Raw genomic sequence first — 1,144,486 nt, 5'->3', positions numbered from 1 at the left:
GCTAGTTTATCCGCACGCCTGGAAGTCTGCTCGCTGAAAGCCGTGTACCTGGCACCCTGCAGCGGGGCCGCCAGGGGGAGCTGCGAGGAAGAGAAACGTCGGTGCTTCCCAGAAACCCTTCTTGGAAATTTTTGGTCAGTCTGCAGTATTTCTGCGGAGTCTCTGTAAATTTCAATTTAGACTTGGTGAACTGCCTTGTAGTTTTAAACCACCAAATGAGTGTTGAACTTTTTACAGAGAGCCACTCACTGTGAAACGCGTGGAGCTGGCCTGTCTCTCAGCTGGCAGCGTTCAAAGCAGTCACGCTGAAATTCGAGGATGAATGAGGACAGTCAGCATTCAGCTTGCGACAATGCAGTTGCCTGACCGTCTTCCTTTCTCCAGTCACTCAAAAGCTCTTCCACTAAAATCAGAAAAAGCAAGATTTGCAGTTTATACTGTTTTAGTGTGAAAGACATTTTTGGTAAAAAAAAATTGTCCCCCTCCTTCCATCCCATTATGTCTGTCTTTCAAAATATATGTCATTTTCCTCTTCAAACAGAATCACAGAATCACTGTGGTTGGAAGGTGTTTCTGGAGATAATCCAGCACAAACCCCCTCCTAAAAAAGGTTCCCTACCATAGATTGCACAGGAAAGTGTCCAGGAGGATTTAGACTATCTCCAGAGAAGATAACCTCACTACCTCTCTCTGAGCAGCCTGTTCCAGTGCTCTGTCATCCTCAAAGTAAAGAATTTCTTATGCTCAGCTCAAACTTCTCCTGTTCCAGTTTGTGCCCACTGCCACTTGTCCTGTCACTGGCCACCACCCAGAACAGCCTGGCTCTATTCACCTGACTCCTGCCCATTAGATATTTGTAAGCATTGATAAAACCCCCTTCTCTGTCTTCTCTAGTCCAAACAACCCCATGTCTCTCAGCCTTTCCTTTAAAGGAGATGCTTCAAGCTCCTCATCATCTTTATGACCCTCCACTGGATTCTCCCCAGCAGTTCCCTGTTTTTCTTGAATAGGGGAGCCCAAAACTGGATGCAGTACCTCAGACATGGCCTCAGCAGTACTGGAAAGGGGGAGGATTGCCTCCCTTGACCTGCTGGCCACACTCTTTTCAAGGATACCGCTGGTATTCTTGGCCACACGAGCACTCTACTGTTTCATATCACTGTTGTGTGCATGCATGAGGATGTGCATGTGTGTCTCCATGGGACATACGTCATGCCTCGCTACTGGCTGAACTTGGAAAGGTGGGAGCTGCAGCTGCACCTATAGGTGTGAGACAGAGACATCCAGATCCCCTGGACATCCCCTCCAGGGGGAACCAAGATGGGTTCCAGTAGACAAGCAGCAGAAATTGAATCCCCAAGTTCTTGAGCTTATCAAAGGCAGCAGCATTATAATATCCCTTAATCCTGTCCCTCCAATATGAGGAAATGCGGGAACTACCGAGTCTTCCAGTGGCCTGGCTGGCTGCCTTTTATGTTGAACAATCTAGTGTATGTGAAAGATTATCCTAAAATTGCAGCCTCCTTTCTTTCCCAACCTCCCCAGATAAAAAGACAATAGCTTCATTTCCCTTCTTCCATTTTTTCCAGCAGGTGGGGCAGGGGAAGAAGCAGCTCAGCAGTTATGGCATCTTAGGAATTACATCAGGTAGGGAAAATGGGCTGACTGGGAATCATCTCCCTTCCCTGAAAAGGTGGAAGATTGGATCGGATTTGACAGACGCTCTGGAATCACTAAGGATGCATTCGGTGGCGCCAGCTGAGGTGGGTTCTGCTGTGTGCTGGGCCTCTGCCCCTCTGCACAGCTTGCAGCGGCTCCCACACCATGCTTTCTGCCTCCGGTAGCACCTAACCTCCACCAAAAAGTCTCCTTGAAGCCCTCAGTCCATCAGCATTGTGCATGGCAGGCAGCAGCTGAGGCAGGGCTGTCAGAACCTTCTGGAAGAGGCGGGAGGAACCTGCAAGCCAGCATGGCCACAGCCGGGGAGGCTGTGAGGAGAGGCAGAAGGTGAGTGGCTGTTATTGAGCTGGAATCAACACTGGGAACAAACTCTGTTCTTGATTAACTCTTGGGTTGTTTTTCTTGACTCTTGGGGTAGAAATAAGTGACAGGCTCACAAAGTGCTTATTGTGTAAAAATGCTGTTTTCCCAATGGCTGGGAATGAAGCAGCAGGAGGCATGGTGTTTGTTCCCAATTTCCATTACCCTTGCACAGGAAAACTTTTCCCCTTCAGCCTTTTTCTTGGTGTTCTCCTGGTTGTCAGGTGCTCTGTTACCACGTTCACCTCTTTTTATGATATTTTTAGATGTTTCTTTCTCTGAATTGATTGTGCAATCTGTAGTCCTTTACTGTGATGCCAGCTTAAGCACTTTCCACCCTTCAGCACCTACAACAATTTACTTCCTCCTCCTACGCTTTTTATCAGGGATTTTTTAAACCCAGATCGCTCCAGTAATCCATTTTACACAACACAGCCCACACACAGTCAAGTTGGTGCATCTGAGGAGGTGGCAGAATGGCATGAAGATAGGCACGAAGAAACAAGCACTGGGGAAAGGTGCTACTACAAATAGATCTGCACTGCAGATTACACTAAAACCTTACATCTCACTCAAGCACTTCTTCAGAGCAGTGATAGGAGCTTGTAACTGAGAGGGGCTCCTGCGCCTCCATCTTCTCATTTCTGCAAAGAACCCCATTTGTTCCTTTTTCAAAATGGAGACCAGGAGTTGGTACCACCAGTTTCTGTTTATTATTTCAGCTTCTCTTATTATTTGATTGTATGCCCAAGATACTAAATGACCTATCCCCTGAAATACAAGGACTGCTCTGAAAGGAATGCCTCCTATTTTATTATGTTAGTCCATGCTGTCAGAGGCAGATATTGGTGGCATGGCAATGGAAGTTGAACCTTCCCACCAATATCCCTTTGCAATTTGTTGCCGTGTGAAAGATGGCAGCAAAGAGGCAGTCAGACAGTATGGCATCTAACATGGAAGTGCATATGAAGCAAAGGTGTGGCACTGAATTACTTTGCATGCAAAAAATGGCACCCACTGACCTTCCTTGACACTTACGGAAGATTAATGGAGACCAAACAGTGAATGTGAGCAAAGTGAGGCAGTGGATGGTGCATTTCAGCGGCGGTGACAGAGTTGTGAAAGACAAGACACATTCTGGATGGAAATGTGTAGTTGTCACACCACAAAATGAAGAACTCTTGTTCATCACTGGCCAAAATGCATATCTAATGGTGGTGGCTATGTGGAAAAACAGCATCTTGTAGCTGAGAATTTATTCTATCAAATAGTTTCATTGTGCACTTTGTATCTATTGTAGCGTCCACAGAAATAAATAGGAGGCATTACTTCTGGTGCAACCTACCTAATTAAACCAACACAATTGTTTACTCTAATGTCTTGTATATATGCAGACATTCACACGTGCACACACACAAATTACAATTGCTGTAATACACGGTTGTTTCTTGGAAGTTTCCTACATGCTAGGAAACTTCTGCAGCACCAGCCTTATTCGCATCCAGAGGTTTGTCTTTCCCTCAGTTACTTCACAGTTTTAAGAGCTCTCCAGAGCCATACTTACAGTCCTGCAAGGCAGCTATACTGAAATTGCGTCCTGCACTTACTCCCTTAATTCTTAATGGATTTAGTTTTGTGACTGAAATTGGCCACAGATCTTCCCTGACACATATATTTTAAATGAAAGATTATTTGGGGGGGAGGGGGAGTAGTAAGAAGCAGCAGAAGGACTTTCTTGCAACCACAGAAACTAAGGAAGCTTTATTAGAAAAGCTAAGGAGAAGAAAAGTATTTAGAAAGATCAAAATACATCACTATGGTATTTTTGAAAGCGATGCATTTTGACATTTGAATAGCTTTGGAACACATTTCAAAAGAGCACAATTTACAAAAGAAAAACAAAAACAAAAAACCTTCCAAAATTGAAGAAGTTCAAATTCAAATTGAAACAGTGATTTTGTCAAAATTACACCTTTTGATTGGATAATAATTTTCCCACACTTTACCACAGAAAATTTTAAAATCTTTTGTTCTCATTCCATTTCAAAAGGAAAAAAAAACAAAAAACCAACAAAACAAACCAAACAAACAAACAAAAAAACCCACAGAATCCCAGATTTTTGTTAATTTTTTTTTTTTTTTTTTAGATTTTTGCTAAAAAAAGACAATTTCTACCCAGCTGCACCCTATCCTCTTTGGACAGACAAGGGTTATAAAAGGAAACCTTTGAGAATGTATCAGGCTATGGGTTTCTGCCTTTCATTCATTGTAGAACTGTGCAATTACATAAGCTGCCTCCTTCAGATTTCCCCATGTGGTTTTTATAAAGCTTTTTCATTTTCCAGACTGTAGTTCCTCATATTTCTAAAATGTAAGTTTATTCAGTTCTCATTTAAATAATGTGCATGAGTGAAACCCCTTTGGCCAACTGCAAAACAAAATCTACTCATGAACCCAAAGCAAACTGGAGGAATGCTGTGCTCATCTGCCCACCAACAAAATGAGTGGGATGTACTAATTGCAGGGTTTCTGGCTGTTTACATACATCATCTGTGTGTAGGGACCCAGGTGTCATAGCTCACGTTCACCTTGTGGGTGTCTCAAACTTGTGAAAAGTCTTTGCAATGGAAGCATATAAATTACTGAATTCTCTATAGCTGTGAACAACTTATTCATTAAAACTTCTAAAGTTTAACAGCACTGTCATGCATTCACAGAATGCTTTGCATTAATGGAAAATCTAGCATAGAAATGAACAATGTCCTCAATCAATCTTTGAGGGAAGCTGTGTAGCTTTTCATTGTTTCGGTCTCATTTTTCTGATTTTTATTTCAGTTCAGGGCCATCTCAACTATAAATAAAAATAACACTTTTTCATCGTATGTCTGAAGAATTTGATGTTTTGACTTCGCAGTAGCAAACACTGTCTGCAGCTCAGATAACAATTCTCCTTTCCCTTTATTTTCTGGAGGAACTGTAGAAGTTGCAGTAAGGAATGAAAAAAGATGTTTGGGTAAATATGCATCAAAGGGCAAACTCAGTATGACTTGTGTAAAAGGAAGTCCTGCCTAGCTAGTCCAGGAATTTCTTTAAAGGATTCCATGAGCATGCAGACAGTACAGGTCTCAGTGGCTGAATTTCCAAAAGACTTGACAAGGATCCTTACCAAAGCTTTCTGGAAGATAAGCTCTCAGGAAAAGATGCTCTAGTGGCTACCCTCGTTGACTGGTTAAAAGATGAGAAATAGATGAGAGGGTGCAACTGAGAAAATGATATGGAAATGGAGGCAAATAGAGTAGAGACAACATTTGTTGATGAGATTAAATCCTTCAGGATAATAGTCTTAAAGAATTCAACAAAACAAGACTTATTTACAAAGAGATATACAAGGACTTTCTGGAGTTGAGTACAGGTATGTCAAAATAGCAGGTAATTATGTCTGTAAATATCATGGAATCATATAATTCTTAGAGTTGCAAGGGACCTTTAAAGGTCATCTAGTCCAACTCCTCTGCAGTGAACAGGTACTGGGTCTGATCCAGCCTTACTTGAAAGTCTCCAGGGATGGGGCACCAACTGCATCTTTGGGCAACATGTACCAGTGCCTCACTGCCCTCAATGTAAAAGACTTCTTTCTTGCATACAAAGATATAAGTAAAGAATATAAGGATACAAAGGAAGTAAGGGTATAAAAGGATGCACATAGCTAAAAAAAAAAAAAAAGGGAAAGAAAAAAAAAAAGCAAAAGCTAAATTTATAGAAACATTGATGGATTATGAATGACCTTGGATGACCTTGGAATTATTTTTAATTATTTTTGTAAAAATATCAGTTCAGCTCAGTGCTCAGGAACAATCAGATTAGGAAACAGAGCATCATTAGGAAAATAAATAGAAAGGAAAACATAAAGAGAAAACCTGGTGACCTGCAATTTCAATTTGCATCTAGTTCATGTGCCCAACCTAAAGAATGATCAAAGCATGTAACTATTCTTATATTTAGACTAAAACGACTGGGACACTTCATCTGGACAAAGAGATGATTAACAGTGGATTCAGGAGCAGTCTGAAAAATCACAAATGGCACAGAGGAAATGAATATTTTCAGCTTATTTTCTGTTGATAGTACTTCTCACAATATCAGAAGGGAGCAGGGAATTTCTCGTGAAATTTTCCAGTGGGTAGATGAAAACAAAGCAAAATGAGGTATTTTTTCCTCAAAACAGAGGCAAGCTGTGAAACTCGTTAACACTAGATATCGTAGATACCAAATTTTACATGTGTTCAAAGAAAAATGGATAAATTAATAGAAGGAAAACCCATGTGCAACCATTAAGCATGAATCCATCTTTTAGGAAACTGCTATGGCACAAACATCTTGAGGCTAGAAGAGTAATATACCCCTAGATGCCTGTTCTGTTCATGCAGCTCCTGTAGGCCTTGATCCTGTGCATCACCAGAGGCAGCATACTTGATTAAACACACTTTTGGACTGCCACAGCATTGCTGTTTCTACATCGTGTTTGGAATCTGAAGTTAATTGATGGTGAATGGATTGAATTGCCTCATGAGCACTGAACAGCAGTTATCACAGAATCATAGAATCGTTTGAGTTGGAAGGGACTTTCAAAGGCCATCCAGTCCAACTCCCCTGCAGTGAACAGGGACACCTGCGGCATATCAGGCTGCTCAGAACCCCCTCCAGCCTGACCTTGAGCATCTCCATGGGTGGAGATCCGCCACTTCTCTGGGCAACCTGTGCCAGTGCTTCACTACTCTTACAGTAAAAAACTTTTTTTGTTCAATCTCATCCAAATCTCCCCTCTTGTAGCTTGAAATCATTTCCTTTCTCTTATCCCAACAGACCCTGCTAAATAGTCTGTCCTTCTCTTTCTCACATCCTTCCCTGAGATACTGAAAGTTCTCCTGACTCCTCTCCAGGCTGCATCGCCCCAGCTCTCAGCCTGTCCTCACAGGGGGAGTGTGCCATCCCTTGGGTCATTTCTGTGGCCCTCCACTGGATGATATGCATCTGTTTGATGCTTCCTTACCGCTTCACATTTCTGCTTTGCATCTTTAACTCCATCTTTCTTTTCTCCTAAACAGCCATCACTATTCCCATGAGCTTTTATTTTGGGTGGCATCATTTACCTGTTCCTTTGGAACCCAAATGATTGTAATTCTGCTGAATGGCGCTTTCTTACCTGGCTGAAAAGAAGTGGTAGACATGAGATTTACTGCTGTTTCTATAATCTGTCTCCAGTGCCACACAAGAGAGAATTCCTATGCATCACACCAGGCACAACCTGACACTTCTGACAGCAGAACTGAAACGAACAGCATTCTACAACTACTCTCAGGCAGATCAGAGGGAGAAAACGTTTATGAAAACAGTAATGGATGAAAAGACTGAAATGCAAAATCAGTAGAGATGAAAGGAAGCGCACTGTGAACATTATGCTGGAATTTTCTCTCAAAAACTCCCTGTGGTACAGGTGCCCTAGCAGTAGGTTGGCCGCTGCCATTCGCTGCCCTGCCTGCAGCTGCTGGCGACCTGCCTGACGGGTGCCAGAGCAGAAAGGGCAGCGCTGGTAGAGCTGTAGTGAGGCACAGGGCGGCGGGAGGAGGCCGCAAGGCACACGGTGGGACGGGTGGCGACGCCGTCTGGCTGTAACCAAGGCGGGCCCGTGGGTCCTTGCGGGGTTCCCCGCCAGTGGGAAGCGGAAGGCCGGGGGAGCTGCCGTGCGCTGCCGGCTGCGAGGTGCTCGTTGTCAGCGAGAACGGGAGGAAATGACTCAGAGCGCGAATTTCTCAATGCTTGCTGAGGGAGAGGGGACAAAACGACGGCACTGCCCTCGGCACACGCGTCCATCCAGCCGCTCGGCTGCCTGCTCTCGGTGAGCGCAGCAGGGCCGGGCCGGGCGGGGCGGCCGGGAGGTGTGCGCGCCTGAGGCGGCAGCGAGGCGGGGCGGTCGCGGCCCCTCGCCGCTCTCCAGCGCCCGCCGCCGCGCGCCTCCCTCCCTCCGCCCGCTGATGCAATCGGAGCCCGCGAGCTGCGGCGGCGGCCCCGGCAGCAGCAGTCCCAGCCTCGGCGGAGCTCGTGCGGGGATCGGGCGGCGCGCGGTCCGCATCGCATCGCGCGGGGAGCGGCGCCGTTCGGCAGCACCATGAAGGTAAGCGGGACCGCTTCTCCGCAATCCCTTCGTCCGTCCTGCGGGAGATACGGAGTGGCAGAGGGACTTTCCTCGGCGAACAAAGGAAGCGGTGGTTCACGTTTCTGACGCTCTGATGTTGCTTTGCGGAGGAGAATTCTGTCCCCGAGATTTATCGTTTGAGACTCGGAGGCAGGATGCGGTGTGGTTCGCTTTCCATGCTGTTTCATTGCAGGCAGCGTACGTGGAAAAGAAATAATGAGTAAGGAGGGGGGAAGGAGAGCGTATCATTCCCTCCGGGGGATTTCTTACACTTTATTCGTACTGTGGGACTCTTAATGACTGAAAATAAGAGAACCATCAAGGGCACAATCTGCCGGCAGGCTCTGTGCCTTCTTATGCCCACGAGGTCTTTATAGGTCTCGGGGCTGCCCTGCTACTAAAATAGACCACGGGTAAAACCCGGTGACGTGTTCAGAGGTTTTGAGTAATTTCGGGGACAGCTTCAGATAACGGAAGAGCTGTTGGGAGCGAATGCTAACGTGAGAGATGAGAATCTGTGGGAACTCTTCTTTTACCAGTCATGCTTATGTTCTGCTTAGCGAGGCTGATCTGAGGATTAAATGGAAGCCTTGCTTGTCAAGGCAAAGGGCATGGAGGTGGCAGGGTGCTTCCCACACCCAGGGAACATCACAGCTCCTTTATACTCTGTGGGGCAGCTTCATGAATGAAAGTCCTAGGGTTTTGAAGAAGGTCTATGCTGGGCTGTGAACTTCACAGCTACAGCCTGCTCCCAAAGTTAGCAGGTGAGGAGAACAAGACTGGCTTATTTGCTATCCTTGGTTAGCTCTAACAGATGGAATGTGGGTACAACAGGTATGTGACTAGCAGGGATCTTCAGCTGTTTTGCTGCTGCTGACAGGCGTTACTCTCATCCCACCCGAGGGCTTGCTAGCGTTTCTCTTCCCTGGGTGGGTCTGGCAGTGATGCAATGCTCCAACAATGGCAGGTCTGGAGCAGGTGAGTGCTTTGGAGGAGCGTGAGAAGCCCTGATGAGTCCCAGCTGCACTTTCTGCATTTGGAGAGAGTGGTGAACCAACGGTAGCAGAAAAGTGATCTGGAACTGCTCAGGGAAAACTACCAAGTAGCTTCTCCCTGCCAGTGTGTGCAGGGCCAGAATACAAGCCTGCCAAAGAATGAGACATGTCACATTTTCTACCTCTTATGTTGTACTTGCTGTGTGTTGAGGAAAGAGGGCTTGATCCTGGTTTCTTGGGGCATTATCCAGCACCTGACAGTAACGTTTTGGCATGCCCATGCAAAAAACAAGTAGCAAACAAGCCATAGACCTGCTTGCTTTCTCACAGCAGTGCTAACTGTGCTATGTATTTTTACTGTGGAGAATACAATACGAAGCAGCAGCCGCAGCAGAAAAAGATCTGTACAGTCCATCACTCTCAAGTCGTGTAGCCTTGGGCAAGTCAGCTCTGTCTGAGCCCTTTACCCTTTATTTGCCTCATCTGTTCAGACTGCAAGCTCTTCAGGGCTATGGCTGTCAGTGTGTATTTGTAAAGCATGCATCAAAGGTGCAGAAAATTACCATTTGATTATCAGTTCTTGAAAAAGAAAAATGAAAAAAACCCAACCCAGTACATTTATAAAGGTACCAGTAAACAACAGCATTGTTAAACTGCTAATCCCTTCACCTCCTTATTTATCATTTCCTGTCTTTTGTCTCATCCATTCCTTGCTCCATTTCCACCCTTAACTCTCTTTTTGAGTCCTGCTTGAAGGAATCTTATGTATAAGAAATGAATTGTGCTGATGGTTTCTGCAGCCCTGCCTTGTCCACTTATTGCACTGATTGCTGCTGACAGGCCTAGTTCTCCTAGCACTGTGCAATCCAGTGGATGCTCTGATTTTTTCCATAGAAACTGAATGTAGAAATTTGCTAGAAAGTCACATGCAAAACAGAAGATTACAAAATTAGAAGACAGCTTTAACACAGTTAAAGCAAGGACCTCTACTGCTGATGATAGAATGAAGGAACTAAAGGGTTAGCTCTGTTTACAGAATTTGCACAATTTGCCTTCGTAGGCTGTGCTCCTGGGAACTGGCGTCTTCATGTCACTACAGTGACATAGTGTGCACCCTACAATGTTAGATAGTCTCATAGAGCCGTAGAATGATTCAAGTTGGATGGGCCCTTAAAGACCATTCAGTTCCAACCCCTTGTCATGAGCAGGGCTGCCAACCACTAGACCAGGCTATCAGGAGACCCACCCAACCTGGCCTTTAATGCATGCAGGGAATGGACATCTGCAGCCTTTCTGGGCAACCTGTTCCAGTTCCTCACCACCCTCACAGTGAAGACTTTCCCACTAACATCTAACCTAAATTTCATGTCTTTCTTAAAACCACTCCCCCTTGTCCTGTCACTGTGTGCCATTGTCAAAAGTTGGTCTCCATCTTGTTCCTAAGATCCCTGTAGGTAGTGGAAGGCTGCCATGAAGCGTCCTTAAAGCCTTCTCCAGACTGAACAAGCCCAGCTCCTTCAGCCATTCTTCACAGGATAGGTGCTCCAGCCCTCTGATCATCTTTGTGGCCACCCCAGGACCTGCTCTAAAAGCTCTACGGCTTTCTTGTGCTGAGTGCCCCAAGCCTGAATGCAGTACTCCAGATGAGGACAGAGCAGACAGCAACAATCACCTCCCTCTCCCTGCTGGCCACCCCTCTTGATGCAGCCTAGGACACAGTTGGCCTTCTGTGATGCAGGTGTGCACTGATGGCTCCTGTCCAACTTTTTGACCACCAGGACCCCCAAGTCCTTCTTCTCAGGGCTGCCTGAATGAGTTTTTCTCCCAGTCTATACACATGCATGGAATTGTAGCAACCCAAGTACAGTATCTTGCACTTGGCCTTTTTGAACCTCATTAGGTTCTCCTGGGCTCACTTCTCAAGCTTGTCGATGTCCCTTTGGATGTCATTCCTTCCTTCTTTGGTAAAAAAAAAAAAAAGAAAATAAATTATATGTATATATTTAGTCCACATGTGAGCCACACACAGGCCGCGAGCCAGCCGCATGCAAGCCATGCACCAGGCATTCAAGCCACTCCATTCTGATTGTGACATCTGATAATAAATCATGGGTTCTCAACTGTCTCAATGGCTGTGATGCAGAGATTAATTGTGTGACCTTTTCCTTAAATGTCTAAATTCTGGCGACACTTGGTCATAAATCAAAGTAGTGCATGACCATAATTTGTTAGTCACTGATACGCCTGCAATTTGATATCTCCACATTTTACATTGCGATTAAATGAATGGGTGGTCCCATTTACCTTGGAAACAATTTTATTACTTTATGACTTTGTCCATTAAAGGGGCAGGTAGTGTTACCTCGTAGAAAAGAGCACCTGTTGTAGAATGACAATTTAGCAAACATTACCGTATGCTCCTGCAAATGAAAATCCAGTGTTATGCTTATGGAAAGGCATTTAATGTTGCCCGTTGGTGTGTACTAAACAATCCAAATGAGTTAGCTTCAATTGCTTAATTCGTGTTGCCTTTAACGCAATCAAGAAGTTTTACCTATCTGCTTTTTGTACATCTTGGCCCATAGTTTATTATTGTTTCCACAAATTAATGCCGTAATGCCCTACAAGAGAGTTGCTCATTTACTTATCTTCCCTTGAGGACTGAAGTTTGATCCAAGTTTTATTTTGGAATATACCCCATGCATTAATGAAGTGCACCATGTGACTTCTAGTTAGGTACACAGCTCCTGCTTGTTCAGTTTCCTAGGTAGACCATTTCAAACACCGTTTGATAAAAGGGCTCACTGTAAGCACAGAAGATAGACTGCTTTTTTCTGGCTTAGGAGCTGAGGTTTAATTCCACCAGGTACTAATGTTCACTGAGATCAGGGCCACACAAACTATGTATGCTTGTTTAATTATTAAGTTATTGTCTTACACATCATCACTTCTGGAATAAATACTTGAATTTGCGTTATCCTTACAGAGAATTACCTTTTTTAAACTTCAGTGTTGAAGGGCTGAGAGAACTGAACTTCTTCGATCAGAAGAAGAGACTTTGGGAAGACCTAACAGCTGCCTTTCAGAATCTCTAGGGAAGTAAAGAGATGGAGCTGGGCTCAGCAATGATACGTGGCAGGAAAACAAGCAACTACAGCTTAAACTGAAACAAAAGAGACTCAGGGTAGAAAATACTGTGCCCATAATGAGAGTCAAGCAGTAGAATGGGTTGCCAAGAGAAACTGTGGTCTCCATCCTTGGATCTCTCAAAACCCAGCTGGCTAAAGCCCTGAGAAGGCTCATGTGAGCTCAGAGCAGAGTCAACTCTGGGAGCGTTGGACTGGAGACCTCTGCAATCAGGTCTTGCTGTGATCTTGGGCTCTGGGAGGAGTTCCTCAGTAGAAAAGCTTATCGACTAAGAGATATGTATATTTTTTTAATCCAGTCTTAGTCTTTCACAAGGTAGTTTAGGTCAGTACATGTTTTTCCAGGGCTCTACTTGCTAGCCTTTTCACAGTTTACAATGAACTCTACACATAGATGGTCTTGAAAGTCACAAATATAGAGACATTTTTTTTCAGAAGGTCATTTCTTTAACATGTCAACACAGTAGTAATAATTTGTTCTTCTATAATACTTCTCTTCACAAGATTACTACCTTATTTCGACCTTTTTTTCCCCTCATGGGTCTTATTAGCTTAATTACCGTTTTAGGACCCGTGGTGCAGTTGATAAGTACTCCCAGAAGTGTGCCTGCCACTGAGGCAGGGAAGAGGAATGTACCTCTCTCTTACATTGCTAACACCTTTCCTCAAATTGCTTGTGATTTTTTCTCCCTTCAACTTTCAATAGCCAAGGTGGTACTTTTTCATAGAAGCAGAATAAATTCTGTTTTTGCTAGATGCTTTTTTATTGCACTAATTCTGTAAAGAAGAATCATTGTAGGAAATGGCCATAAGAAGGGAAGAAGTATAACAAAACTTCCAAGAAAGCTGGTACTGACTTTATGGGAATAGCTAAGAGATTCAAAGGTCTTCCTCTTAGGGCTGATTGATTGATTTATTGCTGCTGGCTTTTTAAATGTAACTTCTTGTTGAAATAAATTATTGACCAAATTATATGAAGCACCTAAAAGATTAAGATACCTTCTTGGATTCCTCAGAGTATGAAATCTAAACTATTAGATCCTAAGTATAATACACAAATATGCCATATAAAATTGCATTCTTTTCAATAAAATAATTCACAAGGCTTTATATAACTGCCCATCATTATACAATATATAGAAAATTGTATGAAGTTCACTTGAAATTAGCAGCAATAGTATAATTCCTGTTGAAGTGTGCAGCTTCTCACCCGAATCTAAGCAGTAAAACAATAGCTAGCTTTAGTCAAAAGTCAGTCTTTCTGAATCCAGCCCTATGCTGTGGCATTAAACTTGGAGAACAAAACCAAAAAAACCCTTAAAACTGCAAAAAAGTATTGCCTGAAGCATGGTGGTGAAAGGAATACTGTGGTTGTGTAATATTGTGAGTGTAATGTGAGCCAAGTTTACTTCTTCCCTAGAATGCAGCAGTTGCCGCATAGGGCGTTACAGCACACAGGGACTGCATGGGTCTGGTTTCTGCCACAGCTGTACAGATACATGCACACAGAAAAAAAAAGATGTTGTATTCACGTGCTTATGTATTAGAGACACTTATGTGTCATTGTATAGCATTTGCTTTCTAAGCAAGGAGATATGCTAGTTACCTATTTATATGTACATGGGAACTAAATTGCAGACTACCGTAAACTGGATTAACCATCTTTAGAAACAGCAGCGCAGTTTGCGAGACAAGCAGAAGTAATTTTTGCATCCTAGGAAGTCTCTTGTTTTTGTAACTGTAAGGGAAGTCTGTTCTGTTGCTCAGCTGTATTGGGTTTGGTTCAACTCTTTCTGTATCTTCCTAGCTTTTTCTGAATCAGTGTTTTTTTTCTAAATCTGATCCTGTGCTGTGGCCCAGTCCGTGGCCATAGCTTAGTTCTCAGCATTTCACAGGGCTCTGTTGAATACAAAGCCAACTTCTGCAGTCTGTGCCGTTTTCGTATTAACAGGTGCCTGTGCCAGTAGATGATTTGAACATTTATAGGTTGATGCTCTTCTTGAACCCAGAAACAGCTCAGTAACATCAGCGTTCATTTCTAGTTCTCCAGTGAAGTGAAAATGCTGCATTTACAATTGTTTCCTTTCAGTTCTTCTTTAAAGTGGTTCTCACACAGCCAGTGATGTTTTCCTCTTGTCAGTTGTCCAAAATGCTTATTGTGAAAGATGCATGAAATTAATGTTCTGTTCTGCCATTCCTAAGTGAGTTGGATTCCAGCAGGACAAATCAGACCCCATCTGAAAGTGTTTTAAGATACCTTTTAGTTTCATAAATTCAGAAATAATGGAGACGTTCCAAGTCAAGAGCACTGATACTCATGTAGGTTGGACAAAATCCTTGGTTCCTGAAGTTGTTATAAGTCATTTATCAATTTATAGCATGGGAAGTTGATTGTTGATACAGATGTTGAATCATAAGAGGACAAGCCTAAAAGAATTCCAATAAAAAGAATAAGTCTTCTTACCTTTGAAATATTAAGAAATGGAACTAATACTACAGTTATTTTTTCTAATAGAAGCTTTATCACTCTTAACTTCTGATGACCATGCCATAGTTTTGGCAAAGGGCTGGTTGCTTTGTGTTCCTAATGTGAGCTTAATGCTGACACTTCTACAAATATCTCATCTGTGACCAGACTGTTTCAAGGACACTTTTAATGTGCTGAGTGTTATTTTGTTCTTGAGTTTCTCTGGGCACAATCCAGTTTGCTCCGGGCACTGTCAAAAAATAATAAGTGATTTCAGATAAAGTACTTGCTCAGAGAGTGTTTAGTAAGGACATGTAGGGTAACCTTATTGCTAAAGCATGACAGCTAGAATTTTGGAGTGCTATGAAGCATGATTCTTCCATATCTTTCAGTTGTTACACAGAGGAATATGCACTAAATAGGTGGAGTATCTGACTTTTCTCTAGTTGAGAAGATTGTTACTTCTTTTGAGCTGACATCATCAATGAAATCATCTTTTTGTGGCTTTTTAATGTTGTTCATGCTGTGTTTTTCCATGTTCAAGCAGTACTGTAGTTTTGCCTTTTTTGGATTGCTATAATCTTCTGTATGACAATTTACATTTGCTTAATGTGGTGGGCTAGACTTACTGCCTCTTACTGAACTCAAAGGCTGTAGAACAAGAGAAGTTCCGAGCATATTCGGAGCTGGCTATCATGCAAACACACATTCCCACTCTGCAGGTTGTTGTTGATTTGAGTAAGAAAGCAAACATCAGCATGGATACCATCTTTAAGCATGTTCCCAGGACTTCTCTGCAGGTTAACTCTGTTCCTAATGCCCTTCATGCAAAGAGAAAGGCTTCAACTTTCTTCCCATTTTGTTTTGTCCTGTTAATTGAAAATTTAGTCAGTGTTTGAACACACAGCAAAGGACAATCACAAAGATATAACCCGGGCTTTGTTAATAGCCAAGGAGAGATCTCCCATTCCTACAAACCAGTTATGCTCTGTTTAAAACCCAGCTGTGCTAGTAGAGACAGGACGTCAGCCGCCATTACCTGTGTGCTCTTACACAAGAAGCATTAGCTTCAAGTGAGGAGTGCACAGCCAAAACCACATCAGTAACTTCTGCTTGTTCTTCCCTGGGAAGAGCTGCAATGGATGTGATGGGTATGTCTGCTTAAGGAAGAGGAGCTGTGGATTCAGTTCCTGGGGAGCTGTGCACGCCCTGTGCCGTCATCTGTCAGCCTCCCCAGGAATTCTCTGAAGCAACTGCCAGCACGTGTTGAGGTGTGCCAACAGGGCAAGCTATGTCTAATTTTTCTACCTGTATAAGAGAGAGAGTTCCTTCATCTAAGCGTTCTGGCTATGAAACCACTATTCATTTGTTAGGCTGCATTTTTTATCTGGAACAAGCATAGAATGACTGCAGGCATTGTGGAGACTAGCCCACCATCAGAATTCAAGAAAAAGCACAGTATTTGCAACACCTTAAGCCAAAGTCTGCTTGATTTCTCTTTTTCAGTTTTTTGGGGGTTGTGAGGTTTAGCTTTCATTGTGCATCTCATGTACCTCAGTCTACTGCAAGCTTTGGAAGTTCAATCCAGGGTCTTCCTGCAGCATGTGGCAGAGCACATATCTAGGCAGAGCAGAGATGTAGGTGTTTGCAGTTCTGCCTGCAAGCCCAAAGCAGGGACTCTGCTCAGCTATTTCAAAAGACCACTCAGGTGCCTAAGGAGGCAGATTAATAACAAATTCTCCTCTGAGTAGATGTGTGGTTTTGAACTCATTCAGATCCTAGGTGAGATAGCTGCTGCTCTGCTTTATCAACTTCATCTGCTGGACACATAGCAGCTAAACAAACTGCTTGGGGAGCAAGGAATGGGCAACACTGCACCACAGGGTTAATGCAATTCAGAAATCATGCTTCTCATGCTTTTGCACTGGTGGTATTCGATACTTGGTGATGAATTAAATAGGCTGTGCAAAGTTATCAGGGCAAGATGTGATATCAAGCCATCATATGTCTGCCCTTTACAGACCAGCAACCACATGCACTGTTGCATAACATTTTATTGTGCTTAGAGTTACTCGAAAGCCAGCTGCATAAGTTACTGGTTTATTATTTCTAGTGGGAGTGTATGCTGGATTTAAAAAGTTGCTCCAACAGTTTTGTTTGTGTTTTTTTTTTTTTTTAATTATTTCCCCAGAGCTTCTGTTTTCAGTGTGGTATTCAGCATTGCTCCATGTCTTACATAAACCTTTATTCCAGTGCAAAATGGACTTAAATGGGACACGGTCTAAGCACTCAGAGAATAGCTACAAATGACCCTTACACAGGCCAGAGATTTAGGCCAGACCCTGTATTTCTTTTGATTCCTCAGTAGTTATAAGCAAGCTAAGCAAGCCTGGAAAAACAGTATTGTGACCTTAAGAACAGGATTTCATCTGCTGGATTTTTCTTTAATCATGTCCCTTCTCATATTGGAATTCATTGCTGTATCTGCTGTGTTGTTTTGTTTTTTCTTTTTTTTTTTCTTATTGGTTTTTTTTTGTTGCTTGTTTGTTTTTCCACCCTTACAGTCTATAGTGATTTATTTTCAAGATACAGAAGCCTTGGTTTCCCCCACTAAATTATCTGCTTCCAGTTCTGTACCCTCAGTAGCTCTTCAGACAATGAATTTGTTTGTTTCCTCTGTGAATGCATTCATCTTATTCACATTATCGTTTGGTAATTACATCAAGCCACTTGCTCTGGTAATCAGCTGCAAATCTGTGTGTGTTTTCTACCATCAGAGAACTCATAAATAAATTTTAAGCTGTATTTCATGCATCTTTAAATCAGAGCTGTACTTGACCTTTTCAGCTGTACCAGAATATAAAATATGGGCAGTACAATTTATGTTGAATCCCTGAGGAAAATAAGCAGAATAAATTTCATTGTGCTTAGGCTCATCTTTGCTAGTCTAACAGTGTAGTTAATATATCCCATACGTCTGATCAGTATTACTATTAAATCTTATGGCTCTAATTTAATACCTGGCGGTGTGGAAAGATGATGAAAGGAGAATACTAGGGAAAAGGTAATGAACGCAAGTTTCTTCATGGTTAACAGCAAAGCTCTTCAACTGTGGTAGCGAAGAGTATAAGGTAGCATTTATGCTCTTCCTGTTGACAGTATGATGTGAAAGATCCCCTATCAATGGGAATGGGGCCTGAACACCATAAAACCATGATGACTGAGGATTTTTGTTTTGTTTGAGCAGTAACCGTATCACATAGCCATAAGATGCTATCTGTTTAGAAAACAGATGCATTAATTTATGGGCCAAAAAGATCCAGCTAGCTGCTTTAATATGCTTTTCTCTATGCCATTCTAGCAAACAATGCACTCGTTAAAAACCTAATTAATGCTAGAGCAGGCAAACAAACCAACAAAAGAGGCACTTAGAGGCACTGTTCATAGGAGTTAGAGATGGAAGAGATCCATTAGGTCATCTGCCTATTCTCATAACAGGAGAACAGGGCTGTTTTCTGCAATCAGAAGAGGGTAGTGAACTGAGCAAGGGGGTGAGGAGACGGAGAGGAGGAAATGGTCCTGAAGACCGATAGCAACAGGAGGGTCATAAGAAGGAAAACCAGCAAGGATGGGATGGGATGGGCTTAGAAAACAAGGTTAAAGCAGATTGCATTTGGAGGTTATTTGCAAAGAGGATTTCTTTAAGAGTGCTTACCTGTTTCTGTAAAGAAAGTAGGATTGTTATGATTGTGCAGAAGATGTGTCAGGACAGCACTAACCACGGAAAAAGGGTCACTGAACACAGAGGTACAGCAGCTTTGTGTTCTGTATTGACCTGTGTTGATGGTAAGCTTTCTGTACTTTCCAAACAGGAATGATCACGCCGTATTGCATAATTTACAGCTCATTTTGTTAATTTTCTGAAGTATCTGGTGATTTTATCCTGAAGATTAATAGATTCCTACTCAGGTTCTGCTATCTAAGCTGTGAGTTAATAGACTATATTAATTTACAAGTTAGTTTGTATTTCTGTTGAGCTCTTTTCTCTCCACTAGCCTTCTTGATAAACCAGTTTGTCCAGTGTGCATTTTTTTGGAGTTGCAGAAGTAGTTCTCCTTCACCTTGGGTAGTCTTCCTGCCTTTCAGGTAAACAGATGCAGACTTTCTTGTACAATGAACTGGGCATTACTGAGCTCATGCAAATATTAATGTAAGCACTGAGTCAAAGAACTGGCATTCTCTCCTGGACAGGTTTCTCCCTAAAGTGCTGACAGCAGTGACTCTACATTGGCAACATATTCTTGCTTTTATTTAATCTCATCACACCAAATTAATCTGCTTTTAAAATTGTGACATAACTAGTAATGTTACTAAATATGACTGTTGGGCAGATTATCCAAATATTTCCATTGTTTTCTGGTCACTGTTTATAGGTTTTTCTAGCCAATAAGTTGTGTTCAAACAATCTCAATTATTTTATTTAAACATAATAAAAACAGTGGTGCTTGTTTTGAGAGAAGCACTTTTCAGTTTATTTAAGCTACTTAAAATGCTTTCTATTAAAGCAAACAAACTACTCAAGCCAGAAGATAAGCCTGCATAGTCTTTTGGAGTACTTCAGTGATAATCTATTTAAATTCAACTTTAATTTATATAGTGCAGCTGTCTTGATTTAAAAAAAAAAAAAATAATAATAATCTTGTGTATTCTAAATTCTGATACTCTCACACTAATGCAAAATCATAAAGATCATCATTAAATTGTGTGGAAGCTTTATTCTTCTGCTCTGCTGGATGCCTCATATCCAATGTTATTACATTGTGTTACCAACATTAGTGCCAGCTCAAAGAGTAGCATTGAAAGCAGCCATGGTAAGGTGATAACGCTCAGCTATCAGAAGACATCAGTGCAGATATGTCAGATAAGAGTACTCCTTTTCCATTCCTTTCCTTGGAAGTGCAGAAAGCAACGCAAACAAGAATTCTTGGTGAACTAAGTAAAAAGCTAAGCACCAAAGTTGCTCATGCTGAATTGTCTGTTTTTTCCTTTGGTTGGATTTTGGTGATTTTTTTTGTTTATTTGTTTGTTTGCTTGCTTATTTTTTTGCTTTCCCGTGATGCTGAACTGTGTGTATATTGAATATATTGTATCAATGGAGCTACTCTGGGATTTGTGCTGTGTGTGTTGTTTGAATACTTTATTGAAGACTGTCAAGCCAAGAATGCTCCAACCTAAGATACCTCAAAGGTATCAGTTTGGCTTAATAAGTGGTTAGAAATACAAGTTAAGAATTAGTCTTCTTGCTCCTTCTGTCTTGTTGATTTTGAAAAGTGTAGATTTAAAAGAAGTGAGAGGGAGCTTCTCTGTGGTAGTGTGTAGTAAGACATGCTAGCATGTAAATGACTCAGCCTGATGAACCTACATGGTGATACTGGCTTAGTAACACATACCTGTATGTGCACGTTCATGTACATGCATGAGACAGAAATACACTGAAAAATATATTTATATCGTGCAACTGTCCTATGACGGCTGAGGTAAAAATGCCTGTCTGTTAGATTCCATGAATGAGCTTCCCCAAGCTCTGGAAATCTTTAATCATGGTCATTAAGAAAATATCTTTTTAGTTGGTATTAAAAATGGTATGATGTGACTCAGTCCTACAGTAGTATCCAGAATTTCTCTCAGATAGTGAATGGATCTTATTTTTGGAGCTGTGAGCATCGTTAATGTTGTTTGTTGTTCTTTTTGTTTCTTTTTTCCCTGCAAATTCATCTTCTGTGTGTTGTGGCTGCCAAATCATGTTAGCATTTTCTGGGGGTAGATGAAAACTGTTTTAAAGACACAGAGACACACTGTATGACTGTAGCAGTACGCAGAATGGGTGTCATTTCTGTGTGTTGGACTCTTTGACATCTGGAGCAGAAGGAAAACTCCAATGTTTATGGCTCTGAATGCAGGAGTACCTGTCATCAGGCACTTGATTTGGCTTGCCTTAGGCAGTACTATACTGTAAGATGTATATTAAGTTTATTGATCTCCTAGATTTCTGGAATCTGATAAGTATTTTAATTTCACTGTTCTCACTGTGTAAATCAGAGCATGAAAGATTTCTTAGACACTTAATAACCAGAAGCAAGCAAGGGGAAAAGCAGTCAGACAATGTTTTAGCTTGGAGAAATGTCTCAGGAAGGTCTTTATTGACAACTGTTTTTCATATGACATTTGACGGAGAAGAATTTTCTTTTCCATCTTCACTGGGGCCTGATGACTGTACAGGACATTCTTGGTTCTCAGTTTCCCTGCATGGCAGGAGATGGGGCCACCTTTGCAGAAGGAACCAGACACAACTGCAGCTGTGTATCTCTGGCTTATTTGCTTCTTTGTGTTCTTGCCTTCCATGATGAGCCAAGGACTGCCAACAAATGCCTACCTCCAGTTCCTTCCTAGGCAGCAGCATGTTCGGTTTCTGGTGTCCCTGTCCCTGGCACTCCTCTGTCCTGGATGCTGGTGCTGTTGATGAAATTCTGACCCTGCAGAGATGTTGGAGCTGCTTGTGGTTTATCGATATTTACAGTGGTTTTTGCACAGAATTTGAGATTAAATACTTAGAATCATTTTATCAAGAAAGCTGATCAAATACTAGGAGTCTTCCATTTTGTAATTCTGGAGAAAATACCTGATAACGCTGCCAAAAACAGAATGAACAGTGATGAAGATTGGCAACACATGAGCTCAGTGGGAAGGTGGAACCAAAAAGACAATGAAGGAATTTGTGAAAGTGCAGATCTTAGATATTAGAGCTGTTTGGAAAAGCTGCCAGTAACAATTTCCTAGCTGAAAATGTGAACTCTATATAAGTTACATGCAATATATTTATTTGCTCCTGCCTTCCACTCGGGAAAGTTTTCTGTTCCCCAGTGGTGAGTAGAGATAGCAAACATCATGGGAAAATAAGCACAGTACTGATAAAAGAATCCCGTTTCTTTGAAAAAAAAAAAAGAAAAGATAAAGTACAGATTGAGGCAACTGTAATTTTTTTATTTTTTTTTGGTGAACCAGTGCCAGTTTTTTTATTAAATGATGTGTAATACACTGCAGGCTAAGGAAGTGCAATTTGCAGCTTGAGTTGAAATCATCTTCAGTTCGTATTTCGTAAGTGAGAACTAGCCTATGGGATAATGGGGTAGCTAAATCCTAAGAACAACAGTTTGACACAATCACAGTTTATAGATTAAGTGATCCTAAATGAGAATGTTGTCATTGGTTCTACCACTGGGTCTCAAAAGCCACCTAGTGTGAGAGTGTAGGAGGAACTTGGACTCATGTGGTCTGGCTCTAGGAGTATTTAGGCAGTATATCCTTTCAGGTAGGGGTTTGGTGACCTGACTGCATAAAAAAAGTAGGTTCTCAGATTTGAAGAAGCCATGAGCAGCAGGAGGACACCATAAAAGATGAGCATAACTAGAGACATGGAAAAATTGAAACAGTGAAGTTGATTGCAAGTCAGTATTTTGGTTACAGGGTCTCATGTCTGTAACAGCCGAGAAGCGTTGATTGGAACATCCTAATACTAAGAGATATTGGAAACTCTTATGTCTGATGGACCAAATGCAAGGAGTTTGGGTTTGGAGACAATCTAATGGGTGAAAACTTCAAAGTATGAAACATGCTGGTAAGTGTTACACAGGAACAGCAGTCCTTTGCATGTTGGGATGAGACTAATGCCTATAATCATGGAATCATGCAATGGCTTCTGTTGGAAGGGACCACTAAGATCATCCAGTTCAACCTCCCTGCCATGGGCAGGGCTGCCATCCACCAGTTCAAGCTGCCCAGGGCCCCATCCAACCTGGCCTTGAACACCTCCAGGGATGGGACATCCACAGCTTTGCTGAGCAGCCTGTGCCAGGATTTCACCACCCTCTGAGTAAAAAATTTCTTCCCAACATTCAACCTAAATATCCCTTTTTTTTTAGTTTAAAAGAACAACTACATATGCTATGAAATGTTGCTAGCTCTGTACAACTTCATGTGACACCTTAGGAGCTACCTTCATCCTTATGTAATGCCTTGATACTTCAGGCTGACACAGGTTTTAGACAGGTGAATCATTTTGAGGAGACATTGACCCAGTGGTTTAAATGTATCTTTAGGATAACATCAGTGTTGTAATGGATGCAGTTTTAAATCTACCATGCTATTAAACACAGAGGGCATATTTATGCTTGGCACATCTCTCTTGGCAATGTTGGCACTAAACCAGGGAGCAATTTTCTCTATTGTATTTAACAACATGTTTCATATTTAAAAGCCATGCATGGAGCCATTAAAATATGACTCCATCTATTAGAAAGCAATTGTGGTATGCCTTTCTACTACTGTGGGATTAACTCAACATAATCTCAGTGTGGTTAACAAAGGCAATTAGCTACTTGCTTTAAATGTAAGTTAAATCTGTGAAACTGAATGACTTAATGGAGAACGGGATTGGACCCATGGCACACGCTCAAAAAATGAGCTGTTGACTTCATTGAGTTCAGTGAAAGCTGTGAACTAAATGGCTGAGCCCCTAAAGACCATTCCCATAGGCAATCCACACTTGAAATTCACCTACAAGCTTTAAAGATGGAAGAGAAGATGAAACAACATCCAGCTGCTGTCTCTTCTGTCAGACACTTTCTTTACGATGACTTTGTGAAGCAGAGGTGGGAAGAAACTGAAGAATCAGGACTGAGTACTTATTTTAATGGCGTACCATGAGTACCATGATTGCTATTGCCGGTAATTATTAGAAAATCCAATTTTATGTTCTGGATATTAGACAGATGTCACAAATGGAGCTAAGGCTGCTTGAGAAGTTTGTGCTTATCCTGCTGGCAGTTGATGTAAACACAGCCTCCATTCTGATTCACTGCAGCACAAATAAAATTCAGTTGGCTTAATTAGTCCTATCTTAGTAATAAGTACCATCTTAATAGTTTGATCTCCTTCTATGATAAGGTCACTGCTTAATGGATTAAGTGAAGGCTGTAGATGTAATCTTTCTGGATGTTAATGAGGTCTTTGATAGTGTCCATGCATCCTTCCTGACAAACTGTCCAGCTAGGAGAGCTCATGAACAAGCTCACACTATGCTGGGTGATCAGCTGGCTGAATGGCAGAGCTCGGAGGATTGTAGTGAATGGGGCTGCATCTGCTTGGTGATGGTTCACCAAATGTTCTAGAGCCAGTCCTGTTCAGCATTTTTATCAGTGATCAGTGAGCACAAATGGAGTGCATTCTCAGCAAATTGGATGATGACACGGATCTGGGAGGTGCTGTTGAATTCCTGGAGGAACAAGAGGGTATTTCTTTAAATTAATAGTTGATATTTTGTTGTTATTTATTTGTGTATCTCTGCAGATAAAAGTCTAGAGATCTAGAGCTTGGTTTTACCAAAGATCATTAAATTGATATTAGAGCCATTGCTTCTACTTTCTTTTGAGAGATAAAATTCGATCTGAGATTTCACCATTAAAATAAGTGAATGAATGACGAAAAGAACATGACAACTAAAAAGAGTAATTATTAAAACATTTGATTTCCAGAGCCATTAAATAAATAAAAAAACTAGACAACAGAGAAGGTTTATTACTTAAACATCTTTTCAGAACTATCTATGACCTCTCAACTTACGAATCCTGTAAGTGATGCTGCTGTTCCCGCTGTCTGCAGTGGGTTCTGTGCTAGGGTGTCCAGCCCATCATCTGCACGTGCCCTGTGAGAGCTGCAGGTGCAATTTGGGCAGTATGGGACTGCCCATAAGGTGACATCAGCATGGCTGCCACCAGTGTTGCTGCTGTTGATGAGGTAAGGAGAGGCAGGGCTCAAGGAGCCTGCAGCTTTGGTGCTTGTGGGTGCCAGGAGGTTTCTGCTGCAGTAAGCCAGTTGTAGAATTGGGTACTGTGTAAGATGGAGGAGCACAAAATGGCACCTGAGGTCTGGCTGCTGCTTGGTGGCAGCAGGGAGTGGGCCATGGTGTGGCACTTTATCCTCTCTGCTGCTGCAGCAGGGTATGGCAGGGTTGGAGCAGTGCTAGATTGGGTGGTGGCTTCCTTATGGTGCTTCAGTGCCGCTGTCTCTGTGCCTTCTTCCTTTGCCACTGCCAGCAGGCTTTTCTCTTGCCCTCTTCTAAGGTAAGGTTTACCTCTTTTAAGGTAAGGTTTTAGCAGAAGTTATGTTGGTGCATCATAAAGACATTTTTGATTTCTTTCAGCAGATCCTCCTTTAGTTAATGAGGAGAAGTCTCTAGTTGTGATTGCATGCCTCACTATAGAAGGCTGAGTGGGAAAAACAAAAAAGAAGAACAACAGAGGAACAGAAGGGCTGAAGCTGATGGAATGAAAAGTCTGGAGGGTCATTATGGCCTCTCTGGGATTTTGGGAACAGAGAGAGAAGGAAGTGAGATCTGTGGCTGGGTGTTTGCTTTATCTTCTGTTGGTAGCAAGCCTGCTATCCATTAAAGGCCCGATGGAGATACTACTCTTTTCTTCTGTCTGCTGTACTCCTATGGTCTGCAGAAAAGGGGAAAATCATGCAGTTTGCTTTGTGTATGTCCTGCTTTGCATCCCATGCAGTTCCAGCTCCCAGGTTGTGGTGGCTGCTGCAGATTCTGGGGGCCAGGTCTCCCTGGCACTGGTATCCACCTTGCATCCTTGGAGTGAAGTCTGCTCCCTGGAAACCCCTTGAGGCACCAGTCTCAGACTGACCACAGGTTTCCAGTGTGCTTTTCCTTTAAAGAAATGAACTTTTGACGTGGGGCTTCCTGGGCTGGGGCTTCCCAGCTGAGGCACAACACAGCTGAGCAATGAGACTGTCAGAGGCAGCTACCAAGTGATGAGGAGCCCAGACCCTTTTCTTGCACAGCTGATGCCTTTCAGCCTTGGCATCATCATCCCTTAGTGCCTCTGTCCTTCCTCACTGTTTCAGACAGCCCTGTGACCAGCCTGACTGTCCCCGTGCCCACCCATCCCCTGCCACATCTCAGCATCTAGCTCACCCTTCTGCCACCCTCTCTCAGCAGTGGCACTTCCCTCTAGTCATTCTCTACCTTCCCTTTGTGGCCCATCCCCCCAGACAAGATGCTGCTCAGAAACAAGAAATGCTGTCAAGCTGTATTTGTCTCCTTCCGTGCGTGCTGTTGGTTTTAATATCACTAGCAAGGAAGGTGGTCCTCATGCAGGAGGGCCCACGAAGGCTGATGCTTTGAAAACAGGATTTTCGTTGTAGATAGATGGCTTGCACCTGTGCTTTTTGACCTTCTGTTGCTGAACAGAACAACTGTCACTTATTTTCTTGTAGTTTTTTTTTTAATGTGATCAGTGGCAGGACAGTGAAGTTCAACATAATAGGTAATTCAAAATACTTTGAGTATGTACTTTTATAGATGAGTGTTCCTTATCACTGCCTCTGTTTAATAAAATCTTCTTCCTCTCTCTTCTGTTCTCCTAGTCAGGCATTTCTGAGAAAAAGGAAAACCAAATCTTCTGGGATGAATGCCTTAGTAGAGGGAATGTGATCTGATGAAAATGTGTAAAAACATAATATGTTTACTCAGCTTTGAATAAAAGGTGTATGATGCTGTCTATAGCTTTACTGCACTTCAGATTAATAATCCAGTCCAAGATGTTGTCACTCCTGCTAAAACTCAGCTGTGCAAAGTAATGCAACTGAAGTAAAACTGTAAGCTTGGAAGACGGAAAATTATGCTAAGAAACTACAAAGAATGATCTTTCCAATATATTTACTGATAATTCATTCTATACAGTCTCTCTTAAAAATAATTAATTGAATGTGTATCAACCTTTCTGCAACACAAACTGAATTTGATTTGTATTCCTTCTAGGGCTGTCAGAACAAGTGCATGGCCGGAGGATGTTCAGAGGAAGCAACAAAGCACATGACTGAATCTTTCAAGGTATGTTGTTTGCTAGAACTTGAGTGCCTGAGGGATTTCAGTTGGTGTCAGAGAGCATCCACAATGTGGCTGTGACTGTTTTGCAGGTGTTCTTTGTGTTGGTTTCTTTAAATATTATAATTCTGTAAGAAATTCTGTAAGTTTTTTTGTGGTTGTTTTTTGTATTGTTTTATTTTTTCCCCCCAAAGTCTACATGACACTTTATTATTTGATAAACTTTAGCATCATAAATGGTTTTCAAAAGTAGTTTTTTTCCATCTGGTCTCAAAATTGCAGACCTACAGATCTCAGGACGGTAAAGCGCACCACAGCTCTGGCACGTTTTCAGCACTCAGCTAGCAAACAGTGCTATGACAGTAAGGAATGCTGAGCAGCTGCCAGGAACTGATGTGAAAATGAATCTATTTTTCTTTAATCTTATGCTTCAAACTGGGCTCAGTTAAGATACCATGGTTTTCCTTTGCCTTCATACTGAACGTAGTGCTGTTAACTAGCAATTAATTTTAGACAATGTACGGGCACAGATGTCAACTTAAAATTTTCTGTTGGAAACATAAAGTCCATCAAAATGTGTCCTTCTAAATTCTGCCTTATGTTCTTATTCCTTTTTATTCTCCCCTCTCCTTTATACTTCTTGTCTTTATTCCTTGTGTCACGCACGTAATTTTTCATCCCCTTGCTTTGCCTGTTCTACAGTCTTTTAAAAGCCTCATCTATCTTTTGCATGTGTTTAAAAATAATACTCCAAAACTGTTGACCTCTCTTGTGCTTTTTCAGCAGTTCCTTTCCTGTTATTCCTGTTATTGTCAGCAGTAAATGAGATGAAATTCTAACAATACACTTTGTAACTGTAAAGTTCTTCCTGACTTTTTGGGCAGTGTCATGCTGTGTAGTCTTCTGAATTATGCTTAAGTAGTTATTTCCTTTTTAGCTGTCATGCTTTAACCAGTATGGAAAATAAATGCTGCAGAATATGTGTTGACCTCCTTGATAAGATTTATTCTGCTGCTAATCTCATCAAAAACAGCAAAGAAAACTTTAGAGCCCATGACTACATTAAGACATGCAGTAACACGCCATCTAATTTTTTTCCCCTATTCTCAACCTTTCCCAGTTCCTCACTTCCTCATTCGTTTGTATTGTGTCTCTCTGGGAGTTTTGCACAAGGTTAGTTTTGTGGGTTTTTTTTTAGCCCAAATATCTGCTTTGGCAAGTGGTAACATAAACAGGCATCCATCTAGTTTCAAAACCCCAAGATTGCACCTGTATAGAGTGCAGAATTTTGTGGATTTGCCTTTAGCAAACAGACAAGATAAATCTCAATAGGTTCATTCAGTAGAGTGTACTAGTGTATTTAAAAGACAGAAGTTGCTTTACAGAAAGGAGAGTCTTGTGTCACTCTGCTGTTTCCTCTCAGTGGTTGGCGGAGTCCAGAAGGAGCATAGGCAGAGTGACAACAATCTCTGCTAGTGTTTGGGTCATAGGTGAAGTGGGCATAAATTGAAGTAGACTTGAGACAGATTTAAATTTTACTGGCAGTCAAGAAGGTCCTTTTCCAAAGCTCCAAATATTGAGTGGCACAAAGTTGGATTTAATCCAGTTCATTTTCCATCCATGCTCGTATGTCAGCCAGCACGGCAAATCATTTTAGTATCCTGTGTGAGGGGAAGTATATACTAGCAGGTGGGACAGATGGTCATAAAGGGAATAAAGCTAGAAAAACAGCTGGCCCAGGCTGAAGTCTAATTTGTAAGTCCATTCCTGCCTTCTGACTGTGTTTCTGCAGGTTAGCTGCAGTCACCAGCAAGGGGTGCAGTTTTTCAGAAGATAATGTATGGCAGGGCACGTGTGTGTGAAAGTCAGGGACTATTGCAGCTGCTTGCTGTGTCATACGGAATTGTTTGCAGACTGTTTAGCTTCATTATCAGATTATAAAGAAAAAAACTTCATAAAGGAAAAGTAACATCAGACAAAAACAAAATAGCCTGGATTAATTCTAGGGAATTTCACAAGCACATCTGGGAAAGAAGGTTGTTTACAACTTAACGAACGATACATAGCGGTATTTCAAAAGAATCAAGTTGGCCCATGAAGCTGACTGTGCTAAAGCAAGCATCCAGTAAATGAGATAATCCAAGTTTCTGATGCAGTTAAAAGGGTATGGTATTGTTTTATGCTTGTATAAAACATACTATTTAAAGTGGATGATGTGAGTGCTGGAATGCCACGTTACCTCTCATTTCTTTTTAGAATGCAGTGCTGTGCTTTCTATGTAGAGAGAGCTTTCTTGACTTTTATTGTAGTTTCTATCTGACTTTAAAAGATGGAATCACAGTGTCCCTATATATTTGCAAAGGAAGGAAGGAATGTAACATACAGGATCTAGGGAGCAGTGAGTCACTATGCCAGTGGATTGCTGTTTTCAATTCTCATGGACTTCTATTAAGTCAGTAGGTCAGAACTGGCTTTGTTTGTATTAACTGTGACAGTAATTCCTTAAGTTGACTCACTTTTCCAGTTTAAAAGTCTAATCTGGACTGCTCTGTGATTTCCAAGATACTGACGTATTAGAGTTGACATATGACCAGTGATCCTGGAACAGATAAAAAATGTTGAAAAAACCAGCATTTGCTCTACAGTTTCCTGTACTGTATAAAACGTTCAGTCTCCAGGAGTTACCTACCCAGCTTCCTTCCACTAGGGTGAAATCTTCCTCTCTCCTTTCACATGTATGAAAATGCATACAAATGTGAAAGTACATATATCAACTGGTTGTGGTTTGTGACTGTAATCTAAGAAGCTATACTAGAAGCTTTTGTGCATTGTGAGCACTTCTAGGAGGAGCATTGAAGCCTCTGACTGAACACATAGTCATCCTTTGTACCACTGAATGTATTTCAGAATGTTGAACTGAAAAATGCACGTATCTGGTTATTGTACACTATTTTGTGTTCAGTAGTACCTTGAAACAGCTATTTCTAAGGGACTTCACATCGATGATTCAAAATTTGATAAGCTCTTCAGTGCATTCATTCTTCTCATTGTATTACCACAAGGCAGAGAATGTTGTATGAATAACGCAATGCCGTGTTTCCACATTCATTCTGATTTGCTTTCTCTCAATGTGTGTATGAGCTCTGATTTTGAATTCATAATACCAAAAGCATCTTTGGTTGCCTTTTCTTTCTCTCATGTTGTCAATCCCTACAACGGAAAGATCATTTTTGTTTTTATGCAACTGTCATGGAATGCCTTTTCTCTTTTGGGAAACTGATATGTGAAATACGGTAAGGATGTATTATATAGTCTGTTTTTCCTTGTTTTGATTATCTGAAGCAATTTAAAATTAGCTAGAAATCTAATTAGCTTTTTATTGTGTTGCAGTTGTTAATGGTGCAAATCAGCTCTTTTAATTTTTAAAAGCAAAATGGCACAGACCTTCCAGGGAATACTGGCTGTGCCAAAGCAGAATGAAATAGCTGTACTTCATGAGTGGACCTGGATTGATTTGCTAACCTTAGGAGTTGTGGCAGTGTAATGAAATATGTGTAAGTGGAGTTCCTGTGTGTGAATGAATGGCTCCTCATGCTACTCCAAGTAACTACGAGCGTTCATGCACGGTCCCTGCAGGCAGAGCCAGTCCCAGGCTCCATGCCAGTGGGATGTGAGTCCGTGGCAGACTGAAGCAATGTGGGCCAGCCAGGACAGTGCTGGGCTCAAATAATCCCTGCTGAGATCTTGGACTTGCTAGGCTGAGAACAGTGCTATGCTGATATGTTTGCACGGCTTCCAGTTTGACACGAGCTGGTGTCTAACTATGCAAGACAGCAGATAGAGTAAATTTGCTGTAATGATGTATGTCTTAGTATTTATTCCTTGTATTGCTGTGACATTTTAGAGCCCAAGCTGTGATCTAACTGCTGTTGTGCTAAATATTTCACAACTTACAGCATGAAGATTATTTCCTCACTGTAGGTATAGCCTGCAGATAAATAGCCAAAATCATTGACAGTTTTTTCCACAGAGATCTAAAGCTGTAATGTATTTTACCTTTGAAATATGAAGAAAATGGAAATGTAATTCCACAGAAGGCAGACACTGCCCGTTAAAGCTTTATGTACACTGATTTATTTTTTTTACAGGGCTCTTAATACAGATGTAGCTGTTCCTTGTAACAGGACCTTCAGCTGCATGTTTTGAAACACGTAGCCTTTCACTGAAGGACTGTGAGCTTGGATGGCTCTGTGCAAAACATTGTGCTGATTCTGTTTCTCTGCCTTGTTTCCCATTCTTGACAAATAATGAAATAGCACTGAAGATAAAGGTTGTATCTTTGTCTGGAAACATATTAGAATTGTAAATAAAGTCATATTACAGGACTAATCTAGGCAGTTGAGATTTAAGTTAAATATTACTACAATATGCAGCTTTTCTTGTTCAGTACCATGTGTTAGAAAGAGTTGGAAACATTCTTCTTTTTTCCTGCAGAGGAAGATATTCCTATTTTCAAAACTGTATTTCAGTGGAAAACTCCCTAACAGTAGCATTTCCTACGTTTGTATTAATTAGACTTCATTATTTATTGTGATTCACTGCCATGATTACACCACTCACTGAAACTCGAGTGACCCATCCATTCTGACATACCAAGCAGTTCAGCTTTTTTTTTTTTTTTTTTTAGAAAAACATTGCTTTTATGAAAATGTTGCTGACAAATAAAGAATAAACAGTTCTCCAAGGCCGTTGTTGTTTAAAGAAAAATGTTTCTCTGCCGAATGTGCTTCCTTCCCTTCCAATGCAGCAATTACAAGCATAAAATGTAACATTTAAAATTGTCGTTTGATGAAACATCTATATAAATTCTGAACTAATTGGCTGTGTCATGGTGGCATAGCACTGGGATATTGTGAGAGTTCTACTTCTTCAAGAGGTTGGGAAGAACATAGCACTTTTATTCTCTTGTTTTTTTTTTTAATGTGAGCATATGGATCAAGAGAATGCTGAAATGTTTTTGGACTTAAGATGTACATGCACTGTTAGCAGATCCTGTATAAGGCTAACAAATATAAAGCAGTTTTACATGGTGTATATATTTTCATTTCTCTTCCTCTGTCCCTTGTTCTCAATTTGTCATATTCTGCCAAAATCAATGAATTATTTACCTGTCAAAGCATATGGGCACTTTGTGAGGCTTGTCATCATGTTGCAGTTGTTGATTCTTCTGTTACTTTTATTTTTTTAAATGCCCCATGTTTCCATTTGAAATACTATATTAGACCTCATTTTGAACGTTAATTGATCAGATGAAACCCAATGTGTTGTTTCTTAGAACGACATGTCAGCTAGTCCATTTTCCTTCCCACTCACAGTGGGACTGTCACTGGCACCTGATAAGGTCAGCTGTGATTTATCTGCTTAGTGCCCTTCTGCCCTTCTCTAAGAAAATGTATTTTTTTTCATGACCAGTCTGAACCTCCTAAGCTGAAGCTCTGTCAGTTATTGTAGGCTGGGTCACGTTTGTGTAATTTCTGTGGCAGTACACAGCTTCAGCCACTGTTGGCCAGGTTAGCAAGCTAAATGCCAAATCTGTTGTTGTAGCAGTTTTAGGTTTGTAGCAGTATTTAGTGTTTGTGACGTGGCTGTTGGTTTAGAAAAGGTCCATCTGATTTTATCTTGAATCTGCTGACTTAGCTTTCCGTCACTGGAAATAATGTTTGCCTTTTTTCATGTGTTGGATTGAAATGATTGGAGTGTAATAATATTATTAGACTGCAGTTTCTTAATGCACGCTTATGCACCCTAGCAGAGGATGTATGTGCTGAAGAATTTCTTCAGGAGGTTTACGATCAAATATACGTCCTTCACTTTCACCTGTCAAGCAGGAAACCAGCTACAGCAGAGAGAAAATTAAGTACCAAATGGTTTCTGACATTCTGCATCCACACAGACATTGCACAAAGCTGAGCAGCACAGACTCTGCACAGGTGGAGGATGCACTAATGTTGGTCAGTATTGCTGTTGTCATTTGAAGGCAGATAGATTTTTCTAAATCAAGACTGTTGTCATCCAGTAGTAGCAGTAGATAGTGTCACCAGAGTAGCCAAGAAATGCTGCTGAGCAATGGCAAGTATAATTCACCAAGATTTCTTCGTGGTAGGCTGAGGAATGATTTCCCAGCAGTCTACAGTTAGGTTTCTTTTGCTATGGGGCACCTCATCTCTACAGCAGCATTTGACAGCTGCCACAGCTTTATTCAGTTTTGGCTGGAATGGAGTTGGTGGCATGAAGGAGTTCTGTATTTGTCTCCAGATGACTAACAGCCCCCTAATCGCTATATGCAAAAGCAAATAGGTTTTCTGAGCTGTAATAGAGGAACGGATATTCCCATTATCTGAAATTGTAGGATTTGCAAATAAAGCTAATTGCCATCAGCAAAGAACAGGAGCTTTTAGCAAAGATAAAAGAAAAATGCTGGAAAAACAGCCAGAGAACAATTTTGCTCAGTTAAGTCATAGCACAAAGAAAGAGATACTTCATCTTCTTTTAAATAGGAGCTTAAGAGCACGGAGATTGTGCAAGGCTCTTAGATAATTCTTTTTGTTTGTGTACTTACTTTTTCCCAAGGTGTGAAAAATAGTTTTTAGAATGCAAAATTTTAGCAGGGATTCCTTCATATAACTATGAAATGCATACAATGTGTGTTGTTTGTACTCATTTCCAAGAAGTCTTTATTTTCCCCAAATCTCATTGTGTTATGAAGTCCCAGGTCTAACATTAAATCTTTTCATTGTTGAACACATATAAACAGGAACTGAGATTTAGGAAGAGAATTTATTTTTTGGATTTTTCTTTTCTATCAGGCTCCACTGGCCTTTCTGCTTGCTTCTGAAATCATCCCTGTCATCTACCTTTCGTGAACTAATGGCCTACAAGGCTAAAAGAATTTTATCTTAATCTCATATGTAGTATCTGTTTGTAGGGAACTACTGAATAGAAGGAATTTGCAAAACAGGGCAGTTTCTGTGGCAGATCAAACTGTGAAATTTATGGCAATTTATAAAACTTACCTTCTGCCTACCAGCATAAGAAAGATGGAGTAAGAGAAAAAGACAGGTATGGTTAACTGAGATTTAAAAATTATTCCTTTAATCTCTGCAGAGGAGACTGTATGTGAAAGTACTTTATATTCCCAAAAGAGTTTTTTATTTTGAAATTCCATAGGAAATGATCCTTGTAGTTCCTTTTCAGCTTAGGATATTCCATGGAATGCCTCCTTTCCATAAATCCACCTCCCTGCATGTTTGCAATCTTATTAAACTAGGGGTAAGAAGATTTAATTGTAACTGCCCATTACTTGGGCATATGAGATTATGATTCTATTCTTGGCTGTCCACATAACATGTTTGTGAGTGGCCAGGTCACTTAGGCCAAATATTTACAATTTCTTTGTCTGAAATTTAGGTTTGCAATTCATTTCTTCTATCAGTAAGGCTTCTTAAAACTAATGATGTGTGAAATAGAAATTACAGTATTTCCAGAACCCAGGAACAGTAGCATCTCTAATTTTTGTGCACCAAATTTATACTTCTGTATTTTTCATGCAGCATTATTCAAACATCTGAAGCACTGCACTGCTCTACAAAATTTTGGTATAAGTGAAATATCACAGATCTTGCTATTCCAGTTATGTGTCACAGGCCTCAGCTTGTGTTAGACTCAAACCTTCTTCTAGGCAAATGTTCTAAAAATGGAACATTGTGTTTATGCTACAATGCAGAAATACAGCAGTTGTAAGCAAGCAAAAGCACAGCAGCAGTAATAATGTTAACCAAAGTGCCAGAGGTTTTGAGGGAGCAGTATATATTAATAGTAAATAACATGAATAGTGTAAGTAGTCATTGTGCTCTTTTAGTAGGAAAGGGCCCTAGTCATTTATTTGTGGGAATGTTTGAATATGAATCTGAGAGGACTTCCTGTGGAAGGAATCGAACTATTATGGAATTGCTGACTGTGATTTCACTTATCATTCTATATGGAATTGCTTCTTTCGGAGCAAAAGCTCCAGTATATGTACATTGTAGACATGAAGTGCTGTAAGTGCCAAAGAGGATTTTATGTAACTAAGCTGACCAGCAGTAGCAGTGAGCTGCAGCAAGTGGTCTTTCAGCCTAGACTGCATTAAAGCCTGCTCATACTCCCTTCCTGCCACCTGACAACTATTAGTAAACAGTAATAGTTAACATGAGCAAAATGTAGTAAGGTGTCACTGTCTCATTTTTGTTACCATGAGTAATGGTCCAACGTTGTGGTTTACTTTTTAGGTACTAGTCATATTTTAAATGTTTTATGTAATTCTTTGAAAAATGAGATACTAGATGACTGTTTTTAGTAGATCCAAAAATACCATTAGCTGGAGATAGACCCAGTTGAAATGAAATAAGAGTTTTCTTTAAGATTACCTTGATATCAAGCAGAAGATTTCCTTGTGATCTGCAGAAGTTCCTTTTCTTCATCTTTAAAGAAAGATACAGTAGATTTATAATAGATTTCTATATAGTATATAGAAATAGTTGACTTCTGAAACTTGTATCAGTGGAGAACAAACTAATGAGCAAGGGACGAAGACTGTAACAAAAACTACAATGAACAAACAACAACAACAAAAAAAAACAAACAAGAAAGGATTCCTAATCCATTTAAGTTAACCAAAGGAATAGAAATGCGTGTGGCTGTGAAGATTCAGGTAGTTTTGCCTCCCTTACAATCTAAACTTTTGCAAAGATGGAGGAAAGGGCCTTGATTAGCTTAAATGACCTTTGGATCAGATCAAGGGGAGTTGGTGCAGAACAACATTTGAGTAAATATGGAAAAACTCAAAATGTAGTTAGTGCCATTGAAATCAATTGCATTTTGCTGTATCCATGTGCTTGTGTGTTTTGTAGGCCTATTTTTTCCTGTGCTTTCTCTACAAGCTAGCCTGACTGTAGCTTTCCAGCCCTTTTATGTAACTTCTGGTGCACTGTGGGAGCTTCAGATTGCATTTTAAGCTGCACTGCGTGCCCTTTTCATCCTCCAAGGCAAGAAGTTTAAGTCAGTTCCAACCAAATATCTGTTACATCATTAGAGCAAGACAGTTTTTTGTGCTGCCTGCCTGCTATTGCAAATCAGACATTCCTGCATCAGAGATGGAGCATCCATCAGGTGAGGGGAAAGGTTATAGAAGTCACCAAAGTGCTTCTTTCCCTCCTCCCTTTCTTCCTGTTGCTTGAGGGGCGCAGCAGAAGCTCGTCCTTTAGTTTGACAAATATTTGATAAATATCTCTTATGAATAGTTTAGATGCATGCCTTGCAGAGGATGGCGTCCAGACAAAGCTAGACAAAGTCCTTCTGGCCATATTTTTGGTTGCTTCCATGATTGATTCACAAGTGATTCAGAGCCTTGCCTCCCTTTTGGTTTGTCACTTGTTCTGTTTTTTATTACCCAGTGTGCTGTCAACCTTGCTGATGCAATGTTTCCAGGCCCTAGTCCAATTACATGTGCTAACAAGTATTCCCAAATGGAGTTTCATGGAAGCCTTATGTTGAAAAATTTCTGGGTATTCTCCCTGAGGCTGCAGAATATAGTTTTATATTTTGGTTCTCTCTCTCTCTCCCTCTCTCTCTCTCTTTCTTTTTATAATAGGAAAATTAGAATTTTCTTCCTGCTTGGCATAAGTTCCATTTTCAAGCCTCAGGCTCTGCAATAATTTAAAATAGTAATGACAGTAAAGTGATTGTAGGATAGTTTATTTTACTGTTTATACTTGTAAACTAGTAATAAATTCCTAAAAATTTATTTAACTGTCTTATTCTGTTTAGAGTTAATATAATCATTATTGATCTTATTGTTTATGCTTAGACTTTATTACTGTGATCAGTCGTACCTGTCTTAGCTCTGTGCAGAAAGTGATGGTCTCTGCTCCAGAAAACAAGCAGTCTTTTTTAAAGAATGTGACATGAGAAAATAAACAAAAGCAAAGGGCAGTGGTTTGCCGAAGATCAGCACAGAAATCTCTCATTTTTTGCTTAAGTAGACTGTACTGCTGTCGTGTCTGCTAATGACTAGTGGATAGAGCTGAGAGATAGTAAGTCAGGCAAATTGAGAGCAAAATAAGAACTGCAAGAAGAGATTGCCTCCACTGGAGCAGTATTCAGTGTTTCTATTTCTAAGGCAAGATGTAGGAATAGGCAAACAACTTAGTGTTTGTTTTCTCCCAGTGGAGGAGAAAATAACTGGTTACCCTAAAAAGATGCACAGCCCTTGTGACCTTTTCCCACTTCCTGCAGCAGCACTGCGGCTGTCTGGTCTGTTGCCCTGATGGAGGAGCTGGCGTGTCATCCCTGATTTCTCAAGTTTGGCAATAGCTTGGTACAAGCTATGCTCGTTTGTTCAGTACTGGCTATTAAACATGATTCACAACATCAGCCTACAGAAAGTAGGACTATGTGATGAGCACTCTTCTGGATCAGGTTGCTGTTCTCTGTGGCAGCTCAGAATAGCTGCTCTGTGGAAGCACTTCTGTGCTTCCATGCTAGCCTGAACCCTGCCACAGGAGGCTGCTGGGCTGGTGCCCAGTGACAGAACAAGAGGCAATGGGTACAAACTGGAACATAGGAAGTTCCATCTGAACACAAGGACGATATCATTACTGTGAGGGTGACAGAGCACTAGAACAGTGCCCAGAGAGGCTGTGGGCTCTTCTCTGGAGATATTCAGAACCTGCTTGGACACTTTCCTGTACAGCCTGCTGTAGGGAATCTGGCTTTAGCAGGGGAGTTGTGCTGAATGATCTCCAGAGGTCCCTTCTAAACCCTACAACTCTGTGATTCTGCAAGTATCCATAGGATGATCTTTCTCAGCCTGCTGAGAAAATTGCTTAGGTCACAAGAAATAGGGGCAACATTCCGCCACCTGCACCTTGACATATGGAAGGAGAAGGAACTAAATGAGCTACAGAAGAAAGGTGGCGATCCACTCTTTGACACAGCAAGTAAAAAAAAAAAACCAACTTGCTAAGATAAGAGAGCGTTTCAGATTCCAGAGGCTGTGGAAAGTGGCTTGTTGCTTCTCCTAGTTAGTATCCCAGCCTGCTTCCCCAGCACTGCTTCTCCATGCAGTACACGTCCTCTCCTTAGCCTGCCACACAGAGGCAGCCTCATGTTAAGGTGGACAGGCAGAAGGTGTTGAGGGAGGTAGCTCTTCCAGCAGGAAGAATGGATTCCTGAAACAGGGTTGTGTGTCTTGGGAAGCGTCCAATAGAAGGCAATGGTGAAGATGCAGCAGCCAGAAGGGCTGAAGGGCAGCCAGAAGGGCTGAAGGGCAGGAAAAAAACATCCTCAGCTCTGGTGCTCTCCTCCTCATAACTATCCCGTTTTGTCCCCTGATCTGAACCCCTGAGCCTGGTTCTGCTCAGCTCCTCCAGCTACACTTTGTTGCCTCTCCCCTGTACAGTAACTCCTTGTGTTCTTTGTAATCTCTTCCTCAAAATCTGCTCTGTGTCTGCAATCACATTCACAGGAGCATAGCCAAAACAAGTTACTCAATTTTGTCTATGCTTCCTTATCTGTTACTGCATCAGAAAGCCCTAATCTTTCCTAAGATATGCTTAAAAACTCAGCATAACTAATTAATAATTAAAGTTGCTTTGTGATCTTAAATGATTCACTTTGACTAGCAGTCAGGGAGGTTACCTGTTTCACAAGAGATTAGTCTTATGGTGTGACGTTGGTGTTTTGAGGATGTCTGCTGAAACTTGCTATTAGGGTTAGGTACCGTGTAAGGCTGCATTACAGCTGAGACTGTTAGTTCTGTTTGTACTCAAGTAAATGACCAAAATGTTTGGCCCAGAATAGTGCTTTGAAAAGTTCAGGTGTGTGAAGTGAGTTACCTATTATACTCAGTACACTGCTCCTCAATATACTGCTTATGGTCTAGTAGTTTCAGTGTGGTGAAAACAGCCACACCTAATGACATTTGGGAAAGAGTAGGATGAAATAAATAATCTCTCAACCTGGACATCTCTGTAGGGTTTAGTAATGGGCATAACAGCTCGGACTGTCCAGAGGCTACTGTCAGCTCCAAATCCCCTTATGCCTATTGCAGAGGCTGGATAGAATGAATACCAAAGTGACATCTTGGCTACGGGCACAAGAATATCTTGCTACAGCTTTGGGTAAAATTGACACTGATCAGCATGTCAAGTTAATTTGACTTAGTTCATAATTTGCAAGATGTGTTTTGATCAAATGATGTATTTTAGTTTCAGGAGGTTGTAATACATCTTCATTGTTTGGGCTGGTTAAAGCTTTGCTCTGGAAGTCATGTTGGTATCAGCAGGCGCTTCTTGGATAAGAGGCCAAGGCTGCACTGTGCGAGGAGGGGATACCCCTAAGGATGGGCTCTCCAACCACTCCCAGCCTCACTGGTTTGATTGCTTGGCATGATGTTATTATCACTCACATAACAGAGACTCTTTTCGAGGATCTTTTGAACTCCAGGTCCATCATGCTGGAGGAATACCTTTGGTGACAAAACTGGGTCAAATAAATACCAAATGCACCTACAAAAGGATATTTGTGCTAATGGCTGCAGCTTGCTGTTCCCTCTGTGTGCGCTTGTGGGCCTGTTAGAAAAGCCACATTAAAATCTTTCATTGCCCTTAAAGGATATTTGTTAATAGTTAAGCTTATCAAGCTGTATAAAAAGCTGTCGTACAACTAGCTGTGGTGCTGCAAATGAGGATGAAAGAAACTGTGGTAAAAATCAGCACATGGATGGGATTTGTAAAGGGTCAAGACTGCATACGATAATTCCCATCCTCAAACCAGTTCAGTGTAAAGATAATCACCTTAATGAAAGTGACCTGAGCTTAGACAGGAGTCCTGACTTCAGGGAGTGCCGTTAATTCCACTGGCAGTATGAATTCTTTAGAAGCTGAGATTCAAGCATCTTTGCCCTGAGATGAAGCCAATGATGTAATTGTGTTCTAATTTCTTACTTAAGCCCCATCAACAACCTACTCCTCCATAAGTGTTTTCCTCAACACAAAATTGCATTGTGTAGAACTCCAAACACTCCTTTCTGGCTTTAATTTTCATTCACAGTCTTCTGTGATATTTTTTTCAGAGTGCATAATAAGAGGTTGTAAGGTAAGATTCATTTTTATTTTCAAGACAACGTTATTTCCTGCTTTTCCCATTGGAGCACTGACTGTCTGCAGGATAAAGGGTTTTAAGAGTATTTATATACTCTTGTAAAACTCAAGAGTTTTAAGTGTATTTGTTGTTTCCTCAGTTTATGCATTAGTTCAGCCAGGCTAATGCACTGTAATATCCACACAAGTCCTGTAATTGGAGACAGTTTGGAACAAGCTTTTAGCTACTCATGTGCTCCGGCTCTAAGTTAATTTCACATCTAAGCTATTAGACAACAGCAACAAATACTGCCAATATGAAACAGGCCTCTGTTCATTAAAGACCTCTCGAAACCCAGGTTGTTTACAGAGACAAGTATGTGTGTGCTCTTTGTCAAAAGTTTGAGACCGATCTTTTTGCATTTTGTAAAGTGCATGCTGGGTCTGAAAAGTCAAAATCGGTGGTACCTCTGGCAGACCTGTTTATTAGTGCTCATGCAAGTACTTGAACAAGTATCTGGTTACTTGCATTCTAGTCTATTCTTTATGAGCACAAAAGAGTAAGGTTTCTCGTGGGGGTCTGCAATGTGTTCTGAGTCTTGTTAGGAAAGAACATAGAGCTTCACCTGGGATTGTTTCTTGAGCTCTCCCTTGCTCTCTGACTGGAACAGCTTAAATGTTTAGATACTGTAGAAAGGAGAAAGTGGATCGAGCTCTGTGCACTTCATAGCCTTCTCCAATTGTTTTACTCCTTTATGCGTGTGAGGGAGAGTGACTTGCTAGAGATCTTGCTTTCCTTCTTCCCATTGTTCTCAACAATGACAAACACCATCCAAGCTTCTATAAAAAACTTTACCTGTTTCCCCGCCTAAACCAGTTACAAAAATCTGTGATGTATTTCTGCAGCTAGTCACAGCTTGCAAGGGAAAGTTGCTACTGTTCGTGCAGGGAAACATACAGCCTTCTTTCTAGGAAAATACAAATGTGGCAGACGTGCTAACATGACCCAAGTAATCTGCTGACTCTGATCTCTGTCGTAGAAATTTTTGTCTGGTAATTTTCTGTTTATCTGTGTGTTTTGTTGTTTTTTCTTCACCTTGTACTGCTTCCTCTACTTAAAAGTGCTTCAGATAATGCTAACACCTTCCAGTCTAAGCAGCACTCTACATGTACATACACAGAAATACCTTACCAGTTACCTAGAGGTAGCCACCGTTAACAGTTCTGTCAATTAATATATTTGCAGATTTGAAATATTATATTTGTCCATGTTCACTGGTGTGGGCTCATTTTTAAATAAGTCTGATTTCATTATTTTGTATACATTTTGGTTTCATGTTCCTCCAGGCTTCAGACTTGATTATCACCCCAGCTACGACTCTCAAGGAAAAACCAGACCCAAGTGGTTTGGTATTTGGAACTGTGTTCACTGATAATATGCTGACAATTGAATGGTCCTCGGCTTCAGGATGGGAGAAACCTTGTATTAGACCACTTCAGAACCTCTCCTTGCATCCAGCCTGTTCATCTCTGCATTATGCTACTGAAGTGAGTACTGAGTCCTTTTGGAAACCTCGACTTTGTTTCATTAGCTTCTGAAACCATAGCTTTGTAATACACGGACAGTTAATGCCTTAGTATCCAGGTACTTTTTGAGCTGTTAGTGATGTCCTTCCAGAATATTTCCCTTATTTATGATAGGATTATGTTTATGTTGATAAAACTCAGATTTAACTCTGGTGTGTGGATTGCAGCTCACTTAATTTCATAGCCTGCTTGAAGGTGAGCACTTTCTTATATGGTGTCGAATTCATTTGATGAGGCATTCAATCTCGCTGTCAGAGGATCAGTCTAGTTGCTGTCATTGATGTAACTTAGTGAAGCCCTGGATAAAACTGTTGAGATTCTAAGAGCAGCTTTAATGTGGGGACTGAATGTGCACTTCGTGAAGCTTATTTTAAGCTGTTTTGAAGGTCCATGGCTTGGATTGTAGGATAGACTAGGCAGATGCTTGTTTCCAAACAAGTCTGGAGAGCTCCAGACAAGATCTGAGGCATTCAGCATATCCAGCTATATTCAAGCAGAAAATATTCAACAAGGAACTTTGGAAAATGAAATGTTGAGTCGGAAACCAGCGTGGTTAATAGTTTCCATGCCTAGCTGCTTTCTGTCTAAAGCTGCCTTTTGTGTATCCAGAGCAGCTTCAGCTGTACTCACATCTGTGTGAGAGCCTTGCTAGGATACACTGAACTACATGTGAGCGTAGAGTGGAAATGGAAGCCTGCTTCTCCTTCCACCTATGAGTAGGTGGGGGTCTGATGTTAGAGGAGATGCTTATGCTTCTTTATTATTTTGTCTTTTTTTTTTTTAATTATTATTATTATTTTTTGGTAATGGAAGGGAAGGATCAAGCATTTCCCTTCTTTCCTTCTTATTTGAGCTCCTACCTTCACCGTTTTTTGTGTTTGCTGTTTTTTCTCACCTAGTCACCAAGCCTCCAAAAGTCCTATGTCAATTATAATAGGCCCTTGTCATTAATGGTGCAGCTCTTGATCTGCCCAAGGAGCAAGAAACCACGCTGGAGTCCCAAATCTTTATTTCACTCTTAGTAGCATATTACTTTAATGCTTGGCCTCTGGCCCAGTTTGAAATCATTGCTAATATGAATATGCTCTTATTTTTTTCCATTTTTTTATTCTTTTACCCTTACTGCATCACGTTTCCTCTAGACAAGAGGACAGACAGAGGAGAATCTGGTGCCAATGCTGTGGCTCAATGAATACGCAGTGGGTATAAAAAAAATAATGAATTTGGCATTCCCTCCCCTTTTTCCTTGCCCTTCATGATGCAGTGTGATAGACTGGATCTGCTGAACTTCAGATCCAGCTCCTGTGATGTACAGATGCCAGACAGTATTGTTTGCACACTACTGTAGTGACTAACTAACCATCAAGCAACTGTAACAGTTGCTTTTATTCACGTTAGGCATTTCTGGAGCACATCACTGTCTCCCTTTGTAATGAGCAAGAGGTTTTGCTGAGCTTGGGAAGGTTAAAACTTTTTGGAACAAAAGATTTAACAGCTTGAGAAGACTTTGTGTTTCAGTAATGAAGTAATTCTTATTTCTCTCAAACCATTGATCAAATCTTAGTAGTAACATTCCTTCCTTTTCCCTTTCATTAAAAGTTCTATAAATGTCTTTGGGAGAAGGGTGGGGGGAAACAACTGTTCTGTGATAAGAACATGTAGCATTACGGAAATGTGGTATTAGCTAATAACACAATAAAAGTCATATCCAGGTATCAACCGTTACACCAGCTATGCCATTGCTTACTAAGATAGATATTTGTTTTGTTTTGTTTTATTTATTATTTTTCTTGTAGCTGCAATCTTACGAACTGTTTAAATTTCAAAACAATGTACAAAACTTTTAGTAAGGTTGGCGTTAAGATAGAAATATGGTACAGATTGAAGACAAAAAGTGCTGGGTTCTAATTCTAGTTCTGCTGCTATCTAAGGAAAGTTGCCGAGATTCCTACAACCCAGTTACAACCCAATTAAAATTTGTCATGTAGAAAGACCTAACTCTGTCAAGGGACCATACAAAAGCGTTCTGAACACTGCATTTCAGTGATCCTAATGGGAAAAGGTTGTAGAATTTGATAATAATGAAGAACGTTGTATTAAAAGCACTATACAAAAATACAGAGTTCTTTTTCCAGAATCAAAAATCTGCATATGCAGTCTTCCAACTGTATAGAACGTATTTCCAGACATTTTGGGGAAAGCAAAAGAATAGAAGTGATGCAATTGAATTTATGGGACTTCTAGTGAAATTTACTGTACAAAGAAATGCTTCAGAAAATAGGCTCTAAAAATCTAAAATCTGTAAGCATGAATGACCCTTCAATACTTAATCTAAATAGTAATTTTACATAAGTATGTATCAGTGATCACATGGGTGATCTACCTATAACTAAAACTGAAAATTATCAGTCTATAACTGCAAATAACTGGATATTCTGTGGGCATTTGGGTGCCTTTGCTGTTGCTTGTATACACGTAGAGTATTCTACTGGGAGGGCACTTTTGGGACGAGTTTCTGGTGAACTTTCTGTCAATGCTAACCATTTGCATTCTACAGTTTGATAGGGTAATTGTGACAAAGTTTCCTTTGAAGTAGAGAAAAACCATTCACCTGCATTCTTCCTCTAGTACAAAGCTGGGGCACTTATCTCACAAGCTAACTAAACCCCATTCTACAGCATAGGGACATATGAGGGAAATGAGTGACCAAGATTTTGCTGCAGCTACACTAAGATCTGCAACAGAACTTTTCTATAAGAAAGAATATTGTTTTACTTCAGCCTTTGATATCAGTCAAGATATGAGGGCACAGTTAAGTCAAACACATGCTACAAATTTTAATGGTGGTAACCAAATTATGAATTATCAGTAAGTTCCCTGACAGGAAGATGTATGAGAAGCAGGAATAACTCATCTTTTTTATACAAACATCATAATGCTGCTTTACAGGAGTGTGTTGCAAAGATTAAGTGGTTAGCATTTATGCTTTGAGTACTGTGAACAGGAAAGTGAAGTTCGTTCGTTTTCAAAAAGCATGTCCTACTTTTACTCGGATCATCATGGGATAGCATGCCTCAATTACTATTTGATTTCTTTTCCCTCCTTTTTGGCTTGGTAGTTGTTTGAAGGATTGAAGGCCTACCGTGGAGTGGATGGCAAAATCCGCCTGTTCCGGCCAGGCCTCAACATGGACAGGATGGCACGATCAGCAAGGCGAATGACTCTGCCAGTACGTAGCTAAGGCATCTTACTCTCCTTAAGTCAGAGCATATGTTTATTTTCAGAGTGCAAATCTCCGAAATGTTATGGTAGTGTAACACTTCTGAACTACACTAACTCTTGAACTCTTTAAGAGATCCTATTCAGTGAATGGTTTGAAATTATTTTTTCTGTTAGAAACGGTGTTTTCCTTTCTCCATTGTGCCTCAAATAAATACAGTCTTTTTTCCTGCGGGATGACCATTGTTCTGTAGGTACTTGCATGCAGACTATGATTAAATTGCCTCTGTCATGACTGTTGTTACTTTTCTTTTTACCTCAGTTAAACTCTTTCACATCTGAGTGCCTTTTTTGTTTGTGCTGGAACTTGATGCTGCTTTTAGAAGTTGTATATTGGCCAATTAATTTCCTCCTATGCTTACTTGCTTTGCAGTAAATCTGGGAGTCTTACTGTGCCCATTGGAGCCATAACCAAAAGGATTCTTCTGCTTTTTGCAGAAGAGTGGGTTCTGGAGCTCACAGCACCCCCTGGGAAGTGAAGGAGTTGGCTGCACAGGGAGTTCTCTCCGTGTGCTTTGAAGGCAAGAAGTATCAGTGGCTCCTTTTTTCTACCTCAGGAGGATGCTTTGTAGCATCAGGAGAACATTAAGGATAGTGTATGAAAAGGAACAGAGTCAAAGACAGTGGGATCTTAAATCTTTTAAGAAATTAATTTGAGGAAGTTATTGTTGTCCTGTAAAACCTATGGGCTGATGAGGTGTTCAACATAACATATGGATCTATCAAGATGACAGTGTTTGGGTTGTATTCCTTAATTAGATTTTTTTGCTTTTTCTTTTCCTTCTTAGTGCTTTGACCAGAATGAGCTGTTAGAGTGCATCCGGAAACTTGTGGAAGTGGAAAAGGAGTGGGTCCCATACTCAACTGCTGCTAGCCTGTATATCCGTCCTACCTTAATTGGAACTGAGGTTTAAACTTTATTATTATTATTTTTTTAATTTTTAAATTGAGTGTATTTAATCATTAGGCAAAAGCCTTCATCCATATGGGAAAATACACAGCAGTCACTGGGCAAGAGTATGGCAGTTGGGGCACAAATGTTTCACCTGAGTTAGTCGCCTGTAGCGGTATGTAGCAAATTTATTTTGACCACACCACCACCTAGTGGACAGACTGGTTCAGAACACAGCAAAGTGTTTCAATCGCCTGTTCTAAGCAATTACAGTAAAATTTAAATAAACTTCGTTTTTATACTAAAAGAACAAATGCCTTTTAAATTTTAAATGTTAATGTATGCCTTTAAAATGCTGATAGCCCGGGGAATATTTGAGAGAACAGAAATTTGCTCTGTAGAGTTGTGGAAGATTTTATACTCTAAATTATGATTCTTCTACAAGAAACTCGTAGCAGAACTAACAGTGTTAATTTGTTCTTGAATCCAGACTTTAGCTGAGACTTCTTATCAGCTTGATATTAGCACGTGCTCTGTGAGCTGCATGTGAATATAAGTGAAGCGTGTGGTATTTATGAAGTTAATTAGAAGCAATTTATTTTAGTTAAAACTTTACGGTTTTTCTTAGTAGAAAGAGAGAAAGCTATAACAGAAGAGTGTAGGACAAAGCTACTAAAGAATATATGATTCCCAGTTAAGCAGGTTCACTCCTCTGCGATATCTGTATCTATACACGGCTAGTTTACTTTAGCATTATGCATTTCACACGAGCTTTAAGACTTCATTAGTTTAATTTCTGTAAAGTAGTTGCAAATTTTCACATAGATCACCATTCAGCAACTGTGTAAAGTATTAATGTTTTTTTTTTTTTTCCTGTTTTGTTTTGGAAGTTCTTTTGCTGTTGAGCTTTCTTTCAGGTTAGCCAGCTGGTCTTTCTACAGTGTCATGTTGTCTTTGAGTTGAAATACTTTGCTAAATATTTTTCAGATTAACCCAGCTAGGAAAACTAATCGTTACAGCTACTGAATAGTTGCATTAGAATGAGGCAGTTCTCCATTGTTTAATATTTGCGTTGTTAAAACTTTTGCTGGAAGAGTAAGTTGGACAGAAATCAGAAGCACCCTCTCTACAACTGAGGAAGGCTTATTTGAATTTTCCAGTAGTTCCGTGTTTACACTATTATTTCACCTCCCAGACTAGCTTCATGCACTTTGTGCAGAATATTTGCTTAGAGTTTTGGTCCTGTTAAATAACATTTTTTGTTTTAGTGGAGACCTAACCTAAGAAACCAAAGATGAGCTTGTAGTTTTCAGTGGACTAGTTCCTATGAAAGGAGAGAAAATAGTAAGTAGCCCATTTAGCTGCATACAATAACCCAAGAATTGCTTGTAGTGCAGAACCTCCACAGGTTCACTCCAACCTAAACCATTTTGTAGTCAGTAAGTAGCAAAACTTTTTTTTTTTTTTCTTTGTATAACCTGCAACAAGAATAGAAAATTAAGTGGATTAGATACATGATCTAGAGCTTTGCTAAGAATCACACAGCTAAAGAGCATTTTGACTTTGACCTATGTCAGACTTTTCACTTTCCTCTTTAAATGTTGCTGATGATGACCTCAAGTGTGAGAAGCCATCAGAGGGGGCGCAGGAAACAGGTTATTTCTTGTCCTGTGTGAACCATTTACAACAGACAAATCATTTTAGGCTGTCACTCTGCACAGAGACATCACTTGACTCTCCAGCAGTTCCAGTTCTAATAGGCATTGGCTAATTCTTGTCACTGATACTGACTGGTTTCTCCATTGTTGTTATTGCTAGTGGTGGTCCTTCCATCTGTCCTCACATGGCTTCACATGTCACTACTTTGATTAATTCATAGAATTACAAGTGGTTTTTTGAGGTAATTTCTGAATTCTTAAATAGCTTCAAGATTAATATATAAATAAGTAAAAAAGCCATAAGTGAATGGAATAAGAGAATGGAATTCTCAGCATGTAAAATTAGGTCTATATTACTTCGACTGGGAAGGAATTTAGGTAAATATTTCCTCTTCATTGCAGAACTTCACATTGTTCTGGTAAAAGCACTCCCTGTTGTGGTTCACTCAAAGTGTTTCCAAAGCTAATTATACATCATCTGATGTTTGGAGCGAAGTTCACCAGTAACTTGCCTTGCTTATATTCCTTATTTTTAGCCTTCTCTTGGAGTGAAGAAGCCAACTAAAGCCCTACTGTATGTCATACTGAGTCCTGTGGGTGCTTACTTTTCAAGTGAATGCTTTGATCCAATATCACTATGGGCAGATCCGAAATATGTAAGAGCCTGGAAAGGAGGAACAGGAGATTGCAAACTGGGAGGGTAAGTAAACCTGATTCTGCATTTGTGTGGAATCTTCATATACTTCAAAAAAGAGATCATTTTTTTTAGTGATGAATCTAAGCCAGCAAAAATAGAAGTATTAGATATAGTAGTTAAGCAAATAACGTACTATGACAAGCATTTCAAAACTGTATTTTCTTAATACTTCTTACACAATTCAATTGCATATTTTTTCTCTGGACTTTTTGGAGAGAGAATTATACATCACCTCAAGTTGAGAAATTGGGCCTGGAAAATGTCCATGCAATACTCTGCTTCCCTTGCAGAAGTTGATGCTGCAGATACAACTTCTGTGACACAGCATTCAGTATAGCAACCTGCTGCCAGCTGGTTGAACTTCTGCCTTAGCAGACAGTCTTTGACAAGCCATCTGCAGTAAGCTGGGGGTATACAAGTGTCTGTGGAAAATCAGGAGACAATTATCTGTGTGTACGTGACCATGGTCTGGCAGTTTTCTGCTGAACTAAGCCAAAGCACCACTTACATAGTGGTTACTGTCCAGGTACTTGAGTTGTCTGAATGAAGCTGCTTAGGACCTGACCAGAGCAAGCAACTTGGATGTTGTTAGATACAGTGATTTCATTATGTATACTTGGTCATCGGTTTAAACAGAGATTCTATTACCTTCCCAAGAGGTTTCTTTCTAGGCAAAATGTTAGTATTTGTCAAATGCTGCCTAGCTGAGCTAGTAGAATAATCAAGTGGCAAGAAAATTGCTTTCCTTTACATTCATTCTGATGTTTTGAGATTTTTAATGTCTACTTGTGGGGTTTTGTTTTGTTTTGGAAATGTATTATTTCCTGTACACTATTTTATCAGCTGTTTACAATGGGAATACTCTGGAATCACTGCTGACTTGATTTGCAATTGTAGCCCGCAGGTGAGATGTGAATTCAAGAACAGTCAGAACTTCAGAGCTGCTGTCTTGAGCTTGTGATAGCCATTGAAGATCAGAAGTGATAGGGTTTGTGTTTTTTTCCCCTTTAGAGCAGGTACAGGGTAAACAGTAATTATGAAGTCAGGTTCACCAGGTAGGCAGCATTTTACAAAAACATTTGCCCCTCCAGGATAGAATTCATCAAGTCCAGTCTATAGCTTCTGGAGCTACTAGTTCAGTAAATGTCTTTTACTAGACAGGACACAGCTCACCTTTGAAGATTCTGTATTCCAAGAGATCTAACTACCCATCTGTTCACCTGACGTGTTAGATGAGGTGGATAGTTTGAGTTTTGCTTTTTAAAAAACATGAGATGGATGGAAATTGTTCTCTCTCCAGGATCCCAACTGCTACATAAGGATAAATTATTTGCTAAGCTATCTTCTTGCAATGACTGAAGCATCCAGAGAATGGATAAAGATTTGTTTTTGAGAAAATTTGAATGAGTGTGTTTCAGCTGTTGATGCTGCTTAGCTCTTCACAGTTTTTGACTTGTAGATGCAAAATGATTTAGTAAAATACCAGGAAAGTACTTCCAAGAAAGTATCTCAGGGAGAAGCAGTGATTAAGCAGAGCACTTGCTCATAAAGGACATGTGTACTGAACCATCCATAGAAATAAACAAATACTCATCCAGACACTCATTATCTGTTTGCTCTTTCTTTTTGTTTCTGAAAGGAATTATGGTTCTTCTATTTGTGCTCAGCAAGAAGCCCTGGAGTTAGGCTGCCAGCAGGTTCTGTGGCTGTATGGAGAAGATCACCAAATAACCGAAGTTGGAACAATGAATCTATTTCTCTACTGGATAAATGAGGATGGAGGTACAGTAACACACAAAATGAAAACTCTAATAGAATAGACAGTTGGGACAAGAGTGCAGTTATTCATACTATGTGTACGAGGATTCTAGAAGTGAATGTGACCCCACAAATACTGTCACAAATATTTTTTGTGGTAGTGGGATAGTCACCTTCTCCCGTAATTCATGAAATGATGGTTACAAGTGCAGATCATAAAACTTTTAATGAAAATGGCTTAACAAAATGAATGTCTATTCTGTTCTGAAAACTGGTAGTTAACTGTTAATCATACTGATATAAAAGAGATGACCTCAGAGCAGCTGTGAGCAAAGCATGTTGATAACGTACTAATCTGCTGAAGCAGTCCACATGTTCAGGGTGTAGTCATACAAAGGATCACACTGCAATTTGCTGCCAATTTTAGATGATGTTTCATCTTGGTGTCGTGTCAGAAACAATGCAGCCATGCTAAAGATGCCTTAGGGTTGTGCAACTCTCCAGATCCTGTCCCTTTCACATAAATGGTTCCCACTGTCACTTTCCAGCAAGTGATATGTTCCTGAAGCATGACTAAAAGTGCTTCAGCATCTGACTGATAAAGCAGTAAGCTCTTTCTTTGAAGAATTTGAAATCTAGTGGAGATAGACAGAAATATATCAATCAGCATTCCACATCACTAGTGTTCTGTTGATACTTTGAAGATATGCTGTCATTCTTAAATATATTTTTACCTTTTTGCATCCCCAGTCACCTGTGAGTATTGTACATGTTGCTTAGAAAACTATCCAGTTAATGAAGAGCCATTTATTTTGGTGTCTTAGAGTTCAGCATCTCAGAAATACCCACAGTGGTTCAGAAGTGCTGGTTCAGAAGACTACATGAGTTTGAGTGTTTGGAGAACTGAGCCAGTTTATCTGGTAGTGAATGGAAGGATGCCTCCTGACTTTTATGAGTTCTCGCCCTCCGTGAAAATTGCTAATTTATGCATGGCACCATATGCAGAGTTTAATTTCTGATTTAGCCAAAGTGCCATGGCTAGCTTTGAAAATTGACACTTTTCTGACTGTGCTCATGGGAATACTGCTACCTGACTCTCATGCCCAGTTTCTTTTCTTGTTCTTCTACAAAATCTTTAGCATTTCTTTAAGAAGAGAAATTATGTTCCCTCCATGCTGAATGAGCCTGTGAAGTCTTGTGAATGAAACTTTAAATATGACAAATCTTGTTGTTATAGCAGCAGTGGACTTGTCAGTGTATTTAGATGCCTTGTGTAACTTTGCTAGAGAGACAACATGAAAATAGATTCTGGCTCATTCTAGCCAGGGAAAGGACAGTGAAGGGGGTACATGATTAGAATTCAGTGTTCTTATTGTACTTAAACCAGGAATATGCTGGAATTACCCAGCTGCAGCACCGTTCTTTTCCAAAGATCTGCCAATCACTGTGTTACCAGTGTACAGCTGAATAGTGCCATTGTGAGATGGCTGTAACAAACAACTTGTAATTCATGCCACCCAAGCTAACTGTATACTGGCAAACCTGCCATTTCACACGACATGGTCATTAGCATTGTTGGAGCACTTTGGAGTCTTTCAATGTGGTGACTAATGCTTAATTTGTGATATCTTTGATTGAAAAATCATTCCTGCTGACAATGTGTGCCATCATATACCTGCTTGTAGCCTTACATTGTGATTTAAAGAGCATTTGCTATCATTTTCTCTTACTTTGCAACAGATACTTAGGCAGTGCATTTGTTTTGTTATGCAAATTCTGCAGCTGAGAGAGTGATCTAACACAAAAATAGCGAGGCAGAAATTGCAAATGATCATCAAAAGGAAAATGCTCTTGTTTGTGTGTTCAAGGGTCACTGCAGGATAGTCTGAATGTGCTCTATGTGGTGTTGTAACAAACCAAGTTTCTAACTCAGTAAAGTCCAAACTAAGGAACGTCCATACTTCCAATGACAGCAGGCTTTTCTTTCTTTTCTTTTCTTGTTTTTCTTGTTTCTTCTTTGCTGTATATTTTCAGTTACAGCATTGCCTCTAAACATGACAAGTTGTTTTGGAGACAAAACAACAGAGGAACCTGAAAAAAAAGTTTCATTTATGACATCGTGGAGGTAGTTGGAGGAAATTACTCAATTTCATGTAAAATTCTATGCCATGCTCTGTGCTACTTATATGCCCACTGCTCCTCTGGCTGAGGCTTTCTACTGTTTCATAAATAAAGGAGCATGATATTTACAGTTTATGCTCACAAAATGAAAATTTTAGTCACCCAACCGTGCTTTCCACCTGCCTTTTCAGAGCACATAACAATCCCAAGAAGCTGTCGACATTGAAACTCCTGTTTCCTTTAATAATATCAGTTTTTCTGCCTAGAATTTAGGCTTGACTTTGTGAAAAAAATGTAGAATTTAAATATATGTCTAACCTGAAGGTTGCTAATTAGAAAAGTTCTGCATTTTCCCAAAATTGAATTTCTTAAGAATGATTTGGAACCGTCTGGGCTCTACTTCTAGCTTTACTGATAAGACGTAAATAGCATTCAAGTATTATTTAATGTTCTTGTGCTGTTATTAAAATTGGGAGAAACAGTGCTCACTTCAAAATAGCACACATTAAGTTAAACTTTCTAAAGAATTCTCTAGTACATTCAGTTAAAATACCAGGCAACTTGATTTTTATGTTTAGTAGTTAAAGGATTATTTCTACTGCATGAACATGTTAGAATCATATAATTTTTTGAGTTGGAAAGGACACTGAAATGTCCTTTAGACCAACTCCCTTGCAGTGAGCAGGGACACCTACAGCTCAGTCAGCTTGCACAGAGTCCTGTCCAGCCTGTCCTTGAATGTCTCTAAGGATGGGGAATCCACCAGCTCTCTGGGCAACCTATGCCCGTTATCAGGTAGGCTATAAAGAAGGTAATTATTGTGCCTTCTGCTGCATTAGAAGCTCATAGCAAAAGCATAGTGGAGAGAGCAGCTTGATCAAGGTGCTAGACAGAGAAAAGGAAGGAAAAGTAATTGAAGAATGTAAATCAGCTGAGAAGCAAAGATGAAGTGATTTCATGAGGGAAGAGTAGAAGAAAAGCCCAAGGGAAGAGCAAGGAGGAGACAGAAATAGAAAGGGCCAGAAGAAATTGGGAACAGAAATCAGCCATTTGTAATAGTGAAATTAGGGTTTCCTGGGTTCTCTTTGACCCTGAAGATCACATGGTATCTGTTATGATTTTGGTAAAATATATTATAGTATATTTCTCTGCATTGTTATGGTATGACTAGTACTGAAATCATATTATCTCATATGTTCATAAATGAAAGTGTATAAAAATGGAAGCTTTGTAAAATTGAAGTCTTCATTTTAAAAGTACCTTTAAGCCCTCTGAGGGAGTTTCGTAGTTATGGCATTCTGTAGTAATTGGGCACATCAATATGACAGGAGGATTGATATGATAGAAAGTTGCTGTAAGGGAAGGGAAGAAGATTGCTTATTCATATCAGAAGACTCCAGGTTTGCAGAGGAAAGCTGCACCAGAGAAGGATCACCAGAAAGAGAGCCTTCCCCAGTGGCAGTCAGTCCTTAAATGAGTTCTAAGAGAGGTGCAGCCAGGCTCCACCCCTTCTGGTCACACAGCTGAATTGCCTTCATCTGTGCTCCCTGGGCTGACCAGGCCCTTTCCCCAGTGCTCAATCAGTGGTTCAGGCCATGACACAACAGTTCCCATACGCATGCTATACCCTACCTGGTGCAATGGGACACCAGACTGAAAAGTGCTATTACTTGTGATACTATAACGAGTAATAACAGTAGTCAAATGAAGAGAAACCTCAGCGTTTTCCTTCAGATGCCTTTTTTCCCTTTTCTTGTTGCTATAATTTTTTAGGCGTTTAGCCCATCAAAATAACTCAGAAGGCGAATTGAGCCTGTGAGCTCACAGTCTGTTTTCCTGGAGATGGACAATCTGATGTCATATGGAGACTGCTTTGGCATCAATTCACAGAGAGAACGAGATTTTTGGCATGAGATGTTGTTTAGTATTATTATCTCTGCTGGGTACCAGGGGGAGCAGATGCTCCTTGCGTGGCCCCAGGCTGGTAGGCATCATATGCGGGCTTGACAAAATTAGGCAGAGCAGACTATCTGAAACATTAAGACTCCTGCATCCTATCTGCTCAGTGCTGTTTAGGGGCTAGTTTGTCCTGGCATCTTTTCAAAATAGCTCATCTCACTGAATATATATTGTTGAGCTTAAACAGGCTAAGATTTGTGGCAAAGTCACCACAAACAGAATGTTTTCAGGTGTGTAGGTACAAACTTTGGCATTACGGTCCATGCTATTTTAAGCTTTTTGCTAGAGGAATACTCATGTGGCTGTGTCTGCAGAGTCCATAGCTGGTGAGCTGCAGAGCATCAGCTTTCTAGGGTTCAGAACTGAGGCTTGTGTCTCACTGAGAGTTTTAAATGTCTTCTTCACTTGATAGCTGTGTCAAAATAGGACCTGATAGGCATCATGATTAGGAGTGAAGAACTTTGTGTTGCTCTTGACTGTGTGGTAAATAAGAGACAGCTGCTATATTTAGGAATTTGGGATAGGCTGGAGAATGACACTATTGGTGAGTCAAACCAGAGTAGAATATATAGCTCATTTTAGAGCAGCTCACTTAGACATTTTGGCATGATAATTTGTTTATTACATGTGTGCATATTAGGGACGTGGAAACATAGGTCAGAGAATCTTGTAGTTATAATAAATCCATGACTGGTTGCATTAAAACTAACAGATATTTCCAAGAGAATGCACAATAAGTAACAAATTCAGTGAACAATTGTATTTATTATCCTTTGTTTCTCCTATTTCAGCCCAGCTCCTGAAGTCTTGAGAAGGAGAGAGCCCATGCTGTAGTTGCCTTTAATCTGTATATGCAGTGGCTGCCAGGCAACGTTTGTGCAGATTATCTACCTGACAGTTGAAAACAGAGTCCTCAGCTGCTAAGTTCAGCTTGGTCTCTCTCAGTGCAAGGATGAACAGCATGTTTCTTCCTTCTCATTTCCCCGACCTACAGACATTTTTTAAGACTGCTGCTTCTTCAGTCTTGGTTCAAACAGCCTGGATTCAATGATTGTTTGTTGGGAGGAGTAAGGGTCATAATGGCAACATAAAGATACATATCTTCTTCTTTGATTTGATCTCACCTAGGTGATGTAAAAAGCCTTCATGGCTTGTAAATTCTATAAAGAGCTTAATATCTTTAAGAGAATAGAAAAGATAGTGGATTCTTATTGGGAAGAAAAAATGGTTAGAAAAAAAATTATGAAGAGAATTACTGAAAGACTGTGAATTTAAGTATTTACCAAGTATGGATTACTGTATATTACTGCTAGTAATTAGTAAGTGTTGGGTCAACATTTATGTAATGCTCTTTTTCTTGAAAGCAAAAACAATCTAACAAACCAAACTAGCTGAACAGTTTTAGTTGTTGGTGATTTTGGAATTTTATTGGGACTGCTCTTTTTGAGTAAAGACAAAATTAGGAGAAAAAAAAAGACATCTAGACCAAGAGGAAAGATCATTAAGGTGTCTTCTCAAGAAGCGTTTACCAAAGTTTTTACTGATTTGCTAGTTCAGTAAATAAGCCTCAAAATTCCCTGCAAATGTTTCATTTCAATGTTTGGAAGTAGAAATACTGAACCCCATGTACCTAAATAAAGTAAAGCAGTTCAGAGGGAGTGGTCATCTGCCCTGGCATTATTAAGTATGACTTTCTTTTGTGTCTCTGTAGTCTGAATTTGAAGACTGAGCTGTTCGGGTAACTGCACAGTGAATCCATAATACACTGAGGAATAAATTTTGCTACCAGGCTTTAGCCATGTATTTATTAATTAATTAAATATATTTATTCACCATCCAGTCAGGTATATTTGAAAGGTTCCAAACACTCAACAACTTACTGTAGCTGAATTTGTGCGATTTATGTTCATATAGAACTCTGAGAATTTTTCATATGACAGAGTTAAGATTTTAATTTTGATTTTTTTGTTGTTGTTTATTTTGCTTTATTTCTCTTGTACGTAACAGAACATGAACTGGCAACTCCACCTTTAGATGGCATCATCCTTCCAGGAGTGACAAGACAAAGCATTTTGGATTTGGCATGCAACTGGGTGAGTGCTTTGGCCATGCCAGTAGTGGTTTCAACTCTCGTAAAATCTGCTAAAGTAAGCATTTATCCAAAAGTTCTATCTATCACATGGAACAATACTGAACTTGTTAGCTCTGTATAGTATTTAACATGAACTTTCTCCTTAAGTCTACTATCACCACTAACATAAAGCAAGGATATAAATGATTACCATGTATGATCACAGCTGTATTTTATTCATCAGCACCCTGTATCTCCACTAATTTCTCATGGTTTCATTCAAAGTTGCATTTGGGAAAGAATAACAGGAATAAGGCATGTTGTGATACTTTTGCTCTGGTATTCTCTAAGCTTCCAACCACATGTAAGCTGAAGGACTTCCTGAAACACAGTTCATAGTTAAGTCATTTAAATCCAACTCATAATGAAGAGAGTTAAGCATAGAATACACAGACTTACATAGAATCACTAAGGTTGGAAAAAACCCACAGGATCACCCATTACCAATAGTTATCACTAAACCATATCCCTCAACACAACGTCCAAACATTTCTTGAACACCTTCAGAGTTGGTGACTCCACCACCTCCATAGGCAGCTCATTCCAGTGCCTGCAGCCCATTCCAGTGCCTATGCTGCACAGGGTAGGTACATTTTCCACTTGTTCATCTGCACTGAACTGTTATGCCTCTTTACTCTTACTAGTACTCCTGCGGTCTGGAATAAACCTAGTGTAGATATGCATATGCAATTCTCAGTCATGTCTCCTTACAAGATAGACAGTTGTTCCCAGTTGCTAGAACTCTTGAATAGTTTCTTGTCTCCTTGTTTTTCTACTTTCTTCCTGACTTGCATTTCCTCACCTACCTGAGACCCTTCTTACATGGTGTCTGGTGTCCCAGCCCTTCTCTCCAAATGCTCTTCTATCCAGCACTAATAATATTTTTTTGTTCTCTTAAGCACCTCTGTTCCATATTTAAAAGCATGCATGTAAAGCAGGGGCTAAGCTTTAGTTTGGCCTGGTAGGACAATGAAGTCTAAATAAAATCATGAAATTGAAAGTTCAGTGTTTATTATTGTTCTTTAAAAGCTTCCCATCAGTAAGTTTCTATTCATTCTTCAGCACTTACAGAAAGCAAAACATTTCCTTTCTGGAGACTGTGTCCCACATGAATTGCTTTACTAATACCTGCTATACAGTTAATTTTTGTGGATGACAGCTGCATACAAGCATGCATGTAGTTGGCATTACAGGTAGAATTTAAAAATGTATTTTGCTTAGGAATTGTCCAAGAGTATAATGCCAAGTGCTTAACAAAACCGAGTCAAACCTAACAGTGTTTGACATCAGAAGTTGTCAGGTCCTGTGTGATGTAATCCATGACAAATTAAGCTGTATTATTCCCTAATACAGTATTGATATTCTGTATCAAGTCAGTGGAAAGTGCTGCTTAATCATCAGCACTGTACCTAGGAAACCATTGCCTTTCTTGAAGGCCATTTTTTCATTAGTCTATCTTGAATGATACTGTGAGGTTTGAAAAGATCAGAAGATCACAGCCAAAATTTGACTGATTGCAATCGGGCTACATAAAAATACTAGATAGTTCTGTTAGAGATGTTTCAACAATGAGAAACAAACAAAAATATGTTTATTTTTTAAACATTTAAGTTTTTGGGTTTTTTTTTTTTTTGATTCTTCTTGTGCAGGGAGAATTTAAAGTGTCTGAGCGTTACATCACTATGAGTGACCTGACAGCTGCCTTGGAAGAGAACAGAGTGAAGGAGATGTTTGGGGCTGGAACAGCTTGCATTGTATGTCCTATCTCCAAAATTTTGTATAAGGGCAAGGTAAGAGAATATCACTTTCCTTTCTTCTCTAGAATTTTTCTCATAATTGTTTGCTGCTGGAAAAACAGACAGACAAACAGCAATAACATCAAAAACCACCATACAGGTGAGATAGAAAAGCAGTACTGTCTGAGGATCATGGGGAGGCACAAGTATGTTGTTTGCTAAGTGAGTTGCTGGTATGTTGTCAGAAGAGAAGACTCCCTCTCATCTTCTGGTCTTTTTTTTGTGTTTTTTTTCCTGCTTATAACTAAGCAAAGTCACAGAATCTCAGTTCCTGAAAATGTGTGTAATAGTTCCCAGTCTGATGCAAAATACAGAAAAATACATTTTTCTACCTTTCTTTTGTTGAAAGTTTTTTTCAAAAATACGAGGCTTCTAGAATAGGTAAGAGGAGAAAGACTTCTGTGTGGAGCCAAATTTCTGAGCCACTGCATTCATTCTTCCTTAGATATAACTGTTTTTCACCCCTCAATGCAGGGAATCCAGCTGTGGTACAGGAGTTGTGTCAGGAGAACGGACATCTGCTTCTACGTATTGTTCACCATATAGGAGATTTCTCCTGTAGAGATGAAAGTTCACAGGCATTTCTTTAGCCTGTTAGGCAGAGTTCATGCTATTAAATCAGCACAAAATTAATTCGTAAGCCTGGAGAATTTCAGATGGATACATAGGTGCTTTGTTGCATCAAATATGACATGTACAGCAAAACTATGTAAAGTGATAATTCTTGAATTAATAAGATGGAATGAATGTACTGATATTATGTGCTAAGATAATTTGAAAGACATCCAAGTGCTAATCTTATCAACTATAAATGTACTTGCTGCATTTCGGTACAATATACTCTGAAATGAAATACTATGTATAGGAGTTCTGCTCCAGCTTGTACAATTTATTGTCCATTTTGGACGCATCTTTTGGAAAGCTTGTATTGGCCTTTGTTTGAGAGCAGCAAAACAGTACAACTAATTTAACTTTTCACTGGCTGAGCATGCTGTCCTATAAAATCATTACAACAAACTTGTAAGGAGGACTAGCAAACTTGATAAATACTTACTAAAATCCCTGTTGCCTCTAAGGTATTTATGTGTAGATAAAGTTATATGTTAGTTCATCTCTCTGTCTCTCTCTTTCTTTCTCTCTCTTGCTCTCTCTCTCTCTTTTCATCCCTGCTCCCCCTGACCCTCTCTCCTTCATTCAATGTCAGCATTTGCACATTCCAACTATGGAAAATGGACCTCAGTTAACCACCCGAATCCTGAATAAGCTGACTGATATCCAGGTAAGATATTTTATCTTCTTTAATCAGATAAAAATAGTAAATGGTGACAATGTGAAAACCTTGAAACCTTGAAAATAAGTATTTTTTTTAATGTTTCTGTAGACATTGTATTATGTCTTTGCTTGGTGTGGTTATTCTATTCATTTTTTTCATTATCTTGAAAAAATATGATGCAGATTTTTTCCTTGTTCATCTTCCAAACTGGATAACGCTGTTAAAGTTTCTTTTTAAGGGAAATAAATAAATAAATAGATGAAATGTTATTATAACCACAACCATAAATGAATGTGGGCTAATCAACAAAGATAAACAAAAACATTCAGTAGGCACAATACTGTCTTCCTCATCATAGAATCACAGAATGATGTAGGTGGAAGGAACCTTAAAGACCATCTAGTTCCAATCTCCCTGCTTGTGGGCAGGTTTGTCAATCACTAAACTGGACAAAGGTTGTTGCCCAGGGCTGCATCCAACCTGATCTTGAACACCTCCAAGGATGGGGCATCCATAACTTTTCTGGGCAGCACGTGCCAGTGCCACAGCACTCTCTGAATGGTGATATCTAATCTCAATCTCCCCTTTTTTACTTTAAAACCTTTCCCCCTTACCCTGTCATTATCAGACTACGTAAAGAGTCTGTCTGCCTCCTGTTTCTAAGCTCCTTTTAGGTACTGGAAGGCCACGGTTGGGTCTCCCCAGAGCTTTCTCTTCTCCAAGCCGAACAAGCCCAGCTCCCTCAGTCTTTCTTCATAAGTGAGTTGCTCCAGCCCTCCAATAGTCTTTGTGACCTCCTGTGGACCCACTTCAACAGCTCCACCATGTCTTTCTTGTGCTGAGTGCCCCAGGCCTGGATCCAGTACTCCAGATGGGACCTCGCAAAAAGAGAGCAGGGGTGGACAAACACCTCCCTCTCCTTGCTGGCCGCCCTCTGTTGATGCAGTCCAGGTTACAGTTGGCCTTCTGGACTACAGGCGTACACTGCTGGTTCATGTCCAGCTTTTCAACCTCCAGGACCCCCAAGTCCTCCTCAGGGCTGCTCTCAATTAGTTCTTCTCCCAGTCTGTACACCCTGTTACCATCAAACAGGAAGGAGATGAAGAGATGGGGAGGAATGGAAATAAGTCTCAGCTCGACTTCCTGGTCTGGTTCCACCCTCTGATTATTACCTTCTACTGAGAGTTCAGGCTGATGTTCAAAAAACGTGCAAATGTGGTACTAAGGAACATGGTTTACTGGGCAGTATTGGCAGTAGGTGAATGGTTGGACTAAGTGATCTCAGAGGCCTTTTCCAACCTTAATGATTCTGTGGTTCTACATATTTTGCTTTTCTACATATTTTTAACATTCATAAGTGTTGGTCTCCAGCACAACCATATTTTAACTTATATAATACTTTTTTTCCTAATACTGGTAACTCAAATTATGCAGCAAGACCAGCTGACTATTCTTCAGTAGGAGGATAAGACAAGATCAGTGTCCCTTATTCCTTAGGATAATATTGGACATTACAGGCTGCAACTCAGGGAGAAAATGAGTCTTAATGTTCTTCTGTTACCTTTGTGTTGGTGGCAGAGTCAACTTTCACAGAGGCAGAAAGCAGCACTACTCCTGCATATTCGTCTTTCAGCTGTGCTGACTTAGTGGCTTGAGATCTGGATCTTTCTCTAGGAAAAAGCATAGAGATCTTTGGTTCTAACTTTTATTATTTGTTGAGGGGAGGGCTTAGTACTTCATGTTCCCAGGTAACGTGAAATGTTATCATCTTACTACATGAGATACATAATAGTTATGCTCTAGAATCCCATATGTACCACAGTTCTGTTTCCTCTTTCTTATCCCCAAGTGCCAGATACATCACATCTAAAATCTCTGTTGATGTCCATCGCTTTATGTATTGTCATTTGTCCAGTTTTATGTCAAGGACAGGCTATCTACCAGTTCTATCAGTATACTTTTCACTGTGATACAAAGCAATCACTGTTTCCATAGTGCTGTGCTCTGTGTTAAAGACATCTTCGTTAGTATGTCAAGGATATATCTTTAAAAGCACTAACTCTTGTGTTACCTTCTGATGTCTAAGTGATGCTTCTGAAATCTGTGTTAGGGCCTTGAGCAATGCATGGTTAGTTTGAATCACCACAGAAATATTTCTAATTGCAGTCCTGAAACCGCTCAGCGTCAAAAAGAGTTGAAGTCAGTACTAGCACCTTCTTGGATGTCTTATGTGACAGGCTAGGTACTGTTGGTATTACAAGACTAGTAAGTGCCTTCAGTAGAAAAATGGCTTTTGAAAATCCAGAATTGTTTTGTGAGACTGCACTGGAATGTGGGTCTTTCTCCCTTGGCCAATAGATAGTGAGTGGACTATCAAGACATATTTATGCAGCCTGTTCCCAGAGGCTGCCTTCCTTCTCTACTCCTCTTCCCACACGTGTCCTGCCTTCCCTCAAGATTCAGGAGGAGGCTGCAGTGTATATTGCTTCTAACCGTTATGTTCCTTAGATCTTTATACCTTATAGCTGTGCATGCAAAATTGAGTGTATTTACATGTGTTCATTAGTTGCAGGTGAACAGTAAATCGATCACTCCTGAAATCTGCTGGGTTGTTACATACAGAGATAGACTTGTATTTCTGTGTCCGCTTCTTTAAAAAGCTGAGGAGAATCTGAACACTTCATTGTTAGAAACTTTGTTTTAAAGGGCATCACAGCTGCTTCCCTCTAAGAGTCGATCAGTATTTGCTGGTTACATATCTGCACTTCCCTATTTGTGAAGAGATTAATTATATCCAAGTGGACCTCAGATTCTCATTCAGAAAACATTTCTGTTGCACACAGAATGGAGTATATCATATTCCTAAAATCTCAAGAGATTTTTCAGGATTCTTGTGAAAGTTATTTTATATATTCCACCAGGAAGGGGGAAACAAAAATCTCTTTGCAGCATCACGGGACTATTGTGATATCATTTGGCTCTTATTCCAAAGAATGTGCAGGTTCAGAAAAATAAAATACCATGGAAATTACAGCCAGACAGAACTTTGGTCTCTGTACCATTGTCTTGCCTAAACTAAGGCAAAGTGTCCATTTCATATTGGACAATGGGCATTTGTCAGACAGTGCTAACTATCAGTACCAACACTGTCATGCATTTGCAAATGGCCAGGAGGTGCAGGAATCCATATCCAATGTCATTTTACTGATGCTGTTGTATACAATGCATGCTTGTTCAACATTTTCAGATAATCTCAATTATTGTGTTTTTAAGTCTGTTTTCATGCTGCTCATTGTTCATTTGTAAGTCTCCCATGTTCAACAGGATTTCTCTGGATATGCACAGCTGTTCAGTGGGAACTAGAGCTAGAGTAACAAATTAGAAACTCATGGGCAGAACTGATTTCATTTCTCATGCCAGTTGAGAGAGACAGTAGTCATACTGTGATATACATTTACTTTCCTGTCATCAAGTTGAAATAGTGATTACCTAGGCTGATAAAGATTTTGGATTAAATAATCACATTGTCTGCAGTAATAGTGTGTTTATTGTGATTTTGTTGTAGAACACTGTCTTCTGCAACTGGTTGAGTTAGAAGATGTAGAGATGAGATTCTTTTCTCTAGGAATAAATTCACTGAAGTACCAATCCAGTGTTTTTGTGATTTTGCATTCCATACTTTGAGAATAAACAAATGTTCTGTGTAGTCTTTAAAGCAGAGATCATGATGTAACTTGGAAGGAGTGGAGAGAAGATAAAGTGTACTGTTTATACTACTGTGAGATATAATGCAATTAAACACCATAGTCAAACATAGCAGTGAAGTAAGATTTAGTTAAAAAACATAATCTTTTTCAAGTTGCATCTAAATGGATAGGCCAGAGGAAAACAGCCAAAGAAGAGTTATGGATGTGTTAATTTCTATCTTTGACAGCGTCAGAAAAGGAAATTAAATCTTCTTTTGTTTTGAAAATGTAAGCATCTTGACAGTGATCTGAGCATCTTCATTCTCTTTCATTCTGGAATTGTGTTCAAACTATTGTCAAATGGCAATTTAGACCACCCCTTGCAATTTCTGAAATTTTCATCAGAGCAAGATATGGTAGTACCTAAAGCTATCAAAACTTCCAAGTAATCTGCTAGCCTTTCTCTGCTTTCTGACTTATGAGGGCTAGGAGAGTGACTGAGAAGGAGTGTTGTGAAGGTCAAAGACATCTCTTTTTTTTCTCCATTTACTGTCATCCACATCAAAATTGCCTCACATTAGGATAATGCAGTGCTTTGTGGTGGTTAAACTAGTGATACGTCTACTTCTTCTTAAGTACAGTTCACAGGGCTACAACACTGTTACCTGGGAACATAAGCTGGTGATCCTTTCAGCAAGTAATTTTAAATAAGGTCCTCAGTAGCACCATAGCCGTGTTTAATCAACTGCATCACAGACTGCAAAACTAGAAAAGCATTATTAGTGATGTAAAGAAGAAGTAGATATGATACATGCAGAGGTCTTTTAGAAGGTTTACTTGCTGGACTAAAGAATAAAACACAAGCTGAATGTCATTTCTTTGTGGATCTAGAATTATTTTTTTCTGACTCGTTTTGATTTGGAGAGGTACTCCTTTGTCTGCTCTAATATGCCCTTTATCTCCTTTCCTGTTGATGCGTAACATGGATTCGAAGGAAATTCCTCTTGTTCTTGCTTGGAGGGATTATCATCAAGTGGTATTTTCAGCTTACGTGAAGCCTTTAGAAGCAGTACTTTATTCTTTGCTTGGAAGTGTTTTCAAGCTCACTGAACATGGCACTATAAAAGGTGAAGGGCTCCCAACCTACGTCTGCCACTAGTCTGTCCACCTCTGCTTTACTCAAAGACATGAGCCGTATGTGCATTTCTGGGGCTCTCTGGAGTGTTGTGTGTAGGACTGGTGACGAAGAGCTTTATTTTTTTTGACGAAGAGCCAATTCTGTGATTCAAAATGCTTCCTTGGGACTGCATCCTTCCATGGAAGTGAAACAGCTTCATGTAGTATTCTATTCTGCCTGGTATATGGGAAGACAACTTGTTTTATTTGGGTTGCAATTCTCTCTAACTGCACTCTGTGGTATTTGTGATTGGTTTTATTTCACATTCAGTCAGAATGTAATAAAAAGCCACCTTAAAAATAGAAGAAGAAAAAACAAATGTGTCTGTTTACTGGAGCTTGAGCTGGGGGCATAGTTAAGAATAAATTAGTGAACTGACCTCTGGGAATAACTGTATTAAATTGATAGAAAGCTTTAAGAAAGCAGGACTATTCTCTATCATCTCTAGTTGTGTATTTCTGCTTCACGCATTGGAAGATGCATAAAGCTGCAAGGTACCTTTAAGCTTTTCTGAAATAAAAGGCACAAGGCATACAAAATAATGTAAACTATTAGGGTGGTGGGTTTGGATCTTTCTGAAAGTAGATTTAAGAAGTTCACAGAATCATGGAATGGCTTGGAGGGAAGAGACCCACCCAATTCCAACTCCTTGCTGTGGGCAGGGCTGCCATCCAACAGCTCAGGCTGCCCAGCGCCCCATCCAACCTGACCTTGAGTACTTCTGGGGATGGGGCATCCACAGCTTCTCTGGGCAGCCTGTGCCAGAGCGTCACCACCCTCTCTGAGTAAAGAATTTCCTCCTAAGTTCTAATCTGAACTTTCCTTCTTTGTGTTTAAAATCAGTCCCCCTTTGTCCTATCACTATCTGCCTGTGTGAAAAGTCAGTCTTGTTCCTGTTTATAAGCTCCTTTTAGGTACTGCAGTGAGTTCTTCCCACAGCTTTCTCTTCTCTAGGCTGGACAAGCCCAGCTCCCTCAGCCTTTCTTCATAGGAGAGGTGCTCCAGTTCTCTGATAATCTTTGTGGCTTCTTCTAGACCTGCTCCAACAGTACAATGTCTTTCATGTCCTGGAGGCCCAAATTATCATCATCCTCATCATTGTGCACTACTACTTTTAACTTCTAAAACTCCTTTTTTGGTTTCTTTCAGTATGGAAGAGAAGACAGCGATTGGACAGTGCTGGTGTCATGAAGGTGGAAGAGTTCAGACCCTCCCAACAGAATAAACACAAATAATGATAACTTCTGTAGCTGCCTGTGCGTAGCCTAGTTTCTGCATCAGTTTGCTCCCTGGGATGATTGTTTCCACAATCCAGTGAATATGAACACAATCATTTTGTTTTCTACTGTAATCTTGTTAGTAGAAACCTGTCTTCTTGGTAGAGGTGCTTAATGTTAGCAATAGATCTTTCCTGATGGTTTTCTTAGTGCCTCCTTGTGTCTTATGTACAGTCTAAAAACTTGTAAAATGCTCTTCAACTGCTCTTCAGTTTATTTGGTTTATTTTAATTGCCATCGCCAGCAGAGCAAGTTGTATAAAGCAGAGAAATTGCCTGTTAGTTGTCCACAGGGTTCTATTGCCATTATTCTGCCTTTTGCTCTGTGTTCAAAAAACAATTAAGTTTAACTACATGCTCTGTCCTTTTCTAACCTGCTTGTATGGGAATTCCTGAATTTTTGTAGCCTCGCAGATTCCGTCATCCATATTCTGTCAGATAGTGACTCCATCCTGTAGCCCAGATGCTTAGCATGGATCTAGCATGCAGCATCTACTTGCTGGCCTGCTACTTTTACCTCTGTGGAGATAAGCAGAGACTGGTAGGGCAGGACATACCTCACTAGCAGTTGAATACATCCTTCAGTACATGATGTCCAGAGCTGAGCCAGACCATGCTGACACCAGAATTGCCCTTTGTCTGGCATAGCAGAGATCTGGGAGCTGCTGACATAGTGTCGCCTTCTGGGTGAGTGCGTTGAAAACACAATTAAACAACTGTGGTTGTAGAAGTTGAACCACTCTTCATTTGGTTGAAGGGAGAGCAACCAAGCCTTTGGATTGAGGATCGATTAAATGGATTTTCCTTCAACATCCAGCCAATGTGATTTAGATCAGCAAAAAGTTTTCTTGTTCCCTTCACCACTCACAGGACCTTTCTGTGTAAGGAACAAGTCATGTTGTCAGCAGAAATTATCTAGCTCAAGGAGGAAAGGGATTTAATTCAAACTCTGTTTTTCATTTTAAGTATGAAGTTATTCGTATTCTGCTGCTATTTGGGCTACATGCTCTATATTACTTCTGCAGTGAGGGAATTAACTTCTGCAAGGGTTCACTAAGAAATAGCCAGTAATATTTATTAGCTTTCTTTTTTTGCACGCAGATTTGTCGAATAGCTTTAGGATATCTCTAGTCAAAAAGATTGCTATATTCTGTATCAATATTCCAAAGTGCTACTTCAATGTAAAACTGGTGGAACTTCACTGATACTAACAGAGTTCTGTAAGAAGTGGAAGTAAAACATTTATTTCCATGCTTTGTAGTAGGGGTGCACCAGTATTAAGGGAAATTCTTAGCACTTTATTTTACTTTTTTTTAAAGAAGATTCAGCAGTATTTCTCATGCTTTATAGGTTCTTTGTAATTACTGACATTCATTAACATAATTTAAAAAGGCAAAACATAATTTCTAATAGACCACCCATGCCTTATTACAGCTGTTGTAGGATCATAATGTATGGCTTTTATCTTTAGATTTTTTGGTGGGGGTTAAAGGCAACCCATACTTAGCAATCAGTTACTTTGCTTCCTCAAATCATGACTTTTGCTGTCTTTCACTGTGACCCAATCTGATTTTTTTTAATGAAGAGCAGTTGGAGGTTCTCTCTGGTAATGTAACTACTGTCAAATTGTTGAACAGTTTTCTCTTTAGAATACAACTGCAAGCACAAAAATTTGTTTCACAGTAGCAATAGTACTGTGTGTTCACTTTTCTCACCATCCAAATCAGTATAGTGTGCTGGTCTTTGTTCAGTATCTTAATATGTGCTACAAGCTGCTAGTAGTTTTCCATTTTTCTTTAAGAAGATGGGTGGAAAAATATATCAAGGTGCAGAGTGGGGTAGGGAGTTTTATCCAATGAGTCAAGTATCGTAACTAAAGAGTGCCTTTAATTAAAGCATGGCATGGAGCTTTCTGTTACTGAAGTATACAGTCCAAACCCTTATATTCATCTTGAATTCAGCAGCATAAGGAAAAGTTGTAATAATCTCACTTTAGATGTGTGGAAAAGTGGATGTCTGATACCTTCACATCACGAAATCTTGATAGAGTTGATGGGTATCTCGTATCAAAAATCCCCATGAAGGCATGAGTGTACCAAGGTCACTCTATTCACTAGTCAGAATGAGTAAGGACCAGTTTGAAGAATTATTTTACTGTGGTGCAGAAAGAACTTGAAAGTTAAGTAAAGCTCTTCTTAAATTGGATGCAAATAATTTAATGTGAGGAAACAAAACAGTTTCATTTATTTGGTGTGCACTGCTGCCTGTACTGACCAGGGAGACATCATTCCTTTTGTTGCACATACTGAACTGATGAAGACTTCAGAATAATAAATTTGAACCTGGAATGACCCACAGAAATGCACAGGCTTTTCTAGCTGCAAGAATTGAAACATAGTGTATGTATAGTCAACTGTTCTTATCATTTGGTTACTTGCTTTATTCTGGCTGTCAACTCAGCATTGTGGTTGTTGCTAAATCCAAGTGGATAGATTCTAGATTTTAAACTTTAAAGCCTAAATAAAGGGAGATGTCAGGTCAGCATCATACAGGAAATTCTGATCTTGCATGCTGTCCTATCCCGCGTTCTGCCACTGTTTTTTATCCTGTTAACCAAAGGAAAGAAATAATACATGTAAATAATTGTGTTTGGTATTGTGTTCTTCCTATTTTTCCCTGTAAGATTTAGGAGGGAGCTGTGGAATTCCCTGAGCTAGTAATAGATTGTAAAAGAACATCTGCACATCTCTCTTCCATGTGCCCTATTTGTTTAATTGCAGCAAATTTACATAGAAAGTGAATAGTACATCATAACTAGGCAATTATCCATTCTTACTCAGTTAGTTATGGTTCTGTTAATTGATCATTTAAGATTTAAGATAATGTAACGTTAGAATTTGAGATTGTTCAAAGAAGATCAACAAATTCATATTGTTGTCTGATACTTGCATAATTGGTTGCAATTATTTAATGTCTAGCTGGATTGATCAATTGAGACTCAGCCTTTTCACATTTGTGCTTTACAAATTCTGATCCTTTAAAATGATAATGATGAACTCTAATTTTCATCTTTCTTTCCCCCTTCATTGTTTTGATTATTATTTTCAGTATTCATAGTGTCCTTAATTTTCAGTTTGGTGAGTATGATTTATGCTTGGGAAAGAAGTCCTTCAAATGAGAGAACATCTCATAAAGTTGGCTTTCATGCAGGCCGTTCTGATGCCAAGAGTTATGGTATCAGCAACTGGTGTTACTTAACTAGAGCACTAATGAAGGTCCCTGCTTAGAATAGATAATCTGTTCAGCCCATAGTGGTGCAAAGCGAACATGACTTTCTGGGACGTAGAAAGGAAATCTGACAAGACAAAAGCCAAGACAGTGAGAGATCTCTCCACCCACCTAGTTTACACCTGCTCAACTATCTCAATCCAAAAAGGAGTTGTCCTCCATTGGTCTTTCTTAGATAAACTCTTGTCTAGGCTGTACCTAATTCAGTAGGGAGATATAAATTGATCACTCCCGTATACCTACTTTATACTTACTTTTCCACAGGCGCAAACACTGGTGGTTTGGAAAAAATGGGTATTTGCAAGGGTGATTTGGAATGTGAGTTCTTTGAAATATCTGTGTAATACACAGAATTCCAAGGAGAGAGAGAAACAGCTGGGATCACAGAGTGATCCCTTAGCAGCCTGTTTAAAGGAGAAACTCTCTGGAATTCAGTGTCCTCTCCAAAACAACGTACAGAATCTCAGCAGATTGCTTAGAGTGAACTGTCTCTGGATGGAGCCCAGCTGCAAAGTAGATGACAAAGATGGTATCCCAGTCTTTTCGACTATGGCTGTGTCAGACTTTTCTCTCTGTATGGGAATCACCGTAGTAATAGTTGTGATGTCCCAGTGGCTTGTATACTGAGAGGTGGGCAGGCATAAATGTTGGCTGAGTACATCCTGAAATCAACCATTCTTTTCTGTCTTTTTCTCCTTTCCACATAGATTTGCAAACCCTTTTCCCCTTACTGTCCTATTGTGCTGTCACATAATTTCATGGTTATAATGACCATTTAAGCAGATTGTGCATTAGTTTTGTTTTTAGCAGTGGTGACAATTTACTAACAAAAAAAAAAAAGAAAAGTGTTGTATTCATCTTGCAGGTGTGATCAGGGATCAGAATTGCGCTTTACAATCTGAATGTGTAATGATTGAACAGACTGACATTGACTCTGTGACCCTGAACAAAGAAGTTCTAATTTCTTTGTAAGTGCAGAGTAGTAGTAATACCAGTCTTTTAACTTTTGCTTTTAACTCTAATCCAAAGTTATTTTATTACAGAAGAAATAAGCTTCCCCAAAAGCTTTCTAAGCAGCAGAGAATGATGCAGTGTACAGTACAGTACTTCTCATGTAGAATCATTAAACTGCAGCTGTTCTGAAGGGACACCTTGTAGCATTGAGACAGACTTCTTTAATTATCTTGGCTACAAATTTTGTGAATTGCATTCTTCAGCAATTGGAAGATGTCAAGCCTCTGTTTTACTGTGTTTTATCGCTACCTTCAAAATTTGGAAAAATGAATCATTGTTGAGCTGAGTCACTTCTTAATTAAATATATTGGTAGTTGTAGTCATAATAGCAAAATAGATTACTAATATTGCATTGGTGGAAAACCATGTTGCTGCTGTCATTCTGCTTATGCCTTGCTTTCAGCCTAATAGTTATTTGAAACTGTTTTCTCTTAATGCAAAATCTCAGTGCTGTCTATGGCAAAATTAGCAAATATGTCTAACTCCATTAACAAAACTTCTGCTTTACTTTGAGCTTCATCAGTCAAGTACATTAGGACCTAGCAGGTGTGCAGCAATACTGAATTAGAGTAGTCAAGCCTTAGGCATATAACAAAATTAGCAGTAGTAGCTGAGATGGAAATAAATATCTTTGACCACACTAGCAAGGTTTACCATACCCAACATTTCTAAATAGTGATGTTTAAAGTTACTAGTAGAAATAGAAATAGAATAATAGAAATAGCTAAATTTTTGTGCCTGTCTTTGAACACGAACTTCCACTGTTTTTTTGCTTATCACAAAACTTAATTTATTGTGTCTTATTTCTAGCACAACTCCTAATTCTCATGCCATGCTTTAAAAAAAAAATAAGAAAGAAAGAAAGCATTTCACGTGAACAGGAGGATGTTAAGGAGAATTTAAGACCTTTTGTAAAGAATTTTGAAACTCTTTAAAATATCTTCTGGGTAAAGTTAAGGTAGGAGAAGACAACTTTATAGAAATAAGTATACACTATAGTGTTCCGAATGATTTTCCAGTGCTGTAGAGTCCTTCACATTATGTTTCATCCTCTTTTCCAGGATCTCTGTTGTTATTGACCAAAGAGGTGCGCAGGGAGAAGTAGATAAAGTAAGCTTAGTGCTTTTTTTCTTGCAAGCAAGAGTTGGGGAAGTTTCTAAGAGCTGGTTCTCTTGATATTGCTAACTCTTCAGGACTCGATTTTCTCATGCTTGTAGCAGTCATTTTAAGTGTGAGATGGAAGAGCACAGAAGTTATCTCAGGCAGTACTGTCGTGAGGGAGCAGATCTGTTTTCACTTTATGATCCCAGTGATCAAGATATGAACGGTAAGAATTTTGCACCTTTTTAATAAAAAATTTCATTTTAGGGCTGTGACACAGTGTTACTGAGCTATTATCTTACACTATTATATCTCAAGAGATTATAAGAAGAATGCAAGTGTTCTTTTTCTTTATGTGATCACCTTCCTTTATGCCAAATCTCTTCTTTATTATGATTTGGTCTCTGCTAGAATTGTGGTCTTTTGAGTGAAATACCAGATTTGTGGTGTTTTTATTTTCTCTCTCCTATCCAGTTTTAATGCCTGCTGGATTATTTTGATAAGTTTAAAGTACTGGCAGCAAATACCAGAGCAGAAAGTGAAGTGGAAGTCTTCTGCCTCAGAGTAGATGTGCTAGGAATTAGTAAAATTATCTATCTCCTTACTTCAGTCAAAATAGGAGTTTGGAAGAATATAATTACCGTTCTCATTGAGTCCAAAACAGAGACTACCCAGGTATACCAAATGCGTAGCAGCATGCTAGATTTCTGTTCATGAATGCTCCTATTCAGTTGCTTAAATGCTTACATATGTGCCTCTATTTTCATAATTTTACCCCTCGTAGCATAGCTGAAACCTGCAACACGCTTCTATATGCCATGAAACCATAAAATAATAGATTAAAACAAACAAGTATTGCTCCAGACCATATAAAACCGAGACACAGTTTTCTACATGTCAGTGGCCTATTTTGTTCCTGTTATTTCTGTTTATCTTCTAATGGCCTAATAGCTGACAAGACCTACAAGTAGGAGACAAGTATATTATTTCCCATAGATGAGGATGTTGACAAAGAATGAACCTATTCCTTCTGTCTCCTGGAAGATGGCTTTTATTTGTTGTCGACAGTAAAGAGTGGCAGAATGTCAGATATTCTTTGCCACAATGGAGACTTGAAGCTATTTTAAACTATTTCTATCAGTCCAGTACATTTGGAAAGATAAAAGTCCCAGTCTACCTGACCTTCAAGGCATTTAGAAGGATGCAGTAGTAGTTCTTGGAATGTAGCATGTAAGCAGTGGGAAATTAGCAACATAAGGGTGAGAAGTAAACACCTCTGAAGGGTCTCTGTTGTTTTAAATGTTAAAGTTAACAGGGTATTTTACAAGGATCTGAGCATATAAAAGCAGTAAAGGGCAGATGTGTGAGAAAATACTGGATAAACTAAAGGAAACTCTACCTCATTCTTCTCTAAAGGTTTTGTAGAAGCACAATTAAACACTCCTAACGGCATTGTTACATACAGACCATCTGGCATGAAAGAAACACTTTATATTTGTATGTCTATAAATCCTGTAATAACTGTATTTTGCTGGCAGTAGAAACAGTCTATACTATTTGCAGTTTTCCTCATCAAATCTGTAATTATGCAATGTTTCTGTCTCCAATAAAGGAATTTAATGGGCACCTGTTTGTAGCATGTTATGAAATCATCATTGTTGAGTACAGCTAACTAAGCATAATTATCTGGTAGACAGGAGCGGTTTCAGAATGCATCTCTTGAAGGCCGGATTGGAAGAAAAAAGGATTACTGAATGAAGTGTGGCCTTTAAGAACAGCTGAGCAAGATGCAAGTGGTGAGAGATAAGTCTACAGTCAAAATGCAAAGCCCATGTTCTGGCTTCTGGCTTCCACTGAAGTCCTTGGGTATGGCACTTAGAGGAAAGAACGAAGCCATAATAATGGCAGGCATCCACATAACCCTGCCAAGCCTTGAGGTTGAGACGGTTGTTTCACTAGAGTAAAATGTTGGACAAATCGAGTGGCAAATTACCTACCCACCAGCCATGTTGTCATGAAACAGCTTATAATGTGTCAGGACTATGTAGCAGTGATTGAATACAGCCCCCATTCTAAGGGTTTTGGGGCGTTGAACACAAGTGAGGGAAGAAAGCCAGAAAACAACTTAATACTTGGAGCACTTACTTCACAAGGCAGTTTTGATAGTCATTACTCTAAAGCATGTCAACCAGTGGGAAGCCCTTTGAAGGTGGAAAGCACTGAAAAGTGTGTCATTAAAATCTTGACATTTGCCATGTGTAGTAGCTATATTTACCAAAATACTTGACGTATTCCCCTCTTTTCAATGCAGGGAATACTGTGATTAAAGGTAGAACTGATCTATGCTGTGGTAAAATACACATCAGGGTACATTTTCCATCTGGCTGGTTCTGTGATTTCAAAGAAGGCTGGCATGGATACAGGACACTTTGAAGAAGCTGTAGACAGGTAAGTACTAAGAGTTGTTAATTACTGCTGGGAGAATAAGCCTAACATGTCAGAATCAAACTTTATTCCCGTATTTTGACCTCTCCACTTCTATCCTAAGGGACCTTTTCATAACTATAAACTTGAGCTTCACTAAAATTTCAAAATTCACTTTTACCAAGTAGTAATAATTTGAGAACTGATCCTGAAAGGGGTTGAGTGGGCTTCAGGCACAGACAGACCCACATTTTTTAGGTAAAACTTGGACAATCCCTTTTTCTTTCCCTTTTGAAAAGTCAAGTAATTGACAGTTATTTTATTTAATAAAACACTTATTGCAGTACCATCACCAGTACTGCACTCACACAGGTGGAGAGTATTGATTCCGAGGATGCTGTGGTAGTCTCTTGTACAGCTGATGTGACTAAAAGAGGTTTAAAAGTATTACAGGGGAAGGGTGAAGCAAAAACTGTGCTCTCTATGTACAGAACAGGACAAAGAATTCAGGTGAGACATTCCAGCAAGGGCAGACAATGTAATAAACAGGCTAATTTAAAGGGTATATCAATGAAAACCTATGCAACCTGGTCTAGGATGGCTGCTTTGTCAGAAGGGTTGGACTATAGATGATCTCTAGAGGTCCCTTCCAGCCCCTACAATTCTGTGATAAATTTTAAATTTCAAGGTTGTGTTTTTTCCTTCCTTTTGCTCCTTTTTTTGATATCCTATAATTAGAATGCTATTCCTGATGGAGCTGTTGAAGAATCACTCTGTTGCCACAAAGAGCAACGTATTCTGTAGTAGTATCTTCAGTATACTGGGTGCTTCTCCAGAGAGGAATTAATAAAAGACAAAAATGTGGGAAGTGTCACACCCTCTAACCTGAGGGTAAGAAAATGTTTCTCCTGAGTTCTACACATTTAGGACGTTAAATTTAAGATACTAAGCTCTCAGCAGTGCAAGTGGCAGGCTATACAAGACAAAACCGTTTGTCATAACTCATAAGTGTTGTCATTCAAAGAAATTGTGATTTGAAAATAACATCAGACAGCCTCTGCTTTGTGATTTTTTTTCTCATCCTGCTCATGCAACAACTCTTTTCAAAGCTTAATTTCTTGACCAATTTGTACTATTAGTAATTTATAGGAAATGACTCTTTACTTTGGTGGCAGTGTAGGCCATTATTTTTGATGGAGTGAGGTAAAGGGAATCCTATACAAGTAAAATATCTAGCTAAATTCAGTGTTCATGTGGTAAATACCTGACGTTAAAGGATAAGCAGAAAAGCAAATGTTTTAAATCTATCAGTTCTAACCACTGTGTTAAATACATCCTTTAATTTTAGACACTTAATGTATCAAAGGGACTTGATAATGACATATCTTAAATAATCTTCTGATTGAGTGAGAAATCAATCACATGTCCAAAGCACACGTGCATACTTGTGGTTTACAAAACGAGTGACTTTAGAAGAAGGAAAATGCTCACGTTGACACTGATGTGATACATGGCAATACTGACGAAGTAGGGATTTTTTATGTCCTTAGCAGGCAGGTCAGTCATCCTCAATATACAGCACAGTGAGGATGTACAAAGTAAATAACATGCTGTGAGGATGTCACCAGCAGAAACACTATCACCCATACAACAGCTAGGGCTGTTCTGACTTTCACTTTTTACAGGGAGGAAATTAATCTGATTTACTGCACGTGAGAAGAAAACCAAGACTGACTGACTTGCATTTTAGTGAATTTTACGTAGTCCATCACCAGGCAAAGCCCGTGGAAACAGTACCATTCTATTCAACTGGCTCTGGCTCAGACCCTGACTTGAGGTGACTTTCATGCTTTGAGCTGCTGATGAGAATGGCTCTTCCTATTTCTTGCTGCTCAATGCCTGTTTTCCCCTCTGTGGCAGTATTGCTGCTGAAGCAGTTGCAGTCTGACCACAGAAAGGGAGGCACGTGCACAGAACCCACCTATGGGAAGAGCAGGACTGCCCTTTAGCCTTGGCTGAGTTTCTAAGGGGCCAAAGCCTGTTAAAAAGCCATACCCATATGAAATATTAGGACTTGATTATCTTCCAGGTGCAAGCTACTTTTATTATGGCTCTTAAACTTTTATGCACCAGACCTTGCTTAAGTCATTGCTGAATTCTGTGTTCGCTTTTTTTGTCTCGTTAGCTCATGCAAACCTTATTCCTAAGCAAGGACTGTAATATTTGCTTTACTGTAAGGTCCCAGGTTGGAAACTAAATGAAAATCTGAAGATGTTATGTCTTCATCATAAAGGTATGGATGAAAACTAATTAGAACAAACAGTGAAAAACACTTTAGTCTTTTTGGTAAATCTCAATGCCTGAAAATGTGAAGAAAAAAGCTACAGCTCAGACTGCTGACCCAGTATTTGTTTGCTCTTGTGATGGAGCTGTGACCACTCTGTTTCTCGGATCCAACCAGCTAGGACTCACGTTGCTCCCAAGTGCTTATAAACATCATTACCTTCCTCCACAGCAGGGTATGTTGTTTCTAATATACCACGCAAATAATGGAAAACCCAAGTGCTTTATCAGCTGCTGCTATTCGTGTCTGAAAATGCCCTCCCACAGACATCAGCCACTAAGCATCACTCGTAGCAGAAGAGCCCTTTGGTATTCTCTCCATTACATGTGGAATATTTTATGGCTCTTGAGGAAAACCTGTTGTGCTTGAACTTGAGCTTGACTCAGGGTTATAGATCCTCCCTAATTCCTGCTGCCAGTCATTTTTACAGAGCTTTCTGCCCCTGAAGGGGTAGGGTCAGTGACTCACAGTCGAGGAGAGGCCTTATCTGTAATGACCTTGTTGTACTAAAATATTTACTTAGTTATCAGGTGGCAGCAATCCTTTATTATACAGGCTTGCAAAGTCATTATGAGTATTGGGTAGGTGAGACGAGAGTTGGTTATCTATGATAAATTGCCTTGCTGAGAGAAATTACATTTTCTCTCGCTCTGTTTCAGTATCTTAATCTACCAGTGGTGATAGTGTTGGGCTGGGAAGTACTAATAGCTGCTATCAGGTGACTCATTAATCTCAAGGTCTTCAGATTTATCGGTAGCTGTGCCAAGAGCTTTTCGGACTGCAGAGCTTGTTGCCTGTGTGTTGTGTTAAGGTGGAAAGCAGATAAAGATACCAGTACGTATGCTTTTCTGAAGGAGCAGACAGTTTGGGGAATGCGATTTTCATGGCAGGGATTCCTGAGTGATGACCCAACTTTCTGCAGTTTGGTCACACTTTGTTTTTAACAAATAAACAAAGTAAAGAAGTAATGTTACTTAATTGATTCCCCGTTTTTTTACTGTCATGGAAGGAATTTGGAGAGACCCCGAATGATGCTGGACTTTCACCCTTGGGCAGCATGAGCTCCAAGGAAGCAAAGCATTACTTTGTTTATTTACTTGTTTGACTTCAGGGAGAATAGACTACAACCCATCAGCCCAGGCAGTTTTATGGAATGGTGTATGTGGGAAAGCCTTGCAACTGCTGCTGGCATTATCACACAGAGTGTAACCAATCAGCAGACTTTTCTAAGTCAGATGGGTGCTCTGTATTTGTAAGATCAGTGTTGATGTGTCCCTCCCTTACCACTCCTTACCTCTGTTAAGTTGAATCCTAAGAGCTCAGTTGCACTTCTTACAGCTGCTTGACTCTCAGAGTCCCTTGCAAGGATTCCCTTTGTTAATCCACGTGCTGTTTCATGAACCTGACACAAAAGAGGTATTATTCCATATTTAATTTCACATTTCAGCAGCAACAACAACAAAAACCAACATGTACTATTGGTAGGCTTTTTCAGTAGTAGGACAACATCAAATCAGCATCTGAGACAGATGTTGATAAGAACATTTGTCCAAAAGTCCAAATTTTGGGAACATCTTTATGGAAACTACCAACATTTTACAGTATAGAATAATATTTAAACACAAGTTTTATTTTCTGAACATGCACGTATCTCTGCCAGACCTTGCAGCCTCCTAGTGGAAACTTTTTCCTGGAAAGAGAGAGTGACATGAACAAGGGTTTATTATTATGATGTGATGGTGACTTAAGCAGCAGGAAGAAGAGCCAACATCATCTGACCCAGGGAGGCTATAATGAAGTCGTCTGTGAAGTTCAGGGCAAAATTCCTCTCTGCTGCGGAGATCCTTAACCTGCTTTAACTGCTATGTCGTTGTCTTTTTCCTCTCTGATGATAAGACACATACTGTCAGGAAAAAATAGTTTTGTGATTTTGTGGGGAAAAAAAGAAAAGCAATTTTTCACGGAAAAAGGAGAATTATGACTCATAGATCATCAGTAATCAACCAAGACTGTTGTAACAATTACTGTTTCATTCACTCATTGCATTATTTTTGAGACCTTTTTGCAGGAAAACTGAAAATCAAACTGAATTATGGTAAATTGCTAAAACCATGTTGGCTTTTAACGATTTATTTTTAAATGACACTGCTGCTTTTGGTTTCCTCTGCAGTGCATAATGTAAGTTTATCAGATAAGAAGTGATTTTTCATTAGGGAAAAATTATAAGCAATCTGGAAAGGAAGAAAAGATTAGTGGTTATCCATGATCAATTCCTTTCAGTGCCTCTGAGCAAGGCAGGTAACTCTCTGATCTCCTATTTTCCAGCTGTAAGAAGGGGGTAATAGTTCTCAGCAAGTGAAGAGACTCCTGTGAGGATAAATGCATGAGAGCAGGCTGTGTGATCAATGAGCAGTGGAGGGCCATATGGAACCGAAGACAGATTCCACCATGGCTGCCTTCTCCACATTAATTTATAATAGCAAGCTTACTCTTTCAATTAAACCTTACAATCACATTTCTGCCAAGCTTGGTGTTGCTTCCAATTTCAGTGAAACTTCACAAGCTGGAACGCTGCCTACAGCTGACAGGGAAATTTAAATGCAAGAAAACCAAGCTTATGCATGGCCAAACCTTGTACAATTCCAGGCCTTGTCAGTCTCTGGTATCGATTCTGTTTAAACAAATAAGCACCCAGTTCCTTGTCACCTAACCTGCTTCACCGAAATGTTCTGCTCTGAATCCCAAGGGATTATGAGCGTCCAGTAGCAATTTATACTGACTAGGGGCATCCAAGCACAGTTGCTTGTCTTTGTCAAAGGGTGCTTTGCTTGGCCGACTCTGTTTCATGTAGACCAAACATAACCTGGACCTCAGTGGACAGAAGCAGGTTGCAAGAGGAAAGTCTTTCTGTGCCTACTTGTTCAGTGGCTGTATATTTTTGCATATACGGTTTTTAACTGAGGACCAGCTGTTTTGCAAGCATACTTAACCAGCATAGAGTCAAAGGTTCTACACAGCTGAGACTTGAAACGTTTACTGTGTTTATTTTTGTGATCTTCACCCAAGCCCACAGAACTCGGAAACCCCATGGCCATCTGTGGAAAAAACTGTTTATTGCTTAGGAGAGAAAAGATGGACTAAAGTTGCAGTTCAGTGACTTAACCAAGACTTTTCTGGTCCAAAATTGCCTGGCTGCATGTGCAGTCCAGTCCATAGCCGCAAGAACCTTTTGGTGCCTGTGTATTTTAGGGAAGAACGAAGCATTGCGGCTGGCCGCCGAGCCAGGCCAGGCAGGATGTGGTCAGGCTGGCACTGCATCTATACCTGCAGCACGGTGCCCCCAACAAGGAGCCCATTCTGACACCACCTTCTGGCTCCTTTGTGTGATTCCTTTATTTAGCTGACCACAGCATCTCTGGGCGTTAAAGATGAGGTAAGCTGGCTGACGTGGAGAAAGTAAGACCAGTATTTGGCCTCTTCTTTCTTGCCCGCAAAGGAACTATTTTTGATACTTAAACTCACACTGTAGTCCTACTGAAAAAAAAAAAAAAAAAAAAAAAAAAAAAAGAGCAAAGAATTTGTTACCAAAAAGCCTTTTCCATGATCTCCACTGTAGAAGTAAGAGCTGACATCTGCCCTGGCAGCCCAGCAGTCAGCATCTGTTATGTTCATGTCTGTATCTTGTCCCTGCTTTGGCTCTTCTAGGTTAACCCAGTTCTCAGATTCCTGAACTGCAGGAACATTTGTTTCCTGATAAAACACAGAGTTCCCAACTTTTCTTCATTTAACTTCAGCCTAAAACTTACATGGTCTCCAAAGATCAGGCTGTGACCCCTCTGATTTCCACTGACATAATAATTCTAAGGTTGTTTATCACAATTTTAACTTACTGGGCAAATTATGAGAGGAGAGGAGAGGAGAGGAGAGGAGAGGAGAGGAGAGGAGAGGAGAGGAGAGGAGAGGAGAGGAGAGGAGAGGAGAGGAGAGGAGAGGAGAGGAGAGGAGAGGAGAGGAGAGGAGAGGAGAGGAGAGGAGAGGAGAGGAGAGGAGAGGAGAGGAGAGGAGAGGAGAGGAGAAAGAGGGAAAAAGAAGGAAGGAAGGAAGGAAGGAAGGAAGGAAGGAAGGAAGGAAGGAAGGAAGGAAGGAAGGAAGGAAGGAAGGAAGGAAGGAAGGAAGGAAGGAAGGAAGGAAGGAAGGAAGGAAGGAAGGAAGGAAGGAAGGAAGAAAAAGAAAGAGAGAGAGAGAGAGAGAGAAAGAAAAGAAAGAAAGAGAGAGAGAGAGAGAAAAGAAAGAAAGAGAGAGAGAGAGAGAAAAGAAAGAAAGAGAGAGAGAGAGAGAGAGAAAAGAAAGAAAGAAAGAAAGAAAGAAAGAAAGAAAGAAAGAAAGAAAGAAAGAAAGAAAGAAAGAAAGAAAGAAAGAAAGAGAAAGAAAGAAAGAAAAAGAAAGAAAGAAAGAGAAAGAAAGAAAGAAAAAGAAAGAAAGAAAGGAAGAAAAAGAAAGAAAGAAAGAAAGGAAGGAAGGAAGGAAGGAAGAAAGAAAGAAAGAGAAGGAAAGAAGGAAAGAGAAGGAAAGAGAAGGAAAGAAGGAAAGAAAATCGCCTGGCATGTTTTCTGTTCTCAGTAGCTTCCTCTGAGTAAACATGGTGCTGCAAAAGAGAACAGTGAAGCCTCTGTGAGGTAGCAGTGGGTTTTTAGACATGCTATGCATAATCAACCTCCAAGCCTGGTTACAACCTACGTATGATATACTGTGCTCTTATGTCTATGTTTAGGTGCATTTTATCAGTGTAGGCATACAGCCACAGCTCTACTCTGAAGCTGCAATTTTTGTTTATACTGTAAGCCCATACCTGGCCACAACCCCACACAGGAAAAGCTATACTGAGAAAAGCATGCTTCTGCAAGAACAACAGAGTCATTTCGGGCTTCGGCTGGCATAGGTCTGCTGAGGAAATCACAATTCACCATGCTCCTAGTTGGCATTGCTGGTAGCAGAAGTTTGGAACAGAGTTGTAGTCTCACAGGACTTTCATAGCTCAGGAAGAACAGATTGCCTTTAAACTTACTAATCCCAGGAGGTTTAGGTCTTTGGTGTTTTCTTTACAGCCCAGGAAGCTTGTGTGAGCTAGAATAGGCTTTTGCAGAGCTTTTGTAATGCACTGTGATTTGTTTTAGACTAGAATATCCCTTCTTCACCCTTAACTACTTAATTATCTACAGGAGCAGATTTGTATATTGTCCTCTCCAGGAGATTATCTGTAACCATTTTTACTCAGAACCTTTCTTTTTCCCTTTTTTACCTGATAAAAGAAGTTTGCCAAAAGATTGGAAAACTGGATCTTGTTACTGTTAACTTTGTGGCTTTAAATCTTGTGCAGGAAAAAAACTAACCTTCCAGACAAAAGAGTATTCTCTTTATCCCCTGCCATCCAGTACCCTGCTGCAAAGGCAAAAAAAAAAAAAAAAAAAAAAAAAAAAAAACACAGAACAGAGCTACAGAGTGTATTTAAACATGAAGCCATCTGCATCCATCCTGCCAACAAAAACAACAGTATTAATCCATTTTGTACTAATTTGAAATTTTTAGTACTATGTTTCTTCCAAATCAAGCAAAAACTGAAATAAAATCCCTCTTATGCTGAAATAATGTACAAAAGGGAGCGTTTGAGAGAGCCTAATGGAGAATGGACCAAAGTCATCACCATCCAGTTATGAGTGGGAATGGAATGGAATGGAATGGAATGGAATGGAATGGAATGGAATGGAATGGAATGGAATGGAATGGAATGGAATAGGGCAGAACAGTTCCCTTGAGAGGCCTACAAAGACCATAGAGTCAACTGCCTGACCATTTCAGGGCTAATCAAAAGTTAGTTTCATTCTCCCCTTCTTCTGGCAGAGCTGGTGAGCCAACCTAATTGCTGCCATTGCCTTTATGGCTGCAGACCCTCTGGAGCAGTGTTGCTTCAGTGATTTAAGGCTGGGCTGGATGGGACCCTCCGCAATCCAACCTAGCACTTGATCTAGCAGTTGTCAACCCTGCCTCTGACAGGGGGGTCGGAACTTGATGGTTCTTGAAGTCCTTTCTAACCCGAGCCATTATGTGACTGATTCTTTTCTCAGTAATTTTTACAACCATATCTATTGAAGACATAACAGCTAGACTACACACTTCTTGTATTTGCAGGTGATCTACAGCAGAACCTTGGCTTAGTGTTTTCAAATGTCTACCCATCCATCTCCCTGACTTGAGTTGTCATTACTGTGAACAGCCTTCACTGTTGGCTTTTTTTTCTGGGGGGGGGGGGGGTGAGGAGGGGGAGGATGAGGGCGGAACGTCACAATGTGATTCATTGATTACAGTGAGAAGCAGAGATTAGCAGCATTGTAACTTGGTGCTAACATGTCATGAAGCTAACACACATCAATTCAGATGTTTTCAAGTGTTACATATGGGACCGTGAAAAGACTCTTCTCCTGCCATGGAAATTGACACGCCCTAGTTTCTAACCCTTGTTTCTCTATAGGATTTTTCAGGGCTCTTGTCTTATTAGGGATACGCATTTGTCTCAATATCTCTGAAAAGAACACCATCAGCTTCATTAATGACTCTTCAGAAGCATGGTCCTCTCCTCACCAGCCAGCAATGCTGAGCACTTGGACTTGGTCCCTTTACTTTGTGTTCCCCAGTAGGACAGGTGATAGAGGCCATATTACCAAGGGTTGGGGCCTGCAAACTGAGCAGGGCCCAGCTTTGTGGTTGTCTGTGGTAGATGGGCAGGACAGAGGATTTTTACCAAGGTACAAATGGGATAATACGTGGAGAAAGACATGAATGGCATAGTATTTCATGGCAAGTTTTAATCAAGAAATCTTATAAAGCTACAAGAAAGCTGGCTCTCACAGTAGATCTCCAAATGAAGAAATTTAAAAGGGTCACAGCCTAGACCTATGGATGCCTTTTCAAGAAAACTGCAAGGCTTCATCTATGGGCTCAAAGCAGAAGAGCTCCAGGTGGACACGCGGGATGCTTTGGCTGCGCTGCTGAAATCCTACAGACAAGGCTACCGTCAGGAAAGGGCCTTTCTCGCTTTCTCACTATACTAGTGTTTCATTAGTTAACGATAGATGGCGCTAAATTTCCACCTGTCCAACTCTGTCAGCCAGAAAATGTATTTGAAGTAATTAGGCCTGCAAGATAACACTTAAAAGGGTTACTGCTGAAGTTGATGAAAGTGTGTGGGCATAGAGAGGCAGGAGCGCCAAGATGCTTCACCAGCTGGAGAAGTCTTAGGTGAGATAGTCTGGCTGCCAGAACAGGCTGCCAAGATAGTCAAAGGGAAGGAGCCAGGAACTGGAGAACGATTTGCAAATTCTTGAGAACAGCTATTGCGATCCTCTTGCTGGCTGGGTCAGGTAATGCCTGTCATTATCAGTGATTCAGGATCCTGGACCAGAAGTATTAAAATCCCACTAGAGATTCTCAGTCCAGTGGGTGGCTTGCCACAAGCCCTCTGGTTCTGGGATTAACCCACCCACAGCACTCAGGTTGTGTCTCAGCGATGTCTCTTGGAGTGAGGCCATGCTGCAGGACCAGAGGGAAGGGCTTGGGGAACTCTCTGGCAGTCCTGATGGCTCATCCCATATGGCTCCTGGTGAGGAGTGGGAAACAGGTGAAGTTATTTCTTGCTTGAAGCAAATAGGAGAAGAAAGAAGCTTCCCTATGGCATTTTGTACTCCTTTTCTGATGGTAGCAGGGAACACCCCCCTGAGTGTGGGGTTCAGTGCTTGCAGTTTTCATTGCACTGTTAATTTTTTTTGTATGACAGTCCAGCATCCTGGAGGGGGCAGGTACAGGTGAGGAAAAGGACAGGACAGCATACTGCAATAGCAATTCACTCTCATGCACGCTGTGGAAATGAGATTCATAGGAAAAGAGGTTGTCCTGCTGGGAGCTGGAGCACAGCTGGTGCCATATGGCCTTTTCCATACTGCTCGGTTCGCTATCCTCACCTGGCCACTCCGAGCAGCTGCCTGCTGCCCCCCAAGGCTTTCTTCCTGCTGCTCAGGCTGCCCTCATGCAGAATCAAGTCGAGAGCCTCGCCTTTTTAAAGTGCAGATGTGATGTTACTTAGTGAAGAGTGGAGTAGGGAGAGGAGGGGTGTTTGCCCTGCTTACTTTGGAGGAGTACATATCACACACTGCTGGGCACCTGTGGGTGTCATTAGCCTTCAGTACTTTCCCAGAGACGCGTATCACAAAGACTGCTCACAAACTTGTTTTCCTAAGCAGCTTTTCCCTCACAGACACACCTAAGCATAACTTGCAGGGCTTTTTTTCTTTCTTTCCTTTTTTTTTTTTTTTTTTCCTCCTGTGACAGATAATCTCTTCCTGCATTTCTCATATGGCTTCTCCTCAAAGCTGTTTTGCACAGTAGAGTTTTGTGGGTGATGGGTGCACTGAATTCACACTTTGTGGTATGCTTGCTTCTGTATGAGGAGGGCAAGGGCTGGCGCTGCTGGAGACAACACAAGTGAAGGTGTACAGAAAGAAAAGGAAAAGCCCCCAAAATAAAATCCTGACCAAGGATGTGAATTGGGAATGAAAGATGCAGAGACACAGCAAAGAACATAGACACATTTTGCTCGGAGGCATATCAGTACTAAATGAGGAAGCTTTTGTCTCCTCTGTTTTTGTTACTTGAAAATGAAACCTATCAACTTTGCAAAATAATCAATATTGGTTAGATCTGACTCTCAATGCAGTGGCACCTCAGGAAGAAAAGCACCCACTTTTGCAGCCCAGCCATTCAGAATGTGACTTGCTTTGTGTACAAGGAAAAAGTTTACAAGGCTCATCTGGACTCAATCCTGCATCTGTCCAGCCAATTGCATTCTTCATGATCTAACTGTCCTCTTCCTAAATAATTCCTACTTGTTTAGAATGTTACTGTTTACCACTTTTGCACCATCAAAGCATATATATGTATAGTGAATCTGAGGCTTGCAGTGTGCAGCCAAGAGGGTTGAACATGGAAGCCAGTGCTGTGCTCTGCTCCTATCTTTGCCTCTTGTCTCTCAGTAGATCAGAGAGTCATAGAACCATAGAATGGCTTGGGTTGAAGATCGTCCAGTTCCAACCTCCTGCTGTGGGCAGGGCTGCCACTCACTAGATAAGGCGGCCCAGGGCCTCAGGCAGTCTGGCCTTGAATGCCTCCAGGGATAGGGCATCTGGGCATCCATCTATCCACATCTTCTCAGATTCCTTCACTCAGGGCTTCAGTTCTCTCTCTCTGGCAGTACTTTCCTTGCAATAGTGGTGTGAAAATGATTGGTTGCATCTCTGTTCAAAGACCTAGTTAGAAGTATTATTATTATTGTTATTACTATGATGATAGCTCTCTGAAATACTTTGTCAAGGTAAATATTGCCAGAAACTGAGGCTAGAGAGTTAAATGAGTCCTCCCGCCATTAGCACACAGTTTCCTGTCTGCGCTCACAAAACCATCCTGCAACAGCCTGTGGAAAGAGTCTCCTGTCTTCTTTGGCAAAACCTTAAAAGCCCCAGTGTAAAAGGTCCTTAAAGGCCCTCCAGCATCAAGGGATTTGTTTACAGGAAGGCTATGGTGCACGCTTTTGGGTGGTTTGTGTGGAGTCAGGAGCTGGATTTGATGATCCTTATGTGTCCCTTCCAACTCAGCATATTCCATGGTTCTGTCTAAGATGGAGAGAACTGCAGGCACTCAGCTGACTGCAAGTGAAGGCCGATGCTCTTGGGCTGCCTGCCGGTGGCTCTGGGAGCTCTACTTCAACATCAGGGTTAGGAGCGCTGCTCTGGGCGCTGGTGGCTCGTGCTGCTCAAAAGGGACAAGAGGCGGCTGAGCCGCTGAGCAGCAGGGTGCTCCTCTGCTTTTTCATATCCTCAAACAAAGGGTGTATAGAGCGGAGACTAAGAGCCATAAACCCAGTGTAATTAAAATACTGAATGTTAACCGTTAAAAGCAGTGTGAGCAAAAAGACTCCGAAAGAGTTATTAAATAAAAAAAACAACAACACAGTTTTCAATTACTGCTAAATGAAGCAATAAATGCACGCACAGTTAGTGATGTATCTTAATTATTATTGCAAACTTCTGCATTATTAGTAATGCACTCTGGCGGGCGAGAGCAACAAGCTGCACAGGCAGCAATGTTCTCCAGTGCCCCCCGGCCTCCAGAAGGTGTTGCTGTTACACAGCTCTCTTCGAGACACTCAGTGCTGTGTAGAAAGCAGGGTGGAATTAAATGTGGTAAGGCTGGATAAAAAATGTAAACCATACTAAGTATATAGAATCCAGTCACAAGGATTTCTATTATGTGAGGGAAAAAGAGCCTTTAGTGTAATATGTGTCCGCAGTATAAATAGTTCAGCAAAATGTAAACACCAAATATTTCCACCAGAGATCTTTGCAACCTCACATACAGTAGCCCTACTTTTCTTTTTCGTTAAGGACTTCTTTTAATAAAGGGGCTTTTGTGGGCCGATTTGGGAAAAATAGCGGCCACCTGTAACTTTTTTTTTTAACCTAGCAGTACATACAGTACATCTATCAAAAGCGAAGGAATTTGAAACCTGCAGACTTTTTAAAGAAGCGAGTTCCACACATGATATAAAACAAATGCCATGTGTGCACCAAGCCAAGCAAATTAACAAAAGGGCAGGGGCATTTCCAATATTGCTTAAATAACTCAGGCTTAATAATGGGCTCTTTTCACACATGCACACAAAAGCCGAAATGTGTTTAAGAAGAAAAACATGCATTTTCATTGTGTGCTAAGGCAAGAACCTCGATTGTTTTTTTAGAAAAGCCATTAACCCTGAGCACACAAATTCTCTGTGGGCTTTCTTAGGAGGTGAAGGCAGCACCTTGATGTAGAGCTGTTCTCTGCAGGTAGAAGGGAAAGACCAGTTTGCCCAGACTGTTGTGCACTGCTTGCCTTCAGGAGTGCTCTCCTGAGGCCCCTTCCTCACATGGGAAGCATCACAGACATCCCTGGTGCTGCTCTCAGTGATCAGAGAGATGTGGAGCGCTGTGTGGGTGAAGTGACTGACGTGGAGTTCGGTGCTCAGAGGAGCAGAACTCTGTTCCTGCTAGAGCTGGGTTGCTGGGTTTGGATGCTCAACATGTTAACCATAAAATGTTCCTAAAGGTGGCATCTTAAAGTAAGGGAAAGGGGGTTCAGTTAAGCTACTTTTCCAAGCCAGTGCCTTATTTTCCACAACCCTGGATAAGTTATTCACCCTTCCCTCTGTGAGAGCGGTCACCTTCAGCTCCTGGTGGTCAGCGTGCCAGTGGTGAATCTTGGTGGTTTCCTTCTGTTAGAGTTTCCTGAAAAAGGAAAAAATATTTTTTAACACTGTGGTCCTCATGTTTTTCAGTCCAGTGGAGACTGAAGAGACAAAGAGATAGGACAAAAAGATACCAAAAACGTGACTCATGCAGGAAATTTAAAATTAAGCGTTGGTTGATATAAACAGCCTTTTGTATAGAACTGTTGTTCTCAATCTTCACTGGCTTTGAATAAGCATAGAGCATGCCACACTTTGCTTTTCCTGTTGGCCTCCATTTAAACTTCTCAATTTCCTGTGGCCACAGCAACATTGAAAGGTCCTGTGAATAAAACCTTCACCCCCTCTCCATACAAAATACAAAGAGCCTCTACCACAGATCCAGTGGAGATGAACTCGGACTTCACTGCCACAGTGATAGAGAACTCCCTGTGACCACAGCACTTACGAATTCCTGTCTTTGGACTCGAGCCCCGCAGATCTGATTGCACTCAGACTGAGCCTAAGGAGTGAGGTGCCTCTGCGTTTTGAAGGGTATCTGGAGCTGTCTGTGACTTTTACGTGTCTGAGGCATTATGGACTTTCTGAGCCAACTGCTTGTTGCAGCAGTGCTCCAGAAGCTCCCCAGGCAGCATTCTGTCAGTGCTGAGGGGCATCGGTGTGAACAAGAGCCACCTACACCCACAGAGGTTATGTCACAGTAGGGGAACCCTGAGCAGTCAACTTGGGTTTATTATAGTCCCTTTGTGCAGCCAAGATTTTCCCTCTAGCTAAAAGAACTTTGCAAACGTTATCAAATAGCTCTATGATTTAAGATTTTGTTCCCGTTTTGAAAACACAGAATTATGCCAGAGAAGCTAAGCTGTCAAGGAATCACAGTGAAAGTCACACCAGGGACATGAACAGAAATGAGTAGATCCTCATTCCTCTTTTCTAGCCATTTTTATCCTGCAATTTTTTTCTCAGTGGTCTCCTATTGTCTTGCCATGAAATTAGATTTGGGGTTTTGAGATAGGGACCTCACCTTTCTTTTTGTCTGTTACAGACCTCACGAATTGTTACTCCCAGGGAAATAACAAGTCTCATGAGCATTATTGGTGGGTCAGATATTCAGCTGCTTAGTTATGTGATTTCAGTGCCCTTCAGTTAGATCCTGAACTCTAATTGAGCCTTGATTGCAACAGTTCATACACACATCCACATTACTGGGAATCAAGAAGCTGCTGTGCATCAGCTGAACAATGGCAGCTTAGATGCTAAGGCCCAACACTGCACCAGCTTTTCAGTTTTACTGGTCATTTCAGAGGATCTGGCTCAGTAGACAGGCTGATGTGGCATTTTAAGCCTACAAGATGAGCAGCTGTTACGGCTATTTTGTGTTATCATATTAAAAAGAAGCTTCATTTTATTAAGTGCATTGGAAATAAAAATTATGTTGAATAATGTATGTCGCTCTGAAAGTAATGCCTGCTATTTATTTCCATGGAAACTACAACAGATACAGAGAGCACAGTAACACTGATAGAGCAAATCCTCAGCTATAAAACACTATTTTGCAACAGTCTTCACCATCAGTTATGCATTTTCACCTGTGATGAACAAGAGCCTGCATGACACACTTGCAAAAATCTGCACCAGCAGAGCTGACACACCACACAGCTGCTATGATTGCATCATTGCTAGGAAAATGTTGCCCATGCAGTCCAAATTTCAGGGAATGTTTAGGTGTTGTGTTGAGGGACATGGTTAATAGAGAACTATTGATGATAGGTGGACAGTTGGACTGGATGTTCTTGTAGGTCTTTTCCAACCTTGATGATTCTGTGGTTCTATGAAATTTCTCTATGCTCATATCCAGTTGGTCTCTATAAATGTTCAGCAAACATCAGTGAATGCTAATTCATTGTTGCAATTTTTTTTCACATGGAGGAATTCAGACACACCTTTGCTTCATACACACTTCCAGGTCAGATATCTTTTTATCAGACTGCCCCTCTGCTGCCATCTGTCACATGGCAATAAAACGTAGTGGGATATTGGTGGGAAAGTTCAACCTCTCCTACCATACCACCAACATCCAACTCTTATGTCATGGGCCAACATAATAAAGTAGGAGGCAGTACTTTCAGAGCAACCCTTGTATAATATCCTGGTAAACATGAAACACAATTGCCTTCAGTGGAGAGGTTCATGAATGTTTAACTTTATCCTGTACTTATGCACATATCCTGTGTGCAACTGCCCTGAAATGGCTGATCACCAGCAGCCAAACTCTGCCGAACACCGTCCTTAAAAAAGGGAGACCTGTGCTCCCTGTCACCAGCTGCTCTGGCACAGTTGTTGTATACCAAGATGAAGCTCCTGGATAGGCGTATATTTGTTATGGTGTGCATTAATATCAAACAGTATAGCTTAGTGTAACATCTATGCTTGTACATAAACCTATATAATTAAAAGGAATGAGCCATTACAGTTTTCCATCACTTAAACCTTCTTCACTTGTTCTACTTTGAGTGGTACTGGGTTCTTGTTAGATCCAGTTGTGGCAAAGAGCTGGATAACTACTATACTGTTCAAGAAACACGATATCAGATTTTGGAAAGGACCTTTTGCCAGCTTCAAAAGAGTGCACTAGTTTGGTATTGGACTGTTTCATTCAGTACTCTAAAGTATAGCTAGTTGAAATTCAGTCATATTTTCCTTCATTTATTTCTTAAATTTGTTACTTTTTGAAACAAACAGACAAACAAAAAGAAATAGGAGATGTTTGTCAATTTTAGTTGACATTTTTCTTTTTCAGTACAAAAAAAAAAAAAATTAAAAAAAAAGAAAATGTGAAGAAAAAGAAAGAGAGACAATCAAACAGAAAAAAAAAAAAACAACACTAAACTGTAAAAGTAAAGAAATTTAAAAGGAGATGACACTTATTTGTAAAACAGTCATGTTTTTAATGAAAAAAATATTTTTTTATATCAAAAAGGCCTTCAGAATAAAACAATGCAGCAGCTTTACTACACAGTTACCTGCATTGGTGCTGATTTCCCTGACGGGATTCTCCATTACTTGCTATTGTGATGAACTTTCAAACTGTCTTTGGTGGGTACAGTTTTACCAATGTGGCTGCCTATGTTCTTGACCTGGTGTTTGGTCTAGATGAATCTGAGATAGCTGAAAATAGTGATTGTTGCAGAGCTGCAGTAACCTCCTCCTGATCTGAGGCTGCTCCTCACTTCTCAGCAGGCAAGTCCAGCCTCAAAAACCAATAGACTGAATATTTGAAAGGCCTCTAATGGGCAAATGGATCAGTCAGATTTCAAAGCAATCTCTAGACTGCCTGTAGCAATATAATGGACCTTCTTGAATAGCCCAGTAATAGAGCAATCCCCAGTCTCCAGTATGACCAGCACAGGTCACTGCCATCTTTGGCAGCCTGCATGAATAAGGAAGGTCACAACGCTGCCAGCTGGCAAAGCCGAAGCAAAACAATTTCATCATATGGATATTTTTTGTCCTGTGCAGGAAGGAAGAGTTTGTGAGTAGTCATCGAGCTGCAATCTGTAAGGTTTTGGTTTGTTGTTTTTTTCAGTGCTGAGCAATCTGATCAGTCATCCATACTCAGTGACTGAACTTGGTGTGTCCCAGGGCCAGCTGCTTGTGGCCTCTGTGCCTCTCAACTAGTCATCAGTTGAGCAATGTGTTTTGTCCTTCTCCAGACCAGCTAGATTTTAACAGGCTGCCTTTGTGCTCTTCCCTCAGCAGTTTCAAATGTATCCCTTATGTATGAGGGCTGTATGTGTGACATGTGTCCTTCTTCCTCCCTTACCCTACACACTTGCAGCACCTATTGCAGGATGCAAGCTGAACCTTGCTCCTTGTTGCTCTCTCTGGTACCAAAGAGCATCTTGGCACGCGAGCCTTCCCCATAGCAGAGAGGGAGGAAGGAAAGGAAGACAAGAGGAAATCCCTCTAAAGTTTTTAACAAATAGGCAGATTTTGGTGGGGAAATGACCCACACATGGCTTGCTGGCAGGCCTTTGCAGCAGAGGAGCCCACAGTTAATCAGCTCTGCCTTCATCACTGGATTTCACAGCAGCTGGAGCCATGACCCGGGGGAGGTAGGGATGATTCAGCTGTAGGACTAACAAGGAATTAGTATAATTACAGTAAGAAAGAAATATCACGAGCTCCTGTGTCTTAACCCACTCCCCTTCTGTAAGGCTGTATTAAAAACAAGACCCTGTCTAGTGCTTTAGAGAGGAAAGTCTGATGTGTCAGGATGAAAAATAGTAAGAACTTGTAGTGGGGCTGCCTTTAGGCAGGGCACAGCAGTGAGGAGGCAGTGGAATTCCCCTGCACTGCATTGGCATTCATGCAGGGCCAGAAGCCTGTCACCAGCAACTCTTTGGCATATCTGGCCCTCTGGCCTACTGCAGGCAGCTACAGCAGTTTTGGGGAGAGGCTGGGGGCAGCCTGTGTCTGTGATGAGGGCTGAAGGGAGCACAGAGCAGGCTGCACCGGGCCTGAGGGAGAGCCCTGGTGGAAATGGCTCCTCCTCTCCGTTGGCCCAGCTCTTCATCCTTTGCAAGCAAAATGGCGGAAATCCATTCAAGGATGCAGCAGCTTTGGCGGGAAGGTGACAAACTTGCTGTCCATTCTCTGGCTTTTGAACTTTCAGTGCACCAGGAGTGCACGCTGATCTGTGAGAACCCTGAGAACCTTCTGTGGTTGGTAAATAAATTAGGAATATCTCAGCCTGACAGCATAAAAAAAAAAGACAGAAGAGAAACGTCTGGCACCGCTGCTCAGTTCTCAGTCCTAGCATGTAAACGCCTGGTGAAGTACCTGGGATATTTCTTCATCCAACATGCCACAGGATCTGTTTGTTATCCGAATGATGAAACTGCCACCTGAGGGTGAGATATTGGTGAGGCAGGAGCTTGAGATGGGGAACCCACTGACCAAGATAAGGCAGTGTCCCCAGCTGCTGGTCCCACCATGTTCAGGTCAGTGTGAAGCACCTGCACTGTTTTTGTTGAAAGCCCTCCTCACTCAGATAATACTGGAAAGTTTTAAAGTATGTATATACTGTGCCAAGGGCCTTATGAAAACAAACAAATCATAGAAAAACCATCTCCAAACCAACTAAACTTACTGAAGTGGTGAAAAGAGAGGAGGATTGCAGTTGTCATCTGACTACAAATGCCTAAAAGTGCTCAGATGCAGTCATACGCTGGATATGATCTGTGTTTACATGGGTAGTTTCAAAGTGCCAGTCAGGAGTGACAAGGTGGGCACCTGAGGGACATGCATTGCCTTCATAGTTGGAGGGAAATAATTTGTGATCCTAATTGTCCTTCATTATTGCTTAGCGTTATTTAATCCTTCTATTTCAATAATGCCCTGAGGCTTTGATTAAGAACTGGCAGTGAACTCGAGTGCAGTAAAACTGTTCTCACTGTTACTGCAGTTGTTCCCCATCATTGGAGGAATCATCTTTCCCTTAAGTACTCTCCTGTCAGCAGCTTGCCCTCTGAACAATGAGATATGCTTACTGGACATTTAGCCATGGCCTTTTAGAGATCAGTCACAGTACTTAATTTTGGTTTGTGTCTGCTTTTGGAGATGCAAAATGCTGAGCAGTCAGTGCAATTGCTGCCATCATTTGATTTCAGACAAGTTTGTGTTCGTGGCTCCCAGCTGTGGTTTTACTACTCCTGGTAGGTGACCTTAGGTTTCTCTGGAGTCTTACTCTGCCTTGTACAAGCAGGGGAGAAAAAATAGTATGGCTCTATATGTTAGCTTTGAATTTCAAAACTGCAATATATTTTTTGAATTTAACTCTTGTTCTTTAATACCTATCACAGGCATATATGTTATAAACAGTAACAGCGTCTCGGGATTTGGGGATATGTTGCTTAGGTTAATTATTCTTGTCACATCTACTTTGTTTATAATGATTTGTAGTTCTCATGTCCAATTTTTTTTCTGCTGAGTCACTGTTATTGAATTGAAATGTCCCAACCCTTACCCTTGACTGTTTACTCAGTAAGTGCCCTTGTAAAGTGTGGGCAGCAGTAATTCAAGTTCATGCAGTTTCCATAAGAAAAAACTTCACTAACCTCAATCAGTTTTAAATAAATAGATAGATAGATAGATAGATAGATAAATAGATAGATAGATAGATAGATAGATAGATAGATAGATAGATAGATGGATGAATGGATGGATAAAACCCCACCACATGAATCATAAAATTAATCAAGGTATTTTAAAAGGTGAAAAGGTTGACCTACTTTAGCTAAGTTTGACCACTTAACATATCTCTGAATATCAGTATTTTCCTCATGAAATGATATCATGCAAGTGAAAAACTATTGTTGGTAAATTGGATATTTGGGCTTCAGGACTGGCTTAAGTTGCCATATGACGTTCCCAACCCAAGAAGCCTGGATAGATTCAGTCCCTATCAGAAGGCACTTAGTGTTTCATCTCTTAACACCTCTTAAAACGAGACATGTTGTCTTCTTTTTCCTCCACAGTCTACAGTTAATTAAACTAGGATAAAAGAAATACACCAATAGCTGTGTCGTATCTACTTGTGAAAATCATTCTAGTGCAGACCTCTTGTCTTCACACTTAAGCACATTTCTACCATTAAAGAATGAGCAATATTCAGTGTCCTTAGAAATGGGCAGGTGACCTGCAACAAGTATACATTAAAAAATCTGTTGAAAATAGAACAGTTACAAATAAATCTAGATGAAGAAAGGTATGATATATGATGAGAAGTGCAGGGTAGAGTTTGAACTGGAAAACAAATAAGGAGATTGTTAGTATCAATTATAATGTCTTTATTTATCCTAAGAAAGAATTAATTGAGCATAATTATTATTAACTCATTTTTCTCAAAAAATAACTATTGCATAGGAGCCCTCTTTATCTATGAATTATTTATTAAATTTATGAGGCAGTTGTGAAGCATACGACCACTCTGGAAATACAAACACCACCCACTAAGGAAAATAAGTGTTAAAATTTCCCATTTTCAAGGGGAGAAATGGAGACTGAGGGGATTAGTTTCAGAGTGGAGACTGAAAGCCAAGCATCTCCATTTCCTGTTTCTTTTTCTGTAGGCCTTAGCCCATCCAGTGAAGATGTCCTTGCCTGTACAGAAAATATGGGATGCTAAAAGCTTTCCTGAGAAGCCATTGATGACAGTTCAAAGAAAAAATACACAGATGCTGTAAGCAGTAAGTAGTTACACATCCAGTATTTTCCATATTTTGCTTTGTTCATAAATATTGATCCAATCTCATGAATGTATGAAATGCTTCAATAATTTCTGATCTCCTTGTTTAGTTTCTTGAGTCATAAGAAAAATTTGGGATCTTAGCATCCCAGAAACTCTTTTTCTTTTTTTCTCTCTTTCCCTCTCAAGTAATACACTAAGGCTAGCCAAACTTGAAAACATTTTGAAGCTCAAGAAGCCAAGGGGTTAATTTAATTTTTCAAGCTAAGGATTTGCTTATCACTTACTTAGCATCTTAGCCATTTACACTGCTATGACTGCATGAAAGTGTATTTAGATAGTCACTTTTTTCAGTTTTAAGTGATTATTGTAGTGAAAAATCAAATCTTCTGTCTTCTCCCAGCATTGCTAAGGAATGGATGACAACCCACTTAATAATTCAGTGTCACAGAGTGGTTGCTTTAGCTGAGTACATTCTAATCAATATTAGCATCAAAATAACTTTCTATTAAGTTAGATGTTCCTGAGTTTTGAGGATTGTTTTTTTTTGTTTTTGTTGGGTTGGGGTTTTTTCAGTAAATGTTGGAAGAAATAGTATCCCATATCCCATATCGGTTCTGTAATTAAGATATGCATATGTTGACTCCAAAGATCCCTAATTACATCTGCTTTAGGGATGCTATTTGAGAGAAGATAATTGTATACAGTTGCTGCAGAGACAGTAGAGGAGCTTAATCTGAAGTGTAGGAAAAATTTAGAAGAGTAGCTCTGGATCATCATTTATGGTATGAATTATTTTCTGCAGATATTACTGAAATTGTGCATTGTCCTGCACAGTGCGCATTGTGTGATATATTTTACTACAAAATGATAGATATTTAGATTTTAGATGTAGAATTTGAACTATCAGCTTCTTCTTGATTAAATAAATGACAAAATTTCCATAGATTTTATGGTGCAATCTGAAGTCCCTGAATAATAGATGCACTAAAATGGCTTTCAGCAGGTACTTGGCTTTTTTTAAATCCAAATATTCCTGAACTGTCCTAAGCTTCATGAGCCAAATTCAGCTCTACAAGCATATTCCTAAGTCTAAACATAAAACATAGTCAAAAAAAGACAGGCAGCTGTGTCAGGTGCATGCTAGAACTTTTCCATAGAAATTCTTCCTTTGCATTTGATGTAATAAAACAAAAGGTCTGAGAAGTGCACAGTTTGAGAATAAAAAGGAATAATGCTGCAGCACACTAGAGTCTTACGGCAGGCTGCAGAGAAAGAGAGGTGATGAACAGGAATTAGAGACAAGACAAAATGGCCACAGTCTGCATTAACTAGAAGAGTCATCTTGAAAGGATCTGCGATTGGATGCTGCCTGGTGACATAGGCAGAATTTAAAGGAATGCTTCCCGCCTGGTCACTGGCAAACTTGCAAACAGCTAGAGTTAAAAATTAACAATCTGACAACAAGTCAAAACACACTGTCTGTAAATCAAAAAGTACTGCTTCAAACTCAGCCAAATCTGGCTGCTCCTTTATCCCCCACAACCACCATCATAATTACAGCAGCTGATTTTCCTCACACCCACCTCAGTGATTTCTGGGGGTTTTGGCCAGGTTTTCATCCCCATATGATTCAGCCTACTTTTACTTATGTTTAGCGCATTGTGTAATAAGCAAAGCTTACATAAGCTAGGCACTGTGGCTCCAGCTTCAAAAACCTTCATCAAAAATAGGAGATCAGAAGTGAGATAGCAACTCATGCAGTTGCCTTCTTTCAGCATGGATACAGATTTAGCTGTCTTTGGGCTAAGTGCTAGGCTGATTCAAATCTGTGTAGAATCATTAATTCCTATCTAGTTAAGGTAATTTACATCCTGCTAAAGATCTGGCTTCTCATCAGGAAGTGTCCCAGTATTGAAACCTTGACACTAACTAGTTAAAAAAGAAAAGAAAAGAAAAAGAAAAAGAAAACAACCTAGGATGAAATTTTGGCACATTAAAGTGAGGGGGAATTTCCTCATTACCACCAGATAAGCCCCCCTGTCTTACTCCAGAACAGCCAACTCTTTGAAGTCAAGAACTGCCACTATGGTGTGCCTCTGTTCCTGCCATCTGTCCCTATCAGAACAGGCCGCAGTTCCTGCTCCAACTCACTTCTCTGGAAAAGGTAAGCAGAAGCAGCCAGTTCCTCACCAGAAGATATCTGATTATTGATGGAACTGATACAAACTGGATTCAGTGAGGTTTAGGTACACAGAACATTTTCATATGTCCAGACTGTAATAAAATTAATCATATTACTCTGCCATCTTAACAGCAGTGGATTAGGGTATTTTACAATAAGTATTGCAAAAATATAGAGTAGGAAAAGGTTATGGGGCAGTGGATATTATCTACACGATATCTAAAAGCCTGAATGTGCTCTTTTCCAAAGGTTAAGTTAATTCCACCTGTATCATTTTGAGTGATTTTTTTTTCTAAAGAAAATACGTTTTCAGTTGTTGGGTAAGGCTGTGATCACTGCTACATTGATGTAGACCTAGAATTATGCTGCTAAAGTTAGTAGAGCTATTCAAATTTTGGCTGCAGTAGAGATCAATCTCTGCTCCTGTATTTTAGAATATCTGACTTCTTATAAAGCAGGTGTTCCATACTTTGTGTAAAATAAAATCATGAGGTACTGATAGCAATGAAGGAGTTAAATGAAAAAGCTCCACTTAGAAAAACGCTGAGTTGCAACCCAGGAAATTTCTGTATTTAAGATTGGAGTTTTTTGTTTGTTTGTTCTCTTTCTCTTTTGTTGTTGTTTGGGTTTTTGCTGCCGTTAGTTCATTTCACTTTTACAGTCTAATCTTTCTCATAATGGGACAGACACATAGCCTTCGTTGGAAGACTCCCCCTAGCCTGTTGCAATATTCATAAGGCTGTGCTTTTTAAATATGCTGCAAGATAGTCTTAGTAAAACAAAATACATCATAATTTATTGTTCCAAGATTGTTGATTCAATAAACTAACAATAATTTCCGTGGAGATTAAGAGTTCTGGGACTGTAAAAGTCTATTTAACTGAGCTTTAACTAGCATTGATTCGAGTATTCAAATTGTCCCAGTACTATATAATTGCTCTTTATAGGTAAAATGCCCTCTGCTTTGCAGGGGACACTAAAATAAACATTCAGCCAGAAGTGAAAACGGCTCCTTTAAAAGGTAGGATTATTTTGTTTTATTTTTATTTTTAAGAGAGAAGAAAGAATTTGTGCAATGCTTTAAAAAATGCTTTAAAAAACAGCCAGCTTTGGCCGAAGTACCTTGTTGGACTGCAAGGACAGGCATGCAAAACGTTGCTATTGTTCTGAAAGGTGCGAGATATAAATGTAATACTTGTATCCTTGTATATATCCTATATCCAAATGAGAAAGCCTTTTTCTGTTGTTGTTCTCAAGTGCCTTTCCACATTGCACTGAAACAGCAGGTGGAAATTTTTGTTGCATGCACTTTTCCCTTTCTCCCTTTTGTTTCTGAAGTGCCCGTTGAACCTGTTCAAGGTAACTGTGAGCCCATGTTAATAATTCAAGCAAAACAAGCCATACATCCAGATTCACATTCACCATGCTGAGTTACCCAGAAATGAACATTTTGCCACCAGGGTGAATACAATTGATTTAGTCCACAAGCAATTGTTTTGTTTTAAAGTTGAATACGTAGGACAGTTACTTTCTTTTAGGCAGATTTATGGTACGTTTATCTTCTGATATGTATGATAATGCTGCTTTTATTTTATCCACTGTTGATGCAAACAGATTAGCAGTACCTTTTCCCTCCTTTGGTTTTAATAAAACATTCAACTGCTAGAAATGTCACTTAGAACCATGAATTTGCAATAATTAAAACAAATTATGCATCTTAGTAACCCAAGGTAGATGATTAATGCAGGTTTTACATGATTGTTTGTATTAAATTGTTTCTCCAAATGCAATTCAGGAATTTGAAGTTGTCAGATTAACTGCTGTATTTACTGGTCTGTTTGATTAGGTGAGCATAGTTTTATATTCCCTCTTGGAGACCTAAATAGCAACCATTTCCTACCAAAACAGCACATGAAACAAAGGCCCCATTCAGAGGACTAGTCAGAGTGGGCAATGCTCTATAGCCCTTTGTATCCTGGAACAACACAGTTACTGAAGTGCCTCTAAAAGGTACAACAATTTTTTTTAATTTTTATTTTGTTTTTAAGAAAGTAATAATGACTATTATAATAATAATAGTTGTAATATTACATTTTTGTCTAAAGGTAAATATTCCATCATAAATTAATGGGTTAATTTCATTACTGAGCTTAAAGACATCTCTCAGAGGTCTTTATGATTAATACTGTAAAACAGGATTTAATGAATGCTGTTAAAAGAATGGCTAATATTCATTTGAAACTTGAATTCACGCTGCCAGAGTTTGTGTCCACTCTGAACTCTTTTCATGGACATTCATGGAGTTGAATTTTAATAAGCATTCTTAGGAAATGAATCCTAGGCTTGGATGTGTGATTTCTTAAGCAGAGTATATTATATTTTTTTCCTTTTGGGGCTTTTTGAACCAAAAACATTGTCATAAAAGCCAATCAAGGAACGGAAAAAAATACCACGTGACTTTACCCACTCCCCTCCTTAAAAAACAAGTGCATCATAAGCACAGCTTGAACTTTGATTATCACAGTTCAAATATCAAGACAAATGAAGTGTTTACAGAAGGTTTTGATGAAAGCTGTTCAGTGCTTTTCTATGTCCAGAAGAGATACTACAAAGAGACTATATATTTTTCTCCTAGTTTCATGATAACTTTTTTTTTTAATCTTCTCAAGAGCAGCTTTGCTGGGACAGTGGAAAAAAACACTGAGGAATACTGACATATTGTTAATAACTTCTTGATATTTCTGGGCAAAGCCAACCTTACTGCCACGTCGTTCCTGAGAAGGGAGGGAAATGGGAGGAAACAACATCCTTGGCCTTCTTTTGATGCAGTCTCTTCTTCCTTTTGAAGGGTAACTTGTGATAACAACAGCCACAAACAGCAGTGGATGCCGGTTGGCTCTGCCTTCAGCATCTTGTTCTAATGGTCAGTAGCATGCCTGGAGGGAAGCCAGATATGTATGGGAAGAGTTTGGTAGGAGCACATTTACGCACAAGTGGATTGCTTTAAGCAGCAAAAGGGACAAACTGTTAGGTTCATTGTTAGCTTTAAAGTGTGAAGACAGGACCAAGAGATTGCTTTTTTGGAAGAGAGGACATAGTTTCATCAGAGCAGGAAGTTTCTGAGTGAAAAATTGTTGGAAGCTGGGAGAGCATTGTGGAGAAATATCCCTTTCTTGCTCTATTTTTATACTCTTTCCCAGGCATCCACTTCTGGCCACAGTTGGAAACAGGACTGTGAGCCAGATGGTCTGACCTACTGCAGCTTTTTGCTAGTTTTTTTTCTTGAGAATATCTACTCTGGAGAAATGTGGTCCCTTTGCCACTCACGTGGCCATATATAGACTAAAGCTATATTCACAACATGGGATTTCGAGACATCAGAAAATACCTGCTGTCACAGTGCTTTATTATGCTGGTTTGAAGGAGTGAATCATCATGTATGATAAATACCAGTGAAATTCAGATAAATTATTGTAGCTTTCCAGCTCAGGAAGCTGTGAAGTCTTCAGCAGCACTGAATCCAAGTAGCTTTGGTGAGGAGACTTGGCTACTTCTTTTTCCTCATCCTTATGCAGAGTTGCATGATGCTCTGCCTGGTTAGCAGGAGCGATGTACCTCTGGGAAGTTCATGCAGCTCGGTACTCTGGATTGCTAAAACTATTTTAAGGCAACAAACTGCTGGAAGAATAGAGCGAATATGTTCTCAGCTATGAAGACACATGCTTCTCCTCCGTAGGCATTTACAAGAGATGCCACTGCAGCATGTTGTTTTTCTTCTAGGATCCCAGGTAAACTTTAATAAGAGGCTGTCAAAAATGGGCACACTACAACCCAGTCTGTCTCCAAGTCATAAGCAGTAACGGGGACACAGCTGGGATATTAGCTGCATCACTGCACCAGGATTGAGACAAGGATACAAGGATACTAGATACTGGATACATGGATACTAGATACAACTGTAAGAATTGGAAAACCACTTGTTGGAGAATATCCATAAGGTCTCATAAATGTCCTGGATAGTGGAGGAAATGAGGTGATCAGAGCCTTCGACTCTGAAATATGTAGTGGCTTGATTCAATACTCTGTTACTCTGATAGCCTCTAGTACTAGATAGCTAATTACAAATATATAAACAAAGGGGGGAGTCTTCTTCAACAAGTAGAAGTGCTAGACCACTGGGGGAAACAAAATAGATCTTTTAATTAAATTTATTAAATTTCAATTAGGAATTTACAGCTCAGAAGGGCCCATACTCCTAATGAAGATATATTTCAGCTGGTAGCAAACTATTCCTCGTCCTTTTCTGCAGTGACTGGGAAAGCCACTTGTATACCAGCCACGTACAGAAAAGTTGCCAGGGAAGCTGGACTGTGATTTTAGTTTGAAAGAAATAAAGATGCTAGGAAACTGCTGTCACACCCAAAGATCATTAACTGTACAATGGTGCAGTATATTCCTGATGACCTTGGTGGCTCCATGGGATTTCAGTGACTTCAGAAAATCCATGACACAAACTCCAAGTGCCCCATCCAGATGAGCTGTACAGCACCGCCACCGTTCTCATAAGAAGCCTGTGGGAGCTACTTCAAATCCTGGAACAAGAGGCAAAACAGCTCTGGTTTGTCTTGTGCCACTCCCAGAAGGCACCACTGGGAAATGGAGTAACCAGTGTCAGTGGGACATTGTGTGACAAACTGGGACAGTTAGTAGGAACAGCAGCGAAATCTTCCATTCCTGCATGCATCTACCTTGAAGGCTTAACAAGCTTAAGATATGATTTGAAGCGAGGCATAAACTCACCAGTTGCAATCCTGCCAAATCTTTCTCCTGTGGTGGTATCTTCTGGTATTTTTATTTAAATTCCAAGAACAATATTTCAGAACATGGGTATTTTTAGGAGTGCTTCAAGTTGGGCAGCTGAACATCACTTTTGCAGGAAAGCCTGATTTGATCCCAAAAGGAACCCAGCCTGCTGGGTGATCTCAGGATCAGATCCTTGCCATACACCCACCCAATGTCTCCTTGGGCTTCTTGCAAAGTTTGTCTGAGCTTGTCTTTAGAGATGTCTGTCATCCACCTTTTTGTATTACACATAATGGCCTATTGATTAGCACACCTGTTGCCACTTCCTTCTGACTGACAGTCCTTTTCCTCACCTGATCACTGCATGTAAAACATTGTCCCTTGGTGGGGACCAAATCCTAGCTCTCTTCTCTCTGGAGCAACTGCCCAGTTGCTAAGTCATTAACTCACTGAAAATGCTTTTCTTTACCAGAGCAAAACAAATCCATTAACGCCAAAGGCACTCAAACAATCTCTGAAGTCTGTTCCAGAAGAGCAATGAAACACTCAAATATATAGTTCAAAACCTGACAAAATAACTGCAAATATGATGCAGAAGTTGCACAGCCAATTAAGAGTATGCTATTTTGATTTTATTAGCATTGAAGCATCCACAGATGACATAAGAACTTTTGACAAAAAATAAGCAAAGAGAAAGAATGCAAAAAATGATAACAACAAAAAGAAACAAACAACAAAATCGAAAAAGTGAGGTGCTTTCTACTGAAGTTTTTCAGTTTTCCAGTGGACATTGATTTCTTTCACTGCACCACGAATCTCCAAAATGACTAAATTCCACAGAAGATGTCAATCTCTAGGTCACAGGTGGCAATTATTTTAACAGTGCTGAAAAAACATGCGTACTGAAAAGATATACATTCTTGAAATTGAATGCTCAGTGCTACCAAGTAAAGTTAGACTAATCTGCTGCTGCTGAATGTCACTGTATTTTGGAAGCTAATTTCCTTTGAAAATCCCAGCACAAAGGAACATCAAAGAGCAATGAGTGAACATCATATTATTGTGAAATAAAAAGAAGAAGGGAATAGATAGTGAAGAGCTTTTATTTGTTTGTTTTTCCTGTAAGACTCCATTGGCAATGGAAAACGTAGGGAAAATTACAGATGATAGAATCTATTAAATAGAGGTACTATCAAAATATTTGTGGCTTAAAAACTCAAGTGTTTTGTCTCAACAAGGTTCAGGGTTTTTTAAGGAAAAATAACTCTATTGCAAATGATGACTAGCAAAATCATCATCAAAAAATCAGTCTTCTAACAAACATTTCAGTGGAAATCTTTCAGCTATTTAAAGATTTGCTACTGTCTTAAGGCAGGAACAGGAGACTGTGTTGTTTCTGGCACTAGCTTGATCAACCATCAGCTGGAAGAGAGGGTCTTACAACTGATCTGTATGGGATGGATGAATTCCCAGAAAGAGGAAGTAACTTGGGAGGTTTAGGAAAAGATGAGGAAGATTATTTTCCCTTTTCTGGTCTCCTGCAGGGTGAAAGGAAATGAGACTCGTCCCAGATCAAATCCTGCCCAGAACGAACAACCTGACTGCATTATCCTGGACACTTTATTCCAAAACAATCCACACTGGAGAATGCTGTTGCTGATGGTGACCTCATATGGCATAGAAATAGCTCAGCTCTCAACAGAAAGGCTGATTTTTGGAGGGTTAATAGGTTAAAAAAATCTATTACTGAGATTTACAAAAAGAGAGATTTTTGTTGTCTTTAGTTTGCTTCCAGTGCCTGCATGGAGTGAATTTTTTCCTTCCCAATTTTCATGGGATCAAAGGCGGGTCAGTATTGAGCATCTGGAGATCTTGTTCAGTACCATTGAAAGATGAAAGCATTTGGTAAAGAAATCGTTGAGTGTCTGTTTTTACCAAAGTATTAACAAGAGTACTGCCCCTAACATGAATCTTACTGACACAAAAGGCTCCTTAGCTATTAATATGAGTTGTCTGGCTGATTGTGGAAGAGAGGGGGAATTTGCTGTAGTTCACACACCTCATCTGTCGCTAACCCCGCAACAACTCAAGTACTATTTTTTGGCATGGCTATTCTCACTTTAGGCTTGCCTAGCTCTAGAGGCGAGTAGGCAATTTGAGCTAATTCTGGAACAAATGTATAACATGAGATGGCTAACTTTACTGAATTACTTTACAGTACAGCATCCTAAATAATAGCTCTTGTTGCATGAGCCCAGCTTTACACATATTTATTTAAAATACCTGAGCAAGCAGATCCCTCTGCACAGAACAGTTTTAAGAGGTTGTGAGGGACACATAATTAAGAGTTATGAATAAAGAAATGGTTATATCTCTATGGTGTCTAACGTTATGCTTAGAAGGGCAGAGTTTGTATGTCTGCTGGAATTTTTGTAGATAACCATAAACAATGGTTGTTGAGCGGGTTAACACGCTGCCTTGTCTTTTGCTGTCTGTTACTGATGACCAAAAATGGTTTGCAATTGTGGAATGTTGTGGTATATACAGTCCTGGAGCTCAGAAGCTTTAGATGCGCTGGTAACGATTGAATCAGTGAGTTAATGAATCTATGAGATCTGGCATTGGCATCCCTTAGTTCACAGCAGTCAATAATATATAGACTCAGTGTGTATACATGCCGAAGCTTAATTTGCAATCCTATTTAGAGTGGAAAAAAATGCCACACTTTAAAAAAAAATTGCAAACAGAGTTCTTTTCACAGTGGACAGAGAACACTTTTAAACAGAGGAAGCACAATATCCCTTTTCATAGCAAGAGATCAAATGTCTGCAGAAGAGTTTAATTTATACTTCTTCATGTGCCAGAGCTGTGTCTGAGACATTGCAGCATTTCAGTTCCTTCAATCAGGTCATAGTTTCCAGCACAGATGACTTCATCCCTTTTAAAATAGAACAAATAGAATAAATGGAATTCCACATAATCATGGTAGGAGCTGGGATTATAGGAAATTAAAACACATATTTAAAAGCAGAGGTCTGTGCGGTAAATAATCACGACACAGAGTTTGGAAAGCAGTGCTTGGTCTCTTCTCAGCAGTTAATGGGCAACCGGGGTCTTTGGCTCAGAGCTTTCTGTAACGTGGGGGACGTGGGTGTTTCCTAGAGGAGGATGATGAACGAGAGTGATGGTGGATGATGTGCAGTATCACGTTTTTAAAAGTTGCTCCCTTTCCAGGAGATATATTAAAATAATGCCACACGACTCTGACGCAACGTGGACAAACACTGGCTGGTGTGAACTGGGTATGGGCTCTATAGCCCTTGCACTGCCATGTGGGGAGCACTGTTTTCATTGCTTTCCCTAGTTAGGTCCTCTGTTCCTTAGCTGCTACAGAATATTTCACATCTCCTTGCCACGGCTCTGCGTTGGCAGTCGGAGAAAAGGTGTTGATGAATTCTGTCTCAAATTTCTGCCTGTCTGAAGAACGCCCTTATGAAGTACCAGCATATATTATACTGATGTCCCCCAAACAGACAAGTAGCTGACTGCATCCTGAATGCTTTGAACTGGTGCTGTAAGACAAGTGGTTTGCGTATTCATTACAACAGGAGAAAATGAAACTAGAAACATGTTGTCCTTAATTATAGAATTTGCCCAACACTGCCTTCATTGTGATCTATGTTTGGCATAAAAAAAGAGCTACCAGTAACTTATTTGTAATATGAAAAAATTGCATCAGAGCTATTTTATTAGGCAACATGCAAACACACAGTGAAGACGGTCCTTGACCCCAAAGGACTGTTTTGTCTGTGTAAGTGAAAGAGAGACTAGGCTATTACATGTATTATCTCCAGTCACAGAAGAATTCAGTAGCAAGGCTGGGAATCAAATTCTATTTTCTAGAGACGTAATCCCATGCCTTTAAAGATAGGATCACTCTTGTCATGGGTGTTTTATGCATGCGTATACAATAAACGTGAATACATTCACTTTTGTCTAGTATAACGTTCAGGCAAGACTGAGAATCTGTATCTTGCATATTTATATCTTTTTTTTTTGTTTGTTTTGTTTTTGCATCATGTCTCACTGTGGTAAAGATTACACTGACAGACTAATTCCGTTTGGGAAGGTTTCTGCTTAAAAGCAAGTAAAACTCTGAAAGGAAAGGCAAATTCATCACTGGTGAGTTGGCTGAATCCAGTCACATGCTATATAATATAACTTATCCTTAGGAATTCATGCCTCCACTGGGCCTGCCTACCAGATAAGCTACAAGATGAAAGTGAGTTGCACAAGATTCTGGTGCCCAGACCATGCACTTCAGTCTCTGTTACTCCTTTGTTCAAGCAGATGCTACACGAGAAACGACATTCTCTCTCTCTTTCAAAAAGGAGTTAATCGAAGGGAGATACACAGGTAAAAGTTTTATGCATGCCACTCTGCTAATGCTGCTGAACATTTCAAAAGTGTACTTTGAAGTAATTTGTGTTGTCTCAGCTTCTCTAAAAGTTTACCCTGGATTCCTTTAGTCCTGGAAAATAGAACTCTCTTGCTTGATTTTGGTAAATGTGGTCTTCAAAAATTATAGCAAACACAAGGCACTGGTTTGCTTTTGTAGCTCCAAGTTGATGAAAAGACTTTTAATGTATTCTTGTAGGTGTAACCATGTGTCATAAATGTACCCACCAACAAGAGACAAACCCTAACTCAAAAATAACTGTTAATTGATTACTGAAAAAAAGAGAAAAAAGTAAAGAAAAAAAGGACAAAGCTGAAGTGAATAATGTTAAGAGGTGTTAATTTGTGGATTTCTGTAGGTTTTGAAAAGCCAAATTGAGACTGCATGGCATTACGGATGTGTAACATAGACTGTGGGTCATGTGCCTTATTTGTATAGATCAGCATCATTACACTGAGAGTCAGGAAAACTGTGCTGCGGCCCAGCTGAGAAAGTGGCTCATGACTCTGAACACGTGGTGATCAACAGCAGTTTTTGTTTGGTTTCATTTATTTGAGGAGTGGGGAGAGAAATGAAACTAATGGGAATTTGCTGGACTACTACTCAATCTGTAAGCATTTTCCTTTTCTGTGTGAAGGATACTGCTGCTCCTGAGTAGTGCAAACTGAGTAAGAGCAACGTTTCATGTCTGTACCGAACTCTAGACCCCTAAGCCTTGGGAACCTTGGCAATGATGCTAGGAGATCATATGATCCCCAGCAAAGTGATTCCAAGTATGCAGCGGACAGTAGCCAATATTGGCAGCCAAGAGGGGCAGTGCTGGCAGTTCTGTGCATTGTCCGAGCTTGCTAAATGGACCCTCTTGCCATGCAGAAATGCAAGCAAGCGCAACATGGCTGTTCAGAGGCAGGCAGAATTTTTTGCAGTACAGCTTCTTTCCAGCTCTGTATATTTAGCTCCAGAAGAAACAACTTCACAAATGTGTCAAAAAATTGAGATTTTGAAATTCCAGAAGAAACGTTTTGACATTTTTATTTGAAATGCTGTGCTTTGTTTGTTAAATTTTACATACATTTATAATTTTAAAAATAATTATCTCAACAAATCCAAGTGCAAGATTTCTTTAGGTAGAATAAAATTCCTGGAATGTAAAATTAGATGAAAAAATTGCTTTTGGTCTGGGCAGAAAAGTGAAAGATCATTGTGGTTAAAAGCTTCTCAGCTTGTCTTTTCTTGCTCTGCTCTCCCCTGTGTGATTTGGCAATGCGTACAGGGACACTCAAGGAGGAACAAATTCAGAGAAGGGCCATTAAAGTCTTTGTTGAGATGGATACAAGATGACAGCTGTCTCTAAACTACTGGCAATCTAATGAGAATGTGGAAAGTGAGGTGAAGTGTACCTTTGCCTTTGGATTTATGGCAGAACTGTAGCAGAGAATGGCAAAGGAAGAATTAAGTGAAGGAAAGTCAGAACCAGGATAGCTGTATGTATGTATATGTGTGTTATTTTCAGTACTTCAGGCCTGCTTTTGGGATATACCTGCTAGGCTTTAGTAGCTTTTTGCCTAGAGGTGGTAGAACAAAAGGTAGTTACCATTATGAACCATGGCAGCCATTGGAGTTAACACAGGGTATGCAATATAGTGTGCTGCAAACACCAACTAACTGAAGCTCTTCCAATACACCACAAGTGCTGTAAAACAATAGCAAGCTCTGCGAGCATGGGGTATGACTTGGAGCAACAGAAAGCACCACTGTATCAAAGCCTTCACCTGTTGTAAGGGCTGTAGTCTTCCTTAGGCTGAAAGAACAGTACTTACTAGTAATCAACTGAAATTGCTACGCAGTTATGGAATCTGGTATGCAGGCAGGAACTGGTACATTTAAACCAGTGATTTCTTAAAGTGACAGCAGATGAAGCCGTCTGTGTAGCACCACTCAGTCTCCACTTTTCATTTTGTAGATATGTGTAGTTCTCAACCTTATTGTCTACCAATATTTTCCTCCTAGCAGAGACCCAAGTTGTTGTATGGGGGAAAAAAAAGAATCCTACTAGAACTGTTAGCTGATCTCAAGGTGCACTGCAAATTCAAACTTTGTAACTCAGGTTCTCTTTGAACCCTAATGTACTGAATATCTCCTTGACTATACAGACGTCACTTTGACATTTTCACCATACTATTCAATCAAGACATAGCATAGGAAAGGGTAAACACACTTTTTACACATTAATGTAGAAGACAAGGTATGTGCAATGTGTCTGAGTTAATTGTGCAGGAGTAACGTGGGGCCAGATGCACAGCGATTAATGATTGAACTGAAGCCAGAGATTCAGCCCTTAACTTTTCAGAACTCCGACTCCCTGATGTTGCCTCTCCCTCTATCGCACTGCATTAGCTTAAAGCATAGCTGGAGCGTTGCACGGTTGCTTACAAAAAAGGATCTGTGTGGGAAGGTGAAGGAGGCTGGTGGGGGCGACAGGCAATTCATGGGGAGGGAAAAAAACAGGGCTGGAAAAATCAAGAAATAGAACATAAGGGGGAATTGCATCTTTCCCTATAGCTGAGTGGGATACTCTTGGCATTTCTGCCACTATGAAGTGCTGTGTGAAGTTATATATTGGCTCACCTCTTATTCAAATCATTTAAGATGGCATTTCAGAGGCTGCAAACATTTTGTTATCCTGTCCCTAGTTATGTCTTGCTGCTTCACAAATGGTGAAACGTGCCTTTTTAACTCCATGCAATGTCATCCAAGAGTTCTGAAATATTCTGAGGTGTGGATAACATATCTTTTGTTGTTGTTGTTATAATGAAGTTGGCCATTTAAGAACCCCTTGACCAATTTGAGTCACCTAGTTTTTTCATTGAGGACTATAAGAACTGAAGGAAATGGAGTCTGAAGTTTCTAATTCCAGACATTTCTTAGAAAATGACATTTGAAACTTACAGCAAAAGTGTTTTCCATCCTATTCTCACAACATGAAATGGTGACACAGACTTAAGACCAAACTTTCTATATGTTACTTTCCACGGAGACCACACATGGAAAATTTAAGTGCGGAATCCATTTCCGCACTCACAGTAACAAGAGATTAGAATGGAATCTGAGAGTATTTAACTGAAGTGCCTACTCTTCTCCAGATTTATGTCCCTCTGACACACACACATATTCACACGCATAGAGATCTATTACAACGATGCAAAAAACACAATTTGCTAACAAACAGGGCAAGCCATTTTCATATTAGAGCATATATTTCAGAGCAAGTGAGGGAAACGGGGGACTGTCAGACCCTACTGCGTGATAAATAGTGGTTAGCTAACAAGATCTATTTTTTAACCTTCAGAGTGTGTGTGCATATACTCACAGAGGTGGAATGCAGCTGCATCTGCAGTGAATTTGGAAGCCACGCAGATAGATATATACCCATGGGCAGAGCCAGAAAGATAGGCAACTCCCAGAACATGTGTTCTTGGGGAATGGCTTCAGGGAGAACTGCTTTGATGCCCACTGTGGGTTTGCATAAGAGGTGGCTGCTGAGAGTGGGAGTACAGGACTGAGAATTCCAGATTTCTCTTTATAATCTCCTGAGAAGCATACAGCAAAAGATATGTTATAACACGCAGTCCATCTCTGTGAAGTTGCTGGTTTACCCCCTCTCTAAAAACTTGTGAGTCTTAACTGATGTTTGTAAAACTTTCCATGCTGGCACAGCATATGCTACGGTAATGTAAAAAAAATAATTTGTGTAGCTGCCCCGTGTTGGAGCTTTGAGTTATCTCTAGAGCTTGATCCAAAGCCCACTGGCTTGCCAAAATCTGGCACAGGTCAAATCATTTGTGAATGCTAAAGTGCACTGCAATGCTGCAAGGCCGAGCTGCCTCCCTGGTGTCTGACCCCCAGTTACACAGGGAGTTAATGAGGCTTTGTTCTGTGCAGCTGAACATCTTGTAGGAAAATGTTGGATTTGGATGGGGCTGATGGTTGTCTGTGCAGCTTGCTATGTATCTCCATTAAGACACTTCTAAGCTGTGTCCCAAAAAAAGCTGCATGCCAGAATGGATTTGAACACAGGGGGAAACCTTTTGCTCTCTATGGCTCCCTGAAAGGAGGTTGTGGCAAGGGGGAGGTCGCAGCGATAGGACACAAGAGTTAATGGCCTCATATTGCACCAGGAGAGGTTCAGGTTGGATATTAGGAAAGATTTCTTCTCAGAACGTGTGGTGATGCACTGGAACAGGATGTCCAGGGAGGTGGTGGAGTCACTGTATGCAGACATGTTCAAGAGACATGGAGATGTGATACTTAGGGCTTAGTGAGCATGGAGGTGGTGGATTAACAGTTGGACTAGGTGATCTTAGTGATCTTTCCCAACCTTAATGATTCTATGAATCCATGATAACTGTGTCAGTACAGGCAACGATGCTTGATCACACCACCTGTGAGTGAGGTGCCAGCCACCAGGGCTGTGCCAGGGCCTGGCCCCAGGCACTGGCGCTGCCGCAGCACTTGCCAGACCCTGGCCTGCCAGGAGGACCTCTGCAAGGTGCAGCTGCTCCTCCCAGCCCTTTCCTGCCCTTCTGAGAGGTGTTAAGGCAAACATCGCCCTGGCCAAGCGAGTTGCGTTATTTATTGGGGGCAGCTTTTCTGGCAGCTGAGTCCCAGACTTTGTTAGCTTTACCAGAGCCAAACAACTGGATGTATGTCTCCAAAGGTACCATAAAAGCTTGGGCAGTATGGCTATTGAGTCTGCATACACAGCACCTCATGAAAGTAATCTCTTGTGAGTGCCAGAGTCCTGCGTGCCAAAGGAAACAGAGAGAGCCTTCTCTGGAAAGAGGTGGTGACACTGACAGGTATTAGTGCATTGATTACAATGGAAACATTTGTATGTTAATTTATATTAGTTGCAAACTCCTCTCTCCATCCCCCACCTTGTTTTGCTTTTTTAAAATTATTTTTATTTATTTATTTATTTTCAAGAAAAAGGTGGAGGAGGGAAGTTTTTATTATTGCTGATCAGGGAGTATTACTGCATCTCTCCCATGGCATATGTTCATATGCCTGTGGGCTCACACATACAGCGTTCTCATTTCAAAGCTAGAACAGCTCTCTTAGCTATTTTTCTTTTCCCTTCTTCAGGACTTCAAGGAGCGAGTAGGATGTAGTCTCAGAGTGAGGAGGCTTGGTTCTGTGCCAGGCACTACTGACTTACCATGCTGTCCCTGAATAAGTCACCTCACCTCTTTTATCCTTCATCTTGCCACCTGTAAAGGAAGGAGTGTGATATTTTCCTTCCTTTTATTAATTAACTAGCAGCACTTTAAAAATTCATAGACAGAAAGCTTTCACGTAATTTTTTTTTTTTTTTTTTTAATTAAAACCTAATTGACTTCAGGGCATTGTAGAAATCTCCAGAAATGTGCAGTATGAGTCTTATCTTACATGATTACTGCAGCCTTGTTGTTTAAAATAACTTGCATCGTATGAAATGCTACTCTGCCTATTGCAGGGGATGTGACATGGAGGCAGCCCTTATCCAGCAAGGTACATCGATGGGACAGCATTTAGATAAACCTCAGCTGAGCACTGGAATTCTGCTTCACTGAATGCCTGGATAATAAGATTTCACCTTAAGTGTCAAGAAATGGGCATCTTCTCAAAGTGGGGTTTGACTCTGTGCTATACTGTAAAAGAATCCAAGTTGCAGGGAATACGTGGGGAGAAAACCTCTGACATTTGCCCCAGCTTTCTGCTTGTTGCTCATCTTTTCACTTGTCTATATTTGTATCATAGAGGCTTACAGATTAGGGATGGAAAGGGATACCTGGGCCATCCTACTTGTTTTTTTGTCATTGCAAAGTTGTCTCAGAACTTATCTTCTGTTTTGTGTGGCTGCACAAGTCAGAAAAAGAACAAAGATGAGAACAAAATGAGAGCAATTGCCCACCCAGAGCTCTCCATTCAGGCTTTCCAGCAAGCCCTTCTTTCAGATGGAAGAAGAATCAGATGCTGCGATTCCTGCTAATTTGAATATAAGCCATTTTTGTATGCAAAGGATTGCTGACACCAGCAAGTTTCACTGTAATGATTACTATGGAAACGTTTATCTATAAATATAAAATTCTTTAAAGCTTAGCCTTTTATCTTTATAGAAAAAGGCCTGTTTATGTCACTTCTAAGCTTCCAGCTTTAATGTAGACATGAGCTGTTCTCATGCCAAACAAGATAACCTCAGTGTTAGAGCTGTGTGAGCTTTGAAACATGGGAATTTGAGCTAAAACTATTATTTTTTTTAATATAATATTAATAGCTGAATGGAAAGCATTTTAAAATGCCTTTCTAAGCCCAAAGCTGTAGTTCACTAGCATTCTTCTCTTCTGTAGGTTATATCGTAATGCTGCTTTTATGGAAAACCTGCTTTCAGCTGCCAGTCAGTCCTTCCTTAAACTTCCATGTGTGTGTGTGCATGCACACACGTCTGTATTTGCGTTGTGATGAGGCTTGTGGAAATAGAGAAAAACTGGAGAAGTCACTTAGTCATTAACCTTATTTCTTTGGACTGTTTTTCAGATGTTGCCTTTCAAAATCTATGTAAAAAAAATATGGATTCTAAGTTTAGGCCCCCAGAAGTCTTTATTTTTCCTTTCATTCGTTCTTGATTTTTATTATAATTATAATTATAATTTTATATATATCTATATACTGGGTTTTTTTGTTTGTTTGTTTGTTTGTTTGCTAATGTCAAGAGATACAATTGTAAGTTAATAAGTTTGAGATTTTTGTTATTTAAAGCCTACACTGTAAAGGGTGCATTAAGTAAAATGGAAAGTATTATCTTTTCCTTCACATTTCTAAGATTTTTTTACAATAATTTTCCTTTATTTCTTGATTTACTCTTGAGAAATACATATATTTCTTATTTTATTTTTTAAAACATACACACATTCTGCAAGTACTCACATTTGCGGATATTCTAAACGAACTCCATTGAAGGTACTCTCAAATTGGATGAACTCATAGAGTTTAAGCAATATATGTTAAAGGGTGTTTCACTGAACACCCTACATTTTGAAGACAAAATTTGAAACGTTCATAATGTTTTCAGGACTAGATCCCCACTGACTTTGGGAACAGGATTAATGGCAGGGACAGAGTAGAATTGTATCTGATGATCATCAGAAGGTTAATTTGTTACTCAGTGCCAGGGAGCAATTGGTAGCAGCAACCTTGTCTACAAGGGCACAATTCATATATATGTATTAAACTTTCTCTTTGTGTAGGTTTTGATTATTAATGCTGATGATTTTTTCCCCTCTACTTTTGAGTGAATTGAGAAAATGGACAATTAAATCGTTTATTTAAAATTGAGCACTATCCAGATGAACAAAGTTAAGTTCAAGCATAAAGGGGGCTTGAAGTATCTTTTGTTCTTCCAGTTTTGTAGGAGGAATGGGCAGATCATTGGCATAATTTAGACACTGGGGAAAGTCATTTTTTAGGCTACAGTCTCTTTCCTGAGTTGCTGTAGGGACTGCAGTCCTAACTGTAGTCCTTTCTGCACCAGTGTTTGAGAGGAGGGGATCTGTTCTATGGCACTGAAGAAGCTGCTGTGGTGGTGATCAGTCTGATCTTGCTGCTTTATTCGCCCCTTGTTCATTTTTCTTCAGGTACTCTCACCAGTGGATTGTTACTGAAGTTCTTTGAGCTCTTAAATGGAAGGGCAGCTGAAGCACACACACTCCCAAACTCAACTGGAATGTAGATACCTCTGCCATCCTCGCTCTGCTCTTCCAACTTTGTCTCCTCTTTCTTGCTCTGAGCACAGCAGCAGTCAAAGGGGCCAACTGGATGCTGTTAGTTAATTGAACAGATTGCCTGCAAGTAAAAGATATAAGAGCCAGCATTAAACCGTTAAATAGGATGTGCAGTAAAAACACAACAATATACGGTGGCTCGTATAGGGCTGAGGGAAATGCAAATATTAAGATCTCATGTTGGATTCAGAGGTACTCCCAAATTTAGAAGCTTATTTGAATCCTATCCCAATAATTCAAACTCGTTAGATCTGTAAAATTAGTCTGTAAATCTCACAGGAAAGGCCGTGGGGTGTTTCAGCACTTTCATTTCTGCTCCTGGCAGGAACATGAGTATTAGTACAAAAACATAAAAATGGCCATGAAAGTAACTTTTAAAGCAGTAGCAGCTTTTTATTCTCTTTCAAATCCTACTGAAAGGATTAAAGTTGTAGGAAAAGATTGAGCTTACTTTCTATTCAGTCCTAATTGGCTTGCCCAGCCTTAATATATTAAACCATACATTGTTAATGTCTTTATCAAATCTTTATTTCTTGTCCCATTTCAAGGTTCAGATCATGGTCATCAGTCCTCACCAGAAAACAGCCTCCTTTCCTAGAGCACTGCATTGTAAACGCAGCAGTGATTAAACTAGGAGCCCTGAGGGTGGGATGCCAGTACCTGGAAGGGCTCTGGGGGAAGTTCCCCGAAGTCAAGATAGGAATATCACTGAGAGGGACTTGCATCTGTAGTGTTATGCACATCCTCATGCTGTTGGACTTTCCTTTATTCTTCTTCTTCTAACCATTCTCACTGTGGTGCTCCAGAAGCACCATGGCCAAGATGAATGTGATGGGGGAATGGGCAGTGTGCTAGCTGGTTAACGCTGGTTAGCATTTGGGGACATTAAGTAAATGACATTAACACCAACCATTTGCAGATACAGTGATGCAAGTAGGGCACCTTTTCCCTCCTCCAGAAGGTAAAGAGTACCCTGCATGACAGTGAGGAAAAGTCCAACAGATTTTGCCTTCACTGGCAGAAATAGCTAATACTGCAAGGCAGCAATATTGCAAGGGGTAATATTGCATGGTTGGTGTTCTATGTTTGTTCATATTGGAATTCTCTGGCTCTGCGTTCTGAGGAGGTGCACATGTTTCACGCACCTTGAAGATATCCGCCCTTCTATTTCCAGCACAATTTTTGCAAATGTAATGCAAAAAGAAGACATACACATATTGCATGTGTATCTACATGTATATGAATATCAAACCAGAGGTTTCAATAAAGAAGTCAGTTAGGACTTGGTAACCCAGTTCAGTCAACATCTTCTTTGCTGGGGTACATTGTTGTGATGTGATAGCACATGCCATCCCTCCTGACATATATGAACATGGAGGCCTTTAGTCTTCTAAACTGAGTACATCACAGAAGGACATGAAGGTACTGTTAACTACTAGATGCATCTGAGTAACTAACCCATCAGGGCAGGCAGATGTAATATTAAACAGCTAGAAAGTGCTCTTTTCAAGCCAAATGTATTGCTGTGTTTCTTTGTGTTCTGTTTCCATATAGTTTGCAATGCAAGTACCTGTTTCCATTCACAAATGGATAAGCACAAATATGCATTTACTCTTCCAACTCTGGGAAAAAGATTGCTAACAGGCTGACATTGAGGGGGCCCAATGTACCTGGAATAATATGAAACACCTTTTTTGTATGTATTAGTTTACATACAGTGTTCAGGAAACAGGGTGCAGAAACTTCCTTCAAACTCCAGGAACAATAGCTATTGTTGGTTGTTGATATGGCATGAGCTCATATCCAGGATACCGAGAAAGGAACTCCTGACTACAACAAATAATATATTTCTTAACTCCTGGCATGAAAGAATGTATTTACTGTTTTTGTGAAGAGAGGTGGGGAAATACAGCTCCAAAAAGAGGTGGCTTGCATGGCAGGATAAAGGCTTTGATTTCTTTTTTTTTCTCTTTTATTTCTGTTAAAAGTGTAATTAAGGAATTTCTTATGGGAGAAAAAAGTTCCACAGTTGGGTTCCCAACAGCCTGGATCAAAACCTATATGAATTTGACTGCATTATAGGAAAATGTTAAGATTAGTGTGACAAGTCTGTAAAGCTATTCTTTCTAACTGCTTTTTTCCTTGCCTACGTCTCAGTAGGGGTGGGAAACAACTCTTCACAGAGCTCAGAGCTCTTGGCCAAAGTTATACAGGAATACATTTCTTTGGATTTTTAACAAGTTTATTAGGATAGAGGAGCTTCTTTAATGCTCTGTCCATCAGTCCTTTAGGAGCATGGCCTTAAGTTGTTTGAAAAAGAAATGTGCAGAGCCCTGGCTGTTCTATCTCAAACTGACACGCTAGATTTAGTGGATACTCATGGCTAAATTGTGCACTACAAAAGGAAAGGACTTGAAGGGAGCCTAATCTTTAAGTGGTATGCGCCAGTTAAAACACAGGAGTGGGAGTTCGGGGGCTCTGCAGCGTTTCTGATAGTGTGGCACCAGTCACGTCACTTAGTGGAGGAAAAAAGGAAGCAGCTCCTTTCTGCCCAGCATATCCTCCACCTCCCTGGAGCATTACCTCTTTTCATCCCTTAATGCTTCCATAGAGCCATCTGGAGAATTTTGAAGAAGCAAAACTTTGTCAAAATATATCATTTCATTGATACATGTTAGTCTCTGCATAGCTTTGCTCGGGTGGCATTTGGGTTCAGAGGGAGCACTCGCTTGTCTTGCTGGAGGTCTGGACTATGTAATGCTGAAGCTGAATCCCTACTACTCTCTCCAAGATGAGCTCTAAGCAGTAACTTGGAGTGTGAGCTCCTTTGCCAAAAACACCCAGCCAAAACCAACATGCATGAGACAGTGTCCCCTGGGAAACGGGCTCGTCTTTCCTTGTCCTGAGACAAAAGCAATGGGCACTCAGAACTATTATCATTTTTTTTAATGTCTTCTGCACTGACATTTAATTTTAACTGCTCAAATGGCTATTTCAGAGGTTCTGTACATTTATGTTGCTATATAGATGTCTTGTAAGGGCAAGTATTAAGCCTTGAAGCGACGCTTTTCAAATGAAGTGGTGAATTTTTAAGGGTAAGCTCAATCAATATTATAAACCCAATAAATTCTAGGCTCTGGTGTCTAGCAGTGGGTTCTTTTATACTATACATGGTTTGAGGCACCAGTTTCTTGTAGAACTATATACTATTGGCAATTGTGCTGTATAGATGTCACAGAAATAAGACTACAGCTTTAAAGGCTCCATATGAGAGGTGAAAAATAGTGAGTGCCCATTGATGTGTAATTTTTTCTCATTCCCTTTTAATTACTTGCCCCTGCTAAACTGAACAATTTTCAAAATACCAAAGTCTTTCACTAACTTTCAGTGAATGATTCTTAGCAAAAACTCAGAGTGTTTTTTAATATGTGCACTTTACATTTGCTACAAAGGAACATGGTTCTCTTTTCGTTCTCTTCTTTTCATTCTCTCTTTTCGTTCCACGGTTGCAAGCCTTTAAAAATAAACTAGCGCAACATTGCAAATGAGATAAGATGCATACTTTGACATTTACTTTTGTTTCTCCAAATTTTGATGAGAAATTTAAATAACTTATTCCAAGACATGCCTAGGAAGTGGTAAAGCTGTGCAGCGTGTGGCTTCGAGGCAAAGTGGGTCTTGTTCAAGTCAGTCTGTAGGAAGAGGCCAATATTTGCTCAGCCTGGAGCTGCTGACACACTTAGGCCTAACCCTTGATTTTCTAAGTGAAAAGCAAGGAATTTTGGATGGCGCTTGTTCTGTGTTTTTACATTTACTCGTTTTAAGTACACACAGGAAAAGAATGCAAAAGAAAGCTAAATGCCTGGAAGGCAAATTTAAGTGAAACTGCCACCTAGCTCTAAGGTCCCAGGGCTGTGATGCTGGAGGGACATTGGGCAGATGCTTGGCACCCAGCCCAAGCCCCTGCACACACAGACTCGCCTCCAGTCTACCAGTAGCAAGGTCAAAGCCCTCTATTATGTCCTACATTTAACCGTGCTGACAAACCCCAGTCAGCTCTCCCTCTGTAAAAATTAATTAACATATATGGTATTAAAACCACTTAACAGAGGAACAGCATCCTTCCCAAAGCTCCTTACGTGTGCCAGCAAAGATGCACATAACCCACAACCTATCAGAAATATGGCTTTGTTCTGATAGTGGAAAGACAAACTCCTTTAAAATTAGCTTGGGTTTAATGTGAGTGCTACTGTATTTAAAGAATAAGAATACTTGTCTCCTATTGGTTAAGCAATAGCAAGTACCTTATAGGATTTTCTTCTAGAGAATAAGGATGTTTGTCTTGCTGTTGTTTTGTTCTGAAATGCTGAAGACATTGTATCTAGTCATAGAACATTCTTCAGCATTACTGTTGTTTCCTTGTAATAATGTTTGTAATTCATTTACAGTGCTGAGAGAAGCTGTCTAGTTTGAAAAAATAAAGCAGCTCACTTGACAGATAAATAATCTCTGAAATATGCAGAGACTTTGCTTTTATTTGAGAACACTTTTCCAAATGTTCATATTCCAAGGCAGCCAACTGGACGGTTCAGCTAGTATAAATCTGAGCAAGAAATAGCCTTACAACTACCTCAGTAGGGCTATTTTTGTCACTTTGGAAAACAACAGGGATTGTAGGTTAGCAAGTTGTGTCTTTGACAACAAGCTTACATAGTCTATACTTTCCATTGTACAATCCAGCTACAAAAGCTGCTATAAGGACTACCTTTTAAATGTTCAATTGTAACTTTGCCAAATTAGAAAAACTAAACATTCCTTCCTAAGGGAAGAAATCTTGCCATCATATCTTTTGATGTGTCTGTATCTCCTCTGACTATTTTACAGCAAAAAATCTAAGTACAGACGATACTCAGTCCTCCCATGCCAGTATTTTTCCTGTTGATCTTGCTGCCAGTTCCATATCAATGTTTATAGACATTCTCTTTCCCCCCCCTTCATACTTAGATTCCTGTTAACGAATTGCAGGGAGTACAGCTGAGCAAGTAGGCAAACACTGGCTGCTGTGGGATGATACTGAGACAAGTAGCTTAGAGTTTTATTTTTAAACAAATGGATTAAGCATTTCTGTTAATACAAATAGTACCACAGTCTCCAGACACTATGCTTCTCCACAAAGGACACTCATCATCTGGGGCTATGATTCAAACTTTGCAGTATTAGGACAAAGATGCTATGAAGTGCATCGTGAGAAAATTTTTTTTAGGTACCAAAGAGTAACATCTTATTGCAAACATAATATTAGCAGTATATGGTTCCCATTCTATATTTGCAAGTGTTGAGGTAATTGTTATCCTCCAGATCCAGCAACTCTCATTTCAGAGAGAAAAAATGTTTTCCTTCATTTTCCCTTCTCAGATCTTTAGATCTACCCCTTATCTATTTCTGTAAGCTTAAGTGAGGAGACTAAAAATTATTTCACGCTGATTCTATAGCAGAAGCAGCACTCCAGTTTCTGGCATCGGTTTGTAAAGTTCACAGAAAAAAATAGGGAAGAAATATGTAAAAACCTATGTAGTGTTTTGTCTTCCAGATTCTGGTACAAAGATAGGGCTTAAAGAATTCTCCTGAAGGAAATTAAAAGTGTCATGGAGATTGGTGAGATTAAAATTCAGTCTTAGAGGTAGTTCAGAGTTCCCAGACTCATTCTACCATGCTGTCTATGCTTGTACTTGCAGAAGAATGACCACATTCTTTCTTATAATGATTAGGGGCCATACCTCTCAATGAGAAAGCCGTATGAGAAGGATACATGTGAAGGAGATGCTGGAACCAGTCCCTCTGGTTCTTGTTAAAATAGCTACCTTTACAGGTAGGTGCTGAGAATATGTATTAGATAAAAGTATTTTTTCAGAGGTCATTCTGAAATCTTCTAAAACATCATGTTCTACCCATAAGGTGACAGACCTTTTAATTCACTTTCCCTTTTTGTCACTTGTAGCTTCATTTTTGTGACTATTGCAAATCCTTTTTATATACTTTGGATCTCTACTTGTATTAGTAACTCTTACTACAAGCATAATTCAACATCTCTGAGTTTCCAAAGGCAAATTTATCTGAGCTACATTGCAGAATTTCAGGTTGTTTTTGTTTTGTTTCTTTGCTTTTTCCAAAAACATGAGAGGCATGCTCAGGAAAAATTCCTCTGCTTAACCTGATGTACTCCAGAATAATACAGCTGTTATGGTTAAGAGTTTTAACCTATGTAAAGACAGAAGATGTATGTTAAGAAAATAAACATCAATATAAGATGCTATCTCTGTTACGTGATTTGCAAGAGAATCACCATTATGATGGCATAACTTTGATGGAATTGGAGGACTCCACAGAAAGTACTCACGTAACAGATAATGGGAGAACCAAAACATAAAATCCCAAGCTTTTTTGCCAGTCAATGTAGATAAGGAAATGGAAAATTGATACCAGAGTGGAGGCTTCCAATCTGTTCTGTTCTTCCTAGAATATAACAGTCAGAATGTCACCTAAAGCAATTAAATGGTTTCACTTTCATCAAAGTATTGCAGTTCCTTCACAAAGCTGTAGGTGTGGACAAGTCAGCAAGACAAGGTAAATTCACATGGCTCTTAAAAGGACTCTACAACCAGATCTCTGCAGCAGCTGCCCCTCAAAGCTGTCTCACAAAAATAGCTGTGATCTTGCCAGGACTGACAGATCTGGTATCCTATCCTCCAATGCTCTTAGTTTTTAGTTTTATAGCTGATAGCAACTTTAGAAAAATATGTTTTCCTAACATAGGGAAGAGGCTTTATCTTGCTATGCCATGTGGATCTCTTTCCCACCCCCTTATGCTAAGTATTTGGAAGCCCTCCAGTATTTCCAATATTTGCACTCCTGCATCCCTCTCTACTGCTGTTATTTTACCATGCCGTATTTAAATTCATCAGATTATAACTCCTTTTTTCAATGAGTAACTGACTATATCTCAGGAGTGAGAGGTACTCTGGACGTACGAGATCAAGTCTCTGATGTTATTAATGTTTCTATAATTATGGGAAAACCTGCCACAGCTTCAAAAGGAAAACCAAGTATTCCTTTCTCTAGCTTTGCTTCCGCCTGTAGTTCTGCATCCATATGCCATAACAGACATGACCACAGTCTATCCAGAGGTACCTCATTAAAATTCTCTTCCAGGATGGGAGAGATCCAAAAACAAGCACCTGGATTTAATAATACAGAGGAAGGATGAAAATCCAAGACTCTTCAAGTCTCATTTGACCACTCAAATTCAGCAGCTATTATCTATACTGTATGGCTGAGGACATTCCTGGTTTTCAAAAGAAAGCTGTGATTGGGAACAAATTGAAAACTTCCAAGTTTACCTCAGTGAAGAGGCAAATGCAGTATTCTCTGTGACTTCAGTGTGAGATTTAGTCAGGAATCTGCTTTGGTGTGCTTGGTGGGCTTATATTCCCCAGCCTGCGTATCTGTTGCCCGTGGTAGACACTTCTAATTAACAAGGAACAATACAAGAGCAGGATAGGCAATGAAGTGTCAGTTAAGTGAGAGGAATCTGATTTCTGATGGTATTTTCTGGCACGCCCAAACGGAGGAAGGAAAATGCTCTTCTGCAAGTTATGGGCTAGCTATATTATTCAGCACCAAAGCAGCAGCTTTGGCTAACGTTTTGTTTTTGTTAGTGCTTGTCAAGGCCCTTCTTTTCTCAACTGTATCTTTCCCAAATGCAATCAAAGACACTGAGCAGAAAAAATAAAGCGTTATTTCAAATGGCAGAAACTAGCCCAAAACACTCCTTTTGCTGAAAACTCCTACTAAAAGCAAGTTATAGCAACGCTCTTGAGTCTGGAAAATACCCATGTCCATATGAGTAGCCATATGATTTAGATAGAACCAACCATTAAGGAAGCTGAGTTTACAAAGACCATAACGTAAAGACTTACAAGTAGCATCTGACTGTTTTGCATCCAGCTGGTGTTCTTATCCTTTAGCTAAAATTGACTCAGGTGGTGCTGCTGCTGCTAGAGTGAACAGCTGAATGTGGGAGGGAGAAGAATCTTCTAATCCACTGTGATCAGATAGAAGAAAGGTGAGTGTGGGTCAAAGACACTGTTGTAGAGAGCAGGGTGTAAAACCTACAGCCAGTTCTCTGGTGGTGGGAATTAGTAGTTCCTGGGTACAAGAGAGTAATACAGTAACCTGTGTAGTGTGCTGCAAAACAGCTGTTAATTTGTTTGAATTCAGCCCTGGTAGCAATGACCTACTTGTAAGAACACAGCTAGCAGGGGAAGGCTTGGGCGTGAACCTCTTGTTTCTGTTCTGGTTTACCTAGTCTCTTTTAAGTTTTCTCCACTTAGTGATAGCTGATTAGTTTATAACCTAATTAAATTTGGCTTTTTTTTTTTTTTTTTTTTTTTTTTTTTTTTTTTTTTTAATTTGGTCATCTTTAGGGATCTCACTAAGGAAAGACCGTAAAGATGTAGTTCAAAGCTTTGCCTGATGAAGAATCCCATCAGGTTTTCTGCTGCCTCATTCAGGGGAGACCCAACCTACAGGGTTTGCTGCTGGTTAGTATTCAGGCAATGGTACAACCCTTTTCCTACCTCTAATAAGATATGGAAAAGTAAGGAGCTGGTGGAGGTCAGGAACTTCAAGCCTGCTGAGCTGAGTGATGCTCCTGCTCCTGCCCTGAGCATGAACAACAGCCCTGTAGTATGCTATTTAACTCTGGCTGCACTCATAGATGCATCATTTTTGAGAGGTAAAACTTTTTTTTTTTTTTCCTCCTCCTTTTTGGGCTGTGATCATTGCATATAATGCAATTATAAAATAAACTATAATCTTCAGATGGATTGATAATTATAAACGAATAACCAAATCATCTGCAATGCAGCTGGGCATAGGAGGGCCTGGCTAACATCTTAGAAAATGAAAAGGGGATTTTGAAGAAACATTTCCTATTAATTTGTGCTGCCAGTTGGTCTTGGAATTCCTGTGGATATTACTGGGAGTCAGTCATCTAATTACAGAGGGTCTTCAGTGACCTGTTTGATTCTTTTGCACAATGATGGTTAGATTCACAAGTTTCAAGAGTGTTATTTTAGTTCTGCCTCCCTGGAAACTTACGACAGTCCATACACCTTTTTGTAGGGACTGTTTTATATTACATATAGACATTTATGCAAGTCTTATTGTTGGGTTTGCTGTTATTTTTTAATCGTAATGTAAATTCAAGGTTGGAATTGACTGCAGGCACTGAAGTGATGATTTCTTACAATAACTGGAATCTATGCAAAAACTCTCATTTCTTTCCGCTTTTGAAAAATCTTGGCCTTCAGATTTTATTGTGATGTCCTTACTTGGTCATCCAATCAATAGACTGACATATATTTGTTTTATTTCTCTTGCTATAGGTTAATTTTGACCTCTGGAATTCAGTAGAGAAATAAAACAAAATAATACTGCATGAGATAAAATAAACTCTTGCAGCATTAGTTGAAAAGCCGAACCTGAAGGGCAAAGGTGGCAGGAAAGGAGGCACGGTACATAATTTCTGATGGAAAAATTCACAACATCTCCCAGTAAATGCATTCAAATCCATTTCAAGCAACTAATAGTTATTTATTTTGATTTGGAGGGGAAGAGGGGGGAGGATTAGCAGTGGTAGGAGCTATGACTTTACAGTTAAAACAGTAAAATAGTCTGCTTAGGAAGGAGCGTGGCTGCTTTTCAAGCCTTGCATCTTCATTGCTTTCTACTACGTTGGTATCAATATAGCAGACTGTATTTGTAGGCTGTAGAAATTTAACAAAGCAACAGCTACCACCTTCTTAAAGGATATTAAGTTTTGTTTACTTTATTCTTTTTTTTTTTCCCTCTGAAAACTAGATGCAGCTCTTTAGCCTATTTCCTGTCTAGTCTCTGGAAATAATACTCTAGGTCTTAGGCTAATACCTCACTGAGAGGAATCACCTGCCTTTGCTTAGTCCACAAACAAGACTAGTTAGGTATGCGGACTAGCTTGTGTTAGAGCTCATTTGGGCACCACAGGATTTAGAGCTGTAGCCATTCAGAGAGCATTAGCATTTTGAAAGGTTTAACCGACAAAAGCACGCTTGTGGCTCAGGGAATACAGATGCTGAGAAAATGTTTAAATTCATGTAATGATTTGAATCTTCAGGACCACTTGATTCACCCTTGCAACCTTGTCTCTAGACAGTGCCACAGGCTTAACTCACCTGCCAAGAAGTGTGAGCGTTCCTTCTAGTCTCTGTAAAATGCATCTGTGTGCAACTTTGATAGCTTTTACAAGGCATAAAATTACTGTTCAGAGCAACTCCCTTCAGCTACTTTTAAGTCAAGTGAAGTAAGAGTAAATATTTCTCAGCAGGTTGGCATTCCAAATGCCACTTCTCTTTCTGTCTTTGGAGTCCCTTTATATTTTTGTATGCATTTATTTCATGCAGGCTCAAGCTGAGACATTTAGGGGTCAAGGGAAAGTGAGTGTGGAAAAATCACAGAATGCTCTTGATAAATATTCACCAATATGGTAAATTCCATGAAGGTATGGTTTGTATTCTTCCTTAGGAAATATGAGTATAGTGAGAGAGAAATGCATATGAGGAATTTTGTTATGATAAATGAGAAAAATTTATTTTAATCTTGAGATTTTGTTGGTAATTTTAGTAAATACAGCTTCAATTAAACGTATCTATTACTGTTTTCTAAGGTGATAAATATTGATTTTTCTCAGAAAGAAACTACGTGCTGGCATGATGAACATTGCCTTAACACTGATTTTTATTGCTAATGTAATTAGCAATGTTGTATTGGCCTTACAGGCAGTTGTGTCTCTGGAGCAGAGCACCTGCCTCATTGCTCAGGAGCAGGGCTTGGCTCACCAAAGCATGCCAGTAGATGGTGGAGAGGCTTCCACTATGCTATGTTGCTCCAGACTTCCAAAAGGGAACCTAATACTGTGAGTTCTTGCCCCAACCAGAATAGAAACATCCTTGATCTAAATGGCATGTAGCTTTTGCCATGCTGCATGGGACACTGCTGTAGCAGCTAGTGCTGAAGCCTCAGGACTGCTATGATGAGTCCATGTCTCAAGAACTTGTGTATGGTTATACATCTGCTTCAGCAGTAAGCTTGGGTTAAAGCTTGCTCTATCTTCTATGTGAGTATTTCTGTTTTATTTACACCTTCTTCAAATAATCACAGAATGGCTTGGGTTGGAAAGGACATTAAAGATCACCTAGTTCCACCACCTCCTACCATGGGCAGCGTTGCCAACCACTAGATCAGGCTGCCTGGAGCCCCATCCAACCTGGTCTTGAATGCCTCCAAGGATGGGGCATCTACAGCTTCTCTGGACAGCCTGTGTCAGTGCCTCCCCGCCTTCTGAGTAAAGATTTTCTTCCTAAGATCTGAACTAAATTTGCAATTTTTTAGTTTAAAACTATTTCCTATTGTCTTAATCACTATCACTCCATGTATAATGTTGGTTCCGCCTCCTGCTCATAAGCTGTAAGAACTTGTAAGAGGCTGGAAACCTCTCTAAACCCAGCTCCCTCAGCCTTTCTTCATAGGAGAGGTGCTCCAGCCCTCTGATCATCTCTGTGGCCCTCTGCTGGACTTGCTCCAACAGCTCCACATCCTTCTTGCTTAGGGAGCCTGGTTCTGGAGGATGGGGTTTTACATGGGCAGAGTACAGAAGGACGGTCTTCTCCTTCACTCTTCTGGCCAGCTTTCTTTTGATGCACCCTTCTTTTGATGCAGCTCCTCCTTCTCATGTTAGCAGCTTCCACATGTCTGAAAAATATTGACTAGTTGTGTTTTCCACATTCATGGAACAGATTTTCATGGTAGCTGATCTCGGTTCTCCCAGTTCCGCACATGCGTTGGGGTCTGCTGCGTTGATCTGGGTCAGATCTGTCTCAAAACGAGCAGAGCTTGCTCCTTCTCTGTTCTAATGGTGATGGTTCACAGCCTTGGAAGAGTACAACTAACTCAGAGCTTAAGTCTTTTTCAGTCCAATCTGCTTTCCTGTAAAGCAGATAGGATGTTCTCTTGCGAGTTTGTTAGCAAGACCATATCTCATTTGAAAATGGGGGAAAAAATGGGCAGTCTCAGTGCTGAGTCCCGTCCAGGCACAGGATCAAAGGATCGAGTGTGAGGTCTGTGAGTAGAGCATAGGTAAGTTCACTGTTCAGACAACCTTAGACATCTCAGGTTTCGCTGTGCCTCCAGCAAACACCGTCTCATCTGGAATCAGGATGATCAGTGCTCTGAAAGATGGATTTGTTGTTCTTTGTTCAAAAGATGTACTGGATTTGCCTCTTTCCCCCATCTTAAAAGGAATCTTTTTTATCTCACTATGCATGCTCTGTTCTTACTCCCATTTCAGATTCTGCTTACTTCCTTACAGTTCCTTAGATTTGTTTTTATTTTTTCTAAAATCATGTTATCACCTTGTTTTAACTGATTAGTGCAGAAAAGGGCTGGATGAATAATTCATTACGTATGATTTAATCAAAGAATTTACGTGTTCTTTTGTTTCATAAAACAGCTGCAAATATATCAAAGTTTTATTTCAGTTGTTTGTTTTTGCAAAGTTATTTTGCCAAATAATTGCGATAAATATTTCTTTGTGTTGAAACTGTAGCATCCTTTTTGCAAGAATTTGACGTGGGTACCTATCACTATTGCAATGTCAGTACAGACAAGGGGGAGTTTAAATAGGTTGTTTAATTTCAGCCTCTCCCTTCACTTGAAGATCCCAAGGATAGGTACGTTTTGGAAAGTGGGAGGGAGCCAGATTGCTTCTTTTCTAATCCTGTATTTGAAGATTTAGGAAGATGATCCCCTATTAGTTATACTTCTAATTTTAATTCTTTTAGCTTAAATGAAGATATTGTACATTTATCTTCCATTTTTACCTTTCTAAATTCTGATGCTTATCTTTCTTGGGTCCAGGTTATTAGGCATGCTTTCACCTAGGAAAGCAGTATTGCTATCTAATTTTTCTTCATGAATGTCTTGCATTTCATCTAAAAAAGTTAGAGAAGAAGATGGCGTTTATTATTTGCAAAGTTTAGTCACTCTTTGAAATCCACAGACAAGTACTGCAGCTGGTACGAGCAGACATAAGATGGCAAAAGTGTATTTGGTGGAGGAAAAATTTAATAGCTCTGTGCAAGAAAGGTCTGGAATCTGGGGGCAGTGGATGGGCTCTCAGCACTTCTTTTGGTGTAAATGGCTAAACTGATAATGAAGCATTAGTATCTGGCAGTGCCTGTTATCTGGACACCAAAGCACCTTTGGCAACAATTACCACCTGCAGATTTAGAGATTTACAGGTACTTGTGTGTGTATACATCATTTTTCTTTTTTCTTTTGTACTGTATATGTATGAATGCGTGTGTTTATTTTTAATTTTAATAACCATTCCAGCAGAGACTGAGGGAAGATTTACCCTCTTAAAATAATGGCAGAGATAGCAAATCAGATGGTAGTGGGGGGAGGAACAGCCTTGAGGAGGCTGTTTATGAAGGCTTTCATTCCATCGTGTACCTTGGACATAGCTCAAGTGAGGGAGAATCTGCTATGCCAAATCTAAACTTGGCCCTGGAAGAGGCAGATAAGGACCTGTGCCTAGTGAGAGCCATGGGAAGAATCATATTTGGAGACAGGCACAGCTGATTGAATCAAAGATAGTGATAACCTGTGGATCAGACTATGCATCTTTTTGACAAGCATCAGCTGTTCGTTCCCAGCCTCTGGGTGACTCCTTTATACCAGATGCAGTATTTCAAAAAAACAATTGCTAGTGATGTGGATTAGAGAGAAAAAAATGTAAATTGGAAGCAACCCAAGTTCCAACTGTGCAAGGGTGTCCCATGGGTCAGATGAGAGAGACTGTTTCCCAGGAATCACAGGCCAGATGACATTTGCAGAAAATGTGGAGGCAAAGGCTATTAGAAATGGAATTGTCTGAATAGGGGGAGGCCACATAAGAGGAATTAAAATTTGCTAATGCAGTAAGGTCACAATTAGCAACAATTAGAATCCCCAGGGTGGGGAGCTACCTCTAAAGCGGTGCCAGTGTGTGTCTGGAGACACTGACCACAGACAAAGGATCCAACATTAGTGATCCCTGCAAAACAGCAAGAGTGGAAGACGTATGCTTTGACTGCAGGAGTTAAATAGATGGCTACTGCCCATCAGCTACTGCATGCAGTGGAAGTCCAGCTGCTTATCTGAACAAGGCTGCTGCCTAGCTACATGCTGTTTTAAGCTGGATGAAGCAAAAATAAAAGCAAATGTGATACAACTTACTGAGGTGCAGTTAGTGGAAAAATCGTACGTCTAGAGAAGAATTTCAAAGCCTCTCTCAAAAGAGAGAGTCAAGAGCTTTGAGAATGACTGGCCAGAAGGTTCTACCAATCACAGCTAATGGAAATATATAAGCAGTTGCTCATGTATTTTTTTTCACTGACATGATGTTTGTAAGACTGCTCAAAAGAGGGAGTGTTCAGAGTGACAGTTTCGTGTCCTGCTCCTCAGGAGCAGTGTGTAACATGTGCCCGGGTGTCAACATGAACTTGTGGTGGGTTTTGCAGTCTGAGATATGCTTTGTGCGTCTACATCTATTAGTACCAGCAACATCTGTTTAATAAGTTCAGAGAAAGCCTGAGTATATTTTTGGACCCCCTAGGATATATTCAGTGTCTGTGAATTGCAGCAAGATTTGTTCTTTCTCCCACACTCTGTCTCCTACACAAATGGATAGCCATCTACCTCTGACTTCCCCTCCAAGATGACTTCTGGAAAGTCTCAATTCCACATGAGTTAGTGCATAGGCAGAAACAAGAGACTCCTACACAGCCATCTGCAAAGATGTGTGATAGTGCTGAGCTTTGGATCTGAGACCCAACTCAAGGGCTCATTTCCAGAAAGGTGAGGGACAAGTTAACACATGAAATGAAGCTAACTAGTTCCAGGCTACTAGGGAAAAGATGGAGAACCTGAGTAGGCCTGAGAATTCCAGCCCAATGTACACAGCAGCCTAGCAAACAAGCTGGGAGTAGGATTTCACTTTTGGTATTGTGCTGTTTGGTATAAGCTCCTGTGGAGATCTTCATGTAAATCAACCTCAAGCACAAACTCTATTAACTCCAACCAAGCACAATTACTACAGCACCAGGATAGATGTAAGACCTCTGTTGCTAGATCCCCTAAACTCACAAATCCTTTCCTTCAGTGTTTAGTTTGGAAGGACAATAAACAAGATGCAAGATAACAAAGATTCAAAGTGATACAGGAAGATTAATAGACTGCTGTTTTTCTCATCATATTAGGGAGAATATCTATGACCCCTTTCAAAGACAGTAAAAAGAGAAGAGGAAATGCTAGTTTTAATGTAACTCAGCCAACTGATGGGAGTCATTGCTCTGGGATACCTATCAGCCCTGAATTTTAATAGATTTTGAGAAAGAGAAGTGGGTATATTTGAAGGGATGGGAAGATTAAAAGATTTAAAGCAGAACCACAGTGTTGCACTCAGAATTGTGAAGATGAAATCTAAGCACAGATTGATAGAATCAGGCAGATGTTTCTCTTTGGGGTAAATCTTCTTGTAATTGTCCACAAGGGTTTCCTTGCCCTTTCCTTTGAAGCTTTAAAGTATGACTGCTGTCAGAGATGGCAGAAGAGGTATCACTGTCAGCTCACCAGGCAGTTACGAAGCTAAAACCCAGTAGAATGGCTTAAGACAGCTTGTGATGCAAACATCAGAAAACAAAAGTTTGCAGGCATGAAGGCTGAGTAATTGTAAGCATTTAAAGAGTAAGGTAACTCAGTTTTATCCGAAGAGTCTACTTAAGTTTTCATTAGAAGGTTTAGGTTTTCTTCATCAGAGCTTATTGTCAGTTTGCACATCCATCTGCCATCTACACAGGACTTAAACTGTCAGTTTGAATTAATAGGACTCACTTTGGCCTGGAAAATGAGTACTTGCTGTTTGGAGGAAGAATTTTCAAGCCCTCTTACCCTGACTCAGAATACTTTAAGGCAGCGAGAAGTATACCACTCTTAAAGAGGAGGAATTAGTAAGGACAAGGCAGAGGCACTTCCTGGAGTGTCAAGTGCTTCATGGCTGGACTGTGATAGGATAAATGAATAAAATTACAGACTTCCATTATGTGTGGGAAAATGTGTGTGTATGTGTATACAAGCATGTATATGTCTCTATATGGATGCATGTATGAGTGAACTGAACTGTGGACAAGATGTGCAGATGCTATGCCACATAACGCTGTGAAATACTGAGTTCAGAGCCAAGTGCTGCAGATTCTTTTGTTTCATTTATTTTCTTAGCATAGGAATAGTTGATCTGAAACCTGCAAGCAGTTTTATGTCCATAAGAGTATTAAGCAAGAAGTTTTGATATGAAATCATTATCTTCCCTCTTCTAAATCCAAATACTAATTGCAACCTTGCTGTGAGCCTACAGTATTAAGGCTATCATAGCCATGGCAACCAAAAGCAACATTAAATGGAATACATATCCGCTGCACAATATTGTTTTGTTGTTTTTGGGCAGTGGGCAAGCCTTTCTATTCAGCAGCCGTGATAAATAGGTCAAAAGAACTTTCAGTTCTTCAAACCTCTGAGCTATTTTGCCACATATGCTCTGCTATCGTATTATTTTGTGTATCTGTATAATTAATTTCAACACAGAATGGTTTGTTAGTCCACAGATACAAATAAAAACGCAAATTAAAATTTCAGCATAGATTTTACAATAGCCCATTTACGTTTCAAGATTAAACTCATAATAAAAACTTTTGTGTAGTTATAATTGAACTTATTTTTCTTAAAACTGGGAGATAAAAATCTAGATAAATAGCCTCAAAAAGATATTGTGTTTTAGAAAAGAGCGCTTCAAATGAGCTGCTTAAAGTCACCTTCTGTGCTTTGCATGATAATTGTAATGCAAAATAACAAACAGAGCAGGGCACCAAGCACAACACTTCAAGGATGATATTGTGCCATTTATATAAAGATAATTAGGCACTTAAAAACAATCAATACCAGTTTAAGCCCCCCTCTCGCTCAAAAAAATGAAAGAAAAACGTGGGGTGTGCAAGGTAAGCTTATTGAAATAAGTTTCCATTTGCACGATACTCCTGAGGGTATACATCCCTAATGATCTGTCTGGCTCCAAAGCATATGAGTACACGCTGAAATTAATTGCTGGGGACGTGGCAGAACACAATAGTTCTGTAGGCCATGAGTGATATTTCAGATGTGGATATATTTTACCTGTTCCTGGGTATATATGAATGTTAGTTTTACCTGGAAAAAATGCAGCTGTGCCCCGACTGTCACACAGCATAGAGGAAATCTTATATTAGTTAAATAACTTATTGCTTGAATTGCTTATTCCAGTTTTAAGAAGCAAGTGTGTGAAGAAAGCTGTATCAACACGAGTGTCTTTATGCAGGTACAATGTATCCATGCTAATGAGATTTTTCTACCAGAAAAAAAAAAAACAAAACTCTAAAACATTGTACCTTAATTCAACGATATTCTGTCAGCAAAAAAAAAATCTATTCCATAATGTAATATTTAAGTGTGTATATAAATGGTTAAGAAAGGGCTAATATAATCAAATATCATTAGCAGGGGCAGAAACTACTGGGAGGTGTTAAGAGATTGGCTTATAGCAATAGTCCTGTTGGAAGCAGTAATTATCTAGCACATGATTGCTAGAATACTTTTTTAGCAAATTATTTATAAGCATGTTTTTCATCTAGATTATAGCAAAAGTTGTTCAGAAGAGAGCTTTGCATCAGTAAAAAATGTTATGAATACAAAGCTCTGAAAAATAATTTTCACTAAGTCTTGAAGTTTTGCTATTAATGGTAGAAATGCGTATTAACTGGTAGTTTGTGTATGAAACGACAAATAATGAGTCCATTTAATATGGAGTAATATATGAGTTTCCTACCATTGCGTTTAAAAGTAACGAGACTGGAGGTACAGTTTGACTGTACAGTCTTGAGAGAGAAGGCAGGACCTGGCCTGAAAATCAGCTGGGATCCTGCCGTTTTGTGGAAAATCTCCCTGTAGCTTTTCCACTTGGCAGGACTCCCAAACATCTCCTCTGCTGCTACTGAAGTTGCAGAGGGCAGCAATGGTGCCAGCTGGTTGCTACTGCTTAGCCTTGCTCAGAGTGCAGTGTGCTGAACCCAGTGCCCTCGAGGTGCATGTTAGTCCTGTCTGAGTGCCTCCCAATAAGCACCTGAAGTTGCAGCTCTTCCCCAGATGGGGTATACCATGAACTGCTATAGTGTCTGTGCCACAGGCAACTCATCCAGCTACTCTTTCTTGGCCAAAAGGTCATTTCAGGCCTCCATTTCCCACTTGTAGAGAAGAAATACTATTTACCAGTGCATCAGTAAACACTGTAAGGATGAAGGCACTGAGGATACTCTTGCAGTTACATCAGAAGTTCCAGTCACAATTTTTGAAAAGACTATTTGGCTTTAGTTGTTAGTGAGATAATGTAAATCAGAAACCTCTACAATGCACTGAGTACTCTGACACATTAGTGAACAGCTTAGATGGAAGTGAAATTGTATCTCTGCACTTTGCACATGTTCCTTGCATGGGAAGGAATACTTGTCTTTTCAGGTCAGCATGATTGGCAATTCTTTTCTGAGCAACAATTCAGAAAAGGATTTCTGTGATGTACTGTAAAGCTGAACAAGGAATTGTAGACTTGACAGTTAATAGTTGGTCTGAAAAGATAGATTATCTCATCTCACAAGCTGCATCTACCATTATCCTTGGACTACCATGCTACAATTATACCATAGTTAATACTCAGAAATCAGCTTGTTTACTGAGAAGGCATAGCATTTTAATTTACTCCATTAGGGCTCAGTGTACAGCTCAGCAGAGTTACTGTAAGTCTTCCATTTATCCTGGGCATACTCAGAATCTTAACAGGAGATTCATGAAGCTGCTCGCTGTACTTCTTTAGATTCAAGCTTGCTCATCCAGATTTTCCCATGATACCAGCATTGACCCTCGACTTTGTGTCATTGCTGTAGGAGCAAGAGTAAAGGTAACGCTCATAAATTAAAATATCCCTAAACTGTTTTGAAAAACCATGGAAAAATTAAAAAGCTGATTGCACTTCCAATATCAATCCTGTCAGTAATTTTTGAAGAGATTAATCCAGAGAATTCTAAAGGCACAGATTACCTTAACTGACGGAAAGAAGCTTCAAAGGATCAATAATTAAAATCAGTAATATGTACTGTGTATGTACACAATTTAAAATTTTGAGCTCAATTCAAGAGATTATTTTCTTCATATAGTACCTAAGAAGATATTCAGATACATCGATATCAGTATTGTAAAATACATTGCCCAGTTGCAATATACTCAATGACATTAGTCTTTTTCTTCTCTTTTTAATAAATATTAATTAAAGATAACTGTAATCCCTGCTAGTGCTTGTGAGGGGACGGCTTCTTGCAGGGCTGCTGTGGATCTGGGTCACTGCCAGCCCTCCTCTTACGGGGCCGCCGGGCCCTGGCAGGCGAGTGGCCAGGAGCGGAGGGGCTGCTGCCCTGGGCAGAGGGGCCTGATGCTGCCGCCTCTTGTTCCATGGGGCTGTGCGCAGCCAGGCTGTGACTGGGATCCTCACAGATGACAGCCTCTGGTGTACTGAGCTGCTCCTCTCTGTTGGCACTTTCAGTGTTGCTGTTGGATCCTGGGACTGATGTAACAACCCCAAATGGGTCTGCTGTAGGACCAGGGGCGGCCATAGACCTGTCCTGCCCCCTGGCCGCAGGGCCCTCCTCCTGCCCTCCGGACACGTGGAAGCTCTGGAGGCCCCGCTGCCTGTGGGCCTCCTCGCCCCACCGGCTCACGAGGGCGTCCACAAGGCCCCGGATGAGCGTCTCCGCTCGGTCCCCCAGGGCAGGCCGCAGCAGCTGGATCAGGGCCTCGCCGTCCAGCCCGATGTGACACAGGGCGTTCAGGATGAGGCTCTCCGCCGCCATTGCCTCCCACCACTGTGCCCCAAAGACGGCTCGCAGCTCCTGGCGCAGCCATGGCAGCACAGGGTCGAGCATCTCCCGGTGCTGCCTGAACAGGGCTGCCCAGACCTCCAGCAGGAGACCGCCCACCATAGGCCTCTCCTCGGCCTCCACAGCCTCCTGCTCCTCTGGCAGCAGCAGAAAGGCTGGAGGGGATGGCGCATCGTGCTGGGGGCTGTAGATGTGGTTGATGCCTGCCTGGAAGCAGGCAGGAACTGGTGGTGCTGGGGGACAGATGACAAAGTCCAGGTCGTCGTCGTCGTCCAGCTCAGCAAGCTTAACGACTGCCATGACTCTCCTGCAGAGCGGGCAGGTCTCTTTCTGCTTGGCCCATCGCAGGATGCAGCCGAGGCAGAACTCGTGACGGCACGGTACTGCGTAGGCAATGTCCTTTCGCACGTCACGGCAGATGGGACATGTCCACGCCTCCTCTGCTGCCATGGTCTTCGCGCCGTGGCCTGATGGGGAGTGAAGATGAGTCGCTCTCCCTCACCAGCGCCTCAGCAGTGGAAGATGAGCACTGCAAGAGGGAAAGAGCCACAGTCATTCCCTGTCCCAGAGACAGACAGAAGAAACGTCCTGCTCCCTCAGCAGGAAACCCTCCAGACCCCACGCCTGTGCTGCCCTGTGCCCCACGCCCTCACAGGGTCAGACTGCAGCCCCGGCCCTGGCAGTTCCCCCATCCCAGAGCTCGCCCCATGGCCACCCTGGGGGACGTGTCCCCACACAGCTCACCTGTGCTGCTGCACGTGCACCCCGTGGGTCCCTGGCTGCCTGAGCCAGGCAGGCCAGGGGACTACAGGTGAAGGCTGTACGGATGGGCACTGAGAGCAGCTGCCAGCAGTCCCCAAAGCACAGCCGTACACACAAACCAAATCCTCGCTGCGCCTCCAAGCCGCACACACTCGCTCGGCAGGAGTCCAGGCACGAGAGTGACTGGGCCAGGCCCTGCCAGCGCCCAAAGCTCGGTGGCGTCACAGCCTGCTGCTCAGTGATGTCAGTGCCCCGTCCTTGTGCCATCGCAGCACTCCCCCCGGCAGCACTGCATTCATGTGTCTGCACACGGGGAGCTGCACTGTGCATTTGTATGCCTGCACATGGAGCATCGCTCCCATGAGGGAAGGAGAAGAGACCCGGGACTCCTCAGCACTGAGGAGCCGGAGGGGGGGGAATCTTATTACTGCTTATAAATACGCAGTGGAAGAGAGTCAAGTGGGTGTGGGCAGCCTTCATTCAGTGGTTCCCAGGGAGAGAACAAGGGGCAATGGGCGCAAAATGGAACGCGGGAAGTTCCATCTGAACACGAGGGAAAACTTTGTAATGTGTGCATTACAGAAGAATGGAAGAGGCCGTCCAGAGGGGCTGTGGGGAGTGATGTCTCCTTCCCTGCAGATATTCAGAACTTGCCGGGACATCTTTCAGGGCAACCTAAGGTGGGAAACCTGCTTTAGGACGAGGGTGGGATTGAACGTGATGATCTCTGTAGAGGTCCCTTCCAAGCCGAAAAATCCCGAGGCTCTGTGTCATGTGTGTTTTTTTTCCACTTTATTGTTTTGATTAAAGGGAAGTGCAATCCCTGCTAGTGCTTGCCAGGGGCCGGCTTCTTGCAGGGCTGCTGTGGATCTGGGTCACTGCCAGCCCTCCTCTTACGGGGCCGCCGGGCCCTGGCAGGCGAGTGGCCAGGAGCGGAGGGGCTGCTGCCCTGGGCAGAGGGGCCTGATGCTGCCGCCTGCGCCGTCTCCTCGTGGGGCTCCTCGAGTTCCCTGGGGATGCGCGCAGCTGGGGTGTGACTGAGATCCCCAGGAACGACAGCCTGTGGCGCGCTGGGCTGCTCCACTCCGTCGGGACGTTCGGTGCTGCCGTTGGGTCCGTTGGGTGCAGGCCTTGATGTAACGGTCCCTGCTGGGAAGGCTGCGGGGCCAGGGGCGGCCATGGCGCTGTCCTCCTGCCCCCTGGCCGCAGGGCCCTCCTCCTGCCCTCCGGACACGTGGAAGCTCTGGAGGCCCCGCTGCCTGTGGGCCTCCTCGCCCCACCGGCTCACGAGGGCGTCCACAAGGCCCCGGATGAGCGTCTGCGCTCGGTCCCCCAGGGCAGGCCGCAGCAGCTGGATCAGGGCCTCGCCGTCCAGCCCGATGTGACACAGGGCGTTCAGGATGAGGCTCTCCGCCGCCATTGCCTCCCACCACTGTGCCCCAAAGACGGCTCGCAGCTCCTGGCGCAGCCATGGCAGCACAGGGTCGAGCATCTCCCGGTGCTGCCTGAACAGGGCTGCCCAGACCTCCAGCAGGAGACCGCCCACCATAGGCCTCTCCTCTGCCTCCACAGCCTCCTGCTCCTCTGGCAGCAGCAGAAAGGCTGGAGGGGATGGCGCATCGTGCTGGGGGCTGTAGATGTGGTTGATGCCTGCCTGGAAGCAGGCAGGAACTGGTGGTGCTGGGGGACAGATGACAAAGTCCAGGTCGTCGTCGTCGTCCAGCTCAGCAAGCTTAACGACTGCCATGACTCTCCTGCAGAGCGGGCAGGTCTCTTTCTGCTTGGCCCATCGCAGGATGCAGCCGAGGCAGAACTCGTGACGGCACGGTACTGCGTAGGCAATGTCCTTTCGCACGTCACGGCAGATGGGACATGTCCACGCCTCCTCTGCTGCCATGGTCTTCGCGCCGTGGCCTGATGGGGAGTGAAGATGAGTCGCTCTCCCTCACCAGCGCCTCAGCAGTGGAAGATGAGCACTGCAAGAGGGAGAGAGCCACAGTCATTCCCTGTCCCAGAGACAGACAGAAGAAACGTCCTGCTCCCTCAGCAGGAAACCCTCCAGACCCCACGCCTGTGCTGCCCTGTGCCCCACGCCCTCACAGGGTCAGACTGCAGCCCCGGCCCTGGCAGTTCCCCCATCCCAGAGCTCGCCCCATGGCCACCCTGGGGGACGTGTCCCCACGCAGCTCACCTGTGCTGCTGCACGTGCACCCCGTGGGGCCCCGGCTGCCTGAGCCAGGCAGGCCAGGGGACTACAGGTGAAGGCTGTACGGATGGGCACTGAGAGCAGCTGCCAGCAGTCCCCAAAGCACAGCCGTACACACAAACCAAATCCTCGCTGCGCCTCCAAGCCGCACACACTCGCTCGGCAGGAGTCCAGGCACGAGAGTGACTGGGCCAGGCCCTGCCAGCGCCCAAAGCTCGGTGGCATCACAGCCTGTTGCTCTGTGATATCACTGCAGTCCTTGTGCCATCGCAGCACTCTCCCCAGCAGCACCTTCTCCTGGGTACAGCTGTTTCACAGAGTCTCCAAGGACTTAGCTGTGTCTTCTAGAGGCCTGTCATGTATCGTCCTACCTCTCTTTGTCATTTCCAAAATACTTCTTCCCCTCCCCTTCTCCCACTTTTTTTTCTTTTTAAACATATTTGTGAAGTCCTCAACTTCATATTAACGTGTTTTTCAGATATTGCCTCTTTTTCTTTCCTTAATTTGCTCTACCTTTTCTTCTTGCCCTCCTTTTATTGGACTATTCATTTGATGCACAGATCTTACTTTTTCCCTGATTAAATTACTTCTAGTCTTGAGGTTATGTCTCTTCTGCTTCTGCATCAGCAAACTGTGAATTTTTCACTAATATGTTATGCGGAAACATTGTTCCTCTTTAAGCAAGTTTTTGTTTCCTTGCTTTGGGAATGTTTGGGAAATTCTTTCCTCATTTCCTGTTCTGCAAGCTTGTTGTTGTGTCCTTGTGTTGTTGGATTTTGTTGGTTTTCTTTTTAACCTTTCCCTCTGTCAGTTTGGGAATATCTTTCTTCCTAGGATGAGTAGTTTTCACTGGTAATCACTCTTACATTTCCCAAGGGGAGCAGAGGGGTTGGAACTAGATGGTCCTTAAAGGTCCTTTCCAACCACACCATTCTGTGATTAATTCTGTGATTGTCTTCTTTGATGACCATCCCTGTTGGAGGCTAGCTTCCCTGTCTGCAGGCTGAGTGCTGCATGCGGGACGATATGCCGTTGTACCATCCCAGGAGACATGCTGGCAAAGAAATGTGTCTCAGTCACAATACCATTCCATTCTCCTCTCTTGGTCCAGAGAAAACATAATAAAGGTGCAGTTTACTTCCCACTGCCTGTCTATGGTTCCCTTGGCAAGTGTGGTGTGAGCAAATTCCTCTCCGTCTCCATTCATTTGCAAAGGCACAAAAGAAAAGAACAATATCTGCATTTTCCACTGTAACTCACACAATATGTTGGTAGGCAGTGTGGCTAGACGGGGATTTGGGGAATTGTTCTCCTGCTCAGGACTGAATGACAAACTCTTCTTGCAAAAGCAGTCTGCTGGTGTCATTATACTGAGCTGTCAGTGACACACCTGGAGCTGCCTCAGGATGAAAGGCACTTGATAACCAAAATGTGTGCCCTTCAAAAGGAATTAGGAACCATTCGAGCAACAGCGTAAATTCAACAGTGCTGCCGATAAGCTTTTCATGATTTCACTGTGTGTTATATATGCAGAAGAATGGAGGATTAACCTCTCCTTAATGTTTTGCAATTTAGATAACAGAAAACAGCCCTTCTTTAACCATCTGCAACCTCTTTCTTTCTTCCCATTCCCCACAAGCTCTCTAAGGAGCTCACTGTGGCAACATCTACCTTGGGTGTATCACAGGAAACTTCACCTGCAGAAGTGGCTTCAATCCTCTAACTTACCTAAATGTTCTTTAATTTTTTTTCTTTGCTATTCCAATCTTTATCCTTATTCTATTATTAATATTAATTTTGTGGAGCATTTTTTCATAACTAACCTTTTGTATGAAAATGGGAACAAGGAAAGACATGAGAATGTGTCAGCCTTTCATCATCTACTGTCCTCCTTCATTAAATAATTAAACCATTCTTTTCATGGCTTTCTACTTTTGTTGTCATATATATTAAAAGTAGTGAGAAATAAATGATATTCTTCTTTCTCTAGAAGTTGGTCACTTAAAAGTTGAATTATAGTATTCATTGTGGAGACGAGTTTTAGATTTTTTTTTTATTTTCAATAAATCTAATTTTCAGAACTGATCATCATCTGTACTAAGGGAGCTTTAAGAAGCTCATTTTTAATATAGCTTTGAATAAGAAAGTTCTGAAAGCAGAATAGGTTCCCTTGAACTGTCAGCACTGACTTGTTTGAAATAGAGAGGCAAAATAGTTTTGGTGTCCTGTCGTCTATTTATTTAGAGATTGAATTCTCCCTTTCTCCTGGGTATGATGGTTCAGAGCTGGAGCCATCAGGTCTGTTAGAAGTTAGGAGTAAAGGAGCAAATCTGAATCCTCTCTTTTTTTCATTCATCATGAGCAATGGAAAGATAATACCTTACTGCTAGAACTGTTAGCTGTAGGTAGAAGGGAAGAGTATGTAAAGGGAGTAGTAAAAAAGAATATTTGGATATAAATATTCATGTTTCAGGGTAAATTCAATGATATTAGGAATAAATTACCAGCTAAAGATACACTTGATTGATTTTGTCTGAATTTGTTTTATAATATTTTCACATAATTTCTTTTATTCTTTCCTTTTACATCCATTAGAGGAAAAAAGAAAAAAAAATTACAGCATATGAGAAGAACATGGGGAAGTTTTTAATATAATGTTAATAATAGTTGGTATTTAATTGAGATCCTATCTTTAATCTTTTCTTCTTTTCCCCTACCAGTGTTTCATCTATATTCTTATTATCTTGTTTTCAGTACAGAATTATCACCCACTGGTTTTCAATTACAGCGATGCCCATATTGATTCTCCCCTTGATTTTAACTCGAAGCTGAAAAATTACTCACTTAAGCCAATAAACGTAGATGATGTGGTTAGACTCGAGTTCCTTTTATAAAATAATAAATGAATAAAGAAGAAGAATGATAAGCTTAGAACGATTCTGAGTTACAACAAACTGGTGTGGAAATTCATTTAAATCATTTGAATTCAGAACAGTGTTATAAATTTATGTTTATCTTCGTGGTGTGGTAAGTGATCCCTAAGGACACAAAACCTATGTCTATAATTCTAAATTACATTTGTCTGCTAGTATTTGGGAGCTGAGAGCACCTGGCAGATAATGGGTTCTGCCTGTTCTTCAAGAGAAGCTTCCAAAAACAGGGTGTCTCTATGCAAAGTGCCTACTGGGAATGGTCCCTGGTCCATGCTAGCTCCCAGAATGCAGCCAGGAATTGTCTGGTTGAATGCCAGCTGGCATGGGCTGAAATCACCACTCTTTTAGTTAAATAGCAGAGATGAGCACATTCCTGGGCTTGGGAAAGTTCCCAGGCACTGCTAAATTTACTAACACAGATGTGCCAGAGAGCATTGTCCCATCTAGAAATTACATCTCTTCTCCAAATGCTTGTGTGCCTACCTATCTTTTAACACACCAATAGTCCTATGATGCAGTGATAACAAACTACAAGCTTACTACAAGCTTGGCTGTGGCAAGTACATTCCAAATGAATTCAGAAGCTGAACAGAAGGGGTAAAAACAGTTAAAAGTCATTAATTTCACACACACAATCAAAAATACAGATTGAAAAGGGGAAGTTTCCAAACTAGATAAATAGAGATCTTTCATAATGTTAACATTGGATATAACAACTAATTTCAAATACTTTTGGCAGCATGGTTTCTAGTGGAACCCACTCAGATGCACACGCCAAAGAATTGACAGGTATGAGTGTAGGTGGAATTTCTCCACAGGAGATGAGAAAGACAGTATGACTCAACTGGAGGAAGATGTTGAGTATCTTTAGAAGAAAATCACCTTAATTAATTGCAGCCACGGTGATCTGGTGTTGGTAATCCCAGCTGCATCCAATTCGTGCATTGTTAGTACTGCCTTTGTGCACACGTGCTTTGTGTTGCCGATGCTTGGATTTCTACATGTAATCTCTCCTTTTTCTTGAGGGTGTTCATTGTTCTTGCTCATTTGTTACTATGAATTTAATAAATCCAAGACTGCCAATCAGTAATGACGGTTACAAATATGTGGGTCAAGGTTTTCTGGCATCCTCTTGTCGCCCTGGAAAAGCTAGAGCACCCTCACCAAAGAGGCCTTTATTGAGGAGCAGATCCCTGATGGAAGTTTTGGTGCCATCACGCTGCTAGGTGTCTGTTCTGCCCGAGTCTCTAGCTGAGTTGTGCTTCTCAGAGGGGTTCTCCCAACAGACAGTCCTGCTTTTTCATGGGTCCAGGTGTATTTGCCCCATTTCAACGTCCATCTCTCATGCTTAAAATTAAATATTTGCTTTAACAAATGCAAAGTTTCCCTAGATTTGGCAGCGCACAGGGTTCTTTTTATATACATAATTTCTCTACTTCTCATGCATTGTAGCAGCTTTCCCCTCTTTGGAAACATTCCAGAAAGCACCTGTATGCACTTGCTGATTTGTGAAATGCCAGGATGGTAGGTTGTAATTTGCCAGTTCATTTCTTCTCTGAGAGTAAATTAATTGAATTGATAGCAGTATAATTTATGATTTTATACAGGCAACATATATCTCCTGTGGTACTATTTTAGCATTAGGATGGGGTAAATGAGTCATAACTAATTATGGAGCGATTACTGTCTAGGTAGAGATAGGAAATGAAGGCTTCTCTTTCCATTCTTTCTGGGAGACCTGCCTCATGAGAAAGGTACCTCAAACTGTTGCCAGTCTCCCCTGTGTGTGTTTGTTTTGCACTTTGTGTAGCTCAGTGTTAGGGCTGGAGTCTTTATAGGGTTTGAGAAATAGCAGAAGACAATTTTTGTGACGTAACTCATGATTACATGCGAGTAACATGTATTGCAGCCTTTTGCGATGGAGCAGGCATGCTGGTGAAGGGTTCATGCTTGTTGGCTACTTCTGCATATCCTACATATTTTCATTTTTCTTCCTCCTCTGACAGTTTCTTACCTGGAATTTATTTTTCCTTTTAAGGATTACACCAGGAGGTCTGTGACTCTATCTGAGCCTGCACAGAGGCTCTCCTCTCGCCCCACCCACCTCATGCTAAAACATTTATTTAGACTATAGTACCCTCTATACCATCAGAAGCCTGTTGTCGTTTCCTGTGAAACACCTCAGATGCCAAACACAACCCCAGTGCAGCCTGAGGAAATGGTGTCTCCCACTGGGGATGCTGAGCATACATAAAAGAGGACTGTGTTTTTCCAAGGCACCTGCCAGAACCTCACTGACATTTTCAGCACAGGAAAATATTTGGCATTGGACAACTGTTCAGAAGCTTTTCCCCTTATAGGTAGTAGAGAATGTTCCCTTCTTTAAATATATTTATATAATTCTTTTGGGCCTACCCATACCTGAAAGATTTCATTTTTTCACAGCTATGAAAGCCAGGGAGTTTACCTTCTCAGTTCTATTTGTTCTCTCACTCCTCGCAGTGAACATATCCAGTTCTTTTTAACCTGTCTTTCCAGCAACTTGTGCTGCAGGATGCTGTTTGTTTTTGCTCTGTCTTCCAAGAAGTCCCCTTAGAAGCGTAACATTGCCTCTATTTATCAGACATACATTCTTCTAAGTGCACCTCGCAGCATGCGTATTCTTTCTCTTCCATCTTTATCAGTCATAAAATGCATGGAGATAGGATCATTCCTGCCAGTGCCCAGGTATTTCAGTTTTCCATCTTTTCTGTCAGTCGGCAGTTCGAGGTCATGATGTTCAATTGGCTCACTTGTATTTAGTGTAAAATTACCGAACTTCCAATTTGCTTTGAAATCTTAGTGAAGGGTAAGCTGATGGTTTAACTCCTGCTTATACAAAGAATTCCTGAAAGCTCGCTGGCCCTGTGTTTATCACCTTTCAGTCCCACTCAGTTTGCTGACATTAGTAAAAATACAATCCAGTGCAGTTGCAAATGCTAGCAAGTATCTTAACTTATGGTCATGCCTTTGTGCCTTGGTCTGTGCTTGTTTTTTTTCCTGCACTTTGTATTTTCCATTAAGTCTACGGAAGAGGTAACATAAATTTCATCCACAAGACCTCATAAATGATGGCCACATATTCTGTGCACCTTGCTATTAACCTTGCTCTTCACACTGCAACGTATGGTTGTTCTGTTAAGATTTTCTATACTTCAAGGATTTCCAACAGTCTCTGTTAAGCGAACTGGAGTTGTTAATCTATCGTCTCACACCTACCCTTCAGCCCTGCATCGTTTACAGACTGATCCATCCCTACTCCTGTTTTATACCTTGTTCTAAGACACGTGTAGATGAAATTAGAATGCAATATTCAAATGTCTCTAATGTAGTTTTGTTTTTTTCAGAACCAGTCGTTGTCAGAAATAAATTAGTCTTGGTATCTATATATATTTACATGATGTGCTTTGTTTGTAAATCCAACAGATATTGTACGTGGAGAGTTTGATATAGGCTGTTATCACCTTTCATTTTTCTGGACAGTTTCAACAAACAAGGGTTGTCTATCTGGCTCTTAAGCAATTGACCAGAGTCCAAGATTTGCTTTCCTTCACTACTGAATTCTCATTGATTGTAAGTCTTTGCGTAGTACGGAAGACAGTGTATTTCAGCAAATACATTATGGTGGGTTGCAAAAGGGAAGGAGATACTACCATAGTCATGAATTGTGTTGTCAGGACATGCTCCTTCATCTTATCTCATTCTACACAAAAATGCAGATAGAATATAATTAGCTACTTCTGAGGGGAAATAAAGGCCATGTTCCAGGGAGATGAAGTGCTAAGCAGACGTATATAGAAAGTGTTAGACTATTCTTAAGTACTATGGACTGGGGGAAAAAACAGCACAAAAAAGTAAGTCTTAGAACAGTTTCTTCAGTACTCAGGTTCACTAATTCTGTGACCTAACATGCTTTCTGCACTCAAGAAATAGCTATACCTCTAGTTTGATAAAATTGTACAAGATAACATAAAATTGAACTGCACCATTTGTCTACTATTCATCAAAATGGGACTTAGAGTGTCAGCAAGTGGTGAGCTGTACAGTGCAAACGACCATTACCAGTTTCAATCTATTGTCCTAAAGGAAGGAACAAATAACGAGATCACGATGTATGTTTTTCAAGGGTTGAGGCATTTGTCTAGGAAGTACAAATTGGAAATCAAGTCTGAAGTGAAACTGAAACAACCATCAGACAACAAGAAATTTCCTTCTAAAGAGAGAGCTGGAAAATGAACGCATAAAGGGGTTATTTATAAGGAAGTTTCCTCCCCATAGACTGGATTACTAATAGTCTGTGGTTTAAATAAATGCAGTAAACCAGTTATAAATATTAATATGTTGCTCCACAAAGTTTTAAACTTTTAGAACTCTGTTTTACAAACTGGCCTTTTCTTTTGAGGGGAAAAAGTTTTTCCTTTAACACAGGGCAAGGGGAAACCAAGAATTACTGAATGAAGGTTTCTTTTAATATATTCAGTAAAGATTCCTGGCAGGTAAAACTCGTTTAAAGGAAACACATTTTTTTCATGATCTTCTGAATTCCCATCTGTACTCAGACAGTTGTATTTACACTCTTACATTCTTCAGGAGCAAAAATTCTCTGATGTGAAACTCTAAACGAGTTGTGCATGAATGCTGTTGAAAAATGTCTATGTGCAGGATATTTGTTGAAAATGACAGTGGTGTTCACCATGATAGCCTCATGTAATCAGACTCCCAGGGTACCATATGTACTGATCTAATAAGTTGTTGCAGCCCTAGCTAAGGAGACAGGGCTCTTTTCATGAAGTTATAACGGCTCAGAAGGTCCTCAGTTTCTTTACTGATCTGTCAAACTCGTGGTAGCTAAGATAACTGATAAAGATTTCTGTGCCTGGGAAATTTAAGTATACCAAACCAAAGCAAGGAAGGAGGGGAACTGAGAGCAAGAGAGATATCCAGTAAATGCGATTAATAGGAATTCGAAGTTGCCTAAATGGCTTGGAAAAAAACAAAACAAACAAAACAAAACCAACCAAACAAAAAAAACCCCAACTCCAAACTTGCTGGCACTTCAAATGCATCAAAGTGCAATTTTGGATTTGACAGATTTAAAATCTTGGACTTCTTAACAAACTTCTTCTGTCCATGACCTTTGCCATGGAGTTTGCCTCACACTTACGTACTGACTTTAGTGCTGCAGTAGGGTTTCTCTCTTCAGAGACTCCGATCAACTTCACAGGCTGACAAATCCAGGTGGTCTTTGGAAAGTCCAAAGTAATAAGCTGTTTTCAGATATCAGTAAAAGTGCAGTAAACATTCACTATATCAGTAACATCAGCAGCATTACATCAAAGCAATCCACTTACAGCAGTTAATTTTGCAATATTTTCTGCAAGACAGTAGAACTGCACTTCAGGAACAAAAAACATATGTAGCAATTCTCCAGGCATTGTTTTTGACTTTTTGGATGGCACCATATGCAGGTTGTCAAGATTTCAAACTTGTCATATTGTCACTGTCTTTGTGTTGCAACTTCTGAAATACCAGAAAATAAGTTATCATTGCTTCTTGTACCCACAGAGCATCAGACAGTGACTTCATGATTCAAATTGTCAGCATACGCTCTTATGTCAGCATATGTTCTTAAAGTATCCTTAGAAGATTAACAAATCTAAAGGTTTTCTTTGTAGCAGATAATCAATTTATAGCAGTATGGGGAATCTCAGGACTTCCAACATGTTTGTATCTATAAGTGAATAAGGAGTGGAAATGTGTGCATGACAATTTCAGTAGCGGAGAGTGCATAGAGAAGGATGCATCAAAATACTTGAAAATATGAAGCCTGGTGCATTTCAAAGCAAACACAGGAATCATACTGGTGCTGGATGTTTATGCAAAGCTTTTTATGTGGACATACAGAAGCAGTGCAGTATAAGGGTTCACAACAACAAGCTTAGGAAGTTTCTGCAGTTAAGTCCCAGCCAGTCAATGACAGACAGCCGTGATATGCAGCCTGCCTCCCTTCTCTGAGTTGTTTTAGGTATTTGCTTGTTTATAAGGACTGACAAGAAACTGTGTGGTGTCTGTCTCCTGTTTGGGTAGCTGGGAAACAGATTCCTTGCATGCAATACCAGCCGCTCTCAATTGCCTGGTATGGAATTCCAGAAGCTGTAATTACAGATAATGTAACTCAATTTTCTTGTCAGGAATCTGCTATTTGTAGTACCAGCAGAACCAGAGTGTGTCACATCCTTGCTCCACTCCAGCCAAAGCAGAAGCAGTTGTCAGGGTTGCCAAGCATCCTTGCACAAGAAGGATGCAGAGGAAGAATATTTTGTATGTTATCTGGTGATCAGCATGCCTAAAGGATTACCTTGTGCCACCCCACGCGTTGATACTGCAGTGCACACATTCTGCAACTTGGTAGAAGTAAAAAAGCAGCTCATCTGCTGTGATGTAATCTGTAAAATAAAATAATAAAACCAAAAACAAATAGCCCACTCAGAATGAAAAGATCTACTCTGCTTCGTATGTTGTGCCCCACACATCGGTGTTCTTCTTCCTATATAGAGTAAGAAGTTCTATTTGAGAGAAGAGGTATAGTTGGTCAGGCCTTCAGAATCAAAGCTACATGCAGATTCTAAATGAAAGCTGTTACATTCCAGGGTGTTGCATTTGTTCTAATTCATGCATTTAGCAAACTAGGCCTCTGGCTCTTCCCTCTCCTTGCAGTTAAGTATTGCCTTGGTACCATTAGGGCCCATAAGAAAAGACACAATACAAAATTCTGGGGAGGTGCTGAACTCTGAACTGTGTTGCCTGGGACTAAACACTGAAGCTCAGAAATAAAATGTCATCATTAAAACAAGTGGAAATAACAACTGGACTTCTGTTTAAAAGTGAACATCCAGATGCCTGCTGTCAGGGAATAACAGCTATCAAAGCTTTTTTCACTGATTGAAGGTCATCTTTTCTTTCCAACTGACTCTTGAAAAAGAAAATTGACTTTTACCCTCCATGCATAAAGGAATTTAACATACATGGTAAAACAAAGAACTTTCACTCATGTTCCAGAAATCCAGTGGTTACTTATGACTCTCTTTAGTTTAATTCAGGTTAGAACAACTGGCCATTGAATCTGCCTCTGACAACCTTTCCTACTTATTCAATTTATATATCCACCCCACAGTTATGTGAAGCGGAGACATCTTTATGTGCAGTCACCTGAAAAGTGTCCACTGTCCTCTTCCTGTCTTACTCTGAATTTTGGTTCTTAACAGAGATTAAAAACAACTTAGTGGAACATGGGAGTAATATTTTAGCACATGCGGATGAAGTGGCTCTGAAGTAGCTCTAAAAACATTATGATGAGTACTTGGTAACTGCTAGAGATGTCAGGGATTCCATTCACTGCCTTGTTTTAATCAGACTGGAAGCAAGGCATAGGATGTTAAAGCTGTTGCATGCTTGAGTGGAAATCAGGACAGATTTTCTTGGGAAGACTGGAGCAAGAAAATTGGAACAAATGAGGTTATAAGGGACCTCTGGAGGTCATTTAGTTTAATCTCCTGCTTGATGCAAGGCCAGCTTGGTCAGGTTTTCAGGAATGTAAATAAGATTTGAAAATCTCCAATGATGGAGCTCTTACAGTTCCTCTGCACCTTTCCCACTTCTGCACCACCTTCATAAGGGAGATGTTTTTCCTTTAGTTCTTTGGTGCCACTTGCTACCCATCGCCTCCAGTCCTTCCTTTTCTGTATTGCTCCGGGAATTTCTTCTTGATTCCCTCCCTGTCAGGCAGATAGCCTGCTATTAGGAGCTCCAAAGCCTGAACCAGCCCAATCCTCTCAGCCTCTCCACACAGGGCAGGTGTTCCAGGACATGACCACCCTGGGGGCCCATTGGTGATTTTCTCCTGTTGTTGGTACCCAAAGCAGGACATCAAATCCCAGCTATTTCACAAACACCAAGTAGAAGAGAATAACCATATCACTTGACCTGCAGTCTTACTAATGCAGCTCCTGAGACACGTAACTTGTATTATCAACTGATTAATTTTGCCTTCATGCTATGCTGGAAAGCATGCTATGATTAGAGATAACATTTATGGAGGCAAGGAGGTCAAAGAAATATTCTTGTGTCAGACTATGAGAAGCATCTCTTCCAGCAAATTTACCACTGTGCAAGACATTTAGCATGAAAGATGAAGAAAGGGGCAGTGATGTAAACAGAAAAAATATGAGCATGAACCAAAGAGAGCTCACAATGAAAACACACAAACACAGAGAAGGAGTCAGTGCATGGATGCAGGATCTCCTTACCAGAAATGGAGATCATTTCAAACTGATACAGTGACTTCATGACTCTCACGAAACTAAAAGCTCAAGTACAATGCTTATGTATTATGAAATACATAAATTTAGTCTTGAGCTTTACTTCTTCAATTCCACATGGTTGAGCTACATGGATAGGCATTCAGTAAATTAACAATCTGCACAACTGTACGCAATTGTGGATAGATGTGTGTCTAGGCTTCCCAAGAATTAAAAAGAGGAATCTTGCTGTAATTCATGTTGATTTGATAGTTTCTGCTGCCTCAAATTCATCAGGCTTATTCTGTGCTCTACCCATTTTGCTGCAGGATACCAAATCAAATTCAGGATCTTGCTCTCAACTTTTTGTCTGCAAGTCTGAGCTTGCCCTGTTGGACAGGCTACCAGAAGCTCCAAGTTAAATAACCAAATCAATAACTTTTCTCCTTGGGTAGAAGTAGAACTTGACCCTAAAGCAATTAAGCTCTCATTGGCCATCATCTTGAACTGGGCAAAGACACCAAGTTTCAATGACTTCAAGTCATCACAGGGCTCATCTTGGCTACCAAGCTTTCTCCAGAACAAAGCCACAGAAGCATCCAGGGCTGTGTGCCTTCCCTGCAAAATCCTTCAGCTCTTTGGGTGGACAACAGAAGAGGAGGAGACTTGCTGAGGTGGGCAGCACTGCCTGAGGGATAAGTGTACGGGCCTACTTGGTCAGTGCACTGAGCTACTGCTCCAATGCACTGAGCTACTGGAGGACATACACGTAAATGAAAACAAGTGTAGAGCTGATTGCTTGTAAGTGTTGCCAGGATTAGAAAACAGAAGCTTCACCATAGAATAGAGAGATTCTCTCACAGTGATAAACTTGTAGTACGCATAGTGATCTCTTCCTTTCAGGAAACACGTGTGTTCAGCCAAAAGGAAAAATCACATGATTTGAAGCACGCATCTACTCAGCGACCAGCACAACTTGCTTTTCCATGAATATTAAGAAAATATCACAAGGCAATAATGCCTGAAAAAATGCACAAAATTTTCTAGCAGGTACCTTCACTGCCTTCAAATCCTTGCTCAACATACTTATTTTCCTCCCTTTCTGCAGACTTTCAGTTTTCAGTCAAAAGTTAAGTAAATGTGTTTTCAGGTACCAGTGTTTATATAAACTGTTTTCATATTTCTAAGATGCCACTTCGTACAAAGTTATAGAAAAAACAAGTTTCTTTGCAGTGGCATCATATTATAAACTTGACCATCACTATATTTTTTCCCCCTTTACCATTGTCTGTCTATTTTGCAGTATTTATGTAATGGAATTAATGACATAAGTGAAGTAAGTAGGGAACGTATTAGACTTACTTCACACTTCAGTTTATGAGTATAAAAATAAGAAGGGCTTGTTAGGAAAATGTTCATATTTTTAGGTTTGTGTCCCGTGGAAGGAAAAGTACTGGCAAGAAGAACAAACATTTTGAAAGTACGTAGTAATACTGAGTTAAATGTGAGGACTTGAGAAGTAGGGGAAAATTTGCAATTATTCCCACCTGTTAGTCTTTAAAAACTGAAAGTGCAAGTGCATTGCAGTCACAATACATTTATTTTTAAGCCTAGTGTTCCTGAAGTAGCTCACCTTGTATTGTAATTCTGCCAGGAAACCTTTCCCAGGAATATTTACTTCTCTAGGTGCTGAGCAAATGCAATCAGAAGACTTTTACCAGCACATTCCACTTCAATTTATTAGCAACTGTGAATAGATGTAACTGCAAGCTCTGACATCAGAGAATAAAAAATGAGCAGTGAATGATCTTCATTCTGCATTTGACTTCGGATGAATGGAAGTACCCCAGATTCGGAGTTTGCTGAAATAGTATGGCAAGCCCTGTGAGCCATTCGGTTCACTGGCTATTCTCGTGTTTCTGTGTGTCTAAGGAGTTAATGGTGGTAGAGGTCTCTATTCTTTCTTTTGCTTCACTCCAAGTCTCATTTGTTCTTTATGCTTTTTCCAAATGAAAAGGTACCTGTTGTGCTCTCCATCTCTCTGCTCACCACCAGCAATATGTAAATGCAGTTGTCAGTGCATGTTTTTCTTCTCTCATACTACAGCAGTCAAAGAAATACAACTTTTCCATGTAGTAAAGGAGTTAGAAAAATGAAGCTTATTCATCTTTGAGGTGTAGATGATCCCCTCTTAGGTCAGTTGATGGCCCAGCATGATTTTATATATTTCTCGAGGCCCCTTTACCTTTGAAACATCAGGGAGAATGATCTACTGATGTGTTTTACAAAGGTCAAACCAAAAAAGGTTGCTTTAGGAGTGTGTGAACATGCAAAATGCAGCTGGCCAATAATTTCTGACATGAGTAAACTGTGACTGTAAGAGGACATGCCTTTGGTGGTGTACACAGTAAAAAGAGTATGCTGTAATATATGAAAATACCTACATGATGCTTATCTTGGGTAGGGATCCCCACTGTATTTTGAGTGGATGTGTGAGTCTCAAGCAACAATGATCTAAATAATACTTAGTGGCCTTGCTGCCACCCATTTGATCATGGCTAAGAGAATTCCATTGTAAGAGCTTGCTGGGGCTCATGCTTAGATATACAGAATGAGCAAATTCCACTTATACCTCCGTGGACTGTTGGTATGCTTATTTTAAAATCCAGAAGATTTGGTACAAAGATTGCGTGGCATTGGCTGCCACAAGCCAGGTCAGTGAAAGACTGACATGAAGTGCTCTATCAGCAGCAGTTTTCCATAACTGCATGCAAAAGAATTATTTTCAAGTGATACAGTAAGTACTACAAGATGTGAAGATCGGTGGAACATGCTAGAGATGTGGTTCTGTCCCCCAGGATGCAATTGCTTTTATCTGAAGCACTGGATGCTCAGCAGAAGAACACGAATTCATGGGATGATTACAGGACAAGATATGTCTGAAGTGTTTGTCAACTGCTCTCAAAATGAGCCTGCAAAAAGAGATGGCAGAGTACTTATGGAAATCTACTTCATTCTGAAGCAGTGAACCAGCTGACATTTTTTCCAAGCAGTTCAGTTCATGACAAGAGCTTCAAAGAACATTCTGAAAGCTAACAGTTACACTGAACCTAAAATATTAACACTTTTAAAGGCATTAAAAACAATAAACTGATTATTGTATCCAAAGACCTGAATGTGCATCTCTCGAGGGGGGAGGAAAAAAGGCATACACAACAATACAGTGCCTTCACTGCTAGGAGAAGAATGCCAATTTGGGTTGTGAAATCATTAAAAAAATCATCTGTTTTCTGTGATGCATTATCCAACACTTAGCATCTTAAAACTGCTTTCTATGAATGTATTTTTCTTCCAGTTCAGCGTTGTACCTCTATGCTTTGCTACTCATTAACAGGAAAAGAATTTAACATTTCACTTTTGTTCTCCTTTTTTATTTAATTTTGGTTTAGTCACTTGGAAGAAGAAGATGCAGAGATAAACAGAGACTCTGTAAATTGTGCATCCATTGTTGAACCTACCCATCACTAACCTTCATCCTAGGAGAGGTGATGGACACTAAGGCACCATATCCAGTATTTCAAAGACCATGCACAGCGTATCCGAAAAATGGCTGTGTCATCATTTATGTTGTACAGAACAAATGAGTGATTCAGAAAACGTCACGGATGATTAAAAAAGGAAAAAATGGATTCTGTTCTCCATAATGCCCATGATTTTTTTCTATGTCCTCATACAGGTTGCATCTTACAAACTGCTAAGTATATGCTTTTTGGGTGACCCAACTCACTTCAGTGAGATTCTTCTAATATATACAAGTACTATATATTCAATATATGAAACTGATTTCAGGCAGAAAGAAGGCCTTCAATTTTGCATGCTTCATTTCCCATATTCTCAACAACATGAGGATATGTTTATTAGTTTTGGGAGTACATACAATTGTTTGAGATCTGAAAGGGAAGGTTTCAGCAAATGAGATGAAGATAGAGGTAGCCAAAAGACTAGGATATAAGGTACAAGTGTAGCTGAAATGATGTAATGAAAGGGTACCCATTTCATGGATAAATCCCTAAAAATTCTATCCTATAATTTTATCAAAACATTTCATCATCAAATAATTTTAAGCTCTGAAACAAAAGAGTATTTTAAGGAAGGCTGCCTGCTAGAAGGAAAAAGGACATTAGAAGAAAAATATTTATAAAATTTGGGATAATGGGCTTTTTGTTCAACATTTTTTCTAAAGGGTTGCCCATCCTTAAGCATATCTGTAGATGAAAATGAATTATCTAGTTTGACACATTGGTATCATTCAGAATTCTTATTTAATTTGGAGTTTGTTAGGTAGATACACAACTACAGTAGTTACAACTGGCTCTTGCAGAGACATCCTTTGTCACACAAAGTAGGAGAAAGCTGAATGTAAAGTAAATACCAGGTTCATTCCACTTTATTGCTTGAAAGGATATCAAATTTTTTGACCACTGTAGTGGGTGGTGGTTATTGTTGGTTTGTTTCAGAGTAGTTTATCTGTGAGGTGTCAGCCTAAAAATCTTCCACGTAGTGATCCTGATATGAGTAACTGTACCGAGTGTGCAAAGAGAGCAGAAGTTTTACTTGGAGATGTGCACTACTGAAAGGGGGGTTTGTTGGCTTAAATGACTGGAATTTTGCTTTTTTTTTTGCTTATCTCACATCGTAGTTGTGTACATTAGCAATTCCACAATAGAAACTAAAACATTCCCTCAATACATTTTTAGTTACAATAACCTGTTACAGTACACTTGTCATACTACAAAAAATAATCAAAGCAATAGGGATGAAGCTAACATCTATGTTAAAAAATAGAATATCTATCCATAAATATGAAAAATAATTTTCCTTCAGTCCACAGATTTTTTTTTCTCTGTTTTGATCAAACACAGTATTGATACCTGCAGTGAAATCCTTAACTTGACTTCATGTTGCCCAAAAGAGAACCAGTGAACAGCTGCAATTTGGTCACTTGGTCATTCCAACTAACTTTGCATTGAAGTTATTCTAAGTAAGTTCATACCAAAATGTTTTGGAGGAACTTGGCATAATTATCTAGTCTACATAGCTAATGCAAATGTGAAAATAAAAAAACCCTTGGTGTCTTGCTACTGCTTTAACTATGTTGCACATAGAAAATGTTTTGTCTAGACCCGTTCTACTGTGAAAATGGAGTCCACCAGTCACCTTGCAGTAGGAACATCCTGAGGTCTCCCTACTAAACTGCTGAATTATGTAATGCTATCAGTATTTTTGTATTCTGAACAATGTATAAAGATATATATTTTGCCTCTGAAATACTGGGGTATTTTTCTCCAGCCTTTGTTTCAGGACAACATGAAGAAGATAATAGTAAATAGCTGCTGGAGGATATTTTGTTCATCACTAGGAATCTTCTACTGGAAGGACCTTCTTTGTTGGCTTTTCAGGTTGTTTTCATCTTAGGCCAGATGTCACCAAACAGAAGCAGATGGGAGGCAAGAGGGGCGCGCCACTTTTACCTGATCATTCAGTTCATAAAATAGAGCCATTGCACTCTGCTGCTCATCCGTGGAAGGAAAACACTTTCTGTCTTTCCTGAGTTACTAAAGCTTCTCTCTGAAGCTGTAGTTTTCCTCCACTTAGTCCCTTTTATTTTGTAACTAGATAAAATACAATGAGTTTAAAAAAAACCCAACCTTTTAATTTACATACTAGTATGCTGGCGCAAAATCATTCCCTATGAATAGACTCTTCAAAGGTCTTTGAAGTGAATAATGATAAATTCAGTGGTGCATTTGGTTGAACTCCATGCTCTGCTTGTAGGCTTTGGGTAGTTTCTTCCTCCTCAGTCTCTCATGGCAGCTTTCAAAATAATCTTGGTTTTTTTTTTTAACATGTACTGTTAAAGTACACATGAAGATCCAGGCCTTTTGAAGAAAAAAAAGGCTTTATTTATAGGATTGATTTTCTTAACTTATCAACCCCAAATGAGTACGTCATGCATGCTTATTGCTCCTAACCATGCATAAAATCCACGAGAATAAAAGGAAAATGGAAGAATTCCTACCCATTCTTATGTACACATGGTTTTTGGTTGAGTCTGGCACTTGCTCATCTGCAGTTACCTGTCTGAAGGCAGACAAGTTTTGGAACTGGATAAAATGAAGAAGCTGGCAGTGGTACAGCTGTGTCAGACAGCAGGCACAGCAGCTCTGAGTTCTGTTGTTTGCTGGCTGGACTTCCCTCTAGATAGGCTAATCTGTCCTGACTATGGAGCTCTGAGTCAAGGGGTAAGTAGGTCAGTCCTGTGGAGGTGGACTCTATTTTGGGGAAAAGGAACAGCAAAATTAATCACAGATACATCTTCTCCAGCATACAATTCACAGAGATTAAATGTTCTACATTATAGCTACAGATAAGGTGAGTTTGGGGACATTTGCAGCACAGAGCCAGGAGCAGTTGCTTTCATTTTTACTGCCAATACCAAAAACCTTGGTGGTAAGGATAATATCTTGGTGAATTTCAACTTCATGAAATTATGGGCAACATAGATAAGTCAATGGATGAGAGGAATGTACATGTATACATATAGGAAGCACAAACTGAATAGCATATATGGTATGATACATATAAACAGCATAAATATTACATAATTGTATGTACAATTAACTGTATGAAGAAAAGTTGTGCTTTGCCTAAGGCGTATGGGAAATTGATGGTAAAGCTAGAAATTAAACAAAACCTTATGTGTTATGTAGAAGTTCGTTCTACTCTAACTGCAGCACAAAGCTAAAGGAAGGTTTATTCCTGTATTAATTCTCATTTTTCAGGCAGTGTTGCCCTTCTAAAGATATCCCTTCAAAAGATGGACCTTTTAAGACTGTCTGCAGATCTGGACTCCCTCAGATTAACTGAGGGCACACATTTCAAAGGGAAGTGGTGTTCTTGGGGAATTCTCTGCCAGCAGCCCAGATCTCAGCCACAGAAGTAAAGGATAAGTAGTAAAGGAGTTTAAATTTCCTCAAGCTGCCTTCTGTTGTGCTTCAGCTTTGATCTGCCAGGATTACCTTGAGAGGTGGGAAAAGGAGTTAATTTTCCACTTTTACTTGACACTGCCCCTTTCTCTAGGGACTGCTGTTAGTGCCCTCTACCAGCTAGGTGAGCTGAATGCAGTGCCAGAACCCAAATTTCTGTGGTATTGACTGATTTGAAGTGCTCTCAGATAAGAGAAGCATCTGATGATTGTCATCAGCTGCAGTATAGCTGTTAGCCAACTACAACCAGCAGCAGTCTTTCTAGTCCAAACAATCTGTGATGTCACCTTCTTTATCTCGTCTTTTCCCATGGACCCCTTGTGGCCCAGCAGAGACTTGGTCATTAGGGATCGCCCTTGAAATAACCACCTAAGTACCTCTTTGTCTTTTTCCAGGTGTGCTTAGGCGACTTATACTCTGCTTATAAAGTTAAATCAGTTGTCTTACCATGTTCTTCTATTCCCTTATATTTTGTCTTTGGAGTCATATTTAGCTTTTTTAAAAAAATACTGTTATCATACACCACCCTTTGGTTCTGCTCTTGTAGCACCTGAACAAATGGATTCTCAGCCATGGTATAGGCTCATGACTTCTTCATTAATACAAATATTTGGTTACAGAGTACAGTCTCTCTGTTTTTAAACAACTGTCAAATGGGAGCTCTCATGTACTTTCACTGTTGTCAGCTGCTACAAAGGACAGAATAGCAGATGGTAAAATGGACTAGAAAAAATGACTAACCATGACTTGAGCTCTACTTCTGTGTAAGCAGAAAGAGGGATCAGAAATAATCCTGTTCTTGCCTCCTGGCTCCATCTTTTTTACAAACCTACTGCCCCCAGTACCCTGGTTGTCTACATGCTCTACACAGGATCAGGCTGGTCTCAGTGCTGTGGCAGGTGAACCAGCCTGGCTGGCAGTGGCTGTCATGGAAGGAGAGAGCTGGCAGAGGAGCATGAGCCAGGGTGTGTGTGACCTGGTAGTACCTCACTTTCAGAGATGCCTTGCTGAGGTTTGCTCCTTGACTGCAGTGTCCTGTAGTAGACACTCAGGTACCATGGTACCATGTGCTATTCATCTGTGTATTTACACCTCAGAACATCGGACATACATTGCAGACTGTGCCTCAAGCAATATAAAGGATGAAAACAGAGATATATTTTTTTTCATCTGTGGCAGGAAGCCCATCTGCCCATCAGAGCTAAAAGCCCAGGCAGACAGATGATCACAACTATCTTTGAACTTATATAGGAATTTGTGATAACCTCCAGGACTTTCAGTGTGCCTTGACTCTCATAGCATTATGCATTCAGATCAAGCACATCTTTAAATCAAGTGTGTAAAAAGCCAAATACAGCTTCTCCACCAGAACCAAATCCTTTTGGCAGAGACCAGCCAAGCCTAGCACAGTCTGTGCTTGGGGTAAGCTTCCTTAGCTCTTCTCCCAAGACCCAGAGGGCAGATAAAATAGCATCATGGCAATTCCTAATAAATGCAATGAGTCAGTTCCTGTTAATGATGAGACCCATGTGAGCCTGAGTGAGATCATTATCACTGATTTCCATTTTCATTGCTCTTGCTGGTGATTTAAGAAAAGGGGATATCTTCATTTTATTGTTGTTGTTGTTTTTGGTTTTTAAGCTGTTGTCCTAGGGAGACAGGACTTACACAGTGATGATCTTTGCTTCTCTCTTCCTTTTCCCTCTCAGGAATTTTCATGCGCATTAACAAGGTTTAGTGGAAAGACAGCAATTCCAAAGTTGCTATGTTCACCCAAGCTCCATGAAAATGGGTGACTGGATGGGAGAAACAGGCCTTGTTAGTGCTGTGAAGGTCAGAAAGGCAACCCTCTATTTGTCACCAGAGAATCCACACCTCCTGATGGCAGAAAAACCTTCAGAGTTTGCATGTTATTGGATGTCATCTACAGAGATACATCCATTGGAAACAAAAAATAATCTTGCTGCTATCAGAAAAAAAAAAAAAAGAAAAAAAAAGGAAAAAAAAGCCCTAATTTTTAATTGTATGAAATCCGTCCTATAACAGAAATATCTGTATTTTGCTCTGTAGGTTCATATGCTCCCATTTCTCTGTACACATTAAGATCTAAGGTACTCACTAGTGGGAAATATGTATTATCTCCCACAGGACTACAGTCTCTCCTTCAGTACTAACATATTAAAACTAGACTTCTTAAACATTCATATTAATTAGTCTGTAAGGAACCATTATCAAAATATGGTGTGAATACATAATTATGAGGGTGTGTTGTCTGGCAGGAAAATGAGACTCTTATCCTGCCTCCTCCAAAGTAAATGGCAGCTTCACTGCTAATTTTCTTGTAAGCATTAATGAGCCCTAAGGCAGAAGAAACAGGAGATGTTTTCCCCTTCCTGCCTCTCTGGAAGCACTGTCCCACCCTTGCTGAGAAAGCACTTCGCTCCTCCTGGGAGGAGAGATGGAAAGAGAAGTATTTGGAGGCTGTTATCAATATTCATGTACAGCTGGAACTCACAGGCCCCATTCTCTGTTGAAATGCACCCCTCACTTCAGCAGGTGTCAACCTGCTGAGACCAGACCTCCTCAGCGGTCCTCAGGCCAGACTGGAGCTGGATGTGCTCACTTGAGGTGCATTTGTTTTCGAAGCCACAGACTCTTCTCCAGCACGAGGGTTGCTTCCATCACCTCTCCTGTGGCCTGTGAGGTGAGTAGGAGACCACTTCAGCTTAGGCTGAAACTTCTGGGCAGTCCCAGAAGTTCAGACTGTGCCATTTCGCTGGGCTTACAACAGGCAAAACATCACTTGTCACAGGTTAGTGCACACAGAAGATGCAGCAAGCAACGTGTTAACTTTCAAATAGCAAGCCCACAGTTCATCTCAGATTAAGATCTCTTCTTATTTGGATTTTCTTGTTTGTTTATTTTCCCTTAGGTAAAAAATAACATAGTCTAGGAGATGCAGCATGGGACTGGAAAACTGCAAAGAGATTTTAGATCTTTCTGTCATTCATCTGTTTGCAGCTTTGGGAGAACATTAAGATATTATTTCTCCAGCCCCAACTACTGCCTTGTCTATAATTTGCTGGAAAAGCTTTCACTCCTGTTTCCTGTCCCCAGGTTTTCCTTCTAGTTGACTTAGCCACATGAAAAAACAGTGGGTTTTGCTAGCACAGGAACATCTCCCCCATGTAGCCAGCATTTCTTTCTGTCCTGCAGCTCCCATGTTTCCCATTCAAAGTAGCAAAGTTGCACTGCAATGGGAGGAGCAAAGGCAGAAGGTGGACTTGTTCCCAGATGCTGTTTTGCTGCTCTCTCTATCTGAGTGCTGTTGGGAGCAAGTGCCAATAGAGTTTGCAGTATGTCCAAAAACCTGGGTGCTCCATCTCCCAACTGCTGCCCCGCTGCTTTGCAGAAAGATGCTCTGGCAAGAACCTCCAAAGTTGATTACATTTAGCGTGTACTCTGTGCTGACCTAACTGGACCAGCATGCTTAAAATCATCATCAGAAGTTTTTCAGTCTTGAGGCATTACTGACTACTGTTTCAAGGCAGGCAGCCTTGGGGATGAAAGTTCCATGTAGTTGTGTAATTGTGTATTTAATTGTGTACATAATCTTGATGGGGGCAGTACAGACCTCCCTTGAATGCCTTGCTTAACAAGTTCTCACAGTGGTCAACATCAATGACCCTGGTGGTTGTTGGACAGTAGAGGCTGGATTGGAAAACTGTGTTGTTTTTTTTTTTTTTACCAGACCGTCACTGCATATCATTAATAGTGAAGGATATTTGTTATTTTAAGAAAGCTGAGTGTGCAGCAGGGTTTTCCACAGGGCGTGCTGTGGAATTTTCTCCACATGTGCAATGAGTTTTTAGAACACCCTTGTAACACAGGGGCTTAACTTGTCTTTTTTTGCACCTAGTTACCTCCGAAAACTTACTTGTCCTTTAGTCGCTAGTCACTAAAGCTGAACTGCACTTTTGAGCAAGTGGAGAGAGAGAATCTATATCTAGTCAGCAGCCTCTTAACACTCGAGTATCACCCCTTTTTTATTAGAATTTACTACACTTGAACATTTTGTTGGCTTTTAGGAGAGTGAGAAGTTGGAATATGTTAGGAGTTGAGGGAAAAGCTTATTTTCACCCTCTGTCTAAATGTTATATATCCTTGGGATAGAAGTCTCCTGAAACTCCCAGTGCCAAGAGTTTGGTTGAGATGTACATAGCCAGAAGCAAATTCTCAAACATGGGCTGCATTCACCAGCTTTCCCTTTACCAAGCAATGTTATTTCTGTGAAATAAAACAGCTAACAGCGCCTACAAAATGAACATTTCCTAATCAAATGCAGTGAAGTCAGGACTGCATGTTGATGTGCTCAGTAAAGTGCTTAAACTTGGGACCTAGCACAGGATTTGACTATGGCAGTGATTATTTAACTAGAAAATGTCATTAAAGCTGTAAGTGGAGCAGGCTGCTATACTGACTGTACCTAGCCACTAGAGAGAGACATTATCCCATGTAGTAAACTGCAGTGTTTCACTCTGAACGTCCAGGGACCTCTTCTCAGAGTTAAGTATCCTGTTCCTCTGGAGTGAATGACACACTGACTATGCCTGGGAAGGCTGCGGCTGGGAGCTCGCTGTATGTGTGAGTACAAGGAGGTCATTCTGAAACACCCTAACGGCGACACAGTGGAGAAGGTGTTAAATACACATCTAGGTATTTTTCAGTCAAATCAGCTCACACCTGAGGTGAGATGAGGAAGGAGCAAGTTAACTTGTTCTTTGAAGGAGCAGGCAGTACAGCTGTGCTGTAAGTGCAGCTAGCTTCTTGCAGCACAACACTCGGGCGCATAACAGAGTTCTCAGGTTTTATAGACAGACCAATAGCCAGAGCTTGTAAAACATGCACTGAGCTTGCTTAAGTCTATATAGTTTTGCACACGTTGTAGATCCTTCAGCACCAGAAGTGCTCTATGGTGTTTGCTGAAAATAAGTAATGCTGGCCTTGCTTTGACCAGATATGTTATCAACCTTGCTTTCTCTTCTGGATGTTGCCTGCCCTCTTCCACATGTAAACAGGGTGGATTGCAGCTGGCTGGGCACAGTGCCTTTTGCACCTACACACCTGTTTTTCTCACCTCTTCAGGTGCTGGCACAAGCTTTGTGTGGCTCCTGTGTTGATAGCTGTTTTGTGATGGCTGCGTGGAGCTTTGCTGTGCTGTGGGCCACAGGCTGTGTGTCTGCTCTGGTGAGCAAGTGCTCAACATGGGCTGCCCAGCCCTGAGACCAGCAGGTGTTCATCTGATCAGAAAAGAGAACTGGGCAGGCTGGAAATTCACAGGAATCAATAGTGGAAATGTTCATAAAACTAATGCTACGTTCACGCTGATAAATGTCTGCTGCAGACTCGGATAATGCCCGGAGGTCAAAAGCAGCACATTTATTTGTAAAGTCTGCCAAAACATTCAAGCTTCCAAGCACAGGAAAATGTAGTTGAAATAGTGGGCATGGCTACTGGTGGCAAATGTAGGAAGTCTGCTCATGCAAAGAATGCATCTGGGTACAAAAAGGGCCTGTCCTGTGCACAGGCAGGATAGCGCCTGATGCAGAGTGGACTTGGGTCTTTAACCTCAGTAATTTTCTGCCATTGGGTGCCAGCTTTGATTCTGAGAAGGAATTCCTTGAGAGGGCAGCAAGCATTGCCTCCTTGATTTGATCTTTGAGTGCCGAGCAAGGATCTGAGAGTAGGATCAAGTGGTGGTTGTTTCCCACATGATTAGTTTTATTTGAATGTGAGGCAGTGAGTGACACCAGCAAGGTATGAGTTTTTGTGCATGCTATTTAAAAGTCATTAAGAAATTACACAGTTCTGCTTTTTGCTGAACATTTAAACACTAGATAACAGGCATTTGATTTATGACTTCTAATTAGATTATTTTGTATCAGTTCTTCAACTTTCAGCTAGAGTTATATTAACATAAGCTCTATTTATTTGCACCTGTACTTCCTCTTAAATTCTCAAAATAGAGATTCACATGTGAAAATCCCACTGCTTCACAGACTGCCTTGAAAATCTGAGTAGTAGCACTTCACTGCTATGAAGGTACAGATTCAGCTAAATGCAAACATTCACAGAGAAGTCTCAGCTATGGGTTTCCACTAGGACTTAACTAGGTGTGTGTTGAAAGTGATTATTCTTTTTTTTTTTTTTTGTCTTGCAAATTAGCAAGCATTCAACTGAGGGAAGTCCTCAATCATCATGCAGATAATAAACTGTAAAATCCCCTTTTTTCTTCGTTTTATAAAACAGCACACCCTTTAGCACATCTTCAGAATTAATCAGTTTTAAGGTTTGATTACGGTAAGGCGCTGTAATCTGCTGCAGCATTAAAACATTAAAATGAAACCTCTTAAACCTCCCCCTCTTTTGAAAAGCTAACCAAGCGTTGTTGCAGGCAGGACTGCTGGGGGTGTTTCCTGGCCAGATGTGCTGATTCTGAGAAACTTTTCTAGAATTTGGCACCATACTTTCTAGCATCTTAAACTGTTTCACACTTCTACTTTTACCACGTTTTCTGACTACTGGAAAATTACCTATAAATGTGAATGTTTAAATTAAAACAACAACAACAACAACACACCACCCGTGTTATATATACGTATCACACGGATGGTGCGGACAGCACTCCAAAACCCTGGAAATTAGTAGAGTTTTGACATTATGCACTGAGTGAAGAATGTAGAAATTACATATACAAAACTACCATCTTGACTGCTGATATTAATCTCCCAACATGAGAAAACAATTCTGAACAAATGTAAAAGAGAAATGCTACCCTCAGCTCATGTGAGAACAGAAAATGTACAAGATGGATTTTCAGCAGGGAGAAACATTTTCTGGTTCTCCTCAGCCTTTTGAACATGGAAGAGGACATGGCTTTCTGCTCCCCCATCTAGGCAGTTGTCCAACTCTGGGCCGTATTTCCATTTCCATTTTCAGTATGCATCCGTCATCCCACCCTAAAACTCAGTAGGTCTGTACTGTAATGCAAAGGGAAAGGGAGGAGGTTCAGGAGCTTTCTGAAGATTTGAAGAGCTAAGCTGCGAGGGCACTTCAGTTTTCTCATTGTGAAAGAAGCCTGTGACAAAGTTCCAGCATTTCTGTCTACCAGCTAAATCTAGCTTCATTACAGACATGCATAGGCACTACATAATTAACCTGACTTGCAGAGTGGTCTTTGACAATCTACTTTTTGCCAAATGAAAGAAAAAATACCTTTTTGAGCCCTCATCAAAATACAAATGACATCTTTTGGACCTTCAGGCACTTTTCCGGTGCGAGCTTAAAAAGTGACTGCCTGTTTTCATTTAGCTATGGAAGTGACAAAATATTGAAAGAGCAGCTGTCTTGGCAACACGGACTCCTGCCCAGGACAAGAAGCACACATGAGTAAGCAGCCACTGCTCTGTGTACTCAGGGCAGTTTTCATCCGCGTGCCAAGGAGGGGATGCTGGGAACTGAGGTGGCCAGTGCTGTGTGCTTATACACTCATGCTGTGTATATATACTTAATCAATTTCCTTTGCTGCGGAGTGTGCACTTCACCTTTGAGGAACTCTGAGGGTAAGCATTTTCACTGTTTTGAAGATGGGGAAATTGAGATGGGAGAACGTCAGGGGCTTGCCTGAAGAGGGAAGTCCTGGTTAGACAATGCTTACAGGCCTATGCTCACACTGTGCCAGCGCAGCACTGTGCAACACAAACACATTTCAGCTCATTCCCCTTTGGGGAGGGGAACAAGATCATCCAAACGAACAAGTAAATTGTCCCATTTCCCAGAACGGGAGTGCATACCATTAAGAGATCTGTCATAAAACAGAAAGGTAGGCTAGGCTTGTACCTGTCATCCTTTTATTTCTTTCTGTTAATTATGTTGTTTCAGAACCCACTTTCTAAAGAACTTCCTTACTGAAGTGGCTGTTTATTAAAAGGAAACTTCTTAGGGTGGCACAGCTGAATTGTGTTCTTGTTGAAGTAGAACAGGATGCTTGGCCCAAACCTGATTTCCTTCATTTCACTGTGTTCTGTTACCAGCACTTTCCTGCCTCCTGCACTACAAAGACAGCGACACTGCATCTCTTCCAGCACGAGGCTCTCACAGGGATGCGCGATCAAGGAGATTTTCCTTTATCAGGCACAGAGGGAGTGGGGATGCCCGTAGCTCACCGTGGGCAATTCTTTTGAGGCACAGTTTTTCCCTTTTCCCACTAGAGGGGGTTACACGTTCTGACTCCGAGCGCTACAACAGCCCCGGATAAGATAGAGCTGCCTCTTGCCCACCTATATTTTTTAGCTGATAGTTACCTCATAAATACAATAATGAGCTGGCAGCACTAGGACTCGAGACCTTAATAACCATTAAAGAAATCTTTAATTACAAGGAAATTAGAGAGGTGTCTGTTAAGTGCTTGAATTTGCAACCTTCTGTCCACAAAAAAGAAATCCGAATGCTTGCCTGAATCATAGCTAACTTCCCACACACTGCTTATAAGCTATATCTTGTTTATTTCTGCATACATTACTCTCAGTAAATGATTAGATTTGTCACCCATGACCCACTATGCTGTTTGCAATTATTTCTTATATTAAATTAATCACTATATATTTACTTTGAGAAATTATGTATATCGATGCACACATGTGTACAAGTGCACGTGAACACATGAACTCTCCTAACTGCCTCTACTCTTGTATGGCAAATTGCAAATAAGTGAAGTAACTGCATTCAAGCCAGAGGAGCTGTGCTGATGGGAGACTATCAAGGAGAGTGGCGGAAAATCGCTGTGCAAAGTTTGATTTCCTATTTTAACCATTTCTGCTAACTTTCTGAATTTTGGGGGTATGAACAGTCTAATCTCCATCAGCAGAGGTGTGAACACTTCTATGTTTTGAGGTCTCTGAGGTGGATTGTACTTGCTTTGCTTCTTCCACCTCCCTTGTCTGTGTGGAGTACAGTATAGTTCAATAGAGATTCTTGCAGCACAGACTGTCCCTGTATCTTTGGGGCTCTGTGTGGCAGTAATACTTCTCAGACAACTACTTAGCAGAGCCAGATCCTTCGTGAAATATTTACTTGGTGAAAATAATTCCCATGGCTTGTGGCGTTTTCATGGGTAATGCAAAGCCTTTCTCTTATGCAGTGAGATTAAATTTGTAGTAGCTAATTTTCAAGGAAAACTAAAGCTTCCACTATCTATATAGAAACAGAACTTATTGCTGTTTGGGCCCCTTCGTTTTTTGGGGTTTTTTTTGTTTGCTTGTTTGCGGTGTGGTTTTTGTTTGTTTTGTTTGTAAGAATTTCTATCTCTAGTTTCCATCTGATCTTCAAAATTTGTCGCTCTCTTGGCTTTCTGCTCTGCACTGTGTTTTGCCTTTCATTGCAAGGATTTCTCCATCTTTTCTGGTCGTCATTAATTCTCAGCAGAACACATCCCCAACAACTTTCAAGCTGGAGTTGAATTTACAGATCCATTGTGTCTGAGTTCAAATTGAGACAGAAATACTCACTTATAATCTGTTAGATTTCTGAGGTGCTAATTACTTTACCACCTTGCATTTGCCTCCCAGTGCAAATTGGCAACCTGAATGCTATGAGGAAGTCTTTTAATAATCTTTTAAGAAAATGATATGGAGTAATTTATTTCTGCAGTGAGCAACTTGATTGAGGACGGGATCACTGGGGCCCAGACAGTTGTGACAGTGGGGATTTCCAGCCATGAGCACTTCAGCTGGACAACAAACCAGAATTGTACATATTCGCAACACAGTGTTAAATAATCTTGTGCATTTCTGTACTTTTGTCTGTAAGTATAGTGTTCTTTATCCACGTATATAAAAGGAGGTAGACTGGAGCTTCTGTACACATTTGACATCCTTTCTTGACATTTTGATTCTTTTCCTTGCCCTGCTTATAATAAATTCAGGGACACTGTGTTTTACGTAAGCACTGTGGATGATGATCTCGGTTACACCTTGTTGCAAAAAAGCAAGGCAAGATGGGAGGAAAGCAGTGCTGCATTGAAAGAAACCAGCCCGTACCTTCATGGAATGTGTACACAAACCCTTACTGGCACGCAAATGAACTGTGTTTTTTGAATTATTACATTGTTTTGTCTTCTGGGCTGCCTGGAGTTCTTCCAAGTGCAGCTGACAAAGGATTGAAGAAAGGATTCAAAACATCATGAGGAAAAAAGTCTTTGCTACGGACTAGAATGGCTTCTGGTGTGTTGCCAGGTAAGCAGGGGAGGGTGTGCCAAGCGAATGCAGTGGCAGCAGTGAGCCCCACACAGATGCCACACAGTCCTCTCTACCCAAACTAGGGAGGCTGAGCAAGGTGCAACAGAGCAACAGGCTGGGGAGGAGGCAGCAGCGTCCCTTCTGTGCAATGCTTTGTGTGCGCAGTTTGAGACTTTTCCTCGTGTTTTCTCTTGGTTGCTTCTGCTTGCCTTCCTCCTCTCCGCTGCCAACCAAAAATACGGTTAATCACGAAGAGAAAGATTTGTCCAGTTAGACATCAGTAAACCATCTGGACTTACAGACAGCAGACGGATAGCTGTACCGAGTAGAACCGATTTTCTTTCTTCACGTAGACAGAAGAACCTCAGTAGTGAACTGGCTTGCCTCCAGAAATCAAACCGACCCAAACAGTGATAATACCCACAGAGCCCTGCTTTTCATACCACCATATCCAGGTTTGTGATTTTGATCATATCTTCAGTTCAAGTTCTGTATCAGGTTGCTTTCACTTTGGGAATCAATGAAGGTCGCTCTGGGCAGCTCTAATTGTAGGTTTCATTGTATAGATACCAGTATTCAGTGGCTGCAGCTTTCATTGTATAGATAGAAGTATTCAATGGCTGCTCCCACATGGAAACACACAGTTTAACTAAAATTATTTTAACAGCACCTGAACCTTAAAGCCCCTTGGCTGTTCTTTTATAGACATTTTAGCTGGTTTCGTCAGAAAGGGTGTGTTAATGATAAAGCAAAATACCACATGATCATGCGTGTGCTTACTTTTCTTCCTCGAAGCTTATGACCCTTTCATTAAAAAAAGAAACCAGACAGATATACTTTGTCTCTCAGTCTCTCAGTCTCACAAGGACTCGACCTGTGGACTGAGTTTATAGTGGGTACAGTTTACCCCTGTACTGCCTCCAGCAGCCACCGCCGCTTCCTACCTAGAAGCTTCTCAGTTGCATTGAGCATGTGGAACAAGTGAGGAGATGCACAAGCATGTGGAAAGCCCAGCTGCCACCCAGCCAGGTGACAGCCCTAACTGTGGACATGTGGCATTTCCACATGCCCCCACCAGCCTCCTGAACAGGCTTCTTGGGAGAACTACTCCCACCAGCATTACGAGTACCCGTGGCCAATACGTGAGGAAGGCCCATGAGCACTTCTAGCTGCTTTCCATCAGACCCCACTGATCTCAGCTACCAGAATGATAATCATTTTCAACCAGTGACATTTTTCATGAACACTACAGTTTGAGAGGAGCATATTTTCTGATCTGCTGTCCTTCTCTCCCCTATCAGCCATAAGATGATTATAATCAATTGGCACTCATACAGCATATTTGCTAACCAGCCAAGGATCTTTAAAATAGCTTTACCTACTTCTGTTCTCCTTTTTCGAAGCAGGGATGTTGAAGACGGGGGAGCTGACAAGCCTCTCTCCAGGTCACATGGGAATCAGTGATAGAGATGCATCTATCCTATCCTAGATGAATCCTGAACTGGTTAGTTTCATGTGCTGGGTTTTCCTCTGTGCTTAACTTAAGCACTTTCTCTCCTCCCATTTCTGTCTGACATCTTTTACCAGATATTTGCTAATCTCAGGATTATGCAGGGAGCATATTTTCAGTCATAGGATGCTCACATGCTTCCCAACAGGGAGAACGCAAGCACTCTGTTGCATGCTTGTTGCTGATACACACTCACACACACACACACACACATGAGCAATGGTCAGGAACTGATCAACAGGGAATTGATTAGGCCAAGAGGGTGAAGATATGGGCTGGTAAATTACAGTAAGAAGCAGGATTGCACTTACCATCTCTGTTGAATGAGTCTGTTCAAAACCCATCGTTCCCCTCCCTGCAAAAATAACGTTCATCTGCGTGCATTCTTCTCTGATGAGCTGTGTCACCACTGAAACGGTAATCCTGCCACTTAGCAGTGAGATGGTTTTTAGGAAAACAGCAGGTGAGGAGGGTAAACAGGTTGTAGTGGAAGGTAACATGAGAGTAGGAAGGGTGATTAGCTTTCAGTGTCATTCCAACAACTCAGCAACTAAATAGATTGCAACTCTGAACAAAGGGAACCGAAATAGGAAAAGATAGCTTTTCCAACTCCTGCATGCTCGAGAGATGCTGTCTGCTCCAGTGTAAAACACAGTAACCTGCTACAAGCTAAATATGAATTATCTTATTATCCTGAAAGTCATTAGCCTTTCAAAGCCCCAAAAGGCTGGGAAGATTCAAACTACCACAAGTGAAAGTTTGCTGCTTTAAGGTTGAGCCTGTTTGAGGCTCCTCCAAACCTACTTCTGAGATCTCTTTCCTTTTGTTCCAGGGATTTTGTCAGCCCCTTTTTTTTCTCTCTAGTCATTCTCTGCTTCCCTATGGTTGCTGCTTATCTCACAGTCACCTTTGTCTTTGAAAGCCTTCTTGCCCTAGAAGGAAATTGAATTAACCAGTGGTGGGTGCCTGCTAGCTGAGAGAAGGGGTAAAATGCTGGAGGTGAGTCAATCCTGCTTGGCTATCAGGTTGGATATTAGGAAAATCATGTTCTCAGGAAGAGTGGTGATGCATTGGAACAGGCTGTGCAGGGAGGTGGTGGAGTCACTGTCCCTACAGGAGTTCAAGTAACATGGAGATGTGGCACTGAGGGACGTGGTTAGTGGGCGTAGTTGGTATGGGCTGATGGTTGGACTGGATGATCTTTGAGGTCTTTTCAACCTTTAGTGATTCCATGATTCTTTGAGTAGGCACGGTGAGGATGAGCTGATAATTGGATTTGATCTTAGTGGTCTTTTCCAATCTTAATGATTTTATGAATCTATGGTACTTTGCTATTAAAGTATCGCTGTTATTTAAGAAAGAGAAAAGAATATTCCAGATATAAGCAGCTGGATTCTGGGTGGGAAGGACTACAGCAATATTATGTTTGGAGAGCCCTTGCTAAAAACTCTCGGATTTTCTCTTTGTCTACAAGCCTGGTTTCTAATCCCAGCTTCGGGTTGACAAGGAACAGCCCTGCTTCTGTCTTGGAGGGGTAGATTTTTGCAGAACATTTTCCAAAGAGAAATGTTTGTCCCAAACTTTTCAGTTTGCTCTGAAGTCAGTAATAAACAGATAAATAAATAAATAGGAACTAACTCCTCACCTTCCCCATCAGGCATTTCAATTACACTGTCAGAAGAGAAAATAAGTTCATTTAAACCAATCCAAAACAAGAGCTGTCTTTTTCATTCATTGTCAGGTTGTCAGTAACAGTTTTTCACATAAACATTTTTGGAAATAGGGCATTGCTTTATTTTCCTCTTTACTTCATTATTATTGGAGATAAATAGTTCTACATGAATTAAAAAAAAAAATAAAAAACTCCCAACACTTTGCTTACTGACCTTTATTTTTTTAACAGTAGACTTGCAATTGAGACATAAGTGTTAGAATGACTAAGAGTGAATGGCTGATGGGACACATGCTCTCCTTGAAAGCTTCTACATTCTGGAAGCAGCACCACCAGTATACAGCATATGATGAAAAATATTGCTGAAACAAACCTTTTTTTTTCTTAATAAAAGATATACAGTAGTGTAAGGATATTTTTACGACTGCATGTATGCTTTGTTTGTGGGTGGTTGGTGGGTTTTTTTTTTGACTGAAGTTATTTAGGGACACATAGAAGTGTCATTGCTTTCAGTCAGATAGCAGGTATGTAACTGCTTTTAAGCAGTTGCATCAGCTTTGTGACAATTAGGATCTATGTTTTCAATGCATGCACTGGAAGTTTTGCTCTCCCTCAGACAGAAGGGTTTAGATGTTTTGGATGCTAACATTAGAATGCTGAAATGTTTTAGGAATACCTGTGCCTTTGATTTGATCAGCTGCGCTCTGATTCTCATGGAGGTTCGGTATGGGAAACCTGTAAATGACTTGGATAGCTTCGTATGTTTATATGTTTTTGCTACCTTGTGTTGCTGATATCTGGCACTTCCTATAGCTAGATGGTATTTGCATATTGTATATAATTATTGTTTATGTACATTATGTTACATTTCTGACTTAAATGGATCATTACAAAAGCTGTTAAGTTCCACAAAGTAGCTCTGCGGTATAAAATGCCACAATGTAAATTACAGCATAATTATCATGTGTTTCTTATACTGTGGACTATTTGTTTGTACCACAGAAGTGTAGGAAAACAGTAAGAAAGTAATGTGTTTGTTTGTTTGTTTGTTTGTTTGTCGTGTCATTATTTGTAATTTCTAATGCCGCCTTCTACAACCTGTTTCCCAACCAGTCAGGCACTTGTTGAAATGGTAAGGAAGTCTGAACAATTTGATCGCAGCTGAGGACAGTTCTGATTAGACACACTAAGAAAATGAAAGACAAAAGCCAGTCTCCTCTTCTGGATGCAAGCTGGCTACCAGAGCAGTTCTGACAGTACTACCCAGATAGCTCGGTTCATTTTGGAGCATCCAGCTGTGAGGTGACACACTTAATGCACCAGCGATCTGATCCAGTATAGAAAATCTTTGGGGCCTGATTCTCCTGCGCCTCTCACCTTGTGCAGTCATTTGTAGAGAGCAGCCCGAATGCTTACACACTGTAAAGCCAGAATACAAAATATTTTGCACTCCTTATCCTTCTCTGCATACGAAGTAAGACAAGCTTCAAGCTCCACAGAGAATTCCATTTCTGTGGAATTGTACCACTGTTTGTTCTCTTTACTGGTAAAACATAGAGCCTTCTGGACAGCAACCTCGAGAGCATTACTGTAGGACAGTTTGAGAGCAACAGAACGCGTGCATATTTAAAAATGTGCAGGTCTTATAGTCAAAACACAGCTTATGACAAGTATTAAACCTGAGCTTTCTCCAGAAATTCAGATGTTGCTTGTTGGTTTAAAGTGTTGTTTTCCTAACCTAGTAATCATTTCAGAAGAGGAGTTTCAACGGCAATTTTAAATCAACGATTGCCCCGTTCCAAATACAAATGACATCTCATTGCATTTCAGCCTCCTCTCCTCTTTGTTTTTATGATAGTAATTCAGAAATATCAGAAGCTGTGTTACTCTATGAAGGATGGGAATGCAAGAAAACGGCTTTGCATTAAAAATGTTGTAACAAAAACGGTCCGTGCTCTACGATTTTTCAACCCACCATCACCGATTAACAGAATGAACTTTGCATTCATTCAGCACCTTTGGCTGGGGAATTTGCCACTTCCTTATTTTATTTTATTTTTATATTTGTTTGCTTTTCTCGAGGGTGCTATTTACATGCTGGATCATAAACCTGTGGAGAACGTGCTGCTTTTAAAAGGATCACACCATGTTTTTCAGATTTATTTTACTATTAATTACTGCACATTAATAGAGGGAAAAAAAAACACCTCTATGTTACAGCAGTTGATTGTGTTCAAAATTAGTGACTTTTGGCAGTAACTGGGAATTGAGTCATTTTTCTGTCCTTTTCCAACATTTTTTCTTTTGTTTTCATGTAAGAACTGTAGAAATACGAATCTTTATAAAACAGTACACATAAATTCCTGTTCCTGCACTAATGAGAAGACACTAAACACTCATTCCCGCTAAATCTTCCTTACAGGAACTGGCCTCTATTTTCAGATGACTTGATTACCTCCTTTCTTCAGTTGATCATCACTTTTAGAAAATGGGACTAGGTTTAAAAAAACCCAAGTACATCTGCCCTCGGAAAACTCTGTGCCATCTGAGTTTCCTCAACATGGAGAGCTTTCCTCAACCCCAAAATGCTGATCACCTTGAAGACTTCATGTCACAGTCCTTACTTGTGTACACTGTGCACAATGCTGCACAACACCGGTGTACCCGCATTGTTTGGGGTGCTGCAAGTACCACACTTGCACTGCCCTGATGGTCTGCCCTGACTAATTAGTGCTAAATGACCCCCTGAGCTGCACAGGACACATTCCTAGTGGTGCCATCAGTAAGCATCGTCACATGGTTTCTCATCCTGCATTAGCTTCCTCCACCTCCAGTGGAAGCTCAACGGAAAACACTGTTAATTATCTTTGTGGTGGGGAAAACAGCCATGGAAGAAAGATGGCAGCTGGAATATGCATGTGTGAGAATGCCAGCTGGCATCCTGGGCTGGTTCTCTGGCTTTGGTAGGCACAGAGATGAAGCTCTGAAGGTATGGGGATTTCTGTGCCTTAAGGTACAGTATTTCTTCTCCCTTTGCACCACAGCATAGAAACTATGGTCCAGGAATGCTATTACTTGGTTGCAGTGCCAAGACAGGTCTAATTTTCTATTCTGCTGTGGTTGGAGGAGGCATAAGATGCTTTCCTGGTCTTTGTAGCAATATGGAAGCACAGGTAGGCTGAAAAGTTGGGTTTGGAAATTGAATATATGATGGGTTTGGAAATGGAATATCTGATGCTACACGCATTTATTAATCTGTTGGAATTTAAGGGAAAATTGAGATAATTTCCAGCATGAAAGGAAACTAAAGTTGGAATAAGAAATCAGGAACTTTGCAACTGTGTTTGTGACTAAGAAAGAAGCAAATCTAAATGAAATGTTTGGGGGTTTAGGTCCTCCTTCCTATTCTGGGGGAAAGGTTGAGATGTGAGCTCATTCGGGAGGGATTCGGGAGGATCTGCTCTAAACTGGAGCTCTGTAATCCCTGCATCGGGCCCAGTTGACTGCTTGACATGTGAAAATATTTTGTTAATGAAGTTCCAGCCTGCTTCTTAAATCCATCCTTGTGACCGCCTTTATTCATCTGTGTGTCCTGGGAGATTATGCTTGTTTTTATATATGTGAGTGATCTCACTGAAATCTAAGAGTTACTGATGGTAGAACGGGAGATGAGGGTTGCTTAGGCAGCTCTTCTCTTTTTGAAAGAGAATTCTTTTAACATTTAGTTTTTGCTCAGCATGGACAACTAAAAGCAACTGGTTGCCTTTTCCAACCGGCTTCCTTTTATCTTTTTATTTCACGCACCTGCTACAGTTTAAATTACAGAAGACCTAATCAGCATTTAATTTAATCAACATTTCCTGTTTCTTTTGGATTTTGTATCCACCTTCTACTAAAAATTAATATATTCCTTATTTAGTTGGTAAGATCTAAATGTGGTATCCAAACTGCATTTAAGCACAAATCTATCATTTTCAGTTTGAGGAACCAGCTGACTAGAAAACGTATAGAGCCCCATGGAGGGACACCACAGCAGCACACTCCATGCTCCCTGGGAAAATGCTTGGATGTCTTTGTGAAATATCATAACTGGGACTCTGTTGCCTCTAGGGAAAGGAGTTGGGACCCACAGAGAAGCAGATTGCTTCTATGTCACTGGCAGAAGCTCTTCCTTCTGGTGGAAATCAGTGCAGGTAACACCCTGTCTGTGGTACAGAGAGCGGATAAAACACCCCAAAGTCAAAGATAACAGTGATGCTTTGATAAGGGCCACAGAAGGGAGTTCTAGGGCTGACACGTTCTGACATGGAAACAGATGTTTTTAAGTTCCAAAGTGGTTTCTTCATTTTGATAGGGCTTCACCGTTATCACAGTTGCTCAATAATTTGATTAATGTGGCACAAGGATAACACTGTTCTGTAGGACTTGGGCTTTGGAGCAGTCATGTATACATCTGAGCAGCGGTGACAAATAATTTCCATAGGAGAAAAGTTGCAGTTTACATCAGTTCTTGTGAAAATGAGTGAGCTAAGACTCACTGCATGAGAATGTGGGAATTGTCTGAGTTTCCTTAGGAAGATGGGGCTTGAAGGCATGTGTGGCAGCCTGCAGAGAATGGTAGCAAAGAGGTGAAGTCAGGAGGAACCGGAGACTGCTCAGCACAAGCAGAGATCTACCTCCGTGTTTTTTTTTTTCCCTATGGAGTCAGCACTAAAGATATAACTGATAACCTTCCAAGCACAGGGGTTGGGGGTAAGTTAGTGAAAGGGGACCTGAGTACAAACCACCATCACTAAGCAGGCACAAATTGATTTATTGGTGCACACCGCTTGTTGTACAGACAGGCGATACCTGTTATTTAAACACAGCTGTGTTCCATGAGTTCAGCTAGAACAGGCCCAGACTCCAGCTGTGCTTCCCTGGCGTTCAGAAAGCAGAAGTTAGCTGGAGCTGTGCAAATTTCCCATCGACAATCCGTAGCAGCCTTTGTACGGTAGCTCCTCTCCTTGGGTAAGTCACGCCGAAAATGTTCTTTTGTGCTTTCTGCAGTTATTCAGGGTGGAACAGTGGCTTGAAGCTGTGCTCCCAGCTGTGTCCAACCCGCGTGCACTAACATTCAACATCTTGTGTTCTCAGCTACGCACAGCTAAATAAGGGTATGTCTTTGGGTTCTACTGAAAAGCATTTGGTTGACTGACAATTTTGAAATGAGTCAATACAGAGATGGTAACATCCTTCCTTTATTTAAAAAAAGAAATAAAATGAACAGCAGAATGTTTCTTCAACAATAAGTAGTGAAAGGGAAAAAAAAAAAAAAAAAAGAAGGATTATTGGCATTCACAATTACTGTTTTTAAAAGTGGTTTGAAATGGGATGATAGACTCCTCGAGGGCTGAAACATCTTCCTTATTTAAGGAAACCTCAAATCGAGCTGGTATCGGGCCAATGGGGCTTTCTTTTCTTTTCTTTTTATTCTTTCTTTTTTTTTTTCTTTCTTTTCTTTCTTTTTTTTTTTTTTTGTAATTCTCTTTCCCCCTGAACACCTTAATCCTATTGTACAAGTAGAAAAACACAGCTCCCGTGGAGAGCATAATACAATCTCGCACCATTGTGCTTTTGATCTTAAATAAAATGCACCCACATTGAGCTTTTTCTCTCCACTCCAGATTAGTTTTGGACCCAACCACCCTCATTCCTTTCTTGTGCTGAACTGCAAGCAACTTCGGTGTGATGTAGGGAGGAGTTGGCACAGAGCACGAAGGGAGGGGGGCAGCACTTATCAGTGGGATCCATTGCAACAGGGAAGTGTTCTGAAAGGTGTGGGCAGGACACAGCTACCTCTGCCAGCCTGGCTGCCAGTGGAGATGTGACTGCCGGTGTCGGTGGCCGGGGGTGCCACCATCACAGGGGGGGCTGGCAGAAAGCAGTGGGTACTCGATACAAAGCACTCAGAGAGCCGTATGAGAGCAAAGGGGCCGGCGCAGGGCAGAACTCTGCCATTCAGGTACCTTTCTCCTGTCTGATCCTGGTGCAGGTGGGGCAGGCTTGGGGTGGTGCGGGGGGCACGCTGTGCTGACGCAGCCTGGCCTGCCTCACCGTGCATTCCAAAACACTACAGCGATCCCTCTTCTTTTCTCCCCCTCAAAGTTCCTGCCCTCTCCACGCCTACGGAGAAGTGTGAGGTCTCCCTGAATCAGCACTTGGGAGGAATCTCTCTGCCGTTAATGGTTTGCATCTTTTTGCATCAAAGGGTAAAAAATCACCGAGGGACACACGCACACAGTGGAAAGATCACACACAGCAACGCATCCAAGCAGGGAAAAAAAAAAAGAAAAAAAAAAGAAAAAAAAAAAAAGGTTGTAACGCTCATGAATTCCAGATGATGACTTTTTAAATCCCCGAGAAGGCAGCGAGATTGTTTGATTGTTCCCGTTAATTACTGGACGTGTCCCAGGATCACATATTTGTAGGAGATAAGGCCGCCCTCGCGGAGATGAACGCAGCCCCGCTCTCCCCGCTGCCCACGGGCCGCCGCGGGCGGCCGCAGGTATCGAGGGGCGAGCGCCGCTCCCGCGCCCAACGGGGCCGCTTCCCCTCGGCGGTCCGAACGGAGAGGCGGCGGGGAGGAGAGCGCGGAGCCCCGAGCGCGGCGGGACGGGCCCCGCGACGAGCGGCGGGGGGAGAAGGCGGCCAAGAGGTAACGCGGAGCTGCGGGGCAGCACGGGGGGCGCTGCGGGACCCCGGCGGCGGCCGTCAGAGGAAGCCGTTCGGAGCGGCCCCGAAGTTCGAGCTCCGCTCCGTTCCCCGGCGCTCGGCCCGCACGTGCGCCCGGCGCGGGATGCCGGAAACCGGGGGTGGAAGCCGCGAGCGGGCAGCGGGGCGAGGCGGCCGGCGGGCACCCCCGAGGCTCCCGCCGCGCGCTGCTCTCCGATAGCTCCGCGCCAAGTTCCCGGGGCGGGGGAGGCTCCGAGGCGCCGCGCTCCGCCCGCCCCCCGCCCGAGGGATGGGGACGGCAGCGGCCGCGAGCGGGGACGGCGCGCGTCACTCCGGCGGCCGCGCGGGGAGGGGGCGCGGGGCGGCTGCGAGGGAGCCCCGGCGTGCGGCGGGACCGCCGCCTGCCTCCTCCTTCTTCTTCTCCTCCTCGGGGTGCCGGGGGCGGCCAGACACCGCGCCGAGAGCCTCTCCTCCCCCATTGTTCCCGGTCTCTCTTCTTTTTTCTTTCTTTTTTTTTTTTTTTTTTTTTTGCCTTTTGTTATTGGCACTCGCATTGTGTTGTTTGTCTCTGAAGCCGCCTCATGACCAGCAAAGGGATTTCACCTCGTCCTTGAGAGAGAGAGAGACACACACAGAACGAGGGAAGGGGGGGAAGGAGCGCGGGGGGAAGGAGGGCAGCACGTGGCCGAGCGCCCGTCCCCCGGTCCCAGCCGCGCCCGGAGGACACTCGGCGGACCGCGGGTAGGTGCGCGCCCAGCGCCGCTGCAACCCGGGGCTGCCGGCGGGGCCGGGCGGGCGGCGCGGGCGGGGGGCGGCTGTCAGCGCGGCCCCGCGCCTCGTGCCCGAAGTTGGGCGCAACTCGTCCTGCCCGCGCCCGGCGGCTGAGGCTGGGAGTCGGCAGCCCGGGCGGCGGCAGAGCGGGGCGTCGGGAAAGTTATGGGGTTCGTTTTGAGCCCGGAGTGAGCGGAGCCGTCCGTCGGGAGGAACGTGACCGGCTTTTCCCCGGGGATGGCATGCTGCGCGGCGCTGTACTTTGGTCAGGGGTAGAGCCAATGGGAAGCTGTGGGATTTTGAGTAATAAGTGTGGGAATCTGCGAGAGGAGTAGGTCTAAGAGCGATTTGTTTTCTTGCTGCTGATGAATAATGGCCCCTAGGCATTTTTTATTTATTTATTTTTTTATAAGCCAGCAGGCCAACGAAATAGGCACGTGGGAGATCTGTAGGCGTCCGACATCGCAGCCATCCGCACGGCAGCGGCGCGCTGGGGCGGGCGGGAGCGCCGGGCACGGGGGAGCGCCGCTCCGGGGCGGGAGACCCCCGCGCAGCTCCAGGGATACCCCGCAGTGAGAGGGGGAAGAGGGATCGAGCTGCAGAGACGCGTTCTGCTCCATCTCTGTCAAAGAATGGAGTACGAAGCAGAAGTCAGCTGGAAAAAACGTGAAGTTTTATTCTGGTTGCGCTACTGGAATTAAAGTAAGGCGGTGTGTCCCGGCTTCCCTCATCCCCATGCAAAGAAAGCTGGCAGCCTGCAGCCCTGCCGAAGTGAATCTCTCAGGTCAGAAGGCAGTTTCTCTCACACGAGGGGCTGTACCAAGTTCTTTGCAGCCTTTATCACTTGGAGGCACCTGAGAGCAGCTGCTTGCACCCACTGCTGCTCCGTATCCCCTCGGTCCCACCCGGTACTGAGAAGTATGGCACTGCTACGGAAGTGGACTTTTTGGCCTGAAAATAGAGTTCACAGCTGCGGAACCGGGAGCTTTTTGTTACTGTTAGCTATCCCATTTGACAAGGCTGTTCCCAGCTTTGCTTCATGAGGCTTTCCAGCTGAAATGGGAAAGGCTGGCATCGATTCGGTGCGTTCCGTGAATGGGTAGCGCGGCTATTCTGACATAATTCAAACACGAGAACCCGATAAACACGTGGCCATTATGTGTGGAAACCCTGCAGCAGAGCCTTCCGGTTGAACGTAAACTGTTTGGGTTGAGAATTACACTAGAAGGAGCACAAGACTTGAAAGCCACAAGTGTCTTTTGTAAACAGATGGACGTTCGGGATGTATCGACTGCCTCAAGTTAATTCAGTTAACATGTGTGTGCACATGTATCTCATTTTGCCTACTCCGTGTTTTTATAAGGGATGGAAGCTATGTGTGCTTTTTAGAAGGAAAAGCATGCGAGTTCTGTCGGCGTCTGCCCGAGCTCCAGCTGTAGGGGCTCTTAAGGACTACAGCTGTGCTGCTGTGATCCTGTGGTAGCAGCTCACTGCTGCCCTGTTAGGTGGGCAGGTACTTTGCTCGTGAGTTTAGAAATGGTAAGATCCATTTCAAGTGCCAGTATGATGAGAATACACAGGAGGGCTTAAACATGCATCTTGCTGTGTGCCTCTGCCCTGCGTGCTGCCTGCCAAAACCGGTTAGGTGGAGCAATCCTATTAAGCTCTGCATTGTGTGCAGTGGGGTAGTTCCTTGGTGCTCAGGAGCAGCAGCTTTCTGTTACTTGTGGTGAAAATACGCTGCTATGCTGCAGGAAGGTTTGTGAGCTAGCTGTCACCACATGAAGCACAGGAGGAGATGGAGACTTGGCATCTCTGAGGCGCTGCTGTGTGCAGTGTGTGCGCAGGAGCCCTGTCTCTGCCTGCTGCTCGTCCTTACCCTGGGATGCACACTGAGATGTTGGCATACGGATGCGCCGACAAACAGGGCGTTTGGTGAAAAACAAGAATTCCAGCATTTAGGAGAAAGTAAATGAACAGTCCTTCTAAAAATACAACAGTCTGCTGCAGTATTGCCAGAGCGCTGCTGTGATGCCGTTGTAGGCTGTCATATTTTTTGACCATTGTAAACAGATACTTTAAATATTATTACTGTAAGGATTTTTTCCCGTTAGCAAAGAGGATTTTTCACTGTTTCCTACGTAAGAACCCTCTCCTGTTCTTTGAAGGGCACAGCCCAACTTGCCCTGAAGGCAGTGGAAAAGTTGCCTGTGAAGGAAGCGGGCAGTGGGGCCTTAGGCCGAAAGAGTGGCCTTTGTGGAGTCTGTGAAGTCTCCTGTCCTGGAAACTCTTTTTTTTATAATTTCAATTTTGTTGATGCATTTATTCAAAACAGTAGGAATGGTCTAATTAATCAGGATCCATTATCCAGATACAGATCTGGTTTAGGCAGTGTACTAACGTAAGCCTGAAACAAGAACACAATCCTGCTTGGTTGTGCTGAAGTGCTGTGAGCTTTTGGGAGCTTTTTTCCTCTTTCATGGCATGCTTAGCTCAGATTAGGAAAACTTCCTTTTAGATCCGTGACCAAACTGTGGGACTGTGGGAATTTAAAGCAAGAGCTGTTTCCGTTTGTGAAATTTAACAACAGATAAGAATATTCAGGTCAAGACCAAAGCTCTGCAGTCACTCCCACTTGTCTTATGATGCAATTGCTCCTTCATTGGCATTTTGTGGAGAGTGGAGGCTGCAGACACAGTGGATTTCAGAGTGCATGCGTGCAGCCTGTTAAAGTAGCTCAAGTTTGCGTGACGCTTGCTCTGGTGATGGACATCATGAAGAAGTGTAAGACTGTCATTCTTGCAGACCCTTTGCCTGTGTTTCTGGCCTCTTCAGGAACATAGTGGACACAAGGCACGCACACAGTACGTTCTGTAAATGGAAGTGTGTTGTTCAGACGAGTTTGTATTGCTTGTAGAGTGCACATCCTTTGTAGTTGCACACGTTTCCAGATGAGGAGACTGTATGCTTCATGACAGCTTGAGGAGGGTCTCCTCTAATATTTCTGACAGCTTTATTTTCCGTCCACTTCAGCCTTTTCCTTTCTCTTTGAGCTGCAAACGTAGATTGAGACTCAGGTAATACATAAGAGGATCCTTTAATGTTGGCTATTTTCAGAGGCACAAAGGACAATTACTTTCTCTTCCTACTAACCTCCTGCTGGCTTACTAGCTGCTTGGGAGGCTGGTGATTTTAAGAATACCACTTACCCAGTGCATCAAATACCAAGTAAATCTTTGCTCACCAAGATTCCAGTTCCTACACCCCGTGGTAACACCAAAAATTGAACTTGAGTGGCCCGGAGCGCCAGCTCCTACTGTGATGACTCATACAACCATCAGCACTTTTTAGACTTAAATTTGATCCATTGGCCCTGAGCAATGCTGACAATTGCCAGCTAAAAGACCCTTCAGAGAATTGTCCTTTAACAGAAGTCTTTTTTTTCCCCTTGTCCCATTTCCTGTTGTTCTTTTAAATAAAAAGAAATCCTGGTGACAAAGCTAACGTGTATTCTCTGATTATTGTTTTTCAAAAAAGAGTATTTACCTATATTTCAAGGAAAAGAATTGCCTGAAAACTGCAGGTCAAAGTTATTTTATAAAGGCAGTACTCTTTACTACTGCTCAGCTTCCTCAAGCAAAAAAAAACTCATACAGTTTAAAATCATATTTCTGTGCATGAGTACTCAATCTTTTGAATGGCTTTTGTTGAAATACAGGGGGAAGCCTGTGCTGTGTTAATGCTCTGTTAATACTCTGATAAAGGACACACTGAACACTTAACACCTGCTTTTTTTGGTTGTGAGTGTGTCCTGCTTGAAACCCAGCAGGCTCAGCTGTCCATTGCACTATGTTATTGTGAGTATCACTGATTGACAGCACACAACCCACATAAAACCACATCCCTTGGGAGAGGTGATTTCCATTTTGTACTCTGCTGGTCTATGGAGGAGTGGTCCAGGTTCTACTTGAAATGAGTCTAAAGGCTCTTGGAAGGCTCTTCATTAGGCTTAGGTTTGCTGCCTAGAACACTTGCCCCTACTGGTTCGTTCCCAAGGAAATGCTTTAAGTATGACTATTTACTATTAGTAAAATTGTTTTCCTGGTCTCTCTTAATGTAGGTAATTCTAATGTATTCAGTTTAATTTAAAACTTCAGTGCAATTCTGAACCTCAGTTATAAGAGAACAGGTGGGTCAAAGTGAAGCTGCCTGCTTATAGCAGAGCGGTGATGGCTGCCTGCTTTGAGAAGTTGTTTTGTTAACATCTTTGAGGAATGGGGGCAAAATTCAGTTTCACTCATGCTACTTGGAAGCCTTGAGCTGGTTGTCATACAGGTTTGTGGTTTCTATAGGGAGTGAGTGTATAGTACAGGTTCAAATTCAACTGAGCGCCATGCTGAGTCTTTTAGCAGTCTGCCTAAACACATATTTAATTAAACTGGTTCAAACTCTAAACTAGGGCTGTGGAATCATCCTTTTGCATTGCTATAAAATCTTTCTGTATGAGTGAGCTTTTAGCTTCATGAAGAGGGCTGGGGGACACAGTTGTAATCCTCAGCTAACCAATTAAATACTTAATAAGGAACTAAAAGTTAATTTTACAGTCTGTTTAAAAAAAGAAAAAAGGCAAAATAAGAGTTGTGGGGCTAAAGTTGTGTCTCTGGTCAGTGGATGGAAGAGCTGCTTCTCTTAGCCAGCAACACCATTTTCATGTTACAACCGACTTTGCAGGAGATTAGGCCTAATGGAACAGATTTATACGTAGAAAAAATCAGAAACGATTAGAAATCAGAAGAAAATTAGGAGTGGAGTAGTTTTCGGGAAGTGCAATAGATTTCAGAGCAGCCTGGATTAAAAACAGATACTGACTTCCGTATTGAAAAGCTATTTAAAAGTACAGAGAAAATACCTGTTCTGTAGCAGCGATTCATCCAGCAGCTCACGCTGGTGGAGTCTCTCGTACACCTGCTTTGTAGGGAGCTTGGGGACAGAAAGGTTCCATGCAAGGACACCCATTGTGGCCATTCCACATGCCTTCTGTGCACGTACAGCCAGTGAGATACAAGTGTGCTTTCCCTGAAATAGGATCCTTCCTTATGCCATGGTGTTAAAGATGAGGCTTTTCGTGCCAAAATATAGGCAAATGCATAGATGATAAGAAAAAAGGAAATATATGTGTCGATTACACTTCCATGCAATGATAGAGTGGACGCATCTGCTCTGAAGGATATGCAAAATAGATATCTAAGTTTGTGGAACCACAGGAAAGTGGGTGTGTTAATGCAATATTCTGGTTCACGATTCAAGTGTGGGAGAAGTTTGTGTTTTATATGAGAGACTGAGCTCTTTTCTGTGCTTCTGGTTGATTTTATGTTTGTCATTATATGCAGCTGGCCGCCAGAAGCAGGGCAGTCTGATTCTGAGCAAAATAAATGATTTGTTCTGATTCCTGCGACCGAGCGTTTGCGTTGCGGCACCGCGGCACGTTAAGTGCGTTGTGGTTGAGATTAACAGATCTGGGACAATTCATTAGTTCAGGTTTGCAAGCCAAGCATAGATTACTCAATCAGTACTCACACGTGTAGGGAGAGTTTTGTAATTCTCCCTGGAACCTCTTGGTGCCATCGGCTTCGTGCCTTCTGCTGGTAGTTGGAAATGACAGAGCTGGAACAGAATTTACTGAGGTGCTGGTCACTTCTTCTGTGAAACAGTTTCCAGATGACAACTGAAATATAAGGAGGCATTCCTCCAGACAGGGTTGCCGTAGGTAAGTAATGGTGTGGATGGAATGATGGAAGTTTTGTAAGTGTAGAGGAATAATATTAACTCATGAGAGACTGCAAATGAGTAAATGCTGATGAATGTGTGCAACTACGCACATGTGAATTTAGTGTGTGAGAAAGGCAACTGACCTGTTTGTGAACCTTTGTGAAACCAAAGGCCTCTCTCCATCAGGGCAGTGATTGACCAGGGGGATGCTTGCCCCCTGTCACTAAATGCCATTAGGCCAATGTCTCGCTTACTGAGACAGGGTAGCAAAATCCATGTTTTTACAATAAGAAATGGGGCAGAGGAAGAGTAGGATACAGCCTTACACCTTCTATTGTGTTTTTCCCTGTTCTTTTAGTGACTGGTGCATTGTGCTGGTACAGAAAGTGGTTCCTAGTGAGAAGTATCAAACTGAAATGAGGAGGGAAATGGAGAAACCAAGAGACTCTGATCCTTAAAAATGTATTGGAGGTTAAGGTGCTCCACTGCAGACAAAACAGCACAAATACCAGCAGCAGTCTGGCACCTGAGCACCCCTGCAGAGCACACAAATACAGCATAAAGAAGTAGCAGTAAGAGGTTATAACTGTTGCACAGTTGTGCCAAGATTTAGGAATTCATACAATATTTTACTTTCTGCCTTCCTTGGGTTTAAACTGTTTTCATGTATAAGAAGGAAAATTTTATTTGTATAACCATACAGCTTCAATATAATTAATTTTATCAGTCACTACATCTTGTTCCTTCTGATCTTAGGGTGTTTGGAAATGTCTCTATCTTTTCATTTCCCTTTTCTAATTCACTCAGAATATTTGAATTGGAGAGCTGTCTTATATGGCCCCAATGAGGAAGAGTATGTAAGTCTATACTTAACTTGAGGTATATGGCTTAGTTCACTTAAACTCTGCAGAATGTGAGTATTTGCATAAGTGCAATGCTTGGTTAGAAAACTCAGATTTCAGTGCAGCCAGAATTCTGTTTTGAAGGTACCTTGAATGGTAGGCACCCTTTTGACCTTTTGGGAGATTGAGGTGCTGAAGTCATTCATATGAAAGGAAAAAAGGAAAAAAAGTTTGTTTCCTAAATTCTCCCTGCGTTGTTGTCAGAGAGTGCAAAATGGGTTTCAGTTCTGAGCAGTGATACTGTGGGCAGGGATGGGCTCCCCCTATCCCTTGTACAGCACATCAGGCCAGATGGGGCTTCATCTAGCTGGTGGTTGGAAGCCTTCAGGGATGGAGGTGCCATAGTCTCTCCACACAGCTTTTGGGTTGTTCCGCTGTGTTGTCTGTCTCTAATTGCATTTCAGTTTGTGTTGTGTTGCTGTTGAATACATGCATTTGTTTTTTAATGCTTGTAGGCTTTTTTTTTTTCCTGATTCAATACCAGGACAATAATGTGGATACTTACAAGGTACATTGCAGAGATTAGGACATGGGAGGTGAGCATTATGGGCCTAGTTCTGTACCTGCTGCCGTCAGAGCAGACTATGCTATTTGTTTTAGATGACTGGTGCTAAAACCCAGAGGTGGTGACCCTTTGGAAGGTACATCCACTTGAGCATGTGTCCACGTGGGACCTCAAGAGAAGTGGAAGGAAGTTCAGTGATCAGCCTTCTCTGGTGTTCAATGGGCTTGGGAACACAGCTGTTTCAAAAAAACAGCTGTTTCGACAAAACACTGTTTACAAATCTGAGTGAAACACTGGTGGTCTTGCTATTAATTTCCTTTATCTAGAGGTATAAAATTTTGCCCTGGTTTTGCTATTTAGAAGGTGTGGAGTCCTTTCAGTGATTTCATAGGTTTTGGTTCAGCCTGCTGTGCAGTTTCCCATTTGGAGCTTACGTTCCTTCCAGCTCTCTTCCCCTCTCCTCCTTTGGAGAGGAACAAGTGGGGTGTTTCTGTGGAGCTGCAGACTTTTTTTTTAATTGAATGAAATGCATCACTTAAAGAAAATGGGCATGCGTGTGTGGGGGGAAGTGAAAGTCTATTAGTTTGGTTTTTTTTAATATAAAATATCACCTGCAAAGTGCTTTTAAATAAACCCCTATGTAACCATGTATGTTTTTTTTTTTTTCACTTGAAAGACACTATCTCCTTCTTCTAAACATTTGCACAGCAAAGTAATGCATTATTGCATTTTCATAAATAATTGAAAAGCAACTTAAAAGAAAGTAGGCCAACAGAAAAAAAAAAGTGTCTGTTTCAAATTTGAGAGAAGAAAAATATGTTTCCTTCTTGATAGCAAGTCAGTTAAATGTTATTAAATCCCACTCTCCCACCCCAACATGACCAAAGACAAATCTGACAATTGACAGTTTTAATCTAAAAGAGAGAGAGAAATGGGGAAAAAGGCTATAGAATGCTGAGCTGGTTTTGTTTTCTTTTTTTTGTTGTTAAGAAGGGCAGTTGTGACCCCCTTATCAGTTTGCAAGTGACTGAGGAGCAAATCTCTGGAGGTCTGCTGGTTGGATTTTTAGTACATTTCTCAATGCTGTGCTGTAATAATGCATGCTATTTTAGAACTGTGCATACGTTAGTGTTCTGGCGCGGCATGATACAATAATGTGTGAAAAAGCATAAGATCACACCTTGGTGAAACTTGCAGATTTCCTGCATAATCCGACAGTGAGCTCTTGTCAGGTTTTGACTATATGTAAAGTGAGAATAAAGTTTCCAGAAGCAAGCGCAGGCCTTGGATGCATTTCTATGGCTGCTCAAGGATTTTGGCCCTGACGTGGTTATGAGTGTGCCTGACTTGAAGCGCTTGAGTCTTGCTGTAGCCAACGGGCCTCCTTCTGTGCTTCAGATTTGGCACACGCCTTCAGGCCTTCGCCGAATGGGAGCCTCGTTTTTGCTAGTGCTGAGAAAGATCAAAAGCCAGTGTAAATAATTTCTTCAAAAAAAAAAAGTAATCAGTCGCTGGGAGCTGTTTCCAAGTAACACAGCGATGCGTTTTATCTGGTGGCAGAACCAGGGGCTGTGTGTGGTAAGAGCCCAAAGCTTTTCTGGCTGTGCCCGAAGCAGGTGGGAGGCCAAACCTCCTTCATCACTCATGGGCTTGCTGCAAGGCGAGGACCAGGGCCTGCATCTCAGCCTGGTCGTTATGGCGGTTCCTGGCCGTTCATTATGCTGTATCTGAAGGTACGTACGTGTTGCAGGAATTGCTGAGGCTCTGAGGCTTCTGTCAGGTGTGAAGCGTCGCTAGGAGGGTGTAATGGTAATTCTTCGTAGCCTTGAGATCGCCGTTGCCAGCATTAACATGTTGCTGTGCAGTTTCTTAAGATTAGAGCTCCTCAGTGAGTGGACCCTGATCAGATGAATGGAGGCTGCAAAGATAATCAGTGTGTGTGCATTCTCCCCCACTTTCCTCCCAGATTCACTCAGTCTCCTTTTTTTTATGGCCAGCACGGCTGTGTTTGAAGTCACTGCCCACCATTTCCAAACGGTGTGATGCATTTGTCAAGGATCTGGAATTTGGGATACTTTGATATAACTTGGTGCAGGCTTTGTAGAAACACCTGACATGTTTGTGTAGTTCTTAAACACCTTCTGTGCTTGATTTATCCTCGCAGGTTGTCAAGGTATTCAGATGACCTGAAAGTGAGGAAGTATGAGGGAGCTCAGCTGGCAAAAATCCGACATTGAGTCTGACTGTGTCTCAAAGTTTCTTTGCAGTATTGAGCCCAGGCTGTGTAGGAAGTGAAGAAAACCTTCCTCACCTTCGCCATTGTGTCCAAAAGGCTCTGAGCAACATATTTTTTTCCAGGTGATGAGCAACCTAGTTAGCTCGCATTGTTTAAACCCAGTGCCAGCTCTCCTTTGTTGAAGGCACAGTGGGAATTCGTAATGTCCTCATGTTCCACTCTCAGCAGGCTCAGTGCTAGAAGTGCTCTGGTGGTTTGGTAGGTTTCCTCAGCCTGAGGAGCCACAGTCAACCGTCTGCAATGAACTCCTGTACACTAGCATTATCCAGCCGTTATTGGAAGTTCCTCTCGTTAGACACTACCGTTTAATATGGTTCTGAAGGCTAGCTTTTAGTGCAGTAGGCTTGCAAATGTTAACTTTGCTGCATGTTTTCAAGGTCCTTTGTTATTTGTGATCACCAGAGATTCGTGGATCTTGAGGTTAAGGATGCGGAGGATGCTGAGAAAGCAGTGTTATTTTCTGTTGGGAATTTCTTTTTCTTTGGCTGTCCCAGTGGGTATCTTGTGAGAGTAAGGCCAGGCCTATCTGTCTTGTAGAGGCTGAAAGATAGTTTTTTGGGCGTAAAACAAAGTCATTTTGTTGACACAGAACAGTATGCATCACTGTTACTGTTTTACATTTTTGTATTTGTAAGAACAGCATATTGATGGCTGTGTGTTAAAACTCTGTCTTTTAGTGGCTTGTTTTCTTTCCGAAAAAGGAAGAAGACTACATTCTTACTGAGAAAGAACCCGAAACGATACTGGAACAAGTACAAGGGCTGTGTTCATACATGATCAGATTCAGGAAGATTAGGGCACTGTGTATGAATTGCTTTCATGTTCGTTGGGTTAGCAGCTGTCAAATAAGTGATTATAGATGTTGGCAAAGCTTTTCTTTCCGTAATCACTGTGAAGCAGGGATAGAAATGTAACAGATGCCATTTAATATGGACCAGCACCTAGATTCTGTTTCGGGGTCTGGCTTTTTACAGCTTTGTGGCCAAAGTTTTGGAGTGTCTTTAATTCCTTACTACCTGAAAGTGGAGGTGATAGTTTCTTACTTTACAGGAGATATCTGAAGCTCTTTGTTAAATAGTTTGAGAGCCTTTGATGAAAGGTATGAAATATATGGAATAGCATTAAGGATAAGATTAAACAGAACAATTGTGCTCTGTCTGAAGATGATTATTACTCCCGTACAAGTGTTAACTTTCTGCAAGAAATAACATGTCTTTTTTTTTAATTTGTTAATTGACAAGGCTTTTGGATACATGGCACCATACTTGCAGTCCTGTTGAAGAGCAAATGAAGCGTTGTGATTCTATTTTTTACAGCATAGGAGTCTTCAGTGACTCATTTAGTGTTTGTAATGCCTGTGACAGATTAAAAAAATCGAATCAGTTACTCCCAGTGAGACGGATACACTCAGCCAGACCCTATTTGAGAGTTACTTGCAGCACTGTTAAGACCAAAGTACGCATCTTCCCCTTCCCCCCCGAAAGAATCCAGCTTATCATGAAATGTTTATCAGAGCCATATAAACATTTCTTGACTGCTGAATTTTGAAGGGAAATTCTTTTGGTCTAACATATGTATCGCAAGCGAAACTCCTCACAGCTTAGAGAAGAAATAATTAGCTTGGTTACAGCCCTACTTATTACCAAGCATGCCAGCATCTGGCAAGGGTAGGGCGATCTGGGAATTCGCTGCTTGAAGCCATGGAACAAAGTGTTCTGATCCGACCCCAGCAAGCGAGTCCAGGACTTGAACTGGAATCTTCAGGAGCAGAAAAGTCTTAAGTGTCTGGAAAATTGGCCTGTTGAGTCACCACGCAGGCACTAAAACAAAACTAATTTTAAGCAGGTCAGAGTTCAGTGATTCCCTCTGGAATCTAATTTTTTTTCCCCTTAAAAAAAAAGTCTCATGTTTTAAGTGAAAAGGGTCAAAGTTGATGCACTGCTACAATTTTTGAATGCTTTCCCTTAAGAACAGCCACCCAGGCTAGGATTAGCATGGAGGGCTTCTAGGCTGGCACTTCACTGTCTGGGTTAAAAATATTTTAAAGCAGTAAGTGCAGTCAGAACAGAGAGAGATCCCTGGGAGCCTTCCTGTTCAAAAATGTGCGAGCTCAGGGCAGCAACTGCAATGTAATTTAGGACAGTATATGCTTCATAGCTTTAAAGAATATTGTCTCTTGTTAATGTTACATTGGAGGACAGTGGGATAGTGGTAATTTTAGGGAGGTGGTATTCCTGTTTGTTTTACATTGAAAACTTCAGGATAAATAAAAAGAAGCATGAATTGAGGAAGAGATGTAACTGCTGAAACCCAGCAATGAATCCACTCTGAGCAGACTGTAGAAACAAGAGGGGAAGGTGGGCATACAAACATTTTCGTGGGAATGCAGCTTCGAAAAGAGCTTAGGAGACAAAGGCGAAATCAGGTACGTACTTTAAAAGGCATGTGGGCAAACTTTTGTCTGTGAGCCCAGTGAGGAGCCTCTCACATGAAATTACAAAATGTTTGGGGGGATCGAATGACAAAAAGCTTGTATTGCTTTTCCATTGCTGAAGAAATGGGGCTGTCTATAAGCAGAAGTGATTCAAATAGCTCTTTTCAAAAAAGTGCTCTGGAGAGTGAGGGAGATTTTTCATTTCCATTCCTTTACAAAGATTATTTCCTTCTTTTCCCCTTCATGTCTCACAGAGTTCCCTTTAAATCTGCAAGTGAAAAGGATGGTCTGAGCTACCTAGGGAGGCTCGAATCTGAATTCTGTTTGTGTCAGGCTCTGTGAGCTTGGTGATCTCTGTTTATCTCTTAGGAAATAGTTGTGCTTGCACAACACTGCAAATGCAATGTGCAGATGTCAGGACAGCAAAAACAAAGAAGGCTGTCTAGGAAAAGCAATGCCAGACCTAATGGCAGAGCGGACAAGAAGCGGTGGGGACTTGTGCCGTCTTTTCTTCCTTGTGCCTCTGCGTGGCCGTAGGTAAATCTCCAGGGCAGACTGCAAGCTCCTTATGCTCAATAGTGTGTTGCAGCTCGTGCAAACCGTGCTGTTGATACGGGGTGTTTGTGGGAATGGTTGCCCACCTGGGCACCAAAGTTTGCACTCTGGTTATCAGTTCAGGTGTTATCTTGTGAGTGACACCTGTCCCATGGGACTTCCTCTCGGATGTGCAGTGTCTGATGTCGGGCATTTTGAATGGAGGTGCTATGAAGTGTAATGTTTATTAGGAGAGCCTCAGTCCGCCTTGCCAGGACATGAAGTCACTGGAACACTTTCCCTCCGTGTCCATACAGGTGCGCAGTATGTGAGGATTTGCATGGGAGGATATGTGAAGCTCTGAGATCCTGTTTGTCTTCCAGGATGTAGCAAGGTTCAGCTTTTGTCAGGCTTATCGACCATAGTTTACTGAAATATTTATTTCAGTTTAGGGGAAACTTAGTGACATGCAGTTGCTTTTGCATTTAAGATCACGGTTTATAGCCCTTTGAAGTCATTATGTTTGAAGGGAAAAGAAGTGCTTAAGGATAAGCTGAACTTGAATTAAATTGCGTAGGCTGATAACAGATTGAATTTGTGGTACGGCTCTTTTCACTAAGGAAGCAAGTCAAGCAGTGAGTAATGCTGGGTCGACTCGTATCATAACAGGAGGTGGTGTAGTGCATGGCAGCGGAGTTTGCTGGATCTGAGCGATGGAACTGGTTCTTCTGACTTCAGGGATGGTGGTGGAAGGTAGAAAGTTAATCTGTGACTTGTATAACTTTGTGATTCACAAGCATAAAGCTGAAATAAATTGGGCTGGTTTCCAGGTCCAGTACTTTCATTTCCGGTGATTGAGAACTTCCAAACTACAAATTGTTTTTTTTTCTAATAGGTGACCCAGTGGAAACTTTGCGACAGGGCAGACTTTTAGGGAACCATGAGGCAGAATGTCTTTTAGATAGTTCCCAGATATAATGCTGATTAGTATTTTTTTTATCTTTTCATTAGGAATTCCACAGTTGTCCTTCTATCCAGCCCCCCTTTAAACCTTACCCCAGCACAAGAGGGTAGCAGTATGCACATGCTGTGCTGATCCTTTTTGTTTAACTGGCAATGCTTTTACACTCAAACTAGCTATCAGGGTATGATGGGTCAACAGGATCGTTCTCTTATCGTGAGGCACACCTGAAATATCTGCTTAGGCAGTGCTTGTGATTTCTCAGCAAATGTTCAGCCCAGTGGGGAGCTGCAGGACTCACCTCCATCTCCCAAGGGTTAACAGTAACCTATAATAATAATCTTGTGGCACAAAAATGCTTCTTTTTATGCATTACCTACTTCCAGAGGCCTAATTTAGGTTTTGTATCAAAATGGATATCACAAACCTCTGAGCTTCCTGCTGAGAAGGAAAGTGCTACCGAGAGACATCGTTCTCTGTTATTCTTCTGGTGTCCGGGAGGGGTGAGGAGGCAAAGAAACAATTGCTGATATCTCTAGCAGTAAGTATAAGTAGTGCCAGGGTGGGCTGCAAAAGTAAAACACTTGGAGGGCATTGTTCCTGTGAGAGCCTGACCCTTGCTCTTTGTCAAATACGTATGCACGCGTGTGTGTTTCTTCACTTATGAGGCAATTTACAGATCAACAAGAAATCAGTTGCATTTCGTACCTGCACAAAACTTTCACCTGTCATTAAAAGAAAAGAATATTGAGTAAAACGAGAGCGTGTTTTCCTGCTTCAGTGTGCAGGCAGCGACGTTCAAGGATCGGCGTGCATGTGTCCCTGCTCTCTCTGTGCACGTTTCATGCCAGATTCTGCTGCAGATCCAGTTGAACTGTTTTCATCAGTTGCTTTCCTCAAGAATTTGTTTGTTGAATGTTTTCATATACAAAAAGTTATGTTTGCATTTTTGTTTCTTTGCTGTAAGAAGTGCAAACAGGGAAAACAAAAGCTGTTATTTAAAATGAAAAGGTTTTGGAAATCAGAAACGCTTACTGAGCGCCCGGATAGTTTCTTCCTATTTAGTATTGATTTTCCATTGGAAACACACATGAGAGGAAAGGACAGATTTTAACAAAACACGAAAAATGCTCGTGTTTCACAGTTTCCAAGCAGTTGCTGTTTTTCCCTGCTTTTTCTGTATGGAATTTTATGGTGTGGAGCTTGTCCCAAACCTGTCCTCCTCCTCCTGCCCCATGGATTGAGCAGCCCCTGCCTCGCAGCCCACTGGCATATGTCCTTTCCACTCTCTCCACCTCCTGTGTTGGCGGTGCCCAGAGGGAAGATGGCTTGACATTGCTGCTCAGCTGTTGGATAGGGGAGTTCCTGGTGCTCCTGGCTCCTTGTGTCTGGCAGTCTCAGGTGCCAAAACATGGATGTGGTCGGCCATGGGTACAGCAGAGTGCTCTGCCTCCTGATAGGGCTTATTCCATTGACTTCATCGACGCTCCTGTTGGGCTGTACTGGCTTTGGCCCTCTGTTGCCTGGCTGAGGCCAGAAGTAGTCGTGAAGCAAACAGTGCTCACCAACCTGAGCTTAGAGGAGTGAATGCATGGTGGAGAGCGTGGCGGGTGTGAGCTGTGGTCATGCTCTGCCACAGCCTGGGCAAGTCCTGTGATGCTTTCTTCCTCAGTTCTCATATGTTCAAGGACACACAGGCTTACCATCGCACTTGGGTGTTGCAAAAATTAATTAATAGCTATTTGCATGATTTCAAAGTAATTTTATTTTTATAACCATAAGTAAACAGGAGCTTAATCAGTTATTTTTTCTTCATATTTGTGCTATAGGAAAAACCTACTAATTTATTTCCAAGCGCATGACACACAGAAACTATCTTCACACTTCTAAGTGGAGCTGGGGCTCAATGCCAACACTTTTTTTTCCTAGTGAATCTGGTATACTTGTGCACTCATATAGAACGGTACAACCTTACAGTTTCACTCAAGAGGTGGAATTTTTTTCTTCTGCATTTTTGTACTTATAAGCTGTAAATACCAGGCGCTTTTCATGGGTTATTTGGTCCTCACAACTGCACGCATTGCCAATGTCCTTTAGCATTTCTTTGGAGTAGTTCTGACTAGTAAACAGTAAAAATGTGTGGTTTTTTTTTCTCCCATGTGTTCTGCAGTCTCCTTATACATTAATTATTGCATTTTAGGTATCTGGGGATTCAGGAAGGAGAATGGAGACAAATATAATTGGGAAGCTTGTCACCTCTTATCCTCTCTCATGTGTGCATGAGGGGAAGCCCCCTTGTATACTGATTTGGGAAAGAGGACCAAGTCATGTCTTGCACCCGATGCAATGCTGGAAATGTTATGCAGATCACTGGTTTAGCGTGGAACATCTATGTGCATTAAGGCAAAGGAAGTCAGAGTTCGTGCCTGTGTCTGCATTTGCGGTCATAAGAGGGTTAAATAACACCTAAGTGTTTTTTTTCCTTTTTTCTTTTTTCTTTTTAATATTTTTACTTTATTTTTTAAAATTTCCTTTGTTTTAATAAAATATTTTTTTTTCTTAAATGAAGTGAGAGAGGAGAGTAATATGCCACTGACATGCTTTGGGATCTGAAGCTCCTGTGGACCCCATAGGATGTCAATGGACTCATTAAGATTTAGCCCAGTTGTATGCATTATTCATAATATACATTCACAGCATGCACCCTAAAGACTGTCTCCTGTGAATGCTTAGTCAGAATCATTTGCATTCTGTATTATGGACCCATAATATAGAATACATTTAGTGTATTATGCTTTACACATATTTGCAGCCTTTACTGTTCTGGAATATGCAGAAAATGTGCTTAAAGAATAGAATGCAGTTGTGTTTTGTTGCTCCATAAAAACTAATGTATAATAAGGACCCCGATGGAAATTAATTATTGTGTATGAGCAATGGACAGTTGTTTTGTTTTGGTTTTTTTTTCTCTTTATTTTCAGTGACGTTTTGAATTTACTTTTCTAACATGTTGAAGAGGTGTTTTAAATTGTGGGCTGATATTTTGTTTTTGTTTTGTTTCAAATACATACAAATATCATTTTTGATGTGGGAAGTTGGCAGATGATGAAGCATCAAATTGAAGTTGAGATGCTTAATAATAGTAAGAGTTGTTTGCTCTGAGTTTGCTCTAATCCTACAAACATTATTTCTGCTGTACATGACAAGACGAAGGAATCAACAAAACACCACATCAGAAGATTAATTCTCTTCCCGTCATTTGCAGTGTTGAAGCTCTTATCTTTTCACTTTTCCTCAGCTGCTATTACATCATGGTCATTGATCTGATCTCTTTAGAACAGATCTAGAATAACCCAGGCATGTTCCTAAGGATGCTTCTGCGCTAGTTTCCTCGGCTATTACACAGAAATGATAGAAATGGTATTCCTTAAAGTCCACTGTAGCAACTGTTTGCATAGATTTACTCCTTTGGTACCCTGTCAATGCTGACAAAAAGTATTCCTTTGGATAATTTTGTTATTGCAAGAAAACTGCATTTTTGGGGGGCCCGAAGAGTGAAGTTTTGGAGATATATGGATTACTTTCTTTGTGCAGAATCTTTAAGAGATCATTATTCATTATTATGAAGTGTTTTCCAGTTTGAGGACCACAAAAATATTTCCAGCTGCCAGGCTGTGCAGAGGAAACTGCAGATAGCAGAAAGAAAGAAAAGGATGGGAGTTGTCAAGCCAGGGCAAAAGCCAAGATCTTGTAGCATCTTTTGCATGCCCATTGTCTTTTGAAAAGCAGCCCCTGTGCAGCTTCAGAAAGAGACGGTGAATGTAAGACTTCAATCTCTTTTTCAGGGCAGTGCAATTGAGTTCTACAGATGAAACAAAGGGGCAGATGGTGAGATCCATGTCTCAGAAGCCAGGCACATGATGGGCAAAAGTAGTTTTCCAAGCTTAGGTGTATACAGTGCCGAAGGACATCGCATGCCTTTCTGTGTAGTTTTTTTCCTAAATGTTGTAATGCTTGATAAAAAGCCAATGCTTATCAAAATAATTAAAGCAAACAGTCCTAATATCACGAAAGGGTTTTTCCCATCATTGGCTAAACACAGGTGAGTGTTTTGGCAAAGTTGGGAATTTGGGATAAAATGATTTCAAGCTCTTAGAAGTATTTATACTAACTTTTTTTCCCAGTCGTTTTTCCTGTTTACCTTTAGGCAGTGTTCGTACACACATGCCCTGAAGGAACAATAGAGTCTTTGCTGTGTCCAGCAAACTGGGAACTTATCCTTTGGTCCAAAAGTGACTGTTGAGTTTGTGATGAAATAGCGTCTTAAATACACACATTTCATTGCTTTTTTGATGAGAAGGGATAGCCAGTATTCGATCAGAAGTTTTCACAATTGAGAATTTTCAGTTTGTTTATAAATACGTATCTTGCAGCATGCCATTGCTGTTACTTGTTCCTTTTGCTTAGCAATTGACAGTTCAAGATGTTTAAGTCCTGTTGCATAAAAGCAACATGTTTCTTTTTCTTTTATACAAGATGTAGCGCAGTGGAATTCTGCTCTGTGAGTATGGCAGTATAAAAGCAATCACTGTAGAAGTGGTAACCGTATTGTTTTGGAAGTGAACGCTGTTGGAACCATTGCCAAATGGCTTTCTGTCCAGGAGAGCAAAGCTGCCCTTCCATCTAAGCAGCTTGTGTTACTGGTGCATACATGGGGCGAGGGATAGAAAAGAAAGATAGAAGTTATGGAAATTAAATCCAGATTTCTCTTAGCTTAGTGCTCAAATTTTTCCTATCATCTCCCTTGAGTCCTAAGCTCTACTTCTTTATGCTTTCCTATTCCCTCTCCTCCCCAGCTCTTGGTGCTGCCCTGGCACTTCTGTGCTGCACTCTTTCTTCCTGCTCTGAAAGCTCCAACATAAGTATATGATTATTAGTTTGGTCCCTGATTTGTACTTTCAACACTTACATTGTTGATCCATCTCATTAGTTGGATGCAAGGATCTGAGACTTGTGTGAACATATTTTTTCCCATTGCAAGTGAAGGAAATGAGAACTTAAGTAGCGCTTGAAAAACAAGACATCAAAATACCCCTTTCAGATTGACAAATATGCTTTGTATGCTGAACTTCTGGCATTTTCTTTTATTGTCTTCACAAATACCACTTGCATTTCAGCAAATTTATCGTCATCTTTGATAATTCTGAGAGCTGCTTTGGGAAAATGAGTAGAACATGCCTTTTAGCTCAGCTCAGCTCAGAATACAGTGCTGTGTCTATGACACCATGATCTCTAGAGCATTTTGCAGTTCTTCTCCTTCTGTTTTTCTCTTGAGAAATCTATATTCCTGCTGTAAGATGTGTAGTAGTGCAATGAACATGTTTTTTTTTATTGTTATTAGGCTTACAATGTGGAAAATGAAGAGTTTGCTTCCAACTGTTTTATGAAATTTCTAGGAAACTCTGAGCAGCTTTATTTAATATTTGCAATATATGGTTTTACTTTTGTAAATGATTTTAAATGGTGTACCAGAAATACTAAGTCATGGCCTGAAAAATTGATTGAGCACCTGGTGGGAAGGCAGGGCCAACCCAGGGGAGCTCAGGTCATGCAACGTACCTGAGTGACCAGAAGGGGTGGAGCCAGGATCCACCCCGTTCCCAGACCTCATTTAAGGGTTTGCAGTAGAAGCAAGGGCATTTTGCTAGAGATTCCTGTGTACCTGAGATCTTCTGAAGGTAAGCTTTATTTCTGTGCCCTACTGTGACTGCTGTATTTGAGCAGATCTTTGCTTGCTGCAGCCTAAAACCTTGCTGCTCTGCTGTTGTTGCTTTCCATCTCATTACAAATAGTCTTTCTTCAATAAACAAGTGTTTAAGTAGGAGCTAGAGTAATGAGCACTGTATGTTAGCCAGACTCATAAGGAATGGCAAGAAGTGTCGTATTGTGGTAGTCTTTGTGCCTTCGTATTAGTAACTTGCTGAACAGAGTACCTCCATAGTAGGCTTCAATTCAAGACTCTTCAAGTACTACATTATCTTTATTAAAATTATGCTATGGAAAGTAATTGTTTGCATGGATAGATCTTAAAGAGTTTTTGCTGGGTGACCTACCACATTGGTACTCCATTTTGCAGGTGGAAAGGGTTTGTGTTTTGACTTTGGATTCTTTTCTCCAGTAGGAAAGATGGCCTGTCCAGTTATCTGACATTGTTCTTTGCTTTATTCTCTTGGCATTGTCTGTCTTTTGTCCAAAATCATCTGCAATGTATTTCTGTCTATCCATCATGTTAAAAAAATCTACTGTCAGAATTCTCTCATCATGGAATTTCAAAAATAGTAAATTTTGATTTTCCTTTTATCAGCCTTTCTAGTTCAGAATCTGTAACTTTGAAACAGTACAATTCAGTGCTTTAAAAAAGAATCTAAGATTTTCATACGATCACAGGAGGCAAGGCTTTAAGGAGAGCTCCAGGGATTCCAAGACAAAAGAGAAAATTCCAGGGTATTTGCAACCCCGGAGCTTCTTGGTACGTATGATCAAAAAGGGCCACAAGGACTCAGGTTGTGTGCTCCTACTGCACAGAAGATCTTTCACGTTGTGATGCTTCATGGAAGTGTAATATCCAAAGAAAAAAGTTAAGATTGTCTCTCTCAGACTCTGGTCCCCACACAGTAGAATAGGAGTGGAGGAATAATGCTGAGACCAATGGAAAGTTGGCATTCAGAAAAAAAAACTGGTAATGCCAACTTCCCTTTGTGCTTAGGCAGAACTACTGAAGAAATATTTTTTTCCCCAAAAGTATCACTGAAGAGGAGGTACAGATTTGCACATAATTCTGTGCTTGGCAACTTTGCCTTGTTCTGATGTCCTGTGTCTTGAGAAGGAGCAGTGCTCATCACAGACCTTTCCACTGCTCTTTGCTTCATTGTTTGTATCATCAGGAGGTCGAGGCCTTCTACTTTGTCCTCTCCTTCTTTACAAGAACTGCAAAAGTCAGCCATGTTCAGCCAGTGTTTCAGCTCCCAGGGTGGGCAAGGCGCCATCTTGTGTGTTCTGGGTTTTGTTACCAACCTAAAATACTCTGGCCTCTGATATAACTGTAGAAATAATTTCATCTGGTGTTTTTGGTGTGTGCATGCAAATTTCTTCTAGAGATAATACCACTAAATGACTGCTTTGTTTTGTTGTGTTTTCAGGCTATTGCTAGTAAAGCTTGAATTCAGGCTAGAACTTGTTGCCAGGCTGTCCCTTCCCTGCTACTGCATCTCATCCATAGCCCAATTAGCAAGGTGTACAGTAGCATGCCTGTTATTTGTTCCTGATCTTAAAACTCTAAAGTTGCTTTTCACTGTTTTCTCACTTTTGCTGGCTTTACAGCAGTGGTGCTGATCTGTTCTTACTGATGCATCTGAGTGTTCAAACTATTTTTATAGCAGCAAAGGAAGAAGCAAAGATGAGACTTTAGAGCTACATTCGTTCATGTCTGTGTTATTTTAGTACTAAATCTCAATGATAAATATTAGTATTATTGTTGATTAAAATATGCAAGGAGAGGTTTTAGTTCTCTTTTGAAGATCAGCTTAATACTTAATAGGGGAGACAATACTTAATAGGGGAGACAAGAGCCCTTTTAGAAGGGTAAAATCTGAGAAGCCTAGTAGGTATGTACATTTTAAATGTGTGCCATGTGTGCTGAGGGTGACTTGGTTCACACAGAATATTTGTAGTCAAGTCAAAAATAGAACTCATAACTTGCATGCTTGTGCTTCCTTAGTCCAGTTCCTTCAGAAACAAATCTCCACATTACTTAAAAAGAACAGAACTGAAACATGACTGCTGGAGTCTGCATCTATTGCCTGTTGATGTGGAAGTGAGAGTCAGGAAGAAGACAGAGAGGTGGTGGGAATTAGGATATTGTATTGGGAAGCTCCTATGGATGTTATGAACACTGTACCTGCCCTGCATGTAGTGGTTTTGGCTTCATGGCTGTTTGTCCAACATCTTATGTACTGACTTGCAACAAATATTTCCAGACCAGTGCTGGTGCAGTGATAATATATTACTGTTGTTCACCAAAACCAGAGATTACATGCAGAAAATAAACTGCAGACAATTGCAGTCTTGTTTGCAGCTGGCTTGTTTCCTAAATATTAATACTAATACTACACTAAAAAAGTAAAACAATTTGAAATAAGTGGTTGGAAAATCTGTACAGGTGTAAAAGTTAAGCATATGGCAGAGCAGAGATTGCCAATGAAAATGACAGATGATTAACATTCATTAAAACTTTCAATTAACACCTTGAAAAATTCCACAAAATAATACCACATATAAATAATGTGTGATGTCTCCATGCACTTTTAACCAGTTTTTAAGGGAAGGGAAGAGAGGGAGTGAAAGATGGGAAATGTATTGTAAAAGTACTTAATACAATGACTTTTTACCCTCCTTTTCCCCCTTCTTCCCCCTTTTTTTTTTTCTTTTAGGAGTTCAGTGGTCTGTTGTTGAATAAACTGAGTTTAAGCTATCAGTATTTGAAAAGATTTGGCCTGGGTTGCAGTTAGTTCTTTTTCTTCCTAAAGATGAGTAAAGATTTTTTTCTTATCCATATCCTTTTCTTTTTCTTTTTTCACTCTGAGCATGAGAGAACCTGCAAGAAACTGTATGGCAGTGTGAAAGATGCTCTAATCAGTTAGCTAATTACAGAGATCAGTACATGACAGTAGCTGCAGTCCTGTCTTCACAGCCCTCATCATCCACATGCCTTCTAGCTTCAGCAGGATCTCTCCACATTATGGAGGATTCTAGGTCTGAGCCTTTTCTTGTTGATGCACGCACATGAACTGAGGATTTGTCTCATCTAAGTAAGCTTTGAGACAGTGAATTAAAAAGTAAACATTAAGAAGCTGACTTAGATGTCAATTCTTATGTCAACTGTTAATTATACTGGAACAAGCTTCCAGAACCAGACATGCCCTGGCTGCCTTGTCCAGATCTGTAATTCTGGAAGGAATGAAATGTCTTGGTCTTGCCAAAGCATGTGAGTGGTCTAGACACACTGTAAGTGAATTCATATGAGTATTCTTTGAATCTTGGGATTTGAGTGCTTTATTTCCAAAGAGTCCGTTGACACTGAGGCTTGCATTCTTTTTTCAGCTCTGGAGGACTTACTGTGTGTATGACTGAGTACTTCTGTAGACCTGGCTAGGCTCAAGTGTAGCTGAACTATGCGGTTCTGGAGATCTATACTTGGGATGAGATCTGCCCTGTTCCATTCCTATTGGATGTTCTTGCTCTTTTTCCTTAACCATCTTAATATGTTCTTTGTAATTGGATCCAATAAAGGAACGTGTAGCAATTTAAAATGTTTACACCTTCTTCCTTCTTAAAATGCTGTTTCGTAGTGCTAAGATGCATGCCTCAGTGTCATGTTTTCATGCTGTTCTGTTAGAGCTCTGCCCGAGGTAGTTAAGGAACTGGGCAGAATGTATTGATGGCTTGTCAAAAACACTATGAAATTGTAAAGTTTCATTGGTAAAACCATTTGCCTTTGGTGTTGTGAGAGGATGGCGGGATAAATAAGAAGGTTGCTTTCTAAAATGCCAATTAAAATGCTCAGTACCCACGTGGGCTGTTGTTGTATACATGTGGTTAAGAATTATTTTGCCCTATTTTGAACTAAGTTGTTACTTTCAATCAAATGCTGGAAATACTGAGAAGACAGCACGGTGGACTTGAGGGGGTGGAGTGATGCTTCCTTCCAGAATGTAGCATTAGGGTTGTATTTCATATGCTAGGTTGTTGGGTTTTTTGGGTACTTGAGGATGAAATGTCTGCTGGAAAGACTGAAGGAGACAAATTGGGCATTACACGTACAAACTCTTTGTGTAGCATGCATGTATGCATGTATGCATGCCTGACAGTTTCCTCCTAGAGGGGACCTCAGTTTTGTTCTAGAAGAAAATGAGGGAGAAAATGTTTTGAGCAGTGTTGGTGATGAGGGCACCTCAATGCAGGAATAGAATAGGAAGTGAAGTCAGTCAGCTGTAAGAGTGTGTGTATGTAAACGGTGAGGACTAAATGGATAAGCTGACGAGAGAAGTGGCATCAATTTAAGCGTATCTGAAAGAATCTTTAGCTCTACATATAGACTTGGGAACTCCTTCCTGAAATAGCAGGCAGACTATGGAGTATAATTAAATAAAATTGTAAGTAGAGGCATCAGGTGAGGAATGGAAGAGACAGCAAACCAGTAGAATGTAGTATCTGAGTGCTCTCGGATTTCTGTTTTCAGAAGCGATCAGCAGTGGTATCTCTTGGCTTCCAGAAAGGCAATGGGAATTTTGTAGCTGACGTCAATGGGAGTGGAATGAGGCTGATGTTAAGTGCTTTTTTTAAAATCCCGTCCCTGGTGTACAGGCAGTTTCAATTGTTTTCCCTGATATTTTTGTGGGTCTTGAGCAGATCAAGGAGGAAAAAAATAGTGCTTAAGACAACAAGTTGTGGTTGTGAAACTACAGTGATGACTTGAAGAAAGGCTTTGAGGGCAGCTGTAAGTATTGAGACTGCTGTTAATTAATGTTATGGATTTGACTAGATTTTTAGTATCAAAGCTCAAAGCTGATACTTTGAGCCTCTCTGCTTCACAAAGGTCATCATCGATAAAGCCCACCCTCCCTGAAACAAGAAAATCCAGTGCGATTCCACCCATTAGCTCCTGATTTGCTGTAAATAGGAAGAATTTTGCCCTTTGGATTCTTCCGTGTTGGCCAGCTGAAGCCTGATACCCCTTGCACATTCATGTGTTTGGTGTGGGACATAGAGCATGTCTTTTTCCTACAGCATTTTGAAAGGCTGGTTCACTGTGATGTCTGGTCTTCATTGATCCACATGGCTGATACTGACTGACTCAAATGACCAATATGTAGCATGTGGAAGGACTGTTCAGGCCTGAGCCTTAATTTACTCTAGCAATCTAGGTTAATCTCTCACTCTGCTAAGGCCAGTGTTGAAAGATGACTCCAAGGAGCAAAGGAGGGGAGGACAGGTTTGAAAATGGGTGCAGAGTGCACTCACAAAATGCGTGTCTGGAAATGATGAATTGTAATCTCTTCATTCCTCTCTTGCCATCATTTTTGATTTCCCTATCCCAAACTATTCATTAAGTATTGAAACATATAACAATAAGAATTTTTATAACAGGAGAAGTGTTGATTTTAAAAGTGTTTTTAGTTAAGCAATGGGTGATGCACTTAGACTTGGAAATCTTGTAGTTGGACAACTGAGGGTGAGGTCAGGAGTTACCCGTGCAGGCATTGTCCACATGTCGGACTGTGCTCTCATATGCTGTGATAGTGGTGTTCTCGTGGTATGTGGGGGAAAAGCTGGGAGTTTATGGGTCAAAAACCGATTAAGGCGATCAGCCTTTGTCCCATCTCCAGGGGCCTGCTTCAGGAGAAATCTTTGTGGAATGTAATGGCATCTGTTGAGCAATGAAAAATTTACCCTTGAGCCTACAGGCTGCTCTTGTGGTATTTAACACGCACAAAAAGAAAGATAACCTATGTTGTTCCCCCCCCCCCCAAGGCAAAAAAATAACTGTTCAATTCTGGAAAGAGTGTGTTATACTGTACTTAAAATGTTGATTTTCAATTGGGTGGTTTAAAAAAATCGAGAGAATAGTCTTGGTGCACATAAACTCAGGGATGCAGTTACCCTATTGTTCAGCAGTTGTGTACCAGTGCATGCAATGCAGTATTTTTTTAAATTATAGCTGTGGTATAGCATGAAGAAATTGAGCCTTTCATTGATTTCACTGATGTATATATTTCCATGGTTTATATTCTTTTAATAACACTAGCCAAAACAAACGTGCTCTTTGCCTCTATTTCTTGTTAGTAGGAAATTATGAGGTTTACATGTGTAGGTTTATCCCTTTTGTACCCACTCAAATCCTTACCTACTCTGAAATCCCTACATATAAAGAGCACTGAAATCACAATGAAGTGCAGTAGATTTATAAAAGTGGACTCTTTAAGACATTGAAGTCTGTGAGATGAGATAACTTCCTGCTCATTCAATCACACACATGAGCTCTTGGTGTAAGGAGAGTGGCAGAAGCCTTCTATATGGCAAAGGCAGCAGTCATGTCAGACGTGTGCATTCCCTCACTGAGTTGCTTCTGTTTTCTACCTGTGGTGTAGTGTGTTTTTTCTTTTACTCAAAGTGAAATACTCATTCATTAAAGTACCAATTGTGCAGATTTTTCTGCAAGAGGACCTTTATGCCTGCTCTCTAAACAGTGTGGAAGCTGATGAGGCTTTGCATGCGGCGGGCTGCACATGTGTCTGACAGGACTGTGGCCAAAGTTCTCTGGCTCGTGATCTGAGAAGAAAGTGTTCATCCTTCAAATGGGAAGAGGCTGTTTTTTTTCTGCTGATGTGTATATATAAAGCCAGAGATGGTCTTTTGTTGGAGAAGAATTTTGGTATTTCTTTAGTTCGGAGCATACCATGTCATAGTGTCATCTGAGATTAGCACAGCATTTGCTTTCAGTGTCGGAAAGCCAAAGCTCTCGTAAAGATTTTAAATTGTCTGGTATTTAATCAGTTCATAGACTGTGCGTGCTTGAATAGTAAGCACTTCTGAAGAGTTTGCACCTTTAAAAAAAAGTGAAGTACACTGATAATACTGCAGAGCGTAGAGAGGTTTAAAATTATTGGAGCACTTAATTTTTTCTATAATTGCTTCAATTTGAAGGGAACTAGGCAAAATACCAAGCTGAAAATGAGTTGCATTAATTGAAAAATTCATCAGTCAGAAAGTAGGATTTAAACCAAAACGCCCAATTAAAGCGAAAACCACACTAACGCTGTTAGAGCTGAAGCCTTAAAGTGATGAGGCTTGTATTCCTCTGTGCTGGCTGTTGACTTCTGAGGATTTGGGAGCAGCCTCGTGCATTCGTCTTACTGAAGGCGGCCAAGGAGTTGAGGGAGAGCCTGAGGCACACTGCTTAGAACAGAAAGCAGAGCACAGGGGAACCTTCTTGCTATGCACCACAGTGGGTAACCAGTGTGAGCATAGATCAGCTAGAGGTTAAAATTCTTTTGTTGTAAGCCAACAATAAGCTGAAATATTTAACACCACTGTGCATAGCTCATGTTGGGTGTAGGGTTTTTTGGCATTCCACAATTATATTTCATAATGATTTAATGATCCTTATTTAAAACGAGAATAGTGTAAAAAGTTGCATCACTTGAGAGAATACCACAAACTCAAACAAAAATCGGGCATATTGCTGCGGTTCATGACTCTTCTTAAATTCTCAAGTCAATAAGTTTACCATTAAAGTCTACTTTGGCTGATAGATAGTCTGTTTTTTTTCTGGTCTGTCTTAAATTTAGCATAAGCGCTGGCTGTTACTAAACAAGGGAAAGCTAGAAAGAAATTGTTTGTTTTTGAAAGAGGATGACTTATTAGTGTGCATATTCTACATCACTGGAACATAGTTGATCCTGGCAAATGAGGCTGGACCACATATGGTTCCAGTACATCATGTGGTAGATTTTCATATGCTGGGTATTACAAGGTTGTAGCAAGTGAGTAGTGGCAAATGTAAGAGGAAGGAACTTGGGGTGCTCTGTGTTCTGTATGGAATCTGAGAGCAAGTGATGTGTTGGTCACTGCTGGCTTGCCATGAGGGCAGCACCACTTACGTTTTGCCTGTGATCCCTGGGATGGCAGCAGTGATGTTGGCAACAGCAATTTCTCTGCCTCAGCTTCTCACTTGCATAGCTGCTTCTCTGCACCCTTTGCTTCCCCGTGTTTTTTCTGTGCTGTACACATCTTCGGTTTTATGCACTTGAGGAGCATTTCAGCTCAGGTGTAGCCTGCTACAGGTAGTTTTCAGCTACTGACCTGAGGTTGTATTCTGTGAAATGCTTTTTACGGGTATGTGCGTTTTATTCCAGTAATGTGTGCAATAAACACTAAAAATTTCAGCATCTAAAGTACTCAATAGCAACGTTAGATGACAATTGCATACCAGATGTTTATGAATGATATTCTACTTCCATTCTTTTATTTCCCTTTCTTTTTCACTCCTCTATTGCTGGTGGTATTATTAATCATCCTCAGGAGCATATGTATTCTACAAGTTGCTATGCTGGAGGTTAATACTTTAAATAGGGAAAAATAACAAACTTGTGACTTTCTCACCTGCACCTAAGCTTATCCTCAATGCGAAATGAAAAAAGTGAGAGGAACAGCAGTGATGGTTAGTTATTTTGTAATTGCACTGCATTTTGATTAGCCTATGCTCAGTTTGCTTGGGTTTGTATTTCACTCAACGAGGTGGATGCCAATTCAGAGAAATGTAACTCCAGCTATGTTTCTGGAGGAATTTCACCATTCTTTTTTTTTATATTGGAAACCAAATTCCTGCTATTAAGCAGTGGCAATGAGAGAGGGGTAAAAATAAGCTGGTCCATTTTGAAACTGTCTGTTTTTTGAAGGGTGTTTTTATTCTTCCATTGTTTTGTATCCGATAGTATTGTAAGGAATTGTGGTCCAGTGTGCCTATTTATCAATAAAAGATTATTTATTTATTTATTTTACTTTTTACTTCTTATTTGCTTTAAAGAGGTACAAAGCTGCCTTGTGTGATCTCGCATTGTTTCCCCCAGTACTTTTATTCCTTTAATGTGTATCTGTGAATATCTGTGAATGTTCCCTAAGATGGCATTTGTGGATGTGTTTAAGAGCCGTTTGGATGTGGTGCTCAGATATATGATTTAGCAGAGGGTTGTTAGAGTTAGGGTACTGTGGTTAGGCTGTGGTTGGACTTGATGATCCTTGAAGTCCTTTCCAACCTGAGTAATTGTATGATTCTATGATTTGATTGTTTTGGGAATAACTATTTTGGTGCAGGTACGAGAATGGGTCACAAACATTTCAATCATTAATCCTTCAGTACCCCACATCAACATGTGGAATACATTGGATTTTTTTTGGCTTTAACAATCTTTTTTTTTTTTTTGCTTCCTCATAGGATCACAGTATGTTAGGGACCTGCGCAGGGCACGTGGCACAACTCTATACTGAAAAGACTGACTGGCTTTAAAGTCAGATCTTGTTTTGAAGTTAAGTCAAGTTGCTCAAGTCATGAGTCACACCAAGCTCCTATGAGGATTAGGCACCAAGCTGGTAAAGTATGGTTGTACAGATTTCCTCCTTGTAGCTTGGCCATATGCACTTCCACAGCCACCCCTCACATCAAGGCCCTGGCAAGAGATATGTAGACAGGCTGGGTGCTCCCTGCTCCTTCTGTATAAGGACCAAGAACCTCCTGCATCCAGTCTCACAGTTCTGAGTGGCTGATGGCCACTGGTACCCGGTCTCTGAAGAGGCTTCATGGAGTACAGGCTCCACAGCTGAAATGAGTGGTCTTACTTGTAGGGAGGAGACTTTATTTTTAATGCAAATGTGGATGTTCTCATCCACACACTCATTAATCTTTTCAAATCCTGCCAAGCTCTTTTAGATGGTTTCTTAAGTTAATTGTATGTTACAGAGTGTTTGGATCTTTTTATGTTTCTTGAAAAAGTGTTTTAAATGTTATATGCCACTTAACTGAATGCCTTGCAATAGGAAAAAGAAGTAAACATCAGCAAATGATCTCTGCACCATTTACCATTTCTCAGTAATGCCCTCTATGAACTGCAGAGCATTTTTATCAGAATGTCATGTAAAAATATTTTATGCTTCAGAGTATGGAGGTAAGAGGAAAAAGGTTCCTCCTGATTTAAGCATTTTAAGGCAGAGTAACAATCAGTGCAACTCCCTGGTAAGCACTTGTTAAAACATGGGGCTTAATACATCATTATTTACTCAATCCACTGAAGATCTGATCGGAAGATCTATCTGTCCTGTGTTACCAAGCTATGGTCTTGTTATGGGAATTGTTTTTCCAGTGTTTTCAACTGATAATACTCAGTGGTTGTGGACTACTCCAAGAGTATGGTAGCGGTGAAAAGTAAGTGAATTAGTTATCCTGAGGTTTGTTTTTATTGGGACTTTGTAAGATTTCTACAAAGCAACAATATCTTAACATAGTTGCCAACTACTAGTCTGTCTTACAATCAATGAACTAAAAGGAAGGACTCAAACAGTGCCTGTGTAACGACCTCAGTGATACCAGAGCGGGCTGTCATGGTGTGTAGAGTGGTCACACCTCCTTTTTAGTGCTTGATAGTTGTGTGGGGAGCCAGAGCAAAGCACTGACTGGCTGCAGCGTAGTTTACTTTTCATTGGCACAGTCTGTCACACAAGCATCAGTAACTGTTCTAAAAACTTAGAAAGAACATGAGGCTGAGGTTCGAAAGGAGTAAACTCTTTCAGGTATACTGGCTTTTGCTTTGGGTCCCTGCTTGCCCTGCTTTGGTCTGAGCTACCGTGCTTTGAGCAGGTGGTGGGACCACCTATCTTCTGACTGGAATTTTTTTGTGATCCTATGGAAGGAATTGTGGAAATGAAGCATCTTTATTAAGTACTTAGTAATGAGTTAGTTTTTTTTCCTAATTCCAGTGTGTGAGGTAACTGGAGGAGACATTTTTGCTTGGAAGTCAGTTGGATGGAAACTTGGGTTCTGGCTGTAGGATGCAGTTCCTGGGAAAGGCAGCCACATGGATGGGCTGGCTCTGTGCATCTTAGTGGCTGATGAGGAGTATGTGGAGACTGTAGCTGGTGGTGGTGGGAGGAACTGCCCAGCAGGAGCTGAGTGCCAACTTTTGGACTGACATACAAAGAAGAGATTTTGGGGAAGCACCATTAAGGGGGTTTATTCTGTCTGTAATGGCACAGATGTAGTTGTCTGCTTTGAAGTCCCATAGAGGCAAGAATTTTTTTACATGATTGTGAAACACTGTACTGCAGAAGGATATGGATATAGAATGTATTGCAAAACAATAAAACAAGTGAATGGAAGAAAAGTCCCTCAGGGTTGTTGAATACTCAGATGCAGACAAGCTTTGAGACACTTGTGAAGTCTGCGAGCTATAGGTTGTAAGAAGCTGGGAGTCTACACTGGACAACATACTGTATTTCACTCTTGGAGTTGCTTTCTGGGTATGGCCTCCCAGTTATCACCAGAGAATGAGGAATGGATGGGCCCTTTCTCAGCTTTCCTGTGACTCTTCATGCAGCCCCTTGAAGTTTTTTTTGAAATCTGCTTCACATAACTGTGTGAAATACAGAGTGTAGTGGAACTGCTGGTGCTCTGCGTGATAAGAATATGCCACTTAAAGATGAACAAGCTTTGAACTATCTGATAACTTGCACTGCCATTAAAAAGTAAGTAAATGTGCTAAATATCATCATTGTATTTTATTATTAGGCTTCTGTTTGCAGGAACAACAGTCATCATGAAGTTAATAGAGTTCTTGATTGCTGAAGTTAGAGCCTGCTTTAGAGTGAATCCATCCTACGTTTGGCTGCTGACTGTTGTACTGAAGTGTGTGCAGGTTGTGTTGTATGAGAGCTGTTCCTCTGAGACCTTCATAAAAACTAGGTGAGGCTTCATGAAGCTCTCCTACTGTTTAAAGCTGACACACGAGACTAACAGAGAAGCAGGGAATACTGACAAAGGATTTATGATGTGGGTTGAGATGCAGTTTGTAAATGACAAGGAAAAAAGCTAAATGCTTTTAAAAATAAATTCTCCTTAACGTTCCTTATTTTAAAACAGTTCTTATGATATTTATTAGGAATTACAGGTCTGAGCCACGCACTGAGACCTCTGTGCCTTTGCAGAACCCAGAGCAACAGAGTTCCATGGCAGCATAGAGCTTTGTCCACTGGGGTGCAGCTGCAGGCCTGGATGCAGCTGCTGTTTGTATGCTGAGCTGCCCTGGATTGGAGCCCCAGTTTCACCTCTGCTTCAGGGCAGGGCTGTGCTCTGATATGCTCTCTGCTCGTGCAAAGGGCTGTTCTGTGTGGATCCAGAGTCTAAGGCCTGTAGTGCAAAATTGGTTAGTAACCCTAATGTTGTATTAGCTCTTGGACTTTTCCTCCTGAAGCCTGATCATATTTGCATTAAAGCTCATACTCATATTGAAGATGGTAACAAAACCCTTCTTTTCTGTGAGCAGGACCTGATTTTTAAGAGGCATCATTAGAGTTGCCTGTGTACTTCTTTTATGGACTGTAGAATTTGCATAGTCTCATTTAATCTTATAGACTAGCTATGGGCTTACATTCTTTTTCAGTGTCTTGCTGGTTTGTTTTCTCAAAGTGATGGGCAGGCCTTTCCCAAACAACTCTGATCCTCTAATTGATCTGGTTTTGGAGCTCCCATTGAATGTAATAGATGTCCTGATCCTGTAATTGTTCCACGCTCAGAACAGCATCTATTTAAGCTCAGTCAAGTCATATAAAAGTGTCTTTTTTCATCCCTTCCAGCACAAAATTGATTTCATGCTTTTCAGTCTCTTGGGGTATTTATTAAACCATTATTTATTCATTTAGCTAGTTTATTATTTAATTTTATACTCAGATGTAACTTTGGTCTCCTGAAGGAAAAGTAGGAAACGTTTCTACACTTTCATCAAAAAGTACTGATGTTCTTGCCTCTTTTTTTAAGGTACAACTCCACTATGCATGTTGGAACAACAGCAGCTAACAGCTCTTAACAAGAGGCAGGAATAAAGGCAGGGGGTAGCCAAGACATGAGTGTTGAAAGGCAATGTTCTTCAATGTTGGAAAAGTAATAAAAGGTCAGAGTGAAGCTCAATAGAAGAGCCATTATGAAGGGAGTGGGCAGAATTCTGGTTTTATGTTGCTGTCAAGAGTTTGGATTTGTTTTCTTTCCATGCTGACGAATTTTAATTAGTTTAATTGGTATTATTATTATTTGCTTTAGCCCATGTAGCTTTACTAAATGTGATTTTAAATATTCACAACTGTAAAAGGCTACATTTAGACTTTTTCTCCTTTTGTTTTATTTTGAACCTTCTGTATAATGAATTGTGAACCAGGAATTATTGTTTAGTATTTGCTCAGAGCCAGACTGTGCTACTGTAATACAAATGGAATGGCAACACATGCTGTTGTTAACTCCCTAACCCCTGTAGGACTGCTTGGAGAAGGGTAACTGTTTCATGTACTGTTCAGAAGTCCTTGTCATCCATTGAAATCCACAGTGTCTGCAGCTCGTATTGAAATTTCCATTGACCTCCATGCCAGCAAACTTAAATCAGCTGTGACAGCTTTTGATAACATTATCTCAGAATTTACTTTCTTGCCTTTAATGAATTTGAAAGATATTTCTGCCTCCATTAGTTATGGCAAAAGTATGGTTTGAAAATAGGACCATTAGAAGAAAACATGTATGGTGTAAATATATACCTAGTGGGTATTGATGTTAAAATGAATCACAGAACCACAGAATGGCCAGGGTTGGAAGGGACCTCAAGGACCATCTCCAACCCCCCCGCTACAGGCAGGACCACCAACCTCCCCATTTAATACCAGACCAGGCTGCCCAGGGCCCCATCCAACCTGGCCTTGAACACCTCCAAGGACGAGGCATCCACAGCCTCTCTGGGCAGCCTGTTTCAGCACCTCACCACTCTCTCTGTAAAGAACTTCCCCCTGACATCCAACCTAAATCTTCCTTCCTTCAACGTAAAATAATTTCCCCTTGTCCTGCAGTTATCTATCCTGTCAGATTCCCCTCCTGTGTGTAGGCTCCCTTTAGGTATTGAAGGGCTGCAATGAAGTCACACCACAGCCTTCTTTTCTCCAGGCTGAAGAGTTCCCTCAGTCTGTCTTTGTAGGGGAGGTATTCCAGCCCCCTGATCATCTTTGTGGCCCTCCACCCTCCTCTGGACCTTCTCCAACAGCTCTGTCTTTCTTGTACTGGGGGCTCCTGACCTGGACACAGTACTCCAGCTGGGGCCTCACAAGAGCAGAGTAGAGAGGGACAATCACCTCCCTGTCTCTGCTGGCCACCCGTCTTCTGATGGAGCCCAGGATACCATTTGCTTTCCGAGCTGCAAGAGCACACTGCTGGCTCATGTTAAGCTTTTCATCCACCTGGATCCCCAGGTCCTTCTCTGCAGGGCTGCTCTCAAGGACTGCTCCTTCCAGATGCCTGGGATTCCTCTGGCCCAAGTGCAAAACCTTGCACTTTGCTGTGTTGAACCTCATTAACGCATCAATAATTAATGCATCCTCATTTTACTTTCGTTTTAAGCTAAGAAAGCAATTCTGTATGATGGAATGCCTGTGTAAAGCACAGCCTTCTCTTTCTTCCAGAATTCACAAAAATTTTCTCTGCTGCTATGGAATTAAACACTACAGCTCTCATTTACCTCAGAAGCAGATGATCTGTGCCAAAGGCTGAATGCGTGGAAATCCCCAGCTTGAAAGTCTTATGATGAGCCCCACATGCAATCTACTGCTGCCTTAGCAGAGGTTAGTCTTGAATGTAAGTGGCGAGTACCACAGCTGACAGGAAGATGCTCAAAAGATGCAGGTCCCCAAATAAGCAACTTATTCCTTCACCATTTCCTCTTCCATTATGCATGGGGAGGAGTTTTCTGTTTTCGTTTGTCTTCATTTGTTTTTGCCAAATGCAGTTGACAGAGGAAAACCCTTCCTTGCCTTCTCTGGATATCAGCATTCTGAAAAATGATCGTGAAATGCATTTGGACTCTCCTTCAGGTCCAGAGGTTGAAATTTTAAGCAAGATTGCAATTTTCAATTCTTTACATTTTCAATTAAGTTTTCCTTTTTCCTTCTGCTTTTTAAATTTATTTAAATTCAAGATGGTTAGACTGGCATGTTTCGTGAAATTTGTTTTGTCATTGGGAGAAGGAAATGTTTTTCAATATTTAAATCTAATTGAAGGCTGGCATATCCTTTTTTGTTCTTTTTTTAACCACTCCAAACATGTACTTTTCAGATTCTTTCTTCGCTGTGTAAATTTCCCCTATGCCCTTTTTGGTTGATTTTGTTAGCATGGTACATTCCTTTTATGGAATTCTGCATTTGAAATTTTTTGTTCTTCTGTGGTTTCTTAAGATGGGAGTCATGGCTGCCTACATCTGTCTTGCTTTGTGTACTGCATATTGTCTTATAAGTGGGAAATTGGTCTTGTTTCCTTCTTTTCCTAGCGAAGAATCAAAGCTTCCAAGTTGTCCCTTGCCTTAACTGGAGCTGCTGGTAGAAGTTTGCCAGAGAAAACTTCTTTACACATTGTGGTACTTGATAGTGCTGCTCAGTACACATGCAGTGAGTGGGAGCCCTGAGCACACCTCCTTGCAAGCTGCTTTGGGATTATGATCCCTCTGTGGTCTTTTAGTGTACTGGTCCTTGCTGGAGGAGTTCACAGCCATGTTCTGGAAGATGTATTCTTTGCACGTATCTGCTATGTTTTCATGGAAGCGATGTGTATTTCCTAACAAGATACAAATGATGGACTTGGTATTCTCAGTGCTTTATCCCTCTGTCTTCAATCCATTCTCCTGCATATCTTTTTGCTTTCCTTACATTGCTATGTTAACCGCGTACTGTAGCCATTGCTGTCCATGACGTGTTTGTTTCAAAGCATTTTATTTGTTAAGAGAGAGTTGGATAATAAGTAATTAAAAAAATTCCAAGCATGTGACCATTTGATTGGTAAGTTTTGAGTGCAGTCCTACCGTCATAATGAAAGAGCGGATCCCACAGAATAATTCAGTGGAAGAATTATCTTTGCACAGGGAAACTCTTGCAAACAAAATCAGTCTTGATGGCTGTTTCTCTGAAATGAAATTAGTAGGCCAAGGTTGGAGATCTAATCCCATATTAACATTTTTCATGGCACCATGAGCTGTGTATCATGCTTTCCTCATGCAGTTGTGACCATTTTTCATTTCACTATGATGTACACAGAAACCAAAAATGTAGATGAAATTTTAGGGCTGTTACTGAAAGTTGGGGTTGCTTATGTAGTTCAATATTTTTTGTGGTTTTTTATCTGTTGTTCTACTAAGATGATACTGTTTTATCTCTATCACAGATTTACTTCTGTGTTTAAGTAAATTGCTATTCTGCAGGGCCTACTTTAAGGATTACAGGAAAATTTAGGGTATTTAATACAATGAAATGACTTTTTTTTAAATCTAATTGCAGTTTGTTTAATTTTATGTCCAGCTTAGAGCTTTAAACTTCTTGTAAAACACTGCATAAAGTACTGGGAGTTTTTGTACTTCCTAATTCTGTCTGGCATTTACAATAATTCTTTCACTATCTGTGAGGGTATGGCTCCTAGCTCTGCCAAGACGGACTTGAAGGCCAGTCTTCTCCATTGATATGAATAGGAGACTTTCTGTTGATATGGGGGGAGTTGATTCAGACTCTTTATTGCTTTGTTTTTTCACCTTTGCAAGCTGAATTCCAGGCAGTTCTCCATGGTAAAAAATCTTCGTGCTGTTGAAGTCAATCGGGTATTTCCTGTGAAATTCAAAGGAGTCCAGATTTTAACTAGAATGCTTAATACTCACAGTTTAAGATAAACCCTAGAGCTGGAAATAGGTTGACTTGGACATTCTGCTTTGAAACAGACACAGGAGATTAAGATGGAAGAAAATTTCCATACTGAAGCTTGATTAAGGTCAGAGTTACTATTAGATGCTTGGTGTTAACTACAGCTGTATAGGACAGAATTTATCAAAGTCTGTTAGCCCATTAAAGGAAAGCCTGCTATGTGTCTGAGTAGTACTTTACATCTTGTTTTGTGGATAATTAATTTTGACTAATTAAACTACATATATTGAAGAAAGGACACAGTAGACAGTATGTGCATATGAATGAACATACAATTAAGTTTTACTTAGTTGTAAACTTAATCGTATGTTCATTCATATGAAGTATTTTAAGAGGCAGTATTTCATGTATTTGTGAGCCAGCCCAATCAAAAGAAAACTGTTGAATCTGATGATTGACTTGTAGAAGCAATGGAGGCCCTGGGAGATTCTCCATCTGTGAGCTGTGTAATTCTCTTGTAACTTTCACACCCACCACCAAAATCAAAACAGGAATCACATCTACATAGGTATCCAGAAAAGTCTATAAGGTAGTTCGTGCATCTAATAAAGAATTTAACTCATATGGTCTCTGTATGAAGGTATGCACAGGCACATTCTAATATATGTATTCATTTATTTCTTTAGTCTACATGTGTGATATTCTCCACTTAGAAAGGCCAAGGTTGATCTGTATTTCACAAACTTTTAATTTTTATTTTTTTAAATCCTTTTAACAATTACCAAGTAACTGAACTCTTAAACTGGTTTTGTCTGCCCCAGGGGTTTTTTGTCTTCCTCTAGCTGTTGAAGGGAAATCTGAACCTAAGAACACTAAAGAGGAAAAACATGTCTTATCTACTTGTCACGGCATCTCTACTTTGCCATTCTTTGCCACCCAAATGTGACAGGGCAGCACAAAAATGTGTGAAGTCTGTCACAAATGGCAGCCAGAGCTGGGAATTCAGGAAAATGAGCTTTGCCTTTTTAGGCTTTCGCGTTTAAATCCTGTAAAGTGCTGAGTGCCTTCTGAAAGCTTCTACTGCGCCTGCTCAGCATTAGTACACTGGAAATGTGCACCTTTTGGGATTCAGTCTGTAAAATACTCATCTTTTATGTGGAACCCCTTGTCAGGTATCTGGCATTGGAGCACGGTGGCATGTTCCCTGCACTCACATGCATGTCGTGTAGTTGATGCATCGTATGTCCCAAATTGCACCCTTTGTTCTACATGGTCAGAACAGCATCGCCCAATGCAATGGAATTATTTCCTTGGAACTGAAAAAGTGTTCATGATTCCATGATGCATGTACCCTTGATTCTTCTCCGAAGTGCTGTCTTGTGTCTAGTTGTGTCCCACATCTGCAGGAGCTCACAATATGCTTTGACTGAAGAGTCTTGGTAATGTGATAACAACAAGCATCACTGAACAGGATCACTGCACTGATCCTGTTCTGGCACCTAAGAGAGAGCATCTGGGCACTAGCAGAGGTGGGCAGTTTTAAATTACTATGTGACACTCAGGTGTTTTGCCAGTCTGCAGCCATTCAATGCATTACACTTTAGTTTCCAATCAATCTACACATCTGTGTGTCTGTCATGTGCATGTGATTTTGATTTCACTGGCAGTACCCCAGCAGCACCAACCCTCCCCCAGCTGCAGCTAGGCTCTTCTGAAAGAAGCACCTGCATGTGACCCCAAGAAGCTCTGTTTAGGCAAGACAGCATTGTAGGTTTTGAAAATGATAACTATCTGCCCTGCTGTGTCCTGTCTTCTAGAGCACACAGTAGCATCTGCTCCTTTCCTTCCAGGAGACAGGGGTGGCTCTGACATCTTCCCTCCCTTTTTTTCGCCCTCTCACAAGGCACTACCTTTCAGTTGCTTGGAGGGCAAGCTGCTTGTCTTTCATGTTGAGTGTCATGGGTAGGGTGAGCTATTGCATTTGGAAGGGAGGGGGCTGAGGGGAGGGGGGAGAGTGAAATGCAAACATCACCACTATCCTCAGTAAGAGATTTAGATCTCAGTGTTGGCATAAAAAGGTCGTCTTGGGCCTGAGGGTTTTGACATTGTTCCTTTAAGTTAGACCCACAACATAAACTATTTTCAACACTTGCCATGAAGAACAAATGACCTTTAGTAACTTGCCTAGAAGACAAATGGTATGTTAACACAATAAATATACTTTGCTATTATCATGCTTCTTGCCTTAATTTTCAATTAGAAATCTTACCTTCTTTCTTTCACGCAAAGGACTGCATTTTCATGCTTTAATTATATAACAGTTATTTATTTGCCATTTATGGGATTGGTAATATACAATGTTAAATCTAACTATACAGTAATTTTTTTTTTGTTGTTCAGGGATAGCATTTTGTACACGTTGCTCAAAGTGAGCTGGATGAAGTGTGTATGTGAAGGGGGGGATAGCGAACAAGTATCGTAATGTGGGTCTACTGTAAGAGCAAAGGAAAGGGAGTCAAATGAGCAGACAGTTCAGAACTGGTGCTGGGCGGAGTTTTGGCATCATATAAAATGATCTGTGAGATTGGAAATAAAAGACAACATTTTCTTGATTTACATCATTTAAGGTAGGTGGTATGGACATGAGCATGCTGACTTCTGTTCTGGAAAATGAAGGGCTGGCATCATCCTTGTGCTCGTTTTTTATCTCAGAGTTAGGTTTCCAAGTTGTGTTGTTATGAAACTGTTAACTCACTGAAGGACCAGAAGATGTGTCATAAGTTGTCTGAGGATGAGAACACCAGGTAGTCTGCTAGGAATGTTCAGACTGTGACTTGGTCATCTCAACTCTCTTCTCAAGGCAGTGAAGTGCAAGGAAGAGAAGTCTGCAGTATGCACATGGAAGGGAAGAGCACCTTGAGAGAGAAAAGGAGAAAAGAGATGAGTGTATCAGCTGTCCAGTGCAGTGCTGCTGCTTTCCTAAAGTAGTGGAGAAAGGAAGGAGGCATTAGATGCTTATGAGGAGCTGAGTAAAGTTTCAAGAAGAAGACATAGAGGATGTCGCTGCCACTCAGGTAATACCTTGAAGAAGGGAGATGTTAGTAGTAGGAAAACAGATGATGAAAGGATGGCATTGAATGTTGTCAGGAACTACTTAGAAAAAGAAGAATGAATTGTCAGTCACAGAAGGAGTTCCCTTAATATTAGTAGGGCTTAGAGGCTGGAATAATCTAACGTGTAATGCGGAGGCTTGTTTGACATTCCTGAAATTCTGGTTAATTATTTCTAGGGTTGATACAGGGCTCTTCACCCTAAAGAAATCCAGGACACTTTATGGAAAGGTAGATTTTTCAGTTTGCTGATTAGTTGAGGATTATAGTTGTTTTACACAAGATAAAAATATTTTGGAGGAGGATTTTTGAGGGGGTTGGAAAGGAGAAATCATTTGTTTCAGCTGAGCAGAAGTTTTTTAGCAGAACAAAAATTGAAAGCTTTGTGTTGAGGATCTTCTATCTTTTGCAAACTTACTGAATAGGTTAGTAAAGAACTTATAAGAAAAGCCTTTGGAAATGAAAAAATGAAATACCTGGAGTTGCAATAGCATTTTTTGCATCTCCAGAAATTTTTATTTCTTCTTTTTCGATTAGATTTCTAGCTGAATCTGGTTTTATACATAAATTGGTTGTCCTTGTTTTTAATCATCAGCTGTAATAATCTCACTTTTTCCTTATATGTTTATGCCCTTTTATGATCATTGAAGTGGGACTTAGAGCTGGAGAAATGTGCTGCTGTAAGGCAGTTTTATTAGGGGAAAGCTGAGCTGGGGAGAAGGACCTTAAAGTGGAAGGAATCAAGGGATGAATTGAAAATGAGTGAGGACTGAAAAGAGTTGGACAGTGTATTGGTGACAGTTACTTCCTAGAGTAAAAATAAGATTAAGAAAGTGAGGATTAAGGATATGAAGAAGAGGGAGTCAAGAGGAAAAATGGCTTACTAAAAGGGCAAAAATAGGACACTCCACCTTGATTTCAGTGAATACTTTATTTCTCCTTTTCCCTGAGAAATACTGTATATTTCTAATTTTGGAAAGGAGAATAAGATATCTATTTTTAGGAATTCTAATGTTTCTGGCTGCTCAAGATTCTGTACTTAAACACAGGAGAAAAATACAGCAGTGTAAAAGCTAGTGGAACTGAAGAAAATACTTTTGAAAAACACAACCTTAGTAATATCTAAACTTTCATGTCATCCTACTTCTGAAGGGACAACACAAGGCCGTTATTGCTTAAAAACTTCGTATGAACTACAGCCTTAGTCCTACAAACACTCAGAGGTCATTGGCAATTTTGTTTCTTTTAATGGAAACTGATACTCCCATACAATCAGGTGACACTGGAAGCTGAAGAGTTGAGGAAAAGACTCAATCTTGCTAGACTTGTGATAAGAAATGATGAAAGTTGGGTCTGCTTTTTCATTCTGGTCTTTGGCCTCAAGAGAGAATTTGCCCTTAAAAGGCTTTTTGAGTGATTTTTCTTGAGACATTACAACTGCATGTGCCCGGGCCCTGGTTTAGGAAGCCTGGGTTCCATTTATTTAGTAGACAAAACTATTAGAAACTGAAAATTCCTTCTAGCAATTTTCAGTCTCGCATTTGTTTTTTTTTAATTTTTACTGAAAATTAATCAGTTAAAGCAGGATAGTCATCTTATTGGCCCTCGGGTAACTCCTGAGGTGGGTTTTGCTGATCTGTCTTTTGATTGTTCATCCTTTTATAGAACAACACTAGGAGCCTTGAGGATATGTCTGACTAGCAACCACAGTCAAGCATTCTCTGTGTGAGAAGGGGAAAGGTTTATAAAAAAAAAAGAAAAAAAAAAGGCAGACCTGGGTCAGCAGTACAAATGGGGAAATGACACCAGCGTGGTGGTGAGACTGAGGATTTCTGCTTCACTGGTAACTTCTAACTTTCTTTTTTAAATGAGTTTTAGATGTGGATTTTCAGATGAGCTCTTTGAAGTGGAGACACAGCTATGCAAATTTCTCTTTTACAAGAAAATAATACGAGGGAAAATTAAAATGATCCCTGCTTTCACTCCTCTTTACTCTTTCATTTTTTTCTCTACCAGTGCTGTATACTGAGAGGGATGTGGTGTTTGACTATTATGTCAATGGTCCAGCAGCAGTCAAGCAGAAAGCGTGTCATTGTTCTTATTAGCACCCCACAGCCACATCAAACCAGTGCTCCTGTGTTGGTCAGTTGTCTTTTAATGACATACTGGGCCGTAATCCTAAGCCCAATTTGCTAATGTCATTTATATTTTGCAGCTGAATTAGTGAAAATGAAGTCTGTGCCAGGTATTTCAAGGGTTATTCTGTTCTGTTCTTACTTGAACAAATAAGTGGCATTGAGTTTGGGGACTCTGTGTCGTAAGTTCTTGTTCTTAGGAATCATTTTTTATAGAACATGTTATTTGCATTTGAATATCTTTTCATTAAATTCATATTTCTGTCTCTGTGATATTACTTATAAACCTGGAAATCTTGCATTCTTATAGGTCACTAATGAGTTATTTCAAACTCTCAATTTTAGTTGGTTGTTCTGGGTAACACTAGGTAAAAACTGTATTCATTCTATTTAAGAAAAGTTTATGGAAGTTTTAAGCAGAGCTGAAGTCCTGCATATTGAAATTCATTTTCATATATGAGTAATAAATAAAGAAACATTGGTGGAGGCATGGCAGACACATTTATAAGTTTGATTTATAAATAGAACTTGGAGGCAAAAGACATGTTTCCTTCTGTACGTCAATTTGGGGAGCAGATATCTCTTTCAAGTACTATAAAAAATAATAGGCTGGCAGCTCAACCTCTGAGCAGACCTAGAGCAGCAGGATCCACAGAAGTTTAAGCTCTAGGAAGCTGACACAAGGAATAGCATTGCTAGTGCAAGAAGAGGTAATTCTCAGAAATACCCAAGTGGCTGAGTATTTAAAACCAAACAGCGGTATCAAGAATCCTAAGGAAAAAGAAAAAACACAGGAGTACGGGCAGTGTGAATCAGGTATACATCAAGCATATGAGAAGCTGAAAGAGGGCAGGAGGGAGTTGCTGAGGAGGAACACGAGATGAATGAAAATTCTCTTCTTCTGCAGGAAATAGACCGTAGGTAAATAGTGAAATGCTGGTTATAAAGTATTGCTATCTGCAGAGGACTGTTTCTCCATTGCTACTGTAGAATTGCGTTAGTCATTCAGAGCAGAGCAAAGTGTGTACATAGCCCCAGTTTGTAAATTTAGCGGAGTCCCGAGTGTTTGCATATGTGCAAAGTGGTAAATGTGCCTTTGCTCCCGGTCCTCTGGCCAAGTAGTCTGCATTATGCCCCTGGCAGCCAGAAGCCATGTAACTGACCACGGCATGGCCCTTTGCCCTGCTTCATGGCTATGGATACAGAATGCTTTGCTGGGAATAGTTCTGGGATGTGACGCATATGACTATATTTTCTTATTTAACTAGACTGAACAGTTAGTGTAAGACAAAGCAGTTGTTCAGGGTAGATTAACGTGAGTGATCTTTCTCCTAGTTTATTAAATTTCTAAGATGTCTATGAAAGATGAGAACCAAAAACATGGAACACAGCTAGGGTTGTTGGACTTCTGTGACTTACTGTATGGGAACTGCGGAGTCAGGGCCTGAACCTCTGATTGATCACCTGAGGCGAGCCGTAAGTCAGCCAGAGGAGCACAGGTGGAGGCAATTCACCTGTGCTGCCAGAATGGGTTAGAGCCTTGCTGCACCCCTCCTAGACCTATTTAAGAGCTGGCTACCAGTGGGGAGGGATCTCTTCTGGAGATCTGCTCTGCTGGTTTTTAGTGAGTGAGCCCAGGATGGGGGTAAGCCTTCTATTTATTCTCTTTTGTTACCATAATCTGCTTTGCCTAACTCTCTTGTTTATTTTGTGATTATAGCATCCTAATATTCTTTGATGATACACCTACAGAGTGAATTATTTGGTGTACAGTTGGTGTACTGAGAGTAAGCTGGAGTTGAGAACAGCAGCAGTAGAATGGTAGGTTGGAATTTTATGAGTCAGAAGATTTAAGTTCATTGAGAGGCTTCAGGAGTTTCGTTGATTGTGGGAAGAAACTGAAAGTTGATGACATTTGTTCAGTAGAAATACTGGAAGTGCCTCAAAATCTTGAGTTTGAGGAAAAGGAAGTCAGAAGCAAGAAAGTAAATCCAGTATGAGCACTCAGGAGAAAAGGGAGCTCAGTTCTCCAGCATGAGTTTATGCTCTCAGGAACATAAGGCAGATCTAGTTCTTGCAGCCACAACTTGGTTGTGCCAGCACAGGATTAAATAGAATGAGTGTGGAAAATGGGACTGTCACCTTGAATATAGAGGTTGGAAGGTGAAACTGCACTTCTGAGAGGAAGTAACTCAGAATACTAATTGGCCTAATGAGTTTCTCAGGTTTTGTATTTTTAAATTTTTTTTTAATATATATATATATATATATATATTTTTTTTTTTAGCTTAAACAGAAAAAAAAAACATTTCTATTGAAGAGACCAAATTGGAAGTAGATAACATGACAGTAATACTACCTGGTCTCATTGCCTAGTTTAAGTGTAGTGCTAAATCAGAAAGGCAATGAGGACCTCTAAAAGCACAGAAGTGTATGGCAGGAATTACAGAGCTTTCAGAATGGCCTTTCTGTGTAGGAGAATGTCATGTTGGCTGGCAGGTATCAGTTTCAGTAGAGTTGCAGTAGAAAGTCTAGCCTACAGAAATAAACTAGTAGGGCTCTTCAGCAAAAACACTGTCACTACTGCTTAAACATTAAACTTGCACAGAATCTGGGCTACTCTTATCCAGGTGAAGAAGAGCCTTAAACATGAGCTGGTGCCAGGAGCTAACAGCTGCTTTGTCTGCAAAAACATCTTCCCCCCCACTAAAACTTTATTAACAGTTGTGTAGCTTCGTCAGTGGGAGTAGTGGCAGGAGGCGGCCTAATGTAAACACAGCACAGGTGGCTGTGTGGGGATTTTATCACAAGGGCATCTGGCCCTGTTGTGAACAAAGCTACATGTATAAGCAATCCCATGATTTCTACCACTGGGGGGAACAGAGCTGGCTTTAATAATGGTGGGAATGGCTAGAGAAAACAAGTCAGTGTCGCGTGTGAGGGCGATGGAGGCTTGTCCTCACTGCGTAAACCCTTCTTTGTGTCTCATTCCCAGCTGGCCAGGTCAGGCTGCTCCTTACTGGGATACAGAATACTGTTCACAGGTCACAAATGGTTTTTAATTTTAGTAGTGGGGAATTGTTGCTGTTCCTCATTTAGCACAAAGGTAAGATCTGAGAGGCTGAAGCTCTTTCAGCCAGGCAGGCTGAAGCCCCAGTTTGGCTGCAGAGGAAATCTATTACTCATTTCCTGCCTTTACTTAAAATAGAGAACACCTTGCTGCCCTGCTGCGTCTAAGAAGACACATCATCGCTAATCTTTTTGTCAGAATAATAAAAGTGTCAGAAGGGGATTCCCCCAAACATTTGATGATTTTCTGCTGCACTGCTCTGGCAGTCCCAGAATAGCCCTGCAAGAATCTGCACTGAAACGGGAAGTTGAAGAGTGCGAGCCAGGCTCACACATGCCCCTTCTGCTCTGGGCTTACTGGAAACTGGTGTCTTTGTTTCAAGAAATGAGCAAGAGGGCAAGGTAGGAGAGGGGCGATGGACTTCTGTCCAGAGAAAAATGTCATTAAGGAAAGGAAGAGGAACTGCTCCTTCTCGAAGAAGAACTTGAGGGGAAGGTAGTGAAATGGACCATGCACAGATTCACTCTGACTCCTTACCCATAACACAGCCCAGTTCTCCAATACGCTTAAGATATGCGTGGCTTTCATATTTGTATTGCAATTCTAGATAAACGTGTACGGTTATGCAGCATGAGAGCTACTACGGTGGACTAAAATTATTAGTGCTATGGGGGGGCTGTACAAACTGAGCTTACAGATGTGGTATGCCGGCCTGGAGACAGTTGTGTGAACAAAATCATTTCTGCACTCACAGGAAGGTGAGCAATAGATCAGTGGACATACTGGAATTTGTCTCTTTCACTCTATTGGTACAGATAAATCAGCACAATTTTTATACGTTGAGAACATAGAAACTTTGCCAACATATGCTAACAGCGTTCTAACTTGAAGGCATTCAGCTCTCCTTGGCTGATATTTGCAGTTCTTAAATTTGGCCTGCTTGTGAGCGGAATCTGGCATTGGTGCTGAGGCTGGATTTGAGAAGCATGTGTTCAGGCATGGAGTCTTCATCACTCCAGGCACAGGAGTGATGGTGTACAATGGAACTCTTGAGCACAGAGAGGAATCGAAGATCTTAGCCTTGTCTAAGTGCCTGTGCAGACCCCTCCAAAAACCTTGCTTAAAATAGCGGTATTGAGCACTGAAGATTCTGGGCCTGGTGTCCATTGTTATAGTTACCTAAATTTTATTTCTGAGTAAGTAAAACTTTGCAGTGGAGAGGACATACCAGAGAAGTCCTGGAGATCAGGAGCATGGCTTTTAAAAGCTTTCCATTGAGCATGAGGCCTGCCTAAGCAGTTGCTGGTGGAGAAATAAATACACTGATTACCTGGTATAAGAGAAAAATCTTCAAAATTCATTCAAAACTTGTGGTGTGCTTCAAAGGGGTGTTATTTCTACACCCTAATGTTAGTTTACAGACAACAGACCACCACTCAGTCAATTCTGAGTACGCTAGTGTAGTGGAATTTCTGAGTCATGGCTTGAACCAATGATTGAGCACCTGGTGGGAAGGCAGGGCCAGCTCAGGTGCATGCAGTGCACCTGAATGATTAGAAGGGGTGGAGGCACGATCCATCCCTTCCCAGAGCTCATTTAAGGGTTGGCAGTGGAGGTGATGGTATGTTGCTGGAGTTTCCTGTATATCTGAGGCCTTCCAAATGTAAGTAGCTTCTTTGCTTTATTTCTGTGCTGTATTTGGGCGAATTCTCATTTCTTGTAGTCTAGTACCTTGTTGCTCTGCTGTTGTTGCTTTGCTTTCCATTGCATCACAATTAGTCTTACTGCTATCCTCATGTTGACAGCTGAAATACCATTTGCTAATAATTGAAATGGAAAATAAAAACCCAGATCCATAATTAATACAAATCATATTAGTTCTACAAGCTTCAGTGAAACTTAGTAACTTGATGTCATGCCCTGTGCCGATTTGTGGCCAGTGTTTGAAGTGAATAAGAGTGATGTGGTGTCACAATATTTGATACTACCAGTTAGCATTTACTGCTGTTCTCCAAATACCACTTGCATACCATTTAAAATAAATTTAACAGTGTTGAAAGGAATAGACCAGTGTGCCCCTGCAGTGTAGCACTGCTGCTCCAGACAGGAATAAGGAGGCTTGGTGGAGGAGCGTTTGTCACACTGTGTTCTCTGACAGGTGTGCATTGTATGCACTGTCACGGAGGAAAGCCCTGGCTGCAAGGTTTTGCCAGGGGCCCTCACTTCTGGCTTATGTGCAGCTCCTGCCCCTTGCCTGTTTTCTGTACTCTCAAAGAGACTGCCTAGGGCTTTCTGGAGGTGGAGAGACCATGGCACTGTACTCCAGGTGTGGGAGATGCTGGTTAGCAATGAGCAAGCATAAAGAAGGAACCAGTTGCATGGCTTGTGTACACCATGTAGTACTTAGCGATGTCTCCTGTGGGCTAAAACATGCATGAAGGTATTGCAACATCTGTGTTTTTACACCTCGTTTGCCCTGCTGTTCTTGATTAACAGCAGCTGAGTTGTAAGAGGCTACCATCCCTTTAGACTTAGTAAAAGTAATTAGTAAGTGAATACAGTGAATAAGTACGGGGAGAAAGAGAAGACAGAAGAAAGATTTTTAGCTCTTCGTGTTTTGAATGAGAAGAAGAAAAAGCTGTTCTTTTTTTTGTTTGTTTTTTTGCAAATGGTGCACTGTAATACTGCCTACAATAAGTGGTGCTTGAATGCATTAAGGGTCTGAAGTAAGCCTATGAGTGTCAGTAATTCTAAGTAATTCTAGAGTTCAGGCTGTGTTAACATGTTGAATATGTCTCCCACTCAGAAGAATACTTATGCGTACATATGTGTATGTGTAAGCATATAGAGTGCAGCGTTATGTGTTACACTTCTAGGGTATGAACTACATGGACATTGCAGCTTTCTTTTGATGTTCTTCTCTTGCAGAAACACCATTAAAATGACTAAACTGGGAGTTTTGTAGTTCTCATTTTTGTTGGGGAGTCTCTCAGGGGGAGGAACTTTTTCTTGCGTGATTTCAACACTCTGCACACTGAGTTTTCAAAGAGCTTCCTTCATCTCTCTGATAATGAGCAGTGCAGAAGGTTGAATTCTGCCCTCAGCTGTGCCGAAGCAGCTGCCATTGGCTTCAGTGGGAGCTGCATGTGCATGTTCAAGGGCAGAACATGGAGCGTCATTCTTAGGTGCACGTAAATGCTGTTGGAGGCTATGCTGAGGTCACATAGCGTTGCTGGCATAGAGCCTTAGGAGATAAAGTGGGCTGTGTTTTATCTTTCTCAGGATGCTTACTTTTAAGGCCTCTTGTGTTTTCAGAGATGAGGGCGTAGACTTAAGAGTCTCTTCAGTTGGTGAATATTTTTTTTAATTTTAGCTAATGTGTTAATTTCTTGCTGTGAACTGTGCTGTAGCACTGTTGTGTGCTGTTGATCAGCTCCTGGATTCCTCTCCAGAAGTGGCTGCGTTTTTAGAGATGAAGCACTATGAAAATTCTACAACCTGGGAGATGAATATATAATTACAATCAATAATTTTTAGCCTAAAATATATGTATTTTTTTAATACAATGCATATTATGCCCTGGAATGAGATCAGGAGAAAGAGCAGTCTGTAGAGCTTGGGTATTTTGCCTTTCTGTGTAGCCAGAATGGTATTGAGGAAGCACCGCTGAAAAGTCAGTGCCTTTTCTTATTGCTTCGTGTATGGTGAAAGTATGGAAATTAAATTGGGCTCCACACTGAGTGATTCCATGTGCTGGAGTCTCCTCCTATGTTGTACGTTCAGGTTCTCTTCAAAGAAGACAACGAGTTAAGAATGAGTTTTCAATTTGCCTGAGTGCTGTTCAGGTGAATGTCAGAGCACTGTGATTACGCCTCTTAATAAATCTTTAAAAACTAAATCAGCTTCTGAAATTGGTGAATGTCTCATGGGACAGTGGTCCAGAAACCTGTGTGTGTGCACAATATGTGCATTTCTGTCAGTACATACATACAAGTGTATATATGTCCATTTACACACACTGACAGATGTGGTATTTTGGTGTTTGTAATTTTAGTGAGGTTATTTTGTGTGAGGCAGAGGTCCTGAAACTATAGAATAAAACTATAAAAATAAAAAAGAATAAAAGCTAATTATGTGGCATTATGGTGTGTTCTAAGGACTACGGGTATAAATCTTCTTGTTTGTGTTTCAGTTTTTTTAATCCAAATGATGAATATCTGAAATGCCAAAATGTTTAGGCATTCTCATCCAAATGATGTGAGTAAGAGGGATAAGTATTCTTCATTTGAGGAAAAAATTACATAGTTGCAATGAACAGAAAAACCCAGGGCTAAACCTGTTGTTCTTCACTAAAAATATAGTATTTTGTCCAAAGTCTACCTTAAAGCCACCTGTATTGCTAGATGAGGCCCCAAAGACATATTCTTGGCAAAGAACATTTCCTTGACTATGTACTTTGATTTTTTTTCTTTTTTTTAATTTTCTTCAGAAAAGAACAGCTTACAGAAGCAATTCCATTTTCAGATTTTCTTTCACTTGCCTGAATGATGGGAGGAAAAATTCCATACTGAACTTGACTTACTAAGAGCCACATCTCCAGGAAAGCAGGAGACCAATATTCAAGTAATTCAAATTGCTGGAGAGAACATGAAGTGGAAAGGACACTGAGCAAAAGCTGCTGTAGTGGTGCTGTTTTATTTAGCTCAGTGGAGAGGAATCTAGTTAGTGTTGTATTAGAAATTCAGAACATTGAAAGCTAAGGAAAATTGTGAGTGATTTAAACTTATTTTTACAGTTTGGGTCTGATTCAGTGATACTTTTTTTTTTTTTTTTCCTGAATCCAGCTACCAGAAATATGTTTTTGTTGTTCCTTTTTCTCTGTGTACTGCATGTGAGCTGCTGAGTGCAGCTACAATAGGACACTGCTCTGCAGTGTAAGATGTCTTCAAAGGGATTCATGGAAGACTATTTCAAATTGTTCTTCTGAAAAATGCCTGCTCACTAAGCAATCATGAGCTGGAAAGTAACCTCAGTAGAGATTTACAATGAAATTGCCCCTTCTGTAACTCCCTGATCTGCATGCCTTACTTGCAAATGGAATGTGCTGTTCCAGTTCTGCCCCTGTTACAGTGAAAGAATTTAATATGATGCTCGCTGTTTCTTTTCTTCTGTCCTTCTGTCAAAAGCTCACGCTTACTGGAAAATACAGCATGGGTGGTGTGTCTGAAGAACGTGCATTAATGATAGCAAATATTGCCAGTACAATAAGGTATACTTCCACCAGCAATGTAAGTGGCAATGCAGAGATGCAGGGTTAGTAAGATGTGAAGAAGGAGCTCAATCACTGCTGTGGATAGGTTCCTTTTGGCTGGTTGCATGCTTAATGCCATGTGGTGGTGCTCATACGATCCAACAAGGATGGCTTGGTCTTTTTTTGAGTCTGTGCAGGGTTGTTCTCGGCTGCAGAGCCATAACTAGTGACAGTGCATGTCTTGGCTTTGTGCCGTAGCATTACTCAGGTACTTCTGTTGATGAATGCAGAATACGAGATGTGGAGGCTGGATAGATGGGAGGTATCGTTCCTTCACTTCTCTCTGCACTAATAACTTACATGTTATAGATCATCGTGGCTCAGTAATCATCCGGCTGTATTTCTGGTATGAAAATTGGTTTTCCTCATGACAGAAATTGGTGCACTTATTTAGTTTTATTCCTTTTCTTGAGATGGTACTGTGAAGAGTTTGTCATCCAGATGGATTTATTCAAGCACTGTATGAAAATGGCCATTACAAAAAATAGGCACAGTCCTGCAAGTCATGATGTAAAACTTGACAGGGACAATGCCGTAGTCACATAAAATAGCATTTGCTGTTCTGCATTCAATAAAGTGCTCTTATTTAGGTATTAGAATTGAAAACACAATTTACTACTTTGGGGTTTGGATGAAAACTAAAACCAAAATCTTTTCCAATGGAGAAAAACTAAATATGAAAGATCCACTGGTATTCTATAGGGCTTCCAAATTCCAGCATATGAAATTTCTGCAATGTTCCAAGCGTGTTTATACAGTCTCTTTTGTAAGTAGCCAAAGAGCATTTCTGCTGCTGCTTTAAGAATTCTTTTGGTTAAAAACCACATCACCACACTGTGATATTCGTTGTTGCTTATTTATTGCCTCTAGTTTGTCTTACTCTCATCCTACTTGTGATTTTATTCCCAGTTATTGCTGCTGTTCTTAATAAGGCAAGTTTTTATTTGGTTTTAGCGAGAGTTCCTAAGACAGAATTACAGTGAAGTGCTACTTGGGGCTTCAATTCTAAAGTTCTTAAAAATTTTGTTGGTAGGTTACTTACATGTTTCTTCTGGAAGGAGCCTGATAATTAACAAGGGCAGTCAGATCATTGAAGGAAAGTTGTTTACATCATCTGTTGTGTTGTGCTGTGTAAAAATGTTGCTGAAAGCTTTGCTACCAACTTAGCTAATAGGAGGGCAGGAGTAGTAGTTAGAATTTAACATCTATTTTTAGTGCAGAACTGTCCCTTAAAACATCTCCTAGAAGACAGGAGTATGGAGTGGGGGCAGGAATGGAGGAGGGAATACGTGAGAGTTTAGATTTAAATTGTGTTTATTCTTTGGGCTTTGATTCTTTCTGCTAAAATTGTTGTTTTAGGTAATGCAAAATACTGAGATTGTTTTGAAGAGCTAAAACTTGATGAAATATAAATACATATTTGTCTGATATGACTTAGGCATGAGGAACTAAACTCAAATTGTGAAGTTAATAGGTTCTAGATTCAGAAGTCAAACAGCTACTTTTGAAAATTAACAGCTGTGGTTGTAATTTTAGCTGTTTGAAACAATTTTCATACAGACCAGAAGAAAGCCAAATTATTGTTTCCCTGTGTGAGTAATCTTTTGGTACAAAAGTCATGGCAGATTTTACCAGGCGTGTTACTAAAGTAATTGCCACCATTAAAAATCAGCAAAAAAAAACCACCTGGTGATATGTAAGTGTGGACTGATTGTAAACATATCCCTTATCCACAGTGAGCTGATAATACTGCTGCACGTATATCACTTGCTGCTATCTGATGTGGCTGCTGACATGATGCTAGCAGTAGGCTACTGCTACTATCCAGCTTTTCTGACGTATTTTCATATCTTATTTCCCACAGCATAATTCTTGTAGGCATATTTTGGTGGCTTTGGCTTGTAGTTCTTGGAAAGCTGCTCTATCTTTGTCTGTCCTTTTTCAGACAACAACACCATTGCTGTTTTATGGCAGTATGGGTTTTTAATGTTTGAAAACCAATGATATGGCCTCTTCTAAATTGAATTAGCCCAGCTGTAGTCTGTTGTAGCTGCTGATCTGAACGCTGAAGTCATTCGGTCTGAGATTCCCAGCCTGCAGCACAATACATCGTACTATTTTGGTAGTAATGAAATTCCCCTAAAGTATATACTGATGCTTGTTTTTGATGGAGAATGTCTGATGTTCGCAGTTATATTAACAAAATATTTGAAGGCCAAAGAGATTGCACTTGTGAAGAAGTTATTCTCTGATGTTGTTATCATTAAAGTTGACTGAAAATGTTCCATTTCAACTGATTTTTGGAAAGCTGAGTTCTGAGGAATGTATGTAGGATAATTTTTGCTTTCCAGTTTCAGCAGAAAACAGGAAACTCTTTGTACGTGGATGCTGCTGTGGTGTCTCATGGGAGTTTTGGGTAACTGTACCCTGCAGATCTGTGCCTGGGCTTTGCTGTGCTTCCCTGAGTACCCATAACCACTTAGGTAGGGTCAGCACTAAGCACAGGGTTGGTCACTGAGCAAGGTGTAGACTCTTCTGTCAGTTCTGTACCGTATTTCACACTGTAGAATATAGATTTCTTTCAGCAGAACATTCATCATGTGACCAGCATCTGTTACATCTTTAGTATCCAAAAGAATATTGTGAGTCCAGTGCAGGTCTTTGGGTCCTTTGTTTTACATATGACACACGTTTTACATAATAAGACTGGGGAAAGCTGAAGAAGTTCACTCATCAGATAGCATGAGAATTATGAGGCTTTTCATATACTCTTATTTCACTGAGAGCTGATGCCATCTTATGATCAGCTCCTGTAAAAATCCTGCCTTCTGCTATAGCATTACCATGATGATATAAAAGCCTGCAGTGCTAAGTGGAAAACAATGGACTGTGATCCTGAAATTTTAAATGACATTTGAATAAGATAGGAATGTGCTATCTAGTGACCTGAAGGACCTTGGTCTTGTATCTGAAATTCTGTGGAAGTCAGATGTGGGTCAGAGCATGTGGTTTATGATTCTGAGTGTGCTGTGCTGGAGGACTTACTAAGAAGAGTGTGGGGACATGGAACACTTGAATTGGAGGGAAGTGTTTCTGAATTGTGGTTTTCTTGCTTGCAGCTTGAATTTTATTTTATTTTTTTTCATGTAATGAGAATGTTTTTGCTTTGTTGCCTTACTCTGCAATGGTATGTGTTTTCATGCAAATAAGTGATTTTTGTAAGCTCTGTTTGAAAAGGAGTTATTGGGATTTGTCTAAAAACCTGCTTCTAGTGACCTGCTTCTGTAGGTTCTTCATGATGCTTCTGTGGTCCATTTTTACAGAGCTGATAGCTAGATGAAGATTCAGACTTCAACCATTGCTGTGTGATAGTAGCTGTGATGTGGGTATCATACCACACCACGTGACATTTTGCATTAATTATTGGAAAAAAACAAAGAAACAACAAAGAAAACCAAACCCACGTTATTTTCATTGCAACTCCAGGTTGGATTTCAGGCCCAATGACAATGGCTGGAGATCCTTTTTTGTAGGCTTTTTTTTTTTTAAACTTCATTTCTCAGACTCTGTACTAAATTCACTGAGTCATGAGAAGATGTTACAAAATGGGATGCCACTGGTGCGTGTTTGGCCTTGCAGAAAATTAAAATCAGAGTCATTAAGGTTGGAAAGGAAGTTGTTGAGTCCAGCTGTCACCCTGTTCTTAACATGTTCACTAACCATAACCCTCAGTGCTACTCTCCATGTTTCTTGATCACCTGCAGGAACAGTGACTCCACCACCTCTCTGGGCAGCCTGTTCCAATGCATCACCACTCTTGCTGAGAAGGAATTTTTCAGTATCTTTCTTCTGAGAGGGCCCAAAACTGAACACAGAACCCATGGTCCAGCCTCACCATAGCTGAGTACAGGGAAATGATCACCTCCTTAGTCCTGCTGATTATGTTATTTCTAATATAAGCCAGAATTCCATTGGCCTTCTTGGCCACCTGGGCACACTGCTGGCTCGTGTTCAGCTGGCTGTTGACTAATAACCCCAGGTCCTTTCGCTCTGTTCAGTCTTGCATCCACTGTGCCCTGAGGTTGTAGCATTGCCTGGGGTGGTTGTGGCCAAAGTGCAGGACCTGGCACTCGGTATTGTTGAACCTCAGCCCAGTGTCTCAGTCTGTTCACGTCCCTTTGTAGGGCCTTCCTACTCTAAAGCAGATCAATGTGTCTTCCCAGCTTGATATCATCTGCAAACTCAATGAGAATGCCCTCAATCCCTTCTTTCAGGTAATCAGTAAAGATACTGAACCCCAATAGTGATTCTTGGGGAACACCACATGTGACCAGTTGCCAGCTGGATTTAACTCCATTCACTGCTGCTGTCTGGGCCCAGCTGTCCAGCCAGTTCTTTACCCAGCAAAGACCATATCTGTCCAAGCTGTGGGCTGCCACTTTCTCCAGGACAGTGGTGTCCAGACAGTGTCAAAGGCTTTACTGAAGTCTAGGCAGATTATATCCATAGTCTTTTGTGCATCTACCAAGTGGTCATAGAAGGAGATGAGGTTGTTTAAGCAAGACCTGGCTTTCATGAAAGAACCCAGGGTAGCTGGGCCTGGTTCCCTAGTTGTCCTGCATGTGCTGCGTGATCTCACTTGACAACCTGCTTTGTGACCTTCCCCAATATGAAGGTTAGGCTGACCAGGCATGTAGCTTCCCTCCTTGGAGGCAGATGCTCAGAGGGTGAGGAGGCTGGAAGAAGCAAGGATAGAAAGTACAGTGTTTTTCCAGTGGACTGAACTGTAGCCATGCCTGCTCACCTTCCAGAAAGCATCTATTCTCCTGTTTTGCTGTCTCCTGCTGTCAATCCAGAGAGTGTCTCAAACTTCATTTGCGCTCATTTCACACAGAGTTTGCTTATCAGTCTGAAAGGCGAGTGTCTGATCTTCCCGTTTGCGTGCTTTCACTTTTAAGATCTTCCCTTTCTTATGTAAAAAAGGCAATTAGAGTCGTATCTGTTTATTTTAAACAAAATGGCTGTTAATTAGCGTGATCAAAAACCCTGCCATTGTAGACTATGGGTTTCACTTTGTAGTTGCACTAAATTGCGTACAGTTTGGTGCCAGCTGACATGATAGCAACACAAAGTCTAGCTTTTTTTAACTTAATGAACAAACAGATTTATGAGGCTTTGTTATCTTCTGGTTTAGATCTATAGGTTCTGAATGCATTATTTAGAGTTCTTGTTCCTTAATGACTAATGTCATGTTGTTACTTATTAAGAGTGCTTTAACTTGCTGAAGAAGTTTCCATCTCTTTTGTATCCCTTTTTTCTGTTTCCCTTTTTTTTTTCTGTTTTTTTTTTTTTTTTGATGGCTTAATTAAACAATGTGTCTGTTGTACACAAAACAGTTCAGATGTACTTCTCTGGTTGCATTCAGATTTTCAGTCGCAAACTTTGTAATGCCGTTGTCCTTGTGAGAAGACTGGATGCTCTCATCCCTTAAAATGAGAGTAAGGGCAGTTCCCTATCTCTTCCCCTCTGTTGCTTCCTGCTATTCCTTCATATACCTGAAGAGCGATCACCACAACAGTCCACACGGTTCCAGAAGGTGTTTTAAGGAAGAAATGACATTTTATAAGAGTTTTGCTTGCCTTCTTTTTTTTTTTTTATTACTGTTTTATTGGAGAGAAGGTGTTCATTTCAGATATTTTAAGTCTTTTTTTTTTTTTTTTAATCTGGTGTTGTAACTTCTAATTGTCATTGAAACAGTGACTAAAACTGGCTAAATGCTGGATTTTGCTCAGGAGATCATCTGCTCTTTTCACCACGGGAGAACTGGGAACTGCAGTATATCTTCTGGAACTTACTTTTGTATGACTATATATCCCCATCACTGAAGTTTCCATTGCTTCATTAGCTAACAATTTTGATGTTAACTTTTTCTGTATGCTGATAGAAATTCTGGGTCAATTTAGGCCTTCTAAAAGTAGCTGATTATTCAGGTATGTCATTATTTCTATGCCTTTTTATCTGTTGGTCATTATTGAAGGATTCGAGTGAAATCCTTATTTGCATAGGGAAAATCAAAATTGAAGTCAAGTCATAAGCAAAGTCAGTGAGCTGGCATAAATTTCTTTACAAGAAGGTATAATCAGATCATTTTACAGGTTTTGCTTTCACTTAAAACTTTGCGTTATGTGTAATTCTTGATTATAATTCTCATAAAGTGGATGTTTAATTTAAATATGCAAGACAATTGGTACTTTTGCATATGGTTATATTTGAATATTAAGCCATACACTATTTCATACAGCAAAACTGAAGAAAATGTAATTGCTAATAAAGAAGTTCCACAGACTAGACAGTCTGTATTGACTTGAGGACAGAAAGAGAAGGAAAAAACCAAGCACTTCAGAAGGTTGATAAGAAAACAAATTGACAGTACTAAAAATGTTAGTTTCTTTTTCCTTTTTTTTTTTTTTTTTTGTTTTTTGGTAATTGTTTTTCATTTCCAAATTAAAGAGAAAATAAAAAAATTTGGAGAAGCCTTTTCACAGAGGTTTTTTATTTGAGTCAGTGGAAGCAATGTATTGAAAAAAAATAAAGCATTCTTTTCCTGTTTTAGCACTATAAAGCACTGAGAAGCATCAGGTTAAATAAACTTTCAGACACTAATTTATCTTTGCATAACAAATTTGTTTTCAGGGCTAAAGATTTAAATGGAAAATTTTCAACTTCATCAGTTAATTGTTTTCTACGTATTTCAAAATGAAATGGAAAAAAACTGGTGTATTTATTGAAAACGTTATTTATAAATTAAACAGTAATTTACAACAGTAGTCTTATTTGGAACTTTTTTGACCATATCAACCTTAATTCAAGAACAAGAGATTGGCCATTGAAAAGAACAAGGAAGAAATGTAGAAAAATAAGCATATTAGACATTAAATGTGAGTAACTTGTGGGTCTATTTTAATAAAATTAAATTTATTTTCATAAAAATCAAGGCTTACTAATTAAGCTTCTTTGTGAATGCTTGAAGTGTGAAGATATGGATGTTTCCTGTCTCCTTATTTTATCATTTATGCCATGATCTACTTAGTTAGGAGACTGTATTTGAAGCAAAGTCTCTTAAGACAAATAATTTCATAATTGTTCAGTTCAGAGAATTCTTTACCTTTTGATGAAATGGCTGGTATTATCAGTTCTCCATACTGGTAAACTGGAATATTCTATTAATACAAATGGTACAGAGCTATAAAAATTGATGCAAGTGTATTTTTCATGTGGCACTTAATTTACATATGTTTTACGTTTAATTATCATATATAATATTTTTTTCCATAGAGGTGATAGAAATGGGGCTTTGATCCATTGGAGTTCTTCAGCAGATGCTTAACCTTAAGCACATGAATAATCCCATTGTTTTCAGTGTCTTTAATCTGTGCCCTTAAGTGCTTTGCTGGATTGTGGCCTAGTATAATTATATGTTTGCAGTAACAGTTGCTTATTAAAAGCAGTTGTTAGATCTCAAAAATAGTATAAAAGAAATGCATGAAAAAATATTAAACAGTATTGCAGAAATACATAAGATAGTTCCAGAATCCTTACTTGTTTGTCATCGCCCATCACATTGCAGATTGTGCTTTTTTAAATACTCCATTAATTCATGAAGCCAAAACCAAGACATTAAATAAGATTCTACAGATCATTTATGTAAAAATTCAGGATATGCTTAGAAAATTTTGTTATTAATTCTGGATTCTGTCACAAAGGTGCAGTTTTGTTCACTGTCTGTGTTATGTGTCATTCTAAACAATTCAGAAAGACTAATCATGAGCTGCAGTTTTCTGCAAGACCTTGGTTCTTTGTCAGATAAGAAAGACTGAGTAAAAGTGATGTTCCTCTGTTAGACATCCTGGTCTCTATTTCCAGTGTTTCATCTCGGTATGCAGTTACTGCTTTTCCCATTTCCTCTCTTTTTGATCCTGGATCTGTTCTGTAATGTTCCATGCTGTTTACAGCCTGTGTAGTGTTCTCTAACCCAAAGCAAACATTAAAGACTTAGGTTAAATATGGTATTACACCCTGATAATATATTCTGATGGTGTGTGAGTGACACTGTCCTAATAGCCACTCCAGCTGCATTTCACAGGTGCCTGCTATGAGAATGCTTTGATTTCAAATGAGAAATGCTCTGAAGTTTAGGGTGACAGAGATGCATGAGGTTTACACTGACACGTTGAGGAAACCACTTGCGTGGGTCAAACACAGTTCTACATGCCAGTGCTTATACCTGCAGCTTTGTGCTGAGATCTCCTCTATCTAGAATTCAATTTTTTCCTGATCAACCTGCGCTCTGAAGCACTTGTTGTGTTTATTTCACCATGAAAGGCCATAAAAGGAGTTGCTTAAACACAGTTTTGTCTGGCCTCTTATATTTCAGAGCCAAAGCTTTGGGTGTATGTTAGGGATTTGTCCTCCTGCCCTTAGAACATGAGCAGCTTGTCTGGACTGCCTGCCAAGTTTTGTGTTTTCCAGTAATGGAAGCATGTGTGAGTGAGCATGCAGCAGCACTTAAAGGGTAAAGGCAATGTGAAATGATCTGTAAATATCACTGTTGTGTGTGATAAAAAGCAACTCTTCTCATGGCTGCCCAAAGAGTCCAGCAGTGCTGAGCAAGTGCCATGCCCCTCTGAGTAAACTCAGGGAAAACGTATTCCCTTCTGTAGGACTGATGTGGGGCTGTATATAGGCAGGGTCACTCACATCTGACCTGGCAGGGGCAGCTCTCCTTCCTATTAGCTCTGCAGTGCCTGCATGGGTGCCTTGTGGGAAATGTCCCCCAGCTCCCCATCCCCTGCCATTTATGACAGTGCTGTGTGTCGTAGCCGTGTGAAGTTGTGCTGCTTGAAAAAGGTGAAAACGCAGCGAAAACTTGTAAGAAAAACCCAGTCCCTTCTGGTTGAAGTAGCAGAGTCATCTCCTCCCCCACCCACTTGGGAAGTAACAATCTCCCCCTAGAAATTAGTTCATTAGTGTGTATTGCTATTCATGCAGGAAGGTGTGTGATGTCCTGCGGCTGTATGTATTTGAGTAGAAAATGTCACCTCCTATCAGATTCGTAATACTCCCAGCCTGTGCTGGCCCAGGGCATGCAATCTCTTGAGATCTTCTGTAATGCACAATGACTGCATCGCTACAGCTGAATCAAAACTTGACTGCGTTCAAGGAGAGGATAATGGTTGCCACCTTATGCGGCTCAGATAAATGACAAGTCTGTGGAAGGTCAGCGCTTGCTGCGCAAAGTCTTCCACGTCTTGCAAGAGGAAGTAGAATCCCACTTTCTGCTTGGTGCCTTTGCTGCTCTCTTTGCTCACACAGGTGGAAACATTAAGGTAAAATGGGCACTCAACAGTGTGAGTGTGCGGCTGTACGATTTGGACGTGGTTCTTAAATTGCCCTTCATTGTCAGAAGCTGTTAAGCTGAGGAGTGAAATATGCGTCATGAGTGGCAGTCGAGATCACTAATTATCTCTAATTCTCTACAGGGGCATGTGGAGGTGAGGCTTTTGCCTGTACATTGGTTGGAACTGGAGGAGAGGGAATGGGGATGAGAGCTGCATGTGACGCCAGGGTGCACAGTGGACAAACTGGGTTTCTGTTGTCTTCTTTTTCCATGAGTAGGCCGAGGTGTAGCTGATAGGAGCTCTGTGCTGGAGCTCCCAGCCCTGGGCAACCCCGTTGCAAGGGTCAGTGCGCATGCAGGTGGGAGCATCCTTCGTTATTTCAACAGGGCTGATCAGCCCTTTGCCATTTCAGGCATCATCCTCTTGCTTCACAGAAAGGCAGAGAGTGAAGGAGGTGTGTGCTGAGGCTGGGCAGGGTGATCCAAGCCATTGGCAATCTGCACTAGGAGTTGCTCTCAGCCATGGTTAAATGCATTTGCAGTGATACAGGAAAATTTTTGCAGCCACCAGCCCTCCAGTTGAAGCAAGACTGAAAAATGTAACACAGCATGCCCTAATTCGCTTAATATGGTCTCTGTCCGTAGCTACCCACTTGCTGTCTTACAGTAAAGCTGTTCGGTTTTTCTATGTCCAAGCAGAACAGGAAGATTAAGCATGCTGTTGTGCTGTGTAGTTTCTGGCAGAACTTCTTTGCTGCACAGGCTGTAAGATGCGTTTTGTTTTATTTTCTCTCTCTTTTTTTTTTTTTTTTTAGAAAGGTACAAAGTACAGTGACAGGAACTATCATATTCAATTGGACATGCTTTCTACAGATTTGTTAAGGATTTACTCTACACATTTGTAGCATTTAGTTGCCATGGCAATGACCTCGGTGCAAGAGGGAACAGCCTTTAGGTTGGACCTCAGATTTTCCTTTCATTTCCATTTAATTTGATTTGACTGCGAAATGTCACTTCCATTGCATTGATTAAGCTTCATTGCGGCCACCAGCTCTGTTAGAAAGGTTAAAGGGCAGGCCAGTGGCTGTCATTTTTCTTCCCCCACCCTTTTCTGATATCAATATAGATGGTTTTTTTCTGAGAAAGAATAAGGTTTTACCCCATGGTGCTCAGCAGTAAAAGCAAAACTAATGCAGCAACAGTTTGAAGCTATGCTAACCTGCAGCTTCCTCATACCGGTACTGTAGCATTTTAAAAAGCCACGGATTTGTTTCCTTTTTTTTCTTTCTGACATATGCCCCCACCCTGAATAAACAACAATGAATGTGCCTTCCAACTCCAACCACCATATCTGAAGAAGGATAGCTGTCTCTTTTTCAAAATCTCTGTTATCTGTGGGGTGTATAATAGCTTCCTGCTGACTTCTTTGAGGCCAGTAATTAGTGTGAGCAGTACTCAGAGGATTCCTCTTTGGATGGGCTCTTTCGAGTCTGTTTGGTATTTGCTGAGTGAGCACCAAGTGTAAAAAAGCATGCGTTGGGATGGGAGGCTCAGAAGTACACCTCGACCGAAGCGGGGACTGCTTAAATAAGCAATTCTGTTAGTGGCAAACAGAATGAGCACTATCATGGTATTCTTCAGGAAATGTTGCAGTGTTTTTGCTTTGAAAGTGATACTGCCCTTCTGCTGAATACAAAGATATAAAAGTTGTTCTATGTTTATACAGGGTTCCTCCTCTTGGTGTGCCTTAAGACCTCTGTCTCGTACTGCGTGGGCTATCGAGGACGTAGATAAATTAGTATGTTTGTTTAGGTACTGCAGAGCCTAGGTTACCTCCTTCATATGCTTCTCTGTAATACCAGGGACACAAACCACACCAACAAGCTGGCTTTCTGCTCTCAGCCAGGTTTTCTGCCACGTGCTCCATCAGCTAGAATATCATCTCAACGTGTGCATATTGCATGATATCCGAAGTTAAGAATCCTCCTGCATAGTTTGGTCAAAACTTGAGGTTGAGAGTTCTACGGTTGTAATGAATCATGTATCCGATGTTCACGTTGAAAGCACTGCACTGAGAAACTTTGTTTTGATCTTAGTAGAGCTAAAAACAGTTCTGTTACTGGATTTCAAAGTTTGTGCAGTTGGATAGAAATTAAAAAAAATATAAAAATAAATCAATTATTAGAACAGCTGGTAGGGTAGGAAAGAATGTAACAATGACTTGTTAAAGCAGGCACTGTGAGTGTAAGCAATAAGGGTAGTGAGGTTGTGGCACTCAGAAGACAATGGAGAGAATCCAGCCACATAATATATGATACAAGGAAAAAACAAACAAAAAAAAAAGTAGTGTGCAGAGCTTAAAATACTTGACAGCTGAAGGGCTGTTTGTCTGTCCTGACTGAGCAGAGCTCCAAGACCCTTCGTTTTTGGAGTAGAGGGCTCAGCTGGTGTGAAGGCAGCTCTAGCCCTGTATGGACAGGTGTGGAGAATCTTCTGGCCTGTGATTGGCACACACTTCAGAGCAGGGAAATACAGTCATATTCCATTTCTTTTTCTTATGTCTGCTTTCTTCTCTAAGCCACGCAGCACCTGGGATGAGGGCTGCCCTCTGAGGGCTTTCCTGTCAGTGGTGACCAGGGCCAGTGTGGGAGCATGCAAATACCTGAGGTTGTGCATCCATTCTTGTTCCATTCGAAGGCAGAGTGGGCCTGACCTAGAGGAGAGACTTCAGAAGGAAAATAGTTCTTTGTGCACCCAGATGTGTCGTGAGGAAGAGGAGGACTTGACCAGGCAGCCTTGAGCTTCATTAGCAATAAAGAGGAAGGAGCAAATCAGCTGGCTGTGCCTGCCAGAAGGGGGATGCACAGGCCTCACACTGAGGGTATCAGCCATTCTCTCCTCCTGTGAGCACCCAGTCACTTTGACTCCTCTGCTTGCTTCCAAAAAGCTGAAAGGTGAGAGGGAGAAGGAAGGGAGGGAGAGAAAGTAGCAACTTTCTGTATTAAAGAATGAGAAGGAAAACATAAGGTAAAGCTGCAATAACTCACTGCAGCCCAGTTGGTAGCCTGCAGGGTGATGCTGTCCAACCTCCTTGCTTTTCTGCTGTGGCCTTGTGCTGGGACATGGGAGGTGAAGGAGGGAAACCAGGTGTGAAATCCAGCAGCTGCTGAATAGTTTTGCTTAACAATGCAACTTGTCACCACACCACACAGGGAGAGAGTTTGGCACTGCTTGAGCCTGCCAAGGTGTCTCAGACACCAGGATCCAGCTCACATGTTTAGTAGTGTTCTCTTGGCCTGGCTTTGAAAGAGGCAATGTTAGCTCTCAGTTGTGTATGTATCTTTTTGATAAGATGTTGCTGACATTTTCAGTTCAGTTTACCATTATTTGGAAAGGACATCAGTTTTAGAAGGGAGGTGATAGCTTTTCCTTTTGAAAAGAATAGTGTCAGTATTCAAAATATAAATGCAGACACTGTAGCCTTCCCCAGAAGGTGAGTTTGTCTGCAGAAATTCAAAAAAGTTTCAAAAGCTCCAAATCTCAAACATACTTAGAGCATGAAACGTTGGCTGAAAAGACTTGACAGTTTCTCTTTGTGGTGTCTTAATCATAGAATCATGGTATGGTTTGGGTTGAAGGGATCTTTAAGATCAATGTTCAACTGACCTGCTATAGGCAGGGACACATCCCTCTAGAAGAGGTTGCTCAAAGCCCCATTCAGGCTGGCCTTGAGTGCTTCCAGGGAGAAGGCATTCCCAGTGCTTGTATATGGATTGTGGTACTTAATTTCCTGTGCAGAAACACTTTGTAAATGATCAGTGTTGGTATTGTTAATTTTTTGCTGTTATTTATGAAATATTCTTGAGTAAAAAGGTTTTATGACTAAATTGTTGTCAGCAACCGCGTACTGCAACACTAAATACGGTGTTTGGTTCTTGCTCTTAGTGGTTTGGCACTACAGCATCGAACGGCATCATTCACATGCCTTTATGTCATCCTCTCAGTTATAAGCAGTGTATTAAAAAAAAAAAAAGAAGCAGGTGCAAAAGTTAGAAGCTGAATTCTGAAAATCCCTTTTATACTGTAACTCAAATCTTTGTCCAAAGATTTATTTTTTTTTTTATTTATTTAAATATTTTATTTTTAAAATTTTGTTCAATTTTTTTTTTTTTAGAGTGCAAAAATCACAATGCTGCTTCTGTCACCTGAAGCCTATGGGTCAGGCTGGGAGTGATGCAGATGCTGCTCCCTGAGGCAGGTGTGTAGGGGCGCACCAGCCACCAATTCTCACTTCCTTTGGAAAAGCCCAGAGCACTAGTAGAGATTAATTGACTTGTTGTTCTCTACCTTAATTTGATTCTGAGTTTTTACATTATGCCACTGTGAAAGATGCTGTCCCACTCAGATAAACCATATTTGTCCTATTTACTCACTGAAGGAGAGGCTGTTTAATTCCACTGCTAAATGTGAGCAGGATCCGGCAGTTCCAGCTCCAACACTTTTTTTTTCTTCTCAGCAGGAGCCGAGTATTGGCATTTCTCCCACATTATTGCTCCTTGTTGTTTTTTTCTCAAGTAAAAAAAGCAAAAAGGAAGATTAAAAGGAAGAGGGAGACAGATTTGAAAAAGGATCGTTAGCTCTGAGGTCTGGTGGGACCTTCTTGGAAGTATTCACAGCCCTGTGTCACCTATGCCAAAGTCATACTGCAGTTTTCAGAACCTTTTATAAACCCCAGCATCTAAGAGCTCTGCATCTTTCTTGTTTTCTGTTTGTTTGCTGTTTAACAGGAACAGCTCATAGTAAATTTTGCCTTTATCTTTCCTCACTGGAGTTTAACAATTACCTTGTCACGTTCCCTTTTTTTTCAAGTCACAGGTTGCTATTAATACCTTGGCTTTTACGGTTTCACCAAACATTTGTATGGAGGCATAAAAGAGGAGTCTCCCATTGTTTTAAGTTTTATTACTAATTTGAATGCAAGGCCAGGTTCTTTAAAAATTTCCAAAATAGGTGAGAGCTATAAATAAAGCTGAATGTGTTACTGTTTTGGGGGAGAACTGTGGAACTCTCAGTTTCTTCTTCCAGCTCAGCCCTAGAATAGATGCATGCTGTTAGTTTTTCACTTGGGGCTTTTAGATTCCATCAGACCTCAAACTTAGAAAAAAAGATAAGAAAAATTTTGCGAACTGAAGATTGAGTTTCATGCAGACATGAATCAGCCCTGATACCTTGGCTACGGTCATCATGTGAGTATGCTGTCATTGAAGCACATATGATAAATCCAGGAATCAAACCGAACAGACTTGTCCACTGTGCCTGTGAGGCAAAGCAGAACAAAAGAAAATTTTGCAAATGTCAGAATTAATATTTTCAGACAAAAATATTTTAACCGTAGTCTCTTGACTACTCCATTCAGATTTTGAGATGCAAGAGGACTACTAGGGTTCTTAGGCAGCAAGCCAGTATAAATACTAAAAATAAGAGGAAATTATAGAGCTGTTTTCTTATTGTTAATATTATAACACATCTTCTGTTGGGTTTCCTCTCTGCAGGGCTCTGTGCTGCAGTAGGTCTGTTTACCTCTGTCTCCTGTTATAAACATAATTCCAAAGACTCTGTACTGCAGAGCTGCTTCCACAGGCTCTGCTAAAACCTTGCACAGAATTGAGCAAATCTGAGTGAGCAAGTAAACTCAATTCCCAATGACAACAGAAAAATTAAGTCAAGCATTTAGAGAGATGTGATTTGAGGGGGCTTATAATGCTTGTCTATGAGTCTTTAATGTCTGAAGGATCCGAGTCTGTGTTTATAAAGAACTCTTTTCACGTTGCCACCACTTGCTTTCTTTTCTGCTTGCAGAGATCTTAAAAAGATCTCGAGTCTTTGTACTTCAGATTGCTTTTGTTCAGAGTTGTCCAGTGTTTCTCCCCTTTTATGTTTTTGCACTGTTTGCTTTGCTGTGTGCGAACAGCAGCCTGGGCTGTGAGCACTTTTGGGTTTTAATGTAAAGTTCTGATGGGTGAAATTGTGCATATCCTCCTATTCCAGCCTCACTTTTTACTCTGCAGAGGAGCCAGCAAAGGTAAAATGATGCTACTAAAGATATAAATAAATCATAGAGTGGTAGTTTTGTAATCAGTTTAGTAGATCTTATTCTAGCTGATATATAATGTTGTGTTTGTTGGCAAAAAAGAAGAGAAAGTAAAAATGAAATTATATTTATCATCAATTTTATTAATTATGAGAAACTAGTTCACAAATACACAGGAGTACTATCTTCAGCAAATCCTTTGTCGTCTTGTTTGTTTAATAAATTAGATGGATGTACCAAATAGCATGCTGCTGGGACAACATTAATTTTATTATAGAATAAAAAGTAGAACTATTAGTCTCTGTTTCTGGCATGTTTGTAAGCTGTCTGACCTATTTTCTTCTCCTACCCCTTTCCTGATGCTTACCAAACTCCCCTTTCCTATGCCTAACATAAAATTCTTACAACTAAACTGGCCGATAGTCAGCCCTGGAGACATTACCCAGTATCCTGGCAGATAGATAAGATATATTGTTTTATATATTTGTGCAACAGGGAGAGACAGTTTCATCACTTTAAGCAAGGGAATAATCTGTTTACACTAGAGGAATAGGCTCACTTGTTTTTCTTGCCTTCAGTTGTGGAGATATTTTCAAGAGGCAATAGCTACCTCATTTTTACCAACAGAAATAGCTGGATGGTTTGTCTGAAATTTATTCTATTTCAAAAGAAGAGTAAGCCAGGAAACTGCACTCCTCAGCATCCTCAAGACTTATATAATGCCTAATATGGACTTTTAAAATTAAAACACTGTCTGTGTGGTTAGGTTTTTACTACTGCTTGTATTCAAGAGTTGGAAGTATCTGGACTGTTTTTAAATTAGATTCCTTGCAAAAAACACTTGGAATTGTGTTGTCACCGGGAATGAAAAACGGACCTTTAAGATTGAAGGAATGTTTTGATAATGGTGTTGATGTTCCACATCTTCAGAAGTCATGAGTATGGTGACAAGAATCTGTCTCAACTAAGAAATCTTAGATGCATGGCAAAAGTAATGAATCTTGTTCCTTTGCTTTCTCGTTTTGTGCAATTGGTGATGACTTTCTGGGGTCAGTGCTTTGGAAGAAGTATATGTTATTTATAGTTTGAGATGTGAAAATAAAAATAATCAGTTATGCTTAACGTTACACAGCTTGGAAATTTCTGTCATTTTTTACTATGGGGAATGGCTGCAGGGAAGGGCAGTTTGGAAGTTCCAGAAACTTAAGTCACCGTGTCCCTGAGGCTGTTATTGTACCCTTGTCTGAAGGTGGGCAGAGCATCCCACAAGGATGCCCACGTGGACTGGCATGGATTTCAGTTGAACAGGTGCAGGGGAATGGCTCAGTCCACACCTTGAATGGGCATTCCTGCAGTCTTCAGCTTGGCTTGACTGTCTTTGTACGTGGCCCAAGGAAAAGAAGCACCTTATTAGCAGAGTTAGAAATGCGGCCCCATGTTGTCTGATACCCAGTTCAATGCCTTAACCAGCAGACTGTGCTGTTTCCTCATTTCAGTCATCATCAACCCCTATTTCTCAGTATTGTCTATACTTCTGAATCTTTTTCTTACATTACCAAGGCCAGTGTGAAATATTTGGATGCTGAGGAATTCAAGTTCTGAGGGATGATTGTTTCGTTTTTGTGCATAATTGTAATAATACTTGTTTTTACGTCCTCTGTAGTTTTTGGAAGCACACTGTGAACTTTTTCTGATTAATAGTCAATAATGCATCTATAGTGGATTTGTGATGATAGTGGATCATTTGAGAAAGCTGAGATTGTAAAATACAACACTCTCCACCATTCCAGTGGTTCATACTTTCTTTTAAATGTGCCAAAAGAAATCTTAATCTTTGTCTTTGAGAACTGTATTTTAGGGTGTGTTTCAGCCTCGCTAAGCTGTCTGGGATGAATTCTCATTACAGTGCAAGGTACTGTTATTGTTCCTGTACAGCAATGCTGAAAGTACTGATTTTTCATTTGTATTCTTTGAGCTTTGTATATACCCTAGAGGTAAATAAAGAGTTTATGAAGAAAGGTTATATTTAAGAGAAATGGATATCAGTGCTATGAGATTATACCCGTGACAGATGGTTGTAACTAAAGCTACATCTTTGTGCTGAAAAGCTGAATGAAACAGTATTCAGATTTTGAAGTAATGTTGGCTTCATTTCAGTGGGACTTTTGCCTGAGTAAGAACAGACTAAAACTCACTAATGACTCTAATTTTTCTTATCAGTTTTGAGTAGATTTAAAAAATGGAAAATCTTTTTTTTTTTTTTTTTTTTTTTTTTAATTTTTAATTTTGGATTGATACGATTCCAACAGAAAGCATGGAGGGGTTGTTTGTTTATTTAGGAAAATGTGTGCAACATTATGCCTTTGTTCCTCCGTTTGACAGGATATAAAACAACATGGTTTTATTTGTACTGAAAGACAAAATGTCTTACTCTGGAATTCATGGAAGACTTATTTAAATCATTTCTTTGGCTCGTGGTTTCAGAGTTGGTCACGAACCTCAGAAATTCTTGAGGTTCAGTCTGGATAGTTACATAAAAGTTCAGATGCTAACCTTAAGCACATCCAAATATCTTTAGGCTGGAAATCTCTACAAGAGCATATTTCCCCTTGACTTGTCTAATACAATGAGTTCAGTAAGGCTACACCCTGGGGAGTTTCGGCCCACCATGTAGTGTGTGTGCTTTAAGTGCTCACGCTCAGCCACAAGGGTATTTTTAATTTCATCTTGAGAAACTAAACTGAGGGACTTCACAAATGAAACCATCAGGAAGACAAGGTTAATTCCGACCGCTGTTTGTGGGAGTATGGTGCCTTCAAATACCAACACATTTTTTTTTCAGTGGTGGCATTTGGAAGAATAAATGAAGTGTGACTCCCGGCATCTCTTTAGTTGCCCTGAAAATGGAATGTCAAACAGCATATAATCATCTTCCTTGTTTAAAGAAAGAAGAGCAAGTGAGAGACCTAGTTTTCTGTTTGTGTCAGTTTTTGGATGTCTTAATATCCTATCTTGTCTAATTTTCCAGAGAGTGATAATAGAGTTCCTGTCAAATTAGAGGTTACAGACTTTTTAACCTATGTCACAAAAAAAAAACACCCTACATTACTTGTTATTACCATGAATATAATCCAAATAAAAATTTGGTTTTTACTGCTGTTATGCTGAAGGTTGCATTCCAAGCATATAATTTTATTCATTATAAATTCAGTCTGATATTGGCCTCCTCCCCTCAGTCCTTTAAAAGAAAGGCTGAATATGATTTGGAGCAAACCTATCACCGATTGGTCTGGTGAGTACAAGTTGGGGCTCAGCCCCTGCACTGCCGGACTGAGCAGGAATTACTGCCGTGCTGTGGCCTGTGGCTCGAGGGTTTAATGGATGCAGCAGAGAGGCTATTTCAAACAGTCTGACCTGCTGTCACCATCTGGGAGGGAGAAGAGATGAGCCAGGAGGGTGAATTAAAAGGAGCTTAGGTGCCCCACGTTGTTGCTTTGCTACGATAGAAGCCTGACATGGTGGTGCTGATTTGTGTCCAGCACAGTGCTAATGTGGCACTTTGCCTTAAGCGCTGGGGGAGCTGCTGCTGAAATACAGAGAGCGGGCAAAGGCTGCAGCTGATTTAAAATTACAAAAGCCTCGTCCTTTCCAATGGGAGCACAGCAAGCGTGACTTACTGTTTGGCCAAGTTTTATTCCGATTTGCATGAGTTCCTACAAGTGTAAGGCCCTATTTTCAAGCTTATAGCAAATGAGGGATGAATAGAAGTATCTCATTATTGCCTGTTTTTGGATCAACCTCCAAATTCCCCCGGGACTTCTGCATCAAACTCTGTAGCACCCGGTGTTCACAAAGATGCAAATCCAAGGCTGTGTTTTTCTGGTTTTGTTTTAAATCAGGTGAGCATCACATGCTTCGGTTTTGTGATGAGAGTTTTTGTACTGTCCTAATTAATACAGTGTGCCTGTCCTGGACCTTTGAAGTAAGTGGGAGTTCTGCCACCAATTTAAATAGGAGAAGGATTTGAGCCAATTTGAACAGAAGTTTTCACTTATCTTAGTGCCTAATCTTCTTTTTAAAGGGATGTGGGAGTATCAGCACCTCCTACGTAACGCTCAGCAGCGTGCAGAAGTAGACTAGTCTGGTCACTTATGGAGGCCCACTTAAAACCAGTAGGATTACTCAGGTGAGTGACAAGGCTTTAAGAACAGATTTCAAGGAAGTTAATTCAGAGTGCTAAGTGACATTTAACCCATCTGTGTGAACATTACCAGTTGAAGCAGGCCACAAAATGATTTATAAATTGTAAGATTAAAAAAAAAAAATCCTCTCAGTATTTTTCATGCTGAGTTGTCAGGGTTCACACTTTCAAGGGTGCTGCTTCTTTTTTACATGTATATGTATATATATATTTTAGCATAAGCTAGTAGCTCTGTGTCTTTGTTAAATTGGAGCTCATCTTCCTCAGGAAGCAGAGCAGAACTTTAAGGGAAATGCCAATTATGAATCTTATGATAAAATCACAATATTTGACAACATTGGCTCTGTGTAAATGTGCTTGTAGCTTTATAGTACTTTTTCCCTGGAGAAAAACAGTCATCTTTATTCTGTCTCCTGGAGTTGTGATGTAGCTCCAGAGTGGCTGACGGGAATATGGCTGATTTACCAGAAAGCTGGCAGCCTCTTACCGTTGTCTTAGGAGGGTATCACAAAAAGGCAAGCTGCTGGAAGGTTTCTGCACTTCACTGGAATATTTCAAATATCTATAAATTGAAGACAGTGGAAGACTGATGTTCCCATTGTGTTTTTTCTCTTTTTTTTCCCTGAGTGCAGAAGGAGCTCATAAAAACTGACTTGCTCTAGACTGCCACATCAACCCTGCTTTTTCCCGAATTACCAGAAAAATGGTGCATCGGAGTTTGTGTACTTCACACATCACTTTAGTCTTCATGCACCATTCACCTGACTAAAGTCTTGCTGCCAGCAACATTCAAGTCTTTGTATACTGTGTTAGCTTTGGGGAAGACTTGGTCCTCTAGTCCACGTCCTTGGTCCTCAATCTGTAATGGCAGATTACAGCAGATAATGGACAAAGTTCCATTCATTTTTAATTTAAAGGACGTCTCTTCCTTTAGACATTAATTTTCACACTGAAAAAGAAGGTAACCAACACTGTAGGTATTGCTATGCAGGGACAGAACTGGGGGATAAAAAACACAAACATTTCCTTGGTGCATCTCCAGCTGCCACTTATTCTAAAACACGTCTGCATTTTAGAAAACAGAACATCTTTATAGGATTTTAAATAAAATGTAAAAGATAATTTTATACATTATTTGAAGCAACTGCAGTGAGGTTTTTAGTGTAAAGTTTTTGTTTTTCTCTGTTGCATAGAAGCCAGCTGATTTACTAGTTTGAGTGACCTCACATTCCTTAAACGTGCTCATAAATCAAACCAAGGCCATATATTAAAAGCTAAACTCTGATATTAATTCAAAGGAGGGAAAGTTTTATACATAGTGGGATAAGTACATAGCTGAACTCCTAGGGCAAACTTTTTCAGTTCTTACTTATATATAGCAAAACTATATTCTTCTAAGAGTCTCTTAGAGTACCTGAAAGTCAGCTGGACGCTATGGTACTTGAGGTGAATATAGTTTGGAAAGGCGTGCCCTAGAGAACCAATAATTATTTTAATTATTGCAAACATGCAGATTCAAGTAATATTTTTTTTTTCTTTTAAAGTTATTCTTGTGATAGTCTCTAATAACGGCAGTTTGTCAACATTGTTCAATGGCATCATCTCAATGGAACGTTTTGCGTGTGATTTAGTGGGAAAGGCACAAGGCATCAGGTTTGCGTTAGTCTGTTAACATGTCATTTTAATTTTGGAAAGTAATGATGTTTCTGGGTCATACATGGATTTTGGTCTCTACAAATACTTTGAAAACCCAAGAAATAGTTAGCAAAGTTGTGTTCACTTTATGAGCAGAAAAATAACGATAATCAGAAATACAATCGTAAAAGATATACTTACTTTTTATACTTCTGGGGTGGGAGTGGGTGGTTCAGCAGTGGGTAACTACTTAATATCCACTTTAAATATTATCATTTATTGTTATTTACAAGAAAAGCTCCATAGAAAATGCAAAACAAAAAAAAAAATACCCTAATATTCCAAGAATTCAAAGCGTATTGTTGCTGTCTGCTTATAACTAAGTGTGCTGAGTGAGCAAGTCCTAATCCTCTTTAGCACAGAGCCACTGGTCATTTCTCTTGGTATGAGTGAAGGCAGACTCAGTATATAAAGGCCTTAAGTAAGCATAAGTAGCAGGTGTCTCCAGGAATATATATTTAAAACAAAAAAAATCATAGTCTGCAATTGGATGCAAATCAATACCTTTCAAAGCAGAAGTGCTTCTACTTTGAAGAATGAGTAAAGTGTTTTTGATGGCAAGTCGAAATGAAATGTTAAAAATTGAGATTTGGGGCTCACAGTTCAAAACAGAACAGCGTATTTTAAACCCTCTGGTTAAAGAGCTTATGTATAGGAGAACACTGTTCACAAATGAGTTATTCAGAAAGGCGAGCTCAGGGCTACCTTTCATCTGTTCCTTTCTGAGTGAGGAAGGACCTGAGTAGAGGATGATTCAGAGATAGCGTTTAGTTTAGATGCTCTGAATTATTCCTTGAGTAAGCTTTATCTCTCTACTGGTTAGCACTTACCAAGAAGATTGGCTTCCTGGTGCTTGAAGTTACTTTTGTTACTTTTCCTCATTACTGGCTGATTTTTCAGAAGTCTCCACGTCTTGCATTTAACAAACAGTAACAACAGAATTCAAGTCTTCCTAATTCAGGTCCTGTTAGACCTGAAACAAGATGTTAGCCTTTTTTTATTCTTACTAAACACTTTCAATGTTGTCCTTATCAAACGTATTGTCACTTCCAAATAATTGTTTCACATTCAGTACAGGATGTAGCTGGGTGTACTCAATTATAGAAGTTATCTGTTCCTTCAAAAGGTAGGATAAGCCTTAAAACAGAGTTTATATCAGTAGTTAAAATGGCCTCTCTTAGATAATAAGTTGGAAGATAAAATGTACTAACAAACAATGACAAAAAAGAAAAAGAAAAATTATTAACGCTAGTATTTAGGTGCATAATGGTTGACAAAATCAGTTCTGCTGTACAGACTCTGAACCAAATTCTTCAGTGTAGTATTGGCATATAATTAAAGATCTTGTGACAGGAGCCACATCATGGAGGAACACCTGACTGTATTTAGTACTGTCTAGGAAGTTTACCATCTTATACCAGTCCAAACTAAAATGACAAATCTGGTTTAAAATGATGAGCAGCTGATGCTTCTTTCTGCCTTTGCACCTGCTGTATTTCCACTTTAGCTTTTATCATTATAGCTGCTTTTGAGTCCTTGTAAACTCCATCCAGGAGCAGTCTTCACAGAATGACCTCACCAACAAAACCTTATGTGGTCCAAAGCTTGAACATACATTGGAAGATTAGGAAAAACAGAACATAACAGGTTATGGCTAAGGAGATAGAGATAGAGCAAATGCAGACACACACACACACACACACACAGAAAAGAAAAAAAAGAGATGGCAGTAGTCTGGATTAGTTGTGCATATATTAGGCTTTTGGTTTTGGAGCAGTAGTGAGATTTTGAAGCAGATCTGCCTGATCACTTTTACTTTCCTTGGTAGCTTGAACAGTTTGGTGTGTGTTGATCTAGATTCTGCAGGAGGAAATTTGAAGTTTTCCTTTCAGAAACAAGTACTCTGGACATCAATGGAGATGGAATGGTCTAAACCAGTGCTGTTTCCCTTGAAACTAATTAATGATGAAGACACTGAGTACAGATGATGAGGCTGAATGCAGTTGGTAGTAACTCTGAGCCCCAGATAATGCAGGTGTGGGTACCCCAGCATAAACTGCTGTGGTCTGGTTTTCTACTTCTGTTGCACCAAAGTGCTTGCTAATGTGGACACATCTGAAACAAGTTCCTTAGTGCACCAGCTGCCTGGTAGTTAATATGTCCTTTGTCAGTATATCCTCTGTAGGCACCAAGGCAAGGAAGGAGCCCTGATAGAGGATTTGTAGGAGGACAGAGCTTTAATTAATCACAGAAAGGCCTGGCTTGGAAGGGACCTCAAGGATCATGAATCTCCAACCCTCCTGCCACATGCAGGGCCACCAACCTTCCCATTTAATACTAGACCAAGCTGCCCAGGGCCCCATCCAATCTGGCCTTGAACACCTTAAAAGAAAAAATTATCTCTTATTTAGACATTAAACTTATTGGTCTAAGCTTAGACTAAAGGAGTCTATGGCTTGCCCAGGTTGACATAAGCAGACTGGAATTAGCGCAAGTTCTGAGTGCCTAGCTCTCTACTTATTCTTCATTTTTTTTCTACCATTCCTGAATGCTGGGCACAGGCCTTCTCTATTTGCAGCTGAAGTTTGAAATGGATTTTGAATTAATTGGAAATAGATTAGCCATGTCCGTGTAACTTCTCTCTCCCTCTCAAGTGAGCCATTCCCTCACTTCTCTTAGCTGCTTTCCTCAGAATTTTTGTTTCTGCCCATGCCACAATTTTTCACACCTTGTTTAGACTTGTGTTTTCTGCAGCTTTACTGTTTCAAGTTTCCTACCACCTTTAGACCACAAAGCACTTCAAGAAAGGATTTCCATGTATTATATTTTGTTCTGAAAGCCTTATCTCATAGGGACATATTTGCCATTTTCTTTTTTTTATATATATACATAAAAATTATGTTTCAGAATCATTGTATATGCAGCATTCTGCTTCCATAGCCTGGGTTAAGATCTCTTTCTGAAACTACAGGCAATAAAGCATTCTCCTTAAGAAGAGTTAACAATGTGATAAATACCAATGCAGTGTTTCAACACACTTAATTATTTCTTTTTTTTTATTGTTTATCATCATTTTGTCAACTTTCCATATCATTCCCCACAATGCTTTGTGCTAGATTTTCTTTGAAAATTTCTTTCCTCTGAACTTACTGTGAACTTGTCTGTAAAATATGGCCATAAAATAACACTGACAAAACAAAAACAAAATGCTCTATTCGCTAATAAAAGAACACTCAAGTTTCTCTCTCATCCCTCACGAAGAAAAAAAAAAAAGAAAAAAAAAAAAAAAAAAAACAGACAAAATTCATACAGAGAAATAGTTTCTAATTGCAGGTATGAAGCAGATTGTGAAGGTGGAGTAGAAAGCAAGTCATCAGTCAGGAGGATGTAGTTTAAACCAATGCGGAATTCGAGCTTCATTATGTTTGTTGTCCCTACAGTGATGGCAATTGATTGTCAGCAGTGTTGGGATTAAGCTTCGTATGATTGAAGAGGAGGAGGAGGAGGACTGTGCTCCCTGAGATGTTCTGTGGGAGGAGAAGGATTATGCATGTGCATTATGTAATGAGGAAGAGGCTGGAGAACTTGAATGTGTACAAGGAGGAGGTGGGAAGATTATCTTTTGATATGAAGAAGAGAGAGAGGCTGTGGTTCTGATCCTTGACGAAGCATCAAAGATGCATTACCTACTTGTATCGCCTGCTTTTCATATTAGAGGAGGTGTTTGTTTGTTTCTTGATGTGGAAGAAAGATAGGTTATGGAAGAGGTTGGAAGGCAGAGGGTGATGTCAAGAGGCTGAATTGTGCTAATCTATTAGCCCTGACAGAGTGCTGGAGTTTAAACAGAGTCAGTTGAGTTACCTGGAACGCTAATCACTGAATATGGGATGTCCTTGTTGTCTTCCAGAGCACCAGAGAAAGGGGATAAAGAAGTCTCAAACACTGGTTTGGGATGATGCCCTCTGATGAGCTTTGGGCTGCTGACAGGGCAGGGAAGTTTCTGTAGGGACTTCTGTGCATTTTGCTCCTTCCCAAGGCCCACACTGATACACTTCTGGTCAGTAGTATGCAGGTCTCTTTACAGGGCTCATTAAATGTTATCCTCTTCACTTGGAGAGAGAGAAAGAGAGAGAAGACAGGAAGGGGGAGCCAAGTTGGCAACATACCAAATTTTTGGTATTTGGGAAGGACAGGGTCATAAGAGTGAGACCCCCCCTCCAGTGATCACCTCTCCAGTGAGATGTTTCATGTGCAAGGTGGGAGTGAGATGGCATTAGTAGCACGTCTTCCTTCACACTCTCAGCCTTCATCATGTGTACGCCTTGAAGCTGCCGATGGCTAGCATGGAGAGCCCAGGGCTGTGCCACAGCCATGGAGCCGGGCATGCTGTTTTCTGTTCTGCCACGTTGTTGGGATGGTTGGTAGCATAGTTTTGGCTGTGTGTCAACAGCTTTATCCCAACAGGTCTTAGAAGTGGTTTGGGAGTTAGCACAGGCAGGCCAGGTACTGGTCCTGGTGATCCTGCCCTGTTGAAGGACAGGAAGGAGAATTCAGCCCCATGGTTGCTAACCAAGGCTCTGTTTACCAGTCATGGCAAGGCCAGTACTGGCTACAGATGGCTCCTCCATCCTTGCTCAGACAGCTTCTGTCCTTTCCCCATGCTAGTGGGAAGAGCATTTGAGGAGGCCAAGCAGCCAGTATGGGGTGAGAGGGGGTGTTCTGCCCCCTGCTTCTTGCTGTCTCCTGACTCAGGGAAACCAACACAGGGAAATCTAAGCAGAGTCCTGGGAAGCAGTATGGGGAAATGTGGAAGGCTTTTTAATTTTAACTCTTCACCTACCAACAAAAAGTCTATTCTGACTTCATTTGAAAGGACAAGTAGAGGCTGAATTGCGTCTGTCCCAGAAGAACCATGAGTTAAGTCTCTGCAATCAATGACAATTCTGACTTTGGGAACAGGCACGAGCTGGTTTATCCAAGTGATTGAGTTACCACAGTTTAAAAGATTTTCAAAAGCAATTGCAACAGCCTAAGAGCATCCGCACAGGAAGTTACAGCTCAGCTGGCGCATGGCAAACCGTGAAGCTGTGGTAAGTCTGTCTTACCATCATGTCTGTGAATGCTTTGTAGATGCATTTATCCTGAGTGCATTAACATTCATTTTCTGTAATGTTGGGCTTAGGCGTAGCACAACTGAGTGAAGAAGGCAAAGATAGTCTTACAGACTATTCCCAAGAACTATGTAACAATAAATCAGAGCTTGGATGCTTTTATATTCTCTTTATTTTTTTTTTCTTCCAAATACTACTTAGACTGTAATAACACCTAATTATGAAATTCAGCTGTTGCATAGTGCTTTTTACTCACAGATTTCAGTGCTTTTTGCTCACAAATTTCAAAGTACTTTATCAAAGAGGTAAGTTATGATTATTGCTATTTTCTGGGTGGAAACATGACAACAGAAGAGGTTAAGATCACTCACCCAAACAAAGATCAAGCTGGAATAATATGTGTGTATGCTTTTATTCTGGGTCCAGTATGTTGCCCATTGAATCTTAATATCATTTTTATAAGCGTGAAATATTGAAGAGTTCTTAGTAAAGGATGAAGTGGAGGGTTTGCTGGTTGTTCGGAGGATCAATGCTGAACCTTGAGGTCTCCAAGAGTCAGAGTCCAAGTGTAGATGCACAGGGGGAGATAGGCCCGTCGCTTGTCCAATCTGCTGTATTCTCTCTCCTCCATCGGGAAATGTGGCTGTGGGAGCATATGCCATGTTTCCCCTTTTATCTTGGCTTTTGGTCTGAGAAAAAATGGTGGAGATAGAAACTCTACTTAGGCCCACTCCCAGTTCCTGACCTGGTCTGGAGTACTTAGAAATTTCTGCACAAGATTCTGTCCTGCTCTTTGTGGAAGCCAAACAAGGCCCTAAGGGAAATGTACATTACATAAGGATGTATCTCCCATGTTTCTGAGTGTCTTGTTTTTATGTTTGGACCAAGGTTTGAAATGATTTTATTTTTTTTTTTGCATAAAATCAATAATTCTTCCACATGTTGTCGTGTTGTGGAAGGTGCCTGTTTAAAGACTGGGGGAGAAGTTACCCCACTGGCTTTGTAAAGCAACCCCTCTTAGAAAAGGTGGAATTATTTCTGGAGAGCTGTCATAAAGAAAGCAGAGCTTTAATGCATGATTTATGCAACTCAGAGAAGGTGCCGTAATAGTCAGGTGCAAGGTGAGGTCAGTGGTAGGACAAAGAGTTTACAAAGCCTGCTCTATGCTCTTCAAAGCCTGTGGATTTACAGTAGCTTTTGTTTCCCAATGCCTTTGTTTTTTAGAGTACAATCATTTCCATACACGCAAATGAAAAAAAAAAAATTACAAAAGGTTTCAATATACAGTAGTTAATTACTATATTACAAGCTCTAATTAAATTCTTGGAGATTCTGCAGAGTATGATGTTCATGCCAAGAGGGACATATCCTGTCCTTAAGTGAATACATGTTCTTGTCAAGTTAACTTATCTGCATTTTACTCACATGAAATATTCCTCATCCCTTGCTTCTTGACACACGTGACTGATAAATGTTTTAGAGGCACATTTAACATTGATATTTTTGTCATAGGAAATGACAATGACTTCAATAATTCCCAGACTTTATTTTATATAAAGTGACACACCATGTGATGGCAGACTCCCCAGACCTTAATGTAAGCCACACGCTGGTAAGAATATATATTGCATCAACACTTGGTCTTAGACTTGGTCTTAGTGTGGTGCAAACTTGCACTTCCAGTGTTCTTGACATGTGTTAGTTGTTACATGTAAAGAGTGTTAATATTAAAACACAGCTTTTGGATGCTACAGAGGTTGAAAAAAGTCTGTCACAATTCAGTTGTGTTTGAGGCATTTAAGGAAGAAGGTTTTTTTTTTTTTTTTTACTTTCTTGTAATCAAGTCATCTGAGAAGGCAGATACAGTCGAAAGATATCTAGATCATTATCATGTCATTTGCAGATTTAAATGAAGTGTTAAATAGAATTTTATGAATTCTTTTACACTTTCTATCACAGATCTGTCAGGGTCATGGGTAGGTTTATTGTTTTTTGTAATTCATATTTCTAGATAAAGATATAAGTCCTAGTTACGTGTGTGGACAAATCTATCTCAAATATCTTTACTCCTGAGAGAACTTCTGTATTCAGAAACCAATAATTTTCTTTTCACGTTGAAATAGATGGGAACAATCATTCTGCTTGACCTTAGAGTTCTGTTAGATCGGTTGTCTCCGGGAATTATATGTGTGTGTGTAGCTTAATGACAGCAAAACTCAGCTGAATGAGCTTTGTGTTGGCCTCATTATTCATTTAATATTAAACGTTTATATTATACCATGTCAACACTCCTTCTGAATTTGGCCCCGATTCAACTTAAACACCTGGCTACTTTTAAGGACTTTATTGAACACTTACTCAAATGATTACAGCTATGCACTTGCTGAATATGGGCCTGTTCATGTCACAATTAAATACTAATGCAATATTTAAAAAGTGTGTTATACTGGCAGGAAGCAAATGGATTTGCATGTACAGTAGCAACATCTGTCTGATAAACTGCATCTTCATTTGAAAACACTACAGAGCACGGCTGGGCAGCCAAGTGTCAGGTATTGATTATGCCCACGTTAGGTGAGAAGTCGTTTGTGTGCTTAGCACAGCCTATCCCAGGCTTGGTTAAAAATGTTGTCGTGTTCTTTGATGCTTCATTTTGACTTGTTACATGGATCAGAAGTGAGCTTTGAACTTAAATTGCTGCTCAGAGCTGCTTGAAATTGCTTTGTTCAGTTTATGATGGTGCACAGTGCTGAGCAGAGCGTTAGTGAAAACCATGTACAGTCTGTGTGATTACAGGATTGTTTATTTATGTATTTTATTTAGTAGGTCTTTCTTTTCCCATGCTGTACAGGTTTTTGTTTTATTTCAGTATTTTTTTTTCTATATGGCACGGTTCACAAGAGACAAGTTCTACCTGTGAAGTTAATTTTGATGACAATGTCTTGTTTTATAATACATTGCCTTCCATGCTGGTGACAGTAGGCCAAATAGGCTTACCTTATGACTGTGAGTAGATAAGTGGCATTCTGTCATGAGCAAATGAAGCAGAGTTTGACCTGTTCTAACATATGCAGTATTTATGCAGTGAAATGTCCTCGTAGGTGTGGAAAAGCTATCACAGAAATCTCATGAATCAATGAGAATTAGCTAAGGATATGTCTATAGCTTTGCACAGATAAATGCTTCAAAGAATTGAATGCCTGCTTTCTACAGGGGACTTACTTTTTGCCTTTTTCTGACGTAGGGCAAGAATTTTGGAGAAATGAATTGCTCTCTTTTGTTCATCAGATTCACTTCATAGTTTTTATTGAACACAAAAAGCCTTACATCATTTCTGTTTCTGTTGGGTCAAGCTGAAAGCAAGCCAAGTCAAGAGGGTTATGCTGATTTAAATGCCGGCGTGTTGATTTGTGAAAGTTGAAGTGGTGGCCTGTTGTACTTTTCAATAACCTTTCTAAACCAGCCCACCATTCTTGTCTTTTTCTGATCAGAACAAAAAGAGAAGCTTTCAGAAATTTGCACGTTAGAAAAAAAAGCAAAAAAGCCCACCCTCCCAGAAGTCAAGTCTAACCTTGAGAGAAAGGCAGCACTCCAGAGCAGTTCATAGCCCCGAGGTTAAGGTGCTCCCTTCAGACATGTGGAATTGTGGTTCAGGCTCTGATCTGAGGCGGGGATTTGAACTCACAGCTTGGGTGAGCATCGCTTTGTTGGCCTGTGGCATGTTTGGTGGTTGGCTTATTCTGTTTCCTTCAACTCAGTTATTATGGACTTCTGCAATCTTGCTAGTGAAGCTAGTCAGTTTCCATTAACAACGTTTTCAATTAAAATGCATTTAACTGAAGAAGTTGGAATAAGTACTACAGCTGGGTAAATTCTGGTTAGTGTAGAAAATGCAGCAGAGACAGAAGTACAGCAGTAGCTGAACAAGTAAATCATTTTAGGCTGTGAGGAGCGGACTCTTACACCCACTGGGAATCCTTTGAACTTCAGTAGAAGGGGTTGGGATCTACACTAGCAAACTGCCTTGCAGCGCTGTCATCTGCAAATTGAATTTTTGCTGTAGGGAGGAATCAGCACTAGAAACATATGTAACATGTGACCTTTGATTTTATTATTTCTTGTTACACTTCCATAGATTTTTTTGTTACTGATTTTATTTGGAAGGAAGGATTTTCCCTGGTTTTCCAGTTCAAATGATCTGTAATTTCACTGCAAATGTAGTATTGCTTCCTAGTTGTTTACAGAATAATTTTTTCCCCCTTAAAAATGCAAGTTGTTTGCCCCAGCAGAGTGAAATGCCACTGTCGGAATTAGCGATCCTCTGTGTTCTGTTGTAACACAGCATCAAAAAGATCAGTTCCCTTTGCTTGGGGTCATCTGTATTGAAGAAGAACGGAGCAAGGTGGCATGACGTGGAGGTTTCAGTGGAAGAGAGCAGCTCATTTATTTCAGGCATGATCTGGGGTTTAGCTTTTTCATTAGTTAAAACACACTGGAAGATTTTGAACAATTTTTGTACTTCTTAAGTCAAACCCTATGCTACTGGCCTTTACTGCTGATGATAATCCTGATTTACAGTCGTATCTGCTCAGCCGTCCATGGGTGGTGGTGTTTCTTTATTGTGTGTGCAGAGTCTTATGTGGTAGGGCTCTGGTTTTGCCTGAGGACTCTTAAGAAGTAATGAAATACAAATGATGTCCAGGAGTAGTGATTTACACTCCTATTATAATACCTGTGAAATTGTTGTACCAAACTGGGAGCTTTGGCATAGCTGCCTTAAGTTATGGCAGACATAATCAGAAGCTTTTCCTTTCCGTTCTCATTTATCTTTCCTTTCTCCTTTTCCCTTCCACTTTCAATATTTCTTTATTGAAATGAATTACTGCCGTACTCCAATCCTTTTTTAGTTTTGTTTTTCAAACCTATTGTTCCCTGTTTCAAGTAAAGCATTTCACATGAGATCTATATTCAAAGTGAACACATACGATAAAACAAATTGTTTCAACACTTGCTTGCAAGGCCAAGAAAAGGAGATGCTGTAGTGCAAATTACCCTTGCAAATGCTCTCTAAAAAGCTAATAACATTTTTCCCCCGAAAGGATAGTTCCCAGCCATAAGGAGAGTTTCTCTTTCATGTTCATTTGCCACACAGATTTATAAAATGATCCCAAATCCTTGCATAGGCTGTGAGGGATTGCAGCTTTGAACTGCTGAATTGGAAAAGCTATTAATGGAAGAGGAAAAGTTTTCAATTTCAGTCAGATGGTCAGGATGGTATAAGCTCATCCCTCTAAGTTTTGGTGTATGATGGAAGGCTGGTTGTTCTTTGTTGATAATTTTCATAGCAAGATTCACAAGGTTTTCTGTTTAAAGGAATTAAATGAGATGATAAGAATGTAAGGAAAAATCATTAACATGTTCATTGCTTCCCCCCCCCAAGTGTAAATAGTCATTTTAATTTACTTTCTGTAGAACATGGTGTAATTGGAAACTTTTCAAAAACAGAATATTGGGCAAGTGGTCAAAATCTTCAGAAAAAAGGTCCAAACATTCTGCATTGGAGCTTGTCTTCCATGCAGGCCTGTAGGCAGCACCAGGGATGTTCATTTCCCTGCCAGATTTGGGTGCTGGTGTGTGATATTTTCCCTCTGTACAATCCAGCACAGCATGCAGAGGCAGCCCAACAGCTTTTACTTGCAATTAGCCCTGTAGCAGCTAGGGGTGGGAGCCAGGTGCCTGGCCCCTAGTATAAGCAAACTGTATTTCCAACCCTACAACGACTCTGGAATTCTTCCTTGCAATGTTTTCCAGCTACATACATCTCTCCTTTATCATTGGACTCATGATGGCTCAGTGATTATACAGTATTTCAGAAATCGGAACTTGGCCAAATTACTTCTCCTTCGTGCCATTTAGACAGAAGGCTTTCATAAAAATTAAACAGTAAGTAACTCGTGTGAAATTGCACCTTGCACTTACTGCTTTTAGCGGTGCTGGGATGAGCGGTACTCTGAAAATCAGTAATTGGAACGTGTACGAATGAATGGCTATCACCAACTTCTCTCGTAGTTCCCTTGCATGCCTGGGATAGGCTTGAAGAAGGGTTCCTTCCATGGGCAGAGTTTTGCATGCTCTCCTCTTCTGCCTGGCCTTCCCCAGTGGCTGAGAAGTGCACTGGCTGCCAAGCACAAGGCTTGCAGCACTAAATGACATTGTACAGGCTCCAGTCAGGTACCCAGGGGTGGCAGCACTCTGTTGCTTCCAACCTCTCTAGGATTTGAAGCAGATACTGAAGACTTGCCAGTAAGAAGCTCTATAGACTCACCTTGTGTACACTGAGATAGATGAAACTGGCAAGGGTAGCTGCTGTTTCCCCTCTCTTAACAGTTTATGATGTCCTTTTGAAGCATAACATGTGGTGCTGTGTTCTTCTGCAGGAGCCAGTCCTATCTCCTTCCCCCACTTCCTTTCTGCTGTTGTTCTGGTAACTGACCACTTATCGCATTTATGATCTTTGTAATTGAAACTGAGAAAGCCTGTGGCAGGTAAGCCCTGCGTCTGTGTGTGCTTGCTCTGATTTCTTCCCCCAGCCCTAAAACCACAACCCTTCCCCCTCTCCCAGTAACAGCAAACCCTAAGCCCAAATAATTCGCAGAAGCCTTATGCTAGTGTGTATTTGATTTTGTTTGCAAGCTTGTCTTGTGACCGGCTCTCAGCGTGGGAAGAAGCAGGGAGTGAGGGAGATGGAGAGAGAGTTGTTGCAACATATTTTAACATATGTGCTTTAGGCCTCTTGGTGGACTCCCTCTTGGGAAGAGGGGAGGGAGCATGCCCCTAAGCAGTTGGTTGGCTTTGCTTGTTTCTATAGCAGCCTGAATGAGAAAAATCATGTTTTAACACTAATATATTCAACCCCCCAAAAAAACCCCCGTAACAATTACAGGAAGAGTCTTTTTTATTATTATTAAAGAAATTGCATTAAAGATGAATGAGCATATATTGGAATAATTATGTTTTAAGGTGTGTAACGTTAAAAAGTACTGAATGGAATATCGACTGTTTTGTAGGAACAGTAATAATGAGATTTCTGTCACCTAATCTTACAATAATTGGGTTATTACTATGCAAATGAAGGTATTACTTAAAAATAAAAAAAAAGAAGAGGTAAGACAGATCCTCGAGGCAGGCATTTATCTATCCTTAAAGCTATGCTGTCAATTCTCTTCAACCTGAAGATTTTTTTGTTTTTTTTTTAACAGTTTGGAGATGCTAATTTCATTATTTTTTTTCACCTATGTTTCCTATGAGAATGTTTTTTGTTCTCCCCAGGTAGCAAATGGGGACTAGTGGGTTTTGTATATTTTCCAGTCTCTTAAGGATTCCTTTAGGAATAATTTGATCAAATAGCTATGATTATTACCTTTTTTGTGTCCTCTTTGAAATAAAATAATGGCTTGTATATTTTACTGGAGATCTTTATGGCAGAATCACAGAGAATATACATAAATTATTTTTATCCTACTTTCCCTTTGGCGAAGAATAACTGAGTGGCTTGTTGTGATGTTCTTGATTTCTATTAGTTAGGAAAGTTTACTTACTGGCAGGTTACTGGCCTTGAAGAGGAACTGGGGAGTGCTCGGCATTTGCATTTATGAGTTTGAGATTCACAGAATCACAAAAGGAAAAGGCCACTAAGATCAACGAGTCCAACCATCAACCCACCAACTCCACTACCTCCCCGAACAGTCTGTTCTAATGCATTACTGCTCTTCCTGAGAAATTTTTTTCCTAATATCCAACCTGAACCTTCCCTGGTACAACTTAAGGCCATTACCTCTTTTCCTACAGCTGTTACCTGGGAGAAGGGGCTGATCCCCACCTCACTGCAGCCTCCTTTCAGGGAGCTGTAGAGAGCGATTATGTCTCCGCTGAGCTCCTCCAAGCTGAACAATTCCAGTTGCCTCAGCCACTCCCCTTAAGTCTTGTGCTGCAAACCCTTCACCAGCCTCTTTGCCCTTCTCTGGACATGCTCCAGGGCGTCAGTGTCTTACTTATTACTGGATCTGCCAGAGGCCTGATGGTATTTGCTCCGTCCCTGGTTGTTAGAGGTAATATTTAAGATTGGGCTGCTGAAGGGAATTTTCTTGTCTCACTGTATTAGTTTCTTTGTAATGCATAATATTTGTAGAAACTTTGTTTGTAGGAAAAAATGTGCTCATGAAGTCCTTCTGAAGAGTCTGTTGCTGCACCGTGAATGCTGTGTTTATCTGTGTAAGTTCAGACCAGCCTTGCACAGTTCTGCCTAGACGTGCTACAGTCACACTTCTGATGGCAGAGTACACATCCCTTAGGAGGTGCTGAACACTTGGAACTCCCGCTGACTTCAGTGCTCCCAGTTTTCAGTTTATATCAGCCGTGCAGATGTGTTGCTTCACCAGACCAGAATGTTACTTCTTCTGTTAGCAATTTACTCTGGAAAGCAATGAAAGATTTAGCAGTTGGATTTCAGGTAATTACAGTGTATTACTCCATTGTAAACTCTTTTGTACTGCCTCCCTTGATGTTCTTCTCTATGAGTTCATGGTGACTCTTGCTTTCTTCCTTTTTGGTTCACTCTGTACTGGAGCCCATTTTTAATTATACTTAATTTTAACACTATCAGCCTTTTTTTTTTTAATTTTTTTTTTCCCCAGTGCTTGACTTCCAAGAAAGGTAGAGGAGTGTAGTCAACCAATATGGGCACAGAATTACCACCCGGGTTCCTAGCAGACAGCAGCTTAATCTCCCCTAATTTTCTGTCTTTAGCACAAGTGGGAGGTAATTGCATCTAAATTTTACCTACTTCATAAGTAGTTGATGGAAGTGATATTACCTCATTATATACCTACACATAGTACGGGGTGAACATCAGCATACTGAGGGCACACTTATTGATTAGCAGACATAAATTAATCAGGATTTTTTAGGTGATTGGTTTCATGGATTAGTAAAATGGTGCTGTACAATTTTACAAAAATGTGCTTTGATAAGCCTCTAGGTCTTTCAACACTGAAATATTTCACATTACTTGTAAACTTTCATACTGAAATAAAAACAGTAGTTTCGAGTTAATGCCTGCGAGAGGGGAGGCATCTGTTTGATACACGTTACTGCCTGTCCATACCTCATGCCACCAATAACTCCCTCTGCATGTGCTGCCAGTATCATTTGTAAAGGAGAAATGTTGGTGAAAGCTGTGAACTTCCACAGTGTCCTTGAACACAAAAACAACTGACTACACATTAACAGCAGTGTGAGGTCACACATAGATGTTCCCGGGTACCTGCCATCCATCCAAGAGAAAGCTGTTAAGCTAATAGGGGTTCACAAAGAGATAAGTCCTTTTATTGACTCTTAACTGACAAATTTTCCTATGCTCAGTGTATTAATTCTGGTTTGATTAACAGCTCTGAAACAAACTGAGCCATTGACCTCATGGACCCCAGGTTGTTTAACTTAGTGATCAGGAAAACTCTTAGCTGGGTGTACCTGAAAACAAAACCTCGCAGCCGTGATCTTAGTTTACATTTGAGTTGCAACAGCATAGTGTGAAAGAAAATTCACTATAACAGAAATAGCGAGATGTTCAGAGAAGAGGACTTGTGTAATTTCTTACTGGAAGGGTCCTATAAAATGTCCACTTGGCAACCCGTAATCCTTTGCTTCACCATTACTCCTTAGAAGGGTCACGGTTGGACTAGCTGCAGAGAAATGATACAAAACCATTTTCCAGAATTCACAGTTAAAAAAAAAAAAAAAAAAAAAAAGTTTGAAGCTCAAAAAGATGATTCTGTTTAAAATTTCATTTTAACACATATGCATCCTGCCCTGGTGATTGCTGGTGGTTGCCAGGAAGTTCTCAAAGAAATCTGCAAAATGTCTAGTCTGTGTAACAGACGGGAGTGCTGGAAAAACAAAAAGTCCAGGGAGTTTTAGGTTTCTTTCTCTGTTTTTTTCCAGGAGTTCTGAACTGTTCACATAATACGTGTGAAGCTTAAATTCTTGCTTTATACCCATTTGAATAAAACCTCCAAACCTTTACTGAGTGTGTTCTTCCCTTGCAGTTACAGGTTGCGAACAGGTCAAAGTGCCTCAGAAAGCTGCATACTGCAGGACTGAGGAGTGGACAAAATAAGAATTCCTTAGAAAGGAGTTGAAATTTAAGCGACTACTTATGTATGCTTTGGTTAGTACTGCCAGTGTGAAAGTCCTATGGGGTAACCAGGTAGACAGGACCATCTTCTGGCCTTGGAACCCTGGCCCAACTGGGAGTGCTGGGGCATCCTGCCCAGGAAAGGGATTGCGTTTCTTTTTTTGCCAGGTGGCAGTTACTGCTCTAACTGGGACCATGAATTCCCATGCTCATGTCAGAGCAGAGGGAAGGAGAGACAAATTCTATATTTGGCCCTCATTCCCACGTGTGCTTTAGCAACTGGCTGCACCCATGTCACTTTTTTAACTCCACCTTTACCAAGCCTCCTTTGACAAGCCACCACATTCCTCTGGAAAATTCAGAACAGCAAGGAAAGCAGTTAGAAATTACTGAGAGGGCTGCAGGCTGGCACCAGAGCTGCATGAGATTGAACATCCATAGGGAGAATGGGAGGTCTTTCAGGAAGTACGGGCCTTGGGAAGCAGAGAGGTGAATATGGAAGATAGTAGAAAAGGTAGCTCAAGGACCTATGCAGGTACTTAAGTTTGTTGTTGATTTTCTTATTTTAACTTGATATTGGTTTCTTGAAGGTTGTTGTATAGCATTTGATGACCATTATTGCTAGCAGGTGTAAATGTGGTCTATAACAAACCAAACTTGTCAGCAGTTTTAACATCTATGCAGAAGAAGTGGCATTTCACTGTTTTTATGTTAAAACCCATGCTGATTTTTGTGAATCTGGTGTTGAGGAGTCCATGTGCCCAAACAGTTTTATGGTCTTTTCTAGTGCCTTTAGCTGTTGCTACTCAACAATTCTATTAGCTATTTTATAGTCCGTCTCTTTTTCAAAGGCAAGTGAAGAAAAAAAGAGAAAGTCCCCAAATGTCCCATCAGCATGTCTGAAGTCACTGCTGTTGAGTCTTCAGAAGCAGACGGAAAAAAGGTTTTACCGGTTTTAAGATGAAGTAAAACTGGCTGAATTGTGTTTAGATAGAACAAGATTGGTTGGGAATGAGATGTGGGAGTCGTCAGCACAGAGGTGGTGAATTGAAGCCATCATTCCTCAATGGTGTGAAAATAGAGAACTATAATGCATATAATTGCTCAGATACTACAGGGACATTAAAAATACACGGTATTTTATGTAGCATAGCAATTTATAAGAATGCAGTAGCAGTTAGTGCGAGGGTAGTGGGGAAACCCTGTAATTATTTGGGACGTGATGTTAATAGATCCAATAGTAAGCTGACATGCAACTCTAAATAATTCATTTTGTTTTACTTTTTGCTGGTTTTGTTGGCTTCCCTCTTTTGTCTCCCTCTGTGTTTTTCATTTTAAACTCCATCTTCCCTTTCCCTTACTGTTGCGTGATTTCACCCTCTTGTGTGGTGGCAGGCAGATGGCTCTCTCTGCAAATAATATTTAATGTTCTTCTGTCACTTGGCCACTGAGCACTGTTGTAGCAGTAGGACAGTTGAACTTGCTGTGTGACGAGTATTAACACACTTGGCCTCTTCTGGTGTAGAGTTTGTGATTCCAGCCTTGCTTATCATCATGCTTTTTCCCAGGAGACTGTGCAAAACACTTGCTGAGGCACCAGGTCAGCTGTTAAAAGCTAATTCTCAAATGGGTTCAGCTCTCAGTCCATATGTGGATAACCTATAAGTGGGAGTAATTTAGACATTTAACCAGATAAAAATCCATGCTGCAAACCAAATGAAGATGTTATTATAGATTCATGATGCATTGTTTTTATGTGTAGCCAAAGATATTGGTACATTTCAAATGGAGGAGATATGTAAAGGTATAAAAGTTTGTAGATGTAACCTAAATAAATAAAATGCTGTTATTTTAATTTCAACATCTGGTTGAAAATATTTATAGGTGGTGTAGGATAATGTCCTTCCAACTAAAATTCTGGAAGGCGTAATGAGTGGAAAGTAATTTCTGTCAACTTTGGATTTCTCTGAACCGAGCAAAGTGTAAGGAAAGACTCGCCAGGGATACTGAGATAATCAAGTTAGCATTGTAAGTATGGTGAATTTTTTGCTCCTGTTTATTGGTTGGGGCTTTTGTCCTTCTCCCCACTTCACGAAACTGGCGTCTTCTTGTAAGTATTCATGCAAAACTTATTTCAGTTTCGCGCTGTATTGTTTCATGTCCCTTTAGTTTCCCTTAGACTTCAGTCTATGAATAAAACCCAAGCCCCTGAACGAAACTTAGCTGAAACCATGACGTTTTGCATAGTTTCCACCAAAAACCATAAATTGACTTAAGTTCACTCTACATTTGGCCTGGATACACCTAAATGTTACTGTAGCCCTAATGAATTTTTCTGTGAAACTGTTCCTGGATGACTTAGATTTCTCTATGCTCTGACCTCTGGGGGCACAGGGTTTTGGTTTTGTCCTACAAAATTGCTTAGCCTCTCCCTGAAACATCTGTCTAAAGTGCATCTCTCTTTATTGTGTGATTTGTGAAGAAATACAATAAACAGAAAAACAAACCCTGCTATGCCTCTGTGACAGGAAAGGCTGTAAATGCAGATTGTGTTAAATGTCCCTCTGGGCATAAGTAATGTGGTTTTTGTTTCTTTTTTAACATGGGAGGAGCCTGAGGGACATAGCATGGTTGTTGGAATTGTTCATTGCATCAGCAGTACTTCAATCTCTGGGAGTCCATTTTTACATTAACGGTTCTATAATCTGGGAATTCATTTTTATAATTTGACAAGTGAAAATCACTCTCATGGTACTTGAGCTTGAACTACCCCTTCTCCCTGAAGTGCACCTTTCAATTGCCGCCAAGCTGCAGGTAGTTTGGGATGACTGTTCTGCCAGGAGCATGAATGGAGATGCACTCCCTATGTGTACAGTTAGGTGCTGCTGTATTTCTTGCAAGCTACGTTGAATGCTTTGATCCATAAGATCCAGATCTTTACCTTTATACAGCTTCCAGAGGTTCCCCCCAGTGACGCTGCTGTTGGATCAAGGAGTTGCACTTGTGGCTGAGCTGAGCTTCTCTGATTTTATTTTAGTTTGGCTCGTGACCCCAATTGTCAGGGCCTTCACCTCTGATGTGGGAGCCACTGGCTCAGGCAGTTTGTGCTGTGTTCTGGCAAGTTGCCATTCTGGTAATTATATACTGTTTACTTTTTGTATCTTCTTTGACTTCCAATCTGGGAGTCATTCCACTTCATTTCTTCTTGTGAAATGGTGCTGTTGCTGGGTTGTTATGGTCTTTTTTAGGAGTGGGTTGCTTCTGAGTAGCTGGGGGACGCGGTGGCTATTTGTATCTGCAAATAATTGCTGGGTGCTTTGGATTGCAAGGAAGTCAGCCTCTATGTCTGTGGATGCATATGTTCATGTGCATATGTTTATATATAGCTGTTGGACTCGGCCAAGCAATGGTCTTAACGAAGCTAGTAACATCAGGGTGCAGCAGCTCTGATCTTCGTTAAATATCAGCTAATTCGTATGGGAGTTTCTCTTTTTGCGTCTCCACATATGACTGTGGGATGCTGTGTAGGGGCCCAAGGTTTCTAGTCAGGTTCTAAACCAGAAGCTTAATATGTGGTGTGTATTTCAGGTTGCATTTGTTTTGTTTCAGTAAACGTTAGTCCAATTTATTTCTTCATCTTTCAGAGTAGTGGTGATGCCATGCATCACTGGTGGCCTTTTCTCTTTGTTCTGGAATAAAATAGCTTTACCAGTGTTGTTGGGGGATTTTTTTGGCAGTAATTCAGTAGATGACAGTATTACAGTCCAAAGTCAGAACTTTAATCCTAGCCTGTTCCTTACGTAGGGAATTAGTACCATTTTCATTTGAACTCTGTTAGAAGCCTTACCTCCGCTGTTTTCTTCAAACCACAGAAACAGCTTATAATACAGACTGGATTTACGGTTTAGGAAAGGTGAGTATCGCATTTGACTCTTACAAAACATCAGTATCTGCACCTTGATGTTAGGTGGGAACAACAGCCTAAGAGCCGAAATCCTCCTCCTGACCCATTTGCCTCTATTACGTTAATAACTGTCATTTATGTAACATCTTTCATCGCACTGAATATCCAAGCAATTTACAAACACGTGCCTCGATTCCTCAGAGAAATCTGCAGTTAGTCAGGTTTAAATTTGTCTGGGGTCACTGAGGTTAATAACTCAATTCCTTCAAAAGGTGCCGTGGTTTTAATGACTGCGGCTCTCAGGACCTCTGAGACTGCCGTGCTGAGCCGACCACCTCTGCCTGCAGGGTGCCTGCAGCAATGTGCTGGCATGCTGACCGGCACCGTGCAGCCCAGTGGGAAGAGGGCTACGTAGAGAATTAGCCACACTTGCTGCAAAGAGCTTCCCCCGTTCACAGTGACCATCCACCTCCACATTGACCCATCTGATGCTGCTTTCTGAGATGTGGGTGGGTCAGGTATTGTGGTAACTGGGTATGTTTGTGTGCTGTGGGTTTTTATTAGGAAAACAAAGAAAGTGAGAGAGGAGAGAAACTTACAGAACCATCGTGCTTCCTGAACTGAGCTTTAGACGTAACTTACCTGTTTGGCCTTACTCTAATAGTTCCAGGGAATTATGATTTTAAATTAGTGGAAAGACTGAGGGCGTTTATGAGCCACAGTGACTTTGAAAATAGATATTTATGCAGATGAGTATAATGTGTGCGTGCTGCAATTCACCACTGCCTAACTCCAGATGTCAAGCACTTCACTGTTCCCAGTACGTAGACCTAAAATATGCGCTTGTGCATAACATAAACTTGGTTTTAAAGCCACTCGCATCCAGACTGATGATAAGAGCTGGGTTACATCAGTGTACTACTTGCATGACTTCTTGTTCTGGGAAGTATCAAAAAAGATTGCTAAAAGGAGTATGTCTTGCACTGTTTCTGAGATTTAAGAGGTTAATCTTAAAGAAATAGATGTCATAACATGTAGGACTTTGTTTCATTGTGACGGATACACATTATTTATTGAGGAATTCAGATCCTAATGTATTAAATAATATCCAAGGATCGTCTTGAATTGAGCTTTAATTTTAAACAAACAGTGCGTTTTGGAGTCAGTTAAATATACTCTGCAAGAGAGAAAATCAAAAGAGAAAAAAAATGTTAGCAATTAAGCAGTGTATATAGTGATTACATTTGAGATATCATGTTCAATGTTTACATTTTCCTATTAATTTATCTGCATTCATAAGCCATTCAAAGATAGCTGCATATTTATCCTAGTAAAGTAAATGCAATTGATGAGACTTTGACTATCAAAATCATTATAATGATTGCTGGCATTTCATCCGATATATGCAAGTAAAGAATATTAGTGTAAGTGCTCTTACAGAGTATTCTCATATGAACTGTGCAGTAGAATGTCATAGTAAAATGTTGCTGCAAGGCTACTCACAATTAGTCATTTAGGTAATATAAATATTACTTTACAGGATTTATCCATGTATCGGTGCTTCTCAGTTATGTCGTGTGCTACAGAAGTGCCGTAGGGGTAGATAAAGACTAGTATCTACGTACAGTTTGATCTCCTGGGGAGGAGCAGGGTAGGACTTGGAGTTAGGACCTCAGCTGTGCTCTGGTGTGGAAGTACTTCGTTGGTTGTCTTCTGTGGTATCACTGCGGTTTGCATAACTACTGATGTTTTTAATAGATGCAGTTTTTCTTTGGGCAATTTAGTACAAAACACAGATCAAAGGCAGAAATTGGTACAGTACTTGTCACTGTGATTATAAGAAAACTTGTCACCTGCGCTTGAGCTGTTGTCTTAAAATAACAAAGAATGTCATTAAAAATAAAACATTATTACCCTAAATATTCCTGTTACATAACAGTACTACTTAACAAATAGTGTATTTTGAGCTGTTACCAGTACTTGTGCCAAGAATATTGTACGGCTTGATTCGAATTCCATGCTGTGCTCGGTAACCTCGGCCCTTTGGCAAGAGTCAGCGCTCGGTGCAGTGTGTCCATGGCAAATCTGGAGCCTGATTTGGAAGCTTACACTCAGGGAACCCATCTCCCATTCGGGGGCATGGAGCCTTATGTGCTTGAGGATTCACCGTTCCTCCTGTAATGGCCATTTGCCACAGAAAGCTGCTGGGGGTTGCTGGGGGTTGTTCTCTGACCGCCGGCATCAGCCCTGCACAGCAGCCAAGACATTCACCAAGTAGTTTTCTGAATAGCTGTAGGCGAGCTGCCCCGTGGCTTCAGCGTGCTCAGAGCTCTGGGCTGCAGTGCTTTAGATAGCCACGGACTGTCTGCACGCATCAGTAACAGCTCAGCACTCGCAGCATTACTGGCCATTTCTTTTCCTTACCTAGACTTGGCGTCTACTTGCGCAGTTTGGGGGGCTGAGGGAATAATTCTCCATGAGCAGAAGTTCGCAGAATGCCCAGAGTGAACCTGAGGGAGGGCTTCAGACTTGTGAGGAATTGAGTGCCAGGCTGTGGTTCATGGGAGCTGTCTTCCTGCCTGCATGAAGTACTTGGAATGCCCTTGACCACTGCTGGGTGTCGTTTCTCTTCTCTACAAAGTGCAGACGTGGTGAGAGTATGGAGAGTTGACTTTAGTTATCCTTAAAGTTTACTAATTGGAGAAAATACAGTGAGTGTCGTCTGGCTGACCTTTGAAATGCGCCTGAGCGTTCTGGGCCTCGCTTTGTGTGCAGACGAGCAGAGGGCCAGCGAGTGAGCAGCTGCTGTGCAGGCACCAACAAGGGTTAATCGGCCTCACAGCCGAACAATGGAGACGGGGCAGCTTTAAACGAAATGAGCTGAATATTTCATTCGGCCACTCGGCTGCCTGCTCCAATTGCCTCCTTTGCTAAAACGAGAGCTTAATCTAAAGTGACAACAACATCAGTTTCTGTGTGCTCCAGTCACACAGAACATGACTTCCTTAACATAAACACTATTTACATGGACCGTCTGGATATAGCAGGGAATCAGGAGCGTGCCCAGCAAAGACAGAGGCTACAATGAAGGACGAATAACAGGCAGCTGAGAATTAACATCAGCAAATGAAAGCCTGACCCTCAGAGGGCATGTCCCTGTTACATTTTAAAGCTAGAAAGCCTTGCACCGGTAACCTTCCTTCCAGTAAAGACTATATAATTTAAAAGAAAATAGTACCTTTTCAGCTTAGATACTTAACCAAATGCATTATGTCTGACCCATTTTCCTACTTGATCTGACACAAGATGAAGAACCCCCAGCTGCAATTACTGGTCTTCTGAACAGCTGTAACCGATAAGCCCTCCTTCTGCTCCCATCTCAAAGAGCTCCCACTTTTAGGCAGAAGAAGGAAGATGCTGCCGAGAGGAAGCTGGGGGCCTAGCCCAGTTTTATCCCCAGCTGCTTGGAGCAGGCCTGTGTGTTGCTGGATGCCACCTGAAGATGCTGCCTTTGACCACCTGGCTGCTGTGATGCTCCTGGTAGGGAAGGTTGTGCTCCAGCTTGGGGTAGCGAGGCCAGTACACTGTCTGCTGCCTAGCTTCTTCCCATAGGCTCTATGGGGCGTGTTCTCAAGATGTAAATGCTCATGGCTCTCAGCTTGACTGGGGAGCTCTGTCCCAAAATCGAGGGCTTGTCCTCCTCTGATCGTTGTATAACTTCAAGGCTGCTTCATTTACTCCAGCAGTATCTTGGTTTGTTCTGGTTTTTTACTGGAGGAGGGTGGGGATAGAAAGGGGTTGGGGAGGTATGGAGAGAAATTGTTGTGTATTTAGTTGGTTGTTTTTTGTTGTTTTTTTGTTGTTGTTTGTTAGTTTAATATACCAATGGAGTAGTGAAGCATTCATAGTCCTCAATGTGGTGTCAAGCATTTGAAAAGGCCTCCTTTCTGAGAACTGCAGAAAATGCAGTGAGGGAGGGCAGTGTGAGAGGGAGTTTGGTTTAGTGTGATGCTCATTATTGCTAAGGCCAGGAGAGGTGCAACATCTTTTCACTCTGATGGCTTGACCTTGCTCCAAGAAGGAGCTCTGCTTCTCTATCTCCCTTTTAGTGGATGCTGGAGCTGCTGAAGCAGTGGTGTGAATATGATGGTGAGTGTCTTCTTCACCCTAATCTCTCTGCAGCCCTGTTATTCCCTCCTTTCTTCTCCTCTTCCTCCTTCCCCTGGGCTTGCTGTTCACACATAGTCTCTTGTTCAGCTGGACAGGCAGGGCATTGTGCAACAGAAGGTCTGTCAATTCCCCTTTGGGAAGAATTTGGAAATTCACTTTTCTTGACAGCTACTTTATGCTGTCAGTGGCTCAAGCAAACATTATTCAGGATGGTTTTTTTGTTTTTTTTTTTTTTCAGTTTTTGCCGTCTTCAAATTAGAAGTTAATCTTAGAAAAATAAAAAAGGAAATGTGGGATAATTTGGTGATGTGTTGAGCTCAGCAGCATGATCATAGGGTATCTAGATCTTAATCATACCCTGCAGTTAGCCTTGAGAAACAGGGCAAGGTGGTGTATTTGGATGCGGTTTTGTTCTCCATGTAGACAGATATATTCCCTCCTTTCACTTAAGGAGGGACAATAATCTGTCCAATTGAAGAAGAAATTTTAGTTCCAGTCATTGAGTTAACAGCAGAATTTACAAAGGTTATTGATGCCAAAATACTTTGACTTGTTGGAACATTTGCTATATTGGAAGACTGGAACATGCTGGTACTTACAGCATCGCTTAATCTTTACCATCTTTTATTACTGACTTTTAATTATTATAATGTAGGAAGATAGTGAGTTGGAGAAGATGAATATTTGCATGAAAATATGAGAGGCCCTGCATGTACAATCCCAAAACTGAAATGCTGAGCAGTTCCTTTTTCATATTAAAGACTAATTACAGTTGCAAAGTTAAGTGGACTTATGTGGCACTAGTTATTTTCTTTAAAACATACTGTAGTTAACTTTGAGGTGCTGTAGCTTCACTTTAAAGAAAGAACACAGATCACTTATGGTGTCAATACAAGACTTAAAATAGTAGCCAAAATCTGTGCTTTTTGATTCTGTCTGACTACCATCTTTCCTTTTTCCTCACTTTCAGTTCCAGAATGGAGCGTAAGCAGTCACAGACTTACAGAATTACAGATGTATTCTTTACACCATCAAAAAACAAGGTCTACTGTTCTTGAGATGCAATGTGCTGGCATTGGTTCAAGAGCTAACACTTCTTTGAAGAGAGCAGTCACTAAAATCAGCTCATTGTTGAAGTGCAAGGGAAAAAGATGAGACGGAAAAGAGATGATGGAGATTTTTAAGGGTCATCTGAACCACCATCTCTGAAGTCACCTTTGTTACGTAACATTGCTGGCTACCAGCTGGAATGAGGGATTTCCAGAGGTGCAGAACGTGAGTTGATACTCCTATTTCATGAGACTGCTTCAGCTGAAGGATTAGTGATCATGTTATTAAGTTTGCTTCCTAAAAAGGCCGCTCAGAGCTTGATCCTTGCACTATAAATAGCTCTCACAGTTTTATCCCTAGAAACAGGCATCGTGACTCTCTGCCTTGGTCTGGTGGCTGGCTGGAGATGGCTATTAGATGAATAGGAGATGCATGTCTCCCTATGTCTCCCTATAACCATTTTTTGAAAGAGGCGCCAAAAGGATATATAAGAAATAAAACTGTAAGAAAAGCATCTCTGTACAGCTTTATGTGTATTCAGCATTATTCCATGGGAACAGGCAGTTCCAGAGAGTTCTTTGTTCTCAGGGGGATGTATGTATCGTATGGCATGCCCTTACAGCTTCCAGTCCAAATTTTCTGCCTTGAAAAGAAGAGTGCTATTTGGTGATGTCATGTAGTTGATGTTAGGAAGGCTGAGCTTCTTTCTGCAGAGGCGTAAACTTGGGTGCTTCAAGGGAGTGTATGTGCTGAAGGCAAGTAAGCTTCTTCAGGCTCCTACATCCTCTACATGGGGCCAAAGAGTGGGTTCAGGGAGTGTAAGCCCTTCTTTGGCCTGCATTTCTGCAGGTAGGGGAGCATAATGTGCTGCCCTTTGTGTTGGAAAGTCACTCTTGGATATTAATACAAGTGATTGCTAAAAAAAAAAGTCCTTTTCTGAGGATTACTAATCTGTCCATTAGTTGTATGCTTATTACATAGTTATTAAACATAATGAATGTATTTTTTAACATGCAATAATTATCTAATTAAATATAAAGCATTAGTTTAAGTAGGCTAGCTCTCATACTGAAATGCTGTCTATTACAAGTAGATTTATTGAGGATTAGCAACTACATAATAGAGCTGTATCTATTTCACGATTGTTAATCCTCAATGAATGTTTTTAATAATTAATTGGCACTTAACTGAAGGATTATGTTCATTGTGACAGAGTTTATGAAGCAATAGAGCTTTTTTTTTTTTTTTTTTTGGCGGACAGTTAGGTGCCAAAGGAAATATTCCTTCAATCTGACTAAATAATCATTTCTTAAAAAAACAAACATAAGAACACACTATGGGGTGGAGGGAGGGTTCGTATGTTACATTTAGTAGCAAAATTTTATTTTTGTTCTTACTGGAGCTTGAAAGTTTTGTTTGCCTTATGTAGGAGAAGAGGCTGAAGTAAATAGCTGCTCAGGCAGCAAGATTTTTTATGCTGGAAAATAGTTAAATTGGGAGTGTTGTGGTTAAAGATGTGAAATAATACAGTGTGACTGATAAAGGTTCTTCGGTGTTTAAATGTTGTTCCTAGAATCTTTATTATGCATTTGATCTAGTAAATTAGAACATAAATGGAAGACAACATAGAATTGTGACTCAGTGTGTTCCAGGAACATGTCCTTGTTTCATCTATTATACAGGATACAGAACAAAGTTATATGCTCTTACTTGAGCACAAGGAAGCACTGTGAATTTTTCATAGAGTCATTTATGGAGGCAAACAGGAGCAAACCTATGTCCTGTCCATTTAGTTAGGAGACACTAGTCCTGACATCCATTTAAGATTTCAGCTGTTAACAACTATGATGTCTGAGTCAGTGGGATTAATTGCCAGCCATTACCTTGCGCTACTCCTGAAGATTTTACATAGAAAGAAAAATCCTAATGCAACCATGAGGTTTTCTTGTGAATACTTAATGAATTCCTGTCATTAGTCCGTGTACATGCATCTGTACCCAGGTACATGCAGTGCGTGGCTTCAGAAATAGGTTGGTCTTTATGCTGTGTGTTTTCAAATGGAAACTGATTGATCAAAACAAATAACAGATAATTTTAGCTGTTAGCACAGGCTATTGATAAGTATGTATTCTGCTGACATTATAGAAGACCTTTAGGAGAAATACACTGAACTTGGTGCAATTTTCAACTCCTTTTCTGAAGAACTAGGTGGGAGAAAGGGTGAGTTTGTCTGTGAATGTAAACATCCATGCATATATCTTTTTTCTAATTTTACAGCATAGATTAAATTTTCCATCTTTTTAAGTGAAGCCATATTACAATTTGCAGAAGTTACTGGGGGGGAGGGGGAGGGTTGCTAGCAGACTTTGAAATCTGCGCTTTTTAAAAGAGATGATTTGTTGAGTGCTGTTAAAATTTGATCTTTCTGGATTGGAGTGTGGTTGAATCGGGATGTTTTTTTTCCCTAATGAGTTTTGGAAGTGATAATGATAGCATTGTCTCTTTTTGATAGTGTTGGAAATGCCATTGGTCTGTGGGGCTCAGAACAGTTTGGAGTGGTGAAGGAGAGGAGCGAGGTGGTTTGTAGTTACTTTAATAGAGAGACATTTGAGGAATAAAGATGAAGCAGAATTTAGAGCCAGTCTAAGGCAAAGCAATGGTGTCTTCATCAAGCTTAAGGTTTCTGAGCTCGTTTTAATTGGAGAGACCCTGACAGCTGCTAAAGCCCTGGAGGTGCAAGTTCTGTAGGACTGCAAGACTTCATTGTGTGTCGTGTGGGTGACAATCGCTGTCATACGCAGCTCTGCAGGCCTTAGAAAAAATAAAAATAATAACATTTACAAAAAAATCTTGTTGGCATGTTAATTGCATTTTCCAAAGGGTGGCAACCCTGGCTGCCCACAGGACTTGGCAGAGTGCAAGACAAAGCCAGGCTTTCCCCCTAAAGCTTAACAGCAGTCATGTTGCAGCAGCAGCTGCTGCAGAAGGTGAATGTAGTGACGGTATTGATGAGATTACTAATTTGTTTAGTAGACAGGGAATGAAGATTCGTCTGTTGGCTGTCATCATCCATCAGCCGTATGTTGCCCCAGGCAGCGGGTATAGGCTGTTAGCCTGTTACTAATTTTACTTTGTTTTTTCTCAGCTTAGTTCTTTTCTTTGGTTCATTTCATTCATTTGTTGTGACTGAAGACTAAACAAGAAGGAAAAAAAGCCCACTGCTACCTCTCTTTGTTTGTCAGAGCAGGTACCCTACAGCACCTGCCTGCAGCCTCTTCCGTGCCAGTTAGCTGAAAGCTGGCGGCGAGAGGAGCGTTGGCCTACAAGGGAAATAAATGCCTTCCAGGGCATACGACGTTTTCTCTAGGAACTGCAGTCGTATCTGTATTTACCCTTCAAAGTCACTAGGTGAGAAATACTTTGTCGTGAGGTAGTGCTGCAGCAGCCTGCGAATGAACTGGTGATGTCTTGGCAGTTTTGTATGTGTTGATGCACTGCGTCATTGCGTGTGCTGTGACGGTGTTTGCCACGGCTGCTTGCTTGCGTTTGAGGCTTCCTCAGTCATTCTCGTTGGACTTCTAGCAATGGGCAGGAAGTTTGTGCAGAGGAATCTGGGGGGCAGTGGATGTTTTTTATCCTGTAAAACTTGAGTCTGGTTATAATTTTGCAGCAGACCAATTCTAGTGGGAGTCCTTTTATCTCTGCATTATTTGACTTGGATTAAGCTTTCCAAATTGAGCATCCGTGTCAGAAGTGATGTTGACTATTATAGCTAAGGAGTCAGTTCCTACTCGTCATTAAATCTGTCCCGTAACATTGTCAAACTTTTCATACTCAAGATAGGCTTACTGTTGTGCTTATGAACAACTTCCAGATCTATCTGAGATAGAGATAAAAGAGGAGTAAAGGTTTTTAAGTCAGCTTAGTTGCAGTGTCTCTATTTAAAACATATTTATTTATTGTGTTAATATACTGCTGATTTTTAGTGGCACTTTTCACAGCTGTAGGTATTTGCTGAGTTTTGCAGCAACTCTGGTAAGTACTAAAGAGCCATCCACAGGGAAATTGGAGGTACTGTTGTTATGGAAGTCATTGTATGACCTTGAAAAGATTTAGTAAAAAAAAAAAAAAAAAAAAAAAAATAGTAGGTGATGGTGAATTGTTTGTTTGTTTGTTTTTATTTTTCTGGCTACGTCACTAGTTTTGTCTCTTCCTTGCCTTTCCTCCTGTCTATTTCTTCTCCCAGTAAATACCAATTTGTGGCCCACATCCTTCATTCTTCACTCATTCATAGTAAGCAAATTCTGATGGTGACAATACCATTAAATGGGATTAGTCTTGTGGCCAGCAGTATGTGCTTCCTACCTGGAGGGCTGGCAGAAGTGGGATGCCTGTAACCAGCTTGTTGTTGGTGGCTTTGCTGGGCCCTCTTGAGCTTGCACTTTGAGGCCATTCTCCTGCATGCTCTTTATCCAGCATCAGTTCCTGGGCTCAGCAGAGTTCCATATCCCATGGAAGGACCTTGAGTGGCAGCTTCCTGGCACCTTCCTGCCTGCATTCAGATGCTGCATCCAAGGAGAGACAAGGTATCCTTCATGCTGGGTCTTGGAAGAGGTTGAAGATCTCCAACATGTGTGGCTTTCAGTGGTGCCCCTGGGCAGCATGGCTCTGGCTAATGAGGGATCTCTTAATGTCTGTGTTGACAGCTTAGTAGAAACTATGTACTGATCCAAAAACATTTTTGAGTTTATTTACATCATCACATAGGAATAGCTGAGTATGGCCGTGTAATGTCAACATTTTATGAAGTTATAGGGGGAATAAGATAGACAGGCTCAAGGGAATTTTAGGGAATAGATTTGTAAGTCTTGATAGTCACACTTATTTTTATATATATATATATATATATATATGTATTTTAAAGTGCTGTTTGCTAGGTAGACCTTTGAATTAGGCTTGTGGCTAAAAAGCCATGAGTTTAGCGTAGGGGCAACTTTAGGCAGACTTGGGAATATTGAGATCCCAGTTTTGAAACTTGGTTCGTTCAATCAGCTTTCTGTGTGTAAACAGCTTCAGCATACTTTCTGGCAGTCTTTTTTATTAAATTTATTATCAATTTTTCAGCGCAATTGTTGATACATGTCTAACATAGTTTTATTTTGATATTTTTAACTACTGGTTTTGCTTTCATGAGAATTGCTTGCTGCTACCTATCTACGATATTAGAATAGATTTATTTCATTCTTACTGAGCCCTATGTGGGGCAAAAGTGGATGCAGAAAAGGTTTCTAGAAGCAGCCAGGCAGGAAATACTCTCAAGGATTAGTGGTGCAAAGAAGAGCGCAGAAGGAGTGCTGAGGGTGGCAGCAAAAACAAGGTGGTAGCTCACAGCTTGGCATTGGTGGTCAGTGAAATGTTCTTCACCGCTGAAGTTGTCAGTGGGATGAGATCTACAACATGGTCTTCCTTGAGCAAAAAGAAAAACTCCCCGTGTGTCCTCTGGCCCTGGATTTGGGAGAGATGGATGCAATGCTCAAGCTTTCTCTCAAAAGCAATCACTACAGAGTCTTGATCTTTATTTTTATTTGCTAAATAGATAGCAGAAGGAGTCTGATACATTTGCGTGTTACATGTGCTTGTGTTTATACTATTGAAATCTGAAATGGAAAAGCACTTTTCCAGCATGCCATAAGGGTAAACAGTATTGTTGGACTATATGGGGGAAATTGCTGGCTGTTGAGTTTTGAAACCTTTTTTTTTTCATATGTAGTCATGAAGTGTCCAGGTGCAGTGTGAATTTCTGGTCCAAAGCTTCAAATAGAACTTTTTTTCTGCTGAAAGTGTGGTGATGATTATGATGAGATCCTTTGTGATACCTTATAAATTCCTGAGGTGAAAAGGGGTTTTGCTGCCTAGGAATGCTCTCTGGTAACTTGTTAAATAGGCAGGAGTAAAGTTGGTGTTTCTCCTTTTGAACTGACTGCTGTGGGGAAAAAGCCTATCAAGAATTGATGAGAAACGCACGAACCCTTTCTGTGAAATACCACCGTTAAAGGATGGCAATATTTTGAGTACTTCCAGCTAGTTACAAGTCTTTTATCAAAGTGTTGTTTTTGCAAATTGTTTCTGTGCATTGCGTGTGTGTGTGTACTTAAATAGAACAAATTATAGCAGCGAGGGAGGAAAGGCATCCTTCAGTAGGTAGCAGTGCAGCGCTTTCTGTATGTGCACACTGGGGACTGTGGGGTCACATCCTGTGGCACACAGGGATGAGAGGGGAGAGGAAGGCAAGGCAAGTCAGTAAAAGGGGGGAAAAAGTAAAATCAAAGGGAGAGAAGCAACGTGGGGGGATTTTGCCCCTGTTAGCGATGCCTTTAGCAGCAGTGTGTGTACCCCGAGGATCTCAAGAAGGGGCAATGTCGCTTTAAAAGCAGTAGGGGGTTGGAGCTGGGGGAGTGCTCACAGCAGTAAGTATAACACAGCTGTGCTCTGTTTATGCTTAGGCTACAATAAAAAAGCTATAAAATGTGAGATGTCATAGCTCCACTTTGCTTTATTTATACTATTTCCTCTGAGCACTGTCACACTGCACATTCATCTGCTAAGTTGCAGCAAGAATGGAGATTAAAATATCACAGCTCAAAATAGGAGTCAAGCGGAAGGAGATTCATCATGGCCCTATTAAAAATATGTAAATATGGGAATGAAGTCATTTTAAAGCTGTATGGCTCTCCTCCTCGGTGGGCTGAGGAGAGCTGTGAGTGATGCGCTATGCGAGTGACAGATTTATGGAACTTGTTCTTCTTTCTATTTTTCACTTCATTCCACCAAAATACTTTTAAGATTAAAAATATCAATTTGAATTGCAAATTTTATCTGTGCTATATATATGCATACATATATATATATACACACACACACACACACACACACACACACGCATACATGTTTTTAAAAGGTTTTCTTCCTAACTGTTGCCTAAACTAATAGTGGGAACAAATATTGTTCCCGACTAAAAGGGGTTGGAAGCATGGTTTGATGTTGAGCTTGCCAAAGATGAGATTTGCCCTCCTTGAGGGCTTTTCATCTGGGGTCCCTGGAGCACTCTGGCATCGTGATGTCAAGCTTCTTATACCCTCAGAGATAGAGGCCTCTTTTGCCCTCCTTCTGCAAAAAGTACGTAGAATACTTGCAGCTGCAGTTCTCAGAGATGCCCTGTGGCTCCCAAACCATGGTATTTTTAATGGACGTCTGTTCTTTTTCTCCCCTGCAGCTACTTTGAAAATGGAGCTGGGGGAAGAACTCAGAAGTCCCCGTTTCTGATTGCTTTCCATAAGCACTGTGCAAAGAGAGCAACCTCCACTAGCAGGAGCAACGCTCTTTTGAACTTTGCAGCGAGCATGTGGTCTTTGATGTGGTCAAATATAGGTATGAGTTTTCCCCTGGAAGAATGAGGCACAGATGTTACAAGGTATTTGAGAAACGAGGGGTTTTAATTAATACCCCGAAGATAGTAGGACACCACCCAGATATTTCACCTGAGTTCAGTTCTGCAATCTAGTTTTGAATAAAGAAGGTGAAATGTGCTGCCTCTGTATAGATTTGTGTTTTGTAGGTCAGTGTGGGTGGGGTATAAGGAGAAGAAAGCCAAGGGGAAACCAATGGCTGCTATGTTAGTGCTGTCTTCTGGAATTGTGCTGTGAGCTGGGGTTGTAAGAAAAGCTGGGAACTGCTTGGCGCACCTTGACCAAGGCAGAGCAGGTATTAGCTCTGTAACCTCTGCAGTCATTGATCTGGTTTGCCTTTGAAGAATTTTACGCATCTATTCATCTAAGCAGAATCACTGTTTGGCGTTTATTCAGCATCTAAACATATGGAGAAATTTCACCCAAGCGAGGGATTCAAAATTATCATTGGAGATTGTTGAGAAGAAACAGCTTTCCTTTTTTTTTTTTTTTTTCTCAAGAAGATGGTATTAAAAAAAAATAAATCCAGGAGAAGTAACTGAACAACTATTATAGTTTGTTACTGGAGCGTTAACTTCCATCCTTAGAAGTTGGAACTTTGTGGATAAATAGAGATTCAGATGCACTTCTGTCCTGTAAGCACATTAGGTGTAACACTGAGATCTGAAGGCGTCAAACTACAGTTTAGTCTCTGAACAGTCATGCTGCTGGGGCTGCCAGGAGTGACCCTTTCCCAAAGAACTTGTCTTTTTCTTCCCCTTCTGTTTCGATTTGCTTCAATCAGATGATGGATTATTTGGATGGGGAACCAAGACTGAAATTTTTCAAGTCCTTGTTCGAAAGTCATTTTCAAAAATAAACTTGGGAGTAGTTTGGGAAGCTGCATCTCATTGGAAAACCATGGATGTATACAAAAAAAAAGTGCTTTGTAATCTTTTGTACTGTATCTCTGGCCTTATATTATTGCATAGACTATAAATTTTCAGGGTGAATGCTTTTCATTTAGCTAATGTTTTTGCTTGATCTATGTTTCTTGAAAGAAGGCTACTGATATATGATGAGAAAAGGTTGTAATTTCAATATTGTGATCTCTGATGAGCAATAGGTCTTCTGGTGGGGATCATAGTAAGTGCTGCTGTACTTCAAGATCCAGATAGGTTTGGAAAAGCATCAGTCCTTTTGCTGAGATGGTATTGGGGTGGAGAAAGCTCATGAACTCAGATTACATTTCAGTGGAGTTCTTGTCAGTCTCTGAAAATCACACTCTTTTCATGCTTCAAGTCAGTGACATTCATGGTTCTTTTCAAAATCTTATCCCTTGCATTCCTGAAGTAAATGTCTCACTATATACATAACGTGAAGTGTTGTATCTCTTCCATACGCAATGCTGCGAAGCTACATGTTTAAAAACCACAACTTTTTTTTCCCTGTAGTTAATTATTTCTTAGGAGGAAAATGCTGATGCTATATTAATGTAACTGGTAATGAATTTTATTCCAAAAGTTTAAGACTAAAAGCCTTAATCTTAAGGAGTAATTAATAGTAAATTATAAATATGCTAACCAGTGGGCTCTCTGACTCTTAGGTCTAAGTTGTATACTTCTGCATACGTATATAGCTTCATAGAGATGTCTTATTGATTGATTGAATTTACATATGAAACGGTCCAAATATTATGCAAAGTTTAGCAAGCGCAGCTATGCGACATTTGGTTAAAATAAGAAATTAACTTTGGAATTATTTCTTTAATTTGAACATCTCAGTCAAGACAGGAATGTGATCTAATTATTTGGGAGTGTCTTTAAGAACATCTTAGCACTCTGCGATCAGTTGGTTATGAGAACCTGAGACTGAGCTATATTGGCAGTTTCTGTGATATGAGTTCTTGGTTGCCTGCAGTAATCCGTCCAGTTGATATAACCTGCAGCTGTTGTTGTTTCTTTGAACCCAAGTGAGGAAATATTAGGTAAGAAGTCAGTGTTGCTATGTTTCTCATCCTCACTAGCAATGCCAATTTTAAGTGAAATGTCATACAGCTGGGCTGTGCTGAATAATAAAATACAGGTAATCCAATGAATCCACTGAAGGACTGATATTTGCAAAACATAGGGCTTTCCCAGGCACACTGTATCAGCTTAGCTAAATATGAAAGACTATTAAAGCTTGAAAATACAACAGGGTAAGCCATTCACTGTGCTACATTTTAATGAGAGTTTCCTAATGGCAGTTGGTTGACACTCATGCTTCACAGCCTTTATAGCATTCACTCAGTCTATTTAGGAACAGTCTTAGTGCTTATTAGGCCGAGCGTCAACATTTCAGTGAATGCTGCCCCGATTATTATTATTTTTTTTTTTAAAAGGAATACAATATTTTGAAGTATTCTTAAATGTTAAAGTATTCTCCAAAACATTATGTTTGTACACTGCTGTTCATGCTGTGGAAGTCTTTATGTGGACAGTTAGATGTTTTTATCCATGTCAGTGTTTTCTCTGTAACGGAGTAAGACTTTAAAACTACCTGAACTAAGCAAATGATTATCAAAATGATTGCTCTGGTGAAAAGTGTATGAGAAGTTTAGTACAAAAAAAGTGTAAGGCTTTCTCTTTATTGACCTTTTTGAGGCAATTCACTGTTGTTTTTTTTTTTTTTTTCTTTTTTAATTAAATAAATACAGTTGTATCAAAGGGTATAGAAGAAATACATGGAATAAATGTTATGATCATTTTGAAATAGCTATGTTGCTAACTAAAAAGGCCAACTGTTTCTTTCTCAAAATACGCCCCAGTCAGTTACTTCTACAATGCTCCAGTGTTTTGAGAGCACAAATTATTTTTTTTCCCATTGTTGTGTTTTTAAGATTGTAAGATTTCCTATTACCATTCCATGTGTATCTTTTCTTAAATCAGTAGTATGTGGTATAAGGCTGTTGGTGTGGGTACACTTTTTGCTCTGAAGAGCTAAAATACCTGTGTTAACTGGTTAGTGCTCTAGTCTTGTTACAGGATTAAATGTAAAGTCAAAACAAGCTCTTTTCCTGTGAGTCACCAGCACTTCTGCCACCTCAGAGGGGGGAGAAAGGAGGGTTGTTTTTTGTTGTCATTCTCTGCCCCTAGGAATGCAGGTAATGGATGTACTTCAGTTTAGGTCCATAGTATATTTAGCTAGTGACCAAGTAAGACCATGCTCTGTTTTCAGTTCGTTTGTATCTCGTGCGTCACACATTGCAAGGCAGCAGATCTTTGTTTCTTCTTGAAGTCTTCAGTGATTTCACAGGTGGCCTTTTGTACTTCAAGTCATTAGCCATGTCTTTTCTGAAGGGCAGTTTGTTTCATCCTCTTCTGTTTGGTCCACCTTCGGTTGTATTCATTAGTAACTTATACCTGTCTTTGTGTTTGCTCAGTTGCACTGGGACCCTTTCCCTCTTCTGTTCTACCAACCTCTGCAGATGAGAGGCTGTCCCATCACTGCCCAGGTTCTGTTTCCCCCAGGACTTCTGTATGCAGCTTAGGCACAGACTGGTCAAATGAGGGACTGTAAGTTTTTCCTGAGCTGCGTGGTGTGGCCCAGTCCCATGTGTTTCTGCATCTTGTGTTCTAATGCCGTAATTACTTCCACCGTATATATTTTAATGTGGGTCTCTGCTGACTACCCACAAAAAATAACTGAATAATAAGAGCAAGCAAAGAAGCTGAACTGGAAGCTTCAGGCTTAATGCAGAGTTGGCATCCAAGTTAATAAAAGGGTCAATTTTCTTTTTTTGTTTTTTGATGTATTTGCAGCTCCCATAAGCAGGAATGAACATGCCTCCCTCGTTAGCTTTTGAGGTAGGCTTCCTAGCCATAATTGAGGAACTGCAGGCAGTGGTGGAGCAACTTGTAATAAAAATGGATGGAATACATTCCTCTGGTGCCTGAAGCTGCCTGGCTGCTGTCCCACCGCTGCCTAGGAGCACATCTGTATAAATTACAAGATTCTGCAGTGACCACACATCATTTTGGGGGACCACACAGATGTGGGTTGCTTGGATGAAGCAAGTGATCATCCTGGCCAAACCAGAGGGGTTACAGAGCAGATTCAAGCACTTAGCAGTTAGTGAGGATGATTTAGACGACAGGAAAAATCTTTTTAAAGTACAGTTCTACAAAATTCAGTAGAGAGAATGGAGTAAATGACATTACATACCGCTCACCTGCAACCCCTGCAGAGACAATGAGTTTACACTTAAATTTACAGCTTCCAAGGATAATGAGGAGCTGTAACTACATGACTGTGCCCTGGAGAAAGAAAGAAAACTAAAGATAATGTACTACTTACTAGCTAGCCTAATGATGACTATGAGACACTGTACTATTAGTCCTACCATGTGAAACAGTTTATTGAAAGAGAGAAGCTTTCTGCCTCTCCTCTCCTTCTCAATAGAGTCGCAGTTACATTTTCTCATTAACTAATACAGCATAGATAAGAAGACAGATCCTTCTTTGGGATGTGTTTTTTGTTGTTGTTGGTTTTTTTTCCTTGTCCAGCAAACATCACAGTTATGTTTCAGGGAATAAATAGAGTGAGAGTAAATCTCAACTGATTTTTTTTTAATTTTTTTTGGCAGGAGAAGTTTTCACTAACAGTATGGGAATGCAATGTCAAGCTGTAGAAATAAATAAAAAGAAAGCCTCTACTTTAGAACAACAGCGATATTAAAAAAGAAAAAGAATGTCAGTGTTTAACATTTAAATATTTTATTGATTTCTTTTCATTGCAGCTTTTCTGGTATGAAAATTAATAGGGAAAGTATTAGGTAAGCAATAGTTAGAAATCCTGTTTTTTGCAGAACATTTTTTATCAGAATGTTGTGATGTCAGGTTGTCATGTTAATGTACTTCTTAAATTAGACTGGTTACTTGGTTTTAATACCTTTATTCATCGAATCCTTATTGTATTAAGAGTGGTGTAAATAAAATATTTATATTGCAGGAATGACTCGACATTGTTTTCTTTTATTAATTAAAGTCCAAAGGATTGTAGCGTCTGTAGAAATATTTTCACAAACTCCAGAGACCTGAACCCTGCCCTCTAAGAATATTCAGATAAATCCTTAATGCTGTTGGTTATGCTACTGTTCATTTGGGTAATCAGCATAACTTACAGATTCATCATACTTGCCTATAATTAAACTTTATTTTCAGAAATATGATGATAATTGGATTTCTCAGTCAAGACAACTGCTGACATTGGTGTAAGAATAACTGCACTGAGAGGGTCCTTGAAGTCTGACGTGTGGTGAGCATAGCGTTACCCCACATGGCTAGGATGGCACCTGGGGACTGAACTGCCTCAGGAGAGGAGCTGCTGAGCAGGGAGCCGTCTGCAGTGAGGTAATACAGACAGTGTGGGGCATAACCACCCTTTGCTGGGGTGTATTTCTCTTTCGTAGGAGCACAATATTTGTCATGGCAAAGAAAAGTAGATGCAGTAGACGCTTAGTAGAAATCAGCAATATTCCAAGGGCGATGTGTTGTGCAGTAATTTTTCTCACAGAATTGCAGGTTAAACACCCAAAGGGCAATAGCAGAGCTCACTGTGGAAGTTCATGGGGATACGTGTCCCTACCTCTTGCAGATGCCATCCGTCTGGTGCCATGGTGCTTGCACTGAGCTAGGGTTTTGCAGGCCTGATGGGAGGAAGCCTGTACCCCTTCTCGCTACCATCTAGACAGGTTCCAGCAGGCTGCTAAAGGTTGTTGCTCTGCCTGGAGTGCCGTCTGTGATGGGTGGTGGATGAATGTGTCCCTCCAGGGCTCAGCTTTTAGCTTCCATGGCTGAGTTTCCTCTAAATCTCATGTGAGAGGTCTGAATGCTCTTTGGGCCTGACCTACACCTTCCTGAGGCAAGCAGGCACTGTGGCATAGCAATGGTAAGGGACGTTCAGCTTTTCCAGAATAAGCACTGACTGAAGCCAAAATCCAGATTTCTTGCATGAATGGAGTGCACGCAGTACAACTTCTAAAATGTTTATTGAACCACTACAAACTGAAGCCACGTTATCATTACCGCTGTCATGACTGCGATGTCCCCACTTGGCTGCACTGGGACTGCTGGCAGGATCTGCCCTTGATACTGATCTCTGCTGCTTTTCTGAAGAAACAGGTGGCACCAAATTTTTCCTTTTCCTACTGGAACTATCAAATTTAGGGAATGGTAAATTGCATTCGCTCAGAACTGCTGTAAATATCTTCTTTGGCAGGGAGTGAGAAACAGGGAAGAACTCAAAATATGTAGCATTCCCCCTTCTAGAGTTTCCTGGGGCAAGACAGCTTTGTGCCACCCATAAGGAGTGCAGATTCAGTGTAAAAATGCTGCTGATTGGAGAGGCACTTTGCTTTTTGGACAACTGGAAAAAAGAGTAGAATGATTGAATGAAGTTGTTATACCTTAAGAGAAATATATTGAAAATAGTACTGTAACAATTGCTTTTTAAAGTAGAGGTTTGAATACAAAGGGGTAAAATACAGTTGTCAACTTTTCTGTATACTATGTATGAAGCAATCAGTGTGCGTTGTATTAGTTTTATTATTGACACAATAAGCTCCTTAGGCTTTAAGTGGCACATTTCTTATAGTGTAAGGCTTTTTCTCTGCCCTTATATGGTATACGTGTAAATATAAAACACTTCAATAAAAAGAGGTCCATGTAGACAAGTACTGTATTTTTAGGAGTAACCAGATTAAGAAAGGATTAAACATTCACATAAATCACGTTGGACAGAGATTTATAAGGTGTATGTTTCATGGAATATGCCAGCCACTAGCTGCCTACAGTCTGAAAGAAATTTCCTATATGACAGGTAGTTACATTTCAATAGTCTGCATGATGCCTTGTACTTCTGAGCTGTCAGGTTCTGGCTACTGCAAGGATACTGGATGGAGAGCTACTCGATCTGGTAATAAAAAGAGCGTATCTTTTTCAACTTTTATTTTTCATATCTGCAATTACAGAATTGTTTCAGGAGTTCAAAAGAGAAATATTTTTTAGCACTAGTGTTATGTAAGATCTGAATAGTATCATTATCGTGAGTTCTTTTTATTCTGTTCTGTGTGTTTTTCTCTGCTTCCCTTTGCTCTCAACCTCGTGCTAAGGTACAAACAATGATTGTGTCAAGACTGTTTGCACTTGCCTGTGTGGGTGTGCCAAATATGTACTGAAGAGTGATGCTTCTGCAAACGCTTCCCTTGTATTGTTTCATTAGGTAGCATCTGGGACAATTTCTTTAGTCTCCAGATGCTAATTACTTACTTTTAAAAGAGAGATGAGTATTACAGATTGAGAGAGTAAAAGCTGTCCTGAGCCAGACAGTGGGATGTAGGCATGCAAATCTGTCTGTAAGCTTGCAATCAGAGCTCCTAAATCTCTTTGACTTTGTTATAATTTTGTCTCTAACTCCTTATGAAGTACAAAGCCCTCACATAGTAGGGGTGTAATAGCAGTGGTTATTTTGTTTCAAGTTTGCAAACAGACCTCAAGGTGTCCTTGCCTTCTGATTATGTCCACTGTTACTGTGGTACAGGCTAGATTGCATTTTGGCTATTCCTTGAGCACTTTAAGTCTGTAATGTTTCATTAATAACAAATGACATGATATAGAAATATCTTCATTAAGAATGCTGAGGGGCCAGCTTTGCATATTAGGGTACAGTCATAACGAAAGTAGCATCCTCACCCTGCCTGTATTTCCTAGCCCCTGGTTCTTACCGCTTGAGGTGCTTCTCAAAACTTGACTCTTGTTGTTGCCCTTCACCACATTCCTGGACAGGAATACATGCATTACGCAATACATGTTTTGTTATAAACCATGCGTATGTTCCATCACAGTGCTTCCTTCACTGATATATTACATATTTCTCCAGTACAGGAAAGCATAGTGTAAAACCAGAAGTAGGCAAACTGGTTTGTTTAAACCAGTATCTTGAATCCTTATGATGTGGCCAGAATATCAGGTTAAAAACAATTCTAGGCCTTTCACTTTAACACGTACTTCTGTATTTGAATGTATTCAGGAGCAGAAGAAAAGATGTCAAAGTTAGAACTGATTATTACATTAACTATTGCAACCCAGGGCCAAGTGCATGCTGTTGGTCCTGGCCTCTGCGCTGTGTAAAGAAGACAGAGAGAAGAGAGAGCCTCATGCAAAGGACTCTGGGCTCTTTTGCTCAATCCATGGCTGCTTGCAGTGGTCTCTGGCCCAGTCCCCAGTGTGTTGGCCAAGAGAGCAGCTGTCGTGCTAACTTGAGGCAACAGCAGCCTCTCGTGCAGTTTCTGCCTGGAAACGAAGAGAGAATATTTGAAATCTCCTGAGAGCGAGTTTGTCCTTAGAAGCTCTCCTCTGTTAGGAAGATGTGATAGTTGAGCGAGCTATGGGAATGGATGGGCAGCCTTCTGCAGAAAGCCTGGGAGCAGAAAACTTCTGTGTTCAGCAGTGAATTTAAGTTTGTAAGCAAGTGGTGGTCACGTAAAACCTGAATTGCTCAGAGGAATTGAACCAGGCTCTTAGAAACTTTGCTGAGATTGTGTAATGAGAAAATACCAAGAAAAGGCTGTAGTGGGGGATAGAAATATGTCTTTCTGAATTCAGCCTCTGGGAACTGAGAAGCATGCAGACCCTGAGTGCCCAGTGAGTCCCAGGCTGGCCTGTGGCTGCTTCCTTGGGTACGGTGCCCAGGAGGGCTGGCCTTCTCCAGCCGTGGCGTGGTCTTGGCTATGAGGTTTGTGCAGGGCAGAGCTCTGGTGAAATGGTCTGGTCATAGGGGCCAAAGTTTTGGTCATTTGGGCCAAATGCTGCAACTTTTGGAACATATTTTATTGTGGCTGCATGCTTGCTATGAGTTGGGGGGCTTTTGAGTCCCTTGATGGGGGGCAGAAGTGAGGGCAGCTTACCTGTGTGGGTTTGGGAACAGCCAAGTCTGTTGTGCACCTCTGCATTTGGGTTGCATAGGTACGAGCTGCACATTTGGGTGTGCAGTTGTCTGTCTGTACTTTTTCTGGAGACCTTTTTCAGAAGCTGTTAATTGAGAGTGACAGAGAAGGACAAGAATATATTCTCTTCCACTGAACTACCTTTCCTATCAGTACATCACAAGACTGGCAAGATATTAAATGCAATAGGATTCTCCCTAGAAGGGGATATATTTTTCTTCCTCAATTAGTTCTTCTGTGGGAATAAATAAGTATAATGCTAAAAATGAAAATAGTTCTGGATGTTTGCCATGCTTTCAGGTTAATTTAGAAATGGTTTCGTGATGAAGAAAATTTAAACTTCTTGGAGCCTTGCTGCAGACACTGTTACTTACTCGAACAAGTGCGTGTTTTCAAAATCAGGAAAGGGCTGAATGCTGAGGAGCCTTCTCTTGCTTTTGCTCATAAAGCACAGTGCGTTCAGCATGTGGAATATTGTGGGAAAGTCGGTTTTCATCCATTGACAGTGTTTAATGTTCAGGATTTATGGTAGCTTCTGTGTGTATACACAATAGGCATTTTATAAATTAGATTTTTCATAGAGTAATACAATACATAAATGGTATTACTACAAATGCAGCAGCTGGCTATATATTTTATATAGTGTAACCAGTAGGAATGCAGAGGCCTGCCATGCTATCTTTCTTTTAAATGCTGTAGGCTAGGTGCATCACTTATGTAACTTCGTTTACTCCAAATATTATTGCATATAGTGGCTATGAAAAGGGCCATCTAAATTTTGCAATACTGAAGGCTGTAATGGCAGTTTTCCAGAAGCCCTGAGCTCTGCATGTGATTTGCATAAAATATAGCACGTTTTTTCATCACAGATAAATGTATGCTAATAAGATATATATTAACTAGATGGATGTGTACTAATATTATGTGTTTTACCAATAATAACTCTGTGATTTGTGCTTTCTTTACAACATGTCTTTGTTTTCAATCGTCGTGTAAGATTTATTTTAGAAATTATTTTTTGGGGAGACTGTGAGGGGAGGGGATGTGTTTCCTCAGGTATTTTTTTTTTTTTTTTAAATAAGTAGCAAATACATATTTATTCAACCAGGAAAATCTGATCTGTAGCATTCCTCTGTGAGGAACACATGACTAAAAAGATGATGAGGGTATAGATGCCTCCAGTGTGTGTGAAAGAATCTCTTTCCTGTAGCACAAAGCGGAAAGGGCATTATCTGGCCTTTCTAAAGGGCATTTTAGCACGATCCCTGTGTTTCAAATCCTGGATGAGGACTGGATCAACAAGCAGTAATCAGCAGACGTGGATTCCAGGGAACAGGCATAGTGTCTAATGACTAAGTGCAATGATTAGTGAAGGTAGGATCAAGACAGGACCATAATCCCCAGAACAACCGATATTTCTTTTTTCTTCTTCTTTTTTCTTTTTTTTCCTTTCAAAGCTAGTTAATACTTTGCCCTTTTAATTATCTTAGCGTCAGCGAGAAGTGCCATATTCTACCTGGTTCTCATTATTCCAGCAAAAGCTTTAATTTAAATACTTGTGAACACATAAAACAGGCTTCTGAACACGAGGCTTTTTTTTGTTGTTGTTTAATATATATACTTTTTTTTTTTTTTTTTTTTTTTTTTTACATCTCTGGGTTTTTATCCATTTTATAATCAATTGAGAAGTGTGCAGGACTCTGCAGCAATGCAGTGTGCAGAGCTCTGCTCGTGATGCCCAGGGTGGATGTTGCAGCTCTTGCTCCAGGTGCCGCAGCCCCAGAGGCACCAAATTATGAGTGGATCCCCACCAGCAGTTGCTGTGACCTCCAAGGTCTGGGACAGAAAACTCCGTAGCTTCACCTCTTTGCTTCTTCCCTCTATTCAAAACTTTTGCCATGTGAAGAAAATAGAAGGAGTTGATTGGTCGTACTTGACTCTTTCAATTCTAATCAGCAATTTGAGCAGCTTTGAGGTAAATAAAAGAGAGAGTATGAAGTGGTAAGAATGAGCTGTGGAAAGAAGGAGTGAAATAGAGTTGAGAAAAATCATATATGATTAGTGAAAGAAATACATGCTCGTTATTGAAACTGTGATCACCAAAAAAATGCTCAGAGACCCCATCCTCTAAGAGCTGTTTTACTTTTGAGCACTGATATCCCAAACTGCGTGGGTTTTGTTCTTCCAGGTCTTCCAGCAGTAGTAGTTATGATTAATGCTGTGAGCGGTTGCGGCAAGAAGTAATGCTAATTTCAGCAGGGATTGTAATGCCTTGTTTCATTTTGCTTACTGTTTTGATTTTGAAAATTCATTTGGAATTCATAATGCAAGCAGAGCATTTTTGCAGTAGTTAGAGAACATCGACCTTTCTGAGTTATTGGCTGTTAGGAATGGTTCTTTCTGAATTTAACATTGTTTTGATTTATCAAAATGACTTGCTATTGTGAAAAGTTGACTTGTAGAGCTCTTTCTAATCAAATCTTAAGCAGGTAATTACAGTGCTTTTATTTATCTTTAGTGGCCTGTCTTTTGTTCTTATCCATGGAAAGATAAAACTGGGAAGGAAGATGGAATGGGGCCATTCTACAAAGCCTAGGCAATGCAGACATGACAGTTTGATGCACCATGGAAGCTGTAGTCTCTTTAGGGATCCCAGCATTTAAAGGAAATTGAGAACATGAGGAACGCAAATGACAGTTTTGCTGAGAAGCTATGGAAGTGTTTTGAAGTTTAACTTCTTTGATTTTCTGCCACTTGGAGGATGTATTTCTGGGGCTTTTTCTTTTAAAGATCCCAGTAACTTCTAGGTTGTTGGGAACTGCTTGAACAGTTTTTGCAACAAATATTCTTCCATAAATAATAAATTCAAGTAGGAAGCTTCTTTGCAGGCAGTGGGAGCTGGTGCATGCAGGGGAGCAGGGCTATCACTTCGTGCTTATTGTGTCTACTGGAAGATAGCTGTTAAGCACATGTTAAAAAGTTAGAAAGAAGGCATTGGTGTAAGCTGGTCTCTGTACAGAATGACTGTTTCTTTTTAATAATGCCCTTTTGGATGTGGTTCCATTTTTCTTTTTCAAATTGTGGTGCTATTTTACATAGTTCATCTGTAGAAGGATTGAAACAAGCAAAGACAGACAGAAGATGGTCTGAACCATTTGAAATGTGCCTGTTCCTGATACTCTGCATATTGATACAGAAATAATCTGAAAGTATTTCCTTGACCACAGCAGCAAGTGAAAGAAATTGACTTTAGTTAGGCTTTTTCTCAGCATGTACTGTAGATGCATTGTGTATAAGGAGACAACCACGCAATAGCTTTTGGTGATGAACTCCTACCAGATAGGTGCTGAAAATCAGGATAGGTGACCCTATGGAGCATCATTTATTATGGGTGGCTTTAGTCTCTCTTTTGTCCGTGACACTGCTCTGAGCTGTGGTCTACCCTGCTGATGGAAGGAACTCCTTGTTACTTCTACCTTCTTGCTCTCAATTCTTTTTTATATTTTCAGATCACCTTTAAAACATGGTGATAGCAATTGTTTTTTCTTGAGCTCATGTTTGGTAATTTGCAGGTGACTGAAGAGCAGCTGTATTTGATTTCTCTGCCCCTGAAGATACTTTCCGAAAACAGGAACATGAAAGGCATGTTCTTTTTTCCTTTGTTCTTTCCCCGATGTCTGATATTTTTCTTTGTCTCTTATTTTTCTGTACTCACTGCTCAATATTTACTTGCGTTATCCACTTAGGATAATCATATGTTGATATCTAGTATGCAAATTGAATTTAAACAATGGAGGACTCAGGGTTGCTTTAGAAGCTTTTTGCGTACACTGCACTCTTTTGAAGCTTCTGTACCAGTGAGTATTATGCTCAAGAAACTTTGGGGAAAATGAATGATGGGCTAAACCCCAAGTTTATCCGCTTTGGTGGTATCATACAAAAGGACACAGTACAAGAATTTCAATTTTTTTTATAAACACTTTTTCCTGCAAGAACATGGAAGAACTCTGGTAACCATAATAGGGGGCAGAGGTTCCACAGAGACCTTCTTTACAGTGGATACAAGCCTTTGCTTTGTTATGTGGTGAAGGAGGAACCTACTATCTTGCAGGTCAGGGAGGTGAGGTTTGCTGGATGTGGCTAGCTGCAACCCCACAGGTGAGCTGTCACTATCACTTTACACCCCAGAACTAATTTATTGTCAGAGCAGTCCCTAGATTTACAGGAAGATGATGATTTAACTGATTGTGATAATCACGTTTGTGGCTTTCAGTTCAGGTGAGTGTCCACTGTTTCAAACAAATATTGTCCTATGCTATGCAGATTTTAAAGCAGAGGAGTTTCCAGACAGATTCAGAAATAGCAGCAGGCTGTCTTTTTATTAGCAAGGTGCAAAAACCAAACTTTGAGGGGGATGACAAGGTGGTTCAGGAATAGAAAATTATAGTGTTCTACTACTCTCCAGCAAAAAAAGAAAAAAAACATGTTGAGTAAAATTAGTAATGGTTGTTGTTCCTTAGAAAAACTATTGAAGGAAACAATAATATTTTACTGTTGCTTTAAGGATTTTTCCTCCCCCACTACCTATACATTTTTTGATATAACGTGTTCATTGTCAGTTATGGTTTCTCTTCAGCTTTTAGCTTTTCCTTTCTTCTACGGGGAAAAGAGCAAGAGGGAAAAGTGAATGGAGGAAGAGAAAGATGGATATTCAGAAAACTAAATATATTCCAATATCCAATACTAAGTAATAATTTGAAAATTTTTCCTGAATATAGAAATTTTTCTTAATCTGAAAAGCTGCACTTAAAATAATATATATGTTTTAATCTCATTTCCACCCATTATTTTTGATTATTTTATTCTATCAGTAAAATACAGACAAATGCAAGACTATGGGTAGAAAAACTTGTTGTGTGCTAGGAACTGTGAAGTAACAACATATGCATCTGTGAAATGACAGAGGAAATTTTAAAGAGTAGTGGCTAGCTGAACTGAAACTTCAGCAATATGCAAAGACCAGTTGCTAACAACTGAAAAGAAGTTGTGAAAATGTCTTTGGATTGGTAATGATGTCAAGTGGGTGGAATCGTTCCTTCTCCAAGAGTATGGAATAGGTTGGTGCCTTCTGTCAGTGAGCTGGGAGCTGCTTATGCTATCCAATGACTGGAAAAAAAAAATCAGCCTTTGGTATTTTTAGGAAGTTCCATGCATGCTGTCAGTAAAGAGTTAACAGTAGTTTGTGGTTGACTGCCTCTTTTATATGCTTGTGTGAAGGAAGTAGTAAGGAACTTGTTTCCTCTTGCTTTATTGATGTTTTCTTTCATTTTCATTCATGAAATTCAAAACCTCTCAGTTAAATAATGGCAAATAACAGGCTGTTGCTTTTATTAATGCACATTTGGAGAATAACGAAAGGGATGTGTAACCAGTTGAAATACTGCACTTGGACAGTCAATATTGCAAGACAACAGCAAAGCCCTTGCTATCTCCAGATGAACAAATGGATTGCTTTTCCACTTGGACTCTGCTAGCTCTTCAGGGTGATTGAATTTGAAACCTCTTTCCCGCTTAAAAGAAACTCTTGGAAACAGAAAAATATCATAGAATCATAGAATATCCCAAGTTTGAAGGGATCCAAAATGACGAAATCTTGACATCACCACCTATACAGTCTTTTCCTTTTGAATATTTTTGTTGTGGTCATTTTCCATCCTAGTTCCAATTAAATTTTCAAGAGGAAAGGTCTCAGATCTGGGATTTTAGTATTTTATTTATCACAGCTTCTCTTCTTGGAGATGGCGAAGCTATGAAGTCGGCTTGCCCTGCGATGGGTGTCAGCCACCAGGCATCCCTGGGAGGCTGTATGAACAGCACTGCACTGCACTGCATGGCTCTTGGGAGCAGCCTGAAATTGCGAAAGGAAGGCTTGGCTCCATCACAGCCCTACACCAGCACAGCTGATGAAGAAGGAAGCGTTTGTGCTTATCTAACCGGTATGGAAGACGGTCATAAATGGCAAGGCAGTGCAATGATTTAGTTTCTGACCAACTTTGTTTTTTTCTGTTTGCATGGATCAGGCGAACTTTCCAGACGTGGGACATGTTTACTAGCTTCCGTAGTACTTTTTTCTTTTACCCTGAGTTTTTTCCCATAGGCTTGTTCACAGCAGCACCCACTGGAGGTAATGAGCAGTGACAGTATCGCTGCGGCTTTCTCCCTGGGGAGCCAAGCAATGTTGGCTCCCATAAGCCAGCGCTGCAAGCAGGGAGGTTTTATATACAGGGTGGGATGCCTCAAGTCTCCAGCAGCATGCTTGCTGTCAACTAGGAGAAAATGCTTAAGTGAAGAAGCTTAATTAACCTGGTCAAAGCAAAGCCAGGTTTTGGTTTACTCAGCTACTGTAATGGCTTCTGAGAATGACACAAAGCTTAGTGCAATCTAGTTTGTTTAATTCCTGAAGTAGTTCCATTGTAACCCAGGCCAGAAGTAGAGCTGTCACGATAATGTGAGCATATTCAGCGGAAGGAGCATGAGAGTCTCTTTTTAGCAGAAATTCCAGCCTAGGCGTATGAAAATGTGGTATTAAGAGTATAAGAAGTTCCTGCCTAAAGATGTGGAAATGGCACTGGCATGGCCTGCTGACTGGGAGACGGCTCAAGTGAATGTGTGAGACCTGAGAGTTGTGCTGCTGTGCAAGCTGGGCTATAATTTAGCAAGCTGACAGGAGGAGTGAAGTATCTCCTCAATATCTGTGTTTGGCAGAGGAGATGAATGCATACATCAGGAAACAATGTTTAAGTGTTTTATTTCCTTATTTCAGCCTGTCAAACTGTCAGCATAGTTAATGGCCACCAAGAGAGAGTGAGGGGAAGGGAGGGAGGGGAGGAGGAGGATAAATGGAAAGAAACAAAGGTGCTGCGGAGGCTGGAAGAAAGGAGAGTGGGGAAGGATTAGCAGGGTGCTGAGGCTTAATGCTCGCTTGTACACAAATGTCCAAGCAGCCTCCGTCAGCGCCGACGTCCTCTCCCCTCCAGCCCCCCAGGAAATCTGTAAGGATAATGGATGGCCCAGTATGCCGAGCATGGTAACTTGATTTTGCAACATTAATTTTGTTGCAGTAGTACTTGGGCCCGCAGCCAGCGCGGCATTTAAATCTGGTATGAAACCCTGCCCAAGTGGGTTCCAGGCAGTGAGCTTGAGTTGGCTTGTCCAGAATCAGAAATACTGAGATTCAAGCAATTTCTCTGTAGCATTTTACAGGCTGTCTGTAGCGGGACTTCTTTTTTTTTTTTTTTTTTTTTTAAACAGGGTTTGAATTGTTACTTTATTAAATATAGGGAGAGATATAAGTGTCTTGGGACTTAATTCTTGTTTTTGACACACCCTCTAAAGTCAGTACAAATGGAATGCTTTTCATAAAAGAAGTGTTTTTAAGATGAAGCCAATATTATGTATTATGTTCATTGCATGGAAACAGAACCAGAGTAACTTTTTTTTTTTTTTTAGTACATCAAAGAATATTTGGTTCAGCAACTGCAGGGAGGAGGAGAACACAAATTGTTCCTGTGCTTTATTCAATGACGACAGTTTTTCACTGCCTTGTTAAAGCACATGGATTGGCAGGAATAGAACTATGGTGCTGCCACAAAAGGTGGAGTTGGCTTTCCACACCCTGCCTGATGAAGCAGCTTCCAGACCGTGTTTCAGAGGTATGGAGCCCAGACAGCACATGTTCCATGCCGCTAGATGGACAAGCTGTACAAGGCACTGTGGGGAGCACATGCCTTGTTTATGGCTTTACTCCCAAGCAACAAAGCCATCCCTTTGCTCCAGTGCTTGTGCCTCAAATTGGATATTGTATCAGGAAGGGAAATAGGTATTTGGAGTAGGGCCTCAGGATGTATAGTAGGGATCTTGAGGGAAGGACTGAGTATTGCCTGTGTCAGTAGAGTTAAAGGACCACAACCTCTTCCACGTGAACCCATTATCATGTCATGCAACGTTGTAAGGGATGAATTTGATCTGGGCACAGTCAAAATGTATTTTTCTTTGGCACAGTATTGTTGTAAAGTGTTGTGGGTGTTCTACCCAAATACACAATTCTTGTTGATTATTCCAGCAAAAGTCAGATTAATTCTGTCATTATTTGTTTTGCCTATCTACTGCTTTCAAAAATCTGCTTTAGTCAATCAAGCATGGGTAAAATAAGGAAAGAATGATGCAATTGTTACCAACATATTCTAGTGTTTTTGTTACACTAATGGTCACAGATTTGTCCATTTTTTCAGTAGTCATTTTGTTGGAGTGGAGTCTTAAGAGCAGCTTTGGAAGAGAATAAAGTTTATGGAGTTTTACAGGAAGTTTTTGGTTACAAGTTTTGGAAATGGAGAAACACTTGGTGTATGTTTTTGATAATGGTTAATGAGTGACAGAGCCCATTGAGCAGTGACTAAGTCAGATCCAGTGATGTTGGGCTGAGGGGGAGCCTTGGGATTCAGGACAAGCAGCAGGGGCTCAATGCAATGGAGAAGGGGTGCTGGGGAAAATTGGAAAGGTGGGTATGTGTTAAGGAAGGAAAGGGATGAGAATGATTTCTGCTGTGGCAAGCGAGTAAGGACGAGAGTGCTTTTATGAACACGTGCCCTTAGATCAAGTTTCTGATGGCTTTATAGTGAGACTCAATTTGAACTCTTTGTGGTATTAGAAGTGCTTTGGTTTAGCACCCTTAGAATGAGATCTTGTTTATTGTCATGGGGGTAACTGAAAGGATAAAGCCAGGGCCTAGCCCACAAACTTCAGAAACACTGTCAGTGAAATAAAGTAACACTTTTTAAAAAATGCAATTGTTATCCAGCCTATGGGCCTTACTTGGCACACGTACAATCATGTCCCCAGGCACTGTGGCCTCAGGAGATGGAGCAGGTTAAGAGAACAACATCTACTCAAAACCTGACTGTGAGGGGTTTCCAGTGACTCAGGGCAGATGGGCAGTGATTCAGCAGTGTGCAACCTGGCCGGGTCAGCCCTGCAGTGCTGGGAGAGCTGAGCTGCCCCTGAGACTGCTTCCAGTAAGACAGAACATCCGTGCTTCATTTAAAAAGTGCATGCTTCATTTCAGACCTGTAGCAGCATTACTAATATCTGTCTGAACATGAAGACAACTCTATCTGCATATTTAAATTTTACATATGATTTGATGCAGGCTTGAGTAACCTTCTGTGCTAAGCTATCATAGGAGCTCAGTGTTAGTTGATAGCTGTGTCTCACCCTTGCATTGAGGTTCTGTGCTTTAAGTAGAGAAACGACTGCAGAGTGCAGGTTTGTGTGGAAGGACTGAAGAACTCGGAGAGGAAGAGTCGTGGTTAGTCAGCCTGTTCTCTAAAGGAAACAGTTAATGTGCTTCACTGGAAACTGCTTCACATTGTTCTCATTCAGGAATATACATAGGAGACATTTTTGCCAATAAAAGCATTAATTCCTGGATAATGAGGAGTCCTTGCCATTCCCATGTGAAAGCTCTGCCAGATTGGTTCAGATGACTCCACCTACTAAAACTATGTATGCTTATGACATGCACTGCTTTAAGCCATAAATAAATCCGTGGCATTGTGCCTGTAATAATCTTTCTGTAGAGCTGTACAGCCTGCTACTACCCATTAGCTGATGTATTTATTGTGCTTACTGTTCTTTTCCATTATTTCTGTAGCATGAGTGTGATGGTATCTGGTAAAGTAATTTTAAAAACATTGTTGAAAGAACAAAATAGAGATCATGTGAAGCACCCCTAAAGGTAATGCAGCTTTGTGTGGGTACACAAGTCATTAATGTAGATCAGCTCGTTGCTCATATCATTGAAGTTCTTCGTCCGTACACACACACGCTATGTGTATGTAAATCCAAAAACAGTATTTATTGGTGATATTTTTAAGCTCATGCATTTACATAGCTGACTGTTGTAACAGTAAAGTGAATACAAAAGCGTAGGGTTCTACGTGTGGAGATGTTCATAGGGAGAAGTTATTTTAGTATATAGAAGAATGTGAATTGAAGATGCCGTTGTAATAGTTTCAGGACTATAGCCTCTGAAACTGTAGTTTCAGAAAGGGGCACAGGTAATCTTGTATACTTACATAATGAGGTGTTCAGAAGTAAGGAAATACCAGCTGTATGACACTGTTCTATTGTTTTTATGTGTTGTTTTCTAATAGTACTAAAAGAAGTAATAAAATAAAAGCTTAATAATAAAATAAAATAACATAATAATAAAATAATAATAACATAATAATAAAATAAAATAAAATAAAATAACAATAAAAGCTTTTTTTTCCTTTTTTTGTAATTGTGTTAAAATCTTGCAATTAACAATTAGGATTTTAAAAATAAAGGGTTTCCTCATTAAGCACAAGTGACTGGACGACTGATATCATAAATCCCAATTTCTTTTATCTGTGACTGTTTACAGAGCACTTCTGCTGGTTCTTAGGATTAAACAAACAAAAAACCTTTCCATTCAGGTTCCAAACTGTCTTGAAGACTTCCTGCTTTGCAGCTCGTACTGGTTCTGTTTTTAGTTGGGAACAAGAACTTTCTCTGGCGCTTCTGTGCTATGCACTGGTAAAGCTGAAGTATTTAAGTATTTATTCAGTTAAAGTAGAGATTCTTATGATGCTGTTCACTGCAAAAGCAAATATTCTATGATTTGTAATAAAATGGTCTGTGTTCTCAGTGGGCGTTGTAGGTATATTTCACAACTACCTGGTGAAACATAGGCAAAATATTTTTTCATGTTAAGCTTAACTGAGGAGTTGTTTGTATGGGTGCAGACATATTGAAAAGGGAGGGTTTTTTTTTTTGTTTTTTTTTTTTGAAGTGTTTATGAAATAGCAACAACACACAAAGAACTGCGTACTGAGGATATACATTAACCTGCACTGGATGCACGTGATTTGCTGAGGCACTGTTAACAATTGCTGGGTTTCTGATAGGCTTCACAGCCTTTCTGGAAGTAGATGTTGGGCTCTGTAGTAATGCTCAATTATATGATCTTGAACTGGAAAAAAAACATAGGAGCATTGTTGCATCTAGGTATTTACAGCATGGCATTTGGGCATCTCTTCCAGAAACTAAATACCGTTAATTCCAAAGTAAATAAAGGTTTTGGTGCCTGCGTGGGACTTTGCTGAAGTCAGAGCAGCTCAGTGCAATGAGGCTGGAGGGCTTAGAGGGCAAAATCCGCTGTCAGCCAGCTAACACTGCAGTGAACACGGGCAGTTCTTGGCAAACACTCTGATACCGTGCCCACATCCCCAACTTGTTGACATAGAAGTATTATATGTTTACTGAGAGAATAACTTCTCTTGTTTGGATATATTCTCTTATGGAATTAAGAAAAAAACATAGCTGAGGGAACCTTTTTCATTTTTGATCTAGATGCATCTGGGGATAATTTTGTACAATAGGAAAATGCTGATATATCAGTCTTCTGAGAGACATTGTGTCTACATAAAGGCTAAATCCTAACCTATCCTCTATGTACTTTGTGATGAAAACTTTCCTTTCTTGTGCCTTAGGAATTTTGTCAATTGTATTTCACACACAGTGCTTTCTATTCAAAACAGAAAGTATATCACATACTGGCAAATGCACACCCTCTTTTAATTTTACATTCACTAAAATGACTTATTTACTGAGGGCTTTGGATTCATTGTCTGCCATTCTGAGATATTTTTACCTTTTAACACCATTGTACTTTCACACCATATTGCTTTCTTTACAGATAGGGAGGGAAGTATGGTCAGAGAGCAGGGATTCTTACAATTATCACCCTTTCTGGAAACACCATGATGTTAGGTTTCAGCTATGCCCACTGTTTTCAAGCCCCTCTACATTTCTTCCCTCAAGGGTGTTATTGAACAAATAACTTCAGCAGGAGCTGCTGCAAGAGCTTTTTTCAGTCAAGCGTTCTAGGAGTCCAGATTCTTGGTTTCCTGTTTTGATTCTGCTACAGAACCACTGTTATTTATTTGTCCCTTGACTTACCTATCTGTAAAATTGTAATGCTGGTATTTATCTTCAAATTTGGTGGAGACTTACAGCCTGCCAGGAACTAAAGTCGATGGGAACTATTTGTCCCCCTGTACGTTTGAACCAGACCTCTGGTGCACTGGGGTTTGCTGAGTCCTTGGAGATCCTCAGATGAAACCAGCTGTTAACTATGGAGGATTACTACTATTTGCACAGTGTTATGGTCGTAAGATAAATTCAAATGAAGAGTTCTTGATCTTGGCTGTGAATAGTCTGAATTAGACATAGCACAGCAAGAATAGGGATTTTTATTTTTAATGTGTGGGGCTATCTATATAAATATATATGTACAGTTCTCTGGAAGTGCATCAATAGGATGCTTTACATTCTCAACTTTTCTCATAATTTTACAGCATTCTGGTCATTTCTGCAACTGGAAAGAAAAAGCACAGAACAAATGAGCAACGACAGCAAAAACAACAACAACAAAAAAACCCCCAAACACCCAGAGATCAAAAGATGTACAGCTGCAAATCTTTTAGTAGATCTGCCTGATGCTCTGGGTTGTTGGAGTGGCTGTTAGTGCTGATCGGATTTCTGTACCAGAGTCTGGGCACTGTGACCCTTCCACTGGCACTGGTCCAGTAAAATTCTACTGGTGCAGGGGTTCCCATTCACTTGCTTTGGATTTGGCCTCAATTACAGGAATGGGAGGAGAGGAGAAAAAAAAAAAAAAGGCAGAGAAAAAAAACCTGCCAAGAGGAGCTTCCTTTCTGGTTATTAAAACAACAGAATTTATCCCTGTTTAGTGTAGATTTTGAGATTGCTTTGGCGACAGGAGTTCTGCCACCTGTTCCCAACAGGATATTGTGCAAATAAGTAGAAAACTGGTAATTGCTGAGTAATAAAATACACACGTGCATTTACAAAGTGAACGTAGGTAATCTTTTCAGTAAAGGAGATAAGCTGTCTCAGCTCTACTGATCACTCAGAGAACGGGCATCTTTAGTGCAGACAAGACAGTCAATAAATACTTGTTTTCATTCACTTAAAGGAACCTCAGCAGGCAGGTTTGAACAGAAAGTCTTGAGCTTGTTTTGAAAAGAAGAAACAAACAACTCAGTAAAATGTCTGCAGTGTATCCTCTCCTTATATATATATATATATATATATATATATATAAATTTTTATTCTGCTTGTGCGACTGCTTGCAAATGGGATAGTGAAGTTTTGCCCAGAAGTGATGCTAACTAGCCAGGAAGTTCAGACTGTGTGCTGTACAGATCAGAGTAACTCCATGTGCAGGGTGTGCATGGATGGTGGTTCTGTGGCCTCAAGGATCTTACCTCCTGGGTGGTATGGCGGCAGAAGCAAATATTTATTACCATTAATAAATTAGGTTGCACCTTCAGCAAAACCTAAGCAAGGAAAAAACACCTCAACAGCTGGGAGTTGTGCAGGGTCCTCAGCAGGAAGGTGGACTTCCCAAAGGCATTTTCCCATTCTTTCCTTCCCGGGCAGCTGTTCTGCCAGAGCCCTTCTCAAACAGAGGAAGGCTCCAGAGGAAACATGGAACAGACTCTTGGCTTACAAGATGCTCTTCTTCTCATAGCTGATAACTAGCGATCAGGAAGATACTACCTGAAAAAAAAACCCAACACATTTTCATTTGCTGTAACCTGGGGGGTCAGAGACTTCAGAGGTAAAATCCTGCTGTTTAAAATCTATATTTTACAATATCCCCCTAGATCGATACACCGTTAGAACAGCAACAGTGCAGTCTTTGATTCTGGTAGCCATAAAAGGGTTAAATCATTTTTGGCAGCCCGTTGATCATGTAAAACCATAAAGCAATTCCAGTAGAAAGAGATGTGTAGAGGTAGAAAATATCGGACCGAGTGCATGCTCTCTGCGGATAATAAAAATTACCCACTTTCTCACAGATGTCGAATCTGGCTGTTTTCCACTAAAAATTTGGATTGCATATCAACTATCCAAATTATTTTAGTGTCTGTTGAAGAGTGTGTTTGGCAGGCTTTCCAGTAGGAAAATAGGAAGTCGATTTGAAAACATTAATGCTATTTGAATACAACTGCTTAAGCCGATTGTTCTTTAGATGAACTCCCGTGGAAACACACTCTGCCCTGAGAGTCCCCAGTAAAAGTCTCCAGGTGGAGAAAGGGAAGATGTGAAATCTCTGTTTGAGGGGGCTGCCTCAAGGCAGGGTTTACCTCCCTTTTGTCAAGCTGGAATGCAGAAACAGTTGCAGGCAGCCTCCTTAAAGAACAGTATATGACAAGTGGACAAGCATTTGAAAGGAGCAAGAAGTAAGAAGGGAAGTGTGGTCATTGAAGAGAGCAAACATACAAAGTACCTGTCTAGCTTTTTGGGTTCTGAATAAACTGCACTGATTTGGGAAAGGAGGGTGAATCATGGAGGGCTCCACAGCTAAGATACAATGGGCAGATACCATTAAAGTTGTAAGATGGGAATTAAACTGGGAAGACAGGACAGCATAGGAAGCAGTCACAGGTACACCCTATTTAAAATGGGGTGTCTGCCTCAAGCCCATCCATCTCAGAACCACGTGGGATTTTGATGTTCTGACTGACCTGTGAGAGAAACACTCAGCTGTTTAGCACAAGGTTCTTTGCATCTTTCTCTGAAGCAGAAGCAGGGTAATAAATCCCTGCATGTGTGGCAATGCTTCTATTCTTAGGCTGCAATTGGGACACAATAGGATGAAGTTAAAGTGGGGAATGTATCAGAAGAACAGACTGAAAATTTCCCGATGCTGAGTTTGGCAAAAAATTAACTTAAACACATGGGTCATGGATATCATAAAATAGCTGAAAACTAAATAACAGGACACTGATGCACTTCTGAGAGGAAGTGATGGAAGTGATGTTCTGGCAGGCGCTTCCACTGGCTTTGACAAGCTGTTTTGAAGCCAGCAAAAGTTAATATTTCTAGCAGGGGATGTAGTCAGAGTAAGGTTTTACTGAGTTATTCACAGAACAAAATGTGAATGGGAAAAATAACCAAACCCACCGCTCTGATTGTCCCAGTATTGTTCTAAGCTCGTTCTGTCAGATCTGGACAATGCCTCATTCCACTGAGCGTCATGATGGATGCTGGTTGTCTGGCATGGACTGGGAGTAGAAGCAGCAGAACAGAGCTGTTGTACAAAGTTGCCTTGATTTAAAATCAGTGCAGTGCTGACAGTGCAGCAGAATATTCAAACTCCTGTGGCTCTTCTGTTTGCATCTCCTATCTTTTTCCTCTCACTGAATTCAAATATGCCGTGACAGAAGAGTGAAGTCCTGCACTCCTGGTTATTGTCATTACAGTGTTATCAGGAAGATCAGTGTATTGCTCTAGTATGAAATGTGCACGAGAGAGGGAGTTACTGCTGCAGTAAGCTTGTGCTCCTCCAGCCAAGTGCTGCTTCTGCCACTGATCTGTCACCACACTGATACTTCTAAAACACTCCACTTAAAAATCTATGACTTTTAGTAAATTTGATCTTTTGATCTATTTTTTTTTTTTTTTTTTAAGTTCTTGACATAGTGAAATTGTTAGAAATCTATTGCTGCATTTCACAGAGGAAATCAGAATTTCACCTTTCAGAAGACTATGGAGACTCCTCCAGTAGAGGGATCAGGCCAGCTGTTCCTATTTGACCCAGGCCAAATGAGGTTTGCTGAGGTTGTGTCCTCAGGAACTACCTACTGAGCAGCTTCATGCCTGTGCAAGAAGTCTGGGGTCCTTGAGCTGGAATAGGTCATGGAATATGTTATAGAGGATCGAAAATTCACTTGAATTGTTAGTCTGGAAAAGAAAAAAGAGTGATAGATGTCTGACATTTTTGCAGAGGATGGAGGGGTGGGAGGTGTATTCATCAGGTAATGATTAGATTTATTTTTTTCTGTTTCTTGCCCGTCCTTTAGCTTTTGAGTCAAAAAATGTATTCTCAGATAGTTAGATGGCCCACTGGAAGTCATGAATGATCTGTGGAGTATTTGAAAGACTTCATGACGTGTCTTATAAAATTATGACCACTGTGCCTTTGTGGATAGGTACAGTCTGTTATCTGTATGCCTTACAGCATTGTCTACTATATTCATTTGTTGTGGTGGTGCATAAGGTGTTTATTGTAGAATTCCTGCAACAGAACTTTGGCAAAAGGCGTTCAATTTTTGTTGCACTTTCCATGGTAGAGAATGCCACCAGCCTGAGTGCCATATGCAGTTGAGTTTTTCCTCTTTTTTGTCAGGCTATCGCGCAGAGAATAGGTGAGATAATTCAGCATGTGTATGTGAAACTTCCCAAGTTGCTGCAACACGTAGATAAATTTAGGTCAAACCCAAAGCAAAGCTATCCCTGATCATCCAGGCCTCAAACAGGAAAATATTGTCGTTATCAAGTTGGACATCTGGTAAAATAACTTTTGGGCCTCTTAATTTATGTTCACAGGCTCAAAACCACAACAGTTTTTCAGTTCTGTCTTATGTAGTGAAGGTTGTGCATGCGTAATTTCAGGCTGTTTGGTGTGTATCTTGTGCTGCTTACCCATCTGAAAGGGACGGGTGAGCCAATTTGACTTTAAAAAGTCCCTCAATTTCTTACCAATATTCAGTGTCAAATGAGGCTGCCAAATGTGCAAGTCTTTTTGTCAAGATGGTTTGCTTGGATCTGTCCATGGGCCTATCTGTTAAAGACCTCCATTACCTACCATTTTACTTTCTTTCATTATTTTTTTTTTAATAGATTTCAGGCAGATTTCAATATTTAACTGCTTTCTAAGCTTTCTTTATTTGGAAATTGAGAAAGTAAGACAGCATCAAATCCTGATGCTGTGGTGGAGTCTAGGTCCAAGTCCAGTGTTTGGCTTTGTGCTCCTGCCCAAAGATTATATGGGAAACTGCTTTTGTCGTTCCTATCATTTGAAAACAGGAAGTTTCAGAAATTTCATGAAGGAGTCAGTTTTCAGGTCTTTCAACCTCAGTCCCAGAACCTCAGTTTTTGATGGTTGACTTAAGACTATAATGAGACTTTGAATTTTTTTTCAGTGATCTAGCAGAACCAAGGCAGTTTGAACAAAACACTAAACAACAACCCAGTGCTCAAATTTACACAGTCCTTTAAGTTTTGGGCATACTTTTTATATGTAAATTAGAATGATTAGATTGCATTTCTTCTAGCAGGCTAGGCATAAATGTCCTTGATCTTCACAAACATACAGCTGGTGGGTGTTATAACAAGTCTCGGCTCGCTGAGAGAAGTCTCTAAAACTAAAAACTATTTTCTGATGTGGATAATAAAATGCTTTCCTGCTCCTTCATATGGTTTTAACAGAGTATCAGGGTTCCAATTCGTCTTAACCTGCTTTCCAGATTGCTTGAGAAATCAGAGTTGAGAGCACAACTAGCTTAGAGCAGTCTAGATTCTGCAGGTTGTAATCAATCAAAGCAGATCAGGGCTTCAGATTGTTCTCAAACTATATGGAAGCCTATTATTTGAGATACTTTTGCCATCAAAGCTTGAACTCATCTCTCAAGGATTAGTAATGGAAATCTCATGATCTCTTCCTTTTTGATCTCACTCTGTGAGATCTGTGGCTTGGCCAGAGATCTGATTGTCAGAATTTTCAGTTTGTTTCATATTTCATCTTAACATGGGTTGGTGTATCTTATTTGTTTTGTTCTTTTTTTTTTTTTGTTAACCATCAGTTGAAAACATTATAGTAAGTTGGTTGGTGTATGGGAACTGCTGAGTCAGGGCCTGAACCTCTGATTGATCACCTGAGGCGAGCCATGAGTCAGCCAGAGGAGCACAGGTGGAGGCAATTCACCTGTGCTGCTGGAAGGGGTGGAACCTGGCTGCACCCCTCCTAGACCTATTGAAGAGCTGGCTACCAGTGGGGAGGGATCTCTTCTGGAGATCTACTCTGCTGGTTTTTAGTGAGTGAGCCCAGGATGGGGGTAAGCCTTCTGTTTATTCTCTTTTGTTATCATAGTCTGCTCTGCCTAACTCTCTTGTTTATTCTGTGATTGTAAAATCCTAATATTCTTTGATTATACAGCTGGTAAAGTTATCACTGGTCAGTCCTAAAATAAGAAAATAATATGATATTACAGAATTAGCAAAGTGAGGCATTAGCAAGTGTATGAAGGCAGTACATAATTTTATGATTATTTCTCTCCTCTCTTTCGCTCTGCTCATCCAGCTCTAAGTGAATGTGATAATAAGACAGGCACTTAAACTGAGGCTTTCTCTTGATGCTCAGTATTTCTCTAGTTAAATTTTTTGTGTTTAGATACACTACAGTCTCAATAAGGCTTGTCTTGGTGATTATCTGTTATTTTAGCAGGAATTTCTGCTTTCCTTTTTTGGTCGAGCGTTGTTCAGAGCATTTTTTGTCTGTCTGTTTTTTCAGGATGTTACTATTTGTTTGGTGGCTTGGATTTTGCAAATGTATTCTGCATTGCAAAATAGAAGTGACTTGCCAAACCCATATGCTGTGATGTTACATGTATCCTTAATGACAGAGGTGAGGCCTTCCTGTTGTTCACCGGATTGACCACCTCTTCATAACTTGGAATTTGAAAATCTCACATCTCCGATCAGTATGGATTTTAAAATAGTTGTTTTGACTCTCAGACCAGTTTTTGCAATTAGATGGCAAAATCAGATCCATGTCAGGCCATTGAGCAGCCAGATCAGTAGAGCTTGCTGGTGACCATTGGCTGAGTTGTTTTACATCATTTCAAAATATGTACTCTTTAAAAGTATGCTTGCTTTTACAAGAAGTATCTCACTAAAAGAATGCCAGCATAACGATGACACCTGCAACTACCCAGCTACCTTTGAGAGGAGGAGATAAACTTTTGCCAGTTCCTTTGTCTGTAGTTCTTTGTAACTGGAAAGTAGAACTATATTTTCATTTATGATACTTTGCAGGTAACTTTTAGTTTATTTAAGTACTTACTGGAAAAGGAACTCTGTCCTTTGAGGCCTTTTTTAGGTGGGATGATTCTTGCTAGCTTTTGAACAAGATTTGTCCAAGAAAATAAAGCAACTTAACAGAAACAAATAATAAAGCAGCACATTTTAAATGAGCTGTGTTCTAAAGGCAAATGTTTTTACCCGCACCCACATATATGTTAACATACAGAATTAGTCCTAACCTGCCAAAAGAAGAAGATACCTCACACCTTTCAAAGATGCAAATTGTCAATTAACAAAACAATAGAGTTCTAGCCTTCCTTTGCTGAGGTGCAAATTGATAATAAGATTGCAAGGAAAAGCTGGTGGTTTTCCATTTAAAATTTAGTTGAAGATGATGGCTCCCCAAGGAAGAAGGGGAGGGAAAGTGATGAAGTTCTACAACCGGTTCTACACTGGAAAAAACCTGCGTGAGTAGCACTGGGATATCACAATGACTGCTATAAGTGGTCTAATTTGCGTACAATTAATTGTGACAACAGTAATGAAAGCGACATGGTAAAATTTAGTTACGTGGTCGAGTTCTGAAAAGCAGAATCTGAGAGGTAGAAACCACTTTTTAATCCCATACGTATCATGTGCCCTACAGTAAAGATGATGATGAGAGAAACTGCAAATGCTGTGTGTGATAATGTGCCATGTACCATCAGCAGTCTCATCCTCATTCTGCCCATTAAGCTCCATTGTGTATTTATCCTAATGTTTCGCGCACCCCTGAGCTGCTACCAGTTTGTTGTATCCCAACTTGCCTCAGATATATTTTAATCTTTCCAAATACAAGTTTTGCATAATGACTTGTGTTTAAGAGCAAATAAGTAGTGAGAGCTACCACCAGCTTTTCTACTAATAAGTTTAGTGTCCGATGCTCAGGAGACTGTAAAGTAGGGTTGTGTACACCGGGATTGCAGGAAGTTCCCGTGTTAAAAGTTAGAGAAGGCTCAAGGAAATGGAGATCTGCTTGGAATTATCATTTGAATCAAAATCTGAAGAAGGGATCATAAATTTCTTCTACTGCCTACTGTCTGGTGTTTTTTGGCCAACTAAGGAGATTGGTGCCTCGTCATGTCCCTTTGTGGTCTGTATGAGTTTTGCTGTTAGGTACTAATGAGTATTGCTGGCTTTTACTGGAAGTTTTGTTTCAATTTCATTTACCAATGACTGGTTCCAGACATTGCGTACATTTTAACATTGGCTTTCTCTCAAAAAATCAGCATTATATTCAGTCACCTTCCACGATTGAGAAAAGAATCAGATGTTTAATTTGGATAGATTCAGTAGGGCTTACATATATTCATTTTAATTTTGTTCTTCTGAATTCTTTTCACTTGAAGTTTTGTTACTATGGGAGCTGAATTTTGGAAGTAGAAGAGTAATTTAAGGATAAGACTTTTTTTTTAATAATCTGAATAATTTGTGGCATTTGACAAATATATCTATGTATAGCCTGGGATTCTAAGACTGGTTGGAGTATTTGAGACTGTTAATTTGAATCCTAGCTGTGTGATTAAATGCCCTAGATATCTTGGAAAGTTTCAGCCATAATTATACAATTTTAATGAATTTGTTGCTCTTGAAAGTATCGAGTTGACAGCTGCTGAGGATGAAGCCCTGGCTGGCTGCAGACATGATAGGTAGTGCACTGCGGAGCTCCGAGCACAGTACTCAGTTCACAACTAGACTGCAGAGCACTCTGTAAATGCGAAACTGAGCTTCCCATCCTGTCAACAGAGGAGCTAGATTTTATTTGGGGGCCGCAGGCTAGCAGCAAACACCTGACACCTTTCCCTCATTTCTGGTCAGTGTTTGATGGTGCGTGGCAGTCCAGCAGGGTGTTGTCACAGCCCTCGTCATGCGAGGAGGGCCGGAGGCATACTGGATGCTGGCACTACTAGTGAGAGAGCTCTTTAGTCTGCAGGGAGTGTACTAATCCCTCTGTCAGGTGTCCGGTTTTAGTATCTCTTATGTATCTTGATTAGGGCTGAATAGGAGATTTTTATTCTTAGTGATGTAGTGGCTTGTTGCATTTAGCTACCATTAATTATGAACTAGGCCTGGACCTCGAATGTTATCTGACTTCTCTGAAAGCAAGCCCTCTTGAGTGAATGTGGTGTTTGACAAGTAAATAATAGTGTATGGTGCCATTTGAACGTGTTTTAACCTGCTCTTCATAAGTTTCCTCAGCTCTGGTGCATGTATTTAAAGTATGTAGGATGCAGGACGTGTGAGGATGTGGCCGCTTGTTTATGCATGCAAGGATTTCTTCTTAGACGAGGTTCGTGTTGATACCACTCTGCATAGTACTTTATTATCCTGCCTCAGGTACAAAGGAGTATGGAATCTGAAGTTTGGGGGTGGACTTATTTTTCAAATAAAATCCACTGGGGCCAGCACTTTTGTGCCTTTTTGTGTCTTGTGAAGCATGTGACATCTAACCCTTTATATCCTTTTTTTTCTTTTTTTCTTTTTTTTTCCTAAGCTATTCATGTTGGCTGTCAGGCAGGGCAAATCAATCTTCTCTAAGTACTCTTTAATCATAAATCTAGATGTATTAAGTTAGCTATTACCTAGCCAGTGGTAGCCAGAAAGGGAAAAAGGCAGGAGGGAATAGTTCAGTCATCATGACTGAACTGTGACTGGGATCACAGAGCTGCTTGCTCTGTGCACCTTAACTTCAATGATAGTTTTAGTTTTCTTGGGGAGGTTTTTTTTTTTTATTTCTTCTCTCTTTTTTTTTTTTTTTTTTTTTTTTTTTTTTTTCCTTTTTAAAGAAAGAAACTACTTTAGAATTCTGCCCAATTAGCATGCTTTGCAATGTCTGTTTTGTGTGCTCCGAATGTTCATTTCCTTCAGCTTACATTTCCCCTCTGGTTTTCAATAAATCTTGAGGCACCTTTGTATCCTGCCATCTTTTCTGCTCTTTTTCCCTAGAGTGTTAATTCCCACCCCCTGAATATCTGTAAAATCAGCATTTTATTTTTACCTCCCAAGCAGCTATTGCCATCAGCTGTTTTAAAATAATGGCTTTAGATGTGTCCCTTATAGTACATTGACCCTTCTATCTGATTTATCATTAATTTCCAGAGATTTGTTCCAGCCTTGAACTAATTCCTTCCCCCCCCAGGGTCTTGAGTTAGAAAACACACTGGAACTCACCTCCTTGTTCTTTTGTACCTGGGATATCAGTCATATTGCCAGCCTCCCTGGCACATGGATGCATTCCAATATGGCTGAAGATATGCTGAATGTCCTTGGTTGGCTTCTGTTTTGCATACATGTGTGTATATACGTACATTATATATTCAAGCTTCTTATTTCTGAGCTTGTATCCTGGTTGCATGATTCTGCTTCATTCAGGTGGTGGAGACTGCCTAGTGTGGCTGGAGTGCACCTGAAGAGCTGAGTGGGAGTCAAAGATGTCAGCGGCATCACTGAGTGTGAAACACCAAAGTATGCCCGTGGCAGTGGGCGTCATGAAGGCAGTGAGACGTCAAAAGTCTTGTAAGCCACCAGAGCGAGCAGCTCAGCCTGTGCTAGAAAGCTGTTTTTTTCTCTTGAAAGTTACAATAGTCAATATGACTAGTCCTTTGGAGGTGTCTCCCATGCCCGGGTCCATTTATGATGTTCTATTCTTTCCTAAAATCTTAAAACTACAACCAACTTTTTCCAGGAAAAGGACTGAAAAGGTTGCTGTGTTGGAAACCATTCTATTGTAGCTGAGGTTCACTGCAACCCTCTGCTTCTTTCCCATTACTGCATTGTGCACACTACTGTTTAGACTATGATTGCAAGTGTAATGTACCCGTATCTCTGCCTCTGAAAGCAACTTGGGCTGTCAGTACTGTCACCCCACTGTATTTATGAATTATAGCCCACCTGACACTAAAAAAAAAATAATAGCGGGAGGAGAATACGAAGTTCAAAAGAGTAAAAGTCTTGATACTGATTTAAATACTTTCAGAATTGCTTTGTACAGTTACTAGAGTGGTTTAGTCACCTTTGATCACATAGATAAAGTGCATCTATGTATATGAGGTTAGAAATAATGAAGTGTATGTTCTGTATTGCTTCTTGTTTGCAAATCTGATGCTAACTAAATTCAGTTGTAATCTGTGAGGATCTGCAGGCACTTTAGCTGGCAGAGCTAATATGTAACAACAATACAGACAAATAAACATTTTGAAGGGAAAACATCAGTTCTGTACTCCTTACAATATTTGTTGAGTTCGAGCCTTCAAACATTGGGGCTGCAGCTTAAGTACAACTTAATCCCTGTGTCAGTTTTGGAAGGATCACACTACTTATGATGCTTGGGAAAGACTTGCCCAAGTATGTCTTGGAAATTTTGTTTCCTGCATGGATTTGTGTATAGAAGCTAGAAGCTACTTTTGGGAGACAAAAGAAGCCACAAATCATGTAGTGTTTTATGGTAAACATACAACAGTGAGAGCTGTGGAAAGGTCAGCACCGTGCTTACAGGTCTGCATGCCACTGTGGGGCATACATAGGGTCATTGCTGTACATTCCTTCGCACTTGTGCCCCATATCCTTGAATGTTTATACCTGCAATCTCAAATTACTGAGAGCTACTATCTACTAATGCAACACTAGAATACAAATGTACAGAATTTAAAAGAGCCTTGACTAAAATAATTCTAGGACTGACTTAAAAATGTTAGGGTTAATAAAAAATACGTGAGCAATCTCAGATCTTGCTGATGTCTCACCTTCAACTTGCTGGTTGGGATTTGCCATACTGGAGCTGGGGCGAGATGTGTGGTGGCAGCATGGAAACAAGGCGTTGTGGCAACCATGTTTTTGGTGGGGAACTGGCACATCGTCTCTGCAGATGGCGAGATGCTGAGCTGGAATATGTATGTGAAGCAGCACCAGCCTGCGTTGGAAAGAGAAGTTTAGTGTAGGTTGCAGGAACAGTATTTAAAACCTCACAGCAGCGAAGACACCTGATAACTTTTTGGCACTGTTTTGAGACCACTGAAAATCAGAGTATTCCTGTGGGATTTGTATTTAAAAGAGAGGAATTTCCAAATCATTTCAAGGTGGTGATGGGTAAATTCTACTGGAATGCTGCAATTTCTGCCTATTTTTGTTAACTGATTCAGCCTTTCGAGGTCATTTAGGGCGGATTGATATGTTCTCATTCTCCTTATGTGCGGCTGTGCAAGGATCCTGCAGATTGCAATAAATGGGGAAAGGGAAGGAGCAGATTGTCCTACCGGAAAGTAAAAGACTCTTTCAGGATTGTGTAGGTTGTGTAATTTGAAGATCAACATTGCTTATAGTGAACAGATGGAGAGGATGATTAGAAGATACAAGTGCCCTCCTATGCTATAAGCCCAATGTCAGATAAACTACCTCTACAGAAAATTATCACTTTCTGAAATTCTGAGACAGCTGTAGGTTGCATTCTATGAAATCAAGAGAGAGAACTGGTGCGAAGAGGAGGAAAGGATCTAGACTGTTAACTGTGTGAGACAGGATGCTTAGATTCAAGGTGGTTTTAGTCTGGGAATGTGTGGCATTGTTTTTATGAAACTGAGCATTAGGAAGTTGCCATTATTTCAATCCTGGAGTTCATTGTGGCTATCATTAGTACAAACCAGTGTGTTTTTTTGTTTTTTTGGTTTTTTTTCCTCCTATCATTGAGGGCATGCTCGCCTGCCTCATGAGGTCTGAAAATACTGTTTTTATCACACATCAGAACACGTACGTTAAAGTTTAAGCAAATTATGCATTTTGTGACATATGGCTCTAGTGAAAGTGTCTGAGAACCTCTGGTTGAGAGTTTGCCAGTGCGTATACAGCGTAACACTGCACAGTGTGTAGTTGGCTTTCAAGGTTATGTATTGTAGGGTTAGGTGTTATTTGTCTGTGTGCATGTTATTTTTTGTTGTTGTTTTAAACATCACAGAAACACCAAGGTTGGAAAAGACCTACAAGATCATCCAGTCTAACCATCCACCTATCACCAATAGTTCTCACTAAGTCATATCCCTCAATACAAAATCCAGACGTTCCTTGAACACCTCCAGGGTCGGTGACTCCACCACCTCCCTGGGCAGCCCATTCCAGTGCCTGACCACTCTTTCAGAAAAGTAGTATTTCCTAACATGCAGCCTGAATCTCTCCTGGTGCAGCTTGAAGCCATTCCCTCTAGTCCTATCACCAGTTACATGAGAGAAGAGGCTGAATCCAGCTCACTACAACCTCCCTTCAAGTAGTTACAGAGAGCAGTAAGGTCTCCCCTGAGACTCCTCTTCTCCAGACTGAACAACCCCAGCTCCTTCGGCCATTCCTCATAAGCCCTGTGCTCCAGACCCCTCACTGGCTTTGTTGCCCTTCTTTGAACCCACTCCAGGGCTTCAATGTCTTTCTTGCAGTGTGGGGCCGAAAACTGGACACAGTACTCGAGGTGCAGCCTCACCACAGCTGAGTACAGGGGAACAATTGCTTTCCTGTTCTTGAGGCAACACCATTGCTGATGTAAGCCAGGATGCTGTTGGCCTTCTTGGCCACCTGGGCACACTGCTGGCTAATGTTCAGCCGAGCATCAATCAATACCCCCAGGTTCATTTCCTCTAAACAGTCTTCCAGTCACTCTGCTCCAAGCCTGTGGTGTTGCCTGGGATTGTTGTGGCCGAAGTGCAGGACCCGACATTTGGTTTTGTTGAACCTCATCCCATCCCTCTGTAGGGCCTCGCTACACTCAGGCAGATCTACACTTGCAGAAGATGCATTTACATAGTGGGTGACAGTGTTGTAAAGCAATGGACAGCGACTGGAGAATAAATGATGGGTATTTACTGAGTTGGCATAAATCTCCTGACTGAGACTGAGGCATCTTTCTCTGGGCTTTCTTGGCAAAACTATATACACGTCACCAGGATCCTGGTTGGAATCAATACTGTGAGAATTAGAAGCACGTAAAATGTAGAGGTGGAAAATCCCATAACTGAGTAAATACATGCCAGTGTCTGACCAGCACTTGGTAGGCAAAACAGTCATTGTCAGAGCATGCATGGCAAAGTTCTTAATTGAGCTCTTTCTTCAAGATCCGTAAGGGCTGGAATGAGGATTCTGCTCAATAAGCAGAAAAAATATTGAAATCAGGAGTGAAAGCCACGTTAGCAAGTTAAGAGTTCCCTAACGCCGATGGAAAGTCCTATGTCACAGCCCTAGAAGCCAAAGTCATCTCTGGCACGTGTGTAGGACAAAGTCAAAAGCAATATCTGCTCTAGTCCCACCTTCTTAAAAAGCCAAGAAGTGATCATCCCTCAAGCTCTTACTAACAGGAGAGCCTCTGTTCAGGGCCCAGTGCAGGAGCACCACGTATTTGTGCACGTGTGCTCCAATCCACAAATGGCTCATACACAGTAGATGCTATTTAAAATGTTTCTTACCAGTGGGTAAGAAGCTGGAGGTGTTGACACATACTCTGTGTACTTAAAAGAACATTTTAACTGCTGGCAACTTTTGCAGCTTATTCTGGGTGTTGGGAAGTGTAATGGCAAGAATATTTTGCACAAGGAGAAGAGGGAAAGGGGTGAAACATGATGGCATAATATTCTGTTTTAGCAGTACGTATGTATGTTCATATGTGTGTAAACATACCCTTCAGAGTCAGAGTATGCAGCAGTATGGAAGATGTTACTGACGCGTGTATAATGTATGGTATTACATACAGAAACTGTTTGTTAAATGAACACTAAGATTGTGAAGTCAGGCACTCAAAGCATGGGAAATGCCAGAATTAGATTTGCCTGCACAACCTTAATTCAGCCCCTTTGTGCATATGCATTATGATAGTCTTTAATTACATGATCTCATATCAGACCACCGAAATGATGGTGCTGACATAAGAAGGTATTCAATATTGTTTTAATCGTTATTGTTCATGTGGTCTTGTGGCAGGCATATTCTGCTCACATTCAAACCCTGTCTTTAAAACAGCTATTCCATAATATAATGCTTATAATAAATACAAGTGAAAATTGCTAACTTCCTGAAGTACTTCTCCGTGATTTTTTATCAATGTATTACCTGAATGTTATATAGATACTGATTGGTTTTCACAGTATCTATCTTGGAGGTATTGAATCCTTTTTTACAGATGGGAGGAAAAGAAGTTTTGAAGGGTATAAAAACTTCTCAATTAGCTCAGGTTCTATGTAGTTGGCTACAATGGACCCTAAACCCTGGCAGCAATCCAGTTCATTTCTTAATCTGTGGACAACCTTAGTCTGTTTTAAGCTATAAGGCCTGTTCTGAAAGTAATGCCTCCTATTTTATGATGTTGGCCCATGTCAGAAGAAGCTGCTGGTGGTATGGCAGTGTTGGTTGAACCTTCCTATGTGAAGCGGGAAGTGCATGAAGCAAAGGTGTGTCATTGAATTCCTCCATGCAGAAAAAATAGAGCCCACAGACATTCATTGACACTCGCTGAACGTTTGCAGAGAGCAAACAGTTCGTATGAGCACAGTGAGGCAACGACTGGTGCATTTACAACAACATGAAAAACAAGCCATGTTCCTCACAGTCGTGAAGATTTTTCTGAGCATGGCTTGCGTGAACAGGCTGTAGTTTGTCGCTAGCAAAGCACGTAGCTAATGGTGGTGACTGCGTCACAAAATTGTGATTTGTAGCCGAGAATTTGCTCTATCAAACAGTGTTTCTGTACTTTTTGTTGTAGCTTCTGTTGAAATAAATAGGAGGCATTACTTTTGGAGCAACTTACGTATATTCTAATTTGTCAGCAGGCATCCCCCACCACCTGAAATTGTTTGAACCCACATACCTTGGAAAAGTGCCCTTCCCACTTGGCCTGGAGAAACAGTAAAAGAAAGCATTTTCTGAAGCTGAACTGCTCTGTGTCCCACATAGCAAGAGCCACGAGGCAAGCCAGAGACTGAGCTGGCCTGGCAATTCTATAGAATAGATGGCAGACTCTTGGAGGGACTGAGTTTTCAGCATGGTGATTTGATGCCATGGAGATACAGGCACAGGAGGAGGTTCTAAGTAGAAAGAATCCTTGCTGGAGGTGAAGTTCTCTTGGAGTGCACAGAGCAGAGGAGCTGATGGCGGCTGCAGCTCCTCACTGGGAGCGGAGGGGCAGCGCTGAGCTCTGCTGTGTGACAGCGACAGGGCCGAGGGAACGGCATGGAGCTGTCAGGGCAGCTGGGGGTCAGGGACAGGGGCTGCAGCACAGGGCGCTGGGCAAGGCCCCAAGCTGATGGAATTTTCAAGGGGCGTTTGGACAGCACTCTCAAACACAAGTTTTGAATTTTTGGTGGTCCTGTGAACAGCCAGGAAGTTGACTTGGTGGGACCCACCTGCCTGTGATATTCTCTGATTCTAGGCCTCTGTTCTGTCAGTGTATACACGAAACTGTTTTGTTTGAGCAGAATTCATCCTGCCACTCAGCTTCCATTGGATGTAGAGGGGAAGCTAATTACATATGGGCCAGATCTGAATTTCTGAAGTGTTTTTTTTTCCACTATGTTGTAACTGTCTGCATCAATTCACTCCAGAAAACGCGGTCTACCAGTATATGTTTGGGTGCATTAGGTCAGAAAGTGGGGTATGTATGAATACGGGCTTCCTGCAAAGGTTTTGGTTTCCTACAAAATCGTCCTCATTTAGCTTGTGAATCTCTGCTCTCTTCAATTCTCACATTCCTGTACCTAAAATTAATGAGTTAATGGTCCAGCAGGCAACTTTAAGTATTCAATTCATGTTCATTCCTAGAGCTGGCTCTTCTTGGGTGATATCCATTTGGAAAAAATTGGAATGTGATTGTGTAATTAGAGAGTACTGCGATGCTTATGCACAAAGACTGAAAGCTCATCCTTTTTATGAGTAAATTAGGAATGATTGTACGATCTTAAGTCTAGTATTTTGCAACTGTTGAATGTTCACTTTTATTTAGCCTTTTTTTTTAACAAGAATATTTTTGTAATGTAAAACTGGGAAATAAGAAGGTCCACTGCCCTTTCCCTTGACTGAGGTCATCACAGAGCTGTTACTTATAGATACTCAATAGAGTGCTCTGCCACTTGAGCTGGTGGAGTAATTGCTGCTACTAGACTGTTTCTGCTGCAGGCATCGCCACCAAGAGATGCTTCTGTTAGTAGTTTTGCCCGGCAGAAAATGGAGTGTGCTGGCCACAAATCCAACATGTACCCCAGACTCTGGGCTTAGGGTACCCTGGCAGTGTCGACCCATTCTGCGACACACACTGAATTAGCTTTCTTCTTCTTCACCTGTGCTCCTCAGCTCCAGCTGACCACATTATTCCCTTTTTCTCAATATTTTTTTTTTCTTTTGTGTGTGTGAGCTTTAGGTCTTTTCATCAAGTCAAATTGCTTCATCTGTCTTTACTACTTGGAATCAAGCAGTGGAACATGAAGTTTCCCTCTTCCTAGTGCTGGTCTAGAGCTAACATCTGGGAACTTGCTGGAAAGAGCATTTGGAGGAAAGGCTTGTGAAGCCTTTGGGATGAAGCAGTTTGTCTGGCATGACAGGGATCGATGCCCAGTGTAACAGGCTCATGCATCTATTAATGCTGATTTTCAGCAGATCTTTTCTGCAGATGTGCAAACTGAGAGCTTTGTCTTCCTTAGACTTACAAATCATTCAGGTGGGCGATAGCAAAGGGCATGTCTTGAAAATGTCATATTGATGAGATAAATTTCAAGGACAGCGGTGCTGTAAACAGTGGTGTGAACTACATCATTTGGCAGCCAGGGCAACCTAGGAAAAGGCATGTGTCTCAAGTCATAAATGGTACTGCATCTAGCTGCGGGAGTTCAGATTTTTAATTTGAATACTCACTGTTGTGGTATTAGCTGCCACGTTTATTATATAGAAAATAAGTATTTTATTAGGATATCCCCATGTAGGAGTGGGGAGTTTCTGTTGAGATGATAGTAAAGCTTAGATCAAGTCGCAATATGTTTCCTGCTGATACTTAGAGCAGGTATTTGGAGAGAAATGCAAACCACATCACAGGGCTTTTACAGTGAGGACAATCATAGAGACATAATGAATTACTCCAGATTTTACTGTGTGTTGTACTATGGATCTAGTTGGGCTGACTGGCTGTGTGCACCACAGCTGCTAAAGTAAGAAATACTGCTTTGCATTCAAGGAAGCAGATTTTCATGGTTGCTTCTGAAATAAGCCAAAATGTAGCAACGTTATCAGCGGCATCAGTTTTCAAAATAATTCATATTAAACTCCTATAATTCAAGTTTTGAGGGTGTGCAGTGCAGCCATATTTGGAGGTTCTAGTCAGTCTGTTGTGTTGGTGATTATATACTGTGAGAAGGGATGAGGATTTGCTACTTTGCCAGCTTTAATAGAGGCGAGGTAACTAATTTGATTCTGGACACTCTCATCATGAGTTGCTTGAAGGTGTTCAAATTTGCTTATGAAATAGTCCCTTCTGAGCTAAGGAGATGGAAATGAGACACTAAAAGGCTTTCTTGAAGTGCTTCCATGTTTCTCAGCTCAGAACATCACATTTGATATTAATATTAGGTACTGAGGCAAAGTCATCAGGTAGAAAAGGGAGGAAATGTAGAAACAGTCATTTTCTTACGTTTCCTCAGGATGCTATTTTGAAGCTTTAAAAAAAATTCATGCTTTGCTGATGAGGCTGCTGTAAACTGGGGAAGTGGCAGATGTAATTTAAGTCCCAGGGCCCTGCCCTAGATGAGGTCCAATACTGGCAGCATACATATTGCTTATATGAAAGCGAACAGATGGATACATTTGGTCAATTCTGCTGGGTTCATATGGAAACCTTCAGCATTTTTCTTACTATTTTCAGTAGAATACTTAAATCTGTTATCTGCGGAGAGTCTGCAGTTGCCCATAGTGGGTGCTTTTGTAGCTTTGAAAGGGAGCATTTCTTAGTGAGGATTTCAGGTCAGATATGTTGTCTCCCTTTGTGAAAGTTGTCCCTGCCCAGCTGTTCCCTCCTCACCATGCTCAAGGACCACCTCAGCTACTGGAGGAGTGAGCTGGATTTTTCTCAGCTTCTGTGCCAGGAGAACTGTCAGCTGAGTCTTAATCACGGAGTTATTACTGGTAGTGAAAAGGCAGGAAAGAGAAATCCAGCTTGCTTTTCAGATGCTAGATTGATTGCACAGTTTTGGTTTGGGTTATTGTTGACGAGGGGGAGAGGAAGGAGGAGATAGGGAGAACAAAAACATTGTATTTCTGTTAATTAAGAAAAACACTAATTTTCTGATACTAATTCATGTTAAATTCTTGCTGGCAGTTTTTGATGGCTCTCAATTCAAAACAACTGAAAGCAATCAAATGAAAGGAGAAGAACAGAGAATCGAAGAGGAGGGGTGAAGCTCTGTTAGAAGAATACAGCTTGTTAGTACTTAGTCTGGGGAAAAAAAGGTGAGATTAATCAGTAACTTGTATTTTGAGGGTCCTCGTAGGTTAGTAGGTGTGCACATACTTAATTATCTAATAATACATGCTATCTATTGCATCATGGAAGTAACTGAGCCTATCATACTGGTGTGCCATCACTGCATTATTGTCCAGCTGTCTTTTCTCAAGGGTATAGCATGTAAAAATATATAAATTGAGTTTCAAGACACTATCAGTGACAGCTCTGTTTAGCATTACTGTTCTTAAAGGAAATTATTCTTGCATTTGGAATCGCATAAAAGATAGGATACTTTTATCAGAAAGTTTCAGTTTTGAAGCTTTTCAGGAAAGCTGTAAACAAAACAGAGAAAAAAATGAAATCCCTGATATAAAAAGCATGCTTCTACGAAGATTGCAGTTACCTGAGTGCTTCTTTCTTTTTCTTCTTCTTTTTTTTTTTTTTTTTGTTTAAATGAGACAATTTAGACATTATGGACAATTTTTTTTTTATTTATTGAAAATGGGGATTAGAAAAGAAGAGTAGAAGCTGAGCTCAGTGGGAGAGAGAGAGAGAGGGCTTGATTTTGACAAAGTAACTTCTCTATACCCACCTCTTCCTCTTGAGCTTCGCGCTTCTCACAACAACAGCTCTACTCATGTTGGAGAAATTGGCCATCTCTCCATATCTGTTCTGCTCATTTTGTTTTGATGATAGTGGGTTTGGGGATTAACATGGGTACCCTCATCAGAGCGCAAGACACGGTCCAATACAGAAAGATCCATCTACACTACTTTAAATACACTTGTTAACAAAGGTTTAGTGGTCATTCTCTGCTATTCATCATATTCACACATGTGGGATGGGCATTAACAGATTGAGCTACATCTTTTCATTTCAATTCTGTAGCAGCGTCTCTATGCAGTAATATTCTATGTAGTAATAATTTTTTTCCTATTACAGATTTTCTAACTGTGTTAATGGCAACAGGCTGGCCACAGAGACATTCGTGAGAACTACCTTTGCAGTGACATTTAAACAATTTATTTGATCTTGCTTTTGCATATCTGCTCATGCCTTTTTTTACTCTGTTGTCGACCTTAGGAGAAAACTGTATATAATTGTGGGTCTTTCAATCACATTTAAGTTTACGAAAAGCTATGCAAATTTCTGCAGCGTGTTATTTCTGAAGTCTTTGGTATTTGCAGTGTGTACATGGTCAGGTGGATACCCCTTGACTGCAAGGGTCTGTTTAAGTAGAAGCTGCCCAGCAGCTCCGAGGCTGGTTGCTGAGAGCAGCTGTGACTTAGCTGAGGATGCTGTCTGATAAGGGTGTGCAGCTGTTGGAAATCTACCTTGGCTTGCTTACCTAAAGCAGGAGGTGCTGTCAATATTCACTTTCTGTGTATGCTAATAGAAAAAAATAGAGCAGAAAAGGGTTGATGGCATGGAGATTTTATGTATCTCACAGTTTACCATGTTTTAATAATTATTAGTTGTAATTTAGAGAAAGTGAAATGTACAGATTTGTGGCTGAAGGTTGTTATTGATGTGGGAGTGCTGTTGGCTAAAAGCCTAAAATGAGGACTTTTTGTTTTGTGAGGACATATTTCATCCTGTGCTTGATGTAGCTTCACCCATACTTGACCATTTGCAGGAGAGCTCTTGGAATGAGCATGGTTAAAACCAATTACTGGTACTATTGTTGCTATGACCTGCATGTGTTTCTATCAGAATAAAAAATTCTAGTCTAAAGAGTTGTTATAAAACCATGTGAGCCACAAAACAAGCACAGTGAAAAGCAAGAAGTTATCTCAGTTAATTGGAAAAAATACATTTGTCAGTTAATTGATTTGCATAAGTCATAGGACTGATTGTACAGAAGTTTTTGTTCTATGGAAGTGATTGGGTAGGGAAAAATTTAGGAAAGTTGCTGAATTTTTATGTCAACAATAACATTCCTCTTCATTAAAATATGTATTAAAAACATTGGATGCTAGTATATTCGAAATGTCTATGCATGGTTTATACTGTTGTATTATGGCCCTTATATGGCAAACCACTTGAAGCATATGATTAATCTCTTCAATTTCTGTTGAAATGATTAGTTTTCACTAAAAGATAAGCTCCTGTGTTTTAAGTTTGTCATAAATGTTTGTAGGATGAAGTACAACTTTATTTACTGTATTTCATGCCTCTCTTCATTTCCCAATCCTAGCTGTGAAAAGCAGAGTTACTGCCTCAGAAAGTAATGTAAAAAGAAAGTCGGTCACTTCAGTGGGTCAAGCAGCTGTCCTTAGCTTGTGTTGTCACACAGCGTGTTGTTACTGGATTACTGAACTGGTTTCTATGTCCATGTGTAATAGCCTGTCTACAAACGATAATAATCACGGTGTGTGTCACATTTGGTTCTCTGAAGCACTGAAGCTTCTCTGTTGAAGGGGAAAATTCAAAGCAATCATCAGTTCTCCTAAAATTGTCGGTTTTGGTTTCCACGTTCATACCAATTTAGTGCCTGGGTCTGATTTTTCCATTATCCCACATCTTATATGCAACCATGGTTTGCTGTCTGAAATGAGTAGTCCAACGATAAGACAAGGGAAAATCAAGCTTTCTATCCTAAGGGTAAAGAAAATTATATGTAGTTCAACTTTCTCAAGTGACAACATTCATTAGGCTGCTACTACAGACAACTGTATGTAGGCACTGATAATTTGGTATTTTCAGGGCACTTCCAGTAGAAAAATCACAAATTAATGTTTGCAGGATATGTTTTCTTGGTGATTCTTTCATGTGTAGCTTTTAAAAAATCATCTGTGGAAATGTATACTCACAGAAAGCTAAACCAATGGGCCACTCGGACTTTTCTCAGATTTGGTATTTCTTTTGCCTCCTTCCTTTGGACGTGTGTTGCCTAAAGCTTGCTTGACTTGTGCCTATATTGTGTGCAGTCCCATCTGGTGTCTCCATGAGGACCAGTCTGACTGTTGCAGAGCAAAGAGTATCCTAGCCATCTCTAGAGCAAAAAGAAAAGAGATAAAAGGCAGAGTTGAAGATATTGAGTGTGTCAGGAACACATTACTGATTATTTTTTTTTCCCCTCATGATTTTTTTTTTTTTTTTTAGTTTAGTTTCATTTGTTCGGGCAAGTTTCTTGCCATTTACCTTTGCATTTACATCTCCTATTGATTGGCAATTTTTAAACTGTTTATTGTGCTCTTTTGTTTAGCTTTTCAAGAGCTAAAACAAAAGCCACCAGGCCCTGTGAGGGACACATTTGCATGCGGCGAGCGTTGCCCGAGGAAAAAGTAATTGCTAATGCATATTTATGTGGCACAAATTTGCCATTTGTTTATGCATAAAATTATCAATAGTGCAGGGCGGCCCAGCCGTAGAAAATGGTGACCTTTTTAGCTTAATAAATAGAAATCAGCTGTTATTGTGAAGAGATCAGCCATTTATTCTGTGTTGAGGGACACTGTCAGGAAAATGTAGATTGGTGCCGGCAATATCATTAAATGGAAGGCCAGTGACCCTTTCGGTATAGTCTATTATACTTTATCTAATAGGGGATAAATGACTCTGGTTGGCAAATAGATTAAAAAAAAAACAAAACAAAACAAAAAAACACCCCTCTAGACTTCTCTTATTCCTCAGGTAACAGGTAGTAGGTACTGAGGAGGTAATGTTGCACAAGCTTGCTGGTGGTATTTTTCTAACAGAAATGTAACTGATGAAAAATAATAACAAAACCTGGGAAAAAATAAACCACCATCAACACACGCAAACACAAAAACAACCCACAAACCCACTCTACTTAAACCAGTTTTGACCATTTTGGTTTACAGTAGGTACAGTGACTGAAGTCAGCCTATGATTCTTCCACGTTTGCATCACTAGAATTTGCCAGATTATAACTCAAGATACTGAAGCCCTTGTTTGCTAAAAGGTTGCTCAGGAGCTGTAGCAAAAATCTTGTGCTTCTCCCCTAATAGATTTCAACCTCAGGAAGTTCATGTGAAAATGAAAGTACGTGCTAAAGCCCCCGTGTTTCTCTTGTTCTGCTCTCTGTAGTGTGCTACACCATGCATAACTGGAAGCAGGTTTATCCACCCCACAGGTGAGACTTGGAGAGAAGTGAGTCACAGTAACTGTAATTGGTTGTATTTTCTGTGCCTTTGTGTGATGGGCTGGACATTTGATTTTTTACCCCTGAGTAATATCCAGTAGTTTCTGTGATGGCAGTATTTTATTTCTGAAGGTAACCAGATAACCAGACTGACTATGTAGGTGAGGGTACGGTACATAAGATGAGATCCCACCCGTTATCAGTGTAGGACTGGCTGCCTCCAGCTCCTGCTTTCGGAAACTCCTGCTGTTATCTTGTGCTGGGAAAAGGGCAGATCAGAGATCTTTGCTCTATCTGCTTCCTAAAGACCTATCACAAGATAGGGTCATCATTGCAGGAAAGCCACCACAACATTTGTTCTTTAGTGGCATCTTCCTGATGGCTTCAATAAAGCTGCAAGGAGGTGAACAGGACACAGAAATCTGCCAGCTGCATCTCTTGAGGTTGGGCTTGGAGGCACAAGCCTTGAAGGCTGTGTCAAGTCTGTTGTTTTCATCACTATCCAAGTTCAGGAACAGTTGTTGTTTTTTGTTGTTGTTTTTTGCTAAAAATGAATAGTACATAATATGGAAGATAAAACATAGTATAGGATATATTACAGAGTATATAATATAGTACACTGTAAAACCGTCACAGAAGACTTTGTTGAGAATGTGTGTTTCTGTTCTAGTTTTCTTCATGCCGACAGTTCTCCCTTGTACCGGGACAGTTCTTGTGTCTCCTGTTTGTGTTTCTTGGTGCATTTAACTCCTGTGCACAGAGCTCTTGCCTCTTTCTGGAATGCTGCTCTTGCAGTCATCCCAGATAGCAGTCCCCAAACCGTGCTGCAGAAACAAAGGTACAGTCAGACGTGTTATGGAAACAGAGAGAAAGTCAAAGGAATGGTTGGAAGTATAAATCTTCCTGGATGTGTCCTATGGAAACCACAGTTATGGTGAAATGAAAATTAATTGCAAAGTAGGACATAGCTTTCTCTGTATGGTGACAGATCCTCTTTTTGCTGGTTTTGTCACTCCACTCAGAACCATAATCAACAACCAAAGTTTCTGAAATCTCTATAAGCATTTGGGGACTGCATCGTCTTCTTGTTAATAAACTGCTATAATTAGATGGTATTTTTACCTCTATGAACAGATTTTTATTATTACTTAAATTGATCTTATTGGCTTATTCCAAGTTTGTGGGTTTTTTTCCCCCCACAAAGGGTCCTTTCCCATACAGATATCCCCAGCTCTGGTCCTGTAAAAACTCTTTGGCTGTACATCAAGGCTCACAGCCTGTCATTAGCCTCAGTTTTACTTTCTCTTTTTGAACAGTCATAAAATAACCCCTTTGAAGTATGGGTTTTTGATAAAACTAGAAATATTTACATAGATAAAATTAACAAGTAGAATATTCTTAAGTGCATTGTGTGGAAAGAAATGGGGGATCCACACTGTTATAAACTAACCTGGCTGTATCTGAAATTCTAGCTCAGGACATTATTACTGTTTCTACAGTTAAAGTGGTGGTAGTTGTTATGACTACTTGATTTTTTGTCATAGCTGTGCCTGCTTAGGTGCTTAGGCCTACTTTTGGTACTTTGAGGTGCTGGTAGGGCCTGCTATCTGGTAGGTCCTGCAGATCCTTGGTTTTGATTTTTTTTTTTTAAATTATTTTTTATAATATATGTATTTATTTATTTTCAAAGAAAATTTTGCTGACTTATCTTCACTGAGGACTGATTTTTTTTCTCCCTCTTCTTTAATATAATTTATTTGAAAAGCCCATAGAGATACTCATCTTACCAAGAGCAAAATTCATGTTTGAGGAAACTTCTGTGCAAAACATTGAGAAAACATTTTTGTTTTGCTCGCCTGACTGCTCATAAACAAAATAGGAAATGGAGGTTTATCTTCAGAAAGTCTTCCTGCGTGGAGAAGTCAGCACTGAACAAGGAATCTTTTGAAACCTCTTCCACTAATCTACCCTTGGTGCCTCTTGTGTTCCCTGAGTGCCATTGGAGCTGTAGGGTTGGCAAAGTAATTACATGCATTTAAAACAATAGAGAAGAAAGTGCTTGGGTTTAGATATGGTTACTGACTTCACAATTTGGTTGTGGGTTTCTGGATGTTTGGATTTTTTTTTTTTTCCTTTTTTTAAACTTTGTTCATCAATGTTTTTTATTCCAAAACTGCTCCTTCAGTTAGACTAGATTGATATTAATACATAATTATAAGATGGCTTCAGAATGCAAGCCCTGACTGCCCTGCCCTGGCCTCCTAAGGTGGTATGTGGGGTGGACTTGGTCATGTGAATGCTTTTGGTCGCAAAGATGGTCTCAGAGTGGCTGATGTGAATGTGTTCTTGTCATCTGGTTAAACAGCAGCAGTTCCAAGTAGTCTCTATTTTCATACCCCTGTTCTGATGTGCACTTGGGAGGTCTGTGTCCTTTCTTCCGCCTTGAGCAAACTGAAAATAAAACAGCAGCAGCCACAGCTGCGGCAGGTGCTTGGAGTCATCTGGGCTGCACTGCGCATCTGAGGTGGGGATGAGGTGGGGTTTGGGATGTCACACTACTCAGCTTTAGTGGTTGAAGTGTTGGGCTTTCAGTCGCACTTGGGGAAGATGCCATCTCAGGAAGCTCAAGTGTGACTCAGAAACCCATAGTGTGTGAATAACCTCCTAGCCACTGAGTGACAGCTCAAAGTAAAGGCAAATGCAGAGGACTTTGAGCTCCCAGTCTCATCCTTGCATCGCTAACCATGCAAAACAGTCTAACCATGCAGGCATCTTATACTGGTGATATAAAAACAGAATCAGCAAGTGTTGGTTAGGTGTTTAAACGCTTCAGAAGAACAGGAATATGTAGTTCTGTCTTCCTCCTAGTTTGAGCTTCGTATTGATTTATCATGAGAAGGGGTGCCACTTGAGTTCTAATAATGCCTAGTTTTCTTTTCTTTCTTTTTTTTTTTTTTTCCCTTTTGCTATTGCATATTTCTATGGCAGCTTTTACATGTGATATATTTTGGGTCACACATTAATTTACACCAGTCTCTGTTCTGCAAAAAAGAGCTCACAAACTAAACAAAAAGGAATGAGGAGGGGGAAGTCTAGCAGAGCCCAGGCTTTTGTTTCATGTTTTGGATGCATTTTCTTTTTAAAATAAAATTGTTGATATGCATTTGCTTTTATTTTTCTAGCCTTCCTCTTGCTGATGACCGGGTTCCTGTTTGATCCTGTTTGTAAGCTTCCGAAGACTGAAAATAACCTGAACTCCTCTGCATCGGGTAGGAAAACAAAATCCTACAGAGACATACTGCAATTCCTCTGGGGGGCTAGCAATATGGAAGATGGGTGTGAAGGTAGAGCTTGTGGGGAAAAAAAAAGGAGAGGGTTACTAGGTTACCACAAAAGACATGAGCGTACACAATTTTTCTCACCCACTTTTTCGGACTGGGGAGGAGTGGGCATATCTATAAATGAGAAAGACTGTTCCCCATGATGTGTATTTCAAGTATAGATGCCTAAAGTTTGTCTGTACTGTTACTCATTCAAGCAAGGGCTGTCATTCTATTTCAACGTATTCAAAAAATATAATTTTGAAAGATTTAGAGGAGTTGAGTATCACATAGAAATTTACTGGCGAGATTAAAAAAAAAAAGAATCCCTACATTATTATAAATTTTTGCGTATGTATGTGTGTGTGTGTGTGTATATATATATGTGTATATAAAACATTGGTCTTGATGCCTAAGTGGACATAAAAGCACTAGATTTTTTAGAAGTGCTTTATAAAATGACATACCTTTCAGTTAGGGAGAGTGGGTGGAAGAGAATTCAGTTAAATGTTACTGTTGGCCTGACAGGAGCCTCAGCTCCAGGTAATTCCACAGTTAGAACATCATCTCGATTCCGTAGTAGTCTGTGCTTTACCTGGCTGCCATGAATAGTAAATATTTGCAGAATTACGGGTTGATGGTCAAGAGCCTCCTTAAGGTGTGTTTTGGTTTTGTTTTGTTGTTCTTCATCTTGCTGTAAGGAAGAGTGGAACGTGTGAAGTGCTTCTGAGTGCAGGGAGATTATCCTAGGGTTAGGCTTCATCCAGTCTGATCATGTTGCTGTCATAGTCTCGTGTTCTTGAATAATTTGTCCACGTGCAGAGGGCTGTTCGTGGTTCTTGTTGGGTCAAAATTTGTAATTAACTCCAAATGATGGGTTTGTGAGAATAACTGATAATATTCTGGTGTAAATCACTAGTTGTATGTTTTGTAGTGGGGCCTATGGCATGTACCTGAGGTGACAATCCAAGTTGTGGCATTTTAAAATGAGCGATTGAACACCAAAAAGTTTTGTGATTCACTTTTCTCTTTTCTAACTGTCAGAAGTCAGTTGTGACATTCATGTATTTCTTCCTCTCCTAAGTAGTATTATCAAAGAAGAAATCACTAATTTACCAACCAGTGATTAATAATCAAGGAAGTGAAACTTCTACTTGAGAGGAAAAAAAAAGTAATTCTTTGCTGAGTTGCTGAACAATTTTAAATAATGTAAGCTCTCCATGTACTGAGCAAATGATCGTTTTTTTTAAGGCTTTCATTCTGAGAAGGGTCACCAGCCTTTGAGAATGAGCCACTTTGTTGACAAATTTGTCCTCTAAACCGAATGGCATTAATTAGAACGTTAAGCTGCAGATCCTTACTTTTTGATGTGGGTGGGGTTATCAACAAAAAATTCATAATAAATTTGATTGAAGATGATTTTAAAAGGTCTGCCACCTGTAGATAAAAATGTGCATTACTATACATGATAATTACCAAAACTGAAAGCCGTGACATGATCCATTGACCTTTTGAAATCAAAACACTTACTATAAAGAAAAAAAAGGCACCAATTTCTCCAGCTATGTTAAAATAGGACATGTCTATATATTCAACTGTATTGGTGCGCTGTAATATATCTAGGGAAAAAGACACTTCGGATTATCTGTTAGGCTCAAGTTTCCCATCTTCTCCTCTGCGGGCTTATAAATCTCTGTCTGATTTTGTATGTGTTGAGAGATCTTTTTTTGATCTAATGAAATCGCTAAAAATATTCAGGTGTCTGAGACGGGAGCAAAACATCTCTGAGCCACCCTACAAAAATAAACTAGTTTTGTGTGTGCAGGATGAAAGAGTACAGAAACAGATTTCAGCTTCAGGCTTTCTAGAGGGGCATTTGCGGTGAGGGAGGGGAGAAATAACCCAGCAACTATCATTGTAAAAATTATGAAAAGCGTTTTGATGGTCCTTTTTAAAGTCAGTTCACTAAACGGGGGCCAAAGCAAAAGCCTGAAAGGCAACTCGTAGCTTGCCATTAACAGCATAATCCCATCGCTGCTGTTTGTGGTTGAGAATGAGTGTTACAGCGTGCAGTAATGGTGAGAAAAACTAAAGGGAAATAAAGGATGCGAATGAAGGATTCTCTGTTTTCATATGAGTACTTGGAACACCAAGCAAGCGAAGAAGCAGCAATTTTTGCTCAGCTTAATGTAATAGAAGACCACTGCACCCAAACTGTCTCAGCAGAACTTCCTGCATAATTAGATTGTAAATCTTCTCAACTGAGGAAGTTTTGCCCAGGGTCAGATTGTCTAAGTAATAATCCATTCTACATAAATTAGAAGATTTGAACTGCTGGGATACCTTATTACATTAGTTTTGTTTTTATTCCTAATATAACTGAGGAGAACAAATGCAACAATTCTTTTTCCTCTTCTTCTTTTTAATTATGTTTCATCTCTTTAGCTTTCAATTACCTCAAAAGGCCTTTCCTTGTAGGTTTTGGATTTTTCCTGGGCAATGATGATGAAGCTGCCATCTAGGCAAATTAATATATTTTTAATATACTTTAGAAAGTGCTACCAGTGAATCTTTTGGCCACCAGATTGTGTGATATCACTTCCTTTGTGAAGTATTTACCGAGAGAGATGCTGCTGCTCCCTTATTGTGCTTGTGTTTTCTGTGATGCTGAAGTTTTACTCACACTGTGACTCCTTTGTTCTGCAAAGAATAGAATTGCCGTCTTGAGGGTAAGAATTAATGGACATCAATTTACCAACAGTTAAGTTTTTAATTCAATTATTTTCTTTGAGGAAAATGAGACTGTGGGTACTTGACTTGCATATACAGCTGTATGTAAAAGAGGCAGGGGGCTAAATCCTGAGGTCATTTTTCAGTCAAAATTCACCCGTGGGATTTCAGTGTTTGACTTACGCAAAGGGAACAATTTGCAGTGTAGCATCAATTAATGTGTCTTGTTAGTGGTGGGTTTTTTTCTTCTATATATGACTTCCCCTACAAAATGGAGGAGTGGACAACAATTCAAGAAAACCTGTACTTTTACAATAGATCTAGAGGTTGTTATTGTATTTCAAAAAATTAGAGGGTCATTTGAGTTGGAAGGGACCCTTAAAGGCCATTTAGTCCCTGTTCACTGCAGGGGAGTTGGACATCTACAAGCTCAATCAGGTTTCTCAGAGCCTGGTCTAAACTGACCTTGAGTGTCTCCAGGGAGGAACATCCATCACCTCTATGGGCAACCTGTGCCAGTGCTTTACTACTGTCATCTTTAAAAACTTCTTCCTTATATCCAATTTAAATCTCTCATCTTACAGTTTGAGACCATTTCCCTTTCTATCATGACAGACCCTGCTGAAGGGTCTGCACCCTTCTTTCTTTCGTATTATTATTACATTTTACATTTTATTTTTGTTTTCACTCTTTCTTTTTACGTAGTTAAAGCTATATTGAAGAATCAGGCATATTAAAACTTTGGGACTAGATCCTCTAGATGTCTGTGTGCACTGCATCATTCCCAAAAACAGGAGAGGAGATGTAGAGGGACTTCTGAAAGGGCTTGTGACGGTGCAGACTGGAGTATTGTGGACTGTTATGTGTATGCACAAGGTCTAGACCTGGTAGCAGGATTGCAGAACTGGTCTGATCATGATGGGGATTCATGGGGATTTTTTTTGTCAGATACGCAAGAGTTGAAGCAGTTTACAGAAAAGGAAAAACCTATATGACAAGAAGGTCAGCTTCTGTTGTTAATGATATTTTTAAAAGTGTCTCTTGTTAGTGAAAATCCATGTGTAACATTATGATATAAACAAATAAATGAATATATATATATATATATATATATATATATATATATATATATATACTTTTTCAGAGAAAAAGGAAGCAGTCTTGGGAGGGGGAAGTATGAATTCCATATTTTCAATCCCTATGCCCAGGGGTAGAAAAATAGAAAAACTGAATTGGGTAATTTTTGGATTTGAAAATACAGGAATGCTTTGGTTGCCTGATTCTGTCTGCTCAGCTCCCTGCTGATTCTGTGCTCAGCTTACCGGCCGAGCATTGGCAGCTGAAGGCAAAGTCTAAGTTCTGCTGGGGACATGAAGAGGTCCTGAAAACAGATATATTCCCAGACCAGAGTCACCCTTCTCTCAACAGTTGTGCAGGAAACAGCACGTTTTTAATTTTTCTCTATTGCTGTGAGAGCCTGGTGGCTGTGGGAAAGCAATACCACTTAGAAGACATGAAGGAAAGAAACTGAGGATCTGTGAAAGGCCTTTGAAACTGGTATTTTGGGAAAACATCACAGTGTTCAGGTCCCCCTGGAAGCACATGTGAGGAATGGAAGTTGGGAGATAGGTCCAAGTCTAAAATAATGTCTTAAAATCCAAACTCGCTGCCATTACTGCCATTTTAATCCTTATAGAATTACTTCTATGTGTTTAAGTTGTTTATAATTATTATTTAACAGCAAGTAGCACTGTCTTTCTCAGGAACTCCAGAAATAAAGAAAATCAGAAATCAGACCTCCAGACTACTTTTGAGGCAGAAATAATCCAACCATTATTTCTGGTGTAAAAGGTTTGTGAATAGCATCATTTGCCTAGAAGCTGTTTTCCAACCTAATAACTCCCAGAATAATGACCTAAAACTGTTTCCAAGAGGATTAAGGCCCATATAACTATTAGGAAATATAAGTTTTTGAAAAAGGCTATTTCTGATTGGCTGAGAGGTGAGTTTTGATTTAAGTTAAAGCCGCTTGCTTGGGAGCATCAGTTTCAATCTCTCTGAAGTCAAAAGTGGTGAAGTAATCCTCTAGAGAAGGATTGTCTGAGGGTTATTTTATATACATATATATATATATATATATATATATATATGTATATGTATATAGAATATGTGTGTATAGAGATATTACTTATTGCTGTAATGACCTCAAAGATGGTCATTTAACCGGGTTTTTAATCCGTTTGGGAGGGAGGTTTTAATCTTGGGCTTTAGTTTGCCTTGGGGGAAAAAAAAGCATTCAAAATGGGCTGAGATAGCAGCTGGACACTTAGCTTGTTGGGTAATCATCACCTGAACACTCTTCCTTGGAGAAACTGAAACAGAGAATTGACTGTCTCCTATGGTATGGGTGTAGTTTTAAGGTTGCACACTCGCTGTGTGTGCCTTACTCCTGTTAATTGCTTTTTTAGCTACTGTGATCTGTTAAGAGGGGGGAGGAGAAAATGTGGGCTCAGAGTGACTTGGGAATATCTGCAGCACAGGGGTCAGGCATTAACAGTTAGAGGAGAGCATGGATTTGCGGCTGAATCCCTTTGATAGAAGTACAACTCAGTGAGCAGCTCTTTAAATTGGCAAAACTTCCCAACTGTGCATCAAAATACTGGTGACAGACTTTTGCAGAAGAAAGCACGTGAATTCTCACTGAAATGGTAGTCAACCACTTTTTTTTTTTGACCTTTTTGAAATAATTGGGGCTAGTGCCATAGCTTCTATTGGGATCCCCAGAGTTTCAGCAGATCTTACTCAACTCCCTGAAACTGCCAGGGAGTTCGGGCGGCTTTCTCACAGAGTGCTTTCACTGCCCACACTCAGGATTGTTTTGTGTACGTCCCGCAGTCACATAAAGAGCTGAAAGCAAACATCTGGCATTAGCAGGGAAAAATAAAATTGGTTTAGTTCCATAAGCAATGAGTGTCACCTGTCATCCGGGAATTTGTAATAATATGCTTGTGCTGTATTAAATCTGGCCTTGGGTAAGGTTGGTCTTATGTGCAATGTAAAGGTGAGTTAGCAAACCTTTTCACTGGGGAAAACCAAATTTGAGAGAGTCTGAAATCAACATTGAAGAAAGCACAGAAAATATTTTATCAGTGGTGATATTTAACAAATAGCTCAACTGGAGTCTGTTTGGAAAAACTCACTCTAATAGTTTTTTGCATTAGTTGATTATAGCCACAACAGGGACAGGCAAAGAAGTGTTTGCTGATCAGATCTATGGCCAAATTCTTATTTCTAATGCAGTGCCAAAAATCTGATGCATATGCTTATGAAAGATTTTTCTGGTTCTATATGTACTATAAATATATCCCACATGGCTTTATACAAAGCTCTCTGTTATTTCAGTAAATCACAAGATACTAAGCCAAATCCAAAAAAGGTGAAGCTCTGTATAAAATTCTGTAACATTTTATGACTTGAAACTCTTTTTTAGAATATATTTGTTTCATTACTTTGTGGCTTTGATGGTCTCAATAAGCTTGGGTAAGCTTAAAAGAGGCAAAAAATCTTTTCACAAAGTTGTCTTGTTGAGATAGGCTAGCAGACAAGGAAAAAAAAAAATCCTGCTATGTATTTATTTTTTTTTTCCCCAGTAGTCTGGATTTCAGATTAAATTAAGGAAAATATAGTTTCTAATTAAAATAAATTAATAAATACTGCTGCTGAAGATGTTGCTTGGTGTCATTGAGTTTTGCTAAACTGTTTGCCTACTTTGAATATAAGTCTTTCCTGGGTTTTCACAGTAAAAATCTGTGCTTCCTCCATTCCCAGGTGGTCCCCAAAAAGCATGTTTTGCAGCTTTGTCTCTCTAAACCTGTAGACAGGTCTGTATGGTGGCCCTGCACCTCCTCAGCATCTCCCCATGCAACAATGAAATTAAACATAGCAGTTGTCTAGATAGTTTATCTTCTTAAATTAGAAACATTGAATTCCAGCATTTGAGTATAGAAAGATTAGAAAAGAGAGTGGAAGTGGAGGAACAGAGTTTGGTAAGCCTGTGCTGTAGAACTGCAGTTATTTTCCTGCTACAAGCAACAAGTCACTCCTGTTCTTCCCATTTAATCTCCACCCCCTGCTGTATCAGAGGCAAAGGAATTTGAATTCCTTTTCTTTTTATTGTTCTTGTTGTTGCTGTTTTGGTGTTTTATCGTTCTGTTGATATTTAGTTTTGTTTTCCAGCAGCAGCTTTATGTTTCCAACGTAAGGAGCTGTCATGATTGGTGACACAGATAGACTATCGTATGATCAGTTGATTGCTTGTCCCTTGCCCTTAATCAGAATTACACCTTCTTTACTGCATTTTTTTCCACATACACAAGCTTGTATTCTTTCCGTAGCTGAAAATTTGAGCTACTAAACAGTCTGCTCCCTGCCATGCATTGTCTGGTGCAGATGCTAAGAAAAAGCCAAGGATAAACCATGCTGATGTTGTTACTTGTGACGCCGCGGTGGTGATTACTGGGTTTGGGAAAATTTCAGGACAGAGGTATTGCACCATACAGTCAAGGGAAGTATCACTGGAGGTGTAGGGCTAGGTAAGCAACAAGGGCAGTACCAGTGAAGCTGGGCTTTTGGGTCTCACAGGCAGGTTTCAGCAGTATCTGTAAGAACAGTGCATCTTTCCGAGCTCCTGCCTCACTGCACATCTCCGTTGGGGTGCCTATAGGGCAGCACCCTAGGGCTGCTCCTGGGCCGTGGGCTGGGAACCTCCATGCTGGGAGAGCCAGGGCTCCAGCACAGCCAACCTGGGAGATGGGAGGGCTGACGGCTTCGAATTCTACGCCTTTGAAAGGGTTAAAGCCAAGGTGCTCTATTGTATTAATGATGGTTCTCTCTGCAGAGCCCATTGGGCTCTTTGAGGGGCCTCTCAAAACAGTGAGTGCAGTGAGGCTGTTCTGTCTAATTACTCCAAGACAGGGATGCTAAAGAGGAATTAATGACAGTTGACAAGTGCAATTAATAATTATAGCAAAGCCGGGAGTCATGCAGCAGGCAGATGACAATAACAGGGTAACTGTACATGACAGCTTTCATCCGTTCCCCCCCCCCCTCCTTTCTTTCTTTTACCCTTTAATGTGAGCTGCTGCATGCACCCAGGCCTTGCTGCGCGCTGACAAGGAGGGAAAAGGCGCCGAGATCTGGTCACTTGGCTTTGGCTGAGTTCTCACTTCCCCTCAGTCGCTCCCTCTTAAAATAAATAATAAAAATGAAGAAAAAAAATAAAATAATGGACAGCAGCAACTTAACGGCACAGGCTTCTGTTAGCTTTCACGGTCAGGTGTTGACAAGACTGCTTAAAATTCATGTTGGGAGATTGGAAGGAGAAGGGGACAGGGAAAGGCAGCAGCAAGCTGGAGTTGAAGTGGGATTTCCATATCAAAGGCCAGGCCTTTGGCTCTGAATGGTAATTAAAGTACCCAGATTTCATCTCCTTGGTCAGCTCATGAAAAGGAAAAAAAAATTAGAGAGAGGATTTTTTCACTCCCTTTAGACTACAGTACAGCAAGCAGTAAATTAAATGAAAGTTGAGCTAAAAGGTGCCTAACGCTTCAATCTTTTGCATCTAATAGAATCTATGATGTTTTTAAAGCATTTATTCAGTTCACATCTTCATCTTGCTGTGATTATAAAGGATATCATGTCTGCTTACATTTATTGGGCACACATCTTGGCCATCCCAGGGTTGTAAAAGGATTTCACTTTGTATTATGTTGCTGTTGTGTTATGGCCTTTCGGTTAATAAAAAAAAAAAAAAGCCCCAAAAAACCAACACGTGGGGAAGGAGAAAGGAGGCACATTTCTCTGTAATTCCTAGCTGGTCATTGAAAGAACCACCAACACTGGGAACCAAATAAATGCAAATTTAATGAAGCATGGGGAACCGGTAATGAGATACAACAGCCTCTCACCTTGAGGTTGCTGGTTCAGATCTAGACCAGGGCACTAGGAGAAGTGGCCACAAACCAGCAGCCACGTGGCAGTAAATGTGCAGTCTTTTGTCACCTCAGTGCGGTTCCCAGTGGCACATAGCGATGAAATGAAAACTTGCCTTTGCTAAGGGTGCCTCCTCAGGGACAAGGGCTGTGTGAGCTCTGGATTTTTCTTGCTCCTCACTTGAATCCTGTTCAAGTCACACTGAGCTGTAAAGTGGGGCACCCAACACAACGCTCTCCCCTGGCTCTGGGCTCTAAGGTCTCTGAAGCCATGGATTTCACCTTTTGCAGGCAGTGGGTAAGTGCCCGAAGCATGAGAGTTTCCCAAATGTTGCTGGCATCCTGTTTTGTCCTCCAGTTTCTCTTTAGGTCTGGGCTTGCCAAGTGGCCTCTCAACTCCTTGGCGTCCTGCCCCTGGGTTTGCACCTCAGTAGGCCCACGATCGCACCCTCAGGCCTTGAGGGAAAAACAAGTTCAGATCTTCTCACTTCTGCTCTGTTGCTACAGCAGGCAGAAAGTATCCCAACCTTGAGTTTCAGAGTTGTGTGTGTCTAATCAAAGGTGACCAGACTGGGTCTCGTTTACCTGCAGGCTGAGTCAGAGCCTGCCATAACTCGCTGGAAATGCATCTCCTAGCCCCATTGGATGCTGGATCAGTTCCCTGAGTTGAAACCCTGCCGCCTGAATATTTTGGTTCATTTCCCTGTAGTTACATCTCAGCTATTACAAATGTAGGCCTTCTGACATGACCATTTTATTATGGTATGTTATAGATGTAGGTAGTGCAAGTGGTGTCCCCTCTGTATTAACATAGCCGCTGTGACAGAAGGTGTGGAAAGAAGTTGAAACAAAACTTTGGATAATGAAGATCAAAATGTGAAAAGACACAACAAATGGTAAGAATGTAAAAATGAGCCAAACGAAATTCTAGCTGAACTTAAAGCCACCCTGAACTTCAGAGGCTTACAAACACAGACTTCTATTCTAAATACTGGGACTATTTTTCTTCTTTCCCTCCTCTTTTTCTTCCTTTCTTGCTCTTTTACTTCTCTTTACCTCTCTAAGGCACTCTCTCCTTCCCCCCCCCCCTCCCCCTTCTGTTCAAGTGCATCATTTTCTGCTATTGTGTTTAAAAAACTCTGCTGCAGGGGCTCTGACATGAATAAAAACGTAATCCTCAATGTGCCCATTGTGCACTCTCATTTGTTTTTGCTGTATCGATTTATCAGCGGAGGGAAATTACTTGCTGGAAGAGAGAATGCCAGTCAGAATGACATTTATTTCATAGTACAAGGAGGCTCTCCAGCGTGTTTCCATGTAACCCAGATATTGGAGCTGTAAAAGGGCTTGTAACAAGGTTTAGTGCTATGATTAGATCGTGTGGAGCACCTTGCTTTCATAACAACAGGCACTTGGCTGGAGCCAAGGCCTCAGGTTATGGTCAATTTTTTTTTTTTTTTTAATTCCTTTTTTCTTAATACAGAGTATGTAGCTTGCACCCCACAATACTTCTCTGTTCAAAACTCAACCATGTAAACTTGTGAAATGTCATTTCATATTTATAAAGGGTCTTTATAAAGAAGCCTTTGTGTCACAGAGCTAAAAGGCAAAAAAGATAACATATTTACTTATTAATCTCTTTAGCATTGTGCTTCCTTGCATTTCTGGTGAAATAACCCCATGATTTTAATTCACCAAAGAAAATCTTTTCCTCCAGAGGTTGTAAGCTACAGTTGCTCAAGGCTAATAATTACCTGTAAAGATGAAGCCTATTCCTTGTCCTAAACTATGACATCATATACATGTTGCAAATAAAGATAGGGTTCAAGAAACTGAATCCTGGCCACAGTGTTGGTGTTCAGCTGCTGTTCCTGGACAGTTTATACCAAGGGCTTTGCTGTGCTTTCTTGCAGCCAGTGTCTGTCAAGCTCAGAAGCCCTTTTTCTACAGCATCCAGCATCAGGTGGCTCCAAGGGAGACCCCAGAGCCCAGAACAGACTGTCCTTTCAGCAAATTGATATTGGCTTATCCTCTGCAGCATTTCATATACATTTGGATACTCTCTCTTAGAAGACATTCTTAAAAGGCTTGACATATTTATGGCTCTTTAAGAACCTGGGCCTGGAAATAACCTTCTGCGTTGTCAAGCTCTTCCTCCTAGCAGGGATATTGATAGCATATAACCTTCATTAATTTCCTGTGATTTTATTTATTGGCATAGATGTGAAGTTGTTGCTCATTTCTTCAAGTCTGTGGCTCTCTCTCTTTGGCTTACCCCAGGTCAGGAGCTCCTGCAGTGCATATGGCATGGGGCTTTGGGGTGAGATGTGCCTTGTCATCTGGGGGCTGTTCCTGCCCTGAGCTGTGATTTTGGCGGAGAGCCCACAGCACCTGGCTATGGTTGCAGCGTATGGAAGCTGGCAGTGAGGAGCAGGGAGTTGTGTCTGCAGTGAAGGTTGCTCAACACATTCCATCCTAAAATTCTTCTGAGCTGTTTTTAGCTTTGCCAAATGATTTCAGCTTTGGCTTATATTTTCCATTTGGGGTGATTGCTTCAGACATTAAAAAAAATAAAAATTAAAAAAATTAAAAGGAATTTTCAGCCAAAATAACTCAGCAGTTCCAAAAATGAGAGAAAAAAAAAGTTGTTTTGCTTTTTATTAAGAATATTCTTCTTACTGTCTTGACAGGAAGCTCAGCTCCCAGGTTACAAAGCTCTAAAATGCCAGATTTTTTTATCCAGCAATTTCTTGGACCTCCTTGCTGGACTGGGACCAGGCGGGTGCTCACCCAGTGTGGGTGAGCCGAGCTAGATCAAGTCAGCCAATCTGACTACATGGCTTTTTCCCACTTCATACAGAGGATAATGCCGTTGCCACGACGCTATCCAGCTGAGCTCTGACTGGGGCTGCATTTGAGCTGCAGTTAGCTGGGGATCTGTGCTAGCTAAGCTTGACCTGACCTGAACTGCTTCTTTCTAGTCTAGATGAGATGTGTTATTTTCCTCCTAAAGTTCAGGTCAGACATGCAGCGAGAGTAAAAGAGAAAGAGTAATAGTGAACTGTAGAAAAGAAATAAGATGGAATAAGTGCCTAGCAGAAGCAGAGGATGGTACTCTCGCTTTTGGTATATTTGGGTGCACGCACGCAAATCTGCCTGATGGAACTTGTTGCAGCACTAGGAGTGTGGCTCTTCTCTGCAGCAACAGGCCAGGGGTATTTGCTGGAGTGCCGGAGGCTTCCACTTCTGCAGGCGGGCAGTGACACTGCACTGAGGTAGCAAAAGACTGGCGAGAGGAAGTAATACTCATCTGGGGAGTAGGACATGGAGTTTGTGGGTACATGGTTCTGGTGAAGGAAATGTCAGCATGCCAAGGACTGAGGAGAATGTGAAGTAGGTTGTAATAGCCAGAAAACCATCTTGGTAGTGTGCTGGTTTGCACTGGTGAAATCTGATATTGTTTAGGAATGGTCTCTTCCATCAGTGCAGTAGGCAATGGGAACCTTGACTAGTTTGTTTTCTGCATAGCCAGCCAGCTATATTTTGAATGAGATGTGGGTATTGGTAACAAACTAATACAAGGAAAAACTAAGCTGAAATGGTGTTGTTTAAAAATAACTCCTTTGGTACCACAAAGTCTAAAATTATTTAGGCATATGGAAATGTATGTAAAATCAATACACTACTATGTCATTTTTTGCGTCAGAATCAGTGTGTGTCGGTGCTGACAAAATGGCATGCACTACCTTTCCCCATCTGTTCCAAGCACATTTAGTGTAGTGCCTTGAAAAGCTTTTGCAAGTCATGACATAAATACACAACTGGATGGTGAAACAGAGTAGCGATCTAGTGAAACCTCCTTTGAAGGAAATCGTTTTAATCCTTTTCAGGCAAAAAAAAAAAATTAAAAAAATAAAACAAAAAAGAAAAAGAAAGGTTTTAATATAAGAGTTTGAGTGTAGTAACATTTACCAGCCATATCCATGTTAAACATTTCTCACCACCACCACTACTATATCAGAAAATAGCTTCCGACATGGATAAAATCCAAAATCAATTAGTTCAGTTTCACTTTTTTTTCTTCAAATTTCATTGTTAGTTTTTTAAAGAACATCTTCCAGATTGTCTCTAAACTTTGCATGAAAATTAATTTAGTTAGAAGTTTCTTGCCATTTGCATATTCCAGCCTAGAGGAGCTGCAGATTTGCGGAGACCGCTGGTAAAAATAGTAGCATGAATTCCCACACAGTAGTACCTGTGTAGATCTTCAAATGTCATTCTTGTTAAGTATTTACATCTTATTGTTTTTTTAGGCAGAAATGTGCTTGAACCATGATGTGCAGTGTAACCATATCACTCTCCCTTACCGGATGAGTGTTAGATGTCCATTCATGTGACTTTAATAGTGATTTTACATTTGTACAAAAATGTTCTTCTAAGAAATACACAGAAATGAAAATATCTTCTAATAGACATGAAGAAGGCTTAGGCAGGTATCTCACTATCTGTACCTTAACCTGAAATAGGACTCTCTTTACATGCCCCAGGGTCATTGCCATTTCTAGGGCAGAGTATTCACAATTCTCTAGGCAACCTGTAGGACATGGTTTCCAAAAGATTCTCACCTGAGGTTTTCTTTTTTATCTATGTAACTTGACTATAATTACTTCTGTCTACTTCATAGTTAACTGGGAGCACTGCTGGTACAACTGCTGCTAGTATGCACTTTTCTTGTCCTCTTGTCCATCACTGTTATCAGAAGGAGCTGCAGATGTGCAGAAGTGAGTGTCTGAAATGAGAGCTGAGTAGGGAGTTTAAAACTACCTTTGTTTTGTTCAGCGTGGTGCAAGCTGGCAGAAACTTAGTGGGACAAACACCTCAGGGATTAGATAAATAAATGCTTGTAATTGTCTTTGTAACAGGAGTAACTGTCTGCATAATACCAATGAAAGACTAGGAGAAGATAATGGAAGTATGAATAAGTACATTATTGTGGTAGGTTTCTCTTTAAGTCCTTTTGTGGTTTGAGAACCTCCAGATTATTAACAGATTCTGGGGCCAAAGGGAATGCATGTAGTCTGGTTCCTCCTATGGCAGTTTTTAAAAATAGATCTCTAAATTTCTGCATCAAAATGAATGAAATTAAAAGTATTGTACAGGCGCAGTTTCATACTAGTTATTATTGTGATTTTTATCTCATTATTTTTTGCTTACTATAACATTAACTTTGGAAGATACTTGGAGCAAGAGCCAAAAGCAATGGGAAGACCTGCCTTTTGGCACAGCTAAAACTTTTAGTTAGAAGATCTTGCACTATGATGTTTGTTCATCTCTTCACCATTGCTGAATTTTGCTTTCACTTACAAGTGTGAAGCAGCAGATTAGGCACTTCCAAAGACTCATTCACTGTGAGGTTTTGCAGGTGATTTCAGTTTAATGCAACCAGATAATTGTAGCTGTGGGGCTTGGCTAGGTTATAAAGCTGCTAATCCAGACAATATTATCTGATCACATGTTGTGCTTATATGAGAGACCTCTGCCTTTAATAGTCTCTCCCCGTGCTTGTAAGTGGTTTTTTTTTTTAGTTTCAGCAGCCCTATAAAAATGAGACACAGGCTAAGATTAAGCTCTGAAACAAGTCACTGAAGTTATACAGTGCTTGATTATATTCACTCTGTACGTGTAATGCACATAGTGTGTGTCATCTAGCTCATCATGCTAACATGTACATTTTCTTCCCAGTTTTAAAAGCGTGCAAGGTGGTGGGCACTGACAACTCTGAAGAAGAAGTATTTGGCTAGAGACCTACACGCAGCTGTAGCAGATACATGGTATTGCTTTGTAGGCAGTTCTATTAATTTGCATGGTCAGAAACCAAGTATTTTTATAAGTAAATGTGTAATTGTCAAAATTGTGGCATAACACTGATTTGAAATAAGGTTTTTGGGGGGAGAGAAAGAAGAGTGAAATGGCTTATCAGCCTCAATCTAATCCTGTCATTTGGCAGTGTTGTTTGCACACCTTTAGTGAAACTTCCCAAGAATGGGCTCTCCCATTGTTGTTAACTATGTGATCGAGATAGAAAGTGGACAGAGTGTCTGAATTCCTTCTGAAATAGCCAACACAATATGTCCCCTAGGCTTGGTAGAATTGCTCTGGCTGGAATTCTGAATTTGAGAAGAGCACTGGTATAATATTCGAGTGATTTGGTATGTGAGTGAAGGAGATTTGTAGACTGCTAACCCTATGAAGTTCAATAGCTTCCAATTACTCTTTTGCATGCCTCTTTCTTCAAGCCCATGAAAAGCCTGGCTGAGCACCCCTGTGTTCTGAGGAATAAGGCTGGCTTCTCAGCTTCTTCAAGAAAGTGATCAGACTGCATGGCATGCTCCTAAGAATAGAAGTGCCAGGCCATTCCCTTGGAAAACTGGCCATGTTATTGTGCTCTTCTTTGTATTCTTATTACGAGATACAGTGTACTCATGTGGCCGCTTTGAACTCCTTATCAACAAGTCTTTGTAAGAGGCAAACTCTCAGAATTAAATGAAGTAATTAATCCACTTACACTTGTCGAACTTGGGTGAAAAAAAAACCCACAGCACTAACCAGCATAAAGCCCCCCACAAAACAACGACTGAAAGAAAACCACACTACCACAACCCACCAACTGGAGCTGCTCTTCTTGCTTGAACGTGCTGGGCTGCTTTTGCCTGTGCACTGTGTGGTCACACCTCACTTTCAGCCCTTGACCTAGCATCAAGCCTTGTTCTCCCTCCTGCTCCCACAGTGAACAGGCAAAGTGCTGTTTAAAATGCACTGAATCAAGTTGCTGTTGTCTCAAGAAATCGTGATGGCAGCAGAGAGTTAGCCTCAAATAGCAGAAGTCAACTCACTGTATATTTTTGGTCTAATTCTCAGCTTGAATTAACTTCAAGGAAGCGAATGAAATACAAAATTGGGATTTCGCAGTACTAAAGTCTTTGGCCATCTATTTCAGTAATTTCTTTTGGGGAACAAGAAAGACCCAACACTTACCCCATAAAATTTCAGCTAAATGTATTCCGTTAAAAATTTTATTTAGTTTTAGGCAGTATTTGGCTCTGAGTTAGCAAAGACTTAGCAAGCTTATATATGTATAAATAGTTACTTCAGCTTCAGTGTGCCTACTGATGTGTGTAGAGTTGCACACTTGTTGAAGTCTCTGGAAGATGTATGCCTAACAAATAGCACCGGGGAACAGTAATGTCAAATGTGTAATTAAAAATCTTCAGGACCAGCAAATTTCTGAGATGTTCAGTATCCTTTTTGTGAACCTCAGAATATCAGCTGGTTTTGGTGAAAATCATAGTAAGCAATTAGCTTGCATCACAGAGGCTAATAGTAACTGGACCTCTTGGCAGATTTTGTGATGGGATGATTTCCTGTCTGTGATAAAAGCCAAATTAATTAATAAGACTTTTTTTTTTTTTTTAAGATCACTTACAGACACAGTCATTTCACTGTCAGAGTGTATAAAAGTGAAGAATTTGATGCCTGCACTCTGTTACCTTACACTTTGGATTTTTTTTGTAAGAATCAATCTGATGCTGCTCTGTAAGTAATGCCTTCTGTTTTATGATGTTGGCCAACAATGTCAGAGGCAGATGGTGGTATGGCAGTACAGGTTGAACCTTTCCACCAATATTTCGCTAGATTTTGTTGCCATGCTGTTGCAGGCAGTAGAGGGACAGTCTGACAGAATGATGTCTGACATGGAAATGCATTTTGAGCAAAAAATATCACTGAAGTCCTCCATGTAGAAAAAAAAAGGCACCCATTGACATTCACTGACTCTTTGTGAGTGTTTATGGAGACTAAATAGTGGATGTGAGCACATTGAAGTGGCATGTGATGTGCTTCAGCAGTGGCAACAATGTCATGGAAGACAAGCCATTTTCCAGACGGCAACACACAGCTGTCACAAAATGAAGAGCATCTCAATCAACTCATCTGTGTGAATTGGCAGATTGTGACCAGGGAACTATGTACAGAGCTAAATATTGGCTTCATTCTATTGAGAAAGATGGTGGTAGCATGGGAATATCACAGAGTTTGTGCCAGTCGGGTCCCATGAATGCTTGCGCAGGAAAAAGAAGAACATTGTATGCAAGTTTGTCAGAACCTACTGAACCCATATAAGGCTGAAGGTAACAGTTTTCTGAATCACATCATTACTGATGATGAGTCGTGGTGTAACCACTATAAGCTGGAGTCAAGTCAGCTGTCCAGGAGTGGGGACATGAATTTGCCTTCAAAGAAAAAGTTCAAGTCACAGTTCTCAGTGGGTAAAGTGATGTACACTCTCTTTTAGGATAGGAAAGGAGTGATCCTTGTGGATTTCCTGGAAGCTGGACAAACCATCAACTCTGGTCATTACATTGTAACAGTGTCTAAGCTGAAGGTTTGAACTTCCTGAGTCAGGCAACAGAAGAAGACAACCTTTCTCTTGCAACATAATAACGCCAGGCTCCATATCAACTGGGAAACTGGAGCACATTGCCAATCTCAGCTAGACTGTCCTACCCAGTGACAGTTCTACCTAGTTCACATTTGGTGCCTTCTGACTTCCATCTGTTTGGACCAGAGAAAGATGAGCTGTGTGAGCAACGTTTTCTTAGGAGTGACACCGTCATAACAACTGTGAAACAGCGGGTCACCTCTGCTGGTGCAGATTTTTAGTGTATGGCATGCAGGCTCTTGTTCATTGCTGATGAAAATGCATAGCTAATGGTAGTATGTTGCAAAACAGTGTTTTGTACCTGAGAGTTTGCTCTAGTGTTATTGTGCTCTTTGTTGCAGTTTCCATGGAAATAAATAGGAGGCATTACTTTTGGAGCAGCATGCATATTTGCACCCTGTTAAAGCAGCTTTTATTTCGAGAAAGAAGTCGGTGTTCTGCCTGAGACTTGAGCAAATCTTATGAACACAGTTCCTTTTATTTGCTCTCTTTATAAAATTTAAAGATTTTTCTTCCATTTCAGAAGGTCCAAATGGTTCTGTTTGGATAAGCAAGATTAGCAAGATTTGGTTCTAAGTTGCGTTGCATTGGATGATGCTGCTTGCTCTCAAAATCGTTGATGTTTGTTTTCCTGTACAAGATGATGATTGTAAGCAGGTTTACTGCTGGCTGCACTTCCAATGTGCTTTAGCTCTGACCTCATTGCTGCGGAACTCATTTAGTTCCTGTTATTGGTCAGCCTTTATGGCTTTCCTGAGCATCTCCAGATTCAGCAAGGCAACCAGAATGCTGCAGTAGTGGCCTGAGCCACAAATGATATTGGCTACCCCTGGGGTGTAGTTGAGTGTCTGCACCTCATGGTGAGAAACGGTGTAATCACACAAGCAAATTGTGGTAGTGATAGTGAGCAGCACTTCTTGGGGCAAGAAATGAGTTGCTGAAAGAGAGAAGAGTGAAAGAGCAAAGAAATACTCTCCTAGGTGTTTTAGTTGCATTTAGCGATGGGACTGATATCTCCATGACATGAAAATTCAGCTGTCTAGCACTGCAGTGAGATGTGTCTGGAAGAGAAGACATTGCTTTCCCATTTGAAAGTGTAGCTTAATAATGCATCCAAAAAGGATGGAAAGTCTCCAGACCCTTCTTCCAGTTTATGCCCATTTTCGCTAACGTGAGACACCGCTGAGGCGCTGGCCATGATACCAAAGGGCTTTCCCTCCCTGTCCCTTGTCCTTGTTGTACAGTGAGTAGCAGCCACTCAGGGCTCAGTGCCCTGCGCAGAATGACAGAGGAGTTTTCTGTGCTTCTCTCCCACGTAGCTAAACATGCCTGGTGTGCAATGGGCTCTTTAGCTGTTGTTTTGCTCTTGTTAATTTTAAACGTGGAAGGCTTTGTCTCTTTTGCTGAACTGTGAAACACATGCTGATCCTTCTGAACAGGTGGCCTAGAAACTGAATGTTTATGCGTCTTAGTTTTAAAGCACATGCATACAATAGTATCGTTTGATCTTACCTTTGAAAAGCTCCCCTCATCATTCTTCTGAGCAACCAGAAAATACTGTAAATGCTTCATCCTTTCCTGGGGCCCATACCGAGCCTTAGGACTCCTTTACCTCTGTTCCTGTTCCCATTCCCTATCAGGAGCAGTGATGTGCGAAATGTGGGCTGAAACTGTAGCTGCCTAAGGCCGCTGTCTAGGCTGAGAATAAATTTGATCAGCTACACAGTTGTATTTTTCAATGGAGCCTCCATTTCTTCTGTTCCTTTTCCAAGAGAAACAAAAGTCCAAGCAAATGTCCACAGAGTGCCTCTGGCTTTGTTAGGCTCCCGCAAGGAGACTCGCTCTGTTCCCTTCAGTTTCTTATGCTTCACCCACTCTCAGGGTATCTGGGGTCTTGGGTAGAGCTCAGTAGGGCTCTTCCGTGCCTTCTCAAGTCTTACAGTGGAAATGCAGTGCTGCTTTGCGTCCTGATTTTATGCTCTGTGGAACTAGCCATTTGACAAGAAGGTGAGGTAAACATAAACATAAAAGGCAGCATAGGTGCTCCAGGGTATTCTGTCCTGCATCCAGTTGCCTTTTCAGTAAGGTGCCAGTCTGGAGCCATTCCCTTGTATCAGAGGGGTGGGCACAATTCAGCAACAGCTGGATTTTCAGCTCATTGTGGTTTGGGCAGTGTTTACCTATGGCAAGACCTAGCTCCTCACTGACCAGCTCACAGCTAGCTCTCTGTGGCTCTCTGCTTGGCCCAGCTGCCCCAGCAAGAGTCCAGCTTTACAGACTGAATGTTTCAGAAATGCAGCAAGCTGTAGGTGTACTGTCCCTGACACGGGGACATGGAATCCAGCCTTCAAACCCAGGCTTCCCCTTTCAGATGAGCTGTTGGTTTAGTGCTTGCTGTCACCTCATCCATTTCTTTTTGCCCTATCATCATTCCTTTTTGATTTCATACCCAATGCAAGCCTTACTACCCGCAGCATTGTATCCTACCTGGAGCTCTCAGAGAATAACAGCCTGAGTGGAAATCAGTTCACGAAAGTCAGAGATCAACATAACCTTTGGCTCCTCTCTGCCCATGAGCGGCTTTGAAGAGGAAACATGTCCTCTTCTGCTGCCCTGTTGCCACACTCCTCCTTGCTGTTGGGGAGCAAATGAGATCTTACACGTATTAACACCATGCTCCTGGGCATGCTCCATGTGCAAGTCCCCGGCAGCCGTAAATTAATTAAAAGTAGACAGAAGCCATAGAAAAAAGCAAGTTCCCTTCCCCCTCCCCCCGCCCCTCTTTTCCTTTCTTTCTCTGTGGGTAAATAGCTAATTCCTTTGTTCCTTGCCGCACTATTTCATTTCTGCCATCATTGTCCTCATTGTTCTCTGAAACAGGAGGGGTCTGGGCCAGGAGCAGCCAAGGTCTTGGCTAATGACGGGAAGTCTTTAAAGTTTGCGCTGCATTTCATCTTCTCTGTGGGAGTTTTAGGACGCATCCAGTGTTTGATCCCCACCGTGCAACTTTGCTTCTAGTTAATTAACAGATCCCCATTACACTCTCTCATCTGCAAGCACATGGGAGGCCTATCAGGAGGTAATTCAAGGCCAATCTGAGTGATGGCAGAAATTAGAGAAAATGGTTGTTTTAGGGTTCTAACATTCAGAATAAAGCTCTCCCTTTGCAGAGGTGCCCTGTAAATTTGGGCTTGTTTGTTTCCTTGTATCACTTTAAGTCTTTAAGTGATCTCCTATGCAATCAGGTCTCTTTCGGGGGTTTGGTTTTTAGGAAGGGTGGCTGGGAAGGCAGTTTATTTGTTTTGCTGCCGCTTTGCTGTGCTGGCAGCCTGTGTGCCATGCAGTTTTGATGGCCAGTTGAAACGAACCACACTGTTATTAGCGAGATGTTTTCACCTTCCTTTCATTCCCTGCTTCCTCGTTCCCACCAAGCCTATTATACAGGTTACAAATGTCTTATGGCAACTTTTTTAGTGTTGAGTAAAACCTCCACAGGCCTCCCAGCTGCAGAGCTTTGTGAGGCTTTCGACTAAATACGACATCTCTCAGGAGTGCAACCTTCTGTCGACTTTGAATGTTTGGAGTTGTCTGATATGGTTTTTCCCCCCTCTTCGCTTCCCCTCCCTCTTCCCCACCCTATGAGCAATGACCCCCTTTAACTAATGAATTAGGAACTGCTCCTGCAGTTGCAATTCTCAGTTCAGCACTTGGCAATGGGAATCAAACCAGGGCTATTTAGTGCAGCGTTAAATGGCCCACCACATTAGCCCCCTGGCATGCAAAGCTATTAGGTTGTTTTACTGTTGTTAAAGTTACATTTGTTAGGTAGAGTTGCTGCTCCAACAAACTTCGCAGTGTGAGAAGAGGCATACAGCCCAGTGTCTGGTGGATGTATTGTGCAGATAGAAGACTTTGAAATCTTCCACCTCTCTACAAGGCCATTGGAGGAGAAACTTTGAAGGCTTGTTGCCACAGAACAGTCTTGACTGACCGTTATGCTGTGGCAGGGAGTGATGAGCCTCCAGCAGTTCAGGAGCCCCAGGTGGCACCAGATCTTGCATGCTCTGTCCTCAGCATCATGGGGTACCGCTGGTCCACTTGTGTCTCAGAGGACAAGCTGTGCACACGCTTTTTCTCCACTCCTTCATGTTGGGCTCACGTCAGGACCTCTTGAACAACTGTGATGTGCAGCATTCGCCAAAAGGCTCTGCTAGCCCCTCAACTGCAGCGTAGAGCAGCTCACAATCTGAGAAATGCTCTTGAAAGCCCTTGAGGCAGAGGCTGTCACAAACAAGGGATTCACCGTTTTCTGTTACCAGTGAAAGAGGGGTGTTATTTTGATCTTACCATCAGAGCCATTTTGAAGATCCTGGGCACAGCTCCTGCAACTGCAGAGGATGTGTATCACCCAGCGAGGCGGGATTCACCACTTACCATGATCTTAATGTACGCGTACAGAACACTAACTAGAAGGTATGTGCACCTTTAGATCTGTTCATCATGCTTAACTTTTCCAGCCCTCATTCTGGCTCTCTGTCTAAAAATAGTAATACGTGTCTGCTCATTCACGGAGCCTGCTGCCTTTATTCTCTGAATGAATGTCTAACTAAAATCTTAAAATGCATTAAAAAAAAAAGAAAAAAAAGGAGTTGTGCCATGGGTTAGAGCGACACACAGAGGAAAAAATATTTCAGGAAGGGCAGCAAAGGCCATGTTTTAATATTTGAGCCTCCAGCTCTCTAGGTTGAATCCTGACAGCCTTCCACGTTCCCGTTTTCTCTCCAACTCACTGAAGCTTTTATGGACAACAGATGAACGAGGCATGCTTTTGCTCCACTCTAGAAAACTCAGTTCCCTGAAGCCAATTTTGGTGCATGCGTTGGTTCCACTCATGGACTATGTTCCTTTTGTGTTCTTGCTTATTTTGCACTGATTCGCATCCTCGCTTTTCACAGAAGCAATACTTCTCCATTGCTGACTGACTTAAAGATATTATAAAGCTCTGATGAATTTTTTTGGGGATGAGAGGTGAAGATGCAACGTCCCAGTACAAAGTGCTGTTGTTTGATTTAAATGTAATGAAATGGACTGGTGCACTGATAGTCAGGACACCCTGTTGCTGACATGGCTGGGGTAGACAGGGTCCTCAGCTGCTAAATAGGGATGCTTGGATGTGCCACAGGGTTTCAGAGAGAATCCCCCTGAAAAGGAAGCCCGTGCCAGTATTGTAGGGTGCTTGTGCCAGCCAGCTTGCAGGGTTGATTTGGCATTTGGCGTAGTGGTAGCGGCTGCCAGTGTGTGTGGTGGAAGAGAAGGGAATAGACAAGAAAAACACACAGGGGTTTAAAACAAAAATGTAAAATTATTTGCTTTGTGCCATATGTTCTCCAATATTTTGACAAAACTAAGGCCAAAATTAATCATGCCAGGTTAGAGTTTTAGTTCAAAAACATATGTATAACTATCCCCCAGAGTGTGTGTTTGAGTTACCATTTTCGTATGAAAAACCTTAACCTTTTCAGCTTCTAGTTCTCTGCTCCACAACCAATTGCTCTACACTGCTGAACATTTCCTATTGTGTGAAATTTTTCTTTTCTTTTTTTCCTTTTTTTCCTTTTTTTTTTTTTTTTTTTTTTTGGTAATGGACTTTTTTAGTTAAATGTCAAAGACATTGTGGATTTGAATTTTATAATTTTGTTTGGGGGAGTTTATTTTCTTTTTCGTGGGACTAAATGAATTCTAAAAAACTCTGCCTTGTGTTTAGGCTGGTTTATTAGGCCTAAAACGAAGAGGGAAGGGTAGAGAGAATGAAGGAGAAGGAGGAACCAGAACCACTAGTAAGAGCTGGAGATCCATTACTGGAAGTCCATCGTGCAAATGCTGCTTTCTTCAAGAATAGTCTATGTTCAGTGCACCTGTAGCACGGGTATTTGTAAGTGTGGGATTTAAATCTAGAAATATGGAATTAGTTTTTACTGAACGTGCACAGTAATCTGATCTTCTGCAAACCGTTGAACTTTTCTCTGTAATTTTTTCATCAAACACCCAGCACCTTGTTATAATGAAGCATGTTATACAGGTTTACCCTGTATTACATTATTGAACAAGCTTGCATATGCGTTGAAAGCACAATTGCATTCTGCACTAGTTTCTGTTATGGGCACTTTTCTTCTCCACTAGAAGTGCCATATGGAGTCTGGCTTAATCCACTTCAAAACAAAGCTAAACCATACAAAAGCTCTCCTGAAATGGAATAAGGATGACTGGGGAGAGGAGCTGATCTGCATTCATTTTTCAAGGCTGGTTCATTATGTAGACAGGCCCACAGGATAGGATCAAATCCTGAAAGATACTGTTTTTATGGAGCTCAGGTGTGATTGAACCAGATATTTTTGTTCAACCCACTATAGAGATGTGAGATAGAGATCTATATTTGAATTTCATAGCTGTCTTGAAGTTTGGAAATGCTTAGAGGCAGGATTTAGGCAATCTTTAATTCATATGAATGTCAGCAATACTACGACTATCTGAAGACAGTAAATATATATCAATCAGTAACTGATCTCTAGATCAGCCAATCTATTATTGTGAAGCCCCTCCTTTTAGGAGGGGGAAGATGTGAGCAGAAATCTGAAAGAACAAATTTAAGCAACTGGTTTCCTTTCACTTTTAAAACCAAATAGTGAGAGAAGCATAAAAGAGCCCCAGTTTGGATGATAACGAAACGTTACTTTGAAGTTCTAACTAAATTGCATTTCTTGTTCTCTGCTGTCGCCTGTAAGACTCAGAAAAATTGGACAAGCAGTGATTAGTATATAATAATGTATGTTCAAATAGCTTATGGTATTATGAAAACAAAAATTCAAAAGGCCAATATACTGACAGTTAAAATCTGTCTAAGGGGCAATAGGGGGGAACCTTCACAAAAACAATATGCTGATTGCATGCAGCCACCCTGCCGAGTCAAATCTTAAATAAATTATACATACATAGCTGTACTGAAGCTGAGAAATGAAGCAGTTTAAAATGTTCCTGTTCTGTGCTTTAGGCAATGCCTATATCTACTCTGTGTCCTCAGTGCATTGGATGTTTGGTCTGTTGGTTTGGGTACCCTGCCACAAGGACTGGGCGGTAGCTGGCGCTTCAGAGACCAGTGGAAAAATCCAGCTTTGTGACAGTCAGCTGTAGGGAGAAGTCTGGATGATAATTTCTTTCTGATTCTTTGACAAGGATTCTCTTTCAGGTGCCTCCACCCCGGCTTTAACTCTTCCTGACCCACTTGTAAGAAATCCTGAAGTACTGAAAAGGGGTATATTTGGGTAGTCACTCTTTTTTTCCTTGTCTTTTTTTTAATGTGTTTTTTTGTAATTTTTTTTTTTTTTCACCCATGGGAATACATTTAAGCAGATGAAGTTCTTCAGAAATTTGGGTCAAATCTGATGAGTAATTTCAGCCAAAATAAAGATGAAAATAAATTCTGAACATCAAAATTATTCATTCCAGTACGCACAGAACAAAACATTTTGCTTTCTTGCTATTTTCAAGAAGACTGGGTGACTGAGCAGACTAGGGACAAGGGCTGCTAACCAGTATGCAGGAGGTCAATGTTCCCCTTTCTTCTCAAATTGAAAAAAGGTCTTGAACATAATTTTTCCTCCTTTCATATTCCATTCTTAATCCATGCATACATATACTCTTGCATGCACATTCATTAAGGTTAGAAAGAATAATTCTGTAGGTTTGTGAGCAAGCTGATCACTGTGAAAACTAGTAAGCAGGATCCACTCCCTGTGCCAAAGGATGTGTAAGTGCTAGTGGAGAGCTTCAACTAGAAGGGCTGATAGGGAGATGTCAGGAAGAAGTTCTTCACAGAGAGAGTGGTGAGGTGCTGGAACAGGCTGCCCAGAGAGGCTGTGGATGCCCCGTCCTTGGAGGAGTTCAAGGCCAGGTTGGATGGGGCCCTGGGCAGCCTGGTCTGGTATTAAATGGGGAAGCTGGTGGCCCTGCATGTGGCAGGGGGTTGGAGATGCATGACGCTTGAGGTCCCTTCCAACCCCAGTCATTCCATGATTCTGTGATTCTATGAAGATCTTGATATATACCTCTGCTGAGGGCAGATGCTTAGGATATGGTGCGTGTGCAAATCCTTGCTCTAAATCACATTTAATTTAAATTGAGCTGCTCCATATCTTGTTTAATACATCAGTTCCTAAAATGCAATGGGATGGAGAGTTTGACAGCAGGATCTTGGAGACAGGATTTACTTCAGACTGCTGGCAGTGCTTTCTCTTGCCCACCAAAGGTATCCTTAGCCATACTTGTTTGTGCAGCTCTATTTTTGACAGTAAGGCTGCAGCTTTAGCTTAAGCTAGTAGAAATAGTTCAAGATTATTTAATGAACTTTAACAGATTTTGCCAAGTTCTCAGGATCAAATCGCACTTGCTAAACTTTCGTCCAAATGCTGCACTAAAAAAGAGAAGAAATAAAACTTCCTGTATTATTCAGGAGATAATGCATTCTTGATCTTTGACTGGCAGAATCCATCAAATCCTTAGGAGTAAACCTAGAATAAAATGACAGGCATGGTGCTCTGAGTCTCAGCACAATGTGAAAGTGTACTGTTATGGAACTCTTGCAGTTCTACCAAAAACACGTTCTGAAATGTCAATGTTAAATCAGTAGATAAGAGCAAAATTTGGTCCCTCACTTTTGGCATAGTCTTGATTGCTTGCTATCCTTTTGCTAGATAGAATGGATAGCATTTGAATTTATTTTTAAAAGTGTATTTCAACCTTGCTTAGGCACAAACAGAGGCTAATGTGTCTAGCTTTCAGATAGCTTATTACCATTCGAATACTTTGTAGATAAATTATATTAAAAGAAAAAAAAAACCTGTTTCAGCTTCTGACTCATTCTAAATGGAGACTTAGCTCTAAGTAATCAAAATTGCTTTGGTTGTGCATAGCAGCATTAAAAGCCTTGTCCACTAATTGAGTGAAGCGGCTCCAGTGAAGCAGCTTTGCCCCCTCATTATGTGATCTTGCAAGTGCTGTTTGTCATCGGTGCTTGCTGGTCTCAATCTAACTGTACTGCTGGTGCAAATTAACGGTAATTCGTTATGACATGCTGTGTCCTTCCAGTGCAACAACAATATGGATCTTGTACCACCCCCACCTTTCTGTCCTTTCCTTCCTACACCTCCCAGATCCTTTTCCCACTTCAGGATATCACTGATGCCTTGGCCTTCTAAATCCTTCCCGCTAACTGCTGTGTCAGGGTGTGTTGTGGCTTGGCTGATGGACAATACTCAGTGCTCTTCCCCTGACATGTTCCAAAGAGATGCATGTCAAACAAAAGACAGCTCGGGGAGTCACCGTGCTGATGGAGGGCTTGTGCTTTGGGTGAAGCTCTGTGGCCACACAGTTACTGGCATCCACCATCTGCAGTTCAGGAGCTGCATCAGCAGCACGCTCCAGGGAGCAGGAGAGATCACTGGGTAACCCTTCAAAATCAACGTCAGGAGTATATGTGAGGCCTTGATATTGTACTGTTGCTACTGTTCATAAACACTATTGTTTATTATTTTTCTTTCTTTTTTTTTTTTCACTTTCACCTTGAGTGCAGGAAACGGTCTCAAGAAGCTCAGAACTCAAGATATTTCTGCTTTATGTCAACACATTTCTTTGTTGCTTTGCAACAGACACTTGCTGTTGCTTTAATAATTATCTCCACTTCTCACCTTTTTGTTAGGCTGTCCTTTTAAATTACAAACTATATTGCAAGGGCTGTCTCCTGCTTTGCATGTACAGAGAGGTTCCTGCAAGGAGTCCTGATTTCAGCTGCGGCTTCTGTCCCAGATTCTCAGCTGGTGGCAGCTGGCTGAGCTCCACTGAAGTCATTAAATGCATGTGAGAGGTCTATGGCAAATCATCGTTGTTGTTATTTGCATTGCTGGAGAGAGGGATCTTCAGCAAGTTAGCCCCATTAAAGTCCAGCTCTCACAGATATGCAGTCTTTTTTCATTGATTTCTCTTATTTTCATTCAAATGAAAGTGAATTATTTTCAACTAAAACTGAGTATTTTTGTTTTTACATATCAGCTTTGAAACAAAATATTTTCCCCCGATACTTCTGGTGGGGAAATTTGCAGAAGTTAATGTGTTCTAGTAGAATTTTTATTTAAGCCTCTGTCACTTCTCAATTAAAAAAATATTTTTATGAAGATGCAAGAGAGGGAGAGAAGCTCAGATCAAGCTCTAGATTTTTCAAGGAAATTGTGGAAGAATTCAGTACTGGTCAAAATCAAAGTTGTAGCTCTGAGTTCCTCCTAACTAACATTAGACACTTATCTGAGATCACCCGATCATGGAGATTGTGATCTGAACCTTTGTAGTCAGTGCAGAGAGATGTTTCTCACTATAAGTGATTCAGCCCCCATCAGGGCTTTACTGTTCATCTTTGCCAGAGGGTTCCTTGACAAAGTCTTGATGGTGTTCTTAACCTGTGCAGTTGAACCTCACTTGCTGACAGATCGTTGATACTAGAAAGAATTTTTTTACTGACACTGAAAGATCCACCAGATGATCTCTTATCATTGTAATATAATGTAGACGCATCTACAATGCTATTCATTAGTAACGAGGTTAATGCCATTACCTCTGTTCCACAGATGAGAAACCTGAAGCAAGGGAAATGACTTAACAAAGGTCAGCTACAAAAGATGTGTTTCTGCTCCTACCGCCCCTTCAGTCTCACATTATTAGGAGAGAACAAAAGCAAGGTTTTCTTTACCCTTAAGTCCCAGTGCTGTGTTTTTTTATGTTGGACTTTCAGCTAAATTAGATCTTTCCCTGTAGATTCAAAGCTTGAAAATGGGATTTTTAACAATCCAAAGCCAAGTAAATAATCTACGAGATTTCTTGTAAAATGTCATTGAACCTTATTCCCGATTATGTTATTTTGGGGCTTTGAATCTACCACACCCTGAAATTTTTCTTATTGTTGTGAAAATTATTTCATGTGCAAGAGTTGAGGTAAATATTTCGGAGACTTTGTCCTTGCAGATGTGTCACAGAAGAAGACAAGGTGAGGACTTCTGACTGCAGAGGAGGGGGTTATCTTCCTCAGATTTGTTGGGTGCCTCATTTGTAGCACCATTGTAAAGTATCTCCTGTGCTATGGGAAATAACCTCTTATATGTGCACAGTGCAACCATTATCTGTGTTACAGACAAAATGATGGTTAGAGACACTTCAAGACCAGTCAAGAGATAAGGATGAGGACTCTTACAAATAATTTTTTTTGGGGAAAAAAAAAAAATAAATCTTAATTTTGCTGCTTCAGAAGGGCAGACTTCTCAAGATATGCAACTCTTTGCCAACTGTCATATCACCTTGCCATTGAAAGCAACAACAGAAGTCCTTCTGATTTCACTATTGCAGGTTCAAGCTTCAGGTTTTGGAGAGAGCTTGCATACTCAATGCAAAGAACTTTGGATCTTTGAACTGGGAAAAAAATATCTTTAATTTAGATTATATATAATCATTCTTTATTAGGGCTTTAACTTGGTTAAGTATAATCAGGTAGCTATTCTATAATTTAAATGGCCGGTGATTGTTATTTGATAATAACAACTTACAATTATTTAGTGCTGTATATCCCAAAGGGATCCCAGAGGACTTTAAAGACTCAACAATAAAATGCACAACAAAGTAAACATTAATTACAATTACACCATTACTATAAAGTATGAGGATATTAAAAATCTGGCAGTCTGTGGTTTGCTTCTGCTCTCATTTGAATTCATTAGCCAAGCTCACCCAGAGTGCAAATGGATTATTAGTGGTTCTGCCACATTCGATTTAAGAAATGTTCTGTACAAGTATTTCAGTTAGAGCAGGGAAGGGCAGAAAAGGGTGTAAATACTCTTCAGAGGTTGCCTACAAATGAGCTCCACTCATATGAGTTGTTTGAGTGGGATGTTATTTCTGAACTCTGTCAAGACCCTTGAACTCATCTCTCTTGTGTTCAGGTGATCGTTTTACTGCTGTAGTCTTTGCTAGACTGGCTCCTTGTCAGTGGGAAGGAGGGTAAACAGGCTATCTTGCAAATGTCACATTATTATAATGCCAAAATGAAAAGTCATTGTGCTCTGTACAAACTACTGTCTTGTACATAATCTATGAAATAATTTGAACTTCAGTCATCTTATTGTTATCCTAGCGTTATCAACATTGACACCTCGCTGAGGTGAACAGAACAGTTTATGCCTCTTGAGGTGCTCTTCCACTTCTTTTGTAGATTCAGGTGTCCAGCTTTGCACTTTATTTGCTTGAAAACATACTGTCAACGCCGAAGAAAAAGATAAAAGCTTGAGGGCTGGTAATATGTTACGCTGCAGCATCTCAGATGTCCTAATAGTTCCTAAATCTGCAATGGGAGCTGGAGATCCACTTCAGTGGCTGCTTCATGCAAAAGGTGGATGAAAGTAGCCCCTGCCTTTGAGAGTTCACTGTCTAGGACCTGCAGAACATTCAGAATCAGAATCACAGAACTGTTTGGGAGGGAAACAATGAATGAAGTAATGAAGTAATGGGACTGCTTTTAGAGTAAAGTGTTGCTGACCACAGAAATACAGCCAGGAAGCCTGATGCTGTTTCTTTGGGTGGATAATAAAGGTGGTTTGCTTTCTATTTTTCCTTTTCTGATGTATAGTGAAGTGTAGCTTATTCCTGAAAGACTCCTAGAACCCTGTGAAATGCTCATGAATTATGAAGTTTTTCAGCAGTCAAGACAAGTTGTTTGCACCAGAAGATAAAGATAGACCACTTGTAAAACAAGTATTGGGATGTCAGAGAGAATATGTAAATTATTTTTTAAAAACTGGTTCGCAAGATTTCTCGTCCATCAAGATGGTTTTTAGTTTCTGAAAATATTAATCTTCCTTGGCTTTTGGCCACAGCATATGAAAACACTTCATTTCTTCTTAAAATCCTTCTTTCTTCATCTCAGAACCTTCTTTCAGTTTCTGTTTTTCTTTTAACACTCTTAATCATTGTGTGAAAGTTGTTCACTGATAGACTCTTGTTTTTCAGATTTGTAATGAAGCATGAGGGATTTTTACATTTCTGTGGTGAAAGTTTTGCATGAGTTTTACTGTAAACCTTTTATGTTTTAATTTGCTTATTTTGGGGAGATGGAAGAAAGGGAAATGGTGGCTTGCAGATAAGTTTTCTGCTCAATTTCCTCTATGCAGCGGGTGATAACCCTCCTGTACAGATGCTGCTATGATCAAGAAACTGAGTCTAATTTATGGTCATACGTAGATCCACTGGTAGCCTATTTGTAATCTGCAAGAAACTGATTATAATATGGCTAGGAGTCTCATCTCTGAGTGAAGTAGAACAAAAACGCTTAAGGAAATATCCAGGTAGAACCTACAGAAGCTCCCACTTTTCTGCACAGATTTGCAGATCCCAGCTCTCAAAGTAAACATGGTGTTTTGAATCATATCGTTCTGATATTCTCTGGAGCCAGGTGCTGGGAATCCAACACTACTAACCATACTGTAATTTTTTTTTTCTATACATCGAATCTAAATCTTCAATTTTTTAGACTGAAACCATTTCCCCTTGTTCTATCACAGCAGATTTTGCTGAAAAGTCTTTCTTATGACCTCTAAACTGAAAAGCCACTGTCAGGTTTCCCTGTAGCCTTCTTTTCTCCAGGCTGAGCAGTACCAGCTCTCTCAGCCTGTTCTCATAGTGAAGGTTTCTGTCCCTCCTCTGGATGTGCTCCACCAGGTCCGTGTCTCTCCTGTACTGAGAATTCCATATCTGGGCGCAATGTTCCAGGTAAGATCTCATCTCACAGCACCAGTTGGTGTCATCCACAAACTTGGAGTGCTGAGGATGCACTTGATCCCACTGTTGGCATCATTGATGAAGGTACTAAAGAGCATGTGTCCCACTACTGATTTCTAAGGGACACTGATCTCCGTTCAGACATCGAGACATTGACCACCACACTCTAGGTACAATTGTGCAGCCAATTCCTCATCCATTGAGCAGTTCCACCTATCAAATCTTTCCAATTCAGAGAGAAGGATATTATAGGGGACCATGTCAAAAGCCTTACTGAAATTCAGATAGATGTCATCAGTGGCTCTTGCCTTATCCACTGGTGCAATTATGCCACCACTGAAGACCACTGGGTTAGTCAGGAAGAATTTGCCCTTGGTGAAGCCATGCTTGTTGCCTCGTATCATCTCCCTCTCTTTCATGTGCATTAGCATAGCTTCCAGAAGGATCTGTTTCATGATCTTCCCTGCCTGATAAGGCAGACAGGTCAGTAGTTCCCTGGGTTGTCCTTCCTACCCTTCTTAAAAATGAGTGTGAGATTGCCTTTTTTCCAGTCACCAGGGACTTAATCTGACTGCCATGACTTTTCAGATACTGTTGAGAATGGTTTGGTGACTGCACCAGCCTGTTCCCTCTGGACTTGAAATGGTGTGATTCCTAATTTGAATATAGAGACTGAAGTTATGATTGTCAAAGTCTGTGTTGGGGAGCAGGAAGAGAACTTCTTCTTTCACTTTTATAAACATAAATCTCTACAATTTGAGCTTAAATAGATTTCTCTAGGTTACTAGAGTAGTACTACCTTCACTGTGCCTGGAGATCATTTACTAAGAAGTGAGAAAATGCCTGTAGAAGTAGGTAAGAAAGATGTCACAAAACGTGACTAGCTTTGCTACAAGAATTTGCATCAGAAGTGCTGGGACTTTGTGGCATAAATGTGGAAATTAAAGGGAAACTGGATGGAATTGGTTTTTATTTACAATAAAAGCTGATAATATTCAAGTCAGTTGAAGTCATGGTGGTTATGATATAGACACAATGTGATAAGTGCACAGATTCTATAAATAAATAAGGAAAATGCAAGAAAGGTGAGCTCAGGTCAGAGCTTTAATTTTTATCAAAGTTTATGTTTTCAGAACATGGACAACGTGCACTGCATGTAAGTAAAGACAATGCATTAGTGAAAGGAGGTGTCTGAAAGACAGTAGTCTTCATTTATGAGAGCATGAAACCTGAAAAGAAACTGCTACTTTCACATAATCATTTACAAAACTCATGTTGAGAAAGTGTCAGTTGTTGGTCCAGGAAAAGTACTGCATGACTTCTAGTATAAATGGCTCTGGGCAATAATCTTGTACAGTTTGGTATTAGTTTGTCAGATTTAAAGAAAGAGAAATACAAGTGAACAGGAAAGTTCTGGAATTTTGTTATGGAAACTTTTTTTTTTTTTTTTTCCCAAAATTGTTTTACAAAATACCTTCAAAATGTTGAAGTTGTGGATTAGAACTCATATTGAGTGTGGGATGTAATTGGGAATTATTATTACTGGTATGTTCTATACAGCATCTTCTTTGCATGTTTATACTGTGTAGAAAATAGCTGACTAGTAGTCCTGACTTAGAGCACTCTGTTTCTTCTCCATATTGGATAAATCTCCTACTGATAGATCAATCATTTAATCAATCTGCTACTGTGGCCTTCAGCACTATAGTATCTGAGTGCCTCCCAGTGTTGGAACACTCAATAATGCTTAGTTTTTCTCCAGTTACTCTGCACTCTTTAATTTGATTTTGTTCCTCGTTACATGGATGTAAATCTAAAACTACTCCATTGATTTTGATGGAAGAAGCGAGGGTTCGGGATCTCAAAGGAGCAGAATCTAACCCTCTGCTTGAAATTCTCCAGCTGTACTTCAGTTGCTTTAATAATGTTTCTGGGATTTATTAAGCTAGTCTCTCATTTATTCTCTCTATTCCTGCTGTATCTTTTTTTCTTCTCCTGCTTTAGGTACAATGCAAAGTTGTCTGAATTTACTGTCTCTTTTTCTATTGAGTTCAGTGGACAGTGATTCAATTTCCCACTTGCTCCTCTCCTTTTTTTCCCTCTGTAGACCCTGAAGGTTCCTGTGTGAGTTTTTATTCACCTCAGTAGCAATTTAGAATTGCATGCATCCCTGAAGTTCTGTAACTAAGCATCTCACTGTACTGTTGTGCTAATCCCCATCTTTTCACCATTGACCTTCAGCTTTTTTTTCCATTTGGGTAGATTCCCCTCTCTTCCACATGCTGCGGGTCTTGCTCTCAAAGCAGACTTACTTTTTTGAGAATTTAACTGAGGATAAAACAAGATAGTGAATATAAGAAAGATTTTGAATGAGATAATTGTGGCTCTTCCTTTGATATTTTTTTCTTTTCTTTTCTCTCCCTTTCAGTGTTGCAAGTAGAAGAAAGTAGAAAGAAGAGAAGCTAAGATTTTAAACTGAGAGACTTGGCAGGTAAGAGGTGTGTTTTGCCTTTGCTGGGCAGGGTGTCTCTGGAAGTGCTGTTGAGAGCTGGCAGCAGGTTGGCTCAGCTCTGAGAGATGAGACTGGCCAGGACCTGCAAAAGTTTGGACTGAGTTTCCTGCTCCTTGATAGGCTTCTGTGTGTTACTGTGGGCAAGCTCTTTGTTTCAGTGGATCCTCACCTGCAATGAAGCAGAACCACTTTCTTGTTTCAGGAGGGTGGTTTGGGGAGCTATGAGTAATTGAGAGAAAGAGAAAAGTTTAATGAGAGACTACAATAGATGATGGTACATGAGATGTACTTGGACAGAGTTGCCTGGGTCAAGGGTGACAACTACATGGTGTGGCATAGAGGGTTGTGGTTTGAAGCCTTTTAAGAAATGTTTTAGTAAGTTCCTTCTGTGATATCTGCAATTTTATTGCATTTGCTTACTGGAAGACTCATTTGGTTACTTCAGTCTCGTTTCCTGTTCTACATGGTTTTTAAATAGAGTGGAGGTGAAATACGGTATAATCAAGATGCAACGTTTTTCATATAAAAAGTTGTATTGAAAGCACAATAACAACTTTGGAAAGCCAAGGTCTTGGTGAACCTCAGTTCTGTCAGTGCTCACTCCAGGCAGATCTGAGGACAAAAAGCTTTTGTCCCTGAAAAAATCCTTAGTCAGGCTGCCAGATCTCCAGCCTTTCTCCGCAGCTTCAAGTGCTGGAGCTCTTACAGAGAACTAGCTCGAAGAATTTTAAGCATCATATCCTTTAACCTTGTTCTTGGAAAAAAGTTGTACCATTTCCAAAACATTCAGCCTGAGGCAGTCGTGCTTCGTAGATAAATCAGACAAAATGGTAAAATATTGGCTGAGAACGAACAACTGCAGGTAGTTGTTTAATCACTTGTGTCGAGTGATCTTAATAACAGGTGTAGCTACTGCTCCAGTCGGTTACATAAATTGTCCTGCACTCTTTCCTGGGTTCTTACTGAGGCAAAGCTATTGATATGCAAGATCTGCCTGAGTGAAGTTTGAAGTTTTGGCCTTATCACTGTCTTAAAAGATAGAGCTTAAACAAGCAGTGAGTGACGTATTCGTGCTTTTATGCCTCTTCTGCATATCCCACAGTAGCAAAGATTTTTGGTTTGCCTCCCCCAACAAACCTGTGAGAATATATATTTAATTTCAGTATTAGACATCTAACACCAAAACGACTGTTGCTCTGTTTGAAATTCCTTGCTGGGTCCACCTATCCTGCTTTCTCTGATGCGGGGACAACAAGATCTGTGGGCAGCAAGTGCCTCTGCCTCTGTTGTGCACAGCACTATGTGTTGCAGCACTATGCTGCTTTTTGGAGGAGGCTTCCAGGAACACGTGATGTGAAAAATACCTCACTCCTGGGAGTGGAAGCCCCCAAGCACAGAGAGCAAGCTTGGCATAAAGTCAGAGGGCAAAAATATTCAGATAAGTACATCCTGTATATCATATATTAATATATACATTGTGCAGCTGTCATGCATAATAGCATCTCAATAAATCATTTGCTAATTTGAAATAATTTGGTCCCTAAAGACTGTGAGAAAACTACAGCATTATAAAGACATTTTTTAGTTGCAAAAGTTTTGGTCTGAGAACGAAGTATTTGGGTTGTCATTGTGGATGTCATTAATAGGCTCTAACAAGCTGTACATGAAGATGATTAGGCCTGTATTGTTTGGTTTAGAAGAATTTATTTTCGGGGTTTGGATGTTTGTTTGTTGTGTTTTGTAGTTGTTTGGTTTTGTGTTTTTTTTTTTAATTTGTGAGTGGTTTCTTGGTTTCTTGACATTTTCAAAACCATATAATGGCATCTGGTTTTTGCTGTGAAGTTACATCATTTCAGCACAAACCAGTGTACTGCATCAGGCTGGCTCCCTGTGTATGCTGGGTCATATGTTTAGCATTAAGGATCAGTTTCTGTGCTTTCTTCATTACAGTTTAGATGTCTGTAAGGAACTGGTAGTTAAAGTATGGCAGACTTCAGATAATTCTTCAGCCTCAGCCTCTGTTTCCACTGCCTTTGATCAGAGTATATTCAACTCAAATATTTATAAATTACCTTTTCACGTGCTCCTTTTGATTTTCGTAGATATGCTTATCCATGCAACTAGAGAAGTAGATTTCTTATTATAGATCCTGAGGATGTAACTGTCGTTATTGTAAACACTAATCAATTTTTGACTGTATAGTGTGAGGAAATACAAATACATGGATCTTAAAGCAAAGAAAGTGCAATTCAAGTGATAATGAGCGGCATGGAAAGGGTGAAGAAGACAGCTGTCAAATACATCATGTTCAGTACATAGAAAGGTACATATATATATATCCATGTTTATTCCTGGAGTTTAATTCAACATCCTTTCTTTGTCATATTAAAAATATGACTGTAGAAAAAATAATCTCAAAACAATTTGAACCATGTGGCTGAACCTGTCTTACTGATGAGAGTGAAAAGCAGCCAGCAACTGAGAGGGGGTGAAGGGAGTAATATTTTTTTTGGATAAATTGTCTTAAAGTCATTAAAAACAAATTATTCAACCTTTTTACTAAAGAAAGTATATTTTTTATGACTTCCCCCCCCCCCCCCCTTTTTTTTTTTTTTTTTTTTTTTTTTTTTTGAGAAAAAGGGGATAGAAGAGCTGCAGAAACTCTCCATGCAGATGTGGTAAGTTGCATTAAAACTGCAGTCTGCCATTGGAGCAGTCATTGTAGGCTGGAGACTGTAACTTCATGCAGCAACAAAAAGGAGTTAGTCTGAGATTGCTTTCTTGCCTCAGTTTGTTTCTGGTTTGGTAAATAACGTAGGTGTGCTCAGGGAAATTCTCATCTTGATCCCACTTTATTTTGTAGCTACGGTTTTGGTTAACCTGAAAATCCGAGTCTGTGTGGCACTGGTGGGAAGTGAATTGGGAGGAATTGCTGTTACTGTATTACTTCCTCTCCAGAAATGTCTCAGAATGAAACCAACTGCTAAATTGGTAATCTGCAAACTCACAATATTTGCATGCATTTCTAAGCGTGGGTATGAGAGGGAAGAAGCTCCTGTTCTTGTGCACTTTTTGTTTTCAATGTCATCCAAAGCTTTGAAATCTCAATCTTTTATTTACATGGAGAGCTATAGTTTTTCGTTTGCACTTGTTTTTATTAAAGCTCATGAATGAGACTTGCTGGTGAAAGTGTATCTCTGTGACCCACCGGGTCTAGAAAGTATCATATTTATGTGAGAGAAGTAAGCCCAAATTGTATTGTGATGTTTTGTTGGTGTGTTTATGTGTAGGATGGTTACTGTTAAATCATTGTGGATTTCAACTGCAGGAGCCTCTGTGTTGCCTAAAGAGGAATGAGGATGCTTTCACAGTACCGAAGGGATCCAAGAGAATGTTTTTTCTTGTACCTTCATTTTACACCAGGCAGCCAACCAGGTGGCTGGGAGTTAGTGGATGGCTTTTCCAAAGTAACAAGTTGAAATCGTGTATGTCCTCCATTGATACAGCTGTGAGAATGGGACCAAAGAGAATTGCACAAGAAGTTGAGGGCACAAGAAATGGTGCATGAAGCGATCCTTGCATGTGTCCTGCTCTGCAAAGCAGAAGCTGTTGTTTTCTTCTAAAAAAAGTTTCCCATGAAACCAAGATCAGATTTTTAAAGCAATCTTTATCAGTTTGGGGGATCACATTAGGCAGGGCTGCTGGTGATCTCTTGTCTAAATACTATGAATAATGAAAATCGTGTGGCTCTAAGAAGCATTGGGCTTGATGCTGACCAAATGTGGTATCAGTGCTGCTAGATCAGGTTAGATGAGATGGGGAATGAGATGGTGGCATTGATCTCGAGGAACTGTCATAAAACTGGGGATGCCTTGGAACAACTTGCTTGGGATCTCAAAGTGTAATCCAGGGGTTTATACCACTATTTTTGATTTCTTGTTATCAGTGATCTGGTTTTATGGTCTGCAGCTGGATTCCTTATTAGGTAACCTTTTTAGTTTAGCTGAGAGTGTTGCTCTCCATTTACTTTCCTAATAGCAAATTTACTTGCTTTATAAAAACACTTTAAAAAAGGGAAATAAATAAACCCAGTGACTAAGAAAAGAAATGCAATGATTATAAAAGCATTCCTAAGTAGCAACTGAAGACAAGTTATTCCTCTGCCTTCCTCCTATGAGCAAGTGGTGTGCTTTTTTTAAACCTCTGTGTCCTAGACATGGGTACGCTTTGTGGTAAGAGCATGATTTCGTTTCTGCAACCAGATAAGGGGAATAAGTGAATCAATGTATTTAAAAGCTCACTTATTTCATTGGCACCTATATCTGCTGCCCTGGTGGGGTAAGGTTTCTAAGAAGGTTTGCCTTTCTTGGGCTTTGAGGCTTATGTGTGGGTGTCGATGTGTTATTTTTTTTTTAAGCAGGAATGCTTTTATTTATGAAAAACTAAGAGTCAAGAACTTCATCTGTCTCTCTTGCTTTCCATATATGTTTAATAATGTTGGTCTCTGCTGTCAGTCCAGTTTACCTGGAAGCAATGTATGTCCAGATTGCTTTTCAGAAGTGGTGAGTAGGTCTCCTTCTGACATGGATGTGTGGGCACCTCAGAACCTGTGAAAATCAACTAGTGAAAATTCTTCACGGTTTTCCTTAAGCATCATATTAAAAAGTTAGTTAAAATTCCAAAAAGTGTCAGCTTTATGGAGATGCTGATTTTCTCTGAAATACAGGATCAGTGCAGTGCATTCGTTCTGCTTTCTGATCTAGCCTATACTGTGATCATTTGTAAAACTCTAGGAAGGAGGGTGTAAACGAGTCTCCCTTTCTGATTGCAGCAAGTTATCTGTTTGATGAAGGAAGGAGGCTGCCTTATTTGCCAAATTCAGTTCTGAACTTTCAAGTAGCATTTGATATTAATGTGAAAAATCATGGGATATTCATATCTAAAGTTTTAATCAAATAAAGAAAAAATATGTTAAACGTAGATTAATTGAACCAAGTGAATAAACCTAGAATGATTTCATCATGCAAGTTAGTTTGCTTAGTATATGTGTGCAATAGGCAAACAGTTTTTATGCAGAAGGTTTCATAGCTGCAAAGACGAGGCAGCAGCGATGCCTGATGCTCCTATCCCTGCAGAGCAAGAGGGACCTGCTTTGGGGATTTTGGCTGCAGTGACAGCTGTGGGTGTTTGATTGTTAGGTCCTTCCAGACAGAGAAGATCAGTTCTTAGCACTTAGGCTTTGTGAAGCCTACTGCACCCTGACTGTGGCTTCCTCTGTGGGAAACAAGATCTACCAGAAGGTCATCTGGGTGATCTGTGTGGGTTTTCTGCTCATAAAATCACCACAGAGTGGCTTGCTGCTGTTGTGCTATTCTCTGATATGGTACAGGGAATATCGAGTGCTGGTATGGGCCCTTTTATTTGAGGCTGAGCACAAGAGAATGGGAGAGAAATGCTGGTCGAAAGCTTACTAAATGACTTCCATTCCAAAGGCTTGATCCATAGTGAAGCGGCTGTAGAGGGGATTTCTGGATTGTTGGGTTTGTTGTTGCTGTTGTAAGCATAATTAGAAAGCTTCCAGTTCAAGCCTGACCCATCACTTTACTGCTGCCACCAGTATCATTAGCACGCAAAGTGTTGCTAACAAAGTCAAAAGTGCAGAAGAGTTCTTGCTCTTTAAGTGTCTGGGCCGACTCCCAGTTTAAGGAACAGGAGTCAAACAGCCATCGCTTCTCCTGTGCTAACACACACCCAGCCATTAGCAGTCTGAAGGCAATTTTAATAAAATACATAGCCCTGCTGAGCTGGTTTTGGAAGATAAATAAGCAATGCAGAAAAGAAGCTTTTGTTTAAAAGTAATTATTTAAACTATGCATTACAGGTAATTTTCCTTTAACAGCATAGCAAATGCTATCAGAATTTCAATAATAGTTTTGTGTTACTTATCTAGATAACATGATATTGTCATTTCCAGGAGCTTAAAATGCTGTTTTGTTTTCATTTGTGTCAAATATAAGGGTAACTGGGACCTGAGTGAATATATATAAATATGTGTTTTCTATAATTTTCTGTGAGCACTATTTTATTTTCCAACATTTTATGGCAATATAACCATCTAATGATAGTTTCATAAACTACAGGCTTGATTTATTGGCCCAGCTTAAAACAGTAGGGTGAGGAGCATCTTATTTTTTGTTTTGTGTAAGCATGCCACAATTCACGGTTGACAGAAACACGATTCTTTGAAGAGCTCTGTCAATAACAACTGCTGCAGCATGGGAACTTCATAGTGTAGAAGCAGACTTAGCCAAACACTGTGTGCTTCAGCCCATATGTAGCTCAGAAAAAGCAGAGGTGTAATTTTTACCTGTGAAATTTTTTGTTTTCAACAAAACTCGTATTTTCTTTCCCCCCGTATTATTCTGTAGTGCCAACGTTTCAAATACAAGATATGTAGTTTACCAAAAGGAAGATGAAGTGACTAAAGGAAGAAAGCAATTTCTAAGTTTTCTTGAAAAAGCAGCCTCTGAATCTGATCTTCAACTGGAAGGATTGGCATCTGGTTTCAACAAAAATATTCTTATTTCTTTTAACTCCTATTAAGGCATTTGTATGTTTTCTCTTTCAGTTCTGAATGAAGTTAGGGCTGTTGCTCAGACTGTGCTTCTGGGGGGCTGTCACTCATACCACTGGGCTGCAACCTGGCTTCCAGCTCAGAGACCCGTGGTGTTTTTGCTGCAGGGAGTTATAGCAGAAAAGGTACATGAGTGCATTAAATACAGTTTCAGCCCAAATTCAGACCTAAGTTGTACCTAAGCCCCAACTGAGAGTTGTCCTACAAGATGTCTGTGGCCTTTAGAAATGCCTGGCCAGTAGCAAGCGGAGTCCCAGAGATTAGGTAGATTTTTAGATTACTTACGTGTGGCTATAGTCTGTCTGGGCCAGAGTTTCCACTTACCCAAAATAGAGAAAATAGCATTTCACTATTTCTCTACCTCACAGAAGATTTGTGAGGACGAATATGTTCAAAATTGTGTTAGTAGCATGATGGCTGCTCTATAAGTAATTCCTCCTATTTTATTATGTTGCCCCATGATGTCAAAGGTGAATGCTGGTGATATGGCAGTATAGGATGTACCTTCCACTAATGTTTCATTACATCTTGTTGCTGTGTGACAGATGGCAGCGGAGGGAAAATTTGACAAAATGATATCCGACTTGGAAGCATGTGTGAAGCAAAATGTGTGGCAAAATGTGTGGCATTGAATTCCTCCATGTGGAAAAAATGGCACCCACTGGCATTCATCAAAATCTGATGGACCAAACAGTGGATGTGAGCACAGTGAGGCGGTGGGTGGTATGCTTGAGCAATAGCGACGGCTGTGTGAAAGACAAACCATGAATGGTTGTGCACAGCTGTCACACCACAAAATGGAGAATGTCTAGATGCATAGATTGTAAATCAGCAGATTGCGACCGGGGAGCTCTATTAAGAGATTAATATTGGCTTTAGCATGTTGGAAAAGATGATAATGTTGGAATATCACAGAGTTTATCCAGACTTTTTGAAATAATATGTGGCTCGAGGTGACAACTTCCTGGATTGAATCATAACTGATTATTAGACATGTCTCCACTTGAAGCCAGAATCAAAATGACAGTCCAAAATGGAGTAGAGACATGTGAATTCTCCATCAAAGAAAAAATTAAAAGCACTTTTATACTATCACTGCACATGTGCAGTGTCTGTTGGGATAGGAAAGGGGTGATCTTTCTGGATTTCCTGAAAACCGGACAAACCACCAGCTGTAACCACTACTGCATTGTGACACTAATGAAGCTAAGGAATGGAACTTACAGACTCAGGCTGGAGAAGAATCACAGAATCATAGAAACACCAAGGTTGGAAAAGACCTACAAGATCATCCAGTCCAACCATCCACCTATCACCAATAGTTCTCACTAAGCCATGTCCCTCAACACAAAATCCAAACATTCCTTGAACACCTTCAGGGTCGGTGACTCCACCACCTCCCTGGGCAGCCCATTCCAGTGCCTGACCAGTCTTTCAGAAAAGTAGTATTTCCTAACGTGCAGCCTGAATCTCTCCTGGTGCAGCTTGAAGCCATTCCCTCTAGTCCTATCACCAGTTACACGAGAGAAGAGGCTGACCCTGAGCTCACTGTAGAGCTCACTACAACCTCCCTAGAGGTAGCTGTAGAGAGCAGTAAGGTCTCCCCTGAGCCTCCTCTTCTCCAGACCTAACAACCCCAGCTCCTTCGGCCATTCCTCATAAAGCCTGTGCTCCAGGCCCCTCACCGGCTTTATTGCCCTTCTTTGTGCCTTTCCAGGAAGGAGACAACCTTTCTCTTGCAATAGGGTAATGCCAGGCCCGGAACCAACAAGACCATGGAGCACATTGCCAATCTTGGCTGGACTGTCCTTCCACACCCACTGTATAGTTCAGATTTTGCATTTTCTAACTTCCATCTGAAAAATAGTCTGTGTGGACAAATTTTCCTAGCAATAACACTGTAGAAGCTGTGAAACAGTGAGTCATCTCTGCTGGTGCAGATTTATATGAGCATGTCATCACTGGCAAAAATGCATAGCTAATGGTGGTGACTATGTTGCAAAAGTGTTTTGTAGCTGAGAATTCGTTCTATCAAATAGTGTTATTGTGCTTGTTGTTTCTGTTGTAATATCAATGAAAATAAATAGGAGGCATTATTTTCATAGGTATATATCTGCAGCTTACATAGGAAATAGATCAAATTAAATACTTTTATTAAAAGTGGATACAATAATTTATTGCTCTGTCACAGCAATGCTGTGATGCTTAGTGTTGGTAATATATGTGAAAAAGGTTAAGATCTTTTGATTAAAAAGTGATATCTTACAAACCACACATTGAGGGATGAAGAGGCTAAATGGGCAGAATAAGATTACTTCAAGGTTTCGCTTAATTGTTTTCTTCCTTTAACTAAAGAGCACTGAATGAATGTTGTTAATGCCAAGCTGGGAGTATTTCTTTTGTGTTTGTGTGTGTGTACTGGAGGCTGTGATGGGTGCAGCGAGAACTTGGAGCTCTAATGGCTTAAGGGTTTGTTCATTTGAAACCTTTGGTTTAAACCTGGGAGCCAGGGGGGCAGTGGTAGAGGAAGAAGGAAAAGAGTGAAGAACATAACTTGAGTTCGCTGTGTGGATTTACTTGTATTTGAATACATTTGTTTACATAGCTTTTCTTGCTGTTCACAAGTGCTTCAAAAGTAGAAAATGCAAGAAAATTGAAAGCAATCAGAGATGCTAAAGAAATGTCTTGAGAGATTCAAAGCTCTCCAAAAGCAGCAAACAATAATAATGCTAATAAAATAAAAAGCCAGTTGTGTCACACACCAGTTTCCTCACATCGAAGGATGTTTGAGTCATGTTTCAAAAAACTGTTTGCAAATTTTCATTGTTGGAGCAGTTCAGAGCCACAAAGGCAGAGGTGCTATAGCAGGGGATTGGTTAAGATGATCTCAGTTACATTTGTGTAATTGAGCCTGTGCCTGCCACTCAGGATGCTAGAAAAGAGAATGTGGTGAGAGCCCATGCTCACCGTGTTTATTTGCACAAATAGTTCCATTAAAAAAAAAAAAAAAAAAGCAGTGAGAGAGAATAGGGGAGAAAGGAGTAGTAGATTTACATTGCAGAATCAGGCCCAGTGCTTTGGCTTCCTATGGTGCATTACATTGGATATGACTATTAAGGAGAAAGGTTAATGTTTAAGGTCCAGATCTCCAAATGGTGAATGTACCATATTCAATTTATGTCTGTGTCTGCAGTATCAGATGGAGCACAGTGATTGTGGGAAAATAGCTCTTTTGCACTGAATTAGGTTCACAGGTGGAAAGCCATTTTCTTGACTTTCCTGCTTTTTTGTTACATATTGCCTGATCATATGGCTACTTTTGGTAAGTTACCAGCTCCTGTGCATGGGGAGAAGTCAATGGGAGAAGAGCATGCTCAGTATTTCTTGGAGTATGGCTTCCTTACTGGCAATTCGAGTACCCTCCACATAGTTGTTTTTCAGAACTAGTTTTGATGCTCTCACGCTGAACAACATTCTGCAAATACTGCTATTGAATCTAACTTTGCACAGGGAGAATAGTATTACGTATGAGTGAGTACATCAGATGACCAACAATCACTTATTATTATTTTTCCTTCCATGTGAAGACCAAATGCTTCACATTTGTCCACCTTGTTCTCTTGTTTCCTAGGAATCAGTAGACCACAGTGTTTAAAGAATGCAATTCCAGAATTGACGCTTACACTGAGTGTCGTTCTGTCTTAAATCTGTGTGCTTCTTTTTAATGATTATTTGAAGGTATGCCGTCATTGATTTAAATCCATCACATAGAACTTTGAAAGGGTCTCAGGATGAGTGGGTACTGATGAGTGTTTCATGTGTGTGCTTTCCAGAATATCTTAAAACCCAGTGCTCAGTCCAAATAAACCCATTTAAATGACATGAGTTTTTTTTTTTTTTTTTAAGTTATTATTTATTTTTTAATTAAAGAGAAGTGCAATTCCTGCTAGTGCTTACGAGGGGCCGGCTTCTTGCAGGGCTGCTGTGGGTCCGGGTCACTGCCAGCCCTCCTCTTACGGGGCCGCCGGGCCCTGGCAGGCGAGTGGCCAGGAGCGGAGGGGCTGCTGCCCTGGGCAGAGGGGCCTGATGCTGCCGCCTGCGCCGTCTCCTCGTGGGGCTCCTCGAGTTCCCTGGGGATGCGCGCAGCTGGGGTGTGACTGAGATCCCCAGGAACGACAGCCTGTGGCGCGCTGGGCTGCTCCACTCCGTCGGGACGTTCGGTGCTGCCGCTGGGTCCGTTGGGTGCAGGCCTTGATGTAACGGTCCCTGCTGGGCAGGCTGCGGGGCCAGGGGCGGCCATGGCGCTGTCCTCCTGCCCCCTGGCCGCAGGGCCCTCCTCCTGCCCTCTGGACACGTGGAAGCCCTGGAGGCCCCGCTGCCTGTGGGCCTCCTCGCCCCACCGGCTCACGAGGGCGTCCACAAGGCCCCGGATGAGCGTCTCCGCTCGGTCCCCCAGGGCAGGCCGCAGCAGCTGGATCAGGGCCTCGCCGTCCAGCCCGATGTGACACAGGGCGTTCAGGATGAGGCTCTCCGCCGCCATTGCCTCCCACCACTGTGCCCCAAAGACGGCTCGCAGCTCCTGGCGCAGCCATGGCAGCACAGGGTCGAGCATCTCCCGGTGCTGCCTGAACAGGGCTGCCCAGACCTCCAGCAGGAGACCGCCCACCATAGGCCTCTCCTCTGCCTCCACAGCCTCCTGCTCCTCTGGCAGCAGCAGAAAGGCTGGAGGGGATGGCGCATCGTGCTGGGGGCTGTAGATGTGGGTGACGCCTGCCTGGAAGCAGGCAGGAACTGGTGGTGCTGGGGGACAGATGACAAAGTCCAGGTCGTCGTCGTCGTCCAGCTCAGCAAGCTTAACGACTGCCATGACTCTCCTGCAGAGCGGGCAGGTCTCTTTCTGCTTGGCCCATCGCAGGATGCAGCCGAGGCAGAACTCGTGACGGCACGGTACTGCGTAGGCAATGTCCTTTCGCACGTCACGGCAGATGGGACATGTCCACGCCTCCTCTGCTGCCATGGTCTTCGCGCCGTGGCCTGATGGGGAGTGAAGATGAGTCGCTCTCCCTCACCAGCGCCTCAGCAGTGGAAGATGAGCACTGCAAGAGGGAGAGAGCCACAGTCATTCCCTGTCCCAGAGACAGACAGAAGAAACGTCCTGCTCCCTCAGCAGGAAACCCTCCAGACCCCACGCCTGTGCTGCCCTGTGCCCCACGCCCTCACAGGGTCAGACTGCAGCCCCGGCCCTGGCAGTTCCCCCATCCCAGAGCTCGCCCCATGGCCACCCTGGGGGACGTGTCCCCACGCAGCTCACCTGTGCTGCTGCACGTGCACCCCGTGGGGCCCCGGCTGCCTGAGCCAGGCAGGCCAGGGGACTACAGGTGAAGGCTGTACGGATGGGCACTGAGAGCAGCTGCCAGCAGTCCCCAGAGCACAGCCGTACACACAAACCAAATCCTCGCTGCGCCTCCAAGCCGCACACACTCGCTCGGCAGGAGTCCAGGCACGAGAGTGACTGGGCCAGGCCCTGCCAGCGCCCAAAGCTCAGTGGCGTCACAGCCTGCTGCTCAGTGATGTCAGTGCCCCGTCCTTGTGCCATCGCAGCACTCCCCCCGGCAGCACTGCATTCATGTGTCTGCACACGGGGAGCTGCACTGTGCATTTGTATGCCTGCACATGGAGCATCGCTCCCATGAGGGAAGGAGATGAGACCCGGGACTCCTCAGCACTGAGGAGCCGGAGGGGGGGGAATCTTATTACTGCTTATAAATACGCAGTGGAAGAGAGTCAAGTGGGTGCGGGCAGCCTTCATTCAGTGGTTCCCAGGGAGAGAACAGGGGGCAATGGGCGCAAAATGGAACGCGGGAAGTTCCATCTGAACACGAGGGAAAACTTTGTAATGTGTGCATTACAGAAGAATGGAAGAGGCCGTCCAGAGGGGCTGTGGGGAGTGATGTCTCCTTCCCTGCAGATATTCAGAACTTGCCGGGACATCTTTCAGGGCAACCTAAGGTGGGAAACCTGCTTTAGGACGAGGGTGGGATTGAACGTGATGATCTCTGTAGAGGTCCCTTCCAAGCCGAAAAATCCCGAGGCTCTGTGTCATGTGTGTTTTTGTTTTCACTTTATTGTTTTGATTAAAGGGAAGTGCAATCCCTGCTAGTGCTTGCCAGGGGCCGGCTTCTTGCAGGGCTGCTGTGGGTCCGGGTCACTGCCAGCCCTCCTCTTACGGGGCCGCCGGGCCCTGGCAGGCGAGTGGCCAGGAGCGGAGGGGCTGCTGCCCTGGGCAGAGGGGCCTGATGCTGCCGCCTGCGCCGTCTCCTCGTGGGGCTCCTCGAGTTCCCTGGGGATGCGCGCAGCTGGGGTGTGACTGAGATCCCCAGGAACGACAGCCTGTGGCGCGCTGGGCTGCTCCACTCCGTTGGGACGTTCGGTGCTGCCGCTGGGTCCGTTGGGTGCAGGCCTTGATGTAACGGTCCCTGCTGGGCAGGCTGCGGGGCCAGGGGCGGCCATGGCGCTGTCCTCCTGCCCCCTGGCCGCAGGGCCCTCCTCCTGCCCTCCGGACACGTGGAAGCCCTGGAGGCCCCGCTGCCTGTGGGCCTCCTCGCCCCACCAGCTCACGAGGGCGTCCACAAGGCCCCGGATGAGCGTCTCCGCTCGGTCCCCCAGGGCAGGCCGCAGCAGCTGGATCAGGGCCTCGCTGTCCAGCCCGATGTGACACAGGGCGTTCAGGATGAGGCTCTCCGCCGCCATTGCCACCCACCGCTGTGTCCCGAAGACGGCTCGCAGCTCCTGGCGCTTTGGAGCTTTGGTTTCTTCTATTTCTGTTGTTGGGATCAACATCACCTTTTGGTGCTCAGGTGGATGAGTACTGAGTTTTTGTTGGAGTTGCTGTAGAGTGGGAGCTGCTGCTGTCAGGGAGCTCAGCTACCAAGGTGGCACTGCTGTTTGGGACTGGCAGGCAGAGACCAAAATGCCACCCCTTGGCTGCTGAAATAGCTGAAGATTTGTCTCCAGCAAGTGACAGGAGCCAAGGTGCTGTCGCCTGTGTTCTAATTTTAGTGGGAGCACTGGCAGGGATGCTACCTAGACAGACAAGCACCGTTCCTGCCCAACCCAACCTCCTGCTGCCGGTTCTGGTCCAAGTTACTCAGCTCAATTTGTCATCTGTTTTCAGGAAATGGTGTGCTGGAGGGAGAAGGGAAACCCCTGCCTTTTTTTCAGAAGATTTGTGACGCTTCTGAGGATATTTCAAGGCAGTTAAACTCATACCTTGTACTGGATGCCTGAACAAGAAGTATTTATGAGAATGTTATTAGTAAGGCAGCAATTGTTTTATAAAGCCCGTTTGATATAAAAGGTGCCTGCCTCGGTGCTTATGATAGATGCATGTGAGAAGTTCCTGTGCTTCCTGTGGCTTGGGTGCGGTTCCAGCACAGAAGCAGAAGTGGTTAAGGAGTCCTCTGAAGGGGAAGGAGTGGGTCTTTTCCCCCTTCGAAGTGACTAAGACATGTGTGATCATTATACGGCATTTTAGATTGTTCTGGTTTTGAGTTTCACTTTTTGGAAAGAAGTGGTTAGAAAAAGGTGTAAAGAAATGTTTTGAAATAGTTGTCGGTCATCTTTGCAGCTAGAGGCTGTGCTGCGTTCACTGAGTCAGAGTGGCATGATGATCAGGGCATTGCTAGCAGCGTCTTCAGCAGGGAGCTAATAATCCAGTTCCAGGTCAGGTTTTATTGTTACTTGAACTAGTTGTTTCATTGATCTCTGAGCACTTTATAAACGTAAATGTGGTTCAATATACCTTTTTTGCCTCTAGAAATCAAGGCACAAAGGGGAGACTGCAGAAGGTTCCATTAACAGAGTGAGAAGATATTTCTCCCCAGAGTACAGCCCACTTCTGGGATGTATTTTGGTGATGTCTGTGCCCACATATGCTGCTTAAGGAAAGAGGCAACTCTGCTCCTTTGCCCTTCTATCTTGGCCATGTGCTTTTGCAGTTTCCCTCTGCATTGGTCTCTCCTGGCTCACCAGGAACCTGGTCAGCAAGTAAAACTGGCAGAAACCTGACTTTTGGAAACAGTGAAGTATTTTTGGCTGATTTAGCTCCCAGAATGAGTTCCTAGTGAGAGATTCCAACAAGATGCTGTTTTTTTGCATCGTCTTAAACAAACACTAAGTGTTCTGTCAGATTTTGAATATGTCTGCAAGGACTCTGCAACTGGTAGCATAGCCGTACCTTTCTTCTAATGTTCTGTACTCAGATACAGTCTTAAACTGAAGAGAGCCTACTGATATACATTACTATTAGCATTAGCTTTTATTAATGTGTTTTTCATTCTTGTAACAACAACACACCAAGTATTTAAGTGTTCTGGATTGTGTAAATACTAATCAAAAGTCTCCTTTTGTCTAACATGGCTGGAAATGGACAACACGGAGCAGTTCACATTTATCACGTACCTCAAAGGTCATTTCAGCCTTCTACAATCAAAAGCTGTACTTGCTCCATCTTGCTTGATGGAGGATAAGTTCTGCCATTTTGAGAGGGGTAGTTTTTATTTGTAATTGTGAATGTGTTTAGCCACATGGGGCTGTCAATCAGTGAGACGAAAGCCCAGTAGGATTGTTTCTGTAAGTGGCCTATTTCCTCCACCCTTTTCCTCCAAATCAAGGACAGATGAAAGGTCATGATTAAAACAGTGATTTTTTCCTTAATTGTAAGTAACAGTTTGCAACTGTTTTTTTTACCAAGATGTCAAAACTGCATTTTGTCTTGGGGAAGGGTTGTGGGGGAGAAGAAAATTACAAGTTCTTGAAAATTTTGGCAATTTTCCAAATGGTTGTGTTCAAATTTATTTTAATTATTGTACTTGTGTCAGTTCCTAGCAAGGGGTAAGAGGGGGAAAATAATTCAGTGCAATATTATGCAGCTACGGATTAAACAATTAATGGTGAACCTCTGTATCCTATTAGTATATTTGAATTCATTATTCCAACAAATTGTTTTATGAGCCAGTAACCAGTGGATTTAACCATTTATTTTATAGTCAAAGTAGAACAGAAGAATAATTGTTGTGCTGAAACACATCTTTATCTGTAGGAATCTATCCAAGGAATTAACCTGAGGCAGTCAGATAATGCAGAATATTATTGGAAAGTTATTTTGTCCCAAGGGTTTGGGTTCCTCATATGTGGTTCAGTAACTCACCGTTAGAGAGGATTTGGGCAGTTGCCTGCTGATCATCACAACATCCCTGAAGATATTGAGGATTTGGGCACATTCAGCGGTTTCCTGGAAGGTATCTGGCATCGTATGTAGTGTTTTTCTTTAGAGTATGTGATAGCCACTCACGAGTCCAAAATAACACTGACTGACTGATGGTGGCACATACTGAATTGCTAGAGTAAATACTTTAGTGAGCAATCTGTGTGCTCAATTTTGTATGCAAGATATACAATTACACTGACCAAATAAAAAGATGTTGTGAGGAGGCCAAAAAGGGCAAATTATCTAAGTGCACGAGGATGAACATTTGATTTGACATTACTAGCATTTCTCCTTGTAGCTAATGTTAGAAGTAAGCTAAGACCCTCATGGTACCCTAATGGAATTCTGGCTAGATGTATCTTTGTGAATTTTGTATATGTTCAGTATTTTTTCCTCAAATTAGGCATGAAATCAACATGCTGTCTTTCTATATTGTTGGGTAACACATCTTGGTAAAGAAGGTAAAAGGGTAATCTAAATAGTTTCTGGTTTTATTTTTAGTACTTTTTCCATAATTTCATTATTTCTTTTTCATCTTGAAGAATCTGGTGCTTTTGTAATGTGCGATGTGTTTTGTGTTTCACCACTGCAAGGGGTGTATGCTCAGATGATTACTGTGTCACTGGTGATGCACTCAGTGCCAGTAAAACTGGGTGACTTCTGCCATCTTTGGGCTACCATACAGTTGATCCCTTAAATGTGATAATGCACAGGGCCCATGAATCAAGTTGAGCTGGGACTGTATTTTAAGGATGGACAGAGTCATGTCTGCATATGTTTTGTAACTGTCAAAGTCCTTACAAAGAATGGTCCTCTGTTATGTATGTAAACCTCCTGACTGTGTTTTTGCCACTTCCTTTCATTCTCCTGTGCTGAGCTTTTGCAAGTTTTAAATTTAAGTGAAGAGCTTCCTTTTTTTTTTTTTTTTTCCTTTTTTTCTTTTTTTTCTTTTTTTCTATGTGGGCAGGTGAGCAGAAGATGATGCTACTACTACCCTGCTTATAAACTATCAGGTTGGCTGAGAAAATTGACTGTTCTTTTTGTGTGTGTGTGTTGTGTTGCTATTGTTGCTGTTATGTTTAATAGGCAAACATTTCTTCAGTAGCCAGCTTAAATTGTAGGCAGATGCTGAGGCAAGCTGCTGGATGCCCTCAGTGCTGCAGTGGTCAGTGCCATTGACTCTATGTTCTGCCACATATCTGCTGCACACTTTTATCTTACTTTCCAGTTCTGGGCGAGAAAGACATAACTGTCTACTGCCAAGGTATAGAACTAGGAAGGAAGCATGAGAAAACTTTTCTCAGGGCTTCTCCAAAACATCAGGAGTAGGATGTGATGCTATGAGCTGTTTGTCACTGAGTACATTGTTGGGGTGCAGAGGTGGAAGCAGTGTTGATAATCCTGATTCTGAAGAAGTGTGCTCCATCCTACTTTGGTAGCCTGAACGCACTAAAACTAAGGCATTTTTAGCTTGGCTTTTTAAGACTTTGTTTATTTAATGACCTCTTTTCAAGTAGCAGAATGAAATTAGGGGGATGTGGAAAGGAAGAAGGTTTGGTTGCCAGTTGAGAATAACATTTTAAGGGCCCTAATTTTTCACTGTACACAAATAGGGCAAGACAATTGAAGAGAAGCTTATGTGAATATAATGTTGGAAACACATGCAAAGTGTGCCTGTATTGGAGTATTAACGCCAGAGTACTTATAGGGATTAAAAGAGGTAGGGAAAAAAGTAAATTTTGTATGCAAGACTCTTTCCTTCTCTTTTGCTACAGGAGAGGAGGAAAAAAACCTTCTATTTGTTTCAAGCCTTTGCTGGAACTCCGTGAAATAATTTATAGATGAGGTGTGCTATATACAAGGGCTTTTTACTGGCTACCTTGCCAATGAATTAGGGCTCTATTCCATAAAAAAAAAGTTAGCACTTTCTTTGCAGCCATCCTGGGCTTCCATAGTGCTGCAGTCAAATGTAAATTCTTGCTGAATTGGGCCCTTATGGAGGTGGTATTCAAGCAGCCTGTGAGGAGAAGAGAAGCCATTCAGCCTGTGGGCCACTACGTGCTTCAGAGTCCTCCGATCATTACTATAATTCTCTGAAAGCAAACTAATAAAACTTCCTATTGACTTGCACTCGTGTGTGCTTTGAGCATTTATTTACAGTCTACCATCAGCAGATTAAAAATCAATTAAAATCCATAGAAACAGCTAACGTTACAGACTCCTCTTTGCTGGTAAAGATTTTTAAAAAGATTTTACATTAATACTTGCTGCTTTGTATTACTGAAAATAATGAATCAGATTCAGACAGAGCCTGTGCATCTTTAGCCCCACAGATAAATGTATCTTTAGCTTTAGAGAAGCACTGCTAGGAACCTCTTATCTCTTGCGCTTCTCTCCCTCTGTAGAAATAGGGGAATTTATGCAATTCATTTAACTGAAATTGAGACGTTGAAAGCTCTCCAATAGTATCATGATGGATGCTATTGCAAATGCTTAGGGAAAACAATAATCTTAATGATAAAATGATAAGTTTAATACCAGTACATTAAAATGGAAAGTGAATTTTAGTACTGCAGATACAATAAAATAAAGGAGACTTTGATTTGTATTCCTGATTTTCCCTGAAAGCCTCAGAGATTAATTTGGGACCGTGCTGTGATTCAGAGGGAGACCTTCATGGTCCCAGGGACACAGCTGTGGGACTGGGACGTGAGACTCTGGCAGTGACCTGCTATGGGGGGTTCTAATTGTGGGTTTGTTTTTTTCTTAGGTTTCCTCTCCGTCTGTTTGCCCCTCATTCTTTGTGAGTCTAATGTGTTTGTATCGTTAAACTGTCAGATATACTGCTGCTTTCACATTTTTTATAGGTATGTGTTCCAAAGACTATTATGCCACTGAATAGCTGTGATAATTGTTCTAATATGTTATTTACATGTAGATCAGAACAATACAGTCAAAACTGAGAATTGCTGTATTTATTTGTGTTTTCTGTTTCATTTCTCAATGCAATGTTAATTTTAAACAAAGTTTACAGAAGCTAGAGATGCCATGTCTTTTGTGCTAAGTGTCGTTCAAGTATCAACCACAAAAGGCAACGCTGATCATGCTAGGAAGACAGAAAGCCAAATACTGAGAAATGGAGGGGAAAAAGCAAGAATGGAAGTAACTGTGAAACCTGAGTTTGATCCTGTTGTAGTGATGAGTGTTGGTAGACTGCTGTATTTATAGAGCATTATGATTCTACTAGAAGACTAAAAAAGATCCTTCCTCTTCAGAGAAGGGTCTGAATATCATAAAAGTAAACGAGGCCAGGCTTTTACACCAAATGCTGAAAGTAAACAAAACATAGAATGACTGTTCATTAAGCAAGCTGAATTTATCCTGCGGATGACATTTTATGGCAAAAAGACTGGTGTGGTGTATTTATAGACTTCCGTGATGCACACACACAAGGCACGTATGCAACTTGAATTCTGCAGTTCTTTTTCGGGTCTTTACTTTGCAACCTGAATAGTGTTTATGGGGAGTGGGATGGCGCCAGAAGTGCCCTGCTGTCCATCCTGCTGACTCCACATGTCTTGATGTCCTCGTGAGAACCTTGTGTCCAGCTGCACAGGCTTCTGCCCTTCTCTGCCTACAGGACTGTAACTGCAGGTTCCTTCCCTCACATCATGCTGTGAAGGGGGGAAGAACTGTCAGAATGCTGCTCAGAATGTTTCCAGATTTTCCAAAGCCATTTTCCCCGTTTCCCATCTCCTCCAGTTAATTCATGGCTTGTCCACACTGTTGATGGTTTTCTTCCCTTACGGTGTTTCCCCAGTAAATCAACTCTGGTCATTGCTTTTTAGTGGATGTTGGCAGTCCCAGCTTGTCCTTTATGCTCTTTTGGACTGTCAGTTTTCCATATTCCCTGTTTGCCCCCACAACTGTCCTGCAACAGCCCTCCATTACCTGCTTGAGTTAATTATCTCCCCTACTCCAGAGCTCAGAAATCCTTCTCTGTCCTGGTTCTACAGACTCGTCCTCATATCTCCCCAGCTCTTCATTCCACTGTTGTTGACTAGTGCTACCATTTCATACTCGGACTATCATACAGCTTTACAGCTTTAAGGGTGGATTTGGTTACCTTTTTCTACGCTGAGCCCTGACTCATAACCAATTAGCATTACATATGTGCTGAACTGATTTCTCAAATAGAGATGCTTTCCTGAGAGGGAATTTACACCACAGATATTCTCGCCAACTGAGACTGCTCATGTGCTGAGATATTTGGTAATGGGGTCACAGTCTGTCCTCTGATACAATCCCATTGAAAAAGAAACAAAGCCAAAACTGAAGACATTTTCAATATTTTACTTGACTCCAAAGTGCTATACTTCATGGTAAAGTTAAGTTTCCTCTATTTCTAAGTTACTGTAAAATAACATATTAACTTCCCTATTAGAGCAACGCACTCTTTCTGTTCTTTCTCGGCGAATCATTTCTCTTTTTCAGATAGCTGACCTTTCTGTAATTCTTCTGATCTATGGATTAGTGCAATTTATCTGTTCTTTACACGTCTTAGGATGGCTGAAGGGAAGGGAGAATGGGGGTGATGGAAGGGATGCATGTATCTCATTATTTATTTTCTGACTCAGTGGTTTGTCATTATTTTCAGTATCATTTATTCTGTGGAAAGTTTTCCCATATGTTAGGCATATTTTAAACATATAGCCAAGATCTACAATTCTTTACCAGATATGATGCTTAACAAAAGGTAATCTTCAGAGCTTATGGGAGTGAAGCTTTTTGAAACATTATTATTTCTACAAATACCAAAAACAAATATTCCTGTTCTGTTGAACATGTAAATCAGACTTCCCTATGCATCTATTTCCCTTTTTTTGTGTGTTGTCTACAGAAACATTCAGAATTATTAGGCGTGCCAGGTTTTCTCATACTGTGAATTTGGTGCTCTTAGTGTCAGGATATTGGAAGCATTAAAAATTCTTGCAAGAATCCATTAAGTGCTGCTAGGTATGGAGAGACGGCTCAAGGTTTTGAATGTTCCCGTATCAGCCATCCCCTCATGCCTTGTAGATGGGACATTGAGTTTATCCTCTTCAAACAGCCACTACTCCATTTTAGTAAAGGCAGGACGCTGGACTGGAAAGGCCTTTGGCTTTCCCTTCAAAAGTTATGAAATCAGTGCAGTTGGGTATGTCTACAGTTGTCGAATAGATAATTTCGTTTCATACTCACCCTTTGTTTTTCATATGTTTGTAAATGTGTCCTGTCAGATCTGTTGTCCAGATTCCACAATTGTACATACATACATATGTACAAGAGTCTTTCTATGAATGTCTAATGCATTATAAGCCGAGGAGGTCCTGACTAAGGATGCACGCCGTTTATCATACTTTTCTCCCCAATTTCAGAATTGATTGAACTTCAAACTAATTAATAATTATTTTAAAGGCGTGGGATCCAGAAAAGAGATCTTAGAAAAATACAGCAAGCAACTGTAATAAAGCTCTGAAAATGGTCTTCCTAAAAGCTCTGATTTTGAAATTTCTTCCTGCAGAAGTTTGCTACTCATTGCCAGTTCATTGAGAATGTTGGACCTAACAGTACTTAGGCTTTTTTACCAAATATGTTTGGATATTTAATGAAATGTAGTGGGTTGGTTTTTTTTATGCTAATGAATGGAGATTATAGGAGAATAGTGGGGTTGGTCTCTTCTTATTGGTGACAGGTGACTGGATGAGGGGAAATGGCCTCAAGTTGTGCCAGGGTAAGTTTAGGTTGGAGATCAAGAAAAGCTTCTTTTCAGAAGGGGTTGTTAAGCAGTGGAATAGGCTCCCCAGGGAGGTGGTTGAATCACCATCGCTGAATGTGTTTAAAAACAGTTTGGATGTGGTGCTCAGGGACATGATTTAGTGGAGGGTTGTTAGAGTTAGGGTACTATGGTTAGGTTGTGGTTGGACTCAGTGATCTTTAAGGTCTTTTCCAGCCTGAGTGATTCTGTGATTCTGCGATTCTGTGATTCTTAACCTCTGCTGTAATTACCGAATAATGCTGCTTATGTTAAGGTTGTGTATATGTATGTCTTAAGAGTAGGGTGAGGAAAAAAAGTGGTATTCCTTTTCACAGGGAATTAGAACTCTTATTCAAGACTTGCTAATTTAAGTATTGCTGGCTGCACAGACTTTTATAGAGCATTAATTGTTATTATGTTTTGTGAATACTAAATATGTTTTCTTGAAGTATTTCCCCTTGGTTTTCTTTCCTCCCTCTTGCTATTATTTGGACTTTGTCATAATTGATCCTCTATGCACCAGAGGTCAGGGACTCCTGAGACTGCCCCAATGTCTTTTTAGCAATGGTTTTGGTTTTAGCAATAGTGCTCCCCTCTGCTGTGGCTTTTACGTCCTCATGAGCAGTAGCTGTTCTGTTCACCATGTCAACTGATTCAGCATCAGGCAGCCAGCTGGCAATGAGTTTGCAGCAATCTTGTATCCTTGGTGATAATGGAGACCTTATTGGTACCCCAGCAGCTGGGAACCTGGATCTTGCTGAATTTCAAAAACCTGGTAGCTAGCTCTACCTAAACCCCAAAGACCAATGCAGAAAGGTGATGAGAGGAAAACAGCTACTCTTGGATTTTTAGGCAAAACCAAGTGTTCAGCTCCAGGAACTGATATACTTCAGTCTGTTGGACATGTACCGTCAAGGCTAGGTGCACAAAGAAGAAGTTGACCTTTTGTTATTATGATTAATTATTATTTTATGTTGGAGGATGTGGAGAAAAGAGTCAAAGTCAGTTGAAATTTGTTTTAGATCTCCAGTGCCTACCAGCCTGAAAAGTTGGAATTTGATCATAACTATTAGTCTGTGGGGAGGCTTCTACTGCAGTTTTTCTCATTAGAGATTTTTAAGCTGAGATGATTCTTGGGCAAACCGTCATGGCAAAAAGTTGTGCATGTGAAGAAAAACGTACTGTAAAATTGACCACTACAGCTGGTGCATGTCTTCAAGTTAAACAGTACTGTAGGCATTGCTCCATCCATGCAGGATTTAAAAAGTTTGAAAGAAATATGAGTAATCTTGAACATTGGTTATATAGCTCCTATTAACTTATATGGGCTACTGATTATGCTATTTCTGAGCTGGTCACTTCGATTAGCTTTGATCATTTGAAAAAAATCAATTCACTCTCCCGGTTTTAATTTTGATAATTCAAATTCACAGTGTTCTTCATCTGCTTTGTTTGATGCTATACATAAATCAAGGTTATAGACGAAACCAATTCATGAATGAAAAGTTTCAATTTTCTTTTCTTTTTTGGCTACAACTACGCAAAGAAATCATCATTTGGGCAACTAATATGCCTAAGTATCCTTCAAAAGGAACTGTGATATATTAGAGCTGTTCAAATGTCCTCACAAATCATTTTGCCTTACAGCTTTGATCCTGAAATATGTGAAATGATGTCTGATTTATGCCGCTGATCCTTCTTTTAGATAGTTAAGTGTTCTTGCTTAATGTTATTAAATAAGTTCAAAGCAGCAAATAGGCCATCCTAGACTGAGGACATTTGAAAAATAGCATTCTCAGCAAGCTACATATGCCATATATGTTCTTCAGCTATTTCCTTTGCATTTTTTGTGTACTGCAAGCTACTGGAAATTTCTTCTGCTCACATCCTTATTTACAATGGCATTGATTTCCTCCTGATAACCTTCCTCTGGGCTTTGTTTTCTTTTCAGGTGATCGTGGGAAACAAGCTTGGGGCAGTATGGGAAAAGGGGAAAGATACCACAGTCTCCCTTAGCTGGGATGTTGATAATGTGCTAACAGGGCCATGGAACAAGTTGTGTGATTCAGCTGAAGCAGTAAGAGGAAAACTGTGAGGGTGTATATAAGCAGGTCAAAATCACACTCTAAGGGCCAAAGTAAATTTGACAACTTCTAAAGAAGAACTATCAATATGTTGTGAATTCTGTTGTAGCAGGTAAAAGGAAGGAGAGAGATGAGAAAACTCCTGATTCTAAAATATTTATCAGTAGAAATATTCCAGACTTGCATCAGATTTTCTCAAGTGCAAATCCCTACTGGCGTAAGGGCTGCATAGAAATCACATCAGCTCTAAATTTAGAAAACCTTCTAATGGAAATGTCACACGGTTCAGGCACTAGATTTAGGGATTTCAAGATGTTATATGAGCTTTATAACCAATATTATTCTTAAGAATTTTCAGTAGGAAATATTAAATCAGCATTTCCAGTCCTTGGTGAAGCAGTGAGAACTATTTCAGCTACAGACCACTGAAGAAGAGCTACTACATAGAGATATCTTCCCAACAGTAAGCTTTCATTAATGCCAGCCCCTAACCATCAAGTTTTCATATGTAAAACTGGGAAAAAATATTATAAGTAATTCAAGCATGAAACATAATCCCAGCACCCCTCTACTACTTGTGTAGACTTTCATATCTAGATTTGGGAGTTGAAGGTTGACAAGATCATCTTGTCCTGGCTTGCCTGGCTTCTCAATTGATTTTATGTCACTCCTAGTTTATATTCTCCTGGATTGCAAATGCAGCTGTGTGCAGTGGCTTTTCTGGAGTCAGCCCTCTTTGTTTTTTAACAGTGGGGTTTTGTTATTCATAATTCTTTGTTGGTGGACTGTGTAAACTATTAGAGGATCTTTCTGGAGCTGGCTGCTTTGGACAAATCGGGGTTATTTCCCCTATGGCTTTATCAGGCCAGTGGACTGTTCCCATCTTAAATCATGTTCTAGAGATTTCTGATAACACTGTGATAAAATAAAATTCCAGTTGCTGGTTACTCATGTATTTAGGTTTTTGATTCCTGTTATCTGGCAAGCTTTTCACAAAGATCACAGAAATGCCATGCAAGTAGTACAAAAGAGAAAGTGTGCAATTTCCTACCAGTTTAAACAGCTGCTACTCTTGTTGGTAAGATGATGAGGCAGTGCCCAGATCTGGTTGATGTGTCCACACATAGTTGGGCCATCTTCTCCTAATGCTTCTTTACAAGGAGAGTGGTTAGGCCCTGGAACGGGCTGCCCAGGGAGGTTGTGGATGCCCCGTCCTTGGACGTGTTCAAGGCCAGGTTGGACGGGGTCCTGGGCAACCTGATCTGAATGTGGATGTTTGGTGGCCCTGCTAGGCAGGGGGGTTGGAACTACATGATCCTTGAGGTCCCTTCCAACCCGGGTGATTCTGTGATTCTGTGATTCTGTAATTCTGCTGCTCTCTGTAATTTTTAACTCAAACATTCCTTTGACCTATGGTGTTAGCTGTTGAGTCCAATGGTTTTAGGTTTTGTTCTTTTTTTTTTTTAAGTAGGGTTACACTGCTAGCCATTTTCTTGTCAAGAAGTTGTGAAAAATAATCTATATGAATGCTTTCTTCTTCACTTTTCTGAAGAAAAAAAAAGTACCATTTATTCACTATGGAGCTTCCCTGTGGGTTCAGTCTTCAAAAATATGGCCATCAGATTGTTGTGGAGAGAAGGCCAGACATCTCGCTGCTAGGTGTGGTATTAAAGTCATTGCTTGTTAGTGCTGACCAAATCCAAGATTAGTCTGCTCCCCAGATGCAGTAGTGTTGCAGTAGTCAATGAGAAGCAGAGGCTTGGTGGAATCAAGAGGGCATCTGGCTGAAGTCTATCATGGTAACATTATAAATTCCCCATTTTTTCTTTATTTAGCATTTTTGGCATGGATATTACTTATGAAGTTTGCAGTCTTCAAGTGATTTGTCTGCTTAGCTTCTACTTAAAAAAAAAAAAAGAAAAAAGAGGAATCAAAAATAATAATGTAAATATTTAAATGTTACATGAATGCAAAAATATTATTAATAAATATGTATATTTCTACATACTTGTACTGTATTTCTAAATAATTTCCTGAGGAAATCTGTGTGAATTGGATAGCAGTTAGAAGCTCATTGGTTGATTATTTTGGAGTCTATATCTGCTCTTCTTCATGCCAACCATCTAATTTTCCTTTCACTTGCTTCAAAGAAGTTATTAACTTGTTACTCAGGATGTCTGGATTGACAGTCATTCAAAAAAGTGTAATCAATGTTAAATCATTTGATGTCTGTGTCACTTAGAGCCATACAGCGAGGCTAAAATCACAACTCTTACTTCTGTGCTTGTACCTCTGATAAGGGCAGGAAAGGTTCTGGTATCACCACAGCTTGAAAAAGAGGGGCAAGACAAGAGGTGCTTTGAGGGATTAAAACAAATGCTTCCCTCTGTGACTTGGTGCAAAATACCACAGTAATTTGGCTGTATTCCCAGTGGGTGCAGTATGCAATTGTGATTTCACAAAGTTTCAGTCCCTTGTTTTCATGGAAAGATATTGCATCGTGTTTCACGTTTGCTTTATATATACATTTTAAGGATGGAACTCTATAGTAATGAATGGGAGCACAAGAGACAGCGAGAAATGGGGTCTGTGGTGTTTTCTGACATTGAGAAGCTGCATTTCTACCACCGCTATGACTGTGAGCGTTGGGCTTTGGCTGTATGTGGGCAGCCAGAGCCAGTCATTAGTGAGTGCTGGATAGCAGGCGAGCTGGGCAAACAAGCAGGAGCTTACTTTATTTCTGTGGTGTCACATCAATCTGCCCGGCTAAGTGATTGAAGGGGAGAAACGCAGGCTGCAAAAGAAACTGGGCCCTGATTTGTTCAGGGTCACCAGCAGTGGTTTGAAACCATCTTGTTTGCAGATACCTCTTTCATGTTATTAGGCTGTCAGTTGAGTGACTTTGTAAGATTTATGGCTGGGAGCTGGGGCGCGTGCGTGCGCGCAGCGACAGCAGTGATGGGCGGCGGGGCGGGGGGAAGAGAGATGTTATTGAGAAGACAGCGATCCATGCCTGCCTTGATTGAGCTCTGCAGCCTTTTGTCTAGTCCTAGTTAACCTCCCCGTGCGTTTTTTTCACAGGCACGTAAGCAGCTCAAGCAGAAGGTGAAGCGACAAGTGGTAAAGGGCTGCTCTTAACAGCCTTGTGCCGTGCAGGCTAACGATGGAATAAAGCTGCTCCCTGGGAAGGTCCCAGGCTGGATTTACAGATGCCTTTCAGAGAGCTGTATTTATTTTAATGTTGCCAAAGCCGGGGGCTGATGGTTCCCTTTTCACCATTGACCTCCTATCTTTGAGACAGTATTTAGAGGCATCACTGTATTGAAAGTGAAAATATGGTGATTTGTTTGTTGTTGTGTTGTTGTTGTGTTGTGTTGTGTGTTTTTTTTGTACTGTTTTTTTGTTTTGTTTTGTTAATAATAAAGGATGGGGAAAGCTTGATCAAAGTGACATTTAACTTAAATCAATTTCATATGTGCATCAAATAGTAATAGATTTTGTTTTGTGTAAGTCTGAAACTTCTAGAATACTTTTGAGGACTTTCAACTTTATTTTTTAATTTTGCTAAAATTCATAAAATGAAAATTCCTTCTCTTCTCTTTATACAGTTCCAAGTCGTGCCAAGAGCAAGGCAGGAAGTATTTTTAACGATGACTAAGAAGCTTTTCAGAACTGAACACAGTTTCACATGTGGTGAGAATCAGTCAATAGGGTGCAACAGAAAACCTTTCTGAAACAAATTGTCACAGGCTTCTCTTATTTGGATGTTTAGAGCTGGAAGAATTTGTTTCTAATTAGTCATCCTTCGGTTAAAGGAGTAAATAAAAATTGCTTTTTCTGTTTTCAAACTAGTAAAGTTAATTAACTTAGAAGAACAGCTGTAAATGCTTTGTAAGGGCCTGCCAGTGCTTTTGGGATCGCACTAGGTTTTGTGTACTTGACCATGAAATGCAGGTGCTGCTTCGTAAAGGTATTCTATCAAGCTGTTATTTGCTAATTGATGTAGTTGTGTGAAAGCTTACAGTAGGTCTACAGAAATGAAAACAAAGTTAATATTCTTCTACAGGATTATTTCTTCAGTGATGAGTTTGAAAATGAGCCCTGTAGCATAGCAGCCTTCCTAGGCAGTTGTTGTTTCCATGTTGAGTGACATCAGTAAGAATACAACGTTAGTCCTGCACGGAAAAGCATTTAGCTGCCTGCTTTCCCTCCTCCATATCACTGCAAGAATTATCTACAGCATCAGATTTACAGCCTTTAGACATTGCAAATGACAGTGCATCATTTTCAGCTGACATTTAAAAATACCTCAGAAATTGAATTTTTTGTTGTTCTTTTTCTTAAAAAAATAAATGTATTTATATATATTCCTTTATATTTTTTAAGTCACCCAGAAAGCACCTGTTCTTTTCATCTGTGATAACTGCACATTTTGACCCTGTAGCAATCTGTTTAGTGTAATTGGGATCTAGGCTGCAGAGATATAGTGATGCCATTTCTTCTCTATTTATGAAAGGATATTGATGAAAACATGAACTTCTTAGGCTGAATAAAATGCTGCTTTCAGTAGAAAACTCTATAACAAAATTCTGCCATAATCCCTAGAGAGAAGATGAACCTGTCTTTAACTCACGGAAACAGGAATTGGCAGGTCAGCACCTTGTCCCATAACTAGCTTTGCCCTGCCTGAGGAGGGGAAGACCTTTGGGGTACTGGCAGTAGCTGCCTGGCCCTTCAGTAAGATGGTAAGATATCTGGTCCAGATAGGGCCTGTCTTCAGGGTAGGGCACCACAGGAGAGAAAAAGACAGTGGGCACGAATGGAAGCCAGGGAGATTCAGACTGCATATGAGAAAACACTTTTTGTGCTGGGTGGTCAGGCAGTGGGCAGAGCAGCTGTGCAGTTTCCTCCGTGGGGGCAAGACCCAACAGGATGAGGATTGGACTGCCTGGTCCAAGCTCTCGTAGCTGGCCCAAGACCTCCTGACATCCCTTCCAGCCCAAGGTATTCTTAGAGCAGTGCTACAGACTCTTTAGAAGCATGATATAGATTCATTTTTCTGCATCTCAAGTCTGTAACTTTAAGAAATTGTTCAGAGAATGTTACAGTTGTAGTTATTCATTGTGCTGACTAGCAGTTACAATTTCTGGAGTAAATAACAGTGTTTCCTGTCTGTTAAGAGATATTAAATGTAGAGTTTGGTAGAGTGTATGGGAGTACTCATATGCTTCTTAAACAGAGAAAACTGTTTTAAAGGCAGTGTGTTGGAGAAAGAGGCAGAGGGGGAAAGTTGCCGACTTTTGGGGGAATTCTTGTTTTGCTTTTTTCACTTGGTTCAGTCCAGTCTTGAAAGCAGTCCTGTCTTCTTTAAATCCATGGTGGCAGGTATGGTATTGCTTTGTTCCTCATTTTAAATGCTTTCTGCCTCTACTTTTCAGCCTCTCACACTTAGGTGAAATTAAGAAGTCTAACTGTTGGGTATTACCTTTTAGACTTGCTGAAATAGGTCTTCCTGCTTGCATCCTTATGGTCTCATTAAGAGGATACTCACAGCATGCCTGACTCTAGTGAATATTTGCAGACCTCATTTGCCTACATTAGAGACAAAAAGCCTTAAAAAAAAATCCTCCTTGAGCCTTAAATGGTTGAGTTTGTCAGTACCCGTGATCTGTGTAATATGGTCCTCCCAGTGTCAGTGTCTCGCACGGCAAGGGCTGAATGCTGTCCTAGCATTGAGTAACCACTGAAGTGGTTTATCCAAGCCTTCTTAGCTTCTGTGTTATGCTTGGTCTATGGCTTTGAGTAGTGGCTGTAAAGCAAAAGGGCTGTCAACATTAGTGAGTGGTGCATGTATGTGTTACTGTTGCAGCAAGCCCTGTATGTTGAGGATGAACACGGGTGACATCTTCCCCATTCTGGCTTTTTTACACCAATTACAGAATGCAGGAGTTACTTATTTTATTTTATTTTATTTTATTTTATTTTATTTTATTTTATTTAGTTCTATTTTTTTGTTGTCGTTGTTGAGTCAGTTTGTGCTAATTTATCATACAACAAGATCCAAAATCTTTGGAGCAAAACCCAGATTCCAGCAGTCATCTTTGTGATTTACCTATACATCTGGGACTCTCCACTGTTTTGTTTTCTGTGCTCAGACTTTAAGGCTGAGACTTCAGTTCTCTGGAGATTTAAAAAAATCCTTGGCCTATTCTGTAAGATTGAAGTCATACTTTAATGCCAGGCAAAATTTCCTTCTTGTTCTTCGTTAATGTGTTGTGCTTCAGCTGTTCGCCTGCCCACAATGGGTGGCTTATTTCATTGTTGAGCTGATAAAGATATATAGTGGATATATTTTTAAAGTGTGTTAGAATAACTTTGCAATGAAAGATGTCTTAATAGTATGAAGTAGTACTGATGTTAAATTTCCATTCAATGAAATGGAACAATTAGGATTAATTTTAAAAAGTGTTAATCACAAGTGATGTAACTGCCATGTTAATGAGCACTGTTGAACTCTGCTGCAAATAGGTAGTAATATCATTGATTTCCAACCACTGCTTGCTTGGTTGCAAGGATCTCCAGCTCTTCATGCTATTTAAATCTCATGGTCCTGAAGAACTGGGCTAGAAAAATGAGTTTTTTCCCTTAGAACTATTGAAAGCAGTTTTTAGAGAACTCTCTCAGTTTACATATGCATACTGTGAAAATAACCTTCTTCAGTATATTTCAATCATTTTACTGCTTATTCTCATGTGAATGTAGAAATGAGAAGCCATTAAAAATGGCAGTCTTTGTTAGAGGAATATTTTTCTTGTTGAAATGTCAAAATAGAATCATTAGTTTTTCAGAGAAAGTTTAGGGTTTTATTTTGTTTTGTTTTGTTTGTTTGTTTGTTTGTGATGGAAGTGGAGAAAGGAAAGTAAAAATCTTTTTTTTTCTTGTAAGGATGAGTAAAGTGCATTTTGGCTGATTTTATTTTTTTTCCCCCTTGCTGTTCATGTTACAAAGTTTCAAGTGATAGGAATCCAAACCATTCATAATTTTGTACAAAAATGTTTATTTTCTACCTCAGTTTTTTTCTATTCTTTTAGAAAGTTCACGCAAGATATTGTGGAGAATAGGGCTAGGGAAAAATAATTTGTCTGTGTCCCATTGTAGAAAGTTTTGTTTCTTTGGATAGTTGTCATCCTTGCCAGTAACTTGAAATGTAATAGTTGTGGGTCTGCGCATGGATGTGTTGATTCTATGTCAGGGATGTTCTTTCTTCTCTTATATGAACATTTCAATTCATATTTAGACATATTTCATAACTCCTATTTAATCATCCTAGAAAGATAGATTTAGAAATGCTCATTGAATTTTTCCATTTTTAAATATCAGTCTCCAGTGAATCCACACTTAAAATGCATGCCCAGGTCTTGCTGAGGTCCTAGAAATGACATTTTTATCAGCCTCCAAGGACAATAGATTGTGAGTAATCCCACTGCAAGTTCCAATAAGTGACCAAAATGCAAACATGTAATTCCCAGGCAGTAGTTAAAAATATTCAAATTGTTTTATCTCTTCCACTTGTTTCTGGACTATTCTGGTTATGCACACCGTCCACATGAAGTGAAATTGCACTATTTCCTGATTTTTGAGAAACTGATCTTGCAATGCTTATCTTTATCTTTTCTTCTTCTGCCTTCAGTTTTAGCCTGCAGTTTTCATGTGCAACAGACATCACTTAAGTAATCCTGTGGAGCTACCCAATCACTTTTTGTTAAATTTCATTTGCTGGAAAAGCTGCTGAAGATAACGGGGTGGTGGGGTACTTCTTTTGAATTTAGTAGGTTTTAGTATATGTTGGATTGTTGTGTGATCTGTGTTGACAAAGCTGCTACTTCCAATTTTGACAAGGGATCTGGTACCTCGTTCAGAGAACAGTGGGGTCTGAGACTGTCTGGCTCATGAGATAACCAAAGGAAGAGAGGGAGCACCAGCCTAGTTTTTAATGTTTTCTTGTTGCTCAAATGATCAGGAATGCCACAAGCATAGGCAGCATCCAGATTAGGATGAGAACAATATGTGTTTATGCTAGAGGCAGGTGCTACAAAAGAAACTAGAGAAAGCTTTACTTACAGCTTTCCTCTAAGAGTGTGCAGGCATTTCCCAAACTACTGAGCAGGATAATAGAGCTGTTACGACTTGCATTATGAAAAAAAAACTAGTCACAAGTGAACAGTGCAGACTATTTTTGCTCTGTCAGTAGCAGAGTTAGCCTGTCTAAGGACACACACAGCCTTCCATGACAATTTGTGTTACCCATGGTCCTCATTGCTGAGCTGATTATGGGCTGAATGAGGTATTGCAGTGGTGATAGCTGTCATGAAACATAAGAGACCTGTGGCATATAGCCCCATGACCTTTATGGGAAAAGGCTCAGCCACTTACACAGCTGCAAAATGGAGCAGTGCTGATTCAAAAGATAAATTTGGGGGCAAAAGACTTTCTAGCTTGCCAGAGTTACGTTTTCCCACTTTGCTTCTGAATTTTGGTCACACTTTAAGTGATTTTTTTGTATTAACTGAGGCATGTGGCCATAGAGAGTGCTTCATCTTTGGCTGTCTGTTTATAGTCCATGACATAGTGATCACAAAATTGGATAATTCTTCTGTAATTTGCTATATACACTCACTGAATATTACAATTTGCCTTATTCCTCACCTTTTCAGGTAGCTTTTATCAAGTTATGATAGACTGCTTTCGTATCACCTAACACTTCTAATTTATTCTGTATATCGATACGGATATCATCACTGCGGCATTCGTGTTTACCACAGTATAAGGTTAAAATTTAGAGCGAGTTACCGTATTTTTCATCTCTAAAACACATTTTCCTCTGGGATTTTTCTAATGAAACTGTACCTTTTTGTTGGAATATGTCAAGTCCAACAAAACTTATGTGGAGAAAGGTTTCTTACCTCCAGCTTGTATGATCTCATCAACTTCAGATTCCCCAGCTCCATGCCCACTTCTCTTCCCCTGAAAAAAATCAGCATAATTAAACATGGGAGAACTCACTTGTGAGTTTTCTGATCTGAACGAATTCTTACTCTGCCTGATTAAATCTTAAGACTTGTTTCTCAGCTTCCTTTGCAACAGATGAAAACCTGCACTACTCACTTGTTTTGCTGTCTGGCTTAACAGGAGTGACCAAGAGTCTCAGTGCACATGGAGAAGCACACAACATGTGAGAAACTTCATCCAAATTGTTTAGTATAGGAATTTGAAGCTTGTGTCCTACATTCAAAGTGAAATGCTCTAACTGCTGGTGTCAGTGCTGTTGATTTACCCATTTGCTTAGGTATGTTGTACCAGCGTAGTGCTGATACTGTCCCTTTTTGAAACTGGAAAGCAATTTGAAATTGCAGTTTTTTCATGGGAAAACTATTCCCTCCTTGGCTAAATTTGAGAATCTTGAGAAAAATTGTATGTGGGTTTTTTATGTGCAGTAGTAATGCATGGACCTACTAAACAGGAGAGATGTGCTTTTTTCATTTGTTGCCAGTATAAACAGGTGTTTAGTCCATGGAGGATTGTGATAAGAGAGCTGGCTGCTATAAAGCTTTCAGATCTTGCTATTTTATATGCAATCATTATCAGTCATGTCTTTTCTTGTAGGATTTTTGGTAGCAGTTGTAGTGGGCAAGTCTAGAGGTCTCCAGTTGTGCCCCAGTAGGAGTTTAGAAGTCTTATAAATCTTAAGGTATTTCTTTTGGATTTAATGTTAGTGTTTCCATAATATCTAGCTTTTATATATTGCACCATTCATTCTATAGCATCCCAAAGCTATGTGTAGACTTATAGATAGAAAAAGACTCCCTCCCTGTCCCTTTCTGCCTCCCCTTCCACTTCCAAAAAAATTAAAGCAAGGACATAAATAAAATTAAATAAAGAAAAAGCAAAGCACAAACCATTGGGCAGTGATTATTTCCTTCTCCAAAGGAGAGCTGTTATGCTGGAGGGTAAAAGCAGAAACTATTTGGCAGCATACAGCAACCTACAGAATACAGCGAGAATCTGCGATGAATAAAAATTAATTATGGCCCCTGCCTTTTGTCATCCTTCTGGGTTGTTAACCCTTGTTTGGTACAATCAGAATCTTCATTTTAAGTTTAATTATGAAAAAGCAAGATACACAGCAATGCACTGCCTCTGGTCAGTACATAGTGAATTAATTCCATTTGCTTCAGTTCCCCTCTGTCACAGTTTCCCTTTATCAGACTTCCTGGAAGAGAGCAAGGACGTGGAAATAGGTCTCAGAAAGTTCCATGAAGGAAGCAGAATTAATGTAGTGGAATCCCTTATGTTCTTAGGTTTCCAGACACCTTCCTATCCCTCGTCCGTTTGCATAAAGCTTTGTGGATTTGCAAGGACCATGAAGGGAAAAGCCTGAAGGACTCATTCCAGCAAATATTTTTTCTCAATACCATCCATATATCTAAACAGGATTTAATGCTTGTGAAAAACAGAATTCTCCCCTGTGATGTGTAAGGGCTTTCAGAAAAGGAAGCGTGTAAGGAGGAAAAAAAAAGCTTTGGTAAGCAGCCACTTTTTAGGCAAGGAATCCCAAAGGAAGATTTCAAATATATAGCCTGCCTGGCCAATAAATAAACAATAGTAAATTACTTTGAAGTATTAGGATGCTATACAGGTTTACATCTGCCAGGGTGTATACACATATATGTCATTTAACATACAAGTAAATAATCAGGTGGTCTAACCTTCATTGGAAGTAGCAGTAAAAATATGCCAAGGAAACCACTCACTTTTGGAGCTATTAGGAATTGTGCACAGAACCTAAAAGAATTCAATTGCATGTGAAATATTTCCATAATCTCTGTAAGTGGCAGAAGACCAATCTGTTTCACATTTTGTGATTAGATTACAGAATTACAGAGTAATCTAGATTGGAAGCCTCACCTAGAGATTACTTTGTCCGACTTCCTACTCAAAGCAGGGTCACCTGCAACAGGTTAAACAGGACCGGATCCACTTGGGTTTTGAATGTCTCCAAGTATGGAGACTCCGTAACCACTCCAAGTACCTTTGCCAGCATCTGGCCCTCTTCCTGTTTCAAACAGAAGTCATACCTGGCTGGCATTCTCATTGCCTACAGTCATGTTCCTGTGAGGCTCTGAGAAAACTCTGGCTTTGTTCCCTTGGCATTGGGAAGTTTCAGACAGCTATTCTGCCTTTGAGTTTCCCTCCGCTTTCTCTTCTTAATGCAGAGCATCTTCTCTAGTTGGCTTGTCCATTTCTCCATTAGTTCTTTGGATATTTTGCAAAGAGTTTCATAGCATGTCACTAGCAGTATGTACATTCTCTTGAGTTTTCAGACCTCTCTGTTTAAGTATATAGAAGTAAAATAATATCAAACATATATTATGTACATCCAGGCGTAAATGTAAAAAGCATCTTTTGTTATGTGGGAGTCAGCACCTTGGTATCCTACAAAAGCTGATTCACAATAGCCACACGGTTAGACCCTCTACTAATAACTCTGCCACTGCAGATTGCCTTCTCCCAAGCATAGCTGCTTTTCATGCGGTGTCTTTGATGTACTTGTGCTGTGTTGGTCAACCACCTTATCCATATAGCATGTGGGAGCCTTAGCATTGTTGAATATGCCAAGGTTTTAGGTCGCTGCTATTGTACTAATGTTTGCTTTGTTTTTTTCCTACATAATCTTTTTTTGCATCCGCTGCCCGCTAATCTGATAACAACTGTGTGCCAACAAAATTACGTAGTTGGTGATTAGCAAAGGTGTCCATTTTACACTCTGTTCCCTCTTTATGCTTTATGAAATAGGATTTTAGTACAGATGCTGTTTTTTTCCTCCGCTTCCTCCCACACCAATAACAGAATTTCAGCCTGTGAAGTCTTTGTTATTACATGAATATAGACAAGGGCATTCCTCTTCTTGAAATTAATTGAAGAAATAAACATGTAAAGAAGCATCTTTCTCCTAGAGTTTTAGCTGAGAGTACAGGCTTTCAGGGAGACTGACTAGGACTGTGCAAATAGGTGAGGGTTCTATATTCAGGGATAGCTCAAGAAAGCGAAGAAGATTCTAATCCAGTTCTTCAGAGTTTGAAGTATGCTGGTAGAAATCTTATGCCAAAATTTTCTGTCACAGGAAATCTCTTGTTCCAGTTTTGGAAACTGAGAGTGAAAAATGCTGTAACCAAACATTTCAAGGTTTAAAAACTAGTACTGGCTGCAAAAGTTTATTAATTTATTTTGCTAATGCAAACCAAGGAATGCGTCTTCACTGTTTGTGTTCTTGAGAAGAAATATTATTTTAACTCAGTCCTTGTGCAGCCAAAACTCTGAATTATTCTAGTAACTTTTAGCTGTTGCTAGCTTGCTGGGCAAAAGCTCATTCTCATTATTTCTTTACAGTGATTTCATCTCTGTGTGCTAATGAGGGGTTAAACTGTCAGCAAATTTTCCATTCTCTGGCCATCCCTGTTGTTAAAGGGATTTAAATTGTATTGTGAAGCAAACTTGTCTAAAACTGGCACATGGCAAGAGAACAACACTGCTTGTAAGACACTACAACTTTTGAACAGGAACTCGGAAGAAATAGTGAAGTTTTAGATATTTTAACATTTTGACCTTTTTCAGAAAATGAACATATTCTCCAAAGCACAGAATATGTTGAATCAGCAGCAGGCGATGCGAAACCAGATTGTGATGTAATCTTCAAGAAAACCATATTTGTAATAAGGTTAATTAAATTTGCTGCAAGCTTGTGACAAGCATGCTGTAAGTTTGCCAGTAAATCTGGTCTTGCTTTATCAAACTGAAGGGCAAGAATTAAAAAAAAAAAAAAAAGGAAAAAAAGAAAAAGCTTTCCTTCTCCAGAACAAGTAGTGTGTTGCCAGAGGACATGCAGACTGGCAACAATAACTAATACGTTATGAGAGGTTGAGCAAGTTTAAATGGGATTTGTCTCTGAACTGAAAGGCATATTGTAAGAAATTTCTTTGTCTCCTTGTGATGCTGTTAAATTGAAAGCGCAATGGGAGGCTTCAGTAGAGGCAACAAAGGTTGAAACGATAGCCTGCTGTTTGCAGCAAGCATCATGGTTCCGCTGATGGTCCAGACATCTGGTAACAACAGCCACTCCTTGTCAGGTTTTGCCCCACACTGGGCGCCTGAGCACTTTGCACTGTTTAACTCATCAGACTCTTCTAGCTCAGTATGCTCTGCATCAAGAATGTTTATGTAATAAAACAGAGCTAATTAAACATTTCAAAGGGAAACATTATTTTAACTCTAATTAGGTATGATTACAGTTTCCTTATGCCTATGCTGGGTTGGTACTGAAGCTCTCTTGTTTTCTTTCCTTACTGGCTTCTGCAGCATTGTTGTTTCAAAATGCATCTGCTTAAAGAGATTTTGTGTTCCTCTAGCCTGGAAACAAAATCTTTGCTCAAAGATCTGTGTGTTTAAAATTATACTGTATGACTCTGAGGCATGGGGTTGGCTGGATATAATGTCAGGGGGATGGGAAGAGCCCCCTCACATTGAGGTGCTGAGGTTTTCCAGCAGCCAGGGGTGCTGGCAGGAGGGTGCAAGCGACGTCTGCTTTCCAGCACCTTGTGCTATGATTCTAACTTTTTGTAGTTATTCAATCTAGCCTCAGTGGAAACCATCAGATACTGCAGTGCTGTTATTGAGTAAACAGATGGACGCAGGTTCTGTGACCTTCCTGGAAGTCCATTAAGAAACAAGGCACTTGTCACAGGCAAATATAAGGCATACCCTTCTGTATGTATTTCATCTAGAAAGATAGCATCTGACAAGGCTTTGGAGACACATCATGTCAGGATTCTAAACATCCAAAATGCTGAGAAACAAATACATAGGGAAATCAAAAAGAACAGGCTAATGGCAATAATAATCAGTGAATATTTTGTCAGTTAAGCAAATGCTGTATAACTTGTTTAGTGTTTTGTAGCTTTTATGACAGAGCCAGTCTGCAGATCATATGGGAGAAGCAGACTGAATATAAGAACCCATCCTTTCTTTGTCATCCCTAAATCCAAGTTTTTAGAGGGAATTTCTTCCACTGTAGGACCTTCAAATGCAAGTTTACTTCACATTTTCACTTGGTTTTCACCCCTACCCAAGATTTTTTTATTTTTTTTTTTAAGTCTAGCTTGGGTTTCAAAAAGGAGAGGGGAAAAAAAATACAGGCTTTCATTCAAACTGGTTCTCTGCAGTCCTAATTAAAATAGACTTCAATGAGAAGTTTTCTTTTCCTCTTCCAACCGAAGCTTAAGGGCATAGTTCTAGCTGGAAAGTATATTGTGCTCATTTTACTGTTTGAGTGGTTTGGTAGAGAAGCTGTCTTTCAAACGCAGAGCAACTACTACGATGCCTCAGGACTCAGCTGTCACATCAAGGCTGTTTTCCACATATATGTATTATATAATGTGCATATATCATCACCATCAGGTAGCTGAAGTTTGTACATCTTACATGGAAACAACTTTTTCTCACCTTTAAGAAGTTCTCTCTATAATGGGATTAGAGGTAAATGTATCATATACATAGAGGAAATAATGTCATGAATTATCTCTTTAAAAAGAAAATAACATGCAAATTGAAAGACGAATGTATAAATCTTTCTCCCTCATGAGTTGAGCTGCAGCACTATTGCAGTATTCTTTCTTTTGTGCTAGGAAAACCAAAGGGGGGAATTATTTCTTTTAAATGTTACTGTCAACTTCTATGACTGCAAGAGTTGGTAGACCGAGAGCACTAGAAAAAGAAACCTCCCATTTAGCCACAGAGGAAATCTTTCATTTAGTCACTTAATTAAATAGGAAATGGCAGCACATAGCCCAGGCATTGTCTCAGCACTCGTGGAGAGGATCAGAAGAAGGTCAGGAGCTTGTTCATTTTCCATGCCCACAGCCTCTATCCTGAGACCACCAGCAAGCATGGCCAGTTAATACCGAGGGCTATAAGGGGTTTTGGGTTGGGTGGGTGCTGGTTTTTTTTTATCAGCTAGGATCTAGATTGAGGTTGCAAATTCATTTCAGGGGAGCTGCTACACAGCTGGTGACAAGCAACGAAAAACGAAAAACTCGTGCCTTGTTTTTTGTGGCTGGCACTGACACATCACCAGAAGACGCCTTCTCACAAGCTCCTGCAAAGTTTGGTTTCAGATGTTAGTCTCCTGCCCAATGCACTGAAGGTACAACGTGAAAATACAATGCGGAAACCCCCAGATTTTTTCTCCTTCAAGGAGCTACTTTTAAAATGTTAGTGACTGACTTTTTCTGTCAATCACAATGCTGTTGCTGCTTGCTGATTAAAGTTTTAAACCTTACCAAAGCTCCAGTACTTTGCTGGACTCTCCTTCACCCTATCCCCATTATCTCTTACTATTAAAGACTTATTGCAGTGAAATTCTGGCAGATATGAACACTGGGATTATCCACAAGCCCAGGCAGCATGCAGTCACTAACGGTGTGAGTAACACCTGTATCAGTCTGCTTGAGATACTGTATACGGTGATGCTCCTAGAAATTAGGCTGACAGCCCCAATTAGCGTTGCGTGCCATTAAGTCACCTGGCAGATTTCAGAGTGCAATATTTTATTGCTTACAATTGACCTAGCCTGGATTCAGCCTCTTTCTGAGAAGCACAAGTCTTCGAGTGATGCTCCTGAGGAAGGTTGCCTGTGTTTTGCAGGCTGCTGGCTTCATCTCACCCATTCCAGGCCCCCGTGCTGGTGCACACGCTGCCTGCCTGCTGCATCCATGCCTGCCCGCTCTGATGCCATGCTCCAGAGCTGGCTCATTCCCTAGCAGGTCGCACAGACCTGAATACTAGGGGCTGGTGGTCTGGAAATCAGTGAAGTATCAAGCAGATAATTGATAATTTAGGAACCGATCCAACTCCCACAGCAGTCACTGAGAATTTTCTGCTGACTTTGGTGGGAGATGGGTTTTCAGCGCTGTTTCCAAAATGCTGTATGATTTCAGTTTGTAAGTGTTGACTGCTTGTGACTGTATGTTATGGTGTGTGTAAGGATCTGGGTAATACTTACATCATAAATTTATTTTAAAGTACTGTACCAAGTCTTTTGAAGAGTCGGATTGCCTTCCATCCTGCCTGATTTATTGGAAGCGTGTGGCTTTGCATATATACGTATATATACACATACTTTGTATAGATATATTCTCAGTTTCACCGTTAGTGAACAAAGGTTTGAAGATAACTGGGATTTAAAAAAAAATGAATTAAGATTTTAAAGAATCATCTGACTCTTTGTGGAAGGAAGGCAGAGACAGTGTGTGGTGGTTTAATCTGAGAAGACGTAAGGTTAACTGTTATCTTTCATTGCCCATATTTAAAAACTGGTTCCTGGAGCCCGTCTTTACGGCTAACCTTTATAATACATTTAAATTCCCTGTTGGGAAACTGCTTCACTTTTGAACATATCTAAATGATAAATCACTGGAAATATAGAAAAGAGAGAGCACCAAGGAGGCACCCGTTTTACTTGCACGCTTGTAATTTGAAGGCAGTCTTGGCTGATGGAGCATATACATAGGTCAGGCTCATATGGGTCCAGCCTGCAAGGAGATCCAGGATCAGTTTGGTTTGTTTTTATGGGGATGGTCTTTGTGATATGATAAGTTGATGGTGAGCCATTGTGCACTTCTTCACTTTTCCTGAGTGAGCAAATGGAGGTGTAGTGGACAGCCTCCCCAGAGGATGCGGGGCCAAGTGCTGCGCTGGCAGCAATGGTGGAATTGCCATCCCTTTCTTCCATCCTACCCACATGTTTCATTTCAGAGTTGGCTGCTGTTGGGGGCCCCGTGCTGAGGGCCGGGGCAGGTGGGCGCTCTGTGGGCATCCAGCTGGAGCTGGGGAAAGAGGACATAGGGATGAGCCTTGCTTGTGCTGGTCTGCTTCAGGACAGAAATGCAGCCTGACGAGTAGAGGCCGTATATAGAAAGAGACACATAAACTCTGTTAACCGCAGAAGCAGGTTTTAAATACATTAAAATATTTTATCCCATTATTTGTTTTGACCAATTGACCACAATATTAAAAATTCAATCATGGAGCAGCTGACAAGTGCAGTTGCCTAATTTTATTTAAGGGTTCTTTTTTTTCCCCCCCTCTTTCCATTTTTCCATCCTGTTAACGCTGCTGCCTGTGCCCAGACAGTAATGGGCTTCTTGTATGCCCACGACTGTTATGATCATGTAAATTTATTGGTGCTTAGAAGAAGCGAGCTATTAAAACATTACAACAACCATTACAGCCAGGCTCGTGTTGGCTTTCGCTCCCAATGAACATATGCTTCCGAGTGAATGCCTAAACTCTTATTTATGGATTTAATTTAATATGCGGAAAGAATTCAAAATTAAATTTTGTGTCTGCCTCCAGAGAGTGTCAGTGTATAATAACATGGTAATTTTTACACATCTTTATGAGAAATGGGAAAATTAATTCTTTCTGACAAGTTGTAATTATTCGACTTGGAACAGTTGCAGCTGAGCAGTTTGCATGCCTGTTGTCTGTTGTTGCACAGCGTAAGGGGAAAACGTGGGGATGGAGATATATTGTGTGTCTGAGAGTTTCTAATAGCTTCTGACATTTTAGCCCTGTGTATTATCAGGGTGCTTTTTAAAGGAGCGGGGAGTATAATCTGCTACCTGGCTGGGGATGCGCACGCAGCGGTGGACCCAGTGTCAGAAGACAGGGTGGGAATTACTGTGGTCTGTCAGAGGCTGAGGAATGGATTCTCTGCATTACTTGCAAATTGTTCTAGCTGAAAGCGCAGTAATGTTATTTGTACTCTTTGGCCTCAGTTATTTTTTTCCCCTTTAATGAAAATACAGGTGGAGGAAAAGTGTTCATTTTTAGTGCCACACAGGCAGGGTTCTCCTGTTCAGAAGTACCCTCCTTCTCACCAAAATAAACAATTGTTGAAGGCACTTACCACCTCTCAGATACTAGGGGATGGCCCCTCAAAAAGTTAATGGCATTTTACAGTGAGGATATTCAAAAAATAAAATACCTCTCGTGTTGAAATGTGGGTTTTCAGGACTGATGGTTTCATGAGGGTGACTTTGTTCTTAGCTAACTCAACTTCTGTTACAGACTTTCTCCTGAAAGGTAGGACATGTTCATCAAGCACGAGCCTGAAGCACCTCTGGATATATTAGATAAAAATGAAATTTATTCAAGTGAATGAAATATGTATTCATGACTTTGAAGGCAAACCTGGCAATAGTGGGTGCTGCATTTTTTGTCCTCGTGGAATGGTCCCTTTGGGATAAACACATACTAAAGGCAACGCTTAGAAAACGTTTTATCAGACACACATTAAAGGAAATAGAAGCGCCAGAAACAAAGCAGCTCTGTGCTTACTTTTATTCCCAGTGACTTATCATCGTTGCACTAGCTTGCAGGGTGCTAATGGTTTAGAAGGTGCTACCCCTTCCTCTAGGAAACTGAAGAGATTTGTTGATGCTGGTACTTGGTATATGAAGATACCATGGTTTAGGAATATTTATTTCTCTAAAATGTAGAGTGTTATGATAAATGTCCTGGTTACAATCCAGGCTATTGCTGAAGATAGGTAAGTAGTGCAGAAACCTGCTTGGTTTTCATAGAATTGTAGAATAGCTTGAGCTGGAAGGGACCTCAAAGGCCATCTAGTTCCAAACCCCTGCTGTGGACAGGGCTGCCACACACCAGATCAGGCAGCTGAGGGCCCCATCCAGCGTGGCCTTGAGCACCTCCAGGGACAGGGCATCCATTTCGTGTCTGGGTGACCTGTTCCAGCACCTCACAACCTTCTCAATGCTGGCATTTGCCTGGAACCAGAGAATAACTGAACTCTCAAGGTCTCAGGAGTCCCTTTTTATTGAGTGCACACCTTGGCCTGGTAAGACCCCAGGACCTCTGTGGGAGGATTCTGAGATCCACTGCAGAAAAGAGGTGCTCCATTAGAACCAAGAAGCTACTGGGAGGTGGTGGAAAATTGCAGCTGGTTTCATTCCAGCAAGTAGCTTTAGGGAGACTTTGAGGTTTTTTTCGTGAATGAATGGGACCAAGGAGATCATACCAAGGTAGCAAGCTCTTAGTAGAGGTGGTATAAATCAGATGTAATTGAGAACAATTTGTGTCCAGAGATCCTGAACTCTTTGCATATTGCTTTTTACAGTTAGACCTTCACAGTGGTCTCATCGAGCCAAAACTGGAGTTAGGGATGGTAATGAAACAAATGCTTCCCAGCTGGCACAGTAAGAGCACTGCTTCCCCAGCAAGCTCACTGCTGGGCTCACCAGTGAGCATGGGAAAACAGAGCTGGCAGTACACCCTGGGCCTCTCATGCCCTGGATTCTTGGTGCCTTTCTTGCAAATTCAGCAGTGGGAGCATTGACTCTGAACTGGCTGGCAGAATTTTCCATGGGGCAAACAATTCTCAAATTCTTCTTGTCAGTGTTAGATGCCAGAATAGCCCAGGTGAATTGTATGCCAGAAATGCATCTACCATTGAAATCTCCATGGATTTTTTTTTTTTTTTTAAACAGTCTCAGATAGAGAAATCGATGTTACAGAAATCTACAGATTGGATGGATTCTGTCCTTAGGGAACAGAGACAACAGAGGAAGTTGAATCTTCCCCATGAGGATGCATCCTCCTTTTTTTTTTGAAGCCGTGAAGGTGTTTTTTTTTTTTCAAGAATTGCACGAGTAATTTCTTTTACAATAAGCATAATAAATAATCTCAAGAATAATCTAACTTAGTATGGGAATTACCCCTTGGTCAAGAACCCATCCAGCTCTTACAGTATGCCTTCAGGTCTTCATGTTTTTCTCTACTACGAAGGTTGCAGTTCGGTCCTGCTTTGAAGAAGGCTGTCCTGAGTACTGTTATCTGTCACTCTGAGCCCTTTCATTCACTCTTTTCTGCTTGCAAGGGACTGCTCAGACCTCTTTCTGGTAAATGTGTTCTTCTCATGCAGTACTCATCTACTGCATTCAGGAAGGCAAGAGTACCAAGAGATTGTCTGTTTTCTTCCAGTTCATTTTGAACCACAACAAGAAACAAATTTAATGGTAGTACGAAGTCTGGATTTGTTCAGTAAGACTTAACAGCGGTCTTGTAATTACAAATTTGAAACAGAAAATCGTTTTAAAAAACAAATGCTGCAATTCTGTCTGAACAGCTGGATATACTTATTCATTGGCTAAGTAGAATTTACGCAGTACATACATACATTTCTGTAGCTGATTGACTTCTTGCCTTACCTGGAAGCGTCTAGAGAGGTTCAAAGTTGTGGTGAACTCAAGAGTCTCAGTAATATCCCATGATCTGTGAGTGTTTTCTACCGTTTTCACTGGCCTCATCTTTTATTTCTTCCTCTCTTCTTACTGCTCTTTGAAATTAAATGTTGGGCTACCACTCTGGGATTCGTGCTGTCTAATAGTCCTAAGTATTTTGCTTTGGTTTCTGCTGGTTCGCATGTACTATCCAAGGATATCTGTGAACTATGCAAATGTAAGAACACTTTGATCACATTTAGCTTGTAGCTGACCAGCTGCTATCCACCTATTCCTACCTATTCCCACTGTAGGTCTGTAAATTCATTCATATTAAGGGTGTACATGAAAAGAAGAAAGATGTTTTCTTATGGTATTTTGAAGATATTATACAGTTCTTATCAGTGAGATGGAGTAGCTGGTAGGTGAGTCCACTGTCTGGCTACGTTTGAAAAGAGATGCATTGTCACGCTGCACTACTGTGACAGCTCAGCCCTGTTTCTAGCACTCTTTGCACATTTTGGGGATGACTGAGGAGGCTGTGTCAGGTTCTGTGATTTCCCTTTGGCTAAAGACTGTGCTGGCTGCACTGCCAGAGAGACGTAAAGAGAATGGTTGTGCTGTGCCCTCATTTGTCAGGAGGCATTTGGAGCCCACGGAGCATTTGTAATGCCACCCTAATAAAAGCTTGGTCAGCTTAGATTTTATCTCTTTACCACTGCTCTCATGAGTCTTGTGCTGGACAGTTTTTCTTTCCAACCTTAACAAAAAAATACCCCAAACATAAAAGCGAAACATATTTTAGTACTGAACTCCTGCTAGATGCCAGCTTGAATGATGATCTTGTTACAGTAAGGCACATACAGTTTCTGGAGAGGTCACTGCTCATTAAATAAGATATGTTTTTTCTTTAAATTGGGGCAGCTTGTCCTTCACAACTGGCTATGAGTGAGGAGAAACACTTTGAGAAGTCTCCAGGCCATTCTGCAAAGCTCACTCTAGAAAATACTTCCACACTTGTTACCTCCAGTTTGGGTATAAAAGACGGAGAAGTAGGCAAAGGCAAATCAGATGTGCTTGATCTTATTTATTTAATTCCCAGCCACCATCAAACCCAGTTTGAAATATATTTATGCACTTTGATCAATAAAGCAATCTTATGCTTACAAAAAAGAAAAAGAATTCAAAGGAAAAGTGGGAAGAATAAGGATTGTTTTTCTTCTATTCACCTAACTTCCCAAACTATCAGCCACGCCATATTTATTCTGCTCCTGATCATAAAATGGTGCTGTTCTTTTTGGTGCACAGAGGGAATTTTCAAACATTATTTGTTTTATCTAGAACTTTGTCTCATAAATGCAAATTTTGAAAAACGGTGGTGGTGACAGCCTTTGTTGTTTGAATTTAAGTGATTTGGAGAACAGACCACTGGTTTAGAATAAGATGTGGGGGCTTTGTAACTATTCATAGTTCATATAATGTAGAAATTTCTATTTAAATATAAGTGGACTTTTATCTGTAGTAATATCACCCTACAGTGGGGCATTTTCCACCAACCCAGTTTCTCTGCACCACTTCTCTCTTTACAGATGGCAAAATGAGACTCAGAGAACTTAATTACGCCAAGACTCACAGGAAGATTGCAGCAGATTAAGAAATAAATCATGTTTCTTAAGTTGCAGTCCCGTGTTTGAAAATAACAGTATGTTTCCTTACTATGCTAGATCGGGCTTAGTGATGAGTGAGTAAGGTATCCACCAGTAGAATAAATGGATCTGGTTCAAAGACACAGTTGTAAATCTGGATTTATTTATTTTTTTGGAAGTTGCTGCACTTGTCAGAGACGCTTACACCACCAACCTCAGGCTTGTGCTCTTCTGGAGCTATTCCCTTTGGAGGTGTTCTTGTGCTAACAACATCCAATAAAAATAAAAAAAAAAGATTTGTGTTGCAGGATCTGGCTATCTTCTGGTAGTTTTGCTGATGGAGCAGCAAAATTGCTCGAGAAGCTGGGCATGCAGCTGATCATGGCTACTGATTGTCCTGTGGCTTTTGGCTGCTGAATTCATCTCTGTCAGCTTTCCTTCTGTAAAACAGAAAATATCACTTATTTCTTTGGTGTGTGGAGTTTAATGAGTTGTATTGTGTTTGATGAGGTAAGACACTGTAAAAGTTTTATCACGGTGCATTTGCTTCCAGTTTAAGTGAGAGTCAGGCACGCTGGAGGGAAGTTGAGCTGTGTGATAGCAGTTGTGGGGAAGTTATTGAGAAACTTTTGCATGTGCTGGTAGTCCCCAGTGCGGGCTTAGAGGAGCAGATGTGTGCCTCCTCTTCTATTGAAACACCAAGCAAAATCCTGGCTCCTTCCTAGTCCGAAGCTTGTAACTTGACCAGAATTTGTGCTGCTCAAACGCCTGCAGATTAGGGCCTGCTGACGATTTTGGCACACCAAACCCACCCTACTCCTCCTCAGCCGTAGGCAGCATTTCTGCACTGAGCCTCCGCGCTGCCCAGATTGCTTTTCCTTCTCTGCCTTTCAGTTCTGCATATCAGAACGTGCTTCTAATCATTATATCCCTATCTATATCTTGCTGTCTGTTTTCCTTTTAATTAGGTTGTAAAACAATTAGTTACCACCGTGTCTCTCTCGATCTCTCTCCCCTCTCTTTTTGCAGGTCCCCCAGTGTGCCCAGAGCTGTTTGTTCTCCCCGGGCTGGGAGGAGGAGGCCCTCTCCTCTTGCTTTATTTACAGCAGGGTGAAGGTCAGATATAAACAGTTTTTGTTCTTGTGCTGTTGCTTTCTTTTGTGACCTATCCTGCATTGTTTGGCTTTTTTCCTCCCCCGTGCTTTGAAGTGCCGCACACCAGGTGTTCCTGTTCTGAATTACACATGAAAGGACCACATCCCTGGACTAATTAACTAGTAAACTGCACCCGCCTCCCCTGGGTTTAATTGATGCTGCTCTTAAAAGGGGAAGCCGGTTTCTTATTCCTCCTGATTTCACACCATAGTCATCTCCTCTTTATCTTCCTAAATATAGGAGATACTCTTGAATTTCTCACTCCTGGGCCACACTGTGCTTAATACGTCTTCTCATTTCACAATTAATAAAACAATTATCCTGTACGTTTTTCGCAAGAAATCCGCCCTGTCTTTTTTCCCCCTTCGCTCCTGATTTCTTTGTGTCTGCTGGTTACAGCCGCTCTCCGAGGAGCACAGCCTGCAGAACGGAACAGCTTCCTTCGAGCGGGACGATCCAGCATCTCGCTGCTAATTTCTTGACTTGATTGTCTTGGCCCACCAAAGGCGTTGGGGTATACCGACACGTTCCCTGGCTGGCAGTGCTTTTCCTGGGGCGGCCTCCCTTGTGGTGTGGTGGGACGGAGCCTTTGGGTTTCTGTTGGGCCGTGTGGCGGGATGCTGGTGGTGATGTGGTGGGGCAGGCCTTGCCAGTGGAGTGAAATCATGCCCGGCCATCACAACCAGTGATGAAAGCAAGCTTTGGTGAACTTTAGGTTTTCTTGCCCTTCAATGCAGTGTTTATGCCTTGCCAATGTTTTGACATTTTGAGGTGCTAGGGAATGACTTCATTCCCTCTTTTTTCCTTACCCCCAAATACATTTATTCAAGTGTTCTGATTGAGGTTTATAGTCGTGCTATACTTGTCTGTCTGCCTTACATCCTTATTCTCTCCTCATGAGCAGCCTACATCCTCCTTTAACTGAACTCCTTGATAAGTCCGATGAAGTTTTCGATTGACTTTAGTAGAAGCCAGTCCCTATCCACTTGATTTGAGTTGTTTTCAGTTTGAAGTGTATTTTCAAACTTGCCAGTCTTATGAAATAGAGGAAAGATTCAGGATGTTCCCAGAGAGTGCGTGGGATGCTGCAACATTTTTACTCACTCAAAAGACATTTTTCCTGTCTGGATAGATGCCACAGTGTTGGCGTATCACATACCTGCATCTTTCTTGAATACCTGTGAATTACTTTGCTGTCTCTTGACATTTGGTTTCAGTGGTAGGACCTGAATATTAGTCAGATGAATATTTCTTCAGGGCAAAAGATGTTCCTTGAATGCAACCTCTACTTAGGAGCAGCTTGGGGCCAGATTTTGAGGTCCCTAGAGAAATGGGAACTTGGCTGTTAATGCCATGGAGATGTGTATTATAGATTCAGCACTGTTGATATGTGGAAAGATAAACGCACTGCTTTCTTCTGAAATCACGACTTTTTAACGAGTTAAGACTACACTGGGGCTGCTATTGCTTTCTGTTGTAGAAGATTTGATAAAATACAATCTGTATCTCTCTTCCCTTTCTCTCTTCCCACTGTGCAGAAGTTCCTTGCTCTTGGAAAATATTTTTTGCCTGCCAAGAATCAGCAAAATCATCACTGTTCTCCTTGAGGACAGTAATTTTGCACTCTTGTGTGGTGCAAAGTGAATTTTGTGGATCATGCCATTTTACAAAGCACATTTGGACCTTAGGCTTTAGAATATGCCAGATAACTGATAACAGATAACAGAACTGAGTGTGATTAATTGTAACCTGACTGAAGCTTATATATAGTCAGAGACAGACTGGACTTTAATTAATGTGAATCTTAAAATGGGCATTTTTATACTCTGGAATTGCTATGTTAAAACAAAACAAAATGCAGTTAATTCACAGAATTTAACAGACTATAAAGGCAGAACTTTGACCTTTATAAGCTTCATAGCTCTGCTGAAATGCATGCCATGTTATATTGATTTAAATAGCTTAAAATCTGGAGCTTATTTTGCATTGTATTTGATTGTTTAGATTTAGTATTTCCTGAATTCTTAAATTTATTTTAATCAATTTTTGCTAACATTTGCAATAAATCCTTTTTAAGGGGAATTTTGCTTTAAAAATACCTTCAACCTCTTTTTGCTTATTTCCTATCTTATTTTCTAGAAAAGATATTTTCAGCTTAGGGCAGATACAAATGAATTTCCCCCCCTCTCCCCCCCCCCCCCAAAAAAAAAAAAAAACACAAAAAAAAAAAAAAAGAAAAAAAATATTTTATTGCCAAAAAGCACTGGTATAATTCAAAAGCACCTCTTGCTAAATCATTTGTGAGTGTCTCATCAAAAGCATAGGATTTGGTTTTGTTAGCGCAGATCAGGTCTCTGAGAATAGTTGACATACACTTTCTTAATCTTAGTCCTTTTAACCCTTTAACAGTTCTTTCTGACTTTCCTTCCAGGCTCTGATGCTTCTTTTTTTTTTTTTTTTTTCTGCCTTTCTTTTAAATGAAATGTTTTCTGGTGTTTTTGTGATTAATTTTATATGTCTGACTTTTTCAAAACACTCTGAGGTTATAACAAACTGTTTTAAAGCCCAAACTCATCCTTTTTATTAATACTGCTTTTTTTTAATCAAAGCTGAAAGTCTTGTAATGTTGTGTTTACATTTTAGTTTTTGATAAAGAGGCAGAGTATGAAATTTTTAGAGAACATACAAGAAAATTTGCACTGTCCCCTGTCGTTCTTGCAATTTAGTAGCTAGCTAGGTTAGCCTACTTCATTTCAAAGAAATGGCAGTCATGGCTAGCTTATTTTCCTAGCTGTTTTATGTCTCCTTATCTCTCAATGGTAATATCTAGAGATAAAATGCAGTGGTATTAAAAACATAAAGGAAAAGGATATGTGGAATTTGCTGTTGTTGTTTAAAGAATGTACTGACGATGTTCCTGCTCGTAAAACACATGCAGCATTTTATTTAAAAAACTTCCCTTGTTCTATAGGTTTGGATGTTGGGCTTGAAAGTGTTTGGCAGCGTCATTTTTATGATGGTTGCAGGCCAGGTTAAGTCAATACAACTGAACATTGTAAACGTTGCAAAGCAGAGTTGTTGGGTTGCTAGATTTAAACATGGATAGGAGTTAACATTTTAAATATAATTATACCTGGACAGTGTCCTACCTCTTCATTCCTACTGTCTCCCAGCTGCCCTCCACCAGACCTGTGGGCAGTGGGATGTCATGAGCAGGACGCACTGAGCTCTCACATTCACTTGAGCGAACGAACTGATTTGTTAATCTGATCTCTTTTCAAAAATAAGACTAATTTAAGTATTATTTTAATCAGCAATAAAATATATTCTTTCAATTACTTGTTTCTCTGGCTCTAAATAGTTTCAGTGAGTATTGTTGTAATTGTTTCCTCCTTTGATTTTCATTTCCTTAGTTGTCATCATCTCCTGGCAGTGGCAGCAGCTGTAAAGCAGATCTTTCAACAGCCTTGTTAATTGTGTAGAAATTAATCTGATTTTAAAAACCTTATTGATATACGGATTCATGTGCCTTAATGTGCATGTGCATATGCCTGCTCACCTCTTCTACCCAATGTATTCTTCTGCATCTCATGTCGACCTAATGTGCAGGTTGGGTCATTATCTCTGCTTACCCATGAGAACTAACACGTTCCGGTGGGGTCAGACTTCATTTCAGCATTCCTATCGATTGCACTGGATCCCTCTATGGAAATACAGAAGCATATGTGAAATATACTTGTGGCTTTTATGTCTGTAAGAAACGTTGTTTTTCAGCTAGTCTCTCTTTCTTTTATTTAATTCTGTTCTGTACATGAAAGGAGAGCTAACGTAAATTATGCATATTCAGTCTCATCAAATTTATTGCTATTGTCTTGTTCATTTACCCCTTGCCTTAAACCAGGCACACACACATCCCCTGAAATACTGACCAGCTAGCGGCCAAAGGATATTACCAAAACAGATGTGAGGTTTCATTTTTGAGAGGCTTCTAGGTGATGTGAATGTGTAACGTTCAATATTCATGTGGTGCAGGAAGCCCTCTATGGGTTTCGTTCCTTTATGGAGTAAAAATAAATAAATCATAAAAATAAGTTTAAACCATCTTTCATAACAAGGAAAAAATATTGTGATAACTTTCCACAAACCCTCAGAGAATACAGAAAAAAAGTTTTTCTCTAGTTTGTACTTGATGGCATGCGCTACTACGCAAGGGAGGTTATTGCTAAATAGTACAAGTATTCATTCTAAGTTGTATAGGATTGAAATAGACTTTTGTGGTCCTACTTGTAGTCATTGCTATTTCTGTGGTACTGGTTCTTAATTTTTTCTGAAGTCCTAGACTGTGATCTCTATACTTTGCACTGCCTACAACAGAAGGTTACCTTCCTGTTTTGTGTAGCGGTACTCTTGTACTCTCAGTGGTATGGAATGGCATCCTCTCAGCACATTGATGAAATAACTTATCCATCGTTATGTAAAGTGCTGCAAAGTGCTGTGCACTTCTTTAGGATAAGCAGTGACATAGAGGGATGCAATTTTATCATTTTAAAGACTGTAAAACAACTGGTTCTCTGTGCCAATAGAACTGACAGAGGCAGTGTCGCATTTCAACTTCAGTGAGATTTGGGTCAAGTTCTTGAAGAAATGCAGATTGAAGCTGTCCTTTCTACATGTGTATCTGTCAGTAAAATGAGCAGCGATTCTGTGTATGAAGGAGCGTCAGGCATGGAGCCCCTGCACTGGCTGGCTGATGGCTGGAGCCTGATGAATGTTTTTGTTCCTTAAAGCCGCTATTCAGTGCCTGTTAGTCCAATGGGAGATGAAGGCTGAGTGTTTTCTTCCTCTTGTGCTGTCACGTAACGTCAAGAATCCAGGAAAGAAACTTCACAAGTGCAGTTCAGGCTTGTGAATACCTAAAAATAAGTTATTACAGTGATTTTGTTTGTGGAGTTGCTCTTTATCTCATTGCTTGCCGTGCCAAGCAACAATGTAAGAAAAAAAGATACCAAAAAAATGCAGTGAAAATGCTGTTTGAAAGTCGTAAATAAACTCTGCATGAAAATCCTAGCAGAATAGACTTATCCTTTCATCCTTATGAGACAGATAAATGGAGTAGCATGCAGCCTACTGCTTGTCTTTCTTCTGGATGAGAGTTATAAATCAAGGTCCTATCTTCTGTGCGTTGATGCCAGGCAGCTTGATATTTTAACAATGATGATTTTTATTTGGGGGACTAACAGCTTTTCTCCCTTACACTAGTTGAATTTTATTTCAGTGGTTGTATATGTGCTGTATATATTTGCAGAAAGACTTCACATTTCTTCAGATGGAAAGATATGCTGTAATATTAGATTATATATATAAAACATGAGACCAATTGGAAATTCATTTCTTTTGTGAAATGCATTCTTCTGCCAGTGACTGCTCGTTTAAGCTCTGCACATCTAACTTAAACAGACACAAGAAAATGGAGAACAACCCTGTGCAAAGACAGCTCTTCAGTCACTGTGGTGAAATACTGTACCTATTTCAAGCAAGCTTTATATTAATTAGTTCAGCACTGGTTACAGTGGTGGTGCGGCAGCAATCTGATGAATAAAGAGGCGACTTTCTTTTAGAAGTGCTAAGGGAATATAGGGCAGTCCTGGAGTATTAAGTTCCAGGTGAAAAGGTTACCATAGGTGAAAAGATTAAAGGAATATGTGTGTATGTTGCTCCAAAAATAATGCCTCCTGTTTATTTCCATGGAAACTACAACAGATGCAAAGATAACAATAACACTGTTTCGATAGAGCTACTAGGTGCTCAGCTTGGCTACAAAATACTGTTTTGCAAAAGAGTCACCACCATTAGCCAATTATTTCTAGTGAACTGATTGAGGTGCACTCCGTTTTGTGGTGTGACAGCTGTGCATGGCTGTCCAGAACATGGCTTGTCTTTTAGCTTGTTGGCATTACTGCTGAAACACACTGCCCATGCTTCACTGTGCTCACATCGTAGAATCACAGAATCACTGAGGTTGGAAAAGACCCACAGGATCACCCAGTCCAAACATCCACCTATCACCAATAGTTCTTACTAAACCATGTCCCTCAACACAACATCCAAATGTTCCTTGAACACCTCCAGGGTCGGTGACTCCACCACCTCCCTGGGCAGCCCATTCCAGTGCCTCCATCCAGTGCCTGCATCCACTGGTTGGTCTCCATAAACATTCAGAAGGCATCAGTAAATGTCAGTAGATGTCATTTTTTCTATATGGAGGACTTCAGTGCCACACCTTTGCATCATATGCACTTCCATGTCCGTCACCACTCTGTCAGACTGCCCCTCTGCTGCATTCTGTCTCACGGCAACAACATGTAACAGAATATTGGTGTGAAGGTTCAATATCTACTGCCATCCCACCAACATTTGCTTCGTGGACCAACATAATAAAATAGGAGGCATTATGTTTGGGGTGGTCTTTGTATGTATGCATATGCCCTTATGTATATATGTATGTATGTACATGATGGCTTAAGGCTGTTTCTAGGAGGCTTGGGCTGTGGGACTTTTTTCCATTATGTGTTTGGGGTTGATGAAAATGCTACATGGCAGAGTGATAAGCATCTTTTCTTCAACTTCAGGAAATTCTCTCCTGTATGAACTGAAGATATTATTAGACTTGTGTTTATGATGCTTTAAGCTGAAAGAAATGCAGAGATGTTCCAGGGTGCCACCTCCGTGTCAGTTCTGTGGTCATTATTTGTCAGGTGGGATTCACCTTTTCTCGATTTAGCAACTTCTACTTTAGGTGCTTGAGATAAGCTTGTCGTTGAAACTTACTTTATAGTGAGCAGATGTAAATAGACAAGTGTATTAAGTGAACAGTTTTTCCAGTCTACTTTGGGTGGCTTGTTTTCTCGGATGCACTTCTTTCTCCATTTATTAAAGAGCTGACTGGTTTGAGCTAGGCACTAACTTCCAGATGTCTGAATTTTTGATAGAAAGATAAAATCTTTGAACATCTTCAAATCTGTATTGAAACAAGCTCATAGCTGCCACATTTATATTGCATCACAGAGTCTAAGACATTTTTTTAATTGTATTTTCATATCAGAAATATTTTCCTTTTTTGCCACTTTCCCATGGAGCTTTCCACAAAATCAGAATTGCAGAGCTCCACACAGCAAGTCTACTCAGACAACATCTTTGTGGAAAGGCAAGGTGATTGTCTGAGACAACCACACTGTGGGGCTTGGAGAAGGGCAGAAGTCCAGCTCCTTGGATACTTTGAAGCTCCTTCAGTACTTTGATAGTTTGGAACTCTTGTGTAAGCTGGATTTATCAACAACAGCATAAGTTAATACATCACTTCTTCCCTTGCAAATGCCTGCTTAGTGTCTCTGCGGAACACTTGGAAAATGCAAAATATCTTTGAAGAGATTGTGAGGGCTGCCAGATGATATCAGATGAGTCAGAGGTCTGTTACTTAAAAGGAATCCTGCAGGACTCTTGTTTCACTGGTTTCCATTCTCCTCTGGTCTCCACTGGAGACTAATGGACTAATTGGGCTAAAATATTGCTCAAATGAAGCTGCTGCCCTTTCCTAAACTAAAAGGGGTTACTGAGCCTCTGTTGTAATTTAGTTATTCAGTGCAGAAGAAATGAAGAATAAATTAGTTATAAATATGCGTGGGATGGCTTTTTAATAGACAGTCTGCTCAATGTTATTTTGCAGTAGGTGCTCTGCTGAAAACGAAGGAACTTTGTGAAGTAGAGCTGGTGCAAAGTACCAAACTAGGATCTGCAAGATAAAACTTGCAGAGTTTTACGATTTTCCAGTGAGTGCTGATATCTTGCATAGAGCATGCTTGCCTTTTTCAAAAAGCAGGAGTCATTTTCAGATTTGAATTTTTATGCCTAGGCTTAGATTTTGAGCAGTCAGTTTTGGTTTTGTTTGTATAAAGGAAGGACTTAGTTCATCTAAGTGTGTCTGGGCTGCACCCACTCAGGCACTGCAGTAGGATCGTATGGACACAAATTGCTTGTACTGCTGGCAAAAATGCCCTGGATGTTGTCATCTGTAGCTCTTCTTTACTGGGGTAAATGAGGGATGGGGGGGAGGTCAGGAGATCTGACTTACCTTCAAGTGCTGGTAGAACAGAGCGAATGAACAAAATGTGGAGTATTGAATTGCAGGACTAGACAGCATTCATCTTCAAGTTCTAAAGAATTCAAATGGGAAATAGACACCATAACAGACCATTTGGAAGAGGCGGCGATGAAGAACAGGGTTAGTAAACACAAAGATAAATATGTTATATTGCTGAAGGGTTAATGGGGTTTCTGTTAACAGAAGTCATGTTTCACAGATTGCTACAGTTCTGTAGAGGAGTCAGGGAGAGATCCCAGTGTTATCATCTCCTTTGATTTGAAAAGGCATTCAACAGGTCCCTCGACAGAGGCTCCTGGAAAAACTTAGCTGTCATGAGATAAGAAGCAAGAGTCTCTATGGATAAATAATTGGCTAAAGGGTAGGAAACAAAGGGCAAGAATAAATAGACAGTTTGGACAGTGTAGGGAAGCCCATAGTGTAGTCTCATAGGATGTCTGTGCTGCTAGGGTATCTGTTGCTTGAAATATTGTAGAAGACCTGGAGAAAAAAAAAAAGAAATAAAGATTGCAACTGCTAATAGGTTATTCAGAGAGTTAAAAATAGATTGCAGAGAAATGCCTCACCGTAGTGACTAATTGAATAGATAAATAGCAGGTGAAAAATCCATGTGTATAAACTGTAAAGTAATGCATAAGGGAAAAAATCATCTGGTCTTTGTGTATAAAATGGTTAAACCAGCAAAGAGAGGTGGTAGATATCTGTAAAATCAGGAGTGGCTCCAGAGATAGTAAATAGGAAATGCTTGTTCAAACTTTCTTCAAGTACAAGACTAGGTGACAACAAAAAGGATCCAGCACATTGTGGATAAAGAGTCTTTCCCCTTCCCCCCCTTTTTTTTTTCCTCCCTTCCCCTACATGTAGTTAAACAGTAGAACTCACTGGCTCAGCAGCTGGATGGCCGTCAGGGCAGGGGATTATTACACAGAAGGTCAGCCCTACCAATACATGATGCCTAAGATACAAAGGGAGTCATCAGATTTCCGTTCATCATCCTCTTGATAGTTTCTCAGTGGAGATAGACCCCTGAGCTTGCTGAAAACAGTGACCTTTTCCCAGTTGATGTCAATTGAGAAGGGATAGCTAGATTTTCTTCTACCTCAAGTGTGATCTAATTTGTTCAGATAGAAGTTGTGTTTTATATTACCCTTATACTACTATTTCTTTCTAGGGTGGACAGTGATAGGACATGGGGGAATGATTTTAAACTGAGAGGGAGGGAGGTTTAGGTTAGATATTAGTAGGAAGGTTTTCACACAGAGGGTGGTGACACAGTGGAACAGGTTGCCCAAGGAGGTTGTGGACGCCCCATCCCTGGAGGCATTCAAGGCCTGGAGGCATTCAAGCTGGATGTGGCTCTGGGCAGCCTGGTCTGGTGTTTGACGACCCTGCATATAGCAGGGGGGTTGAAACTCTATGATCATTGTGGTCCTTTTCAACCCAGGTCCTTCCATGTTTCTGTGATTCTTTGAGCAAGGACTGGAATTCTTGGAGGAACCTGGAGTCTAAAAACTGTCTTTATCAGGGAGACTGTGTATCTAACTCCGCTGAGTTCCTTCCCTAAGCCCTTGCCAATGGGCTACAATTATCAGATTACTTAGTGTTGTTAATGTACCTACATGTGTGTAGTCAGAGCAGCACCACTGGTTTATAGCTAGTGCAGCCTATTAGGTAAAAGTAATTTGTTGGGCTAGGTTGTGTTTCAGCTTCTGATGCAACCTAATTTATTTGGAAGGTTAGATGTTTCAAACACAGTGTGACACACGCTAACTAAAAGTTAAATGACTTATTTTTGGTGGCTGGATTTGTTATAATAGCCACAGTCAAGGAATATGAACTAAGCAAGGTTTATATCCAAGAGATTGTTAGAGCACCAGAAATAAATGACCAGGAGATCTGAGAGAGATCTAAGCTGAAGGAGGCCAGGTACAAGTAAAATAGCTCATTAAAACATTTGTGTTAATATGACATCTCATTGCCTATCTGAAAATGTTTCTTTTATATTTTACTTAGTCATTAACTCTGTTTTTCATGATTCTGCTCATGGTGTTACAGGGACTTTTAATAGCTTATTTTTGGAGGGGATATCTTTCACATTTTCTTCACATAATATAATAAGCCTCATAACGTTGTTGATGTATTGTCATGCTTAAAAGACAAAATGTTGAAACCGTGTATGAAAATACAAGAATGGAAGGATCCTTGCTAGGATCCTGGCATATAGTGAATCTTATTTTCTACTCCTTGAGCACACAGACTGTAAATGGTGGAGGCTCTATAGAGGCTTTTGAATGCCCAAATGCAGCATAGTTGGTTCTGATAGAGTTGGTCTCAAGCTGAGGCAAGGGATAATGTTCAGAAAGATTTTTCAAGGAATAAAGTGCCTAGATCCTTTTCATTCTAATACAAGATATCTGACAGGTCTCAACTGCAGGACTGTTGGTTAATTACAAAACATATATAAGCAGTTTTTAGCACTAATTAATCTTATTTTAGTCTGGTATCCTTTGCATGCAGTTATTTTAGTACTGCAGCTTGAAGAAGATGCAAGAAATCACACAAATAATTACTGAAACTGTAGGGAAATAGAAAAGGACCCACATCTCTGTGGACAAAACTGTTGTCAGTGCTGATAATGCAAAAAGTACTTCAAGAGGAAGTGGGAAATACAGGGAGCGCAGCTGTCTGTAATTAATTGAAGGAATAATGTAATAACTATTATTAGAACAAATCAAACAATAGTTTTGGCAAATATTTTTGTAGCGCTTCAAATCAGCAATAAAGATTAGGAGCAATCATTGTCGCAGGGGCAGCGTTTGTGTGCTAATGATGACGGAAGGCAGCAGCCGGCAGCGGGTGGCAGGCAGCAAGCAGAATGGAAACCTGCCTCACCGCATCCCATCTCCTGCTCCAGTTGGGACATCCCCTCTTCCATATCACGGAGGGCTCCTGCCACCATGCCTCGACAAGGGGCTGCCTTGGCCTGCGCTGCGCCCCTACCTGCTCTGCTCCCAGCTGGTGCCACTCGGCGGCCAGGTCCAGTTGCACGGTATTTTAATGTTTCCATAGTGATGAGCAGTGGACACTGCCGCCTTTCTCTTTTTTAATTAAAGAACAGATGCAGAGAAGGCTGATCTCCGGGTGACCCTCTTTAAGCTGACATCAACACGCTAATTGTTTTCAATTCTTTTCTCCCCCCAGCAGCCGCAGCTCTGTCCTTCGTTCCTATCAAGGTCTCGCCTCTGGTTAGGCTAAAGCAGTAGTGACTCCTCACAGAGGCTCCCTTTGGGGACTGCTTTAGAGCGACTAAACTCTGCTCTCCATTAGCGGGTACGGAGAGACGAATGTTCCTGCTGTGATGGGAAAGTTTTGTTTTGCCCTCTCTCTCAACAGGTTCAGCAGCAGCACTGAGTCAGACTTTGCTCACGGAAAGCGTACACTTACAAAGCGTAGGCATGCGTATTTCCACCTCCTGTCACCTTGCACCACTTAAGTGAAACACAATTGTTGCTAAGTGAATGTGGCAGCTGTGGCTGGGGTGCATTTGGCTCGAGGAAGAAGTCTCGTTCCTTTTTATCCCGCTTCAGCCCTTGACTGAAAGAGCAGCCTCAACTTTCTGCCTCAGTTTCCTCTTTTTTCAAATCACCTGTTGTGTAAAATAATTGTGCCTCATTTGGGTATTTTAGTGCAGATGATGTTTTATAAAGATGAACTACTGCTGGAGCAGTCAGTCTTCATCAGCAATTGCAGTATGCCGATGTTAGAGATTGTTACGTTTTCTCTTTGGGAATTGAAATTGCACGTGGTATTCATGCTAATGATAGGCAAAAATACATTATTTAATGCTTTCTGCTGTATTATATGCCCTTTTTCCTTAGCTTCAGGCTAGAGTCAATAGGCAATTTAACTTGAGAGAAACAGCCACCAAAGAAGAAAAGGGATATTTATTCATCTCATGCAGGTGTAAGTAAAACAAAAATAGTCTCAGATATCCAAATCAGACTTTCAGAAAGCATCTGTATTGCGTAAGTTAACTGGTGGTTGCCACTGGATGTCCTCATTGCTGAAGTGAAGAGTTCGGCTACAAGATCCTAAAGATAGTCAGTGACAAGAACCCTTGAAATGCATGAGGCTATTCAAACTGTTTATACAGCGAGATGGAAGGGCTGATATTCTTTGTTGTTGTTGTCTCCTTTATCTCTGGGCTTGCTGGAGCTGGAGCAAGATCTCATTTTCATGATAACCTTACAAGGCAGGAGGTAATTTATACATATGAAATACATCATTCTAACACATTCACAACACTCAAAAAAATAATTACTTTAACTGTAGAGCCAAGCTATCTGATGAGGCAAGATTTACATTTGGGGTTATGAATTGCTTTGTATATAGTGCACATGGTTTCTTTTCTTAGCATTTTTCCTATTGAAATGTAACACAGAAACACTCAATTTGTCAGATGGTCCGTGAAGTTCCTATCGTTTTGACCGTCATGTAAATACTCTGGCAGTTTTTGCTGTCTGTTGTATAAGGGGAAGACAATGCCAACTAAAGTGCTGCTAAATATTTTGTTGTTCCTGGAAGGAAAGGTAGATTTTATTTTTTTCTCTGCCATCACCAACTTCAACCAAGAATTGAAGTTGAGGAATAAGACTCACTGACCCTATCAAAAACCACCTATCTGCTGCTCTGCTACCCACAAACAGGTACAGTCCTTTTTATGAGTAAAATACATCAACAGCACAACCTCGCATAGTGTTTTAAACAGATGCAGTCTACGTATGTATTCCCTTCATATGGAGTAGGCAGAAATGGCATAGCTTTGTTGGGCTGCACAGTACAAGCTGTAGTGAGCTTCCCCAGGTTGCTGAACTTGAGGATGTAGGACTGTATTTCACTGCCTCGTGAGGATGAAGTGAAGGTGTGAAGTTCATATCTGAATGTCAACATCCCAATCTTTTGATACATTATTCTCTTACATTGATTTGTAGGCGTTTGAATTTTCTGTATCAAGTCAGGGAAAGCTGGCAGAGCCAAAAATGCCTGTTTGGCCTTCTATTCAAATGAGACAATGCGGGGTTTCCTTTCCCAGCGGAAGTTGGAGTCTTAATTGTTTGACTGTAGCTGACAAATGGCAGAGTATTCATTTAAAAGCCCTAATAATAATGCTGATGCAGAAAGACCTTTAATAATTTTAAACAGTAGCCATTTGTGATTTCATTTTGCCAAGACCACGGCCATGAGGAGAAGTGCTGCTTTGCTATAATAACTTGCAAAATGTGTTTGGTTTAAGCAAGGGCTAAGTGCCTGGTAGATCAGTATGTTGTGGCTTGATTAGAGCACATCCACTGTAAGCACTTTTTGTAGGATATACATCTGAAAGGGCAAGGCTTCTTGTGTCTGTGACAGAGAAAGCATCTCTGTGCTTCTGGGATTTTACTTGAAGTTATCTACTGCTGGATGCTTGCTCCATTATGGCAGCAATTTGAACAATATTTTGGAAAGAAAATAATTTGAGTAGGTTAGTAATTGGACCACCGATTTCCTCAGCATCAGGAGGCCAATTTCCTTTTGAGAATTGTCAACTGTTAAACCACAATGCTTGAAAATTTATCCTAAGTTACGAAATCAATTGTGTTTAATTTCTTTCCTCCAAATACTGCTTTGATTTTACCTTTATAGTTGACAGTATGCATGCTAAGGAAATGAGGCTGCGGCTTATACTTGTTCCTCAGGTTTTCTTATGTTTTCTGTAAGGTCACTTCTTTTAGATGTATTTTTTGCCATGTGCAGAAGTCCTCAAGTCAGGTATAATACACCTCATATTTAAAGACTATAAAGAACATGTTTGTCACTTTAGCAGCCCTTGCCCATCTGACCATGGCCACTGGCAGCTTTATTTCCTGGCATGCCTTCAACACCCACAATTTGCATCCATCCCGGTACCCTTATCCTGACTCACCACATTATGTGTGAAGTCTCATTCAGATGTCGGAAGGAAACGTGGAGACCAGGCTTCTCTTTTCACCACTGGGCATCTGTTTATCTGTTGGCCATGAGCCAGCAGTGTGCCCTGAAGGCCAATAAGGCCAATGGTATTCTGGGGTGCATTAAAAGAGCGTGGCCAGCAGGTCCAGGGAGGTGATCCTCCCCCTTGACTTTGCTCTGGTGAGGCCACTTTTAGACTACTGTGCCCAGTTTAGGCTCCTCAGTTCAAAAAAGACAGGGATGTCCTAGAAGTAGCCCAGCAGAGGGCCACAAAGATGATAAAGGGCCTGAAGCATTTCCTCTATGAGGAAAGGCTGAGTAACCTGGGTCTGTTCAGCCTGGAGAACAGAAGATTGAGAGGAGATCTGATAGATGTTTCTGAATATCTAAAGGGAGGTGGAAGGCAAATGTATGTGGCCAGGCTCTTCTCAGTGGTGCACAGTGGTAGGACAAGGAGTAATGGCCTAAAACTTGAACATGGTAAGTTCCATTCTAACATGTGGAAGAAATGCTTTATGGTAAGGGTGACAGAGCACTGGAACAGGTTGCCCAAAGAGGTTGTGGAGTCTCCTTCTATGGAGATATTCAAGACTCAGCTGCACACCTATCTGTGTGACCCATTGTAGTGTGCCTGCTTTAGCAGTGGAGTCGGACTTGATCTCTGCAGGTCCCTTCCAAACCCTGTGATTCTGTAATTCTATAATTTCTGGACAACTAATTCTTCAGAGACATATAAAGCTGTTTAAAATGTTGCTCTGACTTTCTGGGAAACCATTGGATGCCTGGAGTCGTGAGAGTTACACTGGACAGTGGAATTGTGAACTGGACTTTATGCCATGCCTTAGAAAATACTGGGGTATTGTAATTCCATGTTGTCCAGCTCACTTCTGTGTTTGAAAAGGGAGCCTGCAGAAGCACAGGGGGAACAAGCTCTTATTGTTTATCATAAAGTATTATCCTGGCCAGCACACAGGCAGGAGTGCAGAGATCCTTTGCCAAAAATAGGTTGGTGTAATGAAGGGCACTGTTCAGGATAACTGCTGGAGATTGTCTGCATGAGGTTGGTTTGCCGTGGGATGTATAGAGTGATTTACCATCATCTGTCAATATTGGAAGCAGGAATCTCAGTTAGGAAACAGACATTATGCAAGTATGTGGCAAAAAGAGAGAAACTCATAAAGCTGCAAGGGTCCTTTTGTAAAATGTGTGTGAGTAGCCAAGTGGGACAATAGTAACACTGCTAATTCATTTAATTAATATGTAATTTACTTAGAGTAGTGTTCATTCTAGTCTGTCTTTCTTCAGAAAGATGTTTTCTGCTGTGGTGAAGCTGTGATTCATTTCCATTTCACTACTTTAATTTTCATGGTTTCTTTGTTAATTGTCAAGGCCTGTTTGATGATTACAGCAGCTAGTAAATGCATTGCTAAATTATGGGCATAAACAACAATGGGAAAAAAAAAATACCCATTCATTTAGACTTTTTTTCTTTTTCTTTTTTTTCCCCCAAGCAAAAGACTGTGTTCTGGATTCTAACAAAAACAAACAATGTAGTATTTCTCCTGTTTGCACTGCAGCTTCCTTGTTGTTTTTTGTTTCATACACTTTTCTATAAGGTTACGTGGATGTACTGTATAGCAGCCTGGGTCATACAATGTAAAACATAAGAGTTTGTGTACTCAACGAGTGTACAAGTAACTTGGTGTTCCTTGGGGCTGCAAATCTCTCATCATCTCATTGGTCCTAGTGTGTGCTGCCCCAGGAAGTTCCTCTGAGGATGGTTTCATATTTGGCTTAAAAGATGCTAGTGAGCAAAACAGGTAGTTTTGAAACCTTATCTGCTCTGTTTTGAAACCAGCAGAAGGGATGGATGTCACTCAGCGCACTTTGCTCCTGCTCAGCAATAGTAAGTATGAAAACATCCCCATTCAGTCTGGCTCTAATTTCAGTCCTCTTTCTGCAGAATCGTGGTATCTTGCATTTAAAACCATCTTCACTCCAGATTACGTAAGACTTTGTGCCCAACCAAAGATGAAAGATTGTTTCTGGCACGTCTTCAGAACATAGCTCAATCCTCTGTACCCCATGAAACTAGAATGAGTTTAAATGTTACATAGGTGGCTTTCCCGGTGACATGGCTTTTCCTGTTAGAGATAGAATCTGAAACTCTTTCAGGTAATTTGGTGTTTTTCCTGCTTTAGACACGTTGTAGTTTGAAAATATACCCCTTTGTGGCAGGGCTTATGTCATTCATTCTACAGAGCAGCACAGTATTGGCTAAATTTTTGAAGTTATAGCTTAGGAGTTGGGTTCTTAAATGTAACAATCTTTGTGCTCTCTATTAATTGTAGTTCTTATTGAGTCAACCAGAGTGATTTGCTTATTGTGCCCTACCTGTGTTATCCAAACATTTGTCAGGTATTTTATTTCATTTTATTTCATACATCTCAAACTACCAAGGCAACCCTGTCATTACAATTTTCACACCCTTTCTTTGTTCTATATGTCAGTGAAATCTTATCTCTGCAGTCCTCTGTCATAGGTTAATAGTCTGGAACAAACTTCATTTAAGACTCTTACATAGGAAAAATGGGGAGAGATTATATAAAAGAAAGTTGGAGGCTACAGCCCACTATCAGATAGATAGATAGCATCTCAGAGACTCAGATAGTCTTGAAATACCAACCAAAACTGTGGAAGGCAGAGAAGAGCTGACCTCTGAAGATTGACTCATTTGGTTCAGGTGCCAAGCAGAACCGTGGGACATACCTTCACATCATAAAGCTCAGGTTTTGTCTTAGGAAAAACAGAAATTGCTCAGATCTTTCATTGTTTTGTTTGTAAGGATGGGACAAAGCCACAAAGGCCAGGCTTGGGTTTATATTTGTTCAGTGTTTTTGCTGTTGTGCCTATGGATGTGCAGAAGTATGTGTAAGCTCCTTGAAAATCTACAGAATGAAGTTTTCTTATTTCAGATTCACAGAAGGACCTGTGCTTGTTTTTATTCAGTACATCCTTCACTGACACGTCCAGATACCTCTTTTAAATAAGGAACTGTCTTGTTTACATGCCCCTCTATTTCTCCTGTTGCCAGCTGAGGTTTCTGCTTAAATGTCTCAGAACAGCTTTTAAAAAGCAAAGCATTGCTTTTGCATGGAAAGTTAAAATACAAGCAGACAAACATGTTAAAAAGAGAAAGTCTGAGGTAAAGCCCAGCTGACCTACAATCCCTGTGTTTTCCCTGAAAGAAGCAGGAATCCCTTAGTGATACTTTATCTCCTTCCAATATCTTCTTGACTTCAATCTGTTAAGGCTGTGGGCTTCCACTGTCCCTTTTGATCCTATGTTCAGACATGGAAAAATAAACTTTGCAGGCTTAGATTCAGACAGTGAGTAGGCATTCTCCAATTAATAACTTTTCTACTGTTCCCTCCAGGACGCTGTCATTGTTTTCAACAAATAATCTTTACTCTTGCTTCATTTCCTGTTTGTCTCCTTGTCAGTTCCCTTTGATTAATTGTTTGCAGTTAACTAGCATAATAATGACACTGTAATCTACATCAGATACATAAAACACAACATGATTCTGCTTTCATAAGATGTATTGTAGACAACAGGCTCAAAACACTCAGAGTCCCTGGTGCCATTCATTCAGATCCTGATGGAAGAGCCTTCAGATTTTCCTGCTTTAAAAATGAATACAACACAATTTGCTGCTGAAACCGCTTGGATAATATTTATTAAAAACAAAAAACAAAAAAAAACCCTTCACCTGCTAATAGGATCAGGTGATATATAATTTGGTAAGGAAATCAGTTATATTGCTTCCTGAAATAATGGGCCAAAATGTGCTGCACTACAGTGATGAATTTAGGAAGCACTGTTAGCTGCAAAGCCTGAACAGTGCTTGTAATTATGGAATCACAGGATCGCAGAGGTTTGGAAGGGACCTCTGGAGATCATCAACTTCAACCCCCTGCTAAAGCAGGTTCCATACAGTAGGTTGCAGAGGAAAGCATCCAGGAGGGTCTTGTGTATCTCCAGTGATGGAGATTTCGCAACTTCTCTGGGCAGCCTGTTCAAGTGCCCTGTCACTAATCTGTTCTTTCTCACATTTGTATAGAATTTCTTGTGCTCCAGTTTGTGCCTGTTCATCCACATCCTGTTGCTGGGCACCACCAATAAAAGCTTGGCCCCATTTGCTTGATTCCCATTCTTTAATTATGTATAAGCATTGGTAAGGTCTCCTCTCATTCTTCTCTTCTTTAGGATGAACAGACCCAGGTATCGCAGCATTTCTTCATAGGAGAGATGCTCCAGCCACCTAATTGTCTTTGTAATCCTCTAATGTGGATCCACAGCGGCTCTGTACTGGGTGGGCAGCCATGATGTCAGGGAGAACTGCGGCCATAGGTAGGAGCTCAGCAGCCTGAATTCTGCTAAAAAATAGAGCCTAGGACTGTATATCGACAGGTCCCATGTAGGAGGCCTGGGAAAGTGGAAACAAAGCTTCTTTTTCAGGGGATGTTTCACCTTTTCCGTAAGACGATGACCATAGCCTTCAAAAAACATTGTGTTAACAGCAGAATAGGTGCTAGGTGACACCCTTGTTTTGTGAACATCTGCTTTTTGCCATGCTTAGCCTCCCTGTTCAGATATTTCTAGCCCTTCTCTCCTTTGAGACCTGGAGCAGTATGGCTGCTGCTTGCCAGCATGATACCAAACACCGGTGTGCCGCTGCTGTGCCACATCTTACAAAGGCCGTGAGCTTGCAGTCTGTGCCAGTGGATGAGCAGCCGCAGGGAAGGAGAGCGCAATGCTGCTGAGACAACAGATGCTTTATTTTGATTCTGACCACTCTGTTTTATTTTATCTATAGTTCCTCTTTTTTTTTTTCCCCTTATCACCTTCCTTTTCACTCCATTTTTTCCTTATTACTGATGATTTTAAAGAAGATTTCATAGTTTATGGTGAATGTTGAAAAATATTTGAGGTGAAGAAACAGCTGTCCTCTCCCAGCTTTGTCGCTTTGCTTTCTAGTATTCATTTTTGTTGGGCAATTTTTGTGTTTTGTGGCTAGATTGGCAGCATAACAGACAATTGACAGGCCAGAGTCATACAGAAATCAGTGTGGGTTAACCAAGATCTGGGGGCCTTTGGGACCTGTCTAACAGCAGCAGTTGCTCAAGCTTGCAATTACAGTGCTTTACCAGTGTGGGTGAGTTTGCGTCTTCCACAGAACAACACATCATGCGAAACCACAAGAAAGCCTCTTCTGTTGGAGAACAGGTCTTTTCCTTAAAACCAGGTGTGCATGACATATATGTGGGAGCAGAAAGATGACAGGGAAGACTGTGTGTTTTCGGGAGGCAGAACATAAGATCTCATGTAAGTGAACTTCTTACCAGCATATTCTGCACGAGCAGAGAAAATGACAGTAAGGAGGATGGTGTACCACAAACGTTACTGGTCATATTCTGTCTGTTTTCTCCTGTTGCACATTATTATCTGATCTCAACAATTATGGTCCCTTAAGTGGAATTTTGTGAATGTAACTAAGATTTATAGGGGCTGCAATAGAAAATATTTTTGATGTTGTCAAACACTTCTTGTTCTAAGACTGTAAAGTGTTGAATATCTGCCTCAGGCAGATATATTGATTTATTTAAATTTGCTGATCCCCAGACATCTGTTTTGGTCACTCTTGTAGAGCAGATGCCAGGCAAGATGGACCTTTGGTCTGACCTCACAGTCATTTTTGTTTGTTTACTGTTCTTAGATTGAATGATATGAGAGAAGAAAAAAAAAAAAAAAAGGAAAAACAAAACAACTTTATTCACCCATTTTAAAATTAAAAAAAAATAAATAAAAAAGAGATAGAAGGTGATAGTCCTTTATTCTTACAGTTTTAATACCCTAAAGAGATGAAGCAAAGACTTCAAATTTCCCGAGTAGATATCTCTGAGTCAAGGATGTGCCTTTGTCATGCCCTTCACTCTGTTCCTATATGTGTCTACTTCATCTGCTTTTGAGATATGCTGAGGTAGAGAACTAAGGGAATGGTTAGGACTTGGACAGTGAGGATGGTGTTAATTTTAATAGACAAGACATATAGGACTGAACTGAAAGAGGACTAGAGAAAGAAAATACAGAGGTAGATAAAGTGGGAAGGATTTAAGGAATAGAGCAGGACAAGCACACTTTTATCAGGAGCCTGGAATAAGTTCCTTTCTTTTGTTACCATCAAATGTCTCTGGAACTCTGTCAGAAGATGTGCTGTGTAAAGGCCAGGCAGCAGTGAGTTTATTTTGGCCTGTTGTCACTGATGTTAACAGAAGGTAGAGGTGGAGAAGCAGAGCTGCAGGTTCTGGGGCAGAGGGTGAATGTGTTGTTGGCAGTGTGATAAATGTAGTGAATCTCCTGTTTTCTCCCTTTGCCTTTTTGAGAAACGTGGGAAATTAGACGCACAAAAGCCGTGTTAAAATAACATTGCTTGCAGAGTCAAACACTCTAATTACATTGCTTGACACTATTGCTCGTGTAATTTCATCCTGTCTGTGCGTATGATACAGTCTGAAATTATATGATTGTGCAGTTTTTTTCTGCACAGGGCCCCATTCAGCTTGCAGGATGAAGGTGGTCATTTAATGAGTGACTGTTCAGTGTCATATTATTCCTTATTGTACAGAGTATAGCACTGTACCGTTCAGTCACATATCACTCTTGCTCTGAAGATAGAATAGTTTTTTCATAGCTCTGCTTGTGGCACTGTTCTACAGACTATCAGAGTACATCACAAACTTTTGGTTTACCCTCACAATAGGTGTGTTGGGAAGCTAAAGAAGGGGGATATCTTCATTTCAAAGATGGGAAGTTAGGAAGCAGGGGTTTTGCTAACGTGACACATCTGGGGCAGTTCAGGATTCTAAAAAATCACCTGATTTTGTGTATTCCTTTTCAATAGTAAATCTTGTCTGGGACTTATTGTGTTCAGAATAATATATCAAATGGTGTGGGTTGCATATGCAAATGCTCAGTAGTGTTGCATATTGGTTTTGAGTCCTACACCCAGAAAATTAGGAACAGAGAAAAGAAGGAAAACAGAGTTAGGAGTACCCGGGAAAGACAGTTTACATGGCTGACCTTGTGTAAGCCATAGCAGGGAGACGATCCAACCTCCTGTTGCTGTCTGCTAATGTGAGATTTTATTTCCTTCCTGCCATCCTTTGCCTCATTCACAGCACATCTTCAAAACCTCCATCAAATGAATCAAAAACCCGAAAACACATCCTAAGTAACAACCAATACTCGATTTATTCCATAACAAGTTTTATTCTGTGTGCTAGTACAAAGATATTGCTGAAAAATAATCTGTGGTCCTGTAATTACTGTATTGTTACTTGTCTACCTAATGCAGCCAAATAGATGCTATATAGACAGTTATATTCTGGAATGCCTTAACTTTTGAGAACTGAATTTTGAAGCCTTTGTTGTATTTTGCATTTTGTATTATTATGTCTTTTTAGACTAGGCATGGCGTGTAACACAAAACTTTCTTTCTGTTCCGTCTTTCCATCTTCCTTTTTCCTCCACTGCCAGGGTCAGGTGATTTTTTTTATTTTGGTGGGGTTTTTTTTTCAATCTTTTACAACTCTAGTACAGATATTTCAATGCCCTGTAATTTATTCTCTCTCTAAATGTCAATTTCCTTGCTTCTGATGATTTGCTTTCAGATATAAAGCCTAAAGCAGACTGTCAGCCATTCTGAAAGTATATGATTCTTCTTTCAATATCACACAAGCCAAGTCTGGCTGGAAGAACAGGGGAAAACTAAATTGTTCTCATAAAAAAGAAAACATAGCACTAATATATCTTTATACTTATGTTCAGGTATCCCTTTTGTGTTATTAAGGGGACTTGAGATCTCATGTGTTTTCTCTACAGGGGATCACATTAATTTATATTTATAAGGTCTCCCATAATAGATGCTTTCCAGAAACATAAAAGTGAGTCCAAAAGTTCTTCGGATGCCATCAAACCAGAAAAAAGCAAAAACCTCCTCAGGATCCAAAAAAATGAACTGATAAAGATTAAGCAAAGGCTGGTCTATTACTCCTGTGGAGCTCCTATGAGTTCAGTGTAAGGGAGCATTGTTGTCAAGCATCTTGGTGCTTGATCTCCCTGTCATTGTAAGCTTTCAGGATCGTGGCCTTGATGTGGAAGTGCTTTAAAGGACTTTATGAGAGAGGGGAGAGACTGAACCATCAGCTGCAGAAAGCAGTATCCATAAATACCTAGCTGCATCTCATCAGGCTTCTGGGCTGAGCTAACCCCCTTGTGAAGGTTGTTGTTGGTCTCTGGGCATGGCAGCCCGCTCCAGCTGCAAGGGAGCAAAACTTCATGGAGTGAAAGCAGTTTAAATTTAAACTAAGTTTAATTTCCTTGCAGTTGTGGAAATTTGCAAGTCATATTGCTTCAGCTTAGCTGGTAGACTTACGTACCCAGAAGCCCTTAGAAGGTTGTTTGCACTTTAACAATCTTAAATATGTTTTCAGTTCAGAAAATACTAGTTTTTAGTTTAGAATATACCTTTCTTCATTTCTCAATCAGTATTGTCCATGTGGGATTTTAAAGGTATCTTAGTGACCCATACAACATTAGCTTTATGGATATAAGCATTTTAAAAAATACCCATCTCTCAATCAGTTTGTCTGCCTGTCTGTCTATCATGGTAGTAGTGATGCTTGACATCCTCTTAGATTTTAGTGACTGTTTTAAACAAAATGGTGTGGGGTTTGTTTTTTTTTTTTTGTCTGCTTTTTTTTTTTTTTTCTTTAGGAAACAATATGCCCGAATCCTGTAACAGTGAAACAGTAATTTCAGTGGTTTTCAAAGTGTCTCTAAATAGATTATGGTCAACTTAAAGCAAATATTGTTCTGTTTCTGGTGTCCTCCCCTCCCCTACCTGTTTCTACATAGAGTCATAGAATGGTTTGGGTTGGAAGGACCTTTAATATCATGTAGTTCTAACCCCTTGCTATAGGCAGGGACACCTCCTTCTAGACAAGGTTGTTCAAAGCCCCATCCAGCCTGGCCATGAATGCTTTTAGGAAGGAGGTATCCACAACCTCTCTGGGCAACTTTCTCCACTCTCTTGCCACCCTCACAGTAAAGAATTTTTTCCTGATACCATCTAAATCTGCTCTCTTCCCATTTAAATCCTTTTTCCCTCATCCTACATGCCGTTATAAAAAGTCTTTCCTGTACATCCGAAACAGGATGTGTTTTTCAGATGTTATTGGTTATTCTTCTGTTGGTGCTCTTCTCTCTTTTTTCCTTCCAGTGAGTGATCCCTACTGCAAAATGAACAATTGGCCTACAGTGGTTCTATCGAGCAACCTTAATCACAAGGCATAAATAGCATTCACTGCAATGCTGCTATAGATCAGCTGGGTGCCTGTACACATTGTACCTGCTTGAAGGGCATCAGAGTTCACCCACTGTTATTGGCAACGACAGAAAAGCCTGTGACTTCTCTTGTGGTAAACTGTCTACAGTTGAGCCTGAGACACCAGGATAAGCCACTTTCCATCACCCGTGGAATCTGGATAAGCATTATCTGAGTTCCTGAGTCCAACTAGGATGCTGCTTCTGTTTGGGAATCCCTAGTAGCTGCACACACATACTCAATCCCCTCTCTTCTCTCTTGCCCCCTTGCTCTACCTCTGCATGGAAGGACAAGAGAGGCAAAAGTGACCTTTCTTCCTTGCTGCTGCCCAGGCCCAGCCTTTTTCAAAGAAGCACAACTGAGCAAGCACCCAGCCTGCGATCCTTCAGATAGCTGTAGGAGATGAGCTGTAAAGGATGGAGGGATTATTCTAGCAATGCTTTAATTAGCTCGCATATGTGCAGCTACAGAAAGCCCTGAAAAATTTTGGCCTAAAGATCATCAGTGCCTGTGTCCTCACATCAGATGTTCATTCAAGCAGCCAGTTCTGTTGCAGAGTTAATGATGTGCACTTCAGGTGGTGGAAAAAATTGAGCATAAAGGGAGATTTCCTACCAGAATGTAAAGATGGACTTCTCCCTCCTGTCTCCTCCCACTTGTTAAGTGCTGTTGTATAATGGAGAGAAGAGTTGAATCTAAAACAAGAGAATTTAAATATGAGATCTAAAAACAGTTGCAATGCTGAGGGGCTGTATACTTTATTTAGTTCAGTCGTAATTGGTTTTAATTTGTTGCATATTTTTTAAAAATGTGTGATTTGAATATGAATGTGGTTCACACTGACTTTTGATTATAAGGATAAATAATATCTGATCCAATAGATTCAGCAGTTTCTTTGAGAGTGGTGCTTCCTTGTGCCACCCAATGGTGTGTTTTTCCAGAGAGATACACTTCAACTTGTCAAGCCATAGCCAGAGGCTATCACCTGGAATGCTGAAGTAATCTTCAGGGCAAAGAGCATGCACAGCTGCAGCAATAGGCAGGAAAACATGCATCTCTCACCTGTTGTGTCAGCTCACCTTCCACCACTGATAACTAGCAGTGAGAGACTCAGCTGTTGCCCATGGCACATTGTAAAAGGACTGGTTGTTTCTCCTCCCTTCCCTTCCCCTCGCCATTTTCTTCCCTCCATGCCCACATTTTCAAATAATCAATGTTACATTACAGGCAAAAGTTTTTTTCAGGACTGCTGGAGTAGAACATGTCTTTCTCATAAGCACAGTAGATTCAGAAACAGATTAAATCATAAAGAGTAGCAGTAAGTAATTATGGTTTTGCCATGTGATTTTGGCATTCAGAGGAAATTTCAAAATCGATTTGTTTCCTAGGTAGCAAGCAAAAGCCCTTGGTGTTTAAAATACAACCTAATTTAGAAACTCTAGAAATGAAGTTTTCAAGAAGTATAATTCAAGAGGTGGACCGTATTTACATATGTCCTTCTTTTTTATTGCAGAAAGTAAGGAATCTCAAGATTTTAAGAAAACAATTTTAAGAGAACATTTTAAGAAAACACCTGAATATGTATTTGCCTTACTGAGCAATTTCAAAGTGTTGTTCAATACAATAGATGCATGCATTAAATGTTGTTACCACATGCTTTCAAAGGTTTTCTACTCTTGCGTTCCCCAGTTGTAGTGTATCTTTTACTTAATGTCTTTTTTTTTTCCTTTTAACAGAAAAATAATTCTGTAGATGAGCAAACTTTCAAGAAATCTTCTCTTCAACCTTTTAATTTGTTTCTGCAGTTTGGCATGGGCTGCCATTTGTAGGCAGAAAGCCTTGGCCACCAGCCTACAGATGACGTTCACATGCAATCAGATTGCTAAGTTTTACTCTATCAGATAAGAATGCACTGGTGGTACTGACTCACCCTTTTCTGGGTCTGTGTACAATCGAAATGCGGGGAGCAAATTTGGAAGTAACTTGGTGGTATTAAAATGTTGGCTGTCTTTTCTACATGTCTGGAACCCATGAGTCAGTACTCCAACACATACATTTTTGCTGTTTAAATATAAAATGCTATAGGTTTTTTATATATATATTAACATTAACAATATGGTTTATCATTCTATAGAACTTTTCATCCATAGTTCTCAAGTAGATTTACCAGCTGAGTAACTCATTCCTGATGGATCCTGAGAATCTCCTACAGTTATACGCCATTAGTTTCTGCATGAATTACACATTTCCCATCTGACTCAGATGACTGTTCACATTGGTGAGGATTCTTAAATTAAGCCCATACTTACAGGATTTCCTAGAGTCAGTTGGAATTAAGTATTTGTTTGTTTTCCTTGTGAGTGACAGCAGAATGTTGTCCCTAGCATCATGCTAGTTCCTTGAGAAAACTGCTCCAGGCACACTAAGTATTGTAATTCATTTTAAGTATATTTGATCCTGGTCAAAATAGCGATAATAATAAAACAAAACTCAGCCATCGAGTTGATGCCCTTGTTGCGTGGTTGCTTTCTCTGCTGGGTGCCCATATATTGCAAGTAGGGCTGACTGGCAGCATTATGGCACGAGGCTGGGAGGTGGTTTTTGGGGAAGGAAGACGGGAGTGTGTGGCTTGGTGAAAACAGCATAGAGCAAAATGAAGGGAAAAAATTCTTGCCTTAAGGGTCAGGAAGAGAAATGAAGAAAAAAGTGAAGTCTCATTGCAGGGTTTCTCTGAGATTATTCCCTAACGAAGAGATTAATGGCATTTGACTGTCAGCAGGTGAGGTTGCTGTGCTCCTTGTTGACAGGCGGGGGGGGGGGGGAGTTCACGATTCCCGATTAACTAAAAAAAGATGTGCATGTTTTGAAGGCGTGGGTGAGGCCGTGGAAATGTCATGTTAAGCACTGGTTATAAACGCTCTTTAAGCAGCAGCACATTTTCATTCAGATATTTGTGAAGAATTCTCTATCTCTAACGCGTACGTAAAATAAAAAATCTTCCTGGCAGCAAGCTCGCCAAATCTAACACAGTGTTCTCACTCTGTCTCTCTCTGCTTTTCATCTGCTCAAAGGAATAAAACTTTGGCAGTACGACTTCAGGAATAGCAGCAGTGGTGCAGGGATGGATTTGCTGCTGCGGCTGTGACGGATGCTGTTAAACCTTTTCCAGCAAAACTAAATGGTGCACACAAGCTTCCATGTTGCTGTTCCAACAGTGAATTTTGCAACGTTGCTAACGGCAAACAATGCAATGAGAAATAACAGCTCCTGTTCTATCATTCATTTTCATTTTGCGCTAAACTCTACGCTCAGCCATGCATAGGCAGGTTGTAATGTAGCGTATTTAATCTTCCCCTTGTCTCTGCTGCTTTTCTCCGTGCACCAAAATAGCAGGGACTGGAGTAGTTACTCTCTCAGGCAGCACTTGCTGTTCTTCGGCGGGCTTTTTGTTGTTTTTAGAGTTTTCCTTTTTTAATCCAAACTAAGTTCGAACAACTGTAATGGTGGGAAAATCTATCCAGGCTTCATTCTTTTTCAAGGCGGAATTGGCGAACCAGGAAGAATAGACTTTGTCATGTGCAAATATGGTGACCATAAATGGCGCTGGAGGCTTTTTCCATTGTCCTGTGACTTCGCCACGAGAGAAAGCGCGCGCGAGGAAGAAAGACACGTTTGATAGAGTTGTGAGGACTGCCTGAATGGCTGCTGGGCGCGGGGCATTGTCTGGCGGTGACCTCAATTCGGTACAGTAGGGACCCTTGAAAGCACTGTCTGAAGTCACAATGCCACCATTCTCCTCCCTTCAGCAAAGGGGATTAGTGAAAAGGGTGATGTTCCGTGCAGAGAGTTCCAAGTATTCCCTGAAACAAAGGGCCCCGAAATGTTTTTGAAGTTATTTTTAATTGAGTTGAACTAATTTAATAAAGGTCCTAAGAGGGAGGGGAAAAAAAAAATATAAAGGAATGTGATTGTTTTATGATTCCTCACAGATGGAATGGACATTTATAGCATACTTCTTCTTTAGTCTTCGGGAGAACAGTAGCCCCATTTACAGCTACTGTTAGCAATTTAAAACTGCTCCAAAATGAAGTCTTTCAAGAAGTTGACAGCTTATAAATAAATCTGTCTGATAAAATTGAACATAAACTGCATCTGTGGTTAGTTTGCCAAAATTAATTCTACATTTAATTAGAGATAGCAGTCAAACATATTTAATAAAAAACAGTCTTGGAGAGTAAATCAAATGAAGTCAGATTTTAGCAGACGCTTTGCTTTTTCCCCCTCTTTTTTTTTTTTTTTTTTTTCCTTTTATTTTTCCCCCCTCCAAAGAGTGATGAAACGACCTCACCTCTGTGACCCCCAGATATGTAGAGGGGAGGGCTGAGGGGCGGTCTGGGCAGCCCAGGGGTGATGTGGGAGAAGCCATTAGCGGCTTGGCTCAGGCAGAGGGAGTCAACCACTGTGCTGTCATTTTTGTTGATTCTATCATTAGGATTTTCAGCAGCACTGCTGGGTTTGCTTTAAACGGTGAAACAAATTAATATGCTGATTAGTAACCAAACTGCAAAATTTGGGTTTCAGTCTAGGCTTAATCTCTCCGCAACCCCGTAGTTGAGGAGTGTTGGCAGGGCTGTCCTGGAAGTTGGCCTGGGCTGTAATTGTTAACTACCAGCACTGGGAGTAAAGTTACATTGTTATATCTTCAAATGGAGGAACCAGGTCCCTGCATGCAAAATTTATATTCACTACTTGGCATTCTTTTTCATGTGCAGCTCATTCACATCTCCTCAGAAATGTTATTAGATAGATTCCTTAGCTGGTGTAAATAGGTACAGCTCCCACTCCATAAAGGGAGTCTGGCTCTTGGCAACAATTTAAAAAATATGAGATAATAAAATAATTCAGTGTCCCAGATCACCAAATAAAGTCAGACAAGCTGTATCAGAAGCATTTGATCCATTGCATTTTAAAATTAAGTGAAACGTTTTTCTTCTATAATTCTCCCTCTCAGTGCAGCTATATCCCTACCACCAAAAACAAACCAAACTTTATTTAAAGCTCAGACCTTGCATAGGAGATTTAAGCCCACGCTGTAAAGATGTTCAGAACTTGTTAAGGTTACTAGAGAAATTCTGTCTGCTTGGCTTTATTTTATTTTATTTTTTTTTAAGATGTAGAAAACATGAATTTTAGGCATAAAGTTTAGTACATGAGCTGATAATAGACTACTGTTTTTCAGGACTCTAGATTGCTTTTGTATGTTTTGCATCCCAAAATAAATATTGCAGGAACTCCCTGTTTCCCTTGTAGAAAGTATTGACTAACCATAAATGCAGCACTTTTCCTTCTCCCCCTTTTTTATTGTTCTTGTTTTGTTTTTTTAATCATTTTCAGAACAGTGTTAACTTTGTAGGAGGGAAAAGGAAAGAAAAAAAAGACATACAGGAAACGCTGATAGGTAGCACGGGTTAGACGTTCCCGAAGGTCATGATTAAAACATTATTTAGTTAACCCCACTAAAGATCTACTGCTACCAAACTCCAAAAGGACCCAAGTGTACTTGAGGACCCCCTAACTGAGAAATGCGCAACATTTTTTTGTGTGTTTTTTTTTGTGACGTGCTGTTGAGCCAGCACAGTAACTTGTGGACTGAAATAAATATTTGTTCCTGCTGTGAACTGCCAAAGAAAGGGGTCTCCTCACTTTCCTTTTCGCTCTTAAATTATGAATGGTAATGTTGTTCAGCAGGGACTGTTGTTTAATTTCATTTATGAGGATATCGTGTGTGTTTATTTCTGTTCAATTTAGGGAGTTGCAACTTGCAAATCTAACAAATCACAGTGTGTCCAGTGCCTTAGAACCAACCATACTGCTATTGACTTCAACTTTTCTAGGAACTGTGGCTGAAATTTCCAGAGTCATCTGAGATATCTGAAGTCAGAGACTTTTTTAGAATTACATGGGATATAGATACATAATCCTGCAGGCAACTCTGAAAAACTCAGCTCCTTATATTCAAGTAGTGAAGAGCTGCTTTCTTATTTCTAAAATGCTTCTTATTATCTAGACCCTGAATCCCTAGAGGTAGCTAGTCAACTTATATTTATGTGTATATATGAATATTTATATTCATGTACAACAAATATATACGTATATACATATATATATAGGATTTGATCCTAGTGACATCTGCGTGAGATTCTTGTAGCTGTTATCAGTCGTGCTCCTGGAGTGGGATGGTTGACTCAAGCAGGATGTCAGATGGTTTGTTATACTGAAACAAAAGCTCTTTGCTAATTCAGAGGCTTTAGCAGCTATTGCTATGTGAGCATGTTCCTTATGGGAATTACAGTAATTTTGTATATATGCCTGTCTCGTTACCTGCAACAGACAGACAGAAATACAAGTCTTTTTCAAAATAACTGATTCTCCAAGTTCTATTATATTTCTATGAATACAGCCTAGTGATGATATATATCATTCTTTTCTTTAGCCTGCATAATTACTTATTCAAATATTTCCTACTTACCCACATTTTGAAGTTTTCAAAGGCTTATCTTCCTAATGTAATGTTCAAAAGTGCTATGTGAAGGTCATTAAGACTTAAAATTGCCATTTTGAATCCAAGCTGGAGATTTTACTCTTCACTTAACACAGAGCTACGGTTTGAATTTGGAAGAAAAAAATACTGCTTACATAAAGATGTCTTTAAAAGTAGAGCACCTCCGTACAGAAATTAGCTCTTTCTTTTAATTGCATATCAGGGCTCAAATCTGATGTGGATTTCTGAAGTAATAGGAGGCTTTGATGTTTTATTAAATAATTTTTAAAAGGTGGGACATGCAGAGAATTAAGTGTTCGTATTGTATTTTGTGTACCAAGAGCATGGTGATTTCTCTTGTGTTGCCAGTGCTAATATGGGACTGGTTTTGTTTGGTTTTAGTTCCTTTTTCGTTTAGTTTTAGCACCAGAGGTATAATACTGTTTTTCAAAATGGTTAATTTAATGTAAATAAAAGATAAGGAGATCCTTTATGTAAAAGAAAGCAAAGATATTCTTTCTTTTTGTTCCTCCAAAATGCAAAAGACTGTCATAGAATCGTGGAATCGTACAGTCCTTAGAATTGAAAGGGACCTTTAAAGGCCATCTAGTCCAACTCCCCTGCAATGAACAGGGACGTGCACAGATAAATCAGGTTGCCCAGGGCTTGATTCAGCCTCTCCTCGAAAGTCTCCAGGGACAGGACATCAACCAGATATCCTACAGAGAATGCTTTCTGTGCGGGCTGCAAGTTGAGGCAAAGTGGAAAATCTCAATGTCTCGGTCATCCCTTTGCAGAGGAGGGATATCTCAGAATCTTAGCATGTTCTTATCCTCTGTCATGAGAATATGACTAGAAGTGTCAGGCTTTTTATTATTTTTTAAAATATCTGGTGGTTGTTGATTGCATCCAGCATGGAAACAATGCACACAGACTTTCCATTCAGTGTAAGGAGCTGAGCGCTGTGAACAGCCGTGTTGCCACCCCTGTACTCATCTTGCAACAGCTTGGGAGGAATGGCCCCATTACCACATTTCCTTTACCTGTTCCATTCTGTTTTTATGAAATGGAATAATTGGTCTGTTAATCTAATCTGAAAGGAGATATTAATTGTTGCTTATCTTTGGTGTGGTTGTGATATGTTCGGCTTGGAATAAGCAGTAAGACCATCTGAAGACTGGGATTTGAATTTTGGATGAATCTTCTGGTTGTGTTTGCATTTCTCAAACGTGTGTGGAGGGGACTACTACACCACCAAATGGAACTGAATTGAAAGTGTGTGAGGCTGCCCATAAAATCATTTCCTATGTAGAGATTGCTGTGATGAAGGCAAAGTAGGATGATGGGTTATTCTAAAAGAAGCACAGAAAATGTGCACTAAAGCAGAGGATGTGACTCCTCTATACTAGAGCTCAGTTAGGGTATTTTGATAATAGATGGAGTGGAGTTTGTAAAATCATTTTCAGGGCAGGTGATGCTGTAGTTGGGGACAAGGGTCCCTAATCTGCCAAGCTTTTCAGTGAGCTACACTTCAGGAAAATGCGCATGCAGGTGCAACAGAGCTTGAACCTGATTGCTGTGTTATTCTCTCCAGAAAACTCATATTGAGCCTTTCTGCCTTAATATCTTTTCTTCCCTGATTGACATATCTGAAAAAAGTTGCCAGAAGGGAAGAAGATTATTTATGGAAAAGAAGGAAAATCTGTTCTTATGCCATTTTAGCCACGATGCAAACTTTCGTCATATTTGCAAGCGCTCTTGTCTTACAAAAAGAAAAATAAATAAAATGAATAATAAACACCGTGGGTAGAGTGATTGGGGTGAAGGTACTGAATGAGCATCAGCAAACAGATTGGATTGGATTAGTTTGCTCCTCACAGAAGATATGGGTTTCCGTGAGCAGAGAGAAATTACAGGAGAAGATAGAGTAGCATGTGCAAGTTTTTTATATTGTGCTCCTTTTACCATGTTAATTCTTGTTTATTTTTTACCTTGTGCTTAGTAGGGAAAAAAAGAAAGTGCTTTGTGTGGAGGGCTGTACTCTTTAATTCTTTTCATTTCTACAGAAATGAGCTAAGGGAATGATTTCAAGTCTGGATAGAGCCAGAGGTTTAGCGTACCACAAGAGTTGTGCTGACTTTGAGCTGAAAAAAAAGCAGGATTTTTGACTCAGGCTGACTGAAGAGCATCAAGAATACCAATTTTAATTTAATTTCTGCAGTCTGGGGAAGCTTTTTCTTCTTCTGTAGCAGAGCTGGAAAATGAGCCTGTGCTGATCTTGACTATAATCCACATTCACTACACCAGCAAAGAGTAATGGGATCACGTCAGCCACTGGGCTTGAGTTTTCCATGGAATCATCAGAGATGCCTCTGAAAGCAAAACAGACTGGCAGCCACTTTCCATGAGGTAGCTGAAGGCTTACTTTGTGTGTAAGCACTTTTGATTGCATCTCTGTGTCCCCTTCCTTCAAGAGAACCTGCCCCTTGAAGTATCAGTCCCAGTGCAAACATCCGCAGCCAAATGAGCTTCTGTTCGTCTGCTGAATCCTCCTCTGGTTACTGCCACTGGAGCCAGGGGGGAAGAAGGGCAGGGAGAGCAGAACAATTTATCCTTTTAAAAAAATTTATTTGAATTGTCTAAAACTTGTTTGTGATACTGCCATTTTTCCTACGACAAAAAATACCAAAGAAGTTTGATAATTTTTTTTTTTTAGTTGTTATTTGTTTCTTTCTTTAAAAAACAACAACAACAAAACATTCCACTTCTGAAGAAGGCTGTTTCAGAACCAACCCCAGGCCTGGATCTTTCTGAAGATTTCAGAGATTTATACGGTTTGACTGAAGGTTGCCTCAGACTCCACATTTTGGGCTTCCTTCTTTGAACTGACAAGAGCTTTCTGAGGTTTGCTCATCACACCTGGAAGCCAGACAAATTTCCCTCCTCTGAGCTGGAAACTCCTATGCTTTTGGCTTCTCTCCCACTCTGCATTTAATTATTTCCAATTCCAGCATACCAAGCCAAGTTTAACTGCTACTTTCCTGCAAGTATGCTTTATTCTCTGGCTGCGGTGCTGCCCAGTCTATTGTGATCTGCAAGTGAGCAGCAGCATTGTGACAGGAAAGAAGGTTTGTTAAATTAAGACCCTCTTAGTCCCAAAAGAAAAGGGTTACTCGCTCTTCCATAGATGAAAAATGACCTCTTCCTCTCCCCTTGCCCCCGAGGGATATTTTCTTGATATAACAACATGAAAACTTGGCAGGCTCCATGTGTTAGATGACACTGTATGCTGATGAAGAACATTTCTGTGATATCTCAGCAGGGGCAGACAAGATGGTATTTGGAGAGCAACAAGAAAAGGAATCAGATGGGGGTAGAAGTGGATTTGCACAGGTCATGCCGTCTGCTGGTTGTAACTCATAACCTGCCAAGGCCCAAATGTGTGATACGGACCTTTAAAAATGTGTGACAAATGCCTCAGATGAGGGACAGGACACAAAGCGCAGTGGGGGCAAGAAACTTAGAATGAACAGGAAATAATGTCTGCCCATAATGTAGAGAATTTGTAACCTTAAAGAAGTGTTTCTGATTACTTTAAGCTTGAGAGATTTAGAAGTAAGAGTGCCAGCATGAGGGGCGTACAGGTAAATTGTCATACTGAATTATTTACTTGTTAGGAAATTATGCTTGGCTACAAACGAGGATCAAATCCATTTGTGTTGTGCAGTGTACACTCAGAAGCAAAGAAAATGTGGCACAATAACCACAATGCAGCTGAGCAAAGCTGGTTGTAAAGTCACTGATGTGCTTTATGATGAGGGAGCACAGGGCTGCTTGGGCCCCACGAGCAGCGAATAAGGCTACCAACAGCAATTATGGACGAGATAGTGGAATTTTTCTTCCTTTTTGTGGAAGGATAAATGAGAGATTGAGAGTGAGATTCAGATTTTAATATACATTTAACAGCTAGATTCATTCCTGGCACAGGCCCATTTACGTCACGTTTTACCCAGCAGTTTTTCTTATTCCGCATTTGTGTCTCTGCAGAACGTTCTGCCACTTGGGTCCAATATATTGCATCAGTCTGATCACTAACAAACGCTGATTCCCCAGCACCTGCAGTACGGGCAGGCTGTTGTCACTCAACCACGGCTCTGGGTCACACATCACTTTTCACACTCTTCCATTGCATTTTGGAAGGAAATCGTCAGAGCAAGGGACAAAAATGTATCTAAGGCTCTGGTTTAGAAGTGGCCCCTTGACAGTGGGCATCCCCCGCCATGTGCTGTAACCCTGGGGCATGTGCCGCCCTCTGGACCTCTGCTATCCACTCCTACTTGGAGAGACACAGCATGTTCCCATTATTTTTTTTTTTGTCACTTTGTTTATGAAAACAGCCCTCTCCAGATCTTATAGAGCTATCACTGATGCAGATCCAGGCTGTCCTGTCTGGTGAGAGGCTTACCCCACAGTTGCACATCCCTGGTGGGAACAGGTTGAGAAATCTCATTGCTGAGTGAAGGGAGAAAAATTCCAAATGCAGTTTACGTGAATTTCACAAGCTGAGGAAACCACTCTTGGTTAGTAGTTGCTTTAACAGATGTTGATAAAGGATTTTGTCCTGTGAGGCTCCTTCTGACCTGGGTAAGCAATTGGAAGCCGAGGTTTACACATTAGGACTTTCCCCAGATTCCTGGCATTTATCAAACACTTTTGACATGATAATGGCAAATTGAGTTTTATTTTAAATGTGGTTGAAAACCAGATGAACTCTTGCTATCCAACTACATCTGTTGTTTGCTCCTTCCAGAATAAATATTGCAGTTCCTGATGCTGAAACAGCTGGAAATCTTGCATTCATTTGTTTTCCTTGAGATGAAGTCTGTCCTGTGGGTTTACCTGATGACACTGCTTATGAGCTATTTAAGATGACTGGCTATGAAAAAATCCTACTCCATGCAAAGCTTCTAATGCTAGTATTTTCCAGCCTGGTCATTTAGAGTAATACGTCTTGATCACTTTTACTTAAATGTCTCCAAGTGGATTCAACTCATGTAGGTGGTGACTGTTTCTGGTGCCAGTGAATTTCTGCAGGAGACAAATGAGAGACCTCTGACCAAATGAGCTGCTCCTGACATGAAGGAGCACAATGGGAGTTTGGTTGAGGTGCCACTTCAGAATGACTAACTGAAATAAAGTGCAGCAGAGAGAAAGGGAAAGTTGGGGTTGAAACACACTCCAGACCTACAGGTTTGTTGGTTTTTTGTTGTTGTTGTTTGTTTTGATAATACTGCTTTTGGTGAGATGTTTTTTTCCCCTCTGACATGACAAACACTGGTATAATTTGCTGCCACAAAGTATAATGCATCCGTTCCAGTTGTGTAGTGGGTGGGAACGTGGGATAAAGGTGGAGGGACAGAGGTGGAGTGGCACAAACATTTAAATAGTACACAGCAATGAAGAAAGGCATCTTTTGTGTGCCTGGTCCCTGCAGAAGTTCTTGCTTGCGCTGCTGAAGATAGTCGGAGGAGATTAGAGGAGGCTCAGCTGGGGCAAGACAAAGACAGGCTGTGTAAAGCGGGATCAAGCTGTTTGCTTAGCAGAGCTCTCTGTCTTCTTGCTGACAGATGTAGCTGGTGCCCTATCGGAGCTTGCAGGCTCCTCCTCTAGGTTGTCAAGTGACAATGGTTGCAGTGGTAAATGACAGTGTAAAGTACTCCATGAATCCTTTATTTGTTTGGCAGTTGTAGCCCAGGATGGGGATTTAATATTGAATGGACTCCAGATTGTCTAAATTGCAATCACAGTGTTTATTTAAGCAGCCTGTGGGGACTGCTAAAGCATGTTAACTTTTGCTTCTATCCTTTTCATGTTGCAAAGTACTGAGGTGGAAGAGAGGACGAAGGGGACTGGAAAGGAAAAGTTAGTGCAGCAGGAGCAGGAGGATGCTAAAGGCTCTCCATAGCTGCTGAGGGATCACCAGAGTTTCATTTCTCCAAACTAACATGGTGTATGACGGACTGCAGCCTGCTGTGTTACATAAGTGGAGCTTTCCCTTTTGTAGGCACAGTGGTCTGTCACAGAGTGCGTGCCACTATTTCAGCTCACTGGAAGTGGCTTTCGGTGCCGGAGATCGCAGCTTGTGGCGTTAGCAAATAGCATGTTTGGTACTTTGTGCTTTGAAAGCACTGTAGCCCCTAGAAGCATCCAGAACAAGTTCACAAAGCAAAGCAAGAGTCTCTGTGCTGCAGTCATCAAAAATCACCAAAATTATTCAAAATTTATTGATTCCCATTTCAAAATGTAAAGGAAAACTTGATTCCTTTAGGAGCCAAAAGTACCCCGAATATATCCTTGCAAGTAAGTGAGCCAGAAAAAGGTTAGGAAAAAACAGGCCGATGTAATGAATCTTAACCACAGAAAGAAAGTGTTATTGCAAATTCTGGGACAGAGAAGGGTTTTCTTTAGCAGAAAGGGCCCTTTATTTCCTGTCATGGCTCAAGACACACGATCACGTTGGAAGTGCTAACAAACACATTCAGTAACAGGTCACCACTTGTTCAGTCAATAAAGAACCTTTCTTGCTCCATGTTTTGCAGGATCCTAAGCCTCAGGTATCTTTGGCTGAGCTGTAAACAATTATATGTGGCTATGTGTTTGCACAATCTGATAAAGAGGACTTAAATAACCTTGATGCCACATCTGGAGCACAATCCATCTTTACTGCATCGGGATCCAAAGCAGTTGCTCTCTAATCACATCATTTAATTCAGCTACTCTTCTCCAGACACATAGTGATCTGCAGCTTCTGGTTCCAAAAATAAGCTTTGAGTTCATGTGCTGAGCACAGTTCCTTTTCTGACCTGTTTGGTGCAGGGCAAAGCTCTGAAAGTAACATTTTCCCCACATAGAATCATAGAATTGTCTGAATTTGAAGGGACTGTTAAAAGCCATCCAGTCCAACTCTCGCCCTGCGGCGAACAGGAACACCTACAGCAAGATAAGGTTGCTCAGAGCACCGTGCAGCCTGACCTTGAGTGTCTCCAAGGACAGGGATCCACCACCTCCCTGGGCAACCTGTGCTAGTGCCTTGCCACTCTTATTGTAAAAAACTTTTTTCTTATAATCAATTTAAACCTCCCCTCTCTTAGTTTGAAACCATTTCCCCTTGGCCCATCGCAGCAGACCCTGCTAAAGAGTCTGTCTCCCATAGCCCCCCTTTAGATATTGAAAGGCTGCCATCAGGTCTCCCCAGAGCCTTCTCTTCTCTAGGCTGAACAGTCCCAGCTCTCTCAGCCTGTCCTCACAAGAGAGGTGTTCCATCCCTTGGATCATTTTTGTGGCCATTCTCTGGATGCAGTCCAACAGGTCCATGTCTCTCCTGTGCTGAGGACTCCACATCTGTATGCAGCACTCCAGGTGAGGTCTCACCAGCTCAGAGAAGGAGGGCAGGATCACCTCCCTCACCCTGCTGGCCATGCTTCTTTTGATGCCTAGGGTACAGTTGGTTTTCTGGGCTGCGAGGGCACACTGCTGGCTCATGTCCAGCTTACTATATGTACATAATATGTAGTTGTTGAATTGCAGAAGCAGCTGCTTGCTGCAGAGAGAGGGGCACACGACACTGGTCTGTGTTCACCCTAGCACGGAGAGAATGCACTCATTCTCAGGAGTTTTCTCAGAGCACTTGGTTCTCCCTTAGAGCAATCATCCTTTTCAAAGTAATAAAGTTTTTCAGTGGAAAAGAGATTAGCAATAATGCTTTGGTGTCTCAAGTGAGATAGGACCATCATGTTTTCATCAAAACAAACAAACAAACAAAACACAAAAACAAGTGACATTTTACTCATAATTTCAGAATGAATTTAATTTTTATTTGTTACTCATAGATTTAAAGTGTCAGCTACAGTTCTTGACTGGATATGTAAATATACAATCCAAAAACTGACCAAGTGATAAGTTTTTAAGGCTTGGTATTTGTCACATCACCCGTATTTCTACCAGAATCACAGTTTTCAGTGGACACTGGTAGCTTCTCCTCTGAGAAACTGAGGCCCTAGTTCAGAGAAATGCTTCTCTGAGTACATGTCTAAATGCTTTGCATGGTACGGATACATATAGGCATGTCCTGGGGTGCCTTCCCTACTCAAGGAATAAGGAGCAATTGGACTTACTAGGTGAAAATAAAATCTTCAGGTATGACACAGACTGTGCTTGAAGTTTGGTAGGATTGCAACAGCTTCAGTCCTGTTAGCTCCTGAGTTGCTGTCTTCTCGTAGCAGCCTGAAATAGCTGTTTAATGACAGACCAGAGCTCTTATTTATAATCATGTTGTCCTTGCCTTCAGAGTTGTATATTTCTAGTGCTTGAGCAAGGATTAAGTCAACTCTTCTGTCTGATTATTTGTTTTCATAATTACTGTTGCCATCGTGCATATGAAAGTCTGACACCCAGCATGGAGTATTTTTGAGGTCCACACCCTGGCTTCTCTGACATCCAAATTACCCCTTCTTTTTTTCTTTTTCATTTTTCAATTTTCTCTCTCCTGTGATATCCTTTTCTCTGATTAATGAGAAACAAATCTTCCTGTTCTCTACCACAGATCTTCTCTTTGTTGTTATTATTATTTTTTTAATCCTGAAATGCAAGTATTCTAGGCTAGTTAGCTCCCCAGTTCCTTCATTCAGCCCCATAGCAACATTTGTGAGCAGGAAAAAATCTCCCTACCAAGCTGAGCAGTCATTGCTCATCCTCAAAAAATAACCATTGTAAATGTTTTCTAGAGGTTCCTGAACATCACAGAGAAGAGTTGCTTCTGAGTGTGCTTGCCGCTCGTTCTGTGCAGCATTTTCACCCAGGTTTTGCAGGCTGTTTCCCAACTCCTCCTCCCTGCAGGGTGAGGGACTTCTCAGCACCTTACCGTGAAGGTGGCACCATCACAGAAAGCAACAGGTCTGGTCAGCAGCTCTGCTCCATTGTCACCCAACCCACTCTCTTAAAAAAAAAAAAAGTATGTCATTGGAATATCTGAAACCGCATCTTAGTATGTGAGGATGCTGCTGCTCTATTATTACCAATATATAGTGGGATGGATGGCATGGTATCAATTTTAAACAAAGAATGTACCTAGCATGTTCAACAGCAGAGCAATTTTAGGAAATGCTTAGTGCTAAGATCCTGACTCAGCAAAAGATGCAAATCCTTTCTTCACTTAGCTGGAGTCAAGCTAAGCATGTGTTTGCGTGCTTTGCTGGTCACAAGTAACTAAATGGCTCCGAGTTCTGTGTGGCTTTGGTTTGCTCCCTTTTATTTTTCCTTTTTTAACTGATACTTTTCAAGTGTTGTGTCAAAGAGACAGTAGTGCCAGCTATGGCTTTTTAATGTACAGATGATTGACTCAGTAGACCACAAACACTTCTTTGGAGCTGTTACAATCCAGAGCATTAAAGCCTGCTCAGGGATGGAGGGATGCTGTATTTCCCACATTCCCTGTACAGTAGCCCTATTGTGCTGCAGTGCCTGTTGCGCATGTGTATCATTTCCATCTGTCTGCTGAGACTCCTTAGGAAACTTGTGATGAGAACTAGTTACTGGGCTTGTGCGGCTGCTGGATCTGAAATTCTTGCTTCTGAAAACCGTGGAAGAGCTCAAATCACAAGACTGCAAAGAAAGAGCATCTATAATATGCAAGTCAGCCCTGACCTTCCCTATCCTTTCCCTTCACACACACTTATTATTTTATTGAAATGTGCTCTCCTCCCCACAAAAAAAAAAAAAAGAAAACTTAAAGCATTTTTAAAGTAGCCCAACATCCGGAACATTTTTATTAATGGTGTTATGCTTCAAATGCTGTTTGTTTGATCTTTTTTGGATATTGCGTTGGCCCTGTGTTAATCATTTGGATATAAGGATCTCGAGAGACACATGCAGAGCCATAAGGAGCCACTGTGTTGTCTGGCCTTATCTACTTGCAAGAGGCCATGCAATTTCAGATTGTCTTTTTATCATCAAACCTAGAATCATTCTCTCAGTTCCCATATGCATTTGAGAGACCCACTGTGTAGAAAAGAGTGTGTTTCACAGCGTTATGAGAAGCATTGGTAAAGTTGTTGAGGAATAGTATCTTGCATGTTATTTAGAGAGAAAATAATGCATGTTTTAAAGCTGTGATCTCTCGTACAGTGCTGACCTTTGGCAAAGCCAATTGCCTGATTGGGAACTGCAATTTTCAGTTGTTTGTTTGTTTATTTATTTATTTATTCTGCCTCACATTGTCAGCTTTGAACGTGTTCAATCAATATAAACCTTTCACGGGGGTTAAAAGGAATAAACAACCCACCAGTCTGTGAGAGGGTTGGGTTGAGACAGGTACAGAATTAATAACTCGAAACTTCGTGCTGTTGGTTTTTGTTCCTGCTCAGTTTTTTAAAATTGTGATTTGTACCATGATTGTTGTTATTCTGTATAAACCTAAGTAAGAGGGAAAAGGAGAAGCAATAAAGAATAAACTTTAATTGCTCTACGGCTTCTTTTTAAGCAGAAGCCAACCATGCAAATTTGAGAGGCTGTGTCATTATAGGGCAGGATCCCAATGCCACAATAAAGAATTAAACAACTTTGAGGAACAGAGGATTAACAGATAAAGCTTCACAGCATAACCACGAAGGTCACTTAGTTAAGAACTAACAATCGGAATGTTTGTTAATTTCCTCAGTTCAAAAGACTGAGGGGAAAAACCTGGACATGTCATGGCATTCCTTTGGAACGTCAGTTGTGACAATGTGAAAAAGGCAATAAATGTGTAGAAATGTATCCGGTTTGGTATTTCCAGGAAAAGAGGAAAGAAAGTCACTGTACAGGGTGTCTAGAATAGTGTGTACGTCTCTGTTTACTTGTGTGTTAAAGGGATTAATTTAGACTGGAAGCAGTTGAAAAGTGGCTACAAAAATAATCTGTGGAACTGAGAGCGAGTCTGTGTAATGAAAAAGGATAAAAGGCTTGATTTGTTTAACCAGGCAAGATCAAGTTGATTACATGTTTTATCTGCTATTAATACACCAAGAGAGAAAAGAACAACTTAACAGAACAATTAATAATGTATTATCTATAATAACATATGGTTTTCCTGTCTACCCCTACGATAGTTCCAGCAAGGCCATGTTTCTTGAAGATCATGTGGTGTACTTCTCTGGAGGTGTAATGTCAGACAGTTTCAAAAACTGAACTAAAATGCAGGTCTGGCAGCTACTCCACGTTGGGCACAGAACTATAAGCAACAGAAAGAACCAGAAATCATTTAACATGACATTTTATTGACACATCAGTACTGATGTGTGTACTATTTACCTCCTTGTCCGAATGATTACAAAGTTTTTTTATTCCAGACCTTTTATTCCAGATTTTCTGGTAATTGAGGATAAACTGAAATGTATAGTTTCCAGTTTTTAATTTCTGTAAAATCATATCTATATATGTGTGTTTACTTATACTTTCCTTGTACTCCTTAAGTTCTACACTAACTGCTCCTTAGTTGCCTCATTTGCCTGCAAAAATGCATTAGGAAAAATGCCATCTGAAATATACTGAAAGGTTTCAAACTGACCTGATTTTGCCTCAAAATATTTAATTTCATTACGAGATTTTGAAACAATCCTATTTCTCGTGTTGAACTGTTTGATTTAGTGAAGACTTTTCATCCAAAAAAACGTAACAGAAAGTTCCTGAGCATCCCTACTTAAGAAAGGTGGCGAGTATGGCAGCTTTTGAGCACCTATAATTTTAGATCTATAGAAAATATTTCTGATATCGATGCTAGTATTAAACTCTCCTAAAAGACAGTTAGTAAATATATTCTGGAACATGAACTGATGCACTGCTCAGCATTAGGATCTTTTCATTAACCCTTCCAATGAACAGCCATTCTGCCTTACCAGTGGTGCCGCAAACATGGTGGGACATCTCCTAGCAGTAAGTCCTGTACTTAGTCTCTGAGCTGAGACTTTTGGAGTGAGGGCCAACTGCTTTTATTTGTAAAAAGGTGGGTTTTGTTGTGTTAGTTCAGTACCAGTGGTTTTGTGTTACCATTATCAGCTCCTACCCCACTGTTTCGGCTGTTTTGACTTTCACTGTGTCCTAAGTGCTGACCAACATCATGCACATCCTATAATCAATCCTTGGAGATATCCATCCTCAATCTTACTGTGTCAAAAACAAATGCAGAGTTGAGGTTAATAAGCATGTAGATAACAGAGAAGCTTTCTCAAGAAGGTTTTGAGGACTTTTAATTGTTGCTGTTGCTCTTATCAGACTATGAATTCCCACCTGAGGAGCCTGCAGCTGGTTCTTGAAAGTTTTGCACTGAGATGACTGTCTTTTGGGGTTGCAGAGTTCAGGGAGGCTGCGTATCATCCTGGCTGGCTGTTGTGATGTGATAATATTGATTTCTGTTCAGAGTACACACAGATGCCTATAGGTGTATTCTGTGTCCATTAGGGTCTGAATGCAGAGCTTTTAATTCTTGGTAAGTAGTAGCACAGCGCGTGGGAAAGCTTTAGCTTGTTGTGTTGTTTTAACAGTAACTAGAAATAATACTGTGTACATCCATTTAAAATGACTTGACCTTTTTTCAGAGTGGGGTTTGTGCGTTAGTTGTTAAAGGGGGACTCCATTTATCCGTGTAAATGGGTGCAAAACAGGGATTATTTCGGACTACTGCAAACTGAGAGGTAGTTTGGATTTAATGGAAACATCAGTCATTAACTCTTTTACAGCAGCTTGCTAGGGAAGTCCTCACGGATGAAAGTTGTGCTGTGTTTTCTTACCTAACTCTGTTGAGCTGTGAAAGAGTGGTGAGCCTAATGCACGTACTCTGTCTAGCAGAGCTTGCTTCGGAGCTCTGCAAGGAGACAAACATAGGCCTTTTCTTTCCACAGAATATGAATCAATTAAGGCTGCTGAGTTCCAGGCTTTTATCATTACTCATGGTCCCGCTGCTTTTCCACTGCTGTGCCAAGACTGTGGGGATTAGGTATGGGGTAGGCAAAGGCACATAACGGGAATCACAATGTTAACATACAGTGCCTTTTCTGAACGTAAAAATGAACAGTTTCTTGAAATCGCAATTATAACTGAAAAGAGTCTGCATTTTTCACAAGCTGTTGGGATTTCCATGCTTCCTTGTGATTTGCACAACTACAGTAATAAATACGAGGACATGAATAAGATGAATTTAAAAAGCGAAATGATTGTTCATTTCAAAATGACAGTAGCTCTTAAAAACAAATAGTTTCAAATAAGTAATAGCTAGAGTGAATAGTATTTTAAAATATTACCCTCTTGATTATTTTCCTACAGCACAGAAGCAGGCATGATCCCTGCCCCCAAAAGCTTGCAAATTCTACTCAACAGAATTAATCAGTTTGTTAGAGTTAGGTCAGAGCTAAGGGCTGGACCAAGGAGCAGTCTAAGTCAAGTCTCATCTTGACTGATGCTAAAATTAGAAGCTTGAACTCCGACCTTTATTGAGTGGGAAAGCATGGCCTGTTTATCCCCCAAATTTTGATGCAAAGTTGGTTTCACATTTTCGGTCTTCTGTACTTGTAGTATTAAGTGGAGTGTTACAATGCATGGAAACTAAAAGCATTGATTGTAAGTTGTAGGAAAGTAGAGGTTTTCTGTAAGCACTCCCACCCATCTGGAACTTGCTGCTCCCTTGTAATCAGTCACAGATTGTTAAATAAAGTAGACTTTACTTCACCCTGAACTCAAGCTTTATTCTTCTGTTAGTTGTCCAAAATAAGTATCCCTTAATTAGAACTGAATAACCAATTGGCTTGCATTACCTGCTGGCCTTCAGAGGTCTGTAGCCACTTTTGTATTTCCTTCTGATCATATTGTACTTAATGAAGGGGTTTGCTGGCCAGCTTCCACATGGGGTGCTTGTGTTCTTAGTGACTGCAGTTAGTGTTTTTATTTATAATTTCTACGGTGCTGCTTTAAATATTTTATTATCCAAAATGCAAATGATCTCCTTTATCTTCCCTTTGTGGACGAACCTGTTTGCTTGACTTTCTGTATATGTGTCATATTTCCAACTGACATGTAGCAGTGTGGGATCTCACATTTGGATACTTCTCACTTGGCGCCGTGCTCATCCTTCCACTTACATTCTGAAGAGTAATTTCATATTTTCTTCTCTATCATTTTGTTTGCCAGCATGGATGAGAGCCATTCCTGGAAGGGGGGTGTGCGTTGGAGCTGGCACCGAGTGAACCACTGGCATAGGGAAGAGAAGCTGTTCCTGTGTCAAGAAGGCTTGGGCATGTCTAGGTTGTGCAGCCTATTCCACTCTCAGCTTGTTGCCAAAATTCTGTGCTCCCTTATGCCAAGACCTATTGAGAGAAAGACTGTCTGTGAGTGTGTGAATTTATAGATATTTAATTAATAGTCGAGCAGATGATTTTCATAGTAATTGCTTACCTAGCGTGAGGAAAAAAGTAAAGATATGCTTGTCTTGACCCTCTAGCCATGGGTTGCTTTCTAACCTGTGACAGGTGAAGAATTTGTTTGTTTGTTTCTGCTTCAGTTTTTGTTTGGGGGAAAATTTGTGAGGGGTTGTTTGTTTTGCCTAATTGATGCAACACAGGGTTCTTCCAAACCAGCCCCCTCATCAGAAATCTTTGTTATGAGGAGCCTGCTGTAATAAGAATTTATTGCACGTAGCTCTGTTAATGTGATACGTTGGTGAGTGTGCCACAGATACTCCTCTGCGTTTGATCTGCCTATGAATCTCACAGCCCTAGCTGGGGAGCTTTGGCTGTTTAGATTGAGCTGAAGCAGCTTGTGTTTTCAGCTGTAGCTCTTCATTACTCATTATGAATGTTAGTTATTGCAGTGGCTAAATCTAGGCTCTGGGTTTGGCTGAGAGAAGGTGAGGCAGAGCAAAACGTTAGCTGCAGGCATTCTGGCTGTATTGGGCTAATACTTACTGCAGAGTTACTGGGTTAGTGTGTACTGGTGTTAGATGGATTTCCTGAAGGTGCTGATTTTAATGTCAGCAGGAGAAGCACTGCCTCCTGCTGAGCAGGCTGGGAGCTGTGCACCATCTCATCAGCCAAGACCCACAGCAGTGCACCAGGGCCTCCTGGGGGGACCCAGAGACATGGGATCTGCAGGTGAAGCTAAATGGCATCACGTGGCCAAGGTCTTAGCACGTTCCAGAGAAAGGTAACTTAGTCTGGATGACCTGAGGAGCAGTGATCTACAAAGTTCTTCGCTGTTCATATTTGTTGTTCTTCCAGCAATCAGAAGTTACTATTTTTTCTTGTGGAATTTTTAGGTAGGCTTCAAAACAGGTAAACAGTTTTGATGTTGTTGCTGTCTTTCTATGACATATTGGTACTTATAAGCCAGAAGACTCAGTCAATCTCCATCTTGTCACAGCGTTTTCTACTGTTGTAGCAGAAGGAGGGATGAGCAAAGACTTTTCTTGTTCTTGGAGTGCTTTCCGTCTGACTAAAAACCACTGTACCTCTGCATTTCTAAGATATCCGTGCAAGATGGAGCTGCTGTGCTGACCCTGTGTCAGCTGGGAATGCAGCACATGACAGAGCTCACCAGGGCTGCAAGGCGGAGGCAGAGGTACAACGTGGCTGTTTCACCGAGCGCTGCATGTGTGTGCAGCGGTGTCTTTGCCATCCAGACCGGGGACACCAGGCAAGCCACTGCAAAGGAAGAACCCCCCAGACTCCATCCAGACCTCAAGGGCAAGGGAAGAGCAGCTGAGAGGTGGACTGCGGCATGTTCGCGTTTTGCAGAACTTCAAAGTGATTTTGAACAGTTGTAGTCTAGTCACTGACTCATCCCCTCCTCCCCCTTTTCACTTTTCCTGCCACTCCATGAACAGCATGTGAAAGCACTGAAAGAAAATAAGAATCTTAAACTCATAAACATACCTGCCTCCCATCTGGCATTCATCCTAACAGGCTGGTGATCTCCTTAGTTGTCCAGCAGATAGTCGAAAAACAAGAGTCCTGTGAAGATTCGCATGTCACCATATCCCTGCCAGATGGCGGTTAGTAAAACATAGGCAAATTGCATTGGCTCCGCTTCCATCATGACAATCACAACAGAAACACTACAGTGTTGCAACATCGCTATTTTTTAAGCTAGGAAAATGAAGGGACTGTAAAGTAGGGCAATCGTGGAACGTTAAACACCTCTAAAACCTAATTGCAACCAAGTAAGTAGGCTCTGAAGGGCACAATGCATGGCAGAAGGCAACCTGCAGGTTTCAGTCGCTCACTCTAGGAATGCTGGGGTGAGCTTTGGGAAGCTCGGCATGTTTGCCTCAGCACCCTGTTGCAAAGCTCGTGCCAACTTCGATTCCATTTTTAATCCCATTTTTACTAAATGGCCATTCTTGATTCAGTAAACTTTTCAGTCTTCTGACCTCAGCAAAAAGGTAATGAAACCAAGCTATAAGGTTTGATTATGTGTTTTTAAGCCAGAGCACTGAGATACTTGCCATTTCAAAAGGATGAGCAATTTGGGGAAAAAATGGCATAGAAAAGGAGGTCATCTTCAGGGTACAGGAGGAAGTCAGGCTGCTGCAGTAAAGCAATGCCTAGGCACTTTGGCTAGAGATTTGGAAGTGATTTAATTAGCTCCCAGAATGCAAAGGACAGTCTCTACCTACCTTGTTAAGCAGTGGTGCAAGCAGCACGTGGCTGGGTCCATATAACATCCTCCTTCTGCTGAAGGGAGAGGCCTCGCTCTTCACTGCTTAGTCTTATTAATGCCCATTCGGGCCGTTTGAAGAGCCACCCTTCCCTTCTTCTCCCACATCATGTACTTGTCCTAAAGGATTTGTTTTGACTGGTTTCAGCAAAGTGTCACAAAAGCCTCAGGCACTGCAATCATCCAAAGATGCTTCCATAGTCTTGCTACGAAGTAGCTGATTTGGGACTGAGGCCTTTTGGCAGGAATGTGAGTTCCTTCTGAACCTCCATGGTAAAAACCTGTGTAGAATGACTTTGTCAGAAGTATCTTACAAAACAAAATTCAAGATCAGCCTAAAATATAGAATTCTATTGGGAAAAGGTACTTATCCCGCGGTCCGAATGTGTTGTATTTAAAACTGCCCATCACCCCTATGCTTATTGGAAAAACCGTTTGGATGTGGTGCTCGGAGACATGATTTAGCAGGCGGTTATTAGAGTTGGGGTAGTATGGTTAGGTTGCAGTTGGGCTTGATCTTTAAGGACTTTCCCAACCTAAGCAATTCTATGATTTTATGATTCTAAGTGGGCAGGTTGAAGTTGTGATCCCTACTATATTGAATACACTACAGGTTGGGGTGCTGGCAAAGTGTCTCTGCTGACCTGACAGCTGTGCCTGTTCCTTTAGATTCATTTTAGGTCAGGTAAATGCAGAGAAATGTTATTTAGCCCTTTAATGAGTTAAACAAAAAGCAGTTTGGCAGATGCAAAACAGTGCCGTGCTCTTGGGGAGCTTGAGTGCCATGGATGTCTGCAGGGCTGTAATGCCCAGCACAGACCTCGTCCCAGCTTTTGCAATTCACTCTGTACTTAGTGATACTGGGTGAAGATTTACAAAGCCGCCTACAAGTGCCAGATGAATTCAGCCACAATTTATTTAAAAACTGGTGTTTGCTGTTCAGCATTAATACATTTGTGTGTCTTCAGCTTTCTTTCCTTTTAACCAGGGATTACTTCACATTGCTGCACTGCTTGTTCTCACAAGTGAATAGAGGAAGACTGAAAATGCTTCAGCAATGTCTTTGAAATTCTTGTATCAATTTTGGTAATTGCTTTTCCTCCTTGAATTTACAATCTAAATGACCCGATTGTGTCCGTCTTTATTTGATAGCATTGGAATTGCTGGCTTGTCTTGAAGCAGAACCCAGAAGTTAGCTTGCAGCTGGCTGAAGAAAAGAGGAGGATCTCCTTCAAACCAAACTGATTGCATCATAACTTTATTTCTTTCCCCTTCTTTCCCTCCCTCTGCCTTTTATTCTCTCCTCCCCTCAAACCTTCTCCCCTTCTTTCACCGTTGCCCTTAATTATGCCTGCTACCCTTGGGCTCTGACCTCATGAAGGCAGTGAGCACGGAGTTGTGTTAGTTGGAGTGAAGTAACACCAGTAGTCAGGAAGGAACAATGTAGTTCAGGCCAGATAAAATAAATCTCGCATTTCCTGTCAAGAAACTGGGCCAAGAGCAATGATGAGAGACAGAGGGGGCAAACCACGCGACTCAGAACTAGAGACATATGGGTTAGGAACTACCACAACCCTCGCTTGCAAACAGAAAACAAAAAGCAGAGCCATTGGGTGAGAGAGAAATAATATCAGCTACTCAACAATACAAACCTCACACCATGGGGTCCAGCCACGTCCAAACCCATCGCCTGCACAGCACAAGCAGCATCTGGATTTCCTGCTACTGTACAAGATATTAATTGTCCTTTAATTATTTTATTTAATTGGTGTTTTGTGTTGTAAATTAGAGAGCTGATCTTATTCCCACTTCCTTGTTTCTGCACCAAACTCCCTTTCAGAGCTGAGAGGACTCAGTGATTAGGAGTTGTTGCTGCTTTTGTTTCGGTTTGCTTTGTTTTAATCACTCTTGGGCTGGTTTGCATAATGGCAAAAAATTCAAAGTTACATCAGCTTTATGATGTGACACCGCTATCACAGCAGTAAGTCCTTCGTCCAGCACTGCTGAGGGAAGGGAGTATGAATGAGTCCATGAATAAAGGCTTCAGGGTCTGTCCTCAGAGTGTATTTATGTATTGAGTTTATTTATGTAAAAAAGTCTGTAGGATGCAGCCAAGCTACAAAGTTAGGATTTGGAGTCTTTTTGGATTTTATTTCTGGAAAGGATATCAGTGTGTGTATGTGGGGAGTGATGTCATCCGTGGATCATCCTAACAGGTTGGGAAGCCGGGGTTCTTTGGGATGCTGCCCACGAGGGCTCTTTGGGGGTTTCCAATTGGATCCTCATCAGTTTGTGGGGGGAGCTGAAAGCAACACACCAGATATTGCAATAATATTTAAACAGACCTAGCACTTCTCAAATTACTCTGCAAATATTAACTAATTAGATTGTTTCTCCTCCTTAGGAACAGTTAGCAAAATAGTGGCTGGGGAGCGACTGGGAATATGATTTATTTAAGCGTTGAAATGCTTTGTATAAGTCCCTCACAGGAGGTCGTTAGGAAAATGTGGTTAGTTTAGGATGTGAAGAAAAACCTTTTACTATGAGGAGAGGGGAAGCAAAGAGCAGTAGTTGTTTTATTATGGACAAAGTTAATCTTTGAGCTCCTCAGCTGTAAATGCTGTGAGTTCAAAATGGGTCTTGACAACCTATTTGAGAGGCAACGTTTTCTATCGTGAACTGTGTTTGAATGATTTTGGTAAAGTGCTTGGATGAATTCAGTATAGAAGAAGATTTGTGAGCCCTCCAGAACAACTTGTTCTTTTTTTTCAGGAGTGGAGAGGAAGTATTATCACTTAGTTGGATTGAATGGGTCCAGAGGTAAACAGCAGGATGGGGCTCCATCTCTCTTCTGGTAGGAGGATGTTAGGGAATGGCTCAAGGAGGGCATTTATGCACCTGATGACTGATGGAAAAAATGAAATGAAAGCCCCCAGGAATAGGGAGCACAAGGAAAGGGGACCATCTGGAGCTGGAGTAACTGAGGTCAGCATCAAGTGTAAGTAGTGCATGCACATGTAGCAGACAAGTCCCTGTACTCTGTGCTGCTCTGCAGAGGTGGCATGGGAGTCAGGTAGGCACAGCTTGCTGCCCCAGATGGTGAGGGGCTGCTTGTGTCTGAGAAAGGGCAAGCAATGTGCAAATGCACCTTATGGTCATCTTGCCGAGATGCACCCTATGGTGGGCTTGCCTGTGCAGACAAAACCCTGGGTTTGATCCTCAGTGAAGTGAACATCCTGACGGAAAGCTTTACTGATCTGATGCAGAATTCCAGCTACAGAGTTGTCTAGCAGGATGTCAGATAGCAATATATTCAACCAGGGAAGCACTGCATTAGAATAGCACATCTTCAAAACAAACTGGTATCCTTGTTTCTGGGTGTTTCTGAGTGCTCTCCTCACTGCCTGAACTCTTTCAGGTGCTGTGAATCCAGTGCAGGTGCAGAGCTCAAACTTAGGCATGCCCTTTGCCTGATGCAGCATGACAACCATGGTGCTGGTAGAATTTGCTTTGCATCTGGAACAGGATGCATTTGTCGACGCATTTCCCCATACTGTGCTGTGAGCTGAGGGGGAAGAAGGAAGAGAAGTAACGCTTTACTGGGGAGTGATATGCAAATGTCATGTATGGGATTGTACCTCTGTAAAGTTCTCTGACATTTGTGAAGTATGTTAAAGCAGTTCAGTACTTACAAATTATTTTGGAGCGCTCCAAAATAGGTACTTTAGCACGACAGCTCATTGGTACAAACAAATAAGGAATTTTTGGTCATTGGATTTATAGCTTGTTTTAGAAAAGATAACCCAAGTCCAAATTTCCAGCAGAAGCTGTAGGTAGACCAAAGAGATTTGCATCTATAATAGGACCTTTCCTTAGTCAGCCTTGATGGCATTTAGACCTGCACTTACTTAGATCCTTTTTTAGATAAAACCTTATTTTAATTCAGATCCCACTCATTTGGGACTGAGTTAGCTTCTGACTGACTTGCCTTTGTGTATGCATGCATGCCACAATGGGGCTTGAGGATGAAAATTTTGCACCGTGTAACCTCATCAAATTTAGATACATAAAGAAGGGGCCAAAGCCATGTGTACAGTTCATATATACAGGTGGGCTGTCCTGATCAGCTCTGCTAGGAGCCTCATCGACTGTGGCCAGGCCAGCGGGGTGCCTGAAGTGAGTACCCTCCTGGGTGCCTGGGGAGAGATCATGGTCCTTTGAGTTCAGTTTTCAAAAGACCAGAACAATGTGAGAAGCCCTGCACTTGCACTTGAATCAGGAATCAAAGAATCTGATGCTCTAAGCACAAGATTCCCTTTGATTTAAAGACCAGGAAAGATGCTGGGTAATAATTCTGAATTTCAGTGTTGCCTATAGCAGAGTTCAATATGCATTCCTGATCTAATTAAGAACTAAATTCTCATCTTGGTTGCACACATCTGTTAAAGTATTAACTCACTGTTCATCAGAATTTTTCAGAGATCCAGCAAGCAGTACTCAAGGTCTTTGCAAGTATGTGTATTCGTTAATATTGTCTCTGTTCTCAACATCCTTAAAATATTAGGGAAAAAAATAATCCAGGTCTACTGTTGTGCCATGGACTTTTGGTGATGATAGAAGTCTCTGGAAATCACCATTTCACTTCCACTGTCATGGTCTAGGGAAGCGTGACTCACTGTGTTGTGACACGGACCGAAAAGGAGCACTGCAAGACTCCCAGTGCCAGGAGCCCTGCAACCTGCCCAAGCAGCTGCAAGAGAATGGGAGCAGGCACACTCACAGCCTCCTCCCTGGACACCGAATTGCCCACTTGTCTCCCTCCCTGGACTGACATTTGCTGGATGTCAGTAATTTTTTCCCCTTAGAAAACACATAAAAAAATAAAATGTTGAGGTCTCTTGGCTGCAAACCAGGATGTACCTTTATTCTGTGATAAATTTATTGCAGACTCCAACTCATACCACGAAGCTCACATGGTAGACTTCTGTGCAAGAGGGTCCAAGCTTAGAGAAGCTAGAGAAGCTTGATTTGGAAAGTTTCAGTGATTGTATGTAGTATATTTAGTTTTTATCTTTTTTTTTTTTTTCCCCTTCCTTTAGAAACAGAGGAAAGTTCATGAAATGAAACTATGTTTAAAGCAAATTGCCAAGCCAAACATTTACAATTAGGGGCAGGTTAAGGTTGTCCCTCCAATCACACTTCTGCCCTCTTGTGTGAATGCCCTGAGATACACTTTTCAATTGCAAGAACCTGGACTCATTTTCCACCTTCAGTGCAGAGAATGGGCACACAACTGGACAGAATGGATGGGCAATGGATGGGTATTTCCTAGCTTGGAAATGTCTGACTTTAAGCATTTTTTTCCAGTGTTTTTGAATGTACACTCTATTATTGATTTCAGAATAAACACTCGACTACATTTGAAGAGAGATATTTTTCTCTTGTTCAGCTTCTCTGAAGCTCCACAGTTTCATCAGTGCTGAATTTGGCCCATTATATATAATGAATCTGATATTCCAGAATCAATATTAATAATGCCAGGTGCTCTTTTTGAAGAGGTTGAAGACATTCATATAGTCTGTGTAAAGTTCATATGAAATGATACTACTCTATTCTTTATTCATCCTTTTGGTTAATAAATAATCCTTCAGCTTTTCGGTAGTTGGTTACTGGGATCCTCTTGAACATCTGTATTTATCATTTAGGAAATCATCACCAGTAAATCTTTCTCCATTCCAGTTTTTGACAGGACGCCCAGGCTTTCTAGGATCATTGGCTACTTGTCGTTTTGTTCTTTTTAAATATATATAAACTGCTCTACTGGTGAGTTGCAGTCTATCAGTGACGAAATTGTTTAGCAAAAATACTGCATCGGTGAGGCACTAAGAAGGAAAATCAAGCATCCACTTGCAGAATCTGTGCGTTTGCTGAGACGCACCATTTCATCTGGGAATATGAGTGACTCACAGAAGTTGGAGGGACTCATAATTTCCATACTATAGCACTGTTCACTAGGATTTTCAGACTTTTGTATTTATCATTAGAGGCAACGCTGCACAGTGCCAAAGAAAAAAATCCAGCCTTCATAATGTGCTTTCCTGATTGTAAATGGAGCTGGATATCCTGTACTGAAATGTCAGGTTAGATCCTTTGTAAACTCTGAAGCCTATTCTCAGAATAGAACACTTCTGGAGTGTATTAAATTGGTGTTAATTGAGAAACGCATATGCCAATGACATTTTAAGCTACGCTAAATAAAACCAAACCTTTAGCAGGTCCCTATCACAGAGAGATCCTGAGATTTCACTGAACCTGCTGCTGCCGTCATCTTTTTTCCATCTATGCATATGTTGCTTGCAATGATATATGGTAGCTCCTGATGCAAATACCACTCATGCTGTTACAGCTTAAAAGGCCCAGAAATAGCATGCAAACACAATGTCTGTTTTTTTCTATTTCACATTATAAAAACCTATGACCAAACAGCTGAAAGTTTGATTCATTTTCCCTGCAGTTTTCTCGCTAGCTGACTTAAAACATTCATTTAGCACTGCAAGTAATAAAAAATTCATCATCTCTTTTTTGGGGGGGCTAACTTGGCAATTGTCTTAGAGTTCTTTGGCTCCTGCTGAAGCCGAGCCACAGGCCCACAGCTCATGACCCGTCCTCGCACGACCCACTGCCCAGTTATACCCACTGAGTCCACTTCCCTGACACAGCTGGCCTGTCAGGCTTTAAGCGTATCGGTAAAGTACACGTGCTTTATCTGAAGATAAATAAAGCCATTTGAAAAACACAAAGCAAAATTGGGGTTGAAGTCCCAATTGTGTCAATATACTCATGAGATGTGGCAATATTTTGTTGCACATTTGATTTGTTACCGAAGAGAAAGGGCAACCTGGAAGCTGCCTAGGGCTGGGTCTGGCAGCAGGCAGCTCAGCAGAGCGGTGATGAAATCCTGCTCTAGTATTGATACACACAGTCTTGTAGGATTGCTCTCATTAGAGCAGCTGTCTTCTACTGCAAGTTAAGGCAAGAGGTCAAGAGCCGTTTATGAAGGATCTGGTGCCCTTATGCTGGCATGATTTAGCTAGGAGTGAAGCTCACCCTGGTAGCTCATTGATTGCCAAATGACAAATCTCCCTGCAGCTTTACTGCTAAGTAACTTTTTACCTTTGAACAAAAACCCTGAATTTTTTCCTCAAATAACTCATGTGGCTCTTACTTGGAGAAGGAGGAATACATTTGAAGATGCATTGTATTGTAAATGTTCAGTGCACTGTAGTGCCTCTTTTGGTGGGAAGACAATTTGTACCCTTCTCCTGAACATTACTGGAGGTGCTGAGACTTATTTCCGACTTAGTGCATTTACAGGCAAGACTAAATAAACAGTAAATCCTTGGAAGGAATTTGGTGTCTATAAAACACAGACTTGTAGGTTCCTGGCTCCTTAGTTTTGGGGAACAGGAGCCTCTTTCCTGGTTGTTTCCCCACGTTGTGGAGAAATGCCTACTTGATGTAGAGCTGGGGGAGGGCTGCTCCTCTCGTGGTGGGTGCAAGAAGTGCTAAGATGGTGCAGGGCCCAACTTATTCTCTCCTGTGCATCCTCCATAAATCTTGATTTCTTTTCTGTGCGCTTTAAGAAGCTTATTGTATGTGCTGGAAATCTTCCCAGATCAAATGGATTTCTCATGGTTCAGGTAGAGCCTCGGTGTGTGGGAACTCTGAAACCAGTAGGAATGTGTTGTTGCCTAGGCCAAGGTCAACCTGTAGCAGTGCTCCAGGTTGCAGGAAGCTGAACCCTGGCCTGTCAGGAAACATAGATTCACAGAACCATTGAATATCCCAAGTTGGAATGGATTCACACAGGGATCATCGAGTCCAACCCCCAGCTCCACATAGCACTGTCCAAACCCTGTGTCTGAGAGCATTGTCCAAATACCCCTTGAACTCCGGCACTTGTTGCCGTGCTCACAGCCCTGTGCATCCCGTTCCATGCCCAGCGCCCTGTGCTGCAGCCCCTGTCCCTGACCCCCAGCTGCCCTCCCTGACAGCTCCATGCCGTTCCCTCGGCCCTGTCGCTGTCACACAGCAGAGCTCAGCGCTGCCCCTCCGCTCCCGGTGAGGAGCTGCAGCCACCATCAGGCCTGCCCTCAGCTCCTCTGCTCTGCACTGAGCAAACCCAGAAATGAACAAAGCCATATATTTTTAATAGAAATATTACCCTTCCAAATCCTGTGTTAGATTGAGTGTTTGGGGGGTTTCTAATTCAGAATATGTGTTTTTCCTATCAGCCTATTTGTTCTGTTCTTGTTTGTTATATGCAGTACAACACATGGATTTAAGCTGAACAAGCGCCTAAAATGTTCTGCAGGGAAGTTAGTATCTTTATTTGGATGAGAAATCACAGAGCAATCAAGTGGTTTGCTAGGGCCAGGCAGGCACACTGAGGCAGGAGAGAGACTTCTCCATTGCCTGTCTAGGCCGTCTGTCTGCCTGTCCTCATGTTGCAGTGTCCCACCAGCAGCCACTGCAGTATATCTGGAGACTCACGTGCTTTAGTTACTAGCTGGCTGTTTGCTCCGTGAAAGACTTTTCACAGGATAGTTATACAGGATTAGGTTATAACACACTTAATTGTGAACTTCCTTGTCATTTTTCTTGGTGCCTTGCTCTCCCGTTAATGGTGTCTCTATGTTTGAAAGCCTGGCAAGGTTATGCTATCAGGAGTTGTTCTTTTCTCCCTGTGCAGGGATGATAGCTGCCTTGAAGCCAGCATGCAACCAGGGAGTTACATGTTTGAGCACACTGCTATTAACCCTGGACTGGGGACTCCTTCAGTGATAACACTGTAGATTCAGGACTTGGACTGTGTAGAATTTAACATAAAATATTATGATCGCTCTGTCTGTTTGCCCATCTGTCTATCTGTCCATCTATCTAATTGACCTGTGCACATGTTGGAATCGCATGAGGAAGGTCAGTGGGAGTTCAGAATGACAGAAAAAAGGTCGGTTTTTGCTTGTGTGCATGTGTTTCTCAAGCTAACTGATGAGGCGTCTTGGCACAGTGTCCCCGTTTAAAGAGACAGCTCCGTCCATTCGGAGGATGTGAATGCCCCTCTTGTGAAACAGTAAAGTTATTCGTGAGAGGTAACTGTTTTATGGCCGTTCTAGTGATAATGTTGCCTTGCCGGTATCTCCTGTGATTCTGCTGAACTTGTCAGAGATAAGGCTGGAATGTGTGGCAGGGTCCAAGATTTTGTTTGTGCTTAATTAGGACATCTGTACGTTCACACATGATGTCAAATAGAGGAAGGGAGAAGCCTTCTCACCCTGCAAAGGGGCTGCGTGATCACAATGAGCTCCTGGCAGCATGTCTAGGAGGCTGTGCGGTGCAACAGAATTGCTTGGAAACACTTCGCTCTGCAACTGTCTTTTTTTTAATTTGGTACCAGTGCTCTTTTTTAAACTTCATTTTTTTGTAGGTGAGCCCAAGACACGGAGCTGAAGGCTGAGCCCCTGTGCAGGGTCGGTCCCGTCCCGCACTCCAGAGCTGCCTGATTTACGGCAGCAGCAGCAGCTCACAAAGAGCCCATTAGGCAGGCGGAAGTCCCTCGCAGGGTTACGAACCAGACAGTCTACACCAAGGCAGGTCAAAGGGTGAGCTTTCTGTTTACCGAATCTGTAAATAGCTAATTATTCAGCTCGGCAACAGGGCAAAGCCCCACATAGGATATAAATCCCCGGCAATTCAATGTTATCTGGCGCTGAGCTGATTTTAGGTCCAAGTATCCCTTGCAGTAGCGGAGGGGAGCTCTCTGCACTTTAAAACCTTTCAGGGCCGTGGTACAATGCCGTGGGACCATTAAGGAGCCCTCACGTGCCAGAAGCAGTTTAACAGGCCCGGTGTTGGGCACTTAATTGTGTCAATAATTATTCACGCATTAGCACCAGCTCCTCCTTAAAGTGTGGACTGCAGTGACTCATTAAGTTATTACTGGGATTCATTACCAGTAAAATTAGCCTTTTTTCAAAGTGCAAAATTTATGTTTTGTAGAAAAATACTGTTAGGAGTGCATCAGCTTTGCTCTACTCCCTGCTTGGTGTAGATGAAAACAAGACTGTATGGAGATGAAGTGATATTTTTGTCCAAAAAGAGGCCATCAAAATTAAAAGGCAGTCAAATGGGAAAGAGCCTCACATTTTTCTTCTTTTTTCTTTTTTTTTTTTGCATGGGAAGGTTTATGTGCTTAAAAAGGGGGGTAGGGAAGAAGTCGCATTCCTGCCTGCCTTTGGCTGTCAGTGCTGTGTGTACTGTTTTCTCCTACTGAGACTGAGCAAGATGCACGGTGTCTTTTGATGAATAAAGTCTTAATATATATGCAGCTGTCTTTACATTAAGTGCTGCCTGGTGCACTTTGTTTCTTTAAATGCTGATCATTTACAGTGAGCGTGTACAGTATATGTGCCTGGAGGGAGAGCAATTGTTATACAACTCTTTAATCCGAACCGTGATTAAAACCCCTTTTGTTCCTCCCTCCCTGCATTACTCCAGCCTATCATCTTCTCGGAGAAATCATTTGGCAAGTAGATACGTGTATATTTTAAGAGAATAACTCCTTTAGAGAATCAGTTTTGCTTTTGTTCTGCTTTTGGAACTTAGTTTTTTGCATTTCAATATGCAGCACTGTTCAAAAGACGTAGGAGGGTCATACCCAATTTCTATGTGAATAAGGTATAATTCAAATATGATGTATGCAGATATCATCACTTCTACGACAATTATCCAGATTGTTTGTTTAGTGGGAACATACTTTCGAGCAGGGGTTGGTCAGCGGCAATCACGAAGCGTGACATAGCCGGGAGAAACGACAAAGAACATGTGAAGCCTCACACTGTGAAACGCCGCGTTGTGCCGAGGCTGTCTGCTCGGGGAATCATTAGGAGTTTGGAAGGTGAGGGCCACAGCGGTTTCAGAGAGAAATGTAAAGCAGGATTGGGAGGCTCGTGCTCAGATCTTCGAGAGAGGCTGGGGTTTAGCATTCTGTTTCATGTGGAGACCAGCAGTTAATATGGTCCTTGTTGAAACTTGAAACAGCTCTATTAGGAACTTGATTGGGGAGAGGAGAAGAGACTGAGAGTAAACAGAAATTTGTGGTTTAAAGATGGGCTTAATTGTACACAACGCGTCTTGCCTCTGTGCGGCTTATTCTAATCACTCCAAATGGCAGCGCGCACGCACGCACACACACACACAAATTTGATCTGCTCAAGCAGATAAAACTGCTATGTGTGTAATATTGCCAGGCTGGAAGGAAAAAAAAAAATGGACATCTGTTTAACAATTCTCTATTGTAGACAGGATCATAGGAACACTGTTGCCTGCCTGTCGTGTTCAATCAAAATGAATAAAATGCTGATTTATAAAAAAAAAAAAAATCAGGCGGAAGAGAGCCTTAAAGTATTTACTTACACTTTTTTGTTTTAATTTCAGCAGCACGATGAGGGGGGGGAATCCCAGGGGCAGGGGGAGGTTTCAGTAACAGTGAAGGGAAGATTTTGTTTTGGTTTGGTTTTTTATCCTCAGTACAGCCGGGAGAGGCGAACAGCAGTCGGAACTAATTGTAGCTCGCTCAGGAAAGTCTTCATTAGCACTTGCCACACATGGTTACCAGATGTGCCGAAGAAGGGTGGGAGTTGGGGGGAAGGGTTATGTGGAGAATGGGCTACACACTTAAACCTAATAATCTGTCTTTTGTTTTCGGGTCTATTGTGTTGGGGAGGGGAAGAATGGCAAGAGGGAGAAATCCTGGCTGCTTTTTGATGCAGCCAGACCCTGTTAGCTGAATGGCATTCCTTGTCTTGCAGCCTCCTCCAAGGAAGGAGAAAACCCTCAATCACGGCCAAGTAAAGAGGGATTAAAATTATTTATTTATTTATTTTATTTAATTTCAGACTATCAGTGAACTATTATTCTACTGAGCCCAGCTGAAAGTATTTGGATAACCAAGCTGGTAAACCACTACCTTTCTGGGCAACTCTGAATTTGAGTTGGGTTTCTTGGTGGGTTAGCTGGGCTCCCCAAGTGCTGATGGGGCTGTCGAACTTTCAGTTCATGCTCACTGTGCAGTGAGTGCAAGTTGTGGACAGCGAAGCTGAGTCCAGAAGAATGATAAGAGCTCTGTGGTCCTGTTGGTGGGTCCTGAGGTTGTCACTATAGTCAGACTTCTAATCTTCTATCTATTGTTATGAAAAGAACACTACCCCCAGAACCCATCTCCTACACATAGTGACTGTTACTGCTGCAGACCAGCAGTCTTGTGACCCACATAGCTGATTTTTGTGGGAAATGGTGTTAATTTTACTGCAGACGTTACTACAAATGTTGCTCATTCCTCCCTGGAAGAAGAGATCCCCTTCCTCCTCCTCCTGACTTCATGGTGAGCTCCAAGGGAGCATGGAATGGGGAATCCTGTGCAGCCCTTCCTACCTTATCCCTGTTCTGCAGCACTGCAACCCCTCTCCCCTATTTCTGAAGCCTTCCCGTAAGGAAGTAGTTTTCCATACTGTCCCTGTATGTGCTTGGATGTCCTCTTTCTCTCAGGACTCCCCTCTTCATCTCAGTGACAAGGGAGCTTTGCAGCACTTGGATGACAAGGCACTGATGATTCTTTGAGTTCTAAATAATCAGGACCGAAGGTTTAATTATGGCACTACACATGATATGCGCAAGATTTATCACTCTGGTCATGTGAGAGAACAGCACTAGATGAACTTCTTTCTACTAATTAAGCACTGTTTCCCTTCCTCCTCAAAACTGCAAGGAGGTATAAACGTGGAAAATTACTTACGTTAGAGTAAAATGAAGACATTTTTGGAATCTTAAATAATCTCAGTTGAACCTAAATCTTGTGGGCCCATCCTTGTTTTATCCAGCTCAGTTTGCTGGTTTGTAATCCCTTCCTGCTTTGGAGCCTGGAAATGTTCTTGCTCACAATCTCAAAGCAGAGCAGATGTTGCATAAACAGAAAATAGGTTCTGTGCACAACCTAATCTAAGCACAAAGCACAGAAAAAGGTTTGAATGAATGCACGCTAATCATGGCACAAATGTTCTGTACTTTGGGACTTCTGATCAGATTTTTTCCAGGTATGTTCTGCCTAGCAGATCCCAGATATGCCATTCACTTTTTCTGAATGGCAGCTCCCAACCGCAGCTTTCTGTGTAGGTCACTCCAAAAGTAATGCCTCCTACTTATTTCTATGGAAACTGCAAAAGATACAAAGACCACAGTGTTTGATAAATTCTCAACTACAAAACACTACTTTGAAACATATTCACCACCATTAGCTAGTTGCCCACACAGTCCATCTTCCATCAGCCCAAACAGATAGAAGTCAGAAGGCACCAAATCTGGACTATACAGTGGGTGTGGTAAGACAATCTAGCCAAAATTGGTAATGTGCTCCACAGTCTTCCTGGTATGGGACCGGGTGTTATCATGTTGTGAGAGAAAGGTTGTCCTCTTCTCTAGAAGTTTCTTCACTGGAAGTTGGAGACTTCAGTCTGACTGAGACGCTCAATCAGCGTCACAGTGTAGTGGTTGGAGTGGATGGTTTGTCCAGGTTCCAGGAAACCCTTTCCTATCCCAAAAGACAGTGCACATCATTTTGACCAGTGAAGACTTTGTCTCAAACTTTTTCTTTGATTTGGAATTCAAATGTTGCCACTCCATGGACTGCTGTTTTGTCTCTGACTTCTAGTGGTGACACCATGTCTTGTCACCACTAATGATGCAATCCAGGGAACTCATCTTCAGCCACATATTGGTCCAAAGGGTCCTGACAAACCTCCGACATTGCAGGCCAGCATAATGAAACAGGAGGCAGTACTCTTGGAGCAACCCTCATAATTTTTTTCAGAATAAGGTAATGCCTGTGAGCTCAAGCTCACCAAAGCAAATGACTGGTAAGAGTTAATCTATTCCATTCTTTCTTGCATGTGTGAACGACTTCATTCAGTGATCTTGTTTTTCCAGGTTTAAATTCATCAAAGTCTAGGAATCTATCTTTCAGGTTCCCCCAAGGGAAATAATGAAGCTTAATTACTCATAATCTCCTTCACCCTGTTGGAATTGGTTGGATAAAGATAACTAACATATGCAGAGTCATTGAGTGTATGGTTTCCCAACAATAGCTTAATAAACTGCCAGGTATGCCCCGTGAAAAGTTTAATAAAATTGACCTATTTACCATCGTAATTTTGCTGTAGCTGCTATTCCATCCATTGTTTTCATTAATAAAAGTAAGTGTCATATTTGCAATTTCTAGATACCACATTGTTTACGAAAGAATGAATTGTGGTTGTGCCAACATTCAGTATGCAGAGACAGTATCTCCACTTACAGTAATCTTCTATTAGAAAAACCAACACTGCATGTTGAATATCTTTATTAAGTTCTACTGGAGAAACGGACACGTTTTTTTCAACTGTTACCCACAGAGCATGTATGGCATGTATGTACTCTTGCATAGGTGGTAAAATCACATCAGTACACAATAGATATCATTGTAGTTGATTTTTCTTTTAACATATTCCACAGAGATATTAAGCAGAATTGTAAATGGCTCTCTGGCTCAGGTGCTTGTGCTCTCAAGTCACTGGGTTTTCAGCTACTATGGGCTTTGGTAGAACTTAGTGCTTTCAGAAATATGACATGCTGAATGTAACTTTCAGACTTTCTTCACGTTATTGGCTTCATCTTTAATTATTATAAGTTAATTATTTAAGCATTCTATTAACTTGGAAATGGAAAGCAGAATGATCAGTTTTGCTTCCTGCTTTTTGTGCATTTCCATGATGAAGTCAAGGTTTCAGGCAAGAAGGCAAATATTTTTATGCAGATGCAAAGCTAATCAGCCAAACATGAAAATATTCCTACGGGATTTCCTGGAGGCCTTGCTGGGGATACTGCAATGCAAATAACATGTAATGCAAATAATAAATAATTTGGCTTGAGTATTGTACAGTAGTAGGATTCAGGTTAGGGACCAGAAGTAGCGGGTAATCCACATGAAATAGCACTGCCATCCTTTTTATGATGCTCAGAATAGCATGATTTTGCTGCCCGGATCTCCTAGCATGCTTTTTTCTTTGCCCTCACAGTATTCTTCTATAATGTACTCCATCAAAATGCATGCTTCCACACAGATGATGTCATTTAAGCGGAAAAGAATTGTAAATCCTTCTTTGCCCTCCTGTAGTTTCTCCTGGGTAGCCAACTGAGCTCAAGCTACTTTTCTTTCCTGCATGATACATAAGCAATCAATATGATTTATTTTCGATATGCATATCAACAGTACTCTGCGTAATTAGAGAGTAGCCAGCTCCAGTCTAATGGTACGCTGCAATTACGTATGGCAAAGCTTTTGGTCTCCGTGATTTGCAATTTCACCAGTGCAAGACACGTGACTGAGATGACAGGCCGGGAAGGTTTGCTGTAGTGTTAGGAAAATGCAGAAAAGCAAGTTTACTGGGGAGACTACAAATAGCTTTTCTGTTTGCCAGGGTAATGACTTGCAGATAGGCAGCACAGCAACATGATGCTTGTTCTTGTACCCTCCCAATGGATGTGTTCAGGGGAGCTCATGAGCTGCTTGGTACCCATGCTGGCATGAAGATTGCCACCTACTTCTGTGGGTGGCACGGCGGGGAGAGGAGGGGGGGCGGCACAGCTCTCAGTCTCTGACAAATTCCAGTGAGTTTCCAGTTCTTACAGTGGATGTGCAGGTGTTGGCTCTGACAATAAGGGTTTGGGATGCAGCTGGTTTTTTCTTCTCAGCTACAGTTGAGATCAGAAAGGAGGCTAGGCTCATGCTTTTTTTCTGAGGTGTAAAGGAAAGTGTTGGTAGGGGATAAACATCGAGATGTGAATACTTCCCCCTTTTTTTTTCCTTTTTTTTTTTTGTCTTCTACAACCTTAGGTCTACAGTTTTATCATACGTGTGAGAAGAAATAACTACAAAATAGGCATTCTTGACAAAAATTATTTTTAATTTTGTTTGACTCAATTCTATTTCAGTGGTGAAATAGATAAATTCCCCAACACCATGTCTACAAATTTATCATGCAGTCTTGCAATACGTAATGTCTTTTAAAGCCCCATTGTGAGAATACATCCATGTGTCAGAGTCTTGATCTCCTCTTGCATAAAAGTGTGCTTTTACTCCAATGAATTGCAAAGAAAACTTGAAAATAATGTGGGGGCACCCTAAAGAAGTAAGAGAAAGTTAAAAGGGTCTTAAATGCATCAGAAGATATCTGTACATTTTAGGGTCATTTGCTTTTTAAACATGACTGTGGCAAATCCTAGGACTTCACTACACTGATAACTTCTGTGTGGTTGGAACTAGTGGTACTAAATATATTTATCAGACTGTCCATCTTCTCCTCAAGTATTTTATTTTGTCCTATCCTAGAACTGTGTGCATCATCCAGGACACAGGGTCTTGTCCTTTCCCAATGCTCTCCGGTCCCAGGCTGGGGCGGTGCCCTTGCTTGGTCCTGGCTTCCCTCTGATCTCGACTGAATCCAAGAGGGAACCCCGGGGTGGGTGACAGAGTGGAGCACTTCCAGCCCTGCCTCCCCCCAACACTGGGCTCAACCTCTATCGCCTCTCCACGTGCCAAGTGCCTTCATTTTGATTCAGCCCCAGGAAAAGTGAGTTGTGGTTAAATGCCAGCCATCTCTCCCTTAAACTTTTGAGAACAGAAAGCAAATGATGTAAAGCATGAAGTAAGTACTTAAGTAAATGTTTTAATCTCACTTGGGGCAGTTTAAGAAAACAACAAAAACATGCCACGTGTGTTTCTGCACATAATCATTGTTGATGTCATTTGCCTTTGTTGTCAGCAAAATTAAGAGCATAATGTTTTCAGAAATGTGCTTGAGATTCAGCAGTAAGCCTCAGCTCATGGCATGGGCACTCAGCCTTGGCTAAGGCAGCCTGCAGCACCTGAGCTGCCCTGTGGAGCCCACTGGTTTTAAGAACAGCCTCTGCATGCTGAACAATCACCCAATCTTGCCCAAAATGTGAATTGAGATCACGAATGCTAATTCTTCAATTTCATCTGAAAGTATAGCTTGCCAAATTTTAGCCTGTTTCCAATTCATGAGGGAATGGAAATGATGTAGGATCACTCACTGTATTGCTTTCTAGTGATAACGTACTGTTATCCAAAACGGAAAGAGAAAAAAGAAATTCTGTCTCAAATTGGCTTGTATTCAAAATTCTGTGCAGAAGTTTGAGTGTTTGAGTAGAATTTTGTTTCACCAGACAGTGTAGCTATGATCTTCTTCATTAAATGGAAAAAAGCAGCAGCAGCATGTTGGTGCGTTATCAACTAATACTGTTTAAAGAAAAATAAAAATAACCAATTGACAGCAATTTGCAATTCATTCCTTGCCTTCTGTAACCAAATTTCTTACAGTTTAGGAAATTCAGGATTAGTTTCATTTTTATAAGAAAGGAACATCCATTCAACAGACAATAAAAGCTGTTTTAAACCTGTTAAATGCTGTGAAATAGATGTGTACAGCTAATTAAGGTATGTGTTGAATAGTAATTATGTCATCCTGAGGGATTTACAAATAGAGTCTAGTTAAAATTTGATTCAATCTTCTATCATTCACAGAAGGTACAAATTATTATTCATTTAATGTTCTCTGATTTCAGTTCTAAAGGTAATCCAGAAAAAAGAGAGAGGGATTTCTGTTTTATCAGCATTGTTTAAGAACTAAGATCCCTTAATTATCACACTGTACCAATAATCTGCTACCAACTTACTGAAGCAGTCACTCAGCTTTGAAACTAACAATTTACCCTGCAAGCAGAGAAAGATAGAAGAAAAAAGTGTTTAGTCAGCAAGTGAATATACCAAATTGTATGTTTTGTCTTTTGTTGGTGCTGATGTTTCTGAGATGTGCAAACGTGAGTCACTTACACAATACCTTTCCATCAAATGCATCAAAGCAAAAGAGACAGATATCACAAGAGAAAAAAAAAAGGCAAAGGTGACACAAAGCTATGCAGGATCCCGTTGTTTCCAGCTCTGGAGCCTTTTTTCAGGCTCTTACTTCTTAAGAAAAACTAGTTTGCTTTACTCACTTGTGTAATTTCTTATCATTGTAACAAAGAGTTCTGATCACCTTATGAAAGTAGTATAGATTCTTTTACAAGAAAGTTATTTGTAATGACAGTAAAAGAAAAACTGTACGACGTTTCCTAATTACAGTAATTGGCAATCCCAGTAGTTACATTTAAACCAGCCTAAAATGAAACAAAATGTTTTATGAAATATTTCTACATCTTGAAATGAAAACTGTAGGTTTCAAGGGAACTGTGAGAATTCTCTGGAGACCAGAAGACTCCAGGAGCCAATGGTGGTACGGTAGAAACATGTTACATGTCTGTGCTGCTCAGTTCGGAGGCCCAGCTTTTATCTGCTCTGACTTCTGTTCTTTGCATCTGAGCTGTCAGGAAAGTTTTGTCAAAACAGTAGTTCTTTCTTGATTTTGTTTTGTTTTGTTTTGTTTTGTTGCACTTCGACTTTTTAAGCTTTTGCCACAAAATTTCCATGCTGAACCGAATCACTTTCCTTTAAAAAACAAACACACAAAAAACCAGCCAGTACTCTAACTACCAAAGACATCAGATATTACAGGAGGTTTTCCATGTGAGCTGACAGTACATAATCCATGTCGTTATCTTAGCAGTCGTTTGGGCTTCTCTGTAAGTAACTTCCAGTGTATTTAGAATGGATATGTTTCTTGTGCAGTTTTATTACACATGGACAGATGTTCTCCGGCACTATTTGTACAGTACATTTTCATATTGATATCACTGTATCTAATTTTGTATGTTTAACTACTTTATGAAGTTGAACGCTTTTTGAGAAGCAGTTCAGATGTAAAACATAATTAGCAATGTTCTCATGTCTCTAGCCTAAGTGGCATTTTGGTAAGGTGAATAGAAGTATTTGTGGTTGGTTGGGTTGGGTTGAGCGTCTTGGAGGGAGACAAATGGCTTTGACACTTCCAATTTTCTCTGCATTTCCCATCCAGTTTGATTTTTTGACACAGCTGCTTGCTTAAGGTCAGGAGAACTGTCCATTGGAAAACCAGAGTCCTAATTGTTCCTTGGAGTTTGGATATTTAGAATATTTACAACGTTTAGACATTTTTTCATATAAACCCTTAGAATGCTCTACAGAAGTAGGAAATATTGTACTGCGATCAGGGTTTCCAGGTCTTAGCAAGATAAAAAAATGTTGCTTCTTATCTGTGATTTGAAAAGAGATGAAGGGTCAGTGAGTTAGAGATATATGAAATCTATTGCACATTTAGTAGGAGCTGCAGGGGAGGAGTGTTTCTCACTGGTGGGTTGTTTGAGTGGAAGGGGAGAGAAAGAGGCAGCTTCTAAGTGAAGGGGAAAGACTGGAAAAAAATGTCAAGTAAAATCAGATAAATCTTTAAATCTTAAAGAAACAGCCACACAGCTTTGAGATGGCTACTGAAAAGAAGAGAGCACACCAAATTGTCTGAGGGCAGATGTAAACATTTTCCTGTTGCTGATGCTTTGGGACTTAAAAAAATCATGTCCTTTTGTACCTTTCAGGTTAGCTGAGGGAAGAGAAAGGGCCTCTTAAAGCATCTGTGATTTTGGAGTATTGTACAGAAATGTAAGTCAGTCTGCTGGGCTCTAAGCATAGCTCAGCTAGGGCTCACCTTGTCTTCCCAAATGCCTCAGGGAACTAGAAATGTACTGGAGTTGGTCAGAGGAGTTGTGTTAGGAACTGGAAATCTATTGGAAGTGGTCTGGGAAAGATTTCAGGCTGCACCTGCCCCCAGCCAAGAGTTATTCATTTGGACACTTTTCTTCTCAGCAGCAAGTGTTTGATTTCAGAATCCACCTATGCCAAACTTGGTGGTAGTGGATAGTTGGTCTTCAACCAGAGAAATCAGTACTCCTCCTCGTCTTTCTCAGCATATTCATATCTGACTTCCATGTGATGTAAATTGAAGGAGCTGCTGGCTCACTGCTGGTGCTCAGGCTGGGGTGGAGAAGATGACTCTGTTGCTGCCTGACCTGCCATCTTCTGTGGAAGGCAGAAGAAAGCTGTCTTAAGTACCTTTTCTATATCCCGGAGGCAGTGGATGTATTTGGTCACCACGGTGAGCTGTGCTGATCTTAATTGGCACACCAGCATCTGTATCACCTTTATTCACAATTCATTCACAGCAGTCCGAGGCAGGTAAGGAGTATGATTTGAGTCAGTGAGAGGTGCATGTCTTATATAGAGAAGAGTGATGTACATCTCACAGGTCTGAGAGTTGGATCTGTGAAATTAGACCCTAATATTCAAAAGTTTTTACTAACTGTTGGAGAAAAATTTGTTACAGTTTTCTTTTTCTGTATTTAGAGTGCATTGAGAATGAGTGCATGACCTGTCTTTCCTCCAATACACTGAAAGCTTCAAAGTTGCTGTTTTGCACACTAATGTTGAAGGTCTTCTATATCAATAGTCTCAAGTTGCACAAGGGAAGCTTTAGGTTAGATGTTAGGATGAATATCTTCACAGAAGGGATGGTCAAGCATTGAAATGGGCTGTCTAAAGAAGTGATGGGGTTCCCATCCCTGCTGGTATTAAAGAGATGTGTGGATGTGTCACTGAGGAACACGTTTTAATGATGGATGCAGCAGTTTGGGTTGGTGGTTTTACCTAGTCACGTTGAAAGTCTTTTCCAACCTAGACAGTTCTGTGATTCTGTGTTTAACTGACTCGAGAATATGAAGCTCTCTGTAAAACAGCACGGCAAGTCCCTTTAGACTTTGTGGAAGTCCAGATTTGTTTGCTGTAAAGCAGTAATGTGAATGAATATGAATATTGGACAGTCCATTTTCCAGAAGGTGCTGAAGAGTGCTTCCTAGTGAAGATTTTTACAGTGAAATTAAGCACCATGAAGTCTTCGACTATACTCAAGCTGCTGTCACTTACATTTGGGCAATGAGTTATTGTTTTGCATCAAAAAGTAATAACAGCTTCTGCTTCAGAATTTATTATACAGGAGGATTTCTTTGAGAGCATAATGTCTCTTTTGGAGACAAAGAGATGAAGCACTGCTCAGTTGAACTTGTATTCTTGTAACAGAAATAGTGGAAAGATTACCTTCTCAATTCTTGAATGCAAGCACAGATTTTCCTCTTTCACAGGCTAGTTATTTTGTTAAAGTTTTGGACTTGCACAGTTCAAACTTACTTTTGCACAATAGAGTGCGAGTGTCTGCAATAGCTGCTAATGCTATCATTTGTTGCTGAGCCTCTAATACTAAGAGATTTCAAAAATCATGCTTGTATTTTAGAGCTGGTGGAATGGTTGAGGAATTTACATCTAGCAGAATATGCATTCCATGTAATTTGGATTTAATGACTTAATATTACACAAGCAAAAGTGTTTCTGAGGACGTGAGTTTTCCATGACAGTCCACATTCCATGACAGCAGGCATTTCATCTTAATTTTTGGTGGCATGCTAAGAAATCAATATGTAAAGCAAAAAAATGAGCAGAAACTGAAAAGAAAAGCATCAGAGAAGCTGAATAGTCATTTAGTGGGTTGGCATTTAAAACTGGCATATGTTCCTGAGTGTGAAAGGGCTTTAGAACTGAGGCAATTCACAAATCACTTCTTCCCTTTCAACAGCTAATTCAGAGGCAGAAGTCGTGTGAGCAGCCCCCTGGAAAGAGGAGCAAAGGCAATTTGTGACAGAATTGAGTGGAGATGATCCCAAGCTGAAAGCCAAAACAGAATCTTCATTTAAGTTCATCGAGTGATCTGGAATTTTATTCCAGCACCTAATACAGGTAAGAAACTTCCACAGAGTGTGGGCTTGCATTTCCCAAGGCATTAGAATATGTGAATTCATCAAGAGTTTCATGTTTTGAAACTGGGAATATGGTGCCAGTTACCAATACCAGTCTTTTTTGTAGTTTTGATAGACCTTTGAGGTATCTCTGTCAGCTAAATCAGGTCACAGAGCTGTGGTGCGTTTGTCAGCAATCCTGCAGTAGTAAATATAGAATAAATATCTGTGACCAGAATTTAAGATTTTGAATTGACTCGCGTTGAATCTGAAACATGTCCAAGGACATGTCCAAGAGAAAAACGGTGTCTGAAATGTCGTTTCCATGTAAGAGAAATTCCATTCCAGGAGAAAAATGAGCTGAACAAGAGGTCTACATGGAGGTGGTAACTATTGTTGGTTCTTTTCCTGGAGAAAATAAGTTCAGTCCTGAACTGCGTTGCTGTTATGCAAAAAAAAAAAAAATATATATATATATATAAATAAATAAATAAATAAATAAGCCAACAAAAACAAAACAAAGCCTTGAAATATCATGAGAGGTTTGACCAAGTGAGAGACTGCTCACACCATCCGGGCTGGGTCAGCTGCAGACAGCTGTGTGGCAAAATGATTTTTCTGGGCTGATGAGAAGAAGCCTTCAGGAAGGAAATGAGGGCTGCGATTAGCTCCATGTTTAAGGTGCTTACACTGAAGCTTCTTCCTTGCCCTTTTTCAGTCTCTTAAAGCTTTTGTATTTGCTCTTGGGTATGAGCTGCCAGATTCCTAGGCAGATCTGGGCTTTCCTTGTTCCTTTACAGAGTTAAGAACTGTGGAGTCCATGTAAAAAGCCCTGCCATGCTGGTTACTTGAGAAGTCATGTTCAGTGGGAGTGAGGGATAAACTCAGTACATACTCACTGGAGGGACAGTATATTTTGGATCATTAAAACTGACGGCTCCCTTTCTCCAATCATATTTTGTCAGGAGTGAACAACACAGTATGTGCTTGTATTCTCTGCAGCTCAGTTTCAGAGGTAGGTCTTCAGGGCAGCAATATTCTTCCTCAGTTGACATGCCCTCAGGAACTTTGTATTGAGGTGTGGGCTGTGCAGTGAATGTGTACAGAATGTGTCCTGTTCTGCCCCTGCCTTTCTCAAGTGCTGCTTCTTGTAAGTGCATGATGCTTAAACATAGCACTATGTATTCTGCTGTCGGAGAAGACCCACCCTGGAAATGGGGAGCTGCTTCTGCAGCTGCATGGGCAGCAGGAGCCAGGGCGCTTCCTTGGTGCAGCAGTCAACAAAACAGCTTTTTTGGCAGATAGCATCCTCATTCTTTAATCATTAGCCCTAATGAAGGCGTTTTGTTATATTAAAAGAAAAAAAGAAAGAAAAAAAAAAGAAGGAGAAAAGAGACTGAGAAAGAAAAGAAAAAAAGATGCAGCCAAAAATGAGAAAAGATCAGGAATACTTGGGATTATCTCTGTGCCGTCTCTCAGGTCCAGTGACAACACGACTACAATGGGTAGCTTTCAGGACTGCATATGGTCTTCCTTCCGAGGGAGTTGATTAAGCGACTCCGGATGAAATTGAAATCCTGTGATTTGACCTTTGTCTGGCCTGGGAGGGCTGCAATTCGCATAACAATTTCCTTTTGTTCTTTGTTTGGAGTTATTAATCCAACATGAGCCTCGAATTAATCAGGGGTAGTGCGTTGTTACATTTCTAATTCACAGCTCCACTGCTTGTGTCTTTTTTAATTAAGGCCGAATGATAGCAGGCCTTAGCCCCTGATTGCAACACTTACTAACCACACATTGAGGGATGAAGAGGCTAAATAGGCAGAATGAGATTACTTCAAGGTTTCACTTAATTGTTTTCTTCCTTTAAGTAAAGAGCATTGAATGAACATTGTTAATGCCAAGCTGGGAGTATTTCTTTTATATGTGTGTTATGTGTGTATGTCTGTGTGTACTGGAGTGGGGGAGGCTGTAAGGGGTGCAGCGAGGACTCAGAGCTCTAATGGCTTAAAGGGTTTGTAAAATTGAAGCCTTTGGTTATTGATTTATACCATTCCTCCCATCCATCTCCCCTGAGGGGGGGGGGGGGGGGGGGGGGGGGAGAGTTAGGAGGCAGTGTGTGGAGCCGTAAGGGAAGAAGGAGAAGAGTGAAATCATTAAACTTGAGTTTCCTGCATGGATTTGCTCGTATCATGTTTGAACCCCTGTGTTTACATAGCTTTTTCTTGCTGTTTCTGAGTGCTTCAAAGGTAGAAAATGTAAGAAAATTCAAGTCAATCAGAGATGCTAAAGAAATGTCTTGAAAGATGCAAAGCTTTCCAAAGGCAGGAAACAGTAATAATGCTAATAACATAAAAAGCCAATTGTGTCACACACCAGAGTGTGTTCACACTGCAGGATGTTTGAGTCATGTTTCAAAAGCTGTTTGCAAAATTTCATTGTTGGAGCAGTTCAGGGCCACAAAGGCTCAGGTGCTATAGCAGAGAAATGGTGTAGGTGATCTCAGTTAGATTCATTTATCTTAGCCTGTGCCAGCCACTCAGAATGCTGGAAAAGAAAGTGCAGTGGGTGCTCAGTCTCAGCATGTTTATTTGCACAAATAGTTCCATTTGAAAAAAAAAAAAGGTGGTGAGGGAAAATGGGGTAGAAAGGAGTAATGGATTTACATTTCAGGATCAGGTCCAGTGCTTTGGTTTCCTATAGTGCATTACATTGGATATGACTGTTAAGGAGAAAGGTTAATGTTTAAGGTCCAGATCTCCAATTGGTGAACGCACCATATTCAGTTTGCATTCTTGTGCCTGCAGGATCAGATAGAGCACAGTGATTGTGGGAAACTAACTATTTCTGAGTTGCTTCATCCATCCAGAGAGCTGGATGGTTGGGGGAAGTGCTTGTGTGGAAGAGTTAATGTTTCTGTGTAGTATGTAAAGCCAGTGGTAATCATAGCAGGCTGCCCAAATACAGAGCTGCTGTTCTGACTCTGGCATGGGATGCACAGAGCAGCAGCGCAACTCTTGCCTGTCTGAATTCTCAGTGTGCTGTGCCTGTTCCGTGCAGGATTCTCTAAGAGTGCAATGAAGAAGCCTCTAGATAAATTAGGCAAAAGTAGAGTGCAACCTCCAAAGGAGAAAAACGCTCTAGGTAAGAGCTTCTTTCTGTGTTTGGAAATGTAAGTTGTGAATCAAGTTTACTTTTTTAGATGAGCCTGAAAAGAGCAGGCTATCTATTCAAATTTCCATAGAAATATATCAACTATTTGGAAACAAAACCAAACATACAAATCTATATTGGCATGCACTTGGCACAGAGAAGCATGAAGAGCTCTACTTTCCATCCTCAGTCATGTCAGCACAGGATTCACACTGAATTAGGTTCACGGGTTTTCCAGCCTTTTTCTTGACTTTCCTGATCTTTTCTTACGTATTGCCTGAACCTGTTTCAGCTACTTCTGTTAGGTTGCCAGCTCCTGTGTACAGGGGGAAGTCGATGGGAGAAGAGCATGCTCAGCACTTGCTAGAGTATGGCTTTCTTGCTGGCAATTCGAGTACCTTCCACATAGTTGTTTTTCAGAACCAGTTTTGATGTTTTCATGCTGAATAACATTCTGCAAGCACTGCTATTGAATCTGACTTTGCACAGAGAGAATAGAATTAAGTATGAGTAAGCACATCAGAGTCTGACCAACAATCATTTATTATTTTTTCTTCCTTTCTATGTAAAGATGTTTATCCACCTTGTTCTCTTTTTTTCTTAGAAATCTCTCCAGACCAGAGTATGTCTGTTTAGCAGATGCAATTCCAGAATTGATGCCTACTTTGTCTGTTGATTTTGTCTTATATCTGCATGCTTCTTTTTTTAACTGTTATCTGAAGATTCACTATAGTTGATTTAAAGCTGTCACATTACACTTTGAAAGGGTTTCAGGATGAAAGGGTTCACACATATTTCGTGTGAGTATTTCATATAAGATCTTAAAATCCAGTCCCCAATCTAAATATACCCATCTAATGACAGTGGTAATTAGAATGGGTATATTTGTAAGTGCTTCTAAAATCTCCTTTTCCTTGTTCTTATAGAGGAAAGTGTTCATCATTAATCTATTCTAAGCCTCTCCTTAGCAAAACCAAACCATTCAAGTGCAGTCCCTCCTAGTGCTTCTGAGGGGCCGGCTTCTTGCAGGGCTGCTGTGGGTCCAGGTCATTGCCTGCCCTCCTCTTATGGGACCACCAGGCCCTCACAGGCGAATGGCCAGGAGCGGAGGGGCTGCTGCTCTGGGCAGAAGGGCCTGATGCTGCCTCCTGCGCCATCTCCTTGTGGGGCTCCTCATGTTCCGTGAGCGTGTATACAACAGGGCTGTGACTGCGATCCCCGTGGAGGACAGCCTCTGGTGTGCTGGGCTGCTCCTTGCTGTTGGCAGTTTTGGTGCTGTCATTGGGTGCAGGCCTTGATGTAACGGTCCCTGCTGGGAAGGCTGCGGGGCCAGGGGCGGCCATGGCGCTGTCCTCCTGCCCCCTGGCCGCAGGGCCCTCCTCCTGCCCTCCGGACACGTGGAAGCCCTGGAGGCCCCGCTGCCTGTGGGCCTCCTCGCCCCACCGGCTCACGAGGGCGTCCACAAGGCCCCGGATGAGCGTCTCCGCTCGGTCCCCCAGGGCAGGCCGCAGCAGCTGGATCAGGGCCTCGCCGTCCAGCCCGATGTGACACAGGGCGTTCAGGATGAGGCTCTCCGCCGCCATTGCCTCCCACCACTGTGCCCCAAAGACGGCTCGCAGCTCCTGGCGCAGCCATGGCAGCACAGGGTCGAGCATCTCCCGGTGCTGCCTGAACAGGGCTGCCCAGACCTCCAGCAGGAGACCGCCCACCATAGGCCTCTCCTCTGCCTCCACAGCCTCCTGCTCCTCTGGCAGCAGCAGAAAGGCTGGAGGGGATGGCGCATCGTGCTGGGGGCTGTAGATGTGGGCGACGCCTGCCTGGAAGCAGGCAGGAACTGGTGGTGCTGGGGGACAGATGACGAAGTCCAGGTCGTCGTCGTCGTCCAGCTCAGCAAGCTTAACGACTGCCATGACTCTCCTGCAGAGCGGGCAGGTCTCTTTCTGCTTGGCCCATCGCAGGATGCAGCCGAGGCAGAACTCGTGACGGCACGGTACTGCGTAGGCAATGTCCTTTCGCACGTCACGGCAGATGGGACATGTCCACGCCTCCTCTGCTGCCATGGTCTTCTTGCTGTGGCCTGATGGGGAGTGAAGATGAGTCGCTCTCCCTTACCAGCACCTCAGTGTTAAAAATTGAGCACTGTAAGAGGGAGAGAGCAGAGGGGCTGCTGCACTGGGCAGAGGGCCTTGCTGCTGCCACGTGCTAAATTTTTCACTAACACATCATGCAGAAACAGTTTTCCTCATTGTCCAAGTTTTTATCTTCTTCCTTTGGGAATGCTTGGTCAATCCTTCCTTCATTTCCTGTTGTGTAAGTATCACCTTTGTCTTTTTTTTTTTTAATCTCTTCCAGCGTCAGTTTGGAAATATCTTTCTTCCCAGAATGGGCATTTTTCACTGGTAATCACATTTCACTCTTGTCATATCTCTCAAGTCCTCAAACCTCAGAGCAATGACTGGGAAGCAAAGTCTCTGTCACTGTAAGAGATCAGGTTTGAGACCAGCTGAGAAACTTGAACATACACACATACAAGGGACCCGATAAAATGCATGTTGAGAAAATTGGCAGATTTTGTTGCTAAATCATTCTCCATCACATTTGAAAAGTCGTGGCAGTCAGGTGAAATTCCCAGTGACTAGCAAAACAGGAGTATCACTCTTATTTTTAAAAAAGGTGATCCTGGGAACTGCTTAGTTCCTTGTAAGACCGTAGAAGTGATCCTTTGGTAGTTATATTGAAACATGCAGTGATTAGTGGCAGACATTGTAGCTTCAGCAAGAACAAATTTTTCCTCACCAATCTAGTGGCCTTCTGTGGTGGAGTGACAGCATCAGTGGACAAGGTGAGATCAACTGATAACCATATACTTTGTCTTTTGTAAACTCTTTTATATTGTCCCCCACAATACTTTCTTCCCTCTGAATTATGGAGATTTATGGTTTTGATTGATGGACTATTAAATGGGTAAGGAATTGGCTGGATAGTTACATCCAAAAATCTACAGTCAGCAGCTCATATCTAAATGGAAACCGTTGACAAATAGTGTCCTTAATGCTTGTACCATGTCTTTTTAATAACTTCATTAAAGACATATATAGTGGGATTGGGTCCCCCTCAGAAAGTTTGCAAATGGTACCAGGCTGAATGGTGTAACTGATACTCAAGAGTGAAGGAGTACCAGCTAACTTGTGGGACATTGGCAAGTTTGAGCAGTTGACCCATGTGAATATCAATGAAGTTCAGCAAGGTCCTGCACATGGCTCAGTGTGATGCCCAATTTCAGTTGAGACTGGTTGATGAACTGATTGAGACCAGCCCTGAAGCTAAGTGCTTGGATATGGTGGTGGGTGAAGAACTGGACAGGAGTCAGCAGCATATACTTTGCTGCCCAGACCACCAAACGTATCCTGATTTGCATAAAAAGAAGTATGGCCAGCAGATCACAAGAAGCCGCCTTATTGTGCCCTTTCAATGCCTAAAGGTGGTTCATAAGGAAAAAGGAGAGAGACTTTTTAGCAGAGCTTGCAATGACAGGACAAGGGGCATGTTTTTCAGCTCAAAGCAGGTAGATTTAGGTTGGCTGTAAGAAATCAACTGTTTGTATTGGGAGTGGTGAGAATAGTTTGCCGAGAGGAGCTGTAGATGCCTCATCACAGTAAGTGTTCAAGTTTGGCTGAGGCTTTCCACACCTGATCTAGTGAAAAATAATGCTGCCCATGACAGAGGGGTTGGAATGATGATTTTTAAAGGTTCCTTCCGACCAAACTATTCTGTGATTTATTCTATGATAGCAGCATTAAAACACTTCCTTGTGTGGTTAACTGCATTTGTGAACTGTTTTGCAGGACCTTCCTGTAAAACTAAAACAAACAGCCTGTCAGTAGTTTTCAGTAGTTGGTTTGCTTTCTCTATCGTATCGCATTTTAATTTACCTGTGAGGGAGGTCCTCCTCTCCTCTCCTCTCCTCTCCTCTCCTCTCCTCTCCTCTCCTCTCCTCTCCTCTCCTCTCCTCTCCTCTCCTCTCCTCTCCTCTCCTCTCCTCTCCTCTCCTCTCCTCTCCTCTCCTCTCCTCTCCTCTCCTCTCCTCTCCTCTCCTCTCCTCTCCTCTCCTCTCCTCTCCTCTCCTCTCCTCTCCTCTCCTCTCCTCTCCTCTCCTCTCCTCTCCTCTCCTCTCCTCTCCTCTCCTCTCCTCTCCTCTCCTCTCCTCTCCTCTCTCTTACTGAGCCTGCTCTCCCCTCTTGGACACGAGGTAGAGATTACTCTTAGTGGTTCTTTGAGCTCCTCTGCGCTCCTCCCTCCATGCTGTCTCCCCGCGATCCCCTCCCCGCGCCCTCCCTCTCCTCCTCAATGGGAGCCTTTGATGTCGCACAAGGAAGGCTGTTGGCTAACAGTCTGGAGGCTGCTGTGCTTGAGCTAACCACCAGATGAAAACAAATGCGATCCATCATATTTCATTAACTAGCTGCCCCCCGTTCAGGTGCCCTTTTTTGATGTCAGAGCGCATCCTGACAGAAATCAGGAAGATATGTGTGATTAAGGCCAGTAATAATGTGTTCTGCATTGTATTGTAAATTACCTTTCTGGGCCCTGGTGCTTTATCAGCCCCACTGGCCTTGGCTTGGGTACATTTTTGACTACTCTGTATATACAGTGTATTAGCGCAATGGAGATCATTATGTGGCCTGTATTTGAGTCATTTTTATTTAAGATGCCAAACAATAAGCTGTTGATTGGGGGAACAAGAGGCGAACAATAATGTTCTGTGTCACATAATACACCACCATTTTCCAGCTTTGCTTTAGAAGGGCCCTCTTTATTGTTTTTGTATAAAAATGGTTCTTAGGAGGAGGAATATTTTGCTGAGGTATGTCATTATTTTGCAAATTTCTATTATCTCATCATGTTGTCTTCATTGTAAATTGCAGCTAATTAGGAACCTAGTTAGAGCCCCAGCTTTGAGGCTGGCTTTTTTGTGAAAAGAGCCCACCGATTACCGCACTACAAGAGAGGAAGGGAGAGAAAAAGGAGATTAATCTGGTTACCTAGGCGACACTCGCTTCCATCTGCGAGGAACAATACATTTTTGTTTCCTTGGCTCAGTTCAGATCTGTTTTGTTTAGGGGGAGAAAAGAGAGAGAGAGAGGGAGAGGGAGAGAAGGAGAGAGGGAGAGGGAGAGGACGCGGCCCCACAACAATGCCGGACTCTGTCTGGCCCCGGCTTACCGGCTGCGCTCCTCGGCAAGTTCGGGGTCTCGGGGGAGTGGGAAGATGAAAGAGATAAGCTCTGAAGTTGTCAAAGGTCGTAACCTTGCCACACAAAGCCAGCAGTTTTACTTCTAAATCCCCTTCTCCCGAAAAGCACTTAATGAAATAATATACTGTGCTTCTCAACACCCTGTAGTCTTTATTAAGCAGCAAGGCCCCGAGATTGCGAATTTAAGGACTCCTTTAAAACTTCTGACTAAACAGCGGTGACTTGGAGTGTCTGCAGTGATGTGCTGCGGCTTCCTGAGCAGGCGAGACAACTTTTCTTCCTCTGGCTCTTGTCAGTGGCTTCCCTGACGCATGTTTTACAACAGCCTTCTCGCAAAAGGCAGAGGTCTGCGAAGGCAGGGCAGTCTGATTTTTTAATTTACTATTTTTTTTTAAATTTCTTTTCAGTTACCTTTGCCAGGTCACAGCTTGTGATTTTCCTGTTGTGCACCAAAGTGTTAAGCATTCGCATGGCTTTTGCACAGGACAGACAATGCAGCCACGTTTTTTGCTTCTTAGTATGTAGTAGCTTGCCAGAAATAGGACGGAGGTAATAACCAGAGCTGATAGAGCCTGGCTAAAAGCTCAGAAATGCTCACGAGCTCTTGAGCTGAATTGGCTAAATCCGCAGCCTTTTGAAAGCATAATGCTTTCTCCAGGTGTTGTGTCATCACGTATAGTGTTTTGCTATCTGGTAGCGTTATGGATGATGACATAAAGTCACAAAAAATATCAAAGTTACCAATTTTAGATTATCTGAGCTTTCCAAACCTGGGCTGTGCTGATCAAATCAGTACAAGTATCAGGTTAACAACCCTAAACCCCTATTCTGCATTGCTCTGAAGTAATATTCTTGTATTTTCTCCTTCTAAAGAAGCTTCTAAGAGCTGCTTCACCAAAAGTGCATTGCTCACTCTGACTGAAAATGACAGTCATGGTGCTTAAAAATTACAAATATTCAGGAGGAAGGAAAGAAGTTGTGGCAGCTCTTTGGTGTGGGGTGTGAGGTGTCTTGGAATTGAAGGTCTTTGAATTTCTGGCTCTTGCCATGTGTTTTCTGTGGGATCTTAGCCAATTCATTTGGCCTATTTCTGCCTCAGACCTTGATCTGTAAAGTGGGTAAGGATATATTTCTCTACCACAGCGGATAGCATGAGGCTTAATTAATTAAGGAATTACAAAGAGTTTGAGATCCTTGGATGCAAGGTTCTGTGTAAACACAGAACATTTGGTCCCTACCTATTCTGTTTCTATAAGTGGCTTACTGGGGACACCTGAACCAGTTCTGAGAAGAACTCTTCAGTGAAAATTAAATCAATCATACTTGACTGTGTTAATTGAAGAGAGTTGCTGAGCTGTTTTGCAGACATTTGGATGGAGCAGTTGTCACCTCACAGACAATTAGCCCAGGTTCTGGAATGATTCTGGGGGGAGGGAGGGGGAGAGGTGTGAAAAGCTTTGGTGAGTCCTGAAGCTGCAGAGATAGAAGGATTGTCCTGGGGTATCCTAAAAGTTTTAGGAAACATCCATGTCTCTTCAGCCCTATTGGAAGAGCTTTTTGGGAATTCTGTGCCGCTGTCATAATAACAAAGAATTCTGTTTCTGTATAGATTATGTATTGTCAGATGAAAAGTGAAAATGCTTCCACTTGAAGTGGAGGACATCTGTTATTCTGAGGAAGGGAATGGCACAAGACCATTTCCTCTCATGTCCTGCTACCATTACTAATGTATGTATTATTATAAGCTTATCTAAATAGATGGGATTTATTGTAGAGAGTTCTTAGTAGCCCAGCCAGCAGGTGTTTTTGAGATGGTGAGCATGAGATGCTCTGTACTGCAGCTTGCAATCTCACAAGCTGCAGCATCAGTAGAGTCTTCTCAGAAAACCAAAATGTGCTGCCACCTATCACAGACCTGATGCCTGGGACAGGGGCACATTTCCAGAGATGAGTTCATAGGTGTTACTTCTGGAGGCTCTGATGCTTCCCAGGAAGGTCTTCTATTTTGGCTGCCACTTGTTATAAAGTCTGCTTGGATCTGCCAAAACTAGCAAAAGAAGAGTCAGAAGGGAGTTGCAGCCTCATGCAACTTTTGTGCTGCATTCTGGAGCAACACAGGGTGTTGCTTTGAGCTGTTAATCTGAAGGTCTCTCAGAGGGCTTGTGTTCAGATCAGTTCCTTATCATAGCCAGTGTAAGAAGTTTAGCTCTTAAATTCCATTTATTTTGAAATTTTTTTTTCCCCCTGTGTTGTGTAATGGTTTCCCTGCATTTCCAATCCATTATTGTCAGTTCTTTTGGGGAATGTCAGATTGCATAAAAGTTGATATAAACATTCAGCAGAGCTTGAAGCAGGCCCTGAATGAATTCTGTCTTGGCAAGCCTACTCTGTTGCCAAAATAATTTCTGAATGATAACTGCAGGAACAAAGATCTGTGTAATTTCTGTGATACTCTATAGTAAAGAATTGGTAATTATTTTTCATATAGGAATCTGAGAAGATGGAAAGACATTGGAAGGACAGAATACGTCAATTTATGTTTCTTGGTGCAACGCTTCTTTAGACCAATTCACCTTCTAAGTTAATGAAAAGTTTCTCTGGGAAAAGAATTATTATTCTATGGCTTAGGAAGCAGACACAGTGTAAAAGATGAGTATGTTAAATAAACAAGCTGTAAATACCTGTTTGGTTTCTCCTTTTCTGGGCACACCATTTTAATAGCTTGGCTGGTACTAACAGGAGAAGAGTTAAAGGAAACGGTTGCTAATCCCTTTTACTTCTCCTTACTTTGTTTTTATCCATGGTTATCTTCAGCCAAAATGAGAGGACTCCTTTTGTGTGTCATTTACATCTGTGTATGGAGAGCTACATTTAGATTCTCGTGACTGAATAAACTTCCTACAGATAAATGCTTTCTTTAAGTCAAGCTCTATCATGTGGGCACACTGTAAGACTGTTTCTCCATTCTCCATCAACCCCTTTGTGCTCCTTGAATAGTGGAAAGGACCAGCAGAAACAGATTTTGAGAAAACATCCTTGGTATAAAGGGTTTCCCAGGTTAATGTGGAACCATCGGAGTAACTGTGCCTTCCTCTGCAAATGAAATTGCCCTTGATTAGCTCTTGAGAGAAGCTGACAGATACACCCTCAATTTCTTCATGAAACGTATGTTAGAGGTCTTTGAAGAGGACTTTAGTACAGAGCACAGAGATTTGATTGGCTGTTTTGATAATGCGGTTTGGTTCATCAGTCCATTGAATTAAATAGAAATGTTGCCAGAAAAGACAATTCAAAAATCATAAATTAAGTCCCCAGAAAACTTGGCATAGCAGTCGTAGTATTATGATCTAGTATTTCATGCTTCCCTTTTTCTTTGCCTTTTTATTGCGATCATCTTACGTGCATTCAGCTGATGTATTTGAGGCATTAAAGTCTCAAATTTTAAGAAGCCTGATGTGATCTAACGTGATCACTTGATTCCAAGATTTCCAACTTTGAGAGATGCTCGGAAACCGTGGAAGATTTCTGAATGGAGAAGGATGAATCTCACAAGGCTCAGAAAGTCACTTCTCTGTCTGTAGAGGTCAAGCAGTCAAATGAGTTTCCCTATGAGCTTGCTAGGATCAGGTCTCCTCCAAAGTGTTTACCAGCGTGCACATTCTTTCTGTGATAAATGGTGACAAGAGAAAGGGCTCATTTTCGTGGAAGCACTTTAAAAAGTTAGCAAGAAAAGTAGCAGTCAATTGACTTTCTTGCAGTACATATTTTGTGGTGCTCTGTTACGGCCCCTCTCACCGTGGTTCTCCATGGGCAGGTTTATGGAGCCCTCTCTCAGTTGCAAATCATTTTTTTCCAGTTGCAGTGTTGCACCTGTTAAAATTAATGTACAGTGAATAACTGAGTTAACAGAAAAAAAAGTCTGTTAATTGGTGTTAGTTATACGTGTTTTTTAGAGATGTTATTCCCCTCCTTATTCTGCAAAAATTAATTTTGTGCTTGCCTGTGTGTAGGTCAATAGTTTACAGGTATGGGGTACCAGTTAATGGCACTATTGATGAAAAGACCACTAGAAACAAGAAAAAGGGATTGCAAAAGTAGCAAAAAAGAAGGAAAAAAAAAGAAAAAGAATACCCGCGCAGTGTATAAATGTATGCAACATTTGCCAGCCACTCAATTTGAAACATTTTACAACATTGAGCCCTTGAAAAATGTCAAATTGACTTGTTTCCTTTCAGAAGAACATTGGGTGGTATTTTCTTTACTAGTGCCCTCTGTAGACCTGTGTATGCTGATTACTTTCTTCCTTCAAGCTTTCAGTTTGGAAGTTTTCATCACATTGATGAGCAGTAATTTAAAAAAAAAAATAAATGAAGGGAAATGAAAGGATTGATGGTCTTTGCTTTGAAAGCTGGCACTGTAAGTCAGGTATAAACAGAAAAAGACAAGGAAATTAAGACGTCTCAAGACTTTTTCTTCCTTATCTGTGCTTGTGTATAGTGTTAAAAAATTCCCCAAGCGGGGCTGATGGCATGTATTGGATGACTGAATGCTTTGATAATTTACTGTAAAAAGCCAGTACACTGTATGCTGTTCTCTGTACTTACTCAACGAGTTTTCTTCTCTCTCCTGTATATTCTGACCTTTAAGGACAGGTCTTCTATAGACAGTGCTTTGTAGTATGTAAATGTTTCAGCAGCTAGATGAAGTCTTTGGCCAGCAAGTCAATAAAGCTTGCTGTGAATCTGCACATTTTCTATTGCATTCAACTTTTATGCTTCCAGAGTGAAGATGATTAAGTTTTAAAAAGTTTGGAGAACTTGACTTTAAACATTGTTGACAGTTTCAGGAATCATTGGGCAGCCTGACATAATGTTATTCATGATGAGAGAGCTGTCAGCATAGATCAGGAGTGGCACCAGAGAGAAATGTAAGGCGATATTTTCAGTTTAGTATGTGGGGATTTAGCTGCGCCACTTCCATTAATAATGGGAGTTTTGCAGTTAAATCCCCAAGCATCATCCTGAAAAAAATGCCCTATAGTGTAGCTTGAATTAAATTTTTTTCGTTGGCTGTGGTTTGGACGTTGAAGATCATCATGTCTGAGCAGTGGCTCTGGTTCAGTTTCCTTTAGGTGCTGCTGAACAGTAGGAAACTGCAGCAGTGGATGCACAGGGAGAAGCCGCATGACCAATTTGTGATCTCTGTCTCTTTTTGTGCATTTAAGCAGCAGCAGATACATCCGTCTTCCAACAAAAGTGCCATCTTTGGGCAAATCTGCTCTATCAGTTTTTATATACATTATGACTGGTCCATCAGGATTATGTAGTTGCATGGCAGTGCCTATAGTCACATCTGTCAGAATTTCTGAGTGAGATTCTGTCTGGACCTTTCTTTTCCTGGGTTATATTCATGCTGAGTTTCCAGCCTACCGAATAGTAAATTGCTCCAGATGATGCACGTGAAATTAATAACTGGCCTGGAAAAGTCATTGTGAGCAGAAGAATGAGATCTTCTCAATAATATTCTCTCTCTTTCAAAATAACCGAGGTGATGCAAGGCTTAGAATGTCAGGCAAAGGAGAAAGCAGTCAGGGCAAGGAATATCCAGCTAGTAAAGGCTGCTTGTTTTGTTACTTGTTGTTCTACCGTTGGCTTTTGGAGAGGGACTGGAATGACTGACAAGATTGTCAGAGTAATCCACAGACTAATATGTTCACAATTGCTCTTAATTTAGTTTATTACTGTTCCTGTATATGAACTATGGAAATGCAGGGACTTTGGGAGCTTTCCTCTCTCTTGGAAGAAAACAAACCTTTTCAAAAATATATTGTAACTGGCACTGAGTATCTGAGTTTAAGCCATAACATTGTGGCTGCATACCATTAGAAAGCTCACTTGTTTGGCTGCACAGCTGACTGGTGAATGAAGCCACAGATGTTGAGTAGGAACCCAGCCCAGCAGGTTGTCTTGCAAGGAGATAAAGGTGTTCAACTTTCCTTGTCTTTAGAAGTAAACTTTTGAGGACAGAGATTATATCCCTTTATTTGTAAAGTGCACCATTAAATTTTGAATACTAATTTGATGTGAACAGTAATAAGAACAACTTAAATTCAGGATTTTTATGGCCGGTAAATCTTTGTTGTCTAAATGATTCCATAGCTGTTCTTTGTTTTCCTTGCATTTTCTTGCTCATTAAATTTTGATATAACTCTATGGGGAAAAAAAAAAAAAAGAAGAGGAAGCATAATGTGTTAATCCATCAAAAACAATGCTGAAAATGTTTACATGCTTCTACTAAAAGGTCTCCCACCTCAGTTCTAAGCCACAGCCTCAATCCACTCCTGTTTCTGTTTACCTTTAAAGTATTTTCAGTCATTGTATACTTATAAAATAATTAGCATACTTGAAAAACCACTATTTTATAATGCCAAGGTTTCTATGGTATGAATTCTTCCCAGCTGTGATAAAACACTCTTGAAATTAGCAATAGCTTGATGAGATCTATATGTGACTTAATAAATAGGGGCAACCTTTGTGCTGCTTTAGTTGAAGTTACCTCAGCACTTCCCACAGCAACTTGAGTTTCCATGTGATTGTTTCAGCCATCCACACTTCCTCTGCAATGATGTTTACTGTACAATATTTAGGAGTTTAAGCATGTATTGTCTCTCAGATTTAAAAACATAGCATTTGATTGTCTTTTCTAATTATTCACCCTCAAGTGTTGCTTTGCCTCTTCATGTAATCACAAAGACTTATTTTAAAGTAATTCCATAGACTGCCTGGTTATTCCTGATGTCAGTTACCTTTGGTTTTGTATGCATGTCTTTTAAATATTTAATGGAGGCTTGATCTTGCAAGGTCCAGAGGACTTACATGATTAAGTGTAAGTATGTGCTTCGTAGGCTCCCCAGCTAGAGTGCTGGAGAAAAGCCCCATTGCAGAACAAGGGTGAGCTTTTGTCTGAGGACAGGCAGTTCTTGGACCCTGGACCTCCGTCAATGTTAGGGCTTTACTTACATTGTAGAGTGGATGTGGGAACATTTCTGGGATTTCTTTTGTCTAATCAACTGAACCTTGAAAAAAATCTCAGTGCTTTAGAGAGAAGTCCCTCATATGTATGTTTTCACTTTGCATATGTGTGTTTATAAGCATGCAAAATATGTATTTATTCCAATTTGATGTAGTTGTAGTGGCAACTTGGAAGTTTTATCCCATGGATGAACCTGCTAATTGATTGAGAAACCCTTTGTAATGCATCAGACACACTGCAGTGTGGAATCTGTGCCCCATTTTGTAAGTCGATTCAATGCTAAAGTTTGGAATGTTTGTAGATTGCAAGGCAGAGATCTTCTTTGCCTGTATATGTGGGTTTAAAGCAGATATCCATGTATATGCTTATTTGGATCAGTTCTGGTCTTATGACCAGTGTTTCAGTTTAGAAGCCTTCTGTGACAGACTTAATATGTCTTAGAAATACCAATACAGAAGAACTTACCATCCCATAAGTGCTACAGCACTGGTGTCTCCATACAACAGGGCTGGGTCAGCAGTGATTCTTGAAAAGCTGAAGCATGACTCTCATGCTTAAACAGTATCATGAGATCAGCCACAAGTGCACGCTCTCACAAGGCCTGAGGGCAGTATAAATCTGGCATTACCAGGTGTCAGTGATGTTACAGCACATGCTTGGCTCTGTACTGGCATGGGATGTGTGCTGGGATTCCTGGGGGATGTTAGCCATCACCTGCCTGTGAGTTTCTTCTCTTTGGCTCTCAAGCTATGTGACATGAGCCCTGGGGATCCTGGACAGAGAAGACTGTGTTGTATGGTTCTGTGGGACAAGATACCAGGTGCCCTTGCAATGATGTGTGTCACAAGCAGGGTGAGTTTCCATTTATTTTCAAGGAGCACTGGGATTCTGATTCGTTAAAGAAGGGAGCAGCACATGTATTTCTTTTGAGTACTTTGTTGTGGCCTGTGTAGCTGATCTCAGTTTTCCTGTGTACAAGAGAAAAGAAGATGATAATAGAGATCTTCTGACCGCATGGAGGCCCTGGGCTATGGCGTTTGGCTTGTTACATTACTTCTCATACAGCGGTTTAGCTCCCGTGTGATGAACAGACTGCCAAGACAGCCTTAAGCGTAGTGAGACATTCTCAAATTTCATGTACCTGGTTTTAATTCTATTAGTCAACAGCGTAGTTAGATTCCTGACTTTATTTTGGTTGGTGTCCAGGGGAACAAGGAGTTTGATTCTTCCATCTGCATCGTGGTGGGTTACAGGACAAGGTTTGTGTTCTGTGAGTCTTTCTTCCCTCCAGCAGAACTCTGCTGGTGTACGTGAATTGGCTCTTTGGCATGGGCGGGTTACTTGCGTCTGGGCAGTGGTGTGATGTTTGAAGGCAATTCTGTATGGCTAGGCCATTTGCAGTCATTTCACTCAGACCGGGTGTATCTTGCTTTGTCAAAGGAGATACAATAACTCTTCTGTTTTCCTCAGAGACCAAATGATTCTCTGGCTGTCTGAAAAAACTGAAAATTCTAGGGAAACATGAGGATCTTTCTAACAATTAGAAGTTACAAAGCGTAAAGTAACAAGGATTTTCTGATGTTGGTTATCTCCTCTGTAGCTTTTGATTCTTTTCCGCTGACACCCTTGTTACCAAATTTATTCTGATACTGGCTGGATTTGTCCAGGTAGATGGAGCACTGAGGTGAGAATTCTTCTATTGTGGAGGGACTTGCTTAGCATCTCAGTCACTAAGTACTTGGTGGTACGAACCTTTTCATACCATGGATGTTCATTTCCTTTGAGACCTGCTTTTAGTCCAACTTGCATCCAACTAATAATTCAACAGGCAATAATTGCTGTAATGTAGATAAGAAAAGTACATACACAAGGCTGGTTTTTAGTATTCAGTCCATTTTGGTGTACATGAAAGATAACCCCCACAGGGACACTGTCTACAAGCACCAGAGACTTCTCAATGCAAAATGTACTGACAGATCTCAGGTCAATACCATAATCATCCCTCACAGAGATTGATTCTAGACATACCATAGGTAATGGATATATTTTTCTTCTGTTGGGATTTATGTCACTTTGTGGTCCAATTCTTCTAGACATTTTGTCTATCAAAGTAGGAGCGTCTCCACAGAGCAATAAAATAACAGCTTGTCTTCTTGGATCTAACAAACAAACAAAAAATGCTTTCTGATCATTCAGGCTTTTCCATATCTGTCGCACTTAAAAAAAAAATCATTGCAGTAGCTTTTGTTGGCAAGAGTTAACTGCTATGGACTTTCTTCAGCAAGAATGAATACCTTTATGTAGTGTTTTATCTCTAAATGGGCATCTGGAAGAAAGTAGCCTTTTTACCTAGCTCTTTTTGACTGTAAATCCCTTTCCTCCATAGCACATCTGGCCCTTTAGTGACTGATGCATTACTAAAAAGTGGCTGTAGAAGTCTGACAGTGGAGCAAGAAGACAAGCTCTTCCGGGTCCAGTATGAAAGGAAACCTCTCAAAGAGAGGTGGGTGTGCAGCCACAAAAGGGACCTTGGATGGCTTCAGTGTTTCTGAAAGTAGAGCTGGGATCTCTTCAAGGAGAGAGCAGAGAGAGCTGCACATGTTTAAGTATGAATTAAAGGAGTGAGTGATTGAAAATTTGAGAGGTTTGTGTGTAAACTCAATCACACACAGCTCTGATTCTTTCCTTGTTCTCCCATGTTACCTACCTGTTCTCTGGTCTTATTTAACACCTTTCTTCCTTACTTTCCATTTCACCTCCTTCTAGCATCCCCTCCTGCATGTCCATTCTTCTTCCTCTTTCACTGATTCTTTCATCTACTTTATTTTCTGCAGGGGAAACATTCTTCTTGTAACCCTTATTTAGCCAGCAGGAAGAGCTGCTTCTGATGCTGAAACTTTCTCTGACGCTGGGGTCACTGAGTCTGGCCCATAGAGGTATCTAGGAGAAACGCTTGGTATGTTGACATACTAAGATGAAGTTGTCATGATGGCTGCTTGGAACACTGTCTGATCCGACAGTATTTACTCTCTCTGCAGTTTCGGTTGAAAAGAAAAACAGTGCATCCAGGGAGTAAAGCTGCAATGTGTAGCTTGGACCTGGTGCTCTTAAGGAAAGTGTTATTTTAAAAACATAGTGAAATCGTTAGCCGTCGTAGAAGACAATGCTATTGATCTGCAGTAATTTCCTCGGGCTGTTAAATTTCCAGGCATCATGAAAGTGATCTTCTCTTGCTAAGCTGGTACTTTTTTGGGGAGGGAAGAATATTTTTCATCTTAAATGTTCCCTGTTAATAGCCAGATATTCAACTGAAATATATGAATGTTGTATGTTTTATTATGTTGGGCATATGCATGGAACCAATAATACTTGTGAAATAGTTCTATTCTTCCTGTCTTTCAAAGAGGTAAAGTTCATGCTTGTGCAGGCTAATGAATTGAGCTCTAGGGACTGAAATTCTCTGTTCATTCACAGAGCTGCTATACCGCAGTCAGCAGCAAAGTTCAGCCACAATGTATTACAGAAATGCCCTGGTTTTATGATGGATTTCTACTATAATCAAATAAGTACTTCTCCATCTGATTTATTACTTGGCTTCTTTAGGTCCTTGGACAAAATCAGGATTTTCAGTCTCAATCTTGCATTTAATTTGCTGAATTTTGCAAATGAGCAACAGTCCTATTGAAATCATCACTCAGAATTAGCAGTGATAGAGAGGTACATGCTTTGGTATGTTTCCATTATCTAGAAGTATTCTTAGCTGAGTTTTCTCCCAGTCCTATCATTTGTACTGGGTAGCATTAAGAAGAGGAAAGGCTGGGTCACATCTCAATTTCCAGCAGAAGTCATGCTTCTTTTCTCTGTCCTGAAAAAGCAATTATTTGAACAGGAGGGATATCTGGTTAAAGTAATGTTTGTAGATAATACTAACCCTTAAATGGTATGAATTCCTATCTAATTTGATGTGTTACTTAGGCATAAAGTACTTAGGCATTAAATTAAAGCTAGGAAAAAAAAAAAAAACAAAGACAAAAAAAAAAAAACAACAGGAAAGGGTCAAATTGTGTCCTTACAGGCAAATCCAAAGGCATTTACATTTAAATATACAATTAGGTTGTAACAAATCACTTGATCAGGCAGTTTTCTGCCTGGCAATCAAAGGGCAGAATCTGGTACACATTTATTAAGTAGCCAAATTGTTTACAACATTAACTGATTCACAAGAACTTTAATTTGAAAAAAAAAATCATTAGCTTCCATTTTGAGTAGAGCCCATAGTGCCTGCAAAACATGAGTTCTCAGACCTGAGTATTGGAACGGTGCTTGAGTTCTGGCACTCCACAGTGTACCATGTGGATATAAAAAGCCAGAACTGTAGCCTTGGGCAGTAATACCAAAATTTTATGGTGTAAAAAGTTTATCCCTGAAATTCCCATGATTAGCTCATACAGCTCTATAGTGATCCCAATTCCAGCGGCAGTTGCAGAGGTTTTCCAAAGCTCTGTTGATTCTTCTGTCAACTGCTAACTGTGCAGATGTTGACAGTGCCTTTCTACTCCAGTTCCTATTCAAACCAGAACTTAATAATACATTTTCAAAACTTCTCTGACAGAGAAATCTGCAGAGTGTGGTCAGAAAACCAGGGACACCTTGTCCTCACAAACCTGCAGGAGTGCCTGCTACTAGTTTGCTATGTGTTGTTCTAAACTTCTCTGTGTTTTACTGTCTCTTCACCTGTATGGTCTCCTGTGATCTGCAAGCATTAAATATTTGCATTAAAATATAATGCATATCACAGGAATAGGAGAGAAGGAAGCGTTTTTAAACTCCTCAGAACTAATGACATGAAATGGTTTGGAGACCTCGGAGAGTGCAATAATTACAGAGTCTTTCTTTCTGCCTTATAATTGAGACCGAGTGAATTGGCCAGATCAGTAGTGTGCTGCGCATGTCAAGCAGGCACACAACTGTGAGCTATGTGAAAAGTTATCTGCTGCATAAGTAGGCTTACCTTGTGCTGTTGGGATGCACCCGAATTTAGCTTGGAAACTGGATGGCTTGCCCGTGTTGTTTGAGGCTATTGGGACTGCTTTTGGTGACTATCATTATTTGGATATTTCTGTGTGCGACCTGCTATAGGGAACCTGCTTTGGCAGGGGGGTTGGACTCGATGATCTCTGGAGGTCCCTTCCAACCCCTACAATTCTGTGATTCTGTGATTCTGTGAATTGAAAGGGCCAGCTTCTGGAGCATATCACTTATTCCAATAAGCAAATACTGTTCAGAACAGGCGTTCAAAAGCGAGCTATCTATACCCCTTCCTCACCTTTCTACCTTTTCTTTTCTTGAGTGGTCCATTGTGAAGTACTGCACACCAGTGTGAGCTCTGTGAACACGTTTGCCCTTATTTCCACGTTTTAATAATACTAACCATCTCTCCAATTGAGATCATATGACGCTTTTGGAATGTGATGCTCTTAATTTGCTGTGTTTTATATCTAAACTATTGTGCATTGGCCACTGACCTGCCATCAATCAACTCAAATGCCTCAGTGCCCTTTCCATCCATTTGTGTTTTCTCTGTGTGTGCCGAGAATTAGATTTAAAGCAATGTGCCGGTGATTAAACAATTACTCTGTCCTCTCTCTTACATATCAATAATTTGAAAGAGAGAAAACCCGGCTATTCTTTTGTGTGTTTGACTGGCCTCTAGCTTTGAATCTAGTATATGATGACAAAGTGATGGCTGCTTAAAAAAATAATAATTGTAACACATGTGGCCTTTTCAATTCCATTTGGGGACCTCTAACCATCGTAAAACAAAGACAGCAATTTAATGCAGGCTTTGATAATGTCATTTTCAGTCACCTTTTAATTAATAAACATGCGAAGCCTGAAATTGGATAGATCTCTGAACTAACAATGGCAGAAATGTGAACTCGATTTCAAAGACAATTTTAAGGGTGTTTGAAGGTGGGCATTACTATTTAGGGAAAGGGCTGGGATGACAAACTACCAATTAGCAGCCACTATCTGCTATATATATATCGGGGCTGAGGCTGCAGGACATGGATATTATACTGCTCTGCACGTGAGCAACTGTTTTATGCTGTGTCAGAACTAAACATGGTGAGGTTCATTCTGTGGAACACGAGGGAGGTGCCAAGTGACTGACTTCCCTACCAGCTTGGCTGAGGGCTTGCTGCAGGCCTGAGATGTGCCTCATGCGTGTTTTCTCTGCCTGCACATGCCTTGCTGAAGGGTATGGCTTCTCCGCGTGAAGACAGAGGCATAAACTCTGCTACTGTAGCCCGTATCAGTATATACAGCAGCCTTCTGGATGCTGTAAAAATAATCGCTCTAAGTGGATAAAAGTCCACAGAGACTGTGTGCTGTTTACTAGACTCCAGGGCTTCTGTTTTGTTTCCTGGTATTTCTGGGCTCCGTAGCGGCACTGCCTCTTCAGGAGGCCTGTTCTGAGCCTTCCCCTTTCCAGGAGCTCATAAAACAGAGGAGGAAAGGCAAGAGGAGAGGCAGGCGGACAGTGGCACTGCAAGCAGTTCTGCTTCCCATCTTCTCGTTGCATTTTCATTTCTCTTTCATGAACATGTGATTACACATGCAGGCATAATCTGCAGCCAGAGCTTAACTCCTGGCGTTTTGACAAAACCAAGTTTACTCCAGATTATTGTTTTGAGCTAGAATACACAAATGAACAATAATACTGTTAAAAAGTGACAGTATTCTGTTTCAATTTATGTATTCCCAAAGAGTGATGTCCGGTAGCATTAATTGGAACCTCAGGTGCTGATTACAATTATCAAGGAAATGTACCTGTCGGCAATGGAGATATGGTAACAAGAAGACTCCTTCTTTTCCCTATTCAGTCTATTACTCATGATCAGTTTTGCTATGTGCCATTTTAAGTTATGCATGTCTGTAGGTTACTTCTAAATGCTTCTTACTCCTTTCAGTTCATAAAATTGAATTGTTTTAGTTACAGAACAAAAAATCCATCGTGGTTGATGGATTGGACTAAGTGATCTTAGTGGTCTTTTATAAGCTTAATGATTAGTGTTGAATTTGAATCCATCTGCTGATCACAGCCACTGAAATGGAGGTGTTCACATGCCACATATCAAGATGTTCATCATAAATATAAAGATGCTCCTGCTAAGTCATCAGAGATTCACCAGCTCTAGGTAAAATATAGATGATGTGGAGACCTTTTTGTAAAGTAAGCGCAAATATTCTCTGGTTCCTGTTTGCCACTTGCTTTCAAAGCATAAGATCTTTAGAATTCATTATGTTAGACTAACTCCCCAGTAGCTAAAGAGATTTAAATTCCTAAATTTCATTGATTTTGGTGGAAGTTAACACCTCCTCTAGTATAAGCATAGATTTCCAAGTGACTATAGTGTTGATATTTATAGTACAGATTTCATTTGAAATGAAAGATTGTATTTTATTAGGGAAAAATGAAAAATAAGTGCCACAGAGAGAACTCAAAGAATGTGCTCCCATAAGAGCATCTTCAGTTTCCACTAAAATAAGGGTGCTCTGTATCCCACAGCCTTGCGCAGAAAATGCTTCACAGATTTGAGGACTGGGATTTGGCATAGCCACTAATAAAATAAAGAAGTGAAGACCGGAGGAAAAGACTGTATCAATTTGCAGTAGCAGGGATAAATTAAAACCCATAGCTATCTAGATTTTTTTCTCAGCAGCCTTTCAGTGTTTCTCCTGTTACTACCTGCTCTCATACTGGTGAAATTTAGAAGAACACGTCCCAGAGTAATTCATTTGCAAGCATCTTTTCTGAACTAAAAAGAAGAGCAGTTAATACATATGCAGAAAGGAAAATATTCTTATCTCATTAACAGACTTTCTTTAAGCTTGCTAAGATTAGAATACTTAGTTATTTCAAATTGGTAAAACATGCATTCATTATAAACATGATTATAATGATAACTTTGTAGATAATAATCAATTATTTAAATATGAATTATTTCCCTACATTAGAGTCATGTTTTCAGCTATAATCATCTCGGGTGCTCAATTTCTCCCTCTTTTACAGCACCTCTGGCTGTGTGTGGAGCATTAACCATTTGCTTCCAGATAGACTGGGAGAGTGCTGAATCCAGAATCAAAATGTATTGTGTTGTCCTTGCTAATAACATAAGCACGTGTCTCCTTTGGGCTCCTTTAGGTTGGGGAAAAATTAAAAAAATAATTAAAAAAAAAGCCATGCAAATGGCCATCTTAGCCCTCCTTTTTTTCCCCTTACATTTACATAAGACCCTTGCAGAAATGTACTGGGAGCAATGCTCGAGGGCTTAGTAAATCAATAACTGATGCCCAGACTGTTTGCAAGTAGATGCAATCATCCATTTTTAATAAGAGTTCTGAGAAGATTAGCACCCTGCAACAAGAGCTTCATTTACACTGTTACAAGGCTTAGCAGCACAATAAACTCTCCTAGCTTCTGCGCGCTCCGTAACTCTAGATGACAATTTAACCAAGTTCTTTGCTTCTCATAGCATGGAGAAAATCCACCTTGAAATATTAGATCTCTTGAGCATGTGCAACATGCTAAACATTTGTAAGATAGACTATTCACAACGTTTATGTGCAGTGAGTGGAATTTAATCTCTTTTATTCCTTGCTCCAAGACTTGTCAGTTGTTTTCCCCATTCTTTAGTAGTCTCTTTAATATGGTTTGCACATATTTAATATATCCCCTCTGAGGTTCTCAACACACTTTCAAGAGCTAGTTTTGCTTTGCTATGACTCTGCAGCCTATCCAGAGTGTAAGAGCACTACAATATACCTTTTTTATAGATACATAAACTGAAACATTGAGAAGTTAAATGATTTGCTGCTGGTTATGTTTAATGACAGAAAGGAAGGAATTCATAAAGCTGGACTATCAACATCCTGCTTTAACCTCCAGACACAGTGCTGCAATTCTTCTCACCTAAGTTCACGTGTCTTCAGGATAGATACTGCACTGGAGTCCATTCTTTCTTTCTGGTCAGTGCAGAGATACAGTGCAATTCACCAAATCCTTTAGTACCTATTTAGAATGGGTCAAATCAGTCTTCTCCTACAACACCCTGCTTTTCCCTGCTGAGTGTGAATGGAGACCAGCTCAGACATTAATAGCTATGTGGAAGATGTGTACTGTTAGGTGAAACAAATACCATCCAAACTTTCTTTCTCATAAATTTTAATTCTGAGTGCTAAGTGGCTCTTTATCAAGGCTTCAAGAAGAATACTCTGGCAATAAGATTAATTAAATACTTAAAGGGAAAACTTGGCTGCCACCACATTTAACCCAGGAAGAAAAGGTTTATTATTGCCACAGAGCACTGAGCTATCTGTGGGAAGAGAAGGAAGTTTTGACCCATCAGGAGAAAAAAAATGACATTTGTTCAAATGCCCAAGATATTTAGTCATGGAAACATTCATCCATGTCAGCTGAAATTCTCAAAGGTGCCTAAGCAGTACTTCTGTAAGCAGTTTTGAATGCTACAGAGTGATCTTCTAGTTATATTTTAAGGTGTTTTTGAGAATCTGTCCCTAAGTACTTCAGAAAAAATCCACTGGTATCATAAGGGAAGGGGAACAAGAGAAATTGATATTTGAGACGGGGAGTAAAATATACTTGAGAAACTGTACTGTGCTTGGGCATGGCGATATATATGCTTGTAGGGATTAATAACTTCTTTACTTTATAACTGCTTCATAGCACAGCTGTGTCTTTCAGTCTGTACTCTCAGCTTTCAAAGTAGCAATGACAGCTACGGGTGAAAGTCCATTACTGCAGAAGCTGAAATGGTACAGTTGAGCCATTCTCAAGCGTAAACCACAGAACAATGGTAATCTCTGCAGAAGTGGACAGTGAGTCGTGTGAAGTTGTTGAAGCTGTGGCTGAGCTGATGATTTGTCTTAATATTAAAAAAAAACTTGATAGGTCTCTGCAACGAGGGCATAATTATCTTGAGCAAATACATTTCATTGCTTCCATGCTGCTCCTGTCTAACTGCTGTCTCCTGTTTCATGACTTGCAAACTGCCGGGAGCAGGAACTCTGTGCTTATGCAGCACCTACCTTCCACTGGTGACTGAGGTTCCCAGACACTATTGTTATATTACAATAATTCTGTTCTGATAATTCCACTGGTGCAGAGGCAGATGCTTAAAGCATCCAGCATTCCTTGGTGCCTCACTAAATCAGAGGAACACAGAGAAGACAAAGAGGAGAAAAGAAGAAAAAAAAAAAGAAAAAAAAAAAAAAAGAACATGATTTTTGCATGATGTCTCATTTTTTAAAAAAAATTAGTTCCTAAAAATATGCTCTCCTGTTTAGATTTTTTTGGATTTGAACAAATTATGGAAAGACCCCATATTGAGGTCTGACAGTGTTTTTTTCAAATGGAATTTGGCTTGCTTCATCAGAATACAATGATAGGTGTGTTTATTTTGAGCAGAAAAAGAAGATAAGAATTTCATTATGTATATCTTTGTAAATAGATCATTAATCATCAGACTGTATATAAATTCTGAAACAAGGCATAGCTGGCAAGCACACTCCTTAAGCGAATCTAACCTGAACTTAATAAAGAAATGCCAAACTAAGTGCAAAACACTATTCTGCCAAGTTTCAGACTCTAGTCAATCATCCTGCTAGGTGACAGCATGTTTAATGATAGGACAATATATCACCAACAATTTGAGCTGCTACCAGCTCAGCAGAATCAGACTATTTACTGAGCAAAGCCCCATGAAGTAATGCGAGTGGCACAAATGGTGGACCACTGCTGTTCTCAGAGAAAGATTATGAAATACAGCCCCCATAGAGAAGGATGTAGGGAGACTGGAAGTAGCCAGCAGTGCTTTTAGACGTCATGAAGAGGATATGGTGGCAGTTCTATCAACTGCATTGCTGCTCAGTTTGGCAGGAAGGTTTAGAATTGAGGAGAGCGTGGTTGCATGCTCAGATCCGACCTCTGCAAAGCACTTCTCAGCATCACCACTGGTTGTGTACATCATTTGCACACTTTTAAAACGTGGCACGACTTGCTAAAAAACTGAAAGAGATGGGAAGACTGTCCTCCTTTTACATTTTTTGGGAAAAAAAGTAGAGGTGATCTATGTTTCTAGGTAAGATAATTCTGTCTCACAAAAACATCTTGAAAAAGAACCATTTGTTTTCTCAAGTATTTTTCATTCTAAAATGTGCAAAGTTGCTTGCAGAGATCTCTTCTGCCCTAGCCAGTATGTTACCTGTGCGTTTATTTCCTCTTTCAATGAAAATGTATGGGGAGTTCTGAAAATGAAAGAGAGATGTGAATTTGATGAAAATACAAGGGCACGTGTAAGCACTGTGATTTTTTTCTGTAAAATGTGTGTTAGGGCATCGCCCATGTGTCCCACGACAGAAACTCAAAGCTACAAACTTGGACAACTGAGAACATTTGTGTTATTTCTCATGGCTTTGCAGGCTTCAGGGAGCACTACCTTCTATTTTATTTTTGTCCTTTGTCTTTGCCCTAGAACCAGTGCTCAAGCTGGGATGTGGCCTTGAATTCTGGGCAGATTTTGGGGGTAAAAGCTGGGACCTGGCCACATATGGCATCAGCACCACAGAGTAGATTTATAACAACACGTAGGAAGGCCAGTGCGGGAGGCCTCTCTGAGAGGCACTGGCTCCTACCAGGATCCTGATTCCCTGAGAATCCAGAGCCCCTGCCTCTCACAGAGGCAGATACTGCCAATCAGCTGATTGGCAGCATGTTGCCTCTCTGAGAGGCAGCGTCTGTTGGCTCCTTCAAAGTTCCTGCCAGCATTCTTAAACTCTAATTTGGGAAAGAAAATTACAATCTGGCACATCACCGTTGGAAGGTTGCCGACCCCTGCTCTACACTGTATGAGCGGCAGCTTCAGAGAACAGTAGTATGAAACTTCCTTTGTTTGGTGCATCAGGAGCAGACGTCTGAACGTAGCTCTTCGGCAAGGCAGAATTCTGACTAAACCGTACAATCCCACTGAAGACTGCAAAGGCAATGGAGTTATCCACGTGTTGACAGTGAACAAATTGTCTATTCCTATTGTTGCTGGATGAGCCACTAGGTAACCAGATTGATTTTATGATCCCTTACTGAGTGTTCAGGACTGGTGCTTGAAAAAGACATCTTTTATCTGTCAGCCAGTAAATCTCACATTGAGCTGCAAACATACTGGAAAGCTAGAATTCAGCAAGACTGTTTTTATGAATAGAAACATTTTCAGAATAGACACTCTCCTGAACACACAGTTGTTTTACAGGAACTAAAGAAGTCCTTATGGTGGATGGATAAGCCAACTAAAAGATAAAATAAGAACCAGTCTATACTTTGAACTGCTGCTTGAGCAGAACCTTTTTGAAGAACTTTAAAAGTTCTGAGTTTTGTTGGTGTTTTGCTTTCTTTTTCCTCTGCTTTTTGCTTTTCGTCCTGCCTATTTGGAAGCAAATAGTGTGCAATATGAGATGAGAGGGCTTTTTTTCCCCAGCATTGTTTACATGCAATATAACAAACTTGTAACAATTTTTCTCCTGTTCTATTCACATTATTCAAGATCCTGGATATTTGTGTAAAATCCTCGATTGACCTAAATCCAAATACCGCACTGAACAGCATGTCGGGTATAATGGCTACCACTGTCAGCCTCACCTCTTTAGAGCAGCCATAAATCCAAAAGAAAACATGAAATTTTCTTCAAATTAATGTTCAGTATGTTTCCCAGTCATCCAGTAAGTAGTATTCCATCCCTTGCACTATCTCTGCCTGTTTAGTAATGGATGATTGATGAGAAGACACCAGAGGAGGTTGCGGACTATAGCCCCAGTGAGATCCACCCGTGTGCTGAACTTTTGTCTTGGCTTCCACAAATCCTTGCCATCTACTCGGAGAAGTTAATAACAGGCTAGCAGTGATTCAAGGAAAATAGAGTCTCCATGAGAGGAATTGTGGATGTCAAGCAACCGTTTCACCAAAGAAAGTTTCCAGATTCGTTGTCGGGTTTTTAAGCAATTCTGTTCTCTTACACAGTACTCTATATTTTGAAAGTGTTGTAAAAACATTAACTAGATGATTCTCCTGGAAACCCCACAAAATAGATGCTAACTATTTTTTAGAGCTGGTATACTCGTGTGAGACTTGACAGAACATTGCCTAAAGATCTGAAAGAAGCTAGACCAACACTGGCACTAAAAACTTGGAAATTCCTACTCTGCAGTTGCCTGTGCATACTATTAGGCAATTTATCTTTACCTCAATTACATTTTCTATACCTAGAGATTTTATATACATGTATTTAGTGATGTATATTGAAATAAAAAAGGGCTAGTTTTGTAGCCAAAATTGCTTGGAAAGTAAGTATCTTTAGAGAGTCCATTTGAGAGAGTGTCCTGATGATAAAATAGTACTTAACTCATACTGTAGTGCTGCTATCTTGTTCTGTCTTGGCTGAGTGTGCTGTTTAACTGTACTGGAAGAGTCATGTGACAAATTCTGAATATATCCTAGTGTGATTTGACAGTAACACTTAAAAAAAATTAACTGTTGCCACTCCTTGAACTTTTCAATGACTCTAAGCAGGTATTAAGGTTATAGAAATTGTGTATTTTTAGAAAGATTCTGATTTTAAGAGATTGTTAAATATCAGGTTCAAACTCCTGCTTTTATGTGTATTTCCAGCCTCTTTCCTGTCTGGCGGTTTTATTCCAACCTCATCCATTTTCTTTACATAGGGAATGTCTTGTTCTCTTTAATTGAAGCTGCACTTAGACTCAGATCTGAGAACGTTTAAAGTGGAATATGACAGAATGTAAGTGCCTAAATGAAATCTTGTGATCCCAAGAACCTCTTCTTAGCTTCTGTCTGCCCTGATTGTGCCTAAACTTCCCAATTGCATGATTTTTTTTTTTTTAATTAAAATAAAGTTTGCACAGAAATGCTGCTGGTATAAATGAACAGTAGCAGCTCTTCTCTTCAGAGGTCTCTCAAAATGCTGTTCTGTGTGGATCGGTCTCTCCTCTTACTGAAGAGAGTACAGGTTTGTATTTCTCACTTTTTAGGAGAATAGCCCAAGCATCAGAATGCAGAATAATCTAGGACTGGTTGAGATCTGCATTTCTCTTAATGAAGTGGTTCAAATTGTCTAGAAAGAATAAAAGATTAATTTGGCTGCAGAAAGAGAATTCTGTACTAGTAGAATGGGTTAAGTAGTGAAACAATCCTAATATTTTATCCATGGCTGTTTAATATAAAATGAAGAAAGAGGCTGTAGAACAGGTTCTGGAATCCTGTGCACCATTTTCTAGGCTGGACATCTCCCCTGCTGTGTTAGTGTATCATCTTTGTGTCATGTCCTTTCCTATCAAAGCGAGCTTCTCACATCTTGTAGCAGCTTCTAGGGAGACTCACTGCATTTGACTAGTCTGTAGTCACAGCTTTAATGCCTGGCAAGTTGTTAGGAACAACAAGGTGTGAATCTGTAGCCTTCAGGCAGAGGAAGGCCAACCCCAGTTTCTGAGGTGTATTCAGTTACTCTTCATCGTTGAACTGTTGTGAATACATTTCACAGAGAGACATTTTTTGCAGCCCTCCCTTCTTCCTTCTGTGTCTGTGTTTCAGAGGAACTTAGTAATCCCTTCTCTACTCCTGACAGAAGTGGCCTGGGAAGATCCAAAGACAGAAGGTAGCTTTGAACGGTGGTTCCCCAGAGGAAAGAGCAGTTCCTCAGTAGCACTGAATTCAAACACCAGCAGGGGATGTTATTTGAATTCTGTCCCTCCTACTTCTTTATCAGTTGTCACAGATCAGTCTATAAGCCACCTAGTTCCATACACAAGGGCTGCTCTGAAAATAATGCCTCCTGTTTTATGATGTTGCCCCATGACATCAGTGGTGGATGCTGGTGTTATGGCAGTAGAGGGTTGAACCTTCCACCAATATTTTATTACATTTTATTGCTCTGTGACAGATGGCAGAAGAGGGCAGCCTGACAAAATGGTATCTGACATGGAAGTGCATATGAAGCAAAGGTGTGTCACTGAATTCCTTCACATGGAAAAAACTGCACCCATTCACATCTGTCGATGCTTTCTGAATGCTGATGGAGACCGAATAATGGATGTGAGCACAGAGAAGCAATACATAGTGTATTTCAGCATTGGTGACAGCAACATTAAAGACAAACCACTTTCTGGAGCACTATGAAGATTTTTATGTGTGCAGCATGAAGGCTCTTAGTCATCACTGATGAAAATACCTAGTTAGTGGTGTGACTGTCTTACAGAAGTGTTTTGTAGCTGAGAATTTGCTCTATCAGGTAGTCTTGTGCTCTTTGAATTGGTTATATTTTTCATAGAAATAAATAGGAGGCATTACTTTTGGAGTAACCTACAGAGTGCATAGAGAATTAATGCATATAGCTGAGAACAGCACATTAAAAGTGTGAATGTCGTGGTTCACATCTCACCTCTGTAAGGAAAATGGGAAGATGCACCTTTTTGCATCTTATTATTACTATTATACCTTGATTTTTGTTTGATTTAGGTATTGGGGGCTGTTGTTGCATGGGTCTCATTACTGGCATTTGGTTATCAGTTGTGTTATGGGTGGGTTGCATCGTAGAGTCTATCGTCATGGTAGACATAGGGCTGGTGTTCTCCAGGGGCCACTAGGTGGGGAACACGAGGGCTCTCCAGGGTGGCCAGGCAGGGGCTGTCATCCAATATCCATTCCACCACCCCAGCCAGGGTCGCTCCCACAGCACCAGGGCAGCCCCAGGCCTCAGGCACCTCCCTGAGGTTGGGTCCGGGATGAGGCCAAGTGGGGAGGTGGGCCTGTGGGTGGGCAGGGCTGTGAGGAGCTGGATCCAACCCTGCTGAAATCTCCCTGGGGCAGGGGCTGATGGCTCTGGGAATTGACGTGGAGCCCTAGGCTCTGGGCAGGTGTGGTGGGCCTGGGGGCGGGCAGGGGCAGTCGGGGCCTGATAGTGTCCCCAGGAGCTTGGCACCTCTTGCTGCACAGCCAGTTAGGCCTTCACTCAATGCTCGTTTCTTCCTGTTTTACATTTTCTGAGAAGTCTAACGATAGATTTTCTCTCACATTGTTTGAGATTATTCCTTTTTTCAGACAATGCTTTCAACACTAAAAGGGTCATAAAAATAGACAGTTCCTGAAGAGCTTAGAAAGAAAAACCGCTCGTCTCCCACCCTTCTCCCTCCCCCAAATTATTTGATAATGGAATGGGAAGCTTTCCCATAATCTTTCACTTGATTTTTGCTAATATGAACCTGTCAAAGATCATGGCATTTCCTCACTGTGTGATGTGGAGCCAGCTGGAACCAAATAATCCACCCACATTTTCCATCATCTTTGTATCCTAATAGGAGCTTCTGCTTAGCAGAAATGAGAAAATACCTGTTGTTTCTTTCTTGCTGTCATGGTGGCCATACTGCAGCAGTTCCCCACGTGGCTGAAGTGTTACCAGATCTGAATAACTGTGACTAGACCAAAATTAATGGATTTTCTGTCTGGAACCCACACCCTATTCTTATAGTAGTTCAAGAGGAAAGTACTTTAAGAAATGACACTTTCCTTTCCACTCACTGCCCCAAAGAAATACTTTCAAGGATGAATTAGGAACATTCCTCCTTTGGCTTGAAGATGCAGGGATTTAGGTCCGTAAAAATACCTTTCTTCATCCTCACTCTTACTCCTACATAAAGGAGAATTACCATTTTTATGGATGCGTGTGGACTTGCTGACCAGAGAACGCGAGCAACTTCTGTTCATTTGAATTGTAGTCTTCCTCACTGAAGCATCCGCAGGGATAGGCAGCAATGCGGAATACAGCCCCCTGGTTTCGAGGCCTGATGGCTCTGCAGCTGGAGGAAAGAATCTCTCCCATTTCATTTTCTGGTTTCCTGTTTCCAGACTCTCTTTTGGTCTGTATTGCGTCTGTTTTAAGCATTAATGTTTTGTGTGTAACATCTCTCAAAGTCTAATCCATTGCTATGGACCCACCTAGTGACGGCTTTATAGATTCTTTATATTCATAAAGGCACTTTACACTTACCTCTTCGTGATTTTTGTTTGTTTTGTATTTTTTGTAATATTTGAAATGCGTCACAGTAGCCGATCTGAGTCCTTTCTATGAATAGTTCCTTCAGCTCTGTGTATTTAAACACACGCGAAAAAAGAAGTTTACCTGGTGGTTACTTGTGACACGTAAGTAGAAGGATTATGGTCAGGGAAATGACTTTAATATTACAGATGTATTTTGGATTACCAGAAATAAGAATTGTCAGTAATCTAAATGTAAGGAAACTTTTACTTACTGGTAAGGAAGTGCCACTGTATTAGGTTCCAGATTAAAATGATGGCACAAGGCTTGTATGTGTTTCTTATAGTGATTCTCTTCTGTCTTACAATTGACTCGGTGAACATGAGAAGTCTGAAAGCTTCTGTAGGTGTGCAAAATGTAAGGAATTGGGCAATGGGCTGTGGCTTTTAGTGATAATCTACTGCCTTGTTGCTTTGTGCAGTGATCTGTGAGATTTTTGGATGGCCAGCAGTGGCTCAGCAACATCTGACTCTTCAACAACAGATGCTGAATATCTAAAAATCCTAGACAGGTGTTCCTGATTTATGCAAAGAGTGACTGTGTGCAGTCAGGCTAAAACAACAAAGATGCATGGGACTCACTGTCCTCATGATGTGGAACCCGGTAAAGCATATGTAATTTGTCTATTGCCTTTGTACTGCCCATGAAGGTGGGGATGATCCTTCTTTCTGTTATTTCCCATGTTTGGTCAACCTGTGAATTGAAATTGTCTAACAAACTGTTTCTAAGAGGTTTTCTGGCTGCGGTCCCGCCCATACTGTGTATTCACTCTACTGTATTAATAGCTGAGTAGTCACATATGAACAACCATTTTGGTACACAGAGATTGTGTATAGCAACCTTTAAAAATGCAGTGCTAAAAACTTCTTGTTGAATATTCTGTATTTTAGAGATAGGTCACATTACACATCCTGTATGGATATCAGAGAGAATGGCAGGGAGACTGCATATAGTTACCAATGATCCAATAATGAAAGCAGTGTTCACAACTAAAATTCTAATGCAAGCAAACATTTAATAAGCTTTGTTAAAAAAATAATAATAATTATATATATATATATTTTTTTTTTTTAAGAAAAAAACAGATTTAGATTTTAGCTAGATTTTAGCTGAAACCCATCTGTGAAAACAGTGCAAGCACTGCACAAAACTCTGCAATCAGATTTGTTAATGCAGATCACTGGATCATTACTAAAAACACTGTATTTTTCCTTGTAAGGACTAGTTCAACTGTACGCAGAGACTATTAAAACTCTTATATAATGGCTTAATTTCACAAAATCACCGGCCCAATAGCATGATGCAGGAAGCTATAGTTCCTTCTCAGCTTTTGAGAGCTGATGCCATTTCATACCTCCTTGACAAAGAGAATTTCTCAGTGCATCAGTTGTATGGTGAAAGGTTGTCAACCTCTGAAGGCTTAGCAAGTCTAGAAGATAGACTTGGTTCCAAGTTCTTTGAACACTTGGTTTGCATTGCCTAGTATACAGTATATTGGAATAGGTGTCACTTAAAACTGGAGGATTTTGTGATTATAGCTAGCTTGAAGTGCTAGCTTCAAAACAGTAGTGTGGTGTCTTGAGAATGGATTGGCTTGTTGAAACTGCAGGGAGTAAATTCAGATATTTTCTAGAAGACTTTCCACATCACATTTGCAAATCATTTTTTTCCCTCAGCAGCGCAGCATAGAAGAAAAGTTAAGAACTTTTTTCTTCAGTATTTAACACAGAATAATAGGTAAGGAGGATAAGGATTTTGCTGAAAAACCAAATTATTTCCTTGTCATATTCCATCACAGAAGACTTAAGAGGGAAATCTAACCCATAGCCATTCTTTTGCAATATTAAGGATTAGCTACTGTCACAGACAAGAATGAAGGGAAAGGAGGTGCTAAACCCATCAAATGAAGAGCAACAGAATACCAGGTACAGTGAGATATACCAAAATGTGCTGCTAAAATTGGTAGGGCTGCTAACTTAATATGTAGTCTTTCCTTTAATACTGGCTTCTAAGCTCTGAGGTTGGAGAAAGCAATTTTTCTGCTTCTCTTTAATTGAACAGTAGAATTGATGCTGAGAATTAGTCTAATGAATTTTTGTTCCTTACTTGATAAATGGGTTGAAGTAGTAATAAAAAGTAAAATTAAGAGAAGTACAGACAGCATTGTGATATTATGGCTATCAGTCAGCAGGGCTTTTGTAAAGAAAAATGATGTCTAATGATATTCCTTGAGCTCGTCAACAAATAGTAGAGGACAGTCATTAGGTGTTTTTTCTCAGAAAGTTTTCTTTCAAAAACATCTTCACAAGAGCCTGTTGGAAAAAACAGTTGTACTTTTGAGAATTAGACAGCCTTCTAAGGGATGCAGGACAAAACTAAAAGTATATGATTGATATTTGGTGTAGGAAAACACTGCGGTGGGGGTACTCTGAATCTGAGTGTAATAGGTGCTTTGTCTTATCTGTACTAATGAATTGAAAACGCTTGTGACCACTGTAGTGAAACAGTGAAGAAACGTTTGCATCTGAGGCAGAAACCATCAAGTCAGAGTGGGAGACGGCAGAGGATTCTTCTTGCAGCGTAGGAGGATGGGTAGGTTAGCTACATAATTGTGGTGTTAATAAAAACATAGTATTACATATTGGCTAGAAAAAGGGATGTTGTGATACACCTTTCCCTTTTCTAGTACGACTGTGACTACAAAGAAGCGGAAAGGAAGCAGACCTATGTTTTCCTATGAAATATTTAACTGAAGTAGGTGGAATGATCTAAACACAAGACGTAGTGGTTGAAAATGGAATAAATCACACTGAAAATATTGGTGTCATCTGTCAGTAGTAAGCCTTTTCCTGTAGTACTGAGATCTTTATGTGTTAGGCCACCTAGAAATGAATACAGCAGAAACAGAGAAAAAAATGAAGAGATTCAGTGTAAGTTTTGATCTTGAGATTAGGAAGAAAAAGTAAAAAGACTGCTTAGAGAAAAGATAAGAGAAAAGATTTTTATGGAATACAAGAAAGGAAAATGGATTACTCCATTTTACTTTTTTAGTTATTACAACAAGAAGTCATTCTTTCAGAAGAAAAGGTGGTAAGTATAGAGAACAGACTTCTCTGCAGCTTCCTGTTTGGTCTAGATTTCTGGAGTATTTCCATATCTGTGAAGTAAAAGAAAGAACTTGTGTTTATCTCTGCACTATGTGCCCAATGGCAAGATTTTAGGGTTAGCCATACAAAACAACAACAAACATTCTGAAAGGCACTTTAGGTTACCTGTCTAGCCATGACATACTAGGCACCCAACTTGGGGCGCCTAGCAGCTGCCAGCAATGGTCCTCAGAGCTCATGGAATATTGTGGGGACAAGCTGTATCTTGGCTCCTACGTCATGGTACCTTACTCAGTGACACACTTGCACTTGTTTCCCACTGTTTGCCCTCCTGGAGCCACCTGCTGCCATTCTATTGCTAGCTCAGAATTCTTTGGAAACAAGGTTCACCTGTGACATTCCCACATACGAAATCTTTGTGCAGAATTTGAATCACGTTGCTCTCGGAAAAAGGCAGTGACTACATGCAAAAACCAGGAGAAATGATTCATTGGATTGATCGTATGGGGTCAGGTACTAAAAACCATATGTAAGAATATGGTTGTGTTTCTTGCAGAAGTGTTGAGAGGATATTGGTGTGGTGGCATTCATTGTTTTTGCATCTTGAGATTTTTATCCGCGAGGCTAAGGTTGTTAACAGGCAGAAGTTATCTAATTTGTTTTATTTTATTTATTGGACAAGGGTCAGGCACTTGTAAATTATGGACTGCATTCTCAGTGAATCAAAATATTTAGGTTGCTTGTGAGGTTCAGTTCTTGGCATTGTGTCACTAATTACTTTTACACAACTCTGAAATAATGACAAAAGGAAAATGCATCAACAAAGAAAGAGAAATTAAACTTTGTAAAACAAAACAAAAGCAGCATCAGAAATAGAAAGTGTTATTTAAGGAGAAAAACGGGTGAGCAAATGTGCGGTCTGGATTCAGCGCAGTGTTAGATGGCAAGAGAAGAGACACTCAGCCTTGGATCTTCTCCAGGAAAAGAAAAATTTATGATGTAAGTTTTCTTTGATAAACATTCCTGAGAAACTACTTTGTGCTTTAATCTAAATGAGTGTTGGTCTCAATCCAGTTATCTTTTTTGTTGTTGTTTTGGTTGGCTTTTTTTTTTTTTTTTTTTTTTTTTTTTTATAATATTTCCTTCCTGATTGTTTTATACTCTCACTACGCTTCAGTGCCACCTGTTGAGAATCTGTCTTGCTTCCAAGCTAAATGGTAACATACAGACCCCTCTGTACCTGGATGGCATTAGAGCTCTTAAAAAGCATCCCTAGATATTCCAATGTTCTCGCACTTACGCTTCAAAATACCATAGCAGTACTTGCTCTGTTTCTGCAACAAAGTGTGGAAGCATTCCCAGGGGCACTTACCATGGCACCCAGCAATGCTGCCAGCCTCTAGCTGTCCCATATAACAAAAGGAGCAAGAGTTAGTCTCTATAGAACTAACAGTAAAGCAGTCAATCTGTTTTATACCATACTTGCCTATTTATTTTGCTGTAATAGTGGCTGAATTGGGGGTTTTGTGTTGGAAGTGGAAGCTTAGCTTTTTGTTTCAACAGAACCAAATGGCATTCGTTCTGCTTTTACCCCAAAGTGGAAAATCAGTCATAAAATGGCATCGGAGCTGCATTAAAATAAATGAATGCATATAGTAGACTTTTGTTGCTTCAGAAATGTAACATAACTCTACATCCTCAGCGACTGCTGTTTCAGCGTGCAAGGTGTAAGATAGCAACATTTTATGACTCCTTCCAGAGATGCATTTAATGTCATTAGAATCATAACTTAATTTACAGCTTGATCTTCCCAGTGACATGTATAACAAGTTAAATATCAGTAGAGTGCATTTAATAAACACTAATTTGTATTAATCTTATCACAGACTGTATATGTTATGCAGCAAACGTGTGTGGTACATTAGAAAGGGGATGTATTTACAAATCTGTTCTGAATTTAAAAACCGCACATTTCAGCATCTATGGTTTTTTTTTGAAACATTTGCTGTATAGTGGTTACATGAATACTTGTGGTTATACAGACTAAAAAGGAGTAATGTAGATAAACAATTTACAGCATGTAAGAATTTTATCTCTTCTGTGTTCTTTGTTTGATTACAGTTAGTCTAAAATGTAAACTGGTTTTGATAGAAGGTATTTCTTGCAGAAGACCTTATTCTTCATAGGTCTTCTAATACAAAGTGAAAAGAAAATGGTAAAATTATTTGGAAGTATTTTACACTTTCTCTTCTAATCCAAATGAGTACGTAAAATGGAGGGCATCCATGAACTGAGCTATATGTGCGTCATGCCCACACAGAAGAGCCCAGGCTGGTTAGCTGAAGGTGGCTGATAGCCCTATGGTAAACATGTAAGAAATGATCCCAATGGCACTGGAAGATGGTGTTGAGAAGCAGACAATGGAGGTACGTGTGGGCTTGGAGAATTTTGATTGCAAACACCAGAGCAAACCACAGGGCTGCAAAATGAAGGAACGCCTTTAGAAAGTACACAGAACTAGCTGTGGTAGATTATTACAAATCACCCTTGAGCTTTTAATTGCATGATGCTTGTTTGATATCAGACAATCAATGGGAGCAAATCCATTTGTTTTAAACCCAGCCTCCTTGGTGCATAGGTTAGGAAGAGGAGATTATAGTGGAAAATGCAGTCAGGTTAGGAACACAGAGACAAAATATAATGCTCATAGCCCTTGTCAGTGGATGAGTTTGTATAGTATTGCTGTTGGGGAAATGTCAGTTCTGTGGTGATAAACTCTGCAGGCACTGTGTTGAGGGAGACTCAGGAAGACCCACTGGGTTAAGTGGAAAGATCTCGATTTCAGTGCAATTTGAGTCATGCTCAACACTTACTATCTAGTTTTATAAATAGATCAAAGTTGTGCCATTAGGCTATGTGGGCTCAAAGGCTTATGTTTGACTATAAAACTGAAGTTGCTGGTTCAAAAGAGACTCGATCTCTCCCAGCCACTCCTCCACGCACACACCAGGGGAAAAGGGAGTCATTTCCTTCCGATGGGAGTTGGCTGTCTGTATAAAATGAGCAAAGTTCATCATCTGGTGTATTGTGGCAGGCATTTACATGTTGGTAACAGTCATCCCAAATGACACTGAGGAGGGATGTTCCTGATGGCATTGTGGTCCCAGGGGCTGAAGATGGGCTGGGCTCTGGCAGTGGCTGGGCGGTCCCTTGGATGTGATCGGCCTGAGCAGGACAGGGTGGGTGAGGTGTGGCTGCAGGCTTTGACAGGGATGGCACTTGTGTGCAAAATAGTCATACTTAAAAAAGAAGTTAGCAAAAAGACTGAGAGCAACAGGTTCTTACTCTAGTAATGCTTTGTGTTCAGAGCCTCGATGAGAAACTGTAGATTTGAAATCCAGTTAGCTTCTTAAAGAACTGTAAAGACGGTTCCTATCCATGGATATGTTCCCTATCTTTTTATGTTTTTTTCTGTTTGTTTGTTCGTCTTTTTGTATTGAGGGTTTTTTGGTTTGGTTTGGTTTGGTTTTTTTTGTTTTTTTTTTTTTTTGTTGTTGTTGTTTTTGCATCTGTTTACATATCATTTTGTTTCTAAAAATGCGCAGTTGTTTACAGTTCTGTATGAATTTTGAGTTACCTTTACCTCGGCCGATGTGGAGTGGACGGAATCAAAGAGAGCAGAGCCGATGTTAATAAAGGGATGAGAACTCTGTAATCATTTTTAGTGGTCCTTAAGGAAGTTTGAATTCCAATTTTTGATGAAGGTTCAGATTTCTCCTTAAGGGTACTGTCAGTACTGCTTTATGGGGAGTGTTGCAGATGATAGGCCCCCACTGAAACTGCAGGTAAATATCTGATAAATGAGGGCTTCTCGCTTGCAAGTGAGATGGTTTTACTTTTCCTTGAAGAAATTCAGTAAATTGAAAAACTCTAAATAGCACAGAGATTTCAGTCCTCCAGACCGCCTTCTCCTTCTCAGATTTTGCGATCCTATATTCAGCGCTCCGTTTTGCCAACACCAAACATGCCTGATGTGGCATTTACATTCTTTTTAAAAAAGCGTAGATTAGTTATATTTCTAAGAGTTAACTTCTTCTCTTGACACATGTACTTAATTCCCGTTAATGGAAATGGCAGTTAGGCATGCACACTGAAAGGAAAAATCTGTTCCGAAGCATATGATCCAAACTGCATTGTAGCTAAACATTTCCATACTCTGAAATAAGCACTCATTATTTGCAAGATATTCTTCATAGTAAATGCATGAACCCCACTCTGTTCTCCTTTCTCTCTCTTAACCTATTCCAAAAACCCTTTCTTAGAAATGTTAGAGTTTCGTTCCTAATGCTGTAGTTGTTTTGGATATATGCCTAAAAAAGAAAATCCATGTAGGATCTTCAGAGTTTTGCATATTTTCTATGAGAATTTTCCAGTAAATCATTCTGTGGAATATCTTACATTTCCTTGGACTTTGTAGGTCTCTATTATTAAAACCTACAGTGGAAACAACAAAACATGAAAAACTCACTTTATTTTCCAGCACTTCCTTTACTTATACAATATTGCAGCAGCTGCCAAAGGCACCAGGCTGAAGTGTTATCATTTGATGGTTTTTACTGTTATTTTTTAAAATCATCTCCTTAGTTTAAGGCTTTCTTTCTGCCCATTTGCTTGTATATAAAGACCTGTGGATTCCGTCTGTGTAATATTCCAGAGTTATGGCATTTCTAACTTGAGCTGGGTGGATAATTGATTTTTTGGTTCACCTCTTGAACTGGAGGACCACGATAGCAACCAAAAAATCACTAACGCACAAAAATTCAGATAAGAGTTTATAACTCGAGTTGTTTCCCTCACTTAAATGAAAGTCAGAGCCTTTTGGTTCAGTTCAACTCCAATTGCCCTATTTCGCCTGAACCTTTTTCTTTTGGGCACTCCTGAGAGGAACGGAGCAAGAAAAATGCAAGGGGAAGGGCTGGCGGGGGGAGACTTCATTTTTCTCATCCCGTAGAGGTATTTGGACTTACACCCTGATTCTTAGCTGGAGAAGAACTGAACAAGGTTTGTGGTTATGTATTGTCTTAGTTTCAGCTGGGGCATGTTCGTCATTGATCTCAAATTCCTCTTTTTCTCCAGATTCTGATAAGACAGCAGTTTTAATTCTGTGTCCTGGCAATTTCTACAAAGCAAGGATTCAAGATGACCGTAGGAAGGTTTCAAAGGTTCCCTCAAACTGTTTGTTTGGCTTGCTGCTTCTTGCATTTGTAGTTGAACTTACTGCGAGAACATAGCTTCACAGATGAGTCTATAATGACACAATGATATCCATACACTAATGCAGTAATACAATATTAATACTGCAATAAGGGTAACATTTTTTTCTCCTTTTTGGACCCAACCATGCTTCCTCTCATCAAGCTGGGGGCTCAGAAAACATCAGATGAAGGAAACCAGGGAGAAGGAGATAAATGCTAAGCAGCAAATAGAGTACGGTAAGAGTAAGTGCTGTAAGCTAGGGCTAGGGTAAGGGAAAAGAAAGGTTTATGTCAGAAACATTCACAGCAACGATCTCTGCTTCCTTTCTTTCTTCCTTCCATTTCCTCTCTCCTTCTCAGAACTCCCTCTTGCTTGTTTATCTTTGTTTTCTCCCCCAGTATTTCTTGTATGTGTTGTTTTTGTTTTTGTTTTTTTTTTCCTTTTATTATGGTTCAGGTCTGACCGATGTCCTGTTCCATAGTTCTTGATGTAGATGGCAATTGCTCTGGTTCATAATCATAGTAGCAGAGAGCTGACTGAGGAGCCTCAGCATGCTGGGCATGACACAGACTTGGACTCAGAGGGAATTGTGCTCATTGTTTTGAAGATGCTTAAACAGGAGGGAAAATGGAGATAAACATACGTGAACAGAGGAGGGCAGTTGTGTGGAGCTGAGCTGTAAAAAGGACACAAGGTTAGAGAGCCGGATGTGGCTAATGTACAGTTGGAATACAGTAGTCCTGGAGCTTTGTAGACCCTTTGAATAAAGGGTCATCTTCATGTCCTTATAGTTGGGTCTCCTGACCAGCTCCTGTCTATAGGCAGCTCCTAGGGCCAAAGGCAAGCGGGCTGGAGAAGAGAGTGGAATGGCAGAGGAGGAGCAGCATTTGCTGAGGGTACAGTCAAAGGGAAACGGCTGGGGGCCCTCACAAGTATGAGCAGAGGGGTGAAGCGTGCTTTAACCACGTGTAAAAAGTCACGCCTTTCAGAGGAGAGCAGCAAAAACACACAGCGTGTTTCAGCAGCGTGAGGGCTGCTGCGTGCTGAGGCGCGTGGATCTTTGTTTCCCATCCCGTTGCTGCAGTTGGCTAACGGTGTCAGCCTGGGCAAGCTGCTAAGCCTGTCTGCATCTCAGTTTCCTTATTTGAGGCCAAATTCTCCTACTAAGTAGCCTCCTACTCCACACAGAGATTTGCTGATTTGAATGGAGCCCCTGTGGAGCGAGATACTTTTCAATACAAATAAAGTTTTGGAATCAGCCCTAATTATATTTATTACCTGCAGAGGAGTAATGTGAGACTTAACGTGGTTTGAGACACTCAGATGAAAGAGAAAGTATGTGGAATTGTTCTTTTTAATCATCCGCTGCCTTTTCAGTGTCTACCTCACAGCTGTCCTAAAAGGGCTAGCTACTAAATAACAAATAAAACTCCTTGTACATAGTAACGAGGTTTGTCAGGCTCCCGTGAATGAACCTCTGTGGAAAATATTATTAGCCAGGGGCTACTGGAGGAAATCGGCAGAGCTGCCCCACGGCGAGGAGCCATTAGGTCTCCCTCCTGCCAGCAGCTGGCAGAGCCCCCGGGATGGACTCGGGGAGGACATGCCGAGGGTAGCCTGGGGGATCCTCCTGTGTGCTGGGCCCTGCACCCGTCCCCAGTAGGGCTGTGCTCCTTGGGGTGACGGAAGCGTTCATCCGGGAGTGAAGCCAATGGTGCGGCGCTGGACTGAGCGACCCCAGCCTGAGCCTGCTGGCTTAAAACGTGTGCATGGAGGGGCCAGGGGAGATTAAATAGGGTAGCTGTTCAGTATTAATAAAAATAACACACTCTGGGGGGATTTCTTTCGGCCGGTGGGCACAACAATACTGAGTGCTTCGTGGCTGCTCCGTGTGGATGTGTCCATACACTGGTGCAGCCAAGTTGCGTTCTGCGTGCCGCCAGGAGGTGTGGGTGATGGGGCGGTGGGGGGGTGGAGCGGACCTCATCCCACCGCTGTGGGGTCAGAGCCTCGTGGGCTTTAAAGGCCTTTAATGTTGTCCAGCTGCAAATTAAAACAGAGAGAGAAAGGGAAAGAAAGGAATTAGGGCTGGGGAACTGGAAAGAATGGAGGATAGCTCCGTGGGTGTGTGTGCTGGGGAGCAGTAGACCGGTGTGTTGTGCTCTGTGGGTTTTTTTTTTCCCTTTCTCTCATTTTTTCCCGCTCTCAGCTCGGTGCCGGCCGGGCCCGGCGTCGTGCCGCCGCTCTCGGCGCTGGGGCGGACGCTGCCCCGCGGTTCCGGCTCCCACCCTCCGTTCCCTCCGTCCGCGCGTCTCCCCGGGGAGCGCGTTTGGGAACGGGCCGGGGGAAAAGGGTGCGGGGAGGAATGGAGCGTCTCCAGGGGAAGGGCCCCAGCGGAGGAGGGCAGAGCCGCGTTTGTTGTTGTTTGCGCGTGTGCGCGCCGCTCCGCACGCCGCTACCTTTCCTCCGGCGCACGGCGGGGCCGTCTGATGGAGTTTGGAGAGGAGGCAACTCCGGGTGCGCTGCCAGGGCGGCTCGCGGCGCTGCGCGGAGCGGCAGTGAGTGACAAGTTGTTTACAGGTTTCCTTGAAGGGGCCTCTGCTATATTTCAATCTGTCAAAGTTGCTTTTCTTCCCGCGGAACAATGCCTGATTGTTGTGTTTTTTTTCCTCCCCTCCCCAAAGAGGGAGAAAGAGGGAGAGGAGTGGAGAGATCGGGGCTTGGGGGGGGGGGGGGGGGGCGGGGGGGGGGGAGGCGGGGGGGAGTAAAGGAGTGGAAATTCTTCCTAGCACAAATGCCTTTGGTAACATTTTTCTGCGCCCAATCCTTTCTCCCCCGTCGCAACTCGCAGAGAGTTGGTAACTGGTTCCATTTAATCACTCCACTCTCGTTTTATCTCCTCTCCCCGCTGATCTTCCTCAGCGCAGGGGATTTACTCCCGGTTTAGGTGGATTGTCAGGCTTTTTTTTTTTTTTTAATTATTATTTTATTCTTTTCCGCTCTCCCCACCCCCCACCTCTTTATTTTTCTTTTTCCTCCGCTCTCGGGGCCGCGGGTGCGCAGCGCCGCGCCGCCGCGGGGGGAGCCCGGCGAGCGGGGCTGCGGCGGCGCGGCCCCTTTAAGAGCCTGGTCAAGGAGCCCTCGCTCAGAGCAGCGCGCCGGGAGGGAGGCGGGAGGAGGGAGAAAATCCATCGGTGTGGAGGGCTCGGGCTCACTTGACAGGTTCAGTCGGAGGCGACCATAGGTGGCTGCTGTGACAAAGGGAAACTGCGCTTTTCCAGCATGCTCACTGACCCTGATTTACCTCAGGAGTTTGAAAGGTGAGGTGACTTGGTGGGGCGGGGGGCGGGATGCGATGGGTTTGGCGTTCGTTGTTTTGTTTTTTTTGTTTTTGTTTTTTGTTTTGTTTTGTGTTTTGTTTTTTTTTTTATTATTATTATTATTTTTTCTTTTCCTGGGGGGCGGCGATGGTGGTGGTGTGTTTCTCTCTCTTTTCCTGTATTTCCCTCACTGTTCGCTGCGAGATGCTCGGCGCGATGCCCCCGCTCCCCCACCCCGCCCCGCGTCACCTCGCCGCTGTCACGTTGGGGGGGAAGCGGGGGATGCGGGGATGCTCCGCTCCGCGCGGCTCCGTCCCGCCGGGGTGGGGGTGGGGGGGATCCCCGCCCGGCGCGGTGCCCTCCCGGCAAAGTTTGGGGCCGCCGCGCCGGGAGCGCTCCGCTCCGTTCCTCTCCGTGCGACCTTTGTTGGCCGCGCCGCCGCCGGGCCCGGCCCTCCGCCGCGGGGCCGGGAAACTTGCTGCCAACTTGCGGCCCCCCGGGATGCGGGCAGCCCCCACGCAGCTCCGAGTCCGTCGTCCCCGGCCGCGGGCGGGAGGGATGCGCTGCCGAGGGGGGGGGGTGGGGGGGGGGGCTCGTCTCGGTGCGAGCTCCCTCCTGTATAAACATTTGGTTGTATCCGGCGGTGCGGTGCGAGCTAGGTGCTAGACCAGCTGGGTACAAATATGCTCAGGCAAGCTGTTCGCCGCTCGGAGCGCTCCGGAGGGGAGGCAGGGAGGGAACGGGTGGGAGCGGGCAGGGGAGGACGGGAAGGAGCGCCCGAACTGAGGCATCGGAGAGAAACGAAATTGGGAAGTGCCGAAAAGAACTATTTTAACGCTTTCTGCCCTCTTTCTGCAAGCAGAATGCTTTTCTGCCAGAAGTGGGGTTGGTGTGTTGCACTGCACCCCGCGCTGCCCTCCTACCGCCGATTTTCCAGACTTGTATGGAATATTGGGCATTTTTCTTTGCTTTGTTACCATTGCAATAACAGAGGAAGATGCTTTTGTACACGTGCGTCGTACCAACTTAGTGCAACTACCTGAGGAAACTGCTGGTACTGCTGTGCTGAAGCGGTGCGGCATCGCAGCAGTGCCTCTGTCCCTACGATGGACAGATGAAAGTGCTCCGTCGGCCCCACCGAGGTCCTATCCAGACGTGTCCGAGCGAGCGGGTTGGGTTATTCTTTGAACTTTGTGGTGAGCAGCGTGCATGCAGAGCCTGGCAGGCAGAATGGGTCCTTTCATTTCCCTGCTGGTGGACTTTTCTTCCTCTGAAGTCTCTCTGCGTTTATATCAATTCGATATACAAACAAATCGTTCCGGACAAAACATCTCCTGTAGAAATAAAGCGAGCAGCTCCACTCCATTTTTGTAGGCGTCTGTCTTGTTTTCAGGGATCCCAGAGCTGCTCCTGTGCACATTCCACTTAAAATAGTCAATACACCGCTCTCCGTTTGCTGCACAGACAACAACAAGCGGTAGGAATGGGAAGCAATAAAAGCTAACCTCGGGACACATCGCTTATTTTTTTTTATTTTCTTTCAATTTTCCCCCTGCAGTTGAAATTGGTGATCCCAACCAATACCTCTGTTAATCATTACCGTTTGTTTACACGGCATGTGTTTGACTGGAGTTGCACAGGCACACAGAGCAGCCCCTGCCCATGTCACAGATGTGCGTTTGACAGAGCCGGCCGTGAGGACGCGCTTCCTCTCCCCCACGGATGCTCAGACACACGTGGGCTTGTGGGGTGCATGTGTGTACATGGGCACGGTGTGCAGAGGATGGGGTTTCAGGCAGTTGTCGCAGGTTGTTAGCCAACGTCGGTGGCAGACGCTGCTCCTGGAGCACAGTTGTGCAGCCACTGGGGTCCCACATGTCATATCTGCATGACCGATCTGCTCGTGCTGATGCTGTCCTTCTCCCACCGTTCCCCAGTAAACTGGAGCACGAGCTACAGGGCTGTCTGGCACAGTGCTTGTAGTGCAGCTCTCAGTGCCTGCACATCACTCAGGGGTCCCTCTGCTTCCCCTCTCACCCCTCTGTGATGTCTGGGCGCATCCTGGCGAACTGCAGGCAGCACCGAAACTTCTGGACACCTCAACTTGGGGAATCTGAAGCGATGGGGCTGCTTTGGAAGCTGTGGTCATTACCGTGGGCATTCACGGTACACACTTGGAATGAAAATTATCCCGAGTGTCAGACGGATAAACACTCATTAATTCATTCAGCATCAGTAGTAAATTGCACTACATTTTGTGAACCGGCATGTATAATTAATTGTCGTGCCAAAAACATGAGGACTGTCGTGCTTTCCCAAGAAGTTCCTCGATTCTTTATTCCTGTTTGTGACAGCTCTGTTGCCTGGTGCAGGGGAGCACCACAGTGCATGTGGGGGATGAGGTCTGTAGGAGGGGTGTAGGGAGGAATCGTAACTGGAAACTGCTCTGCTTGTTTCATGGGGCAGGGGTATTCCCGGGGTGCGCATTGGGCATTTCCTGTGGCACTCTGAATGGGCTTAAATGTCTCAAAAATGACAACTCTTCTGTTGCTTTTTATATTTTTAAAGGGGGGCTGTTATGCTTAAATATACCAGGTACGGCCACAACAGAAAGAAAGTTTGCTCTGTGGAAATGTAGAGAGAATTTGGAACCTTCGCAGACAGCTGTGAAATGTACCGAATGATGCGATCTCGGAAATGCCCAACATAAAGTTTTAATGTCTTAATAAAATCTAGTAAATGAAAAATAGATAAAGCGACTGCTTAACAATGTCCCCAGTGTAGGGAATGTTCTTAAACCCCAATTAATTACTGCATATTTACATTTCTCTGTAGACTGAGAGAGAGGCTCCGCTAGGCATCAGGACCAAGTGACGTCCTCTCCCTTTCTCTCTTTCATTCTTTTCTGTTTTCTTTCCTTTCTTTTGACATGCTAGTTCGAGGTAAGGAAGTATGTGTGGAAGAGGGAAGGTTAGGGCTTCCTCAGGAGAAAGGCAGAGCTGGCAGACAAAAGGCACGGAGCAAGCAGTGGGATGGGGACAGCAGAACAAGTTCAGCATCGCCAGTCAGTGGTTCTGTGCCCTGGAAGCATTCTGTGTGCTGGTGAGCGGCACGTAGAAGGGAGAGGCGAGGATGTAAAGCAAGCCTCTGCTGGGAGGAGAGAAATATACTTAGCTGCTGCGCCGCTTTGCTGCACGAGTCATTTCAGACTCCCACTGAATTTATTTTGGGGTTGTACCAACACTGTCAAATGGAGAAATCATTTTCCTAAAAGGAAACTTTGCGTATTCCTAAGTGCTTTTCTTAGCTAAAGTTACCCTAAAAGCTTTCTTCTTTCTACTGTGTTTGCTGAGAGTTTTGGAGAAAGAATAATGCCTTTCTATCAGCCGCCTTGCTCAGAATGATGTCCCACTCTCCTAAAACCTACCTGTAGATGTAAGAGTGATTACTTCTTCATTTAAAGTAAGCCAGTGAGATTTCTTTAGTATTGGGCTAAGTAGCATTTACCTTTTGCTGAGGTGCTTTCAGAAGGTGACTCTGTGGCTTGTGTGTTCAGGTCTGGGGTCTGGAGAGTGAATGCAGTGCCAAATGGAGGTTTCAGCCAGTGGTTCTTCGCCGTGACAGAAATGGGCGCGATTTCATTTCTCTGAGATGACTCTGAAGGAATTAATGCCGGCTACTCGTTAGCGTCCTGTGTGTGTTCATTTCACTTGCTGTGCTCACGCTTGCCGAGGAAGAAGTTGACTGTTACAGATTATAGATTTTAATGACCATCTCCCCAATTTACCAATTGCTGCGATTGTGACCCGGTCTTGGAGAGCAAAAAAAGCCCAAGCGGGAGAAGGCTGAGTGACACGCCAGCCCGCACAATCCCACTGTTGTGCTCACTGTGTTCGAGTCAAATCGGGAGTTTGGCACTGCTAATTCTGGGTGGCTGGCTCATCATATGCATTCAAGGAGTTAATTAAAACACACACAAACACATACACACACTCTCCCACCACGCATCTTGCAGTGTCTGTGTGCGTGGTGTTTGTGATTGGTACCTTTAGGAAGGAGAGGAATTGTTGTTCCTCCTCTTGCTGTCCGGAGAGCTGAAATACAGAAATAATTTACAAAATATTTATTGCTTCTTGGGGAGCTCTTAACAAGCACGTATGGCTTTATGCTGTAAGAAGCACATAGTGCTTTGCTGAGGTATGTGAACGTGGAGCCCCGATGATGGAATGGTGTATTTGTGTGATGTGATATCCTGATGCTCGGTAGGATACCTTCAAGTTGATGTGTGCCTCTGCCTTGCAGAAGTGAGTCTGACATCCTCTCGCTCTGTTTGTTCTGTTGATGTCCTGCACGGGCCTGGTTTGCTGTAATGAGCTCGGCAGCGGAGGGGAGAAGCAGGGTCGCATACCTGCGCACTCTGCCAGCACGCAGTGCTTACGAGTTCTGCTCCCCCGGTGCTCGCAGCGCTTCGTTGGTGGCTGCGGTGCATCCTTGCTGATGCTAGGCAGGCAGCATCCCGAGCAGCCAGGCGCTTTTCCCTTTGAAAATACTGGCGGCTCTTCATCCATATCGGAGAGCGCACGACGCTCCGGTGCTTGATAGGCGCGGAAAAGCTGCGTCTCGCTGCCTGCCTGCCTCGGGAACTGCCAGCGGAGCGGCTCCGTCCAGCTCTCGCACCGCCTCGCCCGGCGGAGTGACTTCGGGAGCTCCGGGCCGCGTTCCCCTCCCCACCGCGCTGAGGCGGCACCCGGCGGGCCTCGTCCCCGGGCGGCCGGGCCTGCGCTGCGGGCCGCCGCTCCCCGCTGAGCCGCCAGGGGGGCGCCTGAGGGCGGCGAACGGGGACCCCGTCGCGGGGTCGGGACAGGACGGGGTCGGCCGGAGAGAGGCCCCTCCGGAGGCCCGGCCCCTCCGGGCTGCTCCCGCTGCGGGGAGCGCTGCTCGTGGCACTTAGCGCAGTGGGTGGGGATGGAGGGACGCGTGAGAGTAATTCGCTGCGTTACGGGTTGGTTTTATTATTATTTCTTTGGAGAGTGGCTGCAGTGTTTCTTTATTCTTAAGGTTTTATATATATATATATACATACATATATATATATAATAAAAGGAAGGAGGGAAGAACGTGTGTTGCCGGCCGTGCCAGGTGCTGCGGGCAGCGGAGGAGCGGCGAGGCGCTGCTCGTGGTGCGGGGCTGCCATGCTGCGCGCTGGCGGGGGAGGGCTGCTGCGAGGAGACGGGAGAGCGTTCTCCTGCCCCCTCCGCTGGGTCCGTCCAGGCACTTCTCTCCGGCTTGTCCTTTCGTCACTTTAAGGAAAAAAAAAAAAAGCCACTTGTTCAGCGCGGTGGTACAATGTTTGACTTGTAGAACGCAGTCGGAGTGAACATGAGAACAAGCTCGGGGCTCACGCCGAAAGTTTGACGTTGGCATTGACTTTGTTTCCCTTAAAAGTGGTGTGGGATCAATCAGGTAACATTTCTCAGTCGTTGCGTTCGTAACTATAAAGGCTGTGCTGTAATTGTATGAAGGCTATATTGTAATTGTATTGCCATTCTTAAAATTGGTGTTTGATGTGTTTCCCGATTGCCTTTTTATACTTTTCATTTTGGTTGCTTGGAACAGCCAGTGTGGAACTTCACATTGGCGGCTCTTCTTCTGAGATCTGTAATAATTTTATTTTATTCCTGTTTTACCGGCACTTTGCTGTCATGTTTTCTCAACTTCATACCGACTGACTTTGTCGCTTTTTCTTTTTCTTTTTTTTTTTTTCCATAGGATGCGGGTGCCTTAGTACTATTTGATCTCAGTACATCTTAAAATGTTACCTTAGTGCTAATTTTTCTACGTGGTTGTATTGTAATGCTACTGTTGCGTATTTGTTACGTCTTCATAGAATCTTACTTAGTCTTAACATAATTCCACTACTTTGGAGGCAAAAATATATGGGGGCAACTGAATACAAATTGAATTTTCTTGTGGGAATAATCGTTTTTTTTGTAGCGGTGAGGAATGCTGTGCCAGGGACATGCTTTAATTTTGAGTAGTAAAGACTTTTGTCTACATCTAATGTACTTCAGCACCTCTGTAGCTCTGGAGAAAAAAGACTTGGGAAAGTGGTCTATGTAAAGTGAAAGCCATACAACTTGTCATCCTCTTGGCTTCCTTGGTGCTGAGCTTGTCATTTTCTTGATTTTAAAAATGTGGAAGTGAAAAAAAGGTCCCAGCTTCCATCCATTCACCTTGCAGGTTGGGCATAGGCAGAGATGATCTGTCTGACGGTGAGCCAGAGCTGTGTGCCAGCTCCACAGACAGCGTAGGACCCAGGGGAAGGAAGATGGTGGAACCATTCAGAACTTTGTACTTACTTTTGTAGCCTGGTTAACTGAAAAGCTTTCGTTTCTCCTGTTTGGCCAACTAAAAGCGTGAGCCTGGAAAAGCACACAGCTGCTCTGTGTTTCCGACAGTGCACTGTATGCCACCACTGGGTTGCTTTAGGCTATGTTCCTTGCCGTTTGCTGGGTGCCCCAAAGGGGCTATGCTTCTATGGAGTGGGAAGCCACCAAAGCCCATCGCAGCCCGAAAGATGCACAGGCAGCTTTGCGTATGGTTTTTATAATATGGTCGTTCTGGGGGCATCCCTTGCTTCAGAACAAGGTTGAACGATGGGCACAAGGTTCTGTGTCCCATCTCTACTGGCGTTGGCTCTCCTGTGTTAGGGTTGGGGCACCTTGGTAGGGCTGGGTACTGGGAGCGGGCGTTTCTTACTGCAGTATCTGTGCTCTCCAACTGCAGGAAAATTGTCTGCTTCTGTAGAGATTCCCTCAGCGGCATCTTTGCAGGCACATTGTAAAGCAAGACTTGGAAACATTTTCTCCGAAGGTTTTGTCAGGTTTCTATTCATAGGGTTTTCTCCCTAAATTTTGAGGCTGTGGCCTCGCTGGGGCAGAAGCTTTTTTGGATAGGGATGAGATGTGTGGGAAGGTGATGGTTGGTAAGGGCGGAGGGAAGGATGTTCTTACCCGTTTGGCATGTCTATTAACAAACTGGGTCGTTTTGTTGTGTTGTGTTTACATGACTTGTTCCTGTGCTGGTGTGAAATGTGAATCACCAAAATATGATGATGATTTAAAATAAAAAAAGAAAAGCTAAATGAAACAAAACTGAAATAGAACTGAAAGGCTAAATGAAATGAAGTGAAAACAGAATATGCAACACAGTTCTCTTGGTACTGTTTCCTTCTGCAGTTGCTGAGTAAAGCCAAATAGATTTCTTTTCCACTTCCATAAGAGTATCTAGGTTTCAGAGTTTGAAATGCACAGAGCTATAGAAAATACAGCTGTCTTTTCAGGTTCAGACTTTGGTTTGTCTTTTGCTCGCAGGTTCTGGAGATGTAAGGAGCTATTTATGGGCAGTGTATCGTAGAGTTGGCTATTGATTCTCATCTTTGTTGAAACTGTATGAACATCGGGCTGGTTCTGATTTTGTGGCTGAGGGGAATGTGGCAGCGTTTCTCAGTGGAAAACTCTCATCCTTTGCTTCTAATTTGTACATTCTACTCAGTTTTGCTCTTCTTGTCCAAACTCTCAACCTAATTGTGTGACTCATAAAACGTATTAGGTTTTAGTGTTTACCTGAAATGCCATGAAAGGTTTAGGAAGAATACTGTGCTGCTGTCCTGCATACCACGTATTTACTTCATAGATAATCTGCGTGTGTATTAGTGTCATTGATTTAGTCTGTTTTTGTAGAGTGCAAGCATCCTGAATCAGGACCCCATTATGCTCGTCACTGTACAAACACAAAAAAGAAGGTTTCTTGCCATTCCACAGAGCAGCCTTTGTGCTTGGAGCTTAGACTAATATCAATGTGTCTTTGTATGGGAAAAATTCAGAAACGGAGGGTAGGTAAGAGATCCCTAGCATAGCTTATGAATGAGATTTCAGTCCTGGAAACCATGCTTTGGAGTTTATAAATCGAGTGATATATGTGCATGCGTATTCTATGTCTGTATTTTTTTTCCATATATATGTTTATATACATAGAAGTTGCTTTACTATTAGAAGTACCGATAATGTTAATAGTTCCAATAATGTCTTTTGATTAGGAATTCAGGGCATTCTGGAAAACATCACTACACAAGTCATGAAGATTTTTGTGCTCTTTCAGCAGAGAAGCAGGATTAGCCTCAGCCTGTAGATGAGAAAGCGGAGGGACAGTGCCACAAAATGGTTTGCACGGGTGGGTTTAGAAGCCAGAGGTACTGACTGCCAGTCCAGTTATTTAACCTCGGGACCATCCTTTCCATTCCTGAGCTCCAAAGAACTGCAAATTACAGATTTCTGTCAGCCCAATTATAATTTCTAAAGGTCTCCTTCTAGTGAGATGAAAATGTAATATTGAAATTACTTAAATATGTAAAACAGGGACTTTGGAGTATAATTAATGGTGTGAAGTACAGAAATATTTACAGCCTGAGCTGTGCAGTGAGGGCTGGCAGAGAATGCAGTCTCTGGACCCCCCTCAGCTTTTGGGCAAGCTTTGGTGCTATCTCCCTACCTGGGGACAGCTGGGGAGTGCAGGCAGCGGTTAGGAGTCAGTGGGGAACCAACGTGTGCAGCTGACAGTCCAGAAAGGTTTCATCCTGGAGAACAATTAACATCTTCAGCCACACGTACAGGAGCTGTCGTATGTTTTATAACCAAGGACTGGGCACTGGGGGTGTCCAGGAAAAATTCTTCTCATGGAGATTATTAATGAGAGGAGCAGACTCCACTGAACGCAGCGATGTAGGCAACCGCTGCGAGAAACCAACTTACTGAAAAGCAAAAACCACGGCACGGAGCACAAAATGCACCGTGATCCCTGCCTGCAGATTTGACATCTGTTTTTTACATGTGCCACAGAGATCTGAAATGAAGGAAATGAGACAAGCTTATTAAAAAGGAAGAGTTACTTTGTTATTCATACTAAAAGTTTTTCTAATCCGTTTCAGTATTTTTTTTCCATTTCCAGCCATGCTCAGTAAGAGTAGGGCCGAATCGGGGAGGTCTGCAAGTGGGTTTGGGTCCAGTCTCCAGATTGCCTCTCTTACCCACTCTCTTAGCAGCACGCAGAATAAACTGAAGAGTGCTGGGCAGATTTGATCTGTGCCGCCTATGAGTATTATGACTGAGCTATTAAGTTATTTTCTTTGATAAGATTTTTAAGAGGGAGACTACTTTCAAGATAATGGATTATAATCAGGCACGTTCTGTAGTATTTCACTAGAAGTTATTCAGCAGTATGTTCACAAAGCCCTACTTTGTGGCAGGGCCAGGCAAGGCATCATTTTAAAAGGTGTTCATTCACACCGTGTGTTTGGACTCACCGCGCTGAAGCTCAGTGTTGGGTCCTAAACTGTGAGCCTAGTTAATGAATGTTCTGCTCAACTCTGTGAAGAAGGATGGTGTTTTTCACCAGTGAGGCATGGAGCGCTGAGCAGTGAGGAGGTGATGGAGCAGAAGCCTGGCTTTCCTCAACCTGCAGCTGACTTGCATCAGTTGCAGTGCAGTCAGACTTTTTCAAGTGCTGGGAGAGGTTTCTGCAAGCTTCTACAGACCTCTCGATCTCAGAAGTTCTGTACGGGTGTGCTTTGAAGAGATGCTAGCTAACTACTCATCCCAAACAACTCTGTATCTGGCAGATAGATGCGAGCAGGCTGACGGTGATGAAAATTCACCTGAATTCCGTCGGAGCTAACATCTGGGCCTTTGTGGACTTGGCACTGTATGCAGAATTAATCTTTGCTTCAAAAACTCTGTGCTTTCAAAGGTAGCGGCTCCCAGTTGTGCCCAGTGAGGTCTGAAGCGAGACCGCTGTGCAAAAAACGCTGTCTCCATTTGTTTGATAACCTCGGTTGTCAAAACGGTGACCTCTGTTAATTTGTCACCAGGCAAATTATTGTCTGCAGCTCCCAGATTCCACGAGAACCTTGGGCAGACAACAGGGGTTCGAAATGCTGGGGAGCATTTTGGATCTGCTGTTGGTGACGGAGAACAGCCTGCTCTCGGGTTGAGCTGGGAGAGGTAACTGATCTGGCGGTACCGTGCCACAGGCTGCCCGGTGTGCATCAGCAGCACTGGGGGTTCACGGCCCTTGTTGGAGACAGACCCCTCCAGAAAGCCTATCGTGTGTTGTTATGTTAGATCAGTTAAAATGAGTAAAGCATATCATTTAATAAATGGTCGTCAAATAAGAAAGACAGATCATTGTTATTAAAGTAACGTAGGGAATTTCCTTCTCGGAAAGGCAAAAAGGAGATGAATGAAGTTGCTGTTGTTATACTTGTGAAGAATCTGATATGGAACCCTGTGTTTTTAAGGGCGGCTATAAACAATTAGGGTGTAATAGAAGTTAGAACATTATTTAAAAAGAAGGTAAATAAAATAGCTTTTTACATTCATATGCAGTCTATTGAAAGGCCGTCCAAAGCATTGATACCAATTTAAAAAGATGATCTTTTGCCTTAATTATACATGTGGGAGATATTAGCTGAATGTTTTGTGGAGAACAGTGAATACCTTAGTTGCCAGTTGCCTAAAATGCTGCTAATGATTGCTTCGGTGCCAGTGTTTTGATGGCTAGAACCTAGGCCTGAGTATGAATACAAAGAACTGGATCTAAAAAAACTGCGTGTGCGCACACTTTTTATACAAAACAGATTTCAACCATCTGCTTGGCACTTAGCTTTGCGACTATAGGCTCTGATATGAAAGGGAGCACTGTCCAGGTTATGAATGGTATCGCTTTTATTGGTACCTTAGAAAAATCAGTGTTTTCAGAAAGCTTCTGTATCCAGTGGTTTTCTTCAGCAGAATAATGAAAACAACCGCCTCAGCCAAAATTTTGCTCCTTCCATCGTTCCTCCGACAGCAGTGCTTTCTTATTCCTGCAAAAGGGATTTTGCAGTGGAGAAAAGTTTCTGTTCTGCACCTCAGCATTTCCAGACGTATCAGAGGAGTTTGGATGAGTGGCCCTTGGAGCTGACACCCCAGATGGTTTATGACACAAAGCACTGTTTGCTTAGGAATACGTTGTGTAGCAGAGTCTGTTGCCCAAGCACTGCAGAGCGTGTCAAATCAGCATGGAAGTTAATGGACCAAAAGCCCGTCTGAATTTAACACTTTCCCATTTGATCTGAATTTACTGCTTTAAATCGGGACCACGGTTTTCCTTTAGCAATGCAGCGGAAGAAACAAAGTTGATAGTGTGAATTACGCGATGATTTTGACCCAAATCATCTGTAGACAAGATTTGGAATGAATGAGACAGTATGAAATCTTTGGTAAAAAGCTATCTGCAAAATATATGAAAAATTGGAAGTTAGGAGAGGATTTGAGTGTGTATTAATTTGATACTCAGACCAGCCTGCATTAGCTCTTAATAGGTTAAGCAGAAGAAAATTCACTGTGCAAAATAAAATAAAATAAAATAAAATTTAAAAATTTGGAACATCCGTTGTTAGCAATTTAGGTATTCTTCCCTTGCCATTCTACATTTATCCAAAAATATGCGGGACAAAATGTGTTTCTACATTGCTTCTGATGCTTTTAATGGAAAGGTTAGTGAGTGTTTTCCTTAGGTACACGCTTGGAAAAAGATGATGAAAATGCAACCTCCTGCATGTAACAAAGCCTCTGTGTTTGGCCATCCATTTAGTGCCGTGTCACATTAGTACTGCATTGTTAACACCTTTGGACAGGGCTAAAGGTTTCTTGCTGCTGTATCTAGAGAGCTGCTCATGTCAGATCATAACACTGCTGAATGCTGTTCTCAATAAATGTACTTTTAAATGAAAAGTAGGGCTGGATTGTTTGCTTCTGAGATGTCAGGAGAATGAATAAAAGGACTAATTGTTATTTACGTTCTCATTTTATAAAGATCTCCTTTTCTCTCTGTTACGTGATCTTGAGAAAATGCTGTTTTAACTACTACGTTTTATTTGCCTAAGCCTGTCTTTAGTAGAGAACATCTGAGATGATGAAAGAAATATAAAGTTGGATCTCTAAAGATAAAATGATGATAACGCTGGAAACTTCAAAGCTTCCCCATACTTTTAAATGAAACATAATGTATGGACAGCAAAAATCCAACTTTTTAAAAGTATGCGTGTGAAATAATACTCCTAAGGCCTAAGGTTACAGCCCCAACCAGCCAGTAGGCTCAGTCTTGTATATTATTCCCGTCCTGACTCTTCCTCCCTCAGCTCTTCTTTCACTCCTCTCCCATGAGCATACTTTCTGCATTTTTATGGGGAGCGCCACGATTCTCACAAGTGGAGATGAGAACAAGAAGCCTGTTAAGCTAAAGAAATTCCATACCCATTTAAATGGGTATCCTAACGGAAAGCAAAACCAAAGAAATGAGTTCTCAAGACAGCATGTCTTCCCCTAGTGACTGTACTGAAGTTATTTGAACGTCTTCTTAGTGGAACAGTTCTACACCTTGCATGCCATAAAGCGGGTTTCTTCAGGAATGTGAAAGAGCAGCTGATCCGCCTTTCAGCATTAATGGTCACACAAGAATGAGCTCCTGTGTTCTGGTATGGGCAAGCAGAAATTCCATAACGAGTGGATGCATAAACCTTTACTATTCGGTCCCATGTTCGTGGAAATTTTAGAAGTCTTCTTGACTAATGTCAACAATCTGGCCATTTTCCTTGCTTCCTCCCGCTCCGTCTCTAAGTAATAGTCATATTTATTGTCACTTTATTTTCTGTAGATTCCTCCAACCCACTGTGGTTTGCAGGAAGCTGCTGGGCGGGTGCATGGCAGGTTATGGTGGGAAGGCTGCTGGCAAGGGAGTGTGACTGCACCTGGAAACAGCCTGCCGTTGTCCCCTTTTCATTTAAATGGTAGCTTGCAAGCTGGATCCGTAAGCTCTTTTATTTGATTCACACTGTTAACCCAAGTTCCCTCATGTTGTTAGCAAAAACTGAGCAAATAGCTGACTCTTTCCTTTTCTTTCCCCCACTGTTTCTTTTCCCTGCTATAATTCCGGATGTGTCGCGTGCTGTTGGTTTTACGCAAACTGCTGCATCGTGTCACCCTTCCCAGTAAATTCAAGCATATGGTTTAGAAACAGCATAAGATGGAGAGAGGGCAGAAGAGTATGCAGTTGGTGGATCTGGTGTGGCTCCTTCTGGGTTGTGGTCAGTTCCCCTTGTCATTAGGCTCCAGTCACATTTGCACTGAGGCTGGGGGTGAGTGACTGGTTGCAGAGGTTGAACCTCAACTTTCTTTGCTGCCTGTCATTGTCCAAAAGAAAATGAAATTGACAGTGTGCATGCACCACATTGCTACGGTGCATCAGATTCTGTGACCATCTCCAGCGTATCGGGGAAAGTGAGGTCAGAACAGAACTCTGGAAATCCCTTGAAGCACCATGTGCTGCTTGTGCCTTCCAGGAAGCCCTCGCTGCAGTTCTGAATGTCTCCACAGTGAAGTTGGCTCCTACATTTCAAAGGCTCTGTAACATTTGTATTTTCAAAGATTCTGATGTATTATTTAACACTGAAAGCAGGAGGAAAGGACAAACATGTTGAGGAAGACTGCATATTTTTGGTAAAGAAATAAAAACTAGCGTGTAAAAGAATTTCATGTGAGCCGGCTAATACAAAAAATCTGCGTGTCCTTTTAGAATGTAGGGGTAATTCAATGTTTTTAATAGTTTGGATCGTACTTCTGATCTGTTAAGAACTGTACCACTTCCAGGGGTGCCTGGAGGCAAATCAGAGTTTATTTTTCCTCTGTCCTTACTTTTATCCGTATAAAACGTCAAAGTTAGTGCCTGAAATAAACTGATCTGTGTTTTCAGAACCATTCATCAGGTAGAGTTCAATAAAACAATATACATACATTGTAACTGTTCACAGTTACCCTTGTGAGGATGACTTATTCTTTCTTTGCAATGAAAATAGGCCTGATGAACAGGAGGGTCCATGTAGTGGTGGATCTTTTATATTTGTTTCAAATTTTTGGAACACTTCAGGAGAGTAATTGCAAGAATTTGCTTCTTGCCATGCACTGAACATCTTGTGTCAGTCTGGTTTTCAGAAAATGAAAGCTTGCATCATGTTTGACAGAGCTCAGTGTGCTCATTGGTGGTCTTAGAAAAGAGGACAAGGACTGAGTAAGTGCAGAGATCAGCATTTGCCCTCACCTCCAAAGCTTTTGTAGCTTGCTCCTATGCAGCTTTGGGTTTGAGCATCACGGGGAAGTTTGTTCTTCTGCCTTTGTAGTACTGTGATGTGAACAGACAGAGGGCTGCTCGTCATTCTGCCTCCTTTCACAAGCCCCCACATGATCATAGGGCTCTGTCCAGCTCCTACTGAAAACAATTATAAAGCTCTCATTGACTTAACTTGGATGTTGGATTGGGCCCATTAAATGGGACGAGAATAAAGTGAAAGCGTTGCTAATGATTTCTATTGATGCTTTTCCTGGCACAAAGTACCGCACATAATTGTTTTTAGATGAAATACAGTTACATTTAAGTCTTACATTTATTAGTTTTTTAAAGGAGGAATAACCAAACTGGACATATGGAGTGTTTGAAGTGTGATTGTGTGAGACTAAGATAATTTCAGGAGAATAGCTTAATTTGCAGGATATGTGTGATGCCCTTTGTATACAAAATGTGGGATTGTGGAATTTATTTTGCATGCACTGGCTTTAACTGAGAAAGAACCCAGAATGCAAGTACACAGTCATATTTATAATATATAAGAAACAAAGCCTAGCTGCTATAGACTTCAGGAATTAATCAGGCCTGATGCTGATGCGATCCCTGAAATGCTTTAATTAAATTGTTTTAATCCTTATTAACAGTAAGATGCTTGACACCATATTGAGTAGGATCTGATGAAGAGCAAGGTAGCTGGAACACACAAATACTGGCTGGTCCTGTTAGTCTCTGAGTGGCTTCGATGCCTCTGAAGTTCTGTAGGTTTTATATCTGCTATAAGCTCGGGAAACAATGGGAAGAACTTCCACTTATCTTTATACTGTTTTCCATGTACAAATGGAGTAAATGCCACATTAAAATGGGGGTATTACTTATGCATTTGGTGTAATTCAGGCTTTGCTCCAGAGCACCCCACGACTCAGGTACCGAATGTGGTATAGGCACAGGTCAAATTACAAATGTAATTTCTCCACATTTTGGAATATTTCCTGTTGACTTCAGTGTGACTTAGCAGTGGATGACTCTGATTCAGGTCCTTTTATGAACAAAATATAGATGAGGGCACTGGTTGTTTCACTGCTTTCTTTCATTTGTCAAGAGGGTGGAGGGAAGAGATGAAGCACCAGAGCTTTTGTTGCTACAGTGTTTTGGGAAATGTGTTCAAAGAATTATTTTGGAAGATGATGGTGAAATTGTGTCTAGTATTTGCAGTGCATTGCCAAAACATGGTGCCCTTGTGTGAGGTAATAGCTGCGGTTTATGGCGACATTATGAAAACATTGGTTTGTTATTATGATTGCAGAAAAATCCCAGATACATGGTAACGTATTTGTAATATTTATTGAAACGAAAAATGGAAAATACAGCATAGCTTTGAGTCCCCTTGGACTGACTTCATGTTTCAGGAATGAAGAAGCAATTGTGCAAAACTTCAGTGGGGGTACGTGACATCAATTAAATAACAGATTTGGGCTCATTTTAGTACAGCTTAGTTTCATTATTATTTTTTAGTATCATTATTATGCGTTACATTTTGTTGGCAGTGGGATGTACGTTACAATGCTAATAGTCCACGTTTGAATGTCTATTTTCCTTTTGTCGTGTGCGTTGCTAAAAGATACTATTACAATGGATGATGATGTGGAATAAGGAATAGGACATAAGTAGTGTCTTACAGGTTATATACTACAGTCATTGAAAGTTGTCTAAGTAACTGGGTAGGAAGCAGACAACAGACTCTTTCCTCTTACCATCTAATCCTGAGGTAAGGCACTCATCCTAAAAAGGCAGAGGAGATTCCTTCTGTCCTTTTACACACCTGAGTCAGAGAAGCTGGCTTGCTGCATCTTCCCATTGTGCTGACTGAGAGATTTTAAATTAACTTTTAAACTTTTGATTACATACATCTTCCTTTATGTAACCTATTTTTATTTCTTCTTTAATTCCTTTTTAATTAATGAGCATTGATTATTAAGGGAATGAAATTAAAGCAGTACAATAATGACCATGAGTCTCCACAGCTCCAGGTACTTACAACTGCTTCTTACCCAAGACAGTTTTGCATGCCTGTTAGTAATGTGGGTCCTTCAGTTCAGAAGCTCTGCTTCATGAATGTGCCTTGGTGACTTCCGTCAGAGTCAGAAAATCAAGCCTCTAAGGACCTCTAAGCATGAGTAAGTAGCACAAGAGTACTAGTAACACATGTTGTCAGATGGTAGAAAACAAAACAAAAACAAAACAAAACAAAAAGTCCCAAAACAACTGCATTAAAACAGTGTGTTACTGTACCAGCAAACCAGAACTGTTGCTTTCTTCATTCTCCTTTGTTCTCATTACTGTTGTCATCTCCTTTTTATCACTTGCAAAAGACTAATTCAATATATTTATCTTTCAGAGAGATGAAACTTTAGCAGAATTTTCCTAATGCCTGTTGTTATGCCATTTCTCTTATAAAGGAGAGCAGGATCTATGGCAGAGATAGAATGAATGACCACAGTCACTTAATGGGATGGGAAATTGATTTCTGATTTTTGAATGCATAATAGTTATTCATCTAGCTGAAATATTCTTTCTTTTAACATGAGTTGTATACAGAAAGAAAGTGGCATGATACATGTTGTTACTCATATAGCTGTATCAGTAGTGATGTAAGCAATGTAGATATGACAAATTGACTGTAATAAATAATGGCAAAGAACTGAAATGAACTATTTTGCTTTAGGTAAATCCTGGCTCTTTTTGGTGTATTAAAAAAGCTGGACTACAAGCAAAATACAGTATCAGAACAGATTCATCAATGTTTCAGAGATGATTAGCCCAGCCAGTAGGGTACTTCTTCTACTGTCCCTTTTCCAAATTTATTTGATGAATCATCTAAACATACAGCGTAATATTTATTTAGAGATACTTAGAATCATACAATTGTAGACTGTCCTGAGTTGGAAGGGATGTACTTTTTGTACCTGAACATCTTTTTTATAACGTGATAGGTAGTATTAAACTAACAAATTGGAATGAATAGGCTTACAGGGTGTAGAAAGGTCTATAGAAAATTGGCACAGCTCGATTAAAAATTAAGTAATAGCAACTTATTAGCCTGATATTTTAAAGCTCAAAATAGAGTGCTCAAAGTTTCTGTTGGAATCAGTGGCAGCTGAAGATGCTGAGAACTCTTCAAGGTCAGGCGTCCTCCTCACAGGCTTCAGAAAGTGCCAAAAAGGAGCTTGTAACTCCTTGAGGTGTTAGGGCTCCGACTGGGGAGTGCTCATCTGCGGAACAGCCACTGTCTTGTGGTGGGGTGAAAAAGGGCATGGGAGAGAGAATGATAAGGGAAACATCACTTACGTTTATAAATTTGTATGAGAGAGACAGCTAGCATTCTTCTGTCCTATTTCTTGTGCTGTAAATGACTGGTAGTTGTTCATGGAATTTTTTTTCTCTCTTATTTTTCGGAGCGGTGGAGGTCATTCTTTTGGCTTTGCTTCATTCTGTTCTGTAACCAGACTGAACAGGAGGGTTTGGTTGGCAATTTTTAGGCTGGGGAGGGTGCAGCTGGAAATATAAGGGAGTGGCAGAAAGGAAGAAGAAAAGCGGGTGGATGGAACAAAGGCTGTTTTAGCCCTTTCTGAGGTTGATGGTCATACGGGTTTAGGGATTCATCATCCAGTGGAAAAAAGAAAAAAAAAAGTGAGCAACAGACCAAGGGAAGTTGTCCTGTTTGTTTGATGAGGCCTTCCCTGGCCTCAATATGCTATAATCAGCTTTATGCTTGTTGTCTCTCACAGTATAATTAGCCTGGAAGCGAATGTGGGTGGCATGGAGAAGAATTTCTTCAGAAAAAAAAATAAATAAGAAAGGAATGGTCTGGAGACAAAAAATCTTGTGTAGCTTCCCAGTTTTTTGGTTTGGAGAAAGCATGTGTACTTTCAGAAGCCAAAGATGTCCTGAGTTGAAGTCCGGAGAGTTCAGTACAGTCTGACTGGAACACACCATGATTTATTGCAGTAGTGACACTACTTACCTTGTGCCCTCTGTGCTAAGATCTCAAGGTGCTTTGCAAATATGAGGGGATTAAACTTGCCCGATGCCACTGGCAAATAGGTGTTATTGCCAACTCCTCTTATTGCTGAAACACCGAGTGCCACAGCAGCTCAGTTGTGAATCCCTTTTGCCTAGAGTTAAGAATTTAGGTTAAGTCGCCGCAATGCAGGCAAAGCTTTGAGTACAACAAGAGAAAAACTCAGTTCCTCTGTCTCCTGCAGTGTTTGCAGCCATCCACATAGCTGAACTCAGCTTTATTTTGGTGGACAAACGTGCAACCTTAGAGGGACAGGAGGCAAAGTTGTAATTAATCCCTCTGTAATTGGCATAGCAGTAAGTAATTCTGCTTAATCCATTCCTTACTGTGAGGATGAAGTAAGGTTAAACAGCTGAACTGTGGAGGGACAGGGGGAAGAGGGACAGCAGGCAGCGGAACATGTGCAGATAGACATTTCTCATGCTATTGTGAGAAATTCCAACATAGATAAAACACCTTTCTTATTTTTCCCGTGGACTGCCTCTTGATTTAATGAGGTGAAATTCAACAAAGTAGGTGATTAAGTTTGGAAAAACTCCCTAATTTTTTTTTTTTTTCTTCCCTATCCCTTCTTGTCTTTCATTCCGTCCGTAAGAGTCTCTGGAGTGTGAAATGTGAAAACACCAAATTGGAATTAATTTTGCTTTTTCATTTAACAGATTGTGTTACATTAACACCACACCATTGCCAAGCAGCAAACCTTTCCTTTCCTCAGATGTTAGCTGCTAATACAGACTGAGGACTGCTGAAAGCAAGCGGTGGTACAGGAGAGCTTTAGATAACTTTCCCTCCCTGGTGGCTCAAGTGGGCCCTGGTTCTGCTGAGATGCACTCACAGGAACAATTTCCTTGATGCTTTTATTGTTTCCTGGCAAGTGAGCTGAAATTGGTTTCATGGAACATCAGCGGGGCCGGGATTTCAAAGCTTGTGCAGTTCTCAGAGAGACCTCTGCGAGACTGTTCCTCTCCATCTACACAGCATAAGCACGAGCAGAGCACAAGTGAATTAATCAAGGCTAACATGTATGCAAAATCACTAAGGCTCCATTTAAGAGATGACAACTTTGATATCATACTGTTCATTAGCAGCCAAGGAATTGTTGCTGCTTCTCTAACTGGGTTATTAAATTGTTTACTGATGTTACATCTCGTTTCCAATACTAAGCATGCATTGATAGTATTTAGTGTGGTTCTACTGAAAAGAGCTAGCTAGAACTGACATCATAGGATTTATTTTCTCCTTAAATTGTTTTTTGTTTGCATTTCTGAGGATGTTCTTTAATTTTTGGTCCAACAATATCAGCCCTGGATCCAGCAGCCACGCTGAGATTCCTCATGCTCTCAGATGGAGACTGCCATACAAACTCTGCATCTTGAGTTCTCCTTGTGGTAGTACCTGCCTTTCTGCAAAATATTTATTTTGTGTCCTTTCACAGTCAGAGTGGACCCTAGAAGTAAGTTATGCAAATCCAGGGGGGAAGGGGAGGGGGCTAAATCTGATCTGCAATTAGCACATTATTCTCTGCTATGCGGCGAGAATAAAATGCTGCTCATTGGCCTATAGAGTAATTGGTTCTGCAAGGCCTAGGAAAGTAGCAGTAAGAGGGGCCTCAAATCACACAAGGAAACAAAACTAGATGATGTATATGGCTCTTAAAGCATCCCGTGCCCAGGGCTGGTTAGTGAGGAGGCACCAGGTGCTGTGGCCCCTGTTGGGTTGGGGGGATTGATTGCCCCATGCTAACTCAGGTCACCATGTTAGCCTGCTAAACACGGCAGGGCTTAAAGTTCAACCTCCCTAAAGAGCTGTGCTGCGTTCATTGGCACTGAAGAAAAAGCAAGTCCATTCCTTTGCTTTTTAGCAAAATGGTGTCTCTTCTGTCTGTAAGAGACTATTCCATTTCAATTTTTCTACCCTTTGAATTAAAATTTTCATATGCATCCTTTAAGAAGCCTGTACTACAATTGCAAGCCTAAATTACATGAATTTGAGAGAATGTGAGCAAAGCTGCCTTTGAGGGATGGTTCTTCTTTCAGCTCTGGTACTGTTGTCTTTTTCCATCTTCACAACTGTAGTCTGCTTGCATTTAACATCATCTGGAATCGATGTGGTGGTGCTGCTAATGGACTGGGTAAGGAGCGTCAGTCGTCTCTGGTGTGAACAGGGCTCCTGTACTCCGTGCCTGCATGTGCTGAAGATAACATGGTTGCTCATATGTAGAATTATCCTGTATTGCTTCTATTACAAAAACAGTGCAATGTGTTACAGTGCTGCTAGGAGCACCATTCTCAAATACAGTAGGCTTCAGCCACTGCTGTGTTGTACCTACAACCCAGGGTAGTGGGCTAACCTACAGACCATTTTTAAAGGTTTATGCAAGTTTTTTATTATCTGTGTCTATCTTCCACTTAATGGTTATTTTTCATTTCCTTAAGCTATGATGTTAATGACAATGCATGAAGAAATAGTCACCAGGCTTGCAGTTTATTGGTGTTGTGGTTGTTTTCATAGTTGAGCAAGTTTTTCAAAACGTGGCTTGTGCGTTTGATCCCACTGGAGATGCAAGGTGTGTGACATCCAGAAGTGTCCTCTGGAGATTATCCATTAAATACAGTGGAGTTGGATTAGAAAACGTGAGAATGCTGGATGTCATGCTCTTTGTCATAGAATAGACCAGAATCCTTCTAAACTGTGTATCGTGCCCGACAATTCTAGAAATGTTGCTCCCAGCTTTTTATATCACATCGCAATTGCAATTGTGTTGAGCAGTCTCTTGTCCAAAATAGGCCAGCATGAGAGTGACAAGCACCTTGTGCTTCCAGCTCTTGCTCCTTGATTTCTATTTCACAGAAGCATGGATTTTAGATTTTTGCTTTTGGATTTTCAGTGTTCATTTCCAGTAGACGTAAATCAGAAAACTGCAAAAAGATGAAGTTTCTCTACATCAGCCCTAGTTTGTCAGTGCAAATCAGTATGTATTTTATGATACACAATCGAACAGCTCTAAATTAATTGCAATTACTAATATATGCACAGAGGTATAGAATATAAAACAGAACATCCGTAATGGACTCCTTCCTGTTTAAAAATAAGCAATTTTTAAACTGCCCAGGAAACATGGACAGGACAGGATCCACTTGGCTGGACTGCAGCCTCCCTGGGACTGCATTGTTGATGGCTGACAACCCAGGCTGTGACAACAATAGCAGGATTTCTGGGGAATGCATTATGTTCACAGTGCCACCGGTGGAAGAAACGCTTGGTAGCAGCTGATAATTAATGATCAATTTGGAGATTATCACAAACAATTTACAAAGGTTGACTTTTCCTTTAGAAGTCCCTTTGGATAGACTGGATGTTAAATTACCTGCCTAAGGCTTTTACTTTACTTGTGCTAATAAGATGAAAATGACTGTGTTTGAAGAGCTCTGAACTGAACTTTTCAGACTGTCTGATAATCCATACAACTCTTCTTTAAACATCTTAAGTGAGTGAGCAAATAAAGGCTATAATAAAATTGAAAACCATCATACGGGCACATGTTACCGCCCAGTCTAAGTAATGGGGCATGACAAATAAGAGGCACTGTGCTAGAGTTCATGTTTTCATTTTATGGCATACATTAAATATCTGATCATCAACCAGCAGATAGAAAGAGTTGTGCTGGGAGTCATTTGCAAGAGGAAGGATAAGATTTAGACTGCCGTGGCCTGAGCACAGGATGGAGAACTTCTGTATCTTAATCCATGCTTCAGTATTGTCTCTCTACATCATGGTGTACAGACCACTTAAAATCCTCTCCTCCATTCCTCAGTCTGTAAAAAGGAGTTAGTAATCCTTGTTTACTTCAGAGGGGATAATAATCCTTATTTACTTCACAGAAGGGATACGTGAAGAGTAATTAGTATTTCTAAGTGCTTTTAAGGATGAAGAGTAGTGCAAGTATAAAAAGCTCTCCAGTGTAAAGGAGAGGAGAGAAGTGGGATGAAGCATGAGGCTATTGCAAGGCATAGATGTGCTCCTGGTCGGAATTTCAGAAGTTCTTGGGCATCATTCTACTGGAAGCATATTTGAAGATCTCTTGCAGCGAGATAATCTCTCCTCTTTTATTTTTATTTTTTTTAATTTTTATTTTTATTGTTATTTTATTTATTTATTTATTTATTGGTGACACTTTTGTCAATATGCTCGATATCCATGACATATGGGGTGGGAGAGGGGACCATAGTGAAAGGGATGTAAAGTCCCAGTAGTAGCTGCACTGCTCATCTCCCCCCTTTAAAACAGGGATGGAGATAAGCAGGAGGAGAGTGGGAGACGAGGAGAGAAAAAAGCCTTGGGGTATCCAGTGGGTTTCTTTGTAAGAAATGGGGGGATTTGCAGCCAGCACACAGTTGGCTTGGTCCATGCTGAGGACAGGTTAGCAGAGCCCAAAGTGTACTGTCAGATAGGAATGTTTCCCTAGCACTTGTTTTGCATTTTAGAGTCTTTTTGTTACAGTTGAAATTTTTAAAGCTTAAAACCTGACAGACTTGTGTGAGCCTTTTCTAAGAGAAAGAGAGGCTCAATAAGAGAGTCTTTGCCTTCAGTTTGTGATTGAAGAAGGTAGGTATAAGTTATAGTGATAGAGAAGCTGCCCTTCCTAGGGAATTGTGTAATTTTAGTGTGCTTCAGAATTACTTACCAAGGCAGAGGTTGGAAAGGGGACATGTTTTGGCTCTCCATTGTTACCTTGCTGGCACATTTGATTACTGAGTTGTTCCTCATTTTTGCTGTATGAATTCTCATCACTGCTGTTGAGTAACAGAAAAATTTGGAAACCAGAGCTGGTGGACTGCTGCCCAAGCTGGGCCCTGGATCCCTGTGGGAGAGTGGCTAGGTCTCAAGCTTCGACTTGTGTGCCATACTGGGCATCTTGCAAAGTAGACAAGAACCAAACTAGTACAGTGAGTTATCTGTGGAATGGGCATTGTCAGCAGTACTGTATGATGCCAGAAGTGAGATTTTTTTCAGTCAGTTGTTCTGAGTAAAAAGCACTCAGTAATTGTAAATTGCCATGGCATTACCTGGCAAGGGGTAAGCTTTAATCTTGTGTGAAGGACAGAGAAGGGAGGGGATCCAGGGAAACTGAATGGGGCAGTGGAGAGGACTCAATGAGATTCTTCTGCTAAATGCTAGTATGTGGTGTTCTTGTTGTTGTTAATGGTTTTGGTTGTTGTTTGATTGTTTTGGTATTGTTTTTTTGTTTGTTTGTTTGCATTATCACTGTCCAGAGGAGAAAGATTAATAGATTTCTAGATAGATATGGCCAGTGTATTAAAAAGAAAAAAGATTCTTAAGTTCTGTTGTCAGACTGGATAAAGAAACTTAGTTTTGCAGTTACAAGAAACAGTAGCTGAACAGGGTACTTAATTTTTCCCCTTGCTCATGCAAAACTATCATCTAGGTTAATGATACAAGCTAGTAACACAAACAGCGGTCACCAATAAAGTATGTTCTTTCAAAAAAAAAAAAAAAAGAAGAAGAAGAAAAAGAAAATCAGAGCTTGCAAAGCTTAATATAAAGGTAGTTAAACATTCTTATCTCTTCTGTAGAAATAGGGAAACTGGGAGCCAGAAAGATTCAATAAATTATGCAGGGTCACAGAGGCAGCTGCTGATAAGTGGGCAGCGAATAACAGCCCTCTGAGTTCTGTACGCTGTGTTTCAGTAGCCCACATGCAGTCAGTGACATGCTCAAGGTTTCTGTGTTTGTGCTTCTTCAACAATGATCCCTGTACTGCGGAATGACATTTCTGTGGCATACTTCAGTTGTCAACCAGTCCTCTATCCAAGGTGTCATTCAAACAATTGTCGAGCTCACCAAATGACTATTCACCCAAACCAAGGCTGTTTATTACTTTTTTGATATTAAAAATGGAACAGTAGACCTTTGGTATTTTGTTTGGTATCAATTCCTGCTGTTCAGCTTGAAAGCATAACTGGTCATCTGCCTGTGATCAAACTAGGAGGTTTTTTGGCAGATGCAAATGAATCTGTGTTTTTTCTCGTTGTCTTATAGGCAGCCCATGCTGTACTGGATGTTCTCTTCCATATGAGCAGTGCTCTTCCTCGTGCCACCTTCAGGTGCTTCAGCTGGGTGGCTAGGAGATCTGTTTTCTGTTGCATATACAGCACCTTTTTATGGGGATACAGAGCAAATACATCTGATCATTTTTGAGTTGTTCTTCGTGCCAAAGCCGTCTGCTTAGAAAAAGAAAAAAAGAGAGGGAAGGTGTTGAAAATTGGAAAAAAGCGGCAACTAAGAAAGTTTGGTGGTCCTCTTTTGTTCAATACGTAAGTCGTTTTTTTCAAGATAGTCTGCACCTATCTCCTTGCATGAAGGATTGTGAATCATCCCTTCAGTACAGAGGCCGAAGGTGCCCTTTGAATTCCTCCTTCTTGTAATAACCATAACAAACATTTCAGATTTGAACATCTGGATTCAGATTCATTCCTAATATAATTAGGTGTATTCCCAATGGGGAGTAGGTCTTTTCAAGAAAGCTGTTATACCACTTGTTATGGCAATCACAGCCAGGTTTACTTTACTGTAATGTGTATATATATATATATATATTTTTTCAGAAGACTCTAACTCTCTTCTGAAATCAGACCACTATGACAATCCATGCCTTAAACTGCTAAGTTGTTTTACTGCATCCTGACAAAAGCAGTGGTATGCAAGCGCACTTTATTGGTGATTTTTTAAAGCACGTTTGAAGGCAGCTTGTAGATGGCGTGATGCGGGAAGAGTCCAGCGCTTATTTTAGGATGTGTTTGAATGAATCTGCCTACTTAAACTTGCTGGAGCTAGGGAAGAGGGGCTGTGCCCCATGTAGATCACAAAGACCTCTCCAAGGGGGGAGGTTTTGGTAATGGAAAAAAACAAACAAAAAAAAAAGGATCCAGTGTGTGGTGGAGGAAGTAAAATAAACAAACAGCACTGTCTGATTGCTTCTCCCCACCAAGGCTCCTTTATCCTCGCAGGCTCGGTCAGTGGTCAGCCTGTTAGACACCCTCCCTGTTCTCGCCATTCCATAGCGGTGTGTCTTGGCAGTGCTGGTTTGTACAGCTGGGGCTTTGTGGAGCTCCACAGGAGTCCTGCTGAACAATGGGCCCTAAAGGTGGACAAAGCACCTCTGGTGGGCTGGGAAGCTCCTTCTGCTGAGGCCCATGGGGGAAAAGATGCCGCTTTCAGGATTTCTCGCCTCCTTCCCACCCAAATCCCAAAGATCTGGAGTGTGGGCACTTTCTTACAGCTGACTCAATGCCTGCCACTGTGCCATCCTAAAATTATATTCCAGACTCCTTATGGTCCTAAAGGTATGTTGTCTCCTTGGAACAGTCTCTCATTCTTTCATCTGTGAGTTTGGTTTTGTTTATGATATGTAATATGCATTTGTCTGTGCACGGGTATCCATGCTGTATGGATAATAGCTGTGTTCCAGTGACGTAGCTGCTTCAGCAGCATTTAGGGTTAAAGTGTCTTAGGATGGGTAATTATCAAATATTGTGACTTGTAATAAATCTTGTCCTTTCTCTTGAGATTCAGAGGCATTTTTGGAATCAGATATAGAAAAAGATCAACTGAAGTCTGTGCACTTCCTGAGGTATGCGGTCCCAGCAGTGGGGAAACGCTCCGCGCCTGCCATTGGCGCTTGAGAGGGGCTCAGTAGCGCCTTAAACCAAACAATGTAACAGCTCTCAGCCTCACAGCGTGAATGAAGGCAGCTTGACTGTGTATTGCCCTGAGGAGTGAAGCCAGAGCCTCGCAGCAGCTCGCAAACTTTCCTGTTCTACCCCTTGTGCAGTGCATTTGTAGGAGCAGAGGTGATGTGGCTCTGTGGGTGCTCTGCAGCTCTTTGGTGGATGCAGTACCACCTGAACACTTGGAAAAAAAAATCATCTTCTCTTTTGGAGTATCGTCAGAACGTCTGAGTAAAATTATTTAACCAATTTTTGTTTTATTCTATTTGTATTTCAGAGTAGTTTTCAGAGGCAGCAATTTTCACTGGTTTCTGAAAGGCAACATCTGGGCTTTGGAACAATCTCTTTTCAGCTTTGGAAATTCTACCTCAAATTGCTTAGACATTATAGATGTTCGAATTTTTTTTTGTTTGTTTTTTTGTCTTTAGCATAATAGAAAAGCAATAATGTACTTATTCCCTGTCATTTTGTCTTCAAGTTCAGTTTGATTCTTCTTTCTCAGTCTTTCAGGATTATTTGTTCCCAGGCTAAGAATGCACCTGTCATGTACAAACCCCCCCAAAGGAAGGGGGGGACAGGCAGATACATGCATGTGAACAAAACCTAACAGAAGTACCAGGCAGCTGGAATTAACCTGTTGGAAAGAAAATGTTTGTATCCGTTGGAGATATTGCTCTGCCTCAGTATGTTTTTGCATACGCACAGAGAAAACTTTTCACTGTGCATTCAGTTCTTACTGGTACACAGACGCTCTCTGAGGCCCCAGTTCTGCTCCCACTGAAGTTATTTAGAGGCCCAGTATTTCCCCAATAAAGGTTCAAGCCATGAATGTATATGCAGACATACTTCACTAGCATTATCAGTTTGACCAACAGATGTACAGTAAGCATATGGATCTGTGTGTGTAGGTGTTTCTGTGTTTATTTGCGTTTTTGTTATAAAGCTGTGTGCTTGATGCAAACTTGTAACCAAGTCAAGATTGAAGAAAGAGTTTATGTAAGAATGGCAGAACAATAAGGTCAAATGCATAAGCATCAGGAGGTATATTGAAAATAATTTTGAAAGTGCTGTTATTTATGTGTTGATGAGAATCAAACGAGTGCAACATGAGCTTCTTAGTCTGAACTACCTGTATGTAGGGAAATCCAGAATGAAGCAGAGGAGAAAAAAAAGAGATGTCTGTTAATTTTCCGTTTTCTGATTTTTGTTTCTACTTTGTTTGTGGTTATACACAAACTCTGGTGATGTGGAAGTTTAGAAAGACTGGGAAAAAATCAGTTTGTTGAGTTAGATATGTGAATAGGGAAAGTAAGGGGGGCTTGCTGCTGGCTGGCTGTTGACTCGGAGCCAGCATTGTCAGGCCATGGCCTGGTAGAAGAGTGGGAAATGTTGTATCATAACATAGCTAAGTCTCAGTCAGAAGCATGGCTTCTCATGCTGAAATCTGTGCATCTTCTGGGAAAGAGTTTTAATATGAATATTGATTCCATTGAAAATAATTCATCATTCAGTAAGAATTTAGTAAGAATTTAGCTAGAAGAAAATCTTGTGTTCAACTCCATTCAACAAAAAATAGGAATGACCAAAAATAAGCCTCTTACATTGCAAAAATTTTAGTATTAGCTAACTTCTCAGAATGAGCCTGAGCTTCCTCAGATGTCTTTGTAAGTAGTCATTCATAATTATCATAACTTAAAAGCGTTTTCATCTCTTTGCCTTCAGTTCACTCACTGCCAGTGGAAGTTCGGTATGCATGTCTGCGTGTGATGCAGGGGTTTCTCGCAGCACACAACACTGCTCTCCCACTCAGCAGCTGGAGACCGATTGCATGCTTCTCTGTCATTTTCAAGAATTGGTTTGTACAGGGAAGTTTCAAGGCCCAAAATCTTAAGTTATTTGATTAGACTCCAGTTGGTGGTTCGGCAGGCAGTGATGGTTAATGCCGCAATGACGGGGGTAGTTCTTATTGGTGACCACTTCTAGAACTCTGCATGAAAATAAAACCAGAATTCCACTAATTCTACTGTAATGTTAGGGCAAATACCAAAAAATAAGTAAAGAAAAGTGTAAAAAGCTAAAGGCATGAGGAGCTGAAGAGCAGGTTCATTTCTAAAGGGTAGGGGAGGAGGGTTGAAAGCCAGAATTAATTTGAGGATGCACTGGAAAATAAATGAGCTTGTGGATTTAATTCAAAATCATCCAAGCAGAGTCTTTTGCATTAAAGAGGCCAATGATCAGGCTCAGTTTACTTGAAACATCAACAGTGACTGCATCCTGCTGTTTCAGAGTTTGTGCTGATAGATGCTCAGTGTCTTGACACTGCACCGCTATGTTTGTGCACTGCACACTAACCACATTTTTACTGCATGGCTCAAAATTTCCATTTGGAGAAGTTCTTTAAAAATCCACATTTTGAAGTTTGGTCTTTTAGAACCATGCTTTTCAGCAGAATTAAAATCAGATTCTTTTTCTGATTTGGACATGCTCTGCAAGATTTTTGGGCTCTTTGAATCAGCATACAAGCTTGTGAAGAACAAAAGGCTTAGGAATTGACAGGTATGAAACAAAAGCAGGATGCAAGGTTCTTGTGCCACAGCTGAGTTTGCAGTGTGCCAGGGGAAAATGGCTAAACTTCCCTGCTCTGCACCTGCGTTGCACAAAACAGGGCTGGCAATGCAAAGTCCTGTTTGGGATCTGCAAAAGAATTGTGCAGCGTTCTTTGCAGAGATAGAATATAGCATGTTAGTAGGAGTTGCTTTATCAGCTTTCAGATTTGATAGTGATGAAGGCTTGGTCTGTTTCAGACTAGTCTATTTCACCAAATAACTTCAGTGCACATGAAAGATCTTTCCTACTTACCTGCTTGGGAACTTTCAGTGTGAATTTTCTTCACATTGTAGTTTTCTTGAACCTGATTTTTCATTGGTTTTTTTTTGTTTGTTTGTTTGTTTTTGTTTTTTTGGCATGAATTCTTTGCAAGTGAAAAAATTATTGAGGCAGTGAATTTTTATTTTAGAGCTTAGATTTCATGGAAAGCTTTTATTTAAGTTTTTCTAATGAAAAGAAAAAAGATTTACAGGATTTTTATTTAATGTTTTATTGAGAGACACTTACAGTGACTTTCTTATTAGAGGGCTTTGAGTCTTATTGTAGAATTGAAGAATCATAGAATGGCCCGGGTTGAAAAGGACCACAAAGATCATCCAGTTTCAACCCCCCTGCTATATGAAGGGTCGCCAACCACCAGACCAAGCTGCCCAGAGCCACATCCAGCCTGGCCTTGAATGCCTCCAGGGATGGGGCATCCACAGCCTCCTTGGGCATCCTGTCCTAGTGCTTCACCACCCTCTGAGTAAAAAGTGTACTCCTAATATCTAACCTAAACCTTCCCTGAATTAAACCATTTACCACTGGAATTTTACAAAGTATCTTTTCTCCGTTTCCATAGAACATAGGATATCAGGATATCAGTTGCCCTGCCATAAAGATATAGTACTGTACTTCACAGTGCAAACTTTAAAATGGAGGATAGCATTCCCTGCCCATTTTATATTCAGAATCTCTACACTGATTGTACTAAAAGATTTTTGTCAATGTTACACTCCATTCATGGAGAAAATGTGAAAAGCAAAAGGGAGGGGAAAACTGAGAAAGTGAGATGTGAATTCTGGTGTAGCCTTAGCACAAGGAGGTTCTGGTGGCAACTATGGGGGTAGAGAAATGCTCAGAGGTACTGCACAGGTTATGCCACTGTGATCTCATTACTTATTAGCCAATGTAATTTATTCACCAAAAACTTATTTGAACAGTGCAACTTATTTGTAGCATACGTGCATTTTTAAAGATGGCTGATGGGTATGATCTCTGAAAGTAATAATTAACAGCTTATTGCATCTCATTGCAAGGGACAGCCGAGGGTATGCATGAAGCACATACATTTATTGATTAGCAGATTAGGAATGTTTGCTGCTTACTTTTTTTGTTTTTTAACCGTGAAATTACTTCAGTAAAGAATTCCAAACCAGGCTGCAAATGACTCAAAGACATTGCCAAGTGAAGTCTGTTTTTAGTGGTATGTGTAGAAACAAGTCAGGCTTGCAGTTTCCAGTGGGACAGAGTGTGGGAGTCTGCCACCCTTACTCATGTTGAGTAATACCTCGTTACACAAGGGATCCTGTCAAAGTGAATGGCGTCTGTTTTTTAGAGGTACCAGTTATTCAGCATGCATAAACAGTCTGGGGCCAGCATGGGATGGAGATGGTCATTTGTGTTAATTGGCATCTTTTGGTCAGGCTTCTTGTGGAAACCATGGCTTCAGTAAGTCCGGGAGTATGAGCTGTGTCGTTTGTGCTAAACATGAGCGGAGATGGGGCAGATACATTTATGATGGCATGAGTAAGCTTGTGACTGCCCACCTATTATTCCGTGTAGGAGCAGAAACTACAGGATTTCCCATGTATAAATTAAAGGGAAATATCCCTGCAGATCAGGAAGAGTCAGAAATCCCACTGCAGTATGTGGACTAGTTTAATTTACAGCATTTGGCTTGAAATCAAACCGTCTTAGCAAGTAAATTCACGGTGCAGTTGTTGGTCCGAATCAACTTTGCACTGTGGCTGAGGGATCCGAGCTGCCCATTGTGTCCGTATGTCTGTCTGCTCGATATGCATCCCTCTGCCTGCCTGCTCCCTGCAGAGCTGAGCAAACCCAGCCCTGCCCATGGGAAGGAAGGATCCCATGGCTGCCCACGAAACCCAAGAGGTGAGCGTTTTCATGCTGATTCCAAAGCTGGCTCTGCGACGCCAGGCTGTCACGCCTGGTTATGGTGAGAACACAACAAGGCCTCCCTGGAGAAGGGCAAAAAGAAATCTCGCACAGTCAAAAATTTGACATACAATTTAAATCATCTCTCTACATCCTGTGGACTTGGAGCTGTCAAAAAGGCAAAGCCTGCGTTTGAATGGAAAAGCTTTTTATTTCTTTAAAAAGTGTACCAACTATAATTATCCATAACTATGCAGGCCTGTTTTAATGCTGTTTTATAATTACAGGTCTTAATGCTAGATTATACAAAGTCATTTATAAATAGTCAGAACAGAGGGACTTTGGGAGTTTTTAACCTGTAGATTGCTGTGGGTTGTGGCAGCTGACGGGATTTTGCCTGTGTATGTATGGTGTTAGCTGTGCAGTGATTGATGAATCCCTTAATTAACTCCCAACAAGTTAAGATTTATGGCCTCATATCTTCTTCTCCTGACACATCTGTGTTTGTCACTTTTGAAGACATGGATAAGCCATTTCTCCAAAAGCTTTTGTGGGTATCTGAAATGTTTCTGAGGTATTTTGCTTAATGTAACAAGATTAGAGTTTTATGACATAAAATTGATGAAATTTTATGGCGTGAGCAATCAAACTGGGATGGATGCTGGTTGTATGCTAGAGGGCACTATCTCCTCGAATACTAGATGCTGCTCTAGACTTACTTGGGGTGTGCAGCCATGTATCAAATGAACCAAAACCAATGAAGAAATGTAGTAGAGACATCTTAATGAGGCTCTGCTAGAAGTAGCAGTAAAAAAGTAGACCTGTGAAGAGATCACTTTTTGAGGTAGTTAACTCAAGGGAAAAACCAAACTGATGTTATTTGGTGGACTGAAATTTTTGGGGTGGATACTTGTACGTGGCATGAAGAAAAGATTCATGTGGATGCTGCTCATCTCTTTATCTTCAGTGGGAAAATCCCACCGTGCTGCACTCAGTCTGAAAGCACTGAGATCAGTAGGCACAGTTTAAGCCTGCAAAGAGTCAGCTGTAAATCGAAAGGGAATAAAAAAAGATATGGAGAGCCATCTTCTATTATAAAATGAATCACATCAAGAATTTGTGGGCTAAGAGTGTGTTAGAAGGGTGAGATTTTATCTCCCAGCAAAAAGCCACACTTTAGCTATCAGAAAGGACATGTATTTAATGAAAATTTAACACAATTCTGCATATCAGAAAGCCATTCTGAAAACAGGACAGTATCCCTTTATAAAATGTAGGGTTCATCACCGTATTTTTTGAACTCACCACCAGATCTAAATCTTCAGTTCCATCCTAACCCTTGATCAAAATCAAGTCTGGGCTAAGGGTTTATATTTCAGATAGTAGGATGAGTTCTGCTGCTTCCCACTACATTTAAACTTTGCAGATTTAAGTTGTCTAAAAAAAATTAATAGTCAGGTATTGGATTTGTGTTCAATAGAAATGATTAATGGCAATTCCAAATTCAGCTCTTCTTGCAAGACTTAAGAGGCTGGATTCCACCTGCAGGGATGTCCTATTAGATTCAGTTTCTGGACAGCTGTGTTCTAAATTCTCTGGAAGTTATATCTTGTTGTTGTGTGTGTGTGACTTTTTTTTAAGGTTTTTGTTTATTTGTTTGTTTGTTTTCCCCCCACTATTTATTGATGTTTGAGGAAACTGACATTTATTCTTTAGATACACTCTTTCATTGTTACTGTTAGAGTGATGAGGTGCTGGAACAGGTTGCCCAGAGAGATTGTGGATGCCTCTCATTCCTGGACGTGTTCAAGGCCAGGTTGGATGGGGCTCTGGGCAACCTGCTCGAGTATTTGCTCTAGCAGCTGGCAGTCCTGCCTGTGGCAAGGTAGTTGGAACTTGATGATCCTTGAGGTCCCTTCCAACCCAAGCCATTCTATGATTCTATTCTATGATTCTGTGATCGTTAAACCTTCTTCCAGAGTAATTGAAAATCTTTTTGAGTTTAAACTAATTTGCAGAAAAGATCTTCAGTCTATGTAAGTTGTAAACCATTGTGTTATCCCTGAATGTAGGTCCAAGACGTTTGGCAGGCCTTTGTTAAAATGGTATAATCCTAGTAACTTCATAAATAGATAGACCTGCTTAAAAGTGCTCAATTTCAGATAACATTGTTACTTATAATGTAGCTGTTTCTCTTTGCTTATTGTTTATAGTGGGAACTCTACTTGCATCTCAGATATGGACTCTTTTAATACCTGGTATTAGCTCCATAGGAAAGTAAAGAGGTTTGAAAAGGATATGGACTGAGGGAGGGAGCATTTAGAACTCAGAAGAGGAACCGATAAAGCTGCAGAAATAATGAGTGAATTTACGTTGTGTCATGTTTTCTTATTCATGTGAACCTCTTGGTGATTTGATCTTTTGCTGCCATACTCTTTGGTATTTACTGTCCTTTTGGAAGTCATTTCCAATTGAAGTATGTAGTTATTTTTAAAAAATCTTACATTTTCTTGTGGAAATTTCCCAGATGTTCCTAAGGAATAATTTCCACGAATGCGTGATGTTTGTGTCTGGTGTTAAAGGTGATGATGGGATTTCTAAAAGCATAGATTTTGCCTGGCTCAGGTTGGCTCTGGATAGAACTAGCTAGAAAGCAAATTGCGGTCATTGCCTGGGCTGCGTGACCCTCATCTGGTGCTGTGCCACTGCTTCTTCAAGTGTTCTGGTCACCTGGGAAGCAAATTGGATCAGTAACTTGGCTTTTTAGACACTTTAGCAATTTCTCAGCCCTCTAGCATTATGATGGCCATATGGTTTGTAATATAAGCAGGATCTTTTAAGAACTGTGTGAGGAATGAGAAAGCTGCTGCTTCCCTGCTTCCTTTGCTGGTTTTTACTATGACCTGCAGACCCATAGGTTTTACTTCTAGATCATAAACATAATCGTCTCGTTTTTCCCTGTAAAAATGTCTGTCATTTTGGGAACAGGTGATGAGCAGAAGGTGATGACAATCTGGAGCGCATTTACTGAACGCTGTATGGGAAACCATATATGCACTGATAAAGTTAGCAGACGAGTTTTACTTTAACGAGGTGGTCAAACTCCTCTTGTGAAGCCACGTGGCAGAATCTGTGGTTGTTTGGGGTTCTCAACTCAAACAGCAACTCAACTCTCAACTTCTCAGCTTGGGCACAGAGTATATCCAAGGGCTGCTCCAAAAGTAATGCCTCCTACCTTATTCTGTTGGCTCACAACACCAGAGGTGGTGACATGGCAGTAGAAGTTGAACCTTCCCACCAATATCCCATTACATTTTGTTGCCATGTGACAGATGGCAGCAGAGGGGCAGTCTGACAGAATGACGCCTGATATGGAAGTGCATGTGAAGCAAAGGGATGTCACTATATTCCTCCATGTGGAAAAAAAATGGCACCCACTGACACTCATCAACACTTGCTGAATGTTGATGGAGTCCAAACAGTGGATGTGTGCACAAGTAGGTGGTGGGTGATGGCTTTCAGCAATGTGAAAGACAAGACACATTCTGGACACCCCTGCACAACAGTCACAACATGAAATGAAGAGTATCTTGATCAGTTCATCCATGCAAACCAGCTAATGGTGGTGTCTATGTTGCAAAAGAGTGTTCTGTAGCTGAGAATTTGCTCTATCGAATAGTGTTATTGTGCTTTTTGTATCTCTTGTAGCTTCCATGGAAATAAATGCAAGGCATTATTTTCAGAGTGACCTACGTACAAGTCTTCAGTACCACAGAGGGCATCCTTTCTCTTTGTTTCATTGTCAGAGTGAATTGCAGTGAAGGATTTGGTAGATAGCTTACAATGCTTTTAGACATCTTATCAAATATAAGTGTCTTAAAATATAGAACATAACTATGCAATAATTGACTAATGATTTTGTGTCTCTCCCTTTTTGTTTGCCAAAATTGAGACAACTGTTTAGTGCTGATTTTGTAAAAAGCCAAGCCAGTGTTGAAATGAGTAACCAAAATGTTATACTCAAAATTAATAGAAAATGTGTTTCTTGGTGCAGTGCAATGCAGAATGTGAATAATTCATGTTAACTTCAGGGTGGTGTTCTATGTTTTCTGCAATAGAAAAGCTTGGGATCTGTCATGCCAAACATTAGCTGTAAAATGCTGAATTCAGTGGGCTAGTAGAGAACTGCCAGTAAGAGCGTATCTGTGATCTCTGTCTTTATACATATGCTTCTCTGCAGACACGTAGGTGGGGAAGCCTAGAAGACAGAATTCAGGTAGGATGTATGAAGTGTTAGTCTGTTGGACTAAGTCAAACATTAATAGAAAATACAGATTGCTTCTCTCGGTACAGGCAAAAGGTGGTGTTCAGAAGAACAGGCGATGTGCAGCTGAGTTTAGGTTCTGGTAGAGATTTTTTATTATTATTTTCTTTTTTTTTTCCCTCTTTTTTTTTTTTTTTTTTTTTTAATATAATCTAACTTGGCTCGAGAGGCAAAGCACAAAATGAGATCATTAGAAACAAAATAAGTCCTAACAAAGGGCTGTTTAAAGTCACTGTTTGTTTTCAGACCCAGTTGACTGCTGCTAAGAACCATTTCGTGCTCAATATGCCAAATCGTATGGACATGCTCCACCTCACAGCAGCCCCACACATGGTTCAAGAGGCTGCTGGGCTTTTGAAATGCAGCCCTTTAACTGTGAAGTGGAAAATCAAAATGGGGTAATTAGAATCATAAATGCTAGATTTTTGAGGAGGAACAGTATTACTTCAGCCTGCCTTTTCAGCTTTTATGTACAATAGTCTTCAGTTTCCTTGTTCATAACCTCTTCTTTTCCATTGAATATTTCTCATTTTTCTTTCTTTTCTTCTATTGACCACGTCTGCAGGATTTCTTACTTTTCATTCCACTCCTTATTGCAGATGCCCCAGCTTAGCACAGAGGCCCATTATGCCATCCGTGCACATACCCCGATTTTCATGAACAATGTTGCTGTAATTAATCCCAGAAGTCTCTTGCATTTTAATACCTCACTGGACCCCTCTGTTTTGAAACCCAAGCAGGAAGTGTTCCAGGTTGTCTTGTAAGATTTTCAGTGGTTCTTGGTTTGGGTGAAAACTTTTTCCGATAAGGATTCTATCGGTGCTCCTGAAAGGTGAATGTTACCAGACAATCTCAAAAAATGTGGACAAGGGGCTTGAATTTTGAGCCAAGATTTTTGTGTGATTTTTATTACGCGTGCTCTGTGCATCTCCCTTGTGTGTCCTTTTATATATATATGGATTACTGTTCCGTGTGTGTTTTTCTGATCTGACTATGGGTAGGAAGTCCCAGATATCTTGACAAGTCCTCATTCACTCAGTAGAGCCCTGAATTTGTGTTGTCAAAAAGCTTAGATTATTAATGTCCAAATGTTTAATTGCTTAATTATCCCAGATCTGTGAACCTGAAAAGATTCTTTCAATGTGATTATAACACTCCACCGTTCACACGAGTGAATTTTTATAAACACAGACATTTTGACTTGACAGCAAGCTATTTTATCTTATTTAGTTACATTGTTTTATTTCCTAATTTTATTTTATTTTGATATTTCATTTTTTAAGTTAAATATATGCAGAGGGTTATTCCTTTAAAGCTCAGTTGACAATAGCTTGTGTCTTACAGTCTCTTGCAAATGCAAAACCAGATGGGTATTTTTTTAAAAGGAATTGCATTTCATTATGCAGTCTTCTTAGGTGAATTTTCATGTTTAAGAAGCCAGAATACAGGAGAGTGCTATATTAGTGTATTATTCTCACAACAAACAAGCCACTGTTCAGTTGCTACCTGCTTGGCCATTGTTCCCAATTGTGTATGCTTTGCAGTGGTATTTGGATGGTTTCCTGCTCTCTGCCAGCACAAAAAAGGCATTTCTGTTACAATGGCCCCTAACCACACAATGACGGCATTAAGGATTTATTTGGAGGTTTCATTATTTTCTCCTCTTTTGTTCCTTCCAGGATGTCTTCCAAGCGACCAGCCTCTCCGTATGGGGAAGCAGATGGAGAGGTAGCCATGGTGACAAGCAGACAGAAAGTGGGAGAAGAGGAGAGTGACGGGCTCCCAGCCTTTCACCTTCCCTTGCATGTGAGTTTTCCCAACAAGCCTCACTCTGAGGAATTTCAGCCAGTTTCTCTGCTGACGCAAGAGAACTGTGGCCATAGGACTCCCACTTCTCAGCACAACACAATGGTAGGTTTGCTAATGGTCTATTGTGCTTACATCCATTCTTTGAATTCTGCCTCTACAGTAGTTTGGCATCCAGCTCTGAACTTTATGGAGTATACAATGCATAGTTACACATAGAGAACACGCTACAATTATGTGAAAGCTCTGACCTAGCTGGACTGTCTTACCCTCTGCTACAAATGCTAAATCACTCTGCTTTTCCTCACCTTTGCCTGCTGGCATTTAGAGTGCTAAAATTTTTTAGCTACATCAATGTGAATTTGAAGTGTGTGTGTTCAGCAAACAGTAAATGGTTTTGGAACACTGTAAGTGAGAGTCATGTTTGGCATGGTGTCTGAAATATCACCCCGGTGCCAAGTTTATGCAATAGTAAGGCACAAAAGTCTGTAAAAGGGTAAGAAAAAAAGAAACTTTGGATTTTGTTGTTTTTAAAAAATTAAGTCTGATAGGTATTTTACAAGCAACACATACAAGAAAATTGGTGATGTTTACAGAAGTAAATCAGCCTACCACTGTTTCATGTGTGAGTTACCAGCATTTTTGTGCACTTTACAAATGACACTGTGGACTTAAGTCACTACGTTTAGCAGCCTGCTGGAAGTCTAGAGCTGTCTTTATCTAAAAGCAAACAAGAAGGATGAGGAAGCAATACCACGTTCCCCTTTGGTAGGGCAGCGTCACTACTGCAAGGTGTTGTGTTAGACCCCTAATGTCACGTACTGTGACACATTTTAATAAGGTTGAAAAGTGTAGGGAAAGGAATTGAAACTCCAAGACTTAGGCACCTTAACCGAGATAACCTGTATGAACACACTTATGCAGCTCTGGTCTGTTTCCAGATTGACTGCAACTTTTCTGTTAGTCCCCTACTTCAACAAGGGCACTGACAATTTCATTTTAAGTGAAGATAATGAATGGACCTGCATATTTGAAGGCTTTTAACAAGGCATCACCAAATAGGTGATGGTGTGTTCTCATAAAAGCCTGCAACAGCTCCATAGTGGTATTTAAGCCCTTACAGCTCGTTATGCATCTGTAAAGTCCCTACGTAAAAAGCCTTAGAGATTTTCTCTCATAGGACCAAGCCAGTGGATATTCAATGAAGTGGCTCTTCTAGACAAAGTAATTCACTCATCTCAATCCATTTTTCTTCCTCTTTGGTACAGTGCTTAAGTTCAAACAATGGCTTAGAGTAGATTTTTTTCTTATTTTTTGGTGTTATTGTAACTTCATATGAATAAAGAACACTGTTCGGAAAATTACTCATGGACAGATGTCATTATCTTTCTCTAACTTTCTTGCTTCTGATCCTTTATCATGTGTTTTATGGAGAGGTAATTTGTAAATACACAATTCAAGCCACTGAGGTGTTGGAATATGTAATTGGTACATGAGCTTTGCTGTATTTTGGCCTGTTTTAAGAGAGTATTTTAGAGGCCGTTCCTGTAAGCACGTAAGTCAATAGAAGAACTTGTCATGACGACAGGAGGGTAGAATCAGATCCTAATGAGATAAAACTTCATTGTCTGCTAAGGAGGCGTATTCTAGCTACGCCTCAGTGAAACATTTAACTACTCTTTAACTGATTTTAACCAGCTTTTCTGTTCATTTATAGTTTTTAAGACCAAGAAGTTTAGCTGATCATCTAGTGTGAAGACTATATTTTATGTGATGTTAAAACAGCGCACTGTGTCTCTTCGTAATACAAAACACTGTATTATTGCATGTTTTAGACAGTTTAACCATGGTGGTGTAATATTGTAAGCTCATGTGAAGCATTTTTTTGGCATTGTAAGGACTGCTTTTGTCTTCATACATGCTTAAGAAAGTTGTTTGTACAAATGTGACGTTTTGATAGTATTTCTTTTTTTAAAAAGAAGTGTCTTGTGAAAATCATCATCCAGGTAGGCCAGAAAAGATGTAGCCCATGTGTGTCCAGAAAGAAGAATGTGATCAGCATAAATGAGTAAAATACATAAAATCCTTCCCTTGGCCATTGTGGTATATCTTGTAAGAAGGAAGTGGTTAAAACTAGTCCTTGGATAACTTGTAGACGACTTCAGTTTGTGTGATTAGCAGTTAAAAAAGTCTCTCACCTTCATAGCAAGACAAAGGTTGTTTTTATGCCATTTAATCTGACATTCTGGGCTCTTCTACTCTCTCTAGGAAGCAAATCCGCATATGCACACACCACCACACAGTGCAGTCCAATACAGTTTTATTGACAAAGCTCCAGCAGTGTGTTTCACACTTCTTAATAGCTTGTCAGCTGTACCGCTACACCTCCTGACCGAGTCTGCAAGTGACTATGGAGTTCTCATTTTGCAGCCACATGCCGCCCTTAGCAGGGTACACCCTTGCAGATTTCCCCAAAGACCCCAGGAGACATACAGCCTGTCTGCAATCATGCACAGTATCACTCTGCTGCACCCCTCTTGGCCATACTGCTTTAGGCATGGTTGCTGGCTACAAGTCTTCTCTTGAGGGGTTCCTAGACAGACATGGTGTAGATTCACACAGGCCTTTCATTGCTGGCTGCCCCATACGACACCCATTTGGCTTAGGGAAACAATCTCAGTTGATGAAATGCACAGACAAGGGATCTGCAGAAGATACACAATTACAAAGTGTTGTCTCATCAGTAGGCTGCATAGCTGTATTCCTCTTGTCACCACAGCCAGCCCTGTCTTCTCACGTTTTGCCTCAGCAATGTGTCTTGAAGAGACAGTTAGAAAAACAATTTCAACCTTGAGAATCAATTTCTTGGCCTCACTTTTCTAGCTGTCAATTGACCTCCTGTTTCATAGGTTATTTCCAGCTGTGCTTCCTTTCACAAGTCCTGCCAGCTGGGACATCCTAGGATCCTCAAGGTAAACAGCTGATTGCAATAGAGTGATAACTCAAGAGTTTGCCCAACTTAGACTTTCCAAAATTTACTTTGTAATTTACCAAGTCATAACATCTCCTGTCTTTGTCTGCCAGTGTAGACACAGCTCTGAATGCTAGCTGGGTTTTGATAAGAACAGGGCAGAAATTTCAAGAAAGAAATCTTCCAACATCACCAAATCAGCAAAAATCTTCAAAGCTGCATCCTCCATCTTTCTATGGATGGAAGATGCTGGAACTACAGATAGAGAAAGACTGTACGAAAGACTCAGCCTGAAACACAGAACATCCCATCTGAACACCAGAAAACCCCTTTTTTTTACAATAAGGCTGACTGAGCACTAGTGAAGATTGCCCCAAGAAGGTTGCAAGTTCTCCATCTACTCAAAAGCTGCCCACACATGATCCTAGGCAGCTGGCTCTGTGTGGCCCTTCTTGAAGTTGGACCAGATGAATGTCAGGGGTCCCTTCTAACCTCAGCATTTCTGTGGTTCCATGAAAGGCAATTGTATCCCAAACTTGCTTCCTCTTAACAGAAGAAGTGAAATATTTCTTTTCCATAGGAAAGCTCTTCCACTAGTAAGAAAAGAAACAGTGAGTTATCAGACTTAAACCGAAAGCTTGGAAGAAAATATGAGACAAATCATTTGCTGTAGGATGCGCATTATCTGGCTGCCCTTGGAATGCTCATAGCAGGCCATAACCTTAGCAGGGAGACACTTGAGGATTACAGCACCTGTCAATACCTTTTTCTATTAAGCCTATTGAAGCTACAGTATTTGGATAGTCCAGATAGTTGTTAACTCACTGAAGTTCTGAGTTAATTCTATTTGTTTGACTTATTGTATTGCTTAATGCTTTGTGCTTTTGCCACCTCTCAGGGCAGCTGATGTCACCAGCAGTTTGTGTGCTAATTGCTGAACATAAAAGATACCAATGCTAAAAGCACTGATTAAAGTACATTACAGACATTGTATACCGTGGTCAACTTTGGCTGTTCTTCATAACTGTAGAATATCTTCATAGCTGTAGAATATCACTGAAATATTGGACAAGATGAAAAAGAAAAGTTCTGACCAAACTGGTAAAGTGTAATTGTGACAGTGTCCAAACCTTCCATGCTGCGTGACTGCATTTGCTCTCCTGCACTTGTCTTGCACTTTCAGTGGGATTTAAAATTCATTTCCAGCTGTGCTTTAAACTGGTATGAATTATTTCAGTGCACTGTTAAAGGGCTTTATTGCTTCATACGAGCAAATGCTGCATTTCTGTGGTGGATGAAGTTACTGTTCTGTAACTTGGGAATAATATTAAGAAATTTTGGCTGTATTAACAATAACAGTTCTGCTGCTCAAAGAGCTTACCGACACATTGTCTCATGCTTTCCCTCCACTTGTCCAAAACAAAAGATTGCTTAAAACTGCATTTGAGTTTTGTCAATGCATATGTCCTGGCTTGCACTTCACCTGTTGGTCTGGGGTCATCAGTTTGTGAATAGCATTGGACCAGAACAACATGTGACTGGAGCACTTAGCTGCTGTTCAGAAGTTGTGAAGGGAATGGAAATCTGAATGTATGTAGCTTTTAAAAAAGTCAAAAAGAACTCTAATTACACTAAGCTAAAGAATGCCTATTAAAAAAACCAACACAGTGGTTTTAGAGAAATTTTAATTTCCAGTGTACCTTTGTGCATCAAGCTTAGGATAAGTTATTGTGATGCTACAAAGCACAGTGTTGTGAACACCAGTGCCGTTATTGTGCCAGCTCTAATAATGAGAATTTCATTGTTTGGGGAGAGCAGTCTCCTACACTCTAGACAAAAGTGTAATTACTTTTGAACGATGTGGAATGTGCTCAGTTTAATAGCATGGAGAATAGATTCACAAAGATTCAGATAAAGCTAGCTTGGAAGCCATATGTGCAGTGTGGCAGTATGAAATTGTTAGCAGGCACCATCATTACAACACACACACACACATGCACACACAATTTCACAGTTTAAACTATAAACTGTTGTTTTTGTTATAGATAGACAGGCTTATCTGAACATGACTAGTTTAATTAAAGCAGAAATGGTGGTGAGTTTGTGTTTGTCTGTTTCCAACGTTCCTTCCTTCCTCCCTTAATGGTAAACTGATATTTATAAGATGATGAAATTGCATTGTTAGAAACATTGCATTATAAATGTCATCACAAAAGTAGCACATGAAAGGAGTTTCCACAGATATAATTTCAGCCTTATGTCAGAGTTTGATCTTTTCAATCTTTACACTTGCACCATTGCAGAGGATGACTGTGCTGGTTATTAGGAAAGGGAATAAATAAGGAAAATCAGCCTGAACCCATCAAACAGCCATGGAAGCTGCCTACTGTATTATTTAGTGCCCAGAAAACAGGGCCCTATCCTTGAGAAGCAGTTGTGACAGAGCAAGAAAAAGCTCTGGCTATTATCAGAGTGACTCTGTATCTTCCGTTTAAGTTATTATAACTTAAATTTAAGTTGATATAACTTATTTGCTTCTTACTGTAATTCTTTTCTCTCCAACGTTGTCCCATTTATGTACTTAAGTAATGTTTTCAGTATTTAACAAGTATTTGTGAACTCCTTGTTGTACAGATCCTGTATGGGGCATGTAAACCAAATAAAATACTTTCATTCTTCAAATGATACAGAGCACAATTCAAGAGCTGTGAATACAGTGAATTTCATTTACCTATGGCCCTGGAAAACCAGAATGGATATTTATTCCAGCTGAAATAAATGGGCAGAAAGGCCAGCTGAAGTTTGAGATGGCCTGTTGGTGTTTTGATCAGACTCTGAAAGGTCCAAAGGTTGGTTAGGGGATAATAAATAAGTAATAAAGTAGGAAAACATTTCTTTTTCTTAAGCAGGAGAGCTAGGGCAGTATTTAAAACAATAAATGAACAAATCAAGACCAGACTTATCATTTATAAATTGCCTAAAATACAGGGCGCGGATCACTGTAGTTTTTAAAGGCCATGAAGAGAAGTGGAAACAGCAGTTGTTTGTTTTTGCTGAAGATCATCTTACTGTGAAGCAGTCACATTTTTAATGGATTCATTTGAATGCAGTTAAGCAGAAAATAATCAACAGAAAAGTAAACACCTTTGTTTTATAGAAGTGCTGGGAACTGTATGTATCCATTGTTTGCAAGTGATTATATGCCTAAGAATCAATTCATTGACTTCATACTGGAAAATATCTTCATTTAAGCTTCTTTTATAAATACTAGCAAAATCTAATTCAAGTGAATAGCTGAAAAACTGCATGGGGAAAAAAAAGAAGATAGGTAAAAACATAAACCCCATGGTCCTTACGAATATTTGAACCAGATGGTCTCTCTTATGAGGAAGGGAAAAGAACTATCAAGTGCACGAGCAAAAAAATACTTAAGCCTTAAATGAGAAAAAAACTTGGTCGTCTTTCTAAGTAAATCTGCCTCTGTTTTCTACATTGGACACAGTGGCTTCACTCCTAATTAGTATCACAATTCAGACTGCTTTTAGTAGATTGCTCAGCTTGGGATTACACACACACACAAAGATTTAACAGGTAGTTTCACTGAGATTGTGCATTTTTTCTGGAAATACTGGATTGGCATCAGCTCTGCCTGGCCAGCTTAGAGGTACATGCAGCTTTCATGGCTCCCAATTGTGGTACCATGCCTGCAGCAGCACTTAACAGCCAGTACCCAACATATTGGGGCAATGATGGGAAGAAACGAGATCTTCCAGAGGGAAGTAAAAGATGCCACAGATTGAAACAAAATTTTGATACTCTCAGTTGAGGAGCCTTGACAAAGATGAAGGCTAGCGTATAGAAGAAGCCCTAGCAAGAGAGCAAGATTAGTTTACAGCAGCAATGTAGGGATTAAATATTTCAGCATTGCTTCTTCTTGATTTGGTTTTTGCTTACAACAGTCAATCACTAGTGACGATACAACCTAGGTAGCATCGATGGTATCTCTATCAAAATATGGACTTTGTATAATTTCTCCAGTCCAGATCCATCACTTCTTGCACTCAGATTTATTCTGAAGTTTTGTTTTTTTCTCTAGTTATAATGAATCTTTACAGTACTGCAATGAGCTGAAGACTTTCTGCTGCTAAGGAAACACCCAGTTCTTCATAGTTCTGGAAAGAGAAGGCAGCAGAAACGTAGTTCTCATGTTTCTCATTCAGCTGAGGGATTTTCCTCCTTTGCCCAAGCTTCTACACTTTCAAGAGTATGGCCTTGGGCTGGCAGTATAACTGCTATCAAAATATAGACAACAACGCACCATGCTTTCATGCCCTTATCTGACACGTCACAAGGCACACGTGAATCTAACTTGATGATATTTTGCATGATGCATAGTTCTATTTCTGCATACCATCTTGAATAATTTTTACTTCAGAAGTTACCTGTTGATTTTGGAACTTCTGGAGCATAGTTGTGCTTTCTGTTCTGATCCATACACTTTTTATGTACACCTTGCTTCCTCCTACCAGCTGGTATGGCATTCTCTTTTTCTTTTCACTGCAGGTGAGAAAGCCTCCTCCTCTAGTTGCAGCTAAGAACACAATTACTGTGTCACTTTTTATCTGGATGCAGTGGTCCTCTGAAAACTTTTTTCTCCCTTGTTCATTTCTTTCCTCTTCCTGTAGTCATTATTTAATATAGTCATTTTTACTATATAAACAATTTAAAGCTTTTTAGTAAATAGTTCATATGAAGACATTGCATAATAAAATAAAGTATAGTGCTGTTTACTTGGACAGAATGTCAATAAGCAATGGTTGTTTTTTGATATGTGGCATACTTTCAGTGGAAATGCACCAAAACTGAAATGCATTATGAAACATTGGTTTTTAGACTGTCAGGTTTGCAAGGAATGTCTGTTATTATCAGCTCTGGCTCTAAGAAGTGCGGATTTTTCTGCTACGCTAAATACCATCATGTTTTATGCCCCCTTCTCTCACTGTCAGATGTTTGTGTCCATAGTTAGGATGATACCCAACTGTAATGACATTTTGAAATATTTATTTATTTTCTGCCCTTTTAATGGCTGAGTGAAAAGCTCCATTGTGTTTTTTGCCTTGTCTGTTTAGGTACATCTTTTCATGTTATACAAATGTTAAACAAAAGTTGCATTAGGCTGTGCCAAGGTCAGCCTTCTTTCTCTAATTTTTCTTGCCACTGCTAAAACTTTTGTAGGATCACCAGAAATAGTGGTGGTTGGAGCAGTAATGAAAATGTGGCTGCATGCAGTTGCTAGCATTCGGTGTCATGTCATCCAGTCATGGCTTTTTTCTTTCATGGTGCTTGGATTAAGTGGGTTTGTTAATTTTCTTTGGAGATGCATGGCTAGAGAAGGGCCTGTGGAAAAACTGATACTATGAATTTCAGCAAGGAGTTGGTCAAGTATGGGCATCTGACATAGGTAGGGTATTTCCTGAGGCACATACAGGAACCTACCTGTGGGAAAACTGGCAAACTATGATGTTATTGAAACAACCTTGTTCCGAAGCAATGAAATGGAGGGAAAAGCCCTCTTAAGTAAGAAGAACCTTGCATAGTTTGTGTAGCAAAATAGTGGATAGCTTGGCCAGCCTCGTTTGCAGATTTACTTTAATACTGTTAAGTTCTTTATTTCTTTTTCTAGTCTATGTACTTTTGTGTAACCAGATAACACATTTTTGCCCTTTGCGAAGGAGTGGACTCAGTGAATCCTGTGAGTTTATCATCACTAGATAAAACAATAGACATAAGTGAGTGGAGATTGTGCCCATTTTAACTGAAGATAATGTTTTGCCAGAGCACCGTAAGCAATACTGTCATTATGTATGGAAATAGTTTGCTTCAGCATCCTTTTGTATGCTTTTAAATCGAGTCCACACCAAAGAAAAAAAAAGGCTATAAAGATTAACTTTTTGTAGATCGTACAGGCAAATTATATAGATTGTCCAAAACACAGACCAATAAAATCTAACATCAGACTGTTATTATCTTTATTTATATTGTGCCCAGAGCATGATTTATTTTTATAGAGACAGAAAAAAGAAACATTCCTGCCCTAGAATGCTTAGCTTATGACCCTGTTCCTGCAAAATAATCTGGTTGATTGGAACCTAATGCCTGTGGTAGCAAGAGGGAGGGAAGGAGAGGTCACCGCCTGTAACTCCTTCTTCACAAAGCTTTTTGTAGGATTGGAGTATGATGACAGAAAATAAGAAATATTACAGCAAAAGGTAAAAATCCTTCTGACATCTTGAGTCTGAATTACTCTGATAGATTGTGTGTGTATCTATACACTAAGTCATATCAAAAGTGGAAGCTTACAATGCTTGTTAATATTACTAGCCAGTAGTAATACAAAATATCTGTGCTTCAGGCCTTCTGTGTTGATTTCCAGATTGAATTTACAGTGTGAGTTTCATCTCTGAAACCCTGAGTTAAGCTTCCTTCTTTCTATGATTCTTTCCATTTTAAACTGCTTTTGTCATAATCACGAAAGCTGCTCAGGTTTGGATCCTTCTGTGTTCAAAAACAATAACATTCTCTGAGATTAGCATCTGGCTTTGTAGAATCTTCAGGCCTCCAAAAAACAACCAGATACAAAGACATAGCTCAGTGGATATAAGATTCGTTTGGAGAGTGTTATTTTCCTGCAAAATTTTTCGATCTTCCCTTCCCTTCCCTTCCCTTCCCTTCCCTTCCCTTCCCTTCCCTTCCCTTCCCTTCCCTTCCCTTCCCTTCCCTTCCCTTCCCTTCCCTTCCCTTCCCTTCCCTTCCCTTCCCTTCCCTTCCCTTCCCTTCCCTTCCCTTCCCTCCCCTCCCCTCCCCTCCCCTCCCCTTCCCTTCCCTTCCCTTCCCTTCCCTTCCCTTCCCTTCCCTTCCCTTCCCTTCCCTTCCCTTCCCTTCCCTTCCCTTCCCTTCCCTTAGCTTACAGCAGTCTTAATAGTAAATTTCTTTTGACTCTGGTTTCTTGGAGCAGTGAGAAAACATTTTTGCTTTCTCTTATGAGAAAAGGAAGTCAGCATTTAAGGTGATCACTAACAATGCAATGCAATTGGGCATGGGAGTTGACAGTGAGGACCAAATTCATTAAATGCTTACAAAGGACATTCCTAGTGGTAAGGTAGTAACTTTTGGCTTAACTTTATGGTTAATTGAAGTAAACATGGAATAGCAAAGTATGTTTCATTTTGCTCTAGCAGAGCTTCTAAGTAGGTCAGATAAATCACATCCTAAGAGCGCCTATTTTTCCTTACAGGTTGCAACTGGAGCTTAGAATGATAAGCTCAGCTGTTGATACCTATAGTTGAGACATCTGTAGCTAAATAACTTCAACCAGATAAGCCTTGAGTGAGAAGTAATTGCCTGGCAAGAGAATTTACCTCTTTGTAAATAAGTATTTGTTATACAAAGCTTACTTCTTCTGGGAATATCGAACATTCTGCATCTCAGAGCTCAAAGCCCTCATCTCTTTCGAGTTTACATCCCAAGTCAGAGTACAATTCCATGGCATATTCTTTAATTGCATGAATTTAAAATTTACAAATACTTTTTTTACTCTTAAGTTTATACTCTCTTGATACAGATGGCAATGCAGGTAGAGAGGGAAGGAGAGATCAGTCATAGTAGCTTTAAATCTTTTTTAAACCAATTTGATAAATTCTATTGGGAAACAGTTTTCAGGATCTACAAACAGAACTGAAAACAGAGTGATTCAGTCCTGCAAAGAATACTTCTGCGGTAGATGATGTACTTTTCCTGTTTGCTTGTGGCCAGTGTAAACTTAGCTTTTGGACAGAGAGTATAGCTTCAGTTTTGAAGTTGTCAACATGAGTATTGTGTAATATATTGACACAGAGCCACAGTGAATTTGCTGGTTTTCCATGCGGATAAGCTAATTTGACCAAAATCTCACTTTATCTTTATTTTGTTATACAAAATACTGCAAACAGTTGTTGGTTTCCACACTTGTAATTTTATAAATATTATCAACAACTGTACGTTTTTTTTTGTTTGTTTGTTTGTTTGCTTTTTACTGTCTGAAATTTGACTATATTTCCAGTTTCTCATTTGTTGGGGGTTTTTTTTGTTAGCAGTTCACTTCTATTGTCTGTACACGATAGTACAATCAAAATTAAACTTGCCCTTCAGCCATTGGTCTGTTAGTGTTTCCAAACTCAAGGGGAGTTGTGACTGCCATACATTTGAGATTGGGGTTCAGCTCAGCAGGATTTAGGCACACAAACGTTAGGCGTTTAGCATCTCTTCACAGTTTGGAAAAAGATAACCACCCTCCTGGAACAACCTTTCCAATCTTTAAATAAGCATCCAAGACAAGAAAGATGAATTGCCCTCTGAAAGTACTTGTCTATTGACTATAGAGGGAGCCTTGATGACTAGTTTAGACTAGATGTCTAATTTGGGGCTAAAATTAGGTGATAGTAATTCCATTCACAGTACATGGTGGATTTAAAGGAATAACACACAGTACTCTGTAAATATTCTTTCATGTTTTTGTAGAAGTAACGGTGTTCAAGCTCATCTTGGTGTTTTGTTGGTATTTTTTTTTTTTGTGAATTTTCTAGCAAATTTGTTTTTTAAACAGTGCTGATGGTATTTAGTGGGATTTTGAGAGAAAGGTATGCCCTACAAACAAACTGCTGGATGTATATCCAGTCTGCAAAGTTAAGTTCAAATAGTAAATTTTACATTTATTGGTTAAAGAACAGAAGCAATTCAATGTGCCTTCAAAAGGCTATTTTGAAAAGGTTTTCTGAGTATTGAAAAATGACATTGATTCCAGTGTTTTTCCTTATTTTAAAATTGGTAAATTACTTCTGAGTTGCTGTTAGAAATTGATGTGCTTAATAAAGCATTTGCCATTCTTTCTGTAAACAGCAACGAGTGTCAAATTTTCTTTTTATATTTAATTCAGAAAAGAGAACAGTGTATTTAACCTGTTGTGTTTGAGAGACTTGATTTAGCGTGGCTCAGTCATTTGTATGGCCGTTCTGGAAGTCTAAATGCCCTACAGAGGCTTAGTAGATAGACCTAGCAACATTAGTTAAGTTTCAGCCTTATTTTGCAGAAATCTGTCTGCTTGACTTAATTCTATTTGTGTCGTCTTATGTGTTTAATCCAGAAAGTGGGTATGTATACATGTGTGCAGTTTCCCTTTTTGGCACCGAATTTGGTATGTTGTGTGCTGCAACTCGTATCATGCCTGCAGGCCACGGGAAAACGACGCAAATTAAATGCGAAATAGAGAGGAGACGTAATTTAAAACTTGCATCTTCTCGAGATGCAGTATGGCATATGAGAGTTGCAGCATATTGTAAAAAATCCCTTCTATTTCCCCAACAAGCATGCGGTGTTTTCAGCTGTCGGGCTGCTGGGGGTGCCGGCGGACCCGTAGGTGCCCGATGGCTGCTGTGGCTGGGCTGTATCCAAGGCAGCACCTGGCCATGCTACACACGCTCCGTCATCTTGTCGTCTCCTTTCTGCCGAGCTGCACAGGTCGGCATTCTCCCCTGCCCTCCTCCGTCATTCTGTAATCATATTTATTTTACACAGGCACGCGGGTTCTCTCTTCCCTTTTACATATGTTGTTTTGCTTCATGCAGAGAAAACTCCAGAGCCTGACAGGGCTTTTTTTTCTTCTTCTTCTTCTTCTTTTTTTTTTTTTAAGCACTCCAAATTCTATCCAGCTTTAAACTCTTATGTTTATAACCCTGAATATCTCTAAAATGTCTTTACCTAAAACACTTTATGGTTTTATTACCAGGTTTATGCCAGTAATAATATTCACATCAGCTTTCTTAGGGATAATCTTTAAGCAGAACCTAGCAAGAAAGGCTTTGAAAACTATCATTCCCAGGAACGCAAATCTCGGAACATGAAACATCGGTTTAATCGCCCTCTCTGACAACTTAACACGACAGATTGAAAAATACAAGCCGATATGGAAGTGGGATCAATGGATTATCAAAGTCCTAAACATCTCCTCCTGGGGGAGGGGGTGCCGGGCCCGCCGGGCGAGGTTGGTGCAGCTTACGGTCCTGACTGGCAGCGGAGCGGGGAGGCAGATTTACATGCGGCAACTCAGGGGGCTTTGTCACGGCAATTGTATAAAGTGATATACAGTGCAAATCGACTCGAGCATGTCCCTGGATAGCAGGCGGTTTACAGCCTCTTCGAGCAGAGATTACTGCTTTATCTTGTCATACTAAATTAACGTGGCAGCACACTGTTAAACAGTGGTGACCTCTTCATCTGTGGAAATTGCTGCCTAGAGGAGAGATGGTATTTAAGACTCTCTCCCTCTGCCTCCCCTCCCCACTTTCTCCCCCTCCCTCCCTCTCTTTCTCTTTCCCTCCCTTTATCTTGTCTATTTTTTTTTTTTTTTTTTTTCCCTGTAGGGCCCTCAGGCGTTTTTGGGTTAGGTTGTAACATTAAAGACAAAAAGAAAGAAAGAAGGGGGGAAGGGAAAGGCTTTTAACATCAAGGTGACAACAGCTATGTGTTAATTGGGCCTTTGTTGTTTGATTAATAGCCACTTTGGTGTAGAATATGAAGACGGTTGTTTGGACAACTTTCTAAAAATGACATGTCCTTTCAGTAAACTGGGATTAAACAGTGTTCTCTGGTCTGCACATTTTAACTCCTTATTGTTATGGCACTCAGCCCTACACGTGCTGATATTCAGGATCAAGCTGGCTCTTACAGCACTCCTCACCTGGTGCACCTGGAGGTGGTTCACCAGGGGGGGCTGTCCAGGTAGCCGCCCTCCTGCCCGTGGGTTGACGTGATGAGGATATCTCTGAAATGTTATTTCAACTCCTGTTTCAGACTGTATCAGAGGATTTTTAGTATTCAACAATTCTAGAGATACTGCTAAGCAGGAAAAGGGCTGCAGGCCTTTCATTAGACTGGCAGTGTGATACAGAAAACCAGGAGGAGTAACTCTCATGTCCTTTTCAGTGAACTGAGGCAATGAAGGAGTGTATCATCTCCTCCTTTGATCGGGTATTCTGTTCCCAATTTTTCTCTTTACTGTGCAGTGACTCATTATGGGTCCAATCCAAAGCTCTTAGAAGTCAATATAAAGACTGCTTTGTCTATTAAAGCGTTTGGATCAAGACCCCCGTGACCTTAGGCAAATTGTTGCATTACACAGGGACTGCTCCAAAAGTAATGTCTCTATTTTATTATATTGGCCCACAACACCACAGGCAGTTGGTGGTGGTATGGCTGCAGAGGTTGAACCTTCTCACCAGTATTCCACTAAGTTCTGTTGCCACGCAACAGATGGCAGCAGAGAGGCAGTCAGAAAAAATGGCGTCTGACATGGAAGTGAGTATGCAGCAAAAATGTGCCATTTAATTCCGCCATGCAGAGAAAATGGCACCCATTGCCATTTGTTGATGCTTGCTGAATGTTGATGGAGACCAAACAGTGCATGTTTGAGAACATGCACTGAAGTGGAGGATTGCACATATCAGCATGGGGAAAGGGTGGTGAAAGACTAGCCGAGTTCCAGACAGCCATGTTCATTTTTACTGCTGGTGACTGTGCTGCAAAACTGTGCTGTCTCTGTGTTGTAACAGAGAGTTTGCTCTATCAAATAGCGTTATCGTGCTCTTTGTATCTGATGTAGTTTCCATGGAAATAAATAGGAGGCATTACTTTCAGAGCTATGTGAAGTGTTTTGAAATTTGCGGGCATAGGATTCCAAAGGACTAATTTCTGTTGTAATTTTTATAAGTAGTTGAGAGGCCAGGTAAAGTCCAGTTGGCAGTGTAGTATTGGAGATAGTTGTATGTACTGAAAATTATAGTGTTATGGCTGCATCTTTGAGATAAGGACTCCTTCTCTACCTCTTCCTTTGCTGGATCTTTTAGTGTTTAGCATGTTCTGTTCCCCTGTTGTTGAGGTTCTAGGTGATGAGAGAAGGTGCTTTTACTTCAGAAACTCAGCGCTGATTCTGGGCTGCCATGGGTCTTCCATTACTTCAGTCCTCTGAAGAAGGTTATGTAAGTGTAATGATCTGAGATGAAAAAGGGCTTTGAGATCATCTAGCTTGGATTTTCACTTGCTATAGACAGTTGTTTCTTACTGTGAATTTCTTGAGCTGCCACCTACACAGATTCATGAAAAATTCTGTGCATTTTGTATTGTACATTTTGTATGTAACATTTTCAGAGGCAAGCTTTTATTCACTTCTCTGAGATGCCAAAGGAACTTATTTTTGCAGCAGAATATTTGCCATTTGAGATGTGATGTATCTGTGAGCACTGATGTTATCATTGTTTTCTTTGGATGAATTTTGAAGGCCATTGAGCTAAGCACTTATAATAGAGATATGTTGCAGACTTCTTGATTTATTATTTTTAGAAATCAATGCATTTGATAATTTATGTACAGCTTACAGAGGCCACGTAAGTGGCTCATCAATCAATCAACAGCCAGCAAAAATGAAAGCTAATGAGCTCATTTCAGTAGCAAGTTGCTCATTAGCAGGTGGGCTCACTGATCTTTCAGGTTTTCCAGTTCAAATTCACATGTTCTTGTAAGGATTAGCTTCCTTGAAAAGAACGAAACAGAAAAAGAAGGCATGGCAAGCTTTTGAATGTTCTCTCGTTGCTTTTGGCATATACTTTTATGGTAAATGCCTGATATTGGGCAGCCAGCTAGCTGTCTGCTGGGCTAAATCTTTACTGTGGTACCAACAACTTCCACCAGCTGAACGCTGAATTTCCTGGTGCATTTACAAGATATGTGGGAAGAATAATGTGGAGGTCTCTTCTCTGCTTTTGTGTAGGAATCTCTCAGCACAGTATTTTCAGTCCAAGCTTTCTCCAGCTCAGTGTCCAATGCGGGATGCTAGAAACTGCCTCACTGTGCAGAGCTAGACAGGATGTGTTTCCCCCATTCACAGTCCACACAGTGGCCATTCTGGTCAGGTAGCACCAGGCCTATGTCCTTCCCTCTCCAAATCAAATTTATTTGATTCCTTTTTTGAAACATTTTGGTCATTCCAGTATGGGTTTTGGAGGTTGCACACAAAAGTGAGCTTGTTTGGCCCAGTTATTATCCTTATCAATAGAGATACCAGGAGATGGTTAGACTTGGGAATTAACCTTCCCCTTGTGAGTACTCTAAGTGGCAACATTAAGCAGTACTGTGGGTCTGTGTGCTAGGACACTTAACTGAGCAGGGAACTGTTTTTAGCTTTGTGCACTAATACTGTACATTGCTGAGCAGCCTTACTGTTGCTCTTTTTTCCTTTTACTAAATAAATTCATTATTCATCTTTTTGAAAAGCAAAAACACTAGTTTAGTTACCAAACTTTTGATGCACAATGCAATTTTTTTTTCGTTTTTTATGTTACCTTTATACATTAAAAAACCTTATATAATAATGTATAAATATAAATATATGTATATGTATATATTAACTATTTCCTATAGGCATGAGAAATATTGTGCTCTCAATCAGAGAGGAAAAAAATGATTCTTGACAGGCGGTTGCCTGCCTTTCCAAAGTATTCTGCAAAACGACTCTTGAAATGTTTTTAAAATACATATATTTTTAGGACAGATTTTCCAAATCTCAGGAATAGATTTTCAACTGCCCGATTTGGCTTTAAATGAGTTGGCTGAATCAGTTTCTTTTTCTTTTAAGTAAGTCTATAAAGCTTTGATGAATTTGGCTCATTGTTTAGCACTTATCTCATGAGTAAAGCTTGAGAGGTTTGGCTTGAAACTTACCAAATCACATCTCTGGAAAATGGCCCAAGCCTATTGATTTATTTGGGAAAAAAAAAAAAAAAAATCCAAAGCAAAACATGACCAAAAAAAACCCTGATCCAGCTTCGTGAATAAGTCTCTTACAGATCTGTATAGCCCCTATTGAATCAATCTGTTTCTCCCAATATATGAGCCCTACATTTTATAGAATTGCAGGGCTGAGAAAGGACTGCAAGAAGTCATCCAATCCCACCTTCAGTCCAGGGATCAACTGCACTAATGTCATTTCCACCAGGTAATAGTCTGATTTCTTTAAGTTACTTAGTGTAGGAGAGTTACTATTGTCTGTCCAGGGTATTGCTATATTTACCATTAGAAAGTTATTTCCAGTGTGTAACTCAAATATTTTCTGTCAGTTTTATCTCATTAACTTCTGTTCCTGTCACTGTGGCAAGAATAACTGTGTTCCTCTTTGTAGCAAATGTTTTGTGTTTGAAGTTTGAAATCACATATCCTTTTCTGAAGCTTTTCTTTTGGTGTGTGGAAGTCATCTCCACCATATTTTTCTTAAAAACTTTACTATTTTGTTGTTTCTGTGACACGAGTAGTAGTGGAAATTGTAAGAACAGATAATTTTACATTAATGGCAGTGACATCCATCTGCAGCAGGTGCATCTGAGATGCTACCAGAAAAGTCCAGTAAAAATTCCAAGTAAAACCAGATTCGAGATGGCTCAGTCTCTGCTTCATAAACTATACTGAGTAGTGTTGTTCTATTAACTTGCAGCTAAATCCTCTCTGGTCCTGCCCTGTCTATTCAGCTGTGGTTAAATTTTGTAATGGAAGGAAGGCTTTGTGTGTCACTGTCTTTTGCTTAGTTCCCTGGCAGAAGCCATGTTCTAGGGCTTCTTAGCTTTGCCGAGCTATGACTGCAGAGCTGCAGAATAGCAAAACGGATTATAGAGCCTCTTGCATATCAAAAGAACTGCCAGTGAAGGCTGACTGCTGGAGCTTTTCATATAGGGAGGAATAGGGAATGTTGAGTCTCAAGTCCCAGAGTGAGTTTCCAAGACAAGGAATCAGCAGGGAGGAAATCTTTTAAATTTAAGACATTTGATCTGTAAGTCAATGGGGAAAAAGTAAACATCAGACCTCATGATATCAATTATCTGAGTCACATTTTAAAAGTACTCACTCCTCTGAGCATAATTGTTTTCATATGAACAAGATAAAGTGTATGACAGATTTAAAAATCAAAATACATTTCTTTTTGTGATCTTCAAGAAATTCACTGTTTGTACAAGCTGAAAGAAGAAGGTAACGGCTATAATGAGGGTTGTACTTTTCTATATTTCATGGATTTAATAAATCCCCTACTAAATGGAATTATCAACTCGATCTTCTCACTTTATTACAAGACACTTAGTAGAAATTGACTCTAGTATCAGTCAACTTTTTACTGTTTTTTGGGCTGCTTGCTTGTGGGAAAGCCACGTTCCTCTTCAAGGCAATTTCTTCTGCCTTGTCTCTCTGTTTTTACATTTTGAGATTTTGTCTCGTGACGTATGCATTTGAGCCGTCTTGAAATGATAGCTGTTTGTGCTCATGGAACTTGTGTTTCACAAAGCTGTGAAACTAGTACTGAACTAAAGGAAGAGCACAGACTAGATTGTCTGGTGCCTACCACAGGTTTTCTGGAGATCTGCTACGGTAACTACCACTGGAGTGGTGAATAGTTGGTCAGTACTTCCCATCTGTGCACTCGAGAGAGGCTGGAGATAAGTCTGGGTTGCCGTGGAAAAAAGGAGTATGCTTAACTGCCAAGGAAAAAAGAAGTATATGAGACAACATGGCAGATGGATGAAATTTCCAGTTGATCACGAATTCATCTTCATGCAGGGCATACTTACTAGAGGCATGAGTGAGTGAGCAGAAGTTGGTTGTGTAATGTGTGCACATCTTGTGATGTGCTGCTAAGCCCCTTCCACCTCTGCAGTAGCTAAATCAGACTTTCAGACTTGTATTCTCCCCTTCCCCCTCAGTGTTAGGATAAACAGTTGAACATTTGAAATTGAAACAAAATGAGTATATTTCACGGAAAATAGACAAATAGTCAAAATTGACTGTGGTCTGCCTGTTCTCTCCTGACTGTTTTTGGTGATGGATTTTGGGCAAACTCCCTTCTTTTTTGAAAGTGTGGAGAGCTATTGCAAAGAGTCAAAGTAATTGATGGCAGATGACAGCTGCTGATAAGCAGCTCAACCTCATGCCTCAGTCAGATAAAATTTCACAACATAAGGATATAGAATTTTTTCAGAATTAACAAAATTTGAAGACCACATGGATATAAACCGCTCTAGGTTCTGTAATAAAACAAGTCAAGTTTATGCAATGGTAGGAATTTTACAATCAACTCACTAAATAGAAATATCTTGAACAGGTACAGTTGTCATGATGAAGCAAAAAGCACAAAATAGTATGTGTGACCATATGTGTCAGAACTCTTCTGAATTTTCTATATGTGTTTCTGAGGGAAGTCTTTGAAGCTGCTTATAAATAGAGGAGGATATTAGCATATATTACTTTCAGAAAAGAAGATGGAAATTAAGAAAAAAGAAAAAAAAATCTCTGACGTTTTGTCGAAACCAACTTGAGTTAAGGGACAGTCCTTTAAAATGAATAGCTGTGTTAAAAACTGACTTGAAGCCTTGCCCCAGGAATGGTAGGAAATAGCTCTTCCTCACTGGCAAAGGATCAGTTTGTGCTCTTACAGTTTCGTTTTTCACTTCCAGAATTATCAGTTCTCTGTCGGGTACTCTTTTGAACTGTTTTGATAAATAATTGTACTTGTGAAGGTTAATGGAGTGTCAGTCCCTTATTTACTCTCAAGTCAAATGTGGTGCATGCTAGTCAGAAGTGTAGCTCATGCTTCATGACCGGTTGACCTTAACGCTGTAAAGTGTGGTTATAGTCAGATAAATGACTGTAAAAATGACATTAAAGGGTCCCACATTTTCTGTCTTGCTGTGGCTTTAGAGGTCATATTTAGTTGCATAAAAATATGATATTTTTATTAATTGCATATAATACTAACTTAACCTGAGGTTTAAAAATAAAGCAATGTCCTTTTTGCCTCATGTCATCCTTAGTAATAAACATTCTGCAAATTGTACTTAACTGACTATTTTGTTGATGATATGTCTGCAGAGCAGAGACCAGTTCCTTCTTTTGTAGCTGCATCGACTCTTTTTAGAGCTAATGGCAGCAAAAAAAAATATAGTCAATAAGGCAGGCATATAGACATGAGTCAGAAAATACGTGGAGAGTAAATACGTTGAATAAACATGACATTTAAAAGCTACTGTTCTGCTTATCCCCATATATTGTTGGGGATGTTACTGAATGCACATGTTACTGAAGCAGAACACGTAAATTTCCACATAAATTTCCATGTAAAATTCTGGTAATCTGTGCCAATCTAAAATTAATGCAACCCTTGTAGTCACAAGGATGGCTAGGAGTTTACAAAGACTGCTGTGTGTTTTCCAGTTTATTTTCATGGGTATCCTCTGTGCCACTCTAAGAGAGCTTCTTCTCATCAGTGCTTGAGCAAAAGAGAAAAAACCCAACAGAAACTACTATTTCTTTTAAGAAATTTTCATAGCTAATTCTGGTCACATTTTATAAAGCTTGCACCATGCAGTAGCTGACCTCTCTGGTACTAAGCCTAATTCTGGTAGTTTCAAGGAAGAAAGTCATGCTTGTCACTGAAGTGAATAATAACCGTGATGAAAAATTAATAAACTTGCACACAAAGACTTAAACCAAAATGTGTTCTGGAAGTAAGACTTCTTTACTGCTTAGTCTTCTGAACAAGTCAACCCATGGTCACTGAAAATAATCTGTGGAGTTAAACGCAATTTGCTGGTGGAGATCTTAGGAAACTCTTGCTAGCCAGTCAATATTCTAGCTAGCTTCTTTAGATAATTATGTGCTGAAATCAGGAGAATCAGGCTGATGATTAGTGTTTTAGTAGAGTTATGATTACAAAAGGATGTTGTTTTACAGTTCTAAGGAATTCCTATTTAGTCACTGAATTTCTAAAAGATATAACTACACCCCCAGTTCTATTCCATGAGCCTTCCTAATCCTAGTTTTTCTCCTTTGAAGGTGATATTTTGATTGATTAGGGTGTCTGTGATTTCCATATCCTTTAATCTTTTCACATGATCAACAGCTTATGTGATAACATTATCTTGATTTATATAGGCCTGGAGCGAGTTTGAACCACCATCGTAGGGATTTCTGTATTTTTATAAATCCAGTTTCTAAGTCATCAAGGAAAACATTGTGTCATGATAAAGTTGTATAAAACAGAGTTGAAAAACGAGACTGGGAGAGTACCAAAGTTTTTAACTTAGCTTTTATATAAGGCCTGGATGGAAGGAAAAAAGTACCTTGAATTTTTAAGAATGACATAAACATGCGTGCCAATTAACACATGATACTGATGAAAGAAACAAAGCTGTCATATCACAGCCATTACTAGCATTAATAGCTGTGAGCATACCTATGATGATAGTTTATGAACTATTCAAGAAAGCAACCCATGACCAGATTTAACTCATGTTGCAGCATAGTGTCATCATAACATCTCCCTACTGCATGCTTCAAAAATGTCTTTGAACCACAAGTTGCAAGATGGCGTGTGGTATTTGAACAACAGAAATGTAACACCAAAACATACTGAGATGGGCTTTATTAAAATATGTAAGTGCAACTTGTAGTAATGTTAAAGATACTGTAAGAAGGATTGGATGTCTTTCAGATGGACTGGCCTTGCCAGAAAATACCTTCTGCTTGCTTGTACCTTGTAGCATAGTTTCTCCTTATCACAGAATTTGCATGGGATTTGTACTACTGTTTCACGTAACTGAATTTAGGGAAAGTATTTCTCAAGTGTGTATTTCTCCACACGTGTGTACATCTGAAGATTTTAAAAACCTATGTCAAGAATGTTTATATAACTCTTCTGTGACGTCTAATTTCATATGCTGAAGAATAGAAACACATAGACCAGAATAGAAGGAAGAAAAACAAGTAAACTCTCTGAAATGTAATGTAAATGTTTTATATATTTATATATACGTGTGTGTGTGTGTAAATTTAGATATGTTTGAGGGCTGCTCTGAAAGTAATATCTTTTATTTTCTTATATTGGCCCACAATGCCAGTCGGATGTTGGTGGAACGGTAGGAGAGGCTGAACCTTCTGCCAGTATTAGGTTACATGTTGCCGTGTGACAGATGGCAGCAGAGGGACAGTCTGACAAAATGGCGTCTGGCATGGAAGTGTGTATGAAGCAAGGGTGTGTAGTTAAAGTCCTCCATGCGAAGAAAAAATGCACCCACTGACATTCATCAACACTTACTGAACATTTATGGAGACCTAACAGTGGATGCAAGCACAGTGAGGCGGTAGGTGGTGTGTTTCAGCAGTGCCAACAGGAATGTGAAGACAAGCCACATTATGGATTGCCGTGCAGGTTTTTACAAGCACAACATATAGGCTCTTTTCCATTGCTGGCAAAAATGTATAGCTAATGGTGGTGTCTGTATTGCAAGAGTGTTTTGTAGCTGTACTCTAAAATAGTATTATTGTGCTCTTTTTATCTGTTGTAGTTTCCATACAAATAAATAAGAGGCATTACTTTTGGAGTGATGTACATATATTTTAAAAGAAGGAATTTGACTCTTACAACCAAACAGCTTGCCTTTGTGTTCACCCCCTTTCTGTGCTTAAGGTCTCACATGCTCAATAGGAGCTTTTTAATTATGTTTCCCTGATTGATATTGCTAAATATAATGATATAAATAAATAAAATGTAATGCAGAGAACATTTTATTATAATTCTCCTGTACCTCAGCTCACTGTGCTGGCAAGCATAGTGACACCTGGCTGGGTTGTGTCCTGGGACTCATTCTTGACATATTTAAGGCAGAGGGGGGGTGGGGGAAGAAGCAGATTTTGCAAAATCATTCTCTATTAGTCAACCAATGCTTCGTCATTCCAAAGTAGGCGTACATTCTTTCCAGTCAAAGTGGAGAAACTTCAGTTTTTCTTGTTTGGATTGGGCAGTTCTATGAGTTTTCCAGCATCACTTCATGATGACTGAAAACTACAGGGAATACTCAGAAATCAGTGATTCAAAGAGTAGCTTAGAGAAGAAGGGCTAATTCCAGCAAAACGTAATTCCTTCTCTGCTAATGGTGGTTTTTAATTATGACTGTAGAGGACTAGATGTTCTTTGGGTTATTTTGCTTGTTTGTGAACACTGTATATAACAGTGGGCTAGACTGATTGGTAAAGGAAATGTATAGTGGGCCTAATATACTACAGGAATATGATATAATTTAATAAAAAAAAAAAAAGGGAGAGACAATGAGAATGAACTACTTTAAAGCTAATAAAGCTTATTTGTATTAGTCAGATTGATTTAGGTAGGTGATGAGAAAGGGGAGGAAAACCAGCTGTTCTGTGCAGTTTGATTACCGTATAATTCTTAATCAGGAGTCTCACGACATCTTCTGATATCATCTTATCACAAAGATCTTTTCATAGTGGGCAATATAGACCACTGTCTGCAGTTTAAAGGAACAGAAGAAAGAATAACTGATCCCCGGAGTGAGAGGAACTGTGAATCCATCATGAGATAGAGTTTGTCTGTCTTTTTCACATCAATCAAACGCAGTCTAATCTTGCTCCAGAGGTGGGAGTGTCTATGTGCGTTTTAAATCTTGTTTAAATTGTGCTTGAATGAACTTTAGAATAAGTCTTAAATGACTTAAATGGCGTTACGCTGTTCCCTGCGCAGGACACAGTATTGACATCTGAGGTACACTAAGAGCCAGAAGAGTGAATAGAGAACTGGTATGCAGGAACCTTTGAATGTTGAATTAGCTTGTTTTGGAACCTGGCATGTCAGTTCATGTCATTTCCAAGTTTACCCTGTATGTAATATCACAAAGATATGTTATGGGGATTAACTTACAAGATTTGGAGTCTTATACATACTATTATGTATCAATGCTATGTGAATTGACTTCTGTCATTAATTTTTATTGATTACTCTGATATATGTGGCATTCTCTGATCAAACACTGTCTTCTCGGGAGTGCATAAGGTGCAAATAAGATTGGTTTCTCCTCTGAAACATCTTCTGTGGAAAAGACTTTCTGTGAAGGTTTTTATTCTGTTTTATCAACACAGAATTTCTTTCTATCTTCCTTTCTTCCTTCCTTCCTGTCTGTCTGTCTGTCTTTTTTCTCGCGCAGTCTTCCTTCCGAAGCTAAGAAAACTATTTTGGTTTATATCAGAATTCCAAACTCTGTTTCACTAAAATTATGGAACAGTCACTGATAGAAAGAGAATCAAGTAACAAAGAACATGAACAGAAGAGCAGGTGAAATAAGTGTAGGAGCGAAAATAAATCTTTTAATAATCGGTGAAGAGGATGAAAATGGTTATTCCCTGGAAAATTCCATAAATTATTGTTTTTGTAGACATTGCTTAACAAGAATTTTATGAGATTAAGCAGAAGACAGAAAGTAATTGGTCTAGAAAAAGCAGGTAAGATAGTGGGGACCAAGCATAAAAGCAGATCCATGAGTCATCTGCTGGGTGGGGTGCCTTTCAAAAAATGACGAGGAGATACATTTTTCTGAACCAATAGGACTAATTTTGAAAATTTATATCCTACATGTGGTGTCCTATACAGCAGTGAATTCCAGTGGAGACAGTGGGGTTGCTTCTCAAGTAGCTATTTGATGTTGATAATTGTTTCTGATCCTTCTAGAATATGGCAACTTACAGGAGATTGTTTTCAAGAAAAGGGCTAGTTTGATACTAATGTCTATGGGGGAGAAGTTGATTTTGATAGTTAAGATGCTCTAAAGGTCAAATTGTAATGCTCTGACAAGCAAAAGAACAATACATGATAGAAATAAATAAATAGATGGGAAATATGTAGAGCAGAACACGATTATTTGAAAACCATAGGGGATGTAGTCACACACCTGCCCTTCCTGTTGGATATATGCAAAAGTCCTAAATACTAATACTGTAGTATATTGGTATTTGATATATTGATACTAAATGTGTAGGCAAAGATCTTCTGAAGTATAAAGAACAAGTAATCCAAAAGAGTTGATTATTGGACATGGCATGAAATTCAGACTGCAAGTGTGTCTGCATTAGAGGAGACTTCCTTCATAGGATGTTTCATGCATGCCACCCGTTAGCTTTGATGTCAGTGTTGTTTCATTAATTAAAACAGATGAAGTAACTATAAAAAGAGAAAGATAGTCATGAAATAAGTTGCTGGGAGGTAGGTAGAATTATGTTGCAAATATGGTTTTATTTTGCTACTAGAAAGAGGAAGATATGGTGAACGCCAGAAAAAGGTGAATATCTGTGAAGTCACAATCACAGATATCATCAGAATTCCTTCTGGAGGAATGATAAAAGTTCCTAGGACAGCATATTCTTTGCAGATATCCTTCGTTACAATATGTTTTACCTCACCTTAGCCTCCTGGTTTGCTAGCAGCATCTGTCTCTTGCATTATTCTAAGGTGGCTGGTAAAAAATGAACTGAAAGCAATGTACTTGTAGTAGTCCTTTGCCTGCTGGAAGCTTGCTGGTTCTGGGTGTGGTATGCACAAGGCAGCAAGCACCTATAATGGCATTTTAGAAAGATGGAGAAGCAGATATGTTATTCTAGAAGTTTGAACAAGTGAAGTATAAAAAAAAGTAAAATTTCCAGTGGTGCACCAGGGAGAACAGAGCCATAATATCACAGAAATCAAGAGGAGAACTGCGTGGCAGGAAATAATCAAATGTAATGTTACAAACTGATGCAGCCGGATAAAGCAATCCAAAACACAGATAATCAATGGGACTAAGGCACTCAGAAAACAGTGATGCTGAAAAAGATTTGTGTGTTTAAAAAAAAAAAAAAAAGAATTAGATATGAGCTTATAATGCAGCAAGGTAGCAAAAAAGGCAGCAACAAGGAAGTAATTGCACTTCTTGTAACTGTGCTAAGGTTACATGTGAAATGTTGTGTTCATTTCTAGCCACGTTGCAGAAGTCAGCAAATTGGAGGGGTTTCAGATGCAAGAAACAAATGATTAAAGAGTTGTAGGACCTGATTTGTGAGGGAAGTCTGAAAAAAGGGGGGGGCTAAATATGGGCTAGTAATAGGAAAGTAAAAATATGCAAACTGATGCAAAGGCTCTCACAGAGAAATGAAATGGAGCACAGCACTGGAAGAAGCAGCTGTGCAAGAAGAGTTGGGGTGAAAGGAAGCAAACATGAGGCAGTGTTTGAGAGTAGTGAGAATTTCTGGTTGGTTTTTTAAACTGTGTACAGTGTTAATAGTGAGAATGGGAAACCTCACTGTCTGAGGCATTTTACTAGCCCAAATGCCATCTTCCAAATTGTTCTCAGCACAGAGGACCCAATTTTGACCAAACTCTAAATGGTGTGTGAGTAGAGTTCTTCACTCCCTTCTCCTCTCAGCCACCCACACCAAGGAATGAGGTGAAATACAGCTGCTTGGTATGATTCTCTGTGGGCTGTCAGAGAACATATGAGATGATCTTACATTCATTTCCTAGCTGTAGATTGTGGTGAATCATTGTATGGAAGACAGATAGCTGGAGACACCCATGAAGTCATTGCTAGCCTATTACTTCTATTTTATTTTATTACTAAGTACTATTCAGATGGTTCCATTATTTGAAGGAGTTAGCACAGACAGTGGGTTTGTTTCATAGTAAGAAAGCAGGTGATGAAATTGTTGATGCTTGGTGTAGTTTTCTAGCACTTTGAAAAAGGGAATTGTTGTATGTGGCTAGTAAGCATGGATTTTTAAGAGATAATTGTTTTATACTGCATGATTTCCAAACTATTAGAAGGATTTAATGTATGCTGAAGATTCTACCAAGCTGTTTCGATAAGTAGTCTTATTTTTTGTTTAGCAAGGTCTTAAGGGTGATCTTTAGTCCCCCAGGGAAGACATCATAAAAGTCTTAAAAGTGCTTTTACAGAGTTTTATTTATTATTTTTTAAGCATAAAGATTACTAGCAAGAAGATAACAAGGCCATCATAGTACAACATGTTCTTTGTTTTTGCAGGTTATAAGCTAACATATTAGGAGTTCTCAAAATACCACTTTTGTTTGTTAAGTATTTTGAGAGCAAATAGATGTAATCCTGTGTTACATTCTTAAAATGGATTTTGCTGGAGGAAGAAATGGTAGGAGAGATCTGGTCTGAGGATGTGTTGTCAGGAATTATGGTGCTAACTACGTTTACCCAATATAAAGTGATTGTTAATATTTTACTATTCTTAATACCTTCAATCTGTACAAAGATTTGCAGACCTTTTGGATATAAGAATGCTTCATTGCAAGAGGTGGGCTAAAAACAGAACCAAAATCTGAAGCACAAAATAAGTAAATGAATTGTTAGACATCCAGTGTAAAAAGGCTCTAAAATTTACCTCATAATATTTTCTGATTTTTTTTTTTTTTTTTTACACTTCAGACTTACACAGGTTGGATATCATTCTTTGATTTGCAATAAATTGAGTAGAAATGGTGGGATACGCAGTGAAAAATACTAAACTTCTGATGTATAATTGGGGATGGGCTGGAATGAAGATCTGCAAAAGCAGAAGAAATGTTTGTCTTAAAGCACTGTTTATCAGATTGTGCTCTGTGCTATAGATAACCTGATAGTGGTATGTTGAAGATGTGCAGAGGGTCAGTCATTCACACTGTGCTGGTTCCAAGTCTTGTTTTCAGGGACCTGTAATGAAATCTGTGGGAATTAATTGAATATATATTGTATATTTTCAAAAATTCTCTTTGGCACCTCCTTTTTCTTTTGATACTGAAACTCCTTACGTCCCTGCTCCTGTGTGCTGTATATTACAGAGGGTGAAGTTAGAAATAAATTGTGAAACAAATTAAAAGTTATTCCTTCTGTGTGAATGCAGCCAATCAGTTTCTAACAGCCCATCTCCAAAGCTTGGAATTGTTTGAAATCTTCCCCTGCTCATACAGTTATGACAGCTATCTGAGTGTCACGGAATTTGGTAAAAAAAAAAAAAAACCAACAAAAAAAACATAAAAAACCCAAAGTGTTTCAGCCTTAATGTTGATTATTGTGGGGTGCTGCTTGATATATAAGAGCTCCCCGTTTTGGTTTCAATTGATTGGCTGCAGTTCACTGCGGAGTAATGTAAGAACTGAGTATTTATTGTATAAAAATGAAAATACAGCTCCCATGAGGCTTTTGCCCAATAATCTCTATGCTTTTTGCCTCAGTTATAGAAACTGTCCTAATCTGCAGGAAATGTATATTATTGTCTCAGTTCCACACGTGGAGGAAAATTGTAGGAGAAAAGAAAACATGATATGGCAGAGTCTGTAGAAGAGATGGTCTTTTTGAGCTTCAACTAATTTTCAGTAAGGTTCATAGATGTCAAACACTGGAAATACCTGCTAGTCTTCTCACTGAAATCTCTGCGGGATATCTCCTGCCTTATCAAAAGGAGGTCATTAATCAGATACAGAACTTGGCGTCAAATAAATACCACCTGAGAGATTACCACCAAGAAGTAGTGATCATTGCTGGGAAAAAAATAATAATAATAAGGGTGGTACCAAGCCATTAGCGTTTTAAATGGAGAGGTGGATGGGACCAGGCTTTTGTAAGTCTGGTGGTTGATAAAAATTCCAAAATATGGAACTTGGAGACTCAAATGGATCCTAGTAGTAAAACCAAAACAAAATTTAACTGGAGTGTATTTCATTGGAGTCTAGCATGATCAGGGCCAAAAGAAAAAAAAAATGTGTCTCTGTTTAGTGTGTTCAGTCTCCCTGATTCAGGTAAAATGCTTACTTCTCTGCCATGTTGACCTCTTCAGGTGACTCTTCAGCTCCATTCATCAACTTCTTCACTCTCCATTACATTTCAGTACCTCTTCATTAAAATCTCTGTCCTAAGGAAAAAAAAAAAAGAACACCCACATAAGAATAGCTATCAGTTTGCATGGCTCTGATTGCAGAACCACAGCCTGAGGATGTTCCAGGTTTGATTATGTGACACCTTTCAACATCTCCTTTATGCCTCCTCCGATTGTGCACTTGTCAGTTCCTAATTCCTAATGGTGTATTTATCTCCTCCTGAGTTGGTTTTCTCTTTCTTTTTTTTTCTGTTTATTTCAGTGTCTGTGCCCTTTTACATGCTGTCTCCTCTTCCTCCTCATATTCTCCGTTATTTCTTTTACATCTCCTTCATCATTCTTTTCAATCACTGATGAGCAACTTTGCTCTATGAAGTAAGCAAATGGACACAAGACCTATTTAAATGTACGGTAGAAGCTAGAAATTCTACAGTGTAGAAAGAACTGTGTCCATTGGGGTGCTTTGAGGAACATACATTTCATCTTCCTGAAGGTGCCAGGTTGCCAGCCACTACAAACCACATAGGATTATGATAATGTCTGCACAACAGCCCTATGGTACAGAACACAGGAGGGAAGAATTTTCAGAATCACTTAAGTGATTTAGAGATATGATGCCCATTGAAAGCTGATGGTACTTGTGCTGCTAAAGTTAATTACGTTAATTAAGGCAAAAATCCTAAATAGAAGGGTAAAAGAAAATAAAAGATCATTCTTGCATTGTGAATATTGTATGTGTGTTTTGTATCTTTTAAACCTTTTTAAAAATAGTGGAAATGTCAAGTTTTGTTTTACCCTTAATTACTGGTGGACCTCCTGTGGGCACTCGGAGTGTTTTATAGCTTTCAGATTTTCACCTGAAGTGGTTACATTGCTGGATCTTTAATATAAGCTTTTAGGGAATTAATATCTATTAACTAAAACAAAAATAAATAGCAAATGGAACAAATCTGCTTAAGAATCATTTGTTTTCAAAAGTGTGAAGCATTCTGGTTTTTGATTGTCTTATGTCACACTCTTATCAGCTTTCTGGTCACTATGGAGACTATAAAACTGTGTAATGTAAAAAGCAGAGCAAAAAAAAAGAAATTTGCTTTCATGTCTTCTTTACACATTATGAAAGAGCAAAGATTGGGCAAAATTCCAGCTTTGAAAAAAGAACCTGTTAGGTAGCTTCTGGGATCACAGGCTTCTTAAAATCAGACAATATCAGTCTTAGTTTTAAAGACTCAAGTATTTTATTCCAGGTGTTCTTGGTTGCAAAGCCAAGAGCCTGATTCTCATACTTTTTTTTTCTTTTTTTTTTTTTTTTGCTGCAGATGCTGTCTCCTTGCATACCATATGGTGATAATTAACAGTTTCAGACTTAGTTTAGGGTTGTCTTCTGCTTCGAATATCGGTTGGTTTGGGACAAAAATTTACTGTCAGAGAAACACAGTTGGTTTGAGCGTAATTGCAGACGGCAATAAAGTGCTTGTCTAGATGGGATGGAGAAGCTGAGATCAATTTGGAGCATTAAGTGATGCTTTGGAAATCTCACTGAGAACAACCTATTTCTTTTCGTTAGGCATTTTGCTGTCCCTTTTTAGAGTTGGAATTGGTCTCTGCTGGACCCAGAGAAAATCTGAAAGATACAGTTGGAATGAATAGGAACCTTTAACAGCAAAATGTTTGCACTTTTTATGAGAGCAAGGGTAACATTGTGTAATCTTTAAAAAAGATATTGCTCAGTGAGGATAAGTCCATTGTCCAGTGACATGACTTTTCCTGTCAATCACAAAGGTGACAAGGGGGCTAGATTAAGTAAAGCTTGCTCAAGATTAACAAAGGAAGATTATTGACCTCATCCCAAAAGGGCAGAAGCCTGTTTTATCATTAAACCTTGGAAGAGTTATTTCCTTCATAGGTGGAAAGCTGTTTGGCGATACAACAGCAACTCTCTTGCAACCGAGCAGGTTTTCCTCTGGGTTCTAGCTTGAGAGGGAAGCAGAAGACAGAACGCGTGGTCTGGTCCTTTTTGTTATTGTGGGGAAAGAAGGTACTGGGTTGTCTCAGCCAGCAGGATCTGGCTAGGTCTGTCGGCCACTCTGAAGTGGGAAAACCAAGAAGCAGCAGCATCAGGTGTGGGTGAGTATAGTCCCAGGGCAGGGTTTTGGGACATGTAGTGCCAGCTCACATTAGCAGAGAAATTTGCAGCATAAATAAGCAACCGTCCCTATCCATGGAGCAGCTGCTGACTGCATCAAACCACTCTGGGATTAACAGAGCCAGAGGCTGCAGTGTAATCACACTTGAACAGGTGAAATGGTTGCAGCTGAGGGAGGAGTAATGGGTTTTTTACCCCTTTTGGCGTCTGAGCTTTGTGTGGCTTTATGGAATCCACTTTAACATGCCACTGGTAGATACTCACGTCCTTAATACCATTTGTTACAGCGTTGTTGCTTTCCTCCCAGGTAACTAAAAAGAAGTTGTGTAAATGTGTTCTTTCAAAAAAGGAAACTGTTGAATCTCACTTGTTAGGGGGACCTGCGTTCTAGGGGATAAAGGTTGGGCTGTTGCTGGGATAGCTTTCCTGCCGTTAAGGGTTTCTCGGGATGTTTTCAGGGGGATGGTTAAATTCCTGTCCGTCATTTCAAAGGAGTTTCCTTGCTGAAAGCTTTTTTAGATAGCCATAAGATGAGTAAGTTTTTTATTTGGAAGTATACTGTTCTGTTGCATTGTTTTTTGGTTTGGTTTGGTTTGGTTTTTGTTGTTACAGTCCAGAATCCCTGAAATTCCTTTTTCACTACCTCCAATAATGACTTAAGAAAGAACAAAATGAACCAAGGGGATGTGAAGTGAAATAGCTGAGCGTTTCAGATGGCTGTTCTGAATGACAATAAAAGAACCATGGCCAAGTGGGGAAGGCACGTTCTTGAGCTGATACACTAGAAGTGTATGTGTTGGACTCTCATCACCACCACTAGCTGATGTGCACACTCATCCCCTGCTAAGGAAAGGAGAGGATTCCTCTTAGATTGCAAATCACGCAATGAATGTGTGATTGCTACAGATCTTCTTGAATGAATAATTCACTGGTGTACTGTAATTTAGCCCACTGAGATGTGATTGCAGCTGTTCCCCTACTGTATATGTTTTGATTAAGTGGAGTGTATGTTAAATCTCACAAGTGTATAAATAGCCCACATATGTGATACGCAGGCACTGCATACATGCGCACATAACAGCAGTCTAGGAAAATAATTTGCTTTGGAGTTGACTACTTTAGATACATTGTTGAATCTATCATTTATCTTCTAAAAAGTGCTCAGGGCACTTCCCTTTCCTATCCATCCAGCTATAGAGTCTTCTTAATGGTGATTCTGTGTAAATGCTTTGAGTTTGCGATTTCGAGGCCTTTACTATGTAAGGAAATAGTTGCTTTGTGCCTATTTCACAGGTAGGAAATGGAAATGCAGAAACAAAAGTGACTATTCACATGGTTGCAGAGAACATTTCAAAAAACAAGAAGCTGAGTTAACTCACAGACTGCACTTCTGTCCTTGCCCTGCACATTTCGTCTTCCTCAGAATGAAGACAGCAAATTTTTAGAGATCCTAGAAGTACTGACGGGTCCATTTCAAAGCCAAGCAGTTTGAGAGTTCAAAGATCACCTTCTATTAACTTGCATGTCCCCCTAGATCTTGTGTGCTTATCTTTCTTCTCTTATAATGAACTTGTCATATACACAGAATATATTTCTATGTATGAAAACACCTGTACTCAAAATGTGCATAGAAACCACAGTGATAATTTCTGAGATTTAGACAGCTGTTGTAATTCCTTTGTGTTTGTGTCCGGAGTGTGACATATAGAGAAGCACAAGTGTGTGTCTTCGGTGCCTGTTCTGAGAGCTGATAGCTGGGAAAACAAGGAACTATATTTTTTCTATAAATAATTGATGGTATAGGTGGATTTAAGAACTGTAACTAAGGATGGTATTTGGCTTATGTGTCTTTGAAGTGTGAACCAGAAAGCAGCTTTCAGGATATTTCTTCTTTTGGAGTTGTTCATTGGAAAAAAAGTACTGCTTGATGAAAATGGGTTTGAATGTTAAATAAGGTCTGAACAGATCCTCTAGTCCACTATTTTGCTCATCTAGACCAGGATTAAAAAACATTGTTTCCTCAGGTTTATACATTAAAACAACACCACCACCACCAACATTCAACTACGACTCACTTTTGACATCCCCTGTTCACAACTAATAATATTTCAATTGCATGACAAAAGCGGAGGGAGTTTTGAGAAAAGGAAGAGCATTTCTGTTGAGTTGGAAATTTTTGGGGGGCCTGGTCAAAAGCTCATTGACGTCAGTAGAAAGTCTCTCATTAACATCACTGGGTTTGGCTTTTGGGGCATATGACGGCCCAGATTGTAATCTCAGCTAAATCCGATTCTGTTAGGGAATTTATTCACTAGTATAACACGTTCAAGCTGCTCAAAATTGTTTGCACTAGAAGTTTTCTTAACCAGTGATAATCTTTTTGCCATTCTTAACCAGCACTCATCTGGTCAGTCGTTTTGACAAAATGAAGTAATCTTTGAAAAACAAATGCATTGTTTATATCTTCCATGTTGCTTTATTCAGATGTTATTGAGATCTTTTTTTAGCAATTTACATTCTACTCATGAAAGATCTCTCTTTTTTTTTTTTTTTACTGTAATATTGAGGCTTAGGAAACCAGAGATAAATAAAAATCAGTCAGGAAAAAAAAAAGGTAAAAAGGTAGAAAGGTAATGCAAATACTAAAAATGGAAAATGCCTCTCCTTCATACTCTGTAAAATAAAAACAATGTGAAAATTACTGAGACACTTTCAACCAACTCTGTGATTCAGATCAGAGATGATCCAATGACTTTTTCAGAAATAATAATAATTAAACATCTGGAATGCAAAGGTGTAAGGAAATAAGATAAAATAATGAAAAAAACAAAAGTCTTGAGAATCTGATCAAAATCAAATCTGTTAATGTTTGCAGTCTTGTGTTATGCAGTGAGCTTTGTTTAGAGACACTGGCCTAAGTTTTGCAAGATAGATGGCATATGTTAGCAGAGGGGAAAAAAAGGGGTTTAGAAATGTGTACAAAAGGATATGAGAGATAAAAGGGAAAAGGAATATGGGCAGAGAATATTACTTTATGTTGGAGGAGGTGTGCAGGGGGACACTCTCACGTTAATGAAGGCGAGTTTGAAGATCTGGAACCAGTTTTGGTTTCCATTAAAATTAATGAGTAGACCTGTGTGGACTCGCACGTGAGGAGGATTGTGTGTATATTCTGGGAAGCCATAGAGTTTTGTCGCTGTGCCGCCAGTGCAAGTCATTAGGCCACCGTTGTGAAAAATATTGTCTCTACAAGAAATGAAGGTGTAAGAAGAAAGAGAGAAATAGAAAATCAGAAGACAGAAAACAATTGCTTCATCCCTTAGAGATAGGAGAACTACTTGAACTGTGTGTTAAAATAAATCATATGATGAAGGGCATTTAATATTTGATTACTGTTTCATTTCTTACAGCAGCTAGCCATCATGGCATTAAGTACTTTATAAAGTCAGGAAATTAATGGTCCTTGTAAGAATTGAAGATTTTTTCCAAAGAAAGCTGTAAAAGAACAAACAATTAAAGGTAATCAATATCATTGTTATTAGGAAACCTACAAGTACAACACTTCTTGTCAATTAGGGACAAACTGTATTTTATGTTTCTCTCTTGCAAGCTGATCTTTGTTCACTTCAGCCTGTAATCTTGGTTTATGCTTTATGGATAGGCTTTGTTCTGGGTGTTTTTGAAGCATTGCATGCTTTTTTAAAGGTTTCAACAGAAGAACAAACAGCAATGAACTCGAAGAACAAAGGACTGTTCTTTCTTACCATCTTTTTTTTTTTTTTTTTTTTTTTAATCTTTTCTTAAGAAAAGAAAGAAATGTTTCATCTCATTTTTCTCTTCTTTCAGGAAGTTGATGGCAATAAAGTGATGTCTTCATTTGCCCCGCACAACTCATCTACCTCACCCTTGAAGGCAGAAGAAGGTGGGCGTCAGAGTGGAGAATCATTGTCCAGCACAGCCCTGGGAACCCCTGAAAGGCGCAAAGGGAGCCTAGCGGATGTTGTAGACACCCTTAAGCAAAGAAAAATGGAAGAGCTCATCAAAAATGAACCAGAAGGTAAGGCCTGGGAAACTGGCCAAAATTTTCTGTTTTGTTTTCTCCAGATTCTCTGGATATGTACACTTTTTAATCTTCCTATTTTCTGCTCCATTTACTTCTTGCTAGCAGAATTGAAATAAAGAACTCATAGTACTTGTCTACATTAGAGATAAATTTTAACTGTATCCCATCATAGCTAATATTTTTAGCTTTTCCCAAATGGGAGGCTTTGTCTGACATACGGTCTTTTTGTCACAGATGCAATAGACACAGTATCCTGTTAACCTCCTCAATATGGGTACAGTGAACATTTTAATTTTAACAGTTTGGAGGTCATTTACATCGCTCCACACCCTCTACCCCCCTACCATTTTTAGAGCAAAAACGGTGTTATCAGCAATGTTGTGTGTGTGTGTGTGTGTGTAAAAATATCTGGTAGGCATGTCATTATTTGAAAGGTAAGAAGTTAAATTTGGAATTTCTGCATCATGTCATTCTCTATTTATCTGTAGTGCAGGGTACAATACAAACAAGCACAGCACAGGTTTTCTCCGTGTTGCTTCCAGCCAGCAAGTTTCAACCCAGGCACATAGGAGTCACCGCTTGAGAATCAGTTTCTTTTTGGAAGTCCAGTCAGTTTTAACGCCGTTTGTGCTCTGTGCACTGAGACTAAGACCCAGCATTTTCTCTCTGAGAAGCTACAGAGCAACTTTAAATAAGATTTTCAGTTCCTGTCCTTTTGAGGTAGAATCAAACCCCTGACTGGATGGCGAGGTTCTCACTATAACTTCCATAAGTATCTAGCATGCATATTTGCAGCTGGATTCCCAAGAGTCTTTAGACCAGTTAGTGTTCTGTGAACTCACTGAGCCTTATTCCCTAATGCACAATAATAACAATTAGTTTTCATTCACACCTGCCTGTCTTGTTGTAGAAATGTATTTCAAATGTTTAAAAGCATGGCCCTCAAAGCCACCTCTGTGTTTAAGTATGAATTGGCAGCACCCACTAGGAAAATCTGCGTTCTGGAGTGAAAATAAGATTGCCACACTGTGACGAAATGAGCATGACGGATTGTAAATTAATCTCTTCTTGACTGGAACACACAGTTTGGCTCTGCTGGGAAACAAAGTCTTCATCTGAGCTATTTTTTTGGAATATCACGTATAATCATAGCATTTCATTTTGAGTTTATGCTGACTTAATGGCCAGTGCCATGACCCATCTTGTGCTTTTGATTTGAAAGGTTCTGAATATAGTATAGAGAGGGAAAGGGAGACCAGACTTCTGTTTGAGAGAGGAAAGAGCAGAGGCTTCTGTGTTGAGTATGAGGTTGTACCAGCTGCACAGCCTCCATTGAGGAAAGGCCGCAGACAGCCATGAGAATGGTTACAGAGCTTGTGCATTATCTCAGCTTTACTAAAATGAAAATATACAGTACAAACAAAAGATCTACAGCTTTGTGAAGAGATTGGAAGAGAGGGGAGGGGGAGCAACCAAATGTTGGGCTTTGTAAATGCATGCAACAGAAAATCTTTTCTTCCCCCTGGCCATTGTTCTATTGTCTTTCAAAGGCCATTAAAATGAACAGCAGGTTGTGATGAAAATTTCATTAAGCCCTAGTTAAATCATTATGAGGGTGCCATATTCATGTCTACTTACTCTCCATCCAGGAAAAAAATGAATAGGAAAGGTTGTTTTGTTGTTTTTTTTTTTTTTCCTTTTCTCCTTAAAAGAGAACTAACAAAAGTTCAGAACTTAGAAGAGAATGGGAAGTGGAACATGAAACAAAAGGAGGCCAGAGAGGTGAGCTGGCTAGGAAGAAAATTATACTTGCATAAGAGCATTGAAAGGTGGTGAGGGACAAATACATCATTTTGACAAGTCTCCCTCCCCCTTCTCTTCAGTCAACATGATTGTTTTCAGAGTGGCTAATTAAAAAATATACTTCTGGGTACAGATGGCAAGACTGTTCTTAAGAGACTCTCATATCTCCATTGATAGGAGTCTCTTTCCCTAAAAGAATTATGTACTACTACAAGTACAATGATTTTTTAACTCTAGTTCCTCTCTACTTCTCATGTCTTCCTCGTATAGTGCTGTAATACAGGTGTCAGTCATCACTGTTCGCTGGTCAGGTGATTAGCACATTAGTGAATTTCCCTTTGAGTAAGATAAGGTATGAGTGGAAGCCTTTGGCAGTACACATAGGTAATAGTTCAAAATGTGTGTTTCAGTAATAATTTTTAGTCTTGCTTGTTTGTGAGGCTTTGTAGGATAAGACCAAAAATGTTGGTTAAGCTTTGCTGCATTACATCAACAACAATAATACAATATTTTATTTCTCTTTGGGAAGAAAAGGGAACATTTACACCAGCAACTGAGATTTAATTAAATCAATTTCCCATGGATCTTTCGAAGACAAGATAAGAGCCAGATTCCCATTCCTCTATGTACTCAGAAGTTTATATATTATTTAACTTGTACAATGGTCTGTGTTTGCTCTGTTTTTATTGTTTGAAATTGACTTCTGAATTACAGTGGGAAATGTGCTTTTGAAGCATTCTTTCAAATGTTTCTTCAAAACTAAAAAAGAAAAAAAAAGAAAAAAAAAGAAAAAAAAAAAGTGCTGGGTAGACAGCTTTAGGTCTTGATCCAAACTTCCCATCAATCAGTGGAAGAACTCTTTTCTTAAATGGCTTTTGAGGACAAGTGAGATACTCCAAAATATTGATTCAGGTCTGACTGTTTCAAGAAACTTTATTAACGTAAGGCAAATGGTTTTATTAAATTATGTTTGTTAGAAAGTAAGTTGACACTTTAATACTTTTCATCAACAAATGATGAGGATTTTTACAGTGTTATGAAACATACTGCTCAGGGTGCATAAATACATACGTGTATGTATGCACATATGTGAGTACACACGTGAGCCCACAGGTGCATTGAGAAAGGGAATCATCACTGTTCAAATAAGTGGTTTCCATGTTGTTTTGTTGTTTATAAGCCCTCAGGTCACGTTCCCTGTAGGAAGCTGTGCTACCTACTAATTCCTAAGAACTTTCCAAAAGCTTGTCACTTCCTTTTCTTCCCTGCATGTGCGTATGGTTTTGGTTTTCATAGGGATTTATACTTAGCTCTTAAGCCCATGCTCCTCTTTTTTTCCTGTAAACTTGCCATTTTACTTTTGCTTTATGAAAGTACATGATTGACAATGAGTCATGCTGACACACAGGCATGGAGTGTTTCAGTGAATCTAAAACTTGTGGAATTTTACTCATTGCTAATACAGCATTCATTTTTATTCTCTCAAATTCTGCAGAAAATCCTTATGTGCAGCGTTAGTATTTAGGCCCCCAAAGGCATAAACCTATTACTGAAGTCACACAATGTTATTTTAAATGAAACATTCTGTCCTTTCTAACTTGAACTTCAGAAGAGGAGTCAGTCCCCTTTTATTCCTGGTATACAATAATGAAGATAATGGAGTGGGTTTGGAGAAGCCTTATATACTGTGACAGACCTCAAGCCCTTGCCCTGAGGGTCGTCTGCCGACCATGGGATTCCTTTTGCAGCTAAAATCATTAGGCGAATGAGATACAGGCATGTTTTTCTTCTGTTTTCTTAAGGCATCAGAGGATGGCAGAGACTCTCTGTCTGTCTGTTCTCTTCATTTGTAGAAATGAAATGGAAATCTCTTTGAAGTCACTGAGCTTGACACAAGTTCATGAAAGCAAAGACCAAAGCAACCACTTAGCTTTTTCTTGCACTATTAATGGGATTGGATAGCTGTATATTAATTCATGGCTTATGCTTCTGGAAAATTAAATCTCTGAAATCTCTGTAGCCTTTGCTCTGAACGTAGGACTTGGCTTCTGGAAAAAACAAAAAAATATAGGCAAACAAGTAAGCTGTCTCCTATTTTAGGAGTGCTCACTGGCTCTTTCCAGCTAAACTTTTAATTACAAATCAGTTGTCTTTTTCAGTTTTGTTCAAAATGTTTTCAAAAGGTTATATATCTGTCTGTTTGTCTTTAAAATGCCTGAGCTGTGACTTCTGAAGCAAGATCCATATTATTGTACAGAATATGGAGAATTCTGGATAAAAAGGATCATATGGACATCTGCTTGACCACAGAGATTGTACATATGAGTTTGTGCATTCATTCATCTGTACGGCTCATCCTTCTATAATAAGAATCTCTGACAATTCTGTTTTGCTGTTTAAATGAATACTTGGATTTTTTTTCTATAAATACATATGCACAGACATACATGTAAAGTGTATATTTATAAGTAAATATTTATATCAACACTCACACACAATAATTATGTATATATAGTGTTTAATATTGTTCCTACTCCAGAATTTCCATCTGCTAGTCCTTAGGTCTTCTGAGCAGGAACAATTAATCTCAAGTGTTTAGAAAGCAGATAGTATATGTGTATATACAGGGCTTCAACAAGCTGTGTGAGTATTAGATCCTCATCTATAGTAGTATACTGTAACACTGTAAGTAATCATTTTGTTGGAAAGAAAGTGATAAGAAAGATCTCTTGGGCCTGATTTTTGTCTTCTGAGCATCCTCTAAAGCCTATTTGTGTTTGATGTTTTAGTTTACATTATAAATCACAACACCTGTTCCTATGGTAATTTAAATGGCTGTTGTTTAAGCAGTTCTGTCTATGAAAGTGAGCCATATTGAATTCCAACTCTCTACTTGAAATAAGATCCCAGAATATCTCCTAATATTATCAAACTTTTAATCATCATATCTTGTAAAGAAGTCAAGAGATCTCCCTCTTCTTCAGCCATAAATTCCTGAGCAGACCATTAATGGACACAAGAAGAGAGTCCTTTGAAAGCAGACTCCAGTTTTTAAGTCATGTCTGGTGAGATGGGAAGAAATAAAGTGAATGAATCCAGGGGAAAAACCTCAGGATACTCTTATTGGTTGAGGTCTGAGTCTCTCTCATTTGGTTCTTCACTGTCCCTTTGACAAAGAACACGTCAAAGAGGTTTGTAATGCTGCTTCACTGAAGGACGAATGAGGGTAATTTTCAGTTGAGTACTTTTAAGTTTTGCTCATACACTCCTGCTGCTGTGGAAGGATGTTTCAAGTGCATCCATTGTGGTTCCATGTTCATCTACGCAGTCTGTCACCAGAAAATATGTCTTATCTTGAAGAGCGTGCCAGCATTAAACTTCCATGCCTTTCTTTCAAAGACACTGCCATATGGAAATGTGCATTCATATACTTCTGATTAAAAAAAAAAAGAAAGAAAGAAAAAAAAAAGATGACATTTATGAAATAGTCCTCTGCAAAGAAATTACACTCTTAAATGCTGTGGTGGCTTGAACCTTTATTAACAAATGCTTTAACTCTGGAACAGAGGTAGCGTAGTTTGAAGTCCTGCCAGCTCTTACTTGCTCAAAGTGAAGTTTGCTCATTTATCACCTTCAGTTTAAGTGTTTTCTTTCCTGATATTTTAGCTGATACTCATAGTGTCTTTCTGTGGATATTTTCAAAATTTGCTTAGAATTTCTTCTAAGTCTCTCTCATGCTTACATCCTCAAAGGCTTGGAGCTTTTGGATTTTTCTTTTCTCTTTTCAGAAAGGCGTCTGAGTTGCTGATACAGCATCTTAAACATAGAAGAAAGCATTATAGTCAAGTGAGATGCAGGAAACTTATGCTTTTGGAGACAAGATGCAGTCCCACTCCCTCTCTTGCTTTAGAATGAAAGTCTTCTCTGATGGGCCTCTGTAATTAAAATTTTTTTGCAGGGTGCATTCACTCCAGAATATTAGACAAGCAGCAGCAAAGCAAAATGCTTTTTCTCTCACTTCCTACTTCTATAGTGTAGCACACAAATGGTTCACTAAGACCACAGTGATAATGTGAGCTCCTGTTTACCCCTGACTCCTCCAGTCAGGCAGATTCTTTAATAGTCCTTACGCATTTCATGGGTGTTTTCAAAGCTCACTACCAATCTTACCCCCACTTCATTTTGATTTGCCTTTTGCATTGTATTCCAGCTAGATCACTCTGCAGTCTGCCTTCTCTCTCTTTTCTTTCTTTCTTTCTTTTTTTTTTTTCCCCCTCACTGGAAAAGTCATTAACTTTCTGAGCTTCATACAGCCCATGGATCACTGCAGGAGAAACCTCTGACCCAGTCGGGTAATATACAAATATACATGAGGGATTGTGCTGGCTCTCTCTGCATGCCTCTGTGCCACAGCTTTGGGGATGTCATTTATTTGGGAATGAAGAGCGAGCCACCTGTTTCTCAGGCCTCTTGTCCCCCATATTAAGGGTTCAAGCCCTTGCTGAATAGTAACATCCTAATCTGGGCAACATGCACAGCATTTAGCTGAAACCTATTTGTTGAGCTAGCGGGGTTTGTGAGATTTTTTTTCCCTCTCTTACCCCCGAGGCGCTTGTCACAACCGTGCATATTAAAATTAATCAGACCTCCCAGGCTTGTGTGACTGTGTGGTTTAACGTGAAGAAGTGGATTTCAAGCGCTTGCCCTAATTAAATAGGCCTGCTTGGTTTTGTTCTAGTGGATACTTGGTCTTTTTTTTTTAATAAGAGCTGCTCGTGGAGGAGGCACGGCTGGCACTAGAGGTACTGGAGAGCTCACTTCAGGCTTCTCCCACCACCTGCGCCCAAAGGACGGAGACTTGGAGGGCTCCTGATGTGCTGGCTGAACTGTGTGATGTGGGGAGAAAGCAGAAAATGTGGCCAAATGATGTGAGAGTGATCGGGGAGGGAGCGGCTGTGAGCGGTGGCCAGCGTGTGGGTTGGCTTATTGAAGCTGATTAAGATGAGTGATCGTATGGGCTGCCTGGCTTCAGATGGCAGTCTGTGCCATGAGCTGTTCACACGGCTGTCTCATGTCTTCTGTTTACCAGAAGCAAGGGAAAGCCTCTAGTACAGCAAGGAGCAGCATTCACAGCAACTCCCACTTGCTTGTTTAGCTAATGAAGTAGCCTTGTAAAAACACTCTGAAGTTTGAAGCCCTTGGCTAGTTTCATTAGTTGCATGTCTACTTAACATCAGTGTTTTTAAGGTGGTTTGAGCGCTGCCACTTTTGCACAAATATGTATGTCTCCCATGCAGTAAGTAAGCTGTGCTGCAAAGATAGAGCTCTGCTCATTATCTTTTCTTCTCCTACAGTTTCACTATATTGTGATTCCTGTATTGCTCGAGGAGAAAACGTGCTGCATGTGTGTGATTCCTTTACAGGAATGTAAAAGCTCAAGAAGCATTCAAGCTAAAGGAGAGGTGCAGTAAAAAAAAAAAAAAAAAAAAAGGAAATTAAAAAAAAGTATTATATCACAATCAAGAGCTGATACCATTTAGCAACTCAATAAGTTAATTTTAGCCAAAAATTTTAGAAAAGTTGGAACGGTCAACATTTTTAGACAAAATGTTTCACTGGAAATGATATTTTTTGTTTTTAGATGTTTAGGATGATTAATCAGAAAGAGAAATGAAAACATTTCAATTAAGATTAAATAAAACATTTTGGGTCAGGTGGAAACAGCTTTTCCTTTGATTTACTTGGGCAGCTGAAACAAAAGAAAATACCAGTCGAATGAGAATGACTTTCAAAGCCTGGAAAGATTTTGGGGTGGTTTTGTATCTAATAACCTAAGGAGAACAAATGAGCAGTTGCTATAAAAACACATAAATGCATCTGAATGTTATACATTATGGTCTTGAGGGTAAACTGTAATCTTTTAGTCAGAAAAGCTTTCAAAATTTGATTTCCTCCAAATGTGCAAATTTCCATGTCTTCTGAAAGTCTCCGTCAGAAAAGTTCTGCAGCATCTCCTAGGGCATTTTACTTTGAAACAGATTTTGGAAGTTTATCATACTTCATATGCTAGACATAACTTGGCATGCCTTTACAGCGGAAACCTATGGGTAAATTCTGGAGGGCTTAAAAATCTGCAGTCATTACACTCCCAGAATTTGATTTTGCTTTCTATTAAAATTGTTGCACTCCAAGACACAGGCAAAAAGCAAAGCTTTATTTATCTGTTTCCAGAACGGTTCAAATTGCTGAAGTAAAACCCAGCAGGTAGGATGGTACTCCATTGAGTAAATTTTTTTTTTTTTTTGCATGTCTGTGCAATAACTCGTTGCCATCTTTGTCTTTATTCAAGTAATACTGTGATTCCTATTTTATTTTTCATTTCAAATCTTGGCACAACCCAAATGTAAAGAACCATATTGACACTGCCAAGCATCTGTCTGGTGCTTGACAGCATCATAGAAACCCTTCCACTGTTTCATCTGGGTTGCTATTGGTTATTTAACAACACAATGCAAACCTTGCAGTGTGGGTGTAGATGAAATGGAAAGAAAGGTTGAGGGGGGGGGAGGAAGGAGCCCTGTACAAGTAAATATGTCTTTCATCATACCTTTTGTTTGGTCTGTTTGCTGTGTGCTGTTCGGTCGTCAATAGAAGTTCTTTGACAGTTCTGCAAAAGGGTAAGAAACCTTTTTTGAAACTTCTATTCTTCTGCGTTTGTCTCAGCACAGAAAGTTTTCTGCTTTTGTTTCTCTAGTGGTGTTTTGTTGTCACCTGTCTATTGTGGAGGGATTTTTGTTACTGCTGTAACGCTGATATGACGTAGGTTGATAGTTGTGAAACACTGCTTACTGATCGCTGAGCTTGTATAGGTGAAGTAGACATTCAGAGCTTATGAAAGGTTTTCTGTGGCAGCACCCTTTGGGGCAATGGAGTTCTTTCAAGCTCACATTTTATTTATTGATTTACTCAGAGGATGAAGGTGAAAAGGGAATGAAGAAAAAAAAATGGGTCTATGCTTTCTTCTAAGAATGCTCTGTTAGCGCTTGTGCGACTCTGAAATGTTTAGCCTTGATTTAATTCGTATTTAAGATCTCTCTTCCCAGCACATTAATATAATGTCAATGTAGAATGCATTGCATGGTGTAATTACTGAAGAGAGCAGTAGTTGGGAAAACAGACGGTAATTGAACACATGGCTGTTTATTACAACAGGACAGTGCTCCTACGCTGGTATTTAGGGCATTAATAGGGAAGAATTGATTTGTTGTTTTAAGATGAATTCAATCACTGTTGCTTGGGCCTTTGTTTGTTCAGGCCGAGTTATGCTTTGTTTGTGTTATGTGCCCAAGAGGTTTACACACCACAGCGTGGCATTAGTCATGCCAAGGGCTTGGGAGCAGAAAGCTATTTAACTGAACAAAGGACATTTTTCTTTGTGGCTTTGTTTATCTTCCTCTCCAGTTTTGTTATCCTCTAATCTATCTCTATCTCTCATTCCTTTTTTTCTTGCCCTGCTTCCCACCCCAAACGTTTGTGATCAGTGCAGAGGTCCACCTGCTTTCTTCCTCCCCCTCCTCTTCACACAGCTCCCCAGGACAAAAGGGCCTCCAGCAGACAGATAGCAGCATGGAGTTGCTGCACCCGTGCATAGGACAAGTTGCTCTGAAGTTGTGCTAGAAAGAAGTGATGTGCACAGGGGGAGAATGGTCAACTTTGGGGAAAATGTTTGATTTCAAAGCAAACAGAGCGGGCATTTGACATGCCACTGCATATCTCAGCCCTAATGCTGGGAAAGAGGGAAATCACGCATCTTCAGAAGCTCTTCGGGGTTTCTCTCCAGCTGGCTCCATGCAGGCCCCGTCCTGCAGCCTAATGTTCTCACTGCACTTTTCTCCTTTCTACCATTGTGAGTCAGAGGGAGAAAGAGAGAACCACATGAGTGAACTTGAATTTCTTGTTTACCTGTTGTGAGCACTATGGTTTGTGCTTGAGAGGAATCTCATCTTGATTTGCTTCTGCGCATGGGAGAATTAACAGACTCTTCAAAATACAGTGGGTTCTTAAATACAAGGTCACAACTTCTGCTGAATACAGCAAAAGCTTGAAGAAGGCAACATTTGATCTGATACAGGATTTGTAAAGAACCTGACATGAACTGTGTTTTTATCCCTAAACAGGCAGGGATTGTACTTGTTCTAGGAAGGGCATTAAGAGATGTGAAGAAAGGCAACAATAACAAAGTCTATGCAGTCATGAATTACTACAAACTTCCATTTCTTAGATGGTGAGATGCTTGTATCCAAGTAATACTGTGCATGATGGATTTGCACCCAGACTTACTTTTTGGAGGTACATGAAGTATTGCCTTCTACGGAGTGGGAAAGAAGATCCACAGGCCTTTGGGAAAGCCAGATATTCCCTATTCCACAGAAACAGCAGTATTTAATGTGGAGGTTGGTGGCCCTGCCTGTGGCAAGCGAGTTGGAGATTCATGATCCTTGAAGTCTCTTCCAACCCTGTGATTCTGTGATCTTACATGGCAACACACAGGGAAGGATATGAACCTCAATTGTAGAATTGAGCTTATTAACTGTAGTTAATTATTGAATCTCTGAAAAAATCATAGAGGCATGGGAACTGACAACAAAAAGAGAATCTGAAGTTCAGCAGTGTTTTCATCCATGCCTGTAGTCATAAGCAATTGGTTGTGTGCAGGACATGCTACATGGCCATTATACATAAGCCCTTTCTAAATCTCTGTCAAGTGCAATTTCAAAAACCCAGCCCATATGCACAAGGGGAAATTTTGTTCCCACCTCAAAAAATAAAATAGTTATTCCACTTCCCTGCAAGAATGATCACAGCTAAAGCCCGAAAGCCCCAAAGTTACTACTACTGGTGTCCAAGTCATTTATCAGAAAGGAAAGTATCTCTCCTAACTTGGAAGTGGTTATCCAAGTGTTCTGTTTTTCCAGCACAGTTTGGAATGCTACATTAGCTTTGCGCTATAGATTAGGCCACACAATCTCAGGGTAAATAAATAGTCTAGAGACAAAGATCAAGAAGAAAAAGCCTCTTAGTTTTGTATGCATCCTTGATCTTTTTTTCTTGCTGAACCTCTTTTTTTTTTTTTATCCTGTTTTTCCTACAACACACATCACATTTCAGTAACTGAGCACCCCCACAGAGTCAGGCACCAAGAAAGGGGAAAATAAAAAAAGGAAAGAAGGCAAAAACTAAGCAGAAAAACTGTTTTCAGCTCTACTCATCACTGCGTATTCACACAAATCCTGTAAGATCACTGTCTTGCTGCAAAGTGTAAAGCATGTTAATGTATTTTTGCTGAGATGTCTATAAACTGGGCTTAAATAAAGCAATGTATTGCCAAATAGTTCCTCTTCCTTCTATGTGAAATTAATATATGAAGATGAAACTAGAGGACAGCAGTATTTTGCTAATGATCTTCAGCTGCAACAGTTCTGGATTCCACACTGAGCTCATGTACAGCCTTAATCAGCATCGCTGTTTAACTAAATATGGAGACATTTCACTGAAGATTATTTTATTTTAAGTCTTTTTTTATGCATTTCCTCTTGCTATGTCATCTAATTGATTCACAGCTCCTATGAAGCTTTGGGGTATGGGATGTACATCCAGGCAAAATGCATTTTTCTTTTGCAAGTTTGGCCAAGCCAATCTTATCTGAGTTCAGAGGAACTAGGAATCCGCCACTTGGAATCATTCTATTGCTAATCATAAAATAAGATGAGTAATACACATGATGAAGGGTATTAGGCTATAACCCGGTCTTCCTGCTGAAAAGCAATGCAGTTCTTTTGAGGTGCTGATCATATTAGTATGTTACCATTTTTTACCAGTATTTTGTTGGTAGACCAATTCTTGAAAGGGAGAATACAGTGCACAGAGGATTTTAACGTAGTATAAAATATTGTAAGATCACGAATAAATAACAGAATTTGAGGTGCTTATCAGATGGCAAAATTTTACCAACTTTTCTAATTTAAATTCTTTCTGTTGATTGTTGGATTTGTGCTGGCCTTATGCCGTAAATGCAGTGTGGAACAAACTGCAATGGAAGTGCTAGGGAGAGTTCACTTGCCAGTTCCATTTCATCCTTGGTTTCTCACATCTTTGCTAACAATTGATTTCCTTGTAGTGAGCATTATAAATGTTCACCAGAAACCAGACTAAATCTGCCAACTATTACAACCCTAAGTTTTGTCTGGAGCAAATGAGATGCAATGTATGACCATGTTTTAATTCATCTGCTTCAGCTCTTTTAGTACACATAAAAACAGGTGAAAAAGCTGCAAGAGGAGAAGAAAGAAGATGCTTCCTGCATTTGAATCAGTGCATCAGCATGGGGGAAAGAAAGGGAGAGGAAGGCAACTTTTGGAAGATTTTCAGTATAGCTCTTTACCAGAGGTGTTAGTATTATTCAGACTTTTCCTTAGGATGCGCTCTTGGAATCAAATTAATTTTAGGACAGTGAATGAGGGTCTGTTTGACTCACTTATTATTTTCAAACTCACTATTATTATTCAGACTCACTATTATTATTTTCAAAATTTTGTTCCCTCTAGAAGGGGACATTGTGGTTGTTTAGGCAATCCCAGGTATCCTTCCTCACAGGCTGAGTGCATCCCATAAAGCTGTCAGCTCTTTAGCTTAATACTGGGTCTTAGTGTATTAATTCAAGGCTTTCAGTGATCTAGGACACCACATGTGCCAGGAGTAGGAACTAAAATTAGAGGAAGACTTTTGGCTGTGAGATCTGCTTGAGGCTACTTGGGGTGAAGGAGGAGGGAAGAGGCCTGATGTGGGTCACAGAACAAGGACTGCAAGTGAGCCTACAGATCCAGGATTTTTTGCAACATGCACTGTAGTGAGTGACCCATTTTTTTTTCTTTCCTCATTTCACTCACTCATACAGGACTCAGAAGTTCGTTTCACACGCCAACTCCTTGTTGAGAGCTTTCATAGTTTGTTTCAGTGAAGTCCATTTGTTTGTATACACCAACACTAGCTAATGATAACGTGCGCTTAAAATAAAAGTGAAACATTGTGGAACAGGGTAAAATCTTTATGAAGGATTCTAGGTTTCCATTTGTAGAAAACATCTCTTGATGATTTAAGGTAGAAGGATCAAGTGAAACAGGACTGAGCAACAGGAAAACTGCTTCATCAGTGAATATATTCATCAGTGAATGTATTTTCTTGTGCAAAATTTTATCTTCTTGGCTGTGTGCAAGAATCATTCCCCTGCACATTTTTGTATGCTGTACTTCTGTGAAGGACTGTGAATGAAGAATAATTAGGTATTATTGTTTTGTTATGTAGATTCTCTTGTGATCCCTTCTTGTTTACTTCATTTAAACTGTCGAAACTGTTATTGCCATGTAGAAATAATGACCATGTTACTTCATGAATATGAGATTGCAAGGACCTTGTTTTAAATTGCTGTGACATTTGTTCCTCCTCTGTGGTCATTTCAGGCCATCTGAAACATTCTTTCTTCCTCAAAAGAGAAATGTTCAGAAACACAAATTCAGAGACATTTAATCTTTACTGAAAGATCTTTAATCTTCACCTTATCCTGCCTCATTTCTTTCTAATGAAATCATATGGCGTCACTTTGGCATTGATGTGGGATTCACACAAGCAGTGTGGGCCCTTGTCTAAATAAGATGCCATTCCACAGTGCAAGAATTTTACCTTCTGTTCAAACTTAGAAAGATTTGTAAGTTTTTATTGTTAGTGAAAAAAATTCTCCTTGAAAGTCAGTACTGTGAATCTAAACTGTGATATTTTGTTCCTCTTCGTGCGCAGTGCTTTCTTTGATGACTGCTGGAGTTCTGATCTCACAGGGAGAGGAGAATATTGGAGTTGAGATTCCTTATACACAGGGCTTAGAGAATAATACTGCATTTAGTTTGTTTCACTAGGTGCAAGCTAATCAGGGAATAATTAACAGTCAAAATGCCAAGGTACTTGTTAATGTAAAGGATCTGGTATTGAAGTCCTCAATAAAGTAACACATTAAATTCAATGAGATTTTAAACTGAACAAATGCTTCAGGATTTGTCCCCGGCTAGTTTCTCCCCGTCAGTTTTTAATGAGCATCCCATAAAGGTGTTTAACAATTGTACTGGCTTTGATTTGTCAAGGTTTTGGAGAAAATTGCTTTCTCAGGTGGTGAGAAAATGTTGAAACAAAAAAAAGCAGCACTTCTTTTTTTTTGTCATGATGTCTATCAGTCTGCTGGCAAATTCAAAGACTGTCTCACCTCATGCTACTGATAGGCAGTACATTAAGAATTTTTTAAGAGTATTGTACAGAAATTGCCAGGAGGAAGATAGATAGGTAGGTATATTTTAGACTTGATCTTAAATTCTTGGGATTGAGATAGAATGCAGATAGAAAGGTAGTTATAGATGCCTGTGTTTTGTTTGTTTGTTTTATAAATTAAAGGGAAAAAAATGCCACCGTGAAGTTCACCACGCAGAGCCTGGTGTTTAAATGCCATGATGCTGTGTGAGAAGCAGCAGCTAGTGTATCTGGATCCATCCTTTGCCTTTCTTTCCTCAGTTGTCACTGAGAGCTCTCAGGCTGAGACAGATGGCTGCTGGTTTAGTTGTGTGCGTGGGAGACAGGAACTTCCACATGTGATTTTTTTACCATTTGGTAGTAATTAGTTTGTTGTATAAATTAACATTAACTGAGCCATTCTTCAGGCATTGTTTGTAATTATCTTCTTTGATCCTCTGAGTTGTGTAAAGAAATAAAAAGCGGAGAAGAAACTGCTTCTTATTTTGTGTGGGGAAAGGACTCTATCATTAAGCAGAACAGAACAGCAATTATCATCGTATGCCCAGTAGACTGAAAACTTTGAAAAACCCTTTAAAAAGCAAGATTTTTTTTTTTTTTTTTTTTCTGGTAGTATTATTGGAAATGAGTGATTTAGGAATGTGGACAGATATATATTTTTTTTAATTTATAAGAATGAAATAAGAATAAAAGCAACAGTGATGATGCTTTTGTGACATCATTGTAATTAATATTTCCACTACTATTTCTACCACTGCTACTATTTCATTTGGTGTTTGCTTGCAAGGAGTAGAGGGCTGTGTCTTTATTTTTCAGACATGCGTTCTCAATTTTATTCCTTTTTTTCTTCCACCTTTCAGATATTTCCCAATTTTTTTAATTTTATTTATTTATTTATTTATTTATTGCAGACAGTAAGGTACTTGTTTCTGTATATTCAGGAGCAAGCTATCATTAATACTAGTTTTCTCAGGGGATTTCTGTCAATTCCAACCACCAGCCAAATTGGAATTGTCAGGAGAACAGCCTCTCGCATGTTACTTGGCAGTTCTGTTTCCAGATTTGGCCAGAGTCCAGAGATGCAGAGGTTCGTGGACATGAAAAATAACTGGGAAAATGCCCTCTGATATTAGCCCGATATTTCAGTAATGGACCAGGGATCCCTATGTTCTTTTGCTGAAAAAATTCATCGCTTGAGAAGGTAATAGCCTTTTCTGTTTTCTCAGACTTAACTTCTTTGCTCTCCTCCCTAGCAGTCAGTGCAAACTGGTGTAGTTGTCCTTTTAGAATGGCTCTCCTGGAATAGGTATAAGGTTGGCAAAATTGGCAACAGGCATTCTGGTGGTGCAGCGAATCCTATATAAAAGCTAGGTTACAATAGTAAAACTCAGATGCAGTCCATCATGAGGCATTCCATAGCTTCATTGAAATTGATTTAGTATCCCATGTGTACCGTCTGAAGAAAAGTTTACGTGACTTAGGTTTTAAAGTGTTGGCATTTTCTTGTGGAACAAAATGACAACAATTTTCAGTCCAAGCTTGTACTTGTCTGGGCAAATCATTGCTGACTGCAGATTTGCCTACGTTCATTATGTGTAGGGTGTGCTCTTGAGACAGTATTTAGGTCTTCCTTCTCCTGGCAGAATTTCCATAAATATTTACATTTGCCCAGGTAAATGGTTTGACCTGGATGATAACTTCTAAAAGAGGACTAGAGATTCTGGTATGAATACATGTAGATGCAGTGTATTTCAGACTTGGTCTGTTTCTTTTGGCACAGTGCATTAACCTATGTGGATCACTGGGCTGTCTGGGGAAAAGGGAGTAAGAAGCTCTGGCGCTGTTGGGCTACAGGAGAATATGGGCTGAGGAGGGAGCTACCATGGGTTGTTTTCTTTCTTTTCTTTCTGGCAAGGGTTAATGCTGTATGCAAGACTATCTCTGATTCTCCTAGCTTTTGATATCAACAAATCAAACATTTTCTGAAGCATTCTTACTGAACACTTTCTTTTCAACTATGAAAACTGAAGGTGCCAGCTGTGCTTTGATACTGCAATGGCAGCCCAGAGGACAGGCATACTGTGAGCCAGCAAGTGAGCACCTGAGCTCTTTGCTTTACCTTCCTTCTGCTGAAGACTTCCAGAGCAAGAGGGAAGAGCGGTTGTATGAAGTATCACCATTATACTGACTATATGGCAATTTTTTTTTATCCCTAGAGGAATACAAGGAGAAAAGTTTAGTGTTGCAGCTATGTCAAAGTACTGCGTTTTTAAATCATGGCTGATAATAGCAACTGATCACTGCTTGGCAGATGCAGCCTGACAGCAGTCCTGGTTATCAGAGAGGACTAGGTCTGGAGATACAAGCTTGCTGGACATATACATCTCTTTCAGCTCAGCCTTGTTTGTCTGCCTAAACAAGAAGGAGATGGCAGGTTTAATCAGAAGCTTCTGGCCTGGGTTCAGTGGCTTCCCCATCATCAGGTCTCTCACTTCCACATCAACAAGATTTCTGCCTGTGATGCATTTGCAGGCCTGGGCCTGTAGGGCTGTGGTGCAGCTGGCTTCCTAGCTGGTTATGCTGCTAAGGAGAGAGGCCTGGTGTACATATCTCCCCCAAGATTCTCCTTTCCAAGAGAAGGCAATTCACCTTGCTGAATGCCCTTCTTCCCAGCTGGGAAGTGGTGGTGCGGCCATCCGGTGGCAAGGGCCATGCCCCGTCCTCTGGCCTGTGAGGTGCAGAGGTAGACCTAGTGTCATCCTCTCTTCCCCTGCTGCACAAAAACCTTCCTGTGCTTAGCAGGCTTTTTGCCACCTGCCTCGTCAAAAAATTGTTAAATGGATATGAAGGTTATGAGCTTTGGCACAGGAGGAAGGTGAGGAATTTTTTCTTTTGTTTTTGGTCTGGGGAAGCGTAGGGTGGGAGGTAGCGTGTGGGAGCGCTGGTGATGAGGAGCTCAGAGCGAGTGCACTAATCAACCTAGGAGGATCGCAGGGCCACTGGAGTGAGAAACTGCAGCTTTAGCACCTAGTGGTCTTTGTCCATTGCTGGATTTGGGTCAGGGACCTTGGATAAGAGAAAGGGAAGGAGAGTGGGCACGATGGAAACCAGATGTGCTGGACTCAGGAGTCAGCCTTTGCACTGTAGGGCAGTAAGCCCTGCACTGTCTGCACACAGCACCCTCGGGAATCATGTCCTTCACATCCAGCATCCTCCTGGCCTCCTTGGAGCCTGGACAGGCACCCACATACATACACATGCACATACGTGCGTGCACACATGCTCCCACAGACAGTCCTGGCTCTGCATTTTTCCTTTGGCCTACCTTGTCGAATGGCCCTGGAAGACTAAACAGGTGTTATCTACTTTTGATTTCAGTGCATTTAAATTAATCCTGTCAGCTCAGCTGTTAAAACAACTGTCATCTCCAGCTGTTAGTAATTTTCGACTGGGCACTTTTACAGGTTGCCAAGTTCTGAGCCTGCATTGTGAATCTCTCTCTTTCTCTCAAAGCGCTATAGTAACAATTTGTATTTTTTTTAAAGGGGACTTGCGTTACGCTGTTTTTATATCAGACCCCGTTTATTATATATCGAAATAATAATATCACAAACCCAACATCGTCATGCCAGACTTTGGAATAAAGAGCTAAGCCATGTGTGGAGTGCAATGCATATCAATCTTCTGTGGGTTTGTTGCAGCCTCTCTGTGCATTTTAAATTTGAATGAGAGATGAATCAACCTGAGGCTTTGGGAGAGAGTGAGAGGGTGGCTCTAAATTTTTATTGCCAAAAATAAAACCCACTTTTCAGAAGTACTCATCTCCTTTTTTTTCCCTTTGCCTTGGTATGCATTTAATCTTAATAATGAGTATTAACAGGAGGGACCTCGTAATGAAAATATCTAAAATACCTTTGCATTAGATTAATGGCATACACATGGTAGCCTTAAGAACTGTAGGGAAATAAAAAATCATAAATTTGATACATGTTATTGATTTCAATAGGCACTCTCTAACATGACATATTCCTATGGGGTCAGGATCTATAGTCCATTACCAGTGCTTCAGAGGCAGATAGCACTTGTGGATTACACACATGTGCATTTTGACAAGGAAGGCTTTCTGTGCCTTTACAGTTTCTGCTCATTACAGTATTCTGGCTAGGCTTTCAACTGGTATAGAACTGACACTGCTCCACTGACTTATTTTGCAAGCTGTCCTTACAACACTCTGAAGGATTATTCTGGCTGTAGGTAGTCTGTTTTTCAGTGGATTGCAGATGAATTGCTAGGTTTCAGGTAGGGTTTCATTTTAAAAAGCCTGCTTTGTATTGGCTATCTCTTACATAAAAAAGGTGCTGCTTTTATGTCTTGCAGTAGAATAAAGACTTCAAATTAGATGCCGCATTCCTTACAATTTTCATTGTCTTTTATTGAGAAAAAAAGGAAGCCAAAAACTTCAGTAATTATATGAAAGATTAAAGGGAAATGACAGATACTGAAGTACCATCTAATTCAGCAGGCCAGGTACTGATCCCATCTCCACTTTTACAATATATCTGCTTTTTGGTGTGTTCAGCCAGTAAGACGGTGTTGCTGCTATCTGAGCAGCATCCCAGACTCCAGTACAGTTGTGGCTTTTTTTGGAGACCTCACAATAATGTCTTTCTAGAGAAATTTTGAAATCTGTATGCAGTGTACATCAGTATTTAGTATGCCATCACTATAATCTTCTCAAACAGCACCATGACTTAAGTAAGAAGGAGAAGCAACTTTCTTAAATTTCCCATCCTGTACTAAACAATTGTAGTGTTTTTTACTTAAATATGAAGTGATTATTGAAGGTCTCATTTAATATTAAAACCTAGAATAGTAGTAGTGAAATAGGCTTCTCTACCAGTGCACACAGTAGTCTGTGGGTATGTAGGACCAGATTACATACATGTGTACACACACCTAATGTTGCTACTAGCAAGAGCAGAAGCGACAGTGGCTTGTCTTGAATTCTGATGCATCTCAAGCTTCTTTAACAAATAATGGAGCTACAGCTACTCTAAAACAACTTAAAGTAAGAAAGAATTTAGTCAATAATATATTAATGTAAAATTCTGATTTCACAGAAGCTGCTGCTAAGCAGGAACATAGTTAGATCAAAGCAAGTAAATCCTACATATGAGGGCTGCTCTGAAAGTGATGCCTTCTATTTTATTTTGTTGCCCCGTGACATCAGAGGAGGACATTGGTGGTATGGCAGTAGAGGTTGAACCTTCCCACCAATATTTCATTAAGTTTTGTTGCCATGTGACAGATGGCAGCAGAGGGGAAGTCTAACAAAATGGTGTCTGACATGGAAATGTATATGAAGCAGTGGTGTGGCATTGAATTTCTCCATGCAGAAAAAATGGCCATTTGACATTCATTGGTGTTTGCTGAACACTGATGGAGACCAAACAGTGGATGTGAGCACAATGAGGTGGTGCACGGTGCACTTGAGCAGTGGCAACAAGGCTGTGAAAGGCAAACGGCATTCCGGATAGCCATGCACAGCTGTCACACCACAGAACATTTCAGTCAGGTCATCCATGTTTCGTGACCAGGAAACTGTGCATGGAGATGAATATCAGCTTCAGTGGTGGCAACACTAGAATATGACAGAGGCTCCAAGTAGGCCCCACAGAGGCTCCCACAGGAACAGAAAGAGCCACAATGTGCAAGTTTGTCAGGACCTGCTGAACAAGTAAGAGGCAGAAGGTAATAGTTTCCTGGATTGCATTGTTACCAGTAACAGGGTGTGATATCACAACTATGCGCCAGAGTAAAAATGGCTGTCCATGGAGTGGTAGCATGGCACTTCTCCATTGAAGAAAAAGTTCGAGGTGCAGTCCTCAGTAGGTAAAGTGCACTGTCTTTTGGAATAGGAAAAAGGTGATCCTTCTGGATTTCTGGATTTTTTTGTTTGTTAAAACCATCAACTAACCACTACATCACAAAGATGAATAAATTGAAGTCTCGGACTTCCAGAGTTATGCTGGTGTAGACAACCTTTCTCTTCCAGCACAAGAATGCCAGGCGACGGGACTGTCCTACCACACCCACCATATAGTCTGTTTGGGCTGATGAAAGATGGATAACATTTTCCTAGCAATGACACCATCATAGCAGCTGTGAAGCAGTGGGTCACCTCTGCTGGCACAGATTTTTATGAGCATGGCATCCAGGCTCTTGTTCATCACTGGCGAAAATACTTAGTTAATGGTAGTGACTGTGTTGAAGAAGTGTTTCATAGCTGAGAATCAGCTCTGTCAAATAGTGTTATTGTGTTCTTTATTGTAGTTTCCATGGCAACAAATGGGGGGCATTTCTTTCAGAGCAACCTTTGTAATACTGCTTTTTTGAAAAACAAGCAGAAGTGATGGAAAATTCAAAAGAAAAAGCAAGGATGCACTGTTGTGGAAACTTTGTTTCTATCCCAATTTTTATTTATTTATTTAATTAATTAATTAATTAACGTTACTGAGATTAAAAATTTGAGACTGTGATTCAGTTCTATATGGTTATTTATAGTCTATGTGATAATTTGGTGATTAAACCTGCACCAAACTCTCCTGGAACGTGCAGTGTGAAATGATCCTTCTAACCGGGGTTTATCAATGTAGGTTTAGCTTTTGCTTTGCAAGATGCACTCAGCTGTTTATAAAACTGCTGAACTTGGAGGTCAGACTTGCTTAAGTTTCCTGAAGTGGATTGCTGTTTCCTTATTCCTTCTGTTTCCACATCTGGTCCCCACCAGCCATTTACAGCAGAATTGACCTTTGACTCATGGCTTCTGCTACAAACTCTCACCCTCTCCTTTTGCCAAATAGTGTTGATACTGGTTAACTTAATGCTGTAAAAGCTAATTTATTTGTATTTTTCTCCTTGTATTTTCTCTTTTGCAAATTCCTTTCTTTGCAGATACCTATCTTGAATCTCCTTTGGCATGGCACTAGTGAAAAAGACAAGTAATAAGTGACATCAGTGAAGTTATCTATGTGCAAAATTCATGTAAGGAAACAGATCAGACCCCTGTTCCTACAATGTACAAATCTATGTCTGCTTTGCTTACTCAAATTCAAAGGTACTTCCAAACCTTTGAGGTTTTTTGTGCAACCTGAAAGGTTCTATTAATCTTATCTATGTTTAGTAAAACCTTGTCAATTCACAGTAATGATTCTGGGAGTTGACAGGTAAGCACATTTTTCAGCTCGTTTCCATTTGAGTGATGGACTGAACCTAAACTCTTGACCCTGAACATCTAAATTTAGGAGGTATTCAAAATCTGAATTTTGCAACTCAAGTCAATATTTAAATTTCTTTGACTTTGCATTTAGTAGTTTTGGCCAACTGATTTATGTTTGACAATCCAAAGGTGTACGAGATACCTACACAGGCTATTATCTCGCAGAAGATAGAACATATATAAGAAGGGTGGGGGCTGTGGAATGCTCCAGTGTCACTGAGGAGTCTGCAGGTGCACAAACACTCATGCTGCTGAATTCATAAAACACTCAGGGACCAAGGAGGCTCTTTCATGGCTTCAAACTCCGGGGACTTGTGATAGTTAAAAGTGTGCACACCCTTCCATCTGTATCTTGTGTGACTGGAGCAACTAAAGGAAGATTTACCTGAAGGCTGCTTTTTGTGAGGAGAATAAAAGATTGCTTCGTCACTTTTTTTCGTCATTGACTGAAAAATGTATAACACACAGAAAAACACACTAGTTATTTTTTCCTCTTTTCTTTCAGTGTTCATCTTTCAGTTCTGTGTTTATTTTGCCTTTCTGCTTGCTTTCTCTTCCTATCTTTCTTGAACAAGCTCATTAACATCCATTAACTAGATTTGACAAGCATGAGCAAGCTTCTCTAAGGCAAGCAAGAAAACTGGCAATAATAGCAAAAAATAATAGTGAAAATTTGATATCAACAGGACGTGGTCATGTAAAGTGCAATGCAATGTCATTGTATTGTAGAATATTGCTAGGCTCTTAATTAAACAGTGATTTGTTATATGAGATATAATCCAATTCTTGACTGCTCTTGTGGATCTCTAACCCCAATATATGCAAAGTTATGCTTCAGAAGTTTCTCTATTTGGAAAAGTGAAAATTTACAATTATCAGTATACTACCATGACCCCCCTGTGTAGTTCTTATTTTGGTAGAAGAGTGACATTTTCAGTTTAGTCTGTCATTTAAGAAGGACCATAAGCTAAGATGAAAAAATACTCATTTGCATTCAGACACAGTGGTAAATTCATTGCTTAAATTAATAAAACTTCCCCAGGTAAGCAAACAAAAAATTCTGCATCCTGCTACTATTGTCAACTGTCTGTGACAGGTACAACTCCAAATGAGTACATTCAAATAGCAATACCTGTTGTGTCCTGATGCAGGACAGTTAAGTATTTTTCTCTAGTTGGACTTCTTGTCCAACTAGACCATGTCTCTGGGTCTATCTGATTCCATTAAGATCATGGAAAATTGCACATTCCAGTGCTAGTTTTAGTTCTAGTTCTAGTTTTCTGATAGAAAAACACAGGTGAAATAAGTATATGTGTGTGACATTGATAGGCTGTCTTGAATGAAGTCAACAGAGCTAAGATTAAGACTGTGTATTTCTATGCTTGTGTGTGTTTTTATTCCTGCAATAAATTAATATAAACTGATGCTTATTTCTGCTTTTCTAAGGGAGACAAGAAAGGCAAAACACCGTGTCACACTTTTTTTTACAGTGTGATATATTCTAAAGTCACTGAGGCACACTGGCCTGATTTTAAGTTTTCTGTACTGGTAGCTGTTATTAATATTTAGCAATTTCTTATGAAAAAAAAAAAAAAAGAAAAAAATAGCTCACCTCACCTAACTTAGAGTAGTATTTCTTTGTGATTTTCTTCAAAATTTTGATTTACAATCTCCAAAATGTTTGTGCTTCCTAGCCAGTTTATGTGACAAAGAAGAAATGGATTTCCATCTTGGATATTGTCTTTTTAAGTGGGTTTTATTTTCCAGTTGTGAAAAAACAAGAAGATACCTAACTGACTTTTCTCCCATCCAATTTCCTTCTACCTTTTTCCATACCCTTAAACTCTGGGCCTATCCATAGTGTATTTTTCAAAATGAGAAATGCCTGTAAATACTAGAGCTTCAGTGAAAACAATTAGAGCAGATATCTAAGCAGGAATCTATCTATAATAAGGTAGAAGAGCTTTTTCAGTCTTTTTTTCTGATCAGCAAAACTACTTTAAAACAAACTTTTTATATAATTGCTGCTTTTTTTTTTCTGCATTTACAGAATATGGTCATGAGCAAATTATGAGGTAAACAAAAGTTCAGAACTTGCAACTTGCTGTTTACTTCTAGCTCCTGCTTGCGTAATTTGTCTTCTTGTTGGACATAAGGAAGACCTTCTTCTCTCAGAGAGTGGTCAGGCACTGGAATGGCTGCCCAGGGAGGTGGTGGAGTCACCGTCCCTGGCAGTGTTCAAGAGGCGTCTGGATGACGCGCTGCGCGATATGGTTTAGTACTAGTGGTGGCAATGGTGATGAGGAGACGGTTGGACTGGATGATCTTATAGGTCTTTTCCAACTTCGTAATTCTTGTGATTCTTGTGATTCTCTTGTAGTAAACTGCTACAGCGTTGTCTTCTTTCACTGGTCATAAGTTAACACACAGGCTGTGGATTAAGAGTGGGTGTACAAGCAGATACCAATGCATGGCCAGTGTGCTGCGAGTTTGGGTCTCAGCTTGTCTTACAAGCAGAAGGTTGGTTGCTGTTTTAGGGGTATTCCCCTTGGGATTGCTGAGTGGTCCGAATACAGGCTGATGTCCTAGAAAGGAGAGAGACAGTCAACTGTATGAACCTTTTGGGATTACTCTTTAACACACAATATTTATTTCAATTTTCTCCTGTTAGAGAATCAGCTGATTAGCTTAGTTCTCCTGCATTAATGATTTTCTTTTCTTTCACTGTTGCTTTTTACTGTTGTCGCATCTTTTTTTTAAACTTATATGTTGAACCTACTGAGAATGTTTTGATATTTTTCACCATGTACAACCTCAGGTAATGTGGCTAGAACGTAGTTTTAGGAGGCTGAGTTAATTGTCATGGTTAGAGATCTCCTTCAGTGCTCTCAGAGGAATGTCAGTGGAAGGAACTCATGCGAATGGGTGCAACTGTGAAATACAGGAAATATAAACTGCGGGAACGTTACTTTGATCATATTCCCTGAACTCTGTAACAGTCTGCAAACTATCTTGTCAGAATTCCCTCTCCGCTTTGTTGAGCTTAGCTTAAAAAAGTGGAATGGTAAATAAAAAAAAAACTAATTGTGGGACTTTTTCTAGATGTAGATTCCTTCCTGGGAAACTCAGTGCTTTTTCACTGCTTCCATTATATTGAATCAAAGTGATGCTACTTGCTTCTGTGGTTTACAAGAAGTCATTTGGCCCCTGTCCTGAAGAATAAAAGTCTGTATTATAAGCTGGAAATGCTTCATGGAAAAATTCTGACTGTTTGCCTTCCGTAGTTTAAAAAGGATATTTATACTACCAGGTATCAGACTTAGGTGGGCTAATTCCAGCTCTGACAACATCCATCCCCCTCAATCAACTTGAGATACCTTAAAACCAGCTCAGTCTCAAGAAGTCTAAAGGCAATAGTCTAACCATGCTTCTCCACATTCAGCAAACTTTTTTGTATCATAACTATGATTCTGAACTTCATGTATGTCCTGCGTGTGCCTGATAAATGCAGATTCTATCAAGCAGACTAGATAATTTTGGCCAAACACAGATGAAAGATCTAGAAACAATTTCAGAATCAGCATAATGCATTGTGCCATGACATCTCATTGTGACGAGACAATATTATGAGGCAGGCAGCTAGACTTCTAAGTTTCACCTGCAGGACAAACTAAACTTGGTACAACTTCCCCTCCCATATCTCCAGTGGTAGTTGCAGGACACAATCACCCAAACTCCTTTGGGCAAAAATCTGAGCTGGTGATGCTCCCAAAACCAGAGCACTGCAGCTAGTGCATGTATTTCCAGCCCGTGCTCAGAGGATTAGAGACTTTGACTTTTGGATTACATTTCTAGAGTTCTTCTTTCCTAACCCAGCTTTTCTGTGTAGACTGTGACATGAAATTAATGCCTGGAGGACATGTTGAAACTTATTGGTAGAATACAGTAGTTGAAAGTCCAGAAATAATCTCTTTTTAGGATGTGTGTAAATATGAATTAATATTGTCTTTTCTGTGACAGGTAACTGCAGCTTTTTTTTTTTCTTACTATTTTCCTAGAGTTAAAAGAACCCCAAAAGATTAAGTAGCTCTATTCTTGAATCACCAAAAGTTACAGGGAGTTGGTTGTGTTGGTATTCTATCATACGTCATGGAACAATGGCCTTATGTTATTTCATGGCACTAAAAGAGAGTAGTTATGTTAAACAAAATGTAACAGTCCAGCCTGTTTGGTATACTTGTTGGCAACTCAGCAGCATCTTCTCTCTGAATGCTCTGTTTGGGAACTGCTGAGTCACAGCCTGAACCTCTGATTGATCATCTGAGGCGAGCCATGAGTCAGCCAGAGGAGCACAGGTGGAGGCAATTCACCTTTGCTGCCTGGCTGCACCCCTCCTAGACCTATTTAACAGCTGACTATGAGCAGGGAAGGATCTTTTCTGGAGATCTGCTCTGCTGGTGTTTGTGAGTGAGCCCAGGATGGGGGTGAGCCTTCTATTTATTCTCTTTTGTTATCATAGTCTGCTTTGCCTAAGTCTCTTGTTTGTTTTGTGGTAACATCCTAATATGCTTTGATTATACGCTCTCCTTCAGAGAAACTCAGTGCATGAATTTATGATGGTGTTAGATTGATTCTTCTGATGAGTAAAATGGAGAGTTTTATTCTCTGATGCTTTCAGGATTTAAGCAAAGCCATATTCAGTAATCTTATTTAACTATCATCAAAATCTGCTGAAGTCAATAGAGATCTGTGAACTTTAGATGAGAACCCCAGATCATTGCCCATTGCAACTTGTGTTGTATGAAGAGCTCCTTTATTGCTTGAGCTGTTGATGCTTTTTTCCCTCTTTGGTAAGAGCTTCTCTATGTCAGGCATATAGTCTTCAAGCAGTGGAGCTCATGAAGTATTTGAGTTATACCTGTGTAAAGCCTTCTGTGGTGATGGTCATTTGGTGAAGTTGGCAGACTTGGAGAATAGTGTTAAGGCAATACTTGATAATAAAAACTGTTCATACTTTTTCAAACTTGATGAGTTCCAGACAGTACAGGACTCAACAAAAATGAGCTGTGGTTAAAAGGATTTGATGTCCCTTTGGGTACAGACAGCTAACAGTTTGGGGTTTGTAAGGTTTCCTTTAATGTGGTTATTACACTTGGACTGTATGTTATCAGGCAGCTTCAGGGTTTCAAATGACACTCTTCTTGCTAGCACTCATTTCTCAGATTCTAGAATATCTTCCTTTCTGTCTGTGGTTTAAACACCTCTGCAATTCAGATGCCAAAGGGAACCTTTCTCCAGAATGATTTCAGGAGAGGGTAACGTTCATCCTGTAGTATATCACAACATTTCATTTTTTTTTTTTTTTCTTGAGTTTTCCTTCTATTTTGTTTCTATCTAGTTGTGCAGTGCAGAAAGTCCCAGTTGTGTATGCTGAGACTTGTATTTTCCTTTGTTCGATATCTGCTTGTAGCCAGACTTCCAGGTCTGATCCACTTTATTAATTCCACATTGCAAGATACAGAAAGAAATAGGTTGACTGGTCACCTTTTCCTTTTAAGCAGTTCTAGGAAAGAAAATTAAACGGTGCATATTTACTGTAAGACTGGTCAAATGCTTGAAAATGACATCATCAGAACAGCTTGGAGCACTACATTATTCCAGCATTGTTGTGCAGATCTCATGTGTGTTGTGGGACTATGCTAATTCACTGTACTGCTTCAGACAGGTACAAAAGGACTCGTTGTCAACTTGCAGCAGGGTAATGTTTCTACTGAAAGTGCAGCATCTATAATGTGAGTGGCTTGTTTTCACCCTCACTGAAAAACCAGCAGAGAAAACCACAGCCTCACAGATTGGAAAACAAAATAAATTAGAAGCTTAAAAAGCACACCTTGCATGTTCTTGATTAAGTTTTTTGGAAGTCCATGATTTGAAAGGTGTTATCTAATCGAGGCTGACAGAATTAATGAAGCTGTATCAACTTTCAATGCAATTTAGAACCATGAGCACCTACTTTACCTTGAAATTGGACTTAATCTCTCACACGGTTTAAGCATTCAAATGTTGTGTTCTATTAGTTCTTCAGTGTGTATCAAGCAAATGTGTACCCAGTGTGTCTTTCACTTGAAGAATAAACAAATCTAAAATGCTTATTTTAATTTTTTTTTTAATTGGCATTATTTTAGAAAAGCCATTTTGTCATTTTAAGAAGCCAGTAATAGAACATATCCTGGACCACTGCAGTGTTTCAGGTCTATGCTGTTTCATCTCAGAGAAGAAGCAACTGTTGCCTAACCTCAGCATTGTCTGTATTACTATTTAATCCCCATGAGATGCAAACTCATCGTGGGATCCTCTGTGTGAGGCTTTGTATAAGCAAACTGTGAAAGCAGATCTTGCCTCAGAGACCTTAGTCTAAAAGTAGCCTGACAGAGAAGCAGTGGGGCCTGTGCCTGCATTGCCCCAACTGCACCCAGCATGCTGGCCACCGCTCTGAATTTGCAGGTACAGGCCTGAACCTCCCAGCCTGGGCCCACATCTAATTAAGTTTGAACGCAGCAGAGTGAATTGCTGTGTGGGTGTACGTGGCACGTGTGTACCAGGGGTATCGTTCCATGCTACGCTAATTAACCGAGTTTATGTGAGAGGTGATGAAACCAAACGCTAGTATTTCTGCCTTTGCTGTGGTTGTAATAGAAGTGAGAGAAGTGAGATTTATTTTTAGTTGTGGGTCACATTTCTCTTATAAAAACCCTTTGTCTATGGTATTTGGTTAACGAGACAAGAGCTGAACTGTGACATGATGGGTATAAATAACCCATACAGATTCTGCTCTTGTGTTTCCTTCAGTAGTCCCATTTGAATCAAGAGAAGGGAATATTTAACTAACTAAATATATAAATAAAACAGAATTTGCCCAATTTCCTGATACGATGAACTGAAAAATGTGTTCACATCATTGTCCTCTTCATTTTTTACCTCTGTAAATTTTAAGAATGTTTCTGTAGAACTCCCAAATTCTTCTTTACAAATATACTGCACTTCTACAAGTGGAGCTTCTTAAAACACTAGCACAGTGCATTTCACACTACTTCATAATGAATAGATTTTTATCATTGTTTTCATGTTTTCAAAAAGCACCTCCCTATGACAGTCTTAGCTTAGCCCAAAATTCGCTTAAGCTAGAGGCACTTAGGCAATGCGTAATAAAGTTGGATTTAAGCGAATATTTAAAGTTTAAAGGCGGACCAAATGAATTTCTGAATTAGAGCTGAGAATACTTTTCAGTACTAAGAAGAGTGGTGGAACCTATTTTCATTTGGTTTGATGCTGAAGAATTAAAAGCTGAGCTGTTTAGCTTTGAGTCAGTGGATGCCTTAAACCTATGTCTTGATCACTTTGAGCTTAGCATATATCCTAAATTATTACTCTGGATCAAAATATTACTCTGGATTAAAAGATGTTTCTAGATGCTATGGATAGCCTCACAGCTGCAGTGCTTTACTTTCAAATACCATGTCAGTAGAAACAAGGGTGAGGTGCCAAATGACCTGAACAAGGAAAAGAAAATCTGAAGTTGAAATCTACGTTCAAAATCCAAAGCTGCAAGATGCACATACTCGTACACATTTCCTTTTTATGTTTATAAAACAGATTAAGGCCTGCATGTCAAGTTTAAATTTGCAGACTTCTGGTGGTATATGTGTAAACACCAAAGTAACATTAGCTTTGCTCTAAGTGTGGTTTTGTTTGCTTTAATGTCCTATAAATTTTACTCTGACATCAAATGTGTTGCTGAGTGTGATGAAGCTGGGGGTAATATTTCATTCAAGTGCAATTTTTGTCATCGTTCAAAACTATGGTAATGCATTTAATGATTCTTATCTATTCTTCAAAATATGTGGTTATCTATCTTATTTTCATTCTCATACATATCTATAGCACTGTCTAGATCTGGAAGATTTGATTTGGTATATATGTTCAAAGAATAGGAAAACTGATCCTGTGTTTTTATTATATTTTTCTGCAGTTTTCTCATAGAGCTTTAAATTGAAGCTGTCACATTTTGTAAATGTGATTTTTTCTTTCTTGAATCTTTGGAAAGTTGATTTTTCTCTGTAGGTAAATTAACGTGTGACTCTAATAGTGACTTTGGCAAAATCAGCACAGTGGGATATGGATACAGGGATTTGTCAGAGCTCTGAATTAATAATTCCATTCTGCCCTGTACATGATTCTGTCATCCCGTTAATTGTATTTAAAGTAACTGACAAAGAACTAGCTTCACTTGGTACAAGCATGCAGAAATCATGACAGAGGATTCACTGTTTGGGTAAGAACTGAATGAAGAAATGCTCAACCCATCCCTGATAAGTGAATTTAATTGATCAGCTGCCTGTCTGTCTCTAGGAGTTTTTTTCACTCCATTACAAAGGCAGAAAAAAAAAAAAAGCTAAAAAGGAACATTTTCAGCCATCATTTTTTTTCTAAAATGTTCCTTTGTTCAAAGCCATGTGCTCTATATGCTCTGCTTGAGTTTTGAAGTCGTTGTATAAAGTTTTTTTCCATATACGTGTACATAGTTAGTGATGTCCTTTGAGGTCTCAGTATATGAAAAAACCATAAAAGAAAATGTGCTTTCATTTTTCCCTCTTGTGCACATGGAATGATTATTATTGCTCTGCAAAGGTTGTGCGTTTTGTGTTTATTAAACTCTTCATGTTAGAATACAAGTGCAAGTTAGTGTCATATATCATAGCTATATATATATATTTTTATCCTTAGTAATAAACATTAATAATGCCTCAAACATGCATGCAAATTTTGGACAGAATAATAGCATGAACCATTCTGGAAATTGAATAAGCTTAGGAATGAATGGTAAAAAGCTTCCACACTGGACTAAGCATTGAATTTGTTTCTGCTTGTATCCTAGCAGTGTATCCATACATTATACTACATATCCAGTACAAGCATTTGTTTCTGTCCCTGACATATTTTCATGTGCATATTGTTATACTTGAATCTTGCCATGCAGTCGTAGGATGGTCATCAAGCATTTCATTTAATTAATTAGAAATTTAATATATCCTGTCTGTTTAGTTGAAAGCTGAAGGTAACTCATGAGCCAAACTGCCTAGGTCTATGTATTAACTAGCTGTGGTTTCTCCCTTCCATTCTTCTTATAAGCTAGTTGACTTTCTCTCCAGATGTTTCAAGGATAGGGCAGGCTTACACTGAAATACTGATTCTGTTAACAGCTTGGATACAGCTGGGTTTAGGTCTGTAAGACTTGAGCCCAGATTTGAGAAAGATGTAGCCTCAGATACCATAACATTTACCAGGCATATTTCTGCTTGATTGCAGTAGAATTATGTTAAAATCCTACAGAAATAGGGACCTTTCATAAAACTTCAGTAGGCTGGACAGGCTTCATTGTAATACAGTGACACTCACTACAAGAATTGATTGGAAATCTTAAAGTACTTTTACAACATTCTTATATAATGAATGTTTCACTGTCTTTTCATCAGAAGATGTCATCATCCTGCAGTATTTTCCCCAACTCTATTACTTTTATTAAACATTTAATCTTTCAAGTACAGTAGGCAGGTAAGTTCACACTCAAAATACTTCAGCGAGTGACCACGTTAAGCACCTGTCAGCATTTCCAGTGTTGTCTTGAGAGTGCCCTTGGGAAACTCCTAGAGCACACATGTAGCTAAGCCTCTGGCAACCTTTCAAATTCAGCCATCATTAATTCCATAGCCCCTTTCAGCCTCTAAACCTATTCACCAGCTCCAAGCATGTCAGTGCCACTTCTGCTGCTTACCAGACTTAGCCAAGCCATCGTTCATCTGGCAAACAACAGGACATGCACCTTTGCAGCTGGCAACTGCCACATCGAATGTGGTCTCCTTGCTCCCCTTCCCATTGAGAAGCCTGCCAGCTGTCAGACCACCTTTCTTCCATCCTCAGTTCACTGCTGCTTAGCTTTGAGTGTCCTTCATCTTTGTCTGCAGAACATTTTACCAGATGTTCCTTGCCCAACCACACTAAATTCCCAACTAGCTGCTTCTTCCCCCATCAAAATTTTTGGCCTGACAGCCCTGTTTGTTTGTTTTGTAGCTTATACCTTGTGTTTTAGGATTTGGAATGCATTTTCATTTGTTTAGGAAAAGCAAAAAAACCTCTTCTTTCTATTACCACAACTGAAAATACTGGGTAAAAACAAAGACTCAGTTCTGTTGCCTGTGCCTTGTTATATCTAATACTGTACACTGCTTCCACAGTTCTCTAAATAGGATGGGGAATGGAAGCTAAATGAAGCTGAACATCTATTGAGATAACACGAATAATAGTTACAGAACTATTATATAAATAGTTACTGCATCATTAAAAAAAACCGAAGATTTCTGTTTTGTTTTCAGTTGGAAAACACATTTTACAGACTAATGGATAAATGTCAATGGAGGGGGTTTTTTTATGAAATGTTTGGTTACTGAGCTGACCCCTCCTTTTACAAACAATGTTTGTAAAAGCTAAAGAATGCTATCTCAAATGCTGACTGTTTTTAGTGGATATGGGCAAACATCTTTTTTTATTGTACGTGATAGTGGCTCTAAAACAAGGAAAACTGGCTATCAATAAAAATGGTCTGGAAATTAGGATTTTTGTCACAGAGTTCTAAATCGGGGCTTTCATCGGCATCTTGGTGCAAAACCAACAGACTATTTTACAGAAGAGCTCTGTTAGCTAAAGAGCATCACATGCCATGCTGACTGTAGTAGAGGGACAAACCTGATGACCTGGAAGGTCCTTGTAGCAGTTGTATCCAGTGATGAAGAGAAAAAAATCGACAAGCCTTGAGATTATTGCTTCCAAAGGGCTGTTACAAGTCCTAGGGATTAATAGGAATATAGGACATTAAGGTATGCATCATAGATAGTGTGTCTCAATCATCTGCATTCTTCTGAGACTCTCTGGAAACCTCTGAGAAGTCTCTACTAATTCACTAGCCGGAATTATGCATCACTGTTACTTATAAAAGAGCCAAAGGAAATTAGATGCTAAAAATCTATGGTAAAAATTACTTAGAAATGGCATCTTAAACTGTCGGATACCAGAGAAGTAATATTGCCCTTGTTCTGCCTCTGTTTTCTTTTTTTTTTTTCCTAGCTCAGAGGCTAAACATCTTAGTCTGGACAGTTGAAGTTTGCAAAGTTAAAACCAATCAAAAAAGAAGGATAAAAGAGAAATTTTAGGCAGTCCAATTACTCTGAATTATTTCCAGCATCTTGTGCAGCATAAATTATGTTTTAATTTGTTGGCACTTGTGAAAAAATAACAGCTATTGATCAGGCCTGTCAAGCCCTCATGGCCTGACAAGATATCTTTACTGTGGTCATGTGGGCAAAAGATAGAAATGATGTTGAGAGAGTGAGATCCTCTACAATCATCTCCCCTCATTGTTATTTTTTTATTTAGTGTTATTTTTAGTGGGCTTTTTTTTTTTTTTAAGCTGTGCTGTATACAGTAGAACCTTATTAAAGCCTCACTTAAGATCCTCAGATAATCACCCTCACCAGGCTGCTTCTAGGAGATTTTCAGCAAACCATTTTTAAACACAGCAATGTATTGATTCCTGAGAGGGGACAAGTGGGAGGTTGCTAATCTGAGCATTTGGGTCAAAGTCAGTGTTCGTGTCCCTGATTCCTTATTTTAGTGGGAGTGGGCAGCAAGCACAGGCATGTCTCTTGGTTCTTAGCTTTTGGTTCTGGCAATGTGAAAAACTGTATGTTGTAACTGAAACGTAGAGCAGAAGTCGATTTTTACTCTGGTGAAATGGGGGACCAACGCTGACAGTGGTATGAGGAAGAATTTTAAAGGTGACAGTGGGAGAGCGAGAGGATATAGCTATCTGTTTCCATTTTCATATCTGAGCTGAGGAATAAGCTTAGTAATGGATGCAGCACTCCTGTATTTTGGGGCTGTGTGTAAGCATACTAGAGGGATATGGGCAAATCTTTAGACTTCATTTATTCAGGTGGAACAGGTGGGAAGGACAGGTTTTTGAGCAATTTGGTTTCCTGAGATTTCCTTGTCCCCATTAGTTTAGTGTCAAGATGCAGTGTAGTAACTCCGTTCCTCACTATCTAGCCTGACTTGAGTGTCTTTTTTTTTCCTTTTTTTTTTTTTTTTTACCACCACTGTCCTTGTCTATATCTAACAGCAGTTTTTGGTACTACAGCAGCAAATATTGCTAAATAATCTTTCCTGAGGTGGATACTATCACTCTGGAGAGCATTTATGGATGTAGAGGTCAGTTGGGTGACAGAGGCCATGAATTTCTTCATGTTTATCTATTTGGAGTGCATTGGTCCGTGAACCAACTTTCTACCATGGGTAGAAAGTATATGTCAACAGCCATAATATGCTGTCAGTGATCATCAAAATATTGGTAGGTGGGAGCATTTGTGATACTGTTCCTGATTTTCTTCATTGGGGCTCAAAATGTTGTCAAGATCTCCCTGATTTGAGTCAGGCAAAGTCTGAGTAGTAGTGAGAGGCCAGATAGCAGTAGTGCTGGGACACATTGTCTCTGGTCAAGTGGCATATGGAATTAAAAAAAAAAAATTTCCTAAAAATAGTTCAAATGAGAAAGGTGTGTCAGATATTAAGAATGGATTGAAGTGTGGTGAAGGGTGCTTGCCATCCCTCTCCCTCATTGGTGCAGCCTTTGTATCTCCTCTGCCTAGCAGTTCATACTTGGAGCTGTCTCTGATCTGTTCTTCGAGTTTCAGGTGGCATTATTAGATAAAATTCCCTTTGCTTGTTTGTGCTTGGCTGGGGGGATTGCAGCCTTTCCTTTCATATCTGGACTGTTATTCCCATCACTGATTTGTAACTAAGATTATTACAACACGTTGAGCATAAAACTGCTATCTGGAAACCACAAAGAAGATAATCACTCTTGCAAAATATGTTTCTGAATTTTTTTTTTTTTTTTTTTGGTGGATGACATTAACTACCACGGATGCACCAAACCTGTTTTTTGACACCTTCACTGGCTTCTCCTTCACTGCCAGGTGCAACTTAGCCAGGTGCAAGAGGCTGACAGCAAGTGATGGTTGTTTGGACATCTGGTTCTGCACTAGCATGAGAGAGCTCAGCTCTGCCACTGGGCCTTCTTGAGTGACCTTGTGCCAGCAACTTCTTTTTCTGCCTTATTTTCCCCACTTGGGCATAACAGTGTCTTTGTAACTAAAGCTGGAAAATTGCACAACCATGAAGATCTACCAAGTCTTCATCTTGTCTGAAGGGAGAAAGTGAACATTGTCCACATCAGCTGATCTAATGGAGTATTCTACTTCTCCCTGCAGGTCTTACTTCTACCAGATACCCATAAACTGCGCAGTTATGGCACTATAATGATAATGACCCCTTTTGTAGAGCACTGAGATGTAAAAGTACCGTACAAGAGATTGGTATTAGTGTTATTCTCTCTCAGACTGCTTGATTGTTCTAATTGGGACCCTTGGAGTAACAGCCCTCAAAGTAACTGTTTTGAATATGCCAGGAAGACATTTTGGTACATGGCAATTTATGTCTTTCAGCTTCCCTGAATCTCAGTTGTACAGATTATTTGAGGTTTGGTGCAAAGCCTAATTCTTAGTTTTTCCTTTCAAGAGAGTTACTAGGGTACATCATTTTGCTTTGTGGCTTTTCAGAAGGATGGTAAGAAACTGAGCTGCAATCCTAGGAGTTATATGGCACAACAGTTAAAATGCATTTATCACTAACGCTCTTGGTTTAATTGCTGTCACTATTACATGTGAGATTTGTGTCCTTTGCATCCTTACAACTACTTCTCAAAATACTGTATCCATATTTCTGCTGCTGAGGTTTTTTTCTTTATTCCTGTCTTCTGATAATTTTCAAGCTCTTTCAAGGACTAGGTTTAATTCAAAAGGCTTGTCTTTGACTTTAATAAGCTCTAAATAAAATCTGAGGGGGAAAAAAAAAATGCCACCAACCCCTACAAGAGCGATTTTTGTGAGGTTTTGGCTCCCTGTTCTAACTCCCCAAGACCCCATATTTTTGGTACTGCTTCTCTACACACCTGGCCATCATTAAGTAGTCTTTGTTTTTCTTTTGGTCTTAACCTTGTTTTAGCAAACATAGTGCAATGTAGTACTGGGGGCTCCTTGGGAGCAGCATCTACCCTGCATCTTATAAAATAATTAACTTCAAGTAAAGATTGACTGCTTGGTAAACGTGCCACCCAGTAAGGCTTATTTATTTCAAGTCAAGCTTAAACATACTGACTGTTTTGAAGCCCTGGCTATCTTGTTTTACAGTGGAATCATTAGTTTTCTTTTTTCTTTTCTATTTTCTGTGATGTTCTCTACCCAGATTTTTTGTTGTTGTTGTTTTAATGGAAAGTTACAAGTATGTGAGGATTTTCTCAGAGTCCTAGAAAAACCTGGCGGTGTCAAGTTGAATGGCAGATTAAGTGGTTAATATGAACAATTCTCCCAAATTAAATCATTTCAATGGGTTTTGAATTGAAAAGGAAAACAGGAAAGAGAAACTGAAGGGAATGCAATATGGACATCATGCATGATCTTTCTCTCCTTTCAGGTAGGAGCTAGCACAGCAGTTTTTAACAATTAGCCCTTGTGTGTTTGTGTGCTTTCCTTCCTTCCATGCTGTTTCACAGTTATCTGTTAGTAACAGCAGTATTATTACACACAGATTAAAAGACAGGCGGCTTTTAGACTCCCTGACAGTTGGCCAGAGCAGAGATTAGAGATAAAAGTTAATCCCGTGAGGTAATAGCAAAAAAAAGAGTACAAAGACATGAGATGAGCTGATAATGGTTTGTTTAGGTAAGAAGGCTTCCCCTTCCTTGGTGATTGGCTCTTGCTCAGTGGTGCTCCGAGGGACAGCTTCCCAAATCCTTCCGAAGGTTTATAGCTGCTAGCAGTGGTCAGTGACAGCGCTGGGGGAAAAAATGGCAGCCAGCAGTGGTAAAAAATAATGAAATCATTCTAGCCATAAATGGAAGGTGCTGGACCATGGGGGAGATGAGAGATGTTTTCTTCCACAGCTGCAGAGCTATTAGTCAGTTAACACTTGAACAGAGTGAGGTTAAAACAGTTTCTAAGTTGGGCTTGAAAATATCAAAGAAAAGTATGTTTATGTTTCTCGTAAAGGGAAAATAATTTGAAAATGAAATGAAACTTGAGTGTGATCGAGAGTGGGTAAAACGTTAATAGTCTGATAGGTTTTAAGTCTTACTTCTCCAAGTTTCACTGTTCCTGACAGTTTGATTAAACCTATTGCATGTTCAGAGAAAAAAAGTTTTCAAAGATTTTCTTGTATTCTATGTATTTAGGAATGCTCTTAAATCTGTGTGGCTTCAAAAATGAAATTCAAACAAAGCCATCCCTTTATAGTCAAGTTATGAAGGAATATTCAGAGGAAGATTAGAAACATGAGACAAGTGAATCTTTACTTTTGTACAGCCCTATCATTTTGCAGCTAGTGCAGATAAATGTGTGTTTGAAATAGAAGCTATCTACCAACCACTGGCAATCCAACACTTTGGGTGCAGTCTCAAAATTGAAGAGGTGGAAATTCATATTTTTTTTTGTTTGTTTTTTGTAATAATGATTCATGAAAGCAGTAGCATTAAGATTCTTGAGAATAATAATAATATGATCCCAAAATGATGAATTAGCAAGCTGGAATTATTCAGTTTGCCTTAAAGCTGGCTATTGCAAACACTAAGCTGAGAAGTGAACTGTAATAGGAACAAAAGAGTGCTGTATTAGGGCATCTTGCTATCAGAATTGATGTGAAAAAAATTGCTATCAGATTAGCTTCTTTGTACTTCTCTTTTTGAGGACAAGAAAGTAAAGTGAGTATCAAAACGCACAATTATAAATAGAAGAACCTCAGAGTGACCATAAAAAAAAGAGTTCCTTAAGATGTAATTTATTCTGATTTCTGAATTTCTTTAGTTCCTATATGAATCTGCTTCAAGAAGTCAGTAAATCAAACTCTGATATTTTTCTTTTCTGTCAAGGATTGAATATCTGGATATTAATTAGTATCTCACTTGGAATATTAATGAAATTTATTTGTGTGATCACAGTAAGTAGGCATTTGAAGAAGAACTGATGAGAAGATTGGAAACTAACTAGTCAAAATTTCTCCCTAAACTTAGGAGAAAGTAAAACTATTAAAATTAAAATAAGAATACCTTAACATAGTATTCTGATCATTGACTGTAGTGTTTCCCACTCCTTCTGGGTCCTTCAGTTGTGGGACAGACTCAACTAGTGACATTTATAGATCAGTGTTAAAGCTCCTGAAATCTGAGTATTTTATATTCATGATTCTAGAGACCTTCTTTAGGTTTCAGGCAGAAAATATTAATTATTATAGTACTGAGCACTTTTTTCTGTACTTATGCTTAAGTACTTGTGAGAAGCCATCTAACTGTGGAATGAAAACATGGCTCCATAAATCAGTAGTATGATGGGTTTATTTAAGGGGCTCACCATCTTTCAGGAAATATTAGTTTCCTCCAAAAACAGAAGCACAGACTGCTGCAGATACATTATAGAGCCACAGACAATATATTATCTTTTGATGTGTCAGATCGTAGCATTGCTACAGTAATGCTGAGGCAAGGTTTCCACATGTAGTAGTATATCCTCCTATAGAACAGTACCCTGGGAGGGTCTTGTGTGGTTACCAGAGCTGCAGATACTTGCAAGATACTAATTTTGGAATAAAAAAGGAACGATAGGCAGGAATTTTCACTTCAAAGCTTCCTGACGGGAAAAAATAGAACATTTCTACAACATTTTAAATTTGAGCCTTTCCTTATTGCAAGCCTTTGTTCAAATATGATGCAGTTTTGCATCCATTTCAGTTTCAGCTCCTGTGAACTTGCCAGGGTGTGTCGTGTCCTGTTTTGTTTCAGCCCCATTTTCTCTTTTTTGTGCCTGAACAAGCAGGAAAGAGAAGTCAGGGTCCAGGGACTGTCCTTTTCCAAAGGGACTCAGCTGTGTTCCTATTCCTTATGTAATTCCAAAGCTCCTTGCTTCAGGCTTAATTAGATTAGGACAGAAGTCAGAGTATGAAGTTGTAAGGAACTGTGGTAACAAAATTTAGCCTCACTTTTTTTTCTTTAGAACAATTAGACAACAAAAGGAAACGGAAGGAAAAATACCAGCCTCTCCACTTGCCAAAAGAATTCACATTCCTCTCTACTGTTCAGATGTAATTCACATTTTTGGGTAACAACTCGCCATAGCTTTCATAAACAGTGCTAATATAATTTGCTTCTAATAGAATTTCATGGTGTACGTAGCTTGCAGGTAATTGGTTTAGGAGTAAACTGATGGGAGGGCTTTTCTGCAGTCTCTCTTTTTATCATTTGCTGCTACTATATGTCATTCAGAGTCCAACTCAATCAAGAGTCTATTACTGATAGCTGAACAATGTGGTGCCTACAGATCTTTTATGATGCAAAAGTGGTCAGTTGTATTGTGCTTGTTTCAAAAGGCATGAAGGGGAAAAAAAGAACAAAAGAAAGGACTTCACACACCAGCTTTTAGACAGGAAAGTAAATCACTAGAAATAGTTGGTTATTTTTTTGGCTACACATTTCTTGTTTAAAATTCTAAGTTGAGTAACAGCTTCAATATTTTCTTTTTTTTTTTTTTAAATGAATGTCAAATAAGTGTTGTGAAGTTGTACTGTCACTCCATTAAGTATGTCAGGGCTGTCATTAGCTTTATGGATACAGGATACCAAATATTCCTCTCTGCTCTTAATTTTCTTTTTGCAGTTACTTCTCACCTAAGAATGCGTCTCAGTGCTCCACATCTTCCTGAGTTTTCCCAGTCTGAGAAATGAGGGAATAAGATCACTTAAGCTCCGTGCATCACAGATTGGTGCTATTAGATTTGCTGTTCTGTATGAGTATTGGGCACTGGTGTGAGGAGTCTTAGCCCTCGTCAGAAGGGAAATGCAGATAATCCAAAACCCGTGTGGTTATTTATTTATTTTTTTCTTTAAAGTAAACCCCGTTGTTTCTGGAATGTCTTCCTTTTGAGTGAGTGAGTTTGTTCCTTTTAGGTCTAGTGTACTATATACCTAATAGTATCTATCATTTCTTTTGAAGTGAGAAAGATTGGGAAAAATCTTCTGTGTTTCCTTACTTTGGTCAAATTTCACATAAGGACGATGAGATGATATGATTCTCAGTTTAGATGATATTCAGATCTTTGTTCGCTTTTTTTGACTATGATAACCTGTAAATTAATATGTAGACTCCACTAAATTAATATTTTTTAAAAAACATATCCTCTGTATCCCTTGATATATGTGATCATGCATGCCAGAGAAATAGCTGCTTTTTTGTTCCATTGGTCTGAACCAAAAAGATGAAGTCTCAAGCTCCAGGAAAGTCAGGGAGAATTTAAAAAAAAAAAAAAACTTTTTGTATGTCAGGATCAAAGTGTTTTATCTGAACTGCCATATTTCCTAACTGTAAAAAAGCTGCACTGTCAAATGAAAATCAGGTTTTGAATTCGGAGATCAAATTCTAACTGCAGTAGCTTCACTTTGGTACCATCAGAGATCCCCTGCCACACTGCTCAGATTAAGAAATTGTGTTTTTCCCACATGATATCATTGTGCAGGTAAACAGCAGTGATTCGTGCTGCTATTGTACAGCCCTTCACAAGACTACGTGCCTGGAGGTGCAGCATTACCACTGATGAAATGCCTTCACTCTGCATCAAACAGCTTTCATACTCTGTATAATATAAAATCAAAAGGTAAAAGTTTGTCTGTGACTGCTCATACTGTTTTGTGTTAATAGGGCAGTAGGAAATGAATAAAATCCCTTTATCTCAAAAGTGAACCCACATAAAATTTTAAGTAATTTTATTTTCTTGCTGTTTTCAGAAACAAACTTCTATACGGAGTTGATCAATCTGATCTCAAAAAATAGTCTTTTGCAAAAGAAGCTTTAAGCAAGATCTCCATCAGTCATTCACAGGAAGATATCGGGGATTTTGGTTCTACTTTTTTTTTTTTTTTTTTTTTGCAGTCTTTTCCAACCTCCTACGCGTCTGGATTATAGGTGGGATCAAGTTGGGAAGCATTAAAAATCAGAGAAGAACAATTTTTGGTATCCTTAGTGTTTATCCAAATGTAAGAAAAATCTTTCCAAAGGCTTTCAAGTGAACTTTCACAGTGGTTCGATAAATCTAGTTGATTTGGAGAATCTCGGCAATGTTTATGATTTTAAGGAATTATCTGAACTTTCGAAGTTTTCATAGCTATCCCTATCACTAACAGCATAGGTCTTACATGACTGGCGACGTCAGTGAGCGTACAGCTTTCCCTCCATTGGCTCTTGGCTACTGTTTTGCTTGTATGCTGCTTGGTGTTATTGAGGGCAAATAGATTTCACTTGCAGCTTGAAAGCTTTGGTGAATGTGTGTGCATGTGTGTGCACGTGTGTGCCAGGGGAGGGGAGAGGGAGAATCGCACCTGTATGAAATGTGCGGGGGAGAGAGAGGCGAGGATACTGAATGGCAACATTTAGGCATTGACTGTGACATTGTATTAACCTTTTTAATGGATGTATGTAATAAAGTGACATGTAAATGGAGCACAAGGGGAGATATGACACTATATCTGGAAAAGGATAAAACAGCCAGTGAATACTGGGCTATTATAGCAGTTTGCAAACCTTGGATAAACTCAGTCAGCGGTTGTATAATTGGTTATTCAATCCCGACCCTTGTTCACAGCTCAAAGCCAGGAACACTGAGACCTGTTGCCAATTTGAGTGAATGCAGTGACTGTGCTCGGCCGGGGCCTAGCGCTGGAGCCAGGCCTTTTCCTGTGGGCTGGTTTCCACCATGTCTGGGACTGGCGCGGTGACAGTAGCCCTTTTGTTGTGAAAGGCTGGCTGGTACTCCCCTCCTTTGCAAAATGTCTAACAGCTACACAAATATAAGAAAATAGGAAAAGGGACTTACTGTAGCTTTTCTCTCACCGAGTTAAATGTAGAGGCTGTGAAAAGGAGGCAAAGTCCAAGCAATAAGGGAAACTGAAGCGTGCTCTGAGAAGCCATGGCTAGATAAGGAAAGCAGCATGTTCCTCCGGTGTACAACGTGAACCGTGGAGAAAACGAGGCTGTCTTAAATAGCGTGAAATGCGAACTGTGCATCCAGAGGAGGGTTCTCCTCTTGCAGAGCATTCTCTCCTGCACACGCAGTTGCCCCCTGGGTTGCACCGAGCAACCCAAGAACCCTGAGGGAGAAGGAGACCCTGTTGGGGCCGCTGCGGTGCTGAGCACAGGGACTTCTGCATGAAAGCACTGCGCAAAAAAACTCGGAAGCACCAGCACTGCTGTCGTGGGCTGGTGTGGAGATTGCCTTCATGGAGGCAGCATGGTACGAGGCAGCTGGGGACAAGCAGGAGAGTGCTGCGAGTAGCCCGGTGCCCTCCACTCACATCCCTGCACACACGGCTTCCCAGCAAAGGCAAGGAGATATTTATGGAATGTCCTGACTCAGAGGCCAGCTGTTTCTCTTCTAGTAAAATGGTAGTTAGAAACAAATCAGAAGAAGGTTTGATTTTCGTTGATGAAATAATGAATATTCAGTAATATATATAGAAGATGAGCCTAGATGAGCTAATGGTCCCTTCTGTTTTCCAGCTTTTTGTGAATGAGTCTGCAGTGCTATGAATCTCAGCTTCTCTTTTCCCTCCCTTCTCCCCCCTGTTCTCTCAGCTGCCAGCAGTAGGATCTTGCTCCTTTGTAAGCATTATAGTTTCCAAATGTGCTAGGTTACACAGTATTGTTTTTGTCACCTCGTGGAACTGCATCACCACAGAGAGAAGGGAGTTGTTGATTGTGCACAATCTTTTAAAGTTACAAAATAACATCGAGGTAATGGTTAAAATTTGCCTCTATAACACAAAGGGATGGGTTTGGGAGCTAATCTCTTTGCCATTCTGATTTACTCTAGTTCAGAGAAAATAATACAGAGTGCCCGATTTAATGAAAGGCTGCAATTCAATCAAGAGGTTCTGCTGAGGTCATATAATATAAATGGCTACTGCACCTCTTGACTGAGTTACAGCCTTGATAATTCAGTACTTTGTTGTTATTTATGAGGGTAACTTTTCAAAGTAATCTGCATATCTCCCGCTAAAACCTGCTTTGAAAATTTTGTGCCATGATGTCATTGTAAAAGAATTTTTCTCTTTTAGTAAGAAAAGAAAGAAAGAGGGGGGGAAAAAAAAAAAACACAGCAAAGTGAGGGGGGGAAAGGAATGCATTGTTTTAGAATAGAAAATTAATCACTTGGAAATGGACTAGTTATTGTGAAGCAAATGCAGAAAGAGTATTGAACTTGTAATGCATAAGAAAAACTGCAGACACTCCTGCCGAGGCTTTTAATGGAAAATACACCACACCATCTCATTATAAACACAGCTATGGGCATGAAGAGTTGTAACAGTGGAAGAAAAGTGGCATTATGGAAATATATATTTTTTTTATAATGATAATGTTGCTCAACCTTAATTGAAATATTGTATGAGTTAGCAGAAATTCATTGTAGTAGGAACTCCTGGAATTTGGGTGTTTTAGGTGTTTACATGAAGGACATAGTATTGTATCTCGCTGGTGTAAATGGTATGGTTTAGTGGTCGGAAGTCCAGTACACTCAGTCCATTGAAGCCTATCCCTACTGACATTGCAAAATCCACTCAACATACACCACATTTTCTTAACCTCTCAAATTTTATCTGTTTTACGTTACAATGCAATACTGCATGTGAGGATAAAGCACTGATGTCTCCCTTAGGTCAGTGTTTTCAATTTAGTGAATTGTAGGTGTCTGACTGGAGAGTCTACAGAGAGTGTAGAAGAATAAATGCTTGAGATGCCTCATTAATTTAATGTAGCTAAGAGAGTAGTGGGTTTAAAAGATTTCGTAGCAGCCCTATGGAGAACTACCCAAATGTAATTTAAATAGAATGGAGGAAAGTTTTTGTTTCTCCATTTTCTCCAAGTTAGAAATATTCAAAGTTGTAATAGCTGCTTCTAGATGTTATAAACATACAAAAAGAATCTGAAATACATATGGAACCAAACATTTCAATGAAACTCAGATAAAGGCTGTGCAGAGGCTCAGCTTTAGAGCAGAGGACAGGTAAATGGGAGAAGGAAGAGGGGAAAGAAATATAATGCACTGCCTACCAAGTAAACGATAAATCACAGTGATCTACACCTCTTCAACTCTGAAGTATTGAAAAGCAAAATAATTTTCTTTGATTGAATTTTTGGAATTGAAAATCATTCACGGAATTCACTAAGAATGGAAGAATTCCTGTTGCCAAATTTAGAACCCACTTCATAGGTATCATCTAGCTGTAGTAGGAATTTGCTAATTCAGAGGCTGTGATTATTAAAAATCTGGAAAAAGTTTCATTTTGGAATTGCTGCATTACATTTCACCATTGCATTTTTCTGCTTGAGCTTGAATGAGAGCAAGATGGTTTTTGTTTTTTTTTTTTCTTTTGTTTTTTTTTTTTTTTTTTTTTCAAATAAGAATCTATTATTTCCATGAAAAAAAAAATATCCCAGTTGATTGAGAAGTATTTATTTTCACTTTTCTGTGAAAAGCAGTCATTTTACATTTTCCTAAGCACCTTGGCCATGGAAGAAATGAAATATTGGTTCTTCTGTTATAGATAAAGCAAAAGCTGATGGTGTCATTTTTAGCACTGTTCCATTTTCCACTACCTACCCACTAACCTTGCATAGGCATAACATGTTCTATATTGTTTTGTGCAGCGTGACCTTAACTTTGTAAAATTAGGCTACCTTTTATATATGCCTGATTCAGCTTCTGTTGAAATAACTAGAAAGATGTAACAGGAATTAGATGGGACCCTCCAGGTCCATAATCTGCTGTTACAGGGATCAAGAAATACATGAGCAAATGGGAAAGTTTCCCAAAGACAGGTGATGGTCTGTGAGAGATTCAGGAGGGGATCTTCTGTTTTACACCAAGTGTCTATTAAGGCGCTTTCATTTCTTCAGCAAGGTAGTGGGAAGCCAAGTAAATTGGTGGCATAGTGCTTAATGGCTGTGTTCATGTAACCAGGAGGCTCCAAGTTTAGTTCGGTGGTTAGAACATAGGAGAGAAGGGAAGCCAGCACAGAATAATTCTCCCTTTCTTTTCTGTTCTTCTCTGTAACCATTGTATTTTACATGGCATTTGACCATGTCTATTTGTCATTCATGTGGCTTATTCCACCACCACCACCCCCAGCCCTGAGTATGTTGGAAAATGCTGTTGAAGAGGGAAAGAGGGAGATGGGAGGGCACGATTGTGCAGTTTTTGCCAATTGCAACTCTTAAGACTTTGCTGAAAGCTGCAGTCGTCAGTGTGGTTATGCGATACAGAAATATATTCCATCTGCTTTCAAGGTATAGACTGCTTTCATTTATGCCATAGCATCCCCCCAGGATTAAGTCATTTGTTGCTCTGGCATTCTCTTAAATCCTGGTCACAAAAGAGAACTTTGTGAACAATGGACCTGTTATCCTATTCAGCCCTTTCTGATCTATTAAATTCCCTGTTACACCATTCTGCAATTACTCCACACCCCACCTTCCCAGACCCCCTGTTCTCAAGCAATCTGGGAATTTGCCCTTGTCATTTGCCTCACTCCACGGGAGCCCCGCATCCCTCTGTTTCCTCCCCCCCCACTGTTGATACTGACTCTGTTCTTTTCTGTGCTTGGCATACTCATGCAGTTTTTGGTTTTGGTTTGACTCTCCTTCGTGCCTTCATACCAGAGAAAAAATTAATATCTATTCAAAGAGTTCTCCATCCTTTTCAGATAGATACAGGTTTTTATAGAAAATATTCCAGTTTTATTTCAAAGTTGAAAAAGAAAAACGGAATTACTTGTGGTTCCTTTTCCAAACGTTTCTTAATAGATACAAAATAAATTGATATGTAAACTGCATATTGTTGAACACTGTATCTGCAGGAGAGGAAGGCACCACATGTGAGAGGTCAATTTTAGCCACAAAATTAAATCACAAAAGGTGTGATTCTGTATAACAGTTTAGTACTGCTATCATTCAAACAGAGTTCATTAACTCTGTATTTCATATGAAATGATAAATGTAAGTGAATGGTAAAATTGAGGTAAAGTTGCCAGTGGGCTTAGATTCATTCATTTTTTTTCACACAACACCAACAGTTTTCTGACTGAATTTTTTTTCAGAGCAAGCATTAAAACTTAGCTGAGTTTCCTAGATACTTGGAGTTTGTTTGAATCAAAGTTCTAAGTTACCCCAGAAAGACAAACAAGAAGATAGACTCAGGAAACCCAGCAGTCAAGCTGCAGAGCCCTATTCACAGATCAGTTCTTTAGTTTAATACTCCTCATTTACAGATTTGCCTTAATTTAAAGGAGCTGTTGCTACCAAAAAAACACCATCTTTTATTGTCAGGAGGACTGGGTTTAGGTCTTGCAAGATCGTATTCCAGCTCCTCATAAAGGTTTGTTTCACTAATTCTCAGACCATGCATTATGGTTTCTGTGTTCTAGTTCTTTATTCCACTATAACCTAAGTGATGTTTGAGATCATAGTCACAGAAGGAAGTTTGTTTAACAGGTAGATCCTATTGTGGGTTTTGAGTACAAGATCAGGCTTGGGAAAGATGGTGCAAAGGTTAGAAGCGTGGGTTCATAAATAACCATGTTGGTGGCCCAGGTGATTTGCTGCCTTCTGGACCAGTTGGAGCTTTTCGGAGGACACCTTGACTAGTTCCTAGTGATGGAAAGTAGAAATAATCAAGACAAGAGGATACGAGTATTGAACAACTGATACCAGTTTTCTGTGTGTTAAAACTAAGTAATGCTTCTGCCCATTCACAGAAGATATCTAATGTGTTTCATCCCCGTACCTAGGAAGCAAAGAATGAATAGGACCCTGAACTAGAGATGTTGCAGGGAAGGTAGACCTTTCCAAGTGATTCTCTCTTCCTCTGAACAATTTCATTCTGCTTCAGTTCACTTTAAGCCTACTCTTCAGTGATCTTGTGGGACACGACTTGAATGCCTTGGAATTGCAAAAGAAGTTGGCTTTGTTTATGAGAAAGACCTCATTTCAGTCATCCAAAGAATCACCTAGGAGCAGGTCTCTTCAAACAGGTAGTTTGAGATATCTGGGAGAATGAGTATATGTACACCTCTCTTGTTTTTTTCTGTGAAACAAATTAGCTCCCTGGGAAACAAGGACAAGTTTATTGGACAAAGCATCAGAAAGCTAACTATAAGTGGCAGATCATGCGGGTGGTAGCGCAGAGGTGACAGGATTATTTTTTTTTATTTTAAAGTAACTTCCCTTCATCAGAGGAAATGTTGACTTTCTCCATATTTATGGGGTCTGTGTTCATTTGTTGTTTTTTTTTTTTTTTTTTTTTTATTTGCCATGAGGAATCTAATACATCTTACATTGTCATCCTTCTGTAAAGAACAGAACAGTGACAGGCTTTAACTCTTGGAAAGGTGTTCTGTTTCTACCCAGTAGAATACCCAGTATTCCCGTATTGGTGATTCATGAATGCGGATCTTTCTTATGGAAACAGCTACTTACAGAGGGGGCTGTAGTGAACTGAGGTAGGCCTAAGCTTTCTGAAATACTCTGAAACAAAGTTGTGCTGCAGAGTATGAGTAAGATTCCTCCTTGATTTAAAATAAAATAAAATGAAAGATTTTGTCTTTTGTCCCTTTATCAATGTTTTGAAGGCATGGTATATGCTTGAATCTAAATCCTCCTGTCTTTTCTGACAAGCAGAAAAGTAAGTTCATCTTACTTTTCTATTCCTATTCTGTCTCACATTTGCCTGGACCACTGCAATTACGTTGTGAATGAGTAGGCAGGAGGAGAAGGCCATGTTTGGGTCCATTTTCAATAGTCTCAGGCAGTGGCCATAGAGTTGCGCTGACTGTCTAGTCCTTCAGTGCATTGCATAATATAAGTGCATTTTGGTTGAACCACTTATGTATGTTGATGCTATTCCCTGGCTCAGGAAGAAAAATGCTAGATCAAAAGGAAACCCAATGTATTTCCTCTCCTTATTTACACTGAAAATAACAGAGTCCAAGAAATCCATGAATGGAGACAAGTGATAACAAACAGAGCAAGTTGTCAAGGCAGATGGGATGCTGTACTTTGGTGGAGAAGCCTGTGTGCAAATCATGGAAAATTATTTTAAGCAAGTCCAATGACATTAACTTCAATAATTTTCACTGAATTCAACATAACGATTCCACGTAAATATCATTTACATCACAACTAGCATTCTGACCTGCTGCAAAACTACCTCCATTTCAGAAGCTCTGATTTATATTGTAAATCCTTTTGTTATTACTATTATTGTTCATATATTTCTGGCATCTGGCAATCAGTGGTTGAGATTTTGTTTCACATATGTTGTGCAAGAGGAGTTCAGGATGTGTAGTTGTTTAGCATCAGGCGTATGTGCTTTAATTCTCACTTCCAGTGGTAAAACAGTCTGTCATATTTTTAAAGAGAACAGAGATCTGAGCCTATTGTATGCTTTCCTGGTTGTTTCGGAAGGGGATATCCATTTTAGTTCTCTATTTTCTATTTTTTAAATCCTTTCAGTGGTTTTATTAACATCAATGAGTATTTTACGGTTCTTTCAGTGTCATCATTAAGTTCATATTATAATAGTACACATTTACTCTAAGAAGTACACAGCAGATCTGATGACTGTAGCCCTTTCACTACAGAATTATGGCAACTTGTAATTTAAATAAATAGGTCCAGATGATCGAAAGATACATATGTTCTTACCTCAGTTTGATTGATAACACATAATTTTAAACCTGCTAGCTCTACATGTCAATATTTTGATGGGTTTTAGCATTGTATTTTCAACTTTCAAGCATATTTGTGCTTCAGGTGACTTACTTGCTCATTTGCTAATTTTGTTAGGACCTGGTATTGCCTGATTTGTTTTCACAGTCACTAGTTTTCCAGCACAGAGGCAGTACAAGGTTTACATTTGATGAAGATTATCTGTCACAGAAAGCTTACTAATTGAGTCACCTCAACTAGTAAATATAAGCATGTGAATGCATGTATTCATTATTAGGACAAGAAAACATTTTGGCACATTTTTCTGTCCTAGTGGTAAATGGATACGGTCACTTTCAGTTAAGGGAAAATTAACTTTTCTTCCATCTGCCATTGTTCTCCAAAGAGGATTATAACACAGTTGGTGAAATGCTAAGAATGGTAAAGAAAAATTATGTTAACCTTAAAAGAGGGAATGTCTTATTTGTTACCTAAGCTTGTAATTATCTTGCGAAAACAAGTACTGAGGGTGAGCCCTTCTCTCTGTCCGACTTGCAAGTCCCTTACCTTCTCTGTCACTTCTCACAGTTTAACTAATGGTCATATCTTGATTCACCCCTCCCCACCTCCCCTCCACTGACATCATAAATTATCCAGATCTAAATGGACAACATTCATTAGCTGTGCACTTTACAGAAAGAGCTCGCTCAGGAGCTAAGCACTCGCCTATTTTTATTAAAAGTTAAAAAGCTCCTTGCTGTCATGGAAAGGGGAGGTTGGGGGAGGTACAATAGAGGACAGTGCCGCAGAGCTAATAAATAAAAATAATAACTATTACCATTGGTTGAGTGACCTGGGGAGAAGAGCACTACTGAGCCATTTGTTGTTCCCTTTCACTTGTCAACAGCAGTGGCTTAAAAGCCTTAGCCATTGTTCAGGGCCTAATAGCACCTGTTGGGAAGATAGGAAGACAGCTGTCAAAAAAAAAAAAAAGAGGTGGGGGGAGGAGGGTGGAAGCCAGTGATTAGTTCAGTAACGTGTGTGTTGATGCAGCTGTGGTAGGACATTTCATGACTTGGGTTCAGAGGTGAGGTCTCATCCCTCCCCATGTCTCCAGACTCTTCCTCTTTTAACAGTGGGTCTCATCCCAGAGCTCACTGGTAAGGCCTCAGAGCCCAAGTCAAACACTTACCAGGCTGCTAGCAAGAGGAACTGATCTGTGCATGCTGTTTGCTGAGAAAGTGAGAGAAAAAGAACAACGCCAACAAAACCCCAAAACCAAGCCCCAAACCAAGCCGCAGTGGCAGAAGTTGTGGCTCTTTGACCAGATCACTTGTTGCAATTTTTCTTATTATCCCTCTCTTGTGTTGGCAAATAAGGCTCTTCTTTGTCAAAATGAAGGTGACATGTAAGAAAGACCTGGAGATAATAAGCTTCAAGTACCAGCAGCTCCCTTTACGGTTGATAATCTAGGAGCCAACGTTCCGTACATTTTGATGTTGGGAAGTAAAGGCTATGGCACGAACTGAAGGATGGGCTATTTAGAAAATGGTGTTCTCAGCTTCATCACTTACAGTCCTCGCTTTTGTCATTTTGGTGGAAATTACAAGGACTTCAGGCCTCATTTTTTTTTTTTTTTTTTTTTTTTGTATTTTAAGAAGCTACTTTGAAGCTTTCAGGTTAAAAAAAAAACAAACCCACAGTAGTAACTGTGTGCAAAGTGAGACGTTGCTATTGAATTTCAGTATTTGGATAGTTGAAAATCTTGGAACTTCTAGCCAAACACTGCAGTTCTCAATTTACATTTAATGATTATTTAGATGAACATTTCGGCTACTTTTTGTTTTAGGATCTGAGGCTTTTTTTTTTTTTTTTTTTTGAGGAAGATTTTCATGTGCTTAACAAAATAGACAAGATTGACACGAGATCATTTCTGTTAAGGGATAAACTGTGGACTTCCATAGAACATCATTCATGACAATTATCAATACCCATAAAAAGTTAGTCTATAATGATGTCAGTAAATGCTTTTTTTTTTTTTTTTTTTAGGCCTTTGTGCTTATTAAGAATGTACTAAGATGATAAAAATTAGCAGACTAAAACCACTGCCCTCCGATAATATTAACAAGATATTATGGCCCTTTAATCAGACAAAGACTCTATTGGTAACACAATACAAAAATGTATTTCAAAGGAATGCGTGTTTCAGTGAAGTATCTCTTTCTAATTGAGACAGAAAAGTAAAACTGATGTGAAATTGAAAGGCATTTATTTCCAGATGTCTCTGTTCTTACGTTGTTACTCTTGAAATAGCTTCTGGAAATATTAAAACATCTTTGGTTTCTGAACTTCAGTGAATCTTAGGCTTGGTATAGTGCCTCCTTCTGTCAACCGACAGGTTTTTTTGGTGGGTGGACCACTCTTGAAAAAATCAATTCCTTCTTTCATTTAGAGATGCTCGGAATTAAAGAGGTGTTAGAAAATTTAAAAACACATCAAGGAAATAAATATTCCCTTTATTTTATTTTGCTGTTGCTTTTTTTCCTAAGGATTTCTACTGGTGTAATTGGAACATCAATGAAAAGAAAAAGGTTACCCTTCAGCTGTTTGAAAGTCAATTGCTCTGATTTATTAATACTTTTTGAATTAGGAAAGTGCGGGGGACAAAATCATTATTTTTTTTTAATTTGGTAATGTTAGATGCTTGCTTCCTTCTTATCTGTTAATTTAACTAGGGCTGAAGAGGATGGTGGCAGTGGGGAGCTGGGGTCAGTCTAGGGATTGTGTATACTGAAAAGGACGTTCCAGCAAAAGTTCTGCCAGTGAAATGCCACATTTGGCGGAATGTGTTCACCACCAGCTTTTTTGGCCAGCTCACTGGCCTGGATCTCCAGAGGCAGTCAGGAGCCTAATTCCTTTCTGGAATGAGATTTATACTCCTGAATGCCTTTAGGAATCTGAAGCACCAACAAATCTCAGTGACAAAAGGTATATTGTGCAGCGCGTGGTATTCGTACCTTTCACAGTGCCTCAGTGTGCTCTTCTCTGGGGGATGCAGTTGCTCTGCTGCAGGACTAGAAAGACAGAGCTGAATGAATCCACCACTGGCCATATACTGCCATCGTCTCTGCAAGGACAAGGACTTAAGTGGAGGGAAATGTAGGTAGCAGTGACTACAAACCATGCTGTTCCTGTGATTACGTGGCATGATTAAGTTCTCATGGTTTCCTGAGTATCAAGGTGTACTCAGTAGCCTTGATAGCATCCTTTGTCACTAAGATATGCAAGGCAATTGAGTCTGTGCTCCAGAAGTTAGCACGCTGGAAGTAACGGATTGAACAACCTGGGATTTCTTGTTATTCTGAGCTGATAATGGGGATGCAAGCGAGTTCTCTGTCTCAGCACTCTGCTAATGAAAGAGGTGTTTCTATCGAGTATGCAGTCCTCAGAAAGGCTTGGTGGAAATTTTATTGACATGCATATTGGCAGCCCAGAAGAGTGTGTGACAGGCAGAATTTTAGAAGTACTCAAGTTTCTCATATTCTGAAAGCAAACTGCTGTGATGCTTTATACCAATAAAAAGAACAAAAGCTGAGAAAATCTGAACTATTGCTTATGTAACTCCAAAATAAATATACACTGCTGCTGAGAGACTGAAGGGCTGGAGGATGGTATTACCTGACAAGCTTGATTTCTTTGTATTGTATATGTCATGCCTAGAGTGTGACGCTGCTTCCAAAGTGAATGAGTGAGATGACCATTTGTTGAAATGAGGCGATCTGAAAAGTACACAGTGAATAATACAACTGCCAGTACGTTCAGGTGATGGAAACTATAACAATTTCAGACAATAGCCTGACTGTTCCTGAATGAGATGCTGGTTTTGGATGCAAACCGAGCTTAAGAAGTCCTCGTGCCTTCTGCCTGTCCTGCTTAGCCATGTATTCCTGCCTTGTGTTGTTGTTTGCTGGCCCCTCACTTACATTCTAGGGCATAATTAGTTCAGCAATTGGTAGTGTAGTGTATCTGAAGACTGCTCTAGCTCCTTTCCTTCTAACAAACATACTTGTGTTTTTAGGTAACTTTCTTGTAAAACTGGCAGTATGAATTGGTGAGCAGTCAGAAAAAAAAAAAATCAGTTTGCATTTTTACAGATATAATAAAATTATACTTTAATGGCATTTCTAGATTACTAATTCTAATTTTAAAATCTCAAATATTTTATTTATTGTGCTATGGAACCTTTTCTGGCTACATGCATTATTTATTTATTTATTTATTAGCACAAGAAGCAGTCTTTTGTGCCAGAAATCACAATAAAACTGTCTTATTCATATGGTGTAAATTTCACTTAGGTCAGCTGTGGACAGAGAAGTTGATTTTGTCCTCTGAGATAAAACGCTATGGAACTAACATGTGGCTGGGGTGAGACTGGCAATTCCAAGAGCAGTAATGCTGGTTATCCCTGCCAGCGAAGGGAGCTTTTAGTAGGCTTGGAAGCCACCCATGGACATATGTAGTCCAGCTGTTTTCTGCATGGTGGTTGTGATGGAGTGGTGTAGTAGGAATCATACCATGATGTACTGGCCAGAGTACTGTAGCTTCACATTATCTCATCAAAACTTGAATATTTCATTCAGCTCTGTGAATTCATGCAGAGGACCAAAAAGAATCTTGCATACATAAAAAACCAACCCAACAGCATACTATTTCTTGTCCAGGTGTGGAAGCCCCAGAGTCCTATTTTACCTACTGCCACATTTTACCTAGTGCTTATTACACCTGTCTGTTTGTTTGCTTTTTTTCTTTCTTTTATTTTTATTTATTTATTTATTTATTGCAATCAGGCTGTTTTCCTGCTTGGCAACTAAATCATACATTTGAACAATTTACACGTATAGAGGTGTTTCCTACTGTATACTGCAAAAGTTTAAAATGCTTTTAGACCAGTAAAAAATTGAAGTGCTTGCTTCCTGGAAGGAAACAGAAAAAAAAAAAATGTATGTTGTGTGGTTTTTGATTTCCAAATTTAAATTGATTCAGTGTTGTGCCTGCTCGTGATTCATAATGTCTTGCCTAGCTGCAAGTAGTTTCCTAGAAGCATGATTCTGTTGATGGAGAACCATATGTGTATGCAGATGCTGTATGTCTATGTAACCTGCTGATATCAACTATTTCTTCATATTGATGTTTTGTTTTCTTCACTATAAAAATTGTTTTGTATAGGTAAGACCTTCATACCAACAGGGGTACTTTTTGTGTCTATTTGTGCTTGCCTGTACTTTCAAAGGAGGAGTAGAAATCTGCCCTTCATCTTGTCTCCTGCCTTGAACCAGAAGGAGTTTCATTGGGGTGCATAAATGCAGAGCAGAATGCCAGAAGAATGGTGTGTCAGTAGGTGAGGGCTGTAGAAACCATGGATGGAACTGCAGCCAACAGGTGTTTATGACCGTGACGGAAGAGAAGGGTGAATAATGGATGGAGGGTATTTGCTAGCTCTTTCATAACATAAAGGAAGATGCTTGCCAGAAGCACAGGGTATATCAGCCAATGCTAAAGTTTATTCATGATCATTTGTGCCGACCAAATACTCCTGCCTCTAGTAATGACACATGTTGGCAGGAAATGTCTGGTGGTCTGGCTGGGTACTGAGCAACTCCTGGCTTCTCTCCACCCTGCTACAGTTCATGTCATCATCCGTGTTGAGGCCAAACATCTTTCTTTTACTTTTTTTCTGAGGAGTCTTTCTCTTTCATCACAGGACAAGAACTGCTTGCAGTAATTACGGGGGAGAGAGCACTTGGGGCGTCTCCTTGGGAGAGCATCATGCAAGCAGGAGGTTGCAGGACTTGCATTGTTCCTCTAAATAGTAGTTGACTTACATCAGCCTCCCTCCCTTCTATAACAGTTATCACTTCTTTGTCATGCCAGAGCTTTGCTACCTTCTGTCTTCCTCAGATATAATTTTTCTGGAAGTGCCTCATGTGAACAGCAGCTGTCCTGCACCTTGTTATAGCATGATGGAATTGCATTCCTTTTTCTAGAAGCAGGCAGCCTTTAGATAGAGAGGTTGGAGTTTTCCTTTTAGTAAATAATCAGCAAGAGCGGAAAGAGGTAACAGGAAGAGATTTGGCAATGGAGATCATTCTAAGCTTTTGTAAGTAGACTTCCAAGACCGTGACCCTGAAGGATGGATTGAAAAGAGCCACTGGAGAGGCTGGGCCTGAAGGGAACATGGTGCTGTGCAACCGGTTTGGAAGGCAGGTTCGTGTGCACATGCACTTGCACCGCCACTTAACTTGAGAGTAGCACTAGGTTCTTCCCAAAGGGAAGCTGCAATGCCTGAAAAAACAAACAAACAAAAAAAAAACTTCTGGAAGTAGGCTAAATTAAATTCAAGACTCCCCGACAATACTAAAAGTGGTGACTCTTACTAGAGCTTTGTGGTTCAGGCCACTTTCTGGAAACAAACTGGTCCCTTCTTAATGTGAAACCTTTTGTCTTTTAAGCAAATGAGTCAGTGAAGCCACATGTAAAAGGTCAAATGTTGAAGGAGAGAGACAGCAGTATGCTTGTTAAAGCATAAAAAGTTAGGTTAAAAAGTTATTTTATGTGAATTTACTGAGATACATTGCTTTTCAGTACCATCAGAATTTCAACATATATTTATATGTATGCTCAACATGTATAAATACACACGTGCCTGTGGATATGTGAACTGGAGCAGTCAATGTGGGACTACTACACTACTGAGAAGGGAGCTTGGTAACATTGCACTGGAGGTCTGTGTGAGGACTGGCTGCTGGCATCAGCCTTCAGGTCTCATTGATGTGGAGGAGGGAGTCAGTATGTTGAGCCCTTGGCAGGGGAGGAGGGAGAGCGCTGGGGTGTGGGGCGCCGAGAAGCAGCGTGCTGCTGCAACAATGGCTGGCACAGTTGGAGGGCTGTTCTCCAGTGGGTATTGCCATACGCACTGATGCAAAGAACCATATGCAAGCCACAGAGGCAAGGGTGAAACAAGGAAAGCAAAAGGCACTGTAAATATAGATAGAAAGGGCTAGTGACTGATAAATGTGCTATTAGAGAGCAGAAATCATTTTTGTGGATTAATCTGTATCTCTAATTCAGTTGGTCTCCTCTTCTCCAATATTTACTTAGTGATTCCTGTTACTCTTTCCATCTCAGTCTTTTTCTTTGGTGCCCTACTCGCAATCCTGTTTTACTTACCACTTTACATAGCCTTTTTGGAACTAAAATATTTCCCAAACATTAATGAATGACTGTAACAAACAACCTGTGAACAACTCTTTTGTAGATGTATTATTCATACTGTGCTGTGGATAAACTGGCAGTTGTTTTACTCTGTGCCATAGTCCTACACTGCAACTGGGTAACGGAAGGTTTTAGCTCAAGTGGGGCTAAGAAGTGGGGCTAATCCCGGATTCCTCTCAAGGTTGGAATCAGAAGGCAGTGTGAATAGTCGTGATACTCAGAATGGCAGAGTGCACTGTCCATTGCTTTTTGGAAATGCAAATATAGACTGTAATAATACATAATGGTCCTGACGCATGTCCAAAATCTCTCCCAGTGTAAGTCAGCTTTTGCATGTAGTGAAATCCTTCTGTTAAATCTCGGAGGAAAATGAGCACTGGAGAGGGTGCTAGGAAGGCTCCTGTGTGCAGACCACTTTTTCTGATTTCAAATTGCACATTGTACGTGCAAGCATTAAAGTTCTATTGACTTTCTAATGAATCTTGAGTACTTCACAAGCAAGATAATGGTGTTTCTTATTTTGTGAGCATCACCTTCCCAGGAAAGTCTAAAAAAAGCTGAACAAAAGCTCAGGTTCTGTCTATGTAATTCATGGAAGCTCTACAGCTGTAACATTTTAAACAGCTACTTTTATTTAAGATGTTTAAATTTCAAATCTTTTTTTGTTTTACTATGCCGTTTATGTACCCCATTAAAATGTTTGTTTCCAAGATATGATGCAGAATGTATTTCACAAGCAGTTACTGAAATGTGAGAGGTTGAGTGTGTGAATAGCATATTTTATTCAAGTACAGTATGTTAACACAGTATAAATGGAATTAAACAAGCTGTTATTTAATATAGCTCTTTAGATTTAATATAGCTCTTTAGCTCTGCTAAGCTATAGGGGTGGGGAAGCTATTGTCTTCAAGAATTAAAGTTCTATTTAAGTACGAGCAGGACAATTATTTGCTGATTCTATATCAAAATTCCATTTAAGTGCCTTTCAGTAAAAATTGCAGTTGGAGTCAAGAGAGGTTTGAAACTGAGTTAGTACATCAATTAAATACAATTACATGTTTTGTTTTTTAAGGGGGAAAAAAAAGCCCATATAATATTATTTTAAATAGTTAACGTACAGTATTTCAACAGGGGAGACGCTTATTAGATCAGCGCAATCTCTTTCATGCTATCGGGATTGCTGCGGGGCTTATAATCGCGTTAAATTTTCATATTACTCATATTCTCACAGTAATGAGCAGATGCATTGTTACCATTGGGATTTTGCCATTCGGCCTTTCACATCTCCAATCACCATCTCCTCCCGCGGTCTTCCCCATCCGCGCGAAAGCCGCTCCCTGACGCGCGGCGTTCATCTCCCGCCGTCTCTGCCACCGAGGCAGAGGTAGGGACGCTCGGGACCGCCCCACCGGCACAAGGTCGCGGAGCCGCTCACCGGCGGCAGCGCCCCTCGCAGCCCCGGCGCCGCGCTCTCGGCCCGGGCAGGGCCGGCCCAGCCTCCCCCCTTCGCCGGGGCGGGCCGGGGCGGGGCGGGCGGCGGCGGTTCGGCCGGGGCGGCGGGAGCGCTCGCAGCCGGCGCGGCTGTTGCTTTAACGCGGGGAGTTAGACGGAAGACTTCTGTTCCTTGACGAGCGCGCTACAGAGAGTATTTTGTCTAGCCGCAGGGGAAAAGCTTTGTCACGGACTTGGCTGACAATAGACTTAAAAGTAAGACGGGCTGCTTTTGGTGCCTACAGGCTCTGGAGCCTATTGTCAGCGCACAATGGATTTCTCTTGCCGCATTCCTGCTTTGCAAAGGTTTGTTAGCTTTTCATGACTGACAGTCCTCTACTGCAAATACCGCATTTGCTCCGGCCTGTTTACACGCTGCTCGAGAATTTGTGAAAAGCTCAGGATTTAAAAAAAAAAAAAAAAAAAAAAAAAAAAAAATCGGCACCGTTTATTTGACTGACTCAGAAATGTTTTGAAAAAAATGGGTGTTTACAGGCGACGCACAAACTTGGGCAATAGGCGTGCGAGCGCCTGCAGCGCGGCGCAGCCGCCCCAGCCCCGCACGGGAGTGAGAATCGCAGTGCAACTCCCGACAGCAATCCGCTCCGATTTCGTCGCACATCCAGAGCTTGCAGCCGTGGTTCGGAATCCTCGTGAATTTTTCCCTCCTAGAGGGGAGAATCCTTCCCCTCCGAGCGGGAAGCATCCCGTTGCATAGGGAACACGGGAGAGTGAGCGTTGCAGCGTGTCTAAAAACGTCGCGGGAGGGGAGTGGGGAGGGGGAAATACTGCTGCACGGGAGACGCTGGCGGTGCGGCTCCCTTTATGGGGTGGGAGCGGGGCTCCGTCGCTGCCCCGTGGGACGGCCGCTCGAGAGAGGCCTGCTGAGGGGAGCCGCCGTGCGGGGCCCCCGCTCGCATCTTCCCTCCCGCACCGCCGCTCGCGAAGTTGGGGCTTGAAGAAAGTAGGCAGAATTAGCCAAACGAGATAATGAAGGTTCCCCGTAATGGTTTTTACTGTGGGGAAAATTAACCAGTTGCTAATAATTGTATGGTCTCTAGGCCAGACGGTCCCTTTGATAAGTTAACATGTACTCCCTTTATGCTCCTGGTAGGGGGTAAACAAACGCCTGAACAAATACAAATACACATAAACACGAATGTGGAGAATAGCAGTATATGTCTTAGATCCAGATAATAAGTGTGGGTATTGTTATTTAGATGGCGCATACTGGGACACTTATCTTTTAGTACACTCCATTTTCTAACTGAATGCAGTGCTAATCGTAGGATTGAAAGCTATTGTAATTGTGTACCCATCTAAATGCTGACAAGAATATACAATTACATTGTTTGGAATTGAGTTTAATGTCCTCTGAATTTTATTAGCATTTATATTTACTTATGCATTAAAATTCTACACAAAAAGAGGTCAGAATACTAGAGTTACAGACATAAATAGCAGACCCGTCCATACCCTTGCTGCATTTTTGCTGAAAATACCGAAGGAATATATTTTAGTCTATTTTATTTTTAAAGGAAGTGATAGAATCTGAAATGAGCAAATAATGGGTTTCCATTCTAAGCGATGCCTTTTCTCCCTCTGGATTTTGCACTCTTTTAAGGCTTTTTTTTTTTTCATACTCAACTTTTTATTATTATTTATAATGTGCGTGCTACTGGAAAATCTTTCCACAGTATGCTTACCACCACACGATGTTTAAACACACATTATAAAGTGGATGTAATTGTAAACACTCAGAGGGATATAATTACATGTAGCAGATTTAGGAGCTAATTCTTTGCTTCTCTCTCTCCCTCTCCCTCTCTCTCTCTTTTTACTCTGCATTTTATCAACATAATTATTTTTTGACTACAGACTAACACTCAGAAATTGACAGGCATCCATTATAAGCAGCAACTTGTTCACCAAATTGAAAAACAATGAACTGCAGGTTTATATGTGCCCATTGTCATACGAAATTACTATGGCTTTGTTCCACGAGAGGAAAAAGCTAATGGTTTTGAAACAGCAGGTGACAAAACACATTTTTTTTTTCCTCCCCTCTTATCAGTTTGTTGATGAAGTCATTACGACTGGGGCCCAGAATAGGGTTGGCCTTATTTTTAGCAGATAGACTTTTAATGAGTTCTATTGTGGAGACAGTCATGTTGATTTGCTTACATTTTTTTTCCCCCCCTTCACTCAGAAACTCCCAGTATTGAAAAGCTACTATCAAAGGACTGGAAAGACAAGCTTCTTGCCATGGGATCAGGGAACTTTGGAGAAATAAAAGGTAATGCTCTTTCTGTGCTAAAACGAACTGAGAATGAATATACATTTATCACGGGCTTTTTGCAACTTTGTTTGTTTGTTCCTCTTCCCTTTCCTCATCTTGAAGCGTAGTAATTCGAGGCTGAAATAAAGTGTATGCCCTGCGTCTGTATGTAAATACACGAATCAATGTTGTATTGCCCTAAATGAATGAACTTACCTAAAGCCATTGTTGCACGTATCAATCTCTGTTATAAGAAGATAGATGCTACAGCTGAACTGAAAAAAAAAATGTAAATTCGCTTATCAAATGCAGGCTTATGTGTGGGATCAGAGCGTAGCAGCACTCGGCTTCTGAGTGTACTGAGGGTACTCAGAATTCCTTGTTCATGTTTGTACAGATTTTGGTGATGGAGATTTTTTTTTTTGACTTTTCTGAATGTACTGAAAAAAAGAAAAAAAGAAAAAAAGAAAAAAAAAAAAAACCAAAAAACCAAAACCCACCAAAGTTAGTGTTACGATATTTCTAGGTACTGAAATCAGCCAGCGCAGATTTGAAAAGACAGCGTACAACATCTGTGTGCTAAAGCATGTTCTTTTAATGCCATGCTCCAGAAGGAAAATGACAAAATTTGACCACTCTCCAGCAGCAGTAGCCTCTGCTTTGCCAAAATGTTTCCCCATTTTATATATGTGAGGTCATGTTGGGGAACCTGTCGTTTGTTGTTGTGTCATTTAAAATTTTTATAGTTCTTCCTGAATGCCTGTGATGAGGGACTGACAGAATACCTGCATGTCAAAAACTTCAGTTTTCAGAGCAGGTGTTGTGGTTCTGAAAAGAAACAGTGGGTCTGATTCTTCTCCCATTCCTCTCACTGTACATCTACAGTAGCAAAATCCAAGCCAGTGTTGTTTTGGGAATGTGGAAGTAGATTGAGATTAAAACGAAGCCTTTCTTTTATGTTTTAAACGAGATTTCATTCCTCTCCATTTTTTTTGGTTTGTTTGTTTACTAATGTCCCCAGTGCAGAGATCCTCATTCAAACAGGCTCCCAGACCTCATGCTTGGCTGGTTTATGGACCGTCTGCACTAGAAATGGGCAGTATTCAGTAAAGACTGCCACATGACGTGCTCAGATAGGTTAACACATTGGTCAATGTGCAAAGATAGTGTTAATTTAATTATATGTGCCTTCCAGCTTGTGACAAATAAACCATCAGCGTTAGTGTGCTCTAGCCCGCTGACTTACACAAGTAGGAAAGTATGCCACTTGCTTCCCCTAGCTTCTCCCTAGGAGGCTGTAATTCAGAAAATGTATATTCACTACATATGTAGGATAACTTTAGAATAGAATATAGTGCTTCGGCTCCGAACGGGCTGTGATATTATCGTTATAACAGAGGGCCAAACCCTGAGTCCTTCATTCCCACTGAGCACATTTTCTCCAGGCGCACAGAGCAGGGTAGCCACTGGGCGTACCTGGGATTTCTGTTGTTTGGAAGCACATTGTTTTAAAGTAACAACGTCGGCTGCCATGGACTGACGAATCTTCAAAATGTTTTAGGTCTGATGTACAGAGGCAGCTTTCATAGCCACTTTTGGGTGTGTTTCGGTGGTTCTCACAGGAGTTCTGGAGCCTCTTTTAACTCCTGTTGCGCTGGAGCTGGAGGAGTTCGCGCAGTGATTCTGCTCTCCCCCTGCACTCAGTGAAGCTGCACTGAGAAGTGCTGTGCACCGTGAAGTAGTCTGCTCTCCATCCCCCCCCACTCTCCCCCCCCCCCCCGGTCCCTGTGATCTCGTTCTCTTGGAGGGCAATCTTTTTTTCTCCCTTCCTCTCTCTCACAAGTTAAACTTGAAAGCAGCAGAGGCAGCTCTGTGCTAGCACGAAAGAAATTCAGCAGTCCTTTCAGTCTCGCCCGGGGGGAGGATGGGGAGCAACAGCACAGCCTCAAAGAAGAGTTTGCTTTGCTTTAATTTTTGTTTTTTAGCTTCATATTTTGAACACAAGTCGAGTTATTGTTCTGCAGCTCTGTTCAAAAGCCTCACATCTGACGCTTTTTAGTGCAACTGTGGTGCTGTGGTTGGGGGCATGGTTATTAGGTGTTTGGATCAGGTTTGGCAGTAAGCTGTGAAAACAGGCACTGGTTTATTTTTCCTACTGACTGCCGTGACAGTTGCAATTATTGTCCATTGTTCCTAGGTGGCTGGAAAGGAGGGAGGATACAATAGAGCATTGCCCTCTGGGGGTAAATGAATTTGACTTACAGGTTCTTGGGGGGTCACGAAGGCTGATTATTTAGTGCCCAGGAATGTGGTTTTCATGGCACCGCCAGCCATGAGCTGCAAACGAACAATGGCTCAGCTGTATTGCAGCTGTATTTAGTGAGATAGCATGAAAGGTGTGCAAGTGAAGCTTGTCTGTAGTCACGTATGCGTGTACAATCACACATATATTAGGCTAGAGAAGGTTTTGTCCTTCTATACAAATGTGCAGTTATTAAGGTTTCCAGTTGTGAGTTTTTAATTAACTTCTCTCTATATTTGTCTTGGCAGTTGCATTTTTTTCTTTCATTTCTATATTAGTGATATTTGGAAACGCTGCACAACTAGTGTCTTATTGTTAATACACCCTGGAATGTGGACAGCACTTAGAATCTGCACTGCCCAACTGTCTTATGCGCTGAATAGTTTTTTCCACATAACTGTTCAAAATTTCATTGTGTTTTTCATTAAATCTGGGGGAGTTCTAGTATGTCATCTGCTAAAGTCTCAGCGCTGGACTACATATTGCTAATGCCCAAGTTTGTGTACTCACACTGAATTTTATTCACTGGTAGAGGTTAAGAGAAAGGAAGATGAAGAGTTTATTTTCTGTTAGTGTTATTTCTTATAAGTTAGAAAGCAATAGTGTTTTATTAAAGATAAGGAAGTCTGTGGATGGTTAGAGTAAGTTGCCAGACTCCTTAGTTTTGTATTCAGTTCTTCCTCTTCACTTGCTTTGTTACTTTCAGCAGCCACTTCAAGCCCCCTTTTCTTCAGCTGCACACTTCTAAAAATGGGAAAAAGCGAGAGTATCTGCAGAAGCTTAGTTACAAACTTCAAGATCTTAGTTAGAAGGATCTACATATGTCGAGGGACTAAAGTACTAATAGTACTAATAGTACGTTCCAGGGCTTGATTAAAAGGTACAGGAAGGGAATGCCCTTACAATTGAGCAAAGAACCTGTCATATCTGGGAATTTAGTTTGAAATTTAGTTTGAATGGCTCTGTTTGCTTAGAGAGGCAGTATAGGGCTGCCTCTCAGTTTAGAAATGGAGATTTCTTAAGAAATCTTGTTGTAGTAAAGCATACAAACATGTAATTGAGTGGATATATATTAAGATAAAACCATAAAACTGTATAGTGAATTGGTTAAAGTATGTTCAAACTTACACCCATCGTATTCAAGAAAGGGGCTCAAAAAGCCTCTGAGTTGCTCACGGCTAACGCAGTTTATTGGCGTCAGTGAGGCAGAGAGAGCTTCAGTGCTCTCCAGGAAAGAGAATTACAGCCCTCCCTGCTCTCAGCAGAGCCTGCTGCTGTTTGGGAACTGCGAGGTGACAGTAGTTGCTTTCCTCCAAAGCGAAGTTACTGACTGCAGGAGGTGCAACGTGCAGGGTGGACCACTGAGAGATGGCTCTTTGCTATCAGTGGCCATACCCATAGTTAGAAACAACTGTGAAATTTGAGTTTCACTGCTCAGACAAGGCCCAAGAGCAAGCTTTGGAGACGGCTGCTGGCCTCTGGGTACATGGCGAGATGTGCGGCCTGGCCTGGCTGCTGTGGATGTGAGTGAGACAGTTTCAGCCACGAGGAGAAATCTCGTTAAAACTTCCCCAGTGTACACAAAGCCCTTCTGCTAATCTTGTTCATCTCCCACTTATCAAGGGTTGTCAAGAAATATAAACACGTATTTTGTATGCACCCCACTTAGCTAATTTTGAATAGGTGTGTGGAACAAAAGGCTGAACTGACTTTTGTCACTAATCTTTCTGAGTTGGTTTGCTGTTGAAGTGAAGGCATTGTTCATAGTGATTGCGCCTGAACCTTTCAAGAAAGACTGGGCAAGCCTGAACTTGATTTTTTTGTTGTTTAAAAATCCCTCTCAGTTGTACAGGTTACTTCCTAACCAAGCCTGGCAAACTATTTTCTGCACTCAATGTCAAAGGGTTTGTCTTTAGGGTAAACTCAGCTCTTCTTTGTATCCACTTAAATCTGAAAGACTTTACTGGGGTAACTCCAGATTTATGAGTGTAATTGAAAGCAAGATTAGCCTACCAATCCTAATCTTTAATGCATGATAACACAGATACTTGTTTTGTTCGAGAACCTGTGCTCCAAGTAACATGAAGTATCGGTGCAGGTATTACATCCCGCTGTGTCTGATGGATGATGGGGCCATGTTTGCCCAGGCTCTAATCTTACTCTATGTTGGGAAGATGGGGCACGAGAGAGTATGCAGTCAATGGTTTTAGGGCTGCCAATAATGGATAAAGAGAAATAATCCATTCAGTGATACTATAGCTCGTCAGAGCCTGTGAATTAAAGACATATGTTATGTAGATTCAATGTATGGATTAAAACGGATAATCTGGTAGGTGACACACAGAATCTTGAGATAAGTGGGCTATGCAGATTCGCTATATGGATTGTGATGGATAATTCCATTTAAGTAACACTGGACAAGTTGAAGACAAGTAAGCTTCGAGTAGTGCTCAGGTTAAGTGCAGTAATCCAGTGAGTGACATGTTGGATCTCATAATCTGTAAACTGAAGGCAAGAAAGCTAAGAATTTTGCATTTAGATGTGGACAGGAAGGAGCGGGGGAGAAGGGAGAGAGATTATTCGTGGGGAATGCTCTGGGTTTAAACCTTTGACTAATAAAACAGAGATCCCCGGGAGATGTGTGAAAGCCGAACACTTTCATGGGAGCTATGTAAATTTTGCATTTGCAAAGTAATGATTGAAAAATGTTTGCAAACTTCTGTCAGATATGGATGTGTTGATTTTTTTTTTTTTTGTTTTATTTATTTATTTTTTAATTTTTGTGGGTAGTGTAGCATTGTATTTGGAGTGGGGAGAGAAGGAGGGTGACAAAGTCATAAGTGAAGGAGGTAAGACATGCGGGGTCGTTGGCATTTAACTGCGATAAATTCAATATTTATTCCAACCTTCTTTGTGCGTATTTTTGGGGGGTGTTTAATAGTTGGCAATTTGCTGACAGAGGGCTTTAGTCCTTTGCTAATATCTCAAAAGTGCTGGAGGGGGAACCTGCCCAGTGGCACACAGGGGAACCTACGTTTCGAGAGGAAATTTGGCAGCTGCTGAAATTAGTGGAGGTTGATCACACTGCAATATGATACTCTCAGACTGCAGAGCAGCAGACAGTGCCAACTGAGCCACACCAACGCAGAATTCAGGCCAAATGAAAGTCTGAAATGGAGACTGTGACTGGATGAAGCTGCTCCTATTTGACCCTAGGATGGGAGTTTGGTTGGGGGCAGCATCTTTGGAAGAGGAGGGCTAGAGGAAAGCATCTAAAATGCAAAAAATGGGAATTTGTAGCAAAGCAAGATTGTTGGTTTTTTTGGTTTTTTTTTTTTTTTTTTTTTGTGGGTGTTTTTTGTTTTTTTTTTTTTTGTTTTTGTTGTTGATGTTTCTTTTTTCTTACAGATGCTCAGTTTGATCAGGAAAAAGATTAGGTTCTATTCAGAACAACTACAACTTTTATTTTTATAAGTATTACTAATGGAGAAAACAGAATAAAATTGAACTAATTAAAGTAGCAAATGCCAGTGGCTTTATTTTGTTTGAACATGTGGAGGCCAAACCACTATATTTAAACATCATGCAGAGTGCTGGATGACAAAAGGGAATTAAACCAGTTCTTCTTTGTACTAAAATTACCTCAAAGATGTGCTGATGGAGATGAATGTTGCTGAGCTACAATTACCAGTTTGTCAAAATAAAGCAAATACACATACATATTTCTTACTGTTTATACTGCTACTGCATACAATTCCTCTAGCAAATGCTGTTTCTCTAGCCGAGTCCTAGCTTCTTGTCTAGGCAATCCAACAAAGAAAAGCCTCTGAGAAATAATCTCAACACAAACATTGTCTATTCCTTTTACAACCTTGACAGTAAGTTACTAACCTGGTTGAATACCAAGCTTTGTTTGCAGTCTACTGTACCAAAACTTTTTATGACAGCAAATGAAGAATGCTCACTGACATCTTTTTCCAGCATTGCGAAACAGTAATGTGTTGGGCTGTTACAGAGCAAACAGCTAAGTTTTTGTTCCCACAGAATATTAATTCTTGAGGGTAGTAATGGCAAAATACGGTAATTGTTCATCATTTGTTTTTATTCATTCTGCAAAGTCTTCCATTGAAACTTAAAATATTACATCCACAGGCTGAAATATTTAACTTCATTTGAACTTGCTGTTGTAAAAAGGACTTCTATTTGCAAGCAAAAAAGATTCATTACATAAATCTGTGGGTACAGGCAAACAGGTTTGAATTCTGGGCTTTTTCTTTATTTGTTTGTTCTGGTAGCGGCAGCCTGCTGAGTAAAAAGCAGTCAGAAAGTTTTCTTTTATTAAGCTGACTTCCCATATCAATCACATGAAGTCATTTAATTTAGCAAGGTAGGTAGCTGTAAGTGATGGCAGTCATTGTGTAGCGAAGTTGGCTTAAATGCTTAATGAAAAATGCCAGTTTTTAAATGTTTACATCCTGGCAGCCCCAAGATTTACTGGCTTGAAAAGCTGTGTGCCAGTCTTTAATAAAACATTCCCTGAAGTATTGATTAGGGAAGCATCGAGGGAGTTTGCACATGTGCAAATGTCCATTTGCCCGAGTCCACCCACAAATACACCCGCCCGTAGTACCGTATCGATACAGAACTTCAAGTACGTACTCACTGCTTGGTCATAAACATCTGACATTACTGTTGCAAGACAGAGAAAAGAAGAGTTTAAATTCGGAACTTACCTCAGCTGCTTACATCTGTTATCAGACCACCTTTTCCGAAAGCGCGTAACAGGAGCTCCCCATTGCCTCACATATACAATTCCAGGTGACGTCAGCAGCGGGTCCGCCTGTGCAGCAAGGGGAGAATATTCCTCTTTAAAATTAATATCATGTTCTAAGTAGGTCTTTCAGGGAAGGTGTGACAAAGATTAGTTTGCTTTTCATTAGAAGAGGCAGCCTCTCTATTTTACTTTCCTGATCTTCTTATGGGACGGAATATTAGTGCGTTTGGATTCCTGATGTGACAGAGCAGAAGTAAAATTGGGGTGAGGGAAGACAAGGAGTTGACAATGGAATGAGAATGAAAATCTCAAGAAAATATACTGGAATAAAACCCTCAAGAGAAGATACTCACTATATGGACAACTGCCTGGATGTATTTATTTCTTTTTCAGATACAATAATGTTATTGCTAGGAGAACTTTAACTCTTCTGAGAGCATCTTCATCAATAGGCTGTTCAGTTGGAGAGAGATCATTCTTGACTCCTTCAATTTTGTGTTGAGACTGTTACATCTCTGGCCTTAAAAATTTCACTGGAAAATGCATCACTGCAGTAAATGCCTGGAGATGGCTCAGCTTTTGGCTGGTTTATGGGCTGTACTTATGTCTTCATCAGAGCAACATCAGAGCTAAGTTGGCAGCACAGTCCCATTGCTTGGTTAGAGTGTTAGAGTGAGTTCTTCATTCCCAAGGCTCCTTTAGGTAGGACCCTGGCTGCTATCAAGGGTCAAGCAGAGATGCAAGTATTTATATACTGTGCATAAAGAAATTTGTGGCTTTTCTGAAGAAGGCCAGCAGTAGAACAGCTTACAGTCCCTGAAGTTAAGAATGGCTTCAGGCAATTTTCTGAAACTTAAAGCTTCTGTTTTCTCATATGTAAAGGTAATGCATACCTTTCTACCTGCTGACAGTCTTGAAGAGAATCAATTAGCTAATGCTTTGAAATTAAAAAATGCTCTGTACTGTGTGCTCTAGTTATTATTATACATTTTATCATTATTTGAACATGGAGTACTTCAAAATATTCTTATTTCCATTTAATTTTTTTTCCTTCTGCAAAGCTTTGTAGATACAGGAGGATTTTTTTTCCTTTTGTAACTACAGTTAATGATACGAACATAATACAATATTATTGTGTCTTCCAGGCTTTCTACTCGCGCATTGTTTTCTTTGATTTTTCTTTGAAAGACAGATGCTGACAGTTCAAAAGCTATTTATGTAATTACCTCGATAGTAAACTGACTGGAGGGATGAATTTCACTGTCTGCGTGTGTGCGGGGAAGCCTCTGATTGATAACATTCCTGGATGTTTAATTGTGGCATGGCTCAGAGACTGGGGAGCGCCTGGCCATGTCTTTGCCCCTTGTAGAATGTGCTGGGAGCTGCATGGCTGTGAGCAGATCTGTGGGCTGGCTGTGAGCAAACAGCCTGATCACTTCAGCATTTGCAGCAAATGCTTCAAGTGCCTGTTAAAGAAAATATTGGCTTTCCCAAATTCTCATTTACATTCTCATTCTGTCTAATAAATTACGATAAAGTATTTACTTTTTGGATTGCAAAAGGAGTTTCTCTGCCTCTTTTTTTTTTTTCCTTTGGTTCTGTTATGGATGAATATGCCAAGGTTTCTCCTGTTCGTTTTCTCACTTTAAGTGTGTCATTTGGTCATATTGGTGTCTTCATTCTAATGTTTATTAAAATGTTACTGTCACTGCCAGTCTGAGACTGTGAATCAGAACTAAGAATGCGTAATAGCTTATTTCACATTTGAGTAAATTTCTTTTCCTACTGAAACACTATTATGGGTAGTGTTGATGTGAGATGAAGTTTAGATTTGGCGATACAGAATGCCACTAATTTGAGTCTTCTTTTATTGCCATCTGCTGTGGGTGTTGTATCCACAAACACTTTTTTTTTTTTCTGGATCTCTTTTTGTGGTGGTAGAGAATGGTGCATCTGGTATAAGATGGTGCATCTGGAAAGTGTCTTCTCCTGGGCCATTCCCATTGTAGTGCATACGATGATGCCTGTTGTCTGTTGTTTTGCTATGTTGTGAGAAACTCCCATTTTGCCACTGCAATGGTAGAGTACAGAGAAAATGGAACACGTGCCTACAGCAACCTCTGAAAGGCAGGGTGGCCGGGTGGGTGAAAGGTTTGTTAAACACAAAATATGCAATATCTACTCATTGCGAATCTGATGATAGTCAGGAGTCATTATTGAGGCGGCCATTGGTATGCGCCACTCTCCTTGCTCAGTACCTGTGTGAAGTGATCTAGCTTGCTGTCAAGCTGTACACTGCAGTGATAGGCACTTGTTTTACCTTCCAGTCATACTGCAATGCAGACTGTAAGTACTGCAGTTGTACAAATAGTGGTTTCAAATGGTGAAAGTTTGGATCTTCTCATACTCGCTAAGAGAGAGCACAGAGTGGTGGCAGGACAGAAGCATGCTCTTCTTGTCTACCTATAATTTACAGCAATGAGAAATGGACATAAAAATGGCAGCTAGTGCTTGGTAGTGCATTTTAGTTCATACTCATAGTCTTGTAGTGATCAAAGCTGTTCACCACTGTGTATATAACTTTTGGGTATTGTTTGGTCTTCATTTGTTATGCAAACAAAGTCATTTATATACTGCAATTTTAAATTGCAGTTTCGTTAGCTCCTTGCACAAAAGAAATTATAGAAAAGGTGCTAGATAGTGAGGGCAAAATGCAAAATATCAAACACTTCACATTATGACCAAGACAGTCGGATTCAAAAACTCTTCTTCTTTTTAGCTTTTACAATTCTATAAGCCACCAGCAAAAAAAACCTTCAAAACTAACTGTGATAGTAGTTTTGATCTTTTCCAATTTACTGCTTGTTTGGCAATATGGCTGAGTACTTGCTTTGCAAGGAAAGGTACCTTGAAGACTCAATATTACAATTTAATGTTATTAAAGTTATTGGAAAGGTAATCACATAAAAGTGGCTAAGCTGTGTTTTCCACAAAGTATTCTCCAAAGAAGTATTTTCTTAAAAGCTGACAGTGATAAATTCTCCCTTCCAGCTTATTAATGGTCTCAGATTGTTCAACAAAAACAATGGTTCTGCCAGACTACTCCCACTCCAGCTGATAAGCCAAAAGACTTGGTACTGTACATACCAAGTTAGTACATGAAGCACCCCCTCTGGGCATTTCAAACTTGCTCCAAAAGATAGTAACAATGAGGAGATCAGCTCCTCTGTGTTTCTCTGTGGGAGCACAGCCATGGTACGCCTATAGCTTGGGCTTGGCTGTCAGCAGCATTCCATGGCTACTTGTTACTCACCCAAACCGTCTCCCTTGTTCGTGTAGCATAGGTCTAGCTGTTGTGCTCCAGGGAAGCAAGCAGCTTTTTGCTCCTCCATAGGAGCAAGATGACAGAAGAGCTGTGCTAGCAGGTTGCCCGTGCAGTTTGGTTGTGCCAAGTTGCTGCTGGGGTGCGCGTGGAGAGCTTTTGCATGTGGGAGCTGGAGAGGATGGCACTGACTACTGAGGTGTCTTCTGCTGCTGCTGTGAGGAGCTCTGTGACCCATCTGTCTGTCAGTCCACACACGTGGAAGTGTTTTTCCACCCATCAAATTAATTTAGCTTTACAGAATGCATTTTGACTCCCATCCGAAAGCTACTATGGGATCTCAGAATGCACTGCTGAGCCAGTCCTGGCTAAGTATCTTCAATGTGCATCACTGCATTTCTCAAACGAATTATTTGAGAGCAATTGCACTTTTCTAACCCTACTAAGGGTTATAACTAGCAACCTGTTGTATTCTTTCTTTCTGTATTTTCTTCTCCCTCACACTCATGAACCCTCATAGAAGTTGAGAAGAAAATATTTTCTTTTTTCAAATATCTCAGTGTGGTACACTGTGCTGTACTGAGAGAATATACTGATAGTTGTCATTAGATGAATATTACAATGAAGTGAACTGCTAGCAGTTGATAGGGTAAGGAAGGAGCTGTCTTTTCAAGTAGTTCTGCTGTGAGCTTGGGAACTCTGTACCCTTTTTCCTAGAGAAGAATGTATGAAGGGTAGAAGAGTGGCAGTAGCACTGCTAACTAATTATACATCCAGGTGGCAAGTGCATCACTTAAATCAATTCTCTCCAATTATTGAAATTAAAAAAAAAAGTGCTTTCTTTGCCTGCATTAGTATTTTAGCCGTTTTCTAATTCTCCCAGCCTTTAACAGAAGAGTTTTAAGTCCTGTGGTTGCTATTTCCATTCAACTCTCAAGTTTCCAGCTCCTACTACAGAGAATGTTCTGCTGCAGCCCTCTGTTTTGTAATAGGGATATTTCTACCTAGATTCATTTTTTATTAAGATGTTGGAGATCAAGTTACGTTTCCTTTATATGAAAATATGTATTCCTAGTGTTTTCCCAAATGTATATAATTATCTAGAAATGTGTTAAAAGGATTTTGCTTAAGTAGGAAATGGGATGCTGCTTGGAAGTGCAAAGATGAAATTCAGTGAATATAAATGAAACTAAATATCAAGTGAATAACCCTACCGGTGGCACCTGTAGGGCTGTGGGCGTCTTCCAAAGCGTGAAGTAGATGATTCAGTCTTTTAGACTTTTCAATCCAGTGTCGAAAGCTGTAGTAAATATATTGTAGAGAACATTCCTGCACTGGCAGAGGGGCAGACTGAATGAGCTATTACAAGTAGCTCTTTTCCGTGTCTGACTGATAGTTGGCTAGGAGCATATTTAGTGTAGTCGCCAAATTTTTCTCTCTCTTTTTGCTTTTTGGGGTTTTTTTGTTTGTTTGTTTTCCTCTTGGAGAGCATTGGTGACATTGGCAGAAGAGCATTTCCTGCATTTTAGAAAGGTTTGTATGGCAGGGTTGTCCCCAAAAGCAGATTATTTTCGGAGGAGGCATAGGGATAGGTGGTCCTAATCCTTTCCTGAGGGTTTTTTGAAAAAGGTTTCATGGCTCTGACTCATATGAGAGGGTGTGGTGGTATTGGAGATATCTGTGGATTAGCTGCTACGCATATTTTCTGGTCTCTTAAATTTGTAGTATAATGATACTAGATATACTAATAGTGCATTTTTTTGTTTGTTTCTAGTGTGTGATTCATAGCTTTTTTTCTTGGAATTTTTTCTTCCCTTCCCTTATAATCACTGTCATTCTGGGTGGAAGGAGGGCTTTTTACTGAATGATTTAGAGATAGAGGTTAGTCAGTTCCTGTGTCTGTGTCCTCCTTTATGTGTCTGTGTCCTCCTTTAAAAAGCATCTAGTGACAGTAAACGTGAGAGATGGTGAGTTGCACTTAAGTCAGTTTTTCTGGTATGCTTCTGCAAGGCTTTTTCCTTTAAAAATATTAATTGATGGTGAGGGCAGCAGTACTCATCCTTAACAGTTTAAATACTTTATCACTTCATCCTCATCAGGACATATGGGAATGATGTAGTGGCTGTGTGCTGTGGGAGTACCAGCGAGGAGGCTGAGAGGTCCCACCCCAAGGGGACCCCCCTGCTTTCCACTAAATATACGAGAGAGGTTAATGTGGACCTTACAGTTTCTGCAAGTGTCTTAGTTATAAGTTTCTGCTGAAAACTCAGTAGTTTATAAGAACTGGAAATGTTAATTTTGATCCCTGTGAAATGTAAACAAGGTTTAAAATTTGAAACTCAGAGCAGGCAATATTTTTTCCCCTACTGAGCTGATAGGTAGCAGAAAGTAGATGAATGGGCAAGAGAATATTGAAGGGGGACCTGGATCAAAGTCTGCATATGGAATTATCCTTCATGGTTCATTTTCCTGAGGAAGGACAGGCCATAATGTGCCATAAATTGCAGGGGGCTGCAGCTCTTTGGTTCAGCTAAAACTTTGCTTACACCGAACCTGCAAAACCTAACTAGCTCTGAATTTCCTCTCTTCTCTTTCCATTTTTTTTTTTTTCCCCCCTACCATATGATGCCCAGGGACTCCAGAAAGCCTCGCTGAGAAAGAAAGGCAGCTCATGGGTATGATCAATCAGCTGACCAGTTTGCGAGAACAGCTGCTAGCAGCTCATGATGAACAGAAGAAACTGGCTGCCTCACAGATCGAGAAGCAACGCCAGCAAATGGAGCTGGCTAAGCAGCAACAAGAACAGGTGAGTGATTATTATGGTGGCTTTCGGCTTAAAATCGTTTTCTAGAAGGTCTCCCCAGCAGATTATCTTTTAGGATTTATACTTCCTAAGGTTGTTACTCACCTCTTCTTTTTTTTTTCTTGAATATTTGTTTTCTTAGGTGAAGAAATGTGAGCAAAAATAAATTGGAATGCTGCTTTAAGTTGCAATATACAGTACTGTGTCTTTCAAAGATATATATGTGTATATATATATGTATATATATATTTGTATATATATGTATGTGTATATATATATGTATATATATATATATATTCCAGTTCAGGGGTATTCTCTTCCAATATTTTTTGTTGTTGTTTTGTTTTCTTTTAAGTATGTGTAAATAAGTGTGCAAATTCAGTACTCCTACAAAATCTCAAGTGCTACTTGTATTCAGTGGTGTTCAATATGTAGCATTTGGGTTGTAATGAGGCAAATGAAATGATTGTATTGCCAATTGTGGAAAAAAACTGGGGAACAATATGAAGTCAGTGAAGAAATTTGACGTTTTTTCTTCTACACTTGAGAGGCTTGATTTTCAGTTCTTGCAAATATTCCCTCCACTGAAAACATAAACGTGCCTTTGGACATGAACAGTTCCGTTGCGAACACACTGACACATTTTATTTTATGCAAAACCACAACTTTTCTAACAAATCTGTACCATGTGAATTTTAATGGAAATGGATGCCCATTTCTTTACCTGAACAGACAATACTTGGACACCTTCTTTAAAATTTTGTCAGTAGTCTACTCTACTACCTCCTATCAGGAAGCATTTGATCTATCTGAGCATGTATCTCAGCTTGTAATAAAACTAATGGTACTCTGCACATTCAGTCATGGTTGTCATACTTCAATATTGGTATGTTAGCTAACAAATCTTAAGATTCTAAAGCACTGCTGACATCTTCAGATATTCTGGCTCTGTTTTTCCCTTTTTTCTCTATTAAAAGTTTTATCTTAAATGCTTTGTATTTTGGCCTCGCACCTGAAATCCCACAGAGAGCAGAAAAAGTGACATACTTGTGAAACCAGCCAAGTTGTATCACACTGTTGTTTGCATGGAGAAAATGGAGGAAGGCGTGAGGGTGTAAGTGGCAGAATCCCCCCATTAGGAGGCATCCTGCAGGAGGTCTTCCCTTTGCTCTAACTATTAAAGAAATCACTGCTACAGGATGACTGAACGACCCCAGAGTGAAAAAGAAAATGGAGGAAATGGAAAAATAAAGGAAAAAATGCTTCAGGGTTTTTATTAGGATTTATTTTAATTTGAGAAAATGTGTATAATTCTGTTGTATAGAATTTAAAATGAACTCTTAAAAATATATTGATAAAATCTATTTGGTTACTTAAAAAGATGCTCTAGAAAGAGAACAATCTTTTAGATGTGGAGTTAGCTATGAACGAGTGTTTCTTACGTTAATAGTTTAATAACAGAAATGAAAGAAAGCACCTGAGAGGAAGAATGCACAAAATTCCTCCCAGTAAGTGTATATAAGTTCCCATCTGACCCTGAGATGTGTACACATTCCACAGGAGAATAGCAATACTCCTTAATGTTTGTACTGCTGTGCTAGCTATTCATGAGAGCAGAGCTTTTGTGATGACTCAGATGAAAATTTTCAGAGTTTGCTTTTTCAATTTGAGACATATCATGGTTTATGTTTGTTCATCCTCTAAGAACTCTGATTTGATTACATTATTGCCTGCTTTTTCCTTCACCGTATGCAAAATATATCTATGCTACAACTCCTAGTCATTAGGCAAAGGTTGGAAGTCCTTAGGGAAAACGCACATGACTTTGAGAGGAGGTGTGTAACTACCCCATCAACTTGTGTGAATCAGGTTCATTGTAGAGCCATGTAACTGGCTCTGCCCCTTAGGCTCCTTTCTGCTGACTGTCACAGTCATTATCCCAAACCCTGTTCCAGTCTCTTTGTGTCTGTTTCTACACCCGTGAAATACACCAATGTCTCCTGAGTGTCCCATTTCCTCTCTTGGAAAATTTTGCATAGGTGGTACCAAGAATAAAAATAATTTTACTGTCCATCTTCCTTTTACTTGCCTTTTCTGCCTTCCCCTACTATTTTCCATCTTCTCTCCCAGTATTGTTCCTCTTCTCCTCTTTCAGCAGGGAGGAGCTCCTTTTTTCTTTTCTTTCTTTTTTTTTTTTTTTTTTTTTTTTTACTTAACAGCACCACTTCTGGTAATGAGAGAGATTTTTGTCAGTCCTCCTCCTAACATCCGTAACAGCATTTTTTTGGTAAGATTTCCTTTCACACCAGTGTTTGCTATGAATGCTCCTGAGCATGAGCCCCTTGGCTCAGTGGCAGTCCAGGCTGCTGCCACCCACGCATGAAGGTTTCTTAACTTAGCAGCTGATAGGACCAAGCAGGGTTGAAGTTTGCTGTGCAACAACTTTAGGAATGATGATGCATATCTCACATTACTTCTGTGCAATTTCTCCACAGATTGCAAGACAACAGCAGCAACTCCTGCAGCAGCAACACAAAATTAACCTTCTTCAGCAGCAGATCCAGGTCAGAGATTGTATCTCCACCCATATCCCTTTTACCCCTTCCTTTCTGTTCCCTCATATTTTCCCTCTGGCATTATTGTCACAGTATCTTTAAGGATCTCTGCAGATGGCTTACATCTTATTTATGGAAACACATGATGATGTTACCTGTCATTAAGCGAAAAAAATTTCTGGGAGGCCTGGAGTGATTAACACTACTCCTACAGGAATCAGGAAGCAGATGAGAGAGGAGCTGGTAGCGTGAGCAAGGATTTGCAGGATAAAATCCTCTGAAAGTGCTCTTCAGGTTTAAATCAGGAGTGGCAAAAAACATTGCTAAAGTGTATTGGATTGCAGTGATCTCTTCCAAATCTGTTTTTGAGGCTTTGCTGAATCAGTTCTCTTCAGTGATCTGTAATCAAGCCTCTCCTTCCCATTGCCTCAAGTTTCCTGAAAGTCAGGAAACTTTCAATGTATTAGGTGAAGTAAGTGTGTGACAAACTGGCCTAAAGGTTGGTTAGATTCTAGAGAGCAACTGGGCTCTCTAGGAGCGTAGGCATCTACCTGTAGGTTCTAGGCATCTATGTGTTTACTCCTGGTAGGAGAAAAAAAAATTCTAATGTAGTGTAACCAGTAAACTTTATTTAACTTTTTCTTCCCTTGACACATTTGGAGGTCTCTTTCCATGGCAATATTTCAGTACTTGTCTTCTGCATGTACGTATGCATAGCCTTGTTCTCTATGTAATGCAAATCAGTTTGTCTGTGAAGGTTTACAAGAAATAAGAAAGAAGGGGTCTGACATTTACAGCTATCTAGAGTCATGGTAGAATCTCTGCCTGTTTAAGTATGCAGTTATTTACAGAGCAATGCAATCAGTGTGGAAGCGGATGTTATGTTCTGTTTGTTCGGTAACATCAGGATCTTCCTTCCAAAATGCTTTAGAATTAGTTGCCTAAAATTATGAGCCATATCCTTAGCTGCTTTACAAAAGCATAATTCCAGCCAAATCAGAGGAGTTGCATAGCTTCGTGCTAGCAAAAAAGTGGCTAATATTTCAAATGATACTTCTTCAGTATCAGGACTTCTGTAACTGCGAAAAACTTCTGGTGAGGTTTCACTCCTATGTTACAGGGCAACACGTATACAAGATGTCATTTGCTAAGAAGAGTTTTGATGTTAGAAGGCCTGGATTAGGTTTGATCTCTGTTTTTGTGGATTTTTTTTTTTTCTTTTTTCTCTTTTAAAATGGTGTGTGGGAGAATTTTTTTCGTTTTAATTTCTTTTAATTGCATTGTCTTTTATGCTCATAAAGAACAATAGCAGAACCTCCACATTAGCAAGAGAAGTATTTATGTTTTTTAGCATTTAGCTATGAGAGTGATAGAGGAAGTTGTTTTATAAGCAGTGAATATAAATAAATTGAAGTAACATAATTTGACCCCAACCCTTTTAAGTTTTAAGGTCTTGTAGATAAGAATGAAGTATGTCTTTTTTTAGGGTTGTGGAGAACACTGATTATTGATAATGAGATATAGAGCCTTTCATCTCTTGATCCCTGATCCAAGTTTGACCTAAGTCAGGAGTAAATGAAAGTCAGCTAGCTATCATCTGATACAAGCTGCAAGCCTAAGACATGATTTGGAGGCCTGTCCCAAGGGATTTTGGATGAAATATCGACCCTGTCAAGGTCAGAATTTCACCTCCAGGGTCTACTTCACACAAAGCCCATCAAATTTGAGCACTCTCCTTTTGGATGGTCACATGATAAAGGTCAAGAATTAAACAGGCAGAGAGACAATACTGTCCTCTCATTCCCACAGAGATGATCCATTTGTAGTGAAATTTGGATTTTGCTGACTGCTTCTTGACAGTTCCACTGTATGTATGGTCTCGTGGTCTTTTGAACCCTGGTAGCAGTCCAACTATTGTCAAGTCTCTAAAAAAAGAAATCATTTAAAAATAATTTAAAAACTCCACCATCAGTGAATTCAATATAGTGCATTTCTTCTCAGTTGCATGTGTAGTTGTTTGTGGTCAGAGTAAAAAGTAGGAATCTGTGTTCGTATATAAGTGGAGACAATGAAGTAACCCCAACATGCCCGTGTTTAAAATGGTTGGTGAGTTTACAATCAGGTTATGGTGGGTGGAACAAAACTCTGACATGAATGTAGCTGTGAGTTCAGGTTTTCTGACCTTGCCCTAATTAATCTAACGGGCTGCTGTCACATTGGCCCAGAGTTTTTAAATAGCGTTAGATTTATTGACAGGGAAATATTCCTACAAAGTCTGGATAACTATTTGACTTATGTGCAATTGAATGATTAGGCTGCAGTTATGAACACAACCTATTTATGACAAAGGATTCATTTTGCTTGAGCCAATTTTTTCTAAGCTTGTAAGAGTAGCCATAATTCCAGATAAATTATTACAGAGAAAAAAGCTATTGAAATATTGTATTGAAAACATAATACCCTAAGGTTAAAAGAAAGCACAACCTGACTGACCCCATGATTTATGACTCTTTTCTCTAAGTGCTCTAACTTGGAAACATTCCCCTTTCTCCCCACTCCAGCATATAGTCATCAGTACACACACAGTGCTGCAAATGCTGAGTTTAAGTACAGCTCAATGGCTTCTCTGCTTGTAAGGAAAGGATGCGTTAGCTACTTGAGCTTGGAAATGTGTACCTGCCACATGAGTGTCTAATTGACATTGCATCTTTTCCAAGTCCTTTTCTTCCAGAGTAGCTGGAAGGCATTTCCACTAACATGGAAGACTAGCATGTTGTCTTCATGTAGAGAGTTAAGTAAAAGGTAATGCTAAATGGGGGAAAAGTTGCTGATAAGGCTGAAGTCAAGAATTTGTATAACCTCAATGCTAAAACATGATCTATATTTATGTTTTGGGATATTGTTAGAATAATTTTTGGCTACTTTTTTTTTAAAAAAAAAAAAAGTTCTACACCTGGTTTGTGAGGGTGGGTGAGTTTCTCTGACTGAACTAAGCTTTCTCCCATCTTTTTTGCCACTTTGGAATGCAGTTGCCCATGCACACTGCCTCCAGTTCTGATCTCTTTTTCTGTGTAGCTTCTGCTGGCAGAATATTTGGGATCTTCTGCCCTGTACACCTCAGTTTCATTATTTTACCAGAAATGAAATTGAAACTTTGTTTCATTTGCTCTCATGCACCAACAGCCCTGGAGATTTCAGGCTGTGTTTCAGAACAGCTCTGTGCTGATATGCAGGCTGAGGAAAGAGCATGTAGACACAATTGACTGTCCAGCAAGTTCTTGGACAAAATCTGGTTTAGTCCTTCAAGGCTTTAGGCGACCTCACAGTGTCATCTCCTGTCTTTTCTGGGAGCCCACAAATGGCTTTGTAGTGCTCTTGCTCTTCAGTGAGTATCAGTTGGGGGATCTGTAGCTGCACCATCAGGAGGGCTAGTTGTTCCTTTACTGTGGTGCTAAGGTGGTTCCAGAACACAGCCAGTGAGCACAGGTGGTCTTGTTGCCTTGAAGGGTATCCCCAAAGTGCAAAGTTTGGGGCCTTGGTACAGTTTACATCTTCCACTTGCTCAGAGAAAAACTAGCCTAGGTTGATGAAGGAATGGTTTTGAAACTCAGTGACAAAAGTCACTTTAATTGAATTATAAATGAAATCCAGTTGTTAAAATTCATAAGACAATTCATATTCAGTATGGCATGGTTGGTAAAATAGGTCAACCTTGCAGCCTAACTTGTGATAAAACCAATGTTGCTAATCTCACAATTTTGTGGAGACCTGACAGTGTTTTATGTTTTTTTCCTCAAACCCCAGCTTTTGAAGTCATGTGATGACAAAAATGCCAGCTTTCATTTATTCAAAATGTAAATTTCTAGCTCTCATATTTCCAGGCAAAACTTGAAACCATGAAACACTACAAGTTCCAAAATTAGAAGGCAAACAAAACAGAGGCCAAATGTTGTTTTTTAAACTGTTCTGATTTTTAGTCAAAATTTTTTTTGGAGAGCCCAGCTCAAGATCTTGCAACACTCCAGGTTGCCAATAGTGTATAACTAAGATCTCAAAGCAGCATGTATAAGCAGCACCACTTTACGGTGTCTCTACACTGGGCCACAGTTGAATAGTGCCAGTACTCAGTTACTAATTTGTTTCAGTTCTGGATGATGCCCTTAGCCCAAGTACTGAGTGCTGTCTGAAATGTGTCCTGCCAGACAGCGATCATTTAATTACATGGGGTTTTAATATAGGATTTGTATGTTCCTTCAGAACCAGAGACTTGTCAGAAGATGTTCTGATAGGAAACCTCTGGTTAGGAAATGTGTCTGAAGAGCCAGTGAATTCTGGCTAAGCTCTGTTGCAAGTGTTTGAAGGTGACCTCAGCACTCTGCCTGTCGGGCAGGCTGTAACTTCTGCTTGCCACCCAGATTGGCGTGCAGACAGTTCAGCACCCTGTAGCACTAGGCATGTATGCTTCTGCCCTCTGGAGTCTGGGGTGAATGCTTTACCAAACTTGCAGGGCCCTGGCAGCTCGTCTGAAATGGGCTGTGGGCACTACCACCCTCCAGACTGTGTGACTCTTCATATTACAGGCTTCCTGGCTTTTTGGCATCCCTCAACTGCTCTGGATGTCCTCCCAGCTCCAAGGCCTTCCTGTTCGTGGGTAGATCCAGATTTCCATCTTTCCCATCCACTGTCACCTGACAGTATTGCTTTTCCCTTGAGTTGCATTGGTAGATGGAGAAGTCTGGCTGTGCTGATATGTTCCCAATTCAGAATATTCCCATTCTTATTAAACTGTGAGGTTTAAGGTGTTGTTCCAGTTTGGAATGTAATAAAATCTCAAACACTTGGAATTTCCTGCAAGATGGTTAACTGTAGCAAAATCTGTTTTTCAAAAGCTAGCTGTATTTTTGGGTAAGGAAAGAACGATTTGGTTTCTTTGTTACACAGAAGTTCAGAAAAATATTTCTTATGCCTAACGTGCCAAGATAGAAATGACACAGTTGTTATTGTCAGAACTTTCCAAACACAAAGAGGCTTTGGTTTGTTTCCAGCCTTCCAAAGCACCGGTAAGAGGGCCTGCCTCTAGAGTGCTTCAGATGCCATCATTTTGTGCACACAGTTGTCTATGGAGACAATTTCTGTTGCGTTGACTTCTTGTTGCTTTTGAACTACTCAGGTTAATGATCATCTCTTACCAAGAGCTGGCTGGTTGTTGTTCAGACCTGTTTGCATTCTCTTTGTTAGAGAAAACTTTGAGATTTTCATTAGCATGATAACAGATGAAACTTAGTTGTAGAAAGTACCTGTAGCTCCTTGTTGTAAGAAGACACTTGACTGTTTGAATGAGAAAATCTGGAAATTTATTCTCTGCTCCAACAGATCTGCACTCTAAATTGTACAGCACACTCATCCTTTCATTTTCTGTGTCCTTCTGGAAAGCAGACTCCAGCAAGGCCACTGTGTGAGCTAAATACTTGGAGTGGTTTGTGCCTATAGGGAGTAGAGAGTAGAGCTGCTCAGCACAGCTTTAAGGACTTGTGAAATCTCTTTCTTGGTTCCTAACTTCGTATGTGATTATAACCTAGATTTCTCTAGGAGGCTTTGAAGGGTCATACATGATGAATCCTTCATTCAAGACACAAAAATGAGCAACCACTACACAAGTGGTTGGTTACAAATTTAGTAGTGTCTGTTACTTCTGTATCATCATTTGCCTGGGAACTCTGGTTTTCTCAGAAGTCAGTGACAGCAGAGCAATGCTTCGTGGTGCTACGACCTCTTTGCAAGCCATTGCACAGCAGAACAGTATTAATTCTTCTGTAATTAGAGTCCTTTTTGCATATCAGAGAGAGGTGAGGACAAAAGGTTTCCTTCCTAGACAATAAAGCTGTTGAAGTGAGGGCTTGATCCAGCTCCCACTGAACTTAGTGAAAAGGCTCTTATTCATATTAGTGGGAGTTTAATGAGACCTTTCTTCAGGAGGAAACTGTGAGAAAGTGTCTTCCTTCTCATACTTCAAAATGTTTTTGGAACAGGCTCTGTCCACTGAGCCAGTTTTTTTTTCTTGTGGGTTTTTTTGTGTGTGTGTGTGTTTTTTGTTTTTGTTTTTTGTTTTGCAAGTGTGGATATGACAAGCTGTGACTTCTCAATCAAACCGACTGGGCTCATAGATAGGTTGGGGACATTTTGTCCAAATTCATCATGTGTCAGGAACAGCTGTTTTCCAGCAACTTATAAACATGGGCATACTGAATTCAGTGAGACAGGCCCAAGAAGGAGTCACACTGCAGCTTTTCCCATGACTTTCCAACCTCTTCCCAAACAACCGAGGTTGCCGGCAAAGAGGCTAAACAATTGTTTCTCACAAAAGCTCTGCAGCTGATGTCCTATCAGTTATCAGAATAACTTGCCTGTCCCTTGAGCAGGGAAAAGCCCCTGGGAAATTAATTATTCAAAAAACAAAACAAAAAGGAAGAAAAGGGAAATGAGGTTGGAGGAGGAGATAGGGAAAGGGAGGAGTGAGAAGAAAAATCTAGGCTAGAAGTCGGAATGAGCTAACTGCTCTTGGAGTTCAGCAAATAATGTATGTGTTTTGCTGAAGGATATGATGCATGCGCTTTAGAGTAACCTTCACTTCCTTCCATTACCCTAAAAGTTAGGTCACATAAAAGACTACACTTATTTATGTGCAGAGGAATGTTTTCTGCCAGTATACTATGCTCCCAAAGATGGCCTCTATAGCAGGCATCTTCTTCAGTCTCAGGCTTTTCGTACATTCTTATGTAATCCAGACTTGCTGACTGGGGTAGTTGCACCAGTGCAGGCAAGGAGAATCTGTTTGAGATTTGTACAACTTGAATTTATTGGGATTGAAAGCATATGCTTTCATCAGATAAAACCAGTTTTTTTGGCCTGTGCTGAGGTAGATGATTGAAACAGCACTTGTTGACAATGAAGCTTTCTCCAGCGTTACCAATCCTTGGTGTTACCAATCCTTGGCTTTTTTCAGACACACTCTTCGATTTCAACATCTCCCTGAGGCACTCCACAGTTTGTACCTCTTTCTTCCATTTCCAGCTCCCTGACACTTTGATCTTTCATAGGCAGCTACCCACCCTTTTCCTTATCAGCTACTCCTTTCTGCCAGCTTACTCCTTTTTTTTTTTTTTTTTTTCCCCAATTCCTTCCCAATCAATATTACCGAGGTCTTTTTACTGGTTTTCATCAGTGTTTTATTGGCTGTAGAGAGCATGCATGTCATTTTGTGAATGTTTTTGTTCAAAATATGTGGGGTTGTGGATGCATGTGTATGTGAGCTATGTTCATGTATCCATGCAGGTATTTACACAGCAGAGGTACAGGAGCAGAAAGCACCACAGCAGTTTGTATAAGTGGCTTGGGAAGCTGAATGTGAACTCTTTATGGCTGTGATCTTGGCCATATGGAGTGTGCGTAGTCATGAGCACTTTTGTTGTGAAGCCAAAAAAGGCTGCCACTGCTGCCTCTGCAGCAAGGTAAAGCAGAAGATAACAATAAATTTTTTACTGCTGGCTGGCGGAGGTGTTTAGGATGTGTTTTCTTTATATCTTCAACCGCCCCTAATTGAAGATGCTTTAAAATTGAATGACTAGCAGTCAAAACGTGTTTGCTTCAAGCTGAGAAGAAAAATGCTGGTGTCTCTGCTTCCAAACTGATTGCGCTTTGTACACAACTGACAGCCACAGTCACTTTGAGTGACTGATAAGTGGGAAGCTTTGCCACTTATCAAGGAATGCACGCTGAAAAGAAAGGACTGGAGCCGTTCAGATGCTTTGGCATGTTCAAAATAACATCTCACATCAGTCAGACTCAGAGGCACTAGGAGACATTTCAAAATAAACTTTATATCTATCTATCTATCTGGAGGCAAAGATTCAATTTAACAGACAAATCACTCTGTGGCATCACATTGGCTCTGAGAGAACATTGTTATGAGGGTCACCAGTTGCAAAATGACTCACCAACGTAATTTGAGAGCATTTACTGTAGGCTCTCATGCCCCCTCCCCAAACAAACCTAGATTTGAAAATTCACATCGGAGTATAATTCTAGTGATTTCTTTAAATTGAGGGGTTTCACTCCTCTTGGCCAAGGAATGTTTTGTTTACATATCGTGTGACATCCTGAAGGATCCCAAAGATAATGCAACTGCCAAATTCTGGTCTTGTTTGTTTCCTCTTCAGTATTAAGGAGTACGTTTGGGATTGCCTAGCTTTAACTGAAATCAGAAATGGGTTATTTAGAGTTATTTAGCAGTTGCTATGCTTTTCAGTGATACATGGTATGAATAGAAAATGGAACTTTGGTATGTTTGTTGAGATACTGTTTGGTGGTAGTATTATATTATCAAATCGTGGCCTACAGGAACTGAGGTGTGAGGGTACATTTTCTGCTGCTGATTCTGGTCGTGACAGAAGCAACAGCCAGTGCAGGGTTTGTCTGGTCCACTGGAGGCAATGATATTGCAACCTGCCTTAGGAGCATCATAGGAAGTAATATAGTAAAGCTTTCTCTGTAAACATCGTAAACATTGTGCAAGCAACACAACCACGTTGTTGTAGAGCTGAGGGGTTGTACAGGGTTAACCCATGTCCACTGGTAGTACTTAAACAAGAAGTGTTCTCATCACTGTTGCCAGGTTTGCAACTCTTGTCCTAGCAACGCTGGGAGTGTTGCTGTAAAGAATGTTGTCTATATGCTATGATTCTAAGCACTGCATTAGGGCATCTAATTCTGCTCAGCTTCTTCTATCTGAAATGTTTCTTTCTGTAATCAGAGTGGCTGTATGTGAGAGATGTTTGGTACTTTGGAGTTGCTACCAGTTCCTACACCTGCATTATTAAGCCGCAGAAATTTGAGGAGTGTTTAGTTTCTACTGGCAATGCTTTGCTTTTCTGATTCATCTCTTGCCATGTTAAGTGGTCACAGCTTCATTTTGACAGCTCATTCAAAACAGAGTACTTCAAGCTTTGCCGGAATAATGGCTCAAAATGATTCATGGGGAAGAGTGTGGTTCCACCTACTGAATCAACACCACTGTCTTCATTACCTTGGATTTTCCTGAGACATCCGTCTGATTATGCCTTACCCTGCACAGTTCAGGAGACAAGATGAGCTCACCATTGGTGGTAATAGCATACAAGAGACTAGGGAATACTTCTTTTTTTTTTTTTTTTTTAAACTCACTTTCTGCCAGGTATCAGAACTGTATTGTATAAAGTAAAGTGGAAGACAGTTACTTATGGTTGGTATTTGTAAGAACAGTAAATGAAATAGTTTAAGCACTTGAAGGGTAGTGGCTGAAGAGGCAATATGAGTAAAGCCTGACTTGGAGAAAGAGAGGGAAAGCTAAAGTGGAAGTCTGTGCTGAACAAAGATGAACTCTAGAGTTGTGGATCTCATAAGTTTCAGTTTTGACTTCACATACTGTATTTAGTATCTATTTTAGGCCAACTTACACATAAGAAAATCTAATAAAATGCATAACAGGTAAATAAATCTAAAGATTATTTTCAGATTTTTATTGAAATGGGTTTGAAATATGCTTTGGAGAGGCTAAAATATGTCAGTTTCTTGTCTTCAGAAGGAGGGGGGAAAAAAAAAAAAGAAATCTAAGTTCCGGGGCAAACATAAAAAAAAAAAAAAAAAAAAAGTTATAAAAAATACAAGACTTGTAGGAAAGGCAGTAATAAGAACTAAATGGGACATCTTTTATTCACAGTGCTCAGTTTACAAATATTTCACAGTGGGGAAGCTCATTTAGAATGTATGTATTACCACATTGTTTTTATTGAGTTTGACTACTTTGAAAGACAATTGACAGTTTTCAGCAAACCTTATAAGTTGAAATTTGGATCATTTCAACAAAATTGTTTCTAGATAGCAATTCAAAATGGATTTAGGCTAAAATGATCAAGAGATTTCTGTACTTCTGTATGTTGTGAAAATTGCATACAAAGAAATACTGTAGTTAGGTAATGAAGTGAGGCCTTTGAAAGTCAGAAGTGCCAGAATCAGGTTAAATGAGTGTCTTTATTTTATTCCTGGTATCTCCATCATGCATACTGAATAAAAATTGGTATCTTGGGGGAGCAGAATTACGTGATAATATAATTGTAGACTGCATTCACAAGAAGAAACATTAAAATTATGTGGACAACCTTAATTCTGGTATTTCCTAACTTTTAAGTCCTTGACATTTCATTCAAATAGCATTATTTAAACTGTTTCTGTGTGTTTTTGATGGCCCTAAAAGCACATAGTGCTGATATACCAATGACCTGTAATGTCATGTCAGCACCATTTAAACCCCTGAGTGTCTGCATGGGACAAATGCCAATGTCACTTGAGTTACAGGAGAAATGATATGTTCTCCTATGCTAATAGGGGAAAACAGTTATCTGGCCGTGTGGATAGGAGCCCATACTATGATGGTCTTCTTCTGTATCTTGTTTCCTCTCTCTCTCTGTCTGTCACCGTAAAATTAGGGAATACTTTTTTCTTTTACTGTCCTCCTCAGAAAGGAAGACGGATTACATGGGTGCTTTTGTTTTATTTGAGCAGTCTGTACTTTCTCTTCAGTGCTCTCTACTTGTTCCCCTTATTCTCCCTCACTGGAGTTGGAACCAGATTGGTTGTGATCACAGGCTACCACTAATGAATTTTTCCATCTTAATTTACCACATTATTTATGTTTTACCAACATAACGGAGGGTGAAGTTATAGAATTAAAACTCACGGGTCTTTTAGTTGAGGTGTCTTTTGCTTTGACTGTTTGATGGAAGCCCCTTTAAGTGTTCAGCCCTCTGAAGCTCTATGTGGTTACAGTATGTTTTATTGTCTTTCAGACTGTGTAGAATTGTGTCTATGGTTTAAATGTGACTGAGCTGCAGTCTGTCATTGAGAGGTGTTTATATATACATATATATATATGGGTATTTTTAATATATATATATGTATACTACATATATATATGTATATATATATATATATATATATATATAATATACTACTAGGTAATGAGTTTGAAGTTCTTGGCATTCTCAGGAATCACTTCTGTAAATTAAGAATCATCTCCACTTTCTTTAACTCAGATATCAGAATTTATGGTTTAGGAACAAGTAAGCAGATGTAAAATAGCTGACTGATTGATACACTTGCATGTTATATGCAAAATCAGGCTACCTGAATAGTTATACACACACATAGGTGCATATTTTCATGCATGGGTTTAGACCATCCTCATTCATATACAAATTGCAAACATAATTGATTAACAGTGTGTGAACTTCCTATGTTGCTGAAGGATTTAGGGAGGAAGGAATCGGGATGTTTTCTATGTGGATGCCACAGGTTGTTAATACTTATCAAATTATGGTTGATTGTGAACGTGAATTCTTCAAGGCTTTATAAATTCTTCAGCTCTTTTGACAGTTCCTTTTTAACTAAAATCATGGCAAATATATAGAACCCCTAATTTAGATGGAGGTGTTGAAGGCTGCAGTACTTCCCAGTGAGAGACTGATGCATTCGCTCAGAGATACAAAGTGGGCAGAAACAGATTCAAATTATTAGAAATTAAAAAACGTGAAGGAAATAAAACTGTCAAGCTCCTCATCTTCTGTGGTGATGGCTCTCTAACTAGAGTGTGTAAAGGATGCCTCTGTTTTTCTGCAGAACTTGGTTCTGGCAGAAGGAGTTTCCCTGGGTACAGTCGCAGTCACTCCTTAAATGAGGTGGTGGTATGAAGCAAAGTTCTGGGGAGCTGATACTTTGTAGTGTGTGGAATTAGAGCGACTCTGTATTTCTGGTATTTCCTATTTACTTGAGATGAAAGGCAGAGTTGAAATGCTAATTTTGAAGAATTTCGACTTTCTGCATCATGAGTTTCATGATACTGTTTAAGTCTACTTTTCTTATATAATTTATTATTGCATAGTTAAGAAATTATTTTTGTTATAACTAGAATAAGAAAATTCAATTTGTAATCAATGTACTGTTTCTTCTGTGGAAATCATTTTAACTTCTTACTTAAAAAATAAATGCATCAATTTAAGGTATTTTTGTCCTCTTTCAGTATCAAGGTGGATTTGTTGAAATCACAAGTTTGTTCTCTGTGTCTTTGTGAGTTTTGCTTGAGCTCAGTATCTTCTTAGCAGAAACTTGCTAGGGCCCCATGGGAGGAAAACTGTCCATTGTGTTCTTTTCAAAGCAGGCTATCTTTTTCCTGGGGCTGGGCTCAAGCAAGTTTATTCTTCCACTCAGGGCTATCTGAGGAGATTCCTGTCCTTTCCGGTGCCTAGGAAGCAGAACTCAGATACGTATATTGTATTTGTTGCCATCATATAATCTGTGCAACTTCCTTCAAATATGAAGAATTATGCTTTTCCCAGCTGTTCATTTGATGGGATTCTAGCCCTTCATTTAGAGAAAACTGTGCTTCTCCAATTCACATTGTTTGAACCATGGCCTCTCTTCTATACCTATTGTTTGTTTTGTCTTTTTTTGTTGTGCGTAACAGGTGTTTCTTTCATACAACCAAAGCAGCAAAGCAAGGGCTTCCTTTATGGCAGATCTCTTGAGACTTTGATTAAACTCTTCTTTGTGATAAAAATGCCACTGCCTTTAAATGAATTGCGCATGTAATCTGTATTTGCACAAATGCCCTCCATCTCTCTGACCTCATTGCAAAAATCTTTTTCTCTTTTGGGACATGTATGTTTGCCTTTTCTCTTGTCTTTTGTCACAGACCTGATTCCTTTTTACCTTCCCAATGCTGCACTCCCCTCTGAGCCTGGATGTAGCCATGGGAATGGTTTAAAAGGAATAAAATGTTTCTGCAAGAACTCCTTTTTTCCAGTGTCTCCTGTCACTCCCTCCACAAATGTCATTGCCAGATGGGTGGGAGAACCTTCCTCAGAGCTTTACAAGGGGAACCAAAGGCTTCAAGCTAGTCTATTGTTCTGCACCTACAGGAACGGGTCTCAGCTATGCAGGTGTAATTAGCATAGATCTTGTCTGTCTCTTACATCTTGCTGTTTTTCTTCACACGGTCTCTCCTGTGGTTGAGGAGGGTTTACCAGTAAGAAAAATTAAGTGCTTGTAGGGGGGAATTAAGAAATTAAGTTTTGTAGGGGGAAGGTATGTATATATCATACCAAATTGTGTCATGTTTAATCCTGCTTTTAGTTTTTTAATAGAATGGGGCATACTCTTTTAGTATGATCCTCTGGGATCTCTGGATATTAAGACATTTTGGGCAAAAAAGGGGCAAGAAGCTGGTGCCATGTTTTCTGGTAGCTTAGCTGGCCCACACTACTCAGGTGTCCTCAAAGAGTGTTGCTCCCCTATAATGCTTTATTCTCATGCCCTTCTCTTTGTACCAGTACATTTATTGGTTACACGCCCTGGGGGTGAACAGATATATATATGCATTAGTCAGAAGAGATGTAATGTATGCCATGGGAGCCGTGCCAAGCAATTAAGGATATAGGCATAATGATTTACAGGGTAAGCAAAGCCTCCAGAGAATGCTGTATCTGTCTAGGCTGCCCTGTGAGTACACAAGAGGAGTAACTTGCATCACTTCAATCTACCCGAGGTAACATGTATCTAATATAGCTGGACTCCTGCTTTGTCTGAGGCCCATCTTCTGCTGACAACTTTCTGTTGTTTTGATCAGTGGTTAGAACTTCCCAAATGTCATCTACAGCTCCTCTGAGAACCAAGCTATATAAAGTGTGTTTTTCCTCCCTGTACAGACACACCGGTAGTTAGAATGGCAGGGGTATCAGCACAGCTGAGACGTGACACTCGCATTGTATCTATTTTAGTGCCCAACTTCGTGGCAGTGGCAGCATCTGTGGAAAATATGAAGATAACTGTCAGAAAGAGTTTTTGAAGGGCGTTGTACTTAGAAATGTTAACCCTTTTTCATGCTTTCTGTTTGATTTAGCATACAGTAGTTAGCGGTGGAAGATGAGACTTCAATAATGTCATATAATATGGTTTCCTAAATTGGTTCTTTCTCTTAAAACATATTGTCTCTGTTAGCGTTTACTTACACAGTGCAATAAAGATGGCTAGTTATATTATTTAACTCAAAACCCATGAAGTTTTACTTCAATTTTTTTCTAAAAAACATCATGGATGGCAGGTCCTGAAATTCCCTTGTCCTGTGCCAGTGTAAAGCATCATAAAATCAGAATACTAGCATTTACGGCCACTTTATGCTGGAATAAAAGTAAATCAACAGGATGCAGAAGAGACGGTGATGTAACTGTTTTATCAAGTTCCACACGGGTTCTCCTTGTAATTTCCTCTCTGTTCAAGGAGCCTGAGCCACTGTTTTAATAAATAAATGCAAGAATTAGATTGTTTCTCTTAAAAACAAAAAACAAACCACCACCAAACAAACAATTCTAAAAGATCCATTTCTGAAATTCAGGCATGCAGACTTAGCTCTTGTTAGAGTCTGGGGGTGTTTTCTGGGAGCCTTGCACCCACATTGCTTTCAGCATCATCTCCCTGCCTGTTCCTTCATGGAGGGTCCTGCTGCACCGGGTTAAGCTTTCTTTCCACCAACAGCGGACTTGAGGAGGCTCCCTTGGAAGCCTGTCATTGCATTTTGTGGCTTTTGCAAGGCAGTGATGCTTCCAGAGACATGTATGAAGCTCACCTGCCCAGAAGGATTGCTGCTCAACAGTCTGCTTTAAGACGGCTTTGCATGTGAAAGACTGATTTGCTTCGTTTTGGGACTATGGCTCAATGGAAATGTCAGAAATATGGAGGGATAAATACCGAGTTACATTAAAAAGAGAAAAAAAAGCGCTCTGAAATTATCTCTTGGTTCCATGTTTTCTGAGGTTTTGCATTAGCGGGGACGAAGTCACGGTGTGTTGACACAGTCTAATGTGCAATGACATAATACCTGGAAGATGGAGACAGCAAAAGGCGCAAAATCAAACTTATCTGAGTTTTTGCAGGAAAAGAAGGGATTAAACTTTGCTGGTTAAAATATGGATTTTTTTATTATTTTTTATTTTTTATTTTTTTAATAAAAACTATCCTAGTTCAGTTGAGATAAACCTACTCAGATCTAATTCTTTCCAGTCCCTAGGAAAAGTGGGCCTTAAGATTTTGAGCCTATTTGCCCAATCCCTTTTTTTAGAAATAAAGATTAGGGTAGGAAGTTTGGTCCTTATCTCTAAGGTTCTTACTGCTTCAGAAGGAAATTGAAATACTTACATGAAGGACACTTTCTTGAACTTCTGATTTGTCTTCACTCTGATTATTTCAGAAAGCTTTGGCAATGTAGATTTCCCACAATGCTTGGCTGTTTTGTTTTTATGTAAAGGACCTATGATAAATTGTTGTTTCTGCCTATGAAATAGTAGAAAGCATTGTCAAAATACTCTAGTGACTTAATATTCAAATTTTTCTGCATGTGCGTGGAAACTTTGCTCTGGAAGCATCACTACCAGGTGTAACTCCTCACTACCTTTTCATCCCATTTGATTAGTTACAGTTGTTCCACAAAATAGCATTCAATCACCATGTCTCAGTGGCATTTCATTCCTCATTTGCATGGGTATTATTATAGTATATGATACACATCTTGTATAGTAATGTCATGTCTGTATGCGTAATGGTTGGGACTTTCCTTTTTTTCCTTTTTCCTCTTTCCTTTCTTCCTTCTCTCTTTCCCTATTATTTTTTTATTTTTTAAACATCCTGTTTTTGAGACCAGGGGAGTTGAGGACAGAGGGGAAGCAGCTTGCACATTGTAATACTGTACCTCATTGCCAGAGCCAGGAACAGAACCCAGATTGTCAGTCATCTCCCATTGGACCACAGTGCAAAATGTGAATTGAAGTACAGAGCTAGCACTAGAGATTCAGACCTTTTTTCTCTCCTGTCTACGTTTTTTTTCCTATTTTTCTATGAATTTTCCAATTTCAGTGATAGAAATTGAACAGTTGCTGTAATGATACTGGGGGTGAGGATGAGCAGAGAAGCACACAGAAGGCAGTCCGTGTTGGATTCAGAGTCAGATTTGTGTTCTTCATTCCCCTGACATCAGTAAATTTAATGTGTAATTAGTTACACATTTACTGATGTATCAGTAAAAAGGTAGCGAATAATGGATAAAGAGTTTGTAAGGATCGTGTTCTGTTCTCTCCAAGGTGAGAAAACAATGCTTTGCATTTTCAGTATTTTGTTTTCGTATTTTTCTCAATCTACTCGTTGTTACAAGATAAGACTTCGTAAGCCCATAGGTTTCTTTGCCAAGCATCCTGATTCCATGAAAACTGCCTAGGCAAATCTTGCTGTAAAGCACTTAACAGTTATTACGCATGAGCCCTCTCCTTACCTTGACCACTGGTCGGTATTTATTCTGATCTGGCTGCGTTAAGCTGTGCTAAATGTCAGTGAGATGCCTCTTATAGTTTGCTTTGTTTTGTTGTTGTTTGTTTTGTCCTGGATTGATCTGCCCCAGCTTGGAGAGCTTCACTCACTGACTTTCTTTCTTTCCGGTTTCTGGATGCTTAACCAGCTTTCCTGCCAGTCTCAGGGCTCAGGTTACCCACGGCCATCGTGTTTTATTTAACAGGGAAAAATGGCTGTGCCTCCAGCCTGCTTTTCCTTTCTCTCCCCCTTCTTCGTCTATTTTTCATTTAATGGCTTGCTAATAACAAAACCACACAGGCAACAGTAGGGGCGGCATAAATACATGCTCACCTACGGGGGAGTTGCTGATGTTTTAGAATTAAAAACCAAAACCAGATTATTATGATAATAAAAGCCAAGACAGGTGCTGGGCACTTTGTTTATTCACTGATTAGAGCAGTCACAGTGTGACATCTTTTTATATAATAAACTAAAGGGCGAGGTGGATTATTACATTGCCAAGACTTTGAGTATACCTTAACAGAAAATATTTGAGAAGATCTATCTGATTTAAAGGGTCACTGTGTATTGCTGCATATCAGGAATGTACCTGTTTTGTAGGGAGATGGGCAAGAAGTCAAATATTCAGAATAATTAGTCAGCTGTCAGAGCATTCATTTCCTTATAATTTGGCATAATCCCTCACTAAGTCCCCCAGAAATAAGAGGGAGGACTGTCTAAATCTGTGCCTCTGCCACTGAATAGGATGTCAAATAGTGGAGGCAAGACGTGTTGCCTTCCATATTTCTCTCTATAGCAAGATGCCCAGTTTCTGTTAGGTGATTTTGAGCCCTTATCCTTTCTTAAACCAATATCAAGGTGTTTTGGATTGAATTTTAAAAATACTTAATCCAGTTCATCCTCCTCTGAACATATTGTGCTTGTATTTTTGTAAAAAGATTCTTCTGGATTTGACTTTTCTATTTCATTATATTTTTAATAAAAGGAATTAGTTTTATCAAGCTCATTTTTCATATGAAGTTCCTTCATATCAGGCAGAATTTTATGTGGAAACAGCAAACAGGTTTTAGCAAAAACATCCTCATGTTCTGTCCTTCAGGCTGTTTACACTTGCATAAAGTTCTTGGCGTAGCAAAGTTTGCTATGTTGGGAGTACCACCTTTACACTTCTATGTGTGTGTCATGTGAATTGTCTCCATTGTGCAATTAACAGTTTCTTCTCATGCCTGATGCTCTAAATCTGCAAGTGCAGTAAGCAGATACTTTTTTTCTTTGTCACTCTGCTTCAGGCTAAACGTTTAGACTGCTACTCTGTGTTAATTAAACACCTATTTGAAGTTAAGCTGTTGAATGGCAAACAAAGTAATATAGTTGTTCCAGCTCTATGCAATTGAGTTTGTCAAAAGACTTTCTGCTTTGTCCCATTCTACTTTCCAGTTTCCCTTCCTGCCTCCTGTATTGCTTTACCAGATGGGGACATAAGATTTGACAGACAAGAAGCTACATTTAGCAGAGGCTAGCTGATATTTCAGAAAGTATGCATGCAGACATAATGGTGGTGATCCTTCTCAAAGTTCTAGACTTTGCAAGTGAGACAAACTTTTTATGAGGAGTAATTTCATCTCTGCTTACTCCAAGAAAAAATAGTGTTACTGATCAGAAAAGGCAACCCAAACTCCAGATAAAACTGTTAACTTCTGGAATAAAAGAATATAATAGGCTTAGCTTTTTTCCTCTCTTCACTTCATGTTTGTACCACTGTTCTACTCTCTTGCTGCCAAGGGAAGTAGGTGTTCATAGGTAGGCAGGTCTCTTCTCACAAGGTAGTTGTCTGCCTCTTGTGGAAACACCAGGTTTTCATAGGTAAATGTGTTTCACTGAAATTGTGAGGAAACTAAGGGATTTAGAATTGGGTGCTAAGCGGGCTGAGGCATGAAAACTTAATGTACTCATTACCTATGAACATCTTAAGTGCAAAGACTTAGAAAACAGGGAATTGTTATAGCACTCGTTAAAAGCAGTAATAAAATCCTTTAGCAGATATTGTTTTCAGAGAATACATTTCTGTAAGTGGCCAGTACAGAAGCCTCTGGGAGTTTGTTAATTATTCCTTAATAAAAATTATTCCTTTGCATGTTCTTTGCCTTTCCCTCCATATATAATTTCCTCCAAACATAATTAATATAAATTATAAAATAAAAATATATTATAAAAATATGTAATATTCCCTCCAAACGTAATTCTTTGCATATCAGGAGTTCACTTGTTGCGTGGAACTCTGCAAAGGCAAAACTATTTTTTTTAACTCCCAGGATGTCTTTGCACATAAGCATTATCCTCCTTGTACACAGTGAAGGTGAAATGTGTAGGAGTTAATCATCTTATTTAAATCAATACATACAAACCTGATTGTTACAGCTAAGCAAGACAAGGCCATGTCTTTCCTAAGGCATGATCACTAGGAAGATCTAAAAGATCTCTGAAGAAGCTATTTTACTTAAACTAAAACTGTCATTTTTACTCAAGCAATACCATTGTATCAGAAAGAAATGGGGTAAGGGTTAGAAAGCATAATGCAGCAAAATATAAGACAATTCCTCCTATTTTATTAGTTCCATCTTTTATTTCTAAATGTGTAAGGAAATGATACATCTTCCCTTTCTTTCTTGAAATACATAAGATGATTCCGATGTTTTTTATTACTATTGCAGTCCTGACCAGTATCCAGTATATTGTTTATGGCACATTATATCCTCTATAGTATCTCAGACCTTCTGAACTCTTAATTACTCAATGAGATTTAAATTTAAACCAATAGGATTGTGTACTGGGTAAGATGCCAGCTTAGTCCCATCCTTACAAAGCAGAACATATATTTTTATATATTTTTATATTTTTTATGTAAACATAAAGTTTATATGGTACAGAGTTGATCTGGATGTTGAAGTGTTCTTCAGATAGTTTCTGCAGACAGCTCTTAGGCTTCAGTGTAGGGTACCAGTCTGGAATACCAGGTGGCTCTCCATAGCCAACAAGCAAGAAGGGTGATGAATCAGTTGTGATTCAGTGTGCCTTAATCTCTTGCTAGAAGGGGCATCAGTCTTAGAGACACTAACCTCAAACAAACTCGTTAGCTCTTTTCCCAGAGCTTCTCTGCTTCCTCTGTTCTTTATTATCAATGGCACCATCATCTTCCTCCTTAGCAAGCAGATTTATATTCCAAGTGTCTGGTTTGACTCTTCCTTCTCCAACAGCTTCCTTTCCCAAAACTTCTTGATTATTTTCATGTAGTATTTCTAAAATCCCACCTTTTTTTTTTACACCTAAAACTCTCGTCTATTTCTTTGTCAGTGAGTTGATTGCTGAGTCTTCTGCTGTCATTACACTTCAGCTGTTTTCTTGATTCTCTGGCAGGACATTACTCTAATGCTAACCATCATGGTTTCCATATATCTTATTGCGCTCTGCTCCTTCCTTCAGCCTAAACATCAGCTCCTTGTTTCTGTAACATCAAACTGAAGTTCTGTGTTCTTCCTCCAAGGTTCTTCACAGATCTGTCACTTGTAATTTTTTCTCTAACATTTTATTTTGATCTTTTTCTGTTCTGTTGATGATGCTCACCCCATTGTTTTGTTTTTCCTGTCCTGTTCTACACCTCATTCCAAAATGCACCAAAGGTGTAGAGTGTCATTTTCAAAATGGTCCAATTGTCCATATTGTCCAAATTATTCCTCAGATTTTAATGCTACTGTTACCTGGAGGCAATTAGTAGAGCCTTGAAATCTAGACTGGAGCCAAGCACAGCACCCTGAACAGTTTTGTTTCGCATTTACTCCTTTCTTTCCTACCATGTTCCACATTTATGTTAACTTGTCTTAAAAAAGAAAAAAAATAATAAATCTAAGTATGTGTAGGTCACTCTTTCATCATGTGTAGTCGGATGCTGGACTTCTGCTGTCCTTTGAACACAATAAAACTAGTAAATCATGACAGTAACAGGAATGTTTACTTAATATTCTTACTTCTCTCTCTGAATTTACCTGGACTCAGAGAACAGAATCATGTGACAGAGCTTCGTGTGTAAAAAGCCTTGGCTTGTGTGGGATATTGTTGTAATGATGATAGTAATCTGCTACAAATTAACTTATTCCTGAAGCTCAATTGTCAAAATGAATTCTGTCAATCTGTACATTCATGTGAAAGGTTTTTGACACTCATAAGGATGAGGATGGCTATGAAATATGTACCCAAATTTGGTTTCACAGCATCATTTTCTCTCTGTTTCTCACAGTCTGCCCAACAGGCTTTTAAGCTGTTTCTAATGCCAGAACTCGGGGATCACAGGGAGTGGTTTGGGTTGGATGGGACTTTAAAGATTTTCTAGTTCCACTTTCCCCACTGTGGACAGGGTTGCCAACCACTAAATCAGGCACTAGATCAAGTTGAGTAGCACACCATCCAACCTGGCCTTGAACATCTCCAGTGTTGGGCTGTCCTCAGTTTCTCTGGGCACCCTGTGCCACTGCTTCACTACTGTTAGAATAGAAAAATTTCCACCTACCATATGATATAGATTTCTCTTTTAGTTTAAAATCTTTCCCCCTTTTCCTAACACTATCAGACCACGTAAAAAGTTGGCTTTCCTCTTGCTTATAAGCTCATTTTATGTACAGCAGTGCTGCTCAGTGTGGTGTCCCTGGAGCCTCCTCCTCTCCTGTCTGAACAAGTCCAGCTCCCTCAATCCTTTTTCATAGGAGAGATGCTCCAGCCTTCTGATAATCTTTGTGGCCTCCTCTGGACCCACTCCAACAGTTCTACATCCTTCTTGCATTGGGGGCCCCAGGCCTGGACACAGTACTACAAGTGGGGTCTCACAAGGGCAGAGTAGGGGATCCCAATCTCCTCTCTCACCTTACTGGCCACCCCACTTTTTATGCAGTCCAAGATGCCACTGAGCTGCAAGTGCACACTGCTGGCTCAAGTGTCCAGCCTTCAAGTCCTTCTCTGCAGGGCTGCTCTCAGTGAGTTCTTCTCCCGGTCTGCCATCATACCTAGGATTGCCATGATACAGCTGCAGCACTTTGAGCTTGATCTTGTTGAACCTCCTTAGGTTCACCTGGGCCCACTCTTCAAGCTTATCAAGGTCTCTTTGGACACTATGCCTTCCATGTATCATATCAACTGCACCACTCAGCTTGATGTCATCCACAAACTTGCTGAGGGTGCACTCGATCCCGCTATCTAGGTCTGTGATACAGGTGTTGAAGAAAACTAGCCCCAGGATGGGCCCCTGGGGGACACCACTTGTCACTGACCTCTATCTGGATGTAGAGCCATTGACCACAACCTTATGGTGCAACCATCCAACCAATTCCAAACAGGGATGCTATGGACTGAAGGAAGCTTCCTGAATTGGAGAAGATGTGATTAAATTGAAACTTATTTGCCCAATTCTCATTCAGCGTTATCCTCATTGAAAGTGTGCTTCGAATAGCAGTCTGTATTACGCCCAGCGTTCATTCCTTTTATGCCACGCAAAGCAAACAGTGGTAAAAGGCAAGCTACAATAAAACCAAAAAGCACCTGGTGTTATCTATTCCCTCTTGAGAGCTCCTGCTGCTTTCAGTATGTCTGTGTGCAGCTGAGTAAAAGAAAGATAGCAGTGGGATTATTAGTGGAGAGAGGAGTTTAGGGGAGACATGAAAAGGGGACCAGTTCTTGTTCCGGTTCCCTTTTTTCCCATGCAGTTAAAAAGAGAAAAATGTTGAAACATGTTGCTGTCAAACTCCTTTCATTGGTCTCTTTTTCTCAGAAAAGTTACCAGTGGTTTCATTCATAAGATGATCTTGAAGGTTGTTTCACTATCACTGGGATATAGTTAAAGTATTTTGTAAAGAGTACCACTCAAGTGTAAAGAGATGCCTGGTAGGAAAAATAAGGCCCTTGCAGAAAAAGAACAGCAGCCCATCAGATCTTGCTTTTTCAAACCAGGCAGGTTTCCCCATGGAAAGATTAATTACAGTCAGGTTTGGAAGACAGCCTTGCTGTGTTTTTTTCTTCTAACATTAGAAAAGATAAAGGGGGTGATTAGTGTGCACAAAGCCTCTGATCAAACCAGCACTGAGGTTTGTGACAGGAGGTTCAAACACTTTATGGATCACTGGTGCTGACAGGTAGATCACACAGGCCTTAAACAGATGTTTAGTGAGAAGATGAATGTGTGAGATCTCAAACATGCAGGGCTCCTAAGCCAGGCCATAATAGCCTGTGAAGCATTTATAAAGCCTTTTTTTTTAAAAAAAAAAAAACCTGTCCTACTAAAAAGGAGAAATTAAATTTTGGATTTTTTTTTTTTTAATTGGAATTATATATGGCTAGTATTCAAAGTTGTTAAACTTTTTCTTTAGGAGATGAAGGCTATTCTTTTGGAATGTATGACCACAATTTGCCCTCTCTATAAAACTGTTTCTGTGAACCAATGAGTGTGTGTGCTCTAACGAGGTGCATATGAGATGCTCAAATGGAATAGAGATGTATTCAAATTAAATTACAAAGGTCTTTGTACCAGACAGCTTCAGAGACAGGGTGCTTTTTATTGGCTACGTATACTGTGTAGGATATACTGCATCAACTCAGTGATTTAAAAATATAACAATTATTTAAGGCTTGCTAACTGTATTTACTAGACCTCTCCAGGTCTCAGAGAGAGTCTTGTATCAGTGCCATTTATTATGAAATTTTAGAAGTTCTGCGCTTCATTTTTAGTACCTTCTCAAGAGAAATTTGATTTGCACTTTATAAGCTTGGAGTCCTCACATTTAGAGGTGAGAATGTCCCGAGTGGGGGACCAGTGGAAACCCTCCTTATCTGGCAATATATTAAGACCTTAGCAGAATGTATGATGAATGTCAGACACCTGGAGGGATCTATTCAATTTAGAAATGGGCTCAAGCCAAAAAAAAAAAAAATAAATCAGAACCCGGTCTTAGATTTGAGCACTCGGGGTTTCAGGGATTTGTAGACCAAGGGTTTAAACTATGTTGTATAAATAATCAAATTACAGTATTCGGTCTGGGCGTGGATTATAAGAACCCCCAAAAACTGTGAGTATCATTTAGGGTTTGATTTAGTTGGTCTGGAAAGCCCTCATCCACACTTTGAAATCTCTGCCATCAACCTTGACAGTAATTGGTTCATGAGGATTTCTTGCTTATTTTTCCCACATTTACTGATTTTTAGGTCTTTTTAAAGAAATGTAAAAGAAAAGGTGTTTGTAAGCAACTTCCCAAGTTTGTGTTGGCTTTTTTTTTTTTTTTTCCTTCTATGAGAGTAGGGCTGCCTGTTTGAATGTTTCCAAGAAAGTATTGTTCTTATGTGACAACAGGTCAGAAAGACTCTGCATTAATTACACTAACATATGGTTATTAACAGATTCTAGCTCAGGGAGCAATACTTTACAATGTTATCTTCCACATAGTCAGATGTTAGCCATATTGTCAGTGCTGGCAGCTATTGTTTCACTCATTTACTTCACAGAGCTAATTACTCCCTAATAATAACTTTACCTTGGAGTTTTTCACTTGCTTGTGCCAGCAAACCTGTTCACACTACATATGCTAATTATTGGCACTTATTCATTATGTTAAGATAGCTTTAAGTTCAAGCTGTGCAGCCTGGCTTTCGGTATGGAGCCAGCTGGCTGCAAAGTTCCACCTTTTTTTTTTTTTTTTTAATTTTAAACTAAAGTCATTAAAAGTTTTAATATGGGCCTATCTGGTTCACTTTACAAGATTCAGTCTTTAAGGAATTCAGACACGTACTCGGGTACTCGCGGACAATTACAAGTTTTTAAGGAGTTCCCGGTTTTCTTGAATTATTTTTCAGAGCTTGCGCCGAAGCCTTTTCTGTTAAGTGGATTGTAAATTCATTTGTAATTTAAACTGCAAGAAAATTTACCAGGATTGTTCTTCATTTTCCTCCTTCTTCTACCCAATTCATATTCTTTGCCTACTTCATTCAATCCATATACTTTCTTCACTGGGAGTCTCAGCCTTTTCAGTCGTTGATGGGGTGCTCTTTGTTGATTTTGCTCCTCAATGTTCAAGGGCCTAAAGCATGAGCTTTGTATGGATGGATTGACTGATTTGTCCTGGACTCAATGTAAGTACAGAAAATCAGATCATTTAGATTTGCAGCCTAAAACAGACACATTTCAGGGGATTCAGTCTCTTACTGAGACTGAAAATTGTCAGTGATCCTTTTTCACACTCTAGTATAGTGCATATTCTCATAAAACCCAGAGAAATGTGGTGTCTTCTGAAAATAAAATACTGTCTTTGATTTGCATGAAGCGTTTTATGAATACCAACTAAACATCTACATGGGAATCAAGGACAATTGATTGCTGCTGCTGGTTAATGTTGTATTTACAGCATGGGGTGTTACAGAACTGACTTACAGCTCTGGCTCTTGAAAGTCCTCTGTCAGATCCTCATCTAGTGTAAATCAACGTTAAGTACATTTTCTCTATCTGCTGAACTGGTCCTACATTTTTGAAGTTTCTTAAATGTTTGTTTTCCAAGATGAGGTGAATCTATGTAACATCCTATTCACTTTCATCAGTAGAAAGAGTTGACTGAAATTTTCCATGTGTTCTTACATGTACATTACATAAATATACATACATTCATTCAGTTTTGGAAAAAGAAGATCCATTTCTGCCTCTTCATGAGTGAAAAGCTTTGAATTCTATAAGCTTTTGAGCTACTCTGACATTAAAGGTTTATTTTGAATTGTGATCTAGCTAACTTTATTTAAAAAAAAAACACAAAAAAACCCACGCACCCAGAAAACTGCTGTCTGGCCACCTTTTTGGTGTCCACATTACATACGTTAGGATTTATAAAAATATTTGTTGCCACAACATCCTGTGTATTCTTTTGCAGCCCTGGAGCATTAGGTTCTGTTTTACTGCAGTTCTGCCTCAGTACAATTCCAGTGATAGCAATGAATAGTTGGAATACAATTCTTAAGGACAAACTTTTAGTTAATCTGTAATAACTGATTGTTACGGACATCTGCAATCTATGTTATAGAAAGGCCAGAGCTTGGGATGGGGCGTATTTATCCTGTCCTGAACCAACTCAGAGCTATGAAGACAAGTGATATGCAGGAGGTCAGATAGGAAGGACTCCAAACTCTGCTCCTGGCACTCTGCTCATGCTGTCAGTGACGGCTTTGCGTAAGGGAAGGCCGATAGAGTAAATCTAGCAGTAGTTCACACTAGGTCAGAGATGGGCTTCAATTGGAAAGAAACTACAAATGAGTTTTAAAAGCTGATTCTCAGCTTTGACCCATGAAGATCATAGAATCATGAAGTTATTCAGGTTGAAAAAGGCCTTTAAGATCATCGAGGCCAACCATCTACCTAATGCTACAACAGATGACTGTTTGGTGCATCATCAGGTGAGGTTCCAGCTCACTTAAACCAAGGGGAGTACGGGGTGCTGTATCTATCACAGAACTCATTGAAAGGAAAGAATCAATCATTTTTAGAGAAAGCTTGAACTCAAACTTCCACCTGTGGTACAGCTTGTATGGGAGTAGACTTCAACCTGCTGTCCAAAAAGTGGAACCTGAAAGCTGGATCTGAATCCACTGTAGATATTTGTATCACCAACAAAATATTCATATTTATGCGAGGAACTAAAGTGAGATAGGGCTGCAGAACCTGTATTGGGAAGCCCTTGTAACATTATAGGGCTGTTGCTGGAAACACTAGTTTTGAGAATAGTGTGAAAGAGAACCTGGACAGCCTGTGCTGACAGTTAGATTGATCTTCTAGTTAGTTTTCCAGGATTAGAGATGGTACTTCAAGCCTGGTGAATGATGACAGGGGAAAGCCAAGCATTCCTGCTTTTCCTTCCTAACTGCTGTGTCTGTGCTGAAAGTTACTTTCCTATCTTGTTTCCATAACTGTAATTAAAAAAAACCAAAACAACAGTTGTGGAATTCACTGAAAGGGGAAGTAGGTGTCTAAATGGGAATTTCTGGAGGTAATATTAGTATCAGTGTACATCTGGCTGAGAGAAAAAATAGGAGGCTGCAGTTTATTCTATCAGGTGCTTTTATGTCTGATGAAACGGGGAAAATCTACGGCAGCTGGTATGGAGAGATGAGAATAAAATCAACTTGTTAGCAATCAAGGAAAACTTCATCCAGCAAAAATGCTGTGAGAAAAATCTTAGGAAATTGTTTATATTTTTTCAGGCAGTTTCCTCGAGGAAAATTATGAGAAAACACTTTTATATTTTTTCTTCTTTTTTATTTTTGTTTTTTAAATAACATCTTAGCTCCTGAGATATTTGGCACTCTTTGAAATTTCCTGGAACCCAGCAAACTATTCTGATGTTCTTAATGCACCTGAGAGTAGCTTTCCAAACATGCCTTTCCTCGTGTTAGATCTTGCCAAGATCTTCCAGATAAACTTGGTTTGAAATTTCTAGGACACAGCAATATGGAAGTTAAGGAGCCCATAAAGGAACACGGGAAGTACTTCCGAAGTATGATTAGCCTCTATTTCTAAGTCTCATATCAGAAAAAGATCTTGGCCAAATCTGCAAGTCAGCTGGAAGAATGCTCTCTGGCAGCTGACAACCTGGGAAGACTTTGGAGGATAAACAACCTCTTGTGAGATGAGGGAACCAGTCAGAAATTGTAATGTAAGCATTTATCTGTGCTTTGAGTCACGTGCTTTGAACTCTTGGGTTTACAGCAGAAAAGTTGCTCTGAACTATGGACAGCCTATCTGTGTTCTCATTCGTGTTTGTGAGAAAGGAGTAAGCTGTAGACTGAAACAGTAGGGAGGGCTTGTTAAATAGTACGTTTAGGAGAGGATTGCTACCTGCCACCTGTGTGTTATAAGTTATTCTCAGCTGATAGCACTAAAAGGTTTACGCTACCAGATATTGTAAAATATTGCATGAAAGTTGTGTTTCAGAAAAAAAAAAAGAAAACACAACAAAACATCAAAAAATAACACAGCAGCTTAAGTATGTTTTGGAGCCTTTTAGAAGAAATGTTGGTATATATTTTTGAGTCCCTCTCTCTGTGAAAGTGGTTCATGTCTTTCCAATATAACTGCAAAACACACCTGAGATAGCTTTTCTGTAAATAAGGTTGTGATTGGAGTCTTCAGTAGCTTGATGGCTTCATGCAGGTGTTGTGGGTCACATTAGGAAACTGTGAATCCTCTCCTGTTCATTAAAAAAAAATATATAAAAATTATGTTGTCCTTCCTGGGTTACAAAACACAGAACCTCAGAATTCCCTCTGTGGTAGGACTGAGTGTGGATACTACATCTTAATAATGCAATCAGGAAAGTTGAGAGGGAAAAGGCACATATCTATTTGCAGAGAAAATGTGTTTCTCAGAGGTGGGGGTTGTACAGTTCTATCCCTGCTCAGGCAGGAGAGAGTGTACAGTGCAAGTGAAGCTATCAGAGGTGGTGATAAGTACTGTTTATATTCTATTTTAATTTTCCCTTGGGTATCACCATCTTTTGTATGGTGCGTGCCTATATGCTTGCATATGTGTGTGGACTCCTGGGTGTGGGGCATATGTTTCGTGGGTACTGTGTGTATATATATATGTGTAAATATCAGTACACGTGCACATACACATTTACATTTTAAAATAAATACCAGAAATGAGATACATAGATAGCTTCCCTCACTTGCTTGTGTGCTGTGTGAGACGTGTGCACTCACATCTACTGCAGAAATGTGTGTTTATGATTCTTCATGGGTACAGATGATGCATGTGTGTATACAGACCAACGTACACTCACGTTGCAAAGCATTAGTCCTGTGTGCTTAGACCACAGGACTCACTGTTGGCTTTTGTTAGAATATCAGCATAGATTTCTTGTAAAATACTTAATCTTTCTTTTCTTCTGAGGATGTATTTCTGGTTTGAAGTGAGATGTAAAGGAGATTCATTCCAGTGGTTGACTGAGGAAAGGCAGGTCCCTGGAAAAACCAAAGTATGCAGCCCGATCAACCTGTGGGTGTGCTCTGCTGGCCCTACCTTTCACTCTGTAATTTCAAGCTGTGGCAGGTGCTGTCAGGTCATTCTCTGCAATATATGCCATTCTGGGAGAGTGCCAAACCACAGCAGTTCTTCGGGCAGGCTTCTGAGCAAAGTGTAGGCATCCAGCATTAAAGTAAACCGTTTGATTAACTGAAGATTTTTCTTCATGACTACTGAGTGACACAGCGGCAGTTTGAATCTTGTCATTCATATTATCATTTGTCTAAAAAATGCCTTTGGAATGCTGCTTGCCACCAATATCACTAAGCACAGTGTTGTAGTCTGAGTCCGGGTCTGGATCAGTGCACTGTTAGATTTGGAGTGTTGGGACACTGCCTTGTCAGCCCCAGGGGATCCCAGGACAGCGTCTGCAAGCGGAGGACTTACAGACACCCAGCCTGCAACTAATGGCAGCCGGTGGCTCCAGAAGTGGCTGCGCACCGAGTCAGAACGTCCAGCTGTTCCAGGAAGGATTACCAGGGCTTTAATGGAGAGCACAGATGGAATCAGTACTATTGTCCAGAGCATTCCGGGGCAGGGGCTAAAATGGGAGGAATGATCAGCAGAGACCTGACTGGAAAGAAAAAGAAGAGAAAAAAGAGTAAGAAAGAAAGAAGGGGGAAAAAAAATCCCCTTGTTCTTTAAAAAGCAAAGGGATTGATGCTGTCCAATGGTGAGGTGCAGAGGAAATAGTTCCCAAAGCTTCCTTTCATGGTTAGCAGGCATTGTAAAGATGGCACAGGTCATGTGCAGTATGCAGCTGTTTAGAGGGTCTTACAGAACTCTTAGGGACTTAGCAAGGCCCATTATTCAGGGCTCTAAGGCAGTTTTACTGGATATGGACTACTGCAATTGTATAAGCTCTCCATTGTGTGAGTACTAATTTAGAGTGCTACCATAAGCCAGCCATACAATCCACGCTTCCCGTGAATGAATGAGTCATCTTGATGAAAGGGCTCAGAGCACACAGCCCTGACTTTTAGTCTTAAAGGGACCTGATGTGTTCAGGACGTATCACATTTTAATGAATAAATTCACTGGCAAAATATTTTCATTTCAAATTTCTAAAATAATCCTTTTCTTTTTAGTGAAAGGTATCATACCGAAAGATTTCAGATAGGTTTTCATTTACTGTATCACGTTAGACTATTTGTAGTTAACCGTTTGTTATGGGATATTAAAGTGTTGCTAATATGATCATGAAAACATAGCAGGTTTCTAGGCCTCTCAGTAAGCCAGCAGTTCACATCCTAAATCATTACTTTAGGTGCCAAGGAGTCCCATGATTGTTTTATCAAAAATATTTGGTTGCAGGAATGCAGCTGTTTTTCATTAATGATGTCCTTGCACATACATAAGCAACATGTTGTTATAGCACTGTTGGCTTTTTACTTCCATGCAGAGAATATTGAGAGTGCCACTAGGTCCGCCAATGCACTTGCACTGTTGCTTGCTAAAGTCATTCTCTGTAGAGTTCTTATCTGGATGACTTATCTGACCAGACCAGGTCCAAAAAAGGAGCATTTGCTTTCTGATAACAGGAGACTTAGCTTTTGGGAATATCTAAACTGAGGGATGCAAGAGCTTTCCGAGTTCATATGCACATCTTATCCAGCCACTATTCCTAGAGATCTTGGAGGAGCCTTTGTTCCAATAGATGGTATGAAGCTTTGAGGGCACCTAAACACCTAAACAGCACCTGGTGGTTTGGTCTGAAAGTTTCCTGTAGTTCACTTCTGCATCTGCCATGGAACTGCTCCAGTGTAAACGCCTAAACTCTTAGTGCCTGCATGAGGCTCATTCCAGTACAGAATAAGGCAGAGCAATGTCAGCACCACCTGAAAGGCTCATCCAGCAGACATGGTGCCTGAATCATATTGCAGTATCATAAATACAGCTCTCCCTTTCTAACATGCAGCAGGGTAGTCCTTGCTTTTTTTGTGCAGTAGCCTCATGAGAGTTTAGAAGTTTCCCAAGAACTGGAAAGAACTGGAGCAGGGCTTCCGTTACCTTAATGCAGTTCACATTGTCTCTCCCACATCTCAGAAGAGAATTCTTTATGTGTGCTGTAGCTGTGTGTGCAGCTTATGTATGTAGCTGTGCACATTCTGATGTGTGCTGAAACTTGCCTTCATGCAAAAGATTTACTATTAATGTCATAAATGGAGCAAAAAAGTATTATCGCAGATCACTATCAAACTGAGTATGGCATTTGAGCCTGTATTCTACTCCGTAGATCCCTGGCTGTGTACTTTAAAAAAAATAATAATTAATGTTATCTTTTTTAAGTTATTTCTGCCATATACCATTGGGATTGATTTTGTATTAACTTCAACACGAAGTTTCATCATAGAACATTGGAATCATAGACTGGTTTGGGTTGGAAGGGACCTCAGGGATCATCAAACTCCAACTCCCTGCTGCAGGCTGGGCCGACAACCTCCACATTTAATACTAGACCAGGCTGCCCAGGGCCCCATCCAACCTGGCCTTGAATACCTACAGAGACAGGCATCCAGCCTGTTCCAGCACCTCACCACTGTCATACAAAAGAACTTCTAAAGGTTTTGCCCTTAAGAGAATAAATCTTACTAGAAAGTCCCTTTCCTGAGTAGAATACTACTTAAAAGCTAAAGACATTAATAAACAAACAAACAAATAAATAAATAAATGATTTTGTTTTCATCATGTTTACTGATGGTTTCCTCCTTCTTTGCTCTCTGTATCAAATTAAGTTTATTGAGTCAGCTTTGTTTAATTAGTTTAATTTTACTTGTTCAGCAGCACTGTCAGGGTTGTACTTTCCAGATTCACAGCTTTGAGTGTAAATATTCCCCGTGACTGGCAAGAGGTAGTACAAACAAAAATGGAAGAGACATTATTAAAGTGTTTTTATTTTCCGAGATAAAATGCTTCCAGAACTTAAATTTGGAAAAGAAAATTTATAAGGAAGTTGACAGTTAACTAACTTAAATCTGTTCTTATTGAAGAGTCAGAATTTTCATCTTTTTTGCAAGTCAGGTCTACCACCTGAAGCATATCAAGTATTAGTGCCTAATTTTATATATATACTTTTTTTTAAAATGCCCACTCATGGTAAATGTTTACACAATTGTTTATCTGACAAAAATAATGGGAATTTCAAATAAATCTTCGTATCATAGTCATGTCCATGAGCAAGTAAAGACTATTCAGAGGCTTTTCCTGCACTGCAACCCAATTCTGTGGCATCAGGTGCTCTCAGTTCAGACATGATCTGAACCACGGGGCTTATCAGGTTCCACAGTTCTCTTGGACCTGTGCCTGTCCCATGCTACTATGAAATAATACTGCCAGTTTGCATCAGTGAACCTGAGCAGAAAGCCTGTGATTTCTAGTTGCACCTAAAGTCCAGCTCCAGAAACTGTGTTCTGGACTAAAACTTTATTCTCATTGTTGAATAGTGCTTAAAGGGAACTCAGGGATAATTTATAGTGTTTCGGAATAGACAATATTAAGAATAAATCAATTTATGAAATTTCTTTTATTGCTAAGCAGAAGTGGATAGAAGTTAACTTCAGAATGACCATGATTTATGCTTAAAGGTGGGTAACACCACTGTAGTATTTGTGAAGCTTTTTACAGTACTGTTATATCCTGCTTTCCCAGACTCAGTACTTCTACCTTTCTCTTTAGTATGCAAATGCACAATTAAAAGCATTCAACAGATAGAGATGAATAAGCTAATAAATTGTGCCGCCAATAATTTATTTTCATTAACTGGGGGTATGTGGAAGAACCTCAAAGAGAGAAGTGATGCTGGAAAGTTGTAATAGATATGAATCTACTAACTGCCTTTATGTAAGACAATAGATGTTGTGAATATTCTGCTTCCTCTCCAGGCAGTGAGCTAGTATGGTTAACCAAAATTGTTGAGTAATTGTTCTGTGGTTGAGAACAAAACGCTGAATTAAACTGTTCCCAGCACAATAATTGTGTGATTACAGCATTTATGTTGCTGGCCAAAAGAACAGTCATTAGGTTTGGAAGACTTACCAAAACCACAGGCTCAAAAAAAAAAAAAAAATGCAAATCACATATAAATTGTCCTGTAATACCTACAGTGGCTCGAAAATTGTACTAGCAGTAGCAGTGTGGTATGTGTATATTTAAAGGCAAGCAATCCAGAAAAAAAAACAATTGTGCATTCAAGAACTACTTCAGACTAGGAAGAAAATGCACCAAGATTATTTATTTTCATTATGTTGTACGCCTCCCTGTTTTGTGAAATCCTGCACTTTATATATTACGCGTATATTCTGCTCTGTGAATGCTGTTATGTTCTTCCCTGCTACATACCAATCAGATATTGTCTGGGAGTTGCAAGGTTGGTTGGACTCCCACACCTAACTAAATCTTGGGCCAAACCAGTTCAAAGAGCAACATGCAAGGAAGGCAGGCAGCAAGTGTTTATCTGATCGCTATAATCTACCAGTAATATTAAAAATTGATTTATGGTGATAGGTGCTCTTGTGGGGTAGACGATTTTCTTCTCCACTGCACAGTCCTTATCTAGAAATGCCAAAGAAACATGTGTGCCTAATCTTTTCTTTTTTGCCTCATGTTGTTTTTTCCTCATACTTCAAATATTAAAGGTGGAGGAGGAAGGTAAAGAGGAACTGAAGGAGACAGCTAAAAAAAAAACCAACACAAAAAAAAAACAACAACAAAAAAGCAATCGATCACAGCTTTTGTACCTGTGATTTAGTGTGGTAACAAGCTGCAGGATTTGGATAGCTGACTACCTGTGCACAAAAATGGAATGGTCAGATATCTATACTCTCATACTGTATCTACAGTTAATTGTACTTGAAATTAGATTCCTATCGCAAAGCTGCGGGCCCAAGATGAGAGACTGTCTTCAGACTTATTAAAAAATGCTCTCAAATAAAACTTCTGAAAAACATTTTTGCATGAGTATTTTGGTAATGAGGAAAAAAAGAAGCATTGGGACATGAAAGAAAGAGCGACTGTGTATATACTTAAATGCTCTTTCTTCTGCATCTTGATTCCTTTTTACCTTTAAAATTGAACATGATGGTGAAACTAAGCTCTATTAAAGAACAATTCCACTGGCAAAAGGGACAGTCAGAAACAAGTCCAAACAGCTGAAAGATTGAAAACAGGTCTTTATTGTGCATGTCCCTGGGCAGTGATTAGCAGCTATCCAACACTACAAAAATATTTTCCATAGAGATTTCTACTAACATTTGGTATTAGTTTTCTTGGCCATTTGTCCATCTTATTTAAGTGCAGGAGTTCATAAGATCATGTAGAAAGCAGTAAAATGCAATAGAAAATAATAATGATAGTAAAATATCCTCTTTAGGAAAGAAATACATTGAGTTGTTGTAGCAACTAGTGCTCTGAAGCTGATGTCACTGGAGACCAGCCATACATTGAAACATGTATGTGATTTAGTAATAATAAAAAAAAAAAAGTGGAAAAAAAGAGGACACATTGAAAGGGTTTAATCAGTGATTTAAGTGTAAGATTCCCTGAGCAGACCCGTTTCTGCCAAAGACTACGCTGATCAGGCCATAAGGAATATTTCTTTCCCTCTACAATATTAGATTGTACATTAGAGTGTATACTGTTTTATTAACTGTGTCCCTCAGTCTTTCAACTTTAAGAAACCAGGAGTGTACAGACTTAACATGTGGAATATACTTCGAGTCCTTTATATGCATTTTTTCTCTCTACATAGTATTACTTTAAGTAAATGACTTTGATAAGGCTTTTGTGTTTATTTATACCATTGCACTTTTCAGGAACTGAATAGTTTTTTAATTTCTGCCCACTACATGATATTAAAGAACCCATTTCTTGCCCACTGCCTATGCATTAAAATTGTTATGTATGCTTCAATTAATGACATTCCACTTGTCAAAGAGGTAATGAGTGAAAAATATATTGTGAAATCTTAAGATTTTGTTTGAAAGAATACCTTTTCCTCTCTGTATAGTAATATTATCTTAAATCATATTAAGGAAATTGACACAGAAACCCCACAACCAAACAGATAGCTGTTAGAAGGCAGAGTTATGGTTATCTCCTTGTCTTCTGAGCCAACTAATTTGAGTAAGCAAGATTTCTGTGCTCAGAATTATGAAAGTAGAATATGTTTTATATTATTTGATGTGACTTAAATATTCTACTGTAATTATATGTAGAATAATTACAAGAAATGTGTCATGGCTTATAATGAGTGGAAATGAAAGAGCTGAAATAGAAGACCATATAGTATCAATTCTGTGGTGCAAGAGCATTACAGGGGGAGCATCCCTGGAGGGAGAAAGGAAAGCTGTAGAGAGCAATTGCTTGCTGTTTGTCACAGTAGGGATGAAGGAAGACCAGGGGGAGAGATGGGCTGGCCTTTTAAGTCCTCTCCATTCCAGGGAAGTAGTACAGCACACCCACCAACTTCCTGTTTTATCCTCACACACTTTATAGTCCCTCATTCCATTAAGCTGTAGTTGAACCATGAGATGATTACTGCTTTTGATTCACAGCTTTTTTGCAGGAGTGGCCTGGGTCATTAATAAAATAATGAGTTCTTTAATGAAGGCAGTTCACTATTAAGTGGCTTAGGCCTTAGATATTGATCTGTTCATGAATTTGTGTCAAAAATGAGGTCATGGCACTTGCCTTCATCTGTACATCTTTTTAAAGCCAGTGGTTTTCATATTAGATCTGTTCTATTTCAGAGATTAAAAAAATATTACTGCAAGTTATGCATAAAAATGATTTTTACTTGGATTTTAATATTCAGACATTGAAAAATCAACAACAGGTAAAGGAAAGAGTGTAAAGATGCATCTGAACAACCTCATATGAGAAAAAATATCAGTTAGTATGTACAAGTAGTCAGTAGTTAGTATGCACAATGGCATCAGCCTTGCTCTTGCCATCCATTTCTTCATCTTCTGGGGAAAAGGACTAATGAAATCTTTGAATTAAGTAATACATAAAATACAATTCTGCTTCTGATTCTGCAGGAGCCAACACTTAGTCAGTGAAGTGGCCAGTGCAGTGAATGGAGCTCACACCCCAACAGCAGCTGCACTACTTTAGCCTAAGAGCAGGAACTACAGATAGAATAAATGAATCTTTCCTAACCTGGAAATGGCCTCGGACAGCTTTATTGGCAAACATTTTGTGAGAATACAGTGAAGTTGGTCAAGTTGGCATCCTTTGCATGAAAAAATTCCCAGGAGTACCTCTGGTGTCAAAATAAGTCCAAAGGTACCTCGAAAGCAGTGAGGAGAGCAGGGTGGGGCATTCCTCCTAGCTAGCAGGATTTATCTGTCAAGGGGGAGGAAGACTTGCTGTCCATCATGAGGTGTAATACTACAATTTATTTCTGTGCCCAAATCCATCAAATTACAGCATTCACAGAAGTTATTAGAAAGGCAGTTTTGGATGATTCTTATTCCTTTCCTGCCCTGTTCCTACTTCCCATGCACTAGTGCTATGCTGTGCTTCCCTTTCTTTCTTGTTCTTGTAGTGTATGCAATGGTTAATAATCTTAAGATTTGCAAAGTAACCATGCATACATTAAAAAAAAATCTGCTCTTACCAGAAAAATCCTCTAGATCCTGCACACTTCTTCTTACTGTCATACTTGTCACTCCTATTTCCAACAGTCTGAAAAAAGAAGGAGCTCCTACGTAACACAGAGCTGACACAAACTGTTCTATTTGCTGCTCCCTTGTCTTCTGCAGCTGTAGTTAATATTGGACTTTCCTTCCAGAGTTCTTTTGATGGCAGTCTTTGATAATGTTGCAGAAAGAATTTTTATCTGGTAGAACATGAGCACTGGGTATACCAAAGTAATTTTGAGAGAGAGGTGGGCTAGCACAAACTCAGAGAATGCAGCCACTCTATTCTCTTTAAACAGAATGTGGAAAATCAGGAGGAAAATATATACAACATATACAAAATATATACAGGTAACTTCTGGAATGCTGATACAAAAAACACTAAGGGAAGCAGACTTATTTTTGTCTCTGATTCTTTATTGCATGTGGAAAAAAAAAAAAGTTCTTTATAATTTGAATAATGACACTAATATATAACAGATCAGCTAACTGTAAAAAGCAGTCCACATGTGCAGCTCAAGAAATTATCCTACATGCTGTCTTTTAAAACACATCAGGAAATCTCACACCTGTTTTCTTTTCACTGACAAATGTTTCACTGAATAGCTTACTGCTACAGCGATCAGCTCTTGTCCTGAGCTCATTGGGAAAAGCATTAAACAAGCATCTGGGAACGGTATGCTCCATCATATGCTGTGAGGCAGCATCAGTAATTAATGTAAGTTAGGCTTTTCATTTTGAAGGGTGTGACTTTGCAGATAACTCTTGGTACGTAGCAGTGACATTTGGGAGCAAGTTGCTATTAGCCAGCAAATATACTGAGTACAATATGTCATGTAAATCATTAGTTGTGACAGTCACAGGTTGGTGGCAGCTTTCTGCTGTAGTCTTTGCTTGTCTAGGAAAGGTACTGTACAAGATGACTGGGTACTTAGAGGCTGTGGCATAAGAAATATAGTATTTATGTGAACTTTAACTAAGGTGAAATACTATAAGTCTGGCCCAGACATTGGTCAGCCTACCTCTCAAGCCAATTTTCTGTCCTCTGCTGACATTATTCTTATCATGGAACATATGGCTCAATCAACCTAACAGTGGATCTTTTTTCTCTTAAAAAAAAAAAAGAAAAAAAAAGAAGGAGTAAATTATTTTGAGTTTTGCTCCTGAGCTGCAACTGTCTTTGATTAGAAAGGATTCTTTTGAGAGTGGTCTTCAGTCTTCCAGTGTAGCTGCCACCTGAATTACAGTGGCTTGCCCTTAAAGTTCTGTTTCTGCTGTAGGACCCCCAACTAATGGATTGTTGCTGAACCTGCAGCAGCCATTCTTGCATGAACTCTTAGACTTCTGTCTTAAAAAGAATACTGGAGTGAATTTCAGTTTGTGTTCTTTTTCTTTCAGATGGCCTCTTCCTTTTTCAGTTGGGCTGTTTGTGCAAATGCCTTCATGGCAGAATTGCCGTGTGAATAACTTCCATGCTAAGTGGCATAAGCCAGAGTACTCCTCATTGTACATCATCCTCAATGGGCAAAACTCATGCTATTGCTTTCCCCTTCTCTGCATGCTTTTTCTGTGATAAATCAAATATAAAAGAAGTGTTCTAAAGTTATTTTAGTTACACAAATGAATAATACTGCTTTTTTTCACCTCAGAAGTCCCATCCAAGAGATGTTCTGTAATGCAAAAGGTCCTTTTGACTCATACCCTTCCAAGTGCTGCTGAAGGTGTTTGTTTCTCACCAGTGCATTTTGTTCTGTAGTATGTGGTAGAGCAGGAAAGCCTTCAGAAGCACGTTATTGACATGAAAACAGCTACTGTCTGTATTACTTGGCAGTTTAAGGCACTTCTCTGCACTTAGTTTAAAAGGCTAAACGTGTGTTCAATTTGGTAATACTTAAAGACTTTATGATGAGATAAATTTGAGACAGGTGCTGGTAGTGACACCTGGATTCTCTTGCAAGACTGAGCAAAGACAGAATGCTTCCAGCCCGGAAAAGCCTTGCTTTGTAATAATATGAAAAAATGTTTATACAGTTCTCTGAGCCGCAGTTGAGTTTTCCTCAAAGTTTGTTCCTGATGTTTTCAGCAAGGCAAGGAGCGTTCATACCAACTATTAGCTTGTTAGGGATTCTGTATTCTGTATTCTGTCTCTGTATTATAGCAAGCTATAGCAAGTTTTTCCAGACTATAATTCCAAATAAAGCTTTCCTCTGCTAGTGGAGTTAAAGTAATACATTTTTGTTGTTGTTGTTTCTCTGCCTAAATAACCTTTCTTATTCTTCTTAAAAGATTGCCAGTATGAGGGCATCCTTTTCTGTGATAGGTATCAGTGTTTATACACAGCTATGAGCAGTGAGTTATTACTGTGGAATTAGCTGGTGTGTTCAGGCAGGATGAATTTTGATACATACTGCTATTGATTGTGCGAACCTCTTGCATAGTAAAGGGAAGAGTAATATAGGGCTGATATAATTCACTGCAGAAAAAATCTCAGGTAGAGATCAAGAAGAAACATCAGTCAAAAAAATCTTGTGTCAGAACCGCTCTACCACTACGTCTGGCAGTTCAGTGAGCTCAGCAGTGAAGGCAAAGCATTTGGTCTTCAGAGCAGGGGGTAGGGCGAGTGTGCTGTCTGTCTCCTTTGCAACTCTTTTCCTTGGCATGCATCTTCTGTTTTTGCTTCTTAAGCACTCTCCAAGCACCCCATAAAAAGCCACCTCAAACTCACTGGGATGGGAAGGTGATCCTTGTATTACCTGGCTAGGCAGATCTCTTTGCTGTATAAATTTAGGACATGCCAGTGTCAATTTAAGGAACTGATTTAGAGAATGAGAACAACATTTTCTTTTCTTATTTTAAACGTCACTGTAAGGGAAAATAGCAGATTGTAGTTATATGAGGACATATATTTTTACTTCCCTTAAGATAGATGTGGGGAGGGGTGGGAGAGAGAGAAAGAAATGGCCAACACATGTGCTAATTGAGGAATCCAGTCCCTCAGCAGAGTGTGTACCACCAGGAGCCAAGTGTTTCTGGAGGAAGAGGGACTGATGCAATTAAACATGTCATTTTTGAAGGACATATTTATGTCATTGCGTGGCAAAAGTACTTTACATTCTTATACACAAAGCAGAAGAGGTACTTCTAAAAAAGTCATGGGCAAGAAGTTACTCATACAACAGTTGAAAGTTAATGGAATCATTCAAGCACATCCATGGTTCTAGAAATGTAAAACTCAAACGTCTTTGAGCAGTTGACATTAACTCCATGGAAAATAAAAATTAGCCACACTTGTACTTGAGAAGCCACGTAGGAGATCATTTCAGTAGAGATGCTCATATAGTTCCTGAAGGACATCCTTTAAACAGCTCAAAGGTAGAGAACTGTTCAGAGTTTTGTCAGTTTGCAGGGAAGGGAGTGCTGCTTTTTGCTGCCGTCTTATTTCACACTGAGTAATTTGTTCCTCCGTCACCAGTCTCACTGAAATTGATAGAACTGCTTCTGAAGTACTAGAGGTGGGTGGAAGATCAGCATTCACCCCTCAGCGTGAAGTGTTATACATGGATGCCAGGAAATGTAATGAAATACTTACTTTGGAGAGAGGAAAACTTACATGGAAGTTTATGATAATAAACATTTAATGAGCAGCAGCAGAAATGAAACTGGTATACATGTATGAGAATAAAATAACTAAAAATAATAGCAAATATGCTAGGGGCTTGTACTCGTTGAAAGTATGGGTTTGTATTACTTGAGAAATATTATGAGCCTGCTGGATTAAGCAAGAATCATGTGAGGGGGAAAACTTTGAACTCTTAATTAATGACTGTGTCAAGATGCACGGGCATCAAGGGCCAAAATAAGGTTATGTGTGTTATCCCATTTCTGAGATTTCCTAAGCTTTCGATGCTCACCTTTGCAACCTACATGTTTCCTTAACTTTTTTTTTTTTTTTTTTTTTGGTAGCTATTTATACAGTGCCATTTTACAGAAAATGGAGTAGAACTGCAATTCAGTTGTTTGCGATCTCAATTTACACAAGTCACAGCAGGAGCTAGTAGCAAACAGTAGGGGTAACTGTTAAAATCTTAGTGCTTAGGTAGCTGTGGTAACCATAGTATGTTCCTAGGAGTAGGTAGGAGACCACAATTTAAGCAGAAGTGTTAATTACACTTATAATGAATCTAGGAATGTTGGGAATCCCGCCTTAGCTACACGGAGTGCGCTTCATTGTGTGACTGCATTTGTTATGGTCAGGTCACAAAGGAATCATACAGATCTGTCAGGATGCTGGCCTGCGCTTCCCCATCTTGATTCTGTTCCAAGTTTAACAGCAAATTACTTTTGATAAGGATAAGTCATTTAATGTCAGATTTTCAAGGATGCAGAAACGAGAAGAGACTCAGAGAGGCACCTCCCCCAAACTGAAAATCTCTACAGGCAGCTCTGGATGCCTCAGTTTCTCACTTGCACAGTATATCAGTGGTATGTCACCTGCTCACACTGATTTTCATTGTTAAGTTTTTTGGGCCTACTCTTTGTGTCATTTTAGTGACAAGTATGAAGAGTCCCTGATTTTGGTTTGGACTCCAGGTAAAACTTAGTTGCAATTCTGGCTACTCCTAAAGTACTTTGCCATTACAAAAGATGATTAAATGTATTCCTTGGGATTAAGAGAAGTTTTGCTTTCTTGGCCTGTTTGAACTCTTGTTTATCCTCTTCCTTAAGGGAAGAATTTCTCATAAGCTAAATATCAAGTGGTGTGGTTTTCCTTCCTTCCTTGCAGCATGGTCTTCCTTGTTGCCCCAAATTATTTGTCAGAGATACGTGAATGAAAGTACAAATTCCTTGAGCAGTGAACTGATTGTATAGAATGCTGCAGCTCTCGTAACATTCTGCTTATTTCTTTGTTATTTTGTATATGTCAGATTCCTTTTCTTTGCATAACATGCCTCACAGTTTGTCGTGCAGTACAAGAATACTTCTGGTTAATCTGATATGTGGTGTTGACATTCAAATTGAAAGTAAGAGCAGGGCACTGTGTGATCAGTTAACATCACGACAATAATATGTGTAGTGAAAAAACAGCCCCTGGGAAGATCATATCTGTATTATCCAGTCTAACATAATAAAGTATTTAAGAAGTTATGAGGTGAGATTGTAGCTCATTAAATCTATTGAATCTATTGTGAGGATTTAAATTAGAATCTTTACCTTCAGGAAATTACAACTCAGGATAGATAATCATGCAGAGAGACTTGCGAGTGGAGAGTCTTGACAACTGTGTGCATTTTTAGATTGCTTCAGATGTATTTTGTCTACATATGTATGTCCGTTAGCAGAACAAACCAAAAGGGCCAAAAGTAACTCTGATTTGTAGTCTATTACATTGAAATTAAAAATGAAGAAGTTACTATTAGGGAAACTTTGGCAAATATGTAAACTATGTAGCAAAAAAAAACCCAACAATCATTTGTGAGAGATGTTAACTGACTCAGTAATAGCTAAAAATAAAAGAAAGGAAAATACCTTTTGCATAAAACACAGAAGGAGGGCCTTCTGTATCCTGTGCCACTTGAAATGGTTGTATCCTAGCAATTTTAGGTAATAATAATAAACATACCAAAAGTTAAAATGTGGTAGTTAAATAAGCCGTAAAAATATGAGTAATTTGTATTGATTGTGTCAGGTAATCGGATTAAAATAAAATAATAATTGCACTTATTTGTATTTGGAAGAAAATGAAGTGTAGCTGTTCGAGTGGTGCTACATACATTCCATCCTGGAATGAAAATCATATTGTTTTGACTGCGTTATTTCTGTATCCATGCAAACGATCCTCATCACTCTATAGTTCTTACCTCCTTAACACAACTGGGGTTGTGTTATTGAAATTAGTGGGTCTGAAGGCTCTATGGAGAGAGAAAGGGGAGCAGTGATTTGAAAAAAATGAAAGTGCAGTCAGATTTAAGAAGAAAGGGCATTTTTTCCTGGTAAATGTTTTCCTAAATGGGAAATTTTCAGTGTGGTGTTTTGTTCGTGTGTTTGGCAGTCACTTGGAATCAAGTGCAGACTTGTGCTACATTGTGGGCTTGGCAGTGACAATTTGTGTGTGTGTGGTGCTTTAGTTATATTAGCCCTGGAGGCAGAGTTAACACTTGCAGTGGGACAAGAGTATTTGCAGTCATCAGAGAACTTTGCAGTCAGCTTCAATAACATCATTTCATTTTTTTTCACTTTTTTTAACATTTTTTTTGGCAGCAAAGCTCTTAGTAGAACCATCTGTCTTTCTATTAGTGTTTTTGAGTCCTGTTTTGAAGCTTCTTTGCTTGGCAAAGTCACTTTCATCCTTGGAAACCATTTAAAAAAAAGTTCTGTGGCTTTTTGCCGAAGAAGAGTACTATGCAAAAATTCCACACGGCTGTTCATTTTTGTTCTAAAAGAATACAGTTACTTTGTCTTCGTCTTTCTTTAAAAAAAAAAAATATCTCAAACAGGAAAAGAAAAGAAGAAAAAGCAGACATTGAACAGTTAGTTCTAGGGTAACAGTGTTTATAGAGAAGAAGTCATATTTTGTATGTTTTTTATCTTCTGCAATACAGTGCGTGTGCCTTCTAGTCAACAGGATGAGAATAGAAAGAAGAACATGGAAGAAACAAAAAATGGATTGAGTTCAGTGAGCGGAGCTGTATCTACTCTAGCTTTGGTCCCAGTCTTTATCTCCCACTGCAAATACTTCCATCAACAGCACTCTTGAAGTCCATCTTTGCAAATTGCTTCAGGCCATAAGGATGCAGGCAGCACACACATAGGCGTTGACAGGTCCTGCAATAAATTAAGAGGTCACTATCCCGAATTTCTTACCACTTTTCCTCTTTGTGGCAGTATTGGCTGAAGTGAGACATCTTCTAGATCTTCAAGAGATTGGATTAAAATAAAATTAAGATGCTCTAATCTGAACTGTGGCAGTCAAGGAGCTAGTTCTGCTCTGCAAACAATAATGAAGGGAGTAATACCTGCCTTTGGCTAAAACTACTTGTCTATCAATACCCTAATTTTGTTTGTTAAGGCAACCAGCCACAAACTACATTTTAGTCTTTGATAATGGATCTATACCTCCAGTGTCTCAGCTTTGCAGCGCCATTGCAAATCTAAGATGACCTCTCTTAAAAATGACTAATTCTCTGCTGACTGATCTCCAGAAAAGTTGTATTTGTCAGTGTGGTGTTTTTAAAAAGAAATGAAAACCAGCTATTTAACAGTTTAATCTAGCAAACCTTGTGTTCTTCATCTGTGTGAAATACAAAGACAATGTCCAGTTCTGCTAGTTAAAACCCCTGCAAAATTTGGTAATAGCAATAATATTAGATGCCGTGCTATGGCATACTTCCAGTTTTGATGACTAATTTCTGCATGTCTTAAGTCCCCTGCAGTATCCACTTACAACATAATATTTTCCATTTCCTGGCTTACATGGTTGTGTACAGTTGCTGTGCAAAGTTGAACAGCTAACACTTCAGACATAGCTGTGTTGTGTTTGTGAATAAAGTCTCCACGTTTTTTCTTACCATCTGAGATATTATTTTTTTGTACATACCTGTGAGTGCACACATATGGGCAAAAAAAAAAAAAAAAAAAAAGTAAAGACAGTGCTGTACATCAGTTTTTCACATACTCTTACTTCTGTGTGCTTGGATGTTTGCGTTTGGGCTCAGTCAGGACAAAACCTACTATTTGAGACAAAGATATTGTTACACAATACAGTAAGAGAAAAAGAAAAGGCCACCTTGCAGTCAAAGAGAATGGAAGTATTGTGGAGTGTGGGGGCAGTAATTAATTGGGATGTAGGTAATTAATTGGGATGTAGATTCCACATCAGTGGAATCTTTTGATTTGTTTTGGATTGATGTGATTCATATGAAGTGCGTTGATAATGAAGATGAGTTTAAATAGTTGATGCATTGGAACAGCCCATTATGGAAGAGCGTGTCCAAATCTGACCTCTCAGAAAAGAAGTGAGAGAAAGCACATAAGGAGATATTTTCCCCCTGAAAAAATTCCACGTTTGATTTTCCCTCTCCTGTTCAGCAGGTCCAGGGTCAGCTGCCTCCATTAATGATTCCCGTATTCCCTCCAGACCAACGAACCCTAGCAGCAGCTGCTCAGCAAGGATTCCTTCTTCCTCCTGGTTTCAGCTACAAAGCGGGATGCAGTAAGTCCTGTAGACTTTTTTAGTTGGAAGTGGGTACAAGGCACAATTTAATGCCAGCCTGTATAAGGTTCTGGTCTGATGGACAAAGCCAACAACTTGCACAGATGAGTTTAAAATGCAGAAGTAGTCTGTGTTGAATGAGGAAAGATTGTCAGAGATGAAATATGTTTCAGTGTAACAACAAAACATTTCACAAGAAAAGTAGATTTGTGCACCTTCTTTCTGACAGATCTTTTTGACAAGTGAATGCTCATGACCACACACACGTACATAGATCTGAAGAGAAGCTATTTGAAAGTTCCCTATAAATTTCAACGCTGTTGTAAGAAAATATGTTTTTTCCTGAAGCAGCCTGCTTACTATTTGTGAACTGAGGGCCTATTCTAGTCTCTTTCTTCACACAGAATGCACATTAATCTCAACAGGGGTTCTGCACAGAGATCAAAGAGAGCATATGCCTTTCAGTTTGATGGACTAGCACAAACTATATTTATGGGAGACTAACACAAAAAAATATAGCATCTACTTTTTTTTTAATCTTTGAAAGATTTGTATTGTTCTCTACCTCCAGATATTTTTTTGAAATTTTTTTTAAGCCTTCCATAGAATCTCATGTTCCTGTCAGCAAGATGGAACAAATGCAAGTTAAAGATTAACTGAGGATCTCCATTTCCATGAATAGCCTTAGCTACAGCATGAATTTCAGTCTTGTTTTCTTGTAATTGTGCTTCTATAACTCTTCTGACTCCAGTTTCCTACCAAGTTATCTAAGACTTGCTTGCTCTACCATTTTCTGTCTCTGTTATGTGTGCTTAGCCTTATTATATCCATGTCAGTGTATCCATCTGCATCATTCACCAACCCACAAATTCATCAGTTGTTTGAGTTACTCAGCAATTGCCACTGCAGCAGTTTCATAAAATTAGTACTTAAAAAGATTCCTTTATTTAACTGGCTTAACCAATGATTTTAGATTTCTTTCAGTTCCCATAAAATTATGGATACTGTACTTGAGTGAAAAAGTTGAGTTGCTTTGGCCACAACTGCTTTTTCCTAATATTTTACAGACTAGGACCACTACTGAAAGTTACTGTTCAAAACACTACATGTCCCTCAGCAGCTGCAGTGCCAAAGCATAGACTCATTCAGTTCTTCCAGTGATTTTACACTCATTCCTTCTTAAATGGGAGAAGCAGTGATTCACATTACAGAATGTTTAACTGAAAGCCACACTGAATATGATGCTAGCAAAACTGTAGGCCTGGAAATGGTCAAGAAAGCATCCTGTTAGATTTATCTGGCATACTGAATCATCTCCATGTTAAAGCAATTGGATTTGGATAGAAAGAGTTGAGGTTGGTTTCTTCCTTCTTTTTACTGCATGTGCATTAACTGTAAGGCTGTCATATAGTACCTCACATCCATGAAGTACATATGACATCATGTATTTGTGTAACCTTGAAAATGAAAAACAAAAAAGAGCAAAGTGGCTGCTGCTCTTGGCAGTAAGGCTTGGAATTAACAGCATGCCAAGGTCTAGGACTGAGCAGAAGCCAGTGGAAAAAGGCAGCTCTGTGTTTGGTGATTCCCTGGCATGTTTGACTGAATTTAACTGAGAAGCTGAGGAAAAGTGATAAGTAGTCCAAAGGATTTTTCTTTTCACTCACAGTTTAGTGTAAACAAAAGCATATACGGATTTAGCTACACCTAGAAAGCTTGTAGCAGGGAAGAAAAAGGAAGTGCCTTAAAACTATAACATGTTCACATCAAGTAATGTTTTTGACAAGCCATTAAAACATATTTCTCCCACTTCTCTGCTTGCCCTTCTGTTTATCAGGACTCTTGGCAAAGATGTGGGAGATTGAAAAACAAAGAGGTTTGGATAGCATTTTCTAAAGTACCTGAGTGATTTTGGAGGCTAAATCTCTATTTGAAAAGACACTGGGATCTAAGTCTCAAGGATATTTAGCAAATGTTTATACTGTTTATACTCTGAGCTTCAATACAGTTACCTATGCTAGCTTGAAATGAACTAAAGTTGGTACCAGGGTAGCAGTTCATCGGAGAACTTAGAGGAGATCAATTTGCGCAACTTTTCAGCACATTAAATACCTAACTTTCACAAAGTTCACTTTTGCAAGAAAAGCCTTTGTATGAACTTCTGAGTATCTCATTACCTGCATCTTTGTCTGACTGCTTATTAACTGCACACAGGGACAACAAAAGTCTCCATGAGACAATTCATTTCCAGTCACAAATAACTAAGACTCATGAAAATCAGTTCTTACAGAAATTCAGATGCTGTTTCTCCATAAAAGAGATGAAAGTCTGAAGGAAAAGGAAAAAGAAATTGCCATGACAAATAACCTGTATTTTCATAAATAATTATTGATGTTCAATACCTTGGTTATAGATAACTAAGATGTCTGCTTGGCTGGGAACACCTTCAAAAGGTCTAAGTGTTTATATTGTTGTGTGCCCTGCCTCTTTGAAAAATAACTTCTCCAAAATTGTGTCTCAAATGAAAGAGCAGGTCATCTGTGGCACTCAGGCCTCTAGTCAGTTGCACTGTTTCACACATCATGGGTTATCTGATCTGCCTCCTTCTTCCTGCAGGCCAAGTGACTGGAGAGATAACTGCCTCTTGTTGCTCATCTCTGTGCCTCTAATTTCTGGCAGCCTGGCCTAGCTTTAGCACTCAGTAACCTCCTTCTGCCCAAACTGGGATAGCAGTTGAAATTCTGTTAAAATTGCTTAAACTAAGCTGGCTAGTTTTAATGGAAACATGTTGGGAAGCAACTAACCAAGCTGTGGTCACAATAGTAACCTTTGGCAGAGGGCTGTGAGTTGAGATGGCGGCCTCTTCAGCCAGCACAGCTGCAGCTGGAAGGGAAGGTGTGATCAAGCCTTGAGGTTAGCGAAAGAGAAAAAATAGTGGTGTAACTAGGTACATCATTTTTGCCTCATTCAGCTTAGGTAATGAAGCCAAATTCATTTATTCAATGCCTTTTGATTTGCCTGTCCATCTTAGAGCAACAGAGGGTCAGATGTGTGTTTCCCAGTGCTTTCAAAGAGTATGTGTGGTAGGGTTCCTCACTCCTTGTTTCCCAATTAAGTAATTGCTTAATGAGAGAGAGACTGTGGAAAGGAAGAGTACTGTTTTCACCATGCATACTTCCTTTTATGAAGGTTGGACTGCAGATAGGGCAAAAATAATCATAGCAGGTCATAATGGGTCCATTTAAATTTCTGTCATGACTAATACCCAAAGAAGAATAGGAGAACAGGGCAAGATCATACCAATACTTTGTACCTATGTACTTTGCCAGATTACAGTTATTTGGCACTCAAATCTTCTGATGCAGTGGTTTATCCACTTAGGTTCCTATCTGGCTGGAAATATTTTATAAGGCTGAAATTCTAAAGGGAATACAGCAGTATCAATCTCTAATACGTACTCAGTAAATTAGTCACTTCTCAAAATATTTTCAAAATTGGATAAATATAGGGAGGAGATGGGTAAACATTTTTTCTGTGGCTACATGGCAGGTCATGATTTTCAGCTTCCAATGCAGTATAGTAAATTTTCTTTCTTTTTAACCATAGCAGATCATGCTTGGGAGTGGCTTGGTTTTTCATTTTGTTTTGTTTTTGAAACAGATGGTTTGCATTACATAAGAGACAATTTACACAAGTTGACACTTCCCCTTTTTTCTCTATGGCATATTGTGTAGTGGTAAAGTTGGCACAGAAAAAGGGAGGAACTTCTATTAGGATTACATTTATATTTGAGAAAAATATGTATGATCTGTGGTTCCAGTTAATTCTCCATACCTAGACAGAATTGCATGTAAAATATTAAATAATATTATAAAATACTGAATGCTGTTATTTACAACTACAGCCTTTTTTCATGTGAAAAAATAAGTTGAAAGTATGTGATGTGGCTATATTGTCCATTATCAACAAGAAAAAACACCAGTTACCTATCTGTTTGCTACGTATCTATTCACTGTGCTATTTGGAATTTAAGTATTTTAGCTTTTATGCAAACCTCTTCGTATATTATTATATACACAACGTATAATATTTATATATTTTTAGATTTAATTAATATTTATATTATATATAATCATGTATGTCAGATAGAAATCTCTCAATAAAGAGTGGATGCTTCAAAATGAAGTGTTAACTGAGTGACCTGTGCCGTGTGCAGTTGTTAAGAGTTAACCCCAGTACCGTACGTATAGTAATAGATGGGGTTTTACCGGCTGTGAGCTCCTCCCATTTCAGCTGATGCTGAAACCAAACAGCCCGAATACTGCATTTCCCAAACTGTTGTGAAGCTTCTCCCACATTTAAACTATGCAGATTAACTCAGGTAACCCTTCTCATTTGTTCTCAGGAAGCAGTGCTTAACCCCATTGTTTGTTACTGCTGCTGTTGCTAGTTAGCTCCACTTGCGATACTTGCTAGATAATTCATGACTCCCAGCATTTTCACGATGGTGACTGAAATGTCACTTCGACTGTGGTCTGAGGAGCTGTTGCTGTTGACTTCACCGAAGTCAGATTTCACACCAGATGATACAGATCTTCTAGGGCCACTCTTAGAAATAATTAAAATTTATTTAGAACTTATTAATATTTGTGAAGTGCTTCTAAAGCATTAAAACAGTGTTAAGTGATAGAAGATAAGTTTTGCAGTGTGTCCCCGAAAGAAAGCATAGTTCCAACTCAGAAGGAGCTGCTCCACACTTGTAGATAGCATGATCCTTTCATGAATGTCCATGTATAGGTTTGTATGTGGAACATTAAAGTGAGATAATCTCCTGTATAAGTGGTAATAAAGGGAAGGAAATAAAAAGTTGTGAAAATGAAGAGGCTTCTTTGGAGAACTACAGGAAAGGCAGAAGGGGTTAAGTTGGGAACAGTGGTAAATTTCTTATTCTTCACCCGATGTCAGCGGCAGAATGCATGGAGGCAGAATGCTTCCCCATGCCTTCTCAGTGAGTACGCATTTGCAGCACTGTTTACTATTAGTTTTCCACTAAAAGACACTGAATGATCCAAACTTCATAAAGGAGACGTGTTCCCCCAAGTCAAAGATGTTAAGTAACATTTATTTTGGAAAGTGTGCTCCCTTGGTTCTTCAAGTATTTGATGAAGCCTTTAAAAGTGTGTGAAATGCTGACCAGCTACTTCGCATAGTGGGCATGGTGTATCCTTCTTGGGATTTTTCAGTATGATTTCAGCTGTAGAATGGCAGACAGTTTCTTCTTTGGACGATAAAAAACATCACTGTTGGTTTCCTACAAAGAGATGTGCAAGAAATTGAATTAAATGAGGATTTTAGGATCTGTTCTCTTTTCCCAAGAAACAACAGTTAGTAATACTGTATTTCAGAATGTTCTTAAAGTGGTATTTAGACCAAATATGTTTTCCAAGTTGTTCACAAATTCTCATGAAAACTTCTAGGTAGTTCTTTGTTTGCTGATACCTAAGTTATTTTTATGGAAATATGCCAGATTTTAGAAACAAGAACTGTTTTTACTTACCCATTTCTCCTCTCCCCTGTGCATAATTTCTTGTAACAAATCATATTGTGTTCCTGGTCAGATGTCATCAACAAGGGGCTTTCTGAAAACACTTTAATCACTATTTCAACCATATCCAATTAGGGGGGAAAAATGTGAATATACAATAGGTACATTGTATGTTTCTTACATATCAGCTTATTGCTGCTGGAAGTGCTCTAAGTAAAATAAAGCATACAAAGTTATTGATGAAGTATCTAATTACCTTTTAAATCGGCAAAAATGTGTGAGGTGAACGAGCCAAGACTAATACAATTAAAATATGCTGAATTTACTGTTCATCTATGTTCTGAGCAGTATTTCCTTGTCTGATAAAAACGAAACTCTCAGTTAATTGGTTCCTCATACAGTACAATAAAATTAATGTTTAGGAGTTAAATACCATAAACTTCCTCAGGGAAATTTGCTGATGTATCTCTGTTTTTTAGTTAGTCACATGTTTTATTGTTTAATGGACTATCATGTGAACTGTCTTATAATTTTTTATGTACTCAGTGTCCATGTGTCTGGCTTCTGAAGAGGCTGAGTGCTAATTTCTGGTTTAACTGTGTCAGCTGTATCAGCTGACATACAGGTCATTGACAATCACCAAATCACAAGAAAAAATATTGACATTGCTATGCTTTTATCAGAATGACAAAAATAGGAACCATGTGTTGTGAAGACCACATACTGTAGCTTCTTTATAAAGATGCTAGTCATCTTTCAGGGCTACTGTTTATGCCTTAGAAAAGACTGAACATATGACTAAACCCTCATCTTCCCCCCAGGATAAGAAAAGAATAATAGCATTGTGGATAGAAACAGCGAGAATGGGGAATTTTTGGTAACAACTTTGTCTTTTAACATACATGAAAATGTGTCAGTTTTGTAATGCTGCAACTGCAAGTATCAAAACTGCAAAAAATAACACAGCTGAAGACTATTTCTAACTGAAAGCTTCCCATAACCCCTAAACCTATGTGTGACTTCTCACAATAATGCTAATAAAAACAAAGAGGACAGGCAAAATAGTGGTCCCGTGAAAACAGGCTGATAGTTTCAGCTTAGTTTCTTCTAGGCCATAATAGATAACCTGATGTTTTGGCTGTATTATCCATCGTTAGGCAACAATAAAAAAAGTCCTGATTTTTAAATTTATGGGCATGTACAAATCTTGCTGGATATATATTGGTTTTCCTTAGTACTCAGACCTTTTGAATCGGTGTTGTTTATTAAACAGGTTTAAGACAGGTATTTGTGAATCCTGGAAATCATGAGATCACAGGGTTATTCTGGTTGGAAGGGATCTCAGGAGCTCGCCGTTTCAACCTCCTACTCCTATACAACCTACTGTACCAGCTAACCTCTTGTAGTTAGCTGTTGATCAATGCTCTCAGAACTATGCTCAAAGAAAGCCAGGAAACTGGTTTGGATTTCATTTTGGAAGGCACTGGTGGTATCTTCTACATAGTCTTATTATCTATCTAAATCCCTAATGCCTAGAGCCAGAAGCTGGGGAACACTGCCAGTGTTGCTCTTACTGCATGTTCACCACTGCACCAAAAAAAAACAAAACCAAGAGGAAAGTAGTGATGAGGATGAGAGTGAAAGAGTGGTGAGAAGAGATGCACTGACTTACCTGTCAGCTACCCGTCAGCTGTGGTTATTCATTATAAATATATTTCAGTAATACATTGAGTCTAAAATTTTTGTGGCTTTTTGTGGAGATTATAAAAAAACAGGGAGAAGATAATGTAGGTTCTTTTTCATTCAGTAGAATGTACTATAAGGAAATGTTTATTCTGGTATATTTCATAGAATTTAGATTAGCATTCCAGTTTTAGAATATAAAGATTTGTTTTTGCTTCTTGCTTGTTATGTTCTTTAAGTGGCTTTTTTTTTTGTTTCTTCTCCTTTTATGAACCTCTGACTTCTTTCACTTTCTGTCCCTGAAAGTAAGGTAGGAGGAAAACAATAGTAAAATAAATAAAGAAAAAAATAAAAGGAAATAAATTCTGCTTGTCCTTTTCTATTTGTTTTTTGTTTTTGTCGTTGTCTTTTTTTTTTTTTTTTTTTTTTTTTGAGAAGAAAATTTCAGGATAACATTGGAGAGCTCTATTGTTTCATATAATAAGGTTCAACCTAAAAGTCTTGTCAAAACATTATAATTTAACGTTAGCATGTAACTTGATTTATATAGCAAGTAAGACAATTGTGCCTGCTCTGCAACACTTGCAGCCTGTCAGGAGATTAGACAAGACACTAGGGGGGATTACACCTTGAAGGAGAATAAATGAGATGAGTGACAGAAAAAAAATGTCTTGTGAATTTAGGTGAATGGTGCAACACACATAATGTTAGCTCGTATGTTTTCCTTTCCCTTTAACTGAAACTATTAATTTTTTTTACTTACTAAACTCTTTTGATAAAATTTTGCAAAACACATAAATTCTTTAAGAGCCCCTGTTGTACTTCTGCAAGTACAGAAATCATTTAATATCTGTGAGCTTGATAGCTAGTCAATTGAAAATTAAGTTCCTAAACACAAGGTTGTTATTTTGTGTTTTAGGACATGATGTCCACTTGGCTCGGTACCACAGTTTTCTTTTGCAGAGTATTTTCAGTGGAGTACGATGGAGAGTTCATAGGAAGAGTGTTTTAAAAGTGAATGTACTTCATGAAAAATGCTCTTGTAAGCAAGATCTTAGAAGATTATTTTGGGCAAGGATGAAGGTGTGATTTGAAATTGAAAGAAGTTGCAGTGCATAAATTATCAAGAAAGAAGCTCTGGGTATGTTAGCAGAAGATGGACCAGAGGAGGGATAGAGAAATAAAGAATTGGACAGAATGGAGGATTCAGCCTTGCCTTCTTTCTTCCAAAAGTGATGTCTGGCCCATGGAATTCTCCTTTGCTTACAGTGTGCACCAGTACCTCTCATACACCCTGTCAGCTCAGCCAACCTGACGTATCCCATTTGAGTCATTACATGCTGTATCTCCTGTACAAACTTATTTCTGTGCTCTTTTTCACGTAGTCAGACTTAAATAATTCTGTTCTTCAAAGTGAAGTCAGAGAGTAGCTAGGAAATAACTGCATATCAGAGAAGAATTTGTAAGGTATTGAAATAATTTTCGTCTTCTTCTTTGAATAAAAGTTGCAGCCTTTAACCTGCTCCAGATTTTACCATAAAGGAAAAAACAACAACAAAACTCTCTGTGCTTTGTTCATAACAAAAGGCCACTCTTAATAAGAGATGGAACTTGAAAAAAATGTACAATATGTTTCTTTCGATTGCTGAAAGATTCAGAAAGGTGTTCTTCTGCCTGTGTGTGTTAGTGTATTTATTAACAGAGAATTTTGTGAATTGAAAAGTAATATAGTTGTTTGAGAATTTACCTATCTTTTCAGTGGTAGAAGCTGGTGAGTGGCTTGGGAAATAGATATTTCTAATAATGATTTCTAAGATAACTGTATATCTTACCTCACATTGCTGACAAATTCCCAGAGCTTGGGGAAAAAAAAACCACAACTGAGCACTTTTGTCAATGTAAAAATAAGATATTTACCGAAGCATTAAGCAAATAGTTAAGAAGCATGTTTCTCAGACTTACAAATTAACTACGACCAGACAAAACCGTGTATGATATGGGAATAAATTTAAGGACATCAAAAGAGGTGTCTTGTTCTGAAGCAGTGGCAGAGAGCATGCAGATATATTTATTAGAGGAGGCTTCAAGCCTTAGTACACTGAAAAGTGGTGATTCTCCTGCATTATGTGATATCTTTGAGTGCTTGACCCCCATGTTTATACAGAGCCTGGCTCCTTCCTTGGGAAGAGCACTGGCTGACGAGTTACCTGTGGGTTTTCCACTGGGCTATTTCATGATGTCAGGCAAGGCACAGCATTTGAGCATATTTTTGACTCTTGTGTTTTGTCTCTTGTGAATGGTGAGCTCTTCTGTACAGAGGTGATCTTTATTAGAAGGCAAACAGAGTGGAACACAAACCCTCATGGTGCCTCTGCTCATCACTGGGCCTTGCTCCAGCTCCATTGCTGCTGCTGTGGTGTCTGGACTGTGGGAGCAGTGATGCACTTGTGAAAAAATTGGAGCACAGATGGGTGTTCTTCTCTTCATAAGAACAATTGCTAAAGATAAGCACAAGATAGCAGAGAATGTTACCAAAGCATAATTATAGGCTTTTATAATATTCGTAACAGGCAACAGAAGCCTTTCAGACTTGTTTTGTGGTTTTGTTTGTTAAAAAGATTTTGGAGCACTGGAAATATGTGAAACCCATTAAAGAGTGAACTGACAAACAACCTGCCCAGTAGATGAAAGAGCCTAACTCTACACAGTTACGATTTGGTTTTAGGATGAATTTGAGACTTTTCTTTAGAATTGTACTTCTGAGAAACTATATTCTGTGATTCTGTGTGCTTGATCTAACAGTTGGCAACCCTGCCTGTGGCAGTGGGATTGGAACTACATGATAGATGAGGTTCCTTCCAACCCAAACTGTTCTATGATTCTACATAAGCACACATTAGTGTAATAGAGATGTGCTTTCTAGGCTACTCTGTTAGGAGTCCGAGAGGCATTCCCTAAGCCACCAAAGCCAGTGAGTCTGAGTATATGTGCATAGTCATGTGGTCTTTAGTATGTTCTTCTCTCATGAACCAAGTTTGATACATCTACCAAACACACCCAAAAGGATAGGAAATACCGCAGCAGATTAGGGTATGAGAATCTGCCAGGCTGTTCAGGGAGTTGAGAATAGTGGGATTTATGAATTGTGCATGAGGTTGTGGGAGGGTGGGCTGAAGCTTATATAGAGTGTGGAGAAATGAAGAATGTGAGACAGCACGTGGAAGCTAATCTTTTAATATCTGTGTTTTAGTATGTATTATTTGTAACTGAAATTTTTACTGTAAAATAATATGCTAGTGAGCATCATTTCCCTTGTTCTTTTTGGAATTAAGAAAGTAATCATGTCATATTCTTCTACAACTGGTACTTTAACAAAATGTCCTCTTCTAGAGAGGAGCCCTTCAGAAAGATATTTAGATTAGCCTTTGAGGTACTAGTGGCATGGTAGGAGTTGAACATCATTCACTCTAAGTCTTGAATCTCCATCTGTTTCTTTTCCATGATTTCACATCATTGCATCAAGGCCCATTGCTTGGGTCACAGGATAATAACTCTAAAGAAAATTTCATGTCAGAGAAATGTTTCATTCAATCCATGATATGAAATGGAAAGTGTACATCTCAGTTAAAGCAAAAGAGAAGAGTAAAGTAGTGAAAAATCTTCAGGGGGAAAAAAAAAAAGCAACCAACTGTGCCCATTGTTAATAAATAAAGAAGTATGGCCTGATGTTGATGCCAGGGACATTTGTGAATGAAGGTACCTGTGTTGAACTTTGGATTCCTGTTACTTGGCTTCCTAGCCTTGAAGAAGACTGTGGGGCTTCAGCAAAGCTTTATTTAAGATATTCTTACATATAAGTAGACATGCTTGCAGTTAGGTATCTATTAAAATACTTTCCTAGTCCAGTTCTTTTTTTCTGGACCTCCATCTCTAGAAGTTGTGATACTTAATTTGTAACAGGAGAGAGAAATGAATAAAATGAATGAAAAGACTTCTGTAAAGAGCATAGTGTTATAAAAGGGAGAAAATAAACAATAACGTTTTTCCTGAAGAAGTATGCACCAGCACAGATTATTTCTGACATTTTTCAAATATGAGATATATTTCTTTTCTTTTGTTTTCTGCTCCCTGTAACTTACACTTGATACTACTATAACTTTAATTCAGTAACTGCTAATGATTGTTGTACAGAACAGCCTGTATCACCTTCTTTATTTGCTTTTTTTCCACATTTCACTTAAATAAAAATGAGGAGAACTTTTAACCTACTTATCTAATAAAACATGCTGAAACATTTAGCTAGATTTTCTTGATAAAGCATCATCACTTTTTCTGTAGTTTCAATTCAGGAAGCTTTTTTGGTGTTGCAGGAATCAGACATGCTAACAGAACATAGGAACAAACAGAAGGGCTCTGTTGATCCTTATTTGCATGGAAACTACTTAAACATTTTACCACTTGGAGAAGCAGTATAATGCATGTAGCTTTTAAAATGTTTTTTATAATTATTTTTTACCAGTTTTCTTAATAGATCTTTTGTTGAGATGGTAAAAAGTTTATTATACTGAATAAAAGTGAGTGACTGAAAGTGAATGTCCCATAACATTAAAAAAATGTCTGTCACTATCTAAACTTTTGCCGTCTCATAAGATTCTCCCTAATAAAAGCCTGCACCTTTTTTGTTAAGCTTTTACGGGGTCCCTTTATCTCATTCTGCACAACGCAGCTGAAACAGTTTTCTTTCAGAAGCAAAACTGAACCACAAGTCGTGGGGTGGAGTTGACGCGGGGATTTCAGGGGCTTGTCTCTGATGCACTCCACGTGATTTTTCCTGTTACAGGATCAAACCCTGAAAGTGCAAAGCAAGGGTTTTTTTCTTGCCTGAAAGCAAAGCCGGTACTGCGGGGAGTGCCACTTGTGATCCGTGTGGGGCTCGGTTTGCTAACAGTGACCGGAGTTTGCTTAACTCCATATTGCAGACAAGCTTGTAAATTTGTCCCCTTCTAATGCTGTGATCTTATCAAGGCTGTACTGTTTTCCTTTTCTTCTCCTCCACCCCATCTTCTTTCTTTCTTCCCTCTTTTTTTTTTTTCTTTTTTTTGAAGTGCAGCCTTCTGATCAATGTGCACTTTTTTTTTCCATTTCCCTAAATACATCATGAAAAAGGATGAGGTTTCCGCCTTAATTGCTTGTGCCTTTTATTCACATTCCTCTCTCAGCCAGAATTGTGAAAAGAGTGTTAGTAAAAGGCTGCACAATAGAGCTTTTCATTAGGCCTCAACAAGGCACACAAAAGAAGGCTTTTGGAAGGAGTGAATGCAGGACTTTAATTTGCAGGTGGAGAGCAGATAAAAGGTGCTGACGCCTCTATTATTCTCTTACTTAGGTGACCCCTACCCCGTTCAGCTGATCCCGACTACCATGGCAGCTGCTGCCGCAGCAACACCAGGCCTAGGTCCGCTCCAACTGCAGGTAAGTGCAGCAGGCTGCAGGTGGGCTGCATGTGGAGTGAGCAGGGCTGCTGGGCCATGCTCTCCATGCAGAATTTCCATCAGGAACAAAGCAGCTGTCAGCCCGTGTTCATTTTCCGTTCGCTGACATGGAACTTTTGGTAGCTTTTTTAGTATTTAGTTAGTATTGTCACCAATCTAACTGTGGTTATGTTGGCGCTACAAGTCCGCTGTGTTAGCTGGCCCCATCCGTCAGATTGTTTTGGGATGGGTTGTGCAGCCTGGCTGGGTGTAGACACGTGCTGTGCCACAGAAAAGCTCTGTCCTGATGAGCACTTCTAAACTGCTTAAAAGTCACTTAGCAAGATTATGGCGTTTTAAGCTGTAAGCTCTCAGTGCAACAACTGGCCCCTCCCACCATGTTTCGTGGGCTCATCACGTTTTGGGTACTGCTATTGTACAGATAGTTAAAAATTATGCTATTTTAACGTAGGCAGTTATAAAACAGGTGAAAGGATACTACAGAATTTTTTTTATTTATTTATTTTTTAAACTGTGTTTTCTGGATGTATGGGATTCATATCTTCCAACGTTGCTCTAAGTTTTGGAGATATTAGTGTGCTGTCCATGTGCCTCAGTGGTGCAGATATTCCTCAGCTGTTTGTGATCAGCCTTCCTACCCTCATCAAACTCTTGGAACTTAGAAAATTTGATGTCCATGTCTGCACATCTGCTTTGCTGGTAGGGTGATTGTAGTCAAAATTGGAGACTAAATTAAATCAGGATTTAAATCATCTTCACTCCTGCACAGTCCTGATTGACACTCAATTATAAAAACGAAACAAAAAAACGCAACTCTCAATTGCTAATTTGTTTCCCTACTTATGATTATTTGCCAAGTCACATGAAACATAGAGCTTTATGCCTACTAGGAAAAGCTCTACATTTTATAAACAGTGCATGTAAAGTGCCTTCTCAAACTCAGTTTGGCCAGCATCAGTATGAAGTAGGCTCTCTATGACATCAGATATTTTAGTTGTTTGACCAGTAAGTGAGAGCATGGGACATAATTCTGGGGAAGATTTTATTTTATTTTAACACTGACAGCGGAAGTTAACAGAGTTTCACAGAAATAGCTGCCAGTGTGTAAGCTGACACATTCCATGCACCACAGAGGTTAATACATTCATTCCTATTGTGCCTTTGTATGAAAAGCTACGCTGTCTGTGTGTTAGCTTCTGATTCTGTGAGTTACAAATACCGTAGGCGGCTTAAGAATCATGGGAGCCATAAAAGTCAACCCTTTGAGATGAATTTTGAGGAGTAACGTCAGTATTGACAGTATGCTTATAATAGCCAAACACACATGAACACATATTGAAGGAAGAAGGAAAAAATGGAAACAAAAAATGGGGCTAGCTAGGAATGAGCGTAGTCTAATTCTTCTCATTTATACACTCATTCAATCTGCTCCTAAAAGAATGCATCAGTGATCCAGTAAGTTTGGAGGATTGTGTACTTTCATTTCAGGACCAGCTTTGGGCTGTATCTCTGCATGTGGCAGGCTGAAGCATTCTAAATAAAATGAGCTTTATCACAGTAATAGTTTCCTTATAAAAAGATAGCTGTGTGCTAATGTCACTGACTTTATAAATATCTTAAGATGAGTTTAGATGATGAAGAATTTGCAAACCTCAGAGGCTTTGTGTTTCTGTGTAAATGAGAATATTAAAAGGAACGTATTGACGAAATTAACCTGTGTTTTTTTACTACAAGTTATTTAGTCTGGAATTGGAGGGAAAGTTTGGTAGCTAGGCAGGCTGAGAGATTCAACATACTAACTGTAGATTCTTTCATGTTTGATCTTTAAGGTTGTGAATATGCTACAAAAAAATAATCCACTCATATATTTCTCATGTCTAACTGATTTTGGCTATCACTATAAACTGGTAGAAATTGGACATGCCTCTTCATTTCTGCTGTGATTTGAAAGAGTTAGACTACATATGTTTTGAGAAAGATTTTACAATAAAACATTCAGAATGGACTTTCACCCTTTCTAACATGAGTGGAGCTGAATCTGAGGGAAAATCATGTGAAGATTATTTTGATCTCATTTGAGGAACCTTCCTGATGCAGAATGTAGCCGCTGGCCTAAAAGCATTGTGCTTTCCAAATTCTGTTCAAATTCAGTTTTGGTTTTTTGGTGATTGTTCCTTCAGTATGTTTGTCATGAATAACTGATGCAAAGCCACCTATAAGTGGCTATAAGTATGAGTAAACGTGTAGGCATTACAGTTTCTTTCCAAGAGGAACTCTTCTTGCTTTAGAAATTCATGTATATTATATATAACCACAGTGTTCCCAGAAACACTTTGTCCTCTGGTCATCTGAGAGTAGAAGGTCAGAAAAACACAGTGTTCCTTCTTTTATTCTTTTTTTTTTTTTTTTTTAATCCTCCCTATCACTTACTTTTCATGTTTTGTATACTAAAAGCAGTACTTTTTAGAACAGATCAAAGAACCTGGCACAATAAGCGTTTTGTTGCTCCCAGCAAAACTTGGTAAATGGTGATATCTTAGGGGAGACAAAAACAAGAATTTTTTCTTGTTTATTTGTATGGTGATAATAAACATACCTCTGCTATTTCATTAGAGAATTTTAAGTCAGAGCGTGGCTTTAGTAGCAAACTGCAGAACGAGCAGGAAGTACTTTTCTATTCCTCATTGTCAAAATTGAATTTTCTCTGTATAAATGAAATGCGGAGTGTATTTTTAGAAGGACAGCTAACATCTGATTGTTTTCCTGTGGCAGAGGAACCCTTTGTCAGTTAAAATGTAATGCCTCATTTTGAAATGCCCTGTTGATTCCCACTGACAGGTTTGTAATCTGAGGCCCTCCACTTCTCTCCCTGCCTTTGAGACCTCGCTGGGGTATACAGATTCTGTCATCTGATATCTGCCACAATTAGCCATACGTGATTACATTCATTTCCAGTATCCGTAGAGAGCCTAATGACTCAATAAGAATGGAAGCTAAAACTTACATTGTTAGGTGTTAAGAAAGGAGGAGCTGGAAAGAGCCATGTTGGAGAAGCTGCAATTAATGTGATGCGTTTGAATATCTTCATGATAAAGAGCTGTCTGTCAGCCCATCACATTCATTTATTCCAACATTTAATGACACCAATGGTTTTGGGGGAAAAAAAAAAAAAAAAAAAAGTTTTTAGCTTTTCTCTTTCAGTGGTAAAGTTCACTCCTAAACTTTGCGAAGTGTCATTTTAAAAGATACTCTCATTGCTGTAAAATTCCTGTTGGTGAGCAGGTGGGTTTCTGATGCTGATTTTCCCCCTTGTAAATTCCATATGGCCTTGTTCCTAAGGAGTGATGCAGTGTAGTGATTTTGTACAAGTTGATCAAAAATAAAACTGAATGAGGCTGACAAATCGAAAGATTGCTGTATGCCTTATCTAAACATGATTTAGATAGATAGTTTTTCTACGTGGTTCAGCAGATGAGGGAATTAAATTTCCCTGTCTCAATGATCAAATTTATAGCTAAAAGCCTAGATGCCGTGTGACAAGTTTTATACAAAGTAAATATTAAGTTAGTATTAAATTGATTAATATCATTTGTTGAGTGTACTCAGTATGAACAGACATTTGCAGAAGTCTAAGAAAATTCAATGTAAAATTATATCTGATGTGGGTTCTTTCTCCTAAAAAGAATGGCTCCTCAGTGCTTTTCCAAGCATTACAAAATACGGGACCTGATAGCCTGATCTAAAAATTGAGAGGGGTATGCAACAGAAGGTGTGCAAACAGTTCACATCTCCCAGATTTTTAGCTTGATAGAGAGGTAGCAACAACAGCAGATTAGTAGATAGTCATACAAATACTGTATGTACTGTACTGAAAGATAATGCTGGTTATATTCTGACAACTGCCATTGTAGTGTTACTGTACAGATTTTTTGTGTTCATTAAGAATAGAGCAACCTGATACAATACAGACTTTCTTCAAACTCCTGCTCTTCAGAAATACACCCTAAAAAGTTCAGAGTGACCGCATCCAAACTTTTTTCCTTCTTCATCTTAGCATGAAACAAACCTAAAACCTTAATTATTGAGGTTTGCGTACAACATTATGACCACAACTATCTTTACTTGGATGATGGTGGCCTACAAAAAAGATGAGGGAATCTGTCAGGGAACGATGTGACAGGACACAGTGTAATGGTTTTAAATTAAAAAGAGGTATTTTTAGACTATATAGAAAGAAGGAATTAATTCTTCACTAAGAGGGTGATGAGGCACAGGAACAGGCTGCCCAGAGAAGCTATAGATGTCCCATTCCTGGAGGTGTTCAAAGTCAGGATGGATGTGGCCTTGGCAACCTGATCTAATGGAAGATGTGCCTGCCATTGCAGAGGGGCTGGAATTAGATGGTCTTTAACGACCCTTCCAATGCAAGCCCTTCTGTGATTCTATGATTAAATAGAATCTTGTGTCAGTTTACTGATGTGAAGGTATTTTAGCTGGGTCTCAATTCTGAAGAATCCTGATTGATTCTTCATATCAATTTGGATGATGATGATGATGATGATAAGATTTATCCTCAAGCAAATAATTCCGCCAAGATTTTTGCCCTGCATTTTCCTTGCTATGTAAAGATTTCAGGTTCTTTTCTTTTTCTTTTCTACAAAATTCTTTTCAATGGTGTGGAGAGATGCACATACCAAGGACAGAATTTCAATGAAATTGAGCATAAATAGTTTGGACCACATTTTCAGAAAAAATTAAACCTATTTGAAGTTTGTGTGCTTCTCAGAGTTGTTCATCTTGATGTTATTTAGGTGTCTGACCCTTTCTAAATTTTCTTTTGAAAAAAAATTACCTCAGTATCTTAAGGGCCACATAATTGTCTTTGATATCTATGTTTGCTTCACTTGAAGGAAACAGAAATGATAGAGCTATTTAACAAGTATGCGGTGAATGATTGGAAGATAGACTGTTTCAGTGTTCATATGAGTATTACATAAAACATCAGGTACCTATGAAACAAAAAATGAAGCACAAAGACTGCCTGCTCAGTCAGATACCATCTTTTCTTCCAGGCTAGCTGCCTTTTGGCTTGTGCACCACTGCAGGGATGAGCTACATTTCTCCACTTGCCAGTTCAGATTATTTCACTGAACGATCTCCTTAAGTTTCATTTGAAATATTGCTGATGGTAGAACTTCCCCTCTTGCTTTAAAGAGTTGGCACTGTATTTTCATGCACTAATTGTCAAACACATTTATTTTCTGTTTTGCATATCTCTTTCTGATTTCTCACTATAATCTGTAAATGTAAGCAGTTTTGGCCAGATTAAGTTTGACCTTCTAGTATTACAAGAACTCAAATATGTCAAAGAAAACCCTTTAAAAAAAAAAAAAAAAAAAAAAAAAAAGCTTTATAAATACTGTAGTGATACATCTGAATACTGAAAGCTTGATTCCTTCCTTATGTTGGGGAGCCAACTTACCAGAGCTGAGGTGACCTATCAGAAAACCACAGAATGGCTGAAGTTCAGAAGACCTCTAGTCTTGGGCCGTCTAGAACCCCCTGCTCAACCAGGTACACGCAGAACAGATTGCCCAGGACCATATGAATTATTTCTGATAGAGAAGAAAGGGCTGATGTCCCATTACTGTCCCTGCTGAATGTAGCAAAGAGTTGGCAGTACTTTATCCATTATTCATCTACTCTGCAGAGATCTTTTTTGGCTATTACTTTAGTTCAGTCCTTTGTCTATGAGAAGGTAAACCACTTTTTAGCACTGCAAAGTTATTCCTTCTATTACCTGGGCAGTCTAACTTTAAACACCTTATAAGCTTTTCAGCATTCTTTCATGTTTGCTTTTCTACTTTACTGTTTTCATTAATAGGACTCTGGCTTAATTTGTAGGGAATGAGTCATTAGTGTAAAGTTTAATTACAATATTATAAAATTCATGCAATCCACTTATGCATAAAAAAGTTGAATTAGGTTTTCACTGTGAGCACCCACATCTGGGGAAAAAAAAAAAACAGCTAAGTACATGAAAAGCACTATTTCTCATTAGCATAACCAAAAGATGGCAATCGTCCATCTACCATTAGTTCACTGTATTGCTGTGCTGTTTCTGATGGCCATCACAAATAATGATAATAATAGGAATAATAAAACAAGATATTTTGTATACGTTTTTGTTGAATGTCCAATTTAAATAGTTTATAAAATTGTTGTGGTCATGCAGATTCTATACTCCCAAGTTCTGTCCTCAGTTTGTTTCTGACTTTGTATGTGGCCCATGAGATATTTGCCTCTTATTCCTCAAATAAGTAATCAAATGGCCATTTAAAAAAGAGATTACTGGAGACCAACTTCCAGTTCTTCAGGCAGAGAAATGGAACATAGTGCTCCTGGTATAAGTGAGGCTACAGCCATCTAAACTGGATGAAGATCTCTGTGTGGTTGTGGGGAAAATTGTGTTGAAGAATTTGAACTTTCCAATATTTTTTTTAAATTAAGTCTTAGTAATGATTATAAAATATTTGTTAAGATGTATAAGAGAGGTTTGGGCTGAGGAGCTAGTGATAGTCAATGAGTATTTATGAGGAATCCCTGTGCTTTTAAATGAAAGAGTTCCTACCAGTTAACTCAAAGGCATGACTCACAACACCAGGATGCAACTAGTCCTCACCCTTAGGATACTTTCTCAGAGTTAGGAACTGTGATAGATTGTATAGAGTATTAACTGCAGAGCATACGAGCTCAAATAAGTAGTCTTCATGGTAGAAAAAATGTACTCCATACTTGCCTTTGATACATACCTAAAATTTTACAAAAGGAAAAGTCAGTGTATTTTGTCAAAATGGATTTGAATGGAAAGCTTGATCACGTTAGACTCCAACTAGTTTCTTAAATGCAATCGTTATGACAGAATTTACATAGTTTGTTCTGAAAGTAATGTGTCCAATTTATTTCCATGGAAGCTACAACAAATACAAAGAGCACAATAACACTATTTGATGGAGCAAATTCTCAGCTAAAAACAGAATTTTGCAACATAGTCACTACCCATTAGTTGTGTGTTTTTTGCCAGTGATAAAAAAGGGCCTCCATGAAAAATTTGCAGTAGTAGAGGAGACCCACTGTGGCTGTTGCCACTGCTGAAATGCACTACCGACCTGCTCACTGTGCTCACATCCACCGTTTGGTTTCCGGAAAAATTCAGCAAGCATCAGTGGATGTCAGTGGGTGTCATTTTTTTTCCATGTGGAGGAATTCAGTGCCATGTTTGCTTCACCCTCACTTCCCTGTCAGATGCGATTTTGTCAGACTACCCCTCTGCTGTGTGTCACACAGCAACAAAATGTAACAGAATATTGATGGGAAGGTTCAACCTCTGCTGCCCTACCACCAACATCCAACTCTGATGTCGTGTGGCTACATAATAAAATGGGGAGCATTACTTTTGGAAAAGCCCTTGTATGTGAAGACTCTATAAAGGCTTTGTCATTTACTGTGCACTGTGAGTGTCTGAACATATGCACGGTGAACACTTACAGGCAGTAAATACACATGGTAAAACAATATCATGACTACTCTGTGGGCTGTCAGAATTTAACTCCCTCCCCAGCCCTCCAGGGGAAAGAATTAGCTGTGATGGCTTATTCATTTTATCTAGATTAACAGTCCTTTCTGCATATCTTTCAGATTCCATCCATATCTATGAAATATGAAAAAGACTGAAAAATGACCAGCGTGTCTTCCTTTCGGTTATAACTCAGGCCCGCTGTTTGCTAGCAGACCTCTGTCTGCATGAGTGAGTTTTCTTGTAGGTTAGAGACTGAATTCCCTCTTCCCCCTCCCTCCAACCCTGAGCCTGCAGGGCAGACAGACAGAAGCACACATATGATTAATACAGCACAGCTGCAGTAGTGGCTCATTTGCATATGTATTAATAGAGGCAAAAACAACAATTCAATTATATACAGAGACATTCTGCATACTAAAGAACATATGCAAATAGGCCTGGAAAAAGTGCAGCCAGCGTTTTCTCTGACTTTCCTGAGCACATATGGGCTAGCATCGGAGCCCAGCAGTTTTCAAGAAATCCCCTTTAGGAAGAACCTGTTACAAGATGCTCATAAAGCTATTTACTCCTCCTCCCCCAACTCTACCCCACCCTGGCTTCCCAGAAGGAGTTTGACATTTGGACAATGGAAATAGTCAAGCAATGTCTTTTCCGTGTTATTTCATATTTACTAGCCTTCAGATTCCTGTTGCTGTCTTTTTCCATCTAAAGCCCTGCATGCAGAACCCCATTCTTTTGCCTCATCTTCAATATGCACGTTTGTTCTATTTTTCTTTCTCCTTATCTCTTGGGGTGGGGGGTCATTTCCTTTGTCTTTCTCTGCTTCAAGCTTTCTCTTATCTCCTTGACTTCTATGAATTGGCAAAAAGATGGCCATTTCCATACCTTTTTCTTGCAGTGACCTTAAATGTCTCGTAATAGTATAATTCAGTATTTTTCTGCTAGGGGGCCATTAAATAATTTTAATGGGTCTGAAAAGTGACTCAGAAAAGTTAACCTGTTGTAAATAGGCTTTTATGTCATGATACATTGGTCCTTGACTCCTGCAAGAAGATTGTGGAGGTCTCAAACCAAAAGGGCTGAAAATCATAAGTACTAAATAGCTCATACTACAGGTGATGTGATTACCATCTTGAAAATTGGTACAGACTGATTCTCCTAGTGGGAAGCAGATGTTCTCTAAATCCGATGGGAATTTAACAGGCAATAGTTTTGAGCAGCTTTCAAAATCAGGTTGAAAGTATTCCAGCATTGAAATTTAGGCTGTAAGAAGGCTTACTTAAGCTATAAATACTTTCATTAACTGTAAGTTATTCCTTATGTTTGTGTTATAACTAAAATATCTAGTATGTCAACAGTGTGTATTAAATGTATGTATTCAGTATACTTCTTCACACAGTCCATTCACACCCTATGACAACAAAATATTAGGCCGTGATATCTACCCAGTACACTAATTTCTGAAAAAGAGTGGAAAAATGTGACATTTGACATAGTCCTTTATGGACTGATAAACAGAGCTCTGTTTCAACTTGAAAAGAGAGACTGAAAACTTTTGGAAACCTGGCAAAGGCATTAAGATGCCCAGCTGTAGTGTTTGGGTAGCAACTCCTGTGTTTTAAGCAGCCTAAATTGCTGGCCATTTGTTTGAAATGTCTCTGTGGTGTGAGCAGGAAAAAATAGGTCAGGCAAGAAAGCGTGCGTAACTGTCTGGCAAGCATACTTGCAAGGTCAGGTCATCCTTAATTTCTTTTCTCTTGTAAAATCGTTACACTTCTTTCTTTTTGGGGTTAGACTGACAGACAGAAGCAGATTACTCCTTGATTATTTATAAGGCATTAATTTTAGATGAATATTGCTGAAGTGACATCATAAGTAGTTTTAGCACCCTGCAGAGGAGTGTGTCTGCACACTGGAATATGACAGTCTTCACTTACACAGCGTCCTGTCTAGGACAACATCTGAAGTATTTGAAAGGAGAGAAAGCTCAAAGAATGGAGGCATATAGATCAGCAAAAACTTCATTTATTCTTTCATGTGAAATAACTAGGAATTTGGTGGGTTGGAGTCATGTTGATAGTGGTCTGAGCTCAACAAGCTGCAGTACAAAACCTGTGTCAGAATAGCAGCAAAGGCAACAACACCTGACTATCAGAGTCTTAGACCAGGGAAAAAGCTGAGAAGTGTCTCACAGTGCCCAAAAGTAAGTTCTGTTGAGAACGAGGAAATAGCCACCTTCGTTTATATACCTTAGGATAACCTAAAAACTGTGACCACACAATGACAACAGAACAAACTTGTGAAGTATTTGTGTTTTACTAAGTGCAGCGTTCAGTGGTGGCTAGCATTCTTTTTGAATTAATTCTCCCTGGAAAGGTCTGGATTAAAAATCTCGAAACAAAACCAAAAAAGCATTATTTTTTTTTTCTACTTTGCGCCCTTTGCACATTCCAGACACTGGGTTTTGAAACAGTTGGCTTACGCTACTGGTTTTCCTATTATGTTGTTTGCTCTTCAGAGGGATGTTGCTGAAAAGAAGATTATATAATCATGCAAATAAGATTGTATAATCCTGAGCAAACTGTCTGTGCAGGGGGAGGAACGCAAAGCCACACAGTGGGGTTTGGCTGTCTGGGGGTACTTGCTCTGAAATCACATACTGGGGGCTTTTTAGGCCTCCTATAAAACATGAAAGCTGCACTCAGACTAATAAATTTTTTCTGGATATTTTTGGACTTTTTGTGTTCACACTGAGTTTTGCTAACTGTGTATTTGCAATGTCTCAGCAGAACCTTGTGACAGACAAACAGACAGAAAAACCGCAGATCGCTCACATGCACACTCTTCAAAGCTTGCAGGATAATGCTATTGATAACAAATAGCAACAGTGAGAAAAACAGACTTACAGAAAGCTAACTCACTCCTTTGTGTCCACAGATCAGCAAACTATATTTTATGCATCCTAACAGTTAACACAGGAAAAAGTGATCTCTTGAAATCTTGCTTTCTTTTTATGTACCTAAGTCTTACGGCACAGTGTGTTGTTAGGTGCAGATTGGTACATACAACATACAAGTATGTAAAAATTCAGATTTATGTCTTCATTCTAACTAATTTGTGATGGCTCTTTTTTTCTCTGAAGTTTTAGGTCATTTCAAATTGACAAGGCAGAATGGGATAGAAACATACAAACAGCATAGTAAATTTATAGACAGATTATCTCTGATAAATTGCAAACAAGAGAAACGTTGCAGTCCATTAGAAGTTCTTGGACTCTTAAGTTGTTTTTCTCGCATCTGATTCCTTTCCATGGCTAGCAGTTACCAGTGAGGATATTTCAGCATCTCTTAAGGATGGAAATTAGTACTAGGCACAGTTTGAATTTGTGAAATATCTAGTTACTGTAAACTGTGGATCTATGCATTGGACAACAAAACACATAGGTCAAGATACTTGTTCTGATTGTTCTCTTTCTGAAGTCAGCAACTGAACTTACCTCTGTAGCAGACACCGTAGTATTTGGAGATGTAACTTTCAGTGTTGAACCTGTTTGTTCTGGTGTGCCTGGATAGTGTAAACCTGTTCCTGAGGTCAAGTCAGAGTGCAATTATTTCCCCAATACTTAGGCTCAGTTTCCTCAAATTCCTTTCCTTCTTTCAGAGGTGCTTAGTTTTTCTCCCTCCAGTGAATTCTGTAAGATCAATCTGAGCACAACAATTTTGAGTCAGTAGTGTTTGTAGCTCCTAGCGGTCCACAGGGAAAGTTTTTATGTTGGTAAACCACACAAACTCTTGAATTTGTGTGTAATTCCTAGACTAGCTTCCACTTTACTGAACTGACTTATTTGCTTGCTGTTTTTACCTGTTGTCTGTTTCTTTTCCTGCCCATTCATTGATAGCTAAGGAGAAATGTATTGGAAACTACAGGATTTGCATACCTAAACCTCTTAGCCATAGAGGCCAGTCATGTTACAGGCAACCTAACCGGCCAGAAACATACTGGAAATTTGCTAAGTCATCTCAGAAGTTTACAGACTCTAGAATTACAGAGTTCAGGTCTGTCAGCACAACCCACTTTGTGAGTTGTCTTTCCTAATTGTACTAAAAAATAAATTGGACTAATATATAAATTAAACAAAGCAAAATAATAATAATAATAAAAAAGCAGGTGTACAGGAAAGAAAAGCACAAAAAGTCACTGTGTGTTTCTATGCTGGGAGAAAGTTTGATAATGATACGATACTGATTTCAACAGAACAGAAAGAAAGAAAAAACATCTGTCCAGGGCACTTGGAGGGAGTCATGTTCTGTCTGGGGACTGTTGTGTGGCTTTTTTTCAGCTCCCTCCTATGGGTACAGGATTAGTTTCTCCCTAACAGGCTCAGGACTACCAGTTTGTGTGCAAGGGAATGAGGTTAATCCATTGGAGATGTAGGGCGTCTTGAGGGGCGGTTCCAGTCCCCCACTATGCACTCAGGGGTCTGATAAGCTGTCCCTGTCTGCATCCCCATGGATACTGTGCTGGGGAAGGCAGCATGTCCCCCAGGACATCTGCGCAGTTAGGCCAGCATCACCAGTGCCCTTCTGAAGGCAAAGCATCTATTCTTCAACTTACACTTCTCTCCACAGTATAGTATAAAAATAACATCTGGCAACAAAACCCTTCCTTCGTTTCCCAATTTTTCTTTTCCCTTTCATGGCTCAAAATACTCTTCACAAATTATAACAGTGTGTTCTCTGTTAATGCACCAAAACATTACAGCTTGTGAGAGTGTTATTAAAGTATTTTGGGCCATTACCATAAAATACAGCAGCATATTTATTTCATTAAAGGGACCAAATGGATCTAGTTGAATTTGGCAAAAGAGCATGACTCAAGTCTTATTCCATCTCTGATGTTGATTTTACAGTTAAACCCTGAACTTCTGAAACACTAATAGACACATTTTCTACTTGTAGTAAATTAAACTGACCTTAAGTATCTGTTACTTTCTTCACGGTAGCGGTGCTACAGTGCTATTTGTTCAATATTCTGATACTTATTTGCAGACCTGGGGCTTACTGGAAGGCAATATGCAGTATCACAGAATCCCAGAAGAACTGAGGTTGCCAGAGACCCCTGGGTCCATCTGCTCCAACCTCTGCCCAATCTGGGACTCCCAGAACAGGGTATCCATCCAGGCAGCCTTTGAAGGTCTCCAAGGCAGAGACTTTGCAATGTCCCTGATAACCTGTGCCGCTGTTCTGTTATCCATACGCCAGAGAAGGGATTTCTGGTGTTTGAAGGGAACCTCCTGTGCCCATTGCCTTTTTCCCTGGCGCTGCTCATGTCACACATGTATAACTTACTTCCAGCTTGCTGTCCTGTAGTGTCACAAATACCTGCTTTGGAATACAGTTCCTGTTAGGTTAATCAACTCTATTCATCCTACTCCCTTTAGCATGGCAGTTATGCTTCTTCCTATATGCTAGTGTGATATATTGGTGGCAAAAGTAACTTCGACAGTGTGTATCAGTGTTTATTTGGGAAAGCTATTTAAAGAGGCCCAAAAGGATTTGGAAAGCCAACAGCTGTGAGTTTCTTATGGAGGGTTTGAAAATGAGATGCGCAATGTTTGCACTGAATCCTTCTCCTTTCCATAGCTCTTCTGTTTTTCCTGTGATTAGTTTGTGGAAAGGAAACAATCATCACATTTTGTAACTCAGTTTTCAGAGGCTGCATTGAAAGATGTGAGTACTCCATGCTTCCTGCCTCTAGGCAAGGCCATCATATTCATGTGGTAGCTTGCGTTTTGGTTTGTGGTGCTTGCTGCACTTTCAGAAGGGAAAAAGAGAAGTAGTATAATTTCCTAGCATTGTGTATTTTGTACTAGGATGCCATACCCCATATACTGTTGCATTAGGTTATTACCACTGCATGGATATGAGACGAACTAAGTTGAGTGTTACCCCCAGATCAAGATTGGGTACCCTGACTTATATGGGTATGAGTAGATGAATTTGTGCATAGGACCTCAGCTCAGACAGAAAAAGTTGAAGAGATTCAAAAATGAGCCAAAGCCTTTCTAGTAAATGTGTTATGGTTAAATTTAAGCATATTTTTAAGTCTGATTATTTCTCTTTGCATCAGTTCACGTTTATAATTCCATTGCAGTTCACTTTAGCTACTGTTCTGAATCGGGTCCTTAATGTATGTAGGATGTAGGTTGCATGTTAAATGTTCTTTTCATATCACAATGGGTGGCATTACAGGTTTGATTTCACTAAGAGGTATTGTTGTTCATGGTCAAGTGTGGCAAGGAATGAATACTATAAAAAGTTAGAAATGTTAGATTTAAAAAAAGCTGATATGTCACTTTGCTCATTGACTATGAACTGAATAGACTTCTAACCCTTAAAATACTTTCTCCCCCCTTTCCTTTTTATTGCCTGGAATCTTAAGAGCTTTATCATTTGCAGTCATAAAATGAAAATATACACCAAACCCTCAAAGGGCAAGTATGAAATTAAATTATATTTGGGCAGCTGTAACCTTTTAAAACGATCAGATTCCAGTTAATGTATTTCTTCCTGTTCCGAGTGCTGCCATGGTGTTTGATGGTGGGAAGCAGTCCAAAGGGCATTGGGAGATAATAAATTCACTGGAAATTTCACCCTCAGGCGAGCCTCGATACACCAAGGCTTCCATTTAGCAGGACTGACCTAAAAATCTTGTCACATCCAAAGGTCACTTAGGTTGGGGTTGGTGTGTCCCATCTATCTTTCCCTGGTGCAAAGAATGACAGCTGAGCTCATAAACAGTCATCAGAATATGGAAGACAAGCAGGGGGAGAGTGAGTAGGCTGTGGAAGGATAATGCAGCTGACAACTTCTTAGATTTCCTCTAGGCCAACGAGAATAGATAGCATCTTTGGAGTTGCTTGCGTCTGCTACTGCAGAAATGGCAATTCAATTTAAAGAGGTTACATTTAACTGTGGAAGTCTAAAGCAAGCAATTCTCCTCATTTCCGCAAATGCCATGTAATTCTGTAAACACACCTTGCAACATCTCTAAATATTTTTTACCTGTTATCAGTCTTGTTATTCAAAGTAATTTACAGTTTATACAATGCTTTACTTTTGAGAAGGGTCAAAAATATGAAAAACCATCACTGATTATTCTGATAGATATCATATCATAGAATCTCATCATCTTTAAGAACAATTATTTTAAGGGAAACAATTTGAAGAATTGGGCTAGTTATGAATAGTGCTGGAAGATAAGATTTAGGAGAAAATCTGTGACATCCTTTATGATGTTACTTATCCTAAGCTCATTACATTTGCTACAGTCCTTCTACACAGTAAGTTGAAGAAAAGGCGTTTCAAAGTGATTATTTGTTATCTTCCAATCACACTTCTTACTTCTGCAGTGGGAAGCTCTTGGTAGATATTTCATAAGCTTGCAGTATATTAAATATTGAGGATAGGGCTTAGAGTTAAATAATAGAAGTAAATTTGAAGAATAAAGATATTATCATATTTGTTCCTACTTAATGGGGAATGTTCCACACAGAATATGTTTATTGTATTCTAATGGTGTGAATCTCCTCAAAATTAAGAGGAGGATTAGAGAGTCTTCTTGTCCTTGTTGGGAGGCCGGGAGCAAAGATTGCTTCTTTTATTTTCTGTCTTGGTTGGAAAAATACATGTGAGTTACTTCAAAAGTAATGCCTTCTTTTTATTTCCATGAAAATTGCAACAGATAGCACTGTTTGGTGGAGCAAACTTTCAGCTGCAAAAAAACATTTTTCAACATAGTCGCCATCATCAGCTATGCATTTTCGCCAGTAATGAGCAAGAGCCTGCATGCCACCACTAACATCCAACTCTGACATCCTGGGGAAACATAATAAAACAGGAGGCATTACCTTTGGAGTAGCCCTCATAATATAGTCATCAGTTTCCTTCTGAAATATACTAATACCACATACCACAGTGGTATAACCATTGGTCTGATTCTTTTTTGAACAATTTGAAGGTAAAGTTAATAAAAATAAAGATATAAAATGAGTATAACTTTGAGCATATGAGGAAAAAAAGTCATAACGAAAAGCCCATGTTCCAAAATTTACCAGGTATTCAATCAGTTGGGTATCTAACTCTCACTGGGAATTTGCTGAAGTTCCCCTCTGAATTTTAATAAATTAAATCTTTCTGAAGAAGGCTGTAAACTGTATGTTCCTTTGCTTGTTAAAACTGAAATAGAGAGTAACTGTTATTTTCAGAAGTATTTCACACATTCTTACAAACACACTATATTTGAGGCAAACACAGTAAAGAAGGGCAAGATTGGCCAGCTGTCGATGTTTGTCATCATTTTCCTTGGGTTCACACTCTACTTTATGTTAACATACATGTTCTCTACGCAAATCCCAAGTAGTCTGGAGGCAACTTTTGAGGAGGTACCCGCCCTACTCTGAGGGCTCTAAGTATGTCTGTATGCTTTGTCAGTTGTAAGTTCTGAGAAAGACAAAGTCACTTTTCATCTTACTTATGTAACAAGAGAAAAGGAAATTTGTATTTTTTATGAACTTCTGAGAGAATGGATTTACTACATTTTTAAGAATTCAGCTGCTAGCATAAAACTTAAAAGTGGCACAGATGCCGAGCTCAGAGTACTTTCTTCCTGGCTTTTATACAGAAGTTAGGATGAGAATCATCTTCAGCAATGGATGCCTAGAATGTACAGTTCATCTGGTCAGAAATTGTTTGTTCCATTCACTTCTTTTCTAAAAGGAGTTCAGAGTGATTACCTCAGACCTAGTCAGATCAATACCCTGCTTACTCCTTACTCCCCACTTGCTTCGTGCTTTCCTACTGTGGTTCATTTCCCTTCTTTTCATTTGCCCAGGCAATTCCAATTAGTAAGCACGTAACAGGACAGTAAAGTAAGAATATTTCTGTGATTGTTGGTAGGACATGAATCTCAAGCTCAAAGGATTTCATATTTCTGTAGAGGTTAGAATTTGTGAAAGACATTGCATTGGAGTCACTGTGGGCAACTTTTTAACCACCGGTACACATAGCTGCTGTGTGTGGATTGAGTTTTCTGTCCTTGGGAAGAGGAGATACCTCACTGTGCTCATCAGTGCATTGGTTCTCTATGTTTTCATAGAATTATTCATTCCTTTTCTTGCCAAATGTCTTTGAACAATTTACAGTGGTTGTGTAGCATGCTAGTGCAGTTAAATACATGATGGAAAGACAGATGGTAAGAGTAAGGGAAGTATTCAATGCCTGCAATATTGCACAGTGCTTTGAAGTTACCTAGATGCTCCTTCAATAAAAGCGAGTGTGTTCACTTTGACCAAAAACCTGTGTTATGCCATGATATGAGCTGGAGAAGTTGAGAGATATTTTACAGTTGCTGACTTTGGCAAAAACAAGATGTGTCCCTGCGTAATGGAGGACTGTGCTGTTTCTTGCATTATTCATGCTTCCCACGCTGGAGTCACAAACACCGGGTAATGTTAATACTTGCAATGGAAAAATGTTATTGGCACAAATGTTTAATATATTAGTGATAGATGGGAGGGCCAACAAGGGACCTTCCCTGTTCTGGACTGAAAAGTGACATATTATTAGTGATCAAATAGAGCACTGTATGGAGCTGATCACTGCTAAATACGGAGAAGTGAGCAAGGCTCAGTATTCCCAGTCTTTCTCGAAATAGAGATATATTTACCAGTCACTCACTGAAGATGTAATGAGTACTGTTCAACCTCCCACTATAAAGAACAGCCAGTCTTGGAGCAGCATAAAAAGGGTCAATCAAATAGGCCGTATGAGGAGGCAGATGTTGGAATGTATTGTAATGGAGTGCTGCACAGTATGGGAAGATGGCTTGCAGAGTACAAGGATGGGTGGGGAAAGAGACTATTGGTGATATTTTCCGCTGTGGAAACTGTAAATATCCAAAAATTTTGGGAAAACTTCTGAATGTAAGAAATCAAAGCATTAGCATTCCTGCTGTGTTAGACTTTTGGGTAAAGTGATGGAGGGAAAAAAGAAATAGAAACATGAGTCTGTCTGTAGTACTCTACGTAATATGAATATGTCTAGGCCTTGTCCTTACTCTGCCAAAGTTACTGTAAGCCTTGGAACGTGCAAGTATTTTACCTGAAAAAAAAAAATAAATAAATTACTGAGCTTGAGACTATATTAAACACAGAACTGTAAAAATAGCTTCTATTTTAGCAGTGCCCCTAATTCGCACCCACTCAAACACCTCTTCTCTCATTAACCCCATCATCAGACTCAAGTAACTCAAGTGAAATGGGATGGCATTAAGAATGAGGTAATGAACAAAGATTTCTGGATAATGTTATTACTTCATGATAGCAGCTCTTGCTAGTGTGAGTACAGTTAAGAGCATCTTGGTATTTCCATTGCACACTCTTTGGTACTCCACCTCTTCTGCTTTACAGACAACTATTCAGCCAAAAGCAATTTAGAAACTGATTTTACATCAATTTTGGCTGTTGGTGTGAATTGAAAATAGTTTAATGTTTTGATACTGCTTTCTAGAACATAAAATCATTTTTTTCCCCTCATAATCCAAATTTCCAGATTGAATAATTTAAAATGTGGGTTAGCTCTTTTTATAACCACATTTTTAGCAATTGAAAGATATCTCTAATCTTCCACAGTAACTTCAGTATTTAATGTTTCTGGACAAGCAGATCCATTTTTGTGTTACGAAAAGTTCCACATAAGAAATTGGCATGAAGGGAAAAAATTTCAGAACTCCCCAATTTTACTTAGGAATCTACATGCTATGTCTGTTTTAAAAATTTATCCAGTGCCTCACCACAACAATTATAAAAAACAATTCTAATAAGGAGTCATTGATGCATCAGGCATAATAATGAATTATAGAGCTTTTGTAAACGTACTATGCATTAGTGGTTGCAGAATGGAAGATCCTCCTGCCTACTGAGGATTCTTAAGAGACCAGTTAGTATTGCAGCCCTATAAATGACAGTTGTCAATAAATGACATCGTTTTTTCCCTGACAAACAGAAGAGAGGAGGGTATATCTTCATTTGTGCCATTTAGATTTAGGGGCAAAAGATGTGTAGTTAAAAGACAGTGAGGATGCTTCCATGGAGTTGTACAGGTAAACTGGACTTAGCAGCTTTTGACAAGGTGAAAGATGCCAGTGGAAAAAAGAAACAGAGAAGCTTGCGTTGTTTGATTATCATTGAAGTGCTTGTTAGACAACTGCATGGAGATCCTCTGGTCACAAGAGTTTCTGATCTGGCACGCTTCTTTAGAACTATATATAGTTTCCCTTGGTCAGCTTGATACTGAAAAGTAGAGTGCGCACTCTTGTTAAAGGAACATGAGGTTTTAACAGATATTTTTATCCATGTGAATTGGTGAGACTAGAATTAGCCATCCAATCCCTCTGAGCTAAACGTGAAGTTCCAAAGTTTGTACAAACTTTTTACTTTTGGGTACACAGCATGTGAGGAAAACAAAAGTTAAAAATTTAATTCCCTTTGACCTTCAGTCATGCTATGTTATGCCTACAACTTCTTAAACTTGAGTACAGAATGTGCCAGAAGAGACGTATTAGAGTGAGTTCCAGGCTAGATTTAAGGCTTTTCATGTGTGGGCTGAAATCTGACCATGCAGTGTCATTGGACCTTAGTGACTGTGCTTTGACTTTGCTGAGAGTCAGAAACTGAATCCTAAAGGAGTTCAGAATTTTTCAGAGACCACTTTTGGGGAAACAAGATCTCTGAGAATTAAGAATTAAATTTCTGTATGTGTCCTAATGGAATATGTAAAGTGTCACTCTTCCCGTTACATTAGTAATGGGAAGCATGGAAATAATGAGATGAAACAGAAAACAGTTTCTGATGTTATTTCCTGAGAAGTTTGTGCCAAAGCTTCACAGAAGTTTTTAAGCTCTCTGGAGTTTTATGGGCTCCATTGGAGGGGGAGTTTTACAGACCAAACCCATTTTTATCATAAAATCAAAGAATTAAAAGATTTAACAGCTTTTCAGTTCTGTTTCTACTACTTCATTTCATTAAATGGGTATTTCTATATGATGAGAAGACTCCAAAATAAGGAACTAATTGCTTTTATATTCTCTCAGCTCTCCTGTACAGACTCCAGCATTTCCTTCTCGTAGCTTTCCATCTTCTAATCTCAAGCATCCTTCAACAAACATCCATTTGTTTTTAAGCATCCAAGTTGTCCAGCTTATAGCAATAGAGGTAGTTTAAAGTTAGGCACTTCTTTGAGTTTAAAAGTGCATAGAACTCACTGATGAAAACCAGAGCAGAATTCAGCTGATTTTCTCATTTGAAACACAGATCAGACTTGCTCTGATTCAGTGAGGTTCTAGATCAAAGTTGGGCCAATTGATTGGAATTATGATTTTCTTATGGATTTAGTAAGTGCAGTTTACCTTTTCTACGAGCTTTGACTTAAGTCATAGCTAGAAATGTTAGAGAGTCAACCCAGAGGAAATGTAGATATGAGATAGAAGTTTCCAAAATTGTTTTGTATTATGCTGTTGGGAAAGCGAGCTGCTGCCCCATATTGACTTCACAATAGGATCCCATAGGACAAGGTGGCTTCTTAGCTTTCTGGAGCTCCTTGCTGGTGAGCATGTAAGGCAATGAACATGAACAAAAATTGCATGAAAGGTAGGTGGATCCTTCACCTCCAAAAATAACATAAAAATAAAAATAACTACTTCAGCTGAATAAAGAGGCCATGACAGATCCTATTAGCGCTCCCTGATAAGGAAGAAGGCAAAGGGAAAAAAAAATATATCTTCAAAACTATTCTAGGAATCAGTTTGCTTTCGTTCAGCTCTTAGAATAAGTATGTTTTCTTCTGCAGCTCAGATGCTCTATTCACCACCAGTCCCTCCATTTCAGTGTTGTTCGTCTACCCGTACTTCCTCCTTTATCTGTTCTTTTCAGGGAGACTTGGTACAAGGGAAGCAGCTCAAATGCAGTAAGTTCTTAGTTTGCCTTCAAGGCACAGATGTCACAATCTTTCGTCTCTACCCCAAATGGAAGAGAGTAGCTGTGGCTTTCTGAGCCTGCGAAAGTGAGCTGTGTTGAAAGTTGCTTATGATGGATTAAGAGTTTGTCAGTTTCTCTTCTGTGCCTTTTTCCAGGCCCTTTGACTAGATAATACAGCTCAGTTCAAAAGAGCAAATTAAGCTTTTGAATGATCTGAATGGATGTCACTGAGCTTCTGTACACATCAGAATGAAGGAACAATGTTAATTTATACTTTCAAGGACAACAGATATGATTGCATGGTTCTCCAGGCTCAGAAATATTTATGTCACTGGGGAAACAGTAGAAAGAATACATTTTGCATTTCAGTATTTGATACTGTCATTAACAAATGAATATATCCATGGAGAACCTTTAGGAAGGACACAGGCAAAAATATCCATGTGAATTTTTTCAAATTATTTTTATTTAATTTATTCTTCATCTCCTGCCCCAAATTACATTTCGATAACATGCCTTTGGTGCTTTTGGTAGCTGATTATCATCCTTTTTTCAGTATTGCAGAAATCTTATCACAGCGTCTCACAATAGGTTTTCTAGAGCAGGGTGAGTGCTGTGCTCTATATGTACTGCGAGATTCATACTGCTCAACTTTATTTCTGAATAAGAGGGGAGACAGTTCATGGAGAAATTTTATAATCATCAGACAATAAGGACCTGATGCCACATCAGCATTCCAGTGAACAAATTCATGCTATCAAAATAAGGAATGCGATTGACCTTAATCTTTCCACTATGAGCTCTGCATTCAGGAGAAACTTTTCAGATCTGAAGTAAATCAGTATCAGTCTTAAAGCAGGCACAGAGTTTTCTTGACTTAATTCCCTGTTGAATACAACAACTTAAAATGCAAACAGAAAGTGTATAAATAACACTGGAGAAATAGTTGCTTAGGAGATGTGCGTAAAATAGTGAAATGCCTTAATTATAGCTCAGCGATCTGAAATATATAGAATCTTATTTACAGTAATTCTGCTAGCAGTGTTTGCTTATTAACTACTTTAGTCACTTAATGGATAACAATGAATGATTATATACAATACCAGTCAAGTGAAGCAATGTAATATGAAATAATTTTGTCAAATGGCCACTCACAGAATTTTACTCTCTCAAATGGGAAAATACATTTACAGAAATCAGGTGCTCGGAGGTAGTTGACAAAAATCTGGATATATCAAATAATAAGCTCTTGGGAAATACACCTGTGGTAAATAAATAGGCAGTAGGGAGTTTTTTTCCAAGATTATAATATCTGTGCCACTTTGCTCATTTCAAGCTTCTAATTTGGAAAAGCTGTACTGGGATAGAAGTCTCCATGTGGAACCCTTGTACAAACACTTCATCTTCATTACCGAATAGTCAGCTTGTGATAAAGGGACTGCAGTTTACAAAACAAATGCCTATTCTTAAGTTACGCAGCCTGTTTGTTTGTTGGTCTTCTGGATTGCTGCTGCCCGTCTGACTGTATTCTCCTTACTAAATATGCTGACAAAAGTATGTCCTTACTTCAGAGAAATGCTTTTATCTTTGTTTTAACAAAAAAAAGTTCTCTTGACATGGAAATATGTAATAGCAGTAGCAGTAAGCGTAACATTCTGCTGATGCACAGCACACTACAACTAAAAATAAATTGTTGGCCAGTTATTTTTTTTTTTAATATACAATATTAATTACTTTCATTGAAGGGAACACTGTTCATCTGCAAAGTTTCATCCAACAAGCTTTTTCCAGAAGATGTTATTCAGTTTCCTCTCCAGCATGCATTCCTTATAGTCACTCTATTTCAATTACTGTCATGTGGTGTGAACATGATATATATGAATAAGTAGGCCACTTGGGCAGTTTTCCAGTTAAAAAAAAAAAAAAATCTTCATTTGTAAAGAGCAGGCAATCTTAAAACACACAATTTAAAATTATATTTTATCACAGAAACTAATAGATTTTACTAGCCTCTGATAGGAAGTGTTTATAGATAAATTCCTACAGTTACATCCTGTGGAAGGATTGTCTTCTTGTTGAGACACAGGACAAAGGAGCCGTGAGGTCTAGGCTCTAATCACAAGTTTCCTACAGCCTTCCTGTGACCAGGAATGGTCAGTTGATGTTCTGAGTGCTGGTTCTTATCTAGTTAGAATTTGACTAGCATTACCATTGACAGAATTAATAAATACTTTTCAGAGAATACTGAATTTATTAGTATATTTAGAGTGTCGTAGAATGGTTACTGTTTTTCCTATAAAAGCTCCTATAAAGACAAATATAGCTGTACTTTGCCTAAAATGATTGCCCTACACATGGAAATTTATTTCTAACAAAACTCAGAGGCGCCACTAATTGTACCTATATTTCTGACTTTATCCACGGTTTCACCAACAAAGCAGACATATTGGAAAGTACTGCAGTGATGGTAGAAGTCTTTATTAGTCTAAATTGAGACTTAACGTGCATTCAATTTTTCAGTGTCCTGGACTCTGTCCTGTTTCTGAATGCCAGGGATCCCCAGCTGGTCATGTCATGGAAGTTTCAAATTTAAAAAAGAGCCAGCACATTCAGCATGGCATGGGCTGAGCAATCTTATTGACTACAGTGGGATTATTCTCAGGAACAAGGACTCAGGGCCTGGAACCAGAGAGATCAGCTACTGGAATCATATTTTACGGAGACTTGTGGTTACTGATTCTAAAAGTAATGTTCTTCTAATATGAGAGACATGGTAGTTACAAGGCTGTGTTTGTAACTTGCATGCAGTTAGCATATAAATGAAGCCTTGTTCAGTTTGTGAATGCTTTACAGTTTTTCTAATGAGAACTTGTTTTTCTTAACATTTCTTTCTAAGGAAGTCTCACATTTTCTAAGGCCAAAGAGACTATTGGATTGTCTAGTCTGACTAAACAAGACGTAGAATATTATTGAGCATAATTAATTCTTTGTTTAAAGTTTATCTTCCAGAATAACATCTGATTCTGACTGAAGCATCAAGAGTCAGAATCCACCATTTCTCTAGGCAATTCTGCTAAGTGTTAACAACTCCTGACTAAAAGGAGCACATTACTTATCAATTAATTTGCTCAGTCGTAACGTTCAAATATTTATTGTTCTTTCATGATTCATGATTTGCTTACCTCTCTTCCTTCCCTAGACTAAGTGGCGAGCATGGTTAGAATGGAAGCTTTCAGAAGTTGACTGGTTAATGTGGCCTCAGAGAAGAACAGTTAAGCTTTTCAACATTTAGTACATCTTCTTTAAGCCCTGTCTGGTTCACAGGTTTTGGGCAAATTCATCCAGCTTGCTATTTTTCGTCCGGTGAATGAAGGAAACGCTAGTTCAGGCAAGGTCCTCTACCATTAAGGGTCTGTATCAGACGGGTGCACACCTCAGCACTGTGAGCCAGGGCAATTTCTTATAGGGAGTGGATATGGTAAAGATATTCAGTAGATATTCAGTTCAGGTAGAACAATAGTAATTATCCAACTCTATTCAGGATTCTAATGAAGAAAAAAATAAAAACAGAACAAGTTCATCTCAGGATCTCAAGTTACATTGTCGTAAGGTGAAAATACTCCAACGTAAAAGCTACATCAAGCACTGAACTGAGTAAAATCTACTTCACAGTGTTTTTTGGTGGGTTACATTTTAAAGGAGCATATTAGATTTGTGTTTCTATATCGTCTCTTCTGAAAATCTCCCAGTTGATGCAAAAAAATGAGATTTAAATTTTTTGCCAAAGTCTTGAACATACAAATGAGTGTGTTCCTTTGAAATGTTGAACTGAGAATCTTCGAAGGAAACTCAGACACAGAAAAGATGAGAATTTGGCATTTGTACCTTTTAGTTATATAATGAAGAGAGAGATGAATAACTTTTTTTTATAGATCCAAAAATAATTGCTACTGACCATTGCTGAGGAGAGCTTTAATTCTAAATTTCTATAGTTATCTTTTTTCTACATTGCTTCTACTTTTAAAAATCTTACCGTAGGATATATGTCAATTGTTCAAGTGAATTCTTCTTCTAATTCCTTAAGACCTTTTTTAATTAAAGAAAAATCAACAGAAATAAAACAAAACTGAACAGATCCAAAATTAATTCTTTCTGCCATAATCAAACACTTCGCATGCCTTATATAAGCACAAAATTTAAGGTGAGGAAAATTAAATTAGTGCATTCTGAATGAGAGAATCTCAATTTATACCATTTTTTTTCCCTGAGATTATGCAAAAATCAAAGCCATCAGGGCTGTGAAGTCAAAACAGGGCCATTCATGTGTATATTTTTAATGATAAGTCTTAGAATGACACAGAAATTGAAGTATTGGAGCAGTCAACAGTTCAAATATTTAAGCACAGTGGTTTGTAAATTCATCACTGTGCTAACTCCACTGAGGAATTAGTTTATATCATAAACAAACTCACAGTAACCAATTTGATTTCAAGTATCACCTGTCTTTCTCTCTCTCTCTCTCTCTCCCTTTTTTAATATCAGCTCTTAATCTCTAGTGTTCACTAATAAAAATATTTTAATAAGAGATAATACAGTAAACTAAATGTCTATAGGTGCTTGAATCAGCTATCTCTGTCTGTGTAATTGCTAACACTTTGTTCAACCCTTTTTAAAATTGCTATTAAATCTCATTCTCATTTTCTGTATTAATAGAACAAGAATTCATGTTTAGTGTAACCTCAAAGCAGTAATGAGCATTGTTAACATGTAACAACAATGCCCAAGGGGAAAGTTTTCAAAGCCGGTCTAACCTTAAGGCTTTTGCTATTGATGTACTACAGAGTCATCAAGCCAAGAGCTGTTAGAGCTAGTCCATTTGCAGAGTTCGGCTGAATATTTCTGTTTAATATATTGGAAAAATTATAAATGGTTTTGGTGGTGACCTAGGGAGAATAGGAAATTTTTGTTTAATAGCTGAAGAGCAGAGGGGCAATTTATAAAAATAACTGTACCTCCTGCTCATTGTGAAGTGTATCATATCATGCTTTTGTTCTGATGATTTTGCTTCCATACAGATTTTCATAAGAGGTTAATGAGAAAACATTAACAAGGCATGCAATATTGCATATGGGCAGGGGAGCCGAAGCATAGTTATGTAGTTATAAGCAAACAATAGATGTTACTTTTTAATTGCTTTTTCAGAAACCCAGTTCTGCCTCCTTGAAGACATATTATCTATCTTATTAAAAGCAGACTATAATCCTTGTTTATGTAGAGTAGGGGAAAAAAAAAAAAGTGGTCTAAAGCTATAGTGCTTCATTGATTTCAACTAGTTTCAGCTAAATACCTCAGTAACAGCGAACCAGTCAACAGCCTACAGTTTGCAAGTCCTGTATGAATTGTAGTGGAGCAAAATGACTCCTTCAATGCTGGAATTTGAGACTGGGTCTTTAGGTTAGCTGTAGGTTGTGTAAGTGGTTTGAGGAGGTCCTCTTTGGTGTACATCTTGAGAGGTTCAAGAACATTGTATTGCAGCAGTGATATGCAATAACTTCATTTCACTTTTTGCAATCTTGGTTTTGTTACTGTGAAAAGTAGATGGATATATTTTAGGCAATGCTCAGGTACTTTGAGAGAGACTGATTCCTACACTGTTGAAATCCTAATGGTGAGGTAGAAATGCTCTTTTGTTTCAGTTTGATTTGTTTGTGAAATGAATGCACAGATTCTTGTCACTTAGCTGTCTTGATTCACAGCGTTTGGTCACACCAGTGCACTTTCCTTGGGTATAAGTTAAAGGTCATCATGTCCTATAGCAGTTAACTAGTAGCAGAGAAGTTCAATAATGTCAAAGCTCAAAAATATTGACAGTTTAAGAAATATACCGCGTGTTATATGTTTCTGTCTTTTCTTTTTTTAATGGTTGGAGCAATTCTAATGTTAAATAGAAATCAGACCATTAGAGTTTTGTAAGATAGATGGTTTTTTGCTTCAGAGCTGGGCCTGATGTTGCTTTTCAGTAGAATAGTTGCTTTGTGTACTAGGAAGGGACTTCATAAGAGGTTACTCTAACAAGAGACCTTTTATAAGGTTTTATTTAATGTTTATTTTTAATTTTCTAAATCAATTAAATAGAGGTGAGATGTTGAACCTGATAGCAGGAGGACTAAGTTTGTAAAAAGCATGAATGAAGGCTTTATAGGTTTTCTTCCATGTCTCTTTCCAAATTACTCCATTCAACTCTTGTAAGAAAATCTGTCTTGAGGAATGTTCCCTTAACTGAGTACATGAAGTGATTTGAATTTCCATATATTCCACTTATCTCCTAAAAAGATAGTTTTTGTCCTGGACTGTTGCGCAGGGAAATCCATCCCTCATCCCTATTCAGTCATCATCTTGTTTGTAAATGTTGTCAAAAAGGTGATTGATGGCGGTACTGGAAGGAGGAGCAACGTATTTCTCAGTGAGCTCTGGTGTTAGATGGTACTCTTGTTGTTAAGAATCTTACTATGTTATGCAACTATTTCATGTGACTTAGTTCTAATTACTCATTCTCTGGACCTCATATGAAGGCTAAAAGCTACTTGGGATAGATATTTTCTTTATTTTTTGAAAATTCTGCCCCAGAGGCTTACAGAAATTTCTGGGAGACTGTTCTCAATAGGTCAGACCCTGTATGGCCTATCAGTGTTGGTTCAAGGTCTCAAAGTGTCTGAACTAATGTTGTTGGTTTTACTTCTATTTCCATGCTATACTTACTGTCCGATACCTAATTTATAGATTCTCGACAATCACGAACCTTTTCTGCTTAGTAGTCATTTTACTTTCTTTTATCTTTTCTTTTTTTCCATAGTTGCCTCAATTTGTTTTGTCAACTCATGAATAGGGAGCAAAACAAAGGCAAAATCTTGATCTACTCTATCCTGACCAGAGTCTGATTATATTGAGATATTCCCAAGACATGCACGCTATTTCTTAAACAACTGTTGCCCTTCTGATATATTATTTTGTACATATCGCTGAGTTGATTTTCCTTGAACTGCCTGCTGCAGATCTCCTCTGGTTCGCACAAACCCTTGTTCCTTTCTCCCTGTTGTATTTATTCTTCTTTTGAAGGAATGAATGGATATGAACTTCCACTGATAAATACATGCATTTGAATCTGTGACTGATTTGTGGCTGGATTGTTTTTGATGACTTTTATCTGTAGTTGATTTGCATCTATTTGGCTCTGGCTGGCTGAGGGTAACATGGAATAAATGAATAAATAAATTCAAGGAAGAGGCAGGGAGAGAACAGATGAATGAAGGGTGATATGGGAGGAGAGTGACACTAAGCAGAGAGATGGATAAATGGTGATTAAGAAGTACAGAAAAATAGGGAACAAGCAGTGATCAGAGTAGAAGAAGAGATTCAAAGGATTCAAAACTGAAAGGAATAGGAAGTCTGAAAAGAACAGAATGAGTGAAAAATAAGTAAGAACTTGGTGCCTGATTACACTTACAGGAGTAGAAATGAGATGCTGTTAATTACGTGAAAGGGTTAAGATTGTTTACCAGTGAAGAGAAGAGTTTGTACAGGAAACCATGGAACAAAGTCCAGAGCAGAGATGATGTACATGCATTACTCATTTCTTCTCCGCTGAGTTGTCCTAGCCTTGGAACAGTAAATCTTCCTCATTTGATCGAGTTAAGTCTTTGCTACAGGACCTACATACTCTGAACTCACATGAGCAGTGTTTCTTTACCTTTTGCACAGTTCTATGTGGAATACTCCCATTAAGCTTATTACACTGAATCCTCATTTTCAAACTTGCTGGGATTGGTTAGTGTTCCACTCTGTCCTCCATTCTGACCTTCATGCTTTTATCAGCATATGCAATTAATTAAAAAACAACAGCAGAACAAGTAAGCAGCACAAACAAGACTGTCTTAGACTAGCCATATTGAAGATCTTAACATTTTTCATGTCCACTTCCATGTTCCTGCATGTTATCTCTTGTCACGTTGTATCTCAGAAGTTCTGTTAGCACCTGCAGGCAGAGTGCTCCACTGCTCAGTGTTACACATTACAGGTGTACTGCCCACTACCAATAATACATAGCATGAGTCATTGAGTCTGAGGACTGAAGGTCTTTGTAGTTACATTACCTGCTCTCTCAGGTATCCAACTTCTATTTGGCTTCATGTGAATTTCTTGCTATTCACAAAGCATCAACAATTGCTGCCCACTGTGTTTTATTTTCTCCACTTTTTACTGAGAAGTCAACGGAGCTTCCAGGCATTGCCTGTTGTCTCTCTGCTTTTGACCACTGTCTGTGAAACTTTTAATGTAGAGCTTAACTTTAAACAGGTGGCTGTGTTTGTAATTATTCACATGCTAATATTCAAGTAAGTGGAGTGCCTCACTGGTTTGGTTTTAAGGGAGTAAAACGTTACCATTCCGTATATATTTTCCATTTTCCACTAAAAGAGTTCTTAATCTTGACTGGAGCTTCCAATTGCTAATTGACAGCATGTAACCAACAGTATTTTTATATTTGTATGTATTGGTGCTCCAGGACCCATCTGAGAGTGGACTTTTACAATAAGTGCAGAACAAAATTTTGTCATTCCCAGCCTGTAACACGGTATAGCCTATGCATACAAGACAATCACAGAAATAAATGTAAAGAAATGTAAAATGGTAGCACGGTGACTGACATATTAAACATGGTGTGAATTTCACACCATGAAAATAATGCATATTATTGTTGGAGATGCTGTCACAGCTGAGGCCTCTCAGGAAAGGAAGGATTGCCCAGTGGTTCAGGCAAGGCACAAAGATTAGCTTTTGTTACTTGTTTTGAAACCCTGAGGAATGAATTACAAAATTTGAGATAACGATTCTTGACTTGGAATATGCCAGTATGCCAAATAAAAAAAATAGCCATCAGAATGTAAAGATAAAGTCTACAGTAGGAGAAGTTTTTGGAAAATGACTTATTGATGATTTTTTTCTCTCTCTTTCTTTGTCTCTTTTTGTGTGCATGTTTGTTTTTGTTTTTACAGCAGTTGTATGCTGCCCAACTTGCTGCAATGCAAGTATCTCCAGGAGGCAAGATACCTGGCATATCCCAGGGTAACCTTGGTGCTGCTGTATCGCCTACCAGCATCCACACAGACAAGAGCACAAACAGCCCTCCACCCAAAAGCAAGGTACTGTACCAGGCCCTGTGGCATACTGTTCCGGGCAGTATTGAGACTTGCATGTACATTTTTTTCTGATTGTTCTCTGTGTGTCTCTCAGCTTTATTTTCATGATGCCTGTGTGAAATAAGAGAATAGTCTTAGTGAGTTCCCTTGCAGTACCCTAGTTATCACACTGTGATTCCCTCCATTTTCGGTAATGGATAGTGTACAGGGTGACAGGCCTCCTATGCCAGCACACAACAGCCATTTCCTTTCAGGACTCCAAACTACAGTCAGATCAGCAATTTAGAAACCAGTAGGGTATCTCAAAGGTAGTCAGATCCTGTCCTGGGGCCCACTGGGAGTTTATGGAAGAATAAGTCTCTGAGGCAGTGTGTGTTATGTTGCAGACTAAGCTGAGATCTGCTTAGACAGCAAAGGGGATGAATAGTCTTAGCCATAGCTGGGCAATCAGGTCTGCACTCATTTAAGAGGTCGAGTTAGCAGCTTGCAGTCACAACTGCATAACGCTGACATTGCTTAGCCAATTGTAGTTATAAAAAAACACTACGTGCAAGGGAACACATGCTCAGCGTACACCTCAGCTAAGCAAAAGTAACCAGTCAAAACTGAATGGCACTTCTTAGTTGTTGCAAAATAGTTAGGAAGAATTTAGCTAAGGAATGCAGGGAAGAAGCACTCCCATTTGGGTGACAGCAAGAGCTTGATAAAATTTGTCCTTTCAATTTTTTACTGTCCTCTAGCACACTGTCCATGTCCTTTATCATGTCAGGAAAGATTCCTTGAATTGACAATAGTGTCTTGTTTTTTATACCCTAACAGTAACGTAGCCCAGATTAAAAATAACCAGACAATTGCATAATACCATTGTCAGCTCAGTGAGTCCAAGGATAAAGTAGATGGTGTGGAACCAGGGGCTGTTGTGTTAAAAGAAAAAAACAGTCTTTAGGTCAACATTTCTTCCTTTGCTCCTCTGTAGAGACTTTCTGGATTCCCGAAGTTTATCCTTGGCTTGGCCTTTTATGTTCTGTAGAGCTGGGATCACAAAGCCATGCAGTGCCTGATGGTCCTTTTTTTCCTGAATGTTGTGTCTATGGTTAACGAGATTTTTGTGCATTTCATGTGGGTTTTTGTGTGTGGCTAGTGGCTTGCTAGACCCACTGCACTTAACATCCCTGTGTTGATTTTGGATCTTGTGTGCATGCAGGACTTTCGGTGAGATCTAAGGGGACACAGTATTTATTTTGTGGCAATTGTGGAATTTTAAAGCCTTCTGTATCTACGAGTAACGTCAAGCACAACCGTCTTGCTGGCAGCTGTCAAGATCAGCTATGTTCTCTCTTGTGTTTTATTGCTTTTTCGTACTCCTAGGTGTCCCAGTGCCTTTGGCTTGCAGTCTTGTAGGACACAAACAAAGCTTACTTGCAGATTGCTGAAAAAAAAAAAGAGTGGGCCACGAGGAAAGGGAGGGGGCTCCAAAAGGCTGTAAAATTGTGCAGCGTGAGCCCTGTGATGCATGCTGTTTTCAATCTGCTGTGTGCCAGTTGGAGGCTCAGAGAGAGAGCGAGAGAAAGAGAAAGGATAATGCTGAGAAATGATAGAGTGGCTGTGACCTCCAAGCTCAGCCTGGAAATCCAAGACATTGATTTCACTTAGCATTCCTGCTGAGAAATCCGGCGGAGTTCAGTTGTAATAAAAGAACAAGATTCTGTTCTAATGGTAATGGCGTATGACAGACATACCACTTTGTCTGTCCTCAGCACCAGAGAGAGGAGAATTGGAGAAAGGTCACCTGACCCGCCTGTGGTGTTGTGCGAATGCTGTACTGAGCTTTGAACTCCAGCCTAGAAGCACAATTATTTATAATACTAAATGATAAAGGAACCTTTATAAAGCCTACAATAATTAGAATAAAGCTTATACAATAGTGCCATGGCCTGGCTCAGAAAACATGCTGGCAAATCCCTCATAGTGGCAGAAACTGAAGCTTATATGTTGAAACTAAACACCTCTGTGTCTTCGTGGGTCTTCCTTGGCTTTTGCAGAGCATGTTAGTATTTAACATTTTCAAAAACATAATGTTTGTTCTTATTTTTTTATTAATATATTTTTTTAATCTGTTGCCAGTCCATATCTGTCTGTTTAACAGCCTTTTTTTTTTTTTAATTAATGCCAGCATCGACTTGGTTCACAAAGTAAGTTTGTGGTGGTCTTTTTCACTGTTACAGCATGTCAGACCTCCACAATGAACAGTTAATGCTTTAGACAAGCTCTCCATAGATGCTGTTTGCTGAATCTTAATTTTCAGCCCGCAGTTTACACTGGCGCAGCATTGGAAATACACTCAAGTGTTTGGAGACAAGGAGACAGCCTTACCTGAGAGTGTGTCAAGCTCCTGGCAAACATCTAGGTCACTCTGAAAAGCTGTGTTTTTTCCCTCTTGTATAGTGTTAAAGTTAGTGTGCTGCTCTTTGCAAGGATTCTTCAAAGTCGGCTTCAGCAGCAGATGGAACAACTGCTGGCTCTAGAAATGCTGAGAAGCATCAGAGGGAGTTTGCCAAGGATCATCCTTTAAATCTAGTAAGACTTGAACACATCCTCAAAACTCCTTTAAGATCTTGGCAACTCCCATTTTGGCAAACCTTTTATCAGCAGCCCTCACCAGTGTTTGAACACTATGCTGGGCAGGCTAACCTGGCGTCTTCTGTTCTCTCACCCGCCTTTCGACAGATGTGACCTGGAATAGTCAAATTCACTTCCTAGGTTTCTGTACTGTAACTTTTAGGAAACCATAAAGCAGAGAGATGCCATTATGCCGTGCTGTACACATTCTGTCAAGTTTTGGTTAGGAAACTGAACTGGTGTCGTACATTCTTCCAAGAAGAAATCTCCGTGCCAGAAAAATTGATTTAAGAAACAGAGCTGTGGACTCCGTCCAAAAGAAAATGCGTGTGTCTTGCGGAAATGGATTTTAACACAGCTTCTTCTTGAGCAGTTTTAAAAACAGCCGGTATGCTAATCATACCATTCAAATTTACCAAGGCCTCCTCCACAACCCATTTGAAAAGCAACTATCTTTTAAGTTTGCCAAATTGTGCTGGATTTCCAAAGTCTGTCTTAAGCACATTTTGCCTTTGATCCTGTAAATGCTTGCATGCTGCTCAGCTTGGGTGTTGTTCAAGGTGGTTGCACACTCACAAATAAGTAGGAGATGACAGACAAAGGTGAAGATAATGACTAGGCAGGATAACTTAACCAACCCATGTTGTGATGAACTTCAAGCCTCTTGCTTGAACAGAAGTACCCAAGGTGGGAGGAGGGGATGCACTGTTATAGTAAATATGTTTATCTGAGCAGTAACCCTTACCATGGTACCTGGATCATCGCCTAACAATTGCCATCTTCACTGAAATCAGGTGAGGTACATCATGCTCTTGAATAAGAAGAGCAACGTTACTCTCACTTGTAAACAGCCAGGGCTCTGTTCAGTCCTACTCATTTTTTTATGTTGCAGGTATAAATATAGCATCCTAGTGCCTGTGCGATGTACTGTCCTAGCCCTTTCCATGTAGCCTCTCAAGTACAGTATTTCAGGAGTGAATTTTCAGTGTAGCTCGTAAATGTAGCTAAATGATTCCCAGTACTTCATAGAGCACAGTGCATTGTCTGTAGCATCTGCTGAAAAAAGGAGCACTTCAGTGTGAAATGTGACAGGAGAGAATTCCTGGGCAAATTTCTTGTAACCTCGTTATGACCTCAACCCTAACCTTACTCACAGTTGTGTCTCCATCAGTGGCAACAACACATGGATTGTCCAAATCAATTTTTTTGTTCTTTTCAAATACTTCTGGCAGTGATGTTACTATTTGCTCAGCAGTAGCACCTGGGAGTTGTGACAAGGAAAGGAAATGGGTTTCAGTCAAGCCAGAAACAGCACTGCGCAGTTGGATGTACACAGTCAGATTCTACTCAGCTGCAATATCCAGACAAATATCAGTATGAATAATTAATTGAAGGTGGTTTATTGTCATATTATTTTATATAAATAAACACTGGATTGAAAAGTTTTCATGTCACCTGTAGTCAGCAGTAGAATCTCATTTGAAAGACTTGGAGCTTGCCTCTATACCACAGGACAGATTGGCTCTAAAATGTCCAGAGATTCTCTAGGGGAAGTTCTTCCAATTTGAGGAATATCTTGTGACATTTTCTGCCACATGCATCAGCTGTGTCTTGCATCCTTCTTGTAGTGTAGGAAGGACAGAAAGGGATGAGCAGCATGTTTGCTCATTTCTTACCAGTCAAGGCAAGCCTGAATGTAAAACTTCAGCTGAGTCACTGTTGATTTGATTACCAGCTATAGATCACTCTGAAAGTAATGCCTCCTAGTTCACTTCTGTGGAAATTAAAACAGATACAAAGAGCACATTACCATTATTTGTTAGAGCAAAATAGTGTGAAAACACTATTTGTCAACATAGTCACCACCATTAACTATATATTTTCACCAGTGATGAAAAGGAGTCTGCATGCCTTGCTTATAAAAGTCTGTCTGGCCATCCAGAATGTAGCTTGTCTTTCATGTTGTTGTCATGTTGTCTGGAGAAGAGGAGGCTCAGAGGAGACCTTATAACACTCTACAACTTCTTGAAGAGAGGTTGTGGTGAAGAGGGATTTGGCCTCTTCGCCCAGGCAACAAAGAGGACCCAAGGAGATGTCCTCAAGTTGTACCAGAGGAAGTTTAGGTTAGACATAAAGAAGAACTTTTTCTCTCAGAGAATGGTCAGGCACTGGAATGGCTGCCCAGGGAGGCGGTGGAGTCACTGTCCCTGGCAGTGTTTAAGAGGCATCTGGGTGAGGAGCCACGAGATATGGGTTAGTGCTTGTGGTGGCAATGGTGGCAATGGACAGTTGGACTAGATGATCTTGCAGATCCCTTCCAACCCTGCAATTCTATGATTCTGTGATTCATCACTGCTGAAGCACATCAGCCATCATCCACTGTTTGATCCCCATAAACATTCAGCAAGCATTGAAGAATGTCAGTTGGTGCCATTTTTTTTCTGCATGAAGGAATTCAGTGCACACTTCTGCCTCATACGCATTTCCATGTCAGACACCACTTTGTCAGACTGCCCCTCTCCTGCCATCTGTCACACGACAACAATATGTAGCAGAATGTTGATGGGAAGGTCCAACCTGTACTGCCATACCACTAACATCCATCTCTGACTCTTCATACACTTTAAGTATAAACTACATAAAACAGGAGGCATTATACATTTGATACCAGGGACGAAAAATAAAGGATAGGAGCCCTTGGATATGAGAATTTTTAATTGAAATACACCATAGACTGTGTTATTAGGAAAAAATAAGTAAGCTGTAGGGAGCTGTTTGGGGATTTTCTTGTACTAGTCCAAACTGGGGGATGAGACTGTACTTTCCAGTTTGAGTAGAAAATCTCTTGACTCAGAATAAGAATATAAAGGAAAAAAAAAGTATCTGAAGGGAGGGAGAAGGAGAACAGCCATAAAACTGCCGAGTAATAAAAACACTCATCTGGATGATATTTCTGATTCTACTTCAAACAAATTGTTGACTTGAACTTCATTTTAGCTGACTACCCTAAGCCCTGTCAGCTGAGTATATTTCTCTCTTTTGTATGATAGCACAGAATTTGAAAATTCGTCCTAGGGAGATGTTGGAGAAAAGAATTAGGCTCCATTATGTACATGGTAAGTTGCATCAGCTTGCTTGACACATCAAGCTATGGCTATTGCACAAGGCTAGCTTGTAAGTAGACACACAGCTTTCTTGTATCCTCACATTTCCCAGTCCTGATCACATTATTTTTCATGATTGAGCATGTTGCAAAAAAGTATTCAATTTCAGCTCTGGAAATAATAGCTACATTACTGTTAAAATGCAGAAGGATAACCGTGTTTGCTTTTTGTAACATTTCCCTTTGTTTAGTATTACCAAATATTTTTGGAGACATGAACTAGATGTTCTGCTCAGCACTGTGAAGTATGTCAGCTATGAAGAGGACAACTGTATCTTTATAAGGACAGTTGATCATTGCTGTGGACAGGTGATCAAATGGTGTCGCTTTTTCTTGTCTGCAAACGGATTCAAAAATAAGATCCTGTCTGAAACTTCCCCTTTGCACCTTGCATACTATTGGCAATTACTGTCCTCTATCAGTTGAAGAGCTCAGTAGCTGCTGAATGCTTATCTAAGCAGCAGGAAATTAAGGCATTTTTATTTTCAGTAAAAGGAGTACTGGGGTATTTTAGTGTGAAGAACAAAGTCTCGTTAAAGTTTGTAAGAGGCATTGTTACTGCTACAACATGGAGGTTACGTAAACAAAAGGTTTATCTGGCAGATTTGCAAGGCTCTTGTGTTTCTGAGAACTCCTGGGCTGTTCATAATTCTTTGTATGCTCTTGATTAAAAATAAAAATCTCTTTGTAAGTCAATCTATTAAGCTTTTCTGCACAAGAATAGTAGTTAGCACTAGAATATTATGTATCACTACATTTGAAACATTATTCAGTGCTGTATTTCTCAATCCCCTTGTCAGTCCATCCAACAGGTTAGAAGTAGCTGTAAGATAATTAAGGAAAACCTTATAGCATGGATGCAGCAGTGTATAGGGAGCTGGAAACTGAGACCTCCTCTGCATTATCTGTGCTATGCTACTTGCTGTGCTGTTTGTTTAACATCAGTGTCCATTCTTAATGGAGAGCTTTGTAGCCAAATATCTCTTTACCTGGAAGCCTTTTTCCTTTGCTGCCTATGCTTTTAATCCCATAAAAATAAGATGTAGAATTGATGACAGAATCTTTAAGACAATTCTCTTCTTTGCTCTCCTTCCTGTATATGATGTTCAGGCATAGAAACAATGACTTTAAACCATTTGCCAGAGCACAATGAAGTGATGTGTGTTAATGGAACTTCTTAAGATGCTCTTCTAAAATAGTGAGTGCATTCCAAACAGTAAGAACAGCGTTAATAGTGGTATCTAAAAAGCAGCAGCAGCAACAGTAGAGACTTGCGCAGAATTCTCTCCGCCTCCCACACCCCTACTTCCCTAAAAATAAATTAAATACATGGAGGGGCTTCTAGGATGCTTTTTTAGATTAACTCTCCACAGCTATATTTCCTGATACTATGTCTCTCTGGCAGGAGCCTGTTTCTCGAGTTGAGTTGGTAGAAAATCAGCCCTCACTCGGGCTCAGTTGGTGTTTTTTGTAATGAAAACTCAGAAGAAAACATAATGAAGAGAAAAGGGGTGGAGGGGGGGAGAAACACGCTATGAAATTTGCACTTAGAAAACAAAGGCAAGTTACATGAATTAAGCAATACCACAGCATTTCTGTAAGAGATCTTCAGAAATCAGATGGGGAGCAACAAAGATGTAAAGCGAAGTGGTAATGACAAATCTGCAATGTGTGCTTCTTACTAATTCATTACTGTTCTTTCCTGCTAATGCCTTCCTTTACTTGCTGTAAATAAAGTGGAAAGGTGGGAGTATAGGGCAGGTAGATTTTTTCTTTTATGATTAAATGATCCACAACAGGGGCTTAATGCTGAAGATACAGCTATTGTACTGTGCACTGTTACTTTCAGTCCAGTTCAATTTCAGAATCCTTCAGCATTCAGCAGAGCTGGGACATAATATTTGGTTCCAGATCTTTGTCTTATTCTGGAAATCAGCATTGTCTTCTGCCAAAGCTGTATGGCAGTTCTGCCCATCCTAGAAAAGAATACTTGAGTGAGAAAGAGCAGTATTTTGTGAGGCTGAGGGGCTCCCAAACGAATGTCATACGTTTGAGTTTTTTTAATGCCACCAGGTTAGCTGTTGCATGGATGTTCGTGGTTGGTCATACCATCTCAAGAATAGCAGTAAAAGTGTTTAAGGAAAATGTGGAACATGGAGTTGCATAACGAAAAAGGGAAAAGTTAGATTTTTCTGGCTGCAGTGTTTTTGTTGAACATCCTCACCTTTTGGTAGCTGGAAAATATTTAAAACAGATTATTCCTGCTGTGGAAGGGGTACTAACCTTGAAGAGAAATATGTGAAGTTCATCTTGGGAGGTAGCATTTGTTATTAATTCGAATTCTAATACGATCAGTCTAGCTGCTTCTGGAAGCTGCTTGCTTTGTCTGCAGAAGAGTCATTTGCTTCCATGTTATGTACTAAATTTGAAATTAATTCCTCTTTACATATTCAGGCAGAATGCAATTCAAGCTAGGCATTAAAGAAATGTATTTTCTGATACTCCTATACCCGGTGTTGAATGATTACCATAGCTCTACAGCTATTTCTTTTAGGCTGAAACATGTTAATCTGTAATCCCTGATAGCAATGGATAGTTGAATAGAAGCAACGCTAGCAGCAGAGTAGAGGAGTCCATTTTGTTTTCAGAGGCAGTTTATTATGGGTTAGTATTAGCTCTGGAGTGGTATGAAGTGCTTGGCAAATATTTCAGTGAAGCTTCTGAGAACAACGTGTTTGTTCTACAAAGTTCATTTTGACTTGTTTAGTGTTAAATGAAATGGTGGGGAAAAGGGTTTCAGAGAAATTGTGTGCAAATCAGCAATTTGGAACACACTCATTTCTCAGAGCAGTGTAACTACATGTTGTGACTTTATAACAGGTAGTTTCCTTGAAGTCATAGCTCCTGGAGTTGTATGAATAAAAAGCTTCAGGCTATCATGGGTGAAACTTAATCTATCTCAGAGGCTTCAAGAGTACCAAATAAAACATTATCTTTGAGTTATTATTTGAATCAAGTGGTATTCGTTTGCAGTCCAAAGTCATAGAAGACCTTCATGCTGGCAATTCTACTGACTCATAATTATTTCTCAGCAAAATTACACTTTCTACCATAGTATCTCCTGGTAAAAATGCTTCAGTAGTATCCAGAGAGAACATCTGAGAACATCCAAGGAACATTAGAGGCAGGCAAACTGAGGCAGCAAATACTGTGGTTTTTGAGGTAATTTGGTATAAGCTAATATATGAAACAGTTAAAATATTTTGATCTCAATCATATGTTTTTATTCACTAATGATGCCAAATGAAAAATTCAAATGTGTACTTTTAGTACTAATGAATGAGTTTAGTTTCTGTTCATTTCATTTCAGTTGCTACATTTTTCCCTGCTGCTTTCAAAGGAAAGATAGGCTAATGCCATGACTGGCATATGTGCAAAAAATAAATTATTAAGAAAAAAAGTCCTTGATAAAAGGTTGCTCAATGTCTTGACATGCTGAGTATATGAGAGAAAGACCTTGTCACTTAGGAGACCGCTGCAGAGAAGGCTTTCCAATTTCCAATCATGATGCTACAGAAAGAATATACCTTGGAGTGTCTCATTAAGTGATTAGTGCTTCTTAAACTTTTTTGAGTGGATGTGCCAGCACCTGCTAGTACATTTAAAATAAGAGGCCATTTCTAAGAGCTAAGTGTGTGTGGAGATGTAACACATGGATTTGTATGGGCTTTCAACTGACATGCTAGGCAGTGACATGTCACGTCATGAATCAGCCACATCGTGTTACAGGATTTCAGGCTAACAGAACACAACAGGAGTTATGCAGTGACAAACACAACTCAATGTGACATATCCACAGGAAAACTGGCACAAAAAGCTTCTTAAAGTTGAGTTTCAGGGGTACATTTATTCCTCCAAAATGCTCCAGAGAAAACTGTGAGGCACTGTAGCAGAAAAGGGAGGCATACAGTGACAGAATTACTGAGGTCGTTTTAATTCAGTGTCCAATTAGGAAGAAAACATACATATATGTAACTATTCTGGAGAGTATTTTTTAATGTAAGATCCTTGTGATTTTTCTTTCTTTCCAAAGGTAGCTCTCTAAGGGCTGCAGTCATTCCAGGTCAGTGATTATTTTTATCCTGAACCATGCTAAGAGCTGTGCAGACTTTAGGTTACCACTGTAAGTTAATATATTTTGAGTTTTGCTCTTGGTTGCCTCAGTTTTGAGCCCTTCTGGTCTGAACTCCGTTGTTTTTTACTGCTTTGCTTGTGGGTCGAAACAAATCCTTTTGTGCCTGTTTCTAATAGCCTGAGTCTTCTTTGAAATAACCTTCCCCTTTCTGGATACTCTTATCTTATTCTAATGTCTGCTGAAAATAGAGCCAGCAATTAAAACTCTGGGATGAATTAATTCATCTCTGTTTGCTTTTTTATTGATTATAAATGTATAGATAGCCTGTGCTTTCGATGTTCTCTGTAAAAGGCATGGCCTAATTTGGGGTCAGGGAAATGCAACACATACATTTGGCTGAGAAGTGCATGTCAAGTAGCATTTCATTTGCGATATCAGAAGCTAAAATGGTGTCACATGACTGTTTGACCACTACATTTTACATCTGGATTTACTGTTCTTAATTTCACAGCCTTGGTAATAAGAATTTGAGTTCTTCCAGTGAACTTCAACTCATAAGCAGGATGATGTGGTGTTGTAATACCCAGGAGAATCACCAATGTACCAAACAAGTAAAGTTTATTGGGGCTGGCTTGTGAAAAAAGATGACAACCACAACATTTTGGCTAGACTAAGTGAGAAAATTGCACAGACATTCAGAGGCCTATGGACCAGAACAAACTGAACAGATACTTTTTCTTCTGTGTTCATTGCAAAATGAGCAAAATGTTCAAAGAGTGCCAGAAACCTGGTTTCATTTGTGAAGTCTCACAATATTTAGACCCTGGCTGGAGATGCAAAGTACCTCTCTCTGGGGGATCCTGTGATGTCTTTTAACATGTGGGTAAGCACTGGAGGCTTCTCCTGACATGAGAGGTTTAGAGCATACTCCTCCACTATCCCATTGTATCTTCATGCAGTTGATGCAGGACCTTTGATGGCTTCAGTCCATCATTAAACCTGGAGAAGACTGGCTGCTGCTCTCAAGATAGAGATTAAGGCTGCCCAACATGCACGTGTGCATGCTGATCTTGTGTACACTCACACAAGAGTACACACTCACCAAATTTTGAGGCTAAAAATAATAATCCCTAAGTTGAAAAACTTTAAAGGCTATACAGGCATCACATCTAGAATTTCAAAGAGATGCAGGATGTCTTGCTGCAGCTTCTTCTGCACTATTGTTCTTCACCACCAAGAGATTACAGTCTAGAGCTGGGAAGGATTCTTGTGATAGTATCATTTGGGACTCACTTTGTAAATTGTTCTGGTCTCAAACAGAAGAAAATAAGGCTATATAAGTATATGTTGTTACTAATGAAGCAATGAAATTATACTATGTTATTGTTTTGTCTTGAACATAATTAACTGGTGATACACACGTTGACTCAGTGCTCTTAGGATCGGTGCCCAGAATAAATCAGAAAACATAGCAGCTTTAGTACTGGAGAAAAAAGAGCAGGGGGAAGGTCTTTTTTTTCCCTCCCGTTCTTCCCTCTGGATAAGATATAAAAACTGCCCAGAGCTGGCCCTGCTCAGAAATAGTGAATCAGCCTCTTGGAATTTTTTTTTTTTTTAAGATGTCAGCTTCCCTCTCATACACTTCTGTGAAGACAAAGAATGTCTTAACGTCTGTATTGAAGTTATCATTAAAATAAGAAGAGATCTGTAGACATCAGCTATAAATCATCTAGAAATAGCTTGTGGGTAACCTTTGACACAATTGAACCTACTTGAAATGAGCTAGGGCTGGATTCATTGCCTTTAGTGAAGCCAGTAGGTGGACTAAAGGTCTCCTCTCTCCCTCTCTCTTTCCATATCTTACAGTGTTAGCTTCTGGGAGGTGAATGTGTTCTGGCTGAGTGATGGAAATGCATGTGGATGTGTTCTTAAATAGACATTTGTTTTATGTCTGAAAAGAATAGGCCAGTCTTAACAGTGTGATGCTGGGGCTATTTGAAAGGTATTTTTTAAGGCAGTTGTCTTCTTTCAGCATCACAAGAACTATTTTAACCAATTGTTTAGGCTTGAGGAACAGCATGGAATATCTATTGTGTAGAGATGCATGCAAGTTCTACAGAATTAACAGGAAAATGGTTGATAAAAATCTGCCTAATTTTACATAATAGATTTTTGGCATTCTTGTGATCTGACTTCAAATCCATGCTGAGCTTCTACAGTGTAACAGAAATACTAGTTTGCAGTTGTTAATTTTAATTTATAAGATGCTAGGTTTTAAAAGGAGCTGAAAGTGTTCAGCATCTCATGGGGACAAACTATGAGTCTTACTAATGAATCCAGCAATTAGTGGTTCATTGTGCCTGCCAGCAATTTGGCCCTGATATCGGTCCTGATGGTGATTTCATTTTTGCTGGTGTGAATCAGGAATAGGATCTGAAGTCTGTTCACCAAGGGGGGCTCAGTACTTCTTCAGCACTGTTATGCTTGTAATCTGCATTCAGTACTGACAGCAGCTAACAAACAACAAAAAAAAGAACATATAATATATTTCACTTTTAATTATGATTATTTAGGCTGATTAATACATTTGTTCGATTTACCGTATAATATCAGTAGTACTCATTACATTCAAAGAGTTTGAAGTAGTGGTGTCCCTATGCAGTTAGATAAACATATATGATGTATGTCAGTGCTGCTTAGAAGAAACCCTTTTCATAGGCAAAGATACATTTTATCCAATTGTAAAAGTAGAGAATTGAAACAAAATAGGTGGCCCTTTACTTTTTGTAGCCATTTGCATGAGTGCAAACCAATATCGTTCGTATTTGGTAATACTCTCCAGTAATTTTACAAAGATGTCAGTGACTGTGCAAAAGAAGATTAGATAATGAGAAAGTTTGTTGGAAAACCACAAATTGAAGTGCAGTCTCTTTCGGTTCCTGTGCTTGACACAAATGAAGATGTGACTGTGTCATAAGAAAAGGAATGACCTTTGCCAAGGTACTCTCAAGTAGTTAAGCCCCACGTATGCAATTATGGGTAGGGTATAAATATTAAGCAAAAAAAAACCCTTATTTTTCTGTAAGGGTAGTACTGAATGATGGAGAACGTATTTGTTTTGAACATTCTATACAGTATGTCAAACTCTGTCCCGTTTCTGGAACTGCTGATTAGATTTCTTACCACTAAAAGGAGGTGAAATGAAAAAATATCGAGCAACATGGAGTTGTAAAATCATTTTGATTTTAGCGATCTGGGATGTTGTTAATAACATGCAAACATTAAAGATGGATGAGTTTTATGTTGATAGTTTCCCTTTGAAAAACTATTAGTTTGAAAAACAAATCGTCAGGCAGGTCATATCCATACTTACAAAACATATTTTGACACTTTTCATACAGTTGTATTTATCTATAAATAAGAACAGTGCATCTTATCTTTGCACTACTTATTTGTAGTGCTGCATACATTCCTGCCTCTTGGCGAGGACTAGAAACCTACGCTATGTGAGATACCCAAAGTCAGAGAAAGCACAGGTGGTTTTTGTAAAGATTTTCTTGTACCACTGTCAGCTGTCCAAGCTGTTTGAAATCTCTTTTCTTTTAAGCTTTTTTACACGTTTCTTCTAAAGTTTTCAGCAGCTGGGTTGTTTTTGTTTGTTTGTTTGTTTTGTTTTGTCTTTTTTCCCCCTGAATCTTACAATCCATGCAGCATTTTTGCTTCTCTTGCCTGACCACAGCAGGAAGAGGGGGCTGTTGCTAATTTGTTTTGATATGGTACGCTTTGGTCTGTATTCTTTTTGAAATTAATTCCTTTTGCAGGTGTGGGGTTAGAGGTGGTGGTGTGCTCCCAGCGAAGGTGTCATCCACCACAGAGAGGAGGTGGGAGGCTTTGATCAGTGTGGCTTTTGTTTTCTTGTTGTTCATTTAAAATGTACCAGTTTGTAATGCTGTTTGGCTTTGCAGGTCCTTGTTTTATTTCCTTCCAAGTCCTTCCCTGTCCTTTTAGGTTTTGTTGTTTTCATTGCTGTTCATTCTGCTTAACATTTACTGGGGATTATTTACTGAAAGGTGATGACTCCAAATTCAATTTCAGCAGCAAACAAAATCCAGTCTAATGTCTATCTCCGTATTTTAAACAGCTTTTTATGAGAAAGGGAGGGCATTATTAAAGACAACACATGTTGAGGCTTCTGGGTTTTATAGGGAATTCTGTAGCAAGGACTTTAAAAAATAAAAATCAAACCAAAGACCAAGCTGCAAGGCATCATGCCTTGCATGGACCACTTCAGTTTCTACCCAGCACGAGTCCACAAATACAGGCCACAGATCAAATTATCTGACAGCTATCTACTTCATTTGAAGCACATGGACGTTTTGGGGAGATTCGATACAGTATCCAAACAAAACAGGCAAACAAAAAATGTGGAACACCAAACGTTGGTCAGAATGGGAGCGGCAGTAGCTCTGTTCTTATGACTCAGCTATTTGCTCGCTATGTGAGATTAGGTAAATTACTTTGCCACTTTGTGCCTTATTCTTCCCATTTGTAAAATAAGGCAGAAACTGTCAAGGTAATTATGAGCTTTAATTAAATACTTTTCCTTTCAAGCACTGGAGCAGTGATTTTTTTTTTTTTTTTCTCTTGACTACTTACCATGTATTTCAAGGGGGCAGTTTGAAAGAATCACTAGTGACAACCTTTCTCTTGTCCATCACAGCTTCTTGATCCTCTCTAGTGGTTTTTGCCTCTGGTGAAGTAATGTACATGGTTTAAAGTATGAAAAATTGGTTGTTAGCTTCCCCTATAGATTTGTTCTATTTGCATCATTCCCTGTTGGCCTGTGCCTGAGTCACCCTTTCTGCTCAGAGGCTGACTTGAGCTGTCTTAGAATGCTTCATTAATAGCATTATGCCAAATAAATAGTTGCATCAGTGATGCAAGAAATACAGCTGAACAATATTTATTAGAAGCAAAAAGCTAGAAAAACTCAAATATGGTCATAAGTATGGACCAATAGAATTCCAAATGGCTTTTCTATGTATTGACTCCTCTGTCTTTACTATGGGGACCCTTCTCATTTCAAGGCAAACATGGCAGGATTTGCTCAAAATGAGCTTTGCTGAAGGGTTTTGTTTGTTTATTTTGCAAATGAAGCTACTGAGTTAAATTTCCACTCACTCAGAGATGCAGAAAAAGAAGGAGGTGCAAGCAAGTGCTGAAAGCCCTTTGTTCCTGCAGTTTTGTTTTGTGCTGTACTAAAAATCCACACACTGGGTCTTGAGCAACATTCACTTCAGCTTGTTTTGGTCCAGCTGAAGAACAAGTGCCTGAACAGCAGAATAATGATAATAGGAGTAAGTCAATTAATTTTGTATGGATTAAAATGCAAGTCTAAATTTTGTTTCTGATTTGGGATAAGCAACCATAAGTCAGGTTTCTCGTAGAGATCAGTGTAAGTGAAAACTCACGATCAAGAGCAAAAATAGCCCAGAAATCTTGTACAAACCACTTTTCTCCAACACATTGTACTATTTGTCTATGGAGATTACAGGGAAACTTCACAAGGATGGTGGGCGTTTTGGCAATCCAAAACCAGCCAGAAGCTGCAAGTATGGTCTGGAGGATGCATCTCTGAGGATTTTAGAAACTAAATGAATGAGTTTTGAGTAAACACACACAAGTCTGCTCATTTTGCTGAATTGTGTGCCCTGATGCATTCTGTTGGCCAAACAGCCTGTCTTGAACCCAAGGAGCCCCCAGAGGACTAGGCCTCATTGCAGCACTTGCCTTTCCTGAAGTTTTTAGAGTTGCTATTACAGTTCTGTGCATGCAGTCCTGTCTGTCCAGGTAGTACATAATATTCTGATTGTGTTTGGGTGTAGAATTTGAGGAGGATTTAGATAGCTCCCTCCACAGACCTGGGTTTTAGGCTGCTCTACAGCTACAACAGCCTGTACTTTTCCATGCCTGAGCTAGCTGGAGGACTTAAGTGGTCCTAGGCTTGCTGGCATTTGGCCTTCAGTTATTTCTGCATCTGTATTCTGTGTGTCAGAGATAATGATACTACAAAGTAATTGCTGTGCATTCAAAGTTGTGGGGAGGAGATGGATTTATGTAGCTCTTACAGACTTCCATCTGTAGAGCCAGGTCATTTTGCATGTTCCTCTTTTGTTTCTCCAGAGTCTGTTTGTGGATCCTACATACAGTTTCTGGGAACAGTGGTGCCAAATACAAAGAGAAAACCACCCAACATTTCTCATTTGACTGTGACAACACGTGGACTGGACAAAATTGAATCTTGGGGTTTCCAGGGCAGCAAATTAGTCCGTGTAGCTACAGACTTCACTCCTGGCAGTGAACTTCCAGTAAAGAAAAAATGAAAAGGGAAGAAGTTAAGGATCTTTCTGAAAGGACCAAGTCCCCAGACAGTATCCTCATTGGTGTTACAGAAAACAATCCCATGTGTCCCTTGTACTATAAAACAGAAGAGACGAAGTTTGTGTTCCCAAACTTCTTTGGCCCATGAGCAGCAGTGAAGACTGTGCATGAATACTCTAATGCACAAATCTGTATTTGGGAGTAATTTATTTCTTGAGTAGTCTCCTAAAAGGAGCAGCTGAGAGAACAAAAACAGTTTCTCATAAATGTAAAGCAGCTCAGCTCCTTCATTTGGTTTGAGTCCTATGAGTATTATTCCAGCCATATCATTAAAGAATGGAAGCACCTAAGTGTGGCTGGGTAACTCTTGCTAAGACCAGGAATTGCCCAACTTTTGAGAGCATCACATTTGGGGAAAGATACTCAGCAAAGCAATATCATAAAAAATCTGCTCTGTGTAAAGAAAATCAGGCTGAGATGTTTTTGTCACTGTTATGGAACAAAAGATCTGTACATTTTGGAGGACCATAAAGGAGGGAGACAGTTCTTTCTAATATTTGCCTTCAGTCTTATCTTTGGTGTCTTTTCCTTTTTGAAAAGTCTGGTTGTGCCTTCTACATTTTGTGCTAAAACTCATGGGTAAGAGATACTATAAGATAAAGTGAATTGTCTGAACCTGAAGAATAATTCTGTTGTGTTTATCATGATGTAATGACTGAGATGCCTGTTTATTTGCTTGCATCTCTTTCTTTCTGGGTAGTTACAGAAATTTCCACCTTTGCAGGAAGGGACACATTATTCTTAATCAAAACTTGAGAATGTGGCAGGAGGAGGTGCAGCTGCAGATGAGCATTATCTAATTCACCCATCCTGTCATGTGAACATCCCTGCTTAATTTAATACAATTATTTCATCAGTGAGGATAATATCAGCAGCATGGCTCATTTATACAACACGTTTCACAACTGCCGTTACCTCTTGGCTTCTTATCATCACTACTGATAATTTCACCATGAGTGGCTTCAGAGGAAGGGGGGGGACGTGAAGAAAGATGCCAGTATCTTTGTGTGAGTGTGTGGACAACTGTAGTCTAGAAGGGACAGAAATGGATTTTATTTGCTTATATGCTGTTACACTTCTGTTTCTGACACGTGTTGGTTAGAGGTTTCTATGGATGAGCAAGAGACGGAATGGATAAACCACTGGTGAGCTGCCTACTTCATTGTGCAACAACAGCATCATTGTCTTCTGCCCCAGCCACGCCAGTGAGTGCTCTGTATTTTGTATTTCTATTGAAATGAACATCTCCAAGAAACAGAAGCAAGGATGGGGAATGAGGCTTTGGTTTTGATGAGACAACAGACATTTCTTTTAGAACCCCCCACTCCAGCTCGTTATTTATAACTCATTTGGCCGTATTTTGTACCATCAAGGTCATTTAAATAGGTCATCAAAGTCATTTAAGATGTGGTAAACGTATTCCCTGAAGTCAGGAAAGCCTCTTTAATAGAGCATGCTAGGTTGTGCTTATGCCGGGTCATTTAAGCACATCTGTATTGACAGTCAGATGATACACAGAATATTTTGTAATTTTGTAATAAACTGACAACCTGGGCCTTCAGTGTGTGCCACAGTGAGATACAGCACTTGGATTTAAATTACACTACAGTAATTTAGTAACAGTATTTTTAATAGTGTTCTAATCATTAAAGTATGTGAAAAGAAGTGAGATTATAAAATTAAGTGAATCATCTGAGTTCTTCCTCCCAACACACCTTTTCATTCTCCGAGACTGCTTTATTCATCTGGGCTATTGGCCTTCTGTTCAATTCTTGATGTTAAAATAGTGCAATTTTTAATAAATGATTTAGAGACATTCTCAAAATCAGATTTCAGCCCCTCTTAGTGTTCAGATATACATTGATTTTTTATCTTAGGAAGTGGTAAATAAAGACAGCTTAACTGAAACATTAAAAAAGACACCAATTCAGCCAACTACTTGTAACACTGATGCAGACTCAGCTTACCAGCAGTATTTCTGCTTAAACCTCACTTGTTAAACACTGTGGGGATTTCTCATGTCTAATGCTTAAATATGAAGGCTTAAAGTTACACAAATCCAGGCAACGAAATTCAGTTTCTGAATATTTGTGTATCTTCAAATTTTAATGTAGATGAAGAGTTTTTCTTTCCTCTTGTATCTGGAATAAAAATCTATATCAAATCAAGGATCTGATGTTCCCTGAGCTTTGAATTTTTGGTTGAAGACAGCCTTTCAGTCCTGGAAAGCAAACCACCAGCTTGTTCTAAACTTTCAACTATCCTGACACTGCTGTGATACAGGGGACGAGAATCTCTTACCAGCAGTTTCTTCCTGGTGTGGGTTCTTCATATTACCAGCCCTCCATCATGTGTTTTTGCTTATGCTTTATTCTCTACATTTATTTTGTGTGTGTATGTGTTTTGTTTTGCTTGACAAATACACTACTTTAAAGAAATTATTTCATTATCTTTAATTGAGGTCATGTTCTACTTTCATCATATCTGTGTTTATATTATTACAAGACTTTCAATGTTCTCTGCTCTAAGTGTTAATCATTTTGGCTGATACATAAACAGATTTTTTTGACTTTGTCTAACTCTTTAAACAGTGCCGTCTTAAAAATCCTCATCAGTGGCATGGAAGAAAAAGGCGGGGATCAATCAATGCCAAGCTTTCTTTAATAAAAACTAAGTGCAGGAGGTAGTTCTAGGTTCTGTGATGTCTCTGCGTAATATGGAATCTCCTGACTCTTTTAAAGATACTGTCTACCTAAAGTGAAGTGAAAATAAGTGCCACACTTATTTTTCAGTGTTGTTGTTACTCTTTCTTGCCCTAGCTGTCTTTGTGCTAGAACTATGCACAGCCTTGACGCAACTGAGAGTGATGCCTGCTAATTTGTAATGACAGAATGCTAACTGGAAGATTTTGTAGTCAAACACTCATTTCTTCTCTGGATTATGCAGCTGCAAATCAGAAATGAAGACGATGCAGTTCTTGGTTTAAACTGGAAAAGCAGAGAATAGGAGCTCATCCAGAGAATTCTGAATTTATGTCTGCAGACAGGATAAAGAGTAAAATGCCTCACTGAGTACCAAAGCAAAGATCCTAACAGTTATCTTCTTCACATTTAACACAATAGTGTATTATTACCTGTATCTCCCAGATATTTTTCAGTCTCCTAAGGAATAAACTGCTTCACTGTGGTAGAGTCTTAAATTATGATCAGCTCAAGATGCAACATAGGATTTCTAAGCTCTCTGACTAAATTTTTAATACATTTGAATTCCAGTGAGGATTTCAGAATGTTCTTTAAAATAATAGAAGTAAAATTATTATGAAGACCAAACGGTGAAGTAATATCATTTTGTAAATACATATAAATATCAGAAACTTGTTTCTTTTTTCTCTCATATGAGAAGCAAGCTTCTGTGATCTCTGATTAATTTACCATTAGCCTGAACACACAGTGAAAGTGAATGAAGGGGCAATTTGGAATGACATTTATCAGCTCTGGAACTGTCGGCTTCTATTATTTCCACGAGGCCTTATACTTCTTGGCTCCAGAGAAGCTGTGCTGACTTGAATGAAGAAGAGCATTCTTACTACCAAGAATAGTTACAGCACAGAGACAGCTTCATCACTGGGTGCCTGTGGTGGAGAAAATGCTTCCCCCATTTCTAACTAGCAAGACTTTGTCTTCACACCAGGGTGTAAGAGTGGAACAGAAGAACTGAGGAAGGAGAGTGGGAATGAGACAAGGGAAGGAAATAAACTTTATAGGAACAGGATAGCCCAGGGATTTAGTAAAGGATGAGTCTGAAAAAAATGTTTTAGTGCAAGGATGCAGATGAGAATCCAAGCTGACTTGTTAGTGAGAGCCCTTGCCATCCATGACTTTGTTGGAACCGAAGTGCTGCTCTCAGCCAGATTTTCTGTGGCCAGAGAGTATGCTGCAGCTTTTACTACCATATCTGAAACTAATCAGCCCCTTTTGTTGACACTTGCAGTAGAGGTTGGGAATTGAGTATACATGGAAAATAGCGCCTCTTGAATTGACCTAGAACAAGTCTGTGGGCAGGTTTTCATTGCTTCTAATACTGTCTTCTAAACCTATGACTTTGCTCTTCAGGTCACTGTTTTGTTGGTTCACTGGTTAGCTTGAACTTAGGCTTGTGTCCAACTGTCTCATTTCTGGCTTTGTTGTTGCACTGTTGTGGGATTTTTTAAATTTAAATCAATGGAACAGCAGAGCAAGTCTACTTTGATTTAACGTATGTTAATCTATTTTATTCTAATACACATGAACTTGTACTTCTGTAAGGGAATGATTACCATCTTAGAGTGTAAAATATTGACTGATCTAGGCAACATTTTAAATCCAGTGGCGGAAGATTAACAGAAATAGTCAAACATAACAAAAGCGTCTAGCTCAGAACTTGCTTCTTTAAGATAACTGAAAAGTTGTATCACAGTACTTGGCAAAATGGTCTTGTGTTTGGAGTCATACATCTACATCATGTGTGTACATCTACTTGCATGTGTGGCAGCTAAGTATGAAATTCCTACTTTACTGCGGCATACCACCTTCTGTAGAAAAGATTCAGTTCTATATGACAATAGTTAGATACCTTAGCAGCAGCAGTAAAACCCTCATACCTTATGAGCCTAATTCTAGTCAGCGTTGAATTGCTGTAACTCAGGAATAATTCTTTTAACAGGAAATGTACTTAGAACATAAGGAGATAAGAATCAACTTATCCAGTGCCTGGAGCTGAAAGTGTGTTGTAGCACTTCTTTAGCTAAGGGGTGGTTTTCCTAGGTCACGTGGGCAGAGGAAAGCTAGACTAATACATGATGGTTGGATGTAATACTACATACATTATTTCTGGCTAGTTAAAGACACTTAAAATCATTTCTAAAGCATCTCCTTTTCTGAAAAAGCTATTTATCTCTTGCCTGTTGTTTTTTTCCCTTCCTATTACATATTATGGTCAAATAAAAACATATACCTTTGGATTTTAACATGTTTTGCAGCAGTGTCTGTTACTACGTGTTATCAAGCTAGGTTTAGGAATAATTCCAATTATCCTGCAAAAAATGTCACCTAAAATTTCTATTTTTGCATTGTAATGATTAATGAAATCTTGAAGCCCAGCTAAGAAAATAGGAGAAAATCTAGGGGCTTAAACAAAACTGTCCAGGTTATTATTTCAAATCTTGTTGGAAGAAATGGCAGGATCTTCTTGCTCTCTTGTTGTAGTGAAAAAAAAGTGTATGTTTCCTGTGATATTTTTGTACCTGAAATTCTAAGCCTAGGAAGTTCAGAGGAGCGCATATGTTGGAAAACAAAAAACAAAAAAATAACACCAAAGCCACCAAAATAACAACAACAAAGTCTAATAAGTCGAACAGATTTGCCTAGTTTGGATTGTAGTGGTTGAATTTTAAGTGAGAATTCTCTTCATCCACGTCAAATTTACAACAAAATAATAATAAAGTCTAACTGTAAAAATACTCTTTGTCTTCACTGTGGAAGCATATGTCTTGTTAATGTGAATAATTTCTTCAGGGACAATTCCTACGTGAAAAGTGCAAATGGAGAGTGTTCTCTGATTATATCATGCTCATTTTCCAGTCCATCAGTCATTTCAGTTCCGAGCAGGAATGACAAGGTGGTATCACATTTGATCTTAATACATATCATACAACCTTACCGGTTTCGGGGTTTATATGAGCTGAAAAAAACCTGTTTTTGCTTAGATGGTGGTTGCCAACAGCAGTTTATTGATAACGTTCTTTTATTTTCTGCTTATCGTAGGATGAAGTGGCCCAGCCTCTGAACCTTTCAGCCAAACCCAAGACATCTGATGGCAAGTCTCCCACGTCACCCACCTCTCCTCATATGCCAACTCTGAGAATAAACAGTGGGGCCAGTTCACTAAAATCCTCTGTGCCAGCAACATTAGCTAGTCCTTCGGCCAGAGCTAACACAATAGGTAAGATCACTTTCACTCCTCATAACAGTTAATAGGTGCTATTCAAAACTGGGCATTTATCAGACAGTGGTGTATGAGATGTCAGAGACACTGCATGTATTGCATGTATTGATGTCAATAAACAAACTGTCATGGACTTACTATTTCAGAAAGAGTATGTTAACTTTTACAGACTCATAGAACAAAGGCCTGTGTTATTTCAGATACTGCTTTATCAATAACAGTCAATAAATGCTGTTTGTTTAACTGCATGCACTAAAAATAGACACCTGTCTAATGGCAGGCATTGAAGATACAAGGTGTTCTACTTTGTCAGCTAAAAAAAAAAGCAGATGATGAATCACTGTTTTTTAAAAAATCCCTTTAAGTTAAAAATCTACATATGCAAATATGTATTTGCAAAAAATCACATTTAGTGTTTAGTTCACTAAAAAGCTGTATAGAGTATTATCTTAGTCTCAGTAGCAACGCAATTGCTAGGTTCATTCAAAAAAACACAAGGTTGGTGTTGTATCTTTAGAACAGTCTTAACTGACTGCTTTTAACATTGTGGCAGAAAATAATGTAAATTTTTCCTCCTGTCAAAATTAGCTCTTTGCCTAAGGACCATCTAGATAAGAATGGTCTCATTGGTGATGTAAATTTACAAGTCCAGTGTGTCAGAGGGACTTCTCTTTGTGTGTGTGTGAGTAATATATGTAAGCACCTTATTCTTCGGCCTTCTAAGGAAAACATTGTATTCCAAGAAGTGATTTAATGTAACATGAACTAAGATCCCAGTGTATAAATCAAGTTGTGTTTAGGCAGTTGAGGAAGATTGTTGTAGCTTAATTCATAGAGATGTGAAACATCTCTGGTTGACCATTTTCAGAGATGGCACAGAGAACAAAAGGAAACACAGGCCAGACCAATCAGAAGCAAATCCTGTGATATCTCAGCACTGTGTAGTGAAATCATTTTGCATCTCAGTGGGTTTCTCCCAAGATCCCTGTAGCTGTATTCTACCTCAGCAGATACCAGGAAGACACATACTTACATCCAATGTTCAAAACATATCTAGCTCCCACTGTATTATCCTTCCGCTCTGCATACACAATTAGTGCTGATGTTGATGAGGGTTACAAATATCAGACAGTAAATATGGTTCTATGTTCTATAGAAAAGAAGACAACTTTATTTAGTATGACAAGTTACAATTGTGTAAATATTTCATAAGTATCCCACTGTTAATTATTAACGCATATATTATTCTTATTAGCCTTTTACTGTTTAATGTTGTTAGTTAATAATGTATTTCATCTTTAATTTGGTTGACCCTACTAATCTCCATGTACAGTGCCCCAAATTTCAGTTTTTTCACTTTCGATTTTTTGTCCTAGGTAGAGTGATACGTTATCATGCATCTAACCTGCCTCTCAGTGGCAGGACATCCCTTGTTCTCTCTTTTCCAATCTTTTTTCCGTACACACCTGATATTTTTCGTAGATTTGAGACCCCTGCAATTTACTTCTTTTAACAAAATACGGATTTTGAAATGCTGTACCTATAATGAGTGATAATGTAATTGGATAAAAGCTGTGAGGATGAATGGAGCTTTAAAGGTCATTCTTGTAAGAAGAATTAATGTGTTATACCATTAATAAACCATGGAAAACTGTGGAGCAAAAGATAACATACTTAAGTTATTGTTAATGACATAGAGTTCACTGCTGTATATCTCCTAGCTACAAATATAGAAAGTGACTTTTTGAGGTTGCTGAGCAGTATAACTTTGCATACTGTATATATAAGATAAGCAGTCTTTAACTGTGGTGCAGGAGCTGGACAGCACAGCCTACAACTAACACAGATCTATCATGGGGAATTACAAGAGGAAAGAGCTTGTGAACATTTTACAGGTCATTTCATGCTGACTGCTAGGCTAGGTACAACCAAAGGTATAAAGCTCATTACCATATTGAAATCATTTGGTGACATTAGAAAAAGCATACACAACATTTCAGGTCTCCCTCCACTAGGAGCCTCCACCAAAAAAAAAAACAAAAAACAAACAACCAGAAAAAACAACCAAACAAAACTTGATAACATTTTAACAAAGGAACTAAGAGAGACTAGTATACTTTTTTATCTTGCGAGATAGGTTTTTCCTGGGAAGGTCTTCTGGAAGCATGCAGTCATTTGCCAGAGAGTTACTTCCTCCATTTGAATGATCAGGGCTGTCAATGAAAGAAACAAGCTGTTTGATGTAGATGTGCATGGCTCACCTTGCTGAGATGTAGCTGAGCTGCCACCTTTCACTGCACCAGCAGTGCACAGGCTGCATCTTGGGCACATAAACTTACAGCTTCCTGTGGCTACACTTGAGCATACAGCTACATAATCCTTTTCTAGAGCTCTCCTTATAGTGTATAAATTATGTTACAGACTGAGCAGTCACAAATGTCATGGCTTCATGTATGACTTTAAATCCAAGCATTTCTTTTTGGGAATAGGCATATGTCCGTGTACTAAAAACAGAAACAACTTCTCTCTGCCCTTTGCCTTTATCTTCAACATCTCTATGTTAGTTTGGCAATCCTTGCAACTAAATGCATTTTACGTAATGCAGTTCCCCTCTCTGTCAATAATTCACCACCTACCCTAAACAACAATAATTTACATTCAACTCGCTTCTATATTAATCATTTCCCTGCACACCAGCATCTTGGCAGCTACTGAAAAACATAAGGAGTGCTTGCTTTTATTCACTGTCATGTGCCAAACTGTCTCAAAGATAGCAGTATTCAGGAAAAGCCAAATAGTCTGGAGGAGGGCATGAATTCCAGTTCCTAGGCAAATTCAGCATTTAGATTGAAAGTATTATACCTAGCCCAATCAGGAGCACAAGCAGAAGCAGTACTACTGTTTGTTTGTTTGTTTGCTTCCTTTCTAATTTATTCTGACTACACGCAAGCTTCATCAGTAACAGATGCAAAGAGGGGAAGAAACCAAGCAAATTCTTAAAATGGAGGTGAAAAAAAAATCAACCAGTAGTGCTGTGTTGGTGCAGGCTGCATGCTTTCTTACGCTGGGAAAGGTGGAATTGCTGGAATTCTTTTGGCTTGGAATTGCTGACCAGGAACAGCTGATAAAAGCAGTGTGGATTGAGTTATTTCATATAAAACCCTCAAGATTTGGGATAGTTAGCCAATGCTACCTGTTAGTACAATTAGCAACAGTCAAACTGCACAGAAACTTTTTTTCCAGTTCTTGCCCAGAAGACCAGTCCCATTGTGTCTGTAATCTAAAACACCAACAATCAAACCCAAAACCAAAATGAAATCCTCCTAGCAGTGCAGCACTGAACTAATCTGACATCAGCTTCTTCCCCTGAAATGTTATAAGCAGCAAGACAATGTCCTACGTTTTTTGGCAACCAGTGGATCAGATAGAAGAGTCTAGCAATACAACAAGGATGTGTAATCTGACATGATTAGACAAGGCTCTTTAGGAACAGAACATTCATAATTGAGACAAAGAAAGAGTATTAATAACACTTTCCTAACACGGCAGTTAGCCATTTTATATTTCCTTTCTTTAATCTTAGTGTTTTTCAACAAATCATGGGATTTAATAGCGTGTTTTGGCAGATTAGAGGATTTATGGCCCAGATGTTTTTTGTTCTAAAAATGGATTAGGGTGTAAAGTTTGCTGGAATCCATGGAACATGTTGAGGCAAGCCGGTCATTTTGTGTGTGATTAGTGCCTGCCTTCTGTCTCACAGTCCCTCCATCTGTCACAATTCACCAATGGATCTGGTTAGATTTAGCCTCATGTCACAAACAGAAGTCCCTTTTCTGGGCAATTTCATATTACAGATTCATTTTATGCCATTTTTATGCCCTAGTTAAAAGACAGAAAAAAGTGTGTGTGCGTATGCGTATATATGGAGAGGGGGAGGGAGATGGCTAGATATTAGCCTCTCCTTTAATGCTGGAAAAATAGACTGGAGCTTGGAGTCTCCCATCAGTATTCTATCCTGCAAATCACATGCAGATCATAACAAGTATAATCTACAGTACGCCAAAGAAAAAAAAAATGACAAAGTGTCACATTTAAAATGAAATAGTATTAGCTGTGCCGGTGATGCCTGTAACATTTTAAAAGGAAATAATTCCACGACTACGAAGGCTAAGCCCCAGGCTGCGAATTTGCAGCAAAACAGTGGACATTTGACCTGCTATTAGGGGCATGAATGGGAGTGGGCATGCAGGCCCGTGTGGCTGTGGATTCTTGTGCAGTGCTGAATGACAGGTGGTGGTAGGGAGCAGGCAGGGGATGAGGCTTCTCTTCCCAGCCATTATGTGTGTCATATCTATAGCAAACCACCGCCACCTGTGGTTTATTTTAATGTATTCACAAGTTTTAAGACAGGGAAGAATAAAACGGTCTATTTTTCAGAGTTTGGGATTGCTGGCATGATCAAAGCTTCCCTTAACTCCTATCCGGTTACATCCTGCGGCATGCAAACCATGGGGCTAACCAGTATTGAAGCTAATGGGATCAAATGTTGGGACAATGATTCTGGCACTGATGTTCCTCATGCTTTATATCCAGGTGGCTCTATCTAACAGTAATAGAATTAGAAAGCATAGGCAGGCAGGTTTATGGACAGTGCCTTTTAACTGTTTCTCATGAATAATAAAAAAATATTGATGAAGACTTTACCGATGAAAGCTAAAGTATTTTCTTGTAACTTTCTTTTTTTAAGATATCCTTTCTTCTATCACGTCGTCAGGTTATTTAAATGACCATGATGCTGTTACCAAGGCAATCCAGGAGGCTCGGCAGATGAAGGAGCAACTTCGGAGGGAACAACAGGTGCTGGATGGGAAGGTGGCTGTTGTGAATAGTCTGGGTCTCAATAACTGCAGGACAGAAAAGGTCAGTGGCTGTGAGTGCTTCTGCAAATCCCCAGAGGTTGCATGTGCTTCTACTTACGTAGTCTTTTCCTCCTTTTTTTCCTCTTTTTATTTGCTGTATTTTCTTCTTCCCATTTTTTAAACAAAATAGTTGCCGCTTTCAAAATAGTGAAAGGCAAAATGAAAAACACAGCCAAAAGCTGACATGAGAGAAAGACCTGGAGAGACATGGGGGAGAGGGAGGAGGCAGCAGAGATGAGAACTTTGGAGGCCACTAATTCTCTGATCCAGACTGTCAGCATGCATTATGAGAAGGTGATCTAGGAAATCTCTGGGCCTAAGTGGAAATCTTGCTTTATGGAAATGCTTACATGTGTTTGTGAGATGAGCTGGATTTGAAAATATTCAAGCTTCTTTAGGAGCATAAGCTTTGCTGATAGTCAGGCTCAGCTTCTGGGTATTTAGCCTTGTGAAGTTATCATATATGATATTTTGTGACCATTGCAATGTAGCACTGTCATGTCACGTTAGGTGACTTAACAGAATTGAAAACATGGAGAATTGACAACATGAACTGCACCAAATATTTTCAGTGAAATGTAGAAGCAGCAGAATGTATGGGCCTGTGAAGTTGTGCTGTAACAACACAGCAGCAAAGTGAATACCTGTAGAAAACACGTATATGCTCTAACTGTGGAGTATGCTGAAGAGTTTGTGATTTCCTGCTTTTCTCTGGAAGCACTTGATATCCTTGCATGCACTGCCCTGGCTTATGGAGGGTAAATAAATCAGCTAGTCCTTGCTGCCACATCTGTAAGTTGTCCTTACAGTTCTGCCACATGAGATTTACATGCAGCTCAGCAAGTACATGTCTCTCAATATCATATGCATAGGAACACTTTTTCCTTAGTTTCTCCTCTTTCCCCTGTAGTGTTTTCTGAGATGGCACAGCCTTTATTGTTCTATAGAGCTAAAATTACTGTTGCTGCATTTAGTACAAACTGAATTTTACTGAGACCTCTGCTAGTGGCTTTTCACTATAAGGCCTTGTGTGAGACACACAGAAAAAAAAGAATTACTTAAAATGATCAGCTATTTAGCAGAAACCTGAAAGTCAGTCACCCTAGGAAGCTTGTGAGTCAAACAATATTGTCCAGAATTACCAGATAGCTAATTTGGATAGCTTTTCATTTTCCGTGGATTTAGATTGAGTTCAATCAATAAGCTTTGAGAATCAAGAAGTCTGGGTAATGAATTTTAAATGTACACGTGTATCTCTCACTACTGTACTTTTTTCAGCAGTCTGTGCTGGATGTAAGTGATGTAGAAATGGCTCCAATTTTATGCACTTTCTGGAGAGGAAGGGGAAGGAAAAAAGAGGTCAGTGTAATAGGTATCCTGGGGTAACTACGGTCTCTCTTAGAAGAGTAAGAGCACTGGTATGGGGAGAGAAAGAAGGAGAGGGATAGAGCATGTTTATGGCATTTCACATAGAGGAGTACCAGAAGGAGAAAGGGAAAAGCAGAGTGTCAGATATAAGAAGAGGTGATCACAAGCACAAAGGAATTTATATTCAAATATTTAAGCATTCTTGAAAGGATGCTCGGAGCAGAAATTTCTTTTCTCTGCTCCCCATGTAGAAATGACTTTAACACTCAGCCAGATGCTAATGCAAAGTGACTCAAGCTATTCCTTGCAAGCATAGCTAAATTGCCGTTATTTGTTAAGCGCATTGAATTCAGCTGTGGATACAGCAGTTGGTTGCATTCAGAAAGCATCTGTACCCTTTTTTTTTTTTTTTTTTTCTTTTTTTTAATCCTCCAAAGCAGAGACAACTCTACCTATCTCCCCCCTCTCCTCCCTTGTGCTGGCTGGGAATTGTCAAGTGACAACCGACCAAATCCTTTTGGACAGGAAGCCTTCATCCTGAGTTCTATATACTTGCAAAGCAGGCCTTGTGGTTGGATCAGGAAGCCCATTAAAAGCACTTTGATGGTATGGAAATTCATCTTCATGAAGCACCCAGGCCCCTAAGCAGCATGCTGTTTAGCTGTGGTTACAGATCAGTCATTCACATCGGAGGGCAGTAATTGTGCTGACGGCTTGTTCGGCAATGGAAGTACATAAAATAATCCCAGGCCCTCCACCATGGCATTGCGAGTTAATCTTCTTTAATACAGATCAGCTGTTGTTCTAACACATGACTTTATGCTGGCTCTAGTGACTCTGCACAGCCTTTTGATTAAGTAACAGGAGTGGAACCATCTGCATTCACTTTATTCTGTTACTTTCCTATTGTTGGGATTCTTCTTACCCTTCTGTTTTCACTTCTCACCCTCAACCGGGTTGAAGTTTATTTTCCTCTCTAATGTGTGCCTCCTGGTGGGCTTGTGGAAGGCAAGGAGGAGTTCCTTTACATGGTAGCAGGAAGAAAAAAATGTCTGCTCAGTTGAAGGATTTTTTTAAAGCAACTGTAGGATTTGGTTTATTTTATATAATAATTGCCCAAATTTTCTCAGGACCATGCAAATGTATTTATTTTATTTTATTTTATTTTATTTTATTTTATTTTATTTTATTTTATGCAGAGACAGGAAATGACAGAACCAAATTTGAGATTTCCTTGGGTTGACCCAATAAGCACTAGTTAAGTTGCACTGGACTTGTTATAGGGTCTCCTGAACTTTCTCTTGCATCTGATGCAACAGAAGGAAAGAGGGCATGAAGTTTAGGAACCTGTTCTCCTTTCCTCCTAATGCTCTAGGCCATCTACTAACCAGCCAGCTGTGAGATTCAGGTCCATACCCCAGCTTCTCTGAAGTTTTTGGCTGTTTGTCCTTGGATTTGAGTTGAAGTTTTCTGTCTTGGTAAAAGCAGGATTTGTTTCCATTTTGCATCAAATTTGATACTGTTTGTTGTTGTTGTTTGTTTGCTTATGAGGAAAAGAAAAAGAGTTGGGAAGGTGGATAGCTACAAATAGAAATGCTGCATTGTTACCACTGAGGGTTTCCTTTCACAAGCCCAGGACAGCCCCTGAGCTTCTGCAATGTTGTGTGCCCTTTGTTCCCTTGTTTACAAGTTTTTTGGATTTTGGAGTGAGGGGCAGAATTGAAAGAGGTTCAGCTAAGACAACTGTGTGTACATGGACATACTTGTACTTTGAAATTTATACCTATAGTTCTGTGCAGTCCTTCCTCCTTCAGAGTGATCTCAATCTTTAACACTGGCCTGGGCTATTCCAAATATTCTTTGCTTTGCTGCAGTGGCTAATGTAGCTTTGGAGACTTATGGTTCTTTGAGACCTCTGGCATTTTTGTTGTATTAATTGCTATTAAAGGACCACTGAAGGTAGGTCCTTTATAGCTCAGGAGATGTAAGTTATACTGTTGGTAGGGATCTATCTTTCAGGACTGGAAATCACCTTTGGGATTCTGTTAAAACTCCCAAGGTTTTTCTCCACACATGTCCATGACCTGTTATCTCACTTCCGTTCCCAGGTGGGTTGATCCTCACAGACAAGCGGACCTGCTAGCTGAAAGGCAATAGTGAGACAGGAATTCTGTAGAACTGGAGAGGCGCTGTATAAAAGCTGTCATAAATGAGGAAAGATTTTTAAAGAATGGCTAGGATGATTTGGGCGAGTCACTTTATAGGCATCCAACTTGGACCATCTTGAGGGATTTGATTTTCAGAGGATTACAGTAAAAACCATGAACATCATGATGAACATGGATTTTAGTAAAACCTATTTTAATTGCAAATGCAATAAAGCATATTTTTACTTTACTTTTCTTGGAAACATTTCTGTGTATAAATGAGAAGTGTGTGTATATGTTTTTCTGGTTTCTTGGAAACCCAGGAGCATAGTTTTATTTGTCATTGTCATCTCCGGTTAATTATAGCTTGATAGGTACTATACATAAACAGTGATACCTTTTATACATGCAACTGAGAGCGTAGATTGTCATGTAGTGCAAACACCACAATGGGCGGCATCAGAAAGTGGACTCTGCTATGTTTGCTCTGCCCCCAAACTGACTGTTCCTTTGCAAACAAGACATACACAAACACACGGAGCCAGCATCTGTGTGCATGCATGCAAACCTACAGCGTGCTCTTGCACAGATACACAACACAAACATGTCTAGGGCTTGCCAATGATTTTCAGACTGTAGCCAGAGTTTCAAACATCCATGTGTGCACTCGGGTAACTGAAAAAGGAAGGGACACATAAGCAGGTTTTTGAGCTCTCCATGTTCACTGGTAAACACACAGTGCTGGAGGTTGCTGCAGAAGGTTTGGGCAGCTGGCACTGCTGTGTAAGTACACGTAGCCACGCAAGCATGTTGAACATGCATGAGCACTCATAGCATGCTCTGAGATGAGAACATTCACATATGTAAACATCCCATGCTCAAATGTGGCTTAACTCGTGGTACAAATTTTCTCAGTTGCTGTGAGGAGTGTGACCTTCTGAAAGGCTCTGACGTGTACTTGTCTGCTGAGCTGTAGCTAAAGAGCTATTTGTAACAATATTTATTCCTGTTTTGTAAGCAAGAGGCTATATATTACCCATGGTTGTGGACCATCAGGTTCAAGATGCCTTCCCTCCCATTCTATCCTTCCACTCCTATCCCCAGCTCTCCCTCCTTCCCCTTAAGAGAGTGCCAAACATGAAATGACAGTGACCAATGTTGACTTAATGTGGATGTTTAATAATGAAAAAAGTGTGTCAGTTCCAGCGTTAGTTACAAATGGCAGTAAGTATATCGGGTGGCAGCCCTGTAATAATTTTACATCCATCATTCCTTTCTGATGCCTCGCTGGCTGCCTGATGGATGGGGAGAGCAGAGTTAACTCTTAAGAAACTGCTGTGATCTGCTGAGCTGAAATGAATTCTGTCCCTGCTACCCCCTCGGGGAGGAGGGGGATATTAAGAATCTCAAACCCGCAGATCCTGCTGTCTTTGAGAAATAAAACACTACAGCTCACTTTACTGAGGGCATAAGAAGAAGCTTTTTTAACACATGGGATTTAAATTTCTCTTGCAGTAAAGGATTTTCTTTCAATAATGGATTTATTTTCTTATGCCCCTAATGGTTAAATTTGAACCAGAAAGTTGATAAAAAGATGGAGTGGAGAAGGACAGGAAGGAGGAAAAAAGGAAAGGATTGGTAAAACTGAGCATGACCCAAAGCTTGCTGCAAACACAGGGAGCCTGTGGCTCAGACTGGAGTAAGTTGAAATGACTGTAACTGGAGAAAATGGGACCTGGTGTGAGCTGGGCTCCCTAGACAGAAGAAGCACCCTGGAAGTAAGTCCAGAGGTGCAGTACAAACATCATAAAGCAAATCACTCTGTTAAAGTTAAAACCTGCCCATTTTCATAATCTGTGCAGAATTTATTGGCAAAATACTTTGACATTTTCAGTGACTAGCAGAGGCTGTCTTACCCACAAACATTACATACACGCAGACTTAGCCCTGCACGTTCTGCAGACTGCTAATATATATGTCCTGTAATTTGTAGCTGCTCTATTCCTTGCTGGCCTATAAAACACTAGGAAAGATGATCATTGTGATGTTTTTGTTCTTCTCTCTCAGTGTGAGAAAAGATTCTTCTGTTCAGATAGTTATTATGCAGTATGGGGACTAGTGAATATATCCTGTGGACAATGGGCCAGCACAGGCTCTAAATCACCTTACAGCACAAAGATTAACATATCCCAACAACTGTATGTTCACTTCTTATCCCCCTTTTCCCTACTGTCTTCCTAATTTTATCTTACTGAGTTCCTTTGCCAACAGAAATTCTTGTATGCGTTTTGCAGTCCTCTTTGTTAATGCTATCAACACAGAGCAGACAGTTTTCGAAAAGCATGACAACAAGGCAAGCAGGTATTATGTCATCACCCATCCATCACCCTGTATGTCAGCCTTTCAGTAAGTCCAATCAGCAGTCTCAACAGGATCGCTCGTATCAGGGGAGTCCTCTATTCAACAGGGCTACTGTATCCATTGTAATGTCTCCTAAAACTTTTCTCAAATTTAATTAAAGACATACGTCAAGCTTTCATGCTGCAAAAATCAAAACTGCTTTTGCACAGCCTTGGTAACTAAGCATTAAGCATTTTTATTTAGTTCGACTGAAAGTTTATATATTTTTTTTCTTTTCCTTGTTCCCCACCATCACTTTTTTTGCCATTTGCTTTGTGGAGCTTGTGTATATTTATATTTACAGCCTCTGCATTTAATGGCCACATGCCTTATTTTCACAGATGGCCAGTGGAAGATTTCCCCTCCCCCTTTTCTTTTAGTAAAGCCTGCTTTTGGTTTTGCTACTTTTGTCACAGTGCCACTACTCTCAGTTAGCAAGTGCCTACGCATGAGAGGGAGAGATTCTGCAATGAGGATTTGTTTTAATTCCCGCAAGGATTTTAGCTCTTTATTTTAAACGCCTTTTCTTTTCCCTGATTGACCATCATCTACTTGATGTTCAGATGTGTTTCTCAAAGGAAAATTAAGTGTGCATGTGTGTGTTTAGAACATCATTATGGTGGAAATACATGGGCAGGGTTAGCTAATAAAAATTGAAAAATGCAGAGGGAAGGACAAGTGCTGCCCACAGATGTGTGTGTGAGGTCAGGGAGAAGGTCATCTGGAGGCAAGAAGAAAACCCTGGATTCTTGCAGTTGTCAAAATCTGAATGGGAACCTCAGTCTTCATTCGCCCCAAAGAGCAAAGACTGGAAGTATTCTCATGCTGGTGTAGATAGATGAGGACTGCAGCTGTTTATACCTTAGTGGAAATTTTATTAAGACCAACAAAGATGGATCAACTTCCTTCTGAAAAAGAATCATACAATTGATTTGAGTTCCTTGTATTCGTTTTGAGGTTTTTGAGCTTTTCAGGTTAAGTTCTAAACTTTGCCCTGCAGCCGCAAGAGCTAGTTACTTCCTGAAATGTTGTTATTATGTTTGCATAGTCACATGCCCCTAGTAGGTTGGGTTTTAAGCACTTACATACATGGGCACCAGCATCAGTACAGTACCTCCCTCCGGTGTAACACAGGTTGGACCCTTCAGTGAACCATGTTTCCCAAGGCCCCTTGGAGGCCAGCCTGTCCGGTTCTGTGCATCATAGCCTGCAGGTCCTCAACCCATTGACAAACCCATTTGTCTTTGGGGTGCTGAACTTTGCCTTGGGCAGTATTGATGCTAATGCTAGGGAGGAGACAAACTAATAAGCCTTAACTCCTGGCTAGCAATATGTGGCAGTTTCTTTCTTAGGAGATGACCTAGGTACTATATAATGACTACAAGAAATGTAACTAAAGGTACAGTAGCCTTCATGATTTTAATACCTTCTAGGGAGAAATGGAAGAGAATGGTATGCATGTCTGTAAGGCTACTGCACTGTTGACCTGCCTGTTGTTTAATACAATTGCAGGAAAGTAGAGACTGTTATTGCTTTCTCTTTACATGTGTGCAGACACGCTTTCTAAGGATACCCTGCATGGATTGCAATTTTCATCTAGCTTTGTTTTTGCTCTACACCTTCTGTTCCCCAGTTAGCCCTTCCTTGCCTCCAACACCAGCTATAACAGCTCTGTCTGACCTGCTGTGAAATCTTTCATTGGAGTTTACATGGCACATTTCACGCAGAGATCTCAAAACTCTTCACAATGGCAGGAATATATCATGATCGCTATCCTGCTCAGTTTTGTGCAGAACAACTGAACAATGCAGGCAAACTTAACAGAGCATGTAAGCGCAGAAAGCAGTCTAGATGAGAAACTGGGTCATACAACTCTTAACCTATTTGCAGTCAGTGGATTACAGCTGGATTTGGTTGAGGTCAATGCCTATGTCTGCACTATGAAAACTTCTGTAGGAAGGAGGCAGCATCATTCTGCTTTGCTTTTGCTTTCCTTTTGTTTCTTCCTTAAAGAAACTGACTGATCCAACCTTACCTGCATTTTCATTTAAAAGTCCTGGCTTACACTATCTCTCAGAACTCATGACCAAAGAGAAGGAGGACCTCAGTGTCCTAATTTCCTGTAGAACTGCTACTTTCCATAAATTTGTTTCCAAGTCAAATACAGTATTTTGCCAAGGAAGTCATTCTTCCTAGAATAAAGAATTTGAAACATATAGCTTAGGGAGCTGACCCTTAGAGGCTGCCAATTTATTGAGAATTTTTCCCCTTTTATTTAATTGGACTCTGTCTTACTTCCAGAGCTTTGAAAGGTACTGACTAAGAAGCTCTTAGAAAGCAAAGACCCACATCCAACAGAGTATGACAAAGAAAATGGCTATTACAAATTTTAGTGAATTCTCCCAGTGGTTCAGTGTATGTTCCTGAGAAGACTGGTTAAGTGCTTGGGCCTGTTCAATCTCTCAGATGTCTTTTTTCCTATAGTGCCTAATAGGTTACCTATTCATTGAGTCCATATAGTACTTCATATATATTACAAATTAGATACAATGATTTTCAGGCAGTATTGGATCAATCTGTGAATATCTGTCCTAAAGCAGATATGTTGTTCCTTTACCAAATATTGTAATTCCAGTTAAGACTTAATGTAAAATTCTGAAACAAGTACCATAAAATCAGAAGGAGCTACAAATAAGGAAAGATATTTTATTTTCTGTCTTCTAATGCTGTTTTTAGATTCTGTGGGTGGATTATTCTGTGAAAGAGAGATTTCAGATAAGCAAGACTGCAAGAGCTGAGGGGGTGGTGAATGCATTGTTTCTTCATACTCAACTTTGATGCAACAACAACAACAAAAAAATCTCCCAAATGATGAATTGCCATGACATTATAAATAATCTTTCATCTTCTTTGGTGGTCCACAGAGTTTATATAATTGGAAGGCTAAACCCTTTCTTTGTTGTTTCTTCCCTTTTCATTAGTACAGTAGAAGACTATAAAATTGTGCAGCCAGAAGGGGTTTAACAATTACTGAGTCAACATTTGAAAGTCTCACTCTATTTTATCATTTCATGCATGTGCTTTTTATGAGTTTTACAGCCCTGCAAGCGTTACTTAAGCAAGGTCTATTGTAATGGTGGATCTGTCACTGCTCATATTTTATTTCACTTTCCCTTGTAACATGTGCCATCAGCAAGAATCACAGTTCCACACACACAAAGAAATGAGAAGCTTGAGGTTACAAGTTTTAGATAAGATTCAGGAGTGCAGTTCCTAAACCACCAGTCTTACTGTAGAACTTTTGAAAATTCATTTAATATGTGACTTAGTTTCTCATCTGGTAAAAAGGGACAACCACTTTTCTTTGTGAAATTATGTGGCTAAATTCACTGATGAGTGCATCGCAATTGGGCAACGTGATCTATTACACCTTAATCTAAGCAGAAGATCCCTCCAAAAAACTCAGAACTTCTCTTACAGCAATTACAGGTATAACATGACCTGGATTGTAACTTGAAATAGGACATAAGCAATGTGCACAGTGCATGGCATTAATATGCAGGAGCAGAGCCTGAACTGCAAATAATTCATCTTGTGCAGACTTCTGGGCACACCTCGCAAGTTTTTCCCTCTCTCTGTCACCTGTAATGCCTACTTTCCTCCAGTTTTCCGTATTTTTTAGACAGTGGATGAAGATTTTATAACACAATATTCTGATGTTTATTATTGCAAGATGCAGAGGAATTGCACAAAAAGATTAGTTCTGCAGTTTTCATCCGTGTCAGATGTAGGATAACACTCTTCACCTTTTAGGGGAGCTAAGAAAAATGCCATAATGTTGAATGTATAATACCTGGCACCACCAGTGTGTCTGATATTTAAAAATATTTTCATGTAGTAAACAGAAGTGAACTTTCATTGCCTGATCATAGTCTAGCAGTTTATCTGCTCAGCACTTTAAGATTTTGTGCAAGGTTTGTGTCTGAGTGATTGGTATTTACTGGAGCTTGCTCAGAGAAGCACATTCACTCGTGCCACCAGACCTGCTCACAGTCTAAGATAAAAACTAACGTATTAAAACTCAGACTATTTGAAAATACCACCTTTAGAGTTTAAGTTTTATTATTTTTATTACTCCCTCAGTGCAGGATGTTGAATACCTGAGCAAGCTGCACTTGGGGCAGGGGAAATGGGACAGTAAAAAGGACAATAATGGGCAGCTGCCTGTTTTTTTTTTTACTTGTTGGCACCAAAGAGAACAAAGATACCAGACACTCTGTCCATCAGTGTGTTTCTAATTCTTAGGTGCAAGAACTAAGGAGCAAGTTTCTCCTTGCAGTCCACATTTTTTCTAGACTGGTCCTTCAGTTCACTTGGAAAAAGAAAGGCAAGAATATGAAAAGATGTGCCTGAGCACTACTCCTCTGCTGTTCTACACAGGCTCTATTTCTGCAGGCATCAAACTTAAAGGGAAGATATTCATATCAGGGGAAATGGGGGTAGGGCTAGGGGAGCAGAAGACTGAAGAGTGGACTGCTTCAGTGAAACTGCTAACCTTGAATTACGCAATCGGAAAAACAGCTCTTGCCAAAATGCAATTCTAACTGAGTTCAGAGGGCTGTCAGTGGTTTCCAAATACCCCAGCCAAAAGGATGTCTCCAAGAGGGGAAGAAAGGTTCACTGCCATATGCCCAGCATTCAAAGCAGTGTGGAGGAACCGCGAGTCCTTCAGGAGTAGAGGTGTGTCCAGGGTCTCAGGTGTACCCTTTGGGTTGTAACCCAGATCCAATGCAGAACAGAGGCGGTGAGGTCAGAGGGCAGATGTATCAGAATGTCTTCATTTCTCAGGCCTTCCAGAATTTTACTTCACGTTTGTGTAGTAGCAGGAGGAGTTCTGGCAAAGATTATCAAGCTGCTCTACATATGTTTTGACTCTTCTTGTTTTATGTTTCTTCCATGAAAGAGGCTGCAACCAAGTTCTTGTCATTTTTAGATCAATGTATTGTTAAACTATGACAGCTATCCCTGACAGAGAGCCAAGTAACTTTTGCAGCTGACCACAAAACTGACTCTGACTTGCAGTGCTTAGTCATTTTTTATATATATAATTTTTTTTTCCTACATGACACGTTCCATGTGTGTATATGTTTGTTTTCTTTTTTATTGTTATTATCCTTTTAAACGTAACTAGAACATTGCTAGGAGCAGAACTACAGATCTGTCTTCTCTATCAGATTTCTTTCTTTGGTTAATGACGTTTTAGAAACTTCTCATTGCATTGTGACTATTGATGAAAACTGTCTGGTTATGCTTTCAACCATTGGGCTATTGTGGGATTGCTCTCTGCAGTATTATCTTCTCTGTTTTGCGTGTTAGCGTTTTAGATAATTCAGACAGCTAGACTCTTGCTGCCTCTACAGACCCCTCCTACGGTCCCAGCAGAAATTAGGTTAGTTTGTCTCAACATCTGCCTGAGTTATTCACTGAGGTTAAAGAGGAAAAAAGATGTTCATAAGATATCTAGTCGCTCTTCTGGGGCCAGATACAAAATTCAGAAATTTAGAAGGGGAAGAAACACTTTGTCTTGAACAAGGCATCCCCTATTTCTTCGCCTGCAAAAGCAGAAGCATTTCTTACTGTTTGTTTCCCTTGCTTAATGCAGTGTAATTTTCAGCAGGTCTCACAAGGAAGTGTTGCAGCACTCCCCTGGGTTTGGACCAGCCTTGCCTTTTCTTCCCAGCATGATTGTGTCTAAGGCTGCATTTGATGCCACTCATGCAATAATCATGGGGTGAATTGCAATCAATACCTTTGAAGTGTGGGACGAACCTGAAGAGTAGGGATTATCATTGGTTGTTTCCCTGCAGCTTTTAAAATCTGCAAGCACATAGACTTTCACCAGCTGAACTCTCTTTTCCCCATTACATCCTACGCATGGCAGAGCAAACATCTGTGGGGCTTGAGACAACAATAAACAAGTTTAAGGCAGAGTCCAGTAAAATGCTTTGTCAAAACTCTTTTATTAACATGTGCTGCCGAAACCAACATGCCTGTATCCCTCCTGTTATCTCTGGATGATACCGCAGCTTCGTTGCTGTTTACACAGCTATTCCCAGCATAACAGAGTGGTGGCAGTTGTAAGGACATGTAATTTGATATCAGTTCAAGGTAGTGATGATAAATATGTGTGCTTTCTATATGAATTTGAAAATCCTCATGTATCTCTGTCTGAAGTTATGTTCTCTGAGATGAGACCGTGCCAGAATTGCCAACAGGTTGTCATTTTATTTGTGATCTTTGGATCTTTTGTTACTTTGGAGGTTCCATGAGTACTTCCTCCATGAACTGAAAGACTCTGTAGAAAACTGGTGAGATGCTTCTATCAAACTGGAAGTAGTAACCTATCAACTGAGCACTTAGAAACAAAATAACATGGGAATGTCACTTGGCCCCTTTCAGATATTTTGTAATTTTAAAAGTGCTTTTATATGTTGGGATTGGGCAAAATCAAGTGCAGTGTATTTTGTAGGAAGAGCATAGGCCAGGAAATGAGCACACTACTCACATTAGCTGGGCTTTTGCGTCCTTACAGAGCATCACTGCTGTCTTTCTGTTCTTCTGATGTTGTTGCAGAGGTTTAGAAATGAGCAGGCCTTATATTTATCTTTGCTTGATTTTTTTTTTTTTGAACTTCAACCTTTTTAAACATTAACGCAGAAGAGTGCAGCTAGCTGTTTCAGCGTCCTCCATTTCAAGAGCAACATCATGCAGAAGTTCTTTTTATCTGCAAGCTTGCAGTTAGGGATTGAATACGTTATCATATTATATATTTAAGGAGCAAGGAGTAAATTGGAACCGTGCTGAGAAGGTGAGCTCCCTGCTTCTCTATTCCAGATGCCTGGAGAGCACCTCCAAGTGCAGCAGCCCAGTAGTGCAGCAGCACCAAATGGCATCCCTGCCCTTCTCCTCTTCCATCATGCCCTCCCTCACACACTTCATCGGATGTGGCTGTACCTCAGAATGCAAACTTAGCACAAGATGGATAGCAGTGGAGCATCTGTAGGCTTGTTAAGTCAAACTCTGATAAACGAGCAGTACCCAGTGTGTACCCTGCAGACAGCATGCCGGAGTATTTGCTGACCTTAAGACTCAATCAGATCATGCAGGGAGAGTGCGGTTCTGAATGTGGCTGCCTCCAACTTCAACAGCTGCGCTTACTGTATAAAGTAAGAGCTGTTAAGTCTGTGCCCTTTGCGCTCTCAGCTCTGTTTCTCTAAGAGGTTTATACATCATTCAAGAAAAAATCTGCCACAGAATGGCTCCCTTCCCCATGGGTGTACCAAACAAGAGGAAATGTTCTTTTACATCTGAGACTGGTGGTAGCATTTTTAAATGATAACTAAAATACACATTTGTGAACTCCATCGTTATGATTTTGATGATAAATTGGTTGGTTTTTTTGGGGTTTTTTTTTTTTTGAGGAAAAACTGTTCATGTGCATCATAGAACCGTTTGGATGAGATAGTCAACTTATTCCTGATATTTTATCTGCATGCAGGCTGCTTTGGACATGAGAGCTAAGTTAAAACCAGCAAACCAAAGAGTCTGGTAAAACTAAGTACTGGAAAAGTTCAAGTGCTTATTCAAGCTCTCCAAGCTTTTGGGATCTGTTGTGCCTAGGAAGTGTTGCAGAACCCCCGCTTGCTTGTGGTAGACTGGCTCGGCCACATGGGGTTTTCCTGCAAAACCCAAGACGATAATCCATCTTGCATTGTTTTCAGTGGTGATACATCTGGTTATGGACAGGGCACAGAAGTGATTCATAATGAAAGTGAATGTTAGGGAAGAGAAATTTAACCTAACGTTCCCTAAAGTGTGAGTGTACCCAGTTGAGCAGATTAGCTTCATTTCTAAATCTCTCAAGAAAATCTTGAAATGGGAAAATGACTTACGTGAATTTGAACTGTTCTTTGAATTGCAGATGCAGGGACATCACATTGAGGGAAACATTTCTGTATTCATATTGTTCTCTTTTCTGTTTTCTTCTATAATACAATCCAGTGACATTATTAGGCTACACAGAATAATTGTAAAGTCTCTGGTTGCCATGTGAAATCTGAGAGTTTTTTAGTTTGTTGATCTTTTACGGTCTTTGAGTGTGGAACAGATCAACAAAACAGCAATCTTTCTTTCAGGAAGACGCTCAAAAGATTTTTTTTCAACTGGAGCCACTTTATTATAATTCAGCATCATGTCATTTTCCTAGCTTTGCAAAAGGCAGAGTGCCTAACATTTTGAAATGTTAGTATTGCTTTCCTGAAAGATTTATTTTTAAACATATGATTGTCAGGAAGATAGAATGTTTATGAGTAATATGCACAGGGAAAACAAAAACAATTGAAAAGTGGAACACCTTTGTATTTGCAAAGTCCAACAATTCAGAAGGAAGAGAGATATTTCGAAGAGAACATTGGAATTAATTGCCCTGGCATCTTGTTCTGGCAATGTCTGTAGACACCGCTGCAACCTGACAGATTAATTGGCAGCACACACTAGCCTGTTGCAATCCTGGGTTCACAGATAGTTCTGAGTATGTGAATGACGGACGGGCTGTTAGGAAGGTTGGGTAAACAGTCCAGACAGGAACGCAAACCACTGCCCAAGTATCGTATCAGTCCAGGCTGATCCTTTCCTAAGGCCTGAATAAGTTCAATCTAAAGCTTTCCCTTTTTTCCCCTGTGTCTGCTTCTCAAAACACTGCCTTTTAAGACAGAAAAAAGGGCAAAGTTGCCCATGTCTCTGCACTATGAGTTCAGGCGGGAAGTAGAGTAAAGCAATTATTATATTGAGCAAGAGCGTGTATCATCTAAACTTCCAGTCCAGCTATGCTGTCCCAGGGACATAGGGAATTGAAGTATTCTTCAGATGTGCATCCAGTTTTATTATGCTCAACTAAAGTAATCTTTTCAACACTGTGGACTTAGCTCATCACTAGATAATAAGCATGTTTTAAAAAAGACTTGAGAGTCTGCAACTGTTCTGCTTCCAAAAAAAATAATATTATGTATTTTTTAATAACTGACTCAGTAAACTGTTGTGAATTAATTGTTACACATCTTCTCTATCAGCCCTTTAAATTACCCGCAAACTTTGCATTTACAGTATTTAATGGTTTTCCTGATGCAAATCCTGACATCTTCCCCATGTAGGACAAAACGACACTGGAGACCCTGACTCAGCAACTGGCAGTAAAACAGAGTGAAGACGGGAAGTTTAGCCACGCAATGATGGATTTCAACATGAGTGGAGATTCTGATGGTCAGTACGAATGGCTTCTCCTTGTTTCTAGTGTTGTGTATATGTATCTTTGTCATCTGGAGGACAGTCCGAGTGTTTGAGAGGTCTGTGAGGGGTTACTGATATGTGGTTAGGCAGGAAAAAATGATTCATCTTCTGGCATTTTAAGTCTGTGGAGTTGATTTTTAGCCTTCTCTTTTCTATGCTCTACATCTCAGGGAGGAAACAAAAATGCATTTCTGATGGTGAAAATGAATTAAAGAAGCAATTAGGTGTGGGATGAGATCACACAGGAAGTCCGTGAATTACGGACTTGGTCATCTTCAGATGGTGCACACTCTGCCTCTGTAGGAACTTGTCTGGGTTTGATGAAGCAATCTTAATGTTCTTTTCTTTCTCTGCCATTGCTTGTGTTGTTACGGAGAAGTAGGCATTAAAACAGATGTTCAAATGTCAACTTGGTAGCCAGAAGCTTGATAAAGAGGAAATACCTGATGTTGCTTTATATCACACCATTGACATCACATTCTGTAAACAAGAAAGGAAGAAAGTAAAAAGAATATCTACACTGATAAGTGTTGATTTTAAGTTGTTAAGTGGTAAAAGATGTTTTCAAAAAGCGGTCTAATGCTTTATGTTGACAAAAATGGAATGCTTCATCAAGTCTGTGTTATGTGATGCTGAGTCAATAGAAGAACTAAAAATTAGACATTATACACTATATGGTATTTCCTACCTCTTCAAGTAAAAGAAACAGCATTGAGTACATTGACTCATTTAATGTGCAGCACTTCACTTAGGCTACTCATGGCAGAAGCAGCCGTATAATGAAACACAAGTTGGGAGTGATTTTCTTTCTCTTTTTAGGAAGTGCAGGAGTTTCAGAATCAAGAATTTATCGGGAATCCAGAGGGCGTGGCAGTAATGAGCCCCATATCAAGCGCCCAATGAATGCATTCATGGTGTGGGCTAAAGATGAACGGAGGAAGATCCTTCAAGCCTTCCCTGACATGCACAACTCCAATATCAGCAAGATACTAGGTACGTTTGACATCATTTATTTTTCTTGTCACAAAACTCAGCACTTTTGATGGAATAAAGCGGGGCACCTGACACAACTGAATAACTATCTTTAGGTTGTCTGTTTAGCTTCTTGGGTACTGCATCAAGGACAGCAGCTATACAAACTGCCACCATGCTGCCCAGTGCTATATATTGATCGTAACCTGAAGTGCTCTTGTATCTTTGTAATTACTCAGGTTGTGGTGTGGATTTTGGTGCAAAAATGTGAAGTAAAGAATTCATTTTATTAAGCTGTTGAACAAGCACAGAATGACTGCTATCATGTATTTGCCCATGTATTTCATCTAACTAGAAGCACACCACACTATTTGATTTGTGCCTTAGCGCTGTCTGTTCAAAGCAGTGGACACAGGGAAAAGATCCTAAAATACATCCTTTTATTTTACACCCTAAGTTTTAAATTATTCTTGTTTTGTTCCTGTTACATTAAATTTTCACTTAGTGCACGATCTCTACTGCAAGCTGCTTTTATTCTAAATATTCTGAGAAGAATCCTGAAATCTAAAAAGAAATATCAGAATTAATTTCCATAACCTCTAGTCTTCATATCCCAAGCAATATTTGTCATGAGCATCACCTACCAAATTTCATGCCATAGTCTTCAAATTTTTCAGTTCTTACTTAAATTCCCAGGACTATATTCTGTCTGAAGTTACTCCTGTTTGAGACACTGAATGATACAGAAGGTGAATAAATGGAGATTTATGAGGCTAGTGAATTACTCTTCTGCAGAAAAAAATAACTATATGTGACCAACTCAGAGATGGTGCGTTTTTACTGATATAAACTGTGTTACAGAATCTAAGCGTACGTCCTGCCAGTGGGTAAAAGCTTAACGAGGGACCTTGATTAGCTGGGCTACATGTCTGGCTGGTTTGGCAGACAAGAGACATGAACGTGATGGTGATGGCACCATTAACCAGGTGCAGGGCTGGTAAATATGCTGAGCTTAGTCTGGTCAAGATTTGATATTCAGCTTGATTAGGGTGGTGTTGTAAGAAGTTAGCAGAACGCAAGTGGAAATTAGATAAAATTGCTTGGAGAGGCAGAATGCATTGGCTGTGGATGACAGACATGATGAAATTAACCCATGATTAAAAGGGTAGTACATGATGATTAGATTAGTTTTAGGAGCAGAATTTGAAGGGTAAATTGTTTATGTTGATGTTAAAATAGCCATATACTGGTTAAAAGGGATTATACTGGTTACAGGTGTATGATGTGATTAGGCTGAGAACAGAGCAGTAATGGTTTTGGTCTGTTTCTAAATTGAGAGAGGGCCTGGTTAAACCTGTTTTTAAATAATCAGCTTCAGAAATCTACAAGATCATTCTGAATGACCCTTTTCATATAGAAAGTACAAAGAGAGCTTGATGTTTTCCCTCTTAACTGATTGTTTTGGATAACAACCTCCGACAGCACGCTGCTAATTCATTCTGCTTAAAACAGGCGTTTGAGCTGGGCTGACATTTTACGCAGTCTCTGGGGATCCTGGTTGACATTTTAAAGGGCTTCTAAGCATTTTATAATACCCTAAAATCTGGTTTTAATAAGCCATTCTGCTGAAATTGTTAACATAAGGAATCACCTTTTACTATTTGGCGCTAGATCAGGGAGATATGGGGACATCTTTTTCTGATTAGATATACAGTAGTTGGAGTAAAATGTGCAAATTCATTACAGATCCTGTTGAGGTGACAGACAGTATAGCTGACTCCAAACTCTTTACTGTTTCACTGTCAGATATGGGGAAAAGCAAGGTTTAAAGTAGGAAGAAATGATGTTTCTATTTCCTTCCAGCATCACTGTTTGATTTTTTTTTTTTTATTCCTCCTCTGCAATAAAGAGGGATGCCCAATGCCTTCTTCCCTGGCAGGAATGTTGCAAAGGTCTTCCCTCAATTGCAAAAGGCCAGTCTTTTGAAGTCAGCAGGGAGCTCTCTGTTAACTAGCGTAGGGTGAGCAGACAGAAACTTACAGTTCAGACAAGTACTAGGGGCTCTTTATTAGAACTCTGCCATTTTTCCTTGCCATTTTTTAAGCAGTGCTGTTGCCGTTGAGGTCAGAGAGCTTGCTGTCACCACGAATGGCTGAGATGGGTTGTCACCCATCCAGAGTCATTTTTATAGTAAAACGAGAGGAGAAGCCCTTCCCAGCACTTGCATTCTCTGGGGATTATGTTTGACACTGTGGTATTATGTTTTGAGCATAAAAATTAGATACATGGATTTGTCACTAAATTCATCTGTACATACGTTTGTCATCCATCTGTTCATTGCAACTTAAACTTGTGGATAATGATTTTTTTTTTAGTAAATTGTTTAAAAGAAGTGCTAAAACTGTCAGCTGAACCCTATCAATTTAATAATGCATTGTTTAGATATTTCTGTAAATATTTTAATTAATTTCACTGAGAAATTTACCTAAGGAGATTTGAAGGAAATTATTACCTTCAGAAATCTTTTCATGGATGTTCATGTGTGTGAATGCAGACATATATGCATACCTATAATGCATACGTATGCATTGTATACGTGCTTGTGTGTATACCTGTATTTTTTAAATGTAAAATCAGCCTGCTGCAGATAGCCAGATTGAAAGATGTCAGTCCCATAGACTAAAAGTTAGGCAGTGTTACAAGCAGCTGAAAATTCTCAGTGGAGAAATTTGGCTTGAAATTGGCAGTCAGCAGAGCTATGAGCCCCACTGAAATACAGGCACGTGTGCAGAGATGGGTGTCTGTCTGTCTCTACTGCCGATCCCTGTTCAGCTGGCTGGCTGTCCTCACTGTCACCAGAAATGCCTCACGTGGGCACAGCTCTGAACTGCCCTAGCTTGTGCTGGTGCTGCAAAGTCTAGTGATTTTATCGTTTATTTTCTAAACAGTTCAGGCACCAGATCGGGGAGTGCTGTGTGAGAATCCTACCCGTCGTTATGTGTGTGTGTAGGGAGGGGACGGGCTCTTGTTTTCATACTCACAGAGAAAAGCCTTGCATACTTGACCCACTCGGAGCTTTCCAACACAGATGGTGAGCAGAAAGCTCACCAACGAGTGTAAATCTTCCCTTAAAAAGAAACATTTTTTCAAGATTCTTCAGTTACACCTTATCTGGGCTTGGGCTGGCACTTGGCATAGGTTCCTGCGCCTGCATGTGTGTGTTTATTGACATATAAAAAACTGCAGATAAATGTATTACAGATATATTTTGTTCAAACACCAGGTACTATCAAATAGTTTAGCGTGCTGATTGATGATCCTTATTCATACCTTAGCCTACAAGTGCAAGGCTCAGAGTAATAGATTGTTCAGAATTTCAAAAGTTTCATTAAGACCAGTTAGAGAGCTGCTTGGATGTTGCATATTAGCAAGGAAACAAGTGAAAATGCTTGAATGTAAAAACCTAGAGTTTATCATCAGAAAATATGCCCATTATCACATTTATTTTGACATCGCTGTTTGTTTAATTATTTATGATACTTCAAAACACACTAGTAAATGATATTAAATGTATTCTGTAAAAACAATAAAATCAGAGTAAGAGGAGATATCCCTGCAGAAAGCAGCTATTAAAAATTTGCTAGGAAGAGAGGTGAGACTGCCAGGATTTTTGTTGTATTGAGTTTACAGCTTAGGAAGGAAAAACATAATGAGTGACATTTATGTATAAATATTGTATGTGTAACTGCATGTACAAATATTATGCATCAAAATTTCAATTTTTATGGCCCCGATCCTGCAAAGACTTATGTGTTTGCCTAACTGCACCCAGTATTTACAGAACTTTTCACGTGAGGGGTAGGAATCTGTCTGCTCAGGTCTGAGTGTAGGATTGCAGTGAGATAGCACAGTGAAAAAAGAATTATGCCTGCACAGAAAAAGAAATCACTGCAATTTAGCAACTACTGATTTTAATTTCTATCTTTCTCTACGTCAGTCTCAAAATACACCTGACTATTAATCAGCCCCTGAGCTGCAGGTCCCCTCACAGCACGTAAAGCGAATGTCAAGATTTGTTTAAGATCTGTGAGGTTTTTAGCTTTGTTATTCATAAATAAAAACTGTTTCATCGACAGGAACTGAGGCTGGAGTTTTTTTTTTAAGGCACCAGGGCTGCAGCTTGTTCATGGTTAGAGGGCGTTACTAAAATTCATTATTTTCTTCATATGCTAAGAAGCCAGTTTGCAGATGTCCAAGAGGCAGAATTTCAAAGTGGACCTCTTCCTATAAGAGCTATGTAAGCTTTGCCCTTAATTTTTGACATCATTCACTTCTATCTATACTTCCATCTCATGCGCTAAACCAGCATTTCAGTGTTTTGGCAGTCTCCACATGTTTATCACTGTGTCATTTAGTCCAAAATCTAAGAGGCACTATGAGTGGAAAGTTGGTGTCACTTTTTCTAGTTACTTCCTCTGCCAGAAAAAACATGGGATAATTTCTCTGCAGGAGACAAAGCTGCTGACCATGATTCTGTAGGCAATTTGGCTGCCCCATATAACACAGTGCTGTGTCAGGGATGTTCATACTGAGCTTCTGGATTTGTGTGGCATACAAGTGCCATGTAGCAATTTCAGATCAAATCCTAGAAACCATCTACTCACATATTCAGATGGAACCACAGAAACATAGAATGGTTTGGTTTGGAAGGGATCTTAAAGATCATAAGCTATTAACAGTTAGCTGAAACAGTGAACTGTCTTTCATTCCAGAACTAGCTGGGGAATCTCTATGTCTTATATGTAAAAAACCTGACATTTTTTACTCCACTGGAATGTTTGCTAAGCAAGGACTATCCACTGCTCCTCCTCCAGACAAATACGCCATGATTTCCCACTGCTTGTCACCAGGTGTGATGCCAGCCTGGGTCACTGCCAGCCTGCCAGACCTTTACTCAAGGCAGCTTGAAATACTTAAGCTCAAACAGCAGCTTGAAATAAAGATTCAAAGATTGATGGGGAAAATGGTGTGTCGGTGGTCTGAAGGGGGCTTTCCAGAGGGAACCAAACTGTCTTCTTCCATTGGAAGGGATAGCTGTGCTCTCTATATTGAGAGTCTTGGGGGCACAGTGAGCTAAGACAGACCTGACTAAGAGCATGAGCTAAGTGCAGTATGAATAACCATGAGAAGTGAAGAACAAGAGGAAGTCAATATGACATATGACATTGTAGACCCATTAAATCAAGCAACTATTCAAACTTTTTTTTCCCCCCAACAGGAAAGTGGTCTATTTTCCAGTAAAATTTTCCTTCTGTGCCACATGTTTCACAGCTTGGACCGTTCCTGTTCTTTGAAATGTATCTTACCCTGAAGCACTTCTGTAGTCCATGGAAAAATAAAATAGGATAGCTAACTCAAGAAATTTTACTTTCTGTTCCCATACTATGTCTTTTAAGCAATATTAGTTTGTAATTTTCAGGAGGTATTCGAAAAAAATTATTCAGTCTTCATTATTTCCGTAGCTCAAATATCCACATTAGCATAGGCAGAATGTCAGAAACTGGGCTGCCAGCAATCAAGCCGTAGTGCAGCTCTGTGGAGAGGTGTTCCAGTATCCCAGTGCTCTTCCCTTCATGACACATACTAAATTCTTTGTTAAGTTAGAGCTGGCAATGCTCACCGGGACTTGGTCTTGGAGTTAACACCCTGCTGAGACATATGGGATAGCTTATAGCTGTTAAAGGCATTGCTTCAGGGTCTTTGCAGGTTCTTGTGCCCAGCAGCATACTATTTATGATCAATTCAGATTCTGCTTTTCACAAACGTAGTAGCTAGAAAGATGTTATTTGTTATGAAAGACTGAGCTGTTAGACATGTAAGTATCCAGAGTAGATCCAGCCATAGTGCAGCATGGCAATCAAATCACAGCATCTGGGAATGCTGCCTCCCCTGGTAGAGGAGGGGAAAGCTGTTGTCAAAGGCAGCTCTTAGCAGAACAGACTTGACATACCTAAGGGGTTTCTCACAGTTCACCAACATACAGTGCTCCTCAGTTTTCTAGTAAGTGTCATGGATTGCTCATTATCTGATGCTTTTATTGATTACCTGAAAAAAAACCCTATAATAATAGAGAAAAGTTTCCATAAAATAGTGAAAGCTTCCAGTATCATCTCTCTCTGCCTCATGGCCATACTCAAGAGGTTTACAAGTGAAATGCAAACAAGACCTGACCCTTGTCTGGAAGCTCTGACAGATTCCCAGCCCAAAGCAATATGACCGTCGATATCTTGTTCCAAGTGACCTACTTGCTTCTCTGCCTTTCAGTGCTTGTGAGTGAGCAGAACCTCATTTCTTGTGGTTTTTTTTGTGACAGGATCTCGCTGGAAAGCTATGACAAACCTAGAGAAGCAGCCATACTACGAGGAACAGGCCCGACTCAGCAAACAGCACCTGGAGAAATACCCAGACTACAAATACAAGCCAAGGCCGAAGCGTACCTGCCTTGTAGATGGCAAAAAACTACGCATTGGCGAGTACAAGGCTATCATGCGCAACAGACGTCAGGAGATGAGGCAGTATTTTAATGTTGGGTATGGGACCTTTAAAAACTACCATTCATTTCATTTTAAAAAAAAAAAAAAAAAAGGTTCAGGGAGAATTCTTAATTCACTGTGGTAAATGATATATTTTATTGGCAAGAACATTATATATTGCTAACGGAATGTGAAGCTTATACTTTCAAACAGTGCATTCCAGGAGGAAGTTAGGCAGCTAGGGATTTTTTGTTGGCTCTGCTATATGTTCATCTCACAGCTTCAGCCAACTGTCTCATTTCCACTCCGATCATGCAAAAGAAAAAGAAAGAAAGAAAAAAAAAGCTTAAGAGTTTCCAATGAAATGTAAGTTTTCTAATAAAATCTTGTAAATATTACATTATTATGGGGCCTCAGAGGTTGTATCTGAATAAATCAGTGGTAGTGCCTGTTGATCCAAAAGCCAAAAATACTAGTTTGCATTCAGTATGATCTGTGGCAAGTGGTCTGTAAAAGGACTGCTGAACATATTGAACTTCAGCTGGAATACAGACTTGGCTCACTTAATTCGTATCAGGCATGAAGTTGCATCCATTGTCCATCACGATGGCATGTATCAGAGTAGGAAGTAGATGTCTTCCTATTCAGTAAGCTAAATGCTTTATGCTGAGTATAAATTTCAAGAAGATTGGTTTTGATAAACACTTAATAGATCAGTTTGATCGGCTCGATATGATCAGGCTGAGATCTGTCTGCAAAACTCACGTCTTTTCCTTCTGCAAATGCTCCTTAGTTTTGGTTAAAGCAGATTAAAAGAATCAAAAATGTTCTGTGATATTTCTGTAATCGCTCCAGTAGTTGGTAAAAAAAAAAAAAAAAAAATTTAAATTTTTTTTTAAAAAAAGGAAAAGCACCAAAACAAAACAAGCCTCACAAATAATGGAATTTATGTTCTGTTTCATCTCAGGCTGAATTTGGAAACATATTAACTGAGCCGAGTTGCACATCTCCCTAGTTAATGACTAGAAGTAGCAATAAAGGAGAGAATATCTGTCCAGCAACTGTTAAGTGTCATCAGACTGTGTTTTAAACAGCTACAGTGTGCATTGTTATAATAAGCTGCTCAGCAGAGAAATTTGAGCTGCTTAACCCTGTGGTGCTGGCAGGTCCAGTGATCCCAATGGTAAGCACTGAAACAAACACAGGGAAGTCAGCCAACATTTGGCATCAAGAGATTAAAAAAAGAGGAGGGGTGCTTTCTGGAAAAAGAATAGGTGCAGCAGAGCCCCCAAAACACTGCTTATCTGGTTAACATGCATGCTTCATCATGGGAAAAAAATTAACCTTGTAACGCTCTGCATATTATTTAGCTTTCCAAACAAGGCTGACATTGAAATCAAGACATTTCTGTAGATAATTTGTAGTGAGGCAATTAGAGCACAGAATCTGGGGTGAAATCTCTGTAGGAGCTACTGACGAAGCGGCCAGTGACCGCAGTGGGGTCAGTGTTTTATGCTGGGAGTCCCAGCACTGCAGCGGAATTCCTGGTTTTGGTTCCTAATCTGCTGCATCGCCCTGTGCAGGTCATTTGGGGCTGAACACAAATACAACTCCTAATTGCGCCCAAAAATAAGTGATGGGGTTTTTTTAAGAGCTCTCACTGTGCAAGCTGCTGGGGCATCCTGAAAACCTGCCTGAAAACAGCACAATGGGAAGGACTGAGCATTTTTTGCAACTCTACTACTTAATGCTTTCATGTCTTAATGACCTCATCTTTAATGGTGGTGTGGTAAACTCACCTCATCCTCCAGAGTGGACATCCTATAGAAGTGGAAAAATGCTATTCTTAAATTATTTAATATTTGGAAAGCACTCTGAAAAGCGTCATTTACGTGCGAAGTATTCCTATTGTTAAATATTAAAAGCAATTTAAGTGTGCTGAATCTTGTTAGAGAAATGCTGACTCCAGAAAACAAAGCCTTCCTATTGAATTAGGAATAAAATGCAAATTAGATCCGCTACCTTCTTTAAGAGCTGTGTCTTCAGCTGAGACAACTTAAACTTGTTTGAGCAACAGGGAAATAACAATTGTACTGACAGCGGCCTTGCTTGAATGGCAGGCAGGAAGTAACTGAAAACACAGCTAGCAATTCCAAACAAATGTAAAGCTCTTTGGCTGCGGAGAGTCTTTCAGGATCACTGTACTGTGCAGGGCTTACTGTACAGCCAGGGCACAGCCAGGCAGGGGAACAGGGAAAGGTTTCATTCTTAATTACGAATGTTCATCTCAAGAGACTCTGCCCTGTCTCCTGTGGCAAGGCTTTTCAGTACAGATGGACACACCGCTGATGACATTACAATGTGCAGCATGTACTGAAGAGTATTACTGCAATGGAATTACTTCATGCAGCAAGGAAACAAAAGGAGCATGAATTTTAAACCTCTAGGCTTGTTGGGACCCTGAAGCTTCTCAGGGAAACAAACACTGGTATAACACAGCTAGTGTTCTTGCTGCAAAGGGAATTTCTGTGGCCTGGAATAATTCGTCTTTCATTGCTGCAGACAGGTTTCCAAGGCTTAGATGCTATATAAAGGCATCTTATAGAGGATTTGCTCAAATGCTCATGTTGCTCTCTTGCTTTTTATTTATTTTTAAATAATGCATGCTTCCACTTCAAGTCTGGCTTTTCCCAGTTTTATCCACCCTGCTTCAAAGTTTGTTTTTCACCAGTGTCACTCACTTTGGAAACTGTCACCTTTCAAAGGGAGGCCGTTAGCGATCATCCTGTAAGCCCATGTTGGCCCTGGAATGCCCACTGCCCTTCTCCTTAATAAGGGCCAGGTCCATGTGTTAGCATAGAGTACTCTCACCGAGAGGCCTTTGCTTTCTCCTCTTCCAGTGTTAGTTCCCTTTGCTTTGCAGGCTACCCAGCTTTAGCTTCGTTTCTCCTGTTAGCAAATTTTTATTTCCAGTCCTGTCAGCCGCTTGGGATTGTTGAAGAAGATTTTCAAAGTACGTGTTTTTTGAGGTAGTCCACGATTAAAAGGGTGCTTGCTTCTTTCTGGCAGCTCAATAAAGAAATTTGCATCACAGGCAGGCATGCTGAAGCTGTGTGGTTCAGGTGCAACTGCAGAAGTTCACAAAAGTTAAATTTCCTTAGCAGTGAAGTTGAATGCCCTCTGAATGCCCAAGAGCACATGCTAATGGGTTTGCCAAGCGCTGTCATACATGCTCTCTCTCTGCTTCTTCCAGTATTCAGACTTCCTCTTTCTTCTTCTCCATTGCAGGCAACAAGCACAGATTCCCATTGCCACCGCAGGTGTCGTTTACCCAGGAGCCATCGCCATGGCAGGAATGCCTTCCCCACACCTGCCCTCAGAGCACTCAAGTGTGTCCAGCAGCCCCGAGCCCGGGATGCCCGTCATCCAGAGCACTTACGGCATCAAAGGTGAAGAGCCCCATATCAAGGAAGAGATGCAGACCGATGACGTCAATGGAGAAATCTATGATGAGTATGATGAGGAAGAGGATGACCCCGATGTGGACTATGGCAGTGACAGTGAAAATCACATTGCGGGGCAAGCCAACTGATCAGGGTCCAAATATCACATGACCTGCAGGACTTCAAGGAGAAAAGAAAAAATAAATAAAGCCCCATCTGGTTTATCCTTACCAGTGGCCAAGCACATTAACTTTCTCATACACTGACTGTTACTTTAACTGTTAGTCTTAACTAGTTGGGACATCAGCTGACTAATAGACATCAGCCTGCATCAGAAGAAAAAAGGCTCAGAAGAAAGGAAACAAAGACAACGACAACAACAACAGAATAATATAAGCTATGGGTAAAATAATGCCAGTAATTCAGCTGCTATACCCAAGCACTGAAGTCTTACCCGTCGACCTTTTATTATTATTATTTTTTTTTCAAATAAACTTTATGGCTGTTTGTTCTACAATGTTCTAGAAATTCTCACTCAGGTACACAGTGCCAACAAGTGGCTTGTGAATGTGTTTTGTTGTTTTGTGCTACAGTTTAAAGAGAAATAATTCTTTTTTTTTTTCTTTTTCTTTTCTTTTTTTTTTTTTTTTTCTTTTCTTTTTTTTTTTTTGGTAATGCACCTGACAGGAAAGAAGAAAAAGATAAAATTCCTTTTTCCCCTTCTGTCACCTCCTTCTCCTCCTCCCTGGCACGTTTGGGTCTGAAGCATGTGTGCGTGTGTGTGTACGCGTGGCTGGCAAGGAAGGAAGTGGGGAGCCTGTTTCTGTTAACCCCAACAAGCAATTATTTCCTTTCAAGAGAGAACTTCTCTTCATCAGTTGCACATCATACTGAGTCTTTGAGCAAGTGCCAAATTTGTACTACAGCGCTGAACTAGTCCAATTTGCTTATTTTTTTGGTTGGTCTCTGTTTTTCTTTGGGTTTCCTATCTCTTTCCGCTCTATCTCAAGTTAGGACAGTGTTGTATCTTAGACAATCCCTTAAAGAACCTGATATACCAGCAGCTGGTGAGATTAGATTTATATTTTTGGTTTTGCTTTTGCTTTTTAAAGGAAACTGTAGGTGCCATTCTCAGGTGAAAAAAGAGAGAAAGAGAGAGAGAGCATAAGAAATTTAGAGAAAAAATATTTTATGATCTTGGATTTTCATGTGTGCGTGTTTATGGTACTAATAAGAATAATATTGGACTATTGTGAGCAAAAAGCATGTTCCAGAATGAAATCCCACACTCTCCAAAGGACTTGGTTTGCAAGGAGCTTTTGCTTTTCATTTACACTTCAAGTGGCAGCATGTAGGACATAAAGAAAGGATTGTTCAAAATAGGATTCGTCCAGCACACGACAGGGCAGCTGGAGATGTTAACTTCTCACTGAGTGTAATTAGACTACCATGATGTCCAGTGTTAACGAACTCGTACTTACAGGGCTGCTGAGTACTGATTTCTGATTCAAAAGGCAATTGATTGTGTTGTGTTTTTGTTTTCTTTAATTGGCTTTTTTTTTTTCCTCCTTTGTACCTGCAGAAATCCATTTTTATCAGTGGGATGTTTTTGTAGGAAGAAAGACTAATAGTTACAGAGAGATTTTTGTTTTCAAAGTTGAGAACAGAGAACCCAAACCTTTATGGTGCTGATTTTCTCTAGATGCTGCCTCTCACAGGTGAAAAATTGTCTCCCAGTTCCAGCGTCATCCTAGAGCCCCTAGGTATGTTGTGCAGCTTTGCCTTCCTTGGACAACAGCAGTCAGGGCAAAGAAGGTGGATTTACACAAACGTAATGCTCAGCATATATTAGCCTGTTGTAATTTCAACAAGGTAACTGAGTATTCTGCTTTATTTTGGAAGAATAGCATAAATACAAGTGAGTTACAGAATCTCTTTTCATCTCTGCGCTTTCATCTTCCACTAGAAAGAGAGCATCCATGTTCATGTAGCAAAACAGGAGCATTAGTTCTAAACCAATCAGCCAACCAAAAAGGCTACCTCTTGGTTTCAAGCAGCAGCTGTCCAGTAGATCTGCAATGTCCCAGGGTCATACAGAGGAAAACAGTCTTCTTCTGGGTCAGTTTTCTAATACCACCTTCTTATTGCTCACTGGTAAACTGGAGGCTCGTTGCCAGCATTCCTGTAGCCTTGTGGAAATAGCCCTGTGAATCTTAGTACCAGCCAGATCTCAGCCCGAGGGTTTGCCAGAACCAACATGTTCACTACTTGGCAATGCTGATTTTACAAATTTACCTTCACGACATGAATTTCGACCTCATGGTAGCAGCCATTTAATCCATATGCAGGGCAGAAGTGGCAGGCAGCAGGAGGGGCTGGGGAGGACGATGTGGGGTCTTTTCTGCTAGATCACCACTTGAAGTGTAACTTGAGCTGTGCAGACCTTGCACAAAGCAAACAAGCAAATGTCATTGAGGAGTAGGCAAGTACTCCAACGAGCAGTTTGGATGTGTGATACTTCTACCCAGCAACATCTGTTTTGTTTTTCTCCTTGTTTTCCCTTTTTGATGTCCACCTCTGCCTCACAAAAATTCTTTTCTATTTTCTCTCTCTCAGAAGATTTGCTCTGAAGTTATGCTAGGAGTAGCTGATCATATCCTCCATGTCAGAGAGGGTTCCTTTTGTTTGTGTTTTATGACTGCTTTTTTTTTCAGTTGGTTGGTTGGTTGTTTTTTTTTTGGTTGGTTGTTTTGGTTTTTTTTTTCAGTTAAACTGCCTCTTCTTGCTAGTGTTGTAATGGTAATTATAATAATAATATTAATGGTCAGCTGTTCCCAGATTAGTAAATTATGTATAATTTATTTTATTTCCCCCCCTCCTTTTTTAACTTTATTTTATTCTGTTCTAATTTGGCAGTGCAGCAAATGAAGCTGTTAGGCTATTTAAAATGGATACCCCTCCCCACCTTGCCTTTTTATATATATATAAATATATATATATACATATGAAAACAAATAGCTTCTTCTTCTGCTCACACCATTCCTCTTTCTGTTATTTTAATTTTGGCCCCAGCCATGTCAACTTCTGATGTTTATTATGATGGAGTGAATTAATGGGAGTGTTGTTTTCAATCTTAATTAACTTCTGCTCTCTCATCACTCATTTTAGTTATTTAATTACACCCGTCATCTAGAGCCAATTTTTTTGAAGCACTCTGTTTAGATAAGAAGTTAAAAAAAAAAAAAAAATAGGCAATTGTTTTTATATCATCATTATGTACAATGTGAAAACAGATATTTGCTCCTTTTTTTTTTTGTTTGTTTTGTTTGTTTTGTTTTTTTAACTTTTAAATTTGTTCCCTGTCTTTGTGAACAAATTACTTCTGACTCTTGTGGGTTCACCTCACATTTGCTGGATGCTTAATTTCTACCACGCTATAGAGACTCTCTGGTTTAATGGTGTAACGTTGGGCTACCAGAATACTTTGTTTTAGCTCCAGGTAGGTGCCACTGCAGCAAGCATGACTGGAGCAAGCCTTGGACGTGTGGGTTAGAAAGCCAGCCTTGGTGAAGTCTATGGGACAAAGGTCCCTTCACTTCAGCCAGGCCAAATTTCAGCCCCTGACTATGGGCAGTGCTGCAGGAGATGCTCTGGAGATGCTCTGGATGTAGCCCCTTCTCGGTCCGGTGCTGGAGCAAGGCTGGTGTCAGGGCAGCAGAATGAGTTCTGTGCTTGCTGCTCACTGTGTAGGCCTGGGCTAAGGCTCGGGCCAATGCTGGTTTTGTCACCTGCATATTTCTGTCTGAGGGACTGTGCTTGAGCCTGCGTTTGGTCAGGCTGGTTGAAGAGGTAGCTGGAGCGACCTGTCTGCCACCTGCGTTTCAATACTGAGCCTGATGCAGCAATGATAAAATGAAAAAAAGAAAACAAACAAACAAAAAAGGCTCTGGGGTCCCAAACCAGCAAAACACTTGTGCCTGTGCTAAGGTTGTGTTGGGCCGAAGTATGAGCGCCCATATATCCTTCAAGTAGAAGACCAGATTTGAAGACGAGGCCCTGTTTGTCCCCCTTTCAATTATCAGAAAAAAACAAACAAACAAAATAATAGCAGAACGCATAAAAATAGACCTTCTTGTCTTGTTTCTTTTTTTTTTTTCTTTTTTTTTTTCCTGGGTTCTGTGCCCTAGAGCATGTAGGCAAACCAGATTAGAAGAGGTTAGGCTTGTATTAACCGACACGCGTGTGGAGGCCGTTCTGTTGTAGCGGCCTCGCTCTCGTCTGACATCGGGGAGCCTCTTGAGTCAGTGTGCTCGGTAGCTTAGAGCAGAAAAATACCAGCAGTGGAGAAAAGGGGAAAAGAAGAGAAAAACTGAGACACTTGCTTCTAAGCTCAATTAAATAACACAGAGTATATCCTTTTTCAATTTATTCATGCCTTATATTAGTAAAATAGGATTTTTAAGTGCATTTAACATCTTTATTTAACCGTTCCGCTGTATTAATCAGGCCCCCAGAAAAGAACACTGGCTATTATTATAGCATTTAATTAGTTTTGTAACCAAATCCTCTTATTACAAATGCATATGGAAGAAATTCTTTCTTCGAAGACATTATTTCAAAGATTTGGTTACTGCAGTAGACTCTCTCTTTAATTAAATCATTTTTTAGAAAGTAAATTGTCTTTAACCTTTTTACAGCACATTTTCAGAGCTTTTTCTTTTTAATCCAAAGAGATGAGCTGTTATTGTCCCCGAAGAAGCCTCTGACATCACGTTTGTAACATCAAAAATAATTATACTCCGTGGAAACGTAGACCTTACTTAGCAAGAATTCATCTGCTGGAATGAATGGCAACTACATAATATCCTGTGCATTTAAGGGCATGATTTATCAGATAGGAAGTATTTTTGTCTGCCCACTTCTTGATAGAATCATATCTTCAGTTTTGCAAAGAAATGTGTGTAATTCACTGGATGTGGATTCAAGTGTATCCTCAATTCACAGGGCATGGGCTGGATGTTTAGCTTGGTTTATATTTACATTTTTTCAACTTTATCTTAACTTGTCAGTTTCCCAGATAGAAGAACATGTCAAGTTCATTTTTTTCTACTGACTGATTTCTCTACTCCCCAGTGTTTTTGTCACTGGTTTGCTGAAACAGTATTTATATAGCTCCGTTGGCTCTAAAGCTCTTACTCCTTTAATGTTTTGGATTTTACAAGTGAAATGAAAATAGAAAAGAAATAGAGACAATCAAATGCCTGGAGCTTAAAACAAAGTATGCGCAACCTACCATCTCACTTGAAATTTAATAAAAGAAATAATTATGTAAATATAACATAGAGTTATAGATTTATATTTTGTTCATAACACATAGTGTAATATAAGTTGTATATTTTCATGTTTTGGTTTTATGTTATCATTCATGCCACAATAAATGAAAAAAACAGGAGTTGATGTACTCTTTAAAAAAAAATACAATGTGGGTTGCCACCATCCTGGGTTTTTGGGTTTTTTTGTTTTTGTTTTTTGGTTTTTTTTTTTGTTTGTTTTTGTTTTTTTTTTTTGTTGTTGTTGTTTTGTTTCTTTTGCATTCCCCTTTTTCAGTATTATTGCCCTGCAAGGCACCAATAAAACAGCAAATGTGTTCTTTACCTACACTGTGTTCTGTTTCCCACTTATTGTAGTGAAGATTGTGCTATTTAATTTTGTTGCCAGGAGAGCAAAATAGCTGGGCTCAAGGAGCAACAACAAAAAAAAAAATAGATTTAGGTTCAGGTTCACTTTTCCTGTCCATTCCAGAATTCAATCTTTTCATCTTTCACAGGAAAAAAAAAAAGTCACCCTGTCTTTAAAATACCAATATTAAACTAGAAGAAAAAGCTGATTCCTCAACAGTGCAGCGCAGAACTATGATGACAGGTGCTACTCACTGAGCAATTTCCAGTTCAGAGTCAAAGCTCTTCCTACGTGAAGGGGTTTGAATCCAGAGGTTCAGCACATGCCCACCTTCCCAGCTTATGTTTGCTTTCTGCAGATTTACCTGTTAAGAGACCAAAGCAAATGCTCAATTACAAACACAAAGCTAGGAAAAAAAATAGCTCTGCTCATAGTCGTAATGTCCCAACATGCTGCCTAAACAGTTCATAGAGTTTTGACAGCAGCATATGGCACAAAGTGGGATGAAATGAATTTGTACCTGTTTTTGACAGTAAGTTATTCTGATGGGCGCTTACTCTTGAGTGCCTACGGCTTGACAGATGCCATTCTATGGTTCCAGATTTCCCGAAGGGGAAAGGCAATATTTGGGAAAGCAAAAGGTAGCACCTGGTGATGGAGGTCCTGCAAACCTTTCCACACTTCCGTTACTTGCCAGGTTGCCCTCCACACTCCTCTTGGGAGCAGGATGGCACTTAAAAACAGCAGCCCATTGGCAAACCAGAGATCTGTTTTGGCAGCTTTGTTACAGTCTGTCACGGGAAGCTCAGCCCAGCATCCTTTAGCCCCTTCAAATCCCTTTGTCAGAATCGTAGACCATCTAGAATTCACACCATATCCTTTGCATGTACATCAGTACAGTGATAAAGAGAGCACCTGTACAGGCCAGAGAAACAACCATGGCCATGCTGGGTAGCGTGGCTGTCAAGTTATGTCATGCTGTATGCTCAGCATACCTACTGACTCTTCACCTGCTACTTGAACCAAGATGTTTTGCTCCTTTGCCCTTTTAATAACCATCACCCTGTACAAAACCCCCCGTGTCGTTGCCCACCAAGCCCTGGAATGTCCATGAGTACTTGGACCTTCTCACTGAGATGGAGGTGCACAGGTTTTTAACATGAGTGGGCAAGGCCAAGTACTACGAAAACTGGAATAAAGACCAATTAGACCTTAAAAGTCCAACAAAATTTTTAAAAGGTTTCTAGAAGTGGCATCATGGCCTATACTTGGGAGGGTAACAGTTATAACCCTAGCCAAGCTGTGGGATTTTTTTTTTTCCTTTTCTTATTTCTTCTTTTTTTTTTTTTCTTTTTTTTTTTTCCCCCTTCAAAAAATGCTAAAGCATTCCAGCAGTTGCCTGTAGCAGGAAGGAAGAAAATGAGGATAATTATGGCATTAATCTATTTAAAAAAGAGAGACGTGTGACAATTAGCGCATTCCTACCAAGAAAGCAACATACAGAGAGATGCGTGGAGGAAAGTGCAAAGCCCCCCCCACCCTGAGAAGCCACGAAAGGTTAAGCAAAAGTGTGTGTTCCCTGCGAGGAAGTGCAGTGCTGCAACTCTGGGAGCTCTCACCGCTAAGTCTCCAATTCGTATACATTCAACAGTATTGCAGAAAAGCAGCGTGGGAGAGAAAGAAGCAGTGGCTGAGAGGCCAGACAGTGGAAAACACACTCTGAAAGGGTCTGAGGTCTGGGTGCCTCCAAAATGGCTGCCAGGGGGAGAACCCCGGCCTGCCCTGTGTAGGCCAACTCATTCAGTGGGAGGTTACCATGCCACAGCAATACACTTCTACCTGTTCTAGTGGGTGAAAACACTGCCCACAGGAACCGGATGGGCTTTATGTCCCTTCCAACACAAACCACTCTGTGATTCTGTGGTTCTATGAAATACAGGAGCTACACTGGTGCAGTGGCACGGGACTGAGCGTGTGTGCAAGATGGCAAGGCTCGAAGTAAGCTCTGCAAAGCCCCTTCTGTCCCCCCGCCAGAGCATCCCCACACACAGGGATTTGTGTCGGTTTAGCTTCATATTATCAGTGCAACTTTCACAGGCAGTGAATGCCTAACCCACCAAGCATAAATCGATGCCTCCTGTTGTATTTAGCAGAGATACGACTTAAATACAGTAAGTAAATCAAAGTAATTATTTAAAATTAAAATGATTTATGAGACTTAGTCGGGGAGGGTGGAGCGGTGGTAGAAGCAGGGCAGAGAAGCGCAGGGCTTCAGCAGGCGATTCCTGACTCTGTCAGAAACTTGCTCTACAACTTCAGGAAAATTACGCAGCCCATCTCCAAGACTGCCATAATAATACCTACTTCAAAGGGGTGTTAGGAGGCTTAATTCATTAATGCCTGCAAAGCACTCTGAGATCTTTGGATTAAAGGCGCTACAGCAGTGCAAAGTATTATTAGCTACAGGAAAAAGCTCTCAGGCAAGCACAACATTCAATGTCTGCAGCTTAAAAAAAAAAAAAGGAAGGAAAAAACCATAAAGATGGGCAAATTGTGGGTGGTTTGGTGCTTTTTTTTCCCCCTGTAGCCAGGTTTCCTTTAAGCAGCCCTGGACTTTGCTGAACCAAGGCAAAGGTGATGAGCTCAGGGCTCCTGGCGCTGCCTGGCTGGACTCTCAAATGCTTTGAATCTGGGATTCTTTTTATCAAAGAATTCTGAGTTTGTGACTCAAAATCATGTTCTTTCTAATATCATGCTTACCTGCCGAATTAAGCAAGGTGAAAATAATTTTGCCGTGTACAGGATATCTGCATTTAAAAAATTCAATGTAAGCTTTCATTCTCTCAAAGAAAAATCTTTTCCTTTTGACATGAAAAGGGTAAGATTTTCACCACTTGTAATTATTCTGATTCCAGAGGGAGTCAAAATACACAAAGTAAGGCCTTTTATGATTATACCTCCATACAGTTGCTCTACCTACTGTGAGCCCAATTAGAAATGGACAAATTGTACTAAGATTTTACTAGACTAAATGGAAGAACATTCTAAGCAAGTGTCTTGGTTCCAGCTATTCTTTTCTTTCCAATGTTAATAAGTTTTGAAAGCAAACACCAAAACAAAGCTGACTTTTCTGTATGTCCAGTTTTGTCTGGTCTTCCTCTGCCCTTGGTGCCCACAGCCACATTTGTGCTGGGGGCATAGGAACAGTGTGGGCAAAGGTGAGCAGGGTTTGGTGCTGACACAAGCAGGTCTCACTTGCTGTCATGTTTACCTAATTGACCAGTTCAATATGGACTGCAAATTTTTTTTTATTCTTCCTGTCTTTGAAACTTTCAAAGTACAACTTAATGACTTAAAAATAAACATGATCAACAGCTCCCCAAAGAAAAGAATGTAACTTAACTGTCTATATATATATATATATATTTTTTTTTTTTTTTAAATGTTTCTGACTTCATAACTTCACTTTGTTTTCAGGACCCACTGAAAGAAAACACAAGGGAAGTGAAGTATAAGTGATTCTGGCTCCCAGAGATGCTTTGTTTCTCTGCTGATAGAATATGAAACTTCATGTAGGTGGTGGGTAGAGCCATCATAACCCACTTTCTTCTGACTGAATAAGGGAGGTCAATATATTATCGTATCAAGGAAGAAGAAATTACATAGGCAATTCCCCAACAGACAATAAAGACAATTCTGACAGCATGATCAAAACAACTGTATAACTTTTCTTTTCTCTTCCTGCAGACACACCAGTGTTTAAATGACAGCTGAAAGAGGATGATGGACTAAACACATTATTCCCTGTTCCATCTACTTTTTTATAATAGAAATATATCTTGAAGACTATATTCAAGTTGATCAAATAATAAGTCAATTTGTCAATAAAACAGATTAGGCAACCTGTCTGCAGAGATGATATCTGTCAAACAACATATTTTGTTAATACAGTCTGGAAGCAAATGCCTTCACAAAAGACAATACAAAGGAAACACAGTGCCATTTTTGAGTTTATTGAAACACAGCTCTGACTTTGATTTCACTCAGTAATAGATGGTTAGACTTTTTTCTTCCTAAGTTCTAGTTGTTAGTTAACAAACTACAATTTGGAAAAGACTGAAAACTAGAGTTAATGGTTGGCTTAGCCTGAATAGGCACTGACATATTTCCAAACTTCTCATTGCTGCCTGCCCTGCTCCTGGCTATTCCTACCTTTGAGAGACCAACCTGCTGGATACAAGCCATCAGTATTGTGGGTACATTGAGGTACCTCTATTTCCTCATGCTCTGTTTGTCCTTCCCCACTCGTTACTTCTGTTACCAATCACTGTCTAGACATGCACAGCATCGGCTGATCTGCCTTGTCACATCATGAGCCCTGTCACCATGCCTGCTGGATTTAGCCATGATGCTTTGATGCACTCTGTACTCTGATGCAAATCATCCCTTGGAGATGCTGGGCACGAACTGGCCTCAGACACATGTGGGGGTCTCTCAATTTACCCCATGTGAAGGAACAGAGGGAATACTAGCATACACAAATACACAGAATTATCAAATGCGAATAATGTGGCCCCAAATAGTATAACAATCTAACTCTAAGGATCTTATGATTCTATGATAATATTGAAGATATTTGCCCAAAATATAGATTCATTATTCACATAAAGCTTGAGTTATTCCATATAGAGTAAAATCAGTGGCTGGAAAAGGCAGGCACACGAACTTCAAAAAGGTTCATTTTGAGCTCTGGAAATTTAGATTAACCAGACTTGTATGTTAGCAGAAGTTTTGCCAGATGAAGTTAGAACCAGCTGTTGTACTTGAGTGGTTCTCTTCTTCTTCCTCCCTCTACTAACATCATGCAATCCTCAGGAAAGTGACTGATTCAGAAACTCGTATTCTTCTTTCTTGGTTGGGAAGAAACATGTGGTATATGCTAATCATTTGAAAAGTTAAAGTGAATTGTCTGGGGTTTTATTTTTTTATTATTTTTATTTTTTTAACATAGAACTTGTGAACTGAACTATTCGATGCAAAATTTGCATTCTAAAGAAAACTGAAGCTACTAAAACATGTGACCAAAAGGATCAGCTGTAGTGGTTGAAAACAAAGCAAACAACAACAAAAAGTTCTGCCAGAGATTGAAGAGCTTTTACCCACTCAAACTTAGCTCTGCAGTCCCAGGCTGCTGTTAAGAATTAATGAGACAATTTGCTTTTACTTTCAATACTGCATTGACACATTCTGGGACGGAAGATCTTTCGTTCAACAAATCTTAACAAAAACTTAAAATGTGGAAACTGCATTATGAAAGGTATAGATTGATTAAAAAAATAAATCTGCTTGGCAAAATAGGTGAGTGGATATAAAGGCTGCACGAAAGAGAGAGTTGTAAAAAAACGCAAATGTCAAACTAACTCTGTCAAGAATTTATGTCAAAACATTAATTTTTGTAGGGAAATTTCAATAATAGTCAAAGACATTCTCATAAAGTATACTGTGCAGTTCATTCAACTTCATGTAGTGGAAATCACAGTTTACAAATCTGGACGGCGCACCCAGTAGGAACCTGAGCTTCCACCATTAATTTCTCCAGCCCTCTGAGCTTATGCGGCCACATGGCAATGTCAAGAATGCTTAATTATCCACCCAGCCCTACAAACCTTGAAGCACAAGATAGCCAGCAATCCACTCTCATTCAGAATAGTTTGGCATGTCTCCACATTGTAACTAACCAGTGTTACCCCTAGCAATTGCTCTTTGAAGCAAAAACATGTGCAAAATGTCTTCATTCAGCCTAGTAGTATCATATGTCAATCAGATTCAGGATGCAGAACTGGCCAGCAATATCCTAAAAAAAAAATCGTCTTTCTAGTTTGAATCACTTTGAATTAACTTGACTCTGTCATGTTACTGGCAAGAACATTCTCTCTTGAGCATCTGATTTCTAATTTTTTCCTCTTTTTTTTTTTTTTTTCTTTCGGTCTTTGGATTTGTCTGCAAGTTCCAAGGATCTGGTATAAGCTTTACAAGACCAACTTAGCCTGGGGCTTTGGCAAGTGGTTTAATATTGTCTACATTGCACTGAAGTTTATTAACACCTTTCAAAAACCTCTGCAAGTTTGTAAATCAACCAGTAGTTCGTTCTCCAGAAATAATAAGGGCCTGATTTCATTAATGTATACAAACACAGATGACATATATGCGTCAGACACATGTACATGGATGATGTTTTGTGTATCTGTATTTACATTACACTAGGTATTTGTGCCCCAATGACAGCATTGAGACTGATCAAGTTAAAGCCACAGCACAACAGAACCTATCGGACTTCAGTGGTCTATGAGATCCTCAGTTTTTGTAATTGCTGTTGTTTTTGTTGTTGACGTGACTTTTGAAAGGGAATGACAGCACTGACACCTGATGCTAACATGAAGCAAATACTGATTATCTACAGTGTGGCATCACTGTCATTTTCATCTAGTCCCCTGAAGAATTACTCTGCTCTCAGAGCTTAATTTATTCTTTTATCTTTTGTTGTAGTCCTAGGTGGCTTTATAATGATTCACAGATGCAGAGAGGATAATTCCAATTTTCTAGTGTTTCTTCCTGATCTAGAGGAAAAGAAACTGCTTTATATTGAAGTCCCATTAAGATAACCCCTTCCAGCAGAGAGGGGGAAGCCATGTGTAACCCATACAGGGAAATTAATGCTGCTACAGCTTACAGTAAATCAGTAAATGGTTCTTTCATTATCCTTCCTTCAGCCTCCATGGATTTTATGTCATTGTACCAACTTATGTTGGGAGTCATCTCCTATGCAGCCACCACAGAAATGAGTCAAAAAGTGCAACTTCAGTAAGTGCAGAGTAATACTGTGTAAATATCAATGTGCTATAGGCACACTGGCACATGTGGATTGTGTAACGTCACTAAACACGACACTGTGAGGATATCCTTAAATTTACAGTAGTTTCAAATATTACACTATCTTTGCAAACCTATGTAGCCCTCTTTGTGCATCATACTCTAGTCTCTAACTACATGATTTGATTATTTGCTCTTTTTTCTTCTTGGGTCCTTGAGTTATAGCAAAGCACAGGCCCTACTGATCTCAGCACGAGCCAGCACTCCCCTTCACCCTCACTGCCCTGAGTGTTGTTTTCACAGCCCAAGACGTGAGTCCTGCCACAAAGGCAGATTTATTCACCCACGCTGGCACATATTATTGTATTGTTTGAATTCTTAATGATTTGCTAGCTTCACCAGATCTCCGGAAGGTCAGAGGGTAGGAAAAGCATCATTTTGTTCTTGAGCACTGAAGGGACGATAAAGCTAAGGTCACATAACTCTACTCATTTTAAGGATACAAATGGATAAGGCTCAACCTGCCTGATCATTAGTACAGCTTGTGAGTGTCAGCCTGCTTTTTTCAGACTTGGTGCCAAACACCGAGACTTTCCACCAGGCAGATTAAGCCCCAGGCTAGCAAATAGACAATGAGAACTACACAACTGGTGGAAAACTGTGAATATTTTTGTAAGAATAGCCTAGGCAGGGAATTCATGTATCCACTTTTTTGAATTCTTTCAGCCAGTGAGATCCCATTCTTCTTATATCCTCCCACAACCACCTTCTATAACATACTAGAGAGATACCTAACCCTTGACTACATTGCTCCCCAGGGCAAGGCAGAGCTGCTGCAGTGAAATGAGACACACCCTGATTGGGCACAGTCATGCACACCAGAACCAGCAGATGAAATTTACACTGAAACTTGATTGATAAAACCTGGCATTTCTGAATTGCAGAAAGCTTTGATGTGGCAAGTGTTGTCACTGTGCTTCTTAGTGCAGCTACTTCTCCATAGTCTCAAAGACACAGACAGAAACATATGTATGGACACAATATTCTCTCTCTGGATGGTTTCTAAACTGTTGCTCATGCTGGTTTTTGTTTTCCCTCAAAATGTCTTCCTTCTACCTGCAGCTGCTAGAAGTGGCTGGCAGATGCTCTCGCCCAGAAGGATCTCCAGGCCCAGCATTGCCATCTGATGTCAGCATCAGCGTAAGTCCTTCCTTCGACCTCAGCTGGCAACAGATCAACCCTTTGGCTTTCAGGGGCATTTCTAGGGGTGGGGGAAGATTATTTATTTTTAAAAGGTGAGAGTTACTGAATTTGCTGTACCTGGATGCTGCACAACTCTTTGTAATCGTTACCAAAAGGTGATGTCACTGAAACTTATTTTTATGTCATTCTCCTCACCCAAGGTAAATATGGAGTGCTGTCATGCCATTACGTGATGTAAATATGTCATCTTAATTTGTCTTTACACATCATAAATATTTTATTATATGACATTATTACACCTCCAGATATCTTTTTCCATATGAATAGTAATTACTCAAAGTATTTACTGTAATTATGTCACTTGATGAAATTACAGTAATTACATCGAAAAATGATAGCCCATGACTAATGAATTAAAATAGCATGGAAATTCACATAAAAATGACATTAAAAATGTTAAGGATCTGAGGCAAACTCACAAAAGCAAGGAAATTCATAATTAAGAACTTAATCTCCAATAACATTGCAGGGTGCCACATTTTTAGATTATATCACAGGAAAAAAAGAAAAAAGAGAGAGAGTTATTACCTGAACAGGAATATGGTACAACTCAAAAGTGAACTGCCACAAAGCACAACCTGGCATTTTTGTATAGGTGTGTGAAGCAATGTATGCAAGTGCTATCTAGCTGCTTTCAATGACATTTAATCAAAAACAAAAGACATGGGCCAAAGTCAGAGGCAGAGTGAGGCACTGCCAATTGGGTGGAAGTTTCTAAGAGCTATTAGTGACAATAATTTTTCAGTAGGTCAGGAGAGAGACAGCAAAGGACTTCAGACCTGAAGAGTGAGAGGCCTAGCATAGCTCAGAAACATATGTGAGTCATATGGTAAATGTGAGGATATGGCACCCAACCTGCGCTCACAGCTTTTGCAGTGCCACTTACAGCACATCTGCAAGCAAACAATCATTTTCATAAATCTGGCTACTTCCAAGAAGCCACAAAATGTACTGCTTTAGTACTTGCATAGCGTTTTCACTTCCACTTGTGTCCTTGGAGGTTTCTATCTGACTAGAAAGGTAGAAGGCTCTCTATTGATAAGAAAATTAATGAACAAATATTATCTGAAACAGACCTTCAATTGAGTGAGATGATTTATCGTTATATTCATCATAGAGATATTAGCTGTAATCTGCATGTTGTCCTAGGCACCCTGCTCTATATGGCTCTGCTTGAGCATGGGGAGATTGACCAGATTGCCTCAATCATTATGATTCTTTGAGTTCTCATTCTGTACTCATTTTCTGCATGAAAAGAAATAGATCTTTGGTACTGAAAAAAAAAGTCCAAACAGTGATGCTGCCTAAGAAGCAGAGAAGAGCCACAGGTTCCATTCTTGCTCATTTTCTGCCACACTCAGGAGCTGAGCATTGAACTGATGAATGCAAAAAACTCAAGGTTGTTCATCTCCTCTCACAGCTGTCCCTTTTGTAGATCCCAGCTTGGTTAAGGTATTCCGATGGACTTCACTGTTTTTTGCAGTTTTCTGTAGGATATTTTCAGACTTTGATAGACTAGAGGAAGAAACCATAATAAGCTGAAACAGCTTTCCACCAAACACAAGAAAGCTAAGTTTCTAATTAAATTAAGGAGATTAAAGAAAGGAAGGGAGAAAGGACAGAAAAGAAAAAGGAAAAGAAAAATAAATAGAAAAAGAAAAAAGGGAGAGGCAAAAATGAAAGGGAGAGAAAGAGAGAATGAAAAAGAAAACAGAAAGAAAGAGAGAAAGAGAAATTCTGTTTCCAGTTAGAATATCCAGTAATAATTTAATATATGGTGCCATTTTAGAAAATGTGCTATTCATATTTATGAAAGGCTTAATAGATGCAGCTGCATCCTTTAACAAATTATTATAAGGCATGGTATGAAATGCATTAGTAAGAAATGCTTAACAGATGATGCTGTGACAAGCTGTTACAACGCGTGTTATAAGACGTCAATATTATTAAATCTATGGGCTTGGTTAGCACATGAATATAAATAATTTTTATGCATGCTACAAATTGCCATGCTTTATTAATAATGAAGTGTTTATAAATGGAACCTTACTGTAAAGCATTATTAAATGCAGCTACTCAGAAGACCTTAGAGTAATACTGTAGTAGCATTATCATGCTGAGAAGCAGACTAGAAAGGCTGCTTTATTTTACTTCGTCAACATGGGTTCAAATACACAGGGCTTTGATTCCAGAAAACCCATGTGGTAGGGGCCACCAATATGCATGGTTGAAAGCTGCTGTTGTCACATTCTTTGTTACACTGAAATCACTCTGGCCTCACTTACATAGGATTTACACCAATGTAAGTACCCGCAGCACAGGGGTAACTTCTGATTAACCCTGTTGTAAGTGATACAAGCTGCAGGCCACATTTTCCTTCTCAAATGAGAGATGCCTGAAATGTAACTGTGCATTGCAAGGCATTCTTCTTGGGGGAAAAAAAAGAAAAACGAAAAAGGAAAACAAGTACATACATGTGAAATGTACATTTCTCTGTACCTCAGATTCTTCCCTTCCAAATATCTTCCAAAATGTTACTTCTGCATTAAAAATTAGCTTCTTTATTTTTTCTTTTCTTGAACAGAGCACTTCGACACAAAACACTGTGTTGTTCCTGAAGTTACTGTGACTCAATAACACACAGGAGTGGCTCAGTTTATCTGGCCCAAGCATCTTGTGAAAAGCAAGGCTTACTGCTCTTATTTTAACCATTTCATGACTTTGTGATTGATGTTGTTCGTGTTTCTAGAGCCTCATTGCATTAGACTGACACACTTACAGATATCTGCCACAAATATATGCCTCGTGTTGCAGAGATCTAAGCTAATTAATAAAGATGTAACAACACTAGGACCATACAGGCAAGAAATGCTCATTATGTGATGGCACACAAAGTCTTGGAAAATTTTTGCTCTTTTTTTTCCCAAAATTGTAGGGCTTAATTGCTTCTGATTTTTTTTTAGTTGGACTTTCTCTATTTTCAACCATCTGCCCCTTCATGTACCTTTTAATGATAGCTTTTTATTATTACTATTTATCTTTTTTTTTTCTTTTTTTCTGATAATCATACACTCCAAGCTGTAGCTTACTACTTATATCAAGTAATCCTAAAAAGGTCAGTATCCATGTTACTGATTTGGGACAATCACTTTGGAGGCTCTGGCCTTTTCTGTATCAAGCACAGTCTCTCCCACAGTCCAGCCCATTCCCCTTGCAATACCAGCCAGCACATACATGTTTCAACACAAGGCAGTGCAGTTTTCTGTGGATGAGGGTGGGCAGTCATTAGAAACCACCACCACGGCAAACTGCTAGAATAGGAGCAACATCCTCATCTTTGGGATAAAGTTACACAGAGTTATCAGTATCATCAGCAGAATTCACTCTGAAAGGGAGGCTACCTTCTGAGAGGGCAAAGAGATTTACATGTCTGTATGTGTGTGAGCACGTTTGTGGGCACATCACTGTTCTCATCATTCACGTATAGTATTTTTGTAGCCATTGATCCTGCATAATCTGAACGCTTTGGCACAGGACAGAAGAGCTTTAGCTCAACTTTTCAAGGGGAACTGATGGTCAGGCGTGGAGAGGTGCACAGGGGTTCACAGCAGGTGGTATCAATGGAGGCAGGAAAACTCAGCTCGCCTGGTATCACATCTCAGATACCTTGGGAACCTGCTGGGAGAAGAAAGATGTGACCCTGTATTGCTCAGGCCACAGCAGCGGGGCAATCCAACTTCTCTTCCAGATCTTCCCCCTTCAATACCAACAGCCGGAGAAAGCATCTTCCCAAGTGATGCAGCCCACCTCATTTATCACCTCAATTATCACCCAGGAATTGGAAAATAAAGCAGAAATATTACCTAACTTCTCGAAGCTCATAAATGTTGCAGATGGGTTCATTCTAAGTTCTGGGCAAATGTTCAAGTTGACTTTTTTCATAGATAATATACTTAAACTGACCAAAGCCTCATTCTTGACTGTTCCATTCCTTTTTTTTTTTTTTTTTTCCCTACAGTGTTTCATGGCACACATAGATTAATGTCAAGCAAGCATGCTGAAGGACTCATATTGTATTTATCTGTTAGCCTTGATGTGATTGCAATCTTCTGTATTTTTGTGCATTAGTTTCTACTCGAGTTTATAGTTAGTCCTGTTATAATTCATCACGTATCACTTCTATTCTTTGTTTTCCCATTCTTCATCATTAATTTCTGAGCCAACTTTTTACTTATTCCATGACTCCTGCGCCCAAAACATTAGTATTAACCTTCGATGTGGAACTTTGTCAAAAATCCTTTCCGAAGTGTAAACAGTTTTGTCATTTCATTACAAAATCTGCCATTGTGTTCCAAAACTCCTTACTATGTGTTCCAAAACTCCTTACTATAAATTTCAAGGTCACTCTTCCTCTTGTAAAGTCTCAGCTCCAGGTGGACCCCCCTCTATCAAGCCGGAGTTGGGAAATGCAGATGCTGAAACCATAGGAGTCAGCACTTCAGAAACTGCACCCAGCCATACAGCTAGGCCACGGGGCTTTGTTTGAGGGAACTCAGAGCAGGATTTCCACACTGCACTGTTTTGTGGGCACAAAGCAAAAAGCAAGTGCTGCTTGGGGTCAGGTCACATCCTTTCCTCTCAAGGTTTTCCAAAAGCCATACAGGGACCCATGTGGGTATGAGGGATGGGCAAAAGCAAGAAGCCTCAGACTAGTTTGAGATTGATGGCATAATGCTGACATCTGATAGCCATGGGCCCTGCAAGTTTTGCACACCATGGAGGCATCCCAAACTTGTGAACGAAAGGCTGGATTCAGCAAGTGGCTCCTTACATGCCATACTGTGGTGCAAGAGATGAGCCAGCAGGGAAGGACTGTCGATGTTCCCACTTAGCCTTTATTTACATGCTTCATACAGTCTGCATTGGTGTTTTATACGTTTCTCTATTTACATGATGTGTGAATCCCATGTACACTTTTTTTCCTCAGAGTCATGCAGCGAGTGTTTGTTTGTGCATCTGTATTGTGCTCTACTTTTCCTCATGTTCACAGATTTTTATTAAAATATTTCCATGAAACAGGTTGTTACCAGAAATAAATGAACACATACAAATTAATACATAAAAACAGATGAGTTATATAGAATATTTACAAACAATGGCATGGAATTCAAAGCTCCTTGTAAACACAGCATATAAATAACTATATACGCACCCCATATTTACTACTATTTATTTTAAAAGCTACTTAGTAGATCTGAGACAGGCAAAGGCTGACAGGCAAGCTTTTTCCCATTCTAGATTGTGGATGCATCAAAAACTTATATAATAGCCAAATTAAAATGATTTCATTTTTTGCTCAGCTTGTGGTTCTTCAGTTTACAGAAATGCACATATGCAGTGTAAAACTTGGGTTTATGAGTAATGCTGAGGTGACTAAGCCTCATGAAGCACAGAGTTTCAAAGTGAACTGGACAAAGTAGTGCAGCGTGGATATGGCACTGATTCGTTGCTGAGGAGCAGAAAAGTGGCTTGGGACCCAGCTTCTCTCCAGGAGTGTGCTTTCATGATGGTCAGGGCTCAAGTAACATGCCCAGTTACTCCTTCAGCACTGCTGAGCTTCTTGGGTATGAGGTGAACAAGACTAGAATTGCATACAAGCTCACTCAGCCTTCTACACAAGCTGATATGAGCAAATATTTGCACTTAATAATCTCAAGTTGCAGAAGCAAAACTGTATGGCTCTTAATGATGTTACCCATCATGGCAGTGCAAGATCACCCTTTTACGAACAGGAGGCTTATTAAGAGATACAAGAGGCAGGGTTGACTTTTCCTCTCTTTTCGAGAAGAGGCTGTTTTGTCAACGTTTTGCCAGATTCTAGGAGTGTGAAATTGGCTGTTCATGTGCAGCCTGCACAAGTACTGTAGTTTGAAAGTGAAGGCAATTAATTTTAGTTGTTGACTTAAACTGCTGTTGAGAGGTACTTCATTTCCCGATTCTTCCTCCTATAAATAGATTAAGGGTTACATGAAAGTCAAGTTGTGCTCGTTTGTCCTCCCTCCAGATAGATTTCCCATGACTGCTTATCTATCAGCTCTCCGCCCTTAACACAATTTGTTTCTCAAATTAATTTAGCTCACTCACTCTCATTGGTCTACAGCCAAAAAATTGTCTCCTGTTCCTTTCTTTTTTTTTCTTTTCTTTTTTTCTTTCAATTAAAAAAAAAAAAAAGGAAACAAAACAAAACACTCTGGAATTAATATTTTCTGGAAGAGAGATTGAGAAATGTGCAGCTTGTTCTTAGGAGTGAGAAAGCTACAGAAAATCTATCCTTTAGAAGGAAATTTGTGTTACCAGCCTGGAAGGACTACTGGCGTTGGAAAGTGGTGTTGGAGAATGGAGGCTACACAGAACACTGCAACATCTTCCTGTGTTCAGTTTTCATCAATCACGTATTATTTGGCAAATCTGGTTACTTATTCATGTGCTGGTTGTAGTCTTTCCTTGCTTTCTGGTATGACCCATAAAGACAATCACCTTATCTACAGAAGTAAATTATTTCTCATCTGAGCTTATTTGCAAGAAGAAATGTTACCAGTGCTGAAGATATTTAAAGTGTCTGACATGAACACACGCATGGAAGCTAGAGAAAAATGAGGCACATTGATGCGCCTGGAGATGTTCAGGCTCCATCCTGTTGTTTGATGCAAATCAAAGTCAAAGTGCTTGCCCATGGGCTACTTCATGTCTCTACTCAAAAAGAGTTCCAGTTCCACAATCCAAAACTTAAAGCAAATACAGTAGATAGCTAGTGAGAGAGTTCAAAGAACAGTCATATTTTCTGATGAAGATAAGGATGTCTGGGAAAGTCTGAATCACCATTTTGAAGGCAGCATTTGTTTTTTTCATGGAATGCATATTTAAAGAAAAAGAATTCCTTGATCTAAATATTCTGTATTTGTCTTAGTGCGGCTCATCTGATCTGTGATCTGGAGCTGCAAAATTAATTTACTTTTTACCACATAATACAGAGTTGAACAGAATTAGGAAAGGTCTGTGTTTTATCAGTGGAGATGCCAAATCATTATCTGTTAACTGCACTGCGTAATTCTTGCCAAAAGAGGAGGAGAAAACAGAAGTAATTTTAGATAAGAGTAGATATCTGGAGATATTTAGAAAGACTAGATCTTCTGAGAATGATGTTATGGTATGTAGCTCCTGTGAGCCAGGCACTTCCAAGAAGTCTCCTACTCCTACTATGCACTGTGATAGGTCTGACACTTACCACGAAGACCCATTTAGGCTGATGTGCCTCCATGTATAACTTGGTTGTTCAATGAGTTGTTCGAAGTTCCATCTCCCAGAAATACTGAGTTGGTCATGCAAAGGGGAATATCTCTGTTTGGAGGATTCCCAGCAAAACACATGGATGATCCATTTCACGTAGGGTTACCTTCTGCATGCATCCAGTGACAGGAAGCTTGTATGCCTTTGAAGTGCAATGATCTTGAAGGTCCACAGAAAGCAGTAACAAAATCATTGTGGAGTTTGGCAGTGAGATGAAATGAAATACAAATGTTGATTAAGTACTCTAGAAGACAATAAATAGAAGGCAGAATGACTGGCATGATTTTATGCCATTATTTTTCCTGAAATATCTTGATAGAACAACAAAATTCTAAGCAGATGAGAATTTAATCAGTGAAATGTGTATGCAGATACATATTTGTAATCTTGTGCTCCAGATTTAAGATTGGGCATTTGACGGGAAGCCAATGAATAAGTCTGATAAAACTACCTATGAGCTAAATTGGTGTCATTACAGCACAGCATTGCCATTAGAACAACAGGGTAAAACTAATGCCCATTTTAAGTACTGAGTTCTGTCAAACATGCCAGGCAGCTGTTACATGACTAGAGAGCCAGGTTAGAGCATGGATTCAAGGAGATGCTGAGTGTCACAACTGCTTTAAGCAGAAATAATGTGAAAAACACTTTTTTTTTTCCAATAAAGTCTCTTCAAGATAATAAACAAACAAAACTACCATTTAGCTGTCACATTGCATCATTTTACATCTCACCCGATTCTCCTGTAATTGTTGCTAGTGATTCTATGCATGAATTGCATAGCGAGGCACATAAAACTATTAAGGTAATAGGTCGGGGTACATCATTGCCATCATAGGTTTCAGGAGCTCTCAAACCCTATTCAGCAGAAGTATGTGTTTAAATTGTACTATCACTGCATTTCAGAAAATCCTGAAAGGACTTAACTGTTGCTTGGTCAAAACCTACAACACAGAAGAAAAAAAAAAAATCTCAAGAATTGAAAGCAATTATATATTTAAGACATGTTCATTTGTTTTTGGGGGGTTATATAGGTTTTAAGTGTGCAGAAGTTCTCACTGCCCTTTGCTTCTGTGAGTTGTATGCTAATCTATTCCGTAATAACGAATACAATATTGCTGCTTCTCTACTTTGTTTTCCTTCCTTCCTTCCTTCCTTCCTTCCTTCCTTCCTTCCTTCCTTCCTTCCTTCCTTCCTTCCTTCCTTCCTTCCTTCCTTCCTTCCTTCCTTCCTTCCTTCCTTCCTTCCTTCCTTTGTATTGCTCTTTTATTCTCTTTCACTCTCCCTTAATTACCCTTGCAGTGATAAACTGACATTTCTGTGGAGGTGGTGGTTTGGAATCTTGCCCTGGTATCATAGCTAACTTCTCTGCCATGCAGACAGGCATGCTGCAGCACCCAGCTTTCACCTCATCCTCTTGGCCCTTAGCTGCTCCCCAGCACTTGGCTTTATAACAGCAATGACCGAAGGTTCCTGCCTTCTTTTGTGTGGTCTGAACTCAGATTCAATGTGTCTTGTCTGAGCTTCAATGCAAAGATAATTGTTGCAGTGTTAAAGTTTCATCTGATGGGTTGTAGACTATGCTAATGGCGGAGAGGATTTTATACCTGGCTCTTTATTCCTTCGGTTGATTTCCTTCGGACTGCAGCACTATATGAGCAGCTGCAGATTGCAGTCAAATTTTTGACAGATGCATTTGCTGAGAAAATTTCATATTGAACCTTATTGCCCTGCTCTCTTTTCCACCAAAGGAAGAAGAAATCCTCTTAATCGGTGCTAGGAAGTTATTGTAAACTTTCAGTGTCTTTCCAGCTTTGCCTACACTTGAGGACAAGTCAGATAGAACCATACATTTCTACTCTCAGGGTTATGTAGCCCATAGAAACATGCCTTGCTTTGACTTGAGCTAGCTCTTTCATGGAAGCACAGCACATTAGTGGCAAAAGAACCTGTAGAGGTCCTGTATGGGAAAGATGTCTGTACTTTTATCCAGCCTTTCTGCAGAGTTTTGTCGTCCAGGCTGAGCATTAGGCTTTGAGCAGTTTTGCTCCTAGCAGAACTAACTGGAAAGTTTGAATGATAATTGAGCAGAGATACCCAATGTGTGTGTGTGTGTGTATGATGTGTAGGGATATCTAAAACTACACGATATATTCATACAAGAAACATGCATCTATTTATGCATTCATATATGTTATATGCGCACATATGAAAATACATAAAATCTACAGCTTTTCTCCCACCTTTTCATTGTTTTGTCAGGTTCAGCTCAAGCTGAAGGGTAGCTATTGCTACCAGGGGCTACATCAAGGTGCATTTCAGATCTCCTAAACACATTGCTTACATAGCACACTAGATCCAACTTAATGTAATGTGCTAACAAGCAAAGCAAATAAATCTTTTCAATACTTTTTTCAAATTTTGGAGGTTATTGAAAGGTTTCATGGCTTTGGTAAGTCTGTAGTGATAGCAAAGTCATGCATTTTTCTTCTGGGTTGCACAGCAAGTGCTGTAGTGATGTATAGCATCAATTAATATAGCATTCACGTAGTATAATATAATACCCATTGTCACAATACAAAGTAATATGATGTGATTTTATTAGCTTCTATTAGTAAACACAGATTGCATTAAAAGCTGTTTCAGTTTTATTTTTTAAATGTTTATATATGAAAGAATAGCCTGAACTACAGAAGTCGATGATTTTCTGACACTACAAAAATTAGCCGCCTGCAGATCAGCTTAATTTAAAGGCTTTCTGTCTTCTTTGAAAAGGTTAATAAAACTGTGGCTAAAGAAGACCCTGTGAACCTACTTATTAGGATTTCAAAAGCTTTTTGACAAGTTCTCACAAGATCAGAGTATGAAATAAAATAATTACGAATGAGATGATAGACAAAGCTCATAAAGAAATTAAAACCCACTTTAAAGTCTGACAGTTCCACTTTGTTTTAATCGCTTTCTGCCACAATCACATGTGGCCGCATTTTAAAAAGTGACTGCTGTACAATGTTTCTGTATCTGGGCTTCGTCTAACATTGTATTGAAAAGTTCCTTTAAATCTTTCTTCTCCATGTTAAAAACAGAACTTGAAGGGAATGATCTTACTAATGATAACATTGAAAAGCAAACAAGGCACACACACACAAAACCACAAAACCACCACCAACAAAAATCCTTAGTTGTAACTACAAGCTGACTTCATTTGTATTAATGATGGATACTAATACCAGGTGATGCTTGTAACCACAATCAAACAACTGCATTCACAAACTCTGCAGAGCACTGGCACTTGATCCTGGTTCAAGATTTGGGCCAACAGATCTACAATTGTCACATGAATCTACAGAGATATGGGAAGAGCCTGAATAGAATATGTTGCATGTTTGTTGCCGGTATGCTGAATGGAGATTTGCCCTATGGATTTTATATATTTCAACAGATAATTTCTTTTACAAGCATTTCCATTTTGGCATCAGTATTCTATATGACGAATTTTTATTTTGCTGCTCGTGATCATCATGCTCCAGACTGCATTGCGCTTTATGGGAGCAAAATATCTCCAGCATAATGAAGACCATTCTGTCTCAGCAGACAATGGACAGGTACAATGTTCACAAAGCACAGTGATATATTAAAATATGAAGGTGATACTAATGATGCTCTTAAAGGTAGGCAAAGCACATTTCATTGTATTCACTGTGAGCTTTTTCATTAGTTTTATCCAGAAACAATGAAAATGTATACAAACATGCAGACACACAATTACTGTCTACACAGTCACAGTTTTACCACAGGGACAATGGCCTTGGCATGGAAATCACCTTGACAGAAGCAGATAAATGGTTTCTGTACCTTGGAAAGGCTTCTGTGCTTGGAGAAAATAAAAAGAAGTAACTTTCAGTTTACTGGATAGAATGAATGCATTATCAAAACCTAGAAGACTTTAAAGAAGAAATAATATTGGGTTGTTTGGGTTTTGTTAAGTCATGGATGCAGACATCTCTGAACCATGATAATAATTCATATATATATCAAATAACAAAAACAGGGCAAGTTCACAAGACAGCATCATTGAATTCCCTGAAATCATCTTTCCAATATTACCTCATTTACAATGGGTATTTCACAAAGGGTGTCAAGGATGCCAGAAATATCGGAGCATGGTGACATAATCTGGTGTGAATCTCCTTCCACTTGCAGTATCACCAATAAATGTTTGGGTTTTTTTTATTTATTTAGGTATGCCGATGAAAACTGAAATTATTTAAAAATTTGAGAACTGTTAAATAATGAAAAGCACAATTATATGTATATAAACTCTATCCAAACAAGGAACACTTCGATATAAATGAGAATGTAAGGGATCAGTATAGATCTAGGTGAATGGAGAAGGGTCCTGTCCCTCAACGCTTTACAGAGGCAGGTGAAGGAGATGCATGCTGAATACTGAACCCACCTGCACCAGCTCTGCTGACTCCCACAAGGAAGTGCACTGAAACCAGGGCTCTCCACCTGCAGAGCTCTTTCTGAAAGATTTCCTGTTACAATTTGGGCACAGGAGAGCACCAGCAACTGATGCATCGTTGATCCAGACAGTGGTGAGATGAGACCATGTGAATATGAAGCAAAATGTGCAGGTCTGGAGCGTCTGCAAACTGCTTCCCTGGCTGACCAAAATTTTAGACACCCATAATAAGAGCTGGAAGAATCTGGAAACCTTCATCAGGAAACAAAAGCCAATCCACTGTACTACAGCAATCTGGAGCCCAAATACAACTTTTAATAACTGGGGTAAAATCTCACAGAATTCTGCTGAGCTGTAACATAAAGAAATGCCAGACAATGTCAGTGTGAGTCTATAGTGGAAAATATAGGCAAAACAATGTCACTGGATGTCTGTGTAGACAATGTTATGATTTGAGGAGAGGCAAAATGCTGTCAATGGAAGACTATATGCTGTAGATAGCAGTACCACAGTATGCGAATAAAGGCAAAATGATGTCAGGGCAATACACAATATGCTCAAGACAGAATATATTTAGTCTGAATAGAAAATCTGTCATGTAAAATAGTTGCATTGATTCTCATCTTCTGCAGTGATGTGTTGTCATTTTTTATTCTGTCTGTCTTTTTTATTTAGATTTACCCTATACTCTAATCTGCTTTTTCCCCACATTAACACTTCCTTTACTTGCTTTCTTGAATTCACTGCCATTGACTTCACTGCTTTTTGATTATTTGATTTTAAAGAAAAACAAAGTTGGGCCAAAAGTTCCACCAAAAAAAAAACCAACAGCTATCTCCACACTAGAATCAGCAGGACCAAGGTTTAGATGTCTTATCATTTAACTGAATTTCACAAACAGAAATACAGTAAAGTTGCCTATAAAATACATGTTTAGATGTACCCATACATATGTGCCCAGGAAAAATTGTATTCACCTCTGATCAAGGGGAAGTATTGTTTATGAGATACAAGAAGATTACTATTTTTTTCCCATAACTGTATGGAATTTCTGCCTCAAGTCGCAGGTAGTGACTTCACACTTTACAGTTACATAAAATGGAGGCCTCGTGTCCAAATTAATTTAATTTGTATACACTCCATTATTTTTCGTAAGTCTAAGATTATCAGACTCTGAGTCCAAAAAATTACTAGATTTTTCTTCAGTCCTAATTTCAACCAAACCTTCATGTCCCAAGTGGTAGGCTAATTTCTGCAAGGGTAGTCATAGTTGAGTTGCAAAGGAAAATGAAATGTTTCCTGTGTATTTTGGGCCTACTTTGCCCCCTTGTCTGTGTCAAAGCCCACTTCAACTTCAGTAGCCCCAGTGTTGTAAAGGTGAAATTTCCCCACAAACCCTGCTTTGAAAAGCACTTATTGATGAAAGGCTCTAAAATATAGCATGTAATTATCTAAATTATAATCAAGTAAAGCACTGAAGCTCTCTACTAGTTCAGTGCAGTTACAGCTGACATCACTGCATTCAGTGTTCTTTTCTCAAGAGTATTTTGACTGGACACTGCAAGTCTAGCTGCATTTGTATTATCAAGCCATTTGGCATAAGCAGAGCAGATAGACAGAGAGAAGCAGCCAATGCTGAAGTCCATGTATCTATGCTAGGTGTGGTGGGTGATTTTACTTTGGATAAAATTTAGTCTGGTCCCATTGTTCAAAAGACCCATCCACACATGTGGTTCACAGCCTCTCCACTGCCTGGTCATTTATATGGATCTTCGGAATTTGTACAACAAAATGTTGACACTCAACATTTATTGTGTGCATCTGGAGCATCTAGATTAGCTTCTTCCCCATGGGATCCCATGTGGACATTTGAACATCAAAGATTTTGTCTTCTAAATGCCTGTTTTCATGCTGACTCCAAACCATTATCTTAAAACTGAAGAGAAAAAAAGTCCCAAAGTCCAGGTTGCTCAGTCTGGACATGCAGACTTTAAAACATCATCTCCCCATCGTAAGGACATAAGAACAGGCTCTCGAAGGAACAAAAGGACGTATTTCCAGGAACTGTGAAGTGGCTCCTTTTCCTCCTAACCGAAACACTTAAGAACCAGAGTGTTGAAAGCTTGGCTTGTAGTAAGATTAGGGTCTGCTGAGTCATTAAGGTGCAAAAGTGGCATAATTTCAGAAGAAGCTGGCAAGAGAAGTAGATGTGAACTTGGGAGCCGGATCACCCAAGCTGTCTTATTAAGTGGTGGGAAAACAAATTATCAAGGAAGAAGGCAAATTTTAGACAGAATCTTGACTCCACCTTTCCTGCAAAGCATTTTTATTTTCATGATCAGCATCCTTTGAAAAAGATAAATTCTGCAGGTGCATGCCTGATGCTTTACTTATCTCTTTTCAAGAGCGCTCCAGCATGTTAAAAAATACGAACTCAGAACAAGTTCCCATAGCCTTTAAGTTGTTATATAGAGTCTTAGCTCAGATTTTTCTTGATCTTTCTGCTTTGCATTTCAACCTTTATGTTATGTTAGCATGGTGTTCCCATGCTTAATTTGCCTCTCATCTGGATAATGATAATGAGCTGTTATTGACTAGCATTTCCAGTTCAGTGCAGTGAACATTGGGTAGTATTCATAAAATGTTCCTCTTATGCCAACTGAAATCGGTAGTGGTTTTGAGGCAAAAGGCCAGATTCATCAAAAGGATAATGGGCAGATATATTTTTTGTTTATTTTTTCTTTTCTTTTCTATTTTTCTTTTTTTTCTTTCTTTCTTTTTTTTTAATGACCGAATTGCACTGCTATTCTTTGTTTACCTATTTTTGAATTCCATCAGATAGCTTTAGAGATGAATATCCATTTTCTGTATTTGTAGAAAACTGGCACAAACTGAGAAAACAGAACAATTCCATGTTTATGAAGCATGAATTCTGACAGTAAATGTCAATATATTGCACATTAATACACAGGAACTCTACAGTAAAGCACATATATATTAAATTTGTGTTCCTTCTGCACAGAGCCTTCAGCCTGTCTATTTTATATGGCAGTGGTTCACACCAGAGTCCTCCTGGGGAGCATAAGATACAGCTGTACCACTGTTGTTTATCTGCAGGAGGATCCTCTGTCCTGCAGTGCCTCCTCCAACATGAAACCCTGCTGATGGACAGCCTTGGACAGGGACAAACCTTGCACCTCACAGATGCTGCCATGAGGATTTGGGCCCAGAAAGGCCCTGCTAAGGCAGGAGGGGGGAAGAATAGGACTGGAGAGTGAGGATTCTGCCTGCTGCTGCTTGAGGAATATTCAGAAAGGGGGAAGTTCCTTCCATTTGAGGATGCAGGAATTATATTTTCCGTGTTGCCTTTGTGGGGAAGTTTGATTGGGTTTGTAATACATCATGCACACTTTTATTTTTAAGGGAGTTCTATGGCTCATATGTGGCATGGTTGCCAGATCATTACAGAAAATAAGGAATGGATCTTATTTCAGCAGTTTGAAAAATACATCTGTGGTATGTGCATCTTCTGTCAGTGCCCACTTATGCTTAAATTTAGCATGGAATCTCTTCTCCTGGTGAATGACTTGGAAATATGAGAAAACCTTTTTTTTCTCACACTGAAATTGGTTGGGAAACATCCCAGATTAGGCAAGAAGAAGCCTTCCTCTGTTCAGGTGCAGCATCAACAAGGAGTGGTGCCTGCCAAACCATACTCATGTACACAGACTAGCCTGCTCTTTGTAGGTCATGAAGGCAATGAAAGAGATCCTGTTCAAAAGAAAAAAAAGAGACAGACGTTCAACAAACAAACAAACCAAACTCACAAATCGTCTTTCTACCAGCATGGTAGCATGAAAATCCAAGAAAAAAAGAAGCCAAACCTTGGCAGTGGGCAACAGGACTGGATGGAAAGGGAGGGCCAACCCACAGCCTTTGCAGAGCTGCACACAGGTCTTGGTCAGGCAAGTCAGCCACCTTTCCAGCTTTACTGAAGACAATATCCTTGTTTGTATTTATGGAGTTTTGCTTGGAGGGGCATGGTGGTATCAAGCAGCCGTACATGAAAACAAAGTAGGAGCTCATGGAGGGGATCCTTGTTTCAAGGCACAGAAAATGCCATTTTCAGAGAAGCATCTCCTACCGCTGTTTTGTGATGCCTTTCATCACTGACAATGCTGGTTCTACTCAAGAAAACAATTCTTTCAGCATTTGCATTTTATCCCTGAAGTGTGGCAGTCTAAACAAGTGTTTTATAGATGTGTAAGAGGAGTCTTCACAGATAAGGAGGAAAGGTACTTCCATTTAAAACACTATCTGGGTTCAGTGGATAGATCCTACAGAAACTTTGCATCATTTGATCTCTTAGTGCTGTGAGAGGGGTTAACATGGATATTTGGAGGCTCCTAGAGGTAGATTTTAAGCTGTTAATTTGACTCTATGCAGTAGTGTAGTGAATCAGGACTTGGGCTTCTGCAAGCCGAAAAATGAGTATTAGAGGGTAGGTCATCGAGTGAGTTGGACCTTCACTTATTCATACTTAGCCTTGGTTCATTAAAGTCAAAATCCTCTCTTCAGAGTTGATGTGAAGCAAGCCCTTAATGACCTGTTTCTTCTGCTTCATGGAAACATGGCCTCTTCAAACTCCTCTGCATTCCAAATAGAAGCAGAAATGATGCTTTGCTCATAGAAATATCCCAGAAAACATCTACTCAGGCCAAAGTCTGGCACATTTATCTCACAGCATATATGTGACTTCTACTCTCTTGAGCTCTGTTGAAATGAAGACCATGTCAGGCAGAAAAAATATTCCGCCCCTTAGGTATAGCAATGGATGTGCATAAGCCACCTCAGATGAAGGGACATGAGTTGTGTCATGTTCTCTCCTCCTCCTTGATGTGCATGCAGCGTGCTGCAAACACTGCACCCTCCACTACTCACCCTCAGATGCTAAATTACTGATGACAATGAACATGTTGTGACAAACAGAAGGATCTATGGGAAGAGTAATGTGAACGTTGGTCTTTCTGCAATGCAGAGCATTTTTCTTTTTGGAAACTTTGAGATAATATACTGTGAAGCAATCTGCTGGATTAACTGTTATGATCTTCGGTCCTCCTGTACAAACCGATGTTTGTAGCATCTGAAGTTGGGATGCTGCACTTCAGAGTCATCTTTGGGGTGGAAGAGTACAGGAGTAAAATTTGTGCTTGCAAAGAATACTGGCTTATCTTGATAAAAGAATAGACATGACTTGTAAGTAATCATACAGCAGCTAATCTGGCCCTTCAAGTCAGAAAACTTGGAGATGACACGCTGCACGACTCTGCTCCACAAGCTGCTTAATTTGCTTGCACTTCAGTCTTTCACAGGCACCTGCAAAGCATGACTAATAACATTCCTAATTCCCGTCCCTTATTATGGGGATAATGAGCAATAATTCTCAAAAACTGAAAAATACTTTTTGGAAAAACACTTTGGTTGTTGGTGTGCAGTTAGCTGAACACAAGAACTGGGCATCTGTATGAAATGCCTGCTCAGGGCTCCATTCATCAAAGCTCACCAATGTTTCAGGAATACGGTAATTCAGAACAAGGGTGTGCAAACATGTTTAACCTAGTTTGAAACTCAGTGGAAGATTGCAGAGTTGAAGTATTGCTCAGTCAATACTGAACTCTCAGACTTCTTAGAAGAGATTCGGGAAGACAAACAGGAAGAGAAAATAAGCTGATCATGAGAAGGTCATGTTAAGCACAGCAAGAATAGTTCCTTTACAAAGACCCATCCCTCTCAAAATATTTATCATTTGTAAGGGATGTTTGTTCTACAACACAGAGATGTGCAGCTCTGAGTTAACTTGATGAAGTTTAAAGGCATTATTTAAATTTTTCTTCTGTAATTAATTAATCCTTGGAAAGACATCCAGGGAAAATATTTATTAAGTAGACTCAAAGATTCATAAAACCTTGTCCTTCATTATGATGTTTACCTTTTCTTAATTTGAAGTAAGCTCTTCTTAGTAAGCCTTTCTGCATGTTGAAGTACAAATGTGAGGGTAAACACATCTTCCTGAAATGAGGAGCTGACTTCAGTGGAATGAAAGGCTGACCCATACACAGGCTTTTTGCTCTACTTGTTATAAAATAATAACAAAAACATAACCCTACTTCAGGATAAAAGACTTTGAAGGTGTTTTAAGAAACATAAATTCTTTATCAAGGTTTTGAATAATAATTGTGGGAAACAGTTCAGTTATTTGGTTAATTATCCTTTTTGCTCTCAGCTCTTAATGTGATGATGTCCATTTCATTTCTATAGAAGTGCTAACTGGATATGACTAATAAACTGTTATAAAGAGAAAAGCTTCAGAAATAGAGTCTTCTGAGCTATTTTAACCTCTGCCATGTTTACACTGTAGTTTTTGTAACTAATTGGTATGTACTGAGACAGAGCTATTGCTCTGATCAAACATTATTAGCTGTTGTTTCCTTTTCCTGTATATATCATCCAGGGTCTCATGGAAAACTTTGAAAAACTATATAGTTTGATAAAGCTTTGCCTTGGTGCCAAACACCTTCCTTATTTATTCTCCCAAGTATGTCACTGGGAGGAAGATGTCCGTGCTTATGGCACAGTTTCCCATTTCCACAACAAGGCTCCACCCCACTGTTCTTGCAGCATTGTTTGCATCTATATGGGCATTCCTAGCCACTGCCAGAACTGGATTTGCACAGATGAGAATCACACTTCCATTTCAATCTTTGTGATATCCTGCTACCTTCCTCCCTCAATACTGTGTGAAAATGCTAGTTATCTGCTATTTGTGATGCTTTGCTTTCTGAACACCAACTGTGACTCTTTGTATTAAATAAGGTCCAGATCCTAAAAATCATTATTTTTGTTCATATTTTGGACGTTTGAACTGCTGCACTTGGTGAAACTGTCAATCAGAAGTACAACTCTTTACCTTTTGGTTTGGAAACATTTTTGAGAGGCTTGTCAGGGGTTATGGATTGGATCCCAACCTAATTTGCTGTGGAGACTTCACTGTGCAATACATTTATTTTGTTGTTGAAAAGAGGTTAAGATGTAAAGCACAACATGCAGATCTTAGATACTAAGTCTCCGCAGTTTTAATTCAAACCTCTTTCAGGTGTACACTTTGAAATAGCATTTCTATATATGATCAGATTCCAGTTTTTTTCTAAATTCATACTCTGACCAATTGGCACTGGTGTTTTCCATTGAGCCATCCGGTTAAATGCCTCTTAAATTTTTCCCTCTTCTGGCAAGGACAGAGGCAACATCTAAATCTCCAGGAAGGTTCAGCTACACAAAGTGCAAGTAATTTTTCCTCTTTCTTAATTTTCATGCCTACTTCTCCTATGTGGTTGCCTTTCAGATTCTGCAAACAAACGAGCCCTTCTTCGCCGCAGGCTGCGCAGGTCCATCCTGTGCGCTGCGTGAGGCTGGGTCCGGTGGGGAAAAAACCTGTATGTGATCATGCAATTAAATATAGTATGCTAGGGCTTACACACAAGGTGGTGGTCTAATTAAGACTACAGAAGCAAGCTTAATTCTGGAATTTTCTAATTTTTTCCACTCCAGTCCCTACTGTGTCAGAGAATTTAGTTTCCAAAGTCTAACAATTCTTCATTAAGTGTAAGTTTAAGTAAGGGATTTTTTTTATTTATTTTTTTTTAAGGAGGGGGGGGTTCTGTGGGGTAGAGTGTGGGGAGGATAAGCTGACAATTTTATGAAAATGCAGATAGAGGTGAATTCCAGGTGAAAAGCAAGGAATTTATTGTCTCCTTGAAATCTCTGCACCAACATACAGAGCTGGTAGTGCTTTTCAACAAAGTGCCTGTAAGAATTCTTTCAAATGGCTAAAACATGGCATTTTTCCTTAATTGCGTTTTCAGAACTGTCTAAATCATTCTAGGTGAAACTTTCCAGAAAAATTTTGCTTGAGACACCTGGCATGGAAAAATTCAGTCCAAGTAATTTAAGGCTGCAAAATTATAAGCAACTAAAAACAAAATCTTGTAATGGGAAATGTCAGGCAATTTTAGCTACTGATGATACTACCAGCTCTGTCTGTTACAACACGAAAAATAAAGAGAGACAAGAAGAGAAAAAAAGACAGACAGAATTATAAATGATAAAAGGAGAAAGCTTGCTTACTGGAAGAGGTGGGTTTTAAAGACATTTTTGGAAGTGAATAAAAAGACGTTTGACAGATGAGGTCATGGAGACCGTTTAACGTGTTAGGAAGCAGCATGACTGAAGGCATAAAGCTGAGAGTGAGTAAGGGGGAGAGCAGAGCGAGGTAAGCCTATTGGAGGGTGTTCTGAGAAGGCAGATGGGTGACAACATTACAAAACAGATAGTGTTGAAGTTCCATTGTTATGACCATTCAATTAAAATAATAGAATTATCTGGCTTCACTTGGGATGCTCAGGTGCTTCAGTGACAGATAGGTGGAGGAGAATGCCTGCTGGAGACATCCTATTTTAATGTAAATGCTTGTAAAATAGTGGGAGGTTAGGAGGAGGGGAACTGCCTTACCTCATTAATCCTCATATGTCGTAGCTTCAGCTCATTTCTAAATAAAATTTTTCCCTTATTCCTACAATTTCTGCTGACTTCAGTGAAATTCGGTAAGAGACAGAAAACATCTCAAAGGCAGAATCTGACTTCCACTGAATTTTTTAGATCACAGTGCTAAATCCCAAATTCTTTGACTTATTTGGGGACTTGTGAACATCTGCATACTGCAGCTGCAACTCCAAAAGGTGCACTCCTTCAACACTTGAGAAGTGATTTTTAATCATTTGAGAAGTCCTCTTGACTGAGATCACTCATTTTTGGTTTTGTGTCAGAAGCCCTCAAGAATTAACCTTTATTCTCCTTCGTTTTGCAAGTATATGGACATTAGTCTTAATGATAGTAATTCAATCTCCTATTAGTTTTCATGGTGCAACATTCACTCTTAACTCTTCTACTTGCAAGCTATCTCAGGCCTCAGAAAACAAAAACTGATGAAAGTATTTCACTCCACTTACATGCTAGAATCATGTTTATTTGGGAACTGCTTGGAAATCTGTCAGTATGGTGTTTGTGACAGCTTGTCAAGACCTGTTGCCATGGAAAAGCTTTGTGATGTTGTATAAATATATTCCTAGGTCAAAAGTTTTATGTATTCTTTGGACATGGATGCTAAAGGGGAAAAAAAAAAAAAAAAAAAAAAAAAGAATGACTAAACATTAAAAAAGCACAATAATAAAAATAACAATAACTAACATTTGGTATTATATTTCTGCCTAGTAACCAAACAGTTTCTCAAAGTATTTAGTTTTTGCTGGATCCAGTTAGCAATGAAAGTTCATTTATTTCTAAGATTCATCCCCCTCCTTAAAATATTTTATTACCAGTCCTTTTGCAATATTGATGGTCCCTCTATTAATAGACTAGCAGACAAGGGAGCTATTATTCTTGCCCTCTACCTGTTTTTCCACTAGGTATGGCTGTCTCTGAATGCTTGCTGTTCTATAACCTATCATGTGCTTGGGCCACTCACTAAAACTCATCCTCACATGTTGTTTTTGGTGAAAATTATGACTAGACAGGAAAAGAGACAACAAAACCATGCAGAAAAGTATGAGAAAAAGCTCAGTATAGGTTTGCATCCAAAATAGCGATGTTTTTTGGATTCAGACAGAAATGAGGAAGTGTCGGCACAGCGATGTGGAAAGTCATCTGAGAATGTCTTTGAAGTTTGTCTGCATTAATGACCAATGCCCTGCCTTTTACTTCCAACCGTACCTTTGCACTGACATAGAGGCAGACTTTTTGCTTCCTACAACACAATATCTATGTATTTTTTGAGGGGATTCTTAGGCATGGACAACTTTGGGGTATCCTGATCTAGTGTGATCCTTGGGCATTAGTTTGCTGCTTTTTTGTGTGCCAGCAGAGTCAAGAGAAGCCACTTCTCCCTCAGATTCCTTTCTCATTCTCTCTACCTATGTTTGAAAGCAGAAATTTTGCAAGCCTATTTCTCATGACAACATACTTCTGCAAAAAATTGAAGTGGGGAGCTGAGGGTAGGTTTTAATCACAATGTTGTGAAAGTCTAAGGCTTATGTACAGGCTAGGCCATGAACTGGAGACCTGTGAAGAACTGTGGGCCAAGACTGTTTTCTCTCACTGGAGTAAAACACTCCCAAAAAGAGAGGCTTGGTTTTGTCCTTGTGGGAGGTGGTATCTCTGATGTCAGCTGGCTCAATAGGGTTTGCAGAAAACTAGTGTGAGCAGTTGGCTGCATGTACCTGGCCTTCATGCAGGGCAGAAACTTGAGCTGAGTTTCTCCTGCTCTCCTTTGATACTGGCATTACCAAAAGAAACAAGGATGATGTTGAAGGTCAAGACAAAATGATGGTGGTGTGACATGGCAGTGTGCCATTGTGATCTGAGCCTGACTTAGGAGCATGCACTGAACTAAACAAATATTTGACCAGCTTTCCTCTTAGCTGATACCTTCCCTAGCTGTGCCGGGGCAAGGCAATACCTTCGGAACATTAGCCAAAACTGAGGTCTTATCAGGCTTCTTCTCTCAAGACATAAAATGTTTGCAAAAATAGTGTTATACTCCCTTTTTAAAAAAATCATGAAAACTTTTCCAATCCTCCAAATTCTCTCATTTTCCTTGACTTTGTTAGCCAATTCTTTTACCACCGTGGGATGTCTCTGTGTTCTATTTCTTCCATACAGGCTTTGGCTTCTATTTGTCTTGTTTGCTTAATTATCTCCCATCAAACTATGAGGTACTGCTTCTGAGATCCTTAAGCATTAAAATGCCACATATTTTGATTTGGAGTTCCCTGACATTTGATCCTTATTTTTCTTAATCAGAGTGTTAACTTAAAAGAGTGGGAAAATGGCTGGAAGCAGTGAAATGAGAATCAATCTATAGTTTGAATGCAAGCCACAAATATGCCACAAGAACGTAGACACATGCACATAGTGCCATCAAGAAAAATATCCCAGCCCTCCTACACTTTTTACACATTACAACATATTAAATTTTTTTTCTGGTCATAGTGAAATATGTTAAAATAAAAACCTACAAAGTTGTCGTTACCTCTGACAAGATAGAGGTGCAGAATTAAAAACAACTCACAAAAACTTTCCTGACAGTTCATTAGCCTAACCCTTGTTTTGATAATTTATAATCTCCCAAATAGGATGGGAGTAAAAGAAAAGGAATTCAGCTGTGAATAGTGTAGCTGCTACCTTCTGCCTTTGTAGATAGTGATGAATAGGAACACTGGCTAAATAGTATTACTGATCATGAATATGGGATTTTTCATACAGACATATGCACATATGTATCAAAATCTTGAAACAGAAGCATCACTAAATCAGTCAAAATAGTCTGGGAAACTGAGGCACAGGATGATGTGTTCTACCCAATGCAGGACATCAATAGTAGAGCTGTAACTATGAGGATGCAATCCGTGGTCCTGTGGCCATGGAGTAAGGGTGATGTCCCCTTTGGAGAACTGTTGTTATATAGAACACGGTTCTGCAAAGACACTGGAAACCTCCAGTAATTTACCTTTCAGCTTGCTATATGTGAAAGCTTTTAAGGAGAGGATGCTAAATAAGGAACAAAAAAAATGTTGCTGTTTCTCACCATAATTGTAAACTGAAAATAAGCACTTATACAACCTAGCCCAAATATTTAGTTAAAGAACAAGTTTATAACTAAGGATATCTTAAAACGTGTTTGAATTATTATATACACTACTTAAACAGTTAAACTGTCAGCTTAGAGTTTTGTATATCTACCTCATTAGCCTGCCTCCAGGGCCTGTGTTAGGTGAATCTGCATCTTAAAATTTTGTATTTTTCCATGTTTTATGCATCCTGTAAAATGCCTTGAGAACTTTATGAGGGATGTTGCATTAAAATGTGTGATTATAAATATGATTTAAATATCTGAAACATTACAGAGTGATTATTGTTCAATAAGGCAGCGTGCATAAAAGGGTTATCTGCATGCTGTGCTTAGGTTTCGACAATATAATGTAATGAATTGTTCAATATAGTTTCTACGCTATTTGTCTCTATTCCCATACTCCAGAGATGCCTGATATGCAGTCCTCTAACAAGGCTATCATAAATTGCTGAACAATAAACAGCCCTTGAGATTTTTAGATAGTATGTGGTTAGTATGTAATCCATCTTGAGGAACTTGATTTAGTGCCACAAAGGAACATCCTTGACAATGCTCAACGTTGTTTTAAACTGCTGCTAAATCAATTACTGCATTTGGGAATGGCACGCTTCTGCTCCCTGCTCCATGTTGGTGGCCTGGCTGCTCTGGGAGAGATTTAGGGAGCCCCACTACAGAGACAGATGGGTCCCCTAGAAATTGCCAAAGCAAACCAGCCTGAAACAGTGATAAGTAAGGCCTTCTAAAATCTGCATGAAACTGCACAGCTCAAATATCATTTGTCTGAATTGTCCTAGCAATAAATGAATTGCAAAAGAAACAGAAGTGTTCCCTTTCATATTGGTATTGTGTCATGGAATAGTAATACCCACACATGTGGTGTTTAGACAAAGGTTTTCAAGTTTAATGTGCTATGTACATTGATTAATTTCCCCTTGTGATGTCCCAGAGAGTTTGAGAAGTGCTATTACCCCTTTCTTAAGAGAAATAATAAGACACACAGATAAACCAATTACTTTAGTACAAGGCTGCGAGTAGGGGGACTCGTGGACTAAAGATGAACACTCTCTTCATTATAAAGATGTTACAAAGGGTGACCCAAAAGTTAAACAAGACCAAGGCCAATTGTTTAATGTTTTCTTCTACTCATCTGCTGAGGCAATTGCTGGGGGCTCTGAAGGCAAAAGGAAATGGGCACTTCATGTGTCAAAGCTGTAAGAGGACTGTAACCTTGCCCTTCTGCTTTGGAGACATAAATAAGAATTCCTAGGCCGTATTTTATATATCCCGAGAGACTGCACAGGAGGAATATTGAGATGCAGTTATTACAACAGGAATGTTCTGACATGTTTCAGGGGCTCTGACCGCCTCAGAAATATCACTTTTTTATAGTGAGAAAAGACAACTCGAGGGAGGGAAAAAAGTTGCTGAGATCAAGGTAGAACAAGACAAATTGTGCAGGATTCATTACTGAGAGTTACATGATCTAGTTTCTGAAGGATTAATATCCTTTCATCTCACAGTCTATATGTTACTGGCATCACATCACTTGCCAGTAGGACCTTGTCAGCTTTCCTTCACGTTCAGAATTCCCTCCAGGTTCTGGAGTTTCACTCCACTCTCTCCCTCCAACTTGTGTCCTCAGAGGCAGTGGTGTGGCAGTCTCCTTTTCCCCTAAATAGCCCTATGTCCCACAGTGCTTCTCACAAAGTCAGTCCGATCAGGTATTGATCTTTCATTTCAGCATTGCTGGAAATGGCAGCCAGCTGTAGCACTGAAGAACAACAACTGGCAGACACTCTGGGTAGTGTTGGCACTGGCTCTCTCCTACAAGATCCAAATTCCTGGGAACCAAATGTTCCTATGATTCTGGCTTTCTGCTGCCAATAAAGCTTATGATACAAAGCTAAATGGCTTGTAACTTTTCTTGGAAATCTGAAAGGGAAATTGATAGGTTGCCTCTATTTATACACTGATATGCTGAGAATATGCATTAAGATAAGGGGAAAAATATACAGCAGTAGCCATAAAAAAGACAGTGTTTACCCATCTTCACTATGAAGTGGTTTCTGAGACACATAAGCAGTTTTTATTTCAAATAAGCTTAACCATATTGTAGTTTTTTTCCTCTCTATTATATATGTGAAGAATAAGGACGGGAGGAGCTCATTGCATTAGAGAACTTTTATAGGCTCCTTCAGAGAGGCAATTCATTTGGGATTTGTGTTCACTGTACATCAAAATTGTGGCCAGTCATCACGCAGAAAATGAGAGCTAAAGCCTGCTGTGAGAAGGATGTTTGTGGAAGCTTCCCTTCACTCAGCAACTGATGATTCATATCTCCACTGACATGTATGTAAGGGATGAGTTTACGGCTGAAGAATATTTTTTTCATCTTCCCATGCTTCCCCCTAGCCAGTGTACTGCTATCAGTTCACAGCTGACAGAAATGGTAGTAAAATTCACATCTTCCAGAGATTAGAGGAGAGGAACTCTTCCAGCCATAGAAAAGTTGCTTTAGATTTGGCTATCATGTTAATATTGGCTTTTGTTTAAAAAAAAAAAAACAACCAAACAACCAAACAGAAAAAAACATGAAAGTCATTTAATTTTGAGTGCTTTAAAAAGCATTTCAAGGATTGTAGTCGTGGAAATATAGCCCCCAGTCAAGTGTAAAATAAATAAATATATAAATTTTAAAATAATTTAAAAATTCCTGTGGGATAGAAGGAATTAAGGTTAAAATTGTGGTGGAGCATTTGTGCCAAAATCCAAGCATGCTACTACTGAAAGTGCATGAGTGAAAAAGCTCTTTTCCTATGAAATGGTTCCTTCTGCTACGGGCCAGATTCTGTTTTCACCCACGTAACTGCATGTAAGAGCAGTGCTTGGAACCAGCTTAGCAGACTTTGTTTTAAGGGTCTTCTTGGAACAAGAAGAAAAGTACTTATTTTGGGCAAGAACAGCTCTTTCTTTGATCTGTCTTCCTGAAACTGTTTCATAAAGCCCATTGACCAGACTGAGCAGGCCAGAGGAGCTATGTCCAAAACAGAGCTGGAAGAACATACCTAGGTATAAATCACAGAGGGACACAAAAGAAGTTAGGATCAAGCTTCAAACATTTCCTGCCCCTCCGCCTGTTCAAAAAATACTACTGTTCTTACACTGTTACTACTATGCCTCTTTCTAAAGCAACAGGAAGAAATAGAAACTACTCCTCTGCAGAGTGTGGGACTAAAGGGGTTAAAGTTACAAAATTCTATCATTTCTGATGGATCTTTTTATTTTCCTTCAGTTCGTCTTTCCCTCAAAAGAATACACACATTGTTTTTACCTTAGGTGTATCTGCTTCACTTGTTTTACTTTTCAGACAGTTACCTGGCTGTAAGCCAGCACTGCAAAATCAAATCCTGCCATTTATTTTAGGATTTGTTTTTATTATTCTTGCCTGAATTTCATATTTTTTCATTTCTTATTACTTTATGTCATGCAGGTTTGGCGGTGTTTCTTTTTTTTCCCCTTTTTCTTTGTTAGCTTTGTTTGCTTCCTGTCACTCACTGTTTGGTAGCTCAACTATCAGAGCAGAATGAAAAAGCTACATGCTAGCCCAGGTTATATATATTACTGTCACTTTCCCTATGACTGAAAAATGCAAGTAGCAACCAGAAAGCAGCAGATCTGAGGTAGGTCAGTAACTTAGACTACAGCTCTTTGAGTTATGCCAAGTCACAAGGAATCTTGAATTGCAGATACGAGGGTTGAGCTTTTAAAAAAATCATTCTGTTTATTGAAGATGAAAGCAATACAATAACAATGAGAATAAGCATGAACATGATGAAAAGCAAACAAGAAGCAGCCTGAGTCTCAGTCTGAGTGTAATGTACACATAGATTCTTTTTTATTCCTAAAAAGAGCAAAAATGTATTTGTAAGTCGGTATCAACCCAAAAGTTTGTTTGGATCTCTGAATCCTTCCCTCACGCTGCTTAGGACTATACATAGCTGTCACTGAAATGCTCCTGGAAAAATCCCCAGCTACTGGTTAGACTTTTTTCTTCTTGAGGTTAAGCACATTTTCTTGCTAAAGATGTATGGGGAAATGAAATAATGGTGGAAAAACAAAGGCCAAAGTTCTCACAGTGGAAACTTCCAAGTTTCATACACTTTTCCCCATGAGCTGGGCATCTGTCACTTCAGCATTCTTGGAGGTGAGGCAGAGAAAGCCTGGTGAGTGCCATCATGCTGCCTGGAAGAGCTGGACTGAGGCTGTTCTCCCTGATTATGCTGGGCTGAGGATTAAGGACAAATCCCAGTTAAAGCTTGCACTTTGGAAACTTTTGCCCCAGTTTTTCCTGTAACCCAGGTACCAAGTACCTATCTCTTTTTTTAGCACTGACCTGCATTTGGCAGAGTAAACAAACTCTGTAAGAGCACCAGCTCAGAATGACTGTGTGGTGTTACAGCAGTATCCCTCAGGAAGTGAGGGCACACTTTCTGAGTGTCTTAATTTCTGATATCCCTAAATTTATCCTTAGCTTCCTTTGATGTCTCATTACTCTTGTCATGCTAAGGTGCTTTCTTTTCTCTACTTGTTGTAAATCTTTTGCACAGCAGAAGCAGTAACTATCTTTCATACCCCTTCCCTAATGATGTAATTCCCCACCTGCATGGAAGGAATGAAAGATCTTAGTGGTATGGCTTTGTTATTTAGCCCTGTCAACGTTTGATTCCTCTCTCTGGTGCCCTTTCTCTTCAACACCACCAATCTCAACCACATGCACTGCAGCTTTAGAGTGGGATGAAAACTGGTTTATGTGAAAGTGTGCAAGGCAAAAAGTGAGGATAGCTTAGCCACTTTGCTGTCAGACTGGTGGAAACTTGATTAAGGAAATGGAACTAGTGCCCTTTGCCGTAAAAGAGCATTGTAGCTGGGGGTAGAAATACAGAAATACAGCGCTATTATCATGAGAAGCAGCCCATCTGCCACAGCATTTCCTAGCCACTAGGGAACCCCATGCTAACAGGGGTCTTATTCCCAAGCATCCCATGCAATGGCAACAAGCTGTGCTGTTGTGGCATCCCAGCTGCTCTTCAGGGACTGCTGCTACCCACCCTGAGGAGCAGCGCCACTGAGATGTGGCACTCAGCACAGTGCTGCCTTTGGGTTATCGACTCATAACTCCCTTAATCGCTGCAGTCTGCTTTCGGTCAGTTTTGTAAGCATGGTGCCTTCTGTCCCACACTTCCTGACCTTATGTATTAGTGTAATATGCAGAAGTATGTCAAATGCCATTTAATCTTCATAATCCGAGCAGATTACGTTCATAACTTCACCTCTATCTGCTCATAGCTTTATCTCCTTTCAAAAATGTTACAGCATTTTTTAGACAAGATTCATCCCTTACAAGATGGATTTATTTTTAGCAGCCAGGTCTCGTTTTCTTATGTCCTACCTGTGCCATTGTATCCTAACACAGGACTCCACAGCACTGCTACATTCTTCTGAAAGCGGCAATAGTATTTACAGATCTGAACTTGCCTTTCTGAAATCTGTGATAGTTGAAAGTAGCAGTGCAAAAGAGTAATTATGCTACAGATTATTGTTATTACAAAGTAGAATATTTGCATTATTATTTAGAGAGGTTACAGCCTAGCTCCAGGCCCCGGCTGCTCATCCCTGCAGCAGTGAGATGAGGCCACAACAATAGGCTGCAGTTACACAAACAGATGATTTATGTTTGGCATAACTGAGAGTGTGAAAATCCTCGTCAGAGAGGGAGAGGTCAGAAAATGAGTGGCTGATGGGGAGGGAGGCTGTATGCTGCCTGCAAATGGGAGAGGAGTTGGTGGCTTGGCAGCAGAGCCACGCTTGAAGGTCACCACCCACCCCTGGCCCCTGGCCACATCTCCCTGTACTTCCTCCAGAGTTTCTGCCTCCTCAGTTGGGCCCAGTGTCAAATCGACTGTCTGTGTGGCTTGCTTTAATTGAGGAGGCAAATAACTCCAGCAGAGGAGACAGGAAAGCAGCAGGAGCAGGAAGGATAATAAGTCCCCCCCCCAGTATCTTTGTTTTGTTCCAACTGATTGCTAGTCATGCTTCCATAATAAAATTAACATTCCTGCTTAAGAACATTTCTGGGGTGAAGTCTTGAAAAGTTTTGTCATTAAGTTCAGTTGAAGCAAGCCCCAGCTCTGAAAACTCTCTTATCCTATTCCTTTTGGTTTTCTCACATACTTAATCCTTGCTGTGAACCGAATGAGGCAATGATCCTACACAAAATTACGTATTATCACATAATTGCAGATTGCATTATATGGTGTAGTCATTATGGGGGCTAAACTGAGGTTACATAGATGGCCTTAATTCTGGCCTCTCCTAGCTTTTTAATGTTTGACTTTCTCTTATGGTGGCTTTTGAATGAAGTTTGCAGTTGTAAGTAATGATTAATTTTAATGTAATTATTACAACTTTGCTTTACATTAGTATCTAATAGAGAATTTCACAGCTGTGTCCTTCATAAACAAAGAGGATTAGGTCTGCATGCTTAAGTTGATGAGTTTTCCTCAAAATTTTTTAAAGACCTTTGATGACTTCGGACACCTCTCTGTCACTGTAATTTTTCTGCTGTGATTCAGTAATATACTGCATTTTCAAAATATGAACTTTGTAACTGATTTCAGTAGACCAGGATTGGAATGTGCCCTTCGTGAACTTGATAAATCATGTATTTATATATATTTATAAATACTTGTATCTGCATACTGTATAATTTTACTTCTTTCACGATGGATACTTGCACCAAATCTACTGTTGAAGCACTGAGAATTGAATTTGCCTGATACTTCCTCTGTTCTTATGAATAATTATAATTTTAACAAAAAGATCAGGTCTGCTTTCAAAACACAGAAAGCATCAGGGATTTCAAATGAAGCACTTTTCAGGTTTGGATCTAAATATGACTGTGGGCATGAAAGTCATTGTGCTGACTTTAAGATTTCTGAAGGAAAGTAAAGTTACTCTAGATGTAATATTGGCAGGTCTGGAACCCTAATATGGAATCACATCAAGGGAATCTAATTTGAGGTCATACCATGTCCCTTTCATTTCTTGACTTTGCAGTAAAAAATTGTAATAAACACTGTTACAAAATTTATAATGTGGGATAATTATGTGCATACGTATGATGCATGAAGGAAAGTATCTTGGGTATGTAACTATCACACTCAGCTTCCTGCTCTGCCTCTATTGTTTCCTATTCTCACAGTTCTTAAACAAAAATAAAACCTAGAACATCAGAAGTGTTCATGTTTATATCATATTAAGTTACAAACTTGCTATTTTTAGTTCATAGTGCATAGTGTTACAGAAGACGATAATTTCACCACCTGCTGAAGAAAGTAATTAAAGGAAAGTAGCATTCAACAGCTGTTTTTGTTAACAAGACGTGTCTTCATTGATGATACATTAGACAGTGTTGCTGCTTATTTTGAAAGAAATACGAAATGAACCTTAGAAAATTCAAATTACTCTAGTTTCAGGTACAGTAAAATTCAAGAAGAAATTCTAAGTTGATGCACTTTATGGTAGCTCAAAGAATTGTTCAGCAAAAACAAAATAAATTCTTGAAGTAGACTAACGATGACTTAAAAGGTTCATTTTTGTATTTGTATGTACATGGTAAAAATGATGGTAATCTATTAGTATTAAACTGTTTAGAATTATTTTGCCTGTACATCATCTCAAGTGACAAAACATTTGTATTCTCAGCATTTTCATTATTGCTTTTGAGCCAAATTTCCAGTGATATTAAAATGTATCCATAGTAGCATTACTTCAGGTTAGACAAGAATGCAGAATCTCCCCTTCCTGCACTCTTTTCAGACATTGTTGCCATTGAAACTGGTAGCATTGTCCTCAAAAAGGAGTGGTCAAACCTCTGTCTGTCTACTTTGGGATATAACAGAAATCTTACATTTCCATTCCAATTTTTATAAGAGATCACTGTTAGTGCTCAACCTAATTCAGGAATGTTCTAAAAGGAATAAATATTTTTCTTATCACTAGACTATCAGTTCAAATCTGGCAAACTTCAGAGTGACTAGAAGTAAATCACAAATCTATTTGGGGGAAATTTAAAATATGGATTCAGATTCTGCATCAGAATGTGAAAATGGTTTTTCACTATATTTGTTCATTTTATGGAATATTTCAATGACTTCTTCTAGGAGGAATCGCCTCTAATTTATTTAGTGGTCTGTGATAAGTTCATTGAGAAAGTGGGGACTCCAGAATACCATTAGTTAAATTACTGTTGGTTTTGAATGAGCAGTGGATGAAACCACAGCCAAACCTTCCTTGTACTGAAATGCTGGGCCAGATTTTCAAAGCATAGCTCAGACACCTGGCTCTGGGCACTGTCCAAGCCTTGACTACCATTATGTGAGTCATGGAAAAACTTTATTATGAGGGAGTGCATGTGGAAATGAAACCACCTAAGTTTTAACAAAGCATCCCCTAAGAAGTTTTCCTTGGTCCATGATACAGGAAAAGGAGGAGTGGGAGAGGAAGGGGGTTCAAAAATCCAAATTCCTTTTGACAGCAGCCACTGTACTGTTTATTGGAGTGTTTTCTAGGGATACAGGACACCAAAATTCAGGCTCTGAGTATTGTCCTCAGACATGTTGCGTGTAGGATCTATGGCAGCCTCTTTCAAATATGTATGTATTTTCAATTTAAAATCACTTCATTTCATTTTGATGCACATTGAAGATGTATTTTGAAATCCATCCAGGTTTCAAGAAATGACATCCGTTTTAATTTAAACTTTCCTGAGGTATTTTACTTCTCTCCCTTAAGTATTGCACCACTGTAAGAAAAAAAAATTAAAAAAATAAAAAATATATTTTTTCCTGAAAGAAATAGGAATATGCAATTGCCTTTGAGAAAACCTTGCTAAATAAGCCTATGAACAGAGCTAGGAGTCTTGTTGCTGTCATCTTCCTGTTGCCATGAAAGGTGGCAAATTGTAATACTTTTTGAAGGCATCTATACACATTTACTTTTATTTAGATACTGTAATCTTCAGTGACTGGTAGCTCAGTAGCTGTAATTTTGTTCTTTATGACTGTCCAGCAATTATATGTCTATTTATAATTCATTTTGCATAGTGAGAATTCACCTATCTATTATTGAGAATATTTTTAATAAAACCATGGAAAAGAAAGTAGTGAATAAAGGGGAGTATTTTCCTTTCATTAAGAGTGCAAGCTGTACTGTACAACAAAACATTGATCTTGCTCACTTAAATTCTTGTTGGAACCTTTGTGGAGATCTTCTTCTTTGGTACAACTTTGCTGCTGACACAGCCCATGCCTGTGAGGTCATTCTCACTACTTACACATGCTTTGGTGTGGCATGGGCCAGGTGGAGTATCATTCCCCAGGCTTCAGGACTGCTCTGGATGATTCAGATTGCCTTTGGCATCAGATGTCTGGCCAATGCTCCAATGAGGATATTATCTCCAAATTCCTGCTTGAGATTTGCACGCAGTGCCTTTTGGAAAAGTCTATACGTGGGGAAGCTGGCTGGAAAATGCTCAACCCTAGCTGGCACTGAAATGTTGGTAACTAAATTCACTAAAATTGCTTGTTGCACTTTTAGGGACAGACAGCATATGAATTTTTTAATTGCTGGAAGAAATCTGGTTACCGTGTGATTTTCCAGGCTCAGATCTGTTAATAACTATACTCTCTGAGTGTGATTTAAGTCTCTCAGGTTTCCCAACACGAAAACTATGTGCAGACTTTGTGCACTCTTTTTTTGCATACTTATGCTGTATTGCACTTCACTGAGTGAAGTAAAGGGTCTAGGGACTAGTTCACACCCACATTCCATATATTAGACAAGATAAGGTTGTCTGTTGAAGTAGGAATACAAAGAAATTTGTCTTGAGAAATGATGTCTGACTTGTCCTCATCAGCTGAAACACTGAGTGTGTAGAGAACAAATTTCAGAGGAAATGGAGAATATTTGTTGCACAAGTTTCCTTTATCACCAATCCTCAGCAATGAATTCAAATGTTTTCTGCATTGCTGGGTACTGTGCCCAGTTTTATGCTTTAAAGATCAATTCCTGCACTGTCTCTTCTGCTGTTTCTCTCAGATCTTTTATGGTATTTTCCAGGTTATCACAAAAAGTGCATCCATTCTGTTTCTTCCTGCACCATCAAGGAGAGGTAGTTGTTGGACATGTTCCACAAGTCCTGCAAACATCATATTAACTGTTCAATTCACAGAAACACAGACAGACGGCCGGAAGATGGTTTCAGCAGGATACACATTTTATTTTTCCTCTAGCGAAAGTTACCAGGTTTTTTTCCTCATAGTTTTTCCAAGTTGCATGCTCTCAGGAAACAAGATCTACGTGGACATGACATTATTTGTCTGATCTCTAATTCTCTGATTTAAGCAACAGTCAAGTTTTGAGATGAATTCCTGTCTGCTCAGATGAAGCACACTTCTCCTGAAATCATAGTGATACCTTTCCATTCACTGATGTCTGAAACTATCAAAACTTCCGTTGGGACAACTGGTCACAACCTTTTTATCAAGACAAGTTAATCATTAATACAGTTTCTCCTTGAAAAGAGTGTATGCTTGCTTCTTGGTAAGCCTTGAGAACTGGCTGACTGGCAGAGCGCAGAGGGTCGTCGTTGGTGGTGCAGTCTGGCTGGAGACCTGCAACCAGCAGTGTCCCCTAGGGGTCGGTGCTGGGTCCGGTCTTGTTCAACATCTTCATCAATGACCTTGATGAGGGGATGGTGGCCACCCTCAGCAAGTTTGCTGATGATACAAAGTTGGGAGGATTGGCTGACACGCCTGAAGGCAGTGCTGCCATTCAGCAAGACCTGGAAAGGCTGGAGAGCTGGGCGGTAAGAAACCGGGTGAGGTCAACAAAAGCAAGTATAGAGTCTTACACCTAGGGAGGAATAATTGTATGCACCAATACAGGCTGGGGGATGAGCTGCTGGAGGGGAGCTCTGCAGAGAGGGACCTGGGTGTCCTGGTGGATGACAGGTTGGCCATGAGCCAGCAGTGTGCCCTCGTGGCCAAAAAGGCCAATGGCATCCTGGGGTGCATTAAAAAGAGCGTGGCCATATATTTAAAATATGCTTGAGTTGAATTGCTTTGGAAAGTTGTATTACATCTCTCCATTATAGCAGCTACTGACTGCCCTTGATTTTATAGTAAATACATTTACATCTTTGAATTCAAGTATTGTTATTCATTGCCTCCTTGATGATCATGTATACTACCTTTTTCCCCAAGAACTGTTAGAAAACCAATCTTAACCAAGAATTCTTCATTTATTTCTTCATTTCTTCAATTTTTGATAGAGCTGAATAAATAAATAGCAAGTAATTAAAAGACTACCTTTCACATGGTGGATTTGCAAACATATGTAGAAGTCCACATGCACAAACAGCATATCAAGGTAGTTTTGAAGTGCTGAGGGGCTGTTTTGGTACATGAACAAGGAAGTATCCAAACTGGGCTCTGCAAGCACAGCAATGCTTTCAGTACTTCACCTGACTCCGTGTCCTTCACCAGGAGAAAAGGTAATTGCTTCCTGCTGCTCTTCAAAGCATTAACCAGGGGTCTTAATTGCTGTAACCTAGTGAACAGAGGCTGAAAACAGAGATGCATCTTTTCTGCATACTGTCTCCTCAAGTCTGTCAGCACAATCACAAGCCAGTACACTATACACATGGCAGACAACGTATGGTGACAGTACCAGCTCTCCCTCTGAGGCTGATTCTAGCTTGTAGATAAAAAGGCCTGCATCAGCCTCTTTAGTTTGAAATCTGCTGCATCAGAGTCAAATAAGCTCCACATTGCCTCTTAAAGACTGAACAATAAATAGCAACAAAATGTGCTTTGGTAAATGGCTTTCTTTCAGCAGGTGACTACATAAACTAAATCTTGGCACTAAAACTTCAAGTGAGTGAAGAATTGTGGTTGATGGTCTTAAATCTTTCTTCTGCTAACGCTGTGCAGGAAAGACTGCGACTGAAATAGGTATAATTAGTGAACCGTGATTGAATTGTCATCATCAAGAAGACAACAACTCTTTCACAGTTTCTACTTTGATGTCATCTCTCATCTGTAAAGCTGTTCTACTCCAAACCACTTGAAGGTATTTTTCTTTTGAATTGGCTGCTTTAGACCGTCTTTAGTGCTAGATTATCGCTGTCGGGTTTATCACAAGCTGTCTGGATAGAGGATGATTTCTCTTTTCATGATAAAACATAGCACTCCTCTAAATTCAGCTTCCAGCTCAAGATGAAGGTGTTTCGCAGCTGAGTCTTCTGTTGCTGGTTTCCAAATATCCAGAATCTGGATCAACAATCTCACAGTCCTCTGTGGCGCTATTTTTGTTTTATTTACACTTCACAGTAACAACTTGGGTGATAATGACTTGATACAGTTACTGTCTCTCTGCTGACAAGAGCAAAGATCTGTCATCATCTTCTATATAGTAGCATTTTGCACTTTTGAATCTGCATGAAGTGTATTACACTTAACCAGCACTTCACAGGGCCTCAGTCCTTATTTTTTCCTGAAAAAGACACTATTTACCTTATACGCTTTTCCTCCACTTGGAGCTTTTCTTGGTGACTTCCGAAGTGTCTTCTGGATCAGGGAACACTATTGTATTCTTTTGATGTAATAATTAACATGCAAACAATTTTCCTCATAACCATGCTGCAGAATTGCTGATAACATATGTGGGACTTCGCCAGCATGTAAGTGTCTGTCAGAAAACTGTTCCATGAGTTTATGCCTTCAAATTATATTAGATTGTCAATTGGGTCCTGCAACATTTTGAATTGCACATTGTGCATGCTTAAAAAGGTGCTGACTGGTACCTTCTTATTTTCTAGTCCTCCCCACTTTTGCTTCAGAACTATAATGAAAACTGTGTGCATTTGTGCATTATGAAGAAAAATTCAGCAGCATTAAAGAAGTAGAAGCACTTGTAGCAGACATATAGAATGACTGATACTCTGGTACACAATTCTCATTTCAGCAATCATCCTGGGAAAGCTATTCACTCAGAAAAATGACATCATATGAAAAAAGGTACAGTAAGCCATAAAAATATCCACGTCATTCTCAGATTTTGTCCCTCTTTAATACAACCCAGCCTGGCTGATGGATAAAATGGCTAGATTCTGAGTGGATATATGGATTAGAAGCACATAGTTAATAGGATAAACCTCCTGTTTGCCTTTGCATCTGTGTAAAATCCCTCAATGTTTTTCCCACTGAGCACTTTTAAAATAAAGCTTTGACATCTAATTAGTTATTTTCTTTTTAGACATCATCTTTTGTCTTTGAGTATTCCATTGTCCCTGTGAAATGCAAGAAGTCTTGCAGATCTAGGAGCTTAGTGAAAGAAGAAAATAATTAAATGGGGTCACCATGTTGATGTTTTGTAGCATGACACAGAACTAACACCCACTTCTTGTTTTTTTAAGTACTAAAAAATCCTCAACATAATTAGTTTCTTTAATCTGGTAAGCAAAGATACCTCTAATGCTTTCTTGTAAATGCAACACCTTGAAGATCAGAAATATTTGGTGAGGAATTGTATTAGAACAGCTAATTGAAAAAACTAAGACAACCTGGAATCTGTCCATCTGTCTGCTGCTAGCAGGGGTTTGAGTGTAAGACTTCTTGCACTGGCACATCTGCATCAGTCACTTATGCATAAAGCAAAATGCCAACAGATGACAGTGACTTTGGGTAAACTAATACACTGTTTCTGTAGTTTAGTACGATACAAGTTGCTAAGCACTGAAAGGAGGAAAGAGCTGTTTGGGTCAGGACACGGAAAAGCCTGAAGGCAAATTTGCATGAGGTTTCCACATAATTCTATAAAACCAGCATTAGACATCACACACACTCATGAAATGAAGTCTCTGTTTTAATTTCAAGTCTCAGTACTTTAGGAGGGACTGTCATCAGGTGAAAAACAGAAAACATCTTTTCCTGATTGGTGCAGCTCCCTTCATCCTACATGCTGAGCTCTGGTGCTCTCATCACCTCTTCCTTCTTCCCTTCCTTTGATTACTTTAGTCAAGCTTTTGTCCTTTTTCTTCCAATGTTCCCTTTCATGGGCCAATTTTATGACTGGAGGGGAAGATGAACTCATGGATGAGGGAAAGCTCTTCATGCAGTCAACCAGGTGTGTTCTCAACTTTACACAGGTCATAGGACAGCAAAGGGATCCAGTGTACAGAAGAGAGGAGCAGGCAGCGCAGGGGTTGAATCCCAGAACACCATCTGGCAGCTGGGCACAGAGCAGGAAGCCCTGCTGCAGGTCTGGGGATTTGGCAATCAAGTGAAAAAAGGCTAAGAGTTTTTCTCAGCACTACACACACCTGTGAAAGGGACGCAGCCAGTACCTTTAAATGTACCTGTAATGTTAAGATAAGCATTTATCAACTCCATTCGCATTTATCAGTTGTGACTAAAACCCGGATGGTTGAGAATAAGTATTTCACACCCCCCCCTTCCTGCCTGGCCAGGAGAATTTGATACATAATATAAAATTCCACTAAAAGCATCCAAATTTAATATGAATTTCCATTATTAATGACATTGAGTTTTTCTTCTCCTACAGGATGAAATTCATCTCCCCCCAGAACCCCACCAAATCCCAAATTTGTTCACACATTCAGTGCCAAGAAAACATAGATTATGGTTAAGAGGCTGGAATGTAGCTTGAAGTGCCATTAAAGCACCGAACTGAGCGCAGAAGTTTTACAGTTTGAGATGAGGCTACTGATTCAAAAGCAGTGTTAATACAGAGCTTCAAAAGCATGCATCTGCAAAATCCAAAATCCACAGCTGACCTTTGCTCACACCAAACCCATTCTTCCTACTGATCCACACAGATGTCTCACAGTAAAGGTCATGGTAGAGGAACAGGGACAAAGCCAGTTTCTCAGACCTCCAAAGTAAAAGAAAGGAGAAGTAACACTTAGTTAAAAAAAAAAAAAAAAAAGAATATAAGCAAACATTTCCTACCTCTAGACACTCACCAACCACTGTGCCCTCTGCTTCTCCACCCCATTCCTTCCCCTGAGGACACAGTGCCAAGCATTGCCTCAGTAATGGAGACTGAGCATCTCCCTGGGAACTGCTTCTGTGCAGGCGCCCACTCCATCACGTTTGGGAGCCACAGAACTACTGCAACATGGAAGGATGGGTATGAAATAACAGATTCCTCCTGCTGCTCTGGTGGCTGTCACATTTCACACCATACCTCTCTCCTTTTCACAGGCACTCTGGCTGGATTAAATGGATTAAGAACCAGTTGATAAATATGAATGGAGTTGCAAGTTGATGTGGAAAAAGGTTCTTACTGTTTATTTCTCTATGAATGAATCATGAACAGAAATTTCTTCAAGTGCATCAGAAATTAATTCCTAGAGATTCGTTGGGCTGACAAACTGAAGAGCCAGATTTTTCAAGAAAAAGAATATTTCTATTTATTTGAGAATCTCTCAACTCAAACCCTTATTTCTGAGTGCAGTATTCACTATGAAGATTATTCCCATAAAACAACATAACATTACAATCCATCTCAAGTTAAAGGATTTACTTACATTAGAAGACTTTAGATTTGGCAGGATGTCTTTGCTGTATCAAATGACTGCAACTGATCAAGTCTCCCCAGTGTAGCTCTGCACACTTTAGGTGGTCTAAATGTGAGAAGAATTGATGCTGAGGAATTTGCTAGGGTTATTTTGGTAGTGGTGGTGATGGTATTGTTTTAATTTTATTTTATTTTGCAATACCAGGCTGCTGTTCCGAAAGTTGGAAATGGAGTTTTATGTTATTCATAAATTGACAGTAGAACTTACATACACAGGTATATACGTACATATATAGAAAGATGTGTAAAATTCAGATCTAATTTTAGATTTAAAGCACCTTGCAAATTTGTATTTTTTTATGTGTGTCTGATGCCATGTTTAGGCTGGGTACTCACTATAAATACATTTCAGCATGAAATTTTTCCACTTGCCTCACATGGATAATGTATTTCAATGTATGGCTAAAAATAAAAACACAGAGGTTGTACGCATAGACTTCTGAAGCAAAGAACAAAATCTTGCAAACATTTTTTTTTCTGATCTTTTAAGAATATTAGGTTTATCACTGTTGCATATGCGACTCCATTCAGATGTTGTCTGTCACTATCCTCATGCCTTTCCCCAGTAAGGTCAGAATATGTTACCTACTGTCAGCCTAATCTGTCAAAAGTCTTTAACATTGTGCAATAGTGAAAATTACAGGTGGAGTAAAGGAGCCATCAGCAGATAAAGCAAACTCTTTTCTGTGCCCTTTGGCTTCTAAGAGGCAACAATAAGCAAAACAAAGGGTAATACCCCTAAAGGCAAAGCACACTTTGAAGTTGATGGTCCTTTGAGTGGCAAGAGAAGAGGAAAATAAAAAGAGGAGGAGGAGACCTAGAGGTAACTGTGGACACTATGCATACCTGGCCACAGAGTTCGACTAGACAGTCCATCTTTGAACTCCCTAGTTCTACCATCTCCAGGCTTCATTGGCCTGGAAGTGTGCTCCAGGCTATTTTAGTCCTGATTAGAAACCAGCATTTTGACAACTTCATATGAAATCCTTCCATGAGGCTTCCAGTTGAAACAGCAGCCATGAAAAACTGAATTAATACAGTAGCAACTACAAATGGTATGAGTCTGAAATGCTGTTGTGCTTAGGCTGAAGAAAGATAGGAACCTGGTTAGTGTTTGCCTCCAACTGCACTCATGAGCACTTGCCACTTTCCTGAACCGATAAAGCTGGAAGCCAGAACAGATGCCATGTCTGGAGTATGGTAGATTAGTACATGATATCCAGCTGGAATTACCTGAACAAATATCCTTTGAAATTTGCCCAAACCGGTTAGGCATTTTGGAAGAATCAAACCCACAGCAAGGACAAAGCATTGGTGTTGAACAAGACCCTCGTGCAATCTGTTCTGAAAAACTGAAGATACTGATCAGTAAATGCATACTGAATTGTACCTTGGGAAGGGATGAATCTATACATGTCTCTCTTCCATCTGGTGCCACACAGAAGGGAATTAGAAGTGCACAGAGCAAGTGAGCTGCTTCATAATCTGAAGTATGATGCATGATATGGATCAACAATTCCTTGAAAAGGCCAGCTCAGGTTCCAAACAGAATTATTCTACAGCAAGGCTATCTTGGACACTCAGGGCTCTGTCACATTACTCCAAGAAAGGAGCATTCACCAAGGCAATTCAAGCATAGCAGCTAGTGCCATAGAGAGTAGTAAACCCTTATCCTCACTTTCTTCCTAGTAACGAGCCTGCGTAGTTATATCTCTAATGTTCTTTAGATAGAGTAAGCCACGATGCAATTAGGATGTCCATATGGAGAGTCAGTGCAGCATAGCTAGTACACTGTAAATTCATATTCTTGCTTACTGAGAATTAATTATCTCGTAGACAAGCCATGTGTCAGTGAAATCCATTTATTACTTTATAGGATATATGGCCTTCTAGGGAGGCTGGCCCAAAAGAGATCGGGAATTGAAGCTCTGATTGGCAAAGCAAAAGCATTGGTAGGAAATGTGGTTTTATGCCAAGTCAGTTGATTTAAAACAATCTGGCTCAGTTTTCAACACCCTTCCCCCATACCCTTATTTGGGTCAAACAAAGACAAACTGAAATGTGTTGGTTTGGATTTCTATGGGAAAAACAATAAAGTTTAAAAAAAAAAAAAAAGAGAGAAAATCAATATTTTTTACACTGAATTTGTTCATTTGCTTTTATGGAAATTACTTCTTGGTTAAAATAATATTTACATGGGAATTTTTTATTTGTTTCCGCAAACTTATTTGTCCAAACTTCTTTCTGGTCTACGCTCACACAAATCAATGATGTTGAACCAGAATGAATAATCCTCTTACAGAACTTGTTTTGCTGGAATGGCAGCCTTTTTTCCTCCTTGTAATCAAAATATCACTGGAAGTAAGTCTATGTTGCCCTTGTGCCTATATAACAAAGTCTTAAGATTGTGATTTGAAAACTAGGTTAGTGGATTGACCAAGGCACATTATTAAAACAAAAAATTGGGGAAATACTGTTGCAAAAAAAAAAATAAATCCATACTTGAAATTTCAGCGAGGCTGCTCTTTATGCAGTCACGCTTGGTTATGGTTAACAAACCTTTGAGATGGAGATTGGGTTGTGTGCCTCATATCTTCATTTCATGTGACTAGAAAAACATATGCATGTGTCATGGCACCTCGTTGTTCCTCTGATGATTTATCGTATCTTTGTGGGATGGTTTGTTTCACACTATGAAATGTAAATTTATCTTGCAGTGCTCCTGCTGCCTGTATAAAGGTTAAAAAGATATATAGATATACATTTAATGCTATACTTGCTACTTTTAGAACACAATTTGAATGATTATTCTAGCACCATAAAAGCTTTTCAATGTCTACATTTTCTGATCTTAGGTATTTTGTTTTAAATGCCTTTTTTAAAAGGCTTTGCAGGTCAGATTATATAATTACTGACTGGTTGCTGACAGACTAACTCACAGAACATGGTTGATGCCAAGAAATTGAAGTTCCCCACACTGCAAACATTCAAATGTTGCTTTAGGGCATCTTAAAGGGAATAACTGCAAATACTCTTCCCCTAGAAATAAAAATAACCTCATATATATTCAGGGTTGCAGGTACAGTTGACATGGAAAGGTTTACAGTTCTTATGTGAGTAATCAGCTGAACTGTTGAAAGTACCTCAAGCTTTCTGTGTGTCAGTGAAACTCATGCACAATGGAAAGGTTGGCTGTTATCCTTGAGCCTCTCTTACAATTCAAGATTCACCCATACAGATCACTATAATGAAACATCATTCCCACAAAACATGGAGATTCTCTGACATGACTGAGCATCTACTTGAGGTTCATCTCCTCTCTTATACATCTAGACAGTGAATACACATAAGACTTCAAATAAGCTTGTAGGCCTAACCTTCTTCACTACTATTATTCCTAAATAGCAACTCTGTTTCCCTGAAGTGAAGGCTAATTTAGAAGAAAGCATGCAGTTCCCACTATCACTTATTTTCTTTTCTCATGCAAGTTATTGAACAGGTGGTTTTGCTGACAACTGTATCTAATGTCTCATCTGTATCAGTTGGGTACACCACAACCTTCTTGTTTGCTACAAAAACAGCAAGTGAAATTCCAGACATTACACAAAAAAGGGGATTCAATACATCATACAATTATACTATAGACTCACCTATGTGCAGAGTCCTCATATATCTGCTGGTAACACACGTTCGACTTTTTTCCATTCTACTCCTTATAGGCTCCTTGCTGATGAACAGGGTTGTTTTGTTTGTTTGCTTTTTTTTGTTTGTTTGTTTTGTTTTTGTGTTTGTTTTTAGTTTTCTTGATTTCCATTGCTCCAGAATGGGTTTCACACCAGCCTTGCTTTTCACACCAGCTTTGTCTTCTCTACATAAAGGCAAAAACTGCTTACCACTTTCTCTCACAAGATGTCTACTGGTAGCTAGCATTAATTATGTATCTTTTTTTTTTCTAGTCTTCTTTCCCTCTGACTCATTTTAACACTTATCAGCTTGAAATCATGGCTCTCACAAAATCCTTGAGAATGCAGATAAAATTTCATTACTTCTAAAACCCCTTGCTTTCTAACTTGTAATAAAAATAGTATACATGACAATGTGAGCTAGGAGGGAAAGTGCATTTGCAGAGACTAGAGTATCTCTCTACTATTTGGGGTTGGCATTAACAGCGCTGAACTCAAATGCAAAACCTCGCCTTGTCTTAGTTTGCTATCATGCTTATGACGGTCACCTTAGGCAACATTTTACCACTAACAAGCATAGAACTGTACATCTACTGGCAATAATCAACATCAAGTGAAATCCAGTTGTACACCTTATTTTCAGCAGTTCTTAAGACTTTCACCAACCAATTTTACAGTTTGCCCAACCCCAAATAAAAGTCTCAGTCCATCTATACTGCAACGAGGATGAAATTAGGATTGCATTAAGAGGCAATCAAGCACACCTATCAGCTGAGAAGAGGTAGGTAGGAAAGGAGAAGACTTTAATTCTACATACCAGCTGATTCAGCAGCAGGAACGATGCTTCTTTGAAGCATACTAAGCTGTCTGACTTCGCAGTAGAACAAACAGGAGGAAGAGAAAAAATGCTCACAAAATTGGGCATTAATCCCATCTGTGAAGGAGAAAGAGGTAGCCAAGTCATTGGTTGCTACTGGTGCTTTCCTGGGAAGGCCAGGCCTCCTGGTGGCTTTCAAAGCAGGGAGGATTCCTGCAGAGGAAAGCAGAGTGGTTTAGGTGGTCAGAAAATCTTAGTTCTCATTTGGACAGAAGCTTGGTCCTAAATAACATTGTGTGAACATACACCAAGTCAGTTTTCAGCATCATTCTGCTTGATTAAAGGCTTCTATCCCTCATTTCTTACTAGTGTCTTCATTTTTCTTGAAATCAAGGCTTCCTAAATGAGTTTTATTTTCAAAGTGGCTGTTACTTAGCTTACGTGCCAGGATATGACAAAGATGTGAAACAAAAATGAAAATAATTTTAACTGTGAACTGAAAAAGAAAAAAAAGAAACAAAACACAATTTTTTTTAGAACCATTTATATTATAACCAGAATCATTTAGCTATTCTTGAAGTCTAAGTTCAGATAAGATAAATACATCCATTTAATTTTGCAGAATTTCGCCTCTCATAAAAGCAGGTCAGCTAGAAGAGCTTAAACTGAGGAGAATTTGAGTGTCTGGTGTAAAGAACCGTATTTGCTTCTTTTTCTCCTGGCCGTGTAAATAATTTTTCAGAGAATAAACATAGGTATTCATTAGAACCAGTCCCTTCCAAAGGGTTGCTCCTTGGAAAAGTACCAAGAGTGCACGACTATTAATTCAGATCAATATGTGACTCTAACAGAGAATGCAAAGCATACCTAACCCAACTAACTATGCCCCTGATAAATGTTGTGAGAGTACTGTGTCACCCGTGCCTTTCCTTTCTTTATTTCCATTATCCATCAGGACAGGCCATGAGGGAATGCCTGGGAACTGTGTCGTTCTCTGCAATAAGCCACAATGCTAATGAGGCATAACAAATTGAGGAAGTATCATGTATAATCCTGATCCCTCATTGACACTATTACCAGTATAGATTTCAATTCACCATTTGTTACATGCTTAATACAGACGAAGTGGGAGGGTGCAGAAGAATTACTCCTTCAGTCACTGCATTTTTTAAACAGTTGTCATCATCCAAGTCAAAACTCTCTGGTAATATCCTCCGTTTTTGCTACTGCTGTTTCTCAGCAGGATTTGCTGCTTATTCTTGTAGGGGGTCAGCCAGACTTTGTCTTTCTCACAGTTTCAGTTTCCTACTGGGATTAAGGGTCTAACATATTTCTGCAACAAAACAACGAACCCAAGATAAACAAATGTACTGAACAAGATGGCTTTGGTACGTGCCTGCATTTTAGGAGTCAGCTGCAAAGTTTGTTTTTTTCATAAGGTGCTCCAGAAGGAAACCAAGGTGAACATATGATTTTAATGAGTTTTGATGGCACATTTTGTAGTTTGGTGGGGTTAGAATTTAATGCTAACTGTTTCTTCAGATGTGTTGGTTTAAGTCAAGCACTCTGTCATCCTTTTCAGAAATGGTATTTTGCACTACTTCGAAGGATCCCCGGCTGCCCTGCAGACAATGAATAATGCTTCATTACATAGTAATGATGGAAAATGGTAAAGATTTATCAATGGATTGAAAACTGGACCAGGCCTTTTTTAAAGCCATTTTATTTTTTACACTAGGAGCCCAATGGCAGGTTCTTCTAAACTATGGAGGGACTCTCACCAGGATGCTTATTCCCTGCAGCCTTCCTCGTGGGTCCTTCCGATGGTGGAAGTGGACAGGAGAAACATCCCATGCTCCTGAACACCTAGGTATGGTGGTCTGTGTCCCTGCCATGACCAAAGGGATGCAAAGAACCAACTTCTCTCACAAAAACAGGCTTGAATTGGGGTTACTCAAGCCAAGGGGACCCAAGCTGCCAGGAAATCCACTCCCGACCTAGCAGTCCAATAGAATAACCAAAAGCAGGTGCAACAATGTTCACTGTTTTCAAACTGGTACTTCATTCACAATTGAACCTTCAAACCGATGACCTCCCAAAAAGGTTAACCTCTGTTTTGGACTTTTATTAAAAAGCATTCACAACAGCGCTACACCAATATTCATCTAGGTTTGAGTCTGGCACCTCTACGCATTTAATTTAAGTGACACATTTAAGTGGCACATTTAAACTGCTGCTTAATCAATAAATAAAGAACTTTCCAAAGTGAAGCAGAATTTTTTTCCACAGCATTGAATGCATTTTAAATTGTGAATAAAGTGAGACTTTCACAGAGATTTGACAAAATAGAAGACTGATAACAGAATGAGGGTATTTGACAATGAGGTATAAAGTTATTATCACCACTTGATTAGGAAGATTTTTATTAGTCCCCTCTGATTGCTCCTCATAAATAGTGAGACAACCTAATATCACTGTAATGATGGGCACTGTGCATGAGTATTGTGATAGTCATAGTGAAGGCACTATGTAAAAGAAAGAATACTTGAAACTCTTTATAAAACCAGACCTGATTAGGAATTGTGCACCAGATGTGCCTATGTTAAACTATGTATAACTTTCAGGCCACATATTCATTGTGCTGAGCGTTTACAGCTTTGGGATGAAGAATTAGTTCCTGTTCCATTCAGTATTTTATTTTCTGGATAAATGCGGTGGCTTTAGAGAAAAGGTATTCATTTTGGCTCCAATATGACTATTTCCATAAAAATGTATTTGAAAGGTCTTTGATTTAAGTTCTTGACATGCTTTCAAATGATCAAGTGTCACAAAAAAGTGGTAACTTTTGATCTCATTAATAAGCTAACTGAACGATAGTTTAAATGTAGCATAGCATTTTCATGATTTAAATTTTTATCAGGCTATTTTAAATGGAAAGAGTGATTAATTTTAATAGGATTTCTATCATAAATGGGAAAACTGTCCAAATTTTGTAACCAATACATTTTTCACTTAAACACTCTAAAGTGAAAAGCTACTTAATCAGGTGACTGAAGCCAATATAGGGCAGATCTACAATGTTAGCTGCTGTCTCATTCGTAGATTTCCCATACAATTCATTTTCAAGTGTTTATGGTAAAATGGAGATGTTTGGCATAAAATGGCTAAATTCAAATTATTTCTTTAGTTATATTAGCTATATATAATTATATTTGATGTTCTGCTTGCAAAACAGAGAGAGACCTAAAGAAATCAGTTCAGGAAGGACAGCATCCTGTGGGTTGTTGTAGAAGAAGAGACTGACCATGACAGAGAGGCACAGACAAGGCATTATAGACTGACTCCAACCCACACTTCCCTGTACTGCTTGAGGGGAGGAGGTAGAAGAGTGTGGGTGGGGGCAAGGTATTTTCAGATTGCCTTTAGTTCTCACTGCTCTATCGGTTATGCAATAAATTATACCAAGCTTTCTCACACTGAGTTTGTTTAACCCATGATGGCAACTGGTGAGACATCCCCCTGTCCTTATCTCAACTCATGAGGTTTTTTGTTTGTTTGTTTGTTTGTTTGTTTGTTTTCATTATATTTTATCCCACTGTCCTTCTGAGGCTTCGGAATGGGAGAGAGGCTTAGAGGTTCTTGCTGTCCACCAGCGTTAAACCAGTACAGTGTCACATTATTATCAGCTTGGCTTTATTCACTTATTGATGATTATTGCTGTTCTTCTCCCTACTGCCATCCCCTTCTCCTTATTTCAGTGTTTTATTGTGAGAAATAACTGAAATTTACACTCTTCAGTATGATTCAATACTCATGTACCTAAATGAAATACCTGACATTTTTTAAATTGAAAAGAATGGTTTGTGGGTTTCATTGTGTTCTATGTTAAAACAACAATAGAACATTAATAATAAAACTTAAAAGGAAGGTAACAGATAGCTAGTATGTTTTGTTTTGTGAGACTATGAAGTTGATTAGCTTTTTATAATGATTTTTATTACTGACATCCGGTAGCAATAAATGATCAAATCTATTCCACATAAGTAACTATCATTTATTATTGTATCCACTATTTATAATTCAACAGATAATTTCCCATTCATTATATAATACATTAGACATTCAGTAACAGCAGTATCAGCATGTAAATACAGTTACACCACATAGATAAGCTAAATAGACTAGAAAACTAGGATTCTTCAGTTTACGATAGAGTTTACATTGCACTCAAGATTAATCCACATAAATCATGTGCCTCGGTTTCCTCATCTGTGCCCTGGAAGTAACAAAGCCTGCCTTTATGAACTGTTTTGATGGCTTTGCATGAAAGGCTCTAAGTACAAATTATTATCTGTTCTAGATGCAGCTTTTCTAAATCTTTGCAAGTTAACAATGCAGTGTGAGTTGCTGAAAATTGAGAACATTTTCTTGCTAGTAACAAAGGATTCCTGCTTTACTCATCTCCCTTTTGTTATTCCAACAGAAACTATGAATATGCATCTTTGTTGCACTATTGCAAGAGGCTTCTGAAAAAGCCACGGATCGCACTTCAAAGTTAAATGAAGAAGGCATTTTTCCCTCTTTATGTTTTTTTTTTTTTTTTTAATGTGTTTGAGAAAACTGTGAGATCTAACATTAGCTCACAAGATTTCTGGGCATTAAATTCTATGGGGAACCAATACAAATAAAACTAGGGAAGCCAGAAGTTCTCTCCAATAAACTGTGGAGCTTCTCAATGAAATTCCAAAACTTTAGCTATTTCAAACATGGATTACTACAGAAAGGTCAAAGGAAAAAATATTCAGAATGAAAACTGTGAAGAGAAGACCAAATCATTACAGATTGCTCTACATGTGGAGGTATGCTAGTTGTATTTATTTCATGCAAGATGTCTGGATATCAAGAAAAATGACTATACAAGATTAACACTTAGACAATTCTTATAAGCACACCGAATGTAATACAGACACACCCTGGAAAAGTTAGAAATGGCCACTGACTTGAGCTCCAAGATAGGGTGCTCACAGGAGAAGTACTAGACAAAAAGAAGCTACCACCTTCAGCAAGACAGCCCAACTACTGACACATTTAATACTTTCTAGCAGGTGGAGATGTTGCCTTTCCCACTGCTGCCTAGTGGTCCATAGTGCAGGCACAGTGTGCTTCCCCCATATAGTGGCAAATGTGGGGCTCCCACATTTCCAGCAAGAACAAAGTAAGAGTCTGAGATAGATGCTGTGAAGTTCAGATGATACTTTTGATGATAATTTTCCCATGCAGTCAATGGAGTTTAATGGAGCATAAATGCAATGGAAATGCAGTATTCTGATAAGTTTTTTTATATTATATCAATATTAAATATTGATAATATTAAAAAATCAATTTTTTTAAAAGAAAGCTAGCATAATGACAAGAAATGGTACTGTGAGACATACAGGAGCATTTGTAAATTTGGGATTGTGAGACTGTGCCTAATCATTTTTGCTGTCTTGGGAGAGAAACTATCCAAAAACAAGGAATGGTCCTGAGAGAATTGTCAAGTAAGAAAGTATCAATTACATAATGACATTTAGATATAAGCAAATGTAAAGGAACTTTACTTTGTCCACCCAATGTAATTTGCATTTTGCTAAAGGTATGAACTGATAATAAACATACATGAAGCTTCAACAGAAACTTGAAGGCCTAACTTAGCCAAACTTGCACAAGCAAGACCATAAATGAGGCAGGTGCTGAGTGACTCAGAACTGTCAGTCACAGCTAGTGTAAGATTTTATGGGTTATTTCTCCATGCTAACCAACAGAACAAGAGCTTTCAAAAATTCAGAAGACGTGGATTTCCCTTTTGTCAGCTCCCTGTTGTGGCTTTTGTGGTACCCAGCACTCCAGTACTTAGCACTTCAGAGAAAGAAACCCATAATGTTGCAGCAGAAAGTGCAATACCTTAGGGGAAAAGATCTCATCTCCTGGCCATTTTCTTCTACTCTGAAACATGAAATATGATTGGCCTTGCTCTATTTCAGTGCTCTAAATTTGGCAAGAGTCCTATAAAAGTAAAGCATCGTTTTCTTTTTTTGAGTCCTGAAAGCAGACTTACGGGTACCATGCAAAGAGTTAGCTGCACAACTGGTATTAACATTAATGAGAGACATGGATGTAACTTCCATGCTGCGTTTAGAAAATGTTTCTCTAAGTGACATTTTTTCAGCTTTTATTTAAAGTATGTTTCTACATCATTTGGCGAAGAGAAGTATGCACCACGCATTGATCACATATATTTGAATGAGAAGACCGTAAGCAAGTAAGTTATTTGGACATGTTTTTAAACCATACTTTACACTAGTAAGTCAAGGCAAAGGGGTTTAAGTGCAGGTGCCTTTAGAGCCTATACTTACATAGATAATTCTGTTCCTGTTCTCACTGTTTCAAAATAGTGTATGGCAAATCATTTGAAATCCTTCTCTTTTACTGGTACCTTCCTAACACAGCTTTCTAAGTAACTGGCCTGCTTCAGCCCAGGTATTCCTTCTAGACAGGGGAAAAAAAAAAAAAAAAAGATGGCATATGGATGTGAATGATTTAAAAATGAGATGCTTTCATCTCTTGAAACATTTCAAGTGTGTTGAAAAATAGATTACAATACTAAAAAAATCAAGATTTGAAAATGTTTAAAATAAGTTGGTTTTCTTCATACTTGAATTACTCCGCAAAACTTGCTGAGGCCCCAAACTCCTTAAAGCAATTGCACTGTAATTTCTTATCTGTATAACTTCAAATGAAATTCCATTTTCACTTCGCATGTGTCAGTCAAACATTAATCTGGAAAGAGCTAGAACACCTGTTTCAAGAAGCACAAGGATAAGCAAACATTTTAGCCTGCTTTTTCTTTTAATTTAGATCAAAAATTTCACCAAGAGCACATCAAAATACTCATTTCAACATCTCTGTCCAGCTCTAGTTGTATTTTAAAAAGTAAGCTCAACAATGCAAAACAAAAATTCTGTACTTCTTTAATTCACATTTTCTGAGTGCTCCTTTTCCCACATAAAGATTGCAACAGAAGTCACTCTTCTCACGCTACCTTAGAAGCCACATCTTTTATTTTTAATAATTTTTCTACAGACAGTATGTTTTATATATATACCTTCTCCCAAGACTTCAAAAGTGAATAAATCAGATAAGAAGGCCATACTGAAAGGTGTAGGTTAATGATCACAGTGGACAGGAACTTGGAAAATCAAGATTTACGGTGGCTTCAGTTCAGACTTTGATCTGACTATTGGAGCAGGCTGGATATGCTTAGACTTTTCCTTGTGTCCTTAAATGTACAGCAGGAGGTGTGGCAGGGACAGGCTCCTAAGGTACAGTACAACAAATGATAGGTGCTTAAAGATCAGAGATACAGTGTCTAGAGTGAAGGACCGATGACATTTTGTCGGTTTGATTTTAATACCTGGAACATCTGTGGCATCATCAAACAGCCTATGATTTAGCTAAAACATCATAAAGATATTCAGTGTCATAAAAGTAGCATTTTATTTAACCTTCCTGTAACAACTTTAAAAACAGTAATCTGTTAGAGTAGGCTGCATGTCTGGCACATGATAGTGGAAGAGAATGAGTAATCAAATCTTAAATATGTATTTGTAGCAATATTGCTTCAAAGTTTTTGCAAATATTGCTAAAAAGTGTGTGATGGGAAGAAATAAGAAGAGCTACAGCAAGCAAAATAAAATTCATTGTCCTTAACTGGGAGTTGGCAGAATAGTTTCTCAGTACATCAACAGTTTTTATTCATCGTTTTGTGTCACTTTATGCCAATCCCGTGATGGCTTTTTTCCTCTCCCTGCCACGTGCAATGGACATAAATGATGTATTTCCACAAAGAAAAACATTCCAAAATGGTTCCTGAACTCTTTCTTCTTTGTGACTCTGATTAGAGACCTCAGACTGACACTTAGCACACTGCCTGAGAACAGTCCTGAGATGCAGGCGCACAGCGCATCCGGATGCCTGACCGGGGACCAGGCGTCGGGATCCTGCTATCTGCCAGGCCCAACTGAGTTGCCCCAGAAGGGGAAGAGACATTTCCTTGTTCTTTCTCTTTTGCTCAGCTTTCTAGGCATGTCTTGGTCTGTGTTGTCCTAAAGAAGTTTGCAAGAAATTTGCAAGAAAACAAGCAGGCTGGGACTAAAGCATGTGAGGGGTGACAGATGATGTACAAATGAGATCACTGGTTGTATCGGAGAAGGGTTTCCAAGAGATACAGGGAACTATGGACATCAGAGGAAGCAATAAGGCTCTTCTACAAAGATAGGCTGAGGGAAATGGGCTTGTTTAGGTGGGAGAAGAGAAAGCTCCAGGGAGACCTCATTGTGGCCTTCCAGTACTTAAAAGGAGCGTATAATCAGGAGGGAGACCAACTGTTCATGTAGTCTTACAGTGATAGGACAAGGGGGGTTGCTTTTAAACTAAAAGGGAAGATACAGATTAGATGTTAGGGGGGAAATTTTTCACTCAGAGCATAGTGAGGCATAGGAATGGGCTGCCCAGACAAGCTGTGGATGCCCCATTGCTGGAGGAGTTCAGTGTCAGGTTGGATGGCGCCCTGGGCAGACTGATCTGGTGAGTGGCAACCCTGCCCATGGCAAGGGTGTGGAACTGGATGGGCTGTAAGGCCCCTTCCAATTCACAACATTCTGTGATTCTGATTCCATTAGGATTACAGAACACATCTAACTGACAAAGTTCTGCAGAGATGAACTAAAGCACAAGCAAGGTAGGACTGACAGGAAGATAAGGAAATGAAGAGCACATTGTATGAGCTGAGACTAAGGTCTTCATTCTTTTACACTGAGAAATAATTCTGTGAGGGTGATGACTCCTTTTTTGTCTACATCTAAGGATAAATACTAGGAGGGAGAAGAGCTCATTAGGGAAATGATAAAACTGATACAGTAAAAAGTTACTATCATCTGGCCTGAATAATTTTGGGCTGAAAATGAGAAAAGATTATTAACTGTCAGAGCAGTAAGACTCCGGGTGCATTTCTGAAAGAAACTATGGAAAGTGAACACTTGCTCTCCTAGAAAAGCCAGTTCATGAGCCTGGGGACCCTTAGCCTTTGTTACTTTGCTACTAACATACTTTATGATAATGGTGAGAGAACTAAAATGAAAAATTATGTAAAGGTAAAGTGCTTCATTATTTTTATCTGTAAATATGCCTCAGCCTCCATTCACAGAATAAAATAAAAAGAATACAAAATGCATAAAATTAAGGCAATATCAATTCATGAATCTGAAAGAAATGAGGAGCAAAAAGATAATCAGAAACAGTACCATGTTTTCGTCTAGTTACCCCTGTATGGTGCTCAATTTCTTGTTTGTATGTTAACTGCATGTTACGTGGGGTGAACTCCTGTCCATCTCATACCAGTTGACTTTAATAGGGTTGTTTTTATCTTGCCCAGTCTTTTTTAGAACTTCAAATTAGGTCCTTAGAATTCTAGGAATCACAGACTGAAATGCTATACAAATGCGATCCACTTTTCAAAGTGATGACTGGATTTCTCAGTGACACTTGTAAAAACATATGTATCTAAAATCAAGAGATGTTGCATGTCCTTGGAATAAGAGTGTTGCTGTTTACGACTGCACAAGTCTTGTCTGTGTGACTACTTCTGCTGAGGAATTAATGGAGTCCAGTGATGAAGACAGTGTGTTGCGTGGTTACAAGAAGTCCTGGTATTCTGCTTTCCCAGATTCTGCACTGATTCAGTGTTGCAGGCTCTAGTACTTATAGCTATTGTCTATGTAGATCCATCTTCATTTCTGTAAAATGGATTTGTATTTATCAAACACATATTCTATTTCAATACAATGTCATTAGTACTTGTGCAGGAATTTGCACTGCAACAATACAATGTAATACTGCGTATACACCAAAAGGCAAACATGCACTTGTGATAACAGGGAAGAAAACCTGTAATAGCCTAGGTTTGGGTTTTAATTAAAAGAAATCCAAAAGAACAATAGTGAAATCAAACCACTATTTAAAATTTACTGTTAGCATATTAATTTAACTAAGAATCTAGAATATTAATAAACAATGACATAAATAGCAACTACAGAATTAAGCAATTAGTGAGTTCTTTTTACTACGCTGTATGTCCTGATACAGACCCTTTAGCTCTTGCTAATGAGAAAACCAGACAGTTGCTCCCACAGGCAGTCTGTGAGCTTTCTTCAAGCATTTCATGAATTTTGGTCAGAGCATCCATGATACACAGTAGGCATATCATGGCTTATATTGGACTCAGACCGAGGGTGGCCAGGAGTCCAAAATGTTGCTTCATGGTTCATCAAACTTAGGCAAAAGAGGAAAGCTTGCTGAGTGTATAAAAACATAATTATTTGTCCTTCCAATTGCTTTATATGAACTTTTCTTTCTTTTCCACATTAATTCACTTCATGAGAACAGACATGAGCTGAAGAAAGCCAATTATTTGACAATTTAAAAGGTGTGGGGGGGAGTTGAAACAGTCACTAAATAATAATGGAACTAATGTTGAATGGCATTCAATTAATATTTATAACAAGCAGCAATATTAACAGTAGAATTAACTTATTTTTGTATGTCTGACAGCTCTCTGGTTGATTAAGAACTGCATGATGATATTTTGCATATTTCTCATGCAAATGCTGTATTATTTACAGAATATTTTTTTAATTGAAGTTTTATTTTGAAATCACTGTTTTCTGTTGTAATAAAGCTTTGTAAGTGATCTTATTAGAGATTTGATTTTTTTTCTTTCATGTTCTCATGCAAATCTACATTCTACCTAGGCCACTCTGAAAACAATGCCACCTATTTGTTTCCATGGAAAATACAACAGATACAAATAACAATGACACTACTCAGTAGAGCAAATTCTCAGCCACAAAACACAATTTTTCAGCATGTGCTTCACCGTTAGCTATACATCCTTTTGCATGAAAAAGAACCTATGCTACACTCATAAAAATCTGCACCAGTGGAGGTGATCCACTAGTGTTACATAACTTCTATGATAGTGTCATTTCAAGGAAAATATTGCCCACCCAGTCCATCTTTTGCAGGCCTTCATAGTGGAAGTCAGAAGGCACCAAATTCAGACTATCTGGTGGCTGTGGTCGAACAGCTCAGCCAAGATTGGCAAATGCACTCCACAGTCTTCAAACTGGTATAGGGTCTGGCGTTACTGCATGAGGAAGGTTGCCTTCTGTAGAGCAAACAAAGAACCTTTATTTGAGAAATAGATGTTATAGGAAAAGATATCAAAGAGCAATTAACTCACCCGTCCATAAACAGTTTGAAGAAAGGGGCGAGCTGAGGGGCAGCCTTCTCCATTTGTACTTGCATTACAGCAGAAGGGCGGGAGGAAGGGGAACCCAAGCAGGCTCAGACTGCACATGCATTCCCAGAAGTTTATTTTTATTTGAGAGTAGCTAGCATTTTCATACGCACCAGTCCAATTTTATGTGTATATGGAAAGGAGCAAGCCAGGAATTGGGTTCCTTGCACTGAAAATCATGGGAAATAAGTGTCTAGCTTAGTTTCCATTAGATGTCTACTGCATCTCAACACAGATAAGAAATTCTCTATATATGAGGGCAAGCAGCTTTGTAAAAGGATAAAAGAAATGAAAACAAAGCAAGTGTTTGAAGCACTCACCTTAGCTCCTCATAATTTACATGAAACATTGTGATCACCCCGCGAGAGTGTACGCAGTAAAATAAATGCAAAACTGGTAGTTTTTTACATGCAGTATGATGGGCTTTTGTCAGTACAGCTTGAAACTGTGAGGAGGGTGTGCCAAAACACAGAAGGACCTTTTGCACTGATGGCTATCCATACAATTTTGTGAATTTCACTTTCTTCATGGCATAATGTCCACCAGTTTTTGGTCAGACTAATTCTGGTTTCAGTTCTAAAATAATGTAGAGATTTTACTGAGCTATTGAGTTTGGACAATGGAGGCAAAGACTTAATTGAAATATGGCCCTAATAGTACAAACAACAAAGAAAAACAACTTAGTCCATCCAAAATATAATGTCAGAGGAAGGGTGGAAGCCTCTGTGACATGAGCCATTTAAAATTTCCCTGGCAAAGGCATTAGGCAATAGACAGTCTCAGTCCTGTACTGATTCAGTATAATGATACAGCAAACATTTCCTTCTCCCACATTCTGTGATTCCATGCTAAAAGTCTGCACTGAGAGTTATTTCTCTGAACTGCTGTAAGAGAGAGGAAAGGACAGAAGTGAAGGGAGACGGAATGAACAGGTTTTGCTTGTGTATTTAAACTCTTTTCCACTCATAAATTTTCCCCTTATAACCCTGCTCTGCTTTAAACAAGAAAGAAATAAAGAATGAATGTGGCAGCAAGAATTTATCTCCTTCTCTAACTCCTTCCCTTCTAGTCTGAATGACTTTCAGATACCAGGCACTGAATAAAAGCATCTTCCAGTTGTCATCTTTTCATGTACTCCATGGACAGTCAGCATAAGTTTTGGAGGTACACCTGTATCTTCATGCTGTTTTGCCACTCCTTTTCTTCTGAGTAATTTATGTTTGAGATGCTCTAGAAACACCTATCAATTCATTCAGAAAGCTCAATTAAAGAATAATAACCAGATCTTCTATAAATCACAGAAAGAAAAAAAAATGTAGAAAGGAAAAAAGGAAATGGATCACGTTGTCTTAACGGGTAAGTATAAAATCAAAAGACTTGAATTAATGCCTTTCTCTGCCAGAAACTTCATCCATGACACTGGGCAAACACAGACTATCCCTACCTCTACTCCCAAACTGCCGGATAGGAAAACTACGGACATTTTAGTTCTACATTAGTAGAAAACATGCACGAAATTGTGAGACAACTGCAGAATACTGTAATGACAATATGTAAGTACCAAATTAAATTACTGGTCTAGGCTGTACCTGTCTGAGCTGCAGAGTATACTAAAGCATATCTGAAAATACCATGCATACATTCCTTGCTTGGATTAAGTGAAGTGATACCTTACATGAAAAATATGGAGGAGGTGGCTTGCTCTTAAGAAGCCATAATGAAACCTTCCCCTGTACCTACCAGCTTAAATTTGCTCAATATATAAACATATTTTTAAAGTTCTTTTATTTTAGCAGTTGTACAAACTTCCCTACAAATGAAAAAGTTAAGCTAAAAAATGGTAAAAAATTGGAGGTCAAATTCAGCTTTCACCAGTATCTTGGAAAATGTAGGTGGTATTTTCAAAGGAACAGAAAAAGAACACAGCTAGAAGCACCTCTCACCTTTCTTCTTTTTCTTGAGTAATAGCAGATCAACTCCTGCAGGAGTTATCACAGCAGGTGCAAATACACCTTCCCAGTGCACAGCCTGGATCCCTGCTGTGGAGTTAGGTATGCACTCTGGCTGCCTTTGCCAAAAAAAGAACAGAGAAGACCATCTTATCCAGCACAAGTGAGGAGGATGAAGGGCCTCCTCTGTTTAGCAGTTAGACTGGGAAAGCAGGAAAATCCAGGACAGCTACCTGCAGCCCCTCACCTGTAGGTATGAATGACTCTGATCTCTAAAGGCAGCTCTGACCACCAGATTAAAGTGTATTTGGGAATGAGAAAAGCTAAGCAGTTCCATCTTGCTAGAGTTTTTTTCTACTGTTTTCTGTATTTGAAGACTCACTGGGTCATACCATAAGAAAGGAATGGAAATTATTTCAACTGTTTAGACAAGCAGACAGGAGCTTCTGGATTCCAATCCCTACTCCATTGATTGCATAATCATTTTTTCAATAATAATTTACTGCTGAATTAAGTATAGAACTACTCCAGGGAGCAGGGAGTTATTCTTTCCATCCATACGTCCTAACCTTCAGGCTATATTCTCATATATAATATTATTCTTTTTAGTTCCTATAATAAGAATATATGTATAATACGATGCTCATTCAGAGGCATTCTCTGTTTCTCAGTTGCTTTTATTCTTACTATTCCTTGACTATCTTTAAACTGCCCAAAGACAAGCACTTATTGTGATGTCGGGACCTCTCTTTAGAAGTGGGAACTGTGGGCTTGAATTGCTTGAGAATAAAAGCAAAAATGAAGATAAATTTGCCACACCAGGATTGAGTGCCCTAGATCCTGACCCAAGGAATGAAAGAAGAGGAAGGGAAGGCATCTCCTTTAATGGCATTTCATGAGAAAGAAGCCTCTGTGGTTGAGCCCTGCTTCCATCTTTCCTCTCCAGTTGTTTGCTGGGAATGTCCATATGCATTCATTTCAATTCAACTCAATTTAGGAAGGAAATAGCCAGGCCAGACCCGCCCAATCTGATGAGGCCTCTAGCCTGAGCAAACCCCAGAATTTTAGATCTTGGGATCTCTGGTTAATGGTGAAAAGTAAAGTATCTCCAAGCATATGAGGTTAGTGATGGGTTTAGAAAACTTTAAAATGTTACTGAGGAGACTGAGTCCCACCACTGGTATGTCTAACAGGTTTGAAGAATGGCTAGTTTGCGCTAGCCATTGACAGCTCTACCACTGAGGTTACTTAAGATGTCATCACAGCAGAGTATAAAAATTCCCACCAGATAGTTAGCTTTCCTTTCACCTACATGGAGGCTCTGGGAGATCTTCTCAGGAAGTTCTGGACATGGAAGGAGATTCCCAGAGACCTCTCAGAGACTCACAGTCCAGCTTCGTCAGCCAACGCTGCAGCAAAGAATCAAAACATAGGGATGTTTATTTGAACTACATCAGATACAAACTTTCAAGTTTCCCTCACCCCGCTACAGCCTGAGGCCAACACAGACTTCTTTTTTCATTGGAGAGGAGACGTGGGAGGAAAGGCAGTGGGCAGTAAGCAATAACAAGTACAAGAGAAATGTTCATTTCAAGTAATTGAAGAAAACAGTTAGATCCCTTTTTGGTCATGTTTTGAAAGAGAAATGAAAGGGGCAACCTTCTGATTTAAATTGTTTAAGAAAAAAAAGAAAAATAATAAGAAAAGCACACTGTGTATACAAAAAAATCTAAAATTTGCCTGAGTATAAGAGTGCTGAATGCAGAGTTCTCCAAATATGGACTCAGTGTGCATCAGAGGGGAATGAGCCAGGTCTCATGAGTAAACAAAATAAAAATACCAGAGGGAATGTTTTAATAGCTTCTTTTAATTCCCAGTTTGAATAGATTCCTTGCTTAATTTATTGAAGTACGAAGCGGTGTTGATTCGGTGGTTGTTACCATTTTGTTTCACCGAATATGCTGGGGCCCTATCCTGAGCTGTTTTGGAGTGAGTTCACACCAGCAAAACTGAGCTGGAGCCTGGAGAAAAGACCCTGCACAAAGCAAAGGACTAGAACTATCTTTGCTAATATGTTGTTTTGCAAATAAGCCCTTTAACCAATGGAAAACCACCATTCTTCTGACTACTGTAAAAGCACAAGATTTAAAGTTTTGCTGAGACCATGCAAATCTAGTAGGTTGAACTTTCCCAGAAAAGCATATTAATCTGTCAGCTGAAAGAGTTTCTAAAAGAAATAATGACAGAGTATTGAACTGGGATTTGGGAAACTTGTATGCAGTTCCTGGCCTGTCTCTACCACTTGGCTGTTTGACAGCCTTAGACTTGTCTTCCCTGCATGGTGCTTTGGCTGCACACTTGGAAACTGGGGATGATGAAGCCATCTACAGTAATTAAAGATCTACCAGTAGTAGTAAACTTATCAATAGTTGCAAAGCCTGGGAATTACTGCTTTCTGGAATCTTCACTGCTGCTGCATCATCAGATGCCTGCATGCAAATCACTGATCTTCCCTGCTCCTCCATTTATTTGTATGCCATTTGGACACAAGACATTTTACCCACTGTACAGAGGATTAATAATAACAAATTACATTTTCAAAGTCTCTTGGAAGCAATAATTATTAAACATGGTCACCTGAATTTGTCTGAAGTATCAGAAAATCGTCCAAGTGCAGCAAGAACTTGAGGTAAAGATTCTCATTCAAATAACTGCCCTTTCTATTGAATTAATTTTAGTGATAAAAGCCTGATCGAAAAACTTTTAGTTGTGAATACCAACAACACCTGATGCCTTTCTTTTATCTTCAAACTGATGGAAATAACTTTCATTTTCAGTTAAATGACTCTAGACAGCCATTATTTCCATCTGGCCCAGTGACTACTGTCCAGTTGAACAGAAAGGCATTTAGACAGTTAAACTCAGTGCCATTCCTTTGAGATTTTTGAGGAAGGGTATTATGTAGAAAAGAAGAAAATTGGCCCAGTGCCATGAACTACTGCTCAAAACTCATAAATAATATCTTCTACAAGAGCAATAATTTGAGGGGGGAGATTAGCTAGGGTACTATGAATTATTATATTTTTGTCTCCACCCCATTCTCATATGCTTTGCTCCTCAGACACATTTTTACCAGGTGGACAGGCAGGTTTTTAATGCAAGCAGAATTCTGGCTGAGATCTCGGTTTTACCTCCAGAGCTGGATGAATGTGATCAATTTATCCCTTTCCTGCTCTGATTTGTCTGCTGGCAAATCACCAAGCAATTCCCAGCTAAGAAAATGTCACTGTAAGATGATATACAGGGTGAAATGGAGAGCAGTTCCTTCCTCAATATAGCTGCAGATGATATAGTCAATGATAGTCATTTTAGGTTGAGAATAAAATTCAGTCATCTAGAAGGCAGACTTCCATCTTGTTTATACATTCTGAAAATGTTGTTACACTGGAAACATTTTATTTGCATGGCCAATGAAAGCTATTTTAGACATAAAACAAAGTTCAGTCTTGTGGAAGGCAGAACTTCATTTTTTAATTTACCCTGAAACAGTGCTTACACTGAAAACATCTTACTTGCGCAAATACACAGTCAAGAGGATCCTGTGTTACTAAGAAAGTAGAAGAAAAAAGTGTGTGTTAGCTAAAAGGTGACTGGACTTGTTTTGCAAATGGAGCTCAGGCTCTCTGCTAGATATTCCTATCTGTGGGTGCCCTGAGCCCCAAGGGTGCACCCCCAAGCAGTGGTGGGGAAATCAAGGTTTGCTGAGCAAACAACCCCCTAAATCAGGTCATAGAAAACTTGTGTCTTAAACTACTGACACCTGTGTGAATAATTCCAGCTGTTAGGGAATAAGTACCAGTATAAACATGAGTATTAAACTGAGATTTTGGGGGATGGGTTTTAATTTCAGACACAAGCCCTAAGGTTGTAGTTGGACATCTGGGCTCCCAGCTAATCTAACCCCTGTTTTCAAACTCCTGGTTGAAGTCTGTTGAGAAAAACTATCAAGTTTGCTCAAGGTGCAATAGATACACGTAAGTTTCAGAGCAGTTAGTTCATCTAAGCACTGCAGAATTCAGCAAACCGGTTATTTCAAGAATGCATGAGTAAGTCAAAGTCATGCAGATAATACTTTCTGTCTTTTTTTTGAAGGAGTTAAGGAGCCAATTCTTGGTAGAGACTGCTGCTGTTTCCTTTTCTAGTGATTGTGGCTTTGCACATTTACTTGTTGAAGAGCAAACCTAATCCAGTAAAAACCTTTGGATCAGAAGAAGAGACTGAAAGAAAAGTGAGGGAACAATTTGTCCTCAGACCATGAAAAGACGGAGTCCTAGGGATATTTATGGTAGGAACAGCAAGGAAAAGAAGACCCAAACATTGTGGAATTGCTTTTTGCAGAGATCACAGATTATGTTCTCTCTCTTTGCTTTCCTTCACTATTGTCTGGACAAGTGGGCTCCCCCCGCCCAACTCTGCCTGATGATATGATCATAGAAAACAGTTTGGAAGCAACGTGATTTTCCCAGATGTCAGAAGCTGCTGAACAAGCACAAAAGAAAGCTAGGAGGGAAGAGTCATGAGGACATGAGTCATGAATTTCTTTCAATCCTCATTTCAATTACTTCCTGTCTCTTAACAAGAAAATAGCTACCACAAAGTGAGTGCAGGAACATCCATAGACACGAAGAAAGCTTGGAACACAAGAGATATTATTTAAGAAGTAGCTGCTGATTTAAAGAAATGACATACTATTTCTTCCCTATTACTTATAAAACATCATAAAGAAAAGCTCTATGTCAGCTTTGTTAATTCTTCTCAGTTCAGTTAATTTGATTACCTGGGTTTGCCTGGTGTTCAGTAAATCCTGTAGCACATTCTTTTTTCCTGACCCACCCCACTGGTGCTGACAGGAGAAGGACTGATTCTTTTCTCTCCTTACCATGAGGAATTCCTCACAGAGCTGAGGATTAAATGTGGCTGTTTTAAACAGATTGTCTTCTCCTCAAAGTGATGTTAGTTAAACAAAGCTATCGTTTCCTATCACAATATTTACGCTTGCTACTAGCTCTTCTGTCTCCAAGTTACTTGCTAGTGCAAGGTGGTGATCAGAAAAGAGGAAAGTCTGTATTTGGGGCCTTTTTTATTTATGAAACACTGGAAGAAAGATTAAGTCGCATTAATTCATCTTACAATGTTTTCACAGCAGAAAAAAAGTTGGCAAGAAATGTATTATACAAGCTCAGTCAGCCAGCTCCCAGAGTTGTACTGCTATTTGCCCTGGGCCAATTATATTTTACATGATCAACACACCCAATAATTAAATAATTAAATAATGAATTGGTTTCTCTTGGAAACTCTATAAAATGTCATGGACCAGAGAATATTTATCTTGCCTCTGTGATTCCTGCTGAAGAAACATCTGGTTCTTTTTTCTTCAATCAACATGAAGCCCGAAGGGGCCCAAATTCAAAAGCAATTATATTTTATGCCATTTATGTGCATTACGGGCTGACAAATTTAACTTGTTGGAATATGTGATCCCACCCTCCCTATGCAATTTACGCTGATCACATTTTCAGACAGCCATGCAAGGGAAGTGCAGATTGATAAAAGTTGTTGATCTATCAACTCCTATAACTTCATTGTCAGAGTTTACAATAACAAGGTTGTTGTTTGAACATAAAAGCGACCACTAGACCATCTTTTCCTTCAACAAGGATCACTGCCAGTAAAAAAGCCCAGAAAATATCTCTGTATACAACTTGTAGTAGGTCCTTCAAGAGCTTTCATCCTTCATTCATTTTTGAATGAGAGGCAGTTTTTGTTGTTGATTTTTTTTTTTAATGGCTTTTTTAATTTGAAAAAGAGAAGATTTGAATAAAAGAAGACTGCAGTTGCATGTTCTGGATGGGATAGTTTTTTGCCTGTCTTAGATGATCTATTACGAAACTCAATGTTTCAAGCTTCACTTCAGTGTTTCAGATGCTGCATGGAAAATGGAATGAATCTCACAGAGCAGTAGTCCCTATAATATTTGTTCATAAGAAATAGGGCAGATGTATTTGAGCACTTTGCCCCCAGATGGTGTCATCCTAACAGAGCTCAGAAGCTAAGATGGTGAGAAGACCCTGAAGTACTTCTCATCTCACAGTGCACGATGTTGGAGAATTAATATATGGTAATATTTCTTGCAAGATTTATTTGAATCAAAATCCCTTGGACCGTTCTAGGAAGCTTAAATAGCAACCATGACAATACTCTCAGGAACATCTGATGTGGGTGGATTAAATGTCAGGCTGCTAGAAGTACTGGCTTTGAGAAGAATAGAGAAGCAAACACACATCTTCTGTAAGTACTGTTATGCATTCAAAAAAGACAACCTTAGCCTCCTCCAACTTAGAGAGTTGATCTTGAAACTCATAAGATTTAAAAACAACAACAATAACAACAAAAGACTAATACATTTTGCATGAGCTATCGGTATCACTTTGAATTTTCTCCCAGCTCATGAGAAACTAACTTGAAACTAGCTTACAATTTTATGCACTTTCCACTATATGCAGAAGTGTGAAACAATACAGTAAGATCTCACCATCTTGAAAAAGGGATGTCATGGCTACTCTGCTGGAAGTTGGAAAAACTATCTTATGAGTCTCTTTATGGGACATATAAGTCAGTTCCAATATCAGTAAGTATGTTTACCATTATAATACCCATTTTCAGTTTCTGATGGGCCTTTTCTCCTTTCTGATATTTTCAGCTGTTTTAGTATAGAGAGAATGTAGTGGGGAAGATATGGATTTGGATAGCTGAATTCAGATAAATGCGTAAAGTCAGTTTCTTGGCTTTGGAATGTGTTCTAGGATCTCTTGACAACTTTTCTTCACTGTGCATATATTCAGATCACTTCTGTAAATTGATATTAAAACATGATTTTGCTACAGCTAACCTTCCAGAGCCCAAATTACCTGCACAGGAGTGATCTGTAGCTAGGCCTCACTTGGAAAAAAAAAGCATGACTGGCTTGTTCCAGCGATTTGCCCTTCCTCACAGGTTCTGAAGATGCCACATCTATTGCATTGTCCTGAAGATTAAAAGATGGTTTAGAGAAGCAAATGTTCAGAGGCTGCTAAAAGGATAAGGATTGCAACAAGCTGGGATTACAACAATGTGGGGGTGGAGGACAAAGATAGAAGTTTAGAGAACAGCTCAAGGACATTTGATAAGTAAGTGATAAGACGTCCACAAGGCAAGTTAGAGCTTGATCGGTGGCTACCCCTCCTGCAGGGTCAGAAGTTTACAGTGGGGAAGACTATGAGCCTTCACGAGGAAGACAATGACCCTTCATCCCACGACCACCAGGAGTAGACCCCCACTGCTCACAATGCACGCACAAGGGGGAGGGACTGTATGCTAAGGGGTTCTCAGAAATATAATGAATATGTATGTGAATTCTGGGAAAATCATTGATTATGTATGAGTTTGGCCTATATCTGTACCAAGCTTTTGCTCTAAGGTGTGCAAGTTAGGGGCAGCTATCCCCCTTGCACCAGGGCTATTGTATGTGCATTGCTAATAAACATACCTGCTCTATATCCTTATTCAGGCTATAGGGTTTGATTTTCGCACGTCAGTCCCTCTCCCTTGGCTGCTTGTTACTTCCTTTCCACTCCTTCCACGTCTGTGGTCTGCCGCAACAGCTCATGACCAAACGCACCCACTGACACTCTCCAAAGCTGCTGGGGCAAGTTGGCACTCCATTTCTCCTCTGGGAGCCATGGGTGAGACCCATGTTCATGCTGGGTGGAGGCACAATGGGTCAGGCTGGGTCCAGCCCTGTGCCCCCGCTGCAGTGTGCTCATGCTTCCCTCATGAGCTGCCTCACTGCCTGGAAACTACTTTGCTGGTAAATAACTAGAGATGAGGCCTGCCTGAGGAGCTTGGCCACCTCCGCCTACTTGCAGCTGCATGGCTATACATCAGCTCCTAGCATTATATAGCTAGACCACAGTGCTCCTTCTTTCTAGCTTCTAAGTTGTATGAAAAGGCAGCTAAAAATACCTTAAATACTTTCCTAATGTTTCTTTTTAATGTAAGCAACTGCTGTGGGAGGAAGTGGCTTGTTCATTTTTGTCTGGTCGGGGTGATTCACTCAGAAAATGTTTAAGAACGTCTATAAGAGACCACGCTATCTGATGAACTTATCAATTGCCAAAATTACGTTATAAAGAAAAGAAAAAAAAGCCTTGTATAGCTTCTCAAGTTCAGAAAACTCCTTGAACTTCTAAAGTAATTTTTAGGCTGTCCTAAAACTGCTTAACTGATGTTTTCATAAATAATCCTTCACAGGCATACAGCAACTGACTGTGTTGACAAGTGGCAACTTCTTGAGCCAAAACTTTGGCATTAGGTTTTTTTCTTCTGGAAGCCTAGGCAGCAGAGCTTCTCTGGCCCAGCTGAAAAATCAAAACATTTACCAGTCCAGTCTTCCACTTCTGATATATTTCTAATGTCATGAAAATGTCACAAATTCAGAGTCAGACAATTACCAATGGAGGTAAATGTTCCATGGACGCTTTCCTCAGATACAGTATCTGTCCTGCCACCTTTGCCCCACAGAGCTGGTGTTCCACATCCTGTGGTTAACCTGCATTCCCAATGACTGCTGCACTACCTGAGATTTTCTGCAAGATCTTTTCAAGCACGGTAACGCATATTTCTTGTTTACAGCTTGAAGTGAGAGAGAACTGCCTGCCAGTTGGTGTATAGAGCCCCAAGTGTTGACTGATGCCGTAACTCCTGAGTCAGTGCTGAACCACTGCCCTCACACAGCTCAAGGAGGAATGGGTATACCTTGATTGGGAAAAGGTGTAAGTTTACACCTGTGAGAGTGGTAAGACACTGGAACAGATTGCCCAGTGACGTTGTGAATACATCCTCCTTGGGAGCATTCAAGGTCAGGCTGGATGGGGCTTCGAGCAACCTGGTCTAGAGGGAGGTGTCCCTGCCTATAGCAGGGGTCTGAAAGCAGATGATCTTAAAGATCCCTTCCATCCCAAGCCATTCTATGATTCTATGATTCTATGATTCTATGATTCTATGATTCTATGATTATGAACACTTCCTCATGTCATTGTCCTTCCAGCAATGGTAATTATAAGTCCTCTGGTATTTTTTCATAAGAAAAGGGCTATTAGCTTAAGCTGTCCTGGCCAGAACTTCACTTCAAGCCACTTCCTTTCTCCTCTCACATTCTCTGCCTCTGTAATTTAGATTTGATATTCATTCTCCTAAACTCTGTACTGTTCTTTTTCTCTGACCTAGTTAAATGGTGAGTCTGTTGCAATGAGAAATTTGTCTTCAGAACAAGCATCAAAGCAGTTGCATCTTCCTTACATGTTCATAACACCTTGGACAGAAAAGTAAAATAGAATTTGGGCCTGATTTCATTAAGCTAAATTGTCTGATTGTTGCAAAATTCTCAGTAGTTACAGCAGATTTGCAATACTGTAGTTTGAGAAGAGACATGAATGGAGGTAAGTGCTCAAGCATCTATTGCCTCTTGAGGTTCTCAGCACCTACTGCTCATACAGGATAGCAGGTACTGAGGAGTGTCTCAGCTTCTTCAAAATCAGACCCAGTGTATCTCAAGCTGGAACACCAAAAGCAGAAACAATTTCTGAAATTTTGGGCTTGCACAAATACAAGTCTCCCCACTGAGCTACTGTAAGCAGAGATGAATGAGGCAGTCCTTCATACAGGAAAGTTGCAGTTATAGAAACAAAGGCAGCTCATTAAGCTAGCATTCATATTACCTTCGAAGCATTTCTTATCTCACCCTTGTGCCATATGTTTCAGCTAGTCCCAGTTAGCATTGAAAGACTGTTGAATAATCACAGCAAATACCTAAAGTAATGCAGAACTCTAAAACATTAACATTTTCTGTAAGCATTTTGTATCAGCCAGAATTTTTGCTACTGTTAATCCATAATACATACAAACTACCAGGTCCTTCACTGAAATCACTTACCACATGCTTCTTGATTTTAATTAGACTGTGCCTATTCAAAGTAAGAGAGAGATTTGATTTTATTTTTCACTTAGGACCTTGATTTCATGGGGCTGTTGGGACCAATCATCTACCCTGCTATATTTAGATTTATTTAGATTTATTATTATATTTAAAGATATTGCAGATGGACTCATTATTCTGGAATAGCCAAGCATGTTCTAGCATCACTCATTCACAAGAGTAGTTCTTCCAGAACAGCTGGGCTAGGAAACTTCACTTGTAGCAATTCAAAGTGACTGCAGCTCTCAATCATTTGGTGGTTCTTGGGAGCCCACCAGAAACAAGCATCTCCCTTGTTTCTTGTCTTGGTGGATATTCATCCACAGCTCAGCTGGCTGTAAATAGACATCTTCATAGAAGCAGCGGTATACTAAACTGTTTTTAGCATCTCAGGAGGGATTACTACACTAAACCTCTGACTCACAGTAGAAATCTAGGTGGGGAAAGCTTGTCCTACTGATGCCTGTGTTGTAACTATTCTATACGGAGGAAAAAAGCCTCCACAAAACACAACGTTGTTCCCAATAAAAAAAGTCTCTGTTAATGCTGTCAGAGTCTCAATGCGTTTATTTTACATATCTGCAAAAAGTAAAGGAAATAACAAAGGTATATGATACTGTTTTGAAAATGAAGTACAGTAAGGTTCTAGACAGTCAGTGTCTTCCTAATTCGGATGTGTTGTAGTACAATATTCCAGCACCTCTCAAACACACCAGATCCCAATGTTGCTACTGACTGACCGGTTTTTCACAACTCAACTCCTGTGGCACTTAGTCTGAGTTGCACTATCTGAAACCATTTTAAGCTCTGTAAGATGAATTTTCTCTTTCAGATTAAAAAGTGCTCACAGAAAGTAATGAGGGTAGCAATACTGGCAAAGGGTAAAAGCAAACAGGTGAATGGTGGCAATTTGTTAAAGCCACTAGTTGTTTGGTAAATTAATGTCTAACCATGGCAGAATGGCAGACTTTCAACAGGATTTAGCTGCTGAATACTTGCCTCATTGACTCTGAATGATGAAGTCCCTATCCACAAAATCCCCCCTTGGCTACTAGTCCTTTCATAGTTTAAAGTACAGACAATGCCTGTATTACTCCCAGCAACTTATCTAAAAGATTGTTTTGGATTTTCCCAGGACTTCCCAGATTTTCACAGTGCCACATAAATAGGCCCACCACGAGACTGAAGGAGACTTCCATTTCCTGCCTGTGGAGCACTGAATTGGTATGTGGTTTTGGGGCACTCCTCCTGGACCTGGCCTTTCCACATATTGCCCACAGAAGGTCCAGAAGAAAACTTGCCCTGACCTCTTCCCCAAACACACTGTAACATCAGTTAAGAGTATTCACTAAGACTCTTTAGGCTAAGATTTAATTGTACCCTCTGTTTGGGAAGATTTGAACCCACATTTCCCATTGTACATTCTCTAAACACAAGACCATGTTATATACACAAGGAGGGCTTTTGCAAATCTCTTTTGAAGTGGTTCCACTGTGCTTGGACTAATGGAGTATTCATTGAGCCAGAGAGAGTACAAGTGAGAAAATAAGTATGACTCCACTGCCTTGTGATTAGAGCTTTCCCCTAGGGTAGAACTAGGTTTTGTCACTGCTCTAATAGCTATTCAATGCTATATCATTCAGTTATACCATATTGCTTCAGTATATTGTATGTGCACATGTAATAAAGAGAAATAGCCATTACAGTGGGACTGGGACCCAGATTTCTTCCTCTAACCTCTTCATCAGGAGGTGCCAAAATTACTGGACTGAGAATTTATTATTCTCTCACTCTCACTCTCACTTTCTCTGGTCAATTAATGTTTAATTATTCCAGCCCAAGTGAAAGACTTGTGATGGGAGAATTTCAAGCCCTGTAGTCCACTGCATCCTAGTGGCTAGAGCTGGAGTGTGTTTAGTGCCTAGTGCCTTCAGGTCAAGGAGGGATGGAGCTTGCTGCAGTCAGCCATTGTCCACACCCCAATGGCCAGTTGTACTCAGTGGTACTGTTGGATAGCCTTGCCCTTGAGCTGACATTTCTGTTTCCCATCCTCAAACATCTAATTCTCCTCACATAGCTTATAGTGCTGCATGGGAGTCTAATGCAGAACTGCAGATTAAATATCATTAAATAAGAGTCGGATTCTGTGTTGCCCGAATTCTTTTCTGCATCCAACTCAAAATGACCTGCTGAAGCCCAGTCTTTCAAGTCAAGCAGCATCCTAAATCCTGGACCATTCTTCCTTCTTTTTTTTATTTCTCAAGTAAGGCAGATCTGTGTCTAGCTAATAAGCAGATGGGTGAGTTCAGAGGAAAACTGAAGTGATAACGTTGCTAGGAGTTTCAAAATTATTTCATAGTGGTTGCAGTGTTTTAGGGAGGGGTATCTGTAACCATGCAGCTTATGAATCATGGTTGATATTATGAGGTTGTCAGTCTGAAAGATATCCAGCCTTTGACCTACCATGGACTTATATGCGTGTGTAAGCTGGGAACTGATTGACAACAGGGAGAGACCTTTAGATAGTGGACTAGCTGTTACACATTTGTGATAACTAACAAGAGCAGAACAAAGATATACAGTGGTGAGTACAGCTTTAAAATAAATACCAAAGGCCAGGCGAGATGAACAAAACACTTAACGGAGTAAAAGCAAACCTTCAAATTAAGAATGCAAAAAGAAATGCAAGGTCCCTCAGTGGGCAAATATTGCATTGCTGTAGAGAATAGAGGCACTCTGGTAATGCTATCCTAAAGAAAATCTCATCATGTTGCAGGGCCAGAAGTGGTGAAGCATATTCATGGGTATATATCTTGTATTATCTGTGTCAATAAGCCATGCAAATGAGTTTTATTCAGGTTTTGCTTTCTTATACCTACTTTATTCTGGCTAAAGGGAGCCTGTATCAGAAAGTTTGCATCTTTTGGAAGTTCTAGAATGTCTGGGGTAGAAGTTGATAATGGTTTGAGGTATACACAGCAGGTACCCAGTCCAGCTGGAGCAGTGCCTATTCTCATAAGGAAAGTAGTAGTGGGTGCTCCTGCCTGGAGTATCTAGACCAGAGAACCAAAGCCAGAAGCAAGGACTGGACTTTGGTAGCAACTGTGAAACCTCAAAACTTTTGGGTGTCTGGTCACTAGATATCTTCAAACAGGCAGTGTAACTTCTTTTACAAACCTGTAAAAATGATACCTTGAATAAACTGCAGTTTGGGCAATGGCTACCCATATTTCCCTTGGTTGTGCTAGCACGCACTGTTCTATTTCATGTCTGAGTTTCGTGAGAGCTCTGAACCAGCCCTGCTGTGAATGCGATCTGACAAAGAGGCGGCTGTGTTTTGTTGGGCGGAAAAACATATGTCTGCCTACATCCTTCATGGTCAATGTTAACAACACTGCCTAATGCTAATAAAGATCTATAGATAGACAGAGAGAGGGAGGGGGAGAGAGAGAGAGAGAGACATCTTCTGTAATTATGCATGGTTATATAAAACTTCAGCTTTTAACAGCTCCTAGAAGTTTTATGTCCATTGCTTAACTCTTACTACTGAACCTGACTTATCTTTTGAAATGTAAAAAAAAATCTTGAAATACTAAGTCTTATCTCTACTCTCAGAGGATAACATTCTTTTTTCACTTCAGCAGATGTTGATCTTCTAAACTTTTGTCGTTACACCTCAGCAGAGTTAGACTTGGTGATTCTGCCCCTAACACCTGCAAATCAAAGGAAAGATGTGCAGGACTGTGCTGCTCTGACACTTCATCACGTCCCTGGTGGTCACATTTTCACCTTCTCATTGTGTGAACACCTGTGGCATGCTGGCAGTGCTGCTGGTCACAAGCTCAGTGACAAGCTGAGCTGGGCACAGATTCTGTGTCCTTTCAGCACTGGTTTGTTTCCTGGCTCCCAGGTCACTTCTCTGGCCCTTTTCCTGCAGGGATTTTGATTTTGGACTAGAGCTTGAATTCTCCTTGGACCCACATCCATTTACACATCTTATTTTAAAAAACATGTGAAGCATGCATTTTAGTAAATATATCATTAACTGAGATATAATAAAAACTTTCCTCTTCTTTTCGAAACCGCTTTAAAATATCACCTAGCAATTATTCCCTTTCGTTTAATAAAACTATTCATAAATGAAAAATTCTGGATCGTGGCACCCATAAAAAAGAACACTTTTTAATGGGGGAAAAACAGCTGTCTGACCTAACCTGAACTCATCATAGTCTGAAGCCCTTCTTTCTTGTGAATAAGCCCTATGTGCATCTTCAGAAAAGAATTTCAAACCTTTTTCAAACGTTTTATATTTTATATCTCAAGCGCACATTCATACATACATGTGCACAAACACACATGCATAATACACATTTTTTAAAGCAAATTTCATACTGTTTTACTCTAAAGGACTCATAACTTTGAAAGGATATGAAATGAAAGTTTGACATTCAGCCCCCTGTTCAGCCAATGAGGTTTTTTTTAATTATAACATATAACCACTAGGCCTTTGGCCAAAATAATTTAATGTTCTTTTTGTTCAGAGATTTTCTGTGTTTATCACAAGAGAAAATAAGTTACAGGCTGAGAAATCCTGCTTCTAAGAGCCTTCTACTCTTCTTTCACCTTGCTCACCTTCAACTCTGGGCAGATATAGCACAACATAGCACAGTCCTTTCTCCTACACGATGGCCACGTGCTGTGACATCTACATCTAGGGACAAGCAACTTATTCCAGCCCCATACACATGGGAATTTATTTGATTTCTTCATGTGGAAAGGAAAACAACTTGTCTCAAGTACTGTGGGACTCTTTAAAACAGAAACATCTGTGTACCAGAATTTAAACCAAGAACAAAGCTCACTTATCGTAAGTTCTACCTACATCAGCAGCAAGCATATACCATGCTTCCTGTCAGGCTGACCTTTATCTCTGAGTAAGAGAACAGCAAAACAAGAAAAGAACAAATACAGAGTTCCAGAGGAGCGCACAACATGTCCTGCCTGTGCAACACAGTACACAAAAAAAGAATAAGAAGCCTTAAAGAAAGACATCACAAAGCCAAGTAAGATGGCAAGAGCAGACCAAGCTAAAGGAAGAAATAGAAGCATTTAACCAACCATGCACTCTGGAACACCAGTTTTTCTCTTCCAATTGCAGTATTGGAACTTCCAGGAAGTTTTACAACTCTATTTGCAATAAACAACAACCTTGCCACAGCTTAGTATTAGCAGATTTGTCATTCTGGTGACTGTTGCTGTTGTTTAGGAAAACAAATGGGGAACTGATGAAGCCATGTCCTGGGTCCACGCTGTCACTGGAACAGAAGTGCAGAAAGAGGGAAATAAAGGAAAAATAGAGACGCAGAAAGCTGGAGAAGAGTTACAAAAATTCCAGACAAAAACAAGCAAGAAAATGGGAAGCAGATTGGAAAATGAAGCGGTATGCCTAAGCTAGATTTTAGCATTTACCAATCTTTGGTAGTGGTGTTTTGTTTGTTTTGTTTTTAACTGATAATTATCTTTCTAGTAGAAAGTGCCCCAAATTCAGCCTGAGATGGAGAGTTTTATTTTAATGCTATTCTTTAAAAGAGGGAGATGTACTTCACTAACAAAAAGCTATGTCATCAGCTTGGTTAGGAGGCAATTTATCATGCCCTTTTGACAAAAGACAAGAAGTTGAAACGGCAGTAAATGATGCTAGCAAGGCATGTCCTGCTGTGGCTAATACTTCTTCATATGCCAACATACACAAATGTTTCTGTACAATAATATGTATGAGCACTCGATGCACACAAGTTCTGCTCGCCAAGCCCACGTAATCCTACAGCTGCTTCCCAATTTCTGATGCTAGTTCAAGATCCAACATCTTCCCATGGAAACTCACTCCATGCTGGTTTTGGAAGAGGACATGCTGGAATTGTCACCAAATACTCTTTTCATGCCTGTCTAAACATGTCTGGATATGTTTACAGCAGAATTTCATTTCATATGGTTCCTGAAACACAGAGCTCAAACCTTCTACAGATGGGGGAGGGAGCAAAACGAGGTTACCAAGGCTCTTGATTTCCAGAAGTACCAACACCTGGAAACTGATCCTTGCCATAATCAATTCAGAAATTCTGGAAAAAGCAGCTGTGATTTTAGGTATCAAATTATGAACTCAGGATAGGCACTTCAGGATGCTTATCTTCTAACAAACTAGGTGCTGAGCCAATGAAAGCTAAATTATACCTTCAGTTATCACAGTGACCCCTCTATGCTGGGGGCATGTAACTGAACTGCATGTGCAGAACATCTGAAATGTACAAAATTGGGGCATTTCAAATTTCCTTCCATTTTGTAGATACAGCACCAGCTACAGACAGTCTCAAGGCTCAGCCAAAGCATATTCCTGCAGAAAAGTTGAAAGAGGGAGCTTTACATTCAGTTCTTAAAAACAAAAGAAAAACAAACAAACAAACAAAAAAACCCCAAAATTCAAGCCCATAAAAGCCCTTATACTTTGATTGTCTTCTTTTCACGCCTTCTCAGTGTCAACACTTTAGCTGTAGGTTTTTGAAAAGCATTGACTTATTTTAATATTGTTACAAAACTATTTTATTTCTAAGCAAACGATTTATTTTGATTTTATTTCAGATTATTTAACATAAGTTATTCCTAGTATATATCTGTAACGTATTGTGGGTGGAAAGAGAATCTCTCATGAACACATACGCGTGAGCTGTAGAAAGGCAGATAATTTCCTTCACTTAATAATAGTTTTCTTTCCTCTTGGCTGCATACTCTCATAACTAGCACCATGCCAAACATTCAAAGATTGGATTATGGCCTGTCGTACTTGATTATTTTTGTCAGCATGCTGACCCAGGGTGCCCTTTTCTTGTGTTGTTCCTTCTGTTTCCATTTTTCATGTCATCCAGCTTTTCATCTTGTCAATCAGCTTTTGACTTCCTGATTAAAGTGTCTGTCACAGGAGCAGCCTGGTCTCCAGTCAGTTGTTTAATTTGTTCCTCATGGCATCCAATTGAGTTATTCATCTGGCCCAGCTGTTCCCAAGTGCTTCCAGCATCACTTTTTCATGTGTTTGGGTTTAACCTCTATATCTATGTACAACAGTGTGAATTGTTCCATTCATTCTGTTGACTATGGATTGCTTTGCCTTCTTCTAATGCCTTGACATTGCTAGGTCGGCTGCTACTGTATGCTGTGGCTGAACCAGCTGAGAGAGAAGCAGTATTTCACCGTGGTGTTATGGTAACAAGTACAACCAAACACATCAGTTCTCAAGTACTATAACAGGCCCGATTTTTAACAATTAGGAATGTGTAATGGAAAACTCTGCTCTCAGAGATTTGAATCCACCCAAAAAAATAATGTTGATGATGCTTGGCAGGAGGAGAGAAATACAAGTTTGCCAGGAATTTTTAGCATTCGCTCAAAATCAGTTCGCTTCATTTTCATGAGAAGTGCTTTCTCCGTGCCAAGTCTAGGCCTGGTGTAGCCCAGCCATAACTCCCAGTGCCTTCTGTGGGAGTTGCATAAGCTCACAGTAGGGCTAAATTTGGTGATGGGATTGAAGTTGTGCAGCATCCACTCAGGACAATGGAATTTGAAGCAATTCTGTGTTGTCGCAGCAAAATGCCCAAATCTCATTGTCTCACTTTAATCAATGCTTTTCAAAGAAAATTACTAAGTGGGATTAGTATTACACCCTGATTCTGTTCCATGAGTTTTGCCCTCTGGGAACAACAACTGGTATGCCTCAGTTTCTCTACTGAATAGAATAATGCACACGTAAATTACATCAAGACACAGGAATGATTGCTTATTAAAGAAGGTGAACCTGAAAATGACGACTGCTATTATTTACAATTACTGGCTATTCTACTTGGTAGAATGCCAGAATAGTTTTGAATGATGTGTCACTGAAAAGGAGAGCATTTTCTGAGAATGAAATGCCATTTTGACAAGCAGAGTCCATATTGCTGAGCACATGTTGATGGTTTTAGAGTTTGAGAAGAATCCCCTTCATCTCATTTGCACTAGTAATTGTTCGAGTTTCTCTTCTGTCTTCTACTTCATCATCATTTGCTAATGACAGGATGACTTTCCTCACATAAAAAATAATCAGTTTCCATGTAAATGCACATTGCAAGTGTATGTGTTTTATGTCATATAGTTACACGGCAAATAATTTGATCCTAAGATGGATAGATTTTCCACAAAGAGCAGCTTTTTTCCTATTGTGCTAGCATTCATTTCTCCACAGACGTATGAAGACTCACAGTGCACTGTGAGTTTTTAGTAGAATTTTATATACCAGAAGAATTTTATTAAAGTAATATTAACTCAGTCAAGTCCCTGTTGGATGTCTGTCCACATCATAGAAACTGCTAGTTTGACTGGCACTGACTGGTACCCATATAGGAACTCTCAGTAGGGATGCCAATGACTAACGGACCAGGGTCCTGAAGTGCCCTTTAATCCCTACAGGTGGTCCTTGCAGCTGAGAAGTGAAGTACGTTCTTGGAGCAGTACCATACCTGTTCTAGGGCTAAACAAATGACTTCAGCTTTCATCACCTTCATGCCAAAACCGTTCAAAAGTCTTATTTCTTCTTCTCTCTTTTTTTTTTTTTTTCTTTTTCCAAATAAAAGATCTAAAGTTTTGTTTCCTTGTTTAGGAAACTGCATTCTTTCCAGTTGCAGTTTTTGCACTGATTTAGAAAACAGAGGAATGCATAACGGAGGATCAGAAAATATCTCCAGCAACATTTTTAGTTTTGTACCATGATATGTCTAATAAAGAAGAGATTTCTGCCTTCCTCTTCCTTTCTCACTGTAGAAGCAGCCACAGGACCCTTTTGCAGAATGCAATCTGGCTTTAATCACTGCTAAATGGTTTCCATCCTACTGGAGATTTGTTTGGACTGCTCCTGGAAAATACTGCTGTGAAATGCATGCTATTTGGAATGGGTTTGTATTTGAAATGCATTTGATTTGGAATGGGTTTGTGTTTTCTAACCTCATGATATTGTAAGATGGGTTAAAAAAATGTGGCAGAACAGAGTGAATACGTGCATTGAGCCTAATGTATGCACTTTCTATTAGTATCTGAGTCTCTCCTGGGTGTAAAAATGGAAAAGGAAGAATTAGTGCTGAAAAAATGCTGCATCCCACAGCTGTGTTCAGTGAGCCCATTTAAAACAGGCTATGCTAGTACTGCTGGGCTTTCTTGGAAACCTTGCCCCAAGTCCCCTGAATTTCGTTACTCCATGAAGTTGACTCTTTCTTAGTTAGTCAAGAAAATAATTGCACAATGTCTCAAACCTGCCCTTCCCCCAACTTCTTGTATCATAAAAAACTCTACGCGCAATATGTTATACAAGTCTGTGATCATCCCTCTAATTTCTTATAAAAGATATGACCTTGTTATCAATGAAGATATTTTTAATGTACTGATCATCTGAGCTAAAACCCCACAGACAGAAATGCAAAATACATTCTCAACTCCCTTAAAGCTCTACTTCGCATTGGCTAGATTCAGTTTAAATTCTACACGGTTTTCTTTGTAACCCAAACAAATTACACTGCTTTCAAGCTATACTGAGGATAAGCTAAATTTTGGGGTACGGTCATAATCCTAAGGGAGGCTATGCAGTGTTTGAGAGTGTAGGAGTGTACTGAATTTTTTTAATACCTGAGGATGAAATCTAGTTGCTAGCACATATTTATTACGATCATTCTAAAAATTTGTTCGCTATACAGATCAGGGCAAACTATTCAACTGCATTTCATTATCGTAACCTGAGCTGATTCTTCTTACGCATAGAGAAAGATGTATATAACTGTCCGATTGTGACATTTGTATATAATGCAGTGTACTTTTAATCAATTGGGAAGCCATTTTATTCTTAAAGCTCAAGATGGACTGCAAAGGAGATACATACTCCACACTTTTCCAAAGAGGTTTTATGTTTGTTCATCCTCTCTCTTTTTTTTCCTGACTGCTCTAAACCTAAAAAAAAAGTCGCCTCAATTGATGCTATATATGTTGTGCTCTTTATGCATCTAATGGCAGAGTGCCTATGCTGTAAGAAGACAGAAGATCTGCAGTCCCTCCTTCCTTTTACCTTTGATGTCTTCAAGAGGTGACTGAAATATCAATATGTTTACTGAACATAGGGGAAATACTACTTCCCCCAGGGTGAAGTAACTATGTTTACAACGGCTTACAAGACACTCTCCCCTGTAGGAGAGGACAAGCTTCAGGGCACATATAAATATGCATCATATATATGTAGTCACCCTCTCAGCCAGAAGAAATACATGTGTTTAACAAGCACATTTCGAATGCAACCTGGCTTAGCTTCTGTTGCACTAATAACTCCTGCAATTAACTGGTAGCCAATTATCTCACATTTTTCTTCATGCCAAAGGAAATATGGGCAGGTATTTAAACCCTTTTGTGTCCTTGGGTCACCAGCATGAGGAAAATGTAACTGAAATCCTTTCAGATACAGTTTTTCTTCTGTTATATCAGGAGGTGATAAAACAAAGCAGCATGATTGAATATGGAAAAGGCTGGATAACTTTATGAGTGTTGCTACTACTAATAGCCACCTTATGTGTAAGTGAAATCTTTTGCATGGGAGGATCTAAAAACAATATGTATATAAGGACAATCTCATTTATCATTGAATTTTTCTGAGGCAACTCTGGTATGCGAAAGGAAGACACTGCTAGATGAACAGCAAGCTTAGCACTTAGTAGAAACACTGGTGCTGCTCCATAATCACTAGAGTCCAACCTTCTTTGTGACTGGAGGATATTACATTGTGTGATCATTTCAACCAAAAGCCACTGTTGTGGTTCGAGTAAATTTATCTCTAAAATTTAATTTAGTAGGTAGAGACGTAAAGCCACGGTCTTATCCTCATGTCCATGTCAGTTTTTCTAAAGCTATATAGAAATATTGTAATATCAAACACATAGTATTCATTTATTTCCATCTTCTGCACATTCATCATCACATAAGTACCAACTGCAATGCTGGACTAGGTGAAATTTTAATTCACTCTCATTTCCATTTAAAAATCTACTGGAAAAGTGTGAAAAATCCTTTCTTATGTGTGTGAATAGAGCCTTTAATGCTCAAGTTTAAATGAATGGTGTATTTTTTGGCGACGTGTCAAAGACTTAACAGAACTTGTACTATAGTCTTCTCACAGGAAAAAACAAATAGTTTCACACTGAGGTATTTGGAAACAGGTGTGCTGAACAATTACAGAATGTTACAGCTCTTGTAGTCAGCCCTCCAAGAAAGTAAGGTCTTAAAGTGTATAGTAACACTATTACATTGATAAAGTATCTAGTATTGGATCCCACTGGATAGGAGAAGTACTGACTGGAACACAAAGAGAAGATGTAATCACTGTTATGTCAACGCATGAAGCAGCTAGAGTTGGTGTCAGCAAGTCTGGAAAAAAAGCAGAGGTAAAGCTTCACTTGCAGTGTGGCTTGGAACACCAGGTCAACACTGTCTGCTCCCATCCCACAGTCACCACCTTGCCACCAGCAGCAAAGCACTCCTGGCCACACTCAACGATGTGCCTAATGGGGTCATCTCTGCTTGTTTAGTACGCTGCTACATGGCTCTGCAAAATTGAACAGCCACACCATTTGCTGACGAATCTCCTACAGCACCAATTCCGTGTTTCAGTTTCACCTTAGCTCAATCTTGTTTTGGTCCTCTTCTGAAAGAATAAACTTTCCATGCTTCTCTTCCTTGGTTATGACACAGGTAAGTCAAACTCTCATAAAACTAGTAAACCCAAGGTTTCCCTTCCACCTTCCAGTTTCTAATAAGCATCTAGAAACAACAGTAAACATTTCAAGGTTATTGTAAATCCGCAAAAAGGAGTCCAGTGTTCACCCCATTCTTGTGAAATGTTCCCCAGCTCTTATTAAAAAGTTTTAGATCCCCAAAACTTTATTACAATCTCTTATTTTGTGCTCTCCCACTTTGAGACCAATATTCTCAGAAATTTGAAGTGATCTTCTCTATTACAGCTTATTTATTTGCTCTCCCCAGGCATGGTGACTCTGCCTCTTCACCCCTCAAGTCCAGCAGCTCACATGAACAGTGTTTCCATGTTGTGTAAAGGGGAATTCCTTCCTGACTCTCACTGTATTCAGGTTATGGCCCTATCATTATTTTAGCATGTGTAGCTACACATTTTATTACTGGTCACAAAATTATTCCTCTCCTTTTTTAAACCCATCCATTCTATTTGACCTCATGACCTCCTGTGGCAGCGGATTCCAGAGACAATTCTTTGCCTTTGCCAGGGCTGCAACAGACTGTTTAATGTTGAAGGATGAAAACACATTATCCCATCTTTGATGTTTAAAGAGAAGGAAGAGACCTCAAGACCTTTCTGCATATTATACAGTGTAGCACATTTGTATGCTCTCTGCAGATCTGGCATGTCTTATTCAAGGTCAGCTCTGCTCCACACTCTGGTCCTGCAACCTGCCTCCTAAGTTTTTATATTTCCATTACATGCTGAACTTCTGAATTGGGAAGACAAGGCTAAAAACAATGAGCACTCAAAAGGCGAACAGAAGAAATTCTCATGCTCCATGCTGCTGTTGTGTTTTTCTGAAAACGTCTATTCTCCAGCACTCTTGTCACTCTAATCCATTATAGGCAACTGCCTTTAGCTTCTGTATTGACACAGCTCTGAAACACATGCACACTCAAAGAATCACAGAATCACAGAAATCACAGAAACACCAAGGTTGGGGAAGACCTACAAGATCATCCAGTCCAAGTCCAAGAAAATGGGGTAAGAAGTACTTTTGTTGAGATTAGTGCAGACACAATGGGACGAATTCATCAATCACTTCAGGAGAATCAGGCTTTGAGAAAATAATAGATTTGGCCAACAGTCACAGAGCTGGTTAGCAGCACTGCAAAGAAGAGAACATGTCTCCTGCCTTTCAGTCCTTTCCTTGCTTGCTGTTGGCCAGTATTTCTATTGTTCCCATAGTAATTGTACTATGTACTTAATAAATTGTGTGAATGCTAGCAAAGACAACTTAGCTTAAGGATGCTCTTCAGGACCCATACAGCCCTTCTTTCTGTAACGCTGTATCAAGCTCAACAAGCCAAGACTGGATTGTCAGCCACTCGAAATGCCTATCAAGCAGAAAAAATCAACACTAAGTCAGACTTCAGGTCTCTTTATGATACAGTTTGGGCTTGTCAAGGCACAGACGCTGACATACAAGTCCGGTGAGACTTCATGATCTTATTATGGCTTCTAGCAGGGCAAGAGGTCTCCAAATTATTGCTTCGTATTGCGAATCCTAGGCAGATTTCACTAAAAAAAAAAAAAAAAAAAAAAAAAAAAAAAAAAAAAAAAAAAAAAAAGCAGCATATATTTCCAGAGGAAATGTTGTCCTTTATTTCTAAAAGAAATTAAGAAAAAGAGAACCATCATTCTGTTTTGGCTTAATTGAAATGCTGTAGACATACATTTCCTCAAATCAATAAATAAATAAATTTAGGTCTCCTTCAAGTGACATCTACTGTGTACAGCACTTCCCCTGTTCATGAATGACATTTCATGACTTCTGTCCCAAAAATCTTTCAACTCTGAAAACTTAGAGCATACTGAAATCAGCATTGCATCTTTTCCTCACTTTAAGGTGTCTGAGAGTACAAAAGCAACCAGCACACTTATGCTCAGAGAAAGCCCGTTTTAGGAGGCAGTAGCTCAGCCTTGCAAAGTCCCAGATTCTGCTTCTACTTCTGTATTTTCAGTTTGTGGTACAATACTAATGATCTGTCTTGCAAAGCAGTTTGAGATTAGTGCTGAAAAGCCAACTATTATCACACGTAGTATAAAAAACTGGATCTGCCATTCCAGTAGACCTCACATTTGGCTGGAAAAGTGCATGTTGGGCGTAGCTTGCCCACTGATTTTGTTGCTAGCATTTGTTCCTTTGATGGTATCAGAGGGGTGGTAAAGACAATGGAAAAAACTGTACCAATCTTAATGATAAAGTATAGACTGCCACATTATATTGTTACATTACATATACATCTTCACACTAATATACACTCACACAACTCTGTCATATCAGTTCTTTAGCATTCCTTGTTGTATGTAAATGTAAGTCATTATAATCCCCATACAAAATTAATTACAGTCAGAAATTGCTACATTCTTGTTTTCAGAGGGGTACCAGTCATTCTTTTAATTCGGCTCCATCATCATGTCAAAATAAAAGCTTTTTGTCTAACATTTATGAGGCCTCTAAGCTTAAATGCGTTCATCTTTATCAAGTCTTGAAACTGGCTGATGTATTTAAATGAGCTAAAATAAAAAGAGTTGAGGCAACTGAAGTCTCTTCAATAAACTGACGAAAAGTTTCCTAAAGACTATGGAAGCAATAGTGACTAGAGCTGTAAGGAAGAAAGATTTTAAAACTAATAAGTTGCCAAGTGGATCCTTTTCTTAATTAGTCTTCCTTTCAAACAATTAGTGAGTAAAAGGCTTAAAGAAGATGAATTGAAATCCAAATGTTACCCGCAGTCTATAAATAAGACTTAAATTAGTCCTTCATGTGATCCATGATAATTCTATTATATCTCCTGCCATGTTCTAATCTCTTTGTCTTCACCGCTTTCTCCACCAGAACATATTAATTTGACTATTGGAGATGACTGAATGTTTTAGAATGTAAAAAACAACCATTCTTCTCCAGTTGTTGTTGTTTTTGTTTGCTTCTTTGTTTGTTTCTGTTGGGCTTGTGTGTGTGTTTGTTTTCACTGTTAAATATTTATCTCTAAGTTTAGTGGAAATGACAGAGAGAGGTACCAGTTTGAGCTATCAACTCTGTTGTGAACATCCCGTGCAGCTCTATGAGATAACAGCAAGGGCCCACAGTAGTGAAAACGGCTATTCTTCCTAGAGTCAGGTTTCTCAGAAGCTGGCACAGTCAAGTTGTGGTTTGTGGACCCCTGAGGGCCAGAGAGTCGAAGACAGATAGCAAAGAAGGACAAACACATGATCAGTTTGTATCAAAAGCAGCACCGTCACTGGAAAAATGCTGGGGGACTCTGAAGAGAATCAAATTGTCTGCGGGTCAGTGAAAAGATGCTGCTTACCCAGAGAAATAATGTCTCTTGTTGAATAGCCTTCTGTGCTTGAAGATAATCTTGTTTTTTCTGTGATTGATTTTCCAGCCAGGAATGTGATTGAGTAGTGGGAATACGGGGAATGTTTCCCACACATTCTTCTCAGTTTATTTTATAAATTTATATGCTCATGGGTTCTCTTTCTACAGTTTCTCCTGTTCCTGCAGGCAGTGTTTCTCTTTTATCTTCTGTTACGAGTAGTACTGAGGCAGTGATCACAGGTAAGCTACCTCTCCACAAAGGGGTCTTGACAGCCTGGTCTGCTGGTCTGAGTGGAGAGAACAATTCTGTCCAACATCACACGTGGGAACTTCTATTTTGGGCCATGAAAAGATGTGAAAATTTAGAATAAATGCAAAGTTTCTGACCCTCAGGGCCTCTTCCTGCATTGTCTCCAACTTTTCTCTCAAGTAAATCCTGAGCTGGAGCACAGCTGGCTCGAGATGGTCTAGATTCACTGGTCTTTATTAGCTCACTTTTTGGAAGCCAGAACGTAACATCTACTTTATCACAGGATTTTGTATTGCTGTTGTCCACCACACGATGTGGTTGATAGCTTTGAAATTTATTCAGTGCCACAGAAAAAGGTGATATAAAAAAATAGCTTTGATTTGTGACAAACTCACAGAAGAGCTGTGTTTCTCTAACAGTTGGAACAAGGAGATGCAAACTATGGCAGCTCAAGGCAGATTCTTGACAGAAGAAATGACTCACTATGCGACCATGGACAAGTCGTTCAATTTTCTTGTGCTTCAGTCAACAAAACTATAAAATTATTAAAAGACAAAAAACAAAAAGTCCCCTGATTTTACGGAAAAACAAAACCTTCCTCTGAACTCAGTGAATAAATGACAAAAACAACAAGATGAAACATGGGTGTAACCCACAGCCTCGCCAAATATACCACAAAAATATGGAGAGGGTACAGGGGAAGAGAAGATGGGGAAAAAAAAATCAGCAATAACACTGAAATGCCTCAAAAAACATTAAATCATATTAACAGAAACAGCTTCAACAAAAGAGAGTATAGATGCCCACAGGGTGGTGAGGAGGGTGTATTCCAAAGAAAAATACAAACCAAATGATCTAATGCTTTTTTTTCATCACAAGCAGCATTTCAGACTGGTTATTGTCTCACCCTTTCATAGGGCACACTATGACAAATATTTAAATGTGTCTGGAAGCAACATCAATCAGACTTCAGTAGAGTTATTGAAGGATGGTTTCTCCAGTACTGTTTTAGGGAGAAACATGGATACCCAAAGATGCATCTGCCTAACAGTGATGGTCTTCTATTTTAATCTGCACAGTGACACGTGCTTTGCCAGGAGCACATGCAGAAGCCAAAGGGGGTTATGCATCACGCAGGCTAAGTGAGCCTGAAGAATCTACACTGTGTAGCAGGGGAAACAGATGCAGCCTTGCATGCTGTTTGGAGTCCCCTGGACATGCAAGAGATATGGTATGCTGCACAGAGGCCTGATGCACCCTACAGAAACCCCACTTCATCCTGGCATCTGGCTTTCTTGGCCAACTTTATGGCTGAGGTCTCAGGTCCTTTTGTGCTTGCTGCAGTCCTGTACCTTCAATTTTTTTCTGGGTGAGACAATGTGAATAAAGAGTGATACTTCCTGAGACATCTACATTATTCCTAGGATTGTGCTGTCTGGACATATTTTACAAATTAGGGTTGCAACAGAAGGTACTGCTGCTTTATACTGCTCAGCATAAAGAAAGTGGGATGATACTTTGGTGCTAACTGCAGCATCCAAATGGCTGTAATGGAGTGAGAACATGAAACACAGAGGAAAACAATGAACAGTGGAAAAGTCAAAGTTAGGCCTGCAGCAGAAGAGAGGCTACAAAGATTTCTTCAAAGGGTTTTCTGGGGGGAAAAAAAGTAGCAGATACCATACATATTAATGAACCAGAAACAATATTGAATAACAACCTATTATCTTTACCAAGATCAAAAGAAAATGAAGATTAACACCTCAGACATCAGACCTCTGTGATAAGAGTGGGCTTAGAAACAAGTATGCTTCTCCCAGCCCTCCTTTGTTTTGTGGCTAGGCCAAGCAGAGAATGCACTGAATGGAGATTTACAAGTGAGCCTTCAAGTTGCGCAGTGGAAGTTTTTGTTTTTATTGTGTGTGTGTTTTGTTTGTTTGTTTTTGTTTTTAAGCATTAAAACTGAGCAAATTCTCAGTAAAATCTGGACAGGAATGTAAAGAAAGTGAAGAGGAAAATTATCTGGGCTACAATGCAAAGACAAGAATTACTGTCTTGCCTTGGTTGAGGGGAGTGATGGAAGAAAGATTGCAGTATTATTTGCACACTCCTCACTGCACTTTCAGAAGGATTCCTGGTGGACATCCCTCCTCCCGCCCCTAGCCCTCTCGTCCTACACATTTGTGAGGCTCCCTGGCTTTCCAGGAGAAAGGTAGTCCTACAGTGCTCTCCCCTGGAAAGGCTTCTGCGGATTTCATACATTTACAATGGGAATGGCTCAATGATTGGACAAGACTTTTCCACAGTAAATTCTTTTGAGAGCCAAAATAGCAATTAGGCCATATAGTAATTTTCTCTTATTAATTTTCCACAGCACAAATTGTTTAAAGATGCCTGTCTGGTGCACAAGACCACTTCAGTGTGATAAGGGAATTTATGATAACAAAATGGGAAGACACACATTCATTCTCTGTCAGAGACTTCTTGACAAAAGTCCCTCTTTCTACACACCTATTAGCAGCTCACACTTGAAGGGGATTTGAATTTTGGATCAGCTTCTTTCTGATTTTTGCACTCATGTTCATACATGCACTGATGATGAAACAGAATCGAAATAAAATAAAATAAAACAAAACAAAACAAAACAGAATCCAGCATATATTTCTGCTACTCTGCTGCTTTATAAATTATGATTCAAACAAATAAACAAGAAAAAAAAAAAAAGAAAAACAAAATTATTCATTTTTGCCACAAATGTTGCTGAACGAAGTTTCAGCCTCCCTAATATCAGCAGAAGTTTTGCTGCTGATTTCAAGGGATTATCACACGATTTTACATGCAGGATTAATTAGATAGAAGTTAGATATGCTATTTTTACTGCAGTCATTTTCGTGATCCTAGGTATTTCAGAAAACGATCCAGGCTTTTCACAGCTGTGACAGCATGACAGCCACTGGACACAAAGTGGACAATGAGAAATTGCTGTAAGATTTACGGAAAAAGATTTTTCAAGATGGAAGTGGATAGCCACTGGAGAAATAGGTCAGAGATACTGCAGGATCTCCATCCTTTGAGGTCTTCAAAACTCAGCTAGGTACACTCATGACCAATTTGCTCTAAATGGAAGTGATTTGAGCAGGGTGTGGGATTAGATGGACTACAGAGGTCTCTCCTAGTCTAAACTATGCTGTGAATCCATGTATGAGAAGCATAACAACTTACTATATAGTTGCTCTGGGTAGATTGGAGCTCTGACCCTGCAGACACTAAAGAAAACAGTGTTGAACACTAAGAATAAAGCCAAGCACAGGATTCATGAATATTGAAATTAGAGCCATTTACAGGAAGATAAAGAATTTGGTGTAAAGTGCTGTTTTGCATAGTAAAAATGCTGTTGCTAACAGTCTTATGATTTAACCAGTCTCATTTTTTACTGAAAGTTTGCATGGGTGGTACTAAACCCACTCCAATCTTTGCTTTCTACAGCAACAGTAAGATCACAGAAAACCGGTTTATCATCAAGAAAGCAGGTCTAGTACTATATTAACTTATATTTTTTGCAACTCCCATAGCAATACAATTTCAGAAATAGTGTAGTAGGACAGAACCTGTTGTAGATCTCTCCATAGTTAAAAAGCTTCATGCTCTTCAGACTGATCGGGAATTTTTGCGATAACAGGCTGATGCCTGACACTTCTAAGGCTTATTGGTTAGGCCAAACTTGAAATTCCAAAAATACTTCTCATGGGGTGCTTTTGTATTTGTATTTTCAATTTTCCCATTCTGCAGTTTTTCCTATCTTCTCTTTCCATATTTTCTCCCTCTGCCTTGCTCTTAAGAAAGTAAGAAGGAAAGATGTAGAAACACGTATTCTGTGTAGGTGGGAGGCATTAGCAAACCAGTTTTCAAATTTCCATTCCTGCTGCAACCAGGACTGTTCTAGTTTTATACACATAATCTGCAGATCCTGATTTCCTGTCTAGTATAGCACTAAGTAGGTTTCAGATGCCTACTGAAAGCCACTTTAACCGCTGAAATTTTTATGGGTTAACTCATCATAAATTACTATTTATTCAATTATGAATAATGCCAAGCAAAAATATATAGTAACTATATAACTGTATGATGGAAAATAATGAATAACGATTTAAGCAGATGAGTCATAACACATCATTGTTTCCAAAAGTCTAAAACGTATCCCCCTGTGGGGCATGAAGGGCTAACAATGGGTCACAGAAGATGAATGCATTAAAATGGGGTGTATTTAGCAACACGGTAGAAACAAAATTATTTTTCTTTTAGTGCTTCAAGTCTTAATTTTCAAAAGTTTGGGAAACAATCTGGCACATTATAGTCTGATGCAGCATGTTCCTACCAGCCTAGATAAGCTGTTTTTTCAAGAGTTTCGGGCATCTTTTACATGTAATGGGAGCTTCCATTGTCACTGAATAACAGGACAAATATGTGACCACACTCATCCAATCCAATATGCAGTTAAGTTCTGAACTACTTATGAACTGCTATGAAAAAGAAAGAGGTTTAAATGATATATGGTGGAGGCGAGGTATTAACATATTAAACTGAATGAAAATTCTTCCTAGACATGCATCCATCACTCAAGTGGTGTAGCTCACCAAGAAGATCCAACTGCAATTCTTCCATCTCTTGGCTATGGTTTCACAATGGGCCCAGAGGTTAAACAAGCAAATCATTACTGCCCATGCATGAAACTCTGATATACCTTCTTATTGGCCACATTCTAACAGGAGCTTAGATCCACTAGGGAAGAACTGTGGCTATCTTGTTTTTCTGAAAAGCAGCAGTACTCTGCAATTCTGTATAAAATACGCTGCCAGCTCCTAGTATCAGTCAGGAGTCAAAGTTTTCAGCTGCCACCTTAGAATGTATTTTCAAGAGTACCCATCCACAAATCAAAGCTTTTGTCTCTACAACAATCAAAGCTTCTACATAGACAACAGAAAAAAATCATTCAATTTCAAACAGAGGCAAGAACAGAGGGCAAAGTTTTCTCACAAATTAGGGTGCAACTCTCAGAAGAAAACTGCTGGGACAAAAGAGTTCTCCTGAAAATGTGGCTCCACAAAGAGATTAGTCTCAAACTTTAAGGACTTGAAGCTGAAATGTGCTTGCACACATATCAAATCTGTTTCAGGTACGTGTAGGCATTTACACATAACAGGCACTCCATTCCTCTTATTACCATCAAAAGAGGTGCCTCTATTCTTTGTTTTATACCTAAGTGCAATTTTCAAAGCTCCTCAGCCAACTGAGGTCTAGGAAATATCAAGGCCAAATTGTGTTCACAATTATAGGCACATTTATTTTGAAAGAGAAATGTCCATCAGTTCATAGCTGAATTTGGTTGACCATAATAGTTCTCAAAATACATTCCATTGGCTGTTAGCTGTCTGGCGGATCTGTCATGTAGCCTATGCTTTGTTTTTTCCTTTCCAGCTATGAAATACTTTACTAAAAAGATGTCTTCAAATTAATAGAGAGATACACCATTTTGGTCAGGTACTGGACTGGGATAAAAAAGGTTTGAGATTTGTTCTTTACCTCCTCTTTGCCTAGTTTGCTTTTCTCAGCTTACTTTTCTATATCTTGCCTAGCTAAAAAACAAAAGTTCAGTCAGCATGGATTTAGCAAGAGAAAATAATGTTTGGTCAACGCCATCGCTTTCTATGATAAAAGATTGGATCTGTATAAAAAGAAAGAAGTGTGAATATCCTTTACCTTGGCCACAATGAGGCTGTAAGCAGTATCTCCTACAGCATCCAAGTTAAAATGTCACAGTCTGGAAGGGTGAGCAACTACATGAGTAAAATACTGATTGGATGTTCAGGATCAGAGGGTCGTGATTAATAGATCATATCTTATCTGGATGCCTGTACAAATGCAGTACCACAGGGGTCTACAATGGGACCCATTTTGTTTAATATATTTAAAAGTGACCTGGAGAAGATGATGGGCTTGCAGATGGCACTGATTTGGGGGAACACTCAAAAAACTTGAGGGTAAGGACTGGCATCCAGAGATACTCAGACAGGCTGGAGACAGAGTCCAAAAGGATCTCCATGAAATTCAGCTCTGGGGAATGAACACTGGAGACAGTCCTCATCCCGGAGAAGGAAGAGCCCCCACTAGCACATAGAGTGGGGCAGGCCTGCCTGGCATCAGCTCTGCAGAGAAGCTGCTAGGCCCTGGTTGGTGATGAGCTGAGCGTGAGCAGTAGGAACACTCAAAGCTTCTCAGGCTTATCAGATGGGGCAAGGCCACTAGCTTGCAGGAAGGGATCTTCCTCCTTTTCTTAGCACTCATTAGACAGCTTCTAGAATATGACACTGTTTTAGGGGTGCCTGTGCAAGCAATGTGTTGATAAAGTGGCACGGGCCACCAAGATGGCTGGGACCCGGAGTACTGTCTCTGTGATGAGAGCCTGAGGGAGTTGTGCTGGTTCACCCTGGGAAAGGAATAGGGCTTCTGGAGTTCTCATAGCAGCCCATCCGTCCCTACACAGAGGTGGGTGAGAAACAGAGCTGGTCTCTTCAGAAGTACATGGTGTGTATGGTGGAAGGGTGAGAATCAATAGACTCACACTGAAGCAAGAGAAGTTCAGTCTACGTATGAGGAGAAACCTCCTCCCCGTGAGGGCACTGACCTCTGAGGCACTTTCCCACTCAGACAAGACTGCCCAAGAGACTATGCAGTCTCTATCAGTGGTTTTTAATACCCAACAGAGCAAAGTCTTGAGCAACCTGTTGTGAGCTCACAGCTAGCTCTGCTTTGAGGAGGAGGTTGGAGTAGAGACCCCCCAGAGATCACTTCCAAGCCAGATTACTCCGTGGTTGCAGAAGGTCCAGTGAGTGCTGAATCAGACCCTCAGTCAAGGACCAGCACTGTATACTCTTGTCCTCCTTGGAGCTCCCACATTCCAGACGGCACCTGCAGGGGAGAAATCCTGGTGTACTTCTCAGGTATTGGATTCACAGTGCAGATGTCATATACTTGCAAAGTACTTTCAGCTCCTTTCTTTGCAGACATTGAACATGTGAACAGGTCCAACATACCTGAGAACTAACACAACCGTGGACTGAGTCAATACAGAATTTGATCTGCCTCTTACACCTACTTTGCCACTGCTCCACGAGAAATTCAGGGAACTGGCTCTAAATCCTTCTTAGTACAGCTGTGCCATTTTATTGTGAAGCTGAAATACTATTAAGTGTCTAAGTAGTCACTGTGGCAGAGCAATGGAAAAAGGCTTTTTAGCCTCATGCCTGGGAGACAGACTTACTTTCTCAAGAACTGGTATTCCAGTGAAGTGGGCATCCTCTCATGATATAGAGATTTGCATCAAGTGTGGATAGAAATCTATCTTTTAACTGCTGTGTTCTGGGCTCCAAGATAATTGAGAAGGGTCATTTGTCCCTGAAAAAGCCTAATCTGGGCTTCCCGTCCCTATGCTGAGGTCACGTAATGAATCAAGGTCCATTCAAATAATGGTCATGTATATATACACAACATTCCACACAGAGTTGCTAGGTAAAAAGCGCTGCCTCCTCTGAAAACATTGCAAATCCTAGTACTTTATTTCTTTTACTTTTCCTCCTCATGCTTCAAAATGAACATTTTTGTTTTGGATTAAATTGAATGTATGTTTGCATTTTGCACTAAATAAATGTTTTCAGATTTCCATTTTGGCAAGAAAAACAAAAAATGAAGTTCCATTTGGTTTGACTCTAACTTATTTTTTCTCCCTCTTTTTTAGGTTCGGCACTCTAGCTGAAAAAAAACAATTATTCTCACAGCCTTAGTCACACGTTTTCCAGGCAGTGCCTGAAATGTTTCCTTTCAGCTCTTTGCAAGCAGTTTCTAGGTTGTCATTTGCTGCCTCAAGAACAAGAGATGGCAGTTCTTCCAAGTGAACAGCTTCGATGACTTTCCTGACTGATGCAAATGTGTTACACTGTTGATAAATACTAACCATGAAAGTTGACTTGGCTACTGCAGTTTGCAGTATTTTCACTGAAAATTCTCCTCCCACCTATCAAATGGAGCATTCTGTTTTATCAAGTTAGTTTGTAATAATCTTTTTATACACCTTATCTATTATTTAGATAAATAAAAAGTAATCAATCTTCGGGAACTATAATTTGTCACTTTAATGGCTATAAACTATTCCCCGAGAAGAAGCCAGGCATTGAACGTGTATGGAGACCTGACTATCCCCCACCACTGGAACTGATCTAAACTGAAACACATTGAGATGGTAACATGGGAAGTTTCGCCTATGTGCCTGTATCATTATTTCAGATTTGCAGACGAGAAGGAACAGAGAATGCAGAATAAGTGTTCTCAATACTTATAGTACACGACCACTGATGTGGCTCCTGTCCTGACAAACTTGAAGTGCCAAAACATATGGAGAGATGTAGTTGATTGTAGAGGCTAATATCTCAGGCCATACAAAGTGTAGTTCTGCCCTTGGTCTAAATTCTGCTGAGGAAGGCAAAGTGTCCAAAAGATAGGCAAGCATCCATCTTTATGGACCCAAGTGCTGAACCAGCACTTAATATATATAAAAATGTAAGTACACATTAATAGGAAACTAATTATAGCATTTTGTTATTGTAAGTTGGCTGCTGGAGTTGGTGCTTACCAGCTCTAGGAGGCAGCTAATCTGGTGTGTGCTAACTCTGACACTGTGTTTAAAAATGTTTCTCCACATCAAAAAAATTACTAGAAGGAAAATAAAATAATAAGCAAATTACTTTTTATAACTACTAATCCACATGGATTAACAGCCACAAATCAATTTCAGAGAGATGAAGATTTTCATAACACATTCACACACACATGCAGAACAGGCAGCAGAATATTGGGGCTCAGTTAAATATTGTAAAAGGATCAAAATAAAATTAAAATAGTTTCTGTATTTCATATTTGTATTTTTAATTGACTGGAAAGTGAAAAGAAAACATTGAAATACTGTGCTAATATACTATCTCCACTGGCTACTGAAAGATTTGCTTCTGATTTTAAAGTTCCTCAGCTCAAGAAGATGTAGATTTTCTTGGCAACAGCAGCTGTGTAAAATATTCTGAGATAGAATTTTTTATCATAATTAATAATAGATGAAAATTTCTGCGTTTTTGATGTTCTAAACTCTATGCTGTTTGATTTACGATGTCTTTATAGTTGTTTTTCTAGTAATTCTATGCCTCTTTCTGCTGGTATAAGGCTGGTCGTCTCTTTTATTTCCCTAGTGGAGTTGGTACAGTACTCTCTTCTTTCTTTCCTCTCCTTTTTCTGTAAATATATTTCATAAAGTTCCCCTTTCTTCCTTAATGAGACTGATCCCTATGTTCTGTGAGTTTGTTGCTACAGATTTTTTTTTCTTTTTTTTCTTTTTTTTTTTTTTTAACTCTGCACAGGGTAGTAATAAAATCTTGGCACAAGCTATTGCAGCTTGGAGCATGTTCTATGTGTCTCTTGCAGAGCTGGCTATATTCTCTGTAATGAATGTTTTAAACTGGATGGTGACTGAAGAGGTATAGCCTGGTTTGGGGGTTGATTTTTTTGTCGTGAATTGTGATTTTTTTCATTTGGTGTTGGGGCTATATAGGAATGTATCTTGCAAAACTTACTGGATAATGTTTGGTAATTGCTACATGGTTTATGAGAAGTTTGATATAGGTGCTTATAGACTGTTATTACCATTTCAGCACTCCTGCTCTTGGGGTAATAGAGGACTATATGTCATAGCTGAGACATTAGTGACAGCTGTAGTTAAAGCTGCCAGAAAGTTTCCTAAGAAACTTGTTTTCTGCTATTCACAGATTTCTTAGATTCTGCTATTTCTACAACACTTCAGCTGCAGAGTGCAAATTTTCCAGGAAACATTTATACCTCAAAAGGAAGGTTTCTGGATAAGCTCTGGCGGTTAGAAGTATGACTTCCATCATTTGTAAATACAGAGGACTCCAGAGAAAATGACTCTTGCACACTCAGATCCCACCTGACAAGCAAAGGCTCCTGTCCTGTCTGGTTTGGCCACAAGAGAATAAAACAAAACAAATATAAAGCCACCATATATCATGAAGCCAATAAAACAATTTTTCAAACACTCCATTTGTCAGGCTGCAAAAAGAGGGTTGGGAGCACCCCTCGTGGAAGAAGGAAGCTCCACTTGATTAGGTTGTAAGGCACTGACTTACAGCAAACTGTAGGAGACAAGAATTAGCACCAAAGCCTGATGGAGGTGAGCTCTTCCTCAGCCCATGTGGAACAGACTGGGCAGGGTGGATTGTCGCATGGCTCCTTGTCAGCCCAGTGCCTGCCAGCCAGCTCTGCCCTCCCTTCTTCCTCTCTCCCCCCATCCTCCCTCCATTCTCTGCCACTCAACAAGCTGCACTCAGGACAAGCTGCCTTTATGCACTTCTGGCATAGGCAGGTGTTTGCTTGGTGGAACAGTAGGGAGGTAAATATCAGGTGGCTTTACACAGCCTTTAGGGTATAGTAAAGGACAAGTTAATAGCCTGAATTAGTCCCCCCCATGGAGGTGGAAATTGCTCCTAGAAGAGCCAGCGCAAGGCCTAATGCACCATTTAGGTCTGATTTCAGGTCTGGTCTGAGGTCTCCAAGGTTAACAAGGCTCTGGCAGGTCTGGGTGCATTTCACAGACCGGACCAAGGCCAAGAGAACAGGCGGCAAGGTGCAAGAGCAAGAAGGTATAAGAGGGTTTGTACTTAGAGACTGCCTATGGTCAACATGGAGCGGAAGGGCCATGTGGGGAGGCAATGTGCCATAGCTCAGGCAGGTGACTTTCATTCATGCCTTGCCACCTCATGGGGCTCTCTACGTGCCTCCTTTCAAGCATTTGATCCACAGCCGAGCATTGCTCTAAATAGCAAAGGCAAGCTTGCTTATCCGTTGGTGTCAGGGGCAAAGGGAGGCTGTGCATGATTTCTCCTAGCACACAGGGCAGGAAGGCAGCAGCCCTCCAAGAGGTAGAAGTCTTGCTTAGTGGGATCTTAGTGGGATCCCAGCATGTGATAGTCCTTTTCTCTGGAGTCTGTTACACCTGTAAATGATGGAATTTCTACTCATAAACAAATGAACAAAAAAAGTTAATCAGCTCCAAATAAAAATAATATATACCCTCTCCGTCTCTTTGTCAGTGTTACTGCAACACAAGAGTGAAATTTCAGCAAAGAAGTCATGGCTGCAAGTAAAAAGCAGCAGTAAGAAATCCTGTCTATTCTCCTCCACTGTCTGTTCCCATTTCAGTGTTCTGCAAATTTACAAGGCCACTTTCATTCCTACTTTGCAGTACCATTTAAGCAGCATTTGTGCAGAATGACTGTCAACTACCTCATAAACATCTACAGCAACATGGTTGTTTGGATAGCTGGTCCTCAGCGTATGTCCTTACGGGAAGTATAAGCTTTGCCACTTAAATTATTCACTTTCTGTGGGAGGTTGGTGTTTTTTTTCAGTAAAATCTATGTATTTGCCTATCCTGCAACATGCCATATGGGTGTACTCATGGTAGTGTGGCTTTTTCTACTGTCTGCATTTTTATTTGTAACACTGCACTTTCCATAAAGGATTTTGGCAAAGGCAATGGAGAATCATAGTTTAAATAAAATAATATTAATGTACCATCTTTTTTTCCCCTTTCATTTTCTATTGAAGTTTTAACTTAACAAATAGCCTCTAGTGCTGTATACTAATTTCTTCCTTGATAACCCCAGGAGATAACATTCTGGTATTCCTTAATAAAATGGGCCTTGTAAAAACTGCACCTGGGTGGTCTATGATTATCTTAACCAGGCTTTTCTCAATCACAATCATGATTATTTTTTTTTAATAAAAAAATTGCTCAATGAGAAATGTGTGTCCTTCAAATCAGTGTACTTCTAAATGCTGGCTGAGACGTTAGACTTACTATACAGCACTGCACATTCATTTCTAAAATATCATTATTGTCTTAGAAGCACAAATTGTCTCAAATCTGGGTACTGCGTTAGTACCTCGTACGTCATCCTGTGGGACCCCTCCCCATCACCTAGAGCACATAGTCATCCCCAGGTGTGACCAGGCATTTCCTGAGTTGGGTCCTGCACATAAGCTTTGCAACACGATCTGCACTGGAGAAATATGAGAATTATGGAGAAAACTAACAAATGTTTGCGTGGCAGTCTGAAATGTCAGAGACAGTGCAGTGGCAAATGCTGGTTAATAGCATAGTTAGCTGTATTAAAGCACTATGGGCTGCAGCTCTGCACATATGTCTAAATAGGACTAACACTGGTATGTGACCACACCTTCAGCAAGAGGACCACACAAAAGCAATCTAATAGTGGCAATTAAATATGCCAGACATGGATTTGGCCTCATCCTTTGTGGCAGGGAAAATACACGTATGCATCATACAAAATTATTTTGGATGTGGTGAGAGAAAATTAATTTTACATCTGACCATGGCATCTAGTATTACAATAGCCTAATATCTCTAACAGTGGTATGTTTGGCAAAGCTTGATTCAAGTAGCCTGGAAAAGAAGATTTAAAAATAGGTATTAAACATTCTCCACTCTCACAGACTTGGTTCATTAACACCAGAAACTTTTCCTTCTCTTTCTTTTTTAGCTCAACAAAGAGAAGAAAAAATGAGTCTTTCTCTTCCTTTTACAGCTATTCTCAGTCTGATGGAGGACTCAAAAAGAACCAAGCAATAAAAACTGCCCTGTACTCCTGTAGGAGAGGCCACAGATGAAGGGGTCCATGTTGATGGACAATCCCAAAGATGCCCTGTAGTTGCATGGAGTGATAAACACAGCAGGAGAAGCAGCAGCAATAACAATAATGATAGTGATGATAATAATAATAAATTATTCAATTTAGAAAGTAAGAGATCAGCAACAAAAATGATACACATAATTACATCAAAAAGTAGTGAAAATATTTAAATGTATGAAATCTTTGACTGTTGCAGTCAATTGCAAATTACAGCCATCTTGTGAATGAAAATAATCATTCCTTAGTAGTGCTAGCAATGCAATGCAACAGTTTTCTAACAGTGAATCTTAAGGTTTGAATAAGTGATTCACAAGCAGAATACAGACTCACAGTTGCCCCAGGGGTATTCTGAAACAACAAAAAAAAAGTGTTTTTCTTAAAGGCAAATGCTTGTGGTATTATTAAGTCTGAGAAGTGCCTCACTGGTCCAAAAAAACTTTATAGGCACTTGCTTATGAGTTTCACATTACAGCTGAAACTACAGGAATATACACAGAATAATATTTCCCAGTCAGACTGGTAGGATGTTGGAGCACCCCGTGATTTTTAATAACCACAAAAAACAGAAGTCCATTTTATGTTTTATTTGGAAATGTACCTTCTTGGATGTTGCAGATCCATTGATATAATTTGTACAGCCAAACATTTGCTTATTACTGATTCAGAAAGCAAGCCAAAGATTCACTTGGCAATCCTCTACATCCATTATCCAACTTCAGATTACACTCAGAATCATTCCATTTATGATCTCAGATGAGATAACAACCTGCAACACATGATGTGTGCCAGAAGAAGTCCAGAGGTGCTCACTTAGTCATAAACATTTTGGACATAATTTTTAGTTGGAGTTAATAATATTCTAACCATAATTCTAACAGTTCCATATTCTAGGGATAAGAATTGAAGAATTTATCAATAGACAAGAAAGTCTCATTTGTTCTATTACTCCAACTGAAACCATTTGTCTTTGAAATATATACTTTTTATGTCTCCATTAATATAAGATTGGAAGGGATCCATTGCATCATCAAGACCAGCTAACCAACTATCATAAGCAGTCATATCACATCTTACTCAGAGACTGACTGAACTGTGCTTCACAAGCAATTCCATTTTTATTTCCACTACATCTCTTGAAGATGCTGATAAGAACCTTAGTCATTTAATGTTTGAGGACCTTCTGACTTTCTACACTTTTTCTTACTGATTAAATGTATTTTATCTTTTGTTTTGATATCTAGTTCAACTAGCTCTTCCCTCTGCCTGGCATATGCTCTCCTGACATGTTTAGAGGTATTGCTTGGCTAAGTTAAAACAAGCAAAAATAAAAACAAACAAACATAAAAAAAGACAAAGTTGTTTTTAGTATCCTCTAAAAATATAGATTCTCTGTTGCCCTCCTGGGTGGAGAATCTTCTCTGAACCTGCCTTGCTCTGTGTCCACTCTTCTTCAGTCTGGATGACCTGAGATGTATACAGCATTTCAGGTGAGGTCTCAAGTATCACTATCACATTAATACTTCCTTATTACCTCTAGGGTACTTGTAAGAGCCCACTTTTTATTCTCCCTACTGCACATATTGCCTGTCATCCCATTCAGCTTCTTGCGGTTGGTTTGCTGAAATCTAAAGGCTCAAGTAAGTATCTTTTCCAAGACACAATCTTCATGTTACTTACAGAGCTACTGGAGGACTTCACTGACCTCTGTTCAATTTTGTGCTCTTCTGTCAGGTTGTAACAAACTACTGCAAAGGTGTCCTGAGAAAAAGCATTAAGAATACTTCCTGTACATTTTTACTGGCTTCTCTCTAGTTTAAAAACAAACTGTACAACAACAGATAGGCTACATTTCATAACTGCCTTAGATCAGTGTTCTATTTCTGTAAGTACAGAAATGGTGAGAGAGTACACAAGAAAAATATGCAGACCAAATAGGATCTACAAAACTCTCCATCTCCCTTCCTTTTAAATACGAATGAAGAGGAGAACATAGCAGGGAGGAGTTCATTCATTCATCAGTTCAGTCAGTCGTGTTACTTCTGTGGCGCCCTTCATGCAGAATGATCACAAGAAACTTCACTTAAACTAAATTCAAACACCAAACTACAGCAGAAGAAAAGCAGAATAAAACAAATTAGTCTAGTCAAGACAAAGGCTTAAAATAGGGCCAAAGGCCTTATTAACTTTAAAAAGATTATAGCGTTTCTGTGTGTATGCACTTGCAAGCGTAAGGGAGAAATTACATATATATACATGAAAAAAAAAGGACTTAGCAATCCAGGCTGCTTCAGAGAGATTGTGCACTTCATTCTGATTCACAAAGAAAACTTGCCTTAAAAGTGAATTACATTCAAGAATTCAAGACCTTCTTAGGATACCATCCAGATTAACATAGGTAACAAGGCTAGCCATGAGCAGCTGAAACCTCTCTCAATAATTCAATTAGGATACAGCACTGGGACATGTATTCCAGCACGGATTTAGCATAAGGCCTTATCCATTGGGATAGAAAGGCACAGCATTCCTTGTGCTCGTAAATACTGGAAAAATGCAAAGAGCAAATTAGCTGGAATTAGCAGGACCAATATCTGTTACAGCATCAGATTAAAAGCCTGTGAGTACTGGCAATTTTATGTAGCATGCTGTGTTAAAATTAAGTTTTGCTAGGGAAGTAGGGAAAATAATCGTAGGACTTCCCTACATAAAAGTGTACTTGCATCTTAACAGAAAGTTGGGAGAGAAAAGCAAGGAAAGAAGCAATACAATTTTATAGATGAGAAAACTGCTAAAAGCGCTGAGGGTACAATCACACAATTACTGCCCTCCTTGTCTACTCCATATGCCATGGGCTGTTCTCCTAGAGCTTGAAACTAATAGAGAAGAGATTAAGTAGTCTTTCGTGGAAGAAAAGAAGTGCTCAGGTAAGGGTAGGTAACGGCTAAGAGGAACCACCTTCTGAACAATTGTTTCCCTTAGAGAAAAGAAGTTGTCTGAGGAGGGATGGTGTGACCAAGATCTGCTGGGCAGTGTGACGGGGGGACACAGCAGCTGTGCCAAGTCCAGAGAAGTATATCCTGGGGGTTGCAGGATGCTTACACTGGAAGAAATTTGGAAATCTTAGAGGAGAACGCACTTGGGAGTGGTAAGGTGGGGAGGTATTACAGCGGCATTGTTACAGAATTTAATATAGTTGAATTTGGCTGGTCAGAGTCTCAAGTTGCAGGACAGTAATTTTGTGGAGAAGTGGAAAACACTCAAATGTTAGTAAAACTTAGAGGTTGCCAAGAAGGCTTGTACTTCTTATTCACACATATAGATCTCCCCCAAAAATGGAGAGAGAGACAGGCTAAAAAAAATGGAAGCTTCCTTCAGTGATACTATCTCATTTTTACCTAACCAACATAACTTGTTTTACCTAAAATAAACCAGGTACAGTTTTAACAAAAGCTAAGAGGGCCTTGAATCATCGCATTCTTGGAGGAGGTCAGCACAAACACGCAGCACAATAATCATTGCTGGGCTCTTACTGCAAGCCAGCTGCCCTGTTTGGCCTGTCTGTGTGGACAAGGCTACTGTGCAGCACTGAGAACAAAGCTGATTAAAATACATCAAAGTGAACTAAGAAGTTCTGCCAGGGGAACATTTATTATGAAATATGAACATGCGTCTTCTAATATAAAAACAGGAAAAAAGAGCTTTCAGTTTTAAAATTGTACTGCTTTTCTTCAGTAGATGGATTGTGCAGAACAGTCCTTACTGTGGCAAGATAACTGGAGAAAAAAATAATCCTATTGAAATTTAATTTTAAATTGCATCAGAAGGAATTTTGAAAAAGTTCTCCCAGTTGCAGGAAAGTAGTGAGGAAGTATTATCTCTAAATAGCACTTTTCTTTTACTGGGGAAAAAAAAAAATCTAGACTTCTAAAAAATCTATAGCTACAATATTCTTTGGTGTTGCTAGTTCAAAACAATTTTGTGATTCAAAGATTTAAAGAACAGGACAAATTTCAGATTTTTTACAAGTAAAAATTAGATTTTTCATCTGAAGGAATGCTCTTAGTTAAAATCTCCAAAGTCATTCTCTGTAGTCCCTTTCGATGTTTATAGTCACTGAAAATCCAACTTTTGGAAAAAAAAGTAAAATACCAAAATATTCGGAAAAAAACCATAACTTACATTATATCCCCTCAACAAATTATCAACAGAAGTAGTAAATACTGAATAGAAGCAAAGTGAATACAAGGAAATGTAAAATGGCTTAATATGATTTGAACATTTTAGGATTATTGTTGAAAACGAAACTAACTGTATGACATAGGATGTATAATTTCACTCTGCTTCTTGAGTCACACAAATGAATTCAAACATACATATATTAAATGTATAGATGTTTTTATAAATACATTCATTTGAATTTTAAGCCTTTAGTTAACAGAAAAGCTACAGTATCTCTTGAGTCATAATTTCACTGTTCACGTAGCATTTACACCTCATGAAGAAGAGGTAGAGTCATAGTGCTTTTAGAAGAACTAAAATTTATAAGAAATTCTGCTTTAATTAATTGAATAAAGCCCTGATCAAAATAGGGGGAGGGGAAATTATAACAGTAGTCCAATTAAAAAATAAATAAAGAGTAACTACATAAATTTTAAGGCAGTGCAGGCGATGCTACATGTATTTGTCAATCAGAAAAAATATTCTGCATAAACTGCCAGTAGTAGAATGTCATTCCTAAAACATTTGGCTACATCAGATTCCCGTAATAGAAGGATGAAACATTTTTTGAAAACAAGATTTCTGCCTTCATCGCACCAAATTAAAATTTTCTGAAAACATATTGCTTCATAGTTATTAAAAATAAATCATAAAATGTACTATTTTCTCATATTGCAGATATACGCATGATAATAGCTTGTGCTGTGTTTCATCCAAGTCTTCAGGCTCAATTACATAATCCTTCAGCAGGGTGTCTACTTGTTCTTAAATGGAAGACACAGTGTACTTTTTTTCAGCTGAAGTTACATTCCACGAGAAGTGCCCAACTATTTTAAATTAAGACATTGTTTGGAAACATATCCCATCCTTTTATAGAAGCATGATTGCCAGCTAATGGCATGGATACAAATATTAAAGATGAAAAAAAGCACATCTTCACATAGATTTCCAAACGCATGTGTCCCCCTCCCCATACCTATAACTGGTTGGAAATCAGCAGCTCTACATTTTCCCAAAGTTCATTTCTTTAAAAATAAAGGTTACACCCAGGACCAAGTCCAACAGTGAAATCAGCCATGTAAACAGGATGGAAAAATCAGTTATTCTCACACATGGAGAGTTATAAAAGGTATGTGACATATGGAATCTGTATTTTAGTTAGGTCACAATTTTGGTATAACACTTTCTTTCGCTTTTTTAACCCAGTAGGAAAATGGTTTTTAGTTAAGGAGGCAGAAATAAAAAAGAAAACCCATTAACTGTTGAACATGAAGCCCTATCAGGGCAGGATTTTGTACCCAAGAAAGATGTGTTAAATAACAACTATGCTATGGAGGATATATTAGATAAGTTTGTAATGGACTTGGTTTTAAAAGCAAACAAATAAAAACTTAGAAAAATTATTCTTTGTTTACTCTATTATGAGAAACTCCAGGTTCTTTAATATTCTGTATATTCATCAGAGTAGGAAAATATGAAAACTAAAATTCTTGTGGGATGGGAAAAACTGTTTCCTGCCCATCTTTGACCTCTCAGTGTAAAACTGCTAAGCGCTTTGGTTTACAGTACAAATATTTCTGGATATGTTAGCCATCTGTTATGTATTAGTGAAATGTTTCTGATATTCAGCATTCTTTTAAACAGCTCTATTACAATTTCATCGAGAAAGGTTAATAGCTAAGTAATAGTCTGACAGGTTTACAGTGGATGGTATTTCTGGAAAGAGTATTTGCTGTTTAGCATTTCTTAAGCAGAGCTGTTAAAATTTCAACTAAAGAGTTTTTGAAACTTCAGGATGATGTATCATATGGGGGGGTGATTACACAGAGCATGCTCATAAATATTTTTCAAGGAAAATTGACTATTTTTAACACACAACTAAAGGCTTTAAATGGTATGCTTGAGTTTATCATAATTATCTGTAGAAATAACTTGCTATCAGTTCTTGAAATGTTCCTTGCCTTGGACATATCTTTATCATTGACCTTTATTTGGTCAATAAATTTTAAAGGTATAACCTGCTTAGGGTGATGAAAGATACACTGTAATCCTCAGAAACTGAAGAACTTGGAGAACAAGAAAGGAATTGAAAAATCCCGTGTTGTCGACCAACAGGAAATGTCTGCTGAAAACAGTGGATGGACCTCATTTTCATTCCAATAGCTTTTGAGTTGCGTACAGCTACTGCGCTGAGTATTTGTTTGTGAGGCTTCCCAATAATATACATACAAATTATTGGGGAACTCTTTCCCCAGATACACATGTACCTGGATGAAAATAGTAGTGAGATGCATAAAGCTATTCAGATACTCCTCACCACCTTCTGCCTGAGAGCTGAGTCAGAAATTCAGATACTTCCGAGTCTTTCTGTCAGGATAGTGGTCCCAGAAGCTTGCCTCTGGCTTCCTGAGTTTCCTCTGAGATCTTTTTGTAATGTCTAGAAGACCCTTGTCTCCTTGGCATCATCAGCAGATTTTGGCTCAATAGATCTCTTCCAAGCAGTCTCTCCCAGTACCACACAGTAGTTCCACAGCTGTGGCATTTTCATTCCTTGGGGCCATGGGAAAGGAGAGATGGTCCCAGATTCCTTTCTAGCTTGTGTACTGTGAGTGTGGCTGCACACTGGAAAATGTTGCTCAGAGAAGCTGAGGTCTCAGGTAGAGTCAGGATAAAGACTGCCAGGCAGAAGCCACATGAGAAACTGCAAAGAGGATCAAGGAGAAAGAAAGAGCAAGATCCTCAGCATCAGCAATGCTCTGCCAAAATATGTCCATGCCTTTGTCTCTAGTGCTTAGTATTATATAGAAATTGGTGATGTTGAGCTGCCTATTTTATATCAAGACAGTGGAAGAGTTCATAGCTATATAGTAGGGTTTTTTCTTAAAGGAGTACCTTTTCTTCCAGTCTTAGGTTTTGTTGAAAACGAAGCTGCTGTTAAAAGACTTCAGGAGCAGCTTTGGTTGTTGAGCCACCCTCTGCAAACAGGCCTGTCTTTATGCAAAATAGCATTCACTTACTTTTCACAAGTTCTTCAGCAAAATGTTGGCAAGGCTGACAAACAAATGGGAAATCTCACATGCAGGATTTATATTTTAAACTAAAGAGAAACTTCGGTTTAAATGCACATATTTTTAACCTGGAAAGAAAATAAGCATCGATGGTAAAAAGCAGAATTTGGAGATAAACTGCAGTAAATAAACATTATGTATAGAGAAGTCTGCCAGGATAAAAATCACTCCAAATTTCACTGCTTGCTGCAGGACCAACACTCACTGTACTTACAGTAGCAGAAAGGAGACAAAAACAACCAGGCAGTGCTCTACAATCAAGTCAGAAGACCTGTTACACACAAAGAACCGGTTAATCAACCTAGACTGCAAAATGGGAGATCCAAGTATCAAATGTTGGTACTATGGGACTAATTGGGAAAGAAAATTCCAGCTGTAAACAAAATGTATTGTCTGCTCCATTATGTATGGTTAAATATAAGTTCCATGACAAAGCTTTAGAAGCATTGAAAAGTATTGAAAAATGCTGGAAAACATTACGGCTACCATCTATACACCTGTGTCTGGCAGTAGCCAGCAAATAACAACTTTGTTACTACAGGAAACAAATCATTTCTCAAAAAGGGATCACAACCCAGAGATTATTTCTTGTTACTGCTCCATTTCACTTTCCACTTGCTAGAAAAAATTATTATGAAAAAGTTAATTGCCAAGTTCCTATCATCCTTGGATCCTGATAGCCACGTCTGGATGCTGGCACAAGCCAGAGGTGAATGAACAGAAGACTGCAGACATTGCTCAGAAATGAAGGTGCACTGAAGTGCTCCAAAATAATATCTTCCCTGAAAAGGCTTCTTTCCCCACCCACCAGGGAATTGGAATCCACATGGAACTTCTGAATCTTTATTAAGGCTGGAGATCCAGAAATACCTTCAATCAGGTTGAGGAGCTTGAAGGCTTGAAACCAACCTCCGGGGGGACTATTGCTCTACTTCACTCTAAGCTGGGTTGCCACCAGTAACTTCTAAACAAAATTGAAAATGAAAACAACACACTATTTTTTCCAGTAAGAAAAAAATGCTGCCTATCTTTTCCACATCACAAGCTACGCCAAGGCAGTTCCTGTCACCTTCAGTTGACTTCCATCATCTTCAGCTGGTTTCTGATGCCTATTTAATACTTTGGTCTCAGTCTTCAAAAGCATGACTCTCATGCATATGGATGCATTCTGACCCTTGAATCAGTGTGGTATATGTATTCCCCTTCAGCACTGCAGATCACAAAGCACAGAACAATACAAGAAGTGTGGTCAAAACGTATTCCGATAAAGTCACTTATGAAGCCTTTCTCCAGAGTAAGCTCAGCATTGTCTAGCACCTGACCATCTTGAGGAATGCTGGAAAACTTTCTTTTGTGAAAGTCCTCCTCTAAGGGATGCTTTTTTTTGTATAAAGCATACTAGGTAGCATCATGAAATTACTGAATTTTTGTAGAGTGAGACAAGTTGTTTATGAAAATGACTTTCTATGGAAGGGCAGCGGATGAGCTTCACATTTTTTGACGTCAGTATTTTTTGACTTCTTTTACCAGCTCTTTTATTGGAATCTTAACACTTTTTCCTCCTTCCACATCCCTATGAGCCTTTACTGAAGCCTTCCACAACACTACTCCTTTCCATCATAAGCAGCTCAGGATCATTCTTCCAGATAGCAGTTTAGTGTGAAGAACTGAAACACACAGAGTTCTACTTGTACTGATTTTGTCCACCAAAATTGGTACGTAATATCATAAGAATGTCCAACAACATGAAATGTAGAATAACATCCTTGAAAGGTCTGCCTAGGTCACAGTTATACTTTCAAAACAGAAATGAAAGATAGGAAGTTACTATTGTTCTGATAATATTTTATTGATTATTTTTCAGTTTTAAATTAAAACATAATCCTATTCAGATATAGAAGATACAGATTCAGATACACTGTAGAGAAAGTCTCACTATTTACAAAGAATAGACAGTGAAGTTGTCTGTGAGATCCTGGTAGTGATGAAACAACAGACAAAAATCTGCAGTCCATTCTGGGACATCTTTGGCATGCACTACCTAAAAGTACTTTATCTCTCTTGTTATGACCATTGGATATGTGCAATAATTATAATTTGATTTGACCCTCCTCCTTTTATTTGAAACATGAATGGCAGAGCTTCAGACAAAAAAGATGGCAGTTGTTTTGAATATCAAGATGTTTCACAAGTGTTTCTATCTGTCACATTTCTCAGAACACTTCTTAACAGGAAATGGTGATGCTAAATTTACATGAAAGCAGTAACAAATCAAATAATTCCAGTAATTTAAGAAAAAGAAACTTCACACAAACTTGTAAAACTCAGCAAGCACCACATATAAAGGCTCATGCCTGTAGCTGACAAGGTGAAGGTAAATAAAAATATTATTTTAATGGATTATTGTCTGAAATACCATAAAAGGAACTTGATTCAACCAAGCAGTCACACCTGCTATACAGAATAGTAGCCCAAGGCAATTTTGTGGAAAGAGAGTCAAGAGACAAGAAAGAATGAGAGTTGTCAGCAACTACTGTTCAAAGTAGATAGCACTGAACATTCAGAATTATTAGATTGTTTCATTTTTTAATGAAATAATAGATTAAGTCCTTTAGGATTTCAGTTGAATAAATAAGTACACACTTTCAATTATTTTGTTTTCCTGTAAATCAAGCAAGCTGATGGCATAAACCCAGATTTCCTAGCACAATAACCATTCTTCCACAATTTGTGCTGCTTTCCATTCTTAAGATGGACTTCTACCTTAAAACTGAGCTTCCACTTAATAATTTGTCTTATTGGAGTTTAAAAGGGTCTCAGAGCAATTCACAAAAAATTCCATTGTACTTTGATACTTTGATTGTGGATGTTCATTACTTATTTTGTGTACAATTTATTGGATATTCATGTTTTCTCAGAGTGAGCAAAGTTGCATCAATAGCTGATTGAGGAAGGAAGAAGTGGAAACACAGGAGACAGGAGTGATAATAATCCAAACTTTTTTGTTAAATGATCTAATCACTCAGATCTTTGATGGAATAGACAGCTCTTCACAAACACATATGTTGCCTATACTTGGGTATACAGTGACACAACATCAACTCCCCCTTAATTTTCTTTCAACAAAATTTTAATTTTCTTGGAGATTTACTCTAGTGGTGAAGGATTTAAAAAAACACCTTCTACCTACTCAAATTTAACCAGTTACAATTCTGATAATAAAATTTTAGCCATTAATTCATGGTGTATGTGAGGATAAAAGACATTGGGAGGTTTTTTTTTCACAAATGGTTCTATGCTGAACAAGGCACAGTAGGCAGAGGTGCTGGCTCTGAGAATTGCATCTCAGTCTTACAAGCTGCAAAAGATCTGTTATTCTTCCAGACCAAAGCTGTCAATCACAGGGGACATGTGAGAAATGATGCAGAGATTAGTGATGTGGACTAAAATACACAAGAGACCAACTGAACTGCTCTTGTGACCTAGAACAAATTTGAAATTCTGGTCTCCAGAGGTAAAAGGTTAATGGAATAACCTGATTTTTCATCTAGCTCTGTACTACAGAACAGGCTTTTAATTATTGCTATTATTTATTGATTTATTATGTACGCAGGTCGCTCCAAAAGTAATGCCTTCTATTTATTTCTGTGGAAACTACAATAGCTACAAAGAGCACAATAACACTATTTGACAGAGCAAATTCTCAGCTACAGAAAACACCATTTTGCAACATAATCACCACCATTAGCTGCGCATTTTTGCCGCTGATGAACAAGAGCCTGCATGCCACACTCATAAAATTCTGCACCAATGGAGGTGACACACTGCTGCTATTACCACTGCTGAAACTCACCTCATTGTGCTCATATCCACTGTTTGGTCTCCATAAACATTCACCAAGCATCGATGAATGTCAGTGGATGCCATTTTTTCCACATGGAAGAATTCAGTAACATATCTTCATATGCATTTCCATGTCAGACACCATTTTGTCAGACTGCCCCTTTGCTGCCAGGTGTTGCAAAACAACAAAATGGAATAGAATGTTGGTGGGAAGGTTTGACCTCTACTGCCCTACCTCCAGTGTCTCCCTCTGACATTGTGGGCCAACATAATAAAATAGGGGACATTACTTTGAGAGCAGCCCTCATAACACGTAAGATAAGGTGCTCAGTGAGAAGATTATGAAGCATATAAAATACAGTTACAATGATCAAGAAGATGTCTGATCTGAAGGAATCTGTGATGACAAATACAGAAAAGCACTTCTCCAACTTGAAGACAAATATCAACTTCTCTACATCTGGCATTGCATTCACAGAAAATGAAAAGGAAAAAAAGGCTGGGGGAGATATCCATCTGTAAGTAAAGAAAGAAAAGGGATTTAAAAACATACAACTTGGTTCAAAAATGTGAAGATCATCATACTAAAAGCTCAGATAATTTAGAATATATATTTCAATTCTCACTGTAAGACAAATAATTGCTCAGGGATCCTGCCTTCTTTCAGTGTCCAAAGGATGAATTTTGATTAATTTAATGTAGCAATATATGAAGCAGGATTTCAAGCAATATTGTTCTGAAATACTATGTAGGTAAGCAAACCCAACTTTTCCCTGTGCCTGACTAGAGTCAGATGTGATATTATAATGCTCTGACCTATAGCAAGTCTCCTGAAGTGTACAAGGGTGTCCTGAGAAACTGCAAGAACTGGAAAACATCAAGGTTGTTGATGTGTTCTCAATGCATTGTCAGTAGGAAATTGGAACATGCAAAAGAGAAGAGTAGGCTGAGATGGAGACCTGCTGTTGTGTCCCTTTCCACTCAGCTGCCACAGGAGCATTAGGTGGCCACCCGGCCCAGTGTGCAAACACAACATACTACCAGCTTCCACATGCACTGCTCAGGCTGCATTTGATGCTGTGCTAATGCAGCCTGGAGCCAGGAACTTCAAAGGAGCACATCAAAGCTGTTATTCACAGCGGAGAAGAGAGTGTGAAGCAGGGTGGCATGTTTTTTCTCCCCAGCGAATATGAAACTTTAGGGGGCTTCCCAAAGGACATATGTGTGATTAAAAAAAAAGGAAAACTCTCCTTCGAATCCTAGGGAAATGGGGGTAGAGGCTCCATAAAGGCAGATGGATGGAGAAATGAAAATTTCTCTCTATTAATACATCTCCTAGGTAGCCCTGCTATGCTGCAAAGTGGGGGGAGGGCAAGAGAAAAAAGAACAAAGTTTCATCTTTGTTTCATTGGTCTTTTTTTTTTAAAAAAAAAAAAAAAAAAAATCCAAGTCACAAAAGCTTAAAATGATGAAATGAGCATGTGCAGTCTGACTGAGATAGGAGACAGGCAATTACTGAAACTCTGGGCCACAATATCAGCTGCCTGCTGACTTCTGCGATTGAATTAAAACTATCATAAGAATAATGCAAGGACTTGCCCTTGTCCTGCTTGTCTATGTGTTTATTTAATTTTCTGTCCAACTGACTCTCAAATAAATTGGAAACAGCTGCCATTTTTTTGATTCAGTAGCTCCATTACCCCCCAATGACATCATTCTGGGCACGCTCACCAACAATAGGTCATTATACAGCAATTACTTTATTGATTTATGGAAGTTTTTAAGCTCCACCAGGAATATGCACATTCAAGGAAAAAAGGACTTTTCCTTCTGTGCTCTTGTAGGTAGTAAGTCGCTGCACGAGGCAGGGATAGCATTACAGACACAATATTGGAATGTATATTACAAAGGAAAAAGGAGGAACCCTTTTTGCTATTGGTCACATTACCAAAGAAAAAATAATATGATTTCAGAGACAGATCCAGCTGTGAACTGATGTTTAGAAACCATGATTTAATGCGGTAATTAAGCCTGTGACGCAAGTAAAACTGCTACGTAATAAGCTGGCAATAAAAACATGCAACATTTGCTATAATCCACCCCAGTGAAAGTGAGGGTGATGCATGGGTTCTTTGAGGTAGTGCAAAGCATATTTAAGAATTATTATCACATGGAAACATTTGCTTTCTTCTGTTCCTATCAATATATTAGATCAGCCATCATTTATACATTATACACAATTCTAAGGGAGGAATGCAAAAATCACATAGTGCAGATCTGATTCATTATGGTCTTTCAGCCTTTAATCATCTGCTCTGTTTGAAAGCGTGATATTTTGAAGAAGACTGACACTGCAAATTAAGACAATTTGTCATTTTCTGTATTCAAAAAACTGTTGGGATATGCAGGAAAAAAGTATTTCTGTATTTAATAGTGATATGCAGTGCAAGAATTTTTTGAAATAGAATGGGCATTAAACTATAAGAAACGTAACAGATATCTCCTTTATGAAGAATTCAGAAGTGGAAAACTGCCTGCAAAAACTGCCTTATTTGAATATATGAACATGGCTTATGTTTATACCTCTTAAAATTCACATTAATGTTTGCAGATTAAAATTCTGCAATAATCAGTAGATAACTAGTATTTTCAAAAATGTAGAGGAATTGGGTGCCTCAATTGCACAGCATTTATCAAGAGCTGGGTACATTATTGGTATTCAAACTTCACTCCTAATTTTCTTCCTGCTCCTGACTTTGATGCTTACAATGTTTCAGTCATCCACTGGGAGTAAAGAAGCTGAGCCACGTGTTTTAGGTGACTCGTCCGAGTTGTGCAACTGAGACTCTGATCTTCAAGGACAAATAGGTGATGGCAGCAAGCTCTTAATTCAAAGGCTGATATATACAAAATGCCAGCATTTCTGCAGTGTTTCCAGTGCCTTTGAAGACCTGGCCATACTGGATAACTGAAATGAAAACTAAGGATCATCACACAGTCAGATATTGCTTCACACTCACTTTTCTAGACCAGTTGCAAAAATCAAGTACACAGAAACTTACCCCAGCTTGTCACTGATACACAGGAGAAAAAAATGTTTAGATAAGCCAATTATTGGAAAAAAAATAGTGGTTTCTAGCAAGTACCTAAGGGAAGTGTCTTCAGATTTGCGATCAGCACCATGTGGGTATACAACCACCCACAGAAGACTCTCAATTTATGACTTGCAGAACTGGAGCTTAGCTGTAGATTGCCATTGCAAATGCTTTCAGAAAATACCATAATAATCTTTGTGATTCTTTTTCTAAATTTTATGGCTGTGTTTTACAGTCAAGACATTTCGTTTGTTCTAATACGTCCAATGTCCATTTTCATATCAAATGCATGTTAATATTTGAAAAGTTGGACGTTTTTCAGCAAAATGATCCTGGATGAAAGAAATATCCTAATTTTTAGGAGGTCATGCTTTGAAATGCAAAAAAATCCTAAACAGCTCATTAGATCTGCTGGTATCACATTAGAGTGAACTACATAAAATGAAGTAAGATATTATGATTAAAATAATAACATATCTGTATTTGATCGTATTTTTGCATTTCGCACATTAAAATAAAAATGCCTGCATGATCAGGGCATTCCAACGGCATAAGCTTAACTCTTATTTCTGCTTGTCACACGCCACCAATGGCATTTGATTCAAAACCATGGAATGACCTGAGTCGCCTTCTCTGCAGTCTCATCATACTTTTATATTTCTCTTACACAGCTACTGTGTCTCACCCTCATAATCTTGAAGACTGTGTTATAAAGTCAGATACAGTACACTTCATGATGTGTCTGTGAAATACTGAAATACAGGCCAGCACTCTCCAAAATCCAAGCAGCAGCCATATCTTTTCAAGACCTGGCTTTGTGCTGATGCCATTTTTAACCACGTTCAGCACAAACGTGATAGCTCTGCATGGCTCAGGTGTTATGTTAATAAAGCCATACCAGGAGTTTGCATTGTTCTGACCTTTCTTGTTTTGTTAACTTTGTTGGACTCCTTCCATTCATAATAGCAACCTACGAGAAAAGACCTATCAAAATTGACTAGTTGCTTATTACAATAATTAGCATTTAATTCATTTAAGTAGCTTTTTCAATAACAGAACAATGCATAGGAGTTAAAAAGCCAAAACAGCAGGAGAGATTTTCACACCATTAACAAGGGTCCTTGGCCTCCTTTCCCTCCTTCTGTGGGAGATTTTCTTGCATCTGGATGCTACAGTTAGACATCAGGTATCGCAATGCAGATTGCTTCTTCTGGTCACAAAGCTTGTCAGGAATACAGAAAAATAGTACAGCAGGCATTGGTTCTTGTGGTAGCAAATGAAAATATGTGGGGAAGAGTACAAACGGGGCATCTCTCAGTCCTGCCCTGTGGTTCTGTTTTGAAGGTCAAACCTGGCCCTGCTGACAACATTTGGTGGGGCCAGCTGGCAGTGGGGCTGCCAATAGGTCCAGGACACTGCAAGGGAAAGGAGCAAACTCACTGCTCACCCAGGAAATGGAACGTGGGTAGGGTGGCACAGGGTGCTAAAAATCCCCCTTGGCTGCTGGAAATCCTTCAAAGCCAGCACACTATTGTACAACCAAACCAATGGCTGCTGCCAGAACACTTTTCTATGGTGAATCAAGCCACAGTTTTGCAGTCGTAAAGTGAAGAGTGCAGCTTCTTCTCATTGAGTTGAAATATAGTTCTACTGAAATTAATAGTGCTGCGCTGATTTATGGCAGCTCAAAATGTGGTTCAGTGTGTTAATATCTCCATTGACAGCTTCTGCTTTTAAGTTATAGCTCCACCGTTTAGAAATTCCACCGGGAGTTATTTGTAATAAAAAGGAAATTCCTCTCTATCATCATCCCACCTTGCTAGTATTGAGAAGACTGTGGTCATTACAAATCTACTCATTTTGTGCCTTTATGATAATATAAACAGGTTTTCCATTAAGCAGATTTTCCTAGTGGCAGTAGGGTGACCAAAGCTCCATGCTTTCCTCAAGCGATAATTATACTTTAGTCAATGGAAAAGTTTGAAGCATCTGTTATATTCTCTGGCATTTTTCTGTCTCAAAACACGAGGTAAACAGTCCTGTTTGTCATTATTTATCTCTAAAAGGCACAGAAGGTAAGTAAGGCAGCAGTTAAATGAACTGCCTGCTGCTGCAGATGATCAGTGCCAGAGGTACAATCAAAAGCCATGAATTTCTGAATCTGCTAACCAAACTTCTCTGTGTAATTATACTCACCATTTAGAGATATTGAAGAAACATAGATACTGAAAAGCATCAGGAAAAAAAAAAAAAAAAAACTTCTGTAATGGTGTCTATGTCTGTCCCATTGTTTGTACAGACTTTTCAGGAAAATATATGAAGATTTGAAGGTAAACAGCCAGTTAGCTAGATAGTTACAGATACAGCCAAGGGATGCATTAGCAAAAATAATCACTGGTTATCCTCAACAACTGAAGAATTTAATTTTGCTCTTTGGCCTGGGCAGCCTGGCTTTCAGTCCTATGTCTTTTTTTTTTTTCCTCTGTACAATTTACATTTTTCTCTGGATACTTTGATTACCTTTATGAGTGGGGTTTTATCTTCACAGCAGCCTGTGTGCCAAATCTAGCTTTGAGATTGAGAAACTAAGGCACTGCCTTTTTTTGAGCATACACACTAGGGAAGCTGAGCTGCAAGGGAGTTTTTCTAGTGATGAGGCAGCGCTCTTTGCACAAGATCATCTCTTGAAGCCCAAGAGTGAAAGGTTTTTTCACACAGGAGCAGAGAGAGCCATGCAGTACCCAACTGAGTCCCCACAGATGTGCAGCAGGATCCTGTCTTTGTGCTCCCACTGCGTTTTGTACACAAGGAAGGTATCTGCAAGATGGTACCCCAGTTGCATTTCACTATCTGCAAAAGCAAACTTGAGGTTGCAGCTATGGGCAAGGAATTCTGTCCATCCTGCTCCAAAATGGAACATCATGGGGAAAGGTTGTGGCAGCCTCTCCCAGAAGAATGGTGCTGGCTGCCGCTGCCTCACCCCAACATGGGATCAGGCACCAAGCCATACCGAGCTGTGTTTCTCCCCTGAACGACCTGCTCTGCAGCCGTTCCTCTGGTTGAGGTATCTCAGAAGTCATAATAAAAACTGATATATGCAAATTGGCCAAGGGTATTTGCTTTTTATCTTAAATATAGTTTTTCAGCTGAACTTTGCATTCTGTGGAGATGCATTTTTGAAAACCAGAACTGAGCATAAAATTCCATTATTTAAGTGGCATATACTAGGTAGGTATGGTCTAAGAAACCTGGCAGTAACTTACTCTGTTTGTGGTTTCTACTTTGTTAGACTCTGTGGAGCCATGAATCTATCTTGTCCTTAAAAAACTGAAAGAGGGGGCCTTTAAAATGAATATAATGCTAAATTTATGTGCCACAGGAGCAGCATATCAAGGCCTCTGTGCTGATTAGACCCAGATGTTGGTAACAATGTTAGTGTTATGGACCAACTGCAGGTGTGGGAATAAATCCCTTTCCCTGGGACCCTCAGCAATCAGACCAGTGGTTTCTTCTGGCTCTCAGCTCACAGTTTTCAATTAGCACTACAATGGCATTGTTGTTCTCCAGCATTAGATCATATGTCATGTAAATGAAGTTGAGTATACACTTTAACTCGACAAGGTGATTAAGGCCAAGGATACATATGTTCACTATTATAACACAATCAAGGTTAAAAAATAATAATAAAAAAATAGCTCTGACATGCCATAAAGGTTTTATTATTTTGGCTTATCAGTAGATTTTCACATTTTACTTTCATAAAAAAAGAACATAGTGTAAAGCAGGGTTAGAACAGGAATTATAATAAAAGGCAGACAAAAATATTGCAGGTGTAAAACTACATGCATCTCCATGTGTATGATGCTTGATTTTGGATTTTGTTTTTATGTGACAATCTGACGTCTGACAACTTGAATTGCTCTTGATTTCCTTTTCCAATTTTCTGTCCACTCTCCTTACCCTTTTCTCTTTCATGTTAATGTGTAATGCATGCACAACTACTTCCAGAGGAGAAGAAACTGGGATATTCCTGAAAAGCCATCCACCTCAGAGCAATGAATCTAGCTCATCAGTGCCAGAAGCTGTTTTCTCTGTCTCCTTTGGGTTTCATGATATTTAGAACACCACCATGGCTCACTAAAACATATTAAGGGCTCTATTAAGTAAAGGGGCCATACTCCTCTTCCACACATGCATAATTCCCATTAATGTCAATGGCCATTACCTCTGCAATGAAGAGTGCAGCCACTAATATTTTTCTTATATGTTCACTTTCATCAGGTTCTCTGTGCCAGCGCTGTGGGGCTGCATATTATTTGATGGTAGCAAAACAAAAATAAAAGGCAAAGCCATAGAAAAGTAAAATAGAAGAGTGGTACAAACCAGCACAGATACAAGTTCTGATTTACTGTGCATAGGAAAGCAAGGTGATTTCTCTTTTCTGGCAGTATGTGAAAACTGCAAACACAAACCCATCAGGAATACAGGACTTGCAAGAGGTCCAAGTGTTTTCAAGTCTTACCACAGGTTATCAAGCACCAATCTCTTGTCACCGCTAGTCATCACAGAATAGATATGGGACCTATCCTGAATTCAGAACAAATCACAGAATGATGGGACTGATGGCACTGACATATCCCTCTCATTCACTCTTAGAGAATGAAGCTCATAGTTTATAATTTTCTTACTGATGACCACAGAACGAACTAGCAACTTGTCTGTTAAGAGACTCTGACAGTGTATGTTGCCTTGAGTGTTCTTTGACAATTCAACATAAAATCACAAAGAAAATGTCCTTAGAGGAGGCGCATCTTGATGTGAGAGCAAGCAACTCCAAATCTTAGATGCTACATTGTACTCTGATCCTTAGTTATTCTGCACATCTGTGCCTTGCCTTCCAATAAAATGGGTACAATAGCTAGTGAACAAGCAATATCTAGGTTTACTTTTGGCTAGCATATACATATTTTTCAGTCTGGAAGCCAGAGAAAACTGCATAGCACAGCCTATAAAATAGTCAATAAATAAAAACAATTATGTCATTATTTATTAGTAATAAATATGTTCTATACATTGTTTACTCCGCAGTAATTCTACAACATCTGTTGTGTCCGCCTGTCCCAGGTGTCTCCCTGTTCCTGCCTTTAACTTTTCATGCAAAGTTTGGAAGAGAGACTGCTGTTGTGCATCCTGAGGCTGTGACATGATGAGGAGTGAAGTGCAGAGTCTCTAGGTGTTGGTGTTATATAGCTAAGTACTGTGGCTACTATCCATAAATTTGTGGTTTTGCATCTCAACTCTGTTTCAACAGCGTTAAGAAACATGTTCTATCTCTATGAGGAGTAATAATCTAAGATAACTAGAGAAAAGTAAATCTATTTCATGTAGGATTTCTTTTCTGCACAGATCTGAGAAGAAAAAAAAGTGCAGTGAAAACTCGTATTTTTCCTATGTGAAGGAGTTGCAGATCCTGGAAAATCAGATTCCTGACTCAGAGGCAGCACAGAACTGGTGAAATTATAAGAACAACGAAAAGTCCAGAAAGAGACCCAAGCCAGAATACTACCTGGGGTTCACTAGAATTTACAGTTCTCCCCTGTGAAGCCTTTGAATTTCCAAGAGTTAAGGTTTATTCCAATGACAAATAAAAGAAAAAGAATGTTTGTCTGACCAGCTTCAACTATTTCTGGCTAAAAAAATAGCAAGCACTCAAGAGTTATTCTGTAGAAATGAAGCTACCTGAAAACTTACCTCATACCACTATGCTAATCTCAGCACACTGTAAAATCTAAGAATAGTTAAACTGGGAAAAAAAAAAAAAGAAGAAAAAAAAAAAAAGAAAGAAAGAAAAAGAAAATTCTAGCATTAATTACAAATAAATATGGCGGCCCAGCCAACTCTGGTGTGCTCATTCACAGGTCTCAAAAAGGTTTTCTGTCACTCAACCCTTTCAATGTCCTGTTTGTTGCTTGTATGCAGGAGATGCCTTGCAAAAAAGTTATTTATTCCTGTTAAGCAGTACTGCCTTTGTAGCAATGACACTGTAGTATACATTAACTTCAGCAGAAGTGTAACACGATTTAGCAACAATATGTATATTTTAACTTATAAAAGGGCTTCAGAAGTTTGTAGATTTTCTGGTAGGAAACCATAAATGTATTCTAAAGACAAGATCCTCCCTCCAGGCTTTATCATCTGCTGTTCCCTCCAGTGTTGTGCTCTGTATGGCCAACAATTCTGAACAACAATTAATCCACGCTGACAAGTTTGTCAGATGTATTGGAGTTATCAACTTAGGTTTCAACAGGTTATTCCATCAACAGGGGCTTTTATGTGCAGTTGTAACACTAAATCATCATAATGAAAGTGCTCATACTCCAATATAAAAATAGCATTAATAAAATCTAACTCCTATATGGAACTCTTAAGGTTGACCAGAAGTTTCAGGGGAAAAATACTGTTTGAGATGGAGGGAGGAACTTGCCATAAAGATCCAAGATTTTCACTTAATACGAGCAAAATAAAGGAGGGCTTATAGGAAACTAGTTTAGGAAACAAACACAACAGTCAAAGACTAGTCAAACTTACTAAAATATATGCATTATTCAGGAAAACAAAACATTCAACAATGTTTTGAACCAATTTTTTTATGCTCATTTTATCTAGTGACTAGAAGCGTTCTATGACACTTGCCTAAATAATTTTTCCTAAAATAAAATTTTAGAGAATGATACAACAAGGTAAGGTGCAAAATAAAACTTTCCTCTGGCTCATTTCCTCTGAAAATGCCTTCAGCTCAGTGACCACAAATCCTGTATGTGTGTGGAGGAGAAAATGGGACAGAGACCTGGTCTCAATCCAAGGTAAAGAATTTAACTCTCTGCTGTAAATGAAGATGGGATTGTTCCAAGAACTGTATTCCCAAAGACGTGAGGATGGTGTCACCCCTTATGTGCCTAACTGTACTATTTGAAAATGGGAATAATAAAGGAATTTCTACAGAATATTTGTCTCCTGCAAGGATTTCTCAAGTAGAAGGAGTCCCCTGGGACTTCATTCTGCCAGCCTTAGGATCACACTCAGGGTCAGAGGAGGTGGTACAGAAGATACATATGTCAAGATCAAACGTACTAGTAAGGAAGCCACAGGGAAAGGCAGAGAAACCAAGCTAGAAACATTAGAAGATAATTTCTACTCTTCATCTCCAACCATTCCTTTGTTATTATACTCATTATCCTAAATATTGATCCCCATTTTAAACTCAGAAAACAGAGTGTCAGCAAAGTCAAAGCTGTTCTCAAGTAAAGTAGAAGCATGAAACTAGTAAAGGCCAAGTTAACAGAAGCTTATTGCAGCAGACAATGTTTCATAGTTGTTAACCACTGTGACAAAATATAGACAACAAGTGTGCCACTTAAACTGACTAGGTGTGCCATTTACCCATTGACTGGGGAGAATGAAATCAATGCTGCAGGCTCTGCTCTATGGCAATCACACCACAGATAAGGGAGTGTATTTCAGCAAGGGATCAATTAAATGGATTCTTCTGTTACAGACCCATCATGATCCAAATCATTTTGGTTCTGAGTAAAAGCAACGGGCCCATGTAATCACAACCCACTAATAAAGTGCCATTCTATAATTTAAATCATTTCAGTGAAGGAGTCAAAGCACAAAAGTGAATATGAACTCAGGATATGTAATAAACTTAGGCTATGATAGTTATGTGGAGTTATTTCTCCTACCTCTGCCTCTTGTTACCAAGGTAAGCACTGAAGAGCAATGCCAACCCCTGTATCTGGAGGAGGACAAAAGGCAGGAGAAATTGAGACGAGACTATTACCCTACTGTTTGCTTTCTGGTGACACGAGCTTAAGGAGTTCAAAGGGAAGTCTGAAGAGACAAAGTTCATTTCTCTCGTTATGAGGAACTCCCAGATCCTTCCCACCCATTTGCCAGTGGTTCATAATGAAAAATGTAAGAGTGGTTTAGGCACTTAAGGACTTCTTCTAAACTTAGGCAAAATACCTTTCAAATTAAATACAAGTACTCAGATGCAAGCCACCAGCACAGCAAGCACTGTAAACAATACTTACATAGAGTGGGTTTAATGAGTCATATATCAAAGAACTAGAAATACCCACCTCAAACAAACCCCTCACAGTAATCACCAAGCTCAATGGCTGAGCTGTTTACACTAAAGGCCATTCGTTATGCATGCCCTAGCAGTGAACAATAGGAATATTATGCTGAAAAGTTGAGTAAATCTATCCCACCTTTCATCAATACATTTATGAACCAATGATTCTGTGGGAATGAATGGCATTATTCCACCAAATATTGTGAAAACAGATGCCATTGTTAGACCCACAATACATTACTGATAACCAAATAGAGGCAGAGCATAAAGGAGCATATCATTACTGCAGGTGAAGAAAAGAGAAGTGTTCTGCAAACACATGTAGAGGAAAGAATATGCTTTTTGTACTTCTCACTCATAGTTAAAGTATAACTGATTTTCACATTTAAGCAACAGCTTCCTAAATGTAGCCTTGACAAACATCTGCCTTTCCTTCACTTTCCTGGCTGTTTTGGGGACAAATTCTGAACAAAGAGGAATGAGGAATTTAAAAATAAATGTAGCATACTTGAAAAACTGGATGTTTTTCGAAGCTCTTTCTTACTTGTATTAGGAGATCTAGCCTGAAGGCCCACAGTAGCCAGGTTGGAGGGGTAGAAAACAAAGGTGAAGGAGAGAGGGTAGTGATGAAGAGAGAGAGGATGAGATTTACAGTCCCTGCATGAATGTCTCGTTAGTGCAAGAGCATCCCTCACTGGCCAAGAGGAGGCAATGACCTAGAACAGATTTTTGCATCTCTTCTGGATGAAAAACTAGTCCTGAAGTCACCAACAAAAGGAGCACCTTGAGGTGTAAGAAAATGTGTTAGAAAATCATGGGTGATGTCTGAGTGAATAGAGACAATGAAGGACTTCTCCACATCCTATTCTTGCCTCACACATTGCATGTATTTATGCCTATATTAAACAGAGAAACACATGAATGGATTATTTCCATATAGATAGCAATTGCATTTCTAGAAAGAGTGTGAGCATACAGCTATTTCTAATTCATCCAACTTATGGAAAATTCTTTAAAATTTTTGTATTTAACTTCAATCAATTAATCAGGTAAGGATGTAGTAAGGTACAGATTTCATCAGTTCCCCTGGGATGAACATTAAAGCAGTTAAAGCAGCTGTAACACCAGTTCTCATGTTTTAGTGCAACTGCTCTAGAGATAAGCCATATACAATCCCACACTGTCTGTTTCTACTCCAAAGGAGGTATTGGAGTATGAAATGTAGATAAACAGGGCTTCACTGTCCAATCATACTTGGCACCCTACAAACACATGAAAAAGCAAACTCCCTGGACAAAGGAGTTTACAATCTCATTTAGGACTCACCATAACTTACAGTAGACCTCTTGACTGCAGTAGCCTCCACTGTCATTTATATCTATTAGACATATGTGCTGAAAGTGAACATAAAGTAACCACATCTTACTCAAATGTCATACATTCCTTAAGTGAAAATTAACTAGACCTGTGTTTATTACAGCGGAGCTTGCTAGACCTCCTCAGGTTCAGGGTCAGTTGGTGTTTCTTTATGAACCCCTTTATGAAAGTTTTCAGTGCTTTATAGCTCAGCCATTAAATTTTGCTCCAGGCAGAAGCTTCTAACAAAAGGTTTAATTCTAAGAGTTTCTTTTTTTCTTTCTGGTAATATATTTTCAAAGAAATCTCTTTGGTCATTTTTAAAACATAAAAAGGAAGAAAAAAAAAGTTAATTGGTTTTAGGACTTCTTTAGTGTTCAACATAATACAGAAACAACAAACAACATTTTTGCTGTTTGAAACCTGTCTACTGAATTTGTACTGGGACTTTTATTGCATTTCAGATATGCATTTCTATAAATAAGCAGTCCTACACTTTTTAATGGTTATTACAGTGTGCTTTTCCCTCGAATGGACTGGAATCCTGCTTGTCTGACTAATGCAAAGTAATCCACACTGAGCAGCAATTCTAGGCCTCTATTTTCAGCGATGAAATTCCAGAGAACTTAATTTTTGCTCTGTTCAAATATGCACTTTTTGGATGTTCCTTAGATTTCTGATTTTTAGTACTGTTGAATATTCCATGGCACTTTCATGTTTGTTGAAGTGCTTCCTGCTTTGGCCACTCTGCTGGTTTTATCCCAGGTCTAGGAAGATGAGCTTGTCTGCAGTGCTACCTAAAACTAATCCTGTTCAAATTTCCCTGCCAAGATTGATGGTTGTGTGTTCTCAGCTCCTAGAGCCAGGGACAGCTGAGGATTGATGACTTCCCCCTCATAACAAACCAAGTGGCAGAGAACATCCTTGTCCTGTGAGCTTCACAGACAGGTCACTTGGACTAGCATTTGGATCAAGGCTGTGTGAGCCACCCTAGGTGATTTATTCTGCAGAACTATTGATGAAATCTTTTACAATATTGTCTGTACAAATATCCACACTGAGCAACTCAAGAGCGCAAAGTGCTAAGAAGTGTATCAGAAACCCAGCATGGCTGTTTTTTGGCCAGGGATCTTGACAGCTGTGAAATCCCAGCAGCACACTCTGCTGCCATAGTCCTGGCATGGCCTGTACATCCCTCCCTTGCCAGCTATATTATGATCCTAAGTAAGTTTTAGTGTTGAGGTGGTTCTTTAAAAATGCTTTGAAGTTCCTTTTTTGCTCATTGGAAGTCAACTAAAGCCCATCTTCAACCTAGCTATGCACCTGGACCCAGCTCCTCTCACTACAACCAACGTCCCAGCCAAATCCATATGTCCCCCAGGCCTCTTCACTCTTCCTACCACCTCCACATCACTTCCCAAGACATCTACTGTCTTTCCAACCACTCTTGTACCTATTCCCCCAAGAATCTCTGCTGGAAAAATCAGCATACTACCATTTTAATTGCTGATACAGACAGTATTTCATAGAATCATAGAATCACAGAACCACCAAAGCTGGAAAAGATATCTGAGATCATTCACTCCAACCACCCACATATCACCAATATTTCCCACTAAACCATGTCCCGCAACACAATGTCTAAATGTTTCTTCAAGTGGTTCCAACTGATAAGTAGAAACTGCAACACATCATGTCTTTGTGCCTATGGTTATCATTGATCCCATTGCACTTATCATGTAGAAACTGATATGCGACATGCAGAGCATATGCCTGGTGCATCCTGCCAGACCTGTGACACGGCAGCTTAATGGGAGAAGAGATGTCCTTCAAGCATGAATCCAAGGTTCATGGACAAGTTGCATCTACCTAAGGGTGACCCTGAGCTAAGAGGGTTATGCTTATGTTAATTAACATTGCTGTACACATTATGTGATTAATACAACACGAGTGATGTGAAATTAAAGGAGAGGGAGCAAAGAAAAGATCCTTCTAATTTATGATAAAAGGAGAAGCAGATGATTGTAGAAAGACAAAGGAAACAAAAAAAAGAAGGAAAAAACTTTCATATGCTCTAATTCTTGTAAACCTCAGGGGCAAAACTAAGGTTTGTGCCGGAAAGAATATCTGTTGCATATTAAACTAAGATTTATTAGGAGTTGTAGGACAAGAAGCACAAATACAAACCGTTTATTACATGGTCTCATCTCAGACCTGAATCTCTCTCTGTAACCACCCCTTCAGGCTATGCCTATATCCAGTAGATTCTTTTTGCAAAACAGCTCAAATATATAGCTCTTCCTATCTACTAATCATGGCATATCTTAATTACTTCTACATTCTTTTCTCCGGCCTTGACAAAAGCGATCACTCTCATGTCCATTAAGAATATGTCTGGCAAAAAATTATATTCCAGACTGTTTCTTTTAACCATTTCACTCCTCTTTCATATTTTTCTGTTAATATACAAAACTATTTATTGTTATTTTAAAGGAACCTCATAACTGATCTCACTCACACTTTCCATCAGCTTTTCTTCATTAATGAGTTGTTTACTCCTGTCTGGCCTATTAAAATTTCAAACAAACACTTTCATAGTTTATTCCACAGGTTCTCCTCACAATCTTCAAAACAAAAGCTTTTCAGGGTCATAAATAAATGCCATTTCAATGTTCTTCTTCAAATCTCTTAAAACATTCCTCCTTTGTGAAATCTAAAAAAAATCATCAATGGCTAAACACACAGTGTGCCAAGACCACCGTCTACCACACTGACCATTACAGTCTATTGGTTTCCTTGAAATACCCTCAGTTATGTCTGCAGCCATATGTCATCTCTTGTCTTGGGCTCAGATGTGTAATCAAATTGCCACAGCTTAATGAGTACCACGTGTTAGCTGAGCCAAAGTAGTCATTTGCATAGTTCTAAGCCACAGCACATGCGAGCTGAAATGCACTAACTTAAACTTCAGTGAAGTGGATTTAAGATAATGAGTTTACATTATGACAGCTAAGAGTATGTATCCAGCAAGTCATCATGGCAACTTTAGATCAGTGCATCTTCTTCATGCATCTGGAGTGTTAAACATTTAATTGGTTTTGGAGCAAATCTATTGTTGTGGTGTTTGTTTGTTTTGTTTTGTTTTGTTTTGTTTTCCCGTATCTCCTTTTAGTGCTTAGAGTTTTCATCCAGAACAGAGGTGGTAGGATTTACTACCATAGAGTACAAGTGAGACATGTCACTACAAAAAAGCAATGTGATGAGAACAATCAGAAACACCGTTCCTGATGTGGACTGATCTGTCTCCATTCTTATGAGAGCTCCCTGCTGTGGCATGCTTCTCAAGAGGTGCTAACACATTATCATACTGTTTAGAGGTCTGATGCTTTTCTTTCTACTCCAAGTCATTTTGACCATGTATTGGACATACATTTGGACCTTACCCCCTCCTCTTTTGAAATTTTTTCCCTCCCTCTTCTTCTTCAACATCTGTAGCATGTTCCCAACTTATTTATTCCTCTTCTCCCCCTACCCTTTGTTTTTGATTCTTCTTTGTATCAGTAGATCTGAGAAAGTGAAGCTGAAGTGGGTTTTTCCCCACTAAAGCTATTTGAGTTGGTACTGTGACGTAGTATGATGTTCCTGAAATAAATACAAATTTTAAAAACTTTTTTTTTGTTGGAGTTCCTATTATCAGGGGCTGAGCTGCAGTCCCAAAGTCTCACAAGATGATGCGACCAAGTTTATGCAGATAAATAAATGTACGCTCCTTCACTTGTGATACTGGAGAGGATGCAGGGAGTAGCTGAGAACAAGTCTCAACAAGAGCTGCTGAATCATTTGGAAATACTAGAGGAGAGTTCTTCTGTTAGTAAGAAAGAGATAATTGTCATTAGGCTTCCATTTCATCATACGCCAAGTGCTACCTGACTGCACCTTTGCCCAGTATCTCTTTCTCCTCTGCTTGCTGAAGCTTCACAATTACCTGCAGCAGGAATCCCAGACTGCAGCAGTATAGGTGGTATATCCTTATACATTATCCTAGTGGCCAGGAAGATATGAGAAAATCAATGATTCATCCCTTGATGAGCTGGAGAAGATATGAACTGGCATATTCGTTTTTAAATAAAGAATTCCCTCCATCAGCAATACAGGCTAGAACAAGCAGCTCTCAAATATAATTCTCAGAATTGCTCAAGTGTCTTCAGAATACAAGTCTAGCTGAAAAGTATTATTATAACACATACTTTCTTAAATTGTTTAGCTAGCAAATGCAACCAGAGTTTCCTAATGCCTAAGGAAAAAAGCACGTACATGTTCAATTTCAAACATCTCAGAGACAAAATAATTAATTTGCTCTGCAATCCAGTGAGGCAAGACTTCTACCCTCTGGAAAAAAAAAAAGAAAAAAAAAAGAAAAAAAAGGAGGAGCAGGGGAGGAGTGAAAAAGGACAGAACAAAAGAGGAAAGAAGTCATCCTGTCATGATTAAGTCATTTGTGTGATGTGTAAACAAGATCTCCTGCAGAATTAAAGAACGATCCAGTCTCCAGTGAGTTTCACAGAATGAACTTAGAAGTTCCAAATATCATTCTACAGACACAGAAATGAAGGAATATGTGATCCTGACAAACTTGTGAAATTGTTAAGCAGTCTTTTGCACAGTACACACAGCTTAGGCCAAGATCACGAGACTATGTCTTTTGTTATTGAGGATATTTTTCCTCCATTACAGTCTAAAAATGATAACAATGCAAACTTTTCAAGAAGACAAATTAAACCATCACCTCCTCTGCAGAAAGTATGGTTGAAAATTGCCACTATGGATTCCTCCTTTTAAACTAACAAACAAAACCTAAGCTAAAATAAAATGTTTTGTGAGCGTGTGGTTGGCTCTTTTCTAGATTTGGAATTGTAAACAGAGCTAGGCTAAATTCAGGGATCATCTGCAGCTAACTTTTGGTTAATGTTTGCAGCAAGAAAAGAGACACTACAACATAAAAAACATCGGTAGGGAGGTTACAAGGTACAGCAATCCCCTTTACTCATATTTCTACTTACCAATATCAAAAATACACTTGGTCTTCTTAAGATTTCACATAAACAGATTGCTGTCATGCTAACTCTGCTGTTTGAGTTGTGTTAGCTCATTGAAGATGCTTCAGGGAAGCATATTACACAGAAGACCCACCTCTTCAGCTTGTCTAGTTCCCTCTGGATGGTATCCCTTCCTTCTGTCGTATCACCTTTCAGCTTGGTCTGCAAACTTACTGAGGGTACATTCAATCCAATTATGTAATGTCATTGATATTAAAAAGCATCAGTACCAGGAAAAACCCATGAGGGACACCACATATTACCAGCCTCCACCTGGACACTGAGACATTGACCACAACAAGTCGACTTGCAACCATCCAACCAATTCCCTATCTACTGAATCACCCTTCAAATCCATCTTTCTCCAATCTAGAAATACAGATGACACGTGGAAACGTGTCAAAAGTGTTACAGAACTTTGGATAGATTATATTGGTCTGTTTTCCTTGTCAATTGGTGCAGTCAGTCCATCATAGGCCACAAGACTGATCTGCACATTTTACCTAAGTGAACAGTTCGGCCTGCAATCTGCAGAACATGAGTTGTTTTTACTTGTTGATATATAACATGGAACTAGTTTCTTTCTTTGTTGTTCCCAAATTACAATTGCCATCCCAGCTAAAAGTTGGATATAAAATTAAATGATTTGAACATTTTGAAATCTGAGAAATAAATGTGCTTGGGCCCTGCATTTCTGAGTTTCAATAATGCATATATTTAGATATTTATTAGTAATCTGGGAGACATTCTCAGATCTGAAGGACCCCAGTCACTAGAAACATTGATATCTAGATCCTTCCAAATTTACCAGTATTTACCAGAGGGGAAGGATAAGATGGTTTTGACTTTTTCAGTGGCTGATTTCTTTTCGGAGGTGAGGGAACTATTATTTTCCACACCAGTTCACCTAGATCTGTTTGTAGCATAAGAGACAACCCCTCTAATTGCATGTTTTATATTTTTCTAAGATTCTGGGCCAATTTATTTCTGCACAAAACTGTATCTTTAAATTGTGAAAATCACTCCATAAATTCTGAGTTAGAACAGTCAAGGTCTGATACCTTATCTGTGCTCTTACTGTGTACAAGGTCACATCATCAGCATGTAGATGTACAGAATATTTCATGAACTATACAGCGTCGACAGGTCATTAATAAAAACTGCAAAAGTAAAAGCCCTCTAATTAGCTCCTGAGGTAACTTCGCATGCAACATTTTCACCTCAGATTCAACACCATTAAGCAAAATGACTGGTGTTTGCTCTCTAATGTAGCCAGAAAACCATTCTACTGTAGTTAAACTCAGCCAAATTGAGGGAAACTTAGATGGCAATATGTTGTGATTTATTGGATCAAAGGCCACAGTCAAATCAATATAGATAGTTCCAGCACAAAAAATTATAATGTATGTCTATAACAATATCAAGGTTACCTTGAAAAGAGCAAAGTAACAGGCCAAAAAACACAATTAAAATAGGGTCAATACATTATCTTTGAATGGAATGCTCATTAATAATTGAGTAATTTGGAGAAAACAGAGAAAACACAAATAGGTTATAATTAGGTCAGTACAACAGAGTTACTACTGAATCATTTCAAATGGTTGGTTATCTCAAATTAGAAAGTAGACATTTTTATAAAGATCCAGCTGCAGGTTTGAGAAGAGATTGTGGAAAGTATTTAGAAAAACACAGGGTAATGTTTCTAATGTCTGGCATACTGACTGGAAGGTGGGTTGGTCATTTAGGTTTCACTGCCCCTCTCAGAGCAGTAAGGCCCCCTTTTTTTGTTTTGTGGACTCAGTTTCCCTACTGTAGTATGGATGGCTGAAATGACATTTTCATGAGCATGTTATAAGCTAAGGTGAAGCTAAGCACACAGGTGCTGTCAAACACAAAATAGCAGAAGGCAAAATAAGAGATTAAGCCATTAACTCTTTTTACCTATTAATTACCTATAAAAAAAAATGCTTTTTAATATAAAAAGAGAGGAATGCAAGATGAAGTGGGTGACACTGGCCAGGTTGAAAAGGAGTAAATTCCTCTTCCTGCATTGACATGCAATTGGGAACAACTTGTTAATTAGAAGTGAATTGCTCTGCAGTCCCCAAGGCTGCAGCTCTGCCAGGAAACAAAACAGGGCAAAGGTATGTTTGAAACAACAGCAGCCAACGTGCTCTGCTGTTAGACACAACTTTGGCCCATGCCTATTAGTATCTCCCAGTCAGTATGTAGGTACACTTCATGAGATAACAGATGTCAGGACTATTGCCTGTTGGCCCTGTGGCCTGTTATATTTAACAGTTTGCAGCCCTTGAGCCCAATCAAACTAAATGGACAGAGCAACATGTTCCCTGGTGGTAGCAGGAAGAACTCCCTCTTGCAAACAGTCTTTGGTAAATGTTACTCTTTTTTCTGTTTGCAAATTACCACAGACTGATTTTTCATTAACATGTTAGTTATTTGATCCTGTTTGATAAATAGATTGTGAAAAAAAAAAACCCTAGTCTATGATCTACATTTTTTTTTTTTTTTTGTGAGATTATTTCTCTTGACTGTTTGCTATTCAATATTTATAGTGGTTGGTCACCCAAACTACACTTGCATTGCTTCTGCTTTCTGGATTATTTAAATGAGAAAGAGATTAATAAAAATTTGAGATGGCCAGACAAACTAACCAAAGTGTGAAGAGATTAGCACGCATAGCCATGAGTTGCATTCTGTGATCAACTGGTAAACTTTGTCTAAGTCCTTTGTGTAAAAGATTTACAATGCCTTTTACATCAATACCTAATAACTAGCTGGAAACTGCAGCATAGGAAGTTCCACACAAATGTGCGCAAGAACTTCTTTACAGTGAGGTGACGGAGCACTGGCACAGGCTGCCCAGGGAGGTGGTGGAGTCTCCTTCTCTGGAGATGTTCAAGACCTGCCTGGATGCCTACCTGTGCGACCTGCTGTAGGGAACCTGCTTTGGCAGGGGGTTGGACTCGATGATCTCTGGAGGTCCCTTCCAACCCCTACAATTCTGTGATTCTGCGATTCTGTAAAGTTGAACGATATATTAACAATCAAAAAAGTATAGAACTTAGTTTAAAGCTCTCCAGAAACCTGGTAACCTGACTCATTACTGATAAAATGGAGATGTTAAAATTGAAATGAATTCATTTGCATCAGTTAATAACACTAGTAAATTGCAACATCTTTCCACAAATTAACCCAACAATGTGAGGTTTTATGTTTTGAATTCTTTTTAATTCATTCTGAAGTGTAACATGAAAGTGCCTCAGATTCAACGTTTTGACATTCCTTCACAGGGGCAAGTTACCAGTTTGTAAATGAGACTCTCACTAAAATCAGACCCAGCTGCTTCTTCTGCCCCCATCTCTCACATTCAAAACAGGTTATTTCCACAGAGGTATGGCGGTCTTGAGCATGGAGCAAACAAATGGGACCCTCCAGTCTTATGCTGAGTTATGCCCACCCATCACTGGCAAAACAGATAAAGGAAGGACAACTTTCCTTTTCATTGCAGTCAGGCAAACTTACCTGAAGGATTTTTCAAAGGTAGAAAAGTCATTGCTTGATCGTGGGCAAAGTACAATAACGGACAGTGTATTCCCTGGAATCATTTCTGCAGTGGTCCATAGCGGGTTCACTGCAAGACCTAATGGTTATTTAACCACCTGTACTGTGTTTTCTTTCTACTCTGCCTTAACAACTTTCTTTGTGCAACTATATATGAAGCTGTTACTTTCCAAAATGGTAGTTTTCCTAAATATCCTAGTACAGAGCTATTGTCACTACTGGTGCAGTTGTTCCCATTGACCCTAAGCAGAAGATTGCAATAGTAACCCAAGAGAGCGCAGATCCTAAGTGCTCTGACTATGCCTAGAAGCCAATAGAACTTCTTATTCTACCTATGGATCTATCTATGGATTTGCCAGGAGGTGGTCATTGTCTTCTGCTCCCCAGTTTGTAAATGGATAACAGACTTCCAGATCTTTTTTTGAGAACAGCTGTATTTCTCCTATGTGCATATAATTATTCGGTCCATACACTTGCACAAAAGGAAAATAAACTTGGAATTTATAAATGTGTAGTCTAAGTAGGAAACATGGAATAATAGCATTGTAGTAGAAATTCCTTATGGTGATAATTCAAGTAGTTGAACTTTCTCCGGGTATTTTTGAAAAATAATTAGTGAGGAAAATGCTGAAAACACGGGGAAGAAAAATCAAGATAATGTAGTATCTGACAAGAAATGATTTCTGCATTATTACAGCATCAACTTGCTAACCATATTAACTATTTTCGATTACATTTGATGTGTTGTAAATCCTGTGATGATTCAGTTGTCTGTGGCAAGCATAAGAATTACCAACACCTGGAAGTAACAGTAGAAAGCGAGTGGATAAATTTAACTTTAGGTAGAGATTATACAATTGATTAGTTACTTCTTGACACACTGAAGTCTTTTCTTACTAAATTCCATTTAAATAATGACTAATTCAGAGGTAGTGGTACTAGCCTTTTCACAAGCAAATGAGAAAGGACTATCTGTATGCTGCAGTCAGCTCCTGTTCATGTGTTTGTCAATGCAGAGGCCTGCATTTCCATGTCTTCGTGACTATAGTAGCCCTTCCAGATCTGGCAGAGCTCCATCTGTATCTATATGAGGGCAATCTCCAAGGTACCACTCCATTAACATGATGTAACTTGCAACAAAACCAGATGACTGGTTGTGGTCTCTGTCTCTAGGTACTGTAAATTGGCACTACAGTTAACTGAGGGGGAAAGACTTACAAATTTCAGTCCATCAAACATCCCTGTTTTATTTCATATTTTATAGACCTGTTTTGATTTTTGGTGGCTGTCTAATGAATGTGCACCTGTATTTACTCCAGATTCATAGCTGCATGTTATTTAATAAACACTTCCAACACCCTCTATTTAAATGAGTACACTTTTTTATAAAACTAAACTAAATGTCAACTCAAATAATGATGGAAAATGGTGTTGAATTGCAAATTGTTAATGAAGAACAAGAGACAGGTGCTAGAACTATAATATCTTCCACTGAACAACATGTTTTCCTTCTGGAGCTGCTTACATGCAGTGATGCTCAGTCTAACTGCTTTACTTACAAAAAGAGATGTTGTTTCATGCTGTACTTTCAGTTGTCCAAACTGGACCTCTGATAGATTGCCAGGGCCCTTCTTTCTGCTTTAATTGCTAACAGCAGAATGCAAGCAAAGTTAAGCAAAATTAGACAACAATCAAATAAGCACCTGAGAGCGGCCTATTCAACAGCTTGCATTGCTCTTCCCAGCAATACATTTGACAGTGAACTCAAGATCTCATACATGGAGATGATTACAGAAGCACTCCATGGATTTGAAATAATTTGAGCAAGAAAAACGTGTATGGAACAGATGCAGATACATCGCTACAATGAGATTTAGCAACAGGAGGCAGCAAACCAAACGGTAACGTCAGGTGGAAAAGGAGTTAAACCAGTTTCATCTCAGCTGGCATTTGTTCCTTTTTTCGCAGTTTATAGCTGAAGGCAAAGTACTGCAGTTATTGAACACAAGGGGCCAATTCTCTGACTGAAAGAGTCGAGCCCAAGTAAAAAGTAAAGCATTTGATCCAACAGAAATACGCAAATAAAGAACTACATTCTAATACATAGAAGAAAATATTGTGTTGCTTTCTTCACCTGAATCTAAGCCTTCACAGAAATCTGATGATCTTATTTAGTCCATAGATTAAGATCTGAGTAGAAATGTAATAAAATTACAATAAAGGTTATGTATCAGTAAGGTGTCAGTTGTGCATAGGGATGAAGTATTCTAGTCATAATTAAATTTCAAATCTAATTATAATTTGAGGAGTCCTTTTAATTACATCGCAATATTTTGCTTTTGTAGGAAGATGATTGGTATAGCATCTTTTATCTGTAATTTTCTTTTAATTAAAAAATGTAAATAAATCAAAACTGCCTACTTAAAATATTTACATCTTAAATGAAAACAACAAAAAAAGTAGGAATTTCTCCATCCATGTTTTAGCTACCAAATCACATCTAGGTCTGTTTTTTTTTTTTTCCTAATGAAATGGTGAATTTTACATTATTTATTTCACATAACCAGAATAGCTGAGGACTTTGGAGAAGTGACAAAAAAGAGCTTCCTCAAAGTAAAGCCTGTAGGACAAGAGAGATATTCAACCTTTTTTCTAAAGATACTGGGACTGCAGGACATCTGTGAAAAGCTGGTAGACATTTCTCAACCCTTCACTCCTCCAACCAGTCCCACCAGATTCAAGTGTTCAACAGCACAGCAATTTGGGGTGCCTGCCTTTATTAATACAAATCTTTTTGTGCTTGCATTCTTTGTTTTCCTTGCATATCTGTGAAGTACTTAGTCACAGTCAGTTTGTATTACCAGTCTGTAAGCTAACACTGTGAGATTGTTTGAGCAATTCCTTTTTCTCCCTGCCATTAGGCTTCCTGATGGCTTGATTTTAAAATTACTTCTTTTTCCTTGTGGTAATCTGGATGAGCTTGAGAGGTGGGTGCATGCCAACTTCATGAAGTTCAGCAAGGCCAAATACAAGGTCCTGCATCTGGTTCAGAGCAATCCCAAGCACAGATAGATACAGGCTGGATGGAGAATGGCTTGAGAATAGCCCTGAGGAGAAGGATTTGGGGTTGTTGGTTGATGAAGAAATCAACATGAGACAGGAGTGTGCACTTGCAAGTCCAGAAGGCCAACCACATCTTGGGTTGCATCAAGAAAAGTGTGACCAGCAGGTCGAGGGAGGGGATTCTGACCATCATGACTCTGCCCTCATGAGACAGCACCTGCAGTACTGCGTCCAGCTCTGGGGCCCCTAACACAAGAAGGACACTGAGCTATTGAAGTGGGTCCAGAAGAGGGACACAAAGATGATCAGAGCTGGAGCACCTACTCTACAGGGGCTGGCTGAGAGAGTTAGGCCTCTTCAGCCCAGAGAAAAGAAGCCTCTGGGTGGACCTTACAGCAGCTTTCCAGTACCTGAAAGGGGCCTACAGGAAAGCTGGGAAAGGACTTCTTAGAAGAGTGACTAGTGAAGGACAAGTGGGAATGGCTTTAGACTGGAAAGGGGTAGATTTAGACTAGGTATTAGGAAGAAATTCTTTACAGTGAGGGTCATGATACAGTGGAGCAGACTGCCCAGAGAGGCTGTGGATGCCCCTTTCCTGGAAGCATTCAAGGCCAGGATGGAGAGGTTTTGAGCAACCTGGTCTAGAGGGAGATGTCTCTGCCTATTGCAGGGGGTTGGAACTAGATAATCTTAAATGTCCCTTCCAACCAAACCATTCTATGACTTTGTGACTCTGCCTTTATCTGGCTGAGCAAAACAGACAACCATCTTTTGCTCTTTTAAGACAGGGTCTCAGTTTCCATGTGCATCTGCTCCACTTTGAGTTACTCTTTCCTCAGTAGAGACAAAAGAGCATAAGGCGCTCCAGGTTGAGATTCCCCAGAGCCTCAGCTGTGGAATTAATCCTTTGCTGTTCCTATGGCAAACACTACTCTTATTATGTGTTAAAATCATTTTTACCTTTTGCATAAACTCTCTACACAGATGGTCTGTAGTCTACAGGTGTTTCCACATGACAGCTGGGACACCTTTTATGAGCTTACATTTTCTAGTGTTCAGCTTTATTCCATCTCTAGCTACCGTAGCCTTCAAGACCTTGTTCTGGCTGTAAGATGTTTCCAGTTTTTTTCATCAACAAGTTTCACTGCAACATTTTTTGTTGGGATTATTTATTGTTTCCTTCAACCTCTATCGCTTTTATTTCTCGTGCACTGAATCCCTTACTTCATTTTTTTTTCTTTTTTAAGTTTACTGTTCAATTGTTAGTCCACCTTTCTCGAGCTGAAAAAAAGAAAAAAAAAATTCAACAATTTTAATGAAGACATAATAATTTATTGCAGTACTACGTATCAGTCCAAACAAATTGGACATACCACTTTTTCTTTGTTTGGAATACCAGCTATCAGTTTAATATGGCAAATCTTTTGTAAGTTGTATTCTATGTTATTTTCCTTTTATCCCATCCATTTACTGAATTTTACAAACTTTGCTTTTAAGCCTTCCTCAAAACTAATTGCAAAGAAGCATGTTTATAGTTGCTCAAATACTTTTCCAACTCTTAAAAACACATATATTTCAAACCTATATGTAATCATATATGTATATGTAAATCTACCAGTATAAGTGTGCGTGTTTGTGTACAGTTATTCTATTCTCACACAGTACTATCTTCACTTGGTAGCTGTGTCTGCCACATCACATCAGGAATCAGACAATGTTTCTTCAGAGTATTGGAGTGGAAGTTAGCTGATACCACTAGAATGAGTTAAACTCTTTGAGCATTGTTGTTGCCCTTGCCTGTGTTAATTATTTCCACTTTAATTTACATATTTTATTCCTATTAGCTGACCTGTCTTTGCTTTCTGTATTCAATATCACTATGTTAATGGCAAAAGGCAAACTTAGTAACCCCACTGTTCTTCTCTATCCCACGCTATTATAGTTATATTTGTTCCTTCCTTAGTTTTCTCCTATCTATGAAGAGGAAAAAAAAAAAACAAAGGAAAAAAAAAAAAAACAAAGCCTGAGGAAAAGAAAAACAACAAAGAAACAAAATAAAAAGTCCTGCTTTTCTACTATCCTTTGCGAAGCACGCAGTAGCTTTACTGATGGCAATTCTTGTTTTACCAATACAACTCCTGAACTTTAAAGAAATAGTTTTCTTGCCTGTTCATTCCTTTTCAATCCTTTTAGGTTTTTTCCCTATTTCTTCTATGTGAGTATTTTCAGTACATTTTTTTGTTGGATATTTCCCCTGTCATTGAGATACAAATTTTTCATCAAGTTTTGAAATGTGGATTAAAGAAACTCTAAAGTTCTTCTGTATTCAAGTCCATTGTTTTTCATCACAATCTATTTCAAAAACTACATTTATTTGAGTTTGTCTTTTTGAACTCAACCTTTGAACATTTATTCTGCCATTCAATTTAAGTGGGAGCAACTAATGGTCACTCTTTCCAAGGGTTATTTTCCACCATCCTGTTTCCCTCAAACAAGTCTAAATTACTACTGATTCTCAGTTGTTCGGTGAATTTTGTTGAAAGAAACAATCTTTCTCTCAGTGTAGTCAGTCATGACTTTACCATTAATCCCAGGATTTGATCTGCAAACTACAGTTATCTGTTAGCCCCTGATCACTACAATGAAAATGAACATAAGCACCACTTTGGAAAGGATTGGACACAGAAATTAAATATGCCCTTTAAATTCAAGTAGACTATTCACATGTACATGGTTAGTCATATGTGTGTTTTACTCCTGGATTGTGGCAGTCTTGTGAACTGGACCAAACCAATTATTTAAAGTGTTCTTGAATCTACAAAAATACATGATAAAAAGTGAATGAGAATTTGCTAGTGCATTCAGAGAGGTCCTTAGTTCATTCAAAATTAATAAAATAGTATTCGATCCTTAACCACAAGCTGTCTTCACTATTAATAGTAATGGAGAATGCCTCTTCACTTTCATGATCTGTAGTTTCTCTGCAGATGAAAAAGAGTGGCTGGCAAAGAACAGGTATTTGCATTGCCTAATCTATATACTTGCCCACAGGAGAGCACAGAGGAAGCTGACCAATCTGTTCCCCATCCCTGACAGCTTCTCAGATACAAGGAGGGTGCAAAGCAGCAAGTAGAGGAGACAGATGGCATAATCCACATTGAACTCTGTATATTCACAGAGGGTCATCAGTACACATGGTTGTTGTACAGAAATTCCTTAGGCTATGTCTTGACACAATTTATCAACGTCAGTGACACTTAAGATGTTAATGCTCCCTACCTTCTTGTTGCCATTATTCTTCTAGTGATGACCAATCCCACAGCAGATCCGGTGGCAGGAAGTATATGAGCAGTTATTTGGTTCAGCACTAAATTACACAGATTAGTTTAATCTGCTGATGAAGACAGTTTGAGCTGACCTTGCTGAATCTGCACTAAGGCTGACTTGGGTGCATTCACAAATTGGCTTCTCCATGCAGCACTACAAACATGAGAGCTTACAGACGGTCGTCAGCCTCCCAAGCTGCTGGGAAGCCTGTAATGTATTCACCACACAGGTGCTAGCAAAATAAGTATCTATCTATGGGTTTATTTTCCTGAGGAATCAATTGCAGGATGCACATACTATCACCATGCTCCTTCTCTGCAAATTAGACCCTTAAATGTAGGAGATATTGCACCCAAAATGAAGAGAACATGAGTACCTGTACGTCACCTCATCACTGGACTACAGCGTATATATGCTCCAAGGAAATGTAAAACAACTACAAGAAGCTGGTTTAGCACACAGTCTTCACTAGGTACTGCAGCAATCCAGGCTTGGCTTCTTTCCTCAGTCTCAGATTTGGAGTTAGGAGAGCATACCCTACATTGGATAACTGCAGTGCTCTTCTTACATAAATAAAGTTCTGGCTCAATGCCTATTAGCATTACCTAACAAAATCTTAATTAGTCTAGTATTGAAAATACTGTTAAAATTCCTATTAGCACATCAAGTGACTATAGCCAGACAAGTTTTTTTTAATCAGTGTCCCAGCATTCCTGTTAACAGTTTTGGCTTGTTGGTCTTTACGTTTAACTTTACCACTCACAATTTCTAATTTTCAAATTTATTTAATGTGCATGGAGCACTCGTAAACCATCCGATCACACAAGGACTTTAAAAACTCCTCTCATCTCAAACTAATCATAAATTAAAATTTTCATATTGACAAAGTCATCTCCAACCAGCAAAAACCTTAGTAACTGCAACAGATGTATAGCAGAACAGAAGGAGGAAAATAACTCAAACATTTGAATGTATTTTGTATATGTTGATAATATTCGGCCTTAGAGAGAGAAAATAATAAGCCAAACAGAAAGGTTCTAAGTCAGATTCTAAAAGTAAAAGCAATACTAAATTCTTCAAAAAGCTCAAATATCTGATTCTGTATTGCTCCCTTGGTTAGAAGCAAAATGATAATGGTGGTCAAACTCAAACAGCTACAGCAGCACATCCTTCCTCAATACATCATAGGAAAAAACAGATCACAATTATTTTTGGACTGGATGCTGCCAAAGCAGTTGCCACGGCTGCCAGACATACCCCTTGCCAAAGGTCACCAGCCACCAAGGAGCCTGCAGGATACGTGCTCCTCATCCATGGCAGCTCACAGCCTGGTGTGCTAATGGAAAATGCTATCATCTTCCTCTTGCCTCCGCACATTTTGATGCAAGCTATGATGTTGTAAGGGTGACTGCAAGGTCCTTTCCACTAGACTGACCCCCATGGAGCTGGGGAAGGAAGGCGTTCTGCTGCTATAGCCAACTTCAGATGAGCTGCCTAATTGGAGTCCAGAAGCAAACGTAGCCAAATGCGACATCTCTCAGTACCAGTGTGACTTTTGAAGGAATAGAGATGCCATGAAAGCTTTAATAGATGGTTTATGGCTCAAATGATTTGGAGTGATGTCTATTAAAAACGTGCTATGCTTTCCCTTCAAAAATCATAGTAAGATTTCATGTGACTTCATAACCAGGCCAACGGCAAATGCCTTTGAAACCATGTCCTTTGCACATGCTGAACAGGGCAGGGGAGGGAGAGGAACAGTGTTTTTCATTTAGCGTGGCTGTGTAAGTGCCAGTTTTCTAACAGGGTTTTCTCTCTAAACCATGTTTATGGAGCTGAGCTTGCTTCCCTTTTTTTTTTTTTTTCTGGTTTATTTTGTGTTTTTTTTTAATGTGACTTTTTTGGCCTGCAGAAGTAGTTACTGGAGTGCTCTTTTGCGACTTGGCTGTGGCCAGCGTCTCTGGGCAATCGCAAAAGCTTACGCTATTTTGCAATAACTCCCATCTCGATGCACAGTTCCAGAGCGGCCCTCTCACAGAGCAGCTCAGGAGTTTCCTTCATGAATTGTATCCCTGCCAGTTGCTGATCTCCCCACAGCAGCACAAGCCAGATTTTCTTACAGGCTGTTAATATTTTCCACGCCAGTCTCCAGTGCCAAATTCTCCCACAGCTCACTACAAGTTTCCTGATGAGATGGGTTTTTCACAGTCCATGCGGGGGACTCACACAAGCTGCTCTGGCCAGGCCCCTGGTGCCCTGCCAACACCTGTTGTGTGTGCCCCGTGAGGGAAGGCCCATGCAGCAAGGTGGGGCTCAGTCTCACATACAGGGGAGAGATCCTGAGTGAAGCCTGAGATTTGGGTAGGCAGATGCCAGCATCTCCAGAATGAAAGTGCGGCCTGCTTGGGCCCACAGCCATTGTTCCTCCAGCACAAGGGCAGGAGGTTTCCTCCTGTGTTTCCCAGGGAAAACAGGCATGGTGCCGCCAGCAGCTGGGAAAGCAGCTGGGCATGGCTCCAGGCAAGCAGTGGTGACTAAGCTGTGCCAGGCCCAGAGGAGTCTGGGGAACGTGGTGACTCAGAAGCACACCTCTGGCTCTCTGTCCTTCCCAGGCATGGACGGTGTGCTGTCTGGATGCTCATCTCCATAGTGTCTGCATCCCCAAATCCCTCATCTTGCACATCCAGACTACAGGGCATGTCCCCACCATTGGTGAAGCCACATGGGGCGCTCAGAGCTGCCCTAGCCAAGGGATTTCCTGTTTAAAAACTGACCTGTCAGAAGCAAGGAGACAACAGAAATGGGGCCTGTGCTGGCCAGGACACAGAAGAGAAGGAAGATGCATCTGAGAGACAAACAGGCCCAATATTGCATTGGTCATGTGGTGCTCAGAAGAATGTCCTGCAAGGACTGTATGGCTGCAGACGCAAGGGACAAGTGGTATGAGTCACTTCAGTCCACTCATTCTTACTGTAAAACAGAAAGAAAAAAAAAACAACTTCACATCTGTTTTTGGAAGCTGTGTTGTTATTTTCTTGGCAAGACTAGGCAAAGCAGGGATATGACTGGCTATTGGCGGGGGAAAGCAGCCAGGGGCAGGTGTGGGAGCCAAAAAGGACAGAGAGCTGTGTGCCAGCCACCTCTGCATTGCCCTGCAGCAGTGTTCAGCACAACATGGCCACAGAAGGCAGGACATCCCCAGGAAGGGCATAAGTTTTTCTGACGATGCTTTTGATGTAAAACTTCAAGCTCTGCATCCTGGAAAACAATACAAAGATCTAAAAGATCTATGCTTTCTTTCCTTTTTTTTTTTTTTTTTTTGTTTTTTAAATTATTATTAATGCTAAATTTTTAGCTCTAAATAGACCAAAAGACTACAAGTGTGATCTAAAAGAATGCTGGAAATTATACACAAGGAAGACAAATACACAAAAATCCTGAGCTAATAATGTGAAACACTCATGATGTTTTTAAATTAGCCTTGAAATTTTTAGGTGGGTCAGCTTCCAGTTCTGACTTGCAGCACTATGATTACTTGAGTTAGTGACACTGCATACCAAAGAAACATTTCAGAAAAAACTGCAGCATATACTCCCTTCATTTCTTTGCTAGTAGACAGTGTGTTCATTTTTAATAAAAGCATTGAGGAAGAGAAGCACATCATGATGAAAGCAACAGATTTGCACCACTATGTATATCTTTTCTTAAGACACTACCTTCTTTCTCTTGGTCTGTTCTTGGTACAGGTGCACTGCTCTGTGTGTACTCAGTTTGCCCCTTCCATGTCCAAGCTGGGACTACAGGGGACCACTGTATCAAATTTAGCTGGAAAAGAATGCAGTCCTGATACTATAAAGATAACCTCTCCTAAACGAATGTAGCTGAGAAGTACCCAGGAGATAGTGCATACAGTTTGTTGCATATTTCCAAAAATGTTTACATCTCTTTCTGCACTGCAGAGCAGTTTAATCAGCACAGAGCTTTTTCTTGTTCTGCTGCAGACTGCTAGGTTCAGTGGTTCCCACAATACCATAGGTGTCAGTTTATCTTTGCTGGCTACAGTTCTCTCAGTCGCCTGCTCCTTACCCTGCTTGCACAGACCCCTTTCTCTGACAGCTACTATTTTCCATGCAGCAGAAGCAGACACAGTCTCTCAAACATACTATAATTTTTCTCAGTACCATTGTCTCTTTGTATGCTGCTGCTTTGCATGGGCATGGGTTCTCCCAGCTTGCTGATTTCCCTTCAGTCTTCCAGACATCATCTCACATAATTTTACCATGACTTTACTGTCCAATCACTTGTCAAACTACTTGTAACTTTTTTTTTTTTTTTTTTTTTTCCTTTGAGCAGCTCTGCAGAGATTCTATGCTTTGGTTCTCTACATGCCTCTCAGTGTCAAGTTACTCTACCAGCCAAAAATTATCCATATAAGCAGTGTAAAATATACCATTAGAAGGCCTCCTCGCCATAGTGTTCCCGGTTATTTTAGCTTTAGGCTTCTGTCCTGGGTTACTATAATATTTCTTTAAGTTCATTTTCTCCAAGATCAAGTCCAAAAATACCTGATCTGACAGGCTTTGGTAGAACATTGCAAAAACATGTCCACAAAGCTGAGGAGTGTCACCAGCTTGATCGCTGAGGTTAGCTGCTTCGGAGCTGTCCCAGCCACAACCGCAGCGACTGACTGCCAGCTACTGGGAGGCTTCGGTCGGTTCCCTCACCCAGGGATCCCCGAGACTGCAGAGCAGCCGGGCAAATCTCGCGAGAGCGGCTGACGTGAGTATGGCGTTGCCATGGCAACGGCTCTGCATCACGCCCCCTGCCAAGAAGAAGCCTGTGGACGCACCGCTGCCCACCAGAGACACAAGGGGTGTGTGAATCACCTGGGCTGTTTAAACGGGAAGACACTATAAGCCACCCATTCATGGAACTACACAGCAAGGAGGGTTGTCACTGTCAAGTGAGAGATAAGTGCGGGGGCTCCTGTTAACAACCCGGCATAAACCTGCTGGTTTGGCATGGCTGCACCCTGGCGAAAGGCTACCATCACAAAAGTTGTGGAGACCCAGACGAAGGTCCCATGTTCACACAAAAGGAAAACTGCAGCCAAGAATAATGTGGAGACTCAGACTGAGGTCCCAACACAAGATGCTAGTACACAAGTCACTGGCTGTGATGAGTGTCAGAGCCTGGCCTTTGCCAGGCGATGGAGGCAGCATTTGTATAAGATGTGACCAGCTAAATGACTCAGCCTTGTGGTTGACCTGAAGGACGTGGAGAGGCTTAGGACCATAAAGGAATGTGAGAGGGAGGTTGATTGGTGATGCTAGTCCCTATCAGCCCAAACATCTTGGCACACAGCTGAGGCTCCACATGGAGCATGTCATCCCCCGTTACCTTGCAAACAGGTGGAGAGGAGAAATGGCAGGCAGACGATGCTGCAGTGAGCTCCCTGTCCTCTCCTCCACTTAGCAACAATTTGAGAGAGGAGGAGGAGGAGATCCAAGACAGCCAGCATGGCTTCACCAGGGGAAGGTCATGCTTGACCAATCTGGTGGCCTTCCGTGATTGACGGCATTGGTGGACAAGGGGAAGGTGACCGATATCATCTACCTGGACTTGAGCAAGGCCTTTGACATGGTCCCCCACCAGATCCTTATCTCCAAATTGGAGGGATGTGGATTTGATGGGTGGACTACTAGATGGATAAGAAATTGGTTAAAAGGCCACAGATAGAGGGTGGTGATTAATTGTTCTATGTCAAGGTGGAGGCCAGTAACGAGCGGCATTCCTGAGGGGTCTGTCTTGGGATAGGTGCTCTTTAACATCTTTATCAATGACATCAATGACAGAATCAAGTGCACCCTCAGCAAGTTTGTTGATCACACCAAGCTGAGTGGTGCGGTTGGTGGAAGGAAGGGATGCCATTCGGAGGGACCTCAACAGACTTGAAAGGTGGGCCCAGGTGAAACTAATGAAGTTCAACACAGCAAAGTGCAAGGTTTTGCACTTGAGCCAGAGGAATACCAGGCATCCATACAGACTGGAAGGAGTGGTCCTTGAGAGCAGCCCTGCAAAGAAGGACCTGGGGGTAGTGATGGATGAAAAACTTAACATGAGCCAGCAGTGTGCTCTTGCAGCTTGGAAAGCAAATGATATCCTGGGCGTCATCAGAAAAGTGGTGGCCAGCAGGGACAAAAAGATAACTATCCCCCTCTCTTCTGCTCTTCTGAGGCTCCATCTGGAGTACTGTGTCTAGAACTGAAGCCCCAGTACAAGAAAGACAGAGAGCTGTTGGATAGGGTCCAGAGGAGAGTGACAAAGATGATTAGAGGGCTGGAGCACCTCCCCTATGAAGACAGGCTGAGGGAGCTGGGCTTGTTCAGCCTGGAGAAAAGAAGGCTGCGGGGTAACCTAATTGCAGCCTTTCAGTACCTAAAGGGAGCCTATAAGCAGGAAGATAATCAATTCTTTGAAAGGGTAGATAACAGCATGACAAGGGGAAATGGTTTTAAGTTGAGGGAGGGAAGATTTTTGTTGGATGTCAGGAGGAAGTTCTTTACAGAGGAAGTGCTGAGGTGCTGGAACAGGCTGCCCAGAGAGGCCGTGGATGCCCCATCCCTGGAGGTGTTCAAGGCTGGATCAGATGGGGCCCTGGGCAGCCTGGTCTGGTATTAAATGGGGAGGTTGGTGGCCCTGCATGTGGTAGGGGGGTTGGAGATTCATGACCCTCGAGGTCCCTTCCAATCTGGGCCTTTCTGTGATTCTGTGAGTGTATGCTTGATTTACAGCTTTTGTGCCCTGTTTAGTTCAAAGTTTAGAAATTCTGGGATCTAAGCATTTGAGCCGTCTGTTTTCTCTAATTCAGTTTACAGGGTTTTTTGGCAGAGACCATCTTCTCATTGCTAAAGAGCTAATGACTGGTTCTTTAAACAACTGAAAGTCACAAGCATCCACAGAAATCTCATTACTCAGCACTTAAAAGTATTTCAGTAATAGAATGTAGTAGCAATGGCTTGGGTCTGGGCAACATCTCTTTCAAGTCCCTAAAAAATAGATACTAGCATGAGGATGGAATAATGGTTGGAGTTAAGAAGTAGTAAGGTTACTTAGACTGTTCAACAGAAAGTTTTACAAGACCTTGAGCTAAATCTAGCACCAAAAGCAATGCTGATGCCTTGGAGTGTTGTGCTGTCAAGATGATTAACACTGTTGGTGGTAATGTTGCTTTCCAAAATGCTCTGCACCAAGACATATGAGTGCATCACTTCTAGCTTTGCTAGCCTAGAACTGCACAATGCATCACCCAAACTCTCCTCAGATCACATTAAGATGAGATGATTTAATGAGATTCATATATTTAGTTAATGACTAGAGTTAGATTGTTCCTGCTCATGAAGCACAGGTGTAGAAAGCTGGGGCAGTATGGGTGGAAGAAGGAATGAATTGAGATTATATTATTTTGATTTTCTCAGGAATAAAGATTTTTTAATGAAACAGAATGAGAAAGGTGGAGATACGTGCCATTCTGTGAATGTAGGACAGAGCTCTGGGTAAATGGCAACATTTTCATTTCAGAGCTATTAGAGTTCTGGTCTTCAATGATAGGAAGCAAACAAGACCTACAATATATTTCAGTATCAAGTAACAAAAACTATTAAACTCCATTAATAAGCAATCTCTAGAGTGAAAAAATTCAGCATAAGGTCATGGGCAAGGATTTTATTGGAATGTAGGAACATTGAGGAGCATTTTTTAAATCTTGATTAATTTTTTTAAACTCCAAGTGTGGATTCTATTTCTTTTGGCATATGTAGTTTGCACCTATGAATAGGTAATATGACATATTTATGTGTGAGATTATCAGTTACTGTGTGATGAGTGATTAAATTTATATGTTCAAAACCTGATTGACTTTCACTGACTGTTTTTCATTTAAAGAAACCTCTGCTTATATGAAAGCATAAATCATCAACCTATTCTTAAAAGGTAATGATTGCAGAATAATAATTTATAATAGCAACATTAATATCAATTATTCTGCCTTTAAGATCAGTTCCTACATACATTAAAATCTGAATGTAAAAGAGGTAATAACTTACAAAGATTATACATTCTGTTAGTTGTTACTGTATTTTTTGCAAAGATTGCAGTATTAGCATGCATGAAAGGGGAAAAATCTTTCTATAGTCCCATCTAGCAACACTTCCAACAAGGCATAGGTTACTCACTTAGAAATGTTATCAGCAGCAGCACTAAACTCAACATAACATTGTTTGTTCCCTTCCAGTAACTCTTCTGGAACTGGAGCAAGACCAGAGAGAGACTCCAGCAAAGGACTCTGGACAGGAAAAATGCAACAGAAGGTCCCAGATAATGTATTAAATCCTTTGTTTTTGGAGCAACAGGTAAAAGGTGTGTATATAGACATTTCATTAGGACTTCATCATTCTTGCTGTTAAGACTGACAAAATACTTTGGGTCAACCTGATAATTATCACAGAGTTTTCTGACACTGAGGGAGCAGTGGGGTTTTCCCCAAGGACACAAGAGACCTAAGATATAAACCATGACTCCTTCTGATGGGTTGAGTTCAAAGGCACTGTTATATCAGTAGGTTTAGTCAGTCATGTCCAACTCATGGCCTCCAGACTGCATATAGCCCAGCATGGCCAGTTGCCATTATGAGAAAGGAATTTGAGAACAGGTTTCAAGATTGCAAAAAAATTATCAATTTCTGGTATATTTGCAACTCCACTTTCAGTCAACAGTAAATACATTATCTGCAGATTTTCAAATGGAATGTTCAGAGTTGCAATTATTCAACTCAGAAATCTCTTTAGTGGACTTTTATGTCTCTTTAATTGACTTTTATAAGCCCTATAGCAGAAAGAAATATCCCACCCTTCACAGTCACACCTTATCTGTGCCATTACTTTTTTGGCAGTATGTACATTTGTGAACAACTGTTTTCAAGGATGAAGTACAGGATGAGTAAAATTTAATCAAAAATCTCTGACAATCACCCTGAGAACTCATTAAGAATTGCAACCACTGCCATCAGACCAGACTGATGAGCTAGTTTCACAAAAACAAGATAAAATACTTTTATAGCTTTGTTGCTCTTCTTTTTTATGCTTTAATAATAATTTTAAAAATCAATTAAAATGTATTGTTACTTATATACATTATCTAAATTATGTATTTTAAGAGGACTGCTCCAAAAGAAATGCCCCCTATTTTATTATATTGGTCCACAACATCAGAGGCAGACGTTGGCAGTATGGAAGTAGAGGCTGAACATTTCCACTAATATTGCACTACATTTTGTTGTTCTGTGACAGATGGCAGCAGAAGGACAGTCTGACAAAATGGCATCTGACATGGAAATGCATATGAAGCAAAGGTGTGTCACTGAATTTCTTTATGCGGGAAAAAATGGTATACATTGGCATTTATCAGTGCCATGAGAACATTTATGGATACCAAACAGTGAATGTGAGCACAGTGAGGTGGTGAGTAGTGCATTTCTGCACCAGCAACAGCTGGTCACCTCTGTTGGGATTGATGTGTGAGGCATGGAGGCTTTCATGACAAGCAAAAGGCTTTTGCAGACACAAATGCATAGCTAATGATGGTGACTACCATCATTGCTGAAGAACAGATTTTTGTATTTGAAAATTTCCTCTATCAAACTATTACTGTGTTCATTGTAGATGTTGTGGTTTCTACGGAAATACATATGACACATTACTTTTGGAGTGACCAACATAAATGCACCCCAAAACAATTCCTTTGCTCTGTATGGCCAGGCAAGCCAAAATATTGGACACTCATGGCCTCAGTCATTTCAGTGTCTCACATGAGTGTTATATTTGCGATTTCAATCCTGACAATTTTGAATGAAAGTTGAGAAAAAGAGCCACTCATATGACATTTGCCATATTCCCATCTACAAAGAGCCCTAAACAACTGCACAAAAGGCCTTGTATCACATGGATCTTAATTGGAAGTCTTACATGATCTCCACCAACATTTTCACAGCAGAAGCTGTTGGTAGGGTCCTCCGTGATGACAGTAGAGAAGACCTGGCTAGACATTGTCTATCCAAAATAGAAACATTTCAGGAACACAGGGAAGTAAAATGTCTCACCCTTGTGTATTAGAAATCCACAATTAGAAGTCCTCTTACCATCCTTCTCTTCCTTCAGTGATGTCACAAGAGTAAAAATCTAGGTCTTAAAGAAGATAGAAAATGATCCAAGGCTGCTGAGAACTTAATCTTGCAGAAAGCCTTCTTGGGTAAAAGAAATGGCCACAACAGAACAGGATGGGCTACACAGCTTGGAAAGCTTTAGTACATCTGTTACTTCAAATGGCCTAAATGCCTATAAATTACCACACACAAAGCCTGTGGCCATTATTTAGACCCTCTTCAAGTAAAGCTGTCCTTGACTTGAAGGAAGAAGTGTTCTGTGGTGAACCGAAGGTATCTAAGAGAATATTCACCCTTGGTTTATTATGATCACATCAGACACTAACTTGGCAAATATGTTCAGCTAGTTTTCGCAATAGAAAAGTACAGCCAAGATCCTTGTTGGCTTACGAAATCAGTATGTTCACATAAAATAAGAGCTGACCTAAACTCAATCATGATATTTTCTGAGATTTGTAAAGAAAAAAAAAAAAAAAAAAAGAATAATAAAAATTGTTTTGTATGTCTCTGCACTTTAACACTCACTGTAGAGACTGCAGTTATAGGTTCTTTGGAAATGCAAATTAGACAACAGTGCCTGATTTTGCCTGGCACAAGGAAGGGAAGCGCTAAAATATTTTCTGATGGGTCTGAGCCAGAAGTCTAGAGACTAGATTTAAAGCTAGAGGTTTAGATAGATATTTAAAAGAAAAACTATTGTCACAGATTTCTTATCCCCACTGAATTCAGGACATAATCCTGACAACTGATAGTCTCTTGAGATTTTCCACCTCCCCCTTTTCATTGAGTTTGTACAAAAGCACTACTTCATTTCGTGGTTAGTGATGAAAACTTGCATAAGAAATGTGAGATCAAACCACAAATTTTGGATAGTGATGTGCACTTTTTGCGAGTTTGTAGGGGATATTAGTATCCCAACTGCTCTACTTTGAATAACTCCCATTAGGTGTGAACTGAAAAATAAAATAAAGCATGTCTGCAAACACTGAAACAAATTCTGATCCAAGTTGCATCCAACAAAAAGAGAACGAGGAGAAGGAGAAGTTGGCCTGTTTTCCTCTTCTGACTGCTTAGTAGATACATATCTATCCCATTCCTAGACATCTGCAAATTGATGTCCATCCATTTTGTAATGCTCTTCTATCTCTGCCCTGTACTTTTACATCAATATACATATTTCTATTCAAGAGATCATTATTATTATTTTAAAACAGATGGTTTGAACATAATCCACATAAATAGTAGATTGGCACTGCCAGTCATGATGGCATGTGTAGAAAAGAGCTGGCGGATATGACAGTATTTAAAGATTAGCAGTCTGGGACACTAAAAAAATGACAGTGTCTCTTGCCACTGAACCTAATGCCTGTGCTATGGCATTCAAATAAAGCCATAGCAGTCATCATGCCAAGAGACTGGATAAACTCGCTATTTAAAAAAAAAGTTTTGCTGTAGCTATGTATGGATACAGTGGGGGGTGGCATAGACTCTTCTGTAATAAGGAGGTATGAAACTCACACTCCTTCCTGTACTTTTGCTGGGATCAACAGATGGAGGTCTCACAGCAATCTGTGCTCTGACCACTTCTGTGAACATGCCAGGCATGGCTTCAGTTTTTTCTCTGGGACACTAGGAATCTACCATTAATATAAAATATATAATTGTTTAAAATTATCTATAATCAGTGTCCAGTCAAACCTGTGAAAACAGTGCATATTTTAGAAGCATTCTAAGTGTACGCATGCCCTGCAGCTGACCTACCACAGCTGTAACTATCTTAAGTTGCTGCTGATGAGAGGAATGTATCATCACTCCAAGCTGGAAATTGTGTGCTTGACACTTCATCAAAATACCCATTTAATAGCCCACATCTCTGCTGTTTGGCCAGTTTATTTCCTCTGCTTGGGTTATCATGCTGACTCATCTCCCACTCCTAATTTTGTGCATATTAAGGTTGTGTAACACGATGGAAAGCATAACAAAATGGCAGGGCAGCAAGGTCTTCAGCCACAGAGAGTGAAGATCTGCTTAGATCTAACAGCAAAAAGCACAGAAATAAAGGAAAGAAGCTGCTTCCCTTTGGAAGGCCTCAGGTACACAGAGATCTCCAGATAGATGCCCTCATCTCGAGTGCCAGTCCTTAAATGAGATCTGGGAAGGGGTGGATCCTGGCTCCACCCCTTCTAGTCACTCAGATGCACTGCATGCATCTGAACCCTCTTGGATTGCTTCTGCCCTCCTACCAGGTCCTCAGTCACTGTTTCAAGCTGTGAATTAGTGTTTCCATTACAGGCTTGCACATTAATTCAGACAGTTCTCTTAGGTTCACATTGCTTGAAGGCTTGTTCAAACTTCTTGACCAATCTAGGTCCAGCCTTCTCCTAGCTACAAGAACATCTAGGAACTGATCACATTTGTCAATGGGTAGGGGGTGCACGTCTTTCTTATTGTTTTGACACGAGTCCTTATTTTGGCTCTAAGGACAGCATTTTCACTAAGGTCAGTGAGAGGAGAATGGAGACCCACACAGCACTCCATAAATTCTAAGAAATGGTGAAAAACAACAAGGCTCTTAGTGTGACTTCCATTGCTGGTAGAAGGATAACGTGTGAGTTCAGACAACAGAAGCTAATAAAAGACACATTTTGAATTTTAGTATCTAGTTGAAAGACCAAGAGCTTCAAGGATATGTCAAACCCTTTGAGGGTGTATGCATGATGCACATTCACAAGCCATGCCCACCACGCTTGTGTAACCACATGACACTTCAGTAGAGCAGCCAGACACATGTTCAAAGTGCCACTGCTGCCTTCCTGGCAACACACCAAAATGCCTCAAGGGTACAGAGGAGAATTATCCACAACCCAGGGAAAAAAAAAAAAAAGAGAGAGAGAGATTGGTGTACTGGTTGAAGACTTAGCATTCAGATTCCAAAGACCATTATAGCATATATGGAGATGTAAAAGTTTGTTGTGCAAGTGGTGTAACACACCACTTAAAACATCTTCAAACTATCAAAGTCAGAGATGATTTGATAGAACCTCACAAATCCCATAATCTACTGTAAGTAGTAGCTAAGACTTTGGCTTCACCCATGAGTCTGCAACTGGGGAAGAAGCAGGAGGACAATTTATCCAAGTCTGGGGTAATGAAGTGTTAACAAAAACCATATGAAGTTATTACTACAACCACAGGCCGCAGAATGTGAAGGAAGGAGGATCTCAGGAGACCTACCTATTTTCAATCATATCCTGCTTCATAGTTCACAAAAGGTGTTCAGCAAAACAGGAGGCAAGCAACAGAAATTAACTGATTCATTAGGCCTAATGAACAATGCTGGTCATATCATCTCAAAAATACAGTCAGCCGACATTGATAAATACATACTTTAACTCATTCTTCCCAACTTTATTAGGTACATATGTCTACAGCAGACACAAATGAAACATTCTACAACTAGGCTGCAAGCCAAAAACTAATTTATTCTTTAATGTGGTAGTGATTACTTGGTGGTTCCTTGAGCAGAGATGACAGGTCTGAGCTAATGGAGTTGTACTGTAAGTTAATATAAATCATGACAGAGCAATTAATTACAGAAACCACTGCAAATCCCTTTGTTAGTTTTCCCCATCACCAGAAGGATTTAATAATGTTCATTTTGCTAAGTTCCAGTGACATTTACAAGTCTTAAACCATTTTTAATCAAATCAATATCTCTGGCTGCTAAATTTAGTTGTGCTTTGCTAGCAAGTCCTGGAATGCATCAATACTAATGTTTCCTACCTTCTGTTCAAGTAAATCATACTGAAACCCCATACTTCCTCTTCATTTGTTTACATTGAATAATTGGGATTTTTTTTTTTAATGAGCAACATATGAAATAAATGCATTAAAAGAAGTTAGGAGACAGCAAGCTAGACAGATATACAAATATCAGTGCTTATGATGCATATCATGTAGTTGAAAAATTTAAGGAAATTTTCTTAATTGGCTGAAAGTGCTTCAAACCAAAGAAGCAGGGTTTGCTTGGAAACTGGGATGCTTAGAGCTATGGTTAAGTCTTCATGGTTAATAGAAGATAGAGGGCACACAGGTCTTTTCCTGTTCCTGTGTGCTCTTGGATCTCTTGGATCTTTTACTTAAGTGTCCAAAATACTTGAACGACAGCAAATTTCCATTTATCTCAATATGAGCTGAACGCATACCTAAATACCTTTGAGGACTGTGAGTGATGATCTCACATATTGTTTTGCATGGGAGAGTCTCTCTTTCTTTGTACCTCATGTTTATAGACACATTCTAGGCATAATCACGCTCCTTCTGTTTGCTATATCCACTTAGATTTTAAGTCCTTTGGGGCACATGTTGTCTGTAAACTTATGCACACACTATGCCTAACGTAAAGCGAGTTCTGAGGCCAGCTGCACCACAAGGAAATTAGCAGAAATATCAATAACAATAGTGTATGCTTGTATTTAGTAACCTTTTCCAGATAAGTACAACATGGAATATTTGCAAAGCAGTTTGACAAATACTATTACAAACATCTGGAATAATTAGGTCCAGTCTGTATTTTCCTGAAATGATTCTAGTTTTGAAATGGATTGAATCCATTATCTTCTGGTATGATTTTTTTAATTTTTTTTTTAATGTTTATATGCTTCTATTGCCATCAAAACCAAAATCATTCTGGTTTCTGAATTGTTCAGAAAAGACATTTTATTTTCCTCTGCAGAAAGTAAAATGCAAAAATTTACCAGTTCTGAATTGTTATTCTGCTCTGTCCTTAACAGCAGCAACAACAAAATCTGCAACAGTTGGACATTCTGCTGCATTAGATGAGCATCTTTTTTTTTTTCCATACCTAATGAATACATGCACAACAATGATTCTCAGATCTCTGACATTCTTAAGGGACTGCACATAGGTCACTGACTCAGAACACCAGCATATCAGCACGGAATAATAATAATAACAAAACAGGAAGTAAAACTTCAAAGTCACTGCTAGTTGCAGGGTTTCCTCCTAAGAAAACTTACAGCAAGTTCTATGCTATTTACTTCATTTCAAGTACTTATTTAATTAATTTTGCTGAGATTTAGCAATAATGTAGTAATACAGATCCTTCGTCTATGAACTGCATGCTGTTCCCCACAGAAGGGAGAGAGTTGTAGCTTTTTTATTTTTCTTTGTTTTTGCAAGCATAAAACAAAACAGGAAGATCTAGAGAAGAATGGGAGAGAAAAAAGTAAAATCTGAACTTTAAAAATAGAATTACTTCTACTGCAGTTCAAAGGTTGAGAAGAGCCAGAGTTCCTCATCTGCACTTTCCATTAATGTTGGATCTGTGTGAAAATAGTATGGATTGGTAACTAGAGTTTCATTTCTTTTGTTCTTCTGGACAATTGCTTTCCATTTTACCTCAGATGACACCAAGTTGTTGTGACGGAGGCCCCCAAGACCTTGCTGTGATTCTGTAATGACATAAATTCCCCACTTTCCCAGAGTGCACTAAGACATCAGGCTTTTATGTCTTGAGCTGCTGCATTAAGTCCTAATGGAAAATTTCTCCCTCAACTTAAGAACTACCTTATCCCCCATGAATCAACAATGACAGCATACAGATCAAGAATGACCTCTGATACGTTTGTCTTTAATAGAAGAATCACTGTAAAAATTGATTTCCTTTCACCCTCAAGCAAAAAGGTCTTCTCAGTGCCAAATTAAACACATACAAAACATAAGATATATTCAAATGCAGTGCTGCAAGTAGGGGCATTTCATTTAATATGCAGGTATGCTGGAGGCTTAGACCAATCTGAGATTCAATTTGTATTATAATTCTAAAAATAATTCTCTAATGAGAATATTTGAGTGTAAGTGTGCAGACATAAAATTCACTCTAGGAAAAAAAAGAAAAAAAAAGTCCAAACACAGTTTGTTTTCTGTCAGGTAGGAATTTAGGAGCTTAAAGGAATCTCAAAATAAAGAAAAATCTACAGAAGATCATAAGCTGTCCTTTTTAGAAATTTGCTTAGATGACTGCGTGTTTTCTGAGGTAAACACTAAAAGACATCTGAGAAGGGAATGTCTTCCCTTTTGTGGAAGGACAATATACCTGGCATGAGCATGACTTTGCTATTATAGGTATGGAAAAGTGATGCTTAGCATGTTGCTGGCTAAACACAATCTTTATGATCCATGTTACCGTGTGCATGTTAATTATGAACAGTATTTCTCCAAATCCACCCTAAAACCAGTATGAATCCTGGACCGAATCAGCTAAGCTCATATCTCCAATATCTCATCCACAATTTTTGAAGATATTACAATTTGCCTATGGTGCACAGGACTGCCTATTGTCTAAGTACTGCACATACTAAGGGATAACTATTAACAGACTCAATATTTGGTTATTAGCTATTGCAAGATAATGATTTTTAGTTTTCTAATGCTAAAATTATTGTTGTTGTTGCCGTTGTTTTCCCTTCAGTAAGGAAAAATGTGGGAAAAAAAGTTAATCCAAATACTAAAATCTATTAATCATCTATTCATAGTCTATTTTTTTTTTTCCTGGATGTAAAACAGAACAAAAAGCAAAAATTACTGCATTTTCTGGATGTAAACAGTTACCAATAATGACATTAAATACTTTGTCCTTCTGTACTGCATTTTTTTTTCCTTACCACTATCTATCAACACCTTGTAAAAAAAAAAAACAATCATAGAGTAATCACTTCTGAATTATTAATGTACTAACATGATTATTAATGTACTAACAAGGACTAGTATGCTTTAGCTGCTTTTCTAGGATTTGGCCCTCAAAATACTGTGGAGTATAGTCTCAGGCAATATTACAAATTATTTATATTATATCTTCTTTGTCTAATAATGACTTGTAATTTAATTCAGGCTTTATACGTGTGTGCTGAGAGAACATGATATCTATACTAAAAGAAGAAAATGCAAAGTGTGCTATTTTAACAAAACTTAGGAACATATGCAGATTTTACATGTGGCCACTCCCCAGAGCGGTATTCCCAGTTCAACACTGAATTTTTAAGTTAAATATTTAACTTGATAAAGGATATATATGTATGAGTTAGCACAGGAGGTAGAGAGAGATTTGCTTTATCCTCTATATAAGGAGAAATGCATTAATTGGATTTCAAGATGCTCTAATGACAGAACACAGCTTTTCAACAGTATGGGGATTTTCTTGCCCCAAAGATTTGTTTCTAGGAAGATGCATGAGCAAAGCCTTTCTCTTTTCTCACCCTATAAGCTGCAATAGAGCAGGCGGCTTTACAAAGACAGACATCCTGCCACCCGCACAGATGTTTTGTTTCTAGACACAAGGAATAAACTGTATAGTTGTTCTTCCAGTGGCAAAATCTTACTGACACTGCTTCACAGATACACCAAAGAACACAACCGGGCATCTGGTCGTTGCTGTCACTGACGTCTACAAATATTCCCCACCCTACCTCCTCAGGCTCCTGCCCCAGACAGTGTGAACTCTCTGCTCCCTACTGGAGTCCTGGCTCATCTCTTGCTCATTCTAGCAGCATTGTTAGCACAAAAATGGGAAAAAAAGATTTTGTGGTTGCTCAACCATCCTGAGTTTTCTTGACTGCCTGAGCAAGCTGAGCAGAGCATAGCCTTGGGTGCCATCGAAGACTCTGGGCTGTAAATATTGCAAAGTATGTATGGAAGACTTCATCAGTGTATAAAAAAAAAGAGATAAAAGCATTAACATACAGACCAGATTTCAGCCAAATAAACTCAGACTGTATTCATATAGCCACATCTGGGTTGAAAAGAGCAGCCAACGCAGCTTGTATCTGAAAGGAAAAATCAGTATCACCTGACTTCTTTTTTTCTTCCTTGCTTCTTGCAGTGTATTTACTTTTCATACTGCTTCTTTGAACAGAATAGTAGCTGATTTGGGTAGCAAAACTGGGAAGTATTTTGAAGGTGTTAATTTTTGTAGGCTCTTCATTATTCAATACTTACTTGTGTTGTAGAATTAAAGGAGAAGAAAAGAAAAGGAAAGGAAAGGAAAGGAAAGGAAAGGAAAGGAAAGGGAAGGGAAGGGAAGGGAAGGGAAGGGAAGGGAAGGGAAGGGAAGGGAAGGGAAGGGAAGGGAAGGGAAGGGAAGGGAAGGGAAGGGAAGGGAAGGGAAGGGAAGGGAAGGGAAGGGAAGGGAAGGGAAGGGAAGGGAAGGGAAGGGAAGGGAAGGGAAGGGAAGGGAAGGGAAGGGAGAGGAGAGGAGAGGAGAGGAGAGGAGAGGAGAGGAGAGGAGAGGAGAGGAGAGGAGAGGAGAGGAGAGGAGAGGAGAGGAGAGGAGAGGAGAGGAGAGGAGAGGAGAGGAGAGGAGAGGAGAGGAGAGGAGAGGAGAGGAGAGGAGAGGAGAGGAGAGGAGAGGAGAGGAAAAGAAAAGAAAAGAAAAGAAAAGAAAAGAAAAGAAAAGAAAAGAAAAGAAAAGAAAAGAAAAGAAAAGAAAAGAAAAGAAAAGAAAAGAAAAGAAAAGAAAAGAAAAGAAAAGAAAAGAAAAGAAAAAAAGCAAGTTCTCTACTGTCTGTATTTCCAGAGTAACAACAGCACTATCTGTATTTGAACTTAACTTCTGTATCAGCAGTTCCCAGATATCGTATCTTCCACTCAAGGGAAGCTAAGTATCAGATTTACCAGGTTGATAGTCTTATTTCTAGATGCTGCTTGGATGCCATAGGAATGGGAGTAACATGGCCATTTGTATGCCTTTAAGTTCTTTGTGGCAATATCTGTCATTTACCTTGTATTTGTACAGCACAGAGCACAGTGGGCTCCCAGCCTGAGATCAGGTCCTAGCAGAGAAGTCCATAACTAGAAATCAGTATATGTTTGTCAGGTGAAGTGCTAGCTATCCCTGAAATCCGAAGGGATTCAAATTTGGCATGCAGCTCCACCAGGCTTCACTGCAAACAGCAGAGCTGGGTGCAGGTGCTCAGTAAGAAAGGGGTCTTTGCAAAAATACATCCATATGCTCATGATGCAATTGTGAACATGTACCTTACTGAAGATAATCTTGCATTTTCCTCACATGAGGAAAGGTACAATGCTCCATTGTTCCACACCAAAGAAATAATTGGAAACTTTCTGCAGAAGCACTCACCACAATATGGGATTATGAGTTAAACTGATACAGATCTGATTTCAAACCCCATTTGACACCCTTTTATTTCAGCACACTTTGGCTACAGGAAAAAATATGGCAAGGAACTGTCATAAAGACAAATACTCAAAAAAGGAAGAAATTGAAGTACCCCCTGCTGCTAGATCAACCCAATTCACTTATTCACTACTGCATCTCTCCCTCAGCATTGCAAACTGTAAACTCTAAATTACAGCATTTTAACATCTGACTAATAAGTTTTCCCTCAAATAATAATATTTCCTACCTTTATAAGTGGCTTGTAAAGGGGTTTACATTTTAACCTTACAATGTCTTTTTTACTTCAAATAGTGCTGACCACTGAAGGGAGTTGAAGAATTCACATATTGTAGAAGATGGTTTGATTAGAAGTGGTTGTTAAATTTTAAGATCAGAGTGATTCCTTCTGCTCCTCACTCATTCTCCTGTATTCTTGCTTTACAGGAAGCTCATTAATAGATCAGTTTGCCCAGTTTGTCATCTGTTTCATTATGCAAAATACATACGTTTCATTTATCTTTCTTGTGGAACAAATCAGTTATCTTCAACTAGATAAAATGACTTCTTTTGGGTTTCTTTTCAACTCTTGAATGGCTCAAAATCTCTAAAATCTCAACTGGTGGTAGAAAACCAGGGAACCCTGATGTGTGCCAATTGCAATGTAATGATCTTTATGTTCACATTTAAATGGGAAGTGTAATAGCTTACAAAGCTGACCACTAGGCAAAACTTACATTGACCTGAAAGGAAAATAAAATAATTTAAAAGCTCTCTGAACATTATCAAAAGATCTGACATACAAATTAAAGAAGGAATTCCTGAAACAGAGTTTTTGTTACCAAGTCTTCCGTTTTACATCTATGATAATTAAGTACAAAAAGTTCTTTAGTTGCTTATTTCTTGACTTTTCTTAGTAAAGTTCAGTCTTTCTCTTCACTAAATGATAAATTAATACTTGTAATTGATCATAATTTAAGTGCTCAATTCAACCAGGCATTTGAACACGTGGTTAATTTTATGCAAGCATCTTTGATCCTTTCACTTCATAGAAACTAGAAGGGACTACCAAAGTGATGAAGTGTGGTCCTTGCCTGTAAGCCTAGTGGCAAGGTGGCTTTGATGCTTTTACCACCTGAGAGAAGGTGGGTGTAGCTTTAACAGGTTTGTCATTTAAATTCTTGGTGATGTTAATAAGTATGCAGGAGGCCATCTCTTCTTGCAAATGTTCACTGAATTCAGCACGAAATACTTGCCTAACTTGCAAGACTAAGGTTGAAATGAGTATGGCAATAACTGAAAGCCAGAAGACTGAAGTGGAGAAGGAGAATAAAAGACATGCACTACAGAGACAAATAATGATAAAATCATAACTTGTGTAAGGAAAGTAAACTCAAAGTATACTGCTGCAGGACAAAAAAGGTGAGTGAGAAAATATCAAACTGAGTTCTATTCTCATCACTAAACCATTAGATTTCTTTCACTTGACTGTGATTTCACTCTCAATCTAGAGCAAGGTATGTTTTATAGAACAGCATTGCAAAAAAAACCTTTGCCTTTCTGGGATGTTTCAGCCATACACAGTTATGCACTATGCAGAGACACCAGAACAAACTTTTAGTGAGTTCCTTTAGGTAGCAAACAGATTAGCAATTATTGTGAAGCTCTACCAAGAAGGACATGTTCAATTTCCATATAGGTAATGGGCCAGTGGCACATATAAAAAGGCTTCTTTGTCCACGCTCCTGATACCTTATGGGTTATTTTAGTGTTATCTTAACTATCTCTATGCTGGAACATATAGGCATACTCCATAGGTTCATACAATTAGAGCAACCTGTATGTGACTTTTTCCACTTACATAGCTTTTAATTGCAATCACAAAACCTGAGCAACACCTTATTAGCAAAAGAGAGAAGGCAAACAAATCATTGTCTTGTTTTTGTTTCCCTCTTCTAAACAAGAAAAACTTCAGAAGAAATTTTGTCTGATAGCTTCCTCACTTCAGTGGATTGAAGTTCTAAGCTAAAAGCTGTGATTGCTTACTGGAATTTTAAAGACAAGAGAGAGATATACTAGATAAATAAAAGAAAAAACATCATTTATTTTTGTATGAGAATGTGCATTGCTTCTCTGAGATTTTTATGATCCATATAACTTCTGGGTTTTCAGAATACCTCTTTTTAAGCAATTATAATAGAGGAAGAAGAAAATACATCCCTTGTTTAAGACTTCAACTACAGGCAGACTTGGGTTAATCAAGATTTGGATGAAAGAGGCTGAGTTTTGAGAAGGCTTTATCATTGAAACTAAATCAGTACAAGATTAGTGTTGGGATTAGTGTTCCAAAAGACTTTGAAACAAAGTCAAATGCTTTGAGGTGCAATTTCCTCATCTTTTTTCTAAGGAGAGAAGATGCCATCATGACCTCTGGAATTGCACAGATCTCAGAAACTTGCTCAGTAAACTTTTAATGTAAGTTATAAATATAGAAACATCCATGACTGAAAAGCTTCCAGTGACAAAGAACTATTATATCCTTGTGCACAGTGCTCCAACAGCTGACCCTCCACATTATAAATGTCCTTATTACTTGGTCTGAATTTCAAAACTACTGGATTTTACAGTACCTTTTGTTGGGATATTTTCTTTTGTTTTAGTAGACTAAACAGGTATCTCCTAGAAGTCCTTTCCTAATATGGCTTCTTAAAGCCAACAGGCATCCCCTACCTTTTCTGAAACACACTGAAAGTTTATGTTTCTGAAAGCTCTCACCAAAAGGACTGCTTTTCAAACCACTTTTTGATTTCTTTTTTTCATTTTACAGCATTCCACCTCACACAATTTCCTTTAAATAGTCTCAGTAGTTCCTAATACAATGCAAATTTTACATTGCTACTCCAATATCACGGCCTCTGCACAAAAAGCTGAAGATCACTTTGTCTTCTTTATTCAAGTTTCATACTAGGACCTAATTTTCAATTATTAATTTTAAGGACTTCTCATTGCTGTTGCATCTTGCATACAAACCCTTAAGATGTAAGCATTGTTTACATTAGTTTTGGACAAGTGAACATATATTTAACCACGTTAAAATGGTATGTTTGTTTAAATGTGCCCATTACATCAAGCAATCTAGACCTCTGTATAACAGGTGACCTGCATCCATTACAACCTTTCACTTCATAACCATTTCTATTACTAATAGTTTCAGCCAACAGTTGTTTCACACTTTCTAGACAAAAGATACTGCCTTACTGGATATGATCTTAAAAATGGCTTCTGTAAGCAATGATTCCTCTTTATAATTCCTTTTGATTTTAATTAATTTAATATGGATGCAGTCAATTCAATTGAAAAATTTTACATTTTCACCATGGTTTTTTTTTCTTCAGCACTATGTCGAATACTTAAAATAATTTTAATTATATCAACAGAGCTATGTATTAATACATACAATTAGAGATTCTATCTGAAGATGACATCTGGTATTTCTGAAAGAGTACTGTCATACAAAATCATTCTGACAGTAATAAGTCACCCATTATTCCACTCTTTAAGGGCAATGCTCACTTCAACTTTTCTACTTTTTTTTCCAGGTTCCCTATAGTAACTGACCTGCCTAGGTAGTCTCATTTTATACATATATTTTTTATTACTGGAGTGACATTACTTTTTTTCCAGTACTCTAACAATTTTGCAGTCTTAAAAGACTATTTTACTGTTCATAAACTTGGTGCACCTTCTTGGCCTATTCATTCCATAGAATCGTTATTAACTCATTCAGTTCTGAAGATTTTGAAACAGTTGGTTTAAACCTTTGTTGTTTAATCTCCTTGTATTAGCTACAGGAATTAAGGGCATTTCAGTATCAGAAAAAAATAGCATTCTGTATAAAATATCATTATCAGAAGGCTGGAACATTTCTCCAACGATGAAAGGTTGAGGGAGTTTGGATTGTTTAGCTCGGAAAACAGAAAGCTCCAGGGAAACCTCATTGCAGCTTTCCAGTACTTGAAGGGAACTTACAAACACGAGAGAGACTGAATTTTTGTGCAGGTAGGGATAGGACAAGGGAGAATGACTTTAAATTAGAAGAGGGGAGGTTTAGGTTAGATATTAAAATGATATTCTTCACTTAGAAGGTGGTGATGCGCTGGCACAGGCTGCCCAGAGAGGCTGTGGTGCCCCATCCCTGGAGGTGTTGTAGGCCAGGCTTCCTGGGTAGTCTGATCTAGTGACTGGCAACCCTGACCATGGCATGGGGGTTGGAATGAGATGATCTTTGAGGTCTCTTCCAAACCAAGGCATTTTATGAATCTTTTCAAATAAAAAATATAACCTCCATTCATAACATTTGTATATAAATATTGTCAGAAAACGTGGTCAACTTTATCCAAAATTGTACATACAATGTTACTGAGATCTAATTTGTTCTTCATGGGCTTTAAAGAATGCTTTCTTATTTTTTGTGCTCTCTTCAGCATGGATGTTCTTTCATTGATGTATTTAGTTTTCTCTACTAGTTGATTTTATTTCTTGAATGCAGTTTTTTGTTCACTATGATCAGCTTCCCCTGTTTTCACTTACTTCAAACTGTTTTTATTTTCAGAGGAGGTTTGCAACTGTCTTTATTTCGCTTTTCAGCAGGTCTTTTTCCAGTAATAGAAAAGTTTCTTAATTGCAGAGCTAGTGTTTTTTTGGTTTGGTTTGGTTGTGGGTTTGTGGTTTTTTGGGGATTGCTTTTTTTTTTTTTTTTTTTTTTTTTTTTTTGGCATCTAATAAAGCATTCTTAAACAATTCCCAATTATCATGCACATTCCTGTGTTTAAATTTTTCCTCCCACTCCATTTTGCTCACGATTGTTTTCCACTTTGGGAAATTGGCCTTTTAAAAGCACGAAGAATATGATACTGTTTGCACAAAACAAATAAAGTTAGATCATGATTGCTTGCGCCTAGGCAACCACCTCGTTCAGTGATCGGTTCATCTTTATCTGTCAGAATATGTAATTAGGAGGTTGGCTACAGTACCGAAACAAAGTTTTAGAAAGTTACCTTTTTCAAGTAGCAGAATGAAACTTCTACCACACATGCCAAGATCTAACTGCACAGTTTTTCAAAGGACAAGGTAGTGTTTAAAAAATTGTTTTGAAAACTTCCTTTCTTTCTCATGGTCTCATGGTCTGTAACAATTCCTTTTTTCTGCATGATCATCAGTAAGGCCCTCACTTATTAGTAGTTTTTCCATTTTGTGCCAGAAGCTAGCAATCATTAGCGGGACACAATGAAGTAATATCAAAACTGGAACTGTCATCAGAAAATATGCCCATTTTGGTTTTGATTCAGGACATGAGCTAAATCTCTTGGGTATGTATCCTTGAACAGGGAACTGATCCAGCCCCTCTAAACATAGGGTTCAACATTCTGGCTTTTATCCATCATTTATTTTGCCTCCAAATATGAGAACAAATGCAGCAAGTTTCCTTTGTCATCTTGAAGCATAGACTGAAAACTGAAATGAAGTATGTTCTTAGACATTTGTCTGCTCTCAGGGTTTTGCAGGACTTCCTAATCCCTCAGAAAGACTGATTTATGCATTCCAAGACTGTCATTGTGTGGTTAATATTCATTATATTTTAATGGAATCAAGTCAAGGCAGAATACAAAACTCCCATTTTCCACAGAAAATCTAAAAATTGATACATTCCTAACTGTCAGCTTGGGGTTTTTCAGAGAAACTTTAATAACATGTTAGAGATTACCATCTGCAGCATCACCTATTTTACAAAATATTACATACGTACTTTTATGGGCAAAATCAAAGGACACTAGATGAAGAAATTCTGATTGTTCTTCTAGTTTTAGTTCTTGATTTTCTCCTATGTCTGTGTTGCCAAGACACAAATAATTAAACCACAGAGATTACATGAAAATGGAACTCCCAACTCCAGAAAATTGCTGAAAAGCCAGAAGTAACTTTTTTTCTTATTCTTTTTTCTTTCAAATACAGATGCACAGTTTGGAAAATCCAAAGTGTTCCCAAGGCAGGAACAATCTAAAAAGAAATACGCTTCTCAGATTTTTTGGCTCCTGCTCACCCAGCTGGCAGGACGCTCAGCCCTCAAAATTTGGGGAAACACAGAACCCGTGTACCAAGGTTACTGGAGAAACTAGTGGATCATAAGAAGGGAAACAGGAAGCTCCCCAGTGTAGACTGCAGGCCTAAGCCAGTGGGATGCTAGTTATACTGGGCTAGGGGAAGTTGCAAGCAGGGTAGTCAGTCTCATAAACTGTAAGGTCCATGACAGATTTTCTTATCTGGAAATCTGGATACAATACAATATGTGGGCTTTAAGGTTGGTGAAAATCTTCCAGTCTATCAAAAACTGCAGCAGGGATATAGGCTTGCCAGCCCACATGTATGGATTATGTTTGACATTGTAAAGATTGACTGTTGAGACAACTCTTGTTTTAAAGTACTGGTAAGCAGAGAAAATGTTCTACCAGCGACCTAACAAAATATAATCTTTTATATTTGCCTGAAATGTATTTATTACATACGCATAGGTGTATAGCAATACTGTGGTCTATCTGACATCTGCCACCCTCTCAAATGTCTTTTTATCATAGAAATCACTTGGAGTTCATCACTGTTGGGAAGCCTGTTCATTGAAACTCATTATTGTTCTAATGAATTACACACGAGAGCTGTAAGTGATTGCATTATAATAGTCAAACTCAGCTATTCAATGAAAATTAAATTACAGAGTACAGAGACATGACAAAAAATCCATGTGTGTGTTCCGGAATGCAACCTCCCTGGCCCCAGCTGGCTACTGAAAGTCTTTATGAAATTATGCATTCTCTTAATCACAACCATTTTTTAAGAAATGAATCAGGAAGAGAAGCATTTCGTAGCTCTAGCAGCTCCTTTGCCTGCCCCTTCCCTGGCAATTCTGAAGGTCTTTTCTTTGCTTTTTGGTTGATCCACACACCCAAAATACGGCAAGCATTTCTGAGAACATTCTATGCCCAGTAAGTAGGAAGGATAGGATCTGGCAAAGCTGACATAAAATAATGTAGCAGTTACATCAGTTTAATGCAGATGAGGATCCTTTCTTTATGGTCACAGTAAAAGATTCAAAACCATCCTAATGGTTATACTTTAAAGCACCACTGTAGAGGTCTCCTACTGCTGTAAAATAACACATAAAGCAATGTATTACTATAAGCAGTTAGTAGGTTGTTTGTTCAGGTGGCTTCATGCTAACTCATATATCTTAGTCCTAACAATATGGTGCCTGGTGGGAATGACTCCCAGATATGTTGCTCTGAAGGAGCACAAAGCCTTCCTGAAGGACTTTTTGTCTGTCTTTTCGTCTGCCAATTCCATTTTACAAGCTATGAAAAAACTCCCATCTGTGCTGCAATAATTGGATTATAAAGCAACGCAACCAGATCATCAGCCACAGGATCCTCTTAGCAGGCAGCACTGCGCTGAAGAGTACAACCACAGCACCACATCCTCCTTACTTAATGACATGAAGAGACTGAAAAATGAGAGATCTAGCACCTCGATAACAATCACTGAACATCTTTATGATGCTACTGTGAAAGAATAAAAGTTCCTAAAAGTTTCTGAACATTTTCAACAGATTTTTGACATTCCTGTGGAAGACTTACGGAAGGTCTTGCTGGAGAAGTTTAAAAACAGTGTTGTCCTGAAATCCACATCATCCTTTCTTCAGCAGTTCTTATAAAATAAATAACTTTAGCTTCTATAGCTTCTACTTGAAAAGCTTAAAAGAAAGATTTTTTTTTTTTTTTTTTTTTTTTTTTTTTTTTTTTTTTTTTTTTTTTTTTTGTACATGAGGCAGGAGATGGAGGACTAGTGTTAATTATAAAAGAAGAGACCCAACTGTTCTCTTTGGTGAATCATCTAAGAGTCAGAATTTCTTCTCTTCCCTTAAAAAATTTCCCCTCACAAACTCAGACTGTGGCTAAAGTTATACTGCAGTCTAATGAGATAACATAATTGCTAACACATGCCTCCAAATCATACGCTGTGATTAAAGCTGTGCATGTTGTATGAGTGTGTTATGGATTATACATCTGATATAAGCGTTATAAGTATTATTAAAATAAAGAGGTTATCACCTGCCAGCATATCCTCTCTGCTGTTTTCAGTTGATTCCCTTTTACGTATGCACAGAAATGCCGTCCTGCACAGAGAGTTCACATTAGCTATTTCTATAGGCATATGAATGGTTAGAGTATTTGACAACACATGTTCACAACAGGGACATTTCCCAGTGGTGTATCAATTATTCTCAAAATTAAATCACATCTGTTAAATGTTTCACTTGTCATAACCTGCAAACTGCAAATACAAATCTACTGAATTAAAGTTGCTATGGTCTTACCTAAAGAAATGGGCACATCAGAAAACACCTGTAACCATGAGTGACAGGATAGAGAGCATCTGGAAATGGGGACAGTGTTACTGATGCAACACATCATCAAATCTCACTGGAAGAGGCTTTTATGTTTTGTACTAAAGTAGGAAAAATCCTGTTTCCATTCTTTCTGTAGTTATAGATCATGTGTTACTTTGAATATCAGAATTTTGAAATGATGTGGTTTTACAAATTAGTTTCCAGTACCAACTGGATGTCAGAGGTACATTGCTAAAGTCAAGACTGGCACCATCCAAATCAGCTAAGAGCTGCTTTAACACAGACTAGAGGTGCTTGGGCTTCAGCTGAAGCTTTGCTGTAATCACAACTGTCAAATGATATAGATGGAGGAGGAGAAGGATTTTTTTAATTACTATTTCAAAGTGCAAGTATTCATGAAAAAAACAGTTGGCACAATATTCTTGCTTTGAGAGAAGGGCCCGGTCCAATCTGGGGTACTCCTAGAGATAGGGCTAGTGTATAGTAATGGCTGGTCTGAGGTGAACTTTGCACAGATTAAAACATTACAGATAAACCTTGGTCCTGTCATGTTAGCCCAGTCACCTTCTGCACTTGCTTTTTGGAGCTCAAGAACTCCCCACAGGCCCCCCAAGCTCTCATATGCTGCTGAAAAGAAAGAGAGAGTGAATGGCTGGGGTGAAGAAAGAGTGTAAGCAGTGAAAGTGAAAGGAAGCTGGAAGGTACGCAGGAGTCCACAAATGAGAGTTGGCAAGAAGTTGAGCTGACTATCAAACTGCTACCAGGACTGCAATCCTATCAAGACCTGGTAGCTTCATCATTACACATATAAATCTCTGCAGTGTTGTTATGGCATAGATTTAATACCCATCATGATTCCTTTGTAAGAAACCTCAGATGAAAGAAATTAAACCACAGTGCTAGATACACCTGTCTGGAAAAATACCAGTCACACCCTGAACAGGCAACTGACCCAGGTGAAAGGGAACACAAGTAAACTGCCTCTGGCTTCTGCATGTAGATAGAAGAAACTTATTTGCCAGGAACTGCTCTGCAGCTGCAAGTATCCTTTCTTCCTGTGAATAACCTTGCTTATCCTGATACGGGATGCTTTACTGTTACCTGCTGTTATACATATGACCACGGTACTAACGGGGTGGTGCAGACACTCTACCAGCTGGCTGCCACCAGTATCTGTGGGGGAAAATCCCAGGTCGGACCAGCCAGCCACCGCTGGCAATGAGGGCTTGGTGGGGACTCTACCAGCCACCCACCCATGAAACATGTGAACCTCTCTATTAAAATTATGAATATTAACTTGCCTACATGTACTTTATTTGGGATCAGTAAACCTTACACAGAAGCACTGGTACTTTTGTGTAACAATTATGAAAGTTTCTCTCAGCGCTGTGAAGGAAAAAAGGCGATTTGTCAAATGTGCAGCCCTTCTGTAATGTTCTGGGAATGCACTTTCTTTCATCAAGGTTAAAAAGTGGTCTCCTGCAGTACCCCAAGATTCATCAGAACGCTTCCTGTCTCTGTAATCTCTATTTACATCTACTGCCTTCCCCATAACTCTGACATAGATAGCGTGGGATTTTGATTTGCTTTTAGAACTCTATCTAAAGAAAATCTGCAGTGACACATGGGCTTGTACTGTTCAGGTCTGTGCACAGTAATATCAACCTTGGGCAATGCCTTTTTAAAAGTCCACGGTGGAGTTCATCATGTATTTCAGTTTCTCCTGCATGGAGCATACAGCAAAACTGAGATTCATTAAGTGCTTTGCTTATCAGAAAGAGGACAGACTAAAAGAAAACAGGGCACCCTCCGTCCACAGTGTGTTGTCTGTGCGGTGATGATGCCGTACTTGCAGAAGAGATTTATGTCTGCACTTGTGTTGTTTGGCACTGGCATCTGATGCTCCTGATGTAGATCACCTCCGCAAAATGAAGCGTGTACATCCTCAACCTGTGGGTGAACACTGCTGGTGCACATGATGGGCTCTGTTATATGCAACAACTGGTATCTGGGCGCTGGGAAGGCTCTTGAGCCTTCTGAGCACACATCATCCCCATGCCATCAGCTTATTTTTCACACTGCAGTTCTACACATCTCATTAAGCTTCTTCTGAAACAACCTCCTTCATTAAAAGGTACAACAAAATGTGGAGTGGTCTTGCCCTGTGTTACTTAAATGGGATAAATGTAAATAGGGGATTTACATGTGTGAAAATTGTGAACTGTAGCAAATACACATGATCTTATCTCTATAAGGTGCAGATTTCTCTCTTTAAAAACACTGGTTTTTCCTACAGTGTCCGAATAAGGACACTGAGGATGCGTGTGAAGGACTGAATGGGACAACTTTATACAAAGTCTATCCTCACAGTGCCTGGATCCACTTTGGGGTGGTGGACAGCCAGTCAGCCTGTAAAGGAATCGATATTGCTAGCCTTGGAAATGAAACTTCATAAATTCATAAATCCACAACACAGAATATGTGGCTGAAAACATTACTTTCATGCTGCACTCCCAATTTGTCTTAAAACTGCCCCCAGGATTTCCATGCAGTCTCTTCTGTGGTGCGGGGTCTGCTACCAGCATCACATGAAATGGTGGCTTCTCTTCTAGGGCCTAGACTGAGCCCCAGGAATGAGTCCCATGCAGGGTGTAATCTACTCTGTAACAGCATCTGGGTCACAGCCATCCACTTTGCTGACATACAGGTGTGAGCCTTTGCAATCAAATCCTGTGCAATAAATGAGGAAAAAAAGGTATCAGGAGAGACTGCCTGCTCCATCATCTCTCTAACAGTATTCCAGGCTGTCATTTGATCCTGAGTTCTTCTAGACAACCTGAATGCACTGAAGAGAATGTCAACATTAATTCTGCACAAGTATGCTGACAATTGTCTGCATGCCAGTGGCCAGCTTGATTGCATTGTTTCTATTGCATTGCTTAAAAAAGATAAAGCCTCAGAACATAACAATAGCTAAAGCAAGAGAACCAAACAGAAAGGCAAGAGGATTCCCTGTCAGCCACGGGACCTTGCTGACTTGAAATTTAGATATAAAATTTATCTGCATCATTTTGCCAGGATTCCTCATGGGAAAGAATGGTGGTGAAAGAGTGCAATGGAGGAGAAAGGGCCAGGACAGATGGCATCTCCTTCTTCTCAGCTCCCACAATGCACACGCTGCTTTCTTCTCACGATTGAAGTAGAGAGCTGCACTTCTAATCTGGCCTTATCAAGTTCACTTCTCAAAAGGTCTATGTTTTTCCCATGCTTATTTGAAATAGAAATGGTCACCCTTCCATTCAGAATAAAAAGATATGTTTTCATGATTTAGCTTCAAATGCAAACCCTCCTGATTTCTGAAATCAGGATTTCTGTACATGCAATATTGTGAAAAATCCAATTCAAGGGCAGCAGAAATTGCAGCAGGAGGTGCTTAGCAGCAAAGGTGGAGAAAGAGATGAATGTTTTTCAGGACTGCAAAAAGTACCAAGCAACATGCTATTTTTATTTGTCTTTTTCTTTGTGCTTAGTAACCAGACTAATGCCTCTTCTCCTGTTTTGAGAAGCTGGAGGTCCAGCAAGAGACAAGAAGATGCCCTGTTGCTGTGTCTCCTCTCTAGCAGCTAGTGACCAGAGACCACACCCCAAGAAATGCTGCTGTTCCATAGATACGTACTTCTTTTTCCTACAGAAAAGTAAAATTTTAGCTCATATTAAGATGTGAACATCTCTCTGAGATGGGCTGAACTGGGTAGGCAATGAGATCCCTACAGATAACATTTTTAAAATAATTTTTAAAAGTGTGGGGTCACTGCAAGTTTCCTCGTTCCATCCCAACATAGGGTACTACCATGTTGCCTGAAAAGAGGCTCCTGCAGCCAGAAGGGTCAGCTATTTGCCCTTTACCACTTCATTTTGGGGTATTTTTTTGGTTGTCTACCAAGTCAGCAAACCAAGCAAACTCATTTATTGTGTTGGCAGCTACTATCTACTGAGAGTTGGGAGGAGGTTCACAGCTCCCCTCCATACCAGATTTCAGAGGGAAATCAGGAATTTCATGTCATTATTAAATCCCCTGATCTCAGTTCATATGCACACACACTCCTCAACACAGAATATACAGCAAAGGACACGTTGTATACGAGATACTTTCTGAAGGTCTTTACTGATGTATTATTTGTGGAATAACTGTTTTTTTTTTTAACTGTAGTTGTAGCTATACACAGAAGTCGTTCTGATTTAGCTGCTTCTACAGACATTCGCTGTTGTTTAGTGTAGCAGGAGTGTAGTAGAGAGGACTGTGGGCAGTTCCCCCATCTGTCAGCAAATTCCCTTTGGTTCTCACGAGAAGCATTGGGAAACATTCTGTGTGTGTGTGCAGCACTCTGTGGCTGAAGGGGGCCCCATGCAATGGGCTTGCCCTTCTTTGAGTCCGCTGCACTCAGTTCCACATCTTGAAGCAGTGTTGAGTTCATGAACTGGATTCTTCTTAAATGAAACAGACCCAGAAAATGTTCTCCAAAGTCACACCTCAAGCATTCTGGCTGCAAATTGGTGTTCAGATAGAAGCGACTTAATCATATAATAGAATCATATAATGGTTTGAATGGGAAGGAACGTTAATGGCCAGCCAGCTCCAACTCCCTGCTGTGGGCAGGATTGCTGTCTACCAAATCAGGCTGATCAGGGCCTCATCCTACCCATCCTTGAATGCCCCCAGGGATGGGGCACCCACAGCTTCTCTGGGTAGCTTGTGTCAGCATCTCGCTGACCTTTGAATAAAGATCTTCCTACTGAAATCTAACACTTTGGAGCAGTCCTCTGGTGAAATGCCTTTTTGCCATCATATTGATCTGTCCCATTGCTACTGATCTGTCCATTGCTGCAGAGCATGGAGGTATGTTATCTGTGTTATTAGTCCTAAAATGTGTCAGAAAATCCACCCTACTGCCACTGCGTGCTCTGTCAACTCCTGAACTCACCTGGCACCAAGCCTGCCTGCATGAACTGCTGCTGTCATTCCACAGGCTTAGTGGTCTGCCCAGGGAGAAGTGACAGTGGGTGGGAGAGTTTGGACTTTGCACCAGGAACTCTAGTGACGGCACACAGATGCAATGGTCTTTTTTCCTCGTAAACAGAAATTCAATTAAGTTTTCTGTGTATATTTCATAGAATCATAGATAGGCTGAGGTTGCAAGGGACCCTAAAGATCATAAAGCTCCAATCCCTGCAGCAGACAGAGCTGCCATCCACCAGGTCTGGTTGCCCAGGGCAGCTGCCCAAGTGAAGCACATCCTACATCTACAGTGAGTCAATAATGGGTTCAGTTAAATCACATAAATATATGCTATTTTTGTAGAAACATGGTGATATGAAGCAAAATCCATTTGAAGCATTTAAGGACACACACATCCCACACTTCTGATTCTCAATTTTAGTTTGGTTATTACACACTGAGTTCCTCACATCACAGGAAGGGCATCAAGAATCAAGTTCTGGGGGGGGTCCAGTTCAAGGTGATTGGAAGACATCAGGATCCATACGTCTATGAACTTTGTCTATGGGCTTCAAAAACTTTTGATGTATCTCTGCTACACAGAGCAGACATGAAAGATAGCGCTCCTCGGGTTGAGAGGCACTATGTATCTTATCCCCTACATCGCTCAGGGACCAGGACTGCATTCCTGTTGGCCTCACAAACAGGCTGAATGACTGCATAACACCCAGCAGAGGCACAGTTCCACAGGTGAAGGCAAAACAGCAACAGGAGGTACTAACAGAACGTTTTTAATACTGCCTTCTCAACCTGCCTTCAGCCTACACCCAGGGAGAGCTGCTGAGGTGAGCTTTGTAAAGCCCCTGAGACAGGCTGAGGGGGCAGGGAGAGCCCTGGATGCAGCTAGGAGGTGCTAACACCACACCTGTTCCTGCGGAGTGACTGAAGCAGAGCCTGGCCAATCACAGCTGCTGGTTCGGGTGGAGCCGCTGCAATGATGGGTGTGGGGCGGGGCCAAGGGCAGTGCTGCCATTGGTCAGGGGCCGTTCCAAACCCTTTGTGATGTCACAAAGGCACTGTGAAGCTGTGGGCAGGGGCAAAGGCAGCCCCTCTCTGGCAGTCAGTCGGTCAGTGGTGGCCCTGCAGTGCGCAGCATTTGGCAAGCACTGGAATTTATGGCATGCATTGGTCGGTGAGTGGTGAGTAATTGCGTTGTGGCTACGGTTGCTGTTGTGTTTTTGATGCTGTTTTCTTCTACTATCATGGTATTGAACTCTTTCTCAACCTATGGGGTTTATTGCATTTCCAGTTGGCTTGTTCGCCCCACCGGGGGAGACTGAGCAGCTGTGGGGTTACAGGGCAGCATAGAGCCACTAGGGCCCAACCGTGGCTGTGGTGGGTATCCTTGTATATAGGAAAGAGGCAGCAGTGCAAAATAAGGTGCATCTCAGGCCCAGTCCTTAAAAGCTGAACTGCTAAACAGATTTGTAATGGCGGGTAGTTTCTTGAAATAGAAAATAACCCCTCCAGTAAAAACTTAAAATGGAAGATGCCAGAGCGTATGGCAGAACTATAGGACATGGATGAAGAGCTAATAGAAAATCTATGCTAAACCATTCTCTGGGATGAGGATTTTCAGGGAAGTCTGAAATGTATAACAGTGTTCTGTAAAACTTCAAGAAGAATGACACTTTTTAATTCTGTCCTGAACGTAGCTGTAATCAATGCGCTTCCCTCTTGCTGCAAGTCTCCATCTACTGTAATATTGTAACAGTATGTAGTCCAACATGACTGGATAAGGAACTGCTATGATACAAGAGGCTAAAAAAAAAAAAAAAAAAAAAGTACTTAGATTGCTTCTGCCTTGATTTCTGACAGACGGAAACAAAGAGAAGGGCACCAAGAGGCCTGGGATCCATGATGGATATCTGCCCAGAGTTGTCTTCTCACAGAGAAAAAGTGCCAATTATGAAGAAAAGTAACTCAATGATGACAACACAGTTGTGTCACAATGAGCATGTGCTCATTGTCGATGTGGCAATGACGCAGAGTACTGCTAAACCAATCAGTTCTACAATGGGGAGAGACTGAGGGCCTCACAGCCTTGCTTCCAGCTTCCTCTTCATCAGGGGAATACAACCTCCTACTTCACAGTCTACATCCACTCAGGGAATACCTAGTCCTGATGCTGCCACACCAGCATCATCCGTCAGGGGAGTGCAGCGTCCTGATGATTCTCCAGCATCATCCGTAATGTAGCATATCATCCTGCTTCTTCAGCTTCATGAGCTGCAGGACACTGCCTCTCCAGCATGGTCCGTCGTGGGAGCGCCCTCTCCTTCTGCTTCTAAAGCATCGTCCATTGTGAGAGCACCCACTCCTTATGCTCCTCCAGCGTCATCCATCATGGGAGCACCCACTCCTTCTGCTTCTCCAGCATCATCCTTTGTGGGAGCACCCTCTCCTTACGTTTCTACAGCATCATCCCTCACAGAAGCACCCACTCCATTGCCCTCTTCAGCATTGTCCATTCCCAGAGCTCCCTTCTCTGTTGCCCTCTAGAGAGTCATCCATTGCAGTAGGGCCATCTCTGTAGTCCTTTCCAGCATCGTACATCATTGGAGAAACGGAAGTAGGAACTCCTATGTCATAGTGTCCTCTCCTGCTTCTCCAGCATCATCCTTTGCAGGAGTGCCCTCTCCTTGTAATTATACAGTGTCATTCATCGTGAGAGCGCCCCCTCCATTGCCCAATTCAGCATTGTCTATTGCCCAAGCAACGTCACCATTGCCTGTTACAGCAACATCCATTGTGGGACCAATAGATTATCCTTATTGTGAGCAGCATCTTTTGTAGACCACAGGGATTGTTTATCTGGAGAACACCATCTCCTGCACCTCTTCTGTTTAATCGTTCTGATTAGAGGTTTGAGAACTGCCTCCTCTGTCATTGTCCATTGGCTAAGTGTATTCTACAGCAACATCGACAGCATAATCCATTGTGGGAGCTCCTTTTGGTGCAGCTTGTCGGCATCATCCACCAGACGAGCGCCGCTTTCTGTTTCTCCAGCAATGTCTGTTGGCAGACTGCTCTCTTCAGCACCGCCCGTCATGGGAGCAACCCTCTCCAGTGCCTTCACCAGTGTCGCCTGTCACAGGAGCGCCCTCTCCATTGGCATCTCCACCATCATCCTCCACGGCAGTACCCGCTCCATTTTCCTCTCAAGCTACGTCTGCAGACGTGTCCAATGCTTGCGCTTTTCCAGCGTCGCCTGTGGTGGTTCGCTGTCTTTTTAGGCTTCTCCAGTGTCATCCTTCATGGGAGCACCCTCTTGATTGCCCTCTTCAGCATTCTCCATCTTGTGGTCGCCCTCTCCGTTGCCATCTCCAGCGCCATGTGTCGCAGGCGCACTCTCTTGGTTGAGCTCTCCAGCACCATGTGTCATGGTTGCTCTGTCTTCATTGCCTTCCCTTCGAGTGTGCACCGTGCCTGGCAACCACCCTTTGCATCGTTCTTCTGGTGAGCACCGCCTCTAGCATAGTCCTTACTATGAGCAGAACCTTTTGTAGTGTTGCTAGCATCGTATACGTGGTGAGCACCGTCTCCAACACCACCTCTGGCTTAATCTTTCTGAATAGCGCTTCCTGGAGCACTGCCTCTGGCATCGTCCATTCGCGAAGGGCCTTCTCCAACAACATCTACAGCACCATCCGTTGGGGGAGCTCCTTTTTGTGCAGCTTGTCAGCATCATCCACCAGATGAGCGCTGCTTTCTGTTTCGCTAGCACTGTCCCTAGGCAGACTGCCCTTTCCAGCATCACCTGTCCCGGGAGAAAGCGTCTCCAGCATAGCCTATCGTGAGACCAACCTCTCAGTTGCCCTTTATAGCATCTTCTCTCATGCGAGAGCACTCTCGTTCGGATTCTCCAATTTCATCCATTTTACGCGCACCCTTTTCTTTCTGCTTATCCAGCATCCACCTTCACGGGAGCACCCCCACCTTACGCTTCTCCTTTGTTGCCTGTCGTGGGAGCAATGCCTCAAGCTCCTGTTTCAGCTTCATCTGCCATTGGAAGACGACAACCTGCTGCTTCCTCAGCTTTGTTCACTGCAAAAGTTACGCGCGCTCCTTCTTCACCAGCACTGCCTGTCTCAGGTGCCTGATCACCTTCACTGAATTTCCGGAGTACGCCCTGTCAGGCACCGCCTCTAGCATCGTCGTTCTGATGTGTGCCATCTCCTGCACTACCTCTTGCCTTGTCCTTCTGGAGAGCACCTTCTACGGTTTTGCCTTTAGCAATATCCTTCCAGTGAGCACCATCTCCGGTGCCCTCTACCCTCTAACACACACAAACACAACCACCACCACAACCATCTAACACAAACCACCACCACCACCCTCCAACACAAACCACCACCACCACCACCACCCTCCAACACAAACCACCACCACCACCACCACCCTCCAACACACACCACCACCACCACCACCACCCTCCAACACACACCACCACCACCACCACCCTCCAACACACACCACCACCACCACCACCCTCCAACACACACCACCACCACCACCCTCCAACACACACCACCACCACCACCACCCTCCAACACACACCACCACCACCACCACCCTCCAACACACACCACCACCACCACCACCCTCCAACACACACCACCAGCACCCTCCAACACACACCACCAGCACCCTCCAACACACACCACCAGCACCACCACCGTCTAACAGACACCACGACGACCACCACCCTCTAACAGACACCACCACCACCAGCACATCTAACACACATACACCACCACCACCCTCTCACACACACCACCACCAGCACCCTCTAACACACACACCACCACCACGACCAGCACCCTCTCATACACACCACCACCAGCACCCTCTCATACACACCACCATCACCACCCTCTAACACACACCACCACTACCAGCACCAGCACCCTCTAACAAACACCACCACCACCAGCACAACCACCTTCTAACACACACCACCACCACCAGCACCAGCACCACCCTCTAACACACACCACCAAAACCCTCTCACACACACCACCACTACCAGCACCTGCACCCTCTAACACACACACCACCACCACCACCACCCTCTTACACACACACACAAGCACCACCAGCACCCTCCAACACACACCACCACCAGCACCCTCCAACACACACCACCACCAGCACCACCACCGTCTAACAGACACCAAGACGACCACAACCCTAACAGACACCACCACCGCCAGCACATCTAACACACATACACCACCGCCAGCACCCTCTCACACACACCACCACCACCACCACTATCTAACAGACACCACGACGACCACCACCCCCTCTAACAGACAACACCACCACCAGCACCCTCTCACACACACCACTACCACCACCACCCTCTCACACACACCACCACTACCAGCACCAGCACCCTCTAACAAACACCACCACCACCAGCACCACCACCTTCTAACACACACCACCACCACCAGCACCACCACCCTCTCACACACACCACCAAGACCCTCTCACACACACCACCACTACCAGCACCTGCACCCTCTAACACACACCACCACCACCACCACCCTCTAACACACACCGCCACGACCACCACCAGCCTTTAACACACACCACCACCACCATGACCCTCTAACACACACCACCACCCCCACCCTCTCACAGACACCACCACCACCAACCTCTCACACACATCACCACCACCAGCACCACCACCTTCTAACACACATCACCACCAGCACCCTCTAACAAACACCACCACCACCAGTACCACCACCTTCAAACACACACCACCACCACCACCCCCACCCTCTCACACACACCACCAGCACCACCAGCACCCTCCAACACACACCACCAGCACCCTCCAACACACACCACCACCAGCACCCTCCAACACACACCACCACCAGCACCCTCCAACACACACCACCACCAGCACCACCACCGTCTAACAGACACCAAGACGACCACAACCCTGACACCACCACCGCCAGCACATCTAACACACATACACCACCGCCAGCACCCTCTCACACACACCACCACCAGCACCCTCTATCACACACCCCCACCACCACCAGCACCCTCTATCACACACCCCCACCAACATCACCACCCTCTAACACACACCACCACTACCAGCACCAGCACCCTCTAACAAACACCACCAAGACCCTCTCACACACACCACCGCTACCAGCACCTGCACCCTCTAACAGAGGCCACCACCACCACCAGCACCACCCTCTTACACACACCAGCAGCAGCACCACCACCCGCTTACACACACCGCCACGACAACCACCAGCCTCTAACACACACCACCACCACGACCCTCTAACACACACCACCATCACCATCAACCACTAACACACTCCACCACCACCACCACCACCCACTGACACCACGACGACCACCACCCTCTAACAGACACCACCACCACCACCAGCACCCTCTCACACACACCACCAGCACCACCCCCACCCTCTAACACACACCACCAGCACCACCCCCACCTCACACACACACCACCACCACCAGCATCCTCTCACACACACCACCGCCACCCTCTCACACACACCACCGCCACCCTCTCACACACACCACCGCCACCCTCTCACACACACCACCGCCACCCTCTCACACACACCGCCACCCTCTCACACACACCGCCACAACCAGCACCAGCACCACCACCACCCTCTAACACACACCACCACCACCAGCACCACCAACTTCTAACACACACCACCACCACCAGCACCACCACCACCCTCTAACACACACCACCACCACCAGCACCCTCTCACACACACCACTACCACCACCACCCTCTAACATACACCACCACCACCACCCTCACCTTCTCACACACACCACCACCAGCACCCTCTCACACACACCGCCACCACCCTCTCACACACACCGCCGCCACCACCCTCTCACACACACCGCCGCCACCACCACCGTCTAACACACGCCACCACCACCAGCACCACCACCACCCTCTAACACACACCACCACCACCAGCACCAGCACCCTCTAACAAGCACCACCACCACCAGCACCACCACCTTCTAACACACACCACCACCACCAGCACCACCACCACCCTCTAACACACACCACCACCACCAGCACCCTCTCACACACACCACTACCACCACCACCACCCTCACCTTCTCACACACACCACCAGCACCCTCTCACACACACCGCCACCACCCTCTCACACACACCGCCGCCACCACCCTCTCACACACACCGCCGCCACCACCACCGTCTAACACACGCCACCACCACCAGCACCACCACCACCCTCTAACACACACCACCACTACCAGCACCAGCACCCTCTAACAAGCACCACCACCACCAGCACCACCACCTTCTAACACACACCACCACCACCAGCACCACCACCACCCTCTAACATACACGACCAGCACCACCCCCACCCTCTCAAACACACCACCACCCGTTCACAAACACCACCACCACAACCCTCTCACACACACCGCCACCACCACCACCAGCACCCTCTCACACACACCACCACCACCAGCATCCTCTCACACACACCACCAGCACCACCCTCTCACACACGCCACCACCACCAACACTCTGTAACACACGCCATCACCACCGCCACCACCCTCTCTCACACACACCACCCCCACCACCACCCTCTCACACACACCACCAAGACCCTCTCACACACACCACCACTACCAGCACCTGCACCCTCTAACACACACCACCACCACCACCAGCACCACCCTCTTACACACACACACAAGCACCACCACCACCCTCTAACACACACCAGCAGCAGCACCACCACCCTCTCACACACCGCCACGACCACCACCAGCCCTCTAATACACACCACCACCACCACGACCCTCCAACACACACCGCCACGACCACCACCAGTCTTTAACACACACCACCACAACACTCTAATACACATCACCACCACCACGACCCTCTAACACACATCACCACCACCACCACGACCCTCTAACACACATCACCACCACCACCACGACCCTCTAACACACATCACCACCATGACCCTCTAACACACACCACCACCACCACGACCCTCCAACACACACCGCCACGACCACCACCAGCCTTTAACACACACCACCACCACGACCCTCTAACACACATCACCACCACCACCATGACCCTCTAACACACATCACCACCACGACCCTCTAAGACACACCACCACCACCCTCTAACACACACCACCACCACCCTCTAACACACACCACCACCACCCTCTAACACACACCACCACCACCAACCACTAACACACTCCACCACCACCACCACCACTGTCTAACAGACACCACGACGACCATCACCCCCTCTAACAGACACCACCACCACCTGCACCCTCTCACACACACCACTACCACCACCACCCTCTAACACACACCACCAGCACCACCCCCACCCTCTCACACACACCACCACCACCACCAGCACCCTCTCACAAACACCACCAACACAACCCTCTCACACACACCACCACCACCACCACCAGCAACTTCTCACACACATCACCACCACCATCAGCACCCTCTGCCATACACCACCACTACCAGCACCAGCACCCTCTAACAGACACCACCACCACCAGCATCACCACCTTCTAACAGACACCACCACCAGCACCACCACCACCCTCTAACACACACCACCACCACCCTCTCACACACGCCACCACCACCAACACTCTGTAACACACGCCATCACCACCGCCACCACCCTCTCTCACACACACACCGCCAACCACCACCCTCTCACACACACCACCAACAGCACCCTCTCACTCACACCACCCCCAACACTACCAGCACCTCTCATACACACCACCACCACGAACCTCTCACACACACCACCACTACCAGCACCTGCACCCTCTAACACACACCACCGCCACCACCCTCTCACACACGCACACAATCACCACCACCACCCTCTAACACACACCAGCACCACCACCACCCTCTAACACACCACCAGCACCACCACCACCCTCTAACACACACCAGCACCACCACCACCCTCTAACACACACCAGCACCACCACCACCCTCTAACACACACCGCCACGACCACCACCACCCTCTAACACACATCACCACCACCACAAACCTCTTAACACACACCACCAGCACCTCCACGACCCACTAACACACTCCGCCACCGCCACCAGCACCCTCTCACGCACACCACCGCCACCCTATAACACACACAAACACCACCACAACCTAACACACACTACCACCACACTCTGACACACACCACCAGCACCCACACACTACCATGACTACAACCACCCTCTGACACAAACCACCCCCACTACCACCCTCTAACACACACCAACCCACCGCCAGCACCACCCTCAAACACACACCACCACCACACCAGCACCCTCTCACACACACCACCATCACCACCAGCACCACAAGCACCCTCTCACACACACCAACACCACCACCACCAGCCTTTAACACACACCACCACCACCAACAACAACAACCACTAACAGACACCACGACGACCACCACCCTCTAACAGACACTACCACCACCACACCCTCTAACAGACACCACCACCACCACCACCCTCTAACACACACCACTAACACCACCCCCACCATCTCACACACACAACCACCAGCACCCTCTCACACACAACACCACCACCCTCTCACAAACACCACCACCACAACCCTCTCACACACAACGCCGCCACCACCACCACCGTCTAACACACGCCACCACCACCACCAGCAACCTCTCACACACATCACCACCAGCACCACCCTCTAACACACACCACCACCACCAGCACCAGCACCCTCTAACAAACACCACCACCACCAGTACCACCACCTTCTAACACACACCACCACCACTAGCACCACCACCACCCTCTAACACACACCACCAGCACCACCCCCACCCTCTCACACACACCACCACCCGCTCACAAACACCACCACCACAACCCTCTCACACACACCGCCACCACCACCACCACACGCCACCGCCACCACCCTCTCACACACGCCATCACCACCGCCACAACCCTCTCTCACATGCACCACCCCCACCCCCACCCTCTCACACGCACCACCACCACCACCAGCACCCTCTCACTCACACCACCAAGACCCTCTCCACACACCACCACTACCAGCAACTGCACCCTCTAACAGACACCACCGCCACCACCCTCTCACACACACCAGCAGCAGCAGCACCACCCTCCAACACACACCACCACGACCACCACGACCCTCCAACACACACCGCCACGACCACCACGACCCTCCAACACACACCGCCACGACCACCACGACCCTCCAACACACACCGCCACGACCACCACGACCCTCCAACACACACCGCCACGACCACCCTCTCACACACACCACCACCCTCTCACACACACCACCACCCTCTCACACACACCACCACCACCAGCACCACCACCTTCTAACACACACCACCACCACCAGCACCACCACCCGCTCACAAACACCACCACCACAACCCTCTCACACACATCACCACCACCACCAGCACCCTCTCATACACACCACCACCACCAGCACCACCCCCACCCTCTCACACACACCACCAGCACCAGCACCCTCTCACACACACCACCACAACCCTCTCACAAACACCACCACAATCCTCTCACAAACACCACCACCACAACACTCTCACACAAACCACCACCACCCTCTCACACACACCACCACCACCCTCTCACACACACCACCACCACCCTCTCACACACACCACCACCACCCTCTCACACACACCACCACCACCAACACTCTGTAACACACGCCATCACCACCGCCACCACCCTCTCTCACACACACCACCCCTACCACCACCCTCTCACACACACCACCAAGACCCTCTCACACACACCACCACTACCAGCACCTGCACCCTCTAACACACACCACCACCACCACCACCCTCTTACACACACACACAAGCACCACCACGACCCTCTAATACACACCGCCACGACCACCACCAGCCTTTAACACACACCGCCACAACCACGACCCTCTAATACACACCACCACCACCACGACCCTCTAACACACATCACCACCACCACCACGACCCTCTAACACACATCACAACCACCACCCTCTCACACACACCACTGCCACCACCACTGTCTAACAGACACCACGACGACCACCACACCCTCTAACAGACACATCACCACCAGCACCACCACCTTCTAACACACACCACCACCAGCACCACCACCCTCTCACACACACCACCACCACCCTCTCACACACGCCACCACCACCAACACTCTAACACACGCCATCACCACCGCCACCACCCTCTCTCACACACACACCGCCAACCACCACCCTCTCTCACTCACACACCGCCAACCACCACCCTCTCTCTCACACACACCGCCAAAAACCACCCTCTCACACACACCACCCCCACCACTACCAGCACCCTCTCATACACACCACCACCACGAACCTCTTAACACACACCACCACTACCAGCTCCTGCACCCTCTCACACACACCACCGCCACCACCCTCTCACACACGCACACAATCACCACCACCACCCTCTAACACACACCAGCACCACCACCACCCTCTAACACACACCAGCACCACCACCACCAGCCTTTAACACACACCACCACAAACCACTTAACACACACAACCACCACCACCACAACCCACTAACACACTCCACCACCACCACCAGCACCCTCTCATGCACACCGCCACCAGCACCCTCTCACGCACACCACCACCGCCACCAGCACCACCACCATCAGCACCCTATAACACACACAAACACCACCACAACCTAACACACACTACCACCACGACCCTGTAACGCACACCACCACACTCTGACACACACCACCACCGCCAGCACCACCCTCAAACACACACCACCACCGCCAGCACCACCCTCAAACACACAACACCACCGCCAGCACCACCCTCAAACACACACCACCACCACCACACCAGCACCCTCTCACACACACCACCATCACCACCAGCACCCTCTCACACACACCACCACCACCACACCAGCACCCTCTCACACACACCACCATCACCACCAGCACCCTCTCACACACACCACCACCACCACCACCAGCCTCTAACACACACCACCACCACAAGCACAACCACGACCCTCTCACACACACCACCATGACCACAACCACCACCACCCTCTAAAACACTCACCACCAACACCACCAGCACCCTCTCACACACACCACCAGCACCCTCTCACACACACCACCAGCACCCTCTCACACACACTCCACCCCCACTACCCTCTCATACACACCACCACCAAGACCCTCTCACACACACCACAACCACAACCAACCTCTCACACACACCACCACCACGACCCTCGAACACACACCAACACCACCACCAGCACCCTCTCACACACCCCACCAGCACCATGACACTCTCACATACACCACCATTACCACCACCACGACCCTCTAACGCACACCACCCCCACCACCACCAGCACCCTCTCACACACACCACCACAGCCACCAGCACCCTCTCACACACCACCGCCACCCCCTGACACACACCACCGCCACCCCCCTGACACACACCACCGCCACCCCCCTGACACACACCACCGCCACCCCCCTGACACACACCACCGCCAGCATCGCACCCACCCTCTCACACACACCACCGCCACCACCAGCACCACCATCTAACCATAGCCAAAGTGCACTCGGCACCATCCTCGGCACCATCCTCGGCACCATCCTCGGCACCATCCTCGGCACCATCCTCGGCACCATCCTCGGCACCATCCTCGGCACCATCCTCGGCACCATCCTCGGCACCATCCTCGGCACCATCCATCGTGGGAGCTCCTTTCGCTGCATCTTGTCAGCATCATCCACCAGACGAGCGCCGCTTTCTGTTTCTCCAGCAATGTCTGTTGGCAGACTGCTCTCTTCAGCACCGCCCGTCATGGGAGCAACCCTCTCCAGTGCCTTCACCAGTGTCGCCTGTCACAGGAGCGCCCTCTCCATTGGCATCTCCACCATCATCCTCCACGGCAGTACCCGCTCCATTTTCCTCTCAAGCTACGTCTGCAGACGTGTCCAATGCTTGTGCTTTTCCAGCGTCGCCTGTGGTGGTTCGCTGTCTTTTTAGGCTTCTCCAGTGTCATCCTTCATGGGAGCACCCTCTTGATTGCCCTCTTCAGCATTCTCCATCGTGTGATCGCCCTCTCCGTTGCCATCTCCAGCGCCATGCGTTGCAGGCGCACTCTCTTGGTTGAGCTCTCCAGCACCATGTGTCATGGTTGCTCTGTCTTCATTGCCTTCCCTTCGAGTGTGCACCGTTCCTGGCACCACCCTTTGCGTCGTTCTTCTGGTGAGCACCGCCTCTAGCATAGTCCTTACTATGAGCAGCACCTTCTGTAGTGTTGCTAGCATCGTGTATGTGGTGAGCACCGTCTCCAGCACCACCTCTGCTTTAATCTTTATGAATAGCGCTTCCTGGAGCACTGCCTCTGGCATCGTCCATTCGCAAAGGGCCTTCTCCAACAACATCTACAGCACCATCCGTTGGGGGAGCTCCTTTTTGTGCAGCTTGTCAGCATCATCCACCAGATGAGCACTGCTTTCTGTTTCGCTAGCACTGTCCCTAGGCAGACTGCCCTTTCCAGCATCACCTGTCCCGGGAGAAAGCGTCTCCAGCATAGCCCATCGTGAGACCAACCTCTCAGTTGCCCTTTATAGCATCTTCTCTCATGGGAGAGCACTCTCGTTCGGATTCTCCAATTTCATCCATCATTCGCGCACCCTTTTCTTTCTGCTTATCCAGCAGCCACATTCATGGGAGCACCCCCACCTTACGCTTCTCCTTTGTCGCCTGTCGTGGGAGCAGAGCCTCATGCTACTTTTTCAGCTTCCTCTGCCATTGAAAGACCACATCCTGCTGCTTCCTCAGCTTTGTTCACAGGGAACATTATGCGCCGCCCTGCTTCAGCAGCACTGCCTGTCTCAGGTGCCCTATCACTTACACTGTACTTCCGGAGTACGCCCTGTCAGGCACCGCCTCTAGCATCGTCGTTCTGATCTGTGCCATCTCCTGCACTACCTCTTGCCTTGTCCTTCCGGTGAGCACCGTCTACGGTTTTGCCTTCAGCATTATCCTTCCAGTGAGCACCATCTCCGGTGCCGCCCCTTGCTTTGTCCTCCTGGTAAGCGCCATCAGCAGAGCCACCAGTCCCAGAAGCGCTCAGGGCAGCGTGGATTGTTGCGGGAGCGCTGTTTATGGCCTCACGTGTGGCATCGTCCTTGTGGATGGTGCAATCTCCTGTGCTACCTGTGACATTGTCCTTCTGGCGAGCCATCTCCAGCACCGCCTCTTGCACTGTCCTGACTGTGAGCAGCATCTTTTGTCGTGCCACTGGCACTGTCTATCTGGAGAGCACCATCTCCTGCACCGCTTCTGTTTAACCGTTCTGATTATCGCTTTTGGCAATGCCTCCTCTGGCATAGTCCATTGCCTAAGTGCACTCGGCACCATCCTCGGCACCATCCTCGGCACCATCCTCGGCACCATCCTCGGCACCATCCTCGGCACCATCCTCGGCACCATCCTCGGCACCATCCTCGGCACCATCCTCGGCACCATCCATCGTGGGAGCTCCTTTCGCTGCATCTTGTCAGCATCATCCACCAGACGAGCGCCGCTTTCTGTTTCTCCAGCAATGTCTGTTGGCAGACTGCTCTCTTCAGCACCGCCCGTCATGGGAGCAACCCTCTCCAGTGCCTTCACCAGTGTCGCCTGTCACAGGAGCGCCCTCTCCATTGGCATCTCCACCATCATCCTCCACGGCAGTACCCGCTCCATTTTCCTCTCAAGCTACGTCTACAGACGTGTCCAATGCTTGTGCTTTTCCAGCGTCGCCTGTGGTGGTTCGCTGTCTTTTTAGGCTTCTCCAGTGTCATCCTTCATGGGAGCACCCTCTTGATTGCCCTCTTCAGCATTCTCCATCGTGTGATCGCCCTCTCCGTTGCCATCTCCAGCGCCATGCGTTGCAGGCGCACTCTCTTGGTTGAGCTCTCCAGCACCATGTGTCATGGTTGCTCTGTCTTCATTGCCTTCCCTTCGAGTGTGCACCGTTCCTGGCACCACCCTTTGCGTCGTTCTTCTGGTGAGCACCGCCTCTAGCATAGTCCTTACTATGAGCAGCACCTTCTGTAGTGTTGCTAGCATCGTGTATGTGGTGAGCACCGTCTCCAGCACCACCTCTGCTTTAATCTTTATGAATAGCGCTTCCTGGAGCACTGCCTCTGGCATCGTCCATTCGCAAAGGGCCTTCTCCAACAACATCTACAGCACCATCCGTTGGGGGAGCTCCTTTTTGTGCAGCTTGTCAGCATCATCCACCAGATGAGCACTGCTTTCTGTTTCGCTAGCACTGTCCCTAGGCAGACTGCCCTTTCCAGCATCACCTGTCCCGGGAGAAAGCGTCTCCAGCATAGCCCATCGTGAGACCAACCTCTCAGTTGCCCTTTATAGCATCTTCTCTCATGGGAGAGCACTCTCGTTCGGATTCTCCAATTTCATCCATCATTCGCGCACCCTTTTCTTTCTGCTTATCCAGCAGCCACATTCATGGGAGCACCCCCACCTTACGCTTCTCCTTTGTCGCCTGTCGTGGGAGCAGAGCCTCATGCTACTTTTTCAGCTTCCTCTGCCATTGAAAGACCACATCCTGCTGCTTCCTCAGCTTTGTTCACAGGGAACATTATGCGCCGCCCTGCTTCAGCAGCACTGCCTGTCTCAGGTGCCCTATCACTTACACTGTACTTCCGGAGTACGCCCTGTCAGGCACCGCCTCTAGCATCGTCGTTCTGATCTGTGCCATCTCCTGCACTACCTCTTGCCTTGTCCTTCCGGTGAGCACCGTCTACGGTTTTGCCTTCAGCATTATCCTTCCAGTGAGCACCATCTCCGGTGCCGCCCCTTGCTTTGTCCTCCTGGTAAGCGCCATCAGCAGAGCCACCAGTCCCAGAAGCGCTCAGGGCAGCGTGGATTGTTGCGGGAGCGCTGTTTATGGCCTCACGTGTGGCATCGTCCTTGTGGATAGTGCAATCTCCTGTGCTACCTGTGACATTGTCCTTCTGGCGAGCCATCTCCAGCACCGCCTCTTGCACTGTCCTGACTGTGAGCAGCATCTTTTGTCGTGCCACTGGCACTGTCTATCTGGAGAGCACCATCTCCTGCACCGCTTCTGTTTAACCGTTCTGATTATCGCTTTTGGCAATGCCTCCTCTGGCATAGTCCATTGCCTAAGTGCACTCGGCACCATCCTCGGCACCATCCTCGGCACCATCCTCGGCACCATCCTCGGCACCATCCTCGGCACCATCCTCGGCACCATCGTGGGAGCTCCTTTCGCTGCATCTTGTCAGCATCATCCACCAGACGAGCGCCGCTTTCTGTTTCTCCAGCAATGTCTGTTGGCAGACTGCTCTCTTCAGCACCGCCCGTCATGGGAGCAACCCTCTCCAGTGCCTTCACCAGTGTCGCCTGTCACAGGAGCGCCCTCTCCATTGGCATCTCCACCATCATCCTCCACGGCAGTACCCGCTCCATTTTCCTCTCAAGCTACGTCTACAGACGTGTCCAATGCTTGTGCTTTTCCAGCGTCGCCTGTGGTGGTTCGCTGTCTTTTTAGGCTTCTCCAGTGTCATCCTTCATGGGAGCACCCTCTTGATTGCCCTCTTCAGCATTCTCCATCGTGTGATCGCCCTCTCCGTTGCCATCTCCAGCGCCATGCGTTGCAGGCGCACTCTCTTGGTTGAGCTCTCCAGCACCATGTGTCATGGTTGCTCTGTCTTCATTGCCTTCCCTTCGAGTGTGCACCGTTCCTGGCACCACCCTTTGCGTCGTTCTTCTGGTGAGCACCGCCTCTAGCATAGTCCTTACTATGAGCAGCACCTTCTGTAGTGTTGCTAGCATCGTGTATGTGGTGAGCACCGTCTCCAGCACCACCTCTGCTTTAATCTTTATGAATAGCGCTTCCTGGAGCACTGCCTCTGGCATCGTCCATTCGCAAAGGGCCTTCTCCAACAACATCTACAGCACCATCCGTTGGGGGAGCTCCTTTTTGTGCAGCTTGTCAGCATCATCCACCAGATGAGCACTGCTTTCTGTTTCGCTAGCACTGTCCCTAGGCAGACTGCCCTTTCCAGCATCACCTGTCCCGGGAGAAAGCGTCTCCAGCATAGCCCATCGTGAGACCAACCTCTCAGTTGCCCTTTATAGCATCTTCTCTCATGGGAGAGCACTCTCGTTCGGATTCTCCAATTTCATCCATCATTCGCGCACCCTTTTCTTTCTGCTTATCCAGCAGCCACATTCATGGGAGCACCCCCACCTTACGCTTCTCCTTTGTCGCCTGTCGTGGGAGCAGAGCCTCATGCTACTTTTTCAGCTTCCTCTGCCATTGAAAGACCACATCCTGCTGCTTCCTCAGCTTTGTTCACAGGGAACATTATGCGCCGCCCTGCTTCAGCAGCACTGCCTGTCTCAGGTGCCCTATCACTTACACTGTACTTCCGGAGTACGCCCTGTCAGGCACCGCCTCTAGCATCGTCGTTCTGATCTGTGCCATCTCCTGCACTACCTCTTGCCTTGTCCTTCCGGTGAGCACCGTCTACGGTTTTGCCTTCAGCATTATCCTTCCAGTGAGCACCATCTCCGGTGCCGCCCCTTGCTTTGTCCTCCTGGTAAGCGCCATCAGCAGAGCCACCAGTCCCAGAAGCGCTCAGGGCAGCGTGGATTGTTGCGGGAGCGCTGTTTATGGCCTCACGTGTGGCATCGTCCTTGCGGATGGTGCAATCTCCTGTGCTACCTGTGACATTGTCCTTCTGGCGAGCCATCTCCAGCACCGCCTCTTGCACTGTCCTGACTGTGAGCAGCATCTTTTGTCGTGCCACTGGCACTGTCTATCTGGAGAGCACCATCTCCTGCACCGCTTCTGTTTAACCGTTCTGATTATCGCTTTTGGCAATGCCTCCTCTGGCATAGTCCATTGCCTAAGTGCACTCGGCACCATCCTCGGCACCATCCTCGGCACCATCCTCGGCACCATCCTCGGCACCATCCTCGGCACCATCCTCGGCACCATCCTCGGCACCATCCTCGGCACCATCCTCGGCACCATCCTCGGCACCATCCTCGGCACCATCCTCGGCACCATCGTGGGAGCTCCTTTCGCTGCATCTTGTCAGCATCATCCACCAGACGAGCGCCGCTTTCTGTTTCTCCAGCAATGTCTGTTGGCAGACTGCTCTCTTCAGCACCGCCCGTCATGGGAGCAACCCTCTCCAGTGCCTTCACCAGTGTCGCCTGTCACAGGAGCGCCCTCTCCATTGGCATCTCCACCATCATCCTCCACGGCAGTACCCGCTCCATTTTCCTCTCAAGCTACGTCTGCAGACGTGTCCAATGCTTGTGCTTTTCCAGCGTCGCCTGTGGTGGTTCGCTGTCTTTTTAGGCTTCTCCAGTGTCATCCTTCATGGGAGCACCCTCTTGATTGCCCTCTTCAGCATTCTCCATCGTGTGATCGCCCTCTCCGTTGCCATCTCCAGCGCCATGCGTTGCAGGCGCACTCTCTTGGTTGAGCTCTCCAGCACCATGTGTCATGGTTGCTCTGTCTTCATTGCCTTCCCTTCGAGTGTGCACCGTTCCTGGCACCACCCTTTGCGTCGTTCTTCTGGTGAGCACCGCCTCTAGCATAGTCCTTACTATGAGCAGCACCTTCTGTAGTGTTGCTAGCATCGTGTATGTGGTGAGCACCGTCTCCAGCACCACCTCTGCTTTAATCTTTATGAATAGCGCTTCCTGGAGCACTGCCTCTGGCATCGTCCATTCGCAAAGGGCCTTCTCCAACAACATCTACAGCACCATCCGTTGGGGGAGCTCCTTTTTGTGCAGCTTGTCAGCATCATCCACCAGATGAGCACTGCTTTCTGTTTCGCTAGCACTGTCCCTAGGCAGACTGCCCTTTCCAGCATCACCTGTCCCGGGAGAAAGCGTCTCCAGCATAGCCCATCGTGAGACCAACCTCTCAGTTGCCCTTTATAGCATCTTCTCTCATGGGAGAGCACTCTCGTTCGGATTCTCCAATTTCATCCATCATTCGCGCACCCTTTTCTTTCTGCTTATCCAGCAGCCACATTCATGGGAGCACCCCCACCTTACGCTTCTCCTTTGTCGCCTGTCGTGGGAGCAGAGCCTCATGCTACTTTTTCAGCTTCCTCTGCCATTGAAAGACCACATCCTGCTGCTTCCTCAGCTTTGTTCACAGGGAACATTATGCGCCGCCCTGCTTCAGCAGCACTGCCTGTCTCAGGTGCCCTATCACTTACACTGTACTTCCGGAGTACGCCCTGTCAGGCACCGCCTCTAGCATCGTCGTTCTGATCTGTGCCATCTCCTGCACTACCTCTTGCCTTGTCCTTCCGGTGAGCACCGTCTACGGTTTTGCCTTCAGCATTATCCTTCCAGTGAGCACCATCTCCGGTGCCGCCCCTTGCTTTGTCCTCCTGGTAAGCGCCATCAGCAGAGCCACCAGTCCCAGAAGCGCTCAGGGCAGCGTGGATTGTTGCGGGAGCGCTGTTTATGGCCTCACGTGTGGCATCGTCCTTGCGGATGGTGCAATCTCCAGTGCTACCTGTGACATTGTCCTTCTGGCGAGCCATCTCCAGCACCGCCTCTTGCACTGTCCTGACTGTGAGCAGCATCTTTTGTCGTGCCACTGGCACTGTCTATCTGGAGAGCACCATCTCCTGCACCGCTTCTGTTTAACCGTTCTGATTATCGCTTTTGGCAATGCCTCCTCTGGCATAGTCCATTGCCTAAGTGCACTCGGCACCATCCTCGGCACCATCCTCGGCACCATCCTCGGCACCATCCTCGGCACCATCCTCGGCACCATCCTCGGCACCATCCTCGGCACCATCCTCGGCACCATCCTCGGCACCATCCTCGGCACCATCCTCGGCACCATCCTCGGCATCGTGGGAGCTCCTTTCGCTGCATCTTGTCAGCATCATCCACCAGACGAGCGCCGCTTTCTGTTTCTCCAGCAATGTCTGTTGGCAGACTGCTCTCTTCAGCACCGCCCGTCATGGGAGCAACCCTCTCCAGTGCCTTCACCAGTGTCGCCTGTCACAGGAGCGCCCTCTCCATTGGCATCTCCACCATCATCCTCCACGGCAGTACCCGCTCCATTTTCCTCTCAAGCTACGTCTGCAGACGTGTCCAATGCTTGTGCTTTTCCAGCGTCGCCTGTGGTGGTTCGCTGTCTTTTTAGGCTTCTCCAGTGTCATCCTTCATGGGAGCACCCTCTTGATTGCCCTCTTCAGCATTCTCCATCGTGTGATCGCCCTCTCCGTTGCCATCTCCAGCGCCATGCGTTGCAGGCGCACTCTCTTGGTTGAGCTCTCCAGCACCATGTGTCATGGTTGCTCTGTCTTCATTGCCTTCCCTTCGAGTGTGCACCGTTCCTGGCACCACCCTTTGCGTCGTTCTTCTGGTGAGCACCGCCTCTAGCATAGTCCTTACTATGAGCAGCACCTTCTGTAGTGTTGCTAGCATCGTGTATGTGGTGAGCACCGTCTCCAGCACCACCTCTGCTTTAATCTTTATGAATAGCGCTTCCTGGAGCACTGCCTCTGGCATCGTCCATTCGCAAAGGGCCTTCTCCAACAACATCTACAGCACCATCCGTTGGGGGAGCTCCTTTTTGTGCAGCTTGTCAGCATCATCCACCAGATGAGCACTGCTTTCTGTTTCGCTAGCACTGTCCCTAGGCAGACTGCCCTTTCCAGCATCACCTGTCCCGGGAGAAAGCGTCTCCAGCATAGCCCATCGTGAGACCAACCTCTCAGTTGCCCTTTATAGCATCTTCTCTCATGGGAGAGCACTCTCGTTCGGATTCTCCAATTTCATCCATCATTCGCGCACCCTTTTCTTTCTGCTTATCCAGCAGCCACATTCATGGGAGCACCCCCACCTTACGCTTCTCCTTTGTCGCCTGTCGTGGGAGCAGAGCCTCATGCTACTTTTTCAGCTTCCTCTGCCATTGAAAGACCACATCCTGCTGCTTCCTCAGCTTTGTTCACAGGGAACATTATGCGCCGCCCTGCTTCAGCAGCACTGCCTGTCTCAGGTGCCCTATCACTTACACTGTACTTCCGGAGTACGCCCTGTCAGGCACCGCCTCTAGCATCGTCGTTCTGATCTGTGCCATCTCCTGCACTACCTCTTGCCTTGTCCTTCCGGTGAGCACCGTCTACGGTTTTGCCTTCAGCATTATCCTTCCAGTGAGCACCATCTCCGGTGCCGCCCCTTGCTTTGTCCTCCTGGTAAGCGCCATCAGCAGAGCCACCAGTCCCAGAAGCGCCCAGGGCAGCGTGGATTGTTGCGGGAGCGCTGTTTATGGCCTCACGTGTGGCATCGTCCTTGTGGATGGTGCAATCTCCTGTGCTACCTGTGACATTGTCCTTCTGGCGAGCCATCTCCAGCACCGCCTCTTGCACTGTCCTGACTGTGAGCAGCATCTTTTGTCGTGCCACTGGCACTGTCTATCTGGAGAGCACCATCTCCTGCACCGCTTCTGTTTAACCGTTCTGATTATCGCTTTTGGCAATGCCTCCTCTGGCATAGTCCATTGCCTAAGTGCACTCGGCACCATCCTCGGCACCATCCTCGGCACCATCCTCGGCACCATCCTCGGCACCATCCTCGGCACCATCCTCGGCACCATCCTCGGCACCATCCTCGGCACCATCCTCGGCACCATCCTCGGCACCATCCATCGTGGGAGCTCCTTTCGCTGCATCTTGTCAGCATCATCCACCAGACGAGCGCCGCTTTCTGTTTCTCCAGCAATGTCTGTTGGCAGACTGCTCTCTTCAGCACCGCCCGTCATGGGAGCAACCCTCTCCAGTGCCTTCACCAGTGTCGCCTGTCACAGGAGCGCCCTCTCCATTGGCATCTCCACCATCATCCTCCACGGCAGTACCCGCTCCATTTTCCTCTCAAGCTACGTCTACAGACGTGTCCAATGCTTGTGCTTTTCCAGCGTCGCCTGTGGTGGTTCGCTGTCTTTTTAGGCTTCTCCAGTGTCATCCTTCATGGGAGCACCCTCTTGATTGCCCTCTTCAGCATTCTCCATCGTGTGATCGCCCTCTCCGTTGCCATCTCCAGCGCCATGCGTTGCAGGCGCACTCTCTTGGTTGAGCTCTCCAGCACCATGTGTCATGGTTGCTCTGTCTTCATTGCCTTCCCTTCGAGTGTGCACCGTTCCTGGCACCACCCTTTGCGTCGTTCTTCTGGTGAGCACCGCCTCTAGCATAGTCCTTACTATGAGCAGCACCTTCTGTAGTGTTGCTAGCATCGTGTATGTGGTGAGCACCGTCTCCAGCACCACCTCTGCTTTAATCTTTATGAATAGCGCTTCCTGGAGCACTGCCTCTGGCATCGTCCATTCGCAAAGGGCCTTCTCCAACAACATCTACAGCACCATCCGTTGGGGGAGCTCCTTTTTGTGCAGCTTGTCAGCATCATCCACCAGATGAGCACTGCTTTCTGTTTCGCTAGCACTGTCCCTAGGCAGACTGCCCTTTCCAGCATCACCTGTCCCGGGAGAAAGCGTCTCCAGCATAGCCCATCGTGAGACCAACCTCTCAGTTGCCCTTTATAGCATCTTCTCTCATGGGAGAGCACTCTCGTTCGGATTCTCCAATTTCATCCATCATTCGCGCACCCTTTTCTTTCTGCTTATCCAGCAGCCACATTCATGGGAGCACCCCCACCTTACGCTTCTCCTTTGTCGCCTGTCGTGGGAGCAGAGCCTCATGCTACTTTTTCAGCTTCCTCTGCCATTGAAAGACCACATCCTGCTGCTTCCTCAGCTTTGTTCACAGGGAACATTATGCGCCGCCCTGCTTCAGCAGCACTGCCTGTCTCAGGTGCCCTATCACTTACACTGTACTTCCGGAGTACGCCCTGTCAGGCACCGCCTCTAGCATCGTCGTTCTGATCTGTGCCATCTCCTGCACTACCTCTTGCCTTGTCCTTCCGGTGAGCACCGTCTACGGTTTTGCCTTCAGCATTATCCTTCCAGTGAGCACCATCTCCGGTGCCGCCCCTTGCTTTGTCCTCCTGGTAAGCGCCATCAGCAGAGCCACCAGTCCCAGAAGCGCCCAGGGCAGCGTGGATTGTTGCGGGAGCGCTGTTTATGGCCTCACGTGTGGCATCGTCCTTGTGGATGGTGCAATCTCCTGTGCTACCTGTGACATTGTCCTTCTGGCGAGCCATCTCCAGCACCGCCTCTTGCACTGTCCTGACTGTGAGCAGCATCTTTTGTCGTGCCACTGGCACTGTCTATCTGGAGAGCACCATCTCCTGCACCGCTTCTGTTTAACCGTTCTCATTATCGCTTTTGGCAATGCCTCCTCTGGCATAGTCCATTGCCTAAGTGCACTCGGCACCATCCTCGGCACCATCCTCGGCACCATCCTCGGCACCATCCTCGGCACCATCCTCGGCACCATCCTCGGCACCATCCTCGGCACCATCCTATCGTGGGAGCTCCTTTCGCTGCATCTTGTCAGCATCATCCACCAGACGAGCGCCGCTTTCTGTTTCTCCAGCAATGTCTGTTGGCAGACTGCTCTCTTCAGCACCGCCCGTCATGGGAGCAACCCTCTCCAGTGCCTTCACCAGTGTCGCCTGTCACAGGAGCGCCCTCTCCATTGGCATCTCCACCATCATCCTCCACGGCAGTACCCGCTCCATTTTCCTCTCAAGCTACGTCTACAGACGTGTCCAATGCTTGTGCTTTTCCAGCGTCGCCTGTGGTGGTTCGCTGTCTTTTTAGGCTTCTCCAGTGTCATCCTTCATGGGAGCACCCTCTTGATTGCCCTCTTCAGCATTCTCCATCGTGTGATCGCCCTCTCCGTTGCCATCTCCAGCGCCATGCGTTGCAGGCGCACTCTCTTGGTTGAGCTCTCCAGCACCATGTGTCATGGTTGCTCTGTCTTCATTGCCTTCCCTTCGAGTGTGCACCGTTCCTGGCACCACCCTTTGCGTCGTTCTTCTGGTGAGCACCGCCTCTAGCATAGTCCTTACTATGAGCAGCACCTTCTGTAGTGTTGCTAGCATCGTGTATGTGGTGAGCACCGTCTCCAGCACCACCTCTGCTTTAATCTTTATGAATAGCGCTTCCTGGAGCACTGCCTCTGGCATCGTCCATTCGCAAAGGGCCTTCTCCAACAACATCTACAGCACCATCCGTTGGGGGAGCTCCTTTTTGTGCAGCTTGTCAGCATCATCCACCAGATGAGCACTGCTTTCTGTTTCGCTAGCACTGTCCCTAGGCAGACTGCCCTTTCCAGCATCACCTGTCCCGGGAGAAAGCGTCTCCAGCATAGCCCATCGTGAGACCAACCTCTCAGTTGCCCTTTATAGCATCTTCTCTCATGGGAGAGCACTCTCGTTCGGATTCTCCAATTTCATCCATCATTCGCGCACCCTTTTCTTTCTGCTTATCCAGCAGCCACATTCATGGGAGCACCCCCACCTTACGCTTCTCCTTTGTCGCCTGTCGTGGGAGCAGAGCCTCATGCTACTTTTTCAGCTTCCTCTGCCATTGAAAGACCACATCCTGCTGCTTCCTCAGCTTTGTTCACAGGGAACATTATGCGCCGCCCTGCTTCAGCAGCACTGCCTGTCTCAGGTGCCCTATCACTTACACTGTACTTCCGGAGTACGCCCTGTCAGGCACCGCCTCTAGCATCGTCGTTCTGATCTGTGCCATCTCCTGCACTACCTCTTGCCTTGTCCTTCCGGTGAGCACCGTCTACGGTTTTGCCTTCAGCATTATCCTTCCAGTGAGCACCATCTCCGGTGCCGCCCCTTGCTTTGTCCTCCTGGTAAGCGCCATCAGCAGAGCCACCAGTCCCAGAAGCGCCCAGGGCAGCGTGGATTGTTGCGGGAGCGCTGTTTATGGCCTCACGTGTGGCATCGTCCTTGTGGATGGTGCAATCTCCTGTGCTACCTGTGACATTGTCCTTCTGGCGAGCCATCTCCAGCACCGCCTCTTGCACTGTCCTGACTGTGAGCAGCATCTTTTGTCGTGCCACTGGCACTGTCTATCTGGAGAGCACCATCTCCTGCACCGCTTCTGTTTAACCGTTCTGATTATCGCTTTTGGCAATGCCTCCTCTGGCATAGTCCATTGCCTAAGTGCACTCGGCACCATCCTCGGCACCATCCTCGGCACCATCCTCGGCACCATCCTCGGCACCATCCTCGGCACCATCCTCGGCACCATCCTCGGCACCATCCTCGGCACCATCCTCGGCACCATCCTCGGCACCATCCTCGGCACCATCCATCGTGGGAGCTCCTTTCGCTGCATCTTGTCAGCATCATCCACCAGACGAGCGCCGCTTTCTGTTTCTCCAGCAATGTCTGTTGGCAGACTGCTCTCTTCAGCACCGCCCGTCATGGGAGCAACCCTCTCCAGTGCCTTCACCAGTGTCGCCTGTCACAGGAGCGCCCTCTCCATTGGCATCTCCACCATCATCCTCCACGGCAGTACCCGCTCCATTTTCCTCTCAAGCTACGTCTACAGACGTGTCCAATGCTTGTGCTTTTCCAGCGTCGCCTGTGGTGGTTCGCTGTCTTTTTAGGCTTCTCCAGTGTCATCCTTCATGGGAGCACCCTCTTGATTGCCCTCTTCAGCATTCTCCATCGTGTGATCGCCCTCTCCGTTGCCATCTCCAGCGCCATGCGTTGCAGGCGCACTCTCTTGGTTGAGCTCTCCAGCACCATGTGTCATGGTTGCTCTGTCTTCATTGCCTTCCCTTCGAATGTGCACCGTTCCTGGCACCACCCTTTGCGTCGTTCTTCTGGTGAGCACCGCCTCTAGCATAGTCCTTACTATGAGCAGCACCTTCTGTAGTGTTGCTAGCATCGTGTATGTGGTGAGCACCGTCTCCAGCACCACCTCTGCTTTAATCTTTATGAATAGCGCTTCCTGGAGCACTGCCTCTGGCATCGTCCATTCGCAAAGGGCCTTCTCCAACAACATCTACAGCACCATCCGTTGGGGGAGCTCCTTTTTGTGCAGCTTGTCAGCATCATCCACCAGATGAGCACTGCTTTCTGTTTCGCTAGCACTGTCCCTAGGCAGACTGCCCTTTCCAGCATCACCTGTCCCGGGAGAAAGCGTCTCCAGCATAGCCCATCGTGAGACCAACCTCTCAGTTGCCCTTTATAGCATCTTCTCTCATGGGAGAGCACTCTCGTTCGGATTCTCCAATTTCATCCATCATTCGCGCACCCTTTTCTTTCTGCTTATCCAGCAGCCACATTCATGGGAGCACCCCCACCTTACGCTTCTCCATTCTCGCCTGTCGTGGGAGCAGAGCCTCATGCTACTTTTTCAGCTTCCTCTGCCATTGAAAGACCACATCCTGCTGCTTCCTCAGCTTTGTTCACAGGGAACATTATGCGCCGCCCTGCTTCAGCAGCACTGCCTGTCTCAGGTGCCCTATCACTTACACTGTACTTCCGGAGTACGCCCTGTCAGGCACCGCCTCTAGCATCGTCGTTCTGATCTGTGCCATCTCCTGCACTACCTCTTGCCTTGTCCTTCCGGTGAGCACCGTCTACGGTTTTGCCTTCAGCATTATCCTTCCAGTGAGCACCATCTCCGGTGCCGCCCCTTGCCTTGTCCTCCTGGTAAGCGCCATCAGCAGAGCCACCAGTCCCAGAAGAGCCCAGGGCAGCGTGGATTGTTGCGGGAGCGCTGTTTATGGCCTCACGTGTGGCATCGTCCTTGCGGATGGTGCAATCTCCAGTGCTACCTGTGACATTGTCCTTCTGGCGAGCCATCTCCAGCACCGCCTCTTGCACTGTCCTGACTGTGAGCAGCATCTTTTGTCGTGCCACTGGCACTGTCTATCTGGAGAGCACCATCTCCTGCACCGCTTCTGTTTAACCGTTCTCATTACCGCTTTTGGCAATGCCTCCTCTGGCATAGTCCATTGCCTAAGCGCACTGTGCACCAGCCATCCTGTGCACCAGCCATCCTGTGCACCAGCCATCCTGTGCACCAGCCATCCTGTGCACCAGCCATCCTGTGCACCAGCCATCCTCTGCACCAGCCATCCTGTGCACCAGCCATCCTCTGCACCAGCCATCCTGTGCACCAGCCATCCTGTGCACCAGCCATCCTGTGCACCAGCCATCCTGTGCACCAGCCATCCTGTGCACCAGCCATCCTGTGCACCAGCCATCCTCTGCACCAGCCATCCTGTGCACCAGCCATCCTGTGCACCAGCCATCCTGTGCACCAGCCATCCTGTGCACCAGCCATCCTGTGCACCAGCCATCCTGTGCACCAGCCATCCTGTGCACCAGCCATCCTGTGCACCAGCCATCCTCTGCACCAGCCATCCTCTGCACCAGCCATCCTCTGCACCAGCCATCCTCTGCACCAGCCATCCTCTGCACCAGCCATCCTCTGCACCAGCCATCCTCTGCACCAGCCATCCTCTGCACCAGCCATCCTCTGCACCAGCCATCCTCTGCACCAGCCATCCTCTGCACCAGCCATCCTCTGCACCAGCCATCCTCTGCACCAGCCATCCTCTGCACCAGCCATCCTCTGCACCAGCCATCCTCTGCACCAGCCATCCTCTGCACCAGCCATCCTCTGCACCAGCCATCCTCTGCACCAGCCATCCTCTGCACCAGCCATCCTCTGCACCAGCCATCCTCTGCACCAGCCATCCTCTGCACCAGCCATCCTCTGCACCAGCCATCCTCTGCACCAGCCATCCTCTGCACCAGCCATCCTCTGCACCAGCCATCCTCTGCACCAGCCATCCTCTGCACCAGCCATCCTCTGCACCAGCCATCCTCTGCACCAGCCATCCTCTGCACCAGCCATCCTCTGCACCAGCCATCCTCTGCACCAGCCATCCTCTGCACCAGCCATCCTCTGCACCAGCCATCCTCTGCACCAGCCATCCTCTGCACCAGCCATCCTCTGCACCAGCCATCCTCTGCACCAGCCATCCTCTGCACCAGCCATCCTCTGCACCAGCCATCCTCTGCACCAGCCATCCTCTGCACCAGCCATCCTCTGCACCAGCCATCCTCTGCACCAGCCATCCTCTGCACCAGCCATCCTCTGCACCAGCCATCCTCTGCACCAGCCATCCTCTGCACCAGCCATCCTCTGCACCAGCCATCCTCTGCACCAGCCATCCTCTGCACCAGCCATCCTCTGCACCAGCCATCCTCTGCACCAGCCATCCTCTGCACCAGCCATCCTCTGCACCAGCCATCCTCTGCACCAGCCATCCTCTGCACCAGCCATCCTCTGCACCAGCCATCCTCTGCACCAGCCATCCTCTGCACCAGCCATCCTCTGCACCAGCCATCCTCTGCACCAGCCATCCTCTGCACCAGCCATCCTCTGCACCAGCCATCCTCTGCACCAGCCATCCTCTGCACCAGCCATCCTCTGCACCAGCCATCCTCTGCACCAGCCATCCTCTGCACCAGCCATCCTCTGCACCAGCCATCCTCTGCACCAGCCATCCTCTGCACCAGCCATCCTCTGCACCAGCCATCCTCTGCACCAGCCATCCTCTGCACCAGCCATCCTCTGCACCAGCCATCCTCTGCACCAGCCATCCTCTGCACCAGCCATCCTCTGCACCAGCCATCCTCTGCACCAGCCATCCTCTGCACCAGCCATCCTCTGCACCAGCCATCCTCTGCACCAGCCATCCTCTGCACCAGCCATCCTCTGCACCAGCCATCCTCTGCACCAGCCATCCTCTGCACCAGCCATCCTCTGCACCAGCCATCCTCTGCACCAGCCATCCTCTGCACCAGCCATCCTCTGCACCAGCCATCCTCTGCACCAGCCATCCTCTGCACCAGCCATCCTCTGCACCAGCCATCCTCTGCACCAGCCATCCTCTGCACCAGCCATCCTCTGCACCAGCCATCCTCTGCACCAGCCATCCTCTGCACCAGCCATCCTCTGCACCAGCCATCCTCTGCACCAGCCATCCTCTGCACCAGCCATCCTCTGCACCAGCCATCCTCTGCACCAGCCATCCTCTGCACCAGCCATCCTCTGCACCAGCCATCCTCTGCACCAGCCATCCTCTGCACCAGCCATCCTCTGCACCAGCCATCCTCTGCACCAGCCATCCTCTGCACCAGCCATCCTCTGCACCAGCCATCCTCTGCACCAGCCATCCTCTGCACCAGCCATCCTCTGCACCAGCCATCCTCTGCACCAGCCATCCTCTGCACCAGCCATCCTCTGCACCAGCCATCCTCTGCACCAGCCATCCTCTGCACCAGCCATCCTCTGCACCAGCCATCCTCTGCACCAGCCATCCTCTGCACCAGCCATCCTCTGCACCAGCCATCCTCTGCACCAGCCATCCTCTGCACCAGCCATCCTCTGCACCAGCCATCCTCTGCACCAGCCATCCTCTGCACCAGCCATCCTCTGCACCAGCCATCCTCTGCACCAGCCATCCTCTGCACCAGCCATCCTCTGCACCAGCCATCCTCTGCACCAGCCATCCTCTGCACCAGCCATCCTCTGCACCAGCCATCCTCTGCACCAGCCATCCTCTGCACCAGCCATCCTCTGCACCAGCCATCCTCTGCACCAGCCATCCTCTGCACCAGCCATCCTCTGCACCAGCCATCCTCTGCACCAGCCATCCTCTGCACCAGCCATCCTCTGCACCAGCCATCCTCTGCACCAGCCATCCTCTGCACCAGCCATCCTCTGCACCAGCCATCCTCTGCACCAGCCATCCTCTGCACCAGCCATCCTCTGCACCAGCCATCCTCTGCACCAGCCATCCTCTGCACCAGCCATCCTCTGCACCAGCCATCCTCTGCACCAGCCATCCTCTGCACCAGCCATCCTCTGCACCAGCCATCCTCTGCACCAGCCATCCTCTGCACCAGCCATCCTCTGCACCAGCCATCCTCTGCACCAGCCATCCTCTGCACCAGCCATCCTCTGCACCAGCCATCCTCTGCACCAGCCATCCTCTGCACCAGCCATCCTCTGCACCAGCCATCCTCTGCACCAGCCATCCTCTGCACCAGCCATCCTCTGCACCAGCCATCCTCTGCACCAGCCATCCTCTGCACCAGCCATCCTCTGCACCAGCCATCCTCTGCACCAGCCATCCTCTGCACCAGCCATCCTCTGCACCAGCCATCCTCTGCACCAGCCATCCTCTGCACCAGCCATCCTCTGCACCAGCCATCCTCTGCACCAGCCATCCTCTGCACCAGCCATCCTCTGCACCAGCCATCCTCTGCACCAGCCATCCTCTGCACCAGCCATCCTCTGCACCAGCCATCCTCTGCACCAGCCATCCTCTGCACCAGCCATCCTCTGCACCAGCCATCCTCTGCACCAGCCATCCTCTGCACCAGCCATCCTCTGCACCAGCCATCCTCTGCACCAGCCATCCTCTGCACCAGCCATCCTCTGCACCAGCCATCCTCTGCACCAGCCATCCTCTGCACCAGCCATCCTCTGCACCAGCCATCCTCTGCACCAGCCATCCTCTGCACCAGCCATCCTCTGCACCAGCCATCCTCTGCACCAGCCATCCTCTGCACCAGCCATCCTCTGCACCAGCCATCCTCTGCACCAGCCATCCTCTGCACCAGCCATCCTCTGCACCAGCCATCCTCTGCACCAGCCATCCTCTGCACCAGCCATCCTCTGCACCAGCCATCCTCTGCACCAGCCATCCTCTGCACCAGCCATCCTCTGCACCAGCCATCCTCTGCACCAGCCATCCTCTGCACCAGCCATCCTCTGCACCAGCCATCCTCTGCACCAGCCATCCTCTGCACCAGCCATCCTCTGCACCAGCCATCCTCTGCACCAGCCATCCTCTGCACCAGCCATCCTCTGCACCAGCCATCCTCTGCACCAGCCATCCTCTGCACCAGCCATCCTCTGCACCAGCCATCCTCTGCACCAGCCATCCTCTGCACCAGCCATCCTCTGCACCAGCCATCCTCTGCACCAGCCATCCTCTGCACCAGCCATCCTCTGCACCAGCCATCCTCTGCACCAGCCATCCTCTGCACCAGCCATCCTCTGCACCAGCCATCCTCTGCACCAGCCATCCTCTGCACCAGCCATCCTCTGCACCAGCCATCCTCTGCACCAGCCATCCTCTGCACCAGCCATCCTCTGCACCAGCCATCCTCTGCACCAGCCATCCTCTGCACCAGCCATCCTCTGCACCAGCCATCCTCTGCACCAGCCATCCTCTGCACCAGCCATCCTCTGCACCAGCCATCCTCTGCACCAGCCATCCTCTGCACCAGCCATCCTCTGCACCAGCCATCCTCTGCACCAGCCATCCTCTGCACCAGCCATCCTCTGCACCAGCCATCCTCTGCACCAGCCATCCTCTGCACCAGCCATCCTCTGCACCAGCCATCCTCTGCACCAGCCATCCTCTGCACCAGCCATCCTCTGCACCAGCCATCCTCTGCACCAGCCATCCTCTGCACCAGCCATCCTCTGCACCAGCCATCCTCTGCACCAGCCATCCTCTGCACCAGCCATCCTCTGCACCAGCCATCCTCTGCACCAGCCATCCTCTGCACCAGCCATCCTCTGCACCAGCCATCCTCTGCACCAGCCATCCTCTGCACCAGCCATCCTCTGCACCAGCCATCCTCTGCACCAGCCATCCTCTGCACCAGCCATCCTCTGCACCAGCCATCCTCTGCACCAGCCATCCTCTGCACCAGCCATCCTCTGCACCAGCCATCCTCTGCACCAGCCATCCTCTGCACCAGCCATCCTCTGCACCAGCCATCCTCTGCACCAGCCATCCTCTGCACCAGCCATCCTCTGCACCAGCCATCCTCTGCACCAGCCATCCTCTGCACCAGCCATCCTCTGCACCAGCCATCCTCTGCACCAGCCATCCTCTGCACCAGCCATCCTCTGCACCAGCCATCCTCTGCACCAGCCATCCTCTGCACCAGCCATCCTCTGCACCAGCCATCCTCTGCACCAGCCATCCTCTGCACCAGCCATCCTCTGCACCAGCCATCCTCTGCACCAGCCATCCTCTGCACCAGCCATCCTCTGCACCAGCCATCCTCTGCACCAGCCATCCTCTGCACCAGCCATCCTCTGCACCAGCCATCCTCTGCACCAGCCATCCTCTGCACCAGCCATCGTGGGAGCTCCTTTCGCTGCAGCTTGTCACCATCATCCACCAGACGAGCGCCGCTTTCTGTTTCTCCAGCAATGTCTGTTGGCAGACTGCCCTCTTCAGCACCACCCGTCATGGGAGCAACCCTCTCCAGTGCCTTCACCAGTGTCGCCTGTCACAGGAGCGCCCTCTCCATTGGCATCTCCACCATCATCCTCCACGGCAGAACCCGCTCCATTTTCCTCTCAAGCTACGTCTACAGACGTGTCCAATGCTTGTGCTTTTCCAGCGTCGCCTGTGGTGGTTCGCTGTCTTTTTAGGCTTCTCCAGTGTCATCCTTCATGGGAGCACCCTCTTGATTGCCCTCTTCAGCATTCTCCATCGTGTGATCGCCCTCTCCGTTGCCATCTCCAGCGCCATGCGTTGCAGGCGCACTCTCTTGGTTGAGCTCTCCAGCACCATGTGTCATGGTTGCTCTGTCTTCATTGCCTTCCCTTCGAGTGTGCACCGTTCCTGGCACCACCCTTTGCGTCGTTCTTCTGGTGAGCACCGCCTCTAGCATAGTCCTTACTATGAGCAGCACCTTCTGTAGTGTTGCTAGCATCGTGTATGTGGTGAGCACCGTCTCCAGCACCACCTCTGCTTTAATCTTTATGAATAGCGCTTCCTGGAGCACTGCCTCTGGCATCGTCCATTCGCAAAGGGCCTTCTCCAACAACATCTACAGCACCATCCGTTGGGGGAGCTCCTTTTTGTGCAGCTTGTCAGCATCATCCACCAGACAAGCTCCACTTTCTGTTTCTCCAGCATTGTTCTTTGATAGACTGCCCTCTCCAGCACCGCCCGTCTTGACAACAAGCCTCTCCAGCATTATCCATTGTGTGACCATCCTCTCTATTGCCCTTTACAGCGTCTTTCGTTACTGGAGTGCCCTCTCTGTTTCCCTTTCCAGCATCATCTGTCGTCAGTGCGCCCTCTCATTCAGGTGCTCCAACATCCTTCATGGCAGCACCCTCACCTTTTTCTTCTCCTGTGTCACGCGTCGTGGGAGCAAAGCCTCATGCTTCTTTTTCAGCTTCATCTGCTATTGGAAGACCACATCCTGCTGCTTCCTCAGCTTTGTTCTCTGGGAACGTTATGTGCCCCCCTGCTTCACCAGCACTGCCTGTGGCAGGTGCGCCATCTCCTTTGCTGCCTCTAGCTTCGTTCTTCTGGAGTACACCCTGTCCAGCACTGTCACTAGCATCATCGTTCTGGTGAGTGCCATCTCCTCCACTGCCTCTCGCATTGTCCGTCTGGTGTACACCATCTCCAGCAACGCCTCTATTTTTTTCTTTCTGATTAGCACTTTCTTTCAGCCTCTGGCATCATCCATTGGCTAAGTGACATCTACAACAGCATCTACAGCATCATTCGTCATTGGAGCTCATTTCAGTGTAGCTTGTCAACATCATCCACCAGACATGCGTCACTTTCTATTTCTCCAGCATTGTCCATTGGCAGACTGCCCTCTCCAGGGTCGCCCGTCTTGGGATTAAGCCTCTCCAGCATCACCCATCACGGGAGCATCTTCTCCATTACTGCCTCTAGCATCACCTGTCGTTTGAGCACTCTCTTATTCTTCTCCATAGTCATCTGTCATGACAGCGCCTGCTCCTTTTTCCTTTCTATCATCATCTGCTGCAGGTGTACTCTCTCCATTGTTGTCTCCAGCATCATCCATTGCGAGAGCGCCATCTCAAGCAGCATCAATGGTGGTTTGCAGTCTCCAGAATCTTCCGTCAGGGGAGCATCATCTCTAACTGCTTCTCCAGCTTCGACCTTTGGGGGGGGTGCTGTCTTCTCATGCTTCTTCTTCCCTCATCTCCAGTGTCGCCTCTACCATTGTCCTTCTCATGAGCACTGTCGGCAGCACTGCCAATTCTGGCAGAGCAATGGGCAGCATGGCCTGTTGCAGGAGTGCCATCTCCCGTGCCACCCCTTGCCTCATCCTTCTGGTGAGTGCCATCTTACCCACCGCCTGTAGCATCATCCTTATTGCGAGCACCTTCTGTAGTGGGCGCTGCTAACCTTGTCCTTCAAGTGAGCTCTGACTCCTGCACCACTTGTAGCTTTGTCTTTCTGGCTAGCGCTGTTCTTAGCGCTGCCTCAGGCATCATTGGCAAAGTGCTCTTTGCAATGGCTTCTCCAGCATCATCCATGTGGAGATTTGTGCGGCTTCTCACCATCGTCCAACAGTGGAGTTTCTCCAGCATCGTCTGTTGGGGGAGCATTGTCTCCAGCATTGTCTGTCAGAGGACCAACATCTCTAGAGTGGCTTTTCCAATATCTTCTGCTGTGGGAGCACAGTCTCCAACAGCTTCTCCAGCATCATCCATTGGGGAAACTCCATCACCGGTGACTTCTCAGCATCATCCAATGGAGGAGCCCTGCTTTCTGTTTCTCCAGTATTGTCCCTTGTCAGACTGCCCTCTCCAGCATCGTCCATCACAGGAGCGCCCTCTCATGCATTATCTCCTGCATAGTCCATCTGGGGAGCGCCCTCTCCAGCATCGTCGGTTGGGGGCACCCTGTTTCCTGCACCATCTCCTGATCATCCATCAGGGAGTGCCTTCTCCAGCGCCAACTTCCGCATCAGCCGTTGGGGATGTGCCGTCTCCAGCAGCTTTTCCAGCATCCTCTGGATGCGCCATCTTCAGCACCGTCTCCAGCATTCTTCAGTCGGGGAGGTGCCTTCTCCAGTGCCTTCACAAGCATCATCTGTCAGGGGTGCACTGTATCCTGCACTTTCTCCAGCATCATTGGTCAGGGAATACCATCTCCAGCATCATCTGTTGAGGGAGCGCCATCTCTAGCATCATCCATCAGGGTTGCACTTTCTCCAGCATTTTCTCCAGCATCATCCTTCAGGGAAGTGCCGCCTGCTGCTGCTTCTCCAGCATCATCTGCCAGGCAAGCGTCATCTCCTGTGGTTTCTCCAGTGTTGACCATCAGGGGAGTGCCGCCTCCAACGCCTTCTCCAGAATCATCAACTGGGGGAGCACCATCTCCAGTGGTTTTTCCAGCATTGTCTGTCAGGGTAGCTTCGCCTCCTGCTGGGGACAGTATTGCCATTCAGGGGAGTACCACATCATTCTACTTCTCCAGCATCTTCCATTAAAGTAGCACAGCTTCCTGCTTCTCCAGCATCATCAGCTGGGGGCGTGCTGTCACCCGATGCTTCTTCAGCATCATCTGTCCGAGGAGCGCTGCGTCGTGATGCTTCTTCAGCATTACCTGTTGTAGTAGCACAGCTTCCTGCTTCTTCATCTTTGGCTACCAGGGGAGCATAGCCTCCTTCTGCTTCTTCATCTTTGTCCATTGGGGAACCGCTGCTGCTTCTCCAGCATCATCCGTCAGGGTAGCACTGCCTCTGGCTTCTTCATCTTAGTCAGTCAGAATAGCAATCTCCTGCTGCTTCTCCAGTTTTGTCCATCAGTGGAGTGCCACCTACTTCTTCCGTTTCATCACTAAGATGAGTGCTGCCTCCTGCATCTTCTTCTGCATCGTTCTTTGGGGGACTACCACCTCCCGCTGCTTCTTCAGGTTTGTCCGTTGGGGGAAACGCCACTTCCTGCTGCTTCTCCAGCATCGTCCATTGGGGATGCTTTCACAGAATCACAGAATCACCCGTCTGCTTTGTTTATCTGGAGAGAGCTGCCTCCTGCTGCTGCTTCAGCTTCATCACTGCCATGGTTTTATTAGTTTGGTTATCGATATTCCACATCATAACATCTCATAGTGCACTGGGAGTTAACGAGTTAATGGTCCAGGTACCTGTTCCAGAAGAGAAGAACTGCTACATTCCCCCAAGGGACCATTCGCTGTTATCACTTCTGCTCTGAGGGAAAAGATAAAAGGCCTTTGTAGGTCACCTGACAGCCCTTTTTCAATCATCTTGCTCATCTCTGTTTGTGGGTGCTGTCTTGTCACAGCATTAGATGAAGGCCTTTGTCTTTGGGGCACTCTCATTTAATTTGATCTATTATTTTCAATTCTAATTATATTGTACGTTATTGTATTATCATGTGTTATGTTGCATTCCAGTATCTTATTTAATAAAACAGTTTGTTTCTCCTCAGATAGTTGCGGCTGTTTTGTTTTTAGGCCCATGTCTCTATCCTTTTCCCCAGGCATGGATCCCTGAGTCCTTCTGCCCTGCTAATCATGGAACCAGGACAAACCAGCCTGTAAACCTTTGACAATCACTCAGAGGAGTGCTGTCTCCTGCTGCTTCTCCAGCTTTGTCTGTTGGGGGAGCACTGCTACTTGCTGTTTCTCCAGCTTTTTTCTGTCTGGGGAGCACCACCTCCTACTGCTTCTCCAGCTTTGTCCATCAGGGGAGCATCATCTGCTACAGATTCTTCCGTTTCTTCTGTCAGAGGGCCAATGCCTCCTGCTGCTTTTTCTTTATCATCCATCACTGGAGCACCACATCCTGCTGCTTCTTCAGCTTTGTCCGCCAGGAGAGTGATGTCTCACTGCTCCTCCAACTCCATTCGTCAGGGGAGCACTGCCTCCTGCTGCTTTTTCAGCTTCATCCATTGGGAGAGCACCGTCTCCAACAACTTCTTCAGCTTCTTCACTAGGAGGAGCACAGTCTCCTGCTGCTGCTGCTTCAGCATTGTCTGTCAGGGAGCACTATCTCCAGCTGCTTCTTCATTTTTGTCCATCTGGGAATTGCCACCTCCTGCTGCTTCTCCAGCATCGTCTGTTGGGGCAGTGCCGTCTCCTACTTCAGCTTCATCCGTCAGGGAGCCTCACCGCCTGCTGATGTTTCATTGCATTTGCATAGTGTCTTTTATGAATTCTCCATCAGCAGGTTTTCTTCCAACTTCTTATCTTCACCACTTTTTGGCATCGCCTCATGTGCTTGTCACTTCTTTCACTGCATCTCCTCTACATTTGTTGCTTTTTTGCACTGCATCACTACTGCATTTGTTGCTTTTTGGCATGGCATCGTCCCTTCTTTTGCCACTTCTTGGCATTTCCTCCAGCCCTGTATTAGCTTCTTCTTGTGCTGCATCCATTTTATGTTCTCTGCTTTTTGGAACCTTTTTGCCTCTGTGTTCATTGCTTTTTGGCACCTTCTCCACCTGTACGTTTGCCACTTTCTGGCGCAGCCTCTGTCCCTGCATTTCCCACTTCGTGTGCTGCATGTCCCCTACATTGACTACTTTCTGGAGCTTCCTCACCCTCCTCATTCTCTGCATTTTGGTGCAGAATCATCCCTGCCTTGGTCCCTTTTTGTGATGCTTTGGCCCTGTGTACTCTGCATTTTGCACTGTCTTCTTCTGCTTGGTTCATCAAGGAATCATCGTCTCACTGCATCCTGCTTTTTCAGCTTTGTTCACTGGGGGAGCGCCACCTCACTGCCTGCTGCTCCTGCTTCATTTTTCAGGGGAGTGCCACCTCCTGCTGCTGCTGCTTTGTTCATTGGGGGAGCACTGCCTCTTGCTAGTTCTGCTGCCTTCATCATGGGAGTGTCACCTCCTGCTGCTGCTTCTTCATTTGTCAGGAGCATCATGTTGCTGCCTCCTGCTTCTTCTGCTGCTTCCATCTGAGGAGAGCTGCCTCTCTGCCTCCTTCTGCTTCATTCATGGGGGAGTGCCACCTCCCTGCCTCCTTCTTCTATAACCAGGGAAGCTTATCTATTAGCACTCCTTTTTGTATATTTTGCCTTTTTTATTTAAATATGCATTTTCTTTCTTTGAATGACTTTGGTTTAAAGTGTCTCCAGTGAGCATCATGTTTCAATGTCCTTCCTGCATTCATTGTTGCCAAGTGCTTGATCAAGTAGTAGATCATCTTGCTTAGGGCCCCATGTGACTTGGCTTTGAACACCAAGGTGTTTTAGGTAGTAAGCATTCACCTCTCTGGGCAGCCTGGTCCAGTGCCTCACTACTCTTTCCACATAAAAAGTTCCCTCTGATCTCTAATCTAAATAGCTTCATAGCTTCTTTTAGTTCAAAACCATTCTCCCTTGTCCTATCATATTTGCCCTGTTTTTTTTCCCTCATGTTGATGTACTCCTTTTAAATATTGGAAGGCCACAATGTGATCTCCCTGCATCCTTCTCTTTTCCAGGCTGCATAAGCCCAGATCCCTCAGCTTATTTTCATAAATTAGGTGCTTCAGTCCATTGATCATCTTCCTAGCCCTCTTTTGGACTATCTCCAACAGTTCCATACCTTTCCTTTTTGGGGACCACAGGGCTGGATGCAGTTCTCCAGCTGGGGTTCCACAAGGGCAAATAGAGGGGGAACATCACCTCCCTCGCTCTGCTGGTCACCCCTCTTCTGATGAAACCCAGGATACTGTGGAACTTCTGGGCTGCAGCCAGTCATTGTTGTCTCATGTTAAGCTTTTCATCTACCTGGACCCCTCAGTCCTCTTCTCAAGGAGTTTTTCCTCCCTATTTGTATACATAGCTGAGATTACCCTTCCCAAAGTGTAAAACTTCACACTACGCTTTGTTGAATTTCAGTAGGTTCTCAATGGCCTTCTGGATGGCATCCCTTCCTCCTGCTGTATCAACCACTGTATAATCAATGAATAATAAGATGTTATAATTACAGAACAAACAAGAGAGTTAGGCAAAGTAGATTACAATAACAAAAAGAGAATAGATAGAAAGCTTACCTATGTCCTGGGCTCACTCACAAAACTCCAGCAGAGTGGATCTCCAGAAGAGATCCTTCCCCCCTGGTAGCCAACTTTTAAATAGCCTAGAAGGGATGGAGCCAGGCTCCACCCCTTCTGGCAGCACAGGTGAATTGCCTCCATCTGTGCTCCTCTGACTGACTCATTGCCCTCCATCAGAGGTTCAAGCCATGACTCAGCAGTTGCCATACAACCACACAGCTTGGCTTGATGTTATCAGTGTTTGATGTGTCACATTATAGTTTACCATTTACCATTGAGTTTAATTATTTCTGTTAGGATCCTTGCACTGAGTTTTTATGTAGCTTTTCTCCACCTCTGACTTAAGTATCTTTGTAGGTTTTGAGCAAATGAAATTTGGCTGTTATGAAAAAACAATGCTTGTGAATGACAACCAATCTAATCTGTAGTGAAAACTTCATCTTCCAAACAAACATCTCTTCCGTATCTAAAGCAGAATTTTAAAGAAAAATCATTACTCCAAACAGGAGATGCAAAATACATCCTGAAAAATTAATCATTTATTTTTAAAATACACCACCTTTTCTTCATATACTTTTCTGTTATGAACCTGGCTCAAAAGCTTCTGGAATCAGTGTTCTGTAGGGGACTTCTTAGAGAAAAGCTCCCATAATGCACAGTGAAAAGGACAAGAAGGCAGGGATGAAAGCTGAAGCAGAAAAAGTTTGGTTTAGGCCCTAGAAAAGCTTTTCTAACCATATGGAGAGCAAAGCACTAAAGTAGGTTGCCTGGGTACATAATGGAGCCTGTTATTGAAGCTCTTCCAGGATTACCTTGGCACACCTGGCTGAGGTAATCTTGTCTCCCTTTCAGCCTCTGATTTCTTGGCTGTATGGACAATATAATAGCAAGTATGGACAAACTGAGTTGAAAGAGGAGTAAAAATAAAAAGGTAAAATTAAAAATCAACATACACACAGCAGTTCATAAGGTGTAAATTATGCTGCTTTGGTGTATGGAAAAACACACATCACAGCCTGAGCAGGCAACTGGCCCATGAGAAAGGGTATGTGTCAGCTTAGAAACAAAAGTACATTAACTCTAGCTTCTGTATGTAGCTAGAAGAAACTTGTTTGCTAGGAATTGCTCTGGAACTATAACTAAGTATGCTGTTTTCTGTGAGTTACCTTGATTTTCCTGATGCCTTAGGCTTTCATGTCTTCTGCTAAGGGGCAGTGCAGACACTGCCAGCCTTCTGCCACCAGGGCCAAGGATTTAACAGAGACTCTGCTGGACAGCTGCCTGTGGTAACATGAGTATCTCCCTATTAAAAACTGTTGAATATTAACTTGCTTCCACATACATTCTTTGAGATCATAAACCTTACATGGAAACACTGATGTTTTTGCTTTACAGCAACACTTATACGTTAATAAGAAGACCCCTGCAGAGGAGCCATCCAGAAAGAGCAAAATTCACTAGAGTGCTGAGCCCTGCCAGAAGCTACCCTGACAGTCCAGCCCAGGAAAAAATGAGTCTGGACCCCTCAGCAGGATTTATCACAAGCCATGACATTCAATTCAGCACTACATGCTTTGTTGTTTCCTCTGCTTCTGCCTCTGGATTCCTGGCTGCTGGATTTGTCTTCTAGTTCCAGAGAAAGGCAGAAACTATATACTTCACTTTGTGGCTGGGCTACAGCTGATAGCTTGCTTCATGGCTGCTGTCCATAAAACCTGTCAGAATTGGTTATATTCTGGCTATCATCAGGATATGTGTTAGATACGTATGTGTCAGGCAACTCTCATAAAAGAAATGCAAAATAAGGGGCGGGTCTGTGGTGTGCTGAATACACTGGTGCTATATGATTCTTTAAAAGCATGAAACTGTGGTCTGTGTTAGTGGTGTACAGACAGAAGCAAATATATTGTGTCAGGTGGTACCACATAGTATAAAAGATTTTTCAAACCTGTAAACTTTTTGTATCTATACAACCAAAGTATGCCAGCTCTTACTTCACTGAACCAATGTTCATCTAACTTGAGATAAAGCAAACATATATGGATAGCTAGAGTAATATTTTTCCACTACCATAAGAGAGTCTTAAGTGTAGACAATTTTCACATAAATAGGATTTTATAAGTTCCTTATGATGCAGAAATATAACATTTTAGTAAGTGAACCCCTTCATTTTATGTACTAGAGCAATTATTACCCTTTTAGTAAAATTGATTGTAGCAAGAACATGTTTCCACCTCCACCCTCCCCTAGGAAAAAGAAAAAAAAATCCAAATTTTTAACCAAATAAAATTAAGAAACCAATAAATTCCATCAGCAATTACCACAAAATGTTTTGCTATTTTAATATGATTTGCTCTAGTTCTATTGAAACAGTGACACAGAGGAAGTAATCTCTTAGCTATATCTGGCAGGGAAAGAGAATTAAAAGAAGAAAGAAAGGGATGAATGAAAAAAGTTTTATAAAAAAAAAAAGTATATTTGATACAGTAGTAATAATTCAACTTTGCTTTAAGTACACTGGGCAATAAATGGCCTCATAAATGTACTGGGTAAACTCTGAGGATACAGCAAGGAACCGTTTATTGCCTTGTAACCTCAACGGTAAACTAAAGTTATCTTCTAAATAACAGATTTTCAAGTTTCACTGAATTATTGTGTAACAGTAGGGCATTAACTTTCCTGTATCTCTCCCCTGGTTACCAGTAAAATGAGAAGCATGAATTAGTTCCAGGTAATGGTAGATGCCACTATTTTTTAGTAATTTCAACATTGGAAACTTTTCCTGGGTAAGTAAAGTGAAACCCAGTGTGGATTTATGGTTCATATGCTGACAACCTGTTCAGGTTTCCAGAAAAAAAAAAAAAAAAAAAAAAGAAAAAAAAAAAAGAAAAAAAAGAAAAAAAAAAAAGTAATTGCTATCTTCTGATGGGACTCCATGTAGAAAATCACCTTTATATCCTCTGAGGGGAACCGTGACGCCACAGGATGCTGATACGTAATGCTAACCAGTGGCATCCAAGCTGCCATGACTTTGGGGTTATCACTTCTGATGAAATTTGATTCTGATGACTTCACAAGATTTTTGCCTCCTCATGCATATGAGACCACAAAGATCTCTGGGACAGAACTGTAGAGCCAAGCTGGGAGGAGCTGGAGCTGCACAAGGTGCTCTGTAGTCCACGCACTTCTACAGTTGCCCTAGTAGCTTGTAGCTGTGGTGAATGAGGCAGTCAGCTAAAGAAGACTGAGAGGCATGATTTTCAGAGGAAGAAAAAAGGCTGAAAAAAAAATTAAAAACAGAAGTAACTGATTTAGAGATATCCAATAATTCAAACTATTTATGTAAGTATTTTAAGTTTAGATGGTCCAAATGTCTCTAATCAAGGTCCTCTCTATCTCTCCAATCATTCCACAGAGATACTGCTATATGCACTAATGAAAATAATGCCATCATGCACATTTCTGATCTAGCTCAAGTTTAGGAACATTTTACCCAAACTATGTCACCTGCCACAAAATGCAGAGAATTGGAATGAGTCTACATCTGCCTGGAATTTTATGGTATTGTCAGTAAACTAGGTTTTAACCGATCTTAGAAAATTTCTATGTATGGAAAATACCAATAAACATCATAAAAAGGTAGAACAAAACATTCCTTGCAAGTTCACGTTTGGACTCAGAAACATAGAAAAATCTATAATAATAATATTTATCCATCACTTATCTAGTATCTTAGACATCTTACAATGAAACAAACACAGAAAATAATTCCCAAGCTACAAAACAGTCCAAGTTACTATAAAACTATAAATAAAGTCAAGACAATGCCAAGAGCTTTATTTATTATTTCAAAACAAGTATTGGTGTGTTGATTCGCTGGTTAAAAAGTCAAATAGACAATAATACTTGCAATGCTTCAAGTGCTCCTGGATATAACTGTCCCATCTCTTTCCTAAAAGGATAAATATTCATAGAAAACAATTTTTGCACTTTGAGATCTTACTGGAAGCAGAGGGGATTGTAGACCTACCTGAGTAGGGAGGTAAATCAACAAGGAGGCAAATTGCTGATGCTGGGAATGAGCAAGTAGATAAGAGAGTTTACAAACCTAATTGAGTTTCTTAAGCTTCAGACACTGCTATGTGAACAATCACCAAAAGCACTGTGCTTTTCACATGACCTGCATGGATTCTGGAGAGAAAGCAAGGCAAGATAGGCAGCAAAGGTCTGGTAGGATAAGAGAAGGAAGCATAGCCTGAGGGCTTTGGCAAAAAGAAAACCATCTGTGAGCTGAATGTGCTTCTTCTGTTCAGAGGATCAATCTCTTCACTACATTTTATATACACAGCAATTATATGCTTAGAAAATACAGTGACTCCATGTCACTGTTTTTGTTTGTTTTGTTGGCTTTGGTTTTTTTTTAGCCAAGTAAAAACTAACTTCCAAATCCCCAAATGATCTTCATTAATTAGTCTAGAAAGTAAGAGTGTAACATAGTCAGAGGTTATAAAAATGTCTAGAAATAAGTTATTTGAAAGTCTGGAAGTAAAAAGCTAAGCTCATAAAATCGAACTCTAGATTTGCTGGAACTACATGGCACCCTTTTGGCATACCAGTTCTTTCAGAGCTGAGTTGTAGAGATGGCCCTTTAGACTTCCTGAAAAAGCAAGCTGTTCTTTGGGTAAGTAATGACATGCAGTCTTCTTCCTAGCAGTGAGATATGGCAAGTGATATCACCAAGTAGACATGAGATCTTCTAAAAAATGAAATTCCTAATCAGAGTAAAACTTCAGACATGACACAAACAATATTATTAATTATACTGGAGATGGTCTGCCAAAAAAACATTTAAGCTAAGGAGAAAGGCACAGAATGTAAAAGAAGACGCAGAAAGACTACTATCCTAGAGATACCCTTCCAGTATCTGCCAGAGGGACTCAAGCAATAGCCAGTCTGGCTAGTAACTAGTACCATCTGTGTACTATTTTATATTATATGAAAAAGAGAGCCAAATAGAGACACTTAATATCAGGAGCTCTTTACTCATTTTTGAGTTTATGGAACATCCTTCTTTCTTAATTTCTTCTGAAAGTCCCAAAGGAGCAAAATAACACAAATGAGTAAGAAGTTCTTAATCAACAGAACTTTAAAAAAAATAATAATAATTTAAAAAATCAAGGTATTAGAAAATAGTTTGATGGTACATGCATATATCCAAACAAAGATGTTCCTGCCACTTATAGGGACTTGCAGATTATGGGTATCCTCTACTTAAGTATGTCGATAAATAGGTGCTATCAATATGGTGAAGTTAGATAACCTACCAACATTGATATATATAGATATATAAATAGATGTATACACGTGTGTACACACACATATATATGTATTGGTATGTGTATGTTTTATATATATGTATGTACATATATATGTATATGTATGTATATAATAGAAAAAGCAGCAATGGTATTAGAGTAGCAAAATCCTAGAATACAGCAAGTGAGGGTATGCTCAAACACAGCAGCCATGGACACAGAAACAAAGGGGAAAAGTCTACTTATGATTCTAAGACTTCAGGTTTGCAGAGATCTCCAGCAAGATACCCAGCAAGATAGTATATATATATTTCCACTACTATATATATATGTATATATATGTATATATATATATATATATATATATGTATGTATATGTATATATATATGTATATATGTATATGTATATATATGTGTATGTGTGTATATATATATATATGTATATGTATATACATGTGTATATATATATATATACACATACGCATATATATACATATATATATATACATACCAAAACTCTACCACTGGGGGAAAGAGCATTTTTCTGTAATTCTGCTGACCTCAAGAGGTGTTTCTGAACTCTTATGTTGAATGTAATAGGTTATTTTTTCAATCAATAAAAAATGTAAATGGGAAAGAAACTTTGCAGAAGACAAAAAGACCCTTCCAAAAAGAGGATTAATAAATAACTAATGCATTTTTTATACTGAGAGACTGAAAATTGAATAAAATCCTATCCAGTGCATATTAACAGTAATTTATTTCTGAAATACTTGATAGAACACGTATGTTGCCTTATCATAGCAATTAACTTGTCTGGTATTCAGCATACTCCTTAACTTCAGGAATTTGACATGCACATCCACCTCCTGGAGATGTACTGATGATCTCAGAAATGTCCCCAAAGACTCAAGACTTTTTGACTTTCAGCATAATAAATGTTTTTCCGGGAATGTTTTGTTGGGAAGTGTAGCACTTTATATGCCTTATTTGAAAACTTAGGAGTTAATCAAAAAAGGCAGTCAGAAAATATTACAGTAAAATGACAGACTGTGCTAGTGCTTACAAAGTCATTTACTCTTTCAGTGAAGGCACATCTGATGGTCTATTTGCCACAACGTATAGATCTAATAGAGTAACCTTTGCAGAAAATTAAGGCTCTGAAATCGTTTCAGAAGACAACTCTTTCCTCTTCTCCAAATTCACTCCTCTATTTCTTCAGAATCCAGCTGAGTCTGCTAAGAAAATGTGGACAATTCTCCTTCATAAGAGATTTCAAGTTCTTTATGTTCTCCATTTTGGTCTCTTCAGATATGCTTGGCTCTTTTCTGCTTCAGATTTTTGTATCTAGAAGGGCTATGCTCCAACTATGTATTGGGTATTTTTAAAGTGCTTGGTACTGTTTAGATAACTAACATTCTGGTGAGCTGTTTTCATCACTGACAATTATAAGAATAGTTTGTCAGCTCAAAATGTAAAATTATTTGAGCAGTTCATATTACTGAATATCTTACTCAAACCTGTAAAGAAAATTATTTCCTTTGAAAATAAGGAAAACTGAATGAAGACTAAGAGACAACAAGGAGCCATGAACATGTTCAGTGTCCATTCTATAATGTTCATCCAGAGAATTTTAATTAACATTTCCTGAAAGCAAGCTCCTATGTTAGCTAAAACCTTCAACTTTCTCCAAAGCCAAGAATTTAAAGTGCATTTCTTCCACACTGGCTGGAGGTGCACATAGATCATTGCTACTACAGTCTGCCAATTTTTCAATTTATATTGAGCAATTCTGCATTCTCAGTTCAGTAAGTGACTGGAATAATCCTACCTATGAAAAACTGTTTCTCTGGGGAAGTCCTATAAGGGAATCTGTACAACATCCTCAGGTAGCAAGTCAGTATTACTTCACAAAAAACATATGTATGATGTACATATTCATATATGTTTACGCACTTAAATATTTATAGATATTTCCATAGCTCTCATTAGCATTCCAAAAATGATTCAAAGTTGACTGAAGTCTATGAAGTCTGTGGACTAACTCCCCTGTGTGCCAGACGCAGACTTCAGGTAAGCTCTTGGAATTACTCCATAGACAAGCAATGTATCCACTTGCAAGTGATATGTAGAAATCTGAATCGCTGTCTCATAAGTAATTACACACACTGACCAAGGATTGTGAATAGTAGCATAGGTACTCTAGTAAAAAGATCATATTTAGATATTCTTACAGAAGAACACATATTAACATATTAACACACATGTAAATAATTTTTTGTCGTAATGCTGTTCCATATGTATGGAAGAGGAGAAAGCATGTTTGTGGAGAAAAACAGTGTGGTCACTGCCACTTTCTAGTTACCATTGCAAATGACACCATAAAGAGGTTTAGGTTAGAAGGGACCACTAGATCAGGCTGCCCAGAGCTCCATTCAACCTGGCTTTGAACACCTCCAGGAACAAAGCATCCACATGCCCTTTCTCTGGGCAGCCTGTGCCAGTGTCTCACCATCTTCTGAGTAAATAATTTCTTCCCAACATGTAACCTAAATCTCCCCTTTCAGTTCCCCTTGTCCTATCACTATTAGACCATGTAAAAAGTCAATCTTCCTCCTGCTTATAAGGATTTCCTCTCAAATACTGGAAGGCTAGAATGAGGTCTCCCTGAAGCCTTCTCTTCTCCAAGCTAAACAACCCGAGTTCCTTCAACCTGTCTTCATAGGAGAGGTGCTCCAGCTCTCTGATCATCTTAGTGGCCCTGCTCTGGACTCATTCCAAGAGCTCCACATCCTTCCTGTACTGGGTGCCCCAGGTCTGGATGCAGTACTGCAGATGGGGCCTCACAAGATCTGAGTAGAGAGGGACAATCACCTCCCTCTCCCTGCTGGCCACCCCTTTTTTAATGCAGCCCAGAACACAGTTGGCTTTCCAGGCTGCAGCAAGCGCACACTGCTGGCTGATGTCCAGCTTCTGGTCCACCAGGACCCCCAAGTCCTTCTCCATAGGGCTGTTCTCAAAGGGTTCTTCACCCAGTCTGTAAAAACACCTGGAATTGCCCTGGTGCAAGTGCAGCACCTTGTTCTTTGCCTTGTTGAATCTCATTAGATTCACATGGGCCTACTTCTCCAGCCTGTCCAGGGCCCTCTGGATGATTTCCCTTCCCTCCAGTGTATCAAGTGCACTGCTTAGCTTGGCATCGTCTGCAAACTTGCTGAGGGTGCACTCAATTCCATTATCTAAGTCATTTATGAAGATGTTGAAGAGCACTGGTCAGCTACAATCTGCCCTTGGTGAGAAGCCATGCTGTCTGTCTCAGATCACATCCTCATCTCATCTCTTCCAGGAGATCACATCCTCATATCCTCTCTTCCAGGAGGATAAGTTCCATGATCTTCCCAGGCATAGACATGAGGCTGACAGGCCTATAGGTTCTCTGGTCTTCTTTTCTCCTTTTCTTGAAAATGGAAGTGATGCTTCCCTTTTTCCAGTCACCTGGGACTTCTCCTGGCATCCATGACCTTTCTAATATGATGGGGTGTGGCATGGCAATCACTTCAGCATGTCATCTGGCCCCGTAGACTTGTGCACTTTCAACCACATGTGTCAGTCTTGGACTTGCTTTGCTCTTACAGTGGGAGGTCCTCTGCTCCCCTGATCTCCATCTAGAAGTTCATGGGCATGAGAGGTGTGGAAAGCCTGACTGCCTGTGAAAACAGAGGTGAAGAACTCATTGAGTACCTCAGCCTTTTCCATGTCTATTGAAGCCCATTCTCCCTCCTCATTTATCAAATAAAAAAGCTGAGCATGCTAATACATGAAGTTCTCTTGCCAACTAATATTGATTATCCCATGGCAATTCCGAAATGCAAATCAGATGCTCTTTTTGCTGTTCTTTGCCTGTGACATTTTATCTATTTTTCTAATCTCCTCTTACAACCTTATCTCAAGATTCAAATGTTGTGCTATTTCCCATCCTCCTTACATTCTTTTCCGCTAGAGTAAGGTTTTTAAATATTTCTTTCCATGAAAAATAGTACTTTACTTGATTTACTCTGACCCGTAAGGGTTCTTAATTTACTTAGATGGACAATTTCCTTCCTTACTCTTCTGTCTATTTTAGCAGGTTAAGAGAAAGTACTGGAAACAGCAAGCCCTTAAGGATTGTCAGCACGTAAAAAGTTAAGGTGTAGTTTCCTTCCTAGAGGCAAGGTAGAATGTCTGAGATCATTGTCATCAAGACAAAACTATATAGTCCTTATTGCCTTTTAACTGAGGTTCCAGGGAAAAATCCAATGAATACTGGATCCAACAATCAAAAAAACTAAAATCTAAGTTATTCCAATAAATGTATTGATCTAGATAGAAAGGAAAACTGTCAGTATTAGTCAAAACCCATCTAACTGTTCTAGCAGTTCAGTGATGCTGCTTAAGACACAGCAAATGTAGATTTTCAGAACTAAAGCAAATGAAAGATCTGCAACATTTATTACAATAATTAATAAAACACATTAAAACTTCATAGACCACTTCTTAAGCACTTTTAATGGGCTTTTAGAAATAACCTAAGAAAACCATAATATCTTATTTTCTCTGCACTGAAAAATGATCTTCCTCAACATGATATTCAACTTGATGTATTAAATATACAGAACTGGTGCTGTTCTGGGTTATTTAATTATTGTGATTGGTAAATGGAGTTATAATTAAGAGACAAACTTTGCCTCCAGATAGAACAATGCAACTCTTAGTAAAGCACATAAGCAGCTTTGTAAATATCAGATGACTATAACAAAATAAAGAGGAATGTATGTTAAAGGAAGACAGGTGAACATTTTTTAAGGAGCTTACTGCAGGCAAGACAAATGCTTAGCAGAGCCCTTGGATAACTCCTTTGATCTCAGGAAACAATAGAGATGTGGATCTGAGAAATATATATAATCAAAAACCATGGAAAATTGTAAGACTAGTAAGAGATTTTTTAAATTAAGTATTTGTGTTAGTTAGTCTATATATATAAATATATGCACTATGACCTCCGTCTTAAATAACAAGGCAAGTCTGTACTGTCTTTTCTAAATCTCTCCTATTATACTTTCAGTTTATTCCTTTTGAGATGCTCTAAAGATGTCTGCAAACTGTTAGGGCTGCAACAAAGAGAGTCTGCCAGTGAGGCATATATAGTCATCACCTTTCTCCCTGAAGTTGAGCCCACAGCTCCTTTTTGTAGGAAAAAATAGACAACTTCAATAAGATTCTTCTGTAACTACCTTTCCAGCAGGAAAAAAATAAAAATAAATAAAAATGAATCATAAAGAAGTTCACAACTACATTCCTTCTGAATTTTGTTTGGATATAGAAATTACAGCAGGAGTATTTCATTGACATTATCTACGCTTCAAAAGGAAAAGGAAAAATAACCCCCTCCTCCAACAAAATATTCTGGAAGTGTAATCATTATACTATCTTCCCTAAGACATTTGTAAGTACTGATAATATCTAAATATTTATAATTACATTCAACACTATAAAAACCTTTTATTTATCTTAGATAAATTCCTAGTTTTCTATTAAATGCATCAGCAGCATGGCCCAAAATTTTATGTGATTGTTGAAACTGAAGCAAAAAATAAATCTGCTCTCGAGTTTTTCTAGTAGCTAATATTATAATAATATTCTTCAGCTTTTGTCAGGCCCTGAAGTCTGATTTTCAGAAAATGGGTGGCAAGCATTTTCTGATATTCAGCCAGATTTTAAGGATCTCTTTAGCCATTGGCAAACTGATGAGGCAAACGCAGCCACCTTCCCATCACATGGTTCACTAAGTGTGCAGGATTCTGTCTGGCAGAAGACAGCACGCTCGTTTTACCATCAAGTCACACTGCAGGCAAGGATGTGATGAAGTCAGTAGGATCACTTCGCAATTGCAATCCATGTTTTGCGCCTCCAAAAGTGTAACAGGTGATGAGAAACAGAGAACAGACCTTGTAATTCATCTGTAATGAGGCAGAACCCCTTGACTCCATGAATTACTGGTTCATTCCTGCTCCCTGATAAGGTATCACCAGCCCTCCTTTTGTGAAGCATCAATGAGCAAGGGAAAGGATTTTGGTGCCTGTTGGCTGTCCATTCAGGCCACTTCTAAAGAAGGCAAGGAGTAGCCTGGTCCGAAGTGTTCAATTTACACTGCAGTGATTCCCCTATCCTGAGATGGTTCCTGTTGCTGCTGAGGCTAGATTCTACTGATGAAATGCCTCATATGTGCTGAGCATTGCACACAGAGTTTAACAACTTAAATTCTGCTAGAAGCTGGGGAGAACACAGAGAGGCTTAAACACAGATCCTCTTCCAATATAACCCAACAGGCTCACCTATAACGAAGGAAGTAAAAACATGGAAACAGCAGTGGAGGAACACTGATGGTAATAGAAACCACATAGCAGGGGGTACAGGAATGCAATTAAAAAGAAGAATCTTTCATGATGCATTTTCTGATATCTTCAAAATACAAGTTGATCTGTAAGAGTGGTAATTAGAGTGCTGACACCAGGAAGATGAGAGATCTGAAAACGCACATGGGACAGACTCCTGAGACTCAAACACTCTTCCTAATTAAAATCTATTATTACAAATCAGTATTTCCTTTTTCCTTTCTTCAAAGTTACATTAATTTGATAAAACAAGCAGCAGAACTTCGAATGTTAATCAAAGAGATAACAGTTTCACAGGACAGATCTTTAAAATTCTCCCTCTTGTACTTTCACAGAAAAGACTGAAGCTGGGAAAAAGGAAAAAAAAGAAAAAAAAAAAAAAAGAAAGAGAAAAAAAAAAAGCTGAAGAAATGTTTTTCCTATTATTGCTTAACAAGAAATAGGCAACTAATCAAAAGAAGATGCAGTAAAAACAAAAACACACAAAGCCCCATGTGTCTGCTATCTTGATAAGGTATCAGAAAAATCCTCTTCATTTCTGTGTAATGAAACAGCATAGTTTAAAACACAACAGGGTAGATTTTCAAAGCAGCAAGCTGATGCAGCTCTACAGATCCTATTGACTCTACACTGGCCACACAGCTAAATCCTCACGTGAATCTCTGACAACATCTCTTAAGACAGTTACAGGTTCCAGATGATCTAGGTATTAAAGATGTGGACTGCCCTGTGGAAAATTACATAGAAATAAAAAATCGTTTTCATAAAATCCTAGAAGTTAAAGTAATATCCATCTTCTTCACAGAGGTTCACTCCTTTCTGTGCACCAGTGAACAGATACAACTACTTGAAGGCAGGTTGTAGTGAGCTGGGGGTTGGCCTCTTCTCTCATGTAACTAGTGACAGGACTACAGCAATTAGCCTTAAGTTGCACCACGGGAGATTCAGGCTGCATGTTAGGAAATACTACTTTTCCAGAGGAGTGGTCAGGCACTGGAATGGGCTGCCCAGGGAGGTGGTGGAGTCACCGACCCTGGAGGTGTTCAAGGAATGTTTGGATTTTGTGTTGAGGGACATGGTTTAGTGAGAACTATTGGTGATTGGTGGATGGTTGGACTGGGTGATCTTATGGGTCTTTTCCAGCCTTGGTGGTTCTATGATTTCTATTATTATATTTTTACTTACAGGCCACAAACCAAAACCTGAGTGCACCAGTGACCAAATTCCTATGCAAGACCTGAAACTAGATTTTTTTTACCAAATAACTTTGCAGCTATGGTTAAATACTTTATGCAAGATAACTGATCTGCACTGCTCTAGCCTATTATCAGGTTCTGCAGTTCTGCCAGAGCATGCTGCTGTGCCAGCCTACACTTGTTTGTTCCTATGCTAGATGTAGCTCATAGCAATGCTTCAACATAAGGGAGGAGTGCTCTCTGAGAGAAGACAGACATGGCCCAAAGGTTAGCTGTTAGATAGCTCTGAAATCAAAGAAAACTGATAACATAATAATGATTTCCAAAAAAAAAAAAAATACGTCAAGAGAAAAACCGAAACAAATAATGAAACAAAGGCAAGAAATGGTCTTCTGGGTTTATCACTAGCTGTAGGGAATATACCTGGTAGCCTTTAAAGATCCTATCATTAGCTTTTCACAAACACAGTTCTGCATAATTCTGCTTTCAGATCATTCCAGGGAATTGTGTAAATATGTTCTTCAGTGTGAGTTCTTTAGTGAACTGCAGTCTCCAGAGCTTTACTTTGAATTTGATTTTAAAAAGTAATGAAGAACTCTAATTTTCCACTTCTGAAGCATTACCTGGTCTCACTTGGAAGTTGTGTAACCCAACACAAAACTATGCCAACCTTTTTAGCCTGTAAATACATTCAACCATTTGGGTTGAGCTTCAGAATTGTATTGAAGTGTGGTTTCATATTCTGCTTTTAAAGTTTTATGTGTTCTCTGTAAATAATGTATCAAGATTTAGACAAGAAAGAGATGTTCTCAAAACCATGGAAATTATTTCAGGACAAAACTCTTGGAGAAACCAAGCCTTGTGGCTCAGATATACACAGCACATCAAAGTTGTCCACTCTGAAGCGATCAGCAACCAAATTATCCTGACATCTGAAAAATTCTACCTACTATATTTGGTTTATTGTTGAGTCTTCATTTATTACAGAATAACAGTTTTTATTTCCCTTTCACTTTTAGACCAGAGACACTTATAACAAGATGCTACAGGAAAACTTGTTTTTGAAATACACCATAATTAAAAGTAAGGAAATACTGATTACCTCTCCAAAAGGTGCACACTCCAGATACCTACAAACTCTTTTTAATTTCACCCACATTGCAGGTATATTCAACCCTACTTTCAAAGAAAATTCAACTCTAATCCCTGTTTTCTACACAGCAACCACCAAGTATTATGCTTTCATATATTAAAAATAAGTAAATAAAGGGAAGGTGTCAGCAAAACAGAACATTTAAATGTCAGCCTGCTGCAAAATCTGAATAGCCAACAAATATTAAAAGTGGCGCAGAAGCTGCAGCCTTCTTTCCTTCACAAAAGGGCTGCTAAATTACTACACTGCCCAACCTCAAAAACTGTTAAATAGAACTCCAAACTAAAAATAAGTGCTGCCAGAAACACTGAATTTTGGAAATGAAAATGAGTCCAATGTGTAAAGACGTTTTCAAACCCTCCCACAGCTCCAAACAGCTCTGCAGGCCATGTCCCCACTTCCCCTCCCATGTTCTCTCCTTCCTCCTCCCTTCCAGGTCCTTCTTGTCCTTTTGTTACCCCACCGGAATCCCAACAAGAGAGGCCTCAGAGAGGCAAGATGGAGATGGAGGAAGATGTTGAGACCCATACAATGAGAAAGCAGAAACAGTAAGACTGGTAGTGGATGCATACATGGGAACCAAAGCCTAAGGGTCATGGTGGGGAATACAGGATTCCCATGAGGGAAAGAGCTGCTCCATCTAGGCAGCAGCCAGACCCATGAAGAATCATGGCAATACTCTGAGGAATAAGCTGCAGGGAAACACCACCCACTTTCTTGTATTACTTTTTCTGCTCCCAAAGCTGCTTATTTCTTCCCTTTCCACATTTTTCATCCCTCCAGGAAAGGTGGGGACTGAAAAGACTGCTACACCAACCATTTATTTGCTCCGCTGCATGGCAGGTTATGATGCTTTTGCACCTGAACAGCGTTATTTAACAAGTACTACTCATTTTTTTAAGCAAATGGGAAGTTCCTCTGCGTCTAAAATTGTAGTGGATTCATTCTTTAATGAAAAATGCAATAAATATGAGGGGCAACGACTACTTACGAGGATAGATAGTGACCATGTTATTTCCACCTCTAAAGATCCAAAACAGGAAATCACTTCTACATACAATTAACCACAAGTGCATTCTTAAGCCCAGACCCTTTGCAATTCATTTTGCCCGATGGTTTTGCAGAGACAAGATCTGAAACTTCACACAAACAACTTTTATTTCACAACATTGAGTCAAAGTGCCAGTCAGGTTTAGAACGAAGCCCTCATTGTATTAAGCAGATGAAAAAAAGTTGATAATTATTTCAAAAGAGCAAATATTTGGGGTTTTGCTTTTAAGGTGCACACTTCATAGAGAAATCTTTCTTTTCTCCCTCTACATCAATCTCAATTGAAAACAAACTAAAGGTTAGGAAATAAACTGAAATCTCTGAAAGGATGGGCAATTTTTCTTCTATTTCATGTAGTCCGTAGCCACTACATCAGAACATGGTAGAAGTTCCATTATATTCGTGTAAAAAAGGGGCTTGACAAAAAAGTAAGCTTTTCCACACTCTGTGGCAGAGTACAGTTTGCTTACCACTACTTTTTTTTTGGAAAAGTGCTAAGAATAGCACCTACTGTACTGGTCTGTAATGACTTAGTAGTGCTGGGATGCATAACTCATTTACAGTTTCACAAACACAGTACCACTTATGGCCTAACTAATCCAGTATTCCAGAACTTTGTTCCTAGAAGAAGTAAATTCTCAATATTAACTCTTCCTCTTAAAATGTTTCCATCTGTGAATCTCTGCTTGTGGATAATGCCCATTACTAATGCTGTACTCTGGCAATTACGGCTCTAATTTCTGCAATATCAGCTCTTCAATGTTTTAAAGATTAATTTAAAGCATTAACAGAAGAGAGTTTACAATTAATATGTGGCAGGGGCAAAAAGAGAAGCAAAGCACATTCCAAAAAAGAAAACATTTATGAAATGATGTATACACCATCACTTGGGCACGCTGTGTTTCAGAAGTAATGCAAAGAGACAGAGTTTGTTTTCCTTTTCTTCTGCAGAACTACAATGAAGTGATAATGACCTCAGGAGTGTATGTATGTGTTTATTCCATCTTTGGCCCATTTGATGTGGTTTTGGCCTAAGGAAAAGCTAAAGGCTAAGTGTATTTTAAGTGGGCTAAAACCAAGATAAACACATGTCCCTGAGGTCATTATTTCCATTAGATGACAGCTTGCATAAAATATCAAACGTGTTGTAAAAACAGTGTAAACTTTAAAAAATAGATTCTTTCATAGGTCAGCACATCTTTTAGAAAGTGTATACTGTTTCTAAGAAATTGTTTCTTCTATTGTCAAAGTTTCTTCTTCAGGAACAAAGAAAGCAAAGTTTATTTGGACTTTTGCTATGCATAATATAGCCTAGGCTTTGCAAATCCTCCACATAGCACTGTAAAATGCAAACAGTGTATCCAAGCAGTAATCATGCTCATCGTGCACATAATAACTGTGTACACAGAAATATCCATCAGCTGCACTGCAGCTTCAAAGATTTGATCTACACACAAAGAAGACTGTTGGTGTTTCAGAACTGGGCAAGGACTTCATTATGGGGACACACAATTTAATGAGGTTTGGGTTTGTATCCACTGGGGATATGATCCATACTCATTACTGAGAAAATGACATCAGCACAGTTTTAACTTGGTTCTTTGTACACTCTGTGGAAGTGATAACCAGTGAGAAAGAAAAACTATTTGAAGAACCTGTCTGCTCCTCAGGTGAAGGGCTGGAGCAGGCAGTGCTCATCCAGCTTGTGTTGGTGAGATTGATCATCCATCTTCTTCTTCCTGAGCCCCACAGATGCAGAACTCACAAACTTTGTACTGCTTGCCCCTGAGCTGCTCCAGCCTACTGATGCCCTCAGAGTGTTTTTGTGAATCACGGTTTGAAAACTGTTTTCTATGTGACAGGCTACTGATGGAAAGAATCACTTTGCAGGTAAATTAACACCAAAAGGATCCTGAACCATTATTTTTCCCATTCCATTTTAAAGCCTTAGTTCTGCTCACCCTGCCTTTATTCAAACTTTTTTTTTTTTTTTCCTCATTTTCTGCATTCCAAAAACCAAAAAGAAGCCCAAAATTTTACACTTATTTTCTCAAAATTATTTTCCTGAATTCAGGGTTGAATTAAATGCTGCAAGTATTTCACAGTTTCCAGCAACTGAACCAATTTGGGAGGCATTTTGCTTTCAAGATGTCAATCGTGCTACAGTGAATTTACAACTTCTCTTTCCCAGCCACTCTGAATAGAAAAAGTGAAAAGCTGAAGCTTTTATCAATGAGCAAGAGCACATCATAAGACAAAAGTATAGCTGAGTCTAAATCCACACCTGGTTTCAATCTGCATTCTTCTCCTTAGTCCAGTTAGATTTTAATGCTGTCCAAAATGTTTATTTTCTGCAATATTATCTTGCATATTATCTTGCAGATCTTATATTATCTAAGCCAACTTGACTGTTGGCTTAGGCAAAATGCAGTAATTTTTTAACCTTGTCTGAGTGATGCATGGAAGACCTTTCTGCATAGGAGGCAGGAAAACATGGAGGACAGCTTCCAATGCTTTGTTCTCGGAGGCCACTTTCTCAAAATTAGCTTTTGGTAAATATTTGTTTGCTTGCAGGAAATTGGGGGCAAGTAGAGCATTTTAGCTAAGACTAATCTTTTTTTCTTTTTTTCTTTTTTTTTCTTTTGGATCATTCATCCTCTCAAAGGTAATCTAATTCTACTCCACCAGTCTCTTACTAACTTAGTGATTTTTTACCTGGCACTAGATAAGTGACTTGCATTAAATACATAAGTATAATTGTGTAATCACTGAAGTGCTGTGCTTTTTGTCCTTTTATGCAAGTAGAGAATAAAAGGGCATGGTTATAAGTGAAATATGGGGTTGGGTTCTAGAAGAAAATTTAGGATTCAGATTGGAAGATTACGTGAGGGGTTTAGTGATGTGACAAACATTGCTTACATGTCCTTAAAAGGCTTAGAGCAGATCTCAATTTTGTCGTTCCAGGAGACATTTCTTCCTTTATTGTTTGTTAAAGTCTTCTGAACTTTTATTAGCCTCTGTAAATCAGCATTCACACTGAACTGAAATGATTTACCTACAGATCTGCTATTGTCACTAAATTTATATGAGTACAGTTGGAGCTGTTAAAAGTATGAGATAATTACAGTGTCCATTTTTGCTGGATGTGTAGTTCAGCTTCTTCTTCCATGCAGTTAAAAACAACAATATGTTATTGCTTCATAACTAAAAGTACTGGCCTTGGCAAAGAAATTTTAGGGGCCAGATGTGTCAAATTGCAAGTCAGTTTTGGCCAGGGATTTCCCTTCGAAGCCCACCACTTTAGATAACTGTCACTCTCATTGTCACTGGTGCACACAAGGGTCGTGACTTCATATGCTTTTTGACCAGTCTTTGGTTCTGCCATAAAATATTCCTCCTGAGTGCATAGAAGCAACCAGCAGCTGCCTGCTAGTTGCATTGGCACTAGTGAGCTGAGACACTAACTGTAAAATGCTGAGAGGGGATAAAAAAGAGAAGAAAAAAAGGAAGGGGAAAAAAAGAGAGAAGGAAGAAGCAATTCAGCAAGAATGTGATGCTTGGGGTGGACAGCAACAGATGGGGCAAATTGGACATGGACGGTGAAAAGCAATGGAAATTTGATCTCTTACATAAAAGGAAGTCCGTTGACTTCAGTGGAATTACTGATGACTTCTGTACAGACTTTTGTTTTCAAAGAAAACAAGAGGGAGAACTTCATGGAAACAGAGGAATTGGAGGAAACCAATAAGGTTTAGAAAGGAAAAGGAAAGCCTGAGATAGTATTAAAAAAGCCTCCAAACAATAATGACTAGAACAGACTTCTTAAATTCCCCAACATTGCATAGGCAATTCTTTATATCAAAACATCGTAAACTTGAAAACAATAACTTTCAGCTCCAGGGATTGAAGGAAACATGGCTTGCAGTGCCAATGTGAGCAGCCACTGCCGTGCTTGGCAAGAGAGGAAACAGTGAACTTGCCCTCTGGAACTCCTGCTAGCAATTGCCCATTTTAGAGGTGTTTGCATCACTAGCATTTTGGTTGCTAGGATTTCCTGCCCCCCTTCCCCATGTTTCTCCCTCTTCCCATACAACTTATGAAATGGTGCTGAAAAGAAGGAAGGAAAGATGGCTTCAGAGCTTTTTTTCTATTCTCTTCCTTCCACATCTAGCTCAAGGACAACAGCAAGAGTGAGACACACTTCTTTTCTTCCTGAAACAGCTCCATTCTGTGTGTTTCCAGCAATAGCCATAGTTTTGTTTTTATTAGTGGTTATCTAATTCCTCAATTTCTTTTTACAGTCTGATCTTTATAGCATCTTTCTCTGATTTCTTTTTGTCAAAGAAATATACGATTGTGTTTAAACTACGTTCCTTCCCTCTCTCTCTCTCTTTTAAATGGAAGAGAAAAATATGCAAGAAGGAATAAAAACGTCTTTGAATAAAAGGCAAATTACACTTATATAACATTACATTTCCTGCATTGAATTTGCATACTGCATCAATAGTTTTCAGAAGACTTCCAAGAAATAACAAAGAAAAGAACAAGAACAGTCTATGCCAAGAACATCCCTAAAGAAAAAAACAGCCATTCTTTTTGAATACTAAGAAAACAGTGTTTTACTGCTCAGAGCTCCTGATATTCTCCCTCATTAGAGAAATATCTGCAAGCTGTAAAGTATCTGCCCTGGCAGAGGATTCACAAATCACAACAATTACCTACTTCTTTTGGATATTGAATCAGCTAATTACCCATCGAAGTTTGGATTGGACATCTGTTACCTGACTTGCTTGAGTATCCACCACAGAGTACTTCTTGGCAAAGGTTTTCAGTTCTTTCTCTACCCACTTCTCACTAGGAAAATGATTTGGATGCCATCACTAACCATTAAGTAAAGCTAGGATACTCTGGCCTGGGGTACCTGATCCCTGGATGACCGATGGGATTTCTCCACGCTTCAGGCCAAAGTGAATACAACACAGGTGGAAGAATGAGAGGAAGAAAGAGTGGGGGGAGAGGGAGAAAAGGAGATGGAGGAATAGTCAATTAGACTTCTAGTGGGATGAAAAATAAATAACCGGTAGCCCCTAATGTAGTATGAATTACAGTTTGGCAAGCGCTAGGGATGAATCACAACATCTGGCATCCTAGGTGTTACTGTTTATCTTAACTACCAATAGCATCTGTGTAAGCAAGCCCTGCCAGTATCATTGTCTAGCATCATCTTTTATGTTAGGAAATGAGTGTAAAAATGTTATACAAGGCTCTGTTAAGAAAAAACATGCACACACTTTTAAAGCTCTCTGCTAGAACTTCCTCCCCAAGGAGAAAAATGGACCTATGTGTAGGCAAGGGGCACTCCTACTGAAATCATAGGAAGTTCCACCCACTGAGGCTAGAGATAAATTTGCCCCTGGTAATAAAGATTTCTGCCTCATGCAAATGAGAGACAGCTGCTTGCACAGACAGTGTAATCCAATGACTCACAGCAATACCAGGGCAAGAACCCCAGTGCTCTGCCTGCGATATGTGCACTCTGATGCAGGCACTCTGATATCAGTTCCAAGTAATATTGCTTTCTTGCTCTCTGTGGGATCAAATCCATCGTAAAATATATTATTCATATTGAGAAGGAGGAACCATGGGCATGACTTGACTTTATACCTCCAGCTTCCAAGATACTAGAATATGTAGAAAAATTAACAGGGATAATTTGCCCTAGAATAAGAATTGAGACCAGAATGACACCAGTCTAACACTATAAAAGACTAAGGCAAAGCACTGACATATTCTGCTTTTGCTTTTGCTTAAAACTTGCATTAGAGGAAGACAAAATTGTGCTTTCAGCTCCAGAGGTCTCCAGCTGAATTTTTTGTAATTCAGCCATTTTCTTTACTAACCAGAAAGAAAAGGAAAGACCCCGTTACAAAGTCCAGGAAAGATTTGATTAATTACATGGCCACCCACCAGGCTCAGTAGATACTAAGTATCTGTTCCACTAGGAAATAGAGAGAAGTACTTTGATAACTTGCAAGCGTATTCCTACATGTTTTGCAATTTCACCACTGCAAATTACGTGCTAGTATTGTCCCTAAGTAATTGTGAAAGATGTCACCTTTTCTTAAAATGAAAAAATGGTGGGTGGGGATGAAAACTTATCCAAAAGTGATGTGTCACTCCGCTGGATGCTAAAGGACTCTGAAAGCACACCGCATAATCAGCTCTGCAGCTATACAGCCATGGGCGAGTCACTGCATTTCTCACTGCCTCTCTTTTCCATATGAGCTGTCTATAGGAAATGAATCTGTGCATGGGTCACTCTTGGGATGGAGGTTTGCCCTGACTTGGGGTAACTGTGGTATTGCACATAACAGTGCTGTACTACAAAGTGCACAACACTGCATCAGCTCTCTGAAAGAATTGCAAAAAACAGACTAGTATTAAATCTAGCACTGAAATACTGACATATAATTGGACATGTTGATTATTTTTACCTTCAGGAACAATCAGAAAATTGTTGATTCAAGATGTAGTATTTCATAGTGCAGCTTCAGCATTTGTATTTTATCAATTCACATGTGGCCAGACACATTGTTTTTGGTCTAAAGCAAATTAAAGAGAGGATACGTGACAGGTACCTAAAACATAAATTCACATACAGGATATAACGAATCTTACGTGTATCTTGCACAGGGCTTTGAAATTTTCTGCTGAAAACTTTAAGAGTGCAGGTATACATTATCATAACAAAGTTTAGTGGCATGTTGAAAATGTAGGGAACACAAAAAAAATTGCATTTGGTAATGTAAACTACAAGGATTACTGTACCAATTGTATTATTCATGTACATATTTAATTCAGTAAAAACGAACTGAACCTGAATTTATTTGTAGCTGCCACAGAATTCCCACTTTATCACAAGATTCCCCAGAGCGCTGCAGGAACAAGAGGGCCTTGATGCAGAATTTAGATCCAGCTTCCACACAGCACACACAATACGTGAAGTGAAATCCAACAGACAACAACAAAGTGGATTTCTTCTCCATTTACACTACATTATTGAAGTTAATGGCACAAAGCACAGAAATGCCTGTCACAATCAAAAAACAGGCCAATGAACACTATTTAAGACCATTTAATTTTGAAATGTAGCAGCAACCAGTGGCAAGAAAAACTTCAGGAGCCAGGAAAGGCTTTAGGCTTGGCAAAAACTAAAAAAGTTATCCAGAGATTGTTCACTTCACCTAGGCTTCCTCCACTCCTTGATTACTTCTGTTTTTTAGCTGAAATTACTGCTGCTGAGAGTCATGAAAGTTCCTAAGTTAGTCACAGCAATTAACAAAACTCCGTATTTCTTGTAAGATCTTTACCATGTATGAAGAGCCAAGAAAAGGTACCTGCATTCAGTTAGGGATTTAAGCTCATGAAGGATCATTTGCTCTCCTTTAACTGTAAGCCTTGGTTACCTCTTGCTATAAATGAACACTTTCCCAGACCATTCCTGAGGTCCAATTAGAGGATAAAAAGCAAAAACGATGTTTATTCCAGCACAAGTAATAGAGGCTTTTCTATACCCTTTCCCACTCTTTCCCACCCCTGGTCTCAAGGCAGAATTTCCTTGCTGAGCTGCTCAGCAAGGACGCGAGTCCCCCAGCCCAGTCCCCACCTCCTGCCAAGGGCTGCACCCGCAGCTCCCTGCAGTCCTGCATGTCCCAAGAGAAAAACTGGAAAAATACTATTTCTGTTCCTTTTTTTTTTCTTTTTCTTTTAAAATTGTGACTAAAAGTCAGCTATTTGAGAACTAATCTTCCCTGAGCTCTGAGAAACTAAGAAACATGATTCAAAAATATTTACCCTTCATGAACAAAAATACAAAAGAGAAGATTCATAAAAATAAGCCCCAACATGCTCTTCAGCTTTAACTGTCACCTCAGGAGCCAACCAAAGCCTATATTTAAATCTCCACAATGAGTAGTTCAGGATTTCCTATCCTGAATTTAGAGGTCAATTACATTTTAAATAATTCATGGGAACAAATTAAAGGTGTGCATTACCACCTGGGAATAAGATGGAGCAGGAGAGCTCAGAAAAGTCCTTAGAAGTGAAGAGTTCTGATCCTGCATAACACAGCTTTCTGGAAAAAGAAATGGCCAGCACAGAAGTCTGTGCATGGTGCAGCTACTCTGCTCACGCTAGCACAGCCATGCTGGGATGCAAAGTGAGGCCACCTTGTTAGTTATGGAAGCACACTTATTACTGCTCTTCACTGCACAGCATAGGCAGTTCAGGACTTATCTCGTACCAAATCCTGCTCCTCCTCTTAGATGGTTTTAGGCAAATGAGCTTTAAATTACTTCAAGGTGTCCAGACTGAGAAAACAGGAGGAAGTTCAGCAAGCAAAGACTCAGCCACCTAGTATTTGTAGTCTTTTTGCAAACCATGGCAGAGATCTCCACACAAATATTTTTTCAAATGTTAATGAGTATCAAATGCTCAGTTCTCTCACAGGAACATCTGAAGCATTCCAATTCATTTATGTTTTAAATGGTTGGAGTTTGTTCCAATGGAAGGAGATGTCTATCGTTTTCTTCTTTTTAATGGTACAGTTTGAGTCATTACTCACCGAACTCTGAAACACCTGTTCTTCTTCCTCACATGTTCCTAATATCAGTGTGTCAGGATGCTTAAGCACAGGCATGTCCAATCCATAGACCACAAGTAGCCCACCACAGGTGACAATGCAGCCACCCCTGCCACTATAAAGGCAGCAGCTCTTCACCGCAGTGGTCCCTGACACACACCCATTGCTCAGCAACAGCCAAGCAGTCAGTGCACTATTAACACTATGTCAGTTGAAAGCAGGGCAAGGGGAGGGCAGTGCTGGGCAGTGCTGACTCAAGTTATGGCAAATCACTGCGCGCGTTTTGTAACATAGGCTAAACAGAGTGCCCTGAAAAGTGAAGAATGTGTAGCAGTGCTTACCATTTCGATCAAGGGATTTGAGAATAGGTTTCAGAATTTCAAAAAAAAAATCATACAGTTATGTTTGCAATACTATTTTCAGTCAATATGAATATATTACTTTGGAATTTTTGAATTGAATGTATAGAGTTGCGATCTGATATTAACACAAAAATCTGACTGTGTCTCCTTACTAGACTTTCACTATTCTCACATTACTAGAGAAAGATGACCATCACTTCACAACCAAACCTTATTTACATCATCACTTTTTTGCAGTATACACTTTTCTGAACAACTGTTTTCAAGGACTAAGCACAGAAAGAGTAAAATTTCATCAGAAATATCTGATGAACACCCTGAGACCTCACTAAGAATGGCAACCACTGCCATCCTGATGCGTTAGTTTCACAAAAGCAAGGTCGTGTGTCCTAGTTTTATAGTTTTGTTCCTCTCTTTTTTTAATTTTTTAAGAAAAATATTAAAAATTTAAATGCTTTGTTATTTATATATTAACAATATTGTATATTTTAAACGGGCTATTCCAAAAGCAATGTCTCCTGTTTTATCATGTTGGCTCATACCATCAGAGACAGATTCTGGTGATATAGGAGTAGAGACTGAACATTCCCACCAATATTCTATCATATTTTGTTTCTGTGTGGCAGAAAACAGGAGAGGGGCAGTCTGACAAAAAGGCATTCGACATGAATGTGTGTATGAAGCACAGGTGTGTAACTGAATTCCTCCGTGTTGAAGAAGTGGCACCCACTGACATGCATTGAACTTGTTGAAAGCTCACGAAGAACAAATAGTGGATGTGAGCACAGTGTGTGATGACTGTTGAAAAATAGAGTTTGTAGCTGACAATTTGCTCTATCATTGTGCTCTTTGTATCAATTGTAAAATCCATGGAAGTAAATAGGAAGCATTACTTTCAGAGCAATTTTGCATATGCAGCCCAAGACAATTCCTCTTCTCTAACTGCAGCCCAGGTAAACCAAAAGGCTGGACACCCATGTTTAAGCACATGACCAGAGTTAAATGGAACAGACCCTGTATTAAGCAGTGATTCCGGGAGTGAGAACTGAGAACATCAGTCAAAAAAGCCTGACAAACTGTGATAATTCATCCATGCAGGACACTGATGAGCCTTTTTTTAAATAACCATTCCAGTCTGGTGAGCATGACATCAAAAAGAGGTCCAAGAAAAAGAGAGGACATATTACTAGATAATACAAAAAGAGAAAGAAGTAGATGAGCATATGGGCATACAATAAGCAAGAATGGAGAATGTTTATTTGTAGACTGGAGTCTGAAAAAAACTAAACATGATAGGAATAAGAACAGTTAAGTAACAGCAGGGGGTGAGCTAGAAGCAATATGACACGAATAAACAAAGGAAAAATTTAGTCTGAACAGGAGGAAATATTTCTTAATGGCAAGGTACGTTACACTGTGGAATAGCCTCCCCAGAGACACCTCAATTGCTTGAGTAATTTAAAACTACATGAGACAATGCACTTGAGAATTCACTAGTGGAACGGTCACGCCCTGCCATTATCTAATAGGTGTTTTTCCTCTCTAACTTGTGTGATTCCGATGATATTATTTGGCATTAGGGCGTGGATCAAAATAAAATAAGACCTTCACATGGGACTAGACATTGCAGTGATCAGTTTTCCTGTTACTTCTTTTCAGCAAAGAGGAATAAAGTAACAATAACTTCAGAGATTTGAGTGCCATTTACATCATGCTAAGAAATATTTTTGAAGTAATTCCATTCTGTTAAGTTGCACTGACAGCTAAAATCTTTAGCACCTACAAAAATGCCTTTCAGTTGAGATGCTCTTGGTGCTCCACAAAGAGCAGCTGGAGAGCCTGGGATGGAAATAAAAAAGAACAATTTTCTTTTCAGAACCATGTTCCAAAGCTGGGGGAGGAGGATTAAAGTTCTCAAGTACAACAAGAGCAGCTCTCCAGTAGATATCTGAAGTTTACATGCTGCACCAAACTCCTATCATGCTTCTTAGTCACTTTGCTTACATTTTATGAAGCATCTTTTACTGTAGCATAACTCAAGATGTCTTTTTTTTTTCTTAGCATAAGCAGTTTGTTATGTTAGTTTTGCTCCCACAGAAGACAGAAGGGTAAAACGTTAAACCAACACTAAATACATCCATCTTCCACTCATGAGATTGCTACTGAATATTTTGAAATATTTAATATTTTAAAAGAAGAGTCTATCGAGGCTATTCCATAAATTTTATTAAAATACTATATGATGCAGTAATTTGATTTTCTAGAATCAAGGGATAGCAGAGTATTGTCAAAACCCTAACACAGCACTGTGAAAGACAGAGAACAGAATACCTTTTCCACATTTTAGAAATAAAGGACAGAAGCTAAGCAACTTGCCAAAGATGACCCTATCCAGAGAAGAAACATCCATTCAGACATCATCTTAGGCGAAGTTTGATGCCTGTGTGTCCCTAAGGTCCAACTGCAAAGTCTTCAATGCAAGCACACAAGGGAGGAAGCCAAGCCCCAGGGCAAACACTAGGCACTGGAAGCACCTCCAAAGCTAAAGTTCCCAAAATCAGAGGAGCCCTGGTCTGCCAGCTTGTGAAGTCTGGAAGCAATTGTGGAAAGGACAAGAGAGGCCCTTCTGTTAAAAGGCCATAAAATCTGCTAACTGTAGAAGTGTGATGAGTTTTAAGTCAATTAATTTTGAGTGAAAGTAAACAGGGATTGGTCACCTGAATTTAAGTCAATAGCTTCTAGCACTGGTTTACAAGGGTTTGGGGATGTTCTCTTCTTTCCCTTCCAAGTAATACCTGTGTCAGACAGAACAAGGAACCAAAACTTGGTTTCCCACAGCCTGCCAGGTACTCCAGCCCTTGGATCATTGTTTCTCTCCTTCTAATCGTGTGAAGCGGAAACACATTTATTGGTTTTCTGAAAATCTTCCACAATTTGGAGAAGACTTTAAGCCTCCAGGAACAGAATAAAGAGTTTGAATAGTAATTCACCCATATTGGTAGATGGAGGGAAGTAAATCAAATAAGCAAACTCCAGTACTCACAGTTTGATTCATGGTGGACTGAATTCTTTTCTGCAGTCTTAGCTATATAAAAATCACTCTTCACTTTTTCTGGAACCAGTGGTTAAAAAACAACAAACTGCTGCAAAAAGAATGACTCTTTCCATCACAATCCTGTCTGGGACACAAATTAGAACCACAAAAATCCTTCAAGATTTCAATGATTCTACTTCTATTTTATAAATAAATAACACAGGTTCAATTTAGTACATGGTTGTTTTAGACTTCTATTTACACAGCAATATATATATTCATCCTTTCTTCCCAATGGCAAGAATCCCAGTGAGAAGGGTTATCAGAGACAATTTAAAGCACCTGTTACTTAGAATCAGATTTGGCCCAATTTTAAAATACAAGTAGATTTCCCTGAATGTCACTGTAAGCATCTGTTCTTTCAGACTTGGTGTGTGAGCGATGCCAGCCCTATACCAGGGTGGGACTGGCAGAACCTATGTCACGAGAAAAGAACTCTAACATCAAGAGCAGCATACAGAACCACCACTGCTAAGGACATGGCTACAGGAGGATCCAGAGGACAGGAACCACAGCTTTATGGCATCAGAGAGCAGAGACCAATTTGTACTCAAATACAGAAGCGGTGGGCATTTCTCTAAACTCTCACCCTACTACAACAACACCCCTTATCTCAAACAAGGCACATCTTCTCCAGGAGGCTGGAGTGCTTCATTTCTACAATTTACTCCACTCAGGATTTTTAAAATTTTCATTGATCTACTTTGCCTGACTGCAATGGAAGTGTGAAATGTAGTCAAGATTTTTCCTCTGGAAAATGCTCTCTCATTTAGCCAACTAAATTAATTTCATGTGAACCATACTCAGACAGTTTTTATGTTCTGTGCCCTTTCTGCCTTGGAGTAGACCTGAACTAGCAAAAGAAAAAGGCACATGCAGTTAATAATGAACCACCTGAGCCACTCGGTTTCCCGTCTTGATGCAAATTAACATTTTTAAGAGTCATTCCTCATTTGCAGTTAGTTAAATAACCTTGTTGTACTGGAGGTTCTGTCTGAGCTATCCATGCCAGACAAGGCACCCCACACTGGAAGACAACTCCCTGACCTTTTATTCTCTGACCAGGGAAGGAGGCAGCCACACACTCACACGCTCTGCCCTTGGGCACTACCCTGGGTAAGTTGCTTGGCCAGCACCACTTGCCAGCTGATTCACAGAGTGGAATCTGCATAAGCTCCTGAAAAGAAATGCTCATTAATATTCCCAGCCAGAGGCAAGTGTGCTCCAACTCAGGGAGAGGAAGGGTCAGGGGAAGGGAAAAAAATAAAAAAGCGAAAAGAACTGAGGGCCTCATAGAGCAAGTCAATACCCTAAGACAAGTGGTCCCTTTGTTGACCGAAGAAGAACAGGCCATTCTGCACTTGGACTATGCACTATGCAAATAGGCTGAAAACAAGGAGATATTCTCTATTCTATTTTTATCAATAACCCAAGAGTATCAGACTAGAACAGCCCTTTCCCCTAGGATACCTGAACAATTTAGCACAGCCAAACAAAAGGATCAGGGATTTCCACAGAGTGTCAGCTCTCCTTTAGCCAACAAAGCAATTGCAAAATCTCCTTGTTCAGCTCAAAATGTTCTAGGGGTATTTTTGCTTTCTCCAGTATGCTCCCTTCTTCTATCTGCCACCTCCTCCCTCCCTCTCTCCCTCCTCAAGTTCTGTCCCTCATAATGTACTCCCATCAGCTAAGGAAATTTCCATCTCTCTACAGTAAAACAGATTTTGCTGGTACCTGGAACTGTAAGAAGATTGCAGCAATACATATGCTTATGTCTGAAAACAAGAATTGTCTATCATTCCTCCCTGCTTTATCTGGGGAAAAAAAAGAAAAGAAAAGAAAAGAAAAGAAAAGAAAAGAAAAGAAAAGAAAAGAAAAGAAAAGAAAAGAAAAGAAAAGAAAAGAAAAGAAAAGAAAAGAAAAGAAAAGAAAAGAAAAGAAAAGAAAAGAAAAGAAAAGAAAAGAAAAGAAAAGAAAAGAAAAGAAAAGAAAAGAAAAGAAAAGAAAAGAAAAGAAAGAGAAAAAAATTAGGAGAAGAAGTGGTTATGTTATAGTTACTCATTTTCTTTTGATCTAAGTGATATATCACTTTTCCTATTAGGATTTAATTTGCTTTAGCATGAAGAGATCAGCAAGTGAGTTCTGTTTTAATTAGACAGGTACTAAACAGTTTGATAGTAATGTGAATGCTGACAAGCTAGAGTGCTCACTGGTCCATGAACAGAAATTATATTACAGCATTCAACCTGCTTGAGGAGGAAGAAGTCCCTTAAATATTTTACGTGCAATGGAAAAATGGAAGAGAAAGGCATGCAGAATGTTGCGATGAAATATGTGTAATAAGGTATCAGAGATGACCTGTAACTCACCTGTAAAACTTGTTAGCTACCAGTCTGTAGCTTTTGCTCCTTAACAGAAGACCTGATTTAGCAACATTGGCTGCTCGTAGGGATGTAAAATGAGAACACAGAACCTGGAAAACTGTCTCTTATAATCAAGATTTTGGAGCACTCAGTGCAGAGACCAATCCCTGAGAACAACAAATCCTAAATGTGTCAAAGAAAGTGGTATGCATGAACAATGAAAAGCATACAAAGGTTGAACTTGTTCAGGCAAGCTCACTGCTCTTTGCTATAGAGCAGCTTGTGTGTGCTCATTCAGAGTGACAGCAGTCATCACCTCCTCCTGCTTTAGCAACTTCTGCATTGGACCTCTCTCCCAACATCCCATTTAAGACAGCAGGTTCTATCACCATTTCTTGTGCCTCACCCAGCATGTGCACCTGCTTGCCAGTGATTCATTCCTTAAAAAAAAAAGCCTACCTAGGAATCTTCTCTGGATTGAAGGAGAGTCATCTCTTCTTTATTGGTCCTCCAGGAGCTACTTCTTTCCTTCTCTGCCTCTCTTCACACAAATCATGCTTCCAGGAGCAGCATCGCTGGTCCAGCAAGCAGAGGCTCTGTTTTATTTAAGGTTTCTCTATTTCTGCAGCCCAAATGTTAAAACCAAAAGCAGTGTACAGGTATTCTTACTTAGCCAACTACAAATATGCTTACTACTATATACTATATACTATATAGTATACTACTATAGTATATATATATATATATATATACTATATATACTATATATATATAGTATATACTATAGTATACTACTATATACTATATAGTATATAGTATATAGTATATAGTATATAGTATATAGTATATAGTATATAGTATATAGTATATACTATATATATATATATATATATAGTATATATATACTATATATATATACTATATATATACTATATATATATATAGTATAGTATATATATACTATATATATATATATATATATAGTATATACTATATACTATATACTATATACTATATACTATATACTATATAGTATATAGTAGTAAGCATATACTATATACTATATACTATATACTATATATATATATATATACTATATACTATATACTATATACTATATACTATATACTATATACTATATATATATTAGCATATATAACATGGCACCTGCAGCTTCTGAATACAGCAGGACAAGCCACTGTAAATAGTGTTAATTCAGATACGCTAGTCTACATGGCAACCACCAATAAGTCGCAAAATGATCTGGGAGACACTCTCTGAATCATTAAATATTGTTCCTTGCAGTACAAATTATTATCTTTTCTGCCATCATTTGCATCAGAAGGGATGTTTCCTATGTCACTGAGGCAATGACACAGCAGTAAATATCCAATATCAGAGGAAGGAAAAAGAAAAGGCCCCATTAAAATACTAGCACAATATAAAGAGTGTGCTGAGCCTAATGAAAGATCTCCCCAAAAAATATCTAACAGCCCAGATCTTGCCTCAGTGAAACGAAATGGAAACAAACAAGTGGATTTAATATCCCAATGGCCTGATATGACATCCAGATTCACGAGCTCCCTTGTAGTATTTTAAGTGAATGACAATTGCTATCTTCAGAAGTGAGAGCTGGAATTTCAAAGCTGCTTGAGTCTTTTAATTTCTTTGGGCTATTAATGCCTAACTCCTGCGAATTTATTTGAAAGTCCCATTAAAATAATTAGAAGTAGGATTTGTTTGAAGAATTACATAGCACTTGGGAAAGGCAGAGCTGCTTAGTGATGGAGAGAGGAGGATACCGGATACAGGAGTCATCATTACTCATTTTTAGTCATTTGCCCAAATCATTGTGTGACAAAAGCTAATAGAACCTTGTTCACAAATAAAATACATAACATTTCTTCTCATCACTCAGAATTGCACTGTAAAGCTTATTTAGTTACAATATGTAAGATTGTGTGTTTCTCACATAATTACCTGGAATTAAGCCAATCACTCAGATGGAGACCTGCATCATTTAACACTGCCTAAACTGCTCAGCCTGTGTAATAATTATTTCCCACTAATTAAGGCCACAGCTTCTACAAACTTCAGTTTCCCAATCTTTGGATCTATCCACTGAAAAACACTAAAAATAAATACTAGATAATATTCTCTCTTTCCTTTTACTTTGCAAAACTCTTCATTTCCTTCTTCTTTTTTCATTTTCCTATTAAAATGCATTAAATTAAATCAAAACTGTTTTTGTCGACCCCAGCTTTTTTTGTCCAAGTACAGATATATTCTATTCAATGAAATTAGAGAAAAGTAAATCTGCTGAAAAAAAAAACAGACAAATGCTTTGCTCAGGCTGGTAGCTTCACCCAAATGCACGTTCCAGGGGTATGTGCTGTTGCTTCAGCTGTCACGTCCAAAGTCACTGGAGTTCTGTACTGCAAACATATCTCCTAAAAAGCAGCAGGGTTTCATGCTGGTTGCTGTAATAACAGTCTGACAAGCTGGCATGTTTGTAAGCAAGACAGATATTTATTTTCTGGCTTCAATAATCTGGTATAGGTCAAATTTTAGAAAACTCATGGCAGTTCAGTTCATCGCATGAAGAGACAACAGCGGTAGTGCACATGCTTTTAAATGCCCTTCCCGTATAATGACATATTTAAATCCCAGTGAAGGTAGACAAGGATTGACTGTTTCACTAAGTTATATGTCAATCATTTTAACTTACATGTTTCCAATAATATTTTTTCAGCCCTCAGTTCCCTTCCTCTTAACTTTTCCATAAATGTCCCTTCTTTTTCCAAGTTCCTCCTCTTTAATTTTCTGCAATTCTTGTTCCACGTCACAACATTCCACTCTGGGCAAAACCTCATCTTCCTACTTTCTTCCCTTTCTTGCCCCTGGAAAAATCAGACTGCCTTTCTGTTGCTCCCTTTATGTCCACTCTCACTTACAGACACCTCCCCTTATTTTCGGAGGATCATACAATCATTTGAGTTGGAAGGGATCCTTAAAGGTCATCTTTTTCCCACTTTTTACACAGTGAAAAAGATATCATGATAAAGACCAACAGTTAAAGTTCTCTGATCCTTCAGCTGTTCGCATTTTTGTTCCCTGCCTCCCTGACACATAGTTTAGTTTACCAGTTCTGCTAGTTTCTTTGCTGAGCCTCCTTTCCAGGCTCCTCTTTTCCTATCAAACACTTTTGGGGCTCTTCTAGAATGCCATTTCATTATCCTGTGAGGACCACTTCTCGTATAGTGGCTGGAATTAAACTGTTAAAGGTAAAGCACGGGTAGAAGGACAGCAATGATTGCTCACACTTTTTGGGTTACATCACTGATTTTGGTAATTTAGAGCCCACGGTTACACTGACCTTCTACTGCAAGCATCAGCCTGAAACTGGATGGCAAGTAAAACCTTCCAGATATGCCTTCAAAGGAGGTGAAGGTGATCATTCCTGCTGCTTGCAAAACATTCGAAGATGATAACCTCAAAGACTGATTTCTCCATCCCACTTGCAAATGTGAGCTGAAATTCTGTGGAGGATGGGCTTCTAAGTCCATGAATCACTTTTGAAAATAAAATTCAGGAAGTTGTTTTGAGTATCACTCTCTTTGGAACTAGAGATTTTCTGCTCCTTGCTCATGATCAGATCTCTGACTACTCTTGTAGAGCAAATAATACCAACACTGTTCATTGTAATTTTTCCACTCTACGATATTAAAATGTGTAAAACTGAAAAACACATAGGAAATTCCAGACTGTGCTATTAGCAAACACACCTGTTGGACTAAGGGATTTTTGTGGGAATAAAAAATTATTGTTAGCCCTCTGTATATGTGTACTTTGCATGCCATTGCTCCCCTGATTTATCAGTGCTACACAGTGGCACCTATTGCTTTCTTTAGAGTGAAATGTCAGATTCTGGGTCATCCACCAATGAGTCAATCCAATCAATCCACCTTCCTGAAACTAAAATGCCTAAAAACTAGGTGTAGCTGAAATCCACTCTCTGGGAAATTTCCACCAAATTCTGTAGTCCGAGCCTTTGCTGGGGAACATGCCTATTTCATGAGGTCCTGTGCTTGCAGCAATCCTCAGAGCATCACCAAACCAAGTCACCCAGGACAGCAGGGATACAGAGATCCAGGGTATTCTAGGACATAGTGAAATTGACTGCTTAAACATGTATATATATTTTTATTACTATTATTTATATCTCCATGTGGCTACTGTTTTCATATGTGGAGTTCTCTAATAGCCTTATGTTCTGCTGTTGTGCTCCAGGAGACCCACTTCGGTGTCTTCACTATTTGTGTTTAAAACAGATAGTCAGATTCAGATCCCCTCATCCATGTATGGTCTTCTGCTTATGTGCAGGGGAACGCAGGAGGGGGAAGAGGGTACCCCTTCAGCTTGCAAGGAGAGTAGGACATGAGATCCTAAGATATTCCCTTCTGGGATCCACTGTGGTCCAGGAAGCCCAGCTTTCAATCTGATAGCAGCAAAAGGAGATAACAAGCATGCCAGCCACCCACTTCTGTTACAACACAGATTTTAGGTACTTTTTTTTTTATACAGCTGAAGGATGAAAGTTTAAAAAAAATCACAATGAAAACAATTACTTGTGGGAGAACATTAAGTAAGCTCAAATTGACTCAAGCTTTATCCTACACGTAACACTAATATTTTGAAGTCAGCTAAGTGCTATTTGCCTAGCAAAAAGCAGAGTATGAGCCTATGTGTCTGAAGAACAAATGCATCCAGGAAAGAGAAGGTTACTTACCTTTCAAAGAAAATCAATAGAATTTCAATAGAAAAGAAATTCAGTAGTGATAGCATGATACGAGACCTTTGTAATTTGAAAAAAATACGAAAATAAGAATAAAAAGTAAATAATAATGTAATACTGCATGGTTTCCTGAGTTACAGAAATAAGTGACACATGATTAGACCTTGAAACTCCAGCTAAGTTAGATCTATGATGACACTTATGAAGATGCTCATTCCTTCCCTGTCAGCACCTTCAATATTCACGTTTTTACTCAGAGCACATTCTTCTTTCTCTATGTTAGATTCCTTTTTCATTTAATTCTGAGTATACCACAGTCAGACTCAAAAAATCATAGGTGAACAGCACTGGAAGGAACCCCTCAGGCTTTCCTCACCCTTTTTCCTGTCCCAAGGCAGGATCTAGTCCCCAAGCATTGTTCTTGATATCTAACTACCTTTTCTGTAAGAGAAGAGATCAGGTGATGTAATTGTCACCACATACCTCTAGGTTATGCTATCTATTCCTTAGCTATCAATGTTATTAGAAAGTGACTCCCAGCATACAACTGCAGGTTAAAATCATTACTTCTCCCTTAGCTATTGCGAACATAGAGACAGCATTATTTTCCTCTTTACATCAGGCCTTATGCCATTCCATAAGGTTGTCGCGTTGCTCTCAGTCCTCGTTTCTTTGTTCTAGAATAAATTAATTTTCTCTTCCTTTGTAGGCCATGTTTCTTGAACCTCGCTTTTCTCTGAATGTTCTCTAGCCGCTTTACAACTTTCTTGAACCACACTACCTAAAAAGCTCACACAGCCTTAACACTGAGGTCTTACTGCTGCTAAACAAAGCAGTAATACCTCATGGATCGTGTAGGCCATACACCTGTTTACACGTCCCAGTATGGTGACTGCCATTTTCACAACAGTATGACATTGTTGACTTACTTATGCTGCACTGTGTATTTCAGATACTTTTTACTTCAGAACTGCCACTTAAAGTTCTTTTCCCTGTCCGATAAATCCTGTGCTCAGGCTGTATGAGCCTGAGCATCACACCTCTAGATTTCCCTAGTAAGCTGTGTTTAATTTTTTTCAGATGATAGATCTGTTTTGATTAAGGCTATTTTTTTATTCTAATCCAGCTTCCCAGCATACTTTCAGTTTCTCTGAGCACCATGTCATCTGGAGATTTAAGAAGTACGCTCTCTATTTCATCACCCAAAGTGAAACCAAAATATGGAATACTACTGAACTGAGGTCCGACTCCAGCAGAACACTTTCAATTCATCCTTTCATTTTGACAGCAAACCCTAATAACTCTCCATATTCAGTTTTCTAATTGATTTTGTGCCCACTCTATAGTAATTTCACCAATATTATGTTTCCCTAGCTTACTTATCAAAATGTCGCAAGAGACAGTCACAAAAGCCTAACTGAAGTGGAAATAAGACACCTGCTACATTTCCTCTACCCATAAGATCTGATAACCTCTCACAAAAGGAAATTAGATTGGTTTGACACAATTTGTTCTTGACAAATCTGTTTGGTCGCTACTTGTCATGTTAATTTCTCTGCACTTACACAGCATTTCACTGATACTTGTTCCAGAATCATCCAGGGTGCTGAGGCAGATGACGGACCCAACATTGGCTGGTTCCTTTTTTCCTGCCATGTAGATGCTGACACAACACGTGCCTTTTCCAGGACTCTGGGGGCTCATCCTCAGCCCACAAAGGCAAACCACCGACAGCTCCAAGGTGACTTCAGCTGCTACCTCAAGAGTCCATGGAGGAAGCCCATTAAGCCCTGCTGATTTTGAAATATTTAGGTATTTTCTGTCAAGAAATAAAAGAAACACAGACAGTGTGTACTTTACTCTGAATTATTGATAATCAAAATGCAGTTTTTACAGGGAAAAATTTAAGCCTGAAGCGGTCTGAGATCCCAAATCAGGCTGCAAACTTGAGTCCAAAGGGTGGCAAGTGCTCACAAGTTCCATCGTAATTAAGCCTGTTTAATTGACCCTGTTACGGCTCACTTTCTCAGCTCTCTTGTGACTTGAGAGATTATATTTTCCTATTTAGTGTCTCTGAAAAACATGTGAGTGGTATTTGTGGGGTAGGTCAGCTCTCTCTTGACTGTGTGAAGAATCACAGACAACAGCCTAGTGTACTTGCACTGAGTTAATATTTCACTGCCTCCAAGAAAAAAAAAAAAAAAAAAGAAACAAAAAAACCCCAACAACAACTCCTTTTGTTTGCTGTCCTCCTTTTCAAGTATCAGATATATCACAAGACATTTGAAGTTAATAAAAACAGGGACAATAAACCAGGCTAAGGCCAGCAAACCAGTCATATGCTTCTTGCTTGTAGACAGTCTGATCACGTGTTGTCTCCTGCAGCTAGATAGGACACAGTTTTATAGGTACCTCAGATCTCTCCAAGATACTCTGGCTGTGGTTAGCACAACTGTTCTGCCCTAAGATTTGTGACCATTACCAGGACATATAGGCTGGCAGCTGTTGCTAGCTCTGTTCACATGGGAAAATCCCAGAGGCACTTTCCTACAGTTGTTTTACTTTCCAGTTTTACTTGCATTTGGATGAAGGTCAACCAGTGGATTAACTTCTGTTCCCTTAAACCCAATGATTTCAGCCAAGCAAAGAAAGGCTAATCTCTTCTTGGACTAGTCTCTTCTTTTCGCCCACCACCATCAATTAACTAAACTCTTTGGAAACTTCCCTCTGAATTCATCTTACTAAAATGGAAAGTCAGCCGAAGTGTTGTCCAGCATCCCTGGTTTGGCACTTAGAAGCAGGATAGACACACTTCTGAGCTAGGACAGCCCCATTCCTCTCTAAAGACAACTGTGTGATCCTGCATACAGTTATCCCTGCATGAAGCAGTCACTGTCCCTCTGTCCCTCCAGTTAAATCAGTGAGATTGTGCCCAAACCCAAAGTAACTCTAGCTTCAGTAAACCTTGAAAGACGAAATGCTGACAGACAGCAAGCTTGATCCTCCACTACTGAACAGCCTGAGATATTTCACCCTCCCACTCAAAATACTGTTAAAAATGGATGTATGCAGTTGTGCCTTGAGTCAAAGTATTGAAAGTAGCCCTCTCCAGTTCCTACTCAGATCTTACTGAACCTTCCCGATTAGTAAGCTAAGGAAGCCTTGGACAAACACGTCTGCTTTTCTCTCCTCTTTTTCAGCCAGAGGACAAAATTGAAAGCAGTTCTGCTCAGTAAAAATATCCTCATGGATGTTGGGAAGAGAGACTAGTTTTGGAATAACAGCACCAGGGAAGCTGGAAGTCAAACTCCTCATTACTCTAATCCCTACAGCTTTCCCAGAAATACGATTCTTGATTTTCCTTCTTCCTCCGCCTTTGATTCTTTCAAATATTTGGATGAAGCACTCCTTCTGCAGGCAGAAATGATGCCCCGTTTGCTTTCTGCCTTCCCCCAGATCAGCATAATTTTCTTTTCCTGTAAGAAAAACAAAGCGTTCTCAAGTCACAGCCCTTGACGGGCAGCAACACGGCATCTTTCCCTCCCCACACGTACACACGGCGAGAGCAGCAGCAGCTGCCACTGGTGCGCAGACCTCCTCCCCTCGGACTGACAACCTGTCTTAATGTTGAAAAACAGTTCAAGGTAGCACTTGAGACCAAACGTGCCATTTTCCTTGTCAAAATGAAAGCTGTAAATTTTGAGCGTAATGCTTAATGTATCCAGATATTGAACAGAGGGACTTTTATCCTCAGCTTAATGGTCTGTCTAAAATCATCAAAAAAGATTACTTAAAAATTCAAGGTCCTCAAAGGTCCCATAAAAAATTGCGTGGAACATTTTTTCAGGTTTTTGGGGGGAGTTAGGTTGTTCTTTCATATTTTTTTCTTCCTTTTTTTCCCCATGCGATGGAAAAACATGTAAGGAAAGATTTTAATCTCCCCTTTTTTCCCGGACTTGAAAGACTCAGGGACAAATATCTGGCTATATTCAGGAGGTCCAGAGCCTGAGCTAGAGTAAATCATCACAGTTCTGCTACTTTGTAAAGAACGAGGGTGATTTACACCACTGGCAGAGCTTGCCCTCGCCGTTTCCTTTAAAAGCTGCACAGCGAAGTGAGATCTAATACCTGCAAGTACTCCTCAGAGACTCGGATTCTAGAAATCATGTCTCACTCAACCTGTCTGCTTTGTGGATTTTGTTTATTTTGCTAACGTTGGTTAGATGTCTGAGGATTTGAAGGTTCTGTTTATTTAGTTTTCAGATGTTAAACTGGGAGAATCAGCTGTATTTTCTTACAGGGATTTTCAAAAACGGTTTGCAGAGACCTACCCTCTGCTGCAAACCCGAGTGCGGAGGAATTACTGGCAAAGCATTTGGTGTTGGTACAAACTTTCTTCCTCTTCCCTAAACGAAGAGGCAGCCCCACCCCCGGCCCTGCAGCCCCTTCCAGTGCCAGAGGTACCCGCCGTGGGTAAAACTCACATTTGCAATGGGAAAAGGCAAGCAGCACTTAGAAATTTTCACTTTTAATACATAACCCTCCCATACACTAAAAATGTGCATAAATGTATACTGACAAATCTTTCTCCCTCTCACTGCTTTATTTTGGCAGGACTGAAATCCAAGTGCATTTTGAATCTATGCAACTAAAAGCTTTTGAAGCGTGTTGTCACCTGTCCATACCTATGAGCCACATTGTGTAGCCTGTATTCAAACATTTGTCTGTTTGTCTGTAGCTTGCAATAAAAAGCATTATTAAAATAACAAGTGTACATGGATTATAGGCTGCATTTTGAAATGTTGGTAAACACTGTGTTTATATGTCAGACCACAATGCTTCCTGAGAAGCTGTCGGTAGGAGACGGCTTTATAAAAACTTTCTAATAGTTTCTTTATTTCTGCTCCTGACTTCTGGTTATGCTTCCTTTAAAAAAAAAATAGGCACATATTACCCAAGTTGTGGCAGCCCCTCAGACAAAATGCATTCAGATTTAAAGCTGAAGTTGGGTATCTGTAAGTAGCACTTTTGTGAAGAAGCAGAACCCGGAGAATTCCATGTTCAGATACATTTTGGCAAAAAGCAAAAGACTTGTGAAAGAACTTTACTTTGTCTCATTTTCCATGTGAGCTGAAATCTCATGCTATTTTAGAAAGCAGGGATCTCAGAAAGATGGAGGTTATACGCCCTTTAATCAGGCACAGCAGTACTTGTACACACAGCTTCAGCGAACTGATAAAACATACATAGCTCCCTACATTCAGCTGCTGCAAGCCATTTCTTCCCCCAGTGTCTGAGGTATACCGATTTATATAATCTGGCTGTCTGTCCCCATCTCTACAAAATGGTGCTGCAAACTTTACCAGGCTTACTTGCGAGATTTTTAGCACCTCCACTTTCTATTTTTGACTTGTATATAAGCAACCTGATTTTGCTTCAAAAACAAAAATCCATCCTTCCATGTCCGAATTTCTTGCACACTGTGCTTGCTGCTTAAAGCCCTGAGAAGAATTGAGTCTCACTTCAGATCTAGATAAAGGGCAAAGATCTGTAAAAATGTTGGTTTGTTGTTTGGTTGGGTTTTATTCCTTGGGTGGTTGGTTTTTTTTTTCCTTCAAAGGTAATTTTGTGTGATTGTCTGTTTTGTTGATAGACGTAAGAAGTTCATCTTCTCCATCTTTGGCTCTACAGAGAACGCTATCTAAAATATAAAGATTTGAGTTGTATATTAACTACAGACATTATATGCATTTTATAAGCTTTTCAAGAAATCACAGCTGTTTGCAGTTGCCATTTAAAAAGGAAAATAACCTTTTCTTTACAATAACGGTCCATCTCCAGAGGGTGCAGGATATCCTCCTGCAGGGAAAAAGCAGATATGCCTCAGAGATCCTGCAGCAGCCATCAGGCAGAGAACGGAGTGCAGTTGCTACTGCCTGTTACCTGTGCCTGTTCCTCTTGGTTCGGTGAAGTATTTAAAAAAAAAAAAAAATTAAAAAAAAAAAAAAGTTATAATAAATGCATTCAATAATTGTTTGAATTGCTACTGTGCATTCTGTCGTAAATGGTTTATGGATAACCATCAATTCGTTCTGCTCATCACTCTAACAAGTTCAATGTACTATTCGGAGCAAAGGATGACTATTTATTTAACAGCTTTTGGCAGGAAAATTTGTTGCGTGCCACAACTTTACAAAGAACATTAAAATCAATGACAATTTATAAACCAAAGACTTGGAATTATGCTTTGGATTCCCATAATTCATCAGAATAAAGCTGTCAGATACCTTTTATTATAAATTAATAGCATGTTGTCCACGAGCTTGGCAGAGACGGCTGTTTACCAGGTTAGTAGTGACATCTCGTGGCCGCTCCAACCCATAGCTGCTGGTTTCCTGCTATGTCCTATAAATGCTCACTTTTGCAATAGCTCTTGGTAGTACAGAAAACGTGCAAAGAAAATTGTGCAGTGTCGTGCAGACACCCACATCACTTCACATAAGTTAGATATTTTAATTACAAAGAACCAGTAGTAACTTTGAATAGTATATGATTACTGATATAATCTTGATATTTGGTTCACTGGGTAGGGATTGCTTTCATATACTCTTCTTGCAGGCTGTGGTAGAGTTCTATTGCTTTTACACTCAATGGTGAATTTATTCATCTTCTTCTGCAAACTTTTCCCATCCTTGTAATCTACAGTGATTTACTGTGAAGGCATGCACTTCTCTTACATTACACTGGTTTTAGAAGTCCAGCTGTAATGCCCAGAGATGTAGCCTTTCTAGTCCCTTTCATTTGTAGGATTTCTTTAACCTTTTGCATGTGCCCCTCATCTCATCCAAAAAAAAACAGGTCTTTAATTTCTCCTTCAGTAATCACAGAAATTATGTACAGAACAGTGAAGACATTATTGGATACTGCAGGAGAGTAGATTTCTATACTATGCAAGGCAGTTGCTATTGCTCTAATGTTAATAAAAATGAAGAAGCAGTCTGTAACACATTTGTGTTTTTCACATTTTTTCCTCTATTTCTTGTGACTATTGAATAATACAGATAAGTTATAAAGAAACGCTATCTGTTTCCAGCAGCTTTGTTGGCTTACAGAGGTCCCGATGATAAAAAGAATACATGAAAAGATAATGTGTGAAAATTTTCTTTCTACTGTATAATGTCAAGGGATATAGAGCTGATAATCTTCCAACCGTAAGAGTGAATGGTAGCAAATGCATATACAGTGGTAATCTTTACATACTCACACATACTTTGCTATGTATTCTGATCTCATTATATTCTTAAGAAAAAAAGTCTGTTTTTTTCTCCACTGGAAAAAATAATGGCTTGTGCAGCAATTCTCAGGCTAATGTGCCCATGCAAGATGCATACAGTGACCACTGGGCACTAAGTCATCAGTGGCCCTGCAGGGTGGCTTGCCCAGGTGCCCATGGAGATGTCACCTAGCTGCCACATGCAACACACCATCAGCAGTGTCTGCCTCCGAGGATTCTCATTTCTACAAGGGTGTGTGATCCCAGCTGTTAAAATCATCCCAAAGACTGAGCTAGTGGCACACAGCTTCTGTGCACTCATAGTCCTCCCAGTTCTGCCTCCACAGCTCCTCACTGCCCCAAGGCACAGGGGAAGAGGACCTACCTCTCATCAGCCTGCAGCTAGAAAGGTCAATTCAAAGCCACCAAGATAGGCAGCAAACATCCTGCCTAACTTCAGTCATCTGCAGATAGGCATTAGTTCCAGCTCCCCTCTTTAGGATTCTTCAGTTGTCAATGGGAAGGGATAAGCACATCTCCAAAAGCTGGCTCACCTTCAAGGTAAAACAATGTCTGGAGGTGCTTATCGCTTTCATTAACTACAGAAGGAGTCCATTGGATATTAGATTGGATATTAGAAAGCTGAAATTAAATCAAGTAAACCCCAACCCTAGACAGGGAGTTGCATGTAAAATAAAGGTAGAAAGAGAGGGGCTACAAATCAGACGGATACCAAAGAGTGACTTCTCTGCCAGCCTCCATGTTTTCTTCTACTTCCACCTGGCATTTCTGTAGCAGATTGCAGTGACTTCAGAAAAAATATCATCACTTTAACGACCAAAAATGCACCATCAAAAACTGGAAGGTAATACACAGCTTGGAAGAGAAGACTTTTAGGAGGAGTCTATAAAAAACCAAGAGCTTTTTAAGTTTTTGTGTCAAAGACAAAAGTTTTTGTCTTCAAAACGTTATCCATCCCTGCAATTTTATAATAAAGCTTGCACAGAGATGCTCATCCTTATGTCCCAGCTCTTTTGTCATGTAGCTCTCCAAAAATTTTTGGGAGGGAATAAGTGCAGTACTAAAAGAAATAAAACATTTCTCCCTCTTGCTCAGCTATCAGAAAGTTATAATGGAATGACATTAATCTTCTATGTTAATAGCAGTAGCTCAAGGTCAAAGGACAAATAAGGAGAACTCCACTCTCATTATTTTAACAAATTTCTAGTGGTAATACAATCATCTTCTTACACTAGCACAGCTGATTCATGACTTTACTCATGCAACATTCTGAAAATACTTTCATGGATCCCAGAGGTCCTTTGCCAGTCAGAGGCATGGATTACAATTTCTGACACAGATTATAATTTCTAATTTATCATAGTATTCTATCATCATAGTATTACACTTGGACAGAGAACATCATCTCTAACCTCCAAAATCTGCTTACACCTACTCATACACTGCTGAAAATTATCTGAGAAGACTGCACTCCAAATCCTTTGCAATGCTTTTAGGACCACCAAAGCCCACACCTCTCCAAAGAAGTTTTGGGAAATTTCCCTGCTGCCTTTGTTGATTCTTCATCATTGATCATGCCAGGCACTGAAGTCCTAACTACCGCATGTAGCCCAGAGCTCAGCACCAGGCTGTCCCCAAGGATTCCATGAGGGGCCCCACCAAAGTCCAGGCAGGGCTGATGAGGCCATTTGTGTCCAGACAGCTTGTGACTCAGTGCTCTGGCCACAGTGGCCTTTCTGAGTGAAATGAAGCGCTGGGTGTGGGTTCTTGTGGTCTATGGGAGTCAGGATCCTAGCCCTAATAATATACAATTAAAATCATAAACCGAGACACTCAAAAAGGTTAAAATTTGGCACAATGGCTATAACGTGCCATAAAGAGCAAGGAGACCGATGGGATTAACATATATATCTCCTCTGTGATACTTTACAGATGGGCTGTCACAGTACCTCACAACAATAGATTCAGTAGAGCTCAGGAAAGGCTTTCCCTGCTTCACCCGTGTTCACTACCACAGGGTACAGCTCAGAAGGTTTTGCAGGAGGAGTGGTGGCCTCACAGGCATAGTGACAAATCTTCAGAAGGATTTGCAGGACAAATTCAGGAGTGAATTATTTTAACAGTTGTATTTGAGATATCAAAAAAAAAGGTTGTTTGAAATGGAGAGCATGCTACTCCCACCCAACAGCAGTCAATAGAAGATGTAAGCAGTGACAAACTCTGGAAGGTACTTCATCCACAAAGCAGGAAAAGATTATGTAAAGCCAAGTTCCCCAAAACCTGGTTTCCATCCACTTCTGTTTCCAAGTCCCTGTGTACTAAGCAGGTCATAAAAGCATGCTGGGAAGCTGTTTGAATTCCTCAGATGAAAAGTGCCAAGAGCTTCCTCCAAGCTCAGAACAAGAGCGAGTTAGGAAACAGGAAATGTTTGGCATAAGATTCTTACTAGACAGGGAGCGGAACAGTATCCATTATTAAAACTGATAGAAAAAGAATTTTTGACATATGAGATAAGTAAATTTTATGTACAGTACTGTGCCATCACGCTCAGACCAAGAAAGAAGAGTTAAGCACTGACTACAACCAGTTCCAGATAAAATAATTTTAGTCCACACCAGTCCTGTCCTTTGTTAATGGATTTTTTTCCTGAGTCCCCAAGAAATCAGAAAGCATAAACTTGGTTTGTTATTGCCATCTGAAGAAAGTTGAAAGGCTACAAAATCTGGGATTCATGAAGTCTCACCCGCAAAGCTTTGCTCATTCCTTCTGTGCAGCAGTTCTGCCATCCAAATGCATTCTTCACTCTTTCTGGTGGCCTCATAGAATTCTACATTAGGGATTTGTGCAGAAGGGATAATGACATCACTAACACATTAAGAACTTTATTTTGCAAAATATAATTCAGGATGTTCATGCCCATCATGACAACAGCAACAGAATAATCATAAACAACACTGGAAACAAGCATCTTTCTTAAAAGCAGCATAATTCCTTATAACTGTTCTTCCAGCCATACTGAGGAAAATGTTTGGTTAAGTGTAACCACAAGTGAAATAAAAAAATAAAAGGAGAAATAAAAGGAGAATCAACTTCAGAATATAAAAAAGTAGAGTACATGTAGTACAGTAGAGAAATGTTCACAATTAGCCTTCTTCCTCATGATTTAGAGCCTGTATTGCAGAACTGCCATCAAGAAGTTCCTGGATTCATCCTGAGTTATTTGAAAAATATAGTAAAACAGGACCAAAATGACTGCTCCCAGTAGTCTCAATACAGAGAAATACTAGGAAAGCAACACTAAAATGGGCTTCCTTTTCATATTGGAACTATTTAGCTGGAATTTGCAGTGAAGTTCCATGAAGAACATGGAACTGAAGCAATAAAAGGACTCAAAAGAAAAATAAAACCTAACAGCTACAACATATTAACCATTCCATGGGCTGGGTTTAAGCATACAGGGAAAGGTCTGAGATCAGATTATGTAAATAAGAATTGAATAAATAGAAAACGGATCTCCAATTCAAATTACTAATGATTAAAATTCTTCGAAAGAACATAAGAAAGTTTCAACTTTCTAACAGTGGAGTTCAGCAAAAAACCTATTTTGAAGATAAGGAAAGAATACCAAAATGTAAGACCACGGAAGTGATGCACACAGTCTACAAACATTGAAGTCTTTGTATAAATTGTTAAGCATATATATATATCGTTATAAGCATATATAAAACACTGGTTGGCTTACAAGTCTGAAATCTTTTATACAAAATATGAAAGCTAGACAGAAAACCTGAAGCTAAGACACAGTGGTCTATCAGCAGCAAAACTAGGAAAAATGTGGGTACTCGTTATGTTCAGAAGTCATGCTTGTCCTCTACATTGTATTGTTTCTTGTAAATATGAAATACTTAAAAAAATAAGCACTATTGAACACAGAACATGCTTGAGCATAGTTTGCAAAAAGATGTGGAGGATAGTCTTGTAAAGCAAAATAGGGAGGGGGAAAAAAAAGCAATAGCTAGCACATTACCATATGTTCTTGAGAGATATTAGTTGCAAGACAGGAATTCAGTCCCATGAAGTTGGAAAATAATTCTAACAAAAGAGCTGAACAACTGCAACCAGAAACAAACAAAAAAAAAAGCAACATCAACACTGAGAATGAGAATCTCTTAAGCCACCATCAGGATATTGTTTATCCAAAGGCAAGATCATCAGATCATGGGTGCAAATATCAAATTCAGAAATGATGGAACAGCTTCAGACATACATAGAAACATGTCTTTCTTCATTGTACCTTCATCTGAGCCACGCTGTCACTGGGACAAGCAAGATGGAAAACTCAGAGATGGTTTAGCTGGTTAGTGGGTATTTTGGCCCACTACCTTCCAACATCTAGCACTGCTCTTGATCTTTACTGTTAAGTAGGTTAAAACACAGTCTATCCAAAGTAAAATAAATGAAGAAGAGTATCTACAGCAGAGAATTTCAGATTTCCAAATTCTCCTACTTTTATGACTACAAAGTAAGTGTGAAAATTTAAAGTGTTTGGCAATGTGCGAGCTACCTATACAGACTTGCAAGTGTGGATATAAATGTCTCAGAGAAAATATTGTCAGACAAGTACATGGAAAGGACAAAATCTGGTTCTAAAGAAGTTGATGGCAAAACTCCCATTAACTTCACTGAAATCGAGACTGACACTTTATTATGCTCTCCATCTCTGTTTCAGGCAGATAAAGAGAACTGCACGGAATCATAGAAGGCTTGGGTTGGAAGGGATCACAAAGATCACCCAGTTGCAATCCCCCTGCCATGGGCAGGGCTGCCACCCACCAGCTCCGGCTGCCCAGGGCCCCATCCAGCCTGGCCTTGAGTCCTCCAGGGATGGGGCACCACAGCTTCTCTGGGCAGCAGTGCCACTGCCTCATCACCCTCTTGGTAAAGAAGTTCCTCCTAGCATTTGACCTAAATGTCCTCCTCTTTTAGTTTTATACTCTTTTTCCTTGTCCTATCACAAGCAGACTGTGACTTATCCAACTCTGTTATCCTTATATTTCTCTGACTATACTTCATTTCCAGTGAAATTGCAAATATCTTCCTTGGCCATTGGAGGGAATCCTCATGAACACAGGACAGGACTTAGACCACCCACAGTCACCTGCTATCTCTCTCTCTCATCTCTGATTCCCCTGCTCATCTCTGTTCTTCCCAGACAGCACTGCTGTTGACGTGCAGGAAACCAGGATGCATGGCAGGCATGGAACTTATATATGGGCTCCCTCCACCAAGCAGAACTGAAATAGTTAGCATGTCAGACTAGGATTGAAAGATTTCTTACATAAAATTCCTACAGTCAGAAAATACAACTCTTCCCAAAGGGGGTATTTTCTCAAAGACAGATTGGCTTCACTTATTAAATGAAAAGATAAAAAGTCATTATGTATGAGGCTCTCCAATTCCACGCAGTAAAGAAATAGGATTTTTTGCAAGATATATACATCACTCATCCTTTCTGCCAGTTGCACTTGGAATATTATTCACTGAAGAGAACAAGTGAAGACCATTGACCTTAGTGTAACTAAACAGTACAACATCACATATAAAATGTGCAGGCTGACTCTACTAAGCTTCCTCATGACACACATGAAAACATTACAATAGCTTTTCAAGATATGAAGTATTTAGATATTACTGAAAAAGACAATTGCACTCTGATTTCTTAAAAAACTGTGGAAAAGATGTTTGATTATCTGTATAAGCTACAAGGATAAAACTTTCCCTCTTCCACTGAAGTCTTTGAAGTCTTTTTTTTTTTTTAATGGCATCTTAAAGATTTCTGCATGTCCTTTCCTCCCCCTTCTTTGTAAAAGAACATACGCATCCTAGGATTGCTGAGTTTAGAATATGTGAATTATAGAGGATCTTCAAGTCTTAACAGCAGCTGTTTTTCAAGTGTTTTTCTTAAATCATAAAAGATAGAATAAACTGGAAAAAAAAATCTGAGCTCCAGGAATAAAGGGTATTTGATCCTGCAGGACATATTTCACAAAAGCACTTAAGAATATTCTTAATTAATTGGGATTATTCATTTCTGCAAAAGAAGGCATCTGCCTAAGCACTTAGATGGACTAAGTTGGAGTCCTGGAGCTCTGTAATCCTGATATTTCCTGCTGGTCCTCTTGTAGGAAATACTGCTGCAACATTGTACCAGCAACATAGGAGGGAAAGATGATTTTCTATTATAAAATCCAAAATGAAACAGGTTTCTCTGTCTCTCAGTTGGAAATGCAAGAGCTATGTAGTGCCAAGAAGTCTATCCAGCTGTTGTGTGCATTTGTGTTCAGACTGTAGCTCCTGAATCTATGGCCATACCAGGGCAGGCAAGAGACACCAGCTCCAAGCCCTACTTACACCCCATGGATTTTACTTTGGTGGATGGGCACATACAGGGTTTTTGACTTTTTGTACCCTCCTGAAGCTGACGGTGAACAGTGTTTCCATCGTGTCCCACCTCCGCAAGTCCCTGGGAATTGTTCAGTTCTTTGCTTGCACAGCTCAGTGCCCCATGAAGCTGCAGGTAGATGTGCTGGGGACACAGTGGGCTGCAGGTCTACATACCATGAACATGTGCTACCAGAGTCTTTTCCTGCTGCACTTTCCTGACTGTGTTTGCCCAGCCCAGGTATCACAAATCCCATTACAAGTCTCCACGCTACCTTAGACTTGAATTTCTGCTGCAGTAAAAAACAGATACCGCACCTCTCAAGTACTTATTTTTCACTTAGCAGATGCCATAACAGAGCACTGCAAAAGAGGAGGAGAGGCAGGGAGAGAAAAACCATAACTTACCTCTGTCTTGGTGGCGAAAGCAAGGCACACCTGAGTGCTAATAGTTGGAGGCTGACAGGTGAAAGATGCTGTAGCCTGGCACAATTTACCAAATGTAACGGTTGTAGGTGACTGGGGACATAGAGCCATTGTAACACACCTATAGCAACAGGGAACCTCCTCTAACCTGGATGAGCCCTATTAACTTCACTTGTATTTCTATATGTGGCAGTTGTTCTATTGGAATAAGCAATTGCCCTTCTTATCAGATTGAAAGGAGCTTCTCTGCCAAAAGGAAGGGTTGATGAGCTTGAGTGTGTGAACAAAAGCAATAGTAGGTACAGTCTTATAGTACTGAAGAAGTGTATTTCACTGTTGGACCGCTGTTTTCTTGCATCCTAAGATTTTAGCTTTACTAGTGCATCTCCAGCTTGTGAAGATGTAAAATAGTCTCCTCTCCCATTACAGTGAATATAGAGGAAACAGAGGGGTTTAACTGCCTTCCCTCTTCCCCCAACCCCCCATCTTGTCCTATAAATGCAGCATGACATTTGTTGGCCTGTTACCATCAACAGCCAAAATCCCATGGGTTCTGAAAGCATCCTGGGGAACATTAGCCTTGAGAACAGGTCAGGGGGTCTTCCTGGAGTACAGACTGGGAGAGTGCCAGCTGTTCTGTATGCATCTACATTTAGCCTTTTTGCTTGACTTGTGATCTCAAATTCTGGGAGCTGATACATAATAAACCAAAGCAGCTGGAGAAAGCTCTTTCTGGATTATGCCCAAGTAGAGCAGTTGCATGAAGGATTTCAGCAGCTTCCAAGGAAGAAGTTCAAAGACATCAAGGCGTGTGACAACTCTGGCAAGCTGCTGCAGTCTCTTCAGCGGAAAATTATGTTGAATATGAATTGTTGGGAAAAAAAATGGTTCTTTCTTTCACATACAGAAGACAATACTATTTATATCCGTGAGTTTATCACACAATTCCGTCATCAGAGAAGCAGGAGCTTCTCCTTACAAGATCTTAATTTATCCATTTTTAGTTATAAAATCCAATAACTTACATTTACAATATAAAGTGAAGGATTTTTACATAAGTTTGGTGCAAAGAAGTATGATCAGACAGAGCCCTACTCTAGTCAGAGTTAACATACTAACATGCAAGTGCTTGCTGCTCACAAAGCAATAGTATTTGCAGAAGTCCATACTGGAACCTCTACAGACAAATGGGATCAAACTCTTTTCAGCTGTATATTTAGATAGCAGATAAAGTTCACTGACAGGGCCACAGTGGCTGCAATTCACAGTGAGATACGAGAAAGGCAGAATTCAGCCCATATATTTTTGTGTGCATCATTAAGAAAACAAACCCTTTGGCTATACATGTGAGAGAAATTCTTTAAGCAGGAGTTAACAAAAGAAGCTTGTAGCATCACTGAAACAAGGAAATCAAATCTTCAGTGGATGCAAGACAAAAGTAGATTTACTTCAAATGGAGTAACTGTGCTGGTTTATAGCAGTTGAAGATTTGGCTGTCAATCTGAATAGCCATCTCATCAGTGTTCTTGGTGAGGAAAACAATGGAAGTAAAATTTACAAAAGGAACTTTCCTCTTCAGTGTTTTATGCACTATTTACTTCTCTCAATACCCCTAAGGTAAACAAAATGCTTATTACGTTTCCAGTGGTAGCTCAACTTAGAATATACCAGGCCTGACAGTGTGTGCATGTGTGTGTATGCACATGCACTCCTCCCTATTAATCAAGAATAGTATTCCCCAGTTTTTAAATCCCACCTCCAGCACCAGGCCTCCACTAAACTCTGCCCGCCCCTTGAGTCCCATCCTCTCCAGCACAAGGTGGTGCTCACTGGGAGAGCACTACAGGAATCTCTCCAATCCCTTATTGCAAATACTTCAACTGTACTGCCAGTAAGAGCAGCTCTTATCTCTTAACACAGATTGTGCTTCTAGGACATGGATTCTAAAATCCCAGGAAAAAGAATTTCTTTCTCCTGCCTGCCTTTCAAGGACTATTAATGGTCCGTGGCAGCATCCAATCTCAGAGGAGGCTCCTCCTCAGCATATCCCAGCCAGCCAGGCTCTGCCCTGGTGTTCTCCCTCTCCCACCCTGCAAACAATCCTTGCACATGGAGCAAAGGCCAATCATGGGCAAAACTCCACTCTTTGCAAATCACTCTCCCTGCTACTGTCAGATGTCAAAATGTTTCCATGTTTTGAGTTTAAGTTGGCTTTTTCTCTGTCCGTTATTTCTAAGCTAAACTGTCAGCGCTGGAACTGTGAAAGATCAAAGTTCTTCAAACAAAATGCTGGGCACCTGCAAGACATCACATTCTTACAGAAAACAGCATATGGAACGGAAAGTTCACCGCACTAAGAATTCATGAACATTTATTCTTAAGATGTAAATCCAGAAGCTACTTTTGTATTACCTGCATAGCAAATGTTATAATTCTAAATTTAATTGGTCACAACCAGCAAGACAAACGTTGGATATTATTGTACAGTGCTGGTTTAATGGCTCAGTCATGCAATAATCTGCTTTGTGTATCTTAAAACACTCCCAATAATCCAACTGTATAAACCCATAAAATTGTTATTATGGGATTCCTTATTCAATCGAAATAATTAACTTTACTTTTCCAATTCTTGTTCATTGGAGAGAATGTTTACTAACTCAGGATTTAAATTATAAATATTCATGCTGCCTGGTCATGTCATCATCCTAAGAGAATAACCATAATTAACAGTTCTTTTCCTGGAAATGTTTACCCACTATCACTTTTAAGTTGCTACTGAATAAAAACAAAAGCACATCTGAAATGTGCTGGTAACAACCAACAGCACACAATAATTAAAGCCAGAGCATGTCATGCTCTCATCTCTAAAATAATAAATTAATATTAATAATACAAAGTGTTTAAATAGCACCACATAGATCTCAAAGAATGCTATAAAAGCAGGAATCACCATTATCTCTTATTTCCCAGTGCAGAAACAGAGGCAGTGCAAAGTGGCATGGGCCAAGGTGACCCAGCACACTGGTAGCAAAATCAAGGCTTAATGAAGAGAAAAAAAAAGAAATCTGAAGACTCCAGTCCTTATAGTTAGAGGGAAGATTACAACAACACTACAGTATTTCAGATGCACACATAGTAGCATTACTGAATCCACACCTGGCATGACTGGATAATTTACCATCTCCACCACATGAAGCTTGCTGTAAGGACCTGGTTGTGGAAGATGACCTTCTGTATTTTGTCACTTCATATCTACAGACATCACAGCTACAGCTGTAGCATCTTCTGTCGCTCTGGGCAGCCTGGTCTAACGGCTGGCAACCCTGCCTGTGGCAGGGGTTTGATGATCATTATGGTCCTTTTCAGCCCTGGCCATTCTATGATTCTATGATGATTCTATGATTCTGTGACTTACAGGCTGCTATGGAGTATAGCGCACCCCAAAATACCACCCAAACAAATGAGATCTTGACTGCATCAATAGTTTTAACTGAATAGCATTATATGAGATGGCAAAGAAAGGAGTTTAAGCAAGCGTGGTTGACTTCATATGTTTCGAACCACAACTAGGCCAGAGATCAGATAGTGACAGAAACCTTATATGTCCTTAGACACAGAGGAATTCAAAGACTTTGGAATGGGGCTATATAAGTAGCAAAGCCATCAGTGCCTCATACCAACCACCTGCTACAGAAACCAACAGATATCTCATACGCGGATCGTGGGGAATAGCACCCACATTCATCTCAGGCAGAAGGAGCCACTACATGTAGAAATCGGGTCTCTAGTTAGGACCCAGCATATCAGAATGCTAGAGCAAGGCTCCTGCTTCCACATACCTATAAAACTGGTCTGAACTGGAGTGTGCAAGTCAGTGAATGAGCCTTGAGGTTAAAAAACAAACAAAAAAGTTACTATTCAAGTCAATAAACTGTAAGCTGTTACCCAGCAACAGGATTCTATTCTCACAAACACCTCACTCAGTTCCCCTTAACACAGCCATAGATAATAGCTCTCTTAGTTTATTCAGGTAAGATGGGAGCACTCACACTGATCAAAGTAGACTATCCCCACTTTATCATAAAACAATCTTTGCCTTTTGGAAAGGAACTTGCTTAATGAAAGTCACTTCTTCAATCAGTGTCTCACATAAAATCTTTGGACGAACTGATGAAGCATAGGATACATAGACAGCAAGGTGCATGAAAACCTAGCCAAACTGCTGGACTCAAAGAATCACAGCCAGAAACACAAAGTCCAGCTGGAGACCACCCCTTTTTGTGCTGTGCTCCAGGGATTTAGCCTTTTCACTAACGTGCTGCAGGATAGGGCATACTACACTCAGCAAATTTGCACATGCTACAGGACTAGGAAGAGTGGTTGATAGACCAAACCGCTGCACTGTGATTCAAAGCAACTTCAAGGGCTAAGAGAAAAGAGCAGAAAAGAATCCAATGAAGTTCAATGGTATGGAATGAAGTCATCCCACACCTGAGAAGGAATAACCCATGAAACAGTACAGAGACCAACCGGATGGAAAGTATCTTTATAGAAAAGCACTTGGTCTCCTCACCAGGTTTACCAGAATCCAGCAGTGCATCTTTGAGTTCACATAAGCAAGTCCAGCAAAGGGCTGTGAAGTGAATTAGGTGATTGGAGCATTTCTTATGTGGAAAGAGGTCAAGAGGAATGACTGTTCATCCCAGAGAAAAGACTGGGGCTGATACAGTCAGTCTGCATATGCAACTGATGATGAGAGTAAAGAAACCAGAGCCAGACTCTTCTCAACAGCATCCAGTGAATAGGCAAGAGGCAGTGGACACACTGAGAAACTGAAGATATTCAATTTAAACATAAGAGGATCTGTTGTTGTTGTTTTCTAACATGAGGATGATCAAACACTAGAAGACGTTTCCAGAAAGGCTGTAGAGTTTCTATAATTTAAGATAATCAAAATCTGACTGGACACAATCCCAAACACCCTGTTTTAGTTGGCTCTGCTTTGAGCAGGGGGTTGGACTAGAAAAACCTTTGAGGTCCCTTCCAACTTCAGCTGTTCTGTGATTTATGGTATTCCTAAATCTCAAAGACATTTGATACTATTTTCCCACTGGTGCCACCCAAAGTGGCAATGAATTATTTGTCAATCTACCTATGGACAACCAACTTCCTCCACTGGCAAGCTTTACCTTGAGTTATAAAGAAAACTCAAGGTCAACAGAATCTATTTGCTCTCATGGTTTTTTGGGTGTTTTTTTGTTTTTTTGTTTGTTTGTTTTGTTTGTTTTTTTCTAGTTTCAAAATAAACCCTTTCAATCACAAATGTTGCAGCAGCATTACTTGCTTTGTTCTCCAAAAGGTGGTAACAACTATGAAGCTCAAACAGCTTTCTTCATAGTTGGAAGCACATTGGACTTGGTGGCGAGCTCTGGATTCAGGAAGTGCCATTGAGACAATAAGGATGAACTGCCAGCTTTCTGCATGGTTTGCAGTGACAAGTGGCCTCCACTCCTTTTTAAAAGGAGTCAGCCCTTAACCGCACCACTGAAATGGAATATTGCCATGTCCCACCCACTGTTTACTGTGTCAACCCAGAATTTACAAGTGAGTGATTAGAAATGAACCTGCTATTTTGAAGGCAGAAAAATAAGAGAATGCTTCTTCTATCACAGGAATGACATACAGAATTTTCCGAGTGCTGTGGGAGAAAGTAATTTACAGCACGCACCCAGAGGGCAGAGGTCCCCTCTATTGGGCTGCTTCACTGTTTCTGGCTGGGACATGGAGAAGCCACAGCTTCTCTTCCGCTCAGTCTCATTCCTACTTCCTGATGGGGTGAGTAGCCTCAGTATTTCTCCTTTCCTTCAATCCACAAGTCAGTGGTAGTCGATGCACCTACAGCAGCAGTTTTTCAGTGAAAAGGAGGAATAAAAATCAAGACCACAGACAGTGAATGCATTAATCTTAAATATCTTGCATTGAGTTAAGGGCTGGGAGCATTTCTGTCTTCTGATGGCACAATTGTGTGGACATGAAGTATGATATATTGGAAGAAAAGTTTAATAGAAGATGTCTTTTCTTCTTGACAAGTTACGCACCACAAGCGTTTTGTCTTTTGTTGTTTTTTTTGTTTGTTTGTTTGTTTTTTTTAATGGTTCATCCACTAAAGTAAGAATTTATGGCAGCTTAATTCCCTGAGTTAAAGGGGAGAAAAATGTAAATGATGCTGCAAAGGTAACTGGGCTACCAAGAAGCAGATGGCTTTAATTACCTATTTACAGGATTGTTTATATTGGGAATTTGAAAAAGACACACAGCTTAGAAACAATACTCATTGTGGGAACTCTGTACACTGTAATTAAGCCAGATTTTAAATGGGAATAAAAAGAGATTATTGAATATTACCCGAAGTCAAATTGACACTTCAAAATCATATGTGCCTTGCACACAAAGATTTAGTTATACCAGATGCGTACAAAGATACACAAATCTGTGCACACTGAGCCTCATCCTCAGTTTTGCTTCTCATTTCCTGCTGTTCCAGCAAAGCGGCCCCAGCTGTGTAAGGCAGCATTACTTCATGAAGGAGTCTGGTTCACCAGGTAGAATGCAATTCTGGATTTCAGCAGGCTTCCATCAGAGTCAAATTCAGCTCCCAGGACTGCCGTTCAGCACTCCAAGCCTTCTTTCGCAGGGAATCCTTCCACAGTCCCAGAACTTGAAGTAAGAAAGCACAGCCAGCCCTGACCAGGTGCGGACATCTTCTCACCCATCCAGACTGACTCGAGATACAGTGACACCAAGCCAGCCAGCTCAAGAGGATTAGCTCCCACCCACAGAACTCCTGCTTTTCTTCCTCACCCCCTACTTGTTGCTCATCACCACTGTAGGTCTTCAGGCATCTTCCATATAATTAACAGAAAATTAACTCAGCCACAAGCAAGTGCTGTTCGCTAGGTGCTGAGCTCTCACCAGCCACATCTGCAGCAGAAGCACCTGCAAGCACCAAGGCCTCTTCCAGCTGACAAAAGCAGGTGAAATCAGAGCCTCAAACAAGTTTGTGCTGATCAGTTTAAACAAGTTCAGTGTCCCCTAAAGATTTCCCAGTGTAACAAATGAAGTATAATTTCCTTCTTCTATCCCATTCAATCCTAGCTAAGAGTTAGACCACACAGTCAAAAGCAACCAAACTTGGAATAGTTGGACAATCTACATGGGAGTACCAGCCTTGTGCACATCCTTGTGCATACTAAATCCCAAGCAAAAGGTGTTTACTTACAGCACTTCAATCTACACCACCTCTTCTTCCTATTTACTAGACCCAGCACTTTAATTTGAGCTGATTAATGGATTTCAGGCATTATCTACAACTCAAGGCAACAATGAGCACTTTTTTTTTTCCTTTTTATATAATCAAGATCAAACATAAGTAGCATAAACACACTAATAAATCAAGTGAGCAAATTATATCTGCAAAGAAAATATGCATAAGGAAGGGCAATTCAGCTTCAGTGACTCGGTACAAACAAACCCCTGGGGCAAAGAATAATTACAGCATACTCTCTACAAATGAGTAGAATAACCATATCAAGCCAAAATTCAGATGTATGGCAGCTCCAACATGCTTCCAAGCACAAAGCGATAAGTCACGTAGAACCATTTTGCAGATGAGACAAATCAAGAAGAGCAGGAGCATTTGCTCATCATCTCTCCTAGAAAAAATGAAAGTATAGATTACCTCACAAAGAGAAGCCTCAACCAAGATATACCATTACAAAGAGAAACAACTAGCAGGAATTGCCCAGGCAGTTTGTAGGATAACACTATGCCTGCTAGGAATTACACCTGACATGAAATGGTTGTATCAATCCCCATTACACTGGTGTAATACCAGAAACGGGAGGTGATTTCAGAAGTTTCAACTGAAAAGTTTCTTTTCATCAAACTGTTGCATATTGTCAAAAATCATTATGCAAGAGTTAGCTCCTTCTCACTCAATTGAAACCACAGTGAGTAAGTTCAATTACACTGAACTTTTTCTGCTCATGCACACACTATGAACACTCCTGCATCTCTTCTCTTGGCTTGAGACTGTAAAAGCTTTAGCACTGCAGTAATATTTGTGTCCTCAGTGTGTACACTGTGAGGAGCTATGCATAGATGAGGCCATTACAATTAACACAGATGATCCTACATGATGACTTCCTCAGTTTAAGTACCACAAGTAGTTCACAAGGCATTAGAGATCACCTGCAGAATCTTTCCAAATTATTTTTTTTTAATTTAATTTTAAATTCCATACATACAAGTGAACAAAAAAAAAAGAGAAAAAAGAGAGAGAGAGAGGAAAAATAGAAGCAGCAGGCACTCAAAGATCAGCCTAGCATTTTTTCAGTTGCCTATGAAAGCCATATCAGCAACATCTCCTGTAAAATTTTTATCTCCTGTAAAATTTTGGTCAGTGTTCCAGCTTCCTCCCACTGTATGGTTGAGAACTGCAGAAGGTTTAGAGCCTCAAACCAAGTCCATACTACATTGTTTTAAAAAAAAAAAAAATAACCCCATTGCATTCAGCAGGACTGAGTTTTGTCCCTGAGAGTCTGTTGATCTGCAACAAGTTTCCAAGGTTTATCTCTGTCTTACTTTCAGATTCCATGTACAATTTTTCCTTCTCATTCCATTTATAGACATAGGCTTTCTATTAAAAAAAGTAATGAAAAGGAATTGCCACCTCTGCTGCTACGATTTTTTTGCATACCTACTGCAGCCTTCTGGACCATGCTAATCTCTGACAAGACTGAGACACAGACCTAACTAAAATAGTCTAGAACAGCCAACACCATCCTTAAAATAGTTTCACATTTTTTTAATTCTATTTTTACTGGCTAGGGCAAGATTTAATCTTTCAATCATAAGGTTGTGCCTTTGATTTTATTTTAGAATGTGTTAGAAACTCTTTAAATACATGTTTTACTATGTGTATCTTCTGGAGTGGGTTAGATAACTTCAAACCCATATAAAATTACAAGCCACGAGTTAGTCTTCAGAAATGCCACGTAACTTGCCTTTTGCAGAGGAGGATCTTATGCTGAAATCCTGGTCTTAGTCATGCCATTGCACAATACCCGTGTGTTTAATGCAGTCGCTTGCTTCTACATTGCAATTTCTTTTTTGAGTCCTGCATGCTCAAATCACTAGAATGGCTGCCCCATCCCTATCTCAAGCTATCTAAGTCACAAGAGCTGGGAAAATGAGTGACTGGCCATCATTCCCACCACTCAGTGAAATGACTCTGTTGAGGTTTGCTCCCTTTCTCCCATATCGCAAAGTAAGGAATAGTGTTATAATGGCATACCACATCATCTTGGTCCTTGGATTGAAGATTCCACTTTGAGAAGAAATTAGAAGAAATTCAACTTAACCAAGAGCTATAAGAGAAAATAGTAACATTCTACTCTTTGCTCTGCACTTGACTCAGATGGCAAGTCAAAGCTCAGACTTCAGATATACAAAGGTTTTGATCTGCAGCTATGGATGAGATTTGTTATTCTGAGTTGTATATACTAAGATACCTCTAAATAACATAATTTTGAGAAAGCTGTCCTTAACTAACTTTGGATTCAGTCCCTCCTCTAAGTTGAGCGCATAATGCCAATCTCCATCAGAGGAAGATGAAGAGAGATTTAATCATTAATAAATTGCTTTGAGGTCTCAAAAAAAAAGTACTATTTAAATATTAAAATATCAGTATGAATTCCTTCTGACCTATTAGAAGTTAGAATGTAATTTTCTCTAGATGTGCAGAATTGTCTAGAAATTATCTTCGATCAAATCTATGGGACATTAGTTGCATCTTTACAGGTAACGCGGTGGCCAGCAACTCCAGGATTTTCATTGGAGATTTGCTAAGGTTGAATTAACTGATAACTACACACACATTAGCAAAACTTGTACATTCCTAAAATCTGACAAGTATTACCTCTAGCTTAACACTTTCACTGGGGCGTACAATCAAAAATATTGGCCCAGAGCATGTTGGATCCTAATAACAAAGCTGACTATTTGCAACAATACTGATTATTGAAACAGAATTAAACTGATAATTGTTGTACCAGAAAGGTCACGTACATGTTGTATGTACTTTTCTCCAGTACATGTCTTTTCTGCAGATATTTCCCATTTACAGAAAGGTATGGACAAAAGGTCCTTTTGCCAGCAGAGATGGTTTTTGCTGCACCAAAACAGTACAGAGCTGGTTGTAACTTGCCACCTTTTTAAAATACAAGCTGTGTCTCATAAACTGATTTTTCTGGCAAGAAATAATGTATATTGGACACGTTCTTACAAATAAATTGTTCAGAGTTTAATTAAACAACTAAAATTCTATGGACACTGCATTTTTTCCTCCTGGCTTTTTCATTTTCTCTTTGTGACTAAAACAAACAAACAAAACACACAAGAAGGAATACTCAATGAAATTAAGACTTTTTAAAGTATATTCACAAAGTTCTTTCTGAAGAGATCAGAATGTTTTATTTAATGGTTTCTCAGAAATTGTCATTAATACACATTATTCCTTTACCAGAAAGTTCTAAGATTGCCACAATGTCTGCTGGATGACACCTCAACAGGACAGCTTTTGCCAGATATTCTTGCAGGAAGCATTGAAACATAGGATTTTCTGTTCTTGTTGTTAAGAGTAAGAACTTCATTGTGGAGGACTAAGGTACTTCTAGAGAACACATTAGCCCTTAAAATACAGCCAGTTTCTCCAGTTATTTGAAGCAAATGAAAAGCTGATGTTAATGTTTCTACACTTCAAAAATGTAAAGTGAAGCCAAGTATTACCCTGGCAATAATTATTAGTTAAAAAACAAGAAAATAACTTTTTTTTCCATTTGTTTCCATTAATTTTTTTTTTTTTTTTTTTTTTTTTTCCCCCCACGTTAACATGTTATTGTAGGAAGCAATAGAGTGATGGACATAAACTCCTCAGAGCACCATACAAAAAATGTGGAATGCTGGCTTATGCAGAGCTTTCCTTGTGGTAGTCCAACAACATGGACATATTGGGCATGGGTTTCAGAAGCACGCATGCAAACACCAGCTTATTTCACTATCTCTGGAAATTTCCAGAAGGTATTCACAGACTGGTGCACAGTCATCTTCATTAGGAAACTGGAATGTGTTCGTTTTTATTTGAATACTGATTCTGGAATTCTGACCTGCAGGCTTCTCTTCTTTTCTAGTTCAGATAATTCGACAAAGCATGATTACCTTAAGAAGGATCTCTGAATGGTTTAAAACAACTTCTGCAAAAACAACCCCACCAGTATAAGCTTCTTCACTGCTCTGAAAATATACATAATAAATGCAACATTTTTTTTTCTGAAATATACATTTTGAAACTGTGAAAAGTCAACACTCTCAGAAATGAATGGTGACTTATGTGCACTGCTTTGAAGTGCCTAAATGGATACACCTGCAAATACTTGACTTCAGGAGCAAGGATGTGTTTAATCATCAGTCCCTACTGAAAATCTTGGACTGGGTTTCTGTTAAGAGTAACCAATGCCAGTCTTCGTGCAATAGTAGCTGTGCACTGGATTCTGCCAGAGAAAAGATTCTCTTGGTCTCCTATGCTGGTGGGGACCCCATCATTTCACTGCTGTTGGAACATATCTTCAGTTACTTCCATTTATAATTAAAGTTGACATATCTTACATGAACCATTCACTTTTCATTCAACATGAGCAGCGTGCAAAAAAAATGGATGAGAAGTTCACAGGAAGGAAGCAGTTAAAAGATAAAAATGTGAAATGTTATGCAGCAAGCTGTGTACAATTAACTAGAACTCAAATATACACCTTGTTCCAATCCAAGCCATTTATCAGATAAAAATAGTCTGCTAGAAGAATGTCATGATTAATGAGGTGAGACTCCAGCTAATTACTGTTTCCTCCAGAAGTAATTAGGTTGGCATTGCTAATCAAGATGAATGAACACTCTGACCCGCTTTTTTAAATGTAAAACTATGAGCTGCAGCAGCAATAACATCATTTAGTTCAGGCAATGTAGTCTTTATTAGGCTTGTAGTTTGATTAAATTCTTTTGTTACACCAGGCTTTCCACACATGAACAGATGAATGCTGTGATGTTCAAAGAGTTTGTCACCCTTAATTAAAGATTGAAAAGGCTTGTTCAATTCACAGGGCAATACACAGGACAGCTCTAAATTGATAGCTTTTAAGTGGGGGATAACTGAGGGAGTCATAGGGCCTGCCCAACTGCAAGAGGATCCCTCCTCCTTCCTCAATTTGCCATCACAGAAGCTGGAAAATTAATATCAGATATTTTTGTATTGATTCCATTAGGCAGCACTCATTTCAACAGAGCACCTTTTCACATACAGCTTCACTTGGAAGAAGAGAATCCATTATAAACTAAAAGAAAGAGCTGTAAGAAACATGTCCAAAATAGAAGCTAATTTATCACGCTGTTTCTGAATGCAACCATTTTGCACAGCTAACGAGCCCCAGAATAGCCTTGTCCCCACCCTTCCAACAGTTTACTTTATGACAATGTATGACAACTTCATACTTGAGGGATGGGAGATACCAGGAAGCATCTTCACAATGTAGAGTAAAAGCTGTCTCACTGCAGAGTACTTGCTTATTCCTAGTATTAGTTTTAGCTAAACACTATTTCCAAAATTATAACTGGAAATTTAATTAAAATTTAAGCACACATTTGAGAAGATAAAAAAATAACCCTTACTCCACAATAGCTTATTTGAACCAACTCACGATCTGGCTAACAAGAAGCACCACAGGGGGCCAGGAGACAGGGCCAGAAGCAGAGGCAGGGAGAGGGCAGCATGGGGCAGAGGAAAGGAAGGGAGATGTCAGGTGTAGAAGGCTCATCACTCTGTGTGGCAGCAGACACAGATGCAGAGTCTAACTCTTCCACGTGCACTTCCTAATAGCATCAGCCAGCAGCACCTCTCACAGAACGTCCTACCTCACACTCCTTATCCCTGCCTTTGGCAAGGGCAACTACATAGGTGCAGCAACTGGTGAACCTAAAAAGGGAAAGAATCTTACTGAAAAATATTTTTCCTGCTGCATAAAGAACATAATAACAAAAGTTGATTTTGTATGGGTGGGTCCCCAGCCATGCAGCCATTTAGCCCGTTACAAAGCAGCAGGTTCCTCTAGCTGCAGCACATTGCAGACCAGATCAGTGCATTCAGTGGAAGGTGCCAGCCTACCAGACTGCAGTGACCAAGGGCCAGTAATGGCAGGTGACCTTTTACCATAATAAGTCATTATCAATTAGGCAACACAAAGGACGACCTTAGCCATCTCTCACCTATGTGTTTGTCTCCTCCTGCAGCAGGATGAAACCCAACTCTATTCTCCACAGGACACACAGTACCAACAGCAGTGAGAGATAACCAACCTCAGACCTGCCAACATTTATTTAGAAGTCATACACATGCCCCAAGCGAGCACCCCACAGTCACACCTCCCATGACACCCATGGGTGCTACATGAACTGCAGGTTCCCTCCCTTGGGGCACCCCACTAGCTGAGGCCCACAGCAGACACCTGGTGGGCAGGAGATGCTCATTTCACTTCATGCCTCTCTCAGCACACCAATAGGACCACAGAAGCCCTGTGAGCCACAGCACACAGGACAGACAGACACTGAGCACTTCACAGAGCTCATGGCCAACACTGACCCCACAGCCTTGTAATGCAAGGTTGTATGCCTGCCTTCTCCTCCTCAACCTTCTGATACTTAATAATTTAGCAAAAATCCTTACCTTAGGAGTGGGAACAACATCTCCTTCCTTCCTCTGCCATCTGGTTGAAATTTCCGCTCACTAGATTGCAAAATCCTATTTTTAACCTCTTCTGCTTAATGATATTCCTATGCTGGTCGCTGATTGACACGCTCCTGCTGTTGCTTCCCAGCCACACTCGGGCTGACAACAACTGTCCACAAGGACAGCACCTGGGCCAGCCTTGAGCACTGCCACATCCAGGAGCAGAGCAGCAGGCAGACCCTCACACTGCCCTAAGCACCTCTGCTGAGGCTTACACAACACTGTAAGCCTCAAGGAAATGAGGCAGTGGGTTTTGGAGGGAGGCTGCAGCTGGAAGCCCTGAGAGTTGTTTCAGTTGGTGCTTGGATAATGACACCACAACCTGTGTGAAACCTCTCCCACCTCAGCGTGGCCTCTAACTATCTTTACTTACACTCCCTCAGGCACTCAATCCTAGCAGCCTGAGTACCTAAATCCCACTGCTGCTCACCTGTCAGGCTCTGGGCCCATCTACATGAGTCTGTGGCATGTGGAATTTGAGTCCTAAACTGTACATTTTCTTTCTTTCTTCTCTTTTCTGAGAAGTGAGGGTGTTTTTAGAGCAGAATCTTCCTCAACTTGGAGCCAAGATGGTAACAGTGTCATCCAACAGCTTTGACTCATCTCTGTTTTGCTTACTGAACCAGTTTGCTGGTTGCAGACTACTGCAAGAATGAATTTGCTGGGAAATTACAAGGGGCATGTCTCTCCCAAACACTCTGGTTCTTGTCTCAGAGGCTGTGGGAAGGGCATGGCAGCCATAGACATGCTCATCTACCCCTTTGCTACTACACCAAACTGACCAAGGGGCAGGAAGCCTGCCTTGCCCCAGGGTCCATCCGCCTGGTCCCATATACCCTCTTGTCGATGTGGTTTGTTCATGTATCCCTGGACTGCCAATGGCTTCTTTAACCACATAGCGCCTTAAAGCAAAACACGGCATTTCTGAGCTGCTATGTGTTGATGAAGTCACTGCAAGGACTTATTTATGACAGGTTTCTTTGACCTACCCAAGCTGTAGGTGTCTGTTCACATTTACTGGCATGTACTCTAAATTCTTCTTGTGAGGACTTTTCCTACCTGAGCCAAATTAAAGCAAGGTACCATCTAGAAGCAAGAAATTTCTAAAATCATCTTCCCCGGAGACATGTGTGCTACAAAGGTTCCCTTTCTCTCTTTACTCCATTTCTACACATTTCTTCTGTGCAGGCAGCAGTTCTTAGCTCTGCTTGCACACACTCATTTCTGTCCCTCTGCCTGTTGCTGCTGACAGTGTAGATGCTACATTGGTGTTTTTCCTCAGAATCCTCTGGGTACATCGTTTTGGCTTCCTGGAGAGGTCTGCTACCTAAGGACTGCTGGTTGGTTTAGGCTCTTGAGGTCCCCACTTTGGGTCTCAAAGGTCTGCCAGGAAATAGAACTGTTTGCACATGGGGCATTGCAGATGAGCTGTCATTACATTTTGGTTAAGACATACAAGCTTTGATTGTTTTTCTTTCTTTCTTTCTTTTTTTAAAGCATTTTTTGTATTAATACAACTACAAACATCCTTGCTGCCAAAAGCTGACCTATACTCTAGCAGAGTAAGCAAGATTATTCTTAGTTCCCCTGTCTTTTTGCTAATAATTGGACCCAAGAGTGGCTTAAGAAATATTGGGAGAGTTAAAATATTGGATGGATAAATGAAAAATTCAAGTGAAAAAGTGCCAGTGAAGTACAAAGCAATAATAAGCTTGTGAGGTCACTGATCATGTCCAGACCGCGTTGGGACGTGGGGACCTTGTAGTCATTTGCAGGGCAGCTATCACCCCCCGTGGAGCAAGGAGGGTGGAGCCCACCTCTCATCACTGAGGTCATCTCCTCTCTAATCCTACACTTTTTGCACTTCTAGAGTGTGACTGCTGTGGTTTCAGCAGGAAGTGAACTCAGCCCTGCCAGCTGAGGAGCGCAAGTTGTCGGGAATTTCCAGCCCACCCCCAGCTGAGGTTGTTTATAAGTCCCCGGACCCACTCTGCTTCAAGAGAAAGAAATCTGTGTTCATCAGGATCCACCTATTTTGTATGCATTTTGTGCTGTTTGTGCGTCACAAAGCTCAGTTCAGCAGCACCCAATCTATGAACACCAGTGCATGTGCTAGTAGCGCCCAGCTGGCAGGGCTCAGGTGTCTCTGGGTCCCTAATCCACAGGGCATGTAAATCGTTCGTGCTTCTTAGCCCCAGAGTGTACTGACTTGAATTCAATAACTTGAATACTTGCAGCTTGGTCTGGGAGAGCGCCAGCACATGGCGCTATAACTACACAAACCAGCAGGTATTGTGCTTGTCATGTATCACAGCAAGCTTTTCCTCCTGCCTGGTGGAAGCTGGCCCATGGTCTCCATCCATCAACAAGAGAAACCAGCTCATCCTATCAGGAGGATAGGTGCCAGAGGTGCCAGAGCTGAGTGTACCCAGGTGGACTGAAAGAATACCCATTCTCCTTCCATGCGGGTTTTCTTTTCCCCTTCTAGTAGATTTCCCGCTGTGTTCCACACTTTATCAGGTTTTTGAAAAGCACAACCTGGATCTCCTCAAAAGTCTTCATGTTCTTTTCAGAGCCCTTCACCCATTGTGCTGCTGCAGCTGTGGGTGAGGGAGCGTGGGCGCACCACCAGCCTTGTCTGATGTGTATTTCCTTTGGTTAGGCTTTTTCGGGTTGTTGGGGTTTTTTTGTTTTTTTGTTTTGTCTTTTTTAACAAATCTAATTCAAGTTATGGAATTCTTGATGTAGGTTTTTATTCTTGAAAGAATGAAATAGGAAAGTCGCTGATGATTTGTTCTTTCACTATATTTTAGTGCCAGTACATCATTTAACTCCGCAGCAGCCATCAATACCCACTCAGCCACTATCGTGCAGCTTTTCCCTGTCATTCACTATGTCATTTAGAAAATGATAAAAAATCCCAGCTTAGAGCAGTGTATTCTCTTTTGTGGTCCCCTACTCCCAGCAACCTTTCAAAGCACTGAACAAAATTAGCAACAAATTACTTTTTGCATACCGAGCCCTTTTGTTACAGTATTCTGAGAGTTTGCAATACTGTCAGATTTCAATTAAATTTAAGAAAAATTAAGCTGCTCTGTGTGGCTGCTTGCTTAGACAGTGAGGTAATTATACATAATAAGGAGATCTGTTTAACAATTGCTTCTAGTCATGGCAACGTAGCACCATTATTGTGCTTAATGTGAAGAAAGACTGCTATATTGTTTTTAGAATGTGGGAAACGAGCAACAGCTGAGGCACATCATGAGCTTAACACACAGAGCAGGATTTTTAGCATTACTGGCTGCAGTACATTAATTGTCACGACTTTCACATTCTTTCAGGAAGCCTGGTTTTGCACACAGGTTAAAATAGACTGTGTGAAATCCCTGGTAACTTGTACATTGCACCTGCAATGGTAGGCACACGGTAGAAGTACTGCTTAGTCCAAGCTTCTGTGGATCAAAGCCACACCAATTCTACTGGTACTGCTTTTTCTCTTTTAAAAATAGCCATTGTCCTTTCTGTATGCCTGAGTGGGATGTGACGGCCAGTGGTAAGAGCAAGCATCCTGGGGGAGTCTCATCCATCACTGGATCCCAGTACAGCAGTCTAGCAATCATGTCACAGGGCGAGGCAAATACCCGTCGTGGTGATTTCACAGTATAAGCGATCCTGTGCATTTGGGAAGACAGACAGACACAGAGAGGTCAGATATGCTCTTCCACATGTGGGCATGATGACTTCCACTGCCCTGCCCCAGCAGCTGTAGGGTGTGTGTGCCGCTAGCCTGGAAGCACGGCGCCATGCCAAGAGAGGCGTCTGCAGGGCAGTTTGCCCAGGAGGGTGAAGAGCAGCTTAATCTACAGTGAATTTTTTCCTGTCTTGATATAGTCTCTCGTTGAGGGTTAGAGGAAAACATCTCCGTTCTGGAATTCTGCTCCCCAGTAGTGTGGCATTTTGAACTCATAAAGTTGGAAGAGAAAATGTCAAAGTTCGATTCTGTACAAGACTGAGTTCTGAATCATGGGGAACTAGGAGATCAAGGAGTGTAAGTGAGTTTCTGGTTTGTGCCATGGAAAGAAAACCACTCAGGCCTAAGAAAATACAATACAGAAACAGCCCTCCATTTTCAAAGTGAACAATCTGAAAGCCAGCGAAAGCCTTCTTCCTGAGCAAGAGTGCCAGAAGAGATGGCGGGAAGCACATGCAGGATCCCACTTGGTACTAAAGGTTTTTAAGAAGGAATTGAGAATCAGTGCAGCTCATTTCAAAACTAAGATGAGAAGGAAAACAGAGTGGAAACTTTGCGTAGGGCAGCAGTAGCCAAGCTGAGCTCCCGGACATCTCCAGCACAGCTCCCACGCTGGGGCTGTGACATGAGCCAGCAGCAGAAGTATTTGGCACAGGCAGCACCTTGGAAATCCAAAGGTCCATCTGTGGGAGAAAGTTATTGGGTGAGGAGGTGATAAGGTAGCCAGGAAAAGCAAATAAACACCAAGAAAAGCAAAGGACTGCACTTGGGCATGAATTTATTAATTATCACTCAGGAAGGAGCTTGGCGCCACTGTGGATAATGCCATGGAAACGTCAAGTCCCCCTGTGCAGTGACTGAAGAGACAGATGGGACACCAAGAATAAGGAGGGAAGGAACAGCCAGCAGAAAGCAGGACTGCACCATGTGATTGTGTCTGCTTCATGTTCCTGTCATAACTCTCCAAAATGTTATGAGGACTTAGAAGTGATAAGGCAACAGCCATGGGGAGAGTCAAGGAGCAGTGTTTGTATGGGATACAAGGTGCATCGGGGCTCTCCACCTGCAGAAGAGAGAATGTGGTCCTCAAAATACTAGTGGCTGTGGATAAGGGCAGCAGGGGAAGATGCAGGGCTGCTTCTCAGTCTAAGGCCTCAGGACATGAAATCAATTAATCTTGCAACAGGACTGGTATGAGCGGAGGAAGCACTTTTCCACATGGCATGTAATTAAGCTTGAGTAAAGATAAATCTGGACACCAAAGGTATAAATTGCTTTAAAACAGAATTTGTCAAACTTGGGGAGGAAAGATCTACCAATCTGTCATTAAAAGCAAAGGCTTTCATGAGAAAGGTTGCTAACACAGTTGCAGGAAATAGCAAACAAGAAATTACTATGAGAAAAAGGGGTGCTCCACAATCAGAACAAATTTAAAACCCTAATTAAAAACTCCAATTCCAAGTCTGAAGTAGCACATGGCAAAAATCATGTCTATTAAGCCCATGAAAGCAGCTACATTTCAATTTCAAGAGTAAAGGTTACTAGGGACATGTCTGTCTGAGCAAAGGAATTCGGGAGGTCCATCAAACAGTGCTGAGAGAGCTGGCTGCTTAGGCCTTGAGTCCAAAAGCATCAGAACAGTGCTGATGGTCATGTTGAAAGAATACCCAAGAAAATTCCAGTATTTTTATGTCTTCAAAAATAAATCATAGTTGTTCTGATTTTCTCCAAATCAATTGTTCCACGTGAAGCTGGCTTGCAGTGTTTCATTCTGACACAGATTAAGAGTATTCAGTGCTTGCCTTCTTTGGCACTGTGGCTTTATGAGAATCAATCAGGAGACCAATGTCCCCACTCTCCCCATGGGATTTACCTTCCTGTAATGTACCAGCTGGCGTAGTCACAGGAAATTATTCATTATGTTGTGGGAGATGTGGTCCTCCAGGGAGCTTTGCTCATGGAATAGAAGAAAGACCAAATGTCTCAATGAAACAACTTGCTGGAAGAGAAACAGCACTCAGTGTTTTATTGCAGAATGAAAAATTAAATATTCTTTGGAAGTCTAGTAGAGTGTTATGCATGAATTATTTTCACTTGGATCAAATCAGCTAAAACCATATTTATTTTTTTTTTTTGCAATCTGTTTTGCAATATTAATATTTTCCTAATTTTTTTTAGGTTACATTTCCCATCAGAATATAATTTTCCAGAAAAATAAATTTTAATAATCTGTCTTAGGCAGTCTATTTTTAATTAGACAATCTAAATAAATAGATATCGACATTCACAGAATCACAGAATCACAGAATGGCCCGAGTTGGAAGGGATCTCAAGGATCATGAATCTCCAACCCCCCTGCCACATGCAGGGCCACCAACCTCCCCATTTAATACCAGACCAGGCTGCCCAGGGCCCCATCCGATCCAGCCTTGAACACCTCCAGGGATGGGGCATCCACAGCCTCTCTGGGCAGCCTGTTCCAGCACCTCACCACTCTCTTGGTAAAGAACTCCCTCCTGACATCCAAACTAAATCTTCCCTCCCTCAACTTTAAACCATTTCCCCTTCAGAAGGCTAAGGAAAAAAGAAATGGCCCCACTACCTAAACAATCTAACAACACGGACCTTGATAGTTCTGAGTTCTATTAAAAAGCTTTGTGAATGAAGAGGAGGGAGCACTTATTTTATGTCTCTCTCATGAAGGAAAAAAGAAAATACATTACTATTCTGACAGTGGACAAAAAGCCACTGAGATGGTGGCAGAAGAACTCATCGTGGAAACAGATCTATTTAAATTTAAAAATATATGAGAATAAAACAAATAGTGATTCCTTAGCACAGCCTATTCTAGAAGGTTCCTCATCAGACCTCTGTAACTTCTGGCTGTGTTTATACATAACTAACCACAACTGATAGGATTCAGAGAAATAACTGAGAAGAGACCTTGCTGTGAAACTTGCTACACGTTCATAAGCTCAGCTTGCCCTGGAGTCTTCCAGTTAAAAGAACTCTGGATGATAGGTAAGAAATGTGAATAAGCCACATGAGCAAATGAATACGGTGGAGTATTAGCCCAGCACAGTCCTCCTACATGCTGTTTGAGCCACGGCAGGGCACAAGCCATTATTAGATTATATATGGAGTAGAAGAAAGGATTAGTTTGAAAAGCACGTTCAGAGTCAAATCTTAAATTAGGAACAAAGAAAGATTCCTATCTAAATGTTGCAGAAGTTGGAGGGTGGCAGCCAGGCCTCCCCAGGTATTAGTCCTATTTTCTCATGGAGCACACTGAACTGATCATCTCACTGAACAAGATTTAGTTGTGAGCAGCTGTGAAAAGTGTAATCCCAGAAAATTCTGCCTGGAGAGGAGGAAAAAAGCAGTGCTCTCCTCCACTCTAAAAGTAAAAGTAATCTTGTCTTTCTGGAAAAAAAAAATAATCTAACGAATTAATAGAAACCTTCTTTACTCGAGTACAATAACCTTTAAAAATATATAATCACTTTTAGATGCAGAGCTGGCACAGAAACTTTCCGTGAAACTGGTGCAAGTTTGAGAATCACAGAATCATAAAGGTTGGAAAAGACTTCTGAGATTATCTAGCCCAACCATCGGCCCATCCCCAGCGTGCCCAATAACCACATCCCTCAGTGCCACATCTACATGTTTCTTACACCTCCAGGGACAGTGACTCCTACACCTCCCTGGGCATCTGTTCCAAATGCAACAACTTAGTTTACAAGGTACTTCGATATCATGTTTTAACAGCCACCAATAGATTTAAATGTAACTTTTTTGCCGTTATTGCTTTTGTGATGAAGCATTTTGTTTGTAGAGGTGAGAGGACAGTGGAAAAGGTTAGAAACGTCTAAACAAGCAGGTTACAGATGAGAGTGGCTTGTAACCCTTCCTTCAGGCAGATACAGCAGTCCTCTCATTCAGTCAAGGATGTCAAACCTGTTTCCTCTGGTGGACCCCATACATATGATTCTATGATTCTATATCTGGCCAAGTCAAATTCAGCAGAGGCTAACAAGAACAGCACATATACTGCACAGTAAATAAATACTTCATTTGTTCAGTCTGCTGCTCGCTGATACCTCTTATACATGGTCAGTATCTTTAGAATCACATGAGGTTGCCATGATATTAGCAACTCAGCACAAAATCCATAGTGCTTCTGCTGAAAATTCCAAGTTCTTGGGCGCTGCTCTGGATATATCCAAGTGTGCTCTTTCTGAAAACAGATACTCCAGATGTATTCACATCTTGTAGAGTCACACAGTCTTGTATACAAGCATAGTCAACATCTCTATTTAATAAAATTGAAAAAGCCCTACACTTTCTAAGTCCTCTCTTCTGTGTCCACTTGCAAAGACCGGTTCTACTCTGGAAATGCACATAGGCCTTAGAAAGAATCTGGCAGAGTTTATGTTCAGAACTAATTTTGTATTGTGTTCCACTGTTTCCAAAAATACTGTCAGATATTGGTATCCCTACAGGTTGCCTGCTGGGCCTTCTCCAATGAAGCAATAAACTGAATGGTATTATGGCCACCTGTGAAGACTTCCCTATAGAACAGCATTCTCCTTAGATGGATCTCCTGAGTATAAGGATAAAATGTAGTGTACGTGTTTGCATTATGGTAAGGATAAAAAACAAACTTGGTAGTATATGTGCATTTCACACAAGTAATGCTTCCATTTGTTGATGTAATCTTGCTGTTTGCACTTTCTTAAACATGTCTTTGCTTTATGTCTTGTTTTGTTTACTTTTTTAAAAAATTCTCCTTTGTTCTTCCTTTTTACTTCTTCTTTAGAATCATAGAATCACAGAATCACAAGGTTGGAAAGGATCTACAAGATCATCTAGTCCAACCGTCCTCCCATTACCAACACAAGCCACTAAACAGTAGAGCTTGTAGCTCTACTTACATTAGCTACATTACATAGCTTTATTTACATTAGGTATTTTATTAGAGGATGCAAATTGAGCAGGAGTATTCTGAAGTATATTTTTACTTATTTTTGGAAAATATGGCTTGAAAAGCAAGATTTGGGCTGATCAGCTCTGCTGAAATATATGTTAGCTATGAAGGACCAAGATTTTAGGCAGCAATCTCAACCCAAACTGAAATCAGTATTTTTTATGGCCAAGGTGCTGTAAATAAAAGCAGCCTCCTTATGCATCACTGGAACTAAAGGTTCTTCAAACATAATTAAGTTCTCTATTAGAAATGTCCTTTAATGACTTTGCATGGGAGAAATAGAATAAAGTTCAGTAAAAATTCTCTTGCTGATGCAAAAGAACATCTAGATCACTCATTGCTAAGGTTTCTCTGCAGTGTTAGTGGGAGAAAATACACTAAATAAATAAATAAATAAGTAAATAACATTTTTGTTACTCAGAATATGAATCAGTAAGAGACAGAAGATCAACAGATTAGCAGAGAGCTTTTTTATTCATTTAGTTAAGTAGTTACTTAATGTACCACAGAATCCCGGGGTTTGGAAGGGATCTCTAGAGATCAGCAAAACAACCTTCCTGCTAAAGCAGTTTCTCTGCAACAGGCAGCACAGGAAAGCATTCCAACAAGTTTTCAGTGTCTCCAGAAGAGACTCCATCATCTCTTTGGGCAGCCTGTTCCAGTGCTTCATCACTCTGCAAGTGAAGTTCTTCCTCATGTTTGGATGGAACTTTCTTGCTTTATTGCTTCTCACCCTCAAAAACTGTCCACCCCATTGAGTTGAAATTTACCCCCATCAAATCCAGTGGTATTTTAGATCTAAGAATCTAAGCCTGCAGGGAGTTTGGGATCACTGCAACTGCTTGTGTTTCTGAAGTACCCTGGATCAAGATTGTTTTTCCTCAAGAAGTGATATTGGCTTTACAGGTGGAGGTCAGTAATTGCCAGGAACATCCCCACTATGCAGTAAGGGATGTATATTTCTGGGCATCATGGTTCTTCCTGCTTCACAGAGACATCTGTTGCATAGATTTGGCTATATATATATATATATATATATATATAATATTATATATAATATAATATATATATATTATATAAAATATTGACAGGGAAGGCTATTCTGTTTCAACATATTTTTTGTAGCTTTTGATTGTCGTTTTTTTGGTTTTTTTTTCCAGCATCTGAAACTGTGAAGTGTTGGACATGGACAAACTGAAACATTGCAGATGAAAATAGCATTTGTAATTTTTAGCCAAATACTTCACATGCTTAGACTTAGAGGCTACTACGTAAGTTTAAAAGTGTAGCTGCAATTTGGAAATAAAAAGCTTTTTTTTTTTTTTTTTTTTAGAAAAAGCAAAACAGTATCAGTCTCAGTCATTGTGCAGGATACAGAATTGGAAGCCGATATTTCCCATCGGAATGCCCATTTCATCCAATTTTCCATTTTGACCAAGTGGTTGTTTTTCTACACACAAGCAGAGGGAGAAAAGTCTTTATGACTACTTTTTGTTTGTTCGTTTGTTTGTCAGTTCTGTTATCATTTTTTGCTCTTCACTTTGTGCCCACAGTGGGCTGCCTGGCATCTCCTTGAGCCAGCAGTGTGCCCTTGTGGCCAAGAGGGCCAATGGCATCCTGGGGTGCATTAAAAAGAGCGTGGCCAGGAGGAGGGAGGTGATCCTCCCCCTCTACTCTGCCCTGGTAAGGCCTCATCTGGAGTACTGCATCCAGTTCTGGGCTCCCCAGTACAAAAAAGACAGGGATCTCTTGGAAAGAGTCCAGCGGAGGGCCACAAAGATGGTGAAAGGCCTGGAGCATCTCTGCTATGAGGAAAGGCTGAGTGAACTGGTCTGTTCAGCCTTGAGAAAAGAGACCTGATCCAGGTCTATAAATATCTAAGGTGTAGGGGGCAGAATGGCGAGGCCGGACTCTTTTCAGTGGTGAGTGGAGACAGGACAAGGGGAAACGGCTGGAAACTGCAGCATAGGAAGTTCTGCACAAATGTGCGCAAGAACTTCTTTACAGTGAGGTGACGGAGCACTGGAACAGGATGCCCAGGGAGGTGGTGGAGTCTCCTTCTCTGGAGATGTTCAAGACCCACCTGGATGCCGACCTGTGCGACCTGCTGTAGGGAACCTGCTTTGGCAGGGGGTTGGACTCGATGATCTCTGGAGGTCCCTTCCAACCCCTACAATTCTGTGATTCTATGATTCTGTGATTCTATGATTCTGTGATTCTGTGATTCTGTTTATATGCTCCCTTCAAGTACTGAAAGGCCGTGAGGGTGGTGGGACACTGGAAAAGGTTGCCCAGAGAGGCTGTTGGTGCCCCTTCTCTGGAGGCGTTCTAAGCCAGGCTAGACAGGGCTCTGAGCAACCTGGTCTAGAGGGAGGTGTCCCAGCCTATAGCAGGAGGGTTGGAACTAGGTGGTCATGAAGGTCCCTTCCAACCCAAACCATCCTGTGATTCCGTGATCTGCCTGTGCACTGGGGCTCAGGAGGCTGTGATCCAAAATGCTTAGTAAGGAGTATCTGTGCCAGCACAGGGATGTTGCTGACCTATGCTTGCCCTCAGTACTGTGTCCATAGGCAGTAGAGCTGGGTGGTATTACCAGCAGTCAGCGGCACTCTTCAGTGTTCAGGTTTCTTTGTGGTGAAAATATGCTTGATGCGCTCAGACCAGACAGTTTTGGAGTACTACTGAAAATGTCTTTCGTTTGGGCTACAGTTCACTATTTCAGGCACCACGGTGTTCAGAAAAGAACTCCTTACCAGAAAATGAGGTGGAAAGAAGTCATTACTTTAGAATCACGCTCTCTCATGCTGCAAGAGAATGAGAGAAAGCCAATGCATGCTTTTGTTCTAATAAAAGCAAACATATTCATTCTAGAAATGATAATACTGAGCAGTCATAATAATATTGTGTTGGGGGATGTTGTTTAATGAGAACTGTTGGTGATAGTTGGATGGTGGAACTGAATGATCTTGTAGGTCTTTTCCAGCTTTCTGGATTCTGTTTCCTTCCGGCCTTGTCTTTTGTGGAGCTAGGGATGGCTTCCTGCTTGTTTCCCGTGCTGTAGCCATGCCCTCCCTGTGCGCAGTGATGGCACAGGTGTCTCGGTGTCTTGGCCGGATCCCCTTCAGTTTACAGCTGCTCCGGAGCTACTTGGGATGCTGGTATGCAGAGAAAAGTCTCTGTTTTCTTCCCCATCTTCTCCTGATTTTGCTGTCTCTCGGCCCCTGGGAAGATCCTCCTGCAGGTAGCGGTGTTTGGTATGTTTCAGGAATATCTCCATCAAGGCAGGGTTTGCCTTCAGTTGGCAGAGCAGCTCGCAGCGTTTGCAGGAGCGGTTCTGGCAGTATGTCTCTGGGGCAGCTGAGAGTATCTTCTCCTGGCTCTTCTCCTGGAAATGACAGAGCAGGGGGTGTGATGAAAAGGGCAGGGGCCTTGGGGGCCTGAGATCTCTGCATCTGGGCTGTGCCTCTTCCTGAGAAACTCGGGCACAGTCTGGCTTGCCTGACTTCCATGACTCACCTCTCTGCAGCCCCTCCTAATTGTTCTCCACAGGTAAATCACCATGAGGAATAGGCCCAGCTCTGTGCTCTTCTCGTAGAGCACTTCCACGAATCCCAGTGGATCCAGGTGCTCAAACCAAGACCAAAGCTGGTTCAGGCGGTAGTAATAGGGTAGGTAGTAGTTCCAGCTTGCCTTGCCAATGCCTGGCTTCCCCATGTCCTGGGGATCCACATCCCACATGACCGTGGCCCAGGAAGGGTGTCCAGAATGGGCAAGGCTGCCGGAGAACAGGAAGGGCAAGCAGAAGACGAGGAGTATGGAAAACCTCGGGCTGAGCATTGCACCTTCCTTCAACTTGCACTCTGGCCGTCACTCTGACCTGAGCTCAATCAAGCCACCAGCAGCACCAGTGTCTGCACAGCAACGGAGTGGCGGCAGCAGCACCACTTGCTGGGTGACCTCAAAGGCTTTGTGACATCACAGCAACTGGGAGGGTTCTTGGCAGGGAAGCAGGGCGTGGCGAGCCAGATTTCATGGCTTGCTTCTCCCATGGCTGTAGCCCCACTGGGATGGAGTTACAGCATCACTGGATAAAGCAAGAGAATCACAGAATCGTAGAATCATAGAATGGCCCGGGTTGAAAAGGACCACAGCGATCATCTACTTTCAACCCCCCTCCTATACGCAGGGTCACCAACCACCAGACCAGGCTGCCCAGAGCCACATCCCTACCTTGAATGCCTCCAGGGATGGAGCACCCACAACCTCCTTGGGCAACCTGTTCCAGTGCTTCGCCGTGATTCTGTGATCCTTGCCACCTCCTCGTCAGTGGCCATAGGCACTGCTGGCTTCACTGATAGTTATATTCAAGGTGCTGAATCAAGAATCCAATGTAATGCATGGGTAAAGACACCACAGAGCCTGTCATGGCTCTGGAAAAACAGCAAACTCCTCTCATCCATGCCTCATAATACCTGGTTATGAGCCACAAGATGATAAATGTTTTCAGTGTCAATATTGATTTTGAAGCCTTTCATTTGGCCCTGTGAGACTTTAGAGCACACATTTGGAGAGGTGACACAGGGGGTGATGACAATGACACACCAGTACTTTTGTACCCTCCCCTTCTGGATATCAGTCATGGACCACATCCAATGCTGGAGAGTAGCTGAGACAGTTTCCAAATCAGAGTAAAATGGGTTAAAAATTGCTTCCAAGCTGATTTAGAACTACCAACATGTTTCCAATACTTAATTTGGATAATGTTTATCCATCTCACTTGAGCTTTTCTTTTATGTCAAATATGAAGTGTTAGCTGGTATATTTAATATGAAGCATGTTAAAGATACTTTTATATAGAAAAAAAATGAAATGAAAACAGGATGAAGTCAAAACAGTTTTATCTTATATCAAAACAAAATGTTTCGATATTATTAAAATAAATCAAGAAAGTAAAAATGAAATGTTTTGACTTTTTCTTGTTAAAAATATTTGTCAGAATTGACACATACTTGCAAAACATTTGGATTTTGACAAACAGAATTCTTTTTACAGAAGAATTGTTTTAGCGAGCTCTAATTAAAAACTGGCTAAATCACAGATCTCAAAAAATAGTTGTCAGTGGTGAATTATTACTGTTTGTCAGATATCTGGTGAGAGGGAACAGTTCACGGCCCACTGCTATTTAGTATTGCCATCTGTGATCCTAACATGAATATAAAAGTGTTTTTGACCAATTTCTAGGAAACAAGCAGTTTGGCAGAGCAGTCAGGGCCATCATAGTGCAATCAGGATCACCTTGAGAACTCAGTGACTCGAGTACCATGGGTCTCAGTGCAAAGAAATCTAGATGTTGTCCTAATGCAGGGAGATGCTGCCTAATGGTAACTCTGCCTTGGTGGAACAGATCACTGATTATTAATCGATAAATATCAACAAATAATTAAATGAATGCAGGGGAGAAGCAATAAGGACACACAGAGAGGGTCAGTAGTGGAGTACACCTTACAGTTCTGAGAACAGCAATGTAAAATTTGAAGTACAGAAAAGCACAAGGAATTTAAAGCAAATGAATTCACACATATTCTGAACTTAAGAACACGGTATCTGCCCATGCAGAGAACTCTCCATTTCAGGTTCCCTTCAAGTCATATGGCAGATAATCAAAGGATAGCCAGGAAATCGTTAGGGGATCTGAAATTACGCTGAATATCATTCACTTCTTAGTGTTGTCAGCAATTGTTGCAGGTGGATCTTTGGATTTACAAGTAAAATAGTACCCTGGAAATTATTTCACAAAAGCATTTTGAACTTGCAAAGTTTTTCTGTCGTCTCTTATAAGAGTGTCTCTTTTGCCTTGGTTTTAGGAGGGTGACAAAAAGAGCCTTTCTAGAAGAACCATCCCAGTGCTGAGGAGACACACACACATGCAGGAGAGATACATGCTTGCCTTCCTAATTGAAAAGACAGCTTCATCAAGGCCTTATATACCACTCCAGATCTCATTAAACTTTCAGTAAATAGAACACAATCATAGGAACATTTGAGTCTCAGTGAGCACCATTTCTCCTCAGGAGAATGAGGCATTTGAAAACCTTGATCCGTTTAATATCTGTGTTTGATTCTGGCTCATGTTACCAAAGCCATTGTGTAAAGCTGGGTTTGTAATTTATACTTCTACTGTGTTCTTCTTTACCTGTAAAATGGGAAAACGACCTTCTTTTACCTTTATTTCTGTTGCAAGGTCCTTGAGTGGAAGACTGTCTCTTTCTCTCTCTGTATATTTACACACAAAGTAAAAAAGCAAAAGTGCTTTGCATGCCTAAGCTCATTCATAGCACAGATAATGTTTGTTCGTTTACTGCTCTATTTTAAAAAATACAGCCAATAGTTAGATATGGCAACTCAGAGATACTATCTGTCATCCGTGACCCGGATACTATGTATTTAAATAAATATTGAATTATTTTATGTTATTTTATGAAATGGAATTATTTTATGCCAAGTGTTTCTCGATAGAACAATACCACAGTAAGATAACATTTTACAACTTCAGATTATTTCCCTTGACAAGGAAAGTATATCTGCCAGCCAGCTGTTTTTTTGCTCTCTTTAGAGTACTCACAATAGATAGCAGTTAGGACTGATGGTTTTGGTAGAAGATTGTTCACAACCAGCTGTAAGTAACTGACGGAGTTATAGAACAGTGTCCTCTATCTGCTCACAGCATTTTCAGCTCTCAAAATCTCATCATGCTTTTCAGTTTCAGAAGACTTTGTTTTGGTTTTAGATCTTCATGAATTTATTTACATTATTTGCACTAATTGTATTGTATTTGTTATACAGACATAGATATACAGAAAGGGAGTTGTTTAATTGTGCTAGTAGTAGGTGTTTGCATCTCTGACACATTTTTATCAGTATCCAGGATAAAACTAAGACCCAAGTGACTTATGTAAAATATGGTGGGAAAAAGGAAATTTAAAACACAGGTAGATGGCCCAGATTGGGCTAGTTAACAGGTTAACAGCAGAGCAAGGTATTAAACCAAACAGATACACAGTCATGCCGATGATTCCACCTGATGTGTGCATTTGTTTATAACCCAAAGGAGGATTTGAAACAGCAGCAATACCCTGTTTGGTCCAGCATTATGAAGTATAATATGACAAAATAATATCACTCAGTGACAAAACATAATAACCCTTGATTTTGGGACTCAAAGTAGTTCTCCACTTGCAGTACCCTAACACAAGCACATCATTCTCCCATGAAGCAGCTATAAATCAGAACAATGAATGACGTAAAAAACTTGGCACAGAAAAGAGATCTCAGTAGTTTCAGTCATCAATTCATTGATGCAATCCATATATCATTTATTGTACAGTGAATTTCCCAGCTCTGACTGTCACTCTTCTTGCAGCTCCCTTGTTGATGACCAGGTTACATGAAGTCAGGTGTGGCACTTACAGCATCCTCACTACATACACACACAGAACCATCAGAATATACAACACCCAATGCCTTACTAACATCTCAGTCTTTCTAATTCACAGCACATTAAGTCACGTGTGGCAGGATTTGCTGATCTTAGCCACAGAAGATAGCAGTGCTACTCTGGGCCTGAAGCTGAGACCAACTATACATTGAGATAAACATTTTTACCCCAAATATTCTTATTTTGTATCTGTTTTTCTTTGGTTGCTTGGTTGGGGTTTTTTCAGGGGGGAGGGTGTCCCTTACTATTTCCTCCACAAAATTTCGAATAGTAGTACAGGCTAGGAAAAGGTTGGATACAAACCTCCATGTTCTTGTTACCACAACATAATTAGCAGCAATTAAGATTTGTTCAAAGAGCAGTTACAGCATTAAATGTGTGACCACCTAGGAGAATATCTCATGCACACATTTGTATTTTTCCCCTCCATTTTTTCACCTAGAAAATCCTAAGTGGAAGTTAACCCTACATCTAATGAATAAATGCACTTCCAAAACATGAAGCTCAGATCTTGTAAGTGGAACTGGTTTGGGGATACCACCAAAAGCTAGCCTGAACACTGCTGGATCTCCAGCTGGGTATTCCTAAAACCAAAACTACAAAGTCATGACCGGTTTTGGTAATACATGCCAGAGAAACAATAAAATAAATTAACTATGACACTTTCATAAGGAGGTTTTTCTTTTTCCTCTGCTGCAAACTCATTATCCGCAGCAAATCTTTCTCTTGTCACCACTTGTTCAGTGTCTTCTCTCTCTCATCATGGATGTTCCCTCTATTTCATGCCCCCCTTTTTCCATGTCAGTATAAGGGATTACTCTCTTCGCTCTCTTTTGCCATCTATATTTCATTCTTCCCCCATTTTTCTTCCCCATGGTGCTTCTTTCCTCCTCATGAGCACATTTCCCTATGCCCCCTTGCAAGTGAAGATCCCTTCTTTTACTCTTCCCTCTACACACCACTTACTCCTCCACCTGAGCCACAAACATTTGTATCCACATTGGTTAAGATTAATGTATTTCCTTGGTCAAAGGCACAAGATGCAGAGAAGACTTTTTCCCCATTGTGCAGTATTTAGATGCAGTTCGATCTCTTTTGCTTGTTTAATCTGCTTTTGAAATCTTGGTACTAACCAGCATCTATCTCTAGTGAGAGGTTGCACTATAGGGGCTAGAGATAAGAGTAATCATAATCCCTCTAGTATTCACAACAAGAAAAAGGTTTTGTTTCTCATAAACCTCTAATACACACAGTGACATCTGCGTGACAACTTAATTCACCCACCTCTGCAAGTAGTCAGCTCCAATCGGTTATAGAGGGAGTATGAATGAGCTATAAGGCAGCTCAGTGCAAATAAAGTATTGCTGTTGGTGTGGTTTAACTGTAGATTAAAGAGCCATTCACTTGCTCTCCCCCAGTGGCACTTGGGGGAGTGAATCCGGACAGGCACTGACTAGTCACCTGAATTGCTAAACCCAGACAAGTGCTTGAAGCAGTCAGGAAGCTGATGTTCCTTCTGTGGTTTTTAGGCACAACCTGAAGGAATAAATACTGGACAGTGGATCACTAGCTGTCATTTTTCCAAAGCTGAAAAGGTTTGCCTTAAAAAACTTATGGGAGTTTGTAACAAGAGCTAGAGGAAGCCCAGTGAATCCATCTTAAGAATCCATTGTAGGTGTATCTCAAGTTTGGTACATAAGATCCCTACCAGCTCTCATGGTATTATCAAAGCCTATAGAGAAGAAAGCTGGGCAGCAGCAGCTGCTCACAAGCAGAAATTGCAGACTAACTTTCAGAGAGCATCTCAAGTATTTAAAAGTTCAAATAAAGGAGGTGCTTTTTTGTCTCTCTAGCTCCAGTCTTTTCATGCTGTTATTTTACTGATAAAATCTGGGGAAAATATGCTGCTGTTTTTATAGTACAAGACGATTGGCAAATCCCCACTTTAGAGAAGTGTAGGTTGCAGCACGCATGACTAACGATTAATGATGCTCATTAAAAAATGAAGTTCTGATGAAATTCATTAATGCTTGGCTTGAGTCTTGCTAACAGTTATGCAACATTAAGAGCAAGGCAATTACAGATCTTGGCTGCAACTCATCGAGAGATAAAAGAACACCCTTTTCCTATTTAACTCAATGTATGGCATGCTATACTACAGAAATAAACTGTCTTGAAATGCTTCTTGAACAATGAGACACAGCCTGCAGCTTCATTGCCACCTGCGGGTAAGTGCTGCAGTCTGTCCTCCTGTTCTGTTCCATAGGACACAAAAAAAAGGTGTCAACAGAAAATAACTGCAATGAAGAAAAAGCTGTGCATCTGACTTGCCCAGTTAGTCATGAAGTCACTTGAAGGAGACACCATCTTTGGCCTTTGAAGTAACTGCTCTATTCATATTCCTAAAACTTTGAAATACTGACAAGTAGCATTATTCTAAATAGCACTGCAAGAAATTAAGATAAGGATGAACTGCAGCCTAATTGCAGGGAACATGAACAGGGGATGGGGAGAAAACAAGTTATGGTTAGCAGCTTAAGCAAGACTTCCAAGAGTATACAAGCCAAAGGTCACACTTGCCATTTCAAAGCTAGTTCCCGATGAAAGAAATGTTTCAGTTCTTACTTGTCAGCAGTAAAAGCACATTGTGAAACTTAAAGAGAGAAAAGCTGTCAGTAGAAAGGGTGGGTTGTAAAATGAGGCTGTCATTAGGACACACATGTTGACATGCATAGAGGATTCCAACACACTCCTGTGCAACTTGGCTCTGCTGTGCTAATGGGAGTAAAGGCTTCTATTTAATAAATCTGATAGAGACTTAAAAATTAAAGCCAACCTTTGTTTTCCACAGGTGCACATTTTACACAGTTGACACTTCAATACATACTGTATTGAAGTTCAGTACATACACCACTGTTTTCCCTATCATACGTTTGTAGTTTGTTACAAATCTTGAGGAAAATGCTCTACTCAAAATCTTGATTTCTAGACTGGCCTTCAAAAAACTCTGTATTACTCCCCAGTGACAACTTCTAGCTCAAGTATGAGCTTGCTCAGCATTTTCTGTAAAGCCAAGACAGAGGCTCCAGAGAAACATCATCTCCTTGTTCCAGGCAGCAATTCTGCATGGATGACTAACCCTAGATCTCTTGTCATTGAATGTTTTCCATTAAACTGAAAAACAACTTTGGTCTTACCCATCCTGTAACAGAAACAGTGCCTTGACAAAAAGCCTAGTGTCAGTAAGACACAGGTTTAGGTCAGTGACAGCAATGCTTCGAAGTTTTAGAGACTCAGGCCACAATTACTGTGCATACGGAACATTACTGTATGACCACTGCACTAATGGAAAACAACCAGTAAGTTTAAAAGGCAGAGGTCTTCCAAATTAAGAAGGAATTATTACCTTTTTAAAAAAAAAAAAAAAATCTACTTAAACCAAGATGCGTGGATCTCAACTATCCTACAAAGCAGGGTTAATGGTTTCTCTCAAGCTCAATGGTATGTTTTCTTTTGCACTCAACAGGACTTGCTTGTTCTATCCATACCTTCCAACATACACAATGACTGGTAACTCAAGCCCACTAGACCTAAGAAAACTAAAATTTTCTATTTAGTGTATGTAGGAGAGAAATTTTCAGTGAGAAGGAAGATCCATTACAGATACAAACTCTGATTCAATGTTTCCCTCAATAAATTCACAGTGGTCAATTGCTTAAGGTTGCTCACAGAATCACAGAATGGCCAGGGTTGGAAGGGACCTCAAGGATCATAAATCTCTAACCCCCCTGCCGCATGCAGGGCCACCAACCTCCTCATTTAACCCCCCTGCTCCAGCCAACCTGGCCTTGAACACCTCCAGGGATGGGGCATCCACAGCCTCTCTGGGCAGCCTGTTCCAGCACCTCACCACTCTCTCTGTAAAGAATTTCCCCCTGACATCCAACCTAAATCTTCCCTCCCTCAACTTAAAACCATTTCCCCTTGTCCTGCTGTTATCAACCCTTTCAAAGGATAGATTCCCCTGCTCTTTGTAGGCTCCCTTTAGGTACTGAAAGGCTGCATTTAGGTTACCCTGCAGCCTTCTTTTCTCCAAGCTGAACAAGCCCAGCTCCCTCAGCCTATCTTTGTACTCAAGCCCAAATAGTTTCTGCTTTGGTGAAATCACTGTCTTTACAGTTGCACGAATAAAACGAAGGCAGCAGAATTTTACTAATACTCATTATACATTCCCCAAGCAACTGCCTAACATTATGCCCCTAGCACTGGAGGCAGAGCCTATAAAACAAAGTCATTAGCACAGCCCTTACTGTGCACGAGTAGAACTTGACGTCAGGATGGACTTCTTCCCCCAATTCTTCAGTAGTGATCCCTACTGACAGCCATGTTCAATAAAGTCCTGCCTCCCAGATGTGAAAATATTAATAAATAACCTAGGCTATTTAATATGCAAAAATTTTAAGAGTCAACATTGTGCAAGCAGAGCACTAGCTCAAAGCATTGCACTTTCAGGTAGGTCATTAATCCCAGACAGAGGTATGCATTTTAACAGAAGTCAAAAGCCTACAACTCTTTAAGTATTCCACAGTTTTTTAAATCTGGGGAAAGTAAAGTCACCACCATACACGCTAATAGTGCAGTTAGAAACAAACTTTATTGTTGCAGTTTGAAATTATTTACACAATATAAATCTCTTTTGAAGGTACATTACTTCATTTAATCAGTGGTAGAAGGCCTTATAATAGAGCTTCAATAACATTTAGTTCAAAAGAAATACAGTTCACTCCAATGGATAAGTGATGCACCTAAACTCCACAACATACAAAAAGGGTCATGGGGACATTTGGGGGGATGACAGTGCCAGAAGATAAAGGTTGCTTCTTAAATTTAACTTATTCACAGCACATAAATGGACTCATGTTTAAAAGAACACTGGCAAATATTGTTTTGTTTTTTTTTTTTTTTAAATAAAAAGAGATACAAAGAGGAATATATCCCTACTATGCTATGGCCCTGTTTCTGCAAGTAATTAAAGGGTTGTAGACAGCTGGATTAAGACGCTTGAGACAGAACTAAAGAATCTAAGTTATATTAAAGATTGGATACATTCTTGGTGCTGAGACTATTCAAAGCACTTGTGTACAAAGCAGCATTACTGACTACCACAGATTGTACTTGAGATACAAAATGTTAAGAATGTTTCTACCTATTAAAAAAAAATAAAATAAAAAAAAGTCTGTCACACACTTAAGACTCAACAACTACTCTTTTTTTTTTTTTTTCTTTTTCTTTTTTTTTTTTCTTTTTTTTTGTATAACAGTTGACAGTTACTACCACCAAAAGCTAGGAAACTTTTTTCCCCAATCTATTCTGCATTTTACGGGACTGCATGTAACAGTTTTTAATGCTTCTCTTCTGTGGTCTCCTTCATCTTGTATTTTGCATGAATCTCTACTATGTGGAAAAAAAATACTACATCATGAAAAAAGATGCAGTTGCAACATCACAGAACATAAGACTGGTGCAGTACCTGAAGTAATTTCACCATTTATTTTTAACGTTCACTAGATTTTCAAGTAATGTGCTTTCTAAATGTTCACATGACTTAACCGGCACCAGGATTTCCTAAGGTCCATAAGCATCACGTATTTTGGGGGGCTGTTAATTAAAATTCTACTCAACAGGGAATCCAAGACAAATGCTCAAAATTTTTCAGAAGGCTACAGAAGCAAACAGTGTAAAATTATGAATCAGAAGGGGGTTAATCTGGTAAAGCCTGGCCACTTGTTCTAAGGTCTGACTACATATACTCTGACTTCAGGCCCAGCCCACATTCAGTCAGTTTTCTGACATTTATCAAGGATAATAAAACCTTACTGAACCACCTGGTGCACAACATTATCTACACTGTTAAATAAATGAAAAGGCCCAACGTGCACCTGAAGGGTTGCAAATTAACTGCGCCCAGATTTTAGAATGTCTCCTCCCTCTCTGCCCCCCTAATTTGGCTGGTTTCTAGGTACAGTAACTTAAAACTGTACAGATGAATCACTTAGAAAAGTCACTTAAAAAAAAAAAAAAAAAAATCAGCCAGCAGCTCACCACATCATTTAAGCACCTCCACACAACTGGCACATGCAAACAATTTGCACATTTTCCTTTCCATTCCAGAGGTCTAAAGGCCACAAACGTTGCTTTCTTCTGACATACCCCACCTAAATTTTCGTGGCTTCTCACTGCCAAGAGTTCCCCTAAGTTATGTGGCTGGCTAACAGAAGATCTATACTGTGCAAGACCAAAGGTCACAGCTTTTCATCTCTCTTAAATCTAATGAAAACATTCAGCATGAAGTCTACATGTTCACATGCACCTGCGAACACATTTAAAAATACAAAAAGAAAAAACAATATCTATGAAGAACAGATAGCTAACCCAAAACAAAACAGATAGGATGAGGTCAACCTCTTCTACTAGCTACAGGGAGAACTACCCTGAGCAAGAAATCATATTACAGTGGGCTACAGAGCAAAGTTATAATTAGAAAAGCAGTTACCTTAAGATTCCTTTTGGCAGGAATTAATAATTGTGTAAGCCTTTTCTAGCTAGCAAACGGTTTAAAAAAAATTTTAACTTGGAAACAAGCTTTACCCATTTGCTCTTGTCCTTACACCATGCAATAGGCGTATTCAATAACTTGCCATGTTGAAAGTTGAAGTTCTCATTTCCATTTGGATTTCCTTTTACCTGTATCTATTGAGCCCAACCCATCTCTTGACAAACACTTCTATGACCAGCTCACTTCCCAGGATCCTCAGTAACTTTACTGTCAACGCTGATAAGCATGTGTACTTTTCATCCGGTGCAGGTAGAGCTGACAACATGTGACAACTGTATCAAGATCAATTTGTCAGATGGACAACAAGATTCACACACCCCTGTTTTCCAGTAAAAACACACTACGGACAAGCTTGTAGGACATCACGCAGTTCAAGATTGGTATTGAAAGGCAACAGTAATGAAATACAGTTGGCCATCTGGGGACAACAACTGCCTATGGTTCACTTCCAAGGTCAAAGGCCTCTTTAGCAAGGGACTTCAAACGAAATAATTCTGATGAGGAGTCATATACTAATAAATCAGAACAGAATTCCAGTTAAAAAAATATGGATTAAGTATGGAAAGGAAGCTTTTATAATCATGTTTCCCCTAATGAATTAGGGTTTGGAGGTTGCAGAGGGAGAGCAGTGCACACAGGAAAAATACCTGCTCATCTAAGTCTCAGATAGTCTAAGCAAACTAACAATAATTCTAGTGTGAACGAAAGCGACTGGTAGAACCACTTGAGTGATCTGAGGTTGAGGGGGTTATTATAAGCATTTACAAGTTAGCAACTAATCCTATTTTAAGTCTATATCCACCAAAAACATTTAAATTCGGAGACTTCTATCACAACTAACTCAATTGCTGTCACACGGGAGCGCACACTTAAGAGTACTTCAACATGCTTATGGTTTAGAAGTCACCAGCATTCAAGAATGTATAGGATTTTTTTTTAATTTTAACAGCCTTCCCTATAGCGCATTGTATAATTACTTTTTTTTCCCCAGAATCATTCCCAAGAGCAAGATGTTAAAAAAGGTAGCAGGGAAAAAAGACACAGGGTGTCCAAGGCTATAAATGGATACCTGAACGTAACTACTATGCTTTGTTACAGATAAATTTAACAAAAGAAGTCAGCACACAGAGTTAGATTTCTTCTTTACATCAAAATTTCTACAAAATAGGAGAGAATACAATGCAATACACAAGTCCATAAAAGCAAGGTACAGTACAATTCACACTAATTTACAAATGGTTATTTACACTGTTTTATATACATACACAGTCAGATCTGGTTAATACGAATTTGGTAATTCCAAAATGCAAATCAAGACGTATAAACGAATTTAAAATTATGTAAGAACAGATCAGCTACTCAGAAATCTGTAATGCTTAAACGACTTAAAAAATTAAGCACTGATTAGCCAGATCTGACTGCAGAAATGAGAAGAAAAAAATTCACACTATTCTGCTTTACAAAAGCAACCAGGCCACTATGGTCTATTGACTTGATGCTATTTATGCAAGAATGCCATTATTAATAATCCTCTTTATATTTACATTACAGGTTTAACTACAATAAGAATTATTAATTTTGGCATTTATGCCCTTAGCTTAACATAAAGGCAACAGAGTATCTTCTTGGCAAGTCACAGTCAAAACTACTACAGGATGCTTCTAGAGCTCAGTCTTTTTTGCCCTCCTTCAAATATCTTAACGTTGCTATTAAGAGACTGAGAGAAACTAATCAGAACAAGTACACATTCTCTAGTTTGGTGCTTTAGTACCTAACTTACATTCAGAATGTCCTGTATTCACAGTTTCGAGCTACCTCAATATTTGCAATGCTATTGAAAACAACTACTGCTTCAAACTTAATACATCTGTAGATATTCTGTTGCAAATGAGAATATCTGAGTGCTACTGGCTAAATGTGATGTGGTACAAAAATCAAGGTAACTGGCATTTCATTTTGGAAAAGTTTACAGTATTTTCTCCGAACCTTGTATCAGGAATTGTTTTATTCTGTACTTGTCTTGAAAGAAAGCTGATGCAAAGCAGTATTAAAGTGTGTAAAATGAACTTCAACATGCAAAATGAAAGCCTCTATCAGTACTGCAAAGTTGACCACTATAACCTGTGATAATCCTTGTGCTTCTTCAAAATGGCTCAGAAAAAGCTTGCAGTATTTACTATCTGCTTGAAAGTGCTTTTATGGGAGATTCAGTGGAAATTAATTCCATAAGAATGAGATTGAGCTGCGTTCACAAAGAGCTTTGGTTCTGCAGAAGCAAGTTTCTAAGTTTCCACTTCTACAGTTATTGCTACTTGAACTATATAAACAAAACACTATGAAAAAAAGTTACACTGATTTCAAACTTAAATAGAACTGGTACTTGAAAAGGGAATGTGGGTTGCAAGCTGTTGGGAAAGTTAGACAGGATCTGTCAAGTGCTGGATTTCCCAAGACCAACTGAATTTCACAGCCTCTTACACATTTTTAAAAACAAAGCAACATTGCCAGAAACAAAGACACCATTTGAAGAAAATAAACAAAAAAATCAAGTTCTAAAATCTTTATCAACCTTACTTCCAAAGAGATCATGCCATACTTGAAGGGACTACAAAGACAGCAGGCTATTACTCAATATATGTCAATCATGCCTACAGGGGGAAACTACAGAAAATGAGAATCTTCAGTGCTTTCATGAGCTCTAGCAACATCCTCTATATCCACTACAAAAGAAAATATAAATGTCAATTTTAGCTATTCATTTCTATTTAACTACCAAGATAGTTTGTCCAGTATATTAGCCTCCAGCTAGCAAATGCTAACAAAAAGGGTTATCCAACTTCAAGTTACAGAAAAAAAATAAAGCCCAGTTTTACCATTGCATTACAGTTAAGGTTTTGACTAAATAATTAAAAAACAACAAAAAAGAAAAGTTTCAGAGATGAATATAAACAAGAGTGAAAAAACCAACCCTTGCTTTTATTTGAAAAAAAAAAAAAAGAAAAAGAAAAAATGCCATTCAAAATGGTTGTTCAAGGTGAAAATTCTTCATTCACATCAACCTTCTTTGTATTAAAAGAATCAAAAAAGCTTTAAAGCACACATGTATGTATATGTTATTTATATGTATATATACACACACACACAACAGTATGTCACAAAGCAAGTTAGAATAAATATCTTTGCTGGAGCTTCTCCCCATAATATTTACTCCTCAGCTAAGTTTGTGACTGCATGTGTATATGCACACACAGACTTTGTACATGTGGGCACTTAAGTGACCAAAGTGCAAAGTTTTTCAGAGTACACCCAAGAGCTGAGTATATGCCTGCCCAACTCCAAATTGCCTTATTGGTTTTATTTTTGTTGTTTCTCCCCATCTCTTCTAAAAGAGTTTTAAAGCCTCTTTTCCACTTAAGCTTACATATGGTTTTCTTAAGTAAACGTTTTCTTTTCAATTCACATTTTGCAATCCAGGCCATTCTTGGTATAATAGCTTTAAAAAGCTGTGTGTGACTATCAAAGTCCCATTGTTCAAGTCATACTTCTTCATGTTATCCTTCAAACTGGAGATTTTGAAACATAATCTGCTGCCACAGAAGAAAAACAGACTCACAGAATTTGCAACAACAGGATCAAGCATTTAAGACTAGAATCCAAGGTTAGATGATGACAAAGCAGAAGACAATATACAATATAACAAACTGTAAACCTAAGTGTCTTGCTCCCCAGTGCAACAGGATCTCTGCTCACTAATTTGCAGTTCAATAGTCCATTTCGCCAGATACTGCTGAAGCATATCAGAGACCAGAATAGTGTTCAAATTTTGAATCAAGTTTCAAAAAATAATACAAATTTTGAACAGTGGTCTTTTGTTTAAGAAGTACGCTTAATAAGCAAGCAGCTTTCCCACAGAAGTTAGAGATGGTACACTTCCCATCTAACACTGTGATGGTATGGAGTCTAAAAGAATTTGATGGCCACAGAACATTCACGCTTCAACAGCTTAACACAAAGAAAGGAAAGTCAAAACATCATTTATCACTTTAGCAAGAAGGCTGATTCTTATACAAAAGATAAGTACCATAAGATGGAAAGCTACCTTTTTCTTTATAAAATTAAAAAAAAAAACTTAAAAAGATCATCCTAACCTTTTCCCCTAGTTACTACACACCTGTGACCAGTATCTCACATTTTGACTGTACAGATCTAAAAGGCTGATATCCTCTGACTGTGTAGATCCTAATATAAGTTAATGCAGCTCAATAAAACAAGTTGTTAAACAAATCCTTTGGAAAAACTTCACCATCTGCACCCAACTTTTACAAAAACTGATGAAAGCAGCAATGGAATCATGTTAAACTTAAAATAAATATTTCACATACAACATGTTAAATTACAAAAAAGGATTAAATTGCCATTTCTACAAGTTTTTCAGATTTAGCAAATTTCTAATCCATTTTATATCAACAGCAGTACGTATGCTCTTCATATTAAATTTAACATTGAAGGACTGTTTAGAGGCATTATTTATAAAGCAAGAACCACCAAGTGAGCATTACAGAACTTCAACAAATGTTTAACTTTTTTTCCAGTATCCGTTCAGAAAAGATTCAGGGATTCTCTATTCACTTGGTAAGTTTACTCTTCTTCTTTACTCTGGGAGAGTTAACATCATGACCTCCAGCTTCATTTTGAAATATTGGTTAAAACGAACAATTGCATACCTATTTAAAGGAAAAAAAATCTGAAGTTAAGAGCAGACAATGAGAAACAGACAGGCTAGGTCTACTCAGAAGTTCAGCTACCCCAGAGGCTTGTTTCAAATACTAACCCATAGCACCTACCAAAGGAGGAAGAATATAATAACCATACTAAGGTACTTCCTCAATACCACCAATCCGCCACTCCTCCCAGCTTGCTGGAGTTTGCAAAACAAATGCTATTTTGAGTGTTATCAGAGGTGCCATCTTCATGCTTACTGTTCTTAATAAAATGCCCTACAACTGACAGCTACAGTTCCATCCCTCCACCCAAAAAAAAGGAAAAAAAAAAAATCTTGTTCATTGGAAGAATGCTATTTTTCTGAACCGCAACACGGCTGGGTCTCCTCACTTGTGCTTTTACTTGCTTTTTGCGCCATCTAGCGGTTACTTAGAAGCACTTCTCCTTGGAATTAACTGGGTACAAAGCCTCACAAGAAATTCACATTGGCATCATCTACACAGCAGCACAACTAAGGCTAGTAAATTGGCTTAGTCATTAACGAAAAAATATCCTCCACTCAAGCAGAGACTCGCACTAAAGTGAAATGATGGATTTTATCACTCCTGCCAGTTTCCAACAAAAGACAGATATCCTTTACTGCTTGCTGTGATGGAAGACTTTAAAAACAAAAAGCCACAGACATCTACGTGAAACAGAACCATTAGCCATTGTTTCAGTAGGCAAAACGTAATGTTCGTTGGCATTACAGAGGATCTTTTCCAAATGTTCAGAATTTCTAAGATCAATATTCTGTGCAATAAGATGTAAGCTAACTTTTTTTATACAAGAGGCCCATTTCCTGACTCTCGCAGTTGGGGACATACATCTTCTGACAACTAGCACAGCACAATGACTGGTCTGCTTATGTGTCTTTGTCTCTTCAAAAAAAGCCTTTTATTCTTAAAAGCATTTGCTCCTCTAGTTAAAAGCCTTGCCTTGTTACACTACTTTAGCCCAAAGGCATATATTAATTTAGAAAGTTTTCAGGAGAAAGGAAAAAAAGACTATAAAAGCTGTCTACACTTATTTTCAGTTCAGAAGTTACAGTACAACCACACAGATCAGACACCTCAAACCTCACAGATTATGATAGTTGGGATAACTTAACCAGAGGGTCCCAAAATTCCCTTCCAACCTCAATTACTGTATGATTATATGAAGCAAGCATACTTACCCTAGAAAATCAAAGTCAATGGTGGAATATTTGGCTTGAATTAGAGCCCACAATCCCCAAAAGAAGTGGGAAGCCTAATGGCAAAAAATTAGGAAAGATTAGCACTGTATAACAGCATATTTAAGTGCATTTTTACACTGAAATAAAAGAATCATCTCCAAGAGAACTCCCTCCAAATCCATCTTTGTAAACTTGCTTAGTATGTCTTCATCAAAGAGACAGATATGTGTTATAAAACTACTGGCAGAGTAAATTTTTGGCCTCCAGACACTACGTTTGTTGTGGTTTTTTTTCCCCAAGAAAAATGATGCCGCAGTTGTGAGAGAGTTCATCATCTATTAAGTAAATTGTTGTGTAATTATATACATCATGTTAATAGAAATAGAACTGCCACTACTGTTACTTATTAAACAATTTCCTGTTAATATCCTACATATATTCAACTCCAGTGTATATAGAGAATTCCAGTTGAACCTTTGATTATGCCCCTAGGTTATAACAACCACAACTCACTTTCACTACTGACTTGGACAAAAGCATGATCTGTAGCTACGGAAAAGCAGCTCCTCACCATTTACACGTTTGTAACCCGTTTCAACCATGACTGCTTTACCAGCCCAGATTGTCCAGACAGCCTGGAGGCCCGTGCTCAATTTCTGATTGAAACTATTATGAATGATGTGACTGTTTATGAACTTCCAAACAAATAAACACAATGAACATGAGCTTGATAATCTCCTAATTGAAGACATTTCTGGTGTGTATGGATTAGTTAGAAAGAGAAATTAAATTAAGATCTAACAGGCATTTTAGCCTTAGTTAGCCTAAGAATAGTTTAGCATGTTTCACTTTTAGAAGAAAGCAAAATGAAATGAAGCTTTTACATCTGAAGTCTGAGAAGACAGACTGACAGCAGACAGGAGATAGTATGAGGGGATAGTATGACACACAATATAGAAGACTATCAGGGGAACAGACTCACACAGTCAGCCCTCAGAAAATCCCATGGGACCCTTAAGACTGCATATGCATTTTGCTACAGTTTAAATCACACAGCTTTCCAGAACACTGAAGGGAAGGAAAGAATTATGGTAGTACTGAAAGATTCTAAAGAGAGGTCTAATCACTCGTTAGAAAAGTCAGAATAATCCTAGTTTTACACTAACAAAAAATCATCTTTGAAAAAATTTTAAATCAGAAGACTTATACATATTTATGGAGTTCTACCTTGTTTTTCTGCTGTCTTACTAGGAGTTCAGCATAGACCCATCATAAGCTCCTGCCAACACAGGGACTTGCCAGCCAGTAGCTATACTTGCTAAAAAAATTCATCACCTTCTCTGAACACTCACTGCCCCTTTTGCTTGGAGCCAACACACAAAGTGGTGAAAACATTCACAGAACGAGCTAAGAAGTTTTTCTTTATGTAACACGGCACTCAGGTTAAGAAACTGACAGTTATTTGCCCACAGAGAAAAAATACAGCATTTAACATTCATATCCACAGATTGTTATTTACCAGTGCAAATTGATTGACTTGAACATATAGAACTTCAACTTCTTTTTCACTGACTTCTGTGCCAAATCCTTTATATTCTTTGTAGGCCTCGAGGTAAGATCTCAGCCACTGTTCCTGCAATTTTCTGTTGGGATAAAGACTGTAGTCTACTTCATTTACTCCTATGGGAGGGAAAAAAAAAAGATCTGAATCTTAGAGTATCTAAAAAGACCATTAGAATCACAGTACCTGCGACTGCTTCTCCCTCTCTCCCCCCACAAATACAAACACATAAATTGATATGAAAAGACATAATTTTACTTTGATACGATTTTATTAGTTACTTGCTGGCAAGAATTTCTCACACAAGAATCACATAGCATTCAACACAGAAAGATTTATGGCGTTTTCATCTACATGCACACTCCATTTCTTTTGAAATGCAACAAGTTTAGCTCTAGCAAATCTTTAAAAAAAAAAAAAAATCTGCACTGCAAAGCAGAAATCCTCCCGCACATAAAATAGGAGCTCATATGCAGTATTATCCAAAGCTGAATCCAGATATGTACATGCTGTCAGCTCATCTCTGTAAGACTAAACCTTTAGAGCAGTCTACTCTGCCTCCCCATACATAGAACTACAAGCCTTATCTCCGTAACTATTCCCTTCTTGCCATATTGTTCTTTTCAGCACACAGCTCCAAATTTGTCTATACTAGACATTCTAAACAGCAGGCCACACAATCTACCAGGAGTCCCAAGACTTGGATCACAGTTTATCACTGCCCAGAAGATGTGGAAAAATATTTTTAATCCTGCTTCGAAGTCATTCTTAGCCACACCACCTCTTCCTTTGAAAAATACTCTTGGTCTCCTTTCCTCTGTTTCACCTTCCAGAAGACTAAAGCAGTATGTATGCTCAGTAAACTAGATACTAAACATGCTATTCCTGAGAAAGCACATTTGCAATCAGTAGTACAAAGCATATGCAATAGGACCCCTCTACTCTGGAAACTCTAGATTTGACATATAACACACAGAAAAACACTAAGGAAATGTCAGACCTACTGTACAAATGCATCAGGAAAGAGTTTACAGTACACAGCTTTCTTGCACAGGACAAGTAGCTTCACCTCAGCAGATTACATGCCACAAATCTACACTACTACTTATGGCCAGATGGTTGTGGCCATACACGCTACTAACACCTATGTCCATGGCAATGACATTTTCGTACCTAATTCTCTTCCAGTTCTATTTTATGACCACTGCAATCTCCTGGTACTTAAAATCTTCCTGATGTCTGATCATCAAACACAGGAAAGGTGACATACAGCTGCTTGTCAGTGGCAAAAGAACATGACTTGTGTGTAGTCTTCTTACTGCACCTACCTCCCTAAAGATATACTTGGACTCTTAAAAGTTCCAGATGAAATTAATCAAAAGCTTTTAAATATGTTTTGTGGAGAATTTAACTTGTTTCCTAAATATTTAAATTTTTAAAATGTCAAGAGCATACTTGGTTAAGTTATCTGAACTTGACATTTGAAAAGCAATGACAGGTACATAACCAAAGGCTCCTAATTTCACCACACTGTACTTTCCACCTATATTAATAATTGTGTATGTTTTCCCTATCACTCCATCTTCTAAAGTAGCACTGCATAAACAAGGTTATTTAACTCTTACGGAGTGAAAGAAAGGGGCATTTATCAGAAGAAACTCAAGTAGCAAATGAATGAATCTATCCATAACTTAATGCTAAAATCTGACACTCTTTCCAACCACATTCTTAGCCTCTACTTCTCATTTTAGTACATAACTGAAGGGCAAGTACTTAGCAAAGAAATGCAAAACTACTGAAAAAAAATGTAAAGTCTGCCATTTCTAACTTTGTGATCACACAGCATATTCTATGTATTAAATAACTACTTATGCTGTTGCAGATACATCATGGTATTTCATTACAGTGTGTTGAGTCTCTGCTGCATCACTTCACAGATCAGCTGCAAAACCTGAGAGCTGTAAAGGAAGGACATAACTGGCCTGCTAGTAGAGACATTAACACATTTTTAGACCATTAGATTAATAGCTACATGCATGTATCTAGATATAGAATGAAAAACAGAACGCAGTACAAGAATGACAACTAAAAGTTTTTTTTTTTGTGTCCACTTCACCTCATAAATCCAATTTTTACCTGCAAATTCATTGAAGTGATTGCCAATGTCATAAGCCAGGTAGTTGTATCCAGAGTACTCATAGTCTATGAACTGCACATCACCTATGTGAGACAAGAGCAGCAACATCAGAGTCCACATCAAACGAAATCATGGCCCTAATCCTTTGGTGTCCTTTGAAGTTTTAGGGAAACAAACAAATAAAAAAAGCACATTTCTATCTTATTTGTACCCAGTTGCGTGCACTCAGATTTTACAAGGCAATACTGTTTTTAAGGTATGAGACTTCTTTGAATACTCATTCAAGAGATCTCTTAATAATCAGAGCTTAAAATGCTCTTTTTTTTTTTTTAAACTTTGATTAGCAGAATTTTAACTTCTACCACACGAGGGCATCAATTACCTTCAAAATGAGAAATATGGTAGAGAAGCCTTAATTTAAGCTTTACATAGAAATCACAGATCACTTTTTCCCCGACTTAAAAAATTACAGTCCTAAGACAAGTGTGCAACCATGGCAGACTAACATGTTGCAACTGGTTGCTATTTCCTTTTAGTATGTTGATATTCCTTGCTTTCTTCAAGCACACTTATAAAGCAAGACTTTTCTAATAGTTGCCCCTTTTTTGTTTTAAGTTGGCTTAAACTACTCTCAAGATACTGGTAAGACAATGCTTAAAACAATGAAGCTACCTACTATTGTGTAAATAAGAACTGACAGAGTGGTATCAGCCCCAAATGTTCCTAAATTACTTAACTTTTTTTACTAGTCAGTAGTTATCTTTGGGGAAGTTAGGAAAAGTGCTTCACTCAAAGATGTAATACAGCACTGAACCTGCTCAAGCACGTCTACATCACAGAAAGCTTTAAAGACATCAACAAGTTTGAATAACTACATAAAATTAGAGCTTTTTCATTTAAAGGGAGCAACAGAAAGGGAAGTAGTGTGCTATTCACAGTGGAACCTTAAAATGTAAAAGCTTACATTTTCCACACTGTGGTGAAGTGGCTAATGTTCACAGTTGCACTCGTCTGCCTCTCTACGCTCACTCTTTCAATGACTAGTTGCATATTTACTTTATAAAAACATACTTGTTACAATGAACAATCTTGTTAGCATCACTTAAAGAAAACTTATAGATACTAATGCTATTATATCTCTACCAAAAAAGCAAATTAAGAATAACGTTAAAAGTTAACTACTAGATATTTTCTATGCTGAGGATTAAGAATCTAATACTATGCCTCCTAAGAATTTATGAATATTGCACATATCAAATACAATAGCTCTATCAGGCAAACAGCCCAAGCAAGTTAACACAGAACAACTTTGTTAGAAGTGTTCCTTCTGTCTACGCAGTTCATCATTAGCATGTTTGAAACAATAACACATCTATGTTTTCCAGATGCATCCATCTTCTTGTCTAAGCACTTATAATAGTAGTTAAACCCCAAAACACTAACAAAATCATTTAGTCACAATCCTCCAAGTCAGATTTACCCTTGCTTCCACAGAAAAAGAGGATTGCTTACCAAAGTTATGAGGTTAAACCTTTTAGGCTCTGACAAACCAACATGAGAATGCAAAGTGGCAAGCTCCTCCCAGGAAAATCTTGCTGGCAATGGAAAATTGAAGGGTCTGAAGGGACAAGAAGTTTTACAGCAGATGCAGCCAAGATCTTATGATAGTGTCACAGACCAACTTCTGCCGCTACTCGACTGGCAGATTCATACACTTGCACGTGCTTGTGCTTCTCATTGGTTCTTTAGCACTTCTTTCAAAAACAAACACCTGTAAGTTACAAGCCAGTCAAAATGTACCGCCCAACCTTGGTTAATGCTCCGCAACACAACTGACCTCCTGATGCCCCCCACCCTAACATCATCAGAAACTGATGTATTCAGCTTTTCCCCACATTAGATAAAAACACAGCAGGTTAAAGTCTGCTTGTAAAGCACCAGCATAAGATATATCTTAAAATAAATTTCTTCAATATCTAAATTTCATCTTGAAACATACCTGTATGCGCCATTATGTTTGTTTTTAATAATAGACAAAATTTAATTTTTACTATAAATAATAGTCTTACGGAATAAGAAATTGAATCTAACAAGCTACAGATGATGCTGTTACCAGGCACTCTCCAATGGAGAGGCACAAAAACAAGAGATGTGAGAAAACATCAGCTCAGTGCACTTATGTAGCACTGTGCGTATCATCACAAGGCAGCAACAATGGCACATGTGATCCATAATAGATGAAGAAAGTTTGGCAACTCATATGTGGTAACACAAAACTCCAAAGTGAAAAGATCCTGCATTCTTATTAATCTCTTTCAGACTTGTGCTAGCATGGAGTTTTAACCACCTTCGTTTAGAAGAAGCATCGTTCTCATTGTTTAAATATCCACAGTATTAGAATTTCCTTTAAAGATTTACTGCAGTTAATACTGCAAAGCCACTTCTAAAGGTATGGTTACGCTACAGTGAAGCAGTTTGCTTCCAGGTTTTAAAGAAACATAGTGAACTGTACATCCCACTACTATCAATGTGAGCAGGGAGACCAATAATACAGTAGTCTGAGCAGATCTGTGTTTTATTGAAGGAGACTTTACTTAAAACTATGCTCTGTCATCTCTCTGGAGCAGCTCCTGTTGCTAAAAGAAATAAAGTTGTTGAAGAATATTTGCTTTTCAAGCACAATCTATCCTTTTCATCAAAGGGTGCCTACTACAGTAGGCAACACAGTCTCACCTACTAACATTGTATAAAGATACAAAATGGAACCCATGTTGTGTTTTATACACCTGGAATTCACTTTTCAAATAGAAGAAAAGGTAATCAAGAGGACATCTGTTTGATCTCCTCAGGGAACAGAAAGGCAGGAGAGTGATGACACCTCTCTATAGCTGCCCTTCATTTTCAATGGTTTAATGAGGTAAACACTTTAACAAGCAAGTACTAGCTGTAGTTACTACAGCAGGATGATATATTGAAAGTTCTCTCCTATCCTGCTCATCAGGTGAGCCCCTAACATCCTACACAGCAGCTTCAGAGAAGACAGTGATCCAGGCTACTACCTTTTCTGAAAATACAAAATAGGGTCACACACCCACAGAATAATTTTAATTATAAATACCCAATATATCTTTGCAAAATTAAAATAGGTTTTTAGATCAAAACTAGAAGCCTTAAACATACCTCAGTCTTCAGAAGCACTGAGCACCCACAGACTCCTACCAAAGATCATAGAAAACATTGGGTAGGCAGAGGGAATAAACAGAACAAAACTAGCCATCTACCTACACACTTAACTTCCTGGCAGAAGAATTTAAAACATTCAAAAAGAACACAGATATCGACAAAAGAACACAGGTATTTGGTCTTTCTGAACAGCAAGATTTGAGTACTTTTGGAACACATTTTGGATATTCCCAGCGTATGTTAAAAAAAAAATATTGAACACCATCAGAACAGGAGCTCTATAAATGTGCTATTAAGCATATTTTGATTATCTAGATGTACAAATTGCAATTAAGAGCAACAAGAAGTTCTGAGTTGTATCCTTCAATGAGTAATTCACACTGATAATTATTATGAGTTATGTAAAATAACACTTACTAATTTCATATCCTGAGCAACTGAGAATGGCCATTAACAAAGCAGCAAGAAGAGGCCAAATTCTCTCAGTCACAGCATGAGCAAATTCAAATCAGATAACTTACAATCCAGCAAATGAAAATAGCATTCAACATGCTATTCCAGTCTCATAAATAAAATGTAAGGACATGAGATTAATTCTTCTCAGAAGCAGCACGACAATTATAATTTTTCTTCCAAGTCTGAAAATTTAACATTAATTTAATCCAGAGTCCAAGTCTAAAAGCAAGGCACTGGGATAAGTTACTATCATTCTAACTGCACTGGACAGGAGTTTAACATCTGTTGTCAGCCTGCAGCTTAAAAACAAAAACATGTTGAGTAGATGACTTAAGCATTTACAAACACAACAAATACAGTGTTGTTAAAACCAGTAAGTTATTTTGTGCCAGCTTCTGAAAAGCTAGATAAACATTACCAGCACTGCTCAATCTTTAATGAACAGAGAAGGAAAAAAACTAAGTAATTAATCTAGAACACTGAGTCTTTCTCCTCAGTTCCAATTTAGGGTAAGCCAAGATATTGCTGACACAAGTCTCTCTAGATGATAAAGCAAATCTAGTAAAGTCTCAGCATCATCACAGCTGTTAGTTACCTTCATACAGCCAGGTGCCATTTCTAATGAAGCTCATCTTTGAAGATTCTATTTTGTGCTCATGAAGTTCTGTATACACCAACACAAGGTTTTGCAGTGCTTAACAGAACCCCAGCAAAACATATGTAGAATTATAGTTGAGACTCCCTCCACTTCTAAAAACAACATTCCATAGGATTGTACTAATGGGCAAATAGCTTCACTAAGCTTTTGCTCTACAATAAGAATGTAGTAAGGAAGAGCTTTCAAAGGACAGACATAAACATACTACAGCTGGCATTGAGGTTTGGTTACTATAAAAAGGTATCTGCTGTACCTAGATTGCAGAAGTCTTACAAGGTGCAACATTCAAACAAGTGTAACAATCTACCTATTTCAGATTTCCAAGTCTTCTTTCCCCAGCCAGCTTGTAGCCAAAGCGCTAGAACGTACACCTCCCACTCCTCCCCACCTTGTCCCCGACACTAAACACTCACACACTGGTAGGATTGCTCATAAGTGAAGCACTGCTGGCATTGTTTTTTCCTCCATTCTGTTTACTAAAAGAAAAGCATATAGCAGTTGTTTTAAAGTAGGAACTTTAAGTCTATTGACCATGAGAGCGAGCCTTTTAGAGGGATTCCTGATTTATTTCACATTGAATCATGGTTCTGCCATGAAAAGTGACTAAAAACTACTTTTTACCTCAATGGGTGATTGAGGAATGTTAAAACCCCAAGTAGTTTCAGCACTCAAAAAATCTACACAAGAACAACATATTGGTTTTGGTACTATATCACAATTCCAGCGTAAAATCACCATGCTGATTTTTTGATTCCTGGTCACTTACTTCACAGTTTTGACTGAAATATCAACAGTTACTGAACTGTTGCAAAGAATGAAGTTATTAAAAAGATCAAGTGATCCTTATTTCAGAAGGATCTTGAATATCTAACCTGATGAATTTACTGCATTCAGCTGGTCTCAGAGATATTAAATGGGAGGAAAGCTGTGCAAATGCAACCAATTTTACCACATCATTTTAGCATCTTGAAGTTTGCCTTCTCTGTTTATTTTAATATAGTATTTAATTGATTAATTTAGTAACTGAACCTCAAACCAATAAAATAAACTGAGTTTATACAGAAGCTTTATAGATTCTATTTGAGGCATTCTTTATTAAAAATATTTTGAGTTAGTTTATAATCAAAAATATATTTACTCTTTACCTAAACACCTTCAGCTGTTTGAATGAAGTATGTATTTAAAGCAATCTAAGATGCCTAAGTACCTCATGCAGAACATAGATGTTATGACTGAATGCAGTGCTAAGTATCACCAAAATACTTTGTCATGAAGATCTTTCCTTGCAGCAACACAATCACAAACCAGAACACCACGCAGATTACAGGAGATGTCTTCAGATTATTTTTTGTACTTGTATAATTTTTCTCCTTCATATGACTGGAATAGAATTATCATAAACAATGACAGACTTTGAAACCTAGTCATGCAGGCAGGCTACAGAAAAACTAATTAATTAAATAAAACCAAATGGCAACATTTTTCTCTGTACAGTAACATGTATGAGAACCAACTAATTCAACAAAGTAGTCTCCATTACATGGAGTCTTAAAAGCTCAAACTGAGTTCACCAACATTAAGGACATTAAAAGGGACACCACTGATGTAGCAAATGGAACTACAGAATAAACAAACTAAGCCACTACTTACTGCTTAGCTCACTACCTACCTCGTTTCTTGTTGTAAATAATATTCTTACACAACAGGTCATTGTGACAGAGTACCACTGGTGATCCTAAATTTGACAGTCTTTCCTTCATCCAGGCCATCTCTTCCTGAAGAACTTGAGGACTTGGAATTTCACTTAAAAACCTTTTCAGGTGTAAGAAGTTTGAGAGTTAATTTTTAGTAGTGTGTTCCATACCAAGCATCTGTAATGAAATAACTTAATTATTTTCCTCTACACTCTTATTTCAAATAATCCAACAGACGTTCTCTCAGACTGGGGCACTATTTCCCCTAGCACTACTGCAGACAAATTATGACAATATTCTATTTTGTCCTCCCCAAGAAATTCTTTAGATTATCTATTGTAAACATGACAGTAGTCTACTCAGGAATAGAATTTAAACTCAATCCTGCACATTCTTAAAGGAGCACAGATAAAAAGTTTACAGCATGAGTTTCATTCACTTGTTGCCCACGTTACAACACACAACTGCACATACCATATTTATCTAACCAGATTAAATAAGATTCCTTTTTTTTTTTTCCTCTTTAGTAACTGTAAATATACTTAGGTTGACATTTTTAAGATTTCTCAATTACTCCTGTGTAGAGAATTTTGTTTTAAAAAAACCCCACAACTGCCAGAGCATTTACAACGCAGAGAGAAAAGCACTTCATATCAATGATATCCAAGAAATTCTAGAAAGACCACTTATCTATAAAGAGCATTTAGGCTGGAATCTACTCATTAAGGAAATTTGATGATTCTGTACATACACCTTCAAATTATAGTTTTAGCTTTGAAGTCTGACTGTGCCTCCCTGTCACTCTAAACAGCCTTTTATTAACTTTGGATTTCAAACCAATTTTTGAATTTTTTTAGAAAAAAATTATATATATAATCTTCCATCCATCGCCCTGAAAAAATGAAACATCAGGAAAGCACACAGTGATCAAACACTTACCTTTTATTCACTTCCTCATCTGCAAACTCTGTGGGTATAAGAGAGAAGTATTTCCCCATCTTCAGCCACAGGTTAGATTTAGGGATCCATCCATTGTGAGCATGGATAGTATGGATTTTAGCAAGCTGTCTGGCAATGAGTCTTCAAAAAAAAAGTTTAAATTAATGTTACTTTTGCAATAGCCCTTATCATCTCCAGCAAGAGGAGAGGACAACAAAAACATTTAATAGAAATGTGATAAAGAGATCCGACAAAGAAATCAACAAGAGCATAAACAAGAGCAGCGCAGCCCACAGGGTAGCATTTTTAAAGCCTCATAACATCTTTAAGCAGTACCATGTGTGAAGCACTAACAGGACAGAAACTGGAATTCAGCTACACCATGTATATTTGACACGTCTACTCTTTGACCTGCACATCTTCTGAAGACTTGATTTAAATTATTTGAAGCTTTTAGGTATCAAATACATTTCAGCGCACACATGAAAAGCTAAGAAAAACCTTAAAACATCAGCATTTCCTATTTGCTGCTAACATAAAAAACGTCTCAGCGAAACATTTTGAACCTATTCACAAATGAAATACACTAGAAATAGAGCTAGGATTCACTTTAATGAAACCCAGCCTCTCTAACTGCACCACGTTAAATTATTTCTCAAACATCAACATTCAAGTACTGAACACACACAACAAGTGAAACTTTAATGTGTATGAAGTCTTCTGTGAGAGCAGCAAGGATCATCTTTTCGTATGTGAAGTATCACGATTAACTTTGCAAAAGCAGTGAACCAACGAAAGTTTCAAAGTCAGCTTCACACAGGCTTATAATAACATTCACTTTCTGTCTGCTCATAAATTAAGCCTGAGATCCCTTGGATTTGACAATACGTCATATATACTTCACAGAACTTGTATAATAAAATAATTAAGTAAAAAGCTTACCTGAAAATATCAGGATTGCATACATGCTCAGGATCCAGGGCTTCTCCCTGCATGAACTCGTAGCACAAGCCATTGTTGAAAGTACAGTACAGCTGAGGTGCACAGCCATGGGCCTGCAACACACGGAAACTCTTCACTTCTTCATCACGGTCAACTAAGAGCTCAGTCTTGTTTCCATAGATCCTAACTAGAACTACATCATCTGTTATGTCACCCACGTAGCAGCCAATTAATTTATTGGTGATTCCATCAGTAAACAGCTGAAAAGTAAAACAACACATTGCTTAGTTTTGCATCTTTATTTCCATGGTTCAAGAAAAGAATGCAAGGTTACTCTTTGGCTTACAAGCCTGAGATTTAAAGAAAATCAATCTTTAAAACACAGGAAAATCATGAAGAAAAATACGAAGTTTTTCCACGTAACACACCAAAAGAAAATAGGCCAATGTAAGAACATGCTACAGCGACTGCAGAAACACTACATGTAAAAGGCAGTAGATGAATATTTAATGCTGTAAAACAAGTTCTCACATAACCACTCTGAAACTGATGGTTTCAATTGGCTGAAATCAAAGCCTGAACAAGGTAGCAATCCCAAAATTGTTGTATCGTGAACACAGGCAGCACAAACAATTTTGATGCATTTCAGAATTCCGTATTTGCTGTTAAGCGCACAAACAGTAAAAAGATATTCCTGGAGTTCTCAAGTATTCCTTTTAACAAAGTAGAATTGAGGTAAGACACAGTCCAAGCTCAGCGTTATGTTCCCACTAGCCGTGAGGTATTACCACTTGAGAACAAGTCCTAAAGTCACTTTCGGCTCCTCTACAAATGCAAAAAATCACTTTGAATTCAAGACCTCCATTTTGAGCCTCAGGTACCACTCCAAGTTTAAGAGCTTCTGACAAGACTCACTCTTTCCATCATTCTACTTCATAACTGGTTCATGCCATTCAGGAGACAAACAAGCACTTTAAGTCTTGAATGATAAAGACACACACAAAAGCAGTTTTTTAAAGCCCTGCAATTTACTCTTGATTCAGAGACCAGCCTAGTGACAGATGCCTGAATAGACAGGAGGTGAGGCAAGTGACCCTCCACAAAAATAAGTAAAAGCATTACATATTTACATCTAATGACAACCTATTCCTTGCCCTTCAAGTAACAGTGGAGGTATGATTGCATTAAGTTCCCAGCTACCGAAAACAAGGAAGAAAGAAAGAAAAACTGTCACTAACTACTGCCCCTCTTTCAACTTTTGATGATGAGACTAGTCACTAAAAGAAGCTGCAGTTCCACCAATGGTACCAGGTAAGTTGGCTAAAACCAGAGTTACTAAGAAGCTTTGTGTGCACACTTGCATGTAGCCAAACATTTGAAAGCAACACAGAAGAAATAGCAGTTCTCTCATCTTTTACAACCTGAGGAATTTTACCAGTTTAGAAAATAGGTGTTCAGTGCTTTGAAACTTTGTGCCTTGTCAACACAGACTGGGCTTTTGCTGGATGAGCATTATCTGTCTTAACTCTAACTTCTAAGTAAGTGACTAAGGGGAAGACATTAACATTTTCAGGTGACAAGCACACTTTCAAACAGCCAACAGCACAGGCAAAAGCATCAGCGTTCATGACTACTCAACAGCCCTGTTGTTTTAAACACGAGAAGTAAGCAAAGTGCAAAAGAACCTTTCAGTATCTTCCACTGGAATAAATGACCAGAAAGTAGCTTCAATTAGGTTAACATATGTATATAGGTACACACTATTTCCACTTCCGTAGGCACCTTACAATCTTAACTTCCTTTTTTTAGGAGGCACATTCATCATTAATTCTCATTCAGTAAAATCAGGCACACACAAGATACAAGCAGATTCACGGTTCAACTACCTGTACATTTTCAAACTATGGAGGTACTTAGCTGCAAGCAGCTTTTGCTTTATCTGTAAAGCAACCTGTAGACTCCGAGGAATCTCAGAAATTCATAATTGTAATGAAAGCCAGAAAAGCAAATAAATATTGAAAGCTGTTTATCAGAATTAGAATAATAAGCATTCCACAGAAACAGTCTGAATTCCTTATTTAAAGGTATGCATTCAAGCTTCTCTCCCGTCACCACTGCCGTGTTTCCTCTCCCTCCAGCAGGAAGTCGGATGGTTTTGGCTTTTGGTGACAGCACCCCATGCAAAATGTGGCCCTAATTTTGAAAAGCATAGCAATATTGGAAATAAACTACCACTCGTTTGAACAAGTCTCATGGATTTGGAGAAATCAAGCATCAGGAACAGTTGTTTGATTTTTATATTATATATATATTTTTTTCATTTAAATCCTAAGTAAAAGATCCTGTAATCAAATCTACTATTCAGAGGGAGAGACAAGACTTCACAAAAAAAGATGTTATATTTAAACTATCATGCCTTGCTTTCCTCAGAATCTTTATGTGGTGAAGCAAAGAAGCTCAGACAAAGTAAAAATGGAGTGGGGAATCAATTTCTCATCATAGTGACAGAAAAAAAAAACAAAAGAAAAAAAAAAACAGCACAGCATCCCTAAATAGAAATACAGAATGGCAGAAGATATGAAGGCATTCTATTTGCTTAAACAGCTACCAACACTGAAACGTTTACAAATAGGTTCAGCAAATCATGCTTTTAATCTGCATGTACAGAGGCCAATCATAAAGCTGTTAGACTACTTACGTAATTCACTCTAAAATGAGGACTTTACAATTTATGGATATTTATTATCATCTATTATTTTAATTATCCATTACAAGAGATGAATGATAGTCTTTAGCAATCTTTTGAAACAACAAAATAATGCACTATTAGGGAACTAAAAAAAAGAGTTCAGCACCATGTCTACTGATTTTAACAGCAAAATGAATACGTTTATACTCTAACATCACTCTGTTCTTTTGCTTGACTCTCATGCAGATGACACAAATGCTCTAACATAAGAAAGATGCACTTGAACTACTAAACAAGATTACCTGGTTTGTCCAAGCAGATTATTTTTGTGTTTCAAGCCATGAACAACTCCATTATAATGCACAACCTCTTCCCTCCAATCATTACAGAACTGTTTAGGTCAAAAGGGACTTTTTGTGATCAGCAAAGTACTGATTCCAACATATTTTAGAATACAATCAACTCAAACCACCAGAACCTAGAGCTACTTGCTTCTGAAACACAGTGATGTTGGAAGCATAAGGCAAGTATGTGTCTGGTTCTCAGAAAAAATAACTTACTTAATGATATCCAAACATACAATAAGTTTACTAAACCAGGGTGAAGACCTTTACCTCAGAAGGATTAATGTTTTCTAAACACAAGCACCTGACACATAGGCAGGTCCTGATTTGTCCCACAAAGTACCTTGAAACAGGCTGCACAATCTCTTAACAATCACACCCCTGCTGGACGTCCCTGAGAAAGCAAGTCATAACCCCTGCCCCTGTAAAGAAGTCACTCTGTGGAAGCGCAATCCAGAACTGCAGCTGGTGCTAGGGTGTTTAATACATCACATACCCTGACCAACTTCTACCTGATCCTGTGAAATAGCATCTCTCTTTGCCCACTCTTTTTCCCCCAGTATATATTCACACTCGGACTCAGTTCCGGTCTTAGTCTTGCACAGGTACATCAACATCTCAGCTAGCATCAGACAAAAATCAAAGGTCAGGCAGAATTTGAACACAGGGAGGCAGAAATAAGCCACAGATGTTGATGCAGAAAGCTAAGCGCAGGGTTGATACTTCGGACTGCCACAGATGGAGCTCAGGAGCAGAAGGTGATTCTGGCACCAACTTGTTATTCTCACCAGCAAAAGAAATGGATTAAGTTACACTATTATTTTGACACTCCTGTGTGATAAAAGAAAGATCATATTCACAAATTCTGAAAACCCACTGTTCAGTAACCAGCTTGCTTGAGTAGCAAGTGAACACCATCCCTGGCAACCCATTTTAAGAATGGGCAGACTCCTGATAGAGGAGCAAAAAATGTAACCCTGCTACAAGAAAGTAGTTGGAAAGTTGATCCTATTTGTAAGATAAAGTCAAACTCATAAATAAGAAACTTCACTCACGTCCAAAGTCAAGCACGCAAGACAAATGGTGTAGGTGCATGGAGCAGTCAGTGCTCTATGACTAAGCACTTCATAACTGCCAAGGAAAAGGTTTTTAAACCACCAAGAACACAGTTTTGAGACCCTGATTTGTCTATAAGCAATAGCACAAAGAGCGCAATACCACCACCTGACAGAACAAATTCTCAGCTACAAAACACTGTTTTCAACATGGCCACCACCACTGGATACACATTTTCACCAGTGATGAACAAAAGCATGCACACTGCAGTTGGCAAAACCTGCGTCAGCAGAAGTGATCCACTCTAGCTGTCACCACTGCTTAAACACACCACCCACTGCGTCACCATGCTCACAGTCCCTGTTCAGTCTCCTGTTCAGTCTCCATCAACATTCAGCAGGAGTTGATGAATGTCACTTGGTGCAATGTTCTCCTCACATGGAAGAACTCGATTCTACATCACTTCATATGTACTTCTGTGTCAGACACTGCTTTGTCAGACTGCCCCTCTGCTGCCATCTGTCACACAGGAACAACACGTCACGAAATACTGGTGAGAAAGTTCAGCCTCTAATGCCATACGATCACCACCCACCCCTGGCATCAAGGACATGATATAATAAAACATGACATAATAAAATGGGAAGCATTACTTTAAGAGCAGCTTAGCATTAAAAAAAAAAAAAAAAAAAAAAAAAAAAAACCTTGCAATCAAACTTGCCTTTCCCTCTATGCAGAACATACTATGTAGATAACTAGGTTTTAAGTCATGAGAAACAGCAATAGCATGTAAAACAAAATAAGAATCTGAAGCTTCCCTGTACTGGTCAAACAAACCTCTGGCAGCTGTACAGCTTTCGTCACACTGCACAGGTCTGTTATCAACTCCAAAATAAGCCTGATTAGTGTTAATAAAAGAAAATCACTACAAGAAGGAAATTGGCTTCCCTCAACTGATAATTTAGGAACACTACTTCTTATTAGCATGTATTTGTAACATGCTGCTCCAAGTAATTATTTACACTCAGGAGCACTTTATTTCTCGCTTCTTAAAAAGGTAGTTTGCTTACTTTTCCAGGGACAGCATTCAGAGCAGATGATTTTTTTCATGATGTAGTATAAAAATATGTTGTCTTGCAGTAAAATAAAGTAATACTTTATTCTTTTGTTCAGAACATCATTAATGATGCATTTTAAAAAATCCGCTTAGAATCTCTACCCTGAAATGCAGCAGAGCAAAACAGCAGCTCTTTGACAAAAGCACGAACAGAGAATGGACTCTGACTACAAAGATAAAAAATTACCAGTAAACTCTCAGTTGGAAGAAAAAGGAAAAAAAAAAAACAAAAAAAAAACCACAAAATGTTACATACACCAGGTAAGAAATTCCTGAAATAGATCAAGAAATACGGAGAACCAATACAGAATCATAGAATTGCTCAGGTTGGAAAAGACCTTGAAGACCATCAAGTCCAACCACAACCTAACCAAACGTAGGTTATGCAATACAATAGCAGCAGAGAAAACAACCGAGTGACCAGAACGATCCAAAACCAAGATTCTGGCCCTCCAGTAGCCTGCACAAATTTAAATGTCACTATACATACTTATCACACAATGGTTGAACCTCCAGTTGATGTGACTCTACGCCAAAACTGAGTTCGGACAACATTCTTGGAAATGATATTTATGTTGCACCACCACGGGCAAGAATGGCAGGAAGAGACTGAGCTTTAGGTAAGGTTCTCTAGCTCTTGGGAAAAAATACAAACGACTCACTGAAACACAGAGCAAACGTAAGAAAAATACAGAAAACATATCCAAATGCACTCACAGAAACCAGCAAACAGAAACATGACAAACTAAACGGGTCCAGGAAAATCAGAGAAACGTCTCTGAGACTTCAAAAGCACTTTTAGTTTAAGAAATGATCAGGTTATTAGATTACTGATGCTGGATACATTCCCATCTCACGTTTAGAAGCGGTTCAAGACAAGTTCTATCTTATCCTACTCTTTCAGGAGGTCATAGGAAAAAAAAATGAAGAATTAAATTATGATCCCACGGAACTGCTCCATAAGAGGAGAAATACTGAAATAAACACTGTGGAGCTGTATAAACAGAAGTGATGTCAAGTTTCAGCTTAAACAAGCAGGGATTTTAAGCAAAAAAAACTTTTTCTCTCAAAGAGTGGTGAGGCACTGGAATGGCTGCCCAGGGGAGTGGTGGAGTCGCAATCCCTAGCAGAGGTGAAGAGGTGCCTGGGTGAGGAGATATGGTTTAGTGCTTGTGGTAGCAATGGTGATGGGAGGACGGTTGGACTAGGTGATCTTATAGGTCCTTTTGAACCTTGTGATTCTATAATTCTACAATGTTCTGCTTCTGAATCCCAAAATGAACTAGAAGATCTTCAGAACGCTATACCATGTGCTTCTTTAAATTAAAGCACTAAATCTGTATTGCACAGTCTATACACGTACATCCACAAGATCACATCAGCCAAGAACTCTAGGAAAATATAGGTTTTAAATCCCACATATTCAAGGAAAACAACAGCATCTGCAGCTCTCCAGGAACTGGAGCAATACCCTTGATCATAGCACTTGACATCTGAATGACACCATGTCTGCTTGACTTGGACACTCAGTTGACCAGGAGCAAGCATGATTTGGTGTGAAAAACACTGAGGCTCACAGGGAGCCAGTACATTAATAGTGCCATTCCATTATCAGTTCAACTCTAGGCTAGATCAACAGTTTTCCACTCTCATGGCACTCAGCCACAATAGAAGCATGGAGAAAGTGACAGTACTACTTCTTACACTACAGGGTATCACAAACACTCTTCTTTGGCTACCAAACAATAAAGCCTGAATAATTCTTTTTTTGGTGGTGATGGGTTCTTTGTTTGGATTTTTCTTGAAGGTTTTTAATTTCACATCCTACACATTCTCAGTATGAAGGTCATGTAAAATTACAAGCAGAAACCTATTATAAAATACAAAGGCTGTTCCAACAGTAATGCCTCCTACTTTATTATGCAGGCCTGTGAAGTCAGAAGGCAGATGGTGGTGGTATGGCAGTAGAGGTCAAATCTTCCAGCCAATACTCCACTGCATTTTGTTGCTGTGCAATAGATGGCAGCAGAGGGGGTGTCTGACACAGAAGTGCAAATGAAGCAAAGGCATGGCATTAAATTCCTCCATGCAGAAAAAGTGGCAGTGACATCCATCAATGCTTGCTGAATGTTTCTGAGACCAAACAGTGGATGTGAGCACAGCGAGGCAGTGGGTGGTGTATTTAACTAGAGGCATCTGCAATATGAAAGACAAACTACCACTTTCCCACTAAGAAATCATGAGAGTCTCAATCAACTCATTCACACAAATGTGCAGATTATAACCAGGGAGGGAACTCAGTACACAGAGCTGAGTATCAGCTTCAATACATTAGAAATGATGGTGACAACGTTGGAATATCACAAAGTTTGTGCCAAGTGAGTCCCACGAATGCTCGCACAGGAACAGAAAGAACACTTTAAGCAAGTTTGTCAAAATCTATTAAACCAATAGAAGGCTGATGATAAGAGTTTCCTGAATCACATCATTATTGGTGATGAGACATGGTGTCAATCCTAGGAGACAGAGTCAAAAGGGCAGCACATGGAGTGGCAACATGGAAATTCCCTACTGAAAAAAGTTCAAGATGCAACTCTCAGTGGGTAAAGTGATGTGCGCTGTCTCTGGGAATAGGAGTAATTTGTCTGGATTTCTTTAAAACCAGAAAAAACATCAACTCTTAACTGCTAAATCACAACGCTGAAGGCTCAAACTTCCAGACTCAGGACAGATGGGAGGACAACCTTTCTCCTGCAAAGCAATAATACCAGGTCCCATACCAGTCTGAAGACCATGGAGTACACTGCCAAGCTTGGCTCGACTGTGTTCTAACACATCCACCATATAGTCCAGTTTTAGTACCTACTTACTTGCATCTGCTTGGGCCAATGAAATACAGACTGCGTGGACATTTTCCTAGCAATGATGCCAGCACTGAAACAGTAGGTCACCTCCATTGGAGCAGATTTTTTTAAGCATGTCATGCAGGCTCTCGTTCATCACTAGCAAGAAGGCGTAGCTAATGGTAGTGACTAGGTTGAAAAATAGTGTTTGGTACCTGAGTTTGCTCTACCAAACAGTGTTATGGTGCTCTTTATGGCTATTCCAGTTTCCATGGAAATAAATAGGAGGCATTGCTTTTGGAATGACCAATGTACTACAGAGGCATCACCTTATACAAGAACTAATCCTGATCTAAATGAATTAAACAAGAACAACTGTTATCTTCTACGTTGGAATAGATTTCAAAGAAAAATTAAGCATTTTTTTAACTTCTTTCTGAAGAACGCTCTCCCAAGAAGGCAGTTAACATCTGATAACCAGTTAAGACTTCTGAAGAGGTGAATTGCTTTAGATCTTTTTAGAGACTTCATGATTTTGATTAAGAGCCATAGGGGAAAAAAAAAAAAAAGAAAAAAAAAAAAACAACCAAAAAACCTGAACATAAAAGGTGTCTAAGATTTTATTTTGACTCAAGAATGAATTCGTGGCTTCTCCCTCAGAAGGCTTTGATGTGAAAATGGCTGTCTAGCAGTAGAAAAAAAAAAACCCAGAGGCTAAGGAGGAACATCTTAGGTGGCCCTTTTCCTTTCCAAAATAATCTCTAACATTCAGAACAAATTATGTGCCATTACATAGCTAGATCATAGGCTGTGACTAAGCAAGTATTGATTACCTTTAACTAGAACCAGAATCAGCAGTACATACATCACATCTAGAGCAAACACAACTGGGTTACGTCACGCTCAGTGATGTGGCAAATAAACTAAGACCTCACCACATGAAAATGATTGCTGCCACACCCACTGATAAGGGAAAAGCTCATTTACAACTGATTGAGTTTATCAAACTTCAGACACTTCATGAGAATGAAGAAACCAATCAGCAGATGACATTTAGTACTGCTCCAATATTCCAGCTGCTTTGACATTGAATTTAAGACGCACCCCTTGATTAGCTTTGCCATAATGCATCAGCGTAGCATATTTCTTCAAACTATTTTTTTCCTGTTTTCCTTCAGTCACCCTTTCTCTAAATATAAGAACTTTCACAACTGTTGAAAGATCGAGATGTCCTAGAACAGCCACGCAATAAAAATCATAATGTTGAAAAAAGTAACAACACTGAGATTTAAAAATAAGGTTACAATTTACATCATTTTCCATGATACTCATTTTGTTTTCATTATTTCAGGGTTCTGAACTCCATATACAGTTTAAGTAAACCTAAGTATTTTAAGTCATTCGCATTGTTTATTATAAAGAAAATAGCAAGACCCACACATAAACAGAACTGAAAGCAGCCACCAGAAAATACTGACCACAGAAAAGCTACTGAGCACAAGACAGGAAGGAAAAAGCAGACATATAGGAAACTGATAAATGCAAAGGCACATACATTCTGGTACTAAAAGCAGTACTAAAAAGCAAGCAACATTTCAGTATATGAGGGAGAACCAATCGTGAAACTTATTTGGGCACAATACAGAACCAAGTCAGATGCTTGCAGGATTAGAAAAAAGATAAGTTTTACTGAATATATGAATTTCCCTTACTAAAAAAAAAAAAAAAAAAAAAAAAAAAAAAAAAAAAAAAGGTTCCCCTTGTTCCCCCTAGGTTTGGGGAAGGATGAGCACCATGTGCTACGCACAATTTTAATTATTTCAGACACTCAAATCTGGCTGCTGAATTTTTGGCACGTATAATGCTATGCAAATAACCAATGCTTAAATTAACATTAAGGCTCTTCAAGAGTAAGATCAGGCATCCTTTATAACGATAACTTCAAAATGGGAAGAAATAAAGACTGCATTCCCCATTCCATAGCATTACACTACAGAGAGACAATCACGTATTAGCCTACTGATCCTTCTTTATGACTTGACCTAAAAAACCCTTAATAGGTCATGGGATAAGACAATCTCAAGTCTGTGCTTATGGCAGTGGTCACCAGTTTTCCCATATTATAAATGAAAACTGATTCTTCTTCAAAAACAGAATTTCATCTCCATGAGATGAGAAAAAAAATTCGTAAACTACGATTGCATTTTCACAACCTCTTTAAGGCAGTAGAGCTGAATGTAATCACAGCTCTCTCAACAATTTAGAGCAAATTGGCAAGGATATAGAAATTGGCATGCTCACTTTCACTAATCCAGAACAGCATCTGAGTTTTGAAAGGCATTTTATTTTATGAAATCCAAACACATCCTTCCCTGTAATTCATTATAACTAATTTCTGGATTCAGCAAGCTGCGAGCATACAGCATGAGCTTGAAGCCTCCAGAGATCCCTTCCAACTTGAACTACCCTATGATTTTATTACTAAAATCACACGTTATAAATTCAATAGCTACTAATGCAAAAGGCCCATACTGGTTTTAATGACAAAGCTTTCTGCAATCATAAAGCAGAGAAAGTAGATCTCAAGAACTTAGAGAAAATACTTTTTAGGCAGCTCCTCCCACAACCTCTAGTGACAACTGCACAGACAAAACACATGAAGGTCAGAGTTCAGACAGAAAAACTTGGCTTTTCCTTACCAAAATGTAAGAACCTGAGTACCTAAGCTTGTTTTGTGGTGATAACATTCACAGGTAACTGGACACTGAGGAGTTACATTACAATAAACCACCTGTGATTCAATAAGCAGCTGGCAACAAGTACAGATTCTAGAATTTTAAAAATAAAGCAATACTACTAGTTTAAGCACTACTGAGATTTTCATTCTGTGCCTCATACTTACTTGTGTGCCATGCTACAATATCAAAAAATTAAACCATTAAATCATGAATATTTTAACTTACAAATCTTAAAGAAAAGATTAAGCATAAAGATGTTTTAACTATGCTGTCTCACAACTGTGTTGCTGGCTAAGCAGTCTGACACAGAATGGTACATTTCTTATTTATTTTTTTAAACCACTAAAAGTTAATTAATTTAAGTCAAACCCTGGACTCTTCAACTTCCTACTTGCCTTTTTGCCCTTAGAATGACTTAAAGCAAAGGCAGTTAACAGCACAGCACAGATGAAGCTACATCTACCAATGTTTTTTGTCTACTTTGCTATGATGCTGCTGTTTCAGACTAGTCAAGCATATTTTTCATGCAATAAATGATTCTCAGTTTCACCTCCCTCCTAACTACACAGCCACTCTAACAAGGGGAATGCAGGGCAGACCATACTTGGAACAAAAGTAGTTACGCTTTATTTCAGCATATTACTATATGCGACACATGCATAACCACATTCTTGCTTGTTACATACAGACAGCTTTAAAAGGGGACTAACGAGTGAAACTAGAAGGCTACTGTAGAGCTTTGTGAGCAGGACGCTCTTGTTCAGCTACCAGAAAGAAAAGGAAAAAGAAAGAAAAGTTAGTAAAAAAGTTTCAGTTTCAAAGCAACAAAGAAGCAAGAATCAGACTTTTTTTTTTTTTTATACATACAAACACTGAAGCATAGCAGCCCATCACTTCACTATGGCACTGTCATGCATCCGTATTCTACGCCAATGGCTCTTATACTGCTCTTTACTCCTTCTTTCAAACTAGGTGGTGTAGGAAAGAAGTGGGGTTGGGTTTTGCATGTTTTTGTAGGTTTAGCCTTAAAAATAATAATAATAATAATAATGCATACTAGAGCTTTCCCAAAGGGTTAGAGCCATCCCACACAAACCTGAAAGTTTCATTTCTCAGGGTGCATGAAAGAAAGAACATTTTGTTGCGAAGTGTCCCCACCACTGAACTAGAATAAAAAATCATGAGCAGTGCTCTGTTCAGCACCCTTCTTCACACTGTAACGCTATTTTCATTGTACATCATGATATAAAAAATACCTCCCTGAAGAACGATGTTCTACCTCCAGTGGGTTTGTGTTTCACTTATGTCTGTAGCCTTTAAGGAAATTACTTGGAAGCAGTGTTACCTTCATTTTCATATTAAGTGAACTGTGCAAGTCAAATTTCTACCATCACAGAACTTCAGAGTGCTCAAGTCAATTTGTGTGTTATTACCATGACGTGCTCAGTTTCACTGCAGCGGTTTGAAGAGAAATAATTCTCTGGAAATGAGAAACTTTACCAAAATCCTCAAGCGCTGCACGCTGTAACTGCTGGGTCACAGAGTTGAAGGGCACAGCGCAAAGCGCCCACCTGAGCACAGGCAGTACATGAGCCGCTGCTTCTCACGACTGTACGCATGTAGTGAAGATGCAAGCAAGGCTAGGTGAAGTATATTCTAGAAGCACAAAGCAACCAATCCTCACACAGATGATTCATCATAAATATGAATGATTGCTCACCTAGCTCAACACCAGGCGAGGCTTCGGGGCTGAGAGGCAAGCAAGGCCGTTAGCGAGGCTGATACCTACCGAGATACCGCTGACACGGAAGAAAAACGCAGTGACCCAAGGCTTTTATTGACATTTATTACACGCGAACACGCGGGGCGCGCCCGCCTACGGCTCCCGAGGAGCGCCTCAGCCCGCGGCGCTGTTACCTCAGCTGCCGCCCCTCGTCGCCCTCCTTCCCCGCGGGTGCTGGGAGGCGCAACCCGCCGGCTCTGAAGGCACGGCGAGGGCAAACCATCCCCTGCCTTCCTTCGCCGGGCTCGCGCGGGCAAGCGGGGCGGAGGCAATCAAGTTGCAGAGTGCGGGGAGCGAAAGGAGGAAGAGGAAAACGAGAGCCGGGGAAGGGGGCAGGGGATGCTGCCGGCCGCCACGCCCCGCCGCCGAGCAGCCGAGCGAATGGGGCTCGGCGCAGGGGGCTGCCTGCGGAGAGGAGGGGGAGGGGACGGCGGCGCGGCGGCTCTCCCCCGCACAATGGCCGCCCGCCCCCCTTCCTTTCCTTCTCTTTCCCTACCCTCCCCAGCCTCAGAACACCACATCCCCAGCCCGCCCGCCCGCCCTCCCGCGCGGCCCCAGCCTGCCGTACCTGCAGCGTCACCTCCTCGGGTCTCCAATGGGGCCGCAGGCGGCGCAGCAGCTGCAGGGCGCCCTGGCGGCAGCCGGGCCCCTCCCGCTCGCTGACGGTGATGTCCAGCTTAGGCACCTCCGGGGAGCCGGGCGGGACGTGGATGTAGTTAGACATGGCGGCGGGCGAGAACGACAAGGACGCGCAGCTAGCTCTGATGTCTCCTCCGCGGTGGAGCCGGCAACTGAGGGGGAAATTTCCACTTGGGCTCTCGATAAAGCGGCTCCACCTCCCCCGGCTGCGGCGCGGAGCAGCTTGGGAGAGCGAGCGGGCGGGGCCTCCGGCGCCCTCCCCTCCGCCGCTCCTTACCTGCCTGCCTGCGGCCGACCGCCCGCTCTGCTCCCCCCCGGCCCGCGGGGCAGAGCCGATGGGCGGCTCTTGGTGGGAGGGCGGCCCCGGCCGAGCCAGGCGTGAAGGAATGCGGCCGAGGCGCGGGACATCCCGCAGCCGGTCAAGCAGCTGATCGCAATCGGGCTCCGAATTACCCACCGCGGTTAATTTGTAGCCTGTAATTTCTGTGCTGGCCTTCGTAAGGCTTCCCCCCCCACACACACACCCCGTTCGTTTGTCCCTGCGGGTGTTTACCTGCTCACCACCTTGTTCCACTTACTGCGGTTTCAGCCGGTTGTTCGCGGTGTCGTTTGTATCCCCGTGGGCGCTGAGAAAGTACCGCGCTATGCGTCTGCCCTGTTCAAACGTCTCCATGCGGATCGCCCTTCCCACAAGCGGTACACAACGCCCGTGGTCTTTTCCTTCTTTTATCGTGGAAACAATGCCGCTCTCAAGCTTTTAGGAGGCAGTTTGAGATCTGGACTTCAGACAAAATAAAAGCCCAGGCTATTCCTAAATACAGCATGTTACCAATAAAATAAAATCCCAGTGATTCTATTTTAATAAATAAATGCTTCTGTATTACCCGTAACTTACCCATAATATTCACACA

At 40.5% G+C, this 1,144,486-nt stretch overlaps 3 protein-coding genes and 1 long non-coding RNA gene across 18 annotated transcripts; 2 read left to right on the top strand and 2 right to left on the bottom strand.

The window, feature by feature from the left end:
- Positions 1-8,087: 8,087 nt before the first annotated feature.
- On the top strand, positions 8,088-70,416 carry BCAT1 (branched chain amino acid transaminase 1). The gene is made up of 11 exons (XM_052690791.1): positions 8,088-8,212; positions 26,729-26,800; positions 41,320-41,520; positions 44,678-44,788; positions 45,627-45,746; positions 47,925-48,088; positions 49,725-49,867; positions 55,931-56,016; positions 57,704-57,844; positions 59,055-59,129; positions 65,136-70,416. The coding sequence occupies exons 1-11, from the start codon at positions 8,207-8,209 to the stop codon at positions 65,175-65,177; spliced, it is 1,161 nt and encodes a 386-aa protein (XP_052546751.1). The 5' UTR covers positions 8,088-8,206; the 3' UTR covers positions 65,178-70,416.
- Positions 70,417-175,442: 105,026 nt separating this feature from the next.
- Positions 175,443-813,142, top strand: SOX5 (SRY-box transcription factor 5). Of its 12 annotated transcripts, none has more exons than XM_052690772.1 (18): positions 175,443-175,634; positions 326,216-326,302; positions 359,862-359,924; positions 475,517-475,677; positions 556,789-557,020; positions 591,700-591,910; positions 651,284-651,370; positions 664,384-664,556; positions 667,049-667,117; positions 711,368-711,491; positions 724,106-724,191; positions 753,874-754,020; positions 776,177-776,354; positions 781,105-781,277; positions 796,401-796,509; positions 797,356-797,529; positions 803,882-804,098; positions 807,330-813,142. In XM_052690772.1, the coding sequence occupies exons 5-18, from the start codon at positions 556,790-556,792 to the stop codon at positions 807,631-807,633; spliced, it is 2,283 nt and encodes a 760-aa protein (XP_052546732.1). In that variant the 5' UTR covers positions 175,443-175,634; positions 326,216-326,302; positions 359,862-359,924; positions 475,517-475,677; position 556,789; the 3' UTR covers positions 807,634-813,142. The 12 variants fall into 12 exon arrangements, with proteins under 12 accessions (XP_052546732.1, XP_052546736.1, XP_052546734.1 ...); XM_052690776.1 differs by lacking the exon at positions 175,443-175,634 and adding an exon at positions 187,138-187,561; XM_052690774.1 differs by lacking the exon at positions 175,443-175,634 and adding an exon at positions 218,425-218,485.
- Positions 813,143-992,271: 179,129 nt separating this feature from the next.
- On the bottom strand, positions 992,272-1,007,773 carry LOC128084563 (uncharacterized). 4 transcript variants are annotated; one of them, XR_008208596.1, is made up of 3 exons: positions 1,006,800-1,007,773; positions 1,005,978-1,006,683; positions 992,272-992,414 (listed from the first exon to the last, which is right to left on the bottom strand). It is a non-coding gene; the product is annotated as an uncharacterized LOC128084563 (long non-coding RNA). The 4 variants fall into 4 exon arrangements; XR_008208598.1 differs by lacking the exon at positions 1,005,978-1,006,683 and adding an exon at positions 1,004,226-1,004,931; XR_008208597.1 differs by lacking the exon at positions 1,005,978-1,006,683 and adding an exon at positions 1,002,434-1,003,139.
- Positions 1,007,774-1,113,988: 106,215 nt separating this feature from the next.
- Positions 1,113,989-1,143,785, bottom strand: ETNK1 (ethanolamine kinase 1). The gene is made up of 8 exons (XM_052690515.1): positions 1,143,505-1,143,785; positions 1,130,367-1,130,626; positions 1,129,425-1,129,565; positions 1,128,461-1,128,603; positions 1,122,494-1,122,577; positions 1,120,316-1,120,476; positions 1,118,797-1,118,870; positions 1,113,989-1,117,582 (listed from the first exon to the last, which is right to left on the bottom strand). The coding sequence occupies exons 1-8, from the start codon at positions 1,143,658-1,143,660 to the stop codon at positions 1,117,510-1,117,512; spliced, it is 1,092 nt and encodes a 363-aa protein (XP_052546475.1). The 5' UTR covers positions 1,143,661-1,143,785; the 3' UTR covers positions 1,113,989-1,117,509.
- Positions 1,143,786-1,144,486: the final 701 nt, after the last annotated feature.

Source organism: Tympanuchus pallidicinctus, unplaced genomic scaffold (assembly GCF_026119805.1).
Source record: "Tympanuchus pallidicinctus isolate F22 unplaced genomic scaffold, pur_lepc_1.0 scaffold27, whole genome shotgun sequence".
In the NCBI taxonomy this organism is placed as follows: domain Eukaryota; kingdom Metazoa; phylum Chordata; class Aves; order Galliformes; family Phasianidae; genus Tympanuchus; species Tympanuchus pallidicinctus.
Note: the sequence above shows the minus strand (reverse complement) of the source record. Positions and strands in the feature narration are given on the sequence as shown.

Excerpts from the sequence above, each read along its gene's own strand:
- ETNK1 (XM_052690515.1), bottom strand. The coding sequence starts at position 1,143,660 with ATGTCTAACTACATCCACGTCCCGCCCGGCTCCCCGGAGGTGCCTAAG. Across the intron at positions 1,129,566-1,130,366 it reads TGCAATCCTGATATTTTCAG|ACTCATTGCCAGACAGCTTG; the intron begins GTAAGCTTTTTA and ends TTTTTTTTGAAG. Across the intron at positions 1,120,477-1,122,493 it reads TCACTTCAATGAATTTGCAG|GAGTAAATGAAGTAGACTAC; the intron begins GTAAAAATTGGA and ends TCCCTCCCATAG.
- BCAT1 (XM_052690791.1), top strand. Across the intron at positions 41,521-44,677 it reads CTCTGCATTATGCTACTGAA|TTGTTTGAAGGATTGAAGGC; the intron begins GTGAGTACTGAG and ends TTGGCTTGGTAG. Across the intron at positions 49,868-55,930 it reads CTGGATAAATGAGGATGGAG|AACATGAACTGGCAACTCCA; the intron begins GTACAGTAACAC and ends TGTACGTAACAG.
- SOX5 (XM_052690768.1), top strand. The coding sequence starts at position 519,941 with ATGCTCACTGACCCTGATTTACCTCAGGAGTTTGAAAG. Across the intron at positions 651,371-664,383 it reads GAACTTTGGAGAAATAAAAG|GGACTCCAGAAAGCCTCGCT; the intron begins GTAATGCTCTTT and ends TATGATGCCCAG. Across the intron at positions 711,492-724,105 it reads CAGCTACAAAGCGGGATGCA|GTGACCCCTACCCCGTTCAG; the intron begins GTAAGTCCTGTA and ends TCTCTTACTTAG.